Source organism: Ornithodoros turicata, chromosome 2 (genome assembly GCF_037126465.1).
Source record: "Ornithodoros turicata isolate Travis chromosome 2, ASM3712646v1, whole genome shotgun sequence".
NCBI classification, from domain to species: Eukaryota; Metazoa; Arthropoda; class Arachnida; order Ixodida; family Argasidae; genus Ornithodoros; species Ornithodoros turicata.
Window position 1 is genome coordinate 81,229,265 of NC_088202.1, and position 1,091,105 is coordinate 82,320,369.

The 1,091,105-nt window shown below is 46.1% G+C and overlaps 6 protein-coding genes and 4 long non-coding RNA genes across 23 annotated transcripts; 4 read left to right on the forward strand and 6 right to left on the reverse strand.

The window, feature by feature from the left end:
* The first annotated feature begins 64,708 nt into the window (after positions 1–64,708).
* LOC135383766 (uncharacterized) lies at positions 64,709–65,876 on the forward strand. Its single transcript, XR_010420052.1, has 3 exons — positions 64,709–64,848; positions 65,213–65,384; positions 65,598–65,876. It is a non-coding gene; the product is annotated as an uncharacterized LOC135383766 (long non-coding RNA).
* A 981-nt stretch (positions 65,877–66,857) lies between these two features.
* Positions 66,858–636,654, reverse strand: LOC135385619 (kin of IRRE-like protein 1). Of its 6 annotated transcripts, XM_064615057.1 has the most exons (14): positions 636,312–636,654; positions 557,147–557,330; positions 168,914–169,225; positions 166,667–167,023; positions 161,029–161,286; positions 158,650–158,752; positions 156,290–156,474; positions 132,583–132,773; positions 129,877–130,012; positions 128,064–128,177; positions 85,983–86,013; positions 80,054–80,080; positions 77,754–77,928; positions 66,858–69,135 (listed from the first exon to the last, which is right to left on the reverse strand). In XM_064615057.1, the coding sequence occupies exons 3-14, from the start codon at positions 169,209–169,211 to the stop codon at positions 68,968–68,970; spliced, it is 2,043 nt and encodes a 680-aa protein (XP_064471127.1). In that variant the 5' UTR covers positions 169,212–169,225; positions 557,147–557,330; positions 636,312–636,654; the 3' UTR covers positions 66,858–68,967. The 6 variants fall into 6 exon arrangements, with proteins under 6 accessions (XP_064471127.1, XP_064471128.1, XP_064471124.1 ...); XM_064615058.1 differs by lacking the exons at positions 557,147–557,330; positions 636,312–636,654 and adding an exon at positions 479,459–479,528; XM_064615054.1 differs by lacking the exons at positions 557,147–557,330; positions 636,312–636,654 and adding an exon at positions 466,633–466,982.
* LOC135383767 (uncharacterized) lies at positions 271,828–273,357 on the forward strand. 2 transcript variants are annotated; one of them, XR_010420054.1, is made up of 4 exons: positions 271,828–271,911; positions 272,278–272,358; positions 272,435–272,577; positions 273,275–273,357. It is a non-coding gene; the product is annotated as an uncharacterized LOC135383767 (long non-coding RNA). The 2 variants fall into 2 exon arrangements; XR_010420053.1 differs by having other exon boundaries at positions 272,278–272,577.
* LOC135383768 (uncharacterized) lies at positions 282,580–284,742 on the reverse strand. Of its 2 annotated transcripts, none has more exons than XR_010420056.1 (2): positions 284,416–284,742; positions 282,580–282,899 (listed from the first exon to the last, which is right to left on the reverse strand). It is a non-coding gene; the product is annotated as an uncharacterized LOC135383768 (long non-coding RNA). The 2 variants fall into 2 exon arrangements; XR_010420055.1 differs by having other exon boundaries at positions 282,580–283,795.
* Positions 636,655–694,684: 58,030 nt separating the features above from the next.
* On the reverse strand, positions 694,685–697,981 carry LOC135384828 (uncharacterized). Its single transcript, XM_064614012.1, has one exon. It carries the CDS (start codon positions 697,979–697,981, stop codon positions 694,685–694,687), a length of 3,297 nt encoding a protein of 1,098 aa, XP_064470082.1.
* A 154,104-nt stretch (positions 697,982–852,085) lies between these two features.
* LOC135385620 (disintegrin and metalloproteinase domain-containing protein 10-like) lies at positions 852,086–882,240 on the forward strand. 2 transcript variants are annotated; one of them, XM_064615060.1, is made up of 13 exons: positions 852,086–852,267; positions 852,323–852,464; positions 852,551–852,672; positions 852,749–853,014; positions 856,860–857,234; positions 857,287–857,479; positions 867,140–867,333; positions 867,393–867,576; positions 867,642–867,798; positions 879,976–880,074; positions 880,153–880,343; positions 880,404–880,621; positions 882,016–882,240. In XM_064615060.1, the coding sequence occupies exons 1-13, from the start codon at positions 852,207–852,209 to the stop codon at positions 882,178–882,180; spliced, it is 2,367 nt and encodes a 788-aa protein (XP_064471130.1). In that variant the 5' UTR covers positions 852,086–852,206; the 3' UTR covers positions 882,181–882,240. The 2 variants fall into 2 exon arrangements, with proteins under 2 accessions (XP_064471130.1, XP_064471131.1); XM_064615061.1 differs by having other exon boundaries at positions 852,329–852,464.
* A 7,713-nt stretch (positions 882,241–889,953) lies between these two features.
* Positions 889,954–927,021, forward strand: LOC135385621 (disintegrin and metalloproteinase domain-containing protein 10-like). Of its 4 annotated transcripts, XM_064615064.1 has the most exons (16): positions 889,954–890,243; positions 890,339–890,477; positions 890,655–890,776; positions 893,219–893,478; positions 901,888–902,004; positions 908,129–908,380; positions 920,516–920,708; positions 921,755–921,945; positions 922,028–922,080; positions 922,138–922,208; positions 922,697–922,853; positions 923,535–923,632; positions 925,533–925,724; positions 926,147–926,367; positions 926,433–926,588; positions 926,644–927,021. In XM_064615064.1, the coding sequence occupies exons 1-16, from the start codon at positions 890,165–890,167 to the stop codon at positions 926,647–926,649; spliced, it is 2,307 nt and encodes a 768-aa protein (XP_064471134.1). In that variant the 5' UTR covers positions 889,954–890,164; the 3' UTR covers positions 926,650–927,021. The 4 variants fall into 4 exon arrangements, with proteins under 4 accessions (XP_064471134.1, XP_064471132.1, XP_064471133.1 ...); XM_064615062.1 differs by having other exon boundaries at positions 922,028–922,208; XM_064615063.1 differs by having other exon boundaries at positions 922,028–922,208; positions 926,150–926,367.
* A 45,527-nt stretch (positions 927,022–972,548) lies between these two features.
* Positions 972,549–973,679, reverse strand: LOC135383769 (uncharacterized). Of its 2 annotated transcripts, none has more exons than XR_010420058.1 (3): positions 973,606–973,679; positions 973,165–973,316; positions 972,549–973,027 (listed from the first exon to the last, which is right to left on the reverse strand). It is a non-coding gene; the product is annotated as an uncharacterized LOC135383769 (long non-coding RNA). The 2 variants fall into 2 exon arrangements; XR_010420057.1 differs by having other exon boundaries at positions 973,573–973,668.
* A 3,682-nt stretch (positions 973,680–977,361) lies between these two features.
* Positions 977,362–994,292, reverse strand: LOC135385622 (signal peptide peptidase-like 2C). 2 transcript variants are annotated; one of them, XM_064615067.1, is made up of 14 exons: positions 994,178–994,292; positions 991,273–991,410; positions 989,997–990,179; positions 989,585–989,671; positions 989,285–989,424; positions 989,050–989,200; positions 984,906–985,110; positions 984,356–984,452; positions 981,980–982,175; positions 981,557–981,628; positions 981,322–981,472; positions 979,180–979,257; positions 978,958–979,112; positions 977,362–977,591 (listed from the first exon to the last, which is right to left on the reverse strand). In XM_064615067.1, exons 1-14 carry the CDS (start codon positions 994,232–994,234, stop codon positions 977,421–977,423), a joined length of 1,881 nt encoding a protein of 626 aa, XP_064471137.1. In that variant the 5' UTR covers positions 994,235–994,292; the 3' UTR covers positions 977,362–977,420. The 2 variants fall into 2 exon arrangements, with proteins under 2 accessions (XP_064471137.1, XP_064471136.1); XM_064615066.1 differs by having other exon boundaries at positions 991,273–991,413.
* Positions 994,293–1,033,783: 39,491 nt separating this feature from the next.
* Positions 1,033,784–1,058,946, reverse strand: LOC135385623 (cytoplasmic tRNA 2-thiolation protein 1-like). Its single transcript, XM_064615068.1, has 15 exons — positions 1,058,840–1,058,946; positions 1,058,504–1,058,627; positions 1,055,663–1,055,781; positions 1,055,349–1,055,405; positions 1,055,136–1,055,193; positions 1,053,842–1,053,919; positions 1,053,739–1,053,780; positions 1,051,319–1,051,368; positions 1,049,610–1,049,674; positions 1,049,147–1,049,212; positions 1,047,870–1,047,928; positions 1,047,341–1,047,400; positions 1,039,334–1,039,421; positions 1,037,810–1,037,846; positions 1,033,784–1,033,869 (listed from the first exon to the last, which is right to left on the reverse strand). Exons 1-15 carry the CDS (start codon positions 1,058,894–1,058,896, stop codon positions 1,033,798–1,033,800), a joined length of 1,032 nt encoding a protein of 343 aa, XP_064471138.1. The 5' UTR covers positions 1,058,897–1,058,946; the 3' UTR covers positions 1,033,784–1,033,797.
* Positions 1,058,947–1,091,105: the final 32,159 nt, after the last annotated feature.

The following is a 1,091,105-nucleotide window of genomic DNA, read 5'->3' on the forward strand; positions in this document are numbered from 1 at the left end:
GCCCAGTCGTCTCTATGACGCACCACGACATTTGATGCTGACTGATGTAGTTTAAGTATGTCAAGAAAGGAAGTATTATTTGTTCGTAATGCATACCTGTATGCAATCAGGAAGCGATATCGATAAACCATCTGGACAGGAACGATATCATATTTAACAAAAAGTGGTTGCACCGACTCCAAAGGTAACGATCTGTGTATAGCTCTTATGGCTTTCTTTTGCAATAAGTATAAAGAGTTCAAATGTGTGTGTGCTGCCGTGCCCCAGACTAGGCAACAGTAGTTTAGATATGTGTGAAATAAGGCATTGTAGATGGTTAGTTTAATTTTGGCAGGTAAGATGTATCGGTTTCGATTCAAGATGCCTGCAACTTTGGACACTTTACTAACTATATATTCTATATGTCCATCCCATAGCAAATTATTTTGTAGATGAATACCAAGTATCTTCTGGCTTTTAACCAGCTCAATCGTATCAGTTCCTATTTCCAAATCTGAGTTAACAGTAATACGCTTATTTTTAGATATGAAGATCATTGCTTTAGTTTTCTGTGTATTAATTTTCAGACAATTGTTCCTGGTCCATGCATGAATACCATCTAAATCATCTTTTGCAGGATCTTCATGTTCACTCGCATGAAACACGCGATTCTTGGGGTGGACCTATTTATTTTGACAGGAAATGTCAGCCAGAAAGGACGGCTTGCTATTCCATGCTAAATAATTCCTTAGTGGGTAGTCGTGCTCCTGGGGTAGTTAGAGTAAGGCGATGTGGGGTCAGAGGTCAGAGGTCTTCCGCCGCCCCACCCACGATGTCACAGCCAGCTGAGGAGACCAGTATCACGCATGTAGTGGGGAAGCGCCACGGTTACACCACCGGCTGCGTATGCCAAGTAGTGTTGCGAGATAGATGGAGTATCTTATTGCAGTGGCGATTCTTAGGATATCCCTCGAGTCTTTCGTGTTGAGTGTTAGCTGGGCAGACTTCCTGGAGGGGGCCTGTCCCTCTGGGAAAATGGAAAAGTTCCCGGTGGCTCAGCCCCCCCCCCCCCTACACACACACAGTCGGCGAATATGGTTACATCACGCTCGGCTCAAGGTTCAGCGCCGAGCGGAGCGGTACGCAGAAAACAGCTCTCAGCGGAGTGTCTCCCCTGTCCGCTCGAGTAGAGACGAGTGCGGGTATGAAGATTCGTGCCCGCAACCGCACCGCACCCGCGGGACCACGACCCGCATCCGCACCCGTATTCGCAGCAAAGTCATTGGTGCAACCTGCATCCGCACCCGCACATCACGACGTTTACCCGCATACCCGCCGGCGCACCCGCAGCCCAATGCGCATGCATGTTTCAGTTATGCCACATGATCGTCACAGCACGAACTGATTTATTGATGCTGTGTACAGTGTACATGGTTTCCAGCTTGCTAACGTGAGGCGAACCAGTCGTCGTGTCGAAAGCCCTATGTGTCAAAAAAAAAAAAAAGCCCTATGTCGCAAACAATAGCCAGAATAACAATAACAACAACTTTGTTTTCAGGTGATGAATGGGGAGTTTCAGCGCCAGGGGCGATACCCTACCCTACTTTTTATTGTACACACTACCAACCTTCCCGGTTTCATAATCAGCTGGACTCTCGCCCTCCCTCTCTCTCTGAAAGAGTAAGCATAGAACGTGGTGCCAGTAAATGACAAAGCTGTCATCATCTCGCACACCACGGAAGGACTCGATATGGAACGTCTTGGGAAATATTTTTGGGCACAATCTGGTAAATCGAGTCGTGCACCAAAGCCGACAGGCTGGTTTTGTGCCTGCGGGTACTGCGGGTATATCCGCGTGATCCGTGGAGGCAGTGCGGGTCTACCAGAGTCTTACCCGCAACCCGCGATGACACGTAAATGTGTACCCGCGAAGAGCAAACTTGCGCGGATACCCCCGGGCATCCGCGGGTATGCCCGCACCGCACCCACCCTTACGCTCGAGCCATGGGGGAAGCGTCCTACGGGTATTCCAGACAAGAGAAAACCGTGGGGCGAGTGACGTAGGGGGTGACTTTTGCATTGTTGAAGGCACGTCTGCGCCACCGGTAATTTTCGGTACGCCGACGACGTCGCCGTTTGCAAACTGGCGTGCCTATAGGGCCTCTTCGCACCCGTTTTCGGACGTGAAACCGCACATTGCAGCCCTCTCGAGAAGTCGAATGTGTTTTTGCTCATGCCGATGACAGTAGGTTGCGATTTTATGCTGTTTTCGACTTGTGTTTGTTCGCGCCGCTGACGCCGCCGCTGCTAGTGGTAAAATGGTCATGACGCCGCCGCCGGGCAAAGTTTCACCGGCGCACATGTTTATGAAGCTCTGTAGCTGGGATGTTAGCTGGGAAAGCAAATGTGGAGGCTCTGCATACGCCACTTAGGGGATCACGTTGACACGTTGCGATAAGATCACACCTATCCCGGGATTCCGAAACTATATGCTATGCAGACAACTGTACAGCTGAACCTGGATATCTAGCGGTGATGTTAGCTTCGCACGGAGACAGTATGGCAGATATTTGTCGTTTTGGGATTACTACTTTCAAGTACAGAAAGGAACATCGAACACAGACACACAAGGCTGTTCTGTCCCACCCTCTTCTATCCTCCAGCGCTGTTAGGAGCTATTGCGCCTTCGCAGAACCGGTTTGTTTCCTTTAGGTCCAGTTACAGTGACGTCACACGACTGGCCCACAATTACAGCTTCAATGACATGCGAACAGCAAGAATGCTTACGGTTCTCATATGCCGCTGCCAAAAACGTTTCATGTAGCAACGAACTGTTTGATTGCCCTCACTTTGGTTGCGTGACAGCGGTTGATTGTCGTCCTGTTATATAACGACTTGGAGCAAACAGCCGGGTTATGTTTCTTCATGAGAGAACTGATGTTCTGAGGCTGGAACAACATAGAAGGGACAATCACATACAAGACATGTTCAACAATTGCCGCTTGCATCGACCCCTGTCGTATGAATATGTGTATGAGTGCGCAAAAATGTAAGAGTGAAAGGAGGATGAGTGAGAGTGAATGTCTGGTTTGTCCCCTTAGATGGCGCACCCTAAAAGTCGCTGAGAAGGCGTGTTAGCTTAGCTCAATTGGTAGAGCCCTGGACCGGTAATCCAGACGATGTGGGTTCGAGTTCTACAGCTGGCTAACCTTTTCAGTGACTTTCATCTTTTATGTTTCTTCGTCACACAACCCAGTAATGCAGACAAGCACAGTGCAGTACGTGTTTGGTATTTCTGTACGACGTTCGACTGAAATCTGGATATGGTCGCCACAGAGTCGAGTGCCTGTTTGTGTGGCAGGCAACTGAAGTGCATCACAGCCTTCAGGGCTTATGAGGAAAATTTTGGCTACTCTTCATAATATGCTTGCACAAGAGGTCGTGCTAGGCGGGTACACATTTGGGTGCCCCAACACTAGTTCCCTCTGTGTACAGTGGGTAGTTCCCAAACAGTGCTTGTACTGTGTGAAAGCTAATTATTGCGCACATAACTGCCTTTGGAAAGCCCTATGTTGTATTCGCGACTCCAACAATGGGGGGTGCTACTACCTTTGCAAAATGGCGTCTGAAAACGGGTCCGATTCGGTGCTTACCCTGTCTACGATATTGAAATTTCTTAACTGCACCTACGAATCGCGCTGTTTCGTAGAGGGTGAACGTGTCCTCGCAGCGAAACATCTTATACTTGCTGGTATCACTCAAAGAGAAGAGATGCCAATGTACTTAAAGTTATTGGACTTTGCCCGCGTACCTCTGGTATATATGAACAGCCGCACGCCACAGAAGGTGTTTCCTCTAGTAAAAGCACCAGCGGGCTGCGTTAGATAGTGAAATCCTTCTTCTCGTGTACTGCGGGACAATCGGAAAAAGGTAAGCACGTCACCGCACTTCTGCTTCACTCTTACCGGTAAGTATCGCAGTTATTTGTAACCGGAACTTACGTGAGCAACGTAACGTATAGCCATAGTATAGCTAACCTGGCAGCCGCACGGTGCTATCATGTCAGACACTCAATGAAAGCCACTGTGTGAAGTGCAGTGTTCTTGCTATGATCAGTTAATTGCAGCAGGTAGGAGTTAATGATACTATGGCTGTACCGTCCCTCCAATGACTGCGTGCGTGACATTTCTTTGCAGTGTGTCAAATATTTTTTAATCACCGTGTACGATGTTTATGTGCGGTAAACCCATTTTTGTGTTGACAGTGTTGGGACATCATCGATGGATGACCTCAGCTGCACCGATGTGGAGTGTGCGTGGTAAAAGGGGAAGAAGGAGATTCACCAAGTGTACCAGGCTGTTCTCCTCCAGGAGTTCTGTCATGCTACAGTGACATGCATCATCCTTCTATATACCATATCTGCTAGTTCCATAGCAGCTTTCTCGCGTTCCATTTTATATTGCACTCGTGTGAACTCCACAAGGGTGATTATGAGAGTGATATTTTATGACGTTGATGGTGTCCATTGATCACCTTCCACCTAAAACTACAAACACGGGAGCATATTACAGCGAAGGACTGCGCCAGACCACTAAAGAAAAGCGCCGGGGCAAATGGAGCCGCAAAAGTTCGCTGATCCGTGACATCGCCCCAGCACACATTACATCTTCCGCAAACGACTGTACGGGAATGGGGCCTTTGACGATTCCAATCGCTCTTCCTATTATCTGGGCCCTGTCCCCAATGACTTTTTCCTGTCATTTAAGGAAGCACCTACGGAGACACCGACTTCACGAGGAGAATGAGCTGAAGGAAGCTGTTAAATATTGTTTTCAGGGGCGTGGCAAACCTTTCTTCCCTTCAGGAATAAGATCACTTCTTAAGAGATGCGTTGAGTGCAGTGATGTTCATGGGAATTGGGTTAAAAAAGCAATGGTACATGCATGCTATCCCATCTGTGTTTGATTAGAAATTATTCAAGAACTTTTACGCGTTGCAACTGCAGTACAATCAGAGACCAGAAAAAGAAGGAGGGAGAGAAGATGTGCGTTTCTCACGCACGGCGTATTTTTTGGGGTTACATGAATGAATTATATAGTCGGCGTCGTGTTTGACGACAAGGTCTCATTTAAGTATTAAAAGTAGGCTGCGCGACATAAAGGTGCTACTCCTCTTCTCTGGCACACACAAATGTTGAAAGACTCATGTTTTTGTCACACTGAATGGTAGTTTGCATTCGTGTCATGAATAAATTAAGCAAATTTTTGATTGAACTCGAACATTAGCCAAGCAAAGGTAGCATGTTTCGATTCAATATATCATGATTCGACAGCATACAGCAACAACACACTATTCCAATCAAAATTAGACAATTTCTGATAATATTTCTACAAAAACTTGACACCCGAAAATCTTTCGCCCGGGAGAGCGCGCTAGCTCAAACTTCGGCTTGCGGAAAGGAATATACGTACACACCCTTAATTTACTGCAAGCTCAGTGTTTTTTTATATATATATAATTTTAGGGGTAAAACAGCGATACACATCGAGCCGATGTCTCGGCTGGAGCTGCGCCTTCCTAATGACTGAACGGGTTAGTGTTGAGGTGAATATGCCCTGGACAAAGCGACTGGTGGTGCTAACGGGTAGTCTCCTGCTGGTCATGAAGGTAAGAGGTGTGAAATGAACCAAGAAATCCTCCCCTATGGTGACGAGTCGCACTCTTGCAATGACGAAAATCCATCGAAAAACCTTGCGAGGTCCATGGTTTAGTGTGTCAAATTTTGTCGCCGAACGTCGGAAAGAGTGTCGCATTGCCTGTTCCAAGGTGTGTAGGCGGGATAGTCGTGTCCCTTCTCCCGCCCAGTCTCGTTGGCATTTTTCTCGTTGGTTTTTAGCATGCAACGCGTCCTGGGGGAGCAGGGATAACACAAACCTTAGCGCCAGAGAACCACCGACGAACGAACGGCGGAGAATCGGTCGACGGGGCGAAGAGCGAAGGTGAGGACGACTGGACACTTCGTCAATAAGACTGGACGGTATCAATTGTTGACATTCGCGTTTCCTCGACGGGCGCATAAGGGCTGGTAATTTTCAGAGCGGTCACCGAAGGTCTGATGGCACCAGCAGTCATTGGGGTTAGCGGGCTGGTGCCAAAACGGATGGACCGCGCCGATGAATAATATAGAGCGACGAGGGCTCCGGAGGGATGGAACGATATCGATATTCATATCGATATTTTATCCCTGCGATGTTATTGATACCTTTAAAATAGCGATATTTATCGATAAAAATATTGATATAGATATCGATATGTATCCTGATAGAAATATCAGTAATTCGGCGGCTTCTGCGCGCGGACAGGATATGAAAAAAGGAGAGGGTAAACGAGCTTATTAACCAAACTTCATGGCTCTTTTTCCCTCTTGATTTGGTTTTGCAACACGATGCCGATATTTCCTGTAAAGATGTGATGCACGGTAGGAGGAAACTTTGTTAGTTTCTAAAAGTTAGTGGATCGTACGGGGCTGCATTTCTTGCCGAACGACGCATTGGAATGTGCAGAACGAATTCACCGAGCGCGCAACGTACACCAAACAGACGATTTCCTGTTGTTGACGTGGCTCCATCTTCGCAAACATCCACTCCTCGAAGAACAAAGATGAAGGAGGCATGCAAGCTGGTGCGGATCCGAAGAGGGCGATATCCTCTGCCACTCACCTACATTCTTGCACTAATTATTCTCCAATCTTTCTGACACGGTAACTAAAGACGTATCCTCACTGGTCCTCGTAATACACGTTGTTCGTAGCCGCCTTCATCACATGCCTCAGCGGTAGATACGCATGGAAGATAATAAAACAAGGGTAACTTTTTCAGTTGTTGAAGTAATGGCGTGACGCCTTTTCAAACATCGATGTATCTTTTTTTTTAAATACCGATATATCGATAAAATATCGATATATATATATTTATCGCTGGACGATTTACCGATTTACCGATATATCGATAATATATATATATGTATATATAAAAGTCAAATAATAAAACTTGGACTACAGATTACAGGAATGTTAACAAAGACTAATTTATTTAATGGGCAATTTAACACATAGAATAAAAAAAAAGAAAAAGAATGGTCGACGTTTCGACAGTGGCACTGTCTTCGTTAGGACAAAAAAAAAAAAGTCCTGCCCTGCATGAATGCTCTGGATTTTCTGGAGTCGCGAAATAACAACAACAAGAATTTTATTTTATGATGATGCAGGGGGATGAATGGGGCGTTATGACTACTGATGTCTAAGACATACACATGAATATCTGTAATATTTAGGGATCAACGACCGTTTTGCGTAGCCCCATCCCCATCTCATCATCGTCTCGTTGTGTGTGTGTGTGTAGCGTTCAGGAGATGATATATATTATAATGATTTTTGAGCAGATATTAAACGATATCGATATGAATATCGATATCGTTCCATCCCTCAGAAGCCCTCGTCGCTCTATATTATTCATCGGCGCGGTCCATCCCTTTTGGCACCAGCCCGCTAACCCCAATGACTGCTGGTGCCATCAGACCTTCGGTGACCGCTCTCGAAATTACCAGCCCCTATGCGCCCGTCGGGGAAACGCGAATGTCAACAATTGATACCGTCCAGTCTTATTGACGAAGTGTCCAGTCGTCCTCGTCTTCGCTCTTCGCCCCGTCGACCGCTTCTCCGCCGTTCGTTCGTCGGTGGTTCTCTGGCGCTAAGGTTTGTGTTATCCCTGCTCCCCCATGACGCGTTGCATGCTAAAAAGCGTTGCAACCTAAGCAGAATATTCCAAGCAAAAGCTGGCGGGAGAAGGGACACGACTATCCCGCCTACACACCTTGGTCCAGGCAATGCGACACTCATTCCGACGTCCGGCGAAAAACTCGTGACACTAAACCACGGACCTCGCAAGCTTTTTCGATGGATTTTAGTCATAGCAAGAGTGCCACTCGTCACCATAGGGGAGGATTTCTTGGCTCATTATAATCATTCATACTGATCACCCTGAGGTATACAGGGTGTCCACCCTAACAGCAGAAATGATCGCTGAAACATAGCGCTGTCCAAGAAAAACTGATTGCTCTCCTATGACGTTTGTGTTAGAAACAGGTGCTGCATTGTAAGATCAGCCCGTTTGTAACACAAACGTCATCGGAGAGCTGTCAGTTTTTCTTTGACATCGCTATGTGTTAGAGATCATTTCTAAGGTTATCGTGGACATCCTGTATAATCAGGGACGGTCATAAATGCATTTTTGAGATATACATACAAAACACTTTGTTGAAAGAGGTATTTAAATAATCTGCATAAATATTTTTCTATATGAGTATCTAGATGCAAAATATAAACACAGTACTTAAATATCACAACTACCACCATAAATACTGTGAGAAAGTCATCTGGAGTTACAATCATAACATCAAATTAACCAGGAACAATATCAGTTAGTTGTTATTTATCATGGCTGTTTTAATATTATCAATTTCTCGAAGACTGCATCTTATAGTGTCTTCTGTTCGGCGGTAGGATCAGTTCGCAAAGGAGAACACCTCTCCACAGGTGCCGATGAAGAAAGGCTCGTATTAAATTTGACGATGATGCTTTGTACAACAAGGTAGTCGGGTAGTCCCGAACGTTGTCCGCAACAACAGTGAAAAACTGGTCATCTAAAACAGTTTTTCGCATGTGCGTGCTTGCGAAAATAGGGTATGACTGCGCGTCTCTCCAAACACTGCTTTGCACTTCTTACCGAAAGGTCAAATACAGGATAACTTTAAGATATGAGTCAGTATCTTTCGCATCTAGGAGTAAGTATAACGTATTTGCGAAAACAAATACCGAAAAAATTGTATTTAAACAGAATTAAAATACATTTTTAAAGTATGTATTTAAATACAGAATATAAATACATGTATTTGTATTTACAATACTATTTTAATTACAATGTATTTAAATACTGCCCATCCCTCCGAGTAGGCGCGATAAACAGGCGAAATAAATACGACTAGACGGACCAACCGATGGAATACGTCGTCGGCTGCATGGTCGGCTGTGCGACCTTCGGTCTTTCAAATTTTCTTTTCTTCGCTTGTTTTTGTCGTTTCTCCTTCTGTTCTTTTTTGTGCAATGCATTGCGAAAGCAAACTATCTGAGCTCAAATACAGCATACGTCCGTGCGTACGACGCTGCAGGATAAACGGCCAACATATGCGTGTATGAACTTACAAAAGAACATACGAACCTGATTTTCCTTGTGCATTTGAAATAAAAAAGATAAAAGCAATCATAGTGACCGTATTTAAAAATCGTGAGTTGGTCGACAATGAGTCGAACTCTCTGTTTGCACTCGCTCTTTCCCGTGCTCTGTGTTGTTTCACAGACACTTCCCTCTAACGGCGACGTGGTAGCACGGTGGCGGTCAGTGATGAACGGTAAAGGGGCCTTTTACATAAAGACCGCGGGCTCAGAATCGCACCATTCCAATCCAACTACCGTGAAGCGTCGTTTGCTGATTAACGTGTATTCCCGTCTTCTGACTGGTAATCAATGTATCAAAATCAATATCAATGTCTTAAATGACTTAGGCCAAGGCAGCAGGCTTGGTTGACTGCTATATTCCTGCCGAGGTTCTGCGAACAACCCAGTGGGTTAGTTAAACATCGCGACATGAGCTACGTACTGGGGCAGTCAACCAAAACCGGTAATTCATGGTTATGCTTCTGTCGTAACCGCCCCTAATCTTGTCTTCCCCCCCCCCCCAATATCGCGCAAAATCTTTCAAAATCTTGAACGACCGTTGACATTTTCCTGTCCGCTGTACCACTGCACTGCACCAGCACTGTACCACACAAGAGGGCCAAAGCGGGGTAGTTGGTACAAGTTCATATCGGCTTATTGCAGCAATAGACGCGGACAAGGAGTTATAACATAAAACAGACAAACCACCTGCAGACTCTCAACTAACTGAATTTTATTGAAAGGGCAAGTATTTATAGAACAAACATTGTACGTCATCAAGGGCATATCAGACCCAGTACACGTCATAAAGATCGCAGGTTCCTTCAATAATCGGACAGAGAAACTTGTGTAGTCGCCTTTGATTTTCCTTAGCCTGTCCCATATAAGTTTTGAAGGGGTGTTACAATTTAAAGAAGATACAAAATGTTTCCAAGACTCTTTTTTCGCCTGTCTTCGTGTGCAGCGTGCTTTTGCACGCGCTTTCCTGAATGCAACTAAGTTTGGAGTAGTGGGGTGCCTCCGAAAGACACCCCACGCCCGATTTTGTTCTTTGCGTGTAGTTTCACAGTCGCTCGTCCACCAAGGCTTGGAGCGCTTAGGGACGCGACCGGATGTTTGTGGGATTGACTGTTCAGCAGCATTTATAATGGTGTCAGTAATAAGATTATTTGTATCTTCTATACTTAAACCGTGGAAAGTTGGTGTTAGGAGATTGGCTTCTTCTTTCAAGAGATTTCAATCAGCTTGTGACAGTTTCCACCGAGGTGGACGAGTACCTAGGGTGGATGGGGCATTATGCAGTTTCAGAACTACGGGAAAGTGGTCGCTACCCCGAGTTTTCTGATCTACTGCCCAGTCAATGCTTTGAAACATTGATGGGCTGCACAAGGAGATGTTGATAGCAGAGAAAGACTGATTTCAGAAGAATGGTCACTGTGAAGTTTGTTTTCGGAAACATTAAGAGGGCTAAAACCAAACACTTTTCTTTCAGAGCGTCCCTTATGCATCTGAATTTCAATTAAGATCTGTGTTACAAGAATGACAGACCACTCAACAGCGATGAACATTTGAAGGTGGAAGTGCTGGAATGGAGATGCGTTAATCTGTGTGAAAAGTGCTTTGTATGTGTCTGTGTCGAGGGTATAGGTCACAAGCTAATTTATGTCTTCAGAAGAGGTGTCAACTATGCTCCTTCTATCTATTAACCAGCTCCACGTTTTAGGGTTCCCTGTAAAGTATTGGAGCACATCTTTTACCAGCACGTTGTTAACCATTTTGAGTCTATCAATTTCTTTTTTTTAAATTCCAGCATGGCTTTAGAAAAGGGTATTTAGGCAAAACTAACATAATTCGGTCACAGCATTTTAAACTGTCTTGATTTCTGGGTCCACGTAAATGCAGTATTTTCTTATTTTGTCGGGGCTTTTGACACTGTGCTTAATGCTCGCTTGTTGGCCAAACTAGCCTCATTAAAATTTGATCCTGCTACCATTAACTGGATATGCAGTTTCTTGACTAACCGCAACCGTGCCAACAATTCGTGAGGAGAACTTATCATATCGCCACCATGCAGCGTTTGTCACGTTACATTTGCATCACATTTTAATCTAGTGTGAAGCAAGGCCTTTAGGTGATCGGTCGTATAATTACACGCTCCTCCGTTATGTAACACCACACGGTTCTTCAACCTATGACAGATAAATAAATATATTGCCAAGTAAATTGTTTACGAGGCTCATTACCCCATTTCACCACATTACCGCAAGCAATTGTTAGAGTAGTGGCCCAGGGTATGAAGCTCGCCACTAATCATCATTCAAACAAAGTTCATAACTGACCGACTTAACACAATGATTGAGAACAAAGAGAGTGAACGTTTCGCCGCCTATCCGGGTGGCATCATGGCTACAACAGAGAACAGTCAAAAACAACATCGAAGGAGTCAAATCAGTGGTGTGCATTCCTTTCATCCAAGGTGTTTCATACGCCATTTGAAGGGCATCCTGCCCATCAGGCATTAAGACTGTGCATATAAAGTTAGGTGCATAGACTGTGATACCACCTACATTGGCGAGACAGACAAAAAACGCACACAAGAGCACACAAGGGATGTTGCCAAGGCTTCTAATGCTACTCAAACCAGGACCGAATTAGTCTACCATTGTTGACCTAAGGGACATGTATTTAATTTTGATGGTGCGGTAACCTCTGCACATGACTAGCGACGTGGCCGTAGAAAGTTCTTAGAGTCCTGGTTTATCAGACATGATGCATCAGCCTGTAATACAAACCGTGGCCCCCTATCGGATGTGTATGATGCCCTCTTAGATAAGTAGGCTGATGTGCTCGTCTTAGGCCTCTGTTGTGCTGATGATGCCACCCGGATAGGCGGCAAAACGTTTACGCTCTGTTTTTAATCGTTGTGTTGAGCGGTGTTTGCAGTAAAGGATGTTACATTATGAGGTCATTACCTGGCATTTAGAATATATTTTTAAATAAAGTTGTTGTTTTACAAAGTTCATTACATTGTAGAAATCATTCTTATTGCCTATTGTTTAGGGGATACCATTCTTGCAGTCACATGAAGCACTGAAGGGCCAATTTCGAAATTAAAGGCACTCTGATTTATGTACTTGCCGATATGGCGCAGCGTATGCATGAGGTAGCCCCATTCGAGAAGGCTGAGAACACTCAGAGCAATTAGTGTGCTAGCATTAGATATTGTGTGCAGCATTACATATTTGCTTTTGCTAGGGCAACTAAAGACATTTACAACCTGTTTCGACAAAAGACACTCAGGTTCATTAGCAACTTCGTGCAACAGAGCTAAGGCTTTTCCAGATTACTAGAACATGGGTACCTGATTGTAGATAACAATAACTTATACACCAGAGGTCAGTGTTACACACAACCTGCTTTCCATCAAACTGTTAAAACTGTTCCTCTCATAAGGTGCTCTCTATGAACCTGACTGCCAGTCCTGGATGCACTGCCTCAGGTAACTTCAGCATCATGCTTTCCCAACATGAATGGTCGCAGCTTCTATGAGCAGTGTACTTACTGAAAGCAATATGAAATGCTATGCCTTAACAGGTTATGTTGATATCCTTCTTAAGACCGTAGAGAGATGTTCCTTGCTCCCTTATTCCAAACCGTACTATCAGACGCAAGTCCACTTGCCACCAAGCCGATGAGTATTGCCAATCAAGGGAATCAATCACTTAGGCTCAGAAAAGCTGTTTTCTATGGGGACCTGCTCCAGGACTGAGACATGAGTAGCCCCGAGAAAGCACTATTGTTTCTTTGAATTTTAGATGTGTCAGCTTTTAATTTCCTCTTTCCCCCTTTTTTTTATGTAGTACCTGATTACTTTAGCCTTGCACAGCTTTGGAGATTGAGGATGTGGAGATGATGTAAGAGGTAGAATTAGCCTTTAGGCACAATGAGGCGAAGTGTTACAACATATATACCTTCTGAGAATGTTTATGTATAATTCACACAGAGAGAGGATAGGTATTACAATAGATGTTACATCTTTTTATGGTATTTATTCATGAATGGCCCTTGCGGGCATTACATGAGGGGGGACACCAACATGGGTCACTTAACAAATACAGAAGTTACAAGGAACATGCATATGAGCTTTCAGTTCAAAATATGTCTGACAAGTACGATGAATTGTTGGCACGTTTAGCAACACAAGATTCCGATATTAAGGAATTAAAGAAGAGAATGCGAAACGTAGAAGAAATAAGCCCGACTGAGCTATATCAAGTTCAAAAACAGCTCAACGATCTTGATCAGTATGGCATGCGCGATACCATAGAAATCCATGGTCTGGTCAAAGAAGACAAGGAGAATCTGGAATCCAAGGCTGGAGGAACTTGGGCATGCACTTGAGTTGCCCAAACCAATGACAGAAACGATAGAGGCTGTGCACGGACAGATTTTGAAATGCTGTTCCATGACATGAACTACTGTTGTGACATAGTTATGCTAAGGGAAACCTGGTGTCAAAATGATGACTGTTTTCGGTTGTCTGTCTATCAAACATATTTTCTAAATCGGACGAGGAAAGGAGGAGGTGGCGTAGGTATACTTGTCAAAAACCTAAACTGTGACATGTTGGCAGCGTTATCGGTGATTACGAAAGGCTGTGAGGTGCTCACTCTGTCATGTGACCGTTTTCTATTTTCTGTTATGTATAGACTTCCGGGCACGGATGTCACAAGCTTTTTTGAATTTTTAGAAGGCTACTTACGTTTTTCCTGTGCAGAGAAACGCACCACTTTTAGACCTCGGTATTTTAACATAGACATGTTGTCGGACTCACAGGCATCTAACCAATTCAGGGTCCTTTTGTCAGATTATGATTTTCGGAAGATCATAAGTGTGCCTACACGAATTACGTTATCATCGTCCACGCTGTGAGATCTCATAATTACAAATTACTGGTCTGAGGTTAAAATATCAGGCGCCCTGAAAACAGGTATCAGCGATCATCTACCTGTTTTTATGGTAATCCCAATACAAAAATCGAAACAAAAGCTACATATTTTATGCCAGTGTGTAACTGAAAAAGCGTTGGTTGCATTTGAAAAGGGAATTTCGCAGACAAGCTGGGGTTTCGTACATCATTATGATGATGCTGAAACGGCTTATAACCATTTTTTCGAAACGTTTCTCAACATATATCAAGCCCACTTTCCCATGAAAAAATACGTGCCTCCCAATGGTAATCACAGGCCTTGGATAACAAAGGATATGATAAAGCTTGTGCGTAAGAGAAACAAACTGTACAAAAAATTTTTGATGCAAAGAAGTACCGACAACTTATTAATTTATAAAGTTTTCGGAATTACGTTACAAATGTACTGAGGCGTGCGAAGGCAAGGTATTATACAGATTTATTTAATACTAACATAAAGCAAAATTTTAGGTTGTTTTGGAATAATTTAAATACTGTTCTAGGCAGGAAATCAAAGGCCCTTGCACCTGAGCAAATTAATGTCGACAACAAAGTACTTAAAAACGGAGACTTAGTAGAGCACTTCAATACGTACTTTATAAATGCATGTGGTACCGATCATGAGGAAATACCTGTGGGCTTTGATGTCACGTCACGAGTAAATGTAAGAAGCACGACGTTCTTAAACCCTGTCGATGAAAATCAAATTCGTTCTGTATTCCTAACATTAAATAATACAAGGAGCTTAGATATATGTAACATGCAGATAATCCCCGTCAAGAGAGTTCTCGGCTACATGCTTGGTACTCTTGCATATATAATTAATCAATGCTTCTTAACTGGACATTTTCCAAAAAAGCTTCAAGTAGCCAAAGTGTCTGTTATCTTTCAAGGTGGAGATAGAGGCGAGGTTTCAAATTATAGACGAGTATCGGGACTACCGGTATTCTCAAAATGCTTCGAGGAGGTTATGCATAATCGGTTACAATCGTTTTTAAATTCTCACTCTATTCTCACGGACGCTCCGTTTCAGAAAACAACGTTCTACGGAATTAGCCTTGTTGCAGCAAAAACAAATTATATTAGATAATTTTGAACTCAAACGCCTTATACTTGGCATTTTCTTGGACCTTCTCAAGGCCTTTGATATCCTGAATCATAAAATATTGGAGATCAAGTTAAGCTGCTAAGGTGTTAGGTAGGTGGTGGTGTATGGGTAGAGGGGTTCCACTTGAAGAAGTAAGAGCGCAGTGCGGCAGTACGAAACAACAGGTTTAATGTGGGAGCGAACAGTAAAGGTAGAATCAGTGCGCGAGAAATAGTGCTCATGCGCCACAAGGCTGTTGTCGCCCTCTTCTAACACCCCCGTCGACAACTAATGCTCAAAGAGACCCATGTGCTCCCTCAGAAGCAGTAGTCGCGGTCGCGGGATGGGTTTGGTTGATGCGTCGGCGACCATCCTGGCTGTTTCGCAGTATTGCAGGTCAATGACTCCGCGTTGGACCAGACCTCTGAAATGATGATGTCGCACGTGTTTTGTTCGCGCGCTGTGTCCCTCGCCAAGTGCAAGCTTGATGCAGCCTTGGTTGTCCTCGTAAAGGCAGGTCGGCTGATGTTGGTCATAACCAAAAACTTGTAAGAGCTGTCGCAGCCACAAAACTTCTTGTGACGCGTGCGGCATATTCGGCCTCTGTAGATGACAATGCTACAGACATCTGTTTCCTCGTGGACCAGGAGACGGGACTGCCTCCCAGCTGGACGAAGTACCCGCTAGTCGATTTGCGGTCCTACACATCTCCTGCCCAATCCGCATCCACGTAGCACTCCAGCTTCATACCTGGCTGCCCGGAGAGTTTCAGCTTTAAGCTTCTGGTGTGCTTCAAGTAACGTAATAGCTTTTTCACGGCATTCCAGTCTTGCCGGCGTGGCTTACTCACGCGACGACAAAGAATTCGGATGGCACAAGCAATGTCCGGTCGCGTAGTTGTGCTCAAGTGCAGCAGCTCCCCGACAGCTTGACGATACTGATCGGTGGGCGGCAGTAAGCCGTGATCCCCGCTAAACTTCAGGTAGTCGGGGTCCATAGGTGTGTGACTAGGCTTGACGTCCATGAGCTGGTATTTTTTAAGAAGGGTGTCGATCTTTTTAGCTTGATAGATGTAGAAGCAACCATCTTGTGATCTCTCTATTTCGATTCCTAGTACCGGCTGACATGCCCAAGGTCCTTGAGCTCGAAATGCTTGTTTAAACTTTTCCAGACTCCAATAATGACTGAATCATCCTTGTGGCAAATCAGCATATCGTCAACATAGAGAAGGATATATATGCGACTGCCTTTTTCTGTCTTGAAGTAGAGGCAGCACTGTAAATTTCAGAACACCTTTTTTGGTGTGTTTGAGGTGTAATTAGGGTGTAACATTGCATATACTCCCCTATTACACCTTCTATGGAAAAAACAGTCACCAGAAGTGGTGTTAATGGGGTGTTAGCGTTTCGAAACACCCTCTTTCCAACGTGTTATCACATTTTGGTGTAAATATGGTTTAAATGAACAACATATATACTAATGAGACTTTTATTTGGGGGACATCCACAGTGGGTGAAACATGTGTTCCAGTTTGACATTTTCTTAAGAAAAGGCAATGAATGGATATGTGGCGAATAACGAATTACCTTCTTTTGCTGTCAGTACCTAATATTTACGACATGACTTCATCATTAACTAATACCATAAAGTAAAAAATACTTGTCCTGCCCAATGTCTTTGTGGACATTATGTCAGATGTCAGCCCAATACAGTGTGGTAAGCGAGTGCAGTGCAAATTCAGCAAAAAAGAATTATGATAAAGGATTGGCAGAGCAAGAAGTTGTGTATTCACAGAACAGAGGAAGAGAGCATTTGCATAACGAATACAAGGGTACATACTGCACTAACAAACAGGAAACCATGAAGAACTGTATGTTCAAGTGAACAAAATTTGTACTAATATCTGTATTTATTTTATTTTTATTATATTTTATGACATTTTATTTTATTTGTTTATATGTATTCATCTGTATCATCCGTATCATTTATGTATCTGTATCAGTTTGGCTTACAGTGGTTGCTGGAATTAGATTGCTGGGATTCCAAAGCCCAGCCATGGCATCTTCAGACATTCCTCAGACGCGTTCGCGGACTTCATTTCGCCGTGTCTCATATACGACACATGGTGCACTCAATTTACACCCTTTCCAGAAGGGTGTACAGATTCCACTGAGTGTAGGATTACACCAAGAAGGGAGTCAGTTATGATACCGCCGAATTACACCAAAAAGGGTGTTTTGAAATTTAGTGTGAGGGGTCTGCCTCGCTACGGCTGAAGCCCTCTTCAAGAAAGACTTCGTTTGCCTTAATGTTCCATGCCTTCGTGACCTGCTTGAGCCCATAGAGGGATCTCTGCAGCTTGTAGACTAGATGTTCTTTACCTACCGCAACGAAACCTTCGGGCTGTCTCATGCATATGTCTTCTTCAATCACTGCATTGAGGAAAGCAGTCTTCACATCGTAGTGACGAACCTGCAACTTTCGTGACGCTGATACCGTGAGAAGAACCCGCAAGGTCGTAAGCTTTACAACGGGGGCGAAAGTAGCGTCGTAGTACTCTCCGTATTTTTGAGAGTACCCCTGGGCAACGAGCCTTCCCTTGTATCTCTCAACATTGCCGTCTTTGTCTCTCTTTGTTTTGAAAACCCATTTGCAACCGAATCGTCGTTTTCCAGGGGGAAGCTCCACACGAGCCCACGTATTAAGTTGGTGAAGTGAAGCAATCTCTTCGTTTGCAGCCTCAATCCACTTCACTCTCTCGCAAGCTGGCAATGCTTGAACTTCTTTCCAGCTCCCAGGATCAGCAGTTGGCGCGGCCTGAGCGATGTAGGAAAATCGGTCTGGCGGGACGCACTTATTGCTCCTAGCCGAACGCCGAAGCTCAGTTACGGCTGTCCCTCGATCCTCTCCCGATGTACCACTGACCTCTTCTTCCTGGGGTGAAGATATACTTTCACTATTTTGTTCATATTTAAACAACCGGTATCAGCATGTGGTTATCAACGACATAACGTCTGGACCAAAGAAAATTAAGTATGGGGTGCCGCAGGGGGAGTATGCTGGGGCCACTTCTTTTTAATATTTACATAAATGATATCATTAATATAGATTCGAATGTGGATTTTATTATGTACGCGGATGACACCAGTGTACCACTCTTCGGCACTGATTGTGATGATCTTATTAGGACTGCCAATGTACTGTTAGAGAAGATATTGTTCTGGACAAAAGTAAATTGCTTAAAAATTAACTCGCGGAAAACTAAGGCTGTGTTAAAGCCGAAAAACAAAAAGACCATCTTAACAGCTGAGATTAAAATTGGTAATGATACTATTGAATTGTGCAATGTATTTAAAACACTGGGTGTGTATTTTTCAGATACGATGTCATGGTCATATCATGTAGAGCAAGTTAGATTGAAAATATCAAATGTCATTGGTGTTCTACACAGGAGTCGGTATCTACTCACACCAAGTGCCATCAGGATCATATACAAAGACAATACTCTAATACAGTCACGACTTAATTACTGCCATTTGGTGTAGGGAATTTGAAACGACCTCAGTAGCGTTCTGGTTGCACAGAAAAAGTACTTCGTATGTTAGATTCGCTTCCACACTGTGACACTACACAAGGACTCTTTGAGAAATACAAGATCATTAACATTCTGAATTTGTATGATACAGATTAGCTACATCGTACCGAACAGCAGTTAAAAAAATAATGTTTCATTTCTTTCGTTATTTAAACTTGTTCTCTCGGTTTCGTGTTACTCTCTCCGTCCTAAGAATAGATGGGTCCTTCACAAACTCCGCACCAGTTACGGGAGTCACACGATGATGTATACAATGCCAAAGCTTTTAAATGATATGGAAAAGATGAATATCGATGTTGTGTATGACAGTATTCAAAAAACTTTGAGCCACTTTCTTACGGAATTGTAACTTCTGTTACTAGAATGTCGTTGAAAATGTGAATAATGTGCTTCTAGCGCACTTACCTTTCCCCTTAGTATTACTATTATCTTACCCTTTTTTTTAAGAGTTAATGGTACACATGATGTTTAATGACTAATATTGATAATGCATCGCCGCTGCACTGTTGTAGGGGAGGAGCCTCGTTAAGCCACATTTTGTGGCTTTTTGCTCTTCTCCATTTCACATTGTGAATAAAGCATTATTATTATTATATTTGAAAGACAGACTCTGCTTTTCATTTGTTCATCAGTCTTGCTCAAGAAATTGTACACTGTAGCAACGGTACACAATGTCACGAAAGGAGTGCTCATCTGTCGTTATGCAAGACTCATTAAAAAGGACTAGTGTTGTGTTTCAACACAACATATTGAACTGGTGAACCATGCATCACCCTGAGAGCTATAAGTCATCCTAAATACAGATGCTGAATTATTTTAAATGCGATAGACGAGCTGTGCGAAGAGGTACCTTCAGTTAAGATGTTGGGTACTTGAAGCCTGTGTCAGTTTCTGTGTGGAAGGCTCGCCAGATCCTGTTCACTGCACAGGGTGGGATCACCATGCTGTTGTTTCTCCCAAGCTTGTGGTAAAAACACCTTGCAAACTGGCGATACGCAGTATATCCATATCATCTACGCAGACGTACATAAAATATAGTTTAGGCAAATAGGTAACCTGTCACAGTACAGGGTGTGTGTCGTGGCATTTCCCCATGTACTTGACAGCTACTGCAATTTATCTGCACACACCCTGTATATTGCTACACATGCTGCATTCTTTTAGAAACCAACATTTTTTTACTTTTCAGTGAATCGAAAGTAAGAACACTCAATATCGCTTAAAAGCCTACGCTAGAAACCTAAGCACAGAGCAATACATAAAAAGATGACTTAAGACACAGCACACTGACAATTACACAGTTGCCTATATTGCTTTTCTCCAATCCACAGTTCTGTATTGTGTCGTCTTACTGGAGTTTTTAGCGGCGTTAATGCAGGACCAAACCAATTTCGAGCGGCCAAATTTTAACATCGTTCGACAGGGCCACATGTGACTTACTTGTGAATATGGTCGCTCATAGGTTCGCGCTGCCCACGGAATTCAAAATATGTCACCTTCAGGACAGTCGTATTGAGGCATAGAAGTTGGAAATCTTCGTGGGTTGTAATGCACTCATATTGCTGTCATTCGGCAGCGCTTTCGGGCTCCTTGCAGCACAAGCATTCGATCTCCTTCGGCATTATGACACACTAGCCGCATCGGCACCTTAAACAGCAAGTATGTATTAAACATGAGGACACGAAATTTCAGAGAACGTTTACATGTTCGATCACAGTGTGCGTTAAAAAGCTCATCATCATTTCGTGTGTGGCTTGGAGGCGTATTATACCTTCGTAATAGATGCAAACGAAATATTTGTTGAACTTCTGGTCAGAGTCCCTTTAAGGAAAACCCATCGGCCGGGGTTTGACCAAGACCCCGACCGCCACCGTTCAAGGCGTCTACCCTTCGCCTTTCATCCCCTCAGCACGGTACGTATAACTCCATAGGACTGGGGGCTGGGGTCCGTGGTGGCGCCACTCACCAAACACCAGCTGAAGCCGGTGTCCCCTGCGGGGCTCCAGTGAAGGGTCGATGGACTGCTGGAATGCATGGAGGTCGGATAGCGTCTACAAAAAACTGGCGGGTGTCGTCGCCGCAGGGACACCATAATAGCAGGCGACTTCCAGGAGATCTCCGAATCGAACATTTTGAGGCGTTGTTCGGTATTCGCAGTCTTCATCCCGTTCACCTGGCAGCCGCCCATGGAGCTCGAGGAACATCTGACGACACGCGCTCCTCAGTGTCTCCCGCAATGCTTTGCGACAGCGGGCGCGCTCCGTGGGTGATCGTGTCGGACGGGCAGCCCAGCAGGCTCGTAATCGTCAAAAATATGCCCATCCGTACACCGTAGTCACAAAATACTGGTGGCACCATAAGTCTATGTAAAATTTGCACTTTGTTCGTACCTTTTCCTGCAATTGACAAATTATCCTTCCGTCGTCCTTTAACTAGCATTGGAAAGCGTCCGAACTACACTGCACCACGAGCGGGACGTCTGCCCACGCCGCGTTGGCTTCTACCATGCATGCTCGTGACAAGAGTGAGAGAACGCTTCGAGGTGTGTCTTTGTGTTTGAACAATGTTAAATCTTCATTGCTTGTTGCTCATTGCTCCGTTTTTCTTGTGATCCAATGGAAAAGGTTACCCATCAACATTATTTTCCCCTAATACTAATACGGCCCGCGTACGGTTACCTCTGCAACTCCTGGGGGTAAGAAACGAAGAAAAATTTCTGCGATCCATAAGAACAATCGCTCGTGCCCGCGGAAGATGCAGCCTCTTCATTACCATAATGGCTGAGCTCCGTTATTCTTAAACCACGTCATTTATGTTATTCTTGCGGTGACCTTTATTTCTGTCGTGCCATCTGACACCAAGTGGGCTCCGAACAGCCATGCAAGAGCATTGTTGCTCGTTGCTGTGACTGAGATACTTTTTGGTAACTTTTAACTGAACTATATATAGTTACTTATCAGCTCCAAGAACTTCTTGAGGAACTCATTTCCTTTTTTTGGTAACTTTGAGAGAAAGTTCCCAGTTCCTTCCGTTCAATTCTGGTCCACAAAAAACGCGAGCTGCGCCCTCATGCCTCTCTCTCTAATGAGACGACAGCCATGTGCGTCAGGGTTCTACGTGCACGGCACCTCCTCGTGGGACTCCGCTCCTTGTTACTGCGCGGTAAACGAATTCAGTCTAGGCCGCTTATTCGGAGACTTTGATGGTGTTCATCATAGTGGCGAGTAATGTATTTGCTGTGGCGGAGGGCACTCTGCAGCTAGATGAAATGCCATACTTGGTGCGGCTCCACGAAATATGCGCAAAGGATGACAACTTATCGAACTTCAAATTCCGATGCCTGCGACGTGTTCTATTGAGGAAGTTCGTTACAAAACTACCAAACTCCAACCTAAGAAAGCACATGAAGGTACGGCTTCTTCCATAATGTTTTTTTCTTATTCTTTATTATCTGTTTCCCATCTACAAGATGGCGGTGGGCCCAGGAAAAACGCCACATTTCTGTAGCTTGAGAACACCTGGGGTCCGCAATTCAAGGCATATTCATTCCGCATATTCAAGGCAGGTATAACTTTTGTTGTATCCAAGTGTTACAGAACGTCTTGCACCACCCATTGTGACGTCAATGTCGGGGCTAATTACACAAAAGTCAAGACCTTCAGAGTTCACATTATGTGGAAATTGACTTGGAGTGTATCGTTACTTCTCGAAAGGAACTTGATGGCTTTAATTTCATGTTTATAATTTGTAACTTCGTTAGTAAGTTAACTACATCTTTTACAGAGTGGATTGTAACGAGATCCCTTTGTTGAATAACTTCCTCATGTCTAGACGTGAGTGGGCTTCACCACAGGGATGCTGCAGTCATGTATCCGCAGAAGCGCGTTCACAGCTTTGGCGTTGCGAGTCATTTTAAAGTCAATGGACCCTGACTTAACCCCTCTGGCGGCAATGAGAGCAATGAGATGTCATTTAACATATGGCTCGAAACACCTGTCTCATTCGTCAGGCTCTCCATCAGGAGTTACCATGCAAAATAGTTTCGCCGTGCCGTGCCCGATGTACCGTGATCATTCAACTAATTATCCCATTCGCTCTTTCCAAGACTGGAGGAAGAAAGACTGGAGGAGCAACACTAGTAAAAAGTGTGCGGAAATGAGTTCATTATGTAAAAGCCTGAGTCTGGGCAGTGAGTCCTTGCCCTCGCTCTCGCGCCGCACTTCTTTCGCAGGAGCTTATTTTCTTTATTGCACAAAAACAAACAAACAAACAAAATTGGAAGTCACCTCAGTGTTTCTGTAAAGGAACCGCGAAGCAGCAGACAGGCAGCTTATGCTGCGTCGCACGTAGGTTTCCGTTATGCGTTTGCGTATGATTATATTATATATGACGGCGCAGTTTAACAGTTTGCTGCTCGTAACCTCAGCGGAAATAAGTTATACACGTAATAGAGCACTCGCAATATTTTAATTTGCTAGTAAAATTGTGGTAGAGGGTTTCACAAAGTATAGCCGGCACGTAGCCGATTACTTTCTTTTATTTTTTCATTTCAGACCCAGTGTTATGGGTATGCAATGCAGTTGTGCCGCCGTACTTGACGAGAAGTACGGTGGCAAGTTCGACCCAGTGTTGCCAATATTTTCAAATTTTAATTTTCCAAGAAGTATGAGCGCAGTCGGGACGAAAATTGTGACGTAAGAGTATAGCCAGGGCTCAGGTTGTAGAATAGATAACGTTTCTGAGGTTGCACCTTTACTGCTTTACGGTGCCCTGAAATAGTTTTCACGAAAACCTTTGAAAGCAGGAGAAACATAATCACACATCACAATACACATGCACGCTCGCACGCCAAGAGAACACTACAGAATACAACCACTGATAGCACCAAGCAAGTATAATAATGTAAGTGAGGGCAGCTTGGAAGACCATCAATACTAGTAGTCGTTGGTACTAGTGTGTGCGTTTTCTCGCCCTCGCTTTCCGAGAATTGAGGGTTTCATCGCCTTTTCACTGAGCCTTTTTCTTATAATTTTTCGAAGTGACTTAGAATCGTCATTTTGCCGACGTACCGGTTTCAGGGAAATAACTTAACGCGGCACCTGCATCAAATGAGGGCATGTCTTTGACAGTTTACTTAAACATTACGTTAATTATTTAGAGAGTTATACATCTAAATATATTATGTGGGTTGATTGAGCTCTATACGATAATAAATAACCCTTGTCAATTTGCGTGTTGCACGGCTCAAAAAGGACCCTGATCCCTGTTTAAACAGAAGTCTTGTAGAACTGAGGAAGCAGTTAGGCCAGAACTTATTGACACCTGCTATCTCGTGCATCCATCACAAGTCAGGATTTCTCCAATACTGGTAAGAACGTCCAGACGAAAGGCGAAATGAAATTACGGAATCGAGGCAAGCTCGTAACAATCAACAGGGTTAGAACAAAACAAAGCAGATTAACAAGACAGCCAAGATTCTACTGTACCTATACGTTGTATAAATGAAGAATGTCGATGCGTCAAGTTTCTTAGCTTGTAAACGTTTCGATTACGCCCCCCCCCCCTTTCCGCCATCGTACTAAATTCTTCCCTGAAAGCGTCGGCGTTTCTTCCCCAAGGTGCTTCTATGGACTATACGCGTTCAACGAGATTCAGAGTTGTATTCAGTTCCTGTTCAGTTCCTTTGTACAATCCTGGGAGTGTGAAAAGTTACGCAGTGACATTCGCGCCTAGACAAACGCGACCCGAGTCGACAAAGATAAGCTTTGATGCACATTGACGAAAGCTTGCTCTTCACCCTCGCCTGTGTGAGACATGTACGGGAACGGAAATTGGCAAGAAAAAAAAAAGGTCGACTTTTCAATCCCGGAATCCATCGTAAACACCACTTCGATCAGGTTTCATTGTGTAAGCGAAATGCAAGAACGAAATCGATTTCAGTAACCTCTCTTCCGGTCTGTATGCATCCGAGGTGGGGAAAACGAAACCGTTGTCAACAACCATTGTGTTTTCCCTTCTTCTTTTTTTTCTTCTTCTTAAAATGACTTCTTTGTCTAGATTAACGATTGCATGTTTTCTTTGTACTAGGTATCCATGATTGGGGAAGCCTGAGCTTGGGCACATTAAATGACGACACGACACCGTCTCTTCTCCTCTCATTCACTTGCTGTCCAGAACAGTGAAATTTTGTTTGAACATGGAACCCTCCAAATTTGATGTACTTTCGGACATTGACCTGATCACTTCGACAGTGCCCACTGGTTCCTCGAGGCATTTCTTCTCTGAAGATTCCCTGTGTCTAGGGTCTCGCACTTCATAGGCTCCCGTTTTCCTGCTGTTCCACAGGAAGCGTCCGGTGATACTGGTGATGCAAACGGACAAATCCGGGCTTTTTGCAGTGCTTGCTCGTGGCGATTTTCTAAAAAAGCGTGTTGACGCAGTGCAAAGTTTACTTGTACCATTTGCTGGTGATGTCAACTCAAGCCAAAGGTTTTAGACATGTCAAGTGACAATGACATGCGTTCCCTGGCGAATGAAATACAAAAAAAAAACAGCCTCTTTTTTTTTTTTTTTCAATGGGTTTCTTCGTAAAGATCAGAAGAGAGACATGCCCCTTAGGATTGTTCTAAATGAAAACTATACCTGGCAAACAGCGGTATCTGGGTTTACCCAAAGTCCCTTTCGGTTTTAAATCTCGCAAAATTTGTCCCTAAAACATTCTGAAGAGTTCCTTCAGCTTGCCACGTCCTTTCATGGTTCGGAAGTTTTTGCTATGTCACTGGATGTCAAAGATCTACATTATTCGTTAAAGAAGCCTTTGCTTCTGAATAGGGTGCAGGAGTTAACAATTAGGCGCAGCTCCAGACTCATGCATGCCTCGCCGTTGTGGCTTTTATGTGATTGTTGGCTTACTATTTGCAGTCCACAGTAACCTGTGTTGATGACAATTTGGTTACACAAAGAGATGGCATCCTTGTTGTCTCTTCGATAGCTCCAGTGTTATCTGAGATTTACCTAAACGCCCTCTATTATGTGCTTATTCAATGCTTGAAGTCATGCTCAGATAACGTAGCAGCAGTCTCAATGTTTACGGCTAACATTATTATTGTTACCCGGAATCAGTCTACGCTGGAATCCTTAGCATACTTAAGTGTTTCTTCTGCACCAGTGTTTAGTTTTACCAGAGAGTACCCTGCTGATGGAATTATGAAGTTTATAGATTTAACTTTAGTCAATGGAAATTATTATTTTTAAATATAGGAGCGACCCACATCTAAGCCCATTCTTCCGTCTATACGATTTGCCATTCTAAGCTGGTTAAGAAAGGTGTAGTGAGTTCCCCGCTCCACAGGGCGTTTTGCTGTCGTTTCGTGGCTCAGACTTTCCATAAGCAATCTTATGGATTGCTAAGGGACAGGATATTCACATAAATCTTTAGTTACACAGCTCCCTGACCGTACTCGAAGTTCCCCGGAGCAGAAACGTTCGGTGGTAGTCCCCTCCTACCAGAAAATCGATTTCTATGAGACATGATGCTAGATTGATCTTTAGGAAAGGCTTGCGGTTAGATTGGCTGTCACCTTTTCCTAAATTTGTCTTCTTTGTTTACAAGACACCGCTGACTTGTGGTAGAGACTGACTTATGTCGGGAAAACGTCGTGATGCGTTAATATTCGTTAACGTGAACACCGCAATATTGAACAGGTGAACACCGCAAGTACGTGAACACCGCGTTTTCATTCTTTTTCATTTAAACAAATACCAACAGGTCTGCAATTGTGTGAGGTGCATCTTGATCGCCCGCTTTAGCACTACAGTGACAGTCCTCAAGGAGCTGCATATTGTATACATTGAACGCTGCCATCAGTGATCATATGTATTGTTATCTTGTGTGTGCGTAGTTTCGTTCCGGACGCCAGCAGGAACTTGTATGCATTCGTATTTGTTTGTTTTATTAATATTATTGTTGTTATATTGTACCGTGTGATGTCCAAGTCCATGAACTACTCTACATTGGAAACCATACAGCAGTGTAACACCTTTATTCCTACATAACTAGCTGGAGATATGTGACTGATGTGATACCAGTTTTCTTCAGGTGTGAGACCTAATCTGTATCCTGCGACAACGGCAAAGCACTAGGAAGATCGATAGCACAATAAACGAAATCGCCCCAAAACATATCTGACAGTGCAGCGCAATGACGATTTTCTCAGGCCCGCTTTTTGATGGAGGCTTGCGGAGCATTCGTGGGTAGATTTCTTGACGGCACAGTATTTCGTTTCAGAAAACAACGTTTCGGATCTGGACGGGAAACAAAGAGCACCATATTGTTGCAGTTTTCTGTCCACCAAGTAGTACTTTACCCTTTTATTTCATTCCGATGTACGCTTCGGCTAAATGCTCAGAATTTGCCTCATGGTGCACCAATTTTTCTGGCGCTTGCTTTCTGTTTCGCAGCTTGATTATCAAGATTATCATAATATTATAAACTTTTCATGTTTCGGCTAGTTCTGAAACTTCATGCCAAGTGTAGCTGATGACGACTTGCAGTTAAAACAGCGCAATACCGTATAAACACGACCAAACGCGGTCACTACCGCAGACGCGAATCCCACACACACCGGGGTTTCCACACTACCGGCGGATCACGTGACTTTTAGAGCGTCCCCTGTAGGTCGCGCTTGCCGCTGGACTCAAAGTTTGCTTTGCACTCTTGTGTCCATTGGCGCAGCCGTACCCACGTTATGCAAGAACTGAAGTTTGTTACCAATAATAATGGGCCCAGCCGCAAAGTGCTTTGTCTTTGTCATTTTGTGGACAGCGGGAAAAATTAAAGGAAAACTTGATCCAGAAAAAAAGAAAAGAAAAAAAGACAACACACACAAAAAAAAGGAAAAAGAAAGATACAGGTGTTCGGGCATATGAAGCTATCTTTCGTACCCTGAGAGAGTCCATGATCAGACGGTTCCGCCATGTAGAACGTCTGTACACTACAGCGACTTGGCTCTTCGACTACGACCCTGCTGTGATACGAGAAGTGTTTGAAACAGCATAATCAACGTGTTTGAAACAGCAGCCGGCCCACCCAACGTGAGTGTACTAGCCCACGCTAACTGTAGAAATAATCTCTAACACAAAGCGCTGTCAAAGAAAAAAGAAAAAAACACAGCACTCCTATAAACCCTGTGTTAGAAACAGGTTGATCTTACAATGCAACCACCTGTTTTTAACGCAAATGACATAAGCGTACTGTCGGTTTTTCTTTGACTGCGCTGTGTGTTACAATGTAAGTAACTAAGTCAATAAAAATTAGATGTTGATTTGCCACCTGCATTTGTATGCTATTTATACCTCACGTAAAACGAGTCTCTCGTACTTAGATACGAGTAATTTCTGCTTAGCGATGTTAGAGTTAACCACGTAACACAAGGGGGTCAAAAGATCCAAGCCTGGCGAACCCTCAGACGAATCAAGAGATCCAACCGGGTCAAGAGATCCAACGGGTCAAGGGATCCATCTGTGGATCTCTTGATTCGATGGATCACCTGACCCGTTGGATCTCTTGACGTGGAATCTCGGGACGATTTGGACCACCTGGGGTTGTTTTGACGGTCGCCGGAAATATCCGACACACGGTGCTGAAAGCAATGTTTACCTCCCCCCATTGCTAACGTCCTAAGGCCCGTGAGCCGTGCACTTATTAGCGCGTAAAAACTGAACGAGCGCCGATGGCGTTGGAGATGGTGCTGAGGGTTGGTGCTGAGATGGTTGGAGGGCTCCCCCTGAAGGTGGACGCACCAGCAAGGCAGCTGATGAAGTTGTGGATGTGCGGCAACGGATACTGGTGTGGCACCATGCGGGAATTCAGGGCCCTATAGTCGCCGCAAGGCCGCCAATCGCCAGGGCTCTTCTTCGGACCATGTGCAGCGGTGATGACCATTGGTGGGAGGATAGGCGAATGAGTCTGCGATCAGCACGTGATCAAACTCAAACGAGTAATCAAATCAAACGTGATGGAATGAGCACGTGATCAAACTCATGGCGAGTAATCTGGAGCCCGGCGAGTAATCTGGAGTCCGGCGAGTAATCTGGAGTCCGGCGAGTAATCTGGAGTCCGGCGAGTAATCTGGAGTTCGGCGAGTAATCTGGAGTCCGGTGTCTGGATGAGGTGCATTACGGTGTACTTGGGCGTAACCTCAAGGTTGCGCGGCTAGGTGACGGCGGGAAAATCGCCTAGAATAGCGACGTAGCGGGACGCAGGCAGCACAATACGAATTCCGGTAGAGGTCTGCAGCGAGGATGAACCAGACGCCGAAGGGTCGGTCAGGGTGTCAGTATGTCAACTTTTTCCGCGAGTGACTGATGTCGAGTCCGAAATGCTGGAGGAAGTCAGCGCCGAGTATAGGCTGGGACACGTCGGCGATTACGAAGACCTACCGAAAGGGTCTTCGCAGGCCGATGTCTATGGCCAGAGACCGCAAGCCAAAGGTCGAGATGGATGAGGCGTTCACGGCTTGGAGTATGGCGGATGACTTGCCGTGGACGCGGTCGAACCGTGTAGGAGGCGCAAGGCTGACCTCGGCCCCCGTATCGACCCGGCCGGTGACGAAGAATAGACGGCTTGCCGGTGGGCCAGAATCGTAGGCCGCCGTTACCGACTGGCCCCCAAGTTTCCCGTTAAGGAGTAGGGCTGGGTGCACTTGAGGCCGCTGTCACCAAACTTCCTGTGGTAATAACGTGTATATCCCTGGGAGGCCGGACTGCGGGAAGGGGAGCGTCGAGGACAAGAATGAGAGCGTCGCTATACCGCGGACGACCACAAAGGTCAGTGCGCATAGCGGCAACAGCGTCCGTAGACTTCTTGACTTGAGCTTGTAGAGCAAGGAGGGCAGGGTCAGATGGGCAAACAGCAGCGATGGTGTCAGTCCGTGAGAAAGGTACCGCAGAGGGCGCTGAGTCGTCGTCGATGCGACCAGCCAACTGGACAAGTATCGAGGGAGACCTCGTCAGATCCGGCCAATACCAGCATATAATAGAACCTGCTTGCTGTGTGTGTGTGGACAGAACAGACTTGCTGTGGCAGCCACTGGAGGAAGAGCTCTCGCAATATCGAGGGCTGAGTATCAGTCGAGTCTCCAAGGAGCTGCTTCATGCAGTGGAGTTATTGGGACGGCCGCCGATCGCAGAGTTCTTCCTCAGATAGAAGTTGACGGATCCGGGACTGTTCGGCGCATTCGGTGCAGGAAAGAATAGCTTCCTTCAGCCGATCGTACGGGTTGTTAGGCGGTGGTGAAGCCAAGAGGTTATCAACCTGGTCTGCGATTTCCATGGGCAGCGCGGAAACAACGTTGAGGTACCTCGTAAGTTGTGACGAAATACACCGAAGTGCAAATCGTGCCTCAACTTAGGGGAACCAGGCCCTGCGATCCTTGGTCCAGAAGGGAGGGAGCTTGATCTCGCACCCGACGGCACCGATCGACGGATGGTCACCAGCATCCTGGACAGGAGGGGACGCTAGGGCTGGCGACGCAGTCTGTAGAGCGTTCAGTGAAACGTCGGGTCACCAGTTTGTACGAGAGTGTTCCAGGAAAGAGTCTACTCTTAGAATCATCCATGGGAACAACTGGCCGAGCGGCCCGTGCATTTATTAGCGCGTAAAAACTGAACAGCGCTGATGGCATTCGAGATGGTGCCGCTCGATAAACGGTTCTCTTTCTTTACTTTTTTTGAGAGCAGAAGGTCGCATCAGCCAACATTCTCTACTTGAAGATTCGTCTTTCGATTGTGGCAGTGGCTGAAACATGCAAGGCAATTGGAAGGAAAATTCACTGTACTCTTCGGCGCCCTGCCAGACGCGTACGGAATGCAATAGCACTACAGCAGACGAAGTACGGTGGCTGCTCTGCAACTGTACATCATTTGCGCGAATGTGCAAACCCGACCATAGGCTACCATGGGCCTCGTGCAGAAAAACGCGCTGCTTCTTGGCATTATCGGCCGCGTGCTGCTTACATGCCTGATTTTCGGCCATCGCCGTGTGCATTTCCCTCAGCAATGGCGGCACGTCTGCGAACTCTACTTGCGAGAATGCCCTGCAGCACACCGCCTGCTGGATCTAGCTAGCTGAATCTGCTATGAATAAAACTGCGGAACATGAGTATCTGTTTACTCAATTACGCGTGTTTGAAGTGTTTATGATCACCGTGGCACGGTACCGTCATGAATAGGATGTGATTCAGTTTCCCGGTTCTAACACTTATTTTATGAATAGGACTTGAGGCCGCGGTGGCGGTGTGTGTATTTTAGCAAAGATATCAATAGACTGTGAGTTATTGGCAGTATCTTGTTGTTCTAGTGCTGACTACGAAATAATTTGTGTTAGAACTCCCCCCCCCCCCCCGTACAACTCTTCTAGCGGTTTATTACCCACCACCATATAACTGTCTCTCGCAGTTTTCTTTTTTCATCTGTGGATAACCTTTGAAGTTTCATAAATGCGCATAATTATGTCGTCATTTTGAAGTGGAAACTTTAACATAAATTTTCCTGTTGATAGTGTCATGGTTGCAGATTTTCTAGTAATTATCTCCGCCAATAGTTGTCTAACTGTAATCAACACTCCAACTAGACTTACTATGAATACGAAGTATCTTATGAATCTTTTCATCACTAACTTTGACGAGAATCAGGTTGCTACTTTTGTTGTTAGTCATGATCATAGTGATTAGAGCGCGGATTTGCATGCAAACGCATATTTTTTTCTCGATATGGTTTCGCAGCAGGACGGTGAAAAAAACATTTTTGTCTTGGTTTAGGACAGATTAGAAGGGTGCATATAAATGCATGATTTGCGCGTCGTCCGGGCATATTTCGCATGAAAGTGCATGAAAAGTGCATATCTACAATATTCTACCACCACTAATCATAATCATCATCATCATCACCGTCATCCCCCTCCTCTTCATTGGCAACATCATTACAGGAGTTTTCCACCAAAGTAACTGGTGCAAGTGATGTGGAGCTGCGGGCCTCACACTAGTGAAGCTAAAATCTCCATTTGATTTTTTCTTAAAACCAACCAACCAATCAGGTGCGTGAGCTGACGTCTTCTTTTTGTATGGATGTAGTTTCGAGGCGGCGTTGGGCTGTCTTTCGCGAAAATTTTGGTCGAAATCGAATATTTTCCATGTGTCGGTGGTGTGAGGTGCGGTGTTCAGCCCTTACCCTGGCTGCTGCATCCTCCACCGCGTGCATGGCCGATGGGCCGCACTTCACCTTCTTCACATTACCGTTAAGACGACGGGTGGCGTTCGCATTTTACCCGGCATGATGCAGTGCATGGGCAATACGAAAAACACGAACAAACACGCATGTTCGTGTTTTTCGTGATGCCCATGCTCAGGCTTGTTTCGTCATGGGTTTCGTCTACTAGCTAGCCTGCGTTTACGCTATTTCATCACTCACGAACGCAAAGCCTTCAGCTCCAGGATTTATATCTGTAGCGCAAGTATTCTTGTTGTGTGCAGCAGAACGAAGGCGGCTTTATTTTAGCTTCATTTTATCTTATCATTTTAGCGTTATCCCTAACAAATTACTCGATTTCTTTATAAAATGTAGGCATTTGGTGCATTGCTTTCTTACCAAGAATAATGAAAAACATTGCATATAAATTTAGTGCATATTTCGAAGATTTTCGGTGCATAGTTGCATAGATATTTCAGGAGTTTTTTGTGCACATTTATCCGCACTCGAGTGATCATTTAGCAATGGTGTTCGCAGCAAATGCAGAGGTGGAAAGGGCACAACATCGCATTTCTCTTTATCAAAGTGTGATGGATAGAAATCTTGCTTGCTTCAGGCTAGCTATTGCTATATTCACCAGCCATATGACGCAAATGCAGCTTATGACGCTTTCACTGGTCCAAAATACGTATGCCTCACATTTTGTATGCATCGCGTCGAGACTGGGAGTTACCCGGGTTCGAATCCCGCTGCCGGCAATGCTGTCTTGGGTTTTTTCCTGGGTTTTTTTCACAAGCTAAAATATCTATCATAATCCACATTCGACGCATGTGAATCAAACTACATGCTCAGAAGTAGTGAACATTTTTATGAACATGAAAAATAGCAGGTGCTGCGATGCAGACGATTTGCAGATAAGACCGATAAATATGTAACTGATATCTTGGCTCCTGTTCTCTCATATGTGTACAACTTATGCCTCCAGTCAGGTGGGTTTCCTTGTCGTATGCAAATTGCCAAAGCTTCTGCCTTATTCATAAATGTGACATACACTGCTTAGCTTTATAGGTCCGTCCCGCACTGCCAGTATGTCCAAAGGGCTTGAAAAGGTAATTCATAGTCGAATATATTCCCTCTGTGAAACGTACAAAATAAACTCCGTCGCGCAGTTTGATTTCAGGAAACATAAACCAACTGAGCTACCATTACTTGATCAAAAGGAATACATTATGCGATGTTTTGAGGAAAGGAGGGTTGCCTTGGGAATATTTATTGGTTTTACACATGTCCTCGATTATTTTAACCATAATCGTTTGTTAATTAAACTAATCAAGCATGACTTTCGTGGTCCCATACTAAGTCTCCTTACATCGTATTTAGCACATCGTCTCCAGTACGTCAGTGTGAACAACCACAACTCTTCTGTAAGGTAAATAACAGCTGGTGTAAATAGGGTAGTTTTCTTGGGTCTCTACATTTTATTCTGTACGAAGACGATTTAGTAAACACATACGCAAGTGCAGAATATATTATGTATTCGAGATGATGTTACATTGTTATTTTCTGCTCACACAGTTGAGGACACGATTAAAAAAAAAAAAAGAACACGAAAAAATACAAAGGCGGATGGTATTCACTATTGGGAACAGAGTAATCAGTTAAAAATTAATGCGAGCAAGACTAAGGTTAATACGTCCAGACCGAAAAGCAAAATCGTTACGGAACTTTTGCTTAATCGCTTAATCGCTTCGATCGCTCGCGAGCTAACGAGGGGCGGGGCTCTCGTTAACACGAACACGTGACACGTTTCGCGTGACGGGCTTTTTTCGTTAACGGGACAAAGGGTTAATCTCTCGTTCGCGTAACGACCAACGGTGTCGTCTGCCTAACGAATGTGTTCACGTGCTCACAGGCTTCATAGCCTACATGGCCCATAATCTAACGAAGCGCGAGCTACTCGTGAACTCGAGCACATGGTGTATGACGCGCTCTTTTCGTTAACGTGACAGGGGCGTAATCTCTCGGTCCAGTAACGATCGAACGAGATCGTTTGCCTTACGAGTGGGTCTACCCACTCGTTCGAATGTTAAACATCCTCGTTTGGAGGTTTGCAGAAACAGAATTTCTACAGAAACGAACATGTATTGTTCCACGACTGTGTACAGAATGACATCCTTTCCCTTTCATGGTATTCACACCAGTGGTTACATCAGGGCCGTGAGATATTCTCGAAAAGATGCAGATCAAGACGAGAAAGAAGATGAAGAAGTGACAACGGCAAGCCATAGGCAAACCATGCGCGCTATCCAAATAGCGAGCTGGCAATAGCCTGGATGACATTTCCCTTTTTCTTTCTTTCACTCTATTAAACGTATTCCCCCTCCTCCCTATACAAACAAAATTAATCAACCCCATTGGTCGAAAAGATTGCAGCCTCGTTGGCAGCTGTAGTTCGGTCAGGGCGATGACATCACAACACGTAAGGGCTCGTAGCGAGCACGATATCCTCAACGAGGATGCTACACGAAGAGCAGAGATTGTGACCACAACAAAGCATCGATAAAATTGCTGGTTTCGTTAGCCTGAACGACTCGTTCAGCTGTCTCGAGCCGTTAAGTTGAACGTGTGAAGCGATTAAGCCCCCAGATCCGCAGCTTGGTTATGTTAAAATAGAAGGTGTGCAAATATTAAAGCATTAGGAATTGTTTTCAACAGTCAATTGAGCTGGGATCATCACGTAAGAAATCTAATTACTAAAGTTTCCCGAATTACGTGTGTTATTTGTCGACACCGTTACCTACTTCCAATTCAAGTTTCTCTAATGCATGTCATTGTTTTTGTCACACCTGAATTACGGCCACATAGTATGGACGGCAACCACTATTGGAAATAAGAATAAAATTTTATACTCTACAAAAAAATAAAAATAATGAAGAGGGGCTTGACGTAGTATGTGTACTGAGAGTCACACTGTACATTCAGCTGAGTTATTCGAGAAACATAATATTCCGAGTATATTTAATTTCTTGAACGTTATAAACGCGAAACTGCAGCAAATCTTCATACTTTGATCACTTTAGCAGGCCTTCGTCCAAGTCCAGGGGTGTATCCTATGGTAGACATTCTGAATACTGGTAGGCCCTCGCGTTGCGCATTTCTTACAGTACCCACAGCATCGGAAATACTTTAGCGCGCATTTTAAGTCGTCTTATTGTACACAATATCGATCTTTTTCGAACCGTACGAAAACAATTACCAAAGATAATTCCTCAATTATGAAATCGTTACACCGTTCACTTTTCTATTTATCAGGTCGATCAGGTTGTGGTTTTTTTCGTTGTTGTTGTTGGTGTTATGGTTTGTTACAGTGTGTTCAACAGTTGTTTTGTGATGTAGAATTTTGTATGCTATGTTAATGTATGTGGTGTAAGCAAGTACGTTGTGGATGTGTACTCTGGCGTTGTTGCTGCTGTCGCCTTCTTTTTGTAGGGGTCGATTGACTCGTCAAGCAACCGTTTGTCGCTTTTTTCTCCAACCCTATCCATCTGTGAATGGAAAATCGATGTTAAAGTGAAATTAAATTGAATTGTTCTACTTATTTTCAACGAATTAAATTGTCGTTGCTGACAGTATCGTGTTGGTGCTATTGTGAGGCTACGGTCATACTTCTATTCGTATGGACGTCCACTTATTCTCATCGGCCACTATTTCGTCGGTAGGAAAAATGTGAGAAAGTGTGAAAAGTGCACAGATAGAAGAAATACGCATTACATAGCTAATGGTTTTTCTACAGTTTTCTTTTCCATATCACACCAGCATAAAAGTGAACATATCTCTGGGGATGAGATTGTAGAGAGCTTCTCAGTTCAGAACCTATTATATCTTTTTCACAATGAAACATGCTACAATTGGAGTCAACCAAGCAACGTCTACCAAGCTAAACCAAGCGTGTGACGTTAATACCTTATGACATGACAAGCGCGTACAAGTATTGATATTTTTCATCACTATACCATCACCATCATATTGATATAGTTATGATTCCCCCCTTGTTAGACAGGTTTATCGATTTTTTAGTTAGTCGTATTTGATTTATCATTATTTATTTACTTAATTGGAAAAATATCACTTCACCACTTCACATATCACCACTTCTCCATCATTTATTGTTGTTGCTGTTGGAAAAATATTGTAGTTTTCACTTCTTAATTCGTTTGCTTATCAACCCTCCATCGAGGAAGCTCACATGAATACAAACATATGTAACGACGCGGTACAGATCAACGTGAGTGGGACTGGTGTAACTTGAGAACGGGAAGTAGTATTACGCAAAGCGCGTAAATCTCTTCCATATAGCGATCTATGCCGGCGTTGGTTTCTATTCCATACATAGATTGATTTCCTTAATCAGTTTTCAGGGTGATTATCCCACGTTCGAACTTATCCAGGAAGAAACAGTCGGAGGTTCTCAACCATTGAGGAATTTCCCCCTTGCAGGAGCGGATTTGTGGGTGTCGGTGGACGGACGGACACCTTGTGCCATGCGCCTCCTGTTGGACACCTGCGCACAGCCCGCGGTGTAGTATAATATCGATGTCTTGTTGCACGAAGCCTAAAGACATATGTTTTTGCGTTCTCAGGTCCGCGGATAGTGGTAGCCGAAGGCCGTGCAAAACGAAGAGTCAAATAATTCAGCCTCGATTGAGTAACGCCAGCAGGAAGACACAATTTTAAGCCAGTGCCATAATCTCCGGCACAGTCATGGTTACACGATCATTTATGGAGTTGGTGACAACCAACGGTCTCTTCTCGACGCTAAAGTTGCACCGAACGTTTTCTGCTAGTTAGCGTTGATAGACGCACAGATTTGACTGGCGTCACATGAATTGCTGGCGTTGTTGCTTCCACTGGAAGAGTGATGAACAGCATGTCCCAGGTCTGCCGATTTCGAAGCGTCATGAGTAACAACACATGTTACAACGAACGACTGTGCAATCTTTCAAGCTTCCGCCAATATTTTTTCACGTAACGCATACGGTTCCCACGCTTTCGGTAACCAGGCTTCGGCCACAAAGACACTTAAGACTCAGAGTATTCATTTCGTCGAAGTCCAACTGTTTCTCCCTTGAAATTTCTTCCGGCACTCCGAGAGTGCATCACGAGAGCATCCACTAGTCCCCAGTGCGGTAAAACACAGAAGAGTCAATAAACCCAAAGCTGAAGGAGCAATGCCGTCGGCCCCAAGATTGTGTTCTTCAAATAGTGAGCCTACCGAATTCTTTTTTGTATCTGGCATTCATAAACTCCGTAACTAAGACATGATGCTGCTGCTTGCCACTCTCCTTCATCGTGGGTACCATTAATTGCAGCCTTGCGGTACATGTGCTACCTTCTCGCACCAGCATGCATGCTACGGAGTAACCGGCAGCTTTTCTTTTCCCAATTCAATTCAATTCACGCCAAAATGAAGAGGAGCAAAAGTACCTACCTAGACATTATGAGTGCCAAAAGATCGTAATGATCCCCGAATATGTAGTGAATGCAGATGTTGAAGCAGCGACAATAGAGTGCACGTTCGTGTGCAAGCATTTTCACAAGTGTGGTGAAGCACGCCTGACCTATCAGTGATCGCGTGCAATGGTGAACCCTGCGCAGCGACCCTATGCAGAACTGGAAGATTATTGTCATCTGACTTTGGCGAATATTAATGATAGTAACATATAACGGAACCGTCAGCATGGTCATCTCCATATTTTTATATTTCAATCAATCAATCAAACAAGCTTTACCTTCCTTTTCATCGTTATAACAGACTGTTGCAACGGCGCAGAACATCCGCAATACTGTGGTATTTAAGAAAAGACAACCGCTTCGATTTTTATCCGCTTTCGACCGCTTTGATCACTCCGTAAAGTGGATTCTATCGGGCAGACGAACACTCCGGGGCAACCGCGTTGCTGGGTGACGCTGCCTCCTCAGCGAGTGCCAACGTTTGTGCATGTAATTGTTCCAGGCATCGTAGCCGCGCGAGAATGTGGAACTTCCTTCTATTCAACGCCAATAAAACGAAACTGCAGAAATCGGGACGCGGTGAGCAAACTGGCGTGCTTCATGTAAATACCGCCCCTGCCTGCTGCTGCAAAGTAAATTATTCGCACCAATGGCGATAACTCCTACTTGCGTATGCAGGAAATTCCTTCTTCGTGCGCTGACAAACGCCATTCCAGAGCGCCGTTACAGAGGGGAGAAATGGCTAAACGAGAAAGTTATTGTTCATACCGAAACGTTCATGTCACAAACGTTCGGGCAGTCGACTGCGCTACATTACTTGTTCGTGATTGCTCTGCGTCATCTGGTGCTCATTAGTGCAAGCTGATCAATGGTGCTTAGGAAGGCATTTCTTGCCTTCGAATCGTTTCTCCTGAAGTACGTCATACGATGTGCCTCACTTAGCAATTTCCCTTCGAAACGCAGGTTGAATGAGCGATCGAAACTATTGTTGAAAAAGAAGAAGTCGAAAACTCGCGGAGAACATTGAACATTGGAGAAAGGCTTTCCTTGAGTTCTATGACCAGCTTGGTCTCACTGTGAAATCACGACGCGTAGATTGCCTTCTCGGTTGTAGAGTGGTTTGGGTGTTAGAATGTAAATGGTATTGTTGTTGTGTGTAATGACAAACGAGGTCTGATTTGCCTTTAGAACAAAAGTGCAGTTCGATCAGTAGCGTCTCTCGATGAGATGCCGTCAATAGTATTTTGGCATAGTGGCAAAAGTTCCAAATGTTTACGGTTAATATAGAGGAATAGGCTCTACATGGTGGTAGATTATCCCCGTGTTTGCGACACCCGGTACGACAAAGGTTCTTTAGATGTTACATAAGGCGACGTGACCTCTTTCGTTTCCAATCTATTTTCTTCACATTGTGTCCATATTACGTTAGCCAGAAAGCAATTGCCGTGACCCAGACTTGTACACGTTACCGAGAAAAAGGAACTAAATACGTTACCCGTTACCAAAGTGACAAAAGGAACGCGTTCCCGTTACTCGATAGTAACGAGTTACTTTTACGTTACCAAGCTATTACAGAGCCACACCCATATCAAAATTGACACGTGCTTCATTTGGGCCGACAATATCCATGGAATTTGCTTTGATGAATAGTTGGTACTCGAAATGGGCATCGGTTATTTTTGGTGCGTTTGCTCGAGAGAGCCTCTGTGGCAAGACTGAAAAATTGCTGTGGAAAGGCATGGTTGCATCATATAGAACCACCTTTGTTTGATGCATGCGTTGGATGCGCCTGATTAGTAGCAAGGCGGACTTTCCTTCTTTTTTCGTTCTGTGAATTCAAGGCCAACAGCTGCTTTTGTTCCCTTATTTTGGCACCACGGTTAGGAGGCTACACGACGTCAGCGCGATATTGTGCGTTTATGTTCTGATAAATATGTTATATATCTTATATGTTCTGATAAATGCTACACCAACGCCTACAAGCCGGTGTATAAGCTGGCTCTTTGCATGGCTAACCTTTCGTTTTTTTCAGTAAACATACCCCCCGTTGTAAGCCATCAAATCAACAAATGTTCTCGGGCCTCACAACACGGCATCGGCTCCACGAGGTATTCGATGGACTTGTGGAAAGCAGCGCCTTTAACGTGTAAACCTCGGTATGGTAACTGCTACAGCTAACTAAGATATTGAAGACGCTTACCTGAGCACGCTTCCCCAAATTCGAATGCGACGAGTGGGATGCTCTCGGTCATTTTAGTTTGGGAAAGCAAAGAAGACACTAAAATACTACATTCCCGTCACCTTTTGCCGCCTTCACCCTGAACGTCTCGTCCAACCCAGACCACACTCACGTGATTATCATCTGTGCCATCTTATAATCCAACGAGCGATCCTCACTGGAGCTCAGAAGCGTGGAGGTGGGAGCGAAAATACGGGGACTAAGGTTTCTCCCCGGGATACGCTGGTAGGCCAATGACACGCGCGAGCTGCATATAATAAACCCAGGATTTCGTGGTCCACGTCGGGTGGACCCACTTTACAACAACACGGTGAATCAGCAGAGATTGACAGTGTGCCATCTCAGGATCCGAGTTTCGACGAGCTCAGTTACTCTAGTATATCCATTGGCATGCTGGGACCTACACTCACAAATAAATTCAGGTTATTTTTCCAAGAATGCTTTCATGGTCAATGACACGACCGGGAAGTGGTGCGGCATTCGTCATGCCGGTCACCTTCAGACTCAACAAAAGAATGACTGTCAACCAGAGGCTCCCAGGAGCTGAACATCCAGGTCAGGTCACCTCGTGTTAGAAGCGTACGAGATTTCGGGAATTTCGACATACTAACTGGCCATGTCGTCCATGTTGAAGCGTAAACGAAGGAAAGGAACGAGTAACGTGAGTAACGAGTTACCGATTTTTGTAACTGAATACGGTTTTAGTTACAATTTTTAGAAAAGTAACTAGGTCGTTACTTCGTTACCGAAAAAAGTAACTGGTTACTGGGTAACGAGTTACTTGTAACGAGTTACGTACAACTCTGCCGTGACCTCGGTTCACACATATTTGCGTCGGTTATGGGAAAATGTATTCAAGACGCAGGCAACTGATCAAACAACCAAGAAAATCAACAGTTATATACAACACTATATACGAGTGGGAGGTCCCGGGTTTGAATCCCGGTGCCAGCTGTGCTGTCTGGGGTTTTTCCAAGGCTTTCTTCAGACGCTGTCAGACATATGTCGGCACAGTTATCTTAGAACTGTCCAGGACGCACATTTCCCCAGAGCGTTAGTCGTGACGTTGCCCACCTCTGTGAGGCCGACAACAGTGATCTCTTTCACCAGTACCACCACCACCACCACCCTCGTTGCAGATCGGATTAATTGGACGTTAAGTGTCGTGACGGGAAGAGTCATAAATGAATGTATGAGAGCACCAAAGAGAATTAACTGCACGAACCGTCATTAACCATAGGTTACGTTTTTCATCTTTAAGGGACGTGTGGCGGGAACACATTGATGCAATGCCCGCTTTACTCTACATACACAGGGCCATAGTGTTGACAGCACGGCAGTCAGCATGCTTCGGGAAGCCTCTTTAAGAATTTAATAACAAAGCCACCACAACAAATAGAAGGTAAAAGGATAATTATATTAGGCATTACACATTTAAACCATATGGGATACATCAACTGCAATTCCAACTTCTACGTTCACCCATGTTATCGATAGCCTCTTTAACCGCCTCTACCATGCCAATTCTACTCCTCGTCCATGTTCTGTCCCACTGAATGAATTACTCTCTAAAAACTTCTATGAGTATCTTCGTGTACACTCTAATTTTATTAAATACATAAGTTATTGTGTTTATTGATTGATTGATTGGTAAATGAAAAAAATTGAGATGTTAGTCCTAAACTACTCGGGACTGGCTATTGTGATATCAATGGTGTTGCCGCATAGTGCCGTTGCGAGCAGTTTGAAATATTTTTCAAGTGTGTAGCCATCATTGTCAGTTATAAAACCTGCATTCGCTCGTCCTTCATGCATTCATCCTACGATTAAACGTCGCTGAGACAACACGTATCTGGATAGGGTATAAGTTTCTTTATAAGGAATAACACTGTCAGAGCTCACAAGGTGATCGGAACCCGCACAGTCTGTAATATGCAATGAAGTACGATAAGAACCTGCAGAAAAAGCACGACCTCATCACCTCAGTTTTAATTCGTCTTCAATTGGTCTGTGGCGAAAAAAAAAAAAAAAAAGAAGGCCTTGCTTGCGGTGGTGCTATCGGCAACTTTCAAATCCACATCACACGCCTCTCCTTACAAGATGCGCCCCTCCTACCCCCGAAGGCCATGTAGTCTATCCATTAAACCGGTCCCCATTGAATTGATGGTGACGCCCAAAATAATTGTTCAGCAAATCTTCATTTCTATTAACGTGTACGTGAACCTCACATTTCTACTGCACTAGCGTTGCGTGTCTGTGGCGACGGTTACGTTGGGAGCGACGGCCTCTCCTCCCGTCTTTCCGCGAGAGGCACGTCATCGGAGCACCAGCAATAGGAAAACCAGCGCAGAAATACCTGTGCCGTGTGATTTGTTGCACGCACCCCATGTAGAAAAATAGTGGCCCATCTCAAAGACGTGACGTCCTATCATTACCGCCAGACACAACAGGTGCGACCCCTAATACGAAAAAATGAGTTTGAAGCACGCTACTCGCCCCACCATTTGGACACATGAAATCTTACTGCAAGGGACAGTAACGATGTCTTTCCCCTTTTGGGATTCAGTCATTCGCTCTTATTGTTTGCTTCTTGTTATTGCCTTTAATTTTAGAAACGGATACCTCGATGAAAAATACGGAACGCCAAGCACGCAGCAGTACCGATCGTCCAATAATGACAGCGTGGAAGGACGCAGCGCTGCCTGTGCCCTCACGTTGGAGTTTTGTACAGCTGTAGCTGGGTATGCAGGGTGTTTCGCATAACACGGACGCTTGCAGCTGGTCGTTGTTGACCTCACAATTGTGGGCAGCGTCAGTGCCGGATTTAAGGAGGGGGGGGGGGGGGCAAACGAGCCCCGGGGCCCTCACCAAAAGGGGCCCTCACCACTGAAATTGTCACTGCTTCTTCTACAAACGATACGGTTTGGATTCTCGCCAAAACCACATGTAGAGCAAGAACTTTCGTGCACTTGGAGAATACCACCCCAGTTGAAAGATATGCGTATAGTTCACTGCCATAACTCAGTTGTTCATGTTCTTAGGGACCTTAAGGCACACAATCCTCAAGGTGAAGCACACAATGTTGTGTGTTTCAGCCTGAGAGCAGTTGCTTTCCATCGTGTACGGTTCATGCATAACCAGGGGCATAATGCTGAGGACATGTGCGAAGCTGTATTCGACGCACATGGCATAAACAGGCAGGGTAGTCGTACGACAATGCTGCGTCCATGAGTAGAACGTACAATGGTCTTCAAGCACGAGTACAACAGAAAAAGCACCTGGCTACGTGGGTTCCTTGCTCAGGGCGCTGTCTGAATCTGGTGGCAAAGTTAGCTGCCGGGTGCTCCCGTGCGCTGTTGCCTTTTGAGATTTCCTTGAGCAAGTATACGAGTTCTTTACAGCATCCTCGCATAGACACAAAGATAGACACGAAGACACAGATGATGAGCAACCTCACCACAACGGTGTCGTGCGACTGCTCAACAAAGCAGCCCGTTCCAGAACCGAAAACACGGTGGTCCTGTAGAGCGGATGCTGTGTGAGCCGTCAGGGGATACTGTCTTTTCTTTAGAACGTTATTACGTCTTTAAAAGTAGGTAAACGTCGTTACGTCCTTAAAACGTTAAAACGTCTCTACGTTATTACGAACAATCGAGATAAAATCTCCAGTGGGTGTGGGTGGATGTGTCTGGCACTCCTTTCCTTAGGTGATCTGGGGTAGCCGGCACTCGTGATGAGGGCTACAATCCCCATTTTTTTCTTTCAATCATCATCATCATCAACTGAAGTGCGCTTTAAAACCGGCGGTGTCAGTGACTTGGGAATTAATGCGGCGTTTTGGGACAATATTTTAGACAGAGCGGACAAGAATAGCAAAACGTTACCGTTAAGTCTACGAATGTTAAGTCCACAGATAGACGTGAGCAGCGACCTGAACATACTTTGACCTGAAGGCGTGAAGCGTTCGATCACTACCGCATGGTTGGGGAAGATGCAACTGAAACGAGGGAATTTACTGCAGTAAGAAAGCCCAATTGACGATCCAGTGTACGGCTGAAGTCACCAGGCTACTTAACTGCCCCTGAAGCACGGTTTAGTGGCACTTCACAGAAGTTCCCGAGAAAGAACTTTCTCCCGCCCTCGAATCAATTTAGCTTCTTTTGGTCAACGGCTGTCCGTATATGAAGAGCTATCGTCCTGGTTCGGTATCTCTTTGGAGAAATCTGCATCCTGGAGGTATACGCTTCAGCCTCTGTGCTAAGGCATTTTTGCAAGACGAGGTCAGCAGCCGATAATCTATCCTCTACACACTGATCATGGAGAAAGTAGTGAAGGAAGTGTTCTTTTATGTAGAGGTTGCTCTTCATATAGATATGAGTATGATGGGTAGCAGCAGCTCCTGTGAGCTCTCATTTTCGATACTGAAGCTCATAAAGAACAGTCATCGGGCAACCATGACGCAGGGCAGACACCTTGTCACTCTCATGCAAAGGGGCATTTCTTAAACAGCTTGATTTTACAGAGCTCATTACCGAGTTTTGAGTAAGGAAGTCAACGAAGGTTTCAGGTTGCGCTAGCAGCGTAATGTAGTCTTGAATAGGTTGCAAAATGGTAGATACGAGATCTTAAAAAAGATGTTCACTGTAAAAGCTAATGTGAAGTACTCTTTCTGGAAACTGTGTAGTAATAAACGAACCAACTGCTGGACGTTTTAGCAAGACTAAGATAAAAGACGTCCAATAACTTGAGGTAGCGCATCATAGAGGCCTCCAAGGTAGTCCCGCTTTAAGAAGGGAGCGTGCTATTAGTAGGTTCGGAAGGAAGCGTAGGTTCTTTGTGCCCTCATGCGTCCCTCAGAGGATATACTTCTCGGTTGCACAATATCCCACGGAGTACCGTCCTTCTAGTCTGCTAGGTGCTTTTACGCAAAGAAAAGAAAAAAAGTACAGAAAGTGAGTTACAGCAAGGCGAACCTATAGGAATTGGCTGGCAGACGTATTGAGCAACTCACGATATTTGTTACCCCTACCTAATTGAGATTTCTATAAACATCTGCTTTAGAGCTGAGAAAAAAAATTGTCGTAGAGCGCCTTCAGGAACTCCGGATTCAGTTGTTTGCAAGAAGTTACCGCTTACGTGACTCTTTTTGTAAGCTCAATGAGGGGGGGGGGGTTGAACAATACCCCCTAAGAATGCAGATTCAGGACATCAGGACACTCTGGCCCCATCAAACGTGCTGTGAAGGAGGGCTCTTCCCTTATTCCTCTTCCTATCACCCTATCTCATCCTTCCTTCATCTTTTGTTAGGTTACCCTTTAGTTCCTAATTCTTGTCCTTTCTTTTAATTATTATTGTTCTTTTTTTGCGGAATAGCAAGCCGACATCCCTTTTGGCTGACCTTTCCTCCTCTTTCTTCTTTCCTCTGTTGTAATAAATATACCGCTATAATTTAAATATGATATAAATATAGGCCGCTCACGTCCTATTTCTTTATTTCTTTCTTTTTTACCGGTTCGCTCGAGTTTCTACGGGGTAGTTTCATTTTAAATCGAACAACGTGTGAAAGTCGTATTTTTTAATTCGCAGAGAAAAGATATATGTTAGATGACAGCTCAAACGACGCAAATCGCGCCACGTGCGACGCTCGTGCATGGAGTAGTTTCCGCGTGGGAGAGGAGGAAAATTTGAGGCTGCTTGAGCGCGCTTTCTTCTGGACATACTTTGACGGAATCTAGCACCGCTGATTTTATTCCTAGGAACTGGAGGTTTTTTGTCATTATAGGCTGCACCATAGACACTGTCGACAGTCACCCACAGAACTCTGAGGGCCACAGATTTTCTGTTAAAAAATGCCAAACTTGGCGTAAACGTTCAAAAAGGCCAAACTTTGTTACCAATTTGCTTCATGATGGAACGTCTGACGACATCGAGCTTAGCGTCATTCGATAGGACGTTGAAAGAGCTTTCGTGCTGTATAAAGTTCGTTTTTCTCAGTTCAGTGCTTTCCGCGGTATTAGCTTGAGAATCGCACATGATAGGCGAAAATTACCAATGTTGCATCTCAATTTTCTCAAAAATGCCATCTTCGATTTCCATGATTATTTTTGAAAAGGTGGTGTCATGTCTCTACTTTAGACCCCAAGTGAGACAATATTTTATTTTTACTTGAGAGACGCGCAGCGACTTTTTGGTCAGACATGGTCCGCGAGACCGCTGCCTAGCGCGCCCCATCCACGAGGACGCGACCTTCAACCTCTTCTTTGCTACAGGTCCCCCGCTGACGGAGTAATCAATGACCACTCTGCTTGTTCTAGTATCCCCAGAGCATTACTTTACGTTTACCCAATGGTCTCCCAGTTCCGTCAGGCTCATTCAAACCGTGGGAGAGTGCATGAGTTGCCTGTGCGCCCTTGACGAGAAGCTCCAGTCTGCGAACATACCGACAAAGTAGTGAGAAGAAACGAAGCGCTTCGTAAAGATCTTTATCTAGTGGTAACATCGTAGCTTTTGTTTCAGGTTGCCGCCAGTCCCCCAGGCAGTGTGAAATCACATCCTTTTCATTGGTAAAAGAACGTTGTGGAAGTTTCGAAAAACGTAAAATGTGCCAATTGCGAAACCCCTGCAGATCATGGCTGCCACCATTGAATTAGCATGAGCCGAAAGCTTTACAGGATATAAAGTGACTGGGTTCAAGCGCATCTTTCGTCCGCCTAGTATCGCAAAACCACGAGTGGTACGCGAAAATTTTGCATGTTCGATCTTAATTATTTCTAAAACCCCAGAATATTTTCCACGATTTATTCCACAGGGGCAGAATTATGCCTGTACTTTGCCCTGCTGGTAAGGTAGGTACCTTTTCTCTTTTTGATTGAGACTCTGGGCTACCTTTCTGTGGAGCGATTTTTCCACACAAAGGCGCTCCTCGTATGTCTACGAGCGCGCTTTGCTTCTTATCCTTTGCTTTGTAATTTATTGCCCAGATGTTGCATTCTGTACTTATTTTGCACTTATGGTACGTATGTTTATTTTTTCCTTAGGAGACGCAGGGGAATACTTTCGTGGGCTCCTTGAACTTGCTATTATGCACTTTCATGGGAGTCGCACGCACGACGTGTACGTATGCACGTGCGCATATTCACTATTTTCCCGCACATGTGCTTGAGGCAATGCACATACGCACGCTATGAGGCTTTCGTGCGAGTTAATATTAGGAAGGCACATCTACGGCCACAGGGGACAGAAAGTTACAACACGTGAGAATACAAATATGTGGCCGCCTGGTTGCAGCCGTCTCTTAGCTTGGGCGCAATAAGTGATAGTTCCGAAGGTGGCATGCTCTCTTTAATTAGTTTTATGCTCCGTAGCGTTATTTCGGAACTACGACGAGTGGTACAAAACCCGTAAGACCGCTCTGATGACAGTTGCTGCTCTCAAGTATAACACGTTCGCCCTCACCGAGATGTGTCAGTGTCACCGTGGGAATCAAAATTTCCGACAGAACAACGCACAACTAAAATCCCTCGTTTCCGGTAGCCGTAGGTACCTTAAACCCTCGGTGTGGTCTTCAGTAATCCTTTTGGCATCCATGCGCTTGAACCCAGTCACTTTATATCATGTGAAAGGTCATGTCCAAACCTATCGGATGATGCTAATCCAATGGTTGCATCCATCATCTGCAGGGGTCTTGCAATGGGCACATTTTACGTTTTGAGAAACTTCCACAACGTTCTTTTACCAATGAAAACGATGTGACTTTCACACTGCCTGGAGGACTGGTGGCAACCTGAAACAAAAGCTACGACGTTACCACTGGATAAATATCTTTACGAAGCGCTTCGTTTCTTCTCACTACTTTGTCGGTACGTTCGAGGACTGGGGCTTCTCGTCAAGGGCGCACAGGCAACTCATGTACTCTCCCACGGTTTGAATGAGCCTGGCGGAACTGGGAGACCATTGGGTAAACGTAAAGTGATGCTCTGGGGACACTACAACAAGCTCACGCAGTGTGGTAATTCATTTCTCCGTCAGCGGGAGACCTGTAGCAAAGAAGAGGTTGAAGGTCGCGTGCTCGTAGATGGGCCCCGCCTCGTGGACCCTGCCTGACAAAAAAAAATCGCTGCGCGTCTCTCGGGTAAAAATAAAAGATTGTCTCACTTGGCGTCTAAAGTAGAGGCATGACGCCACCTTTTCAAAAATAATCAGGGAAATCGAAGATGGCATTTTTGAGAAAATTGAGATGCAACATTGTCAATTTTCGTCTACCATGTGCGATTCTCAAGCTAATAACACAGAAAGCATTGGACTGACAAAAATGAACTATATACAGCACGAAAGGTCTTTCAACGTCCTATCGAATGACGCTAAGCTCGATGTCGTCAGACGTTCCATCATGAAGCAAATTGGTAACAAAGTTTGGCCTTTTTGAACGTTTACGCCAAGTTTGGCATTTTTTAACAGAAAATCTGTGGCCCTCAGAGTTCTGTGGGTGGCTGTCGACAGTGTCTATGGTGGAGCCTATAAGCACAAAAAACTCCAATTCCTAGGCATAAAATCAGCGGTGCTAGATCCCGTCAAATTCGGTCCAGAAGAAAGCGCGCTCAAGCAGCCTCAGACTTTCCTCCTGTTCCTCGCGGAAACTACCCCACGCACGAGCGTCGCACGTGGTGCGATTTGCTTCGATTGAGCTATCCTCTTACGTATATTTTTTCTGGCCGAATTAAAAAATACGACTTTCATCCGTTGTTTGATTTAAAATGAAACTACCCTACGTTCCTAAACTGTAATTCAGTTACAGTTTCTCATGAAATGTAGGTGGTGGTGACGTGATAAAGAAAAAAAGAAAACAAGGGGGACATGAGTGGGCTACCCCATGAGGCTACCCCAGGACGCCCACCCACGGTGAATAAAACAGATAAACAAAACAAATGTAATAGAATTACTCTTGAGTTACGTTAGGCAGTCTCCGTTCAAAGTGGCCAAACATTGCAGCATCTCCCACAACAAATTAAAAAGTAATGTTGTTTATGCGAGAAGTTCATAATTTACACACTGAACTAGGTGATACAAATATCATCGGAACAACGAAAACAATTGACTGGGTGTGATGGGAGCCCGCACGAAGAGTTAAAACTATGGCTTTTTTGAGTTTGTAACTCAAACGTCGCCATACTAGGACTGGACAGCTGTTTCTAGGGCTACCGTCAACGGTGCGCAGGTAAGCAACGTTTTAGCCGTAGTTAAAGAAGCTCGAGCTCAGGCTTCTTCAACTGTGGAATTTATCCATCAGCTTCCCTGCACTTACGCTGTATTATTAAAGTTTTAGCCTCTTTAAACACAGCAAGTAACTTATTCGAATACAAGTTACAGGCAAGGTGCAATTAAATTACGGTTACAGTTACACATTTTGGAAAGAATTTACTTTCAATAATTAACTGCTCTAAAAGTAATTAATTACAGTAACTCAATCGCTTGTAATTGATTGCTTCACAAATTCGGTGCCGACAAGAGCGGCATTATGTTGTTTTCCTCTGTTGTAGAAAGGCCCTAAATTCCAAATGCATTTCTTTTTCTGTTTCACAGTAGCGATGAACTAGGCCTGAAAATTCCCTATTGCCATAGACCTTCAGGTATTTTTCATTTGTATATGTACAGCTCCCGTCAACCTTAATAATAACACTCGAAAAAATTCAGTATCATTTCTGAGCGCGATAGCAGCCACCCTGGGGGCACTGGGGGAATATTAAGTGAACAAAATCCTTCAGTTAAATTAGCGCAATAATTTTGTTCAATTAAGATTTCCTTATGGCCCCAAGGGTTGCTGTAATCGCGCTCGGAAACGAAACCATATATTTTCCAGTGTTATTATTAAGGTTGACGAGAGCTGTACTTTCTGGCTTGGACTGCTGCCTCCGTATGTGTCGCTGACGCCGTGGCACACTGATGTCTCGCCGGGACACACTGTCTATGCAGACTCAAGGTCGTGTCAATTCCCTGCGCTGCGCCAATGAGTTCCAGCTATAGAACGAAACGGCCGTTCGCAGCTGGGATGGCACGGTCAACTTATAAATATGCCTGAAATGTCCCTTATAAGGCTTTTGAGGCTTAGAGCGAATATAAGCAGATCACAGGCGATCGTGATTGATTGATTGATTATTTAAAAGAAATCGACGGAGAAATCGAACTTGTCTCAAGACTTGTTCTGCTACTCCCAAAACAAAGCAACAAACAAACAAACAACCCAAAACAAACAAAAGTACATTTCCCATCCCCAACAATTAGTGTGTTAGTACACTAGGTGCAAGTGAATAAGCGAACAGACGATCGTATTTTCATTACAGTGGACTGTTTCGTTGTTCATGCGAAACAGGAGGAAGTCTAATATCCGCTGCGACGACCTGGCTCCGCAGCGGCGTTTTCGCTGAAGTTGGCGTCAAGGACCTCAATCATGTGTACTGCGAGAGCTCCTCATTTGAGTTCAGTGCAAATAACGGCAGTCGCACGTGGGTGCGCGCGTTAAGCAAACGCGCTGAAGTCAAACTTAAATTGCGCGTGTACAAAGTGGAATATGCCGTCGCCGAAGAGTGTCTTATAAAGTTGCACTCGAGTACCATGAATGTTTAAAAAAGTCTTCGTGGTCCTGTCAAGCTAATCAAAAGTGAACAGAGCCAAGTCAGGCCTAAGTTATTTCAGGTACTCGGATAAAATGATATTGATACAGTCACCACGAAAATAGAGTAGTCAGATCATCGAACAAAAGAACCTTTGAATTTTGTTGACGTACCGCTTGAAGCTGTCAGTGCTGGGAGATTGTTATAACGCACTGGAGTGGCGTTTTCTTATCCGAATTTATAGTTCTCATCCTGCTTATTCCATGAACTGTGGTGAAAAGCGTCACGTCGTTGTGGACTGAAAAAAGCATACAAAGGGAAAACAAAATTAACAGTGCTACACTGCTCTCCATTTTTTTCCTTTCTTATCAACTCAACTCAACTCAAAATTATCATGTTCCACGTTCAGCAAAAAACAATAACAACGACATATGCGTAACGACGATGACATGGGGGATAATAATAAGAATTGGGAGTAGATTAACACGTAAGGGGGGAAAATCGAGGCAAGCCTTGCGCATGCTGTTCTATGGTGTACGGATATCTGTGGCACGGCAGGATGAGAGGAACTCGTAGGAAGGGGGGACGAAAAACCGAAGCGCGTGTAAGTGGGGGAGACCGGGGAGAGTTGTCACACAGGTCAGTTGTCACACTCGCTACTTAAGGAAAACGAAGCAGAGCAGCTGAGCCATTTTCTCGCTGTTTGTTAGAGGCACGAGCAACCACTAACTGAAGAAACTTTCATTGTCATGGAAAGTATGGCAAGGTGCACACATCACAAGACTTGCTTCTGTCACGAGTATAGGTAAAATTTTCTGTTCTTGCAATTTTCAATTTTTGGACGACACGCTCTAAAAATCTCAAGAATGCACGAGTTCGTAATGTTTACTCAACTTTCGGAAATACTTTCACGAATCTTCAGGGGAATACACTTCACAGTTGAGTCAACTGCTGAGGTAAAGTCATTGCGGGTGTCATATGGGGGTCAGTTGTCCCATACGAGGCGGGTAAGTTGTCACGTGCTTCAACTGGTAGAACCACTGACAGCACAGACTATATCCGCGAGAAAGTGCTTCAGTAGCTTTTTAGTAAATCTTAGAGATAGTGTAATAATTTAGTGCCGCTTTCTACATTTACAATGCAGGTCTACCAGCCAGTGATGGCTGGCTTGCATGAATCCTGTACAGCTAGGACAGATGTGGAAATATTAAATGTAATGCTTAAGATAATAAGTTCTTCTCTGCTCGGTCAGTCCAATGGAATTTCATTCGGTACACATCCACAAGAAAGATTTCGAGAAAATGCAGCTGAGACAACCTGCCCCAGCCCGCGTGACAACCTGCACCGCTACTGGGGTGTATTGTCACATTTGACGACCTCCGCGCAAATCTCTTTTATAAATTATTTTTTAAAGCCAGCTTTAGTTTAATATGTGCACTGTGTAGTCAAAAGATCGCACTAATCTCCAGCGTTGGTTTCATCAGTCTGACGAACGTACTTTCGTCATAGCAAAGTCAGAAGTAAAAACAGTGACAGCTCTCCCCGGTATCCCGTACTGCCGTGGCCACTGTTTACGAATCTCCCATTTCCGTGGCCTCGCTCCGATATTCGCTCGACTATCGGAGAACAGTGGAAATAGCAATGGGCCGTTGGACTATCACTTTGGGGGTGGTCGGTTGCAGGTATGGTATCGTTTATTGACAACATCTGTAACAACAACGGCCCGAGCGCAATGAAAGAAACCTCAGGAAATCATTCACACAAGTCTCAGATAAGCAGTCTTCTTTCATATCGCTTCAGCCGTTCTTTTCGGTTTTTTCCCCACGTGTTCACAACAAGTGATACTAAGCCAGCACCCGGCCACCCCCAAAATAACAATCGACCGGTCAATGCTGTTTTCGCTGTTTCCCGATAGTAGAGCCCTTATCGGAGCGAGGCCACGGAAACGGGAGATTGGCTACGGAGTGGCCACGACAGTACGTGTGTTTCGGAGGTCAAACAAGGCGCAAGAACTTTAATCCCCGACAGATTTACCACTAACCACTGTGTATGTATAGAAAGATCAGGGCAAGGTGCTCCAGTACTGTCACCTCACAAAAGGTCCAACCAAAACAACTTAGCACAGAAACACTGAAAAAGAAAAAGAAAAAAAACTCGACTCGAAAGGAGGACTTAAAAAAAGGCAAAGTGACATTAAGCTGAAATGATTAGTGTCCCGAAGAAGATTCACCAGAGCGCGCAACGCCGGAGCTTCTTGCTAAGCACCTCACAGCAACATGGCTTTTATTTTGCTAAACAGCCAATTGCAAAACATCTCGTTGGCATTTCTGGCTGCGTCCCGTGAGCATAGAAACTTATAGCATAACAAGAGACGAGACAGAGGAGGGAAACGGTGAGCACGGACGCCTTCAAACAACGAGCCTTATTTCCTCCTTCGGGGTCCCTAACTGTGGCTGGAAAGTGACCTTGTCCTGGTTCGCTACGTCGTGAGTTATCATAACTAACAAGCTCGCATCCACGATGTCTCGTTGTTCTCAGATCAAGACTGATTATCCTTTTTCTCAGCGGCGCTCCTGTTTTCAAGATAGGAAATCCATCGTGAACTGCTGTATGCGCGCGCTGTTTTCGGTGCTAAACAAGCGCCTGCCTCATTGTCACCTGTCCTACCTTATTCAGCTGAAGAAGTCTTCGGCCTTCACCAGGGTACAGGAAAAGAGTCGTCAAGATCCTTAGAATTGAATTGAAAAACCACCTCTTGTGTATGGGCGTTTGCCTTTTGGTTGTCCCGGCCTCTCGGTTATAGTTTGTTATTATTTAGGCCTATATAGTTTCACTTCACTTTCATTTCATCTCAAACTCCTCGCCGACCAGACAGTTCCAAGCGTATTTTGGCACCCACTTCAAACGGGCTCGAGAATACAAGTTACTCTGCAACTCTAGCACGCAGCTTCTGAACAGCCGTGAACAGCACCAGAAGACATATCTTACATTCCGAGTCTTTGCGAGGCAACCCAGAGGGGCAGACGCAGTTGAAGAATGCAGCAGGGGCCCAAGTTCCCAACGAAGGGTTTTCCAAACGAAGGGTAGCGGGATATACTTTTATTAAAAGGAAAGGTCCAAACGAACTACGAACTTCTGCTCGCGTCTAACGCCCCAGAACCAAACACCTCTTCGTCGTTTCCCTATGTCCGCATCGCATTTGTAACAAGACTGCGAGCCTTGTTTCATCCACGGCGGTCTGTCGCACATCGTTATAGACTGCCCTGAGCACCAGGCCGCACGAGAAGCAATGATGGCGCAGTTGGAAGCTCTTCCAATCGCCTGTGTCACATTGGAAGACATCCTGTACACGCAAGGTCCTACCCGCATCCGTCAGAGAGCACGGGATGCGTTGTTGGCCTTCGCCTCGTCCGTAGGACTGCCTTAATTTATTTTCCTTTTTTCTTCAGGAGCGAAACTTGACGCCTTGGCTGAGCAGGCAGACCTCACTTCTTTTTATTTATTTATTAATGTACTTATTATTATTATTATTAAACGTCATCCCCCGCATTTGTAACACCATCCCCGGCCGCGGCTGGTGGCACGTCGATTTCAAGAAAAGAAAACGTCTCAAGATAGGGCGGGTGATAAACGATCCATTCGATAAACGTAGCGAGCACTATCATTCGACGCAGTCACTTCCTCGTGTGACTCTGGACACCGCACCAAACTTTCAAAACGAGGGATGGACATTAGTTTCTTGTATTTGGACCACGTTCCCTTCGTGCAGTTCTGTTTCTATGGCAGATGTATTCCTGTGCGGTGATCGTAGCTGAAATAGGTAACTCTCATCTCCAGCGCTTCCAGAATTGCTGTTTCACTTTGCGCATCGCTTGAATGACGAACGACTGTGGTTCCTGACGAGGCATTTCATAGCAGGAAATAAGGAGTACTGCTTGGCTCGAGCTCCTCAGGATCAACGGCGATATGTGTGAGCGGATGGGAGTTGATAAGCGCTTTCACTTTACAGAAAGTTGCGGTTAGTTCTTCCAAATTGAGACAGCTTCTTGTGAGACACAGTCTTAAAACCTCTCTGACGGTTTCACATCAATCGCCCCCACCAACCTCCCCACCAGGGAGCATTCTCGATGATGAATCGCCATTTGATGCAATGTTGAGTGTTGATGTCTTGGATATCGGCTGTGGTGAGTAGGACGAGGACTGCGAAGCAGGTGTGGAAGATTTATGAATTTTCTGAATAAATCAATGGTGCGACTCCGCGTCTTGATGTGTAGCGTCGCAAAGCAAATGAGAAGTCGGAGACGTTCATAGAAGAGACGAGCTTCAAATGGATTGCTCCGGGGCTCTGGTAACGCCGCATGAGAACAGTACAATATAGAGAAGAGATAGAATAGCATAGCTACGCAGGCACGCTGGTGGGCAGATCGGTCGTCTTGATAGATTGATCTCGTGTTGGGCTGTTACGTTACGTCCTTGTTGTTGTTCTGCACAAGATGGGGCTTCGTCTACAGGGACAAGAAACGCTCTCCGTGTACCCGAACATGTTGCGAGCAAAGGTCCAGTAAAGTCTATACCATCTGTGAAGGGGTCCGATCCAATATACATGCAAAGGTGATACGGGCGGTTCAGGGGTGACGTGATCTGCATCCCTATCACAGTGCGTCTTTGTTAGAACAGGATCAACTGGGGCCTTGAAGCTGGCTGAAGAAAGTCAGGCTGGGGGGCCAGATAACCAGAAGCTGCTCTTCTACACAGTGTAACTGCTAAGACGTCTCGCATAAGCAAGCCCGCCATGTTGTCCCGGCCGTTACACTGCTCAGGACGCGATGCCGATGTAATTTCAGTAATCCTAGACCAAACGAACGGTTGCCATTTGTCGCATTTCCGTGGATCCATGCAGCGCGGCTTCCGAGCCCGTCCGAAAGGACGTACGAGAAAGTAAAGTGATGACCTTTAAGGCTGGTTTACAGTCCGACGGAATGGGGCGGAACGACGCGCAGCGGACCGCTGCGCGACGCCAGTGGCTGTCGTTCAGTCTATGGCAGTATGAAGCGAAACGTGGCGGGACGGCGGCGCGCGCCTGCGCCAGCCGTCGTCCAACGAGTAGAGCACGTCTCTACCTCTGGCGTCAGCCCGCAGCAACTTCGACTACATTGCACTGCGCTCGTCGTTCGAAGCCGCAATTGATCATCAGAGTCTGCACAAAACACGTCGAGTGGATGAGAAATATATATATATATATATATATATGTAAAATGGAACACGTGAAAAAAAAAAAAAAAGCGAACATCAGAGCCGTGCTCTCTGTAACCCCGCCTTCCATTGCGTTGTAAATAAGGTAATTGTCCGTATCCTGTTATCAACCAAACGATGCAAGATGTAGTGGAAGCCTGTTCGGTACAGGTTTTTCAAATATTTAAAGGCGTGGGACGCATTGACAAATAAAGTGGTACGGATGCATCAAACGATATCGTGCCGTCGCTTCGGTCCGCTCTAATTCGTCGGACGGCGGCGGCTACTGACGAAACTTTGTGTCAGACTGCGATGTAGGAGGGACTTAATGACGCGCGGTAAAGATGACGGGAAGTGGCACGAGAATGTTGGGTTCACCATTCCCAGATCGTGTTGACAGGGACATCTCGACGCCATTTTTCGACGGGTAAGGAGGCAGCCCAGTCACGAAGAAGGGACCGTCTATCCTCCCTTGCGAGCACAATCGGGACGCACTTGCGCTGGTGGTGAGCGGCCGCTGCCGCAGCGTCGGCAACCTGGTTGCCAGAGATTCCGCAATGACCCGGAATCCATTGAAAAGCGATGGTGTGGTCGTGGGCAGTTATGGACTTCAGTATGCGTAGAATATTTATCACAAGTGTGGCCAGTGAGCCGCGGAGACCTACGGTTTTCAGGCATCTAAGAGCTGACTTGGAGTCCGTACAAACTACCCATCGCCGTGGGTCGCAGTTGGCCGCATATTGTAAAACAGAAGGATTCCGTACAGCTCGGCTGAGGTCGAAGAGGTGCGATGGGACAACCGACAGCCCGGAGTGAGCGGTATCGAGGGTATCACAAAAGATGAGGATGATGAAGTTTTCGTTGAGGAGCCATCCGTGAAGACAGTGCAGAACCCGTCATATGCCGTGCCGATGAAATCCATAGTCGGTTGCTGTAGTAGGAGGTCGGGGTACCTCCTTTTGTTGTCAGCGATCCCTGGGGCAGAGGCGGTGATGCTTGGCGATGGAAGTGTCCACGGGGCCGTGGGGCCTTTGAGCCGCGGGGCTGATCACGAATTTCGGGACACGGGATTTGAATGATATTATACATCCGTGGATCGGCGTGCTACGCCTTACCCGAAGTTTACGGATGAGCGGATGGTGGCGATGGTGTGCAATCAGGCGGAGATACTGGCGTACAGTTTCTGTGTTTCGGAAAACTTCAAAAGGGATGTCACGGGCTTCCGCAACCACTAACCTTGTCTTGGCCCCGCGGGGGACACCGAGGCGCACCCATAGGCTCCGTGCCAGCATAGCGCGGATTCTCTGTGCTAAGGTGCTGGGGAGATCGTGAAGCACAGGCAGACTGTAGGCGACTCTGGTCCGAATCAAGACGTTATGCAGCATCAGGAGGTCCTTCTCATCGCGTCCCCACCTCATTTCAGCGAAGTGACGGATGACAGCTCGGTCCAGCGCTGAACTTTCTCCTCCATGCCATCGATGTGACGTTTCCAAGAAAGGCTAGTGGTTAGAGTCACGCCGAGGAATTTGTGATGCTGGACATTTATAAGTGGCCTGTCCTCAATGTGCAGACGGCATCGCTGCATGAATTTGCGGGGGAAGGCGAGTGCCGCACTTTTCTCCGCGGATATTTCCATCCCTGCTCGGAGCAGGTAAGTGTGAATGTCGTCCAGTGTAGCCTGGAACCGGAGCATTGCATTGCGGACGCCAATTTGCAAACGACATGGCGTTAATGAGGAAGCAGATAGAGCTGCCTTCAGCGCTCATCAGCACGCAGCTCTTTTCCCGATAATCTTATCTTCGGGCAACCGTAGATACCTCCTTTCGACCGTCACCGGCCCCAAGATCCAGGCACAAATGGCAACGCAACGTAGCCCACTCTCTTCTCTCTGTTGTTGACTTCACGCTTTCTACACCCGCGAGTACCACGCCGTTTTACAGCGCTCTTCCTTCATGAGGCTGAACCTTGCCTTTACACCTGCCTTGAAACACCGTCTCGGCTCTACCTCATCTTTCCTCCGCCCCACCTGCGGAGTGCACGGCGACCTCCACCATATCATCCTGGTTGATGGGCAGCATCACCAAGAGCGTACACTCATGGAAATTGGTCTGCAACGAATTGACCAACGTCCGTTCGACCTCGGCAAGATTCTCGGACCGAACGCTACCCACCGGGTGCAGGGCCTTCGTGTTCTTACGCTCCACAGGACTGCCGGCGGATCTTTAAAAGTACTCTTTCCATCATCATTCCCTCATTGGTTCCCAAAAAGCAATGGGGCAGTGTACCGCCCCAACGGCGGTGAATCGCCCGTCCCGTCATCATCTAACGTATATGTGTGTGTGTTCATCCCAGCGGCCGCGTGAAGAGGAGTTTACGAACGTGTTATACGTTCATCAAGCGAGCACTGGGAAAAATGACAGGACAAAGATAGGATAGGATTAGACGAGGTATCAACGATGGCCACAGAAGCTGAGGCGTTAATAAATCCGAGACCGCTATCGTACACGTACAGGGAATTAAACGAACCAACGGCTCTGCCACCTGCTCTGCTTTCAGCAGGCAGGCGACTGACGACATCGCCACATGAAGGAAATGAAGATAGTGTAAAAATCGATGGATTATGGAAAGAAAGACAAAAGCTACTGAAAGAATTATGGATTACTATGAAGAAATTACCTAAGCGAACTCTTGTCAGTATTTCGAAATCCTCTAGAGACAGATAATTTAGCGTTGGAGAACTAGTCTTGGTGCGTAGAAAAAACCAAGACTTCTATGAAAGTTGGCGTGAACTGGTGAACTGGCGGCAAAACAAGGTCCTGCAATGTTCGGACTTCGGACTGCCAAAACAGCAATTCAGGGAATGACAACGAACCTCTACCATCTAAAGACAACACCAAGTTTAAACAAAGAAGAAAAGAAAAGCAAGCTGGTGTACTGAGGTAGCCGACAGCATAGACCTTGAGCTTGAGGTGGAAGAACAGACAGACAGACAGAATTCCACCTGAAGCTCAAGGTTATGCTGCCCACTACAACAGCAAGGATGAAGAAATGAGAGATACATTTTCGGCCGGGGAACTTGTAAAGCACGTACCTTCAAGTGTGTAGCCATCGGAGCCGACATCATAAACGGAAGCTCGTCTGTTTGTTTGCTTGAGTGCAAGGAAAATTAGTTTTTCGTTTTTCTCTATGCTACGACTAAAGTTCGGTCCTTTTACTTTGTCTGGGTGGAACTCTCTATAGAAATATTTAGGAACGAAGAACTGGATAAAGAATAATTAAAGTGACTGTATGTGTCGAAAGACGGATGTGTCATGACGGAGAAAAACGGGTGACTTCGTGCGGGGTGTGGTTGCCGGTGCAAGGAGCTGGTGCCAAGGGATCCTGGGTTGTTCCTGAATTTTGCAGTTGAGTCGGTTGACGATAGTTTGATTCGTGCGCTCATTGAGGCCATTCCACTGGGGGTGACCGGTCGATGTGAATAATTCATGGACGTTCCGATTTTTCAGGAACCGCTTGAAGGTGTTGGCGAGAAACCCGGGGCCTCGGTCGGAGAGAAATCGGCGAGGGGTGGCAGTCGCAAAAACTTCTCGAAGACAAAAGATGTACGCGTCGGCGGTCTCATGCTTCTGAGCAAATGCCCAGGCGTATCGTGTAGCATGGTCAACGACCAAGTGAATAAACCGTTTGGTAGAACCGTATGCAGCGAATCTCCCGATGGTATCCATTGCAATGAGGTCGAAGGGTTCCTCAACTGGTGGCAGAGTTTCCAAGAGTCAAAATTTCTTCAGTTTCGACTTTTTGCATCGCTGACAGATATCACAGTGCCGAAACGCCCTGTCTATCAACCTTTTGAAGTGTGCATTCAATATATTCTGAAGAGTAAAGACTCCTCCCGTTCGACAGCGCTCTTAAATTTGGTTAGAACTATGCGGCTGCCGAGTACACGTAAGGAGAATGAAATAAAAGTGGTACACCTGTCCCCCTTTTATTAAATTTGGTTAAGTCAGGGGTAGCAAACACTGTCATCTGCTCGGCCGTATAAAAGTCCTGCTGCCATGTGTACAGGAAGACCTGCATTCCAGAGGTTCTGCGCTTTATGATATCCCGAAGGCACGCGAAGAGAGCCTAGCAAACCGAATCAACGGCGAGGGTGTTTCCAAAGCCCTCGACAGTAAGACCGTTCTTATCCCGCATGCACATGAGTGTCTCACAGAATAAGGAAGATGGCAGCACAATTCGGTGGCAACGATTTTGTTGTTTGAGCATTGTAGAAATTCTGTTCAGCAGAAATTCTGTTGTAAAATTCTTTATTCACCATTTGTCAATAAGGTAGCGACGAAAGTGCCTACACCACCCCTCAGCAGCTACCGTTGCTAATTCGTGTTAAATCCAAGCCTTAACCGTCCCTCATTTTTTGTCTTCCAACGAGGTAACGACTTCGTTGCAAAAAACGTACCTAGTAATAGTAACGTATTTCGTTAAATTGCTAACTTGTTACCCGCGAGGTTACTGGTTCCTTTTTTCCTACATATCCGTTCCGTTCAATAGAACGACATTGTAAGGTATCTCGACATTCATTGCGCTGGTAACACGTGGTGACCTGACCTGTATGTCGAGTTCGCGTCACTACAGTCTATACTGACGATATAAAGATTTCTTGGAAAAGAATCCTGGTTTTTTCCTGGGCTGATCCTAAGACGATATGTAAAGTGCCGAAATTCCATCAGGCGGCATACATTTTCATGAGAAAACGCGCCATGATAACTGATGCTCATTTGAATACCAGTTATCGCTGGAAATCGAATAATTGGAAAAGCGACTCGGCGAACGCAGAGCGAACAAAATACCTGTGGCCATTCCGTCGGCGTGGGGAAGCGGCAAGGAACTAGTCAAAGCCAGGTCGGAAAGCGATTTCGGAAACCGGAAAGAGAAACCGTTCCGTCTCTATGCATGCAGCGCCATCTCTCGTCAAAAATAAAAAAGAGAAAGCAGTCAGTCATCCGAGACAATGTAAAGATTGTCACTGAATTCTGCCTCTCTCTCGCTCTTCCGTTTTTATTTGTTTCGTTTGTTAGAAATGCATTCAGTTCCTTTTTTCCGAGGTAACGAGTACAACTATTTATTAGGGTTGTTCAAGGTTGACAGAGTCTTCTGCTCAAGAAAAATCAGTGAGTAAATGGAACCTTAAAAGAATGTGACTGTATAAAACTTTCGGAGGACGAAGTGCAATCCTTCTCGGGTCAGCTGCACGTGCAGCAGTGTACGCGCAGCGTGGCAGCTATCATGGCGGCGAAAAGTGTCTGTAGCTGTGGCACAGCGATGCGTAATCAAGTTCCTTCTGAAGCAGAACGTCAAACCAGCAGAGATTTTGCAAAGATTACACGCACAGTAAGAGTGTACGAACGGTGCACACAGTTTTGCGGAGGATGGAATATGGTGCTGAATGAACCACATGGACCCGTTCGTACGGCAGCAGTCACGCCAGTGAACATCGCATGCGTTCAGCATGCCATCCTCGAGAACCGTAGAGCAACAGTTCGTGGCATCGCAGCCAGCGTAATATTAGTGTGAATAACACCACTAATAATAGCAGTGCGTAGACAATCATTCACGAGCACTTACTACTACGCGAAGTCTGTGCAAGGTTGCGGGGGGGGGGGGGGAGGGTGTCCCCGACACCTCGGATGCAACATTTCAGCCCCGAGACGAACAGAAGCGGCATGAAATGGCGGCATAAGCCTTCCTCATCGCCAAAGAAAAGCAAGATGCAGCGGTCTGCTGGAAAGTCCATGGGACCTGCCCTCGGAGACATGCGGGATGTCATCCATGTGGACTTTTGGTTCAAGGGGTCACGATTAATCCAGTACCAATCTGCCTTGATAAAAGGTGCCGTGCGAAACGCAATTCGCAAGAAATGGCCTGTCATGTTGTCCAGAAGGGTCATTCTTCTTCATGACAATGCACAACCCACACGGCGAATTCGAGGGAGGCAACCCTGGCCGAAATGCGCTGGGAGCTTTTTGCACCATGCCCCTTACATCCCAGATGTAACCCCAAGCGATTACCATTCGTTTGAACCCCTTAAAGAGAGACTTGGAGGAAAGACGTTCCACACAGATGAAGCATTCCAGAAAGATGTCCTGCGGTGGCTACAACAGCAGCCCACTTCTTTCTACGCCAAAGACATTAAAGAGTTGGCACAGTGATGGAAGCGGTGTCTAGATGCGCACGGTGAATATATTGAAAAACTGACGTAGTGTGGTGCTTCCCGAACTTTTCATTGTAGTAAAAAAAAAGAGTAAAAGCCTCGGTCAATCTTGAACAGAATGGCGTAAATGCAGGCTAGCTGGTGGATAAATTCCATGATAGGCAAGCCTGAGCGATGAGCAAGACACGTAAACGTTTACGTGTCTTGCCCATCTTCGTGTTTGTGTTTGTTTACGTGTCTTGTCCATCGCTCAGGCTTGCCTATCATGGGTCAATCTTGAACTTCGGTAACTTGACAAGACTGGTTCGGAGTAGCCTGCCGCTTCGGTAATTTAGGCACACATCTCCATAATTTTCTTTCCTACACCTGACCTGACCTCGCCTCGCATGCAAACACGTGCACGTGTCAGACTATACTAAACGAAAGAACGTGCCAGAACTATAATCGTGACAGAATAGGCATATCTAGCCCATCTGTGAAACTGAGAAACAGAAAATTTAGATTTATTACAGCGCGAGCGCTACAGGCCAGAACATGGTCAGTTTCAAGGTGTAAATAGGGACACCAAAGGATTAAATCGAGCTTGTTGTTAAAGGCTGTTCGTGCTTACCGTTTGTCTCGGTGTCTTGTCTTTGTTACGCCATGAGCTGTTATGGTAACAAACGTCAAGCCCGTGTCCACACACTCACGCCCAGTGAGCACTGTAGCCAACCTGCGTCCGAGAACCCGACGTGTTCGTTGGGGTTATTGTCACGAAGGAAATGCGCCGATGTGCATCGTCGCATTGCACGTGTACAGTACATCGTGGACAACTTGGTTCTAAGATCGTTACCGCAGTGCGGAAGTCAGAGCTAACCGTCGAGATTTTGCAACGCCATAGATGTATAATCGGTAACCTAGGGACGCTAAGATCCCAATCAAGCTCCAATATGCAGTGTCTACAGGGCGGCAGCGGTGCACGAAGTGTGGTGTGACGACACCAAACGTACTGCGAGTGCGGTACAACACACTAAACTTAAGGTACGTTCGATTAGGCCTGCACTGTCTGAACCAGTTCCGGTGCTGCTGCACTCGCCCGTCCGTTTCACCAGTGCAGTCGAGCGCCCCCTGCACCGTCTCGTTCGTTTCAAACCAGTGCACCACCAAGTGTAGCCCTATAGTGTAAGGAAACTCTGCACTCCCGCAGGGGTCAGTTCAACGGTAGTGCAGAGTAATGGCGGCAATGGCAGCAGACGCCACAAGGCAAATAATAGTTAATGTAAATGCCGGAAGAGACGTTTGCATTAAAAGTGTTGAAATGTCACACGCGTTCTTACAATCCGTAGCGGTGTTAAGACTCGCGGAGAGCAGAAGGCCTGCACTAGCGTTGCACTTCGATATTCGTTTCACGGTGGCACTAGTGTTGCACCGTTGAACTGGCCTAGTGCTGCGCTAGTTCAGAACTGGGCCTGCACCGCCCGGAACTGGTTCAGGGAGTGCAGGCCTAATCGAACGTACCTTTATCCATACCTCACAGTGCAGGAGACAACGAAGGGACACAAAACAACCACTGGGAAACACTCACTTCGAACAGTTTAATGAACACTACCCACATTTACACACTCTGTGGCGGCACCCCCGCAAATATTCGCATGCCTTCTCAAAGTATGTCAAGGTGATTGCCACGGGCCGCCACACTGCACTTACCAGACTTCCTGATGTAAACCACTTCTACTATCTTTCTTCTCATCCTATCCGAAGAGTTGTGCAAAACGTGGCATTGTTGAAACAAGGGGGTGGAACCGCACTGAGTTATATGCAGTTTGAGTGGTAAAGGAAGATCCCCTTCTAAGCTCCTTTGAGTCGTATATTTACATATCGGCCAGTTTGGGGGATGTACTCTTTTCCACATAACTCAAATTTGTATGCAACCCCCCGGATATGTTCTTTAAACTTTTGTGGTGATGTATGGAGCATTTGAAGCCATATTTTCGGATTGTTGATCTTCCTTCCGAGGAAACCCAATTTCCTCTCTGACTGAAAACTACTTAGACTTGATGTTTTACGCCGATTTTCTTTTGCGTATGGAAAATTCCGTGATGCAGGGAATGACTGGAACCTTCCTTCTACACTTTCTCCTTCTGTGTGTTTCTGATTTCAAAGCTTTTCCTTTAACGACCTTTTCGCCAGGGGCATTATGGTGTCTTGCGCAAAGCCTGCTGACCTAAGCCTCCTCTCTTGCTGCTGTTCTAGCTGCTGTTCATTTTGTGTACACAAGACGTGGCTAATGATGCAACCAAGCATCCTTTCCTTACCGCGTTTTTATGAATTGTTATGGAGTTTGGTTTTTGGAGTTTTTCCTTTTTTTTTTTTAGTTCTCTGAGGTATGAGATCGCAGTTGCTTCGCCGACGTAAAGCCTGGAATTATTATTATCTCAGTGGTATGAATGATCTGCATCAACGCGCCAAATCTGTACCCATACCAAACTTATTTGCAGCCAACTCCACAAGAACGAATGCGGTGTTGGTACACTCTTAGAAATAGGCCTTCTATCGTGCCGTCAAGAGCTGCCGTGTCTTCTAGATTCACGCTCAAGGCCGAAGTTTTAGACGACAGATGCCCACGTGACCCGGAAGAAAAGAAAATACCATAAAAAAATTTCTTGCTTTTTTTGGCGCGTACGCCGTGTAGAAGACACGTTTATCACGTGACCAGGAATCGGAAGTCGTGAAGTCTATTTCGTGTTGTCTAGATTTTTGCCGTGGTTTCTATGCGCTCGGAGTGATCACCTGACCGGCGTCGAGGAGTCACGTGAACTATGCGACGGGGCCAGACATGCTGGTGGCGCGGCACTGCTCACACCTCTTCTTCGATGCCTTGCCGCCAGCGTTTCCTCGCTTTGCTGATTCTGGGATTCTTTTACAGGTAAGACACCTCCGTTTAATGAATTTTATTGCGATAACTATGCTAGCAGCACTACTACCGTAGTGGCTACCTGTTACTTCCCCACACTCCTAACGATCATTTGGAAGGTGCAGGTTTGAATGGAAGTGTCATGGCGGTTGTGACAGGCCGTCAACGAAAATTATGTGGTGATGCTTGAGAAGTTGAGTATAGTGAAGGTATTCGAGAGACGCTAATGTGTTATCAGCTGTATCCGGTTTGTAGCTCTGTTAGAATTGCCTCTAAACGTGGACTTCACGAGCGCTAACGTTTGTGTATGACGCAGGATGTCTGTCTTTCGGGGGCTCGTTTCGACCGTGGTTTGAGTAACCATTCTCTGTCTCAGCTGGCCGCAGTGGGTACGGACGTCACCAACGAAGACTTCACTGGTGTTCAACGTGCCGCCTGGAGGAAATGTGCGTGCGATTCACCGAAGACTGACAGATATTAGCCGGTACACGGCACAAGTGTTACCCGGAACATGCGTCCAATGCACCTGTCGACCATGACCGCATTCAGTAAGATATCTCTTTGATCTCTCCTTCTACATACTTGGTACTGCTGTGGTACCAATGTACCTTTTTTTCTCTCCTCGCTGCCTCACCTATCATCGTTTTAGTATAAGCTATAGTTCGTACCCTTTCACTGTTGTCAATAGTGACTTTTATTACACTTAATGTTGTTCCTATCCAATTTGTAATGCTTCGTTGTCGTCGTTTACTCTGTCACAGTTACGCCTTGAAGCAGAATTCCGATTCGAGGCCAGGATGGGAAGCATGGAGGAAACGCTGCACAACGGGTGACAACTGCCATATCAACAGCCCCCACAAAGAGATGTAGAGCCGCTGAAATATGGTGATCATATGCCCTGAGCAACAAACAGGTCTGCATCCCAGCGAAAATTGTTTTGTAGCGAGTTTCCAGCTTGCAAATAGTTTCGCAGCAGCGGTGTCGAGCCGCGCCGTTTTGTGCAATCTGTGATATTTTGTGTATGTGTGGTTCTTATTCATGTTTATTTTCTCTGAGTCATTTCTCTGTGAACAGGGTATTCTGCATAGTTTGCAAGTCTAGTCAATATTCACCGTATCACTGTCACAATTTCGCAACTTTGCAGAAATAAAGTCTTCAATCCCCTTTGAAACAAATTCTGTTGTCTTCAAGCCTGCGACGGGGGAGAGGGGGAAACGGGGGACAGGCAGTAGGACGCGGGGAGGGGGAAACGACCGGGAAAGGAGGAAACTGTGAAGCATAAAACAGACGCCACTTTTGTGGCTTCTACGAGGGAAACCACGTGATGCGACGTCATTCCCCGCGCTTTCGCGTGGTCTCTACGTAGAAACCCCAAAATTACCGTTTTTCGGGTGTCTGTAGAAGACACGATAGAAGATCCATTTCTAAGAGTGTAGGTGTAGTGTTACAGTCCACGAAGATTTATCGCCGTATTTGATTTTACCAGTAGATGCAGGCTGGACAGGTGGAGGGAAGCTGCTGCTACGAGCACGCTTCGTGGATATTGGTGACTATGCCTGCTCGACACAGAAAAAACTTAGATAGACAATCGTAAGCACTTGATAACAACGTCGTTAAGTGGACTGTGTGTTTTTTTAAACTGTGTTGCTTAGCAATATTATGAACCGGGGATGAAACTGTCCATTCATCATCTCAAAATAAACTTGTTTTTGTTTGATCTGGTTGTTGTGAACAAAAGGAGTGACATCACTTGAAGTCATGCATTGCAATCGTCGTAAGAGGTGGGACAAGACGATGGGGAACGACAAAAGGCATTTCGCTACCCGATTTGGAAAAAAACAGTGGCGCTTGTCACCCCCGTGGACGATGCGTCAGCAAAGGCGTTGGAGTCGTCCTGTCACCATTCAACAGGCTCAAGACGATATCTCGAAGCCCGAATGTTATCTCGCGATGTCGCGCTGCACGCTCTCTCGGTCTGCCGTATAGTTTCCTTCCAGGCACCCATTAAGAAAGAAAGCACATTGAAACATAGTATTTTTAATGCCATGCTGTACATCATCATCACACATGTCGATGCAGACATATTAGTCCTCTTCGAAGGGCCGCTGTTCCAGACGTGACTGCAACATTCACAATGCGGTGCAACGACGCCAGGTCGAATATGCACTATACGTTATGCAAGCCGTCGCGCACATATGATGAGAACTTCCTTGTGCTATTCAAGTTGAAGAGTGCAAGCTAACAACTGTTGTGTTTACTAAACAGAGCTCCAATAATAGGTGCAACACGGTGATGAAATGCTGAGCTAAAGCAGCCTATAAAACATTGGCAGTTAAGCTACACCTCATGTTCATTGTGGATGCCTTCATACTAGAACGTCGCAGTTTAGCTACCAGGCGTCCACCTACCGGTGAAACACGTGAGCGAACATCAGTATAGGCTGCATAAAGCTTCGGTTTACATAACGTATGTTGCCCAAGCGAGTATACGCAACTCTGTTGCAGAAGTGAGTACTGCATCATTTCACAGAGCCATGCTGCATCGCATTCCCACTTCGGAGGTCTCTAGGCAACAGACGCAAAATCGTCATCACAGCAGCGGCAACAGCTCGATGCCCCTTTTGATGACAGGAAATTCATGTTGTTCGAACTTTCAATGGCAGTAAAGTATCTGCAAGGACCTACGTTCATTATTTACCATGAAGTTGAAACGTTGCATGACTGACCAACATGAGTTTTTAAGTACACAAAGAAGTTTCACTTGATACACTTGTGCACTGAGAGCCTGGCTCCCAATGGGAAGGGTAGAACCCATTGGATTATATTCCATTTTGGAGATGTTCTGACACAGGATGGGACTTCCAATACAATCGCTTCATATCAATACATTCACACACTCACTTAAAACATGACTAAAGCTCAGGCCTCTTGGTGCGTACCTAAATCGCTTAAATCCGCCGACGACAAATGTTTTCCAAATATTGACCCAAATACGCTCTGTGAAACATCGTGACACTGACACAGTACGAACACAATATATAATGTACGACGGCTATCTGAATTGGCAGATATTACTCGACTTAAGGTAGACAAAGGAATTGCGTTGCCTGGGCTTCCCTTTAACCCATGCAGGTGCCGGAACGCTTTTCTGCAGTCTGGGTGCTCCTTCGCAAAACCTTTCCAGCAGCGCTTTACCTGGTGGTAGCACCACATTAGGACTTTATGGCGTGGAGTTAGGTGAACGCACTGCGGTTGAGCCACGAAATCTGGAAAGACAGCAGGCGTGTGTTGTGTGTCGTCCCTCTGTGAGCTCAGACTCACGCTTTTACATTATGGAGGCGTTTCGTTTGCTTTCAAGTTCCCGTTTCAGGGCTGTCCGCGTAGTCGTTCGAAGGTCAGTTTCGAGAATAGATGTGCCCGTGCAATGTTCGGATAGCCTCTAAAGTGGTGTATCCAAAGACTTTCCAGGTAAGAGGGCTAATAATTATGGTAAACTGTGCTAAACCCAATCCCCTACTCATACAACGCTTGTGCCATGCTTTTCCAGGTTCTGCCAGGCAAAATGGCGGCGTTGACGGTGTGGTGGCGATGCGCAGGTAGCTGCATACGATGTAAGGACAGCATGCAACCGAATAATAACTTAGCGTGGCTCTAAGCTACAGGAAAAGAGAAAAGTGGTAGGCTTAAGCTGTAAGGCACGATTGGTATAGGAGAGAAGTCAGAGACCGAGAGGCGCGGCACGTCCATTTCCGTCCGTACCTGTCTGTAACAGTAACCATAATAAATATCGTTAACTGCTCACTGTACCCACACGCCCATTATCAAACTGTAGCTGCACCCTAGTGGTCACGACGAACATACCTGTGCCTCCAGGCATACAAGGTGCAGAAAGACAGCAACATATGATACATAAACGCTACTACACATCTTTCATGGCAGCACTCAACCTCCAGACGACTAAGTTCAATGTCGCTGCCGCCGTCCACCATTTGTACGGTATGATGTTTGTGCGGTATGATGCACCAGACAATTGCTACTGCAGAGCAGTTCATTTAGCACATTCAGTTCCTGTGCGCTTGATTCGATGTGCCGTAATATAAACTTCGAAGAAGACTTCGTGAAGAACAGAGTCCTATAACTCCGCATGTTCACCAGATGGTTGGAACTGCAGTTCAGCATACTCTGTTCGCTCCGGCTGCTGGCGAACTCCATTCTTGACACCAGATGGCGGAGCAAGGTCAAGGCTGGCATACACGACACTACCGTCTGCAGTACGAGGGAGAGGCTCTGGGCGCCCGTTCTGAAAGAAGTGAACACTTCATATATAGACGCATTTCCAATTACAGTGGCGCAGGGAAGTTTTTTCCTGCAGAATGCTAGGTACAAAACGAGCACGGGAAAGCGAATAAACACATGTAAGAGAGAATATGGAAATAGTGATTGCGTATGTGCGTCTGCTAAACGTTGGTAAGCGAGCGATGTCAGTATGGTGCAACTGGCAGCATATCTGACCGATAGTCGGAGAGGTGTGAATTCAAGTCCGCCCATTGAACGAAGTCGACTTCTCGACAACTTTCTCCATTGCATCATTCATTCTGAATGTTTACTAGGATACAAATTGAGTCAACATGACACCTTCAAGTTGCACGAAGGATGACAACGCCAACGTTAGTTTTGACCAGTGATTTTCCCAGGATTTTCTTGTGACGGTCTCACATGACGTCACAACCACGTGACCATATCCTGTGACATCACGTATGATGTGACCAAGCGGGTTTTCCTAGGATTTCCGTTTTGGGGGAATCGGGATTTGAAGAAGTAGAATGGGGGGTACAAATACGCTTTAGAAGACTTGCCCATTAACAACTGCGTTTCTGGCTAAATGTAGCGACATTCAATTTTCAAACAGTAACGCTTTATTACGGTGAGCATTGTTTTGCTGCTCTCAAAATACCACCTAGGTAGTTCAGAGTTGCGAGCATCTTCATTTCTGGTAAAAATGTTGCGTGGCATTAAAAACAGAAAACGAGGACAGGTCACGAGAAACGGGGAAAAAAAAAACACGCACACACGACGCAGAGCAGTTCTCTTCATGTGCCCCTATTCTATCGCGCGAACTCTTCATAGTCTAGATCCAAACTGCACGCGAAATCGCGCTTGCCATTTTGATAAGGAGCGTAGTGATTTACTCTTTTACTCTCGTACTGTCTGTAGACCACATGCTGCATGCTTGTGCAAGTCACCTGAGGGGCAGCGCTGAAAGCTTCCTTGTCTTGTACTTTCTTAGTTTTGCGAAGCCAGTTGTCTAGTGACCCTGAGGGTACTGCGCGTGAACGTTCCATAGCAGCAAGCTACACAGACCATGCAACGCAACCGCCTAACTGCAAGGAGCGATCTTCACAGACGCTTCCCCGCTTGGGTGGCGCGTGCGGCGCCCCTTCTCCTGTGAGACGCGCGCATCTCGCGCGAGAGCTGCACAGAGGCGAGCTGGTTCTACTAGCAGCCGAAGCGATGAAACCAATATTTCGACACCAACACTCGGGTCGTTCCTGTATATCTCGTCCACAAGTACAGTTACCACACCAACGTGATCCAGCGAGTGCACCGCGCCCTCGCACGATGATCCGGTGTAAGCACGTTAAACCGCTGTTACTTTTTTTACGCTTTACTCACAGCGTTCAAAAGCAGTAGGCATCGTAAATATTAAGGTATGGTTTGAATACTCGACAGGGCCAGATGACACTCGCCTGGGGGGGGGGGGGGGGTCGTGAGCAATTCCTGGGGGCTGTTCGGCAAATTTTTTTTTTTTGGGGGGGGGGGGTGTTAGGGGTGTGTGGAAGGGTGCTGGGAAAATCAATGGTTTTCACTGCTAGAAAAGTGTGCTCTTATGAATTATTGTTACTGCACTCTGGCGTTCTGGGGCTTGCCGAGATACGTGCTTCCCACACTGCCCTTAGAGTTATCAGGTGGTCCATATTCAAGAGCGCCACTGCGCCATGAGAGTTCAACAGAGATTATGGGTACGCCCTTTTTAGTTTTTTGCAGTTCTCGCTGATAATGTGAAAGAATATACACCCACTGCTGAACGCTCTGCTCAAGAAAGCGCTGGAAACATAGGGAGGCAGAGAAAGATTTATTGTGCTCTTTGGCGCTCTGCCAAGGGCGTACGAAACACGAAAGAATAAAATTCTTTCCCGGAACAGCACCGCAAGCGGTACTGCCCCGTCGACCTTTTCATCGGCCGTACCAGTCAAAGACACGGCCCACCCATGGGCGGACCGCGTTATCAAGGGGCCCTTCTCCGTATATGAAGGACCGGCTCCCTTTCGCCTCCCTCCACCGAGCAAGATCAATACGAAACGCGATAGCATTGCAGCAGACGAAAGGCGGCTGAACGGCAAACCCAACAATAGGTTACCATGGGCATCGTGCAGAAACACCGGTGTCGCCTGCACGAGCGTTGACTTCTTGTTAAAGTCACTGTACTCTTTGATGCCCACTTCTGAACATCTGGCCGAGTGCAATGGCAGCAGGCTTTGTCGCAAGTCGCTTCCTGGCATTATCCGCCGCACGCCGCTTACGTCCCTCATTTTCAACCACCGCGTCCGCATCTCCCGCAGCAATGGCGGCACATCTCCAAACTCTGTACTTGTGCGGATACTCCGCTGCCATGGAGGAAAGAAGAAAAGGAAGCGCCCCAACGGCTCTTCGACAGAAGAAGAAACCGTGGGGCAAGTTACGTGAGGATAGGAGATGAGATATAGCTTCTTTGGAGCCACTTGAGGGTCACGTAACCTGAATAGCAAAATGAGGTCGCTTTGCACACGCCACTTTAGGGGCCACTTCGCCGCGCTAAAACCACACCTCTCCAAGTATTCCGAAACTGTGCGTTGGGGGCCCCAATAGAGATGTATGTAACCGAAACCGAGGAAAGCGAGCGGTGATGTCATTGAAGTGACCCCCAATATCTGCTTCACTTCTCAGAGCAATAGGGCTCCTCCTCTCTTTCCTTCCTCCATGTCCGCTGCACACCGCCTATACGCTGTAGCCCCGCGGCGTCGGTGTTGCCAGACGACGTGGGCGAAATGAAGTGAGACTCGCTGTGGAGACACTGAGCGATTAGCGGCATGGCCGAGTGGCATGGGCGTTCCCAGGATTTTTTCCAAGGGGGGGGGGGTGCAAGCGTGCACCCCCACCTCCTTTTCTGGAGGCGGACGTTGCGGACTGTGCGGGTGTTCAGATGAGGCTCCTATTATGACATCTGAGAATCATAATTACGACCTATAACTAAAGGGCGCACTATTTTCGCATGCGACCTTGGAGCTCCAGGGGGGGGGGGCACGGCCCTCCTTGCCCCCCTCTCGGTAGGCCCGTTCCAAGTGGGTAAAGCGTTGGTGGTAGGGAAGGTCGTGCGGAAGACTAGACGGTGGTGGGTTCGAACCCTAGCACCGGCTGTGCTGTCTATGGTTTTCCCTGGGTTTTAAAACATACTTTCCAGACGAATGTGGGAACAGTTCCCCCTGAAGTCGGCAAATGACGCACACTAACCTCCTGTCCCCCACTCTCTCCTTCTGTCCTCTTTCCATCTGTCCACGCCTGTACGTCGCTCATAGTCAGAGTTGCTTCGTGACGACAACACGTAATCAAAAAGAAGCACATGTTAGGGAATTTTAGCATATCTGAAGCGCTCTAAGAAAACTGTACGATAAAGGAACTTCAAAACAAGGATCAGCAACGTGGTGTCAGCCACTTCAAAGGAATCAGGTGCTTGCCTTCTCTTTTCGGAACCGCTATCGTAAATACCTCTCAATCTGCTGCTGAACTGGAGCCGCGACAAAGAAATTTTGGTGGTTCTGCGCACTGCGAGAAGCTCTCGTTCTCTTATGGGCGCGCGAGAGAACCATCAACGCTAACCGTTAGTGCGCAAAGGCGATAGCGTACGGTGCAATAAAGCTCATTATTAGGGAGTTTTAGTGTATCGAACGCTATCGCCTTTGCGTACGTATTTAATAGCGTAATGATTCTGCGCACTGCGCGAAGCTCCCTTTATGTTTTGCGCGTGCACAGGACCACCAACGCTATCCCTTACGTACGCTATCGCCTTTGGGTACGTAAGGGATACCGTTGGTGGTTCTACGCACGCGCGAGACACAAGCAACGCTTTGCACATTGCGCAGAACCACCACGCTGTCCCTTACGTACGCAAAGGCAACAGCCTACGTTGTACTAAAGCTCACTCAACTCACAAAACTCACTTCGGAGACCGTTTGGTACCAAGGTAAGACTGCGGAAAATGAGAATTTGATTGATTGATTGTGAAAGTGCAGATTCGTCCCTGCTTTAATGGAAAGATCACGCATGAGGGGCGTAAATCTTTAAAGCACAGCACTCGGAGTATTTACTTTACCCTACTGTAGTATACGCTGTTTAGACGGAGTAATTGGACTAGAACACGATATTTTTTGAAGCTTCGTGACATTCGCTATAGCTCTCGTCCTTGTTCTTACACGGCGTCTCAACCAGCGATATATTAAGCATACCCTAGTTTCACTACGAGCAGGGGACGTACGTGTGAAGTGAAAGCTGTGCTGAGTGTAGCCAGATAAAGTAAGTACTCACTGAATGCGATGTTAACAAAAAAAATCTAGAATGCTGTTCACGTAGAATAACTCAAATATGTTATTGCTCGGATCAGGACGAAATACTTGCAGCTCTCCTTATGTTAGTATGGTTACTATTGCCTGCCAAGTACAGCAAGAGTTTATAAGTTGTGATGTTGCGCCAAACCAACAGTGGTTCGGAAGAACTGACACAGCGTGACAGAAAACGGATGTAACTTCTAACTCTGGAATGAAAAGCAAGAGTCATCTTTCTTCGTGTCTCCTTTCACTCACAGCAGAGATGATTAACGGCACGCACGGCACGCGTTGCGTGTAACCTTACGTCTTGTTCGCTGAGCTGTGTGACACGCTACCTTCAATCGCCCCGCTAAACACACATAGACAAAAACAGTTCTCTGACGAAGAAGAAAAGTAAAAAAAAAAAAAATATTAAGAAAATGTAAGCTGCAGCGTTATATGTGGGCTGTTGGTTTTCTCGTAGTCGTTTATAACACTGCTTCTGAAGTAGACTGGTGGACATTGTGATTACTTTCTAATAGGCTGATCTCCAAGACCTAATAATGCGACGTATTATACTTTGCAGGATACTTTTATTATTTTTGTCGGACTCAAATGCTAGCTATTAGGCCAGTAGACTTGCAATGCCGCATTTATCCATTAAAACAAAGACAATCCGCAAAATTAAGGAGAAATCCGTGAAGTGGTACCAGTGGTTCTTGGCGTCTACTAGCGTGCTTGAACTCCCCTGACCTCAGAGCTTTTGCCATGAATGCGGAGATGTGATCTCCACAGCATTACATCTCCGGTGGCCGACCGGATGAACTACTATTCTCATCAGTTACGACGCACCCGCGTGTGTGTGCGAGTGTGTATGCCTCCTCTTTTTCATCGTTATCTCACTCATATGTATATTAACCCACATGCACTGAGGTATGGTACCACAATTGTTGTGGTGAACCACCTGGTCCCATGGTCATTCATGTAGTTGTTGTTGGTACCATGTCCCCTTTTTCCAATGAACCAAGCAGCAGGGGCTCTACTGTCACTTATCTCTTTTAGGGATTTTTTCCTGAGCGAGAGAAAAACAAAGGTCGTAGGAGACAGTAGACTAGACGATGGCTACTTGCCATTGTTGACCACAGTCATGTAAGCGGCATCACGGCTCTAGCCGGGATAAAATGATTGGAGATGAGACGAGAAACAAGGACGAACATATAAAGTTAATCAGTAGATCGGTCACCGTTAGGATTAGTAACAACGCCGGTGAGCAAGAAAACGTTGAGTCAGTCTTTGGGCGAATCCCGTTTCGTTGAGGAAGCAGGCAATGAAGACCAGTTTCGGAAATCTCCTCTGGGTTGAGTGAAAATTTCCTCTGGGGTGTAGAACATCATCCAGCGTACAATTTCTGCTCTGTCCAACGTACTTCTCTCGCACTTCAGCGCACGCATGGACAACAAATCAGGATGTGTTCAATAGTTTCAGTTTGCAATTTGCGTTGTCCAGAGAGCCAATCTTGTATGATTGTATAATTGTAAAACACAAAGGGCATCAAACGAAAATAAATGCTCAGGAAACCAGATGCGTCAAACCGAACATGCTCTGAATTCACATCCGTTACAAAGCCTTCCAACTTTCCATTAGCGGTGAAATGGTCCTTCAAAGGAAACTGTGCGGTCCTTGGCTAATTGGTTAGCGTGAAGAAAATAAAAGAAATAGAGAGAGAGGGGCACGAAGAGAGGGTAAACGTGGAACACGTTTCTGTATTATGCAAAGATTGAAACTACAGACATACAGGAATGGACAAACTGAACAAGGACGAGCGGATCTCAGGCTCATTGCCATTGACATACAGCAATAAAGCATGCAACGATTTCGTTCTTTCGAGAGAGCATACACCGACCACATTTGTCATTTAATTCAAAAGCTGCGAAAAAGAGGAATCATTTAATGTCGCGCTAACAGAAAGTCTGGAATTAGGAATGCGGAATGACAGCGCCGAGTGAATATATATTCTGTATTCGGATGATGAGGTTCATTAATTCAGCCATCCAATTTAACGCAGTTCCATTTAGCGAGGGCTCATTTTCTTTTTGCCGCGGAATGAGGGCTCGGATAGTTAATTTCACTCCAGGGTTTCTAGATGTCTTCGGAAAATTCTAATCAGACAGTGCGGTTTCATGTTTCCAGCGAGCAAACCTATGCATAATGTGCCTTATAGCAAGGCTATCAGTTTCGTTTGATATGTTGAAATTGAACCAGACGTCGTTTTGCGGAAGTTCTCTGGACCTATAGTCACAAATTACGCACAATGGAAGGGAATAGCCTACTGACTTGTAAATTATTGAACCAAACGTCGGGTTTTCCAAGAAGGAATGAGAATTCACTCATGTTCTGCCGTCAGTTAGCACGAGAAAGAAAACTCATAATAATAACTGTTGTGAACGTGTGATTACTTTTCGGAACGGTCATAATTAAAGGGACAATCCCAACAGAAACCGAAGTAAAACAAAAATCACACGCTTTCTTGTGGTCATCAGAATCACCGCGCGAATTATTTAAATTAACTTTGGAGCTAATTATTTATAATTGAATTTTAGATAATTGTATATATTTCGCTGCAGTCACGCCGTTTGTCAGTGACTAGCTTCCAGACTTTCGTATGGCACGCAATCAAGTCACACCCTTTCGACGAAGCTTACTGATTATGGCTTTTCATACCTTAAAGGGGTTGTGAAACCATTTTAAACTTTTGAAGAATTCACGTTATAAATATTCATGTATGTGCATTAAACATCCACATCCGAGCGTTGTCCCTCTGCGATACCAGGTTATGAAGTTACTGCTCTCCGAAAATCGCGGGCTCCTTCGTCGGTCTCAACTCTTCATAGCGGCCTCAGCGGCGAAACATCCCACTACATCATCATCAGTTAGTTGAAGTTATTTGTTGTTGTTGTTCTTGTTGTCCACTATTCACGTCCTCGCCCGTTTCTGTCCTCGTGACGTTGTATCGTGCAGAAAGGAAGTAAGTAGTTTTCCGTTTCTATGATGACGTAGAGGGTTTCGAAAAGGGAGCCGGCCACCGGAGAACAGCTTTCGGGCAACCTTGCACTTCCCGTTTATCAGCCGACGCCTCTGAGCGCTGTTGGCGCCACCACCGACGGGCTTGAAAATATCGCAGTTTTAAAAACCCAACACTACAAAAATGATGAGTGTGGGATTTTGCGTACCGAATGTTCATGGACCACAGCATATGAAAAGGAGCCATACATACGTGTTGCATATGGCTTCACAACCCATTCAAAACATAATCCTGAATCACAATCACACCCTCCTGACGTCCACAAAAGTGCCGAGCTCACGCTTACGTCCCCGAAAAACACAAACCGGATGGAGTATGGTGTTTCTTTTTGTTTGTTGCTGATACATGAAAAAAAAAAGAAAAACACAACACGCTGTTTTCGCGTGTGGTAAATTTCGCGCGTGGTATCTATAAGCAAATAAAAGCGGAATACGACATCAATATCAAAATCAGTCGACGGCTCCAAACTGAAGCAGCATGAACGGCATTTCGAACATCTTTTTTTTCTTTTTTGCCGCGTGATATGATGCTTCAGCAACAGTCATGCACAATACGTTATTTGCAAGCAAGTGCGCATTTCCTGAGAAAATTAGTTTCCAAGAGTACACGCAGCGGCGGCGATCTGTCCCAGCTCCCGCTGGCGCGTTCTGACGTCAGATCATCGAGCGGTTTTATTGGCTGCCGGGAATCGTCTGCTACGGCAAAAGAGCAAGGCGACCGGTGGAGTGCTCTGTGACAGACGGGAGACGCGCGGCGCCAAATACAACCGCAAAAACAAAGGAAGAAAAAACTAGGCCCGCCTATCACTGTGGGTGAGATGGCGTCGCGGATTTTCTGACCCGCGAGATTGAAAGCTCTCTTTGCACCATGATTGTGCACTATACACCTACTTTTTGTGCGCATACGTACCCGAATCCTAAATTCCACCCATCCAAGCATATCCCTTTCCCAACCTCCCCATTCTGCTTCGATGTTTTTCACACTGTATTTTCACCACGCATCCAGAAAAAGAGGCAGCGAATCCAAACATTTTAACACCGCTAATAGAACAGTGAACGAAACTAGCACAAAAACTTTTCAGTTAGGCTAAGTACGATGCAACGGCGGTCTCCAACCACCGATTGCTCGGAGGAGGCTGCCTTCCGGGGCGCGTGTGATTGCCTGTGATGTTCTGCGGTAGGAAAACGTTAGCATATTGCCAGCGTGAAGATTACTCACTTTGACGTTTTCGTACTGAGGTCCGTCTGTGGAAGTGCCTTTCGATGTCCCGTTGGAGGAGCCGTTCGTTTTTGGCGCAGAATAGAGAGCATCGGGTGGAATAGCTCCATTGCCTCCGTCAGCTTTCACCTTCTCTGAAGGAGCTGTGTCATGCGATGTCGCGCTGCCTATATCACTGCAAAAAGAAATTACGCATGAGTTTCCACATATCGCCCATAAAGTAACATAGCGTGCAAGCACCCGAATGCTAGCAACTGCATACAGAGATAGTGGGAAGCGAGAACAGAAGCTTTCATGCAGACGAACTTTTTTTTTTCGTTCAAGACGTCCTCTCACAAGAAAAAAAGTGTAGCTGACTCTCGCAGAGAGAAAAGAACACGCTCGATGAGCATTTTCCTTCCTTCATACAGCTCACGTGATGTGTCATCAGTGCATACGTCACGGCGTGATGAAGGATGTGAGCACAAAAGGAGCGCTCTCGAATATTCTGCGCGATGGATGTGAGAGCCAGGTCACCCACTGCAAAAGGTACACCGTGTCGATGTGGCGCCTTAGCGGCACCGGCCATATGGCTAGATGTCTTGCCCATAATCTGTGTTTGCGCGTGAGCGATGCCCTTCCAATGGTTCTTGTTAATATTGCGGCCTACGAAACACAGGCGTGGTAGAGTAAAGCGAAGGAGATACAGACAGCGTTGCACTAGCAACAAGTATGTTGGACGTAAAATGCGGAACGACTATACTGGCAAGTCTCTTGCAACAAAACCCAATTCGGCAGTGGAAAGGGTGACACGGCTCACGTTATTGTTCGAGACCTCAATAAGCGCTGTTCCAAAAAGTGGCTGAATCTTAATTTATTAATGTCGTCTTTAGATGCTCGTACCAGTTTTAAAAAATGATTCCGGGAGTAAATCACCCACAAAGAGCTCCAAGTTGCAAACAACAGACAACAACAGATAAACTGATGATGATGAATGGGGAAATTCGCCACCTGACGAGAGGCCCACTACCCCAAGGCACAATGGACGGTTGCAAGGCATCGCAATAATTTCGTCTTTTGCATAAACAATGCAGTTTATTCATGGCCCTTAACGTGTGGTAAATAGAATACAGGTCCAACTTCCCAGTGCCTTAATGTTCGTCTTCGCCAGCACAAAAGTATATCGGGGACTCTTTCAGCTGACGCGCCTCTTTCCCTAAAGTCTCCCCGTTTTGGAGGCGTTTGTTGTCTCTTCCATTCGTCCGCGTTCCTGTGGTTCTGAAACTTCATGCAAATGCTTTCCAGTGTAGCCGTTATCGAATAAACATGTTGCTAGTGCAACGCCATCCCTGTTCGACAGTGCCTCCTTCGCGTTGATTTACCATGCTACAAGTAAACCAACACTCTCTACATCATCTTGTACAAGACGCAGCGTCGCGTCCCCAGAAAATGTCAACAAATCGCTGATAGTCGTCTGTGACAAACCAGACGAAGAAAGTAAACGGCTGCGAAAGATCGCATTGGGTTGCAGCAGTTTAGGACGATAATGCGACACCTCAGATCCAACTGCAGGCACTCCCTTTTACACTTCATACTAATATGCGCATATACAGGGGTCCACATCCGATATATGTGTACATCGAATCATTTTCAACGAGCTTGATCGGAAATATTTTTTGTTGTAACAAGGCAACACTTTTCCTGGTCATATATTGTTGATACTTGCGTGAATCATTCAGATTATGCGCTATTTCAGCTCCACTATGTTGTGAGTATCAGGTGTCTTCGACTTTAACTTCCAGCAACGGCTTTTGACTCCAGCTTCTCAACTTTCACGTTCTATCCCATGGTAAGCCGATCGCAGAATTTCTGCTTCTGTACATGTATACAACGTTTTTACACTATATCGATTTTTCATTGTCATTGCTCTCCGTTCACAGTTCAAGAAGCGTTGATGGTTTGAAATTTGGCTGCGGTCCTTCCCACTGTGTTGACATCTCAAGCGCAGCAGAATGTTTCTACCCAAAAAAACTCATTAGAGAACGCATATGAGGACGAAGCAGTTCAGCGGCAAATCACCATGGCCGCGAAAAGAATGGAAACACTTCAAAGGAAATAATGAGAACATTTCCATAGCTGTTTCGTGCAAGACCAACGCGCTTCATGCCAATACAGAATCTAGGAAATGATTACGTCCCATTTCGCCTAATCCAATTTATGCCATTATACAGGTGGGATGGGTGAATGATGTTAGGCGTAATGGGACTGTCGCGCAGTCGAATTAGGCGAAACGTGATCGCCATCAAGTGGGTGTTACTTACCTGTCCAGCATCGTTAGTGATTGAGGTCTGCAAGAAATGAATTCGCTCATGGGTCGACACCTTACACAGTCTTAAAAAAAGATCCTTTAAATTTTCGAGATATGTGTGCAATATCATCTCAAATGAAACGAGTAGAATATTATCGATTGAAACGTTTCCAGTGATTTACAAATGGATGGATGGATGGATAGATGAATGAATGTTTAAGATATAAAAAAAGAGGGATACTTCTACAGACTGGGACCTGTTGCTGCTAGATAAAGTCGCTAGCACATGCACGTTTTTTCGCGCAACGCAGGGAATCACATCAGTTTTGTGCTAATGTAGTGTTTAAAAACATTTATGTGTAGTGCTCGAAGGGCATTGCAAGTTATTTTCAGAATATGAGAGGCGTCTTGCAGCCGTTTTGAAATCATTATACAGAGTTTATAGTTGTCTCCCAGGCTTAGAACCAGGGTGTCGAACCGAACCCGAACCGAAAACCGTACCGGAACCGTTATTTTGGCCGGAACCGAACCCGAACCGCAATTTTCATGACACTGTTGAACCCGAACCGGAGCAGAACCGGAAAAAATAATAGAGGTAACCGGTTCGCAACAAAACGGTTCGGACATAGAAGAAATCAGCATAAGAATTCAAGTGCCTCCCAATCCCCGAACGAGGGCACATTGGTGTCCTCGTTGGACATTGGGACGAATCATGGATTTCGCAAATTTTCACCTAGCAGTCAAACGAGGACGTATAGTAAGTATGCTTTCAGAGTCCTTTTTGACACGTTGAAACGCAATTGTTCTTGTGAGCGCCGCGGGTAGTGCCCCACGCACGCGCTGCAGCGTCTGCTCTTCACAGAGGAGGCGCCACGCGGATGAATGAAGGAGGAATGGAGTAGGCTAGTTGTGTAGCTCTATAGGACGAATATGTGATTAAGCAAGCGCCCAACATTTCCCTTTACACTGGAGCACTAAAAATTAAACAAGTCAGAAACATGAGAAGTGGAGAAGGAGCGTACGCAGAACGGTGCCTGTTTGATTGGTCGTGGTTTGAACAGTAAATGTAGTTCTGCCGACTGGTAGTGCAGTTGTGTCGTGACACATTGCGTTTGCGTTGTGGATAAACTGGTACACTGCTGTGTGCTCGGACAGAGCAAGGCAGGAAGACTTATTTTTGACATGCTTCAGTACGGTTTAGATCGATTCACGCTGCGAATGTAGTGTGCCGGCAGGTACCGTCGTCTATGTAAAATGCTGTCTGGGATGGGCAGTATTTAAATACATTGTAATTAAAATACTATTTAAAATATAAATACATGTATTTAAATACAGACTAGAAAAATATTCTTATATACAGAATGTACTGACTCATTCCCTAAAATTGCCCTGCATTTGACCTTTCGGGAAGACGGGCGAGTTTCGGGCGCAGTTATGCCGTCTTTGCGCCAGCATGCGCACGCGACAACCATTCTAGATGACGAGTTTTTTCACTGCTGTTGGGGATAACGGTCGCGACTACCCAATTACCTTGTTGTACGAAGCATCCTTGTCAAATTTAGTGCAAGCCTTTGTTCATCGGCCCCTGTGGAGATGCTGTTCTCCTTTGCGAATCTGATTGGGCGGCCGAACAGAAGATGCCTAAAAGATGCAGCCTTCGAGAAATTTTTAATATTAAAATCGCCATGATAATCTAACAAATAAATGTTATTGTTACTTGCTGATTTCTTGTTATAATCATCATTATTTATGTAATTCCAGATGCCATCTTCCTATGCCATCCCGATGCCATCTTACAGTATTTATGGTAGTAGTTACGGTACTTAAATACTGTATTTATATTTTGTATTTGAACACTCACATTGAAAAGTATTTAAGTACCCCTTTCAAAAAGTATTTTGTATTTATATTTAAATACTAAAAAAATGTATTTATGCCCATCCGTGAATGCTCTCCATCTTATTAGGCTTCCTTTAAGTGTATCTTGCTGGCACTGTGCGTGTCAAAAAAGAGGTTTTGGGAACAGAAAGTAGCAGTACTTCCTACAGTACTTCATCAGCGTGGACGCTGATGATGATGATGATTGAAAGAAAAAAATGGGGATTGTAGCCCTCATCACGATGGCCGGCTACCCCAGATCACCGCGTGGACGCTATTTGCAAGCGTTCATCCATTTCTCCTTTCTCTTGCTAAAGGGAGTACCTGACCACTAAAAACGTCAATGCAGACAACCAGCAGTAAGCTATTACCCACGCATTTCCTGATAAAAGCAGTTTTATGGGAGATATAAAATGGAAGCGTTGAACCGGTTCGCGAACCGGTTCGGGGCTGCGAACCGGTTTGTGAACCGGTTCGAGTTTTGGCGTGGCCGAACCGGAACTGAACCGGAACGAAACCCAAGTAACGGGAACCCGAACCCGAACTGAACCCGTATTATTGGCGGTTCGACCAACTACAATGACTAATTACCTAAAATGCATTTATTAACTCTTTAATTAGGAAATTTCTGGCAAAAGCGAGATAGCAGAATGGGAGACAATACTCGCTGAAAGCCATTCCACCTTTTAAAAATCCTGAAACGAGCGCGTGCCGTGAAATATACATAGCGGAATTGCGCTATGCAAAGGAGCCGCAACCAAAACAGCGCGCCGCAGACGCGCATCGCCTTCGCCGACGTAGGCTTATCCGGGCCGGAAAGCAGTTGATCTGGCCAGCAGATCAGCACCTACACCAATTATCTTTGGACATAGCTCCAACGCAAGTGACCCTCTGACGTGGAATGAGCGCTGCGCTCCCTGCACTGCCGGTCGCTGCGGTTTCGGCTCGTTTGCATATCAATATTCGGCGACGGATATTTTAAGGCACGTGCGTGTTTCAGGATTTCTCAAAAACGGAGTGGCTTTCAACAAGGATTGTCTCCCATTCTGCTATATCGCTTTTGCACGAAATCGCATAATTAAACAAAAATTAATGAATTTTAGGTAACTAGTCATCGTGTAGTTCCATGATTTATTCGCGAGGATGTTCTCCTGGCCAATGTATGATGTAATTCAACTGCAAAAATGACATCTATGCTGCTCTACTAGCTTTTAAAAAATCCGTAAAGTATAAGAAACGCCCTGTATATGTATAGTAGGGTAAAGTGGGGCAAGATGAGACACGGGGCAAGATGCGACATTTTTTGATCGACGACGCCTGTCTCAGAGACGCGTTGCTCCATGCGCTTGAAACTTTACTCATAGGTAGCTCTGCATGTGCGCTTTATTGCACGTGATAATTGTCCGGATTGGTGTTTGCGCTGAACAGAAAAAAAAAAATCGCTTATTTCTGCCTGGAATGTAAAGACCCGCAAAAAAGGCGCGATTTTCTATAGTCCTTTTTCTTGTCATCTGTGCAGCAGCGTGACACAGGTTTATTCTGTCAATATAAGTCCACATCCTATTTCTTCATTCATTTATGTAGATATATGCAAAATATGGGCACTCTTGGTTATCCGGTGTTTAACAGAAAAATGCATCCGATGATAAGCACGGGGCAAGACGCGACAACTTAATGTAATTTAAATTTAATGCAATTTAAATCAATTTAATATAATTTATAAACTGATAAGTTAACTATTAGATGGCTTTATGCTTGTTCCTCAGAGATTTCTTTTTTGCATATTACCTAGGATTTTCTAGGAAATCTTCCTGTTGCCTAGGATATTTCAACCAAAGCAGAAGCGCACGCAAAAGCCAACGACCAGCGACACATCAAACTAGCGGTGCCTTGTTTGCAAAGGACTGCGAAGCAAACTAGTACCGGGTTCTGTGTGGTTTTATTGCACATCATGTGGGCGGTGGGCTCAAAGGGGTTCTGTAGGGACCCACGGGCTTTACTTTGTCTGCTTGGATTGCAAAGAAGAAATTTGTATAGTTCATTACCACGGCGTGTCTCATCTTGCCCCACGCGATGTCTCGTCTTGCCCCGAGGCACCTCATCCCATCGTCATTCATGTAGTAGTAGTTGTTGCCCCGAGGGTTGGGGCAAGATGAGACAATCTGCATTTTTTAATTTCTTGTTCTGTGCTTATTTTAGACAGGCGAAGTCCGTTCTGCATTTACAGGTCAGAAGCTCTAGACCCCTGAGAATGTGCCTATGGCCAGTTTTTTTTTTTTTTCGAAAAACACGAAAAATAAAAATCTTGCCCCACCTTCTCCTATATACACAGATGATTTTTGCATAGGTATTTTGCTAAAGCAACTATGAAAGCAAATAAAGCAACAAGAACGAGCCTATTTTCTATGACAGGAGTTGTCTGGTACAGTACCTGTTTGCTAAAAGTCGCAGAAACCGGAACCGAGGAATCGGTTGCTCACGGCGTGTAAGGCGTACTGGGGTAGCCAGTCTGACTTTGTCGCTGCTCACATCCGCATTTGTTTTCCGTATATCACATTGCCATCACCATCTCGGCCCAATGACAGCGAGTTTTAGTGCATCGCACGCTATCGCCTTTGCGTACGTAAGGGATAGCGTTGGTGGTTCTGCAAACAATAAAAAGCGCTTCGCGCATTGCGCAGAACCACTACGATATACCTTACGTACGCAAAAGCAATAGCGTACGATGCACTAAGACTCTCAAACGTGTGCGCGATGGCGTGGACGGCGGTTTTCGAGCGATATTGCCCAGAGAAATATATGTGGCACAGAATACAGGCTCGTTCAAGTTGCTTCAGGAAGTTGCCTACGCAAAAATTACCGCGCCCAGTTGAGTGTACTGAAAAGGAACGAATAACGAGAAGGAATCGACACATCTAAGCCTGGAAGAGTACTGTGAGTCCACTGTAAGACTACCGGGAGGCTACTGAGGGAATACCCTGTAAAATGTTTATAGAAGAAAAACAACAACAACGTTATTTGAATGGTGATGATGATGGTTGAAGAGTTTTATCGCGCAGAGCGGTACTCTACCACATTGCTGGCGGTTATGTGATGAAATAGAATGTTGAGTCGCCTCACAGTGACATCTGAAGTCCTACAGTGTCCAAAAACATTAGAACTGATTTTAGGGCAGAGCGTTGGTGGGCTGTATTTGGTCATGGACCAAACTATTTTGACCCAGTGAGAAGGTGAGAGTCCCGCTGATTTAGTGGCACTGAAAGTGTGGATCTCAAAGGTTGGCAGTGCAGACAATGGAGAAAGATGTGCTCTGGATCTTCCAGATCACCGCAGTGATGGCATCTAGGAAAAAAATAATACATATAAAAACGGCTGCAAGACACCTTAAGGGATGCAACCAGGAAGTTGGAACTTGTCTTCTGTTGACGTTCGCATCGACCGACCGAGGCCACAAAAACTAAACTGTAGATTTCGATATTGCGCCATTGTGGGACAGTAAATTTCCATTCAGGAACAAAGAGCTTGAATACGGTCCGATCGCTAGCCTGCTCGGCGGCCCGTGTAAGTGCAACCAAAGATCGGGTTACGTTCGTCCGCATCCTCACTAATTTTATTAAACTTGTAACCCAGATACGCTTCGTTTACTTTCCTGTTTTTTTTGTTTGTTTTTTTACATAAAGCTGCGTGTGTGTGAAATAAAAGCTGTGGTCGGTTGATCATAGAAAGATATTTCAAGTTTATCTGGTATAAGATGTTAGGTACGGCCATACTGATGTGAGGAGGGTAGGTCTTGTAGGTAGTACAAGATGGGACAAGGTTGGTGGGGAGGGGGCACTTCTGTTTCGAAAATGACTCTCTGACGTAAATGCAATTCAGCTCAATGGAAATGAAACGGCAACGCCCGTTTCTGCAATCTGCATCCTGTTGAACTGCAGCAAGACACCCCCAGAGAGTAAAAATGCCTCGTATTTCTCTGCTCATTGTGAGATAAGAGGAAAAGTGCGTTCGTAGTCTCTAATGCACATGCATAGTCTTTCTACAAAAACTAAAAGCCCAATGCTTACCTTTCTCCGTCCGGAGTAAATTCTTGACCACCTGCAAAGATCAAGCCGCACACTTGAAGCTATTTTCAGGCATTCTTCAACATGGTAGTGGCACGCTATCAAAGCCATTAGAGTTTATTTAGTATTACAACAGATAAATCGTGACTATGACATGGGGTGATTCACCGCTGGAGAGCAGTGCCCTTTAGTATTATGAAACGAATGCAGGGTATTACCACGGTCCCTTGACAGCTATCAAGGTAAGCTATCAAGGGACCGTGGTATTACGAAATAAATCCACGCGTTTTGTACTAATGCGATAATGTGAAAGGGACATTTCGATCTTGACGGATCAGATCCCATATTTTTCTTGGAAAGGGTAGTGCATTTCCTACTGTTGTGTGATTGTGAAGTCCATCTCTTGTAATGCACGTTCTTCAACGCTGTTCCTGACAAAAATACGGTTCCGGGTGAAGCAATTCTTGGTACAAACCCATATGTGATCTTTGTTGGCAGGTGGACTATTTCGTCATTCTGACGTATTCATTCGACATTTTGACGTGAAACTCCTCGTTCAACATAGCTCACAGGCGCTGCGCATTGCAGAATAGCGCGCGGTTGTACTTCTTCCTCAGTTGCAGTACGTGTGTAGTCGATGAGCATTGAGTACAGAACATACCTGCTCCCAGTAAGCCGCCTATGAGGGCAACAAACACAAACCCTTCGAGTTCCCTTTAAAAATACTACTTGAGTACTTTGTACTTGAAGTACTCCCCAGCACTGCACCTAGAACATTAACCTAACACGCTGTCTTCGTTTTATATTTTCTTCCATGAAACCAACGTTGTGTCCATATAACACAACTCACTAAGTGCCGATAACACTGCGTTCCTATATACCCTTGGGTTCCCAGACACTAAACACTTTTACAATGCCGATGTTTATATTGTCCAAGAGGTCGAGAGCAGATTTTAATATAGCTCGACGGGATGCGTAGCCTGTGCAGTGCCACGTGGATGTGCTCACCACCGTACCACACACTGAAGGGTTTTCAGAGTCAGCACTGTCAGCTTTATGGAGAACCTTTCGAGTTTCAGAGCTAGCTCATTTTCGAAGCTTTCACGTCACTTGCTGTCAATATTATGCAACACTATCGCTAAGCATGCGCGCGCTTGTTATAGTTATGCAAATACCGGTGTGCGCAACAATGACCTGGCATGTCTTCAGTTCAGTATTTGCCGTGTTCGTAGTGCTCATGGGAAATGAAGTTAATGTTGCGAACGAAAACGAAAAATTTCCTACTTGCGATTTGGGCATTCATCCACAAGGGGAGTTGTGTCTGGAAGAGAGTCAAAGGGAGTTGTATGGGAGTTGTGTCGGTGGAGTCGTGTCTTCTCGTATGCTACGTAAAAGAACGAACTAACAGGAGGCAGACTTCGGCGGACGACATGCGCTGACTTCTTCGACGCCGTCCATTGCAACTGACGCACCAATACTGAACTCCTGCTTTTTTACTTCTTTTCTCTTTTTTTTTTCGCGCCTGCGGAAGACGAACGCAAACAAATCTGGATATGGCTCCAAACTATTCCCTACAGGGACACTTTCCGCACCTGCTGCTTATTTGTGTTCATCACTACCGTGCAAACTGCAAGCTGAAATATATTCAGAATTCGATCTCGTCCCGCCTGCTCTTTCGGGTTATCTGGGGAAGATGCCAAATATTCGCCGCCCGTATTCTGCGGTACTCTGCAGGGCTCACTCGTGGAGCAGTGAAACTTCTCGTTTCCCATATCCTCAACCTAAATTATCGGTGCATTCCCTCGACATCGATGCGTGTTTCAGAGCCCAAGTGAGTCAGCCGCCCTTGAGGATATGCCTTCCATCGCCCTGTGTAGATCCAGCATGATGAAAATTATGATACCGGGTTACCGATGAAGGTGCGTTTCATAAATAAGCTACAAAAGGAGCCGGTTGGCACATAACTTGTTTCTACATAACCCAAGAGGTGACGACGGAGACACAACTAGGACGGACGCGGTGAACGTCATACTTTCAAGCTTTAACGGGAAATGGCAAAGGGAAGGAAAACCGTACAAGATCACAGTGCCCTCCAGCAAACCTGAGATAACAAAACACCTTCTCAGCCATACCGTTCGCCGTTATCGATGAAATTTTTTCGTTCGTGCGAGAGCATCGCGATTGGGTGTGCTAACACACATCTATCCCAACCAGTGTTGTACCCGCTACCAACAAGAAGTAACGGAACACCGCTACCTACTCCACAAAAAAGTAGCGCAATACTGGCGTCGCTACAAATTTGAAAAAGTAACCCGATATCGCTACGGAATAAAAGTAACGCAACTACTAGCCGCTACTCTTCCGCTACTACCTCGCTACCTCTGAACCCTTTCCCCTGGGCTGCACTCTTTCCCTTGTACATAACCCTCTCCCATATATAAAGCTTGCTCTTGTCACCAAACCCCAGTACCGTCGAAGGCAGCGCTGACTGCCGAAACGTCGACCCCCGTCCCTAAGTGTTAATGAACTCCCCTTTGTGTTTTCCTGTAAGCTCTTTGTCGTCTTCTGATTTTTCCTATACATATACCGGGTGTCCCAGCTAAATGCGAACATATTTTTAAATAATATACACATCACTTTTTTCGAGATGAAATCAATTGCAGTATAGCATATGCTGAAGGGCACTCCTTGGGAGGGCATTTGCAAACTCCTAAGGCCATGCCTTAACGAACTTTCAATAATTAACTTTTTCATTATAAAAGCTACGAAGTTGTCCCAATGAGAACATCTGGCCCCTTCGGTCACCTGATACCATGGCTGTTTTCAGAACAAAAATCCGTTCGATAGATCGTCCACAAAAAATTCTTGAAGGAACACCATTTTTTTTCTTTATTTTGTTCATTGCGCATCTTCGGAGACGCGCCTTTCCTTCGCCCACAATGTGAGAGGGTGAAGGAGCACAGTGCCGCCTCATGCGTTGAAGATGGGCTTTAACTTGCGGAAACAAAACAAAAACAAATGTATCGGGTGACTCTATCGGAACTGCCCTGATCTTGGGTTGCATTTTTTGTTTTCTTTTGATCTTTTTCCACGGTGGTTTTTTTCCGAAAACTTAATTATTGAAAGTTACTTAAAGGAACTGTAAAGTGAATTTCAACTCAGGGTGATCTTATGATTTTATGAAAGCCTAGGAAGAGTACATCTCAGTTACGAAATATTTCTTTTTGAATCCCTTTTTTCTTAGAGTAATCGAATTTCAAAGATTGCATTCGAGCGCAAAACTCAGTACTCCCTCAGCAACAACACTAGGTTGGCTCGTGCCGGCTACGGCTAGTCTCGCCTTTCTAATACGCCTCCCGGTCTGTGGCTGTTGTTTTGAGGTCCACGTCATGTGATGTCAATTTTTCCAAACTTGAATGCCCCCGAGCTTGCGATAGTCCAGCAGTCACGCCCGCAAAACTTTTGTTCTTACGAGTGCACGCGGGAGATGCAGCATGACACGATATCATCCGCAGAATCGTCGACGGAGGATCAATGATCGTCATTGTCGTCAACTGCCCGCCTTGGGAAACTCTCTTCATGTGTAATGAAAATGTTGAGAAGCTCGCAGCGGAAATATGGCATTGCTCTTTCGGTTCAGGTGTCCTTGCGGCAAATGCGTGCCGATGCCGACGGCAGAAGAATGCCTTTGCTGCCGCGAAATGAGACGTTAGGGCCAGTTCTCACTTGGCGACGCCCGACGCGGCGTCGTGAGCGGGCGGCGGAAGTAGAGACGTATTTCCGCCGCCCGGTCAGCACACACGATTTTCATGTTCCCACCACAGAGGCATTCCGTCGTCCAAAGGTACGCTTTTATCAGGAACAGCAAAGTGAGCAAGTGAGTTCATTCATGTGTGCCTTCGGTGTGTTATTAGTAAAGTTACATATCATAATTTTACGCTGTCCATGGTACATGCAGGAAGGTTCGGTACGTTGTCTTCAAACAGTTTACCAGGTGGCTCCGGGGACCATTAGGAAAGCGCTGCAAAAAAGTCTTCGAAGCATGTGCAGTACATGTCATAAGGGAAAACTTCCCGTCTGAAGCATACAAAGGTTTTGCCTTTTTGATGTGTGATGCAGTAGGTGCTGTCTGACAATGTGTGTGTTTATTTGTTTTCACTGACATGAAGCACTCGCTTTTCTTTCAGGTGCAGGCAGTATTGAATGCCTCCCATCTTGACAGAGGTACACTGAATGGTTTGGTCGTGAACAATGCTTGATAACAATAGTATGCGTTTTATGCACAATAGAGGTCCGCCATATACCCTTCTGAAATAACCAGACAGTCACTACGCAGTAAAATACATTCTACAGACATCACAGCTTGTAATGTTGCTTTATTGATCACTGTGTTTATGAATGAGCATACAAGTAATAGCAGTAAACAAGCAAGCAATGGAGGAGAACATCTCCATACTGTGTTCATATCAATTTGCAAGTGCCACCTCGCGCCAACCAGTAACGCAATGTATGTATGCTTTTTCTTCTTCTGTTCAGTGTACAGGTGTTTGCCACAAACACGTTCTAGCCCATAATGTCTAAGAGAACATAGGCTATCGCCTTGCTATAAAACATCTCGAGTTCATGACTTGATCAGTATAAGAAGGCCTCAGGTGGGGTCACTCCAATGGCATCAACAGAGGCTTCTCTTCAGAGGCATCCCTATTGCTGACAAAAAATTTTGACCTTTTCTGTGCACATCCATCTTTGCAACCATTTCTCAATGACTTATGATAAACTTCCCATGTGTTCCCTCATACCAGTCCAATTGCAGTCATTGGTACAGGCTCAGGCCTGTTGCAGACCGCTACTATTTCACTGTAGCTCACATCTTTGCAAGTTGTTGGTGTTTCACTCAGGAGGTGATCTACATCCTCTGCGAAGATAAGATATGGTCGTGGCTAAGTATGCTCTTTATATCGAAACATGGTCCCTTATGGCTGTCATGAATGTTGAAAGAGTGCCGGATCAAACCTAGACACATTATTTCGAAGCTTGTATACACTGTTTCCTGATCACAGCTCATTTGTATACGTAAGCTCATACTTCTCCACATGCTAAGCAGAAGCTCTGCATTTCCCTCAGAATTAGAACTACACCTGTAAAGGTGGTTACAAGTATGCTGCATCCACGGGTTTGGCTCATCACATGCACGGGACTTGACCGCAGCTTCAAGCTTTTTCTTAACCCTCTGTTACAAGATCCTCTTGTGGACTACATGGCCACTAAGCATTCCCGAGCATGGTAATTGCATATTGCACAAGCTTGTTCTTTTTACCTTTTACTACGTGTACCTTTTATGTCATTGTTGCAGATAGAATTGTTGTAACAGAAAATTCAACTACGCAAAGCCTGTGTGCCTTGTTTTGTATTATTTTTTCATGCCCTCAATACTTTCTAATAAGATTTTGGATTTCCTCCTCACTACCTTCTTTGTTCCCATTCTCTAATGTACATCAGTATAAATACCTGTACCATGTGTGTCTGTATCATGCCTAATGCAGGACGGACTCTATTCGAAAGCTTGTGTTTCAGTAAGATTATTTGCATGTTTCAGTCTCTTATGGCCGCGAGTTCTGATAACCCTACCTTCTGGTGGGTGTTGTAGGTGAGGTCTGTTGATGTGGCTTTAATATTAATCAGCTCGAGTAACCAAAGAACCTGGTCAACAGCAAATACTACAAGGTGTCATTTCAATCTGTGAACACATAAGGCGCTATGAATTCACACCTTGGCTGCACTCGTCCCATTGAAAAGGATTGCGTCAAACAGCAAGATGTTCCCCACAGCCATCTTGTTCACTTCTGGCTGACGTTTCCAAGAGAAATGGTGTTCACTTGGGCATTCGGCCTTAATGGTGAGAAGCGTGACGTGAACATCTGTGCCCACTTTGTGAGATGCACCGGAAGTTCTGAATTTGATGCACATTTGATGTACTTATTCTGGTCTGGTGAAGCAGAGGGCACAACACTGCAAAGTAGAAGAGCTTTTAGTATCTGCAAACTTGTATCAGCAGGCCATTCAAGACTGTTGTCTTCAGATTTCCAGAATGACTAAACAGCTGGGTCCACCAGGGGTGCAGATATTGTCATATCGTGCACCTGCAAGGAATGCAGAAGTTAAAATGTTAAACAAAACAAGAGCTTGACCCACCTGTGAGCATGAGTGTGTATGAACAATAGGTGTTGAATTCATCACTGGATAAAGGTTGAGAGGCGTTGACGGTAAATCATGCGCTTGCACGCTTTTACTTCCGAGTTTCACATTCTTGTCAGTCACGATGGAAGCCTGTCTCGCTGATATGAATGAAGAATACGGTCAGTATCTATAGCGCACAATTTATTTGACACTTATATTCTCCTGCGAGAGCTCAGGGCTCCCTAGGGGAAGGGGGATATTGCGTTTGGTACATTACACAGCGTATATATGCATCACAAAAATTGATTTTAATTTGAAGTGAACCACATACATGTATTCATCCTGTGAATCGGTAAATACATACCTGTGTGCACTATTGTTCGCATCGTCAGATGTCACAAGGTGAAACACTGGTGTCCGGACTGCGGTCCGTTTGAGAAGTTTTCGACCCTCCGCGGCTACCATTGCGTACGACTCGTCAGAGAAATACGGCATTGCTCACGAATGTCTTGACCAAGCGCTTGCAACAACTTTCGTTTCCGCGCATTTTCCGTTGGAATCTTGTGGTACACAACGTTCCTTGTCGAAAGAGCACACTTGGTGTATCCCCGAACATTACAGTAGATACCTGGCATCGCTGTCAGGTGAAGCTTTGTTCAATTTCGGCAGGAAATGAACCTTTTCGCGTACACAAACAAACCTCGCAAGGCCGTCGCCGTGCGATATGGTTGAGAGGAGAGCAAACACAGGGCGCCGACCGCGCTGACGGTATTTTGGAATACTGTTTCTTCGATATTTTGAAGAATTGTCCCAGTAATTCTTGCGATTCTAAAAGTAGTGTTTATTGGGGATTAGTAGCTGGACATAAGTTCATCGTGTATTACTTAGGTATCACGTGACGGGAGTACTCTCATCATGACTTTTTTAGCTGTTGCGGGTCGCAACCTACCGTCCGATTTATTTTTCTAATTTATGCTGTGTAATAATTAACGCACTTTGAGCGTTTAATCTCTATGTGAGGCATCACACAGGCAAACACTACCAGGTCGCACACAGAAACAGGGGGGTGAAATTTCACTTTACAATTTCTTTAAGACATTGCCTTAGGAGTTTGCTAATGCCGTACTAAGGAGTGCCCGTCAGCCTATGCTATATTGCAATTGATTTCATCTCGGAAAAAGTGATATATATATATATATATTTTAAATGTGTTCCCATTTAGCTGGGACATCCTGTATATGGAGGCCGATGCACTGTGTACGATCTTTCTGATGATATAAACAAGGGGAATTCCTGGAACTCGTCAACAACACCGCAGCCAAAGAGGAGTTCCAGGAATAACAACAGTTCAGCAACTCAAATTGCTGGGTCAAAATGCTTTCCGACTGCCCCAATACCAGCAAATTGGCCCTGAAAATTATCCTTCCTTTCTCATCAACCTACGTCCGTGAAAGTGGTTTCTCGACTCTCCTAGTAATCAAATCAAACTCCAGACACAGGTTGGATGCTGAAGCAGACATGTGATGTGCCTTGAGCCACAGAGACACACGTATTGATTTGCTTGTATCAAGAAAGCAAATACATCCTTCGCATTAAATACATGATTCAATCAAACCTTGTTAAAAACATTAATAAGCATTTTTGGTGGCTCTCTCTGCTGTGGTTAATGTTTTTTAAATAAACTAAAATGTAAATGTGTCTGTATTGAAAAAAGTAAATTTTCAGCAGGATTATTAAGGTGGGGGGTCATGGTAGCGTTGGTACTACTAAAAGCGGTCGCGTACTGCGGTACTGGAAAAGTTTGAAAAACACTGCTCTAGAAAGTGTAGTACTTTTTGAGACGTCGTAGTCCGACGTACAGAGTGTCACCGGAACACTTTATCAGTAATATTCCTGTGTCCCACAGATTTGTGGATACAAACACAACCCACTATTATTCCCTTACCCCCAATTCTCCAAATGAGAGTGACCTCAGGGCCAGATGTTACTGGGTGCTCTCCTGCATTCCTTCTAGTTCATCGTCTATAACGATGAGTAATCACATTTACAAGGCCTTTGTCGTCTGAAACAGAGCGTCCAGTAAAGTCACTCTTGGAGGCAGTTGCACCACAGACGGTCACACCATTTCGAGCGGCCCATTTTTTTATTTTCCTGACTGAGCGACACAGTAAGAGTATAGGGAGCCATTTGTGCTCGATACTGATCAGCACTACCTCATCAGATAGATCAGAAAGGCTACTTTTATTTGCCTGTCTTCTTCCAAGACCAAATGGACGTGCACCACAAGACTTGTCCCTTTTAGAACACGTTAAAATGTAACCGCCTAAAATAAAACGTGATTGGAGAATGACTGTACCAATAAGTACTGCACACATTGTTTATATTTCTGCCTTTTCATTCTTGAGAACCCCCAGTTATGTATCAATGTATTACTAGTATCACTCGTGCAACACACGTAAGTATTAGAACGTATTATGTATTATAGTACCTCAAAATCAAAGTATTATGTATTAGTATCGTAATACTGATTTCTGGCAAGCATTACGTATTTGTATTATAATACAAAATATAAGTATTACTGCCCACCGCTGGGCGATATACTAATAATTCGCTATAGTCGTCGTATACGGAAGGGGGGGGGGGGTTGTTAATTAATAAAGAAAAAGAGAAAAAGAAAAGGTGGGGAGGGGACGTGTCTCATATGAATACGCGAGTAATATTGAAAACAAATGATTGTCTACAAGATAAACTTTTAGCAGCAGTTTACTGGTATTGTCACAGCTCTGACGCGTAACGTCGGGTTGCACTAGGTATTAACCCATTTTCAACAGAAAATTAACGAAAAAAAAACGTTTGATTGAAACGCCACTTCCAGATGCCGTCGATGATTAGATGCGTGACGGACAACAAGGGGAAGATGTTTGCGGGATACGACGTGTATCACCCATGCATACCCGCCTTTTCTCTGTCCCTGATATCCTGCCGAAAGCAGTGTCGGGAAAAAGGAAAAATACACGAGAACAAAAGTCGGCAGATTTCAAGAAGCTACACTCTCGCTCACGTCGTGCCTTGTCGTTGTCTGTTTCAGAGAGGTCGGGTAACGGAGATCAATACTGCCATTTCGAGAGGGGTAATAAGACAGCAATTTACTGCGATAAAAAATATGATGTCATTAGATAGGCGCTGTTCGTTGAACGCGCTAGAAAATGTCTCGTCTCGTGGAGTATGGAAGGTCACGTTCCACAGGATGGTACGAGTAAGGTGGCTGTCATGGAAGATAACGAGCTCGTGCATTGAGATAATTCGGCTCAATTATTATTCGGGTATTACGGACGTTTTAATGACTATATTCGAGGAAACGTTGGATGACATCGTGTTCAATCTCAGAAACGCATTGTTTCAGTTCAGGATTGGTTGTGGTACAAGATTTCCTGCCGTTAGATGCAATCAGGTGATTGAAAGAAAAAGAAACTTCGTAAAAAGATGTCCTGACGCCATGCCCCGAGTAATGGCCTGTTCTCACATACAGCGCTTTACTTCAGAGCGCTTCCTTCATGCTCTCACTTGCAAAGCACAGCGCATGGCAGCTGAAGTCCTGCGAAACCTCGTTGGCAACGTGACGCAGCGCCGTTTCGACTTCTGTGGATTCTAGTTGTGCGGACGCACAAGCTCAATTAGCTGGGCAAACGGGAAATTCAACTCCCATGTTCAGTTCACCACTACACCTACACGACACTGCAAAACAGAAAGCAAAATAATCCCTTCCACGATGTCACGGGTAAGACAGCCTCTTGACTGGCCATCACAAACGAGCGCTACATTCAAACGTATGAACGTTTAAAAAGTTGACAAGAGCTCAACTTTGAAGGCCTGTTCCGACATATAGCGATTTGTTAGATAGCGCTAGAAAATAGCTCATCGCAGTGCGACAAACCGCTAAAAATTAGCGCTTGCCGGAGTTGAGCTCGTGTCAACTTTTTCAGCGCTAATATTAGCACTACATTTGTGTTAGCCAATAAGGAGGCCCTTCAGCGATGACATCGCGGAAGTTGTGGAGTCGTTTTGCTTCCGCATTTCACGGCACGGCGACCGCATTAGAACCGGCGAGTCCGTCATCCAAAATGTCTGGTAATTTTTGGTTTCGTCAGTTAATCGAACTTATTCGTCCGCATGCTGTCGAACTCCGGAGGCGCCATGATGAGAGAGACTGGAAACGACCACCGAACTTCCGCTAAATTATAGCGTTCGCTCCGCTTTGCAAGTGTGAACCGTCCAATGACAGTGAGCGCTGTTTTTGCGCAATGTTTCATAGCGCTATATTGGCGCTGCTACATGTCGGGACATGCCTCGAGCCTTGACAAGCGCTGTTTTCCAGTGGTTCATAGCAGTGCAAGGAGCAAACCAGCGCTGTTTTCCAGCGTTGTACAGCAAAGCTCTGTATGTTAGAACAGGACCTAAGGGTATCGGGCTATAATAGCGAAAAGACACATGGCGGTGATTTCTATAATTTAGATATTAAAAAAAAATATTTAGCGGTCTCCCTGCTGGTGCAACGAGGACCAATGCGATAGCAATTTTGAACTACTAGGAAAATGCGGGGATATGGGTAAAATGTAGGAACACAACTGCAATGAGTTATGATGTAATGCTAGAGAGAATAACGCGCTGTGGGGTTTGTCGTGCTGAAAGTTTTTTTTTGACGGACCTTGAGTATACCTTAAGTAGCACGCATAACCATCTCGCAACGTAGTTGCCCGGGTGAAAGCAAAGGAACCGCGAGCCCGCAGTTGATCCCTCAATGATAGTCCTTCAAAGCACTGAATTGTCCTTCCAAAGTTGGAATATGCAGCCTCTGGGCGGGCTACTGATCACAGCACAACCTCCAACTCAGTAGATACAGTACAAAACAGGGCAGCCAGATTCATATTCAGTAACTACAACCGCACCGTCAGTGTCACTGCTATGAAACATAACTTCAATCTGCCTCTGCTTTCCACTCGCGGAACGATAGCTCCTCTCTGTTTGTTTCGCAAAATTTATTATCATAATAATTACCTTAGAGAATCGTTAGTCCAAGAGCCTATACATGTATCTCAGCTCGTGCCGATCACTCGAAGAAAGTGGGCATTCCCTCATGCTCAACAAGTTCATTTCGCGATTAATTTCTGCCTCGTACATCGCTGGAGCGGAACTGCCTTACTGATGCCATTACCTCCATTACCGACGCCAAGCAGTTTAAGAAATGTTTAGGCGACCACATTTCGCTGAATAGTAATTTTTCCCAATTTCCATTGCTGTACACTTGTGCTGCCATGTTTGCTCTATTCGACCTAAATGTTCCTTTTTCTTTTTTTACCTCGACGTATCCGTGTAATTTGCTCACGTGGACTTTGTAAACCTTCCTTTATGCTGCTCATATCAACATTATCATATTAAATCTTAACCACTCCCCTCCATATTGCCTCACGGCCCTGAGGGGAAATAAATAAATAAATCCCGCCGCTGTCTGACTTTTTCGACGACTACCATATTTCAAATAAATAAATGAGTTTGAAGGTCGCACAACACCGCAACCGTCCACCTTCCGCCTGCAAATCATTTTAGGGCGGCACAAACTTCGTTAGCAGGACCCGTCGATGCCAAGCGATTACTGCAGTTTTTTTTTATTCTTTATTTTTCCTTACAGTGGTTATAAACTTTTACGCATCCGCACGGTTCCCGTGGAGCTATCTATCGTCCGAGCTGAGTTTTCGGTGCAGAGACACAGGAATTTCTGAGTAGTGGGCTGAAGAATGCTATCGCATTAAAGTAACGCAGAAGTCTACTTTCGACATGCTAGAAACTTCGAAAATTCATTCATGTCAGCGTTAACACAAAAGAACAGCGGCTTCTTCGTGTTCAAAGACGTCATCCTCGTGTCACCCATTCACGGACCTTTCAAAGGGGAGGAAAATCTCCAAGTAGTAATGGCAGTTATGACCACCATTATGCTATGCTGAACCAGTGTCACCAGCTGTTGGCAGGTTAGCCAAATCATCCTCTATACGGCTGTGGATCGCATTCAGAGGTGGAGAAGTTACTTTTATTTTGTAATGCATTACCCATTACCTTTTTAGTAGTAATTTGCATTACTAATGCCATTACTTGTCTCTAACACATTGCTATGCGATGTTTGAAGCGCGTTCTGTAAAGAGACGTGATTGGCCTTTTACTTCCTTAGACGTTACGGTTGACAGTACAAGGGCTTCTCCATAATCACCAGCTCGCGTGGCTCAGTCGTTAGCGTGCTGGCCATGTCACGTCGAGAGTGGGAGGCAGCCCGGTTCGAATCCCGGTGCCGGCTGTGCTGTCTGGGATTTTTCCTGGGTTTTCCTCAGACGCTTTCAGACATATGTCGGCACAGTTCTCTTAGAAGTCTGCCCAGGACGCACATACCCCTAGGGCGTCAGTGGTGACGTTGCCCACCTCTGTGAAGTCGACAACTGCGAGCCCTTTCACAACCACCACCACCACCACCTTCTCCATAATCACTACGAACGAATGATTTCGTCGAGAGACGAGAGCAACCACTGTTTAGATTAATTGTAGAGTAGAAGCAGTTGGTATCCCAGGACAACACATGGACTCCGCCTTCTTGGTGATCTGGTCAGTGACAAAACCGACTGGAGAAATCTACAGTTTGGGGATTTTGCTTCCTGTATCACGCACAATTCGTAACAGCTGGCTTTAGACAATGCCTAAAGTTTCTTGATAGACTGATAGAATGTCATATATGCAGGCAAGTCGATGGATAAACTCCATGGTACATAAGCGTGAGCACTGGGCGAATGCTGAAGAAAGCATGACACGACGGCTGAGCTGTCTTATCGTGTTGTCTTCAGCGTTCGCCCAGTGCTCAGGCTTATCTACAATGGTGCCTGATATTCTCCACAAACTGTCCCGCATAAGCATTACTCATTACCGATATGTAATGCATTACCGGCAGTGCACTAATTTGCAATGCATTACTATTAATCTCTGATCGTATTAAAGGGAGAAGATTGCATGGACAGAACACTTGCAACCTCAGCATAGCAGAGCGCAAGACAGGCCGCTGAATGGGCATGGTATCTATTAGTGTCCTTTGAATGGTCACAAAGTGCTGAGCAATGGCTGGAGGGCTTCGGAATTCAACCTCTGCGATCCCAGCGACAACTATGAAGGGTGGAAACCCGAATCGTGATTCCGCCCACAATATATTGCGTTCAGATCACTTCAAATAGCATACAAAATTATGAACAACCTAGTTGCAATAGACTCCATAACACTTACACCTCTGCAATCAATTATACATACGAGGCTCAGTACAAAGTAACCTTAATATTTTTTTATTTGCGGAAAATGTAGCAGAAAGATAAGAAGCTTGTGATCACTTTTCAACATAGTCCCCCCCACGTTCAATGCACGTGCGCCACCGCTTCACCAGCGCTCCAATGCCAGAAGAAAAAAACTTCTTGCGGTTGAGTGTGTAGCCACTCGTGCACCGCCTGCTTTACTTCGCCGTCACTGGCAAACCTTTTTTCACCTAGCGCTCCTTTGAGTGGGCCAGATAGGTGATAATCGCTGGGCGCAAGGTCCGGCGGAGAATAATGGGGATGGGGAGGACACCCCAGACGAAGGTCCTTAATTTTTTCCACGGTCGCACGAGTTGTGTGCGGTCGCGCATTGTCATGTTGTAACAGCACGCCAGAACTGAGCAAGCCATGGCGTTTAGATCTTATCGCGGGCTTCAACTGTTTCTGGAGAAGCTCACTGTATGACTGGCTGTTGACAGTGGCTCCCTTGGGCGTGTAGTGCTCCACGATTGGGCATTTTGCATCCCAGAAAACACACAGCATTATCTTGCCGGCCGACGGAAGTGAACGAAACTTCTTTGGTTTCGGTGAAGTGGAATGCCGCCACGCCTTGCTGGTCCACTTGGTTTCCGGCTGCAACTAGTGCACCCAACATTCGTCGTCAGTGACAATACGTTGCAAGAAGTCGTTGCGCTCAGCTTCATAGCGCTGTAACAGCCTCAGACAGGCGTCCATGCGACGTTCCGTGAGTTCCGGAGTCAAGTGCTTTGGTACCCATCGGGCTGATACCTTGTGGTACTGTAGAACGTCGTGAACAATGTGGTTCGCCGAGCCATGACTGATGTTCAAGTTTCCAGCCACTTTGTAGATTGTTACCCTGCGGTTGTCCCGTATGACAGCTTCCACTGCAACGATAATGTCATGCGTTGTGGCAACGGTCGGCCGCCTGGTGCGGGGTGCATCAGCCACAGATGTCACGCCAGATTTAAACTTCCTGCGCCACTCGTACACTTGCTACAGTGACAAACAAGTATCCCCATACTGGGCAACCACCCTCCAATGAATATTCGTTCAATTTTCACCTTCACTCGTTAAAAAACGAACGACTGAACGCTGCTCGTCGCTGGTGCACACGTGCAAGGGGGCAGCCATCTTTGATATGTCCTGATGACGTCACGTTTCACGTCATGCCAACTTTCCCCCTCTCACTGTTTCGTCTCGCCGTGCGAAAGAGCATGTGTGAAGCAAAGTCGCACACTGCGCAATTTCGATTTTTTATCGTGATTTTAAGGTTACTTTTTGACTGAGCCTCGTACAAGAAGCACGTCAATTCAATCGTTACACGTTCCCCCTATATGTACCAATTATGGATGCTTCTCCTTTGCCTACAACACTTCCCGTCTCTGGAACCCACTACCATCTGATATTCGGTTGGCTAGTACGTTCAAATGTTTCAATAAGAAGTTAAAAGACCACCTCCTAAACAAAGCGCACCAGTAACAGTAACAGTTATTTTCCCTGTACAGTAACATGTTCTATCTCAACACATTTGTTTACCACATATGCTCTTCATGCAACAACACCAATAAACTACTCTGCATCTATGAATATGCCACGTGTCATCTTTGAAGCGACCACAAGGAACAGGGGCAGCGCGCGGGGAGCCGTCGAGCGACGGGCTGAGGTCCACGACACGCCGCGCTGATTAGCGAGCGATGCTTCCAGAAGCATCTGTTCCTTCGTTCGCATCAATATCATGGACGGATCAACGACCTTGGAGAAGCTTCTCTACTTCCTCTTCTTCAACGACGCGCTTTCTACAATATTCGCCGCTCTGTATAAAAGCTTGTGAGCTCCCAGCCAGAGCATTCTTTACCTTAGTTGTGTCTAAGAGCTACCGCTCTTGTGTTAGCCAGCTAAGCAGCTAGAATAAAGCGTTCGCCGATTATTCGCCGTCTCGGTCGTCTATTTTCATCCGTGACATTTCTGGTGGAGGTGCGGGGCAGTCCCTGCTCTACGGCCTGGAAGAACAGCAACGACTGAGTCGAAGACAGCGTGGTCTACCTGCGGAATTCGGCCCATTGGAACCCACAAGAAGATGACTACGGACAGCACCACCCAATCGGCGCAGCCGGTCACCGCGTCTGTCGCCCCTGCACGGTCACCAAAGACATTTACCGGATAACTTTACGACGACGTTGACGACTCGCTCGACCATTTCGAGCGGATCGCTGGATTCAACGGGTGGAACGACGACCAGAAGCTCGTCAACATCTACTTCTTTCTTGACGGGACAGCGCGGACCTGGTTCGAGAACAGGGAGGACACTTTTATGTCCTGGAAGGTATTTAAAGACAAGCTCCGAGAGGCGTTCACTTGTGAGCAACGAACGGAACTCGCCGAACAACTACTCCAGAGTCGGGTACAGTTAACAAACGAAAGCGTCACCGGATTCGTCGAACATGTCCTGCGGCTTTTGAAACGAGCTGACCCGAAAGCCTCTGAAGGAAAGAAGGTTCACCGGCTCATGAGAGGTGTGAAAGAGGAGATTTTTCACGCCCTATCCCGTAACCCGCCCACGACAACAGAAGCTTTCCTGACCGAAGCAGTCAGGATTGAGAGGGCTTTAATCTCTCGGTTCACCGTCGGACAGCGACGTCAGGACTACCAAGCCTTCGCCGCACCTGCAGGCTTCGACGCAGATTCTCTGAGGCAATTGGTCCTAGAGGTGGTCCAGGAAGAAGAACGAGCTCTCCTCCGCCCAGAAGAAACCGGAGCTCCTTTGGCCTCCATCGGGGCGATAATCAAGGAGGAGGTGCAGCAGGCACTCCAAGCGCCGCCACCCGTCGCCGAGGTACCGAAGCCAACCTACGCCGCCGCACTACGACAGCCACCAGCTTCACCGCGGTAAGGCAACAGCTGGGCGCATTCGCGACCTGCCCAACCTGCACCACTCAGCTACCCGCCACGCGCACAAGGAACTCGCTAGACAAACGTATGGCGAACGTCAGACTTGAGGTCGCTTTGCTACCACTGTGGCGAAGCCAATCACGTCTACCGCCGTTGCCCGTACCGACGACTGAGTCTACCCGGATTTTCACCCGACGCCTCCCGCCCTCAGCGCGGTAGTCACCCCGCCGCAATTGGAGACTATCTACGGCAGCAGAATGATTCTGCTGGCTCACGACGCCACCTGTCCCCGAGCGTCCCCCACCGCAGCAGGTCGCCAGGAAAAGCACGTTCACCATCACCGGCAAAGACGACCTGTGTGGCGCAGCCCTAGCCGGGAAAACTGAAGACTGTAGCTCCGGGAGGTGAAGCTGCAGACCGACAAAAAGTTACAATTCCTCCAAGTCGACGAACAACGAACAGCACCGCAGCACCGCGGTGACGCTCGAAAAATTACCAATAATCTGCAAATACTCATCGACGGCCGTGAGACGACTGCGCTAATCGATACCGGCGCCGACGACTCTGTTATAAGTGCTACGTTAGCTAAGAAGCTTCGCAAGGTGCAAACGAAGTGGGATGAGCCTGACATCGGGACTGCTTGTGGACACGCCGTAGCACCGACTGGCCGATGCACGACAGTCATACAAGTGCGTGACATCCAGTACGTCGTCAACTTCGCCGTCTTGCCGAACTGCCCACGTGACGTCATCCTCGGAATGGACTTTCTACGAGAAAGTAAAGTGGTCATCGACTTCACCAACGGAGTAATTCCCTTAGAGACGCCAGAAGGGGAAGACGACGATAATGCGTGGCTGACACGTATAAGCCCGGGGAAGCCCGGAGAAGCGCAAAAATACGCATGTGGCAGCTATAGCAAGTCAGCAGGTCAACCTTCCTCCCTTGTCATCACGTATTATTACTGCTGTGAGTGACACAGCCCCGAATGGCTCTCTGTTGGCCGAAGGAAAAATTCATCTCCTCCTACAACGCGGCATCGGGATAGCAAGAGGAATTGTGCCTGTGAGAAACGGAAAAACGCAGCTACTGATTACGAACTTTAGCCAGGAACCACAGCATCTCACAAGTGGCACAAAAATAGCTGTCCTTGCGGACGATTATATCACCACAAGTATTTGTCCCCTGGACAGTGCACGCACCGACTGCGCCACAGAACACCACGACCGCCCGTTCGACGTAAACCCTCAACTAACTGCGGCGCAGAAGCACACCCTTCTGCAAGTACTACAGGGTTTCAGTGACTGTTTCGCCACTTCGTCCAAAGTGCGACAGACGACGGTAGGAAAGCATCGCATCATAGTCGACGAAGACGTCCGGCCGATTCATCGTATGCCGTATCGGGTGTCACCTAAAGAGCGAGAAGCCATCCGTGCACAAGTAGAAGAAATGCTGGACGACGACATTATCGAGCCGTCAACCAGCCCGTGGGCGTCGCCGGTAGTACTCGTAAAGAAAAAGGATGGAACACCCAGGGATCTGCGTCGACTACCGAAAACTCAACGAGGTCACGAAGAAGGACGTTTACCCGTTACCACGCATCGACGGCACACTCGATCGTCTACAAAATGCGAGGTTCTTCTCCTCCATGGACCTCAAGACGGGGTACTGGCAAGTGGAAGTCGACGAACGCGATCGTGAGAAAACTGCCTTCGTTACTCCGGATGGGCTTTACGAATTCAAGGTTATGCCGTTCGGCCTCTGCGTTTCAGCGAGTCATGGACGCCGTACTGGCTGGGTTAAAATGCCAAACCTGCCTGTGTACCTCGACGACGTCGTCGTCTTCGCAAGAACATTCGGGGAACACGTACAACGGCTGAAACAAGTTCTCGAGGCCATCAGAACTGCGGGACTATCGCTAAAACCTGAAAAATGTCGGTTCGCCTACCAAGAACTCATGTTTCTCGGCCATCTCGTAAGCGGCGACGGCATACGCCCGGATCCTGAAAAGACAGCGGCTATCTGCAATTACCCTGTTCCTTCTAACGTTAAAGAAGTACGAAGCTTCATTGGTCTCTGCGCCTACAAGAACAACTAAATCATGATTATGGCCTGGGGTGATTCACCGCTTGAGAGCAGTACCCTACCCCATTACGCCTACAATCGCCGCATCATCCCAAGTTTCTCGAAAACCGCATCACCGCTCAATGCACTGACGAAGGATGGAGCTTCTTTTGAGTGGCGCGAAGCGCAACAACGGGCTTTCGACGAATTAAAGGCACGCCTCCAGACTGCACCTGTTCTGGCACACTTCGACCCCAACGCCGAAACCGAAATACACACCGACGCAAGCAATGAAGGTCACGGGGCAGTGCTGGTTCAACTACAAGACGGCCTCGAACGTGTCATCGCTTACGCAAGCAGAACGCTATCCAGGGCCGAGAAAAACTACTCGACAACAGAGAAGGAGTGCCTTGCACTTATATGAGCCATCACGAAGCTGCGTTCCTACTTATACGAACTCCCGTTCAAAGTAGTGACAGACCATCATGCTTTATGCTGGCTCGCTGGCCTGAGAGACCCGTCGGGCCGATTAGCACGCTGGAGCCTTCGGCTACAGGAGTACGACGTCACTATCACCTACAAGTCGGGAAGAAAGCACAACGATGCAGACTGCTTGTCGCGGGCACCACTCCAAGGACAGACAGCGGCGACGAGATCGACGACAGTTTTTTCCTGGGCCTCGTCAATACGACCACTATGGCTTCAGAACAGCACAGCGACCCAGAACTGAGGCCTCTCATCGACTACCCGCAAACTCGGGCTGGCAACGTCCCTACCGTCTTCAGACGATCGCTGCCCAGCTTCTCCATACGTAACGGTGTCCTCTACAAGCGGAATCACGACCCACAAGTCATCCGTGACAATATACTCGTCGAAGAAATGTTTTTTTCTTTCCTTTTCTTTCTTTCTTTCTTGTTATCCCACACCACTAAATTATTGATGTATGTTATGTTGACGCAATTCTTGTAACCTCTGAACTGCCACAGTCTACTTTTTCGTATATTATACTTAACTAAGTTTATTGCATTTTCTGTATAACCTTTTATACCAATGTATAGAGCTGTTAATTCACGTTGTAACTAACACGGAGTCCCATACTAGCTTGCTAGGGACCCCCGTCTGTATATTACGATTTATACTACCTGCAAAAAATGAAATAAAAAATAAAATAAAAAGTAAGTCCACATTGCCTGTTGCCATTTAGTGGCTTAGCACGGTGTGACACGCCAATTCACATTAAAGAATACTACAACAACTAAATTACGACAATGACATTGGGTGTTGGATTACAAACTCTAAACGTACGTTGTTACCTAAACTTACGTAAGAGTAAACGAACTTACCTAGGCCTTCTATGCTGTGCAATGTGAATAATACCCCTGACACACGGGCTCGTTTGACCCCCTGCAAGGGACACCTAACGGAAAGGCGTTGTTTGACGTGACACACGGCAAAAGAGAATCTCCTTTTACGAAGCGGCCCTTTTGGGAAGCTGAGATCTGCGACCTCCTTTTGATCCGTAAAGGCGTATGGCGGAGCCTCTAACGAAGCGCGATACGACGACAATACTCTCGAACGAAGGCTAGACCGTGTTTTCATTTTTCAAGTACTCGAAGTCTGCATGCAGATATTGCAGTCGCAGTACGTATTTGGTATATTGTTCAAAACAAAACACCAAAATGAGCTCGCTCTTTCTCGACTATCTCGACTGTCAAAAGTAGGAACTCCTTTCGCGAAAGTGTCCTTTGCAGCTGTAAAGGATCCCTAATGGAAAGGAGTTCAAACGTGGCCGTGCGTCAGAGGTATAAACCACACGCACTCCCGTCCCCACTTTTTTCTTTATCACATCACCATCACCGCACCATCACACGCGCTCCAGTAATGTATGGAGCAAAACGTCGTACAAAAAATTGTCGTGGAACGTAGCCATAAGTCGAGAAACTAGTGCGCGATTTCAAGACAGCCGTCTTCTCGGAATGTGGAAAAGTACGCGCGATACTGGCTAAAGAACTCTTTTCTGCACGGCTTCAAGTACGGTAAATTAGTCGCGATTCGTGCTATACTTCCAAGAGGGTTATGTTGCGCATTTGCGTGCAGTCCAAGACAACAAATATGAGAAACACTGTGGAAAAAAGTGAGACGAGACTTATGCTGTGCACTTCCCTCCGTTGCAAGAACTGCGATAATCATTTATTACAAGACATGATTCGAAATGCGCATAACAAACAGGACGCGATGCCGCATTCAATGTCCTCGTCAAGTTAACTGCGCGGCAGCATTCAGCACAGATAAAAATAAAACACAAGCGTGCTCCGTTATAACAAGCGGTCTAACAGCATATAACGGATCATGAATGCCATATCAACATGTGCCGTTCTGGTAACAGGATAACGACTGGATCAGCAACCAACCTAGTCACGCAGCGTACTACCAGTACGATGCTAATGTACTCTGTCTTGAGAAACCGGGCAAGTCGCATGTGTGATTATGCACGTCCAACTCACATACGGTGCACGTAATCCGGCCCACGCATCTGATTCCGAAACAAGAAGCGTTTGCCACAACCCTGACAGTTTATTGCTCTGTGTTCGGCTCATCTGAGGCGGCCGCTGGTGCATTGTTTCTGTTAATTTCTCAAGCTTCCCTCTTCTGCCAAGTTTGCTTGTACATGCTCTTCTGTTCAACGTCAAGGCTCAAACTACGAAGCAGATAACGCCGCAGTTAGTTAAACCAAGACGAGCGTGCAAAATAAGAGGTGTTGTGAGCACGGATGGGAACAGGAAAAGCACGTTTCGAGCATGACCTTCACAAGGAAGCCCTTTCTTCTTCTTCTTCTCTCGCGAATCCCTATAGATAGAATATTAATGAACAAAGAGGTAGAAGGCAAACGAGCTGGTGGATACGCGAAACTTTTCACGATTTAGAAGATTCATTTGTACGAATCGCACGCACCGCACAAAAGTGCTCATATCGAAACCACTGAAAACCCCAGTGCTGTGGCAAGAGAGAAATGACGTACACGACGATGCACTGCTTTGGCTAGTGTTTTTGTGTTGCCCAAGCACAGTTTCGAGTGGTTTCTATGGATCACCGAACAGCTCGATTTTTCTCTTTGCTCATATAGCTAGCTCGAAAATTGTAACGCGTCTCTTTAGCTGATGCGACGAAGTTGGAAATGTTCGCCGGCGTAGTTCGACGAGTAAAAATAAACCCATGTATCGCTACCTACATCTACGTATATGTAACAAATATACAATACTGTTAGATGGGCACGTGTAGACACGAAAAGCTATAGAAGAGACTCAGACGCCCAAAGGAATTGGTACGAAACCACAATTTATTGCATTAAATCATTAGTATCAAATTAGTAAGAATGGACTACAAGTAATTTATTACTAGAGTTACATGAAGATAGGGGTGTAGCTCGACGACCGTGTAGGCAGTTGACAGTAGGCAGTTGTTTATAAACAGGGGTACGGGAGGGAAGGACTGTGCACGTGGGAGGGCGCCTGTCATAAGCTTTGTACAGGGTGTACAGGCAACACAAAACGGGAATACGATCGGGGGGCTTTTCGACAGCTCTAGAGCAGCGCGCTACATTTCGAAACTCATCGTCGGTAGCTGTTGAAAGAGTTACAATCCGTAACATACTAAATTGGCCATCCCTTACAGTAAGGCCTCACGCTACCGACGAGTCTGCCCCCACGATAACAAACTGGAGGAAAATCTCATGAACCTTGAAGAAAGAAGGTTAGTTAGTCGCCACTTCTCGCCAGATCCACTTAAAGTTGTCACGCCTAACCCCCGAACGTACGAACGATGCAGACCTTCTGCAAAAATTAACACAACCCGAAATCCCGTCAGTGTGTCAGTCTTACCGTAACCTCTAGCAGCGCTATCCCCAAACTTAAAGAGATGCTGCAAAGGCACCACTCAGTTTTAACCCAGTCGAACCGTCTAAAAGAAATATGCGCTTAACCACCTGGCATAGCTTATTATTATATTTCTATAGCCCCATATATTTCTTAGAATGTAATCAATGCATATAAGGTATAATGCACTGGCCGAACTGTCACTACTTTTAGAGTTCAGCTTAGTACCCATAAATCCGACGTAACAAAGGAACCAAATCTCGTAGTTTCCCGACGCTTCGGTGAACCCGACCATTTATTTAAAGACGTCAGCGTATTTAGCGTAGAAAGTTGGACCAGACAATAGCGGGAGGTCAAGAGCAAAACCAGAAAACTCCAGATAAGCACACGCTCGTGTCCCTCTCTGTTTCTTTCATTTTCTTTGTGTATGTGTGTGTGTTTTCGCTCTTAGCCTCCAGCTATGTCAGCGTACGTCAGCGTACGTCAGTTGCCGCTTGCGTCGATCCCGTCGTATGATTGTGTGTATGAGTGAGAAAAATGTAAGAGTGAAAGGGGGATGAGTGAGAGGGTGGTTGGTTTGTCCCTTCAGATGACGCACCCTATGAAGTCGCTGGGGAGGTTTGCTAGCTTAGCTCAATTGGTAGAACCCTGGACCAGCAATCAAGAAGATGTGGGTTCGAGTCCTACAGCTGGCTAACTTTTTCAGTGACTTCCATCTTTCATCGTATTCATCTTATTGCGAATTCACGTGGTCACGTCACAGTTCTCACTGAATATGGGTGCCCAGAAGGTAGCGGTTTAGTCACCTGGATCACGCTAGGCATCGCGGTCGCTCGTGCTCGGTTTCGTCGTCTGCTACCCACGTTAAAGCAGCAATGAAGTGACATTTAAAATGTCTCGAAACCCTGCTTCATTCGTTAAGATGCCCATGAGGAGCCACCACACAAAATATTTACGCTCTGCGTTGTATTATAACTGTGCAATCAAAATACAAAAACAATCGGAGAAAGCAGCTGCGGACGGCCGACACGATCCTCCGTTGACGTGGTATAGGAGGTCTCCGTAAGAAGACTCCATAGATTTTTCCTTTGTTTCTTTCTTCTTGGCTTCCTGCTCGAGCTGTGCCGCTCCACATCACGAATCACGTGCCTGGGGACCACCTTACGTCACGACTGTCCCTCGTTCTCCGATACGCTATTTTCACGAGTGAAGGGTTTTTGAAAGGTGTGCTGAAAGAGGCCTCGAGTGCGCTCTGTAGGACACCTGTACTCGTCGGTCTTTCACAGGAGCTCATTTTATTCGCTGCGGAACACGCCACAGAAGAGAAATTAAAAAAAAAACATAATAAAAAATGGGGGTCACTTCAGTGGTCCTTGAAGTTCTACGTTCGGGCCATTGAGATGCGGATGTGACGACATCGGTTATGGTTGGGCAACCTGTAGCCCGGGTATATCGCGGCCGGGCGAAAAAAAAAGTGCTGGATGGCGAATTCCTCGCGCTAGGAAAGCGCAACGAGAACAGGCGCGACTGCCACGTTTTGATCAACATAATGCAGTTGCTCAGAATCTGAAAGAGAGCTCGTGTGACCTTCTCGACGAAGTATCCGTGTTTCTCGGCTACTGTCTTAAGCACAGAGTACATTGTGGAGTTCGTTGAGGGCCATCGGTATATTTAGTCTACGCTAATTTGAACAATTATCTCATTTACTGTAATCATTCATTAGTTGGACCCTGCTTGTTCTTTTTTTATATCCACGTGTTCTGGAGTAGCTTGACCTGACTTGTTCGGGTCTCCCATCGCCATATTTTTTATTTATTTTCAATCAATAAATAAATCAGAGCTCCCAGGAAATGACCACGCGAATTCGCCATTACAAACAGGTTTTCCTTCCCACCGCAGCAGACAACAGCGTGGATCATACCCATTTCACAAATTTCGGTCCACAGCCAACGAAGACCCAGGCATATTGCCCACAGTGCGGAGCCGTCGTTCGTGACCTACGATAAGCTCGCCGACCCACTTCCGTTCCTTCCTCCCTTTTTTGTTTGATCTTTATAGGTTCTTGCTGATGACAAAGGACGAAGCTCCAGGACAACCTTGCGACCAGTGCATTCCCACGTACACAATCCTTCCTTTCCTAATCCCGCTGTTTATAGACCATTTCCCTACTATTATTTACCTCAGTTGTGTTTTTAAAGAACCCAGGGTAGTCGAAATTATTCACAGTCCTATACCCTGTGGTACGTGTAGCATGTCGCAACACAAACAAGCTGACTATTCTTACGTGTAAATCTACTTCCAATGATTATTATTACTATAGTCCTATTGAAGACGACACCGCCGTCGAAACGTTGACCCATCTATCTTTGAGTAAATATATTAATAATTTCCACGTAGTTCAGCTCTTCATAGTTCTTAGATGTAATAAAGTGTCGTTTCATACCAGTTCAATAAGACTTCTGAGTCCCGTCTTTACCTTTTGCGTACATGTAAAAAAAGACAAAAGAAAAAGTGTAGCGGATGGTCAAAGAGGCAAATGGTTCCACGATCTGCAAAAGAACTAAATAAATAAACTATAAAATTGAATCCAATCGATGACTATCACGTAACTGAAATCATGACTAGACAGAGCCACACAGCTGTCAATCAGTTACAGCGTTATCAGTTTGTCTGAAGTGAAATTTGTAATAGCAGCACAGCAGAGCAATGTTACCATTCGCGAAATTGCACATGGTTCATGGGCATGGTTCATGATTATCGCAGAGGGTGTGGACCATTGCCCTGCTCTCAGGGTAATCCAGATGACATAGCGATGAAATGGCATTATAACAAATTACACGTTTGGCATTGTCCTTGGTTTCATAGACACAACAAGCAGTGGAACGTGCTTGACATGCATATCTGTGTGGGAAGACGACTACAATGCCCGGTTCCTCTTACAGAAATTTCGATTTTCTGGACTTCCTTCTCTCCTCAATAGAGTCCATGTCTACTGCAGCACGTCATGGGATCATGACTGAACGTGAGATTCTTCAGTGTGAATACAATACACAACATGCATGTTAAGCGTACATTTATGCACAAGAACACGCCATCTACATTTTGAGAACTTTGCTGTGACGTGCCTGGAAGTACATTTCCACTAAAACGTTATCTGCTTTGATTCGCATTATCGAGTGAACCGTCATTGATGGCTATGGTACAGCGTTTAATAAAATACCCAACTGCATAACCACAAACGTGCTTTATGTATCGCTTTCATTTTGGCTCCTTGTATGAACTGTTACCATCAGTGTCACATTGAAGCAAATGCGCTTCAAACTCTAAAGCCGATCTTTGGCATCAACGTGACAGGAGCGCAGAGAGACTCACGATTTGTGCTAGATTTAGTAACCCTAGGTGCAGATAACAACCTCCGTGTATTAAGCGTGAACGTCATAAACTACACTTAAACATATTCGCCTACTAACAATATGTCAGGCGCCCGACGTCAACATCGACTTGTGTGAACAAATGCACGGCAACTTCGGCAGTCACCTTCCAATGCAGTGGCAGCTTGTAAGTTCGGTGGCTGTGCATATGAACGCCACCGTGTACTGCGACTCTTTGATCGCCCAGAAAATACGAACGATGTCATATGGTCCGTAACAGAGTTCTCACACATTGGAGCCACTGCAAAACTCTCACATCACTTTTGCAGAGTTGCTGGAAGAATCTGTCGCACCACTTGGTGTGACGTCATAGCACTCGAATTCGTCCACCTAATGTTGCGCAAACGCAATGCATGTATCGTCAGCTGTTTCCGTAGATGCGCCACATCAATATTCACAACGAAGTAAGCTCTGGCAGCCATTATTCCACATCTTACTAGTGACTTGCCGCTAGTTCAGTTGATGCAAGCACGTATCTCATCTATCGTGGTATCCTTGAAGTCGCGAATCGTGCAAGCTGTGCACAGAAGTCCAACTGCGAAATGCTGCAAGCGGCAACGCTTTGGAACTTTGGTTCGCTTGGTCAGGTGAATTTTATAAGTTGTTTCCTATGGGTATCTTACAGTTGTCGAACTGAGGTGCAGACTTGCAGTTCACTGGCTTATTTCCTAAGAAAATAAAATAAAAAAGAAACTGGTGAGTGGCTCCAACACAATACAAACCCCCATAACGATATGAAACATTTGTGACGAAGAAACCGACGGGAAGTCTTTGCTTTGGGATACGGTTACGATGTTACAACAGGCAAGAGAAGTGATCAATACCTTGCGCACACTGCGTTGAATGTCCGCACGGTATCGAAGGTCGCCCTTACCGTCTATTCGCACGAGTGACATCCAACGGAATATTCTATTGGAAGAAAAAGAAGAGAAAAAAACTGCTCACGGAATGGAAGTTTCACCGGGTCACCGGGTTTCAAGTTTCACGTCGTCGGAATATAGGGAGTGTCGTACTGGGCACATTGCAGACGACACCACCGGCGCTGTCGTCTGCTACGGAATATCTTGTGGCGAAACAGCAGGGCGATATTCTCCATGGCTAGCAGAGCACGAAAAGACAAGACATTAAAAGGGACGGTCGCATCCATTCCAGTCGACTTGGAAACTATGGTGTCATTTTATTCCTCGTGGACCACTGACCACGGTATCAAAAATTCAACGCGAAATAGTGGCGTAGTTTGACTGTTATTCAATGGAATACATGACGAGAGGAGACGCCGGATGTTGAGAGAATATGCCGGAATTCCGACTCTGGAAAAACGAGAAAACTTCACTCCCTAAGCACCAATCAGAACACGGCCTTGAGAAAAGGAATGGCGCGGCCGTGCGGGCGTCTCATAGAGTTACCGGGTGTCTGGACGGCGCCTTTCCTCCTCTGAGCGCCGCGCTCTCACTCCTCCGCTTAAGTCGTGACGTCACGACGCGTGAGCCTTTGCAGCCGCAGAAGCAGCGTTTATATTTACAGTTCGTTTATTTAATATCTAGACACTTTTCAGGAGAAAAAAAAATAGACGGATAGATTGTCGGCCGATGCCGAACGTATAGTGGTATCGGTTTCATAGATCGGTTTCCAGATGCGCCTGTCCCTTTAAGCGCTCACGCGACAGCAAAAAGCCATGACGTTCCCCGCGTCTTCTTCTGCAGTATTCCAAGGAATGTGGCTCGTGCGAATACACTGTTTCCTACACTGTTTTTAAATATTATCTGGCACTATACTTTCCGGTCGGTTTTTCTTCGAATTCACTCTGAACAGATATTTTTCTTTAAAAAAAACGATGCAAATGGCTTACCTGAGCTGGATATCCAACATGCGAACTGCATGCATGCGACCTCACGACAAAACGAGTGGGAACAAAACATCTTGTGCTATCTAGGCATGACAAGTGCTTCGTTGGTACACACAGGACATACAGTAAACAAATCATACTGCGAAAGCAAACTGAAATGTGCAGAGCTGCCGTGCGAAACTGTCACGCCCAGCTTCGCTCTTCAACGTGCGTTTAAAGGAGCATGGAAATCATTTGGAACATATATTTTTTCACCGCTTGATATGAACATACTACCTTCATAAACTGTCACGCAAAATATTTCATTCGAAAGGCGCGAATTTCCTGAGGAAATTAGTTTGCAAGAATGCGCTCCGCGCGACAGTCTCCCCCAAACCGTGTCTGGCGTGTGGTGACGTGAGGCGGCCGACCACTTCATTGGCTGCCGGAAGCGTCCGCTCCCCGCCAGAATCGTCTGCTAGCTCCAGAATCGTGGGGACTTACCGACTGAGACGGCTGTTGCTATTTATTTGCGTTTAACATTCACTTGCGTTCTTACATGATTTGTCTCGTACGTTTTGCATAAAACAAGACTGCGGGCAGTGTAAAAGGTGTGACTAGGCCTCTGTGTTGCCGTGACGGCCCGGGTTGAGGTGGATCGTACGCGGTTGCGGTTTCTGTTCCGATTTTGCTGAGATGTCGTTAATTAGTGAACAGTATTGTTCCTGTGTGTGCAGCATATATATGATACGACTAAATATATTCCTGTCAGTTGGAGATTTATTCCATGTGCCATTGTTGTATGCTGCGTATGACCATTCAAAAAAGAAAATGCTTATTTGGCCATGTGTTTTGGGGTTTCCCATAGATCGCTAGCAGATGAACTCTACTGACTTTATTTTGGTATCCATGTTGTTGTGCTTGTGGAGACGTTGCGCTCCTGGTATCAGTAAGATATGGTAAGCGCAATGTTACACAGCTATGCATTCATCGGTCCGCTCTTTCGCCTCAGAGATGCCAGTGTCCATGCGGTTCAGAGCCCATAGTGTTGACCACAAGACGGAGAAGTCATGATGGTCGACGACCTCTTCAAGTGAAAACACTGGTCACTGCGCCGCGTCTTCATGACTATGCATTTGTAACCAAGAAGAAGCACCATATTTCAATCAGAATGTTCGTTCACACTTAGCAGCATCACTTACCAGCCTCCGGTACATTCGTGTGGCGAAATCGAAGCTGGCGGAGCTTAGGCTCCAACTCCATAAAACGTTTCGTCAAGAAGAGCAGACGTGTCGCCTAAAGAGTGTTCAGTGCACCACCTGTCCTTTCCGCGACGTCCGATGAACAACAACGCTTGCTGCTCGGTCGGCTTGCCGGCGCCGCGACGCCGGAGAAACCGCAAAAAAGGAAGAAAAAGACGGGGCGGCCATATGACGTCAGCGGCTGGCAGCCGAGTGAGGCGGCATTTCTGCCGCGAGATTCAACTCCCTCGCGCTCCAGGATTGCGCGCTACGCTCAAACTTTTTGTGCGAATACGTATCACAGGGCTCGATCAGAATCGTAATTTCTACTCCTCCCGTCATATTTTATTCCGATCATTTCCATGCTCCTATAAGATGGAATGCAGCTGTGTGGGCTGCCAGAGAGATACTGAGGATCTCATCGTGAATCGTGATGTTTCTTTGTGTCTGTGTGTGTGTGTCTGTGTGCTTTCAAATTTAGACTTTGCGTATTTGATAAGTTGATGCGCTTATTTTTTTATGAAGACCTATTTTTCGTCTTTGTTCGTTTTCGGCTCTGTACAGGTAGCCGTAGACCTGAAAAAAAAAACAAAAAAAAAACTACTTGTTGTCCATGCTGCTGTTTTGCATGGAATTGTACAGTTTGTGTTGTTGGACATCTGTACCTTTACCCAACAAGAACGCAGTACGGGTGCGTAAAAATTATTAGCAGCGGAACCGTCGTAGAGTAGCAGTCTATGTAAGAGGATGACTTGCGATTCTTTTTTTTTTTCGCTGTACAAATGAGCTGAAACTAGAACTACGCGCTTTTCGAGCGCAGAGACGACGCGACCTTCACCTTATCTGGGTCGGAGAGGGGTCTATCTGGCCAATAGATTAGCGCCTCCTTCTATCAGCTCCAAAGTACGTTGTCCTCTCACGTGGATCACCTGTCGCTCTTTCTGCGCTCGAGTAGTGCGTAGTTCTGGTTTCGGCTCATTTGCATAGCGAAATTTGTCAATTTATATCTTGAAGTACGTTCACTTCTCAGGGTGTTGATAAGGACAACGGATTTAAATAATGACTGGCTCCAATTCTGCTAGCATTTCCCAGAAAACATCTAATTAATGAGTTAGTTAATGAATTTTACGTAACCAGTCTCCCAGTAGTTGCATACGCTGTCCTACAGAATGTCTGCCTGGCCGTATAATCCCCCTGCAAAAACGAAATTCACGTTGCTCTAATAGCATAACACCCTATATGCAACTGGTAGCGATGTCAACGTTAACTAGGCGGAAGCCTTGGATTCTTCTGGACAAAATCGTTCGCTAAAACCGTTAAGATTGAGTTTGAAAGCAGCGAAGCATTTTAGAGCTTTTTAAAGGACCCGTCGAACACAATTGATCGACTACGACGAATGTGTTTCCTTGTACACGTGCGTGGACCTAAACTGCGTTTCAGAAACCGAAGAGTGCTTCCTTGTACGCTTGTCCCGTCAGTGACAGCTCTAATATAGCGCTGAATATTATCGACAGTCGTCTCGTGTGCTTACGAATGTTTAAACACATCAGAAAGCAAAACAAGTGAGGACAAGAAATGTAAAACGCCGCGAGACAGAGCATCAAACTAACGTCTGGGATTTGAGCATTCGACAGGAGCTTGTTCAAATATATGCAGTTCGCATCATTCCTGACATGTATTTCATACACGCTCTATCCCTTGTCTTAAAAAACGCGACAGGTGCCGACAATGACACTTATGTGTTAAAGGGACCGTGAAGAGATCCTCATAACCACTGCAATCATCTTTAATGCATTCCAAGACAGCAATACATTCACCATGCACAGTATGAACCGAGCATTCGTTAGAATAATGGGGACATTAACTAAAAACGGTGGCTCAAACTGACGACTGATGCGACCCAACCGCTGCTGGCGCGACGGTGACACTACAAGTGACGTCAAAAGCAGATGACCACGAGTGAGCAAGTGATACAAGTGACGCACGTCGCCTGTAGACGGGGTGTCGTGCAACCGTTCGCTGCATTTTTTTCCCTTCTTTCTTTGTTTTCGCGTGAACTCCGCCAGGTTGTGGTGGTGATGGCGTGTTATCCCCGAGCGGTCTGCCTGCCGGTGTGGCGGCATGTTGCTCAGGGGGGTGCGTCCTGGGCCGACTTCACAGGGAACTGTGCCGACATTTTTCTTAAAGCGTCTGAAGAAAACCCAGGGAGAACACACAGACAGCACAGCTGGCGCCCGGATTCGAACCCGGGTGACCTCCCAGTCTCGGCGTGGCATACAATACTCCGCCAGCGTGGAATAGAATGTGGGGAAAAGTGGCATATGTTTCAGATAAAAGTCACTGAGAACTAGCGGCGAGCAAGAGCTCAACATTTTCGAGAATCCCTTACATAGGAGGACGTCGTCGGATACAATGATACAACGGATGTTTGAAGGTGTTAAACTTGGAGATGTTTACGGGATTGTGAATGTACTCACACGTAAAACATCTATGCAATCAGGATATAGCATGCTGTGCTGAAGAGCGTGGGTCGAATGACTCTTCGTGTTGAACTACATGGTGATATTCCTAATTACACTTACCCCTACACGTAAAAACACCAACAACAATTTTATTGAAATGATTATGAGTGGGAAGTTTCATCGCCAGGGGGCGATATCCTACGCCATTGGTAGCAGTAATGTGGTGCATGTAATGCAGTGTTAACATGATGCTGGGCGGAGAAATTCCACGGAAATGGGAACCTCGCGGATATCTGAAGGTAAATGTTTTCCCGATTTGTGTTTTGTAGCGTACGCATATAGATATATATGAACACGTGGTCGTCCCCTGTCGGTAATGCCATGTGGCAAACATGCCATGTTTTAGAAACTAATGCTGCGCAATCCACATCAACATCTCCTGGATAGCAGGAGGCGTGCGCCCTACGTCGCGCACGGAGGCCTCTGCAAGCTTTGCCAGCTGCTTCGAGCGTTTCTCGTGTTCGCTCTTTCATTGACGTCATATCAGCATCAACAGTTGTAACAGCAGGCGTCCCTGTGTGACGTAGGAAGCAGGCCTTCTGCTACCTAGGAGGTGTCGTCCGGACTCATCTTTGCAGCGACTGGCCATCGAAGTCGATGGTTATTTCCTTACGGACACAGGACTGGCCTTCTTTACCTGTTCTGCTCATTTTCACCATTACCTAAGAACCCGTGAATGTAGAGTAATTGGTCCAAAATTGTGTAACTAACCAGGGGGCTTAATCGTTTCACACGTTCAACTTAACGGCACGAGACAGCTGAACGAGTCGTTCAGGCTAACGAAACGAGCAACTTTATGGACGCTTTGCGTGGTCGCAATCTGTGCTCCTCGTGAAGCTTCTTCTTTGTGGTTATTTTGCACATTGCGAGCCCTCACGTGTTGTGATGTAACCGCCCTGAGCGAAGAGCAGGCTGGCAGCGAGGCTGCATCATCTCTGACCAATAGGACTGTTTCATTTGTTCCGATAGCTCGCATTCTCGTGCTCTCATACATGCTCGTTGCGTTCCAATGTTCGTTCCCGGGCTCGTTCGTCATCTTCTTTTTATTCCCGTCTCAATATATGGCTCGCTAGTCGTGTGAAAATAATTAACAAACATGTACATCACTGTAAGGATAATCGTCGAGCTCTACGCAAAAAATTGTAAATAATTTTCCTACCCTGACGATGGTGTCGGGTGAGAATGGTCTTAAGAGGGGATACCACCTCCGGCGGCCCCATGTATTTTCTATGGGACAAACTTTGCAGTCTCTTTCGGTAAATAATGAACCTATTTTCACGAGACTGGTCTTGTTGGATAGCATTTGGAAATGCGCTTTGTCGCTCCAGGAAAAAATATTGCTTTTCTCAAGACATTTTTCTAAACACGTTATTGAAGTACAAAAAATTACCAAAATTGGATACTCAAGCTTTGACACGCTCTGATAAAAAAACTAAGAGACCTATGCGGAAATTTTCCTGGAGCGGCAAAGCAAAAATCTTTCTAGAGCATTTTAACACGAGGATCATCCACATCCGATTATCTGTTCTCTCGATATATGATAAAATGTGAAGGTTGGTAACGCGCTGCATTTTACGCCTCCCTGTGGCGCCATATCGCGGGCTAAAGGGGTACAAAGAATCCCTCCGCCACACAGCAGCGTAAATCCAACACCCTATCCTAGATTCCCTTTCCTGAAAGGTTCCATTCCCTCTGATGAAGTCTTTGAAACAGCTCTTTTTGGGAGATCAGGTAAGGGAATGACAAAAGCGTCTGCTGTTTGGGATTGTTGGAGATAGTATGTGTGTCGCAATCTCCCAGTCTGTTCCCTGCCTAGGGTTTTTCCGACCTGATCGGTATGGCAATGCAAGTTTTCCGGCAGGCAAGTCTGCTGCACAGTGGCCGCCAATTTTTCGGTGAAAGGACCATGTATCCTACTTTTATATGGTGCTGTCTTTGAAAGCATACAAGTTTTTAATTGCACTGAGTAGGAAAATCGGCACTGCTTTTGTTATTAGTTGCTCCGGTGCAGGGGTTTAGGAAAAAATGCCCCCACCCCCCAAAAAATCAAAATGCCACCGAAAAAATTATCAGCTGGAAGAAATGTGCACAAACAAATGTCCCCTGAGGGACATCCAATATTGATGCGCGTGGGCTTGTTCACTTTGGACGTCGGCTTTTTGCTACAGTGTGAATAAACACGGGGGGGGGGGGATATGAAGAAGAAAAAGGGAAAAAAGGAAAGGTCAACCGAAGCGAGTAGTCGTATATTCTGTTTGAATTCCGAATCAAACATGCAATTCAACGTTCGAATTCGTAATCGCATCGATGTTTCTTCCAAACCGAACACATTTCAATAATTGATTGATTGATTATTTAAAAGAAAACCAGGGAGAAACATTTCAGTAATGTCGAAGCTGCACACGTTAGACTAGAGGGCATAAAATAATGTGAGCGCTGCTCCAGCATGGAAAGCAACGGAGGCCACGAAACGTCTAGGTAAATTGTAGCAAGATAAGCTAAGTTGATAAGGAAATTTAAAGATTACGTCCGTTTCATGCTGAATAATGATTTCGCATGTGGTGGATACCATGCGTACGGGTGTAGGAAAAAATGGGTCGACAAAAAATGGCCCCTCAAGCAGTCTTGTGCCAGTTACTCGACAAAAGTAATTGATTACCGTTACCGTTACTTCTACGCAAAAGCTAATTGATTACCGTTACCAATTACTCGATTCCAAATGTGATTGAGTAACGAGTAGAAAAGTAACGCGTTACTCCGGTCGTTACTCTACATTCACGCAAATTATACCCATCCTTGTATGCCTCAAGAAAAAAAAGAAGAAAAGAAAGAAAGAAAAGGAAAAGAAAAAGCTGTTCAACAGCGGAACAGCTGAAGAACAGCAAAAAACACAAACGCGTAGAAGAGGTAGATCTGTACGGCTACTGTATTTATGGCTCCGGAAGCCATTGACCCGATTGTGGGAGAACATTGCGTGGAACTTCCCCATGACTCACTAAACCCCAAAAGCTTCATGTACCACACCTATGGTGTAGGAAGGGATTAGGGAGAGAGACCCTGAGATTCCAGAACGTTATTACAATGACCTCCGCTTGCTATAGTAGAACTAGAGTCACTAAAAAAGAAGAACGGCCCAACTAAGGCTGACGGGCTTGACTTGGTGCAGAACATCAGAAAGACAAGTTAATCTCTGCCAGAAAAGTAACCAATTAGTACTGGGTAATCGATTACTCGGAAAAGTCATTGATTACTGGAAAAATTACTTTCACAGTAAACTAACTGATTACTCGAAAACTTAATTTCACAGTAAAGTAACTGATTGCTCTAAAAATACCTCAGAAAAGTAATTGATTACAACTAACGCAATTACTAGTAACGAGTTACGCATAAGTCTGCCCGAGAGTACTGCGCGGACAAAAATGCAGGGGCGTAGTTGCAGATCGCCGATGAAGCACATCAAAGCCGACCGAGTGGTACCATTCGATCTTCCGATTTGTTGAAATTGGGAGACGTAGGTTCTTGTTTCTTTTCTTCTTCTTCTTCTTCTTCTTTCATGTGTTAATGGATTAATGAAATCTACATTTGATTCAGCGTTCAACATAAAATCGATATGACTCGCTGCACTAGTTCGCTAGCGATCGTTCGCTGGAAGCTAGTATTTTTCATCTGTTGGTCAGACTTTTCTGTGTCGATGTTTTATGGATAATAAAAGCTGTACACACACTTATTCAATTGTTTCATTGCCCTTACAACTCCGCTTCTGCTGATGATACGGTTTTCTACGTTGTAGCGTTAGAAACAGTGTAGCAATTCTTTTGACCTCAGACCACCGTCAAATTGCTAATTTTCGTAGGCCAGAAGTAGTTGAGTGCGCAAGTTACAGCAAACGCACACACACAAAATATAGAAATGTATTCTATAAGAATGGAGATATGAACTCGTTCCTGGACATTTCATAGAGCACCGTTTCATCAAACGCAGATTCACCGAAACCGAAAATCGAAAAAGACTGCAGATGCATACTATAAACAACGTTGAACTAAGGTTTTATATGGCTGTTAATTCACTATTTTTCGTTGTACCATGTACCTTCGTAGCACCCGCAGATTTCGGGTAGCTTACGCGCACATATCGGTGTCCCATTTCAGATCTTTCCCTACCAATGAAAAAGGTGCCCAGAAAATGTAGAGGTTGCTCCCAGCTTGGGGTAATATTTTTTTTTCAATATGTGTCCTACTGGTATGCGTGATTGTTCCGCACTGTTCTATTCCGCTGTGCTGTTCGTGAATGACAAAGATATGAAAATAACCAGTGGTCTCCCCTCTTCAGCTGAAAAACCAAACAAACAAGAAAAATTTCGCATATTCGTTTCGAATACAGCTATTTACAATTCGTTTCGCATGTAGTGCCCCTGCGAATTAATTTCTATCGGAATGAAGTTCACCAGGGCGCCGACAATCGCTCATCGGTCAAGAGCTCATCCAACGATATCGCTCACATTTTTACCGACTGCGACTCTTTTACTGCCATGGCCTTTTCTATTTCTTCTGTGGGTTCATATTCTAGGACCATTTATTCCGTCACCCATAAGCCAGACATCGAATAGGACGAAGGTATGACATTGTAGTAGAAGTTCTAAACAAAAGTATTTTGTCGCCTATTTGTGTCCCCCTGTCCGATTGTGACCGTTTCCAATAAAGGAGAAATAAAAAAGTGGTATGAGACTCGTAAGCATCAAGCATAGACATGAAAGAACTAAGATGTGGGTTCGAGTCCTACAGCTGGCTAACCTTTTCAGTGACTTTCTTCTTTCATCGTTAATCAAGCATAGGTTGCGTGTGTGTTTTGCAGATTGGAGAAATTCTATATGGTAATGTAATCAATCAATCAATCAATGCACCACACTTTTCATGTGAATACACAACACTTGGCTTTACGAAAGCCTAGCTTCTATCTGCGAAATGTTTTGCAACTCCCAGCCAAAGAAACATCAGCAGGTCAATATAATTTTAAAGAAATAAGCGCGGCGAACGAAACGTAACACTTCGACATTGCGTGCTGGTGTCGAAGAACTCAGACATGGAAAGCTTAGGAAAGCTAAGCTAACATCAACCCCAGAAGTCAGGAGATGCAGTCCACAAAGAGACAATGAAGAAGAATTCGCCTTGGTCGGACCTGTCTTTTTTTCCTTTAGCTCAGTTGACCTTGGCAACCCACACATGACGGGAGCGGGAGATCCCTGCACGTCAATAGTCAAGGAGGTCACACGTGTTTATGGAACTACACAATCCCGCGAAGGAGAAACTCGTAACAGGGGTATAGTTTAGAGCTTTCACCTTGATGAGACCCGGATGTTTGTGTGGCGCCATCTACATGCGACAAAGTCGTGAATCGGAGATGGCTCCTCGGTGATATCCCCTCTTAAGTATGATAAGAGAACTAGTGTATGCTGAGTTCTAGTTCACGTGGGAGTCCGAGACCAGAAAGGAAAGACGTAGTGGTATCAGAAGTATCGAAAGAAGAAAGGGGAGGAGGCTGCCCATTCTCCTCAACGTGTACACTTATTTCATTAACTTTATGTAACTTTTTCTTCAAGCATGGAAGTACAACGCGCAGCCTTACAGTCAGGCTTCATAAACAGTGCGAACAGTATTTCTTCCCGGACGGAACAACTTTACAAAATCTATCTGGTCCAGTTGAAAGGCATCCTGACGCCTAAAATAAAATAAATTCGCAGTGCAACAGTTTTCTAGTGAGCTTGAACAGAACGTCAGTGAACTGTTTTAATTCCATGTTAGCAGCGCGAAGCAAGAGAATGTTATGAAACTATTCAAGACAATCGACCTCAGAAAATCCACAGAATCCTTTGCTCTTCCTTTCATTGCTACATCAACACTATGTCCGCAATGTACTATTAAAGAGAACAATTCAAACACTACTATATGCATCCATTTCACCTTTGTTGTTCATCACAACACCCGTAGCTATCAAGACGGAGTGAAGTACACGGTCACAAGTCCTCACAAACGGTGCGGAGAGCGTTTCTTGGCGGACGGAAGAACTTTACAGAATCTGTCTCGTCCAGTTGAAAGGCATCCCGACGCCATCACGTCCATGGGGCACTGTTAGCTGCTTGTGTGATCGCCCAAGCGAAGAATCACTCCGCCATTTTTCTTGGGCAGCTTCAACGTCAGCGTGTCGTTACGAATAACGAAACGAAGAAACTTATCGACGCCTTGCTGTGACAAAATCCCTGCTCCTCGTTTAGCTTCTTCGTTGAGGCTATCGAGCTCGTAACGAGCCGTTACGTGTTGTGATGTCACCGCCCTGAACAAACTACAGCTGCCAACGAGGCTGTAATCTTTTCGACCAATGAGGTTGTTTGGATAGCTCGCATGGTTTCTCTATAGTTTCTCTATGGTTTGTCTATGGCTTGTCTATGGCTTGTCGTTGTCACTTCTTCGTCTTCTTTCTCGTCTTCATCTGCATCTTCTCGAGAATATCTCACAGCCCTCATGTAACCACTCGTGTAAATACGATGAAAGGGGGAGCATGTCATTTTGTACACAGTCGTTGAGCAATACATAGTCGTTTCTGCAGAAATTCTGTTTCTGCAAAACTCCAAATGAAGATGTTTCACATTCTAACGAGTGGGTAGACCCACTCGTTAGGCAAACGTTCTAATTTGATCGTAACTGGACCGAGAGATTACGCCCCTGTTACTTTAACGAAAAGAGCGCGTCATACACCACGTGCTCGAGCTCCCAAGTGTCTCGCGCCTCGTTAGATCATGAGCCATGTAGGCGATGAAGCCTGTGAACACGTGAACACATTTGTAGAGGAGGTGGTGTTCCCCTACACGAGTCCTGACCGGCGATGATGGAATGTCCCAGCGGGCAGATGGACGTGGCCTCACGCTAGGACGGTGCCGGTAGAACTGCCGTGCCAGCACCGTAGCGCGTGGCAACAGAGGCACGTCGTCATCGTCGTCCACGGGCCGCCAAATCACTCCCCCCCTCAGACGCCGAGCGGTGCATGCGGTTGAGGTTCGCGTCGATACCACGAAGAGGAGAATGATGACGGCTCGTAGATGGTGGACGAATGGGCGTGCGGCTTGTGCTTGTGGCTGTTGATGCAGCAGCAGCGGGATGGCGGGAACAAGAGTGCTGAGATCCGGGCGGGTTCCAGTGATGAGATGTGAATGTTGATTGGTTGAGTAGTTGTTGAGAGCTGTTTGTTGCTGATTGTGTTGAGTCCCTGTTGAGTGCGTTGAGCCCTTGTTGAGTGCGTTGAGTGCTTGCTGAGTGATTGAGTTGCTGAGTGGGCGACAGTACCGCGACCGGTACGACAGCGTGAATGTCGGTTGCCGCCAAAGAAGTGCCGGGGAGGTCCATCGTGAAGCAGGTGGAGGCCGGAAAGTCAGCGTACTGTGGTCTCCCTGCGGGTCCCCGGTAGAACAGTGGTCCCGGTGCGCCTTGCCTGCTAGAGGGTGGTCCGCTGCTGGTTTGCCGAAAAATTTAGGATGTTGCATGGCCGAATTACGCCGAACATGGTGTTCGTTGTTCGGGTCACCAAATGTAGAGGAGGTGGTATTCCCCTACATGAGTCCTGACCGGCGATGATGGAATGTCCCAGCGGGCAGATGGACGTGGCCTCACGCTAGGACGGTGCCGGTAGAACTGGCTGCCGGGCGCAGTGGAACGCAGCAACAGAGGCACGTCTGCGAACTGCCGTGCCAGCGCCGTAGCGCGTGGCAACAGAGGCACATCGTCATCGTCTTCCACGGGCCGCCACACATTCGTTAGGCAGACGACACCGTCGGTCGTTACGCGAGCAAGAGATTACGTCTTCGTCCCGTTAACGAAAAAAGCGCGTCGCGTGTTCGTGTTAACGAGAGCTCCGCCTCGCGAACGATGGAAGTGATTAAGCCCCCAGAGTGGTTGGTTGCACAATCCGTTTTATATTCATACTCCCCAAGGACGGCAACTTCGCATCATAAAGAAGGTAATTGTGTTGCACTGTACTACCTGACAACCGTACCATGGTAAAATATGCATGCAGTAGTTATTGTGGAAGCGTGGAATGCTGCACCAAACTTCATTGTTTAGTGTACGTTAAGTGTCATGAAAAAGGGAGGACAAATCACACTTCTTAGAACAAAGCAGAAAAGTTGTTTCAGAAACTGCAAAAGCACGAAATAAAGTTACGCGAAAAAAAAAAACCTAACATCTCAGCGGAAAAGTAATTTCGCTTCCAAATTTGAATACTGCCGCATCGGCGTCTGGCGTTCTACTGAATTAGAAAAAAGACAGTATAGCAATAACGGTCGGAGATATGCCCCAGGTGTGAGTTCTGACATTTTCGGGTTGAGTGCTTTTCTCAGATTGTACAGAAAAGACCCAGCGTGCAATTTTTTATCTGCAATTCAAGATGTGGTCATGCTTTATTCGTTCATGTGTTATGGGCGTAAATGTAGAAGTTCGTGGCAATGGGGAAAAGAAGCAGAGTGCCTGATCATATTGCCATTATAAACTTATGGAAAAATGTGCGTCACTTTTGCGCAATTATTCAATTCGTAAACTGTATACGCTGTAAGCCTATACACTCCCTTGGCAAACGTGATCTAACGTAAACCAACTACACTTCATTAGCTCTGTACTTTTTGTTGACTAAGCGCGTCACAACGCAGATGGCGAAACTTATTCAAGGCTCACTGCATTCCGACGGTTAACGCTCGAAAACTGTTCGGAAACAGATAGTAATGCGATCACGAGCAGAACATCTGCTGATCCCACGAGACAAGTAAGGAATATCGTGGGCCCCAGACGTGCGCCGACTCTCTCAAACAGGGCTCAGATGCCACAACGGCAAATTGTGCAATCAACGGTATGGTGCTCTTCCAGCGGTATTTGCTCATGGGGACGTCTGCGGTATCACGCATCGTTAGCCCAGCTGCGATGAACCCAATATAATGTGCGACGGGACATCGCAAACCGCGGAGAATCTCACCGCGCAGCGAACTGGCCACGAACCACATGTGACGCTTAACTGAATCGACTACAATGCGTGCGTCCATGCTGCGCTTTCCTACCGACGATAAGGGAGCTTAAATCTTTCTCAGACATTGATTGCGGGAGCTATGATTGTGAGGCTACTCGTAAGTTCGCAAGCAGCCAATGGCATCGTCAAGTTGAAGGCCGGAACGCAAGTTCGAAGTCAGACCAATGTAAAGGCCTGTTCCGACATATAGCTGCGCGCTAATATAGCGCTACAAAACAGCACGCAAAAACAGCGCTCACTGTTATCGGACGGTTCACACTTGTGCAAAGTGGCGCAAGCTCTATAATTTAGTGGAAGTTATCGTTCCCGGTCTCTCCCAGCATGACGCCTCCAGAGTTCGACAGCGACGGAAAGATCAACTGACTGAACACCTTATCAAGAAGGACAATCAGAAAAATTATCAGACATTTGGGATGACACACTCGCCGGTTCCAATGCGGTCGCCATGCCGTGAACTGCGGAAGCAAAACAGCTCCACGACTTTCGCGACGTCACCACTGAAGGGCCTCCTCATTGGCCAACACGAATGTAGTGCTAATATTAGCGCTGAAAAAGTTGACTGAAGCTCAACTCCGGCAAGCACTAATTTTTAGCGTTATCAAGCACTACGAGGAGGAAAATATCGCCCTATTTTGTAGCGCAATATATCAAATCGCTATATGTCGGAACAGGCCTTAATTCTCTCTCTCTTTTCCCCTACTACAGTTCCTTTCTATCGCTGTTGTTTCGGCAATCATATTTGCCAAATGCCTGTTGAGTACATGTTCAACGTCGAGAAAGAGCTTTTCGAGTGTGGTCGTTGTTACGAGATACAGTTACGAAAGCAATGTTGCAGCTCCGGGAGCTGCGATTGGACGGAATACCCGATATTAGAACTGCATTGACATTGTTTTCTTCTGTCACTTCCGAACTTTCTTATTGTCTCGGATCGTACATGTATACGTATTCGGATAGCCGTATTCATATCGTGCTTATTGGAGCGGGAAATGGAGGTGGAGTGAGATGGCATGAAGATGTTCCTATAGGTTATTACCGCCTAATGAGCTTAATGCGACACGCGGATGCACACATAAAAAAAATAATCGATAGTGATCTGTTTCATTCTATAATCATTCGCTCCCATGTAGAAATGAAGAGAAGTACTCTTCACGTCCTTATAACAAACTCATATCATCACAGAAAAGCAGAGAGAGGGTGGGATAAATAGACACGTAAGACGCACGTGTTTCAGTCATCCTGGCAATGTGATTGTAAATGACCTACATGTTTCTCTTTCCAATAAGCGTAGTCCCGCTAATACTGCTACCAAGAACAGCAACGTCTCCAACGTGCGCGCTTGAATAATACGCCAAGAAACATTAGAAGTTTGTGTCGGTATCATAGAGAGAGACAAAGTTAAGTATAGCGGAAATGCCACAGGTCGCTCGACATATTGCATGATGCATCATAAGTTCCACACCGCAACAAAATGTCAACAGCCGCTTGGGTCAGGCACATGCATTATAAAACATATCAACGAGGTGTGTCACGTAAAAGGTGCAAGCATTCGCAAAACGACACCACACTACATATAAATATATGAGCAGCCATAAATCTGGGAGCGTGTCCAGCGACATCAACCATATTGCAGGCAGTCAGTTGTGTTACTTACGTTTGAAGCACATCTTCTGCGACCTCAGCAGGTACACGAACAAGGTGAGGAAGACAACAAGAAAGAGGACCCCTCCGACGACAATGCCAACCACTAACGACATTGCTATAGGTTCTGCAACAAACAGAGGGAAACTTTTAAAAGAAACAAAGCGAAATCTTCACTATATCGTACATGTTCTCAATGGTTCATCCACAGTGATTCAAAGAAGCGACACAGGCAATGTTTAAGATATGAAAGGGTTGGTAATGCGCTGTTAAAAGCTATAAAAAACAGTGCAGGACACACGAAAGACGAACACAACCAACACTCATCCTTCCCTCTTATCGAGTCGGAAGCTGTATTCTACTCAGGATGAATTGTATTCCACTTAAGATATGTGTAGACGTCACTTGCAAAATTTCATCCAGAACAGCGTAGCATTTTTTTAGCTCAACAGGAAGAACCGCCCGAGCAACCTGAAACTAGCCTAGGCAGGCAGATCGCTCGTCTACCTAACGTTACCCCCTGGAAGAACGAACGGCATGCTCACATCCGGTTTCGTACTGACCGTGACGTAAGCAGAAATCTGCGGGAGTCACAAGGGTATATTCAGCTGAGATAGAGGAAATTGAGGACTGTTTCGACATACAATAAACCGTAGTGAACAAGTTCTGTCACGCATCGCGCTTGTCTGCACGGCAGACGAAACACCGGAAGCTACTGACAGTGATGTGACGGGGTCACTTACACCTCCAAAGCAACTTCCGGTGTGCGTTCTAGGGTGCACCCTGCACGGCCCTTGTCTCGTGCTGGGGAAAAGCGGTGCCACTTCCGGCCCATGACGCACGTTCCGGTGTACGCGCCGTTTCATGGACTTGATTGGCGGCGTGGGCTGTTTCAATTATCCCGCCTTTGGCAATGTTTCCAGAAAGCAGATGACAGAACAAAGCTCAACATATGGCGCGCGTGTGGAGCGCCCAGCTTCCGGATGGCCTCACAAACGCTATTGAGATACCAAGGGTACCGTTCCCCTGAGAACCCGGGAAAGGGCGGGAGTCTGCATAGCGCACCCCCTGATTTATAAAATTAGTGGCTCCGGATTTAATTGAAACATTTCGCAGGACGACTCCGAGCATAATAAACAAATGCATGTGACAGCGTTTCTCTCTCTCTCTCTCTCTCTTAACTTTGGTTTTGGGCAAGACTGTTTACTTCGTCGTCGCTGTTGCCCACCGATAGAGGAATGGAAGGACCTGGCGTCTTCGAGTTTCCGTCGACACGATGGGGCGTTCACACTGTACACGCGTCTGACACGGTTTTCGTCCAAAATACTGTTTCTCCATGGGAAGGGGAAGTTTCATAAAATGAATTTCTAGTTTTGAGAAGTATGACGTCATAAGGCGCGCAATCCGCATTGCGTCTGGGAACTTTGCTCCCCGAAAGTCGATTTCCGCCTCCTCACCAGAGCCGTTGGGAGACTTCCAGCGTTGGGTGAAGAGCGGAAACGCTCTCGCTGCTGCTAGGAGGGAAACGTGAGCTCTCGATGACGACACCTGCTAAGTGCGTAATGTTCACTGACGGCATTTATAGTTTGCCGACTGAGGCTTTGAGCGAGGTGGATTTATCAAAGGAAGTAAAATAAATGTCATTTTACACCCGTTGTGGTACGTTAAAGTCATATTTTCCGTGTCATTAGCAGGGTATACGCATTACGCGCAGCGAAGACTCTGCACACGAGCAATGTCTGTTCTCAAGAGCGAAGACGTAGCATTGCCACACACCTCTTGCAGCAGTCACCAAGACAGAGCAGAACATGTGAAAGAAGGCGTACCTCGAACTTCTAAGGCCACAGAGTAGAACGCTTTCCCTTTGTCGTTCTCCACATGCAGTGTGAACTTCCTCGAATCGTCACCTTCCGCCCGCTGAACGATCAGGCGAGATTCGTAACAGTTATCCAAGTCCTCTTCCTGAAAGTCAAGAGCAGGATAAGCTTCCATAACGTGGCCGTGCACTGCAGAGGCTACGCCAAAAGAAAGACGAAAAAGATCGTTGTTTCGAGACAAGCAACTTGTGCAGTTACTTCTAAATGCCGTCGAAGACATCCTTTGATTTATTATGTTCGGTCGGCAGATCGCGCTACGCACTTTCACGTACGACGCATGTGACAATAATTACTCAAACAAGGCATGTCACAACCTGTCAACGGTAAATGCGCACGCGGGTTGATAAAACGGAAGAACCTTGCTTTTCCGTCGTGCGAGCGGCAAGAATAAGACTCCAGGTATTCAATCCATCCTAATGGTACCTTCAATTAGCTTGGTCGATGAATACGGGCTACCGCTTAAAAATCATGTCTTCGGTACGCGAACTGTATAATAATTCGCCTGAAAACAAGCGAGAAAAACACGGACGAAACTCTGTAATTTCTTTTTAGTTTCGATTAGGTATGTCGGCACTTTGTTCGTTCTTTGCAAGATGAGAATATATCGATGTGTACTTACGCGCAAGTTATATGTATACGAATCTCCAACAAAAAATAGAAGCGCGTCTCGTTTTTTTTTGTTTTTTTTTTCATTCCCATATTGCGATAGGCTCAGTATACAAGTACCATACCTGTTATTCGTTGAGCGCAGATAAAACGCCTCGTTTTCATGAAGGAGCCAGCACTGTTTAAAACGTCGACCGAAATACAGTTTGGATACGTTAGTTTAGCGCAGCGGATAAATGACGACGTATACTCCAGTGTACAATTTTTGCTTTCTTAACGGATATTTCGAAAATAGGAGGGGGGCTTAAATATCGCTCGGGTTATTTTCTTTATTTCGTATAGATCCGTTTGCTGCACCGTTTCATCGATGTAAAGCACGTTTGGATTCACGCAATCGCTGGGCAAACAACGAATAATGATGAGCAAGCTGAGGACGTATAGGGTAAGCGATCAGTTTGAATTCCGGCAGTATGTACTGCGCATCGGATCGTGCTGTTACTGAAGATGGTGGTGCTGATAGTGTGAACAGTACTAGGTTGCCGTCGTTCGGCCCATAATTGTTTCTGAATATCTTCAGAAACGTTTGTGAGGCAACGACGCAGCCCGTTGCCACCACCATTACCCCACCTTATTCTGCAGGTATTTCACAGATATACAGGGTGTCCTAGAAAACGTGTCACTGAATTATAATAAAAAACTACGCCACCTGGAATCATGCGGTCAACGGCATTTGTTCTTACTAGTTCTTGCCCCCTCCTGATGTGAATGTCATCTAACTTAAGTTTTATTACGTCGTTTTTTATGAACTGAACTGTATAACGAAACACTGCGCTACACGGCAGTATCGATTGTCATGATACAGCGGAGACACCATGTCGTGGTTCTTCACGTGGCGGCTGTGTCTAAACCCATCGTGCAGTAGAAGCGCAATAAGCAGCACGAAAGATTGTGATAAGCACCAGACGACAATGTCAAACGTTTGAAGGCACTTCAGGAGCATGTCTCGCCTTGTATATAGCATGTGTAGTCACATTCGTTTCTTTCCATCACACATTTACCATGCCCATAGTGGCCGCAACGCTGAATGTCACAAAATTAGAAGGGCGGTACTTTGTAAAGATGATAACCACACAGAGAAAAGCATTTTCTACGTCGAAAAGTGTCGGTTGTACCTAGAAAAATGAGGTATTTGTATAGGGGATTGTGTGCTAATGCTAAGTAGACGATTCACCGAATCGTCATACCTTCTTCGAGACGTTCACGTCGCTGCCTTCCCCGTTTACACGTAATAATAATGCCATGCGTATTTACACAACTATAGTTATAAGTGCGACAAGACAGGGACAGAAAGAACTAGACCCGGGCAGGCACCGCGTAGTTCTTTCTGTCCCTGTCTTGTCGCGATTATAACTATGGTTGATCCTTACCAACCGCCGAAACCATTTCGTTACTTGTATTTACACAACGCTATAGACCTGTTTCTGCGTGCCAGGTGGCGCCAGCGAGCAGCAACATCAGCGCAAAAAATATGCAATACGCGGGAGTTTAGCAGGCGACGCGGCACTTTGGAAGACATGGTCTCGAGTTTTTCGCACTTGGCAAGATGCACCGCATTTTCTGTGGGGTTCCTACAGGTTTTGTAGTTTTCTTTGGCGCCATACCGCTTCAAACACCACGCAGTACACGCTGATGAAAGTCCCTACTGTTTGGATCCGTGGCCGCATGGGCCTGAAATGGCGCGGTGCAAACTTCGCTGCAACAGCTCTATTGCTGACTTTCCAAACCTTCTGTCCACCTAGGTCTCATTGTCTACTTTTATAAAATACCGCTACCCTGACTTTTCTCCCAATTACGTATTGGCATGTACGTATTTCGCCCGAACCGACTCATTATATCTATTCAATCCACAGAAATATGAGTAAAAGCTTGTTTCCCCCGAGACATGAAAAGCAAGGAAAACGACCGCCAAATGACATAACATATACAGGCACGCACAAAGCACCCGGACTTATCGATTATTGAAAGGTTAGGAAAATCGACCATGCTCACAGAAAGAAGCGGCTCGGCGATGAAACGATTGAGAGCGTTGCCAGTCTTCAATTTGTAGGCTCCCCACTCCCAGAAGGAATCCCGTGGTCTTGGGTCCGAGCAGAACACAACTCGAATGGAGGCGTCTTCGTCCTTGTTCACTATCACCATTTCTCGGGTCTTGCCACTTTCCGTGAGCACTTGTGGAGGTCCTGCGTAAGTTCCGCAAGATAATCATTATCGCTGCGGAATTCTTTGTGTGTCCATGATATATGGTTGTTGCTCCTGTTTCTGTACAAGTATCCTAGAATGAACGGTGACTTTTTTTGTTCCATGTTGCATGCGTGTGAGTGTGCCTCCCATGCTTGGAAAATAAGCAACATGTGTCATAAAAGACCGCACTACATATAGGTGACTCAATAGGTTTTGTGCTGCAACGTTTCTGTCCTGTTCCCACAGTATCATCAAATAACCATTCGGTACAGCTTTTGCGAATGTATTTTTCCACAGTCTCGGTATTCTCAACAACGTATTTTGCATACGCAACTTAGCACAGCCTATCTGCAATTGTAATATGGGCGCATGTGCACGTATCAGAGGCGCAGCGAAACAGACAACGACGCTTGTAACACCACGATAACAAGATAAAGCGCAACAAGACAACGTAGCTATGGTAGCTCCAAAATTATCCAGTGCATGTGTTGGTAACCGGGGCTTCGCATCCCCGCTTTCTGAGAGAGGGAGAGAGAAAAAAAAACCTCAATAATCAGAAACGCGGAATAAAACTAATAATTTAAGCTGCGCGCCATGACGTGCAACATTAGGAGCTATCGTGCGGTCTCACGGATATGCTTTTAGGTTACTGACCAATTCATTTACATTATGAACAAAAGCACAAAAATGCAATTCCGCCAAATTGGATCCAGCAAGGATGAACTGCTGTAATGTCCGCCCTTATAGCGAGACGGTGTTGTGAAGATGAATACAAAGCTGATGAAGAGAAGAAGAAAAGAAAATACTGATGTATCTCGTACATACAAAGACCTACTGTCTTTTTTTTATCTTCCCCTCCCCCTACTGTCCATAAAAGTATGATATTTCGCTTTGCACGTCCCGAAACTAGAAACCTAAAACCGTAGTATATTATACCAAGACATCTATACGCCGCCTGCTTGGGACTGTTCTGTAGAGCGCTGCATACAGCATTGCATTATTAATATCTTAATGTTTGAATAAGATCACAATCTACAGGGTTAGTCTAACAATCGTTACACATTTGGATCGCATCGTAAAAATAGAAGACGGGGTCTATCCTGCTCCAAGCTTCGCAGATTGGAATTTTCTGTGTGTTATGATCCTTTAGAAAATCAACAATCCAGCAAAATTCCACCCCATGCACTCTCAGTATAGCCTATCTCACTCAAAAGCCGCCATTTTGTGTGTGTGTGTTTCAGTTTCATATCGCCACATACAGGTGGCATAACATACAGAAGAACAGGATTAAAGTATGTCGCATTGTTGTAGGCAGCGCGACCTGGGTGCGGTGATGTGAACGTGAAACAGAGACAAAAAAAAAATACCGGTGTTTGAGTGAAACATGCAATCGAAAACGCATGGGGCGAGATTATGCTTAATTTTTAAGTTTATTTCTACAGAACCACAACGCTTGCAAAATATTCCAATAAAACGTCAGCCAAATGCCTATCAGTCTGCAAAGTTTGGGGCGGGGTACTCGCCGTCTTCTATTTTTACGATGACATTGAAATTTGTAATGATTCCTAGACTAACTCTGTAGTAACGATGCTGTTCCAGGTAACAGTTCCAGGCACGTGGGTCAAAGAATAGCAGTTGACGAAAATCCCACACACCCCAAGCAGCACAATGTACTGAAAGTCGAGTGCAATATGGGTGGACGGTACGTGTCTTATCAATGTTCCTTAGGTTCAAGAGTCTGTTCAAGGTCTTCCACCTACCCGTCCACCCCTATTGCACTCGACTTTCAGTACATTGTGTTGCTTGGGACTGATCCCGCTGCTGGTGGGTTGGCACGTGGGTTTAAGGAAATGGCAAGCCATTCTTTAATTGAAGCGCGCAAATGGACGTTGTGCGGCTTAAGTGTTGAGTTATAGTCCTTGTATATTCCCAAGCAGCACAATGTACTAAAAGTCGAGTGCAATAGGGGTGGACGGGTAGGTGGACGGCCTTGAACAGACTTGTTAACCTAGAGAAAATTGATAAGACACATACCGGCCACCCCTATTGCACTCGACTTTCAGTACATTGTGCTGCTTGGGTTTCATTGCCTCAGCTCCTCCTGCATTACACAATGACCTTCTTCCTCGCGTGTCCTTTACCGAACTGCACGTCAGAGAACACCTTTATCTCCCTCTCTTACTCGGTATTACTGACTTTAACGCTGAGCACCCTCACACGCCGAAGACGCGCTCCTCTGATCCCTTCTCGTGCAACGCAGCGTGAGGAACCTCTCACTCGAGCACGTACTCCGGGGCGAGCGTGCGGAAAGGACATCGCTAGAATGAATTCCGGGTTCACCTTCGCGTATGCTGCTCTAGATGCGAAAACAGGCTCATCAAGGCTAGCCGTGATCAAGGGCTTGGAGGCGTCGCAGAAAGTATGCGTCATTGGAACAGCCGCTTGCCCCGAAGGCAAATAGATGCCTTGCAAAACTTGTAGCGCCACCTGTTGTGCGTAGTACGAGAGCCTCCGGGAATCATGGGAATACCGTTCTTTCGCAAGTACTGCTCTGGGCAATGCCGCATCATCTGAGGATAGCTCGTTCGTGTAATTTTATTTCTGTCTGTCACATGCGAATTGATATTTGGCCGGTGTTGTACATAACGGCGCTACTATAGCGCCGCTACCGTATTGGCTACTTTTTCGGTAGCGGAGTAGCGATCGCGCTACATTTTAAGTTGGTAACGGAAAAAGTATTTCCGACACAAATACGGGTAGCGGCGGACTCTTTCTCCACTACCGCTGCCGCTACTTTTCATAATATGGAAGACGTAGAACACCGAGAGAAAAAGTGAGATAACGATGAAGCAGAATTTCTTCTTGTTATTCCTTTTAGTTACTTGTTAATCAGGCAGACTGATGTGTCGATCTTCCTCAATTTCACTAACTTTTATAAGCTAAGCGCAACAGAATAGTTAGGAATATAATTTGCGTTATTATGTGGTTTCTATAACTTTTTAGCTCATATTTGCGAAACACACAGAGGTATGTATAACATACTGCGTAATATTGGCCACGAAGCTAGTTTCCGTCATACAATCAGTTGCAAAACTAACGTGAGCCTGTTGATGACATATTTAAAACTGTGGCGCGGCGCTGTGCTCCTTCACCCTCTCACATTGGGAGTGAAGGGAAGACGCGTCTCTGGAGATGCGCAATGAACAAAATGACGAAAAATGGTGTTCCTTCACAATTTTTTTGCGGACGACCTATCGAACGGATTTTTGTTCTGAAAACAGCTACGGTATCAGGTGACCGAAGGGACCACATGTTCTCATTGGGACAACTTCGTAGCTTTTATAATTAAAAAGTCAATTAACGATTTTCAGGTAATTAGTCATTCGACGGTTGAACAACAGATGGCCAAGAACGTCCGCCGACCCAGAGATGATAGAAGTGAAAACATGATGTATATAGCCCTTATCGTTTTCTTTTATGAAAAATCTGTATGAAAAAAGACACCCTGTATATTGGCTGTAGGTAATGGTATACGTTATACTGCATGCTAGCTATGTGAGGGAACTTAAATATTCCACCGTCTTTAGACACATTCGACAAGACAACGAGATGCCTGCGGTGAGGTGTTGCATTGAGAAGGGTACGGTAGCGGATAAGTAGTGGCATAGTGTTTATGTTACTTTTATTTGGTAGCGGTAGCGGTATCTCGTTGCTTTTTGAAATTTGTAGCGACGCTAGCATTCCGTTACTTTTCTGTGTAGTAGCGGGTAGCGGTATTTCGTTACTTAGTTCTGGTAGCGGCTACAACACTGTATTTGGCACGACACTGTAACAAATATTTAATTATTTGGCACGTTATTTCTTCTCTCTAAAAGTTGCTTTTTTTAGCTCGCACAGCATGATTGTCGGCGGCCGTCACCGTCACACAGCGTCATTACCCTGTCCTTTACCTTGTTAGCGTCCATTACCATCCCCATTAGCGTCCTCTACACTGTTAGGTACGCTGATCTGGGCATACCGTAACAATCCGTTAAAAGGAGGTCGCATCCGGAAACCCATCTATGAAACCGATACCACTATGTTCGGTATCTGCCGACAATCTACCTGGCTAATTGTTTGGTCCGAAAAGTGCTTAGATATTATATAAACCAACTGTGAAGATCAGCGCGGCTTCCGCGGCCGCAGACGCTCTGGCGGTGTGACGTCACGACGTCACTCCCTAAGCGGAGTGTGAGAACGCGGCGCTCCGAGGAGGAAAGGCACCGTCCAGCCACACGCCCAGTAACTGGATGAGACGCCCGCACGGCAGGGGCGTGCCTTTTCTCATGGTCACGCCCTTATTGGTTCCTAGAGAGTGACGTCTTCTCATTTTTCCAGAGGGGAAATTACCGGAATACTCTCAACATCCGACGTCTGGCCTTGTCTTGTATTCCGTCGAATACTTACAGTAAAACTACACTACTGTTTCGCGTAGGATTTTCGAAACGCGGTAAGTGGTCCAGGAGGAATAAAATGGATGCGAGCGTCCCTTTAAGGTAAAGTTGACACGTTATTCGCCGGGGACGATCTTGTTGACGACGTACAGGGAAACGTGAAACCGAATCATCGCAGTTTAACGAGCTTATACATTGTTCGGTTATCTTATTTTCTACTTTGTCGACGTTTCAGTGTCGAACTCGAATGCACTTGCGTAAGCTTCAGCAGAACTGAGAATAGCATGCAGAGCTTGGCGAAGATACGCGCGGGCAGCATAGCTCTGGAAAACGCAACCCGTCCTCCATGGGGGGGGGGGGGGGGGTATAAACAGATATTAAGCAGAGCTAAAGTAACATGGCTATGCCTTATCCACGCCATCTATTCATCGTGTAAACCACAAGTTAGGTATAGAACCATGAGGACATCTTGCGGTTGCAATGGGAATGAATGGGACATCTGTAAGTTCATACCTTCGGAATCGTTTATGTACCTTTACCTGTGCAAACTATAATCTATAACATACTTGTGGTAGAGACAGTAACGCCTCAGCTTAACAGTAGTCTCAGTGAAAAGCACAGTCGCTAATACAAAGTCGTTCTGATCGCGAGTAGTAGTTTATGGTAGTGTATTTTCTCAAATAACCAACTCTGCCTGTCCTTGCTTGTAAACTCGGTTGTCGCGCGAAGGCGGATCAAGAACTTGGGAAAGCTAGATGTGTACGCGACTATGTGCACTACAGTGAATGACAAGCTCTTTGGTTGGCCCTCCACTTTGGTGCCAATGCGAAATTTTGTGGCGATTAATGTGCACGAAGTTTCGCCTCCGCCTCACACCCATGCGCTATGATGAGCATGAGTTTGTGCGCCACTTTGTCTATGTTTGCGTTTGTCGCATTATCTTCTTTCCTCTCGTTCGTCTCCGCCGCGGCGATTATTGTTATTATTATTATTATTTTGTTCTAGTCTCTTTTTCGCCGAATTTCTAGCAAGTTTCGCTGAGAAAGTAGCGTTCTCAAACTAAATCGAATTTTTTTCACTAAATCGCACTAAATCGAATTTTCCGCGTATTCCAAAATTCCCACAACTTTATGAATATCTACACTATATGGTGTATACGTTGACACCTGTAGAGTTCAAGTAATATTCCTCGAGGAAGGAATAAGACTTCTGGACCTTGAAGGAGGTACAGCACTTATTCCCATAAAGGGATCAAGACGGTTTTCCATTCTTGTCGTTTCCTGAGGCAGTATCAAAACAAAGCCGACAGGAGTGCGCATTTATGTGGACAACTCGATAGTTTGCAAATGAAAGTAGATCCATCACCATTCAACAAAATGTTTATTGCCGTTTTCTTACCCAACGAACATCACTCTCACTTTCTTCAGCAAAAATATCCAGCCCTAAAACCTTTCACCAGTACTCTTCACGTTTCAAATCGCGTATTTGTAGCGTACATCAGGCCTGTACAGCCTTGCTTGAGGTCCCACTGCTGGCCTTACCTAGATTCGGCAAAATATGCCACACGATGTTATATTCGTATCGTGAAGTAGTGACAAAGAAGTTTGTGCATTAGAAACATCAATTCACGCAACTTTCTTCCGTAATTCCGCAAGAACGTGCAAGAGAGTTTTATTTAAAGAAACAAAAAACTTGTGAACAGGCGCCAAAAAATATTCTAGAGAGGCCTTAATATTTTTAAATACTTCCGCAACTGCATGGCAGAGTCTCGAGTCCTGCGGAGCCCTACGCCTATGTCTCCGGTTGCAGAAAAAGAAAAAAAGAGAAAGAAAACAGACTTCCATTAGGCTTGTGGGTGGAGGCCGTTGCCTAACGACGTTTTAACGATAGCACCAGCCAATCTGAAAAGGAAAAACACTCTCGATCTTCAACCTCGACGCATATCCTATCCTTTCAGTATAACCTCATGTACAGCAAATTCGATCCGAGGAGTGCTACGCGTGGGCGTAACTTGTCAAAAGAGCCAGCTGATTATCCGCCAGTGGCACACCTTCGGTACATATTGCAATTGATGGGGCAGCCTCAGCACGCAACATTTATTAGCTGGAACATCTAAAAAGCGTTGTTCAGCTAAAAAGAAAGAAAGAAAGAAAACAGTTCAGCGACGAAAGCTGCAGGAAAACACTGACAACCTCGTACGCGTTTCCGCCGCAAGCGGTAAAAAGTTGTGTCAAATGTTTCATGATATTGATATTTTCAAAGCCTATCTCGTAGAAAAATAAAATAATTAGCGGCCTACAAGACAGAGATACAGGGTGCCTTAACTGTTTAATTATAAAAGCTACGAAGTTGTTCCACTAAGAATGTCTGTTCCTTTCGGTCACCTGATATCGTAGCCGTTTTCAGAACAAAAATCCGTTCGGTAGATCGTCCGCAAAAAATTCGTGAAGGAACACATTTTTTTTCTTTATTTTGTTCATTCCGCAGCTTCGGAGACGCGTCTTTCCTTCACCCCCAATGTGGGAGGGTGAAGGAGCACAGTGCCGCCTCATGCGTCGAAGCTGAGCTTTAACTTGCGGAAACAAAACAAAAACACATGTATCGGATGACGCTCTCGGAACTACCCTTATCTTGGGTTGCATTTCTGTTTTCTTTCAATCTTTTTCCAGGACGCAAGAGGCGACAGTGTGCTCTATCATCCTCTCCCATTGGCGGTGAAGGAAAGACGGACCCAGGCAGCACAATGTACTGAAAGTCGAGTGCAATAGGGGTGGACGGGTAGGTGGAATGCCTTGAACATACTCGTGAAACTAAAGCACATTGATAAGACACATGCCGTCCACCCCTATTGCACTCGACTTTCAGTACATTGTGCTGCCTGGGGAGAGACACACACACACATACATATATATAAATGTGATGATGATGTGGTGGGTCATTCACCGCCGTTATGGCGGTACACTGCACCATTGCGCTCGTGGAAGGGATGAGAAAGTGATGATGCAAACAGCTTTGCACATCACCACTACATATCTGCGCTTATCGTACCGAGGAAGGGCAAGAGCTGTGCGGCAGGATGAAATGACTGATACGGCAAGCGACTGCGAACACATGAAGGAACGAAAGGAAGAAAAAAAACAAAACAAATATACTGAAACATACCGCGATAAGGATTTTCCAACATTGCATGACTTTTTTTCTGTTACGCTAACTGAGGGCGGAGATATCGGCGTCACAGTCGCTACCCAAGCAGCAAAATGTACTGTGAAAGTCGAGTGCAATAGGGGTGGACGGGTAGGTGGAAGGCCTTGAACAGACTGATGAAACTAAAGAACATTGGTAAGACACATACCGTCCACCCCTATTGCACTCGACTTTCAGTACATTGTGCTGCTTGGGTACTTCGGCGATCACTTTCTGTTTCCAGCGGACGGCTGAGATAGTACGCGCTGAGATTACCTTAGGGAATCATCAGAGGTTCGAGCGGATCATGTCGTGATCAGGCTATAATATTGCAATTGCAATGTGCTCAATAAAGTCAGTAAATAAAAAGTTCATAAAAATATCTCTATTAATTAGTCCCATAACTGAGCAAAAAATTGGTCTCCTAGTAGGAGCCCCGTCGAGTACACCAATGACAAAAGTAAAACCGCCTTAAGGAAACTCCCCTTTTTATGAAAATTTGTTGCAGATAAAAGGAAACACCCTGTATATCATCACACCTGTTAAAATATTGTGAAATGACAGGAAGACTGGATGCGCCGTTGCCTTTGGGAATGAGCCAGTTTGTTTTGTAGCGGATAGGGCGCTTCGTTTAAGGTTATGATCCTTCCTTACCTTTTTATCTGTTTCCTTAAATCTCAAAAGGATGTGAATAGCCATAGACCCGAAGTCTTTTGCAAACCTTCTAGTTTCGCTTACATCATATTTTCGCTACGTATACTCACTACCCGACAATAGGCAGGAACACCTGGACATACACCAAGCGCGTACGAAAGTGCCGACAGTGCAGAGTTGCGCCTAACTCGTTACAAGTAGCTCGTTACTTGCTAACGGTTACTTTTTTGGCAACGAAGTAACGATTCATTTACTTTTTAAGAAATGGTAATAGTAACGGAAGTTATTATTAACGGCGAGTTTTCGGTTACTAGGTTTTGCACGGCTGAGTTCGAAACAGTGGTCGGTGCTCTCTGCTGCCACTCTCAACCTGTTCACGCTATCCCTATCAACTGCTAATGCAGAGAGAGCATTTTCGAAGGAACGCTGCAAGTTCAGGCTTTATAGCAGCTGGTACTGCAATGAAAAAAAGAAAAAAAAAACAAGCGTTGTGTGTGTGTGTATGTATACGAAATGATACTTTCGTTTCTCGACGATTTTCATCAAACGACTTCACATTTTAAATTGTACCACTGAAGACCACCGATTCCGTGTTAACGCCGCGAAACAACTTTGCCGCTGTGAGGGGAGTACAGATGTGGACAGATGAAGAGAGGGCAGCAGGAAGGAGTGGGGGGTTAGCATACAGCCTGGGCCGACTTCAGAGGGAACTGTGCCGACATTCGTCCGGAAAGTCTGCCAGAAAACCTCAGACAGCACACCAGGTGATTCGAAACCGCCACCTCCCAGTCTTCAGCACGGCCTTAATTGGATCCCACCAACGAGAGGATGTTCTTACCCACTCGGCCATGTCGCTTTTGCCGCGATCTTTCACAACAAATTGCTGTATAATTAAACACCGTACACTGGAATCCCTGTTTAAAACCCATCAACTGAAAACATGGCTGTGACGAAGATAAGTCGTGTTCCTGCGACCCGCGCGAAAGTCCTCCACATCGACGTCCTCTCGCCGTTGTTTTGTCATCGAGCTCGCTCTGCTCGATATGTTCCTGACACGAAACTTTCAGGAAATTTTCACTCTGCAACGAAACCCTGGTACGTCACCGCGTAAACAGATCAGTTTTAAGTGTACAGGGTGCACATCCAGCGACGTGTTAAACTCTTTAATTAACATTTTGTGGAGCGCGGAACGCTTAGCTGAATGCTTCGTACATCCATCCATTTAATTAAGGACATCATGGACATGAAGCGTATTTCCAACGTCGCCGGCACTTTACCAGTACGAAAGTTCGAGCGGAAACCCCGAAATCAAGGTATGCGGTCGAGCCATGCGTGCATCAACCTTGTCAAGAAAACGCGCGGGGATTATTGCGCGGGAACCCGGTGATGTTGGAATATTTCGAGGCGCAAGTAAAGTTCTTAAGGTTAAAGGGTAACGGCCACTAACTTAGTTTGCAAATCCGTGAAAATTCTACAACAACCCGAATTTGTATTATTATGTGATAGCTTAGCTTGTACGTCCTATCCAAGTTAGGTCAAAATACGAAACAAAAAATATGCATGTTCATACGTAACAAATTAGCAGGCGTGGACGGAGCAGAGAACACGTAAAGGAGGCCACAGACCATGTCATGTTGCCAGCAGAAATTACTGAACATACCTGCAATGTCACGTGAAATCAGACGTCTGGTAGGATGCGAAACCTCAGTTTCTAGTGTCGTGTCAAAACTTTCTTACACCCCTGTTAATTGGGCAGCCTTCGACGACCGCAGAAACCAACTGCATTGAAAAACGCGCGTAGCGCCAGCAAGCGTGTAATGTGTCAACTTCTAAAAGCGCATTGAATGCAATGCTACTTTACGGGTTGACACATTACACGCTTGCTGGCGCTACGCGCGTTTTTCAATGCAGTTGGTTTCAACGGTCGCCGACGGCCGCCCGTGTAACAGGGGCTTCAGCTTCGATTTGATGTAACTTCCTTTATCGTATCGTTTCCGTAGAGTTGCTTCCGATGTACTAAAACTCTCTATTGCCACAATTCGACCAAAACAAATTGAAACAAACAATTGAAAAGAAACAAGCTATTGATGCCAGTAGTATATATAGGTTGCGAGGGAAACTGGATGTCAGTTAGCTATATGGGTGTCTGGTTCGAACCCCACAGCGTCTGGCGTATTTTCCCTGCGCGGCGCCTGTGCGGAGGGTTGTCCGCGCGCTTATCGGCGTGGGGAGGGCTGCGTGCGCATTTGCCCTCTCACATTTTTCAGCCTGGGCCAACTTCTTTCGACATTTTTCAATCTGCAACGACTTTTTTCGCGACTTTTTCCCGTGCGCAACAGGCGGCGCTCGGGTGGAGGCTCTTACCGGTGGGCGGAGCGTGGCCGGAGGGTTGCGTGCGCGCTTACCCGCTCACATTTTTCAGCCTGGGCCGACTTCTTTCATCATTTCTCAATCTGTGTCGAATTCAATCGCAATTTTTCCCCCGCTACAACAGGTGTGCAGTAGGCAGTTTACATGCAAAGGATAGCCATACACAAAAGTACAAGTGAAAATATATTTATTAAAGTCAATAGTGTCAGGAATTATGATATGACTCTGTGTGAAGGAGAAAAACCCAGCCGAAAAACCTGAAGCAGAAGAAACACAATAGATGTAACAAAGATTATACTTATTACAGGTATGATGCAATAGCATTGAAGGGGTATCACACATCATACACAATATTTTTTATTAGTGGTAATCACGCGTTTTCAATTAAGCAGAAGGGATAGCACATTTAATCAAAGAAGATATTTTTAATCCATATGATTACAATCAAAATTACAAGTTTTATTATAAAAAGTCTCACATTTTGTCAGCCTGGGCAGACTTCTTTTGTCATTTTTCCGCCTGGGGCGACTTCATTCATATTTTTACCCGATACAATAGGTGTGCAGTAGGCGGTTTACATGTATGTATAGACATGCAAAGGGGAGTCATACACAAAAAGTACAAGTTAAAATATATTTATTAAAGCCATTAGTGCTGGAAATTGTAATGCCAATTGTGATGCCAATCAGGTGAAAGAGAAAAACGAAGCCGAAAACCTTCACGACCTGAGACAGAAGAAACAATATACATATTTTATTCACTATACCTAGCCATCTGATTCTGAAAGAAAACATAAAATCAACATTCATCACGTTGCTTACCAGTTTAATATTCCAACATGACACCAATAACCAGTTTCTTATGAAGTGAATAGCGCAGACATAAGCAAATAATTAGAATCAACACGATCAACACATAGCATTAATACAGAACCAATCCTCCAACATGTAGGGAAATAATAGCTACACAATACAATATCAAAACGAGAAACAGTCACCACATTTAATCAAACAAGATATTCTTAATCAATACGATTACAATCAAAATTACAAGTTTTATTATAAAAATTCTGAGACACGAGAACCTGATAGATGTAAGTAATTTCGAGCGCAATAGGGAAGATTATTCCAACATTACACAATCAATCAGTTTCTTATGAAGTGAATAGCGCAGACATAAGCAAATAATTAGAATCAACACGATCAACACATAGCATTAATACAGAACCAATCCTCCAACATGTAGGGAAATAATAGCTACACAATGCCATATCAAAACGAGAAACGGTCACCACATTTAATCAAAGAATATATTTTTAATCAATATGATTACAATCAAAACTAAAAGTTTTATTATAAAAAGTCTAACATTATTATACGTGACCACCATACTGGAGCTTTAATTACAAGTGCCGATATATGTATGTGAACAGCAGAGAACCTGGAAGACCATGAGACACGAACACGAGAGGAAATAAAATCTATAACAGTACATTGGTTAATGAAAACAACAAAGGAGGAGAATAATCTATCATTTTAACTATCATAAAATCATCCTCGTGACTTCCCCATACAATTTTCATTCTAAGAGACACTACAAGCTTTACTTTGTTTTATGAATCCGACACAGAAAATATGTTAAAAAATTAACTTCATCACATAGCACGCTCCTAGCCAACAATCAGCTCTAATAATATCTGCCCTGATTTGTTGAAGACGGGAGGCGTACACCTGACAGTCATGAACATTTTCGAGCGCAATAGGGAAGATTATTCCAACATTACACAATTAATCATTTTCTTATTAAGTAAACAGCATAGACATACGGAAATAATGAGAAACACGATCAACAGCTAATAGAGAACCAAAACCTATCACATAAACAACAGACAGATGCAGGCAAATAAATGAAAAAGAATCTATCAAAACGATAAACATGCACGGACGAATAGCAGAGAAACACTTTGAACAGTACATGATGAATAATTTAATACAGCACAGAGCTAACGCTGAATAGCAGAGAAACAATCTAAACGGCGCATCTGCCAACGTGTAAACAACAGACAGGAAAATATTACTGAAACAAGATCAACAACTAAAGAGAGCCAAAAGGATAAACAGTTGAAGAACAATCTAACAAAACAAGAAACATGCACGGATGAATAGCAGAGAAACACTCTAAACGGTGCATCTACCAACGGTAAACAACAGACACATGCAGGAAAATAATTGAAAAAGAATCAATCAAAACGATAAACATGCACGGATGAATAGCAGAGAAACGATTTGAACGATGCATCTGCCAACATGTAAACAACACACCGGAAAATAATAGCGAAACAAACTATCAAACATTACAATTTGAAATAATATATCTTTTGAACTATCATAAAATCAACCTTGCGAGCTAACAATATAGAATTTTCACACTACTCAGGCACTATAAACATTACTTTGGCAGAGGTATCCAAACACGCACCACAGCTAAGCTTTCCATAGTACAACCACACTGGAGCCAAGAGGGGTCACTCTCTCCCTCTATGCAGCCCGGTGGGGTCACTCTCTCCATCTATACAGCCCAAAGCAAAGAATCTGTTGTCAATCTATGAAGTGGGGAAACCCTCTCTCTTTTTCACATTCTTTCCTCCGAAAGGAAATATTCTTAGGACCAGTGTACAGAGGCGAAATTTTTTTATTGATTGCAAATAGACATTGGAATTATTCGACTCTCAAGAATACAATAAGAATTCTATCAAAAAACAATAGCACGCAAAAAATCTAAGAATAGACATTTATGTCAGTGCAAACTGATTTTAGAGAAACTTTATCTAAGCAAACGAGAAAATATTATCGGTGCAAACAATACCAAACGAGAAACGATGCATTTTAATGTATTTCATATCTGACACAACTATTATGCATACACTATTCTCAACTCACAAAATATCACTCGAGTCATCATCTGAAGCAAAAAGAGAAAGTCAAATTTATTCAATGATAGAAAGAATACTCATTCGAAAACGAGAAACAAATTTAATTACATATTTTTTATGATAACTTTGCAACAGTAATTTCTACACGCAGAAGCCACAATCAACTCATGTGAAATGTAAATTATTGTGTTCGCTACAACGAAAATCAACGCGCACAACATTCCCAACTAGTAGAATATTTTTATTAATATCAATCGCGTGATCATCTGAAACAAAGTCGAAAGCAGTAATTAATTTAGGCAAACATTTTTTGTAACCATGCAGCGCAAATCTACATCACGGAAACATGTCTTTTTCATTCACACCCCCAACTAGTGGAAACGAAGTGAGAGAGGGAAGCTGAGTTCCCGCACACTTTCGTTAAGGTTACGCCCGCAGGGAGTAGGGGAATCCAAACAATGGTCCTGGTACCATAAACCGACTCCCGCAAGTCAAGTTAGGGAAGGAGGGACTCTAGCGCTGTATTGTACGTAGAATCATTGAAAGCACACATTTTTTCATTACACATCACATCTTTTTTTGTAAACTGACTTTCATAATTCTTTCGTCAGGTGGAACATTCTAAACCTGATAACATAATAAATAAAATTAGCATCGATTAAATGTCGAGGCACACTACAAAACAGAACAGACAATTGCTATACATTGAAGAGATGGGCGGATTTTGTACTGGTTACCATACGTCATGGGAGGACCTGATAAAAAGTTGCTTCGAAAAGGAGGAGACGCGAAACGATTCATTTATCGCTGCATTTCAATACGTCCTAGACATGGTCGTATTCGGAGATATGGTGCAAATTATGGAATTCAAGATGCGAGAACTTGTATGCCGAATCTACAATAGTTATAAAAATATTTGCACGTCATCGTCGGAAGGACCACTTGGGCTGATGGTGGAGTTTTTGAGGTTCGCTAACGAAGAATTGAAATACACTAGACCAAACGTAATTGTAATCATTGCAATGGGCATTGCATTAATCAAGAAAGCAATCAGATCAAATTATCATATACAAGCAGTCTATATCGCACGATTCATTACGGATTTGTTGAAATTACACCTAACGGTTGAAATGGAAAGTACATAAAAAATCTTATCACGTGGTATATTCCACCCTAGAACCTCTACACATTTATTTTATTCTACCAGTCAAGGATGTCGAATGAACAGAAGTTCAATATTGTCGTGCAAGGTCTGATGTATCATCACTTATTGAAACTCAACAAACATATGAATTGCGGTGGGCCACCGGACGATTTTCATCTAATACTCTCTTGTACGCCATTCAAGAATCTTCATACAAAGAAAGGAAGCATCAATAAGAGACTGTGCAAGTTCGTCGCAACAAAGTGCAAGTTGTTGAAGCAATACAAACACGGAGACAACATATCACCTGCGTTAATCAACGCTGGATTCAAGCGCCCAATAATCAGAATAAATTACTTGATGTCTTCGGAATTCATCAATCAAGACAACAAACGAAAACTTCGGAGTTTGGAATAGAATTGTAATTTATCGAAATAAACAAGTGTATAATTGAAATAATAATTGTATTCTTTGTCAGCATTGTAATGTATTCTACACAGCGCAACGAAAACAGCTTTTGATTAGATTGCTAAGGAGACACTACGTACAAGGATCTTCGCATAGAATCAGCGCTGGCAATCAAAGAGATTTTTACACGACCACACTCTATACAACACCGACACCCGAAGGAAAGAATTGTAGAAGAATCGATAATAGAAATTTAGAGGCATGTTACATCAATCTTTGTTTACAAAGAGGATCACTAATATTTCGCGAAAGCTTATTTTATGAATTAAATTGCATAGTGTATATATTTTCTCAAACGATTGGACAGTTGACAACACTCTATTGAAAGGAATCTATTATCAAATGACGCGATGCAAGTGATGGACATGCATGACGCGCTAGCGGAGTCTACAATTCTAATCATCATAACATGCGGCACACAATTCCAATAAGATTTGGGGAGAATCGAATCACGTCACTGTCATCAGAAATATTTAACCACTATACAATGATGATGAGCACTATCCATAAGATATGTAATTATAATAAGTAAATATTCCTTTTGCAAACTTAACCATAGCAGCACCCATAAACAGAGCTCCAATTCGCAGAATGTACCCAAGGTTTTTAATTAGCCATACTGGAAAACTATGAGTCTGTTCATTATGTCACGGCATATGAGGCACTACAAATGGAAGGACATACATTAATTTTAGGAGATTTTAGCTCATAATGAAACAAAACGCAAACACCAAAGGTTCGTGTTTAAATTTTCAAAGTCAAAACTGTATACTCTTTCTTAAAATTTTTTAATATATAGATTAAAAAGCTGTCTATATAGTCACACATTGTATACAATATATTTGTTTGTACATTAATGGATAAAACCTATCAAATCACATTCCGGAGCAGTGGTGACTATCGGTAAGTGTTTAATTAAAACTTGAACTGGTGCCGCAATTTACGAACTGAGTTGTAGAAAGTGTAATTTCACGGCTTTAGCTGGCTCACTTTGATACGCGAAGGTTTTAAGAACTCTTTCACGACGACAAAGAATTTAATCGAGTGTATTGATATTTTCTATACACTCTATAACGTAATGTGAATTCTCCATGATGAGGATAGTAAAAGTTACGAATATTTTCCGAACAAAATTTACTTAAAACTCGGAGAAAGGGTCATCCGCGTCGTCGAACCCGTTTCCGGAAGAAAGCAACACGCTAGCGTGCGGTACCGCGTTAACGCGTCGGGCGCAGAATCGCGTTCGGTTTCGGGTACGGCATTCGGGAAAGGCGGCCTTGGGTACATTCTGCGAATTGGAGCTCTGTTTATGGGTGCTGCTATGGTTAAGTTTGCAAAAGGAATATTTACTTATTATAATTACATATCTTATGGATAGTGCTCATCTTCATTGTATAGTGGTTAAATATTTCTGATGACAGTGACGTGATTCGATTCTCCCCAAATCTTATTGGAATTGTGTGCCGCATGTTATGATGATTAGAATTGTAGACTCCGCTAGCGCGTCATGCATGTCCATCACTTGCATCGCGTCATTTGATAATAGATTTGTAGAGCGAGAAATGAGGCGACCAGGCTCTACTGAGGTTGATGGGTTTAATGACGGTTAATGGCGATGAACCGAAAACGAAAGCTCGGGTCACGCGCAGTGCTGCGCGTAACCGATGGCGGTGCTGGTGATGATTATGACGCTGCTGCTACAGGGCTCCCCCCCGTGGCGGATGACAAGGCTGGCGAGGAGGGCCGAGGTTGGCGGAAAGGTCGGGCGCCGAGGCCAAGGAGTGCAGGAGGCGGACCCGAGGCGGCGGGCGGCTCGTAGACAGCCGTATGGTGGGACTAATGGCGGCTATATGCGCTGGGGCTCCATAAACGTGCAAAGAAGTAGTGTTGTCGACGAGGCGCTGGCGTCTAATATCCACAAGAAGGTCGAAATGGTGGAGGAAGTCGGCGCCAAGGATTGCGAAGGGGAGGTCGGCGATGGTAAAAACCCAACGAAATACTCGGCGCAGGCCGAGGTCAAGGGTGACGGAGCGTTGACCGTAAGTTGAGATGGTGGACTTGTTGACGGCCTGCAAAGCCAAGTCTGGTTGTCGGTGTCGTTTTTCTGCGGGGGTTGGTGGAACGACGCTCACGTCAGCCCCGGTATCCACCAGGAAGCGACAGCCGGACACGCGGTCCGTGATCCGGAAGAGCCGGCTGTTGTCGCCCCCAGCCATGCCAGCCGTTAATGGTTGGGGGGAGCGTTTCCCGGCCACGAGCAAGGGGCCTGGCAGTTCCTTGCGGCATCGCCGAATTTTCGATGATACCAGCAGAAGTGGTGCTGAGAGGGCGAAGGAGACCGTTGACGGGATGGCGAGCAGCGACGGCAAAACGGGCGCCGAGGGGAACGTGGTCGCTGCGGGGGAATGGCGTCCACCCGGTTCACAAGGGCCGCCACCGTAGTCTGGAGTTGCTGGAGCGACGTGCTGATGGCATTGATTGCAACGTCCACCGGTGGAGGGGAGGTGCGGGGGGCCAGGGCGGCAACTGCTCCTGGAGATGGAAGGCCAGCCATGGAAGGCTGGAGATGGAAGGCAGCCTGGAGATGGAAGGCCAGCGGTGGCCGGCTGGGAGGCGAAGAGCTGGTGGAGTGCTGGTCGCCGTTCATGATGGTGGAACGCTAAGACATCACGTTCGGGTCACCAGTTGTAGAGCGAGAAATGAGGCGACCAGGCTCTACTGAGGTTGATGGGTTTAATGACGGTTAATGGCGATGAACCGAAAACGAAAGCTCGGGTCACGCGCAGTGCTGCGCGTAACCGATGGCGGTGCTGGTGATGATTATGACGCTGCTGCTACAGATTCCTTTCAATAGAGTGTTGTCAACTGTCCAATCGTTTGAGAAAATATATACACTATGCAATTTAATTCATAAAATAAGCTTTCGCGAAATATTAGTGATCCTCTTTGTAAACAAAGATTGATGTAACATGCCTCTAAATTTCTATTATCGATTCTTCTACAATTCTTTCCTTCGGGTGTCGGTGTTGTATAGAGTGTGGTCGTGTAAAAATCTCTTTGATTGCCAGCGCTGATTCTATGCGAAGATCCTTGTACGTAGTGTCTCCTTAGCAATCTAATCAAAAGCTGTTTTCGTTGCGCTGTGTAGAATACATTACAATGCTGACAAAGAATACAATTATTATTTCAATTATACACTTGTTTATTTCGATAAATTACAATTCTATTCCAAACTCCGAAGTTTTCGTTTGTTGTCTTGATTGATGAATTCCGAAGACATCAAATAATTTATTCTGATTATTGGGCGCTTGAATCCAGCGTTGATTAACGCAGGTGATATGTTGTCTCCGTGTTTGTATTGCTTCAACAACTTGCACTTTGTTGCGACAAACTTGCACAGTCTCTTATTGATGCTTCCTTTCTTTGTATGAAGATTCTTGAATGGCGTACAAGAGAGTATTAGATGAAAATCGTCCGGTGGCCCACCGCAATTCATATGTTTGTTGAGTTTCAATAAGTGATGATACATCAGACCTGGCACGACAATATTGAACTTCTGTTCATTCGACATCCTTGACTGGTAGAATAAAATAAATGTGTAGAGGTTCTAGGGTGGAATATACCACGTGATAAGATTTTTTATGTACTTTCCATTTCAACCGTTAGGTGTAATTTCAACAAATCCGTAATGAATCGTGCGATATAGACTGCTTGTATATGATAATTTGATCTGATTGCTTTCTTGATTAATGCAATGCCCATTGCAATGATTACAATTACGTTTGGTCTAGTGTATTTCAATTCTTCGTTAGCGAACCTCAAAAACTCCACCATCAGCCCAAGTGGTCCTTCCGACGATGACGTGCAAATATTTTTATAACTATTGTAGATTCGGCATACAAGTTCTCGCATCTTGAATTCCATAATTTGCACCATATCTCCGAATACGACCATGTCTAGGACGTATTGAAATGCAGCGATAAATGAATCGTTTCACGTCTCCTCCTTTTCGAAGCAACTTTTTATCAGGTCCTCCCATGACGTATGGTAACGAGTACAAAATCCGCCCAAATCTTCAATGTATAGCAATTGTCTGTTCTGTTTTGTAGTGTGCCTCGACATTTAATCGATGCTAATTTTATTTATTATGTTATCAGGTTTAGAATGTTCCACCTGACGAAAGAATTATGAAAGTCAGTTTACAAAAAAAGATGTGATGTGTACTGAAAAAATGTGTGCTTTCAATGATTCTACGTACAATACAGCGCTAGAGTCCCTCCTTCCCTAACTTGACTTGCGGGAGTCGGTTTATGGTACCAGGACCATTGTTTGGATTCCCCTACTCCCTGCGGGCGTAACCTTAACGAAAGTGTGCGGGAACTCAGCTTCCCTCTCTCACTTCGTTTCCACTAGTTGGGGGTGTGAATGAAAAAGACATGTTTCCGTGATGTAGATTTGCGCTGCATGGTTACAAAAAATGTTTGCCTAAATTAATTACTGCTTTCGACTTTGTTTCAGATGATCACTCGATTGATATTAATAAAAATATTCTACTAGTTGGGAATGTTGTGCGCGTTGATTTTCGTTGTAGCAAACACAATAATTTACATTTCACATGAGTTGATTGTGGCTTCTGCGTATAGAAATTACTGTTGCAAAGTTATCATAAAAAATATGTAATTAAATTTGTTTCTCGTTTTCGAATGAGTATTCTTTCTATCATTGAATAAATTTGACTTTCTCTTTTTGCTTCAGATGATCACTCGATTGATATTTTGTGAGTTGAGAATAGTGTATGCATAATAGTTGTGTCAGATATGAAATACATTAAAATGCATCGTTTCTCGTTTGGTATTGTTTGCACCGATAATATTTTCTCGTTTGCTTAGATAAAGTTTCTCTAAAATCAGTTTGCACTGACATAAATGTCTATTCTTAGATTTTTTGCGTGCTATTGTTTTTTGATAGAATTCTTATTGTATTCTTGAGAGTCGAATAATTCCAATGTCTATTTGCAATCAATAAAAAAATTTCGCCTCTGTACACTGGTCCTAAGAATATTTCCTTTCGGAGGAAAGAATGTGAAAAAGAGAGAGGGTTTCCCCAGTTCATAGATTGACAACAGATTCTTTGCTTTGGGCTGTATAGATGGAGAGAGTGACCCCACCGGGCTGCATAGAGGGAGAGAGTGACCCCTCTTGGCTCCAGTGTGGTTGTACTATGGAAAGCTTAGCTGTGGTGCGTGTTTGGATACCTCTGCCAAAGTAATGTTTATAGTGCCTGAGTAGTGTGAAAATTCTATATTGTTAGCTCGCAAGGTTGATTTTATGATAGTTCAAAAGATATATTATTTCAAATTGTAATGTCTGATAGTTTGTTTCGCTATTATTTTCCGGTGTGTTGTTTACATGTTGGCAGATGCATCGTTCAAAGCGTTTCTCTGCTATTCATCCGTGCATGTTTATCGTTTTGATTGATTCTTTTTCAATTATTTTCCTGCATGTGTCTGTTGTTTACCGTTGGTAGATGCACCGTTTAGAGTGTTTCTCTGCTATTCATCCGTGCATGTTTCTTGTTTTGTTAGATTGTTCTTCAACTGTTTATCCTTTTGGCTCTCTTTAGTTGTTGATCTTGTTTCAGTAATATTTTCCTGTCTGTTGTTTACACGTTGGCAGATGCGCCGTTTAGATTGTTTCTCTGCTATTCAGCGTTAGCTCTGTGCTGTATTAAATTATTCATCATGTACTGTTCAAAGTGTTTCTCTGCTATTCGTCCGTGCATGTTTATCGTTTTGATAGATTCTTTTTCATTTATTTGCCTGCATCTGTCTGTTGTTTATGTGATAGGTTTTGGTTCTCTATTAGCTGTTGATCGTGTTTCTCATTATTTCCGTATGTCTATGCTGTTTACTTAATAAGAAAATGATTAATTGTGTAATGTTGGAATAATCTTCCCTATTGCGCTCGAAAATGTTCATGACTGTCAGGTGTACGCCTCCCGTCTTCAACAAATCAGGGCAGATATTATTAGAGCTGATTGTTGGCTAGGAGCGTGCTATGTGATGAAGTTAATTTTTTAACATATTTTCTGTGTCGGATTCATAAAACAAAGTAAAGCTTGTAGTGTCTCTTAGAATGAAAATTGTATGGGGAAGTCACGAGGATGATTTTATGATAGTTAAAATGATAGATTATTCTCCTCCTTTGTTGTTTTCATTAACCAATGTACTGTTATAGATTTTATTTCCTCTCGTGTTCGTGTCTCATGGTCTTCCAGGTTCTCTGCTGTTCACATACATATATCGGCACTTGTAATTAAAGCTCCAGTATGGTGGTCACGTATAATAATGTTAGACTTTTTATAATAAAACTTTTAGTTTTGATTGTAATCATATTGATTAAAAATATATTCTTTGATTAAATGTGGTGACCGTTTCTCGTTTTGATATGGCATTGTGTAGCTATTATTTCCCTACATGTTGGAGGATTGGTTCTGTATTAATGCTATGTGTTGATCGTGTTGATTCTAATTATTTGCTTATGTCTGCGCTATTCACTTCATAAGAAACTGATTGATTGTGTAATGTTGGAATAATCTTCCCTATTGCGCTCGAAATTACTTACATCTATCAGGTTCTCGTGTCTCAGAATTTTTATAATAAAACTTCTAATTTTGATTGTAATCGTATTGATTAAGAATATCTTGTTTGATTAAATGTGGTGACTGTTTCTCGTTTTGATATTGTATTGTGTAGCTATTATTTCCCTACATGTTGGAGGATTGGTTCTGAATTAATGCTATGTGTTGATCGTGTTGATTCTAATTATTTGCTTATGTCTGCGCTATTCACTTCATAAGAAACTGGTTATTGGTGTCATGTTGGAATATTAAACTGGTAAGCAACGTGATGAATGTTGATTTTATGTTTTCTTTCAGAATCAGATGGCTAGGTATAGTGAATAAAATATGTATATTGTTTCTTCTGTCTCAGGTCGTGAAGGTTTTCGGCTCGGTTTTTCTCTTTCACCTGATTGGCATCACAATTGGCATTACAATTCCCAGCACTAATGGCTTTAATAAATATATTTTAACTTGTACTTTTTGTGTATGACTCCCCTTTGCATGTCTATACATACATGTAAACCGCCTACTGCACACCTATTGTATCGGGTAAAAATATGAATGAAGTCGCCCCAGGCGGAAAAATGACAAAAGAAGTCTGCCCAGGCTGACAAAATGTGAGACTTTTTATAATAAAACTTGTAATTTTGATTGTAATCATATGGATTAAAAATATCTTCTTTGATTAAATGTGCTATCCCTTCTGCTTAATTGAAAACGCGTGATTACCACTAATAAAAAATATTGTGTATGATGTGTGATACCCCTTCAATGCTATTGCATCATACCTGTAATAAGTATAATCTTTGTTACATCTATTGTGTTTCTTCTGCTTCAGGTTTTTCGGCTGGGTTTTTCTCCTTCACATAGAGTCATATCATAATTCCTGACACTATTGACTTTAATAAATATATTTTCACTTGTACTTTTGTGTATGGCTATCCTTTGCATGTAAACTGCCTACTGCACACCTGTTGTAGCGGGGGAAAAATTGCGATTGAATTCGACACAGATTGAGAAATGATGAAAGAAGTCGGCCCAGGCTGAAAAATGTGAGCGGGTAAGCGCGCACGCAACCCTCCGGCCACGCTCCGCCCACCGGTAAGAGCCTCCACCCGAGCGCCGCCTGTTGCGCACGGGAAAAAGTCGCGAAAAAAGTCGTTGCAGATTGAAAAATGTCGAAAGAAGTTGGCCCAGGCTGAAAAATGTGAGAGGGCAAATGCGCACGCAGCCCTCCCCACGCCGATAAGCGCGCGGACAACCCTCCGCACAGGCGCCGCGCAGGGAAAATACGCCAGACGCTGTGGGGTTCGAACCAGACACCCATATAGCTAACTGACATCCAGTTTCCCTCGCAACCTATATATACTACTGATGCCTCTGTTTTGGAGTCATCAGGCTTCAGTCGCAGGTCTTAGTAATCAGATAAAAGAACTGATACTTCGGTTGCAACATATGTTGTCTGGCACGCGCGACCTTCCAGTGTCAACAAGTAGTGTGCAACAGGTGGATGACAATTATTTCACGCTTCTTTCGTTGAGAGCAGCCGATGTGCTTTTTTAGCCTTCAAACCCACGATCTAAAAATACAACAGGACTATATACAGTTGCTGGACTACGTCAGTCGTTAAGACTTGAATGGAACAGACTCATTTTGCGTTTAACAGACTCATACTTTCGGAATACGTTGAGGATGATTGACATTACTCACCGCGAACGTCGATGCGTATCTCCGGAGACACCACCCTGTAAGGCTTGTCTTTAACGGTGTTTGTCGCTTCACACATGTAGGTTCCTTGTTGACTATATGTCGTATTCTGCACCACAAGTGAGGCGCTGCGGCTTCGAACCGTCCACGTCTTCGGATCTCTTCCCGTCTGTTGCAACCAGCTGACACTGTGGAGAGATATTCCGTCATTGAGTTGGATCAGTGTAATATCGCATAAAACAACACAAAGGCTTCGACGTTCAGTCTGCATTTGTCACCGTCACGTCAACGAGAAGCTGAATTATTGTTTCTACAAGAAAAGTCCTGAGAACTTCCCGATTGTTCGCTTGAGACTAGATTGTGGACCCATGCTGTATGGATGAGCCAGATAAGGTGTTCTTAACCGGTGGGGGATTTGGTAACGTCATGAGGGGAATGACACCATGTAACGGTCGCATCCAATCGGCCCTTGCGCTCTGGGTATAGTATACATCTCTCTCGCCAGGAACGCCTCGACGGTGTGTCACGATGGTTCCTGGGTGTGCATGGTACTCGAATAGCGATCTAGCGGTAAGGGCACTCGCCACAAACAACACTTTCTAGAAACTCGGAAGAAGTAATAAAATACCTAGAATTTGGTTGCGTGTATCGCTTTAGAATTAATATTGAGGGGCGGGGGGGGTAACGCTTTGACGAACGACAGAAGGTGTGCATGCAGCACAAACGTTTGAGAACCACGGAGCAAGATTATCCCCAAGGACTACTGCGGGCATTCTGTATCTTGTCGGTTCAAAGCTTGTTTGTTTTATGATGTGAGTGGTCACTACAGAAACGACTATTTGTTTCGTTGATACATTAAGGCTAAAGGTACTCTCCACGGCATTCGGCTCTTCCGTGTTCGGTGCACACGGTGGCATCGTTATGCAATTCACACACACACACACACATAGATTGGATGGTGATTGGGTGGGCGATTCACCGCCGCTGAGGCGGTACACTGCCCTATTTCGCGTTGGGAGAGGATGAAGGGATGATGACGGGGCTTTCAAAGAGCCGTCGCCAGACCGGTGGAGCACAAGTACTCCGCCAGAAGACGAAGGCCCTGCGTCTGGTGGGCAGCGTTCGACCACGGACCGAGGATCTTCGCTAGGTTGAACGGCCGCTTGTCAATGCGTTGCATAGAGACTTCCATTAGTGCACGCTCGGGGTGGTATTGCCCACAAGCCAGGATGACGCAATTCACAATTATAGCTCTGTCATTAGAAACTCCATGATCAGTGTTTAGTGACAGTCTCGTATTAGGAAAGACGAAGTGCAATTCCAACTATTGTTTTCATCAATCGCTTTCAATAGATACTTATATGTAGGTACCTGTAGGTAGACTCATTCATGTAATGTCCCGGATGCAAATGGGTAGGGCACCCTAGCGGCGAAACACTGAATGTCATCGTTATTCTTTATTTCTTGTTGTGGTACTGTCAATTGGTAGAGAAACATATGGCGACTATTGACAGCGAAATGAGTTGAATTGCCATTATATTAGAGGTGGAAGAAAACAGATTATTTCAACTTGTATTCGCCGTGTTGTACCACCAAACGTCAGCATTATAGCGCTAATTACGATTGAGGCAGTCGCATTAAAAGTCTGCAACGCCTAGACAAGGTAATAGGCCTGTAATGGCTGCGTCTACAAGATCTTCAAATATTACGTTTTCGCAAAATTAGCTTCACCGTGAATAAGTACCTAGCGTAACTTTCAACGTGACTATCTAAAGGGATCGAGGGATTGACGAATGGTGCTTGAACTTTACATTCGTCAATACCCTTTGGACTGTCGCTTGAATAAGTTACACTGTAGTTTTAATTTCTTCATGCACTCAACCAACCAATGTGTCCAGCGTGGTTTAAACGTGTAGCCCGTTAATTGGAAGATTATTATCCTCGCTCATTCAACCGCGAAAGGAAGGCGAAAAGTCAAACATCGTGGTGCCCCGAGGTGGAACCGGCAATCCTCAAAAGGAATATGAGAATAAACCCTCGGGATTACGAACTTCGCCAAGGATTCCCTTTCGCCCACTGCCGTTGCAAGCCTGGCAAGAAAAAAACTAATGAAGTGCTCCAATCCCTAGTGCATTCATAAGTAATCAGTTGCGTCATCGCTGCATCTACGAAACAAAGTTACGCAAGTAAAAGACGTTTTCGGTCGATGAATTCAGCTGAATTGGTCACTTTCGCGTTCTCTCCAAGTAGAATATTTTATGTGGTCAAAGTAGAAAGTAACTAAAGAAGGAGGCTGTTAGTCGAATGTAGCGGCATGTAATTATTTAGCGCGCGTGCATACTGCGCGTATAAGTTAGACGTACCTTGGGGGTGGGTTCCCTTCCGCGACACAGTACAGCTTCATTTCTTCGTCGACGTTCACAGTTGTCGACGTGGCTGGTTCAACGCGAAGTATCCTTGGGCGAACTGCAGAGAAGACAAAATACCGATGTTTTCTGAGTTCCCTTACTTCGACGAGACACCAAAGACGGGATTTACTTCACGCACTTCGATTTCCGTAGTAATGAACGATTGTATTACCGTTCACCGCGACACTAGAGCACTTGACGCACATTTATGACACATAAGACACAATTTGGATACAATACCCTGCTTCGTACAACCTGGAAGCTCCGGGAATTATTGGTAAATGTAATAGAGTGAAGCTCAAGCAACGGACTCTTCACTTCAACAATGCACCCTTCCGTAAGAGAGAGAGAGAGAAAATAAAGGCGTTGAACTCTCCAGGTGATATAAAATCCTGGTCGCAAGCATCTGTGCTTTACACTCAGCCCGACTGGACATATCGATGTTCCACGAGAGGCAATTGAGCGAAAGTAAAGGAATGTGGCGGAAAAGAAAACTGAAGTGCCACTGCTAGGACGCCTTTAATCCGCAGAAACGTGAGCCAGGTGGGCAAAGTGAAGGGAATGGGCAGAGATCTTTTATTTCTCCCAGTATTGCGGGGCTGTCTATCTGAAAGATGGGATGCCCGCACGCAAACTGAGCAAATCGCATTCCCTTCGTCGGCTATTATGCAAATATGATTCGTTACTTGCAGGGGGAAAGATCTTCTCGGTACTCAACCATTTCTGAGAACCCTCCGGCATCCGGATAACAAAATAATGCGTTTTCGTTTCCCGATGTCGTTAAAGCGCTGACCCCTGTCTGTTAAGGGGAAATCTGGAGGAGGTGCTCCTAAGAAATGGCCGATATGATTCCGGCGCTACAGAAGAAATGGGGCCATCTGACTGGCAAAAGCAAGGCTGTAACGTGAAATGGAGGGCAGTTCAAGAGAGGTGGCGTTATCAGGGCCCCGTTTCTGACTGCGTGCCAACATTCGATCTTTCTTTTGGGCATTTTTTTGCACACCGAAATACTACATAGCCCGTGATAACTCAACCTTTAAAAGGGTAGTAATTTTGTAGAGCTTCTATCCTCGCTCCAACGTTCGTAATGCTAGATCTGAGCCCACCACAATTTTCTTGTAACGTTGAGTTGAGTTGAGTTGATAAGAAAAGAAAAAGAAAAAAAATTGAGAAATAGGCACTCACTACGAGAGCCGGCTACTCCAGATCACTTAGGAAAACACAAATGGCTATCTACAATCTTGTAATGTTTATAAGGAATATATAGGCTGCTTCTCGAGAAACAGGCCAAATTTTTCTTCAATCCAAGGTTCATTACACTAAACCCCGGAGACTGCAGACGACGGGAACAGCAACAGACACACACACAAATAAAGTCTCAGACTTATTTTTTCCTTCGAAAACTGCGCTGCATGTTGCTATTTGCGAAATGGCCCAACGCTAATATTATTTCAACAGCCCGCACCATGCAGTATTAGTCACTATGGGTATTAGTGAGTCTGTATGAATAAATATAATCAATTAATAGAAAATGGTCGGGGGTTTAAATAAGAAAGTTGTTGAGCAAAGCCTTCAGGCCACAAATCCGCAAAAAATGGAAACCGGAGTGAGCTCGTGCGGAGCAGTATTGGGAAAAGGCAAAATCTCCGTGCGTCCTGCAGAGTTTCGTTTGAGGCGCTGCCGCTTTACGTCCTCCTCTCCGCTGTGTTTAATCCTGCCAAGTGCATTGGCTAGTTTTTCTAGAATACATGGTACAGGCTGTACATTTTTGCATCGTCGCATCACAGAGCTGCTCTTTTGTCGTATCGGGATAGTGACCCACTAAAAGACTCTAAGCCATGGTGGGACGAGACAAAATGAAGTTACTACGAAATATTTAACAGCGGTAATCTTCATTGTATCGCTACTATGTGCAAGAGCGATGTTCAACGATAAAGTAAACTTTTTGCACTTAAAGCATTTGTTCCTATCTGTTAAACGGTATTTTTAGAGAAAAATATCTCCGGCTAGTATCTGATCGGCTAGTATCTGACGTCGTGCAACGAAGTGCTAGCTCTTCAAGGTTCAGTACTATGCGTTTACTATTAGATTGTCCACCTGTGGTTCCATAATCACATATTTGCCGCTGTTGCTTCACCTGCATACGACATCATATCATTGCTTTCAGGAAGAACTCGTTGCAGGAGACTAAATAAAGTAAAATCAGGTCAACGAAAGTATTTTTACCGACACGCGAGACTTAAATTTCCTCGCATTGAAATTTCGTCTCCAGCAATCTCGAGGGTCATTTCTTCCTCAGCTTTTTTTTAAATATGCTTCTCAGGTTGAACTCACATTTGACATTGACGTTGACCTGCACTTCAGGGCTGTCTCCAAAGTCATTCTTGGCAGAGCAGCTGTACACGCCCGAGTCCGTCCGCGAGATGCTGGGGAAACTAATGCTCTCGTCGATGTCGTAAATGCTATTCTGACCCGACTTTCGCCAGACAATGTTCGCTGGTGGGTTCGCATCAGCCGAACACCGCAAGGTGAGTTGGGCGCCTTCTTCCACTTCTTCCCGTGGGTTACCCTCGTACTTGATTTCAGGCGGATCTGAGGAAGTAGGAGAAAATTATGCATTAGACACATATCGTCGCAGGCAGGATTCGTCGACAGGACCCACATGGAACGAGACCAGCTTGGTTTTACTTGGTCCGATCCAGACCAAACAGTCAAAGGAAACACATAAAATCCGTTTTTTTTTTAATTCGGCTGCCAGCGATAGCCCTGCCTCCCTCTGAGAAAAACATACTTGTAAAAACACGAAGGTCACGTTCAGCTACAGACTGTTTCATCAGAGGAAGCAATAGTGGATGCCGACAGTTTCGCCTGACTTCTCGACAAAGCGTTCAGAAAAGGTGCAGCGAACGGCAAACGTACCGATGATGATGATGATGATGATGATGGTGATGATGACGATGGTACTTCGTGGCCTTACATCACGACACAACTATGATCATGAGCGACGCCACAGTGGTCGGTCTTTGGGTTAATTTTGCCCACCTGAGGATTCTTTAGCGTGTGCCGAAAGCAAACGTACCGCGGAGCACGCGAAAAGGCTGCCAGTAGCTGGCGGAACTTAAAATGTCGATACGCGGAAGAAAAAAAAAAAAAGAAAGAGAAACAGCAGCTCAACGCAAAACGTATGCCAACGGCGTTTTCTTTTTTTCTTTTTTTTCAGCGCTGCTGCACTTGCTTAAGCGCTGCGCAGTTCCTCCAAAAACCGACGCAAACATTTGGTAACATTTTCCTGCGTCTTGAGGGGGATTTATGAACAAAGGACGGTGGGGTAATTTCGCCAATGATCTTGGCGGTTACCGTGGTACAGGGAGCATCCCAATGAAGGCTACTGAGGGATACCCGCATGTTTTCTGTGGTGGGTAGTTCTATGAGACTACCCGGATCCCAGAGCAAGAGGGACTGCACTCCCTTTCCTGCATCAGCATCGTATTTTCCCCTTCTCACTTTCATCCCTCCCCTTTTCCTCTCCCTTGGTGCATCAAGCCGCCAACCCAAAGGAGGCTTACCGCAACTTTTTCCCAATCCCCCCTCCCCCCATGAACGAAGGATACACAGACACAAGCGAGAAGGACAGCTAGCCTACACCAGCTTTCCTGCATTATGTTTCGTTGTTCTGTCAGAATGTTTCCAGTCCTTTTTCCCTGTTACCTACAGCCACTCAGGTGTCCTATAGGGCGACTGTGAATCGAGCACTCTGAATCACATTTAAAGTTGAGTATACTCTTGGGCCCGCCTCGCTGGGTTTAAGCTTGGGTTAAGGACGTTCGAGTAAACACAACGGAAAATTCCACATGAGATAAAGTGGCATGCCATATCTGGCCCACTCTTGTTGCAGGCCCGCTGAACTTGTCCCCGCCTGTCCCCGCCTACAGCATATTTGGCCGCCGTTTGATAACCGTCTTTTATTGTGAACGCCATGCCGCCGTACGTAATAGCCTCGGAAACTTGAATATCCGAATTCTCGTTATTTATCACGCACCTAAGGTCAGCTAAGCCTTTATTGTGACACGCCCCGCGCAACGAGAGACGAAGCAGGGTTGCACCCCTCTCCCGCAGCGTCTTTTTTCTCCTGGTCTACCGTGATTGGTGGATTACACACTTCTATAGCGCAGATTACTGCAAAACACCAGTCACGAAACTTTAGTAAGGCAAAGTCTCTTCAAGCGGGAAATGACTTTGTCTTTCTACGTGTTTCCAGTGACTCCAGAGCTTTCAATGCAAAGCCCCAGTAAACGTACGCGTGCCCCGTTCCTTCCCATATGTGCGCGCTGGGACGGCGCGCTGTTCAGAAATAATGAGCGCCCGTTTCCTCGGAAGCCCTCTGCAAAGTCTCGTTCACGACATAAATTTTGCATCGTTAAAGTTTGCGGTGAAAATACACCGTCTTTAGACTCGTGATCGGTTGTCTTTTGTGGGGACGGATGAAGGAATGAAGGCGTTGTCTTTATGCGATGCCACACATCACGGGCTTATGGTGCTTTTGGGGAACGTCAGAAGCAGAGATCAAAATAAACGACGCAGCTACGGAGCCTATATATTTCGCCTTGTGCACCGTACGCTACGGCACGGCCAGCTTTCGCGTATTTGGACCTTTAAACATAACGTGTATATGCGCCGGTTTAAATATTGAAGTGTATTATTACGAATGAACAGGACTTCTGGCGAAACGACTGAGCGTTTGCTTAGAATGAACATTCGTGAAACATTCAAAGTATGACCAGTATGAAGCGCCGTCTATGCTTGTAGAAAAATAGCGTTTAAATGTATCATCAAGCAGAAAGCAAGCGGCCTACATGTTTGATGTCATTTAAAGGGAGACTTCCGCAAGGATTCGAAAAAAATTAGGTGAGCATCATAGCGAACACGAACCGCCCCGTCAATACCGAATACAACATTCGCATTCATTTTGTGCGAGTAATTAATTCGTAAATGATGGCAAAAAAAACCGAAACCGAAATGCGAAGAGCAGAAAACAGAGCTCCAAGCTACCTCCTTTCCTTCACACTCCTTTCCCTTTCCTTTCTTTTTGTTAATAAACATATCCCCCCCCCCCCCTCCAAGCTATGGCGGTTCGTCCGGGGGAGGATTCCGTGACGTGACCTAGAATTGTCGTCTGCTTCCAAGCCTCTGTTCCTTCTGCTTTGCGTGATGCCGGATGATGTCAGCAGTGTGTTGCTTTCGGTGCCCTCTCGCGTCACAGAGGCGAAGCGCTCGCATCGTAATCAATTGATTTTGTAGAAAAGTGATTTTGTGTTGATTTCGCAAAATGATTTTGTTGCGGAGTCCCACTTTAAGAGCTTCTTGCTCATAAATACATGCATTTCAACATAGCACACATGTGATATGTGGCTCTGAACCGAATCACGACAAAACCGATCTAGACGAAACGTGGTGCGAGGCGACTCTCATTTCAGCTGGTAACACTGGCGTTCACGTATCCACATGGAGGAAGGAATAAGAGGAGGAGTCCTGGGTGGCACGTCTTGGTACGCTAGAATGACACCTATCCAAGCATTCCGAAACTATGTTATACGGGCAAGTCCACACAAACACGCAACTGCAAAACAGAAATCGAAAGACTGGCGATGACGTCACGCGGTTGGTCTCCCAATTCCAGCTCCACATCTCGCTTCTCATTCCATCCTTCATGTGTGTCCACCATGTTCTTCGGCGTGATTTTGGTTTCCGCGCGACGCGTCGAACAGGTCGCTGCGCGAGAGCCAGTGTTATGCGCATGCAATGTATAGTTTTGTCGGAATACTTGGCGTGCAATGCTCCTTCCCCCTCTCACGTTGGGGATGAAGGAAATACGCGTCTGCGAAGATGCGCAATGAACAAAGTAAAGAAAAAATGGCGTTCCTTCACTAATTTTTTGCGGGCGATCTATGGAACGGATTTTTGTTCTGAAAACGGCTACGATATCAGGTGACCGAAAGGAACAGATGTTCTCATTGGGACAACTTTGTAGCTTTTATAATTAACAAGTTAATTAATGAAAGTTAATTTAGACATTGCCTTTGCACTTTGCTAATCACCTCCTAGGGAGTGCCCTTCAGCATATGCTATATTGCAATTGATTTCATCTTGGAAAAAGTGTTATGTATATTTTTCAAAAATCTGTATACACTTAGCTGGGACACCCTGTATATATATATATATATATATATATATATATATATATATATATGTATGTATTAAAGCGATCAAGACCTTTGGCAAGCCTGGCGTCAGGAGGAAATCACGAGACAACTTTCACAACTTCGGATGATTAAATGTTGCAGCTACGACGATTAGTTCAAGTTTATTACCGCAAATAATTTTACAACTATCATTATCATCATCGTCATCATCATCATCATCATTGTGCTTACAAGTCTGCTGGTAAAGGCGATTGGATGTAATCTCTAAAGACATGCGAAACGCATGTCTTACTTTATTTTTAGTTATCTAAATCTAAACCCGAAGACATACGTTACGCAATGCCTCCCGCGGTCTGCGCAAGAACGTTCATGAACGTTGGCCATGCGAAAAGTACGAAATACATGACTGGCTAGTAGTGATAGCGCGTCCTTGTATGCGCGCGACTTCGGAGCGGAATACTCAAAGGCCCTAACGTAATTTGCATGCTCGAAAGCGACGACGAACTGCTCGGGAAACGGCTACGAGGCGTACCGGTAATCAAATCGCTCGACAATAATATCCCACAACCTTCTGCCCATCCAACCCAACCAGCCGACCTCTTATGCAGACAGAGGACAAAGTTCATCAACACACACCACTCATTAAAATAATTCCGAGAATCATTCTGAACGCAAAGATGCGTCTTCAAAAGTTGCAAAGGTACTGTAAAGCAGCAGAGGTGCAACCTCAGAAGATTTATATATTTGATAGCCTGAGCCCTGAGTGCTCTCGCGTCACAATTTTTGTCCCAAATGTACTCATGGTTTTTTTAGAAAATTAAAATTGAAAATTACGAGCAACACTTGTGTATAAGTGGTCACCAACTGCGCATGGCTCGTCAAGTATACGGCGGAAAACTATGCGTACAACTATGCGTTCCATGCGTACAACACCGGGTCTAAAACGAAGGTAGTTCGCTACGTGTCGGCTACGTAGCCATCAGGGCCAGCAAATCAGTCGGGGACATCGATCACTGTTGCTTGAAGGATTGAGGATCATTTGCAACCAGGCGTCACCCCGAGACATTTTACCTATGGGTGCCTCAATACTAGCTCCCTCTGCATAGGGTGAAGACAACTGCGTTATGGTGAACTGCGTCGTCTGCTACGAATTTCCGGCATCTTTACGCCCACGCACAGCTCGCGATGCGCTCACAAAAGTCTAGCTATACGCTTAGATGCACACTACATTTTGGAGTTGAGTAGTTTTGAAAAAGTGAGTGAAATCGGTACACAGCATTCATGCATGGTAAGCGTGAAGATGGGGGCGTAGCGGAATTCGCTTCTACAAAGGGTTATTCCTCCCTACACAGAGGGAGCTAGTATGCAGGCCCTCTTTTTTTCCTCAATTTCACAAGCAAATTAAAAGTATTAAGCGTTCTCTGTCACATTTGTTAAGTGTTGCGCTGGCTTAACAAGCAACAAGCTGCTACGCCGCTAAACTACGCCGTTAACATAAACTGCCTGTCTGCTGCTTTACGGAATACCTTTAACCAACTGCAGTGGCTTCGCGTTTTTGACGCAGCATTTGCTGTCGCTTGGCTTACACTGTGCCCAGTGGGCGAAGGCCAAGCTGGTATCGCGTAGTTCTTTGATATGCACCTTAGATAGCGCAGTATAACTGCATTACGGAAGTCTGACTCCCAACGAAAATGTTACGTACGGCATTGAAAACGTTGCACTGAGCATACACAGACATGTACAGTGATGTTGATGAGCAACCGTTCACTTACACATTACGTCCAGTGTGACGCTGACATCCTTGTGGCCATAACCCTCGCCGGTGGGACTCTCGTACGTCCCATGATAGGAGACACATTTGAGCTGACGTCGGTTATCCTTCTTGCCAAAGGCGTAGTGGAGAACGGAAATCGCCTGCCACGTACGTGCTTTCTCGACATCTGTTTGGTTCGTCTGGTTGGCCAGAAGCGTCAACTCCTGATCGTCCAGGAACCAGCGTAATGCGGCAGGGGGGTTCCCTTTGCGAGACACACACTGGAACCTCTTCTTGTCGTCAGCTTTTGTTTTGAAAAGCTCTCCTGGTGAAATGGGATTCGTGCTCTCTTCTAACCTAGGTGGATGGGGTTCCTCTGAAAAGTTAATAAAGTTAATGTGGTTCATGCATCGTTTGCTGGGGAGATGTCAACTAGAGTCATGTCTCGCTCATCCGGAGTTCAGATATCCGGAAAGGTCCTTATCCGGACTACATTACCGGGAACGAACCTGCTACCATTGAATTTTGTCTCAGTTATCCGGAACTAGTTATCCGTATCCGGACAGCAAGTACGGGGACCAGTCTTCCAAGACCTAGATCATTCTGATCCGTTTATCCGGGAAAGCGTCAACGTCCTCTGTTCCTGGCATGTGCTGTGTTCGCATTGTTCCGGAAAAGGGTCACATGTCAACGTTGCATTCTGTACTGTTGGACTCCCCTTTTGCGTGTGCGGGGCTGCGGGCACACCATAGATGTGGTAGACGATAAGCGGAAGAGGTGCCATGTATCCAGTGGGCCCATGAAATCCACATATGAACATCAGTGTCCAGGCTGTCCGAAAGCATTACCTGTCTTTTGGCCTATGCCACAGAGACTTGCAAGAAGACATCATGTGCGCGGGACCAACTTTCTGAGACATTACCCTTATTTAAACAGAAGGGTGACGGAACTGGTGCCGTGGCTGTGACCGAAATTCTGTCACACCCGTGCCTACTAATTTCATGCAGCTCACTTCGCATGAGTTTTTTAAGTAACGATCTTTTCCTTGTTTCCTTTTCTGGATCTATAAAGAGGTCTCCCAAATTTTTCGGGTTGCCCTGGAAGTTTGATCGGTTCGGTTATCCGGAAATTCGCTATCCGGACGGAAAGGGACGACTCCCGAAGTGTCCGGATAATCGAGACATGACTGTAACTGCTTTTCGTGACATCATTGCTAAACCATGTTTACTGGTGAGAACGAGAGTAACAGGAAGTAAGGTAAAAATGTGTCCTACTCTCCGATTCCTGCCGGAGATATCGTACAGCATATGACATTTGCTAGAGATCTCGGCAAGGGTGAAAGCAGCACCCCCCCCCCCCCCCATAACAGAAAAGCCATAACATTTCGCCAGCGATCGGCGACGTGGGACGTGACTGCCTCTGTGGGTTGTCCCGACATTTTAGAACCATGCACACTCGCAGGGTAGCAGACAGCATGGATCCTTGGACCCACCTTATCGGTCAATAATGCCATGCGATTATGCTACCGCAGGAGTCACAAATGAGGCGGATCTCTAGAAAACTATTATACAGCGGCGGACAGCATAGCTGCTCAAGAATGAGAATCTGCCTTTTGTTGCACTCTATACGTTCTTATTGCACAATTTTTCTGTTTTTAAATTCCCCGTTCTTGTTATGGCCTCATTGTTGCGCGCATGCCATGCCTTAAGTAACATTTAATTTTGATATGTCAGTTTACTTTCTATATGTATAAAAAGTGTGCTTATACGCTATGAGTAGGTCAGCCTTTCGCGCAGTCCCTCAGCTTTTCCCTTTCCCCTCGTGCACGTAGAACGGTCTCATTGGAACGCTCTCAAATAAGGTACACAACAAGTGCACGTGAGGTCCACGTTGTGGCCCATCTGCGAATACCCCCTTATTGCTGCTTTCTGAGTGGACAGACCGCTTTGTCACGTGCTTTCTCTAACATTTTCTTTCTCTCACGCGCAGAGACGTACTGTCGTAGCGTAGAGCCCGGACGTTCCGCAGATTTGGGACTACGGCTCGTAGTTATCTGCGTGTTTGTGTTGAACGTATTTCAGATATAGAAATCTCCTCACCAGTACAGTATTACTTCACTCACAGTGCACAGTGCACTCCTGTGTTCAGTTCCACCAATGGCTAATGGCATGACACTTTAGCTGCTTCTCCGCTGGACATTTCGCGCACACGTCTTAACCTCGGGAGGACAGCCACGTAAATAGATTTTTCATCAACATAATTTTACCTCTAACAACAAGCTTGACGACCTTGGAACTAAGCAGTGCATCCTGAACAGACACCTGCGTCACCTGGCATTGCCAATCGCCGTCGTCCTCTTCGATGGTAGCCTTGTAGATGTGCACTGAGCAATCTCCATCCGCTGGTTCACGCTCCAGTTCGTACTTCCCAGGTATTTTACCCAGAGCAAAACCATTTTTTAACCACACACATTCACCACGACGGTTCCTCACTTTGCACCGCAGACTCACTGTGCTACCAGGGTTCACCTCCGTGTCCGATGGCATCGCTTCGAACTCTTGCATACCCCATGAGATTTCTGAAAAGAAACAAAGGAAAAGTTTAATGCAGTGTTGCCATGAAAAAAAAGAAAAAAATGAGAGGAAGAAAGCTGCCACTACAGCATAGTTTTGTGTGAACGGGTACCAGGCATTAACTGAGTCGGTGCGAGTCGGTTCATTTTGTAATCATTGGGAGTAGTACACGTAAGACTTATTAATAATGTCCCTTCGTAGCATTGCATTGTTTCATCATGCACCTGTCGTGCCGGGTGAAATAATACCGGGTAACGGGCTCCAAGGATGCTTCCAAAGCGCAGGGACACATTGCGTGTACATTTACAGATTATAGTCACTGTGCACAGTGCACTTGTTCGACACTTGAACACGCTCACACACGAACACACTCGACAAGATCTACACAGTTTTTTTTTTTTTCATTAAGTACATAAACTACTGGTTAAAGTAATTCTCCCAAGCCCGAACACCAACTGTGAGGCGGCAACTCCAGAATCGTGGCAATCTTAATCTGATATGGTTAACGCAAGTTGCCTACACTGCTATGCGCTGCGGTTGTTGAATGCAGGTGCTAGCCGTTAAACGCAGGCGTCCTGTTTCCTTGTTGCCCTTCCTGACAGGCCATTTTGGGATATACCCCCCCCCCCCCGTTTTTCAGTATCCTTTCTTATGGGGCATCAAAGAGAAGCGTCAGGGTTGTTATCGGCGCTCGCGTCGGCTTCGGCAGGTTAAAAATCCCAGCAAGAATGGAACAACCTAAATATATAGACACGCAGTTTTCTCATAATATATTCGAAATAAATTACACCTTCTGAGCAACAAGTGGGCAATATCCTCGACTACTAAAAAAGATCAATAAAAGAAAGAGAAAAGTAACTGCCTTCACTTCCGCAATATTATTCTTCTAAGAAAGCCATTACATTGAAATGCAGGCAAGCTGGAACGATAAACCGGCCATTGGTCCGTTCGCCCTGCTTTTACGGTATAGCTGGATCTCTTCGCAAAATTTATATACTACCCATCCCGCCGTCAAGTGTTCCTTCAATTTCACGCAATGAACTGTATTCGAGCTGCCTCTTGATGACCATCACTTATGCCTGTTTGAAAAATTGCCACTGAGGGAACCGATCGAGACGCGCAAAACGGACCCTATATCCCTGCCCGCTCCCGCAAGATGAATGCCTCGGTAAAAAAAGTTGTAAAACACCAGAACTTCATCACCGGCGTGCCCGTAAAAGAATAACATGCGCCGTTGTTTTTCCTTCGGTCGAAGGCGTTACAACTGAACCAGAAAATGCGAAGTACGGAGGTCCCCAAGGTGTGCCAGTGCTCAGGAGCATTGTTATTGTTTTTGATGAACGAGTACAGTGTAAGAAGCGAACGAATAGAGGAAAATCGCGGGGAGGTACGGGAACGAAACAGTGAATAAACATCAGCTGTCTAAAATGCGAACCGACAGGACGCTGCGTATTATATTTGCAATGGATGTTTTATACCCTGCATAAAAAACACATATATATCGCATGTACCTATGATGACAATACGATGCTAACATGCCCACACAAGTGATATTTTTCGGATGTTATACAACTGCCCCAACAGCCGCCATCCGTTAACGTGTGCCCTCAGGTATGTATCCGCTCAGACGACAGTGTAGGCCGACAGTCGGCCTACCCTCTGAAGAGAAAACTTGGTCACATAGCACGCTGATGTCCAAACCATCGCACAGAATGATACTGTTATCACTTATGATTGGTGGAAGGTGCGGGGCGTATGGCTTTTTGTGGCAAGTAGCATATCTGCATAAGCGCAAAAAAAAAAGAAAAAAAAGAAAGACGTACGCTCTCCCACTTTCAACAAATCATGGGAAAGAACAACGGCATACGGGATGATGGTCGGCTGGAAGCGTGTTATGCAAAGAAGTTCTATTTTAAGCGTGCGTGTGTTTTCATTGGATAAATGGCGATGGTAGCGACGACGACGTCGATGAGGATGAGGATGATATAAAGGGAAAATTGGGAAGTCTTCATTGAATTGTATTCGTGAAGCGTTCGTCCGAAGACAACACTGCCTGTCAGTATTTTTTGATCTTGAAAGGGCATATGACACCACTTGGCGGTATGGCATTCTACAAGATCTATACTCTTTCGGAATCAGGGGGCGCCTTCTTAGGTGTATAACAAACTTCCTTCAAAGCAGGACATTCCGAGTACGGCTTGGAATGATACTGTCCCGTCCTTTCATCCAAGAAAACGGGGTGCCGCAGGGATCTGTCCTTAGCGTCACTCTGTTTCTCGTGAAAATCAACTCAGTAGCTAGCATAATTCCACCTCCCATGTCTTATTCATTGTACGTGGATGACATTCAGATTTCCTTCTCTTCCACGAATCTAGCAACATGTGAGCGACAGGTGCAGCTAGCTTTAAATAAACTTACCAAATGGTCTCTCGAGAATGGGTTCAAGTTCTCACATGACAAAACCGTATGTGTTCACTTCTCGAGGGTCAGAGGGCTGTTTCCTTCACCTACTCTTAAGCTGAACGGACAGGACCTTGCTGTTAGGGGTGAACACAAATTTCTTGGGGTCATCTTTGATAGCAAGCTCACTTTCTTACCTCACATCAAGAGCCTTAAAACAAAATGCATGAAGTCACTTAACCTGTTGAAGGTGCTGTCCCACAAATCTTGGGGAGCAGATCGTGACACCCTGCACAGGGTTTATGTGTCCACAGTGCTGTCTAGAATGGACTATGGATGTGTTGTTTTTGGGTCTGCGCGGAAATCTGTCCTGAAGATTTTAGACCCAGTACATCATCAGGGACTGCGTTTGATAACTGGTGCTTTCCGCACGTCGCCAGTGGAAAGCCTCTATGTCGAGAGCAACGAATGGTCACTCGAAAGAAGGAGGTTTTACTGTTTCGTACTCCTTGAGGGTAAGAGGTTATCCCAATAACCCAGTTATTACCTGCATTGGAGGCACGCGCTTCAAACAGCTGTTTCTTAATAAGCCCAGCGTTGTTCCCCCATTTAGCATGCGTGTTCTTCAGGGATGTGAGGATTACAGTTTCCCATATAATGATTTCACCATAGTAGAGGCTAGTCCTCGGGTCCCGCCGTGGCAATCACCTCCATGTTTCAATAACTCCCTGACTATGTTTAAGAAACAGAACACACCACCTGTTGTGCTCCAGCAGGAGTTCGAGTCCCTTAAAGAAAGTCTTGGGCAACACAGAGCTTTTTACACTGACGGTTCCAAAACACGCACCTCAGTCTCATGCGCAATGGTAACCAATGGACTCACACAGTCATATCGTCTACCTCACATGCTCTCAGTTTTTAATGCCGAAATATACGGAATAATCCTCGCACTGAAATACATCTTAGAAAGTCACACCAAGTCGTCAGTCATTTACACAGATTCTCTGAGCTCTTTTCAAGCAATAGGCAACATAGTGATGTCCAAAAACCTCCTTGTGCAGAAGGCACAGTGCCTTGCTGGTAAAGTAATTAAAAAGGGTCTCTCTTTAACATTCTGCTGGGTACCCAGTCATGTGGGTATACCCGGGAATGAACTTGCTGATGCGGCTGCTACAGGTGCTCTTTCATCTGAGGTGAATCTATTTGCTGTACCGTCCCAAGACCTCCAACCTACACTTATGAGGGCCATAAATAGCAGATGGCAGCAGCACTGGGATACACTACACACCAACAAACTTCACCTGGTTAAGCCCACCATTGTTAAATCGACACAGATTTTTAACAGTCGTCTTCATGAAGTTGTTTCTGCCAGGTTGAGAATTGGACACACTCATTTGACCCACAGTCACCTCCTCTGCAATGAAGAGGCTCCACATTGCACTCGATGCGACGAGATAAAGTCTGTTCTCCACATGCTTATTACATGTCCATCACATGAAACATACAGACTTCACCATTTCCATGAGCTCTACACATACCACACACCTCTACATCCATCCCTTTTGCTGGGGGATGAGGCTCTTCTGCCATTTGAACGGGTGTTTAGTTTCTTTGAAGACGTTGGTGTTTTAAACGCATTGTAGTTTTAGCTTCATGTCCTTTTATTCTCTAACTGTACAGTTTTATCTTAGCTGAATCGCTATACTTTTAACAGTACTTTCCTTATCATTGTCTTGGCGCATTATGGCCTTCGTTGCTTATGCGCCAAGAACACCTGAATCATCATCATCATCATTGAATTGTCACAATACCCACGTACAGGGACGCAGAAATCACGAATAGCACGGGTTTCGTTCGGCGTTTTGTTCAATGCCTTCCTGCTTGTCGCAGCACAGCACTTCGTCCTCGAACCGCCAGTACAACAACCAGGCATCGAACGCCTGAGTAACTCATGGAACACGCTGATGACCTCATTGTCAGACCCACAAGCTGGCAGCCTCAAAATTTATTCAGATGCGGTCTCCATTCCAGAAACAGGCATGCACCATCGCAGATGCAAAAATACTGCAAAAGCTGAGAAGCATAATGTACAAAACAAAATAATAATACGGGAGACATCATCACTGCAAGGCAGAATGGAGAGGACCACAAACTAGCTCGGCTATCTGAGGAGGACATCCTCAGATAGCCGAGCTGGCTCGTGACTCTCCTCATTTTTCCTTGCACTCATAGATATCATCAGGAGAGAGGTTAGAAGAAAAGCTGGGAGAGAAAGCAATGGGTTAGAGCAAAGGAGTTATATGCAGGTGAGACCACCTCCCACCGTCCAAATCTGGGAGGCGCCATGATCGATATTGTGGATTGGGCCACAGCCTTTCCACACGTGAAGACCAGGCGCTCTCGGCGCCATGGTATCCAATCCAATCCAGGTGATGCTGGCTTCTGCTGGGCTCCGTGTGCCATACTGCGTGCGAAGTGTGTTTGTTTTGTCCGCTCTCACGTGTGCGAAATCCAATCTCAGTTTCATTGTGTACATTCTGTAGAGTATTGAAAAAAAGGTCCTACATAGTTCATCCCTTACAGTAACATCTCGATGATGATGATTCGGGTTTTTTATGGCGCATGAACTCAGGCTATAAAGTAACATCTCGAATGAAGGCGTAACAAAGTAAAGGCTTAATGCACGACCGAGGTTTCACGCCGGGTTACCTATATTGGAGACTCTTTAATACCTTACGCCTTTCGTGATATGTGTCAGATTGCTAGTCCAAACCTTGTGGACTCGCGAACGGGAACTGGATGACATCATACAAGCAAAGGCGAAAGAAGTCTGGTAAAGCACAGTGCAAAGTGCCATGTACTTTACTATCCACCTGATAACCCCGCGAGACACAACTAACCGACCAATGACTTGCATGTTTCAATAGATACCAGCGTTCGCACATATAAAGTCTCGAGCAGTGAACCGCGGACAGTGACCGCACGCATAGAAGTGCATCCTTTCATAATTTACACAGTATGTGCGACTTCCTGAATGCCAAGCGCTGCAGGGATGCAGCACGCCGTCCAGTACGTTATATCGAACCGTTTGCCTCATCGGCATAGCCATAGTCCCACTGAAATGGTCGTCTGAGGGATCCCCCATTATTGGAGATGAGATAACTCTGTATGGATTATATCATCAAAGCGGCATTGAGCATCAAGAGAAAGGTCTCGCTGTCCGTACTTCAAATAACAGTTGGGTCATGATTTGTTACGGAACGATTAATCCCGCCGCGGACGATAAGTTAAAATACATTTTTAATCAAGCACGCGTCATGTCATCATCCCGTAATAAAATTGTTGTTTTTGTTAGCTTACCATTGTTTTCGTTTGCTTTTACTATTGCTGTTTTATGAACTAAAAGAAGTTACGCACCCGATATGGATGCAATTCATTTAGCAACGTCGGACTGAAAATTGTCAGACCCCAGTTTGGCAAATTACAACCTCGTGATTGGAAAAGAGAGTATGCACACTTTTAATCGGAGTTTACTATGACACTCTACCCACTGTCTGCTTACTCTAACTCTCCCGAGTTTACTCTGCTCATCAGCTTCAAGCTACCCGATTTCAACCAATTCACGGTTGCTGATTCGAAATATTTTGGGGGTAACTTGATGACTTACGAATACATTTAAGAGTCAGTATTTAGTGTACTAACAGCTCAATACTTTCGGGTAATAACTTGTACTCATTTCCTAAATTACCCCTAAGACAATCCTGTCTTTGCTTTTTTCCGGAGAGAGGAAAGTCACGAAAAAGAGTATCTTCGCTGTTTTGGTTGGGCACTATGCCGCCTACATATGCATACATTTCGTCTCAGGTATTCCAGGATACCGTCGTCGTTCTGCCGCGTAGCCTGCGGGAGCGGGTGACGTCTCTGGTTTACTATAGACGCGGGATAATTTGTGTTCGCCAGAAAGGCATGTTGATGAATGCTAGGGTTCTGTCGGGCGAGTCATAGAAGGGAAGGACGGCTAGAAATGTTAATACTTCGAATGGGAACAGTTATGATGTCCGTTTGGATCTTCGCTTTGTTCGTATTTGTTTGACAGTAAACTTCACAAATTGTAACTTGGTGGTTGGACCTTGAACGCAACGAGTTACTCGCATGAGTATTTAGTACTCTACTCAGTTACTTTTTGCGTGGTACTCAGTAGCCTCAATACTTTTTCAGTATCTTGTACAAGCGTGCTTGTAACTACACGAACTGATCAAGCTTATAGCACTCGCAGCCTATACATATTTAATGTATTCTTTGCATTGTGGAGTACGGAAACAGGCAACAACGTCCACGTCCGGTAGGAGTATGTTGTCACCCTTTTTACGGAACGCTCGACTTAGTAATATTCTACAGAAAAGTACAAAAGTACTTGCCACCTGGAATACCCAGTTGTTCTTATTTTTTTCCGGACTACATGCCATTGACCATGTCTCAACCACCGCACGCAAGACAGTTTAATCCGCACTATTTTATCCTGCTGAACGGTGACCCAATAGAGTTTCCCCAATTCACTCATGAATGATAATCCCAATGATAAAGGATTCAGCCGCGAACAGATTGGTTTCACTGCTCAGGTACATGGACAAGTGGTCTGTGCCTTTGGTGTACTTCAAGATCAACGCTGAATTCGCCCTGCATTGTGTTACCGATCAAGAGACAAATCCTACCGTGCAATCAAAACGGCTGACAGCACCACATTTCTCTCATGCTTCCTCAGCAAAGATCACGATTTTCTGTTTCATATTATTAGTTCTTTTTCTTTTTTTTTCTTTTTTCTTTTTGTAAGATGAACTTCAAGCCGCTTGTAAAACCAGAACATTGTAGATGTGTATCTATCTGATGCGTACCAATTACGCCTTTTCCACCAACCCAAATTTTAGCACTGTGTGGCGCAACGGACTGTATTCTGGGAATTCATGCGCCCTAATGCACTTTCTGTGTAGGTTCGATTAGTAACTGCTGCGCTTAGACGGAATGGCATTTCCCCCTGAAAGTTGATACTATGTCCAAGGCACACTTGGAAAGTAGAAAAAAACGCACGCGAGAGATAAGAGCGAGCTGAAGGAGTGGGGGCCGACGTTGATGGCATTGAGTATAAGTTGATGTTACGTTGGATGGGCGGCACCTGAAACTCACCCACGTGCTCCAGAGAAAAGTAGACGCAGGAGTTCCACGCTTGCCGAGAGTGACATCGTCACATATACATACAGGGTGTTTCACCTAACGTGTTATAAATACCTATAAAACATCTACTTGTACGAAAAACATGGAGTCAACGGTCTTCGTCTTCGGTGGATGTATGCCGCGACTTAGGGATAATTTAATAGGGGATATGCAAAATGTCGGGGCCAATCCTCACTTGGCGACCCCTGAAGCGACATGGCGAGCGGGCCACGGAAATAGACGTGCATTAAAAAAAATACGCCATATAAAAAAATGCCATACGCCGAACGTCTTTCAAGACGTCGGCGAGAGCTGCCGAGAACGATACACTGGCGACCAATAAGATGACACAGAAAGGCCACGCCTCCTGATTTTTCGCCTGCTTTAGACGACGGAATGCCACTACACTCTTAACTCCGTACCCTTTAGTAAAGGGTAAAAAATCGCAATATTTTACCCTCTATTTCAGAAGCTACCAGGTACCCTCTGAGCGACCCCTTTTATAAAAGTTACAAGGAAACCCACTAATTAGAGGTTACGGCCTTCAATCCAGCACCTGCCCGTAAAGGGTACGCCAACGCGCGGCTTTTTATACAGGATGTTCATTTTTATTCGCAACAGAGTAGCGCTCATTTGGCAGGTGGGTTATGTGAATTTTTGCTAATTAATCGGTCCGTAGTTACAGACACATGCGTCAGGAAATGTCGGAGATGTTTGTAACTACGGATGGGTTAATTTGCGAAAATTAACGTAACCCACCTGTCAAATGAGCGCTGGTGTGATGCGAATAAAAACAAACACCCCGTGCGTGGGATATGGACAGACATTTACAGAACACACCAAGGTACCAAAATGAACCCGCAGAAAAGGAGATCTTGAACATATGTATATTACAAAAACAGAAGTATAGCTAGAGGTGACACATTGTGCACAAGTGCGATTCTGATGTGAGGACGAACCATGATCGCTTTACCATAGGTATGTGGAAAAAAGAACTATCTTCTAAGTGAGAAGCAATGCATAAAAGTGCGAGGAAGCCAGCGAGTCAAAACAACTGACCTATGTTTGCTAAGCTGAACAGACCCAACGAAATGGAGAATTGCAGCAGAAAAAAATTTATTCCACATTCGTGTTGCAGAGGCGAGCGCAAATGGCAATACAGTATTACATAAAACGCACACAACCTGGAGGAATATGAGTGTACAGTAACGCAGGAGACACTACATTACTGCGTTATCAGCGTTGGAGGCGCTCTGGGACGAGTTTGTGAGGTACTGCATTGCGCTGGTGACGGTATATGTGAACCTGCATGTGGGATCCTGGGAACAAAAGTTTGGGCAATGAGAGTAACAATTACGGAACCATTCAAATCGGTACAAAGCACAAGGTACAAAGCAGCATAAATGCAGGAAGGCGTTCACTCCGCGATTGAGTCTTAGAATATCGTAAGAATACAACGAGTAGGAAGCTGCGAATTATATATCTTGATGCATATATCCGCAGCTCGCAAAATGCACGCCGGTGTATTGACTTGGCGACCAAGTAAGGGCAGAAAAGTAGCAAGCGTAAGTGGCGTTCATATGCAGGACCGCAAAACGCTTGCCATAATCACAACAAACATGCGCTAAGAGCTCTTGCTATCAAAATAACGCACGTACCTAGCACAAAACGTACACTTACCCAGTGTATGAAGTGTGTGAATTAGGGCTGCGGTGGCGGTGGTGACGTTCGTTTTCGGTTATATATTCTTTGCAATCTTCGCACTCACTACACTTTCCCCTGAGAACACCGAAAATATCCTTGTTTGCTAGAGACATCTAGCTTTTCCGTTGTTCCTGACGATACTATGATAAACGCGAGGAAAACCACTGATTAAAACAGATTACACTTGTTAACGGAGGGACGACGAGCGTTAAGCGTTTCAAGGCAACCGCTCTCAGTGTGGATAGACATAGACCAGGCTCGGCTACGCAGCGAAATCGGAAATCTTGGTGGTTGCGGCATTGACAATGGTTTTCCACCCTTTAGAAAGAAACATACTATCAGTATTCCAGACTGCGAGCTTATAATCTGTGTTCATACAGCATTGATAACATGTAGTCGACGTATAGATGACGCTGAAACAGATAAAAAATAACAGCGTAGATTCTCAACTGTCGTCTCGAATGGGAGGCTGAAACGCGGCATTATGCTGAAAAATAGAAGGAAAACAAACGATAAGAACATGAACGATAAGAAACTAACAAAGAAATTATCGTTGGAGATTTCGCTTAGAAGTTACAGTGCCGGAGTAGAGGGTACATTTATAAGTTACAACAAGCTGTTTTTGTTTTTTCCGAGATGTAACTTCTATTCGTGTTGTAAAGACATGACCTTGGTCGCTTTTAACCTCTAAATATACGTTACAGTGGTGTAACCTATAAGAAATCTCGAAATCTACGTCTATATAGAAGTTACATGTTTCTAAAAGTTACAATAAAAGGTACGGGTTTAAGAGTGTATGGTGGGAATACGAAAATCACGCGCTCTCACGGGGCGACGTAAGTCCGCCTCTACTTCCACCGCCCGCCGCTCACGACGTCGCGTCGGGCGTCGGCAAATTGAAAATTGGCCCTAAGGCACCATCCCCCGCACGCACCTGGGACTACGCCGGCCATCTTGAATATGTCGAGAACCGTGAAAAAGAGAACCGTGAGTGGGTGAAGCACTCAAGACACATACACACTGCGGTACTAATTTTTTTTTTACACAATACACATGCTTAGAAACAACGTGACAGTCAAATATCCAGCAACAACTATCATTCCGCAGCCACACGCGCGAAGGACATGCACCGTGCCAGAGCCACTCTTCATCTCAGTTGTCAAACACTGTTTTCTCGTGGAGGCCGCCATATTGAAAGCGCAGCGCCGTCTAGACGGGTGCGCACGTTGAAAATTGCTTACCGCCCAAGCCAGAGAGAAGGAAAGCACACGTGCCGTGTGCTTCGTCCCTGGTGTACCGGTATCGCTTTCTAACTCTCTGGCTTGTGCTGGTTACAAAAGCGTTTAGTGTGATGCTGGCTGGAAAACGGTGTATATGATTCACTAAGTGCCACTACGGACTAAATCTGGTGTCTTCAGAATGCTACGAAAGTTACGTTACTGAAATCTCCTTGTCTCTCTGTAACGGCTCTGGCGTTACAGTGTAAGAACGGTGCCTCAGACAACCACACCCAGTTGCGGTCAAGTACGAACAACCTTTTTTCCCTTCTTCCTCGTCCTCACACTTCCTACATTACATGCTCTTCGTCGTCTTCCCACATCCTACATCACATGCCCTGTTTTAAAAGGTGCAAACCCGGCATCGTATATACAATAATTACAGTGGTTACATTACACGATATACATATTTACATCATAGGAGGCAAGAGGCCTCAGGTAGGGCTTTAGTCTTTCAACATGAACGATGTCGCTCCAGGCACAATCCTCGGGCTCGATTTCATAATTGACCGGAGACAGACGGGACACTATGCGAAACGGTCCGCGGAAGCGGTTGGAGCCCTTGACACCGGTTGGTGGCGACATGAGGAGCACCAACTGTCCCTTCTCGAAAGTGATGTCCTGACGTCGCCTGTCAAAGTAGGATTTGTTTTCTTGAGCCAGTTTGATGTTCTCGGCAGCCAGCCTCCTTGCACAGTTCAGCCTCTCATGAACCACAGTGGTGCATGTCGCGGAGTCTTTCGATGGAAGCTCCGATACTAAGAGCGGAATCGCGACAACGGGATGGACGTTGTAGGACCGGAGCAAGAAGACTGTCTGGTGGCTCCGACCTTGGAGAAAACACAAAGGAGGGGGAAGACATCTCTCCCATTTTCCCCTCTTTCGATCAGCCTCGCATGACTTCTCCAGGACGTCACTCTCCCCCGCTGCCGGCGTCGTTGCTAGGAGACGAGAGCCCCCTCCAGAACGTGACATCATTGCAATTTGTGGCCTTATGATTACGTCACTCGCTCGTTGCGTCATCGAAACTTGTGGAGGCTCAGCAGATCTTCAAAAATTGACAGAAATGCACAGCGTTCGTAAACAGGATTGAAATTTCGCATATATTCCTCGAGGCGCTTTCTTTCATGAACTAAATAAAATAAACGCTGTTTTTTTAGTCTGGAGTGGCACTTGAAGGCACTGCAACACGGGCGAAGTGTACACTGATGAGAAGGCAGAGTGTACCGGTAGTGTACATCTCGAAAGGAAGGCGCCGTCAACGGAGCTTCCAAACGTGTTATCCGACAGCAGTGGGGTAACACGCTCAAATCATTTCTCCACATGTCATGGTCTAAAACTGGAGAAGGTCCGCCTTCCATGTGGTTCCGATTTCACATGCGTGTTGGCTCGCCCACTTGACATAACCCACACGACCGAGAAAATCCATTGTTGCCAGATATCTGGGCAATTTTGCGTATCCCCTATTTGCTTTCTTTTCCGGCAAGTTGAATTTTCTGAAAACAACACGAAATTTTTGCCGAGTCAAGTTAAAGCTTTTGGGCCAGAAATACACAGCTAATGTAGGAAATACTCCACTCATTAAAAAACACATACCTGATTGCATTGGCAACAGCCAAACAAAAAGTGCGAAAATCCACATTTTAAGGTGCGCAAATTGCCCCTCGTCCTCGTTTTGCACTCATCTGTGATAGGAGGCGACAAATAGTATTTCGTTTCTTTGCATATTTATTTTATTTTATTGTTTTTTTTTTCTTTTCTTCCAGTGTGCGCCGTTTTGATGTGCTGATGTGTCTGCTGTGGCAGCTGTGATGTTTTAGAACTTTGTGGATGAACTGTTTCCCTGCTATAATGTCCGCGTCGGTCATGCTGTCCACCAGAAGTCACTAGGGAAAATATTTTCGCTCTGTGGTGTGTTATAGCGGAGCAATCGAATTTATGAAAAGAAAAACATTATATGAATAATAATTGGGCCTTTATGTCGCGAGACAACTGAGATCATGAGCGACGTTTATGAAAACAGTCGGAGAAAGCAGCCGCGGAGGGCCCGACACGATCTTCGCGTGACGTACAGAAGTTTCCATGCTTTTTTCTGTTTTTTTTTTCTTCACAGCTCGTCACGTGCAGGGGAGTACAATACGTCACGACGTCCTCCCGTTCTGCGATGTCCTCTTTTCACGAGAGAATTTTTGAAAAGTGTGCAAAACAGAGGCATCGCATGCGCTCTGTAGGTCGCATGCGCTCATCGTTCTTTCGCAGGCGCTCATTTTATTCGTTGTAACACGCCGCAGCGAGAAAAAAAAATTCGGGGGTAACCTCTATGCTCCTTTAAAGGCGTTGCGATACGTCGTCCCAGGTATCCCAGATATATGTAAAAGACGGTATACTTGAGCCGACGTGAAGCTCCTTTCCACGTTTTACAGCGAAGAGGATATTAGACGACCTGAGCCCCTACGTCATAGATTACGTTTCGCCACCGCGCAAAGCATGCTGGTAGGCACCCGACACTGACATCACAGACGCGTCACCACCAGTGAGGCAGCGCGAGAGAGGTCACGTGCTTACGGCTACCAATGTCCTACTGTGCCTAAACCTTGTGGCCTCATGAAAGGAGACGGGACGACATGCTACAAGCAAAGGCCCAAGCACACTGGTACGGCGTAGTGCTCAATACCATGCACTTTACTATCTATCTAATACTTTCGCGAGACACAACACATCCTACCAATGGCTTGCATATTTCAATAGATGCCAGCCCAGATCGCATATAAATTTTTCATTTACTTCCGTACCCTAGGCCTCATGAGCAGTGAACCACGAACAGTGACCACACGCATAGAAGTGCAGTCTTTCATAATTTACACCATAGGATGTGAACCTTCCTAAGTGCCAAGCGCTGCAGAGATGCAGCCGTCCGGTGCGTTACGTCCAATCGCTTGCCTCATCGACATAGCCATAGTCCCACTAAAACGGTCATCTGAGGGATCTCCCATTATTGGAGGTGAGATAACTCAGTATGGATTATATCATCAAAGGGACAAGAAGCATCAAGAGAAAAATATCGCTGTCCGTTCCTAAATAAGAGTTGGGTCATGATTTGTTACGAAACGAATAATCTCACTGCGGAGGAGAAGTTGAAATACATTTTTAATGAAGCCCCTCTGGTTTTGTTAGTTTACCATGGTTTTCGTTTGCTTTTACTCTTGCTGTTTTATGAACTCAAAGGAGTTAGGCACCCGATATCAATGCAATTCATTTAGGCAGATCTTGGCCCTCTGCGACGTTTGCGTCTCTTACAATTAATTACTGTAATTAATTACTTTCTGAGTAAGTCATTACTTCCAGGATTACGTTAGGTTTTATGTAATTGTAACTGTAATTGAATTACTTTTACAAGTAATGCGTAACGCATTTTGAATTACTTTCGGAATTACTTAGAATGCTAACTGGGACGGTTCAATGTTTAAAGTTAGGGTCAGTACCACACCGTTTTTTTTTTCGTTTTTTTTTCACAGTGATAACCCAAAGACGCGATTCAGATCGGTACATTTTTCGGTGCAGATTTTTTACGTTCGAATGCGGAAGGAGCAAAACTCTTGCACCACGGGAAAGGAGTACGAATTGTGGGTATTGACCCGCACTTTAGGGTCGTTAGAGTGCTTGAAAGATCTTCCTTGTGTGCTCTCTCCAAAATATTTCTTAAAACACGACCATAGGTACGCCAGGACCTTACACGCGCAGACGGCGTGCCTTACGTTTCTATCTGACCGCAAAGCTCGCAGTCCCTTCTGCGGCTTTTCCCCCGCAAATAAAACTTGTCTCTAACTGGTATCTATGACCTCATCCGCCACTTTCCATAAGAATGATTTTCTTTGCCTTCTAACCAGAAACTATGTATTCTTTTTCAACCTTCCGCTGCGGTCGTAGATGGATATTTTTTTTTCCTATTTCTCTCTTATACTTCTCCTCCTCAGATCTCGTATAATTATGCGACTGAGCTTCCGCTATAGTCTTTGCTCTTTGGTCTATAACCTTTTTAATGCCTTGCTGCCATTCCGACATTGGACTCCTGTGATCTATCCCCAGTTAGCTAAAATCTATTATGTTTATTCCCAGCCAAAATCTTGCTACCTGCTGCCCGATGTCCTTCCTATCCAACATCATATATATTCCACGTAAAATATATGCTTGTGATAACTGTTTCAGATCAGATATCTGTAAGCCCCTCATTTCAATAGGCAGCTTCATTTTCTCTTGCGCCTCAGCGGCGGTGAATCGCCCGCCCCATCACCATCCAATGTATGTGTGTGTGTGTCTTGCGCTACCTATTGCGTTTTCCCATCTATGTAGATTAACTTAAAGCAGAGTTTCTATATTCTACGGCATATTTCAGCAGAAAGTAAGAACAGAAAAAAGGTACGCGCATCTCGGTATCATCATTCTTTCGACAATGTACACTCCAGCTGTAAGTGGCATTCCTGGTTCAACGTACTCTTCCTTTAATTTTTCCAAGTATTTTTCTAACTGCGTCCAACATTTGTCTGAAACCCCGTCCTTGTTAAACCGGACTCTGAATTTTGGTCTCTTCCACAATGCTCAGACCCAGATTATCCCTCGGTTCCTCAACACCTAAATATAACAATTTTGATTTGTCTCTATTTATTTTCGCCCCACTCATTGTCCCATACACTTCCATCACTTCCAGAGCTTTCTCAACTTCCTTTTCGCCTTGAACTCCCATAGCGAGATCACCTGCGAAAGCACTATGGTTTTGCACTGTACTGCCCCAGGTAATCCAACCCCTTCCATTGCCTCACACCGGTTCAGCTCCCGAATAACCAATCAAAGGCTAACAATGACAACAGGGAAGAAAGGCGGCAACCTTGCCTTACCCCCTTTTTGACCTGAAAGCGCTTGCCTAATTGCCCATTGATGAGTAGCATACCCCTGGCGTTTTCATACACGGCTCCTATTGTGTTTATTATTGGATTTTCCGCACCAATTCTTTCTAATGTTTCTCTTAAATATGCGCGTTTAAAGGGAGACTCCGCGCCAAAAACGTATTGAGGTAACAGTGCGACATCAATCCGTACCGTATGATATTTCAGTGAATACAATTTCTCATCCCCAAGTGGCACAGATAATGAGAAAAACAATATTTTCCTTTCAGTGAGTAGGCGCTTCTCCACGGAAAAACAATCCAGCAACACTGGGCTTCACCTCACCGGTATTCTTCGTGTACGGCTTTCTGCAGGTTTTGTTTTTACCGCTGGCGAATATTTTAGAACGAAATCGAGGAAGCAGATGACTGGTCATCCATGTGATGGAAGAAGTTACAAAGCGCGTGCCCGAAAGACAGCCGGTGGCCCGCACGGGACTACCAGTGACGTCACGCATAGTACAGGAGGTAGGAGTGGGAACTTTCGTAAGTTTCGGTTTCGTTTTGAGCTTCCCAGCTCTTTTGGCAACTGAAGGGTCCCCGACTGCCAATCCAACTTTATTTCTCATTTCGAAAGAATGTATCGAACTTATTTAGACGGCCATTATAATAGTTTCGGACTGTCCCGGAGTCTCCTTTTAAGCCGGTCAAATGCCTTTTCTTCGTCTAAGGTCATGCGAATACTTCTTATTCTCCTTCTGCTTGTTCATTCTATAGCATCCCTTAGCTCCCATATTTTGCTTTGGATTATTCTACCTTTAACTGCAGCACCCTGTGATGGTGACACACACTCTTCCATATTTCCTTGGATTCGGCCCACGGCTGCCCTGGTTAATATTTTATAATCTAAATTTAACAACGTTATAGGTCTCCGGGAGCGCAACTCCTAATTACGCTGCTGGGGCCGGATTCATAAACAGTTCGCACGACAAAAATTGTCGCAAGTCCGTCGTAAGACAACGTTGCGATAAAGTGCGGATTCACGAAGCGCGGGCGTCGTAAGATCGTCATAAGTTACGGCGAAATCCTAAGAGAGCCCCCGAGCTGTCGTAAGTCAATCAACAGCAAACATGGCTGCCTACTTTGGCCGGTGTGGATTTCGAACAGTTGGAACCGCGACGAGGTTTGCGACGTGAGAGGGCTTGTTGGAAATGTGTGACCTTGTTTGACGTCTCCGAGAGCCACTTGCTACGCTATCATAGGATGTCAAGTGCTGGGATTCGTATAGCCTGTGCGACGTACGTGTTGGCTCCCTCCTTGAGGTGACCAACTGATCGGTGCCACGCTATTCGCGGGGACGTGCAGGTGATGGTTGCGTTTCGTTTTTATTCAAGTGGAAGCTTCCAGTTGGTGATTGGAGATTTGGCGGCCGTGAAACAAAGCAGTTGTTCCCGCATCGTCGTTGGTGTAACAAGTGCAGTGTGGACGCTCAAATGAAGTTCATTCGCACACCGAGTGAACTTCTAAAAAACACCCTGGGTAAATTATGTTTGGTCATGTCCAGGCAGTTGTCATGCAATGTAGCGTAAGCAAGGTCCTTCTCTATGAACATTCCGTATACGTGTGCATATTCTGAAATTGTGCAGGAGGAGTGCCCGGGGGATGGAAAGTGTGGTTGTTTTAGAAAACACGTTTATGTCTGAATACGCTCCTAAATAATTTTGTAACTGAAGTCAACTAAATAAATGAAGATTCCACATTCTTATGTACGCAGTCTATTCACTGTTGCCATGGTTTAAGCTGCCACCTGGCAATGTGTTCACCCCATACTTATGCTGCTCTATATGGCAAGCATTCGCATTGCAGGACAAGCAGGCCTGCCAAATGTTTCTCAGTTTTCTTGTGAGTCTCCAAAACTTCCTCTGCCCCAGTGCGGCTGTCATCTTGACGCCTTCATGAAATGCCATGCACACACTAATCTGAGAAGACAGGCATATAATTATTGACTCAACTGACTGTACACTGTGAATGCACGTGACGAAGCATGAGGAGGTACAGTATGCTTGTGGTTCTGTGCGTGGTTCTACTCTGAATGCCCCGGCTCAAACATGAGTCCTTGCTTGACCATGAGGCGGATGCCTGAGGCTGCTGAGCAGGCTCTACATAGATATCATTCGCAGTCGCTTTTTCTGAAGGTAAGTACACATGGGAGAAAACGTAGCCCCTGAAAGAGGCGTCGTTGGACATGGTCGATGGGATGTGCCTGGATTGGTGAGTTCTTGTGCTGAGTCAGAGCTGAGCACAGCATTCTCAGCGAATTAATTAACACAAGTTTGTGGTGAGGGTGTTTGGTGCACTCATCCCCCCTCACACACATACCAATATCGAAACTGCCAGGAATATCATGGACAGCAGTTCGGCCAATGGCCCCAACCACTCTTTCCTCCAGTATCGTCACCGGTACTAGCCGCGCTGCGGTCTACACTTGCTCCTGACGTTTGAAATTAATATAGTTGTGTTCCTTTGCTCTCTGTAATATTCACCCTAACAACTATTGTAATTCCCAATGAACCCTCCCATTGTGCTATTCCTGCGAACGTCCACATCGTATACCTCTCTTTTGCTCGAACTTTTAAAGTCTGTCCACTTCTACTTCTGCGAAGTTACGTGTAATTCCCGAAACCGCGAAGAGGGCTGCAGTGATGTGCTTAGGGACCTTTTGCTTGTCTTTAGCTCCTGCTGCTCCATCTCCACTGGCGTCGATAGCGTTTTTGTTTGTTTTGTACCCTTACACGAGGGTCTCTATCTCGCTCTCCGTAAAATTCGGCCGGTGGACACGCTTTGAGGCCCGATGCGTGCCTTCTATATCAACTTCAGAATACACTTCTGAAAATACCGAGCGATTTTGTTGACAAACACCGTGGCATGTGGCATAGGATACAACGGGCCCCATTGGTTGAGCTGACGTCGTTGCTATAACAATAACATAACCTCGGGCCCCATCGCTCATTAATCCCACGGTCACATTTCAGGAAGCACGTCAGCTGCTCTTTCTTGCTCGTTCTGTCCATCGTGAAACTCCCTCTCCTTTACGATCCTTTCGTGAATACTGAACCCCGCGATTTGCGATGATGTCTTACGACGGTTGTAGACTACGACATCGTAGCGAATCTTACGAACTTGTTTGTGAATCCGACCCCAGATCCTTGCACAGCAGAGTGACCGTTACTTCTAGAAAGGTTCTGGAAATGAACCTTTCTGAAGTGCTCCATTAAGCACCTTCACCAAAGAGGGGCCTAGGATGTTCCAATACAGTTGCGATGGTTATTTAGTTTTTATGTCTTTTGTGAATGGCGCCCACGACAGGCGGCTGTCGATCAGAAGGCCAAGGTGCCCTCTTGTCTGTAGTCTTTGAGCCCCAGAGAGGATGGTGTGCATTGAGGTCGCATCATATTATCAGAGGCCCAGAAAAAAGCTTTTCGTATCCTCCTTGTGGGTGAGAGGGCGACGTTCCGTTCCGACGCGTGTGGCCTAATGTAGACAGAAGCTATATGGTGATCTTGTACTGATCAAGCGGAGCCTGCACTGCTACACATTCCGTGATTCATCACAGAGGTGCTGGGACGGTAGTTGTTGGTGCGGGAGACTTTGGAGAACGGATATGGCGGCACCGCCGCCTTGAAGGTGGGAATGGTGTGGTGTACTTGGCGGCCAATGGTGCACGTGCTTGGAATGTTGGCTTCTTGAAGCGCGGGGATACTGTAACGGGATTTTTGTAGCCGAAGTTAAGTCCTAACAGCCTTGGACGCAGCCCAGCGCAGTTCCATTGTAATATTTTGTTATGTCCTTCCATGCTGCGTTAAAGTGACACTGAGCGTTGCTGGCCCAAGAACTCCAAGGAAGGACTGTAGTGACGGTTGATGCAGTTACAGATGCACATGCCGCTACATCGTGAAGAGAGAGGCCATGAAGCCAGAGATGAACATAACAGTGACAACTGGAAAATACAGAATAGATGCCGCAGAGGAATCGGACACACCTGAATTTAGAACGTGCCGCATGCAGGGGCGAATGAAAATGTAGTGATCTAGCCTCGTAAGAGAATGGAATGCTGCTGATCCTGTCGACTTTGCCGTGTCACGCATAAAATGGGAAGACGGCATGGCCCGACTGGTCGCTGACGGCCGGTGATGACAAAGTGGCGGTCCAGTTGACGTCCCCATTTGGCCATGACAGATCTTGATGAATAAAGGTACGGAACAGCAGGTGTGTTACCAAAGGCAAGACAGACGCTTAAGTCTTTAGGTTGGTAAAGGGCCGAATTAAAGAGTTCATCGATGTTGATGCGTATACGCTGGCCGATGAACTCCCGTGACCTCTCTCGCGTCCATCGCTTTTGTGGATGGACGATGTCACGATGAAGAAGATGATTGGTCAGTGGCTGTGATGCTGCTGCTGCTCACATGTGTTCCAGCCTCAGAACCAGGGTGTCGAACCGAACCCGAACCCGAACCGAAAACCGTACCCGAACCGTTATTCTTGCCGGAACCGAACCCAAACCCGAACCGAAGTTTTCATGACACTGTTGAACCCGAACCGGAGCAGAACCGTAAAAAATTTTTAGCGGTAACCGGTTCGCAACAAAACGGTTCGGACATAAAAGAAGTCAGCATAAGAGTTCCTCTCTACCCCCAACGAAGACGCGTTGGTATCATCATCACGCGCCTATATCATGGATTTCCGAAATTTTCACCTAGCAGTCAGACGACGACGAATAGTAAGTATACTTCCAGCGTCTTTTTAACATGTTGAAGCACAGTTGTCCTTGAGAGCGCCGCGGCTAGCGCCCCGCACGCGTTGCGGCGTCTACTCTTCAGAGACGAGGTGCCACGCCTAAGAATGAAACAGGAATGGAGTAGGCCAGTTATATAGCTCTACAGGACGAATATGTGATCAAATAAGCGCCCAAGATTTCCCTTTACATGTGAGCAATACAAATTAAACAAGTCAGAAACATAAGAAGTAGAGAAGGAGCGTACGCAGAACGGTGCCTGTTTGATTGGTCGTAGTTTGAAAAGTAAATGTGATTCTGCTTATTGGTAGCGCAGTTATGTCGTGACACATTGCCTTTGTGTTGTGGATTAACTAGTACACTGCTGTGAGCTCGGACAGAGTAATACCTAAGACACACGGCACGCTCTAAGGGCCTTTCTGCAAAAGGGGTGCTGAAAATCGCACGTGGCTCCAGTTATCGTTTGATAAGCGAACCATGAAAACACCATTCCATTTTGCCGTTATCAGAAGGTTCGCTTGCTACACGATAACGGGCGCAACGAGCGTTTTCCTTTGGAGCGGCCGTGTGTCTTAGGTATAAGGCTGGCAGGCTTATTTTCGGCATGCTTCAGTACGGTTTCAGGTCGATTCACGCTGCGAAGGCAGTGTGCCGGCAAGTACTGTCGTCTATGTTACGCTGTCCATCTTATTAGGCTTCCTTCAAGTGTATCTTGCTGGCACTGTGCGTGTGAAAAAAGCGATTTTGGAAACAGAAAGTAGCAGGACTACATCGCTTCAACAGCGTGGACTCTATTTGCAATAAGTGTTCATCCATTTCTCATTTCTCTCGCTAAAGGGCTACATCACCGCTAGAGACGTCAATGCAGACAACAGCACTAAGCTATTAGCCACGCATTTCCTGATAAAATCAGTTTTATGTAACATATAAAACGGAAGCTTTGAACCGGTTCGCGAACCGGTTCGAGTTTTGGCGTGGCCGAACCGGAACTGAACCGGAACGAAATCAAAACAACGCGAACCCGAACCCGAACCGAACCCGTATTTTTTGCGGTTCGACACCCTGCTCAGAACATCAATCTCCATCGTGTTCATATTTTGCCCTGTCTTGGATTGGATGAAGTGGATTGTAAGCGGCCGTATCAAATTCTTGCGGCTTGAAAGCTGAGCTCTGGATACAGAGGGTTCGAATAAGAGATGACAGGTTGTCTACAGTATCTTCATGTGGCTCAACGTAGCTTTGACAGCCCATTTAAGCTATCACCCAACCTTTGGCGACGATGACGCAATCGAAAAGATCAAGTCGTAAGGTTTTTACTCCGACTTCGCAAATTTCCGAACATTTTATGTTTGGATTGCACCTTCACCTGGACACCGAACTCAAGCCGTGAATTTCCTAACTGTTCGGAAGAAACCCGGACAGATGGCAACCCTACGCGGAGTCAGCAAAGCGGACGGTCCTGTCGACGACGTGGCGATAGCGCGAACTTCCACTCGACCAGCTCCCGTGGCGTAATGGTTAAGATGATCGCTTTCCGCGCCGCGACTGGAAGGTGACACGGGTTCGAATCCTGTCGCCGGCTGTGCTGTCTACCCAAGCAGCAAAATGTACGGAAAGTTGGATGCAATAGGGGTGGACGGGTAGGTGGAAGGCCTTGAACACACTCGTGGAACTAAGGAACATCGATAAGACACATACCGTCCACCCCTATTGCACTCGACTTTCAGTACATTGTGCTGCTTGGGTAAGAGTTTCCCTCGGTTTTCCGAATACTTTCCAGACGAATGTCTTCACAGTTCTCCCTGAAGTCGGCCCAGGACGCATACTAACCCCTTTCCCCACTCCTTCCTTTTGTCCTATCTCTATCTGTCCAGAAATAGAAATAGAAAGGAAAAAATGGAAACGTAGGTCGCACTGGTGCTATCAGCTGTTCCAGGACGCTTGACGTGTGAAAGCACTGAATTATTTAAAAGATTATATCCATGTCTGTACGCCGCTCATAGCTACTGTTGCATCGCGGCGCTAACACGGAATTATAAAAAAAAAAACTTCCGTTGGAATTCTGCTTCCTTGGTGCGAGGCATGGGTACAAAAACTGTAACGGAGACACGACACAACAACGCGAGAGAATCGGAGAAAACAGATACGGACGCTGTTTGCAGGGATGGGCATCAAATTGAGAAATGCAATCCCATTTATCATCGTAAACTACTGTCGCTGATAAGTGCAATGACAAGGACCCGTACTAGTTAGGCTCAGCCATAGCGAAAGCAGGGCAGACGACGTGTACACGAGGATGCGACGTCACGTTGTTGCGAACTAATTGGAAGAAATTTCCGAAACTAGAAAGTGGCTTCACACCTCTCTTATGATGAAAGCACTGCTTACGCAGACAACGTAATGTAGATGTCAGTAGTTCATGGAGTCATGCGTATCCCTTTTACAGCGACATCTGCATATGCGGAATTAAGCAGCGCAAGAGCACTGCGATGGTGACGTAATATACGACGTAGGGTATCACGTTACGTGTGGTGATGCGGATGGCGGGAGTGGAAAGCAAAAGACGCCAGGTCTTTGAGCGCCGCTCAGGAAGGTTCTTAATGAATGTTCTTGCCCTGTGAACTTGAATACTAGCTCGTTCAGAAAAGAATGTAAATATTCCTAAATACCTGAACAGGATTCTAGTTGCGATGCATTTAATTTGTAAGAGATAATTTCGAAATATTAACATATTATATGTGAAACACACTCAAACACAGAGAAACAATCGTGTTCATGTCTGCCCACAATGCGTAGCGACACAGCTGTGGCTCTATTGAGCCTGCGAGCACTGAAGGCTGCACAGCTACTCGGCTTTCTTCTTCTTCTTTTTTATCGGAGGCAGGGGGGGGATATGTTTTAATAATTGATAATAATTGGGGGTTTACGTCGACAGACAACTGAGAATGAGCGACTCCACAGCAGTCGGTTTTTTGGATTGCTTTTGCTCACCTGAGGGTTCCCTAACGTGCGATGAAAGCCCACCACACAACACCACGTATATAACGTCCCTCGCGGAAGACGGCGTGTCTAAGCAACTTGTATCCCGCCACCAAGTTGCTGGCGTCCTCGGCCGTATTCGAACCCGCGATCTCGGGATCAGAAGGCGAACACGCTACCGACTGAGCCACCGAGGCCGGTGCGAATATGTTTATTAAGAAAAGAAGAAAGGAAAGGTCTTGTCTCGGGCATTACCTAGGTTCCTGTGTCTCCGTACTCCAGTATCCACGAAATTGTCCACGCGTTTGTCATTCTGTCAATCTACGCATATCTGTGTTTTTCGTGTTACTTACCGTGACTCCGCATGAAAAAAACCATGTGCCCACATACGCTTTCATATTACAGACACCTATGCGGCGTCCCAAAAGGATTGATTTGTAGCATGTACCCTCCAGTTTGTTTCATGTACCAGTAGCCATAAGCAGAGAGGGCATCATTAATCACTTTTCGTCGCCGTCATCGCCTGAAACGAGGGGCTGATGCGGCTGTCTCCTTTGCAACGGCGTATGAACCTGCACACCCAAGCCGTCGCTCTCATCAATCTTACACGGCCTGCTGCACGTCGCTTCGGGCAAATTGACTTACTCTACCGCAATGCCTGAATAGCGCAAGGAAAGCATTTCTTGTTCTTCTTCTTCTCCTTCTTGCGCTCTCCTCCTGAGCTTGTTAAGGTTTGGCAAGCAGAACACAACTATCTATTTACAGATTAATAATAATCGAAGGATGCCTCCTTCGAGGAGTCACTGGAAATGCGCCTCCAATACTTTAACGCTATTACTCATTCTGTGTTATTCCTTGTAGAACAGCATTTCTCAGCAAAGCTGGAAGAAGAGAACGAGTAAACTCACCTAGGTTTCCTCTAATGCAGGACTAGTTTATTGGTGGTGTGTTATTACCGAGCCCTCTGTCTCAGGGCGTGGCAGCATGTTGCTCGGGGAGGGGGGATCGTGCTTCAGAGGGCCAACTTCCCAAGGAGGAAATGTGCCTACATTTGCCTCACAGCGTCCGAGGAGAACCAAGAGAGAACACCCGGACAGCATAGCCGGGCCCTGGATTCGAGCCCCCGTCACTTCCAAGTCTCGGCGTGGAACGCGAGAATTCTTAGAAAGCCACGAGGACTGGAGCAGGACTATTACACGGCTGTATTTAAAGAGCCCATCTTACAAGTAGAGGCACCTCCCTGCAAAAGTAGTCACAGGGCTGGGTGACACTATTTCGGTGTGTGTTGTCTAACGATTGTTGTGCAATGCGCTTCTCTTCGCAACCATATTAGTCAAATTACGCAATTCAAGTAAACAGATAATAGTCGTAAGCATATTTCCGTTTTTATGTGTGGATGTTTAGAAGTATTGAATTTGTTTCATAGACGTGAGAGATGAAACTCTGGATGACATAAAGTGCAATGCGCAGCTAACAGAACACAATCTGTGTAACTCTGTACCAACTCGATATCTCGCACGATTAACACTACTTACTAAACGCATCAATAGATAGTGAGCATAGACGTTCCATGTGGAAAGTTCAACAGACGGAAGCTTCGCACGCAAGAGGCAGCAGCTGACAGCCATTGTCAACAGTTTTAAAAACGGACGTTATACTATGGGCAACGGGTTTCGCTATTCCAACTCGTCCTCATCTTTACCGACGACTTCGCCTGAATGTTCCATTCGTGTTCATACCAGCCGACTAATGAAGAGGCCCTACGACACTACATAACTCAGCATGCAAGGGCCACGGGAAATCTAGCGTCCATTGGTATTGCAAACAGAAGACAGTTATGCTGCGCTACATCCAGTAACTACAGAGTTTATTTCTTCGAAATATGAGCGGCTCCCGACCCGTTTTCCTCTCTAAGGTGCAGTTGATGATGCATCTCTGACCGACTTCGGAGTGTGTTCCCGAGATAAGAGAGACAATTCGCCACGACCTTCAGACAAATGTTGCTCGAACCGGCGAAAAGTCGTTTGTATTCCGCGTCCAGGAGGTAGCTTACGTCTATATGACGTGCAAAGTTTCCCTCCTTTGCCAGGCTGGTGCACCTTCAGGTCCAATACGTTGGAAGATCTACACATCTGTGAGCTAACTACTCCACAGCTTCTTTCGATCAATCGATCAATCAATCAATCAAGCTTCTTTCTTTGAAGTCAGCTGTGCCAGGAGTCTATCATTCCCGACAAACATTTGCCAAACCTATTGATACATAAGGAGTTTCATGACGTCACTAGATGTTATTTGCATCTCCCACCCATAAAAAAAAATACTCGTATGGATGCGAACATTTCCCGCATGAACCCCAGAGCTGCAAAAACTCTCATCTCACTTCGAACAACGAACTTCCTTTCCAGCCTCCCTCCAGCATAGCACTCTGCGCATCTTGCAGCGCATCCAAATCATCCATGCATCCTGAAGCACTTCAGGCAAGCGAGAGCTTCCCGGTTCGGCTTTAATTAAACAAAGCCGTCGCCCCCTCGAAAACACGCTCTTCAACGACACCACACAATATTTCCTTTCTGAGGAACCGGAAAATGTTGGTATTGCCCCTTCAACATTCTACTCCACGCGAAGTCGCATTTCTACGAGTGAGGTCACCCTCACTTCTCTGTTTCATTCGAAATGCCCACAGAGGAACTCCAGCAGTTCGGGTTATTGAATTCCCCCACTTCCCACAATGAGGGAAACAGTCCCGATTCCGTTCCGACTGAAGTGAGGCGAGCGAGGGCTTCTTCTAGTGTATCCCCCCCCCCCCCGAAAAACGCATGACAAAGGGAGGGAGTACATAAACAAAGAAGAGTAACCCAGACTGTTTTCATTTCCTTCCGCTTGAAGCAGTGCAGCCGGAGAAATCTTTGTTTTCACTTCCGCTTGGAACAATTCGGCTTCAGCTGACTGTCTATGGTGGACGGACGTGGAGAAAGAAAAACAAATACGCACGGAAAAATAAAAAAGAACGCTGCCGCCAGAGCCACAGAAGACTTTTGACGCAAAGCACCGAACGACTTCAAAGCAATCGAGGCTATACTGTCGCCGCTCATGTGTGTGCATTGCGAGCGCTATATGTGGCCAATTTGCGCGGTTGGATGAAGATGCGAAATACCAACAAATATGGAAGGCGTTCCGTTATTGAGTTACTATAGTGCGACACAATTTGCCAGTTGCCGTTTATACGTGTGCTGTGTGGCTGAAATCGTGTGAGCAAAATGGAATTCTGGAAGGTAGGAATGAAAGAACAAAGTGATTCCCCAATTGTACACAGCGAGACAGAGGAAGTTAAGGGCGCAAATTAAGTCACGGATGTAGGGAGTGAATTCATCTCCACCCTTAACTTTCCCCGAAGGGCAGGCTCTGCCCGAAAGCTTACGTATTAAATAGTTACTCTGTCTTCGTGCTTCATTCTTCCGTTATTATTTTTCTCGACGACGGTTCAGTAAAGAAATAAAAAATACAAATGTACGCATCGAAATCAAGACTGCGCGATGTAACCGTTATTCGAATGCCTGATTGCGATCATTACTGCCAGCGAATTTGCTGTGTGCACGGATTCCGCAACGAAGCAGGTCGCCACGGTAGTAGACATACCGTTATACAATTGGTTAAAGTTCCTCAACCACCGGTTGCGTGAGGGAGTCGAAGTGTGCGTGATTGTCGCATAAAGTGTCGTATCTTACGTTCGCGATATCCGCGGTTTTCAGACCAAAAATCATTACGGATTATATTACACAACCAAGCATCAGCCACGTCAGCTTTGTGGATCACCGCGGCGCCGATTTATCATAAATGTTGCGTTGATAAATGTGCGCTTTTACTGCTTTAACAGCCACGAACAGAAGAAAACTCGTTGGTTTTAGTAACACTACGAAGGAGTACTTTGCAAAAAGCAATTTCTGCGAAACTGACCTTTTTTTTCCTTAAAATTCTGTCTTGAGTGATCCAGTTTATGGGAAACACAGCATGGAATTTCATCCACATAAAAGCAAAGACGTAGTGGCATTATGCGGATCCACGCACTTCGGTGTGCGTGGAAAATACCGAGATTCACACACGGTTCAAAGGAGACCGATGCAGACCTACATACAGTGTTGAAATAAGGGTGAGCAGGCAAGCGAGCTGGTGAAGGTTCGACGATGGTGGCATACCTTGAGCTTGAGGGAACGAGAGGACACACGAAGAAGTAGACAGGACGAGGCTCAAAACCACAGTGTTTCTTTAGGTGACTCCCAGCTCGTTTTGCAAAATTCGAGCACAAAAGTGTTTGCGACTGTTCCGAATAATGTATCCACAAATGTCTACAGGCGCAAGAAAAGATGCACATTGAAGCTCGGTTGTCAGCGACAAACGAACTTCGCATGTAGGCTACCAGGGTTCGGAATCCCGAGCCGTTTTTACAATCCGAGAATTTCGGGATTTCTAGATACGGATCCCGGGATCCCGAGACGGGATCGGAATTATTTACACTATCCCCTGGATGCCGTTTAGGACTCTATCCACCTGCACATCCACCCTATCATGAACTGTGATACCGAGCGTCAACCTCACGATACATTCTAGTGGAAGAAAAGAAAAGAAAAAAAATAGAGAGAGAAAAACGGTTGTCACCGGGCAAACGTTTCGCCGCGGTTATATTAGCACTCGCGCCGTGCCGGAATATCGACTTTGCGGTTGCAATGCGTCTCTCCTTGTCGTCGGCTACGGAATATCTTGCAGCTGCGCCCCGCAGACTACTTCTCGCCGTTAGCAGTGCACGAGAAGACATGACGTTCAGCGCTTGTACTTTCGCTGCAGCTAAAATCAAGTATGTTTTTCGCGTATTCCACTGTACTATTCTGAGGAATGTCACGTGTAAGAATACATGGAATGGTGCGTTTTGCACTTCTCCCCTTTTCTTCGTCCACAGTATCGGTCGTGTTCTCGTCTGGAGCATCCGAGTGTAGTTTTCTCAAAAGATTGTCTCCATTGTCTCTTTTCACTTTAAAACGTATTCCTGAGGATAAACAGAAAAGAGAGAGGAGAGATTCCGCAATATTTCGTGTAGCATTATGAACCGGAAGATGCCTTCTGATTTCGTAGGAGCTTTAATGCTACTTGGGTGCTGTTCCCGGCCACGGCCAGCGCGTTTTACATGAGTTGGCAGCTAAAATCTTTGTCATGTTGTCCGGCTTCGGGTTGCAAATGATATTTTTCGGTGAAGGGCTACTTGAAACCTAAAGTCACTACACACCGCCTAGTATTCATTGCCAAGAAAGCCGAAATTTATTATCCCGAAATTCAGAAATTAGCCGTCGCGAAATCCCGGGGCTTCGGAATCCCCGGAACCCGGGGTCCGAACCATATAGGCTACTGCGCATGTGGAATTCCAAATAGAAGTATTTCAACGTAATGTTTTCAGTGTTGTTTTCTTTTTAATACTTCATTTTCCACTGTGCTCTCGTACATCTAATGTAATCTTGTTTTGCTCCTTTATATCTGGGATGGCAGCTACAGCGTGCGCTTGAGACAACCCTGCCTTATTGCATATCAGTGTGTCGAACCGAACCCGAACCCGAACCGAAAACCGTACCCGAACCGTTATTTTTGCCGGAACCGAACCCGAACCCGAACCGAAATTTTCAGAACACTGCTGAACCCGAACCGGAGCAGAACCATAAAAAATAATAGCGGTAACCGGTTCGCAACAAAACGGTTCGGACATAGAAGTCAGCACAAGAGTTCCTCTCTATCCCCGAACGAAGACACATCGGTATCATCACGGGCCTATATAATTGATTTCAGAAATTTTCACCTAGCAGTCAGACGACGACGTATAGTAAGTATACTTTCAGCATCTTTTTAACATGTTGAAGCGCAGTTGTCCTTGTGAGCGCCGCGGCTGGCGCCCCACGCACGCGATGATGCGGCGTCTACTCTTCAGAGACGAGGTGCCACGCGGATGAATGCAACAGGAATGGAGTAGGCCAGTTATGTAGCTCTACACGACGAATATGTGATCAAATAAGCGCCCGAGATTTCTTTTTACACGTGAGCAGTAAAAATTAAACAAGTCAGAAACATGAGAAATGGAGAAGGAGCGTACGAAGAACGGTGCCTGTTTGATTGGTCGTGGTCTGAAAAGTAAATGTGGTTCTGCTTATTGGTAGTGCAGTTGTGTCGTGATACATTGCCTTTGTGAGGTGGATTAACTAGTACACTGCTGCGAGCTCGGACAGAGTAAGGCTGGCAGGCTTATTTTCGACATGCTTCAGTACGGTTTCAGATCGATTCACGCTGCGAAGGCAGTGTGCAGGCAAGTACTGTTGTCTATCTTACGCTGTCCATCTTATTAGGCTTCCTTTAAGTTTATCTTGCTGGCACTGTGCGTGTGAAAAAGAGATTTTGGGAACAGAATGTAGCGGGACAACACCGCTTCATCAGCGTGGACTCTATTTGCAATAAGTGTTCATCCATTTCTTATTTCTCTCGCTAAAGAGCTACCTCACCGCTAAAGACGTCAATGCAGACAACAGCAGTAAGCTATTAGCCACGCATTTCCTGATAAAAGCAGTTTTATGGAACATATAAAACGGAAGCGTTGAACCGGTTCGCGAACCGGTTCGGGGCTGCGAACCGGTTTGCGAACCGGTTCGGTTTTTGGCGTGGCCGAACCGGAACGGAACCGGAACGAAATCAAAACAACGCGAACCCGAACCCGAACCGAACCCGTATTTTTTGCGGTTCGACACCCTGTTGCATATGCTTCCTTCTTCGTGAATTTGTACAAAAGGGTAACTTCTAGAGCATTGGAACCTCAGCGACGAACCCTGGAAGTCATCACGTCACTTACTACTTACTCATTATTCTATTTACTCACACTCGTGCGACAGCAACTTTGGTCTTTGGTTACCTTTTCCTTTGCCTTACTCGTTCACAATCCCCTACAATCCCAAGTGGTCGCTCAGCACTCGGCTTTAGCTGTCGTGGAGTAGACGGGTCCTCATTTGTGAGTGAGTGAGTGAGTGAGTGAGTGAAAAAGAAAAAAATTGAACTACCATACCCATATATTTTTCTTCATGTGTCCAATCTGATCCTAAAGGGTAAGTATTTGCACGTGTGTCCTGTTTAACCTTTCTGATATTATGTATGCTAACTATAATGTTTTCCAGGAGGGTAATCTGGAAATTTTAAAGGAACAACGCATCCCGCGAAATGGATTGCTCGAAAGTTGAGGCGAACACACCATGTGCCCGAAAGTCCAATCAGAAAGCACGCGCCTGCCGTCACATTGATTGAGGTCGTTCACGAACATCAAAACGCATGAGGGGAGAGAGATCGTGCCCAAATCGTGACAGATTTGTGCTTGATCATTCGCTAAACTGAGTAGAATGTCAACAGCACAGGTGATCCATCAAGTCGTCACCAGCGCAGCTTGCACGCCGTATTGCTGACACATGCACTGGCGCGGGAACTCACATTTCAGCCTTGCCCCCGCAGACCCGGAGTGTGAGGATACCTCGCTTGACATATCGTAGTTGTAAAGTACAGCTCTTGTATTCGTCAAGCGTGCCACTATCCCAGCTGTGGACAGCAGTTCGGCCCTTCTTGGGGCTCATCGGCACAGAGTAAAGGCGCGTCACATCCTGATATGCTGTGCCGACGAGACCCAAGGGGGGGCGAAACGGCTGTCCACAACAGCGGGGATTGTGGAACGCTTGATGAATAAACATGTACTTCACATGCAGCGATAGACCTTCGGCCTATTTTTTTCTGTATCAGCTCTTGTACTTATCATTCCTTATATCCCTGGTAGTAGGTTTCAGTAACCTCCGGACAACGTCAATATCAACAAAAGAATGGATATGTGCCAACATGAAAGACCCGGGTTGTGCATATCTAAGTACTGATTACATCCATTACATTGTCCGCTGGCAGGACAGATGTGCACTGAAAAGCACGACTTTAGGGAAAAAGAAGCACTTGACAACGATGGCGTACAATGCTTCTTTTCGTATTTTATTTAGTTATTCTTAAATCGGATATGATATTTTAACCATTGTGATAATGGATAGCTATGTAACATTGTTACATGCACCGGTATGGACGTGTAACCGGAGTGTTGCAGCGACGGCCAGCAACAACTGGGCAGAAAATAGGCAAGCAATTAGGCAAGCAACTGTCGTGAAAGGAGGAATGTAATGGTGGTGGGTACTGGGTAGTTCTCTTGGACTACCCAAATTCCAAAGCCAGAGCAAGACGGTTAGCACACCCTCCCTTCTCTGTGCCACGATCATCTCTCACCCCACCCACCCACCCCCATGATGCCATTGTGACATCACTGCAGCGCGCTTCGTAACAGATGCTCCCGGCTTAAGCGGTCGCTTGCCAGTGGTAGAGGTCACTAGCGTCTGCGAGCGAACAGGAAATATGTGGAGGGATAATTCTATTTCACTTATTACTGTGCCGTGCCTTACAACGCTGACACAGGCCAATGTTCTAGAGCCGGATATGCGACATACATTAGTCCTGTTCTTATGTATGTTGTACCACCCGTGAGTGGCGATATGATATGGCAGCTTTTGAGAGCAAGGCCGTAACGCTTGCAAAAATGAATAAATAAATAAATAGTAATAAAACCACAGATAAATGGCTATTTGTCTTCGTACTTTGGCGGCGGGATAAATCCAGTCTTCTATTTCCACGATGCGATCCAAATGTGTAATGGTTGCTACATTGCTACAGATGCACTGCTGATATTCAATAGCATCAGCGAACGTCTTCGTGAACTATTTCAGTCTTTGGATTTGCGCGGCCTCGAAATAGAAGACGCATTCTCTGTGTAAATCGGCAGGTCTGCGTGGATGGGTTTGTTAGCTGTAAGCCGCTCGACTGGCTGTGCAGCCTGGTACTTTCTGCGGTCGGAAAACTCATAACAACGCGGCACGTCTCGACACCTGTGGGTGGAAAACATAGCACTTAAAGACACGGAAGGCTTGTATTCCTTTGACCGCTCAAGTTAACCAGCTTCTTTTCGTCAAGTTCTCTCGCCTCTCCGTCCTCCTGTACTAAAGCGCATCCACAGCCGCTGGTTCTGTACAGGTTCTTTGGCGCGTAGACACCCGGTATACTTCTCCATGTACACCTGCTCCAGGTAATGCAGTGACACTTTACGACGTTGACGTCCCAAAGCTCAAAACGATATAGGGGTACGAAAACGAAAGTTGCTATACCATTTTTGGAGACTTTGGGAACACAGTCTACACAGACACACACATAAATGGGACGATGATGTGGTGGGCCATTCTCCGCCGTTATGGCGGTACACTGCCCCATTGCGCTTGTAGAAGGTATGATAAAGTGATGATGATGGAAAGGTGTCCGGTTAGAGTTCGTCCATTAGTCCTGTGCTGGAGAGGAACTCAGCAACAGCTCGTAGGCCTTGCATCAGACGTGAGGGCTCCGACCATGGCCCGAGAATTCCGGCTAAGTCGAACTGGCGTTGATCAACGCTTTGGAGAGCACTTTCCATGAGGGCGCGCTCGCGATCGTACTCTCCGCAGACCAGGAGGACGTGATGGAGGTCACCACGCACAGCACACGTGGAACAGAGGCTGGACGCGCCGACACCGAGGAGGTGTTTGAAGGCCGGCGTAAACGCCACATTAAGTCTCATGCGGTGGAAGAGTGTGGCAAAGGAACGCGGCATTCGGCGGGGGAGAGTAAGGGACAAGCTGGGGTCAACGGAGTAAAGCAGAGAGTGGGTGGTGATGTCACGTTTCCATTGAAACTGCATCATGGGGCCAGTGAGGCTTGAGACGAGGTAACGGCTATCCCCCCGAGACAAGATGATGGGGACACGCCGGGTGTACTGGTGCGCGCCTGCGGCTGTTCGATCTGCGTCCTCGTTTCCGCTGATGCCCACATGACCCGGGATCCACTGGAAGACGATAGAGTGGCCCTGTGCGCTTGCTTTCTTGTATACTTGTAGAATCCCAATGACCACAGAACTTAAGAAGCCACGAAGTCCCATAGTTGCCACACATTGCAGTGCAGATCTGGAATCTGTAAAAATGACACAGGAGCGAACGGGGCTGTCAGTAATGGAACCTCTGTATGCAAAAAGGGGGTAAGTCAATTTATCCCCTTTTTGCTATTTTTGCTGCAATGACATCTACGTACCACTAAGTACCTGCTAAAGAAAATTTAGGAGCCTATTTCAATTTATTGGCGCGCTACAGGAGGGTAAGAAATGGGAAATGCATGTATGTCAATAGGACGCACAATGAGATCGGGCCCCTTTTCTCATTTTGGGATTTTTCGACTTATCCCCTTATTGCATACAGAGGTTCAATTTTCCGCAAGGCGAAAAGAATAGAATAAAGCTCAGCTCATGTTGACGATGTCTTATGTGAGAGATGATGGCCATCTGAAATTGACTCGGAGGGAATGACAAAAGCAGACGACGAACTTCCCCTCGTGGTTGAGCCGTCCGTGAAGCCTGCGGTGGAAGTATCATAACACGAGCTCATCATATCGGGAGTGAGCTGCTTCGTCACGCATGCAACGACGTTGCCTTTCTTCCCTGTTATCCCAGGCACCGACAGAGAAATGCAGGGCATCGGAAAAGTCCAAGGAGGAGTGCTGGCAGCTGTGGGTGCGACCACAAAGTCAGGTATGCTAGCCTTCAGTTGAGAGACACATGGGTGTACACTGCCGTGCTTGCGTCTCCGAAGCTTCCTTACTAGCGGATGCCGCCGATGGTGAGCTAGAAGGCGGAGGTACTGCCGACACGTCTCCCCGTAGCGATGCACTTCAAGCGGGGCTTCCTTAGCCTCAGCAATGACCATATGGGTCTCTGCCGCCCGAGGGACTCCCAAGCACACTCGGAGACTGCGCGCCAGGAGGCACTGAAGCTTATGAACTGAGGGAGGTGGAAGACCATTCAACACAGGCAAGCTGTATGCAAGTGACCCGCGAACCAAAGCTCGGTGGACGGCCAAAAGCGATGCCATGGCACTGCCCCACTTCATGCCTGCCAGAAGCCTGATCACCGCAATCCACCGGTGGACCTTGGCTTGCAAGCTCGCTATGTGCTTCACCCAAGACAGCCTGGCGTCTACCGTAACACCTAGGAAGCGATGAAAATATGCACTCCTCAGCTGTACACCAGCAACTGAAAGAGGGAAGGAATGCATGTTCCTTCTCGTAAACGGGAGTACCACGAACTTTAACACGAACGGGAGTAACACGAACTTGGTCAGCGATACATGCTCTGTATCCCCTTGACGGGTGCGAACAAATAGTTGCGTGTCATGGTGGAAGGCCTTAATCCATGAGAGAGCTCTGGAGGGTAGGCCAGCTTGGGTGAGGGGATGGAGAACGGAGGCGTGACTCACGGTGTGGTAAGCGCGTTTAACATCAAGAAACGCAGCCACCACTGTCTTCTTACGGGCCCTTTCTTTTTCCACCGACGTAATGATGTCAAGAACCGAGTCCATGGAAAACCTGTGAGAAACCTGTGCGAAAGGTCACTATCCATGTCCGGATCAGTTATGACTGGACTAGCTTCAATCTGTTCTGTTAAATAGGTCATGTGGCTCATGAAAGCCGGTGAACACGCTGCCACGGAATGAGTGCCAATGGTCTGGCAGAAAACCAGAGCCACTTCACCTTCTGGCTTAGAAGAGAACAAAGCTAGAGCACCTAGCGGGTTGCGGTCAGGTGTCGGCTCTTCTAGCTTCTAGCGATCCGCCATACTTTCCCAGGACTATGAAAAGGCGACAGCGTTTCGCAGAACCGCCTCCAACGATTTCGGTCAACAGACGCCAGTTCCTTACTCACCAACTTGTTCATACGGCGAGGCTCCACTACATCCCCCAACTGTCCAGCCCGACGCGCTTTGCGCTCAGCTCGCCGACGGCATGCTCGCAGCTGCTCTACCCGTGGGCTTGAGCCAAGATGACCAGGGACCACCTTCACAAGCTTGCTAAAGGAACAAGGCGCTTTCTCAATGCCTTCAGTCATCTGATTTGCAGACATGTCTCCGCGGGTGCTTTCCGCGCATAGCGCGCGAAAGGCCCACCAATTCGTAAGGGTCACAACTTTATGTCGAAGTGTACGTGAAAACTTGTTATACGTGATGAAGATCGGAAGATGGTCGCTCCCCGTACCGTCCAAACCCACCGCCCATGTGATGTGTCTGGAAAGGTCGCTTGGGCACAACGACACGTCCAAGCAGTCTGTCTGAAAGCACCGACCCATGAAGGTGGGAGAACCATCATTCAGAAGGTGGGAGAACCATCATCCAGAAGGTGGAGCCCCATGTCTTCTATGACGTTCGCCCAAATTTTCCTGCGACTGTCCAGCTTTCTGCTTCCCCACGGTGAATGGTCTAGTTGTCACTCCAAGCTTCAGAAAGAGCCCTCCGTCAGTCCACTGACGTGCAGTAAGCCTGTGAATAGCAGGCTGTTCCTACTGTCACGAAAATAAGTGCTAGGTTCTCCAACTCTTTATCCGTAGCCAGGATACGCCGCAAATTTTAAGAATGCAAACGCTTCCCACGACGTTTTCCAAGCTTCTGTACCAACGAAAGATCCAACGGCGCAACGACGGGAAAGGAATGCCGTAATCGGATTACAGTGTGAAGAAGCAGCTGCACAAAACACGAGGGGCGTCTCTACTATGTACGATGCAGTATATAGGAGAAATTTTTAATATAACCCGGTCCGATGTTTCCTGTGTGTTCACCGCTGAAGTGGCAGCACGTGTACCACTGTGGCTTACGTAAAGAAGCAGGAGCTTCCTCATAAATTATGTTCATTGAGCGGGCCAAAAAAATACGATACAGCACCTATACTTGATCCCACCTAAACCAAACTGGTCCAATAGCGTCCGAAACCTTGCGTACGCAACATAATTGTCTTTTACATGCTTAGCTAAATGGTTCTTTTCGGGGAGAACCGTCGAGACCTTCGAAGGTGTCAAAATATTTTTTTTTTTTTGTTTTCTAACGAAGGAAATGACTGCTTTTACGTAACTGATACCTCACCTGTGTGACACTCTGCACCGAGCGTCCAATATGATATTTAGGAAAACCTCGCATTTTTAATGTGATAGCATTACTGGGCTACCCCCCGGAAATTCGAGTGTTTTGCGCCGAAAACTCAGCTCAGACGACAGATGGCGCCACAGGAACCGTGGGCGCAAAAAGGTTTATGGCAGGGTATTCAGCTGCGTCCTCCCCTTTTCCCGCATGCAGCTCGCGCGCGGAGGGTCGTTTGAGATCCCGCACGCGGCTAGAAGTGCCTAGTAAACCATAGAACCGGCCGTGTTCGCTAGTGGAGGTTATCGCGAGACTGTCGGCATCTGTGGGCATGAAATGCTACGTGATATTCCATCTTGCAAGCGAGACTGCCAAGGCGGGGGAGTGACGTCTTGCTTCCTCGTGGCGTGGGCGTGCCGACATGAATAAACAGTCGTTCTCGAAGTTCTCGTGTTGGTTGCTGTTGTCTACGCGTTGCAGTTGTGGCGGCCCGTGGATGACGATGAAGACGTGCCTCTGCTGCCGCGTTCCACTGCGCCTGGCAGCCAGTTCTACAGGCACCGTCCTAGCGTGAGGCCACGCACATCTGCCCGCTGGGACATTCCATCATCGCCGGTCAGGACTCATGTAGAGGAACAGCACCACCTCTACATTTGGTGACTTGAACAACGAACACCGTGTTCGGCGTAATTCGGCCATTCACCATCCTAAATTTTTCGGCAAACTAGCAGCCAACCACCCTCTAGCAGGCAAGTCGCACTGGGACCACTATTCCACCGGGGATCCGCAGGGAGACCACGGTAAGCAGAGTTCCCGGTCTCCACCTGCTTCACGATGATCCTCCCCGGCAATTCTGTGGCGACAAACAGCACCCACGCTTACGTACCGGTCGCGGTACTGTCATCCACTTACGCATCCCAGCAGTCAAGCACTAAGCATTCACATCTCATCACTGGAACCCGCTCGGATCGCAGCGCTCTTGTTCCCACCATCCCGCTGCTGCTGCATCACCATCCACGATCACAAGCCGTCAGTCCAGTCGTCCACCATCCACGAGTCGTCCTCATTTTCCTCTTCATGGTATCGACGCGGACCTCAACCGCATGCACTGCTCCGCGTCTGAAGGGGGGGGGGTGATGTGGCGGCCCGTGGATGACGATGAAGACGTGTCCCTGCTGCCGCGTTCCACTGCCCCTGGCAGCTAGTTCTACCGGCACCGTCCTAGCGTGAGGCCACGCACATCTGCCGGCTGGGACGTTCCATCATCGCCGGTCAGGACTCATGTAAAGGAACATCACCTCCTCTACACAGTAAATCCATTTAGGCCTGTAATCATCCCCACAGGTTTCATAGGAGTGTTCAGATCATTAAAATCGATGGCTCTCGAAATACGTAATAATCCGTTAGCATCCCAGTAAACCATCTGCATCTCAGCGACATCCATGTAACATTCTGAGCGTGACATTTGGAAATCCTAGGAGGTTCGCACAGTGCCATTAGACGTCTTTTGTACGACCACTGGATGGCCATTTGTCCCATTTTTTCCACATCCACGGGACGTCCCACTACCTCAACTAATGGACATTCAGGCATTCAGAGGATATTGGCGCCACCTTCAGATCCGTGCGCACGAACACATATTTTGAAACATTTTGCGAGAGTTGTGTGTGTGTGTGTGTGTGTGTGTACGTGGGGGGAGGGGCTGGTGTCGGCACCATTAACGGACCCGTAACTATAGAGAGTGGCCGCCATATAACTATTTCGTTCCCTGATTCTCCTCTGTGCCCGTTTCTGGTATTTCCCATAACGGACACAGAGCGCGGCGGTTTAAATAAAGCAAACAGCAAAATTGAAAGCTCACAGTCCAAAAAGCTTCGAAAGCTACTAGCATTCCCTTTCCAAGAGAAAACAAATACTATATATTGCTTGTCGCGCGAACTTCCGCGAATTCGAGGGTACTGCTCGCCTCCGAAACAAAACGGAGGGTGAGCTGTCGAAGTATAATTCGGTTATGCACAAAAACAACGGTCATGTGAGGAGTTGTATTGCCAACTGTGTTTCTTACTGCTCTTGGTCTGAGACACTCAGTAGGTTCATCGGAAGTCAAATTTGAGAGTGCCACAGAATTCCGCATCTCTGCCTCTTTCGCAATAAGTGCTCAATGTAACATAGACGGACAGTTCTGGAAGGAGCAAAATCTTGCAGTCTTGCACAGGACCGCCCTTTGTTTCTGAGAAACGTCATTCAGCCCCTGTTTGTACGTACTTTTTGGTTCGTGATGCGATCACCTCAGAATATCCAAATCTCGATGTACCCAAGATATTCGCCTTGGGGCGTACAGGGGATGTACAGAATTGGATATCTCCAAGAACTAACCCAGACAGAACACTGTGTCCCATAATATTCCCAAATCGATCATTCATGTCCGCATCCTGGGCAGATGTCCCAGGGAAGTCCCACGAGGATGTGAATATTTCCCCTTCAAAGGCCGTGTTCAAGCTGTCCGGCGATGATCCGTCCAGGACTGGAAACGGACGCACCTGCGCCGCGTCGCCCGGTCGCAACGGTCGTTGCACGTTGCACTGTGAAGTGCAATCATTGTGCAATCGCAACAATGCCGCAGGGCTTAATCTGCGTGTAGTTTCGGAATTGAAATTGTAGTGGTAGAGGGCTGGATTCAGTTTTTTGGCGTTTTTTAGCTTATTTTGCAATACGCCATGCTGGAATACGAATAGATATTATTACTATGTGTCTGCGCACACGTTTCGCATTTGCAAATATCGTGAGTACGAAACTTGTGCTTGCTATGTTCCGCTAAACGCAGACTAACCGCCCGTGCGGTTTGAATGGGTTTGAGGTGCGATGATGAAGCGGTCTCTGCGTCTGCCGTGGAAATGAGGATTGGACGACCTGATTTTGAATGTAATTGAACCGATGTATTCCGGAATCCGCTTTTCAGTCTTGTAATTCAGGTGAGTTCTTTTCCGCTAGCATCCATGTGCCGTTTGACTGATTTCATGCCACACGAGCGACTCTCGATTCCTTGTCAGGTCATCTGTCTGTGTTGCGAAGCTTACACCACAAAGAAAAGAACCTACTTCAAAACTGCTAAGGTAGATCAGTTTGGTGTATTGTTTTTTGGTGGTCAAGTTTATTCTGAACGCCTGCCTTAGTGGCCTGCCTTACACCATCAGTTGCTGTTTTTAATGTCAGTTATGCCGAACTTCATGGTGGTGCCATCTTTTATTTGCTTTGATTTTTGATTTGCTTTGATTTTCCTTGTATTTCTTCTATAGGAAGATCATACTCCACGGCTCATCTGGCGCATGGTTCAAGGGTACTGCAGTATGAGTTTAGTGCTCATGGCAAACAGCGTCTCCTCACTCTTCCGATCTGAAGCAACGTAAGAAAAAGTGAGATTTTGGCACACTGATTAAGTTAATTATGTCCCAATCTGCAACTTTGGAGGAATATAAGTGCATGTGCTTCAGATTTGACAATGTGTATGGCATTCATGTTCTTTGAAGCTCAATGTGCCAACAATAAATGTACAATCTCAAGCGCGGTCTACTTTCCTTTGATGTTTAGGTTGCTTCACCTGGCATGACGACAAGATTTCTGCACAAAGTACAACGCAACGAAGAAGCAATCAAGTCGTGGTTTACAGGATGCATCAGAACACTTGTCGCGAAAGATTTGATGAGTTGCCTGTAAGGAAGCACCAAGCTGCGCAAATTGAAAAGACTGTTGCAAAACTTATTCATGTGTCTGTGAGTGTGTGTGTGTGTACAGAGGAGCATTTGCGTTGCATGTTGATTACTCCAATCGTTTTGCCCCATCCACACATCCTTCGAATCGCGCGTAAATTATTTACTTCTGGCGAATTTAGAACACACTTTCGCTCTGATAATTTGGGTGTATTTTGGGAATTGATGCTTAGGGTTTAGTATACATTAAGCATTTCATTTTCCACAAACTGTTTTTGCTTCATTCCAAAAGATCCAAGAGCTTGTTCATGATCTAGCATAATATCAAGATATCATTTGGAAGTGCTACAATTTTTTCATTCGTTCTGAGTCAGCTCACATTATACTTTGCACAGATTCAATTTGGGATACGTTGAGGTAGTATTTGCAGTTGATTATGATTTTCTTCTTTACTGAACATTCTACGCATATGTCTGTGTGTGGGACAGCAAAAATATGTGACATATGTGCTCTGGGAATATAGTTCTGCCGCTGTATGTTGTTCCGTTACCTGTCTGAGAGTTCCCACGCTCTGAGAAAAGGCCCATTCAAACATGGTCTTTTTATGATTAATTGTTCGATATTCTGTGGAATTTGTCCAAATTTGGCGTTTATACGGGGCTGTAAAATATTCGTGTACCTATACCTTATGCCCTATAACAGTGTAGCTTTGTGAGTAACTGTCCTCATGAGTTTTGTAAAATGGAAATTTTTTAGTCAAATTTAGAACTCGTGCACAAATGGAGCGTATGGGTGCCTTCATGAGTATTTGCATGCTTTTATATCATGGTTGCACAAGTGCTCGAGGAAAAATATATTAATTACTTGTAAAAACTGCCCAGGAACATCCCACGACACTCAAAGGCAGACCTCTCGACTTACGCCACCGACCACTCTGTCGTGTTGTCATTGCACGACACATTTCCCTGAAACGTTTCAGGCTTAGTTTCGGCTATATTCATAACATTACTTCTCTGTGCTGTACAGACATTGGACAAATTCATTTTGTGTGCCGCATGAGACTGGACATAACTTTTCAACAATTTTTCGCGTGTATATTGCAGCACATGTTCTGATGGACGTTACTGCTGTGGGGTGTAAGCGTCATTGCAACACAAATGCCTTACTGTACGTGTATCATGCGTAAAAATAAATCACTTCTGTCCTTTATAGTGATTTCTATATTTTAATTAATATAATGGTTAAAAATCAACAAAACATTTAAATTTCAACATGAGAGTACTTCCATCCGTCGTCCGTCACGCATCCCGCATTTTCAAATGGGACCGCCGGGGGAAGTAACTGGGATGTTCGAGGAGCTGACAAGACGGTGTCCGTGGGACGTCTTTTGTCCCGCTAGACCCGTTCCGCAGGATGTCGTGAGATCCCGTTTAAGACATCCGTGGGACCTCCGTGGGATCAATTTGTTCTGTCTGGGAACATACTTTGAGGAGACAGCCTGGACGTCCATGTGACGTCCATGGAACGTAGCTACAGTTGTGACATCTGCGACATAGTTTGGATCGAATCACCAATATCCATGTTACGTACATAGGATGTCTCGACGTCTTGGACGTCTGCGACACATTTTGGACGTCTCCAGGATATTCGTGGTTTACTGGGATTAGGAGTGTCAAGTGGAAAAAGCTGTATGTATGTGTGTGTGTATGAGACGGTGAAGCCTCACCGAGGCAGCGGAATAAGTGGAGATGTAAAGGGGAGGTAACGGGGTAAATGTAAATGAAGGTGAATGATATGAATTGAAGTAGTTGGAGCTAATTAGATGTAATTAAACGCAATTAAAGCAAGAAAGGTGACTTTAAAGGCAATGAATGTAAGATATACGCAATTAAGAGAAAGATTATATAAAATTAAAGATTAATTAAAGGTAATTAACGTCAGTTAGAGGGAAATTGAGAGCAATGAAAGCAAGTAAACGTAAGGAAGGGGAATTCAATGAAACCTAAGGCAACCTTTGCTGATTAAAGGGTTAGTGAAAGTAACTGAGGCTAACTAAAGGTTAATTAAATGGGCTTACATAAAGTAATTGAAAACGTCGAATCGGGAAGTATATTGACGCTTTCATTGTTTGAAAACAAACAGCGCAAACCGGATGACCGACGGGGCACGAAACCGGTTAACGCGCGCTTCACACCCTGGTGGCGCGGAACCGGCGAAAGGATATTTGCAAACAACACGTGTAACCGGAAGACCAACGGGGCAGACATCCAGGTGACGCGGGTCTACAGACCACTGGACAACCGGAAGTCAGGTTAGACCTGAAGTGGGCAACCCGAAATCTAGCTGGATTGGAAGTGGATACCGGAAGTCAGCTTTAGACCGGAAGTGGGCAAACGAAAGTTGGGTTTAGACCGAAGTGAATGCACGGAAGTCAAGTATAGACCGGAAAAGGCGCTTAATGCTAACACCTTTCTCTCGCATTTACCCCTAAATCGCCACTGACTTTTTTTCAGCACTCATAAGCCATTGTTATGCATATCCTAAAGACGTGCACACAACGAAGAAGAAACAAGCAAACAAACAACTTATCCTCTAATTGGTGTCAGAGGATCTTATTTCCTCACACGAAACTCCACAGCACGTTATTATCTCCAGCATTCCATCATAACTCATTGCAGTTCTGCTCCTACATTTGACCCATATCTGTGAACCCATATCAGTGAAAGGTACTGTAAAGCAGCACCGATCAAATGTCATTTAGTGTGGCTATTCGATAGTCCAAGCCACCAGGACAAAAACTGTGCAAGTTTCATTCCAATCGACGATGCAGTTAATTAGAAAATTACAATTAAAGATTACGGGCAACACTGTACTAGGTATTCGAAATGAACCCGTACTTCTGACACATACGGCGGCAACCACATTGCATGCGTATAACACTGGGCCCGACATAACAATCCACCACAATCCACTATAAAATCCGCCCCTGCAATCCACACAACGATCCACATCTGAGGATAAACGGATAAGCGAACTGAAATGAAATGCTGAGCCGTTAAAAAAAAATGTGTCAGACGTTCAAGAAGCCAGACAGCGTCGGGACTTCTTTGTTCACAGAGGTTCACATAGAGAGATTGTTCGTTCGAAAGAGGCCGCGAACAAAAGGAGCGCGCAGGCGCAGCAGAGAAGTAGGGAGAGCCCCCATCGAACAGCGGCCAGCACTGGGTTACTTCGCAAAAACAGGGGTTAACAGGTTAAACTGTTAACAGGGGTTTCAGAATGCATAGATAAACAGGAAAACTAATAATATGGTTGCTAAAATAACGAAGTTCCGATGTCATGGTGTGTAATACCAATTTTCAGTGTTGCCCGCTGTACAGGGGGTTGTTTGACACCAGGCGTCGCACCGCTCCACTACGCGGCATCTTTCATGGCAAATTAAAAATATTTATAGCGCGTTGTAGGTCGTATGGTTCCGCATATGGTATTTAGAAGCAATAAAGTCTCTAGTCACATCACCAGCATATCATGCTTGTCTACTGCTTTACAGTACCTTTAAAATTGTCTCTGCATATTTTGAGCAGTCCAACGATTGCTACCGCTTTACTCCTCGTTGCATGAGCATTGAAACAGCTAGTTGTTTTTCTCTCTTTTTCCTTTTTTATCGGAGCACATCTCTATCTTACAGAAAGTTTACCGTTCGCAATCCTTGTAAATTCTTGGTCTGGATAGAATTGCATCTGAAATAAAGGAAGAAAGTGGAGTCCACACGTACACAAGAGCGAATAATGTATCCTATAGGCGGTCAAGGTCCTCACCACAAACATGCATTCACCCGAGCCCTTATGCAAATTACGGAGGGAAGCTTCAAGCGCGTGAGGCGCGCGTTCCGCGTTGCTATCATTTCGTAGCACTCGAAAAGAGCCCACGCTTCGACGCCTCTGAAAAATAGACGCTGAAATTCGAAAGGCAGTGCTCGAAATGAACCAAAGCATTCATGGAGCGGAAGAAAACTTGGTCTGGGGTAAGGGGGATTGGAAAATGAACTCTATGATGCACTAGCATTCGAATTACTCGGCAACACATACTTCAGTTTCGGTACCAACGCGAGATCAGACCAGTGAATGTTGCAAAACAATGGAGCGGTTCGACTGTTCGAATGTGGTGTGTTATTAAAGCTGGTCATGAAGGAACTTTGTTTTCTCATCACAATATAGCAAGCGTTCGAATACACTACAGTACATCGTTCACGTACACCATTCTCTCAGATTAGCAGACGTTTTAAAAAGGTTACGGTGTTGATGTGTTGTCGCAGAGAGCAGTATGTAGTTTTTTTCTTTTTTGTTAGTGTGTATACCTTGACGTGCGTGAGTTACGGTCGCGTGTATCACACTATATGTTGGGGAGAGAAGCATGCGGCGTGAGAGCGTAACATGCATGCGATGCTTCGCATTAGCGCGTTCCACTGCGTCAATAGGACCATTTCATCTATAACAATGCTTCGCAGGTCTTTTTCTCACAGATTACACACAAAACCAAAGTTCCTCATAAGCCTGTTCCTAGGCGTAAGAGCCTATACTTTGTGAATTTTCTCATTGTTATTGTTGTTCCCGTCGTAGATAATAGTGACATGAAAAATGTACTCAGATTGTAGTCCAACAACAGCGCTGTTGCCTCAGGGCAGGCGGCTTACCTGAAAGGGGGATAGAAATACAGAATATCAGTTTAGACGGCAAATAGGATAGATGACGTCCACAAAAACACACTTCCTCGCAACAGACACTAGATGAAGAGTCACATTGCACTCCATTCAATAGACACATTACACCACATGTATTCTAATGCTTTGCCTCCCATGCAATGGTTGCCCACCTTCCTCACTTTAAGGGACGATCGCATCCACAAACCAATCTATGAAACTGCAGAGCGCGCTCCGTCCACTCTGTCCCTCTCGCTCCGGAGCCTCTGCTCATCGGGTTTTTAAGCGGAAAGAGCGTTGCGTGTGCACGTGATGCTCCTCTTGGTGCACCTCTAGGCCTCTGGTTAAAAATATTAATTAAGGTGCAGGTGGGTCCAACGGGAGAGGACGGTGGAGACCGCGAGAGACACTCCGATTTGTGGGTAGGAGTGCGAGAGAGCCACACTTCGCTAAAAGGAGATGTCCCGTTTAGTAAAAAGGAGTGCACTCCATGCGCTCCGGAGCCGCTATTTCACGCGCCCTGTCTCTCGCCAATTTTATGTCCCCAAAGTGCACAGATATTAAATAACGATTTTTATAAGTTAGCATTGCCTCTGGAGCAGGGCGTCATGGTGGCGTACTTTTGTACAATCAGAGGGTAGCGCGGTCATCTCGCTTCGCAGATGATTGTTTTCCGAGTTTCGTCTGTTCCACGCGTTCCAGACGATCGCTGCTGAGGCGGCTAAGCCTTTGACAAAGACGTGCCATCATTGGTCGGTTACACTTACAATATGACGCTTTCTAGTTTCTTCAGAGAGGGACATCCGCTATACCCTGAACATTGTTCTTACGATGTATTGCGTGAAATTGTACAAAAGCTATTCCAGTAATCCGCATGGCATATTTTCGGCCCCATGGTCAATGATCAACATGGAATGATATGCCAGCATAGTTTCGGAATCGATGGGGACGAAGGCGATCGTCCTTTGCATGCACTTGCACTGGTCAACATGCGGTTGATTGGCGTGCCGCGGGTGCAATGTACACCCTTCATTTGTGAGAATTTTCTGAATAAATCTAGTGGCAGATTTGAAGACCTGTGGGCGGCTGACCGGTGGACCCTAGGCACAGCGTTGCAGCGTTAACTGCACCGTGAAATCCATGCGGTTTCGTTCTGCCACATGTACTGCCCAGTTTGTCCTCACAGGAAACAGAGCGCTTGATAGTTTATCGACCGTGTATTGATTTTGTATTCTGAAGAGAGCGGTTCCCACCTAAATGGCGTGTGTTGCTTCTCTTCAGCTTCACGGAGATTTCATTTTAATTTCGGTTGTGCTGCGAAACTCGTACCCTTACGTTAACACCCACCTGTTACAGGACACTTTCCACTCTTGAAGACTTTTCAGATGAGCGACGGTATGAGTGAGTCACAATCATGTAAGCAAATGTCTAAGTACAGGAAAGACCCTCAGTTAGGCTGCAGAGACTCACAAGCTGGACCTCCGCATTACTGAATAGTAAGCCATCAGCACCCTACACTCGCATTTCTCATGATAACATGATATCCGCTCCAACTCCTGCGGAACAACTTTGAATACATTGCAAGCTATAAGGGGACATATTTTTATTATAGTGACATCGACGACGTGACATGCAGGAGTCGAAGTTTCTACCGTTAGATGAAACGCACGATAAAGAGAATAAAATAATCGAGCTAAGCGAAAATACCATTAATTAGGAAATAAGACGTCTTCACAAGTTTCTGCGGAGCAACAGGAAACTAGTGACCGGAAAGCTAGCGGAAATGCCGCTGCTGTCTAGTTATTGTTCTTGTCAATAAACTATGCGAAAATCGTTAGCTGGTGAAAGGTCTCCGCTTGGAGCATCCACCGAGAAAAGCTCCTATCCGCTCTATCAGTACTGCACGGCGGGATAAGAATAGATTCAGCGTAATTGAAGAGCGCGGTATGCACCATATAGACACAATGAATGATTCGATTCGGGTAATACATAGAGATCCGGAAGATTGTGCTTCATTAATAAAGGGAAAAGAGCAGCATATTAAATATAAAAGAAACCTAGACGCCATTAGTTATTTCAGTTGTAAAATACAGACCACAAACTGTTCTCGACAGAAATGTCTTCCCACTCGATAGAAATACGTCACGTATACTAGCGAAAGGTATCCGTGTCTGGATCCGTGGATGTTTGTCGCATTCGTCAAGTATGACATTCCCTTTGCTGATACCGACACAAAAATCAAAATTTCCCCTGTGTTCTCTTGCAGAAAAGTTATACTTTCCTGATTATAAGGAGCCTCCAATAGGTACCAGTAGCCTGATCGCGACAAGCACGCGCAAATGAACGTAGAAGACTCGCGCAACATATTTTTCTTCCATGTATTTTCATAATGGCGCGTCAGACAAAAAAGCAAATCATTTAATTGCGAAGAAGACAGAAGACTCGAATAGGCCAATGCAGTCGCGATAAAAATAAACGCCGATAAGAGTTAGCCAATTTTTACCAAATTTGAGGATCAGTATTTGGAATTGCAAACTCTTTGTACGATCGCATCATAATGTTGACGTTGACGAAAAAAAAATAATAATCAAATAATAATAGGAATTGATGCAATAAAATCATTGCGTTTTTCGTTTGTAATTATGTATTTCGCTTAACATTAATATATTATATTATACGGATTCCTGTGTAGTAAGGCCGTCAATGTCGTCAGAGACAACGCGCCTAGTAATCGTGTTGATGTCCATCCAATAAGCTTCACACATCGAGTGAATGCCTCGACCAACGAGGTGGCACTGGCAGCACGAGCAAGCCAGTGAGTGTCCGTCTAGTCATATGAGATGGATTCGCCAGAATATGTGCAATACGGGTGAGCTACTCTGGCAGTTGCATTTATTTTGTTGTTTTAAACCTCTAGTCGTAAGAGACCATTTCTTATTATGGGCGGCAGCTGGGGTCAAGAATGAATGGAAAACCTCTCACGAAAGCGAAATAGGCAGACCCTCACTTGACCATGCCGTTAAGAAGGCCCGGAGTTGTGGCGGTTCTCGACAGGAGCTATTCTACAGAGCGTCACCGTCATCATTTTTTTTTCCTTTTCCTTCGGAGATGTTGCTTGATTGCCTCACAAGGTTTCGCTACCCGAATTTAGTGCGTCGACCTAGGGCAACAGCTGCTTCCCCAAAGTGGAGGAATGACAAAGGAGATGTAAGAACTTTATTGACTGTCTTGATCAACGACATCCGCGACATAGCCCAGGTTTCTGCAAGGAAATTTGCGAGCATCAATTTGTACGGAACGCGGAATCAGATCCATCATTCTTTCACATACACGCACAAAGAAGACGTTACACGCGCTTGGATGGTTCTAAACCGTGGCAGTGATGTATCGCAAATGGTGATACTATGCTATGCATAAAGTGTGAATGTATGACGATAAAGGTACTGCGAAGTAGCAGGCTTACAATTTTATACTGATGACTCATGTGACAGCCTGGGTGCTCAGTATACAAACGCAAGAAATTTCGTTGAAATCCACCTCGTAGTTTTTTTAGAAAATTAAGATTCAGTGTTACGGGCAACTCTGTGTCTAAGACCCGACACGAACTCCGCAGTTCCCGCCACGTAGGGCGGTGGACATAAACATGCCAATAACAATGGAGCGTACAGCGACATCTGTGGACCGCTACCATCATCACACCGGCTTGCCGAACGTGGTAAATTTTTGCGTAGGTGACTTTCATGGTGATTCTGCTGGCAGTTGGTTACTCATTTCCACGATGTACCAATGTTCTTGCATCTTGAGAGAATATATGTCAGGAACTATCTCTTTTGAACATACTTACAACTTTCAAAGAAAGTTCATGAAGCCGGTACTTAGCTCATGACTTAGCCGATAGAGGGTTGCGGACATGTAACACTGTTGCTCGACAAATAGGCGATTGTTTGCCTCCAGACGTCGCCCCGCGTCTTTTCACCGCAGTTAAAGTCGTGATTATAACATATTTAGAATTTTATGTCGCACATAAAATTTGCAGTGTGGGTTTCTTTCGGAACAAGCTTTCATATGCCGCTGCCAATATTAACAGCTTGCCTGCTGCTTCCTTTGACACGAAGACAGGCGCAAAAATGTCGCCCCGCCATGGGAGACATCGTTCTCCTGGATTGGCATCCTCCTATAGACGACTTTCAAAACTGGTTTCAGCGGTTTCCGTTGAGGTAAAGTTGATAGGTTATTTATCGAGAACGAAGTTGTTTCGTACAGGTCAACGTGAAACTGAATCATCGCAGAGCACGCGAGCTTTCCTTTTGAGGGGGTCTATTTCTCACATCGACGTTTTTGGTTCGAACTCAAATGCAGTTGCGGTACATGTGACCATAACTTGAAAAGATATCACACTACTGCACGTCCGGACAGAGAATAACATGGAGGGTTTCCCGAAGATACAGGAGAACAGCAAAGCTGAGTGCACGGCGTGGTCACACACTACCTTCCTGGGTTTATGCAAGTCGTCTAGATGCATGTACAGCGGTTTGGTAATGTGGTAAACAGCGCAACAGAAGGACACTGCGGATAGCCTCGCTCTGCACCGCTAACTAAATATTTTTAGTTAAAAAGGGTTAAAAATTGGGCTGTTTGGTTCTTCATAACTAAAACCGACAAAACCCCGTGCTCTGGGGAGGGAAACAAAAAGGACTGGACGAGAAAAAGCACTGGCTGAAACAAATTTTGTTCCATAATAAATTGCCTTTTTGTAAAGAACGCCCTCTACATTGGTTCCTATCAAACATGTCCACCCGAAACGCGCACTATCTTTCCAAAATGGCAGCGACTGTAGATAAGATGCCATGTTACCTTTCTACTCCCCGGTTCTTTTTTCTTTTCTTTCCCAGGGACACCTTTATTTTTTCCGACATCACAACCCACGGTGCACTAATACAACGATCTCATGATTTTTTTTTTTTTTACTGTGTAGTGCCTCTTATTCTGGAATAAAACTTATTTGTCAGTCAGTGCTTTGTCTCGTGCAGTCCCTTTTTTTTTTTCGCCAGGGTTTTTTATCGCTTTTAGTTATAAATATTTTCGCTTTGTGGTAGTAAACCGTAAACTGGTTGCTGTCTGTGTGATACCCTGTAGCCCTTGTGCGTCATGGAGCCACAGCCTAGACAAAGGGCCTTAAACACAAATCGAGCTGCGGGCCACATTAACCTTAGAGTACATGTTCGACGGACACGCAGAAAAGAAATAACCACATAAAATACGTGTGTTAGGAACAGCCTGTTGGTGTGTATGCAACTCACCACTGAAATACTTCACATGACACACCAAGAGAAACAAGTAACTGCCCGGCCTTTAAAAATAGGGTATTGGAAGAATGAAAAAGGAGCTCAAGAAAAACAGGTATAGTCCTTCACAAACAATTATTCAACAGTTATCGCCATATGGCCTTGAATAGTGGGGATGTCGGTGGATGGCGCAAAGTAGGTAGCTTAACAGCGTAGTTTATGAAATTCAAGCAATTGACCCAGAATATATGGGGCCGGTTCCACTGCGGTGCTGTTGAAGATGTAGAGCACATTCTTCTCCATTGCCCACGCTACCAACCTTCCCGAGCCGTACTCTCCGCATCCCTCAACGAGCTAGACTCCCGAACCCTCTCTCTCTCGTAAAATTGCTCCGTCCCTGGCCATATCCAGCACACCAACGCTCTGCCCTCAAGGCTCTCTTCACCTTTCTGGACACCACAGGAATTGAATCCTTATTGTGAAGGGGCTCATTATTTCATTCCCTGCATCACCACCAGCAATGGGGTAGAGTATCGCCCCCGGCGATGAAACTCCCCATCCATCATCCCGTAATAAAGTTGTTTACGGGGCCGGTGGGTGCATGACTTGGAGCGAGGCGACACACCGATGATGATGTGTGATGTGTTGCATGTGTGTGTTGTCTCGTCCCGTGTGTCGTCCCGCTCCAATTCAAGCAATTTTCACGTCTCAAAACGTATCTAAATAGTTCATGCTGGCGGTGCGGGGCGTACCAGCCGATGGTGAGTACTTGAAATGGGTGCTCTCCGTCGAAGCCCTATTGACACAGCGTCTTATAAGAGTAACATATTTTCAGTAATTTTCGCGAGCACCAGAATTTTCGAGAATTTCGAGATTCTCAATTTTTTGTCGGCAAAATAAAAGCTCCGCCAAATATCGGCAATGGTGACAGAAAAGTACAAGCAGTACAAATTCCGACGAAACAAGATAGCCACCAAGTCGGAGAACACTGAGTGCAGCTCACTGACAATTGAACAAGCTATTTTCTGTGCCGAGATGCAATACTTTTTCTTGGATTCGTCCAACCTGCTTTTAAAAAGAACGTTTACTTCAATCCCCGCGTAATATCTGCCGTTGAGACCAGGAAGTGAGTTGTCGTGGGATACCCTAGTTTAATTGGGCCTACAGCCGTTGTGAGCTGCCCGCCGTATTCGGGACCGAGATGGTGGTGGTGCTGGTGAAAGCGCTCGCTGTTGTCGCCCTCACAGAGGCGGGCAACGTCACGACTCATGCCCTGTGGGTTGTGTCTTGAACCGACTTCTAAGGCAACTGTGCGTATATATATGTGAAAGCCCGTCTGAGGAAAAACCAGGAAAAACCCCAGACAGCACAGTCGGCACCCGGTTTCGAACCCGGGTACCTCCCAGTCTCGACGTGACATGGCCACACGCTGACCGTAACAGATCATTCTGCTTGATCATGACGATTCTTTAGGCATGAACCATTCAGTTCCTTAACCTCTTAATCATGTTTTTGAATTTTTTGCTTTAGTCGTGACGATACCCACTCGCGTGTGGCCAACAACGGATTGCCTAGTTTAACATCCACCCCATTCAATTCCTCCCATCGCTGATTGTAGCCGCAACGCCGGCGTCGTCGGTATTGTACCATGGGGGGCGCACATTTCGCTAAAGCACTCGGAGGGCACTCCGTATCCCATTCGCAGGTCCTATACGGAGTGGAGTCAGGGTGTGCTTACGATCCCCTAAAGCTCCCTATTATTTCGCGGAAACCGGCTTCCTTCGCGGTCCCGACGACTTCAGAGACACACAGCACCCCATTGGTGCGCTAGTAAATGGTAGTAGTAGAGAACATTATTATCACCCGCTAGACGGTTACTGCCTACCATTTCTTGCGAGGCATTTCCCTGTGGAAAAACTTGGAAGCCCCCTTACACATATCTTGCAGTTGGAATTTAAGGCGGACTCACGCGATCTAGTTTACGTTCGCTTCCGGCGCGGGATGGAGGCACCGTCGGAAAATTGTTTTCTTTGTTTTGCTTTCCTACCGCGCTCTAAGGAAGTGATGTAATCGGCGCCACTGTACAGAACATGCTAGCAAACGACAAAACCATTATTTTCATACGCAGAGGCCTGGAAAACTGAGTAAGTTTGTCGAATTTGTTGATTGCAGTCAACTCCTAGGCTGTTGCTATAGGGAATGACATCACTTTGGCCCAGATATCGCGGCCGTGAGAGAAGTCATTTTGTTGCATCTCTCATAGACTCCCATGTATTGAAAATCTGACAATCTTTAATTCGCCAAAAATCAGTGGATTGAATCAGGCCTTCAAAAATGTGTCATTCTCTACATAAGCTGGAGAGGAACACGCCCGTACCTGCTTCGGACAGAAATTTTAGCGAGGTTTACGAGAACCCTGTGAACGAAATTCCCCATAGACTTTCTTAAAGGGGAACTAAAATGCAAAAAACAAGTTCACTTCAAATGGCGTTACACGCTATGTTAATTTGTTACTTGCTATCATAATTCAAAACTTTGATTCCGTTACGAAGCTACAATCAAAATAATACCGGACTCTTTTGTGCTTCGGCGCTAAACAGTGAACCACGCTTTAGCTCGTGCATCGGTGTTTTTAGTCCAAGAGGCACGCGCCACGTCATGGAGCAGTCCCGGTGAAAAACATAGTGCGCGTTGCGAAGCGGACTGGCGTCGCTCTCTGAAGGACGTGAAGATAAATCTTGTCAGTGGAACATTCGCGAAAACCGTTGTGGGTGTTCACATTCAGTGGATAGCGATTGAAAAATACAGCAGTGCTCATCATGCCGCGTATATACGAAACACTACAATGGGACCTGCTCCAATCCACACACGCATGATAGGTATGCGCTTTCTTCTCCTGCTGTCTTATGGATGCCGCCAACCTTTGCCTCTTGGGGATCCCATTCGTTGCCGCCAAAAACGGCTCTGTTTTCACTGCGTTTTTCTTCTAAACGGTAGCGTTGTGTGGACTAATTTAGTTTGAACTGTACTAATTGAAACACGGACTTTCATTTGAGAGCAAGTTCTTTTTTTTTTTCATTTTAGAACTGAGCCCTTTAAGAAGTGAGTGCGTCTTAACAGGTACGCCTTGCTGCCGGGCTCATCGTACGGGCTGACGTCCCCGTGGGTCAGGGACAGGCTGCTGTTTGAAGCTCATAGTCGTGTACTGTTTAGACGTAATGCAGCTCCCATTACATTCTGTACTAATCTGTTACAAGATTTAGAGTGTTTCACTGGAACCACTTCACAGCGGTTAATTCGTTTTGGACGTAAGGCTACGTGCAACATACGAAACAAACAGTATACCCGAACAATGTAAGCGCTTGTGCCGTGCAAACCCATAATCCGTAATGGGCTCAACTAGGCACAGATCCAGATGCAGATGGATTTACTGTGCACTATGCGCACCTGCACTGAATGTGAAATACCTGCACTTTGTTCCTTTTATCTCGCCACCTTCGTTGTACCTGTACATCGTTGCACAGTGAAGGAAGCTGCCGGCAAATTTTATTTGGTGACAACAACGGTTCAGCGGAGCTCGAAACCACGTTTGTTATTTTCGTGCACTTGAGCCACTTTGCTCCAAGATATATGTGTTCCATGATGCTTGGCAGAGCTCCAAGAATGCCAAAATATTGCTACTGTTTGCGACGTCGATCTGTTTCTGCATTAAGCATGAGCCACTTTACTATTGTCTATATTTTCCAGCGCTGTAATGGAGAGTACTGACTCTGATATTACATTTTCGAAAACGACAGGCAATCATACTTGGTGAATAAATGTCGTTCGTCACCTTAATCGTATAGGCCCGTTATGAACATGACAGGACGTCCGAAAGTCACATATGAACAGCTGAAAATTAATATTCGCCGCCATTTGGTGCGAACAGTTCTCAGACAGTACATACTTTCTTGTTTAATATGGCGCTTTTTTCAGATGGGGGTTGATGGTTGATTTGTCCTTGACCTCACAACCGTGTGATGAGTACACGGGTATGTGGCTGCACTTTAAATTGGTAGTATGCTCAACTGGGGTTTGAAGCGTTACAGCTATTCGAACGGCCCCGATGTGCACCATACGGTTGACCCTGACTCAGTCGAATGCAACAATGAGGATCGATCAGCCAGTGAAACGGCTCATGTAGCGGAAGGACAGCAACACTGTAGCCTTCGGTATGCCAATATACAGGGTGTCCAAGCTATGGTGCACCGGGGTCTAAAAAAAAACATGGTGCGTCATAAGCGAGTGAAAACTACAGAATATTGTGAGGTATCGCGTGTTCTAATCGCCTGTATTTTTTCATGGTGGTTTGCATGGCTTAATTAATTAGGCGCAATTAATTACATACCTTTTTAACTATCCGTCTTTTGGCCGAGATGTGAACTGCAAAGTTGTAGAGCGTGTCGAGAAACACCCATCGCAATTGTTTCCTACAGCGTATGCCTCGCGTGGAGTCCTTTTCCAAGTAAGAAAAAACGTGCGCGAAATCCGAACGTGCACCACGTGACACGATGCGAGTGCACCTACGCGGGCGCTTCGATTTCGTTATCTACCGTTTTCTGCCGAGAATCGACCTTCAGTCGTGAGATCTTCAGTCAGAGGTGATCTCTGACAAGAACGTCGTTTCTCGGCAGATAACGGATGTAGTACTTCTGTACGCTTGAGAGCTCTAAAATCGAGGCGCCCGCGTAGGTGCGCTCGCATCGTGTCACGTGGCACACGTTCGGATTTCGCGTGCGTTCTTTCTGATCAGGAAAAAAAATTCCACGCGAGGCGTACGCTGTACGAAACTACTGCGATGGATGTTGCTCGATATGCGCCAAGTCGACTACAAATTTATTGCGCCTAATTAATTAGTCAGACAAAATGAAAAAATACAGGCCATTAGAACGCGCGGCTCCTCACAATACTCTGCAGTTTTGAATTCGTGATTTTTTTAGACCCCGGTGTACGTTACCTTAGGCACCCTGTAAAAGCACAAGCTATGTGCTGTTGAGATATGCTACTTCATTTTGTAATTTTTGAACTCGTTACCGCAGGTAGGAAAGTATCCAACCTCCGAGTAGCGTAAAATATTCTCAGTTTATCCCATTTCCCAAGAACTTTGAAATAAATTTACGTAATATTTGCTCGATATTGTGTCCTCTACTGTACTCTCTTCGTTACCAAAGTCACCGCGGATACTTTTTTCTGCTTCTGCAGTAAGAAAGAGCGGGGACAAAGCTGCAGGGTTTTCCATTCTTTCGATACAATGAAAGAAAGATGTGTTGCAGCGACGTTAATTTCACTGCCCTTTGTTTGAACTCTCAACGAACTTATAGTTGCGTGTACATATGTCTCTGTGCTTTCTCTGGAGCGTTTTGGGTCAGAACAGTGAGAATGCAACCATATTTAACGTGTGGAAAGAAAGTCTGCGATGTTCAGAGTTTGGTCACTTAAAAGAGAAGAAATAACAAATAAAAAGAGGACGCCTTTACACCACCAATGTGCGGAGAGGTGATAGCATAGCTGTATTATCTTCGCAACGTTAGGTTGTTTGTTGTGTTCACCACACACATACACAGCGCACGTGATTGATGTACTTTGGTGTATCCAGATGTCTATTAAATATAATCTGATCAGACACCTGTTGTCACAGTTGCTTCAAAGAGCCACAACGGATATTTATGGTCAGTAAAGTATGTCGGGAAGGCGAGGCACTGCAACTCCATGGGAATATTTTTGCCGAGGACTAGGGCAACGCACGCACCGATGCGGGTGCGTTCACGTCCGACAAGACAAACAGGAGATTGGAGATGAGTTGATCGCTCGAATTGGCAAAACACATTTCCTCCTGCCCAGATTGCTCTCCCTCTTTTGTAAACACCACCTCTTCAGTCCATTGCAGGCAAGATTTCCCCCGCATCATTCTAGAATCTTCCGCCATGGTTGCAACCCCTCAGCGATAAGTCAGCCCTCCATTGCTCTAACGGCGGGCCTTGTTGATCTCCTTAACCCGACTTAGTCTCTGTCACTCCCCCTGTCCTCCTGGAGGACCTACTTCTTAGTTTTCATTTTTGAATCTTCATAATAAATCTCTCATCGCTGGTTTGAGTTCCGTGTCGTCCACTTCGTTCAGTATTCCATCTGTGTTTTGTCCTTCCTCAGCCTCAAGTAAATGTTGCCGCTCTCACCGTTCCACCAGCTCACTTGCACCCTCCTGAGTTGTTCATCACTTTAAAGGTACTGTAAAGCGACAGGCACACAATTTTATGCTGCTGGCTCATCTGATAGCCTGGGTGCTCAGTATGCAGACGCCACACGTTTCATTCAAATCTACCTCGTAGTTTTTTTTATAGAAAATTCAGATTTAATATTACGGGCAATACTGTGTCTAAGACCCCACACAAACTCAGCAGTTCCCGCCATGTAGGGCGGCGAACAGAAACATGCCAATAACAATGGGAGCGTACAGCGACATCTGTGGACTGCTACCACCACCACGTCGGCTTGGCGGACATGAAATGCACACGTCGGCTTGCCGGACGTGGTGCATTTTTGCGTAGGTGACTCTCATGGTGATTCTGCTAACAGTTAGTTACTCATTGCCACGATGTACCAATGTGATTGCATTTTGAGAGAATATCTGTCAGGACCTATCTCGTTCGAACAAACTTTTCAAAGAAGGTTCATGAAGCCGGTTACTTAGGCCATGACTTAGCCGACAGAGGGTTGGGGACATGTAACACTGTAGCTCGACGAATAGGCGATTGTTTCCCACCAGGCGTCGCCCCGCGTCTTTTCACCGCAATTTCAGTCCTGATTAAAAAATATTTAGTTATCTGTCGCACATAAAATTTGCAGCGCGGGTTTCTTTCGGAATAAGCTTTCATATGCCGCTGCCAATATTGACAGCTTGCCTACTGCTTTACAGTACTTTTAAAGTATTTTCCCCAGTAGTTTGTACTTTAAGTGCATTTGAAATACCGTACTTTGTACTGTACTTCCAGCACCATTGACGCCAAGTACTTTACTCTAAGAAGAATTTTTGGGTACTTTGCCCATCTCTGGTTCCGAGGCAGCCCTGTTTCGCCGTCTCCATCTCCCGGTCTTCTTGCCTTCCTCTATTCGCGGTACGTGCGCGGTTCTTGGTGTGCTTGAACTTGTGTACGACGCCGCTCACGGGCAGCAGTGGCGCGGCACGCTTACTGCACTCACTCTTCAGGTGGCGCGTGCGCTTTGCGTGGCGGCCCGTCCAGAGCAGTGTGCTACAATGGCGACAAGAGCACAGTTACTGCTTTATTTCCCTCTCCTGGTGCTGCGATTGACTACCGCGACGGCAAATAGCGGTGCTGCAGGTGGTGTGATGTCATATGTGTGTGTGTGTGTGATTTGTGGAATCCGCTGTACCACGTGATCTTGACGCCACTCGTTTCTGCTTCGCATAATCACCGTTAACGCCGCAAAATCTCCCTGAAGGCCCAACCGCATGAGGTGTTTTCTCAGCGGCGGGCCGCCGCATTTCTCGAGCGGCAAGCCACTGCGGCCGAGAACAATAGAGACGCGACGCCGCCCTTGAAGCCCGAGACGAGCAGATCTCGACGGCAACCGACGGAAGTACGCGCACAAGTGGCCAATCAGAGATCAGCCTCAGGTTAGGTCTATCCGATCACGCGAGTTCCCGGGAGGCCCCATGGATGACGACACGAGGTATTGGTCAGATTGCTCGGGTAGGTCGCGTTCGGCAGAAGATCAGAAGATTGTTGGGGACGTTGAAAGCAGGGTGTCGAACCGAAACGTTTTTCGTTCCGGTTACATCACATACGATCCGGTACCGGTTCTGCTCCGGAGCAAAAAAATAACGGTTCATACCGGTTTTTAACCGGTTCCGCTTCTGCTGCTAATATTCATCTCCACAAAAAAAAAATCAATGTTACAAAATGTAAACCCGTTTATTCCGCATACATGGTATTTAATATTAATAAACAGCTGTGGTTCCTGCAGGTTCAGGAGCTCCTTGTTCCTGTAGGTTACTGTCTGTTCAAATGGGCTTTCTCCTTTCTTGAAGCACATGCTACAAACGGACTTGTTTGTCGTGATGTCATACGTAAAGTACTTTCTTGCTGGATTGGAGCGATCGCGTCCCATCCAAATGTCTGTTGCTACTGTCTAGCCAGCAAGCACCACAGCACGAGTACGACGCAAATCGAGGAACACCTTCACTCACAAACGCGCTCGACAGCTCCGTTTTATTTTCTTCGTGTCCTGTCCACAAAAGAGTTGCCACTTCGCACGGGCTTGCCCTCGCGTATACGTAAATGTATTCAACTTACCTGCTCTCAAACAAGGGACGCGTTGCGCGACATTACCAATAAAGAAGCCGTTATGCAGCCCCATTGGGTCGCTGTTTAGTTGAGGAGAGTTTGCGGGGATCAAATTAAAACGAACACTACGGCACATTGCTAGAGAGTCACATGTACTTCTAAGTCTGTGTGCGTGCGCGAACGATAAACCATTACAAAGGGAGCCTAAAGGTTGGTCCTCACTGGTGCGTTTTGACGCACAAGCATCCGTTCCGTTGGCACGCATCCTCAGCGCTCAATGCAGCGCAATACATTGACATGTTCTCACTGCCACGGAACTACGTCCGTCCGTTGACACATGTGGTCGACGAAGCGCACCAACGTGGGTTCAGTGCATGCCCATACTGCACAGACGAAGGCACAGCGAAGGTACTACGATTGAACATCGTGTTTTAAAAGCGTTTTGTTTGCGTGCTCTGGTGCCTCGATATACAAGGTCCAGAAACGGTGACGCTCGGCGACGCTTTTGCTGGATTTCTTGCGGCCAAGTATTCCTCGGCGGCGCTACTCTTGCAGCAGAAACTGAAGGAGACAAGAACACAAGTTTTCACGCTGCACTGCCTTTTTATAATCCAGCCTCGTCTTGTCACCTCTATTTCGCTGCAAAGCATTTATTGCACTGCAACGCCCATGGCCCCCCCAGCACCAGATACACAAAACCACACAATGCTGCTCCTTTTGCCGCCATTGCTGTTTACCTACAAAGTACAAACTGCGCATGCGTCAGGTTCGCCGTTCTGATTGGTCTCCCTGCTGCGTCGAACGCGCTGCTGTGCGGAAAAGTTGAGCCGTTGCGAACTCTTGTATGTCCGTGCGTGGGAGCTCTCCGTTAGCTCGTCGTCATGGCAACTGACGGATACAGGCCAACGGAACGGATGCCTGTGCGTCGAAACGCATCAGTGAGGACCAACCTTAAGGGTCATAATATACCGACATACATTCCACCGTAGCCGTAACCCTCGTATAGTATCCATGACATGACTTCAGAGCACACGACGCCTTTTTCATTCGCCTATCCGTAGTCCAAACCGGCGAAGTTTTTCCTTGGACCGAAAACCGTTAAATATATTTTTCGGTTTCCCTCCTGAGCGAAAAAAACGTATACGGTTTCGGTTCCGTTCCGGTTCGCACCAAAATAGCTGTTTTTTTTTCGGTTTTCGGTTCCGGTTTTCGGTTCGCGCCGACACCCTGGTTGAAAGCGTAATTCTTGTGTGAATGTCTACAATTTAACATGCAATACACAAACAGAAGTGTGCAACCGATTCATGAAGATGTCAACTGGAATGCTGCACTCGCATCGTGTAGCAATTTGAGTGCCTTGTGAATAGCGGAACCGGCATTCACACACACACAGAAAAAAAGGGCTCCGTGCGTACGCATTACTGCATTATATCTTAGGAAGGGAGTTGCCTCAGGACAGAAGCCGCCGATATTTCGAACAGAGACTGTTCTTCTTCTGGGCACCGTCCTTATCATTGGCATGGTATTTAAAGGGTTAGGTGTGACGTGTTTAAAGGTTCATGCGAATTGTGGGTCAACAGCCCGGAGGGAAGAAAGGTTCCGTACGGGCTCCTACGGCCGGAGTGAATGGCTGCTTTGTTAGAGTGTGGAGGGGATTATGTGATAACAATATATCACACAATCACATAATCACTAATCACTAATCATAATCACATAATCAATAATCACATAATCCCCTCCACACTCTAACGAAGCAGCCATTCACTCCGGCTGTAGGAGCCCGTACGGAACCTTTCTTCCCTCCGGGCTGTTGACCCACAATTCGAATGAACCTTTAAACACGTCCCACCTAACCCTTTAAATACCATGCCAATGATGAGGACGGTGCCCAGAAGAAGAACAGTCTCTCTTCGAAATATCGGCGGCTTCTGTCCTGAGGCAACTCCCTTCCTACATTCTACCGGTTCGCTGGATTTCTACCCATCTGCATTATATCTTGTTCGATATAATTTGTGACCGCTCAAAAGCACCTGTGTTCGAGACTTTTTCGCTTGGAGTAAAAGTGTTTGTCAAGTCATGTGGAGGTTATTTCCTTTAGAGAGTACAGAAACGCTTGCTCAATACCCGCGCCGTTTTCGAAACGCTGCATGCGGTTACCTATGGGCGTCTCTCGACAGCGTCGCTCGCGCTGAGAGTAGCTCGCTGTTCTGCCACTCGGAAAACGCCACATTCGGTTCGGCCTTGATACAGCTGTCGCTGTAAATGGCCCTGGACGACATTAAACAAGACCCGTATCACGTTGCCCATGATTATGTTTGTTTATTATATTTAACCAGTGGATAATCTTGACCCCTCGCCATTGTATCTGATCACTTGCCTCTCAGTCTTCTTGCTATGTGGACTGAGTCACTTTAGCTCGCATGAGTATGTAGTAGTAGTAGTATGAGTGTACTCGTAGCTAGTATGTTCTGAATTCCGCGGAGTGTCAAGTTTCCAGTATATCATTTACGATGTTCAATGGTAGGAAAAGTAGTTCGACACTATTTCTTATTTAAGACTATGCTACCCCGAAAAGCATAGCGACAATCAAAATGAGACTTCAAAGAAAGCAAAATGAGCTATGAACGATGGTCCCAAACGTGACCAGCCTTCATCTAACGTTGGTCCCCCCCCCCCCTATTTGGACGCGCTAGGCATATGAGCACAAACCACAGCCCGCAATAAATCGAATAAAGCCCCCTTTATCCCGTGTGCAATCAGTCGGCAATAGGAATTCGGTATCCGTCCGCAAGCAAAAGTTAAAACACATTTATTTATTCGGGCGCTGGCATTTACTTACGTGTTTTCCGCCCCAATGCCTCGTCCACACAGATGCCTTCATGCCGTGTTGCCCTTCCACTTTCTCTTGGGTGAGTTTTCTTTGAGGGAATCTTTCGTTGTAGGCTTCGCAACGGGGGTTGTCAGATAGCCTCCCGAACAAGTTTGTGCATGTTAAGGACAGCGTGATGTAAACTGAATGATATGATAAACGATGCGCAAGTTGAAAAGGGATAGTTCGCTGGCCAAGCACAAATTCGTATAGATACTTTTTTTTCACATGGAGTTCGCATCCCTTGGTTAACCGAGTTCCTGCTTCAGTTTCTGCCGACTTCAGTTTGATAATTTATTATCGTCATCATAGGTCAGTGGAATGCACACGGTTTCAAGTTCGCGCGCAGAAAGACATATGTATGACGTCGTGGGAAGGAAATGTGGACGTCCCCTTGCAGCCTGACATCGTTCTCTCCTCCTGCAAAATTACTTGCGTCCTCCCAGAGCCGTCCAGAATTTATTTGATTCAACGTGGCTTTTTCTCATCTAGTGTAAAAGTGACATTTAAAAATAAAAGGACGCCTCTCCGTCCATGTGCAAAGAAGCGACAGCGGTAGCTGTACCATCTTCGCGCAATGGGGCGCAATGTTTACACGGTTGTGTTCACCTCGTCATTTCGTTCATCGTTAATGATGGTGGTGGCAATCGTGAAAATTGCTCGCCGAGGTCGGCCACGCTTTAAAGTAGCACAGAAGTCATTTTTAACACCCTGTTTTCTTCCTTTAAAACTGTTGAGTAGGCCAGTAAAATGAACCATGCGAAGTAATTCACACCACAGAGTCATAATTGTCGTAGAAATTGAATTTAAAGTACGCCGCAAAAAGCGACCGTGCGCAACGGCGGTGGAGAGCAGTACCAGCCCGTGATCTGCCTGGGACCTCGCGCTGACCCTACAAGGAACACGCTCGCTGATTGGTCCAGAGAAATGTTGTCTGCTATTCCGGTGTCGTCTGCTACTCGGCTATTCGGGGTTCTGAAAAAGCATTGCTCCTGGCTCGGTCATGATTCGGCAGCTCCTTCTATCCCCAATTCTCCGGGAGAACTGGCAAAACTGGTTTACGGCGGCAAAGGGACAAGGCGCTGACCCCCACTGACCGGGGAACCAGAACGAGTTCTCCCTGTAACGTCATCGGTGACGTGACATCATACCTTATCCTCCTCGTTATACCCGAAGTGGCGAGTTAAGGGTGAACGCGCGGAGCCATATTTATGTGAGTTCTTTTCTGGGAAACAAATTGCACACATCAAAACTCTTCGCGCTATTCGGTAAAATGGCGCACACACTTTCATCACAGGTCTGAACCTGAATTTTCTTTTTTTTTTTTTTTGGTGGCCCTCTGTACGTCACGACTAAGCGCAGAAAAAGAATAACGATGTGATCGTGTTCCAGGTATACATCATGTGCCGGCAACGACCTCACGGTGATTGCGCACACGGCTAGCGAATGGGGCTTGCCGAGTAAGGCGAGACACTGTGAAGTGACGGTGTCGAGGCGCTGGTTCTGTTCCGAGGCGATTCTGTTTCGCCCTTCTCGCCTCCAGGCCTCTTCTCCTATCCGCGGTACGTGCGACGTCTCGTTGCGCTTGACTTGTGAGACACTGCGCTTTCCACTCTCGTTCTTCAGATGGTGTGCGCACTCGGAGTGGCCTGCGTGGCCGCCCAATTGTGAGGAGTCTCGTACAATGGTGACAAGCACACCTCACCGATTTATTTCCCTCTCGCTGAACTGCAATTAACTAGCGCGCCACCAACGGCGGTGCTACAGGTGGTGTGATGTGAAATGTGTGTCTGATGTGATGGGTAGCATCCACTGTACCACGTGATGTTGTGACTCTCAAAAATTCGCGGCCTCGTCTGCTTTCTCCAGGAATCTGGCCCCGCTCAAAGACTGAGTACTGCTCGGACTTCTCACCAATTCTGACAGTGACTGCGCTAGATGTTAACTTTCGGCCGTCATCATTGCTTCATTTGTCATCACACCATCTCATCTCATCCTGGCTACAGTCGTGACGCTGCCCACATAAATGAGTCCAACAACGGCAAGCCGGTTTTCGTCACCACCACCACCTGTGACGTCATTTCGTCAATGTCGCCAAACCTCCGTGATACAGCTATCACTGTAAAAGTACAGTCGACCCCCGTTTATCCGGACTTTGCCGTTCCCGGCGAAATCGTCCGGATACCGGGGCATCCGGATAAATGAAACGACCGAATAGAAACGTCCTACAGAGCAAGGTTTAATTAAAACACAGAAATCTCGTCAATGACAGCTGTTACATAGTAGTGTAGGCACTCGATTCCTGCAAACTTTTGCTAATTGCATAGAGTTGAGCCACGCTGTTGCGCTGCTCAAAGAATGTCAGTGCGGAGGCAAAGTGTCAATGTCGGAGCCTTGTTTCTCACTGGCGTCATCGGCACCGTCTTGCTGCACATCATCGGAGGCAACAGATGCAATCACACTGTCATCAGTCATAGCTGCGCACGCGTCATCATCCTTATCAACGTCAACGTAGTCAGAAACCGCAGCATCGTCTACGGCAGTCACAGTGAGCCTCTGCATCAGGGGTCGCAGCTCACCTAGGGGAATGTCTTCATCGGCCAACGGGCCGTAAGCAGCAGGCCCTCGGGTTGGAGTTTTCCCCCCTAGAACCGGACAGTTACCCAAGATATCTCCAAATGACTCGACTGGTCAACGTGACCCAACGCACACAAATAGAAAAGGGGGTCATCGTGCACGGTTGTCTCCCCTACGGAGGAATGTAGGTCCCTAACGTGTGACGGGAATAACCCCAACACAGCGAAAAGGGTGACGAAGCGGGGTCAGTGTCTCCTCTTACTCACGGTAGTCCGGATAACTGAAGCTGGATTACAAGAATTTTCGACTTTCGTTCCCTGGAATTCTTGTCCGAGTCCGGAAGCTGAAGTCCGGATAAACGAGAACAAAATACATGGAGGAAAATCCGTTCCCGTGCCTTTTGTCCGGATACCGCGGGATCCGGATAAATGAAGTCCGGATAAACGGGGGTCGACTGTACAAAGGAATGGCAACTGATGAATCATTTAACATGAGGAGAACACCAAGGGAGAGAGACAAGACACGGACGGCGTTTCACCTTCTCGCGTTGATGAATCAGTTAGGGGGCAATAGAAAAATATATTGACTTGGGCAAGACGACTCCTAACAGAATCCCATTGGTAGCGCCCTCGTAAACTGCACCTTTCGCTTTAAGGCTTGCTGTGAGACCAACAACGGCAGGCTGTTATCATCATCACCACTGTATTAAAGCTTGTTTCAAGTTGCGTGAAAAACCCTGTATAGAAAAGTGCTCATGCTGCTATTAGGCAAGCTATATGGGTATGCACTCAGCTATGCAAAAGTTCCTCAAATTGAACCGTATAATGCTAGCTTTTTCACTTTCTCGGCTCCGTACTTCCCATAGCTTGAGTGCACCTGCACGAGATCTATTTCTGTTTTGCACTGAAGCCCATCTATTACCTGCGTCACGCCAACCAAAGTCAATCACAGCATTTTCCCCTTTGTCAGTGTACTACGGTGTTCCTTTTTCTCTGCGTCTCCAGCCGTCGTTGGTTGTCAGGGCTGGGCGAACAACAAAATTAACTCTGTTTTTCCCAAGTTACGCTCTGGTTGAACGTTATACGAGATAGAGCCCAAGATAGAAATTTATTTTTTTCACGAAAAGTAAAAAGCCTGTTTGAAAAATTACGAGAGCGAATTCGCTTGGCACATGCGAAATATTTCAAGCGAACTACCTCACCAGAGGTTACAGGATGCAACGATTATAACAGATTCAGATGATTCATGAGACGGTCTCTGGCATAGCGCTGACATTGGCTGAGCAAACGCAAACTTGCGAAGCTAACCGGTGGCGCGGAACGTGCCCTGGGGCGATCAGTTCTTGAGTGATGGGCAGCCGGCGAGGCCACGTGCTTACGAGAACAAACAGGTACGGGAGAGTCTCTCGCTCCTCTGATGTCAGGGCTGGACGCGGAAGTGTGTTCAAGGCAGTGACGTCACAATAGGGTACGCGTCACCCGGTGCGGGAGCTCTTTGAGTCACCCCAACTCCCACTCTATAGTGGATCCCTACGTTATACGTAACAATATCATACCACAGGGAGAAAAAGAAATCACGTGCTTGCAGAGGGCTCCTCATGTCGCGGCAGTGAAAGAGAGCTACTGGTGCGGCGTGTCACCCCCTTCCGTCGCGTCACCCGGTCCGGACCGCACCCCACTAGTGACGCCCCCCCCCGTTACCGCCACCCCCTAAAGGTTTTGTGTCTCGCCAACAACGACACGTAAAAAATGTCCGAGTATATACCGTAGAAAAATAATCATTCTACCTCAATATTCTGACATGTAGTACTATGCGTACATGATGCAATCAGCCACATGTGTCACACCTCCTTTTGAGAAATGTTCAGCAAGACAGGAAGGGCGGGGGAGGGTATCTAAAAAAAAACTGTGCAGAGAGGCTGGTCACACAAAATTCGGACCCAGAGCAAAAGGTTGGGGAAGACTTTCGCACGTCTATAAGTTTAGCGATCACAAATACGACTTCAGCAAATAATTTTCACATCGGTATTAGTTAATAATGGTGAAATACGATATTGTTTTTCATGAAGGAAAGTAACCGTTCTGAGGCTGGAACACACAAACAGACAAACACAACACAAAGTTCAAGGCGCCTAGTCCTTGTGATGTAAGCATCCGCGTGTGCACGTGAAAAAAAAAAAAAATGTCGGAGAGAATGCGAAGAAAATTAGTGCCTGTCCCGCTAGCCAGCTGAGGCCCCCTTGGTAAGTCGTCGTCATGCTGATGCCGGCGTAGCGTAGTGGGTAGCGAACTCGACCAGTAACCGAGAGGTACGTGGTTCGATTCTCGCCGCTTTGTGACTTTTTCGACGACTGCCATAGTTCCATTGTTCATGATATCTTCTTTGAGGAGTCCCCTCCTTAATAGTTAAAGAGCTCGGAGGCACAAGCCTCCTGGCGACCGTAGATAAATACATGTACCGTCTTACCCCGCCAAAAATCCATATTAGCGCGACTGAGAGATTCTACTTTTGTGACTAATTTTCTATCCCACACGGTGGCTTGAATATCACGACGGTGCAGATGCCGCAGACGCGGGTTGTTGTGTAATGACGTCTTTAAACATTGCGCAAATTGTTACTGCGTTGCCTCGAGCTATCCAGTTGCAATATAATTTCTACAACGGTACACCAATGTATGCGCTTGTAATAGCGTCTTCTTTGTCGAGCACGATTTATTTTTTGTTGTTGTTGTTTGTCGAGGAGCGCGAGGGGCGCCAATGAGGAGGCCCCCGCTGTCGCAGAAAACGCCCAACAACTGTCGTTATGTATAACGGACTTTTTGCATAATTCGTGCTAGCAGATGCCTGTCTAATTAAGAGAACTAAACATAACAACCGGCGGCATCAGCGAGAAACAGATGCACGCGTCTCTTGCATTCTTGATGTCTTCCAGGCAGCTACGTTAATTACATCGAGACGGCGCATACATGCATAAGCGCTGGACAAAAAAGGCAAGTTTCGGTTCCCAGACGCCGATTATGCGCAATTAAGCCACCATCTGCCAACGATGCATATTCAGTGCACAGTGAAACATATACCTCCGTAATGGCATTCGTCATGATTTATCATAGCTATGTCAACGGTGTTCTTTTATTCCGACCAGAGTTCGAATATCGTTAGCTTCGAGTAGAATTTGATCAGCTTTTCGTACAACAAAGGATATCTCTTGTGCGGAAGACAGGGAGAGTGTGTGTTGTGTTCGATTTCAGGGCCATGTAAGATGTGCTCTCATCTTATCTCTAGTTTGGTACGCTAATGATGCAGTACGTAAAATGTTTTAAGCGTACAAACACGGACCCAATACCAAACGCGGATCGTACGAGGATAACACTAAACACCAAAATACATAGGACCAGAACATTTATTTGAGAAGGCGTTCTTGGCTAACAACATTTTTCTGTCGGTGCTGGAAGCCGAGCAGTTATTGCGCTCTGTCCACCTCCGCGTATGCGTACCACATGCATTGCATTGCACGTTGATAGCCGCGCAGTATTTCCGAAAAAGGAGATTCCTCTATGATATCCCGCGTTGTTCATGTGTTACTTTTTCACTTTTCACTTTTACTGTTTCATGTGGCGTACAGTCGTGGACAGATGGAGAGAGGACAGGAGGAAGGAGTGGGAGACAAGGGGGTAAGTGTGCGCCCTGAGCCGACTTCAAGGGTAACTGTGCCGACATTCATCTGGAACGTCTGCCGGAAAACCCAGGTAAAAACCTCAGACAGCACAGCCGGTGGTAGGATTCGAACCCACCGCCTCCCAGTCTTCAACACGACCTCGGCTACCACCAACGAGCAGTCGTTTTTCGTGTGTACTGCCAGAGAAATCACATCTGAATCCTCGACAATTGAGTATTAATGCCCCCGTCACATGGGCAGTCTTCAATGAAAATTGAAACCAAGGGCAGCTAAACATGCGCGTAGCGCCATCAAGCGTCTAACGCATTGATTCCAATGCTCCCTGCCAGATCGCCACGTTGCACGCTTGGTGGCGCAACCCTCGTGTTCAATGGTCATTGATTGCAATTATCATTGAAGACTGCCCGTGTGACAGGGGTGTTACACACATAAAGGCGAGCGACAACTAGACGCACCCGCACTAAAGGTTCGACATCACCAACTAACCGTACGATGTTCTCTTCTTAATCGTATCTCGACGCACGGGAAGCTAATAGGATAAACAAAACCGGCGACTTGTAACACATGCTATCACTTTGTCCCAACATGACAAACATTGCTGCTACATTGAAGTCATTAATTCTGGCGCGCATAAGCGTTGCTGCCAAGGCACGTTTCACAAAAACAAGATGCACGAACAAGAACAACTTGGGTCGATGCTAATGGAGCTGCACCTCGCTGGATGGGCAGGTGCGTGATAGATGGTACGGGTATTTTTGACGCACCTACGGAACTTGAGAGTATCTATAAATAAGAACACGAACTAAAAGTATACATCCCAAAACGGATAATGGATGTTGATGTACGTGGTTGAGTATGTTGCCTTTTGCGTGCGACTGTGCGCTTCTATGCAGACGACAAGAAATACGGGGAAGCGAAAAGGGAAATAAGTAAATAAATAAAAACCAACAGTAGATGAGAAGTAGACTTCTCGATCCTGTTATTCACGTAACATGGGCACGTAACATACAGCAGACTTGTATGTAACGCGTTACTAGTAATCAATTACTTTCTCGAGTAATTTTGCGAGTAATCGATTAGTCTTCCGAGCAAATAATTTTTTTCGAGTAATCTCATTACAATTTTGAGTAACCGGTTACAAGTAATCGATTACTTTTCGAGTAAACTTTATTCATATACGAAACCAACTGAGAGGCTCCATCAAAGCCTTTCCTATCTGGTTTGCTTTCCACTACCATGAGTGGAGGCCATTGTAATAAGATGCCGCACATGCATTTTGAGTGCCTGGGGACGCCTTAATCCCTTCTGACCGCAAGTGCTGTATGTACAGTAGGTCAAGCTCCGGACATAGTTAGTCACCTGGAATTTCCAAGTAAGAATGTAGCGCGGATTAAAGACTCTAGTGCGGCTGAGCGCTTCTATTGTGAAGACCTCAAAGGTCAGCGCCTTGGTAGGAGATCCACAGAGAGGTCGCCCAAAACACTGAGTTCCTAGTTGCGATTGTCCTTCCCCCTCGATGCATGTCGACTTGCTCTATTGATTTATCACCATGGCTTCAGTTTCTTGGAAATGTTCATTGTGGTGGAGAGAAGACAAAAGCAGTGTGTTGTTTAAACGAATAATGTGGTTACATAAAGAAAAGCTCCTAAGAAAGTGTTGTTGCTCCTATCCTGTTCAAAGGCGCGAACTCCAATCTCAGAAAGCGGTTCAAGGTATGTGTAATTTCACAAACTCTTATTACCATATGACTCATTATTATCGAAAGTGACGGTCAAAGAAACGAGTTACGTTTTCAGCCGTTACCTTATTACAATTTTTCCGTAGTAATTTATAACGGTAAAAAATTCCTTGTGCCATCAGAGTAATAGTAATGGTAATCAATTACCTTTTTCAAGGTGTACAAGTCTGCATACACTGCGCGCATCGGAAGAGGTCAACTGAAGACGTGGCTCGGCAACTCACTGGGAGTAGATTTCCACGCATGATGAGTCGATCCGCCCGTACTTCTGTGGCTACGTGCTGGACGTGCCGCAGGGTAGGACTGGAGATAACTTTGACCATCTGGAGTCATCTAACGTGCGCCGAAAATCTCCGACACACAGTGATGGAAGCAATGTTTATCAATGCCTGGGTAAATTGCCACACATATTTTGCTCTGGAACTTCATCTTTTTAATATTCACTTCTCACAGATGTTCAGAGCGCGTTCAGTAAACGATAAACTTCAGACCAGGGAACGGTAATACTAACAGAAGCGGAGAAACGGCATGTTGCCAAAAGTAGAGCGCGTAACTGCAATGAGAACGGAAACGTATACTACGTTTCTCCGTTCACGGAAACACGCATCCTGTTACAGAAATCTGGTGTGCGATATTTCGCTACCCTAATTGCTAGAGTAGAAGGGCCAATTTAGAGTGAGCCCAACCTCTCCATATTCCTCGTTGTTTCGGCCAACGAACTGGAAACATAAACGAAAGAGAAAATTATCGCCTAGTATTGAATCTAAGCAATGGTGAGACGACATGAGTGATGCAAAACGCAACGTGGTATTTTCAGGATGCGTATGTCGTACGCTGGTACCAGTCAACGCGGCTGCTACTCCTGCCACTGCACGTCCACCACTTACACTTTCGGCTTGCCATTTAGCTATTCGCCGCCGGTGTGCAGCCCGTGCCCAAGCATTTAGATCTCAGGCCGTCACCTACAACAATCACGTGCAGTCCATCGACCCCTCGGTTACCTTTTTCATTGCGTGTCGCTGCAGTCGTCAGGAGGAATCATTGCTGCACCGCCTCCGTCTCAACGTTGCCCGCACCCCATTGCTTCTTTACAAAATGGGCCCATCCAGCTCCCCCTTGTGTTCTAGCTGTGGCGAGGTGGGCGACATTTCTCATTGTCTTCTGCACTGCCAGCAGCACATTCCCCAACGGCAAGCCCTCCATCGCCGTCTAATACAGCTGGGCTGCAACACATTGTCCATGGCCACCCTCCTCGGTCCCGTCCCTCGGCCTACTCAGTGGGCCATCACCACAGCCCTGCTCCGCTTCTTAAAAGACTCGGGCCTTGCGTCTGCCCTCTGACTAGACATTCTTGGAACTTTCTTTCGTGCCTGTACTGCACTGCACTACGTGCCTGTTTTTCTTTCATTTTTTCCTTTCCTTTATTTCTTTTGTTTATTCTCAGTTCCTTTCTTTTTCTTTCTGTTTGTTTATTTTTCAGTTTCTCTTTCGGAATAGCAAGCTGGCAATAGCCTGGCTGACATTTCCGTTTTTTTCTTTCACTCTATTAAACATATCCCCCCACCCCACTTCTTGCTACAAACACGTGCAAAGGGAAATCTACACAACAGTCTCCCGAGCACAGCACTATGACGCGCGCTCATACGATTTTTGTCATTTCAGCGTGGCGGTACTGCGATCGTCTGTCGGCGCGACCTTGGAAGAAGGTCAGGTTGCGACCACGCGGAGTAGAATTTCAGCTGGACATTATAGTGGACGAAGTTTATGCAGGTTAACTTTCAAATCCTGGAAGATGCACGATTTCACCGAAGCGAAATGGCTTGAACGTTTCGTTTTGTCTGCGAAAAAAAAAAAAAAAAAAGACGAACTGTGTCCCTGACCTGGAACTCCGCACATTTCTATTTGTGTTTATGAACTCGCGCACAGAAAGCAATTTCGTTATGTTTGAACTCGTTTTGCTCCAGACATCATGCGAAAAACGTTCTGGTAGGCCAGGATTTCAAACAGACTTTGCAGCTGGCCTTCACGATTGCAGCATCGTGTGTCGGAGATTTCCGGCACACGTCAAGAGAACCCCGGGTGGTCGAAATTATCCTCAGTCCTGCCCCGCGGCACGTGCAACATGTCGCAGGGCTGACGCACCTTACATGTAAATGTAAGGTGTGACCTTACATGTAAATCTAATCCAATTTCCTGTATTTACCTTCACGCGGGAGCTAGCTCGAGGCGAATCACGAGCGAAGTGATGCATTTAAAGGTACCCAGACCAGCAGTTCATGTTGGCGGCGTAGTTCCACATCTTGCTGCTTGTAAACCCAACGCAACAAGTCATATGTGTGAGAGCGAACACTTAGTATTTTTAATTTGCAAGCAAAATAGCGGTTAAATGGCTCGGAGCGACGAGTGCTGCGAAATTATCTCAAATTCGTCAAGCAACAGTGATGTACGTTCACAACTGATTTGCTGTTCCTGAGGGCAACGTTGCCGATATGTAGCCAACTTACTAAAAAGGTGTGGGGGGGGGGGGAGTACAAATATTTCTCTGCGTGCAGCCATATAAGCCATCTTAATCTGTAATTTTGAATTTCAAACACGTCTAGTGTCATTTACTTGTTTCTTTAATGGATTTTTTCCCATCATTACATATATATCACTGCTCCTTTTTTGCATACGGACCCATACCAACACTCGCGTCTTTCAACTCTCAGCACGCAGACAAGTTGTTTTGAAAAAATACCCAGTGTTGTTCGCATGCGATGTAGTTTTGTCGCCGTACATGACCAGCAATACGCAGTTGGTGACCACTTCGACACAGTGTTGCCCGTACCTTACAGTTTTATTGATATTTTTATGTCTGTTAGTGCAGCTGGGACGAGAATTGTGACGTAATGATATACTGAGAGCTCAAACTATCGGATAGATACATTTGACTGAGGTTGCGCCTCTATTACGTTTTGGCTACTTTTAACGCTTGCTGCGGAAGATCGACAAGTTGAAGACCTGGGCCCTGGACACAGAGGTTCACAATTTCTTTCGTCCGTGTCCTTCGTTGGCCATCATACTCAAGGAAATGTCTGCTGTTTCATCTGCACACTTGCATGGTGTTAAGCACTCTGCTGGGCACCACTTATGTCAAACGGGATGTTAACCGGACTGAAAGAGTTCTCCACTCCAAGCTCTGCAAGCGCAGTTCCATGAAACAGCAACAGAGCCGTAACGGAAACACAATTCAACGTCTGGTATAAGAAACGGAAAACGGAAACAGACATGGAACGAAAATACGCCCGTTAACCTTCCCTCATTCAGACCCGTTTGCCCTCTTGTTCGAGAGATTGCACAAAGCGGTGGAGGTTTTCACAAAGTGGAAAGACGGCAGCTGGAGCGATATACATTCTATTGGCCTACCTGCGTCTTCCATGCACTCTCTATACTATATTTCGCTACTGAATGTGTTTCGAATCCAGGAATGTTCCATGCAGACGGGCTCTGCATGCGGGGCGACCTTGATATTGCGACGAAAATAATGAGCATTTGCGCAGCAGCGACTGGACTTTGTTTGACCAGCTACGGCTGATCGACTGCTGCATGCGGGATGGCAAGCGCGTAGGTTGAGTCTAATTTTGAGACCCATGCTTGATCGCAGCAACAAAATTACACATACCTGTGTATTAAGCTTTGCTTTGGTCTTGGACATGAAACTGCCTCGTAGATGATCGGCACTATCTTGCAGCTACAAACATTCGTGTGAAAAAAAAAGTAAAACAATTTGTCTTCGAAAATTCCCCACGCATCTCCTACAAGCAAATCTCTACGCGCTTATCTGCCGGTGCAGTGCCCCTCGTAAACAGATAGCGCGACACGGGTAAGGCATGTCTTTAAAGGGATAGTTCGCCGCATAGCGAAACTGGGAAAAACTGCTGGGGGAGCGGGCCGTCGATATGAAGGTTTATTGAAATAACTAGGAAAGGTAAGCCAGAAAGAGGCAGGTTTCCTATTTAAAAAAAATAAACACAGATAAGCCACAGTCCAAGCTTCGCTCCAAGCTCGAAGGGGACATGTCGGACGTGTTCGCACAGCCGGCAACATATCACCGTGTTCCACGCGACACGGTCGCGTCAGAGCTCACACTGATAAGCGAAAGTAGACGTGTGTATCCGAGGATTTTTCACAGAGTATATTGCGGTGCCAACGCGAAGCAGACGAGCTTGGAGACAATCGCCTGCACTGCGCTTCATTTGGTGCGCCTGGCCTGCCTGATCATGATGTTATCATCGCTGCGGCATGCTTAGCTGCAGAGGCAGTGCGAATCTTTGGAACTCGTTTATTGAATACGAAAGCTGTTTTCGGAAGAGAAACACGGCCAACAACAACGACACCAGTAAATGATGACGATGAGATGGAGGGTTTCAACGCGGTGGTGCGGTACCCTACCTCATTGCACGCGGAACATTATGTGAAGATGATGAAGGAAGGGTGAAAATACTAGAAAGAACTACAGGCGTCTGGAGCAATCCGGTGGACGACAGAAAGTTCACGACAGGTAGAGCGCGAAGCAGTGCAAAACGTTTTTGCTTCCCCCACGTGTGCGACAACTCATCATCCGAGTGCAATGAGTAGTAAAGGTCTCACGTTGAAACACATAGGGAATTACGTATGTACCGCATAGCCAGAACAAACATGTCAGTCTGTCAACAACTTCGATAATTAGTAATACGCGTAGCGCAGTAACCTATCCTCTTTAATAGAAAAGTTCCTGCGCGTATGTCTGTGATGAGCACGCTGAGCAAGTACGATCATTACCTGAGGCTATGTTGTAAAATGCAGGGACCCAGACGAAGGAGGAGGCTTCATTGTAAATTAACGAGACGAATCCGCAGCTGCCGTCGTATATACGATATGCAAGCGGCCTCCTTCATGACGATATAATACGGAGACAAAGGTGCTCAACGAGAATCACGACGCTCATATTACTGCCATTTGTTAGACAGCAGATGTGTGTGATGCCGGCATGTTTAATTAGTTCACGAGGCACCTTAAGAATACCGGATAAAATTTTACAAAAAGCTATCTTAAAGTGCATCAGCGGTAATATTGACTGTTCCAGCTAGAATTGTTCTTTCCCTGTACGTTTCCCAGCATTTTGATGCCGGAACCTGGGAACGAACCAGGGACTCTTCACCAGGGTGCTCGTTGTGCAATAAATGTCCATTGAATATGGTGGGTTACACAATAGTGTTGGATGGCGGGGGAGCTGACGAGTCGAGCGAGATGTCGCGAGGCAAATTTATCTGAGTAAACATTGGAGCGTATGGACCATCGTGCGGCGAATTGCTTGAATGCTTGAAGAAAGGCGTCAGTGTTAATGGAGGACGTAAGCTTAAGAAGTTTGTTTCGAGAGTATGACAGACTACACCGGTCACACGCTGGGAAGAAGAACATCCACAGAATACGCCGCCATCGCGGATCTGGCTTCTGGAAACTGGGGAGGTACACCTACAAGATGCTTGTTGGCCCTATAGGCCGAACTCCAGAGGGGAAGAGCCACTGTTTCTTCAACAGGGACCGCAGTGCTCTTGCTGTATTCGGGGTCTCAGAAAGAAGTCACATGTCCCAAGCACTGTGGCCGGCCAAGGCGCTTGTACATGAAGGCATCCTGGAAAGGAACGAGGGTGCACTGGGAATCTACACCGACGGGTCCACCAATCCCGTTACCGGAAGTAGTACGGGGGGGGGGGGGGTATGTTTAATGCAAAGAAAAAAAAAGATAAGGGAAAGGTTAGCCATGATGTAGGTCTGCTATTCCCAAAAGCTAACAAACAAACAAAAAACGATAAAAGCAGCAGAGACACAAAAGATTATAGAAAAATACAGAAGAAACAGCTCCTTCACTAATCGTTGTGCACACAGTCATATAGGACGTATCAGAGAGTGCCCAGGAGTAGTACGGCAGCGTTCTAGTGACCTGCACTTGAGCACTCGTGGGGCGGTCATATCGACACTCAAGTGTCTTCTACCTTAGCCGAGCTCGTAGCCATCAAGCCTCGAGCTTGACCTCGAGTTTCAGAGACTTATCACTTCCGTGTGGCTCTCTAGACGAGATTTTGTAGCCGCAGGGCCCCACCCACATCCGTAGAAAAGCGCGAGATGCGCTCCTATATATTTCGTTTCCTCTGTGGGAATGTCGTGAACGCTTTCCTTCTCTCTCCCTCCCTTCTTACTAATTTCTTTGTCTCTACGGTTCTAATTTCTCATTTCTTTTAATTTCTGACCCTCTGCCCTTTCTCTTTTACTCCCCCCTCTCCCATTCCCCTTTCACAAAGGAGTGAAATTTGCCGCCTTGTCTGAACAGACAGTACGCAGACAGACCTCACTTCCTCTTCCTTAGAACATCACACCACCACCACCTTAAGATGGAGTGCTCGAGTTACGACGCAGGTAAAGGGAGCGATGTACGATTTTAAAGCCGCGTACTGTGGGAGTCCGTTTGATAGTAAATAATAAGGCCGGCGAAGTTGATTTTAGTCTTGCGGAAAGGTTCGCCTTGAGATAAATAGTCCTTGGGTCGGGTACCAAAATATGTTGGGAAACGTACGGGGAAACAGCGACTCCAGTAGGACAACACCCACGAAGGTTTACTGCCGTCTCTGCCACAGGAGCGATTAAACCGGGAACTAAAAGGAGAACACCAGGCGCGCAGATGCCGGCGGCAGAGCCTATAGAATTGTCTTCCTCAATTCTTACATTGGCGAGTTTCCGCGAAGACTTGGAAGAATAAATGCGTTCTCGTGTATTTTGCCTCTGTTTTTTCCCCTTGGCATTTTACTTGCGATAAATACGCAGAGGCTGCGCTGGGAGCTGCCCTGAATCCCACTCTCAGTTTCTGCAGTTAGAAAATATTATCTGGTAGGACGCATTGCGATAGGCGGAGCCAAGGATTAGTGCTGGAGCTTCACATAATGGGGGGTGTTGTCACCTCCCGTAAGAGGTGCAATCACGCTCCTCTCAACTGGCTACTGCCGTGAATATTTCCATAAAATATATCCCATCAGAAAACTGGGAGGAGGAGGATTGTATGTTCCTTTTGGAGAGGGAGAGCATTAGGTGTGTGGTGCTGAGCACATCCCGAGTCAAATGTGCATCATAATGTAAGGCTGCCGAGAAGCCGTGTCCTGGAAACTAAGCCATAAAAAGGCGACCACTCCTGTAGTCATGGGCATAACAAACCGTACTATATCTCTCGTGTAAAAAAGAAATATTCGTAATGTTGCGGGAAACTGTCCTTCAGAGTCAAAATTCGAGAACTGCTACAATTGTCTCAGTGTTCGTCGTTTAAAGAGACATGTGCAGTTACCGATGTTACCCTGAAGTTACTGATGGCGATGTCACGTGGAGATCGTCCACTGATACAAAGAAAATGTATTTATTAATTACTTATCAATATGAAAATCTATCAGAATAGCTTGCATGGTGATTTCGAACGCCGAAGAGTTTCTTTTGTTTATTTTCGCTTTCCGTCTGGGCTGTCGCTATGACTATTTTATTTCAGGAACCAATAAACTCTTCTGTGAGCCTACACCATAATTTCGAATTTTTGATTACATGGCACAGTTCTCTGTGTCATCTTCTGTATTAGATACCTCTGCGTAAGCAAGAAAACAGCGGGTGTACATTTCGCATGTGCAAACCTGACTTTGCGTACACATCGTGCGCTGGGTGAACACGAAACTTCTCTGCTTACGCAGGGCGACTGCCGTATGCTACAATTAAAACTGTCAATTAATTAGAGACTAACAGCCAAAAAAGGCGACTGCTGCGACTCAACCGCTGCCGGCGCGGCGTAGAAACTAGATATGACGTCACAAGCAGGTGCTTTTCCATACTCTTGTACTGGGTTGGAGTGAGTAACTGATGCAAATGACGTCGGGCCGCCTGTGGGACGCATGTCTTGCGGGCAGGCGTACGCCATCTAATTTAGCGCGTGAATTGAGCACGTGTGGAATGGAATCCTACCACCGGCTTTCCTGTCTGAGGTTTTCCATGGGTTTTCCGAAGACTTTCCAGGCGAATGACGGCACAGTTTCCCCTGAAGTCGGCCCAGGACGCATACTAAACCCCTGTCGCCCACTGCTTCCTGCTGCCCTCTCTACATCCGTCCACATCTGTACACTGCTCACAGCCACAGTTGCTTCGCGGTGCTAACACGGAATAAAAAAAACTTGTGGAATGCAATATGGCAAGGATCGCGTGTTTCAGATAAAAGTAATCCGTGAGAACCATTCCCCACCGAGAATTCAAAATTTTCGGGAGTTTCTGTACGGTCCCGTTAGTGTGACGAAAGCCTACACCTGTATTACATTTGCTATACCTATCGGCTCAGATTAGAACTTCTCGCAACTTGTCGAAAAGCTACCTTCACAATAATACCATTAAAAAAGTCGAGTATGGACATTTCTTTCCAATATGGTGCCGTATTATTGCGAAGCTTCCAATGTTAAGGGACTAATGTCACCAGGTGGCACCAGGCTCATGAAAACGCCGAAGGTTACGTAAGCCTTTCATTTCCAACGGGAGTCTCAAACTGCCGCCAAAGATCCCACACCCAATTGGAATGCCAACAACCAATATATGTTTCAGAGAAGCAATAATATGCAAATGTGCCAATAAGGAGAACTTCGCATATATTAGTCAGTGGGAGACGAGTTCGGTCGCCCGAATATGTTTCTTGTACCCCCATGAAGGGACTTCTTTCTTCCTGTTCAACCGACGCTGGCACCGGGCAAACATGCACGGAGTCATTACTGGCCGGCGTCATTTGCGTGGCTTGTTTTACTTCCAAGAGGGCCGCGAGGGCTTTCTTAACTGTATCTAAAGCGCGAGATTATGCGCGACGTTAGCTACCGATAATATGGTGCTGCATCACACTTCTCCGTCACGAAAAAAAGAAAAAAAAACAAAAAGAAGAAAGCTACTACGCTCACTTAAAGGAGCAATGAGGTGACATTTAACGTGGATCGATACTCTGTTTCACTAGTCAAGCTCTCCATTAGTACCTAGCATGCAAACTATTTTCGCTCTGCGGTGTATTATAACTGCGCAATCAAATTTACAAAAACAGTCGGAGAAGGCAGCCGCGAACGGCAGACACGATCCTCGCGTGACGCAGGGAAGTCCCCGTAACTTTTTTTTTCTTTCTTCTCAGCTCTCACGTCGCTTATACCTCCTTGGGCTCAGGTCACGAGTCACGTGCACGGGGTCCACGTTACGTCACGACGTACCCTCATTCTCTGGTACGTTCTTTTTACGAGTGGATGATTTTTGTCGTGTCTTCCCACTTCGCCTATTCCCATTTCGCCTAATGCTTCTTATCAGATTGCCTCCCAATCTAAACTCTCCCATGTTCCCTCCCCTGTGATCGCACAGGGTCCCAGTTCGCCTAATGTACGTGCCAAGCAGTCCCATTACGCCTACTGAGGCGTATATACGTGTCACGTGAAGAAAGAAGACGGTTCGCATTTTTCGTTGCACCTTGTGCTTGGCCATCACTGAAAATCAAAATCGCATTTTAAGCAAAATGCCGTTTTTTTTTCTGCACTCCTAAAGTGCCTACCTCACCTACAAACACGAAAACACATTCGCTGTGTTGAACAAGGAGGTTGTATTTTTTCACATTCGAAGTTTTCACTCGTGAAGCACGAATCCAGAAGAGGCAGAACACATTTTTAAAGAGTAACGAGCATAGTTCAACGACGATGTTCTGTTAAAGAGTTGTCGGAACAGTTCCCTCTGAAGTCGGCCCAGGACACATACAGCTGTCCCCAGTTCCTGTCACCAGTTTCTTCGTGTCGCTAACAGGGAATTAAAAATAAGTTCAGGTGCATCAGTTGTCGGACAGCATACGTAAGCGATCAGCCTTCGTTCGCTGACTTGAAGTTGATTACCTCCTCGTCGCGTTGTTCAAAACGACACTTGTTGCTCACTCGTTGGTGGCTATGCGAGCAAATGCAACTGAAGATGAACAGCTTGGTACCATCGATGGTCACTCAGCTTGCCTGTCGAAACGAAGAGTCCAAGTTGTGAGTCGAGAAGGGGCAGCCACGTCTTGTAGACTAATGCAGCGTTATTCTCCCGCGGGTCTCAGAAAAGCCTTCGCCGAAAAGTCACCCAGAGGTTGACACCACTGGGACGACATGATATTTTAACATTTTGATTTGAAGTGCCGAGTGGCAAAATACTGAAAAGTATCGGGCATATTGTTTGCAATGTCATTCACAAAGCTTGCTGAAAAGGACAATAAGACCTGATGTGTCTTTCGAAGAAGCGTTCGAGGCCTAGCTACCGAGCCACAACCGCCGGCGGCCAGGATCTCATGCAGAACCGCGTCACTCTGTCCTTCTGGACACCCTGCTTTTTTCGCGACGCTTGATTAGAACTTTGTAAGGTGTATACAGACTGCACACAGGGGCGGAGCCATTCCCTGCTCACATCAGTCAGTGATAGCACCGCACACTTGTTGGCTGTCCCATTTCGCCTAATGGCAGGCCCCCTCGCACTCTTAATCCTGAAAATGGCATTAGGCGATATGAGAATAGACGAAATAAATAAAAACAAATTGAGGGGGTCACCATAGTGGGTGAAGTCCTCCGCAGTCACGACGAGAACCCCACAGAGTAGAGTTGGGGAAATTACATTTACTTGTAATGCATTACCATTACTCATTACAGTTTTACAAAGTAATGCATTGCATTGCTTTATTTGTTCATGCTTAGTAATGCGTTACTACTGTGATTATTTTCATCAAGTAATCACATTATTTTGACATTGCATTTCCCCAGAAGATCCTAGCACAGTCCTATGTGGTGTTTCAACCGCGTACTGAGAAGAGACGTGAATAGCGTTTTATTTCGTCACACGTTTCCCGTATTAGTACGTAATTACAGCTTCTGCAAATTCCCTGCATATGAATGATTCATAGTCACGATTTATTTGTTGTTGTTGTTGTTGTTCCTGAAGTGAGAGCAGTATCAATAATCTTATGGCGAATTCCAGAGTTCATTTCGTGGCACCTTTTTCTAATTTTTTTTTTCTTTTTTTGCCAGGTCCCGAGCAGTCATGTTCGCTAGGTGAAGGCGCAGCAATCTCGCATGCATGCGTGGCGCTTTCCGAGCTCCAGGAATTTTCCAGCTACCACTTTTTTCGCCCGGTCTCGAAACAACCGTGCTACCCGGGCAGTGGGTTGCCCAACTATATCCGGTGTCGTCACATCCGCACTGCCAGGGTGACGAGGGCCCGCATTGTACCGCACATCGAAGTTCATGAGGGAGCAGACGACGAAACCCGAAGACGGGCGACCGCGATGCCCATAGCGTGACCCAAACGACGAAAACCGCTAGATTCACGGCACTCATGTTCGTTTGACAACGGTCACGTGATCCAGCGCGGGCGCCAGGCTAACAATTTCCGAGCGCTAGGCCGCGTTGCCACGAAATAACCACAAGAATTCGCCATAAATGAATAGCGATGGTTTAGATTAATTGCAGCGTAGAAAGACCTAGTGCACAAAGACTCCGCTTGGACTCTGTCCTCCTTCTTGGGCAATTGATATAGGTGACAAAGGTGCATGGCTGAAAAAAAACATGAAAAAAACACCTCGGGAATTTTCCTTATCTGTACCAGACACGTGCAGTTCGTAGCTGCAAGCTGTAGACAATGTCTGTGTTTTCAACCCGTAATGACGCGGATATAATGACGAAAGACGCACGAAGGTGAAAATGACGAAATTTAACGTCTTTTAACAAGGTATGTATTCAAGGATGGCGGAAAAGAAGCGAACAGAAAGAACGAGACAAGAAGGAATTCCGTTTCAACCTTCTGTGACACGGCAACGAATCAATGAAAATGCATATTTTCGTATCCGTGTATGAAATGTGGGCAAATGCAAAGTTACAGAAGATAATTTGCAACATACTAGTGGATGAGGCAAGTAAACATAAAAGGACAAACACAACACAAGCCTCACAACACCCAGTTGCATACTTCAATTCAATGATGGCAATTGCAGAAAACGCACCAGCAGTGGGATTCGAACACACGCCCTCTGATTGTAGGTCAGAGATATGCTACTGCTTTGCGACGGTCGTATCGACTGTAGTCATGTATTTGGTCGATAGCATAAAATACACGAAATCCTATAAGGAGAACACCGAAACTCAGAAACAATGTTACTATATTACATATATTACACATGACAGGCTATATCAGTGTCTTCAGAAAGTGTTACGTTACAGAACTACGCATCGGATGGTCCGGTACTTGAAAACTGTTTGCGAATAACTCTACCCCAGGCGAACTAAGTGGGCGCAGTTCCCTCTGAAGCGACAGTTTGATATCATTATTTGTCGGCGTAGCAGGGAAGCTTAAAAATTTCCGACCACATTAATTTTTGCACAGACATGCAGAGCAGCTCACGCTGACACAGTCCTTTTCGGTGGCTTCTGCATGTGAAAAAAAAGTGAACATAAATTAGGGGAAAATATTAAAAATCAATACAACATAAAATGAGAGAAGGGCTCTGAATGCGTGTCGAGTAAGCCGCAGAAATCTCATGCATAAAAGATAAGTGCGCTCGTCGAGTGGGCAAGTTTGTGAAGCATGTGCAAACCGTCGGGGGATGGCGCCGAGACGCCGATTTCTCGGACAGACCTTTCCTATTGGTGAATACATCCTAACCGTCGGTTTCAGGAGTCCTATCTGGCACACAGTTTGTGTGACCGCTTTCGATCTTGGTGACATCGAACCACCTCCACCAAATGTAATTTTTACAGTAGTGGTTCGGGTAGAGCCGGACACAAAACAGAGATCAGGTCCGAGATGAGGCTTCTTCCGAACACGAGTCTCGTCGTCGATTTCTTCCTCATAATTGACTTTTTGGGGGTGGAGGAGGGGAGGGGGCGTGACTGCGTCAGTCCCTGTTTTTTGCACACTGTGCAAACTTAAGATTTTGGTGAGTTTGTGCGCCACACGTACAGTATATATATTTGACGAAGGAGACAACACACGAGAGAGTCACTAGGAGACTACGTGTTTATTCTCTCGCACTCAAGAAGCAACTGCTCTTCCCATCCGTTCTTGGGATCCCCGAGCTTCAGTTTATGACCCTGTCCCCCTTCGGGGTTAGACGGGGTGCAGGAGGGGCCACCCAGTCGACCAGCACATCTGGACGCGAGCCTCAGGCGTTACATATATCATTTTATTATATATATATATATATAATAAAATAATGAATAAGTCAGCCTGAAGAAGGAGGAGCTTCCTCCGAAACGTCGACCATCTGTATTTTTGTAACTTTTTAATTCGAATAGTTAATTATTTCTGTTAACTAATGCATTAAACTACTAACTGTTTTACTTCCTTTCGTGTAACTTCCGTCTCCGGCTGACTTGTTCATTATTTTATATTAACTCGCGGCCTTCAGACACTTTCTCTTTGCATTATATATATATCATGTATATAATGCAGGAAAAAAAGCCGTTAAAGAAACCATTAAATGATACTAGACGTGTTTGAAATTCAAAATTACAGATTAAAATGGCTTCTATGGCTGCACGCAGAGAAACAGATACTCAAGGAACAATGCGGCGACACCACACTGGTGTTGCCGCATCGTTCCATGAGTATCTATAATGTATATATACAGGGTGTCCCAGAAAACGTGTCATTGAATTATAATAAAAAAACTACACCACCTAGAGTCATGTGGTCAATGGCATTTGTTCTTACTGGGTTTTTGCCACCTCCTCATGTGAATGTCATGTAACGTAAGTTTAATTATGTAAATTTTTGTCGAAAAAGTCGAAAATTTGCCCAGTAAAGGTCACTTTTTTACCCCACCAATGTGAAGAGCATGGTCAAATTAATGATAATTGACAGGCATATTCAGGAGCTATCCCATCGGAAAAAGTAGCCGAACATCATGGTCTACGGAGGTCGCACAGAATAGCGCACGATGGATTCAGCGCAATTTTTGTCGGTCCGACGAAAGGAGGTTGGAAACCCAGCTCTCCACGACATCGCAGAAAGAGATAAAACAGGCACGGCTTATCGCGTTCGACTTTCGCTGGGATAATGCCTTCCCTCTCGCAATTTTAGGAACAGTTACTTTTTCTACTATCACTCTGTGGGCTGGCTTCGGAACCTCCTTTCGTCGCACTGAGAGCGATTGCGCTCAAAAAGTCATCGCGCGCTATGGTCCGGTGCTCCGAAAAGCATGATATTCGGCTATTTTTTCCGATGGGATAGCTCGTGAATATCAGTGTGAATTATCATGAATTTGAGTGAACTCGGCACGCTCTTCATATTGGTGGGGTAAAAAAGTGACCTTTACTTGGCAAATTTCCGAGTTCAGTTCGCAAATATTTACCTAATTAAACATGGAGTACATGACATTCACATTAGGAGGTGGCAAAAACCTAATAAGAACAAATGCCGTTGACCGCATGATTCTAGGTGGCGTAGTTTTTTTTATTATAATTCAATGACACGTTTTCTGGGACACCCTGTATATACAGGCTGGTCCACCAACCATGATAGAAATTCATAGTAAAAAACGTACACTCTTAGAAAAAAGGTTGTAGAAATTACAACCTCTAAGGTAGGAATGGCTTGTCGCAGTTTTTACTAACTTGCTAGTAACCGCAGGTAGTAACAGCGAGGGAAGTAACTGTTAGTACTTGTGCTGTTACTACACCTTCGGTGGACACGGTAGTAACTGTTACGACTTTTGGTATCACCTCTCCTGAGTTTATAGAATCGAAAAAAAAAAACTGCAGTGTATTCAGTGCGTCAGATGAGTACATGAGAGAGACACACCTTGTACAAACTTTTATTGGGATTCAAAGTATGTTCTTGATTATGCTACAGTCTTAGAGACCACAAAGTCGAAACTCGTACACGACAGACATCTGCCCGAGTGCGCCAGAGACAGACTTGCAGGTGGGATGACAATTTTGGAAATTGAATCAGCAAAGATAGACCATTGCAAATACAGGACAAAGGATATTATTGTGTTGGCAAAAGGTGATCCGCCACGTTTTGGTCAAATTTCAATGCTGTTAGTGTGCAGTGGTTCACTGTTCATAGTGGTAAGGGAGTTTGAGACAGTTGCTTTTAACCGACACCTCTGGGCCTACACAGTAAGTGGAACAGTCAGGGAAAGCCTTGTTGTTCCCACATCTTTACCTTCGAAAGATTCGCTTGACTTGTACTTTGACTCTCTTTTAGTGCCAAAACCAGGCATAATGATAATAAAAGATTAATTGCTATAGTGAAACTCATCTTCTATTGCAACACTTGTATCAATTACACCTGCTTTGGCCACCAAGAGGTGGCTGGCAGTATTTCAAAAATAAAAAATAAAATAAAATTAGCCCTTCCTATGCAGTTACTACCTGTGGGGTTGTAAAGAAATCCGTCTGTAGTAACTGTGCCTGTTACAACCAGTGAGCAGTTACTAGTATGGAAACTGGTAGTAATAGCAAGCAGGAGGAAGTAACTACAATAGAGGTGTAGTAACGGTAACTGTTACTACCTGGTTTCCAACATTTTTTCTAAGAGTGTAGGCCCCGGAGAGACATGCGGTCAATGGATTTTTTTTCTGCCAATATCTTTTGCCACATATTGGTAACATTTTTGTTTCATTTCAATTGACGGAAAGATAAGTTCTTGAATTGAACTCCGAAATTTCCCAAGGCAAGCTAACGTTTTCTTTGCGGAAATGGGTTCCCCGTGGTCATTTTACTTAGTATAGCCATAATCCCACTCGTAATGCAATGGCAATTGCCGAAATAAATTCGCCAAAAATCCGTGGAAATGAGCCCTTGGCTCCGCCTCTTTTATGACGGTTCGTGGTTTGAGCGCAAAGCTGCGAAGAAAGGAGGTTACATTGACACGCCACACGAGAGAGGAAAGGGTTACAAGCCGTCGGGTGACTCATTTTTGATAAAATAGCTCTGATTCGCGCACTCACCGCGCGTGTTCGTTCCGTGGGTAAGGCTTGTAAGTCTCAGTACTCAGACGGCGCCATGCCAGTACTGGACAGCTGTTTCGGCATTAGTGGGCCATCGTCAGCAGTACGCAGGCAGGCAACGTTTGAGCGGATGGCGTCAGATGGTCAGGTAGCACGTGACCCCTCCCCCTTTTTTCTACTTTCTATATCTTCGTTGTGTGCCTCTTCTTTTGTTAGTACCTATACAGGGTGTCCCACCGAAAAAGGGCCACGGGCTAAAGAAAAACGGAGTGATCTACACAAATGGAACCAACTGTACGTGCTTGGCAGTTGTGTGGTCTGTCTAAAAATATTTTTTCATCGCCCCTTGTCAATTATTTAGCGGTAATTAATTGTTTAACTTATTAATTATCGGTTTTAGCTCTCAGATGTCAATGAGGAAGTTGTACTATATGTCGAAAAAGACACAACTGAAGTGGTTCGAGGTCACTATGGCTTGTGGTTTCGTTTTTTTTTTTTTTTCGGTTTTAAAAGTCCGGCAATCCGGTACCCGTGCGCGACGATTCCAGCGCCCTTCGGCGTACATTGACGTTGAGATTAGTGCTTGGAGGCCATCCTTGGGCCATGTCACACAAGATAAAGATATTTCACCTGCTTCACGGCACACCTGTCAGAATGCACTGCGAACGTCGCGCGCGGGCGCCGAATTATGGGGAGCGCTCTGTGGTGCGCGCGGCTTCTGAAACCAATTTTTAAACCCGGGAAAAAACGAAACCACAAGCCATAGCAACCTCGAACCACTTCAGTTGTGTCTTTTTCGACATGTACTACAACTTCCTCATTGACATCTGAGCTAGAACCGATAATTAAACAGTTAGAAAATTAATTACCGCGAACTAATTGACAAGGGGCGATGAAAAGAAAATTTTTTGGATAGACCACACAACTGCCAAGCACGTATAGTTCGTTCCATTTGTGTAGATGACTTCGTTTTCTCTTTAGCCCCTGGCCCTTTTTCGGTGGGACACCCTGTATAATTCCGCGGTCGTCCGAACCCCGTTCGTTCAGCATATATATATATATATATATATATATATCTTGAAAAGTTGAAGTTGGGGTCGGACGGCTACGTAAGTATAGTGAACGTTGACGTAAATGGGAGACAGAAGACTTTTATTCAACTTCGCAGCCGTCTGATATATCAACCTCTTTAATACACACATATATAAGAATGACTCCTTGGGAAGTACAGTCCGCACTGTTGCGTTGCCAACAGTGGAGAATAGAATATGGCACTCTGGGTAAGTCCCATGCTCTAAGAGAGCTTGTTTTCAAAATACAATAACGAAACACAGCAAGCATTCTCCGACAGCCCCGTGCATATTCGTGATGGACCACATGCACATATTATTACCAAGAACTGTTATGAGATACCAGTGCATAAAGGCTTGAAACCAGGGTTGCGGAATCGGGCCACCAATTCCATTCCAATTCCATTCCAAGGAATGGAGATTTGTGGTAATTTCATTCCTTACAATTCCTCGGTGTGAAACGTGTGGTCAATTCCCACTCCTGGAATGGCTCAGCAACCCCATCAATTCTATCAATAAAATTCCATCAATAATTCCATCAATAAAAAAGAAAGAAAGAAAAAGGTAACTGTACTGGTTAGCCCAGCAGTGTTAGAAGAGTTTGGCATTATCCAGCACGGAAAAGACAAGGTGCGGAAAGGATCCTAACATCACAACAATATCGGTACACTACTAACTGTGATGATAACCTTTTTTATTTTATTTTAATTCGGACACGTGAGCAATCTTGCTGATCAGGGATATCGTGCGTTCAGGTTCACACGCATGGGGTGCTGAAAAGAGGTGCCTGATAAGACAACCAATTTCGCTGTACTGTCATAATATGCGAAGCTTTGGAAAATACTCGTTGTACTTCTGCTGAAGCTGCGTGGGGTTCTGGGTGACCGCGGAGAGCTTCCATGTATTATTATTTTCGAAATGAAGGAGAAAGGGAGCCCCGTTTATACATGCCGAATATTGAACAATATTATTTCGCTCTTGACCATGTGCAAGTGCGGCGCGTGTGTGCAAGGGGCGCGTGGGACCATTCCATTCCAATTCCATCCCCATTCCATTCCCAGGACAGTTACTGCCATTCCATTCCAATTCCATTCCCGGCTCTGATAAATCTGGAATGATTCCGGAATCACTCCAACTCTGGAGTGGCGACTCCGCAACCCTGCTTCAAACAGTGGGTATTTAGGTTCGGGTGTAGGAATTGTGACGCATGGTGCAACAAACAGTGCTCTTCGTCGTTTCATAGCTGTAGTTTAAAACACAGCAAGGTAGCATCAAATAGCTGAACACATAACCACATGCTGGTGGAGGTTGGTCTGCATGCGCGAGGTACGTACAAGATGGAAGAAATATGCCTTCATGCACAATGTTTTTGTATCCACAATCTAAGCGATAGCAACGACTGATTGGTGGTTGATGTTTATCCGATCAAGGGCTACCCCAAATCATAGGAACACGTGCGCAGGTGGAATTTTTGGGGTCCAAACATACAGCAGGAAGTGTTATTAGATATCACCAATTCCGTATTTTGTGAAGTAAATTGCAGAGGATGAACGAACAATTAAGACAAACACTACATTTCAAGTTTCACCAACGTCCAAGCAATCATCTGTTTCAGGTCCGCATTTAGTTGCCAGTGCAATCGGCGTCAGGAGGCTGGGACAACATTCAAAACGCCTTTCTTACGTCAAATGGAATCAGGAGCTTACAGAGTGAGACAGCATGGGAAGTAACGACACCAGTATGGAAACACACGCATACCTTCCTCATATGATGATCCTGACACCGCGAAAGTGACGATTTATAGAGCATAGAGTACGTATGCATAATACACGACGTAGATCTCCACATACGCTGTAGAACAAACACACAAAAAACCGTTCCCAGCTCTCAAGTGAGCCTGGTAGTATACTTTATCACGCAACTTTCCATTCCCTCACGTACAGGAATGTTGTGCCCGAGTGGATATTTTCCAGCGAACGCGAAGAGCCAGACAGAGCCTCTGAAGCCCTGTATATATATATATATATATATATATATATATATGCGCTTCACTTTTGGTACTCTTTGTGATGGTATCAAACATTCCGACAATATCCCACGTTTAGACATTTGTGAACCCTTGTGTTGCGGCTTACTAGAGAAGCTGAACTACTGTCACGGTGTCGTTGTGTTCATGAGAAGCAGTGCGCGGATAAGCATGCCGTACATGGTTCAAAAAACAGGGGAGCAGTGTCGAAGAGAGTCCAGAGTTCGATATGCCGGGGACAGGCTTTCTTTTCTTGCCGCCATTCTGAAGTGTACAGACTGGAGATATTCCTGAACATGGCCCTAGTGTTACGAACAGCTGTGCACTATCTCCTAGAAGCTCTGTACGTCGCCCTCGCATGTCACAGTAGAAGGTTTCTACGATAGGGTTTCCCTTTCTTTCTGATGGTGACACCCGATCCTGCTCCGTCTGCAGCGGGGTCCCACAATGTATAGTGTGCTTAGCCCTCTTCTTTTCAACATCATTATGGCTTCCCTACCGGGCCTCCTACGCGACCACACCAATATCACAGTCTACGCGGACTGACATCTGCCTCTGGACGTCCAGCCTGAGCCGCGATGTGATCCAACGCCGTCTCCAAGGAGCCCTCGACACGGTCATAGCATACCTTTCTGATCGTGGGTTGTCTGTCTCGCCAACCACAACTCTCGCCATGGCATTTACCCGCCGCTCATTCCGTAGCTTTCCACTCCACGTCGCAGGGTCTCCAGTGGATTTTGCACCGAGCTACAGGTATACCTGGGCATCATTATCGACAGGGGCCTGACCTGGTCGAAGCAGCTCAAATATCTCTCTTCTAAGGTAAACAACATCGTCAGCGTCCTTCGTCGCGTCTCTGGAATGTCGTGGGGCCCTACGTGTGCTGACCTCAGGTTTGTCCACTGCTCCCTTGTACTTGGAACGCTGCACTACAGCCTCCCCATCTTACATGGACTAAGCAGAGCTAGCGAACGGGAGCTCCTCAACCTCCAGGCCCGCAGCCTTCGCGTCTTCCTGGGCGTCCCTAAGACGACAGAGACCATCTCCGTTCTCGCAGAGGCGAGGGAGTCACCAATGCCAACCTTGCGTGACAAGGAGACCCTCCGCATCTGCACAAGGTACCTGACACGTCACCCGCACCACTACTTGGCAGATATCGCCATGGAGCGCCCATCGTCCACTTTCGGGTCCTGCGTTCTGAGGCTGAGGACGTCTATTCCCTCGCACTCCAACATGCCATCTCACACCCCTCCCATGTGGACCCTCGCTACTCCTCCAATGCCGGTCGCCTTCAAAAAAGGCGACCACCCTCCAGTCGCTTTGCTTCAACCCGTGCTGGAACACCTTAGTAATGTGCACTCCCGAAGAGTAGCGGTCTACACGGACGCGTCGGTCTCCGCGGGCGCCTAAACTTTAGCCGTTGTTGTGCCTTCTGAAAATTACGAACTAGCGCTCAAGCTTCCTCATGAGACATCCTCCACCGAAGCAGAGGTCGCCGCCATCAATAAAGCCCTGAAACTTATATCAACGAGGACCCCAAACAACTGGACTGCGCTTACGGACAGCAAGGCGGCGCAGCAAATATTATCTTCTCCTTACTCCAAGATCGTCACAGACATCTGCTCCCTAGCCCTCACTACACACAGCAGTCTCACCGCCTCCGCCTACAGTGCGTGGCTTCAATGGGTCCCCAGCCACATCGGCTTGCCGGGAAATACCCGCTCTGACGCTGCGGCGAGAGGCGCGCACGGGGCAGCTGCCACCAATATGACCACCACCATTCCTGTCACTCCATCGGCCTGCCTGATACAGATCCGCCGCCAGACGTCTCGCAGCACCCTCGCGTTTAGCTCAAATGCTGTACGGGCAAACACGTTCCTCCACTCCATCGACCCGAGGATGGAACTCACCTTCTCCCAGCGGCTGTCGCGACAGGAGGAGTCGATCCTCCATCACATACACCTCGATGTTGCCCTGACCTCGCTGCTGCTCTCTAAGATGGATAGACGGATGTCCGCGATGTGTCCCTGCGGTGCTGCAGTCGCCGACATATTCCATCTTTTGTTGCACTGCAAGCGGTATGCCGGCCTCCGAGCCGTTCTCGCCTCAAGTCTCACTTCCCTAGGCCACAGGGAACTTTCCCTGGCGACGCTGCTGGGACCTGTCCAGCACTCCAGACAATGGGCAGTCACCTGAGCCCTCATGCGCTACCTGAAGGATACTGGGCTGCTCAGCAGCCTTTCAGCCACCCCATCGTCCTCCACCACTTTTTCTTTTCCTTTTTTGCTTCTTTTTTCTCCTTTGGGAATAGCAAGTCGGCCTTGGCCTGTCTGACCTTTCCTCCTTTCCTTTTTCTTCTTCTATAATAAACATATCCCCCCTTTCTTACGGAACAGGAAGCAGCACGAAACAAATAAAAATAAAATAAAAGACGCGGAGGTTCATTGTGCAAAATCACCAAGTTCCCCGACTTTCTTTGCTAGCAGCAGACTTGTACGCAACGCGTTACAGGTAATTCTGTTACTAGTAATCAATTACTTTTCGATAAATTTTGCGAGTAATCGATTACTTTTCCGAGCAACTAATTTTTCAAGTAATCTGATTACAATTTTGAGTAACTGGTTACAAGTAATCGATTACTTATCGACTACGCTTTAGTCATACACGAAAACTACCCACAGGCTCCATCACAGCCTTTCCTATCTGCTTTGCTTTGCACTACCACAAGTGGAGGTGTATGGATTGGGTATGGATTATAATAGCATTCCGCACATGCATCTTGAGTACCTGGAGACACCTTAATCTCTTCCTACCGCAACCTGCTGCACGTGCAGTAGGTCAAGCTTCAGACAGAGTGAGTCACCTGGAATTTCCAAGTTAAAATGTAGCACTGCTGAGCGCTTCTATTGTGAAGAGCTCAAGGGTCAACGCATGGGAACTTTGGAAAGACATCCACAGAGAGGTAGTCCAGAACACTGAGTTCGTAGCTGCGATTGTCTGTCTTCTTCGACACTGCCATGTCGACTAGTTCTCCTGTTTTATCGCCGTGGCTTCAGCTTTTCCAAAATGCTCATAGCGATGGAGGTGATGATGATGATAAGGATTTTACTGGCGCAAAGACAACTTAGGCCATAGAGCGCCAAGTGATGGAGAGAAAAGACGAAAACAATGTGTTCTTTAAATGCGTAATGTGTTCACATAAAAAAGGCGACGAACTCCTATCTCATTAAGCGGATCAAGGTATGTGTAATTTCACGAACTTTAATTAATCATGACTTATTATTGTTATCGAAAGTAATGGTCAAAGTAACGTTACTTTTTCAGCCGTTATTTTATTACAGTTTTAGTCGAGTAATTTGTAACGGCAAAAATTACTTTTGCCACCAGGGTAATAGTAACGGTAATCAATGACCTTTTTTGAGTAACGTGTACAAGTCTGGCAAGTAGACATGACACTTCGCACATGAAACCCGGAGGAAAAACACGACATGGATTGGATTGAATTGGATTGGATATCAGCGCCTTCGTCGTAGGTGTGATGGAACTTCCTTTACCCTCCCAGCTTCTTCTTTTTTTTTTTTTTCTAGCCTCTTCCAAATTGGAGTAGATTTACATGGGGGGGGGGGGGACTGTTTATTGAAAAAAAAACGAGGAAAGGTTAGTCATGCATAGACCGATTTACATGGCATGTGTGTCAGCCTCTCCTTTTATGATTTGCATGCTAAAACCGAAGGAGCGGAGAAAGGGGCCGACGTACGGTACTAGTTTCTGGCTACGTATTTTGTTTCAGGCCTGCGACGAGCATCTAATGGTTAGAGAATGGACCTCACAAGCAGCACAATGCACAGTGACAGGAAGCCCCCAGCGAGAGGGAGAGAGAGGATCTAAAAGGAAGCAAGGGCCGTTTCCGCCAAATGGGTATTACGCTTCCATTTTGTGGACACCGAGGCGTTAGAATAAACACGCATTCTCGGCTTGGATAAGTTACTTCATGAATAAACAAAAACAACACAAAAACACCCTAGATAGGTATCAAAGTATCACCGTTAAATACGAAAAGTTAGCTTGCAGACAACTCTATTTTCTACACGTACGCCACTCCAAAAATCGAGTGTCTTTTAATACATCACGCCAAAGAAATAGGGGACGGAATAGCGCAAATTAACTCGTTTTTTGCCAGCCGGCAGAGAGGAAGGTAACAGAGGTACAGCGTAACGTACCGCGGCTAAGGTTTTCTGGCAAATAATAAAATTGAGTGGCATCTTCTTTCGATTAACGTATCTGAATTTTCCTTTTGAACGCCTAATATAATTACCTTGTAGTTTTGCACTTTGAATTGAACAAGGACGACTTAGCATAGAAATGGGAAAGCGCGGCCGCTTCTACCCGTACCGCTCAGCCTTAAGTCGCTGATGAGAGAACCGTGTTTAAGTTTGTTTCCCCGTTCCTGCGTGGCTGCTCTTCTCGGTTGTGGTGGCGGGGACAACAACCATCAGCGGCGCTGCATAATTATGGGTCATGGTGGGTGGGAACACAGTGATGTTCCATGGCAGGTTTCGGCACGTGTATCGCATCTCGGCCGTATTTAAGACGCTTGAATTATCGCAAAATGAAAAAAAAAAAAAAAGAATACAGAACGGTCGTCTGATAAGCTTACCAAGTACACAAAACTCTCGTTATAACGAAACCACATATTTCCAAATATCGCTTTATCCGAAGTCTCACGCAGAGTTCGAGGTAACTCGTTACTATAACTAAGTTCCTTTTTTTAGTAACTTGTAACTTAACTCGGTACTTTTGCGCCGTGGTAACTTTCAGAGGAACTCGTTCCTTTTTCAGGTAACTTTGCCAAAGTAACTTAAGTTAAGTTCCAAGTTACTTTTAACTCGCTTTTCACTCACGTCCACATATTTTCTTGCTTTCACTCCGGTTCCTTCATGGCATTTTTTGCCATAAAACGTGATATTCAATCAATGACAGTATTTTATTGAGGAAGTAAGAAACGCTGCCGTTGAAATAAAGCTGAACCATTGTACGCCCACGGGGAGTAAGATGCAAAGCGTTCGAATAGACCTCTACCAGAGAAACGTCATCATGACATTGGTAGACAGACTGAAACCGAAACAAATCGGAAGGAGAGGGCTGGGTTCTACGAACGGGCACTTGTTCGCTGCCTCCCACTGAAAGAAAAGCAGGACCGAGGGTCGCGTCCCTTTCAGGGACCATATCGTAATCTCCTCAAGACCGTGACTTTCGGGCGCGACCTTGTTCACCTCTAGCTTCGAGCGTAGTTCAATTCTACCAAATTTGTGGCGCTGTCGAACACTATGACGTCATTTGTTTACAAACAGGGAGAGGTCTATTGTTGGACATAAACGAAAACGTGTCTAAGCGCGTTACACTCCTCCGCAGGCAACTCAAGGTCTAACTCAACTGCTGACGCGCGCTGCACCTGCGTAATGCTATTTTGTGTCCGAAGTAACTTGGAAGTAACTCGTTCTTTTTTTTAAGTAACTCAGTAACTGCGAGTTACATTTCAGGCTGAAGAACTTCGTTATTAGCTTAGTTAAATTTTTCACACGGTAACTTAACTTGTAACGAGTTCTTTTTGACCAGTAACTTCTCAATCTATGGTCTCACGGTGTCCAAACCGCAATGCGTTTCGAACGCGATTATGGAAAGTGTCCTGTCAGCCGACTCCGCTAAGTACGAAGGCTGAGCCGGCGAAAACCCCTTACTGCAAATCCACATTGTTTCTGTCTCTCCCTCTCTCATTCTGTCTTTGTCCACATAAATTAAAATGCTGTGAAGATGCACAGCCCCTATACCAAGGGTTCTTTGCTTGTTTGAACACTTTAAATTTTAAAACTCCCCGGTGTTTCCGAGAATACTCTCACTGCTTGTGTGGCACTTTATCGAATTGACACTTATATCGAACTTTTGCTGGTTCAGTTGACTTCGCTAAAACCACGATTTTTCTACCTTTGTCAGTGAAAGTCCTGTAGGCTCAGGACATTGTGCTGGAGAGATGGAAAGTCAACCACAGAGGGGCGCATATATGCATGGGAGAGAGTGGTTTCTTGCGAGTCATTGCAGTCATGTGATAAGTTGGCAGTGACAGTGCCGCAGAATAGGGTGCCTGGATGCTAGTGTCCAATGAGCCTACAGTCTAGACTATAACTATATTCCGTGGCTGAGGGTATTGCAATGGAACTTCCAAGAACGCACATTGTCGTGCTTACGGCAAGATGTTCTTAACTGCTTTTGAGTAAGACAACCTCGTGAGCAACTAACCTGACACTGATTCCAGTGTTATTCGTTTTACAATATGTGAGCTAAGTAACTGTGTAATCGGTGTCCATGTGCACATAACGAGAGAATTATGAAAACTTTCGCGGCGTTCCTGGAACCCTCCAGGCACCCTCCAGCACGCCGTTGATCAAACAAATATCGCGTCACCATGCACATGTGTGAATTTGTGGCTTAGTTTGAGGGCTAAGACTTGGCTCGTGACATATAAAGTTTCGCACTGTCACTTACTTCAAGAGTAGTTCGGCGTGACGTAACCCTGCTCTCTCACCAGCCTACGCAGCAACATCCCACAAGGCAGGTGTTCCGCTCTGACCTTCCTTTCCACGCTGTTAGCCGAAAACGTGTTTTAAAAGAGCGAAAAAGGCACACATGTTCACTTGTGCTCATTGGGCATTCGATTTATGCCTCAGAAAAAGTGAAAAACTGTTCCTTGTGCTCTCACTGGCTGTTCTTCCGCCTTGTACGTAGTTTTCATCCGTACATAAGGAGAAGACGTCCCCAATATTTCTAAACAGGATTTTACACCTGGCGGAATGCTGTCTGCAGAGCGCTCCCTTGACATGCGCTTTCGCTCAGCCAGGGACCAGACCTCGTAGCGACATACATGCTCATTGGTTTCCGAAAATGAAATCCAGCCAAAGCGAATCGAACAGGAAAGCGTTCGTCGAACGCGTCAATCAAACAGGAACCGCGTGGTTGCGGTTGACATATTTTTGTAGCGGCTGGTCGCGGCAAAAGGACGTAATTCATTTGTGTAATTCATTCGTGTAATGACATATTTCATTGGCGGATAAGGCAGTGGAAGAGCGCCCTTTTGGGGCTCTACCGCGACCAGCCGGGAAAAAAAAATATGTAAACCGAAACAAATTAATTACTTCAATAAATGACCTGCTTCACTGACAGATTTTTCTCGTTTGATTGATTAGAGCAATCAATCTTTTCTCGAAAAGGTATTCTGTGGAGACCCCAATAGGGGTAGTACCCATTTTAATGCGGACGGCGCCCTGCTTTAGAAGTTATGTTTTCACGAAACTCATTTAAATTTTTATTTAAATAATGAGCTCCTCCCACTCACCTCGGCGCGCAGCTTGTAGGTGATATCGGACAAATACTTTTAAACAAAAAAGTTCTTCGATTGGTGCAGCCGTTCGCGAATTGTTTAGCCCGGGGATTTAACTGAAACACCCTGTATTGCTGACACTCAGGAAATTTCATGTAACGTTTCGCGTTACAGTTTGGGCTAGGGTTAAATTGAATATTTTTTCAATAAGTTCAGTGTTTTTATTGATTGTTAAACTAAGTTAAAATAAAATCCACCAAAGTAAACTCTATGCCCAATACCACGCCGACCTCTTAAATGGAGAAAGTCCTGTACTTTCCTCTATATAAAGTCATCTATTTCTTCACTGGCAGTAACCCTGTCGCCGTACGTTTTTGAGCGATTAGCAATTACGCGCCATAATCTAATTTAGGTACTGCGGTACTGGTTACCGAAAGTGGACAACAGATGGGATAGCATTTTAATGGCGTTGAATCGCTGATTGAAGCACGACGTGAAGGTGCTGTTTCATGCTGCTATGGCTGGTGCATACACCTGCAAGGTGCTAAAACTGCATCAAAATAGCCATTGCAGTTTATCCACATGAAATATCCATTAAAAATTAAAATGCCATTGACTAAGCTCGCTTGCTTCTCGCAAAAAACACGGAGAGCGACACCCAGGTTCCCCTGGAAGTTCATTCGAATAACAAAGTTAAGAATGTGATGGGTCACCTTACTCATGAAACTCTCACAATCCTTTCGACGTGACAGCCTGCAGGACAATATCCTTCCCAATAACATTGATTATCACAGCGATGACGTTGTTGCGCAAGCGACCATGGACATCGAGCGGGGAAGATTCATGCAATGGTCGGGGTCGTCGCTCACCGGAAGTGGCACGGGCTGCACTCACTGTTCTACTTCCGGTCGGTGATTGTGGCTATTCATCGACGCTGCAAGCGGCGGAGAGACAGCGGAAGCCCGTCGAAAGATCGAAACGAGAACATCATTATCTATCGACGAAGGAGTACGCTATCACAATGGTGAAGATCACGAAGGTAATTACAGAAGTTGAAAGTCGAGGTCTACTACGTACGTTTGAGTTCTATCACACTTTATCCTGTCGTCCGATCATGGCTTACTTATGATGGCGTGACCATGTGTGATTGGCGATGAAACTTCCCACTCATCATCAGTTAACTAAAGTTATTGTTGCTGTGACAGATCCAGTGCTTCGAGGGAATACGCTTTGGCAGTTGGCAAATGAAAGCTGGTGACACCCGACAGAGTACACTCTTAAAAATGAACTTCACCACATAGCACGCTCCTAGCCAACCATCATCCCGAATGACAACGTTCTCGCCCCTGATTTGTTGAAAACGGGAGGAGGAGCCTATTTTGTGCCCATTATGCACGGCACAAAATAGGCTCCTCCTCCCGTTTTCAACAAATCAGGGGCGAGAACGTTGTCATTCGGGATGATGGTTGGCTAGGAGCGTGCTATGTGGTGAAGTTCATTTTTAAGAGTGTAGATGTAAAAAATCAATAATTGTACCGTGATGTTAAACGCAAGGTTTGTCTGCGTAAAATGACATAAATTATCGAGAAGGTGGGTGTCCACAAAACGCAGACGCATGCACGCAGACGGTGATGATACGCAAACATAAAATGAGTTGCGTGCAAAAACGTTCATAATTGGAATGGAATCCAGTATTCGCCCAACCCTTTCACGGAAGTGGAGCGGCCACCTTCACACTTGTGAAGCCACAATGTCCGTATTGTTTTAATTCAAATCCAATCCAGTCCGATATTCATTAAAGCTTTATTTCTTGTCATGAGCGCGATTGTCAAAAAGGACTGCAACACTGTTTATGCTTCGCAGTCACTTTTAGTTAACTGCGGTATTGAGCCACTCATCAAAATAGCAACTGCAATAGAAAGCAATCTTTAATAAACATACCCCCCCCCCCCAACTGGGTTCATGTAAAACGCGTCGTCTGCCCTCGAAATATTCATTCTCTTTCTCTGTCAATATTTCCTTCTGCTTATGCTCCTAGCATCCCGTCTTCTCCGCTTATCGTGTGCTGTATTGCAGCATGCTTTCCGTTTTTGTGATCATCTTTTAGTGGCATTATTAAAACATGCATATTCTTTCATAGTCACCCCGGTGGACGCATTATTGGGCGCTCTGCTTCCTGTCTTCCGTTGTCAAGCCCTTCAATCGACATCGAGGAGCTAATTTATAACGTGGACATTAAAAGCGAGAGCGTAACTCACGAAGAAGGTTATGCGCCGTCCTGAGTGACATTTTTATAATGCATCATTATGCATAAATGAAGGACCGAAAGAAGGGAACCGTTTGCCCTTGTCGGCGGGTAGTTAATGGTCATGGCAGCGGGGGAATTATTATATTAACAGCGAAGCACTGTACGACGGTAAAGGGCGAGGTTTCACGGTACATGACGTGCTCGCGTAATTGTCATGTTAAAGGTTGCTGCAACTTCAGGAACGCACCTAGCAAGTTGGTGTTTACGTTAGGAACAAATAGGGCAGGAAAATGCGAGTCAAATGATACCGGTATGGAGGTAAGAACTACTGTTTGTTATGAACTGGTTAAAATTGGTTTCCCAGTCGCTTCTGAAGCAGGAAGGGTGGCTGCTGCTCTGTTGTGAAGGGCTGGCTATTCCTTTCGGGACTACAACGCCAGGTATTGGCACAGCGATGGTAATGCTGCGTACTTTTCGTGTATGCATGTAATGAAGAATATGAAACCCACAACATCAAAAACGAATCTTTGACGTTTTGATTTTGACACATTTTTTATTTTGAGCGGCAGTAGAAAATCGCACGACTTGCTTGTTTCTGTGGTTGAGCGTGTGTTTATATATGTATATGTGTGCGTGCGTGTAAGCCTGCGCGCTTGTGTGTGTGAACGCATGTGAGAGTGACCGTGTGGGTGTGCGCGCGTTTGTGTGCGTCTCTGCGTGAAGATGTGTGCGCGCGTGAGTGTCTGTGTGTGCGAGTGTGTGAGAGAGAGTACATGCCCACGTGTGTGCGTGAGCGAGCCTGTGTGTCGGTGTCTAAACTTGCGTGTGTGTGTGTCTCTTTTTTATTCCGTGTTAGCGCCGCGAAGCAACTGTGGCCATGAGCGGCGTATAGATGGGACAGATGGAAAGAGGACAGCAGGAAGGAGAGGGAAACAGGGGGCTTAGTATGCGCCCTGGGCCGACTGCAGGGGGAACTGTGCTGACATTCGTCTGGAAAGTCTACGGAAAACCCAGGGAAAACCTCAGACAGCACAGCCGGCGGTAGGATTCGAACCCGCCACCTCCCAGTCTTCAGCACGACCATGGCTACCACCAACGAGCAGGACGCCTTAACCCGCTCGGCCATGCCGCTGGATTTGTGTGTGTGCGCGCCCGTATGCGGGTTCGTGTGTGTGTCACAGTTGGTTTTGTGCCACCGACACGGCGATCTGCTAACATCATCCCCTAAACAGCAGCCACTGTAAAAAATCGGAAAGCTCAACCAAACAGCGTGTCGACTCGGTGTGTGGTGTTTCGAGAGCTTCGGTGTGGACCTTGTTTACATAGCTTCTATGATGTCTCTATTCAAAAGGAAACAGCATAGAACTAGGAGGTCACATCTCTGCATACACACGTAACGCATGCTTGACGTTTGCTCGTTACAGCCGTTATACTCAATCTCACATTATGTGCGTGCTTACTGTTGGTAAGTTAGCTTGTGTACACGCAGGGAAAACACAGTCTATTAGTCAGGTTTTGACAGTCGCCCTTCACCGCTTTCGAAAGATGTTTCTAGAGCCATGGACGACCATTTCCAGCACCCATAGCATGCGTTTCTTCTTCCCACGATTCTTATAAAGTACCGGTCACCTATGGAAACTTGATGGAGAACTGAAGGCGGACAATTTGCGCGTCTGCAAACGACGTTTTCTCATCTGCTTTATCAGCTATTAGCATTAGAGTAGGGAATGGATGCTGCAATGAAAGTCATGTTGCACGTTGTCTTAAATTCCCATTTTGTTCTTCCTATATCACATCACATCACATGGAAGTGGTGAATCTGAGTTGCGCTTTCTGCTTTTGAGAAGAAAAAAAGAAAAAGAAAGAAAAGCAGACGAAACGCTACATTGACTAGCCAATTCTTGTTGTTCAATCCAGAAATTTCTATTGGTCGCGGTTGAAAATTGATCAAAGTCAACGTAAATCATGGCAAAAGTTCGGGTAAGGTAAATACGCACCCCTGATCTCATAATATTCAGCCAGGTAGATTTTTTCATGAAGTGAGTCTTAGGCCCCAACCATAGGCGCCGAGTGCGGGGGCAGGGGGGCTTGGCCGCTCGACCTCCGTGCATGAAGGGGGGCAAAGTACTGTACCCCGTAGCCTGAAGCATTTGCGCCGGGAAGGGGGTGGCATTGTGCCCCAGCCCCCTCCGGCGGATTGAAAACTCTCCGCGTATGGCCCCAACCGAATGGCAGCGGAGCGTGGGCAGAGCGCCAGCGTTTCCATAACCGAACGGCCTCACACCCGTAACGCTCATATGTGTCGGGACAGAAAGTTTGATTCCGACAGGGAGTGACGTAGCCCAACGGAATCGGGCCGGCCTTACAGTAGTGACAGGAAATTGTACATAACTGCATTTTCGCCGCGCTTCCCTAACTTCCCCCGGCACGGAACACAAGCAAAAAACATGGTTGCTCGGTACGAAGTGGAATAGACTTCGCGGGCGTTCTAGGAGCTAGTAAGTGCACACTGTTAAAATAGAACTTCACCACATAGCACGCTCCCAGCCAACCACCATTCCGAATTCTGCGTCATGATTTGTTCAAAACAGGGGGAGGAGCCTATCTGGGACATCCGTAATGTGTCCCAGATAGGCGCCTCCTCCCACACTCCCAAAACGGTGACACTTTACTGACACATGAAATTGGTGTGACACATTTGGGCGAGCCAAAACTTGGATTTGAGAAGTGTCAGAGAGCGAACTTAATCCCTATACTGCTACGGGAAAAGTGTTACGGTTGTCAGCGAGGTGGTTGAGGTGTTGGTAGCTCATTACGCAAGCCATTATTTTCTTATTCAGCTACCAACAATTGGCAAGTCTTGGCCAGTTCAAGCGAGGAACGCGCACGAGGTTTCTGGCGTCCTGTTCCGTCTGCTAAAAATGGCATATTTAGCTCGCTTTCGAGAATACTCTGACGACTCAGGCGTTGATGTTACTGGAACACTTCGTGGAATCTGTGTGTATGATCCATGCGAGTGCCTACGGGTTCATCCACCAGGAGGTTCTTGAACTCTGTGCTCGCAGATTACCTCGCAGTGTGTCTATCATGAAATAAAATGTTTTTCTTTTCATGTGACCCCTAGCATCTGAGCGTGCCTTCCAGAAACATGAGGTGTCACTGTCAGCTGCATGTTTCACCCATCTCTGAAGTTATACAACCACATTCTGAGGGGCCTTTTGCATGAAAGTTAATTAGCTGTCTCACGCTCAGTCGGACGCCTTGGCTCGTTCCCCTGTGTGCTCGTGAGCGCACTCAATGCACTACCAAGATTGTTGAGATTGGGATTGAGACAACACACTCAACTGTGAAGCAAATGTCGTGACCACGAGGGCAACGTCACGACTGACGCCCTGGGGGAATGTGCGTCCTGAGCAGACTCCTGAGGGAACTCTGCAGACTGTCTGAACGCGTCTGAGGAAAACCCGGGAAAAACCCCAGACAGCACAGCGGGCACCTCTGTGAGGCCAACAACGGCGAGCCCTTTCACCAGCACCACTAGCACCATCGTGACCACGAGACCACCTGCACTCTAAACACAGAACTTCATCGCATAGCACGCCGACGGCCAACCATTGTACAGATCGATGACTTTATCACTGTTCATTTGTTGAAAACTGGAGGATAAGCCTTTTCGGGACACTTAACACAACTACATAAATGTCCCAAAAAGGCGCGCACCACCCGTTTTTAGGTAATCAACAGTCTTAAATGCATCATTCTGTACTATGGTTGGCCTTCGGCGTGCTATGCGGTGAAACTCTGTTTTTAGAGTGTGTGACCTTGCTGGTGACACTTACTGTGAGAGCTGTCGTGACACATGCTTCAAAGAGCAACAAAAGCGCCTGAAAGTGACACTTGAGCAAAGCGTCACTTGTTTTGAAAAAAGTGACGCTTGCAACGCGTCACAAATGTGTCACAATTTTTAGAGTGCATTTTCGGCAAATCATGACACAGAATGATATCATTCGTAATGGTGGTTGGCTAGGAGCGCGCTATGTGGTGAAATTCTATTTTAACAGTGTACTTACGTGTTTAAAGCAAACGTACTTATGTCGGAGGGCGGGGAGGTCTGTGTTAGGCAATCCGTCGATTGGCCTTGTCGACAACGAAAGGGAATTCTTGCGGGTTTTTAAACCTTGTGTGAGTAAATAAACTTTTGTTGATGATCGTATACGCTTCGTGTGTGTGTCATCTTTCTTCGTTGCCACAGTAACTGTTGCCACAGACCCAGTTGGATGTCTTATGTATTTATATTTATGTGAGACTTCAACTGGTAACCCACAAGTAAAAACAGATATATTGTTGTCATATTTTCTATATCTGTCTGAGTGCTTAGAACCGTTTATTACAAGTAGTCAACACTCGAAGAAAGTTCGTTGAAAAACAGACATATTTACATGAACCGTTGATGTAAAATTTTACAGAACCATTTGTAGACCTGCTTTAACAGGGCTGCTCGGTCAAACGAAACAAAAATGGTCGCTGAGGCGGTCTCCGCTGCGAAGAGTCGGAGTATGTTTTGAAGCAGTCAGGTAGCCCCGCAGGAGAACCTAGATACAGAAGTTGGAAGCAGGACTCGCCCAACTCGACAGTTCGCCCACACTGTTATTGCTTTGAAGCAGGAACAGCGCAAGAACGTTTCAGTGTCGACGGACGCCATGGCAACCGTCATTCGCCTTTCTCTTCGCCTGCCTTACGGTCGTGTTGAAGCGTTGGTATGTACACTCTGTTCTTGTAGTGCTGGAAGCCTGTTGCAGCTGATACTCTGGTAATGGAGTGATAGTTTGGGCTTCTTCGCATACATTGCTTAGTATAGGGAAATCCTGGTTCTACTTGTCACCCCGCAGGAGAAAAGCAGACGCTGTCGTGTTCGTAATGTCGGTTACTACAACCATTCAGTTGGTACGTCAGGCATGGCAGCAAAAGCAATGTTGCGTTCATGCAGTTGGTATTGTGTTCGTGATTCTTGTTATTTTTGTTGTGTGCGTAATATGATATTCACGCCTTTTATTGAGGGTACCATAATTCTTCATGTCGGTAGGTGTAAGTTACACGTTCTTGTTTTGTTCCTTTTTTCACAGATGACGAATGTAAGCTGCAACATCGATGTCTTCACGCACGAGTTACTTTAGACATCAAAGGAAACACCTTAATGTCAGCAAGTATAATTAAGTTTCCATGTTTTGCGTCTGAATGCAATGCGAAGCGTTTTCTTCACATTCCGTTTTCTCTTCTCAGTGCCTAAGAAATCCTGCTCGTAAAAAGCAACAACTGCCGGCTCCAACGATTTCTAGCATGGAGGGGACTGAATCATTCCTTCTTGAAGAACTGCAGGTACCGACAGAATAAAGGAGCATACAAGACCTGATTTTCTCCTGTAGGTAAGCTTTGTGCTGAGATTGCATGAATGTGTGCTTGCAGCATTATGGAGCACATTGTAGTAGTGCACTTTGAGTTTCAGACAGGAGAACCACTGCAGATGTCACTCTTCCACCCACGCCAGTCATATTATCAATTGCAAACTCATGCAAAAACTTCTGGGAAAAGCATAGGCGAGATCACGAACGTGCTGAGGAACATTCATACCAATAATTTCCTCCAATGTGTAACTTGCGCAGACATTTTCTTTTTCGTGCTAACTATAACGGACAGAATACAAAACTGTCCCAAATGACCAATTGCACGTATGGTTTGAGTACCCTGGACTATACAGCCCTCAAACATATGCTGAAAGAACAATGTCCATCTTATGTACCTAGTCCCAAAATTACAGTTGTACTGCTTGCGACACCGTTGTATGAAATCAGCACCCCGCGGTTTATCCCATCTCAAATCCCGAGGTGTTGCAAGATCATTTATTTCGAATAAGGAACACGTGCAGCATATGGTCCACCTTCAAATTCAATATTGTAACAACATTTTCGACGAAAATCAAGGAAATATTGGCTGCAGAACTGCTGACAGGAGATTTCAGACAACCGTGTCGTGAGCAGTACAGTTGCGCTGTCATTTGTGCCACTTCCTCTTGCTAATACTGTACTTTGGATGAGGTATACATGTATGGGGTATACATTTCAGATGCTTCCTTGAGATCTATCAACCGGCGGAAGCTACATGAAGGCACAAGAAGCATTGTTCGAGCACAGAGAAGGTTCACTTGTTGGGGGTGTCAAGCAGCATCAAACAAATGCTTGGATACTTGAATAGACCTTCAGAGAAGCCCCTCTGCACATGAGAAGAGTTAATGTATGATTGCAAGTGTATGAAACTACAGGAAGATCCTCAATAAAGACGAGCAGTTCTAGGACTGACGGTTTTGTCATGAACTTCACCACGTTTCATGCAGAGTTTCTTACCTGTAGAAAGAAATCCTTCCAAGGCAGTGGACAGAGTGCTGAAATTTTGATATAGCTACAGAACTAGCATGTAATGTGTAACTGGGGCCTTGTAAAATTTACATCACCCTGTTCTAATGCAACAACAGGAAAGCCTGTTGCTACAACAGACAATACCGGTTACATCAACAGTCCCTGTAAATTTATTGAAACAGGCCTATGTAAATATTAACAGGACTTCTGGACTATTTCATCTGATGCAAGGCCTACGAGTTGTTGCTGAGTTCCTCTCCAGCACTGGACTAATGAACGAACTCTAATAGGACACCTTTCCATCGTCATTACTTTCTCATCCCTTCCACAAGCGTAACGGGGCAGTGTACCGCCATAACGGCGGGGACTGACCCACGACATCATCGTCCCAGTTATGTGTGTGTGTGTCCCTCAACAGATGTCATCTGGTACTCTCGTCACCATGCCAGCGTCGAGAATCCATCGCATGCGGTCGGAAGAGCTTCAGTTTCGCCCTGCTCACATTTCGCACGGTTCGGTTGAGGCGACTATATACATTACGGTAGTGAAATACGTTGATACGGTTGTGGCGGCCCGGTGACGACGATGACGACGTGCCTCTGCTGCCACGCGCTACGACGCTGGCACAGCAGTTCTGCCGGCACCGTCCTAGTGCGAGGCCACGTCCATCTGCCCGCTGGGACATTCCATCATCGCCGGTCAGGACTCATGTAGAGGAACACCACCTCCTCTACACGGTTACCACCTTATGCACCACAAAACGACGCCATCAAAAATTCTGCGCACAAGTAAAAGCTACACGATGTAGGAAGAGACAAAACAAGAATTAGCCTCACAAACAAAAAATGACATTGTGGTGGCAAGGGGAAGGGGGGGGGGGCACCCCTGAGCTCAGGCTTATGGGGCTTCGTTTGTTCACCCTTTTGTGCATTGAGATGCCTTGTATTCCGTCATATCAGACACACTTTTAGGGAATGTCCATGTTTACCTGCGTGATAAGTAAGTTACTGCAGGCAGCATTTTTTCCGGTGGCAGCGGGGTCCTGTTCGTTCGTATTCACATATTCAGTATTACGGGAACCTCCCCTTTGACACAAAGCACATTCGTGAACATAAAGATGCGCATATCTGTTATTCCCAGAAGTGACCCGGGTAAGCATATACGTGCGTATGTGTACGGTGGAGCTGGGTGCTGCTGTCGCCTCCTCTTTGTAAGTGTCAGTGGACTTGCCACGCGGCTCTGTGCAGCTTCTTTATAGAGCCCCACCCATCAGTGAATGAAAAATAAAAGGTAATTCGAATTGAACTGAAACATATCGCCATGGCTTAACGAGCAGAGTAGGGACTGGTCACGTATTTAGAGTATTTCTATATTCCGTGTAGCGTGTGAACAAAACAAGTTTATCATCATGATGATTTGGGAGTTTCATGGCCAGCGGCGATACTACCCGTAGCATGTGTCGTTCTTGTTCCCTCTAAGTAGTACATTAACGCGTACATTGACTCCCATCATATTCACAAACCTTAGGATAAATCATAGCACGCACATGCTCTCACCAAGTATCTCGTCTGTGCCGTCGACTGGGGCTGCAAGGACACGGGCCGTGGCGACGTGATCAAAAGTCAGCAGTGGATTGCGTGCCTCCACCACCCTAGGGCGTGTTCCTTCAGATGAGCGAGCGTTCATGACTGCCACCGAGCCTTTCGTTTTGCGATTGTAATTCCAGTCGCCCTTTCCGAGATTATAGGTGGTGCCATCTGCGCCATTGCACGGTCAGAGTCTCTGTCCAGAATGGGAAATGGCCGTTCCTCTCGCAATTGTGCAGGACGAATGTGCGTAGAATGGAGCACGCCCACACCAAACGCGGCAGTCGTCAACAGTGAGCAGGTTACGAATGGCATAATGAACGTTATGGTGTAGCTGGGAACACTGTTCTGTCTGCAATGTGCTTCACATGGAATTATCCTTCCGGCTTTTCTTCGGACAATGTACCTCACAAGAGGATAGGAAGAAACAATGTCTGGCAACGGTTATTCGCTGGCCACAAGGCCCACGAATTGTACAAAGGAGCCTCCGCCACAGGGCGCTTGCGTGTAACGTATAAATCAAATCATATTACTGCGCATGCACTGGGGTGATTCCGAAGCTTAAGCGGGGAAGCACTCCATGACATCATCATTCATAATTTATTTGCTGCTCTCGTCATGTAATACGCCCAACAGGGATACCCATGCATATTTACAGCTGGGACGACATGTAATGTGTAAGGGGGACATCTTAAACGGCAAATTGTACACGCGTTCTCATTTTATATCCGGTACCCTATTCGATCTCGTTGTATAATGGCGCTGTCTATATTTTCGCGCAACCAGTGATTGCGAACAGTCCGTTGCTGTTTTTTTTTTCTTTACTTAGAGCATTTTCTTATTTTCAGTTTAGCAATAAAGGATACGTTAACATGAATATGCTTCCTCCCCTTTAAGTGAAACAGGGAACAGGTCTAGAGCATGTGATTGCTGTGTGTCAAGTGTCATTCGCAGTGGTAGAGGGAAAGATCCGTAACTAACAGTCCTTTTTTTTTTCTGAATAAACATACCCCCCCCCCCGTAGCTAACAGAATTAACCTGAAACTCTGCCAAGTAGACTATCACACACAGGTCCCCTCTATGCACTCGCCTAAAATAACTGTTAGTAATTAATATTTCACTACATAATAATAATAATAACATTAATTAAATATTAATTATGAAATAATTATAGCTGGATCTATGTGTTGTATCGAAGGCATCGGTCCGTGTGTACTGAGTGAATTCAAACAGCTCCATGCATGTAAGGCACCATGCTACCGCTCATTGGTGCCTGTGAAGGTGCAGCGCCCCCTTGTACACATGTACCAAGGAGGAAAGAAAATAAGGAGTGGGTGTGACGTCATTCCCGGCGATTCCGGAAGTTTGGGTGAGGAGAAACAACTGGGACAAGCAATTCTCCTCTCCCAGCTCGGCGCAGCTCGGTTGGCTCGATAACACCAACAGCGTGGCTCGGTTTCACCAACGCTGGTTCCTGAATCGAGATCAGGGGCAGCTAAAAGTTGAACTTAACACTCAATTCTTTTTTACAAACGATGGTTGGTGACGTAATGAATGTTTCAGTGGCAATAACTCCCTCTGGTGAAGTAGAGCTAAGCGTTCAATTCAAGTAACAGGACCATTGATCTCGGTTCGGTTCAAATGTTAATCTACATTGGTGAAACCGGGCCGATCGTGTAGCTTAATTGAAGCGTAATTGTTTCTCCTAGAAGTTCACAGCGCGCAGCGACACTGCTACGAAATGTATCGCCTCACTTGTCCGTCGCTAGTATCTCTATCTATGCCGGTCTACGCGCTCTACGCTGGCAGCTGAATTGTTTGTCCCAGTTGTGGCGACGCCTCACCGCAGATTGGTCAGCTCCGGTCACCTGATCTACATGACGTGCATTATACGTCGTCACTTCCACTACACTTTCGTGATTCGGAAGTAAACGGCGGTGCTTCCTCCTTAGTTTTCCTTCCTCTTTGATATGTACAGATTCTACCAAAAGTTTAGGGAACACCAGAGCCACGTATTTGTTGATCGGAGCGACACCTCAGCAGCGAACGGGAGTGGACACACTGACTCAGAAGTGCATGTAATACCCACTCACCTGTCTGTAAGTGTGTCTGCTCCCGTTTGCTGCAGGGGTGTCGCTCCGATGAAGATATACGCCACTCCGGTGTTTGGTAAACTTTTGTCGGGACCCGTACGAAATGTTTCGCGTACCGCTCGGCCTTGCCGAATGCTGAAGGCTCCCGTCTGAAGACCAACACTCCGTCCACACGGCAGTGCGTAACAACTTCAAAATAACACTTTGTACGGGTCGCACATTAAACTCCCGAAGCGGCCGCTTTCCAACCAAACAACAGCTGTTCTTACTCTCGCCAACCCCCCAATCGAACCATCAATCTCTACAGTCCTTCATCCCGTGTCAGTTACGTTGCGCCACCGTTGTATCGGAACGGGGGAAACTTGCCCCGGCTCAGCCAAAAGAGCGATGGTATAACGCCTAAATATCGCGTGCAAAGTGCGCAATATTTCAGCGCTTATCACCCCAACCGCACTTCGCGGGCAGTTAGACTGTTTACTTTCGCCCCAGGTGAACGCTATACTTTGGTGGGTGTACAAACAAGATTAGCAACCCGTGCATGGAGGAAAAAAACGGACGACAAGCCATCATCGTTGCTTCGCGTCGTAATATTATAGGCGCCATCGAAGGGTGTTGCCCCAGGAAGGTTCTCTGTTTACCCGGTCAGCAAATCCCCAATTGATCCTACCATATCTCTTAACCCCGAGCGAGTGAGATGGTGTCCTCGGCCAACAGTCCGGCCCCTCCCGTGCCTTGGGGCTTTGACGAGAAAGCGGATACTATAGAGCCGTATGAAAACGGGCAACTGCCAGGCGTTACGAGTTTTCTTGGAAGGTAATGATATTTTAGTGAGGCGACTGCAGGCCATATGAGAAGTATCAATTGATCTTAATGGTAGGTTGTGTCCATTTATGACCATGGGAAGCACGGATTTTGCCACCCCCGTCATTGTGATGTCGAAGGACGTAACTTTTCGAGGTGAACGAAGGGCAAGTCTTTCACGCTAGTCGTAAGTGAAACATTGCGTGCCCTTTCGGATAAATAATAGGTACGTGCGAATAGTAGTTTGAAAACCGAAGCGAATACGAAGAGAATAGTTATATGCCCGAAGCGAATAGCGAATAGCTGATTTGGATATTCGAATACGAAGCGAATAACTGTAGAACTGAAGCGAATACGAAGCGAATGGTTGCAACATCCATCGGTTTGCACGCATAGCCGGAGTGGAAATAGAGTGTAAACGTACACGAAACGTTATCAGACAAGAGATATATTTTAATTTGCAACGGTATGCAAGCGCCAAATCTCTGTCAGTACGCATTCCGAAGGTGGTGCATTCGAAGACGAAACAGAGTGCTGCGCCACCTAGTCTTCGCTTAAGGAAAGGGATAGGACGAGTACACCAGTGGCACTTAAACTACTTAAACAGTGTCTCTGGCGCTTTCACTCTAGATTAATTGTTTGTTCTTGCGTCGCTTTTTTCCTGGCAACTATTCGAATATATTCGGTATGGGAGAGGCATTCGATTCGATTCGCAATTCGAATACCGAAATTCGTATTCGGTTCGGAATTCGAATCGCACATATAGATATTCGCTTCGTTATTCGAAAAATTCAAATATTCGCACGGCACAAATAAATAATGACTTGAAGGAATATAGCTGGAAAAGTACCGTCAGGTCGCCGAGGCCACCTGCTGATCTGCAACCTCTCGCTTATTTGTCTGCTTTAACACACGTGGTATATATTATCAAATGGCCACAAGAACAGTCGCATCTTGTGAAAAAAGGGGGACATTGTTTGTAGCAAGGACAACAGAAACCAATTTACGGAACATGTGTGAAATAGCCAGTCCGTACAATTTCCTACAGCTCTGCGATATTCCTTTCTCTCCCTTCATGCCGCGAATGTTTTCATGTCCCAACAATAACAGCTACGTGCATGACGATGGGATGAGGTATTTCACAGCAGGGATTGCGATACCCCACATCAGTGCATGTGGGTTAAATTAGCAATGGAGGAGATGAGACACGCACACATGAAAGAACACGTAGCAAGTGAGATACTTCTCGTGTAGAGACGCCGTAACTATTCGGATAAGCATGTCATTCAGCCCGTCTTACGTGATATAGTACGATGAAGTCCCATAGATCACATTTCCGCACTCATGCAAACGTCACTGAGGGTAGAGGAGCTGAAGCAGACCAGCGGACGTCAAGAACTGGTGAAATGAGTGCAGACATTGACGGTGCTGCACCGCCTGCAAATCTCTTTCATCATCAGTCCCCCGGTAACTCAGGTCCGCATTTCTGTCCATCAAACAAAGCACGAATTCGCCTGTAGTAATCCTACTGAGTAAGCTGCCTAATAGAGACAGGACAAGAGAACAATCAAGGACGTATCATGCACCAACTACCCCGATTTATCCTTTCACGCAGGAATTACTAATTTGATTTTTTAATTTTCATGGTAAGATATATCATCCGTAATCCTCCAGCGCTGCGTGCATTTCCTCTTTTCAAAAAGTTTTGTTCCAGAAAGTATTCTAGGTAGATAAATAGACGTTGAAAAAAAAAATGACGCATGGTCACTGGGCGTCTCCAAAACACTTCAGAACATATGCCCTCGAGACAGCCTGCCAGCGCACACAAAGTCTTCTTCGCACATATGTATGCCCTATGTACGCGCATGACAAGTTGCTGCAGGTTCCCTGCTGGTTCCGAGAGAAAACGGTTAAAACTTGCCGCCACCACCTCATTTCCTTCACTGATATCACCCGGGAGTGAGCAGTGTGCTGGTGGTGCCTATATATACGTAGACGCATAAGTCCGTATCCAGCCGAATATGTTTCTCGTTGCTCCCTGGAGGCCACAATCTCACCGGCAATACCGGTACCCCAACGATGACGCTTTCATATACAGGGTTGCCAAAGATAAATTTCTAGGTTTGTAATGACGATAAAACAAATAATTCAGGTTTATCGAGAGCTTAAGGCGGACTCACTCTTAAGAAGTCTATGAGGAATTTTTGCTCGCAGGGTTCTCGTAAACCTCGCTAAATTTCTACACGAAACAGATACAGTCGTGTTCCCCTCGGGTTCCCCTCGGGTTTACCTAGGGAATGATATATTTTTGAAGGCCTGATGCGATCCACTGATTTTTGGCGAATTACATTTTGTTAAATTTTCAATACATGGGAGTCTATGGGAGATGCAACAAAAGCGCTTCTCTCGCCTGCCAGCCGGCGATATTTGGGTCAAAATGATGTTATTCCCTCCAGTAACTGTTGTGGAATCGATTGAAATCAGCAAATTGGACAAGCTTACTACAGTTTTCCTGATTCCTGCGAATGAAAATAATGGCTCTCGCATGCCATCATCAATGGAGCGAAACCTTACTCAATCCTGTGCTTGAGATCTCCGGCCGTATTGACGGTGCTGCAATACACCTGATCTTTGACGTAACCCCAAAGGAAGTATTCACATGGGGTAAGATGTAGAGATCGGGGAGGCCACTCCATGTTAGTGGAGCCCCTGCCCTGGGGAGCAACTGCACCCCAATCTGCTGACCGCGGTTCGTGAAGCATTTGGTGACTATACGGAAAGAAAGAACGATATTTGGGAATCTATTGCACAGTAGTTTCTCCTACGCCGAACAGTCACACGGCCCTTGTTGTGGACAAGCAAGGATGGTCTTCAAACGTGTCCAATGCGGCGTTGGCGAGTTCGTCTGCCCGTTTTGTGTTCGGGTAATCGTGCTTCTTGTTCTTCATCGAACCTTCCTGAGTGAAGCGCTTTGTCCATTTGTTGCGATGGCGCAGGGTCGTTGTGAGACGCTCTGAATTTTCTTTGCACACGTGCAAGACTTCTTAGCTCCGTATACCAGAGAACTACGTTTGTGCGTTCGTGTACAGTTGGTTCGCGCATTGTACGTAATGAATAAATTGGAGACGTGGTGCGCACAGTTTAGACGACACACAGTAAACAAGGAGAAAACAGTGAACGATAAGATGAAAACAAGTGCACGCACGTCGAATAACTAGAAGAGATTTGCAGAACGTCGCTATGAAGACAGAATCGTCTGCTTGAGTGTTTGCTGGTTGCCTTCATTCCCATATTTCGCCTTCGTGGTTTTACACTACGTATTGCAATCGTATTTTTTTCTACGTACAAAATCGCTTTATACAGCAGTTTTGTTTATCAAGCTCCACACATTCCGGTGCATTTTATGCCATCCACAACGCCGCTTCCGACTGTGGCGGCATCTACTGGAAGGAGCAGAAACAGGTATGGGCCATAGAAAATGTTAAGGAGCCGGAGGTTTTTTTTTCTTTTTTTTTTCCGAATTATTAGCTGTAATTTGATTGGAGAGTCTGTACTGACATAAAATTTTAGTGCATGATACGCCGTCCCGTGAGTCAAGCTACCGAAACTCTGTATTCTGTGTTTTTATCGTCATTACAAATCCTGTACAGATCAAACCGTACCTTTCTGTTATACCTTTTGCGATGCATGGGCGAAACAGATTCTGCCAATGCGGTCGTCAGTGGGGTAGCAAGGTAACCTTCTCAAAGCAGCGAGAGTATTGGGATTGATATTTCTTTTCTCCTGTTCTACGAGTATTAAATAAACAATAATCTTTCGTTACGTCATTCTGGTAGCACCGTATACAAACCGGCCGTTTTATGATTGCACGGTCACTGAGGAAGCACGGGGGATGTCCGTTTGTGGATCATGACAATGCACGCTCGCGATGGACAAGCATCACCCCTGAAATGGATGCAATTTTCGAATAAAGGTACCTCTTAAATGTAAGAGGTACATTTTTTAAGGAATGTACCTCTTGGCCAAGCGGTACTTAACCGTTACATATGCGTTACTTGGTTTAGAGTGTACGGAGCTTTCCAGTGTTCACAACAAATCAAAGTTTCTATAACGAGTGGATCAAACGATTTGAGATGACGTCGAGCTGTGTGGCATTCTTTTTATTCTCCGGCTAACGACCGTTCTCGCTATAGCAGCTGATTAGACGTAGATTGGATTCGTGGCAAACTACGAGCCAGCTATTCGCAGCACAATGTAACCAGGATGTACTTCGATGCAGTTTTGGGTGCGTTATTTTTTCCACTGATAACAATGGATTAGCATATAGCTGACGATGTGGCTGAAGTGGTTCAGGAGACGTATACTTCCTAACATAACCTCACCTTTTCAGTGACTGCTGGCTGTCCTTTCATATCAATTTCCATCGTATACAAGGCATGGCCCCTCGACGACGCAGTCATTGGGCTTCGCTTGTTCGCTTGTTCGGCCTGCCGCCGGTTTTTGACGCGCCGAATAGGAAGAAATACATGGGAAAATGGCGACTTATGCACAGCTGTAATGCATTTTCGAGGAAGTGCACATACATAAAACTTCTTGATGTCATAAAATAAATAATGGCAAACGCTTCTCGTGCAAATCCCACCCGGAAGCAATTCTAACCATCTTTTCCGTCAGTCCCAAGAAAAACGACTGCTTCTTGATGAAAGGTGGATTTGTCCTTCTGTGTGTTCCAGGCTCAGAACATCAATTTCTCATGTTCGACTGCTTCTTGTCTCACCGCCATATTCTGGCCACGGTTGCCATGGTGTACCCTTTCGAAGTAGCTCGATAAAAGAGTACACACCTATCTGCAACCCTGGGAAGATGCCGATAATACTGAATCAGACTCATATCAGTGCTCGCAATTCCTACTCGTTATTTTATTCGGATATATTCAGCATAGCATGCATACACGTGCTCTTCTTCGAGACACATTATCCCGGCAATGTTTGTGCTAAATATACTGCATTTCCAGTTTCAAAACGTACACTTCTTTCATCCTTCAATATGAATCCATTAAGGCGTTGCAAAAGGTTCTCATAGTTCGAATAATGCTCCCCAAACGCAGTATCGCTGACAACATTATTCAAGTGGCAGGTTACATAACGCGACCCAACGATATTGTTCCATCACTCTTTGGAAAATTACAGGCACCGGAGCAATTGCGAAAGACATTCGACGGAGGAGTGCTTTGTGAGTATTGATGAGGATTCTACGTTCTTCAAATCGTCGTCGAGCTCCATAAGAGGGTCCTACGTTTAACGTGGCGAATAGCTCTTCCGGAAAGGGAAAAAGGAACTGCGTCACGTGTACCAATCGACTGTTGAGTGGTCTGGAACATAAAGATGAGTGTACGCATGACCGCTGGGTTCACGAACAACGACATTCGGTGCCGCCCACGATGAAGCTCCTATGGGCATTCGCGACCTGTTGCTGCCGATCTTGTTCCATTTGAGTGCAAAATGCAAAAATAATGGGACGCGCTTTATAAAACTTCGGGTGGCAGTCCGGCTTGAATTGAGAATGAGCCACGGTCTGTGTGCACTTCCCTGATCTTCTCCAAATACCGCAGCATCAGCAGCGTAGCCAGAAAAGTATTTCGGTAGGGGTTTTATGCAATCAGTACATGGGGGAGAGGAGTTCACCCTCGTTTTCCCTCTCCCAAACGCACTCCCAAAGGTACGATTTCGGAGGGCGTTTGAATCGGAGGCCCTGGTTTGAACAGAAAAAGGAAAATCAGCAATTTTGCACAAAGGTGACTACTAACTGTGTTATGTGCTGTAAAGTAGTTATTTCAAAAAATTCTTTTGGAGTGCACACTGCACAGCTCCCGCAAGCCTAAAGTGAGCCCCTTAGATTAAAGGGATATTAATCTGCGAAAGCCCAGTCCGTAACTGTGCAACGTGCACACCAAACGGATTTTGTGCAGCATATAGGTTACGGCAACAGAGATAGCAGTCACTTGTACAGTAAAATTACAGAAATTTTTCTAACAGTAAATCACCGAAGCCCCCCTCTGGCTACGCCACTGCGCAGCATACTTCTTCAGCGGCGTTTCAATGTGATACACTAAGGTCATGCAAACCCATGGTGCCACAGTGTAGCATATTGTTAAAATGAACGCCAATAGAAGTTGTGAAGATTCTCTGCACGCGTCGAGACAAATGCTGTGCGTAAAACTAGCTTTCAACAAAACGCCACTGCCCTATTTACATTTCCGTTCGTTCAAGCAAGAACGCCGATGGTACCTCGTCAAAAGAGTGCACACGATAGCGTGCTCGAAGTGCACCGGCATTCCGTAGCGTACTGACCTGGTAGAGTATGCTACTTACGATCCGATCAAAATGGGACGCGGGTCTCCTCCGGCACAACTATACGGCGTAGAATTCAAGAAAGGAGAGCAGAACTTCGTAGCTGACGTCCTATCCCGCCTTGACGTACCTTACAGTGCGGAAGATACAACAGAGGACAATGATGAGGACGAGTTAGTATACATACGTCATGTTCAGTAGGGGCTGTCCCGCGTCACTATGCCAGAACTGCAGCGAGCTCTACACGATGATGCTACACTTCACCGCGTCTAGTACGACTTCCTTTCTCAGGTCTCTCGTGGAACACACATGCTTCCAGCAATCTGAGAGCAAATTCGACCACCCCAAACGTGCTTGAGTAGTCGGCCTAATGTCGGCCTCGCGTTGGCGAACCTCTCCATATATTGCATCTCGCCAGGTATTATGTTACCTGAAACGTGACCCGCATCTTGACAAGCGGCAACATCAGAAGCTCTCGCTACGCCTCAAGCTACATGACAAGCTCCCTTCGGTAAAAGGTATACATCAAAATCAAGAGATCCAGGACGCCCCCCCTCACTCTGGAGGTGAATTGTTGACATCACTCGTCACCACATGTGTCGACGGCCACGACAGGTGTTACACCACAAAGCACCTCTACAAGCTGCAACTGCATGGAGTTGAGATTAGACACTATCGGTCCAGTCGACAACCTTCCGTCCCGCTCCCGTTTTGTAATCTCAGATGTAGATTATTTTAGTAGCTTTCCGCAAGTAGCTTTTTTCTCGCATGTCACAACAGATGTTACTCTTCAGAGGTTGATACCTTGAAATTTTGACCCACTGACCTCAGATTGATACCCCACACTTAAAATTTTCTCACCGGAGCAAATGAACAGGTAAGACGGTTGAACGGGTTCTTGTAATGCTTCCTTCAGACAACTTTAGTCACTGACATCAATGTTCCTCAACATGTAAAGACATTCGTTGGCATCTACGTGGCAAAATCTCACTTAGCAACAGGGTTCTCACGTTCAGAGAGCTTCTTATCCAGAAGCGCATCCAATCTAAACTCGATGTAGCAGTATTCTCGAACTTGGACAAGCAAACTAGAAAAGTCAGACTCACAGTCTCTACGTTACAGCAACAACCGCCTCCCGTCGCAGAGGAACATGGGAACACAGCGTCGTCCTCAGGCGTTCCAACCATAGTGTTGTTTTGAGAGGTACAGTGTAACTTCGATGGAACGAAAGTGAAAGAAGTGTGATGCGAAGTTTACACTACGACATCGAAAGCCGCGAGCGGCGTGGATTCGTTCACGGCTGGAGCTGCTTTCGTGGCCCTTTCGTTCGCACCGTGGATCGAACACCGAGACATTCGCCACCACGTTCCGCTGAATAAAACCATCTATGCTCAAGGTGGGTGCGTATAACACGCAGTCGTCGTGATAAGTCACAAAGAAGTCACGAGAATAGTTGCGAAATACGTATCATTGTCATTCCGCGAAATTGAAACACTGCCGCTGGTAACTGCACACGACGGTTGCTGAGTGAACATGGAAAGTTACCCACCATTACCGTTTCATACCACTTTTGCGCGTTCACTCCTGTAGTGTGAACGTAGCATAACTCCGAAGAAAGGAGTGGCTCTCTGGGACAATCGGTCTCGTTATTGGAGAAATATGATTGGAGAAAGACATAACAGGGTGTGTCTGTTATGTCTTTATTTGGAATTGACACAACCTTGTGTCGCGAGAATGTCACTCTCTTCCCAATCGCCTCCTTTCTTTCCGCCCACGACTTGTGTCTTCGGAAGTTGTTTTTGCTGTCGTCGCTGATCATCCGTCACTGCAAGCACAAGATAAATCTCGCTCCAGTGACAACGGTCGGCTTTCGTCTGCAACTGATATCTACCTGTTACTAGGCACTAGACGTGACGTTGCGTGCTTGCAGTGCGGCCGACCTCAGCAAACAGTTAACCCTTTCGGCCGACAAGATATGGCGTAAACGCAGGCAAGCTGGCGGAAGAACTCCATTATGTAAAAGCCTGAGTCTGGGCACACAGAGGGAGCCACGAACACACGACGTCGTGTGTCGTCCCTCTGTGTGCCCAGACTCAGGCTTTTGGAGTTAACCCTTTCACTGTTTTACAGAACACCCTTTCACTATTTACAAACAGAAGGCACAACCGGAAATTGTCTAGAGTTCCCAGAGTCAGCGGCTACATGTGGCGCTACGCCGTGCCACTCATTCCAGTTAAACACTTTCACTGTTTACAAATAGTGAAATGGTTTAACTCAAATGAGTGACAGGGCGTGGCGCCACATGCGGCCGCTGATGCTGGGAACCCTAGACAACTTCCGGTTGACCTTTCTGTGTGTAAACAGTGAAAAGGTGAATACACTACAACCAACAGGTCACTCTCGTAAGCCTCCTCGGCTCTTTGGCGCTTGGTGTGTTGCAAATGATGTGAAATTCGAGATTTAATGTCGTTTGCCCCTTTTTCATGAACACCGCCGCATTTTCACGTCCGAGGAAGTGGCGCTTTATTGTTTCTTTTCCTTTTCCTTCCCGCGGTTTACAAACCCCGCACACAAAACTACTTGTCCTGGAGCCTCTAGCAGAGGGGCCTCAAAATCAAATCGACCCGCGGGTCGCGTCGACGTTAGGAAACATCACGGAGAGCCGCGCAGAAAACAAATAGCCATAAAATACCCACAAAACTAAGAACAGGAGCGGGGTTCTTATTGTGGAGCCGGACCGTGCGTACACAATTCATAACCGAAGAGCTTCACTTGACGTACCAAGACAAATAAGGAAGCAGCTTTCCCAAATGAGGCATCATAGAAAAGAAAGAAAGACAAAAAAAAAAAAAAGACAGAGGGAAGAAGTAGAACGAGTTAAAGCGAAATACGTAGCTCTTCAGACGCGACTCTCTCTGCATTCAGGAGGAGTGAAATCGTCCCCTTTTTACGCATTGTATTGTCTTCATGGTTGCGGCTCTAACTTGACAAAAATGCAAAGAGATAAATGAAGCACAGAGAAAGTGAGAATGCGAGACGGATTTTCTTGACACCGGGTGGTCTCAGGCTTCAAAAAAAAGAAAACGTCATGTGTTCCTTTCTAATTTCGTGCTGATAACACCTGCAGGGCCTGGTTCAAGCTTGCGTGGCCCAGTTTTAGTCGACTGACGTGGTCATCCGTAGTTGCGCTCGAAGGCACACCATCGCTGTGGCCGCAACATAAACTCGTTGAGGTTCGCGAGCGAAAAAAAAAAGTGATCACGTACGCAGGCGCCGCCAAACATGCACGTGGTAAAAAAAAAGGGCAGAAAAAGTCTGGTCATTGTCTGGTTTCATTTCAAACTGAAACCGGGTGAATAAGGAACGCAGGCAGGACGTCAGATGGCGACATGCTCTGGAGCGATGGAGATGATTGGAGTAGGTGCTGATATGCTGGACAGATCAATCGCTTTCAGTCTCAGATAAGCCTCCGGCGGCGAAGGTGATGCGCTCCTGATGCGCGCCGTTTCGGTCTCGGCTCAGTTCGCATAGCAAAGTCGACGATGGAATATATATGTCAACGTACGCGCTCGTTTCAGGATAACAAGAAATAAAATGGCTTTCAAGGAGGCTTGTTTCCCATTCTGCAATCTCACCTTTGCACGAAAGCCCTGCTTAAAGTCAGTCAGTTTTAGGTAATCGGTCACGTGGTAGTTATATGATCTCTTGCAGATGTATATATAGGGAAATGAGCCGAGGCGAGCTCCATCTAGGGACAAACACAACAGAGAGAGCCTCGAAGAGACTAAGGGAGAACGTCAACAAGTTAACCCTATTCAGCAAGTAATTCACGGAGAAGCCAATGAGTGCCCCTGCCGCTTGGCTTTTTCGTGAATCACTTCTTGACTGTTGAAGAGCATGTCCGCCTATAGGCGTATACCTCAACTGCAAAAATTGCACCGATGATCATCTCACAGCTTTTTTATTTCAATGTTGAGAATAAAAACGCACCCTGTATATTGGTTACACTGAGGATTCTCTCTTGGCAGAGGGACTATATCTAAAGTTCGAGGTGCGTGAACAGTTTGGTACACGTTTCGTCGACGGCAGAATGAACTTCGCGCTTATCGTGACAAAATGTCGCTTGCATACTTTTTGTTTGATGCACGTTGAAACTCTCTCTAAAAAAAAAAGACACGCGCAAATCCACTTCAGAATATAGGAAACCTGTGTTAAGATTAAAAGTAAAAAGATTACACTGACCTCACCTGTTTCAGCTATTCCCTATCACTGGCAATCGGGGCATCGTGGCAGGCAATGCATGATAAATACGTCGCCCATACATCATCTTTTGATTGCATCGCTTTGCGCATATTGCAGGCCGGAGAGACCGGCATATTTCATGTCCGCCCTGCTCTTGTATTAAATCTGAGCTGTCTAACACTCCACGTACCATACATTGCACGTACGGTACATCCACCACTCCCAGGTCGCTGAAAGTTGATCGATGACGCCGCTTAAAGACAATCTTCGGCCGACGGTGTGCATCAATCCGTTGCTTTCTTTAATAAAGGACAGACCTGCCAATAAGACGAAGAGAAACACAAGAAGCCTTTGAATAGGACTTCGAGAGCGGATGGTCCAGCAGTATAGTTAGATAGCATTCCCTGCGGCCCGTAAAGGCAGCACGATAGGTCGCGCAATGCGTTGTAGCTATGTAGACAATTTTCCTGCCAGACACCATGCGAGATCTGATATGGCATGACTAGACAATTAGTTAGACAATTAGTTAACCGTGAACATGGCTACGTCCCCTTTTCCATTTGCGATTGAGATTTCCGTAACGTGAAAGAAAAATAAATGATGGCAGTGATTTTGCTCGGGGCCATAGCCGTTGGGGTTTGATGTAGAAATACGGACATGATATCGGTGATCATTGAATGTGACTGACTCGTTCTAGAACGTTCTGCAGCACTGGAAAGATCATTCTTACGTTCCTTATACAGTCTGCTCTTTCTTGAAGGGCATGTTGTCTTTGATTTTACTTGTATATTTTCGTCTAGTGTTACCGGCATTGTCAGAAAATGCGGCGCGACTTTTCAAAAAGTTGTACACACGACGACTATAACTCGTCAAGATAAAACGATTCACACCTCGATTGTCTTGCTCCGACACACGGTACGTGTGTAACGCGCAGTGATTGCGAGGCCTTGAATTGTGCAACATACAAACTCCCCTTCTCCCGGTGAGGTGTACATTACTACGTGAAACATTTCTCTGTCATTTATACGGCACTACATCACTCACTGCAGTATGCTGATTAGTTTTGTAATTTAAATTACTTCCACAGGCGTGACGCCGCCTCGGCGGTCATGGCAGCCGATACAGTTGAAATGTGGCAGTCATCGAAAACGCCAGAACAGCGGCGCGATTTGAACCACACATCTCTCGATTAACGGTGCGTTGTGTTTGTACATTTTTATGTTCCAGCCTCAGAACAATTACTTTCCATCATGCAGACCCGATACATACAGCAAAAGAAGACGTTGTCCTACGTCAGGAGTTTTAGGAGAGCCAGGTCAGCTAAGACCCGGTATCCTCAACGGCTTCGCCTTCTGACAGTGCGGAGAAACTACTATTTGGGGTTTGCAGATTTCATAATCGACGAACATTTGTCAAGGATTTCAAAACGGTTTCAACGTTCTCACAAAGTACTTGACGTGTAAAGGCATAAGCATCTGTGGATCCTTAAAAAATCCTATCATCAGTGCCTGACAATACTTATCGGGAATCCTGTTGCACTGGACTTTCTATCGTATATTAGCTTTTTTCTTTTTTTGTTTTACTTGTTGTACAAGTAGCTTTCAAACAGCCCAACAAGCTCAACCATAAAAATAAAGTTGTTAATGAAAAAAAAATGGCTAAGAAGCAAGCGAGCCGGTGAAGATGATGCATGATGTAAAACCCCGAGACTAGGGAACACGAAGGGACAGACACAGCACGAAGTCGTCCTTCTTCGTGTTGTCGTCTACTTCGACTTGTGTGTTGTCGTCTACTTCGTGTTGAGTCTGTACCTTCGTGTTCCCTAGTCCCGGGGTTTTACATTATGCACAAAGTTGTTGTTTCGGCATAGAACAAAGCCTAGTCATCGAGAAATCAAGCTCCTCTGGGGACTCCGTAGGACTTCGATCGTTATTGCGAAGGGGCTCATTATTTCATTCCCCACATCACCACAAGCAATGGGGTAGAGTATCGCCTCTTACGATGAAACTCCTCATTCATCATCTCACAATAGAGTTGTTGTTGTTAAGCTCCTCTGTTAGCTTACGGAGAAACGTTTGACAGTGTGACATTGTAAATTTCTTAAGCGTTATCCGGAGTTCATAAATGCGAAATATTCGTTATATTCCCGTCTGGTGTGCACATATAATACGCGTTCCGTAATACGTTTCTATTTCTGTCAACATCGAACCAGAAAAAGAAAAAGGATGCGTTCATCTTTCTGCATGATACATTCTGCAGAAACATTTCGGGGAATTTTAAACAGGAAATGCCTGCGTATGCCAAAGAAGTATTTCGACGAGAGCGATAATCACGTCAACAGATAAGGATGTATATAGACTGCTCTACTGCCGAACCGCCGCAAAAAAGCTCTCGCTTTTGAACGGGCACGAGGCAAATAAATGTCGACAACACGGACTAGACCCGTGTGGATCCATTTACATTGCCACATTACTCGAGCTTATATTGCGACTCAGCATGGATGTCGCGAATACAATCCTATTTGTTCGGATGAAAACTCTGTGCTGGTCAACAGCGTAATTTAGGACGAACTGCTTCATTACTTGTTCATTGAAGATGCGTGTGAAGTGTAGGTTAGTGTAGGTAGTTAATTCGGGATATGATTTTGGTTTAGTTCAAATACCCTCCAGCATATATGCATCATTGTAACGTTGGATCTGCCTGTCTCTGAAGAAATATCAAAACAGCGCTCCGCGCGTTGCGAACCGGGTCAGCGTCACCAACTCGTTGGTACACAAACAACAACATATATATTGTGATGATGAAGTGGAGAGGTTTTCCACTCTAGGAGTGGAACGCTACCCCATAGCTAGGGGTGTAATATGAGTGGTGGTGGTACACAAAGTCGGTTCTGTGAGTGGCGTAAACTGCAAGCACTGTTGTCAGTTCCAGGCCATGCGAGTGTACAGTGGCGCGCGCCGAAAACACCTAGCAGGCTGCGAGGACGGTACCCTGAGGGGGATATTGTGCACCTCAGAGGTATAGGTTCTGCAGGAGACGCATGACAACTCCCGTGACAATTCCCGAGGGCAGATCCTGAACATTTTAACATGCCATGCCTATGTGAGTTTGATCACATTCATTATGCATGCTAGAAACTGGACTGAGGTTCACACGAGATGGACGCAAGAGCGAATCACTTCCGATACCTGTAAGTTCAATATCATCTGTCCGTTTGCCATGAATCGATCACAAGTAGAAATCCCTCGAATTGTTTCGAACTTCCTCCCTCGTCTCGCACACTGCTATCTATTACACTCGAGTTCTCCACTAATCAGACGAGAACGAAAATATATGTATACATATGCATATAGAGAGCGAACGAGAATCTACGAGAGAGGTATACCTTTAAATTCCACGTCCCTCAACTTTAAATTCTTTCTAATCCTCTTTGATACAAACCGGCAATCCGAAATTAAAGACTACTACGTCAGAACAAGAATCTCCAAGGGCTAAGGTTGTTCACCCCTTGTGGGAGTCAGTGGTTGGATATTTGCGCCCAGGCAACAGTTGGCTCACAATGGATGACATTTCTTTAACAAGTAATCCCCCGACCCTTTAAACGCAATGCCAATGATGAGACCGCTGCTGAGCAGAAAAACACTCTCTATTGGAAATGTTGAGGGTTCCAGCATTGGGCTTTTGCTTCGATGTACTTTCACCGGAACATAGGACCTTCAACTTTTCGACTTTTACCAGTAATCTTTGCACTTTACTTTTTGTGCGTCATATGTAAGGCAGTACTTTGTGCTTCTCTTTATGTAGAACTTGACCGTTAGTGCTCTCGTCATACTGCGCGCAACGCACCAAAATCTCATTGTCCATTTGTTTAAAGTGGAAACTCCGCTTAAGTAAACCCTGTGTGTCACCTACGTTGGGTGGCGCTATACCGTCACCCGGACGTGACTCAATCTTGGGTTTCCTTCAACCGGACTTTAAATAAGTTTGTGCTCGACCTCCACAATAAAGAAGACGATAGGAACTAGAGTCACTCTAATAGGACTCTAATAGGAACTTGGCAAACGTTCTTAATGCTCTTGAATTGCCGATTTGCGCACGCGTTTGCGGCGCAGTCTAGAATAAAGGACAGAGGTTGACCTGGACTCGTACCTGGCAGGCTACGCGCGAAGGACGTGGGAATACAGAGGACCAATGGGCTAAGACGGGCGAGCAATTGATTGGCGGGGCGGAAGAATCGGAATGCTGCTCGTTAAATAACACCCCGAAGCGGTGAAGCATTGTTTCTCGCTTGTGTCGCGTTCCATAGTCATTTAGTGTACGCGAGCTGCAATCGATGTCGGCCCCGTTTAAGTGATAGGCCGGCCTGTTGTGTGTACTGTAGGGGAATTGACACGGAAGTCGGACCTCCACTGTTGCGAAAGCAACTTGTTGTTATTCAATTAGGAATTTTCGTTTACGTAGAAAAACACGGTTGACGGGTGGCGACGAAACCCCACATCTCTGAGGATAAAAGAGATTCAACATACTGAAAATGACACAAGTAATAGTCTCCGCAAATATCGACAAGTTTACCCACTCTGTTAAACTTGCTTAACGAAACGCTGGAAACGCTCAGGACGAGGAACCTTCCTTTGGGTCGTTTATCCGTGCTTTCTTCATTCTCCCACTGTCTTTGTTCACGATATGCCACCAACTCTGGTGCATTCTGTTGCTCTCCGTGGTGCTGTGAGAGTTTCCAGCATACCACGGCGCAGTTCATGACACCTCTATTATCCTTCTAAGTATTCTTTCGGAGGAACTGTTTTGTCTTATCGAAATATAAAATAGTGAAATACAAGCGAGAACCTGCACCTGAATCATAGAACTACATTTTATAACATAATTGACATTACGCAGGTTCGATTCCTGGCACAGGCACCCATCGAGCTCTTAGTTGGATTAACAATTGCATGTCACGCGTCATGTTTAAAAGTTCGATATCTGTCCTGTTGCCTATGCTTTTTACAATGTAGTACAAGCATGTGTCCTGTCGTACGCACACACTGCATTCTATACAGAGAGCTATTTACAAATGTAGAATTCTGAAAATTGTAGAATCATGATGTGATGTGATGTGATAAAGACAAAAATGGGGATGTGAAATATAATCATGAGAACGTTTTCTTTTACGTAGAAGTTACGTCCTTCCGATCACTCGATGTGGCTGAGACTTGAGGTGCCACCACGAACTAAATCCTTTGTCTTCAGATTGCTACCGAATTTCTGTCATTGCAATCCATGTGTCTCACATACACTACCGAAGTACTGTTTCCCTATGTGAAGCGGAAGTACCAAAACATTAATTTCTAGTTTTCAGGTGTATATGACGTCATGTGGTGCCCAATCTACCAACGCGTCTGGCAACATTGCTCCCGGAAGATTGATTTCCGTCTCCTCACCATCAGCTCCTGGCGGACTTACAACACGTACTTGGTGAAGTGCGGACGCTCTCGCGCTGTTGCCAGCTGAGAGAGACGCCAACTCTCGATGACGTCACCTACTCTTGGAGAATCCGAAACAATGAAGTTGTGCAGCACATTTCGAAAATTTGTGGAGGCGCGTAATGTCCACTGCAGGAATTCAGGTTTTGCAAAGTGAGTCTTTGAGCGAGCTTGACTTATCTAAATAAACATATAAATAAACAAGCTAAAATAAATATCTTTTTTGGCCCGTGGCACTTAAGAAATTTCATGTAACGTTTTGGCGTTACGGATTGGTGCCGGGTTGAATTAATTAAACGTAATTAATTTAATATTTAATTACGAAACTTTAATGAATCACTTCACTAATAAAATTACAACAGTTTATTTAGTTTGCATAAGGGTCACCAAAGGAAATTGTACACTCAAAGCCTTGAAGACCTCTCCAACGGCATTCTTATATTTTTAAATAATCATTAAAAAAAAAATTTGTCTTGTGTTACCATTCTTCGTAGGACACTGCAGTTCGACGCTGCCGCACGAAGCAGCCGCACGAAGCAGCCGCACGAAGCAGCCTCGACAAAAAAGTTTTCGCGCTGTCTATATATTACGTACTGAGTACGCTCGAACAGACTGTATAGATCTCTGAAAAAATACATGCTTGGCGATGCCAACAATAAAGGCCAAAGCCACTGTTTATATTATTCACTCGAATTAATTCTTCTCTCGATGAACCTACCCATCAGGAAATACAGGAAAAGCAGCCGGAAGCAAATGAGAAATAGAGACAAAAAAGCGTCGCCTTGTAACGTAACCGAACAGCATAACCGGTTTGAGTCTGTACTGCCCGGATGATCTAGTTTAGGAATATATATCCAGCAGCCGTTGGATATACGCCAGTCTGGGTCGCGCCTATGGTATTTATGTTTAAATCACAACATCGCGTGTCACCTTCAACGTCTCATCGGTATAGTACTTCAGAAAGACAGTATGAAGAATACGTAATACGAAGCGGTGTCCCATGTGCGCTTGTTCGTTGAACTTCTCACCCCTAATAGGTGGTCGTCATGATTCCACATCATGAGGTCAGGAGGGAATGCCAAAGGACTGTCAGGAAACGTTGCTTGGAATACACGTGCATTTTCCTTCGTGCATTTCAACTGCATTGCAATAAGTTAGGTAATTGCAGTTAATAAGCTATGTAATTGCAGCTGTCTGTTACACATTGCCGAACACTAGTTATGGCAGCTAATTAGTCGTTAAAGGTAACACGGCTGTCTAAGTAGCAAGGATGTATGTACATGAAATTTTGTGACAATATCATTTGTTACTAGTTGTAATGAAAGTCGGAACTGATATTTCACCGCGTGCAGGTGTTTCACCACAATAAAATAGCAACTGTGGAGTTATAAACCGTAACTTTAAATGCTGTTCAGCAGCAGCTGTTGAGGCCAATGCTGTCCGTAACGGCGCTACCATAGTAGCTCCGCTATCGTATTCGCTACACTGTAGCTACTATTCTCCAGTAGCGGACTAGTGATCGCGTCACATTTTAAATGTATTGTAAAGCAGCAGGCATACAATGTTATACTGCTGGCTCATTCGACAGCCAGGGTGCTCGCATACAAACGCCACAAATTTCGTTCAAATCCACCTCGTAGTATTTTAGAAAATTAAGATTTAATATTACGTGCAACCCTGTGTCTAAGACCCGACACGAACTCCGCAGTCCCCCCCCCCCCCCCAAATGTAGGGCGGCGAACATAAACATGCCAATAACGCTGGGAGCGTGCAGCGACATCTGTGAACCGCTACTATCACCACGTCGGCTTGCCGGACGTGGTGCATTTTTGCGTGGGTGACTCTGATGATGATTCTGCTGGCCGGTTGTCACTCATTTCCACGATGTACCAGTGTTCTTGCATTCTGAGAGAATATATGTCAGGAATAATGCCGTTTGACAAACTTTTTAGAGAAAGTTCATGAAGTCGGCTATTTAGTCCATGACATAGCCGATTGACGGATGGGGACATGTAACACTGTTGCTCGACGAATAGGCGATTGTTTCCCACCAGACCTCGCCCGCGTCTTTTCACCGCAGTTTCAGTCGTGGTTAAAAAATATTTAGAATTTTCCGTCGTACATAAAATTTGCAGTGTGGATTTCTTTCGGAATAAACTTTCAAATGCCTCTGCCAATATTAACAGCTGGCCTGCTGCTTTACAGTACCATCAAACTGGCAGCGGAAAATGCATTTCCGCTACAAATGCAGGTGGAGGCAGACTCTCTCCGCTATCCATAAAATGGAAAACGTGAAACACACACCCGACACACACACACACACACATAAAGAAATGAAGATTTACGAGACACGCGAAAATGTTTTTTTTTTATTTCCTATTTTTTCTATTTGTTTGCTATTGAAGTACACGATTCCTGCGATCCTTTAATGCCCAACTACTGTTAAGTCAAGCCCCACTGAATATAATGAAAGATCATAATTCGGGGCTTTACGTCACGAGACAACTGCGATCTAATGAGAAATAATGCAATTCTCTTCTAGTATCTCGAAAATAAGAACAATGGGACCAGTTTGTAGTTGTTCGAGGAATTGCAACCATACTGTATGCGCATTGGTGATATCTTTGAGATTATTTATTTCATTGTTCGCAGCAAGGAAACTGTACCTGATGTGATTTGTGTGATGTGTGATGTGATTTGTGTGAGTTTCGTGATTTCCGTGATTTTTTTCGGTGTGATGTCCAACAGACATTGGTGAAGCATTTCTACCGAGACCAAAATAATTTTGGCTGATACATGTCGTCGAAAGTGATTCCTTTACTCTTTCACATAAAATATATAAGACTTTCGGTTATGTGCTGTGCCTTCTTTGACGACTTGCCTTATAGACTTTGTTCTGTGGCATGGGGGCTCTAGGTGTCGTGTTTGTTCGCCTGTGTGCGCTAGCCTCAGCGTTTGTTACATCCCGCCTAGCAGATGTGGTATTGTCTTACGGACACACAGTTGGTAAGCCGTCGTAATAAAAAGACAAAAAATGCGAACATGCTGTAGAACGTTAATAGGCGAACATGTTAATTAATTAAATAATTAATAGGCGAACATGTTGTAGAACATGCGTCATGTGTAATGCAGACTGGGGCAAGGAAAGTCCAGCAGTCCAGTGACAGCACGTCTCTCATAACAGTCTCGAAAAATGATTGCGTTGCAAAAGGTGATGTAAGTGCACACAATGCGAAGGTCGGAAACGACATTAATATCTTGACTGCGAGTTGTGGTGTATTTTATGCTACATGTTGAAGTAATTGAAGGATCGTTAGGCACACTGGCAAACCAGGCGCATGAACGGGGAGGGTACAGTAGCGTAAAAGTATCTGCATTAATTTTAGTTGGTAGCGTCAGCGTTGTCGCGTTACATTTTTGAAATTGTCGCAACGCTAGTATTGCGATATTTTTGAAGGGAACAGCGGGTACCATTATTCCATTACTTAGTTTCGGAAGAAAATACAACAGTGGTCGAGGCACAATGTTTAAACCAGAGCCACACCGAAATGAAGATTTTTTTTTCGACGTCTAGGTGTATAGCCCAAAGACGCAAGGTTTTCTTACGTGATTTGTACTTCACACGTCGACGCCTCGACGTGGTCAATTAAGAAAGAATGGAAGGAAATTCATCACCACTCGCAAAATATTAGAAATAAACCACTGGAACCCTTTCTTCAAACACCGCTTGAACGACTGAAATTCGAAATGAATTAGCGGAGATCAATAACTTGCTTTCACACAAAAGGTCCCTTAGGACAAAATCAGTCGAAGTGCAACGAAAGAACAAGGCCGCAGACAGCTTGCCGTGACTGTACAATAAGAACGAAAATAGATTTTCGTTAATATATTTGAAAACTTGTTAGCACGGAAAATAATGACCGCAGTCGCTGTGCTCCCTCATTTGACAAAGGACTTAATAATTAGCGAGTCTTACGAAAACGTAGAAGTTCCACGATAACGTTTCCGAAAACCAGATAAGCCAATCTCCTGATTTCCTTTGGAGGGACTGATGTCACGATGATGATATCTCATTGACAGAGAGCGATACGGAGTCGGAGTCGGAATCATGGGGCGCTTACGATTATCTGAAACTCCCTAATATGTGTAGCACCACGTTTACTTCGTTCCTTTCCTCTGTCTTGTTTTCCTTTTTCTTTCGTTTCTCTTCTTTTTTTACTGACTCCGAACTGTTTCGAGTGCACAGAAGACAACCAACATGCCCTGCGCTAGTGCGCTGTATGTTTGTGGTTTATGGTCAGAATATCCGGTTAAACGAAGAAAATTACTTGTGGTTGTAGTGTTATTTCCTACATCTTATTTGTAGTGTCAATACAATCTAGGCTACAGATTGCTGCGCCTCGTTCTAAGTTTTAGGCTACAGGCAAGCACGACGTACCAATTTCTTGTTGACCCAGAGCTTCGCTTCCGTGATCGCATAGAAGTTCGCTGATAACGTGGCGTCGATGCGTCCAGCACTTGATGACATATGGTGACGTGAACTTCTTTCACTTGCAGGGTAACGTTTCGAATTCAGTCGAAGGGCACTCGCTTATTCCCATATCGCATTCACACGCAATTCCTGTTTCCCTCAGGCAAACTAGAACCATTTGTATTGAGGACGATCGATATTAGTACGGCAGTGTCGCCGACACAGAAATGTGATGCTCCGTGCAATGGACGAGTTTTTCATTCGTTCTCTCCCTACGCCGAGTGATGTGAATTTCTGTTGCACTACAGAATTTCAACGCTGAGGACCTGCTGTCATTCAGAATGGAATCGTTCTCGTTCGTGATTTGTTGAAGATGGGAAGTATATACGCCGTCTTGTACCGACAACAACAACGACGACTTTGTTTGATGATGATAATTGGGGAGTTTCAGCGCCAGGGGCGATACCCTACTCCCCATTGCTTGTGGTGATGTGGGAAATGGAATAATGAGTCCCCTCACAATGACGACTGAAGTCCTACAGTGCCCAAAAAGGTCAAAAGAGCTTAGAAGGCAGAGCGTTGGTGGGCTGGACCCGGCCAATGACCAAGCGATTTTAAACAAAGACAGAGGGCGAGAGTCCAACTGATTGAGAGGCCCAGAAAGTGCGGTTCGGGAAGGTTAGTAGTGCGGACAATGAAGAAGAATGTGCTCTAGATCTTGCAGGTCACCGCAGTGACGGCATCTGGGAGAGTCAACTTGTCTCACAAGCGGTAACGCCACTGAGCTGTAAAAGCCACATTGAGTCGCATCCGATGAATCAATGCAGCGTCTTGACGAGAGGTATTTCGTGACATTCGGAAAGCGAACGCAATCTCTACGCGTTAACGGGTGCAAAAAGACACAACCTTCCGACAAATCAGGAACGGTATCGATATTCCCGATTACGGTTCGTTCTGAGCGGGTTATGTGGCGAAGTTATGTCTTTAGAATGTAGAGCTCCTTGTCAGCTTGAAAACCTGAACAAAAATGAGTTCCATATACTGTCTCATTTGCTTCGCCGCAACTCGTACAGTGAGTACAGTACCCTGCGGTCTAAGATTACAACCATAGATGATCCTCATCGCATTTGCAGCAGCATATCAAACATTCCCCAACTAATACGCCTGTTATGTGATGCGTTGATTTTTATCATCATCTTCTTTCTGCTTGCATTATTTATTTTCTCGGATGTGCCCTCAGGTATTCGTATACTGCCACGTCGTCTATTTTTATACGTAATTCTATATTGTCGCTTTTCTTTCTCTTTCTGAGTGTAACACCCTCCCGTGTTGTTGTTTTTAATAAAGATATTGATTGCCTTATTGTATGTGCCTCGTGGGAAGCTGCAATGCGTTGAAGTCAATGTGACTTTACAATGCGTAGCTTACCAGTGACATATGGAAGATGACGAAGGACAGAAACTGAGGTGGCTTACCTGTAAAGAAAGAAGGAACATGTTAGTATAGGGGGGGGGGGCAATAGAAACGCACGCTGATGTACCCTCTGAATGTATGTGTTTAAACACCGGTATTTCATGTGTTTCAACTCTTTGCACATTGCAAACGTATAGCAGCTAGAAAGCCCTTAATCAAATGGGTCTAGCTGTCCCTCTTCCATGCAGTCACGGGTGATTACGTTGCTTTCCAATGCCTTAATGCATAGCGGCAACACGTAAAAATAAAATGAAGAGGCACGATAGGACGAATACTAACGCGGTAAACATCCATAAATCTTCTTTAATGATACCTGTGACATAACAGTGATAGTGTCATCGATGCAGGCTTCCTGCATTTTACTTTGTTATTAGTTAACAAATAGAATATGGAAGGGGAAGCATTTAAATGAGGCGTCTCTTTTTCGCATCTGGGCCCCGACACACGCTGAAGCCGTTTCGTTCATGCAGTCAGAGCAACGACACACCGGGTAAGCGTAAGCCAGTCCCCATACAATCATGAGACAAGAAACACGATACGAAGTATTACCATTCCCTGACAGTATTCATTGTCGCTCATTCATTGTTCCGCACTGCCATTGGTGCATAAACCTATCTGGCTGATGCTACATCATGCGCAGCCGCTAATACAGAATAATGTGGCGACGAGGAGATTGCTCCTGTCATCGATTAGCGCCGAATTTTCGACGCTCTGCGGAGGAAAAATAAAAAGAAGGGCAAGAATGAAAATAAAATAAAACTTATCTTCTGGTGCAGCAAGCTTTTCAAAAAAATGAAAGATCGGGAACTTCTAGGAGCTGCTGGTTCTTGCTGAGACAAAGTAGGTGCATAATTCAGGCTGTTGATAATCTGGTGGTACGGCCAAATTGAAGAAGGTGCAAGCTTCTGCCAGCACGTGTAGCTGGCTTCTGTTCGCCCTCATGGGGTTATAGGGTTGCGTGCTCCCTAGCAGAGACTGGATCCTGATGATGTTCATCGCGGAATGACCATGAAAACGAGGATCGTAGCACAGACTATTGTATGACGTGAGTTTTTGTATGGAGTTCAAGAGTGTATTGCGTTCATTTAATAGCTATGCCAAGAGTTATCCTTATTACAAAAAAAAAAAAAAAGGAAGAAGATTCTTGCACGGCTTCTCTTTCGAAATTTTCTCCGCAAGCTAGTGCTGTAAGAGCTCTGTTTTCTTGAGCATCTAAAGACGGCGTTCTGCACGTGGCTACCAGAGATGTTTAGGGGTGGGTTTGGCCATTCTTTGTTGTCTTGCCGCCTCATGGATGGAGCCTGTTTTGACGTCAGAACCACTGCTGCGCCGCACAAAAGCCCTGAATCCGAGCGGAATCGGTCTGGAAACTGCTTCTTGGCGAGGTAGTGGGCGCCATTTTGACGTAGACCATCAGCTGATCAACACGTGCTTTGGCGCGCTTAATGTAATGCACGGGAATCACCATTGTGCGGGTTACAGCCGACTGTGATACCGGGGGCTGTGCCGCCAATAACTGCAAGAATTCAAGGATGAAGGGCCCTCGGTGGACGAAGTGCGCACGTGTCTTCCCTCCTTGCACCGCAAACAATGCACTGCATCAATATGGTGTCGGCGACCCGCATGAGACCGGACAACAATAGAGCACAGCGGAAAAGGTCATTAAGGCGTGACGTCATAGGACGCACTTCTAGTAATGCTCCTCCTGATGTCCAAATTCTCTCTATAAACGGCTCTGCGCGGGTACTGCGCAGCTGGGCCACCCTTTGACGACATGGAATAGTAAGACTTTGGCGGTAGTACAGATATAGGTTACCGAGAATCGTTTTCGCCAAAGGATAGAGTTCGTGGATAGAGTTCAATATAGAGCGGGTAGAAGCGACTGGGCGTCACCGTTGCTGAATGAACTTCGGGAGCACGCTTCGAACGGAAGAGTTCAGAGATCGAAACAAGAAGCGATTCTCTCACGAATTTCTTGGTCCATACTGTTATCACTTTTAATTCGTGAAAAGCACGACACGTACACCTTTTTGTGACGATTCACCTAGCTGCATAAATGTTACAAAACGGCGTATGCCTCCCGTTATCAATAAATCAGGAGAAAGAACGATGCCATTCGGGATAATGGTAGGCGATGGGCTAGGACGATAACGGTAGGCTTAGCTACATCTGAATTTTTTTTCATTTGATTATAGAATCCATTATTCAAACACCCGAATATCTTTGCTTACAGTTCAACGGTTTACTCGTTATTACCCGGTCCGCAAACATCAAGAGTGAGCGATCTCCAAAGTAATGAGTGGAGACAGGGAGTTGCAGCGATGAGCGTCGCTTATCTTCATCAGCTTCATCTTATGCCAATGATGGGTCGATGTTGCGTTTAATTCAGAAGGAAGTGGCGGTCGTTAACGATGGCTGGCCCATTCACGATGGGGATTATCAATTTTGCGGCACTGTCTAACGATGCAATTTTGAGTGGGGTCATCTATAATGGCCCTCGACATCTGTTCGGTGGAGGGTTTTACGAGCTTCATACCGGGATGAATCACGAAAAGATGTTGTTCTCAATACGAAATTAGTATGTAGCGTGAACATCAACGATAAGCATTCCTACTACCAGGCGGGCTTCCGGAACGGGGCCCATAATGGCAGAAAGGTCGGCGAGTGGTCACCGGAGGCCCGCTTTCCATCGCCGTCGAAGCAGTCGCTCCTTGTGCGACTGACGACGACGGACGGCAGCGACCACCCAATGAAAGCGAATAAGAAGACGAAGGTCCGTAACGGAAGAAAACAAACGATTGCCTTGTAGCACGCGCCGAAGTCTAGTTTGTGTCGGCCTCGTAGGTATATCTCGAGAGTACTGCGACCGTCGGTGTGGACACTTTCACCGTTCTCAATTCGCCGTTCCCCGCTCCGAGAGCACCCGCCCGGTAGTGGGAACATAGCTTTACTCAGTACGTCTTGCTATGTTCTCAACATTGCCCTGTATGTCCTTGTCGGCAGCGTGAGCAATTTGGTCGCATGGCGATAGTTGCCCAAGTCCCTGTCAGAGACGTAACGATGTGCTGATAATGGTGACGGCAAGGAAATACTTCGTACCGTCCAAGAACCATGAGAATGAACCAAAAACTAAGAAGATGAAAGTTCGGCTGATGGTATAGTTAGCGGTGGCGAAGACTTGCCTGGATGTCGACCATGAACTTATGGAAGGGAAGGGAAAGAGTAAAGAGTCTGTAAGTCGTGGTTCGTCGAGAAACTGGTTGGATGACACCCGGGATTTTCAAGGGAAAGTTTGTTCCGTGACATCGTTGCGATAAATATGTCTAGCGGGAACATAGGACTCCAAACAGAACTCCAGCGATCCCTTTCGCTCGAAATCGCCGTGAAGCAAAATGTTTCTGAGAGCAACACAGGGCACACGTCACCGGGCGCTTTTTCCTGGCACTGCTTATTTTGTCCTGCTCCCGTTTTGGAAGAAAACAACCTTGAAACTGACACCATAATGGTCGGGCCAATATGTTGCGTGAGTGTATGCGGCAACAGATCCCGCTACGTGACGGAAATGGAGACTACACGGAGCGTCCTTCCGTTCAGTTCAAAACACAAGGGAGAATGCAGTACTCGAAGCAGATGACACCGCGGTAACGTGACGACGCGGGTGACGTCACGGTATCCTCTTCCGGGCGAATTGCCGCAGTAAGGAGCTCCGATTTCTCATCTTAGCATTTTCGTTTCGGTTTGCTTTCATCGTCAAAGACAAATTAATTACTCGCGCAAAATGAACACGAGGCTGTATTCCGTATCGACGGGGTGGTTTGTGTTCGTGTTCTGCAGAAGGTTCACTTAATTTTTGGGAATTCTAGCGAAGTATCACTTTAAAACAGACCGTCACCGCATAACATGCTCCTAGTTGAACATAATACCGAAGCACATAATTACCTCGCCTGATTTCTGGAAAACGGGAGGCGTACCACTGTTTGTAATACTCACGCCCTTATGTCAACTGACACAAAAAATCACATGGTCCGCGCTTTCCGTAAATACGGAGGGATAGCGGCATCATTTCGTCCAATGCATGGCCTTTCAGCGTGTTACGGTCCCACACCCTGACGTCGCGCGTAATACCGATAATAAATTATAGAGCTCGTGTCCGTGAAAAGTGCAAGCAGGGAATACATTAGCCGTGGAAACAGATATCTACGAATTGACACTTTGAGAGCGAGCAATCCCTTTAACGATATCGAAATGTAGAGCGTCGAGACGAGCCAAAGCCGCTTCCATGACACGACGAGGATAACATGAGAAAAGGGTGCGAAGAAGGAGCCCTTCGGAGGACGAAATGGAATCCACAACTGCTGAAGCGTGAATTTTGCATGGTACCACCGTTGCATTTCGAGGAAACTGAATTCGAGTTTCGAAAGAAGGGCTTACCTGGACAAGGAGATAAACGGCTGGGCCAAGCCTTCGTCGCAGCAAAAAAAAAAAAAAAAAAAAAAAAAAACGAATTCCAGAAGCACGGCATCACTGCTATCGAGACAACAAAATGGCAGCAATGACTGACACGAAGCTCCCATTTTCTCGTATGCATAAAACGGTATTGAAAGACATTTTGCTCTCTTTGCATCCTCACGCTTGACAGCTAACGTTATTCAGTTCTGTGATACATATCACCTTTGACTTCTTTTCTCAGTGCAATCTTTCATTATGAAGTGGACAGTTCTATGCACGCGACTGTGTTTTCTGGTGTCTGATGCATAGATCAAGGAATCTCAGGTGTGAGGAATTCTCTTTATGCTTCACCTAGAGTGTTGTTCGACTTCAAATCAAAGGGAACAAGGCTTCGGGTGTACGTCTTGTACAATGACCCCGTGCGACGAACGGAGCATCGACGTAGTAGACCTCTATCCGAGGAACGTCATCCTGACGTTGGTATAGACAGACAGAAACCGAAACAAATCGGAAGAGGAGGCCTGGGTTCCACGAATGGACACTTGTTCGTTGCCTCCTATTGAAAGAAAAGTAGGACCGAAGGTCGCGTCCCTTTCAGGGACCATCGTAATCCCATCAAGACCGTGGCTTTCGGGCGCGACCTTGTTCGCCTCTATACCTTCGATGGCAGTTCAACTCTACCAAATTGGTGGCGCTGTCGAACACTATGACGTCATGTGTTTACAAACAGGGAGAGGTCTATTGGTGAAAGCGTTGAACGGCAACAAACCGTCGATGGAGGCCGCCTTCATGATAATGACATCACACGGTGAAGACTTTACATTTGTCGCCTTGCTGCGTCCGGGAGCCATTGACGTCATATGGCATAAATTGCCCGGAAATGGGAATGGGAAACTAATTCTAAAACTTGAGCTTCAATCGAAACTTTAGCTGCTGTTCTGAACGCGTACTGAACATAAATGTTCCACAGAGGTGACTGTCTAATTCACCAGTCCAGGCGTGGCGAACATCACGTGTATAGACGACCGATTCCTGTGAGAAACAATAGGATATTGTTGCCCCAATAAAGCGAGCGGCTCACACACCCTAAGGCGATCGGTGAGATCGAAGTGGCTACGAAATGCAATAAGGAGTGGCGGTATGAAATGTTGGATCGAAGATGCAGCTCACCATAACCGTGTTTTGTGGGTTGCATTGAGCAATTGGAGAATTCTGTAGCCCTTCAGGATTGTGCGGCAAAGCAGGACTAGAGAACGGATGAAACTCATATCGCTTTAAACTGACGTCCAAGAACTCATGTTCTGTTTTTCTTTCTTTTTTTTAGACACACGCTATGTTTTATTTGTTATTCGGTGAATTATTTCAGGAACCCCTATGGAATCCTCACTGATAGAGGCATGGTTCGTTTTTCCCCGACCAAAAATATTTAAGGAGGCAGCTTAAACATGCAATATAGGCTTTTGGTTTGGTCTTCGGGTGAAAATTCTACTTTAAGTTGTGCAGACGTACGCTGCTCTGTGACTGAGCAATCCGTGGAGATACGTCCCCAAGTGGAATTTGCCTAATAAGACTAACATAAGATAAGGCTAACTCTATATAGGAAGTTCTTAAAATATTGTTTTGAGGGCCAAGTGTTGTGGCGATAAGAGAGCGCCACGGGTTACGGCGATAGGGGGCAGCCGTGCTCCAGGGGGGCGTACCCCACGCAGAGGGATAAAAGCGGTGATCCGCTGGATAAGCTCCCTTTTCGTTGTGCGGTTTTGCTGGGTGCAAGCTGTCTGAACGTGAAATAAACCTGGTATGTTGGTTTGAATCTCTGTTGTGCTGCTTGTTCCTTCGCGCACGGAACGGACGGGCTGACGCCCCGAGGTTGTGGGAACATAGGTTTCCACAACTGGCGCCCAACGTGGGGCCCGAACCCACGACCCCGAGATTAAGAGTCTCGTGCTCTACCGACTGAGCTAGCAGCAGAGCTGACCCGGATCCCGTTCCCGGACCTGCGTCCAGCCGCTACAACTTGCGTCCCCGCAGGCGGCGCACGTAGCTGCCACTATCTCCATCGCTAAGCATAGTGCTTGTGATTTAGTGCTTTAGTAGTGTGATTTCTGTTCCACAGTTTTCCGCTATCTGTTTTGGGGGGACGCCTTCTCAGGCGCCCACGGTTTGAGGCCGCCTTCTCACCGCTTCCCTTTACCTCTCCTCTCAGATCTCAGCATCCCGCCCGCCGTGCACCTGCCCGCTCCCGTTCCCGCGGAAGCCGCCCGGATCCGGATCCACCCCAGCACCACTCCGTGGCCACTTGGACAGTTGTGTCCCACGGACAGCCGGTTTCCTGGGCATCCCGCACACGGTGGGCTCACCAGCCAAGGCCCCTCCGGGGGGACGACCCCACACAGACTCTGGCTCCGTTTCGCGGTCTGACGCTCACCGACCGCCACCCGGCCGATCCCCTACAGCCCCTCACTGCGGAGGAGAAGCGGATCCTATGCCCGCTCTGCTTGGTCCCCGAACTGCACCGTCCGACACACCGCCGGGGCCCACTTCACCAGGCCCGAACGGAGGCCGCCCGGACAGCCAACGACGTGACAACAGCCCTCTCCACCCTCAGGCGGCTCAGACCCGAACTTCTGGTGGAGACCAGGCCTCCCCCTCCTCCGCCGCCTGCCCCCTCTTCAGCCATGGACGACGCCGTACTAGACCTGTCGGACGACCTCATGACCCTGTAAGGGAGGGGGGGTGTGGCGATAAGAGAGCGCCACGGGTTACGGCGATAGGGGGCAGCCGTGCTCCAGGGGGGCGTACCCCACGCAGAGGGATAAAAGCGGTGATCCGCTGGATAAGCTCCCTTTTCGTTGTGCGGTTTTGCTGGGTGCAAGCTGTCTGAACGTGAAATAAACCTGGTATGTTGGTTTGAATCTCTGTTGTGCTGCTTGTTCCTTCGCGCACGGAACGGACGGGCTGACGCCCCGAGGTTGTGGGAACATAGGTTTCCACAGTGTCAAAGAACAAGAAAACACGGAACAAGGAGCCCACGCGTCGTGAGCGTGACCGCAGCGTGCTTGCCACGAGATTATTATTGTTACTTCCGGTGTCTCCTTTTTAGTCCGAAATCGAGCCATACAAGGCATATCTTGTTGGAAACACATTGGTTGGCTGTTTTTCAATGCATCATACGACTTTACAATAGATACCCCTGAACATCAGTGACAAGCCAATATCTTAGTTTAGTTGCCTAATTTAGCAAAATGAGAAGAATTGGTTCGCCGTAGGTACGACTGCTAACAACATTCATTGGCTCCCTTCGCACAGGGAGCGTTAAAACTTTAAATATACCTTTGTGCATATTAGTTGGGTCGCCCCTGCATATTTGTCTTGCGAACTCCAAACTGGCTCTAACGCAGTCACTGTAGCATAGGATGTGCAATGTTCGGAGCAGTATAGGGGAAGGTGGGACAAGATGAGACAGAAATTTGCAATTGAATATGGAATTTTTATTTTTCGTGCTTTTCAAGAAAACTAGCCATAGACACATTCTCATAGGTCTAGAGCTTCTGATCTGTAAACCAGAACGGACGTAGCCGGTTCTAAAATAAACAAAACAAGAAATTCAAAAATGCACAATGTCTCATCTTGCCCCAACCCTCGGGGCAAGACGAGACATCGCGTGGGGCAAGATGAGACACGCCGTGGTAATGAACTATACAAATTAGTTTTTGCAATCCAAGCACCTACACAACCTCCTCGAGCACACCGCCCACATGATGTGCCAGAAACCCACACAGAACCCGGTGCTATTTCACTCCCCCGTCCTTTGCAAACAAGGCACCACAGGTCTGATGTGTCGCTAGTCACTCGCTTTTGAGTGCGCTTCTGCTTTGCTGGAAATATCCTAGGGAAAAGAAAAATTTGCTGGAAAATCTTACGCAATATGCGAAAAAAAGAATCTCTGAGGAAGAAGAATAAAGCCACCTCACATTTGACTTATGAGCTTCTAAATTACATTAAATTTAAATTGCATAAAATTTAAATTACATTAAGTTGTCGCGTCTTCCCTCGTGCATATTAACGGATGCATTATTTTTTTAGTTGAACACAGTTATAACCAAGCGTGCCCATATTTTGCATATATCTAGATGAATGAATAAAGAAATAGGATGTGTACTTACATTGACAAAATAAGCCTGCGAAACGCTGCTACACAGCTGACAAAAAAATTCCGGCCAATTCCCACATGCCACAAAGCGGACATGCAGAGCCACCTATGAGTAAACTTTCAAGCGCATGGAGCAACGCGTCTCTGAGACAGGCGGCGTCGAGCAAGAAATGTCGCATATTGCCCCGTGTCTCATCTTGCCCTACCTTACCCTAGATGGATAGACATCAGAAAGAAAGAAAAATAGAGACGTATGTTACAGGACGTTCGAAGCAGGAAGCACCGGTCGCGTGCCTTTCCTCGCTCCACCGAACGGTGGCAATATTCAGGTACCTTGAGCAAGACCATGGAGCATGCTTGCCGGACACTTCGAAACAACGCTCTTAGCAAACGGTTACCACGGCTTGAATTCGATCATGCCGTTAACCGTGTAGTCACAGGAACAACATTCCCACGGAATATTCTAGTGCAAGAGAAGGAAAAAAAAGAGAGAAAAGCTCACGGGCAGTACTGCCGCGCTTATGTTGAGCATAAGGAGCCGTTCCGTGCTCTGGCGGGAATGTCGGGAGTGGCGCAAAGCGCACATAGTAGACAACACCATATATGCTGTCGTCTGCTACGAAATATTTTGCGGCTGAGATACAGTAAAATATATAGAAGAGGGCAGTGCAGCGAACGGAGGGGACTGCGCCTTGGGACGGCTGTCAGAGCAAGTGGCGAAAGTAGCGGTGGCGCTGCTATCGCCAACTACAGTGCGCGGCCTCTCGCGGGCATGCTGTGCAAAGCGTGTCATCTGCCGCAGATGACACGCTGAAATCTTAATTCGTAAAATTATTGAGACGCAGATGATCTGCCTTTCAACAATTTTACGAATTAAGATTTTTATTCCCTTCTATTCTGTTCAGAACAATTAATTGCAATTGTAATTAATTGTAATTGCAATTATAATTGTAATTAATTGTACGCTTATTCTGCGTCTCCTCCTTACTAACTCTATGGACTCTCCATAGCAATCGATTGCATGGCCGCTGCACCTGTCGACGCCGCGATAGTTACGTGGAGAGCGCGGTCGTTCCACTATCCTCTTCTAGTCCACAGTAGCTGAGTCGCTGGATATTCCCCGTGGTTAGAAGAACACGACAGCGCTCGCGCTCACGTGGCAGCAGAAAACCATGACATCTTCCTCTGGAGTATCCTAGAAAATGTCGCTTGTGTGAACGCGCGGTAAAACCTCCGCCACTAGAGTCACACCCGCAGGTCAGTAGTCGCTATATTGATATGCGTGATCATTCCATGAAGTAATATACTTACTATTGGGGTGTCATCCGCTCACATAGCTCCTTCACTGTGTTTCCGTCACCGCATTACCGAATTCGTCGTGTGATGGATTCAATCTCCCCCTTTTATCCCCCCCCCCCCACATCAGCATCATCAACCACATTACTTGCATGCTGTTCCGAAGTAATAGGTGCAACTGTGAAGTTCGAAATAAATATGATGAATAGAATCAATTCGCTCAAGAAAGATCCGCTCGATGCGACAAAATGAATGCGCAATGTTTGACAGCTCATTTTTCTCAGCGGGAGTCGATACCGAGAAATACCATTTCCACCTCTGGTTTTGCACTCGGAGTGCGACGAAATTACGCGAAGAAAATGCATCAGCAAAATGCGTGTTTCCTACTTTTTATTTTTATTTTTTATTTTTGGTTGGCTCTAAATATATCGGCAAATAAAGTAAGCGCTCCAAATCTGGCTTCATTGGATGTGCCGTTTCCCCCATTTTTTACTCTCTTTCGAAGGGATCTCAAAGGAGATACGGGAAATTAAATGGCATAGCGTCCTCCTTCTTTCCAACGCCTCATCGACATCAGCCGGGTTTTCTTAACGCCTTGATGTCTCCTACGTGCCGTTCCATGCTTCCCTTTAAGACGATGAACGGATCAGTAGCTCTAGCCATAGGGTTCAGATAAAGAACTCCGCGTCACGCAGTCCCCTCCCACTCTCCCCACCTTTTTCTTTTTATTTTTTTTGTCGTAAAAAAAGGAGAGACAGGGAAACGACTGAGCGTGTTTTGATGTAGTCGGTGTCGAGCTCAACAGGCTCTAGCACACCTACGCTTTACGCCACCTTCCCATCCCGCGGACATAACTCAAGGACTCGCAGGTCAGCCTTACATGCTTTAGTTGGCTGAAACTTCGGTAACAAAGCGGAACACACTTAATCAAGAAAGCCACCATACACAAGCTTGGTTAAGAATTATGACAAAAGTCAATTTTCTTTTCATAAAGAGCGTCTAAAAAGCGGGCGAGCTGGTGATAACTATCTCAATAACGAACCCTGAGACTCGCGCAAATCGTACAAACACAAGCATACATTGTGTTTGTATGCTTTGCCCCAGTCTCAGGGTTCGTTATGGAGATTTCTTTTCATGTTTTGATGGACTTTTTTTTAAAAATATGTTTTAACTTGTAAGGGAACATCTCGAAATAGCATATAGCGTGCTGAGGTATTCGGATCACCAAGCTGTAGGTTGCAACAAAGACTCCCGAGATGGATCCAGAAAACATTTTCATCCGCATTACAGTCCGCGCACAGTATAGTCAAATTTGGCACTACACGGTTTTGTGCGTAAATTAACATCAGGTTCTTCAAAATACGTTTTTGATCAGATTTATGAATTAGGTTCACCAGGAAGTTTGTGGATGGAATCGTCTTAATGTGAGCACTAATTTGATTTGATCCGAATCATCGCAGGGCACGAGCGTCAGAGCGAGTGAAGTCGATGATGGATTGATGGTTCACCCCAACAACTGTCATCTTGTGAGACAGACACAATTACTGGTCTCTGATGTCGATGTCAATGATAACGGTGCATGCAGGTCCGAGTGTAGAAGAAAGTGGCGGGGGAGATTGCGTTAAGGTGATGAGTGAGGTCAGCTTGCATGACTGCGGCTCTTGTTTAACGCTAACGCAGTTGTTGGGCCACCTTGAACTATTTCGCCCATTCGTGTGTCCTTTCACGTGCGCAGGCTTGCAGGAGGGAACGGTTTCAGCACTTCAACTGCGCCGGTCAAAATGCCGTCGTCTTTTCGCCGTTCACGCAAAAGATACGAAACAGAAGATGCGAGGTGATTGTGAGAAGGCACAGCCTTGATCAAAAGTAACGGCGGCGGACTATGTCAAACGTGTTATTGTAAGCGAGGTGTCCAGCAGTCATGTCGTCACGCGCACATTGCCAAGGAACGCCGATTGCCAGTGTGTACACTCGAAAAGCAGAACTTTACCACATAAACGTCCTCTGTGCCAACCATAGGCCAAATGATGCAGTTATCATTCCTCATTTGAGGGCACAGAAGGGCGTGCGGCTTTTTGTGGCAATGAAGATTGTCCAAATTGGCACAAAAGGGCCTACGTATCCCATTTCGAACAAATCAGTAAAGAGAACGATGTCATGGCACTAGCACCGTGTGTCGGAGGTTTCTGCCGCACGTTAAAAGAGCTCCACGTGGTCGAAATTATCGGCAGTCCTACCCTACGGCACGTGCAGCATGTAGCCAGACAAGTGTGGGCGGACTCACGTTACGTGTATGTCTACTGCCAATTATTATTATTGTTCGTAGTTCGTCGTAGTTCGTTTCAGGAAGGTTTTTCGTTGGATTCAGTCACAGAGTATGTACCAGCTGGAAGATGTACGTGGTCGCGGAGATCACCTATATAGAAGAACTGTGCGATAAAAGGGCGTCGCTACGAGAGGCAGTCTCCTCGGGAGTGGACATAGGGATAGCGCCATTGATAACGTATTATCCCAAAGAGTATTTTCACAGCATGCGATCTGCGAACGCAAATCAGGCCGAAACAGAGAGGACCGATGCCAAATGCAAGCGCAAAAAGAGAGAAAGAAAAAGAAGCCGTTTGCCTTACTATTGGGCGGAAGACGCGACGTCACAGATTTGCAGCCGAGGGAATGAGCTTTTCTGACCCGCGAGATTGAAAGCTATCTTGCGCACCTGCGTTACGCGCTGCAATCACACCTTTTGCCAGAACGTGTGCACCCCCCCCCCACCCACACACACACAACAACCCCATTTCCATCCCATCCTGTCGCTGATCTGCGACACCTGCCGTTCAGTCCTTCATCAGGGTTTCTTGCGATACAATCTTAGCCCAGACTCCAAGTCTGGTCTGATTACATAATGTTTTTTTTTAATTCCGTGTTAGCGCCGCGACGCAACTGTGGCTATGAGCGGTGTACAGGTGTGGACAGGTGGACAAAGGACAGCAGAAAGGAGTGGGGGACATGGGTGTTAGTATGCGACCTGGGCCAACTTCGTGGGCACTGTGCCGACATTCATCTGGAAAGACGTCGGCAACAGAGGGAATCCCTCAGGCGGCACAGCCACAGGTAGGAATCGAACGGCCTTGGCACGATCTTCAGCACGACCTTGGCTACCACCAAGGAGCGGGATGCCTTAACCCGCTCGGCCATGCCGCTGGTGATTACATATTGTCATGGCTTCATATATGCCGTTACTTGCTCCCCAAAATTCCTCCGAGGTAGAAATATGTTGCGCTCTCGTGTCCTCGCAATGTGTCTCTGGAAACGTAACTTGGAGCTCTAGCAACCAGGCTATGCATTTGCCTCCTGGAGACACTAGCGTTGAGAGCGGAACAAAATTCCTTATTTATCGAGTCTCCGCTGTATGGCGGCCGTCTCGAAAGCTACGCCTCGAAGCATGGGTATCGCAATGTCATAGACTACTTGAATTTCCTGGACACGGAGCTCCCGAAAAAGTACGGGTTGTTTCGCTTTTGTAGATAGGTCTTACCAGCCTCTACCATTTTTTCTTTTATAATAAGAATATAAAGTCGGACTGTGCCTGACTAACTTTTCCTTTCCTTTTTTTCTTGCTCAACAAACATACCCTCCCCACTTATGTCCCGAGAATGTGCTATTGTTGTGCTGTTATGAGTACGACTGGCTGCTACGATCCGCACTGCAGCGAAGGAACGGTAAGATTCATGGCGAAGCGGGTACTATTTTCATCCTCAAGGGGAAAAAAGTTAACGTCTTTCAGCACCCAAAAAATAATGTTTGTGAATTTTCGTTTCAAAATACCAAGCCCGTGTTTTGCCGTGAGCAAACTCAAAGTCCGCTTTTCCGCGTGATTCCGCGACAAGCAGAATCCTATGATTCCTGGTATCAAGTATCGCATGACGTGAATATAGACTATAATACACCCTCAAATATACTGATACCCTATTTCACTCTGTATGCTATCGCTGCACATTAGACGTGCGGTATTAAGGGCCGTACGAGATTCACATCTCCTCGGGCAATGCTCAGCGTTCACCGATCTCTTATAAGTCAGATGGTTGCGCATCACATCCCCTTGCTACACAACCTCCCTGTTACCACAGAGAAGGTGTTAGAGTCTATCCTAGCAAAGGGCGTCAAGCTCTGTCTTGGCCTTCCTCGAGCAACGTCAAACGCTTTAGCCATGGCAGAAGCACGGGAACCACCTGTATCAGCTCTCAGGATGCAAGAAACGTTCCGCCACTACGTGCGGTTGGCAACGCGTCACCATCGCCATCCTCAGCTTCGAGCCATTATGAGTCGTCACCACTCTTCTTTTACCCAAGCTATCCAGACACAGCGTGGTCTGATTCCGAAGCACAAGCCACATGCATTACCAGATATCCCAACATGGGTCCTGCAGCCTCCTGACGTAAGAACTAGTGTGCCTGGACTCCCGGGAAAGAAGGATATACCAACGCATGTTCTTCGTCAGTTCAGTCTTGAGCTACTAAACAGCTCCGCAGGCAGGATGCAGATTTTCACGGATGCCTCTACGACATCATCCGGCTCCTCGTGTGCATTTGTTATCCCGGAGGCGAATATTGAGAGAGCGGTGCGGCTGTCTCACGTCACCTCTGCAACGGCCGCTGAACTTTATGGAGTCCTCTTGGCAATAAGTTTCATCAACTCACAATCTTCAGCTGCTCGCTGGACCATCTATAGCGACTCAAAATGTGCGTTACAGACCCTAGCTACCATGTTTACTACGGGATCTCTGGCGACACCAGCACAAGATGTCTTACACGCACACCATGCAGCAGTTTTAAAAGGTCATGACATCCAAATGCAGTGGATCCCTAGCCACTGTGGCATTGCAGGTAACGAGGCTGTGGACGCTGCTGCACGCCGGGCTCTTCAACTAAGGCGCGCCCAGGTGTTGCCCATTTATTTCACCAAGGGTGACGCGGGGCGAATGCTGAACGAGTTAAAACAAAGAATGTGCAATACCTCCTGGTTAACAGGATCGGCTCGGGATTCGCTTCTGTATAAGGTCGACCCAGGGTTACGCTTTCGAGTACCACCTTCCTTTACGCGACAAACGACAACTGTCCAACATAGGCTACGGCTCAATGTACCGTACAGCGCACGTCTCCTCTTCAAAATCGGAAAGCGAGACTCTCCGAACTGTAGTGAGTGTGGCGTTGTAGAGGATGTAGAACACATCCTTCTCAGGTGTCAGAAGTACGTCGCTGCTCGAAGGGCATTAGAGACAAGCCTCTCTCGTTTGGACTCCCGAGCCTTCGACATCACGAAACTATTAGGTCCTCCTTCGTCCGACAAGGCGCTAAGGGCACTTGAAGACTTTTTGCATGCAACCGGGCTTATGGACATCCTATGACACGGTGAATGTGTGATGTGTCCTGTGTGTGCCCCCGGTGATTCCGCCACTTTACTCTAACTTGGGCGCAGCTCTTGAACTTTTGACCTACATGTTGAACTCAATTATCATCTCTGTTTGTCTCTGGACACCATCCTTTTGCGTTTTCATCATCTCATCATCAGATTGAACTTTCTGTATTAAGTGTACTGGGGTAGCCAGTTTGACTTCGTCGAAACTTACATCCCCATTTTTTTCTTTACTCACATCACATCACATCACATCACGAGATTCACAAGCGCGCACGCGGGTCGATTGTTGTATAGGCACTTCGAACTTACAGCTGCGTTGATTCAGCTTGATCTCGCGCAAAGGCTTCCGCAATAAAGTGAATCATGCTTTCCTCTTCTGACGTTCCTCTTATGTGAGCGTAGGATGTGTCCGGTTGAGTCCGGTTAACATGTGTACCAAGGCGTTACCACACAGTCCCAAATCAGTAGTTCCAAATCAAGTCTCACGGTTCCAAATCAAAATCGGCGAAATGTTTTTTGGCTGTCTAGAATATACTCGTATTAGGAATAATCTTCTTGAACACCGCTTGTTGTTACTTTGTTGTTATCCCTTCCTATCCAAAATAGCACTAAATATGCTTTGTTGCACCATGTTTCAGATATATTGTCCACTTAATGTACTAAGACGTGTCTGTGTCTTATTTTATTCTCATGTATATTTTGTTTTCTCTGGCGCTTTACCTTTGTACGACATACGGAAGGCCCTTTGACCGGGAAATCTTCTCTGGGTCCTCCATTTTGTATGGTTTGAGTCATGTACTTATCAGAGTTCGAGGTAACTCGTTACAAGTAACTCGTTACTGTAACTAAGTTCCCTTTTTTGGTAACTTGTAACTTAACTCGGTACTTTTGCGCCGTGGTAACTTTCAGAGGAATTCGTTCCTTTTTCAGGTAACTTTGCCAAAGTAACTTAAGTTAATTTCGAAGTTACTTTTAACTCGCTTTTCACTCACGTCCACATATTTCCTTGCTTTCTCTCCGGTTCCTTTATGGCATTTTTTGCCATAAAACGTGATATTCAATCAATTACAGTATTTTATTCGGGAAATAAGAAGCGCTGCCATTGAAATGAAGCTGAACCATTGTGCGCCGCACAGGGAGTAAGGTGCAAAGCGTTCGAATAGACCTCTACCAGAGAAACGTCATCATGACATTGGTAGACAGACTGACACCCATCAACAAATCGGAAGGAGAGGGCTGGGTTCCATGAACGGGCACTTGTTCGCCGCCGTCTCCCATTGAAAGAAAAGTAGGACCGAGGGTCGCGTCCCTTTAAGGGACCATATCGTAATCCCCTCCAGACCGTGGCTTTCGGGCGTGACCTTGTTCACCTCTAGCTTCGAGCGTAGTTCAATTCTACCAAATTTTGGCGCTGTCGAACACTATGACGTCATTTGTTTACAAACAGAAGAGGTCTATTGTTGGACATAAACGAAAACGATCTAATCGTGTTGCACTCCTCCGCAGGCAACTCAAGGTCTAACTCAACTGCTGCACCTGCGTAATGCTATTTTGTGTCCGAAGTAACTTGGAAGTAACTCGTTCTTTTTTTTTAAGTAACTCAATAACTGCAAGTTACATTTCAGGCTGAAGAACTTCGTTATTAACTTAGTTACATTTTGCACACGGTAACCTAACTTGTAACGAGTTATCTTTGACGGGTAACTTCTCACTTATCTTGTATGTTTCCAATAAAAATTTGTTTCAATTCAATTCAATTCAATGGCAGTGCAATGGCAATCGGAGGACAGTGCGATAAGGGTGTTCACTTTCACAAGTCTGATTTTTGCCGCTTTTTCAGACGCTGTGTCGGTCAGTTCTATGTGATCCGTATTAGAGCACTGCACGGGCCTAATTTTTAGGCCCGTGCCCGGCCCGGGCCCGACGTCTTGTACAGATTTCCAGCCCGGGCCCAGTCCGTACCCGACTGTTTTCATGCTCAGGCCCGGTCCCAGCCCGCCTCTGCTCTATGTGTTGTCGAAGCTCGGAGGCGTATTTAGATTTACTAAAGAGCACAAATGGTGCTGTGGTACTTTGATGCTACACGCAAGGTTTGTCTGCGGAGTGTGGTGACATGTTGCACATGCCGCAGGGTAGGAATGCGGATAATTTGGACGACCTGGGGTTCTTTTGACGTGCGCTATGCTCTTGTCTCTGCTCTGGTCTTCCTCCAAATCCGCGTATTGAAAGAGAACAGCGCAGCGGGGAAAAGGACGCAGCTAATTGGTGGAGAGTGAGGAGGTACGCTCTGTGTTTTACAGGCTGTGTTTCTCTGCCGGCTAGCCGCTGTGTGCTTGGTGCTTGGGAAGGCAGCGCGCAGTGGCGCGTGGGCGATATGTATGCGGATCAAGAGAGACTCATTTCCGCTCTAGTGCGCATGCACCGGTGTTATTCCCACTTCTCGAACTCTTACGCGAACGAAATATGTCAGAACACCTAACCTAACTGACCCTCGCGCCGGACTCTCACGCGAACGAAATATATTGGAACACCAAACCTAACTGACCCTCGTACAGAACTCTCACGGGAACGAAATATGTCACCTAACCTAACTGACCCTCGTGCCGGACTTGCTCAGCGCGCCCGGCACACCCAACGTCACCATATATGTGTGAGTGCACGTGTGAAATCCAGACCCATTACACGAAATAAGCCTGGTCACATATAAAAAAGTGATAGTTCTCAGATGAGAATACCATGACGCTACATACCCAATGAAAAAAAAAGTGACATTAAAATATCAGCTGTCCAGTCTCGCCAAATATGTCCCGTACATGCCCGACCATGGTCGGCGTTGTCAAGCCCGTATCCGGCCCGGGCCCGGTGCCTGAAACCCGAGCACGGCCCAGGCCCGCATAAAAATCGCAAAGCCCGGGCCCGTGCAGTGCTCTAATCCGTATACGTCCATGTTGTCCTAAGGCACGCATTCTTCTTTCATCGTTTGTTAGTGTATCCTTTAGTTCCTAATTCTTTTCTTTTCTTTTTTATCTATTTTATTCTTCTTTCATTTATTTTCTTTCTTTGCGGAATAGCAAGCCGACGTCCCGTTTGGCTGACCTTTCCCCCGTTTTTTTTTCCTTTCGTCTAATAAATATATCCGCCCCCCCCCTTACGTATGCAGATGATGTAAGTTTGCTCTGCGGAACAGTTAGTTGATGCATCGCACATTATGACACGTGCGAAGGTTCTTTATGTTAGCGGCAAACCGCATTCGCAGGCCTAAATGCAGCGGAGCGGAGCTATAGGTATACGCCCAGCTTCCTGACAAACCTGTCGTGGTCTACGCAAGCTCCCAAATATTTTGGTATTGAGCGCAACCCTACACGAATCTTACGGCCTTTTTGGACTTCTTTCCTGAGTAACCCTGCTGCACCTGGTCTCATACCTTGAAGCCCTGGGTCATTTCCATTTTCGACCGTGCACGTATGGCAAATGCCTTCTTTATTTCTCGCGTTCACTATACTTGCAAGTTGTTTGCGTTACTTGCAGTGTTGCGCGTTTGCAAGAATACATATTAATCAAGTGCAAAGATGTATATGCACCTTTATGTGTAATTGGTGGTGCGAAAAGCTCAGCCGTCGGGGCATCCTCTTCGAAATAAGGTATACATTATGTATTGTCGACTGTTTACGACACGCCGCTCGTATCTGCAGGTTGTACAAAGAAGTCGCAATTTCATCCGGAATTCTTCTCGATAGACTTTCTGGACAATTCATATTTTAAATAGCTCCGAAACGACGCTCATACGAAAAACTGAAATATGACAGTCGTCGAAAAACTCAGACGGCTATGTTCGTCTGTGTGTTTCAGCCACAGAACAGTTTCTGACGCTCTTATGTACATTCGCTATTCCCGATTTCCCTAACGCACTTTCTAGTTTTTGCGTCACCTGAAGAAGCAGAGCACAGCAAGCTAAGCATCATAGATCTCTTACGCGCACATCCCATGGACTAATAATTCTACTCTAATAACAATAATATTCTAATAATGTTCTTGTTGTTCTTCTTTTGCTTATCTTACTCTCCTGGTGGGCCTCTGCGCATGTGTGCATCCTCAGAACGTACATATGTCATGTCATGTGTGCGCCATTGTTTATCCTCCCTCCTTAGTCTCTTTTTTTTTTTCGTTCGTTTTGGTCCACGAGGAATTTCTTGCAATCTTCGCCACACCGCGAACGCAGAAGCCAGTACCGCCTATCCTGAGCAGGAAATGGTTTCTTTCTCCAGAGGTTCCATTCTGTTTCCGTAAAAGTATTAGCGAAAGGGCGGAACAATTTCCTTGTGCCTGATCCGTACAAGGGCGTGAAAAACATTTTACCGAATATCGCTTTCAAATCCGCGGACTTCTCTCCCACAACAGAGGAGAGGTTCTATTTAGATTCGCAAACGCTGTATGTGCGCTGTCAGATAAGCCGTAAGGCAGTAAATAATTCGTATTGAAGGTGAGCGCCGCGGTATTATTAATGATTATGAGCACAGAACAAAGAAGTCTCGCCCGTCACACCGGAACAACCGCGCGTGGTAGGATGCAAAATAAATGGCAGCCGTTTATCTTCGGTGAGCTCTAAACATTTCCATAAGCGCTCGGCTGTACCTGCTACAATAGACGGGTTCACCGTATAGGGTAGGCGACGGGAGCTGTATTTCATGCGAGGTTGGAATAAGTTCCTATAAAGTACGGAGCGAGAGCGTTCGCAGCGTCACGATTCTTGCCTTTTTATTGATGGCGCATGCGTTGCTATAATTTATGAATATGGATATAGGAGGACCATTAGTGCAGAGTTATGTCAACAACCCCATATTTGTCCCTTCTAACCAAACCATACCAAGGACGATTAAGGCCAACGAGAATGTTAAAGCCAAACAATCTATTGCACTGTACGTTTCCTGACGTGAGTACGCACCATAATGTAGTGTAATAACGTAGCATGACAGATTGCTCATGCTAACACTTGATAATAGTTGCTCTCCCAGTGCACAGCGTTAATTGCAAGCGTTGAGTGTTGACTATACTACCTGTGTACCATGTACACGCACGGAAAATTGCAAATGCGCTATTAACATTTCAATGCAACTTTTACTCCTGATGTCCCTTTGGCGTACTTTGCTAAGCCGTCCCAATACCAGCTAGCTACTTCTGCGCTAACCAGTGCTGTACAACCGCTGTGGCTGTAAGGAAATATGACATGGTTTCCGTCAAACGTCGGCGCTCATGTCACCTAGCTTCCCCTAACTCTATTGAAATTTGTCGTCACTGGCTGTACCTTAAAACCGATATAACTTAAGCTTCCAGGTTCCTTGACAAAGTGCGAAAGCGACGGAATGCTCTATTGTGTTAGGCAATCGATAGAACTATCATCCAGGAAGGAAGATAAATGTCATGATGACGGACGATCACTGTTAAGAAGTCTGAATGCGATTGCAAGAAAACATGTCATAGCGCTAGCAAACAACGTTTTACCCGTCCATTCTTGCTTCCACCGTCAACAATGAAGTATCTTCCTTGAGAGTAAAGACGAGTGTCTCTGGAAGGATCACATAGAAGAAACGGAAAAGAGTTGCGGCTGTTGTCCTTTGCCTGCAGTTGTAGGTTCTACGTTGGTGCACAGCGTCACGAGCTGAACAACAGCAACAATGGCAAACAACGACGCATCGTGTAGTGCCATCCCGTGATGTGACTAGTGGGCATGATGGCATGATGATGATGATCGCATGATAATGGCATGCTGATGGCATCAACGCAAACATTATGGCAAACACAGGGGTGGCACAAACCCGCCATCGTTGTAACTAGAGTCATGCTTTTCCCAATATCTGCCATCTTGTCCTGGTCACACGTCATACGAAACGTCACTTTGATGTCACTTTGTGACTTTGTTAAGTATCGTTTTAGCGCTTGCCGACATATTCCGATCGGCAGAAAGTCAAGAGATGAACGTATTTTTTCTAGTGTAAACTATACGGTGCTTCTTCCGCGACATGGTAGCCCATTTGTCCTCAGTTTAAGTAAATCGTATCGGCTCAGTGTGTCATAATGCTTTGTCGTCATCGCACCTTTGGAAGTGGTGAACAGTACGAGGCCTCACGCATAAAACTACGCGTTTAATGCGAGATTATCGGATGAAAATAATTACCGAGGTCGAAAGACGCGCGAAACGGTGCACAGAAACAGTAAACGCTTTGGTTACAAACAATTTTGCAGCCGATCACAGGAGCGGCCATCTTTAAGGTCACGTGTGCGATGACGTTTGCTTTGACGTGCTACCAGGACTTGTCCAGAATGCACTGCGTCCGCCCAGCACGCTTTCGTCTATGGAGCAATACATTGGATGCACCCCTGTGATGGCAAACATGATGGCAAGCATGATGGCGAACAACGACGCATCGAGTAGCGCCATCCCGTGATGGAACTAGCGGGCATTGAATCGCAAACGCTATACGTTCGGGGCTGAAGACGTACAGACTCTCTTAAGCGATCACTTCTAATCGTGACTATTCCCCCGTACACATATGCACTGCTTGACATTCACATGCAACGTAAGAGGAATTGCAAAACGACTCCCTCCGTGTTGGGGGAATCGCTTTAGAAAATGTGGAGATTCCTCTCCTGAATGTGCCAATGAAAGTCCGGTGCGATTGTTCAAAACCAGTGCGTTCTTGCACACGAAAACTCCAACACTGTGAGGGGGCTACTGTCGTCCTCTCCTTTACTCCCCATAAATATAACCCGCATCATCGTAGAAAACGAGGCACACGCCTCTTTGGGTAAAGGCTCGAAGCGTGTTTGTTACCGTAGTAACTAGAAATCCTCGGTTGACGTCACGCTCTCTGTATCGAGCTCCATTTTACAATATTAAAAATATATTTATTTAAAATATTAGAGCTGAACATTTTCTAATCACCAGCTCCCGTGGCATAGTGGTTAAGGTGATTGCTTTCCAAGCCGACACTGGGAGGTGACACGGGTTCGAATCTTGTCACCGGCTGTGCTGTCTGAGGTTTTCACTCGGTGTTCCGAAGACTTTCCAGACGAATGTCGGCACAGTTTCCCCTGAAGTCGGCCCAGGACGCATACTAACCCCCCTATCCCGCACTCCTTGCTGCTGTTCTCTCTCCATCTGCCCACGTCTGTACGCCGCTCATAGCCACAATTGCTTTGCAGCGCTAACATGGAACTTAAAAAGAAATTATTATGAGTGCGTAATTCGTAGGAAATTCTTATTAGGGAGGTCTACGGCGGGAAAGAAAAAAAAAGGTAGAAAAGAAGGCGATGTACCGTGGGAGTGCTACCGGAGACAAAAACCGTTGAGAGATGGTGAACGAACACGATAACGAAGACCGCTGGAAGAAATATTACACTCCTGAGGTTTGAGAAAAGATAAACAATGGCAGCATGCATCCTAACCCAATGAAGCTGAGAAAAAAAAGACTGTCGGTTATTAGGAGTTTTGCAAAGGTGGTACATTCTTAAATTGGGTTTAAAAAATGGGTAAAGAATAAGTGAACAGTAATAAGCAAAGAAAATTAAAACTGGAGGAATTGTAGCATGTCTGTTGAAACACAAGGTATATGTACCATACTTTAAAGAGAGGGGGCCCAGGAGTTGGACGAAAAAAGGGGGATACATTATACAATACTGAAGGGGGATTGCTTCAGGTGGTCAAGTGACCGTCCGTCCGAAAGCTTGTTCTTTAGTAAAATAAATTATTTCAATGTTTCAATCTCTTTAAATACTTCGCTTATTCACTTGAGAGTGCTAGACATTTCCCATTTTTGCCTGTTAGCGTGTCCGTAGTAATGATCTCTTTCGCTAGGCGATACAAGTCAGCGACTATCCTGTTTTTCTACAGGGAACGCCGATTGTCTATTGTCTAACCCGATCGCATAAAAAGAACACGCAAAAAACATACATTAACATATACATGGTGGGGCTTCACTTATCCTTCAATGTTTTCAAGCACGTAGAATCAGATTTGGAGATCGCAAAAACGAGTTTTAGTACATCGAACACTATCGCCTTTGCGTACGTAAGGAATAGCGTTGATGGTTCTGCGCTCGCCCCTAAAACAAAGAGGGCTTCGTGCAGTGCGCAGAACCAACGCCGCTATCGGTTACGTACGCTATCGCTTTTGCGTACGATGTAATAAAGCTCTCTATTGATATTTAGGTAACCCTCGTCTCAATCGTTTCTCCCTATTATTTTTTCGCCAACATCATCATCAACACCTCAATCGGTTTAGTGCGTCGATTTTAGATGTATTGAATTAACAAAATAATATGGAGATTGTGGCTCCACAAGCGTGGAAGCGGCTACTCCTCCAGCTCACTTTTACAGTGCTGGGCAAAAGCTCCGACGCATTCCTTCCTCAGAGCGACACGCTAGTGGCGAATGGGACCGTACGGACTTACAGACATGCGCCTAGGTAACCGAGTCACCTGTTTGCAAGTCCAATGCGGTACCATTCGCTGTTAGCGTGTCACTCTGACAAGGGGATACGCCGGAGCGTGTTCCGTAAATTTTGTCCAGCACTGTACCACTAAAGCGCGGTTAATAGTCCAAGACCACCAGCGGCTGTGACGGCAGCATAAAGAACTGGCAAGTAAAAAATGATTACGAGATGAGCACAGTAGCTCATACCGGGATATATTTATTAGACGAAAGGGAAAAAAATGGGGGAAAGGTCAGCCAAACGGGACGTCGGCTTGCTATGCCGCAAAGAAAGAAAACAAATGAAAGAAGAATAAAACAACTAGAAAAGAAAAGAATCAGGCCCCAATAAAGGATAAACTAACAAACGGTGAAAGAAGGATGAGATAGATTAAAGACAAATATGAAAAAAAAAGATGACTAACAAATGGTGAAAGAATTATGAGATGGATTTCAGAAGATGATTTTAAAAGGAAAGCATGAGGTTAATGCGTTGAGGGTGAGAGTGGGGCACTGAAGATTAAGATTTCACGTCTGGAGTTCACAGGCTGTTCATAAGACCTGAATCGCTCAAGAAAGTCAAAACTGCTTTGGTCACAGACCGCTGTGTGTGATGTAGTACTGGGCCGAGCAGAATGGCCAGGGAAAAGTCTGTGCACCGCAGGTCGAGTAGGCGTCGTCCGAGCGTGGCTCGAGGGGTGTCGAATCTGTGACAGATGTTGAATATCAGCTTCAACAGCGCAAGTGGGGCATTTGGGCGACTGGAGAAGACCCATTCGGGTGCAAGATGGGACACCCACTATCCGGTGCTCCGATTTATTTTAGAAATAAGACAAACCTTCCCGTCAATCAAGGAAGCCCCCGTTTATGTATATGTTCGATAGTTTATCGGGACCATCATCCACAGTGGCGGCAGTTTCAGAAAACCGACTCCTCTCCGTCAGGTGCCATCTATAGGATCAGGTCGATATGAGCGGCCTTTATTTCGTGCGACGGCATCGCAGCGTGACTGAAACGCACTCATTCCGTCTGCTGCATTGTGAAGGGGATGGCTCCGCCCTGCTGTTATGGAGAGAAACCGGTTCCACAGCGCACCAGTTTCATTGTTCAAGTGTAGACATACTGGGCCAGGTATCTTCCATTTGCCCATCTCCATGGTAAAAATAGTTTGTATTTCTTCTCAAATTCACGACCCGACTTTCCAGAGTAGGTCGACGTGGCACAAACCGGGTTTTGGGGTTTAAAAATTCATAGAGGTTAATGATCACAAGCTGAGGTCTCGTAATGTTTTTGATTCCGTGTTAGCGTTCGAAGCAACTGTGGTTATGAGCGGCGTATACAGATGTGGACAGATGAAGCAGGACAGCAGGAAGGAGTGGGGGTGGGGGGCTAGTACGTGTCCTGGGCCGACTTCAGGGAGAACTGTGCCGACATTCGTCTGCGGCGGAAGACGCAGGGATCAGACAGCACAACCGTTCGTGGGATTCGAACACACCGCCTCCCAGTCTTCAGCACGATGGTGCACTCTAAACATTTTCACACCTTTAAAGGTGTAAAATTGGTGTATTCTCATGTATTACACCTATTTTACACCCTAGAAGCTTGGCTTGAAAATTTTCGAGGGTGTAGCTATGGTGGATTACACCCTTTTATGAGACACTGTCAGGAGGGTGTGATCAGGGTGTACCAAAGGGTTATTTGGAGGTGGGACAGGCTCCATTACACAGGCTAAATGTATTTATGTCCCTGTGCAGTGTTGGAGTGCTTGTGGTACTCAAAACTTTCGCTTGTGATACAAGTTGTGATATAAAGACCGAATGCCCAGTTACTCAACATTTGGTACAGTGTCATATAACCCCTCAAGGTTAGAGGACTATGTGATAAAGCTGTATTAAGTGATACGTTTGAATACCTTCATGCATACGTAATGTAGGATATGTATGCTACATGGCCTAATGTCAACCCAATAAAAGCATAACTATTCAGTTCCCGTGATTGTGCCTTATATGTATGATGCCCGCATATACCCCCATCAATCACCTATAACATGTGTGTGCTGTGCAACATGTGTCTGCAATGTCGTATTTTTGCTTCACAGGGGGTACAGCTGAGTAGTATACCTGGAAAGTATTACAAGTTCAGTGTGAGAAAAGTATATTCTTGGCCTTTTAAAGAACATTTTGCATGGCTGTAATCGAAGAGTGATGCCAAGATAGCCACAATGACACTCCAAAGTACCAAGCATGTGGCTTCTGTAAAAACTAGAAACACTATACTTTCGCAGTGAAGCTGTAATAATTTCCAGCTACCTCTTCTATGGTTTGCAGGTTACATTACACCCTTCCACACAATTACACCCTTGATTTCTTGAGGGTGTTCCGTTACACCTTAAAAGGTGTGCGCCATGCACATGTTCTTTTACACTCTTTAAGGTGTAAAATTATTTAGAGTGTGGCTGCCACGAACGAGCGGACGGTTTTATACACTCGGTCACACCGCTGCATGGTCACGTAATTTTGAAAACCGCTTTTATTCATTTATAAGATGTATACTGAATCAGTAGTTCCCAACATACACTGTGAATTTCAGAACACCTTTTTTGGTGTGTTTGAGGTGTAATTAGGGTGTAACATTGGATATACTCCCCTATTACACCTTATATGGAAAAAACAGCCACCAGAAGTGGTGTTAATGGGGAGTTAGTGTTTCGAAACACCCTCTTTCCAACGTGTTATCACATTTTGGTGTAAATATGGTGTAAATGAACAACATATATACTAATGAGACTTTTATTTGGGGGACATCCACAGTGGGTGAAACATGTGTTCCAGTTTGACATTTTCTTAAGGAAAGGCAATTAATGGATATGTGCCGAATAACGAATTACCTTCTTGTGCTGTCAGTACCTAATATTTACGACATGACTTCATCATTAACTAATACCATAAAGTAAAAAATACTTGTCCTGCCCAATGTTTTTGTGGACATTATGTCAGATGTCAGCCCAATACAGTGTGGTAAGCAAGTGCAGTGCAAATTCAGCAAAAAAGAATTACGATAAAGGATTGGCAGAGCAAAAAGTTGTGTATTCACAGAACAGAGGAAGAGAGCATTTGCATAACGAATACAAGGGTACATACTGCACTAACAAACAGGAAACCATGAAGAACTGTATGTTCAAGTGAACAAAATTTGTACTAATATCTGTATTTATTTATTTTATTTTTATTTTATTTTATGATATGTTATTTTATTTTATTTATTTATATGTATTCGTCTGTATCATCCGTATCGTTTATGTATCTGTATCAGTTTGGCTTACAGTGGTTGCTGGAATTAGATTGCTGGGATTCCAAAGCCCAGCCATGGCATCTTCAGACATTCCTCGGACGCGTTCGCGGACTTCATTTCGCTGTGTCTCATATACGACACATGGTGCACTCCATTTACACCCTTTCCAGAAGGGTGTACAGATTCCACTGGGTGTAGGATTACTCCAAAAAGGGAGTCAGTTATGATACCGTTGAAATACACCAATTCACCAATTCAAATACACCAACTTTTCTGAGGGGTGTAACTTTTCCAAAGGGTATTGATATACACCAAAAAGGGAGTCAGTTATGATACCGCCGAATTACACTAAAAAGGGTGTTTTGAAATTTAGTGTGTATAGCTATATAATCTCACATCCACACTAGGGAAATTTTCTCACGTAGTTCTGCGTAGTTACGTAGTTTCGAAAGCGGCATATGTTTATTTATGAAAAGGATGACGTTAATAAACCTATCCCCATGGGTCCGTCGTGCTCCGATGATCCCGGCTACTGGAAACGAGAACTTTACGGCAGTGTGAATAATTATAGCAGGGGCAGGTCGCACTTCAGGTACAGGCTCCTAGACCAAAAAGGAAACAAAGCTCGCGCCCCGCAATAGTGCGTGTCCTAGAGAGATGCATATTAAAATACTCACACAAAAGTCACCACATAGCCAATAATTACCTTGTGAGTTCAAGTAACGTGCGCAATGTATTTTAAGTTTACGGTATAATTGCGCACCTCATGGCGTCGCTGTTTATTCGCATGCCACTCTTCTTTTTTTCTTTTTTTTTCTTTTTAAGGTTGGCTAAGACAATCACACATATAAGTTCTTGGGATCTTTCTTGGCGCCCACAGGGCTAACCACAGTGTAGTTGTCCGTGGCTTAACCCCAAAGACAAACTCACAAAATTCAAAGTCACCATCATGTTGCAGTTGCCTCTCAAACGCGCCGTTTCCTCGACGGTGTGTAACATATTGAGACATATAATATTGAGAAAAAGGAAGACGTGCTCATGCACGCGCATTCGAGGTGGTGCTCAGAAGTGTGCAGAGAAAATTGATCTCTCCATATTCCTGAGGGCCCTCTTCAGGCACCCTATACATCCATGTCCAAGCACGTATGTCCATCCAAGCACGTATTGTCCCTGCTCAGCAACGGCGCGCATCCCGGTGGATTCAGCATTTTGAGACCTACTGCAAACATTGCCACGAGTTGTGTGAGCTTCCAATACCATGGAACTGATGGCGTGCCATGCGGTTTCAGCTGAGAAGTTTCTACATGTTTTAGTCCATACTTCACAGCTAAAAAAATAAAAATAAAAAACGAAGAGTACCGAACATTTTGGTTACAGTACCTTGTAATGCTAACGGAAACCACTGTTTACAAATTATGATCAGTGACTCATGTAGCACGACCCATCCGAGTACACTCTGCTGGAAATGAAACATTCGTTGAATGATAAGAGAACTGCGAGAATGTGCATACGATGTTAAGGTGCAGGGACTTACTCGGTGAGTCACCGTTCAGACGAATAAATAATTAGCAAACAGCTCTCAAACCTCTTCTACCCATTAAATTATTATCGGTAAATGACAAGTACCCACACGCAGAGCTTTACAGTCATAACTACAGCTCAGTGAACTCTAACACTTAAACATTCGATACAGTGCAAAAAAAAAAAAAAAGAGGATTAACTCAGCCCGGAACAAAAGTGATGCAGAGCCGCTCAAACAAGAGCACAGCGCAAGAGCATGACGGAAGACAGTGGCAAGCCTTTTCAACTTCCCCTTTTTGTTTTTCCTCTACAGCCGTGGAAATTAGACTCATTCTTGAAGCTGGAAACAAAGGCGGTAATAGCCAATTGTTAGGAAGCAATGAATTACAATTCTACGTATGCCGGAAGTGTAATTTTATGCTGTCTCCAGATTGTCGAACGGGAAGACGTGTAAATATACTGCAGGTAGGAGGTGGCATTTACGCACTTCGTATTAGCGGAGAACACGCTTGTCAAGAAATTGGCAAGGCTGAACTGCAACGTACATGCCAGGGGTAAAAACTCTACACTGTAAGAAATATTTCTGTAATTTACTGCACAAGTGACCGCTAACTCTGTTGCCGGCACATGTGCCGTAACCTATATGTTGCACAAAATCAGTTTTATTGTTTGTTATTGAACAATACTGTTGGTCCCTATAGTGGGACCGTAACAGGGAACTGTCCACACTGCACAGTTTCGGACTGGAGGGGGGGGATATGTTTATTATATAAAAAAAACAGGAGGGAAAGGTTAGCCTGCGCTGCGGCAGCTTGCTATTCCCAGGAAAGAAAAAAATAAAAAGACAAACAAAAGGAAAAACAAGCAAACAGAAAGGAAACCAAATACAAAATTAATCACAGTTCACCCAGAAGGCCACAGATCCGCAGGAACTGAACGAGTGCCTTTGCCACCTGACAATGTTGTGTGGGGCCTATAGCAGCGTAGCTATAGGGAGAAGTCCGAAATCCTGAGGCGAGCGGTGCGCGACCATAGGAGAAGACGATGTTGGCGTAACGGGTGCAGTGGAGCAGCAAGTGCGGCAATGTCTCCTTCAACATGACAGGCGGGACAGTTGGGTGACGAAAGGTGGCCCATCTTAAAGAGCAGCAGTGGAGTCCGCGTCTCATTCAGTCGAAGCCTCTGGAGCAAAGACTCTTCCTCCCTGGGTTAGCGGCCTACCAGTGGGCCGGACTAGGCTTTCACAGTTTAATAACCCTTTAATGCAAGTGCCATTCTTTTCGCTTATGGGAGCTGTGCAGTGCGCACTCCAAAGGAATTTTTTGCAATAACTATACGGCACGTATGCCGGCAACGGAGTTAGCAGTCACTTGTGAGTGAAATTACGGTTTTTTATTTACAGTGCAATAACAACTTCACGTTTTCTTTCTGCAGCAATATTACAGGGTCATAACGTGCTCTCGTCCGCATAGACGCTGCGAGGCGACTTTAAAACGAGTCTTAATCTAATAACCACTCTTCAACACGATTCCTTCAATTTCTCGAAGTGTGATGTTTATCCTACACCGTTCGCTTCCTGATTTGCACACTGGACTCACATTATGCGGTAACAATGCGATACCGAAATAAAGCCAGAATACTTGCACAGCCGCATATCCTGGCATTTATTGCGTTCCCTCTTTCACGTTCGACGACTGTGACGGATAGGGTGGTCAGGGTGCGCCTATGACCCAGTTCATATCGCTCTGAGGGCAGCGTTTCCGTGCAAGCTTTGTTTTGAAACGGTCAACAGTCGTGACGTGGCCATTGGGGGACGCTTCTCACCAACCGCTGGGTCACACACGTACAAATAATAGTATGCGCTGAGCTTCCCGCCCTCTAGGCAAAAAAAATAAAAAAATAAAATTGCTTTCAGAAAATATTCATGGACGATACAACTGGTGTACCTGGTTTGGTACACGACACGTTTTACATGAGTTGAGCATGATCTGAGTATTCTGAAAGCAGAATCTCAGTGCGAATATTTTTCACGTCTTTACGGTCGTCGTACACCCCTTGCATGTCTCACGATGTGCTTGTGACGTCATTTTACGTGACGTTTCGATAGTTATTAAATTGTGCGTGTCTGATTGCTGTGGTGTACGCGCATACCAATTGACAACACTACATGTAGTGTACATTCGCAACCTCTCTAACTTTTCTATTCGGGAAACCCAGTCAACCTTGAGCAGAAGTAAGAAGAGTCTGGGCAGACGTCAAGAGAAAATATAGTCGGCTGTTACTCATTGTACATTAATCGTACAATACTCGTTAGTTTATACGTGCTTCGTGCTCTCGAAGTTGAGACGATGGGAAGAACCACACGATGCCACTCCTGGCTTCTTCAATGGTCGCCTCCGAGAGCACTAGAGCGCTCTGGCGATCGGTTAGACTCTGCTTATTCTTCTTTGTTCTTCTCTATTATATTCTTCTTATTCTTATATATTGATGTTCTTCGCTGAGGAATGCAATACAAATATGGAAGTATTTATTCAAAGGACAAGTGAAATGATTAGCGGAGCACGACGAATAAAAATCCGTGCTTAGCAAAAACAGAAGACCATGCTTGAACTGAGGCTGCAAAAGCATCACAGAAATGGCGAATGCCACAATAGAACGGTGAAATACATGTCGAACACGAAGGGAATACTGTTCATGACCACAGCTTAGAATGCCCATTGACCCTCAGAAGCAGACCATTCTTCAAGTTCTTGTCTGTCTCAATGGTCACGAAAAGCTTGTCTTCCGTGAATTAAACAAAGACGCGGACGTCGTGAAAATGATTGAAGATTTAAAATAAACTGAAATCCCAAATGCTATGTAATTGCAAAAGTAACTCCAAGGGCACCCCAAATTTGCTTGCAAAAGTAATTAAGACAGCGTTAAATACATATTAGCGAAAGCAATGCTGGAAGTAATGAATCCCAGGAATTACGCTACTTGTACTTAGCTGCTTATCCGTCTGCTGGTGACGTTAACTATATAAACGTGTGATACCTTTTCATGTGTTGCCTGGGTTCCAATAAAACCACGATGCCGTCCAACGACCAACCCTGATGCGTCCGGATACTTCACAACAACACAGAAGGTCCATCAGTATCTGTCTAGAAGAACAAGACAAGGTACCCGCCGCTAATATCCAGCCCGAATGCAGCAGCACCACGCTCAGGAATGTCCCAGCAATGTTGGTGTTCATATTTTCACGCAGTGGTTGCCCCCCCCCATACAAGAGCGATCTATATAAGAGTTTCTACGTGCTAGACACAAGAAATAAGAATGCCTAGCACATACGCTTGGAATGCATTAGTTGCGAAGAAAGAATGCGGAACGTTCCACCTACTTCCCGTATACTTATAAGGCGAAATTCGCTTTGAGAACGCGCACTCATGAAGTGTCTCTTCTTTTCCCATCCTTGCCTAATGAAGAGAGCTTTCGGAATGCGCCATCCATCTCAAACCTTCAAGATGCTCTTGCATGCTTTTATTCTAAATGCTGTGCCACGCACGTTGATGAAATTGAGAGCGATTGTTCGTTTGTTTACATTCGAAGCGCTTATAGCACAGAAAGTGAGAGAATCGCATGTAACCTACGCTGAACTTGACACACGTCGCGAAACGCCTTAAAAAAGAAAAGAGAGAGAGAGAAAACTATTTTGAAACGCCCAATTTAGAAAACAAAGAAAACAGAGTGCGGATGCACTCTGTCAGATCCGGTACGATATATTCTGTCGCCGTAAAATTCTCCCACAACCTGGCTGTTGTTGCATCTTTCCCATTATATGTTCATATGTAAATTGTGTCAGTTAGATGAAAAATTTAACAAGGGAGTTGTATTGTTGACCAGACCACAACTCTACACCAAGTGGTGCGAAACATTTGTCATGCGGATTCCTCTCTCAACCCTCTCAGAGAATTCTGGAACAGACTGCTGCTATAATATGTTCAACTAGCTCTCATTTAGTTTTCGCTCATTCGTAAGAATTGGGTAACAGATAAGCGAACGCAGAAAGTAGTAAAGTGCTTGCTCCTTCATGTAACCAAAATGGGATCCTTAACGAAGTTTCGATTCCCTTATTGTTCAGTGTAGTCACTGTCGTCCTGCATCAGTCTATGCGTGGATGATATGCCCGTCTTGTCATCTAGGAGCAGTGGATGAACTACAGCGAAAGCTGCAAAGTGCCCTGAATATTAACAATTTTGAATAGATTTACATGTGAGGTGAGTCAGCCTGTCTCTGTATGACGACTACACTCTTAGAAATGAACTTCACCGTATAGCACGCTCCTGGCCAACCATAATCTCGAGTGGTATCGTTACCTGCCCTGATTTGTTGAAAACGGGAGGCGTACGCCTTTTTTGTGACAATTATGAACAGCATAAGTGTCACAAAAAAGGCGTACGCTTCCGGAGGAGGAGGAGGAGTGTCGTTGGGAGGAACCCGAGAGGTCTGCCTGCCTGATTAGGCGGCATGTTTCTCGGGAAGGGAAAGGTGGTGGAGAGGGAGAGAGGAAAGGGTGAAGTGGAAGAGCGAGCGGAATCCGCTCGGGGGGAGGATAGCTGCGTCCATGGGCCGACTTCAGGGGAACTGTGCCAGCATACGCCTATTACACATCTGAGGGAAACCCAGGAAAAACCCCAGACGGCACTGCCGGCCCGCGAATTCGAACCGCGGACCTCCCAGTCTCCAAGCGCACGCGTTACCGCTGCGCCACCGGAGCTGGTCGTACGCTTCCCGTTCTGAACAAATCAGGGCAGATAACGATATCACTCGAGATTATGGTTGGCAAAGAGCGTGCTATGGGGTGAAGTTCATTTTTAAGAGTGTAGAGCACTGCACGGGCCCGGGCTTACCCGAAAGGCGAGCCCGGCCCGGTCCGGCAGGGTCGGGCTTGGCGTTTTTTTAGGCGGGCCTGGGCCGGGCTCGGGTTTCAGCCACCGGGCTCGCAGCGGGTACGGGCTTGACAACGCCAGCCAAGGTCGGGCATGTACGCGAACATATTTCACGAGACTGGACAGCTGAATTTTCACGTTACTTTTTTTCCCCATTGGGTACACTCTAAAAACTGAACTTCACCGCATAGCACGCTCTGCGCCAATCATTGCCACGAATGATTGGGTTATCGCTTCTGATTCCAGGAGAGAGAGAGGCGTACGCCTTTTTGTGTCAATTATAATATATCCAAATTGACACAAAAAGGCGTACGCCTCCCTCTCTCCTCGAATCAGAAGCGATAACCCTATCATTCGTGGCAATGGTTGGCGCAGAGCGTGCTATGCGGTGAAGTTCAGTGTTTAGAGTGTATGGGATTATCAGGTATTCTCATCTGACAACTATCGCTTTTTTACATGTCATCATGCTTATTTCGTGAATGGGTCTGGATTTCACGCATGCACCCAGACACATTTGGGGACGATTGGTGTGGCGGGCGCGCTGAGGGTCCCGCACGAGCATCAGTTAGGTTAGGTGTTGGGACATATTTCGTTCTCGTGAGGGTCCGGCACGAGGGTCAGTGAAGTTAAGTGTTCTGACATATTTCGTTTTTATGAGAGTCCGGCAAGAGGGTCGGTTAGGTTAGGTGTTCTGACATACAGGGTGTCCCAGAAAACGTGTCATTGAATTATAATAAAAAAACTACACCTAGAGTCATGCGGTCAACGGCATTTGTTCTCAGTGGGGTTTTGCCACCTCCTGATGTGAATGTCGTGTAACGAAGGTTTAATTACGTCAATTTTTGCGAGATTAAGTTGCAAATTTGCCAAGTAAAGGTCACTTTTTTACCCCACCAATGTGAAGAGCGTGTCTAATTTACCCAAATTAATGATAATTGAGAGGGATATTCAGGCGCTATCCCATCGGCAAAAATAGCCGAACATCATACTCCACTGAGCTAGCGCGGGACACATTTTTCAGCGCAATCCTTGTCAGTCCGACGAAAGGAGGTTGGAAACCCAGCCCACACCTGCAACGCAGAAAGAGGCACAGGTATGGCTTATGGCGTCCGACTTTCGCTGGGATCGCACTTTCCCTCCTCCCAATTTCAGGAACTGTCACTTTTTCTACTATCACTCTGTGGGCTGGCTTTGGAACCTCCTTTCGTCGGACTGAGAGCGATTGCGCTCAAAAAGTCGTCGCGCGTTATGGTTCGGTGCTACGAAAAGCATGATGTTCGGCTATTTTTTCCGATGGAATAGCTCGTGAATATCACTGTCAATTGCCATGAACTTGAGTGAATTCGGCACGCTCGTCATATTGGTGGGGTAAAAAAGTGACATTTACTTGGCAAATTTCCGAGTTCAGTTCGCAAATATTTACATAATTAAACTTACGATACATGATATTCACACCAGGAGTTGGCAAAAACCTAGTGAGAACAAATGCCGTTGACCGCATGATTCTAGGTGGCGTAGTTTTTTTATTATAATTCAATGACACGTTTTCTGGGACACCCTATATGTCGTTCGCGTGAGAGTTCGAGAAAGGAGAAGTAACACCGGATCATGTGCAATAGAGCGGCGATGAGTGTCTCTTGAACCGCGATGTACATACACTTTAAAAACAGAACTTCACCGCATAGCACACTGTGCGCCAACCATTGCCACAAATGATAGGGTTATCGTTTGTGATTGGAAGACAGAGGGAGGCGTACGCCTTTTCGTGGCAATTTTCATATATCCAAACTGCCACAAAAGGCGTACACCCCCCCCCTCTCTTCAAATCGCAAGCGATAACCCTATCATTCGTGGCAACGGTTGATGTACAGTGTGCTATGCGGTGAAGTTATGTTTTTAGAGTGCACGCCCACGCGACGCTGCGCGCTGCGTTCCCAAGCAAGCAAGCACCAAGCACAGAGCGGCTTGCCGGCATGCAGAGAATCACAGCTGCTGCTGGGTTCGAGTGTACCTCCTGACTCTCCATCAACTAGCTGCATCCTTTTCCTTGCTGCGCTGTGCTCTTTAGTAAATCTAAATACGCCTCCGAACCTCGAGAACAGATAGAGCAGAGGCGGGCTGGGACAGGGCCTGGGCATGGAAACTGTCGGGTACGGGCCGGGCCCGGGCCGGCGGAGTCGGGCTGGAAATATATAGAAGACGTCGGGCCCGGGCCGGGTGCGGGCCTGAAAATTAGGCCCGTGCAGCGACATGTTGCACGTGCCGCAGGGTGGGACTGCGGACTATTTGGACCACCTGGGGTTCTTTTGATGTGCGCCTGAACTGTTCGACACACGGTGCCGAAAACAATGTTTACCTCTCCCACATTGCTACTGTCCTGGGCCGGGGTCGAACCCGCGATCTCGAGCTCTGCAACCCAACACGTTACCGACTCAGCTACCGAGGCCGGCAGCCGCGAATATTAAAGTACTTCTTAGTCCACAAAAAGTGGATGCTACGCCTTGTAAAACTACATGTGTACCTTTTACGTGCAACCGTTTCCTCTACACCGTTTCTTCTTCCAGCTAGTTGCGTGTCTCGGTTCGGCGTGTACCGGTGTCTCGGTTTCGGCGGGTTTACCATGGAACGAAGCAACTGACAAGAAACCGCATCATGGTCACCGATTACTTCCCATGCAACTCTGTCCCATCTGTCTTAACGGAGAGTTATGGTTTATTCCTTTAGATATGATGTCAGCCGGGTTCCGTAGTGTACGGGAGTGTACAGAAAACAACTTTACGCATGCATATACCCAAGCACAACGACATACAAGAGAAAGCACGGAACGGAACTGTTTTTATCTACCGCTTTTTCACTTTTTGCTTTCCTCGTGAAGGGACTATCGTCGCTGTTCCGTATCGTTTAGTTATCTGTCAGATTTACTCAAACTTAAGTTTCAGAGAGGCTTTCCCTCAGCCACGATCAATGGGCTCTAAAATACATACTGAGCCACATACTGCGCATGCCTACTGCACAAGCTGAACAAGGTGCCATCTCCAGATTGTACAGTGCGCACTGTCGTGAAACATGTAGGGCACATACTGCATAGTTCACTGCAGTCAACGCATTCTGCATTTGACTTTGCTCTTCTGGGTGACCTACTGGTGTCAGCCTTGGCTTGGCTTTGACACCTTGGCCCACTGAGAACTGTGTACAAGTGCTACCTGGCAGAGTTTTAGGTAACGGCGAGCATACAACGTTTCCTTTCCTTTTACGATTCCGGTTTTCGTAACGTGGCGACAGAGACTAGAAGTGTCGCATTGCTTCGCGCTAAGACTCCGTAACAGCAACGCCACCTAATAGTACAAAACGCTACTGTCAGGATTTCATTATTTTTAATTTTTATTATTCCTAGAGGCCACGGCAGGCTTCCTACCGAGAGGCATGCGTGGCCGACCCTGACGCAAAAGGGATATTTATTCCTTAAAAGTACACTCCGGCACTTAAACATGGTTTACACACGGTTAAGTTAAATACATGGTTACCATGGTTAAATTCAGGGATGGGCAGTATTTAAATACATTGTAATTAAAATACTATTTAAAATATAAATACATGTATTTATATTTTGTAGTTAAATACAGACTCGAAAAATGTATTTATAATTATATTTAAATAACACTTTTCGGGTATTTATTCTTGTAAATACTTTATAAATACTCCTAAATACAGTATATACTGCTTCATATCTTAAAGTCGCCTTGCATTTGACCTTTCGGGAAGAAGGGCGAGTTTGGGGCGCAGTTATGCCGTGTTTGCGTCAGCATGCGCAGGCGACAAACCATTTTAGATGGCAAGTTCTTCACTGTTGTTGCGGACAACGGTCGCGACTACCCGACTACCTTGTTGTACGAATCATCTTTGTCAAACTTAATTCAAGCATTTGTTCATCGGCACCTGTGGAGATGCTGTTCGCCTTTACGAATCTGATTGTACGGCCGAACAGAAGATGCCTAAGAGATGCAGTCTTGGAGAAACTTCTAATATTAAAATCGCCATGATAATCTAACAAATAAATGTTATTGTTCGTTGCTGATTTGTTGTTATGACCATCGTTATTTCTGTAATTCCAGAGGACATTTTCCTCACAGTATTTATGGTGGTAGTTACGGTATTTAAATACTGTATTTATATTTTGTATTTAAATACTCATGTTCAAAAGTATTTATGAAGAGTATTTAAATACCCCTTTCAACAAAGTATTTTGTATTTATATTTAAATACTCAAAAAATGTATTTATGCCCATCCCTGGTTAAATTAAATACATAAGTTACACATGGTTAACTTAAACATGGTTAAACAGCAGACTGGTTCCATCATCAGGGTGAAATGATTCGAACCTATATATCTTTTAAAGGTAAATAACGTTCCGGCAGGGACGTTACAAAAAGGCATGCAAAACGGATGGGACAAGTATCTTGTGAACCTTTTGCGAGATATACCGCTCGTGCCCGGAACCGGTGGTCCCTCTGTTGGCAGCTGCCATTACATTCGCTGAAGGAGTCGTGAAAAGGATCCCGTTTCAGCTACCGTGAGTCGTGTTTCCGAAACGTACCCCTCCGCGACTCATCTGGCTTCGCTGCGACTTTCTGCTGGTGATAGGGAGTCGGAGGCGGTTAGCGTCTGGGGTTATTTAAAAATATGTATTAATGCATTTTGTAGAGGAGGTGGTATCCGTCCACATGAGTCCTGGTCGACGGTGCTGGAATGTCCCGTAGGGCCGGATGTGCTGGGGAAGCTTCTCAACCAGTGGCTTAACTCCAGGACGTTGCCGATAGAACTGACGAGCCAGTGCGGTAGCACGTGGCAGGAAAGGCACGTCATCGTCGTCCACGGGACGCCATACATTAATACAGCTTGCAGATGGTACTTGTATGCGACGCCGCTAACCTGGAACTGTCATGCTGCCATTTAGTTAAAGACCAACTGGTTTATTATCTTGTACGTGACCGTGAGTGATTTCATGTGGATGTTGCGAGCCTTAGTTACGTATTCGCTATCCGTGGAAATTATTGGTACATGAATTGTGATTCTTCGTATTGCGACAATATTTCCTGCGTCAGCTGCGTAGTTTCATCTAACGCTATTACGTGGATGCATGAGCTATAAAGTATTGACACCTAATGACTGTAAAATTTCAGCGTGAAGAGAACATCATATGGGGAACGCCTCTGAGTGATGGTTACAATTACGATGATCAATCCACCATGCTTTAGTGAAACGATAAGAACTAAAACCGTAAAGGAGCACCGAAAATATGTATAAAAGCTCGAAAGCATTTTAACGGGAGATTCCCTTGCAACAGCGAGCTGCGCTGCATCAATGTCACTTCGATAACGGTCCTCTCGACATGCACTTGACGCTCATCCGTGTCACAAGCCGGAGGACGGAGAAAATGCAGCACAGCAGTCATCTACGAAGAAATAGCCTCCCTCGACGCAGAAGAAAGAAAAACAAAGTCACGATAGGCAAGGAGGGATATATTCCTTAGACAGACTAAGATGAACTCAAAGTGGTTTCGGTTCTACGTTGATCTTAAACAGGTTGCGACAGTGAACTTGGAGCGTAAGAACAGGCCTGACCTCCAATCGTAAAAAAGAGCGTGTGGCGGGCGTCCCACTCAGACTGCATCAGCAGCGAAGCTAAGCGGGGGCCGGCCAGCTGTCACAGAGTGAAGAGAAGGTAGGGGTCAGCGCGGTCGAGAAGGAATTTCCCTGTGACACGCTGCAGCTTCGTCGAGCAGACAGTGACGGGAGGAAACCGGACGGTGTTTTCTTGCTATTGCTATTTCTACGCATGAGTGCTGTCAATATTGCATCTTATACAGATGCAGGACGCGGAAGAGGATTTTTTTTGTCCAATACTTGTTATGTTCTGGGGATGGGAAGGTATACAAGTGAATGATAGTGAGGTATCTTCATCTGATGTGAGAATAAACGTTAACATTTATGCGTGACACGGATTAGAAATTGTTGTTCGTCGTGTCCAGTATTCGGATAAGCCACAGAAGGATAAATAGAGACAGAGCACACATTTCATATTTTATAAAGTTATACTTGACGAAAGGAGCTGATGATTAAAATGACTAAAACCCCAGTGCCGGGGAGACGAAAAATTACAGGACGGTTAGGACTCGTGTAGCGCGAAATTCAGTGTCAGCTATGCGTGTGGTGAAATAAGGCCGGATGAAAGTGTGTAGACAAATTTATTTAAGCGTGATGAGTATTGATTTGTGCTCACTGAAATAGTTTGGCGAGGTGAGTGGTGTACTGAACGAGGGGGCTGTTCTGGAACACCAAGTCTATGCATGAGCCAATGTCTGGTTGTAGGTTGGCGGATGTCGGTGCACAGCGTAAGGTCCATCAGCCTTTCTTTCGCTATAGTCGTGACGACGCACACTTCTGTGTGGCCAACAACGGCGAGCCGATACTGCCATTACCCCCCCCCCCCCCAAGTTGGTCGGACATATCACTTAGGAAAGTGGTGCTCTTGGCCAGAGAAACGTCCACGTTGAAGTCTCTGACGACGAGCAGCTTGTGCGTGCGGTAAGGCGCGAGTACATACACGATAAAGTCGCGGAAGCTGACGCTGTAAAACTAACGTACTTTGTTTTTCTTCTTTTTTTTTAAATTTCACTTGCCAGGCTTTATCTCGCTTTCCGTCGTACAAAGTACTCTTAGGAAAAAGTAACTAGTAAGATACTAAATACAAGAAAAAGTATTTAAAATACAGTGTTTTAAATACAATGGTTAAAATATACGTACAAGTCTGGACTTGGCGCGACATGAATAAAAACTATACATACGAATTTTTCCAATGTATTGTTATAGCGTATATCTACGTGGCTCTCTGGAAGCCCCCATCACCATCCCCTCATCCGTTCCCAATGCGCAATAGGGCAGTGTACCGCCACAGCGGTGGTGAATCGCCCACCTCATCATAATCCAATGTATGTCTATGTGTGCGTGTGTGTGTGTGTGTGCGCGCGCGCGCGCGTGTGTGTGTGTGTGTGTGTGTGTGTGTGTGTGTGTGTGTGTGTGTGTGTGTGTGCGTGCGTGTGTGTGTTCGAACCTGTCACAAAAACAGTATCGCCGGAACGGCGTCACACCTTGTCAACAAAGGCAAATTCAAAGGAATTAAGATGGAGTCGGACAGACGTGTAGACAGACAGAGACAGAAGAAATGTGCGAATGTGGTAGATTCGTGAGACAACATTCGCACATTGGCACATCGATCAGGCTTCCAAGTGGAGTGATTAAAGTTATTGCAGCAATTGCAGCTGTCTGTTCTTACAAAACCACGGCTGAACTTTAGGTGTATAGCTCAAGAACAGACAAATACAAAAATTTGAAAAGCTTCAACTTCTTGAAAATGAATGTTATCGAATCCATTGGTATTTGGAGCACTACAAGTTCCTTCAACATTCACCAGTGGTCCTATATGACTGTAGAATCACAAGGCAAAAATTGGTACTTTAGAATCATAAGATGCAAACAATAGCGAACCGATTTTCTTCAACGTAACGCTTATGACAACGGAAGCACTTGTGAGTAAATCCGTTAAAGATGGTCGGCACACAAAAACACACGCAATGAATACACGAAATACGTTCAGTGTTGTGTCATAAAGTATACTGGTCCGGCGAGAACAAGCACCTATTGAAATTGCAGAAGCACGCGGTAGGCTTAACATGGCAGGTGTGGTCTGCTTCGACATGGAGCTTTTGTTTGTGTGTTTCTGCATGTACAAGAGGACACCTTTTACGAGTTGAATGAGTGTAAGCTATACATACACAAGCTTAATATGATAATGTATTCAGCGTCAATAACTAAGCGGAATATCAATTTTCGCGGCAATCCCATTAGACGTACCTATCGTGAGTGACTATTCTACTGATCCCTTCATGCACACAAAATGCACTCAGCACACTCGATACGTGGCTTGCTTTCAGATCCACTTACTGTAATGCACCGGAGTAAGGCCTTCCATAACACACCATAAATATTCTATACTCATCTGCCCGACGCACTGTGTACAGACGCATTGCAGTGGCACCTCTGAATGTTTTTCCAACATCCGAATCGCAAGGAGAGATGTTGTACCCTTTCTCTCATGAGACTTAATGGCCATAAAGCCTTACCCACTACGGGGCAGCTGAATCATTCAGAAGCGTGAAAGATAAATGAAGATTTTTATCACTTCAGAAGCTCCGTGTGGTTAAGCACAAAGTGTACAGAAATGACAAGATGTACAACTTGTGTACTTCTTCCTTCAACGCAGACCCCTTCGCAATCACTACAAGTGTGTATGCAACGTAAGGTATGTAGCGTGTATAGCCAGCGATCCACTTCGTCCACAGAATACGGAAAGTTAATTTCGTTGAAACGCTTATACGGTTTTCGGGCAGTTTCTCAAGAGCGAATTCTTACACACAACTGAGTGAACTTTCTAGGATATGCGCATGCTGACTCGGGTGCGTTTTCTGGTGCTCTCAAATTGATCGTAAGCTTTCAGCTCACGTCCCGAGACTAACCAAATCCAGCACGGCACTTAAGGTTGTAGAGCTACACAGAAGGGTGGGTGCTTGCTTTCACAATGAAATTATGAAAGCCTGTAGATATGGAGTTCACGTACACGCGTCTGTATGGTTTCTTTCCTGTCTTTCATAGATGTTCTCTTCATATGTCGCATGGGGATACCTGTACAGAAGAATGCGTACAAAATTCTCAGCGCTATCGTACGTTCTTCCTTATTCTTGCTTAAAGAAAGAGAGCGCCGTTTGATTCACTATAACTCTTAATTTGTGACTGTTGCTGATTTATGTCTGACGACAACGCAGGTGCTCGCAAACCTCAAGTTGTGGAGCCAATGTAAACTGTGAAGCTACAGCAGTGCCCGCTTTTTATTATTTTTTGCTCTGAGAGGGCAGTGCTACCCTTCAGTGGCAGGATACTTTAGTGTATTTAATAGGTGTGGTTGTTTAAGTTAATTGATTGAACGGACCGTGGACGACGACGGCCGCGCGTCATACCATCACGCGCGCCAGCGCATCATCATTTCCATCGATGCCCGCGTGGACAGCGGCCACACCATGACGTCCTCTAGAGGATTCCATCATCATCGATCTGGACTCGTGCAGAGGAAGACCATCGTCCTCTACATTTGGTGACCCGAACGCAGGACACCATATACGGCAATTCGACCCTTTTACCATCCGAAATTTCAAGAGCGTCTGCGGACTGCCGGAATCGCTAGGCACCGACGCTTCCACACTTCCTAAGACCACGTATTTCACGGCGCCTCACGTCTCACACCTGCCAACACCGCACCAACACCACCTCCAAGCGTCAGCACCGCCTCATGCCGGCGACCTTTCATCCAAGGGCAACATGCACCGGGAACCGTTCTACCGGGGATATGGTGTTTTGGCACGGAACGCGACTTGGTCGCATGAGGGCGAAAGCTTCCCAATCACTATTTACACAAAATACGTAGCTATGTACATGATGATGAAATTGAATGCCTGCATAACCTATGTATATTGCCGGATGAATAACGCAGTCATGGGGGCACACCGGCATTGGTGACTGATGCACCCTGCACGTGTATCGAAGGTTGATCTCACCACCGACGCTGGGCGCCATCTTCCCACAGCGCGAACAAGGGCTCGATGCTCAACTTTTCGTTGTTCCGTACCGCGCGATAAGTGCATGTATGTGATTCGTTGTGATTCGTCTCGAGCTCGGTGGTGGTGGCGGCGGCGGCGCTGAAAGGGCTCGCCATTGTCGGCCTCACACAGCTGGGCACGACACGACTAACCCCATGGGAATGTGCGTGCTGGGCAGATTTCTAAGGGAACTGTGCCGACATATGTCTGAAAGCGTCTGAGGAAAACCCAGGAAAAACCCTAAACAGCACTGCCGGTACCTTCCAGTCTCGACGTGACAGCGCAGCACGCTAACCACTGAGCTACGGGAGCTAGTACCCGTCACGAGCTCTCACGTGATGGCCCGTCGTGGAGTTTCTTTGAAATCCCAGCGTACCGAAACAGTTTTATCGTGCCGCCAGGTGGCGTTTGAGCGCGCCAACTTCAAATAATAACGACAACGAACGGTACCTTCAATTCGCCATCGGGCCAATTCACATTAAGTCCCGTTGCAGCACGCTCGTGAGGTGCACCCGCAGATCTCGCAACCACAGAAATTGTGGAAAGTTCCATCTACGCTGTGCCACAGCCTTGCAACCTCTTTTCCACAAAATCTGTACGCCGCACGCCGTGGTGAGGACACTAATTCGATGACTCGATTGCTGGCGCTGGAAAGATACTGGGCATATAATTCTGGTATACCGCCGAACAAGTTGCCGAAACATGCGTGCTATGCGACGTTCAAGAAGCACGTGACAGTTGGTCTCCACACAGTCCCAATACGGACAACAAGTCATGGTCCTAATGTTCCACGTCTGGAGGTGGTCACATGTGGGTTGGATACCCTAATCGAAGCGCCACAAGGTTTCATGCAAAGAAGGCGAGAGCCACGGGCACACCGCTGTTTTCCACTAAGTGCTCCTTGCCTGTTGTAGGCGACCACTTGAGCTTGCGTTTGCCTGGGCCTCGTTTCGTAAAATAGCTTGCGACATTTGAGTAGGGGAATCCGAGCCAGGAGGAATAGTGGGGAGAACGGTCACTACCTTGCGGTGGTATGCGTACCTGGCATGTGTGGTGTGTGATATGTGTGCGGTGCTATGTGGTGGTATACCTTGCGGTGGTAGGTGTCGTTGGCTTGCAATCATAAGCACTCGCGTACATGTAGACGAAAGACTATGAGCCTGCGCTCTTCACCGTCTCCTGTCGTTGAATGGGGTGTTATCATGAGCAAAGCCTATATGTTGTTGCGCCTTGACCAGCCCGTACTGGGCAAGCCAAGAGAGCAGCTTTCTGTCGGACTCGACGGAGGGTCGAGGAGGCTGTATACGCTGTGTTCTCATTACTTACGACTGTTAAAGGAGCATGGAAATCATTTGGAACGTATATTTTTCACCGCTTGATATGAACATACTACCTTCATAAACTGTCACACAAAATATTTCATTTGAAAAGCGCGAATTTCGTGAGGAAATTAATTTCCAAGAATGCGCTCCGCGCGACAGTCTCCCCAAACCGAGTCTGGCGTGTGGTGACGTCAGGCGGCCGAGCACTTCATTGGCTGCCCGAAGCGTCCGCTCCCCGCCAGACTCGACTGCTAGCTCCGGAATCGTGGCGACTTACCGACTGAGACGGGGGGGGGGGGGGGCGTTGCTATTTCTTTGCGTTTGACATGCACTTGCCTTCTTGTATGATTTGTCTTGTACGTTTCGCATAAACCAAGACTTCAGGCAGTGTAAAAGGTGTGGCTAGGCCTCTGTGTTGCCGAGACGGCACGGGTGGGTCGTACGCAGTTGTGGTTTCTGTTCGATTGTGCTGAGGTGTCGTTACTTAGTGAACAGCATTGTGCCTGTGTGTGCAGCATATATATGATACGACTAGATACATTCCTGTCAGTTAGAGATTTATTCCATGTGCCACTGTTGTACGCTGCATATGACCATTAAAAAAACGTTTATTTAGCCATGTGTTTTGGGGTTTCCCACAGATCGCGAGCAGATGAACTCTATTGACTTTACTTTGGTATCCATGTTGTTGTGCTTGTGGAGGTGTCGCGCTCCTGGTATCAGTAAGATATGGTAAGTGCAATGTTACACAGCTGTGCATTCATCGGTCCGCTATTTCGCCTCGGAGATGCCAGTGTTCATGCGGTTCGTTGCCCATAGTGTTGACCACAACACGGAGAAGTCAGGATGGTCGACGACCTCTTCAAATGAAAACAGTGGTCAATGCGCAGCATCTTCATGACTATGCATTTGTAACCAAGCAGAAGAACTATATTTCAATCCGAATGTTTGTTCACACTTAGCAGCATCCCTTACCAGTCTCGTGTGGTGAAATTGAAGCTGGCGGAGCTTAGGCTCCAACTCCATAAAAAGTTTTGTCAAGAACAGCAGACGTGTCGCCTGTAGAGTGTTCAGTTCATCACCTGTCCTTTCCACGACGTCCGATGAAGAACAACGCTTCCGGCTCGGTCGGCTTGCCGGCGCCGCGACGCCGTACAAATCGCAAAAAAGAAAAGAAAAGACGGCGCGGCCACATGACGTCAGCAGCTGGCAGCCGAGAGGGGGCATTTCAGCCGCGAGATTCAAAGCTCCCTCGCGCGCCAGGATTGCGCGCTACGCTGAAACTTTTTGTTCGAATATGTATCACAGGGGTCGGAATTTTAATTTCTTCTTCTCCCGTCATATTTTATTCCGATCATTTCCATGCTCCTTTAAGTGAAAATTATTGTGGAGCATCCTCTGCCAGAGGCTTCTGACGCACGTTGAAAACTTCAGGTGGTCCAAATTATCCATAGCCTTACACGGCTGCATGCGTAGCATGGCGACACGCATGCAAGGCTTACTCACATTAGGAGCAAATTTAATTTAGTCCAAATTATTATTACCGTGAGAAAGACAAAGCACATGACTCGGTATCCACGGAGGCTGCGCTGGATGCCAAGATTTCCTCCACATGGAGGTCAAGATAACGTTCGTGTAAACGTAATACACTAAGGCTATACCGAAGGCTAAGGTCTCGTAGGCATCGTGCGTTCCCGAGCGGGAAGCGCATGCGCGATAGGGGACCCCAAACCTTCCGGTAGAGACCGTGACAAGTTGCGCCTCCTTGTCATTTGTTGTGCTTGTGCCATCGGTGCTCACTGTTACAGCCTCGCTGTTGTCATGCCGGGACCATGGATCGCGTCAAACTGGAGCAAAGAATCAATCTAAAATTCCTCATGAAATTGAAAAGAAAAAGCACCGAGCGAGAGCCTGAAACTGTTGCAGGAGGTGTACGGTGCTAATGACATGTCACGTGCGCGGTGTAACAAAAATTAATGGAGACTCCAGGACTATCCGAAACTATTATAATAACTGTGTAAAGAAGTTCGGTACATTCACCTGAAAGGAGAAATAAAGTTGGCTTGGCTATCGGGGACACGTTAGTTGCCAAAAGAGCTGGGAAGCTCAAAATGAAACCGAAACTTCTGAAGGTTCACTCTACTACCTCCCGTACCATGCGTGACGTCACCGGTACTCTTGTTCGGGCACGCGCTTTGTGGTGGTGGTGGTGATGGCGAGAGGGCTTGCCGCTGTCGGTCTCACAGAGGTGGGCAGGAATGTGCGTCCTGGGCCGACTTCTAAGGGAACTGTGACGACATAAGTCTGAAAGCGCCTGAGGAAAACCCAGGGAGAACCCCAGACAGCACAGCCGGCACCGGGATTCGAACCCGGGTACCTCCCGGCGCGCAAGGATGATATGCACGCGCTTTGTAACTTTTGTAGCTTTCTAGTTATCTGTGCCACTTCGGGATGAGAAATTGTATTCACTGAAATATCATACGCTAGGATTGATGTCGCACTGTTACCTCAACACGTTTTCGGTGCAGAGCCTCTGTTCAAGCATTCGGATGACAGCAGAGATGGTGGACATCTCATGAAAAGAGTAAGGAAGAAGAGGACGAGTTGTTTTTCCACAACTTGTGGATTCTCCACCAGGACCATGCACCAGCTCACAATGCACTGTCGGTAAAGCAGTTTCTTGCCGACAAGAAGGTTACAGTGCTGCTCTTTGCGACTTTTACCTGTTTCCAAAGGTGAAGTCCGCATTGAAGGAGACTCATTTCCAAACTGTCCCCGAACTCAAGGCCAGGATGGCAACACTTCTGAAGCGGTTGACACATGATGATCGGAGAACTGCTTCCAATAGTGGAAAATTCGTGTCTTGCATTGCATAGACAGCGGACGGGAGTATGTTGAAGGGATCTGTTAATTTGAAATGATGTAATAATAAACACAATTTTCCCGGCCCGTCTCGTTATTTAATAGCCACGCCTCGTACTTCGAAACTTCCTCAGTCACCTTTGTACGACAAGGTTTCCTCATCATAAACTCACGGTAACGAAACATCAAGAATAATGGGCGCAGAGAGCGGACAACTGCGCTGGTATCAAAATCCGAAATCTGAAACGTTTCACAGCTGCAGAACGAATGGACAATACGAAACGGCTCTCCGTGTAAATCGCGCTTCTTGCAGATGTAACTAATGATGCAGATGAAAGTCTGCATAAGAACATTGTTAGGCAGAGACTAGAAAACAGGCGGAACTAGTGATTTATTCTAAGACTGCGCTCGGAATATGCTACCCAAACGATGCATCTTATGGAGCTCGGAATAATTATGATCATGGCAGTGATGCTGGTTATGCCTTACAACACGCGTGGTATGTTCTCGGATTCACATAAACGGAGTGCAAGAAGTGCCTTGACGACGCAAAAGTTTGGCGCTCTGCATTGATCATCGTAACGCAGGGAGAACGTACGAGAATGGTGCATCTCCTGATGATAGATATCTAATCTGCGAAAACAAGTGTTGAAAGACAAACATTAAAGTAGATCTATGGATGGCGTTTGTAGCTAATTGATTGTAGCATGGAGAAGAACTTCAGTAATGTGGCGTTCTTGGGCTTGTAGACTAAATCACTGAGACGGCTAATACGGGTTAGAGACAAACACACGCGCACTCTCTCTCTCTATGTGCGTCGCGCGCACGCGCGTGTGTACCCTTGTCTGCTTCAGCGTTCTTATCCACATGAACACTAACAAACAAGCCCACTCAAGTGTTTTGAAGTCATGTAGTGTCACGAAGAATTGCGACGTTTTAGTCACATCTGATTAGAGCACTGCACGGGTTCGGGAACCCTGGAAGCCCGAGCCCGGCATGCCCCACGGCCCGTGCCGCGCCGGGTAAGGCCTTCTTTTTGCTGCCTGGGCCGGGCCCGGGCAAGTACGTTGGCAGTCCCAGATCGGGCTCAACCTTGTGTTAGACTTAGACAACCGTTACCCCACTGGGCTCGAGCCGCGTCCTGGCCTCAGAACGAGGAGCGTGCAGTCCTCTACATCTGATCCATGCAATGTTGATATGCCACTGTTCTCGCAGCGACACAGTTCTCGAGAAGTTTCTTACGGTGAATTCCGTTGAGACACCAAGCTTCTCTCCACGATGTCCATGGGTCAAGTGCCTAAACTTCTGGCCACTCCATTATGCTTCGGATTCACGACTTCCTATACATTGTCGTAGTGGTTCGTTAGTGCAACAAAAAAATTCGATGCACCAGGAAGAACTCTCGGACCCTACCGCCCCCATTTGTCACGCGTGTACTTGTCCGCTCCCGTACCACAGGAGAGAAAGGACGCGGGCAAGCTGGTCCTGAACTCCCGTCGGCTCGTTTTGCCCTGTGCGCATTGCCCCTTGGAGCAAACCTCTCCTCCTCCGATGGAACACTCCCCCCCCCCCCTGACCAGGGTCCGCCAATGGGATCCGCCATTCCTAAAACTTGAAGCAAGTCTAAAATAGTCGTATCACCGTGGCAAGCCTAACAATCGCTTGGCACGATTCGTACGCGAGTGTGCCGAATGCATGGAGGAAGGAAACACAAGGAGCGGCTCTTCGCGCCAGACTAGCGTAGCCACCCTCTAGCGGTCGCTCGAGTCAAAATCGCCATTACGTCCAGTCCACCACGTGATCTCCTCTAAAGTTTCGGTTTTGCAAGTCTATTTTTCTCGCGCAGCTGTCCGTGTGATTTTGCGTTTCGAAAATAATTTATTGTGAAAATGTGAGCACCATCATAGAAAGGACGTATGGTAATGTGTTCCTGACCCGGCTGCGGCTCTCGTTGAACTGAAAGTAGCTCTGTCACGGGAACACGTCTTGTTCGTAAGTACACGGTCGGTTGTTTTGGTCGCCTGTGTGTGTTCGAGTCATCTTGAATTGTTCGTTTGGAACCTGACACTGTGCCGCAGATTCATTTCATGTACTCTGTTGTTGTACAAATCTGATTAATAGTGTTCTGAGTACGGCATTCTTTACCACTTACTCAAGAAACGTCCATACGTTGGAAGTCACCGTTGCCACACGTAATGTTTCCGGTCCCGCGTACTCTTTTTTGCGTTCCGCACACTGTGACTTGTCTTCTAATAGAAGAGTAAACATTCGAACATACAGAAAGAAAGTGCAAGCACGCGCTCAACGTAATAGTGCTATCTGAACTGAGACACAACTACAGCTAGCGTCGTCTGCTCTCGTGGCGCCGTGCTGTCTGGAGGGTCACGTGAGCGGTCACGTGGTAGACAGGAGCATCCCGGAATGCAATGCGAAGCCGGCTACGCTCGCCTCGATAGAAAACTGTAGGAGGGGCCGCTCCTTGTGTTTCCTTCCTCCATGATCGAATGCGTAGAACGGTATGCCGCTCGGTGACTGCGAGAGTGCTTGCTCCTCTAATGACTGTTCCCCCGTTTATTGAGGGTCGTTGTTTGCCTCCATCACCACCATTCTTTAGCAATATAGAAATGTCTACGATGTCAATACCCATAAATGGCATAATCAAGATAATAGACGGCATGAAACTATCCTCATCTGCTGGTGTAGGCGATATTGACTTAAAGGTACTAAAAATTAACAAGGGAATCTGTTGTAGTCATGCTATAGTAAATTTTCACCCGGTCCTTAAGTGTTGCGTACGTACCAGCTAATTGGAAAGCAGGTAATATCACTCCCATTTTCGAGTGAAGACCTCGTATATAATGAAGTAGAGAACTACCGCAAGATATCACTGCCATCAGTGCCATCTCAGATATTAAGCATGTAATCTTCTGTAAAATCATGTCCTTTCCTGAATCTAAAGATGTGATATCCACTCCACAGCACGGGTTTGGAAAGGGATCTCCTTGCGAAACCCAACATCCCAAGTTCACTAATGACCTTCACAACATCATGGATTCTTGCTTGCAAACTGAGGCGATTTTTTTTTTCTGCGGCCTTTAACCGTGTGCCGTATTCTCGGCTACTATATTAACCAACTTTTTGTTGAATCTATTTAGTAATCAATTGGATCCGGTGCTTCCTCACTTCACCCTTTTAAAATTGCCTCGTTAACTTTTCGCTGATGATTGTGTTCTTTCCCGACCTATCTCAGATGTACAGGACCATTCTGCACTGCAGCAGGATCTTTCTAATATCTCGCAGTGGTGCTCCAAATGTCAAATGTAACTCAATAGCTCGAAGTGTAACGTTGTTCCTTTTTTGAAGAAGCACAAGTACACAATTGATCGTGTAGCAGTTCCTTGCAGTGAAACGTATAAATACCTTGGCGTCACACTTGCAAATTATTTGAATTTGGCTCATGTAAACCATATCCCCGCAGAATCAAACCGTACAATAGGCTACCTAAAACGCAGTCTCGGTTTGTCTCCTCCGAATGCTCGTTAGCAGGCATATGAAACCCGTGTCAGACCAAAACTAGAGTATGCATCTGCCATTTGGAGCAGGCACTAGCAGTACTTAATCGCTTTCGTCGAGACCATTCGGAACAGAGCAGCACGGTTCATCTCTTCATCGTACTCTCGAGACGTCACTGTCACTGAGTTGAAAAGTAACCTCGATATCTCTCTCATCTGCAACAGACGACGAATCTCCAGTATGTGAGTGCTGCATAAAGTCTACATCAGTGTTGCGGATTGGGATCACCCATTCCATTCCAATTCCATTTCGAGGAACGAAAACGTATGGTCAATTCCCACTCCTGGAATGGCTTGGCAACCCCATCCTTAGATGTGTTGTTCTTGGATTTTTGCAAGGCATTCGACAAAGTCCCACATGGAAAGTTGTTATATCGTTTGGAAAGCTTAGGGCTCCCTGCATTTGTTGTGAGATGGATCCAAACATACCTCAATGACAGGCAACAGTTTGTAGAAATTAGTACTCGTCCTTCAGGCATGTGTGCTGTTAGTTCCGTTGTCCCTCAGGGAAGCGTATTGGGACCGTTGTTGTTCTTAATTTATATCAATGATATTGTTACTGTGATTCCAGAAGGTGTTTCAATAAGGCTATTTGCAGATGATTGTGTGATTTTTAAGGAGGTCACGAGCCATGCTGATCATTTATTATTACAGAATTCTATGGTAGCAGTTTTAGAATGGTGTAGCCAATGGGGAATGAAGATTAATTTGGATAAGACAGTACTGATGCGACTTACAAGAAAAAAGTTACCGAGTGTGTTCCCATATTTGCTTGGGAGTGAAGAAATATCCCAAGTACAGAAGTATAAATACTTGGGGGTGACGATCAATAGTAGACTAACGTGGTCTGATCACATTTCTGACATCTGTGCATCAGCCCTGAAGAAATTAGGATTTATACAAAGGAAACTTAAATATGCACCGGCACAAACAAAGCTACTCGCATATAACACATTTGTTAGATCAAAACTTGAATATGCAGCAGTAGTTTGGGACCCGTATCAGAAAAGGGACATTACACTACTGGAGAGGGTACAGAAAAGAGCCATAAGATTCATTTTTGGGAAATACAGAAGAACTGACTCACCTAGTAAGCTGATGCAGGTAAACAACATTCAGACACTTGAACTGCGCCGAAAAATTAGTCGGATATTATTTCTTCGTAAGGGCCTGATGGGAAATGTCGCATTAAATTTACCAAATTCTCTGAAACCGTCCTTGTTGAGAAGAACACGACACAGTCAGCGGGAAGAAATGCTAGCACCAATTTTTGCAAGAACTAATGCATTTAAATATAGTTTCTTTCCTCGAACGATAGAAGATTGGAATTCATTGCCCGGAAGTGTTTTCGAGTCGGGCAATTTCATAAGTAACGTGGAGCAATTTTATTTTTGTTCTCTATAGAATCCCTTGTGGTGTTGATTTAATAGATATAGTGTATGATCGTGTTTTGATGGGTCAATTTACTGAGCTCTGATTTGTTGTCCATTGTTGAGTATGTGTCAAACATGTATGCCACTCCTGTTTGGGCCACATATTGGCTTACAGTATTAATAAATAATAAATAAAAATTCCTTTAAGTCCACCAGTAAAAGAATTAGCCGGTAACCGTACCAGCTAGCCCAGCAGTGCTATAGAGGAGATTGACATTACCCAGCACGGAAAAAGCACAAAGACAAGGTTATTTCGCCCTCCTCCTCTCCTCCTCCTTTTCATTGGCGTCATCATTCCAGGAGTTTTCCACTAAAGTAACTGGTGCAAGTGATGTGGGGTTGCGTGCCTCACACCAGTGAAGCCAAAATCTCCGTTTTATTTTTTCTTAAAACCAAACCAAACCATCGCGCTTGACCGTGTGGCACCCAGACCACTACATTCCAATTCCATTACGCCTGCAAAAAAATGCCTAATTCCATTCCCAATTCCATTCCCAGGACAGTTTTCGCCATTCCATTCCAATTCCATTCCGGGCTCTGATAAATCTGGAATGATTCCGGAATCATTCCAACCCCGGAGTGGCAACACCGCAACCCTTTGCTACATCATCCCATCCTTCGTGGAAACCAGCCTCATATCGACTACTCTGATCGGATCCACTAGGAGAAAGATTAAACAGGTCATATACCGCACCAATCATCATCAACATCCATGCATTCCATCAGCGATCCTATAGAGGGGAGCACATTACCGGAGCATATTGTAAACATTATTAATCCTGAGGCACTTCGTAAGCAGCTGTTACTGTACTTTTCGTATGTTGTGTAATCTGGTTGATTCGATTCGCCGTGTGATTTCTGTGCAATATGTTTTTCTTCGACTGGATTTGAGGAAAGAGTAATATGGAGATTGTGGCTCCGCACTAGTGGAACCGCTTACTCCAGTGCACTTGTACCGCTAGAGTACTGTTTTCTGATTGTCTGTATGTTAGTAGATCGCTTGACAGAACGTTTTCTGCTTGTCTTTTTGGTTAGTAAGTTGGTTATCCAGTTTGCTGATTTGTATAATCGCCCACCCTTGACGATCTCCTAAACAAATAGCACTGTACGTGCGATATAGTCAGAAATGTCCTGTGTCAACTGCGCTTTCCGCAATCGATCGTCATTCCATCATCGCTCAGCAAATACCGGGAGTTCTTTCGCACATTATCGTGTAACTTTATCGATGCTCCCTAAACTTACTTCTGTAGGGAGGCAGAATCAAACAAAAAGTCACCGCCCGTTGCCCGTCAGTGCCGGCTTGCATGTAAGATTGATTGATCTGTGAGCTTCTGTTGGCTGCCCCTGCTGACATACATTTTCTTTGTTTAGGTCATTTTCGCCAATAATTTATCGTATTTCTAGATTGTTTCTTTATCTGCTTTTAATTCTATTCATTTGATCTTGCAACACTGTGGGCATAGCGCGGCGACTTCGCTCTTATCAAAGAAAAGGTGTGGAGAATTACCCTGGCGGTCGGCTATTGCCTTGCCCAGTACCTTCGTTTGGTGGTCATCATGACTTACCTGTAAAACAAAAACAATGAGGTAAATGATAGACGCTCATGGTGCAACTGTCATCGAAAGGTGAAACACGTATCGGTCACCCTAAAAAATTGTGTTTCTTTAATTCTTTTTTTCAATGTCGTTAACATACGTCTTTAATTTTATATTCAAATAAGTTTAGTCATCAATTATACTGTGTAAGAGAGGAATTTGAAAATGTATACGGTTCCTCTATAGGCCTACCTGTCCTTGTGGATTTAGTCTGTGGCTAATAACACTGGGCTTTGAAGGAAAAAAATACACAGTCCAGTCTGGTAGTAGTAGGAACACAATAAGTCCAGGGAATGAAGCACTCTTTGGAATAAAACTTTAATATTCACAAGCTTTCGTGTAGAACCTGCACTTCATCAGGTGAAGACACAAATGTCTGTCTTCTCTTCACATTTCAGTGTGTGTACTTGCTTTCTGTCGGAATCACCACCACCACCACCACCATCAATCATCATCATCATCATCATCATCATCATCGCCATCATCCTGCTCACCTTCATTGGCATCATCATTCCAGGAGTTTTCCACCAATGTAACTGGTGCAAGTGAGGTGGAGTGTCGGGCCTCACATTAGTGAAGCCAAAATCTCCTTTTTGTTTTTTCCTTGAAACCAAACCAAACCAAACCATCTGTCACAAGTGTCGTCACATGATGAAGTGCAGGTTCCGCACGAAACCTTGCGAATATTAAAGTTTTATTCCAAAGAGTGCTTCATTCCCTGGACTTATTGTGTTCTTTACTGTGGCTAATAACAGCAACCTCAGACGGATCAAATGAGCACGTTTCGTTTATAAAGCAACCCCTTATGTGTCAGTTCCACCCAGCACGCACTTGCCTTCAAGCAAACCAAGCTGGCTTCGCCTAAGTGTGCCCTACAGCAGTATGCTACTGTATGTACTTAGGCGAGCGTACTCCCCCAATTGTTGAGGACACACAGCATACCTCGATGCCTTGCTGATAATACCATCAGCATCTCCAGGCAGTAGTATTTTTTTTATTCTGTGTTAGCGCCGCGAGGCAACTGTGGCTGCGAGCGACGTACAGATGTGGATAGATGGAGAGAGGAAAGCATGAAGACGTGGGGGACAGGGGTGTTATAGTATGCGTGCTGGGCCGACTTCAGGGGAAACCCTGCCGACATTCATCTGGAAAATCTTCGGAAAACTCGGGGAAAACCTCAGACAGCACAGCCGGTGGTAGGATTCGAACCCACCATCTCCCAGTCTTCAGCACGACCTTGGCTACCACCAACCAGCGGGACGCCTTAACCCGCTCAACCCTGCCGCTGGTCCCAGGCATTAGTGTACCCAGAAAATACAATATTTTGGTAGGGGTTCTATGGAAACTCTACATGTATAGGAAGGTTTCACCTTCGTTCTCCCTTTCCCTAGCGCAATACCGAATGTACGATTTAGGGGGTTGGAGCACTCGAACCTTCCGTTGGTTACACCGCTGTTGGTGGTTTTACAAACAGCGGTTTTGGTGTTGATGGATTTACTGTACCATTATTGCGATTTTTGGGATTCTTTCCCCTCTTCGAGTTACAGTGGCCGACCCTCTTCAAGAGCGCAGTACTCCCCATTTTAGTTTTCTTCCACCACACGAAACCAACTCCCTCACTGTGAAGAGAACTTCGTCAATTTCGTTTGCTTTACTTCGTCTCGCTGAGTTTCTTTCTTTTGGAAGAGAAGGGCTGTAAAGGGCTTATAGCACACAGCACGAAAATGAACAAATGGCAAAGCAATGACTTTCAAGAAAAAGAGAATCGCTCAACAAAGCAGGCACCTGCAAGGCGACAACACCACACCGAAATGAAACCCGAGGTGAGGATTAAGGGATCTTCCACCCTGAGTCCACGCTATACTAGAAGGAGGATGGTCGAACAAGCTCTCTTCCTAAGCAAAAAGAGAGATCCCGATAGCCGAGTAGGTATAGTATAGTTGACAAGGCATGTCTTGGGAAAGGAAGGTAGAATCTTTTCCTGACTCATCTAGTCAATCAAGTATACAGAACCAATACCTATGTAATGCACGAAGCGATTGGAAAACATGGCTTTATTTCTTAGCCAGGTAAAAGTAAGTTCGGCGGCTGACATGCTCGAGAAGAATGCGGCTATATTTGCTGGGGTGCTGTGGACTTCGTTTTGGTACATTTTCTCCTGCTCTTGATATACTGTTGAGACTGATTTACTCTTAACTTTCAGACTTATGTGTAGCCTAATGTTCAAATTAACGTGGTTCCTTTCACGATACAGGTATTCTGTTGAGCAGCCTACACATATTCACGGTTCTCAATGCCTAAATAGGGCTGCATTCAATTTCAACAGCAGGCATAGTGAAAAAGTGGTTACACACAGACTATGCGGAGTCTGGTTGTTTTAATTTTGACACAAATGAAATGCATAGTAGTGACACATCAACGACAAATATTCGCACCTGATCGCGTGCAGCAACGCGAGTGTTAACAAGTAGAAGGCCGTATAGATTCCTCTTTTTTTTCTTACAAATAAACAAACAAACCGTATAGACGTTCTCGGCCCACTGGGCGATTTCCATGAAAGGGAACTGCGTCTCTGGTCCTTAAAGGAGCGTGGAAAGGGTACTTTAGCTGGATGAAAACCGCTCTTACTCTGCCAAGCGGTGTACAAAACGCATCCACGTGAAGTATTTCGGCTCAACAAGGTTTTATTGCAACGCAAGCGCAATTTAATAATAACAATAATAGTAAAAAGTGCTCCAGCGGCGAGAGGTTCGCGACTTCAAGCCTCCAGGATGAAGGCCTCCTTGGATGCAGGTGCCTCGTTACATCGTGACGCTCGTTCTCGTGGCTTGTCACGTGATCTCTACAGATGGAAGGGGGAGACCCTTCACGACCGTCGAAATCAAATCAAATCTGTGGGAGCTACATATGGGCTTCGACCGCATTTCTTGTGTGAAAACACGATGCGGAGGTCGGAAATTCTAACAATGTGGCAAAGAGATTTTTTTTATAACTTTCGCCGTGCGAATTTTAAGCAGTGCGGATACCAATTATTTATAATGTCGATAATAAATTCAGCGAAAAGTACATTATCAGCCATACGGGATCTTTTATATTGTGTCAATCTGCATAAAGTACGGAAATGCCGCGCACGTTTGTGATGTTAGAAGGTAAAGTTAGTCCTTTGGTGTATCTCCGATTATGAGCAGAGTATTGTGAGACCACTGTGCGGCGCATTTGCATCACTTTGCATTTGCGCACTTGCGTCAACGAAATGTACCAACAAGCCCAAATGGATGTTTTAGTGCATTTGCATAATTTTGGATTTTGCAGATGGCTTTGGAATCGAAGCACAGTAATGTAATGGCAGTCAGTTGAGAGGAAGGGCGCGATGTTTTATCGTTTTTTCGGACCCGATATCATGAACATCTTCCCATATATACGGTATACGTACTAAATGTCGCTATTTCAATACAATTCCCATTTCAAAAACACATCAAAATATCGATCATTAACTTTTAAATGCCGTCCGATAGTAGTCGCGTGTTGAACTGGGACCGCGAAAAGAGTGTTCGAGTTCGTCGGGAATTAAGGTGGGGAAAATCACTTCAACTGATTTCATTTGAGCTTTCCATGTAATACTGAGAGTTGCACAGTGAGTTACGCACAGACTCTGCGTTCACCGACTCACAACTATGCAATATTGTTATCAGGGATGATGCCAGTTGCGAACACTCATCACTGGGGTAGCCAGTTCGACTTCGTCGCTACTCACACACACATTTTTTTTCATCACATCACCATCATCACTGTCATCAACTTGAAACCATCGAACATATCCTGAAAAGATGTCGCGCATAAAACACTATACCAGAGATCTGCCTAGCACGCTCAAGGACTGGCACGTTGGCGAATATCCTACACTCCGGAGGTTCTTATGCTGCACGATATACAAAATCTCGCAACCACGTGTGTGTTTTATCCAGGAAACAAGCCTTGCGCAAAGACCCCTCGAATGTACCCCCTCTCCCTTCCATAGTGCTCATCGTACCATTCATCCTGTCCATTCCTCACCTCTAACACTTCACCCCTTTCTGGCTATAGTCGTGACAATGCCTACTCGCGTGGGGCGGCAGCAATATTTCGACATCCACGCCCCCCTCGTACATTACACTATACGCAAACAGGAAACATGCTCAAAGAGTTGTTCATTCTTGAAGCTGCACTCCATAGCACTCCGAATCACGCGTGAAACGCGTTCCCGCGGCGAGAAAAGTCATGTGGAAGCAGTCAGTCGTGGGAAGACACGGCAGGGGGTAAAACAGTATTACGGGCTACAGCGAGAGCGTTGCCGTCTTCCACTTACTTAAATAATCAAAATACGCGCCTCATACAAAAAACAGACGTTCGAAAGAGACGGAAAGAGGGGTTCAAGAGACGGCATGGCTCGGTGCGCCCCACTGTTGGACCATAATTAAATTGACTGCATCAACGCCGTCGAAAGTGTTACAGTCAAAGGGTTTCGTAACGCTGTCTTCCATTATGCAGCGCTGATGTACAGTGCACGAATCGACGAACTATCCGGGGGTGTCGACAGCATGTGTAAAGAAAGATGACATCATATCGCGTAAAATCATGGCACGGATCTCGTGACTTGAGACTCTTCCGCCATCTTCATATTCATTAAACGTTTTGCAGTACCCTTGAACAGACATCCTCTCTTCTTGTTACAGCATGTTTTCAGCTATTAGTAAACATTTGGAGCATGAACGCTCGATTGTGAAACACTCTAAGGCCGTCCCGTGAAAGAAGAAGAAGGAAAAAAAAATCTAACGATAAGAACAACAACGAAGAAGCGTAATATAAGTAGTAGACGTTATATGAATTGTTGTAAGCCTCGGTGGTAATAGTTACGACGTAAGGAAGTTTTGTGAACTCCTCCAGGAAAATCTAAATTGTACAGTTTCATCGAAGAGACACTAATGTAGAGACCTTGAAACCTTTGTCATTACTTTGCAGTGTGTGCGTAAAGGTGCCGTGTAACATTACGTAACGTACACGGAACACGTAACCTAACGTGCAAATCGATGTCTGTGCAATGCTGAATAGCTGTCGCGTAAGGTCGTGGGCATCAATATAGCGATTAACAGAGGAATTCCAGAAGTTCACAACATGCTGTCATGTGGGTGATTCCTCTCTAAATAAGCTTCAGAATATAGGTACACGTATCGCATTTTCCTTGATAGCCCTGCACTGGTCAGTCAACCCTTCACTTCTTCAATGGCAATCGCAACAACATCCGCAGTTCGCTTCACAAAACAGACACACCCACCCTGATTACCCCCTCCGTCCGCCGTTGTTATTCTGCTGCGGTGAAGCAAAAGGTCTCGCCTGTTTTCCGCAACCAGATCCTGGAACACGGCCAATTTTCCCTACCGGCATAATGAAGGGTATACCCTTGAATATCATTAATGAACTCGCGATTCCCGCCCGTTCCATATACGGACAACTGGCCGACGTTTTTTTTTTTTTTTTCTCTTCTTTTCAGATTCAGGGGAACTTTGTACGGTCAGGACAGAGAGCATGTCTTAATCACTGGCATGAATGACGGGGCATACCAAGTACAAGAGGGGTCTGCAGAAGTGCCTCATTTGTACCTAACGACCGACGTGGTCCCGTCCGATTTAGATGCTAGTTAGAGAAGAAGCAGTTGTTCGAAAGGCTGCTGCCTGATACTTTAACGGCACCGTCAATTCACCAATCGTTCACCAAAGTTTTAGTTTAGTGTTCCCAACCTGCCACCCATTGGAGGTGCCCCTCACACGTGACTATAGCAGCGAATAATTTGTAAAAATTTCATCTGGTTCAAAATTATCTACTAACGTGTGAAACTTGCTAATTATGTGCTTGTTGCAACCGAAGATTATAGAGTGGTGTGTTTCATGTACTGCATCAGCTCCTTCGCGCGGTCAATTTGTTCTCTGTGTCAAGAACACTGCTACGCCCTTCCAACGAGCTGAGTAATACGATGAACGCTTCTGTAACGTGCAAGCAGTATCAGCTCCAGCAAGCACAGAGCGTGTTTGACGTTTTTGTACCGTGCCATAACAAATTTACACATATTTTGGCCCTTCGCCGTTTCGGTAAGTGTCAGATATATAAGTCAACAAAAGCGGCATAAGTCCCAGGCCTTGTTTACATCCAAAACCTTATAACCAAAACACAATCATTCTATATAAGCAAAAGACAACAATGAATACTGTTTTTGTGAACAAGATGGGCCGACTCCCCTGCAGAGGAGTCCTACTGGGCTGACTTGGAAGACAAGCAACCAGGGCATGTCGCGATCAAGCAGTTTGGGATGCAACGATCATGCGGCATGCGACGCCTTCCAATCACAACCAATTCCTTGGAACGGCCGTCGACGACTTGAGAAGTGCAAATGAATACGTTGCCTCAACTAGACTGTGACCAAAGAACAATAGCGCAAAAGGCCTTGCGACGTATCACTAACTTTGCGGCGCAAGGAAGACACGCTTGTCCATTACAGCAGCCAGTGACCCTGTTTGTTCCAACACAGTTCAGATGGAACTAATAATTCAAAAAGAAATGTCTTGAGACGCAACATTAAGTCCATATGTACCTGAAGTGTTGCATGTTGAATGTTCCAAGCTTTATGTATTTTTTTTTTCCTTTTCTGATTTGTCTACCTACCTACCTAAATAGTAGTGCACTCTCAATTCCTCGGCAAAAAAAGTTTCGGGTAAAGCTTCAATACAAAGATACCTACTACTATGCATGTAATTGCGAAGTAACCATAGCCAAGGTCTATCTTGTGCGGGTTCATCCACTGATAGTTACATACTGCTATCACGATGTTGTTCAGAATATTTTGTTGACATAATTACCTGATTGCCTAGATAAGTAATTTACCTAATTGTCACATTGTTAACGACGAGCTGCACGCTACCAGTGTTTAATAACAATGTTTCGTGGAACCGCGTTTCGTGTTCTCCGTTCCCTATATTCCGTGTAATCTGTCAACAAATTATCTTAATAAATTCTGTTAATAATAATAATAATAATAAAACTTCGTTGCACGGCAAGGTCGTCTTAAGGGCGACGTGGACGATGCGGAGGCGTATCGGTAAGACCGTAGGATAAGGTTATCAAAAGCAAACACGTCGTGTACATTAGTTAATAGAAAGTCAACATTGTGCAAATCGCGAGAGCTCGTCGGAGGCAAGAACAGTACGCCGCAAGATCACTGCACAATAAACAACGATGATGCGTTGGTGCGCAAAATTAAAGCAGGAGTCGGCGCCAAAACCACCTTAGGAAATTATGTTCGTGAACTCAGCACCGTTTGCCCATGCATGGGTGCCTGGAAAGTCTCGCGAGACATTCGCAGTCCCCCCGGGCTCTTCGCATGGCAACGCGCACGGAAATATTCACAATACAGCAGAAAGTGCGTCACAAGAATGCACGATGCGTCACTTTTTCAGGGAGGGCTAAACAAAGTTGGATCGATACTATAGTGATCAAGATATGCGACAAGAGAAATATGTAAATTTTTACGGCTAAAAATGTATCATCCTATGCAGGAAGACATTGCCAGCTTCGCAACGACGATATCGTCTTTGCTCTTGCAGACGTTGGCTCGAAAAATGTTTCTGAAAGTTATACCCAATAGGCATTGCCGTATGGGCACATTGGCACCAAGAAAAGGCTAATGTGTTTCTACAGAATCATTTTTCAATATTGACTAACCGCCATTAAGAATCCATTATGGGATTCTTCAACAACCCATCCAATGCAGTGCGCATTAAATGAAACCGAGGGTTTGTCGTACCCGACTTTCGAAGCATTTCGTTGGTTCCCGCTAGTTGCATGCGTGAGTACTTTCTCCTCAGTTCCACACGCACGAGCAGTCCAATGATACAATGTGTGAACATGTATATCACAGCCTTGAAAAAGAGCGGTTCCAAAGGTCCATAGTTGTTTCCTGGAAAATGGGAGTACGGAGTAATTTGAATTCTAAATTTCTGTTATTTTATTAGATTTAGTGCACGCGCTACGTTAGCTAGGAGGTCCTGTATAAGAAACCAGAGTCTGGCCTACCTACTACAGAAAAGTGCGTATATTGAGATATCACCGGCTATATGAAATGCGATGCTGGATTCAGACACAGGCATGTACGAAGTCTGCCAGTCAAATTTAGACTCTTTGTGATTCGGGAGGAAGGAGCGGCACAAGAAAAATAAAATAGTCACGCAATAAAAGGACACAACTAGAGTCACTAAATAAGCTTACTTATGGCGAATTCCGGTGGTCATTTCGTGGCAACTTTTTTGCCAGATCCCGACTGTTCTCCCCAGTTTTGCAAGATCTCTCATGTTTGCTTGGCGCCTTCCGAGCACCGGGAATTTTCCAGCTAGCACTTTTTTCGCCCGGCCTCGGAGCGACCGGGCAGCGGATTGACCAAATATATCCGGTGTCGTCACATCCGCATCGCGAAGGTGGCGAGGGCCCTCATTGGCCCGCACGTCGAAGTTCACGTGGGTTAGCAGACGACGGAAACCGAAGACGAGCGACCGCGGTGCCCCTATACCGTGATCCTAGCGACTAACTGCTAGATTCCTGGTACTCATGTTCGGGTGGCAACGGTCACGTGATCCAGCGCGGGCGTCGACCTAGCAATTTCCGAGCGCTACGCCGTGTTGCCATGAAATAACCACCCGAATTCGCCATTAATGAGTAGAGACACAACAGAACCATGCGATTAAACGCCTGTGTCCAAATTTTTTCATGTCAGTTACTTCACGGTACGTTTTGATAAATTTTGGAAATGCCCCAGAAATAAGGAAACGTGTGTCGCAGAGGCTATTCCATCTTCAGCGCATGACACAGCATGCATTCCTCTTTAATTGGTTTCACTTGACAGGTATCGGTGGAAGAATAAGCACATTCCGGAAAATAAGTGTGTGCGACGGCCAGCTGTTTTCCGGCACCTCTAAATAATCGATGTGCATTGCACACAGTGAAGTGGCTCACAGCGAAGTGGCAGTGAAGACAATGAAGTGGCTCATGCGGGTATTTGTTCTTCTTCCGTGTTAGCGCCGCGAAGCAACTATGGCTATGAGCGGTGTACAGATGTGGACAGCTGAAGAGAGGTCAGCAGGGAGGAGTGGGTGACAGGGAGGTTAGTATGCGTTCTGGGCCGACTTCGGGGGAAATGTGCCGACATTCGTCTGGAAAGTCCGCCTGAAAACCTAGGAAAAACCCCAGACAGCACAGCCGTTGCGGGGATTCGAACCCACGTCACCTCTCGGTCTCGGCGTGGAAAGCGGTCAGCCTAACCACAATGCCACAGGAGCTGGTCGTGCGGGTAATAGGGTAAGCACATTCGTACTTCAACTGCCCAACTATAAGGTGTCATGCTTACTTTCGGGTCTGCGTAACCTATACTAAGTGGATTTACTTCATATAAGGTAACAAGAGCCGTTGCAAGCAAGAGCAATAAGCGCAGTAGCGGTATGTGGAATTTCAAACTGGCAGAGCTGCAACATAAATTAGAAATTAGAATGACAGCAACGCTGAAGAACCCAAAATTAAATATTGTATTTTGGATCAGATATGTTCATCGCCCAGGGGGGGGTGGGGGTGGCGATATATTTATTATAACAAAGAAAAAAAGGGACAGGAAAGGTCAGCCAAACGGCATACCGGCTTGCTATTCCTAAAAGAAGAAACAAACAAAAGAAAAATACATAAAAGTCAAATAACAAGAAAAGAATTGGTAAATAAAGAATAAACTAACAAAAGGTGAAAGATGAGGTAGATTAAAGACAAAGATGAGTTTACAAAGAAGAAGAGTGTAATGCGTATGAGGGTGAGAGGCGAGGGTGGGACACTAAAGAATGAGCACTTGATGATCATACAGATGTTGTATTCTCCCACGCAAGAGCTTCTGTCGCGTGTCATTTGTCCATCCGGTATAAAGAACCCCTCTGCCTATTTGGAGCACTATTTTCGAACGATAACCCAAGAGACGCAAAATGTTTTTCCCCCCATTTCCCGTCGCGTGGATGGACGGGCTTTGACGTCCGCTGGCAATATTTTTTACGAGCTGTTCCCTGCTTTATGTGAAATGTGTCGTTGTCATCCATCAGTGCCTTGCCCATTGAACAGCATGATGTCCGGTTCCGGTGCTTGCTTCGGCGTACGGTTTATCCGCGTCCTTTTAGGAGTCGCGCTTGTGCTCACCAATGCGCCTGCGGCTTGATAGATGTAGCCATGGGGATATTTCAAAGGTGAGGGCTTTGAACGTACATGACACGCGTGTGCAGCATTTTAAAAGATGGCACAGGTTTGTTGTCTGCAAAGAAGCGAGGGCGCCGTTTCGTTTCGACTGTGTCTCAGCACAAAAGATGTGTCCACCAAGAAGATTTGCTTCTACGTTGGCGTTAATAAAAACAAAAAAGTCACGTCGACACACACACGCGCGCGTGTTGTATATATATATGGCCATTCCTGTGGCCATTCCCAAGGACGATGACCTAACCCCGGACGTGACCAAGAACATTCCAGAACCTGACCTCGTGACAACCGCCACGTGAGGTGACCTCCTCGATTGTGACGTCAGTTGTAACTTTTCGAAGCCCGATTACTTTTGTCCTGACGAAGGCGGAGCCTCCGCCGTAACGTAGACTGAATGTAAATTTCCCCTAGCGCTTTTTAATTAACTAGTTTAATTAATAATAAATCCCTTATTTTTCACTTAATACTTATACTTCTGTTGTCCACGTCTCGTTTATTTTGTATTTATATCATTTCGTGCCCATCCGACTTTTCATCTCCTACCATATACAGGGTGTTTGCTCTAACGTGTTCAGAAATTATATTTAAAGCGAGCGATAAAAGAAAAGCAAGTGGTACGTTTCTGCTACTTCAGTAAGAAACGGGTACTGCTTCACTAGTAGCACCTGTTTCTTAGTCAAGTAGCTGAAAAGTAGCGCTCGTTTCTCTTTTATCGCTCGCTTTAAATAAAATTTCTGAACACGTTAGAGCAAACACCCTGTATATACAGGGTGTTTCACCTAAGGTGATAAAAAATTCTAACTGGCGACGTATTCGCCTTGCGTATTCGACGTATTCGACGTATGGGACTTGCGGCAATTACCTTCTAGAAACTTTTGTGACCATTTAGGAAGACTTTGGACAATTTTTAATTGAGGGAAATTTATTTTGTTCAATTGAACTTTGAAAATTACCAGGCGAACCTCACTTTTTTTACAGAAATATGAAGTCCTCCACGGATAACCACAGACCCAACAAAAAATATGCACAGTATCGCAACAGAAATAGTCGAAAAAAATTAGTGAAAATTACGCTTTATCCAACTGAAAAAATAAATTTCCCACAATTGAAAATTGTCCAAAGCCTTCCTCAATGGTGGCAAAAGTTTTCAGAAGGTAAATGCCGAAATCACCACAATCCCCCGGCGAGTACATCGCCAGTTAGAATTTTTTATCACCCTAGGTGGAACACCCTGCTTATATCAAAGTATTTTTTCCTCTTCTTCCCTCTCGTGGTGAATGTTATTAAAAGGTAAAAAGTAAGGTACCTCAAGTACAGCGTGCCGGATAAGAAGTGTCACTGAGATACGCTGTACCGTAGTATCTGAGTGCCTTAATACAGGCGTACCATATAAGAGCTGCACGTTTGGAGCGGCGTACCTTATAAGCACTGAACTTATTGCGGCTGTACTTTATTGCGGCGTACCTTGTATGGACTGTACCTTATAATATTTCCTGTCCCGTATAAAATAAAAGGTACATTTCTTGCAAAATTGTACGTCTCAAAAAGTTTTTCTAAGAGGTACAGCGCTTACAGGTCACCTATTTATCATCCATGGATGATAAATAGGTGACCGACGCCATGTTTGTCTCAGGGGGTTAGCGTCGATAGTGGCCAAGACTGCAAAAGCAATAAAACAACACAGAACTGGGAAGCGACACGGCACGCAAAAATGAGTAAAGTCTTTGGGTGACATCGAGATTGTGTGTTGTCGGGTTGGGTTTGTGTGACATCTCGTAGTTGTGGTTCAACGAGTCATGCGTATTTTTACACAAGAACATAAGGAACTTGCAGAAAAAGACGAAACTCCCCACTCATCATCATTAAATAAAGTTGTTGTTTTCTTGTTGCCGAAAAAGCAAGATAGCCGCGGGACCCGTCTCGGTTTTTCGACGACTGACCTCTTTCCGTGTTCTTAGACCTTGGAAGCTTCGAGTTGTTTTGTCTACCTGTGTCCTATAGCCTCAGCTCGGTGACTTTCCATTATTTTCATACATTCTAGTAATAGTAGAATCCGTGGTGAATTTGTATTGCAACTTCAAACTACATTCGCGCTGCCCTCTACTCCACAGCGACATCCTTGTGAAAAATGTCTGAGTGTCCCGTCGACGTCACGTTAATGTACATCCAGCTGTTTCTGTCCAAGTACCACAACCCATTCCCAAGACAAAGCCAAGACAAAGTTTGCGAGAGTCTACATTAGAGCACGGTTCTTAACAACAACGAACAAAGCGGAAGAGCGAAAAGCACTTCTTGCTGGCGGCATCTCTTTGTATTTCCGAAGATGCTTCAGAGAGCAGAAAGAGCTTTATACTTTACTTAGAAGTACCTTATTGGCCTTCTGCCCTTGCGTTCCTTGCAGGCAAATGCTTTTATGTTCCATCTGTAAGTGGCTAAGCCGTCACCGAACGTACCTCGGGCTCCATAAAGGAGCGGCAAGACTTGTCTCGCTTTTCATGTTAAATCAGTTTGTAACGCAGAAACGCCCTTTGTTGCGCCCGAAACTTGCATGTGCTGAAATATGAAAAATGGCGTATTCAGCATGGCATGACCGATGCCAGAAAAGCAATGAAAAGATACACAAAGTGCACATCGTACATCATTGCATGCGTTGTTGAAGCACATAGTCACCGGAACGGGGAAAGTACCGCAATCGTCTTCTCTCTCCCGCCGCTCCTGTTGACCAAATATGGTGTGGTGTGGCCAAGGGACCAACACCTTGTGTGGTGTATGCCCTTTATGTACCGTACAGCGGCACTTTGCCAAAACGTGTGGCAATAGGCACTTGGCGTGTGTTTATGTCTCATCTCCTTCATCGCCATCCCACTGATATACCCACACGCACTGAGGTAGGGTATCGCAATTTCTGCGGTGAAACACCTCATCACATCGACATACATGAAGTTGTTGTTAGTGTTGTTTGGCGAGAAGGGGCGCTGACAGAGCCGAAAGGGCTACATGAGCCGTTCTATTGAGGGTAAGCGGCAACAAAACTAAACCGGTTGCACTTGTGGGGTATTATAATGCATCAGATTCAAAGTATTACTGATCAGCATTATAATCGACAGAAGGGAGAGGGCGCAGGCTAGGTGGTACATCGTAGGCGTAAGGAACAAACCGAGAGACACGGAACAAAAAGAGAACGACACAAAATCTCAATGAATTTGTTTGTGTTGTTCCCTTTTTTGTTCCCTGTCTCTTGGGGGGGGGGGGGGGTATGTTTATTAGAAGACAAACACGTCTACTGTCATACTGATGATTTTTTTTTACTGCACAGAATGTCAATATTACTTCCACTAGTGACAGACATGTGTCCTCCATTAAATGGATTATAAGAAACAGCGACAAAGTGGGAGAGGAGTCCCTACCGGACGTTCTGTAATCCTGCGGAATATGGTAACTGCTGCAGAATATTTAATATCATCCACCCCATATCTGTGCCTTGCTTTTGTTCGCCGTCGTGCTGACAGTGTGAACAGCTAGCTGTTGTTGTCCTCACTACTGCGGGCAACGTCACCACTAAAGCTGGAAGATGCGATGCAATTACTATATTACGACATCAGGGTAAAGGGGCGACTGGGATCGATGATGGCTATGCGATGATGGATGGACGACCAGCTATGATGATGATGAATGGCAGAAGCAAGATAGTACTCCAAGCAAGGAAGAAGTCCAAAAACTTGACATAGCACATAATAGTAGTCTCCAAGTAGGCTCCGGTTTGCGAATGAGCATGCTGAATTCTGTGCACCCATGAATCTCTGGTAGTGTATTGTGCAACCTCTGGGGTGCACAATATCCTTCAGTGTAGCGTTCATGCAGTCTGCCATGATACACGCGGCAATCAATTTGAATGTGTTCAGTGGCCCAGGCTGACGGAGCAGGAGCAGTCTTCCTTTATTTAGGGAACAGCTAGCCTCTCGTATGGCTAACTTGTTTGTATTTTTTACCATTAAACATATCCCCCCCCCACACACACACAGAGGCTGACGACAATGCTTGCAGTTTGCGTCATCCACGGAGTGTAACAGTGAGTTGGTGGGTGCAAGCTCGGTTCGCAACTTTGTGGAGCGCTGTTTGGATTTGGATATTTCTCTGGAGACGTGTCATAGGTAGATTCAACCGACGGTTTCACATGATATCCTGGATTCCGGGGTTTTCTCTTTGAAGTAATTATTTAAGGACCATCTATCACTGGATTCATGTGTTGGGAACGAAGGGCAGCAGCTGGCACAAGCTGCAGTCGCTAGCTAGACAGTCAGCCCTGCTTGTCTTGCATATGCTCTGTACACATGCGAGAAACATTTAGCAAATGACAGGACTTCAAGGAGCCCTGAGGTGATCCCAATATTCGTTCTCTTTTTTTTTCGTTTTTGCAGTGGCATGTTCTGCAACGAATAAAAATAAATAAAACGAATAAAGAAAATGAGCTCCTATAAAGGAACAACGAGCGCGGGTGCCCTGACTACCTACACCGGTGCAGCTGAGCTGACAAGAGAGAAACAAGGAATAAAAGCATTGGGGACTTGTCGACGGCACGCAAGCATTGTGCTGGACGTCCGCGGCTGCTTTCTCGAGCTGTCTTTGGCACAGTGACAACACACCGCGGAAATATTCACATACACCGCGGAAATATTTTGCATGGTGGTTCCTGATGGATGGCTTGACGAATGAAAGTATTTCTAGCCATGTTAAATGTCACATAATTGCTCCTTTAAGTCACTTGGCATTGGGTTATTGAAGCGCGCATGGCAATAATGCAAAGAAAGAGTGACAAAAACACATTAAAACACCTTCTCCGAAAGTTAACAGGTGAAGCGGAATCTCACAGGTTACGTAGAGGAACACTGAGCGAAGAGATACGAAACCGCCTCCCTCATACAGTTTCGAATGAGTCACGTCGGCCATTAAAACACACTTCTACAGCAATAGAAATGTTCCCGTACCATTTCAAGCTAGTTCTAATTTCACACCTGTCCTTTTCCGACACATTGCAAACGATTGGACCTGAGCACTGTTTCATTATTTTGAAACCCGACTGTGTTTCCTCTCAGTCCGTCTTAAGTGTCCATCATTCTGATACCCGTACTTTCTGCCAGCTTAATCATAGATGGCGGCACTCGTGGAGACGCCCACTTGCAATCTATGCGCCAAATGACACCATTACTTATTTTGGAGCACTCTGAAAGAATGAGAGAGGCGTGTATGAAACTTTAAACGACATCATGACAGAACACAGCAGGTGATCGACTGGGGGGAGACGCGCAACGCCGTTACTCTCTGCAGACTATCATCCTAATGCGACAGCGCTACGAGTCCATCAATAACCCAGACCTTATGAAGGATGCATCTGAAGCATATGTCGAACCAGCCCTTTGGAATCGCTGGTGCTTCTGCTTAACCGGGCCTTCGATAAACTCCTGTTGTGCTGAGGGCACACACCGTCGAAAAGAGCGGGGACGGGAAGGAGTGAGCTCTTACAGGGCTCTTACAGCTCTTACAGTTCTTACAGAGGGGGGGGGGGGGGGGGGGGGTAGCTCTGTACTGTGCGGCTCGGAGTAATATCCTACCCGAACGAAGACTCTATCCGCAATGAACTGTGACGAGGGAGAACGAACGTAAATGTTTCGTCGAGCCGGAAAGTACTTTTGTTTACCAGTAAGCGAAGTGCAGCAATTGAGAATCACAACAAACCTAAAGCGTGCCTGCCTACTGATCCCAACGTTGCAGGTTCGAACGCGGCCGAAGACGCTAGCAACTTGGTGGCAGGGTGCATTGCAAGTTGCTTTGACACGCCGTCTTCCGCGAGGGACGTTAAAAACGGTGTGCAGTGCGTTGAGATTTCAGCGCACGTTAAAGAACCCTCAGGTGGCCAGAATTAATCCACAGACCGACCACTGTGGCGTCGCTCATGATCATAGTTGTCTAGCGACGTAAATAACAACAACAACAACAGATAACAACAACAATAAATGAAGAAGTGATGATGACATGAGATAACAGATAAATTAATGATGATGAATGGGAAAATTCGCCACATGAGATGCGGCTCACTACCCCAAGTAAGCCACGACGTAAAGCCATGAATACATATATATATAAACCACGAATTGTAATGAGCTTCCGATCTCCCGTTGAGTTGAGTTGAGTTGAGTTGGGTTGATAAGAAAAGAAAAAAAAATCTCCCGTATTTGAGCTTTGGGAGACGGTTGCTATAATGACATAACAAATCTACGAGGTAGGCAGTGAAAACTGGCCAACACCAAAGGCCCATGAATACTGCCTGTGAAAGAAGGCTGCTCTTTTCTCCTAATTGAATACTTCCCCACGTTAGAAGAGCTGAGCTACTACAGCTTGGGACAAAAGTTTACGGACCACCGGGGTGTCGCATTTCTTGATTGGAGCGACACCCTAGAAGCAAACAAGAAAGGACACACATACTGAAAGATGGATAGAATTGCCGGTCACCCGTTTCTTATTCGACCTGTTCCTCACAGGTAGCAGGAGGCCGATCCGATGAAGAAATACGCCAATGCCGTGTTCCATAAACTTTTGTCCCAAGCTATACCAATCCAACAGTAAAGAACAGAACGCTATTACCGCAGTGACATATGCCGACTGGAATCGGCACTTGTTCGAAGTAGTGGACCGTGCTGATGTACCACTAATTGGCCCGACATTTTACCAGCAGCGATCAACCGCACGGTGCATGCTTGTGCATTAATTGGGCGTCAATGCAAATGCACGTCAGCATGCTTGTCAGTATAAGTTAAGCTCTTACACGCGTTTCCCTCCGACCATTATGTGATTGAGTTTAGTGCCAAAAATAGATCCTAGTTATGGCTGTCTATTAATGATTATCCAGGTTGTAGCGTGCCAAAAAAAAAAAAAAAAACGTTGACTGAATAAATGGATATTTCACTGTTGCACATGTTGATCCTTACTAAGATAATCGATCCCTTGAACACAACGAACAATCATACTGTCTGGCAAGTGGTGACGTGCATGTCACAGCACTTGTTAAGGCCATGCTGAAAATATCAAATTGTGCAGACAACGCGGTCGTAGAAGATTGAAGAAGACAATATGAAATCTCTCTGGCCGGTTCCCATGCTCATGTGGTCTCATTTTTCTTCTTCTATGCTGCCTATTCAATGTCATACCAGCTTCGAATCCACTAATGATAGTTGTGTAAGTTTACTTGCCTCTATGAACAACCGAAGACGATACAGGAGATGTCTTTCAACAATTTTGGACAGCATGTTAGGCTGGTTGGACGAAAGACCCCAATGTACCTTGGTAGTTTCCCAACGGTAAGCTTTCGACAACATCACCGCTACCACCACTTTCCCAGGTCTCAGCCCTGGCACGACTACGATGGTTCTCCAAGATTGCGGTACAGAGGCGAGACGTATTAATCATCTTCAGAAGGGCTGCTGTAGCCTTTGGGCCCAAAGTCAGCTAACGACCAGTAAGAAATGTCGTCAGCTGCATGCGAAAACTTGGCTCAATGGCCGTGACGAAATGATCGTGCGTAGTTCTCCGATCGTGAAGTCGCTGTTGAGCGATCCGTTGTAAGGCAGTACCTCGGTCCCACAAAGAGCTCTCCGGTACCTCGTATAGTTTGGTCTAAGCTGCTAGAAGTGGCTTCGAGAGAACATTACAAACATCATATCCTATGGCGCCTTCTTGAGCTCCATCGTGCGCCACCATCGCGGAAGGGATTTCGCTGAACGACAGGAGAACTGAGGTAGCAGACGCTTTGACGTCGTGAAAGTGCTGGGCTAATTGCATGTGATCCATCGTCAGGGTGCACAGCGCTCACTCATCACCTTTGTTTAGAGCAAAGCACAGCTCTCGTCTTTTTAAACGGTTCTTCTTTTTTCTTTACTAGACCTGGAGTAGCTTGTCCCGCAGTGAGGGGGCTCACATCTCAATTTTTCTCTCCTATCATCATCATCATCATCCGTCTAGCAAGACGCTGTTCGTGCCAGCGTGGGATACCTCGAATCTTCCGGTTCCTATCTGTCCATACAGTCGTCTAATACAGAAGTCAGTTACTGATGAAGAGCGTTCGCTCGAAACGTCAATTCTCGTCTTCCCACTCACTTCCCCCTAAGGCACACCAGTCCCGGTTTTTTACTCTTGTGTTTTGTGTACCTGGTAGTCCATCTTATCTATCATACAGTCGTCACACTAGCCTGACCTTCGGAATCGACGTTCAACACGTCGTGAAACGGTTCGCTGCTTTTCACGCTCGATATGCACTGCGCTGGAACCTGCTTGCGATTGAACGATCTTAGTTGCTGACGTGAAGTGTTCAGCGGTCACCATGTTCAGCGTATGATGTACCGGGTAGCCAGACACAGCAAAGTGAAGAGTTGCCAGTCTGTTAAACGAGACTTGCGTGTGATATAATTGATAAAATCGCAAGAAACTAATAAAGGAGGATGATCGCTTCTCATAGCTGGACATCTGCCTTCCATTGTTGACTTGGCAACAACTGTCAATCACAATGCAATATACAGGGTGCGTTACATAAGACTGATCATAATTTTTATTGAAAAGCTATGAGACCAGTATAGATGTTTTTGCAGTTGAGTTCTGCGGCGAGGCGGACATCCTTTGGAAGAGAGTACGTAACTATCAGATGAGTAATTACCTGAAAATCGTTAATTACATTTTAAATTAGGGAATTTCGGGCAAAAGCGAGATAGCAGATTGAGAGACTATCTTCGTAGAACACCATTCGACGTTTAAAAAATCGTGGAACACGCACGTGCGCTAAAATATCCATCCCCGAATTTTGGTATGCAAAAGAGCCTAAGGGTACATTTATGCTGCAGCATCGCTGCTGGCACATGGCACATCGCTGTTTGGCGATGACGAAACAAACACATGTATCTCTGTGGGCGCGTTCATGCTGCAGCATCGCTGCTTGCCAAAGATGCACGCCATGATCATCGCCACAACAATGCTGCCAAACATGTTTGAACATGCCCGGGGACTACCTGACTTCTGGCGATGACAGGTCAAACACAGAGCTTTCTGTTGGTGCATTTACCCTGCAGCCTGGCTGCTCGCTTATCCTCGCCGCTGCTTGCCGCTCTGCTCGCTGCACCTAGGAATGTAAACATGTTTGTCTTCCTGGTATCATTGATGACTGGCGTCTTGAAATCCGACCTGCGATTGGTTGTGATGAAGTCGGTTTCCTCCTTCCCACTTTTCCTCGTTTCCATCCTTCCACAGTGAACGCTGCTAGGCGACTGATATAGCGAAAGCGAGCAGCATCTTGAGCAATCTGCAGGGTAAACGCACCCTAGCGGTTATGCGAGCAGCGATGTGCTTGAAGCTGCAGCGAGCAGCGAGCAGCGATGCTGCAGCATAAATGTACCCTAAATCGAAAAAGTGCGCTTGAGGAGCATATCACCCACGCCAACGGAGGCTAATCTGGACCGGAAAGTGGTTTATCTGGCCAGCTCAGCGGCACCTACTCCAATTATCTCCACCTCCCCAAATCACGTGGCCTTCTGACGTGAAATAAGCGCTGTACTCCCCGCGTTCCCGGTCGCCGCGGTTTCTGCTCATTTACATATCAAAATTCGGGGATGGATATTTTAACGCGCGTGTGGGTTTCAGGATTTGTTACGTGGAATGGCTTGCAACTAGGATAGCCTCTCAATCTGCCATCTCGCTTTTGCACGAAATCGCACAATTCAAAAGTTAATTAATGAATTTTAGGTAATTAGTTACCTTGTAGCTGCACACTTTCTTCGAGACGATGTCCGCATGTCCGTAGAACTCAGCTGCAAAAGCAACATCCATGCTGCTCTTATGGGCTTAGTTTCATAAAAGTTCTGGTCAGTCTTACGTTACACACCCTGTATAAGCTGCTGGTGTACCTATTACTCTCATAATACGTGGGAAGGGGCATCCGTCGTTTTGTGTTCCAGCTTAAAATTGTTGCGCTAGACCGCTCAAGAGCGGGCCCCTAGACTCTGCATGCGGTAGCTGACGCAAATGCACTGATATCCTCGCAAATAATACTTTTGTACTTCGTCGAATAACTGTCTCACAAAGGTCATCAAAGCAGTTAAGTGTGTGTCGTCCCAGGAGAAAACATCGATAATGAGCAAGTATATTTGAATCTGCTCAATCACGCTTAGTTAATCAGACCTGTTCACCAGCATGGTCGTTATGAATAAAGAGCAACGTCCTTGATGTACCCGACGGTGGGTAAAACAGTAGTGTGTGTATGTGGTTTCATAAATTTTCCCGTAACTTACTTTAATGTATCAGATCTGCACAATAGATAGTGCAACTGTAATTCGTTGGGACGCCACATCGAATTGTTTGGGTCCCGGGACAGCAGGACGCAGGCATCATTTATCAAGTATGACGGCGTATCATCAATAACACATGCTGTTTCCTTTTACTGAAACGTAGAAAGCGGCTGGGTGACGCGACTGTAGGTTACACGTGTTGGGGCAGTAGGCACCACTGGTGAAGGAAGTGAATAAGATGTCAGGGTAAGAAAGATAAATTAAAGATTATCCATGCGCTTCGCTCAAACAAGACAGAGTTGGAGAACGCTTTCGACGAGCCTCATACTTGCTTCGTATCTGCGTAAGAACAACAGTCCGACATGTGTATCTTTCTTCGTACAGTTAAAGGAAAAGTGATTCACACTGCTGGTCATAATTACCAGCAGTGTGAATCACCGAACTCATCAATTACTGATGATTTCAGTGCTGAAACATTAAAATGTGATTGCTGATGTTGTCATCCTCAGGACGCAAAAAGATGAAAAATGATACTGAGCTGAATGATTCACTGATTGATTGAATAATTGTGAGAAATGAGCAACGTTAATTACCGTTCACGTTGATGTCCCCTTCCCACCTTACAGTGATTTTTAGTACTACTGATGCCTTTTCTCCATCCCCCAGCTTCAATTGTCTGTGACTACACAAGCATGGATGGTGTCGAGCTGAGTCTGAATTGCAGAGAACAGATGTGTACCGATTAAGCCGCACTCCGGCGAGCGGTTCATATCACCCCACTATTGTCCACTGGATTGCTCCAGACGCTTTAGTTCTTTCTTGTGTTTACATCCTTCCTTCATGATCTTCGCATAATGTTCCACGTGCAATAGGGTAGGGTACCGCACCACCGCTGTGAAACACCCCATCTCATCGTCATCATTTATTGTTGCTGTTATTCATATGACCCCAATTTTGCTCCAGCATCAGTGGTTTCAAAGAAGCCACACATTCTATACCTCTGTTTGTTTCTACGAAACGTAGACGAAATGTTGTACGAAATGAACTCTCTGTTGTTTCTACGGGAGTTTCTATGCCCCTGGCGATTAAACTCCCCATTTACCGTCTCAAAATAAAGTTATTGTTGCTTTACGAAGTTTGAGTCACAACAAAAGTCTGTCTACTACTTGTTGTCGCAGTCCGTCGTGTCGCTCCATCTTATGTTGGTTACTTCGCACATAAGCGCGGCGGGATAATCCCTGTGTTTGAAACGTTAACGCATTTTTCGAGCCCGTCTATTTTGAATTAACCGGTTAACACGAAGCGCATAACAAGACCAGAAGCAAGTCGGAGAAGCGTGGTTGATGTTGAGAGGAAGACAGCTACTAGGCTACATTTCAGCCGTGAAAGCGAAGTCCAAAAGCCACAACTGGTTCGGGACTTAAGGTCACATCAAAGGTTAAGCGATTCCATCATTGCAGCGTAAAGGCCCCTTCCGACATACAGCGCTTTGCTCCAGAGCACTGGAAAACAGCGCTGTTTTTCCCTCCTCTCCCGGCTGCGACTCGATGGAAAACAGCTCTTGGCGAAGTTGAGCTTCGGTGAACTTTCCCATCGCTGTCTCCCAGCGATAGGCTCCTTAAACCTATGAGAACGCGGCGCCGCGTTTACGTGACGGTACGATCACGTACGATAACGCGAGATCACCAAGTACAGCGCTGGGACAAGCGCTGCAAGTGCGAACCCCACAGTGGAAATACAGCACTGTTTTGCAGTGCTGTGGTGCAGCGCTGTGGAGCAAAGCGCTGTATGTCGGAACGGGCCTTAAGGACGCTGATTCTCTTCCTTACCCAGACTTGCACAAAGATGCCTTTAAGCGCATCATTCTGATGCCCTTCAACTACATGAATATATCTAGAACTGAGTTGTGTCGTTAATTTCTGGGCGTTTGAGGCTTACGTGTCTGTGTGGCCCTCATTGTGGTCTGCCTCGGCCATATTTTCGTTGTTTATATCTAGCCATGGCTTCGGACAGACACCCCTCCAAACAACAGTGCGACACTATTATTGCTGTTTTGCAAACTTACAGACGCACAGTGCGTGCACTTGATGGTCAAAGGCACAACTACCCTCGCCCAACCCGAGATCCTTGCAAGAGATAGCGAATTCAACTCATGAATCATTACCGCACCAAGCAGCCTTTGTTTACTTCTTCCCATGGCGGCTTTTTCTTTTTTCATTTTCCTCCACTGTTGTTCGACGCGGGAACAGCCCCTAACTGCAGTTTCATCAGCAGTCACCCGGAAAAAGGTGAAAGTACTTCTTGTTGGGTTTTCAGATGGTGTTTTGTTGTTGTTCGACAGCGAGACTAAAGATCACAATATCTGTGCGTGTGGCGCGCAGAAAGGCGTTACTGTGGAGTCACGTGCCCTTATTTAGTACACAGATAGCTCCTGAGAAATTTTGCACATGACAGACATGTCGAGCATGGTCATGCTTTTGCAACGACGACAGAGGGATGATGATGCTCACATGAAGTGTTTCAACGCATGGGTTGTGGCGCCCTAACTCGTCACATGGTTTTGCAGAGGCTGCTACTGGCCAAGCAGAGTTGTTAAACGCCTGTCGTGTTCTTACCTGCCGTGTTTTCATCAGCTACCGCGGACGCTGATGTTTATTTGTACCTACTGTGTGAAATGCTTCAGCACATCGTCCAGTATGGACCTGGAACATGTCTGCGCCGTTCTAGAGAACTAAAGATCCCTCCACGATATTTCTGGCCGACAGCGATAACGTCACCTACATTTTTTTACGATCTCGAGACGTGAGAAGGCTAGCAGGCTCCTTTGAAACTTGGAAAAATTTCGCAACATTCACCGGTACCATTTATATTTCGGGTATTGAGACTTCGGTTGGCGCTGTTCTGTGACACTGATCAGCGGTCACAGTATTTTTTTTAAAGGAGAGAGTGGCCCCTTAGTGGTGTACTGGCTCAATACCTGCAGGCGTTGTACTGCTGTCGTGGAATGATTGCGACTCGTCTATAAATTAGAAAGTGGAGCCACAAAGGAGTCTTAGTCCTTACAATGTATTCCAAAGGCAATCGTTGTGCGCGAATACAAGTGTGTCCCCATATTTTACCTTACAATGAGTCACAAGATAACTTCGCTGGAATACAAGCTTTATTGTGCATTTTATTCCCTGAAACATTAAATGATGAAACATGTAAAAGGAAATTATTACGACACCTGTCCGAGATTGATTTAACGACATTGTCTTTTTTTTTCTTGACCAGCTTGAATGAAAATGATTTCACGCCTTTATACTCTACCGGAGATATGCATGCTATAGTAATCATAACATCAGATGGATTAAATTTAATCAAACTACTACATCAATATGCACCGATAAAAACTCCATGGGACTATCCTTGCTAATTGCGGCGAGGCTGTGGGAAGTATTCCGCTAGAAAACAGACCACACGATCAAAAGCCCAACTATAGTCATACGTACTCTCATTGTATCTGAGCTTCCGCACTGTTGCACCAGGACAGGATAACTCTAAGCCATTCCCCTTAATGCTTAGCATTGTCCTGAATTCAAAATTAGCTGCAGAGACGATCGTGACCCAGGAGTATCACGTCTCATGTTCGGGATTTCCTCAAGCAAGGACTTCCCATGCGGCGACGTTAAAAAAATGCATGCTTATGCAGAGTCACGTCCGCGATACATAAAGCTCTGTGCGTGTCACTATCAGCAGTGCCTTGTTTCCACAGTCACAGGGAACTCCCATCGTCACGCGTGTTTTGCATGTTGATTTGGTGTTTCAGACCCGTCTTGTTTCTCCGACAGTGTCATTAGTTTGAAGGCACAAATGTGGAACTCCCTTCTGAGTGAAATTTATTAAGAACGCCATCGCCAAGATAAAAGTAACGTTGTCATTATATAACCATACCCAACGTTTTTGCAATTGTTTTTGCGCACAGAAGAACGTGCTCGTTTATGAAAGGTGCATAGAAAACAACAGTGGAAAACACTGAACATATCATCATGCGTTGTCCAAAACATACTGCACAAAGAGGCATCTTGAGGCAGAACCTTGGCCATCTCGACAACAGGGACTTCAGCATAGAGAAAGTCTTAGGAGTATGGGACGCTAAGCACAGGGACGCGGCCTTCAATGCTCTTGTCAATTTCATTGCGAAATCTGGACTAGAAACCCTATACTAGACGGTGCGTGGACATTACTATGATCGCTCGGTCCTGCGTGGTCGCGGTCGAGACGCTCGCCCCGGTGAACTTTTGCGGTGCGCTCGCACCTTCTGTGGTGCGATGGTATCGCTTCCTTTTTGGGGGGTAGCAGATTTCGCTTGCGCGAATTCAACCCCCCCCCCCGCTTGTTATTTTACCAACCACCAACCAACCAACCAACCAACTTTGTTCCTATTCGTGCGCCCTCAAGAACAACATTTCTGAAAACATTCCACGAACTTTACCGCCCCATGGTTGGCAGTCGGCCTGTTTTTTTTTTTCCGTTTTTTTTCCAGCCAAAGGTCACGTCACGTCACATTACCGGGTTTTTATAACTTTAATAATTTTTAAGCTTTTAAATTTTAAGCGGAACAAAGTTCTGTTTTCTTTTTTTTTTTTTTTTTTCTATAAAGGAACCTTGAGAGCAGCATATTGTAATTTACGTTTTCGAAACGGCACGTTACCGCTCTAGTTTCCGTCATAACCTCACCACCTCTTGACGTTACATTGACTCCATTTAACATTACATGCGGATACTATGGATAATCTGTATCGGAAGTGAAGTACACAGCGTGGGACACAAGTTTACGGGACACAGCACACAGTTTACTCGTCATTGGACCTGCCCCCTGCTAGCTATCAGGAAGAGATCGGATAAGGAACGGTTGATCAGCTATTCTATCCATCTCTCAATATGTCTTTCCGCTCCTGTTTGATGATAGGGTGTCGCTCCAATGGAGAAATAGACACCCCGGCCGGTGCTCTACAAGCTATTGTCACTAGCTCTACTTTTGCTGATACATGATAAGAACATAGGGCGAACCTAATCTGTTTGACATACATGCCAGCCAGATTTCTTTTTCGCTCAGACAAAATGTATTTGTATACAGGGTGTTGCACGAGAGAGTGACCCCTATTTCTTTCTTTTTTTTTTTTTATCTACGTGAGATAAAAATTGGAAACCTTCTGCACGACACATGTGAAGGTTTTTGCTACCCAAACAGGTGTTTTCTATGGGTGTACCTATTTAATTAGTCTAATTAGCTGAATTGAACACAAAAATTTGCAAAGGAAATGTAACGTTGGTTGGTTGCTTAATAACAAGGGGAGGTTGAATTCGCGGAAGCGAATTCAGCCTCCCAGAATTCGCCTAGCCGAACCTAACCTAGAACCAGAACCTAGCAGAATTCGCGCAAGCAAATTCTGCTACCCCCCCCCCTAAAAAAAAAAGAAGAAAGAAACGGTACCCGAGCGCACCACACACTCTAAATTTTTTCACGCCCCTAAAGGTGTAAAATGAGTGTAAAATCGCTGTACACAGGAGTAATACACCCTTTGTGCACCCTAAAAATCTGTTTGAGAGCTCTTGAGGGTGTAAGGATGGTGTATTAGACCCTTTTCCGGAAAATCTTGGTGAGGGTGTGATACAGGGTGTATTCTAGGGTGTGTTTGAATCTTGAACATACATTTACTTTGTTCACTGAAAGGAGATCGAATACTGCAGACATGGCAGGGGAACACTATAAAGGAGCGCATTACATAACAACAACCATTACATTTTCAAGATGAAGTGGATTAATTCAGGCACACTAAGGAGAGCTCGACATCAGTTAAGAAATAACATAGGCAATTAGAGAGGGCGTCACATGAATTGACATAAGTAAGGCACACTACAGAAGCGCATGACCTGGATTGATAACGCGCCTGCCATCCGTGAGTTTGTGCAGGTTCAGCACATCAGGTGAAACGCTCTTCAAATTTTCCCAAACAGTGGATTCCTGAGTGGTGGATACCACATGGACATGCGCGTGGCAATCGTATTCAACTGTGGTTAAACACAGGGCAATGAAAAGAATCTAAGAATTTGCAACATATATTCCTAAGATCTCTGAAAATACCGGCAAGTCATTTTCAGGAATTCCTTTTACAATTACACAACTTGCTGAGACGGCAAAGCTATCAGTCGTGACACTTCTGACAGAAGCTTTGTTATGTGATATTCTGGTACCTGTTCAAGTGACACGTCTGTTGTTCCATCAGTGTTCAGTAGAAGAAACATAAAAAAAAAAACAATTCAGAGCATATAACAAGCCATGCATATCATTTTTGATATAGCTCATTGACGTGGTTCTGGTGAATTGGACTATCCTTGAGTTGCCTATGTATAGCCGTATATATTTCCTTAACATAACATTCTTATACACATAGTTGATCGCATTCGAGTTCACCAGTTACTTATAGACATGCTGCATGAGAAGAGCAACTTTTACTGAATACTTTAGACGCAGTGAAACTTTTTATAGATATGTTCATTTGGTGATTATCAAAATGACATACAAATACACTTCATCCCTAGATGATGCTGGGCATGTACCCAGAAAGCGTTGTCAGCTCGATGCGAAAAAAGTAGTTTTTTCGCATCAAGCTGACAGTATTTTCTGCGTATTTTCTTATTCGGCGTTGGGAATTACACCCTTCCAGATGATTACACCCTAACAATGTTGACGGTGTTAAACTACACCTTAAAAGGTGGGTGCCTTGCACATTTGGGTTTACACCCTTTAAGGTGTAAAAAGATTTAGAGTGCAGAAAGTGCGAGCGCACCGCAAAAGTTCACCGGGGCGAGTGTTAAGACCGCGACCGCGACCACACAGGACCGAGCGCGCCGTTCACATCAAAGGATCATAGTAACGTCCATGCACCGTCTATAGTATAGGGTTTCTAGTTCAGATTTCACAATGAAATTGACAAGAGCATTGAAGGCCACGTCCCTGTGCTTAGCGTCCCATACGCCTAGGACTTTCTCTATGCTGAAGTCCCTGCTGTGGAGATGGCCAAGGGTGTGCTTCAAGATGCCTCTTTGTGCAGCATGTTTTGGACAATACACGATGAGATGTTCAGTGTTTTCCACTGCCCCGCACAGTAAACAGTCGGGCGAGTCCACCTTGCCCACTTTATGAAGAAACTTGCGACCATAGGGCACATTCTGGCGTAGACGATGCAGGAGAGTTTCTATGTGTCTGGGCGTTCTTGAAGGCATGGTGAAATTCAGCTCCGGGTCTAGCGTGCGCAGCAGTGACGGACCACTGTCGGCTTGGTGCCATTTCATCAGTCATAGATTTTAGGAGAGATTTGATGTCCTACTTAGAAAACGTGACTAAATGTTCTGTCGATGACAGGTGTGCAATGTTCGCCATTTCGTCCGCCTTCTCGTTGCCACTTATGCCAATATGGCCAGGTATCCACTGAAGAATTACGTCGTGACCGATGTCTGTGCACTTGCGATACGCTAACAGGAGGTCTCGTACTGTTGACGCCGTACGGCCTTTTTCCAAGAACGATGGGATAGCTTCAAGGCCGGCTTTGGAGTCGCAGTACACTATCCATTGCGCAGGCAGCTCAAGCGTGGCAAGGTAAGTCATGGCTAGCTGTACGGCTACCAGTTCCGGTGTCGTCGATGATGTCCTGTGGGACAATCGGGCTATACCTTCCCTCTTGTGCTCTGGTATTACAAATGCGGAGGCAGACCCGGATAGAGTCGTGGACCCGTCGGTGAAGAGGGCTACACGATCGTTGTGCCTTTCCGTCATTTCGAGGCAGTAAATGTATCGTCTTTTTTTTTTTTGCGTTAATTAGAAAGCCCACGGCCACAGCACACCATTTCAGTCACAACTACAAGATATTGCAGAATGTTTGCACAAAAATTTTACTCCCGAAGGCACGTAAGAACGGGCCAGAAAAGCCGTCGCTCGTCAACGCGCTCGCTCGGCCAAGTTGCGCCGCCTAAAATATGGGGAGGAGGAAAGGACAACACAGAAAACAGCTAGAAGTCAGGTCTATCCTCTTTTTGCTGCCTCCTTCTCTGTTTGCTTCCTTTTATCTGTTGAGATGAACTGGGTTTATCAGAAAAGAAAAGAAAAGAAAAGCGATAAAAGTTTTCCTCATGCTGTGTCCATGCGCAGTGGGAGTGTCTTCGGGCCGTGCCGATAGCCGAAATCCGAAAGCACGCTTGCAGACATGGCAAGTCTCATGCTGTCAAATAATTGGGGAATAGCTGAAGAAACTTTAAATAAATATATATTACGCTTTACCCCTCCCCCCCCCTTTAAATTACGATTGGAATAGCATGTGGTGGCCACGGACTTTCTACTTATCGAAAAAAATGTACCTTTCCTTTGCAAAATTTTGAGTTCAATAAAGATGATGAGCGTAATTATTGAGGTACATTCATGCAAACCACCTGTTTGGGTGGCAAAAACCTTGACAAGTGTCATGCAGGAGGTTTCCCATTTTTATCTCACGTAGATTTTTTTAAAAATAATTAGGGGTCACTCTCTCGTGCAACACCCTGTATAATTACGAACTAAAAGAAATAAAGCGAAATTAGAAAACTAAGAATAGCGTGCGCACGTTCTCAATTGACCAAACAGATGTGAAGGTTTGTAGCATGCGAGGCCAATCTGAAGGATTATGCTGAATGCATACCCTTCGCTTAAGATTAACATAGATAAGAAACGACAGCTGCAGTGCCGCTTTGAAGTTATATTTCAGGAAGCTATGGATGGCACTTTTCAAGCGCTATCACCCATAGAGGGTCGTGTTGCTCAGATGTTAAATTGAGAACGCCCTCCTTACAGTAGTATGAATCGAGTTTGTGGTTCGTCTTTCCTCTTTTAGCGCTTTTACCCACACCAATTAAAGTAATGCCTACGGTTACCTGTGTGACGATGACTAATTCGGCCATTTGGGACGTTATCCCGTAACAGGATTTCGACGAACTTATTGGTACTAATAATGCTCACTCGTAATACAAATCAATCTGAGATTTGTACCTGCCTCTTTACGCATAACCTGTTCAGTTTCCACCACAATGAATGTTCCATCTTCTTTCTTTGTACCTGCCGCTCTCTATCGAAAGCTGAAGGCATAGGAATGCATCATCTGGGAAACAAAAGCCAGTCCGAGAAAGGGAGACAAAGATCGCCGAGGAAATAAGCATGATACGGTCGACGAGGTTATCGAAACAGGTTACTTTTCCTCGTATTTTACGTCCTCGTATGTGTGTGTGTATATATATATATATATATATATATATATATATTCCCCTCCTTACCAATCATCTTCCTTTCTCAAGTAATAATGCGCAATGATACCGCCGTTTATTTGTACTGCCCTAGACATTCTGTGTGTGCCAACACTACCAAAAACTAGTGAATCATCTTCTCCTGGTCAGTAGCAGAGAGCCCCCCACAACTTTCATTTAGCGCAGTGAGAAGTCCCCACTCCATATCGTATCGATAGCTTCTTCCAGAACCTTATGGAAGACGGAGATTGGTTCCTTTGTATCGAACGTAGCAATTTCGCTCGTGCTTCCGTGTTCGGGTGATAAAGGCCGTATGCTTAAACAATCCTCGACTCGACTCCTGTGAGTGGAGGAAAGAAGCGCTCCTCCACTTCAGGAGCCATTGGTCTTCAATGACGCTCCCGGGCGATTCTTCCAGTGAGAGGTTGTAGCAATCGTCCTTCACTCATTCCCTAGGGCCGTATTCTTAAACACATTCTCGACTCAACCCTCCACTGCAGACTACGGTTTTACGATTCAAAAGTCGACCTTGAGTCTAAATGCCGCCCGAGTGGAGCAAATCCTTTGCGCTCTCCTCGAATATCAGAGCCGTTTATAGAGAGGGTTTGGCCATTCTCTGATCTTTTGCCGCCTAGCGGGTGGAACCTATTTTGACGTCAGAATCGTCGTTGCGCCTCCCAAAAAGCCTTTATCCAAGCGTAAACCGTCCAGGGGGACGGATCCCCCGATCCCCTTATCAGCCATCTGGGGGGCGCCATTTTGATGCCCGCCGCCACCTGGTCGAACTGTGCTTTGTCGCGCTCAATGTAATCTACAGAGATCGCCGGCTTATGACCCACATCCTCTTGTGATATGGGGGGCTTTGTTGCCAAACTGAAAGAGTTCAAGGACGAAGGGCTTTCGAAGGGCGAAGTACACACGTGTTTTCCCTTTTTGCATCGTAAACAAAGCTCAGCATCAAAATGGCGTCGGCGCCCCACTGACGACGGGACAACAATAGAACCCGGCGAGGGAGGTCATTCAGATGTGACGTCGCATGACGCGCTTCAAGTTGGGCTCCTCCCAATGATCAAGCTCTCTCTATAAACGGCTCTGTCGAATATCACACGGTAGCGCGGGTGTTACCTTGAAGCCCGAGGGCTCCTCAAGTAGAGGAGCGCTTCTTTCCCCCTCTCACTGGAGTCGAGGTGGGGTCAGAGGCGGGGTCAGAGGCGGGGGCGCAGGCCACTCCGGGAAGCTTCGCGGCCGCGACAAGTGCGTCACCACAGTAGTGTCGATTGGGGCGCCATCACACCGCAAGTCTGCTTCGTCGGGGGAACGAAAACTGAACTTGAAATATTTGTTTATTGTAGAAAACCTAAATAAAGTGTGAGGCTGTGTTTCTGGTTAAGTAAACTGGTAAAGAAACAACAACGGTAGGTACGACTAATTTCGGTTCCACCGAGGTGCAGCACACCAGAACTGCTTTCCCGGAAGCGTGTGTTCCGCCCACGCACAGACTCACATTACAAAGCTAAAGAACCAAGTCCACGAAAACAGAAAGGCACTCCACCGTCTCAAAGCCAGGCTTCATGACACTGGAAAGCAAATCACAAAGCATGCCCTGCTTCCTGTGAAGAGGTTCGTCCAGAAGGAAGCGCACGGCGTGATGATTAGCTCTGTAATTACTTTTTGCCATCCTGGGTTTGCTGTTGCATGATATGTTGCATATGTAGGATATCAAGCTTAGTCAATATGGTGTCCCACTATAGTGTGTCATTTCATGACATCTTGTACCTCGCAAGCCGAGCAACGACACGCACGGGACCACGAACACGCCGCCATTTTGGATAAGCGTGAGAAGGAGTGCTCTTGAACCCACAGCCCTATCCAAAAGCGAATGCGCATGCGTAGAGTTGGTCGTGTAACCAATAGTAAATATAACCACATCGCCACATAGTTTTCCTGAACTATACTGCCTCAAAATACGGTATGAACAGCTTCCGGCACCTCTTAATCCATTCCCTCTCACTTGTTCTACGCGCTCTCTCACGCGAGGACAACATCTAATGGAACCATAGGAAGGCGATAATGGTTGCTTACCAACGCAAGTGTGGGCTAACCAAGTCCTTTCAGTGGCCGGGAGGCAATCGTAATTACGGTGGTTCATGGAAACGGGTAGAGGGCAGACTATCTTAAATACGTTTGGGAGTAACTTGGTATCTTACAAATATTAACTTAACTCCATAATGTAAAAGCCTGAGTCTGGGCACACAGAGCGACGTCACGAACACACGACTCAAATGGGTCGTCGACTTGAGTCGTGTGTTCGTGTCGTCCGTCGTGTTCGTGCCGCCCAGACTCAGGCTTTTACATTATGGAGTTCATCCACCAGCTGGCCTGCATATACGCCATCTTGCCAGTGTTTAAAGGGGCAATAAACAGGTATACGAGGCGCACTTTTTTAAATACATTGTGATACGTTGCCTACGGTGAACGTTGTCAAAAAATGTTGTCGCAAAACAGTAAATAATGGCTCCAAACCGACTGAATATTCACTGCACTCTTTCGCCCTCATGCCCCGCCCTGCGATGCCCTGGCGACAATAGCGACACGTCATTTTGACATCGCGCATCATCAGTATCAGTAATATCTAGAAGTGAGGTCAACTCTAAGCATATTCCCCCTTGTCCAACCCAATGTAGCCAGTTCAAACTGTACCAAAAACCCTCAATATTCTATTTCACATGCACACCATGTTTTCTGTGCTGTATTGCTCCGCGAGGTCACCGCGATGTTCCCCCAACCGGTGTCCTCGCGAGCTGCAGCTTGCCTCAATGGGGTCCGTCATTGGCTAGGAGAGCCAAATGTCCCCCACCTCCAGCGCCTAGAATTCGGTGTTGCAATACGCTGGAATATAGTGACGTGACCCTGTCCCAAGGATAAGGAGAGGCTCGCGCGGATATGCTCTTTGAATGGCATTGTTTCGTGTTAAAGACGCTCGCTAGAAGCAAAAGAATTTCATATTTGGATATCGTGAGCTACGTTCTTTCATTGGGCATAATAATTGGAGAATGTTCGTTGACCTGTTTTGTGCCCCTTTAATATCTCAAATTCAACGTTTTTTTGCAGTGACCCGTACTCATCTCTTAAGTTACTCCTAAGATACTCCCATTTACTTTTTCGGGGACAAGAAGGTCGAGAAAAGTATTAACGTCGTCCGTTTCGCTTGGCCGCTGTCCCACTTTCCTGTGCACGCATTTCATCTAAGATATTCCGTGCACCCCTGTCCCTCTGCGGCGTAGCCTACAGAAGCGGGCGGCGCCTTAGGTTGAGTGGAACGGGGGACAATATGTTGGCCTCAAGAACAATGCTCGGGGCAGAAGCCAGTGGGGAGCAGCGATGTCTCAGAGTCATAGCGAGCGAGGGTGGCTATACATGTTAATAATTAGAATGAAGAATTGATTAAAACGGTCTTTGTACGCTTACGTTGGTTTGGGGGTGGGGGGGATATACGTTTATTTCGGAAAGGTCAGCCTGACCGAAGGTCGGCTTGCTATTCCTAACACAAAAATACGATGAAGCAAAACCAAATATAAGATGACGAGGGTGGGGTGAAGTGTAGATGACATGAGAGGTCAACTCATAATTTGTTCATGAGGTCTGTCGTCTGGAGGAAGTCGAGCAAAGCTGGAGTGACGCACCACTGACGGGAGTGTCGCACAGGGCCAAGTAGTACAGAAAGGTCTATGTGTGTGTGTCCCAGAGCAGTCAGGCGTCCTTTGAGGGTGTCGCGGGCAGTGTCGTAACGTCTGCAGTGCAGTAGTAGATGCGCTGTGTCTGCTTCCACCCTGCAGGTTGTGCATGCTGAGGAGTTCAGTTGGCCCATCTTCAATAGCAGTGACGATGTTCGGGCTACGTTTAACCGTAAACGGTGTACGACAGTTTCTTCCCTTCGGGTGAGCCGCAGAGTGGTCGTGTATTCCATCTTCGGGTCTATGGAGTGCAGGAATGTGTTTTTAGGCACAGCATTCTCTATGAAGTCTAGTGTGTTGCGGGCGCAGAGACGCCGCACCTGAATTCTGCTGGCGGACGACGACATCGGTACTGAGGCAATTACCTCACCTTCCTCATGAGCGCGGCGCGCAGCGTCGTCAGCATATGTGTTCCCGTGCAGGCCAATATGGCCTGGCACCCACTGGAACCAGACACTGTGGACTGAGGCGAATAATTCATTGTAGCGCTTTGTGATCCTTTTGCAGATGTCGTTAATCGTATTAGCACAGTATGAGGCTATCTTCTGTAATGCTGACTTGATGTCAGTCAGGATCGTCCAATTGTCCGCTAATGAACGCGATATGTATGGCAATGCTGCGTAGATGGCGTAGAGCTCTGCCTCTGTGGATGATGTTTCATGAGGAAGCTTAAATCCTTGCTGGATGTTATAACTCGGCAAGTAGAGTGCGGCCGTTGAACTGCCTGGTACCACACATCCGTCAATGTACCCTTCCCTTCGTTGGTGGTGTGCAGTGTCTAAATGTTCCAGAACAAGTTGGTGCGCGATGATAGGGGGCACGTTACGCTTCTTTGCTAGGCCAGGGATGTCCGTATGTACTGTAGGGGTACAAAGGGTCCACATAAGTGGTGCATATGAGAAGTGCGCAGTGGACGATGGTATGCAGCTTTTTAGACGGGAGATTGCAGCTCCGAACGTAGACGATGGGCAGTTCGACTCGATAGGCTGGAGGTAATGTGATAGGTGCCGGGTGAGAAATCGCGTGCAGGTAACGAGTGTCTCTCTGTTTCGCAGGATATGCGGCGGTGGTTCCTTCGCTTCAGCTAAGACGGAGTATGTCTCAGTGGTCCTAGGAACTCCTAGGCATACTCGGAGACTGCGTGCTTGGATCCGTAGGAGTTCCATCTCTCCGTTTCTACTGAGGCCGTGTAGGGCCGGCAAGCTGCACCTTAAGATTCCTATTATGAAGGAGCAGTGTAGTTCGTTTGGAGTGGCTCTTCTTCCTCCTGTGAGCACACACAGCATCGGGTTCCCGCGCGAGCGACATTATCGAGCGGAGGAGAGCATGCGCCAAGAAGATATCGCAAGAAAACAAGAGCATCAGAACGAGTATTCGTTTTTTGTGATCTTTTTGTCTGTATTCTTTCACAGTAAATTTCACAAATTGTACTTTGACAGCATGGTGAGCTACTTTCTGTTTAGTATTCTACACGCACATCTTTTAAGGTTGAGCATTTACAACTCTACTCAGTTACTTTTTGCAGGGTACTCACTCACATAATATAAATATCTTCTTTGGGGTAACTTGTACAAGTCTGGTAGAGGTCGCCTCAGGAGATTTCCTTGGGGTGCTAGACCAGTAAAAAAATATTGCGAGTTTTTCACCCAGACCGAGATACTGTCATGCGGTCTGCAGGCTATGGCTATAGGTAACTTTCAAGGAGTCCTGAGGTGAGCCCCTATCTTTCTTTTTGGCCTGCTGTGGGTTCTGCAACGAATAAATTGAGCTCCTACGAAAGAACGACGGGCGGAGGTGGTCTGAGGCGTGCTTGGGAGGCTTCTGTTTCGCACAGTCCTGAATGAGGCAACGTCGTGACGTAGCCCATTCCCCTGACATGTGGCCCATGACATAGGCCATAGCGTGAGCTGAGAAGAAAGGCACGGGGACTTTTCGACGTCACGTGAGGATCACGTCCGCTGCTGCTTTCTGGGAAATATTTTGCACGGTAACTCCTGATAGAAAGATGGACAAATGAGACAGCCATGTTAAATGTCACCCCGTTGCTGCTTCAAAGGTACAAGTTTGATTCGGAGACCTGCATATCTTTGGTGATGCACATATATTTGTGCCATGTTGCTCGCTTTACGATCTCCTCGTTTGCCCACAACAAATATCCGCGCTCAGCGTCTGTGTGTTTCTACTGGTTACCTCTGGTTACCGCTCAGAGTGACCTGTAACGTCTCACGTCATTTCTCCCGCATTTCTCTGCGGGGTGGTTTGGGGGGATTCAGTGCGCGGTCTCCTTAGAAGAACTCTTTCCTCCATGGTCACAAGGGTGGCGGGTCTGATACATGAAAAAAAAAAGGACAACAAAAAACGAAGATTGACTAGCGAGTCCACATGCGGGGTTTCCTAAGAACAATAGACCTATCCCTGTTTAAAAACAAATGACGTCAGATAGTACAACAACGCCGCCAACTTGGTAGAGTGGAACTACTGTAGCAAAAAATCAATAAGTCACAAGAAAGCTACGTTTAAATGTGGCTTGTCATATTGAAAGATTCTCTCTCTCTCTCTTTTTTTTGCAATTCTTTATATATTGTTAGTTGTATGGCCTTGTTCTGCTCCATTGAGTATCGCCTCTTGCGATGAACCTCCCCACTCTCCATCTTAAAATAAAGTTGTTTTTGTTCTGCTCCATTCCGGTAGCCCTATCTTTTCGGTAGCCCTTTCTCAAGATGGCTACCGGACTCTTCCATCTTCTGGAGCCTGAAGGGCACGAGTTTCTCTCGGAGTACACGTGATGTCAGAGCAAGCGTGAACTAAGTCGTAATGACAAAACTCCATTCCGCACAGGATTACGACATTGACTTTCAGACGATGCAACTCTTGGGATGAAGCCTTCCTTACTTTCCAACGTGGACTGGGAACGCGAATGGAGACATGAAAACGACTAAAAAAAGTGACCTCATTTGTGTGTTCTACTGATATAAAAAGGCTACCCGTGACCTTCCTGAAAGAATATGGCTTTGTGAAACGGCGGTGTTCTCCGGACACGCTGTTTCGGTTTCACTATGTCTACCAACGTCTTGATTACGTCACGGTGACGTTTCTTCGGTAGAGGTCTATTCCCCGGTAAGCGGGGTTTGAGCTTTCATCCCCCCTGTCATTAAATGCAATTACACCGAACTCCGTCATGGTATAGAGGATGCAAGCATGCGGATCCTGAATCCGCAACGAAGAGGGTTTCCTTTTAAACCCTCTCTACGTCGTTGTGTACCTCACGGGAAAGATGAACTTAATCTTTCGTACTTAAGCTCGTCGGCAAAAGTCTGAAGACCCGTAAACCAGATACTTGTTGTTTTCAAACAACCGCTCTTGGAACAATAATAATAATGTTTTATTGGTGCCCAAGAATGGTCGTGACGACCGTAATGTTGGCGCACACAAATACAATACAATGCACTACAAATAGACACAATATACATACAAATACAGTAATAGAATATGCACTAACAACAAGACACGATCTACGCGGTCACACACACAAAAACAAAAGTGACTGTACATGAAGAAAATAAAAAAAAATACATGACTTGAATTGAAAACGAGATAGAGCACACGCACATTGTAATGTGAGAAACACATGCAATCGCACTGCAACAAAAGGAAAATTATCTGAAAAAGTCAAAGAAAAGAAATCTCCGAAAAATGAGAAGAGATATGAGACCTAAATGATGTATATGATGCTGAAAAAATACCAAGAGATGAAGGGAGCGAGTTAAACAAGATTTGGCATCGTGTAAGGTGGTCATTAAGACAGCAGTGGTTGACATAGAACGCTGGGGGGTTCCGCAGAGTAGGACGCGGGAGACAAAAATTTAGGCGGCCTAACAGAAAAGGGGAATCAAATATTGAGTGCACACATTTATAAAGAAACATCATGTCATAAATGTGGCGGCGGTTAACAAGAGGAAGCAAGTGCAGGTAGTTTGAAAGCTTGTCATAGTCATACGATAAAAATGCGGGGACATTCCGCAAGAAACGCGAATGAAGAATATGAAGTGCCCTCTTTTGCACAGCTTCAAGGCGTTTGATATCGGTGGCACATAAAGCATTCCATACTACTGTCACATATTCAAGTCGGGGAAGAACGCAAGCTTTGTAGAGAGTAAGAAATATCGTGTGAGAAGAAAACATTTTACAGCTGTAGGTGAGCAAACCAAGCATACGCAGAGCAGCAGAACGAATTGCTCTCACATGCTCATGAAATTGAAGCTTCGCATCAAAGACAACACCGAGATCACGAATGCCGTCGACTCGGGCTATTTCGCCATCAGAAAAGTACTGAAATCGGCTTACTTCAGACTTGCGCGTGGATGAGATAACTTTAGTTCTTGACGAGTTGATTTTGAGGAAATTAGAAGTACACCGAGAAATAACACTGTAAACATCCTCCTGAAGCAGTAACCAATCAGAACGCGAGTTTATGCTTTTCATTATTTTGAAGTCATCAGCATACTGCAGCATGGTGGAATGTTTAACACAAGATACAGGATCATTAATAATAATATTAAACAGTAGAGGTCCGAGATTTGACCCTTAAGGTACACCAGACGTAGAAACATAGGTACCAGAGTAGGATCCGGACACACACACAGAGTATAAGCGATGCCATAAGTACGAGGCAAAGAAACACACAAGAGAGTCAGAAACACCATATAAACCAAGCTTACGAAGGAGCAGATCATGTAAGTCATACGTGCAGGGTGTTTTCACATGACGTCAAACGAACGCGTTTGGCCACCATGGTGGTGGTCACTTTTTCGACGCAGCTGCCGAGATAATCTAGCATTTGCTCGAAAAGGAAGCCTTGAATTGTGTTTTGAAATCGGGTCGCGTAGGTACACTTCTTTTATCCTGAACACACTTTGTCATTGTGAAGCTATGGTTGTCGCATTGAAAAATAGCGCAGTTTGTCACCTTTCAACGCCGCTAGCACGAAAAGTGACCACCAGTGGGAGGAGCGTACGAGCATGCCACGTCACAATGTGACGTAGGTGAAGACTCGCTATACCAACTGGAATATTCCACCCACTGGAACTTCCATTAGAGCGCATGTGCTAGGCGAAATAAGGCACGCGTGCTTCACGTAATATACACGTCATACCCACACAACGAAGAAAAGGAAAATGCGCAAGACGAAACAAGGGTATGGCGTTCTAGCCCGTTCATTCTAGCCCGCCATAACAAGGGGGATATTAAAATTGAGAAGCCAAATAGGTCGGAGCGCGAGAGCGCGCCCTTAAATTTCTAGGAGCCAGATTAAGACTGATTCGAAGTCACTAGAAAGATATCCCACAACGCACATATTTACAAGGAAGACTTGAGAAGAAGTCATGAAACTCGAGATTACGCTAGATTAAGGGCCCCCTAGCGTCCCATTTTGCAAAGTGACGGGGCTCATATACTTTCTCGTAGATCCTAAACGAGGAAGCGAAAGTCATTTGGAAGATCCTCAGACAGGTAAAGCCCCCACCAAATCCGGCATCATGGTCCACGCGCATCCGCTTTAAACCGCCGTAATGCGAGCGTGCATTCATATCATACGAATATTTATTCCGAAAAAACCAACGGCGTCACGAAACCTGTGCAACCAGTGTGGCAAACGTGACTGGTGAATTCTAGATGGCGTTTTTATCTTTGTCATCTCCTGGAATACGGAGAATTTCGGAGACTGCCTCCTAATTGCCAGGCACAGAAAGAAACACCCTGGTGCAAACTCGGCGGTCGGAGACAAAGGAAGAGGTTTGCGTGGCGGCTAATGAATACAGTGAGGGAAGGATTAGGGGAGCTTCACAAGGGAAGCTCAGCTGGGATTGAAGAGGCTGTGAATTGTGTGATGGGAAGTTTCGTTGAGCAACTGGGGGGGGGGGGGTAAAATTTTGAAAGTATATACAGCAAGCTCCAGTAGACAAGGGAAGATGAGGAGATAGTTATGACTTGGCTAAGGCTTTAAACTTCCGCTGGAATTTGAGAGCTCCAGATGCGAAGATTGCAAATTAAAACTCTCGCGAATCCACTCACTGACTCCTGATGGAGTAACGTGGACGAATCGCAGACGTCGCTGCATTACAACGCTTCTTGAAACACGGGAAAGCAGCGGAATATAGGAATGTTTGAGTTCTGCCACCTTCATGATATAATTTGAGTCTGGTGGCATTTGCATAAATCGTGTAGTAGATGCCTCTCGCCGCATTTCAAAATCAAAAGGCTCCTGTTTGTTCGTTTTCAAGGTGCACCAGAACCGCATTTCGAAAACTCCGTTGAGCCTGATTGCTGTGCTCTGCGAGGTAACCCATGCCGTAAACAAGATCATACTTTTTATGTTGTCTTTACGTAGCCTGCGGGTGAAAACACAGGCTATACGCGCTCTTGTTTTCTTAAAGGGCCCATAAGAGCTACCGTATAACACATATTTTTCGTGCATAAAATTCTAGTCTAGCATAGTTCATACCGAAAACGAACAAATAGCTGCGATCATGTGGCAAACCAGAAACACAAACGACTGGTCATGATATTTAACGCAGTTTCATAACTATAAGTGAAGTATGCCATTCACAAAATCCTCTGGATACCACTCCTTATTAATTCAAAACTAAACAAGTAATATTAATTAAGTTATTTTTGCCTCGCCTACCGAGATTCAATAACGAAGACTCGCTAAGTGATACCTTCCCATTGAAATATTTCTCCCGAACTCCTAAATGGATAGGGAGGTAAGGAGTGGTTCTGGCCTTATTAGCCGAGCCCTATCAAGTTTAATTAGACCCCGCAGCGGCATCACACTCGAGCACTGGCCCATCGATATTTGCCTCCCATTCGCGTGTGAGGCAAACCAGTTGGGCGCTTACGGAAGCAGTCCGGGCGAGATTTATGGCGTATTTATTTGCCCACGATGCGATTTCTGTTAGAAGTTGAAGTATTGCAGGGTTTGGGTAACCCTAATCGAAATGAGTCGCTTTAGCTGAAACCAGGTATATGAGCTTCCATGGCAGTGCAGCGGCGTGGAAATATTGGATTTGAAATAAGATGGAACCACTGTGCTCGACGTGGATTTCCGCCTGGCTGCTGGAGTCATCAGAGTGTACGAGAAACCTCGAGGATGAGTAAACAACAACAACAACAACAACAGATACGTGATGATGACCGGAGCTGTGAATTAATCAAAGTAACTAAGTTACTGTAATTAATTACTCTTAGAGTAACTAATTTGAGAATAATTGCACTAATTAACTTTTAGAGTATAGTTAATTATCATATCTAAGTACTTTCTCAAATTAGTAACTTTCACTTAACTACATTTTGCCTGTTACTTGTACTCAAGAGACAGTCATATTTCGAGTTACTTTTGGCTTTCACTTTTGTCACATCGGGGAGTCATTTCTTTTATGTTTTGAGTTCCCACATCAGCGCATCAATCATGTCAACGACCTTCATGAATCGGATATGAATGGCCAAAGAGGTTGTTGAAAAATGGGTATGGAGTCCTGCACGGATAGGACATTTTTTACCCGCACACGACCCGTACACGCAGGTTCAAGTTCCGCACCCAGTCCGCGACCCGCGTTTCATTGAAAGCGGAACCTCCATCCTCCCGCTACACGCACATTTTTTTTTTCCTTTTCCAATCCCATGACCCGCCATTTTGGTAGAAATAGGACAGTGAGCGCCAAGTAACTCCCGTGTGGCCGTGATAGGTATTGACCTATGAGTGACGAAGGACTGCCTGGGCCCATAAGCTGGCGCACGAGTGCTGCTCTTCATTTGGGAATTGGAGATTCTTCGGACAGGGGGGTATATGTTTATTAAGGAAAAAAGAAAGGAAGGAAAGGTTAGCCAGTCAAAGAGCCGGCTTGCTATTCTTCGGGCAGGAAGCATAACGGGGAGACCCACATTCTCATTTCGAAAAACATCCTACCGGCACCTGGCGTTTACGCGTCCTTTTAACAACTTCATCCAACGCCCTGTGTTCTGAGAGATCGACAACCACCGATGCTCCACCAAGTGGAAATCGACAGACATTGCATGTGAGTACACGCCGTTCAACTCAAAGGCCGTCGAGGCTGGTCGAAGTACAACACAACGTACATGCATAACATGCCTTGTACAACTTTTATTATTGCGTTCAACGTTGTTCATTAGTTTCACGCTTCGTTTTGTGTGTGCATTATAGAGCAGAGAACAGAAAGCCTCACGGACGACACTTTAAAAATGTGCTGTTGTTGGGGGGGGGGGGGGCGAATTGTGCAGTGGTTTAAACGAGACCGACGGAAATATGTATGCAAGATTGTGTATTTGAAAAACATGGGCATTTTCTACAACGTTCAAAATTTCCGCTTTCCTTACTGACACTACACTTAGTGACTTCCGCACTTACTGACATTGCAAATACTGTAACAAAACAAGGTTTTGAACAGAAGAGCAGTTTTTAGAGGTCAGCAATTAGGATCTTCAACTTTAATGTTGAGCGCTCTGCATGCACCATGTTGATGTTCAACCCCGTGAGCAGTCCTATAGGCCTATTTAGTTATCACCAGTGTTAGATGTGCTATCTAATTTCTCTTGGTGTATTTTGTTACTACAGAGGTGTTTTATTTTACATACGAGGGGTGTTCAAGTCAAACCGGGACCCTTCATTTTTCACAAAAGTAAAATGAACTTACAGGCGAAAAATTAGTTTTATTTTTCAACGTAATCTCCAGCTGCAATAATGCACTTGTCCCAGCGTTTCACGAGGGCTTGTATGCCAGCAGCATAGAAATCCTTACCGGCGCGTAGCAGCCATGATCGGACCGCATTCTTGACTTCGTCGTCGCAGCTGAAGTGGCGGCGCAAATCGCTGAGGGCGAGGTCTGGACTGTAAGGGGGATGTAGCAGCAACTCCCAGCCAAGTTCCTGTAAGGTGCGTGTCGTGAGATGCGCGGTATGCGGGCGTGCATTGTCCTGTAGGAGGAGGACTCCGTGATGAGGCCCGGCCACTTTTGCTTCAGCGCCTTATGCACATTCCTGAGAATGCAGTAATATGCGCTATTGATGGTGGTACCACTCGGCAGAAAATCAACATGAACAACGCAGCCTTGTCCCAGGAATCGTGGCCATGACCTTACCCGCAGACGGGGTGCTTCGGAACTTATTGGGAGCTGGCGAGCCCGGATGCTTGCACTGTCTTGATGCGCATTTAGACTCGAGAGTGAAATGGTACACCCACGTTTCATCGCACGTGATGATCCGATCAAGGAACGGCTGTCCTTCAGTGTTGAAACGGTACCTTAGCTCTTGGGAGATTTCCAGTCTTCTCTGCCGGTCAAACACAGAGAGCTGCCTCAGGACCCCACGGGCACTATCTTTCCGAAACTGGAGGTGTTCACGAATGATAGTGTTCAACGTTCCCACAGAAAGGTCCGTCTTTCGAGCCGGTTCGAGACATGTTATCTGTCGGTCCTTGAGGATCAGGCGCTCCACAAGTTGAATGTTCTCAGGAACTCTGACACTGGGCTCTGAGCCGGCCCGGCCGTGATCGTCTCATGGACTCACTTATCTCACTTCTTAAGAAGTCTATGAGGAATTTTTGTTCGCAGGGTTCTCGTAAACGTCGTCAAATTTCTACACGAAACAGGTACAGCTTGTTCCCCTCAAGCTTATCTGGGGAATGACATATTTGTTATTTTTGACGCGATCCACTGATTGTTAGCGAAAGTTTTCATACATGGGACTCTATGGCAGATGCAACAAAATCGCTTCTTTTTAACGCCGGCACTCGATATTTGGGCCAAAATGACGTCATTCCCCCAGTAATAGTCGGGGAATTGATTGCAATCAACAAATTCGACAATCTTACTGCGTTTATCCAGGTCCCTGCGAATGAAAATAATGGCTTTCTCGTTTGCTACAATGTCCTGCATGCTTTCAGAGTCTTGTAATTATAACTGTAGCTTAATTAGATTCTTTGAGTAACTTACAGAGCTCTGATGATGACATAGGCGATTCAGAGAAGCAATCCACGCAAGAAACACGTTAAAGTAATCCTGGGAACAGAACGTGGTTAACTTCAATGTTCACACTATTTTAGCATTGCCTTAGAACCATAGAAATACCAAGAGAGAAATCTTGGTGTTAGAGAGCACATTGCTGAAAGAGTATACGATGTGGCTGCCATCCCCAGGGTGCTAGGAACAGAACCCATGCACGCTATGGCGTCGTTAATAGGGAGTTTTAAAATAGCATACTCAAAGTGCTTTGAGGTCCCCGAAGGCGCGTGCCGAGATCCTTATCTCTTTGGGGCACCAAAGCTCTTGCGTACCTTGTTCTATAACTCTCTGATGAGATTTTGACGCGGCGCTTCGAGGACACTGATCTGTTCAAGGGGAATATCTATGGAAGGTACACCGTTTAAAAGCGGTCAAGTCGCCAAGGAAAGTGCCGGGTCATCTCCCACGCAAATAAAATCTAACAGAAATAGACGCAAACCTATAACATAAAGCATGTAGCAGACAAACTAGCTGGCAATCGACACAACCAGCCGTACGTTCCCACGAAAGAAAGACGTCCCCACAGTCGTGCCCCACTAGCTCACACTGGAGCATCTCGCCTCAACACACCGACTTAGCCACCATATATACACTGATGGCTCAGTGACACATAATAGTTCGAGCGCGGCTTTCTACATCCCGGGTGAAGACCTGGAGCATTCTTTCAAACTTTCCTCGACAGAAGCCGAACTGTTCGGTATCCCTGCAGCACTGGAGCATATTGTCCGATCAGGGCGCGAAACGTGGGTCATTCTTACCGACAGCAAGGCACCATTAGATATATTGTCGTCATCTCGCGCCAACATAATAAGTGATTTGCACACTTGACACTTCAGAAATTCAATCCACTCTTAGCCACTGGTCACAACGTCACGTTTGAATGGGTCCCTGGCCACGTAGGCCTGTATGGAAACACCCGAGCGGACGCAGTAGCGATACGCGCTGGGTCTGATAACACTTCGGCCCTGGCGCGTCTGCCGCTTGCAGCCTCCACTTGCCGTCTACATATTCGCCGTCGGTGTGCCACATGTGCCCGGCAGTTCCGGGCCGAAAAAACGGCTTATAACCCATTCCTCCACTCTGTCCGACCCATTGATGGAGTTTGTTGGCGCTTGCCACCACAGTTGTAAAGAGGAATCCCTTCGTCACCGCTTACGACTCAATGTTGCTCGCACACCCTTCGCTTCTCTTCAAAATGGGTCGGTTAAATTCCCCAAACTGCACTGTCTGCGGCGTGGAAGCTGACATCCCACGTCAACTCCTGTACTGTCAGCAGCACTTCCACCGTAAGAACACCCTCCGTTGTAGCCTGCTCCAGATTGGCTGTAACGACTTTTCTTTAGCCGCTCTCCTTGGCCCCGTCCTGCTCCACAACTAGTGGGACGTCACCGCCGCTCTCCTCAAGTTTCTCAGAGCCTCAGGACTCATGAACTGCATGCGACGTTGTTTGTTACAGCGTCTCTTTTCCTCTTTCTTTCTTTTCCTTCTTTCCCGTTTTCTTTCTTTTTCATTTTTTCCTTTTTTTGGAATAGCAAGCCGGCTCTTTGCCTGGCTAACATTTCCTTTCTTTGTTCTTCATAAACATATATCCCCCCGTACGTTCCACCAAGTTACGACGGATAGGCACAGTCGATCCGCAGCACTTTTGGCCTTCACGATACTGCTACGAAATTGCGGTTCAAGATAATAATAGACAACAGCAAACTACAGTTCAACGCCTTTGCCAGCACCGCAAACACTGTACCAAGATTCATCAATGGGAAGTTTTTGAACCTGCGCACGGTCATGTGGCGTTCGATGAACTTTGTATACAGTTAAAGCCAGAATAGCCAGCTCTTAATCGCGAACTAATTGTCATTTGTCTGTCAACCCCTGCCAACGCTGCCTCCCTACCGACTTATCTCCCTTCTTCTTCACGCTATTGGTCACTGCTGTGAACTGTGCTGTGTGTGTTCACCGGTGAACTGTGACAAATTCAGTCTTCCTTTCTTACTTCTTTTCTTTCTATTTCTGTCTTTCTTTTTCTTTGTTTAGCTGAGGATAGAATGTCGCCGCAGCGCAGGCTAACCTTTCCCTCCTTTCTTCCCTTTGTTTTCATAATAAGCATATATCCCCCCCCCCCCCAAACAATTTACTTCATCTGCAAGGACCTTACAGGGATTCGAGACAATCACATGTTTGTTGAATCCTTATTCTGACAAGAGGAACTAGGCGAGCTGGCAACTGGTTTTTGTAGACACGTGTCACTGAGATGACGCGCAACAACCGGACGGGGACATGAAGAGCACTGTGTGTAACGTAAATTGCAGAGGGTGAACGAACGATTAAGACAATACAAACCATTTAAGCCTCACCAACGCCTAAGGAATGTTGACGAGAGCACGGTGTCAGCGCAGTGTAATTGGTAACATCTGACCGGCAATCAGACAGGTGTGGGTTCGGTTCACTGCCGAAAAGTCTGTAGCGCGATGAATCTCTTCAGAATGTTCGTCAAGAATCGACAATATGGCGTTGTGCCTGTTCTGCCTCTTAGTTGCAAGATTTACCACACCCCAAATCTTCTTGCCATGACCAAAGGCCTCAATAGTACGTTTCTCACAATATGCCTCTAGGATTTCTGAGCATGACCTTGAGTACACTAGCATAGAACGTTCTTTTAGTTCAGGGGTGGAAGGAGTTAAACGACACTTGCGATATATATTATTTTTGTGTTTAATACATTTTAAGAGAGCCTTAGATATCCATTGGTGATTAATTGGACACGAACCACGAGCTAGATTGGATTGGATTGGATTTGGATTTGACTTAAAAGTATTAATGGAGATGGTGGCTTCATAAGCGCGGAGTAGGATATTCCAGGTCGCTTGTACCGCGAGTTAGAGCGAAACCAGACTTCGACTAGCTACCGAATGCGAAACGACGTGCCTTGTTGGAGCACGGGTATAGCTCAGCAAGTATACAATTGAACAACCGTGAATTTCGCCTTACCGCCATGATCCAAGTATGCCAAAAAAGCTGACTGCCTGCCTGAGAAGAGACTGAGGACGCTGATAATGATACATGTGCAGCAAGAACTGCTTTAGTCTAATCTTCCGTCAGCTGTGCCAGCCACTGAACGCATCTTCGCATCATCTGAACGCATCTTCTTCGTGATGAGAAGGCATCCCTTATTTGGAGGCCCGTTCCCTTTCTCTTTGTGTATTTCCTTTCTGTATTCTACTCGTATTTGTTAAGACCTCCCCGAATATCCTGCAGCGGAAGTCACGCCGTCTACAGCTGCTGCAACCAACGAAGACTGCCAACACTTAATCGAAAACTGCTTGAGAACTACTCTCGTTTATGCTTTGTTTCAATGGAGAAACCGTCTAGCGTTCAAAATATCGATAGCTCCCAACTTATGGCAAGTCTGTCTACGTGCACATAATAAGACATCGAGCTGGGCCTGTTGGACATCACGTATGCACTGTGTAATCAAAATGTGTTGTTAGTGCGCTACCTGTGTGTGTTGTTCGTCTTCTAGTCTTTGGTGTTAGCGCTTTTAATTCGTGATCACATCACACACGATACGTTGTATCGGACGTGTTCGATATACATGTAATATCCTTTGGCACACACTTGACCCCCATGTGACCACCTTGACATGAATGATTTGTAGAAACACCTGCTCCACAAATAACCTGTTCGTCGCGCCGAGCGCAGAGCTCGTCGCACCCAACTTCCAGCTCACCAAGCTGAAGCTCGAGCATTAACCTCATGCTTTCCTTTTAAAGTCATCTTCTGTGATTCATCTCATCATTCTTTCACCATTTGTTAGTCAACTTTTTTTTTGTCATATTTGTCTTTAATCTACCTCATCCTTCTATCATCATTTGTTAGTTTTTCGTTATTTCCTAATTCTTTTCTTTTTCTTTATTTCTTATTCCTTCCTATTTCTTTCTTTCTTTAATTCTTATCTTTTCTTTTTATTTATTTATTATTATTTCTTATTTCTGGAATAGCAAGCCGACGTCCCGTTTGACTGACCTTTCCCCGTTTTTTTCCCCCCCTTTTCGTCTAATAAATATATCCCCCCCCCTCGATGGATCCAGAAGGCAATTCAAAGGCGTCTACGTAAGTTAGCGCGCGACCGCTGGCGGAACTTCGCTGCATCTTTGTCACCCCGTACACCGATGTCTCGTATATGGACCGTGCTCAGGGGGCTTTCTGCCCCAGTTGCTCAGCGGAACCCATTCCTATCCTTATCACTAGCTTCCGGGCGCTCAGTTCTGCAAATCGCTGAAGAGTACTGCGCACGTCTCACCACGCTCTCAGCCTCTGCGCTGTCTTCTGCACGTGATATCCCTATCGTGCTGGATTCCTCTTCAGACCCTGCCTTTCACGCTTGTTGAGCTTGAATCTGCTCTGAAGAATTCCCCCCAACACTCCTCGCCTGGAGCTGACCAGGTGACGTACAAAGCCCCCGGAATCTCCCGTTATGTGGGCGTCGGCTCCTCTTGAGGCTCTTTAACAGAACCTGGCGGACAGGTGAAGTTCCACGCGGATGAAAAACTGCAATGGTTGTTCCTCTTCTGAAACCGGGCAGGTCGCCGCATAATATTGATTCCTTTCCCCCGATTGCCCTCACAAGCTGCGTTGCGAAGACAATGGAGCGCATGGTTTTCCGCCGCTTGGACTGGTACCTGGAAAGCACACGCTTTTTTCCTGAGGTGATGGCAGGCTTTCGTCAGGGACGTTCAGCACCAATTGACAGCAGCAATTGACAACGTACTCGATCTCGTCGCTGAAGTCCAACAAGCAAAGGCTGAAGGCAACCTCACCGGTGCAGTTTTTCTCGACGTAGAGAAAGCTTATGACAACGTGTTGCACAGCACCATCGTCGCGACGCTACAAGAGGCGGAAATAGGAGGTTGCGCCGCCTCATGGATCCAGGACTTTCTAGCTGACCGACGCATCTTCGTGCGCACAATGGAAGGTGACACCGCTTTCCATCCAGTCCGTCGTGGTGTCCCACAGGGAAGTGTATTGAGCCCTCTCCTCTTTAATGTTATAATGGCTTCGCTTCCCGCCCAGCTTCGTGATCATACCCGCATCACTTTGTACGCAGACGACATCTGCATATGGACCTCTGCCACCCGTCGAGACACCGTCCAACGCCGGTTACAATGCTATTGTAGAATAACTTGCCGACCAAGGCTTATCGGTCTCTCCTGCTAAGACAGTTGCCATGGTTTTCACCCGACGCTCCTTCCAAAGGTATCCATTGTTCGTCAGTGGGACACCGCTGGACTTTGTGCCTCATTGCAAGTACCTTGGTGTGACATTAGACAGAGGCATGACGTGGTCCCGGCACGTGAAAACAACAGCCACCAAGACCAGCGGTTTTGTAAATGCTCTACGTTGCATTGCTGAACCGTCGTGGGGCCCTTCATGCGCTGACTTCCGTCACGTGCACACAGCGTTGATTCTGGGCACATTGCGGTACAGCCTGCCTATTCTACACGGCCTCAGCATATCCGGAGAGCATGAGCTTCTCAATATTCAGTCCCGAAGCCTCCGCGTCTGTTTGGGAGTTCCTAGAACGAGAGAGACCTATTCTGTCCTGGCAGAGGCACGCGAAACACCAGCAGGCGTCCTACGAGACGTGGAAACACTCCACATATATGCGCGGTACCTCACACAGCATCCTTACCATCATCTTCGGCTCATTGATATTGACTGTCCGGACTCCAGCATTGGTATTGCTGTTGACCGCCTGAAAGTGCATCTCCCCACCACACCATCACTGCTTTCCTACGCCCCGCCGATGTGGACTCTTCGCAGGCCTCCTGTATGTGATCACATTCCTGGTCTTCTGAAGAAAAACTCTGTACCTCCCGTTGTTGCTCACCAACTTACACTGGAGCACCTTAACTCAGCGTACTCTCAACGACTCCCTGTGTACACTGACGGATCAGTGTCTCAAGGCGGATCTATACTGCAGCCTTTTATATGCCAAATGAAAACCTTGAAGTGGCGCACAAGCTCCGCTACGAGACGTCATCTACCGAGTCCGAGCTCTTCGCCATACCGACCGCGTTGAACCACATAGCGGCATCACCGCCTGGCGCTTGGGTTGTGTTCACGGACAGTAAGGTGGCGCTAGAAGTTCTAGCAAATTATTGTTCCAGAACAATCGGCGGCCTAGACACCACGATAGTCGCAATATACAACCGACTTCTATCCTTTGGTCATAGCCTGTGTTTCCAATGGGTACCCAGTCACACCGGCCTGCACGGAAACACCCGCGCAGACGCCTTAGCACGTCGGGCACATGGGGACGGCACCTCCAATAACTGTCTCCTACCACTTTCAGCCTCATCGTGTCGGTTACAGACACAGCGACTCCGTCATAACGGCACTCGGCAGTTTCAAGAGCACGCTGTCCGACTGAACGACCATCTCCGGTCTATCGACCCGTCGATGGATTTCGTTGCCACACACCACTGCTCGCGTCAAGAAACGTCCATTCTACACCGACTACGCCTTAATGCCGCCAGGACACCTCTACTTCTCTGTAAAATGGGTCTTCTCCAGTCGCCCAAATGCCCCACTTGCGCTGTTGAAGCTGATGTGTCACACCTTCTCCTCGACTGTCACAGATTCGACACCCCTCGAGCCACGCTGAGACGACGCCTACTCGAGCTACGGTGCACGGACTTCTCTCTGGCCACCCTGCTCGGCCCAGTACGAGATCACACACAGCGGTCTGTGACCAAAGCAGTTCTGACTTTCTTGAGAGATTCAGGTCTGATGAACAGCCTGTGAACTCAGTCGTGCAATCTCATTCTTCTGTGCCCCACTCTCACCCTCAACGCATTAACCTCATGCTTTCCTTTTAAAGTCATCTTCTGTGATCCATCTCATCATTCTTTCACCGTTTGTTAGTCATCTTTTTTTTGTCATCTTTGTCTTTAATCTCCCTCATCCTTCTTTCATCATTTGTTAGTTTTTCGTTATTTCCTAATTCTTTTTCTTTTTCTTTATTTCTTATTTGTTAATTTTATTTATTTATTATTCCTTCCTATTTCTTTCTTTCTTTAATTCTTATATTTTCTTTTTATTTATTTATTATTATTCCTTATTTCTGGAATAGCAAGCCGACGTCCCGTTTGGCTGACCTTTCCCCGTTTTTTTTTCCCTTTCGTCTAATAAATATATCCCCCCCCCCCTGTTCAAGAAAAAAGGCGCGCCTGTGTCAATTATAATCTTTGTCACCTACTGTGATGGTGATGGATAGAAGGAAAAAAATGTTCCGTTCTCTCGCAGCTTTGAAATATTTGTTCGGTTAACAGCAACAGCAGTACAGAGAAACACACGAAACGGTGAAAGGGACCCATTTGAAAGTACTATATGTTGCATTATGTGTTGTCGTACAAAATACGCGGAATTCGAAAAGTGGAAAATGTATCTCTAACCTGTGAAGGTGGATTGAAATAAAAGCGTAAGGTAAGGAGCAACCCGTATGTTGAACAGAGACTATCCTTCTACTGGGCCCAGTAGAAGAACAGTCTCTGTTCGAAATATCGGCGACCTGAGGCTTTTGCTCTAGAACACACGCTCTGTTTCTTCTGTCACCTTCAAAGAAACAGGCCGTGTATTATGTACGCATCATACCTTCAACAACACAGGAGCAAAGGAGCAATATAAAGAATAGGGCATCGTAGTGAGATTGTTATTGGTGATGGTTTACATTTGGTCACATTTTTACATTTATCTCCTGAGAGTCATGGGCTTTCATGTCTACATGTACGATCCTAGCAGGCTCCATCAACTTACGTTGGAGTGTCTATAGATTCATTAGCAGTACGTATCAGACCGTACCACCACCTCCATTGCGTGTCTGCATCAAAAACGTTGCATAAAGTACCGTAAAGTATTGATCACTATCATTTCCATCTTGAGGTTGGCTCCATAGCGACATGGGCTTCTTCACTACGCTCTTAACCTAAGTCATTCATGGAAGGGCCGTATAGCCTTTCTACTTCCGTCAGTCTTGCAGCATGATTGCGTTTCCAGAGTGAATAGTTCGACCAGTCCCGTCGACAACTTTAACAAAAAGAGATAAAAGCTATTGTTTGTAGGGTACGATAAATTCGTCAGCCTCTTGCATTATTCATGATGCAGTCGGGCTTTATATGCTGCGATAGCTGCTGAAACCTCAGCTATCGATCAAACTGGAACCCAGACGCTGCTTATAAACGATATTGTTGGCTTCAGACGATGTCGACTTCTGAGTACATTCATTTCTTTGACGACCTCACCAATACAGATAACAAATCTCATTAGATGAAGGGCGGTATGCGTGGTGGTGCTTGTGTTCAGTGATAGCGGCAATTCACGAATGATATAGCAGATATACTCGTACAATTCCTTTCTCTTGGTATCGTCACCACAACCCACGACCACCACGACATCTCTTTCGCATCAGTTCGGTAACGCATAGCGTCGGCCCCAGCCATTTGAGTCCACAAATGTTTACGATGGTTACACGAGAACCACGGAGAAGTGCGGCTGGCATTACAGAGAGAGCCTTTCTTGGTGTCCTCGCGTGGTACACACACACACACACACACACATAAAGAGACCATAATGAGATGGGGCTGATGCCGGCCAGCAGATTGGGCGCAGCCGCAGTGCCATTTGTAGGTAGTGAGAGATGATGATGGAGATGGCTGGGTACACAGATGGCTGCAGAGTAGGAAACAAGCCTTTCTTATACAGTTCAGGAACCACTGAGAAAGTGAGAGGAACTTATACTCGTATGTGAAGTGTCTTCGCACAATCTACGAAACCGTCGCATGAGGTAAAGCCCTTGGCACTTCCGAAGCACGCTTTGCAGTTCTTCGGGGCCAGTCGTCTTGCAAGCAATGTTATCACTTCTGCTTGGATCTAATAAGGCAGGTCCGCCAAATTTAGTGGCTCAATTGAGACTGCTACAATGTGACGTCTACTCCAAACTCTAGATCAGGGGTCTCAAACTCAAACTGAGTCGCGGGCCGCATTCGCCTGGCCTACACCGCGGCGGGCCGCAGATAGTGAACGTACACAAAAACTGCCTCTGATTTGGGGAACCGCGTGGCCGAGGCCGAGTGGCGTTGCGGCAACTTTCTCAACTGTCTTTAATATGACATTGTGAACTCGTTCTCCAGGCGATACATGGATGCAATTAGCTACGACCCTATCGTCTAGAAGAGCAGCCCGAAGGAAATACGCAGTAGAACAGACAATATCGGCTTTATTACAGCCAACGCCAGGAGGCTATGCACCTCGGAATAAACTATAAACGCGAACAAGATTACAGGAGGACGCGCTCCTAATGATGCGCTGACGACACTTGAGGCCTCTTCTTCCTCACCAGATTCCCGAGGTCGACCTGTGGCAATTCTCAACTGGGCTCGAAGATGGTCGTCAGTCAGCTGGGACCTCAGCTTAGTCTTGTTGATATTTATCATTGAAAAGAACTGTTCGTATACGTGCTTGCAAACATCTACAGAACACGGCTGACGTCAGACATCAGGCGGAGAAACGATTTCCTGTCTACATATTTGTAGAACACGGGAGCGCCGATTTCGTCAAACCTTTGTCGCAATGTGGGATTGCACTGTAGATCTATTAGTTCCATTTGGAGCTCGGGCTTAACGTCTTCTGGAAGAACTGAAAAGGGGTCGGTGGACAGTTTAAACATCGCCTAGAGGATCTCAAAGTCATGAAACCTTGACATGAACTCACGCCGCAGCACCGACACTGCCGACGAGTATGTGCGAAGCGTTTCCTCGTTCTTGCAGTCAATTGCTTTTAGACAAAAATGTGGAAGAGATCCTTCGACGTTAGCTGTTTCTCCCAAACTTCCACAGAACCTTTAACGCCGTCGTACATCTCTGTTATCAAGAGAGCTTGCCCTCGCAGGCCCACATTCAGAATGTTCAGGTGGTTAGTTATGGCGACGAGAAAAGCCAGGTCACGCAAGCATACGGGGTCGGGCATTTCAGGGCATTCTTTGCCCTTGATATGAAATTCTTTGATTCCTTCTCGAAAATCGAAGAAGCGTTGAATTCCCCCTGCTGAGCCATCTGACCTCTGCATGATAAGGCAGGTCTTTGTATGTGACATCCCAGTTTTTAAGGAAATCGGCAAACAGGCGACGATTCAAGCCTTTCGACAGAATGAAGTTAACGGTCTCGACGACAACGTCCATGACGTGCTTAAACTTAACTACGCGGCAGCACAATGCCTCTTGATGTAGGATACAGTGAATTGCTGGAAGGTTCGTGGGCACGCCATCCTCTGCAAACGTTTCTTTAGGGCGGGCTACCAGACCTAGATTGCGACCAACCTTTGAAGGAGCTCCATCAGTCGCTACTGACGCGGGATTCTCCCCCTTAAGACCTGCTGCTTCGATGTTACCTTTTACCGCGCTCCACAAGTCACTCCCCGTCGTTGTCCATTTCAGAGGAAGCAGATCAAACAGTTCCTCGTACATGTCCAAGTCGTGGGTGACACCGCGGATGAACACCACGCACTGAGCAATATCATTTATGTCCGTGGATTCGTCAAGTGCTAAGGAACATGCACAGGGCGAAGCTTGCTTCAACGGCGACCTCACTTTCTCTGTTAACCTTACGAAAATGTTATTCTGCCTTGTGGCTGGCAATTTTTAGCCGCATCACCTTTTCTTCACGGATCTTTCCAGTAAATTCCGCGTACTGTCCCTTGTGAAGCGTTTCGTAATGACGTCAGAGATTGTACTCTTTCGGAACAGCAACAGTTTTCTGGCACACTAGGGATTTCGGGACGTTGTCTATCTCTGTGAACAGATAAATTGCCTCCAAATGCTCTTGGAAGGTACGCTTCTCCTCCTCTACGGTCCGCTTCAGGTGTGGCTCCGAGCAGGCCATACTCCCTGTGCTTTTTGTAGTCGGTCGCAAAGACGTCCGACATCTGACGCTAACCGACGTCCACCGGAGGCTTGATAGTTCAATACGTGATTATAGTAGAGACGCTTTGACGTCTGGGAACTCCGAAACTATAGGACGACCTTCGATCGCTCGGCCCTTCTGAGGAAGCGTTGGGTGGCCGCGGCAGAGCTCTAGTGTATTGTAGTGAAGCGAGCTCCCGTGAATGCTGTGATTCGACGTTATCCAAGAACTAAAGGGCTTTAAACAGGCTCACGATTGCCGATAGCATCTACTAGCTTCTTTATCTCTCTCTCTCTCTTTCGTTGGAGGAGACCCGGGGGCCACACAACGGAGGCTCGCGGGCCGCGTGTTGCAGACCTCTGCTCTAAATGATGCCAGACTCTAGACTGCTGGCGCGTAACCCCGATGAACTCAGGAAAAGAAAGTGCATGTAATCGATACGTGCGCGCACTGTCCAAGTCCCAATGGCAATAGGAAGTTCCGTTCGTACCACCAGCCACGCTACGAACTTCGACCGCTCTTCGACAATGGAGATATGAGGCTTCATGTCAACAGCTTCCACACAACCCCCTCATGCTGTAGTCATACGCAGTGCACGATTCAAGTAAGAGATACGAAAGAAAGTTGGGACGGAGCACCTTGAGCACTGAAAGTCTTCGCAGGTAGTCTGCAAACAAAATAATTCACCAAAATATTTGCCCTGGATTTTCGTCGTAGGGAGGGGGGTGGCATTCAATAGGGTTATGTGACACCAGTATCAGCTATAGCTTGTGCTGTCTGAGGTTTTGCCTGGGTTTTCCGAAGACTTTCCAGACGAATGTCAGCACAGTTTCCCCTGAAGTCGGCCCACGACGCACACTAACATCCCTGTCCCCCACTCCCTCCTGCTGTCCTCTCATCATCTGTCCTCATCTGTACGCCGCTCATAGCCACAGTTGCTTCGCGGCGCTAACACGAAAGTAAAAAAAAAAAGCTATAGCTACTGCCGTGTATGTCCACATACAATTTATTGTCAGGATGAAACTGGTGTCGGGTCTTGTGCCTCCGCCTGGCATGCACTCACCTTAGAGTGCACCGTGGTTTAGAGCGGTGTTTCCCAAAGTGTGGTTCGCGGACCCCTGGGGGTCCGCGAGAGTGTCCGTGGGGGTCCGCGACCATCCCTCACATTTGAGTGAGGATTTTCGTCCCCACAAACACGCGCTCGTACATGCTGCCCGATTTCCAAACACCCAGAGCTTCCAAAGTTGCTACAAGCACGCTTCAACGGCTAGCTTCTAATTTCTGATACAACAGTCCTGCAGTGCACGTTTGTCCGAGTCATACACATACAAAAACAACAACAACTTTATTTTCGACCTTGGAGAATGGGGAGTTTCATCGCCACAGGCGATACTCTACCCCATTGCTGGATGGAATGGGGGGAATAAAATAACGAGCCCTTTCACAATAACGATCGAAGTCCGATGGTGTCCAGAAATGTCAGAAGAGCTTTGAGCGCAGAGCGTTCTGGGCTGGATTGGGCCAGGGACCAAGCAATTTCGATAGGGAGAAAGGGCGAGAGTCCAGCTGACGAAGAGACTCGGAGAGTGTGGTTCGGGAAGGTTCGTAGTGAGGGCAATGAAGAAGAATATGTACAGACAAGAAGAGAATGTACAAACAAGAAGAAACCAGTCCAGAATCGTTTCTGAAGCTGTATCGAAAGCACGCAGCAGGTGACGAGGTTGCTGGTTATGCACTCGCTGTGACGGTGTGTGTGTGGGGGGGGGGGGGGGGGTTCTCATCGCTTCCGGGGGTCCGTCACCGCCAAAAGTTTGGGAAACACTGGTTTAGAGTGCACAGACGAGCTTTACTAAACCATGCCGCGCGCAACAACCTTTACGGCATTCATATCACAAGCTATCGAGGATTTTGTAAGATTTTTCGGGGGATGTTATAGGGGAGTGTGCGAGGAGAAGAGTTACTGCAGTTGCTGCAGCAAAATTGCGCTTACAGAGCAGGGCAAATTACTTTTATTTAATAAAGCATTACCATCACTCACTGCAGTTTTATAAAGTAATGCACTATATTGCACATTACTTTTCGTGCTTAGTTGTGCATTACTAATACCATTACCCTTGCATCGCATTTTCTCAGAAGTCTCAAACAGTCCTGTGTGGTGCTTGGAGCGCGTACTGTACCTTAAGACGTGACTATTCTTCTACTGCTTTACCCATTACAGGTGGTCGTAATTAGAGTTTTTGCAAATCGCTAGGTATGAATGATTTCGTTGGGAGTTGAGAGCAAATCAGCAACGATATAGATAAGATTAGGTATTGGTGGTGGAGGTGAAACTGCTTGCCGCAGTTGGCCACGCTGTGGCGGGTAACGTCACGACTATCGCAAGGGAGATCGTGCGTCCTGGGCCGACTTCACAGGTAACTGTGTCGACATTTGTCTTAAAGCGTCTGAGGAAACCCACGAAAAACACCCAGACAGCACAGTCGACACTCGTATTCGAACGCGGGTAACCTCCCGTTGAAGGAGTTGGCGTCCAACGCCTTCGCTTGGGCTCTGTCCTCCTACTTGGTGACCTGGCCGGTGACAAACGCTTGGAGATTTATTTTCCTTGCCTCTACCAGGAGTAATTCTACACCCGGCTACAGACAGTGTCTGAATTTTAAACCCAAGTAATGAGTAACGCCATTACGCATTATCCGGTCACTATGTAATGGCATTACATTACTCACACATGGCATAAAATGGAGCGAAAACAACGCACGACCACACAGGGCAGGACGTCTCCACAAAACGTAATGCATTAGCTCATTCATTAATTACTCTCATTACAGTGCTCATTACTCATTCATTACCGAGATGTGACGCATTACCGGTCGCGCATTACTTTGTAATGCATAGGCACTCATCTGCTGCGAAAATCCCTGATTGACACCCAAGTCCACCAGCTCCTTTTCTTACAACTTTTACGAACACGGCTGGAGCACTATCTCTCGAGATGTTCCCCCAAGTGCTTACCATCAACGCCAACGTAGGTCAAGAGAACACCTACATTACCGACCTAGAAACCGTCCACCTCAACACTGAAGCTACACCTTACAACGTCCGGTCTCATTCTCCATCTTCAGCTACACAAGCCACCCATCGTGTCCCCCGGTCTACATGTCAGGTCAGATGGGCACATCGACTCGTTCCCGCGTCGTACCATTCGTGAGTCGCGCCTTGACAACAGAAGGCTCACATGCGAGCGCAATTCAACTTTCTCTGGAGTGGTCTGGAAATCAGTGGATCTGCCCATCATATTTTCACCGAGGTGCATTCACCCAACATCGTCATCGACGCGGGGTACGAGGACTTGCTTTGTATCTGCCCGATTAATTTCGCCGCACTTCGGAGCACACGTCAAGTCGGAATTCTTGTAGTCGAAACTGGACGCCCTAGAAGGCGAAAGTGGACAAGCCGCAGAACGTTTTGGGGAGGGGGCCCAACCATGGACAGTATGCTACATGAAGGTCACTTGAAGCTCGATATGACGAATTGAGCGAGGTCAGGATGTCCAGACCGCCCCCCATTGATCGACACCTGACAAGAGGTATCATATGAAAACAGGTCACATCCGTTCCGTAAGTCGGCACGTTACACTCTTTCAAAACCGAGCAATGCTATAACCTCGGTTGCCGTACAGCCATGAATCTTTTCGATCGTGAATGGTTAGCTGCTCACTGAAGCAATAACGCTTTGCTTTTAGGGTGATTTGCTTAGCACCTTGTTCTCTACTTAAAGTACGTTTGCGGCATATGGTGACACATGCGTAATTTACTTAAAGTACAATCAGGGATTTGCGCAGGACTTCACTTGAAGGGATGTGACACATCTCACCAGATATGGCCGTGAAAGCACTACGGTGGATGCGGAGGGTGTCTGGTGGGTATATACCTCAGCACAATATTGAGGTACATACTTTACCCATCACTGCACGTCAAAAAGCAATAACAACGGCAGCAGAGTCCCTTGCTTTAGAAAGTTCTATGTGGTTTCAGAAAAAAAAGAAAAGCGAACGTGGTCCGTGAAAGTCTAGCAAGGACTTCATGTTCGGTGCTGTCAAGGTAGTTCTGCGTAAGCTTCATTGTCATAGGTTAACTTTTCTTTCACGTGAACGTAGCAAGGGGTATAGTTTTCATTGCTGCAAAAACCCGCCCTGGTGAGATCCCCAGGAACGACACATAAGAGGGAACTACCGGTAAAGAGTGGTTATGTTGTGAGCTGCTCAACTCAGACTTGCAACAGCTGTCTGTGGCTGCTTTGTGCACAACCATGCGCTTTCGACCATTGGTGTGATTATATGGAGGAGCACAGCTTCGGCTCGTCCCTGTTGGCAAGTTATTCCTGATCAATTAGGCTTCAAATGTAAACCTCTGGTTCTAAGTGGCGTTTAATTAGAACTGATGTGTAACCGTAGCTGACAGTAACTATGACGTTCACAGAACATTTAAAGCCACTTATTTTGTAACTGCTATGATGTGTTTCTTGCCTGACAAAAATGCAGAGCAGCAATGACAACTCTCATGCGTCTCTTTTTTTTTTCTTTCTTTCAAATGCTTTTTTTATGACTTTCATCGGCTGCGATGCTGTCAGTGGCCTGATCGTGGCTGCGTCAAACACACGAGGCTGGTGCAAAGTATCTGGGGTGAAGAAGATAGGTGGAAGTTCCAGGAGGCGGGACAAGCTTGAGGTCTGCAAAGCAGTGTCCGAGTATCCACACGCAGTAGTCCTGTATGTGCTATAACATGGTCCGTGGAGGATGTACGAGCAGAAAGTTGTCCCCAGTGTGACCTTCGGAGCTACAACGATGACAATCAGACATATGGCCGAATGGTCGGTCGAAGACCCTCGGCTATCTGCGCTTGTTTTCCCGAGGGTGCTCAAGTTCACCGGCTACAGTGCAAGAACGAGTTATGTCGGTAGTTTATCCAAGATCACTTCTAGTTCCTCTGTGTCAGCCTTGCATTTACCAGCAGCTGCTGGAGTCGCTTAGCCGGTAGTTGTCTAGGCCTCCCGACTTTAGATATTGGTATGGCGGTGCTTCGAAACAGCCTGTCCTTTTCGGAGGATATTCAGGATAAAGTCACGAACCCCAACTACCGTTCCATGATGTGCGGATTCCACAGTGATGTGGCGGAAGCAAAAGAGACCTCTACCCGACAGAACTACCTTCCGAGGCCAGTGGGCCAGAATGCTTGAAGCCGTCAAGAGGCAGTGAGGGAAACGATGATCCACGGGTTCGGACACCGAGTGGAGTACGACAGGCGGAAACAGGCTCCCGTCCGGATCAATGTGACCAGCTGTGACGCCTTCTGTTTCTGTAAGGTGGTCTTCGTCGAGATGTGGAATAATGTAAGCAGCAGAGTAGTGACGATGGCTCAGGCAAGTCAACTCAGCCATATTATGTTCGTTCCGACAAAGTCTAGTACAAACGCGTCTGCCCATGCGCGTATGCGCACTTCGAACCCGCGTGTCGCCGAATATATATAACAAACGTTTTCTTCTTCTATAGCTGTGATGGCTGGAGCTAGTCGCCACTAGCAACTCGGACCATCAACCAGACCAGAATAACTCGACTCAGCAACCGGGAAGTCGTTCACAGAAGCACCAAAGGAATAGGCGAATGATCAAACAGGGCTGTCATGACAAACTGACAGACGGCAACTTAATCAGACGCCACACCGGCGTGAGTGAACGGAGACAAGACCGACTGCTTATGATGATGCTTAGCGATGAACTAGAGTTTTCTATTGACATTGTGTGATTCCTTAAATCTCTCGACGATATGGAAGCAATGGCAAAGGCGACGTATAAGCTGACAGATTCCATACACTGTGTCTTGTTATTAGACTTCAGCACGAGACCCCGTCTATGGAAGCAGTGCTGTTGGGCTTGGAGGCGCTCGCGGTGCTCGGTATGTGATATACAGGGGGGGGGGGGGGGGGGTCGAGGTAGCTTGCCGTTGTTGGCCGCACTCAAGTGGGCATCATCACGACTATAGCAAAAAAAAAGGGGGGGGGAGAGGGGAGTTGACGCTTTCAAAGTGAGGCATAGGCAGGATGACCGACATTGATGGGACGGAGTCACACTGTAGATAAGAGGTGCGCTAGAATGATCTTTCCGCGAGGCCCGTTTCTTGAAGAAAGCCCACGAGGCCGCGAGTTTAGTCGGTCTGCATAAGAACCTTCGGGGAAGAGGACGTCCGTCAGTATGCCACGCAGTAGGCCCTGCGTGGGGAAGGTGAGTTTCCCGCATAGTATGGTATGCACGGCATTCTGTCAGGATAACAAGGCCAGCAGTTCGGCCGTCGTAGATGAAATAGGGTAACAAATTGATTTCCCTTGCCAGGCCATGTTCATTGACGGGATATAGTATGCACTGGTAGCGCTCTCGGAACGGTGGTCAGTAGAGCCATCCGTGAACACCAGAGTATGCGTGTGATAGACATCGCTTATCAGGTTGTCAGCCGCCATCCTGGCCACCAGGGGGCTGGACTCGCTTTTCTTCCGTAAACCCGGGATGTGAAGCGTTGTTGCGGGCACGAACTCACGCCGTGGCGGCGTAGGTGGACTAGCTGGGAGCCGAGGAAGAGTCCCCCTGTTGGCTGGAGAGTTGGTGGCACTAGCCAGGCGCCAGGCATATGTGATATACAACTTCACCTTCTCACTCGAACTTCATCCATTTCCAAAACTGTTCCGCCTCACATTCCCACGTAGATATAAGTGAATTTCGGTTTTCTTACATGCAATGCTGCCATCAGGCGAAGCCAACTTTTTCACGATCTGTTCCTGAATTCTGGCAATGTCAATGCCGAAGGAATATGCCGTAAGTTGAAACAGAGAAGGAAAAGGGTGCCTGATGCTGATGATGATGAGGATTCGAGCTTTTTCTTGGCACATCGACAACAAAGGTCATAATGCGCCAAAACATTGATGGTGAAATGAGACAATGATGAAACAGTGGTGTGACTAACTAAAATTGAATATTACTAGTGAGATAACATATGGAGGTGTCTGAAACTGTCAATATAAAGCTACAGAACGTTTAAAATTCGATTATCTGTCAAAAAGTTAATGAACTCTGTTAAAAGGGATGATCGTCTCATCATCATGCAATAGGGGAGCATGAAGAGTTAATGATGTGCATAAAACCCTCTGAAGTGATGTTGACGGTGTGTCTCATAATGAGGACATGAAATCAGTATGCGTATGACAGAGAGAAGCTCATCACAGTGCTCGCACACATGTGGCTCCTCTGCTCGAAGTAAAAATCCATGAGTGATTAATTTATGTCCTACACTTTAAATCGTTTCACACCTTTAAAGGTGTAAAATAGGTGTATGAACAAAGATCACACCCCTTTCACGCCCTACAACTTTGTTTTGGAAGCTCCTGAAGGTGTAACAATGGTGTACTACACCCTCAGGTGAAATATATGGTGATAGTGTGTCGCCTGGGTGTAGAAAGGGAGTACGTTTGTTTTCGTTCACATGAACAAAAGTAAATACATACAACAACAGGGAGCAGGAAGTTACATTACAAAAGTGCATGCCCTGGATTTACAACACGTCTACCATCTGGTAATGCATGCAGATTTAGAAGATCTGTTCAGATAGTGCTTAAATTTCTTAAAACACGTTGCTCCTCATTGCAAGACAGAACAAATACATGATAGTGCTCACCATACTCAACTGTAGTTAATGTTTGTATGAGAAAAATGGTATCAGAGTTAATAACATGTATGCCTGCAATCTCAATGAACACGGGTAAGTCCTCCTCGGAAGATTCTTTAGCAAGCCAATAGCAAATGTGTTATCATTATCAACTGCACTTTTCACATAGACTATTGATTCTGCGTGAATATTACGGTCATGAATGTAACCCTGAATTGCTTCTGGGGCATGTTGAAGTAGTATATCCTTGGAACCATCAGTAGATGTGGCATTTCTCATGAAGGGCTGCGACCACACATACATCTGATAAAATTGATGTCTTCTTGCTAATGAAAGGGTTATGTTCTTAAAATGTCGATTTTTTCTAGCAACATATTTAAAATGCTGGTGTTTTCCTTCGAAACGCGTACAACCATACAGATAGGAAAGGACCAAACGTCCTGATGAGTCGCGGATAATGAACGACGTAATGCATTTTACAGGGGTTAGATATCTGTGGGTACAACACTGCAAAGCCTTAAAGAAATATGCAGCGTTCTAAGTAATGAACATGCATATGGAGGAGGTGCCTGCTCATGAGAAGGTCTACAGTTTCACGAAAAGCTATATACAGCTGCTATGTTTCGTTGCCATGCACAGCTGCAACGCCAAACATGATTGTCTGTATGTCGGCTGTGCATGTTTACACACGTATTTAGTCACCTTGATGTGCATACATATATGGACCTCAATGTGATTATACGCAATATGCTGGTAATTGTGAAAACACAGTTACCAGCATATTGCCACAAACCCAACAGTTTTATTTGGCGTTACACCCTGTACACCCCAATTGCCATGAGGGTGTTAAAATACACCTTAAAAGGCGTGCGCTATGAACATTTTATTTTGATTTACACCCTTTAAGGTGTAAAACGATTTAGAGTGTATACGTAGCCTTGATAGTACGACACCCAGCAGACGAATTTCTGAGCCCCCTTCATGACTTTGGATGTTCGGTTAAATCAGATGCAGCTTGTTATGTGTTTGGGTGTCCTAGAAGACTGGGGCGAGCGCATTATTCCTTTCTTTTTGCAACGCCGCCCGTCCCGCGTCTCGACTGGTCTCTCTCGCTAGCAGATAATTCTCGGTGGCCAATGCAAAACGCTCTACCACCTGACGTCAGGAGACGCAAGGAGACGCTAGGAGAGGTCGTCGCCGCTGCGTGCTCTCTTCCAAAGCAATTTGCTCAGTAAATTCGCACTTCCCAAATTAAATATTTTGCGTGACGGTTGAGTAAGAAGACATATGTTCCAAGTCCCTTCCATGCACCTTTAATAAAAAATAACGTGTGGTGCCAGTTGTATCACAGATATAGCGAAACCCGATCGAGTTTCAAACGGCTCGCAGGGCACTGAGTTTTGTATATCCTTCTAGAAAAGAAGCGAAGTTCAGGCTGTTTCGTTGACGACAAGATAAGAGTTTCGTACCGGGTCCCAAAACACCAAATATTCTGTTTCATGTCCCGGCCAAGAACACATCGGGGGACACATCATTGAACTACTTCAAACAACACAACAACGGAAAATACCCCCACACACACACCAATATCAGTTAACGAAATATTTTGTACTGCTGTAAACTACTTATTATGTGTCCGATACGGAATACGCGAAATGCTGTGAGTGGTATAACAGTTATGGCGGGGTAATACGGAACTTTTTTTTCTTGTTTCCATCATCATTATCAGCACGAGCAACTCTTTCTCTGAGCAGTTAGATAAAAAAAAAGAGAACAAGGAACATCTGCGTGGTTTCCCGGTAGAAGATTGCTTGTGGGTTTTACGTCACGGGGTCACTGCGGTAATTAGCAGCGTAGTCGATTGGTTTGCCTCATTGCGAATTTACCATGCTGGAGCACTCCAACTTGCAAGTAAACCGCAAACCCACGCTATGCCACCGGTGACCTTTTCCGGTGGTTACGCGGAGGATTCAGATCTTGGCACATGGCAGACGTTGAATTGCTTTCTTTGTGGAAGCCGTCGTTGTCGAAGAAGCCTTTAGCATGCCACCTCCCTCAACTTTGCGATCACTACTAGCCCAGCCCTCTCTCTCTCTTTCTCTCTCTCTCTCTCTAGCTCTCATTAGCGCTCACTGCTCTCACCTATCATGATGGGAACAAGAAAAACATGGGGACGAGACAGAATTTTAAATGATCCTATAGAAAAGAAATGTTCGTGGTTCCATGAACACGTTTTCAGCCTATGATAGCCTTTTGTGAATGACGTCACACTCTAATCAGATATATAGACGAATTAGACATGAGAGACATTGAGACATGCCACGATCCCGTTCACTGCGTCACGCCATCTCACGCTCCGCGACTGTCCTCCTCAGGCATCCACCAGCGGCAATCTGCCCCGGAGCCATACGCTCTACTACCGGTCGCGGTACACCGCTGTCGAACGCACGGCACCACGCGCATCTCCTACGCAAGCGGTCAAGGAACCCAGGAAGCCCAAACTTCCCAACTCGCCTCCCCCATTGGCCCACATCTTTCGCAACCCAGCAGCCAACCAACCACTGGGCAAACAAGGGGCACCGGGACCACTGTTACATCGGGGACTCGCAGAGAGACCACAGTGGGCTCCGTTCCCGACCTCCACCTGCTTCGCTATCTTCCTTCCCGACAAATAACGGGCACAACCCTTAGAGCTCATTGCTCACGTATCGGTTGCGGTACAGTCGCCTTCTTTCTCTGGATCTCACGCCGCTCCAGCTGCTCACTTGAACCCGCTCTATTCGCAATTCACTTGTCCACCCATCATGCTGCTGCATCCACTACGATAACAAACCTTGTGCCAAGCTACACCTCATTCACGTGTCATCATCCTTTTCATGGTACCGACGCGAACTGCAACCGCAAATACTGCTCCGCGTCTGAGTGGGGGAGTTATGTGAAAGCGCGGGACGACGACGACGACGCGCCATGGCACAAGCCAGTCAGTTCTATCGGCAACGTCCTGGAGGGAAGCCACGGGTTGATAAGCTTCCCAGCACATCCGGCCATCCGGGACGTTCTGTCATCGCCGAACAGGACTTGTGTAAAGGGATACTACCCCCTCTGCAAGTTACTACAGCAGTATTCCAACAGCAAACGTTCAACTGCATTTCTAGACAATCGTCTAAGGCGGCCTGGCGTCGGGATGGCTGGATGCTCACCAGGCCAGTCTGCAGTGTAAACTCGCCCACGATGTCCTCCCACTTCGCGCATGTTTACAGCGATTTGACATATGTTGAATGGACAATTTTCCATCCTGTGGCACGTCTGAGTCGCCCGAACACTGCTTCCTGCGTTGGCATGTGCCATTGTCACTGTGCTCTCCGTAGCGACTCTTCTGGAGTTTCAGGATTGCTGGCATGGTATAGCACGTACAGAAAGGAATCTCCTTTGGGAGCGTTGTCATACCGTATGTAAGATAGAGTTTCCGTTGGCGTAAAGGGGACTACCTCTATAGGCACTTCTACTTGATGACAATACATTATAATGCGACGTGAAACAAAACTAATGACCATATCACGTCTTATTGTCCCATCATCCGGTCCTCACTAGTAAACAACATCGCTGTAATCTAATTCAGTCTTAGAATGGGGCTCTCCCCTCTCAGGTTTCCCTTTAATTGTGAGTTCCAATGTCCGCTGGGGATGGGGACAACGCCCTGAGCCTGTTATCCGTTATAGGACCAGAGCAGTAATATTTATGAAATGCAATGTTATCAAGCTTCGTCCCGTCCCTCAGTCTTCAATAGAAGAATGAGGCTAGAATGAGAAACTTTCTACCGAGCACGAAAATGTCAGCTTGGAGACCGAATTACATGCAGTCTGGTGAATATGCCCTTTTGTGGGATAATTGCACGGGTGTGTTAAACCGTCCGCGAAGTCAAGTTAATGAACTCTGAAAATGCTGCCCAGTCACATAACGCCGAGATTTCAGAGATGGCCTTACAGTTGCGTGACATGGGAGCGGAAAGTTATGCGAGTATCTATTTCGCAGAGTTAGTTTCGAAGGGGGAGTTCCTCTTTCGAATTTAATTTCGCTATTATCGCTCGTTCATATGTGAATCAAGAATTCCAATTAGATTACGGTTTGGCCGCCATGATGCAAGTCGAAACATCTCACTACGCTACGTTAAATCAGCTTCACAAAGAGTAGAAAGCAGATAGCGTAAACTGCAGAGGTTAGCCCGTGTCAGGAATTAATGATTACCTGTACGATCTAATGAAGGACGAAACTAAAACAGTCATTGTACACTGAAAACCAGGTATATTGTGTTGCCTTTCAGACACTCGTATCCTAAGCGGTGCTATTCGCATATGTCAATGTGCACGATCATCATAAACTCTTCATCAGGGTCAGCCATAGGTCATGTACTTAAGACTTACTCGTTCATTTTATGAAAGGGGAACTACGGTGCAAAAATTGACCCGCGCGGAATGAAAGCAGTTACCTCGACACCAACATCAAAGGAGCGATATTCATTGGTTGCGTCGCCCATGATCTATCAGCGAATGAAACCGCAATTTACGCTTTCACTCTTCATCTGCTTCTCAAGAAATGCGACAATGCCGAGAGGCCTCCGATTGGTCTCTCTAAACGATCTCCTGCGATGATTGGACAAATCGTTTGAGGGGACCAATGAGAGCCCGCTCCGCAATGTGTCGGCCTTCTTGAGAAAAGGGGGGGGAGAGGGGTTCCTTTCGCTCAGAAATCACGAACGACCTAATAGATGAATCCCGTCCCTTTGATGCTGGCGTCGAGGTAACGGCTTACGTTCCGCGGGGAGAAATTTTTGCGCCTTAAAGGCCTGTTCCGACATATCGCGATTTCCTGTATAGCGCTAGAAAACAGCGCGATATTTTCCTCCTCGCAGTGCTCCTCGCGCTTGCCGGAATTCAGCTACGAGATGAACTCGGTTTTGTAGCAAGCAAGCCCTGTTTTGTAGCGCTATATTAGCGCGCTGCTATATGTCGCAACACGCCTTTAGTGCCCCAAAACGGTACTTCCATCGACTCACGTGTCTGCGGAGATAGAAACTGACTTGCAGTGATGACGTTTCATCCGAGTAAGGTTCCTTTTGTGTGCTTTGGATTCGTCATCTATCACTGTAAGCTCCGATTTTCCTCTGTTCCAACATACAGTCGGACCTCGTTTTATGAACCCTCGATATACGAATTCCCTCGACTTACGAACGGCTCCACAGGGAACCAAACTTTTTCCGTGTATTTTGACCTCGTTTTACGAACCCTCGATATCCGAACTATGAACAGATATTTAGGGAACGGACCCATAGTAGCCAAGCCATTCTGACCTCGATATACGAACGGGCGTTATGAACGTACAGAGGGCAGGCCAATGGACCGGAGGATAATGAAAGTTCCTCAGTACATGCTGCCAAGGTCAAACATACAATGTCCCAACGTCGCTACGTTCCACAAACATGATTCACCAGTTCCTGAAAGAAAAATTCGGGCGTTTACAGCCGAACGGTTGTGAGTTTGGACCAGGTCTCCGAGATGGAAACATCTTGCCGTTCCAAGAGAAGGCGTTCAGTCCTGACAGCCGGTGACAAGCGTAATATTTTGCCGTTGGAAACAGTCTCATCCGCGCGCGATACGGTACTTTGAGGACCGGGTGGATGAGTCAAGTGTCAGACTTCTGTCATCTCTTCTAAACAGGATAGACCCTGCAGAAAGTATGGTGCAAAGCACAATTACGCAGTATTTTCAAAAATAAAACTTATTCAAATCAATTTCCCGTGTTTTTTGTGAAGTATTTGTGCACTGCACTCCTCGGACCTCGATTTACGAATACCTCGATTTACGAACGATTTTCTGAGAAACGAAGGGTGTTCGTAAAGCGAGGTTTGACTGTATGTCATATTTCACGTCTCATATACACGAGCCCTTCCCCGATTTTCTCGCACTTTTACGCTCCCCTGTAGCCGGGACATGTAGGAGCTCTGGAAGTGGTTTTTCTGGGGCCGATCGGATCAGCTCCTCTTCGGAGCAACTGCCGTCCCCAGTATTATTTTACTTTACTTTGCCATACCTTGAACACGAGATACCTTTACTGAAGCGCAAGCTGAGACGTCTGTTATCGTGACCTGTTTGGTATCACCGAAGCATCCATTTGTTTCTGTTCAAAAAGAAACGTATGTTTTACGGTACTTCCTAGGGCCTCGTAAGAAACGAACCGATCTCTCGGTCATCCGGAAATAATGGTCCACGAGTACATTCACGCTCGAAGACCGGCTTGAACAGCCTCGTGCGAAACGTCTCGAGCAGGCGGATACGTCACGGTTGCACGGAAGCACGCATTTGTAAACACAAGGTTCACTAAGCAACGTCTGCAGAATGTTGCTGTTTGCAGCAAACAGCATACAAAAATTGAAATGAACAGGTGAGCTGTAGAATGCATTTGAAGATGCAGCTGCTACGCTTCCTTCCACACGGATGCTCCGCACAAACTGTTTTAAGGCACGTACGTGTGTGCAGCTGGGCAGAGTTGTTTCGTTGTATCAGCGGCGAAGGGTTCTCTAAGAATGGAAAACGAGTACCAGCTGGTATAAAGAAGCAGCCGCCGCGAACACGAGCAGGCTGCCTTAAGTAATTAAGTAAAGAAGAACTATATATAGCCAAAACGGCTTTTCCAGGTTTTCGTTGTGGAGCGAACGTGGTTTCCCAAGTGAGTTAACCCTTTCTCACGCAGTTATCGTTACATACTGTGTCCTGTTACCTGGTTCCACGCTCAAGAACTACAAAAAGAAAGAAAAGAGGAAAAGACGACAGTACCCAAATCCGCCTCATATATCCTAAAAGACTGATGCAGAGCGAACACACCGTCCCCTTAGAGATCAGATGTGCCAGGATTCCTGATCGACAGGGACTACGGAGAACTCACCCTTGTTCAAGATTGATTCCAACTTGAGCTTCAGAGGTTTTGAGCTTCACTCTATCTCGATTGACTGAGTGGCTTCGTCGTCGACTCCGGCTTAACGTAAAATACGGTGCACGGCGACTAAGCAAATTGGGCAAGTTCCCGATAGCACATCCTACATTGCGCATGCTGAGACAGACACGGCATTGTCTAGTCTAAATTTGCTCCGAATACATTATCGATTATTCGGCGATCGAAAAAATGGGGTTGTTGGTCAGCCACATGCAACATGTACAAGTAGGGCAAGCTCCTGTGTGTACTACCTGCGCAGAGTTCAAAATTTACGCCCATTCGTCCACTCCAGTCCACTTCGTTCGTCCACCCGTCCATCGTCTGTCTCTGTTATCCAGGGCCCCTAACCTCAAGACACAAAGAAATGTTGCCCGCTACAAAATTTAGACAGCCAACCAATATAATTTGGTGCTGTGCTTTCAACTATAAGTCAGTTTTGGTTTTGCTACAATATAAAACGTTACCATTACTCTGATGACGAGAAAACAGTTCTGTGTTAAGCGTTCACAAGTGCAATATGGAAGAAACTGGAACATTAGACGGGATCAACCCTTCTTCCATATTGCACTTAGGAACGCTGAACACAGAACTGTTTTCTTGTCAATAAACAGTCTTGTCAGAAACAATCTTGTCTTGTCAACAAAACAGTTCTGTGTTAAGCGTTCCTAAGTGCAATATCGAAGAAGCGGTGGTCCCGTCTGATGTCTCAGTTGACCGGATGATCAACATTGGTAGGGGGTGATTTCGAATAAAGCGGGGCAGATATACAGAGACAAACCTCGAACAGCAGCTGTTCCTCCAGTACAACAAGCAAAAGTAGTCCACATTGCACTAGTAAAGAATTTAGAATAAACAGTTTTGAACTCGATTGAGTCCTTGTTGTTGCCATTTGGAAAGTAACTGTAGAGTAACTAAGGTCAAGTAAGCAACTACTAAGTAATAACTAAGCTCTGAGTTTCGAGCATTTGTTGCTGTTGACTGGGTGTTTCCTCTGTCTCGGGGTCACTTTCCGTCATAACTAAGTTACTCGTAGCTGTAACTTAACTACTTACTATATTTAAACCCAGTACCTGCAACTTAGTTACTCTGTTCATGGAGTAACTGTAATTTGGTTACTTTTAGTAACTTTTCCCAAGACTGGGTTGAACTGCACCATATTGAACGAACGTGCGGAGGAGACAAGGACGGACAGGGACAGGGCATGGGACTTGATGACTTTGCGGGACGATGATTCAATGTCCTTGGGTGCGTATTCCCCTTTAGTAGTTCAATAAATGTGTGAACTGCTTGAGTGGGTGATTTTACGTAGGTCTAGCAGATCCCACTCTAGACGTAGTGGCTTCTGTTCTTTTTCTTTTTTTAACTTTAATATTAATTCAACTCTCACTGGACACGACCTATTGCATACGTTAATGACCGCTGGTCGCTTTGCACACGTACGACTTATGATACTCCAATATAAACACCTGACACCGTTGAGTTCCTGCAAGCGTATACAAGACGAAGAAATGTTTCTTGAGGTCCACTTATCTTCACACACGCCTACGGGAAATAGTATATATACTAGTCCGCGCACCGTAGTCAAGTATTACTAATGTTGCTACCCCGAGTCAGTTTTAGGAAATTTGTTGTAAGAGCAGGAAAATACCGTTACACGGAAAACACACATAACGAGACATTTACAAAAAGGAAAGAAAACAGGCATACGAAGTCGTCCATCCAGGTGTCGCACACATAAATCACCTGCATGAGTGGTCCTCTTTCTCCAAGTGTAAAGTTTGTGCTAAAGTCGAATTACTGAATCAATACTTGAACGTAGACATCGCAAGAATAGTTTAGCGTCTCGCGTCACAGCCAATAGAAAATTTGCGCACCTATATAAAACAAATAACAAAAAGAATTTGCTGAACATAACTGGCTAACATACACACTTATCCGGATTAAACGCACCCACGAAGCCGTTTAACCTTCCTATAAATTAACTATGAGATTTAGCTGACGCAGTCCAAGTGGCAAAAGAAGCGCAATCCAAATGGGATAGCAAAGCTGCCAGAGAGAGGACGAGAAAAAGATAGCGGGGCGCTTCCAACGGAAATCTGGCGGAAATAGCGAAGCAGAAGCGAATCTAGGGATTAAGCCGAAATGAAAGATTCGTCCTGTCAGGAACTGCAGCGAGAACTGCCTGCACAAAAGCGGCTCCTCTACAGTCTGTTAATGCGCCAGGCTTGCCCACTTCCCCTGCTTTGTTCGAATTGCAGTTCACGATCTTTATACGGAGTCAATTTCGGCAGAAAAGGCACTTCTGCGTCATAGCGAAGTCGTCAAGTACGCGTACCATGAAGACAGCTGCGGTTGTAACAAGGAAAACTCAGCGCGGTTGCAGATGGAATAGCTGAATGCATCTAGCGTTACCACGACTTGGAGAGATGAAGATGTGAATACAACGTTCAGCGCATGTGGAAGCCATCTCAGGGTCTACCGTCCCCAAATTCAAACCCGAGTTGATGTGCCTTTTCGCTTATGTTCATTACTCATCACCTACATGTGTGGCAATCAAACCAATTATATCTATCAGACATGCTCGAATTACAACTATCTACAAACGCAAATGTCATGTATGACAATCGCAGCAGGGGAATTTCTACTGCTTCTAAATTCTATTTCATGCGTGTACTGCACAGTGCGTACGTATACACGCTGCTCATTTTCGTAATTGTGTTCCACTTTATTGCTGGCACACAGTGGCCCGTCGTTATCTTCTCTATTCAGTCTCCGGAAATTCTTTTCTCGCAAAGGGAATTGATTAAGCGAGACAAAGAACGTTTCTTCTTTTAAGAGGGGATACGGGTGAGGCGGCATCTCCGATTCACGATTTTTTCGCTCATAGATGGCGCCACACGAACATACGGGTCTCAGCCTGGAGGAAGCTGTAACCATTACCCTTAGTACAAATAACTCACTCCTCCGCAGGATTGTGTAGCCCCAAAAACACGTGTGACCTCCTTGACTATTGAGATGCAGGGGTCTCACGTCATGTTTGGGTTGCCAAGGTCAACTCAGCTACAAAGAAAGAAGGAGGTCCCGACGAAAGCCAATTCTTCCCTTTTGTCCCTTTGTGGACTGCATCTGGTGACTTCTTGATGTTTTGCTATCTTAGCTTGTCTGACTTTCTGGACGCAGCGCGGAGTCCAAATGTTATATTTCGTTGACCCTCGCTTATTTATATTCACCTGCTGATTTCTCTTTGGCGCCGAGATCTCACACTAGAACATTTTGCGGACGCATTTTGTATTTAACTGACTATTCTGATTTAGTGTATTTACCTTGCGTCTGTGTGCAAGTGAATCTAAATTTATTTGTCGCTACAAACATTAACCGAATAAGTCCTCCGAAACCTGGACAAGATAAGCCGTGCAGCAGACCTTTGCATTTTGTCTTCTTTATTTGTTTTTTTTTTTCTTTTTTTCTCGGACAGCGTGGATGTGCAGAGATCCAAGACTGCAGATGCATACTCTAAATGAGGGGAACTAATGTTTTGATTGTAGATGGGTAGAAATCCAGCGAACCGGTAGAGATGTAGGAAGGGGGTTTCCTCAGGACAGAAGCCGCCGATATTTCGAACACAGACTGTTGAAGAAGAACAGTCTCAGAAGAACAGAAGAAGAACAGTCTCTGTTCGAAATATCGGCGGCTTCTGTCCTGAGGCAACTCCCTTCCTAATGTTTTGATTGATTGATTTGTAAAAGAAAAAAATGGAGATGTTAGTCCCGAGCCACTCGGAACTAATGTTTCATATGCTGTTAATTTAATATGTTTTGTTGTACCATGGCGAAATTTCCTTCTTATAGTTTCCACAGACGAGCGGCTTTCGCACACATATGGATATCCTATTTCAGAACTTTTGCCTTCCCTTTAAATTTGCCGCAAGCAATGAGAAGGGTGCCCAGAAGAAGCACAGACTGTCGGCTGCTCCCAACGTCAGGCCATATTCTTTAATATGTGTAATTCGTCGGATTGTACCCACTTTTCTGTTCAGCTGTGTTGTTCGTAAATGACAAAGGTCTTAAAATAACCAGTGGCCTCCCCTCTTCGGCTGAACAAAGCAAACAAATAAATAAAAAAGCAGAGGACACTGATTGCCTGCACCGTATGCTCAAATCAAAACTTACGGAAAAACAGGTGCGTACGACCCACTCCACGGAACTTTGAACTCCTTTCAAAACAAACGCCTTTCCAACAAACGGCGTCCATCAAACGGCATTCGACCAAACGATTTTCGATGAAATGGGCGGACACCCAGTTTTAGTTTATTTACTTTGCGCCTATGTGCAGGTGAACCTAAATTTGGTCCTTACAACATACATGTAACCTTAGAAACCTAGACAACATATCAGAAGGTCGAAACCTAGAAGGCCTAAAAATTAAAACATCGAACGATCAGAAGGCTGAAAATTCAGAAAACCGAACTATCAGCAGGCCGGAAAGCCAGAAAACCGAATTACCGTAAGGTCGAAAAGTAAGGAAGCCAAGATACGGAAATTGTTATTCCAACTGCGATAAAAAATGAGCTCTACAAAGTAAGTAGGATAGAATTGTTGAGAACTAATCCAGGGAATAAATCGTTTCACCAAACTTCCCTTTAGATAACGTACTTTCGATCACTTAGGCAGACAACAAAAAGTAAAAGTAGAGATGACTGTGTTATTGCAAGTGTTTATTGTACACGACGAACAACAACAACAACAATTAAATCATGACTATGGCCTGGGGTGATTCACCGCTTGAGAGCAGTACCCTACCCCATTACACGAGAAGCATGAGATGTGAAATATGAAAATGAAGTGACGACAATCACGTTCGGGTTGCCAAATATATAGAGCGACACCATCTCCTCTAAAATTCATTGAGTGGGTAGTACAAGTCATTCACTGGCAATCACCCACCAGGCACTTTCTTTTTGTAAACATGTCCCCAAGAGTCTGGGCAGCTAAGACGCTCAGACTTGCAAATGCAGGTTGCAGTACATCAGTACAAATAGTGTTCCTTGAATTTTGGGAGCAAGCCTTTTTTTTTTTTTTTCAGAACTTGCCATTTTTTGAGTCAATATACCCAATAAGCACCCTTCTTTTGGGTGTAATATGTGACACCCCTGTTACACCCATCATTGGACCCCGAGCCCGAGAACTCGGAAGACTGAACTATCGAAAGCCAGAGGCCACCAAGAAAGGAAAAATATATATTCGAAAAGTTACATCTGCTACATCAGGTAGATCCACAACGCTGTGCTCAGGACAGGTATTGGGAATTAATGTGCTAAATGCTTTTTATGCATTTAAAATAACTTTGTATGACCTTGTCCAGCGCATGCCACTTTTTGGCAGCATCCCTCGTGTACTGGGGTTGATCTTACAGCTGTGAATAGAGAAAGAGCTTCTTTTGAAAAAGTTCTGTTAAAAAGTGAATTTCTACGTGGAGTCTTTTTCAACGTTTTACTCATAAATTATTTATTTCGCAGACATCCTCTTGGGATTCCTTATTTTTCGGCCTTTCCATAATCCAGTCTTTGACTGTTTGATATTACCTCATTAAAAAAAGAAAGAAAACTGTCTTCCAATTTAAACACATCGGGAGAGCGAATGATAACACCACTCGGTCTCACTGTGCCTCACCTCCCCTAACCCTACCGTTCTTTTTACGTGCATGCGATGCGAGACGAATATTGTGTGGCTGTGTAGCAAAGCTTTCCTGGTCTATGCCGCCTATTCTCCCTATTCTCACTCAAGGCCTTCCCATTATTTTGCGACGACCTACTCAACGTGGATCTCTTCAGACAGGTTTCACGACCTCAATTTCGCGCTTCCGCTGCCGGGGAAACCCCTTCTGGGATAGGGTGCCAGAACAGTGACTGCATTCCGCGGAACGATATGAAGTTCTCTTCTGACCAGCAATGTGGCGCTACTGTACGATGGCAAGACGGGGCAGTTCACGGAGCCGTACATACCTTAAGTTTTTTCAATATTGTGAACAACTGGAGGCATGGACAGATATGACATGGACACGTAAATATTCAAGAAAGAATTCCGCGTAAATGCTACTGATTACATTTCACATATGTGCTACAGTAAACGAGCTACGAAATTCCAAAAGCGAGAGACCGAACTTATAAATTTTTTGCAGCTTTCGTAAGGTTTTTAAAAACTTCTGCAAAAAAAATTGCAAATGTCTCCAATGCGAATTTTTTGAAATTCTAAAATCTATCGAACAAGGCCATTTTGGTCCAAATCGGTTCAGTATTAGCTGCAAAAGATCGCATTGTTTCGCCCATAGAGAATACATGGGGCCGCCGGAGGTCGTATCCCCTCTTAACACACATGAGAGGAGGGACGACGTTACTGATTTTCGTCATCCCGAAGAAACTTTTCTTCGCCTTTTGGGCGAGAGAGTTGAGCAAATGAGCGAGTGCGCACGCTTCGCGCACGTTTAGCGAAAACAACAAGCCAGAAGAAGCTTACTCGGGCAACGCTGAGACTCTTTGCCGAGTTGGTGCATGCAGGTACTCAAAAAGTGTGCTCTCAGGCTGTTTCAGGCGTCACTTTTGTGCACATCTGCACGGTTTTCGTAATTACTCTTCTTGTCATTTCCATTCATCTCCGCAAGGGGAGCGTTCTTGCGCGGAAGAATACCTGATGTCGAGGTGCCCCTTGAGGAAGATGCTGTTTACCCGCTATGCACGTCTGGAGGCGTTATTTTATGCCTGCATTTTAAGTACCACTTACGTTATACGGCCGTGCAGACAATTTTCGACAGCTTCTTTTTCGTTCGAGTACTCGCAACCCGATGAGATGCATGCGTTTACCTTCTTTGTGACGACTTGATGGAGGATGTGTGGATATTGGAAGAGGAACGAAGAAGAAAGAAAAGGAAAGGTTTCAGTCAAACGCAAGGTCGACATGCTGTTTCGTTGGAAAAGGAAAAGGGGAGAAGGAAAAGAAGGAAAGAGAAAGAAGAGTGAACAAGAAAAATGAGAACAAAGAACTCACTGGTGTTCACTTAAGTTCTGTGTCTATCAGAGAGTGAAGTACCGCTTTTGCCACAGTCCCTTGTGAGGGGTGCTCTACACGGCCAAGCAATGTCACAGATGAGAGGGAGAGAGAGGGAGATGTGGCGTACCTGCTTCTGCATGGCAAATGAGGCGGTTCTGGGAGTTTCGCCGATGCAGCTTGAAGAAAAGTGATGTGGTGCGTGCGGGCCGAGAACGTTGTTCGTATGGGTAAACTCAAAAACCGAATGTGAGCACGCTATCGGCGTACACCCACACGCATTGAGAAGGGGAACAATTATCGCAAGAACGTGACCAAAGCTACTAGAATACCAAGTTTTATGCGCAGTCTATAGTCCATCAAGACTCTAAAGCTGATTATACACAGCAGAGTGCGGGATATCTGGAACGCCTCGCGCAGTAAATCATTTTATACCTTCTTTATGCACATGCTTTTTCCCTTGGCGCACTCCTTTTTTACACCATGAAATGTGGGTGTTTTCTGAAACTCCCTTTAATTAGGTGTATTCCTCATAAAACACTCTCATAATTGAGTGGCACCGTGAAACCAGTATAACTTTTCTGTCACGAATGAAAACACCATATTCCCAGATGAAATTGGGTGTAAAAAAGGTGTGTAGGATGTAAACACCTTTCTCAACACCTCACTTTACACCCTTAATTATCAACATGGGATAAAAGGCGGTGCATGTCGATATTCTACCCTTAGTAATGCTCTTTGTACACCCTTTGCTTCAGTGTGCGGGATAGAAAAGGGTGTTTTTATAAGAATGCACGTGTTTTGAACCAGTAAATGTGTACAATATGTACAACTGTGCGGAGAGGACGCAGCTTACGAACTATAGCGTTTTTCTTCCCTCCAGGTTCACATGTGTGCTCCGGTATGCCTGAATGACTTGGTCTCCTGTTTCATCTGTTTCTGTGTACTTGCACTACACCAACAGCGAGGATTTTATGTCGTTATGCATGCTGCACATTAATGGGGTTGTGACATATACATACGTGTGGTTCATTACATCGTGCACACATTGTACTACACAGCAGAGTAATAAGGAAATATCATTATTTTCATTATTTTTCGTATTGCCGATATATTTTTGCCATTAGCGAAATACAGACCCCTAAGCAAATTTTACGTCACTGCGCGCTGACGACAGAAAAGCGCGAGCCCCGGCTGTTTCCATTGGTTCTCCAGAGCACGTGACCCTTCTCGCGGCCTCACTGGCGAAGGCGCTTCCCGTGACGTTACAGCCAGACAAGTCTCGGTATTGGCCGTGCCAATTTTCGCACGTCCATCACCACGTTTCCTTAGAATGATGGTTCACACCAACGAATTTTTTGTTTAAATATCTATCAGGGAAAACCTGGGACGAAGCGTCACAGCCAAATTAGTCGTCGAATATGACAGGCAAAAAGTATTCGTACTTTTTATTGGCTAAATGAAGCTCACTATATTGCACCAATATTGACAATTTCACTGCTTCGATATCGCACCGAATTGCAAATATTGGACAAACACAGCTTCCGTTGGCAGCGAATGTTGAACCGATTTTGGGTGTGGGCAGCCAAGGCCCCATCATGCGACGGAGCACAGTCCACGACAAAGTGGGACGAGAGCAAAAATCGAAAAAACAAAAACAAAATAGAAATTGTACCCCTACCCAGCAGCTGTGCTTGTAAGTGGCGTAAACTTGCATCTCCGTCATATAATGTACACACATTCTCCGGTCGGACTTTGCAACTTGACCGTTACACAGAATTCTCCTCAGGCGCAACTCTGGGAGGTTACGTCCGGCAGAAGCAGCCAGCGTCGCTTGCCTATTCACTTTCTTTCCGTGTTTGTAACACCCTAAAAAAACCGCATATTTTTGTTCTCCTAATATTTTGCGTACCTGAGTTGAGACGCTGACTGCAGTATAAGCATCTTTTTCGCCAATAAAGGTCACAACAGCTTTTTCTCCTCGTCTTAGGCCCACAGTTTCCGCGAGAGATGTATTACAACGTTATTTCGGACAAGATTTATTATTTAGAGGTCCGAGTTTTCTCCCAGAGGAGGTGCTGTTGGCACCAGCAACACTCCACATATTTACGGCCCCGGGAACCGGGATGACACTCTCAGGCGATTCTGCACCATACATCCCGCTTATCAAAGGAGACAACTACAGAATAAAACATAAGCGGTTATGCTAGGGTTCCCCTTTACCCAGAGTCGTGTCATTGCACGTGAATGTTGTATTCGAGTACGGTTCGTTATCCTTTCTACAAAGATGTTACGATACATGAACGATTAGACATGGTTTATACTTGCAGGATAGTCTCATATCACAAACGGTAATATACACCAACACAGTAATTTTCCCACCATTCTTAGTGCTCTAAAACGTAGCATGAGTTTGTTTGTGCTCTTGTCTGATACAGTAACGTCTTGCACGGATATTCGCAAGCCGCTGTTGTGTTCATTAATGCGATAGCATTAGTGCGGCCACTCCCATTATGATTTTCTGTTCGATGCGAGCGAAAACTTACTAGTAGCGCTAGGCGGCGGTAGAGGGCGAACCGCGGGCCCAGCAATCTCTGACCGCAATGGAGCAGCAGGCCGCGGAGTGAAGGCTTGTACAAGACACTCACAAAAAGTATTGAAGTTAAGATACTGAGTACCGTGAAAAAAAGTAACTGAGTAAAGTACTACCCAATCTTGAAAAGTATTTAAGATAGAGTATTAAATACTTTCAAAAGTAACTCGCTACATTCAAGATACTTTGACGTCACAGATGGAATTCACTATCAAAGAAATACGAAAATCGTGAAGTTGCATTGCCAAAAAGCTTTATTAGCTCGCAGGAAGAACTGCTTTCAACATTACTATCCGATATTACTATCGTTACTATATCCGTTTATCGTTACTATCCGTTTTTGAAACACATTATCCCCCCCCCCCCCTTATGAAAATTGATTTTTCCTTTCTGCAGACTTCATGTTTCCTGTCTTGGCAGTGTGTTGACTTTGACTTCTTGTTGATCAAGTCAACAGGAATTGCTATTGACATCATTTTGACAATCTCTTGAACTACCTTATGTGTACCTTCTGTGAACAAGGTATATAGATGCCGTTGTTGACAGTCTGTTTACTTTCTATGCGCTTATGTAGCAAGTAATTATTTCAACCGTTTTTTTTTCTACATAGATGAATTCCGTATTATTAATTACTACATTATCGGACAGTAATGTCCACAAAGGTGACTTCAAGGGGGTACCGAGCATAGGGAGGGGGGGGTATATAGAGGCATGCTTGTGGCTCTATTGATTGGGAGACAAGCTGTATGGGTAATATCAGCAATTTCTCGGTGTGTCGCAAAAAAACACATGGGGTGTACACCACTCCTGGGAGGTGGAGAGGTCCGTGCTATCGGCTCTCTAAAGAAAGCGGTATAATTAAATGTAATAGCTTGAACGCCATTTTGCCACCTTTTAGCTACATATTAAAACACTAAATACATTTTCGATGGCTTGAGAAGACGGTTCCTCGTATTATTTATACTTCAGTTCAGTACACAATATATTTGCAACTTATACGACCACATGAGGATCACGCGCATGCGACAGGTTTGCTGCATATTTTGACTTAGCGCCTCCGTGCCTCGCCCTCGCCTGCGCACGGAGCAATCCGTGCCTCTCTATTGGTCGGACGCCACAGGCGTGCCCGGATTGGTTGCCCGAATTTGAAAACGGCACTTCGCGCTTCCTCGCCTGCGTGCTGCGTACTCCCTCGGCGGTTTCATTTGAAATTTGAAGGGCGGACGCTGGGTCAGCGGTGTCTTTCGTTGGGAGGCAAGTGCGTTCGCCGTCTTATCCATGTATTATGGTGTCTTCGATCGTGTTGTACAGTTCCTCGATACAAGCATCGGTCTACGAACAGCCAATCGGATTTCAAAGTGAAGTGTTGTCGTGAATTCTGGCTCGATGAACATGTTCGAGCGCCGTCAGATCTGCATAGCGTTGACAAGAAAATAGGATTCATGAATCAGCAGCATTTTATGTTTGACGTGTAGCAGGCAAGGACATGGTGATCAAGAGATTGTGCGCAAGTATGTGACAGTTGTTCGTTGCTGGGAATAAGTTGTGTCGATATGCGTGTTTTGCAAGTTTGAACTTTGTCGCAGTGTTCTAGGAAGCGCTACGCAATGGACTCTACGCTCAGTGCATGTAAATGCGTCAACCTGCCGACTGTGTCAGTATAATGACTCAAATAAATTTCTGTTCATTACGACACTTTTCACAGTTGTTTGGGGATCACGGAATAACTTTACGGCGTGCATGAAAGCTAGTAGACTTAGATGTCAGGGGGAGCCGGTACAGGCCAGTATGGAAAGCAGAAGTCAGCAACAGCCAGAACCGGTCGGTCTGCGAGCCGGACAGAAAGACTTCTGATTGGAGGATTGAGGAAGCAATCGCTGCATTGTCATTGGTCATGTGTCCAGTGTTGTGTGAATTTACCTATACTATGGGCTCTATGGGGAGTTGGTGAGAGCTGGCCTCATCACGAAGGAGCCATCGCCATTAGCATCATCGGAATGCTGTTGGAGCGGTTGCAACATGTTTCAACCGTCTCAGGCTCTCAGTGTTTGCTCGTCAATTACAGAACAAAGGAGGACATGATTTTGCGTCGTAAGAGGTAAGCGGTGTGATAGAAGTGTGTCATCAAGCTTCACTTATATCCATATACGATGACTGTTGTGCTGTAGGTTTTTGTTGTTGATTTCGAGCAGTGGCTGCAGTCTTGTGTCCCGTCAGGTAAGTGTACAAGTATCAGTTCGTGGCAGGTGTTGGTTCTGCTAATTTCATTCTCGTTTTTGCAGGTCATGAAAGAACAAAGGAGGATATTTTGCGTCGTAAGGGGTAAGCTGTGTGATAGAAATGTGTGATCAAGTTTCACTTGTATTCATACCATGACTGTTGTACTGTAGGTTTTTGTATGTTTCGAGCGGTGGCCGCTGCAGTTCTGCGTCCCGTCAGGTAAATGTATAAGTATCAGTTTGTGGCCAGTGTTGATTGTGCTAATTTTATTCCCGCTTTTGCAGGCTTTTGCGGGTAAGCTGGGTGAACCAAATTTGTTGTTTCTATGACCATTTTACTCGGTTTTACTCGCTTGCGTTTGAACATTACTAATTTGCGATTGCCAAACGCCACAGTTGCTTCGCGGCTCTAACAAAGAATTAAAAAAATTCGCGCAAACGCGAGGTGCTGCACGCTACCTCTTCCCAAAAGGGACCGTGGATGTCCCAAATATCTCAGACGCTAAAGCAGAAAGCGCATGTCCGAAACAAAAGAGCATCTTTCGCTCGACCTCCGTATGATGTACACAAAAGTATCTTCAAAGTAATTTGGAAAATAAGAGCAAATTATTGAAAAAAAAGTGGACTAATAAATACTGACCTTTGAAAGTATTTGCAAGGTACCAAGTTACTCGCAAAAGTATATAAGATACGTAACTTAAATACTCTACTCAAGTTACTGTACAAGTCTGGTGCGTGGCACAGCCTGCGAACCCACTGATGGGCTCACTGGGGGCGGCTCGCGGCACAGTATTAGACGACGTGGCTGGAAGTTCAGGAGTGGCTGGTGGAGTAGAGCTACGGTTATGTGTGCTGGCGTTTAACTGTACAAGAGGTGGTCATGGGACGACCAAGCACAGAGCAGGGACACGAAACGGACTCTCACTGAAGAACAGAAGATCGAGTAGAAGAGAAAAGATACCAAGGCGCAGCGAGAGCGACGTCTTGCTTCATTGCGGACTTATCGAGAAAGACAAGAGGATGAAGGACGCGCCAAGCATGTTGATGCACAACGAAAGCGGAGAGCAACAAAAGAATTCCGTCCCGTATGTAGGAGCGGATCATCGGTTTCAACGGCAATTAGCGAGCGATGCATTTGGAACACAGTGTTCACACGCGATCGTTTGCGGTTCGTTTAATGATCTCAAGAATGTCCGAGTGAAGTGGGCATCTGTGCTCAGTGAAGTGTTTCCAGAATTTTAAATTATCCACGTAATTTCCTAGCAGTCCAGCGAATTAGCTGCAATGCTATCGCATTGCGCCTCGTTCCATCAGCCGAGCGACCCGCAGTTTTCAACGACTCATTTTAACGGTGACCATGAGCAGCTAAAAGGCCTCACTGTATGGATCTGCTCGTACAGTGTCGCGCAAAAGGTTACGAAACACGCTCCGGTGCATTCCTGTCTCAGGGTAACATGCTAGCGGCGAATGGTACCGTACGAACTTGCAAACCGGTGACTGGGTTACCTAGGCCCATATCTGTAAGTCCCCACGGTCCGATTCGCTGCTAGCGTGTTACTCTGAGGAAAGAATGCGTCGGGGGGTGTTCCGTAAACTTTTGTCCAGCACTGTACGAAGACAGCAGTGTTCCACATGTCACCCGTGCTCGCTTTCCCTCTCGCAGGGACGTCCCGAATCATTGTGTTGCAATGGCGAAAAACCTGATTTCATGATTCGCATTTCCATCCGCAAAGGATTTCTAATGCATGTTATGTTAAACATACCCACTGCGGATATTAAGTTTACGGCATGTTTGTGCAACACTGAACATCCAGAGACGATGGAAGTGATCGCCCCCCGATGATATTCCATCGTTCTTCTTCGCTTCAGGTCTTTCTGATTGTTTTCTTACCTTCCCCGCTGTGCTGCCGTTAGTGGTGGCCACCGCCGTCACGGTAAGAGATCACAAAAAGCCCCTGACGTAGATTATTTCGCTGTGTGAGTGAGAGCATATTGTCTGGGCCTGAAAGCTTTCAGATAACTCGGCGGTGAAGCAATTTGAGAAATCTGGAACCTTTGTGACTGCCAGGCCCGTGAAACCTTCCTTCTTTCTACCTTACTTGTTCCCTTCTGAACGCAGCGTCCCAAGGGATACTGCGTTGTCAGCCGTGTGCTATGACTCAGTGCTCTATGTTGACGAGTCTTTTTGTAGGAAGAGCTCACAGACACACGCGGAACACTCCTAAAGGAGCAGCGGACAAACAACAGAACAGTATGATGCTTCAAGGCCACATCAAGGGATTACATATGAGCGTGGACAAGGCTAAGACTTCCTGGCGACGTACAGCACCTTAAACTAAATCCGTGCTAAAAATACAACTCTCTTCATTATGCGTCGGAGAATGCTAAAGCGGCTTCCTTCGGCGGCATTCCACGAAGACGCTGTCAGCGGTAATTTTATGCGCACGTACCCCATAAACTTCCTCGCTGTTCTTGGGGCAATATAGTACAGGCCAATAGGAAGTGTTCAAGGCATGTTAGATGGAGACACAGCTCGACACAACGCACTGAAATTATATTGCGGTACCGACATTCGACACACATATTGCGACTTTACTGAAAAGTGAGGACACCAATAATAGGCTACCCTGCCGAGGGCATATATGGCAATAATGCACCACTGTGCGTGAAAAATGCGTGAGACGATATCCGCTCACTGAAGCGATGAAAACGTTATGAGAGGACCTGTCTCTACACTTCCATTATGACACATAAAAGTAAAACATGACACCGCACAAAACTCATATGTCTCAACACGTTTTGTCCTCATATAAACACAGGGTGGACTCCACATCCACCTCTGTAACCACCCCAAGCGGTCACTTGTGACAAAATCAACATCTCCTCCTGATCACACATCATGTGCATCTGATGATGTCGGGAACCATGCAGCTGCGGATCGAGTTCGCAGGAATTGGAAGAAAATCGTCCTTTTTCAAAAAGTTCATCCAAAAATTCGAAGGAGGTTCGACAGGTTTGCGCATATGCTACGTCCACATGTAGGTACGCTTAGGAAAGTTTGTCGAATTCCGGCTGACGGCATACTTAAATGCAGAGTTCGAGGAAACTCGTTACTGTAACTAAGTTCATTTTTTGGTAACTTGTAACTGAACTCGGTACTTTTGCGCCGTGGTAACTTTCAGAGGAACTCGTTTCTTTTTCAGGTAACTGCCAAAGTAAGTTAAGTTCCAAGTTACTTTTAATTCGCTTTTCACTCACGTCCACATATTTTCTTGCTTTCTCTCCGGTTCCTTCATGGCATTTTTTGCCATAAAATGTGATATTCAATCAATGACAGTATTTTATTCAGGAGGCAAGAACCGCTGTCATTGAAATGAAGCTGAACCACTGTGCGCCCACACGGAGTAAGATGTAAAGCGTTCGAATAGACCTCTACCAGAGAAACGTCATCATGACGTTGGTAGACAGACTGAAACCGAAACCAATCGGAAGGAGAGGGCTTGGTTCCACGAACGGGCACTTGTTCGCTGCCTCCCACTGAAAGAAAAGTAGGACCGAAGGTCGCGACCCCTTCAGGGACCGTCGTGATCCCCTCAAGACGGTGGCTTTCGTGCGCGACCTTGTTGACCTCTAGCTTCGAGCGTAGTTCTACCTACTCTACGAAACTCGTGGCACTGTCGAACACTATGACGTCATTTGTTTACAAACAGGGAGAGGCATATTGTTGGACATTAACGAAACCGATCTAAGCCTGTTGCACTCCTCCACAGGCCACTCAATTTCTAACTCAACTGCTCATGCGTGCTGCACCTGCGTAATGCTATTTTGTGTCCGAAGTAACTTGGAAGTGACTCGTTCTTTTTTTTTAAGTAACCCAGTAACTGCGAGTTACATGTCAGGCTGAAGACCTTCGTTATTAACTTAGTTACATTTTTCACACTGTAACTTAACTCGTAACGAGTTCTTTTTGACGGGTAACTTCTCAATCTATGCTTAAATGTACCAACACCTGTTTCCAAACTCAAGATCTCGCATCTTTGCAATATGCGTACAACAACCACTACAGCTATCAAGACATGCTCGCCAACAGTAAAGCTAACAGTACTAGCGACCACTAGCTGAGAGTACCCTCAGAAATCTTAAGAACCGAGCCCAATGGACCAGCTGCTCACAATGGCACGATCCACGTCTCCATCGTTGTTTCTTTTCTATAGCTATCCATCTATCTACAGCTAATGTCACATAATCCAAACACTATTCGTATCCATTGAAGCACACCCTCGTTGCACTCGCCGAGACCCGTGGTAGGGCTAATCCGGCGTAAAAGATCAATTATCCATTCTTCGCTATATCTTCACTGCATTCGCTCCATGTGCATCATTTCGAACTAATTGGACACAAGCTTACTTTCTCAAAATGTTGCCCAATCCCAATATGTCACACGTGATTCCAGCGAGTGGTGAGCGGCGGCACAGTACGATCCGATATGCAACTCGATCATCCACGGAACTCGATCATCCAAGGAAGACGTACCAACTGTCTGGGTATCCCACGAAAAACGATTACATTCGCCTGACCAGTGATCTGTCCCTAATCTACCTCCTTCCGTGATAGCTCGAATAGCTGCCACGTAGATGCCAAGTTCATCAACGGCGTACCAGGTTTACCTGCAGCAACTGGCTGACGTATCTCCCGAATATCAGTTCTCGACTACTATCACCGGCCCTTTTACTAAAACCAACCGTAATAGAAAATACGTCGAATGCGCTAGGACCATTCTTATACCTTCCCGTGTTTTGAGGAGTCTCAATGACACTCGCACAGCCGCGCATATCCACTCTGCTCTCGCGTGCTTCATCAGTTGAACACTCTTCCTGTTGAATGTCCCATCCTGATGATGTTGCATGAGGTATGAGGTATAGTTTCACGTGGGTGCACCAGTCATGTTTGATACAAGACGTGCAATGGACGAGGAGCCGCCCAGAGGTCGACCGCGACCCGCCCGGGAATGAACGGGAGCGAAACGTGGGATCAATGGATCGGAAACAAAAGAGAAAAGCCTTTCACGCTTCTCTGACTCAATGTTCCGGTGTCCGGAAACGACAAGACAAGATTCTTTGCCATTCAACCAGTAAAGAACGACGCTTGTGCTCTGGACTTGCTTTCCAAACTACAAGTGGGTCTGGCCCTGTGTTGATTCAAGCAGTCATGTGTGAGGGTGGGTGTCCAGTCCTTCGCAGAACACTGCCCTTCCCTGGCTCAACCGTTAGCCGCTCCGCAGCTATTCCGGGGAGAAGCAGACAATAGCAGCAACGCAGCTGAAAGAGTTGACATATATAGATGTTTTGGTGGGGAATGTCCTTCAAGCATCAGGCGAATACAGGCTTTCAACGTACTCGTAGTTCGGTTCTGGGGTGGTACGTGACACGAAAATGTCGCGATTAAATGTCAGAATCCATACGGCTCCAGACAATATAATTGAACCTCTGTATGCCACAAGGGGATAAGTCCAAAAAATCACAAACCGAGAAAAGGGGCCTGATCTGATTGTCCGTCCCATTGACACACATGCATTTCCCGTTTTTCACCATGCTGTAGCAGGCCAGCAAATCACAATAAGCGCCTAAATTTTCATTCACAGGTGCATACTGGTATGTAGATGTCATCGCAGCAAAAATAGTAAAAAGGAGATAAGTCAACTTCTCCCCTTATTGCATGCAGAGGTTCAATTATTTTATAACTAACTGAAATGACAGAGGTCAAAGGGAGGAATTGCATGCATGCGCGGCAAACATAGTGCTGCCATGACTACATGTTCACGAATTCTACTGAAATAGAACAGCGTTTACTAAAAGGGATGTCTCTGTTATATGTGCAAACGCTTCCTCGCCATCAACGTAAATACGTACTACTTCCGTCCAGCACTTCATCAACGAGTTTTACTAGATCGGAAGGTGTTCATGATAGCGGTTCCGAAAACATGGCAAGCCAACCGCCCTGTTTTTGGAGCGAGTGACGTCACATTGCTAGCCTTGGATTTGACAAAGTTATTCCTTTATCGTGTCGTTTTCGTTGAGTTCTTCCAATGTTCTAAAACTCGCTCATAGCGACTTTTACTGCATCATGCGCTATCCCTTTTTGCCTATGTAAGGGATAGCGTGGTGGTTCTGCGCACTGCGCGAAGCTCCCTTTATTTTAGCGCGTGCGCAGATACACCAACGCTATCCCTTGCGTACGCAAAGGAGATAGCGTATGATGCACTAAAACTCACTATTAGTCGCGTATCATTGCCTGCTACGTGACAGGATTGCTGAGCGGGTCGAATCTTTCTTAGGGACATCTGCCGCCGCTTCCAGCTTTAGAAGACACAGACGCTCATCGGAGAGGCGCACGTCGAGAATGATCTTACCCCTACAAAGAAGAAGAAGAAGAACGATGCTCTGATATAGAACCAGGTGGCGCTTTTACTCCAAACACATTCAACAATGTTGCAATATTATAGACAATGAACGCTGCACTAAAACTGGCATGCAGAAAACACGAACGGGTCTGAAAGGCACCAGGTTCGTGAAAAATGACTGCTGAATACTGTGTTGCTGTCCAGTAAATAAGGAGGCCTTGCTTTCTACAGACCTGAAAGTTAATCATACAGAAAATTAAATATACATATACTCATAGCCGTTCGATTGTTAACTACATGTACGGCCCACCTGTCCGTACCTGTACCTGTCCGCAGCTGTGCACAAACCACCTGCTACCAATGAGCCGTAATACCTGTAGACCGGACACCAGTGGCATGAACAAACTCCGGCTTGTTAGCAACCCAAACCATACTCGATCCAGAATAGTCGATCGTACGGACAAGCGACGTCGTCTTTAAAGTGCCACTACGAGCTAAGTACTGCGCCTTCAGAAGCCTATGTAATTTATGTCATTGCAATCTACACTATATTCTCCCAAAATATTTTTTCTCCGTGTGTCGTGGAACTATCATAAAATATGTGACGTGGAAGTATCACAAAATTCATTTCTAATTTCGAGAAGTATAACATCCTCGAGGTGCCCCAATCAACTCAGGCATCTGGCAGGATTGCTCCTAGAAGGTCCATTTCCGTCTCCTCACCACAGCTGCTGGAGTATTGCAACGTGCGGAGGAGAACGGAGACGCGTCAACTGAACAGTTGACGTATCCGACCGAACACTGACCTGCAGGGTGACTTTATCGCGCTCGGAAACGAGACCGAATTTTTTTCCCAGTGTTATTATTAAGGTTGACGGGAGATGTACAACCAAGAGTCGAAAAGAGGCATCAAGCACAACGTCATCTGTAGCATTCCTGTATCATTTTATGGACTCCTGACTGATAACCATGCCGGAGATGCCACGCCCGCGATCGACATCCATTCCCGCCGCCTGTGGCGTCCTGGACCATTATGCTCCCCAATCGACAACGTTTTGGACGACAAATCATAACGTCTCGTTCCTCAATATTGACTGTGTCATTGCGCTACCCAACATGACGTGCCAGCTCCCAACCTGTTTATGTTCAGTATTATTCTGTAGGAAGTATATAGGAGACGAACTGACCGGCAGCATTCTTTTTTCTATCTTCTCCACGGTTCCGTCACAAGTTCTAAAATCCAGTTAACCCTTTAACCAGCTCCTACGCTACGTTGTACGTTCGTTTCTGTATCTTTAAAATATAATCCCAAAAGTCTGAAATGTGGTTCGCAGTACAGCAAAATGCAATGAGCGTTGCACCAAAACCGAAATAGCAATGTCAAAATAGCGGTGTCATAGCTGCAAATCCCCGCCCCGTTGTCGCTTGTCGCCAGGTCTGCATACGGCCAGGCCAGGACTGGTACGTCTGCTCAAGTGAATTATATGTCCCAGTATTAATTAGTGTGTGTCGGGGAGGGAGGCTAATATGGAAAACGTAAAGGCGTGACATCACGACACCGATAGTTTACCTCTTCGTCTTCTTTTTTTTTTGGGGGGGGGGTTAATTTTGGAGACTATTGCAGCTCTTGCTGCAGTTTGGACTGGCGTTGTTTTCATGTGTGAGCATACCGACAGATGTTCTGTTCCTATGATAGGTATTAAATATAGAAATACACGTAGTTCTGTGCGTTTTCGACGAAGACAACAGCGCGTCAAATTGTGCTATTCTATTCCGAGACTACTGTTTATTCCAGCAGGGACGGAAAATTCGCTTCCAGATTTTCCAGGTTCAAGCGGCGGCCGGTAGTCGAAAAAAAAAAAAGAAATTCTCAAAATAAGAAACCACCCTCAACAATCTTGGGACTCTTGTCGCTATTCACGTGGTCCTTCATTTGCATGTAAATAGGAAGCATGCATAATGCGAAATTTAGTTTAGTGTAACAAGCAGCGCAGCGCCCTTGCAGATGCGTAATCAACTTTACCTCGGCCACTTTGCCGTTTATTTCCGATCCCAATCTGGTACCCATCTTTTACAGCCGTGCATAACTCTAGACATCGCCCCCCCCCCCCCCCCCCCCCCCAGCCTGTGAACTCAAGTCGTGCCATCTCATTCTTCATTGGCCCACTCTCATCCTCAAGTCGCTTGCGCCTGAACAGATTAGCCTCATCCTTTTTTAAAGTCATCTTTGTGTTTAATCTATCTCATCCTTCTGTCACCGCTTGTTAGTTTATCATTCATTTCCTAATTATTTTCTTTTCCTTTGATTTATTTTATTATTATTCCATTTCTTTTTCTTTTTTCCTTGCGGAATAGCAAGAAGACGTCCCGTTTGGCTGACCTTTCCTCCCCTTTTTTTATTTGTTCTAATAAATATATCCCCCCACCCCACCCCACAATGCTACACGGAATTTCGCAAGACCGGACCAGACTTTATTGCTAAACTTTGTGCGTTACAGTCAGAGTGTGTGAGAGGAACTACTTCATATGGGAGTCTTACTACGGACCTAATCCGTAAAAGTCACCTTCCATTACACATTCCTTCATCCATCACAAGCAAGTTAAAGCGCACACAAACCTAGGTGAGCTGATAAACGTCCCTGCAGATTGGGTTCAACGAATGTAACAATACTGAGTTTTAGTATAACGTACGCAGTGGCCTTTGCGTACGTTACACTAAAACTCACCAATATGTATGCACGTGCGCGCGCACGGAAACGCGTACCATTTAAACATGTATGGCGAATCGTAATAGGTGCGCTTACAAGTAGAACATCTCCGGTCGCCATCAGCCCCGCAGCAAATAATTATTAATCGCATTATTAACCATTGCGCAACAGCGCTTTTGAGACCATCTTTTCAACACGTCATAAACACCTTTTTCTTGAGGACGAATTTCTTCTTGAGGACAGGTTATCCAAGGTTAGCTGGCTTGACTCTGCTTCAGTGTAGGTAAGAAGGTAGAAGTATAGAAGGCCGTGAATCACTTCATGAAGACGTTTGCTGAACAATGGAGCGGAACAAGGACACATCGCAGCCCAACGTGTTTCGCCTGAAGGACTTCACTCCAATGTATGTGCGTTTCATATAGGCCTCCATGTATTACACCAGGCCTGAGAGCTCCCAAGAAAAAGCTGTGCAGCACTTAGTTCACTTACCAGCCACATTGGCGCTGCCTACATAACCCCAAAAAGCTGTGGAAGCATACCGCGATCCGCTTCCTGAAACAGTTAAGGGTACCTCCGTCCGTCCTGGCAATTGCGTGCTGCAGCTTCCTCTTTATGTGGTTTCAAATTGTTTTCTACACTACGCCCATGTGTAATTCGTTACCGCTCTGTTTTCAAGTAAACGTTATGTATCTCGAAATTTGAGGTAGACCACTAATTTAAGGTAATTTAAATGCTATCCGTCGGTCGGCACGTTCTGCGCCTGTATGATCATAGCAGACGACGCTAATCGTCATCACACTTTTTTCCTTTTAAGCCTATAGGTTTTATAACACCGTTTATTGTGCAAGTTTTGCGAAGTCAAAATATCCTATATGTCTCTGCGTATAAGGTTTAAAAGAAGCATCTTTGTTCGTGAAAAGAATTTATCCCGAGAAAGCCGAACCTTAGCTGTAATCCTGCGTTTTGCATCCACTCCCTTCCGAAGGCCATCAGGTTGACTGCTGGCTTCGCAGGCGTCAGAGCTTCGGAATAAACAAGCCAGTCTAAGGAGCAAGACATAAATGGGAAAGAAATCAGGGATACGCCTTCATTTAGACAAGCAGCGGCTTCCTTTACACGAAAATTTGCACGCCTCAAATCGGTTGGAACTTTTAGTCAGTCACCGCCAGCTGTAACTCGCATTTCGTTTCCTGGCCATGGCCTCTCCAGGGCGGACGTGACTAGAAATGGCACGTGCTGGAAACAGTAAATTAAGTGCGACGGGCAACTGAACACGACGGAGAGATAATAATGCACATATAGTAGCAGACGACGTGAAGGTATACGTACGAATGGAACGTTCTAAAACAATTGCGGAAAGACCCCATGGACCCAATGAAAAACCAGCTGCCTACCACCTGTCATATCTGGTCGATGCCGTAGAACATCCCGCAGGTCATATTAATTCCATTACCCCGCAGTGACGAGCGACAGAATTTCCATTCTGTTTGGATCAATTATTCTATGCAAAGCTATTTTGGTGTAGCGAATACTTTGTTCCAGACCGCGTTTCATGCGTCGAATCTATTCGCAAACGATCGCATAGAGTACGGATAAATTGGACCGATAAAAAATGGCCAGCGTTGGATGGCGGCTAATATTACCAATGGCAACGTTGGAAATCACAGATCTCCGTGAAATGTTTCAAAAAAGAAAAGCAGAAAAATCTGAAATATTGTGAGACGCTGTGTTCCTGAAGATGCATTAAATATGAACTGTCGTGTGTGCGGGGAGGGATCTAGAGACCAACCGCGCAACGCCGTGGTTTTGTTTTTCTGTCTCCTTTTCGCCTTTCTTTAGCGCGCATATTTTTGAATAGAGATCAACATAAGGGCGCATCTTCCTCCGTTTACCTTGTTTTACAAGAAGAAGACAACAAATAAACATGCAAGCAAAGAGCAGAGAAACAGGTTTCGATTTAACATGCGTCAACTTCACCAGCTCGCTTGCTTCTTAGCCATCTTTTCACTATCGATTTAACAGTTTGTGTTTGACGGCACCGTATCGATCAGCAATGCCTAACTGCGCACATTATCGTGAATTCAGGTGGTCTTTTTCGTTCAGTGCAGTGTGGTGTAGTGTGCCGGTGTGGGTTGAGTGTAGAAAGAACGAAGAGCGAACGTAACGACGAATGAAACGCGACGCAAGTTCCACTGAAGCGACCAATGTAACATGCACACGCGACGGCCTAAAAGCTTTTCTGCCCCACAGCTGCCACTGGAATTCGCATTAGGCTTTCCTCATAAAAACTGACTGTTGTGAGGCTGGAACGCATAAGCAGCCGAACGCAGCGCGAGCCTCAAGGTCAGTGGCGTCACCAGGGGGGTGCCGTCCGCACCGGGTGAAGCGACGGAAGGGGTGACGATCCGCACCAATACTGCCGCTTCCTCCCGTTCTCTGCGGCACGATGACGCCAAACGCAACATGTGGAACTTTTTGCGATGGCACATTATTTTTCTTTCCGAGTGTGGTGTAATGTGTTTATTTATCGTGAATCGCCTGGCACGGAAAGGTATTCGTTAACACGGGCATGGGGTGGGTGACGCAAGGAGCTCCCGTACCGAGTGACGCGTACCCTAGCGACGCCACTGCTCACGGGTCCTAAGGACATGTAACAATGAAATATCGCAAAAGTCAGACAGCAGCGGGAATCAAACCATGTACCTCCTACTGCAGGATTACATTCCATCATGTTCACGAGACGCCGCAGCCTCGTCCCGTGTTGCAGAGCCGTTTATGGGGAGAGTTTGGCCATTCTTTGATCTTTTGCCGCCCAGAGATGGGGGCTCGCCGTGACGTCAGACACGCCATCGCTCCGCCCACTTGGCAGGAATGAAAGGCGAGCCGCGGCGCCACGGGGAGCTCAAGGCTGTAGCTCCGCTCCAAAATGGCGGAATGAAAAAGGCACAGGGTGGTCTTAAGGCGGAAATCACACATATTTAACACTGGACACGCTCATGTCTTATACTGGGAACGAGGCCATTCGAGAAACCGCGAACCTAGCATAAGGCAGTAGGACATCACTCGTTAGTGACGTTAGGTCAGGCAAGGTCCGCGCAGCCTGCCTCGCGGTAAAAAGCACAATCGTACAATGATGCACTACTGCCGTATGCGCCACTTTTCACGAACAGCCTCGTTCCCAGTGTTGGGTTTGACCGTGTCCAATGTTGACTATGTCGTTCACCCTGTCAAGGCGGTAGCTCCGCTCCAAAATGGCGGCACTGGCCTTGACGCCGCCCTTCGTGTGTCGTCAAATGACGCGCATTGAAACAGGTTCATCCCAATGGCCAAACTCTCCCAATAAACGGCTCTGCCGTGTTGTATGTACGTCTGTGCGTGAAACAAAATACCGTGGAAAACGTGAGGAAAGTGAACGCGTGTTCTGTTCATTGACTGAGGCACATCGGCCACTACAGGTTTTCCCGTCCATTTTAGTCCAAGTGCCATGAGAATTAGTCCAGGTGCTACCTGAAATAATCCGAGCGCCATTCAATTTAATCCGGCCGCCATCTGAAAAAATTCCAGATGCCATTTAATTTAATCCGGGTGCCATCTGAATTAATCCATTGTGTTTTTAAGCACTATAACCGCGTACTCACACGAGGGACATCCGCGCAGAATATTCTACAGATATGTTGTGGAAGGAAAAGTAAAAAGCTGCTGACAGGACTTAAATTATGCTGCGTCTTATGTTGAGCCAACGCCTCCTATATTTAAAGATGCCTGTCACGTCGCACGCTTCACAATGGGACTGTGGAGGACGCTTTGTTTCTCCTTTCTTACGCGGCGTGGCGCCACGTTCTGACACTACTTCGAGACAGCCATATCTCCTTTCGCGTGTATTCCTTGTGCTTTCTTGGAAGGGAAAACGCGAAAACAACACTTTTACAGTGTTCTAGAACACACTGGGTTCCGAAATTTATTTGTTACAAAATTCAAAACAAGAAAAACATAAATTAGCTATGAGTGCATATATGTATGAAAGGAAACGTTTACCATGGCCAACACGCAGTACCAACATAAAAACTCAATGTTCTACAACTTTAACACTTTCCGCGATAGGGGTTTCCTTCCGAACATCTTTACAACAGAGTTCTTATCAGTTATGTCCATCGCATGGTTGTTGAGTAGTGGCTTGATAAACTTTTTGCACAGAAGTTCCAGGAATGTTTTTCTATGGTCTCGTCCTTCGTTTTCACAAACTAGGATTGGGATATCCATTAGTGTACGAACAGCATGTTCTACACTCGTTCTGAGTGGATTGGCAATGTTCTTTCTGTGGCATAGCACAATATCAAGAAACCTTTTCAGGCCGATCAGCACCGAAACCAGTTCTTTGGTTGGATACATGAGGCCCCCCCGATCTTGATGAGCAATGAGCCCGTCTACAGGTGCATAACCCTTCGGTTTTTGGACAAGTGCAATGCAGTTCTGGCAGCTTAGTTTTTCTGTTACCACTCGAGCCAAGTATCCTCCAACCAAAGCTATGCTTGCGACTTCAGGGTTGGGCAACCACTGCTTTCGCGCTGTGCAGAATTGTTGAAGTTCTTGTTGCGCTTCCGGCGGGAAAAAATCCTCATTGGGGCGGCTGTCCTTATTGAAGTTCTTATTCGATATTGCTGCGGCACTGCAGAATGACGACGACGAGTTTACATTGCTTTGCATTGACGAAGACACAACACCTGTTTTTAACATTTTTTCGAGTCCACAAAGCACGCTTTTTACGTCCAGTGCATCATTACAGCCTGCCGCTCTTCTGAGAAGCCCAAACAACGCCTCGATCGGGTCGCTGGAAAACTTTCGTGTTAACACGAAGATGAACTTCTTTTCGTTTAGCAGGAAACGGATGCACTGGACATTCGAGATTGTTGTCATTACCAGGGCGTGGTACGTCTCTTTGCTGATGAAGTTCTCGGGGCGACTTTCATTTTTGATTCTTGCGACATAGTCGAGAAACGTGGTTTCCAGCCACTCCAGTCGCGGATCCTCAACGTCACTGAAGTGGCGGCTATCAGGGTCGTTTTTGTGGATGTGTTGCTGCGTGTTGCTAACATCCATAGCTGAAAACCACTTGTACATCATGGTCATAAACTCCACAGTTGGGCCAACCAACGCAAATCGCGTGTCGCATGTGTGGCCAGCTTGGTCTTGCATGTACTGCAAGGCGGCAGTGACAGGTGGAGAAAAAAGTTGCACAGCATGTCTGACACTCATTTTCTCAATGTTTGATGGATATAGGTGTTTTCGTGTGAGAAATCTTATGGGCTTTACAGTAGAACCTTGTTGCATTTTGTAGAGCTCCTTCAAAGAAGTCGATGAGATTTCTCTGTCGCCACCCATGTCCTTTGCGAGAAACTGTGACCGTATGTTCTTGATCACATGACATTGGTCAAAAGAAAGAAAAAGACGCCGGCAAGGGTCCACTGGATGAGGGGCTGACGTTGCTACTTTTCCTTTGCAAAGTGCTTCCATAGCAGCAACATTTGTTTTGTGGTTATCTGTCACCAGCCTGATGACCTCAAACCCCAGCTCTTCCGTCTTTTTTATTACGTGTATTATTGTCTCAGCAAGCTGTACTCCTGTGCAGCCCTTTGTAAAAAAATATCCCACAGGAATTTTGAAGCGATTAGCCAAGCCACAGAGGAGGAAGCAAAGCAACGAATTTGCCAAGTTGTCGTTGTTGCCAGTTGACACCAGGTGCTTTAAATCGGTGCTCATGTCGACGTCGCCAATGAAAGCATCACGCTGTTTTTGATATTGCAACTTTTGTTTTATCCGCATTTCATCGATGACCATACTGCAAGCCCTTGATTGAGGCGCAGTTAGACCTTGAAGCTCAGTTTCTAGCCTACAGCGCACGAGAGACGTGAAACCGACTTCACCAGTGGACGTCCCTATATACTTTTGCAAGGTGTTCCTGCAAGGGAGGCGCAGAAGGCATTCAGCGCGAATATACTCATACGCCTTAGTTGACAGATTCCTGAGGATAACGCAATGCCTCAGCGTGATTTCCGACCACGCTGGTTTTTTTCTCTTGTAGTTAGTCACCTGATCGTGTATAAATGCAGCTTTTGCGTTGTTCTGCTCAGCATCGGCGACAACATGCAGGAAACTACTACAGTCATCTTTGAGCTGGCGAAACTCCTTGTCTTGTTGGTCAATTGTTTCTTTCATTCTTTTGACCTGCAACCGCAGAGCCTTCTCTTTTGCTCTCCACTTCCTGCGGTTCACAAATTCAGTAGCAGACGACCTGGCGCCACCCGTCTGCGTAGCATATGCTCGCTTCGCTAATGCTGGCACTCTGGCTGGCGCTTCATCGAAGATAGCGTTGTTGTCGTCACCCGCTACAGTATCTAGCGTGATTGGTTCTTTGTCTGCAGTTTGACCCATGAGTAGACCGACACAAGTGGCTGCGGCGCTTAGTTGTGAATGCGCCTCGGCAGCTGAAGGGTCAGTACACTCCATAGTGCCACGGACGGATTGCGTGGCGCCTGTGTCTGAAATTTTCTTTCGCCTTTTGTTTGGAGCATCGTCTTTTTCGCAACGCAGCTGCGGACGCTTGCGACTGCTTGGATCCCGACGTACATTAGTAGGCGTGGGCTTCATGTATGAGGGGTATCCCTCGAACACGCTGGGAACTGCTCCCTTTTTGAGTTGTCGTGTTTTGGTGTTGTCCTTGAAGTCTGAAGTGGCAAAGTGCTTGCTGCAGACAACGGAATAGTTTGATGTAGCATTAGGCTCCCAGTCTCTGCGTGAGATCGCCTTTATCCACTGCTGGCGCAACTCTAGGTCGGCAGGAATTTCGTGAAACGAAACACCAGGCTCTTTCTTTCTAGCACTTGACGTGCATATCGGCACGCAGCAGTAACGCATGTTGACCACTGTCTATCGAACCAGGCATATACGAAGGATTCTTCGTGAACAAAACACATTGCGTTGGGCTAGCATCAGAGTTTCGCTTTTCGCGCCACTGCCGTGTGCTCCGTAACAAACAGGATATCTCCAAATTAATGGAAGAATATTGAAGACGACAAAAGAGCAGAAATTCCACCACGTCTTATCTTTCACACGACGCTAAAAGAGACGATAAGCCACAAATGAAAGTAGCGTCGAACAACACCGTTACGGGTTTCTTTTCTGTCGTCTGCTATTGAGTTTCCTACGACAGTACCGCAGAACATTGCCCAAGTAAGGTAAAACACAAGGAAATGCAATGTTGAAGGTCAAATATTGTTTACTTCTTTGTATAGCAACTTATTTTCACTTCTACCAGTGGAAAACTGTGGAAAATGTAGCGAGTACGGCCGCTGCGACGACGCGCTGTCATGTGTCGGAAAGCAGCGCCACGAGCGGAGAACTCTGTCAAATGGAGGAGAGCAACAGGAAAGGGCTGGGCATGGCAAAGAGCAGCCGACGTGACAGGCATCTTTAAATATAGGAGGCATTGGTTGAGCATTCGCGAGGCGCCGAGATATCGAGTGTTAAAGCAGAAGCGTAGCAGACGACACCATTGGTCATGTCGCCTGCTACAGAATATCTTCTGAGTGAGCTGCAGGATATTCCGCACGGTTAGAAGAGCACGAAAAGACATGACTCCCATGGCAGACGACACCACTGGTACTGTCGTCTGCTACAGAATATCTTCTACCCAGAACTGCTGGATATTTCGCGCAGTTAGAATGGCGCGAAAAGGCATGGCTCACATAGCAGACGACACCGCTGGTGCTGTCGTCTGCTACAGAACATCTTCTCACTGAGCTGCAAGACATTCCACGCGGTTAGAAGAGCACAAAATGCATGACTCGTATAGCAGACGACACCATTGGTCCTGTCGTCTGCTACGGAGTATCTTGTAACTAAGCTGCGGAATGTGCGGGATGTCTTTCCGTGTTCTTCAAACCGCAGAGAATATCCTACGGTAGACTCACAAGATATTCATTCGCAGACGACAGGAACACTGGTGTCGTCTGCTATGAGCATCATGCCTTTTCGCGTTCTGCTAACCGCACGGAATATCCTGCAGTTCAGCCAGAAGATATTCTGTAGCAGACGACAGCACCAGTGGTGTCGTCTGCTATGTGTGTGCTGGCTTTTCGTGTTCTTCTAACCGTGTGGAATACCCTACAGTTCAGTCAGAAGATATCCTGTAGCAGACGAACTCTACTAGACGAACTTTACTAGACGAATACTCCACTAAAATAGATGTCCACAAAGATGTCCCCGTGTGAACACACGATTATAGTGCTTAAGAACACCATGGATTAATTTAGATGGCACCCAGATTAAATTGAATAGTATCTGGATTTTTTCAGATGGCGCACGGATTAAATTGAATGGCGCCTGGATTATTGCAGATGGCACCTGGACTAATTAAGATGGCGCTTGGACTAAAATGGACGGGAAAACCTGTAGTTGGTAAGCCATGGTTGATTGTAGCATAACGGTCAGCGCGCTTCACCGGCAATCAGGAAGAGTGCACGGTTAGATTCCTGCCGCTCTCTGGCTTTTTTGACGACTGACACATTTCATTGTTCCATATTTCCTAACCTTTCCTCCTACGCACCACGGCATTTATCTAATGGTAAATTGCCCTTCTGTTGGGCGCTGGTCCGCGCGGAAGAGTAAAGCGGGAGTTACACCATGAAAAACACGGACACGGAAATAATATGCCGTATATCTCGTTTTTGTTCGCACACTCTAAGAGCTCTTCCTTTTCCCAATTCATAATCACCCAAACAAGTTGTTTGTTGTTCCTTTCTCCACTCGTTCTAATGAGGCCCTACCGCCGTGGCGGAAAACAAAAACGTGAGGCATGATGGTATGCGCCACTTTCGGTGAACGCCGACGCCGAAACAGAGAGGGAGATATTCGGTGGCATTTCGCCGAGTCGACAAAAACACTACTTTCTATTTTGGCTATTTTTCATTTTTTGAAGGATGTTCAGGAAATTGCCTTCGGGCTACGGAAGGAAGCTGGACGAAAAGCGGGACTTTTTCAGGAAACAAGGCGTATGCCGTCCCTTGGCACTTCCTACAGCTTTAACGAGAGACTGTCATTCTCCCTACATTCCTTTTTATGCGAGGATGAAATATCAGCTGTCTGTGCACACTTCTGCGCGTGGTCGAGGCGGCGGACATGCCGGACAAAAGTGAGAAGTAACGCATCACGTGGAAACATCGTGCTCGTTTCCGGTAGCAATAAAGGCACTAGCCGTTATAGACAATACGGACAAACGACGGTGCACTATATTTTTTAAGAAAAAAAGAAGAAGAAACGACGCGGCGGTGGCATGGTGTCACTCGCGCAAAAAGAAAAGCGATGTCTTTGCTAGTGGCGACTGCTAGCGTCAGATTTCTCTGCGTGCTCAAAGGAGGTGGAACCCTTTGTCTGGCGACGACGAAATGGATAGGCTTAGATAGTCCGCTTAATTGATTAAGATAACCAAACCGGCTGTGCACGTAAAAAAACAACAATAGCAAGCCTTATAATTGATTGAGCTATAAAGGCTTTGTGTTCATAAACAAATGATCCGTTTGTTATTGTAAGCACCCGGAAAAGTGCCAATATTTATGGTACGGGTTTGCCACCACGTCTTTGCTTTTTCTGAGCGTTGTTGGACACTAGAACCATATTTTATAACATAGGGTGCACTGCAAATGCCAATTTGATGACGCAGGACGTGAAGTCGCTTGCTTGCGCGGGAAGTAGACGCATGTCCGCCATTCTGAGGGTGGATTCACACGGCGGATGGATCCCCGGGAATCGGTCCGCGGACCGCGTAGACGTCACAGGTGACGTGGACAAAATGTGCGTTGTACCCGGTCCGCGAGAAAGCGGAACCGGTCCGTGGACCTTTCGCCGCCGAGCTACAAACGGTCCCCCGGATTCGCGGGAGATCTGAAGAAGAAGCTACAGATTTGACTCGTCCCGTCTCGTTACGACTGGCAACCCACACATCCACCCATTTTAAGTGGAAGAAGAAGAACCCTGCTCCTTCTCCAATCGCAATGGCGGCGAAGTCTGCTGTACTACTATGAGAGTATTTTCCCTTTTTTCCATTAGGAACAGTTTTTTTTTTACATTAGGAACTGTGGAATGTGGGGGACGAGATGTATCACAACGTATATTTCAAGAAAAAGTTGTGGGAACGAATCGTCGAAGAAATGAAAACGAAGTACCCCACGCTTGGAGCTTTCTGTGCCGGTGAGTGAATTATTCGACAGAAATAATAAAGATACATGCCACTACTTGAACGTGCGTTTCCTCTTCTCAAAAATCTCATCATCATCTGATGCAGGCAAAGCGGCTGCGATAGCGCAAAGGTGCCTTTTGCGTTGAGTCTCCATCTTAAAAAAAAAGTACAGCTCAAGAGAGCAAGAAGCCGCGAGCGTGTGCGCTCCAGGTGGACTTGTCCCCTCTCGCCGGACGTGCCGTGAGAATGCACAGCGGGGACCGCAGATCGTTGATCCGCATGACGTCACTTGTGTTGAGCTCGCGTCACGAGGATTTATCCCAATTGCGGTCCCTCGTGTGAACCCGCCCTGCGGCTGCGCATCGCGGCTTCTCCCGCACAGTTTTTTTTTAGGGAGTCGCAAGCCGGCACTTGCCTGGCTGACATCTCCTTTTGTGTGAATAAACATATACCCCCCCCCCCCCCCAACGCCCTGAGAGGGGAGGCACAGAGCCAAAACTCGACATGCCGAACTCTCTCCACGGCATCTTGTTTGTTGGCTAGGGGCCGCAATACCGATGTTCTCTTGGCCAGTGAGGTGTCCAGACCACACCTTCTCGTTTTTCGTCCTGCTGGTTTTCGGCAGTTGTTTTCGCATTACATCGATTTCCTGACGCGTACGCCATTAATATAATTAAAAGTTAAACGTGATGAGCTGCCGAAGCATCAAAATGGGGGGAAATGCGCGCTTACTACATGAAGGATCTACAGGACAGACCAAAAGAACAGCGGACCGAGGAAATATCGCGAAGAATAGCGGCAAGCTCTCCACAGTGAGGAGAGTAGGAAAAATCTCCCCCGACGTCCCTTGACGTCACCATTCGCGCCGTGACGTCGCGTCGGGCGTCACCAAGGAAGCTAGGCATTAGAGTGCTGCGGTGGTAGTGGTGCTCATGGAAAACACCCAGACAGCACACCTAGCGCCCGGATTCGAACTTCCGTATACCGACAGGAGTTGTGGACAACTATCAGTGGACTATCAGTGATCAGTACACGTAATGTTTGCAATACACGGAAGCACGAGATGGTGATGACTTGATGCAACGCAACAAGACCAAATGTTCCCAAAGCGAACAGTAACACGACCACACGGTTATCAAAACTGTCCTCCTTCCCACGTGTATATGGTTTTCAAGCACATCCAGCTATCATAGCTACAGCCTTACGTCCTCTGACTCCATCAGTAGGTCGGCCAACTTTCACGTGACTTCCGTCTTTCGTTCGCCGCGTTCCAACCAGGCACCAGAAAAGCATTGAAGATACAACACAGAGCGTCGCGGATTCCCGCTGGGAATGCGAAGTATGCCTCATTTCGCGGGTAATCGAAAGTGGCCAGACACGAAACAGCACGCACTCGAGGCCTCGACATTATTAGCCTCACGTCGACCTCACTTTCGCAAGCCAGCAAGAGCAGTCCGGTAAGCGAAATTAACGGCGTCAAGGTCTCGTCAGCCTCGGAGGAAAGTCCGTTCCAACTTCGTGCCCTTTCCTTCGCGGATAATTTCCGGAGCAGTCCCAGGGCTCGTTCGCCTGCTTCCGTCTTCACTTCTTCCACGACCTAACAAGTTTCACTACATACTGTGCAGATAGCTATAGGGATAGATCAACAAGTAACTTTTCCCCCCGGTGCAGGAAAGCTGTTCCGCGAAGTGGCAGCGGAACTGTGTGTAAACACATGCCGGGATTTGAGCGCGGTTACAGACAGCTTGAGTCATTGTTTTGAACGGCTCGTTGTATGGGCTAAGTTGGTCATCTGGCAGGGATTCGAAAGAGCAGGCCTCTTACTTCACTGACGACACACAAACACACACACATAAGTGGGATGATGATGTGGTATGTCATTCCCCTTCACTGATGACAACAATAACAACAACATAGATGAATGGATGATGATGATGATGATGTGGGATGTTTCGCTGCATTGAGTGCAGGACCCTACCCCATACTGACGACACATACACACACATAAAGATACCTTACTGACGAATTTTTATCTAAGGTGTGGAAAGTTAGGAGGAGATGGGTGGTAAAAGTTCATAGGTTGCTTGTCAAATAAGATGTGCGTGTTGCGCTGCTGCAAATGAAGATCGAGGTACCCGCAATTTGATAATGAAGTACAGGCTTGGACACACCTGTCAAGAGATGTGTTGTTGATCGTTGACGCATGTAACGATCGAAAACTATTTCAACTCTTAGAAGACGTTAAATGCCTATCATTAGAAAGAAAAAAAAAAATGAGAACCGCGGATACCCCTATATTGTCAATAGCTCAAACTGTCACTTTGTTGAGCGGACGGTAATGCGCCTTTTAAACAGCGTGTTGAGAAAACGTTAAAGCGCCAAAGAGCGTGTGATGCTAAATGACGCTGCAAAAGGTATATCATAAACGAGAAAGCGGTTTGAGTCACCTGGTTCATGTGAAATAAGTAAGCCAGATGTCGCGCCGGTTCTCTCCATGTGCATTCGCTGCTTCATTCTCGCCCTTCATTGTTTTAGTAGTTGACTAGCACTCGCAAAGTTTAGGTAACGTTCTTCAAGGCTCCGTAAGTGCAGTCGAGGATCAATATCATAAAATGTAGAGATGAGACGAATCCAGAATTTTCCGAATCTGAATCGGAATCCAAGGAAGGTGCTGCGAATCCACAAATCTTACGAATTTCGAAACTTTCGAATCCTTTCCTTAAAAAAAAGAAAAAGAGACAAGAGTCTAAGAGGTAAGGAGAAAAAAAAAACTTTTATTGTAAAGTGTTTTGAAGCAGAATTTGATATATTTGTTTAATGAGAAACAAATTAGATAATAGTTCACTTTCAGGAGCAAACATACCCGTATACTTTTTCCTAAATGTAATTTATTTAACATGTTGTTCATCGACTACCGGAAATACATAAACTCTCGAGTCTGAATTCTTTCCGTGAAACTAACAATGAATCAAAAGCAAAACCATGCTACTTTAGACTTGTAATGAAAGTTCCAGCTTGAACCCTTTCAGTCTAGAGCAATGTAAAGAAACAAACAAGAAAACACCCAGCGACCAATCGGGCTTTCGGTGGACTCCGGAGGCGCCAATTTTAAAAAAGACGTGTTTGGTGGATACGAAAGATTCGATTCGTCGTTTTGGGCACTGGGATTCGGATTGCCGAATCTCGAACCCCTGCCTAGGATTCGAGGATTCGGCTGGAGCGTCCCTAATAAAATGCGTTATCTCAAAGCACAAGTCCCCCAGGACTTAGAGGTGAGCGCGGATAAGATTGACAGTATGCGTATCCGCATTGTACCGGCGCATGCGAGATCCGCGACCGCACCCTCAACCGCGCCAGTTGAAATAGGTGTATCCTTATCTGCAGTCAGTGTGTTTTTAGGAGAAAAATCCGCACGACGAAAATGTTATCTTGGAAACATTTTCATTGTTAAGCATGCAGACCACTCAAGAACATTATGTCATCCAGAATTGTGCAATAAAATGCTGTTTAAGGCGCAACAATGCAAAGGATGGCACACTGCGACACCGTTTTTGATTCTTTGAATTCGAATGATTTGAATATTGATGATTATTGATGAATATTGATGATTGATATGATTGAATATTGGATTCTTTGGATTTTCGAAAGACACCCTAATGCTCATCTGCGGATAAAATGGTGATAACCGCGGTAACCACGCGTGTGCGCGGTTTTATCTATTCACACACACTCAAACTACTACTAATAATAAATGCTGGATGCATGAGAGCCAGTGTTGCCCACGGAAATTGGGGTCGCTTCACACCAGACGTCGCCCCGACAGATTTTATCGCACTTGTGACAGCCAATTAGAATGTTCTAGAGCGACATATATATCTCGTGTGCGCTATATTGAGACATATATGAGCAACACGCTCTTAACGGGAGATTTCGCAAGAATCCGAAATAAATTAGCTGAACCCCATACCGAACACAGCCTTCGTACTCAATTTGCGTGAGTAATTAGTTCCTAACTGATGACGATCAGAAACCAAACTGCGGAGAGGAGGAAACAGAGCCCCTTCAGCGTTTCCTTGGTGCGAAGATACCGTGACGTCAAACGCGTCATGACCGCGTCATCGTCTGTCCATTGTCCTGCATTCCCCCTTTCGTTTTCAACAAAACAAGAGCAGGATAGAAGTGCATTAGTTTTAGGAAAATGTTGCTTTCTTCCAAAGCAGGACAAAATAGGCAGTGCAAGAAAAAGGGGCCCGGTGACGTCAGCCCAGTGTTGTTTTCAGAAGCCCATTTCTTCACAATAATTCCTGAATAAATCCTGACAGCCGAAATGTTACAGATATACACAACCTCCGTGTGATTTTGGCGCGGTCCCCTACTTTAAATGTCATCAAATATGTAAGCTGCTTGCTTGTTGTTTTACGATACCTTTGAGTGCATACCACAGCGACTGGCGACACTACATAGACATATTACTACCCGCATAACCGCCCTGGGGCAACGAACTGCTTCTTTAGAACCGAGGGCCACGAAGCGCATCAAATGAGCACCAAAAATCCCATCGTCGTTGACAAATATGCTGCCGTACATTGGATTGGACAGCGGATATCGATAAAAGGCACCCGCAGAAAAAGGTGAAAAATGAGTGTGACGATTCGTATGACAAAATACATATGCAAAACAGACGGAAGAACATTTTCAGCGTGCCTAATAAAATAACCAACGCAGGAACGAACGAAGGAAGGCAAGCGACAGAAAGATGAGTGCTTGAGGTCAACGCTTGTGCACCGACGGTAGCCTCGTCTCACTGGGGGCGTTGCGTAAAAGTGATCGGTCCCCGCAGTCGGCTCCGTGCCCTCTACTGCTACCTCGTCGCGAGAACACAAACAGCGACTGGACAGAGGCAAAATTTATGAAGTGCCCTGGACCACATAGGAGAGAGTCCTCCTGAAGGCACCCAAGGGAGCTGTTCCATAATTGCTTGGGAGAAGTGGGCCGTCCGGGAATGCGCTCGGAGGAAGCCGAAAAGGAGTCTGTAATTGACGGATCTTTCTGGTACGGCCATTCTTAGAATTCGTGCGGTATCTTTTGTGGGCGTGCGCACAATACTTCTCGAGTCATCAGTGGCAGTCGATACTCCGTTTACCACCCTTACACGGGAGAAGCAATAATCGATTATGGAACACGGAAGATTGCCAGATGCGAAGAATAGCGATGTCCTTTTGGAGACGTCATATGATGCACGACGGCATTGTGTCCGAATCTCATACTTGTGAAAGAAAAGCACACACACGATTTCGTCATGGTATAAAGAACGTTATGCCACCGGATGCGTTTCAAGTATACAAGGAACAAAGTATGGTGTCAGCTTTAATTTGTAAGCAGCTAATCGGAAACGAAACGACGAAACAACGTCCAACTTCAACTCCGCACTTGCGCTCGTGGCAGAATTCTTTCTTCGACTTTGCCCACGTTTCACAGCAATGTATTCCAAATCTCCAAGAAGTTTCGCTTCTTAATTGTTGCTCACAAGACAGAGAGAGAGAGAGAGAGAAATCTAAGTCGTGTTCTCCGCGAGAGGACCCCTTCCGTTACCCTGTATAACCTGGAGCCACACTCACCCACCTGTGTTCTTCGGGTCTCTCAGTGTGAGCTGGTTTTCATCCGAAAAATTATGCCAGTAAGAATGACAAATTCCTACGTTGTTTGCACGTAAAATGCAGCCGCACATGTGTATGCAAAACTGTGCCCTGTCCGCTTTTGTTAACGTACCGCTTCTCGACATCGATGAAACGCTGCTGCCAAATTGTTCCTGAAGAACACAAAGCTTCCTGTGCTAAAACATAACATTACCCAAACATAAACTCGCTCATCTCCCTTTGCTTGTTACAATATACCAATTGATGTTTGTTGAGAGGTCTTAGTCTTAGACGCGGAGCCCTGCCGAATTAACAAATGAAGAAAAGTCGACGAGTACAAAGTTTACAGTACTTTAGGCTATAATAGACGATTTCAGGAAATCCCAGTGTTCCTTACGCACGCGTTGCATCCTGGGAGATTACGGTCACGAGGAAGGGAACAGCACTTCACGTTTCGTTTTCGCTGACCTTGACACCTCGTTGACAAGGGGCTGAGAGAGGAGGACTCGAAACAGTTCGGAGGCCTACTCCTCTTTTCTGATAGGCAAATTCCCATAGTGCAAAGTCGCGCTAAGCTTTTTGGGGTTTTCTGAAGTCGTCTATTCGACGACTTCAGAAAACCCCAAAAAGCTTAGCGTCTCGTCTATTCGACGAGAGGAAAATGCGGACGTTGGGTTCTAGGGGGAATACCTGTACACACGTTAATGCACTTCTCCTAACATCGTTATTGAAGGCTCACCGGTGTTTTGAAATGCGTAACGGCATTTAATGAATAAAAATTCACTGCACTCTTTGGCGCACCGCCAAACGCGTATGAAATACGATAGCATTGAAACAGACGAAGGGCGGTTCCTCCGCTTTACGTGCGGCCGAACGAACCCGACCATAGGTTGCCATTGGCCTCGTGCTGAAAGATGGGTTGCGCCTGCAAATACGTTCACTTCTTGTTCAAGTCACCGTATTCTTTGGTGCGCATTTCTGATGTTGATATCGATGAAGAAAAATTAATAGGGGGAAATTGAATTCGTCACACAACAAATTCTGAATTCGCGCATTTCTGAACATCTGGCGGAGTGTAATGGCGGCACGCTTTGTCCCACGCCGCTTACGTTCCTCATCCTCGGCCACCGCGTCTGCATCTCCCGCAGCAATGGCGGTACATCTGCGAACTTTATACTTGCACGAATGCTCCGCAGCACACCGCCTACGCTGTAACTCCGTGACGTCCGTGTTGGCAGACGACGTGCACGACATCACGTGACATGCGCTGTGCAGACACTGAGCGACTAGCGGCATGGCTGAGCGGGTGAAAACGTCCGCACGTTTCTGGTAGTCAAGGTCGTGCGGAAGATTAGGAGGTCGTAGGTTCGAAGCATACCAACGGCCGTGCTGTCTAAGGGTATTTCCTGGGTTTTCCGGCATACTTTTGAGATGCATGTCAGCACAGCCGCCCACACCAACTTCCATGTCCCCCGCTCCTTCCTGCTGTCCTCTCTCTCTCTGTCCACATCTGTACGCCGCTCATAGCCGCAGTTGCTTCGTGGCGCCAACACGGATTCAAAAAGAAGCACACATTAGGGAGTCTTAGCACATCGGAGGCACTCTACGAAAACGATACGATAAAGGAAGCTGTCAAATCCAAAATCAGCATCGTGATGTCAGCCACTTCAAAGGATGTATATCATGTCTTCGGAATCGTTACGGTAAAAACCTTCCAATCTGCTAAATCTCTTCTAATCTCTTTTAAGGAGTAGCAAGCCGGCACTTGCATGGCTGACATCTCCTTTTTGTGTGAATAAACATATACCCCCACCACCACCACCACCACCACCACCAACAACAACAACAACAACAACAACCCTAAATTTCCCTACTTAACCGGCGCTGCGATAAAGAAACCCCTCCAAGCAGCGTGACGCGACGCGAACACTTAAAAAAAGAGCTCCCCTGGTAGCACACGATCCACAACCACACGTGGCTCGAAGTGAGTCAACCTACAAAATGTTTTCGATCCACCAAATGCGACTGACAATACCACATCCTTGCATCTGCCTTCATATGCTCTTCATAGATTTCTCTCCAGTAGTCCAATTTTTGTCTTCAGCGGCACAATAGATTTGGTCCGCACAAAAGCTAAGCAGCTTGGTTCGTGCAACAATTCATTTTTACTCAGTGTTTAGTGTGTCGGCATACCACAGACTGCATGTGCAACGAGATCTCTTCAGAACAAAACCAACAAGCAGTCATACATATTTTTTCACTTGATACAAGAGACTTTTCACTCGATCGTTTATAAATGTACGGAAATTAATCGAGTGCTGTGTGAAGTGACGATAAACATATTTGAAATATAGTTGAAGCATTCAGATATTGCTTTTCGAGCTCACATGTCGCATAAAACCAATCGTTCTGCATCACCACGATATTTCGGCGGCCATAAGAAGAGCAAGAACATGAGGCTTAGGAACACTGACATTTCTGCTGTGTGTTAGCAATGGAAAGGATAAAGGGACAGTAGAAAAACTTTCGCTAGTGCTTGCAGTTCGCTGTCATAGATTGGATCTCTCCAACAATGGGTACTCTCGCGTTTTTAGGGACAGCAACGATGTCGAAACGCGTTGTAGAATGTGGAGTGCCTCCTTCGAACCGCCGTTGCGACAGCAATACAACTTGAAAGAAACCCTTAAAGAATCCGAAAAGCTCCATAGGCTTCAACTATTTCACCGCATCAGACTCGTGTGTCCAGTTATTTGCGTTGTCGTTGATCTAACGGCGCACACTGCACGGCCTACAACAACAACAACAAATATATCATGACTATGGCCTGGGGTGCTTCACCGCTGGAGAGCAGCACACTACCCCATTACACGCGATTCGCGTGTAATGGGGTAGTGTACTGTTCTTCTAGTGTACTGTTCATTTTCATATCTCAATCTCATGTATCGCGTGACGCGAAACATGAGATGTGAGATATGAAAATGGCCTACAGAAAAGTATTTAGGAGTGATCTGCTGGTCTAGAGTGAGGTTTGCGATTCTAGCCCTCTCCCATTCGTATGGCGTGTCAATTTAACCTCATTTTGCCGCACTTTGGCGCTCAAACGAAAAGACAACAAAAAATATAGGCGGAGCCAAGGACTCAATTCCACGGATTTTCAGCAATTTATTTCAATTAAATTTCAGTAATTGTCGTTGCGTTACAGGTGCTAGAGTTAAATGACCACGAGGAACCCATTTCCTCAAAGAAAACGTTTTGCTGACTTGAATTTCGGAGGTAAATTCAAGAAATTAAATTTCCGTCAATTGAAATGAAATAAAAATAGTACCACTATGTGGCAAATGCTCCTGGTCGAAAAAAAAGCCATTGACCGCATGTCTCTCTGTTGCCTACGTTATTTTCTATGGGTTGGTTGGTGGACCACCCTGTATAAATAATAATGTGGAGTAGGTTTACACTCAAGATTGTCTGTCTACACGTGTGTGGCTATAAAAAAGGCTACAGAACTCATGCAGCACAATCATGCTTTGCTTTCTTGAGACGGAGTCCTCAACAGGTATGTTACAACGAACCATCTTCGAGGAAGTTACGTAACAAAATTGAATAAGTTTCCCGTTCACAAGATCACGAGATTGGAACAGATTGGAATCACCTGGCGGAATACAAAAAAAGTGTGTCTCAAATGTGATCGCTTAAGGGAGACAAAGCGTCAGGCAGCACTTCAAGAAACCTCGATGCATATCGCACCAGCAACCTCATTTCGGAGAATCGGCTTCGCAAGAGCACCTTGAGCAGCGATCGAGCTCTCTCAGGTGGGTTGGCGAACACCTCCGAACGCAATTGCGAGCCCAAAGAACTGGTATCGGAGGCCTCCTTCGAGAAATTTACAATGAGAAAAATAAGAACGCTACAGGTTCTTCCGCCGTCGTTGCTCAAACCGGCGGCTCCCTCTCACACAGAGGAAGGAAGGCCAAACAGCTTGCCTTTCTAGTTCTCTCGCACCCAGCGCCCACTGTATTAGACTGTCTCTGAGAAAATGCGTCTCTTGGGGGGGCCATGGAACTCTGAAGCGCTGCCCGAGGCAGTCGGCGAGGACCTGGTGCACTGGAAGAAGCGCAAGATAGGAGACATTAAAGAGAGTGAGCTTCACGCAAGATTAAGCCGACTGCTGCTTTTCCAACGAACATCTGTGGGCCATAAAAGCTTCCGCGGGTATTACCTTCGAGGAAGTAAAGGAATTAGATTGAAAGTATGCACAAAGAAAGTGCTGCGAAGCGTTGATGAGCGTTTCAGCGGCAATTTGCGGTTTCGAGTTAGCTGTCATATTGTTGCATGGGTGGAAAATGCACACAAAAGACGTCACAATTTATACTACACAACTGAATAAGCTGTTTTGCTGTGTTTAGCGAGAAAGGAAGAAACAAGTTCTGTGGAAGGTAAGAGCGAAGGAAATACGTGTAGAGTTATGCGCGCATAACTCTTTGCCCCTGTACGCTTGACTCAGATAGCAAGTACGTTCGTTTACGTCGTGAATGTTAAAATATATTCGTAAAAATATATATCGTATGATCACCGTCTGTCTTCCTACCCGCATATGTCTACCAACGCATGCAGTACCTGAACGTGCTGTACTCGCTTTACTCAGAGATCCCTCTCTCGTATAAGGTTGTACCAGTGCGACCTACGTTTCCATTTTTTCCCTTCTACATCTATTCTACTATATCCCTCTCTTGTTAACCAGCATTCGCGTTACGAAGCACAATGTCATGCAAGATAACAAATAGTAAGATACCGGGCAAAGGTAAAATGTACTGTCATGAACCGTTCATTGTTAAACCCGGTCAGATGGTCATTAAATGAAACTCCATACACCTAGGTCTCTTCTGGAGGTCACAGTTCATTGTGGAAGAACCTTAACGCAGCCTATGGGAAGGACTTTCTGTTGCTGTTGCGAGCTCATCGGCGACAGTTCTCCACCTGTTCCATGCCATGTTGATAATTCACTGTAAAATCATATTAGTTAGTTGTTATGGAATAATTGCGTTCTCATGCGACCCCACCACGCAACTCTGGTCGAGAGGTGCCTAGGGACCGGCGATCGGGTAGTTCTGCCGCGGGATCTAGTTTGCGCACGACACCTCGATCATGCTGTCTATGGTGGTTGTGGTAGGCGCTTGTAGTACGTTCCAGTTTTTGTATGGCCTGGAACACGTTATTGAATGAAGTTATTCTCGTTTAGAATGTATTCGCATAATAAGCTCATGCTATATAACTGACCGAAACGCCGCACCCGAAGCGACAGCACCGTGCTGCTCGTTTATGTGCGTCACTATAAACGGCAGAACTATATAACGACAGTGACTGCCTTCGTATTTTTTGAAGAAAATATAAATATTTGCACACTGTGTTCGATATCGCGTGAACTAAAATAAATGCAACCGTTGCTGCCCGAGGGCATGCTCAGGGGGCGTGGTCGTCGACGACATAAAGCTGCTGACAGTTTAGCCATAGTTCAGCTCGATCGACTTCCTCTAATAGCGGTTTGCAGTAACTGTGTGCATGGTTGAACAAGCGGCAGTGAACATGAAATTGATGCCTCTAATACGAATAATGACTTTAGCAGTTCCCCTTAGTCGAGGTTTAGAGAGAAAATGAGTCAAAATAGCCCTGTATCCCCAAGATATTACCACGGGCGTGGTCGGTTCGGTGCAACATTCTCTCATTAGTGATTTCTTCACGGTCATGCTAAAGTTGGGAGTTGCCAGGATGTAATCCGGCCGTCTTAAGTTTGTTCCTGTCTTTTCCGGAAGACTTTCCGGACAGATTTATGCGCAGGATACACACCAACCCTCACCTGCCGCTCTTTCTGGTTGTTAGTTATCCGTCCACGTCTCCAGGCCTCGCATAGCATCAGTTCATTCGCAGTGCTAGCGGGGCATGAAAAGGACAGTCTGCTATTTCCTTACGACCCGAAACAGTGGGACAATGCGCTGGTATGACCGGGAAATTCTCGCACATCATAAAGGCAGGTGGTGCATCATACCTTACAATACTCGTCGTGCAGCCGAGTTTCGTGAGGACACATGCAACGCAACATCAGCACCGCTATCCAGCGCCTCCCACGGTCTACTGCACACTTCCCCCTTTGTAGTGTTTCCATCGACCCCCTGCTTTGACATTCCCGCCAACCTCTTTACAGTGAAGAACGTAGAAAATAATTAAACCACAGACTCGCCTCCAACGCTTGAGTCGGAAAGTCGGAAGAAAAAAACGAGAAACACGTTTTCAGCATAAGGTACGCTTCTTCGCAGGCCCTGCTACGCACTTCATAGGGCGTAAATATGCACTCACCTATGACACAGCAGAGAGTAAATATTATCCAGAGTCTGGCACGCGGTTGACACCCGAATCTCATGGCTGAGCCGTTGCACACAAACACTCACACTTATACGACACACTGAATACCGTGGTCGACACAACACCTAAGTAGCACACACCGGAAGCTTGAAAGCAAACATGTATGAAACGCAGGTATTGACTGAGAACGATGTGAACTGGAGGCCGGAAACAGTGATATTAAACTGCGGTGCACGAGCATCCACGACGGGCTGTCAACGACACCAGAGCGGCTACGGAGCGTGACGACCGGGCAAAATGCGCGACGGCGAGTGTTTGCCCGCTCACACACGACGTTCGTTCACTCCGAGGGACGACTCCGTCGGAAAAAGCGCGCCAGTTGGGCGTTGGGGCGACCGCAGCGCCGGTCCATGAGCAGCGGCTCTCGTCGGAAGCGGGAGAGGTTGAATAGGTTTCGCGCGCAATTATTTTGATGACATTTTTCCCGGAATGCATTTGACCCTAATGTTGCTGTGAAATGTCGTTGTGTGACATTAAGCCCTCCGATAAAAACAGCTTACCTGGAGCATTGCTTAGAAATGGGGATATGTCAAGGTATACTGGAGGATGGGGGAACGCGAGTTTTTTTTAATGGGACGGTGTTGAACCATCGCCTGGCATTGAAATTAAAGATTCACTGCACTGTGAGTTGGCCGTACGCAAAATTTCGTTCAACATAAGCTTTATTTTTTGGGAGACAAACAACAAAAACAACGGGCAACACATTTACTTCTGGTTTCGGTTTCGTGGTTGTGTAATCGTGACGTGCTGCGCTTTTGCGCTATGCCACTGGAGTGCGCAACCCCGAGACACGGCCAGATGTAATCAGCGAGTTCAAGTTCAGAATTCGTGGCTTCGATGTTCGGTAAAACAGAAACCGGAAGTTACTGATTGTGAAGTCACGGCAGCTAAAGCGCCCACTATAAAATTCGATTACAAACGGTTGACAGCAAATTTCATTGAAATATTTTACACGGTGACTGTGATCACACCACAGAAACTTTGCGATGACGTCATCTTTTTTTTTTTTTTTCTATGGTTAGAGTCAGGGCTGTCGATTTAACTGACATTATGCCAACAGACAATTGCGAGACTGGTCGGCTACAGTGATATTTCCCTGTTTCCAATGAACAAGATGAATGTAGTGCGCATAGCCCCTCGTCAGGTTCGATGCTTGATATCACGGTTTCGCGTAGGAAGAATGCGCACAAAGTGAACGAAGAAAGGAAGACGAAGTGTAGGTACCGCGAGTGTTCGTGACCAGAGCCGTATATTAAAAGGGAGTCTGGCCATTAATGGGTCATGCCTATACCTGAAGCACCACCTACTTTTTCAGCTTTCCGACCAATGAAGTCTTGAAATATGGGGCGCTATCAATCAACCTATCCTCACTATTTGTCCCCATATCCAACATGGGCAGCGCCATTTTGGGTGGCAAGTGGATTGGATGGGATTGAAATGGATACCTCTCGCAATCTGCAAAAGTAGTGGAATGTTGGTGCAAATTTGATGAGCGCCACCTAGGGAGCGTAAGGCACGTTGGGAATTGTCGTCCGCTTCCGTCGTTGTACCGCTGCCGGCAGAACCACCTGCTGGGACACATTCTGCTGTCGGTATGATTTTTAAACAAATCTACATGAATAGTTGGAATATAAGAGGCAAGAATGTTTATATCCATGAAATCCAGCTATTAAATATAAGATTGTACAGCACACTGCCGTTTTTGTTATGATTTCATTATGATCGCCGTGTTCACTAGGCCTAACACCGGCGACAAAACGTATTATTTTCAGTTAGATATCGGCGGATGAGCGTAAGTTGAAACTGATTTCCAAGAAACGTATATGAGGATGTACATTTGCGGCGTGAAATCAGAGTAGTCCGTGAAAATTTTTTGTCACGAAATCCCCGCTTCACTGCGTTTGTTTTCGTCGCCATTTTGGGTGGCAGTAAGGTGTCATGGCGACCCCCTTGATAAAAAGGAAACCAATCAGAGGACCGAAACTGTGATTGACAGGTCGAGCCTCTTTTTGTGACTCCTCCCAATGGCCAGACTCCCTTTTAATATACGGCTCTGTTCGTGACGAAGCATCGGCGCCGACTGCGGGGGGGGGGGGGGGGGGCAGGCCCCCTGCGGGAAGTCTACTCAGCTGGCACTCAAGATGAAATTTTCGATGGATATTCTAAGAATCGTGTGTGTCATGCGAGTGATAATGAAAATCCGGTAAAAATTTGCCTCACAACGTCGCAACACGAAATTCTCGACACCCTCTCCGACCTCTGCACATGAAGTGCGGGGGGGGGGGGGGGGGACGTCGTGCCCGGCCCCCTCCGGCAGATTTAAAACTCTCCGCCTATGTGATGAAGTATGCTTAGTAACCAACTGCTGGATCAATCCTGGAGGGCATCGTTTTCCGTGCTAGCACCGCGAAGCAACTGTGGCTATGAGCGGCGTACAGACGTGGACAGATGCAGAGAGGACAGCAGGAAGGAGTGGGCGAGGGGGGTTTAGTATGCGTCCTGGGCCCACTTCGTGGGGAACAGTGCCGACATTCGTCTGGACGGTCCCGGGATTCAAACCCGCGTCACCTCCCAGTCTCGGCGTGAAAGGCGATCACCAGCATAACCAGTACGCCACGTGGCCGGTCTTGAGTGCATCGTAAGATAATAATTCCTTCCTTCTTTGCAGTGCACGTTTGGCACTGCGCGTTTCACTGTCTATGAGAAACCGGGCTATCGAATTAGCTTTCGGAGTTGCTCCACCCGTTAGCTCACGACGTAAGGCCGCAAACTGTCGGTTATCAAACATGCCATGGGCGATTATGCCTTCCATAATCGCCCTCCAAGTGGCCGAGCCACTGAGTGTACACTCCGCAATGTAAAATGATGTTTCCGCAAACACGTCTTGGTTACTCTTTCACTTTAGCGCAGCCTGCCAAAATCGTGCAGTTTCCATAGAGTCCTATAGCAGTGCACTGAACTCTGTCACGCGTCACACTGGCGAGGTAACGGTAAAATGTGTGATACGCGAGAAGCACGAACTCCACTAACGGAGCACAAAATAAAATATAACACACGTATATGCTCTGAAGGTGATTGTACACGTCCGCGATACTTTGGGGGACTTTCTGTATGCGTCATATTGCGTCCAGATGGTGAAAACGTGCGCTTCGAGCTATTTGGCACGACTAAGAATAGTGAACGACATCGCCACAAGTACATCTTAAATCGGTATCTGGCCGGGTATATGTGCTTCATTGTTCTTCCTGATGCTACTTATCGTGGTTGCTGGATCTTTATAAAGAAAATCAGTATCATGCCACGCGCAAGCAAGAATGTTCAAGCGGTACACGAGGGGTGACCAGAAAGTAAAGCATGTTCCACACGCCTTAAATTACTTTTCTACGTAGCTTTCCCGGATCATTGACGCACTTCTCAGGGCGGCACATCAGGCTTTTCATGCCCCCGTCGTAGAATGATGTCACATGTGATGAAGCACATGTGCCTACAGGTTCCTTCTAAAACCACGTACGGATAACATAGCTCACATGTTCATGGACATGTGCACGGCTATGTTCTCCGTACGCGGCGTGGTCTCTTGCTTGGTGGAGGCAATCTCTCCGTTTGTTTGTTTTTGTTTTCTTTCTTCAGTCAATCCACATGATTTTCGTTGTTTTCATCTGTTTCTCCTTCGAGCAATCGGCAACCCTGCCCGCGGACGGCGCGGGACGGCGGAAGACCGCTTACCCCACATCGCCTGACCCTGACTATACCCCAGGAACTTGTCTACCCAGTAAAGAATTATGTACCTGGGAATAGCAAGCAGTCCTTTCTGGCTGACTTTTCCTGCCAAAATAAATAGACCCCCCCTCCCACCAAAGACAATGATTATGGCTTAGCACGTTTTCGGAACTGTAAACACCTTCCGATGTATTAAACTCCCAATATCGATGGTTTTACGATAGTGGGCTATCGATGGTACAGTCAATCGTTTTTCTTTTTTACTTTTCTTGTCTAGATTTGGTTCTCACTATCGATTATTTTGCCAGTGCATTTTTAGTGCAGCCTTTCAAGATGTGGTCTGAGGTCTGACCCGTGGCGTTTTCACGTCTCCTGGGGATGCGGGCAACACCCGAAACTATGGAGAACCAGGAGAAGAAGTGTCGGAGATTTCCGGCGAAGTCGAAAGAAACCCCAGGTGGCCGAAATTATCCGCAGTCCTACCCTGCGGCACGTAGAGCATGTCGCAACGCTAGGCTGACTCACCTTAAATGTAAATCTACTGCAATTACATAACTGCATCGGCGATCACGGGACGCGTACAAGATAGGGACAAAGATGGGGAACAGCACAAGAGAGAACTCCAACAAAGTGTAAGGCGGAAATCTAATGAGCAGTGCGCCAGAGTACATAAGAAATGAGCGCTACGACAATGTTTCGTCAACATACAAGCGTACTATAACAAAATGCTCGTGAAATGCTCGTGCACAACTTGAGTAAACGATCACGCGTTTACGCGGTATAGCTCAGTGCGTATGTGCTTCAGTGCCGCGCACTGAGGGAAAATAAGTTCTAGAATGCGAAAAACAACCGACCTCGAAAGATGGGGCTCTCGCGAAGGAAGTTTCCTAGAAAAATAGAAGCAGGTTCCCAAGACGACCCTTGGAAAACCCATCTGATGATTTAAAGCGCTTCTTTCACCTCTCTTTTATCCTGCTGCACGAGCGTTCTCGTTTTCTTTTCATTTCGCTACTTTTCGCTTTTCTCCTCGCTGGAAGATTTGTACCCTTTCGCCATGTACTCGGAAAAAGTGTTCAATGCAATTCCGTTGTTGATGATCCCACACTATGTGCGAGTGGGTTCACACGTGTGGTGTGGGATGACAATGCTGTCGCAAGCAATGAAAGAGCGCGGAAATGAACGCTGACCGACAAAGGAAAGTGTTTTATTTTTTTTTTTTTTTACTGTTTGCATGAGAGAAGCTGCACCGCCCAACAATTCCACTGAACGCTGATCCCAACAAACTGTGACCAAATCGCGAACCTTATGTTGTTGTCAAAAAGGAAATTCATTCACCTCAAGTGCTCGAGAAATAAGAACCAGATGGAATGACCGAAGGTTCCGGTGACCTAGTCCACAGTCATCATTCTTTACAGCAGCGTAACCAGCGGCAAGGTAAGTTTTTCGTAACGTGAAGAAAGCACGTGACAAAGCGTCTGTCCAAAGTCGCCGAAAGCGGCGTCTGTCGAAAGCAGCAATAAGGAGGCTATCGCCGTTGGGCCACAACACTATGATGAAAAAGATGATTCCACGTGGTGGTGGTGGTGGTGATGCTGAAAGAGCTCACCGTTGTCGGCGTGGGCAACGTCACGACTAACGCTCTGACGGGAATGTGCGTCGTGGGCCGACTTCTAAAGGAACAGTGCCGACATATGTCGAACAGCGTCTGAGAAAAACCCAGGAAACACCCCAGACAGCGCAGCCTGCACCGGGATTCGAACCCGGGTACCTCCGAGTCTCGACGTGACATGGCCAGCACGCAAACCAGTCAGCCACGCGAGCTGGTGTAGAAGCCACGTGGACCTGACGTGTAGTTGTTTTGGTACCTTATTTGAGAGCGATCCCATGAGACCGTTCCAACCTGCACAAGGAGAAAGGGAAAAGCTTACGGTCTGCGCAAAAAGCTGACCTACTCGCATAGACGACCCTCTGTTTACAAACATGTGACGTCTCGAGAAGACCGGTTCCAGGTTATATTTTACTGTGGTGAGCAAGAAGCGGGAAAAACCAACACCTCCTAGATAGAAGAAGGCCTGCGCACTGCCCAACCCAGGGAGGCCTGCGTGAGCTTTGCGAGTGGCTTCGAGCTTTTCTCTTATTCGCTCTTTCATTGACGTCATAGCAGCATTCATAGCAGCCCTTCGTGTGTGACGCTGTGTCACGTGGGGCGCAGGCCTGATGCTCTCCAGGAGGTGTTGGAAAAACGCGTCGGCTGATAGGCTGATAAAGCTGCTAGTGCCCACCAACATGCTTTGCGGCGTTACGTAATCAATGAGGTATGGGCTCAGGTCGTCTATAGCGTAAAGCCCTACGAATGAAAGGTGCCGCAAGAAGGTGCTTCTAGGAAAGTGAGAATATTTCCATGCGCTGAATTGATGCTGATGATGACGATGTCTGAGATTGTTACTACAACAACTCGTAATAATTACTATTATGATTAATACTGGTAAGAGTAATATTTATTATTAATATAGACAGAGTCATCATCAGCATTCTCATTCTCAGTCAACCAACCAACTATCTTTTATATCCACGCAGTCTCCACCCCTGAGCAAACGAAGATTATGCGTTTGTCGGATACAAAAGAAAAAAGGAAAGGAAATAAAGGAAAGGTTTGTTGGATACATTTCCTTCCTGCTATAGCGGTGTCTCCATTGATAAAACTTATCACTCGGAAATGTGCTTCTTTTATGGGCTGGTATAAAAACTTCATTTCAAGCGTTTTAGCACTCATTACGCCAAATCACCGCGGAGAACAGTTTATTGCTAGCGTGTCTCGGAAAGGGACCAAAATAGAGCCTTTTTTGGTGAGCACTGAGATAGAAAGCGCGAGCGACGACTCAACATCCGCGATAATGCGACGATCCGTCACGCCCTAACCAAGTTTGACTCTGTAATGCTTCAGTGCGACGTCGCTGAGTATTATGTCGCGTAATGACAATTTCATACACTGGCATGAACCACATTTGTTAATGCTACCGCTTTTAATTGCTAGTCCTACGCCAGACCCTTGGTGCCCTTGCGGAAGTTCCTCTTTTCTGCAATGTTATCTTTGTTGAGCAAGTGCTTTATTTTATCCAAGTTTGAAAAAGGGGTATGTTTGAGGTCGTGTGCACGGTGCACGAGAGCGCCTCTCGCGGGAACACTCGTGCGATACCGAAACTACCGCGGTGAGTCGCTACCAGCGCACTCGTTCATCCTTCTGAACGAGTACACGCAACCGTCATTTCCATGCTCTGTAGACTTTTGCACATGACTGTGCATCTGATTTCGCAATAATCACTTCGTGCCCGAGCAAGGGACAACTGTTGCTCAAAAAGTCGATACGTCATGAAACAATGGAAAATCCCGTAACAAAAAGCGAAAACAGGTTCGCTCGGTCGATACGAACTCGAGAAGAAGGAATGTGAAACAAGAACACCATGTCCAACAAATAAGGATGCGTCCGCATTTTGAGGGAATTCGGTGGCACAACAGGAAATCAGTGGTAGCGGAGGTCCTCTATAATTATATATTCCTGCTACCGTGCAGAAAGCTAACATCGGCAGCGTGACATTGGGCGACATCTGCAGTTATTAGGAATACATAGGCATGCAGGTACATTAATAATAATAATTGGGAATAGCTTTACAATGCCAGTGTGTTTGCTCATACTATTTAATAAATTTCCCACTAGCAAGGAACATAAATGCTTTCATAAAGACATTCACAGGGGCCCGAAATACGCCTGATTTATCAATTGGTTGGGAATACAGATTCACACATTTGTACCCATCATCAGAATTGCATTGAACTGACAGTCTATAATAAACGTACATGTTGAGTAGTCACTGATAATTGCCTATAGTTGAAGGCGCCGAATGTGCCAAGCTCACGAGGCGTGCTAATTTAATTTAGAAACGCATTTATTCTTTTTGTAACGCGTGAATTAATAGACTTAGACCCTACTTAGTCGTGTCCTTTTCGATGCATTGTCCTTGTGATTGCGAGCACGTATTCCAGCGTTCCAGCCATTTACAGTTGAATCTCTGGAACTGGTACTGTCGTTAATTACCGATCAGGATGCTTGCTCGGTCTGACGACATGGTGCCCGGGAGATCATTCGTCGTGGGCCAACTTCACAGACAACGAAATTTAGCGCCGTAATACTACCTGTGGAAGGTTCACTACCGCGTCTGGGGTACTTACGGGTTGCGTCTGACAGCAGCCGCGACCCTTTTCTTTTGCTTTTAGAACAACAAGAAATCTGTGATGACGATGCCATGAGGCGTTGAATTCACTGGAATGATGGACGCGCGCGCGCGAAGAACTTCGCAGCACGATACACCTCGGCGAGACTGGCGTAGGAAATGATATCGCCCTTTGCCGGAAAATGATGAGTTATGATTCCAAATATCTCTGTGTTATATCAACTCTCTGCCTGCATTGCGGATAATGCAGGCGTGCCGTTCCACGGTACGTCTATGCGCATGTCACAGGATGCTGGCACACCGTCCTCTCGGCTGATAATGAGCAATATCTTCTACTCAGCAGGGAGGGCGTGCGCCCGCCTGTATATGACACAGCGCCTCGTAGAAAAGCGTCCCTGCAACGCAAATGAGAGTTCAGTATCGCCTGCTTTATGGATGATGATTGATTTATATCACGATGTGCATCACAACGCTCAAACCCGAGTCTCGAGACGTGTCGATACTGCATGGGTATATGTGTAGTGGTGTGATCACTATAAAGACCGAATTTTAAGGCACTAAAAAACGCCTCTTTGGGCGCCCAAAAAGGCGTAAAAAGGGCCCACAAAGGGACGATTTTTCTCGGAATAGGCACGAAGCATGATCATTATTGCACTACAGGCACTACGAGAGGCGCCGTCAGCATTGGTGGCTTTACGGTAACATACCGCTCCATTAAGTGCACATGTGTGAAAATTGCTGCTCAGAAATAATGGGCTTGTAGTCAGTCAGTGAGTGAGTGGGAGAGTGAGAGTGTGGAAGAGTGGGTGAGTGAGTGAGCGAAAAGAAGAAAAACACGGAGAGAAAGATCCCACATAGCCAGCGAGAGAGAGAAATAGGAAGAAAAATAGTATGGAGATTTTCGCGTCCACATAATCGCTGTGATCGCACGGCAATCTTTATTTTGGAAGTGAACTGTAAACACCGTGCACACGTCTTTTTATTGAAAGCATGGAGGCAGTAGAAGAAAAGCATAATTTCAATGTGTCCCGGCGTGACATTCTATCCCCTGTTACAACGACCTGTCCTACATGCAAAGAACGACAACACGATGTCGAGCGGTTTGATGAGGTGTGCCTGTACGAACACGGGTACTCGCGAGGGATATGGTCGGGAACAGAAAGAGCGTCACCACGAGAGCTGTAAAGTGCCTAACTACAATTAATTGAGTTACTGTAAGTAATTACTTTTTGTGTGACTAATTACTGTAACTAACTACTTTCTTAAATCTGCGTCTGTAACTGTAATTTAATTGCGAATTTCCCCATTCATTATCATTAATTTATTTGTTGTTGTTGTAATTTAATTACTGTTTCGAGTAACTTATACCCTGAGGAAAGTTACTTCTTCAGTCGAATTTCATTGTCAGTGTTAGGTCCTGGGTGTGGAACGTTACAGAGTCATTCTATTGAGAACTTAAAACATGTCCCGCTGTTAAGAACAAATTTATCAGCATTATCGGCTTGACTGCAAAAAAAAAAAAAGAAAGAAAAAGAAACGGTTTCAGAAGTTTGTTTTCAACAAGTACAACGTTTGATAAACTGTGTTCCAAAGTTTTATATGCGGTCACCTTGAGTATAAGTAGCCGGAAGTAATTGAGACACATGGACATTTTCACGGGTAACTGTCACTGAGGTACGTTGCAGTCTAAGTAATTTTTCCTGGAAGTAACTTAGCTACTTTTAAAGTCATAACTGTAACTTAGTTGCACCCTGTGACTAACCTATACAGCTCTGGTCCTCGCTAAGCACAGTTGCAAGGGCAGACGCGGTCTTGCACCGGGTGCAAGGAATGCAGCTGGAAAAGAATTCACTTTCTGTCAGAGGAAGAGACACTTGCATTCTGTTATGTAACGCGACGAACTGTGTTCTCGGCTGTTACGAACTTTTTTCTTTTTTTTTTCATTTGCAAAAACTATGAAATAAACACCAAGCAGCAAGTAAAGTACCTGGTCAGGCACTTATCGTCGCCTATTTGAAGAAAAAAAAAGCACTAACAATAGGGTACTATGCATCAGCCTTCAACCTAATTCCCGCTTAGAACATTGAAAGGCAGCATCACTGTTAGAAAAATTTAATTTACACCTTTTAGAGTATCAATCGCCCGTGCAACTCGTACCCTTTAGGGTAGAAATTTAGGTACAGAAAGGGTATAAATAGTTTATACTCTAGTTGATGTCTAGAATTTATACCCCTTGGGTACACACCGCTGCAACCTATACCGCTCTAGAGGTATATTTTAATCCAGTTTGCAGCAAATTTATACGGAAGCAAACGAGAAAAAAAATCACATTTGGAGGGAAGAAAAGCAACAAAAAATACCCTACTACAAACACGTGCAAACGCACATGGGTGTGAAGTAGAAAGCAAGGTTCGTGCACATTACTCCCAATGTCAAAAAAAGAAAAAAATATACATGGAATTAAAAACAAAAGAAAAGTTTCAAGGAGCAAGACCGCTCAGCGAGTTTGGCAGTGTGTAGTCATCAAGTGTGTATTACGACATAGACATTTAGAGGGCAACAACTATTGATATACCGCTGGACACTTGACAAATTCTCTAGCAGCCTTCGCCTGGTAAGGGACTCTGAAGGTAAGGGTAAGAACATCTAGGTTTAATAATTGCAGGTATACAGATAGTATGCAGCCATAAAATCACCATGCGGAATCAGGTGCTACTGTACTGATGTCTGCGTTTCTTAATGAAATATCCGTTTAACTTAACTGATACGGTCTCAATAAAAAAATAATACTAATGATGTGATACAGCAAGTTGTGGAAGTAAAGGTGTAAGCAGCCTCATCTATACCGTGAGAGGTAAAGCCTCGGTGATTTATACCTGGTACCGGGCATAAGCGCGTGGTGATGTATAAATATGTTACGTTAGACCTCCTTTATACCTCTTTTATACCCCTGAGAATGGTTGAAGGTATAAATCGGAAATTTGTACCTCTTCTCCACCCTAAGGTATACATCTGAAACAGAAGGTATAAAAGAGGTATAACAGCTCATTACTTCAGCTTATTTCTACCTTTTTTTTCTAGCCGTGTGTACGCCTCCCAACGAAAAGGCATGTGCCTGAAAATCCGCTCTCTAGTGATGACACTGCTCCATAATTAGCGCGACCAACTCTCAAAACATCACCAATGACCTTTCAGGAACATTAAGAACAACAACTTTCGCAGCATTCAGAGATTGCTCAGCTTACAATACAAGTATACGTTTATATATAATAATAAGTAAAAGATAAATGGTAATATATAATATAAGTTTCACTTGAAGTGATAAAAAATTCTAACTGGCGACGCACTCGCCGGAGGATTGTGGGACTTTCGGCAATTACCTTCTGGAAACTTTTGCCACGGTTGAGGAAGACTTTGGACAATTTCTAACTGCGAGAAATTTATTTTTTAATTGAACTTTGAAAATTGCCACGCGAACCTCACTTTTTTCTTACAGAAATATGAACTCATCCGCGAATAACCGCAGATCCAACAAAAACTACGCATAGTATCGCAACTGAAATAGTTGAAAAAAATTTGTAAAGATGAAGCTTTAGCCCCGCCTGCTTGCTTTCCCAAAGAAGCGCGCGCGAAATGTGCGTCTAGAGGGGATTGTTCCCATCTCTTGTTTTCCCTTTCCTTCCCCCGCTTTGACCTTGATGCTACTGCCAGCCATCTTATCACAAAAAAGGCAAAACAAATGAAGGCGGGGACACTTCCTCCTCTAGACGCACATTTGTTGCGTGCTTCTTTGCGACAATCAAGCAGGCGGGGCTAAAACGGAATTTTCACTATTTTTTCTTTCCGCCTATTTCTGGTGCCATAGTGTGCATAGTTCTTGTTGGGTCTGCGGTTATCTATGCAGCACTTCATATTTCTGTAAAAGGTGAGGTTTGCTTGGCAATTTTCAAAGTTCAATTAAAACAAATTTAATTTCCCGCAATTAAAAATTGTCCAAAGCCTTCCTAAATGGCGGCGAAAGTTTCCAGAAGGTAATTGCCGAGAGCCCCGCAATCCTCCGATGAGTACGTCGCCACTTATAATTTTTTCTCACGTTATATGAAACACCCTGTACAAACATTACGAATAAATTATATGCACATCTGTAACCTTGTCTCTTTTGACAACAGGTGTGTCCTCATGGGGTCCTGGACGTCATTGTCAGCTTCATGAAACGCGTGAAGGAGGAACAACGCTTCGTTGTGGAGACCTCGGACATAAATAGTTTCCGAACTCAGATGAACATGAACTCCGACGTAAGAAGTTTCGACGTCTGTCGGTGCTGCATCATTGATTCCATTACGAAATACGACCTACTTTATTTGCATAGCTACAGCGGTACATGCTTAATTTGGACTGCAACGCATGTTGCTGATCAGATGCCCGCTGTCTTATGGAAGGTGGACGCTCGAAGTGCACTCCACCTGGCCGACTGTCCTCGATGGATCGAAGTGGTTCAAAAACAGCATTGCACTCTTTTGATACGCGCAAAAGCTTGAAGAATCATTTAAAAACTCCCGAAGAGCGCGAGACACTGACGGGAACAAACGCACATTCCCGTCAAACACATATCACGTTTTCTGAGAATTTCAAACAGCGATAAGTTTTTCACATAGTATTTCCTTCGCTCCGTAATAGTCTCGTGGCTTGTGACTGCATTATAAACTGACGTGAACTTGCATGACACGTGTAAATATAGTTACAGACACTTCCCTTCTAGGGCACAACCGCGGTGCTGACAAATTGAGGAAGAACTGTACGCTGGAGCTTACCTAGTTAGGAGTACGAGTCATGTGGGATAATTCGTACAAGAGACGGAGGACACATACATCATCGAGACCGCCTGTGTCAGGAATATTGCAACCTGCGTCAACAGTTCGTTAGTTCAACTGACTCAGTATGAACTAAAGTTGCATTGATAACCGGGAAGGTGATTAGGGCGAAAATGTTGTTTCGAGTTTGACCGATGCGGTGATAAGTGCGCATCGCACCTATTGATACGTGTTGCGTTACTGAAAACGTGTAGTTGGTAGAAGGTTTGAAGGTGCCCTTCTTGGCCTTGTGCGCCATGCCGCACCTGACTGACAAGTCGGTTCGCATGCACGTGCGCTGAGATATCTCATGTGCCGTGATTGAAGCCTTAAACCCCATGCAGTTTATGGCGAGTGGATCAAAGTATTAACATTTTGGTACTGTAAGACACAACGTTATACAAACTGTGCACTAGGCGAGGGCTTTTGTTTGTCGTAACTCAGCCTATCTTCACATAGAGCTGGCCCACACGTGATAACCACCCTCCGTTGATACAATTTTGATTACTGAAATATATTTGTAGAAAATTATTTTTCTCACTCGGATACCAGCATCTTGGAAATCGTGATGGATGCATTTCTTTCTCAAGCTATGACTCTCATCGTTCTAGCTATTTCTCTTGCTCATGCTGCAGACAAGTGTCAAAGACACAAATACTTTGTGTTTTAGTGTATGCCTGTAGATGCGATGTACTACTCTGAAGTACCTTGCAGGTATGATGTCCTCCCCGTTCGTCCGGTGTTCCTACAACACTAAAAATACTTTCTTTTTATCTAATCCAACTTACATTATGCGGACGCAGCTGCTGTCCTCAACGTTGTCTCTTACACGTCCTATACAAGGAAATCATAGGTGACCCTGAAGTAGCTACCAGGAGCAAAATCTTCGTTGGAGCATGCATTAGAGGCTCATCAATCGCAGTCTAGTAGCTAGAAAATGGAGCCTACAATAGTGAAGATAAATGGTAAATTATGTTCCGTCTCGGCAGTTCACGTCACACTTTCCCTGGACTTATTGTATTTGGATTCTTGGAACTGTCACTCGTTGTATAGTCCATAAATTTTGCCTGACGTCTAACCGAATGCAGACTGAGGAAGAAACCTGACTATATCAATAGAACTTCGAACGGTGTAAAAAAACAGGAAGAAAGGTTCTTTCCTGGTGCCTTATGATAAGCGAATTCATACAGTGAACAACGTAAACTTTTGTGGCAGTCTTCATTAATTGCGAAATACACATAAAAATTATTTATTTTATTGTTGTCTCAGATATGCCACACGCTTTCTTCAGCGTCAATGAAGGGATCCATTGTTGAGACACGGTACTTAATGCATTTTACGCTAAACGACTATGTGATGATGATCGCAAACGGTCAAGGACACTGAATAACATTGCGCTATAGGATGGTCGCTGTCCTGACACCGTTTTGTTCTCAAGCGCATTTCCACAGGCGACGTTTTTTGAATCTATTCGTTTTTACTTTATTGTATACAATACAATATGTACAATATGTACTTTATATTGTTTCCCGAACGGTGGGCCGTGACCCCCAGGAGGGTCGTAACAGAAGAAGCGGGGGGTCGCAGAACAACTTTGCAACTGAAAAAATAAAAAAACGAAGGGAAACACGATGTCCTTAGACCAGTGTTTCTCAACAGGGGTTCTGCGAGCCTTTTCCTGAGGCTCCGCGAACGGGGTAGTGTTCAGTACCCGGGAGTGCGACTTCACCGCCTACCAAGTATCGCTCTCGTACAGCCTTGTTACCGGAGAGTGCTGGACATTTGATCATTGACATTGGGATTGACATCGAAATCACAAGTGGTGGTGGTGGTGGTGAAGGAGCTCGCCGTTGTCGGCCTCACACAGGTGGGCAACGTCACGACTAATGCCCTTGGGGAATGTGCGTCCTAGGCCGACTTCTAAGGGAACTGTGCCGACATATGTCTGACAGCGTTTGAGGAAAACCCAAGAACAGCCGGCACCGGGATTCGAATCCGGGCACGTCCCAGTCTTGACGTGACATGGCCAGCACGCTAACCATCGAGATCATAGGACCAAGTTACAGCGACTCACGGTTACTGCGCAGTGTATACAGGTAGCGGCTGTCGTCTTCATCGGTTGGCACCACCTGCAACTCCACCCGAGAATCTCTCCGCATCACGCTTTTGCTTTTTTCTTGCGTTTCGAAAGCATTACAGGCACTTGGAAAGTCGGAGTGGAATGTTGTTTGTAGAGTATCGCCCCCGGCGACGAAACTCCCCACCCATTATCCTGAAATAAAGTTGTTGTTGTTGTTGTTGGAAAGTCGGAGCTACTTGGGAGAAACTTCGGAGCTAATCAGCTCCTACATGGACTTGGGATTTACAAGCATCAGTGGCAACCCACAATGCGTTATCTGCGGGGAAGTATTGTGAAACAGCTGAATGAACCCAGAAGCCCTTGACGGAAGCGACGGAACATCCGGAATCCGGAAACGACGACTTGCGACGGAACAATAAAACATTCGATTAATTTATAATTAAACAATTAAAGGAACTGTAAAGTGAAATATGCCCAACAATGTTTCAAAGTACCACCATGAAGAACTTGGCTGTGTGATCACACACAAAAGTAATCACCTGTGAGTTCTGCATACACTTCGCAGTGATGAATTTTGAACTCGTTTAGAAACTGAAAGAAACTGAATGTTTGAACATCGGAGTGCTTCTCAACCGGGGTTCTGTGAATGCTATCCAGGCATCCTTCCAGTACCCGACGTTCGGCTGCCCCTATCGCCTCCCCCACCCCCACCCCCACCACACACACACACGGTTGGAACTGCGCTGATCACGTGTTCCCGCGAATATTAAAACATGATAATCACTCGACAACAATATTCCTTGGACGATAATTACTCAACCACGACCTTTCAATTGACAGAACTTCAAAGGAAGTTTCGGATTCAATAGGAACGTGTTTGCCGAGCGAAGGCACAAGGTATACATCCATACAGAAGACACGGCGGGGCTCGTCGTGGACGAAATGAGACTATCTTTGCAGCTATCATCTACATCGTCTGCCGTAGTTCAGGGCTTTGTTGACCTCGGACAGTTCACCCAGGATGACTCAAAGCACACACCTGCAGACCACGGCATGGTTTTCACGTTCCAGCCGTTTGTAGGTAAATGAACACAAATAGTAGGTAAGTGCAGCTGTGCATGGGTCTGTACAGTGACAATAGCCACTATTGGAGCTCAGGATGCTAGGTTGTGCGATTGTGCTGAGATTTCCGTGAGCAAGTTGCTGATAACATCCGGTACTTCGTCGTCTTCAATCGAGGGATGGCGCAGCGAGCGAAATGGTTCGCGCAGACACCGCTTCACAACATTCACCGAGGCCGTGTTGCTGTGCGAGCAAGCCGGTCTTTTTGTGGACTACGTGTGCTGCGATGGGGCTTCGTGGAACCGCTCAATGTGGCACATGCTGCACGTAAAGGCCAAGAGCAGCACAGACGTGAAATGTAAGATTGTACATCCTGTAGATCCTGGCCGGTTCCTGTATTTCTTGTCAGATTTTCCACACCTCATCAAGTGCGTTCGCAATGGTATGCACAAAGCCGGCCTCGACACCCATCATAGAAAGGTAAGACGAAGTTGAGGTCGCAACCTTCAGAAATCATGCGCGCAATGTACCAGCGTGTGAGATGCAAACTTGATGCCCGCTGACCTGTGTTTATTTGTTCTCGCATGGCTACGAAGGTCCTGTGGGAGCACATAAAGGGAGGTGTGTCTTCCACACTCAAAGCCGTGCCGAGGATCACGCATGGCCATATACATCGAGAGCCCGTTCGATAAAATGCGGGTGAACCTTGCATTTCAAATCTTCAGCGAAGTCGTGCTCAAGGGTCAAACGCTGTACAGGCCTCGTATCGAGCTGCAGTACGGTACTGTGGCTCCAACGCTAGAGTTCGTCCAGCTCATGCTTCAGGTTATTACCGCTATGACGTCTCGATATCTTCTCAAGGCGCTCAGGTAACACATGCTCCACATAAAGCACCTTTTATGACATTTCGTTACCCTGCAGGCCAAACTAGCGACAGACACAAACGCTGGACGACGTCCTTCAGTACCTCGGCAAGTGGGAAGCACATGCCGGGCAGCGCGGCTTTTTGAGCCGTAGTACTGCTGAGGGGCTGCGGGTTTCCTTGACGAGCACTAAGGAGCTCCTTGCGTACCCGACTCGTGACGTAGGCTACGCTTACCTAATGACGTCACGGCTCAGCCAAGACAATATAGAGCGTCTTTTTGGCATCATACACTCTCAGAAAATAAGGAGTATGCTGGACTCCTTTGGGGGTGTTCACGCTCGTCACACGTATGACTCCCTTTCGGGTGGTTAAGCTAAACCCTTCCTCAGGGTGTTCCTTCGACTCCCCCACCTGTGAGTGTTTTTCTTGATTCCCTCTTTAAGGTTGTTCTCTTGACTCCCCTTTTTGAGAGTGTTCCCTTAACCTCCTTTATGGGGGCATTCTCTGTACTCCCCTTTGTAAGGGTGTTCTCTTTATTCCCGTTTTTAAGGGTGTTCTCTTGGCTCCCATTTTTGGGGGTGTTGTCTTGACTCTGCAGTTTGGTGTTCCCTTGATCCCCCTTTTTGGGAGTTTTCCCTTGACTCCCCTTTGTGGGGGCATTCTCTTTACTCCCTTTTGTAAGGGTGTTTTCTTGACTCCCCCTTCCAAGGGTATTCCTTTGATTCCCTTTTTGGGAATGTTCCCTCGACTCCTTATGGGGTATTCTCTTTACTCCCCTTTGTAAGGTGTAGTGTGCCTGATTAGAATAGGGACCCAGACAACCGTTTGCGTGGAGGATTAGACCTCGAATGAACGTTTATGTTGCTCGCGCGTCCCGCCTCCTCTTTGTCGCTCACATAAGGGTGTTCTCTTCACTCCCCCTCCTGAGGGTGTCCCCTCGATTCCTCTTTGTAATGGTGTTGTCTTGATTCCCATTCTTGGGGTGCTCCCTTGATTCCCCTTTTTGAGTGTGTTCCGTTCCTCTCTTTTTGGGAAGTGTTCCCCCGACTCTTTTTACTGAGAGGGTATACTCCTAACACATTTTACTGAAACAGTTGCACTGTTTGATGAGTTCAGTGATGGAAGAGTTCTTCAATGCAATACGTGGGACGATTGGCGAAGACGTTCTAGCTACCAAAGAGAGCTTGCAAGACTTACTCAAGTGTGATTTTGTGAAAACCATGTTTTCCTCAGTTCAAACGGCACACCAGCGCAAGTAGTTTGCAAAGCAGCACCTTCGTTATGTAAAGCCAGAGCAATACCAGTATGCAGATGGCAAACATCAGTCCTTCCAGCATGTGCCAATCGGGAAAGTAATGAAAAACATTCTCGAATCCTCAACGATTGGTGAATCATTGCTAACGCCCCGTCCCCCCACTGACCCAGGGATGATCTGCTGTTTCCACGATGGCACGCTACGCGAGGAACGTGGAAAAGTCTTGCAGGATGATCTACTTTCAAGCACCGTGTACATCATTCTGTACTTAGATGAATTGGAGGTTGTCAATCCCATTGGGCCCAAGCGTGGCGCCCATAAATTTCTTGTGATATATTTTTTTTTCTTTTTTAGATCTTCATCCACGGTATGGATCATAAATCAAACGTATTCACTTGTCTGTGATAGCCAAGTACCCGGGCGCGGAAGGTCAGCTTGACGTAGTCCTCGCACCGCTTGTTCGTGATTTGAACAGCAATGGACCATGTGTCTTACGTTGCGGAACAAAGCGACGCACGCTTGGTTTTTTACATAGCAGGCTATGCTGCACGGAAGTGTCTATTTAGGAACCGATGTGCAGACTGCAGAGCACTTTGTATCACCAACGGAGAAGACGTAGCATGCAACATGCCTGATGATGTCACGAGGCAATTCGACAGGGGAGGTTTGTTGTACCCTACGTCAGCTCTCTACAACCTTGTGGTGGCGGTTGAAAACACCGTCTCGCGGTGCTTCAGCACGATTGAGTTACACTGAGAAGCTATATTAGATGTGGTAGCGTCTGTCAACGGTGCAAACATACCGTCTGTTGGTTGTGCCGAACATTGTATCACGATCACAAGGAATGTGGTCAAAGTTTATTGCCTAACGCGGGTCCATTTTCTCATAAAGGGCATCAACCGCGAGAAAGAAGAACAAGAAAAAGGGCGGCGACTGAAGAAGCTTGCAAAGTCTTAATCGCAGTGGCTCTTGGAGGCTATCGAAGTGTTGGTTGTGGGGGTGTGGATTCATTGCACTCTAGCTTCAACAGACAAATAACAGTGCAACCGTAGCGAACTTCAACCCCACCACCTGCCAATTTCCCTTCTATGTCACTTGATTACATTCTATCTGTATATGCTTGCTCGTTTTATTTCGGTGTGTTCTCATAGATCTATCTGCCATCACTGCGAACTATCTGTTCTTGCGTGTGACTTAAGTTTGAGAGCGCGTACATAATGATGTGTTCGTACGAGAGAGCGCATGTATGTGTGTCTACTGTCATGCCGCCGCAACAAGGGTGCGCCGTGTGTGTAACCAGTTTGAACGAGTTGTAGTTCAAGTAATATTTAAGTTATTCACCATGTAGGCGCGATGTGAGATCATTTTTCTGCCTTCATAAGCCTTGTTTCAGAAGCGTCGTTTAATACTTCAACGGTTCCGCAACTTTCAATTGTCACTCAACCATTCATGATTCTCATACACTGGCTAACGTTGAGGAGTTCATGTTAGGTCAACAACTAACTCCAACTAACTGTTGAAGCTTAACCACGAAACACTGGAGGCAGCTTATTTCATTGCACTGTGATTAAAGGCAGTTCGTTTAGCTGTTCGCAGTCAATAGCTGTTAAAAATAGACGCCGCCAAGAAAGCGTTAAAGAAGCTCTCTACCAAGTAGTTTCTAGCACCTTTCCTGAAATACTAAAACAATATGTGAAACAGTGCAGTAACCTATCTGTGTAACACAGACCTGTATCTGTACTGTCATGCACACCTGTATCTGTACTTGGAGATGTGGTATTGCATGGGACACATTCCATTGACATGTCTTGTTGGTTTCGTCGCCCACGAAGGGGCTCTACCGAGGTTGTTTGAAAGAGGCAATATGCCTCATGATGACTTTTTATTTGGGATACGCACCTTTGCCTCAGTTTGCAAGTGCAAGACCGCCCATGACAGTATACGTCGATACTAACTCACTTAATTGATACGCAGCATATTTGTTTTATGTGTAAAAAGCGAGCGACAGTCTAAAGTTTCTATTTGTGTGCCTCACCAGTCGTGCAAATGATGTTCGCACGTTACCGTGTTTACTTATGTTTACCGTAAACATTTTGATGGAAACACGATTTGGCTTTTGCGAGTGCATTTGTTCCAGTTTGTCTTGACCCACAGCACGAGCGTATAAGACAGTTCAGAGCACGCGCACGGTTTGCTTTTATTTATTTTCTATTTTCGGCAGATTCCATCTGTTTTTCTCATGTGCTGTATTCCGGAGCGCGCTCAGATGCTGTTCACATACCGTATCACGTGATGGCATAGAAATCATAAGGAGGGGCTAGAAGCAAAGGCCTGAGGAGGAAAATGGGAGAGAGCAAAGGAGTTGAACGGAGGGAGTTTCCTCCTCGACGGCAAAGCGCGGGCTTCGCCATATTGTAGTAGCCGAAGCCAAACGGAAGTGCATGAGCGCCAGATAACCAAGCCAATCCACAAAAAACAAAAACAAAAATGGCAGTTGGTGCAAGTACGTATTCGTTTTTCCGCATCCCGATGGTGCCTGTTCAAATATTGTACGCTGCAACGTCATGCTAGCCTTTTATGTCAGGTCTCGTATACCTGTTTCAACCGCAGGTTGTGCTAGTATGACAAATAATGTCTGTAAACACGTACGCTGCGTAATTTCTACGGGGATGGAACGTCAATACTCAGTGTATACAATTTTCAGTGTGTGTTACCGATATAACTTGGTCTGTGCAAGAAGTTTAGATATTGTAAGCTACTCTGTCATATTGAAAAAATGCATGAACGGTGATCTGGGTTCATATGTGACCTTCATTGAGCTCTGCATTCTTCACTAAGCAGACACACAGACACAGGAAAATGGGTGGCCTTAAAAGTGGTAGGTGCTGTCATAGTTGTAGCCTGAATTTTGAGTAAACGTAGGACGCTTGGCGCCTAAATGTTAAAGGAGAATTTGTACATGTAACGAACATGACTGGCTGGACTCGTTTATTGGTCTTGTCGTGACCTCCGCCTCACTGGTTCATGAAGAGCACTTGTTTTGCCAGCTTGCTCATGGTGTAGGCCTTCTGGGGATTTTTCTGTTACCTTGCGGGACAGTTCGTGCAGCCTCAACAGCAGGAACCGCTTCATGACCACTTTCACCAGTGTAGTGATATGTTCGGGCTCAGAGCTGTAGTGGTCAAATAGATGTTCTTGATCTATGTAGTGGACTTTATGGTAGAGTTATGCTACATTGTTCATGACAATGTGATAAACCATAACAGATTTCTGCTCAATTCATTTTGACTTGAAGGAATTTCACCGCGCGTATATGCATGTAGAGAGTTTTCAAATCTGTTGCTTACGCGCTCTCATTTTCACAATTTTTTAAATCCTAATTTCATAGGTTGTGGACACTGCGGTCATATGCTCTGGAATTACATGAATGTGGAACCGTGCCTCCCAAACAGGTGAAAGCGCTTCATCAACTTCAGAAGAAGGTATCGCCAGGGTGTGGAGCCAAGCATTAAAGTAGCACAGAAGTCATTTTTAACACCCAGTTTTCTTCCTATAAGACTGTTAAGTTTGCCAGTAAGATGCACCATGCGAAGTAATTTACACCACAGAGTCATAATTATCGCAGAAATTGAATTTAAAATACGCCGCAAAAAGCGACCGTGCGCAACGGTGGTGAAGAGCAGTACCAGCCTGTGATCTGCCATGAACCTCGCGCTGACGCTATAAGGAGAACGCTCGCTGATTGGCCTAGAGAAATGTTGTCTGCTACTCCGCTGTCGTCTGCTACTCGGCTGTTTGGGGTTCTGATAAAGCCTTTCTCCTTGCTCGGTAATGCTTCGGCCGCTCCATCTATCATTCTCCGGGAAAACTGGCAAAACAGGTTTACGGCGGCAAACAGACAATGCGCTGACCCCCACTGACCGGCAAACCAGAACGAGTCTCCTTATGCCGTCATCGGTGACGTGCCATCATACCTCCTCATCCTCGTTATAGCTCGAGTGGCGAGTTAAGGGTGAAGGCGTGAAGCTATGTTTATGTGAGTTTTTTTCTGGGAAACAAATTGCACGCATTAAAACCTTTCGTGCTATTCGGTATAATGACACACACACTTTCATCAGATGTCTTAATCTGAAATTTTTTTGGATGGCCCTCTGTACTCCTTTAAAGTAAATCTTTGTACCACAGTACAACTAAACAGTTTTCAGTATCTGCTTATTCATTGTAGTACTTATTTCTTAGGTGCACTTTACTGTGTGCTACAGTAAACACTTAGTAACTGGAACAGCCAGTATCCAGCACTTCTTGTTTGAGCAAAGCAGTAATTCGACTAGTGGACTGCACTCTACAACAGCGTGAATATCCCTGTGCACAATGTTCTGTTTGAGTTGATCATAAGTTTCAGCTAATGTGACCTTTGACTGAAAGAGCATTCACTGTATAATGCTCGAAATTGAAGTATTGATTTTGAACTTGCACGTCAGTTACACCTCAGTCATAGCTATTGCATATCTCTGACATTAGTACTTTTCTGGAACTGTTACTTACTTGTACTATAATAAAAATCTTGATTTGCCTACTCCTGTCAGAGATGACAAGATGTAATTATGTAAGTAAGTAAGAAATCAAATGTAAGTAATTATGTTCTTGACAGGCATCGTGTGTGTACACGCCCTCATTCTTGCTCCAATATTGCTGTCATCTGTCCTGTTATTCAAACTGTCAACTTTTTGCATATGAAATAAATTGTAATGTACCACATCTTGTTCGAGTGTCATTCCTGCATATTTCATGGACAAGTGTAGAATGAACATCATGGACCCCCGACCAGTTGCAAACGCTCCCAATACCCCGAAAGTGTGTATTGAACTCTTTGCATCACAAAATAAAATTAATATACTACCGTGCTGCTGTCCTGTTTCCAGGAGAAAATAGTGGGGATAGCACGTGGCTTCAGGCATTTCTTGTTGTGGCTAAAGTAAAAGCATGAGGGCTCGGAAGTGTTTCGAACACACCCTTTGAGTCTGAGAAGGGTGAAAAGACTGCTCAGATACGCTTTGAAGCCACTCTCTCAAAAGTATGGGGTCATGGTGGGGAAACCTGCAATATTGACAGAAGTAAGACCTATGGCACCTCAACAATTCCCATCGCCTATGAATAGAAATAATGATTTGATTATTTCTATGTCTCCAATGACGGTATTAGGGAATGTTAGTGAATAATGACACTCACTTATGGAAAGATACTCCAGATATGGCAGAATGTCTTGTGTGACACCTTGGAAGCTCGCACGGGCATGACTTATGCAGAAAGCACAAACACAATTCGGGAAGTAAAACTCCAGATACAGTGCAGCAAGATTCGCAAGTCCACCAGCCAACACCAAACACCTTATTACAAATGAAGAAATGCTGACATGACAACAGTGGGAATAGTGGGTATTGCCGGTGTATACATTGAAGAACAATATTCACCACGATCCTGCGGCCTGGGAAGCTTCCTTGCACTGGCTTCAAAACTGTAATCCACATCTGCACGAAGCAGGCCATTACATTAAAACGAAAGACAGTCAGAGCCCCAAAGAATTCTCGGCGAGCTTCTGCTGTGAGGTACCACCTCTTCCCCAGGGGCGGAGAGCCCGTAAATCATTCCAGTTCACATTATGTAATCTTTCTGCTGTCTTCGCTATTCCAGTGACACTCCTCTTTTCACATGTTGTCTTTTCAATGTGTATTAATTGTGTAAAAAGGAAAGAAAACAAGTCGTCGCACCCAAAAGTTGAACGTAAGAGTGTCGGGCATAGAAATCATAAAGAGAAATCATCCTTATGATTTCTACGGTGTCAGGGCACCATGTCTTTAGCGACGACAGAATGCACCTGAGGCGGTATGTTTGTTTGTGCGCCTACGAGGCTCTTTCGGGAGAGACGAATATTTTTCGGCTGTGGCGGCAGTCGCACAAAGGAGGGGCCGCCAAAATTGCCATCCCTAGGGTCAAACCAGTCTTTCAATCGTTTCATTACTCCGTCGGAGTTTCCCCTAATTCCACATGCTCTAACGTTCTAGTCAAGCATGTCTGGTCAGTTGTTTCAGCCTCATTGTTTCTTGTGATGCAGCGAGCGTCAAAGTCGCACTCCGCGCAATTAGCTTTAGCCGATATACCGCGGCCGGCTGTCGGCAACTCCGGAACCGAAACTCTGCTACCTTCCCCTTGCACTCAAGGCCGTATTTTCTTTCTAGAACAGGTGATTACAGCACGGGAAGGGCGCAGTATTGCTTACTGCACATTTGTTTCCTCGTAAATTGATTACAAAAACAATATTCACCATTGAAACCGAGCCGCCAAGGACAGCGCGCAGACAGCACTGGCACATGGCAACACCGGCCGCCACAATATGGCGCATGCCTCCTTTTGACGCAGAGCCAGCACCACCTTTGGTTCTAGCCTCTCCTTATGATTTCTATGAGTGATGGAGAGGGCCCCGGAAACGACCGCGCAAGCAGCCTGTGGTAGCCACCTGTCGGCGGGCCCGTCGTCCCGACCCAACTTCATCCTTCGCTCAGCATCACATCCCATTCTAGGTTACCATAGTTCGCATAGAACAAAGTTTGGGTCAGCCCCGGATAGGCGGACAGACATCACGTGATACTGAAGTGCAACGTAACACATTTTAGACAGGTTACTAAATACTATTATACTTTTTTTGAACAACAACAGCAACTCTTGGGAGATTCAGTTTAAACTGTTAACAGTTGTAACGTGCGAATTCGGTGCCGTGAGGCGATCTGCCCCATCTGTTGGCCTTTCTCTCTCTCCGCGTCTCTGTGCCGTCTGCTCGCTGTATCGACGCTGTTTGTAAGACCTCGCACCCAAGTGATTTAAACGAATGTCTGGCTTATGTTCTTTTGTCCCAGAACACACAAACCGTACACCTTCGCAATGAAATGCGTATTGCACTCGCGAGAAACGCAAGATCTCGCCTGATGTAACGTCTAGTTGTATGCGTTCTCAATAGATGGCGCGCGAGTCGCCTCATGGTTGGGGCGCTTCTGGAGTCCGCTAGATTGCTTCGCGCAGCGTAGGTGAAACCGACACTAACTACTGTTGTTCGACTAAATACTTTTACCATCTAGTTCACTGTGTAAATTATGAGCTTCTGGCATGAACAACGTTATATTTTTAATATATTATGGAAGGCATTGTAAAACTCAAGAGAAAGTCAGTTACATTTGGTGAGTAACTGTAAACGTAACTGAATTACGTTCTGGTTTCGGTAACTGTTCATTTTCACTAAATTACTTTCTGAGTCATGCAACTGCAACTTGATTACTACTTCTGAGTAAGTTAGACTGCTCTACCTTTATCCCTCTCTAGGTTTCAATAAATAACATGCCCAAAGTCTGTACATTAAACTGCATGATAAGTATAAAAAAAATAAGTATAAAAGAGATGTTGGCCAAACTCTACTGATTGAGCCATCTACTCCACCACGCTTACCTGCATGAATTCATCGCAGTGCAGCTTCCGCAGTAAACAAAATTATACCCTTGTCACACTTGCAACGGTAACCGTTACCCGTAACCGCGGTTCGCCGCAGTCACACGGCCGACCGAACAGAGGTTACGGCGCAAACCGCGCTTATGGGTAACCGAGCTCGGCAACCTCAGTTTCGCTAAATAACCGAGGAAATGGACGGTTGCCTTAACCGCAGTTAGCGCTGCCCGTGTGACATTTCCTGCAAACAATAATGTGCGTACCGTGTATTTAATGGTTGAGCTTTTTAATTACCATTATGCCCTTTTCTTTTCATGATATACAATGTAATCAAAATATAACTGGCGCTTCTGTTACAATCACGTTGTCACTGCTAGCATGTCACAAACTGCCGTGTGACAACAACAAACTGTGGTTCACGATAACCGCGGTTTGGTCGGGTAACGGCGGTTAAGCGTAATCGCGATTTGGACCAACTGCCCGTCTGACAAGGGTATCAGTCCGTACACACAGTTGGTTCTACTATCAGCAGCACATATTCACAGTCGAGCAGGGCCTTGTTTTAGCTCTTGTATATAGTACTAATGTAATGTTGCTGACTCATTGTAGGCACGTCGGAGGGGCAGAAGTCACGTCCTGGCGAATGGGACCTGAAGAAAGCGATGAGCACCATGCACATGTGTCACTTTCTTTGTCGACTGAAATGATGAACTACGTGTACGAATTGATAAAGAAATAGCTTGCAACAAACTGGACTGAGTTTTTCTAATGGGCAGGTGACCAGTATTTTCTGAGAATCATGCGTAAAGGGTCGACTTCCGTGTCTACGCTAGCAGGCAACACACACTATGGGTTCTGGAGGTGGATGTGCCTGGCTCTAGAAACATCTTTAGACAGCGCTAAAGCGCGACTGTCAGAACCTGGCTAATAGACTGTTTCTTTTTTTCTTTTTCTGTGTGCGTACATAAACTAATTTACCGACGGTAAGCACGCGCGTAATGTAACATTCAGTATAACGGCCGCAACAAGCAAACACCAGGCGTGCGTCACGTGTCACGTGTGTCAGCAGCGATTTTCAGCTGCGGCTGAAAATAAAAAATGTGTTAAAATCAAAATGTCCAAAAGTTAGGTTTTGATGTTGTGGGTTTCATGTCCTTCCATACATTCATATGTGGGAAAAGTATGCAGCATTACCGTCGCTGTGACAATACATGGCATTGTAGTCCTGAAGGGAATAGTCAGCGCTTCACAACAGCGCAACAGCCACCCATACTGCTTCAGAAGCGACTGGGCAACCAACTTGAAATGGACCATGAAAGGATATTTGACAAGCCTACGATAATTTTGAATTTGTTCCTCTGTACTAAAGCATACACCCTGTGAAATATGAAGTTGAAAATCGTCCAAATAGCATAAATATTCTATATTAACCACGGCCGTAAACGGCGGCTGCTACGGCCCGCCTGCGAGGCGAACTGGCCGTGACATCATACACAGAGGATGTTGCCGATTCGCCGATTTTTAACATCCTGTTTTCTTCCTTTAAGACTGTTAGGTAGGCTAGTAAGATGCACCATGCGAAGTAATTCACACCACAGAGTGGTAATTATCGCAGAAATTGAATTTAAAGTACGCCGCAAAAAGCGACCGTGCGCAACGGCGGTGGAGAGCAGTACCAGCCTGTGATCTGCCTGGAACCTCGCACTGACGTTACAAGGATCACGCTCGCTGATTGGTCCAGAGAAATGTTGTCTGCTACTCTGCTGTCGTCTGCTACTCGGCTGTTCGGGGTTCTGAAAAAGCGTTGCTATTGGCTCGGTCATGATTCGGCCGCTCCTTCTATTGTCATTCAGGTCAATTCTCCAGGTGAACTGCAAAACTGGTTTACGGCGGCAAAGGGACAAGCCGCTGAACCCCGCTGACCGGCGAACCAGAGCGAGTTCTCCCTATAACGTCATCGGTGACCTGGCATCATACCTCCTCCTCCTCGTTATACCCGGAGTGGCGAGTTAAGGGTGAACGCGAGGAGCCTTGTTTATGTCAGTTTTTTTTTTTTTTTTCTGGGAAAACAAACTGCACACATCAAAACCTTCCGCGCTATTCGGTAAAATAACACACGCACTTTCATCAGACGTCAAAACCTGAATTTTTTTTTTGGATGGCCCTCTGTACTCCGTTAAAATTCGATGTGTGTATGATTGTGAGGGATCATGAGAACCGGTTCGGGCAGAGTACTCAGAATTTGCGAATATCATTTCATGGCCCTTTACCCAAGCAGCACAATGTACTGAAATTCGAGCGCAATACCGCCTTGGTAGGGGGTAGAAGGCCTTGAACAGACTCTTGGAACTAACGAACATTGATAAGGCACATACCGTCCACCCCTATTGCACTCGGCTTTCAGTACATTGTGCTGCTCGGGTAAACACGCAGCGATCACAAAGCAGCTTGCCTATCGGAAGCTGTGAGGCGTTCGACACGCGGACACTGAATTACTGGCGGCCACGCGCACGAAATTACTGGCGGCCTATTGCAGATGCCATCAGAGGCGCCGAACAAAACGTCCACGCTTTGCTATAACATTGTTCACTTTCCTACCTAAAAGAATTATTCGGGTCGCCTGTTCACGTTCTGCGTGGTGAAATCGGATTAATGTCTCCTTTACTTCGGCTCTTTTGTTTTGGAGAAGTGTGCGCACATTTGTCTATGTTACGCATATGAATACGTACACAAAAGAAAAGAACGGAAGAAAGCATGGTCAAATTTACACATGAACACCACACAGTGGCACTGTCTTCGTCAGGACAAAACCTTTTTTTGTCCTGACGAAGACAGTGCCACTGTCGAAACGTCGACCATTCTTTTTTTAATCTATGTGTTAAATTGCCCATTAAATAAATTAGTTTTTGTTAACGTTCCTGTAATCTGTAGTCCAAGTCTTATTATTTCACTTTTATTCAACTTCGTAGCCGTCTGATATATTAACCTATTTGTTCTATATATATATATATATATATATATATATATATATAAAAACAGGAGCGAGGAACATAGCACCGCCCTCCTATTTGATGGTGTCGTCGTGCCACACTACGCCACTATCTGTCACGAATGCCTTACTTATCCCATATCTACTGGGACACGTTTCCTGTCCCTCCCATCGTCCCATTCGACTTCCCGCGATATCCCTCCTACTGTGGTCGGGTAACGATTTCCTCCCCTCTGCGATTCCGCCGTGGCGCACACAGGCAGCGCGAGGAGCATACTTCCGTCTATACTCCCAAAAGAACATCCAATACGTGCAAGCAGTTTCCGCACTCGCGGTCAGGTAGGCGACGTATCAAGTTTGCATGTGTCTTCCTTTCTGCTAAAAGCAGCCCCACATAAGCGCACGCATTTGATGCGAGAATTAGTGCTGGCACGTATAGAAGTGCCTCTCCGGCCGTATGGACGCATCTTCCCCAACTTTCGGGAAGTCTAGACCCGGTTACACGGCAACGATGTTAGATGATACTCCCCGAAACAGTATACGGCAAGGAAAGCAGACATCTTCACATTGCCTTCCCCAGAAACATGCGCGTATTTTCTCCCAAGTGTCTTTTATTTATCTAGGAATGATGGGTGCCATTAAGCAAAGGAGCGAGGACAGACAAAGTCGTGATGGAAGCAGGCCGAGCTAATGGGCCGCCAGGCTGTATACTTGGGAGTCGTGATAGGGCGCCTTCGAAGAGATAATGGGTCAGTGCACCAAACGAGAAGTATCACGCAGACGGACGCTAGCAAATACGACGGAAAGAATACACCCAATGCGTTCTGTGGGAAACGTGAAGATTTTCGTCGTGACCGGCGGTCACGAATCAGTACCGTTATGGGCCGTTACCATCCGTTACGCATACGATAGGTGTCTCTTATAGGAGGCGCTTTTTTGCCGCTCTCGAAGTTATTTTGTGAATTCTGTTACGAGAGCTGGTATTAGTGATTTTTAGTATATCGTACGCTGTCGCCTTTGCGAACGTAAGGGATAGCGTAGCGGTTCCGCGCAATGCGCAAAGCCCTGTTTATGTATTGCGAATGCGCAGAACCACCAACGCTATCCGTTACGTACGCAAAGGCGTAGCGTACGATATACTAAAACTCACTATTCTTCGTCTCGTTGATTAGATATTAGTGAGCTTTAGTGCACCGTACGCCATCGCCTTTTCGTACGTAAGAGAACAGCGGCGGTGGCTCTACGCACCCGCAAGACATAAGAGAGCTTCGCGCGTTGAGCAGAACCATCACTGTCCACTCTCCGTTACCTACGCAAAGCCGATAGCGTACTATGCACTAAAACTCTCTATTAGCGGGTTTTAGTACATCGGAAGAATTCTACGAAAACGATACGATAAAAGAAGTTATCAAATCCAAGCTTAGCAATGTGATGTCACTTGCTCCAAAAAAGAAGAAAAAAAAAAAAAAAAAGAGGGTGAGCGGCTTATCATGTTTTCGGAACTGTTATCGTGAACACCTTCCGATGTACTGAAACTCCCCATTAGCGGGTTTTAGTACATCGGAAGAATTCTACGAAAACGATACGATAAAAGAAGTTATCAAATCCAAGCTTTGCAATGTGATGTCACTTGCTCCAAAAAAGAAGAAAAAAAAAGAGTGTGAGCGGCTTATCATGTTTTCGGAAATGTTATCTCAACACCTTCCGATGTACTGAAACTCCCCATTAGTAGGTTTGAGCACGTCGGAACAACTCTACGAAAACGATACGACAAAAGAAGTTATAAATTCCAAGCTTTGCACTGTGATCTCAAAGAAACAAGGCGATTGGCTTATCATGTTTTCGGAACCGTTATCGTGAACACTTCCTGATTTAAGGGTGTTTCACCTAAAGTGATAAAAAATTCCAACTGGAGACGTACTCGCAGGAGGATTGTGGGACTTTAGGCAATTGCCTTCTGGAAACTTTTGCCACCATTTAGGAAGGCTTTGGACAATTTTTAATTGAGGGAAATTGATTTTTTCAATTGAACTTTGAAAGTTGCCAAGCGAACCATCACTTTTTTTACAGAAATATGAAGTCCTCCACGGATAACCACAGACCCAACAAAAAACTATGCACAGTATCGCAACAGAAATAGTCGAAAAAAATTAGCGAAAGTTCTGCTTTAGCCCCGCCCGCTTGATTGTCGCAAGGAAGAGCGCACGGAAGGTGCAAGGAGAGGAGAAAGTGTTCCCGCCTCTTCTTTTAACTTTGGTTCCCCAGCTTTGACCTTGATGCTGGTGACAACCATCTTATCACAAAGAAGGCAAAGCAAATGAAGGCGAGGACAGTTCCCACTCTAGACGCACATTTCGCGCGCGCTTCTTTGGGGTTGTAAGATATGTAGGGGCTACGACTTTCTTGCAAAAATGCACTCATTCGCCCAACCCACTTCCGCATCTCAACAAAGCCCCTGAAGGACGCTGGTTGTTCACCCCAGTTGTAAAAGACTATTGTCGTGTTCAACCTAAGAACGGCATATCCGGCGCTGAAGTAGAACTTTATAATATGCCCTTCTTACGTTTAATATGAAAATAACCTTTGTCCAAAGTAAATATGACCTGCAGAAATTCCACATACAACGTTTGAAACAGTATGTTGGCTTCTGGGGGTTATATACAGGGGGGAAAGAGGAACCGGCATGGCGCTTTTTGCTTGAACACGACTATACTTTCTAAGAAAAAAGGAGTAATTGCAGGTTCACTCCTTTAGATTGCAATTACCCCCTAATTCAGTCGCACTTACTCCCCAGGATTGCAAACAGTCACTAAACCACGCAAACGGTTCCCTGAGTGCCACAGTACGCGTAAATTCTCTTCGTCAATTTCAATGCATAAGGCTACATAACTTAGAATTTTATATCCACAGAGTAAGAAATAGTTCGTGCTTCTTTCTTGGCAAATTGTGTCCTATGCATGTCGCAATACTTTATACCACTCGACTTATCACTGTAGCCTGTTTAATTCAAAGTGTTTTCACTTATGCACTTGGATTATGTACATGGAGACAGAAGACAGAAGGTGAAAGGCAGTCTCCGCACTGTGACATTAATTTACTCCCCAAAGGGACTAATTGTTGTGGCAGTGCACTTAGTCCCCTAAAGGAGTAGAATTACTCCCTTTTTCTTAGAGTGTAGTTGGATTTTCTCCATCCAGACATGCTGTTAGCCCCATAATAACCATTAGATAGCTTTAAATACCATGTCAATGACGAGGACGGTGCCCAGAAGAAGAACAGTGTCTGTTGGTCAGCGGATCTCGTCTTGACGCTGTTTCGTTAAAATATATCGTTAGTACTACGAATGTTAACATACAGGACAAGGTACCGCATAAGTTGCAGGGGTAGTTGGAAGACAGCCAGAAGCTGTGGTGAGGAGATGGAAACCGAACTTCGAGAAGCAAATGTTGCCAGACGCCTCGGCAGATTGTGCTCTCCACGCCGCCGTACTTCTCGAATATCTAGTCATAGTCTAGAATCTAGTCTAGTGATATAGTGCCGTGTCATACAGAGAAACAATATTTTGGGAGAACACAACGTGAGACACGTGGATACAATAACGTGAATCTCCTCTTGTTGTTCTTCTTCCAAACGAACAAACGACGACGTATCTGAAGGCACTACATTCAGTCCCAAGGGGCACTTTTAAACGCGTCACCTGCATGACGCGACGAGAAGCATTTTGTTTTACACGTTAACTAGTGTGGTTTGGTGATCTGTAGTTGCTTGTGATGAGTGCCGAATGGGAATTACGTGAGTGTCTTTTAGGGTAATGTATAATTAGGGCGGGAAGTTTTCGAGTGTTACTCTTTTCCAAATTCGGGGGTAAAAATCGGGGAAATAAAGTTGACCTCTGAATTCACGCAAATATCGGGTGTAATTCTTTGCACCATAATTAAGTAGTGGAGAAATCGGGCCTTATATTAGGGGAGAAGTTTTTGGGAAGTACCTATTCTAAATTCGAGGGGGGGGATCGGGAGTTATATTTAGATGCCCATATTCATGCGAATTCGAATCAGTTCGCTAACAAGAAGGGGTTTATTCAATAGGTAAGACAAGTATACAGCACTGGGACTTCTTATATTCATGTTACACAAACAGAAAATATTTCTAATTTCAGTATTGTAGTACCAGCTAAGTCTTTAGTATGACTTGAACACTTGTAGCACATTTTCTCTCTGAAAATGTTTTAAAATGTCAGCTCAAGAAAGATACAACCATGGTTATTACCATTTGCTAACATACAACGTCACTGGCGCAACCTCGTGGATCAGGTGCGGCAAGTCCTTCACGTGAATAGTGCTTACTGCCTCCGCTTCACGAATTTCGTGCACCATCTTGCGCATAAGATCCGCGGAGTCGCTCGACACTGCAACTACATCGTTCCACTTTTTTCCATATTCGTTCAGTATGCTAGTGAGATCAGCACCGATCACTGATCTCGATTGTAAAAGGCTGGATCACGGATAGGGAGCGCGAGCGTGCGACAACCGGCCGCCATCTTACTGTACCCAAAACAGTCGCCGCAGCGATCATGGCAACTTCTTGCAATTACGGTCGTACCAACCGTACCGGCAAGGATACAGGGCCGAAATTTCTACAGGTGAGTCATTCTTTATCAAGGAATAAATAGGCGTCCATTCTGTACATTTATTTGACAATTATGAAGTGTTTTTTTTGCCCAAAACCAGCACTGGGTGCAAGTTGTTTGATCGCTCTTCCGAGGTTCAATCGAACACACTTGCATTTTACCCGCCGGCAAATACAGTTTGAGTGCATAATATGCTGGAGAGAACATGTTACGCTACACTGATAGTGGTGCCATCAATATGTGCGAGCACCCGAGCGCTTTTCTGCATGCAATTGCTAGCACGGTACCAAGTGCACAGTCATTTCTTTGAACCACCTTCGCGTATAGGTTCAGTATTAGGTCGTAATAAGACCAAGAGGGTCACCTATTTCATGTATTGGTATTGTTTTGTGCCTTGGTTTGATTTGTGACAAAATCCTACGTAACGGTGGTGTGGTGTGACTTGGATACCGCCTTTGTGTCTGAGCTATATTGTCAGCTTGTTGCGATAATAATAATTTGTAGCTTGTCGTGTTATTTGTAGCAGTGTGGTCTCTCAATACAGGTTTCCTCACGGGGGCTTCCCAGAGGATCGTCTGTGTCATCGAGCATCATCTGTGTCATCGTCTGATGCGATCGAGCTTCCAGATAAGTATCATGTTCCTCATTCACGGGTTCCAACTTTACGGGAAGGAACCACCCCAGTGCACGCACTGTGGTGAGCCTCTCTCAATTTTGCACACTCTCTTTACATGTTCACATCATGGAACACGTCACTTCAGAGAGTTTTATATACACCTTAGGCCCCTTCACCCAGCATTGTGTCTTAGTGATGAAGCTGTAATTCTTTTTAGAACAGCGGTTAAACGTTGAAATTTTTAAAAGATATTGGAATTGTAAACGCTGTTTTAAACTGATGTTTTAAACATTTATGCAATGCTTTGCTTTCTGTCCTTCACAGCTGCCTCGACATACGCAAGAAATGGGTGCAAAACCTGAGCAGTGCCCAAACTTCGATCACCGCAGCACCTCCAAAAAGTAAAAGCTTATGTGTCACATGAGATTTTTAAAGGTATTCATAGTATATAATACCTTGTATTAACTGTTGTAGATCTAACCCATCTCTACAGTATACACCCTCAGGAATTAAAACTAATTGTGGATCATTGTTTCAGTTACTAGGCATGCACATATATGCTATAAGAAGAAAATTATTTCTTGAGAATGTACTACTGTTGATCACACTCATGCAGCTGTAGGTTTACCTTCGGCCTCTTGGAACTCTCTGTAGTTGCCTTAGCTGCAGGAGGAGTGTCCTCCAGCATGTCAACTACTTGCAGAAATATTGACGTATTTAAGATTATGACACAGTTTGAAGGATTTCAATTCAGGAAATTTGCAGTGGCAGGGCCTGCCAGAGTGAAACCTACTGAATATTTTATGGTGTCGAAGTGGCAGTTCCTTCAGGACAGGACTATCTTAGATGGGAGCAAAAAGCTTGAAATTAACAAAGTGTTGTTTGCATTAAGCAATTTGTAATATACTGAACACATAGGCAGCAAAAAAATTTAAAATTCAGCATGTATGAAAATTGGGTGCAACAAATTTGCATAGTGTACCTGTACATTGTCATTCCTGAGATATATATTGTCATTGCAGGGAAGTCACAAAACAATAAATGTATTGTTTTGTCACTTCCCTGCACATTCATTGTATCTTGAAATGCGTATATGCCAGAATAAATGTTGAACTTGAAAAATGTATATTATCTTTATTCATAGAGCATAACATCACTTATTTTCATTACAAAACCATATCGTGTTACATCTTTGTCACGCAGAATGCACAACCAAGAAAGCCATCTTCCATTAAACATCACGTTTGACATGATTCAGTTGGTATCATTTCATAGACAGGGTACACCAGGGCTCCAGTTTCAAGCTCCCAATCGTCATGTTGCAGTTTGGAAATCGTACATGTGTAGTGCAAGAGAGCCCTCACACATTAAAATGTAAGATGGGAGTCACTGTTAATGCAAAGTAACTCCTATGAGATAGACTGACGCTGCAGAAAAGTGTGCAAACTGCGGAAAGTGTCATAGAAGATCTTCAGAAATCGTGCCTGGTTTCACGGCAGTGCTACCACACTCCCTTTTAGATGACGATGATAATGATTGGAGTTTCAGATGAGCAGCTGCATTTTTTGCAACGTGCTACACATAACAAGCATGACAAAGTCAGCAGTGGATGGCAGGCCCCCGTCCCTATGCAGGTTTGTTCACGCTGCAGTTCTATTCAGTAAAAGCATGTGAGTACGCGTGAAGGACATTCAATTTCACCTGCAAATAATCAGAGCAAGTGAAGGAAAAAAGTGCGGTACTTCAAAAGGAGATAAGTCTTGTGTCTCAAGGAGGTGTTACCACTTACTAGGTAACTTGATTAAGTTTACATCAATACCTAGATTAACTGGCCTAAACGTGATCTAATTGCGTGAAGTAATTGTTTGGGATGCTTCGGTGTGTTCATATTTGCGAGGCATTACGTCGAAGACACCACTGTCGTTCACTAAAAGACTCTTTCTTGCTTGATATAAATCACACTAAACGCATACGCCTGTCTGAAACAACGGCTGTGATTCTACGGGGCGATTTCTTTCTACCATGCGGGTATATCCTTTCTGGGACCGTTCTTTGTGGAACAATTTTTGTCCAGAAGGCAGCACGGGAGATTATATACATGGCTGTTGTTAATCTCACATCGTTTCTTATTGAAATATTGGCTGGGAAACGTGCTGTAGTACAATCCCCAGCGCTGCATTGCAGTGACGGTCTAGTTTCGGAATGCAAGACATAACGTAATTAAGAATCGAACGGCAGGACACCTGTGAAACACTGTTAGGATACATCAGTATACTGGTACCTTAGAAAATTGTGTGACGACAAACAACGATCAACGCCTGCAGCGCAATAAATACTCACAATCTCTGTTGCCTCCCATTGTTTTCTATTGGCGCACACAGCGCTTTAGGGCCTCCCAACATGGCGGCCCGAATGCGTGCCTCTCCCCCACGAGCCCCTCTCCCATGCGCGATCCAGCTTTTATACATAGAGATCAGTGGCACCGATGCTGTAGCTGTTGCACGCTTTAACGTGCGACGTCAGCGAGACGAACAGCTCTGACTTCTTTTTCTTCTTCCTAGTAGCAAAAGAGCGTGTTGACGTTAGGAGTGCTTCTTTTCTGGGTGTGGCGCAATTTCGAAGCAGCAGTATTTGCAAACCAAGCTGAACTATATTGCTGATATTTCGTTGCTGTCATGCGGAGCGTCCAAGCGCGCCTTCTTCTTTACTTCAAGATCGGATTATTCCCTCGCCCAGTCGTGGGCCGGCTGCTTTGGTCTGCCCATGGCACGAGAACGCACGAAACGAAACACTTTTCGCGATCGGAAGCGTCCGGCGTTGAAGCAGGCGGGAGACAGAAAACGCACCGCCCGGGGCGCATGCGCAAATCATATGTTGGATTGGATTGACCTCGTCGCTCAAGGCTTGACTTGAGTAGTAGTAGTAATTAAATGATAAAACTTGATTGAGAATGGCGGCATCTTCTTTACGAGGATCATCGGAGTGCAAATATCGGGTTAACCCGAAACCTGGTAGTTACATTTGGGGTGTAGAAACGGCGAAAAATAGGGTTAAACCCGAAAGCTTCTGGTCCTAGGTATAATCGGCCACGTTTGAAAGACAAGAAGAATGAGCTTGATGCGAAATGTCAATGAATGAGAGGTACCTGTTGCCTTTCAGAGCATTCTAAAAATGCATAAGAAGGTTCAACTGAGAGTTCATATTCCCCGGAGGTGAAAGAGCTCTCGTATAGCTGACCAAACTTCTTCGAAGGGCACCGCGGCTTACATAAATCGTTAGTCATCTCTAGATGTACTTGAAGCGGCACAATGACACAGCAGACGCATAATCGTCCGATTTCCCTGGCCATTTGGAATGTAAATTACCCTTCTTTGAAAGAGCCAAATGTCGCCCTTATGTCTTCTATGGAAATGTCCTCCATTCGAAAACCGTACCCTTTGTAATGCTTTGAGCCGGCCCACTTGGTGATTTTGTCTGCATCGGAGGAAGTTCACGGTTCTACGGAGGTACTCCTTTTTATCATCGCTGCAGCTGCACATGACGCCGTCCTCGGGGTCGGCAGTGCCGGTCCTTGAGCTCTTTCTAGTACACCTGCGGAGCAAAGCGACTCCTCCTCTTTGCACTCTTCGCGCTTTTGCGCAAGAGAGCGCCCGTAAAGGATTCCTTTCTCGTTTTTCTTTGACGGAAGAGATGTTTTACGTGCGGCAAGCGAACGGATATCTCACGAGAGATGTACCAAAGATGTACGAAGCTGATACACCAGGCGATGCGTCACAGCGAGCAGCGGCAGGAGTGTCGTGCGGACAAACTTCGCTCTGTCGTACTTCGGCAAAACTCTCTCGTGAGCACACTCACTCTTGCCCAGTGTGGCAAATTGAGGCTGCATGATTGCGAAAAAACGGGGAGATCAGCGGGAGGTGAATGAGCTTGAATGAGGAAACGGTGAGCCCAGTAGGAAGTGAGTGAACGTGAGCGAGCAAAGTTAGTGCTGCGCAGAGAGTGAGTGAGCATGAGTGAGGAAACAATAAGCTGAGCGGAATATGAGTGCGCATGAGTGAACAGGAGTCAAGTGCCGACCTCTGGACCCTGCTACGGCTGTGCCCGATTACGTCACCGATGTCATCCCCGCGCCCCGAATGCCAGATTCCATGATTCCCAGTCGCTCATTTGTGCGAGTAGTGTGGAAACTCAACGTAGGGGCACCAGGAACATGAATGTTTTACTGAGCACGCGAGAGCAGGAACACCAGAGGAAGGGGGAACACGGAGGAGAGGTCCGGAGGCGATTTGCACCGCGGGCGGTTAAAATTTTTTAAATGCCGTGTTAGCGCCGCGAAGCAACTGTGGCGGTAAGTGCCATACAGACGCGGACAGGAGTGGGGGAGATGGGTGTTAGTGTGCGTCCTGGGCCGACTTCAAGGGGAACTGTGCCGACGTTCGTCTGGAAACTCCGCAAGAAAACTCAGGGAAAACCTCAGACAACACAGCCGGTGGTAGGATTCGAACCCACCACCTGCTAGACTTCAGCACGACCATGGCTACCACCAATGAGTGGATGGTTTTACCCATTCGGCCATGCTGCTCGTGCGCGTTTAAAAAACGGCGCACTTCCATCGGAAAAGATTCCTGGTGCACGAGTTTCTCGACAGGAATAACCGTTTTAAGCGAAACGATTTTGGGGTGTTCAGGAAATTTCATAGTCCCTTTAAACTGGCATTAAATAATTCGTCGAACATTGTTCATTTATCATACTCGATGAAAGAACGCAGCTCACAATTAGCATATCTGCAATTCCTTTAGCTCCAGCGAGCGTATTTACCGAGAGATTCGAAACGCCTAATCCGCGTGACACTCTCCTGCTTTCCCTGTGTCACTCGGCTACGTCATGAGTCCCACGTATCGCAACGCTGCATTCCAGGCATTGGAAATCAGTGATGATGTTTCGCGGGCGCCCGCGTGAAATGACACGTTGCGCCTTTTGGTATATACAGTTTGAACTTGGAAAGGCTGATTTGGAGGTTCTATGTGAAAGGATGTTCCGAATTTACCTCACCCTTATGGAAATAATTTCCTAGTTTGTATACAGGCCTTAACCAGGACCTATCCAGCCTATTCACTCCCAATCTAGCAGATAGAAACTTGATTAAAGCTAGATACAGGATTTATTGAGCGCACTGTATACATTTTCTAAGCAGGAATTCCGAACCACTTTGTAACCAGCCCTTATCAATTTCTGTATCAAGCACACTGTGTTTTTATACGGAAATTTCTGTCCGTTTTCTAACTAGTCTGTATTCAGCAGCAGTATTTTAATGACGTTCTGAACCCGATCATAATGTACGCATGCAAAACAGAAAACAGGAAATTTGGACAAGGAATTTTATTTCATGTTTTTAAATGTGCCATGTCATTGACCATTCTTTCACGCGCCGTACGTTGGCAGAGATTTCAAAATCGTTTCCATCACTGCTGATGCACCACGGGTTGAGGTTGTGCACCTGCGCACCAGAATCCCGTGTGTTGTTGGTCGTAATCCCAGAACAGTTTGTTGTGTTTCAGTAGTGCTGGGCTCAACATTTGGTGAATACCGTACCCAAGGACACAGAATTTGGACAATTTCGCGGCTATCAGTTCACCACAACCCTATTGAAACTGAACATCAGAGAATTCTGATGTTTCTTCATGAATCTTGATGTCGCGTCAACATTTCTTGATCTGACATCAAGAAACATCAGAACTTTCTCGTGTCACATCAAGATATATTCATGCTCTTAGTGCTGTCTCATGCTCATCAGGTGTCTCAGATATGCTCTGATGCACGAGGCGAACACCATGTCGCTTGATGGCACATCATAAAGATGTGATGCCCCTGACAACCTCAGCAAGTTTTAAGTAGTTTCATGGCACATTAATCTGCCATGTACACGATCGCACACAGTAAAAAAAAATGTTACAGTTAACCTAACTTTCTTTGATCATAAAAAACAAAAGAAAAAAAACGACAAAGAAAGGGTCTGCAACACAGTGAGCGCACTTTTTTTTATTCCATCGATCGCTCACTCAATCATAGCCAACTAATAGCTTAGCCTTGGCCAATCACCATTGATGGGTAACGGCTACGTTCGTGGTGCCAATTTTCTCCGTTTTTTTTTTCTTTTTTACTCACTCATTCACGACCATCGTCTGAGGTGGAAGAAGAAGTGAATGCTGCTTACATGTCCGTCCGTCCGGGCCCCTCTGTATATGTCATGCATTTACGTGATGTTATGGTCTATATTCATATGCTGATGTGCTATACTACTCTAAATCGTGTAGCGGTTTAGTAGCCTAAAGGGGACCAAACTGCGCAAGCGAACAGACGAGTTGCAATTTTGCTTCAAACACAACATTCAGTGGTTCTTATGAAAACAGTAGCATTTCCCGAAACATCCTGGAACCGCCACAAGCTCAAGAGATAGTACGATTCCACCGTTGTCATATTCCGTCCGTCGAGCCATTGTGCGGAGACGTTGGCTCCATGCCCATTTCAACACGGGCTCGCCCGCGCGTCGTTGCTTCTTCATCATGCCACCAGCGAGCGCTGTCTGTCGTGCATGCGCGGTTTTGTTGGGTTCGCTTTGGCTGCTGTAACCCATGGAGGTAAGAAACTAAGGAGATGCCCTAAGCGCCTCTCCCAATGCAAGCGAGCGTGCTGTGATCCGCGCATGGCATTGTGGTTAGTTGCCCACACACGTGACCCATAAACGTCACGGCAAGACGTCATAAAACATGGCGTCCTCCATGTCCGCGGCCACGCGGCGTATCTTACCTGAATACAGAGACGAGCTGCGGCCGAATAACTTGTTTCCGCTTTCATAACATCTTAGAAGTTATCACACCCGTTGAAACACAAGATAGATCATCTCAGTGTGGAAGCAATGGATCACAAATCGCTAGAAGACGTACGTACGTCATCGTGACATTGCCTGGCTTCTCTTCTGTTTTGCTCAACTTTTGTTGTGATTTATCACGCGGCAAATGTTGAAACAACCCATAACCTTCAAAGTATTGTGCGAATGGACTCCTTGAAGGTAAGACGTTTGCTGAAGATGAGGTTTGCTAAACTTCCAATCCTCCGAGCAGACCGCCATAACGCCGAAACATGTGGGGATCACGTGATCGGGCAACTAGATGGGCGTGGTATTGCCAGGAGCGACCGCTAGAGGGGTCCCACGGCCCTCCGATCTTATAGCCCTCTCCTTAGTTTCTTACCTCCATGCTGTAACCGCAGGGGTGACACAAACCCGCCATTGTTGTAGCTACCCTCAAGCGGGTGCTTTTGGCAAAACTGCCATCTTGTGCTGGTCGCACGTCATACAAAACGTCATTTTGAGGTCATGTGATTTTGTTTACCTGTCGTTTTGCCACTTGACGACATATTTTCGCCGTCATAACACCAAGAGATGACCGTATTTTGCCAGCGTAAACTATGCGGTGCTTCTTCCGCAACATGGTAGCCCATTTCACCTTAGTTAAGTACATCGCATCGGCTCGGTAAGTCTTAACGCGCGGTCGTCATCACATCTTTGGAAGTTGGCAACGATATGAGGCTTTATGTGTAAAACTGCGCGTTTTATTGCGAGATTATCGGATGAAAATAATTCCCGTGATCGAAAAACATCCAAAACGTCGTCCAGAAACAACAACTGCATTCTTTACAAACGGTTTGGCCGCCGATCACGGGCGCCGCCATCTTTAGAATGTGTGCCTTAGAATCCTTACCTTAGAATAGAATAGAATAGAATCCTTGCCTTAGAATCACGTGTGCCTTGACGTTTGCTGTGACGTGCGACCAGGACCTGTCCAGGATGCATTGCGTTCGCCCAGCACGCTTTTGTCTACGGAGCAATACATTGGATGCCACCCCTGTGGCTGTAACGGACGTTTCTCGTCGCCGCATCTAGTTCGCATAATTTCGAGCGTTCCACTAAGTCTGCAGCGTATTAGAGGCTTTTTATTGTTGTTCTCACTTGATGTTGTCGTTCTAGCGACCCGCCTGACATGGCAACCGTCCGTAAGTGGAAGCGTTTCTTATGGGCTAGGGTTCCGCGTTTTCGATGTTTATTGATTTTCGCGAAGTCGGAGTTTTTCGATGTTTGTCCTTGCGTGTACTTGGTTTACCCGACAGTTATCGGCGAATAGCAATTACAATGTACTTTCAGTGCTGTGCGCGTCTAACGCAGTGTTAACAACAACTAATTCAAATAGTCAGTTTCTTAAGTACCAGTTCCATAAGAGCTGCAAGAAATGACCGGAAGTCGTTTCCTCACCTTGTTCGATCGTTACGAGGATTCTTCAGATTCACGTAGCACCATGCTTGCATGTGCTCCGATATGCGTGCCGCACCTCTTCCACAGCCCACATTAGCTGTCACGCGACAATACCTGCATACGACATCTTCCTTGCCTGAGAGTTCAAAATCTTGATTTTCGCAAACGTAGTTCGAGGCCCTCTTCCTTTTTCTTCCCATCTCGGGCGCCGCGGAAAGACCGGACCGCCGTACGTGGAAAGTGGAGGTGTATGTACTGTCGTAACCTCTCCACTAACCAGCTAAGGCCGGTGACCGAGATTCCACTTGACGTCACGTCCCTAAACGGTTCATAAGCGCGGTGGGGCACCTACAATGGCAGAAGAATGAGATTCCGACCAGCGCACCCGGTCCGGGACAAAAGGATTCACCCTGGAACACTCAATGTAGTCGCAGGTCATCCAACCATAGCAAATCCCAAGAAAAGAATAGTAATAAAGGAAAGTCTGCTTGGCATGTTGTAATCTTAAGCTGCATGTGCAGCAATTTATTTGTCATGGTTCCTGGAATGTCCCTCTGTATTCGGTGTTTTTCGATTAAAACTGAATGAGGGAACATTTACCCGGCGTATGTTTTTCGATGTTTTTCGAGTAAAACCGAAAACGCTGAACCCATAGCCGCCAGCAGACCAGTCAGTCTTGTTTGAAATGTCAGAGTGAAGACGCAGATCTGAAGTCAAATCGCTTTTCACCTTCAGGATTTTTGTCGTTCCAGGTGTGCAATTAATATAACTGTGAAGTAATAAGTTCGACTGCGCCAGGCATTCTCATTGTCCGTTTTAGTCTGTTTGCAAGCGATCTGGACAACGACAGGGGGATAGAACGCCAGATGAAACCGTTAGCGACTGTAGGCTTTGAGCAGACGGTATGTCATATGTCTCTACACTACTCTACATGGGTGTCCTGCCATCGTGTTTTCCGGAACGATATTTCTTGCAGGTTGAGCGTGTATGACGCAGCGGCCTCCAGCAAGAGATACGCAAGCCTCGTGTACAATGTGGTGGAGACTCTTGCTGGTCATGATAAGGTTTACAAGTGCTTTTGCGGAAGAAAGACAAGTTGGACCGGATGAGGACCTAGGTGTGTTCTTTTTCGTTGTTCTTCACCGTTCGAATATTACTAATTTTGTGTCCCCATGAACTCAACGCTCAGTTGTGTTGATGATAAATGGATATGCTTTGAAAGGTACGTACTCGTGAGGGGTAAATAAAGGGATTTATTGCTACTATCTACTGTTGCTGCTATCTACTGAAATCACCATGGTCATTTCAAGCTGTCCGCTAACTGTCCGATTTCACTAACTGTACTTCACTTAAACTGTACGATTCAGCACAGGAGAAAGACTGCCGTGCACGGCAGTTTTCCTCCTGTATATAATTTATATTGAATTTATGCATACAATATGTATACATTTTACATCATACAGCCAGTTTAGAAGTTGGGGCTAACGTGTATATAGTTTCTAAACAATATGATTTTGAGTTCGTATACATTTTGGTTACCTAATTTGTAACCACTCCCGCGCTCATTTCTTGGAAGAACCCATATAAAAACTAGATAGGAGCTGTCTACATGGTTTATCTACCTTTAACCTCCCCAACCCAGGATTTTGTATAGTGTTCGTATACAATCTGGAAAACTTTTTTCATAAGGGCAGTTCCCATACTGTAATATATTATTGTGTAAGGGATCCTGTATCGTGACTGGTTGATGGAACACAACGCAAAAATGGCGTGCGGCTATTGTAAGCAGGACATCGCCTGAGATGAGTACGAAAACATGCTTTTAGATCGCTGTTTAGCGCTGTTTTAGTACCTACATTTTCTGGAAAACTTTCACCTGTGGCAACGTAGCTTAACTTAGCACAACTTAGGCAACTTAGCACAAGAAAAAGTGCCTCCCGTATAACTCTATAGCGCTTCTTTAAAAACTGAGCGTTGTTTCTCTTTTTGTGCTTTTCTGTTAATGTCGTAAAGTTTTCCGCTTTCCTTTCCCACTCCTTCAACATTCGTGACAACCCTCTTCCGGCTTGTGGGTTTTTAACAGTACCTAATGGTCAGTTATAAACATGCAGAAACTGTAAGGTATGTCCTTCCGGAAGAACATACTTACAGAGGAAGAGGGAGCGCAACCTAGGACAAATACGAAGTGGACGAGACTAGCGCAAGTCCTATACAGACTCATCTTCCCCTGGAAAACAATGAATCAACTAGCCCAACAAAGTGTGATATAGCTCAAAACACACACACACATAAATGGGATGATAATGTGGTGGATCATTCACCGCTTAGCTTGCAGCTTATCACATGGTGGCCTGAGACACATAATATCTGTGTAATGCATTGAGTAGTGTTTTTAGCAATCAAATATTGTCTGCGGATTGCAACACTGGCGCAACTCAATGCACTATATTTTGAGAAGTTTTGAGGGCTTTCATTCTTTGAGATTTTGGGAGAGTTTTGCGACACAAAATGCGAATCGTCGAACAAGCACGGTTGGGTGCATCCAGCAAAAGAACCTAGTCAGGCATCCGTGCAAATGAGCTGGCATTGATGCTTTGCTGACAGCAGTAACAGAAAAGCGGCTTTCACTTTCTGATCACGCCAACCATGCCGGATACAAAAACGGAAGTCGAAAGCACACAGCGCGAATAGAGAGACTAGATACTGGAATAGAGGGCGAAGATTTCCCAGCAAGTCACAACAATTTCAAGTAAACCGCTCAAGGACTGTCATCATTATTAAAAGAAAGTGCAACAGTAATCAATGGCTTCCTTCAAATGCATCAGGTAACAAATGCGGCCTATCTGCTCCTGCAACATACGACGACGATGACGTGCCTTGGCTGCTGCGCGCCATTGCGCCAGCCAGCCAGTTCTATACCGGCACCGTCCCAGCGTGAGGCCAGGAACACCTGCCCGCTGGGATATTCCATTATCACCGGTCAGGACTCATGTAGGAGAACACCATCTCCTCTACGTTTGGTGACCCGAACGAGCAACAACGCAACCTGATGTCGTCGAGACCATTTCGCCGCCCTCGCATTCTCTTTCCGTTCCATCGTCTGCGAAGATCACCTCGTCAGCCATCACCACCGGTACACAGAGCCCTGGCAGCATCCCTCCAACTGCTGAACCAAGTGAGTCACCCCGCCACTTCTCTCCACTGAGGCTTCACACCGCGACGTCCACCGTTCTCTGGCGTTCTTCTCCTGCCGGTCGTGATATTAGAGCCTCGAGCTCGACTACCGGTCCCGGTAGTCTCAGCAGCCGACGCCACGACGTCATGAGCCAGCGTCTCGGCAGTTGGGCCTGGCGAACACCGCCACCACACAGCCCCAGCGAACACCGCAACACATCAACAAACATTGTGCACATCGCCACCTGCACCCCTCCCTTGAGCTGGCGAACACCGCCACTCTCCTCACAACTCCTCACTGCACCCTTGCGCACCGTCCAACCTCATTCTTCCTCCCTCATCCCCGTGAAGACCGTCAGCGGCAACCGCAACGGACATCGTACGCCCAGCGTCCCTCGATCTGCACAGACATCAACACCCACGCTCTTGCACAGCTCCGACCCTCTTGCACAGATGCCTCTGTGTCCAGGCAGGGGAGTACCTGTGGTGGCCTATATGTTCCTGCCACAAACGACAACGATGATGTCCCTCGGCTGCCGCGCGCCACTGCGGCAGCCGGTCAGTTCTACCGGCACCGTCCTAGCGTGAGGCCACGAACATCTGCCCGCTGGGATATCATCGCCGGTCAGGACTCATGTAGGGGAATACCATCACCTCTACACTATTAACAGTATTACGCCCAGCCTCTCAATCAAAATCATGGTGACACGGCCCAGCGTCCAGTACAGTAAGCGTCCAGTCCAGTACAAGCAGTACAGCGTCCAGTCCAGCGTACAGTAAGGGAATTAGTGTTTTCATCTACCCCTTCTGAAGTACCTAAAGAGTTGAAAATAGACGGAAATACTTACTTAGGACAGGCGCTTGGCGGAAAGGGTAAACAATCATTTGGTAAATATCGATGCATCTGACAACCCTCTTCAGTCCTGCTTAGGCAAGACGTTCGATGACTACTTCAATATTCCGCAAAGCAACTCATTCTTTTTATGCCTAGCATCGCCGCTCGAGGTCGGAAAGGTATACTGTTGTCGTTAAATAATACAACTTCTGTTGGGGTGGATGCGGCTTGAGTGTTTTCCCAATTAAACATGCCTCTGCTGTATTATCCTACCCTCTCTGTCACTTAGCAATTTTATATTCACCACTGCGGTTTTCTCTGATGAACTTAAAACGTCTAAAGTCATCATATTAAGCAAAGGTGGAAACAAAAATGATACAAGTAACTACAGACCAATATCTGTTTTACCTGTGTTCTCTAAAGGAACTTTTAAATAACAGGTTATCTTGCTTTCTACACGAAAATAAATTAATAACTGATCCCCAATTTGGCTTTCAGGAAGGAAAATCTATAGAAATCGCATTGCTGGTAATAAAAGGTAAAAATCGAGAATATTGAGAACTGTCTTTATACAACTGGATTATTTCTAGATCTCACAAAAGCTTTTGACATTAGCCATGATATCCTGTTGGGCATGTTTGACCTTTACGAAATTCGCAGAATAGCCTATAACCTATTTTTCAGTTTCCTTGTATCTAGATATCAGTACGTTTCAAACCACGGTCACGATTCCTCAAAGCAGTTGATAAAATATGGTGTTCCTCAAGGTTCGATCCTCGGTCATACCCTGTTCCTTATCTACATCAATGACATCATTGCAGTTCCTGGTGCAAACGATACCCTGCTCTATGCAGGTGACACCAGCGTGATTTCCGTCAATTCTTTGTGACACTTAAATATCGTAGTAAATAAATATCTGCATGGCTAGATAAAAATAGACTGAAGTTGAACGTGAAGAAAACAAAATATATAGTGTTCGCAGCAAAAATAAGCCGATTACTGACGACACTCTGAATTTATGCATTGGCCAGAATGAAATTACACCCATTAGTAGCACACATTAAGTTTCTAGGTATTTGGTTCCAAGAGAATCTATTGTGGAATATGTATATTAACCATGCCACATCAGAAATCGCCAGGAAAATAGGAGTATTGTACAGTATCAGGGATATTGTACCGGCCACTAAGTTGCCCCACCATGTATTATTGCGTGTTAGTGTGGTGCCTGACCAGTTCCGCTAATTACAACATAATTTATGGTATACAAAAACGAGTACTGAGCTTCATCGCGAACACTTCAGACGTTACACCGGCCACTTTCCAGCAATTAGCTATCTTGCCAATACAACAGTTATTCACATAAGCTCGACGTACATACATACAGGGTGTCCCAGAAACGTGTCATTGAATTATAATTAAAAAATACTACGCCACCTAGAATCATTCGGTCAAAGACATTTGTTCTTACTTGGTTTCTGCCACCTCATGATGTGAATGTCAAGTTACGTAAGTTTTGGTATGGAAATACTCGTATTTGCGAACTGAACTCGGGAATTTACCAAGTAAAGGTCACGTTTTTACTCCACCAATATGAAGAGCGTGCCGAATTTACTCAAATTCCTGATAGTTGACAGGGATATTGAGGAGCTATCCCATCGGAAAAAATAGCCGAACATCATGCTTTCCGGAGTACACCGAGCATAGCGCGTGACGATTTTTTGAGCGCAATCCGTTGTCAGTCCGACGAAAGGAGGTTGCAAACCCAGCCCACAGGGTGATAGTAGAAAAAAGTTAGTTCCTGAAATTGGGAGAGGGAAAGGCATAATCTCAGCGAAGCCGGATGCGATGAGCCATGTCTGTGCTATCTGTTTGTTATCTCATGTGTGGGCTGTGTTTGCCCGTCGATCCACAAAGAAAGACGATTTTTTTCTTGGTGGATCGGTATCCAAAGGCTTGAGCCTGAACGTTCCCATCGATTTGGGGACGTGGTCATCGAGTCGGATCTCTGATGGACTCGCAACATTAGGCATCTTAAAGGACAAGACGCTGCGATGGATTTCTGCTATTCAACATCTTTTTGAACCCGGATGGGCTGTGATTACCGCTCCCTTCCTGCAGTTCAGAAAGCCTCAGAGCGGGAGACTGTGCTCTACGGTCCTTCCATTCTCCCACGGAACTGCCACCTGTATTGAATACCCTTCGGAGCCCTTATACTCTAACCTTCCCTGTTAAAGTTCTAAATATGGTGGAGCACGACAGGCTCTTGCGGAAGCAATACTTCCAGTTGATGTGTTACGCGAAAGAGGGTCAGCTCGGTACTACTTCCGCCTGCGTGCACACGGGAAAATTCGATGCCGCCCGAAAATGACCATTACCGAGTGGAGTAGGCGACATGCCCTTTACTGTAACTGTCTGTTAGGGAGTTTTAGTGAATCGTTTTCAGTGAAACGGTTCGCGAACAGTTCTGTCGCTGTCCAACCAGAGGATTACATCCCCAATCACTCCCTCTTCTCATGGACCCCCCGCGATACCGTTTAAGTGAAAACGGTCCATCACTAGAACTACCTAATGGTTTTGTAACGAAGGACAGAACACCGCTGGAGGCACCGTGGTCTCCGCCCATTTTGATCAGTCCTCCGATTCTTCTGGAACTAAATGACCCTTTTATGCTCTGCTAAAAGAGAAATTCCCTACATCTGAAGCGCAGATATACACATATATACGTCAGATGATGATGAGGCTCTTCAGCAAACGGCACGACTGCATCGGAATTTGTAATATCATTCGAATCTGTAGGGCAAGCACGACGCCTTTCGCACGAAACGTCATCCACAGTGCACAGATTGTGCAGATTTCTTGCGATGTCGGTGTAACACGCAAATAAGAAACCATGCATGTTGAATGCGTGTGACCCAAGATGTCATACGGAAGGACAACGGTCGCAGAATTCGTATAGCAACATCTAGGTTAACGTATGACGTTAAGCTGCAGTGACGTTAAGTTGCGTTAAGGTGCAGTGCAGTGCGGGAACGCTTTCCGAAACACCATATGCTGGGGATACCCTACTCGTGCTGTTCCGATAACAAAAGAAGAAAAAAGAAAGAAGAAGAATAAGAACAGTGGTAAGGGGGGGAGGGGGGGGTGCTACAGCTTAGGAATTACCGCACCCTTAAAAACAAAGTTTGGAAAGGAATTTGGCAGGACGCACGGCGCATGGAGAAATGGCGTCATTCGTTCATAATAGCATGACTGTATATGCTATTCTCCTCTTTCTCTCGTGCATAGTTGTTCTCAGCTCACGTGTCTGGATACCGTTAAACGACTCGACGTCTGCGCTGCTAGCTATTGAGAACCATGGACATATGTGTATCGTCCGCTCCCGTGGTGATGGATGCGCAGCAGCTCTCTTCTCGCAGACGGACGACAATGACATCACTGTGAGGTGACCGTTGTCCCACTTTTAATCGCTTAAAGGAGTTCAGAAAGCCATTCAAAGATTTTCTGTTCTGAACGCGTTGTGAAAGTAGGTAACTTAACTCGATGATTAACGCACAAATTTTCTTTGTACGCGATATTTTTCATAGAAAAAATGACACTCGAACATCGCTGCGCGCGATCCCGCTCGACTCGCTCCGCAGGGCTATACGAGGAGGAGGAGGAAAAAACGTCATCAGTGATGTCATTAGAGTTCAAAGCGGCTACCGCGCTTCTATCGGGGTCAGCGCTTCCTCCCCTTTTTTTTATTATTTTTCATTGCTTTTTCCCTTCACAGTGGTGAATAATGGAGTACTTGAAAGTGCCCGTGAAATATCAGCACTTGTCCCCACTTTAGGAGTGGGAATTTCGGACTCTGCAAAGATGCAGAATGACGAACTGTACGCACATAGTCCTACCTGTATTTAAAGAAACTGACTGAAATGTATAAAAGTTTTCTAGTATGTATCCTTGCAGGCACGTCGCAGGCGACATAGGTACCACGTTTTGTCGCGTGGCGCGCTGACCAGCAGTGCGCAGGATCAGCACGGCATCGCTCCAGCTCTCAGTCTCGGTTTGAATTTTCCAACTCCGGAGGCTTCAGCAAGTGACAGGTTGGGTTCGTAGTCGTCCAATCGAAAGCGTAGAAGAGTAGACGAAAGTGATGACGTTTATTGTCATCTGACCGTGTATATATCTGAGCGTGTCAGCGGGGGCGCTACATACACGACGTGAAGCAGCACTGGGAACCGCACGTGCCGTGAACAGAAGAAGGCGAGAAATCCCGGTGGTGAGACAATGCGAAGCGGAGGCTATGGAGCGAAGGTGAGAAGACCCCGCAGCGAGAGAACGCGGTATCGAGGATAACGGGTCTTGGAGCGTGTACGTGAAGTTTGTACGCAACGAGTGGACAACTCGTTGCAACTCGTTCACTCCCTGGTGAATGAGTGGGAAACTGGTGACAATTGTGAAAACTGTTGTCCATGTGATTTTGTGAATACCGCTGCCAAAATATCAAAACATTGTGCTCCACTGCGCAACGTGGAAACAGCTATCGCTGTCACTTCTTCCTACATTGTGGGCGAGAAGGCGTGTTCTTTTTCTTTTTTACTGAGCAGAATCTATGCATTTTTGTTACACGTGTTGCCATAACTACGCTCAAAGTTCTGTCCGCTAACATCCTTCCCCGCAATATCATTTTAAAAATCGCGAGCATGGAACAAATAGCTTCGCAATTTGAGCACCTTTGACGGATGAAAACTAGACACTGGACAAATGCACATTGTTCGGACCACATCGCCTCGCCCTGTGCCATGGACCTCTCCCCAGTTGTAGCAGTCCGCCCTTTCAACCCTATCCTTCGTATAGTAAGGTTCACTTGCTCCTCGTGAACTTGGACACCGCATAAATCGGGAACTGTTCAGTACTTTTTAGTAGGACTTTGGGAAATGCCTTCCGATAGCGCAGGGTATCCATGATAACTTTTGGGAACCGAACTGCCGAGGACCATTTTATCATTTCGCGTGGAATGACCCAATTATGTTTTCACCAAATTACCGTTAGCATTGGGGCAAGGTACCACCTGTCGCGTTGAAACACCCCACTCATCACCATAAAAATAAAGTGTGGGTGTTGTAACGCCGGAAAATGCACCGCTGCCGCCAGGGGCGGATCCAGACCCTTGGCTTGGGGGAGGGGGGGTTCTTTGTTGAAGCGCGTAGTGGGAGAGGGGAGTGGTGGGATCCCATGTATAAACTATAACGTTCTGGTGACGAATGCCCCAGATCGCTTTTAGTATAGATCACCAACCCGCCCGGATTTTCAACATTATTCCCCACCCCCCGTGGATCCGCCACTGGCTGCCGCTTCCGCTTTCGCTGGTCGCATTCTCGCGGTGTAACGCAATGTAGAACCGCGTGGCGGAAACTGCTCCGAACATGTGGTTTTGTTCTATTTTGGTTGGTGCAGTTCGGTCCCTGTGCTATACCGTTCGTTTTAATTTCAGCCCAATTGACAATTTCACGTGCCCTGTATTTAACAACGGCACAACGGACGAATCACGTTTCTATTGCATCATCACCAAGGTAACGGAATATTTCATTCCGCGAGAAGACATTTTTACTCATTAGTGCACCTTTAACAATTATGTTTTGAACTTTTACCTTTCGGCATAGTTCCCTGTGTCATTTTTGACTCTGGAGTACTTATCGAGTACTTATTATTACTAGACGAGGTCAAGGTGTATGTCGCCTTCTGTGGTATATAATACACGGATGTCCCTGAACTTCCTAATACATGTATTAATAGAACACTATTTATGAATAGTTAATACAAACGTATTACATAGCATTCCACATCACTGCCAATTACTTACGACGTGACTTCATGAGGTGTGCCTCGTTGCAAGGCAATATTAATGCAGACGCAATTCACATTCCACAAAGAAGTATCAGTTCCTAAGATAGATTACTTTTTCATTTTTATCGGCACAAAGTAACCAACAAATCAAGACCGCGGCGAATAACTTTTTTTCCTCTTGTCTGATGCAATGAAATATTCATCTTCTTTCTCCGAATTCTCAAATTCTTTGTTCTTCTGGAAACAAGAGAAGGGGTAAAAATACAAGAAGGAACGATCACAAAAAGCAACATTTAAAAACGCAACGCTAAAGCGACTTTCAACGAGCAAACGACGTGTCTGCCGTTATCTCTAAGGCAGCCATTTTTGTACTTTTGCTTCAAATGTGACAGGAGCAAATTCGATTCTGTGCCCTTAGTCGCCCTTGTTGAGGCTTCTGTTCCGCTTGTTCTTTGGCGGATGCCTTTTATCATGTTCGTGCGCTTTATCAATTCTTTCTTTCTGCCCGGTCTTATCTGGCTAGTTTTTTTATAAAAGGAAAAGTAGCCAAAATAAATGTGTTTATAGTACAGAAAGTATAATGTGGATGGTCATTCGAACGAATGAGTTTACTATTTTAGCACTGTGTGTTCGGCTGACGAAGTGCAGGTGACAGCAACATTAATGCCAAGAACATTTTGAGAGCGAATAGACGGCTGGCATAGCGTGTCGCGCCATGAGATGGGCACATAAGACGGCCTCCGAGAATCATGGGAAATATGTCCCTCTTGCACGTGGCGTTCTGACATTATGAGGCCTTTCGCCTGAATTTGTAGAGTAGTATTTAATAAAATTTCGCTTTCAAACATCTGCTTCACTGTGGTACTGGTGGTGGCGCTGTGATTAGTACCAAGGTGCTTCTCGATCTGATGTGATAGCATGATCTTAATTGGTATATCATAAGGGGGATGAAGGGCGGTTTAATACAAAGGGACTGTCACTCGTACTGCACTCGCTTTATGACATGAATTGGTCAGCCAATCAGACGCCAGATTTGCCAACGTTACTCAAGATCGCGGGATGCATGAGAACGTAACTGCTATATTTAGCGACTTCACGTGGTCTCTTAGGGTTTTCGGAACTCATCTATTGGAGAACAGGGCGCTGCTGGCTAACCAGTTTTGGTGCGCTCATTGTGAGTGAAGGATCGTCGAACATGTTACGGCAACTAGCCCATCGTTCAATTGTCTTGGAGTGAAGGATGCTGCGTGTTCACTGTATTGACTGAATGGCTACCGTTTGGAAAACACCACGAACTTCCCTTGTCCTTGAATCCTGTCGCACTATCCCATGTGAGACCGTGCAAGATTTCTAGTTGTGATTCACCATCAGGTCAAAATGTCGACTGTTCTAGAATTGAATTTGTGAATGTGACCAACGTGAAAGACTGGGTAGCCGCACTCCATAGCCGAAGGGTAACGACACAAAACGAAACTGAAATGCACCGATGCTGCTCACGTGGGGACAATCCACCTTCAAATCGGTCTTGGGGGCGTCGTCCAAATAAAGGACCGAAGGTGTGCACTGTGCACCAATATTTTGCAAGCAAAGCGAACAACACAAGGAACCACCACAACTGGCAACCCTTATAACCTATGAGCGTACATTGCACATTAGGAGAACATGACCAAGAAACTCTACTAGCCAACATAGCATCACGTGCCAATCTTCCATCCCCACTCACTTAATGGGAGCATAAACCAACTGCAAGTGTGGTGCTGCCGTCAGTATCACTTGGTAGGGTATTGGTGGCTTTGATGATGTCGTTAGGATCATACCCATTTGCCTGTCGATATGTCGGCATGCTGGGACCGTGCGTAAGGTGCGGGACGAATCGAAAGGAATCGCTTTCTCTTTCGGAATCTGATGTCTTCGCGGATCTGTGAGCCCTTCAGGCGCGAATATCTATGCAACTCTACCAGGGTGCGTTCTCATTGGCCTGTATGGCTACTACGCTTTCGTAGAATTTCAGAGGGGCACACTGATTAGCCTTCACGTACAGCTGTCTTCAAAGCTTCAGACTTCCACCATCACCCCTATGCCGCCAATGCTGTACTAATATACAAACAATAAACCACATCCTGCTTGAATCTATACCACTTATAATGAAGCACGCAGACATCTGCTCAGCCCTGACCACAGCATCTCCAGCTCTACCTCTGAAATCGACTTCGGTGGCGATTTGCCTGCAAAGCGACGACGCCGGACTGCTGCTTTAGTCGCCTTCCTGAAGGAAAGCAGGCTCATATCACGTCTGTACTGTAGTGTAGTGCAGTTTATAGCTCTTTTTCTCTCTTTTTTTTAGCATTTTAGTCGTGACGCTGCCCGCTTTCAGCGTAGCCAACCACGGCGAGCAGTTCATCATCGTCACCACCACCACCACAGACCAAATCCGACCTCCACTTTTACGATGTATTTGAGTTAACCAGAAACTATCCAAACATATTCTTCGCACGAGGGTGATCAAGAAGGAATATAAACAGCGTTCCGTTTTGCCTTCCTGTGTCATTCAGGCTCTTAATGTCAAAAACAAAAGAAAGGTGTTATCCAATAATATTGTTGCTGTAAGATAGATATTGGGACGGTTGAAACGATCCAGAAACGACTCCGAGGCGATTGAGATGATACAACGCGTTCATTTTATAGTCAACTGAACACTTCAAATAAGACGTCGTGATGGCTTGCATGATGTAGCATTATGTAGTCGTTTTGCTGCATGCCACTCGCAAGGGGCTTGGCATATTGCCATGACTTACTCAACCGCCGAGCTCCCGCGCTTCCGTCTACCCTTGTTTGAGCAGTTCCACCCTGTCTCTGCACGGTAATTCGTACCCAATAGGTTTGTTACGTACGCTACCATTTCACTTACTTGAAAGAGAACTGCTCTTGAGCCTTTCTCTGGGAGATCCCACGCTAAAAATTATATTTATTTCGTATCGTAAGGAAGCCTCGTTCAATGTTCAGTGCACAAAATATAACTACCACAAAAAACATAACTCGTTTCCACGAATTTTGTGAAGAAATCACAAAACCTTCATAGTTTCGGACTCCCATAACGTCACCGTGAACTCGGCTGTCCCTCTCCTAGCAACAGCATACCTCTCCAGTCCACGTTGGCAGACTGCCGTCGGCGGTGTTGAGGAGACGGAAATAGGTTTTCGAGAAGCAATGTTGCCAGGCGGGTGGTAGATTGGGCACCCCATGACGTCATGTTTAATAAGCATAGAAATAAATTTTATGATGGTTCTGCGTCACATTGAGAAAGAATATTTTAGGGGAATACAGCGTGATACAAGACTGCAATGAATTGCATTCCGTAGAACTCTGAAGACAAGAGATTTAGTCGGTAGTGGACTTTAATGGGACTATCGCATTCGAAATCTTGTGTATGAGACCGATACAGTAATGTTTGGCACCGCTTCACTGCACCGTTACTGGTTGTTGTGTCTTGTTTTTATCTATCCTTTTCCATACGGTGATGTCTTTGTTGCTTTTCTTTGTATTATTCTCCCCTGCTTTTTTAAGAACTTGCTCCAGGCATTGCAAGCGCGCTCTGTACTGTCATCTGAGTAGGAGGTGGCGTGTTGCTTCAATTATCCTCAATCGATTCAATGCGCCTTTTGGAAACCAGACTACTGCTTTCACTACAATAGAAAAGAAGTAGGGCAGAATATGAATCATTCTCCGCATGGCAATATCGCATTATCTATCTACGGTACCCTCTGGCGTGGCTGGTCTCCAGCGATGGTGAATATTTGAGGTTAATGCGCTGTAAAGGAGCGGTTGTGGTGGGGATAAAAAAAAGTTATCTCTTTGACCGCGTTGAGATGTGTCACCACTGTATTATGTTTTTACGCAATAAATACTGGCGTAGCAATTATATTGCGCACACGGCAGAAGTCTGATTCCCCCGCTTGCGCGAAGCTCTGCGCTTTTCTGAGGAGGCCACGTTACAAGCCAAGGTAACACGTGTCACGATGTGACGAAGGACCTGCGTCCACTGAGACCAGGGATCGCGGAGTGACGTCATCCTGAATGGGTCATCGACACGGCGGAGGGCGGCGCGTCGTCTGCTGCATACGTTTCTCCCAGTTTCACAGACGCTTCTCCCGATGACGTCACATGCAGTCCGCTACGGTCGATCTGTCTGGTGCTATCCACGAAATTTTTCTCATATCTGACAACGTGGGAAAAGTTCTTGAGCGTATCCGTCGAACGAGCTCCACGTTGTTTTGCGGCACTCTCGGATTCAGAAGTCGGCGCCAACGGATTTGATGACGCTCGGTTGTGATTCATAATCTGTCTCATTGAAATGTAGACTGCATATTCGGAGTTCAGTACCAGGTTGAACATCCTCACGTTGAATCATGGCAAGCCACATACTTCTTCCTGGCTCATTTGCCGGAACCTGATACATGTGAAAGCCGCGCGTCTTTTTGGTTTTGTCATTTGCGCAGCCTCGAACTACACACGGCATCACTGCAAGCCTCCTCAATGAAACAAACACTAGTGCAACACACGTGCACGGGCAATTAGACAGACTGTATCTCGTGGAACGACGACAAGGAGAGACGCATCAAACCGCAAAGAGTCACGTTGAACAGCGCCACGTGTGATACACTGATGACGACGAGCGTACTCTCTACTCGTAGACACAAGCAAAGATGATAAAAAAACGAGAAAAAAAAAACGTAACGTGTCGTCGGTGAACAGATACCGTTTTCAAGACGTTTATTTTCCTATTTGATATCCTAGAATGAATATCAGTGAAGAAGTAACACTCCACTCTGTCGAGAGCAGACAAATTTTCCCCAGCGAATGAGTCGCATTGCCGGTGTTACGTCACAGGACCGAAGGAGTGGCCTGGACATGGAATCCGGAAACCTCTACCGCGGCAGCGTTTTCTACACTTAGAGGGACGCTCGCATCCGAAAACTCATCTATGAAACCGATACCAGTGTGTGATCGGCATCGGCCAACAGTCTATCTAGCTAATTTTTCGTTCCAAAAGTGCTTAGATATTTACTAAACGAATTTTAAAGATCAGCGGTGCCTCCGCGGCTGCAGAAGCTCCAGCGGCGTGACGTCACTCTGTAAGCGAATGAGTGAGAGGGCGGCGCGCAGAGGTGGAAGGGCGCCGTCCAGACGCCCCGTAACTCGATGAGAGGCCGCACGGCCGCGGCATTCCCTTTCTCAAAGGCGTGTCATCATTGGCCGGTTACAGGATGACGTTCTCGTGTTTTTCCAGAAAGGGAACTCCGGCATACCCTCGATATCCGTCGTCTGCTCTTGTAATGTATTCCGTCGAATAACAGTGAAACTACGCCAGTATTTCGTGTGGCGTTTTCGAGACCGTGGTGAGTGGTCCGCGAGAAATTAAGTGACACTATAGTTTCGAAATTGAGTGGAACGGATGCGACCGTCCCTTTAAATTGCGTTGTAGTGGGACCTTGTTGTAGTTGACCTTGTTTCGTGTATGCGTTAAGTGGGCCATTTCACGAAATACGAGCAGTTTTTAGAGCGCTATAGAATACCCCCTCCACGCTCCTTTAAGAACAATCTACGGGTACATTTCCTAGCCATTTCACTACCAAGTAACTGAGTGCAAAGGTACAATTTCACACTTTGATTATTTTTATTAATTTATTGCTTTACTGTATTATTCTCTACAATAAAGTATTTATAGCTATTATTCTATGCCAACGTATTTCAACCATAATAATTGTGTTGGACGAATGCCATTCACGCTCAACATCGTTCGTTCATGCTGCGTCGAGCTACACAAAGAAAGAGAGATGTCACTCGCAGCTTATGGCAATGACGACCCGAAAGTATTATGAGCACATTACACAAGAGTCAAATTCTTAATAATTTTTGTCTCTTTCAAAAAGCTGTTTGAAAACACTGTTCAAGCGAAATTTTCAGCCATACTTATTCGTGATGCACGCTCAACAAATAAATATGGAGGATATGAAACTCGGGAGCTGAAATTGACTGAGAACAAGGGTAGTTGTTTGCAAACGGTGCTTGTTGCGTATTTTTCCTCTTCATCTTCCTTTCGAGGGGAGTAGCGCAGCCAGTGGACGACAGCTCAATTGTTGTGCTTGTACATAACTTCACAGTTCCCCTAGAAGTCGGCCCAGGACGCACATTTTCCCCAGGGCGTCAGTCGTGACGTTGCCCACATACGTGAGGCCGACAACGGCAAGCCCTTTCACCACCACCACATAACTTCATTCTCATACCTCATATCTAGTGTTTCGCGTGTAATGGGGTAGTGTACTGCTCTCCAGCGGTGAATCACCCCATGTCATAGTCACGATTTATTTGTTGTTGTTGTTGTTTGCAAGAGGTGTGAAGTTGTCCTGGTTAATGTAATCAATAAATAAACTCGTAAAACATGTACCGGCCGATAATTTTTAATTTGCGTTCTTTTTCTTATTATTATTACTGCATCGCGTTGCTGTGTTTTACTGGGCCTCTGTCATCGGAGTACGTTTTCTGTGTTAGAGCGAACGCAAATGAGTTCCCTAAACCAATTCGGTAAGCAAGTGTCATTTTCGCGTAATGTCATTATACGATGTTCCCGTGTGGCGAACGTGTGAACGAATGATATCCAGTGTAAATGTCATTCGCTAGGAATGAAGTCAATTTCCCGTGCGACAGGGGTGTTGTAGAGCAGGCTAGAGATGCAAAATTTCCGGAAATTTTGAATCGATCGAGAAAAAAAAAAGCGTTTTTTTCTCTGAAAAATTGGGAAGAATGGAAACAAACGTTGTTACAGCGTCTCTTTTCGATTTAAAATTGAGTCGTACCACTGCCGCCCACACCACAGCATACAATGAGCTAGAAGCTTTTGTAGTGTTCATCCTCTAGGCATAAATGCAGAGCAGAGCATCCCATGAGACTGCTGTCTACTCAGCGATAGGTTATTAGAACAACCCGTCCACTCCAACCAGAACTCCGACATTATGTGAACGCGATGGCGATCGCTTGGAGCGGCCAGACGGAGCTCTAAGTTGGTGGTTATTGGCGGATTAGAGGCATCTGAGGCACTGTTAGCCATAGATTGAGAAGGTACCCGTCGAAAAGAACTCGTTACAAGTTAAGTTATCGTGTGCAAAATGTAACTAAGTTAATAACGAAGTTCTTCAGCGTGAAATGTAACTCGCAGTCTGAGTTACTTAAAAAAAAGAACGAGTTACTTCCAAGTTACTCCGGACACAAAATAGCATTACGCAGGTGCAGCCCGCTTGAGCAGTTGAGTTAGACCTTGAGTTGCCTGCGGAGGAGTGCTACACGCTTAGATCGTTTTCATTTATGCCCAACAATAGACCTCTCCCTGTTTGAAAAAAAATGACGTCATAGTGTTCGACAGCGCCAAAATTTGGTAGAATGCAAGAAGGTAGAGGTGAACAAGGTCGCGCCCGAAAGCCACGGTCATGAGGGGAGTACGACATCGTCCCTTAAACGGACGCGACCCTCGGTTCTACTTTTCTTTCAATGGGAGACAGCGAGCAAGTGCCCGTTCGTGGAACCCAGCCCTCCTTCCGATTTGTTTCGGTTTCAGTCTGTCAACCAATGTCATGACGATGTTTCTCTGGCAGAGGTCTATTCGAACGCTTTGCATCTTACCCCCTGTGGGCGCACAATGGTTCAGCTTCATTTCAATGGCAGCGGTTCTTACTTCCTGAATAAAATACTGTCATTGATTGAATATCACGTTTTATGGCAAAAAATGCCATGAAGGAACCGGAGAGAAAGCAAGAAAATATGTGGACGTGAGTGAAAATCGAGTTAAAAGTAACTTGGAACTTAACTTAAGTTACTTTGGCAAAGTTACCTGAAAAAGGAACGAGTTCCTCTGAAAGTTACCACGGCGCAAAAGTACCGAGTTAAGTTACAAGTTACCAAAAAAAGTAACTTAGTTACAGTAACGAGTTACTTGTAACGAGTTACCTCGAACTCTGCTGTTGGCGAGTTGGAACGCATCAAAGGCACGAAACTTTATATTTTTGAATTTTGTCGCCTGGAAATGTTGGGCAATTTTTCCGGAGACGAGGAAAAAAACAGAAAAAAAGTTATTTTTTTCTCCAAAATTTCAGGGTTTTTTCCGGGGCATCGCATCTCTAGCAGGTACCATGACAGTTTCTGCACTGACTTTGATCTTCAACAGTCGGTTCCACCAAACCATAGTGGCCACGCTACGAAATGCTGTTGAGAATTCCACGACTGCTCGAGACTCGAGATTGCGAGGAGAATTCCGGCAACTGCTCCTTCATTAGCTGTATGCATGTTCTCTGAGACACTCTCCGACTGATCGAGCCACATCCTTGGCCAGATTCAAAACTGTGGGTGACGTGATTGCTACAATCGGCGCCTGGCAGTCGGGGAAGAGAAATCAGTTACCGCGCCTGGGTCATGTGACAGATTAGAAATGTAAACACCACCGTGTTTACATCGGTATAGCGCATAAGAAATGCATGAAGACGAAAGTTTGCGTATAGCGCATAAGAAATGCATGAAGACGAAAGTTTGCGTGGTCGTATTTACTTTGTTATGCAGTGCCTAGTAACCACGATTTTTTCGGAGGCTTTTCTGGCACAAATTATGCGCTCTGTGGTAGCGGAAGTCTGTCCGCCAAGTAGGTATCGCGCCACGCGCGAAAATGTGACTGACCTTTTGTAGCACCACCCTGTATATTAACAATTTGAACAGGCGCTAGGCACGTTAGTTATACAGGGTTCGCAAAGATAAACTTTGGGGTTTGTAATGGAGATAAAACAAATAAAAACAGTGTTGGGAAGCTAAAGTAAATGTTAGAGGACGTATTCTGCCCCAAAATTTTGTTATCGATACTGCCACTTAACCAGTTTATCTGCGATAGATCGTGGAACTTAAAAAACCGGCTATACCTGGTCGTTTCCAATCGGCTATACCTGTGCTCTTCCCATCAGATGGCGACATGGTCGAACGCGGTGTTGTAGACGAGTTCACGCAGTAGTCCTCTGTATTCAGTTCCACTTGTTTACTTGGTTTCGATGTCGTCTGGAACGTCGTGTTCGACCGTGTCGCCATCTGACGTAAGGAGCTGAAACACAGGTATAGCCGATTGGAAACGCAGGTATAGACGTTTTTTTTTTTTTTTTAGTTTCCACGATTTATCCGCAGAGAAACTGGCCAACACTTTCTTCTGTCCAGAGCACGGATAATGGTGGTCCCTGCACTTTGCCCTTAAGGGCTAATGCGAGTGTCACGGTCAGGCGGATGCCGCTTACTCAACAGCTTCCAGCGACATATCCTTTTTTTAGCTTTCTTTTTACGCAGGTTCTATACGTTCCACGTCATGGGAATTGCGTTCCTTGCACCCAACCCCTACTCCGGAATGAAGTTCCGGACACGAAGCCCACGAAGAGATGGAGGGAAGAACCAAACGAATACTTTCCCCACAATACTAGCTATTTAGGAAAGAGTTTATGCTGCTATTTGCGTTCCTTCGCACACATGCCGCACAGTTTTTATGCCTCCCACAGCATCAGAGAGAGTCATTTACGGGAACTCGTTTTCAGAACTCGGATTATCGCTGCTATTCCCTAAGCGTAACGTAATGGATAAGAGCAGCCCAAGTAAATTTTTCATGTCACCAAAGAGCTCCCACTTGGACGATGCTTAATCGTCCTCTATCGGATCCACACCTTTTCTCTGTCCGTGGCGCCATTAGCATCGCTTTCTCGTGAATCGGTGCAGATGAGATCTCGCAATTATCATTGAGGAGGTTAATCATTGGTCATAATGAAAAACCCTGGTAGCGCGTAGAAGCTGTGGTCAATCAAGTTATCAGTCAACGATCAATACCAATCTGCTCATTTTCTGTTTCCTTTTTGTGACTCGCCGTTCAGTTGCGAAATGGAAAGTATACGGAAAGTACAACATGACAGTACATTCAGTGCTACACTATTCGGTTGAAAGCAACACTGTGGCGAGGGCTATCGTTGCTATCGGTTAGACGTGTGAAAAAAAGAAAAGAAAAAAGGAAAAAGAAACATGAATGAAGAACAGAAAAGGCCAGGCGATCTTGCCTTCGAGTCACATTTTCTCTTCTTCTTCGCCTTATTTTTTTTTCGACTTCCTATTCCATTCGAAAACCAAAAGGAAGAAAGAAAAAGAGAGAGAGGACGAAGAGAAAAGACGAGTGAACAAGGAAATAATAGGAAAAAAGTCACTGCACTGTGGGCAACAATATCCGTCGAAATGTCGGTAACAAGTCCATTAGCGGCATGCGCGTTTTTTGAGGTTGCGGAGACACTACGCGACAAAACAACATTTGTTAAGTCACCGCAGAGTCAAGAAAAGTCAGGAAGGCGAAAAAGAGAAACAAGAACCACGTTGTGGCAAAAACAGCCGGTCATTTTCGTGCAACGCCGTGTAGCGTACTGGCGTGCGGATCCAGGACTTTGGTGAGCGGGAGGTCCACCCTTGAACAGCATGCTATGAAGTAAACTAGGATGAATTTGACCAGTATGTGAAGATGTAAATTGAAAGGGGTTCAGGACAGCCGGACCCCCCCCCCCCCCCCTCTCTCTCTCTCTCTCTCTAGATCCGCGCGAGTGTGTGTTCGATCGCGGGTTCGATTCCGGCCGACGGTAGCAATGTGTCGGAGATTTCCGGCGCACGTCAAAAGAACCCCTGGTGGTCGAGATTATCCGCAGTCCTAGCCTGCCACACGTACAGCATTTCGCCATACAAATGGGCTGACATATCTTACGTGTGTGTGGTATAAGATTTTCTGCACCACAGCGACCAGTGGGATTCGCCATAAGATGACGATCACTAGCAGAGAGTCGAACCGAAAATGTTATGGTGAATGAATATGTTAGGTTGGGCTTCGGGTTCGGCCGTAAGGGTTCAGTTCCGGTTCAGCTCCGGAAGACAACTAGAGCGGACAACAACCGTTTAGTTCGAGACTAGTTTATTATAAACGGTTGAATAATACGAACTTTGCCTCCATCGAAATGTCGCTGTAAGCGAATTTAGCCGCATTGCGTGTACTGCTGTGGCAACATTCTAATTATATTTAATTTTGTATGGCAGACTAGGACAGGAGGTTGCAATGCTCATAGCGGATTTTGGTGATGGTATAACGCGGAGGTCGAGGAACGTGCACTCTTAAATCAGATGTTCTCCTCCTACCACGATCAGAACTAACTGCCAATTACAAATTTATCTGTGCAGTTGAGAACAGGGGCCGTACCATTATTTGACGCTTTGCATATATTTTAATTACAGATGGGACGTATCCAGAATTTTCCGAATCCGAATCCGAATCCAAGGAAGGCTCTGCAAATCGACAAATCTTACGAATCTCGAATCTTTGGAACCTTTTCTTAAAAAAGAGCTTTAAAAGCCAAGGGGAAAAAGACTTCTACTGAAATGTGTTTTAAAGTAGAATTTGATATCATTGTTTAATGACTTCATCGACTTCATCGACTACAGAAAATACATAAACTCTCGAGTCTGAATTCTTTCCATAAAACTAAGAAACAATCAAAAGCAACACCATGCTACTTTTAAAGTTGCAATGTAAGAGTTCCTGCCTGAATTGTTTCAGTCCAGAACGATGTAAACAAACAAGAAAACACCCGCCGCCCAATCAGGCTTTCGGCGGACTCCGGAGGTGCCAGTTTTCAAAAGGAACAAACAAACGTGGTTGGTGGATTCGAAAGATTCGAATTGCCGTTTTAGGCACTAAGATTCGGATTTCCGAATCTCGAAACTTTGCCTAGGATTCGCGGATTCGCAGATCCCTTATTTCCCCTTCTTTACTTTTAATTGGAAGTGAAAAGCATACGCCCTGTTCTCATAGCAAATCGCAAGCATAACTTTCATCCTTTCAATTTGCGCTAACGCCCCTATAACATGCAACTTTCACCTACGTAGTGTTTGAGTGAGTGTACCAAACGGCGACGCTCTGCTTATTTTATTTTAATTTATTCATACTGCAGACCCAGTTGTGGGTCCTAGCAGGTGTGGACATTCTTAGTAATCCATGAAAAAAAAGCATTATGATCACGAATGAGGACAGCTTCCTCAGGCAACCTGTTCCAATCCTCCGCTGTGCGTTGCAAAAATGAAAACTTGTGAGCGTCAATTTTTGACAACTGTACTTCTAGATACATCGCATGATTCAGTCTCCTGGATCCTGTAACTCGTCGAGTTAAAAAATGCACAATGTCACATTCAAGTTTGTGATGAAGAAGCAAATGCAAAAATTTTAGCCTTGCCCTTCCACGACGCACAGCGAGGGTCTCAAGCTCACACTTACACAACAAATCATTAGCAGAAACAGTCCTTCCGTAATCAGAAGAGATAAAGCGAACATTTATGAACCAACCAACGGCGAAGACCACCACCATCTGCTCAAAATCAGCATCACCATCACCTGTGAATGAAGCGAGTCAGAAAGAGAGAACTAAGAAAGAAAAAAAGGGGGACAAAGGGGAGCAAACTGGCGAATAATTGCAGGTTCTAGGTCCCTAGAGTGCAATTACTCTCTGTTTGAGTCCCCTGGCACTGAAATATACTCCCGAGGACAACAAATAGTACCCTGAATGCAACAATCTACGTAAATATGTGCTCTTCGTGAATTTGATGGAACAAGCTAGTCTATATATTATAATTACGTCTTTTTGTTGTTGTTTTCACGAAGTGTAAAATTTTAGCGGGTCTCCCTTGGCAAATTGTGTCTTATACGTGTCACAAGATTTTATACGTCACGGTTTACGGATTAATTAAAAGCAAGAACAACAATTTAACTTTATTTTAATGGCCATGATTGAGGGGTTTCACCGCCAGGGGCGATTCTGTATCCCGAATCGCTGGCGTAATATGGTGAAATGGAATAATGAGTCTCCTCACAGTGAGGACCGAAGTGAGGGCAGAGCTGGGCTGGATGTGGCCACGGACCAAGCAATTATGACGTAGTGAGAGGGCGAGAGTACAGCTGATTTAGAGACACCGAAAGTGTGGTTCTGAGCGGTTGGTATAGTGCGGGCAATGGAGAAGGATGTGCTCTAGATGCGCGCATGGATTACGTGCATAAGGATTCTGAGGACTAAGCGTGAAATGCAGTACCCACTCGGAAACGTCAATTGGTTTTGTTTTGTCTGTCCTTCCGTTTCATCTGGTATACATTCATTAAACGTCTTGCATTTAGTCCAGAAGGGGACTAATTGTTGTTGCAATTCATTTAGTCCCCAAAAGAGCTAAATTATCTGCTCACATTGAGTAAGTGGAAAGTCGTTGGCATACAAAAGTCACACTCTACGTCTGAGCATAATTTAAAGTTGTCCAACAGTCAGTAATTTGGGTAGGTGCGAACCGTTATCTGAATCGGTTACCGCACTTTTTTAATGGTTCAGTTCTGGTTCAGCTCCAAGGGTACGCCAATATATAGTTTCAGTTCGGTTCAGTTCCGGTGGTTAATAACGGTCACCAGCGGCATGGCCGAGTGGGCTAAGGCATCCGCTCGTTGGTGGCAGCCAAGGTCGTGCTGAAGACTGGGAGGTGGTGGGTTCCAATCCTATCGCCGGCTGTGCTGTCTGACGTTTTCCCTGGGTCTTCCGAAGACTTTCCAGACGAATGCCGGCACAGTTCCCCCTGAAGTCGGCACAAAACGCATACTAACCCCCCTGTTCCCCACTCCTTCCTGCTGTCCTCTGTCCATTTGTCCACGTCTGTATGCCGCTCACAGCCACGGTTGCTTCGCGGCGCTAACAGGCAATCAAAAAATAGATAACGGTTTTCTCGTTCAGGTCAGTTTTGGGTTCGGTTCGACTCTCTTATCACTAGTGTCGGTTTATCAACATGCACACTGCTGAGTTGTTCAGCGTGGATCGACCCCCTATTACTCATTCGTACCCCAGAAATGAAATTCATTAAATCTATTGAATAGCCAGGAAACCCCCCAGGCTCCTAAGCATGGAGTATCTGCTGCAGTGTGCTCTCAGAAAAGTTTAGTGTGTCAGCGTTGGTAGCGTTGACACATGTCAGCGTATTGGTATCACAGTTACGCCAAGATAGGGACACGCAAGGCTTCTACTGAAACACTTGACGAGATAGGTGGCCGAATGGATACAGGATCCGCCCGTTCGTGTTGACTGGTCGAAGGTCATGTCGAAGCTTCCCGGAGAGATGTCAGCAGAGTTCTCCATGAAGTCGATCCGGGACACATACTGGCGGCTTCTCTTCCCTGCTGTCCTCTCTCCACTTGTCTACGCGTGTACATCACTCAAGCCGCGTTTGCTTCGCGGTGCTAACACGGAATTAAATAAGAAACAACTGAAACTGATGTTACTGAAGAAAACGGATTTGTCTGGCGACATTGGCGCAGTTTCTGAGACGAGGAAGACAAGCAGTTCTTGAAAACAAAAGAAATGCTGATGGGCCAACGAAATACAGGCAAGGTGTCCTGAACTGTTATGCAAACTGAGTCCTTTGTCATTCTACCGTGACCTCATACCTATAGAGACGTGCAATACAATATCCCGCACACATTTTATGTCGCGTATTCCTTCATCGATCAATGTCAAGAAAGCTAAAACCACGGTAGTGGTATCGAACGGGATTCGATGGGCAATAACCCCTTTCTCTACAACACGATACATGGAGAGAGAGAAAGCGCTGCTGCTGTTCTTAATGCACAGATTCGTACGGGTCGCGCTTTTACCGGCGTCTATTCGCTGTGTTTCTCTCATTATTCTCGTATTACGCGATCCAATCGGAAAACACATTTTCAAACACAGCGTTCAGACGAGAAACAAGACTCGCGTGGTACTTCCTTCGGAATCCGCGAAGAAATTGTTTGGCGACGAGAACCGAGAGGGGAATTTCGCGTGCCCGTCTGACCGCTAAATAAGAGCTCTGCACGCCACTTTAGTGGGAAGCGACGCATATTGATCGCCATGCTTTTAAGAAGATGGCGCTCTGGGGGGCAAAGCAGTGTCAGTGTTGTTGACGCCCCATCTGAAATGCGTAGGGGGGTTGCGGACTCTAAGATGGGCAATCAGGGCGAAAGCGTTCCCAACGAGCGAACCGGGCGTCACATGGAAAGTGCGCTATGTGACTGATGGCATCGAGAGAAATTGCTGAACTGTCCAGCTATTTGCATATGCACGACAACTTATGCGTAGCGGTTTCATTCAATGGGAAGACTTTTCTGCTTTGTGCGCGATGTGGTTTAGAAATGACGGCGCCTCGTTTGCTAATGGGCAGCGTGTTTGCCTCGTGATTACATCCAGTGCTGCAGTGAACAATCGTATTCATCTGGACGTTGTAAACAGCGAACGAGCAGATTTTTCAATAACACGGCAATGTAGAAACGATGTGATTCAGAAAAGTGACTCAGCACAGGTAGAAGACTACAGCTTGTTTAACGTCAAGCTCACAGATACAAACATTGTGGCCTTAACGAGATGTAAGTGTTCAGGGGAGGTGATATTCCTTTACGTGAGTCCTAACTGAGGAGGACAGAACGCCCCAGAGACTCGGATGTGCTTGGGGCTTCTTAATCCGTGGCTTCAGTAGAACTGAAGTGCGCGTTGACTGTGACTCAACTTGGTCGTCGTCCACGAGTCACCACGACACTGCCTCCTCACCAAGTGTATAGCGGTATAATATAGAAGACAATCATATTCTTTTTCTATCAATTTTTTCTCACTCACTCACTCACTCATTCACTCACAACCATATTCTGACGGCAAAAATATGCGACAACGATCGAGGGCGATATTTGGTACCAATGACATGCATGATCGACGCAGCACGCGTTGGCAACATATCTCAACGTAGGGGCGCTGGGAACCGTAGTTGGGCAGTAGTGCTGCAGGATGTTCCGGCACGTTGAGAGGTGTGAGGGCCGTATGCCCAAGGATCGAGGCGAAGTTATCAGACTGTAGAAAAAAAGGCGCTAGCAGTGCAAGTTGATGCCTGGCGGTGCCTCGCGACTGGCACGGGGGCGAGAGCTCGTCGGTTTTCAGGCAAGGTGAAGTTGTTATAGAAATGGCTAGTTTTGAGAGGTCGGCTGCCCCGATGTACGGTGCCGAGCACTCTAGAACGGGACTCTGCAACAACAGTTCGGGGTGTTTGGGGACTCTTACATGGGACATACGGGACTCTTGCACACCCTCAATTTACAGTGTGTCTTACCTTTTATCACCGCTACAATATGTCGGGCATGTATAACAGCTTCTTAGAAATGAACAGTAAGAGAACACTTGCACCAGTTCTAAAAAATACGGCATAAGCACACGTTCGAGGTTATTATTGAGCGAGATAACTGGCAAACAACATGAGACGAAGGAAAATATATATGAGAGAGAGAGAGATAGCATTGCAGCTCGAAACAGAGCACATACGCTGCTCATGGAAGACACAAGAGAGTTTTAGCAGACCGTAGATAACGTGGCTAGCGTCTCACCGTATCAACCGGAACCAATCAGTGGATAAGATTCTGAGTCACGCACCACTGCGATTGGTTCCGATAGAGACGATAACTTTATCAACGGTATACTAAAACTCACTACAAATAAGTTATACGCTACAATGTGTTTTTAATCGCGAAATCATTTATTTACGCACTTTGGGGGCCTCAATGTTCGCGTCGCGTCATGCTGCTCCCCTTCGTTTGTTTCTTTATCACGGCGCCGGTTCAGTTGGGAGATTTAGGACGATTCGAAGAATTAGAAGAGATTTAGAAGATCGGAAGGTCTTTTTACGATCACGGTTCGGAAAGTATCCATGATAGCGAAACCCCCGAGACGATGGACAAGGAGGGTCGTACACACATAACGTCTCCGTGTCCCTCGTCTCGGGGTTTCCCCATCATATGGGTACTTATCACCAGCTTCCTTGCGACTTAAGCATCCTTTCACCGAAAATAGGACACGCCAAGCACCTGATTCCTTTGAAGTGGCTGATATCACGTTGCTGATCTTGGATATGACAGCTTCCGCTATCGTAGAGTTTTCATAGAGTGCTTCCGATGTGCCCCTAATGTGTGCTTCTTTGTGATCCCGTGTTAGCGCCACGAAGGAATTGTGGCTACGATCGGCGTACAGACGTGGACAGATGCAGACAGGACAGCAGGAAGGTGTGGGGGACAGGGGGTTGGTGGTCGTCCGACTTCAGGGGAAACTGTGCCGACATTCGTCTGGAAAATCTGCCGGAAAACCCAGGGATAACCTTAGACAGCACAGCCGGTGGTAGGATTCCAACCCACCACCTCCTAATCTTCCGCACGACCTTGGGTACCACCAACGAGCGAACGCTTTTACTCACTCGGCCATGCCTCTAGTCGCTCAGTGTCTGCACAGCCAACACCACCTAGATAGAGAAATCCTACTTACTCGTCGACGTGACGTAACAACTATGCGTCAGTCAATCAGGATCGTGTTTTTAACGGCGGTAGCCAATTAGCGGTCGTAGCCATGGAGACAAACTACCGCCCTCTGCGAGTAGTGATTCTACGTCCCCGTGTACAAAATGGAAAATCTTTAAAATAAAGCTCAAAACGGTCCCATATCTTTCTCATGACGTGTTGCACTTTTTGTCTACTGATTCAGGTCTACAGGTTCCAAGTTAGCCGCAATCATTTGCGAGTTCCTGAATTCGCAGAACGGCGAATCGCTGTAGCCAACGAATTTTCACTTTACATGTCCACGTAGCGAAGGAGGGAGAGGAGGCAATAAGCAGGCCTTCTGTATCTAGATGGCGTTAGCAGAGCGCGTCTCACGTGATGTCTTCAACGACGTCTGGCAACATGATATATGTTGCGGACAAACGGTGGGTTGCGGAGCATTCTCGCAAGTGTAGAGTTCGCGGATGTGCCGCCATTGCTGCGGGAGATGCGGACGCGGTGGCCAAAAATGAAGAACGTAAGCGGCGTGCGAGATAACGTGCCGCCATTACACTCGTCCAGATGTTCAGAAATGCGCACCAAGGTGTACAGTGACTTTTTAAGAAGAAGTGAACGCGTTCGCAGGCGAAACGCGTGTTTCAGCACGAGGCCCATGGCAACCTCTGATTGGGTTTGCCGTTGCGCCGCATGCAAATCATGTATGGCGTCTGCAGCAATGCTATCGCATTTGGTAAGCGTTTGGCAGTGCGCCAAAGGGTACAGTGCGTTTTTTTTTTTTTGCTACAAAATTATTCTTAAGAAATCATGGACAATGACTTCGCACTAGTAAGTTTATTGCAGTAGAAGTTTCATTTAAATTTTTGGGCGCTACATTGATAGGAGAGAGCGTGCACAAAAAGTATCGAGCACAAATAAGGTAAAATTATTTAAATCCCATGACCACCAAGTATACACGCCTGTAACGTGTAAAGTATACAACGCCTGTGCTATACCTCTAGCGACAGTACGGGCTACCACAACCACGCGTCTTTATGAAAGTATCCCCTCTCACAAAACATGTGGGATCCACTTGGAACCTTTACCACCTTTCTGGGCAGCTGTCTTTGCTGCTTATGTGTGTCTACTCAACATCTTTGAAATCAGCTCAACCTCACAGTATCTATTGCTGCATGCTCGTTTCAAACAACAACAAACGAGCCCAAAACTCAATATAGCCCATATAATTCTTGATTCCCCCTCTCCCCCCCCCCCTTTTTTTAAATCACATCCCCATCACTATCATATAATTCTCGTACCAAAAACTCGCAACTAAATCGCTATGCCAGAGTCCTTTGACGGCACTTATGTGTGAAACGATAAGACCATTAGTCGTTGCTCGAAGTACGCGGGACTTCAAGGGTTGCGCAGCGCGTTATGGCAGAGAGAAAAATGAACTATCGTTTTCGAAAACCACGTCTGTTCGTTTCGGTATCATTGTTCCAGGGCAGAGTCAAGTCGTTCTTTGCAGATATGTAGAGGCTGTTATAAATGACACACTTTTTCTTTCCCCTTGAGTAAGTATGCATAGCAGGAGGGCATTAATCATAATCCATTTTACTCGGTAGCACCTCATTTTGATGTTCCCGTTTCGGGGTGAACTTTAGTCAGCAGTGAGCTCAGTCGGGATCGCAACTTCGCAGTTCACTCGAGCATGCGTGGAGCTGTTGGCTCTGAAACTCATTACTCCAGGGGTCACTTGAAGAGAACTAGGGCAGAACATGAAAAGAAGGGTTTAACTTTTGCAGATAAGTTTCTCACCGGCTGAAACTGTTATTCGTCAACAAATTTGCGGAAGGAAGCGACTCCAGATGGAAAACAATGGAAGCGCACTTTCCACAAAGCGACACGCAACGTCTCCTCAATGCGAGCGAAGCGTATGCGACATTGATCCGACGGTCCTAGAAGATAATTTCGTTTTAGGCTCGTGAGGGCGCCGAAGTGCTGTCCTCCAAAATGTCGATTTTTTAAAGGAGTATATACAGGAAATAAGATATAGCGCAGAGACGCCGTGGAGTCTTCTACAGTGCATAAGACAGATAGACTTCAGGTAGTGAACAGCCGCTTCTCTTTAAAATAAAATAAATTTTCTCGACAGGCAAGACAGCGGAAGGCATCAGTGCCATTCTCAATTACATGATCGCTAAGTTGCAATGGGATTCATGTCTTGTCTTTGCGACCAGATGGCAGCCCTGTTAAATCGAGTTACTAAAGACTCCCGACAAATCATTGAAGCACGAAATCAGCTTTAGCTGTAATGGATAAACACGGTTACTACCGGGAAAGCTTTCCGGAGAAAATTTTGTGTTGCACGTTGCGGAGAACGGTAATGGTAACGGAAGTGGGCATATCATGCTCCTTGATTACAGGAAAGAGAAAATAGAACGAAAATGATGAGCTGGCATTGAATTCGGTTAGTGGTTATCACTGTTATGCAATGACACCAGTGATGCTTTTTGTTTTTTTGTTTTTCTTGATTTGTGAGGACCTTTATTCTCTGTAATACAAGGCCACCATAATGTCACTCGAGTCCGCATAATTCATGACGCAAACACAGCGAGCCTAAAAACTGTTTTTAAAATCCCGGGATCCTGGGATTTCTAAATGTGCATTCTAGGATTCCGGAACGCGATCGGGATTTTTGTGCAACTGTACCCACAACGTCTTATCTAGCCGAAGGATGTATTCTCTTGCGCATCAACTGTACTGCAAATAGCAATATGGCGCGCGGTTCATGACTATTGATGCATTTTATTATTCTCTCTTTTGATTCCTCTACACTAACTATCGCGTTCCAGCATCGGGTAGTCGAGACTAGTGTTCTGGAAAGGCTGTCTTTATTTTTGGCTTTTCACTTCAAGTCGACGTGTCGATGAATTTCAAAAGAACAAATAAAAAGGGGGAGAGAAAAACGTGCAATATTTTGCAGAATTCTTGTGGTTCTGTACGAGTTTTAATGCTACTTGATGGTGTTCTCGACTATGGGCTGTGCGGTGATTTGGGTCAGCAGCTATATGATGTGTAGTGGACGATGCAGTGGGTTCACTTTCGGATTGTAATGAATATTGTGGCGGAGGAAACGCCTGAAAAAAAAATAAATAAATAAAGCTCCGTAGAATAACATTTTTTCCTTTTCACTCCCACCAATCGTTCGTTGTCAAGAATGCCGAGATTAATTATGCCGAAATCCCGCGATTTGGCCACGCGAAATCCAGCGATTTTTGGATATGAAAATATGTTGGGATCCCGAGAACCGAGCCCTGCCTATAACCTCTTTATTTCACCGTAGGATAGCAGCGTTTTTACTAACTGATAGCGTCTGAAAGTGGATGCGACACTAGAGGATGACCCGGGCATGCCCATAAAGGGTTGCTGAACTCCGAATTTCAGGTGGATACTCTGCACGATGAAGATATGGTTCCACGTTATTTTTTCTTTCTTTGGACACACTTCTTCTTCTTTAGTACACTTTGTGCAACCGTGGAGGACACTGCGCATATTCTCTGTGCACTGTTCTAGATACACATCTCAAAGGGCTACCATGAAATCTGCTCTTGACCGACTGGACAACCGCAACTTTGACCACGTAAAAGCGCTGGGCCCTAGGCCACCTGACAAGAGGGACGCTAACTTGTCAGCGCTTGTGACATTTATTCAGAGCAGTGCGTTGGAGTCAGTCTCTTAGGATTGTGTGATTCATTGTGCGCTACTTTAACCGACGATTTGGTCTTTGGCCGATATTTATCGCGAAAGGGGCGAGTTTTTCTTATTTTCTTGTGTGTGTGTGTAGAGGGGGGGTCTGTTTATGGGAGTAGCCGAATTTGTCGTGTGACGAATTCAATCTCTCCCTATTATTTTTTCACCAACATCAACACCATCCCTTCATTGGACATGTACGGATCTTATTGAAGCGATATTAGTTGTGTGGTGTGTGCGCGTGACTCCAAAACGCCACTTAGGCAAAGGGAAGTGCTGACAAACCTGAAAAGGCTGATCTCTTGCAGCTTCATAGCCGCCGTTCCATTACAGGAAACAGTAATGGAAACGACACACACGTATCATACAGGGTGCGTCACGTAAGACTGACCACAATTTCATTAAATTCGCGATTTTTCTTTCGCAAAAGTCGTTGAATATATCCATTCCCCATGGGGCCTACTCAAAGGTGGTGGTATATCTGTAATTAGCCTAGCCGTTGATTAACTTTCATAATTAATCTTCATAATTAGTGAAAATAGGTTGACTGTGTAATTGCAAAGTTGTACAGCACATCCCTGAGGAGTCTACCCCGCAAGAATCGAAACAGCAGCGCTTTTCTGTACTGTAGCTAAACATTGGCTGTACCCTTTGGCGCACTGAGACGAGTCCATTTTGGATGCGAAAGAAGCATACTTTCGGGCGTTTTAGCAGATCGGCAACACTCTATATGGAAACGAAACGACAAAGGAAGCTGTCAAATCAAAGATCAGCAACGTGATGGAAGCCGATTGAGTTATCATATTTTCCCAAGCGTTGTCGTTGAGAACTTCCGATCTGCTAAAACTCGGTATTCATTCCTAAGGCCATGAACCTGAACGTGCCATTGTACACGGTCACTCGGACGATTCCTCTTCGTCTGGGTGATCTTCAATCCTAGCGACGCAGATAATGGGTTTGTGGGTATTGTAGCAGGATATGTAGTCTATGTAGCTCACACTAACATGCACTTCTCGCGAACACAGTCTGTGGTTGTGCCGTTGTGTGTGGTCGATACATTCACATCACCCACGATGTCCAAATTGAACGTCTCCTTGATATAGTCGATAGCCAACTCATTGTTGCCGTCCCTGACGTTAATGTTATAGTCTCCACACACAAAGAGCGGCACGTCGGTACAGTGCGCCGTGTTTACCTGGGGAAACTAGAGTTGGATTTTAGGAGTTCACGGCAGGAGATTCCAAGCGAGGAAGAGTTTGATGTCGTCTCGTGAAACGTTTGGCGAGAGGTAGAATAATGGTTCTGCGACCATTGATTGTGCTCTCGATTGAGCACATGTCTCCCGCTTCTCGCTTCGTTTGATGGGCAGATGCCACGGAGTGACCGCACTTTTTTCTTGCTTGGTTAAAGTGCGACACCAGCCCCTCTGCTCTCTTGGCGCATGCTGAACGACATGCACCCGCATCCGCCTACCTTACACGGATCATCAGTCGAGGTTTCCATCAACCCGAGCACGTGCGCGTTCGTAAGAATTGCATCACCCTGAGCGTCCATTCCGCGCCCGCAAAATGTGAACGTTCGCTACGACCATCCTCAGAGTGACGATCATGTCAGGAGCGCTTGTTTTCGCCATCTTCGAAAGACGAGGAAACTTCTCTGCGCCTCAGGTAACGGTATTGAGCCTCTGGCGCTCGAGTCTTCGAAACTCGTCGTGTAGATGGTTGTCTGCGTTGCGCTTGGTGTGGTAGAACATCAGGTCTCCGCCGACATTAGTGATGTACAGGCCCTCGAGGCTAGTCACTCGCGACATGACAACGTAGACGAGGTGTTGCAATTATGACTTGCTATAGGAGTGCACTACGTTGTTGTTGGCCGTACCTTGCAATTTATGAATGGTCATGTCGTCATGTCGTTGTGCAAGCCGAGAGGGAGGTGAACGCGTGTACAGGCGACACCCGTTTTCTGTTTTTATTTTATTTATTTATGTATTTTTTTGACATCATGGTGGTGACTGCTCTCAGGTTGATGGGCACCCTGTCCGGACTGAAACAAGGATTGCTGCTAAACTCCGTGGTGTCGGACAATATTGACGACATAACGAAACGCACTGTGCAGCCACTAGGGAGTTCCAGCAGGTCGCAAGCGCTCTCAAACGATACAATAAAGGAAGCTGTCAAAACAAAGATCCATAACATAATGCCAGCGACTTTAAATAAATTAGGGCTTATCGTGTTTTAAGAACCGCTATCAGGAAGACCTTCCAATCTGCTAAATATCTGTCCACCGAAGCGTTTCTTATCAGCCGGGGCGCGCAATAAAGAAACAAACGAGGGGGAGATAACGCATTGCGAGAGTGAAGTGCCCCTCTCCACTGACGCTACACTTCCGAGGCCAAAAAGTGCGTTGAAGAAATGCTACTGAATTAATTAAATGCTATTATGCTAAATGTTATTATGCTATTATGCTAAATTATGAAATGCTGTCGCATTTAAGATACTATGCGAAAATGCAAAATATTCGAGCGCTGCGCGGGTTTTGCGGACACTTCCTCTCCCCATCTCAGTGTCACCCTCTCTAAACTGACATAGGGCTGTTCTTCAAAGCATGGAGCACCCCGATTTGTCCCCAGTAGTGAGTGTGAGGGGAAATAGTGATGCCGTTTCTCAGCCTTACGTATACGTTACTGCCAAAATGCCGCCTTTCATGTTGTTCCCTCACACTATCCGGTTAGACCTGCTCAACACCCACCTGCACAACACAGCTCGCGATTTCATCTGATAAATGTCACGCAATAAAACTGCCAATCCATAACTTCCCAAAAACACGCAGATAACAAAAATAAAATCACTGATTCCGCTTTTCGTTAAATGCATATTTTTTACTAGGGCACAGAAGAGCGCTGCGGTTTCGATTCCAGCGGACTAGACTCATCAGGGTTGTGTGGGCTATCGCCGACACATAGGAGCTTCAACTACGCAAGTCGTACTGGATAATGCTGAGCTGATCTGCTTCTACAGGAACTGGCGTAGACCAATCCACACTTCCAGGTGTGGACACTGTAGTGCAACCCTCAGTATTCTGTGACATCTTAACGAAGCTATAAAATGTGCAGGCAGGTAAAGCCAATTTTATGAGCAAGTGTCCTAACTAACCTTTCCTCCTTTTCTTTTTCAATAAACATATTGCCACCCCTTTCCCCTCGTGCACGTAGAACTGTCTCATTGGATCGCTCTCAAATAAGGTACCACAACAACAGTACGTGAGGTCCACGTGAGACATATGTCAGCACAGTTCCCTTAGAAGTCAGCCCAGGACGCACATTCCCCCAGAGCGTTAGTCGTGACGTTGCCCACCTCTGTGAGGCCGACAACGGCGACAACTTTTTCACCATAGTGTTGTGGCCCGTCTGCGAATACCCCCTTATTGCTGCTTTCTGAGTGGACAGACGATTTGCCACGTGTTTTCTCCAAGCAAGCTCATTCGTCACCACCACCACCAACAACAACAACCTTTTCTTTCTCTCATGGGCAGAGACGTACTGTCGTAGCGTATTCCAAGAAGGTATGTATTTTTTAAACGAAGGTACGTCCTTTCCGCCCAGAAGAAAACGTGCATTGTTGTTGCGTTCGGGTTCTCCATGTTTAATGCTTTCATACTTTATTTCTAGCCGTGTTGACAAGTAATTTAAGTTGCAAGCAGCGTTCGGCTCAACAGAATATTTCTCCTATTCACCTCTACAGTGCCCCATTCGATAATGGAATGCTTTACCATCAAATGTTGCAAACATGCTCTTTCTTAATCCCAAAATTCGCGGTCACCCTCCCGCCGGCGCACTCCGTCACTATACTCAGCCGTTATGCGGGAAGCGGCCTTACAGGATGTGAATTCAAAGGGAGACAGCGTTTATGCGAATTAACAGCAGAACAGAATAAAAATTTTAAGATGATTTAATAGAGAAGAACACCATGTAAAGAACCCCTGGAGACAGGAAAGGCGCAAGCAGAATATAAACCTAGTGCACCCTGGCCAAACGAATTTTAATGCATTGCGCCTATGGGGATTCCGTCGATTTTTGCACATCGCCCATGTTTAGACTACGATTTTTCGACAAAGGCAGTCAAATTCTGGAAATGTCATCGCCTATTTTCGTTCAATACTGTGCAGTGGTTGGTATGTGGCCTCCAGGCCACATACCAACCACGGCACGATGTCTCAGTTTTAATCCTGATGCACCCAGGGCCTTCAAAGTTGCGACTCAGACAGGGTTCCCCTCCTAGGCGCTCGACGGACTAAGTCCCAGTATTATCGTAATACACACGCGCTGAGACTGTACGGCCGTTCTGAAGGAGTTCGAAACGAGTATGGTCATTTTTCCAGAACTCGAAGTGGCTGACAGAACAGACAACCTTATTTTGAGTGAGTAATATACAAATGATACCGTTTTGTATTTTCTATCGCTTTTATATTAAACTATACAAATTGATAAAACTGTCCATTTCGAGTGCCGTTTTGCAAGTGATTTTGTCAAACGCGACCTTTCAGGGTGCAACAGGAGAACAAGGTACGGGGTTCAAACCCCGTGATCTTACTTTCACATATACATATTACATAATCAGCTTAGGATATCTTTATTATCATCGTTATATCAAATGATATAATGATATGATATATGATATATAATGATATATATATGATAATGATATATAATATGATATATAATGATATGACTACTCTGGCAGTGGCAGTTGAGAAGGAAGCACTTTGCCTTCATTCCATGTAATCGACGATTTTCTATCGTTACAGCTTCCGGTCCCGTCCTGCCTTATCAACTACTGTTAGTGTACCAAGACACGTTTCCCTATACAAACATGCCCCAACATTGGATCGTCGTATAAGCACATGACTGCCCAAGCAGCACAATGTACTGAAAGTCGAGTGCATTAGGGGTGGACGGGTAGGTGGAAGACCTTGAACGAACTGGTGAAACTAAAGAACATTGATAAGACACATACCGTCCACCCCTATTGCACTCGACTTTCGGTACATCGTGCTGCTTGGGTGTCTTCGTCACTCGACCTTTCTACTAAAGCCTGGATCATCATCGCCCTGGACTACTCTGGCAGTGGCAGTTGACAAGGAAGCACTTTGCCTTCATTTCATGTAATCGACGATTTTCTATCGTTACAGGTGTGTCCCAAGCAGCACAGTGTACTGAAAGTCGAGTGCAATAGGGGTGGACGGTATGTGTCTTATCAATGTTCTTTAGTTGCACGAGCCTGTTCAAGGCCTTCCACCTACCCGTCCACCCCTATTGCACTCGACTTTCAGTACATTGTGCTGCTTGGGGTATTATGTTCTGATATTAGTACAAACTACTTACATTGTCACTGCCACTGCCTCTTGCTTAAAACGTGTACTTCTGTTCAATGTCTTCCCCAGTGGAAAAGTCAGGGTCACACGTATCTTTGTCCACCAAAGATATCAATAAGATATGTGAAGAATTACGAAAGGAAGTTAAGAAAGAATGTAAGGAAATCAAGGACACAATTGAGCGTGAGGTGCGAAAAGAATTACGAGAATTAAAATCCAGCATTGAGTTTATGCATCAGACAGTTGAAGAAATGAAGGTACAGTCGAGTGCAATGGCTGAAAACTTCAAGGAAATAAGTATTGAAAACAAAGAGTTGCGTTGGGAAGTGGACACACTTTGCAAGCGGTTAAGAGAGCAGGATCGCCAGATCGTACAGCTTCAGCAGTACTCACGTAATGCAAATATTGAAATAAAGGGCCCTGCGTTTACATCAGATGAAAACATCCCAAATATAATTAGACGTATTGGTGAACTGATTGGTGAACAGATAGAGGTTGATGATATTGCTGCTTGCCACAGACTTGGACAAAAATATTCAGACGCTCAGCCTGCGAACATTGTTGTACAGTTTCAGCGAAGGGCAAAGCGTGACGCAGTATTAGCCAAAGCAAAAAGGCAACGCATTACTTGCACGGATTTAAACATGCCGGTTAATAGTCCTGTTTATATAAACGAGCACCTTTGCCCTGCGTTGAGGCTACTCATGGGTAAGGCGGTATCTAGACGGAAACAACAAGGATGGAGGTACAGTTGGATAAGTCGAGGGAGAGTGTTTGTGCGGAAAGACGAGTCCAGTCCTGCTATAGAAATTGCGTGTGATGATGATTTGTTGCGAATTGCATGAGTGACAAGACGTCACCCTTCTTTTTCATTGTCTGTTCTTAAATGCATTCTGAATCGATTGTACCCATTGATAATCTTCGGGAACGGTTGCCTGCTGGGAATAGTGTAAAATTTTTTCATGTGAATACACAGTCCTTAAGAAACAAGCATGAGAGACTCAATATTTTGTTCAACGATGTTGGTTTCTCATTTGACTGCATTATGTTATCTGAAACATGGTGTGAACAAGAAGATGAATTTCGCCTAGATACTTTTGATGCATTTTATTTGAATCGGAAGTGTAGACGTGGAGGTGGAGTAGCAATTTTGACGCAGAAAAACCTAAACTGTCTATATATTAGCGAGTTTACTATGTCTACCGATGACACAGAACTTATCACAGTTCATTCCGGAAAACATTTCTTTTCGACATTATATCGACCACCGCATGGAAATATTCCGAAATTTTTGGACTATTTGGAGAAATACTTATCGTTTATCTATGAAAATGGTTATCACCTATATCTCGGGGGAGATTTTAACGTACATTTAATGAGCAGTAATACTCCACAACAAAACCTTAGTAGATTGTTGGAATCTAATTTGTGCGTTAACGTTATATCCCATCCAACTCGCATTAACGTTTCGTCGTCAACGCTTATTGATCTATTTGTCACGAATAACGATCAAATGAACATCTCAGCTGGTGTTATGGCCTGTGACATAGCAGATCACCTACCGATATTTATGTTTGTGGATCTTTGTGTACCTGTTAGTAGAAATGCAAATCAAAATGTATATTCTTCACAACCAATTACTCAAGATGGTCTAAGCAACTTCAGGAGATCCATCGAAGAAATCAACTGGGATTTCTTATATTCTTCTCTTGATGTAAATGTAGTTTATGATAGCTTTCTCAGCCTTGTAAAGGAAGCATATGAAATGAGTTTTCCAGTAATAACAAAAAAACGCTGCCGAAGAGCTCGTAAATCATGGATGACAACTGAAATAATCAGTATGATCTCTAAACGTAACAAATTATTTCACACGTTCCTTAAATCTCGAAGGCAGCAGGATTATGATCAGTTTAAAGCATGTAGGAATTTTACGAACAAGCTGATACGCCAAACTAAAGAACGATATTATAATTCGCTGTTCGACTCTACATGTGATATCCGAACGGTATGGCGTAATCTTAATCGTCTTATGAATCGCTCTGTGGGAGATCACTCAACTGATGAGCTTACAATTAATGGTGAAACACTCACTGGTAAAACATCGGCAGACGTCTTTAATCAACATTTCAGTAATATAGGGCCTAGTGCTGTGCACTCACAGCCCCCTGAATCGTGTCAATTCATAACATCAAATTCAGTCTATTTTTTTTCCAACATCTGAACCTGAAGTGATGTCCGTATTTGCCAATATGAAAAATTCTAAAAGCTCTGATATTGATGGGCTTCAAATCCTACCTATAAAGTATGTGCTAGACTTAATCACCCCCACTTGGTTTATATATACAACTTAGCCTTGTCGTGGGGCACGTTTCCTACACGGCTGAAGAATGCGAAGGTGGTCGCAGTTTTTAAAGGAGGTGACAGAAATATCTTATCTAATTATCGGCCGATATCAGTGCTTCCCGTATTATCAAAAGGTCTGGAAAGCATCGTATTAAGTAGGCTAATATCGTTTTTTGATAAACACAACATAATATCTAATTCCCAACACGGTTTTCGTAAAATGCGATCTACAGAAACTGCGCTATCAACTATTAAGGAGCAAATCCTGTTGGATTTTGAGTGTAAGAATATAACATTAGGTATCTTTCTTGATCTAAGTAAGGCTTTTGACATGCTGAACCATGACACACTTTCTTGTAAACTTCAGAATTATGGTATACGTGGAACTCCATTGCAGCTCATTATATCATATCTCCAATGCAGGAAACAAAATGTAGCTATAGGGCAATTTATTTCCGACCCTACGGATATCAAAACTGGCGTCCCCCAGGGTAGTATCCTTGGGCCACTGTTATTTAACATGTATTTAAATGACATAGTTCATACTTGTAAATATGCTAAACTGGTTATTTATGCAGATGACACCACTCTGTTGTTCTCTGGCCAAAATGCTAACTCCCTTATAACTATGGCAAACGAGGATCTGCATAATCTTTACCAGTGGACGACAAACAATTCACTTAAGATTAACGCAGGTAAAACCAAGGCAATTCTATTTAGGCCAAAAAATAAGCAGGTCTCCTTAACTATGTCGCTAAAAATTGGTGGTGATAAAATTGAATTTGTTAATAGTCAAAAGTTACTCGGTGTTTATTTTCAGAGCAACATCACCTGGGACGATCACGTTGAGCACATAAAACGTAAAATATCTAAATCTGTAGGAGTCCTCTGCCGAATTCGCTACATATTACCTACTAGAATAAAGTTAATGGTCTATAATGCTTTAATTCATTCGTACTTAAATTACTGCACTCTAATTTGGGGGACAACGACACATGGTAATTTACACTCTATATTAAGGTTACAGAAAAAGAGCCTGAGGAGTATAGCTCAATTATCGTCTCTAGACCCTGAAGACTGTCTCTTCACCAAGTTTGATATCATACCTGCTCCGAAGTTATACCATTATCGACTACTTACAATATATAAAAATGCTGTGAAACTCATAATAACACTTTTCTTAACTTATTAAAGCTCACAGCCCCCTCCTCCAGTGCTAACACATGTCACAAAGACACCTGGAAAATTCCGTTCTCAAGAACGAACTATGGTAATCGAAAACTATCTTTTCAAGCGCCTGTAATTTTAAATAAATTCCAAATCTATGCAAAAACTTCCAACAAACAGATTCGTCAAATGTTACTTGTCTAAGTGTGTCTGATTATGTTCCACTTGCGTTGGTCATTAATATTGATAGAATGATTTGATATGTGACACAGTGAACATTGCCTTGTGTGTGTTTATCGTTGACAGCTGTCACGGTCAGAGTGGGAACCCAGAGCCTTGTCAAGCTGCTTCTTGCAGCTTTTTGCACTGGGCCTCCCACATTGTATTTGCTACAATGTAAAATAAAGTTTCAATTCAATTCAATATTAAGCCCCGAACTTGATGAAATTCGCCATTTGGCCGTTTTGGAAGCGATTTTGTCAAACGCGACCTCTCAGGGAGCAACAGGGGAAGATACGGGGTGCTAACCCCGTGATCTTACTTTCACATATACATATTACAAAATCAGCTTAGGGCATCTTTAATACTATTTTTATATCAAATGATATTAAGCCTCGAAGTTGACGAAATTGGCCACTTGGCCATTTCGAGTGCCGCTTTGGAAACGATTTTGTCAAACGCGACCTCTCAGGGTGCAACATGGGAACAACGTACGGGGTTTAAGCACCGTGATCTTACTTTCACATATACATATTACAAAACTAGCTTAGGACATCTTTAATATTATTTTGATATCAAATGATATTAAGCCCCGAAGTTCACGAAATTGGCCGTTTGGCCATTTCGAGTGCCGGTTTGGAAGCCATTTTGTCAAACCCGACCTCTCAGGGTGCAACAGGGGAACAAGATACGGGGTTCAAACCCCGTGATCTTACTTTGACATATACATACTACAAAATCAGCTTAGGACATCTTTATTGTTATACCCAATGATATTAAACCCCGAAGGTGATGAAATTGGCCACTTGCCCATTTCGATGCCGTTTTGGAAGCGATTTTGTCAAACGCGACCTCTCAGGGTGCAACAGGGGAACAAGGTAAGGGGTTCAAACCCCGTGATCTTACTTTCAGATATGCACATTAGAAAATCAGCTTTGGACATCTTTAATATTATTGTTATATCAAAATATATTAAGCCCCGAAGTTGATGAAATAGGCCATTTGGCCATTTCGAGTGCCATTTTGGAAGCGATTTTGTGAAACGCGCCCTCTCAGCGTGCAACAGGGGAACAAGATACGGGGTTCAAACCCCGTGACCTTACTTTCACATATACATACTACAAAATCAGCTTAGGACGCTTTTTCCTTAGCGAGTGTCGTTTTGGAAGCAGTTTCTTCAAACGCGACCTCTCCATGTATGCCCTGGCACCAGGATTAAAGGGGCTTCGCACGTTTTAAAGGGCTCGATCTGCTGCCGAACGTTCCGGTAGCCTCTATTACAATCCCAGTACAAGCCGTTCATAGTATGTTTTTGGCACCATGATACATATCATGTGAGTCATTGTAAAGGGCCCTGCTGCCGCCTTTTCCAAATTTTGCGGTGGTTTCCGATGCAATCACAGGAGAGGGGCATAACATATGCCGTCGCGTCTTTATATGTGTGTAAAATGTCTGCCACGATGATACAAGGGGTTTTTGTCTGTTTTAAAGGGCTATGCTGTAGCCTTTTATGGAGTTTGCGGCCACATTCGTTATAATTGCAGTGACTTTGGAACTATGATACATGGGGTATCGACCGTTTTAAAGGGCTCTGCTGCCGCATTTTTCGTATTTTGCGGTAGTCTGTGTTACAATCCCAGTAGAAGGGCATAGCACAAACCATTGATGACATGTCATCGGCAGCTTGATCCATGGGGTCTCGCCAGTTCTGAAGGGCTATGCTGCATCCTTTTCCGACATTTGCGGTCGCCTGTGTTATGACCTCGGTAGAATGACATTGTATAAGTTGTTGATAATATGTCTTTGGCAGCACGACACAAGGGGTTTTGCTCGTTTAAGAGGGCTCTGCTGCCACGTTTTCCGAATTTGGCGATCGCCTGTGCCAGCAGAATAGCATTGCACAAGCCATTGGTAACTTTCTTTCTTTCGCTCCATGATACAGGCAGTATCGCCCGTTTTAAAAGGCCTTGCTGCCACCGTATCCAAATTTTGCGGTCCCCTCTTGCGCAATTCAGGTAGAAAGGCATAGCATAAGCCGTCATGAATATGATGCGTTTGGTACCATGATACAAGGGGTTTCATACGTTTTAAAAGACTCTGCTGCTGCCTTTTCCGAATTTTATGATCGCTTCTGTTGCGATTCCTGTAGAAGAGCATCATAAGCCGTTGATAATATCTGTTTGGAACCATGATTAAAGAGGTTTCGCCCGTTCTAAAGGGCTCTGCTGCGATCTTTTCCGAATTTGGCGATCGCCTGCGTTATAACTCCAGCAGAATAGCATTGCACAGGCCACTGATAACTTTCTCTCTTTCGCTCCATGATACAGGGTGTGACGCCCGTTTTAAAAGCTTTAGGCTTTTAAAGGCAGCTTTATTCTATTGAGTGGTCAAGAGCCCTCGGAGCACAGAATAGCTGACTGCAAGCCGTGCACATGCGGCCCGCGTGTGTGAGAACCCTGATTGCCCTGATCTAAGCATTGCTTCATCTTAAGCGAGAAATAAATAATGTACTCGAGGGCGCGTAGCACTTGTTAAACATTATTTCCAAATCTGGTATTTAGTTCTGCTCCAAAATCTCTGGTCCAAAGAAGCCGCGTTTGATCAAATCATTGCCACTCGCATCGCCACAGCACTCGCTGGCGCCAAATTGTCCATATCTTCCATTTCTTTTAGTAATAACTCTGGATATAAACGTGATGTCGAAGATGTCATCACTTAATTACGTAGTCTGTATATTCATGCTTAATAGCTATGAGTCCGCGGCCCATACCTGGTTCCCTTGTTAGAGCTTGCGAAGTGGCGTTTGGTCAAATCATTCATTTTCAAGCGACCAAAGAACAAACTGGAGACAAGATCACACACAAGTCGCTCTGTTGTTGTTTCGTGTTTGTTCTTTGGTCGGTTGTGGATTTACACCAACCAGCCCAATCTATATACTTCAGACATTTTGCCAAATCGTCACCCAAGTGGCACTCACTGGCGCCAATTTGTCAGTTTCCTCTATTTTAGCTCGTAACCCTTGATACCAATTTCATACTGACGGTATCATCATAAAATTACGTAGTCTGTGTATCGTCTGCGGACCGTAGCTGCTGTCCTTGCTGCACTCTTAGAACTCGCATTTAGTCAATTTGTCGTCCAGAAGGCTATCAAAGGCGCCAACCTGCCAATTTCATCCGGCAATCTCCCGATATCTGGAAAGTCTCGTGCACGTTCCCACAGTTATACATCACGTCTTTTTCTTTATCTTACGTGAATGCTCCCGTGAATTGACAGTTGACAGTATTGATTGCGGATTTAAATCCGCAATCAATGCTGTAGGTGTACTGTCAACAGTGAGAAACTTAAACAATTAGCTATCCTCCGTCTCGTCCTGTTCTTCTTGTCTTTCAGATATGGCTGGAGGACATCCCCGCACTACGGACAATGCTACGGAAAAACCCGATAGATGACTTCGCTTTACATGGACTATTGACGAAGCAACAGGGCCACGAGAACAACAACGCCCAAACGACGACTTCCGGAAGAGGCCACGTAAGGCTTTCGGACACGATGACCTAAACCCCGGACTCCCAGATAATGATTTCACCACGGACGACGCCTTTGGAAGAAAGACGATGACCCCCAGCTCTGACTTCAGAAGATCCCGGACGATCCGTGGCCAATTGCCCCGTGCTATGCGCCACTGCGAGAAAGACAAAGAAGAAGAAGAAGATCCCGGAACGTCAGAGCAGTGACATCACACCGGACAGCGACAAACGAACTTTCCAGAACGTGACTCATCGACGAACGCCAGGTGGCGCGAATACACAAGATTACGTCAGTAACAAGCTGAATCCATAAAGGCCTTGGACAGTCTTGTTGCCTCTTCTGTCCCGAAGAACGAGGAGCTTCCCTCCGAAACGTCGACACTTCACCGTTTCCTAAATAATGTTTTAGTTATGTAAAATAAACCTTTGTTTGTATTCTATTAACACCTCAAATCCGCCGCTGTGTCCCCTTTCCTTTCGCTCATATATATATATATATATGCTGAAAGGAATGGGTTCGGGCGGCCGCGTAATGAAATAGGTAATAGAAAAAACGAGAGGCAGACAACGAAGGTACAGGAAGTAAGAAAAAGGGGGAAGTTATTTATCTACATGTGAGAAGTTAAGGGACAATATACTATGAAACTTTGAAAACAACGGTCGTTGACCGTTCTTTTCAAAGTTTCATATTATATTTTTTTATAGTTCATAGTATAGTTTCATAGTTCTCTCGTTTTTTCTAATAAGGAAAAAAATTAGCAGGAGCTCTTTGGCTGCACGTATAGCATATGTTCAGTGGCGTATCTAGAGCTACCTGCGCCCATGGCAACGTGGTTCACATGATGTCCTTGGGGATGCGTTTTCGTGTGGCCCGCACTAGGTTTCACACTACAACCTCCGTAATGGCGGTTGCTTTAGATAATTTATGAATGTGCCAGGTTGAGTGCCCGACCTGGCACATTCACACCCGACAACATAATGGCGCCCCTGTTCACCTGGCGCCCATGGCACCTGTCCACACCTGCCACACCCTAGATACGCCACTGCATATGTTTGTAAGTCAAACGTTACCATGCCAGTACTGGACAGCTGTTTCGGCCTTCTTGGGCCTCATCAGCAGTACGCAGGCAGGCAGCGTTTGAGCGGATGGCGTCAGAAGGTCACGTGGCACGTGATGCCTCCCGTCAGGGTGTCCTAAGACACCTCTGAAAGCCCAGTGCAAAGCCAGTCAAGTGTATAAGGGGGGAAAAAATAGCAGGAGCTCTTTGGCTGCACGTATAGCATATGTTTGTAAGTCAAACGTCGCCATGCCAGTACTGGACAGCTGTTTCGGCATATTTGGGCCTCATCAGCAGTACGCAGGCAGGCAACGTTTGAGCTCATGGCGTCAGAAGGTCACGTGGCACGTGATGCCTCCCGTCAGGGTGTCCTAAGACACCTCTGAAAGCCCAGTGCAAAGCCAGTCAAGTGTCGCAAGTGCAAGACGACGCCGTCTGAATTTTCAAGACCTTCAAGAATGTATATATATATATATATATATATATATATATGTGTTTATAAGTCCCAAACGTCGCCACACCAGCATTGGACAGCTGTTTCGGCCTTATTGGGCCTTCATCAGCAATGCGTAGGTGGGCGACGTTTGAGCGAGTGGCGTCGGAAGGTCACGTGGAACGTGATGTCCTCCCGTCAGGGTGAGTGACTCACCTCTGAAAGCCCAGTGCGAAGCCAGTAAAGTATTAAGTGAAGAAAAATAGCAAGGCTCTTTGGCTGCACGTTGAACATATGTTTATAAGTCCCAAACGTCGCCACACCAGCATTGGACAGCTGTTTCGGCCTTATTGGGCCTTCATCAGCAATGCGTAGGTGGGCGACGTTTGAGCGAGTGGCGTCGGTAGGTCACGTGGAACGTGATGTCCTCCCGTCAGGGTGAGTGACTCACCTCTGAAAGCCCAGTGCGAAGCCAGTAAAGTATTAAGTGAAGAAAAATAGCAAGGCTCTTTGGCTGCACGTTGAACATATGTTTATAAGTCCCAAACGTCGCCACACCAGCATTGGACAGCTGTTTCAGCTGAGTCACTCACCCTGCCGGGAGGACATCACGTTCCACGTGACCTTCCGACGCCACTCGCTCAAACGTCGCCCACCTACGCATTGCTGATGAAGGCCCAATAAGGCCGAAACAGCTGTCCAATGCTGGTGTGGCGACGTTTGGGACTTATAAACATATGTTCAACGTGCAGCCAAAGAGCCTTGCTATTTTTCTTCACTTAATACTTTACTGGCATCGCACTGGGCTTTCAGAGGTGAGTCACTCACCCTGACGGGAGGACATCACGTTCCACGTGACCTTCCGACGCCACTCGCTCAAACGTCGCCCACCTACGCATTGCTGATGAAGGCCCAATAAGGCCGAAACAGCTGTCCAATGCTGGTGTGGCGACGTTTGGGACTTATAAACATATGTTCAACGTGCAGCCAAAGAGCCTTGCTATTTTTCTTCACTATATATATATATATATATATATATACACTACAAAATGGAGGTTCGAACGACCAGGGTGTTGTATATAGATAGGGGAGAAAAGACACCAGAGACTGAAGTAGGGAGTGGGGGAAAGTTATTTATTAAACTGGCATTTAAACTAAGGGTCTGGCGAAGTCTACGTTTCGGCGGAAGCTCCGCCGAAAGAAGGCCCGAAGAAGGCGGAGCTTCCGCCGAAACGTAGACTTCCCCAGACCCTTAGTTTAAATGCCAGTTTAATAAATAACTTTCCCCCACTCCCTACTTCAGTCTCTGGTGTCTTTTCTCTCCTATCTATATATATATATACACATATATATACAGGGTGTCCACGCTAAGTGTGAACAGATTTTTTTAAAAATATATATAACACTTTTTCCAAGATGAAATCAATTGCAATATAGCATATGCTGAAGGGCACTCCCTAGCTGGGCATTAGCAAAGTCCAAAGGCAATGTCTTAATTAACTTTCATTAATTAACTTTTTAATTATAATAGCTACAGAGTTGTCCCAATGAGAACATCTGTTCCTTTCGGTCACCTGATATCGTAGCCGTTTTCAGAACAAAAATCCGTTCGATAGATCGGCCGCAAAAAAATCGTGAAGGAACGCCATTTTTTTCTTTATTTTGTTCATTGTGCTTCCTAGAAGACGCGTATTTCCTTCATCCCCAACGGGAGAGGGGGAAGGAGCACAGTGCCGCCTCATGCGTCGAAGATGAGCTTTAACTTGCGGAAACAAAACAAAAAACAAATGTTTTGGTTGACTCTATCGGAACAGGCCTTATCTTGAGTTGCATTTTCTGTTTCCTTTTAATCTTTTTTCAGGACGCGAGAGGCGATAGTGTGCTCTTTCCCCCTCTCACATTGGGGGTGAAAGAAAGACGCGTCTTCTAAGAAGCGCAATGAACAAAATAAAGAAAAAAATGGCGTTCCTTCACGAATTTTTTGCGGGCGATCTATCGAACGGATTTTTGTTCTGAAAACGGCTACGATATCAGGTGACCGAGAGGAACAGATGTTCTCATTGGAACAACTTTGTAGCTTTTATAATTAAAAAGTTAATTAATGAAAGTTAATTAAGACATTGCCTTTGGACTTTGCTAATGCCCTGCTTGAGAGTGCCCTTTAGCATATGCTATATTGCAATTGATTTCTTCTTGGAAAAAGTGTTATATATATTTTTTAAAAATCTGCTCACACTTAGCGTGGACACCCTGTATGTGTATATAAGTGTATATATATATATAAACCAAAGTACCACACCACCGATCGAACCCGATTCCTGAACTTGTCAACTGTACCACAAGCACTCAACGTAGCAACGTAACATGATATGATTTGATTTGATTTGATTTGATATATGATTTTGGTTAGAAATACTCCGGAAGTCATCGCAGGTATATCGTGTACTTTTTTTGTCGCAGGAATAAAATTAGGGCCTCCTGCAACTGAGCACAAAGTTGCAGAGTGCAGAAGACAGGTCCATCCGACATGTCCGATGTGAACACGTTTTGTGGAAGCGCTGGTCTTGACGTAATTAGAGGACAAAGACATGCCAATGTATTCTGCCATGAAGCCAACACGGCGAAAATAAATCTCGCAGGAAAAAAAAAAAAAATCCGTGACGGTATTGACCTACCATTCCGCTCGTGGACAATCGAGGAACCTTCCGTCGTCACGTGGACACTTGTTTCTAACCCTGAGTGCGAATGGATATTCTAGGGAAAGCAGACGGAATGCATAGCTTCAATGGAGGGCGGTGAGTACGCAGGTTAAGCCAACTCTAAAAGTAGGTGTCCCGTAAATCTGCGACGTGCCGGCCGGCAGGCTGTGCGCTGCCCCAGGGCCAAGTAGGGTGCCTCAATACTACCTGCCTCTGCGCAGAGGGAGCTACTATTCAAGCACGCTAGTGCAAAGTATAGGGAACGAAAGATGATGATGATGACGTTGTGCCTTGCGATTGGGACTGACAAGCGTGACACTATGTTTATGGCCCGCCATACTATGTTGTGACTGACACAGTGTTTGACTCTCTGCTCTGACTGGGGCTTTTTCGTTTTCTTTCACCGTCGGAGCTCTTCCTCTTACCGCCGTTCGCCTTTTCCTTTTTTTTTTCTTTTTTGCTCTACGTAGGTGTACTGGGGTATCCAGTCCGCCTTAGTTGTGACTCACCTCCCCATTTTTTCTTCTATCCAGAAGTTGCAGTTCAGGTGATCAAAGCACGATGGAGAAGCCGCTCGATGACGGAAACTTCCAAAAGTGACGATGACCTCGATGCATATCAGCGGGACTGGGCCAGGGGCCCAGTACCTTGCCAACTAGTAAAAGGACGACGATCGACTGCATGTATACCGTGCTGCAAGATCACGTGAAACGGAATTGGAATGCTAGTATCGAAACGGTAAACAGAAACAGAAATATTGAAGTAACTAAAATGGTAAACCGGTATCACAATTCAGCCTGCTATGGCACATTGTATCTCTTGCTGTTCGATATCGCTTTGCCTTCTACAAAGATCAGAAGTGCTCCCTTTAAAGTAATATTTGTGACTCCCTTTTCACACCTCATCCTTAGTAGTGAGGACAAGGCACTGGGCCAGAGGCATGCAGATCTAGAGCAACAGTCCAGACATTACGGTGGTCACTCACTAATACTCTCTGATAGCTCATGCATATCCGCTCTTGCACGACACAACCGTGCATTCGGCACTGGCTATCGCATGTATAGACAGAAAGGTACAGTAGTTTGCGAGCGCATTTCTTATTTGCATCAACTGAACCACTGAGTACACAAACGTTTTATCCGTTTAAAGCGCCAAAAGGCACATATAATCTGAACTGCAAAGAACTGATAAACAACACCATCTTGTGGAATTGTGTCCAACCTGGCGTTTGACACAACGCCATGTCGTTTTCCCCTCAAACAGTATGTTCGCAAACCTCACCTTCTCCACATCAAGACTTTCAGCCTACATATGCACAAGATTTGTGCATACATACGTACATACATGATGGCTACTTTGTAGTTAGTTTCTGTACTGCTTCGTTCAGATTGTGAGGAACCACAACATGTGAATATCAACCTAAGTATCCTGTAATGCGTTCTGGTATTGGCTTTTGCCCATTTAATTCCACCCAGGTCCCCCAAACTCACCTCGGAAAAGCGTGCAACGAAGAAGGCCGCCACTAGATACCCCACTGTTGCCGTTCCGGATCACTTCAGCACGCTAAGTTTAGCGGCAAAATGTTTTTGTTGTTTCTGCGAATGAATCTAGTCTTTATATGTCCAAATAAAACGCGTATAACAACTTTCTGTGTCGTGTTTCACTTTTTGGTCCCGTTTTTAAACGTGTTGAGCAATCAGAAGGATCTAGTGCACGGCTGCGTGCATCACATAGCGTACCTGTCGTACCAGGCGGCGCAGGCGCAGTCGTCCCGTTCTCCTTCGGTGACTTGGCCTGGCTTGGATTGTGCTTCAACTGGATCTTTAGCGCGCTACAATCAAACGCAAGCCAACGTCTGGTAACAATGGGGTATCTAAGGGCGGCCTCCGGCATTGCACGCATCGGGATAGGAACAAATACATGGGAAAATGGCGACCTTGGGGGACCTGATTCCACCCAAACAAAAATCACAAGCAGTCTCAATTGCCTCTGGTGCCTGTATCGAATAATAACAGTTATGTAAAAGAATGTCAATGGCAGTTAGTACACTTCTTCCGCTATTAAACTATGCTCTCAAATGGGATTCACTGATTCTCCATGTAATCTAAAACATCGGTGGTAATACTGGTCTAACAACAATAACAATTTTCCCACCTCTTGACTGTTTATATTCAGTCCGCACACTTTATACGAGGAATAAAACATATCAGCCAATATTTCTGAGCTTAACATCGCCTCTGTAACTACAACCACGGCAGTGTCATGACACAACTTCACGTATTCGCACCAGTTTTCCTTGCCGCATTTTATGTTCCGTTAGCAGCACTGCGTGAATTTAGGGACACAATTGATTGTCTGATGAACTGAAAAATAAGAAATAAACATAGAGGGTCACGTTACTCCAGAAGACGTGAATAGAAAAGGAAGACAATTATTGGCATGCACTTTCCTGGGTTCTTCATGGATCGACGCCGTGGACCCATCCGACAGATTGGCACGGAACCTTTCGCCGATCTTCAAAGATACAGGTTTCATTTCGTCGCATTTAGTGGGGCGCTAAACTGATGGTCGTTCTTTGTCAAAAAAGAAAAAAAAAAAAAAACTACAGAGCGAAAACAGGGGTTTCACTCTGCTCAAATATGTTGAAGACTGTGTGTAACGTAAGCGCTTTCACTATTTAAAAAGCACATCAAAGAGCGAAGTCAGTGCAACTCTCCCCTTCGTCTAATGAGTCAGCAAATGTCACAAAGCTACAGCGAACGGGGTAGACTCATCCCCGAATGACGTATTGCGTCGTCAACCAATCCGTAACTTCCACGAGGTCTGCCGCATCAGCCAAGGTCAGCCGCGGGGCAGAACTCCGAAATGTAGTGCTAATGCCGCAACCTGCCGAACCTGTTTGCTGTCGCGTTGGTGCAGCTCCGCAGTTGCGGAGGAGCTTCACTTAAAGGAATAAGTGGCGCGGCTTACCAAGTAATCTTATTTCTGTTAGTGAACAGCAGTGGAGATGATGTACAAATAATATGTTGTGGAAGGACGTTCCTGGTGAATGTCGTCTAGTGGCCCTCTAACAAAAGAAAAAAGAGAAAAATCGCCTATTGAAAAATGCAGCAACATAAGTGGCGGCTGCACGAAACGTCAAAATGACATCGACCCTATTGTTTTGAGAACTTGGATGGCGTAGCAAGTTAAAAAAATAGTGCGCAACGTAGTGTAATTAACACAATAGTGTAATTACTGCGCTACCATGTCGTTGTTATAATTTAAGAAAATGTGTTTCAGAGTATGAACGTGTTCCAACTGATACGTCACTGCTCTCATATACATTTATTACCTTTAAGATCAACCTGTAGTAACGTCAATAGATCCTGCGTGTTACGAACTATACAGATGGCAACGCGTGCTACCTACCATCATCTATGTATATATCTATGCGTATCATGTTTTGCTTCTTTAAACAATTACTTCCTGGCAGTCCCGCACACTTATAGGTCGTTATCATTAATTGAGCTTACGTTCATTTCAGTAGTTTCTTGTTAACCCCTTATTTGATTGGCTAATTTCACTTTGGCCTTGTTATTACCGTTATAGAATTCCTTACACAGTACATTTGCAGACGTCATCAGTATACATAACAGAACAACAGTCCTAACCAATAGTGCGACACTTGCAACGAAGGATAATCGATTACTGCGAGTAGAAACAAGCAACTGCAACGTGATTCAGAAGGGTGCGTTGACACGTTGGGTAGCATTATGTTCGCATGCTCACGTAACTTCAACGTTCGAAGAAACAACGCCGAGCTTGACTGTTTCCGCACACAATGTTACGTAAGCATGATAACCTACGTACAAAGGGTTTCTTCGCAGTACAAGGTTGCTTTGTCGTGCGCACGTCCTGGAAATAAAGTACCGCACTGATAAGACTCGTGGTAGCCATCCACCACCCCTCCCAAACACCTCAACTTTCTCTACTGTGCTGCCTCGGTTCCCTCACACGAGATAACACCCGAGGTGGTGGTGGTGGTGATGGTGATGGTGGTGAAAGGGCTCGCGCTTGTCGGCCTCACAGAGGTGGGCAACACGACTGACGTCCTGGGAGAATGTGCGTCCTGGGCCGACTTCTAAGGGACTGTGCCGACATATGTCTGAAAGCGTCTGAGGAAAACCCAGGAAAAACCCCAGACATCGGAGCTCGCACCGGGATTTGAACCCGGGTACCTCCCAGTCTCGGTAACACTCGAGAAATGCTCGAAGTTACTGGAACACGTACGTTCGTGCTCTGTCCTACGTAGAAACGTGAGAATCTGAGCCTCGCGCTAATACCATGTGCTGTGCTACGAAGAAGGTTACACCTGAACCACGATGCACAATGGTTCTAATGGCTCGTTGCTTTATGATGTTCACAGCAGCAACGCACACGCAGACATTCCGTGGTTTTCCCAAGGTGCTTCTGCGGACTAAATTTCATGTCTTTAGGGTGTTACCGAGTATGCCATTGCAATTCACGTGTGCCACATTTTACTCCCCGTAAATATTCTGCTCTAGTATCATAAATTAATTTCTACTTTTGAGAAGTATGTCATAGTATGCGAAACCTGCCATTCTTTGTCAGGCATAAACGGGATGACGACGTGGTTCTGCTGGTCGTCGGTTATGGACATACCCGTTCAGCCAGACGAGATGTTGAAATAAAGGATCGAATGAGAACGCGAGTTTAAGAAAGGCAAGACAGAGGTTTATTAGGGTTTAAAGGAGCAGTCTAGAGGCACACAACTTCGTTTCTGTTTTTGATCGGTATGGAATGTTAGGCGGCCGAAAACAGTTTTCCCACAGTTTGTCCAACCGTAGCGAAATTGGGACGCCTGCAATAGCCCCCCCCCGAATCTCCCGTGCGCGAAACACCCTCCTTCGCCTTCAGGATAGCCACGCGATGAGCGCCGCCACGCGCGTTTGGATCTAGGATCACATGATCGAGGTGAGCAACACCGCGCAGGCCGAAGCGTCTGCTACCGCTTCGGAGACGCCAGGCTGGCCAGGCGTTCTTCGGCTGCGTGATGTCCGAAACGGAGGATCTGAAGGCTGTCAGCGACACGACCTCGATTTTTTTGACCGCTGACACCACGGGAAGAACGAATGGTGCAGCAAGAAATTAACTGTGTGTTCTACAGCGATACCCCAGTGCTCCCCGACAGTGTACAGCCTCTCTGACAGTTTTCACCGCACAGTTGGTTCAGTGGCTAACAGGTGGCGCCACAATACCGACGTCATCGCTTGCTTTCCGCTACTGTGAGTTCTGAGATTGCACAGAAGCCACGGATATATTACTCTTATGATTGCAACCTTATTTTGTCAGGGTGTATATATGCTTTGTTTTTTTAGAAAACGTGATATAAACCATATGGAGAATAGAGGTCAACAAGAAACAGCTCGCAATGTTCGTAGCAGACGGTTTTTCCTACCAACGAATGAGGGGGCTCTCTACCACAAACGTCACACTAGAGTGGGTGATTTGAGAGAGTGGGTATGTGATTTTGCAAATTAATTGCGCCGCGGTGAAACAACTTTGGACAAAAATATTTTGTGGGAATGCTTTTCACATAGTGCCTCACAAGATGACAGCAGTTTTTGGCCATGTTAGATTTTTCACATTTTTCATTTTAACAGTCAGTCATTTTTAACACCCAGTTTTCTTTCTATAAAACTGTTAAGTAGGCCAGTAAGATGCACCATGCGAAGTAATTTACACCACAGAGCCATAATTATCGCAGAAATTGAATTTAAAATACGCCGCAAAAAGCGACCGTGCGCAACGGTGGTGAAGAGTAGTGCCAGCCTGTGATCTGCCTGGAACCTCGCGCTGACGCTATAAGGAGAACGCTCGCTGACTGGCCTAGAGAAATGTTGTCTGCTACTCCGGTGTCGTCTGCTCTTCGGCTGTTCGGAGTTCTGATAAAGCCTCTCTCCGAGCTCGGTAATGCTTCAGCCACTCCTTCCATCCCCAATTCTCCGGGAGAACTGCCAAAACAGGTTTACGGCGGCAAGGGGACAAGGCGCTGACCACCACTGACCGGCGAACCAGAACGAGTTTTCCTTATACCGTCATCGGTGACGTGGCATCATACGTCCTCATCCTCGTTATAGCTGGAGTGGCGAGTTAAAGGTGAACGCACGGAGCTATGTTTATGTGAGCTTTTTTCTGGGAAACAAATTGCACACATGAAAACCTTTCACGCTATTCGGTATAATGACACACACACTTTCATCAGATGTCTTAATCTGAAATTTTTTTGGATGGCCCTCTGTACTCCTTTAAGGGTGCTAAAGGGACGAATTAAGAGCTCATGAAAGGTGTTTAGTCGTCTACGATGGCCAGAAAACTCCATGGCTCGCGTGGCGCTCGTTGCTTTCTGCCAGTTGCTGCCGCGATGTTGATGATGATGGGTCTGCGGAGATGATGGTGATGACGCTGTCGCTCACACCGTCTGCGAACACTGCTGGTCCAAAGACGTTTTCCGTCTCAAGGAGCATTTCAATTAAGACTATTGACGGATGCCCGCATGTTTTCTGTGGTGGGTAGTGCTCTTGGACTACCCATATCCCTGAGCAAGAGCACGCCCCTCCCTCTCTTGTGCCTCCATCATCTCTTGGAGCCTTCCTCTTTCACCTTCCCCTCTTCTCCCTCCCCTGGGTGTACCGAGCCGCCACTTCAGAGCAGACTGACCGCACCTTCCCCCTACATCACCCCCCACCCCCCAGATTGTATGCTACAATCTTCCAATGTGGAGCGGAGAGTGGAGACCGGAAAAGTAAGCACCTTGTTGCTAGAGAGGAAGGCGTGAGGGCTCTCCATGACGTCAACTACTCTTCGAGAATCCGAAACGATGAAGCTTTGCGGGTCCTTTGGAAAAACCGTGCAAGCGCCCAACGTTCACATACAGCATTTATATTTTGCGTACTGAGCCTTTGAGCGAAGTGGATTTACAATGCAAAATTAAATAATTAAAACTTTAAACTTCAAAAATATTTTTGTAGTCAGTAGTGGCACTAAGTGCACGCCGTGACTCGGCAAGCGTTTGCCGCCGTGGTTTATTGGTTAAATTTCCACCATCCCCTACTACTACGACTTTGCTACTCCATTTCTTATTTGTTTAATTCCTTACCCCAGAAGCTACGGAACCTAGACATGTCCAGGGACAGCAGTAAATTTTAGGTATACACGAACGTCTCGAGCGGAAAACCGTTGTTCTTCTATACGAAACAGAGCAAGTGAAATGTTGATGACGTTGATGTTGTCGAAAAAATAATAGGAAAATGTGTTGATGGTCAATACAGTCATTCGGAATATTGAACCTAGCATGTTCGAAGTGTGTAGGGGAGTATGCATGGTGAATGAATGAGCGGAAGAAAAGGGGACTGGAGGAGTACTTCGTACCAATATAGGGTAAGGTGGAGCAAGATGAGACACGGGGCAAGATGCGACATTTTTTGCTAGAAGCCGTCTGTCTCAGAGATGCGTTGCTCTATGCGGTTGGAACATTACTCATAGGTGCGCACAGGTGGCTCTGCATATGCGCTTTATTGCATGTGAGAATTGTTCGGATTGGTGTTTGCGTTGAAGAGAGAGATAAAGAAAAAAACGGTTACTTCTGCCTGGAATGTAAAGAGCCACAAAAAAGGCGCGATTTTCTGTAGTCCTCTTTCTTGTCATCTTCGCAGCAGCGTGTCGAAGCTTTCTGTCGATGTAAGTCCACATCCCATTTCTTTATTCATTCATCTAGATATTTGCAAAATATGGGCACTCTTGGTTATCCGGTGTTTAACAGCAAAATTAATGCATCCGATGATATGCACGGGGTAAAACGCGTCAACTTAATGTCTGCCTTACTTTGTCTGCTTGGATTGCAAAAACGGATTTGTATAGCTCATTACCACAGCGTGTCTCGTCTTGCCCCACGCAATGTCTTGTCTTGCCCGAGGGTTGGGGCAAGATGAGACAATCTGCATTTTTGAATTTCTTGTTCTGTGCTTATTTTAGACCGGCGGCGTCCGTTCTGCATTTACAGGTCAGAAGCTCTAGACCCCTGGGAATGTATCCACACTGTTATCCAAAAAGGTACACATTAACTCCTGAAGAGGAGTAAACGGCTTGTCCCATATAGCGAACCCCTCCAGAGGAGTTTTTTTTACCACTTCTAGAAGGAGAAAATATGTACTCCTTCGGAGCGGTAGTAGATATACTCCTTGGATGGATTTCTGTAGCCCATATGATATACCAAATGAGGAGTGAAATACGCAATACCGAACGAGAGAAGTGCAACACGTATGTTTAGCACCACAAGAATGATTGTGAACTGTTGCACAGATTTATTAGCCATAGAGGCACGAAACAGGTACCAAGAGTGAAATAGTACGTACGTCCAAATTCGAATCCAAATCGGCTTGGCCATTAGTATTGAAGTGTCCAGTATCGACCACCACACACAGCAAAAACAAATGCAAATCGGAAAAGTCACAGATCCTACAGAAACACTGCAGGTTCTGACACATCAATACCATGACGCCTCTGTGCACAATTTTGTTGAAAGCATGTCTTTTCCAGCGTTCGAACGTCCAGCGGCCAATTTGCACGATAAAACTGCAAAACAAATAGACGTACGTCGTAAGCGACTCACCACAAACACAATGTAAGGACCTGTAAAGCAATATGACCTCACCTGTGTTTCAAACACAGTGACACGCGTGATTACCAGTCAAGCAGGTATGTAACCTGAAAATGATAAAGAATTCGCTGAATTTACTCCATCGAACAAAGGTTATGAGTATGAAACGGTTTTTTAAGCCTTACCGTGTTCAAAAACATCCCTCACGGCCGTGGGTGGACCTACTACCGAATGCATTCAGTCCGAAGAACCCTTCCGAAAAGTATCAATTCCTTGATAACTCTGAGCTTCACACATACGATCTTCAACGTCTCAGCCACAGTGAAAACTTTTCGAAAGACCGAACACTAAACTGCGTTCGCCACACCCAGACCATGCTCCAGACCGACGTGAAAGGTCGCGTAAGGGTACAAGAGTGTGGCAGAATCAAACATGTTCACAAATAAATTGCTTGCGTTCGTGACGACTGACGGCTAACGAGAGACAGAGTTCACCTATTTTATATAATCATGGAAATGTATATTTGAGATTTAATGTGTTTAAACGTTTAGAAATATTGAGAACTATGTGTCCTACATGCGCGGATGAAAGTGCACGGCGGCGGAGCGATCGAGGAGAGAATGTGTAAGAAGGAGTAAAATGCACGCGTTACCGTTTCTCTGCGAGGTTCGTACACCTCTCATACGCCTTCCTCTCAAACGAACAGGTAGATGACCACCTTTTCTCCTTTTGTGAGGTGAGAAATGGGAAATCTACCTTTTTCACTCCATTAGGACACCTTTTCGAATAACAGTGTATGGCTAGTTTTTTTTTTTTTTTTTTGAAAAACACAAAAAATAAAAAATTCATATTTAATTGCAAATTTCTGTCACATCTTGCCCAGCCTTCCTTACTTATAGAAGTTGTAGGTTAAGTAATAGAGCATTTCGCGCCCTTGGTCATTTTTGAGAAACGGACAACTCTCACACTTTTCTCGACTATGCGGCTCAGAGGTATCGCGTCGTGCGTCACCATGCTTGTGGACTTACAGCACTTTGTGGAAGAAATAGTATACTAAACAGCGGTCCATTAATACAGCAAGTTTAGACGCCTGATGTCGAAGTCGGAAGCCCTAAAAAACATTTACGCAACTACCTGTAAAAAGCAATAACGGCAGCACATAAAAAGTAGCTGATGGGAACGTAGTCCTTGTTTTCGATTTGTCGTACCGCCTTAACGACGCGTTAGTGTGCCACAGAGGATGAGAGATGAGGCAGCACACTCTCAGTAATCGATCAACATCCCTTTATCGTACCCGCATGAGGTACATGTAATATGTAGAGGGGTAGTGGAGTGTGAATTCCGTTATTAAATTTTGTGTCTGCCTCCTGACAGGCAGTTTTAATTTTCTCGCCGTACACGTCTTTCCTCCTTAATTCATGGTGAATGCTTGTCAGTTCGTAAAATTTAAGAAAAGCGCGCCAGAGCACTACTTTGTCTTGCCTCATGCACCCTGAAATAATAGCGTGGAGTAGATTTATGATGAGGAGGTTTCTGTCTTCACGAGTTGTGGTATCCCTCAGTGCACGAGGCCTTTGGCGCTATTGTGCGCCGCCTGCAGTTCTTGCTAAATTTGCGGACACGTCAAGCATTTGACGTCATGAATGATCAAGTGAGCAAGAACAGCATATCTGGCAGAGGAGTATCTAATTTCTCGTGCACCTATGGACACTACAACGCTCACGTCTTCAGGCGGTGTGTCGTATATTTTAAAGTACATTTAAGCTTGAAGGGTTTCTCCATCAGCACCAGAGATTGTATCCAGTACTGGACACCTAACCAGTTATGAATTATATGTGTGCAAGTCATTTCCCTTCTAAAACACTGGTCCTCTTTGTGCGACCTCTAGCGGAACGTGTAACACGACAAAGCTGCGCCCCTACTCGCGCATGGCATGCACTCCTGTTCAGTTCTCTCGGCCCTTCCTGAACTGATGACAGGGTACGAGAAGCAACCATCTGATCTGGCCCTACATGGCATTTAACCATTCCCGACGAGGATCCATGTAGACCAACACCAGTTCCTTTAAAGTTGGATACCTGGTTTACGATTCCTCATTGAGGCAGACAATTCAGCCCCATGCCCCATCGCTGTTTCAAATTCCATCACGAGATTTCAAGACGACCAGCTGACCATTCCGGAAAACGATCACAAAAGTCAAGGTGCTTTGTTCTACCGTGGAATACACGACGACAGTACGTCTCGACCTCGGTAGCTCAGTAGGGAACGTGTCGGCATGCTGAGCTCAAGATCGTGGGTTCGATCCCGGCCGATGACGGTAGCAATGTGGGGGAGGTATACATTACTTCCAGCACCGTGTGTCGGAGATTTCCGGCACACGTCAAAAGAACCCCAGGTGGTCGAAATTATCCGCAGTTCTACCTTGCGGCACGTGCAACATGTCGTCATACAATAGGCAGAAAAACAAATTACGTGTAACATCACGGCGACATTATTATTATTGTTATTATTACTACGTCTCTGCCCATGACAAAAAAAAAAGGGTTGAAGAAAGCACGTGATAAAGCGTCTGTCCACACAGAAAGCAGCAATGAGGCTCGTGCACATGAGGTCACGCAGAGGCGGAGAGTTTTCATTTTCCCAGGGGGGCCAAGGGCGCACCGCGAAATAAGTACTCTGGCAGGGGTGGGGGATATGTTTATTAAAGGGGCCGTAAACAGGTACAAAAGGTGCACATTTCTTTGTGTTATATTATTGGAACTTAGGCCGTGAAAACTCCTTGCAATTACTAACGCTCAAAAACAAAAGGCGCTTGCATACGGATGAAATATTCACTGCACTCTTTCGCATTTTAGCTCCGCCCCACGCTCTAACTTTACGTCATTTTGACGTAGCGCTTTCCCCACCAATTACGACTGAGTGTTCCACGTACGATTCTATTTCAAATGCGGAATTGGACTAGATGAACGTGAATCCTCTTCTATTTAAAGTCTAAACAGTTAGAGTCTCAAACTGAGAAAGAAATGCGTTTAATTTAGGTATCATACGCGCACTACGTTTTCTGGGCAGTAGCACGCAGCACACCACTAGCGCGAATGAATATCCGGGACTACAGTTCCGGAATCTTAGGTAGGTGCGCTATGGAACATCTTCGTCATCTTCGAATGGTTCCGACAACTGGGCTGCAGTGCTTTGGTTTGAGCCACGCGGCATCGCGTCACCAGCTCGCGTGGTACAGTGGATAGCGTGCTGGCCATGTCACGTCGTGACTGGGAGGAACCCGGGTTCGAATCGCGTCATGTGATAGCAGCCCAGCTGTTGACGTTTGCGCCAGCCTGAGATGTTGAAGATGTCATGACGTTGAATTTCGGAACCACGGAACGCAAAACGTCGTTTCACACAAACAAACTGAGCGCTTCGACTCACAGCTGATAACGAAGTATGTTTATTGGCTGGTAATTTGAAACGTCATGTGCGCAGCTCGGCCCCCCGATTGGACGGCAAAACGCTACGTAGCCATGTGACGTATGCGTTGTGGAGAGAGGCTCGCTGGTTACTCATCTTTGAAAGCAGTTATACGGGTCAATGAGCTGGCACGAGCCGAACGAAATGTATATTTGGGTATTATGAGCTGTGTTCTTTCATGGGGTGTCATTATTTCAGAAATGTTTGGTGGCCTGTTTACGGCCCCTTTAAGAAAAAAAAAGAAAGGTAAGCCAGATGGATGTCGGCGTGTTAGTAAAAAGAAAGTGAAAGGGGGAAGACAAAAAAGGAAAAGAAAAAAGAAAACAAAAAAGAAGGAAAGAAAAGAAAAATGAAGAACACAAAACTAATCACACACTCTGGCGAGATCTTATGATGTATGCAGAACTGGTATAGAAATAAGATGAAGGAAGAACAGAAAACAAGAAAAACAGAGAGAACGTAAACAGTGAACATGTGCACAACTGAAGGCATTACGCCTTTGAAAACTGAGTGCAAAAGGAACAAAATGCATTGAATCCTCGGTGTTTGACCCGAAATGCGCGCAATATTTTGAATATGGTCAATGAAATGGACCAGCGGGAGTTGAACCAACTCCCAACGGATATGCGTTTCGAAGATTCTACCGTTGCACCTCACTGGCAGCTGCAGGTACCTTTTCGACTGCTTTCGTTTCATTGATCTGATTGCTTTGGCCGAAATTCAGGCAATGTGTTGTGTCATCCTCTCTGTTCTTCGCCTCACCTTCTACTGTGATAATGAGTATGGTGGGCGGATACATATTTTACAAATTGCAAGATGCATTTTTGGGGTTGGTGCCTCTTCGCTGTTTTGACCCGGGCGCTCCGAGCCCCAAAGGTTGGTGTCAGTCTCTGACTTCCCGGGGGAGGCGGCGCCCCCCCTAGTTCTTGTTCCGGGGGGGCAAGGGCCCCCGCGCCCCCCCGCAGTCGGCGCCTATGAGGTCACGCGCAGCCTTTGAGCACCTTGGAGTCACGTAACATAGGAAGACATGGAGATGCGTCAAAGGCGTCTTACTGCCGTGCGAATGAGGCCGCGGGGTGTGTTTTTACAATGTACTCTCCTAATTGTACGCGTACTGCAACAACTCGCGGCATTCCCACCTACTATAACTCCGGTGCGGCACTATATTTTCCAATGTCACGCGACCAAAAGTGACGTCACTGCACATGCCACAATACTATGCTGAAAAAGAAGCGACGTGGTCCTTAGGTGTAGTTGTTGCGGTACCTTTTCTGAGACCGATCCAATGAGACCGTTCTTTCGTGCACGAGGGGAAAGCGAAAAGCTGAGTGGCTGCGCGAAAGGCTAGCGTATACTGTCATAGCGTATAGGGGAGCGGTAGGGACATCCTCCCAGACGGCCCTCTACGACGACTCTTCCTTCTCGTACCGGCCGTGATATGCCACGGTCACTATAACGCGCGTCATCGTTGCCACGTGATTTGCTATGGTCTTCTTAAGGCTCCCACAAGCGCCACATTTACAGGCTAAGGGTTCAAATAAAGGCGCAGAAGGCTGTGGCCGACCCCTCAGTGTCTTCAGCATCTCCTACCTCAGGTGTCCTGGAACCGAGCTCGCTCAGTCCTTCCACCTGACCCTCCGCATCAGTCCTTGCCATTCCCTTTATGCTGGCCATTATCCAGCCCACGTTCGATGCAGAGAAAGAGGCAGCGGGACCGCGACAAGCCCTCCTCCAGGTCTTACTATGGTGTATACTTGGTCTACACCTGCTCTATCCTTTCCGTTTGTCCTCGCCGGTACATTGCTGCCATCGCTGCTTGGCTGTCATGTACCGGTAGCGACACTATGGCCTTCCGCCATATACCGCTTGTGACCGTCTCTGAAGTCTTCTTGGCACACGTTGCACATGTCCACGGTGTTTCCGTATGCTCAACTGCTATCGCAAAAAGCCGTGGTCGGAACTCCACCTCCTCTACAGAAAAAGCTCTTCTGACCTTTTTGGACGCCGTAGGACTTCGGTCCTCACTGTGAAGCGACTCATATTTCATTTCCCACATTACCACCAGCAGTAGTGTAGAGTATCGTCCCTGGCGATGAAACTCTCCAATCGTCGTCATAAAACAAAGTTATTGTTGCCGCTCCCCTACAGACAGAAGAAAACATGAAAGGGGGGGGGGGAAGAGCAGAATTAGCTCGGGACTCTCTAGCTGATCAGCGAGAAGACTTATGCGTAACTCGTTACTGGGTAACACAGTTATTTCCAAAATTTGTTGTTTTTGTTCCCTTTCCACTTCAGTGTGGACCACCTTCTGAAATGAGTCAATCCCCCCTGTGCTTCGCACGTGGTGTCCTGAGCTGAATGTTGAGTCGGCGGGTTCCAGATATTCATGTCAATGACCTCATCAACTTTTCTGGAAAAACCACCTCATGGTCTTCCTGACTTTACTAAATCGGCATTATGAGGTTATGTGGAGATTTTGTGCAGTTGTGAAAGCCATGAACCTGACTTAGACGATGCGCAGCTTTACGCCTTAAGTCGAGCCACAACTCCGGAATGCATAGAGGTGGTAGTGGTGGTGGTTATGGAACTCCTTGCCGTAGTCGGCCACGCTCAGTCACTACTATCGCAGGGGGGAATCTTGCGTCCTGGGTCGACTTTACGGGAAACTGGGCCGACATTTGTCTCGAAGCGTCTGAGGAAAACCCAGGGAAAACGCACAGACAGTACAGCCGCTGCCCGGATTGGAACCCTGGTCGCCTCCCAGTCCAGAATGCTTGGAAAATGACCAATGGGCATTTCGAGCACCAACCGCTACTCAAAGTAAATTTAATGGGAAACATAACAAAAAGTTGTCAATTTGCGTGAAACATCCAGAGCCGTCCGGAGGCGAGTTCCCACCTGGGGAAGGATAAAGGTGAGGCTCCCCCCCCCCCCCCCGACACACACGCACCTTTCCCCCGACAGCAAGAGCTCGATAAACAAAAATAAACAAAAATGAAGAAATATTTTATGTTAACTTTCAAGCTCACAAATCTCTTGACTCTCGCTTCGTTGTCCAACCTAGCTCCCGCCCGGGACCTGCCGTTCTGTGACCCCTCTGGCGAAGGCGCGCGAGGCGGCTGCCCCTCTCGTCCCCTCTCATTGAAACGGCTGTGGAAACATCTTCCGTAACGGAAAGGTAACTTAGGGAGTTTTAAGAAATCGTAACCGGCCTCCGATTCCGACTCCGTGTCGCTGTCAGTAATCAGATATCAGCAACGTGGTGTCAGGCACCCTAAAGGAATCAGGCAATTGGTTTATCGTGTTTCCGGAAACGTTATCGTGAAACTTCTACGCTTTCCTAAAACTCCCTACTGATGAGTAACGAGAACGCGTTCCCTTTCGTTTTTTTAGTAACGAGTAACGTATTTAGTTCCTGTTTTCCGAGGGAACGAGCAAGGGTATTTAGTTGCTTTTTTTTTTTTCGATAACGTGTACAAGTCTGTCAGCGAGTGACCTTCTCCTCGAAATGCTTCACAGCTACGCGAAAGGCCAAGCTCTGTAGTGCTAGTGAGGTGTGAAGCAGGCTCTGGTTTACCCGTTATGTAGCTTCAACGCCCTCCAAAATTGCTCCTACTTAGAGTACCCTCCTTAGATATCCGGTATGCGTAATCGCTGTTGACTCCACTCTCAAGGGAAAAAAGTAGAATGTCGTACTTTTCAGGGTAGAACTACGTTGCAAGCAAAATTATAGCTTTTCGGGAGAACTGTAGAAATGGAGACTTTTCTACGCGCCCAGGTACGACAGCGGGTGGTACAATTTTACTGAGTTTAGTATTTATACTGTGTGGGTATAAATGACCTACTGTAAAGGTTGGACACTCGTAGCATTTGCGGCTTGAATGTTATGTTCTTGTTGTGCAACAGTTGTGATACAAAGATATACCTGCTCTACTTCACAGAGACGTAAATAAAAAATTACCATATACCCCGTACATCAGGTGCGATAATGGGGGTGTTCAGTGTGGTACCTCGTTGTGTTTAAGCTGAAGAAAATCGTAAGGCATATTGAAACGTTATCACAGTTTATCATCACACCGTCATTAACACCTTCATTATCACTTCAAGCTTAATATGGCTACATTCACATGGGTATACGCTGAACGAACATTAACAAAATAAGAGAACCTGTGGAAAATCGTCGCACAAAAAGTTGCATGTTCAGCCTTCAGTCGGATCACCAGTTTTGGGTAACCCGCTAGAAAGAATAGCGCGACCGTACGCAGCGGATGTCTGAAAGTCGAGTCTCAAAGTGATTTTCTTCGAGCATGAGGAATGGTTGCGATGTCAGCTGGCTCGTTGACAGGCCGTAACTCGTCGTCGTCGCTACAAACCTAACTGCTGAAAATAATCACGTTGCCCACCTGTGTGAGGCGGACAACGGCGTGTTCTTGCACTGGCACCACCACCACCACGGCTGAAAAGTGACTATGACCTCTCGTGGAAGTACCATATTCACTGCCCAGGATAGTGCCAGGGACAGGGATGTGCTGTTGCTAGAGCATCGTCTGTAGAAACAGTATGAGAACGGTCGGACGAACGAGCAGGGAGGAGGCTAGCGCCAGGCAGGCGTGGTGCAGTGTGTCAGCCCAGACCAGTGTGACGTCAGCTCCTGGACCCAGTCAGAAGGAAACTATTCGACACACTTCCGTCACTGTTTGGATTTTAGTGGCCGCACACGAAACCGTTGCACCCATACCCGCCAACTGTGACCTCTTCTAAAGGAGGAGACAGACGAAAGAGACAGGAACGCGGCCACATAGAGGCGGAGAAAAAAAATGGGCGAGAGTCGTACAAAAGACTGCCGTTCGACTCGCACGAGTACTGAATTACACCTTCTTTTCCAGAGTGTAGCGTATAACACGCGCGCTATCAGCCTAATGCGTGGTTCACACTACAACTTCTCTCCGTTGCGGTTACGGTGCGGATCCAGTGCGGAGGCGGCTGTCGTACGACACGCTGTTCAGACATATGCGTTCTTGATACGTCAAACGCTTGTGGTTGACCAATCACGTCTCCACTTCACCACGTCTCCATTCCACAGGCAGCCATGAACGGGCAACGTGATGTGGTCGACGAAACTTTGAATCTCTGAATGAATCTCTGTACTCGGCTCGGCGTGGGTCGTAGAGCCACGGGTATTTCTCGACCTCTGAAATTAGAGCTTCTTGTTTTGCCAACGTGCTTTCACCGGAGGCAGCCATGTTGGAAAAGCACGCGACAGCACAGCAGTGATGCGCGGAGCGCGTTCGCTCATTGGTCAGCTGCATCTCCGCAGGTAGCCCGTACCGCATGGACTTCGGTCGAGCTCAACTCTTGCGGTGCGTGTGCTTTTCGGAGTGTCGTGCTTCGTTGTCATGACAACCGTGTCGCGCCGCATCCGTAACGCATGAAAATGCAACAGTGTGAACCAGGCATAAGCCGTGCGGTCCAGGCGCAGGTGACGAGGGAGTTGAGGAAGAAGAAAAAGGGACAACGATTGTTGGGTAATTGGTGTCGTGTTATTACCAAGCGGTAAGCCTACCGCTGTGGGGCATATTGCCGTGGATTATGCGTTCTGCGCCGACTTCACGGGGAAATGTACAGACATTTTCTTTAGAGCGTCTGAGGAACCCAGGGAAAACACCCAGACAGCAAAGCCGCGGTGCCGCGATTCGGACCCGGGCCTCCTCACAGTCTCGGCAGTCGTGGAACGTGACCATAGGAGAAGGATGAGTCTTGATGTTCGAGATTGGTCAGCTCAAGCAGTTGTGAGTTATAGATATCGTGGAGGTCAGCGCTCACTAAACATATAAAACGTACCAGAGGCTATGCCTGCGGAGTTAAGTCTCCTTGGTATGAGAGCACCTGGGTTCGTGTTGATTTTCTCTCTTTTTTTTAATACAGCGTCTGTGAACAAGAGCCGCCACTAGGCACGGTGTTGAAACTCGTTGCTATTCTGACGCAAATGATAGAGTCGTGTACAATATCGCCAGGTTGAGCATCAGGGCCTGGTCCATTGCTTATTGCTGTTAGCTTTGTAGCAGACGATGATGAAGTGGTCTCCGACTACCTGTTGGATTCTCGCGCCAAAACCTTCGGCCTGCGAGCCACAGTTCCTTTCTTGTTAGTTTGGGGCCAGACAGGCCGGAGTAAACTACTACTGTTGATCCTTTCGGCTGCCTCTGCCTCACCCCCAACCGCTTCACAAGGTGTGATTCCCTCAAGATGCGTTTGTCGGCTGGTAAAGGTACCCTCCTGTACTGTAAAAGCAGACTGTTTTTGCGGTGCATCGTTACGTGATTAGTGCGTGGCACTTGATACTGTCCATATCAGCACATGCTGCATTCGCGGTTAACATTCCAAGAGAAGTCGAAGAGATGCGCAGTTCTGTCAATCCTTCCTATCATTCCACACAACCAGTAACCACCCGTGGACAGCCGACAAGGGTCCGAGCATCCGCAGCTTAGTGTGAACATCCATCGAACGTCTCCGGGACGCGTTAGTTGGGATGCTCCAATGGGTATACAGCAGCAGACGTCCCACATACGTCACCCTTTTGGACACTGTGCGCACCCCATCCGCACTGCGTGCGCAGGTGGGCACTTGAGGCTCCCTTCTCGCCGTCGACCCTCCGCCTTCCTCTTCTCTCCCCCATATCGCCTGACTTCGTCGTAGCCACAAGAGAAATCTGCGCAGAAGGCGTATTGTTTCGCGAGGCGCAGAACAGAGAGTAACGTGATGCCATAGCCGTTGCAGAGGATAATTTCAAATGTCGCTGGATCTGGAGAGGCTAGAGTTGACAAACATGACGGCGACTCCGGTGTCTTGGAGTACAGCGCGAAGAGAATGAGCACACCTTGAAGTTTGTGAAGCTTTAAGTGATTATGCCTCGTACGTAGGTAACGGATACACCACAGGCGGCCATACTGAAATACAGGTAAGCGGCCGTGGTGCCTTTGTTTATTAGCGTTTCTTATAGCTCATATTGTTCTTCAAATCGCTTCAGTCCACTGAGTTAATGAAAATGAAAACGATCTTGCCTATGCTTGTAATATAGGCGTATGTGCTACTTTTAATTTCTGGTCGACTCACTGTGGTTTTCATCTTTCTTCAGGCCTAAACGGCTATCCCTCACAGCGTCCCTCGGAAAGTTTCCGATGTTTACTCTTTGAGCAAGGTTAGAAGTATTTACCGTCTAATGCGTTACAGGTAAAAATGCTAGATAAATGGGAAGTATTGTCAAACGTTGATATGCGTATTTGCGATATATAGTCTTGTGATATTTTACATATTGGTAGCATAGCTCTTTCGTCACATGTTCTTTTAAAATATATACTGTCATGTAGTATAGCTGTAAAACAGAGTGAGGAGCTTTGAAAATTAAAATAAAGGATGTTGAGACGTGTAGATACTGACTTTTGTTTGGAAACTTCATTATGAGAGATCATTATTATATTGGAAGCAACGAGTGTCATTATCATTATCTCAGTCATTATCTCTGATCTATTGCTAAAGCTTAGAAGAAAATGCACTGCTCTAACTCAAGGACAAGGACGCTGGTTGTGCAACTCCTTGCTTCCATTGAATATGCATGATGGATATGAATTCGAAACCAGGCCCACAAGGATCGAAAGCGGCCGTCGTGGGACGTCCAATTCGCATATATTTGGCTTGATTAACACGGTTGTTCGGACGTACAACAAACGTCACTTGAGCATAATGCGTATGTCCCGCGGACGTACGCAACATCCGCACCGGTGCGTCCACGGGATGTTGACGGGCGGTTACTGGTTGTGTGCGGCATTTTTTTTTTGTAATTGTACTAGAATTTTTAACTTCATTGTATGTACGTTGATTAGTGTGATTGCCACAACAGGAAAACGAAGCCTAATTAATGTTATGGCCTATACCACTGGTCTTATGCGCAGAGAATTCCTGCGCTTGAATTTACGCGCAAGAATACACTGCTGCAGGACACGGGGAATGATGAGATCCCGAGAATCCTTGTACGTGAAGGCACGCTTTTTTTCCTGCAGTCAAATCGGGATATCTCAGACTTCCGAAAATTCAGAGGTTCCAGCGTGTCGAAACCATCTCCGATGGCTGAAGGGACCCTGCCGATCCAGAAGACATGTCCTCGAAGCGTCGTCTTCAATACTGAGAACCTTGCGTGTGTTTTACCAAACACGCGGTTATGCCGACTGTGGTGAATCAGCCCGTTCACCTCGCGGTGAGTTGGCCTACACCGGGTGTGGGGAGCATAGTGGGAAACATCGAGACACAGGCACAACAGAGGGTTTCAAGCGTGATTTTACTCCCTTGGAGGTATTGGCTGCCAGGGATGTCGCCGGACCTGCCCGGGATGATGGAGAACCCTCGTACGACGTGACAGTGATGCGGCAGCTGGGATAGAGCGGGAAGTGCAGTGGAGGTTGTAGTCCACCAAGGGCCGGTGTCTGCAAGGTCTGCGGTTCGAGCCAGAAGTTCGGTCCAGTTCTTTTCCAGCGAAGCCAGTTTGCACCCTCTCTCGAGCTGCACCTGCAAGGAACTGCCGCCGCCGCTTCTCTTCGTCCTTCTTCCGCGCTCCCATGCACCAGCGCCACCACACCGACAGCTGCAGAGGATAAGAGATAGAGACATAACTCAAAACTAGAGACCTTGGTCCAATTCAGACATATCGGTCTCTTAGCTGTGATACGGCTTTCACGTTGTGGGAGCCTATGCCAACTCTCGGGGGCAAAGCCCGTCCATTCGACTCCCGTGCAAAGCGAGGCACAGAGACAAAGTCAAAATACGGAAAGAAACGTGATATTTAATAACTCACATAATGGAATCTTTACACCAAGAATGTTCTCCAAGCCAGTCGTTAAACGCACCGTCCCCGAGGCCAGCCGCTCCAGGCTCTCCATCTCGGTCACACGCGCTCACGGTTTTGATCTGTCCAAGCCAAGGCCCCTCCCACAGCGCGTGAGGCTAACATCTGACCTAGACACAGGTTTTGCTTGGTGCCATCTATGTGTGGTGGCCGGATTCACCACAACCTTTAGCGGGCTTGCCGAGCCGAGCAGTTTGCACTCGCATAAGAATAGCTGCGGGAGTTTCAGGTGACGCATGAGCAGGCTCCTATTGTTTTTACGAGGAGAAGCAAACAAACCACGTGTTGCGAGAAAATAATGTCTGTTTGGCCAACGATCGGTATTGATGTAAAATAGCAATAGAGGCTACTCGACCTGTAATAGGCATGTAGATAACTGGAGGATACGCCACAGAGAGTTAGAATGCGGTAATAGATGCGATGCATCCTGGGAAAATAGCCCATTACTCTCGCAAATTACATTACCATGTTGTCTTGCTTTTGTCTTTTTTAATGTCCTGCACCCAAAATGACACCTACGTTTTCGGGTTAAAAAGCAATTTAGGAAATCTGGAAGCGATACAGATTCACAAAACGTGTCTTTATTTCTATGACTCTGTAGGGTCCGTTCATCTATGACCCCGTAGGAATGGGGGGTCGAAAACACAGTGCCCTAGAGCAACGCGCGTCATGTACGTATATTTTCGTTGTCCGCGAGTTACGCATTGCGACGTCTATCAAAGCCGTGCAGTCATTCGCGGTGCAGTCATTTGTATAGCACGTCTGATAAACTGCATTTGACATAGAACCGAATGTACGACATCCACGTTCGTGCTAATGCTGCACCACAGTAGTTCGCAGCATACTCTACACACAGTCTCTCGTGCAAGCTAAATATATCGTATTATGCAGCATATAGTCGATCGCGCGAGGTCGATCGTGTGAAGTCGATCCTGCGAAGTAAACCATCTGACTCGCACAGCAGACTGCTTTGTGCCGTTTTCGTCCCGCTATAACTGGACGAACTTTAGTGCATGCATCGCGTGTATGCAGTCGTAGTCACCCTATCTGGACGCTGCTCCTGTCAAACTCATTGTACGGAAGCAAACTACGTAATAAAATCGGTGAAATATTCAAAAGCGCAAATTTAAAAATCAGATTAATGCATTCAGCGTAGCTCATACATGTGTAAATGTAAGATATCGAAGCAAATGGTGCTAGAGTTAGATATTGTGTCTAATAATCGGCAATTTTCCTTCAGTATCGGATCAGAACCAGTGTAAGGTGTGTGGTCTTTAGTGGTCTTCGATCTTCAGGACAGTATCTCCACGAAGTAATGGTTACAGTTGTTGGGGGTCGTATGTTGCTCTTTTAACATGTTCCACATTAAAGTACACACCACAAAGTACAGTAAGCAGGAGCATATTACAGTCATCCTATTAAGTAAAAGTGCTGTGGTAAACGGAGCTGGAAAATGCTGCTGCTCCATTACATACGCTCCAGCACACGTATATAATCTTGCACGAGTGACTCCGTCTTGAATTGGGAACATGGCTTTGCCTGTTATGTCTTGCCCCATTGACCTTTTCCCGTCTCGCCAATTATAAAGACATCTACGAGGACTACGCTTTCACGATGAGGTTTTCAGCGGTGTGGCTGAGGCATCCCAAGCTCAAATAACCAGAGAACTTGCTGAGAGATGTGTCTAATGCAGTGGTCTCCACAAGTACCGACTTGAAACAGAAAAAGTATTTTATTTTCCCTGTAATATTTGATATTTTAGTGATTTGCTTAGAATTTATTAAACGCCTTTCCTGGCTATATATTTAACAAGCGACCCATTTAAAATAATCGATTGCATAATCTGTTCACTCATTGTGAACAGACTTGAATATTGCAATTCCTTTTCAACACGAATTCCCTGAGAACGTCTCATTCTCAATTCACTTGCCGTGATCTGCACACGATGTTACACATAATTAAGATAGTAATGCCTTTCTCTTCTTCATTTCTCTCTTTCTCTCTGTTCTCGTTTCCAGTGAAAACCATTTCCTTTAAAGGGGGACTTCGGAACGGTCTTTGAAAGAAAAAAAAAAAAATATTGCACGAAGCTTTTGGTACATATTGGTCCCCAAATACCAGTATGGGCATGGTTTCCCTCTTACGCGATGTATTATGCGGAAGCATCAGTTCATCTAAACCGCAACCACAGTCGGGGGAGGAGGCGGTCAAAATTTCCCTTTCCAAGAGCGCCGCACGAAGCCGGCGCATGACGTCACCGCGTATGCAGAAGCAGCAGAAGTACGCGTGTGTCGCGGCTGGTCAATGCGGTTTAGGATCAGTGTTCCGTCATGGGTTCAGGCCATTACGACACTGTGTGCTTTTGATCTGACTCGGACGAGTGCAACGAAGTTTCTTCGGTGCCACAGGTGGACGCGGACAGCAACGTCCGTGTTGCACGGGTGTTCGCCGCGTATATGACGAGTATTCCTTCAGAGCCTCATCTACAATCTATATATTTTTAGTTCTATCAGACTTGTGTCGATTATCAAAGGAGGCGATATCAACACCACCTCCTATATTGCATGCCTCTTTGAGTCTTCTTTTTGCGTACCTACCATGTTGGGTTGGCATAGGAGCACTCTGGAAGAGCGTAGGAACAGAATGGCTTGCCAACACTTTTCGTTCTCTGGAGACTCCTAGCCCGTACATCAGACGTGCTCTGATGTCGAACATCTCAGATTCGAAATGGCCGGAACATATTCTGCTCTGTGTCAAATCGTTTCACTCGATTCCAGTCTTTCGGAGCGCTGCATTCCACTCATGGCGACGCTTTTCACCTTTCAGGAAGCGCAAATAAGCAACACCCGACGTAGAAATCGACTTGTTGCCAAAAGTTTTGATGCACCACCTCGCACCACCTCCCTTTTTACTCATTGTTGCAAAAAAAAAAAACAGACAAAACTAGAAGGCGTTGAATGTACACAATCACAGATCAAGCGGACGCATACCCAGTGACGCAGGACGGCCGCTCAGTGTTGCTTGCAACACGTCCTTCCAGCGACGGCTCAGAGCCACCGCTCTTCACATTTCAAAAATTAATTTTGTGACGTCTGCGCCATTTTCAGCAGAGATATTCCGTAACTACGTTTGAAACATGTCAGTAATCCTAAAATTGACAGAAGCTTGTAACCGATTTTGTTCCCAAGTCTCCAATTAAGCCCTCCCCTTTCAAACTTGACAACCTCCTGCCTCATTAATTATGTACTTTTTCTGCTTTCGAATCGTTCATTATGCGTGTCATCATAAATTTTATCTGTATCTTATATTTGTATTTCATCATATCATATCATATGTGTATCATCTGTATTTTATACCCCACATCCCCCCCAGCAATGGGGTAGAGTATCGCCTCTGGCGATGAACCTCCCCACTCTCCTTCTGAAAATAAAGTTGTTGTTCATCATAAATTTATCTGTTGTTGTTATGCGTTTCTTGTAGCTGGACATGTGCGAATAATTATTTTAATACTGAATCGAATACGAAGCGTATATATCGTTGTACGAGGGGTGTTCAAGTCAAACCGGGACTTTTCATTTTTCGCAAAAGTAAAATGAACTTACAGGAGAGAAATTAGTTTTAGTTTTCAACGTAATCTCCAGCTGCACTAATGCACTTGTCCCAGCGTTTCACGAGGGCTTGGATGCCAGCAGCGTAGAAAACCTTACCGGCGCGTAGCAGCCATGATCGGACCGCATTCTTGACCTCGTCGTCGCAGCTGAAGTGGCGGCCCCCAAGGGACGCCTTCAGTGGCACGAAGAGATGGAAATCGCTGGGGGCGAGGTCTGGGCTAAGGGGGATGTGGCAGCAACTCCCAGCCAAGTTCCTGTAAGGTGCGTTTCGTGAGATGCGCGGTATGCGGGCGTGCATTGTCCTGTAGGAGGAGTACTCCTTTGGTGATGAGGCCCGGACGCTTTTGCTTCAGCGCCTTATGCACATCCCTGAGATCCTGGCAGTAATATGCACTATTGATCGCACTATATGCACTATTGATATTGAGACATGTTATCCGTCGGTCTTTGAGGATCAGGCGCTCCACAAGTTGGATGTTCTCAGGAACGCTGACACTGGGCTCTGAGCCGCCCTGGTCGGGATCGTCCTACACTGATGTACGGCCGTCACGGAACTGTTTGCACAACTCAACCGCTTTGCTGCGGCTAAGTGTATCGTGGCCATACTGAGCCTGAAGTCTTCTGTGAATTTCAGATGACTTTACGCCTTCTTTCACGAGAAACTTCATGACAATTCGCTGTTCGATTTGCGCGCTCACCTCATTGTCGGCCATCTTGTCCAGCACGCGTATAAAATCCGAGTGATTTTTTTAAAGTAATTGAGTTTGAGTTTGAATATACAAAAAAAAAGGAAGAAAACGAATTCGTCACCTGACGAATTCTGCTACTCCCACAAAGAACCCCTGAATGGATGAACCCCACAGAAAGGAAAAAGAAAAGTGCAAAGATTAAAAGATAAAAAGAGAAAAACATCACCCCTCCTAATTAATTGTCTGCGGTCTACATGTTTCTTGCGCGGAGCAGCGTACCAATGCGCTCTTTCGCTCAGCAATCCAACTGCCAATTACGTGTTCATCCACCTGGTTCACACGCCTGGTCCAATTGTCGTTGTTGTTGCCTTTCGCTGGTAATGTTTTTTTTTTTTTCTTCGTCATGTATTGTTTTTGTAGATTCACGCTAAGGCCGTAATCCCTCCCTCAACCCTTGACGCACAGAAACCAGTACCTGCATTCACTGCGGAAGATGATTATTCTTCCGTGCCTGGGTTTTTCGTGCATACTGCAGGGTTATGCAGACCAAAATTAAAGCCCAGTACGAAATGCGTGGTGCAGTATGTGCCATAATGTGGGGATCGTGATATTTCAATTTAACTGCAAACATGGATCGTGAGATAAATCCCATGTTTGTACCAGAAACGAAACTGGGGCTCCTCGAAAACGACCACATCGAGGCATGAAGGGTTAACAGTAATGCAGATAGATAAACAACGTAAAAAAAAAGCATCAAAATGCTCTCCACTACGTCTCCCTCTTTTAACCACCTCGCAATGAACAGAGCCATTCTGGAAGGAACATAATTCCTGAGTACCTAACGTTCGCGTGGCAGCAATCACCAAAAGACTTTGAAGAAACTACAGGTGTTTTCTTATTAAAATTATTTTTCCGCGCGCGAGAAGCAGCAGAAAAAGTGTAGTAAGTGTGATGATCGCGTATCTGGAAAATAAAGAAAGAGTGTCTAATGGACGGCGAAATGAGATGGCCGATGCAACGACCGTGCCTAATTAAAGACTGCAATTAGCGAATGCCTCACCGCGGGTGATGTGCAGGCGGTTGAACTGGTTTGCCCTTTATGGAGCTTTTATTCCGTATAATTCTCTGCAAGTACTATTGTTCTTCCTAGTCATTCATTATGTCAGTCACACTGCGCATAATGTTCTCTGCCAGGTTTCTCCAAAAATTGGACAACTTCGGAAATAGAGATCATGAACCTTTCTGCAAGCACTCACTAAGGAGCCGTCACCAAACTGCTCGGTTTCCAGGAACCGTGCGCTGAGGTGTTGTGCAGCGTCTCGTAAAAAGAGGAACGTTGGTATTGTGTCCTGAAAAGCTAAACGAAATAGACGACTGCGTTCACGACAGAATGTGCGTGACAGACTTGGTCAAACCGTAATCCGCCCTTTGGCAGGACAGACGTCTCCAAACACTCATTGAACAACAAAGCAGGGTGTCGAAACGAACCCGAACCGAAAACCGTACCCGAACTGTTATTTTTGCCGGAACCGAACCCGAAACCGAACCGAAATTTTCATGACACTGTTGAACCCGAACCGGAGCAGAACCGTAAAAAATAATAGCGGTAACCGGTTCGCAACAAAACGTTTCGGACATAAAGGAAGTCATTATAAGAGTTCCTCTCAATCCCCGAACGAAGACACATTGGTATCATTATCACGCGTCCATATCATGGATTTCGGAAATTCTCACTTAGCAGTCAAACGAGGACGTATAGTAAGTATACATTCAGCGTCGTTTTCACACGTTGAAGTGCAGTTGTCCTTGTGAGCGCCGCTGCTAGCGCCCCACGCACGAGCTGCGCGTCTACTCTTCAGAAACGAGGCGCCACGCGGACGAATGCAACAGGGATGGAGTAGGGTAGTTCTATAGGACGTATATGTGATTAGGTAAGCGCACAACATTTCCCTTTACACGTGAACAGATTAAACAAGTCACAAACATGAGAAGTGGAGAAGTAGCGTACGCAGAACAGTGCCTGTTTGATTGGTCGTGGTTTGAAAAGTAAAGCTGGATTCACACATACGTTACTTGAGGCGTTGCCACGCGCTCTGAGAACGCCAGGCAGTGTCGCGCGTTGTTTCCAGACGGTTTTCGAGAACCGCTCCGTGCTGCATCTCCGCAGCGCTGCGCCACAAACGCTTTTTCATCCAGCCAATCGGAATGCTCGGAGGTGTGGAAGTGGCTTCCTCTTGGCAACGGCGGGCCTCCCGATACCGCGCTGGTATGTTTTGTCATTTGTGCGTGTGTGTGTCCTTGGTACTACCGTGTGAGCAAATTCTTTGTCACGAATAGTTGTTAGTGATCTGAGCTGTCAAAGATGAGCTGGGAATTTGCGCAAACCACGGAATCGACGAAAATAAATACGACTTGTGTGTGACCCTGTGTTGGTCGTCGGTAGGTAAACATGTGTCTCGCTTCTGCTACCGGTCTTTCTCTGCGTCTGTGCTATATTGTGTCACGTCTGTCGTTTCAGCGATTGATGATTCCAGCAGAAATACTTCACAATAATGATAAAATAGACAACATGCTTCACGATGTCAATTTGGAGGAAGAAAGCTGGAAGTGTCCAAGAGCAGCATGCCGGGACCCCCCCCCCCCCCCTCTGAAACCCGGCTTGACCTGATAGCAGAGGACTACACAAGGAAGCTAAGTTTACAGGGTGGTGCGTGAGTACGTGAGGAGGAACAGATTTGGGCAGGAAGAGGAGGACACATCTGAGGCGAACAATTCCCTTTTCGCGCTCTGCCCTGATAGCAACACCGACAACACGCCCGGGAGCTTTCGCGTAAGATAAAGAATAAGACGTGATGTATAACTGTGGGAACGAGCATGAGACTTTCCAGATATCGGGAGATTTGCGTATGAAATTGGCAGGTTGGCGCCTGTGATAGCCTTCCGGACGACAAATTGACTAAATGCGAGTTCTAAGGGTGCAGCAAGGACAACAGCTACGGTCCGCAGACGGATACACAGACTACGTAATTTTATGATGATACCGTCAGTATAAAGTTGGTATCAAGAGTTATTACGAGCTAAAATACAGAAAACTGACAATTTGGCACCAGTGCTTGGACGACGATTTGGCGAAATGTCTGAAGTATATACAGGGTGGTCCACCAGCCATGATAGAAACTCATAGTAACAAACGTAAGCCCCGGGGAGGCATGAGGCCAAGGGATTTTTTTCTGTCAATAACTTTTGCCACATATTGGTAACATTTTTATTTCATTTCAATTGACGGGAAGCTAATTTCTTGAATTGAACTCTGAAATATCCCAAGGCAACCGTTTTCTTTGCGGAAATGGGTTCCCCGTGCTCATTTTATTCAGTATAGGACATAATCCCACTCGTAATGCAATGGCAATTGCCGAAATAAATTCGCCGAAAATCCGTGGAAATGAGGCCTTGGCCCCGCCTCTTTTTTGACGGCTCGTAGTTTGAGCGCAAAGCTGCGAAGAAAGGAGGTTACATTGACAGGCCACACGAGGGGGGAAAGGGTTACAAGCCGTCGGGTGACCTCATTTTTGATAAGATAGCTCTGATTCCCGCACTCAGAGAAAAGGACACAGGCAGAGAGGGGGGGAGGAGGAGGAGGAGTGTCGTTGGGAGGAACCCGGGAGGTCTGCCTGCCTGATTAGGCGGCATGTTTCTCGGGAAGGGAAAGGTGGTGGAGAGGAAAGGGTGAAGTGGAAGACCGAGCGGAATCCGTTCGGGGGGAGGATAGCTGCGTCCATGGGCCGACTTCAGGGGAACTGTGCCGGCATACGCCTATTACACATCTGAGGGAAACCCAGGAAAAACCCCAGACGGCACAGCCGGCCCGCGGATTCGAACCGCGGACCTCCCAGTCTCCAAGCGCACGCGTTACCGCTGCGCCACCGGAGCTGGTGGGTGTCACTGTAACCGCCTTTCTTCGCAGCTTTGCGCTCAAACTACGAGCCGTCAAAAAAGAGGCGGAGCCAAGGGCTCATTTCCACGGATTTTCGGCGAAGTTATTTCGGCAATTGCCATTGCATTACGAGTGGAATTATGTGCTATACTGAGTAAAATGACCGCGGGGAACCCATTTCCGCAAAGAAAACGTTAGGTTGCCTTGAAAATTTCGGAGTTCAATTCAAGAAATTAACTTTCCGTCTATTGAAATGAAATAAAAATGTTAACAATATGTGTCAAAAGTTATTGGCAGAAAAAATCCCTTGACCGCATGTCTCTCCGGGGCCTACGTTTTTTACTATGAATTTCTATCATGGTTGGTGGACCACCCTGTAGATTGGGCTGGTTGGTGTAAATCCACAAGCGACCAAAGAACAAACACGAAACAACAACAGAGCGACTTGTGTGTGATATTGTCTCCTGTTTGTTCTTTGGTCGCTTGAAAATTAACGATTTGATCAAACGCTACTTTGCTGGCTGTAGCAAAGGAAACAGGTATGGGCCGCGGACTCATAGCTATTAAGCATGGATATACAGACTACGTACTTAAATGATGACATCTTCGATATCACGTTTATATCCAGAGTTATTACTAAATGAAATGGTAGATATGGACAATTTGGCGTCTGCGAGTTCTGTGGCGATGCGAGTGATGGCGTCTGCAAGTGGCAATTATTTGATCAAACACGACTTCCTTGAACCAGAGATTTTGGTGCAGAACTAAATACATGCAGAACCGAAGGCGTGTATATTCCCAAATCCCAGCGGGTAGGAATACAGAAGGTCACCGACACACGAGGCGGTGAAGAAGTAGAAAAACACTTAGTGAATTTTATTTTAGTGTACTTACAATACTGTTTGCCCATACTTGTAGGTATAGTCGCAGGTGGATAGGTCACACGGCAATTTACAACAACACAAGAACAGACAATTACAAGAGATGTTGCAGTTTCTAACTGAAAGTCCCATGTCAGATTTTGCCTTCCGCAGGTAGGAAAATTTGATTGGCTGAAGTGTGGGAAAGGAAAATCAGTGACGGAACCGAAATAACATGAAAATGAGCTTTTTTCTGGGGGGTTCATTTTGAAACGCGTTCGGTGGTGTGTTCTCGCATCTCTGAATGACAATGCCCGTCTGCCGCCCCCCGCCTGGAAAGGAAACATTTCCGTGACGTGATCCAGCGGGTGAAAGTATTTCGACCGAGGCGACATTCGTCCCTTACAACTACAAATGTAGGATGCATCAGATGCACCGTACGGATCTTGTTGTATAGTTTTTTTTTTATTGCGTCTTAGCGCCGCGAAGTAACTGCAGCTATGAGCGGCGTACAAACTTTGACGTTGACGTTATGCGTGGAAAATGTAAGGTGTTCCAAAAATTATTTGCATAGCAATCAGCGAGTTTAGATCAGCTTGAAACGAAACAACAAGAACGCGGTTTGATGGTGCGACCCGTTCCTTCAATCCCAGCCTATACCTTACAACTTGATCTCCAATGTTTAGTGTAGATTTCCGATAACCAGTATGAAGATTGGCATGGGATTGAGTATAGCCTGTATAGGGGAGTAGAAACTGGAACAGAACAGGGGGTAGAATATCGCCGGCGGCGATTATAGACACCCCAACTTCAAAAATAAAGTTGTTCATTAGCAGATTTGGAGATAACGCTAAACAAGTGCTACGCGCCCTCGAGTACATTATTTATTTCTCGCTTAAGATGAAGCAATGCTTAGATCAGGGTAATCAGGACTCTCACACGCTCGGGCTGCATGTGCATGGGTTGCAGTCAGCTATTCTGTGCTCCGAGGGCTCTTGACCACTAAATAGAATAAAGCTGCCTTTAAAAGCCTAAAGCTTTTAAAACGGGCGTCACACCCTGTATCATGGAGCGAAAGAGAGAAAGTTATCAGTGGCTTGTGCAATGCTATTCTGCTGGAGTTATAACGCAGGCGATCGCCAAATTCGGAAAACGTGGCAGCTGAGCCCTCTTAAACCAGCAAAACCCGGCAACGTTCGGCAGCAGATCGAGGCCATTAAACGTTCGAAGCCCCTTTAATCGTGCACCACCCTGCACCCTTAGAGGTCGCATTTGACAAAATCGCTCCCAAAACGGCACTCGAAATGGCCAAGTGGCCAATTTCGTCAACATCGAGGCTTAATATCACTTGATATAAAAGTAATATTAAAGATGTCCTAAGCTGATTTTGTGTTATGTATATGTGAAAGTAAGATCACGGGGCGTCAACCCCATACCTTGTTTCCCTGTGGCACCCTGAGAGGTCGCGTTTCACAAAATCGCTTCCAAAACGGCACTCAAAAGTGCCAAGCGGCCAATTTCGTCAACTTCAGGGCTTAATATCATTCGATATAAAAATAGTATTAAAGACGTCTTAAGCTGATTTTGTTATATGTATATGAGAAAGTAAGATCACGGGGTTTCAACCCCGTACCTTGTTCCCCTGTTGCACCCTGAGAGGTCGCGTTTGACAAAATCGCTTCCAAAACTGCCCTGGAAATAGCCAAATGGCGAATTTCATCAAGTTCGGGGCTTAATATTATTTGATATAACGATGATAATAAAGATATCCGAAGCTGATTATGTAATATGTATATGTGAAAGTAAGATCACGGGGTTCGAACCCCGTATATTGTTCTCCTGTTGCACCATGAAAGGTCGCGTTTGACAAAATCACTTCCAAAACGGCACACGAGAGGGACAGTTTTATCAAGTTGTATAGTTTAATATAAAAGCGATATAAAATGCAAAACGGTATAATTTGTATATTACTCACTCAACATAAAGTTGTCTATTCTGTCAGCCCTTTCGAGTTCTGGAAAAAATGACCGTTCGCCTTTCGAACTCCTTCAGACCGGCCATATAGTCTCAGCGCATGCGTATCACGATAATACTGGGACTTTGTCCGTCGAGTGCCTAGGAGGGAAACCCTGTTTGAGTCGCAACTTTGAAGGCCCTGGGTGCATCAGAATTAACACTCACACATCGTGCCGTGGTTGGCATGTGGCTTGGAGGACGTACTGAACAAAAATAGGCGATGACATTTCCATAATTGACTGTCTTTGTCGAAAAATCGTAGTCTAAACATGGGCGCTGTGCAAAAATCGACGGAATCCCCATAGCCGCCATGCATTACAGTTCATTTGGCCAGGGTGCACTAACAACAACAACAACTTTATTTTCGGCCTTGGAGAGTGGGGCAGGGTGCACTAGGTTTATATTCTGCTACCGCCTGTCGTGTCTCCAGGTGTTCTTTACATGGTGTTCTTCTCTATAAGACGATGACATCTTAAAAATGTTATTCTGTTTTGCTGTTAATTAGCATAAACGTTGTCTCCCATTGAATTCACATCCTGTAAGGCCGCTTCCCACGTAGCTGCTGAGCATAGTGGCGGAGTGCGCCGGCGGGGGGGGGGGGGGGGGATGACCGCGAATTTTGGGATTGCGGTACGATCTTGACGCATAGCAACAACAACAACCAAGCGAGTTTGCAGGATGGCGGCTCGGCTGTGTGACAGGCTCCTCTTGACGGCGCCGCTTTTTGAAACGCATGTGTGAATGAGCCTTCAATGCGGTTCTGCTTATTAGTAGTGCAATTGTGTCGTGACACATTGCCTTTGTATTGTGGATTAACTAGGACACTTCTGTGAGCTCGGACAGAGTAAGGCTGGCAGGATTATTTTCTACATGCTTCAGTACGGTTTCAGACCTATTCACGCTGCGAATGCAAGTACTGCCGCCAAGTACTGTCGTCTATGTAATGCTGTTCATCTTACTAGGCTTCCTTTAAGTGTATCTTGCTGGCTATGAGCGTGAGAAAAAAGAGATTTTGGGAACAGAAAGTAGCAGGCTGCTTCATCAGCATGGACTTGCAATAAGTGTTCATCCATTTCTCCTTTCTCTCACTAAAGGAAGTACCTGACAGCTAAAAACGTCAATGCAGACAACAGCAGTAAGATATTAGCCACGCATTTCCTGATAAAAGCAGTTTCATGGAACATATAAAATGGAAGCGATGAACCGCTTCGCGAATCGCTTCGAGGCTGCGAATCGGTTCGATTTTTGGTGTGGCCGAACCGGAACTGAAAAGGAACGAAATCAAAGCAACGCGAACCCGAACCCGAACCGAACCCGTATTTTTTGCGGTTCGACACCCTGCAACAAAGTCGTAGTGGTGAAAGAAACGTGCATGACCAAAGTATAGCACGTCGACCACAAACCGTTGTCATCTGTGAAGCATATCGCTTCATTGAAACAATGATACAGCTCTGCTGGACAATTTAACGAACGCTTTCATTCGAGCAGTAGTAATACTTAACGGAGGTAAAGAAAAACTCCTCGTAACGTTCTCAGGCACATCAGTCCGACTTCGGGAGTATGTCAACGTAAGAAGTGAGGTTAATTGAAGCAGCAACTCTGAAACGCAGCTGACATGCCACGTTTCAATGAAGTGCTACGCTTCGCGGAATATCTTCCTGTTCGTATTGAACCATCTTTCTGCCACAGCGAAACAGGCATTGGAGAATGCAGTCACTCAGCATATGCGTATTTTTCAAGCATGCATGTATGCATACGTGTATGTGGATAGAAATGGGATACATACAGGCTATTGTTTTCTTTTTTTATAGATTTTTGTTTTTATAAAAAAACTATGAGATCGGCATAGATGTCGTTTTTGCAGTTGAGTTCTACGGCCGGGCGTACATCCTCTCGAAGAACGTATGCAACTACAAGATGACTAATTATCTAAAATTCATTAATGAACTCTTTAATTAGGAAATTTCGAGCAAAAGCGAGATATCAGATTGAGAGACTATCCTAGTTGCAAGCCATTGCACTTTTAACAAATCCTGAAACACGCACGTCGTTAAAATATCCACCCCGAATTTGGAAACGGAAATGAGCCGAAACCGAAACCGCGGCGACCGGGAATGCGGGGAGTACGGCGCCCATTTCACGTCAGAAGGCCACCTGATCTGGAGCGATGGAGATGATCGGAGCAGGTGCCGCTCAGCTGGCCAGATAAAGCGCTTTCCAGCCCAGATAAGCCTCCGTCGGCGAAGGTGATGCGCTCCTCAGGCGCGCTTTTTCGGTTGCGGCCATGCGGCTCATTTGCATATCAAAATTCGGGTACGGATATATTAAAGTACGTGCGTGTTTTAAGTTTCTTTTTAGCGTGGAATGGTGTTCAACGAGGATAGTCTCTCAATCTGCTATCTCGAAATTCCCTTATTCGAGAGTTAATTAATGGATTTCAGGTAGTTAGTCATCTTGTAGTTACATACTGTCTTCCAGATGATGTCCGCCTGGTCGTAGAGCTCAACTCTAAGAACGATCTATGCTGCTCTCCTAGCTTCTTCATAAAAATTCTGTAAAGGAAAAAAAAAAAAAAAAAAACACCCTGCATAAAAAGTGCAGCGCGCTCTCCAGAGAGCATTCGATACCGCGGGTCAGAAAAAATGCTTCCCTCGGCTGTCAATCTGCAACGTTATATCTGTTGTCCAACAGTGAGGTGAGCGCGTTGTTTGTCCTTTCTTTTTTGCAGTTGTACGGGGTTCCCAAGATAAAGCACCATATTTCGTCCGCTTCGTAAGGAATAACAGCTGGCACTGCAGACGCCGGAACTTCCGTCAGTGATAAATGGAGTGCTAGAAAACCGTGTCAAAAATTTTCAGTTTCCAGATTTGTTCCGGTAAATTTCGAAACAAAAAAATCCGCTGCCCTCTTACCATTTCCAATATTCTATACCGCCTGCCAAGGCCCGTAGCGCAGCCTAACCTTTCCATCCTTTGTTGTTGTTATTTTCTGTTTTTATTTTCGTAATAAACATATATTCCCCCCTGCGTGTATGCACACTTGCGTAGTTTCGTGGCAGCCTGAACTTTCTCAGGTAATTTAATTTGCAGTTTTCTAGCAACATTCAAGCACAATGTGCAGTTTTTGTTTTTCTTTTTTGTATCGCTATTAGTGCCATTTTGTCTGTCAGTGTTTTTTTTGTATCGCTATTAGTGTCATATCTCGCCATGTCAATGACGAAAGCTCCGGCATGTGTCGTGCCCGCGGCATTCTTTATAGCTGACCAAATACGATACCTTATCTTGGCACACCCTGCATTTTACGCCACCCGTTCCGCGTCTGGACCAGTGGTGGTGGTGAAAGACCTCGCCGTTGTCGGCCTCACAGAGGTGTGCAACGTCACGACTAACGCTCTGGGGCAATGTGCGTCCTGGGCCGGATTCTAAGGGAACTGTGCCGACATATGTCTGTCAAAGACATATGTCTGTCGGACACATGTGTCTGAGGAAAACCCAGCAAAAACCCCCAGGCAGCACAGCCGGCACCGGTATCCGAACCCGGATACCTCCCAGTCTCGATGTGACATGGCCAGCAAGCTAACCACTCCGTCACGCAAGCTGGTTCTCGGCCGGTCGTTCTCGGTAGCACGCAACTCACAACATGCAATAAAAAGTGGTCGGCTGGCCTAACGTTACCTCAGGCGAGAAGTAGCTGGGAGAGATCACCACCACCGCCGCGCGCGCTCTTGTAAGCTGATTTTTGCGGCAAATTCGGAATTCCCAAAGGAACTCAATAACTGCAACCATGAGCAGGGTAAAAACACGTAGACAACACAATACAGCAGCTCAATTGTACAAGGTTGCAGGGTTGCCGTTATGGAGTTCATCCACCAGGTTTGCCTGTGTCTGCACCAGGGGTTCCGAACTCATTCGTGTCCGCGGGCCGCATTGAGCCATGCAGGAACTACGCTGGCCACATACCACGGCTTTGGGGTAGCCTGTTTCTGATACAGATGACACAACACAGAACTTAAAACGACATTAAACATTTTATATATCGTTGCTCAGTGACAAGGTCAGCAATCCTCTTTGTTAGCTGTATCACGAGGAAACTTGGCACCTATTTTTTTAAACTATTGCGTCAACATCGTGTGAAAGTGATTGCACATTAGCAATCTTAGGGACTGCGTTCGAGTGTTCGTTTGCTAGGTGTGAGCGTAACTTTGTAAAAACCATACGCAGCGGCAGGTTCAGACAGTCACCAGCGAAGACGACGAAAGCAACACAGAGACAGACAGGGAACGCTGAACATTCAACTTTTTATTATATGATTACAGGTTGAAAGTTCGCCGTTACCTGGCTGTCCTTGTGTTACTTTTGTCGTCTTCAGTGTTGTAAATGGTTAAAAATTGGGCTGTTCGGTGTAGCATACTTTAAAAGCGATAAAACCCCAGTGCCGGGGAACAAGTCAAAAGACGACACAACACACAGGCATAGAAACTGTTGTTCACTGTTGTCCTGTGCCAACCGGCCCCGCTCGTCTACTAGTTCGAAAATCATCGGCTGTTACAGTTCAGTGGCAACAGTTTTCTATCACTAATTAACGTAAGATAAACTGCACGGGTACAGAGTTCAATAATAACGCCACGGCCGTTCATGAAGCTTTTTTTAGGGGCCACGCGGGCAGCCCCTTCGGCAACCCTGGTCTACGCAATTTTATCTTCCCAAAGCAAATAGTTTTCGTGACAGTTGCTGACGGTAGCATGATCATATCACGCCTTAAAAAATACAGATAAAATAATATACATGTTCGAAGTACCTTCCATGCTTCTTTAACGCAGTCCATGGATATAGAAATAAAAGCCCGGCTACTATGACGCCAAAGGAAACGCAACCTTTTACGCGACGTGAACGAATCAAGGTTTTCATGTGTTTCCCGAAGCCTTAGCCAGTCATAGTCATCACAGCTGTATCTTGCAATAATCGTACATAAATCATTTTGGTGATGCTCCGAAGCCATACCATGAAACGCGTTCGTCTTCTTTCGAAGGATATTTCGTGCCTCGCATTCCTCGCGAACCACTTTGCATTTTCTGCACGCCATTCTGCCTCACTGAAATATGTGAGACATTTGTTGACGACTTTTCAAGCGTACAGCAACACACAAATGGGCAGGCTAAAGTCACAGCATATAAATGTGGGTACCCAGCGCCGAACGGACTAGGCTTGCGATATGGGGAACAGTCATGCAAGCGTGCTTCCGACTTCCTATTGCGGGGACGCACGCAACACCCAGAAACGTCTTGGAGAACGGTCTTGGTTCTTGGAGAAAATGCGGAGGTCTTGCGGCGCGACGAATGCCGCATTCTGACGGGGGGACCACTGCAAACATTTCATGTGAACCAGCACGGCACCGATTGAAAGCCGTGGCTACGCTGCAGCATTCCCCAAACGATAGGCGCAGCCGCTCAAGAATTCGATAATCGCAAATATCGAACTGCGTTCTTTCGTTCTCTCTTCCAGGCTCTGTGCTTTGAAAAGCACACTAGAGCTGAGAGCAATTCGCTCGAAATGTCAAAACAAAATATCAGGTTCGTTTCGATCGGGCTCCCGCGTTTTCATTTTCTGCAAGAGATGACAACCAATGGTTGCGATTGCACGCCAGGAGGAACCTCTGTTGGTCCCGATTTTGCTACACGTTTTTAATTCCCCGCTACGAATAAAATGCCTAGAACCATCTTCGCAAGTTACGGAAAGCGGATTATGCGAAGTTAGTGGTTCCTTCTCCTAATAGTGCTTGGTGCCGGTACGTGCACGATGTCTTGTCAGAGAAAGAGGTAGACTAGACACAGGTTGCCGTGAGAGCCAGGCCAGTCGAACTAGAGGCAAATGTTTTTATTACCCGCGCGCCTAGGTTATTGGTGCGCGGGAATGGTAATGGCGATGCCGCTACAGGGCTCACCCCTTAGTGAGGCGTCGGAAGATGTCGAGCGATACATAGCTGTGGGGCCCAGGTGACGTGTCGGCGGCCTCGGCGGCCGCGGGAGACAGGGCGGAGATGACATGATAGAAACGAGTGGTCTGAGCAGTCACACCGGCCAGATGGAACTGGGCGTCCGCCTGGGCGAACCAGATAGCTGGATTGCGATCCCAGTAGGCTGGAAGTTTAACGGCGATGGCTCCTACATGGTGCTGTTGTCCGTCAGAGTTGGGCTGTAGGGAACCTGTGCTAGACGACGACGGAGGTGGGTCGCCTTGATGCATCGCCGACGGAAAAGGGAAAGTAGCGTCGTTCCAGAAAGGAACGTCCGGGTCACCAATGTCAGAGAAAGAGGTAGACTAGACACAGGTTGCCGTGAGAGCCAGGCCAGTCGAACTAGAGCCCGAGCTGGCCGAGGCAAAGGTTTTTATTACCCGCGCGCCTAGGTTATTGGTGCGCGGGAATGGTAATGGCGATGCCGCTACAGCCTTACTGTTAGTATGTGCTTCCGAGACGCTGTTACCCTGCGACGCACCAGCTTTTCGATTTCAGTGCACAAACAGTAATACACAAAATTGGCTCTGAAATATGATTTGATATTTAATATAGTCAGTGCGAATCAGCTGGGCGGCTAGAAACCATAGCAAAAAAAAAAGAAGAAAAAAAAAAACGCATGCCAGCTGGAATGGTTGTTCCAATTCACTAGAGCTTGTTTGTTAGACCTCGGAGTCTACTACCACGATTTTTTTCGTGACACAGAATAGTGGGCAGACGCCCGAGCTGTTTCGCGACTCCCCGCTGTAACGACACCCCTGGGGGTCACAACCCACAGTTTGCGAAATGCCGGTTAACGAATGCACAATGCGCGTAACAGATGTGGGCAGTGTGTCATGCACCAGCTAAGATACCTCGTTTTGTGCACTCTCCTCAACGAAAACTGCACAGTCTCACACATGCCAAGAGTAACCGTAAAGAGTAAATTTAACTTGAAATAATGGCACCAGCAGCATGTCAGGCTTTCACGCTTGAATATACACACAGTATCTCTGATGCACGCTGCAAGATCTCACGCACTCTAAAATACAGCTCCGTTTCTACAAGTTTCTTCGACTTTAAGACGGAGAAGTCAAATGAAGACCTATCGAACTCCATTTATTTTACACCTTCGCAGAAATGCATCAGATTCGGATATCCCCCCCCCCTCCCTTACTGAGCTTCCTTCACTCAGCTCCAGCCTATAACAAAAATGCAAGGTTCCGCCCTCGGTTGCTCGCACAGCTGATGATGCGGAATCTGAAACGGGGAGTTGGTGATCAACTTTCTCGGCACGTTTTCAGCGACTGCTATCGCCATTCGGAATTCAGTACAGATGGTATACGTAAAAGCGAATGGTTTCAGTTGGGCAATGTTCGAGTCCCCTCGCGCTTGGAGACAAGGTTGCTTTGTTGGCTTTTCGCACTAGCAGTGCCTTTGGTGTACTTCACTGTAGCTGCTTTTGCGCAGCGGAAGCAGGCGAACATAACGCTGAAGAGGACGTCGTAGGCCACTTCTCTTAGCTCTTCACTGCGAGCATAGCGGGGCGGCCCATCACCGTCAAGGAGTTTGATCGGCTGCGCTTGACAGCATTTATAGAGAAGTAAATGCAAATATGTCATTTAGATGCAATTAAAAACGTACAGACAGCTAGTACATCGCTGACTCAGACGGTAACGGGAGTGCTACATACAGCTTCTGGTCGGGGAGACGGGTAGCGCGTTACTACAGTATCTCAGCGCAACCGCGTGGCGGAGCTTGTGAACTATCTGCGGCTACAAGCATAAAACGATCATCCATACAATGTTGAATGTTGTCAAAAAATGTATAAGTACCAAACTGTGACTTGTACGCGTTCCGACATGGCCTACACGCACACATGGACTCGTTCGGCTGAATTTCAGCGAGCTCAATACATACAGTACAGTGAACTGCTTGCATTTCCACCTGTAGTGACCAGCAACACGGACATTTTCAACAAGTGCGTTGCTATAAAATGAATCTTATAAAACGCCGCTGCACGTTTGATAACCAAATGTCTGGTATCCAGAATGTGTTCTATGAGCACGCATGTCCCTCGACTTTTGGGGCCTTTCCAGGAAATGTCGCCTCGTTGTTATACGTAGAGGTAGTAGAGGTCCACGCCTTTTTGCGTTGCCGACGAAGGCGCTCCCTCTCGGCTCTATAAGCTGTAATCGATATGGCGCGTCCAAACGACACGAAGTCTAGCTCCAGGCTCAAAGAAACCGCGCACCAAGTGAGCTCCCCGAGGACGTGCATGCCGAGAGGCGTGACGTCACCGAATACTTGATCAACGAGATTATCATATGTAGAGGCGCAAGCGCAAGGGATAGTGGGAATATGGGAAAAACTCAAGGCAAGACGGGGAGACATAGACTTTTCCAGAAATTCATTCAATATCACATCACGGTCGGCCTTACAACGCATCACACCACATCAACATCACGACCCATCAACGTCATGACACTTCAACTTTAACTCCCAGCCCGTCACCATCGCAACCCATCATAGAGACTTCAACTTCAAAGACCATCATAAAGATTTTAAGTTCAATCGGCATGTCGGCACAGTTCCCCTTCAAGTCAGCCCGGGACGCATGCTAGCCCCCCCCCCCCTCCTGTCCCGCACTCCTTCCTGCTGTGCCCTCTCCATTTGTCCACGTCTGTACGCCACGGTTGCACAGGCATGGCGCTAACACGGGAATAAAAAAAAACAGCTTCAAATCCCTTCAAAGGCCTTCAACTTCAGAGCCTATCGTTCGACTTCAACTACAAAGTGCCCATCATTTAACTTCAACATCACTTCACATCACATCCTAGGCCATCACTCAACATCACATTATCCGTGTTGTGATCATGGTGATCATATAGTGAATCATGACCATAAAAGCCATCATCAATAAATTTGCCGACCAATATATGCTACGACAATACGTCTCTGCGGGTGGTGGTGGTGGTGAAAGAGCTCGCCGTTGTCGGCCTCAGAGGTGGGCAACGTCACGACTTACGCCTGGGGGAATGTGCGTCCCGGGCAGACTTCTAAGGGAACTGTGCCGACATATGTCTGAAAGCGTCTGAGGAGAACCTAGGAAAAGCCCAGGAAAAGTGCAAGCCAAGTGTACTAGCCAAGAAAAGGTTGGACAAGGCACGTGACAAGGCGTCTGTCCACTGAGATAGCAGCAATAACGGCCATTCGCCGACGTGAAAAAGGTGAAGCAAAGTGGTGGTAGTGCTTTCGAAAGAGCTCGCCGTTGTCGCCCTCACGGAGGTGGGCAATGTCACGACTAACGCTCTGGGGGAATGTAGATGGGTAGAAATCCAGCGAACCGGTAGAATGTAGGAAGGGAGTTGCCTCAGGACAGAAGCCGCCGATATTTCGAACAGAGACTGTTCTGGGCACCGTCCTCATCATTAGCATGGTATTTAAAGCGTTAGGTGTGACGTGTTTAAAGGTTCATGCGAATTGTGGGTCAACAGCCCGGAGGGAAGAAAGGTTCCGTACGGGCTTCTACGGCCGGAGTGAATGGCTGCTTTGTTAGAGTGTGGAGGGGATTATGTGAACGTTGTGATCTAGGCTACAGACCGGTTACAGAAAAATGGAAGGTTCTGGGGGAATGTGCGTGCACGGCCAACTTCTGAGGGAACTGTGCTGATGTATGTCTGACAGCGTCTGAGGAAAACCCAGGAAAAACCCCAGGCAGTACAGCCGGCACCGGATTTCGAACCCGGGTACCTCCAAGTCTCGACGTGACATGACCAGCACGCAAACCACTGAGCCGCGCGAGCAGTTTTTTTTTTTCTTCAAAGAACATTTTATTTCACACAGTTAGAGTCAGGACGTAGATGTCATTTGCAATGGAAGAAGTGGTATGTAATGAGGACAAGGTTTCACCAAAGCTGGTTAACTTTGAACCGAGATCAAGGGTTGCTGAGGGTTAACACTTAATTCTTTTTATAAATGTTAGTTGGTGATGTGATGAATGTTTTAGTGACAATAACTCCCTTTAATGAAGCACAGTTAAGCGTTAAGTTAAGCGGTCGCTGATCTCGGCTCAGATGTTAATCGATGTTGGTGAAACTGGTTGCACTATATACACAAGATGATACATGCTTTTGATGAAATATGTACAAAAGTGTGGATGTTCTGCTTGCGACGTGGACCTCACGTGTAGTTGTTCTGGTAGTAACAGGGATCTAATGAGACCGTTCTACGCGCACGAGGGGAAAGGGAAAATAAGTGGGGCAGCGCGAAGGGTTGACCAATTTGTAGCGTATAATATGGGAGGGAAGCGACAGCAGGAACATCTGTCCAGTGGGAGAGGGCACCGCTCTGTGAGAATACAGTGTGAGAGAGGGAAGTCACGACAGGCCACGTGGCATCCGCAAGGTTGCCATATTTGGCTACTTTGCGCCAAACTGGTGGGCGACGGCGACGTGGCTATTTTCTCGCTACTTTGTCGATACTTCTTGAGGCTCTCGTGGCTATATGTGAGACTTCTTTGTACCTAGAACGGGATAGTTTTCATCGTGACGACACATCTAATTCGGAAGCACATACCTTGCATTCATTCCTCAGTCATTTGATCGTCAGCCTTCTCTGAGCCGGTAGGGTGTCCTCGGAAGTCTTCCTTGTGTGCTGGGGTTTTAGCACTCGGTAGAGTTCCCTTGGTTGGGTGAAAGTGATCAACCGACCCTGCGCTGTGTCGCTTATGATCACAGTTCTCTCGCTACGTAAAGACCCGTCTTGTCATTATATGAATTATCAAAACGCTTCTCTTTGGTTAGGCTGTGTCCACTAGGCTGGTTATGTTTCGCTGTCCGGTCATGTTTCGCGTGGAACTTAAATAATGTCGACACGACCGTGGTCTCTCTCTCTCTCTCTTTTTTCTTTTCTGAAAATATCGTGTGCCTCAAGAACTAGATCCGAATATTTTACTAGCTGGTCATTGTGTATCACATGTGTTCTAGTACGAGTCACAGTTCCGCATTCGTGGTACGATTAGCCTAGAAGAGCGCGGTGCATTCCGTGTGATACGATGCGTACACACCACTGGCTACACGATGGACCATTTCCATGTACGCTTCTCTCCTGGCGGCGAAATGACAAAGTAACATCACGTGAACGTAGGCGGCATTTTTTGAGGCTATAGCAGGATAGCATTTGTTTGTAATGGCATGTGGAAGCACACAACACGTGGTACACCCCAAAAAAACACACGAAGACTTGTTAAGACATATTCACGCATATTCATAATACGCGATGTTTTCCTGACAACGATCATGGCGACGCTCGTACAGTTTGGCGTGCCGTGCGGAGAACCAGAACGAGCCCCCCCCCCCCCCCCACACACACACACACAGCACTCGCAAAATCTGTATCAAAATGCGTGTTACTGCGCAGGGAGCAATCCGTGCTTCTCTATTGGCCGGACGCCACAGGCGTGTCCGGATTGGTTGCGGGAATTTGAAAACGGCACTTCGCGCTTCCGCGCCTGCGCGCTGCGTAGTCTCTCGGCGGTTTCATTTGAAATTGGAACGGTGGACGCCGGGTCGGTGGTGTCTTTCGTTGGGAGGCAAGTGCGTTCGCCGTCTTGTCCGTGTATTATGTTGTCTTTGATCGTGTTGTACTGTTTCTCGACGTTCTCGACACAAGCATCGGTCTACGAACAGCCAATCGGATTTCAAGTGTTGTCGTGAATCCTGGCTCGATGAACACGTTCGAGCGCTGTCAGATTTGCATAGCGGTGACAAGAAAATAGGATTCATGAAGCAGCATAATTTTATGTTTGGCGTGTAGCAGGCAAGGACATTATGATCAAGAGATTGTGCTCAAGTATGTGAGAGTTGTTCGTTGCTGGGAATAAGCTGTGTCGATATGCGTGTTTTGCAAGTTTGTACTTTGTTCCAATGTGCCAGGAAGCGCTACGCAATGGACTCAGTACACTCCGTGTATGTACATGCGTCAACCCGCCGATTGTGTCAGTATAGTGACTCAAATAAATTTCTGTTCATTACGACACTTTTCACAGTTGTTTGGAGATCACGGAATAACTTTACGGCGTGCATGAAAGCTAGTGTCAGGTCCCCCAAACTCACCTCGGAAAAGCGTGCAACGAAGAAGCCCGCCACTAGATACCCCACTGTTGCCGTTCCGGATCACTTCAGCGCGCTAAGTTTAGCGGCAAAATGTTTTTGTTGTTTCTGTGAATGAATCTAGTCTTTATATGTCCAAATAAAACCCGTATAACAACTTTCTCTGTCGTGTTTCACTTTTTGGTCCCGTTTGTAAACGTGTTGAGCGATCGGAAGGATCTAGTGCACGGCTGCGTGCATCACATAGCTTACCTGTCGTACCAGGCGCTGCAGTCGTCCATTTCTCCTTCGGTGACTTGGCCTGGCTTGGATTGTGCTTCAACTGGATCTTTAGCGCGCTACAATCCACGCAAGCCACCGTCTGGTAACAATGGGGTATCTAAGGGCGGCCTCCGGCATTGCACGCATCGGGATAGGAACAAATACATGGGAAAATGGCGACCTTGGGGGACCTGGCTAGTGTAGACCTAGAGGTCAGGGGTAGCCGGTACAGGCCAGTATGGAAAGCAGAAGTCAGCAACAGCCAGAACCGGTCGGGCTGCGAGCCGTACGGAAAGACTTCTGATTGGAGGATTGAGGGAGCAATCGCTGCATTCTCATTGGTCGTGTGCCCAGTGTTGTGTGAATTTATCTATACTATGGGCTCTATGGGGAGTTGCGGAGAGCAGCCAGAACAACGAGGCACGCAGACAGCTTCAAAGAGCATGCGCTAACACCGGCAGAGAGAAAGAGGCTCTTCAGGTGAGGGGTTCACGTGAGTTCTTCGTCGGCATAGTCGGCATCCACGCGGAACCATCTTTCTTCATGCGCCCAACGGCGCGAATCCAAAGCTCCCGCTTTTTTCGGTGATGCTTTCGGGTGGGAAGCGGAAGAGTCGTACACCGACATTTATGCCTTGAATGTTTCGGCAGTCGACAACGCAACACATTACACGCAGTGGTTCCCAAGCTGTGGGTCGCGACACATTCCGAGGGGTGTTGCGAAGTGGCCCACAAAAAATGAATAAAAAGAAAAAAAACACGCCTTGCCCGCTATCCTGCGTTCCCAAGAGGCCCGTGGCAGCAGACCTGGAGGTTTGGCATAAATGCGGACGCGGCGCTATCGACGCATCACACAACCTCGCTTTCACACCTGCTTCCACTTGTGCACGAGGGCCAAAATCTATGTCGTGAGGTCCACTCACTCCCACTAAAAGTCACATCGTCTGCGTCTATCGCGGCTTACACGGACGCCCCGCCTTCACGGCGCACCGCGCAGTTGTGGCGCATAGCGCAGTGTCGTGTTACACAGCTGAAGTCCTCGATTATATAGGGCACATCTCGGCTCTGAAGCCGCCGTTTGATAAGTACTTCCCGCAGAGCTAGGACAACAGAGGTGACTGGATCAGGGATCCATTTGACACCATTTCGCTTCACCGATAGCTTTAATACAGCAGATGAAGAGCAGTACATGGACCTGAGTTCAGATTCAAGTTTGAGGTTGCAGTTTTCGCTACAATCACTTCCGGAATTTTGGGCAGGTTTGAAAAAGAGTACCCGCTATTGGCGAGAAAAACATTTAAAATATTGCTTTCGTTTCCGACAACCTATATAGTTATGCGAGCTTAGATGGGTAGAAATCCAGCGAACCGGTAAGGAAGTATGAAGGGAATTGCCTCAGGACGAGAGCCTCCGATATTTCGAACCGAGACTGTTCTTCTTCTGGGCACCGTCCTCATCATTGTCATGGTATTTAAAGGGTTAGGTATGACGTGTTAGGGGTTCATGCGAATTGTGGGTCAACAGCCCGGGGGGTAGAAAGGGTCCGTTCAGGCTTTTACGGTCGAAGTGAATGGCCGCTTTGTTGGAGTGTGGAGGGGATTATGTGAATGAAGTGCGAGCTTGGACTTCCTCATTTCGAGAAACTATGCTCCAAAAAAACAAGCTCACTCCAGTCACCACGGAGAGGTAGTATGCTTTCATGGCCGTGCACTCCTGTCGTTGTGCTAGGCCTTTTGACCCAGATAACTCGCTCAGAATGTAGCTCCAATAAAATGTCAGTGTATCGTTTTGGCTAACGTTCATCCGCTGAGATGGGCATGTGTTCGGCATGGCGACTAGGGAAACAGGGGGGGGGGGGGGTCTATATTTTTTATGGGCCGCGGGGCGGCGAAGTTTGGGAACCACTGCTACAAGCATTGCGAGAAAAAGCTTCGCCAATGCGCATCACAGCCTCCGCGTACACAAGCACAAGCAACCATGACGTTTTCATGTCAACAAACATGGCGGTCGCCGCCAGAAGTGGCTGGGCATGCGCATTACGCGTACCCAGAAATGGTCCATTGGCTAGATACACGGAAAACTGGCTACTTTTAGCTGATTTCTCAGTGCGCGCTGGAGACTTTTCAGGATTGTGACCTGGCAACTCTGGCCCGAAGTAACCGCATTCGTTCGAACACATGCTGTATATAAAAGACGTCAGTGGAGCATGTGCAGGTGACCTTATCTTGCTTCAGCTACATGACCTGTTAATCGAGTTATTACTGGGATCAAAGTGTTACCGTTTTTGAAAAATATAATTATAATTCGCGGCTCTACGCCGCGAGAAAACTATGATTATGGTGACGCTACAGTGGCCAGCGAAATTACGACGCCACATTGGTCCGTGAAATCACAACACACGCCACACCGTATTTAACGTCCCTCGCCGAAACGGGGTGTAAAATCAACTTGTACCTGGCACCAAGTTACCGGCGTCCTCGGCTGGGTTCGAATCCCGTGTTTGAAAACTCGACATAGTTCAATTTATTGGCTTGAGAGGAACGTCCTGTGCTCCTGTCCTGTGCGTCCTGTAACACACCAACGGGCAGGTTCCATTCGCGGGCAGCTATTCCGGCAAGTTGTGTACTTGGTTTGCAGGATTTCGCAAGAAGGAATCCGGACATTCGGTGAAAACTGTGAAAGACGAGAAGCATTAGTAGAGGCGGTCCAGGAAAGTATGTGGAAACACTGTTTATGGTGAGGACTGACACGGTTTAGCTAGCTGACGAGAAAAGGTCTGGAATCGAAAAGGGTTAAAAACTGGGCGGTTCGGTAGAGCATACTTCAAAATCGCTATTAAAAAAAACAGGTCGTGGGTCCTAGGCCCAGTGCAACGGTTCAGTGTTGTGTGTTGTTTCGTCTTTTTAGCTCCCTGCACTGAGGCTTTTAAAGATTTTGAAGTACAAACATGCAGTAAACCAAAGTAGACGTTTGAAGTCTGCTGAACCTCTAACGGATATTGACCGACGAAGAACTTCAGCTGAGTTGTTTAAATCGCTGTAGCTGTACAATTTGATTTTTTTTTTCGTTTAGTGTATGATATGGAACGTGCATACATTACAATTACGATGTATGCTCTAGACGATAAGAAGACAAACCAGACTACGAAGCACTCGCTTCCAAGCTCTATATTCTATTTGTGGCTATTGTACCAAAGCGGCGTCGCTGTCTCTCGAAGGCCCATTCTTCATTTTCATGACGTCTATGGCCTGCTGAAAAATGTCCATCTTTCAAAAACATTTCAAAGGCCATCAATGAACCCAAACGCGGCCGACAGCATACAGTAAAAAATGACACGGGAGAAAAATCTGACACGCTGTACTGGAATTGCGCTAGTAATTCGCATTCGGAGCATAATTCAAGCATCGTATCAAAATAAATAAAAAACGGCGGCGGCAGAGCAGAGGTTGTTTTCATGAGCGTCAGGCCTTATCATGATGCATCGAGGGTCGCGCTCCAGTAAGTCGTAGCCGGGTCGAAGGTTTCAGTGCTTTGTTGAGCCTACAGGACTTCGAGGATTTGAAAGAGCTCGGTTCTGATGTGTTCGAAATGCGGTTATCTTCCGCATATAAACAGCGTGAATGTGGGATGGACTGCATAGATGTCAGTCCGTCAGCTATCACCGCCTCCTTCAGTTGTGATAGCCCACTTTTCACATCCGCTTTTCAGGCCGACGTCGAAGAAAGACGCAAAAGTATATCTGGTGATACTTATTTCCCTCGAGCAATCGATTGGTGCATGATTTGACTGAGGACATCATGTGACTCTTCGTTGAGGACATTCTTTCTTCCTTCTTTTTTTTTCTTTCTTTTTTTACTGCGTCACTGTAGGACTTCGGTCCTCACTGTGAGGCGACTAATTATTCCATTTCCCACATCACCACCAACAATGGTGTAGAGTATCGCACCCTGGCGATGGTACTCCCCAATCATCATCATCAAATAAAGTATTTTTTTTACGTTACCATTGCGGTTCAGCCTTATCGATACACGCACTTTTCTCCCTCTAGTGGTATTAATCATTTCAGTACCATGTAGTAGTACATTAGCTGGATGGGGTATACCTGTAAAATACCCATGGACGGTAAGGGTAGCGCACCCGAGACCGGCCTCTTCGGCATTACGCCAGGGACTGCAAGTGCAGTGCTGCGGAGGCTAGGCTGCCCTGTAGACTGAAGTTGGGTTTACGTACGTGGGTTTACGATGAAACGTCGTGGAACAGAAAGTAGGCGCTGCAGAGCTGCGATTTTTTCTTTTTTTACTCGTTTTGCCGTACATGTTCGTTTTTGCGTCTTCAAGAGATGAGCTGCAGCAGGACTGACGAAACCAGGCGACGATGTGATTGATAACACTGCCACGAACTATACGTGGCAGCCTTTGTCACCCTTCACGCAGTACGGATGTAATCACTTATTGTAACTTAGCAGGAACAGAAAATTTAGAGCTCTTCACGTCGGCGGAATATCGTGTACGAAAAACGCCCCGATTTAGCCATGCTCACCACTGCTGTGTGGAAAGAAGCTCACATGCTAACCGGTAGCACGCGCATATAACTCTCGGTTATCCGGGCTCTAACGATAGAGCTATCTGCATGCACAGTAACAACTGAAAAAATACTAATGCTTTGGTACATGCACATAGTTGTTTTAGGAGAGGTGTTAAACCATCACACATCACAACTGCACAGATATCCATTACTTTTCACGCAATTTCGCAAAAACGTTCACAACATCTCTACACAATAAAAGACACACTACAAAAAAGGTTCCCATAAATCCAAGTCAACAGTTGCCAGGCACTGCATTAGGAAAACCACCATAGCAATCGAGGCGCCCTCAGACCACGCCGAAGGATGTGTTATGCATATTTCAGTCACAGTAATACGTTGATTGCACTTCCCGATATTACAGACTGTCTGGGGAACAAACTTGGAATCTACAAACACCAGGTTAACTTCACTTAAGAATAATGATTCCGGCGAGCAAGTCTGCATCTGAAACTTTACACCAGACCCATCGTGAAAGAGCGCAGACACATTTATGCAAGGGCCCCAGAGAACTCGTTGCAAATGCATTATCAAGAGAATTCCGTACATCATGTCTGGTATGGATATCGCATCGAGGCACGCATAAATGAACAGGTGTATATCGTTGTGGCAGCACAGGCCAGCAGCAAGGAGTTATCGAGAGACACTCGCGTTGGAGGAGAAATAGTGCGATCTGAAACCTCACTTCCTGTACGAACGAATGGAATACAAGACAAACGTTATACTGGAAACATACATCAAAGCGAAACTCATTGGTTGCTAAGTAGCTGGCATTGGCACATAAGCGAAAGAAAAATTCTTTCCCGGAAACAGTACCGCAAGCGATACCGCCCCGACGACCTTGTTATCGGACGCGCCATTCGAAGACGCGGCCCACCTGGAGGCGGACCGCGTTATCAAAGGGCCCCTCTCCGGTATATGAGGGACCGGGTCCCATTTGCCCTCCTCCACCGCTTACGCGGATTTTTTGTATTGTTGACCCTATGAGATGAGCCACAGAAGATTGTGTACTCATCTTCCTAAGCTTTCCCTAACCATTTATCCCGCTTGTTACCCCACTTGTTATTCGTATCTCGCCTATTTCTATCCTTGAGTCAACAACTGAGACAAGTTCCAAAACATTGCCACATTGCTATCGCACTGAAGTGCAGCATCCCATCGTATACTCTCGAGGAGTGCCAACACCACTGTGCTTCACATTTAAACCGCCCCGCATATCTTACCAATTCCCTCCCCTGGAAAGCTTTCAAATGCTCGGGAAACATAATTTCATTCATACTTACTCGCTCAAGTGGAACTTGATGCTCCCGTCCACCACTCTGAAGCCTTTGCACTGCCACTGTCTGAAGAAATTTCGCTGCCCCAAACGTAACCTTTCCCTCCCAAGCCACATGCGGACATAATAGCTCACAATATTTCTAAATTTCGCCTTGCTCCAACAATCACCTCCATGAACAACCCTACACCTATTAAGCCACACTTGCTAGACAATTTCTGCGGCGACCAATAGATAGAAGCTCTGCTGCTTCTTAACTACTTGCCCGATATGGATCCCCACTTGTTCTAACTTGTTAACGTTCAAACTTGTTCAAACAGCTTGTTCAAACGTAAGACTACTTAATCCAAAATATTTTTTGAAGCATAACCACAGGTATGCAGGCACTTTACACTCAAAAATTGCATGTTTTACTGTTTCTGTGCGACTACAAAGCGCGCAGTTCCGTCTACTGGTCTTACCCCATAAATAGAATCGGTCTTTCACGGGTAGTACTCCATGCCCTATTCTCCACAACAGCGTTTTCCTTTTACTATCCAACCAGAAGCTATTAAGTCTTCTCCATCCCTCTCGTGTTATCTGGGAAGAGGAGTTCTCAACAAATTCTTTCCTCAAGTCTTTGTAGATTTCCACGACCTTGCAATCGCCATAGTCCTTATTATTGTTCAACTTTTTAAGCTGTACTAGAGCCTGTTTCGCTACTTTGTATAGTCTTGGCTGGTTTTCAGACATTGGGACTCTAGGATCAATGCTTTCTTGCCTAAAAAGTTTTATGTTAGTGCCCAGCCAAAATCTCGATAAAAGTTTCCCGGAACCTTCCTGAGTTAGCATCCTGTAAGCTCCATGCACCGCGTATGCCTGTGCCAAATGTCGAAAGTCCGGAATTTGCAGGCCACCATCCTCTATTGGAAGCTTTAATCTTTCTTGCGCCACCCACTGAGTCTTTCCACTCCAAATGAAGCTAAAACAACATTTCTCTATTCCTCGGCATACATCCCGAGATGGGTGAATGACCGAGAACAAATATGTGTACTTTGGCACCACGATCGCTTTAATGACTTGTGCTCTAGCCATCAGTGACATTGCAGGCTCGTCGTGATCGTTCATAATCTGTTCGACTGCTGCCTTCAAGTAGGACCAATTCTTGCAAGACGCTCCATGCTTATCAAATAGGATACCTAAAATTTTTACTTCATCAACAACTCTGAGCCCTAGATCTCTCCTTGGGTACTCGCCCCCCATGTACAGCATTTTCGATTTCTCTTTGTTAATTTTCGCTCCACTTCTTGTCCCATATTCTTCTAAAACCTGCAATGTGTTCTCCACGTCCTTTTCACTCTGAACAATCATTGACAAGTCGTCTGCATAGGCGACTATTGTCTTTGTCTGTGCTGAGCCAGGTATTCCCACTCCCTTGATTGATGAACACTGATAGAGCTCTCGCAAGAGGTGATCAAATTCCAGGACGTACAAAAGAGGAGAAAGAGGGCAACCGTGCCTTACACCTCTTCGAATAGTAAATTCCTTCCCTAGACAACCGTTGATGAGCAACCTGCTCTTGCATCCTCTATACATCGCTCCTATAGTGCTTACTATTTCATTTTCTGCTTCGACTTGTTCTAGCCTTTCCCTCAAAAACGCATGTTTCAACCTATCAAAGGCCTTTTCTTGATCAGAGGCCATTAAAATACTTCGTACGTCCCTCTCCGCTAACCACTGTATTACATCCCTGATTTCCCAAAGTTTGTCCTGTATTTTTCGACCGCCGACTGCTGCCCCCTGAAATGGCGATATCCAGTTTTTCATGTTTTTTTGTAGCCTCTTTACTAGAACCTTTGCTAGAATTTTGTAGTCTACGTTTAAAAGTGTTATCGGCCTCCAGGCTCCCAACTGCTCCTTTCGCTGGGGGTCCTTGCATAACAAAGTAACGGTTCCCTCCATAAACTCGTTTGGTAGTGATCCCTGTTTTAGAGAGTTATTAAGCACCTTAATCAGAGAGGGACCCAGGAGGTTCCAATACTGCTTGTAGAACTCAGCAGGCAACCCATCGGGTCCAGGTGCTTTTCTGTTTTCCAGGCTACGGACAACCTGAACAACCTCCTCGCAGTTCAGTTCAACACCCCTGCGGGTGTAATCGGAACTGAAACGGTCCGGCTCTGTGAGGTCTCCCCCGTACAAATCTGAGAAGAACTCTCTGGCCATTTCAGCTATTTGTCTCTGACCAGTGATTCTGCTGCCGTTTTTCATTAGAGCCTCCATTGGTGGCTGAGCTGAAGAAAGATGTTTGGAGAGGAGGCTTCGGGAGCACCAGGCTTCCTTCTCAATTTTATTTTGTAGAGGACGATGGTCTTCCTCTACATGAGCCCCGACCGGCGATGATGGTATGCCACGGAGAGGCGATGACTGTGGCCTATCTCCATGGCCGCGCCGGTGGAACTCAGGCAGGTGCTCCAGGCGCGTGGCCATCTTCGTCTTTGTCCACCGGCCGCTACATCACTCCCCCCCTCAGACGCGGAGCGGTGATAAAGCAGATTATGTCCGCGACTTCACTGGAGGAGGGCAGCGAGGGCGACTGTGGTTAGCATGCACGGTTGAACATGATGACGGCACTGCAGACGATGGCGAAGCATCACAGCTGATGAGTAATCAGATCCGGTAGCCCGAGAAGAGCGAGGAAAAGAGTGAGGCGCTGGGGAAGTGGAGGTCCTGGGGTGCCGCTACCGGCACGGGAGCCGAAGCTCTGAGAGTCCCAGAGGAGGAGAGGGTGAGGCTGTGGGAGCCGTTGAGAGACGCCGAGACGCCGGCTGAAGTGTGCCGTGGCGTCGGCTGCCGCGACTGCCGCGACCGGCAGGTGAGCGCGAAGCTCGGGTGTCGCGGCCGGCAGTGAAGGAGCGCCGGGGTGCGGTGAGCATCGGGCTGAAGTGATGGTTGATGAAGCTGTGAGGCGCCTGTGTGTGCCGGAGGGATGTGCTTCGCAATACGGCGTCTGCAGTACAGCTGTGGTCTTGCCGAGCAGAAGGAGTCTTTGGAAATGTGACCAGTTCGTGGCGTGTGGATGAGACGGTTCGAAGGAGTCGAGTCGCAGTTGAATGGTCCGGTCGTTGCGTGAACGCAGGGCGTCGTTGGGTTGAGAGGCATCCAGGATGGGGTGCTCAGCACCATGCCGGTGAAACTGTTGCAAAATTTGGGATGGTTGAAGAGGCCGAATTGTTTACCGAACTCAGATGTTCGTAGTTCGGGTCACCAAATGTAGAGGACGATGGTCTTCCTCTACATGAGCCCCGACCGGCGATGATGGTATGCCACGGAGAGGCGATGACTGTGGCCTATCTCCATGGCCGCGCCGGTGGAACTCAGGCAGGTGCTCCAGGCGCGTGGCCATCTTCGTCTTTGTCCACCGGCCGCTACAATTTTTCGCTGCCAAATACCTTACTGCCTCCCACCGCTCCTCCCTCAGGAGTGCCAGGTGATCGTTGGCAGAAGAAAATGTCACACCGGAAAGAAACCCAGTGCCAATTTGTTGAAGTTCGCGCAGATGTGCCTGAAGTCTGCATGTCAAAGCACGCTTCTCATGGGCCTTTTTCCGGCCCCAGGCTCTCAGACAGTTCCTGATGTCATCTTTGAGTTTTACCCACCAAGCAAATGTACTGTCACTCTCCCGGACCGCTCTCTCAATTAAGGTCCGTATGTCCTCATGAATTTCTGGACACTGCAGTAATTTGGTGTTCATGCGCCAGGGGTGTCGGGAGCCTGGAAAACCCACTTTTGTCAATTCAACTAAAACTCCCTTATGATCAGAGATGTCAATGGTCTCAATCGTCTGAATATTTTCTACATTACACAACAAGTGACTTGACACATAAATTCTGTCTAGTCTACTTCCCCCCAATTTATTTAGTCGTGTGAACCCATTTCCTCCTCCTCTAGCAAGTGTCCAAGCGTCTGCCAACTTAGAAGCATCTATAGCCTGCCGCAACTCTGCAGCTCCAGAAACGTTTTTATGTACACCCGATGATGTATCTTTTGCATCAATTACACAGTTGAAATCACCTCCCACAATGAAACTGTAAGCTCCAATGAAATAGTAAGGAAGCTCATCTCTATAAAACTCCCTCGACTCATTTGCTTTATTTGGCCCATATATATTGATCAGTCTAAGCAACGTGCCATCATTATCTATGTCTACGGTTACTATTCTCCCGTGCAGGTCTTTCTCAAACTTGATAACTTTGACCTCTCTTGGTTTTAAGAAAATAATGCCGACCCCTCGTCAGTTATGAGTTCCGTAGCTCCAATAAGACAATGTGTTGAAACATCTGTCAAATTCTTTTGCCTCCAGCTGTTTGTGCCAATGCGATTCTTGAATGAATATACAATTCACGCCTAAAAACCTTGCTAGGTCTATGACCTCGTTTTGTTTCACTCTACTTCTAAATCCCCTTACATTAAACGTTAATAATTTGAAAGTCATTGACGAAGTCGGGGAGGGGTTCAAGAAAAACACGCCGGAGAACAGCAATCTCATCTAGACACGCACCTTAGACGCATTTACCCGCCCTCTTCCTTCTCTTCGATATCCTCCTCCTTTTCAGAGTCATACCCCTATCATTCCTTTCACTACTGTCACTCACACGCCCTTCACTTTCAGATACCAGAGTAGCTACGCTCTCTCCACTATCCGACGCCTCGTTATTTGACCCAGGAGACGCACAAAGCGTTGGGGTGGTTGATGCGTCCGACACATTCCCTGGGTCACCACTAGAGCGATTTTCGAGCACCTCAACTTCCTTTATGTCCACCCTACTACACCCTTCTACATCCTCCGGCTCCTCCGTACCCTGGCTTCCGTCATCCTCAGCATCTTGCTTGTTCTGATGCCGAAGCTGATGAACCACTGCACTTTCCTCCTGAAGTGCGTGCTGATTTCCTTTATCTTCTTTTCCCGCGATATTTTCCTGCATTTCTACCGAATTTTCACCGCCATCATCCACATCTACCGAATTTTCCACATCCTGAGCGACACCATTGTTCCCCTCCTTGTCATTGTCCGTGTTTCCCAAACAAGGAAAATTCTCGTCGGAAATCCACGGAGTGTGAACAGGATCAGGAACTCCTCCCCACACCGAATCTCTAACGTCTGCTGGGACGTTCCGTTTCCTCTCCTTTGCTGCCTTACACTTCCCACATTCTCCTTCATAGAAGGAGCTACACCACCGGCATCTAAGGGCCTTACAGTCACGAGCTAAATGGTCTGTCGCGTCACACTTAGCACACCTTCGAGTAACCCCGTGGTACAGACATTCAACACGGGTCCCTCTCACCGTCAAAAAGTTGGGAAGTTCCCCTCTAAGCTCCATGAGAACGAAACGCGTACCCGTCTCGCAGTCGTCGTGGTCACCACCGTACTTCTCCCTCTGTGTCTTAATTACAACACCGTAGTTCCCAAGTTCCTTCTCTAAGTCTGTGTCAGGATAATCAATCGGGTACCTGAACACCGTGACCCTCCTCATCTTTGCTCCCAAATAAAACGCATCAACTTTTTTCCCCCCAATCACAACCGATCCCTCCTCCTTAAGCAACCTCACTCCTTCCAAATCATTCATTACCACCTCATAATAACCATACCCTTGATTCTGCGCACCACGAACTTTACCAGGCGCGACACGTTTACAAGCATCCAACACATCTTTTCCGAAATAACCCTGCGGGGCTCGCACTTTGAGCACCAAGATGCGGTCATCTTGGTTGTCGTACATTTTAGCTTAGCCGGTGTCTCAACCGGGAGACACAGCTTCGCAACAACAACCACAAAGTGCCAGTTACAAGCAACGAAAAGTGAAAAAATTATAAAGGAAAGAATTCGGTTAGGCCTAACAACAACAGAGCAGCAACAGTGCCACCTCGTCGTCTTACGCGGATTTGAAGGGACACACATAGGAATGAGTCTCACAACGCCTGGTTGGCCTATACAGGGTGCTTCACGTAAGACTGACCAGAACTTTTATAAAAAACCTAGGAGCGCAGCATAGATGGTGTTTTTGCAGTTAGTTCTACGGTCGGGCGGACATCCTCTGGAATAAGGTGTGCAACTACGAGATGACTAATTAACTAAGATTCATTAATTAACTTTTTAATTAGGGGATTTCGGGCAAAAGCGAGATGGCAGATTGAGGGACTATCCTGGTTGCAAGCCATTTCACGTTTAACAAATCGTGAAACCCGCACGTGCGTTAAAATATCCATCCCCGAATTTTGAGACGCAAATGAGCAGAAACCGAAACCGCGGCGACCGGAAACGCGGGGAGTACAGGGCTTATTTCACGTCAGAGGGCCACGTGATTGGAGCGGTGAAGATAATTGGAGTAGGTGCCACTCAGCTGGCCGGGATAAACCGTTTTCCGGTCCAGATAAACCTCCGTCGGCGTGGGTGATGCGCTTCTCAGACGCGCTTTTTCGGTTTTGGCTCATTTGCATGCAAGAACTCGGGGATGGATATTTTAGCGCACGTGCGTGTTTCAGGATTTTTTAAACGTGGAATTGTGTTCAACGAGGATAGTCTCTCAATCTGCTATCTAGCTTTTGCCCGAAATCTCTTAATTAAAATTTTAATTAATGGATTTCAGGTAATTAGTCGTCTGGTAGTTACATACTCTCTTCCAGAGGATGTCGGCCTGGCCGTAGAACTCAACTGCAAAAACGCTGACGATTATGATGACGGTGGTACTAACAACATATGGAAATGTAGGCCCTGCTTAACGCGGGACAGGCTACCCTGAGGGATGGGCAAAAAACACAAACACGACCGCCTACTCCAGTGCAATTAAGGAAATAAGGCTGTCGTGCAGCCTTCGTCCTTGTTTCTTCCATCGCGCTCTGTTGCGACCCTGTTCACTGTTACGTGGCTACGTTACATCATTCAACCTGAAATATTAGCGAAACTTCTCGGCTAACCGTAGCTAGCAAAAAAAAAATTTAAAAGATGGATGGCTCAAGGACGACGAAATATTATTGCATGTATTGATTTTGAGGTATAGTTCCTTGCGCTTACTGATATTAGAATTCCCGTTCGAGGGATCTTTAGGCCGTGCGTTATCGCAAAAGAGAACGAAGCACGAAATGAGATCTTTTGTCAAAGGGCGTCATCACAAGGAAGTTGCCAACGAGCAAAAAGATGCAGTGTTGAGGAGGGTAACTCGGTACAAGTAGCCCATTACTGAAAGTTAGTTTCTAAAGGGCGACATCTTGGTCCAGTACTGACTAGACACTGGCAATATAGGCCCAACCATTGGTCCTATACATTAGGCCAGTATTGCCAATGTCCAGCCAACATTGGACCAGGATGTTGTGCTGCTTGGGTTTTTGATGTTGTGCTACTTGTTTTTGGTGACTTTTTGACTCGTTGCTTTTGAGCTCCATTGACTTTGGCTTTGGAGCGCCATTGGCTACCTGAGGAACTCGTCCTTCTTTATGTCACTTTATAACTTGGGGTAAGTTCCAAGTTCCTACCGTCCTCGGTAGCTCAGTCGGTAACGTGCTGGCTTCCTGAGCTCAAGATCGTGGGTTCGATACCGCCCGAGGGCGGTAGCGATGTGGTGGAGGTAGACATTGCTTCCAGCACCGTGTGTCAGAGATTTCCGGCGCACGTCAAAAGAACTCCAGGTGGTCATAATTATCCGCAGTCCTACCCTGCGGCACGTGCAACATGTCGTGTAACATCACAGTACCATTCCAAGTTCCTTTTGTTGAATGCTTGTGAACAAATAACGTGTGTAGCGTCCTTGCTTTCTGTTGGTAAGACAGCAACGTGCAAACCAATTGCACGGCACCTCCTCGCGGGATTCCGCTCCCTTGTTATTACGCGGTGAAGGCTACGAAACGAATTCAGTTTTGGGCGTTTGACTCAAATAGGCCTTTTTATTGTCAGCTGCAGGATGGGACAAGCGTGAACTTGCTCACATAAAGCGCCTCCTTTTCAGAAAAGCAAGCCACCTGTGGCGCGCAAGGACTTCTGGGAACTTCCTGCGCCGTAAAGACTTACGAGACGGCCAGAGGCGGAGGGAGAAGAAGAACAACATTCCCGGTGTGCGCAGCAGCTGCGTCAGCCGGGATAAACCATAACCGAAGCAGACGACAGAGCAGTGTCCCACAAATTTCCCGTGCTGCTTGGTGGCGCGCGCATCTTTGTAAAATCGTCTATTACTAGATTAGCTGCAAATGCCTTTCGGACTTTATCCGTTTGTGAGCGCCAAACTGTTCAATCAGCCTCATCGCCATAATCATAAGCAAGCAGTGGCGCCGCTATGCATATAAGCGCGCGCCACGCGCTGGTGTACGTTCTTCATCTACTTTAACGTCGTCGCTCACGGATGTTGTATTCTTGAATCTCTTGAGTCAAGCAGATAGCCAGGGGCATCGGGTCCCTTTTCCCTCGGTCTATCTTACCGCATATCGCGCAACCGACAGGATTTTACAGTGTTCGAATGTTAGCCAATTCACAATGTGTTTAGAATCAGGAGATTACCTTTCTTCTTTTGAGGGTGGATTAATACCGCCCTTACATCTAGGTTGTTCTGATCTTCAGGACAAAATATACTGCATGGTTCTGCCAACGACACTGGCATGGACCATGTTCTGTTCTGTTCTTTTTATCCTGCCTCAGAACAGCTTCGATTTTGAACCGTTAAATTTGTGTTTTACTGTTCATGTAACGTTTCAATTTTTCCTCACTGTAATAACGAAATGAGGTCATTTCGTTTTGGTTAGAGGTGGGCGTGTGAGCACCAGGGGGGTCGGACTCGCTCAAAACAGCGTGACCACAAGGGAGCTGCCATCCGTTGGTCATTCTGCTAAACTTGACGCGCTCGCGTTTTCCTAAATTCACCACTTGCTATCTAAGTTCGGCGTACTATGTGGGTATCTCATATGTATTTGTCAAACAAATAAGCAGTGAACATTTTCCCACTACATCACTTGCTTGTGTGCTGTCGTTCGTTCGTCACTTTATTATCACGAAACTCGACAGACCAGAGCATGGAATGGCGGGTGGTTTCGTTTTTGCCATTTCCGGTTCCAGTTGGTTGGCAGAGCAGCATGAAGATGACGGTTTACTGATACTGTTTGTATTCATCTTTGGATTATTGTTGTCTTCGGAAATGATGGGTAACGATTTATTGATTTCGCTCGCAAACCATACAAACGCCACTTCATCTCGTCATAGGCGGTAAACATCTTCATCTGTGCTGGTGGAAAGCAAAGGGTTGGGGGTGTCGCAGGTAATCTCATAGATAAAATATGATTCACGTTTGATATGACAACGTTTACCTTGTGATTCCGATAGCACTACTCAATTCTGCACGTATCCCGAAGGTTCGTACGTGCTCAACGCAATTACACGGGGGGGGGGGGGATATATATTTATTGAATGGAAATTACACGGCTTGCCTCGCTTCCTACGCTGGACGTCGTTTTCTCCATCGGCTCGTTTCCCCAGTTTGTTATCCCACGTGACTGCACAGGGTTGGCAACAAACGGAGCAGCTCCGCTGTAGTTAGGGGGCAGAAATTCGTCCACTAACACTGTCCATGACCAACAGGTGGCTGCGCCCGGGCGGTCACGCTCGGGGATAGGAGAATCCCGTTGACGGCGCGCCAAGTACGTTCTCTAGAGTCTTCCTATATTAACTCTATGGTGAGCGCCAAACTGTTCAATCAGCCTCATCGTCATCGCCATAAGCAAGCAGTGGCGCCGCTATGGCATATAAGCGCGAGCCACGCTCTGGGCCCGTTTGCATATGAGTTGAGTATGGGTATGGTAACCCTTCTGCCCCTTCTAGCCTGCCATAGTATGAGTCTCATACTCAATCTTAACAGCCTTGGCAGTGCATTGAACGCGCGCTCGGCGCTCGCGCAGGAAGCACAGCCAAGACTATTGAGAATGAGTGTGATGGCGATTTCGGGTGATGCACCTGGTAATCCGAGCGAGAGCGCCCAGGTCCAGTGCATGCTCTACACGGGAGTCGCTCTGGGGCAGTCAACACCCGAATTTGTCGAACGCTCTACCGCTCTTCTGCGAGGGTCGCTGCGCTCGCAACGCATTGTGCGTTAGTTGTGTTCGTGAACTTAAGGCATGTCGTTGGCATCGTCGAGCACTTTCACCTAATCACAAGCATAGCTTGCGGGAAGCAGGTCATATAATCTTTGTCATTCGCATTATCGGTGTCAATTGAACTTTCATCGCTACTACTTTCGTAAAGATCCATGCCGTCAATGGTGAACGCAACAAAGAAACAGATGACTGGCCATATGACAGGAAGACAGCCGCAAGAGTAATACGAGGCAGACGACACTCGCCAGGCACATATATGCGCATGCTCGCCGTCGAGAGCGGAAGAAGAGAGTTGAGAGCGGTTTTGGCTCGGCCTCTCGCAGCAAGAGCCAAAAAAGTGCTCTTGGGGCGAGCGAACTGCTCCGTAGTGCATCATCCGAACACGCGGCTCTTGCTCTGGCCGCACCACCCGAATTTACCGCTCGGGTTCGGGGCAGAAAAAAGTGCCCCAAATGCATCACCCGAAATCGTCATGAGACTCATACTCAACTTTTATGGAAATGGGCCCTACTTTAACGTCGTCGCTCATGGATGTTGGATCCCGGTATTAGCTCATTCGGCCCTTCAACACCCAAATTGTTAGGTAATCGTTGCTTTATCATTTCGTTCATTGTATGTATCATCCCAGAGTGTTGAGTAAATCTGTCTGTGTGTTTTCCAAATGCCGTATTCTTGAATCTCTTGAGTTAGACAAATAGTCAGGGGCATCGGGTCCGTCACCGACGCTTAACTCCATCTTCACACCTTTTCCCTCTGTCTATCTTGCCTCACGCGTTAAATAATTAAAACCTACAAGTCAAACATTCTTATTTTCAATCGCCCTGGTCTAATAATGGATGGTTCTGCGTAACGCTCTTTCGCTGTTTAATGTTTTCAATTGTTCTTATTTATTTCTGTGCCGATGTGCCTCTTGTTTTCGTAATAAGGAATGTCTGCCCCCAGTGTTTCGACCATTTTTTCGGCACGGTGAATATTGAAAAGCGTGGACACATCCTTTTCTTGCGCAATAATCTTTAAGCAGTCAATAAAGGTCGTTGTGTGTGCTTGGACAGTGTCCCTGGATACTCCGGAGTGATTTTTTCGACAGCTCCTAGCGGGCGGGAGTCATCCTCTGACGGACTCGGCGTCACCTCAGAATGTCCGGGCCGGGCTGGACCGAAAAATAGCCGCTGTGTCAATCTCTATACGAGTTTGCCTTACGCTTGCTTCAGCCGACGTAATTATTCCGCCTGAATGCCAATATGATCGATTTAATCCTCTGTTCAGGAGCCTGAAAATTACACCTAGAGGCACCGCAGGCGGCCAGCGACACCATCTACCGCTCGTAATGATACATGGATGTAAGTGGCAGGAGCAGCAGTCCGCCTCCTGACTCAGGATAAGGATACCCAATCCGACATTACAGGGCGGTTTATTTCGAGCGACGTCTCAGTACTTGTAGAAGAGGAGCGTATACACCCCGATCCGTCATATTCGTACGCCGTACCCTATCATTTGAGGAGCGAAAGTCGACGGAGGCCCGTACTCCTTCCGACGTTCTCTGTCATCGCGGGCAAAAGTTTGACAGCTACGCGCTTCGTAACTCAGAACGTGACTGAAACGCTTTTTCCAACGTCGTTCCATTCAGAGTTGCTCGCTTGTCGTTTCGAGGTTCCATACCTCGCTCGCGATATTTTTGCCCATGGGCGTTTTGGTTCGGTGTTGCTGTTATGTTGTTCCATATGTACAAAGATTCGAGCAAGTCTCCACCGAAGAGGTTGCTTTACTCTGATGTGACACCCTCCCTCAGGATGTTGTTCCTTGAGTGATAATATCATTCACAGCTGGAGAGACAGGACTGTCGCGCAACATCGGAGAGCGTGTCAGAACACCGGGAATCTCAATATATAGCTTGAGACGATAGTATTTTCATTTTTTCACATGAATGGATTGGTTGGATGAACTGAAAGTCAGCAATCGTGAGAAGGTTACAATTTTACCTCTCTATCTTTCCGCGCTCATCTTCCTTGTACAATCTTGTCACTTTTGTTGACAACCATGACTGCGTTGACTTTGATAACCAAATATTCATGATATCCATCCGACGCAGCAGGAAATGTACGTGTTAAAATTGCAAAACAAAATAAACGGCAACACATATATGCAGTGTGCAGGAAAGGGACTGCTGTCCTAATACAGAGTGTGGTTAATGAAATGGCCATTGGAATGAATACCTCGTTAACCAGAAGAATGTCTTCCCATAGCGGCTCTAGTTCTGTTTGTCTAAGGCTCTGCTGTATCCGATAAATCAGTAGATATGGCGTGCAATTCCCTGTCCATCACTGTGCATCACTAGAAACACATCCTCGGAGGTACGCAAAAGCAGTACAGTCGCACAGAGCCTGTGCTCACGAAACACATGAACGCTTCCAGCTTCAATTCTGGAACGATCTGTGCTGGAAAGGTCATTTTATTTCCCACAACGCGCACCATTTTAGGGACAAGAGCTATACAGCCATGGCCCAAAGCTGAGTTAACGAATCTGCAGTTGCCTTACTTCATCCTTCATCTGTTCTCCTTGCCTGTATTTCGAGTAAACTTGCCATGACTGCCTCTCTTGCCTCTCCGTATCCGAGTCGTCATTTCGTTGCTCAAACTCAGGGACTCCATCATGTCGTTTTGCATTTCTGAGGCGGCTGACGGTTACAGCTTTCTTTACTGTTGTATATAAATAGTCGATACACGTGAAGTATGCTAAGCTCTTGCCAATTGCCTCTTGTCCGCAATACGCTCAGCAGCAACGTCCTCCTTTATTACGAATAACTTCTAAGTTTGCGCATATTTCATCTTCGTTTCTATGCATTACGCCTGTCCTCCCGCGATGCTACTTTTAGGAAATTCTCATATTTCCGATTACTCAGCCTTTGGTTGTGTCCGGCGACGTTACGGCGTATCTTCCCGTTCATCGTAAAAAATAAAACTGAGTACATGCGAATTGATTAAAAGGATCGTGAAACGACAATCCTGCTTTTGGGGGAATCACGTTGGAAGATGAGGGGATCTGTCTCCTGAATATGCCAATCAATGTCCGACGCCCATCCGACGTTTCGTTCGGAGATCATTGTACGCACGGAAACTGTGGCACCGCGATCGAGGCGCCGTCGCTCTCTCTCAGTCCCCATAACTGTCATACGTATACGCTACGACGGTCCAATCACATGGCAGCGATACGGGGGATATTCCTAGACGGGCATGGTCGTCCGCATGAGCCCACAGAAGAAACCACGTGCGCCTCACCTTGAGATGGTACCCCTTTATTGGGAGAGGGACCAATCTGGTCGCTCCAGGAGCAATAGGACAGAGAGGGAAATAGGGGAGCTGCGCGGACAGCTGGTCAATTTGCATAGCGTATTATCGGAGAAAACGACGCGCGCTCCATTTCATTGAAAGGCGCGAGGCGTGCATGTACCCATAGTAACTATATGCTCATCTCACGCAAATTCCCCGCTTGGCGTCGTGCTCTGTCTTCCAGCGTCGGAAAACGCTATTTTTTCTTTATTATTTTCCTTTGTTGTAGATGTTATTTTCCAGAAACAGCAAGGACAACACGGGAGATAAGTAAAGTCTTGCGTTGTTGAGTATCTGAACAAGAATACTACAAACAGTTCATTAAACGCATGTTGTTTAATCCCGTGAAGCACCTGCAGCCAATTTCTTAAAGGGACTATGAAATTTCCCGAACCCCCATACTTTTTTTTCGATGGAAACTGTTCTTCCCGCAGAGAAACTAATATGCCACAAATTTTTCCGGACGAAATCGCTCCACCCTGCGAGGAGCGCGCGCTGGAAATGTCTCTTTCGCGTTCCTCCTCTCCCGCGCATATTTCCCTGCCGATGGTGTAACTGTACGGACCGCTCTTCGGTTCCCCGTTACGTCACCGGTGTTGCACAATGGCAAGTAATGCCGCGAGCTCGCGCTGTGGCTGCCGCCATTGCCGAAATCTGCCGATCGCGCGAAAGCTGCTGTCATGGAGATTTCCACTCCCGATGAACGCATACGCGGGACCCTACGGCGCATGCTCCTGGCGGGATTCCTCGGCTCGGCAACACGTCACGATGACGTGTTGCTGAGCCGGCCGTGGTCGCGTCAAGTTACCCGTTGTGTCTCCGCTCGGCAGCTCGTCACGGCGCGGCGCCAGCTGTCCTCCCTTCGCCGCTCCGTTTAAATTCGCTCCCGAGAAATCCGCTCGCGCGACGAAAGTAAAATTTCGGTTCTAGACTCAGAAAAATGTCTTCTTTCGAACGAAACGAAGAAAAAAATCGTTTCATAGTCCCTTTAACTTTCCCTCCCTCTCATATTGAGCGCTGGCCATAGAATAGGTCTTCGGTACACAACTTTTGTAACATGTCATATCAAAACCGGCCGAGCGCGCTTAACATGTGGAAACGTTAAACTACTGCTACAGCGAGTGTGTATCAAACGTGACATGCAAAAATGGCTGTGTACGGCAAACTAAGAATGTTCATACTGTGATTAGAGAAGGGCAAAGCACACACACACACACACACACACACAGGTTTTATTTAAATGACTTGTCTCTGTTCGGTTTTTATACGAGTCAATGTTATTGAATGAGAAGTTCCTGTTGCATTCACACCGATGTCAGTACCATATCACGCACATAATGATACATCTAATGGAATAGAATGCGGAAACAAAATATCAACGAGGAGAGTTGGGCCTGTTGGTAAGGGGACCATAACTTAAAAGCGCAACAAGGACTGAGCGCCTATGTGTTGTGTATCTCTCTCCGTCCTTGTCCCTGTAGCGTTTTAAAGTCAAAATATCAACCCGCGTATCTAGTCGTCCAGGATAACCTCAATCGCGTTATACCTCGCCTATATATATATATGAGACTACGGTTGCATATATCTTGTTATCCAGGGTGTTTCAGTTAAATCCCCGGGCTAAATAATTCGCGAACGTGTGCAGCAATCGAAGAACTTTCTTTTTTACAAGTATCTGTCCGATACCACCTACAAGCTGTGCACCGTGTGAATGAGTGGGAGGCGCTCATTATTTAAATACAAATTCAAATGAGTTTCGTGAAAAAACATAACTTCTAAAGCAGGGCGCCGTCGGCATTGAAATGGGTACTACACCCTTTGGGACCTTCAGTGGACACCTTTTATAGAAAAATCTGCCACCGAAGCGGGTCATTTGTTGCAGTAATTAATTGGTTTCCGTTAACATACTTTTGTCGCCGCTGGTCGCGGCGAAGCGCAAAACGACGAACTCATCGGTAGATAAGGGAGTGGAAGAGCGTCCTGTTGCGCTTCACCCCGACCAGCCGCGACAAAAATATGCAAAACGGAATGCAATCAATGCATTTCTGCAACACATGGCCCGCTTTGGTGGCAGATTTTTCTCTAAAAGGTGTCCACTGGAGGTCCTAAAAAGGGTAGTACTCATTTTAATGCCGACGGCGCTTGCTTTAGAAGTTATGTTTTTTCACGAAACTCATTTCAATTTTTATTTAAATAATGAGCGCCTTCCACTCATTCACACGGTGCGCAGCTTGTAGGTGGTATCGGTTTGTAAAACAGAAAGTTCTTCGATTGGAGCACCCGTTCGCGAATTATTTAGCCTGGGGATTTAACTGAAACACCTGGTATAGTCCTGCACTTCGAGAACAGTTTATTTTGCCTTGCGAATCATTTTTCAGCATAGTCTACCATTCGTGCCACTCACAAAAGCAACGTAAAGCAAAAGGCTTAGTGCGACCGATACAGCCTTCGCCGCTACTTTCTCAAGCAGTGAACACGAATGGCGGCGACGGAGACCTGGAATGGATGTCAGCTCCCAGTGAAAGGTACAAAAGAACACTGGAACAAAGAAACCAGTGTTGTAAGACCAAAAAGGAAAACGCGAGCGAAGATCCATCGACGCAAAAAAAAAAAAGCGACGAAAATATTTGCCCTTCGTGCCGAGCGAATAATACGGTCCGCGGTAAGAAGATCACGAAACAGAAAGCAGCGATGCTGATTTAACAAATGATGTCTGACTAAATGACTCGGACTGTAATTAGTGCTTTACACCTAGGGACCCGCTAGCAAAAAAACTGGCGCTGCTGTAGTAGGAATTCCATTACGCCTTCTTTTCTTCCTTTGCTTCCTCATTTACTGCTTCTTTTTATTCTTGCTTTTTACGCCCACTTTTTAGTCGCTTTCACAAATATCGTTTCCTTTTCTCTTTTCTCCGTTCAAAGTAGTACAGTGTTAAGTAAAGTGCATGGAATGGAAAATTGAAGATGGCCCCCGGCGAATTCAGACATTTCGGGGCGTTGGGCCCGAGGGATGAAAATATTCTGGCAAATTTACTCTAGTGGTGGTAGTGATATAGTGTGTGCATACTTGCTATAGATGGAGCACTCACTAGTAGTGAGTATAGGCTGACACTACTGTGTTAACGGGGCAAGAGAAAAAAAGAAAAAGAAGGGGGAGAGCAAATTAGGAGGATTGTCAAGTGAAACGAATGATGGTCAGAATGATTGGATTCGGCAACGCAAATCGACTTGAGGGAATTTTTATCGACGAGCTTCTTTTCGTCACTGTATTAATCATTGGAGTCTTCTACTCTTAGTCGAATTTTGCGGGATTGCAGCATATCAAAGGTACAAAAATGGAACAATAGGCGATGTCTTTCAGCTTAAAGGAATACAGAGGGACATAAAAAAAATCAGGTTAAGACGTCTGATGAAAGTGTGTGCGTCATTTTACCGAGTAGCGCGAAAGGCTTTGATGTGTACAATTTGTTTCCCAGAAAAAAAAAAAAAAAGCTCACATAAACATGGCTCCACGCGTTCACCCTTAACTCGCCACTCCAGGTATAACCAAGAGGAGAAGGTATGATGCCATGTCACCGATGACGGTACAAGGGGAACACTTTCTGGTTCGCCGGTCAGTGGGGGATCAGCGCCTTGTCCCTTTGCCGCCGTAAACCAGTTTTGCCAGTTCTCCCAGAGAATTGGGGATACAAGGAGCGGCCGAATCATGACCGAGCCAATAGCAATGCTTTTTCAGAACCCCTAACAGCCGAGTAAGGCCGCGTAGCCACATGCGGAGAATTTACGCGGAAACGCGAACGCCACGCGGTAAACTCTTGCCGCTGGGCGGGAAAAGCCACCTCCGCTTTCCACCTTTTGGCGATCGCGCAGTGCACGATTTTTAACGGCATCCGGACATGCTCGGCCAATCAGGAAGTAAACGGAAGTTGCGTGACGTTCTTGTTTTTTTCCGGCCTCCCGCACGGAGAGCATTGACGGCGTCGTTGACTGGAAGGTATGTCGCAATGATGCTCACGTTTTTCAACCGGCGAATTTATGACGGAAATAAAACGTCATTGCGGCCTACATTATAGAGGGTTTTATTCAAATTACTTTTTGGGTCGACACTGGAATAAAATTTGCGAGTGCAGGTAAGTAAAGTGTAAGATATTGACTTTCATAGTGTCAGGAAGTTGAAAGCTAAACATTGTTCACAAGAAAAGAATGGGCTATCGCCACAGTGAGTGAACCTAAAGCCTGCGTTTCTTGCGTCTGCGATGTTGATTTCGCAAAAGCTTAGATGTAAGAACGGACACTTTCACTAGTCAATAACGCGACTTTGCTGTCGTTCGCCATCTTGTCAAACACGGTCTCAGAAGCTCTCGCTGTGGAGAGCCGTGGGCGGAGGCAGAATAGCTGGGGCGGCATGCATACGCGCGGCAAGTGGCAGGCGGTTGCGCACATCTCTACCGCATGTGGGTACGCGGCCTAACAGACGACAGCGGAGTAGCAGAGAACATTTCTCTGGACAAATCAGCGAGCGTGATCCTTGTAGCGTCAGCCATTGAACATGAGCTTCGCGCCACCAAGTGTGTAACGTATGAACCTGTCGGGAAATGTCAGATTCAATGGTCTTTGAGAAGTTGACACGTTAGACGCTTGGTGGCACTATGCGCATCTTCGGTGCAGAGCCATTTATAGGGAGAGTTTGGCCATTCTTTGATCTTTTGCCGCCTCATGGGAGGAGCTTACTTTCGACGTCAGAGTCGTCGTTGCGCCGCCCAAAAAGCCTGAATCCGAGCGGAATCCGCTTATCAGCCATCTAGTCCGCGCCATATTGATGCTGTCCGCCAGCTGGTCGACACCTTCGTGGCCGTGTTCAATGCAATCGACAGGAATAATCGGCTTATGACCCACTGGCGCCAGTGATAAGTGGGGCTTTGTTGCCAAACAAAGAGTTCAAGGACGAAAGGCTTTCGAAGCAAGAAGTACGCACGTGTCGTCTGTCCTTGGATTGTAAACAAAGATCAGCATCAATATGGCGTCTGCGACCTGTTGACGGCTGGATAACAATACAGCACGACAAGGGAGGTCGTTCAGCCGTGACGTCGCATGACGCGCTTTAAGTTAGGCTCCTCCCGATGGCCAAACTCTCTCTATAAACGGCTCTGCTTCGGTGTTGAGACGTATATATTAAAAGGGAGTCTGGTCATTGATGGTCATGCTCGTACCTGAAGCTCCACCGATTTTTCAGCTTTCTGACCAATGACGTCTTGAAGTATGGGGCACTATCAATCAACCTATCTTCACTATTTGTACCCCTAAACAACATGGGTAGCATCATTTTGGGTAGCAAGTTGATTGTATGGGATTGAAATGGATAGCTCTCGTGATCTGCAAAACTAGGGTTTTTTTTGTGCAAATTTGATGAACACCACCTAGGCTGCGCAAGCCACGTCGGGAATTGTCGTCTGCTTCCGTCGTTGTACCGCTGCCGGCAGAACCATACACATCCGGTCATCGGTACAATTTTTGGACTTATCTACATGAATAGTTGGAATAAAAAAGGCAAGGATGTTTATATCTATAAGATTCGGTAATTAAAATCACAATTGTACAGCACAGTGAAGTTTTTGTTATGATTTCGTTGAGATCGCCGTGTTCACTGGGCCTAACACCGACCACAAAGCGTATTATTTTCGGTTAGATATCGGACCGTCAGTTGAAACTGATGTTCGAGAAACTTATATGAGGATGTACATCTGCAGCGTAAAATCAGAGTTGTCTGTGAAAAAAATTTTGTCACGAAATTCCCGCTTCTCCGTGTTTGTTTTCGTCGCCATTTTGGGTGGCGGTATGGTGTTATGGCGACCCCCGTGATGAAAAGCAAACCAGTCAGAGGTGCTGTGGAACGCAGAGGAGCTGTGATTGACAGGTCCAGCCTCTTTTTAGGACTCCTTCGAATGGCCAGACGTGTAAAAAAGGGAGTCTGGCCATTAGGGGGAGCCAAGAAAGAGGCTCGACCTATCAATCAAACTTGAGCGCATTTCATTGGTTGCCGTCTTCTATGGGGGCCGCCATGACACAAAAATTTCACCATCATGGAGGTGTTGCTTGGAACGGCGAAGAGGGTATTTCGTGACACAAAATTTTCACAAACTACTTTCATAGGAGTTATCCAAAATGTTGGGAGAAATCTCGTGGGCATGATACTAACTATACGTTTACCTCTTGGTTATGCCAAGACAAACAGCGTACACCGTGTCAACAAGCTTTCTGCACGCACGATCTCACTGCTTCTGATGGAAAATGCACTCGCATTACTGCGTCCAGTTGTGCAAAACAGCATGGAGTGATAGACAGCGCCGGGAACACGGTACGCACCGTAATGTTTTTGGCTATAAATAGTGTTCGAATAATTGTGGCCCCGTGAACAGTCCTGCTTAGTGTCTTCACGAAAAACGGTTAGGAACTTCTCTACAACGAAGCGCATATTCTGCTAGCAGCTTCACGAGAAAGTTACGAGATATTTCGCAAATAAGTGCGGGTACTTTCAATGTACTAGCTCGGCTGCGAGACGTGTGACTCAAAACGATGCTGTTACCTCATACCTCACCGTACCTGCTGTTACCTCAGTGTTACGTCATATTCTAAGCCGAGTAGCGAAATGTTACAGAAATGATGAACAAAACATTAAAACACAAGCAAGCTGGTGTAACGATGTTGAGGGCATCTTTTCTTGAGCTTGAGGTGGTGGTAGGGACAGGAACACAAAACCCAAGTAGACAGCGCTAGACTCAAGACCCTAGAGTCAACTCTAGAGCCTGGCCCTGTCTACTTGTGTTTTGTGCCCTGTCCCTACCACCACCTCAAGCTGAAAGAAATGACACTATCAGCATCGTTACAGAAATATTGTGGATACCATGAATACTCTCTGTTTCCTCGATGATCAGCGTCGTATTCTCATTACCTGTGCTTTGCCTTTCCCAGGGTAGACATAGTGAGATTTTCATGGTGGGATGGCAAAGTATACGCTTCGCCAGTGGAGGTGTATGACGCTCTGCTGCGAGACGACGGCGCCGCCGACGCACACAAGCTTTCAAACGTGTCATACGACAACTTCGGCAACACACTCAAAAAATCACTCTTCAAAATATCGTGGTCATTTGATGGAAAACGCTGCCCTTCCGTCATCTTTGTCGCCGGCTCAATACATAGACCCACGCAAAGTTTGACATAACCAAGATGGCTGTCGTTTTGCAATGTGTGGCCTGACGTCGTAGCAATTTTGCATCTCCTGCATATGTGAGCATATATCTTCATGTACGTATCTGCAAATTCAGCTTCAACTTTCGCTCTGCCGTCATTATTTACGCGTAAATGATACGTATCTTCACTGACGCGCGGCCTAGTGAGAACTGCGATCCGAAGAAAATAGCAGGAAAAACACCACTGATGTAGAAAATTTCACGTATTTTTGTAGAATTTCATTTATACATACATCTTTGCGAATTTCTGATTCCATCCGCTTATGTTACATGATTCAAAGTTCATACGGGCACCCGTCGGCGTACGAAGAAGCGGTCTCTGAAGTTCTGCGTCTTCCCGACATGTCTCTCTCCATGCAGTGGCGTTGATAAAAATGGCAGAAAATCCATAGCTTTGGTATGTCGCGATGGTTACCCGTTTCAATCCAAACCAATCGAGTTTCCCCAACTTGGTGACACCCAGTAAATAAGGGCGAAGTGTAACTTTGGATATCCCGTAATAATACCAAACTGCATTTCGGCAACATCCCTCGAAAAGTAGGTGGAGCTCCAGGTATGGACAGGTCCCAATAAAGGAGCATGGAAATCATTTGGAACGTATATGTTTCACCGCTTGATATGGACATACTACCTTCATAAACTGTCACACAATATATTTCCTTTGGAAAGCGCGAATTTCCTGTGAAAATTAGTTTGCAAGAATGCGCTCCGCCGCCGCAGTCTCCTCCAAGCCGAGTCTGGTGACGTCAGGTGGCCGAGCACTTCATTGGCTGCCAGAAGCGTCCCCTCCCCGCCAGAATAGTCTGCTACCTCCAGAATCGTGGCGACTTACCCACTGAGACGCTGTTGCTATTTATTTGCGTTCGACATTCACTTGCGTTCTTACATGATTTGTCTCGTACATTCTGCATAAAACAAGACTGCGAGCAGTGTAAAAGGTGTGGCTAGGCCTCTGTGTTGCCGAGACGGCAAGGGTTGAGGTGGATCGTACGCGGTTGTGGTTTCTGTTCCGATTGTGCTGAGGTGTCGTTACTTAGTGAACAGCATTGTGCCTGTGTGTGCAGCATATATATGATACGACTAAATACATTCCTGTCAGTTGGAGATTTATTCCATGTGCCATTGTTGTATGCTGCGTATGACCATTAAACAAAAAAGAAGAAGAACGCTTATTTGGCCATGTGTTTTGGGGTTTCCCACAGCTCGCGAGCAGATGAACTCGGCTGACTTTACTTTGGTATTCATGTTGTTGTGCTTGTCGAGATGTTACGCTCCTGGTACCAGTAATATATGGTATGTGCAATGTTACACAGCTATGTATTCATCGATCCGCTCTTTCGCCTCGGAGATGCCAGTGTCCATGCGGTTCAGAGCCCATAGTGTTGACCACAACACGGAGAAGTCATGATGGTCGACTACCTCTTCAAATGAAAACACTGGTCACTGCGCCGCGTCTTCATGACTATGCATTTGCAAACAAGAAGAATCACTATATTCCAATCCGAATGTTTGTTCACACTTAGCAGCATCACTTACCAGCCTTCAGGTCAAATCGAAGCTGGCGGAGCTTAGGCTCCATCCTCATAAAAAAATTTGTCAAGAAGAGCAGACGTGTCGCGTGTAGAGTGTTCAGTTCATCACCTGTCGTTCCCACTGCGTCCGATGAACAACAACGCTTCCTGCTCGGTCGGCTTGCCGGCGCCGCGACGCCTAACAAATCGCAAAAAAGAAAGAAAAAGACGGCGCGGCCACATGACGTCAGCGGCTGGCAGCCGAGAGAGGGGGCATTTCTGCCGAGAGATTCAAATCTCCATCGCGCGCCAGGACTGCGCGCTGCGCTCAAACGTTTTGTGCGAATATGTATCACAGGGCTCGGAATTGTAATTTCTACTTCTCCCGTCATATTTTATTCCGATCATTTCCATGCTCCTTTAATGGCTAGACTCCCTTTTTTATACACGTCTCTGGTTCAGTGACCATTGGTTTAAAAACTTATTGAAGTCTGCACGTGTGACAGGGCTACAGTGAACTAGAAGAGGGCCGTGCAGTGAACGGGGGGACTGCGCCTTGGGACGGCTGTCAGAGCAAGTGGCGAAAGTAGTGGCGGTGCTGCTATCGCCAACTACAGTGCGCGGGCTAGTCGCGGGCATGTTCTGAAAAGCCTGTCCTCTGCGTCTCAACAATTTTACGAATTGACATTTTTGTTCTCTTCTTTTATGTTGAGAACAAATATTCGTACTTGTAATTAATTGTAATTGCAACAATGATTGTAATTAATTGTATTCTTATTCTGCGTCTCCTCCTTACTAACCCCATGGTGTCTCCACAGTCGTCGATTGCAGCGCCGCCGCTGGCTGTCGACGCCGCGATAATCACGCGGAGAGCGCAGTCGTTCCACTGGCCTCTTCTAGTTCACTGTAACAGGGGTATTACATTCGGCTTTCTACCTCTACACGTACTATGGGAACAGCTTTATGACACACACATCCCGATCAAACGCCCGTTGCACGTTTTTCTTAACGGTTTACCCCGCCCATTTGCTGGATGCTAATCCCTTTGTTCCGTTCGCTGACGAGCAGAACTTTATAGGCGATACGATTATGTGGAGGATTTGTTGTTTTAAAACGACCATCATAACATTTGAGCTTGTTATGGATTTGTGATAACTGAAGTACGTCACGTCAAATCGCTCAGGTGCGTTCGACCGCCGGCATTCGTCTAGCAGAATATGTAAAAGTTTCTATCGCTTGCGTTCCTTCATACTACTGTAGAACCTTTTAGTTTCGCTTGTCACTGGTGGCTCGTCATTGGTTCAGGCAACTTCGAAACTGCGGCCAGCCTAGCCGTGGCCGACTGCGGCAAACAGTTCAATCACCACCAGTGTAGGTGAGCGCGCGTGCTGATTTGCCCCCGGTCCCAGTATGTACCCGCGCAGGTTTACAAATTTGGTACCGTACAAATACGCACCCGCACTGCATTTGCGGGTGTGCTGGTACACAGGTGCGGTACAGGTGCAGGTACGAATTTACTTTCCTGCAGTTACCTCTAGGTATGAGACAGCATGCCGTTGGCGCACTGGCCTGCCGCCCATTGACGAACCGCACAACGTTAGCTTATCTCGTTGTTTTAAATCAAAATAAGGAGGCCTTCATTTTAATATTCTAGCCAAGGGTTTAATTGCTCTGCAGTGGCTGCGCGCACGTAAAGTGGGGCTACCTCCTTCATATTTTTCTACTACCATCATAATCACCTCATGTCGTATGCATAATCACCCATATAGGGTATAGCACCGCAATTGCGGCGTTGAAACACCTCATATAATCGTCGTCACGTACTGTTGTTGTCATATCGTCCAGAAATTGCTTTCGTGGCTAACACCGATATATCACAACTAGGCTGATAAGTCTCAATTAGTCTCTCTTACAAAGCTCTTGACCATACAAAAAACTACGAATACACTTTTTCCGGGAGTATGAGTTCCTCAGGAAGAGTCTACCCGTGTGAGATTACTTCCGTAATGAAGCCTTTGCAGAAGAAAAAAATCATGTAACTTTTCCCTAAACATGTCAAAAGCTGCAAATAATCAATTGCTTTAAAGTTAATCGCCCGTGTACAGCCGCCAAGCAAGTGTGAAAAGAACATTAATAAGCATGTTGGCATACACTGAACCCGGAATAATATTATTGTCCTCATTTTATATGGTTCACATACTCACCGTGTAACGTATTTAATGTTAGAAAATAACTAGATCGCGTTCGGCAACCTGTGCAGGCTAAGGTAATTCTACCTTGCCAAAAATGAGCAACGAGCTTCACCTGCAGCACAAACGCCTTAAACCAAAGTCGGCGGTACGTTTGGAATGATTATAGCGATATCTCGTTGCGTTTCCGATATATATTTTCGTATTCCTGTTCCAAAAGGTACCACGCTTTGTTCTGCTCCGTACCATTAAGTTGCAAAACACAGTTTGAAATGTGCTATCAACGCGCTCACATTTTTAGGTTTGCAACTGATTGCGTGACAGAAACTAGCTTCGTAGCCAATGTAATGCGGTATGTCATGCATACCTGTCTGTGTTTCGCAAATGTGAGCTAAAAATGTTTACAAATGCACCGAATAGCACAAATTATATTCCTAAATATTCGATTGCGGTTTTTGGCAGTGCGCCATCGGACCTTTGTGCATCCTGTAATGTGCGCGCTGACCTGCACCACCTACTTATGGAGTGTCAGCGGGAGCGCGAGATCTTGCAGCACGGAATGCATGGCATGCAATCAACCACCGCCCCTTTACCATAGGCAAGGTGCTGGGCCCCTGGTCCAGCAGCATTCGTATACACAAAGGTCTCCGTCAACTTTGGGATTTCCCGTGACATCAACAGGCCTCTCCACCCTGCTCTGATCACCTGAATCCTCATCTCCATGATCACCTCTCACTATCTACAAATGGCACTGGGGCAGCGCCCAGCGTGCTGGCCGGCATCAGCCCATTCTCGTCATCGTCTCTTTATGTGTGTGTGTGAGTGTACGTATGAGAGTTAGTGAAATTGAGAAATATCGCCACATCAGTCTGCCTGATTAAGAGTAACTAAAAGGAATAACAAGGAAAATTCCGCTTCGCCGTTATCTCGCTTTTCATCTGTGTTTCACGTCTTCCGTGCTATGAAAAGTAGGGGTAGCGGTGGCGGAGAAAGAGTTCGCCGCTAGCGGAAATACTTTTTCCGTTACCGATTTAAAATGTAGCGGGATCGCAACTCCGCTAGTGAAAAAAGTATGGAATACGGTAGCGGCGCTACTAGTAGCGCTGCTATGTACAACACTGATCCTTTCACATGTGCGTCATAGCTGCATAGAGGACTAGTGCGTGGCCAGTATCGGCTATTGCGTCTCGCTTATACTAGTTTTCGTGCATTCGTACGTACTATTCCGTTCACGCGCATATTACAGCAACCTCATGTGGGCAAAACGAATCCATCTACCGACTCCCAAAATGGACCTTTTTGACACTCGCTTTGTATCCTAGCGGCTGTCCAGCGAAACGCGATCGACGCGCGCCAAAGCACAGCCGACGCCATATTGGCGCCATCTATTGAATACATAGGGAACGTTATTCGGCGCCGTCAGGGTCACAGGGCATGCGCAGAAGCGTTGTGAAAAAGGTCCACTGCACTTCTGGCAGTGCACTTGGAAGAGGGAAGTGAGGGTGATATCCTCCCTTTTCCATGTAAAGTCCCTATAGAACCCCTCCTGAAATATTTTTCTGGCTACGCTACCGACTTGTGGCGTACCTCGGAATGACAGTTTTTCTCGCTAAGCAATACTCCTAGTTGTTGTTGATATTCATTATGCTCGGTTCCCGCTAGGCGCATGATCTAACAACTCAAAATTCCGTCGGAACCGTACCTAACACCATGAAACTAGGCGTATTTTGCTTTCCACGAATCTGCCACAATCGAAATCAGCAGCTTGGTCGAATGGCATTTATTTTGTGCCAGCGACTACAGCAGAGGAATGCTGCAGAAAGGATAGCGAGAAAAAAAGAGGAAATGGAAACAGCGAAAAATGGTCCCGTTTCTTAGTTTGTTCTTGGCGATCGTCTTGAGGGGCTCCGACCCCGGATCCCAGATGCAATTTTGACGCTCGTCTTTATCTGCTCAGGCAGAAGAAAAAAGAAGGGCAAACCAGAACCATAGAAAAGAGGAGGAATGTGTCCGAGTATGTGTGCGGAGGTGTCCCCAGAAAGATCGAAGCGTACGGGGAACGTCTTACGAACAAAGAAAAAAAAAAGTTTGAATCGACCTTTTTCGCTCGTCATATTTTCTTTTCCTTCAATCTCTGTGTCTTCTTGCCTTCATCTGGCTCGGTCATCTCTGTAACATTTCCTGACCTCTTCTGCTATCTGCTTTCAGCGTGTGAGACATCCCCTTCTGCAACGACGGCGGGTGGTGAGCAGTACTTGTACATTCTGAGAAGAATTTGCGCGTCAGAAAACGCGAGAATTCGGTGAAATCAATCCTTGCCAAAGCATAGTAAGAGTATGGGAGGAGGGAGTAATAGGACTAGTAGTAGGACTGAGCGAGCGAGTAGTGTGTATTACGTGGGCACGGAGACTTAGTGATTAGAGGAAGGGAAGGTTCTGTGAGACACGCGGAAGCATATTTTGTATTCGGCGGCGAGACGATCCAAATGGTAAATGACACGAAGATCGACCGCCAATACGCGAAGCCTATGTATAATGCGCAGTCTCGTACTTCCGAGAGAGCAATAGCCGTGGTACTACTGTGCTTCGTTAAGAAATAACGAATAAATCTGCTTTCCGTATATCCGCATGGCTCTTGCAACGAGGAAACGCACGACTGTGGGATATGTTTTTTTAGTTTGAATCTTACAAAAAAGAAAAAAAAGGACAAATTGAATTCGTCACTGTCCGCATTCGCGCGATCTCTCATATCCTGATAAGGAGCGTGAAACAATTTTATTGTGAACCCGACAAAGGTGGGAAGACGGATCAGTGTTGAATTATCGTAGCAATTTCTTAGTCGCAGGAAGACGCTCAGCAGGCGGCTAATAAAACATCGAAACATCATTGGAGTTTTTTTGTCGTTGTTGTTTTTATAAGGTTTGTCAATCTCAATACGTATCATTTTCGTGTTTTCTATCAACAAGAACAACGGATACGTGAGTACGCTGTTGCACGTGATGGTAATCGCATGCGGAGTTTCATGAGGTGCGACTTTCTGAAGGAGACTCAGGGCGTCTCGTGGTAATACGTAGGACAACTTAGCCCATCCAGTGGAGAACAGCTAAATTGTTGTGCTTGCACATAACTTTAACTTCATTCTCATATCTCACACCTAACGTTTCGCGTGTAATGGGGGGGGGGGGATATATTTATTAGACGAAAAGGAAAGTGGGGTATAGTGTACTGCTCTCCACTGAGTCTCCAGTGGTGAATCACCCCATGTCATAGTCACGATTTATTTGTTGTTGTTGTTCGTAGTATTGCATGAACAACTTCACTGAAGGTTGCCCAGAAGTCTAACAGAGCAGGGCTACTGTCACGGAGGTTTATATGGATGGATTTAGAAAGAGACGAAAGCAAAAACAATAAAACGGAAGACAGAAAGTGTTCAAGCACAACGGCGATCACACGATACGATTTGGAACCGTGGACTATTGGAAATTGTTAAGCACTCGCGGGGAAAACAGTGCAATCATGAAGAAGTGAGGCGTCCTGGGAACGACGCTAGCCAGTTCAAAATACGACATCCACGACCCGAAACTTGAGACCCTTTTTGTTTATGTGTGTTTTGTTTGTTCTTGTTTCTCGGTTCTATGCCTTTCTACATTCGTCGAAGGCACTTCAAGAATCAGGTACAGAATAGCTGCAGTACGGTTATTCTGGATGTAATTAAATAAAGATTCCCTTTTGTGTGATGTGATGTGATATGATGAGGATGTGATGTACTGAACCGCTCCACGACTGTCTCTTTGATTGCAAACATGACTGGCATCTGTCCAGTCACCGTGATATGGCAACACAAAACAACCTACCGTTTGTCCGTGCTATGCTTTTCAGAGGACCACTGGGGTTTCTCTTTCGTGATCTTAATTCTTAAATGAAGTTGAGTGTGTTTGATATTATGATATATTAATGAAACGGTAGCAAAACAGACAAAACGTGCAGTTTATGTATGTGCAGTATGTTTTCTATGTGCAGTTAATGTAACGCAAGATTTGGACGGCAGATAATTACATAACACACGAGTATCAATATGAACTCGAGAGTAACAAAAATGTGCTTCCCTGACGTAGAATAACTCTAAAATTAATCATCTATCATTCCTACGCGGTGGATATGTTAGTGTGGAAGGAGAGAAGAACAATGCCACACAAGGCAAGTATAGACATGGACACACTAGCTGCTTCTCAGCATTGCACGCGTACTATGTGTTGAGTATTCGTCAGTCAGGATGCTAGAAAGCTATTTGCTCTTTATGGTGATGCTCGGGAGCTCGAAAATTGACTTGTCCCATTTGAACGTTTGATGTAGCAACATTTGGCGTCTTATAAATGTCATCGTCATTGAGCGTTACATGGCAGCAAAAATGTTTTCCGTACGTTGGTCTGACTTAGCCCCTACCGTAGATCGCAACATGGTAAGTCTAACACGATAATCGCCATGTATTATAGCAGAATGACGAAATACTGACACATCGAGCGGTTTCGCAAAGAGGTCTCAACGCTAAGATCGCGCAAGCATTCGTACCCAAACATCCTCGGCTGCGCGCGACGCACAAAATCACTTGCAGTGAATAGGATATCCCGTCGCGTTGTAACACGAACATGGATACAAACGATGTACGTTGCCAAGAAATCTCAGTCTATAACCCTCCAGCAGCCAAGTCCTCTGAGTGCGCAGGAGTGTCCCCGTCGCCAACGACTTTGGCCCTTTTGATTACTGTCTCCATTGCCTACAACCTCGGCGCAAAGCAGTTTTCCCCAGCCATTTCCGTAATAACGGTCGTTTCTCGAGTAAGAGGAGGCACAGATGCATCAAAGTGATTGCCACTCAATAAGGTGCCATCTCGCCTACCACAACATGGCCACACGCCCCGATTCCTCTTCTCTTTGCACTCACCTTGCGATTGATGACCTCCCAGCTCTCTCTTCTTTTCCGCTCTGCCATTGCAAGGTATAACAGTTTGGAAAGATGTGGTACCGTTCGATGTAATGAATCTTCTTAACAGTAACAAACACGAAAGTAGTTCGATCCTTAAGTTCGTAAACATCGCGGAAAGAAAAGAAAAGTTAATTTTGAAATTTTGAAGTTATAAAGTCGAAAATTCTATCGTAGTTTTAGAGCGCTACTGGGACAGGGCGCAGAGAGGTACACAACACATAGGCGCTACTTCCAACATTGTATACTGAAAACCGCACAAGCTGTTTAAATGCTAGCTCGAGTCACCTTCCGTGTGTCATGGCCTGCCAACTCCCGTCACTCTTGCACACACGTGTTTAGATGTGCTAGTTCTTTATCAGACAACAGGATGGAGGGGTTACTGATACACGTCTGCCCCAGTTGTGAAATCTTAGCGGCTTCGATTATTTCACGCGTGGTTCTTCAGCGCTGCCTGTGAAGCAGATATATTATTTCAAGAGCGGTTCGCAGCCACACTGATTGCAATGTAAAGACATCCATCCATCCTGTTTGTTATCGACGTTTAGCCGGCGTTCTCGTACCAACAGGCCCAGTTGTCCGCGTAGCTCGAAAATCCTAAGATGCCCTCTATCAGTGGCGTCGCTAGGGGGTTGCTGGGGATGCGGTCCGCACCGGGTGAAGCGACGGAAGGGGTGACGCGCCGCACAATAATGCCGCTTCCTCCCGTTCTCTGCGGCACGATGACGCCAAAAACAACATGAGGAGCCTTTTGCGAGGGCACATTATTTTTCTTTCTGAGTGTGGTGTAATACGTTTATTTATCGTGAATCGCATGGTACGGAAAGGTATCCGTTAAGGGGGCCTGGGGGGGGGGGTGACGCAAACAGCTCCCGCACCGAGTGACGCGCACCCTAGCGACGCCACTGCCCTGTACTCAAGTGTGCCGCAAAAGGCCGCATTCGTAGCGCGACTGAACTCTGGAACAGAACAATATTGCAGCTGTTGTTATGCTGGTCTATGTGTAGGCATACTGGAGTCGCCCACCCGGCTTTTACGCGACTTATATACATCCCCTTCTTTTTCTGTCATCATCACCATCACCCTGACCACCACCACAGCTATCGCTGTTTTCCAGTACTTTTTACAGTGTACGATTCTTGTATTTTCAGATGGTAAACCTGCTCCATGCCTTTACAGTGTAATAAATACATTCGGATCTATATCTAGAAAGAACAACAGAACTTGGTGTTGACTTCGAATTGGCTCTGACCTTGCTATAAATTTTGATTCATGGCTACTCGCGCGCGTCACACCTGATGGCAGCAAGTAACAAAGCGTTTTTGCGTATTGTTTCTGAGTCTTGTAGCGTATCCCTATAGTTGTAACAAACCGCGTGAAATGGCAGGTTAATTTTAGCGTTTGTCATCAGCAGTTCAAGGCGCAGTTTCTCATAACGAAGCGATTAATGGTGAACTTTTCATGTCATCTCAGAGGTTGTTGTCGCGCTCTAAAAGCAATACTGGTCTTTATAACTGACTTAGGGATGATCAAGAAAAGACTACGACGGCTTTTTTCTGAACTGGCCCCCATTTTTGCTGGTTACACTTAGTTAGACAGGTTGCAGTTGCAGTTCTAGACTTAGTTAGGAGTTAGACAGTTTGCTTTACTGATGAGCAGAAGGACTGAGACCCTGTTCGGATACCACGAATACCAGCCAGTAAGTAAAATATAAAAAATAAAAAGAAGAAATTGGGTCAACTTAACTTTGAGCTCAGTGGAGACAGTATTTCCTTTTAAAGAGTAGCTCTACTTCCGTTTTCAAAGAGCAGACTAACCTGGAATAAATTGCGCAAGAGTATTAGGACAGATGTGCCGTGTACGGACGTAGCGCACAATAAAGGCCTCCCTTGTGGGCAAAGATAATGTATAGTCTAGGTAGCGTGGCAACGTGGAACAATAGAGGGCAGTGGCAGGTTAATCTCGTAGTTCTTCCATAGAAGAAAAACATACGTGAAGTACGTGTGAAAACAAATAGGAAAGACGGCAGTTCGATCGGTCCCAAAGCTCCAGCGCGACTGTTATCGCGTCAAGAATGGCAGTAGAAGCGGCGCCCTCTAGCGGTACACTGATGGGAGCTGCAACGAAAATGTATCGGTATGTTAATTAAATTTATCGGGCAAGCTGTCGCCGTTCAGTGGATTCATCAGAACTCGATATCAATGGCAGGTAGCGGGCTCGAATCCTTCCACTGGCTGCGCTGTCTGAGGTTTTCCCTAGGTTTTCCGAAGACTTTCCAGACGAATGACGGCACAGTTCCCCCTGAAGTCAGACCAGAACGCATACTAATCCCCCTGTCCCCCACTCCTTCCTGCTCTCCTATCTCAATCTGTCCACATCTGTACTCCGCTCATAGCCACAGTTGCTTCGCGGCGCTAACACGGAAGCAAAAAAAAAAATTCATGGCGTTCAACAAGCAGCTTTCGAACTCTGTGACACCGTTTACCTGCACGGGCAACTGAGGGTGCTGGCGAATAACATTGGCGAGTTCTATAGTTTATATTATTTTATTATATTTATTCCCCAACCTGTTCTTTACTGTTACATCAGCTTCACAATGTTCTGTGCGTAGCAAGCGTACTAGACGTTCAGTAATGTCTTCCAAATACGATGCAAAACATTTAGTCATAATTAGTATAACAGAAAAGGCTCCTTTGGTGCTGTGCATCCGTGATTGGAACTTGCTGCCCTCACATTTCGTTCCGGCTGATAGCCTAGGTATATTTGAAAACACGTGCATATTATTGTACTTATACTTAGCGTATTCCTCTTTTCAGTATACTGTTCATGGTATTGTTTGTATCTTTGTATCTTGCCTCCACCCTTATCTAAGGAGCATTGAGGTAACATTTAAAGCCCCAGGTCAGATTTTGTCTTCAGGAAGTATGGCAGACTTGATTGGCTACGAAATGGGAGAGGATGATCACTGACAAAACCAAAATAACAAGAAAATGAGCGCCCTGTCTCGGCTCACCTTTGGTCGCGCGTCCGCGCTTATCATAGTCTGCTCATCTATCGCGGAATGATAGTGCAGAATCTTCTCCCCGTCTGGAAAGATAAAAATGTTCCAGCGACATGCTTGAACGATTGAAAGCATTCCAATTCAGGAAGGATCCTTTTCCAGCATGTGTCCACCGCGAGGTTACCCCGATCATTATTTCGGATGGGGCTTGTTCTATTGGTAGTACCGGTACCGGCGGGGAGTGGAACATGCTTGAAAAATAAAATGTATGAGAAAGAGCGACACTGGATGAGACACTTTGGCAAGAAAATCAATGTTTTAATAAGGGGACCTCGGGGTTCATTCAGTGTGCCCTTCACCATTCCCTATGATGGCTATAATGATGCCCCTGATGTCACGAATCCCAACACGTATGCTATTTCCCATGAATTTCTGTTACCTGAGAATGACTGCTTCGGACCATAAAGTATGAGAAGTCTAGGACCCCCTATCTATCTATCCAGAACCCCCTGCACCCCCAACACCCCCAAATGTTTTGCGACACACCCCTAACTTTGTATCTGTGCACTCCTTACAATGTCGGGACCTTGCAATCCCCCCCTCACCAATTTTTTAGAACGCCCCCACACGCTTGGGATTCTGGGTCGGGGACGCTAAGCACGCGACACAAGCAGCACGAGTAAAATATGTGCTACGCAGAGACGACGGCTTAGCTGCTCAACTTCCTTGTTGCCATGTGCAGTTGGTGTCCCGTGTTGGAAAGTAGACACATTACTTATTTCTACACTCCTGCTCAGCTTCAACCTTCATCAAGAACAACAAAAGCGTATTAAGTTCACATGTGCTTGCTTCGAATTATAGTAGACAATGATATACGGCCCACGTGTGCTTTAGGTACCAAATGAGGTTCCGACACAGGTTATACATGTGGGTTGTAGAAAACAACTTTATTTTATGACGATGATGGGGGAGCTTCTTCGCCGTGGGTGATACTCTACTCCACGCATGTAGAAAGTCCGTTCTGCATCCACGGAAGCATAGATCAGTTTCGAACAGAGTAATGGTCCTGAATGAGCAGTGACACAGACGTAACCTAGGCACTCAGCCAACAGTATGTATCCAATATCCCCCAGACAGATAATGATAACGATGCGGGGTTTACGTACGTCGCTACTCGCTAGACACACAAGAGGTGACTTTGCGACGGCATTCGAAAGTGTGGCCAAATCATGTGTCGTGAAGCGACCGGCCGCAGCAGTGCAGCCTACGTCTCCTTTTCTTTCCTTTTTTTTTCGTCTTCGGTATCCTCTAAGGCAAACCGAGACCGCATTCTCACCTACGTTCGACACTGAAGTGAAAGAGGCGCAGAAATGGCTAATTCCTGAAAGAAATGCCTCAGTGTCTTCGTCGGTTATTACTGTCCACAGATGAACATTCTATGTTCTCACATTGCCATCGTGTCCATTGTTCGAAGTAAGCACGCGTGAAATGAATACGTTTTTGTTGTTCCTGACGACGTTGAAGCTGAGCTGGAATGTGGAAATACCTAGAGGCGTCTATTTTCCAACACGGAATACCAACCGCACTGGCGTCAAGGAAGTTGAGGAACTCAGGAAGGGAAGTGGCCGGGACTAAGACAAGGGGACGCATCCCCTCCTAAGACTTCACCTCTGCGTTGCACGTATTTTACTTGTGCTGCTTGTGCCGCGTGCTTACCGTCCCCGACATCTCGTACTTTATGGTCTGAAACAGTCATTCTGAGGTAACAGAAATTCATTAGAAATAGCATATCTATTGAGATTAGCCAGGAGCCTCATTATACCCACCAGAGGGAATGCTGAAAATGAGCTGAGGGAATGACATCAGAGGGAATGCACTGTAAATGAACCTATTGGTCACCTTATGAAAATATTTATTTTCTTGCTCAAGTGTCTCATCCAAGTGTAGCTCTTTCTCGTTCATTTTAGTTTTCAAGCATGTTCCACTCTCCTCCTGTACCGGTGCGACCAATACAACAAGACCCATCCGAAATAATGATAAGAAGCACCTCGCAGTTGGCACATGCTGGGGTAGGACGCGTCCTGAATCGAAATACTTCCAGTCGTTCGAGCACGTCGTTTACACATTTTTATCTTTCCAGACAGGCAGAAGACTCTGCTCTATCATTCCGCCATAGATGAGCAGAATGTGATAAGCGCAGACGCGCGACCGAAGCAGGACTGGAGCAACGCGCGTGTTTATTTTGATTTCGTCACTGACCACTCTCTCCCATTTCAGAGCCAATCAAATGTTCCTTACCTTCTGAAGAGAAAATCTGTCCTGGGGCTTTAACATGACTCGAAACGCTGTCTCGTCTGTCGAGCTGTCCACAAGGAGTCAACATTAAAATATTTTCGCTGCGCGGTGTACTGCCAGTGCGCAATCAAACTCACAAAAACAGTCGGAGAAAGCAGTCTCGGACGGTCGGCACGATCCTCGCGTGACGTAGGGAAGTCCCCGTTGCCTTCCTTCCTGCTTTGTTTCTTTCTTCTAATCTCATGCGCTGTTTATACCCGCCTGAGACGCGCCGGTGTACGTCACGAGTCACATGCCAGGGGAACACGCTACGTCACGCCGTTCCCTTATCCTCCGATACGCTCTTTTCACGAGTGGAGGAGTTTTGAAAGGTGTGCGAAACAGATGCCTCACGCGCGCTGCAGGTCACCTACGCACGTCTTTTCTTTTCTCTTTTTTCTTTCGCAAGAGCTCAATTTATTCGTTGCAGAACACACCACAGTCAAAAACAAAAATACTTTTGTGGGATCACCTCAGTGCTCCTTTAATAGGTCCTTAGAGAAATAAAAATGACATGAAATGAAAACATACCGAGCTCACATACAGCATAAGGTTGCGATTGGCCAGAAACGATACGACTGCTCAGGTAAAATGATATTACTACGTAGTATCAAAGCTAACATCTTCATCTGTGACCGCATACAGCGTTTGAAACATCCAGTGACTATGTAAAGACTGGGGATGGCCGCTGGAGCTTTCTGAAGATGCGCTGCTGGAGGCTACCGTTCTAGAAGCATAGTCGGTGCCGGGGGCGACGAGAGTCTCTCGTCACACGGGAGGAGAGTTGAATTTTGAAGGATCGGTGGAGGAACTTTTTTTTTTTTGCGTGGAAAAACCGGCATGATATAGGATCGAATATATGAACCGCAACGCGGAATTACACCTAACGGTTTAAAAAAAAAAGTATTCATTAACGGCATTCTGTAGTTAGGTAATGCCTACCCTTTCCCTATGTGTATAACAGAAGACACATGTTTATGCTTCGAATATACGGGATCGTCGAAGATAAAGTATTTCGTTTAAAAATTGTCACTGAGCCAGTTATTTAGGATAAATCGTGAAAATTAAAAAGCCGTCACCCTTTTGATATTCAAAATCAAACCCTGTTTTCTTTTGTGTTCTCATGCGAGTTAATGGTTTTGATATCGTCTGCAGAGCCGCATGCGGCCGTGTCGCGATCTGACGGACACAGCTGAAACACAGGCATAGGCCATAGACAATGTTAAAAGGGCGACGGTTTTTCTAATGTTCACGATTTATCCACAAAGGACTAGACCAAGTGACAATTTTTATACGAAATTTTAGCGCATATTACCGTCCTCCAACGCATAATTTACCTCCCAAACGCTCTTTTTGTTTGTTTTATCTTCACTGCAAACTCTGTACTTTATCTTAGACGACCCTGTGTCAGAGTGGGCAACCCTGTGGACGATTTGTGTCAAAGGGTACTGATAGTACCAGTGAATATGTTGACGCGAAGTAGGTCACAGATTTTCCCTGCTACTTCAAAAAAGTTTAACTGTAGTAAACAAAAGGGACATAAGTGAACATGCAAACCCTGTAAAAAACACATGATGCATAAAAAATTAATGAAAATGGGGTGGGCAAGGCCATCGCACCACAAACTCGGGCAGCGGCCGCTCCCCCCCCCCCCCACCCCACCCCACCCCGTCACGAGTCGACGTCGCTTGTCGTGGCATATGACAGCACACAGGTCATACTGCCTGGAGAATATCGTGTAGATTTCGTGAGGCAACCAATATGGCAACGCATAAACAACATCGAACTATTCGTAGACAAGGGGTTTATCGTACCCCGCGACTGCCATCGCAAAGGCGAGCGGTCCCGTTTCTCTTTTTTGCTTCGATCACTCAATCAATCCCGCTAATGATTTCAACGGTACGTGCGTCCGGCCTTTGGGACCAAGTCGGAACAGGGAAGGAGCCTTGAACAAACGGCCACTTCTCGTGGGCGCCTGCTTACCACCATGCCCCAAATCCTCATTTCCTGAGCCTTCTTCCGATACAGGATGAGAGGATTAGGTTGTGACTCTGCATAATGAATGCCTCGCAAGATCGCGACCAAGGATTTGCACCGGAGTCTACATCTGAGCTGCTGTTTCTCCCCTTTGCCTCGAAGTCGGCATTTCGCGACTCCGCGTCTTACAACGAGGGATCAAGGGGGTATGTCCTAGTGAGTCTTCTCGGACATTCCAGCAGACAATTTAATGAAATTCTTGATTGCTTCTGCATTGTGTTTACTACATGGTTTCCTATTCATTTGTTTCTTCTTGTTTTACTGCTACTAACATGGTCACTTTCGCGCCAAAAAACGAACAAACGAATAACCTTCCACTGGTTGGTTTCTATTGCTGCACAGACTAGAAGCAACCGTCAACGTAACGACGCTAAATATGGACTCTACTCTATATGTACACTATTCATACCCGCTATGAGCCGTTTTATACGACAGGGGGTAATGAGAAAGTTAAATTACACGGCTTAGAGGTTAGGATTTTACACGGATTTCTTGCAGACCTAGGACAGATTTCGTCTTCCAGAGGTAACGAAGATTTGATTGGCTGAAATGTAGGAAAGAATAATCAGTGACGAATCTAAATAACAAGAGCAAGAGCTTTCTGAAAGAAAACATTCCCGTGACGTGATTGAGCGATCAAAGCTATTTCTACAGAGGTGCCATTCGTCCCCTACAACGACCATCGGTTGAATCGTGCGGGTCTTATGTCTAGTCGAATGGCTATGCGTGGAAAATGTAAGGTGCTTCAAAAATAAATCGCGTAGAAATTGCACAGGAACACACCAAGTCACTTATCTCCTGTCGTCGTTGGAACAAAATGGACGATGAAGTAATAAACAGCGACCCAGTGACCTGATGACGGATAATGCTGATTGTGCTGTGTGTTTTAACTGTGTCGGGCCCTTACGTAGCCGGCGCTCTTACTGAGCGGCCATCTCTCCATTTTTATTTCCTTTTATATCTCATCTCATTCTCATCTCTTAGAGATCCAGTGACAACAGAAAAATTCCTTGCACAGACACCTCCGCTGTTATGGAGTTATTCGGGAAACACCACTACAAAACACTGCTGAGATGGACTTGTAGCGTCTCCCGTAACAACCACATACATTCATGTCTAAACGCTAGTAAATGCAATATATTTTCATTAACGAACGGCGGTAACACTGGCAACACCCCTCACTTTCATTAGTTTGAATTCCGTTCCTGTAGCGTATGGTATTGTCAACTTCCTGCTCTTTAAAGGGGCAACAAATCGTCTTTTAAAAGTTTCGAAAAGCCTAACTCAATTCAGCAAGCGATCTATGTAGCAGTAACCGTGGTAACCATGACTTCTTCGTGAACTGTTAGTTGATTACTGAGCAATTGGTATTTTGGAATAGTGCTGAACCGTGCGATGCGAGAGAGAAACTGTTGAGAGCGCAAGCCCGAGAACCGAAGATTTGCATATGCTGTGTCTGCACACCGTTTTCTATATGTAACGTTACACTTTGCTCTCTCCGACGAACTCATGCACCCTCCACCCTCATCCTCTATCAGTTTTTCTTTTTTTGGCTGTAGTCGTGACGACGCCCACTTCTGTGTGGCCAACAACGGCGAGCAGATCCTGCCATAACCCCCCCCCCCCCTCCTTCTATATGTAACGTGATTTCAATTTGTATCTTCTTGTTGTGTTGTCTTGTCCTATTTCTCATTTTTATGTTAAACCTGCACAAGCATACGTTTATATAGTGGCTTTTGACACGTCAGCCACTAGCGATCACAGTGACGGTTTCATCCACGAGGATTTTGCATCCTTATTAAATGAATGAATCAACAACATGGAAACTGCTTATCTCCAGAACAGTGAGAATATTATGCGGTAGCTCAATTCATCACGTACGTCACACGCACGGCAAGCTGCTTGCCGCTTGTAGCACGATGAGTATATAAAACGTTCTTCATGCATAACTAAAGCATTTAGGGATAACATATGGTGGCTGTCAGTGGCGTGTCCAGACCTCTAAAAGTAGGTGGGCCGGCTCGATACGAAAACCCGCCCCGCTCCTCTCTCCCACCGCTATCCTGTGTGCCCCAACACACAGATACCTGTGCATCAGCGAGATGGGAGATACAATATTTGAACTTTAAAAATGCAATTCCATATGGGCTATCATGACCGGTGAGTCCGCGTCGAGATTGGAAGTAACTTGAAAAGCTCATAATTTCAAAACTATTCAGGAACGCTGCTTAGATAGACGCCAGGAACTGCAAGAACTTTCGCGATTGCCACACCGGCCCTCCCCCTTCCCCATACATCTATTCTTTTCTTCTCGGATCTGCACGATTCGCGTGGGTCGACACGGTAGGAGGGCATGGACCCCCACCCCCCACCCCAAGTCCCCCCGTGGCTACGTCACTGTGTGCTGTTGACGTACTATATATGGGTCACTATAAGGTAAGGTCATCTTCCTAAAGGTTTTCGCTTACTCATTAGTCCGAACAACTGTCCCCCCCCCCCCCATCTCCTATTTCCACCGTCACAGTGAGTCGAAAACCAAGTGCAGTTCTAAAGCTGAACTTGGTTATGGCACCGTATCACGTGGCACCGCATCATGTCACACCGTATCAGCCTTAGTAAACAGATATGTGTCAGTCGACTTACAACTGTTGATCTCGAACAGCAGGTGGATGCCCTAAGGAACACACGCAACAATACGCACCTTCCTAAAGAATGGTCTTGAGTTTGTATCGGATTATGTGGGCTGCGACGAAGACCTCCGCCGCATGTAGATTCGAATATTGAAAAGGCTGTTTCCAAGACCCATGTTCTTCAATAAGTGGTACCAGCGATGAGAAACAAATTCTGCAGTAAGTACAGCTTGAGCGTGTAATTTTTTTCCTCATATTCATGCGGGCATTCGTCCTTCAGTGATGAGTATCGAGCGACTGACCCCGTATCTTTCTTATGACAGTCACTGCAGTTATGGAGACACAGGGAACTAAAGGCACAGCGGTTCGTGGGGCTTTGAAGTAGGAAAGTAATTGTTAGGGTAATCACAGTTGCAGCGCTAGTTGGGTGGTGTCGTTCCTTACCACAGCGATACGGGGAACGGCTAGCTAAAAACCCTGTAAATCATACTTCTCTGCGATTACGTTGAATGCAAGGTGAAGCGCGCTTTACGGGAGTTTCTTTTTTCTTTTTCTCTGGCGATGCTGGGAGGATGCCGTTCTGCCGAAGCTGAATTCTGTTCGTGCTAGGCCTGCAGGCAACTCTAGTCTAGGCTTCAGAAACGAAGCTCAGACTCGAAATGATGGCACAAAAACAATACTATGTATCCAATCTTTCTTTTTCCTTTGAAACGCAACAGTAAGAGGCAAGTTTTATCGCGAACTATTGCACCTGCTGCTCCTGCGCAGCTGTGTTCCACGTCAAAGTATTCATTTGTGCTTTCTATGGGAGAGCCACATCTTTTGACGGTTGCGTCGCCCTCTTTCAGAAAAAAAAAAAGAAGCAAAAGAAAAAGCAATTTAACCCGACGCACGCATAAGGCGTTTTCATGATCGAAGTTTGGGGCCATGTCTATCGTCTTACCTTGAGATTCCGAGGGCTTCGGGGAGCTTAGCGAGAGAAATGGGCTCCGTTCTTCTCCTCTATTCTTTATACTGCCTTCAAATGCTCGTATGCTTTTCCTATGCTGCTCGCTGCTTTCCCATAGTTTGCGCTCGGCACAATTACATGGAAGAAGACTTATTTTTTCGGAAATTGGCTGCTACGCGATGTGTTGTGTTACGTCAAACGGGCTGCCAATTCGCTTTCAGGCAGTATACGTGAGAGACTTGTTGTTTTTTTAGGGTGTACGGGGTGCACGAGACGTTGTTATATTTATGTTTGATCGACATGATTTTATTACGTGCGCTGACATTACCGCTCCAAAACAGGTGCGAGGAAAACATTGACGGAGAATCCGTACAATATGTATAACATGTTGTAGTTGGGTACTCGGAGAAAATGTGCCTCAGCTATACAACCCGCAGGAGAGTAAAACTAATCTTCTGGCCGATTACAGTGGGCTCATGAGCACAGTTGCATTGCGGGTTAAAAAAAAGAAAGAAAAACAGAGTCACGGTATATTCGAAGGCAGGCCATCTGATCATGACATCTATTGACCACAAGCGTCCTCCAATATCAAACAGAAAATAATTCCACGATTGTCTCCCGGGGCTTACGCTTACGGGAACAGCTATTTATTTTCTCTATGCATTCCTTCCCTCATTGTTTGCTGATTCTTACACCCGAAACAACATAATCTCGAACAGCTTCATTCGTTTACTTTCTCTTACAAATCACGAAAATTAATTTATTTTTCCTTCGGCATTTCACTCGCTTCTTTCACGCATTTTCCCTTCAATTCTGGTGCAGGAAGCAGCGGCTGGAACATTGTTTTTTGCTTCCCTTCGCTGTGCTTTATAAGACGCCGAACCAAACAATGGCTGGGCGGCATACGCAAACAAGGCACTTGCTTTTCGTGCTTTTCGCTGTTCCTGTTCCTCGGTGTTCTTCAGAGGCAGGCTGAAAGCATGCATCCCCCCTGCATGCTCCCTTTGGTCGTTTATATGGTAGAATTTTTCTTTTTTTCCCTTCTCACGGCTTAGTCGCGGTCTGTTTGCTCCCGCTGCTTCCGGATCCTTGCCACTGTAGTCGTGGTTTTCCTATTTTTCTTCTTCATTGCGGCAAACATCGATGTTCGACCGCCGCAGCACAGCTTTGAACAATGGGTTGCACACACCGCTCCATACGTGCGTCTCTGCGGCGATCATCAGCGGATCAGTAATGATCGGTAGCGACACAGGGAACCCTAGTGGTGAAAGGAGGTTTCATTGATGATGACCGAAGGGTCGTGACGGAGGAGACGTGTTATCATCGAGCAGACGTAACTTTAGTGACATCCAAATGAAGTCCCTCGTCGAAAGAGTACTGCAAGAAAATTTTCTCGCGTATCCTACAAACATTCGTGGGCGTTCAACGCCCTCTCAAGATGACTGTCGTCGACAATAATATCTACTTACCCACTGATTCTTGATGGCTGAGTTTCTGACCTTGGTGATCTCTTTCTCGGTCTCGAGAAGGACGCGTATTGGATGCTTTACGCGATAGCTGGCTATTCGGCAAAATATGTTGATTGTATTCCTTATAGCAGTGTTGCTTCACCAGGCGGGTGATGATGTCTGTTGAGGCTAACTACATCAAGCGATAACTCCACCACCGTGAACGTTTACCCTGGGTTAACAACCGACGACACGGTGCAATTTCGGTCTGAACAATTAAACATATAAAATTTCATACATTCTAGCGACGTTCCCGACTTAAAGGGATCGAAAAAAAAAGTGAGGAGGCGTAGAAATTAGGATTATAACACCGGGGTTCACGTGCTCGTACAAAGTGGAGGGCGCAGTCCTAGTGCACAAGAGAGCATTCAATATCGCGGGTCAGAAAAACTCGTTCCCTCGTCTGCCAGTCTGACGTCACGTAACCCGCCCAATAGTGAGGCGCGCGCCTTCTTTTCCCTTTCTTTCTCTTTGCGTGTTGTATTTGGCGCCGATCGTTGGGAGGCTGAAGCAGAGCAGTCGACCGTAGGACACGATTCGATCTCGGCAGAAAATAAACATGCTCGGCTGATCTGACGTCAGAGCACGCCAAAAGGAGCTGGGAAAGATGGCCGCCGCTACGCGCACTCTTGTAAACCAATTTACTCAGTAAATGCGCGCTTCCCAAACGAAATATTTTGCTGAGTGTTCTTAAAGGTAGTATGGTTATATCTCGCACTAAACATATACAGGGTGCGTCACGTAACGTGTCATTTGACCTTTGTAAAAAAAATATGGGGTAAGCGGCTACCTTCCGGCCATTCAATTTGCCACCTACTAAAATTACTTTTGACCGACTCTTAATTGAAACTTTTTTTGAATTGAACTCGGAAATTTGCCTAGTCAATGTAACGTTTTTCTTGCTAAGTCAGATAGACCGTGGTTGAATTAGCCAAACCCACTGCAAAATACGTTATGTGGTACGGCGGTTATGTCCAGAAAATTCGCCGGAAAATTGAGATTTAATTGCGCATTTGTCAGCGACCCACTAGGTCAGCCGCAAAACAGCGGCGTGAGGAGGACATATCACTCTCCACCTGACAGACCGATAACGAGGGCGGTGACCTTCATGTGTGATATCCGTTGACAGCAGCAAACTACATTGTCACCACTCTTCCCTTATTTTTCAGCTGCTCTGTCTATCAGGTGGAGAGTGGTATACCCCTCACTGCGCTGTTTTGCGGCCGGCTTAGTGCGCCGCTGAAATATGCGCAACTAAACCTCAATTTTCGGACGACTTTTCTGGACATAAGCGCTGTACTACGTAACGTATTTTGCGGTGGGTTTGGCTAATGCGACCACGGTCTATCCGATTTAGAAAGAAAAACGTTACATTGAGTAGGCAAATTTCAAAGTTCAATTCAAGAAAATTTAATTTATTTCAGTTAAAACTTGACAGATTTATTTTTTATATGTGGCAAATTGAAATACCGGAAGGCAGCCGCTTACCCCATATTTTTCTGTTGAGCCGTTTCTTTACAAAGGTCAAATAACACGGTACGTGACGCACGGGTGCGTCAAGTAACGTGTCATTTGACCCGTGTAAAAAAACGGCTCAACAGAAAAACATGGAATAAGCGGCTACCTTCCAGTCATTCAATTTGCCACCTACTAAAATTACTTTTAACGACATTTAATTTAATTTAATTGAAATAAATTGATTGAAATAGAAAAAATTACCTAGTCAAAGTAACGTTTTTCTTGTTAAATCAGATAGACCGTGGTTGAATTAGGCAAACCCACCGCAAAATACGTTACGTAGTGCGGCGGTTATGTCCAGAAAAGTCGTCCGAAAATTGAGGTTTTTATTTGGCGACAAACTGGCGAAGTCTGCTAGTTTGGGCGGAGGAAATCTGAACAATGGTTTTGGTTCATGTTCGTCGTTTTTTCAGTGTGTGTACCAAACAAAGACGTGGAAAACGTGATAAAAAGCGGTTAAATCAAGAGTGGGGTCATATTTTTGTGTTTTATTGTTCCGATGTATTCTTTTAAACCGGCCTCCAGCATAGCTTTCTAACTCGAGCCTACTTAGATTTCGGTTTCTATTCCGTGGCCGTCAAACCTGTCAAGCCATAAAACGCCTGAACGTATAATTAATTAGTGAGTTTATCGGCGATTTCAAAGATATATTGCTTACCGATGCCTTTAAATGGAGCCGAAATCCGAAAGCTTCCACGTTCAGTTTCGGAAGTCAGCAACATAAACATGAAACTCCATTGGCCTCTGGCGATGGTACTCCCTATTTATCATCTTAATATAAAGTTGTTACTGTTGTTGACCAATAAATGCATCAAAGAGAACTGCAAGCAGTGCAGAGAGGTGGGATCAGGAGTATATATTTCCTAAAGTAAGTAGCCTACTTTTCCTACTTTCATCCGTGTGAAATTCTTCCAATATGTTTTTGAGTGAATTAAGTTTGTCTTTCCCTGGTCCTGCAGCTTTGTACATCAGAGTGCCAATGTATACGAATACTCCTTTATTTTTGTAATATTGACCCAAACTTATAAATTTCAACATCAGAAATATTTTACTAACACAGAGGGCACATGCCGCTCAGCATCCACCTTATCCCAGTTACTTATAGCTGTTTGATCCCATCTGTCATGTTTTTGTTCAACCATCCGAGAAAAGGTACTGAAAGAAGCAGTACAAGTTACTAAGAAAATAACTGCATTTCAGATACAAGTACACACACATATTGGAGCACTTTGTATTTTCCTCAAGATACACATAATACAAGCACACAGATATTTTCACTCTATGAATATGCCAAGCAAATGCTGCACCACCCCATGAACAGCTCCACATGGGAAGGCTCTGTTGCGATGGGGATGCATGCACCTGTAGCTGGAGATCCTATAGCTTTTTCCGACACATTTGAAGGTGTATTATGCATGTGCTATATAAAGAAAAGGCGGGCACTACTTCTGTTGTTTCTGTAGTATTGTTAACGAAATTTGTCGCCCTCACAGGCTCCCCAACAACATACGGAACGATATTCGAAATGGGTCCAGTGACTTGAGGAAGTGAATGCGAAATCGTACACGGACTGCAAACACGACCTCATGTGCTCCACTCATTTTCAGCAATGCTCCTTTTACGGTGGACACATACTGAAGCCTGGTGCATGCCCTAGCGTTCCGGCACCAGGTCAACAAAGTATACATGTTCAGGTGATGGAGCTTACACTGTTTCATTCCTTCTAGTGTCAACGTGCCTCTGTACTTCTCTGTGAATTTTCTCAGTTTTATCCTGCTTGTGCCTGTGTGCAGGTCATGTAAGAGTATACCCACAGCAAAGTGTGTCTCAAATGCAAACCCCTTCAAGCATTTGCCATGAAGCCATGACAGAAGAAGGGCTTCACTTGGGCCATTCAGTTGAAAGTCTACTTGCAGCGTACTTTTTGTTTGAGCAGGGGTTTTTCAAATCCTTTAGAAAGTAAAGTACTAATTAAAAGTACATGATCGCCGCATAAATGTAATTTTTAAAAGTGTTTTATATGGGTGGCCAGATAGTTTGTGTGAGGCATATTCATCTAGCACATGTTAAATGACTAAAATTCCTTTACTCACCACGAAACTATGGCTTAGATTTTTGTGCAATCATACCACAACCACGGAAGATTCTCTAGCAAAGTGCGCTGGCACTACAACTGTCTACATCAAACAGCTATGTGCTACATGTTCTATATCGTGGCTGCTCAGTCGGTCATCTCCTTTATATGGGGCGTACTGACACTGACAGTGCAGCGTGGCGTGGCGAAGGTGCCTTTGTAATACAGTCACAGCTTGTTACAGAGAAAGTCAATGCAATGGTATTTTCACTGAAAAAGAAATCATCTCTTGATTGAGGAAATTGGAATTTACAAATTCCTTTATTTTATTAACAGTGCCCTCTCAAACAAAAACCCATTTCCTTAGTTACTGCAAAATTACAAGCCTCACTTTATGAATCTCAATTAATGGTAATATTTTGCAGGAATATTGACCATTCATAAATTGTGTGTTAATTGTTATTCGATACAATAAAGAAGACCAGTCATGATCACCATCCATTCCTTCAATATAGAGGTGCACCTGTGTCGAACAGCCTGGGCACCTACAACATTATATTTACGGTCTGACTTTTTCAAGTTAAACTCATCTCCTACTGATTATTACCCCGAATCAGTTGAGTCCCAGTTTTGGTTGAACATGATCTCTGTCTGAACTCCAATCCTGTATCACATGTACTGATTAGCGGCGATGTGAATGCGTATGTATGATGTAAAATTATTTAAGTGCAAACATAAACTATGCAAGGCACATTTGATATCACGACATTCGGTCTTTGTGACCATTAATTGTGACAACTGTATATTTGACCTCCTTTACCTGAGGTCCAGTTGCACAGACAGAAGAGAAAAAATGACGAAGCTTATAACACCCAAATGCATCAACAGCACCTGATGTCATCCTGATTTACAGATGGGAAACTGAAAGACTGTGCCTCCACATTTTTCTTCCCTTTTCTAGGGCACATACTTAAAAAACAAAAAGACAGACGCAAGTATAGTTTGTTCAGACGTAGCGCTGTAGAACAGCACCCCATCCACAACTACATTTTGACATGCTCCTTGGCAGCAGCAGCTACATGCCTGTCGACTACCCCGTGAAACAGCTTAATTTTACTGTACTGTGCTCTAATGAAATTGTGACTTGCATTAATAAACAAATTTTCTTTGTTGCAACAAAGTTGTGGGTTGTAAAGACCACAGCACCGATAACACTACTCCAACAAGCGCGACGACGTAAACAAGGCTTGAAGCCCGGAAGCCACAAATCACCAATTTCACAAAACTGTGCACCATATTGCAGATCAAGAACTTCAAAATACGTTTCTCCAATTCAGAAACCGACGATTTCGCATTATCTTCGCCTTCGCACTGCTTATTGTTGACATTAGAAGCATTTAGGCTTGGCTTGGACAAGTTGCCAGTTGGATGGCTTGGACTGAATCTGTAATCCACTTGGATCCAAACAATTATCCAACTTTAGGCACAGTGTGTCCAGACACTTTATACTTTGCGCTAAGTATGGGGAGAGAACTTTCTGTGCTAATAACTGTGTGGCGTCTGATGGCTGCCGCCAAGGCCGTTTGACGCGCTGAATAGGGAGAAATGCATGGCGACTTACGCCCATGTAGATTGCTAGATGCGAAATCTACCCTTGCCTTATTTTTCAACTGCTCTGCCTATTAGGTGGAGCGTGGTACACCCTCTCACGGCGCTGTTTTGCGGCCGACTTAGTGCGCCGCTGAAATATGCGCAACAAAACCTCAATTTTCGGGCAACTTTTCTGGACATAACCACCGCACTACGAATCGTATTTTGCGGTGGGTTTGGCTAATTCAACCACGGTATACCTGATTTAGCAAGAATTAGGCAAATTTCAGAGTTCAGTTAAAAATAATAATTTATTTCAATTACAAGTCGTCGAAATTACTTTTAGTAGGTGGCAAATTTAATGGCCGGAAGGCAGCCGCTTACCCCATATTTTTCTGTTGAGCCTTTTTTTTACAAAGGTCAAATGACACGTTACGTGACGCACCCTGTACAGGGTGCCTCACCGAAAAAGGACCAGGGGCTGAAGAAAAACTCAGTGCTGGACACAAATGGAACCAACTGTACGTGTTTGGCAGTTGTGTGGTCTATCCAAAAATATTTTTTTCATCGCCCCTTCTTAATTAATTAGCGGTAATTAATTTTCTAAGTTTTTAATTATAAAAGCTACGAAGTTGTTCCAATGAGACCATCTGATCCCTTCGGTCGCCTCATACCAAAGCCGTTTTCAGAACAAAAATCCGTTCAATAGACCGTCCACAAAAAAATCGTGAAGGAACACAATTTTTTTCTTTATTTTGTTCATTGCGCATCTTCGAAGACGCATCTTTCCTTCACCCCCAGTGTGAGAGAGTGAAAGAGCACAGTGCCGCCTCATGCGTCGTATATGAGTTTTATTTTGCGCAAACAAAACAAAAACAAATGTATCGGGTGACTCTATCGCAACTGCTCTTATCTTGGGTTGCATTATCTGTTTTCTTTTAATCTTTTTCCAGGACACAGAAGGCGACTGTGTGCTCTTTCATCGTCTCGTTTTGGGGGTGAAGGAAAGACGCGTCTCTAGAGATGCGCAATGAACAAAATAAAGAAAAATGGTATTCCTTAACGAATTTTTTGCGAGCGATCTATCGAACGGATTTTTGTTCTGAAAATGGCTTTGGTATCAGGCGACCGAAGGGATCAGATGTTCTCATTGGAACAACTTCGTAGCTTTTATAATAAAAAGTTAGACAATTAATTACCGCTAATTAATTAACAAGGGGCGATGAAAAAGATATGTTTAGATAGACCACACAACTGCCAAACACGTACAGTTGGTTCCATTTGTGTCCAGCACTCCGTTTTTTCTTTAGCCCCTGGTTCTTTTTCGGTGGGACACCCTGTATATGCGAGGTGCCTTTCACGCTCCTTTAAAGTATGACAACCTAAGGGGTATCCGCCTTTTCAAAAAGAGCTGGCGCCACCGCGCGGCTAACCCGCAAAATAAAGTGGCAAGAGTGTAGCGCGTGAGCATGCTCTCTTGGTATCCACGATGGACATGGAAGGCTATTTTCGTTCTGATATCAAGACTGCTGAGCCCCAGGAAGCAACATAGACTACTTAGGACACTCACTGTTTCAATACAAGCTGGAGGAAGATCGTAAGCAGTTTGCTGTGGCGCAGCAGCGAACAAATACAGGACTTCTTGAGTGCACCGGATCTGCTACGCGCACGTCAAGCGAAACAGCGCTTTCCACTTACGAAGGGAGGAACACAGTTGCAACATTCATGTCAGTAAACTGCGAAATAAGTTTTGTGCAACTTTTTAAAGCGCGTCACTTTTTATGTCTGTCACTGCTGAGGAAATGCAGAAGCCGTAGGTTGCCATTAAGAATGAAGAAATGACGTTGACCGTGCACGGCGATTTTTATGGTGCTGCGCTGCTAGGATATAGAATTATCTATAAAGTTTATTAGCGTTGGGGGAGAAGAAACGTTGTTTGACCTGCTGCGGTTTTGCATGATTAGTGAGCTTTAGTGTATCGTACGCTGTCGCCTTTGCGTACGTAAGAGATAGCGTTGGTGGTTCTGAGCACACGCAAAATATAACGAAAGCTTCCCGCATTGCACATAGCCATAACGCTATCACCTGCGTACGTAAAGGCGATAGCGTACGATGCACTAAAACTCTCTATTGTTGTTGTGTGCCGGGCGGTTTTCAATCCCCCCAAAAAAAGGGGGGGGACAGAGCACAAGGTAATCAAAGGTGCGTATGTTAATGTCAGTAGGCGAGAAAATGTTGTCTATTTTCACGTGTTGTCGTCTGATATATCATAATATGTATATGTATCACCACAAAATAAAAGTTAAAGTCCGTACTGCCTTTGTGCTGCTGAATTAGTGTTGCTGAGTAAGATACCGCTGCAGTTGAAAAAGCTGCTTCACGCGTAAAGTTTGTGTACCAAACCGCGAAACAAAAATGTGCAACAAAGAGTTGCGGCGAAAGTTGAGAATAAGTGTTGTGGGTCTAGAACGCACAGTCCGCGCCCAAAGGCAAAATAACTAGGATCATGCATAATCCAGTCTGCAGGCTCCGGGTTTTCTGGTGTGAGGCACGTTCCCAGACTTTAAAAAATATTTAAAAAATCAGCGCGTGACCCTGATCTTCGCATCAGTGCTGTCCGTTGCGGCGCCCTATTGGCACTACATCGAATGCTGCTTCACTTGCCTTCGTGCTTCGCTACACCGGCAAAACAGAGCCGCGAGCTGTCCCGTGCACCAGATCGTTTCGGCATTCTGCCGCGCGGTGCGCAGCGGTCCTGTGCATGCGCTCTACACATTTTTTGAAAAGGCGGATTCGAAATCATCTTGCAATATCTCTGGAGTTACACGTTGAGTGCCGAAGTTTCATCGTGTGTTGCTATTGTTGTTCATGTACGAGGGGCGTTCGAGTCAAACCGGGACTTTCTGTCTCCTGAGTGTACAAATGGCCTGCGCTACTTCTTTTTCGTCATTTTCACACACGACAGGCCTCCGCATTCACCACGTGGTGGTTCAAAGTTTCTGCAAAACAGAAGGCACGTGCTGGACAAGATGGCCGACAACGAGGTGAGCGCGCACATCGAACAGCGAAGTTTCTCGTGAATCAAGGCGTAGAATAATCTGAAATTCACAGAAGACTTCAGGCTCAGTATGGCCACGATACACTTAGCCGCAGCAACGCGTTTGAGTGGTGCAAACGGTTCCGAGACGGCCGTATATCAGCGCAGGACGATCCCGCCCGGGGCGGCTCAGAACCCAGTGTCAGAGTTCCTGAGAACATCCAACTCGTGGAGCGGCTGATTCTCAAGGACCGACGGATAACATGTCTCGGCATCAATAGTGCACATAGTGCGATCAATAGTGCATATTACTGCCAGGTTCTCAGGGATGTGCATAAGGCGCCGAAGCAAAAGCGGCCGGGCCTCATCACCACAGGAGTCCTCCTACAGGACAATGCACGCCCGCATACAGCGCATATCGCGACACGCACCTTACAGGAACTTGGCTGGGACTTGCTGCCACATCCCCCATACAGTCCAGACCTCACCCCCAGTGATTTCCATCTCTTCGGGCCACTGAAGGCGTTCCTTGGGGGCCACCACTTCAGCTGCGACGATGAGGTCAAGAACGCAGTCCGATCATGGCTGCTACGCGCCGGTAAGGATTTCTACGCTGCTGGCATCCAAGCCCTCGTGAAACGCTGGGACAAGGGGATTAGTGCAGCTGGAGATTACGTTAAAAAAATAAAACTAATTTCTCGCCTGTAAGTTCATTTAATTTTGCGAAAAATGAAAAGTCCCGGTTTGACTTGAACGCCCCTCGTATTTCGCTGACTGCACTTTCACCAACAAATTCACAATGCACAAAAGCGCACAGTATGATATTCTTGCAGTCTGACAGGGAAATTTCATGTCCTTGCAGGTGTGCCAATATTTTTTGACGTAAGAAATTGCTCAATGTAAGTTACCAAGTCTATGCTTGCTATTGGCATCCTGCAAACCATCGGTGGGCAAGAATTTACTTTATGCACGCTCAGTTGCACATGCACCGCTGCGGTAAGTTTTCATGAGCCAACTTGCATCCCAGTCGGTCAATGTTTACATCAGTGCAAGCAACGACACATAGAATCACTTTAGCTGCGAACATGTACTATATCGGTGTATATCGGTGTTTCACGGGTGATACATGGGCACCCCAGAACACGAATTTGGAATACCAGAATACTCGTCAACTTATGCTGTTGTTCCAACTCATACTGCGCTCACAGTGTTGTCCTCTGTCGCTTTCGCCACAGCCAGAAAAACGAATATGAATAGGGTACGAAAACACGTGCATCGGCTCTTTACTGGCCGTCGTAAATCCTAACACAAGGAACCAGAGTGCCTTCATCTCTACCAACAGGAACCTCCATATAAAGGATCTTAAACGACCGAGTTTGATTCCTTCTACCCACACATAAACCGAGCTCTAGTAGCTTAATATCTGAGCGATAAATCGACACAGGCCGGTTTACACCGCCGTAAAGCTGCCATAACAAAGACGTCACCACCGAGCGATTCAAAAAAGGCTTTGAGTACCGATGCGATTTTCCGGAGGGCAATTTTTCCTGGCGACCGAAATTCGCGACAAAAAACTGTTCTCCCGTTTTCCTTCGAGGCCATTTTCTTCCTTGACCGCCACGTGGATACAAAAACACATCCAACCTCGCACGCGCCCATTGTTTGAGAAACGAATAAAACTGTCGTAAAGTACATGTTTTAGCACAAAGAGATTTTCCACCTTCCAGGGCGGGGAATGAGCGGATACTATAGCTTCTTTTATGCGTCTTTTCCCGTTCGGTAGCTGTATTCATTCGTAAATGAGAATGGGCACGACGTGAAATGCGTCGAGGAATGACCGTGTCTGGTGCCAAACGTGATCGCAGTTTTTGCTGTTATTACTCGTAGGTGGCGCGTCACGTGTGTTCGGCGGACACACGAACGAATCGAGTTCATCATCAATCAAAGGCCATACTGATTTTTCTTTCTCCGTTAGTCTAGTCAGCGTGATAGCCCGTAAAAAATGAATACCACGGTACAGGACGTGTGAGGTGCGGGAGTTGATATATGATGGCTCTTGATTTCGTCCATTGTGGTAACCGCGACATTATGAAACGGAATTACAGACCGCGCGTTTCTTCTTCTTGCTTTCTCTCCGCTCGTATTTACACTTGCCCGCTTTACTTTACTGGGTGCTGGTGCGTATCTACAATACTAAAGGTTCCCTTGCGACGAATCGCGGTGCAGGCACATTTCGAAGACGACGAAAATGAGAGCCCTCGCTCAAAGCTCGCTTATGGCCTATCATGTCACTTATGTCATATATCATAGACTCATGGCTCGCTTGTCTTTCGTTGTCGCTTTCTTTCGTTCTAACATTTCCTTTTTTTTATTTTTTAAAATGAGAATGTAATCCAATGGGCATAATCCATAATCCATTCGCATATTGACGAGAAGATAACTTCCATCGGTAGTACATAGCAATCCTAGAAGCAAAAAAAAAAAAAACAGCTTGGTGCTCACAGTGACGCACTGCGTTCAATATTAACAAACGTTCCTTTTACGCGTAATGACAATGACGTTTCGATCCCCCAACTTCATTTCTTGAGGCACCATATGCTAATGCTGCTTCACACAGCTTTCGTCGTTTCCACCAGAGAACGGTAATTGATACTCGGATTATGGGATACCGTAACGGAAACAGAAACGGTGTACTGCCGAAATTGGAGCTGGTAACGGCCATCAAAGCGGAAATGGAAACCATCGTTGCTACGTTAGCAGTAAAGGAACTGGAACAGAAAATGATCGGCTGGTGTGAAATTCGGGTAACGGCCGTACCCGGTATGTGGGCACATGACAGGTTACCTCCTTCTTCCTTTCTGTTCCTCTCTTTTTCTCTTTTTCCGCCCTGGGGGCTCTATTGCGGGAAAAACATGCCCTGAATAGCACGTGACTAGCATGGGATGCGCAGCATGGCATCTTCAAGACACGCACGTCTTTCGTCTTTCTCAGTCTGCAGAAGACTTGAAGCAAAGACATGCAACTTGCGCAATAGACTTCTCGTTATAGCACAAGACGCGCTCCCACGACATTTTCATTTCCCGTTAGCATGCGGAGTACTCTGTACTAGTGATAGCGTCCGACTGTGGCTGCGACCCTGGAACAACAACAACAACAATAAATGAAGAAATGATGATGACATGGGATGTTTCCAGTGATGGGCAAAGTACCTCAAAATTATACTTCAAGTAAAGTACCAAGTACCTGGCATCATTAGTACTTCAAGTACAGTACAAAGTACCCAATTCCAAATACACTTCAAGTAAAGTACAAAGTACTAGGCAAAGTACTTCAAGTATTCATCAAGTACATTGCAAATTTAATTTGTATCACTTTGCATTTCACTGTTTAGTATCTGTGTATTGCTTTTTTGGCAAAACTTTAGCGAGCATTCTTGACAAATGCTCTAAAGCCATAAAGTCCAATGTTAAGTGCTAACCCGTGAATATGAACTTAATCAGATGACATAATTTGCAGTTATACGTAGAAAGGTAATCAGTCATCTGGGCTGTGATTATGTATTATACCCTGACTGATCGAAGATCACCCGCCTAGTGTAGTGTTCCGGTACTAATCTTCTGCTATAACAGGCTAGGAAATTTCAAGGGGGAAAAAGTACAGGACAATGGAGATTATATATTTCTGGGCATTCCATGCTGCTTTTTGAAATACAACATGTTTAAAAAAAGAATATGAAGAAAGTAAAAAAGGATGAAGCACAATGTAAGCCATCATTTTTATACGACTGTGATCTGCAGCAATCTATTCCGTGTGACCAATTAAAGAAGCGTAAATTGTAAAAATGAAAGCATGTGTGTCTTTCAGAGTGTTCATCATGTAATGCAATCACACATTGTGATATAAAATGATTATTAATTGCCAATGAAGGAAACAATACAAAAAAAGCATAGAACCCTGCATTGGAAGAACTGAAATGACAATTGACCAAGTCATTGTGCTGCCGGTTGCAGTCTCATAATGTGTGGATGTCTGTGCATTCCATTAGATTTACATAATCTTAGAAGAGAAGAGAGAAGAAGACTTGATGGGAAAGTACTCAGAAAAAAAGTACTTTAAGTACGGTACAAAGTGCACGGTTTAAAATGTACTTAAAGTAAAGTACAAGTACACAGAAATGTACTTAAAGTACTACTTGAGTACTTGTTACTTCAAGTACTGCCCATCACTGGATGTTTCCCCGTGGTAGCCACAGGACCCTACCCCACTTCACAGTGGTTAATATGAGAGGATGAATTATGATGAAAGTGAAGCGACGACAGACTGTCGGAGTTCTGTTTAGAGCTCTTCGAGGAGTCCAGTGTCTTGCATGAAAGCAAAATGGGAGCGAAGAGCCCGGCACTGATGCGCAGGGGAGCTCCATGGATCAAGTACTTTGGACAAGCTGAATGGTCTATGGTCAAGGAGTCCAAGTTGGCATCGAAGCACCAGGCGGTTCACACGCGTACCGGTCACAGTCCTCGATGATACGGAGGATCGTAGCTGGGGTGTGGCAAGCTAGGCACAGCGCCGTGTTACTGTAACCCAGCTTAACCCGGAACACAGGGGAGAAGGCGACGTTGAGTCGTAGACGCTGCAGGAGTGTCGTAAAGCTGCGAGGGAAGCCACCTAGCTGGCATCCTAGATGATAATGACGGGTCCACTGCATGGAGGAACGACCATTGAGTAATGCCATGGAGCCATTGCTGGCGGGGCAAGGGTGACACCAACGCAGACAAGTAGAAGCGCCTATCTCCGTTGGAGAGGATAATGGGCACGGCACTGGAGATACGGTGGGCCGCAGCAGCCGCCAAATCTGCCTCTTCGTTTCCCTGAATGCCAATGTGGCCGGGGACCCACTGTAGGGTCACCCGGTTTTCCGTGTTCGCCGAGAACCTTGAGCGCCGTCAGGATACCAACTACCACCGGGGCCAACGAGCCGCGGATGCCCATGCTTCCTACACATTGCAGGGCTGATTTTGAGTCAGTGTATACCACCCATGAGCGAGGGGGGTAGTTGGAGACAGACTTTACAGATAGCAAGATGGCATACAGTTCCGCAGAGGTCGACGAAGTGCGATGTGACAGGCGAAACCCACATGATACCCACCCTGGAAGAAACTATGGCAAAGTATAGGAAAGTATGGTTGTCAGTAGAGTTGCTAAACTCAGAATTTCAGACAGCATAGTACAGGACGATGCCAGATCTCTGTAGATCTTCTTCAGGTTCCGAAATACGTACAAGTAGTAGTAGTAACTGCGAAAAAAGAAAAAGAAAAAGGACTTGGAGCAGGATGGCTGCACTACTGCAGCTCCATTTCATTTGGGTGGTTTCGAGGTTTATGGGATGTAGTTGCTAGTAGCGGCTGTATATGTCGCTTTCTTTTAGGTAGACACGCAGTGCCTTGAGTGCCTTCATGTCTTGTTCCTTTGTGGGCCGTTTTCACAGTACTTTGCAGTAAGAGAGTGGTCTTTTCCAGTGGTCCAGTGTTTGAAGTGCCTGGGACAGTCTTTCCCTTGCGGCTTCTTGTTCTGGGCACAGTATAAGTACGTGTAACGTGTCCTGGGGCAATTTGCAGTTGTCGCACGGTCTTGAGGCCACGTTGCCGAGTTGGAATTGTGTGGTGGCAGTATACAGCGCACTGAGATGGATATATTGTGAATACGTAGCAGTGTGGAGGCTTCGGCCGATCTCATGTGGAACGACTGCCGTGAGATCGGGTCTATCTGGGACAGGAAATCGCTATGCCGGAGGGCTTGCTTCCAGCTTTTCTTGAACCGTCTCGTGGTCGAGTTATGGAGGTATGTTGTGGCGTCCAATCTTGTGAAAGGTATTGCTGGAAGGTATATGTTGAAGGTATATGTTGAAAGGTATATGTTCAAACCGATCTAAATAGAAAACGGCCAAGTTACATTGTCAACGGTGCCCTCCAAGACGATGTAGAGCGTGTTGCTTGAGCGGCAGCAATAAAGGAACGCACGGGGACGACACAGGCGGACACGGACAATGTTCTGGCGGAAAAAAACGCTGTCCGTGCGTTCCCCGTGCGCCCCTTTATTATGCTACCAATGCACGGCCCCATGCGACTTTCAGTATACCATCCGAATGTTCCAACCACCTGGATTAGCGATATTTCTTCAAACCCCTCCTGTCCCCCCCTACCATGTTCTGGGTGATTTCCATTAGTTCGGATCCTAAAAGAACCTTCTGGGAGGCTTGCAGCAGAGTAATCGCAGACTGATGGCATAGCGAAACCAGAAAACGCGTTCTGCGCGCGAGTAGCTTGATTCCTGAGACCAAAGGATATCCCATTTTTGTATAGCCACACATTACTCATTACGGGATATACCGATTGAGGCGCTGACATCAAGAAACCCTTCGACACAACGCACCGGCCTCCATATTTCTCCTTCCTTATCGCCCAACTCTCAAACAATCGACCCCCGTAAGCACTTCCCTGAGAACATTTCCACATCGATTCTCTCCCTCCTCCTCCTCCAGTTCATTTACCATGTTCATGAAGCACATACCACAAATACATGCGCGCACTGACACGAGGAAAATATAAAAATAGTCCGCGCAAGGAGAAACCGACGTTACACTGTGACAGCTCCATTCTTATCGCGACACGATACTCGCATTACGCGCGCGCGCTATCTTTCAGCAGTGCGCCCAACTCAAGATCGATATGTGTCGCACGACGCTACGCAGAGACTTATAAAACCAGCATTTCGGCTCTTTGAGCGTAGAGCCGTATCTCCGTGCATTCTTCCGGCAAACTCATTTGTTCAGAAATATAACCACAAACACGGAAGCAAGTTTCTTTCACAGCATCTTCGTCTGATGACTTCGTGGTGTTACGTGGGCTTTGCTCAGGTTTGATATTCCGGCTTATGAGAGCAGAATAGCAAGGATGGATCATAGGAATTCCCGTGACGCTTAAAGCCTATTACTTTACGTGATAAAATGATTCTAGCAATCGATACAATTTGCCCTGCAACAGGCGTATAGTCACATGTGCCTAGACATATGCTCAAGAAGGATATAGTGTCCAATATGGCGCTGTTTCAAACGTTTTCGCTGCGTATCTAGCTCCTCATATTTACTAACAGACGTTCTCAACTCCATTACCATATCTTTATCAACCCTTCTCGAATTTGCGCAAGATTACCACCGGCCCATTAGATCTGAAAGTTCTTCTATAGGGCCCTCGAACAATCCAGCATCCCAACGCTTTGCGATAGACGCCCTGATACGATCCCTATAAATCATGTGATGTGATGTTATATATATATATATATATATATATATATATGTAGTTGAAATAAATGGGAGACAGAAGACAAAAGTAGGGGAAGTAACAAAAAAAGGGTTTATTAAAACTTAAAAATCATGAAAGTTAGGGAGAATGTCTACGTTACGGCGGAAGCTTCGCCTTCTTCGGGACAAAAGAGCTAAAATTTTTTTAGCTCTTTTGTCCCGAAGAAGGCGAAGCTTCCGCCGTAACGTAGACATTCTCCCTAACTTTCATGATTTTTAAGTTTTAATAAACCCTTTTTTTGTTACTTCCCCTACTTTTGTCTTCTGTCTCCCATTTATTTCAACTATAATTACGTAGCCGTCCGATCCAACTCCAACTTTTCAAGATATATATATATATATATATATATATAGGTTCTTAGGCACTCTAACTGTATTCTCTATGCTGATGACACCACGATTTTCTTATCAGATCAAAGCATCCAATCCTTGATTGAATCCAGCTGACCTGGCAAGTCTTATCCAATGGTGTAAAACCAATAAGCTGATTATCACCAGCAAAAAAAACAAAAAAAACAGAGTACATCATTTTTCACAGCCCTCAAAAGAGTATACCTTCAGTTCCGCCATTAATATTAGATGGTGACGCTCTTCCGCCTGTCCCAAGCATTACGTTTCTTGGTGTAACACTTGACTGCCACCTTAATTTCTCTGCTTATATTACCAATATTTGTCGTCGCGCGGCCTTTGGCTTACATGTACTTACAAAGGTTAGAGATTTTCTTCCTCGTCGCATCTTGATTTCTCTTTACCATGCGTTCATTCATTCTCACTTGTTGTACTGTCTTACTTCAATGGGGTCATCCTATACTTCACACCTCACTCCGTTGTACCGTATCCAAAAAAGAGCCATCCGCATCATTACTTTCACTCGTCCCTCTGGTAGTTGTCGTCAGCTGTTTAATACCCTTCAAATACTACCACTTCAAGCACTGTTTCAGTCTAGTTCTCTCTTGCTTTTCTTTAGGTATTTAAAACTGGACATCCATCTACGTCACGTAAGACTAATGCCATCATTTACTAGTTCCACTCGGTTTTCTGATTCTCGTAATTACCTCTTGTGCCGAGTTAAAACTAACTATGGTAAACAAATGTTCAGTTATACGTCAGTCAGTCTGTGGAATTCATTACCTATCCATTTGAAAGACGTTCCTTCATTTCATCGTTTCCGTCATGCCCTGAAGCATCATCTCTTGATGACGGTGGCTTAGTCACTGAGCGCTAGTTCACACCTACATCTACCTCTTTAATCCCTCATTCTCATTCATTCTTCTTTTTGTTCTTGTTTTCCGTTCCTTATCTCCTGTGTTTGTTAATTGCTGCATATATCACTTCAGTTGCCTGTACTTGTTGTTTTCCTATTTGTTTCATGTGTACTTTTCCTAGCAGTTCTACACATTTTATTTAACCCTGGGTGGCCCCTCCTCTAGCTCTGCTACGGGGCCCCCGTTGCTGTCATTGTACCTTGTATCTGCAATAAAGGATTTGATTTGATTTCTTATATATATATATATATATATTTACAATTTGATCGTGCCATCCCAGCCAAGGACAGCTGTTTCGGTCTACTTGTACCACGTCAGCCTGGCGCAGGGAAGTGACACGATCTTGGATCGGCGCAACAGTGCGTCTCGGCGAGACGTCAATGTTCCACGGTGACGGCGTCACCTGAGAGGCCGCAGTGCAAGCCAGCAAGTACATATATAAAGGAAAAATAGCCGAAGCTCTGTAGCTGCACGTTGAGCACATGTTTACAATTTGATCGTGCCCTCCCAGCCAAGGACAGCTGTTTCGGTCTACTTGTACCTCGTTAGCCTGGCGCAGGGAAGTGACACGTTTATATATATATATATATATATTTATATATATATATATATATACTCATGGAACGATGCGACAGCACGAGAGGACACGTGTTTCGCCGTGTTTCCGGCTCGTCAGCCCTGGGTAGCTGCGCATCGTTCGGGATTGGCAAAGCAGGGGTCACTCAGCGAGCGATATTCACCTGGGAGGGTGACTGAGCACTCCTCAATGCCACAGTGCAAGCCAGTGAATTATAAAGAGGGGGAAAATTCATTAAAGAAATAAGTAAATGACGCTAGACGTGTTTGAAATTCAAACTTACAGTTTAAGATGGCTTCTATGGCTGCACGTAGAGAAACAGATACTCATGGAACGATGCGACAGCACCAGAGGACACGTGTTTCGCCGTGTTTGCGGCTCGTCAGCCCTGGGTAGCTGCGCATCGTTCGGGATTGGCAAACCACGGGTCACTCAGCGAGCGATATACACCTGGGAGGGTGACTGAGCACTCCTCAATGCCACAGTGCAAGCCAGTGAATTATAAAGAGGGGAAAAAGCCATTAAAAAAATAAGTAAATGACGCTAGACGTGTTTGAAATTCAAACTTCAACGATGCGCAGCTACCCAGGGCTGTCGAGCCGCAAACACGGCGAAACACCTGTCCTCTGGTGCTGTCGTATCGTTCCATGAGTATCTATATATATAGGACTCTTCGCTGATGTGCTTCTGTATAGGAGTATATATATATATATATATTTCGAGGAGGCTCTAGACATCCCTCCTCCTGGTTGACAAGGCATTTGGTCTCTTTACGAACCGCGGGGGGTTACTTTTATTAAAAAAGAAAAAAGGAAAAGGAAAGGTTAGCCAAGCACAGAGCCTGCTTGTTATCAAAAATGTGAACACGACAATGTAACAATGTCACAGGCTGTTGATGAGTCCTTGGGCTTTTACGAACAGTTCTCCTAGCGACCCTTCTCAGCGACGGTTCTCCTGCAATCTCTAGCTTATGTGAACTACATCATGCACTCTGGCGTACTTCGGAGCTTTCGGCCGCCGTGTGCTCTCAAGGGTGAATTTCAGAGGCAAAGAGTAAGCCATGCAGTATTGACTACGGTGACGCTTAGCACAGAGAGACAGTAATGTAGTGCAGGACGTTAATAGTGGTCCCTGTGTTCGGTGTGGTATACTTCCGCAGGCAAGACGGAATGGGGGTTATGTTTAATGCTGAAAGGGGAAAAAAGGAAGGGAAAGGTTAGCCATGATGTAGGCTTGCTATTCCCAAAAACAAACACACACAAACAAAAGGAAGATGAAGCAGCAGAGACACAAAAATTATGAAGAAATACATGAAAAGACAGCTCATTCATTAATCGTTGTGCAGACAGCCATTCATCATCATGTAATAAAGTTGTTGTTGTTGTTGTGCAGACAGTCATATAGGAGGTATCAGAGTGCTCAACAGTTTAGATTTCCGAAGGAATCGTGTCAGCGCAGACGTGACTTCAGCGTGCTGAGTAGCAAAGTAGCACCGCGAGGGAAAGCTCTCGGTAGCCTAGATGAGTGAGACGGCGCCGGCCCCGCCCGTTCAGATAGCACAGCATAATCAGACAGTACAGCCGGTGGTAGGATTCGAACACACACCACCTCCAACCAGTCTTCAGCACGGACTTGGCTACCATCAAAGAGCGGACGCTTTATCCCGCTCCTCCGGAGACTGGACCGATGACCTTCGTACGGCTGGCATGCAAGGGGTATGTGTTGCACGTCAGCTTCCACATGACACGTGGGACAAAGATGTGATGGAAGTTGGCATCTTAAACAGGAGGAGTGGAGTTCGTGCCATATCCAGCCGCAGCCGATGAAGCAACGACTCCTCGATGCGCGGGATGCGGCCAGGCACAGCATGTGTCATTAGCGGGTCAGTGGATTTAAGGAAGACATTGCTGTGTATAGCTTCTTGCTGAAAGATCTGCGTGCAGTTGGCAATAAAGCGGCGGATTTTCAGCTGGCACATAGAGAGCGTAAGGGCAAGGACAGTTGGCTGCTCAGTATCGTAGGTATGCCGAGCGAGAGCGTCAGCACGATCATTGCCAGAAAGTCCGACATGGCTCGGAATCCGTTGGAATACCACGCCGTGTCCCACGGATACAAGTTCGTAGTGCACGGCGATGATCATGATGTTGGTGTCACTGATGACTGCAGCAGAGTAAGAGGCCAGCACCTCCAGAGCCACTTTACTGCCGGTCAGGATCGTCCAGGCCCTGGGCGCCAACGAGGAGACGTGTCTCAAAGCGGCCAGTACTGCGAATGCCCCAACCTCTGCAGATGACATCAGAGGGAGTTTGAATCCGTGTTCAGTTCCATCCTCTGGAATGCAAAAGGCAGCAGACGACCCAACTAGAGAGGCTGAAGGATCAGTGTATACTTGGTTTCGGTGTCGGTTGTGGCTGTGGATATGGTGCAAGGTCAGTTGGCAGGCCACAACTGTTGGCACATTATTCTTTTTCCTAGGACCCGGAATGGACGTTTGTACAGTAGGGTAGTGAAGTGTCCACATGGGTGGTGCATAGGAGTTCCGGGTCGAAGCTGAAGGGATTTTACTCAACAAACGAAGAATAGCTTGACCGAATGCAGATGCGGGAGAACGTTGAGCAATGTCACAGAGATCACGGAAGGGGGGATATATTTATTAGAACACAGAAAAAAAAGAGAGGAAAGGTCAGCCAAACGGGACGTCGGCTTGCTAATCCGCAAAGAAAAAAAGGGAAAGAAAGAAAAGAAGAAGAAAATAAATAAAAAGAAAAGAATTAGGAAATAAAGGATAAACTCAAACGGTGAAAGAAGGATGAGATAGATTAAAGAAAAACATGAATTTACAAAAAGATGAGGTTAATGCGTTGAGGGTGAGAGTGGGGCACTAAAGAATGAGATGGCACGACTTGAGTTCACAGGCTGTTCAGGAGACCTGTGTCGCTCAGGAATGTCAAAACTGTTTTGATCACAGACCGCTGTGTGGGATGTCGTACTGGGACGAACAGAGTGGCCAGAGAAAAGTCTGTCTACCGCAGCTCGAGTAGGCGTCGTCTTAGCGTGGCTCGGGGTGTGTCGAATCTGTGACAGTCGAGGAGAAGATGTGGAATATCTGCTTCAACAGCGCAAGTGGGGCACTTGGGCGAGTGGAGAAGACCCATTTTACAGAGAAGCAGAGGTGTCCCCCCAGCGATTCCGACATTTTACTCTCACGTGGTCGAAATTATTGAACTACATGTTGAACTCCATTATCATCTCTGTTCTTCTCGGGACATCATCTCTGTTTTTTCACCATCTCATCATATGTTTGAACTTTCTGTGTGTAAGTGCACTGGGGTAGCCAGTTCGACTTCGTCGAACTCACATCCCCATTTTTTTCTTTATCACATCACATCACAGAGGTGTCCTGGCGACATTAAGTCGTAGTCGGTGTAGAACGAACGCTTCTCGACGCCTGCAGTGGTGTGTTGCAACGGAGATGATCGTTCAATCGGACAGCGTCCTCTTGGAACTGCCGAGGGCCGCTGTGGCGAATTCGGCATATCTGTAGTCGACATGCTGAGGCTGAAAGTGGTAGTGAACAGTTATTGAAGGTGACGTCCCAATGTGTCCGACGTGCTAAGGCGTCTGCGCGGGTGTTTCTGTGCACGACATGTGTGACTGGGTACCCATTGGATCACAGGCTATGACCAAAGGATAGAAGTCGGTTGTATGTTGCGACTACCATGGTGTCTAGGCCGCCGATTGTTCTGGTACAATATTTTGCCAGAACTTCTATCGTCGCCTTACTGTCCGTGAACACACTCCACAGTCACGGAAGGGTTCTTATTCTTTTTTCGCAATACGTAGCAACCTCCAAGAAAAACATGGGCGTCGGAAGGCGGGGGCAGAAGGGGCGTTCGCAGCCTCGCCTGAGTTTTTGCTCCGGGGCCTTGCCCACCCAAAACTTTCGCGCTGAGGGTCCATCTGCACGTGTCGTCTGAGACAGACTCGCTTTCACCTCTGTTACCGCGCACAGTGAAAACGAACGACCGTTTAAAAAGTAAACGACGCAATTCACCCGATTACGCTATGTGATACTTTATGCGCGGACCTGCTGCGCAAAGAGTAGCGACACGCCATTCCGTAGCCTTGCTTAGACGATACAAGAAAACGCAGATTTCGCTCCCGCAAAGGATGTTGACTTGTTTTTCATCAACACAGGGAAATATTCAATGCTAGAAAGGGAAACTCTTATCATGCGGCGAGGAGCATTTAAGCAGTTCACTAGTGTGCCTGATGACACGTGTAGCATATCTGATGTCTTTGTCTGAGTCATGGCCAGAACACTCACCAGAGCCTTTTTAGTGCAACAATAATGGCACCGACTGATGGCAGTGGTGATAATTCAAGGTTTAATGGCGCAACGGTACCTGCGACCAGGCACCGATTGACATCATTGCGCTTTTGACGGAAACAAAAATAAAAATAAAAGAACACGCCACCGCTCGGTTACTTCTATTTGTCTTATCGCACGTAATGAAACAATAAACTAATATTTCAGTTTGTGTTACTCAAACGCCAATTTCCTTTTCGTCTCAAGGTGATCATGAACGTGGGATGGCCTTCCTATATGCGTTACGCCCTCCGCAGTCATCGGATTGCACCATCGGGCCAGACGTTTCTAATAAGAACATCGATGGGTCCTCTAGGTTGGGTTGGGTTGGGTTGGGTTAGAGCACCCCCCCCCCCCCCTTCCCGCCGTGAGGAACTTCCGACGCCCCGGAGGAAAACATAGGCGTTGTAGGTGACACAAGTGACAAGCGAGGGAGAGGGAGACAGAAGGCAGAAGACTTCAACTGAGCTACAGCTACGCTACTACGTTCAATTACTGCTACGTAAACGTGAGAAAAAAGAAATGGTCGAGCTGTCGGCCGAATTTTGAAGCTATCTACAAAATCGTTCGCATAGTACCGCCCGACTTTCCCAGTTTCTGCTAAAGGGAATAAACTTGGTTGACTTCTAGTCCCAAATATGAGAAAACTCATAACTCTGAACGAATACACCAGGACCGAAATACTTTGAGAGAATTCCGTCCAATAGGAGAGAGCAAAGGAGAAAAACGAATAGTCTCACTCCCTTTGCCATTACCACCTCAGCCGTCTAAATTGAGAAGAAAATTGCCCACAGCGGAATTCATCGGACATGTAACGGCTCAACGACACCGCCAATCGAAGACGGTCGATTTGGAGCACTGAAGATCGAGCTAAAAGGGTGAGCAAAAACGAAAGAAAGAGGAAAAAGAAGGAGAGGTCTTCTGTGTTGCGCTGAATCGACCTCGACATTAGGGAGATGTTCCCGGATCACATGCACAGATGTGGCAGACGGTTCTTTGCCCTACAAGACCAGCGAATAAATGATTCAAACAGACACTTTCCCTCACTTTGGCTCCTCGTCGGCCGAGAGGGTGGCTGCAGTGATGTCGACTTCGGTGCTCTGATCACGCACCTGTTCACGCTCTATGTAGAAGAATACATTTATTTAGCTTTGATTTTAAAATTGACCAACCTCTGCGGATTTCCGTGAATAAATAAAAAAAAAAACATCTCAGGTGGGCAGAATTAATCCGCGGATTCACACATTCATGATGATAGTTGCATTGAGACGTACACTCTCAGGAAAAAAAAGGTGTAAAAACGTGGTAACTCCACGAGTTACCACCTTACGCGTACGCTACCTCCTTGCTCAAGACCACAAGGGGTGTAACTGCCCTCGTTACCAACTTCAAGGTAGGGTGATAAAATCTTGCAAATCTTGTGACTGTGCGCATTTAACACAAACGTTGCGTCTCTTCAGCCGCCCTCGCTGACTCTGTCGGTAGCGTATCCGCCTGCTGATCCAAACATCGCGGGTTGAAATCCGGCCGGGGACAGTGGCAACTTGGTGGAAGGGTACTAGTTGCTCAGACACGCCGTCTTCCGCGAGGGAGGTTAAATGTGGTGTACCGTGTGCCGAGATTTCGGCGCACGTTAAAAGAACCCTCAGGTGGGCAAAATTAATCCACATACCCGACCACTGTGGCGTCGCTCATGATTACAGTTGTCTCGCGACGTAGAGCCCCGAATTATTACTATTATTATTACACCCTTCTATAGGTGGCATAGATACCTGCTGCATGTGGTAATGTTACATCCCTTGCATGGGGTATAACTTTGTACCCATAACCGGGGGTGTAACCTTACAAACTTTTGGGGGGGCGATATATTTATTAGACGAAAAGGAAAAAAAAACGGGGAAAGGTCAGCCAAACGGGACGTCGGCTTGCTATTCCAGAAATAATAAATAATAATAATAAATAAATAAAAGAAAAGATAAGAATTAAAGAAAGAAAGAAATAATAATAAATAAATAAAAAGAAAATGTAAGAATTAAAGAAAGAAATAATAATTAATAAATAAAAAGAAATAAGAAAAATTAAGAAATAAAGAAAAGAAAAAGAATTAGGAAATACCGAAAAACTAACAAATGATGAAAGAAGGATGAGATAGATTAAAGACAAAGATGACAAAAAAGATGACCAACAAACGGTGAAAGAATGATGAGATGAATCACAGAAGATGACTTTAAAATGAAAGCATGAGGTTAATGCGTTGAGGGTGAGAGTGGGGCACAGAAGAATGGGATTGCACGTCTGAGTTCACAGGCTGTTCATCAGACCTGAATCTCTCAAGAAAGTCAGAACTTTGGGCACAACATATGTAGCAAGCCAGTTACCCCCCCCCCCCCCCCAAACGGTGTAACGACTCTACCCTTTTGTCTGAGACAGTATTGCCACGAATTAACATAACTATTACAATATTTAATTTAAAACGATTGATAAAGTTGTGCACAATGCTAAGTCTAGTTTTTTTAGTGTACATGTTCCGATAGCAGTATACAGGGTGTTTCAGTGAAATCCCCGGGCTAAATAATCCGCGAACGGTTGCACCAATCGAAAAACTTTCTTTTTTACAAGTATCTGTCCGATACCAGTTACAAGCTGCGCACCGTGTGAATGAGTGGGAGGCGCTCGTTATGTAAATAAAGATTGAAATGAGTTTCATGAAAAACATAACTTCTAAAGGAGGGCGCCGTCGGCATTGAAATGGGTACTACCCCTTTTAGGGCCTTCAGTGGACATCTTTTCGAGAAAAATCTGCCACCGAAGCGGGTCATTTGTTGCAGTAATTAATAGGTTTAAAGGAAGCGCAGAAGGACGTAATTCATTGGTGGATAAGGGAGTGGAAGAGCGTCCTTTTGCGCTTCACCGCGACCAGCCGCGACAAAAATATGTAAACCGAAACCAATTAATTACTGCAACAAATGACCCGCTTCGGTGGCACATTTTTCCCTAAACGTTGTCCACTGAAGGTCCCAAAAGGGGTAGTACCCATTTTAAGGCCGACGGGGCCCTGCTCTAGAAATGATGTTTTCTCACGAAGCTCATTTGAATTCTTATTTAAATAATGAGCGCCTCCCACTCATTCACACGCTGCGCAGCTCGTAGGCGGTATCTGACAGATACTTGTAAAAAACAAAAGTTCTCCGATTGGTGCATTCGTTCGCGAATTATTTAGCCCAGAGATTTAACTGCAACACCCTGTCTATATGATTGCTATCTGATTATTCTCTTATTCTTTGTAGTTTTCACTTTTTTTTTAAAGTTTTTGTCTTTGAAGTGACGGGGCCCTGAAAGCTCGTCGAACATTGTCCAATTATCATGCTCCACAAGAGAACAAAGCTCACAATATTCATATATGGATTTGCTTTAGCTCTACCCAGGGGCGTGGCCAAAATTTTTTTTGTGGGGTCTGGGACCTCTACGGGGAATGGGGGAGGGGCGCGGAGGTTGGAGAAAAGATCTCGCTGACCAGTGTCAAAGTGCATGACGCTTTCTGTCACTGCGAATTAACCACATTTTTCTTTCTAATAAATAATCTCTTCTTTTCTAAATAACAGAAAAAAAAAGGTATATGTTACAACATGGGACAACAGGCTCCTGTGCAAATTATCTAGGTGATAGCAAGCAGAGCAGTTATGGTCATAAGTTTTCACAAGTAGTACAGTGAACCTTCGACTTATGAACGGCTGACGTTCCTGAAAAAAAAAATCGTTCATAAACCAAGGGATTCATAAATCATGTTTTTTTCCTGTTCCAGAGGGTACCGTTCATAAAGCAAAGTACACGGGAGAAAGTCAAGAAAGTGTGAGAACCCGTGCAGATGTGACCGTTCTGTGAATAGTCGTGCCAAAATATATCAATAAAACACGCACGTTACATGTTCTACGTTCGAAATTTTGCGTAGATATTGTGGAAGAGGACAAGGTGACAATCACATAGAAGCGAAAAATTAATTGAGCAATATTGTCTTCAAAGAGGCGAAAATAGAATTGGCGAGCTCTATTTGAAGTTGACAAAACGAATAGTGCGCGCTGTGACTGAAGACAGTGACTGAAACACATGTAGAATACAAAAAAAAGAAAAAAATAGGCCTGAAAAGGTGGTAACCGGCTATCTCACCACCTAAAGCCCCTCTATCTTGGCAAAAGGAGTGACGTTCTTCGCTCCTTCCGACGCGCTCACCGATACGCCGACCTTGAACACGTGACATGCTCCCTTTCCCAACACTCCTGCGCGCCTGCTGTATCACGCTGTGTCAAGGGCATGCTACTCTGATTTTGATACTAATTTACGCCTTCCATCGACTTATTGCTAATTTTTGCGACATTCAGTGAAGTTCAGCGTGTTACTAGATGTCTTGCCTGCAGTGCAGTGGGCTGCAACAACCGAAGCGAAAATGGCAAGAAGCTATTTTGCATTTCCTTGCGGCAAAGGAAACGAGACAAGATTTCCGATACTGGTGTCGAAAAGGAATTTTGTTCTGACACAGTGTTAAGAGCAATCAGAAGTGTGGCAGTCGTAGCATTGGGATGCTCGCAGTCAGTACTAAGATTAGATAAGTGAGTCAAGTACTATATGTCTATTTATATGTCATTTATATATCCTAATAAATGAATGTAGGGCTTTCCCTCAATTTTTGTATTTTTCTTCATGACACTTTTGCATTGCAACAGACCATTATTCGGGGGACAAATATTCCTTTAAGACTTTAAGACAGACAGTAGTGGTAAAAAAGTTCAGGACACATTTTACACAGGACAGGACATTTTAGTAGTCTTTTCATAGTTTGCTGCCAGATATTTTCGCGAAATATGTATCCGTGGTGTGATCACCTGGTCACACTTCATGACATGCAAACTGCCACTACAAAAATATAAAGCGCTGACTTGTTAAAACGAAATTGTCGGTCTCAAAGCCAATAAACTTATAAACACGCACAAATCGCCGCTAGAGGTGGTTTATTACTAGCTGATCTTCCTCGACGCGATACATTCACTTCACGTTGCGTCGAAAATAATGCCGCCGTTCTGTTTTTCGAGAAAGCAGGACACCAACAGGACTCGTGAAATTCACGTAAAAGTCCCCATGTAAGTTTCAGGCTCATTTCTTGTTTTTAAAACAAAAACCGAGTAATTGAGCGTTTAATTTTCGCTTGATGCATTTTGGTGGAGAGCAGGGGAAGCTCTCCTCGTACAGAAACACGCGGGTTTGATGCGGCTGTCGTCCGCTACTTTTGCGCCGTGGAACATTATTGGGGGGGGGGGGGGGGGGGTCGTCGACAGAGGGAGGTTGTCGCTACCTTTCTTCATACAGGAGCCTTATCACCACCTCAGCAGCAGCGCCCCCTTTCAGAAAGGTATAACGGAACTGTTTATCACGATTGTGGCGCCATCTTTCGGTCGACAAAATCGCAGGGTGGTAACTGAGCCCATTTACCACCCAGAGTACACAAATTTATTATACGACAACAACGATAATTTCTCGAAGAAACGGTATAATCGTACTTGAGGACTAATTTAGGTATAACACACAGTCAGCAACATGGTTGTATTTTAATCCGAAATTCTGTCACTTGTGGCGGCAGATTTCCCGTTAGCACAACGAGGAAATTTCGAAATCCTCACTTGCAAAATCGTTTGTCGGACGAAGAGGACCTCAGAATTTGCGAAGTCGTATCTGTTCTCCGGCAAATTGCTCCAACATTTGTGATTATATGGCGGTAATCTGCACGACCTATCAGCCTAACACCTGTGCTTTGCGCGTGCGTCCTGCCGCGCGAAGTTTCCATGTTTGTAAGCGCGGTTAATTTGTGTTTGCGTCTTTGCCTTGGTGATCGATCGATCAGCTTCTTGATTTTTATGATCCGTATAAACCTCTGCATGTTGTGACGTCACATCCCTCCTGCGGAGTCTGATACGCCCCCATGGACGAAATTCTGGGTAAACCACTGGCTGTATCTGATGCACACGCGCAATAAGGGCTAGATGTAGCTCCCGGTTCTCTTCGGCACCCACACGTAGACAACTTTCGGCTTTTCTCGGCTTCGTCTCATCGCAGCCGCTTTGCGTTTCCTCACTGCTGGGTCATGTGCGCGTCTGGTTGCTTGTCCGCTCTATGTATATCGACCGTGCGCGTTCTGCAGCGGCACTCCGAGTCCTGGACTCCCTACCTGCAGACGCCGTACACACCTTTCGTGGTCGCCCCACAGCGTGTGATACACTCTCTGACAACGGTTGCATCCTGCACGGCTGTCTTTTTTTTTTTTTTTCTTGTACTCTGATTTGCTGTTGTCGCGCCGAATAAGACGTCAGGAACCACGCCGACCTTGACAAAAAAGTTCCCTCCCAGGCAGCACAGGCCGACGGCCCAACGTCGGTGCAACGGCGGCGACCGACCCGACCTAGTCGGCCACACACGATGGACCGGCATGCGGTTTGCAACACGGGGATGTGAATGGTCCGTTGTCGGCAGCCAGTATCGTATCCCAACGCTTTCCAGACACGCCGCCAATGCACCCTTACGGGTGCCTCCTTTCCCCACACATGTGCCCATTCGCGCGATTTTTAACAATGAAAACCATATGTCATTGTAGAAAACACGTTACAAACACGTGCAAAACACGAACATGAGAATAGTGAATAGCGAACTTAAACGAGTAGAGCACCTGAGAACTAGTTTTTGGGGGTGGGGGTGAGGTGGAGTGAGAATTTATGTTAGGAGTAGCAGAACAAGCCGAAAGACGAGTTCAATTTCTCCTCGCTTTTTTTCCTTACAAACAAACAAACGAACAAACAAACGTTATTGCATTATATAGTCATCAGCTGCATGAGTTCCTTATGGCATCACTTTACCAGCAATGAAAAAAAGTGTTTTAGGTACTGTAAAGCAGCACCGATCAAATGTCATTTAGTGTGGCTATTCGATAGTCCAAGCCACCAGGACAAAAACTGCGCAAGTTTCATTCCAATCGACGGTGCAATTAATTAGAAAATTACAATTAAAGATGACGGGCAACACTGTACTAGGTATTCGAAATGAATCCGTACTCCTGACACATACGGCGGCAACCACATTGCATGCGTATAACACTGGGCCCGATATAGCAATCCACCACAATCCACCATAAAATCCGCCCCTGCAATCCACACAACGATCCACATCTGAGGATAAACGAATGAGCGAACTGAAATGAAATGCTGAGCCGTTGAAAAAAATGTGTCAGACGTTCAAGGAGCCAGACAGCGTCGGCACGTATTTGTTCACAGAGGTTCACAGAGGGAGTTTGTTCGTTCGAAAGAGGTCGCGAACAGAAGGAGCGTGCAGGCGCAGCAGAGAAGTAGGGAGAGCCTCTATCGAAAAGCGGCCAGCGCTGGGTTACTTCGCAAAAAACACTTAACAGAGGTTTCAGAATGCATAGGTAAACAGGAAAACTAATAATATGGTTACTAAAATAACGAAGTTCCGATGTAATAGTGTGTAATACCAATTTTCAGTGTTGCCCGCTGTACAGGGGGTTGTTTGACACCAAGCGTCGCACCGCTCCACTACACCACATCTTTCATAGCAAATTAAAAATATTTATAGCGCGTTGTCGGTCGTATGGTTCCGCATATGATATTTAGAAGCAACAAAGTCTCTAGTCACATCACCGGCATATCTGGCTTGTCTACTGCTTTACAGTACCTTTAAATAGAAAGTGTACTGTCATCTGTCCCGCATATGTACCGCATATTTACTTCACAAATATTCACTTAACAGATGTTACATGGATTACGTATAACAACTTGAGAACCCGTTTGGCACATGTCATATACTCGTACTGCTATCTTTAAGAGAACAAATAAAATATTTGTGCACCTTTACCAACAGAAGGGTAGTATACGAGTTCGTATAATTCCAAAACCAGTATGGTACATGTAGTACGACTCTTACTTCTGTCCTTAAGAAGACTGTGAAAAAATATTTATAGCGCGTTGTCGGTCGTATGGTTCCGCATATGATATTTAGAAGCAACAAAGTCTCTAGTCACATCACCGGCATATCTGGCTTGTCTACTGCTTTACAGTACCTTTAAATAGAAAGTGTACTGTCATCTGTCCCGCATATGTACCGCATATTTACTTCACAAATATTCACTTAACAGATGTTACATGGATTACGTATAACAACTTGAGAACCCGTTTGGCACATGTCATATACTCGTACTGCTATCTTTAAGAGAACAAATAAAATATTTGTGCACCTTTACCAACAGAAGGGTAGTATACGAGTTCGTATAATTCCAAAACCAGTATGGTACATGTAGTACGACTCTTACTTCTGTCCTTAAGAAGACTGTGAAAAAATATTAATGTATCAACAAGACGCCTTTTCTTATACATTGTCTTTCTTACTATCAAAGCTTGTTATTATGGATACCGGAAGTCTGTTTAAAACACACACACACACATACATTAGATGGTGATGGGGTGGGCGATTCACCGCCGCTGAGGCGGTACACTGCCCTATTTCGCGTTGGGAGAGGATGAAGGGATGATGATGGGGGTTTCAAAGAGCCGTCCCCAGACCGGTGGAGCACAAGTACTCCGCCAGAAGACGAAGGCCCTGCGTCTGGTGGGCAGCGTTCGACCACGGACCGAGGATATTCGCTAGGTTGAACGGCCGCTTGTCAATGCGTTGCATAGAGACCTCCATTACTGCACGCTCGTGGTGGTATTGCCCACAAGCCAGGATGACGTGGCTGAGGTCGCCGTGTACTCCACAAGTGGGGCAGAAGGAAGACGAGGTGGAGCCGAGACGGTGTTGAAAGGCAGGTGTAAAGGCAACGTTGAGCCTCATGCGGTGGAAGAGAGCAGTTAAGGGGCGCGGTAGTCGCGGAGGAAGGACGAGAGAAAGTGTGGGGTCTACATCAGAGAGAAGGGAGTGAGCTATGTCGTGTTCCCACTGAGCCTGCATCTTGGGACCGGTGAGTGTCGAGAGGAGGTGTCTTCGGTCGCCCGACGACATCATTATCGGGGGAAAAGCTGCGTGCTGATGGGCGCTCAATGCGGCTCTGTCTGCTTCTTCGTTGCCGCTGATACCGACATGTCCGGGGATCCACTGCAATACTACAGTGTGCCCTGCAATGGTCGCCTTCTTATAAGCTTGCAGAACCGAGGAATCCATGTATCCCCAAGTTGGCCACACACTGGAGCGCGGGTCTTGAGTCTGTAAAGACGATCCAGGACTGAGCTGGACTGTCTGATATTTTTTGCATAGCAAATAGAATGGCGTAAAGCTCGGCACACGTAGACGATGTTCTGTGAGAAAGACGGTGACCGCAGGAGACTGACTGAGATGGAATGACAAATGCCGAGGACGATCCACTCCGAGTAGATGACCCGTCAGTGACAACTGACGTTGACGCGTGTAGTTGTCGTTCATCATGCCCAGGGTAAGCTGCTTGGATGACACACGGAGCTGTATCCCTTTTCCTTCCATGCAGGCCAGGAACAGTTAGGCGGGTGACTGGACTTCACAGAGACCATGAAGGGGCACTGGGAGCCACTGTCTTCACTACGAAACGCGGGACGCAAGGCTTTAGCTGAGTCATCACCGAGCGGACCTTGCAGTGCTTGCGCCTCAAGATCTTCGATACGAGCGGGTGCCGCCGATGATGAGATAAAAGGCGGAGGAAAAGTCGGCAGGTCTCACCGTAGCGAAGAATATCCAGCGGGGTGTCCCTCGCTTCAGCAATAACTGCTCGGGTCTCTGCTGCTCGGGGGACGCCGAGGCACACACGAAGGCTTCGCGCCAGGAGGCACTGCAGCTTATGATCTGAAGATGTCGGCAGGCCATTAAGCACCGGCAAACTATACGCGAGGGACCCTCGAGCCAAAGCCCTGTGGACGGCCAACAGAGAGCTCGTGTCACTGCCCCATCTCATGCCTGTCAAGCGACGGATCACTGCAATCCAACGGTGGATCTTGATCTCAAGCTTGCAATATGCTTCCGCCAAAAGAGCCTAGCATCAACAGTGAGACTCAGGAACCTATGGTGAGACACGTGCTTCAACGGTATGCCAGCAACGGAAAGCTGGAAGGGCTTTTTAAAACAAAAACAACACAGCATACCAGATTGTACTTCTTGCAAGCAAACACCATAGCGAGATAGGTTCATAGTGTTGTAACTGAAGTGCGGGGTGTATTCTGAAAGAAGAAGATTCGAAGTCAGGATTACACTGTTTGACACACCTGTTGAGATCCGTCATACGAACAATCCTCCGGCAACTGTGGCTAGATGGTCAAGCTCAACCTGTTTCCTCCTCGTCTAGTCGTCTTCTTCACCGAATAGATCCGGAGTTGAAGTTACACTCGCCCGGTGCAGTCAGTCGTTCACCCATTTCGATGTACGGGCGTCAGTTTCTTCGCAAAATTGGGAGGGCCAACTCTGTTAACTGCTTAACGTGCGCCGTTGCGGAGGACACAGAGCACATCCTTATCCATTGTAACAGATATACCACTCAACGTTCATCATTGAAGGCCGCTCTCGACCGACTGGACGGTACACCTTTTGACATTGCAAAGGTGTTAGGTGTTTGGCCCTCCAGCAAGAGGGATGCAGCTCTGACTGCGCTTGTGAATTTTATTGCACAGTGTTCTTTGGAATCCGTTTATTAGGTTATGTGCACTGTCGGTGTGTGACGTTGTGATTGTTGCCGCTGTACCGTATCTTTGTTGTTGCTATTGCGCTGTCGTTGATGTTGCGCACGTGTTATCGCTTTGTATATAATTGTGGCCCCGAGACTACGTTTTGGTGGGTGCGTGTGCTACGACGCATTTCTGTTCTTTCTATTTTTTTAATATTGTATTTGTATCTAATTCTTTTTTTTTTTCAGTTGCAGAATTGGACGGGTGCCGAATTCAATTTCTCCATATTTTTAAATATTTACTTATCAACTTATCTTACACTGTTGTGCACCACAGAAAAGTGCACCACTATTGAATACAGAGGAATTAGCTAGACTGACCGTTGCCAGCATGGCATCACAAGATCTGCTAGAAAAATGTTGACCTTCATCACTGGAAGAAGGGCTCTGAGGCAGAAATCTTGTGGTGGACTCCTCATCGATACCCTCAATTAGGGCATTGATTTCTTTTAGCACGCCCGTAATGGTCCGTGTGACATTCTGAATAACGATAGCTTATGAACACCGTTAGAAATAAATTGGCATTATGCGTCATACAGCGTGGACGGATTAATGCAGAATAATTTATTCACTACCGAATTTGTTTTTCTTTGTAACTTTAATATTTCGCATAACCACAAAAACTTACCTTGAGCTGAAGATGTCCAGGCTTCCAGTTTTGTAGGCACGCCGGGGTTGGAAGCACAGCTGCAGCACACAGTCAACCTGAAAAAATTGTTACATTTCGTTTGATGTCAAATACACTATACATGCGCTTCCACACTTTACGAAACCAAATTCTCCTCGATACGTAACCCGTTATTCGAAAACAAACGCAAACAAAAGCATAATGGTGCACTAAAACGGAAACCATGTGATGTTGCACTGCGAAGCTTTGAGAGAAGCCTTCTAGAGCGGTGTCATTCATGATGAAAATCATCTACGAGTAACGTTTATCAATGTGAGGAGTACCATAGAAAGAAATAGCACTTATACCTACGATGAATCGCTTCAAAAATGTCGAATTCCTCGAAAGTTTCGGTGGCACGGGACGGGAGGCACGCATTTGTTGCTCACAACGAGGACGACGGAGTTTCGGACCCTGATAGATGGAGATATCACAACCCCTACCTTTTGTACACTGTCATAACACTTCCCTTCCTCTTTTACGCAGAACTTTTCCCATCCCCATCTAGTATGTGCTATGGCGAGTGGCTTATAAGCAGATGCACAGATATTCCGAAATCAGAAATTTCACAGATGATTCCAAAGCAGCTGCAGAGGCACTGGCATAAACCTATTTCATGGTGTCAGCGTGATGCCTGTAACTGGTGTCATGGTTACTCCTGGGAAATGGAATAAAGTGGAACCCCTTCTGGAGTGTGTAAGTTTTACTCCAAAAGGGAGTGTTCTACGGGACAAGGCATTTGCTCCCCTAAAGGGGTTGTGACGACACCATTTTTTCTCAGAGTGCATGGCAGGTTTGTGGTAGCCAAGGTCGTCCTGAAGACTGGGAGGTGGTGGGTTCGAATCCTACCACCGGCTGTGCTGTCGGAGGTTTTCCATGGGTTTTCCGAAGACTTTCCAGACGAATGTCGGCACAGTTCCCCCTGAAGTCGGCCCAGGACGCATACTAATCCACTTCTCCCCCACTCTGTGCTCTCTCCATCTGTCCACATCTGTACGCCGCTCATAGCCACAGTTGCTTCGCGGCGCTAACACGGATTAAAATTTAAAAATGTATGGTGTGGTCGTGATATTTTAGTCGCTTTCATACACTGCTCCTGGAAAAAATATAAAGAAGGAAAGATATGATATATAAATATAAAAAAAATAAAAAATATATGAAAGAAGGAAAGATATAAACGACGTTTTCGTTTATTTTGCACATCGTAACTGAAAGCTCACCTTTTTGCACGTAATACCGTGTACCGTTAACCATAGTTAAGCATTGTATAGTGATGCCGACGGAGAGGAAAGGGCGCAGGAATGATAAGTTATGGTCAACTCAATTATGATCGACGTAATTATGTACCAACCACTTTGAACGTGGTGCTGTTAATCGCACGGTATTAGCAATATTGTTAGTTGTATATCGACTAGTTAGTTAATGAGTGGCATTTGCTTGGTTCCGAGAGTCTACGAGGGAAGACACTCTCGGTGTTTTTCTGACTGACTTAGGAATGCGGTGAACCGAAAAACCTTTATTGTGTTGCCGATATAGGATACCATACACACATGTCGTTCATAAGGCCGTAAATTGGTACATTGTACCGCATGTGCTCGACCTGAGGCATTCGGCGTTCAATACCAGAAATGCATGCCATTGTACGAGTTATATGCGTAGCATTATCAGCCGACCTTCAACGAATGGGTAGTCCGAGCTGCAGCACACAATGGAGTGAGAAATGTCGCTGGTCCACTACAATGCTTAAAGTGCACGTGCTTCAGTATTACGAATTTTCGGACATATTCCTCAAAAGAGCTACTTTCTTAAGCCCGAATCCCATAACAAGCGACACGCGGCAGATACACGCGAGAAGCGACAAAATCGACGTCACCGCCGCCACGCGAGCGTCAAAAAAGCTTTGTCGCGGCTCAATATTTCTGCATCTACTCCCAGTAGATATTTGTAGCATGTCGCCGAGTTCGTTGCCTGTTGTTTGACAAAACCAGCTAGATTTGGCGGCGTGAAACAAGAACTGAACACGTGGACAAGGGAAAGGGTGGAGAGGGCAACCAACAAAAGTAGCAGACGAAGAAGTGGGCGGGGCGTTGGGAACTTCAACCGCAGCGCCACTGCGTTACGGCGAATATTACATAGCACCTTCATTACAAGTTCTCCTCGTTTTGACGAATGAAATACTACTATTCGTATATTTATGGCAATTTACAACTTAGCCTGCATAAAATAAGCATTGCTTCTCCAAAAACATAATTTTTCGGCGACGAAATGTCGCTGCTCAAATGGAACGGGAAGTCACGCCATGGCCAGACGCGACAGCGACAAATTCTGCAGCGCGTCGCTTGTCGCTTGTTATGGGGTACGAGCAGCAGCGCAGCCGCATACGCCCGCATAGCCAAGCGCTGTGCTGCAGAAGAGATCACCATAATAGCATCGAAATGACGATGAATAATATGTTCCACAAAAACATAGCCACAATTTAAAATTACCTTTCTATCGTTTATTTACTTTTGTGTAACGTAGTATGTTCGTAATTTTGGCCGTGCACCTTCGAAAGAAAATCCACTGTCTATTTTACGTACATATACAACGAGCGAAATAATATCATTGTACGACTGGCAAAAGAAGCGGCCGTTCAGGCGACTCAACCAATCTGCGTAACCTGATACCATTACGAAATCGTTTCGTCCTCCTACTCTTATTGCGGAATGTCTATGACGCGTTCAAAACGCGAAAATCGAGAAAGAAAAATATGCGGGAGCACTTCTCCTTTGCGCTGCTTCAGCTGCGCGTTGCTGCTCGAGCTCATGCTATATAGGACACCACTCTCAGTCCTAGACATCCCTGGGGACGGCCAATGTGTCAATTTATGCGCTCAAGTGTCACAAACCCATGAAGTGTAAAACAAAAAACGCATAAGCGCCAAAATTGCTCTAAATCCGTACGCCAGAGTGCGCGCCGGAGTCGCCTTTCAAATTTGCCGTCTCCAAGTTTTCCTCTCAAGCAGTCTCCGCTGCTTACACTCCGTTATTCTGCGATTGACAGATTGGTGCTTTGAAAGTACGCTTCCCTAATGCACCCCAGAAGCTTATAATACAGTCACCGTCGCTGACTTGCTGCTTTCATTTTAAACGCAGTTTGTATACTGGTGTCAAATGTAGCACTTCGTGATTTAGGGTTTCCTTGCCAACGACACACAAAGCAGCAGGGCAATGGAGAGACACGTTTCCGGTGGTAGGTGAAGATGCATTCATTATCGACCCATAAGGTGCTTAAAATGAATCGTATTGTATTTATCTGTAGTATGTATCAACAATATTATAATAATGATGCTCTTGAACGTGTCATGACCGCTGAGGGTGTGTTGGTGGTATCCGTTGATCATAATGGGGAGCAAAAATAGGAAGATATGCACGGACTAAAAACGAATGCAAAACTGTTACGCGTCATCAGTCCAGAAAGGGAGCCAACTATAGTCACAGAATCTGCACGAGTCCAAAATGACGAATCGTATAGTCATTATATTTTTTAGCGTACCCGTAAAAATGCCCCCCTTAGACCGCCTTTCCTCACTTAAAAATGCTACTTAGAAATGATGGAATGACCCAAAATAGAAATGGACTTCTTCCGGTCGGTGTCTGCTCTCCTGTATACATATCGGTGTCATGTCTCTGCCATAGTTAGTATCAATGTAGAAACCTTGTCTTCTCTTCAGATATTCAGATGTTCTCAGACACATCGCCATCTTCAACATTACACTCGCGTAAGCGGAGCTGACCTCTCGATTTGCAGGGTGACGTAGCACAGCAAAAGAAGGCGGAATACAGAGAGAACGCATGAGCTGCGTTTGCATGAATGCGACAAAAGCGTATCGTATCGACTTATCGCAACAAATCCTGTCCCACGTCAACCAATCCACCAGTCGGGATAAATGCGAGGAGGTGCCAAGGTATATCTAAACTGGTAGCGAAAACAAGCGAAAATACCAAATCAGACCCATCGGCAAAGCTACAAGCAAGAAGCGCGAGCGATCCTGGGTGTTGGTAGTAGAGGTACGATCGTAAACAGAAAAACTTTACAACATGGGCATGGCTTGTGTGTGTACTAATAGGTTATTCATAATTCCAATGTAGAAACAACTTTCTGTTGCCCCACTCGTGCACATACACGAATTCATCTACCACCCGAGTAAATTTCCGTATCCTGCTCTTTTGCGCATGTGTCACAGTGGGCGTGTTTATCCGTGCATCTCTGTATCCGTGCCGTGTGTCCGTGCATTGTAATACGGAGTTCGTACACTTTTGGGGTTAAACAGGAAGCGACGTTCACATCTCGGAGCTGTAGACCAAGAATTACACGTGTGAACATATAAATACAATGCATCGCCTGTTGCTGGCACCGTGAAAAAAAAATTTCGTCATGGGACAAGCGGCCATGACTAGCGTGAGTGTTAGCAGGAATCAGCTGTGCACCAACGATGCCATTTTTTTGTTGCAATGTACCCATAATGGCCACCCATTGAATAAATGCAAACGTCTAATCACTACGTGTGCGTGTAGCTCTGAGTGAGAAATGGACCTTAAGTGAACCTTCCTAATTTCTGTGTGGTCATCACGATGCCCTTCAGTTTGGAGTTGTCTAAATTTGTGATAACTGTATGTATTTCGAACTGATATGTTCAATTAAACCTGATATGATTTATTTTTCTGTATTATCGTCTGGTGTTGTTGCCAGGGTGAGGAAAAGGGAGTACAACGCAAACAAAGTGCGCGAATGTAAACGTGCCATGGCTAATTATGCACTACTTATTATTCATAGTGCTGGCATAATCACTGACGTCATTTATTTACAATCGTAGTAGTCCGCGCAACGGATGGATGGCGCTGACCGTCTCTATCATGGCGTCATTCTGAAGACACAGGGGCCTATGGGAGTTGTGCTATAGCACAACTCCCATAGGCCCCTGTGTAAGCTAGTATACCTATTTAGATATACCTTGGAGGTGCGATAACTTGATACGATGCGCGTCTGTCGCGTTCATGTAACCGCGGCTACATACGCGACTACGAATTATACCCCGCATCCAAACTTTGGTTCTGACTAGAGATGTACCTTTAGATGTACTAGAGAACCTTTCGAGGTTCGAATTCGCAAAAGTTCGCAAAATCTGAAAAAATCCGAACTTTTCTTCGGAAAATTCTTACTTTACCGAACCAAATTCTCTTCAAAGCGGAGCCCGTTACCCGAAACGAAACGCAAAAAGCATAATGGTGCACTGAAACCGAAACCATGCGATGCTGCACTGCGAAGTTTTGAGAGAAGCCTTCGAGAGCGGTGCCATTAATGTTGAAAAGCATCTACAAGTAACGTTTATGAATCCGAGGAGTGCCATAGAAAGAAATAGCGCTTGCCTGCGTTGAAAAAATGTCGAATTCCTTGAAAGTATCGATGGCACGGAAGGGTACACCTTTGTGACTCACAACGAGGACGACGGGGTTTCCCACCCTTCAAACACGACGGGTTGAACGGGTAGGGCTGTGTACTGCCTCAGCGGTGGTGAATCGCCCACCTCATCATCATCCAATGAATGTGCGTGTGTGTGGGGGGGGGGGCGGGGTTGATCGAGACACACCATTGGCCAGATTCGAAACAGTGGGTCACATGTAGTGATGTAGCGTACCTTTCGTGGTTTGAGTTCGCAAGAGATACTTTTCTTCAGAAAATTCGAAAAAAAAATTGCAGAAGTCCAACTTCGACTGCGCATGCGCGCTGATCTCCTTACCGGACGCGGAAGCATATGTTTTACGACTCGAAAAGCCGTCAAGTACTTGTGGCATGTTTAGATTATGACTTTCTATATTTATCTGTGGCTATATGTTTATTACACTAGCAAGGTGGACTGGAAACCTGAAAAGGAAAAATATAATGCGAGCCACGTGCTGACGCGACTGAGACGCCGCCGCAAAACAACCGTATTTTGCTGTGCGTCGCTTGGCTTCGTAACATGCGATTTCAAACTATTCCGAAGCAGACGCAGACGACGACATAAGGGGTAGATTTGACAGAGCGGGAGCATTATTACAATCTCGATTACACTTCCTGTGGTAGTGGCCATAAGAGCTGTTGTTTTCAATAAACTTCCCGTAATGAGCGCCTGCGTGGCGTCGTTCTTTCTCGGTCCCTCTCCGTGCTGCGCTCATTTCTTCGTGAACTTCTACTGAGTAGTCAAAGCAATGTTTTGTCATGTTTGATAAACAGACATTTCAATTTTAAGTGCTGTATCAGTCACAACATTTTCAACTCTTCACGAAAAAGGCCAAGTCTGCAAACCTTTGCGAACCTCGGCGAATCTGGCTTGAAATTCGAAAGTTCGTCGAACCTCGCGAACCAGAGGGGTTCCACTGCGAACCTAAAGATCGCGAAAAGTTCGCGACATCACTAGTTCTGACCTCGCAAGGCAGCTGCGTACTAACAGTTTTCTATTTCCTCTATAGTGATCAGCCATCACGAACTGAAGATCTCCTTTCAAACTCGGAGTGAATGGAATTCGAGACATATGTTATGCAACCAATGACAAAGCAATTTTTATGGAATCAAAGAAAGCCATGATACAAAATGGCAACAGACGCGGCTTGTTTGTATAGTTACTATGCATGAGTGCAACAAAAGACAGGACAAGGACGACAGTGCGTGTGCGGTGCGTGTTCGAGTTCGGTTCGTGTTTGAGTGCGTGTTCGGCGTCGTCCTTGTCCTGTGTTTCGTCGCACTCGTTTATCAGCCATGGTACACTATCGCGTCTAGTAGGACGTTATTGATCGGTGACGCAAAAATAAAACAAATAAAACTATTGTTAAAACGATCCTCGAAAGTTGTCAAATCGAGTTACGCTTAAGTTGGCTTAATGTTACGCCACTTAAAGTCGTCATATAACCCATATAGTATACCCCACCACCGTTCCAACATTTCGGGATACGTATCTCAATTTCTACGTACGCAATTTCTTTCACATGCTTTCAACAGCAACCAATGTCTCTTTTTGGGTTAAAGGCGAAAGCTGTAACGCTCCGATGGATCGACGTTTCTGCGCCTTTGTTGTCAAGACCTGAAAATCGGTTTTCGGTGTCAGACGGATATGTCACGATCGTTCTAATAAGAAAGAGCTTATAGTGGGCTTTCACTTGAGGTTATAACGGAAGATAGCAGCTCGGTCTTTCCATGTTTGTAATAGAGTACAATGGTCAAACGAAATGTTAACAGGAAGCCAAATAACGCTTGCACTGTATACATTAAGTGACATGAATGAAAGCAGGTGTGACGGTACGTCACATTGTAGTAGTATATATGAATTTAATTTGTTGCGCTTTATTAGCACGCCGCGAAACGTCTCCTCTCTAGGATCGCTCACTCACTTCCAGCTCAACTCTGTGACATCGTTTGTGCTGTTTTGAGTTATTTGCTCACTCACGCTCACGCTATTGCTTTCTACGAAGAATCAGTCGTTGCGTCGCCAACGGACGAGCCCTGAGAACGCAATGAGTTTGCATAGAGTGTATGTGCCGTGGGCCATTCATTGAGCGCGGCATGCTACGCTCCTTCTTCGCCGGTGAAGGCGCGGGAAGGCAGCGCCATTCAGAGACAATGGGCGCATTGAGACGGCTTCTGGAACAGGAGTTAACAACCGCGTCGCCCGCCCGTACGACATACATACGATCGGCAGTTTTGTCTCTCGCTCACTCAAGTTCACTCGATGCCCGCCCAGTTCTCGGCTCGCTCACTCACGCTCAGTTCATTCGCCAAATTGAGCGTGAGTGAGCATCTCACGAGCGAGTTTTGCCGAGGTCATCCCCCCACTCCCACCCCTTCTCCTTGTCGCGGCGGCTCGCAACCCACGATGTCAAAAGGAAACGAACCCCGTGCACCAGTCATCATGGAATGGCTTTCTCCCTAAGCTATCGGTTACGAACCCCCCAAAAGTGAAGTTTTTCGGATAAACCCGAGTTAATTTAAGTATTGCCCACATATGTTTTCGGTGGGTTGGGGGGTCGAAATAATTCGAAATATTCGGAACCGTTGCTATAGCTCGGCTAGGCTCGTTATTATTGTGAAAGAACGCGTGTTGTTTCTCGTGCACCCTCATCGTGGTCCCTCAGCTACCCTCAGCCGAAGCAGGGGCAACTCATGACATTATCATTCGTAATTTAATTGTTTTTATTCTCATGCAGGTCACTGCTGCCAAAAACGAAAACTTTGTGGAAGGGTCTCTCATTCCTCCTTTAAGATGCGCAGCATTTATTTTGCAGTATATTTTTATACTAAGTCATCCAGTGTGCCAGACCGTTCAACTTCATCCAACTTGTTTTTTTTTAAATTCCATGTTAGCGCCGCCAAGCAACTGTGGCTATGAGCGGCGTACAGACGTCGACAGATGGAGAGAGGACAGCAGGAAGGAGTGGGGGACAGGGGGGTTAGTATGCGTCCTGGGCCGACTTCCGGGGGAATGTGTCGACATTCGTCTGGAAAGTCTTCGGAAAGCCCCGGGGAAAACCTCAGACAGCACCGCCGGTGACAGGATTCGAACCCGTGTCACCTCCCAGTCTCTACGTGGAAAGCGATCATGTTAACCACTATGCCACGGGAGCTGGTCAACTTTAGTTACACACGACGCTGTAACTTTGTCATCCGGTGTCATCCGGTGTCAGGTACTCGCCCGACAGCCCTCCTAAGGAACTGTGCAGTATCCTCTCGTCATGTCAGTTACAAACAAGTCTTTATTTTCAGGTTGCCTATTGGAGGCTTTTGCTTTAAGTGAGGGTGCATGCTACCGAATATTCCATTTCCAATGCATAATAAAGAGACGATGGACCACATCAAAATCGAGCCGGATCTTACGGGCTGCACCAACCATAATACATATCAACGCATTCGTAACATGCCCCTATACACACTAGTAATTATGATGGCAGACGAAGAAAAGGTTCCAGCAGTGGGATACCAAATGACACCAAATATGATACCAAATTTTATCAAAGCGTCAAGTAAATAATTTGCGTGTACCTGTTGCAGTAACCTGTAATTCTATCGTCGACACATGGGGAAGTCCTCAAGATGCAAGTATATGTATTGCCGACAAAGAAACATGATTTTCTATGTCTCTCTCTCATTCTCTTTCCCATCAAAGTTTTCTTTTTTCTTTTTTGCAAAGGCTTTCATCCTATCGTATCGCCGTGGCCATTTGAACAAAAATCCTCCTACACAAGATACATATCCGGAATACGGGAAGCATCATATGCATCGCAATATGCCCTGCCAACTGTGCGCACGCATTGCGCCTTGAATTTCCCAAACTCAGTATGACAGCGAAACGGACATACGCCAACGTCGAACAACAGAGCTTTGTACTCGGAACACGTTCTTCTGAAGACGATTTCTCCCGCACCTTTCTAGCGAAAGATACGTCACAGAGTGAAATACGAAATGCTTGGCCGGTACTGCTGCTGCAGATGTACGTGCACGAATTGCAACCGGTCCAACTTCCGGGCGAAGGTTCCGCGAAATACATTCATTCGACACCGAAAACAAAGGAAACGTCACTGCAAACATCAGCAGATTCATGTGTGCAACAAAAAGAGCCGCATTGTTTTTCAGATACCCTATAGCTTGTTCCTGGGTTGCATACAAGGTCCACGTTCTCTTTCCGCCGACACAAAATGAGCGTTTGAAGAGGAACACACAGCTGGTGAGCTCTTGCGCTTTCATGAGAGAACCACAAGCAAAAACGATATTTCGACTCGCAACAAATCTTTTCTATCCACACAGGACGATAGAATAGATCAAGAAAGCTTATCAAACATCCGTAGCATATGGGTCGCTCCATTGCGGCCTTGTTCCCTTCACATATGCCGCCACAGGTGCACTCTTAAAAAAAGGGGTGTACTTTAACTCCTTTCCTTGCCACATGAAATGCATGCCAGGGAGTAATATTACTCTCCAGTAGGGAGAAAGGTGTTATGCTACGCCCTTGAGGGAGTGAGGAGACACCCTTTTGAGTGTAATTGTACTCTCCAAAAGGGTGTTATATATGTGGCAAAAAAAAAAAGGGGGGGGGGTTAAAGTGCACCCTTTTTTTAAGAGTGTGGGTAGCGGAATAGTGGACCAAAGCACTGGTCCAAAATAATACCCGATACGCCGTCATCATTTTCAACTTGCAGGAACGATACACTATTAGAAGCAACCAGGATATCATGCCAACAATGAACAAGGGACATATTTTATGTAAGCAATGCGTAAAACAGCGTAATTGCCATCGTGTGCGCAATTTTCCCCCCTGATACCTTTGTGCTAACAACATTAGCAAAAGCGTTGTTCAATAATGTTACTGGTGTACTGTATTGTCTCAAAATCGTTCATGGCTTTATGGGTAGCACTTTGTGCCCCTCACGGCAAATATAAACCTAAAACAAATTATATGAAGTACATGGCCTCAGGAGAAGGCGTTTCTCATACGCCCTATGACGGTCTCCGCAGGTACACGATACAAAGAGAGAGAGAGAGAGAAAGGGCATGCAAAAAAAAGAACAGTGGTATGGCAATGAGATACAAGAAGAACACCATATTATTGCGCATGTCTGCTGCGCGTTAAGGTTCGCCGTCTATGAACTTCCGACCATGCACTGTGCTGTATGGCTATTATGACGCACCCGAAAAATAAAATGGAAGCATATTTAATCATACTTACACGAGCGCGCGCTACATTAGATGTTGATGTTGACGAAAAAAAAAAAAATATGGACAGATTGAATTCGTCACATTACAAATCAACGTAATAGCAATGAGTGGGGTATTCCGTCCGCACCGTGGTTTCAGGGCGAGAGGAGGGATAATTGGGTGAAAAGGCAATAAGGAACAGCTCACAGAGAGGACCGAGGGCAGACTAACCAAAAAGGTAAGCTGTCGTTTACGACGGTGCATTGGTGAGCTGAGCATACGAATCAAGCAATTTTGTCACACTTTGCTTGGGTGATTTAGAGAGGTGTAAGTAATCTCGAATAATACAAACAACGAATCAATAAATCAATCAACGTGCCCCACTTACGCTCGTTTAGGCGTACGCACGCGTTTACGCATGTTTGCCACGTGCAACCTCAGTGACGATAGCTTGGTGAGTCCACCTGTCGCAATCGCTGGTGACCAACAAAAGCAACACTAAGAGAAAGCAACTGATCTGACTTTCAGCATATCACATGAAAGCTAAGAGCAAATAGCTCACTTTTTATCACAAGGTTTATTCGAAATTCAAAAAAGAATAACGATAATACGTTTAGCACGGACACGCGCTGCTAAGGCTCGTCCACATTCAAAGGAACACCAGAAAGATAACTACGCGCCTTCAAACTCTTCCGTTGTTTTTCTTTTCACCTCAAAATGTGTTACCGCAGAGGAGGCGCAAAATAAAAAAAAAAATGAGAAGAGGAGGAACAGTAATGGCGACGTAACAGCCCCAGCCTGGAACGAAACGAGCGCCGCGGTGACCCCGCTCCATAAATATTATTTCGTGCGTATAGCGTTCATGCAAAGCCGTAATCTGCAAAATATATCCAGAAAGATTTCATTAAAACTAATCAAATTACGCGAAGCAAGAAATGTGTTTTAACTTGTGCCGAAAAAGATTCGAAACATGTTTCTCAGATTCATATTTGACAGCCTTGTTAGAAAATTATTTGCGTTCCATAGGAGCTCCAAAATTAACGAACTTGCTACCCGCAGGAAACGGCTAGAGTGACCGCACAGCCGTTGCGCATAGGGGTTTGCTTGCTTTGGTTGAAGAAGGAATAAAATGAAGACTGTTGAGCTCATGAAGAGAGACGGCTACTCTAGTTTTCGTAACTGCAAGAGGAAGGGACGAAAAAAGCTCAACACGGGGCACTCAGGAGGTTCACACAAGTTACGGTAGAGGTCGCACAGTTATGCCTTCAATGTGGTGCAGCTAATGGTATAGGTGAATTATCATCAGAATAAAATTGAAACGGTTAGGAGCATCTAGTTTTAATGACAGGCTTTCATGCAGAATCCGCTCTGATGAAGTGCAGACGTCGTGCAGACATCTACGTCCTTCGTGGATTTGACGGCGATCTTGTATTTTGTCTTTTGGCATTATCATCATTTGGTGCGTCTGGCGCACGTTATCTTTCGCTGTTTTGTATATAGCGTGGCTTTTACTGTTACCCCTAATACTCAAAGTATTTCCACTCCCTATAGTGTTTCAGCTGTGGTTCTGTAGCCCCCATATGCTGACCTCATCACGATACTCCGTAGGTAGCGAATAAAGAGACTTGTCAGCCAGTTAAACCTCCTCCAATGGTTAAAAAGAGAGAGGTAAAAAGCGATGCTTTATTACACGGACTGGGATTACATGAGATGTGTACAGGTTGAAAACCGAAAGCAAAGTGAGAGCGGAAGGCGAGAATAGTGAGAGCTCAGAGACCGAGAGCAAGACTCCCCCGCAGGTTTCGTCTTTCAGGTCCCGTGTTTATAGGCAAAAGGTCACTCGCGCGTTGCACCCGAAGAGGCCCCGAGGAATCCAGACATCGGGCTATTGCGATGTCTCGTCTACGAGAATAAAATGGAAGTCGGAGAAAAACACAGTCCAGAATGGGCAGAACACTCCCCGCCTGGTATCCAAAGGGATACCACATCTACTGCTTATCTTCGTTCGGCACGAGGAGAATTATTTCCGAAATTGGCCGAAGAGCCGTTTTGGTGGTTCCTCCACTGGCGATCTTCACTTCTACCCTGCGGACATTCCCGTCCTTGCTGGGAATCGTCCCGCACACCAGACCTGTCGGCCAGATGTTCCGTCTTGCTCCCTTTTCCTTGAGGAGCACAAGGTCGCCGGCACTAATGTTGCGACGTTGCGTTTGCCACTTGCGCCGACTCTGCAGCGTGGAGAGGTAGTCGCGCCTCCAGCGGTCCCAAAATGTATTGGCTAGCGCCTGGACCCTCCTCCACTGTCGAACATACATGTTCGAGAAGTCGCCCGGCGGCTCAGTCATGACGCAGTTCTTCTGCGTGAGTAGCATAGATGGCGTAAGCATGTAACATTGCGGGTCGTCCGAGATTGGAACCAAGGGTCGTGCGCTAATAATTGCCGTCACCTCTGCAAGAAATGTGGTGAGCACTTCATGTGTTCTCTTGGTAGATCCATGGTCCAGGAGCATGGAGTCCAGTATGCGGCGAGCCGACCCGATCATACGTTCCCATGCTCCACCCATATGTGATGCGTGGGGAGGGTTGAACACCCAAGAGCAGCCTTGTTCGCTCAGGTAGTTCCGGATGGTACTTGGGTCGGTGTCTGGTGTAGGGACACGAAGCTCATGACATGCCCCAATAAAGTTCGTCCCCCTATCTGAGCGCAGCTGCTTGGCCGGTCCTCTTACAGCGAAGAATCTTCGAAGCGCGTTGATGAAGCTTGAGGTGTCCATAGCTTCGATCACCTCGATGTGCACCGCGCGGATGCTCATGCACGTGAACAAGACGGCCCACCGCTTGCTCTGTGCAAGGCCGCCCCTGGTGCGACGGGACGCCACTGTCCATGGTCCAAACACGTCAAGTCCAACATAGGTGAAAGGTGGTTCAGTGCTCACCCGTTCTTTTGGTAGATCAGCCATCTTCTGCTCTTCCAGTCTTCCGCGTAGTTTTCGACACTGGACGCATTTGTGGATGACTGCTCCTATCGATCCTTTTGCACCTACGATCCAGAGACCGGCTGTTCGGATGGCGCCTTCAGTGAAGTGTCTTCCCTGGTGCCGCACCTTTTCATGGTGATGACGAATGAGCAGAGCAGTGACGTGATGACGACCGGGCAGGACGATAGGGTGCACCTCATTTCTGTCTAAGTAGGCGTTTCTCAGGCGACCTCCAACTCTGACGAGTCCGTACTCGTCGAGAAACGGGTCCAGCTTGTAAAGAGGGCTACCCTTGCGGACGTTTTGCTTCTTCTGGAGGCACTTTATCTCCTCGGTGTAGGCTTCGCGTTGGACACTCAATAGAATGACATTTCTGGCATCGTTCACGCTCGCTACTGTTCGTGGCTCGGAACAAATATGCCAATGACGACACGTTTCCGGTTGGAGATCGTGCTGGGTGCGGAAGGAGCGTGCGATATGTTTCAAGTTGGCGATAGCCCGTACAAGCGCAGTCCACCTAGAAAAGCGCTGAAAACGTTGGGTTCCGATGTCAAGCTCTGACTCCAGGCACGTCGTGTAGGTAGCTACTTCGACACGTATCTCGGGATCGACGTCTGGCTCCACGAGCTTGTACTCTGGTGTATTTGCGGCAGTTGTGTCGTCAGACTGGTTTTTAAGAAACTGTGGCCCCGTTAGCCACATAGTTTGACTAAGTTTATGGGCAGCGACGGGCCGTGTCGCGTGGTCGGCTGGATTCTGTTCCGTCGGTACGAAGCACCACTGGTCCGGCCGTGAAGACCTGCGAATCCTTTCCACCCTGTTCGTAACGTACACGTAGAACCTTCGAGCCTGATTGTGTATGTACCCAAGGACGATTTTGCTGTCCGTGAAGAACGTTGTTGCATGAACACTGATGTCTATCTCGTTGAGTATGAGGTCAGCAATCTCGACTGCCAGAACAGCTGCACACAGTTCAAGCCGTGGGATAGTGATTTCAGGTCGAGGTGCGAGTTTCGCTTTGGCCAGGGCGAATCCGACGTGGCACATACCCCGCGCGTCCACAACCTTCAGATAAGCTACGGCGGCAATTGCTTGCTGTGATGCGTCAGAGAACACACACAGTTCTCTGTATCTTGAACTGATGAGTGATGCCCCAACGAATGGTCGAGTCAGCTCTAGTCCTTCGCGTTCTCGTAGAGAACCCTTCCAGGCGTCCCATTCATTGCAAACGGGAAGAGGAGCGTCCCATTCTTGTGTGTGAGACGAGAGTTCTCTCAACAGAAGCCTTCCCTGCACTGTAACTGGAACAGCAAACCCCAATGGGTCGTAAATACTGTTCACCGTAGAGAGTATGCCACGTTTGGTATGTGGTGCCTGACAATGTGGCGCTCGAAAGGTGAACGTGTCTTGTTCGAGGTTCCAGGTTACCCCAAGGCTCCGTTGAGGCGGAAGGCCCTCATTACCAAGATCTAGGTCTCTCAGGTCTTTCGCATGGTCCTCCGCCGGAAACGCCTGCATTACCGCCACGCTGTTAGAAGTTATCTTGTGAAGCTTCAGGTTGGCTGTTGCAAGCATAGCCTGTGTTCGTTTGAGGAGGTCGATCGCCTGTTCCTCTGTGGTTAGAGACTTGAGTCCGTCATCTACGTAGAAGTCGCGTTCCACAAATCCTCTGGCGTCCGTCCCGTACACCAGTTCACCCTCGTGTGCCGTTCGTCGCAGGCCGTACGTTGCGACGGCAGGGGAAGGACTGTTGCCAAAGACGTGTACCCGCATTCGATACTCCATGACGTCCTTGTTGGGGTCGTTGTCGCGGTACCAGAGAAAACGTAGATAGTCCCTATCTTCCTCCTTGACCAAGAAGCTGTAAAACATCTGTCGTATATCTGCCATGATGGCAATACGTTCCTTCCTGAATCGGAGCAGGACTCCCACAAGGCTATTGGTTAAGTCCGGGCCGGTCAGTAGAACGTCGTTCAGGGAAACGCCCTTGTACTTCGCGCTGGAGTCAAACACGACTCGTATTTCTCCCGGTTTGCGTGGGTGGTACACTCCGAACGATGGGAGATACCAACACTCTTCATCTTCCTTCATCTCTGGAGCCATTTCTGCATGGCCGTCTTCCAGCATTCCTTGCATGAAGCTGAAGAAATGCTCTTTCGTTTCAGGGTTCTTGTTCAGAGTTCGTCTGAGTGTAGCGAATCTCGAGGCAGCTTGCTCCTTGTTGTTGGGCAGCCGACGTCTGGGTGACCGAAAGGGTAGGGGTGCTATCCAGCTGTTGGTACCGTCCCTGGTGAACTCTTTGTCCATCAGCTGTACGAACTCGATGTCCTCCTGTGACGGAGCGAGTTGTTAGTCATCTCTTGTTGTCTGAAACACCTGGTCTGTAGGTACCACGGAATCCGTGACGCCGCGGCAGGGACCGTCGTTAAGGATAGGCTTCTCTTTCACGAGTAAGTGATTGTAGCACGGTCTGAAGATTGTCGGGCGTCCGTTGTCGAAGACGTTTGTGAGATACGTGTGGACGCTCTCTGGTCGGCGTACCCGATTGATGCAGACGTCGCCTACAACGACCCAACCGAGGTCCAACTTCTGGGCATAGGGGGCGTCGAGGGGGCCATTGCGTTGCTGGCGAACTTTATGCACCCGGAGGACGTCCCTCCCCAACAGAAGCAGAATCTGGGCGTTTGGCACCAAAGGCGGTAAGAAGCGTGCTATATCCCTGAGATGAGGATGTCGTAGTGCGACTTCTGGCGTCGGAATTTCGTCCCTGTTGTTGGGAATCTGACCACATTCGATAAGTGTAGGCAGATGTACTTGTGTGCTGCCGTCGGATGATTCAACCACGTAGCCACTTGCTCGGCGACCTGCAGTCGTGACCATTCCGGAGCAAGTCCGCAACGTATAAGGGAGCTCGGAGCCACGAATGCCGAACAACTCAAAGAACTCAGGTCTCGCGAGCGATTTGTTGCTTTGGTCGTCTAGAATTGTATACGCGGCAATTGACCTTTCAGGCTGTCCGTACGGGTAAACATTCACGAGGCATATTTTGGAGCAAGACCTCGGTGATGGCCCGTCGCCGCATACATCTGTGCAGCTTGACGTCACTTGAGGCGGCGGATCGTCCTTGTCCGTGTTGCCCTCCCCGCCATGGGTTGCTCGTGCTGGTGGTTGGCTCCTATCGGATGCAACGAGATCGGGATGCATGGCCGTCACATGATTCTCGCCACCGCATTCCGCGCACTTCACCACGGCGGTGCACGTCTTAAAGACGTGCTGAGAATTGGAGCAGCATTTGAAGCAAGCACCGTATTCCCTGAGTAGTCTCCTACGTTCGTCAATGGGCTTCTGTCGGAAGGTACGACACTTCCCTAAGGGATGGGACCTCTTGTGCAAAGGACACTCTTCTGCGGTATCCTTAATTTTCTTGCGAGGCGTACTTGATTCGGAAGCGTTAGGAAGAACCTCAGTTTTGCTCACAAAAACCGATGTCTTCTTCCTATCAGGTGCGGAGGGCGCGGCATGTGTCCTCGAGCCGTCGTGTGTCTGTTGGCCGGATGACGCAATTGCAAAGCTGGGATCATTCTTCATTTTAGCGACATTGCGAATGAACCTTGAGAAGCAGGAAAATGGTGGGAACGACACCATGTGCTCGTCCTTGTACTTGGATCCGTGCGAAATCCATTTTTCTTGGATGTTCGCTGGCAACTTCGCAACGATGGGATTTACGCCGCGTGCTGTGTCAAGGTAGCTGAGCCCTGGCAGATGTGGGTCTGACTTCGCGGACTCAAGCTCGAGAAGCAGGTCTCCAAGTTCTCTGAGCTTCTGGTTGTCGGTTCTTGAGATCCTCGGAAAGTTCTCGATCCTTTTGAGAAGTGCGTTCTCTATTACTTCTGGACTGCCGTAACATTCTTCCAGCCTCTCCCATACTAAGCGAAGACCAGTAGCAGGATCGTTTACATGCACGGACCTCAACCTCTTCACCTGTTCCATTGACTGAACACCGAGCCATTTTGACAGTAAATCAAGCTCTTCGGTAGCCGATATGTCCAGATTCGCGATGGCGTTGAGAAAAGTTGCCCTCCAAGCACGGTAGTTCTCAGGGCGATCGTCGAACCTCGTGAGCCCAGAATGTACGAGTTCTCTTCGAACGAGGTACTTGGCGAGGTCGGTCATCGCAAATGAACCGTCGTGGGTCTGTCGGCGAGCATGTGCAACGTCATCCACGGTAACGGCGTTATCGTTGTCTCGTTTAATTCTTCTTGGCAGTGCGGCCGGGGTGGCATTCTCGACGGCTGTCGGCAAGTGTTGCTGTGCAGAATGATAGAAACAAGGAGCACTGACGTTGTAATGGGGCGAAGCGGACGGCTGTTGAAGGACGTACTCCTTCGTTCGCTGTGCGTTGTCTTCAACCAGTGAACGTAGGTCTTCGCATTTATCGTCCTGCTCTGATATTGCTGCTTCCAGAATCCTTGCCTGAGCCTCTGCTGCAGCAGCCTCCTTTTCTTGTTGCAAGATCTTCAGGTCGGCTTCGATTCTTGCCCTTTCAACCTCCATAGCGGCCTCCCTGACAGCGTACGCTGTGCGAGCGTGTGCAGCTTCAGCGTCGGCGCGGGCCTTGGCGGCGATGACGCTAACAGATGATTCTCCCGAAAGAACTGTCCTGTGCGAGCGGGAAGAATGTCGCGAGGACGTAGTTCGTTTCGAGGAAACCGAGTGTTGAGATGCGGTCTCGAGCAGGTCGAGCCGACGCACTTCTTCGGCAATTGCCGCGACAGCAACCGTGTCGCGTTGTTCGTCAATCCTTTTCTGGATGTCACGTTCCTGTAGGCTCTCCGCTGTGTTAATCCTAGTCATGAATGCAAAGAACCTTTCGGAGAGAAGCTTGTATCGACCATATGCGATGCTCACGTTGTTGGTGATTGCGATGCGTGAAGTCGACAGTTTCGCCATCTCTACCTCGGTTGCTTCCCACGCCTTCTCCAACTTCATTCGAAACTCGTCCCTATCCATTTCGTAGTTCTGCTGTGCTTTCAATGAAAGCGCTGTTCTTCGTTTAGGATTAACATCAAACTCACTCCCTGTTCCCGGTTGAGTGACAAGCCCCGGATGATCATCATCATTAGTGGGCAAATCAGTCCTCACGTTAGCGTCGGAGTCCATCATGTGATGCAGTGAAGGAACGGATAAGGATTGGTGACTTGCCTTCTGTGGTACTTGATGACGCGTCCCAGAGGGTATCCAAACGCAGTCACAACAGACGTACGTGCAGATGTCGTGTGGAACCGTCGATAAATCCGAAGTCCGTAAGCGGAGCAGAAGATCGGTGGCTGTCTATCGAAGCGGAGCGTGCGCACTTGGGCGGTGGCCTCCTCGACGTAGCCGAAACATCTTCGCAGTTGCCGTAGAATATCGCTTTTTACTATGCTGACCTCATCACGATACTCCGTAGGTAGCGAATAAAGAGACTTGTCAGCCAGTTAAACCTCCTCCAATGGTTAAAAAGAGAGAGGTAAAAAGCGCTGCTTTATTACACGGACTGGGATTACATAAGATGTGTACAGGTTGAAAACCGAAAGCAAAGTGAGAGCGGAAGGCGAGAATAGTGAGAGCTCAGAGACCGAGAGCAAGACTCCCCCGCAGGTTTCGTCTTTCAGGTCCCGTGTTTATAGGCAAAAGGTCACTCGCGCGTTGCACCCGAAGAGGCCCCGAGGAATCCAGACATCGGGCTATTGCGATGTCTCGTCTACGAGAATAAAATGGAAGTCGGAGAAAAACACAGTCCAGAATGGGCAGAACACCCCACATTTGCGTTTCTATAGAAAGCTGGGATCCCTGGTGATGAGTATCGAAGGTTGAATTTTCACCTTTAATCCTCTGCCTACCGGCTCCCTATTCTCGCGTATTATAGAGATACAGCGCACTAAAAGCATAACCGTGGGGTTTACAAGTATAGGATAAATATCCGAATTCTGTACGGAATTACTGGAAATTCGTAGCGTCAAAAATTACGCATAATACTGTGCCTACGCCGGCGTAATAACCCCTTATCGCAAACCTCCATACGCGAACGGTAACATTGAAAGTGTTTCGCGCATGACAGACCGCCCTGGTTCTCTCGCTCAGCTTTTGGGTCCCTGGGATAATCCCTGAATATCAAAGACAAGCAAGCCGTAGCTCTTGTGTAGTTTCCTCCTGAACCAGACCGGACTAATTAGTGAATTATAAACAATGAAAGTTATCTGCCTTTTGCGCCGATCCTGTACGATATCTGACAATGTCTTTTTTTTTAATTACTTTCCAGTCCTGGTGAGTTTGTGCTTAGTCCCTCGCAATGGAGCGGATAGCCCCTTTAACAGGTAGTGATCGTTCCAAGCTCTACTTTTTTTTTTCTAATCTTTATATCTAACTATCAATCCACCTAAACGTTACACTGACGTTTCTCGCAACAAATCTGACTCCAATCTGATCAGACTATGTATTTTCCGGCATTACACATATCTCCCCTCATCACTCCGAAGTAACACATATTAGAGCCCTGCACGGGCAAGGGCCCCCCGACCCGACCCGGCCCGCGGGCCCTGCAGGGCTTGTTATTGTTATTGGCTGTGTGCTCCGTGCCGGGCCGAGCCCGGGCCGACAAAATACGCCGGCACCGCGGGCCCGGCCGGACCCGGCCGTCAAGATACGCCACCAGCGCGGGCCGGGCGCGGCCGGGCCCGGGCCGACAAACATGTTTCCGAGAGTCAGGCTCGGCCGGGCCACGCAGCTAATTCCACACAATGGAGGTCTATCAGTTCATATCATCATACGCTTGCGTCATTCCTGTGCATATTTTGGAAAGACAAGCAAAGGACACTGCATTATGCGTATGATTCGACCCTCTAGAACATTCTCAAAGTCACTTGACATTATTCCTTACTCCTCACGTATTTCACAATCACGTTAGCAAAGCTTGGTGAGAGGGGTAGGGACTGGGAGAAGGAGTTTGTCGATGGCATCCTCTACCTCCGCAAAAACTTGACAGTGTAACGATAACGCCCATGCCCGCGTGCGTTCTGGATTTAACTTGTTGTCGTGCTGTTATGGTGTTAGACCGCCATCACTTGTATGTTTGTGGCCTTGTCTTCTCTTCTGATAAATTTACTTATAAATTTGTTTGATAAGCGCCAGAAACGCATACGTCACGGCTGGAAACACTAGGCCGGGATCCCCTCGCCGAGTCCCCGGGCCGGGCCGGGCCGGACCCTACTCACTGGGTCATCGGGCCGGGCAGGGCTGGGCCGCATAAAAATATCAAGGTCCGGGTCGGGCCGGGCATTTTTCAATGTGCCCGGGACGGGTCAGGCCCGGAAAAGTCGGCCCGTGCCGGGCTCTAACACATACCTCCACGAGCCACAAAAACGTTCCGCTGTCGTGTTCTCATAATCAAGTATCGAAACGTAGCTTCTCTACAAGATAACACTGTTAAAGTACAGTAGCATGTTGGCGATATTTTCCTGCTTCAGGCTCTGTGGTTCGGCGCGGTGCAAAATTCCGAATTTGCTGACTCTCGCCTTCTGTCAGCCGACTCGCAAACTGGAACACGAAGCATGTGTGTCGCGATTTGGGAAAATCACGCGAGTTTCTTAAGGTAGGATATCGGATTTTCCTGCAGTGAAACACCTTATCCCATCGTCACACATTTACCTGTTGTTGTTGAACCGACACCTACCGAAACTGTACGGGTTGTTCCGCTTCTGTAGAAGGGTCTTGCGCATATTCGTGGAAGTTCCTGTTGTTCTCTGGTGACATTACGATTAACTGCTATAATCCACCTGAAACTGTAGCGAAGTGGGTGCGCTTTTTCCGTCCACGGGAAGACACACAATCCACGTCATCCAGGACACAAAGTATAAAGCTTTGCGAAGTTCCGTTTCGAAATGCCAGATCCGTGTTTATCCGTGAACAAACTCAAAATCCGCGTTTTCCGCATTTTTCCACGACGAGCGATATCCTAGGGTCTTTATCACTGCATGACGAACGCCCAATGCAAGCATAAACACGAAGAAAGGAATTTTCGCGCTCTGGCTGTTCGTCGCGAGATCGCACTGTAGGTGGCTCCGCTGGAGCCATAGTGTGCATTCGGCATAGTCCTGTGCAGCAGCCGCGCGCTCTTCTACACTCTTAAAAAAAGGGTGTACTTTAACTCCTTTTCCTTGCCACATATGTCACTGCCTTTTGAAGATTACAATTACTGTCAAAAAGGAGTCTTCGCACTCCCTTCAGACCCTTTAACTCCCTACTGGAAAGTAACTGTACACTCCAAAAGTGGCAAGGGTGCACTCCTCAAAAAGGCGTTACTGTACACCCTTTTTTAAAGACTGTACGCTGTTTAAGTTTCGAATTACCGATGCCAGTGCTTCAAATGTTGCGGGTAAGTTCTCTTGCGTGTTCACAAGCGTTCCTTAGAACAGTGAAACAAGTGTGCAAGTTTACACGCTCACGAAAAGTGGTTTACTGCGAATTGCTGTGAACAGAACTGTGCCATACTGTAAACAGAACATCTCCGATGTACGCTAGACGTCCAGCAAGCGCATCACGAATAACAATTTCCGACTAACGGGAAAGAATAAAAAAAAGCGAGCGTTTGAAGAGTTTTTTGGTAGGAAAATACTGCATGTCATTTGTTTGTTGCAAGCGAGCTCTCTTTCTTCCCCCTCTCTCTTTTTTTCTTTGTTCGCCGTTGGATGTTTTATTTGTTGTCCGTATAGTCTTCCCTTCCAGCTTCAAAACCTTCAGGGAATGCAACCAGCACAGGGCGTGGTGGTCGGTAACGATGGTAAAAAGGCCGACCGTAAATGTATGGCCTAAAGTGGACGACGGCCTGCGCAATCGCAAGGCACTCAATTTTGGTTGTCGTGCAATTCTGCTCGGCTTTCGTGGCGCGTCTGGGAGCCCTTGCGCCGGAACCGCGCCAAGGCCATAACCACTAGCGTCTGTATGCGAATGGTGCTCAGTGGTCGAAGTGCCGTAAGATGGCTGCAGAGGTGAGGACGACCTTCAACCGACGGAAGGCCGAGATGTGGACGGCAGACGTGAGCAACGGGCTATCTTTGCCGAACATATCTGAAACGGGGCAGCAAAACCGCGTATGAAGCGGCAAAAATAAGAGCACAAACCGAGGAAGCTCCGAAAATCTTTTACTTTTTTCAGTCAAGGGAAACCCGAAACCGCGTTCAGTTTGTCAGGGTCCGGGGATATGCCTTCCTGTGAGATGTGGCAAAGAACCTTGACGTGGCGACAACCGAAATTACACTTTTTATGGTTGAGCTGTAAGCCAGCGCGGTTAAACAGTCAAAAGCAGCCTTCACTCGTTCAACGCGGGCAGGAAATGTCGAGGAGGAGACGGCGACGTCGTCAAGATGGCAAAGGCATATGTTCCAGCGTAATCCCCGGAGCACTTATCCCATCATCCGTTCAAATGTCTTTGGGCCATTTGTGAGTCCAAAGGCCATGACTGTAAACTCGTACAAACCATCGGCAGTGGTGAATGCGGTTTTTTCGATGTCGGAGGCAGCCATGGGAATTCGCCAACAGAGGGAGCGAAGATCCACACAGGAGAAGTACGTGCTTACCTGAAAAGTGTCCAAGGCGTTGTCTACCCGAGGCATGGGGTAGATGCGATGTGTGACTTTGTTAAAACGGCGGTAGTCTACGCAGAAGCGAATAGAGCCATATGCTTCTTAGTAACCAGAATGACATATGGGATACCGATGAACTGGAGAAGGGGCGCACGATGCCTCTGGACAATATATCGCCGACTTCTTTTGCAATTATACTTTCAGAGGCCGACACACGATAGAGTTTCTGTCTGAGACGTCGGGAGTCACCAGTATCGATAGGGCGAGAAGCGTCTTTGGCGGCGCCCAGCGTGGGACGACTGAAATAAAATAGACAGACGTATTATAGCAGGAAGGCCAGCAAAGGAGATCGGTTTGATGGCTCAAGGTCTTCGAAAGCATGTGGTTCAGAAGGGTGGGGTCGACAGTCGATGTGAGCGAGGGTGATATGTTTATTATGAAAAAGAAAGAAAGGAAAGGTCAGCCAGACGGAGGTCGGCTTGCTATCCGCCCCCCCCCCTAAAAAAAAAAAGAAAAGAAACGGAAGAAGAAGAAGAAAAGGAAGTGACAAGAAAAGGAAAAAGACAAAACTAAAACTGAAAAATCTCACGCACGGTCATACAATCACAAGGCGTTGACAAGGTTCGATCGAGGGTAAGCGAGTGTGCGGCAAGTTCAGATGGGAGAGGAAAAGGATTGGAGACAGAAGCAGTTGTGTCGAGGAGCGCAGCAACGAGGGCAGAGGGCAGATATACAGGCTCGTCCAACGTGTTCGTGATGGGAATGAAGGTTTGGCTATCTTCGAGACGAGTATGTACGTAGGGAGCCATTTAGCCTTTGCGGGCTAGACCTCCAACACGGGGAGTGACTAGTACCACCCTTGGTGTTTGCGCAGCGGTAGAACGCGTTACCACCGCAACGTCGGTGGAACGTGGAGTGAGGAACACGTCGTTAGCAACATGACGTTTGGGGTGTGTTCCAGGAGTATCATCGAAGCATGGCACGAGAGCGAGGGTGAGCTAGACGACAGAGAAATAAGAGCGAAGAACAGTGCAAGAGGATCACGGAAACCATTTGCGTAGTCACGACGTCGACGACGGCAATAGCGTGCGATGTGGCCTCGTATACCACAGTAAAAGGATGCGTGAGTTTCCGCTTGACACTGGACGGCTGGGTGGAACGGAGGAGAGCCGGACAAAGGGGAATGGTGTCGTGGCCGGACCGGAGCCATCGCCGTGGCGGAATCTGGGACGTAGGAAGGCGCGGACGTGTATATACAATGTCAGCGTACAGTGACGTAGTGTAAGCAGGCGTTGCAGGGAGTGACGTTGTCGGCGAACTGCCAAGGGCCGTCGAAATCGCCGTGCTGAGCAGGTCCCGCAGCGCGGACGTGGTGGTGGTGATGGTGAAAGGGCTCGCCGTTGTCGGCCTCACACATGTGGGCAACGTCGTATCGACTGACGCCCTGAGGAATATGCGACCTGGGCCGACTTCTAAGTGAACTGTACGACATACAGAGACGTATCGACGGGGGGGGGGGGGAGGGGCAGCCGGGTGCAGTACTGCAGGCCTTGGCAGGTTGGTTGGACAGCATAAAGCGGGAAAGAAGAAAACTTGAATTTACGATATCGGCAGTGCAAATAAGGTGCAAATAAACGTTTTCATTCCATTCTTTACAGGGCCCATGACGGCGGTAGGACACGGGAGGGGACTTCAGATGTACCCTGCCCTGGGTGCAAACTTGCCTTGCTACGGCATATGTCTGAAAGCGTCTAAGGAAAGCCCAGGAATGGTGTCAGGACAGCACAAGCGGCACCAAGATTCGAACCCGGGTACCTCCCAGTCTCGACGTGACATAACCAGCACGCTAACCACTGGGCCACGCGAGCTGGTCGCTGCTGAAAGACGCTGCTGAGCGTCGGCTTCCTTGTACGCTGGTCTCCTGAACAGATCCTGGGCGCGCTGACAGAAAAGAGACCAGGTGGTAAGGCCAGTCTCGGTGGTTCAGGTGCCAGGTTTTAGCAAGATCGGCGGCATAAAAAGCGACTAACTTCATTCAGTCGTCCTACGTATTGCGCTTGCTGACGCGCTCGAATGAAGCGAGCCAATCATCAATCTCATGGGGGTCGCAGCCAGAGAAGAGTGGTGGATCGCGCTGTCGGAGAGCGGGGGCTGGCGTGACGGTAGGCGCAGGGTGGTCACCTGACATCGGTAGCGGCGGCGGCGGGTCTTGCTGCTGCGGCATTAACGGTGGGCGAAATAAGCGACCGGAGCGCAGTTCCAGGACCGACGAGATGCAAAGAAAGTCTTGGGAAGTCAGAGGAAGGGGGTTAACAGGTGATCTGGGGAAAGGTCGCACCTCCACTAAATGTAATGTCGAGTGCGATCTTGGGCCGGTACAAAGGAGGTACGCTCAGCGTAGGAAGTTTGAAATAAAGCGGGCGCTAAGATGCCCCTGACGATGAGGATGGAGACACATCTTTTTCACAATATGCTTAAAGAAGGGTCCGTTCAACGTCAACAACTATGACCGTACACACAAGTCGTTGCAGTCACGAAGTATTTAACACAAACCGCGTGGACAGAAGCGCTGCTTTTTGCATTTGTGCACTCGATACCTCAATGATCATGTTCCTCCTTTTTTTGAACTTTTTTTGAACGTTTAAAGTGTACGTCTTTCGCATCGTTTACGTGGCTCACATTTCATGCGAGGTTCTCGAGCATAGAGCCAGAAAATCTGCAGAGCTACCTTCGACAACTACCTCTCCCCCACCAATTTCGTCCCGACGCTCTAACACACGCTCGATCACAAAGCAACGACCTTCAACATTGTCTGCGAGAGGTTCTGCGGCTGTTTCAGAACTATAGTGCCTGCAAACTACCAGCCAAAGCCACGAACTCAATTAACATCACGAAAGCCACCAAAATAAATTTTGCGCCCAATACCTGGCGTCCCTCTTCGATGGGAAAAGCCTTTACAATTTTTATACACTTGACATTGACACCAATCACATTTCCCACCCAATCTAACCTTTCTTCCGAAAATACTTCATCAAACTCTTGGCTATGCGTGATTGTGTATCACCACAACGAATGGGCAACTTGGGATGTTCCGTATCTAATATGCCACTGTCACACGGGCAATATTCAATGACAGTTGAAACCAACGGCCATTGAACTTGTGCACAGTGCCACCAATCGTTTAAAGAGTCAACTTCTCAAAGAACATTAGATCCAATACTCTGAGATGTTGACACGTCACACGCTGGGTGCGCTACGCGCATGTTCAATGGCCATTGGCTCAATGATCATTGAAGACTGTCCGTGTGTAATCATACGTGTAGTTCCAGAATTGCGAAAGCTATAGAAGACAAAAATTTAACATCAGCTGACTTTCAGGGTGCGCCAGCTGTCATCCCACACATGACAGTACACAATCGCTTCGTTGTCTTGGGGTTGTTTGAGGTGCTTGTAGTTCTCTCTTCAAGAGGCAGAATGTCGTCGCCGTCCCCATCATTGAATGTAACAAGAGATCAGTGGTGATGGTGATGTGATAAAAAAAGAATGTGGATGTGAGTCACGACGGTGAGTCACGATGTGAGTCAGTCGAACTGGCTGCCCCAGGATGATTACACACAGAAAATACAAACAGATGCACGAGTTAAAGTGATGGAGTTCTACATGTTGTTCAAAAGTTTCAACCAAGTGAGTGTAAAATGTCGAAATCGCTGGGGGCACATACAGCACACCCTGAGCAAGTCATAGAATGTGTGGTTATACGTACAAAATCTTCAAGTGCCCTCAGCGCCTTGTCGGACGATTGAGGACCGACGGAGTTTCGCAATGTCGAAGACTTGGGAGTTCACACGAGACAGATTTGCCTCTAAAACCCTTCGAGTGTCAACGTATTTCCGACACCTGAGAAGGATGTGTTCTATGTCATCTACTTACAACGCCACACTCACTGCAGTTCGGAAGGTCACGCTTGCCCAGTTTGAAGAGAAGACGTGCGCTGTACGGTACATTGAACCGTAGCCTATGTAGGAGAGTCGTTGTTTGTCGCGTGAAGGAAGGTGGTACTCGAAAGCGTAACCCTGGATCGACCTTGTACAGAAGCGAATCCCGAGCAGATCCTGTTACCCAGGAGGTGCACTGCACACTTGTTGCATGAGCTCGTTCAGCATTCTCCCCACCTCTACCTTGGTGAAATAATTAAGCACCAGTTAGACGCGCCTGAGTTGAAGAGCCTGGATCAGGAAGAGAAAGAAATCAGTCCTGTAAGCTCGCTCATATGGTTTCCTTTGTGCTGTAACAAGGGGATGTTGCACGTCGAATCGATCTCGTTATGCGGCTCTGTCGAGACAGGACGATATAACGAAACCTTACAGAGCAGGCCAAGGCCATCTAATGGAATACAAGTAGTACAAATTCGGTAGTATGGCTTCCGCCGAACAAATAAAGATTTTAGATTGCCATAATCAAAGACAGAAAGTGTACGGAAGAGTGCTCGATCTTGGAAGATCACCCGGCGTAAAAAAGTTTGCCTGGTTTACTATGAGAGGGACAGCACCCTGTAATGACTACTTCGATGCCTGTTAACTCCCGTATTCGGTGTTCTTGTCTGTCACTTTTTAGAGCTTAATACACCCAAACTGAATTGGCAACTAAATCTAGTTTTGGTTTTTGACGGTGTGTTCAAAAAATGTGGGCTGCTCTTATCTACGGCGTCAACTATGTACTACTGCCGAATGAGTAATGCCATTATACCAAGACGGAACTACACCTTCACCTAGACCTACACCTTCGTCTGCTTGGAAAAGCATCTCGCTACCTGCTACCAAGTTACAGTAGCGTGAGTCCGGAATCCTTTATGACCGCTCCAGATGGAGCAGCTCTATAAAAGCTCGCAGTGGCAGATTGGACCCCGGCGTGGGAAACCGTCACTTCGTCATACGCCGAGTGCCTCCAAACAAAGGCAATTCACCGCACGCACCAATTGGTGCCAACTCTGCAAATGTCTCCCTCGAGAAGGGCCGTTATATTTTTACGTACCGCGGGCACAGAAAGCTAAAGACGCAGTAGGCACGGAAGAAAGAACCGTGTGTGTGGAGATTCGGGAGAGCGCTCATGTGAGATGAAGGGTAATCTCTTTCCTTTTCTTTCTTTCCTCCTCGTGTGAGAGCGTGCTCAATGTACTTTCTCCCCTGCGATTCTGTTAATTCTTGTACTGTTTTCGGGATTTTTGAACGGACGACATTGTTCCCCTCTCGTAACATCAACATCAACATCAAGATAAACATGTTTGTATTTGCATGCTGCGTGTACGTGCGTGTATGTGTGTGTACGTCATGGTATCACTTAAAGGCAAAAATCTGAGTACCCAGTCATGACTCGTACATGAGACGTTGAGAAATGTGAGAAAATGAAACAAAATGCGGCATATTCTCACGCAAAATCATTTAAGGAAGGAAAAAAAAAAAACTTCCTACAAGGTACATACATCTGTGCATATTCCCAAATCTCACCTGTACGCTAGCAGGTCGCACAGAAATCGTGTGTAATCCACGAAAAACACTGTCAGTTCTATTCCGAATGTCATTATTTACGAAGGACGTTCCACAGGTCATTTTTCATAATATTAAACATACTGGTGATCCGGCTCTCTCACTAGAAAGTAAAATACACGTGACACTACTTTCCCAAGATGAAATGTAGCTTACGGGTTAAAATGCATTCAATACTTTGCCACGCAATAATATGAAGTTGATTTTACGTTGACCACATTTACCATGTTTTAATAATGTGGTTAGCGAACGCTGTCCGAAATTCCTGACAACTTTCCTGCGTAATTTAAAACCAAAGAGACCATCGTGCGGCGTGCAGCTAACAGTAGTCTTACGCGAACTAAACCTCTACGTACACAATGACGGTCAGTAGGATATTCATGGGCGAATGATTTGCGACGAACCCATTAAGCAGGAAACGGCATCAAGGCAAATGCCACTAAAACTGTGCTGTGTCTAGTAAGGGAGAGTCTCGACCACACGACGTAGATCATAACTTTATTCTCCCCAGAATTATAGAACACTCCGTTTCTTCCGCCTACTCTTCTTTCCCCCCGTCTCGGTCTCTTCCTTCCTCTTTTCACAACGTAACAAACTGTCCTTGTGGCACCGGTCGAATGACATTAAAATTTAAGGCATTAAGCACTCCATGTCATTTCAACTCCTCGTACAGCACGGGTATAGAAGGTCTGCTTACATAGAAGCTAGGTTCAGAGAATCCAGGGCAGCATTTCCTTCAGAAGAAAAATAGAAACTTTACATGTGCGCTCACGTATTTAAAATGCTTTCTGCTGAAAACCTGTGTCGGTTCTATTATGTGCATTTTTTTTTCCCGGGCGCACATAGCCGGCACAGAGCTTTTGAAATTTTAAATGTTATAAGTACATATGAAATATTCTGAAGCTCAGCTTTCCTTTTTCCTCATTTGTTTTTCTTCTGAACTACTACCGAAGTGCAGCGGTAACTCATTGTATAGGTATTCAAGGATTGAACAGCTGAAGAACTTCTGGCGACCCATATGGGGGCTTCATCGCACGCAGCATAATAACATCTTTAATGCCTTGTATTTGGCTTCCTTCGCACCTATGTGGTTTCTCAGCGCTCTCAGAAAAGAAAATCGAACATCAGTTCTATGAACTGGAGACAGATTTCGTTTTCCTTTTTGTGTCCCACTTGTTTATACACTGTCCACGCACACGATCGGTGTATAGCAGAGTGTGAACAGACTTGGCTGTTGTAGCTGTTTATTGGTGAAGGAGATTGTGGTATCGGGTCTATCGTATGCGGATTACAGACGTGAAAAGAGAATAAAGTTTGGGAATGGAATGTGGCTTGGTGGTTCCTCAGCGCTGTACAATATGGTGCAAGACAATGCAAACATATGATTGGATTACCTCTCGGTCATTATTTCCTGTTGTGCACGAGGCGCACTGTACTTACTGCACTTCACGAATTGCCCTTTAAAGGAACTCAGAAAGCACTTCAACCACTGTCTCTTTTTTTTTTTCAAGGCACTCCGTTAACCTGCCTATTAAAATGTACTGTGCGAAATTCAGCAGATGTATAAATATCGCAGAATTTGGTTTTAAAAATCGCGACCATGCGCAACAATGCAGGGAACGAGCCGACCATGCGCTCGCGTCATTTTGACCTCACTACTGTACAGCCTAATGGTTGGTTTGGAGAAACGTCGTCCGCTATTTTTCATACACGGAACGACGCCGTAAGCCGCAGCGCTGGAAGAAGTGTTCCTTTCCGCATTTTTTATTATTTATTCGATACAGTAAACGAACATTGGTCCACAGACACCGTTCAAGGTTAGGACGTGAGATTGTGCAGGCCGCCCTCATTGAGAAGTCCCCGAACGACGTTAGCCAAAAATCGTTCAACCTGTACCCGCTCGGGCTCGCTTTTGTCTCGGGCGACCTTCCGGAATACGTGGATTGTGTAAATAAACTTCCTGTTGCTAGTTGAACAATGTTCTGTCCGTGTCTGTGTTTTCAGTCGCATTCCTTATCGTGATGATTGTTACCGTTGTTCTGTTCTGTGGCAGCAATGAGTGTAAACACAGCTCGACACTAAGCGTTGCTTTAGTTCACGCTTCACAATGATCGCCGCATCGCTCTGATCACCAACTCGCCCATCGCTTCGATTGGCAACTTTGTTGGCCATTCAGTTAATGTTTCATTCAGCTGGAGGTGTGTTCTCGCCGATACGTTGTAAGACACAATCCAGTGTAACCTATAGCAATGCCGTCGTCGCGGCAGAAGACGTTCTCGCCCCGTGTACCCATTGGCCGCTGCAAAGACCAACAGAGCCAAACAATGTCATACACCACCGCAACTTATCGTCAACTTACCAATCATCGAGCTAAACAACGAGAATTAGCCGAGGCAGCCTACAAACATGGACGACACAAACACGCCAGTTGTTTGATTTCGTCCGAGCTGTCCCGTCGGCCTCACAGAGGTGGGCAACGTCACGACTAAGGCTGCGGGGGAATGTGCGTCCTGGGCAGACTTCTAAGGGAACTGTGCCGACATATGTCTGACAACGCCTAAGGAAAACCCAGGAAAAACACCAGACAGCACTACCGACACCAGGATTCGAACCTGGGTTCCTCCCAGTCGCGACGTGACTTGGCCAAGACGCTGACCACTCAGCCACACAAGCTGGTCCTCCAACAAGTAACGCGTATCACCGGCGTATCCGTATCACCGTACGGCGTAGAGCTCACCATTCTGGATCCGACCCCCTACACCCCGCCAACTCCCATTATTCAGACCCCCTACAAGCATAACATCCCCCGTCAAAAGATAATCTGGGGGACACCTCCTAAAATGTTGGGAGATTGCGCAATATTCTGTCTAAAGGATAAATACATACCCTATGCAGAGCCCCCCCCCCCCCCCCCCCCCCCCCCCCCCCCAAGCACGATACCTCTGGGTAAACCACAGTTCTGCATATCAGCAGAGTCCCAATTTCCCACTCTGAAAGTGGCGACACGTGTCGATATTCGAATATACAGGGTGTATGCTATAAAAGGTCAGTGACATTTTCGCGCGTGACACTATATCTATTTGAGAGACGGACTTGTGCTGCCATACAGTGAATCACTTATGCCAGAGAAACCTACGAAAAAATTGTGGTTACCATTCACTGCGTAATAAAATAAACACGGCCACGGAAACTTTCGTTTTCATGTGTTCCCTTTGCGCAATACCGATGGATGGAGGTGAAAGTTTCCAAGGTCATATTTATTTTGTTACACAGTGCTAGGTAACCACAATCGTTTCGTAGGTTCCTCTAGCATAAATTATTCACTTTGAGGCAGAAGAAGTCTTTTCGTGATAGAGGTATAGCATCAAGGAGGTATCACTTCTTGCACGAAAATGTGACTGACCTTTTATGGCATACACCCTGTATATCGATGTATATTGTCGTGGCACTTCGAAGTCCTCTATATTTTCTACTTGACAGGCAGAGAGCAAAGAACAAGAAAAAAGAAAACCGGACAGCGCTGACCTCGATAGACGCGCGGTAGCCCCTTTGAACCCTAATGACATCATCGATTACGTTTTCTCCTCCTCATTCTCTAATTTGGTCTCTTCAGTCTTGTTACTAGGCCACGCAAGGCTGTTTACAGGAGAGAACACTTCTCCGATTATCGCCGGTTTCTGGGACATATTAAAAAAAAATATTGAAAGTGTTATAGGAATACTGGCGCAGACGTAGATTGCATGCCGTGGGATGATTATTAGCATACTGATATTGCAGCAATGAAAGTTTCCGTTACCACCTTCTCCACATTATTGCAAAACTGCCTTTCATTTCACGCCTTTGGTTAAACACTTATGCTATGCGCTGACCCTGGCAATTTGACCGCTCCAGAGTTTCTTTTGTTTGCTAGTTCAAACGTTTATTTGTACAACGCCTGACCAGCGTTGCTATACATGCGGCGTACACAATGCATAATGTCTGTTGTCGGGGTCCCGGCCCTGTATGCAATGCCTACAAGGTTACCTCACAGTGGCTCAGTGGGTCACATGAGGTTACGTAGGTCGCTCACCGTAGTCACGACATCCTTCGCCGAGCTCAGCGTGTCAGCGATAATGGTCAACGTATGTCGCTGCAGTGGGCCCAGAGTCAAGGCCTGATCCGACATATAGCAGCGCGCTAATATAGCGCTACGAAACCAAAAACCAGCGCTCACTGCTGTGGGAGCTAAGGCAGGAGCGACCACAAGAGACTAGGATCAGGCGAGAAGTGAAGATGGTTTTTAATGGTAAAGCCAGCGGCCGGGTGCGCGAGATGCTGTCTTCTTCCTTGATCCAGGCACCGATGGCGCTACCAGCCGCCACAGACACTCCCACGGCCAGTCACGGAGTGGTTCGGACCAAGTGGGGAGACCAGTGGACGTGGCATGGGACAGGGGCGTCAGATTTTGTACTCGGCTGGTCGGGGAAGCTGACACTGTGGAGGTGGGGGTCATGTGCGTCGAGATACGCAGGTTTGAGGCGGTCCAAAGAGACGGTGTCTCCGCGGCCGGCGATGTCGAGCGTGAAGAATTTTGAGGCGCGTCTGAGGACTTTGTAAGGGCCAAGGTACGGAGGCTGGAGGGAGGAACGCATGCCGTCGTGGCGGATGAAGACATGAGACGCGTGGTCGATGTCCTTGTGGATGAAAGGGGAGGGGGCCGAAGAAAGACGCGGGGGGTCGGGTGGATGTCACGGAAAGTGTCACGCAGCTGCTGCAGAAAGGCGTCGGTACTGACGGGAGCGGCTTGATGAGTAGCGAAGGGCCGGGGAGATGGAGGGTGCTACCATAGACGAGTTCAGCTGAGGGGCAGTCTAAGTCAGCCTTGAGAGTGGCGCGAAGGCTGAGGACGACCAGTGGAATGTTGTCCACCCAAAGAGTTGGATCGGCTTGCGCGCGTAGCGAAGTCTTAATTTGCCGATGGAGGCGCTCAACGATGCCGTTACTGGAAGGGTGGTACGCGGTGGTCCTGTGCCTCGTCGTGCCAAGCAATCTGAGGACGTCGTTGAACAGCTTTGACTCGAATTGGCGGCCTCGGTCCGACGTGACGGTTTCGGGAACTCCAAATCTGGAGACCCATACTGACAGGAAGGTTCGGGTAACGGTGTCAGCGGTAACGTCCTGGATGGGTTGTGCTTCCGGCCAGCGCGTGTAGCGATCGATGAAGGCCGAAAATAAAGTTGTTGTTAGATACCGGAAGCCACGAGAAGGGGGCAGTGGCCCGACAATGTCCACATGGACATATTGGAAGCGATGAGAGGGAGGCAGAAAGGCTTGCACAGGGGTGACTGTGTGTCTGCCGATTTTCGCTCGCTGGCAAGCCAGTCAAGAGCAAGTCCAGCGCCGGATGTCAGAGTTGATGCGAGGCCAAATGAAGCGTTGGCAAGCAAGACGCTGAGTGGCACGAATTCCTGGGTGAGAAGGTGCATGAAGCATTTTGAAGATGGAAAAACGAAATTGCGCGGGCACGTAGGGACGTGGGGAGCCAGTAGACGTGTCACAAGCAAGGGTTGTGTCCACATATGGGATGTGGACATTTTGAATGTCCAAGGATGAGCCAGAGCGGAGTTGTTGCAGCATTGGGTCCTCGGTTTGGGCCGCTGCCAGCGCGGAAAAATCGACGGTAGGTGGTAACTGCGAGACAGACGCAATTGAGCGCGGGAGAGGGCGTCAGCTGCGGCGTTTTGGGCTCCCGTAATGTGGCGGATGTCAGTCGTAAATTCAGCTATGTATGCGAGCTGTCGAACCTCACGGGGTGTGGCCGTAGGGCGGTTGGCGTGTATGGCGTAGGTGAGTGACTTGTGGTCGGTCACCACGTGGAATTTGCGGCCTTCCAAGAAGAAGGAGAAGTGCCGTATTGCCAGATAGATCGCGAGAAGCTCCCGGCCGAAGGTGCTATATTTCTGCTCGGCACATCGAAGGGGCTTCGAGAAAAAGGCGAGAGGCGTCCAGGCGCCCCCCCCCCCCCCCTCTAATCTCTTGCTGTAGGACAGCTCCCACGGTGGTGTTGGAGGCGTCGACAACGAGATTGGTGGGAGCATCAGGAAGTGGGTGGGTGAGGAGGGTGGCGCCCGCCAGAGAGGTCTTGAAGGTATTGAGGGCCGCCAGCGTATGGTCTGTCCAGTCAATTTTGGCTGACGGGTTGGCTTTTGCGGAGAGGAGGTCGTTCAGAGGTTGCATGGTGGTAGCACAGTTCGGAATGAAACGCCGGTAAAAATTGATCATACAGAGATATTCCCGCAGCTACTTCTGTGTTGAGGGCAGCGGAAACCTCGCGGACAGCCTGAACTTTGGTTGGAAGAGCACGGTTCACACTTGCAAAGCGGCGCTAGCGCTATAATTTAGTAGAAATTCGGTGGTCGTTCCCGGTCTCTCCCATCATGACGCCGTCGGAGTTCGACAGCATGAGGACGAACAAGTTCGATCAACTGACTAAACGAAAAATTACCAGACATTTTGGATGACAGACTCGTCGGTTCCAATGCGGTCGCTGTGCCGTGAAATGCGGAAGCAAAACAACTCCACGACGTCCGGGACGTCATCGCTGAAGGGCCTCCTCATTGGCCGACAGGAATGTAGTGCTAATATTAGCGCTGCAAAAGGGAGCCCTATCACTATCACCACCACCACCAGTAGCGCTCCAAAAGTGGGCACATGCTCAACTCTGGCGAGTGCTAATTTTTAGCGGTTTAGAGCAGTGCGAGGAGGAAAATATCGTGCTATTTTCTACGGCTATATAGGAAATCGTTATATGTCGGAACAGGCCTTCACTGTGGTTTGAGGGGGGTTACTCAACGCCTACCCATCAGTCTCGGACGGTCGTACTAACTGTGCTGTCGAGAGGAGACAGAAGGTCACTTTTGTCTCAGATAACCCAGACACTGGCTCAGCAGCAATAGGGTCCAGACATCACTCTCTCACGCGTTCCGTGGATCCAAATTTGTCTTTTTTCAGTTCCATACCGTTTACCACGCTATTTTACGTCCCTCCTGTTCAACTTCGTCCCAATGTAGCCTTCACTCCGAAATTCAAGTATACCTGATCGGATACTGTCACAGCGGGCTATGCTCCAAATGTAGCATCGTGGTGAGCATTCAGCATAGAGTGTGAGTTCTACGAAACCGAGAGGCGGCTTCTCTGTGCTCAGTTGAACACTTCTAGCAGGCAGACATTCAACCCGGCTGCAATTATAGGCCCATGTTAGAACCTTGTGCAACACAGTCGAGGTCTTCTAATGTTCATGGATATTCCAGTGTCTACCGTTCCAGACGCTTTACTGTTATACGTACTCTCTATCCCAATGACCATTGGTGCTAATTTAGCTTTCTTTTTTCCTTCAGCTTTCCTTTGGTCGGCGTGGCACAGCCAACAAAGGACAACTCAATGGTTTCGTACGCATGTAATGGGGTGGGGTACTGCTCTTTAAAGGGAGACTTCGGAACAAAAGGGATTTCGAGCTTGCTTTATTCTACAATCATTTACACGAACTGAACACAGTTGTGAAACATCTCACTTGAAAACGAAGGTGGAATCATAAAAACGACTTTCGAAATTTGAAAAAGCCTGGCTCCTACCGAACGTCGATGGAAGTGCTTCTTCTTCCTTTCTCTGCTCGGCCAACGTCACCGTGCATTAGTCATACCATCCCTGCGCTGTTTTCTGACTCTCAGGAAAGCAGATGACCGTTGCTGCTTTCCATCTGTGTCTGAGTGATCTGATCCCCAATCTTCTTCCATTGTTTTGTTCCAGGAATGTAACGCAGCGGCTACGACAGGCGTAGTATACTACCTGTCCGTTCCATGCAGGGTGACGTAACGCGTTGGCCTTCGGAAGAGAAAGTTTTTCGGACTCCTCTCCACATTCCCGTTGGATTGCTCGCTTATTTGAGGCATAATTCGTCACACGAGAAAGAAACAAAGTGATGGCAGGTACACTGTGGATGTTATGCACCAACTATGGTGTGCAGCAATTTTTTCACCGATCGTTCCGAATTATCCCTTTAAATCACCCCATGTCATAGTCACCATCTACTTGTTTTGTTGTTGGACAGTGCGCGCCCCTTCTCTCTCTTTCTCGCTGTCTCTCTCAATCCAAATCCAACCAAAAAGGCTGCTGTTGCCCTCACCACCAAGGTTTGTTTGCTCACTCGAATACTTGTTTTAAGGCGCTTCCGATGTACTCACTGTGCGCGTGGCACTTCCGATGTTATGTAACTTTTTCGTTCGTCCTGTTGACCACTTTACAACGAGGGTTTGCTGAAAATAAGAACTAGGTGTCACTGGTAAGCTTCTGTTGTAAGGTGAGAACACTCGATCAACCTGTCTTACAGTCTGGATCCCGTCTTCTTTCCATTCCCACTCCATTATCCTTCCAGTTGACGGCTCATCTATTGTTTTAGTATATTATATAAATTTTAGTATATTTAGTATATTATTCTCCTCCTTATGCTTAACTATGTCACGCAAACTTTCCGCCGTTCGAGAAGTCTCGGGCCTGAAAATGACAGTGCGGCTATGGCCTCCCGTACCCGGACAAATGGCGCCTATAAATTTATGCGCTTTCAAATTTATTCCGCGAATGCGTGCATCTTGCTTCTTGCGTCTTGCTTTCTCTACTCCTCGATACTGCTGCCCCCTAGCCATATATCTCACCGTGTGGATCATGTGTTTAAGGTCAGAGAATACCGATGTAATACTCAGCGTTTTTCCGAGTCTTGTGTTCCACGAACTTCACGTTGGTGGAACGATCTTCCTCGTGACATTGCTACAATTAGTGATCATTTGACTTTTAAGCAGGCAATCCACGATTTATTCTGCTCGCCCTAGTTAATCCTCTTCTTACTCATAACTTTTTGCGCTTTGCTGTTCGTGCCTTGTGACCTGTACAGATATTTTTGTCCATTGTATTTTTTTTTTGTATTTTATGGGATGTATCGCGTGCCTGACTTTTTCTTATGTTCATTTGCCTCCTTTGTTCTGTTATGTTCCACTTCGTCATGTTGTACCCGCTCTGCGGGCCTTTGACGTACATACAATAAATAAATAAATCTTCTACAGTGGTTTCTGCCTGCGGTTCTTGGGCTTGCGTAAGGAACCCCAGAGTATACCGGCATTTCGTGTTTTTAGTTCATTGTCCATTTGTGCTTTTTTACATTTTTTTGTTATTTATTTCGCTTGTAGTGCTTGGAGGCTGTGGTGATAGCGGTTCGTTGATAGCACGGCGCTATCAACATGTGCGGGTTTCCCTCTCCACCGAAAAGCGAGAGGAGGCAGCCAGGCTGCGATTCAGTCTGGCAGTCAGTGAAGTCACTGGATTGGGATTCGGGAAAGTAGCGCCACGTTTTCCCATTCTCGCCTCGACCTTGGAGCAACAATGGCAGCCGCTGCATGTGTTAGTAGCGGCGGTGATTGTTGCTCCAAGCATTATCTTTACCTCAGCATGATAGAATTGTATAGAAAGGCCATGTGGATGTAGTGGAATCCTCGCAGCCTACGTAACAAGCTCCCTGATTTTACATCTAATCTCCACCAGTACAAGTTCCCTTTCGTAGCTGTATGCGAACATGGCATGGATGCTGCACACCGCGTTAATGGTTATACAATCTATCGGTCTCATCAATCCTCTGAGAGCAGAACAGCGTTATACATTCGTAATGATCTAGCTGCTGCACCCATAGGGTCAGTTTGTCATCGCTCTTATGATTATGTCACCTGCAAGATCTGCCTTGGGCACATGCTGTTAACAGTCGTCAGTATCTATCTACGCCCCGCGGTACAGGTTCCGTGGACTGACCTCGAACGCTTATTCAATTCACTGGAATCCCCAGCTGTCGTAGTTTGTCATCGCTCTTATGATTATGTCACCTGCAAGATCTGCCTTGGGCACATGCTGTTAACAGTCGTCAGTATCTATCTACGCCCCGCGGTACAGGTTCCGTGGACTGACCTCGAACGCTTATTCAATTCACTGGAATCCCCAGCTGTCGTACTGGGTGACTTGAATGCTCCTCATACGGCATGGGGAAGCCGTAGAACGGACGGACGGGGAAGGAGGTTGTTGGAAGCAATGGAGACTGCTTACATGTGCCTACTTAACAACCGACAGCAAACATCCCTCGGTGCGGTCACCAACATCCCTCGATGTCCTGGATCTTTCGTGGTGCTCAGCAGACATAATTCGCCACTTGTCGTGCTCTACCGATGTCGACTCCCGAGGGAGTGACCACTTTCCCCTATATATTTCGCAGGATAGACTGCCTCTGTAACCCACTACTGGACTGATCAATTTTACGAACTGGAGACTGTTTCGTGCCGGTCCCCGAACATCTGTGCACACCGGTATGTCCCCAGAGGCCCTCTCGCAAGACATTCGTTGCGCCATTCAGGACGCGGTGGTCCTGTCTAAAAGGATAACAGGTCACGTCTGTCATTCTCCACAAAGTAACTACCTGAGAGCATTACATCGCCGAGCAGAAAGAACGGCTCGCCGAACTGGGCAACTTCCTGACATTGTAGCATACCGCCGGATGAAAGCTAAAGCAACACGATAACTTAAGAAAGAAGACCGGAGGCTGAAAGTGATTTCCATCGCGTACACTCTAAACCAGGTAACGCATATGTAACGGTTAAGTACCGCTTGGCCAAGAGGTAAATTTTTTTTAAAAATGTACCTCTTAACTAAAAGAGGTACACACGCCCTCACATGCGGTACATGCAACGTATAGCGCGCAGCGATTTAGGCCTATCCCGTCGGGGTGGTTCCCCTCCTCTACGATATATTAATAGCCCCAGGAAGAAACGCTGCACGATAAATATCACAAACAAATACCTTTATTGGAAAATTACATTCTTTTCAGGGGTGCTTGTCCATCGCGAGCGTGCATTGTCATGATGCACAAACGCATAGATTAAGAAGTTACCCGTTAAAAAGAACTCGTTACAAGTTAAGTTACCGTGCGCAAAATGTAACTAAGTTAATAACGAAGTTCTTCAGCATAAAATGTAACTTGCAGTTACTGAGTTACTTAAAAAAAAGAACATGTTACTTCCAAGTTACTCCGGAAACAAAATAGCATTACACAGGTGCAGCGCGCGTGAGCAGTTGAGTTAGACCGTGAGTTGCCCGCGGAGGAGTGCAACACGCTTAGGTCGTTTTCGTTTATGTCCAGCAATAGACCTCTCCCTGTTTGTAAACAAATGACGTCATAGTGTTCGACAGCGCCGAAATTTGGTAGAATTGAACTACGCTCGAAGCTAGAGGTGAACAAGGTCGCGCCCGAAAGCCACGGTCTTGAGCGGGTTACGACATGGTCCCTTAAAGGGACGCGACCCTCGGTCCTACGTTTCGTTTAATGGGAGGCAGCGAACAAGTGCCCGTTCGTCGAACCAAGCCTTCTCCTTCCGATATGTTTCGGTTTCAGTCTGTCTACCAATGTCATAATGACGTTTCTCTGGTAGAGGTCTATTCGAACGCTTTGCACCTTACCCCCTGTGGGGGCACAATGGTTCAGCTTCATTTCAATGGCAGCGGCTCTTACTTCCTGAATAAAATACTGTCATTCATTGAATATCACGTTTTATGGGAAAAATGCCATGAAGGAATCAGAGAGAAAGCAAGAAAATATGTGGTCGTGAGTGAAAAGCGAGTTAAAAGTAACTTGGAACTTAACTTAAGTTACTTTGGCAAAGTTACCTGAAAAAGGAACGAGTTCCTCTGAAAGTTACCACGGCGCAAAAGTACCGAGTTAAGTTACAAGTTACCAAAAAAAGGAACTTAGTTACGGTAACGAGTTACCTCGAACTCTGCACAAACGTCGAACACACGGGGCACAACGTATATAGATCAACGTTGACCACTGCATCTCTCCTTCACCATTGCGGCTTCTCTGTGGTCACGCTTCTTTATCTTTTCCACACCTTTAGATTCCTGTCCTTCCCCAACTTCCGTTTCTTCCACAGAACGTAAGACCAACCACAGAAGATGATTGACTCACCCATTTACGACATCGCCTGGACATAACCTAGGAGAAAATGCAATGTAAAAAGTCCAACAACCGAAATAGCTTGCCTGAGAAACATGCCTACTTGCTTCAGTATAGTTCAGGTATAAAGTGCAATATAGGCTTTTGTAATTCACGCATCAACGTTCGTGCATGAAGCGCAGAGTTCGTTTTCTCCATCCCTCAGTCGCTGTGTCGAGCCTGCCGGTGGTGAGGACCACTGGAAATCAGAGCGAAGATGAACGAAAATGCGTCATGCGGACGAATAATTACTTCATAGATATAATACGCACCTTAAATGACTCCAATCTTGATGGCGACGAGCGAGTCTCTTCGAAGACCGAGCAGACTCGTCCTCGCTCCCCGGCGTTTCAAAACAAACTGATTTGCCAGCGGTTGGAAGAAACGCATTCTTCCCAAACGTACGATCCCCCGGTCACGGGTTCTAGTTATTGCACTTCTTTGATAGAATGATAGTGCAGACCCATTACGGCACTGCTGCATAAGGGAATTTATTGACTCGTATTCGGAATCACGCGAAATATTTTTGCAGCGGATGGAGATCGTCAGAAGCCGTTCGTACTCATGCGCTGCATGGAAACACGCAGTACACATGAGGTACAGCTGCTAGACTGCGCTTAAACGGTACCTAGCCGGTACGGATGGGTGTCGGAGCTCTTGTGCCGCTTGAATTTCGCAGTGGTCGAGAACTGCACCTGCTAGTTGAGAACCGTACCTCATGTGTACCGCTTGGCCCAGGTGCGGGTCCTCTTTCATGCGGTACATATCGGGTGCCGGATTTAGTGTGTAGCGCAGAGGACACGCCAGGCTCTCACTGGGTTCATAGCTAAGGACGTCACACCGCCCCCTGGTCTCTGCCTGTGCAACCCACCTTCGCACGTCTTCCGGGCCTCCAGGACCGCAGAGATCAGGTTCCCCCTCAAGTCCTTCGAGCCCATTTTTATGCTCTGGTAGACGCGAAGTTTTCTACCTCTGCCGCACCATACACCGATGGCGCATCTTTAAATGGCAAGTCCGCGTCGGCATTCGTCATCCCATCCGAAGGCGTAGTGGAAGGACGTCGCCTTTCGCATCAAACCTCATCCACAGCTGCGGAACTCTATGACATACTTTTCTTTCTGCAGCACATCGTTCACTTTACCCCACGGGATTGTGTCGTATTCACTGACTCAACATCTGCCCTGCAAGTAACTGAAAATTCTGGCATCTGAGGCTCATCCGCACCGTTGGTTACGGATGTATTAATGGCTTACAAACTTGTCTACGAAGCAGGGCACAGGCTGGTTCTCCAATGGGTCCCAGCTCATTGGAGTCCCAGCCCAACTTAGTAACTTGTTACCTTATGAACTTGTGCGTTGCTTGTGTTTGCTGGGGCTGCGGCTGTGGTAGACAAGTTGGACAGGGGACCACGTGGGATTTAGGTTAGCAATTCTCGGCTCGCAACGTGGAGCTTCTACCTGTCATGCTGCTCGCCGCAGGGAATCGGAGCATCTCGTTTCGCATCTCCAACCGTCCGCTTGTTGTGTGTCATTCTTCCGTTTTAGGATGGCTCCACCTTCTTGCAGGTCATGCGGCCGCAGAGGAAGTGGTGCTTGCATGCTGGTAGCCCCTACCGGCATGCAAGCAGTAGCCCCTTCTACCCATTCATGAGTGGATAACCTCTGACAAGGAGCAAAGCCGGACTGGTGAGGGATTCCAAGACATCTGCCCAAGGCGAGACCGGGAACCGGCTAGCTGGTGACAGCGATGACCCGATGCAGCAAACCGTTGGAGTATCTCACAGCGCTGGACAATCACTGCCCGTCGGAGAGCATCGCGGAGCAGAATAGGAAACACATGTAGTTGCAGCTGCTTCCTTGGATGAGGTCCTGCCGGCATTTCGAAGGCAGAGAGAAATGTTGCTATAAGCATTGCTGCCATCCTTACGGTTGTTCACGGAGATGTCGGGTCTGACAACACCAGCTAGAAACCGGAGACGCAAGGTCTTGGAGATGTAATCCTCCGCTGCTTAGCGTCCAGAAGCGCAAGTTACTCGACGCTGTGCTGAACAAAATGATCGAGACGGGCGCTGAGAGCCTCTCGCAGCCCGTGGGTGGTGCTCGCCCTGAAGAAAGACTGAATTGTAAGCTACGTGCTTGGACTACCGCCGGCTGAACGAGGTGACGGTGAGAGATTCCGACCCATTCGCCTCGATAGGCTCAGTCATGTACGTCAGGAATATTTCTGGGATTTTTATCTCGGGGCGGGTAGGGGCGGCTTGGTGTCCCATAGGGGCGGGTGTGCCGCCCATATATTGCGCTTTTGTGACGTTCTTTGCTTCTCTGATTGGTATTTTCAGGGGTGTTGCAAGATTTTTGTGGGGCATTAGGTGGTGCAGGGGGTGCTGGGAAAATCCCTGACGTACGCGATTTTGTTCATCCCGCGCATTTACAATTCTAGACTGCAGTAGAGGATTCCGATAACACTTGATTATGTCGAAAAGACAGGGACTGTTTGAGTTCGTCCAGCTTCCATTCGAACTGTCTCATCCTCTGGCTAGTTTTCAGCTAGCGATGGACGTGGTGCTGGGCGATGCAAAATACAACTTCGGATGTATGACGTAGTACTTTTTTCACGTTCATTCCAGGAAATGCATTTACATCTGAAAGAGGTGTTGGGAAAGGTGCAAGCTACAGGGCTGACGGTCAATCCCCGTAAGATGCAGTTGACTACCAGCCGCACCAACCTGCTCGAGTTCACGGTGGAGTCTGGCACGGTCAAGCAGAACGCGGACAAGCCCAAAGCAATACTAGACTACCCCCGCGCGCAGGATGTAAAAATCTTGCAGCGTGCGCTCCCTCGTCATTATTGAATTCTATAGACAATCCACACGGCGTTGCTCACACCTGACACAGCCATTAACTAAAGCCATTAAGGAAAGGTGCACGTTGGACTTGGGGCGAAGCACAGGAGAAGATATTTGCCTCCATACAGTGCCACTTTGTCTTTGGAGTATTTAAATAAATAAATAAATAGATTGATACGTTCTAGTACCATCAACGTGAATACAGTGTGGCGGCAGTGAAAGACGACGAAGACGTGCCTCTGGTGGCGCGCGCCACTGCGCTTGCCAGCCAGTTCTACCGGCACCGTCCTAGCGTGAGGCCACGACCATCTGCCCGCTGTGACATTCCATCATCGCCGGTCAGAGCAGCGTTTCCCAAACTTTTGGCGGTGACGGACCCCCGGAAGCGATGAGAACCAATTCGCGAACCCCCCCCCCCCCCACACACACACACAAATATACCAAGATACGCGCTGTGCACGCTGCATTGCAGACCGCGTTTAATATGCGCGACAGGGTATATTGCAGGGTGTACAGGGTACGCAATTGCATGTTTGTCCGCTCCGTTTCGAGCCAAGATAACACACTGCTACGCCATTCCGTACTTTTTCTTCGATGGTGCACTGCTTGTCAGCTCTCAAGATTGATAATACCAAACAGAGGTATCACTGTAGTGCCACCATCGCTGCAAGAGGTCCGCAGGCTGCCAAATATAAAATGCGCTAAACACAGGAACTCGGTCAGTTCGAACTCGAAGTAAAACGATATGACGCACTGTATTTCCCATGCTAGCCAGTGCATAACCAGCAACAGGGGCGCCGGAACAGGGGGAGCGACGGCTCTCCCACATTTACGATTGGGGGAGGACGGCTCCCCCAGCGTCAGCCCAGCGTCGTATTCTTCTACGGTCTAACGGAAAGGCCCGTGCATGTGTTCTTTCGGCGGCCATAAATTTAGAGAGCAATAAACAGATAGCCTACCACTGTCACTGTGCGGAGACCGTTTGAGAAGAGCTACGAGGGGCGTTCAAGTCAAACCGGGACTTTCTGTCGCCTGAGTGTGCAAATGACTCCCGCTACTTCTTTTTCATCATTTTCACACGCGACAGGCCTCCGCGTTCACCACGTAGTGGTCCAAAGTTTGTGCGAAACAGAAGACAAGTGCTAGACAAGATGGCCGACAACGAGGTGAGCGCGCACATCGAACAGCGAATTGTCATGAAGTTTCTCGTGAATGAAGGCGTAAAGTCATCTGAAATTCACAGAAGACTTCAGGCTCAGTATGGCCACGATACACTTAGCCGCAGCAAAGCGTTTGAGTGGTGCAAACGGTTCCGAGACGGCCGTACATCAGTGCAGGACGATCCCGGCCGTGGCGGCTCAGAGCCCAGTGTCAGAGTTCCTGAGAACATCCAACTTGTGGAGCGCCTGATCCTCAAGGACCGACGGATAACATGTCTCGAACTGGCTCGAAAGACGGACCTTTCTGCGGGAACCTTGAACAGTATCATTCATGAACACCCCCAGTTTCGTAAAGCCGGGCCTCATCACCAAAGGAGTCCTCCTCCTACAGGACAATGCACGCCCGCGTACCGCGCATCTCACGACACGCACCTTACAGGAACTTGGCTGGGAGTTGTTGCCACATCCCCCTTACAGTCCAGACCTCACCCCCAGCGATTTCCATCTCTTCGTGCCACTGAAGGCGTTCCTTGGGGGCCGCCACTTCAGCTGCGACGACGAGGTCAAGAATGCGGTCCGGTCATGGCTGCTACGCGTCGGTAAGGATTTCTACGCTGCTGGCATCCAAACCCTCATGAAACGCTGGGACAAGTGCATTAGTGCAGCTGGAGATTACGTTGAAAAATAAAACTAATTTCGCGCCTGTAAGTTCATTTTACTTTTGCGAAAAATGAAAAGTCCCGGTTTGACTTGAACGCTCCTCGTACATACCAAAGGTGTCAGGTTCACAGGGTTCTGGAGTTGACCATGGCAATGTTTGTGGTACGAAGTGCACTGTAGAGGTTTCGAAGTGCAATAAATCAGTCCGAAAGTGTGTACCGGGAGGCGCGAGCATTACCAGACTCAATCCACGGGGTGGGGTGGGGGGACAGAGGCGCAAACGGGAATCGCGAAAGGCACGCAAGACACAAGACATCTTGGGGAAATAAGGATACAAAGATACCGCCCGGTTGAAGGTTGTTATAGGGCGGTTTGCGAGGCGCAGCCACAGATTTCAGTTGGTGGTGGGCAGGGTGCCCACTTCGAGCTGGCGTGTGACGAAACGTCGCACCGGTGTTGTGTTCACGTGCCGGATTGCAACGGCAACGTCGAGGGAGCGCCATCAAGTTGTTGCCTGCAGCAGCGTTACATGATTATCAAACGCCATAGACCACTGATCTCGATTGTAAAAGGCTGGATCGCGGATAGGGAGCGCGAGCGTGAAGAAACCGGCCGCCATCTTACGGTGCCCACAACAATCGCCGCAGCGATCATGGCAACTTCTTGCAATTACGGTCGTACCAACCGTACTGGCAAGGTTACAGGGCCTAAATTTATACAGGTGAGTCACTCTTTATCGAGGAATAAATAGGCGTTCATTCTGTATATTTAGTTGACCATTATGAAGTGTTTTTTTGCCCAAAACGAGCACTGGATGCAGGTTGCTTGATCGCTCTTCCGACGTTCAATCGAGCACACTTGCATTTTACCCGGCGGCAAATACAGTTTGAGTGCATAATATGCTTGAAAGAACACGTTACACCACACAGGTAGTGTTGTCATCAATATATGTGCAAGCACTCGAGTGCTTTTTTGCATGCATTGCTAGCATGGTGTACGGTGTTCTCTGCGGAAGCAAGTGCCACATTTATTTCTTTGAATTACCTTCGCGCACAAGTTCGGTATTACGTCATAATGAGACCACGATTGTCACCTTTTTCATGTATTGGTATTGTTTTGTGCCTTGGTTTGATTTGTGACAAAGAAACCAACGTAACGGTGGTGTGGCGCGACTTGAATAACGCCTTTGTCTGAGCTGTATCGTCAGCTTGTTACGATAGTAATAATTTGTAGCGTGTCGTGCTATTTGAAGCAGTTTTTAAGGCAAAAATGGTCTCTCAATACAGGTTTCGTCATGAGGGCTACCCAGTGAATAATCTGTGTAGTGTGATACGGCTGGGTGTACAGGTAAGTATCACGTTCCTCATCCACTGGTTTCTACTTTACAGGAAGGAACAACCTCAGTGCACGCACTGTGGTTAGCCTCTCTCAGTTTTGCATATTTTCTTACATGTTCACATCAGAAACACACCTTACACTTTAGGCTCCTTCACCCAGCAATATAATAATTAGAGATTATAATTCTTTTTAGAAGAGTTCCCCATATTCTTTTTAGAATAGTTTTTCATCTTTTTAATTTTTAGAAGATACAGGGATTGTAAACCATGTTTTAAACTGATGTTTTAACATTTGTCCAATGCATTTATTAAACAACATATTCATTTTTAACTGGTTGCACCCAAACCAATGTTCTGATGTATTATTTCCTTTGTTGTCGATGCACCATAAAAATTGGAATAATCATCATCAATGCAGGTTACTTCACAGCTGCCTCGACATACTCAAGAAATGGGTGCAGTACCTGCGTAATGCCCACAAACTTTGATTACCACAGCACCTCCAGAAAGTATGTGTCACATGGGATTTTTAAATGTATTCAGAGTATATAATACCTTGTATTAACTGTTGTAGATCTAAGCCGTCTCTACAGTACACTCTCAGAAATTAAAACCGTGAGAACCGTGATAATTGTTTCAGTTAATAGGCATGCACATATATGCTATAAGAAGAAAATTATTTCTTGAGAACGCACTTCTCTGGCTACTGCTGTTGTTTACATCTACTGTTGATCACATTCATTTATCACATATTATATTCTTATATATATTATTATATTAACACATATTTGATCACATTAAATTCAAAATTCATCATATATAAGAAAATACCAGGAGGGAAGTTGCTATTCATTGCTCATTCTAACCTAAAATTGAGTGCTACAAATTTAGAGAGAGTACCTGTCCATTGTCATTCCTAAAATATATATTGTCATTGTAGCAAGGTCATCAAACAATAAATGTAGTCTTTTGTGACCTCCCTGCACGTTCATTGTATCCTGAAACGCATAAGTGCAAGAAATAAATGTTGAACTTGAATAAACTTGATGTTGTATAAACTTGATATAAAATTTGAATAATATAATGTATGATATAAAATGTTGAACAAACTTGAACTTGTATATTCTCTTTACTCACCATCAGTGACCTTCTTCACAAAAGCATATCGTGTTAGTTTTTTTTTTGTTTACGTTTCACAGACGGGGTACACGAGGGCCAAAATCACAACTGTTTCAAGCTCCAAATCGTCCTGCTGCAATTATCCTGTTGCAGACCATACGTGTGTAGTGCAAGAAGGCCCTTGCACATCAAAGTGTAAGATGGGAGTCACAGTTAATGCAAAGTGGTTCCTATGAGAGACTTCGATGCTGAACAAAATTGTGCAAACTGCGGAAGGTGCCATAGAAGATATTCAGAAAGCATGTCTGGTCTCACAACGGTGCTACGACGCTCTCTTTTAGATGACGATGATACTCATTGGAGTTTCAGATGTGCAGCTGCATTTTTTCGAACGTGCTCCACATAACAAGCATGACAAAGTCAGCACTGGATAGCAGGCCCCCGTTCCTAAGCAGCTTTGCTCACGCTGCAGTTGTATTCAGCAAAAGCATGTGAGTACTCAAGAAGGACATTCAGTTTGGCACAACCGTGCCTGCAAATAATCAGAACAAATGAATGAAGAAACAAACAAACATAGAAGGGCTGTACTTCAAAAAGAGGTAAATCTTGTGTCTCAAGGAGGTGTTACCACTCTTAAGTAACTTAATTGATTAAGCATACATCACTACCTGATTAACTGTCCTAACGAGCGTGTTCTAATTGCGTGAAGCAATTAGATCACGCTCACAACGTATTTGGGCTGCTTCGGTGTGTCCATATTTGCGAGGCAAAGCACCGCAGTCGTTCACTAAAAGACACTTTCTGCGGCGGTGCTTGATATAAATCATACTAAACGCATACACGGCTAAAACAACGGCTGTGATTCTACAGAACGATCTCTTTCTGCCATGCGAGTATATCCTTTCCCGGACCGTTCTTTATGGAACAATTTTTGTCCAGAACGCAGCACGGGATATTACATACATGGTGGTTGTTAACCTCACATCGTTTCTTGTTGAAATATTGGCTGGGAAACGTACTGTAGTACAATCCCCAGCGCTGCACTGCTGTGACGGTCTAGTTTCGGAATGCAAAACATAACGTAATTAAGAATCGAACGGCAGGACACCTGTGAAACACTGTTAGGATAGATCAGTATACTGGCACCTTACAAAATTGTGTGATGACAAGCAACGATCAACGCCTGCAGCGCTATAAATACTCACAATCTCCGTTGCCTCCCATTGTTTTCTATGGGCGCACACTGCGCTTTAGGGCCTCCCAACATGGCGGCCCGAATGCACGCCTCTCCCCCGCGAGCCCCTCTCCCATGCGCCATCCAGCCTTTATAGATAGAGATCAGTGCCATAGACATAGGAGAAGCCCACACCTCTGGTAAGAAATATGTATCGCAGATTGTTTGTTGTCTTCATATTATGTATATGTTCACTTGTCATAGTAAAATATTCTAGCTGTTAACCGGATTGCTGGCTCCTCACTTTCCACCGTACTGATGTCCAAAACTACCCGCTGTTGTCATTTACCCGGCTTTTCTTATTGAGTCGCCCTGGACTGATAACGACAGCGTGACACCCAGTCAAAGAGCTGGGTGTCAAAGGGACACATTCTTGCTGAGCTCCAGACCGCCCCAGGAAAGTGTGGTTTCTTCGCAGAAGGCTTGCGGATCAGACGATATTCGCTTCCAGTCGCGGCACGCGTTCATGCCGCGAGGACGATTCCCGGGGACAAGTCCTCGAAGTTCCTTACACATTACTTGTCATAGAGGTCTAGGCACTGCGCAGAAGTAAAAAAAAGCCGGACGCACTGAACTCATACCAACTAGCTCACCACCAAGCGCTATTTAATTACAATACTTCTGCATTGCTATTTTAGATCTATTGTACAAATATGCAGATGTCGTTTGCCTGGAGCACGTTTACAGTTTGTGTAGCAACCCTGTATAACGCCAGCATGAGCCCTCAAGGAAAATAAGTGATGATGATGATGATGATGATGATGTTTATGGTAGCACTTTTTTTCGCTCCCCCACTGGAAAAATAGTTCCGACGCCACTGACCAGCAACCTCGTCAGCTGCTGCGTGCTTTCGATACAGCTTCAGAAACGATTCCGGACTGGTTTCTTCTTCTTGTTTGTATGTGTATGACGCGGACAAACGTGCATTGCAGGACTTTTCTATCAGAAATTAGAAGCTAGCCATTGAAGCATGCTTGTAGCAATTTTGGAAGTTCTGGGTGTTTGGAAATCAAGCAGCATGTACGAGCGCGTGTTTGTGGGGACGAAATTCCTCACTGAAATGTGAGAGACGGTCGCCGACCCCCACGGACACTCTCGCGGACCCCCAGGGGTCCGAGGACCACACTTTGGGAAACACTGATGTAGAGGAACACCAGCTCCTCTACAACAGTATGTCAATGTTTTCGAAATAATAATGAACCCAAAAGCAGAGAGTCGAACCGAACCCGAACCGAAAACCGTTATTAACCGTTATTTTTGGCGGAACCGGAACTGAACTAAACCGAAACAGTCGACGCCATCTTGGGGCTGAACCGGAACTGAACCGTTAAAAAAATACCGGTAACCGGTTCAAATAACGGTTCATACGGTACGCAAAACTTGCATGTTCTGCATGAACATAAAAACTACTTTTCTTCGTCTCTCTCTCTCTTTTTTTTTTTTGCTTCATTTATTAGCATTGTAGCCTTCCTGTTGATTTCCGAAAAAGTCGTGCCCAGCAGGAATGCTCTGGATTTCCTGGAGCCGCGAAATACCAACAACATGTCTATGACATACACATGAATATACAGGGTGTCTTTTTGTTATGCCATACATATTTTTCATCAAGAAACTATAAGGGCTATAGACATGCTGTTTTCACTTGTATCATCTCTGGGCCGGCGGAAGTTCTTGGCCATATGTTGCTCATCCGTCAAATCACTAATTACCTAAAAATCGTTAATTAACTTTTTAATTATAAAAGCTACGAAGTTGTCCCAATGAGAACATCTGTTCCTTTTGGTGACCTGATATCGTAGCCGTTTTCAGAATAAAAATCCGTTCGGTAGATCGTCCGCAAAAAAATCGTGAAGGAACACAATTTCTTTATTTATTTTCTGCATTGCGCATCTTCGGAGACGAGTCTTTCCTTCACCACCAATGTGAGATGGTGAAGGAGCCTCATGCGTCGAAGATGCCGCCACAGTGCCGCCTCATGCGTCGAAGATGAGCCTTAACTTGCGGAAACAAAACAAAAACACGTGTATCGGTCGACGCTATCTGAACTGCCCTTATCTTGGGTTGCATTTTCTGTTAATAGAGAGTTTTAGTACATCGTACGCAAAGGCGATAGCGTACGGAACAGATAGCGTTGGTGGTTCTGCGCACTGCGCGAAGCTCTCTTTCTCTTGTGGGCATGCGCAGAACCATCAACGCTATCCATTACGTACGCAAAGGTGATAGCGTACGATGTACTAAAACTCACTAATCTCTTTCCAGGACGCAAGAGGCGACAGTGTGCTCTTTCCCCCTCTCACATTGGGGATGAAGGAAAGACGGGTCTCCGAAGATGCGCAATTAAGAAAATGAAGAAAAAAATTGTGTTCCTTCACGAATTTTTTACGGACGATCTACCGAACGGATTTTTGTTCTGAAAACGGCTACGATATCAGGTCACCGAAAGGAACCGATGTTCTCATTGGGACAACTTCGTAGCTTTTATAATTAAAAAGCTAATTAACGATTTTTAGGTAATTAGTCATTTGACGGTTGAGCAACATATGGCAAAGAACGTCCGCCGGCCCAGAGATGATAGAAGTGAAAACAGCATGTCTATAGCCCTTATAGTTTTTTTTATGAAAAATCTGTATCGCCTAAAAAACAGACACGCTGAATACAGGGTGTTCCAGTTGAATCCCCGGGCTAAATAATTCGCGAACGGGTGCACCAATTGAAAAACTTTCTTTTCTACAAGTATCTGTCACATACCGCCTACAAGCTGCGCACCGTGTGAATGAATGGGAGGCGCTCATTATTTAAATAAAAATTCACATCAGTTTCGTGAAAAAACGACTTCTAAAGCAGGGTGCCGTCGGCATTAAAATAGATACTACCCCTATTGGGACCTTCAGTGGACACCTTTTAGAGAAAAATCTGCCACCGAAGCAGGTCATTTGTTGCAGTAATTAATTGGTTTCGGTTTATATATTTTGTCGCGCCTGGTCGCGGTGAAGCGCAAAAGGACGCTCTTCTACTCTCTTAAATCCACCAATGAGTTACATCCTTTTGCGCATCGCCACGACCAGCCGAGACAAAAATATGTAAACCGAAACCAATTAATTACTGCAACAAATGACCCGCTTCTGCGACAGATTTTTCTCCAAAAGGTGTCCACTGAAGGTCACCAAATGGGTAATACACATTTTAATGCCGACGGCACCCTGCTTTACCGCTTTAGAAGTTATGTTCTTTCACGAAACTGATTTGAATTCTTATTTAAGTAATGAACGCCTCCTACTCATTCACAAGGTGCGCAGCTTGTAGATCGGACAGATACTGCATTATGCAGATATGCGTTTGCTCTGGCCCGTGCTCTGTCTTTGTTCCACGGACACTTCGCTCTAGGGTGACATGGTACCACTGCGGCGGTCAGTGATAACACGATAACGCACCTTTTACATAAAGACCCCGGACTCAGAGTCGCACCGTTCCAATCCAACGTAATTAAAAACGCTAAAACCCCAGTGCCTAGGAGCTAACATGAGCCTTTCAAACTAGCATGAAGCGTCGTTCGCTGCTTAACGTGTATTCGCGTCTACTGACTGGCAATCAATAATTCCAATTACTTGAATGACTTAGGCTAAGGTGGCAGGCCTGGTTGGCTGTTAGATTCCTGCCGAGATTCTGCGAACAGCCGAGTGGGCTACAAGAAACGCGTTTCGACTTCTAGCCTTTTCTTGTCTTTGCTAGGCTTCTGAGCGCCCTAAATTATGACGCAGCCCCTCGTCTGTTTTTGGGAACCGTTGGTGATCGGTGGCATGAAAACCGGTGTCTTTTCTTGTGTTTTCATAATCTCCGATCACCCCCACTTAGGAAATAAGGGAGAAGGTCCAGGCAAGCTGATATAGAATTATGCTAAGTGGCCGAGAGACACGGAACACGAAGGACGGACGACAAATTCTCAGACTCAGCAAAAGGTTTATTACAATAACCCAGACTATATACCCAAGACGCGACACAGAGGGGAAACAAGAGAAAACGAAGGGTCACTAATCACGTTGCCACGTGTGGCGATCAGCTTCTTTTGAAGTCCGATTCCTCATTAATAAAGAGTTGAAGACAAGTGACGGCATGTTTGTTGGCTCATTTAACTATGCGGCGGTAACGTAAAAGTAGCTCGTTACCTGTGAGTAACAAGAACTCGTTACTTTTCTATGTTGGTAACGAGTAACGTATTTAGTTACTTTTTTTTTGGTAACGGGCACAAGTCTGGAAGATATATACATGCTCCAAGTATTCGAGCAAAGGAAGGAAAGGTTGTACTGTTGGAGGAGGCGGCCTCCAACAGTGAAGCGGCTGCGGAAGACGTCATGTGCTTAACAGAAGCAATGGAAGAGACGGGGCCCTCCCCCCCGATGCCAGAGTTAAACGCAAAAGTTTGTTCAAGGGTTTCCTTTTCGCCAACTATACTACGTGGACAAATACTTCTTTTCCCTTAGCACCCTTGCGTGTACTACAAAGCGTCCAATGCGTCCAATGATGTCATGTATATCAAAGAATCACAACCTCTTTACGCTGCCACTACGGATTGAAATAATACGATCTGTTTTATTTCTTATTATAAATATACCTCATACAAAGACTGAGTAAGCAAAATATACTTGCCGTGAGCGGGTATTACGCGCTCCCACGCGCTTTCGAAAGAATCCTTTTCGAAGGAAGCCTCGGTGCTCCTGGCACTGTTTCGTGTTAATACTCGGTGTTATTAATGGGATAGCATTATTGGGCTGCCTCCTTGAAAATTGCGCCGAAAACCAAATACATAAGGTTAATTTTCCATCAACAGTAAACAATAAAAATAATTTATTTAATTTTTATAATAATTTTCAATAAAACATAATTTTCCATCTGCATGTGGAAGAATACGCAAGCGCCGCAAAGCTACATCTTCCTTTGCTGCTAACTTGAGGACACGTTAGAACCTTACGCGATGCACATAGTCACTGGTTCTTTCTTCTTGCTCGTTCGATGAATCTTGCATCGACAGAGTGCGGCGGTGGGTTATTAATTAGATGTTCGGATCAGAGTCGGGCAAGCTTCGATAGCTCCATACGGTGCCTTCTCGGAGATTCACCTAATTACGGGCGGAGGGTTTATCTCCTAGGAACATCCTCCATACCCGCATCAATTGAAGACAGAGGACATTCCTTTCCTGCTGCCTCCTTTATACCCGCCTTCTCACTTACTTTCTCCCATCTTCTATAGAGAAGAAAGCGAATGTTAGAGCAGTGCTGAAAGATTGCCTTTTAAGGGTGTCATCGATCACGAACTCTTTTCACCATTTTTCGAGGGCGGCCGCTTTTCGGCACTAAAGAATACAACAGCACATGGCGCAGAAGCAAAATGCGATTGCGCTCAGAGATTTAATACAGCTCTTGGTGACATGAAATATATGCTGCGCTCGCTAATAGAATACGCTTAAAGTGGTGCAATAAGCGTGTGATCTACGGCGCGTCAATTTATCACATATAGTGCGATGTAAGGGGTCACACCAAATAGCCCAACCGCGAATGGCCTGAAATGATCGCGGGGTGAAGTGCTTTGTGTGTTGTAAATCGATCCGGGGCACAGACGCGACGCTTCTTGAGTGTGAGGACGCGTAGACGTAGAAGCGAAACCAAGTACGAAGGAACGATAAAGCGCGATAAATTGTGTTTTCAGGTACCGGTGTTGCGCATAAGCTCTGATTTTTCAGATAGCATGATGTGTTACTCGCATGCTGTCGTGGCCGGAGATGTATGAAAGATAAGTGACATACAATACGACACGAAGATATATGCATAGGTACATGCAAATAACTTGACAAGTATGTCACTCTGCAACACGTCCTTTCAGATCTACTTCATTTGTTGTTCACCACGGTCCAGCTAAAGGGACATTGTTGGTAGGCACATTAAGGACAGTTGACAACACTGTACAGCACCCGAGCGGAAACGACCCGAGGTCTGGATATAGTGGCTCAATGGGAAAAACAACAATAACTTTATTTCGAGATGATGAATGGGGAGGTTCATCGCTAGGGCGCGATACTCTATCCCATTGGCCTGTGCCGCTATATTCGTACATCGCCTTCATTCCTTCACCGAAGCGGTAACAAGTGGAAGATATGGTCTACGTTGCACGTCCATTTCCCCAGAGTTGACGACCCTCGCACTCAAAGGGCATAAAAATTAGTGGTACCAATACCTTCATTCTCTGCAAGACACTCCGGTAGTAGCCGCTTTAGCGTCCGTAGCCCGTACATGCTACGTTGCTACATGCACAAGCAGTTTATGCGCTTCACTGCATGCACCGTAGCTTTCTTTTGCTCTGCTCTCGCTGTGCTGTTTTGGCGGATACCAAGCTTGTGCTTCTCGACTGCCATCTTTACACCTCCCAAAGAGCAGCCTTGCAGTGCCGCCTGGAATCGATCGCGGCCGCACCATTCACATTGGCAACCATCCTCGGCCCTTGGTCTAACCATATCGACCATCGCCAAGCTCTTGGGTACTTTCAGATTTTTCTTCGGGATACCGGTCTCCTCTCTACCCTATGATGTGCCTGCGTACCTGTGTGCTGTGTGCGTGTTTTTGTGTGTGTTTGTCTAGCGTTCTGTTGATGTCTCACTGACTCCACTGACTATCGGCCCCTACTTAGCGTCGTTCATCACCTCATCATCAGGACACATCTTATCCTGCCCATTGTGCCTTGGGGTAGTGGGCCGCACCTCATGTGGCGAATTTCCTCATTCATCACCATTAATTTATCTCTTGTTGTTGTTGTTGTAGCTTTTCTGTAACATAGTCGACTGATGATTTATTTGTCGAAAACGTGCCCTCACCCTTACTGGCGGTTATTTCGCGACGTAGAACCCCACTTGTCACTGACACTATATTGCATGCGATGTAAACATATTCAAGACAAAATATAGCACTGAAATCGTGTGTCAGCGCTGTGCTGACGCTCGCTACCAGAGTAAACTCTGACACACACACACACACAAAAATGCTATTTTCCAGCACAATTTTCGTCCCCGAGTTCACTGAATGCTCTCGCATCAATCAATTCCCAAGAGGATCAATGAGTAACAGGTACTAAAGGGCATAGTTTCTGCGTATTTATCACACATGAACGAGATGGGGCTCATGCATATTCATGTGACGCGGAAGGGTTTGTCCTTCAATGGCAGACGCGCAGCGGAATTAATTTCTTTTACGAACACAAGGGAGATATTGAAAGTGACAGAAATAGAACCTTATTGGATTCAGGAAGCAGGCAGCAGGAAAATGCATCTCATTATGTTCCACCATATTTGACGATGAGTGCTTTCTCACCGTTGGGCGATCGATCCACGCAGCTGGTGTGGTCTTATAAAACACTATAATGTAGGTGTTGTTGCTACTTTTTCTAACTCGGCCAAAGTCTCTAGAACGCAGAACAAGCAAAGCGAAAATGAACAACTTTCTGTGGAAACACACACACACACGCCGGCATCACGTGACCTTATAGCCTCATTATTAAAGTGCCCACTACGGACCTATGTCTCCTCTCTTCACAATTCTACCGAATTAATGTCATTGCAATCTCCGTGTCTCAGAGGTTATTGTCCGACAATTTTTTTTTTTTCCTTTATAGGACGCCAAAGTGTCACAAATTTAATTCCTAGTTTTGAGAGGTATAACGTCATTGGGTGCGGAATGTATCAACGCGCCCAGCAACATTGCTTGTCGAAGGTCGATTTTCGTCTCCTCACCGCAGCAGTCGGCAAAGTGGAGGGGACAGCGGAGACGAGCGCTGTTGATAGGAGACATACGCAAGAGCTCTCGGTGATATCACCTCGGGAATCCGAGACTACGAAAAAGAGCAACATATATAACGATGATGAATGGGGAAATTCGCGAAATGGGTAGTGGCTCACTATCCCAATACCGGCGCTACTGTACGAGATATAACATGGCAATGAGGTGACGATGGATGAGAGGTGGTAGTAAACCAACATCAGCATCTTCGGTGGTACGTAAACGCCCCCGCACATGAAGGAAGACACAACCGAAAGACCCGTGTCTTGCAGGATGTCCAGGAAACCCTGAGAGACGCGACGATGTTGCAGGGTCCAGGGTCTGAGGACTGTTGCCAATGTGAACGGAGCGGTGGTGATGTGCTCCATGCGGTTATGTAGCGCTTGTCGTTGGTCCCTGAACAGGACACAGCCCAAGATCACGTGCTTAGTGTCTGCGAGCACGGCACACCCGGAGCATATCATGGTGCCAGAGCGACCAAGCCTTTGGTTAAAAAACGGGGCGAAGGCCACACCGAAACTAGGCTTGGTGCATATAACGGACACAAAGTTGCGAGGCAACCGATTGGGCAGGGTGAAGAATAAATCGGGATTCACATATCTAATGTGGGTTCTTTATGTGACATCTTGCCAACGTTGTAGGTGGGAGAGGGGCTTCACCATATCGGCAAGGTACCCTCTTCTGTCCCCTTTCCGAGACGATAGAGGTTTGCGGTATCTTTCGGAAACCCGTGGAAGCGCGTAATTTTCCCTGACGGCAGTTATATTTCTAGAACCGAACCTCTGAGCGACGTTGATTTATAATGCGAAATAAAATAAATATCGTTCTTTAATTATATTTTTAAATATTTAGTATCTAATAAATATCATATTAGTTCGTAGTTTCACTTTAAACTGCAGCAATATTTTACTATGCATATACAGTCTACACTCGTTAATATGACCCTCACTTTGTGACCGTTTTTCTAGAAAGCCGTTTCTTCCTCATAGAAGCACCATGTATTTCTCCCTCGTTATTATGACAACTCGTTAATCCGATTATGACCGAACTTCTGAGGAGAGATCGGATATAAGACGTGTATTCTGACCCCGTTATTATGACCACCGACTGTTTGCCTCCCCGACTATGAACAGAAGTTTGAGGACAAACGAGGGAGAACATGGCGTTCTGCCATTTATGACCACCGACCTTGCAACCCTTCTGTTCCACAAGGTACACTGGCCCCGGGTGACTCATGTGTGGACGATGTCATCCAAAGCACAACCCTATGGCGGCAGGTGGCACGACAGACTCTGTTCAAATGTAAGAATACGTGTGTGGTGACAAAGTCCGCGGCATCTATAGATAACGTTACATGATCGCAGTACCATACATTTGTAACAGAAATACTCTTCCCCATCGTGCCTCCATTTGCAACTTGTCGATATTCGGTGCCCGGCGTCATGTATATCACTTCCCCTCTGTCTTGCCAGGAGCTGTAACAGGAAAGCCAATCCCAATGTCCATTTCAAACATCAGTCAACCAAAACGTTCTTCACGTGCTGCGGTGTGACGCGTACAAACTTAAAAGGCAGCGATAACGCAGGTAATGAAAATTAGAAAGGTAACAGCTTAGTGCCTGTGCGAGTTGTCTTCTTTCCGTCTTTGTCTGTTTACACTAACTCGTTTATGAAGATAACGTTAATTAGCCGGGGCGAGTTCCATCTAGGCACGACACAGACACATAAGCTTTCAACGCCCAAGAAAAAATGAAATCCAAATAGACCAAGAAACAAACAACGTATACAGGGTGTCCCAGAAAACGTGGCATTGAATTACAATAAAAAAACTAAACCACCTACAGTCATGCAGTCAACGGCATTTGTTCTTACTGGGTTTTTGTCACCTCCTGATGTGAATGTCGTGTATTGTAAGTTTTTTATCGATTTTTTTTATTATACTTCAATGAAACGTTTTCTGGGACACCCTGTATATGTAGCTGGCACCAGTGCTCGAACCTACGCCCTCCTTTTTCGGCGTCGACTACTTTTTGGTACTCGCATTCGGTTATGTCGGTCTGCCTCGTGTTTAAATGTGAGAGCGACTGAACGAAAACAGCATGTTCGTCTGCCCGTTCCCCGTGTCCACGGAGCACTGCTTATCATGGAGCATGGCTCAGGCGAAAGCTAATGTCGTGTAGTTCACGTGTAATCTGTAGCGTCCTGAACGAAAGTTAAGAGGGTCTACGCTTGAGCCCTGGCGTCTGCATCCTTTGGCTTTCACCTGCAGGTAAAAGCCAATGGATGCAGACGCCAGGACACAATGGATGCAGATAATGAGCTCTTCGAATTTTATTTGAATAGTGATAACGCTCCTTATGTGCGAGTTGAAGATCTGGCCCTACTCTTAAGGGAAGGAAAGTACCCGAAGCTCTTTGGCTGCAGCCTGCACGTCGAACATGTGTTTATAAGCCCCAAACGTCGTTAAGCCTTATTGGACCATCGTCAGCAGTGCGCAGGTGGGCGACGTTTGAACGAGTGGCGTCGGAAGATAATGTGGAATGTGATGTTCTCCCGTCAGAGTAGGAGACTCACCTCTGAAAACCAAGTGCAAAGCCAGGCCCTACCCCAGGCGATGTCCGAATAATCTGCCTGCCGGCGACGTGGCATGTTGCTCGGGGGGGGGGGGGGATTGTGCGTCCTGGGCCGGCTTCACGGGGAACTGTGCCGTCATTTGTCTTAAAGCGTTTCAGAAAAATCCAGAGAAAACACCCAGAAACAACAGCCGGTGCCCGGATTCGAACCCGGGTCACCTTCTAGTTTCGGCGTGGAATGCCATCATTGGTTCTACTCGACGTACAATTTCGGAATAGCTCGGAAATCCGGAATTATGGAATAGTGTTGGAAAAGTGATAATACGATAAGTGGAAAAGTGGAAATAAGTGGAAAAGTGATAATACGATAATTCTTGCCGCATGACGAGAAACAGCTTTGATATCCGAGAAGTATTTGACATTTCCCAATGAATCTGTGCCGTACGGTCATTTACGAGATAACAGCACTTTCGCTAAAACTCCGAAATACATGCATAAAACATCCCTGATCGAAAGGACTGTTGTTAAGGGGCAACATCGCTTCGTTTTTCCTTCCCTTCTGACGCGGATGGTGTTGTCTTACGTTCTTAACACATGCAACGTCGTTAAGAGAGGCGGCCTCGTAAAGCAGGAACTCATTCTCAAGTTTATGGTGACAATGAGGCGAGCCAAGCGACGCGCCGTGAGGCTCAGCTAACGGTCCAAATATCACCGCTTCATAACCAGGGCCTCCGGCGCCTTCTCAAAGTTTTACGAGTGCGATCAACTACTTCGAACATGTCGTAACTCTCATAAGCCAAAGAGCAAACAATGTCGTGCACTGTCTTCGTTTAAGCACCCACAAGGAATGTGACGCGCATCCGCGCCTCAAAGGAAAGGATGACAACGAAGCTTTCAAGACCAACTTTTAAACGAGTTAGCAGGGAAGTAGAGGAAAAAAGCTCTGCAAGAAACTACAAAGCAAAGAGTGGGTAGCTTTGTAGGCACTTCTACTGCACGGTGTGCCGACTCGTTTACGAACATGTGACAAAATAATGTGCAAAAGTGTGCAATGGAAAATAAGGGACCTTACCTAATATATTCTAATAAGTTTGGCTCAATAACGCATGAACTAATCAAACCACAATCGAAGGGCCTAGGAGGTGGCTTCCTACCACTGGCTGTTACCCATGGTCTTACCCATAGATTGAGAAGTTACCCGTGAAAAAGAACTCGTTACAAGTTAAGTTACCGTGTGCAAGATGTAACTAAGTTAATAACGAAGTTCCTCATCCTGAAATGTAACTCACAGTTACTGAGTTACTTAACAAAAAGAATAAGTTACTTCCAAGTTACTTCGGACTAGGATTGTCAATCCCGAGCCATTTTTGCAGTCCCGGGATTTCTGGATTTGTTGCTGTCAATCCCGGGATCCCAGGACGGGATTTCGGGATTATGACGAGTTCAGATGGTGCTTCCAAGTATAGTCCTGCACGGGTCAGAATTATCTAACCCGGCATTATCTAACCAAGTCCATTTATCTCAAGTGACTATATCGGCGTGTTGTGCGCAGTTCATGTGCGCTCTGTCAGTTCTACCTTTTCCTGAAGGAAGGTACTCGAAAATTCGCAGTACAACCCCATTGGTAAAATGGTGCCGACGAAATTCTTACATTTGATTTATTTATTTATTTTTCTGCTATGACAATGCGACTCCTTTTCTATTCATGTGCATTTCACTGTTGCGCATGAAAAGAAGGCGAGTTCCGCAACACTTGAAGTCACAAGAAATATTACTTAATAATTTCTTCAAACTGTGTAACATTCCACTGTGTAACAGCAACAAAAAAGACTAATGGAAAGAAATGAAAAAGCCAACAGTTTACAACACAGTTGCTGCGTGCTTATCACATTGTACAATTACTGACACACGACCTGAGAAAGCACAGAGCGTCGAGGGTGGTGTCTCCCAGTTCGGAGCGAAATTTTGTCAAAAATACTGGCTGCCAAACTGAAGGTCCGTTCAGCTTCTGCGCTAGAAGAAACGACAGTCAGCAAATATCTATACCCACGCGTAGGCAGCAGTCCTCTGCCTCTCCAGTCATAAAAAGTGCTATTTCCTTACTAAGGGGTGAGTCTGTGCCTGATGGCCTGCAGGTGTTTGATTTTTCATTCATATTTGCTTTCACGAAAGTCACAGGGATATTCCGGAAGAAATCCCGGGATTTCGGGACGTCAAAAATTTGCCGGGACACAAAATAGCATTACGAAGGTGCAGCGCGCGTGAGCAGTAGAGTTACACCTTGAGTTGCCTGCGGAGGAGTGCAACACGCTTACATCATTTTTGTTTATGTTCAACAATAGACATCTCCCAGTTTGTAAACAAATGACGTCATAATGTTCGACAGCGCCACAAATTTGGTAGAATTGAACTACGCTCTAAGCTAGAGGTGAGCAAGGTCGCGCCCGAAAGCCACGGCCTTGAGGAGATTACGATATGGTCCCTTAAAGGGACGCGACCCTCGGTCCTGCTTTTCTTTCAATGGGAGGCAGCGAACAAGTGCCCGTTCGTGGAACTGAGCCCTCTCCTTCCGATTTGTTTCGGTTTCAGTCTGCCTATCAATGTCATGATGACGTTTCTCTGGTAGAGGTCTATTCGCACGCTTTGCATCTTGCTCCCTGTGGGCGCACAATGGTTCAGCTTCATTTCAATGGCAGCGGCTCTTACTTCCTGAATAAAATACTGCCATTGATAGAACATCAGGTTTTATGGCAAAAAATGCCACGAAGGAACGGGAGAGAAAGCAAGAAAATATGTGGACGTGAAAAGCGAGTTAAAAGTAACTTGGAACTTAACATAAGTTACTCTAGCAAAGTTACCTGAAAAAGGAACGAGTTCCTCTGAAAGTTACCGCGGCCCAAAAGTACCGAGTTAAATTACCAAAAAAAGGAGCTTATGGTTACAGTAACGAGTTACCTCGAAGTCACGTCTTACCCAAGGATGTCTCGAATGCCCCTTAGACAAGACTTTACACTCTAAGGGGAAAAAAATTGGTAAAATGGGGAGTGATTGCAGCTTCTGGTCCCCTAGACTGCAATTAATCCCAATTTTAGTCCCCTTACCCCGAAATTTACTCCTCATTCTTATCCATGCGCATGCATTATGTACCTGCAATTCTTAGATCAGAGCCTGAAATGCATGCACTCCGCTCTGTGACATTCATTTACTCCAGTGCATTTATTTCCTAAAGGGACTCACTTTTGTGGCTATGCATTTAGTTCCCAAAAGGACTAATTTTACTCCCTTTTTTTATTAGAATGAATAATTAGGTAGGGTATTGCTGTTGTCGTGTTCGTACCAGGAACTTTAGCAATTCGATATTTTTATACTCGTGCAATACAAATAGAAATCTTTTCAAAAAAAGAAGGGTGTTTTTGGAGATCAAGGAAGCAGACTGGCACTACCTAAAAAAGTGAAGCTGATATCGGATGCTAGCCGTTTGAAGTCTGCCTCATATCCTGTCTGAGTCCTGGCTATCTACATAATATAGTTTGAACGTTAGTTCGAGGAATTAGAAGATCCATGTCTGGTATATCACAAAACGGTACCGGAAGAGACGAATGCATAGTACGTAATGGATTCTCAGTGATGCCTTAACATGATACCACGTGGAGATGCGTACAAGGCTAAAACGCCTCTTTATTCATGCACCACATACTAGACATCTTGCTCCCCTCTAAGTGCCCGATAAGGCACTGAAATTACTTGTCTCTTTCACGATGTCTTCAATTTGCATTAGACGTGACTTATTTTATGCTAGAGTATCAGAATCACATTGGGGCATATATTTAGCATTTCACAGACAATATTGCACGCTTAAAAGCATGTGATAGTTCTGCGTTTCGCTGCTGGTTGTTTCAGCTAACCAGTGTTGTTACACCTTGAAACGTGTTGTTACACGTTACGAAAGCGAAGTAAACGGTGAGCCGCACTGCTGTCTTTACGGTTCCGCTTGCGTGTTACGTCCGCTGACAGCGAATCATTGGAACGGAACATCCTTCCGGATGGAACGAAGGTACACGTAAACACTGTTCGCAGCTGTAAACGCACTAATGTGAATCAGCCTTAACGGAATACCGCTACCCGCTAGTCCACAAAAAAAGTAGCGCAATACTAGCGTCGCTAAAACTAACGCGATACCGCTACCGCTACCACATAAAAGTAACGTAACTACTATATCGCTACTTTTCCTCTACCGTACCCTTCTCTATACAGGCAATACCTTCCCGTACACTGTTAGAAAAAGTTATACCTTCCTCAAGGTATAGTAACTTTATACCTCTCTGAAAGTATATTATTTGCACGGCAGAGTTTAGGCTTATATCTTCTAGATGGTATATCTTGAAAAACATTGCAGTGTAACCTCGATAAATGGGAATATTCGGTTTATATGAGATCTATATCAGAATGGTGCCTTTTCCCAGTGCAATTTGAAACAAAATTGAAGGAAAATAACGAGAACAAGATGTGCTTTAAAGGAGCAGTCTAAGACCGAGAAAAAAAAATTAAGTTTTTGATCGTGATGGAATGTCCGATCACTAAATAACGTTTTCACGCAAGAAATATGGGCGTAGCAGAAAAATATCGCGCGCAGCAGTCGATTGATTCTCACGAGTGCGGAGAGCTCTCTCCTACTCACGTGGAAGACACGTGAGAAATGACGGGCACCTCCGTCACGATGTGACGTTGTACATTGCGTCCACTCCTAGGGCTCGCAAGTGACCTCGACTGCGATCTGACACCGACAATTGTCAAGGTGACTGCGGGCTCCTTTCGCGCGCGTTGTTCTGCCGAGAGACGCATGCGCATCAGAAACGGCTATCTTTCTTTTTCTTTTCTTTTTTTTTACAGAAAATGGCGTCGGAAACATTGGTCGTCTGAGCAGTCTGCCGCCAGTCGATTCTGTTCGGTTGCACGGTGAAGACACGCAGTGTAACGAAATCGGGAACTCGCGTGTGGTGAGGTCGGCACTCCTCCAAAAGGGAATGGGGACGTGCAGGTGCAGTGCGAGTGGAAGTTGCGATCGTTGAACTAGTTCAATGACTTGCAAACAGAAAGAACGCAGTTTGTTTTCCAGGAACGAATACGAGGTGAGTCGCGTCATGTTGCATCGCTTCGCGAACAGCACGAACCGCCACCCTGCGTATCGCCTCATGTGAGACGCTGGCAGTTTTCATCGCGTTACCATTATGAGCGTAATGTTTTATTGCTCGTTTGCGCTTCTGTTTTATGCCTCAAACCAACAGAGCATAATGAACCGCTCTCAACAAGGAGCATGCCGTGTCCGAAGCAGACGAATTTTCCGTAGCGAATGAGAGCACGTATAACGTTTGACATCACAGTCAATGGGGAGTGGCTTGTGGCTGGAGCGCGCGAGCCTCCCGCCACGGAAGCGATTTTATAAATCTAATTGCGCTGTAACAAAACATTGTTGAGCCGAAATATTTTACGAGAATGATTTTTACACACTGCTTGACAAATTAAAAACGGTTTTCAGCCATTCAAATTTCCTTTCATGCTCCTTTAACAACAACAATCACCACGAGAACGAAAAAGAGGAAAGATATACTTAGACAAGCGCGCACACAGACTCACGCACACACTCATATTCACATAGCCTTGATGTGACCCGGAGCGTAAGCTGCAGAGCCACTTATTCGGAGACTTTGGCCATTCCCTGATCTTTTGCCGCGTCATGGGTGGAGCCTATTTTGACGTCAGCGTCGTCATTGCTCCACCCAAAAATCCTGAATCCAAGCTGAATCCGCTTATCAGCCATCTAGTCCGGGCCATATTGATGCTGTCCGCCAGCTGGTCGACAGCTTCGTGGTCGCGCTGAGTGTAATCTACAGGAATAACCGGCTTATGACCCACATGCGCCAGTGATAAGGGGGTTTGTTGCCAAATAGAAAGAGTTCAAGGACGAAAGGCTTTCGAACCAAGAAGTACGCACATATCTTCTCTCCTTGGATTGTAAACAGCGATCAGCATCAATATGGCGTCGGCGACCGGTTGACGACTGGATAACTATAGAGCACGACGAGGGAGGTCGTTTAGCCGTGACGTCGCATGACGCGCTTTAGGTTAGACTCCTCCTAATGGCCAAACTCTCTCTATAAACGGCTCTGGGAAGCTGGTGCAGACTACTCCCCACGTGGGAAGATTTTGCATTTGCTGGAGAGCAGATACCGATACAATACACCGCGGCTTCCCTAGCCTAGCTGTAGAGCCGCCTTCATACGTGAAGCGACTCAAAAACTGAGAACACATTTATTTATTGATTTATTTGTACCCTCAATGCTGGGCACTCCAGAGGGGCGTGGTTATTTACAATGGCAGAAGGAAAATTGACAGGATTGATGCAAAACAAAGAGAACGGCAGGAAGTTCCAGTCCACACTTGTTTTTGGGCAGGAAAGAATTTAATAATGCATTTGACCGACAGTGTAGGATGGCGACTTTGAATTCATGGTCAACACGGGATGATATGTATGATGGTGCTGCTAGCAGATGTTCCTTTAAAGTTGGATTAAGAAAGTAAACAGAATGGAAAAGTCAAAGCCTGCTAGTCAACTTCTTCCTCGGGTCCCGGGGAAGAGAGTTGTCGTGAAGGGTGGTGGTGGGACGACGCGAGTCCGGTCCGCGGAGAGAGCCAGGCCAGTCCAGGTCGCAGCGGAAGAAGTTTATTTACATCTATATACATCAACACGACTTCCGACAAGAAAGTCCGAAAAAGATCAGACCAAAGACTCCTACACATGGGCGACGGGCCTTTTTGTTCAAAATCAGGGTGCCGCCCACAAATTGCACAAACAAAATCAAAGACGCAAATTTCACATTTCTCAGCCACAGGATTGGTCCGTTACCGAAGGTCTCAAAAATGCTCCAATCCTGAAGCGAGCAAATTACAAGGATAGTTCCCAGAATTTGATAATTGTCACAAATAAACAATGTTACAAATCCAAAACCCATTTGTGGCTCAAAGCGAAATGTATACAAAAACATAAAAGGGATCGCAGGAAACGAGTTCCCAACTACATATGGCAAGTTTGGCCTCAATTCATGTTTCTCGAGTCCCCGAGGGAAGACAGACGCCAGTGTTCTGCATGTCACAATGCCCATTCATACACGGACGTCTGGAGATAATCCGCATCTATTCACGGAACAGTGTATCAATGAAAGTAACTTTAAACAAAACCCTCTGGAAAGAAATAGGCGACCGAGTAAACCGGATTCTGGCAAACAAAATAAAAAATACAAAGAGCAGCGGGGTGTTCTCGATGATCATAGAAACTTAACACTGCTGATTTTACGACGTAATGATAATGGTTCTAAGGACAAGGTGGCCTTCATGGATGACACACTTGATGTCCGACTGTAGTTAGATAGAATAAAACGGGCTGCAAGATTTTCAATGCTTTCTAGCTTATTAATTAATGTAGAGCGATGAGGGTCCCAGACGGATAGTGCATATTCTGACTTTGGTCGTACTAATGATTTGAACAGTGTCAGTTTTAGTTTCATAGGTGCCATGCGAAAGTTTATTCTGATGCAATCAAGAGAGTGATTAGCGTTATTATTAGTGACATATTCAACGTGAGTTTTCCAAGAAAGGTCAGAGGTTAGTAGCACACCGAGATACTTCTATGTGGTTACAGTTTCGAGTTGGGCGTCATCCACAGAATAGAGAGAGTCAGTGCAATGTTGTCGTGGGATGATGATGATGGTGATACGAGAAAAAAATCGAGAGGAGAGACCGCTCACCGCGGGACAGGCGATCCAGATCTAGTAGAGAAAAAGGAAAAGGGGGAAAAAAAGAACGTCTAAAAAGACGAGAGCTCTGCTATGCTCTTACCGGAGGTGATGAGTGAGCACTGTGCATCCTGACCATGAATCGCAGGCCATTCCCCAGCACTTTCTCGACGTCAAAGGGACGACAGAGGCCCACAACTTTTTTTCTGTTTTTGGTCAGTATGGAATGTTAGGCGGCCGAAAACAGTTTTCCCACAATTAGTGCAGCCGTAGCTAAATTGGGACGCCTGCAATAGCTCCCCGAACCTCCCGCGCGCGAAACACCCTCCTTCGCCTTCACGATAGGCACGTGATGAGCGCCACCACACACGTCACTATGTGACGCAAGTGGTGAGGACGCTCCTCATTGGACTTGGGATCACATGATCGAGGTGGGCAACATCGCCCAGGCCGGAGCGTCTGCTACCGCTTGGGAGACGCCATGCGTTCTCCGGCTTCGTGATGTCCGAAACGGAGGGTTTGAAGGCTGTCAACGACACAACCACGATTTTTTGGGACCGCAGGCACCACGGGAAGAACGAGTGGTGCAGCCCGAAATTAACTGCGTTTGTACAGCAAAGACCCCGTGCTTCTCGACAGTGTGCAGCCTGTCCGACAGTTTTCACCGCGCAGTTGGTTCAGTGGCTTACAGGTGGCGCCACAATACCGCTTCCACAATACCGCTTCGCAATAGCTTTCTGCTGCTGTGAATTCTGAGATTGCACAGAAGCCACGGATATATTACTCCTGTGATCGTAATCTTATTTTCTCAGGCTGCGTATATGCTTCTTCTTTTAAAGAAAACGTGATATAAATCATATAAATAATAGAAGTCAACAAGAAGCAGCTAGCAATGTTCGTAGCAGACGGTTTTTCCTACGAACGAATGAGGGGCTCTATACCACGAACGTCACACTAGAGTGGGTGTGGTCTACAGTTGGAGCGCTCCGGCCTGTCACCGCGGCAGCAATTTTCCAAATTAATTGCACCGTGGTGATACAACTTTGGACAGAAATATTTTGTGGGAATGCTTTTCACATACTGCTTTACAAGATGACAGCAGTTTTGGGCCATGTTAGATACCACTTTAATGCTCCTTTAAGGTTAAGTTCCATGCCCCATCGCTTACACAAGGAAAGTATAAACAAAATACAGAAACCGACACTGAAGATTTTTGTTTAAGTTTAATTTGTACAAGCTTTCGCGTGGAGGTCCACGCTTCCTCAGGTACAAAGTGAAGTGGTGACACACATAAGTATATATAGTATAGCCATATACACGACTAAACATACTGCTGTACAAAGAAAGGGAAGGGGAAGGAGATATGGTGCCACATGTCTGTGTACAATGAATAGCTGGGCAGACGGATACAACAACAACAACTTTATTTTCGGCCTTGGAGAGTGGGGAGTTTCATCGCAACAGGCGATACTCTACCCCAGTGCTTGGTGGAATGGGGGGAATAAAATAACGAGCCCCTTTACAATAACGATCGAAGTCCGATGGTGTCCAGAAATGTCAGAAGAGCTTTGAGCGCAGAGCGTTGCTGGGCTGGATTGGGCCAGGGACCAAGCAATTTCGGTAGGGAGAAAGGGCGAGAGTCCAGCTGACGAAGAGACTCGGAGAGTGTCATTCGGGAAGGTTCGTAGTGAGGGCAATGAAGAAGAATGTGCTCCAGATCCTCAAGAGCACCACAGTGGCAACAGGTGGGAGAATCAATTTGTCTCAAGCGGTAACGCCACTGAGCTGTAAAGGCCACATCGAGGCGCATGCGGTGGATTAATGCAGCATCCTGACGAGATGTGTTTCGTGGCATGCGGAAAGCGAGCATGGGATCAACTCTGTTCAACATAGAGGGGGGAAGAATGTCGGTTGTCCGTTGGCGGGAAGCCAGGGGTGTCACTAGACGTCGCAGAATTGAACGGCGGTCTCCTCTGAGCAGAACAATACGGGTCCGGTTCCGAGACGAGAGTGCTGCTTCTGCGGCGCTGTCGGCCTGCTCGTTCCCCACGACACCACAATGGGCTGGAACCCACTGGAGAACTAGCCTGTGGCCTGCGGCGTAGATAGTGTGGTAAGCCATTAACACGTCGGTGACTAGGGGTGCGGATGGGCCTCGTATGCCGGAAGTTTCAATTGCTTGAAGTGCAGATTTGGAGTCTGTAAAGACTGCCCATTCCCGGGGTGGAAAATCAGCGATGTGTTGTAGAAAGAAAAGGATGGCATAGAGTTCCGCAGCTGTGGAGGAGGTTGGATGTGAAAGGCGTCTTCCGTGCACGACGCCTTCGGATGGAATGACGAAGGCTGAGGCGGACTTGTTGTTTCGGGATGCGCCATCAGTATATGCTGCTGTAAACGTAGAAAACTTCTCGTCTACCAGAGCATGAAAATGGGCTCGGAGGACTTGAGGGGGGACCTGATCTCTTCTTTGCAGAAGGTTTGGGAGGCGTACAAACGTGGGCGGTACCGGGAGAGACCAGGGGGCTTCCGGCGGTATAGTGTCCTTAGTTATGAAGCCAGTGAGAGTCTGGCGTGTCCTCTGCGCTACTCGATAGAAGTCGCTTCCAGGGCGGTATCGAATTTTCCTGAGTAGCGGGTGGCGGGGAATGTGAGCACGCAAACGGAGGTAGTGCCGAGCCGTTTCCCGTTCACGGAGAACTTCAAGCGGGAGCTCACCAGCTTCAGCCATTGCTTGTCGTGTTTCAGCCATTCTGGGAACTCCGAGGCATCGACGAAGGCTTCGAGCAAACAGGGACCGAAGCGTATTTAATGAAGTTGTCGATATCCTGTGCAGAATAGGAAGGCTGTAAAGCACAGTTGCCCTCACCAATGCCGCGTGAACCGCGAGCAGGGAACGCTGATCACAGCCCCATCCTGGGCCAGAAAGATGTTGGATTGCGGGGAGCCATCGCTGCACTTTAGTTTCAAGGTGTTTAATGTGCCGAGCCCAGCGCAAGTCCGAGTCGATTACCACGCCAAGGAAGCGGTGAAAGCGTACTGGTTCTAGCTTCTTTGAGCCAAGCCAAAGTGGGAAATTGGCCATAGCTTTACGCGTGAAAGGGAGCTCGACACACTTTTCGGGTGAAAGGTCCATCCCGAGGTGCGTCAGGTACGTATGGATATTGTTTAAAGCGAGCTGCAGGCGGCGCTGGAGAGCCGGGCGTGATTTTCCTACTGTCCAAAGGGCGACGTCATCTGCATACACGGAGAACGACACTTGGCGAGGAATTACTGATTGTAGGCCGGCCATCACCACGTTAAACAGTGTCGGGCTGAGAATGCTTCCTTGGGGGACTCCTTGGGGAACAGGATGCTGAGGGCTTTGGCCTTGGGACGTACGGACAGCGACAGTTCGGTCCGTAAGGAAGTCTTGGAGCCAGATGAAGAGCCGACCGGATACTCCAAACGAGCGCAAGGCATGTAGCACACAAATGTGCGAGACGGTATCATAGGCGCGCTTGATGTCGAGGAAGACCGATCGGACGATCCGTCGATGGGCTCGAGCATGTTGAACTGTAGAGACTAGGTCGAGAACTGGATCCATGGAGCTTCGGTGGCGACGAAATCCAGCCATTTCGTGAGGGAACGCACGTCGTTTTTCGAGCCACCAGTCGAGGCGATGCAGAACCATTCTCTCCATCAGTTTCCCCATACAGCTTGTCAGGCTCACCGGACGAAAGGACGATAGGGCATTTGGGGGCTTGCCTGGTTTCAGGATGGGAACAACCAAGGCCTGCTTCCATGTATGTGGTAAAGATCCTTGTTGCCAAGACGTGTTATAGACATGAAGGAGAGCTTGGAGTGACCGCCCGTCAAGGTTTCGTAGGGCGGCATAGGTGATTTTATCGGGCCCAGGGGACGAGCTGGCGTTCACAAGCTTCAACGCTGCCTTTAGCTCGATTAGTGTGAAGTCGCGGTCCATAACTTCCGGGGGACGGGGCCAGTCGTGGTGAAGTTCAGCCGTCAAACTGTGGACAAAACTGCGGTGTAGGGGCGTGGTCGAGGCAGCCGCCGGAGTCGTTAGTACCACAGAGAAGTCCGTCGCAAGCGTGTTCTCGTCTACACGCTGAACGAGAGCCAAGGCCGCGAGAGGATTCTTTTGAGGGGGCGCCTCCTTCAGAGAACGGATTGTCCGCCAGATCTTCGTGGCCGGATCGAACGGGGAAAGGTGGTGGCAAAAGTTACGCCAACGCTTCCTATCCTCGTTTTTAAGTTCTCGTGTTACTTTAGCTTTCATCCGGCGGTATTCCACAATGTCCGTAAGTTGCCCTGTCCGACGAGCCGTTCTTTCTGCTCGGCGACGTAATGCTCTAAGGTGATTAATAGCGGGGGAATGGCCGATATGGCCTGTTACCCTTTTAGACATGACCACCGCGTCCTGAATACCGCGGGTAATTGCTTGAGAGAGAGCCTCTGGGGACATACCGGTGTGCACAGATGTTCTGAGGCCCTCACGAAAACGTCTCCAGTTTGTGAAAGAAATCAGTCCAGCAGTGGCTGAGAGGGGCAGTCTGTCGTGCGAAATATATAGAGGAAAATGATCGCTACCTCTAGTGTCGACGTCCGTAGCGCACGACAAGTGGCGAATCATGTCGGTTGAGGACCACGAGAGGTCCAATACATCAAGTGACCGTGGGGATCGCATGTAAGTGGGCTCGCGGTTGTTCAGCAGGCACATGTTATTATTCTCCATTGCCTCTAACAACCTCCTTCCCCTACTGTCCGTCCTTCGGCTTCCCCAGGCCGAGTGATGTGCATTGAAGTCCCCTAGCACAAGCGCCGGGGCTTCCAGAGAACCAAGTAAGCGGTCAAGGTCACTCCACGGGACCTGTACCGCGGGACGGATATAGATACTGACGACCGTTAACAGCATGGGGCCGAGGCGGATCCTGCATGTGACGTAATCATAAGAGCGATGACAAACTGAGCCGATGGGTGCAGCAACGAGGTCATTGCGAACGTATAGCGCTGCTCTACTCTCAGGTGAATGATGAGAGCGATAGATTGTGTATCCACTAACACGATGTGTACAATCCATGCCGTGTTCGCATATAGCTATGAAAGGGAACTTGTACTGTTGGAGATGTGATTTAAAATCTGGGAGCTTGTTACGCAGGCTTCGAGGATTCCACTGCATGGCCAGGGCTTTTTTATACAATTCCGTCATGCTGATGCGAAGATAATGCTTCCAGTGCCAGAAGCGCTTGAACCTCGGGCAGTTGCGACGCACCAGGAAAAGCAGAGACAATGGCCTTAAGGGCAGCGAGTACCGCTGAGAAGAGTCCCAGAGGAGGCATATATTGGGGGGCTGATGAGGGTGCTGGTTCCGTCACACTGGCGTAAGTGTTTGTAATCTGTCTTGATGGACGAGGAGGCGGTGCGCTTGTGAGAGGCGTAGCCGCGACTGTGTTCAGCGACCCTCGTTTACCTGGTGCAGATCGAGGAGGTAGTGCAGGAAATTCTTGTGCATTTGTACGAGACGGGAGTGTGGCACTAGCATCCCTAGGAGCATCAGACGGAAGTCGTAGGGTTCGGTCTTGGTGCCTCTTGGTGGCGGCGGTCTTGACAGGACATAAAGAAAATGATGCGGGATGGCTGGATTTGCAGTTAGCACACTTTGGCTCTCTTTTATTGTTGCAGTCTGATCTCCGGTGAGGTCCGGCGCAGATGCCACACCGTGTAGAACCTCGGCAATTTCGTGCAATATGGCCAAATCGTTGGCAGTTATAACACTGTATGGGGCCTTCTATATACTCTTGGACTGTGAAGGTCTGAAACCCAAGGGCAATTCGGGGAGGAAGACGGATTGTAGGTTCAAAGGTCAGGATAACGCTCCGTAACGGGGTGAACACATCACTGCCATCTTCTGCTAGGGAATGCCGAACCTGTCGCCGTGCTGATAAAACCCCTGCGTCTTTAAGATAGAGCACGAGGTCGTCGTTCGAATACTCTCTTGGAACATCATATATCTTGCCCATATTTCTGGCGTACGATTGGGGTATGGATGGTATCACCGGAATGCCAGCTAAGCACTTAGCAGACAAAAGGTTGCGGGCGGCTGCTTCGGACCGTACGGAGACGAAGAGAGAACCATCTCGGTGGAAACGGTGGTGCATAACCTGTTGTTGGGTTAGCAGGCGTATCTCACTAGCGACCGCATTAGGATTCACCTTCCAGAAGGAGTAGTCAGTAGTTGCTGGTCGAAACAGTATGGGAATACCGCCGGCTCGGTTCTTCTTGTAGGTGACAGTGGTGAACGGGTCATGAAGTGAAGTGGCAAGGTTGCTATCGTTCATCGCATCTGTCTGCTGAGGAGCTGGCGGTGCCGAAGTGTCCATGGTGTTATCGGGAACATTCACGATCTGTGGAATGTTGGGATCACCAGAAGAAGGGCTCCCTACCCGTTGGCGTTTGGCAGGGCTGACGGGGACCTGTTGACCTGTGGTAAGTGTCATAGAGACGTTGGACCTCCCGTCCAGATTTCGGCGGGAGGTCCGTGATGGTTCGATTTCTTTTTCAACGGCTCTGAAAAAGCCTAAGGGCGAAAGGCTGTTCCACTTCACAACGCAGACGGATAAGTGACCTCTAACCGTTTAAGAACAGTAAAAGGTGCTATTGTGAACAAAAAGGCTCGCCAACCCAGTTTCGCGGAAGGGGGGGTCAGGAGTATGGGAAACGAGTGGCCCAGAATGGACAAAGGGGAAGGTTACGGATTATCTAACGGAGTGCCAGACGATGACTGAAGCGAAGATTCAGGAATTGTGCACAAATAAATATAGGTATATAACTATTAAATTTACATAAGCGGATATAACGAGCCAGGACTAAGATTCAGACCATTTGGTGTGAGACACTTGAATTGCGAAATTAAGTAGGACTCCCTATTCTTACGTTTAAAGGAGCTAGGAAAGCACTTTAATCACTAGCATTTTTTTAAACCAAGTGGTTAATAATAATATTAAAATGCACCATGCGAAGTAATACTATCAACAGGTGCATAAACATCGCAGAATTCGATTTTGAAAATCGCGACCGTGCGCAACGGTGGCAATACCCGGAACGAGCCGTCGAGCCGCTTGCGTCATTTTGACGTCAGAAAGGTGGAGCCCCTGATTGGTTTCGAAGAACGTCGTCTGCTATTTTTCACTCTGAACCCCGCTGCAACGGTGGGAGAAGTTTCTTTTGCTTTTTCTTTGGTTTATCAGATACAGTAAACGAAGACTGGTCTACAGACACTGTTCAAGGTTAGACCGTGAGATTGTAGAGGCCTCCTCATTGAACTCCCCGAGCGAAGTCAACCAATAATCGGTCAACCTCTCCCCGCTTGACCTTGCTTTCTCTAAAGCGACCTTCCGGAGTAGGTGGATTATGAAAATAAACTTCAGGTGCCAGTTGAACGCTGTTCTGTCCGTGTCTGTGTTTTGTGTGCTGCTCGTTATCGTGGTGACTGTTTCTTGTTGTGTTGTTGGTGGCAATACGTATAAACACAGTGCGGCACTAAGCGCTGCTTCACTTCACGCCTCGAAATGATCGCTGCATGGCTATGACCACTAATTCCGTCCGCTATGTCATTATATCAATATACGTTATATCACTAATTCGCTAGATCACTAGTGCCTGTCACTTTGACTAGCAACTTTGTTAGCCATTCAGTTAATTCCTTATTCAGCTGGTGGAGGTGTTTTCTTGCCCATACGTTGTCAGATACAATCCAGTGAAATCTATCGCAATATGCCGTCGCCGGCACATCGTGGCATCAGGAGTTGAACATTCATTGCATGAGTTATACGCCAACATAGCCAAGCAGTGTCATAAGACCACCACAATTTATGGCAACCATCGAGCTAAACGAGAACTGGCCGATGCAGACTACAAATGTGGACGACGCAGACACGCAAGTTTGAGTTCATCCGTGCTCGGCGCCATTTGTTTTGTCACCATATAGTGCATCAGTTTTATCCACCATATAGTGACCGACAACGCCGGTTAAGTTTGCGTCCGACGACATATCAGCGTGCACTAAAACAACACGTGACTAGCGTAAATTTTAGCTGACTATAAAATGCACATGTTGCGCGCGGAAAACTGCCAACGGCAAACTGTGACTAACCCACCCATAATATTGCAAGCACACAACTAACCAACCAACATGCCGCCCTGCTAAGCCAAATGGCTTCTAAATGTGTCTTTCGTTCGCTAAGGCGACTTGAATACAAATAGAAAATTCCTGAATTTGAGTGGTTAAATAGTGATGTTATGTTCTTAATCGTGGCATAACATCTTACGAAGCAGCATTTCCCCTTTTCCTTGTTTCCAGAACATGAATTTCGAGAACGGGGTTTCACGACCATGAATATCGAGGTCCTCCCTTATTCATCCCTTGACAGAGAGAAAGCAGGGTGAAAGAAAACGGAAAGAAAGAAAAGAAAACCAGTCAGCACTGACCCGGATAGAAGCTAGCGCGGTCGCCGCTTTCAACTTTTATTACGTCACCAATGACGTTTTTTTCTTTCTCCTCCTCGTTTGACCCGGAGGAGCGAGTCGAGTGGGAACACGCGCGGCGATGTTCAAATGTCTTTTTTTTCCACGAAAAACATCGCGCACAGAGAAAATTTTCGTGTTAATCATCAAGTTAAGTTACCTGCATCCACAACGCGTTCGGAACGGAAAATTTTTGAGATGGCTTTCAGAGCTCCTTTAATGTCTGTGCGGAACCTAGATTCTAACAATATAATTTTCAAATCAGTTTCAAAATCGTGATTAGGTTGATTGAAATGAATGGTGACAGGAGTTTGGCGGGCATTTAGGATATCAAATTTGTGGCCGTAAAATCTTTTTCTCATTGTGTTGGAGGTTTCACCGATGTATTGTGAATTGCACTTGCAGCAGAATATCAAGTAACAGATATTGGGTGAATTACAGTGGAGTGAATGACGAATTTTCAAACAGAAGTCACCCAAAGTGCTACGGGCAATGGTGGACGGCGCGATAAATTTACAGGTCTGGCACCGTGCGCTACCACAGGGATAACAACCCGGCGAGCGCTTCATGATGCATGATGACGTGAGGATGTCGCGTAAATTTTTGGATCTACGGAATGCTACTAATGGGGGAGTCGGAAAAACTTCCTTTAATTGTTCGTCAGCATGTAATATATTGAGGTGGCGCCTAAGAATGGAATTGGTATTGACAAGTGATTTATGATATGTAGTGGATAAAACTACATTACTTAAGTCTTCTTTGCGTTTCGGGGTGAATAAGGACTCCCTGGATAGGCTAGATGATTTGGCAACAGAGTCATGGATGAGTTCAAATGGGTAATTTCTTTGTTGGAAATCAGATACCATTTGCTGAGCATGTTTTACAAAATCAGTCTGATCTGAGCAGGTTCGTTTCAGGCGTTCAAGTGTTTCTCTGCGCTTTCCCCCCTTGTTGTCTGAGAAACGTGCGATTCTTCCTGGCGTGACAGTGCTTGTTGAGCAATGCCCGGACATGCCCAGACCTGTTCTGTCATGCTTTCCTTCTACATGTAGCTTTTTTTTTCTTTTTGAAAACAAACATTCTTGTCTTGACGGTAGTGCTGCCCTGAGCGGGAGCAGTGCTAGAATGATTCTTAAGATTTTTGCGATTCAATTACTTCAGAGAGTAACCGCAAGGGGGACAGATGCATGGCCTTACTCAGGAGGAACAAACCGTCATTATTCAGTTATCTCCCTGGCTCTCGGATGGGGCGGTCATGTCTCAATTAGCTCGTTGTATGTAGCCATTGATGGTGTTCGGATATTTTGTTCTTTTGCGAGTCTCATTTAGTAAGACTTTGGGTATGAAATGCTTAATTCCTACAATCACCTCTCATGTGTTGTGTTTTTTGCAATACTTTTTCTGTTTCCTATGCAATCATGATAGTAGAATAAAGGAAATAATTGTCGGATAGTGATAAAAAATAATAGGTCCCATGTCTACAGCGTACACGCCCTTGAACCGTGCCGGTGCGTACCTGGGTGATGACGTCATACCGCGGCTCTATTGTTTCAGGTGGACCTTGTCGAGTTGAACATTAGTGGAAAAACAGTGTAGCTCTGAGACAATAGGCTGACGTCACGACCAATGAGCACGGCCTGCAGAGGACGCAAGGATTCACTTCTCTCTTGGACACTGATGGTTGTGGACGCGTTAATTCTGTTCCTAGCAATTGTGTTGGCCGTTAGTGGAAAAGTGTACCCTCGGGTGGGATACAGTTTGCCTCTGATGGGGTACGGTTGTGTGGTTCGTCACTGGTGTATGGTGTGCGACGGCTCTGGTGGATTTTGTGTCGAGGGGATTTACAATGAGGGAATGTGGTGTACATGTCTGATGATGATGAGTGTCTTTTTCACTCTGTTCAAATGTTTTTCTGTGTTTGCTTTCCTCTGTTGCCCAGCAGTCGTGTGAATTTTCTTCGTTTAACAGCGCTCCTGACATGTCCTGACCTGCATACTTTCCTTTGTTGACGCTCTATTTTTTCTTTTGGACACGAAAGGTTCAAGTTGATCGTTCTTGTCTTGATGATGTCGCTAGTGCTGCTGCACCCTTGATTTAAATGGGAATAATGCTAGAACGATTCGTAATAATTTTGCGATTAAATTAGTTCAGAAAGTAACTGCAACAGTGACAGATGCATGACTTTATAGAGGAGAAAAAAGCATTACGATTCAGTTCCGTACCTGGCTGTCGGATGGAGTAGACGCATCGTTCTGCGCTCCTTGTTACCCATACTCTGTGTTGATTTGTTGAGTACCTAGTCCTCTTATTAGCCATTGATGGAGTTACGTGTTAGGATATTTTGTTCTCTTGCAAATCTCATTTAGTAAGACTTTGGAATTCCTACGATCAGCTTTCATGCATGGTGCTTTTCTGCAATAGTTTTTCTGCTTCCTATGCAATCCTTATAGGAGAGTAAAGGAATAAATAATAGGTCTGCTGTCTACAGCGTACGTGCCCTTGAATCATGCAGCTGCATGCTTAGGTGATGACGTCATGCAATGGCTTCACTGCAGATTGACCTTGTCCACTTGTGTCGACCGTGTGAAAAAACGCTGTAGCCTTGGGACAATGGGATGACGCCACGACCAATGAGCAAGGCAAGAAGAGGGTGCACGAATACAGTTCTCTCTTCGCCTCTCGCAGGTACACCAGCTCCGGTGGCGCAGCGGTAACGCGTGCGCTTGGAGACTGGGAGGTCCGCGGTTCGAATCCGCGGGCCGGCTGTGCCGTCTGGGTTTTTTTCCTGGGTTTCCCTCAGATGTGTAATAGGCGTATGCCGGCACAGTTCCCCTGAAGTCGGCCCATGGGCGCAGCTATCCTCCCCCCGAGCGGATTCCGCTCGGTCTTCCACTTCACCCTTTCCTCTCCTCCTCTCCACCACCTTTCCCTTCCCGAGAAACATGCCTGCCTAATCAGGCAGGCAGACCTCTCGGGTTCCTCCCAACGACACTCCTCCTCCTCGCAGGTACGGTCGTGTTACTTCTCACTGGTGGTCGCCGCAGGTGGCGCTAGGAGCGCGCCGAGGGTGCTAGGAGCGCGCATGCCTATATATACCTGCATATATATATGCCTATATACCTGCACAGTGCTGTTCTATGTACTGTGACTTTGCAGTAAGATTATGGATTTTGGATAAAAATACTACACACCACTACTCAGGTGTTTTTGCCTAGTGAGCAGCATGTATGCGTATGCACACAATATTTGTGCAGTGGACCCACTAAAAATGTAATGAATGTGGCATTGCCCACAGTAATGCACCAAGTCCAACACAAGTATTGTAGAATCCAGGTCTTTTAGCTTACATGCCGATCCAGTAACACTATTCAGTGTGAAGTTGTGACAAATAAACAGTTCCCGTTATTCTTAGCTCTCGGAACACAGACAATGAATTAATAAGAGTAGACAATGTTTACATGATTTCAGGGCGATTCTTCAATCACACATTCACAGATAGTAAAGGCACCTTCCGCAATGGACGTTGACAGTGAAAATTCTAAAACGTTATCAGAGACGACATCAGCTTCTGCGTGTCAGAAAGGATTGTATGTCCAACAGTAATCCAGCTAACAGTAACAAAAATGAACAAAACACAAATTAACTGAACTAATGTAACATACCTTCTATATCAGACAGTGAAGCTTGTACCACCCCATCCACAGGAACCAGTGTCCAGACAGCAAAAGTGCTTGACCTGGGAGACAGGAGCTAATCGGAATGGCGACCTTTGTTTTCCACCCTGAAAGCACAGGTTGTAACGTTGAGGGCAGATTTAAGAGTGGTGTCAAGACGTCTGCATGAGAGCGCCCATGAAAAGCAGAACAGAGGTGAATACTCAAATTATAACATCACATTGTCGTACCTGTTGGTGACAGCTAGACTGCAACTAACGTGTCAGCAATTTCTTCATGCACCAGATGCAAGCCAAATCCTGCTTCATTTCCACCTTCAGCGTGCACCTGTGGTAATTCACAAGTTAGATTATGAATACTGTTGTGTTGTTAATCGTGACTATATCAGAGTAAGTGCAGTAGGACAGCTGCACAATCGATTCATGAAGCTTGCTATTTTTATATCTGAACCTCGACTTACCGATCCTCCGTGGCACGTTCAAAATTTGTGTGTTGTGCATCTCAGATTTTCATCAGACGATTTCGTGCCGAGATTCCAAATTGCCTCTGGAGTCGCGCGTAACCTATGATAACATTCGTGGACGAAATCCTTGGAGTGGAAGTTAGCAGGCACCGCTGTCAGCCAAGAGGTTCGCACTGCTTGGTTTTTTGGCAGCTTATAATAGGTAACACTTGAATGCTCCGATGAATTGTTCTAACAGCGTAGCACCGTCGCATTCTCGACAACTTCGCCGTGGCATATCACGTATCATACCGCTCCAGCCCATGAAAGGCAAGGTCGGAACAAGGAAGTGCACTTTCCAAACGACGCTGTGCCAACAAAATATTTACATGCTTTGTTTCCGGCTTAGCAATAACATAACAGCTGTTCGCTTATGTACGACGCACAGAGGACGAAACGAAAGAAGCCAAGCGGCCAAGCCAAGAGTCCATGCCAAGCCAAAGACAGATAAACCGAGAGCAGTGACGTCGGTGCGCCCGTGCGCAGGGTTTGCCGACGGTCTGACGGGCGGGCGAACTAAAAAGAATGTTTTCTAAAAAACTACGAACAGTTGGACCAAGATATTTCGCACACATATTCAGTGTTCGCTAATGAACACACAACGCGAGTATCGCTCAGTTCTGCGGCACTTCAAAATCGGCATATCTGACCTTTAAAGTACCGCCACCAAGCAAGTGTCAAAAAAGCATTAATAACCATGTTGGCATATACACTGGCTTCCGAATAATATTATTATTTCTTCATTTTGTGTGGCTCATACGTCTACAGTGTAACATACTTAATGTGAGAAAAGAACGCGTTCGGCAACCTGTGTAAGCTAAGGTAATTCTATCTTGCCAGAAATGCCTCACCTGCGGCACAAACACCTTAAAACGAAGTCGGCAGTGCGCTTGGAATGCAACATGGAGTGTTTTAGTACATCGGAAGAACTCTATTCGCTCCTCCAGAGTACGCGCGTCCCCCTTGCGTCAACGGGTGGATTAGCGAAAAGCGTACAGCCGGTGCAGCGGCACGGCGAAACGCACTTGGCAACGTTGGCGTCGACGCGCTGTTTTTCGTTTGCTCTGGAGTTTACTCCGAAGAATCCCACGACTGCTAGCAACAGATACTGTTCTGTGCCGCAATGTAACAGCAAAGCATCGAAGGATAGAGCCGTGGCACTTCATAGCTTTCCAGGCCCTGCAGAAACTTGCGTTCGGGACGGGACGACGATCAATCGTCGGAACGAATGGGTTCGCGTTTTGCGGATCGGGAAAAAGGTCATCAAAGAAATGCTGGTTTGCTCCAGACATTTCAAGAAGGGTGATTACTTCCTCCCAGGTAGGCACTTATTCCCGATTTGAATTAGTTTGTGACTATCTGTCGTGTTGTCGCAGTATGTGTCCAACTGCCCTTAGCGCTAAGCAATCGTCAGTTTGGATGAGTGTTCGTCTGACTGTGCCTCTGCAATATTTAGATCTTCAAAGCCAGAAACGGCGACTGAAAAAGACGCCAGTGCCTTCGGAGAACCTGCCACTGTTGTCCACCCACGATGCCACAAAAGAGAAGTTGAAATGGGACCTTCAGCAACAGCGTGCACAGGTGAATGGTTTATGGTAGGTTTGATTTTGCCTTTGTTTCCACAGCATGATGCTACTTCCATTCATGTCAGCAAACCTGCTCACGGTGCTACCCTCTTTTCACATCATTCTTTAGATGGTTGGATTGCTTATTTCTGTCTCTCTTCGGCTGCTCGATTTCATTGAATCTCACATACTATAATTCTTTTATCTGTTCATATTTCATCTCTCACTTCTGATACTGATTCTTACAACACAGTGCCAGTCAAAATTCATTGGATGGTTAGCATATGCTGTAAGTGCACAAAAAGGCAATACACCTTGGCTTATTCTGTGCAGGAATGCACCTTGTGTGAAAGAGAGGAGAGACAGGAAGAGGAAAGGTCTGTCCACGAGGCTGATGATACAGACATCAGAGCAGAGGAAGAGCAGGATGCAACAGAATTGTTGTCTTCTGGCAGCATGGCGAAACCTTCAGTGACCAGTGATGTGGCCATACAAGTTACATCTGGGGACTTAGACAGCTTTAAATTCACATCCCTCCTAACAGCCAGGAATGTGAGGTCCGTTATAGGTATCAGTAGCCTCCAGCTACTCGACTTCCTCTGCAATGAAATTGAGAGACACATGCCAGTTTCATCAAAGAGTGTTCTCAGTACAAAAGAGAAGGTGGTGCTCACAATGCTTGTCATGAAGCATACACTAACATTCGACTTCTTGTCACACCTCTTTGGCTGCTCACGTACAACATGCAGCTCAGTGATTAAGACCACACTGAAAGCCCTGAGCACTGTCCTGAGGTGCACTACTTTTTGTGCTTTCAGCATTTCTCGCAGGTGCGAGTTATACTGGATTGTACAGAGGTTTCTGTTGCTGTTCCTAAGTCTCTCAAATGTGCTGTAAGGACATATTCTCACTATAAGCATGGACACACATTAAAATACATGGTGGGCATCTCCCCAGGTGGGATGATCACATTCGTCAACAAAGGGTATGGAGGACGAGCATCCGACAAAGCGATTTTTGATCAGAGCGGGATAGTAGACCTACTCACCCCAGGACGTGATCAGGTGATGGTCGACAAGGTCTTCCTAATCGATTCTACATGTGCCAACAACTTCATAACTCTGGTACGGCCTCCATTCCTTCGGCAGAAGGAACAGTTCACAAAGCAGGAGGCATTGCTGACGAAGAACATAGCAGCCGCTAGGGTTAATGTAGAAAGGGCCATACAAAGAATGAAAATCTTCCAAGGTCTTAAGCCACAGGCTTGCGTGACACATGGTACCACTGGCTGATGATATAGTTGTAATTGCAGCAGCACTGACAAACTTGTCAGAATCTATCCTGGCTGATGAACGTTTCCTCTAGGGGGAGCTGTGTTGTACTTGTTAACTATCGCTTCTCAACCACTCTGATCCTGTGCGAAACTGTATGTCCCACATCGTAGAACAGCATAAAACTCTACATGCGATCTTCATTGCTAGCTGAGCTAGTGCTGCGTGGTCCTCAACATGAACCTAGTAAACGATACTGTAACATATGCACATGTTGCATGAGAATATATATATATTTTATTTACATTCATTCACATAAAGCAATATGTATGTTGACTCTGTACAAGGCTTCCCAAATAACGTGTACCAAGACTTAGAAAAAAGAAAGTGCCATGTATGCTACCAAATCCAATTGGATCTTGTTAGAAGTTGGGTACTTCATTACTAGTATTTTTCATTGCGCCTCACTAATGTATTAGTTATTTTGGTACAATGATAAACACTGGTAACTGGTAACTAGGATACATGGCTGCTCACAACATTTAGTTGGAGTCACTAACATACAGTGGTCTGTCTTCTTTCAAATCTTCTACAATTGGCATTATGCCTCTTCTTCAGGATAACAAAGAATGGGAAGAATGTGGTTAAAATAAATGTACTTTAAGCGAAGAATCATCCTTATACAGAAGTCTCTGTTCAGAAAAACAGGCATCACACAAATGGAGTCGTCATAGCTCGAATATATAACAAAGTCACAAACTTCAACATTTAGGAGAGCTATGCCAAGTTGCACTTGACCATAGTATGTGTGCTTCCCTTTTAACTTGTACGAGCCATCAATGCACACAATGTAACTGCACCCTGCAGCAACAACGTTGGCGGTGTCACCCTTTCCTTTCACAGGGCACTTAATTTCCAGCAACCTTTCAGGTGTGCCATTGTTCACAACAATGCCGTCGGGTGTGAAGCCCAGCCACGGGTTGCTTGAAGAAACCAGAAACCCACATAGCACTGTCTCTTTGTTCGTTTGCCTCTTGTACAGTTCATGTGCCTTGCGCTCCATGGTGATGCCGTATTGTGTATTTAGATTACCACTGAATGTGGCATGTAGTGTTGACTGAACTTTTTTTCCTCCAGTCGCCTTTCTTGTATGTGAATAAAGGGTAGCAAGTCGTACCTGCAAAAACAGCATTGTATTGCAGTCAAGAAACAAATGACCTGGTACACAGTTCATGACACATCATTATGAGCCATAAGCAGCCAATCGTTCATGTAATCCAATGGTCTGCAAACATAGAACTAATACCTAAATGTAACACTTCCATACCAGTTATTCTTAGCTTCCAATGTTCCAACCAGAGTGCCTTGTTATACAGAGTTTCAGTCATCAGAGATGCTGCTGTCGATTCGCTCACGAAAATCTGCCGCTCATAGAAATCAAGTCATGCTCGAATCTGGGGGATATTCACTGCTCGCAGCTAACTCCTGGAGAACAGAGCTCTTCTTGGAGTGTGCCAGTACTCCAGCAATGCAGTCATCTGATCTCATGTTGTCCTGCTGTGAGCTAAGATTACAAAGAGCGGTGTCAGTAAGAAGTTACTGCCAACAGTGTGGAGAAGCATTTTGTGTAGGTGAATTTTTTTCTTTTACATTGTTAGAATTCTAGAACGTTTCCTCTTCCTGAAACAAAACAAATGGTGACAATGTAGTCTGGGTATTCAGGTGCAACCAATAAACATGTAATGTAGTAAATAATGTAGGGCTGACATGAATCAGTGCAGATCACCGCAAACCTTCATATTTTATTGTTCTTCAATTAATATGAAACCTCAACATCTAGTTGAAAGAAACATAGAGGCAAAAATGCTCCAGAAACCGGGACTCATTGTTAGAAAATAAAGCTCAACACTGGCTTGACACGACAGAAAACAAACACAGTTGCTTCACAGACAAACAGATGTGTTTCTCCTCTGTCGTGTAAAGCCAGTGGACTGTCTTTACTCAAATGCAACGATTAAGTACCTGTGCTTTGAAAGAACACTGTATGAGCACAACCGTTTTATGGACACAGGGCAATACGGTCTTCCCTGATGTGTTCGGGCGTCTCAGCAGGCAGCGTAAAAGGTGCTGAAACTTCCTTGACGTGGCAGTAGCTCTGCACCACAACGACATCATCGTACGGTCGCTTCCCTCCCTTCACATTCCACCAACATTCTATGTCAGTGCAGCTTACTGACTCTATATTCGCCACATCCTTCCTGAAAAACATTCGTAAACCGTCGTGGTGTAGCCGTAAAAACAAACGAACATGACATCGGTACCTTCCTAAAAAAGAAAACTAGTGTTACTACATGAGCGTGCGTAAATATGCATATGTGCCTACCTGTTGCATATTAAAAGCACACCAACTTCGTGTTTGCAGTATTCCGATTGACCTGCCTTGCAAGTACAGCTAGTCGAGGACACTTCAAATGACAGTTCGCTTGCTGCCAGGTACGCTGTCACTTTGTGTGGCGGTCCCTTAAGTGCACTTGTGGAGAAGCACAGTGCTAATACATTATCGCCCGACGTTTCTTCTTGTACTTTTCCACATAATATGATATGTCCCGGATCAAGCAACCTCTCTCCTTCGATAAAACTCCTAGAGTTCATCTATATGCCTCTAAAACCAAGTATATTCGACAGAGACAGCCTCAAACCGCGTATACTCGTCTCAGCCGCCATATTGAGTGAGAAGTATGCGCCCCCTGTAGTTCGTTGGAGAAGCGAATACGAGAACGATACGATAAAAGAAGTCATCAAATACAAGCTTAGCAATGTTATGTCACCAGTTGCGAAGAAACGGGTTAGAAAATAAATAAAATAAAGTGATTGGCTTATCCTGTTTTCGGAACCGTTTCGGAATCGTGAACACTTTGCGATCCACTAAAACTCCCTATTTACTATGGCAATATCTCGTTGCGTTTCCAATACATTTTCACATTCCTGTTCCAAAAGACACGACGCTTTGGTTATCTTCTCCGAACAATAAAATTGCAAAGCGCAGTTTGAAATGTGTTACAGAGACGCTGACACTAGTTTTGCAACTGATTGTATGACGGAAACTAGATTCGCAGCCCAAACAACAAACTTCTTTATTTGATGATGATCATTGGGAAGTTCACTATGAGTTACGGAGAGCGAAAACCACACAAAGAAAAGCATATAATAGGAAGGCAAGACCTCGACAGCTGAAGGTAGGACAACTGGTTCTCGTATTTTTTTTTTTTTTTTACCACTGATTATAACAAACTGGTGATACAGTGGAAAGGTCCATTTGCGGTTGTCAAATGTCAAAAGGAGTGGGATTATGAGGTTCGGGCAGATGAGCACAACCGTGCACGAGCACAACCACATAAATATGCTGAAGGGTTACGTGCAAAGGGATGGCAACACACCGTACGGGTTTTCTGCTGTCAGCGGAACAGGAGTTAGAGTGTCTTGATATGCCGGCAATTGGTGTGACACCACAACAGACGCACAGAGATGCGGTACTTGCTGAGTCACTTGATGAAACACCTCATCCCTTCGTCATCCATGTAGTTGTTGTTGATGATGATAGCAAGCAAAGAGAGTTGAAATCATTAGTAGAAGAGTTTGGTGACATACCTGATCTACCAGGACAAACTAATCCCTTATAATGTCATCTAATAGTGTCTTCTGACACGCCAGTACATGTTAAGCAGTACCCAATAGCGTACACTTTACTACAGACAATTGAAAGCCAGGTGCAGGAAATGTTGAAAATAGCAGTATTAGAAAGGTTACCTCCTGCATATAAAGTTCCGTTCGTGGTCGTAAATAAACCCGATAGCTCGAATCCACCTTGCGAGGATTTTCGTGCCTTGAATAAACATTTAGTGCTTGATTTAGATCCACTGGCAAGTGCTGATGCCATGATGGGAAACGTAGGTACAAAACCGTTTTTCTCGACTTCTCCAGGGGGTATTGGCAGATTCCGCTGTCGGAGTCCTCCAAAGAGAAAACCGCTTTCGGTTCGCTAAGTAGTCTTTATCACTTTCGATATCCGCGATTTGGGCGGATAAACTTTTACGACGCATAGAGAACGTTGAGCATTGCAGGTGTGTTGGTGGCCGCAGATACATGAACAGAACACGGGAGTACGAAGCGCTAATCTTATGTTGAAACTGAAGGAGTGTGAGCAGGGTATGAGTTCAGTTCTCTACCTATAGGTCATACAGGGTAGAAGCACATTGCCCCTAATCCAGTTACGCTAGATAAGATTTTACACTCGCATAGACCGCAAAATAAGAAAGAAGTAAGGTTATTCCAGCCGCAGCCCATATTAGGCAGTATGTTATACAAACCTGTTTCCGTTCCGCAAATGTGAGCTAAAAAGTTAATAACACAAGCTATATTTCTAAATATCCGAATGCGCTTAGCTTATGAGAGCTAGTGAAATTGAGGAAGATCGTCACATCAGTCTGCCTGATTAACAAGTAGCTAAAAGAAGGGGAAAAAAGTCTGTTTCGCCGTTATCTCACTTATGTGTGTGTGTGTGTGTGTCTATGTGTTCCACGTCTTCCATATTATGAAAAATAGCGGTATAGCGAAGAAAGAATCCGCAGCTCCCCATATTTCTAGCGGAAATACTTTTCCCGTTACCAATTTAAGATGTTGTGGGATCGCTACTCCGCTACTCAAGAAAGAAAGTAGCGAATACGGTAGTAGCGCCCTATGTACAGCTTGCGACATACCTGTCTGGAATCGACAGCTTACGGTTTATCCCGCCTGGAATATCCAGACGTTACAAGATTGGTTGTCTCGACTAATAAACGCGTACTGGGTAGCATGCCGTACGTGCCTATTAGACGGAAGAAACATTCTCGCAACACCTGTAAGTTTCAGACAGGATAAACCACAAGCTGTCGATTCCAGACAAGTAAGTTGGAAGCTGTACAACACTGGGCTAGCCTACCTTGCACTACCTTTCCTTCATATCCCCCCCCCCCCCAATCCAACGCATTTTAGCTGGGAACTCCAAGCTAACTTGCTCCTGGCAAAAAAGAAACAAAAGTCAGAGATGTTAGCCCTATGTTCCCCCTTCTTTAAATTAACATTACGTGCCACATTTGTATTCGAGTTTGCCAGCATTCTGCTTCATATTGATGCAATGCTGGTATCAATGCATTAAAGGCGCTCCTCGTTATCAGATGGACCGCACCATGTCACACTGTACAGTCGATATATCGATATTGACCCCATGTTGCTGTTGATCGAGAGCGGTAGCATGTCTTGGCTCCCTATATGCACGCCAAATGGACGTGCATCACTCGAGAGACGAAAATCGGCTTCTATGAACCGAAGGGGCGAAACAAGCGCCATCTAGTATCACGTTATCGACATAGTACGACCGCCAAGTTTGAGAACTGCAACATCCTCACCAGTTCTCCGCACTCTGGATGGACTCCACCAGCTGTTGTACACCACTGTTCAATGATACAGGGTACACAATTTACCTGATTCTTATTGACTAGTAATTCCTATTGACATTTTTGTGTTGACCTGAGCCTGCTGTCGCTATTTCAGATAGCTTGCAGGGAAAGAACGGGTAAACATACACTTACAGCACATGAGGCATACACAGGGAGCGTCACGTAAGGCTGACCAGAATTTTATTAAATTCGCGATTTATTTTTTCTTTCGCAAAAGTCGTTCAGTATATGAATTCACGATGGGGCCTACTCAAAGATGGTGGCGTATCAGTAATTAGCGCAACCGTTAATTCACTTTCATAGTTAGTGAAAATAAATTGAATGCGTAATTGCAAAGGTGGTAGAGACCAACCCTGATATGTCTACTACGCAAGAATCCAAACCATAGTGCTTTTCTGTGCTGTCTCATCATATATATATATATATATATATATATATATATATATGTGTGTGTGTGTGTGTGTTTATAAGTCCCAAACGTCGCCACACCAGCATTGGACAGCTGTTTCGGCCTTATTGGGCCTTCATCAGCAATGCGTAGGTGGGCGACGTTTGAGCGAGTGGCGTCGGAAGGTCACGTGGAACGTGATGTCCTCCCGCCAGGGTGCGAAACTCACCTCTGAAAGCCCAGTGCGAAGCCAGTAAAGTATTAAGTGACAAAAAAAAATAGCATAGGCTCTTTGGCTGCACGTTGAACATATGTTTATAAGTCCCAAACGTCGCCACACCAGCATTGAACAGCTGTTTCGGCCTTATTGGGCCTTCATCAGCAATGCGTAGGTGGGCGACGTTTCAGCGAGTGGCGTCGGAAGGTCACGTGGAACGTGAAGTCCTCCCGCCAGGGTGCGAAACTCACCTCTGAAAGCCGAGTGCGAGGCCAGTAAAGTATTAAGTGAAAAAAAAAATAGCATAGGCTCTTTGGCTGCACGTTGAACATATGTTTATAAGTCCCAAACGTCGCCACACCAGCATTGGACAGCTGTTTCGGCCTTATTGGGCCTTCATCAGCAATGCGTAGGTGGGCGACGTTTGAGCGAGTGGCGTCGGAAGGTCACGTGGAACGTGATGTCCTCCCGCCAGGGTGCGAAACTCACCTCTGAAAGCCCAGTTCGAAGCCAGTAAAGTATAAAGTGACAAAAAAAAAATAGCATAGGCTCTTTGGCTGCACGTTGAACATATGTTTATAAGTCCCAAACGTCGCCACACCAGCATTGAACAGCTGTTTCGGCCTTATTGGGCCTTCATCAGCAATGCGTAGGTGGGCGACGTTTGAGCGAGTGGCGTCGGAAGGTCACGTGGAACGTGAAGTCCTCCCGCCAGGGTGCGAAACTCACCTCTGAAAGCCCAGTGCGAAGCCAGTAAAGTATTAAGTGAAAAAAAAAATAGCATAGGCTCTTTGGCTGCACGTTGAACATATGTTTATAAGTCCCAAACGTCGCCACACCAGCATTGGACAGCTGTTTCGGCCTTATTGGGCCTTCATCAGCAATGCGTAGGTGGGCGACGTTTGAGCGAGTGGCGTCGGAAGGTCACGTGGAACGTGACGTCCTCCCGCCAGGGTGCGAAACTCTGATGCTTGCTGATGAAGGCCCAATAAGGCCGAAACAGCTGTCCAATGCTGGTGTGGCGACGTTTGGGACTTATAAACATATGTTCAACGTGCAGCCAAAGAGCCTATGCTATTTTTTTTTTCACTTAATACTTTACTGGCTTCGCACTGGGCTTTCAGAGGTGAGTTTCGCACCCTGGCGGGAGGACATCACGTTCCACGTGACCTTCCGACGGCACTCGCTCAAACGTCGCCCACCTACGCATTGCTGATGAAGGCCCAATAAGGCCGAAACAGCTGTCCAATGCTGGTGTGGCGACGTTTGGGACTTATAAACATATGTTCAACGTGCAGCCAAAGAGCCTATGCTTTTTTTTTTTCACTTTATATATATATATATATATATATAATGTGTGCGTGTGTGCGTGAGCTGTAGTAAAGAAATATGTGGAAATACAAAATATTAGAGCGCTGCGCGGGTTTTGCGGCCCCCATCAGGTTGTCACGCTTTCTCAACTGACATCAGGCTGTTCCTTACGGCTTCGGTTCCACTCTTCCCTTTCTTGTCGTAGTTCTATATTTCGTTTGCAGGGGCGCCACCGCCTCGTGACTCGACCACCAAGTCCCTCACGCCGGTTCTCCTAGCTAAATTTCTTATCTCTTTTGTACTCGTATAATGCATGCCAGCACATATCTCTCGTCAAGATGCCGCATTAGTTCATCGAATGCGCCTCGACGTGGCCATCACAGCACAGTGGCGCTACCGCTTGAGGCAAGTTAACTCTCCACACTGCAGTCACTGTGGTGCTGTTGAAGATCTCGAGCACATTCTTCTCCATTGCCCACACTACCAACCTTCCCGCTCCGTACTCGCCGCCTCCCTCAACGAGCTAGACTCCCGTCCCCTCTCCCTCACCAAACTGCTTGGCCCCTGGCCGCATCCAGCTCACCAACGCTCTGTCCTCAAGGCTCTCTTCGCCTTTTTGGACGCCACAGGACTTCGATCCTCATTGTAACGGGACCCATTCCTTCATTCCCCGCTTTACCTCCAGCAATGGGGTAGAGTATCGCCCCCGGCGATGAAATTCCCCACCCATCATCCTGAAATAAAGTTGTTGTTGGTTTACGTGACACTCACGGTTCCTGAAGAGAATGTTTAGATAGCAGGACACTGAGGCGTTGCGAACTGAAATTGATTCGTTTGCACTGTCCCTGTTCACATGTCACATGATCTAGATAAGCGAAATCCGCAACGGTGTCGACTGTTATTTGTGAAGGGAAGAGCTTGCATAGTGCATTACACGGGGTCGAAATCAAGGGGGGGGGGGGGGGAGGCATACTTGGTGGTGATGATGATGAGTTAGGTTTTATCGGCGCATAAGCGAGGCGATACCTGGTGACCTATGTGAAAAATGTTTGCAATTACAGGTGGTTTATGAAACAGTTCGTACTTGAAACCATTTTGAACCCCTTTGTACGTAGATGGTTTGCAAGTGGGATTTGTTTCATAAACTATTTGGAATAGCATTTCACCTGGGGTCTCAGTATGACAACAGTTTTCGCACAGATTTGAGCTGCAAGAAAGTTGGCATATTGGCCTGAAGACGAAACCCTCCACTCCAAGAAACAACGACGACAAAAAGGAAACATAAATAGGGAGGAATAAGTCCCCGCCCCGGCGACATGGTCTGCGCCACCTGCACCTACGTGTAAAAGAGACGATATAGCTATGTAATAGAGCGACGAACGGTAGGAATACCGAAAGAAAACGAAAAACAAAGAAACGCCGGATAAGTGAAGATACACTCATAGACGCGCTTACACTTCACCCAGTTTACTTGACTTGCAATCACACTTAATGAATTCTTCCGTCCTTGTTGTTCCTCGGTAGCCGAGCAAGCCAAAAATAATGACAAATTTGGGTAAATCGTTACTAGCAGAATAAAAATTCATATTGCTGAAACCCATGGAATACGCATGTAAACATGCAGCAAAACACGTAGACTCATGCAGTGAAATTTGTAGCATCAGGTTTGAAACAGATTAGTTTTGTGCGACTGCGACATCTTCTCAAGATACTTTACCCTCAATGCGAATAATGAATTGTCAAACAGAACACTGTGGTCTCCTGGAGTCATGAACTTCAAAATGGCCTTTATCAGAATCAACCGCCCAGGAATTTACACTTATGAGTAACCGTAAAATCAAATGAATGCAATACAATAATCGTATGAATAAGCGATGAAATCATCTCGTTTATGTTGATGTTAGAAAAATAAAAATAAAATGAAAGGGCTACGCAAATAAGCTTCTCACGCTACACCCGTGCTGTGAAAAACATGACACAGCTGAAACAAACAATAAATATTCGGTATGCATATGCGCAAATAGGTAAAAGATGACAATCATCGTTCGTACTAAGCGCGCACAACTGTACTTGCACTTGTGTACAGACCCGAATATGAAACGTGCGTCAAGAAGCAAGTTTCGCATCAGATACACTTAGATTTTGCAAGTAGAGCCATTCATTTATTTCGAACAACGGAGCTTTTTTTTTGGGGGGGGGAACAAATGTCTGGGATCCGCTCTGAAAAGTAAAAATCTCTCCTGGGATCAGGACGAAACTGTAGTCAGCCCATTTTGTGCCCCTCATGCTACATGCCACAATGTGCTACTCGCGCTCTCAATGCATACTTCACCATTCTGTTCGCTGTGACGTTCATTGACGATACCAGCTGGAACATCGGCATGAGGTACGTGACCGTCTTGCCGCTCATCATCGCATCCCTGTGCGGCTGTATATGCATCGATGCCCAGAACACCTTTACTTACAGAGTTACGTCTTACGGTCGAAAGTGGTGGACAAATAATGGAAAAGAGAGTCCTTTTTTTTTCAGAAATATTGCGGAAGATAACACTGAATCAAGACGAAATAAAATTACATTTCATTTTCTAAACATTAAAGAACGAACAGAGGAAATAGAGTTAGCACTCAGTAATTACTTACAAAATACGAAGTTACATCGGGCCTCACTCGCTAAGTGTAGCAATGTTTTGGCAAACAAATAAAACTCAAACTTCTACATCTTTGTATTAGCGTGATTAGACACTGCTTTGCAGTCGTATGTATAGTCCATCCAAGCTTCGAACCATCTCTACATCTCGGACCTGACATGTAAGGTAAACGATAGGATAGCAAACCTTCAAGTATACTAAAGAGAAATGATGCTGTGTACTGCCGTGATGTTTGCACCTCGGGTCGCGCACCCAGTCAAATGACACTGCTTCACCTGTCATCTGCGCAAAACAACCTCCAAATATATCCGAGAAAAAGGAACGTATTTTGGTGCTCAAGATAAAAGGCGCACATTGAGATGACTCCCTTCCAAGCTCACGTGGCCTCTCATTGGCTCTATAACTTTCTCCTTTAATCAACCGAACGATTAATTAATGAAAATAATTTCGTAAACGCCATCTAACGTTGACCGGCTGAATAATGTTACGTCTCAATAGGCCACATCACAAATACGTACGCGTAAACGTAAAGATGAAAATATTCCCGAACATTTACTGGAAAAGCGCCTTTTCAGGGCATCTTAGAAATCAAATGAGGCTTGTGCACGTGACGTCACGCGCAGCCTCTGCACGCCTTGGAGCCACGTGACATGGGAAAACATGGGGATGCGTCACAGGCGTCTTTCTGTGGGCCGAATGAGGCAGCAGCGTGTGTTTTTGCAGTTTTCTCTCGTAATTGCATTCATATCGCAACAACTCACGGCATGCCCTCCTATTGTAACTCCGGTATGGCAATATGTTTTCCAATGTCACGGGACCAAACATGACGTCAGTGCACAAGCCTCAAGAGAAGAGAACCGAAGTGCCACATTAGTACGACTTGCCGTTTTCGGTTTCCCGAGTGAGCTACAAATACACTCAACGGATGTAATAGCCCAGGGACTTGGGCCTCATTGTGCCTTGGATGGAGGTAAAGCACGGCTAAATGCAAGGTCCCTGCACTGAGTCAGTGTCACGAATAACATATGACATCTGAGCAGACTTGATTGCGGCAAATAATTGTCGACATATTTATTTGGCTGCCCCACCGCATCATCTTTATTGCTTGCTTTGACGTGCGACACGTCAGGATACTTTGTAAGCGCCCCTGACCCACATTTTACACCCAGTGTCTGTCTTTATATCTCTTTTTCATTTTCCCAAACATAACAAAGGTTTGGAAATCCATTGAACTCAGTGGACAATGTGCGCGGAACTACCTTCCAGAGAGCTCGACCTCTAACAAGGTTACCAGGAGTTGAGCCAACAAGATGAACCGTTGTACGGGAAAGTCCAAAAGTCCGTGTGGTTAGAAACGTATAAGACATATTCACGTGAAAAAACTGACATGGTTACTGGAACACTGCGTTTATGTGGTGCACACTTGTTTCATAAAAAAATATCCGGCAAAACAGTTGGCCGGCCCCATGCGCGTACATGCTCGACAGTTGCTCATCCTCATGTGTCGGCAAGCTATTGGAACGGATAGTTCACAAGAGGCTGTGTTGGGTCCTGGAGCGCGGCAATCACTTCGCCATTGCAGAAGCGACTACATCGCTCAAGGAGGCGAGGAAGTCAAATGCATTTGCCCTCGCATTGTTCCTTGATGTGAAGCAGGCCTATGACTCTAACTCACGCGGCATGTGTGGCTGCGATACAAGGTGCTTGTATCGAGGGCTGCCTGCTGAGATACCTCTGGGACTTTCTCTCTGCCCGTACGTTTGAGCACCAAGAAAAAGTTTGGACGTGGGGTACCACAGGGCAGTGTTCTTTCGCCCACTCTACTCAACCTGATCATGGCAGGAGTCCACCTCAGGATTCGCCCATGTCCGTATACCCTTCAGCTTACCATCTACGCGGACGACATCCGCCTCCGCGTTGTGGGGGACAACAAGGAGAAGCTTCGTGACACCGCCGAAAGTGCACTGAACGGCCTCAGTGCGGCACTTCTTGAAAGGGGGCTAGTTGTGTCTCCTGAAAAGTCTCAATGCTTGGTTTGCATTCCCCGCCGAAAGTATGTGGGCAAGGGTTTCCCTAATCTTTCCATCAACAGCACTCCCATCCCAAGATGTGAGGTTTGCCGTTATCTGGGCGTCACCATTGACAGCGCTTTACGCTGGTCTAGGCTAGTGAACCAAACGGTGTGTAAACGCAAAAAGACTCTTATACCCACTGTCGCACACAATCTGGATCGGTCCGCAATCCTGGTCGGCGTAATCCCGCTGGGCATGTCGTACAGTCCGCACTTCACGTTCGTGATCTTGGTTTTCATTTGCAGCCGTCTGGTGGAAGCTTTGCACAATACCCCCAGAAGTTAAATATTAAAAGAAAACAATGGTCCGGGATGTCTACTTTAGATATATTCACATTAATACAAATGCGATCTCATCTGTTTCGGCGTTTGTCGATGTTGTTTTCTTCGTGCGGGCCGCTGTCATCGCCGCCATCTTGCCAACACGGAACCGGCGGTGCGAGTAGCGAGAAGGCGACGGCGAAAGGAAGCCACTGCGCCTGCGCCAACCCTCCTTGAAGTGTGTAATCATGTTCGCGAACTGGGGACAAGTGTCTGCGTTGTTGATCTCTGTCGCCGAGACTCGCTTTGTCCGCACCTGAGGGCGACCACAACCGCTGCCTAATCACAATTGCGCGCGATGTGGATCCTGCATCGGTGCGTTTTGGGTATTAATTTACTCCGAAGGACCAGTGGCAAGTCATGGGGCTGCAGTTCAAGTTCGCTGCGCACGCTACACAAAGCCCTCATTCTCTCGCATATCTTCTACGTGTCACCGTACGTAGATCTGGGACCTTCACAATGGCAGGCTCTTGAGCGGCTCTATCGGGCAGGAATAAGAGCGGAGCTTGGAATACTCAGCTTCTCTGGAATTACCCAGACTTACCTGGAAGCCAAGGAAAAGCCCGTTAGTATTCATTCCGAACTTCGGGGGCTCCGCTACTGAGACAACTTGGCCACATCCGGAAGCAAGCACTCTCTCTTTTCTGCCGTCGTAAAAAGGTCACACGTCCCTCGGCCGCTTGGCCAGCGAATACGCTACTAGTGCCCTGGCACACAGTGAGCGATCGCCTCAACATCCTGCTGCGTTACCTTCGGTGACATGGCGGGAGTTTGTACCGGATGTAACGCTCTACATTCCGGGGATTCATAAAAAGAGGGAATGTAGCCCCCTGGTCGCTAGAACGGCGACTGAGAACCTTATAACTGACGTCTACCACTCACATACTGTAGTATTCACTGATGGCTCTATTGACGACCGTACCAAAAGTGCTACTTGTGCCTTCCACATCCCATCAGCGAGCGTGGCTTGGCAAGGGAGATCGTCGCGATCGTCCGATATCCTCCACGACTGCTGAACTCCTGCCTTTCCTGCATGCAACTGCTGCGGTCCAGGTGCGAGGGTTCGCCAGGGCAGTCCTACTCACAGACTCGAGAAGCGCTCTATGGGACATGATGAACCCCATGTGTGACAACATCTTAGCGCGAAGCATCAGAAGATCGTGCGCTCAGCATAAACAAACCGGAGGCGATATCGTCTTCCAATGGATCCCGTCCCACGTCGGTGTCGGCGGCAACGAAAAGACGGACCAGCTGGCGTCCTCGGCACACCTGGGCTGCAGCAATATTTTGCCAACCCCGGACGAAACCGAAAGGCAAATGGCCGTTCAGCAGCTTGTTGAACTGCGCCACCCTAGGATCCGGGACATCACGCACCATCATCGCCCCCTTCTTCCCATGAAAAACCTTCCTCGAAGCATACAGACCATGCTCCATAGGCTCCGCACTGGGCGTGCGTTCATCAACTCTCAGCTATTCAAGATCGGCTCTAGGGGTGACGCCTGCTGTAGACACTGTCAACAACCTGAAACAATCGAACACATCCTGCGAGACTACCGAGCATGCCATTCAGCGCGCGAAGCCTATCTCCCTCGCTCCACCTCAGGCACGCTAGCACACATCCTCTACCCCGCTGGTTCTTCTGCCGAACGTTCCGCCAAAGCAAGAAACATCATTCTCTTTCTGCCTCAAACGGCAGGCCTTGCTAAACGACCCATCTAATACTTTGCTCTCCCCTGACGAACTCATGCACCCTCACCGCATCCCGATCCTCCATCGTCCTCTATCCTCCATCCGTCCGTCCTTTCTTTGCGTTTTGTTTGTGTTTTGTGTTCTTTCTTTTTTTTTCTATAGTCGTGACGACGCCCACTTCTGTGTGGCCAACAACGGCGAGCCTATCCTGCCATTACCCCCCCCCCACACACACACACACACAATTGCTCATCATTGAAGCGCTGAGTCATGTCCATTGCTCGCTCCATTAGCACACACACACACACATTTTCTGTCACTGCTGAAGAAAGGGGGATAGGCTTATTACGAAAAGGAAAGGTTCTGCCGAAAAGGGCTAATCTGCTGATGTGTTACTTTACTGCAATAACCTATGTTATTGTAATAAGATGTGTTGAGGGTACAACAGCATGCGCAAGGTGTGCTGCTATCTGCGTACGAATTGATATACCGGCAATAACCGTAGTGTAATATAACGATTTATAATAGAATAAGGGAATTATCTCATGAATACTAATTGAAGTTATGAAATATAATACATTCTTGGCCAGGCGTTGGCTGTGGAGTTCCAACCAAGGAGGGAATTTGTAATCTCTGAATGAATACGGTATATAATCATGCCGTATGGGTCCGCGAACGAATACAGAGAAATCCAGAAGAAAAGAATCAGTGTTGCGGGTGCGGCTGAGAGAGAGTGCCAATCACAAACGAAAGAGTAAACTTCTCGCAGTAGAAGCAGTTCTCCGAAAAATCTCCGACTGCACACCGCATGCTTACTGAAACCACCTCGGAAAATGAATAGGAAAAAATATTGCAGTATCTGCGAGGAAGAACGAATGCCGGGAAAGCGCTTCCCCTCAACTCGCGTACACGAAACTTCGATAGATGAAAATGAAGAAGAAAATATGGAGTATCAGTGTTTCGTTTCTTTAGGTGTATCAACCACCAATAAGTACACGAGTACTAAAACTCATCAATGAATATAATAATGGGCAAAGCCGTTCACGACGCAAAAAAAAAAAAAAAGAAATATGTACAACTATAATTTACAAGCAGCACTAGTCGACAAGAAAATTGCCGACAACAAGCCCACAACGTGAACGTGCACGAACAAAACGAACACGCTGCGACAGCCATTACAGAATGACCTACACGCCAGCTTCCGCTGACACACACTTTGCTGTATGATGCGGTTTGACATAGCGCCCCCCTGGGGCACTTTTGCAGTTGCCACCATGAACGCTTCCCAACCGGTTCGGTAGATGACGCTGAACTCAGGCTGCGGTCCAATACCTCGCGCCCGCGAAGCCGCCTGACTAGGCAGCTGAGTAGACCCCCTTGCTTGTCACTATTGGAACAGGCTTGCCTATGGCGCCATCTCGTTGCTCACGCAAGAAATGCGTACGGCGCAAGCGCAGCAGGATTCTAGTGCGCTAAGTTTGTAGGACATCGTGCCTAAACTGTCACCTTCACAACGAAACATGTGCAACTTTATGCAACTATGTGCAACTTTACATTTAAAGTCAGCAGAAACAGCGGGCACGCTGGTACCGTCAACGCGCGTCTCCATCCCGGCTGTCAGATGGTCAGGCGTATAACTAGACTGCATCGATGCGCACTAGGCGGTAACCGACTGAATAGCGGACTTGGCGAGATTTGGAACGAGACTTAACATGGCGGCACTTCCGGTTAGACCGCTAGGCAGTCGACTAACCGGGGTATTGGAACGCAGCCTCAGTTTTTTCATGGGTGATTTGAAAGCTTCGTAACTTGCTTATTAATATTCTTATCGCGCTACAATTTTCAGGATCCGCTAAACACATAATTGTGCGTATCCACGAGGCAGCTTGACCTTCGCCGGACGTTAGAAGAGTCTGAAATGACGAGCGCTAGAAGTGAGTTTTTTCATCGTCAAAAACAAGCACGTGTAAATTATAAATATCGTATACCAAAAATATCACAACGTACGTGCCTTCCGATATGATGAAGCTACACGAAGCAAAAAAGCGACCATGATATCTTGATTTGCTTCCGCCAAATCTTGCTGCGGACAACAGCAATTATCGACGATTTCGTCATGTTCCCGTCTTTATAAAACCGCTATCATAGGCTCTACCAGAAAGTGGAAAACGTACACGCCTAGCCAAGGAAAGCAGCTTTCTAATCATACCGTTTCTTTAAGAACGGGCAAACACAAGGGGTGGAATCTTGCTACGGAAACGCCCATTTTCGGGGACGGAGTGGGACCACAGCCTTAAAGTACGGAACACCCTGTTTTGTCGCCAGGAGTGAGTGTGAGGGAGAATAGTGATGCCATTTTTCAGCCCACGTTGTCACCAAAATGCCGCCTTTGGTTTTGTTCCCACCCCAAAAACACAGTTCGCGATTCCAGCTGATAAATGCCACGCAATAAAACTGCCATCCAACGTTGCCAAAAATCCATAACTTCCAAAACCCACGCAGATAACAAAAATAAAATCCGATTCCGATGCTCGATCAGTGTGTACGGTCTACCAGGTTTTAACAGAACAAAAATAACGGTACTGACCAGGACGCTAGGAAGCGGGAGTGCCCCATACTTTGTGCAACAGCCTGATCTCAGTTGAGAAGGGGTGACAGCGAGAAAGCGATAGGAAAAAGCGGCCACAGCAATCGAGCAACGCTCGAAAATAGTGCATTTTCAGATATTTTGTACTAGGGCACACAAAAGCGCTGCGGTTTCGATTCTGGCGGACCAGAGTCCTCAGGGTTGTGCTCTACAGCTCTGCAATTGCGTGGTCAACCTATGATAACTAAATATAAAGATTAATCATGCTAATTAATTAGAGGCTGCACTAATTACTGATACATCACCTTTGAGTCGACCCCATCGGGAGCAGATATATTCAACCACTTTTCCGAAAGAAAAACAAATCGTGAATTTAATAAAATTCTGGTCAGTCTCACATGACACATCCTGCATACGTACACTAATTCATCAAAATTCATAGTGTTCACTAATGTTTGCATAATACACAGTCTAAGCGCTACATTTTTTTCGGGAAAAATACTTTAAGGGACGCGCCCTCATTATATAGTTCACACTATCTAAAGGTGACAACTTTTACATAAAAATGGGATAACCTGACCATTTCAAGCATTCTTTCTACTTGACCGAATTTAGGAGGTGGTTGCGCTAACAGACACCGATGACCGGTATTGATGCAAAACCGTTCGATTTACGATCTTGCTACAGCATTTGGGAATTGCTACTTAAATCTCACGTGGTTCCCGATATGACCCGATCCGTCCATCACCGCCGCAGCCCCAAACAGCACAAGCAAAGCCTACGTTAGCTAACAACGAACATCCGCGTATTATCTTACATGAATGCAGGCGAACCAAGTATCCGTTCCAACCAGATCAAGTGCAACCAAGCAAAACGCCTCCTATGCGCACCTTGCGCAACACTTTAAGCTTCCCACTCCGCTTTACCAGGGAAGGGAAAAATTACACGTGTCGTTTTCGACGATTTGGGGGCGCAGGATGTATGTTATTATAGGGCCCTAGGGTTCATGCAAAATGCATATTTTTAGGATGTATCGTTACGGACTCCCAACGCTTCACCACAAATTAACAGGCACAACGACACAAATTAAACAATGTTTCGTGTGCCATATAATCCCATGTGTCGGCATATTGCCTCCTCATTGTCATATAATATGACGGTTGCATATGTCATATTTCAGCGCTATTTGAATCGTACTTTTATGTTCTCAATCATATTTTTACGTTTGTCGTGGACCAAGTCTCGTGTTTTCTGCTGCACGTGTAAGCTAGTGCGTTGCTTCTAGTCTGGTTCTTTCTATGCAGTTAGGGGTTTCTGCTAGTATGCGGAGTTCTCAGATAGTGCAAGGAGTAGTCAGCCAGTTGAAGAAACAAGACGCTGCAAGAATCCGTATATCCCGACTCTTTTACAGACATGTCACTGACGTGAAAAATGCGGCAGTAGCGGCCATTCATGTTAATTTCACATTTCTTTCTGCTTGCATAAAAGAGCTGCAGTCTGGAAACTTTTCTCTCGAAGATGCTGCGAACGTCGTACATAGCGACACAATGACACAACGTGTACCTGCGTTTGTCATGCAGGCGAAACTTGAAGTGGTGCTTAATAAAAATGAGAGACTCAAAGTATTGCAGTTTGGTGAGCGCCGTTCTCGAAAGCCATGAACAACGCAATGAAGCGCTATCTGCATTAGAGCACTGCAGGGCCCTGAATTGACCGGGCCGACCTGGCCCGTACCCGAAGCCATGAAGTCTTACCCGACCCTACCCCGACGCTCAGTCGGTGTTGGCTTGCCGAGCTCAAGATGGCGGGTCCGAGGACGGTAGCAATGTGGGGGAGGTAACTGCTTTCAGCACCGTGTCTCGGAGATTTCCGGCGCACGTCAAAGGAACCCCAGGTGGTCGAAATTATCCGCAGCCCTGCGGCACGTGCAGCATGTCGCCACACAAATAGGCTAAGGCTCACCTTACGTGTAAATGTACTCCTAATTTGATTTTGAAACTGGGCTCCGCCCTAGCCCAACCCGGCTGCCGAAAACTCAGCCCAGCCCGCAGCGATCCGTCCAACAGGCTCAATCCATACGGTAGGGACTCATCAAAATTACAGGACGGTTACGACTCGTGTAACGCGAAATTCAGCGTCAGCACGTATGCACGTTTAGGGCATGGTCATCTTCTATGTTTCGCGGTAATGCAGCCACCATCTTGTCCACATGAACAGCCATGTTTACAACCGCGCCTTTGATACCATGCTGGCGACCCCAATGCATCATGGGGCGTCGAGTTTGCATGAAGGGTATATATATATATCAGTGGTACAACCAGTCTCGCTTACCAAGTTTAGGGGCGCCAAGCCAGCGGGTTTCGGTGGGCGGCGATATCCATTCGAAGTTGAAAGGTTGGGCACCTTGTTGTTCCTGAGGAATTGGAGACACGTGCGCACACACGGAACGTAGAACGGTCTTCACCGGGGAATGCCTCTTGGGACACAAAGTGACAGGCGGCAGGAATTTGGGAAAAGTAATTTCTACACCACAATCTGTCACACACAGAACATCCGAAGGAAAAGGGGTTGTCGTCAACTTGTCGAGGAACATCCGCTTGAAGGCTTTCGTTGCTCCCTCTGCCTTGAGTAGCCGTTCGCGCCGCTTCGCTTCGGCTTCAGCGGCACGTACTGCGGGATCTTGCCACTGACGACAGATCGCTGCTGCCTCGGCAGCTCGTACTGCAGAATCTTGCCGCTGACGACGCTTCGCTTCAGCCTCGTCAGCTGGCACAGCCCTCAGCCCGTACTGGATCTTGACGCCGTTCACGCTTCACTGCTGCCTCGGCGGCACGAACCGTTTCATTGTCACTCCGACGCTTATTCCTGACTTGCACGGCAGGATCTTGTCGATGGGCATGGCTAGCACCAGCCTAGTGTGCACGAACCTCCTACTTGTGCCGTGCGAGGCGTTTGCACTTCCTATCTCTCTCTCGTCGTTCGGCCTGCGCGGCGGCCACTTGTTCCCATGTTTTCAGAGTCTTGGGGCGACCCATCCTACGGCTGGCAGGAGCCCCGCAGACAGGGATTCAAGAGCGTGAATGGGTTCTCACGTTTTCGGGCTCTTATCGTGTACGCTTTCGGCTATATGTTAAAAATCCGGTGATACCACCGATAGCGGTTGTAAACCGGTGCGGGTTTCCTCCTTACCCCCCACGTGTCGCCACCGACGACGACGCGATCTCGGGGAATTCCGCACTATACAGCTGCCGCTGTAACACTGACGTACTTTGGTTTTTATCTCACTTTATCACACTTTACATCGATAGCGGTTGTAAACTGGCGGGATTCTCATCCTTACTCCCAGCGCTGAGCGCACATGCGATGAGAGTTTTGTGCGGACATGCGGATGCTTACGACGACGACGTGATCTCAGGAAGGTCTGCACTATAGACGACCTGCACCCCTACGTCATCGATCACGTAACGCCACCGCACAAAGCATGCTGGTGGGCATCATCAGCTTTTTTTTCGCGTTTTTCCCCCTTCTTGCCCACCACAGCAAAATATAACCTCGAACCGGTCTTCTCGTTACGTCACATGTTCGTAAACAGAGGGTCGTCTATACAGCTGACGCGGTATACATACCTGGAACACGCAAGCGCAACCTTTGATACGGTTTGTACTTGTAACAGCACGTTGGCGTCGAGTCTGGTGCGTGTGCACGCCGCAAGCAAAGGCGTAAATAACGCGACGCGTACGTTCTAGTGTTTCACCAGAAAGACGGAGGTAGGGCCCAGGGACTTAGTTGCATTGCTTTCAAAAGGAATGTTGAGGATTAAATACTGTGAAAAAATGGCTCCCGAAAACTCGCCGCGACTCAAGTCCGAGAACTCTCCGACTGGACCTCAGCCTGGCCCAAGCCCGCAATCTTTGAGGCCCGATCTCGGCCCGCGGGCCAGGCCGGGCTTAGGTTTTCGGGCTAGCCGGCCCTTTGCAGTGCTCTGTAGAGCTGTAGACGAGCTAGGCTAGCTAATTCGCCGGAATAACACACTGTAAACTGAAAAACACCCTTATGGGTGTAAATGGCTTGTCATAACTCACACCACTTTTTACTCCGTATGGTCTGGAACACCCTTTTTAGAGGGTGTATTCTGTGTAAAACACCCTTTGAAAGGGTGCTTTCCCTTGAAAATGCCTTTTTTGCACCCTTTAAACACCCTTTTAGGAGGATGTTTAACAATCTTACACCGTTTCCAAAGGGTGTAATATGCCAGGAAGCATTCCCGCACCCAGCAGTCCCTGAGTTGTATGCCAGCTGCCAGAGTTGTAGATGGGAAATGGGCCTCGCTACTGTTCTGACAGCTCCTTCACCAGCTAGCTAGCTAGCTTAGAACTAGATTTGTCGGCTTGGTTCAAGGCAAACCACATTGTTGTCAGCTTGTTGCTACAGGGTCGTGTTTCAAAAGTGTAAAATAAACTTGTTGAACACCAAGTGATCAATTTCACAGTCAGCGTCCTTTGCTTTTCCCTGTGCATGACCACCTGCACACACCGTGTTAGGCCAGAAAGCGGTTAGCCTTATTGCTACGTAAAAACACCATTTTCTACACCAGTGTTACTTGAAGGGTGTAAAGAGGGAAGAGACGGGTGTAAACGCCTAAAAACACATTTTTTGATACAACACTTGGTATGATAAATAGTCTATTTTCTCATACACCTTTTTGGCACCCTTTTTGCACCCTTTGGTTAACTTTGTAGAATTAAAAAAAAGCTGTATTTGCTGGAAAACGCATCTTCTTTTACCCAGAAAGGGTGCTTTTGAATTTACTGCGTGCAACCTTGAGCGAACGTTTTCGCGGTATAACGTTTCTCAACTGAAAGTTAATCACCGTCCGATGTTTAAAACTGATTGGTCGATCGATCGATCGTTCGGTCGGTCGGTCCTTATAGCTAGATCAGAGAGGGATGCGAAGCATCGCCCTGGTAGGTATAACTTGAAACGCGGGTGCTACTGGCGGACAACGCGTGTCACCTTCTCTGGCTCACCCGCGGTTCAGCCCTGCGGTTCTTGGATTGCACGGACGTACTCCAGAATGCTCTCCTCACTATGCTTGATGCGGGCTGCGAGCTCTTCGCTCATACGCATGGCATAGTCCGAGACTAAAAATTATTCCTGGAGCTGCTGCTTAAAATCTGCAGTTGACAGAAATGGAGGCTGTGCCCTCAGCCATAAAACAGCGGAGCATACCAGGGCTGCGGGGAGTATCCTCCGCAGGATGACCACGTCGGTGGCACGTCGGACAGCCGTCTTCCGCTGACTCGGAGTCCCTGTAGCCCGAAAATATCGGTACCGGCAAGTACAGGCGCAGCGGGATGTCCGGGGACGGCTGGGCGGCGGGCGTGCTGCTATCGAGCTGCTGCGACAATTGCATAGAGGGGGACCCCATCTGCTGAAGCTGGTCCTGTGCCGGTGGCACAGGTTCGTGTGCGTCACGGTCACTGTCAAGGGGGTGGGTTCTTCTTGGGCGGCCAGAGCCGGGGGAAAAGAAAAAAGAAACGACATGAGCAAGTAGCAAATAGCAGTAGCAGGAGTAATAGTAAGCAAAAGTATCAAGCACAAGCAAACATTGCAAGTAAAAAAAGCGGGAAGAAACACGCTGGAAAAACACATTTGTCCGTAGGACTGTCTTTATTTATTTATTTATTGCAGGAGTCAAACTTGCTGCCTTAGCTGGGCAGGCGGACCTCCCTTTGTTTTCCTTTTTTCTTTATTTAATTGCATTTTATTTCATATAAAATATAGGTGGAAACAACAGACTACAGAATGCTGGAAAAAGGTACGTTATGTGCCTTGACGTGTACCAGTCCTGCTCTTCAGATAGCATGACAGTGCAAAAACAAAAATAACGGTCTCCCTGCTGATGCAACGATGAGTAATGCGATACCAATCGTTGAACTTCTAAGAAAATTAGGAAATAATTTTAAATTGGGCGTAATGGTGCGCAGATATGGGCCAAAAACTTGGATCAAACAGTTCCTATCCTGCCGTAAACAAGCCACGATAGTTAACGGTACCTTATCATCCTTCTGTTCTGTCACGTCGGGCGTCCCTCAGGGCACCGTTCTCCGCCCTTATTATCTCTCATATACATTAACGACCTCCCCACCAGCATCACTCGAGTATATCAGACCAGATCATATTACAACGCGATCTTAACTTAATTGGTGAATGGTGCAAAGTCCTGCAAATGGAACTCAGCTTGCCGAAGTTCGTATTTGTTCGTTTCACCCGTTCATCACAACCTGTAACTGTTACCTACTCTATTTCCAATCATTTTCTTTTCCCTTCCGCATCATGCAAGTACCTGGGCCTTACCTTTTCATCTAACCTTTCATGGAAGGACCATATCTTAGCCATCTGTAAGAGGGCCAATTGCTCGCTTGCTTTCCTTCGACGCAACATAAGACAAGCGCCCTCAAATGTTAAAATAATTGCATATAATACTCTGGTTCGACCTCAGTTGGAGTATGCAGCCTCGATATGGGATCCCCATCAGTCATATTTGGAAACACTTGAAAGATGAAAGTCACTGAAAAGGTTAGCCAGCTGTAGGACTCCATAAATTCTTCTACACTACATCCCTGAGTCAGCTATACATCATTCGTGCCCGGTATCTTTCTCATCGCACCGATCACATTCAGAAAGTATCACGTACTATCTCTCGCGCCGAGTCCTTCAGACACTCTTTCCTACCGCTCGCCGAAACCGAGTGGAACTGACTCCCACAGAACATTGTTGACATCGCAGATCCCCTAACCTTCCGCAGGCATTTACTTTCCCATTTGTTTCATTAATAACTTTGTTGTCACATAGATTCCCTTGCCAGTCTACTGTGGCCCAGTGTATCATCGTTATTGCTTTTAATTACTATTGTTATTATTGTTATAATTCTTGTTTGTTCTCGTTCTAAACTAATAGTGTGCAAAGGCTGTTGTTAGGTTTTCTTTATCGTTTACCCATGTAATGACCCTTAGTGGTCCCTTGTGTTTTGGAATAATAAATAAATAAATGCAGGAGCAGAACACTTATGATGTATTGCTAGAGAGGATAACGCGCTGTGGAGTTTGGCCTAAAGAAAAAAATTGACAAGGAGTTCCTTAAGTAGCACACATAACCATCTCACAACGAAGTAGCCCGACGTCAAAGTAAAGGAAGCGCGAGAGATACTGATCACAGCATAATCTGAAACCCTATAGAAACAGTACAAAACAGGGCAGCCCGATTCATATTGTCGCTATCGCTGCTAAGTGCATGTAGTACTGTGCTTGAACACTTCATTTTTAAACACATTGCAACTTACTTGGAAAACGTCTCTTTTTTTAGCAAATGTACAACATGGTTTTCGGCGGGGCTACTCAACTGTCACACAATTGCTTCACGCGTTCCATGACTTTGCCCTTGCAGTAGATAATGACGGCCAAGTGGATGTTGTGCTCTTAGACTTTGCAAATGCTTTCGACAGGGTACCGCATTGCAAACTGCTGTTGAAGCTGACACATGTGTTGGAAAACGATCATCATCTTCTTTTTCTTTATTCACATCACATCACATCACGATCATCTTATTAGATGGCTTGATTCATACCTTACTAATCCTAAACAGTTTGTAAGTGTTCGGCGCGCCCATTCCTTGCAATTGCCTGTTCGTTCCGAAGTACCTCAGGGTTGGGTACTCGAACCGTTGCTTTTTCTTATTTTCATAAATGACTTGTCTGTAGATCATCCGGGAATACAGTGTCGGTTTCTTGCTGATGATTGTGTTTGGTTCACAAAGGTGACTGGTGCTAACGGCCAAAAATGTATGGAACCTTCTCTTAATTCTGTTTTCGAGTTGTGCGGGATATGGCAAATGAGCACAAATGTGAAGAAATGTGTTCAAATGACTGCGACCACGAGATTATCCCCGATTCTGCTTTCTTACAATATCGACAACGTTCTAATTGCAAGAGCTTTCGAGCATAAATATCCTGGAGTTATTACGTCTAACCTAAATTGGTCTGCTCACATTGGTCACATTGTCGCGAAAGCGTCCCGCAAACTTTGGTTTCCGCGGAGAAAAATGGGTCATTGTACCTCTGTAACTAAAGTGACATCCTATACATCACTAATACGTCCATTATTGGAATATGCTCGCATTCTGTGGGGCCCTCATGCTCAGGTGCAAATTCATGTACTGGAAAGCGTTCAAAAGAAGTTTACAATGCTTATGGGAGGGATACATCGATTTCATCGTTGTACAATGTGTCCGGGCTGGCACCACTAACTTGTCGTAGAAAGGCCAGGCGTCTGAACTTCCTGCATAGTATCGTATATTGGAAAACGGGACTTAAACTCTCTATCTAAAGTACAATAAGAGCCGTAACACAAGGCAGAAACACGATAGGTTGATTTGCGAGTTTTGCTGCGGAAAAGACGCATTTAATTTTTCTTTTTTTCCTTCTACTGTGCGAGAGTGGAACAAGTTGCCTCAAAGCTTGACAGGTATTCCAAGTTCGGCGACCTTGCTTTTCTGGATGCTCCTTCAGTGCTCTTCTGGATGTGATGTGATGTGATAGAAAAAGAAAAAAAAGTGGGGCACTTCTGGATCTTTTGAGTTCAGTCGACTAGTTGTTGTCAGACCATGTTCCTTTTTGTAGGAAGGATCGCAAAGACGAGGCAATGCCAGCGAACAAGACAGGTTTACTGTGCTGGTGGGCAGCGCAAACTCAGCCAAGAACTGAGGTACGCGACAAAGTGCACGCACGCCCACAGTAGTTGTCGCTCTCTTCTAACAGACATAACGCCCTCTGCTAACACCCTCCCCCCCTCGACAACTAGGGCTTAATAAGGCCCATGCGCTCTCTGATGGTCTCGAAGTGCTGTCGTGGAAGACGCTTCGTCAACGCTTCGGCAACCATCTCGCCCGTTTGACAATATTCGAACTCGACGTGTCCGCGTTGCACCAAGTCTCTGAGGTGGTGGTGGCGAACGTCGATGTGTTTCGTTCTCGTGCTCAGACCTTCTCGAAGCGCAAGCTTGATGCGGCCTTGATTGTCTTCAAGCATGCGAGTGGGCTCAGCCAGACGGTGACCAAAACTTGGCAAAAGGTGTTGTAGCCAAAGGACTTCTTGTGAAGCGTACGCTGCCGCGACGTACTCTGCTTCAGTAGAAGACAGAGCAACGGAAAGCTGCTTCCTCGTTGACCAGGAGATGGGGCTGCCTCCGAATTGTATCAGGTATCCACTGGTCGATTTACGATCCGACAAGATTCCAACCCAATCCGCGTCTACGTAGCACACTAGCTGCATGCCTGGGTCTGCTGTAAGCTTCAGCTTGAGGTCTCGAGTGTGATTGAGGTACCGCAACAACTTCTTGACCAGTCTCGCTGCCGCGGTTTACTGACGCGGCGGCACAGGACCCCAATTGCGCATGCAATATCCGGACGGGTGGTCGTACTAAGGTACAGAAGCTCTCCTACAGCCTGCCGATATTGTTCATTGCTGGAGAGAAAGTCCTCATCTCCAGTTAGCTTGAGATACTCCACGTCCATTGGAGTGCGCCTTGTCTTAGCGTCGACCAGACTGTACTTTTCCACCAAAGCATTGACCTTGCTTCTCTGGTGAATAAAGAAACAATTATCTCGCGGTCTTTCGACCTCAATGCCAAGATAACGGCTGACGTAACCGAGGTCCTTCAGCTCGAAATGCCGATTCAAGCTTCTCTAAACGTTGGTAATGACTAGGTCGTCTTCTGGGCGCGCATCAAGGGCTGTGACGAGCGCCTCATAGGTCTCTGGAAGGCCGCTTAGAAGGAGGGCAGCCACTTCAAAATCTGTCGTTTCCTGCCCGATGCCCCTTAATCGCTCCACCAATTCCAATGTGCGCCTGACGTACCCTTGCATATCTTCGTCCTTGTTCAGTTTGGATTCGTACAGTTTCCTTAGCAGGTATAGCTTGTTGCTGAGATTCGCCCTCTCGTGTACCTTCCGGAGCTCATCCCACATCTGCTTTGCCGTCGAACAGATGCAAACATGCACTATTTAGCTATCGTCGATGCTAAGACAGATGGTACTTCGGGCTTTACGATCTCCAGCAATCCACGAACTGGGAGGATTTTCGGGCGCAGCATCTGAAATGTATGTCCAGGTGTCTTCTCTGATCAGCAGCATTTTCATTTTAAACTTCCACGCCTGGTAGTTGCCATCCGCCAGCTTCGCCACTGTGAACTTACTGGAGTCTCCCATGGCTTGAACCACCAAACGAGACGGAGGCAACTAGTGGTGAAGAGCGCAGCCTGGGCCTAAAACCTGTAGGAAGGAACGCAAAGACCTGGCAATGCCAGCGAACAAGACAGGTTTACTGTGCGGGTGGGCAGCGCAAAGTCAGCTAAGAACTGAGGCACGCGACAAAGTGCACGCACGCCCACAGTACTTGTCGCTCTCTTCTAACAGACATAACGCCCTCTGCTAACACTTTTGAATAGTCTTGAATTCTAAAATTTGTCTTGTGCGAGTTTGATGATGTTTTCACCTGCCGTGGCCCTCGACTGCTGGCCGGCAGTATCTTTCAAATAAAAAATAATAAATATTCGGTAAGTACAACCGCACCGCCAGTGTCACTGCTATGAAATGTAATCTCAATCTGCCTCCACTTTCCACTCGACGAACGATAACTCTTATCTGTTCCACAAAATTTATTATCACAATAATTACCTTTGAGAATCATTAGTCCAACAGCCTACATATATCTCAGCTCGTACGGATAACCCGCAGAAAATGGACAGTCCCCCATGCTGAACAAGGTCATTTCAATATTCATTTCTGGCTGGAGTGAAGCAACCTTCAGGTGCCATTACCTCCATCACTAAACGCCAAGCAATTTAAGAAATGTTTATGCGACCATTTCGCTGCATAGACATTTTTTTTCAATCTCCTTCTTGTACACTTGTGCGATCACGGTTTGCTCTAATCGACCAAAATGTTTTCTTTATTTTACTTACCTCTACGTATCTGTGCGATTTGTTCATGTCGACTTTGTAAATATTTCTGTATGCTGCTCATATTAACATTATATTATTAAACGATAACCACTCCCCTCTGTATATTGCCTCACGACCCTGAGTGTAAATAAATAAATGAGAATGAAGGTCGCACAACACGGCAACCGTCCACCTTCTGCCAGCATATCCTCTTAGGGTGCCCTAAGCGAGCTTCCTGTGTGGGACCAATGGATAACCCTGTATTCACACGAGTCAGTTTTCTGCCGGCTGACGCTCAGGCGGAAGCGAGCGTCACCGCTCATTGGTGGCACGTGACCGGCGCTCTTCGCCACGTCACCACTTTCTGATCTCCGGAGCGGCAGTCGGAGGCAGCCGGATATCTTGTCCACCCGGCACAGATTCTGGCAACCGACGGCGTCTGCTGCCGGCAGAAGGAGAAGGTGACGCAACGGATACTTATCGCGCTTGCTTTTTATTTCATCAGGATTGCTCTGCATGTGTCCCATACAACGGCATTCACTGTACTATGGACAATTCTGAATTGGAACGCCAACCATGCTTGGCTTTACCGCGAAAGTGGTGCAACGACACACCGGCGCAGGAGCTTCGGAACAATTATGCAATGCATAGATAGACGCCTACAATGTAGTGTTGCATCTAGGAAGATTTTTCTCTGCGTGAGGTGAAACAGACACGGAATACAAAGCATGCATTTTATAAACACGGATATTTCTTTCGTTGGAGAAACGTTGACTACACACAATCGATCGCTTGCACCTTTCCAATACATGTATAAAAACATAATAATTAGAAGCTACTCTTCCTACGGAAAGGAAAATAAAAATTGATTTGATTTAATTTAATTTAATTAATTATTGACTACCTGTAGCTCGACATCACAGCGTCATCGCCAATCGATCACTTGTCGGCACGCTATCGGGTCTATATTGGTGCTCAGCATTGAGATACGCTTCATTTGTGGAAAATAAAATCGAATGTGACAACGTTTATCCTCAAAATACTCCGACAGGCGTTTGGGTCGTCCGCACGGAGATTTGGGTTAATGCTGTTTTACATTCCATAGCGCTTCGGAATCTATTCTTTGGCCCATATCTTGTCCCGTTTCTCACGTGAATGCACTCTGCGTCATCCACAGGGAGCGCTAAGTTGTATATTGCTAAGTGCACAAGGAGCGCTAAGTTGTTGTTGCTAGCTAAGTGCTATAAGTTTTTCTTTCATTGGTCCATCCTACGCTAGACACAGACGAAATGCACAAGCGCGAACACAGAAGGGATCGGAAAACCGACAGCCGCCGGGAAACTGACTCGTGTGAATGCTAGAGAACGAGCGGGCGTCTTCAGACGCGTAGTGACCTTGTTTATCTCTTATCTCCTCTCACTCCTTCCCGACTTGCTGCCGGCAGAAAACTGCCGGGTGAACAGAGGGTAACGACCGAATAGTAAAGGTTTATTTCTTTTATATTTTTTTACAGCGATTATAAACGTTTCCGTACACACGGTTCTCGTAGCGTCATCTACCGTCCAAGCTGAGCTTGCGGCCCAGAGCAGAAGGGGGGGGATGGTATGTTTATTTAAAAAAAGAAAAGGACAGAGCACAGGGATTTCTGATGAGCTAGGACAATAATAGTCTCGCATTAAAAAAGACGTACATACATGATATCACAAAAAGTACACATATACAGGGTGTTTGCTCTAACGTGTGCAGAAATTATATTTAAAGCGATACCAGAGGGGTTATATCTATATATATATATATATATATATATAGCCGCGAAGCTCTGTAGCTGTTGGAGCTCTTCAGCCCGGCTCAGGGAACTGACACGATCTTGGGTCGGCGCTAACAGTGTGTCTCAGCGAGACATCAGAGTTCCACGTTGATGGCGCCACCTGTGGAGGCCGCAGTGCAAGCCAGCAAGTACATATACAAACGGAAAATAACGGAAGCTTGAATTAAGATCGATCATCACCCTCTGGAAACTTTGTTTTGAGACTTATAGAAACGCAAAATTCCCAGAGGGCTGATGATCGCTCTTAAGTCAACTTTCCCTCTTAATGACCAACGTCAACAGAAGTGGAATAGCATTCTACACACTACTTCCACAACGTTAGTCGATGTCTTGATATCGCATTGTGAAGAAGCAAATGAGGAGCTCGCACGCGAAGCGCAGATCATTAACGAAACGGCCACCTTAACTGATAATCATCGGTCTGAATTGGCACAATTCACCACAGAAAACGAAAACAGCATCCTCACAACCAAACGTTAAAAAAACTAGCCACAGACAACATTGATCCTACTCTCTTAACGGAACTTCATACAGAATCTCGGTTCCCCAGCGTGATCGCCTCGTCCCCAAGGTCCATCGCACTCCTACAGACTCCCCAGTTAGTGCAACCTCAGCCTCCCCATCTCGCAATGTAGCTAACCTATCGTCCCACTTACTTACTGATTCGGAGCTCTTCCTCCTTAACCGTGGTCTCTCGTTCTGTCCCAACACTGGCAAGGTAAATGAATATCAGCTTCAGAGCGAGAGAGAGAGTAGCGCAGAGGACACGCCAGACTCTCACTGGCTTCATAACTACGGACACTATACCGCGGGAAGCCCCCTGGTCTCTACCGGTACCGCCCACTTTTGTACGCCTTCCAAACCTTCTGGAAAGAAGAGATCAGGTCCCCCCTCAAGTCCTCCGAGCCCATTTTCATGCTCTGGTAGACGAGAAGTTTTCTACGTTTACGGCAGCATATACCGATGGCGCATCCCGAAACAACAAGTCCGCCTCAGCATCCGTCATACCATCCGAAGGCGTAGTGCACGGAAGACGCCTTTCACATCCACGCTCCTCCACAGCTGCGGAACTCTATGCCATTCTTTTCTTTCTACAACACATCGCTGATTTTACACCGCGGGAATGGGCAGTCTTCACAGACTCCAAATCTGCACTTTAAGCAATTGAAAATTCCGGCATACGAAGCCCATCCGCACCCCTAGTCCCAGATGTGTTAATGGCTTACCACACTATCTACGCAGCAGGACACAGGCTAGTTCTCCAGTGGGTTCCAGCCCATTGTAGTGTCGTGGGGAACGAGCAGGCCGACAGCGCCGCAGAAGCAGCACTCTCGTATCGGAAACGGACCAGCATTGTTCTGCTGAGAGGAGACCGCCGTTCAATTCTCCGACGCCTATTGACACCTCTGGCTTCCCGCCAATGGACAACCGACATTCTTCCCCCTTCTATGTTGAGCAGAGTTGATCCAACGCTCGCTTTCCGCATGCCACGAAACACCTCTCGTCAAGATGCTGAATTAATCCACCGAATGCGCCTTGATGTGGCCTTTACAGCTCAGTGGCGTTACCGCTTGAGACAACTTGACTCTCCCATCTGCTGCCACTGTGGTGTTCTTGAGGATCTGGAGCATATTCTTCTTCATTGCTCCCACTACCAACCTTTCCGAACCACACTCTCCGAGTCTCTTCCTCAGCTGGACTCTCGCCCCTTCTCCCTATCGAAATTGCTCGGTCCCTGGCCTAATCCAGTCCAGCAACGCTCTGCGCTCAAAGCTCTTCTGACATTTCTGGACACCATCGGACTTCGATCTTTATTGTGAAGGGGCTCGTTATTTTATTCCCCACTTTCCCGCCAGCAATGGGTTAGAGTATCGCTTGTGGCGATGGAGCTCTCCACTCTCCAAAGTCAAAATAAAGTTGTTGTTGTTGAGCTTCATTTGGACTTGGAAAACTTCGCCCGCCGTATGCGTTTCAAAGAATATTTTCATGATAAGCCGGGTCACAACGCCGACCCCTTTAAGTGACCCTCGCCGCCTTCACCCCATAACTGAATCGCGAGAGAGCCTTAGACATGTACATAAAGGCTGTTCAAAAAGACACCGCTACCGCATACAAAGCGCCTTCTAACCGCAGGCTCAAGTCAAATTTGACGCTCTGATGTTCTGACAGCGTCAAATTTGACTTGGGCCTGCGGTTAGAAGGCGCTTTGTATGCGGTAACGATGTCTTTTCGAACGCTGGCTGAACAACAGAGTTTCACCAGCTCGCGTGGCTCAGTGGTTAGCGTGCTGGTAATGTCACGTCGAGACTGGGAAGTACCCGGGATCAAATCCCGGTGCCGGCTGTGCTGTCTGGGGTTTTTCCTGGGTTTTCCTCAGACGCTATCAGACATATGTCGGCACAGTTCCCTTAGAAGTCGGCCCAGGACGCACACTCCCCCAGGGCGTAAGTCGTGACATTGCCCACCTCTGTGAGGCCGACAACGGCGAGCCCTTTCACTGCCCTTACAACAAAGTTTCTCTGAGCTAAAGCACTGTAAAGATTTAGTCATAAAAAGAGCAGCCCATTTCCAGTCCTACCCATTTACAGCCCCGTCCTACCCATTTCCTCTGGCTTTCGCCTCATCTGTACGACTGTTGCATTTTTATTTATTTATTTCCACAGTGAAACTAGCCGCCTAGGCTGAGCAGACAGACTTCACTGTTTTCATCATTCATTGAAAGTCCTCAATTATTTCCCGCGTGCGTGTATCTCCATGTCTCCCTATACTGCTACTACATATACAAGGTGTTTGCTCTAACGTGTCCAGAAATTATATATAAAGAGAGACTTCGCAAGGATTCGAAAAAAAAAAAAAAATACGTGAGCGTCATACCGAACACGGACCGCCTCCTTTTTCGGGTTAAATGCCTTTCTCAGATTCGGGGGGTAAATATCGGGCGCTATTTTTAAATCTGTAATTCGGGGAGAAATCGGGCGATAATTGTGCCTTCTGGTGTTATCGGGTGTTTTTGTTTCTCCTCTTGTATATTAAGCCCTTCCTAATCTCTCTTTTTTTTTTTTTTTTTGCGGGATCGTGACCTTCCAGCGGTAATCTCCGAAGGCATAGACAGTGTTGACACATATGGGTGTATTGCTTGGAAAGTAAGTGACCCATTCTTACATGTGTTACACGTGGCAACCTTTGTTCATCTTCAGTGGAAACGTCACTTGAAGATTTCATAGTGACTGGAATTCGGGGAGAAATCGGGTTTAACCCGAATTGGTCGGAGGTCAGTTCGGGGGGGGGGGGAATAACCGGGCGGAATCGGGTTTAACCTGAAAAAGTCACACCCTACGAATACAGCATTGGCATTCACTTTGCGCGAGTAATTAATCCGTAAATGATGACAATACCAAACCGAAACCGATATTTGAAGTGCACAGCGCTTCGCCCGGAGGAACATACTGTGACGTCACCTAGCATTGTCGTCTGCTACGAAGCTTGCATTCTTCTATGCCGGATGACGTCAGCAGTGTTACTTTCAGCGGCCTCTTGCTTCACAGAGGCGAAGCGCTCACTTCGTAATAATTCGTTTGAATAAAATCTGCGTACTTTTAGAACGCGATATTTCGTATGTATGTTCCTGACATCACAAGGGTTACTGCCAGTGTTGGGCAAAGTACCTCAAAATTGTACTTAAAGCAAAGTACAAAGTACCTGGCATCATTACTACTTCAAGTAGAGGACAAAGTACCCAATTCCAAATGTACTTCAAGTAAAGTGCAAAGTACTAGTCAAAGTACTTCAAGTACTCATCAAGTACACTGCTAATTTAATCACTTATCACTGTATCATCACTGTAATTTATCACTGTATCACTTTGCATTTCACTGTTTAGTAGATGTGTCTTGCTTTTTTAGCAAAAGCTTTAGCCAGCATTCTTGACAAATGCTATGAAGCCATAAAGTCCTAGGTTAAGTTCTAAGCCGTTAATATGAACTTAATCAGGCGACATAATTTGCAGCTACATGTAGAGAGGCAATCAATCAGCTGGGCTGTGATTATGCAAAATACTATTCTACCCAGGCGTCGAAACCGGAACCGAAAACCGCGAAAAACCGTAATTTTTTGCCGAACCGAACCGTAAACATTTTTACTCTCCCCTTGAGCGAACCGGAACTGAACCGAAAAAATATGATGCGGTAAGCGGTTCGCCAGACGGTAAAAACGCCTGTACCCTCCCACTCGACTGCCACGCACCAGCTCCCAGCATCGCTCGGAATCTTGCCGAATTCATAGAGCTGACAGATTGATAAACCAAGAAGTGGTGAGTCCATGCACCTCCTACAGCCTCACTTCCAGAAAGTTCACGACATCCCTGTACATTTTTGTGACTCCAGGTGTAAAAAAAAGATGTGCTACACGACAGCTACACTTTGCATTGTTGCCTCGGCTGTTTCCTTTCACTCAGCATCGCAGTGTGAAGGCGACGTAAATTTTAATAGTTCACAGTGACATCCACAAGCAACGCAGACCTCTAGCGACCACGGGAAAGAGGTTGGCGTGTGGTCCAGAGCATGGAGGACCAGAGTTCGGGGTAACTCGTTACAAGTAACTCGTTACTGTAACTAAGTTCCTTTTTTTGGTAACTTGCAACTTAACTCGGTACTTTTGCGCCGTGGTAACTTTCAGAGGAACTCGTTCCTTTTTCAGGTAATTTTGCCAAAGTAACTTAAGTTAAGTTCCAAGTTACTTTTAACTCGCTTTTCATTCACGTCCACATATTTTCTTGCTTTCTCTCCGGTTCCTTCATGGCATTTTTTGCCATAAAACGTGATATTCAATCAATGACAGTATTTTATTGAGGAAGTAAGAACCGCTTTCCAACCTGGCATGCTTTCAACAGCCATGAGAGACCATGTTTCGATAGAAAGAGCATAGGGAAGAAATTTAGCCATGACCATACCTTATCTTCGCAGAGGATGTAGATCACCTCCTGAGTGAAACACCAACAACTTGCAAAGATGTGAGCTACAGTGAAATAGTAGCGGTCTGCAAAAGCCTGAGCCCACACCAATGGCTGCAATTGGACTGGTATGAGGGAAAACATGGGAAATTTATAATAAGAATTTTGCCATTAAATAAGAAATGCCATTGAATAAAGCTGAACCATTGTGCGCCCTCGGGGAGTAAGATGCAAAGCGTTCGAATAGACCTCTACCAGAGAAACGTCATCATGACATTGGTAGACAGACTGAAACCGAAACAAATCGGAAGGAGAGGGCTGGGTTCCTTGTTCGCTGCCTCCAATAGACCTCTACCTGTTTGTAAACAAATGACGTCATAATGTTTGACAGCTCCACGAGTTTGGTAGAGTTGAACTACGTTCAATGCTAGTGGCGAACAAGGTCGCGCCCGAAATCCACGGTGTTGAGGCGATTACGATGGTCTCTGAAAAGGACGCGACCTTCGGTCCTACTTTTCTTTCAATAGGAGGCAGCGAACAATTGCCCATTCGTGGAACCCAGCTCTCCCCTTCCGATCTGTTTTGGTTTTGGTGTGTCTACCAACGTCATGATGACGTTTCTCGGGTAGAGGTTTATTGAAAGAAAAGCAGGACCGAGGGTCGCGTCCCTTTCAGCGATCATATCGTAATAACCTCAAGACCGTGACTTTCGGGCGCGACCTTGTTCACCTCTAGCTTCGAGCGTAGTTCAATTCTACCAAATTTGTGGCGCTGTCGAACACTATGATGTCATTTGTTTACAAACAGGGAGAGATCTATTGTTGGACATAAACGAAAACGTGTCTAAGCGCGTTGCACTTCTCCGCAGGCAACTCAAGGTCTAACTCAACTGCTCACGCGCCATGCACCTGCGTAATGCTATTTTGTGTTCGAAGTAACTTGGAAGTAACTCGTTCTTTTTTTAAATAACTCAGTAACTGCGAGTTGCATTTCAGGCTGAAGAACTTCGTTATTAACTTAGTTACATTTTGCACACGGTAACTTAACTTGTAACGAGTTCTTTTTGACGAGTAACTTCTCAATCTATGGGAAACACAGGAGCGGCCTCTCGCCCATTTTTCAACGGGGAGCAGCGTGCCGGCCTGCGCATGCGACTCTGGGATACTCGATAGATACTCTGGGATAGATAGCATCTTATCTACCACGTGACCACTTTCTTCTCTTTTTTTCTTTAGAAATTGGCGATAGCCTTTTGCAATGAAGTTCAATGGTATGCTGTACGCCATTTCCCAGCACTTTTCGGTACAGTAAAGGATGATATGCTGTGAACTGCATGGTTCTTTGTACCTATGAAGTGTAGAGGCGAGGGAGTAATAGGAAGGAGGGAGGAGCAAGCCATCGTCCGAACCTGATATTACCTCTCACATGTGGTACACTGATTAGCAGAGCACACGTAAACCGGTTCGAACCGATTAATATCGGTTCAAATCGTTATTTTGGTTGCGCTGAACCCGAACTGAACCGATAATCTTGAACTGGAACTTGAACCGAACCCCCCAAAATAACGGTTCCGAGCCCTGATTCTACCTCCCTGACTGATCCAAGATCACCCGCCCTTGTGTGATGTTCCGGTACTAATATTCTATAGCAGGCTAGGAAATTTCAGGGGAAAAAGAGCACAAGCCAACAGAAATTACACATTTCTGGGCATTCCTTGCTACTTTCTGAAATACAACATATTTAAAAAAAAGAACATCAAGAGAATAAAAAAGGATGAAGCACAATGTAAGCCTTCATTTTTATATGTCTGTGATCTGCAGCAATGTAACCCATCTGACGAATTAAAGCAACGTAAAATGTTAAACTGAAAGCACGTGTGTCTTGCAGGCTGTTACTCTACTTCATCATGTAATTAAATCACACACTGTGATATAAACTGATTATTATAATTGCCAATAAAGGAAGCAATATAAAAAACACTAGAACCATGCATTGGGAGAACTGAAATGACAACGTACCAAGTCATCGTGCTGCCGGTTGCAGTGTCATAATGTGTGTGTGTGTATTTGCGTTCTATTAATTTTACATAAACATAGAAGTGCTGGTAGTTTTTCAACATTTCAAGCCTCTCAAGCCTCAACAAATATGCTCTTTAAAAGCACAAAAATCGTTTTTGGTAAAATGTTAGAATGGAGCTGTTGGTATTGCGCCCCACTAAAAGCGCTAAAATGATGACAGGAGGACGACAACACACATATCTGTGTGTTTTCGTTTTCTTGTTATTATTTTAGCGCTTTTAGTAGGGTGCATCTTTTATACTGTTTTGTGATTTTTTGTCTGGAGTCCAAGTTTGGGTACTTGAGTACTCGATGGGGAAGTACTAGGAAGAAGTATTTAAATACAGAACAAAGTACACGATGTGAAATGTACTTAAAGTAAAGTACAAGTACTCAGAAATGTACTAAAAGTATACTACTTGAGTACTTGGTACTTGAAGTACTGCCCATCACTGGTTACTTCTATGCCACAATCTTTCCGGTGATTTTGTTTTCCGGTGGTTTTCCGGTGGTTTTGCGGAGTCCCACTTTAAAGCGAGCGATAAAAGGAAAGTAAGTGGTACTTTTCTGCTACTTGAGTAAGAAACAGGTACTGCTTCACTATAGTAGCACCTGTTTCTTAGACAAGTAGCTGAAAGGTAGCGCTCGTTTCTCTTTTATCACTCGCTTTAAATAAAATTTCTGGACACGTTAGAGTAAACACCCTGTATAAGTAAAATTTGGTTCGCACCGGCAGGTCCTACAGTGCTGGGCCAACCATGCTCATCCTGATTCTTTGCGTTATTGTGATACTCCCGTAGTCCGCCTCATTCTAAACCGTATCACTGAGTTTTCTTTCAACGTTGCATGCGTTCCTTGGTTTGTTCAAAAGTATGTGACTTTTTTTTTTAGCTTTTCTTTTTGTGATCACTGTCAGGCCACTGTGACAGTGTGAGATTCCCAAAGGACGCACTTGACAATAAAAATATTGCCATAAAGGGGATGTCCTCATGGCTGGAGTTGTCTCTACTCATGGCGATGTAGAATAGCATGGTCACAGATGATGGCAGCAAGTAGCACGGCATAAGTGGGATAATGGGCTTGCATGACATAACAGCACAATTTGATCGTTATTAATTTGCCTCAACATGATAGTTCCCACACAGCCCTTAAAAAAGTTGACATGAATCAGTTCAGATTTATATACGCGCAAATACGAAGAAAATTTGTAAAGAAAGCTGTTGGTAACATTTCCCCGAGTTTGGGGAGTTATGAATGAACAAAGGATGAACGCGCGGAGGAGACGGGACGTTTTGAGTCTCGTCTCTCCGCTTATGAGGAGCAAGTAGAGGAAGTTCAATGTTCTGTTTGCAGCACTTTATGAACACGTTCGTTAACCACACATGGATATGGAAGTCAAATAAAATGTAATGGGCAGTAGAAGTTCCTCTGAAGTATACTGGTTTTTGCGCTAAGTTTATGTTTAGGCTAGGAGAGCTGGTCACTTCGTTTCCTATAATCTATAGTTTCCTATAATATTCAGCACCTCGACATAGCGTTGTGGCAGCAGAAAACTTGCCATAAGGCATTCCGTCCAGATATTGTACGTTTTGAGAACTGGAGAAGTGTGCGTCCTGGGCCGACTTCTAGGGGAACTGTGCCGACATATGTCTGAAAGGGTCTGAGGAAAACCCACGAAAAACCCCAGACAGCACAGCCGGCACCGGGATTCGAACCCGGGTACCTACCAGTCTCGACGTGACATGGCTAGCACGCTAACCACTGAGCCACGGGAGCTGGTGAGAACAGCCAACTAGCTTCCTTACGAGTTCACCGTCGCAGCAAACGCAGGGAACTTCTCCTATACCCGCTGAGCCTTGCGAGCGCTTCTTTCTTTTTACTTCTAAAGTCGCGTTCTAATTTCAAGCGAAACGTTACAACATCTTCTCAGAAACACGATCAGAATAATACGGGTTTTATTTATTGTCTGGGTCGTAATAAAAGCCCTCTATGTTCTGAGTGCGGATAGAGTCTCGATAGAAAGCGATAAAACCTCGTGGCGAATTCCTTGTGAGAGAACTTTAGGGGACGCAGAGCCCGAATATAGGTAAACGTGGGCTCCTGAATAAATGAAAGTGCTTTAAGCTCCCTCTGCACTCGGCGAGAGCGCAAGACGACTCGATTTCTTCTCTTGTGTGATTGCAACAGAAAAAGGGGTTTATTCGATTTTGAGTGCCCGGGTTGTATGCGCATATAGAATGCTTTCACGCGAAGAAGAGAAGGGTTTACAGCGAGGCAGATCACGTTGCAGTGTTTTCTTTACGGCTTTTCAGGGTGCCCGAAGTAGTCTGAGACAAATCTGAATTGCATCTGGGACGCGCAAATTCGACCGCGTTATCGAAGCAAGACTGATGAGAAAGCAGAGTTTCCTCCACGGCACTTTTGTGACGTACATATAATGGAGGGTGCAGTGGAAGTCGTGTAATCGTTTAGTACAGTATCACCGTTGCCCTGCATCTACGGTCTGGCTTTCCAGCCGAACCTTGGTTTATAGGACCATAAACCGGTTACAACAAAACGCGTCTAGACCACGCTTGCTTTTCGCTAGAGCCTTCGGAGATATTTTATGTCCAACTTAAGTGCATATGCATCCTCTCTAAGAGTCACGTCATACATTTGGTGAACATAATCGAGCGAGTAGCGCATGCTGCACCCGGATACACCGTAGCAGCTTCGGCTCAAAGCCTCATATGAGGTGCAGTTTCTGTTCGGCGCAACCGGAGCATGCACAGTCACTGTAACAGCTCCATTTCAAAGTCTAATGTAAGGTGCTGTCTCCATCGGGTGCAACGGAAGCATGCGGTAGCGTTTGGTCTCTAATCGTATAGTTCTTGTGGCGCCCCGATAGACCCACCTGTTCACATAAAAGGCCAAACGGTGTCAGTGAGTGTACTACATGGCTTTGAGATGTACGCTGACGGTTATATTTGTTTTTCTGTGAAAGTTTCTTTTTTGTACCAGATTTGTCGCAGTGATAGGACAGCGAATCCTCCCATTTGTGACACTGACCAACTATCTGGATACTATTGAAAGTACAAACATCCAGCTAGAAGTAAATGCAAGGCATCAGAACACCCGCATTACTTCCTAATATATTTATTAATCCGGTAGTAAAGCATAGCACCAACCACAGTGCCAACGAACAACAACAACAACATGCAGTGATGATGACTGAAGAAGTCTGCCACGTAGTTTGTGGCTCGCTACTCTATAGGGTACACCGCTCAGCATGAAGTGATGGCGAGAGTATGTAGAAGGATAACAAAGTTTAGGGTTTCTTGATACTGATTATACTGATATCATCAAGTGTGCGATTTGAATAGAAACTCCAACACTGCACTAATCTGCACTGCAGATATCTTAAGCAGCTTTTGGAGCATGTTTCGCTGTCTTACGATTCAATGGTGCATCTTAATTCCGTGGGTAACAGGCAGCAAGGTGTGCAAATGGGGCTATGCAAATGCCGCATGCGCTCACAGTTGCCCACTCACAGCAGCGGCAGCAGACTATCCCACCTTCCTGACATGCCAACGTAACTCTAATGTTTTCATAGCGATTTATAGTTGCACGTGAGAATTCCAGTTTAGATCAAGAAACACAAAACTCAGGTGTTATTTCACTTAGTTGTATCGTTATGAAACACTCTTAGAAAAAAGGGAGTCAAAAGGAAGTCAAACGATGCTCGGACACCCTCACGAACAGAGAAGGCGTTGCAGCGACACCCTTTCTCGGTCGTATATAATGCGGGGTGTCGCGTGCACTCCTTTCTTGGAGAGGTGTTAAACTTAATCCCCAATGTTTATGACGATGTTCTTCCAGACTATGCAACAGTGCAGTCTCGTACGTTTATTCATTTGTTAAGTTTACCGATACACATCTGTAAACAATAAAAGATGAACAAGCCTGTGTCTGGCATGGCCAAAGTAGTTGTGTCCCTGCAGAGGATATTTACATTTCGCAAGTCCAGGCTGTACCAAGAAAAGCCGTTGGTAGCAGATATCCTTGGAAAGTACCCAACACTACGTACTGAGGAACAGGTTCTGTAATTTCACAAGCAAGCTGCTGCCTATATCTTGTTTTCTTGTGCTCATAAAGATGCTTGCTTCTAGAATGCTGTCTTCCATTCTTTTTTTTTATGTAATTGTAATTGACACTCGAATCGGTCGTTTCATTCGAGGGAAAATGCCCGTGGAAATACTCTCTAATGACAAGGGAAGAGGCAGGTCAAGTACGAAACGCAATGTCCGATAGAAAGGGATGTATGTTCTGTAACGCTTGTGGGGGCGCTAGTGGTTACCCGACATTGTAGCCCCAGTAGGGGCGCTGGCTGTACTGGTACACCGGTATTTAAGGGGGTGGGCTTGATGCTGGAGAGGTGTGTGTTCTTTGGGAGCGTGGCCTGCAACATGGCAGGGAATAAATCAGGTCTGTTGTGAGTAAACCTCCTTTTTGTGGTTCTTCCCATGCGCGGTTGATGCGAGCGAGTCTGGGGTTCCGGTCGTGGTGAACGAAGGTTCCCACAATTTGGCGCCCAACGTAGGGGCCTTCCCCGTTTTCTGCTAATACGAGTATGAGTGCCTGTTTGTAATTTTGTGATTTAGCTCTTTTTTTGGAAGCGGGAAGGAGCTTCGCGCTCTTGCTTCCGTAGCGGTGTGCTAATTTTGCACGGTGCACTAGAGTCACCGCTGGTCGTATTTTCCGTTGCTTTTTTGTATTTTCAGTCTTTTCGAGACGGAAGCAGCCTTGTGCTGTTGTCTCGGGGGGGGGGGGGGGGGGGGCAGTTGGCTCATCCTGCTTGGTGCAGCGGAGTCGCCCCGTTATCTTATCCAAATTCTAGTGTTTTCACTAGCCTCGTTGCTCGTGTTGGCAGAATGTACGGGTTACGCCCAGTATTCCGGAGCCCTCTCGTTCGGTCACCAGCATGGGAGCCACGGTACGTTGGGTTTCTTCCGGCTTTTTACCTAATTAGGATTTGGCTTGTTTTTTGAAATTGTTAGGTTTGAATTGTTTGTAGACCTACTGTTGCAATCCTTGATGTGTTCGGTACCCGACGCACTCTGCTCGCTCCCCGTCCGCGGACACCAGCGGACAGCCATCCGGACCTTGCAGGGCCGTTGACGAGGTTTGAGGTACTTTGGCAGTGCCCTCATCCGCATAATTGTCACACTCTGGAACCTGCAGGCCGTAGCCTGACAATTCTAACCCGATAGCGATGTAACCATGCATGGCACGCTAGGGACAGCGCGTCTTGATGTTAGGCGGTTCGCCGCTCTAGACATGATCTTGCACGCTGTTGTTTCCTGATATACCGCATTCTTGGATTACGCGGATATCAGGCTGATAAGGTGACGTTGCGCTCTACCCGGCGCAACGGTATCTCGGACGAATTTGACACCGCCCGCAACCTGGAGTACGCTTATCTCTTAGGATTTACAAGAGATAGCCCAGACGTGTTACGGTTTCATGTGACGCCCTGGTACGCTTGGGAAGAAGCCGGCTTTCAACTGGTTTAACGCAATGTCTCGGTTCCTGGATGTCGCCGTTTCCCCGAGTATCCGACACCATTGTTTTGCGCAAAGGTTAGTCATTGTAGGGAGGGTACTGCAGGCCCCAACCTGCTGATGTGGACCATCCGGGTTTCAACCGGTATGTATCTGTCAGTACTGGGTTTCGGTCACCACATCCAGGTGCTCACGGTCCAGTGCGATTTTTTCCGAACTTCCGTTACGCGGTCCTTCGCTCGTACGTAGGAGAGAGTGCTGACCCAGCGCTCGTGGTGGGGGGCTTCCCTTTCACTACTGCCTATTTTCGTTTCTTCCAGTCTCTAGTCGACGAGGACCAGGGAGGACGGTTCGTCCACCAAGGCCGCCTGGATATTCCCGCTCCCGGTCCCCGGTTCCTCCCGCTGCGGTTCCTCGACCCCGGATGAGATCGGCTTCGACATGGACTGTCGTCCACAATGGTTATCCCGTCTCTTGGGCTAGCCACTCCAGGTGGTCTTCTCAGCATCGCCCCCTTCGGACATCAGACCCGGCCACTGCTCTGCCGCCGTTCCGTGGACTGACCATGGCTGAGAGGCATCCCTCGGACCCACTTCTGCCCCTCTCGGCCGAAGAACAACGAGTGCTGTGCCCGCTTTGCCGTGTTCCTGAAATTCACCGGGCCACTCACCAGCGGGGACATCTGCATCGAACACGGGCGGCGGAGTCCTCCTCTAGCGCTATCAACCCAGAGGCTGCTATAAGCGTTCTTCGTCGCATGCGGCCCGAGGCGCTCCGCGAGCTCCTGCGTGAGACGCTTCGCCAGCCACCTGAACCACCCGGTGCCCCGCCTCCGATTTTCGAGGAAGAATTGCTCATGGAATTTCCCTCCGACGAGGACCTCTGAACTTTTGTGTAACGAACTTGAGGAGGGGGAGATGTGGGGGCGCTAGTGGTTACCCGACATTGTAGCCCCAGTAGGGGCGCTGGCTGTACTGGTACGCCGGTATTTAAGGGGGTGGGCTTGATGCTGGAGAGGTGTGTGTTCTTTGGGAGCGTGGCCTGCAACATGGCAGGGAATAAATCAGGTCTGTTGTGAGTAAACCTCCTTTTTGTGGTTCTTCCCATGCGCGGTTGATGCGAGCGAGTCTGGGGTTCCGGTCGTGGTGAACGAAGGTTCCCACACGCTAAGTGCTTTCAAGTTACTGCAGATGCAGTGCGAGTTGATGCGGCGTATGTCCGTCACCGTTACGAAAGTGTTTCGCTGCTTTGTATTCTAGCAGTGAGTTTGGGCCGCATGTACTGCAATACCAATTAATGCTTCTGAGGAGTGTTCTGCATGGGTAGTTCTATGGGACTATACCTGGATTCTTGTGCAAGACTAAGAGGCACTGCACCTGTTCGTGTTTTGGGACGAGGGCAGTATTGTTTTTGTAAGACGGTGCAGCGCAGATCAGTATCTGCACAAGAAATAAAAAATAGAAACAAAGTAAAGAAGTCCAATGAAGTATCATCACTTACGAGTGCTTAGTGTTCTCTGCAATGTGCTTGGTAGGGCAGTCAAGGGAACACCTGCAGGAAAGGTGTCAGTGCAACACCCTCAGGGAGGGGACACCCCTAGCAAGGGTGTCAGGACAACACCCTTACTAGGGGAGTAGCTCAAACACCGCAAAGGGAGTCATATGTGTGACGAGCGTGAACACCCCTAAGGAAGTTTCCCATACTCCCATTTTTTCTGAGAGTGAAAGCTGCGAACACATTTTGAGTTTTGAGGCACACTTACGAAGGTGACTGAATTGCAACTTATATTATTGCTTTGTGATGTAATAGCACTACGTCGTTTTCAAAGAAAAATAATTTGTTATCTTCTCATTGCAAAGTACTGACCCAGCAAATATACTATAAGTTTTCATGCTAGGTGCCACAAAATAAATTACTACCCCTATATCGATACCTAAAACAAACTCTCTAACAAGACTGAAGATTTACAAAGACGTTTTATTCGAAGTATAACCGTCTTTGTTATTTGTTATTTTTGATATGTACGACAAGTTCTATGACAGAAGTTTTTATGATTATAACTGGATGCTGCAAGAGCTTGGACTTAACACACTACGTAGAGGTAGCATCTAGCACCTCTTCTCTCTTTCTGTTTAAGATTCTGAATGGGCAGTTACACTGTCCTCAACTACTTTCTTCTGTATGTCTTCATGCACGACTTAGAAGTTGTAGGACAACAAGATTGTTCTACGTGAACCAAATCTGTTTGCTTTCACCTATTATCAGATCGCAGGTAATTTTTAACAAATTGGCGGTATCGGTTATCGATATTGATGTTTTTGTTGCACGGCGAGAATAGGCGTACTGTGCAAGGTCCATTGTTAGATGCTATGATAACATGACTTCGCCTTGCAATCTGCGTCCGTATTTCCGTTTCTTTATATGTTGTAGAGTGCACTGCACACTTTAGGCATTGAACTGTTAGCGGGCATTCCTTCATAAAGAAAGAAAGGAACCACGTACGCAAAGACACCCACATGCGCCTCACACATTACACGAACTGAGTCATGCCCCAGTACCTGTTTCGTTCGCTGGTCAAGTATCCTCTTTCGGCTATCATAACATTGATACGTTGCATCTCCAGATTACTACACTTTCTGTGACGGAATCCCACGACGGAACCCCGAACAGCCTGACAAAACAACAATAAAAAACTACCAAATATGCCCTATGCCCGTTGTCTTTGCTGAAATACACGTGCACGAAACATTACAAAATCTTTGAAAGCGAAAACACTAAATGCTACCCGCTTTGTCATCAAGACGCAGCCACAAAACCACTTGACAGGCTCAACATCCTCGGTCATTCTAATGAGGGATAAGCTCAGGGCATTCTTATCTTACAATGGAATACCAGGGGCTGCGTCATCACCATCACCCCCACAGACCAAGGGGCCGTGCAAAGACCGATCATCACTACCATTGTGGTAGTAACTCCAGTTCCCCACAGCTCCCCACAGTCATGTTCGAAAAAAATGTATCATCGCGCAAGGAACCAACAAGACATTCCCATTAACCACGAGTCATCGTCGATTTTTCTTTTCGTCCCTTCCCCTTCCCTTGCCTTTTTTGTTTGGAATAGCAAGCCGACCTTCGTCTGGCTGACCTTTCCTTTCTTTTTCTTAATAAACATATCCCCCCCCCCCCCTCATCGTCGACAAGTCGTCACCATCTATGAATTCTTAATTCGGCCCATTACCGCCCCAGAGCCCTAATAAATCTCTGCCTTGCAATTCTTAAACTCGCCTGAAGTTGCGATCCTTCATCATAACGTCTCCTGTGGCTAAACGGGGAAGCCAGCATGGCCACCGCAGTTACCACCATGAGGCATCGGCGACCATACAGTGCCATGCCATCTTCCCGTTCGTGTTCGAGCATGATGTTATGGATTACACACAGTTCGTCGCTGAGCGTTTCGCGTTTAAAGAAATAGCGGCGATAACAATCAGAAAAACTATAAGAAATGAAAACGGCAGTAAACGAACGTCGAAGGTATAGGTCACTCGGCAAGTCCAAGCCAGCAAGCAGACATAGCTGGAGTTGCTGCTGCTCCTGCTATTCAACATATAGACACACGTGAACAATATGAGCTCTCTAGGTTTAAGAACACTGAGGAAACTCACGTCTTGGAGAAGCCATTGTATGTTTTCCTATGAATTTCAAGAAGTGAGCGTGAAACCTCTGTGAGATCTAAATATAAGCTATGAGACATCGAGGACACGCACGGCAAGCAACGGACCATTATATTTCCAGTGAACTGTCAAATGTTGTCAGTCCAGGTTATCTTCGAAACCGGACGACTGCCTGCCCCGCGTCACATCCTTGGTTCACAAAATTTTCATCCTTTGTCATGTGTGTGTCTTCTACGTGAAAGCGATGAATTTTATGTGTCGCCATCACGCTTTCATTGACACCATTTAACTCATTCATATAAGTGTTAGATTATTGTGGCTTAGATCTGAATTAATACCGCGATTTACGTCACCGTGATTTTTTCCTTCTTCCTGTTCGGATCCTCCACGCGGCATCTGCAGGAGAAGACCTATAGGGCAGCTTGCAGACCGTAAATCTTTGAACCCGTTTCACGCACCATCCGCTCACTCCTCCAAAGAATGAAGTTAGTTGAACTGGCAGGAGAAACCTGAATACCTTCAATCCCCTTCAAGCGGATTCAAAGGTTCCTTCTGACAGAACCCGGTCCTTTTTGTGAAGCCATTTCAGAGCGTAGTAAAAAACGCATCGCCACGAGAAAATCCTTCTTGCTCTGACATGTGTCGGGTGGAGAGGAGCAATTTCGACAAGCCAGGCGAAAACTGAGGATTTCTAAAGGTAAACGAGGCGAAAGACGACATCGGAGTGGATATTCCAGGGGAGGTTACGCGAAGAAGAAAATGGTTGCATTGCAGTTCGCTTTCATTTCCAGATTCTTCTATATTCGTCGCCTGAGGGTTTCGCCGGAAGAAATACGATATTGGATCGCGTCTGTCCTACAGCATCGCATAACATCTGAACCGTAAAGTGAGCCCGATGGAAATGCGGCAAAAAAGCGAGAAATCTAATAACCTGATCTTCGTAGCACCAATTTCATTACGTCTATTTTGGTGAGTCGTATAGTATTGAGGGCTGCCCCTGGCACTCGTGGGACGAACGGAACTGATCGTCAGATGCATGCTAAATCTCTATAATTTCGCGGGAGCTCCTCTTGCTGCGGAGGAACTGAGACAGACAATGAGGAAGCAAAACTAAGGAGGAAGCATCGCCGTTTGCTCCCCAGTCTCGAAAATATAGTGCAATGACGTCATACAGTGCACGTCCTGAGCGCGTTATATAGACCGGAGCCGACCAATCTGCGGTGAAACATCTCAGCGACTGGGACGAACAATTCAGCTGACAGCGTATAGATAACGCAGACCGGCATAGATACGGGATATGGCGACGTACAAGTGACGCGATAAATTTCGTAGCAGTGTCGCTGCACGCTGTGAACGTTTAGGAGAAACGATTTCGTTTCAATTAAGCTACGATTAAGCTAAACGATTAAGGTCCTCTGCGAGCTGCGCCGAGCTGGGACAGGAGAGATGTTTGTCGCAGTTGTTTTCCCTCACCCAAACTTTCAGAATCACGCAGAATGACGTCACACTCACTCCTTTTTTTTTTCTTTCCACCTTGGAGACAGACAAAGAACTAGTTAGTGCAGTTCCTTGTTGACTCGGAACAGTATCACAATTCTGCCCACTAATTGGCCACAAAAGGTATTTCTAACGTTGAACGGCGCTTGATGCTACTAATTCTCTAGTGGATAGCATAACTAATATGAATAAAGAAGCTCAAGAAAGATGCAGCTTCAGTTGTGCTGCGCTCGCAAGACTACGACTTGATATATAATTGACTCGATGTGGCCACACCATACGTCAACTGCTACATATTATTTACAGTTCGTCATCACAGCATGGCGCATTAACATGCATGCCAAACTTAAGACTGCCTCCAAAGGAAGCATGCATCAGTCACCAAAGGTCGCCATACCGGCAATGGACAGTTGTTTCGGCCTCATTCGGCATTATTGGGCCTTATCGGCCTCATCGTCAGCAGTGCGCACGTGGGCAACGTTAGAATGGCTTGCGTCAGAAGGTCACGTAGAATGTGATGTCCTCCCGTCAGGACAGCCTGAACGCTGAAAGCCCTGCAAAGCCAGCGAAGTATTTTGAAAAAAAAAAAACGGAGCAAGAAGGAGGACGACGAAGAAAGAAGTGAATTTTTTGTAGTTCTAGTATAGTAAGTGACAATATGAACACTTGAGCATCGGTGACTCGAACCTTTCGTTTTTATGCTAGAAAGACACATTTGTACAATTTTTGTACAAATGAGTCAAACAATTTGAACGCAGGACTGAGCAACATTTCGATCGCGTCAAAAAATACACGTAGAAGATGACGTTTCTTGGGGGAGGGGGATATATTTATTAGACGAAAGGAAAAAAAAAACGGGGGACAGGTCAGCCAAACGGGACGTCGGCTTGCTATTCCGCAAAGAAAGAAAAATAAATGAAAGAAGAATAAAATAAATAAAAAAAGAAAAGAAAAGAATCAGGAAATAAAGGATAAACTAACAAAACAATGAAAGAAGGATGAGATAGATTAAAGACAAATATGACAAAAAACTTGGCATGCTGATAGTCATTCGCCTGAAATTTTATCGATATATTTTTCATACGGTATCATTTTGTCGAAAAAACGGCAGAGGCTAAGCAGATTCTCACCTCATCCATTTCCTATAGCAAACATCCCACCAAAACCGCCATATTTTCTCTGTCTGGTTCACGTTCGCACTTCCATGGTTCACATGAATGGTAAGGCATGGTTACCACAATTTCTACTTGCTGAGGGCGAGGCTACCAATTTTGATACTTCTTAACTGGTTGAGACTTCCGCTTATCAAAATGCTCTCCAGGTGTTAAATACTAGAGGCATAGTTGCATCATTCTACCAAAGTATTGGTTTCTAGGTGGAAAACTGTCGGTTCCTTGTGCTGGCGCGGTTGCCCAAATTTTTACTCGCCGTGGGCAACTCCAGCAACTTTCATGCCTCCTAACTCGTAATCGCTTATGTTTATCAAAATGCTCTCCAGGATATAAATACTAGAGGAATAGTTGCATCCAGGGTGTCGAATCGAAACGTTTTCCGTTCCGGTTTTCGTTTCGGTTCTATCATAAACGGTCCGGTACCGGTTCTGCTCCGGAGCAAAAAAATAACTGTTCATACCGGTTTTAACCGGTTCCGCTTCTGGCGGGCATATTCATTCCCAGAACAAAAATCAATGTTGCTAAATGTAAACACGTCTATTCCGCATACATGGAATTTAATATTAATAGGCAGCTGTGAAATTGGTAGCTCCTGGTTCCTGTAGCCATAGAGTTAATATAGGAAGACTCTAGAGAACGTACTTGGCGCGCCGTCAATGGGATTCTCCTATCCCCGAGCGTGACCGCCCTGCGCAGCCATCCGTTGGTCATGGACAGTGTTAGTGGACGAATTTCAGCCCCCTAACTACAGCGGAGCTGCTCCGTTTGTTGCCAACCCTATGCAGTCACGTGCGATGACAAAAGGGGGAACGAGCGATGGAGGTAACAGCGTCCACCCAAGGAAGCGAGGCCAGCCGTGTCATTGCGTTGAGTACGCACGATTCTTCGGGACGCGTGCAGAATTGAGTAGTGCTATCGGAATCACAAGGTAAACGTTGATATATCAAACGTGAATCATATCTTATCTCTGAGATTACCTGCAAATCCTTTGCTTTCCACCGACACGGATGAAGATGTTTACCGCGCCACCTGACGTGTTGAAGTGGCGTTTGTATGCTTTGCTAGCGAAATCAATAAATTGTTACCCATCGTAACAAATACAGGAATGTATTTCCGACGGCAACGGAATTCCAATGATGAATACACACAGTAAACCGCCATTTTCATGCTGCTCTGCGAACCAACGGGAAGCGGAAAATGGCAAAAACGAAACCACCCGCCATTCCATGCTCTGGTCTGTCGAGTTTCGTGATAATAAAGTGACCAACGAACGGCAGCACACAAGCGAGTGATGTAGTAGGAAAATATTCACTGCTTATTTGCTTAACGAATATATATGACCTACGCACGTAGCACGCCGAATTTAGATAGCAAGTGATGAATTTCGGAAAACGAGCACGTCAAGTTTAGCGGAATGAAGCAACCAACTGAAGGCAACACCTTCCATGACCAACGGATGGCAGCTCCCGCGTGGTCGCGCTCTTTTGAGCAAGTCCGACCCCCCTGCCTGTAGTTGACTGTCTGTTCAAATAGGCTTTCTCCTTTCTTCAATCGCATGATACAGACGGACTTGTTTGTCACAGTGTCAGACGTAAAGTGCTTTCTTTGCGTCCCATCCGAGTGTCTGTTGCTGCTGCCTAGCCAGCAAGCACCACCGCACGAGTATGACGCAAATCGAGGAACGCCTTCACTCACAAACGTGCTCGACGGCTTCGTCTTCTTTTCTTCGTGTCCTGTCCACAAAAGAGGCGCCACTTCGCACGCGCTTGCCCTCGCGGATACCTAAATGTATTCAACTTGGCTGCTCTCTGACAAGGGACGCGTTGCGCGACATTACCGATAGAGAAGCCGTTACGCAGCCCCCTTGGGTCGTTGCTTAGTTGAGGAGACTTTGGGCGGATAAAATTAAAACAAACACTGCTGCACATTGGTAGAGAGTCATAACCGGTCACATACACCTCTAAGTCTATATGCGCGAACGATAAAACGTTACAAAGGGAGCCTACTGGTCATAGTATACCGATATACATTCCACCGTAACCGTAACCCTCGTAAAGTATCCATGACATGACTTCAGAGCACATGACGTCAGTTTCATTCGCCTATTCGTAGTCGAAACCGACGAAGTTTTTTCTTGGACCGAAAACCGTTAAATAAATTTTTCGGTTTCCCTCCTGAGCGAAAAAAACGTATACGGTTTCGACTCCGTTCCGGTTCGCACCAAAATAGCGTCTTTTTTCGGTTTTCGGTTCGCTCCGACACCCTGGTTGCATCATTCTACCAAAGTATTCGTTTCTAGATAGAAAATTGTCGGTTCCCTGCGCTCGCGCGTTTCCACCCATTTTCCCATTGACCCCGTGCATTTCACTTATACGTCCGTGGAACCAAGGAAATTATTCGTAAACTGTGCAAACGTGGTCAATATATTCGTTTTATAACATATTCCAGACACCCCAGAGAGCATTGCAATTTATGTAAGTAAAATTAAGTTATTCAAGAAAAAGCGTTCAAAATGTATGGCGCCTGGGGCGTGTTGGAGTTGGTTTCATCCATCACACGGGCGTATTAGGTGAAGCACGCTTTACGTTTTGTCCCTAATTCTTGGGAATGGTTATACTGAGCACTCACGCTCGCTATTTCGTAACAGCTTCGTCGTCATTTACGAGTGTTTTCGCATACCGGAAGTCGTCCGGGAAGTGAAAAGAACACACCATTTCGAGGACATCACGTGTGACGTATTACTTGTTAGACAGGAAAAAACTTCGTCAGCGCATTTGCATCCCACTCTGTGGGGTACTGTTATCATCATTTTTCTGTAACTGTTTGCTGCGGATATTACTGCGCCAACTGGCCGTAGCTACTGACTCAGAGCACATCAAAAAACGTGTATTAACAGCCTTTGACACGGCAAGCTCTTTCATTGGCACCACCATCACCAACAGTCTTTGGCGAGCTCTTTCAGCACTACCACCACCAGCGAACCAAATCATTGTTGGTCTCGTGCGCCCTTTTCCCACAACAGAAAGTTAAAAAAAGAAAAAAAAACATAGTCCATCCATTTGTGTCCGACGGAAATGCATTATCATTAAAACTTGAAAACACTTTGGGAACTCCCCTTCACAATGCTATGCCACCCTTCAACGACCCTCCACAAATGCTGCACAACCCTTCACAGTACCCTGTACAACGTTAACGCAAGACAGCCTTCACAGCCAAACGAGCCTTTTGGGCTTACTCCGATTTATCTTGGCGGCGCCGCCTCGAAGCGTGAGGCTTCTTTCACCGCCGCTCCTTCGCACAGCTTTCATAAGTGAAAGGTGGGAGCAGTGGAAGCGTGTACGTCTGTGTGCCCCTTGTATCAAGCTGCATTTTTAAAACTAAGCAATTGTAGAAATATTCTGATCGGTGAGACGAATTATGATGAACGGGCTTGGGAGGGTATGTAAATTGTTGTGCCACTTTGTAGTGTACAGATGTGACAGAGACCAGCTCCGGATACGCCAAGCCAGAAACCGCTGGTAGGAATACACGTATTTTTGTGAAGTGATTATACACGTACAGAAACTGGAATTACACGATTCACATGGGACAGGACCCATGCAAAGTCTCATCCATAACAAAAGTAAACAGCGAACAAAAATTGGCTTCAGAGCGCATGTCAATTGTTTGGTCCACTGCAGGACTGAGTAGCGTGTCTTCCCGTTTCGCCTATTCCCATTTTGCATAATCATTTCTAGCTATTATCTCCCTATCCCATCCGTTGGGGCATCGTCCGTCGACGACGCCCCTCGAAAAACCAAAGTTATGCATGGAGCTCTTGCTCTGGTAGCGGAAGACATCTCCATATCATCGTCGTCATGTCTCTCTCTCTCTCTCTCTGGCGCGCGTGTTACAGGCGTCAGCAATCGGGGCCTCTCACCGCACCGCGCAAGGAAGGAATTACGTGTATGCTATTGAGGCCTTTCGTATGCAGCTAAGGGCAAAGAACACTATAGATCATTCAAACATGTCCCAGAAAGTAAACCAACGTCGCTATTGTGCAAACTTTGTGTAACTCTGCAATTTTCCACACGAGTACTGAAATCACTCTTAAATAGACCTTCTTGGGTGTAATTGGATGATACCCTGATTCTTCTTTTTTTAGTGTAAATGAACACCCTAAGATAGAAGTACACCCTCCACGAGAGGTGCCAATTCAAAACCACATGGGGTGTAAGTGAATGATACGCTCATTCCATTTCCGGTATAAATCAACACACTCAAATAATGACGTAACGTGTGTATCTCTGTTTCCATGGTGAGTGTATTATGCATATCAGCCAAAGTAATGCATAACGTGAAAATGTAACGCTTTGTGAACCAATAAAATCCCAATATGACAATTCCAAACTAGAGCCATATTGGACCAATACAACGTCTGATAGGTAAAGTGGGGCTACTTGAAGACGGGGGCAAGTTGAGGACAGTTTGGGTTTTTCGCGTGGTGTTTTCTTAGCAATAATTTTTTCTCGTCTGTGACATCAGGATGAACACAGTCGTTATCTGGTCTTTGAAGTAACGTGTTGACGTTCTGCACGTGGCTTTTTAGAAAGACGTCAGACGCTGTTTTGCAGATGTGGTCGAGGTAAGAGGTGCCTTTTTTTGTCCCATCTGTAACTTTCGCGAGCATTGACTTCCAATTTACTCACTTCTGCTCCTCGGCTAGTAAAATATGACCTCGCGGTTATGATGCTGTGACACTGCACTGTGTTTTCGTGTGCATTACACATGGCTGACCTTTCGGCTGGCCCAAACAAAAGACAAAATTTAAACTGGGCATTAATTTATTGATGTCCTCAACTTATCCATAGGGTGGGGTAAGTTGATGAAAATATGTAGCCTGTCATTTTGGCTCGTACGAAATAAATATCTGGTTTAGCACCACAGTTATTTGTGGATCATTTCTCAAAGGTTTGGAGATTCCGTTATCAAATTATAGTACAATGTAGGGGATTACTCTGACTGCTATTAACAAAATAGTTCAACTGTTTTCAACATAGATCACCTTACCCTATACGGATATAAGTATGAATAAGGATATACGCGCTTAAATTTTGTGATAGGTTTGAAACATCGCATAAAGGGGATAATGGACCAAAATCTTACTTAGAAAGGCTGCGGCATTTCTTTTCTAAGACAAAACAGATATACTGTATACGTTTGCGAGCGTCTGCAAATTCGAGAGCCCTGCTCGCCTTCGAGTCAAAACGAGTGTCAAAGAGGGTGTCTATTTTAATGTGATTACATATACAAAAAGCACTCAAGTGAGGAATTGCTTGGAGTATCAACTCACCATCAAGATAACGACTGGGTTTCTTACTGTTTTTGGTATGAGAGAAATTAAGAATCAGCGTAAACGGCATATTGTTTACGCGACCATGCGAAACATTTTGCTCAGTTACACCCTTTTCACACCAATAGCCACAGACACATCCTCAAATCGGTGCCAGCAACTATCACACCCATGTAACACTCTCCACACGAACTTTTTCCCCAGAAGGGTGTAACAGGGGTGTGCAAAACGATTTACATCCAAATTACACCTCATTGATGCCGAAAAGGGTGTTCACGATTTAAGAGTGCAGAATTAAACCGAATTCGATTATTCGAATACTGCAACTGCCGAGTGCGGAAAAAAATCCCGAAATATCGGGATATCCTGAATCCCAACACTAGTCTCACTCCATGAGCGTATTTTTACAAAATTCCTTGCCAGAGCATCATGATAGCGTGTCACAGTAACAGTAACATTTATAATTTGCAAATACAACTTTATAATTCATTAAAACTAAAATCGGTTTTTACGACACCAGACAACGACGGTCGCGAGCGCCAACATTCGGCGTTGTCACATGGAACATTCCGTGAACCTCCATTCGTGTATCACGACCACTGAATTCAAAGATGAAGGAGAGGTTGTTTGACCACCGTTTGAACATACAATCTTCAGGTGCTACACATTTTAGCAATCCAGTGGATAGATCTCTATACAAGCCATATGTTTCATGATTGGTCTACGTACGTGTACTCTAGAGAGACGAGGCAGTTCAGAAAACTGTTTGACGACCTACTTGACGCCTTTCACAGGCACTTCGCAAAGTCTAAAGAGTTTGACGTATAGTGAAGCGTTTGCCAGATTTCGTAACCAAGCAGGAAAAAGAACTTGAAACTTTCGCCTCCAGCCCTACTTTGAGAGCCACTATATTCGCTCGACACCTGAATATCGTGTCGTACCCTATACTGGTTTGTCGCTTCAAGTGAGTTGCAGCACGTAAAATGGGTTGGCTGCTCTGGAAAGCTGGCTCTGCACCGTTATCCTGGCGAATTGTTACAATGATCGTCCAGCAATGCCAAAGTTTTTTCAACATTACCGGTTGCTCTGTGTGCACACTGCACAGAATGCATCGAGATCTGAATGCTGGCGAATAGTCTTGAAGTCTGGTACAACGTGTACCCATTCCTATACTGGTCTTTCTCACCAAGAACTTATATTGCGCGATTTCTTTTATCCCGCCGCATCGCTCTCCATGCTACAACTGGTGAGGCGCAGCTGCCGTTGGATATTTTTATTCTTTCTGCAGAAGCCAGAGCTTTTCACAAGCATACAATTCGGATATCGTGTTTATCGCGAAGCTCACGATCGAATTGTGGCCTAGGCACCTATGGTAGCGCCGCAGCACATTTACTGCGGTGCGGTAACTCTGTTATGATTTGCGGACAACATTTGGTACCTTTCCTATAGGTTGAACCACTACCGACTAGATTATAGCGACCATGTCATAGGCACCCCTTCCCAGCACCGCATTTGAAGGCTAGCGGTGGCGCTACACATCGGCCCGGTTATTGCTTTCTCAATTTCTACAATACTTTGTACTTCAGCTTACCTTAGCTTTTTGCAGAAGCGGTAGATGTCCCACGAGACATGCTTCTTTCTAAAGTTGATTATCATCATCATTCTAGGCGTTGTCAGAGAAGCTGTTGCTGTTGTCTGCAATACGGTGGTCGTACGTCCGCTTCTGCCCGTTCAAAGTTCAAATTTCCATTGTCCAATCATGATGCAGGTCTCGTGGACCGACGAGCAGCGCCCCCAGCGGATCGTGCGGACGGGGTCCTTATAAGTGTTGCCGATTATGACATGGTCGGTATAATCTAGTAGGTCGTGGGTTGAACACAGGATTGGCAACTGTCAAGTGCAGCATTCCGGGACACCCCCTCTGAAACCCGGCTTGACCTGATAGCAGACGATTACGCAAGGAAGCTAAGTTTACAGGGTGGTGCGTGATTACGTCAGGAGGAACAGATTTGGGCAGGGAGAGGAGGACATATCTGAGGTGAACAATTCCCTTCTCGCGCCCCGACCTGATAACAAAACCGATAGCACGCCCGGAAACTTTCGCGTAAGATAAAGAATAACACGTGATGTATTACTGTGAGACCGAGCATGAGACTTTCCAGATATCGGGACACTCCCGAGAAATTGGCAGATTGGCGCCTGTAATAGCCTTCTGGACGACAAATTGACCAAATGCGAGTTCTTAGGGTGCAGCTAGGGCAACAGCTACGGTCCGCAGACGATATACAGACTACATAATTACTTGATGATAGTAGTATATGATCAGCTCAAGAAGCCGGCAACTCACACAGTGATCTGGACGCCATTAATAAGCAATTAGAGCAATTTGGGACCCCCCACAGTAATTAGGATCATTCAGGGAGTCATTACACCAATTGGGGAGCATCTAAGACGTGTTCAGACCAATGTGTAAGTTGCCGACTACTTGAGCTAATACAAAATAAAAAATAGGTAGAAAAAAATACATAGAGATAGAGTGGACAGAAGGAGTTTAGTTGAAGGTCAACGACGTCATCTTGAAGAAAGCGGTCCGGAACGGCCGGAGCACAGAGGCAGGTTGCAAAGCGTCTTCAGCTGTGACCACAAGTTCTGGACATCCTGTGACGTCAGCTGTGTCGTCATCATGGCATCTCTGGGCAAGTTAAGACAGCTCTGAACATGCAAGGAGAAAAACACTCATAATACAGAGGCTAGGAAAGCAAGAGTAAATATGCTAACCATCAATAACTAACAACAAAAAGAATCAGGCACAGAAGGAAAGCAGCCCACCACAACAGCAGTCACGGGGAGCGCAGAACGATGCGACTGCTCCATCTGACAGCCATGCAGAGAAGTGACTTGTAATGGTTTTTTCTCCTCTATATAGTCACGCATCTGCAACCCCCTAGCGGTTACTTTCTCAACTAATTTCATGACAAAATTATTAAGAATCACGCCAGCGCTACTCTCGTTTCCAAGGCAGAAGAAGATAGAAAATGACGGGGATACCTGGACAACAGCAACCAGCACCCGACATGCACGGGCATGAAAATCATAAAACAGGGTGAAAAAAGTTATCACGTGCGAAAGAACAAATCAGCCCACCATAATGGCAGTCACAGGAGTGCAGAACGATACGTCCTTTCCATCCGAGAGCCAGGCACAGAACTGAATTGTAATGCTTTTTTCTCCTCTATAAAGTCATGCATCTGTCCCTGTTGCGGTTACTTTCTGAACTAATTTAATGGCAAAAATTATTAAGAATCGTCCTAGCACTATTTCCATTCAGATCAAGGGTGCAGCAGCACTAGCGTCATCGTCAAGACAAGAACAACCAACATGAAGCTTTCGTGTAAAAAAAAAATACACAGCGTCAACAAAGGAAAGCATGCAGGTCGGGGCATTTCAGGAGCCCTGCCACACAAGGAAAAATCGCACGAACGCTGGGCAACAGAGGAAAGCAAACACAGAAAAACACTTGAAGAGAGTGAAAAAGACACTCACCATCATCGGACACGTACGCTGGATTCCTTCATTGTAAACCCGTTCGTCACAAAATCTACCATGGTCGTAACACACAATTCACCAGTGATGAACCACACATCCGCACCCCATCAGAGGCAAATGGAACCCCACCGAAGCTACGCTCTTCCACTAGCGGCCAACGCAATTGCTAGGAACAGAATTAACGCATCCACACCCGCCAGTGTCCAAAGGAGAAGTGAATCCTTGCGCGCTCTGCAGGCTTTGCTCATTGGTCGTGACGTCATCCTATTGTCTCAGGGCTACACTGTTTTTTTCCACTTATGTCCAACTGGACAAGGTCCACCTGAAACAATAGAGTCGCGGTATGACGTCATCACCCAAGCATGCAGCTGCGTGGCTCAAGGACGTGTACGCTCTAGACAGGGGACCTGTCATTTATTGAATCACTATCCCACAATTATATCCTTTATTCTACTGTAGCGATTGCGTAGGAAACAGAAATGTATTGCAGAAAAACACCACACATGAGAGGTGATCGTAGGAATTATGCATTTCATTCCCAAAGTCTTACTAAATGAGACTTACGAATACAGGAAAGAACACAATATATTCTAACAAGTAACACCATCAATGGCTACATACAACGAGCTAATCGAGACATGTCCGTCCCATGCCAGAGCCAGGCAGCTAACTGAATAATGACCGTTTGTTCCTCCTGAATAAAACCACACAACTGTCCCCCTTGCGGCTACTCTCTGAACTAAACGAATAGCAAAATTATTAAGAATCGTTCTAGCTCTACTCCCATTAAAGGCAGCACTCTCGTCAAGACAAGAATGTTCCTTGTCAAAAAGAAAAACTACATGTAGAAGGAAAGCATGACAGAACAGGTCTGGGCATGTCAGCGCATGTTTGTCAGACAACAAGGGGGAAAAAACGAAGAGAAACACTTGAACAAAGCAGAAAACCAACATCAAACTATTTCTAAGCACACACACTCCTCTTATTCGAAGAACAGTGCTCATCGTAAATCCCTCCAGGACAATGCACACCATCAACCAACCTCCCATTTTCTGCCGCTGAACTTTTTGACAGTAACGGTCAATGCATTGATACAAACACCTGAAACACTGCGTGATGTCATCACATCCTGTCTGAAGAAGGCAGCGGCAAAGACAAACATGCCTATTATTTATTGAATCGCAAGATTATTCCCTTTGTCCGACTCTTAATGAGGTTCACTCTTGCATTAAAATTTTAAAAAAGTATCGTGCATGAACGCCGATATTGGTGATTTTCACTATAAAGGCTTATCCACTGCTCTTTGAAATAACAATTGTGACCCTGGAACACTCAACATCATCACCAGGCTTATGTAATACATGGCGCTCAATCTTCTCTATGCTCATACATTCGTTGTCTGAGGCTACACGTGCGAGGAAAAAGGCGCGAAAGCCTGGGGGCAAAGTTCCATTCGCGCTCGACGGAGGACTAGACACAACCCCATTACGGGAACATGATTGCACTCCTACTATATTAATGATTATTGCATCGCAGTTTAGAAAGACTATCACAAAAATCCGTACTACGCTCAACTATAATTTAGGAGCCTTAAAATTTTACTTTCTACGGAAACTATAATTGCCCTGTTACTTGGATCGCTATTAATCAAGAACTCCAATTTTTTCTCTCATCCCATTTCAGCCTTGTCATGCAGTGAAGCAGTCTCACAACCAAATAATTTACACTGAGGGCGGCGTGCTCGGAATTTGTGTCCTGCGCTCAGATGCAAGCATTTCTGCACAAATACTGATAACAGCTGACTTCCTCAACACACCGTGCTCCTAATTACATCTAACAAACAAAAACATACAAACCCTCTTCGCACGAATTCAGCTGTACCATGCGACTTTCTTCTGTGTAAAATCGGTGAAAAAGGGAAAGTAACAAAAAATTGTGCGCACATGTGCTTGAATTACAATGAGTTCAAAAACCAAAGCATACACTAATAAACAAAGGAAAAGACACCCATTTCTGCTATCAGATAAGTCTTGCATAATGCTACATACACAGCTGCATTGCCCTTGCCTAAAGAAAGCACAGGACAAAGGCACACAAATTCCTTTCAGCGAGCAGGGAAAAGGCTTAAGACGGAGCACTCAGGAATAATAGCAGTCACCACACATCGCTACGAAACTCAGCGGCTAACACAAGACGACAACAAGATACTAGCGGCGAGTAAAATTGCAACACTGCCAAACAAGTTCAGACATGCCATGATGACGTCACAAATGAAGAAAAAAAGCACACACCCACACACAGAAGCTCAGGGATGCACAAGGAGACATGCTCTATAGGAATTTCTACTCCACACTCAGATACCAGCATTTCGGCACGAATACCTATAAATGCAAACAGCTTACTCCACCAACATATCGAGCAAACTGAATACTGACGCTCAACAACATATAACAAACACAAACAAATTCAATTCTCATGAACTCTCGACCCTTTGCCAAGCGGCTTTCTTCTGCTCTACCTGGATGCTGATTGTTTCCCCTCATCTATATTCTGAGTAAAAGCAGTGAAAGAAGAAAAGAACCGCGAAAACGCATTTGTGCTCCAATAGCTGTAACTGCAAGAAACCGTAGCGCACGCTGACAAACTGAGATAAAGCCACTCACTTCTGTTATCAGAAAATTATTGCCTAATGCGATACGCGCAGTTGCGTTGTCCCTACGTAAAGAAAGCACAGGACAAAAGTATACACAAAACGAACAGCTAAAATCGCTTCCTCTGGGGCAGCATAATGCGATATACGCTGAATTTGTATGGGTGAAAATTGCAAGGCACTGCTAAGCAATCACACACACACACACACATAGGGCAGTGCATACAACACACGCCGGGGGAAAGGCTTAACATGGAGCGTTCAGGAATAATCGCAGCGTTACCGCACATCCCTACGAAGCTCAGCGGCTAACACAAGACGACAACAACAAGATATTAGCGAAGGGTAAAAACTGCAGCAAGAAAGACACTACTGAACAAGTCTAGACGTGCAACATCACATACAAAATACTGCTCATCGGGGAAAGGGCCTAAGCCTATCACAGAACATCATAGAGCATACACAACTTCATTTTTCTATTTCGTGTAAACTAAACGCGGTTTGTTTGGAAAACGACGCACAAATGTTCTTAAGGAGCAGAGATATATAGGAATTTCTACTCCGTGCTCAGATACCGGCATTTCTGCTCAAAAACCCATAACAGCAACATTAAGCACTGCTTACTTCGTCAACATATCGAGCACCCTACAAAATCAAACAAACAACCCCACTTCCACTTATAGAACACCATCCAGCTTTTGCCAGGAGGCTTTCTTCTGTATAAAGGTGGAGAAAATTAGAAAAGGGCAGTGTAAAATTACACACACTTTTGCTCGCATAGCTATAAGAAAAAAAATAATATAATGTGGCACACGCTAATAAACTGCGACAAAGACGCCCATTTCTGCTATAATATCGTTATTGCATAATGCTAAATGCACAATTCCATTGTTGCTGCGTGAAGAAAGCACAGAACCTGGGTACACATCCCGTAAGCGAGAAGGGAAAGTCACTTCTTGTCGGACAGCTTAATACCATAAAGTGTGAATTTTTGCAAAGAAAACAAAGCTTCAACAGCGCTACGAACGTGAGACACATAGTAACAAACAAACAAAACACTCCTATTCACTTCTACTGATAGAATTGGAGCTAAAGGCTTGAACCACACGATAAGAACAAAGCACAGCACTTCAGGAAAGCATATCAAATTCAGCGCAACAGGACCGTCGTCTAGAAGTCATAAAATATCCTGCCCAAAACAAGGACTTCACCAGGCTCGCGTGGCCTTTCCATTAAAAACGCTCGTTCAATCCAACACATTACAATGCAAACGCAATAACAATTATTTTTTAAACCACTATTTCACGCAATAGTACATAAATGTATCACTCGTGTCACACGAAAAGGCAAACACATAGCACTTACTTGTCAAGTGGGGTCCCTGGTTCAGAAAAGCGCGCGCACACAGACACACACTCACATTTTCACACTCACAAACACAAAGCCTATTTTCACAACCACATAAGTCCATATTATTCCTCGGGTCAATAATTATCCTACCATCGTCACAAGACGGCACACACATGTATGCGAACGCAAAACAATAGGTCTTCATTCCGGATGTAATAGGATATCGCCACACGGCCGGCGCGAACCAAAAAAAGAAAGGAATGCATGTTCCCTATACATCCAAGAAGAAAACGGTGCCATGCTTCTCCACAGCAATCATTACACAGGAGTGAATTCACTTCGTTTTCCTTTTATTTCCTTGCAGCCACATATTTTGCAAGGATACTATAGAGTGGAACGTGTAAATGTGAACATCATCCACTACAAGATGTAGCTCTCATCATTTTTAAACCAAAGCAGTCGACATGTGTTCATTAGCATGCGACCCTTCACTAGATAGGTAAGTCGCTAATGACTCACATAAATAAAATAAAATTTTCATTCCATCAGCATTGACTGCAGGCTTCAGTGCACAACAGAGCAATACGCGCCCATCACCACGCCTTGGGCTCGCTTCCCACAAACACGATCACTTTCTGGATATACCCTACTGCCACCGGAATCAAAGATTTAGCGCAAGGATAATCATCCGCTGTAGAAACGCCAAAAAGCCTGACTCTGGCCGTGTCAAAGAGTACGTAGGAACCGATACCAACGAGGTAATCTTCATTTATTTATTTAATTTTTTTTTCAGAGTTTAGTACTTTGTAGGAGTCATCTAAACTGACCACGTCTGCTTTGCCGCTGTTAAAGTGATAAAATAGTGTGCCTGAATCGCGTCCCCACGCGAGCCGCACGCGGGCCCGTTCTCCCAGTTTAGACACGCGGCCGCAATAATGCGCGCGATCCTACCGAATCCCCGTGCAAGCGCACTGCTTTATCACTTTAACAGCGGCAAAGCAGACGTGGTAAGTTAAAGATGACTCGTACAAAGTACTAAACTCTGAAGAAAAAATAAAATCAATGAATAAAAATTACCTCATTGGTATCAGTTCCTACGTACTGTTTGACACGATCAGAGTCAGGCTTTTTGGCGTTTCTTAAAAAAATAAGGCACGAAGCGGATGATTATCCATGCGCTAAATCTTTGATTCCGGTGGCAGTAGGGTATATTCAGAAACTGATCGTGCGTGTGCGAAGTGAGCCCAAGTCGTGCTGATGGGCGCGCATTGCTCTGTTGTGCACTGAAGCTTGCAGTCAATGCTGATGGAATGAAAATTTTATTTCATTTATGTGAGTCATTAGCGACTTGCCTATCTAGTGAAGGGTCGCATGCTTAGGAACACATGTCGACTGGTTTGGTTTAAAAATGATGAGAGCTACATCTTGTAGCGAATGATGTTCACATTTACGCGTCCCACTCTATAGTATTCTTGCAAAATATGTGGCTGCAAGGAAATAAAAGGAAAACGAAGTGAATTCACTGCTGTATAATGATTGCTGTGCAGAAGCACGGCACCGTTTCTTCTTGGATGTATAGGGAACATGCATTCCTGTCTTTTTTTGGTTCGCGCCGGCCGAGTGGCGATATCCTATTACATCTGGAACGAAGACCTATTGTTTTGCGTTCGCATACATGTGTGTGCCGTCTTGTGACGATGGTAGGATAATTATTGACCCGAGGAATAATATGGACTTATGTGGTTGTGAAAATAGGCTTTGTGTTTGTGAGTGTGAAAATGTGTCTGTGTGTGTGTGTGCGCGCGCGCGCTTTTCTGAACCAGGGACCCTACTTGACAAGTCAGTGCTATGTGTTTGCCTTTTCATGTGACACGAGTGATACATTTATGTACTATTGCGTGAAATAGTAGTTTAAAAAATTATTGTTATTGCGTTTGCATTGTAATCTGATGGATTGAACGAGCGTTTTTAATGGAAAGGCCACGCGACCCTGGTGAGGTCCTTGTTTTGGGCAGGCTATTTTATGACTTCTCGACGACGGTCCTGTTGCACTGAATTTGATATGCTTTCCTGAAGCGGTGTGCTTTGTTCTTATCGTGTGGTTCAAGCCTTTAGCTCCAATTCTATCAGTAGAAGTGAATAGGAGTGTTTTGTTTTTTTGTTAGTATGTGTCTGTCACGTTTCGTAGCGCTGTTCAAGCTTTGTTTTCTTTGCAAAAATTCACACTTTATGGTATTAAGCTGTCCGACAAGAAGTGACTTTCCCTTCTCGCTTACGGGATGTGTACCCAGGTTCTGTGCTTTCTTCACGCAGGGACAATGCAATTGTGCACTTAGCATTATGCAATAATTATATGATAGCAGAAATGGGCATCTTTGTCGCAGTTTATTAGCGTGTGCCTCGTTATTTTATTTTTTTCTCTTATAGCTATGCGAGCAAAAGTGTGTGTAATTTTTCACTGCCCTTTTCTTATTTTCTCTACCTTTACGCAGAAGAAAGCCTCCAGATAAACGTTGAATAGTGTTCTATCAGTGTAAGAGGGGCTGTTTGTTTGATTTTGTAGGGTACTCGATGTGTTGATGAAGTAAGCAGAGCTTAATGTTGCAGTTATGAGTTTTTGAGCAGAAATGCTGGTATCTGAGCACAGAGTAGAAATTACTATATTTCTCTGCTCCCTAACAAAATTTTGCTTCGTTTCCAAGCAAACCGCGTTTAGTTTACGCGAAATAGAGAAATGAAGTTGTGTATGCTCTATGATGTTCTATCGCAGGCTTAGGTCTTTTCCCCGATGAGCAGTATTTTGTATGCAATGTTGCATGTCTAGACTTGTTCAGTAGTGTTTTTACCCTTCGCTAATATCTTCTTGTTGTCGTCTTGTGTTAGCCGTGCAATAATCATTAATATAGTAGGAGTGCAATCATGTTCCCGTAATCGCGTTGTGTCTAATCCTCCGTCGAGCGCGAATGGAACTTTACCCCCAGGCTTCCGCGCCTTTTTGCTCACACGTGTAGCCTCAGACAACGAATGTATGAGCATAGAAAAGGTTGAGCGCCATGTATTACATAAGCCTGGTGATGATGTTGAGTGTTCCAGGGTCACAATTGTTATTTCAAAGAGCAGTGGTACTTTACTAATGTTGTGATTCTAATGACCATGATAAGCCTTTATAGTGAAAATCACCAATATCGGCGTTCATGCACGATACTTTTTTAAAATTTTAATGCAAGAGTGAACCTCATTAAGAGTCGGACAAAGGGAATAATCTTGCGATTCAATAAATAATAGGCATGTTTGTCTTTGCCGCTGCCTTCTTCAGACAGGATGTGATGACGTCACGCAGTGTTTCAGGTGTTTGTAGCAATGCATTGACCGTTACTGTCGAAAAGTTCAGCGGCAGAAAATGGGAGGTTGGTTGATGGTGTGCATCGTCCTGGAGAGATTTACGATGAGCACAGTTCTTCGAATAAGAGGACTGTATGTGTGCTTAGAAATAGTTTGATGTTGGTTTTCTGCTTTGTTCAAGTGTTTCTCTTCGCTTTTTTCTGCCTTGTTGTCTGACAAACATGCGCTGACATGCTTTCCTTCTACATGTAGTTTTTTTCTTTTTGATAAGGGACATTCTTGTCTTGACGACAGTGCTGCCTTGAATGGGAGTAGAGCTAGAACGATTCTTAATAATTTTGCTATTCGTTTAGTTCAGAGAGTAGCCACAAGGGGGACAGGTGTGTGGCTTTACTCAGGAGGAACAAACCGTCATTATTCAGTTATCTCCCTGGCTCTCGGATGGGACGGACATGTCTCGATTAGCCTGTTGTATGTAGCCATTGATGGTGTTACTTGTTAGAATATATTGTGTTTTTCCCTGTATTCGTAAGTCTCATTTAGTAAGACTTTGGGAATGAAATGCTGAATTCTTACAATCACCTCTCATGTGTTTTGTTTTTGTGCAATACTTTTTCTGTTTCCTATTCAATCATTATAGTAGAATAAAGGAAATAATTGTGGGATAGTGATTCAATAAATGACAGGTCCCCTGTCTAGAGCGTACACGTCCTTGAGCCACGTAGCTGCATGCTTGGGTGATAACGTCATACTGCGACTCTATTGTTACAGGTGAACCTTGTCCAGTTGGACATAAGTGGAAAAAAACAGTGTAGCCCTGAGACAATAGGATGACGTCACGACCAATGAGCAAAGCCTGCAGAGGGCGCAAGAATTCACTTCTCTGTTGAACACTGGCGGGCGTGGATGCGTTAATTCTGTTCCTAGCAATTCAGTTGGCCGTTAGTGGAAGAGCGTAGCTTTGGTGGGGTTCCGTTTGGCTCTGATGGGGTGCGGATGTGTGGTTCATCACTGGTGAATGCTGTGTGACGATTGTGGTAAATTTTGTGACAAACGGATTTACAATGAAAGAATGCAGTGTACGTGTCCGATGATGGTGAGTGTCTTTTTCACTGTCTTCAAGTGTTTTTCTGTGTCTGCTTTCCTCTGTTGTACAGCGCTCGCGCGATTTTTCCTCGTGTGGCAGGGCTCCTGACATGTTCCGACCTACATGCTTTTCTTTGTTGAAGCTTTGTATCTTTTTTTTTAACACGAAAGGTTCATGTTGATCGTTCTTGTCTTGATGATGACGCTAGTGCTGCTGCACCCTTGATCTGAATGGGAATAGTGCTAGGACAATTCTTAATAATTTTCGCGATTAAATTAGTTCAGAAAGTAACAGCAAGAGGGACAGATGCATGACTTTATAGAGGAGAAAAAAGCATTACAATTCAGTTCTGTGCCTGGCTCACGGATGGAAAGGACGTATCGTTCTGCGGTCCTGTGACTGCCGTTGTGGTGGGCTGATTTGTTGTGCAACTAATTCTTTCGCACGTGATAACTTTGTCCCCCCTTTTTTATGATTTTCATGCCCGTGCATGTCGGGTGCTGGTTGCTGTTGTCCAGGCATCCCCGTCATTTTCGATCTTCTTCTGCCTTGGAAACGAGAGTAGCGCTGGCGTGATTCTTAATAATTTTGTCATGAAATTAGCTGAGAAAGTAACCGCTAGGGGGTTGCAGATGCTTGACTATATAGAGGAGAAAAAACCATTACAAGTCACTTCTCTGCATGGCTGTTGGATGGAGCAGTCGCATCGTTCTGCGCTCCCCGTGACTGCTGTTGTGGGGGGCTGCTTTCCTTCTGTGCCTGATTCTTTTTGTTGTTAGTTATTGATGGTTAGCACATTTACTCTTGCTTTCCCAGCCTCTGTATTATGAGTGTTTTTCTCCTTGCATGTTCAGAGCTGTCCTAACTTGCCCAGACATGTCATGATGACGTCACAACTGACGTCACAGGATGTCCAGAACTTTTGGTCACAGCTGAAGCTGCTTTGCAACCTGCCTCTGTACTCCGTCGCCCAGCGATGGTCAGCGGTCGTTCTGGACCGCTTTCTTCAAGATGGCGTCGTCGATCTTCAACTAAACTCCTTCTCTCCACTCTATCTCTATCTATTTTTTTTTTTTCGACCTATTTTTTTATTTTTTATCAGCTCAAGTAGTCGGCAACTCACACAATGGTCTGGACACGTCTTAGATGCTCCCCAATTAGTGTAATGACTCCCTGAATGATCCTAATTACTGTGGGGGTCCCAAATTGCTCTAATTGCTAATTAATGGCGTCCAGATCACTGTGTGCGTTGCAGGCTTCTTGAGCTGATCATATACTACTGATGATACCATCAATATCAAGTTGGTATCAAGAGTTATTACAAGCTGAAATAGAGGAAATTGACAGTTTTGCGCTAGTGAGTGCCACTTGGGCGATGATTTGACAAAATGTCTGAAATATATTGGGCTGGTTGGTGTAAATGCACAACCGAACAAAGAACAAACACGAAACAACAACCGAGCGACTTCTGTGTGATCTTGCCTCCTGTTTGTTCTTTGGTCGGTTGAAAATGGACGATTTGACCAAACGCTACTTCGCAGGCTGTAATAAGGGAAACAGGTACGGGCCGCGGACTTACAGCTATTAAGCATGAGTATACAGACAACGGAATTAAATGATGACATCTTCGATATCACGTTTATATCAAGAGTTATTATGAAATGAAATGGAAGATATGGACAATTTGGCGTCTGCAAGTGCTATCTTGGCAATGATTTGATCAAACGCGACTTCGTTGGACTAGAAATTTTGGTGCAGATCTAACTACATTCAGAATCGAAGGCGTGTATATTCCCAAATCCCTGCAGTGGCTAGGAATACAGAAGGTCGCCGACACACGAGGCGGTGAAGAAGTAGAGAACACTGAGTGAATTTTATTTTACTGTATTTACAGTACTGTTTACCCATACTTGTCGGTATAGCCGCCGGTGGATAGGTCACAGGGCAATTTAGAACAACAGAACAGACAATTACAACAGATGTGTCAGTTTCTAACTTAAAGCCCCATGTCAGATTTTGCCTTCCGGGAGGTACGAAAATTTGATTGGCTGAAGTGTGGGACAGGAAAATCAGTGACAAAATCAAAAGAACGTGAAAATGAGCTTTTTTGTGGGAGTCCATTTTGAAACGCGTTCGGTACTGTGTTATCGCATCTCTGAATGACAATGCACGTCTGCCGCCCCCCGCCTGGAAAGGAAACATTTCCGTGACGTGATCCAGCGGGTGAAAGTATTTCTACCCAGGCGACATTCGTCCCTTACAGCTACAAATGTAGAGTGCATCGAATGCATCCTACGAAGCCTGTTGTCTTCATTTTTTTAATTGCGTGTTTGCACCGCGAAGTAACTGTGGCTATGAGCGGCGTACAGACGTAGACAGATGTCTGTTGTATTTAGTAGTATAGTTATGCGTGGAAAATATAAGGTGCTCCAAAACTAAATTGCACAGCAATCAGCGAGTTTATATAAGCTTTAAACGAAACAAGAATAACGCGTTTTGATTGTGCGACCCCTTCCTTTAATTCCAGCCTATATCTCCAATGTTTATTGTAGATTTCCAATAACCATTTGTATGGATCCATGGTATGAAGACTGGCATCGGTTTAAGTATAGGGTAGTAGAGACTGGAACGGGGCAGAATACCGCCGGTGGCGATTAGACACCCAACGTCAAAAATAAAGTTCTTCTTGAGTAGATGTGGAGATAACAATAAACAAGTGCCACGCGCCCTCGAGTACATTATTTATTTCTCGATGAAGATGAAGTATTGCATAGATCAGGGTAACCAGGGACCTCACACACGCGGGCCGCATGTGCATTTCTTGCAGTCAGCTATTCTGTGCCCCGAGGGCTCCTGACCACTAAATAGAATAAAGCTAACACCCAATAATGAAGAATTCGGAAATAAACCAGGTTTTAAGGCCTTGTTTTTACTCTTGCTCGACGCAGTGCTGCTCCTGACGATGTTAGGAAGTACATACACATTCGAGCAGTTCTTGCAACTCATTAACCTCAACAAGTACTTACAGCGACCTGGTCTGAACATGAATTTTTATAAACTACAGTGTAAATAATATGATAATTAAGAAGTAATAGTGAAGACAAGTCCAGAGAATGGCACCATCTTAATTATTGATTAAGATGGTGTTCAAAACGGGCGAGACCCCTTGTATCATGCTGCCAAAGACATGTCATCAATGGCCTGTGCTATGCCCTTCTACTGGGATTGTAACAGAGAGTACTGCAAAATACGGAAAATGCAGCAGCAGAGTCCTTTCAAACGGTCGATCCCCCTTGTATCATAGTTCCAAAGTCATTACGCATTTGCAACGGCTTATGACATTGCCCTTCTACTGGAATTATAACGGACGCGACCGCAAACTCCATAAAAGGCTGCAGCAGAGCCCATTAATTACAGTCGACCCCCGTTTATCCGGACTTCATTTATCCGGATCCCGCGGTATCCGCACAAGAGGCACGGGAACGGATTTTCCTCCATGTATTTTGTTCTCGTTTATCCGGACTTCAGCTTCCGCACTCGGACAAGAATTCCAGGGAACGAAAGTCGAAAATTCTTGTAATCCAGCTTCAGTTATCCGGACTACCGTGAGTAAGAGGAGACGCTGACCCCGCTTCGTCACCCTTTTCGCTGTGTTGGGGTTATTCCCGTCACACGTCAGAGACCTACATTCCTCCGTAGGGGAGACAACCGTGCACAATGACCCCCTTTTCTATTTGTGTGCGTTGGGTCACGTTGACCAGTCGAGTCATTTGAAAATATCTCGAGCAACTGTCCGGTTCTAGAGGGGAAAACTCCAACCCGAGGGCCTGCTGCTTACGGCCCATTGGTCGATGAAGACATCCCCCTAGCTGAGCTATGTAACATAGCTCTTCATTGCCCTTCACAACATTAACATTGTAACACCTTCGCAACATTGCCCTTCTCTGATCCACAAAAGAATTTGATGCTTTTTTTTCGGGACACGTGGAACAATGTCTGTAAGCAGTATGAATAACGTACTGAATGGGCGGATACCTGAAACGGACGTCCAAAGTTTTGCTGAACCATGGTTAAGCAATCGGCCCCTGAGAGCTTTGTCGTCGAACAACCTGTTATATTCTTGATACGAGTAGAAAGAGGTTGTAATGACGAACATTATGATACCACATTCACTATGTATCGGTAACATAGGGACGAGCACTGAGGACCCTAAAAAGCAGGAAAATCTGCAGATGGAGTGACTTTGAGAATTTTTAGGAAATTATCTGTCACAGCTGCGACCGTAGAAAGTACGCGGCCAACTAATGACAACCTATTTATTCTGTGACACAAATATTTTCCACCTGCGCCTCATGGCCCCAGAGATACAACGTCCAAAAGTTGATGAAAATATCACTGCGCAAAATTGCCGTTTCACGTAATTATTTTTTACGCAAACTCCCCAAATAATTTTCGACTTCTTTTTGTCCTGAAATGCTTTCCATAAGCTAGGCTTCAACATATATTGCGTATAACAAAATTCGGGAGGCCGTCGGGACCAACATGCCTGATCTCACGTGGAATCACCCTGCTTCCAAAACGACACTCGCGAAGGCAAAAAAAAATAAAATAAATAAAATTTGGGGCTTAATATGATCTGATATAAAAATAATATCAAAAATGTCTTGAGCTGCTTTTACAGAATGCATACGTAAAAATTCCAGATGTCGGAGTTTGAGCCCCGTACCATTTTCCTCTTTTGCACCCTGAGGGGTCGCGTTTGACAAAACCGCTTCCACAATTGCACTCGAAATGGCCAAATGGCCGGTTTCATCAACTTCGGGGCTTAATATCATTTGATATAAGAATAATATTAAAGATGTCCAAAGTAATATGTATATGTGAAAGCAAGCTCACGTGGTTTGAACCCCGTACCTTGTTCCCCTGTTGCATCCTGAGAGGCCGCGTTTGACAAAATCGCCTCCAAAACGGCACTCGAAATGGTCAAATGGCCAATGTAATCAACTTTCGGGCTTAATAACAAAAAAAAAAACTTTACTTTGGAATGGAAAGTGGGAAGGAAAATCGCCAGAGGCGATACTCTACCCCATTGCTGGTGGGGAGGTGGGGAATAAAATAATGAGCCCCTTCACAATAACGATCGAAGTCCGATGGTGTCCAGAAATGCCAAAAGAGCTTTGAGCGCAGATCGTTGCTGGGCTGGATTGGGCCAGGGACCAAGCAATTTCGATAGGGAGAAGGGGCGAGAGTTCAGCTGACTAAGAGACTCGGAGAGTGCGGTTCGGGAAGGTTGGTAGTGGGGGCAATGAAGAAGAATGTGTTCCAGATCCTCAAGAGCACCACAGTGGCAGCAGGTGGGAGAGTCAACTTGTCTCAAGCGGTAACGCCACTGAGCTGTAAAGGCCACATCGAGTCGTATTCGGTGGATTAATGCAGCATCGTTCGTGGCATGCGGAAAGCGAGCGTTGGATCAAGTCTGCTCAACATAGATGGGGGGAGAATGTCGGTTGTCCATTGGCGGGAAGCCAGGGGTGTCACGAGGAGTCGCAGAATGGAACGGCGGTCTCCTCTCAGCAGAACAATACTGGTCCATTTCCGATACGAGAGTGCTGCTTCTGCGGCGCTGTCGGCCTACGCGTTCCCCACGACAGCACAATGGGCTGGAACCCACTGGAAAACTAGCCTGTGGCCTGCGGCGTAACACATGTGTGACTAGGGGTGCGGATGGGCCTCGTATGCCGGAATTTTCAATCGATTGAAGTGCAGATTTTGGAGTCTGTAAAGACTGCCCATTCTCGGGGTGTAAAATCAGCGATGTGTTGTAGAAAGAAAAGGATGGCATAGAGTTCCGCAGCTGTGGAGGAGGTTGAATGTGAAAGGCGTCTTCCGTGCACGACGCCTTCGGATGGAATGACGAATGCTGAGGCGGACTTGTTGTGTCGGGATGCGCCATCGGTATATGCTGCCGTAAACGTAGAAAACTTCTCGACTACCAGAGCATGGAAATGGGACTGGAGAACTTGAGGGGGGACCTGATCTCTGCGTTTCAGAAGGTTCAGAAGGCTTACGAAAGTCGGCGGTACCGGCAGAGACCAGGGGGCTTCCGGCGGTATAATGTCCTTAGCTATGAAGCAGGTGAGAGTCTGGCGTGTCCTCTGCGCTACTCGATAGAAGTCGCTTTCAGGGCGGTACCGAATTTTCCTGAGGAGCGGGTGACGGGTAATGTGAGTACGTAAACGTAGGAAGTGCCGAGCCGTTTCACGTTCACGTAGAACCTCAACCGGGAGTTCACCAGCTTCAGCCAGTACTTGGCGTGTTTCAGCCATTCTTGGAACTCCGAGGCAGCGACGAAGGCTTCGAGCAAACAGAAACAGGGACCGAAGGGTGCTTAATGATGTTGTTGATATCCTGTGCAGAATTGGAAGGCTGTAAAGCACAGTCGCCCTCACCAACACCGCGTGAACTGCGAGCAGGGAACGCTGATTACAGCCCCATCCTGTGCCAGAAAGATGTTGAATTGCGGGGAGCCATCGCTGCACTTTAGTTTCAAGGTGTTTAATATGGCGAGCCCAGCGTAAGTCCGAGTCGACTACCACGCCAAAAAAGTGGTGGAAGCGTACCGGCTCAAGCTTCTTGGCACTAACCCAAAGAGGGAAATTGGTCATAGCTTTGCGCGTGAAAAGGAGCTCGACGCATTTTTCGGGTGAAAGGTCCATCCCAAGGTGCGTGATGTACGTATGTACATTATTTGAAGCGAGCTGCAGGCGGCGCTGTAAGGCTGGGCGTGATTTTCCTACTGTCCAAAGGGCGACGTCATCTGCATACACGGAAAACGACACTTTGCGAAGAATTACGGATTGGAGGCCGGCCATCATCACATTAAAGAGTGTCGGACTGAGAATACTTCCTTGGGGGACTCCTTGATGAACAGTATGCTGAGGGCTTTGGCCTTGGGACGTACGGACAGCGACAGTTCGGTCCGTAAGGAAGTCTTGGAGCCAGATGAAGAGCCGACTGGATACCCCAAACGAGCGCAAGGCGTGCAGCACACAAATGTGCGAGACGGTATCATATGCGCTGTTGAGGAAAACCTATAGACGATCCGCCGATGGGCACGAGCATGTTGGACTGTAGAGACTAGGTCGAGAACTGGATCCATGGAGCTTCGGTGTCGACGAAATCCAGCCATTTCTTGAGGGAACGCATGTTGTTTTTCGAGCCACCAGTCGAGGCGATGCAAAACCGTTCTCTCCATCAGTTTTCCCATACAGCTTGTCAGGTTCACAGGGCGAAAGGAGGATAGGGCATTTGGGGGCTTGTCTGGTTTCAAGATGGGAACAACCAATGACTCCTTCCAGGTAGGCGGTAAAGATCCTTGTTGCCAAGACGTATTATACACATGAAGGAGAGCTTGGAGTGACCGCCCGTCAAGGTTTCGCAGTGCGGCATAGGTGATTTTATCGGGTCCCGGGGACGAGCATCCTGGGGCTTAATATAATTTGATATAACAATAATATTAAAGATGTCCTAAGCTGATTTTGTAATATGTATATCTGAAAGTAAGATCACGGGGCTTAAACCCCGTACATTGTTCCCCTGTTGCACCCTGAGAGGTCGCGTTTGGAAAAATCGCCTCCAAAACGGCACTCGAAATGGTTAAACGGCCAATTTCATCAACTTTGGGGCTTAATATAATATGATATAAGAATACTATTAAAGATGTCCTAAGCTGATTTTGTAATATCTATATAAGTAAGATCGCGGGGCTTGAACTCTATACCTTGTTCCCCTGTTGCACCCTGAGAGGTCGCGTTTGGAAAAATCGCCTCCAAAACGGCACTCGAAATGGTTAAACGGCCAATTTCATCAACTTTGGGGCTTAATATAATATGATATAAGAATAATATTAAAGATGTCCTAAGCTGATTTTGTAATATCTATATAAGTAAGATCGCGGGGCTTGAACTCTATACCTTGTTCCCCTGTTGCACCCTGAGAGGTCGCGTTTGACAAAATCGCCTCCAAAACGGCACTCGAAATGGTCAAATGGCCAATTTCATCAAATTTGGGGCTTAATATATTTTGATATAACAATAATATTAAAGATGTCCTAAGCTGATTTTGTAATATGTATATGTAAAAGTAACATCACGGAGTTTGAACCAGGGAAGGGTAACGGTAGTGGTAACGGAAACAGAAACGGTATATTACCGAAATTGGAGGTGGTAACGATAACACAAACGGAAATGTGCACCACCGTCCTCCACTACCGAAAACGGAAAAGAAAAAGAAAGTTATCATCCGGTATTAATTCGAGTAATGGCTGTTCCTGTTGTGCGATGACATTTGAATGACTTTTCATTTTATTTTTATATTTTGGTGACTCCACTCCCTGTAATGCTCTAAATACTCTACAAGAGCATGGAAACAAGGCGCAATATTGGACCTCGATAGTGCGTCCCTCGCTTACACCGTCCCGCTCCTCATAGTTTATGACATCGACACAGCACTGTACTCCACAATAGCGTGAGGATGACAGCCTAGAATTGTTAATTATTCATTTCTTACTTTTTTTTCATCTCACCGTGGCTATGTCATTATTATTTATTACTTAGAGCGTCCGCTTATGAATGCGACAGTTGATGAAGGTCACGCCCATCTCGAGTTGCTGGGCCCTGACTGACTGGAGACTGAAGACATGTTTGTACATTTTTTTAAAGTCCTGCAAGATGTGCGCATCGAAGCAGCACTTGGGCAAAACAGGGTGTTGACAGAGCCGGACGGGCTGTCCTCCGGCAGATCTGTAACAGCAGTTCCATTACCGGAAACAGTAACGGAAACGAAATTGAAAGGCTGGTATCAGAAACGGATAACGGAAACGAAAACATAGCAGTAACGAAAATGGAAACGGTAACGAAAATACGACCGGTATCCTTCCCTGATTTATGCACTCATCCACGGCAACCGCATCTCTTACGAAGACTTCCGTTCGCTGTGCACTTGTGAACGTAGTCTGTCAAGTAAGAAGAATAGTGAATTCACGATTTTAATTTTAAAATCTTTAACGAAATATTCTATTTTGACGTCCACGATTTATTGAATGTAAATGCCTTACTAACGCCGTTGATGTTGTGGCTGTATTGTTGAAATGCGAGCGGGCTCGTAGGCTCGTCACACTGTCGTCGTCGTTTATGCACTCATCAACGTCGTCCGCGTCTCTTGTGAAGATTTCCGTTCGATGTGCACCTCCGAACGTACTCCGGAGACGGACTGGCTGTCCTCCGGCAGATCTGTAACAGCCGTTCCATTACCTGAAACAGTAACGGAAACGTAACGGAAACGAAATTGAAAGGCTGGTCTCAGAAACGGATAAAGGAAACGGAAACATAGCATTAACGAAAATGGAAACGGTAACGAAAATATGACCGTTATCCTTCCCTGGTTTGAACCCCGTACCTTGTTCCCCTGTTGCACCCTGAGAGATCGCGGTTGACAAAATCGCTTCGAAAACGGCACTCGAAATGGACAATTTTATCAAGCTGTATAGTTTAATATAATAGCGATATAAAATACAAGACCGCATCATTTGTATATTACTCAATCAACGCAAAGTTGTCAATTCTGTCAGCCCTCTGGGTCGGAAAAAATGATCGTCCGCCTTTCGAACTCCTTCAGACCGGCTGTACAGTCTCAGCGCATGCGTATTACGATAATACTGGGACTTAGTCCGTCGAGCGCTTAGGAGGGGAACCCTGTCTGAGTCACAACTTTGAAGGCCCTGTGTGCATCAGGATTAACACTCACACATCGTGCCGTGGTTGGTATGTGGCCTGGAGCACGTACTGACTAAAAACAGGCGATGACATTTCCAGAATTTGACTGTCTTTGTCGAAAAATCGTAGTCTAAACATGGGCCCTGCGCAAAAATCGACGGAATCCCCATAGGCGCAATGCATTAAAATTCATTTGGCCAGGGTGCACTAGGTTTATATTCTGCTAGTGCGTTTCATGTCTTCTGGGGTTCTTTGCATGGTGTTCTTGTGTATTACACGCTGACATCTTACATTTTTTATTCTGTTTTGCTGTTAGTTGGCATAAACGCTGTCTCTCATTGAATTCACATCCTGTAAGGCCGCTTCCCGTATAGCGGCTGACCATAGTGCCGGAGCGTGCTGGCGGGGAGGTGACCGCGAATTTTGGGTTTGATCTAAATAAAGCGAGCCATCAAGTCGTGGTCGAGGTCGTGCCGGCAGTCAGCACGAGAACACCATCCGGACTAAGTCAGCCACGTTCAGAAGTAACTCCGAGTCAGGAAGCAGTAGATGCGCAGCGTCGTTATGTCCCTACCCTCAAAGATTGCGTAGCTTCAGCGATTTTCGTCTCTTTTCGTCCATTTTCTCTCTTTCTTTTTCTTTTCTTTTTTTTTTTGTGTGTGTAAGTTAGGAAGGAAGAGACGTTGGACACAGGTGCTAGTAACTAGAGTCACTGAAAAGGGTACAGAGTATCGCATTCATTCTCCAAGTCGGCGACGCCGTTCTGTAACCGCGACTGGATCGGACGTGTCACATGGTTCTTACCGCCAACAACTTCCGGAGGGCGCCGTCCACGTTCAGTTCCCTCCATCCAGCCCGATTTCTTTCTGACTTTCTGATTTCTTTTCTGGACAGTTCTGAGTGTGACACGTGTGGTACAGCGCGTTTGAACTCATTTTTGCCAACGGAGGTGTATAGTTGAGGGCAGGGCTTATGTTTCGCGATGCCCGTGTGTTCTGTGTATCGCTGCACACAAAAACCGTTCAGAGAAGGAAATTCGACTTTTCGGTTCCCGTTGAGACTAATCGCGAGCCACCGACTACGTCAGCAACTGCATTTGCACTAACTACAATTCGTAATTTGTCTAATGTGGCGTCCTTTTCTTATTTCGCGCATTTAGGGCGAGCGTGCTCAATAACGCTCTCGCATTTAAAAAAAAAAGAACTAGTTACCCGCAAGCTTTGCGTAAAAATTGTTCCGTTCACTGTATTAATTCCGAAACTCCAGTTGGCAAAAAGAAAATAATTTCACGAAGTATGTTTCAAGGAACTCATAAGCAACGGGATGTCGTGTCTAGATCAGGCTGACATGCAATGACCCGAGAACAGTCATTCTGTCTGAAAACAGCACCATTCGTTTGATTTTCTTTATTTCTTAAGAATGTGTAGAAGCACCTCGAATTATAAAAGAGAATACAGAGATTTTTCTCCACAGACACTGAAACAATGTAGTATTCATTGTTACGGATACCGGGCACTCTAGACCTGACACTTCGTTGTGTTAACCGATTTCACACGTTTATTTTCGATAATCAATTTGGATAATTTAATCAATTAGGGGGTGGGGGCAAAAACAGCTGTTAAGGCATTTGGGCACCAAGAAAAGTGTGCATAGATTCTACACATGGTACCGCGGGTGGGTCATTATAGTTGTGTACTGCCACTAAGTACATTCTGGTAAAAAGTATCTGTTGCAGCTTAAGAAAGCAATACCATCAGTCAGGGGCGCAGTCACGCGGACAGTTGTCTCGTTATAGTGCATGAGAGTACTCGGTACTGGAGAGAAATAAGCACACAGGTAACTGAGTAGAATGGCTGAATGGGCCTGTTGGTACATAGCTATACAAAGAAATTGGAGCTGTATGGACAAGGAACAAGTCCTTTGTACGTGTGTTCTTTATGTCCCTTGTCCTTACGGCTCCAATTTCTTCGTATAGCTATGTATTGACTGACTGATGGTATTGTTTTCTTAAGCTGCAACAGATGCTGTCTACCATGAAAGTAGTAACATCAGTTGGCATTACACGCATAAGGCCCTGGTGAGCTCACAGCCCTTGTGTGTATTCTTGTGAATGATTTATCTTAGGAAATGTACACCCTTCCAACAAGCATTAGCAAACTCTTTATACCTATACATAATGCATAATTATTTCATTGGATTAAAGGAAAAATATATTGCATCACACCAGCTCAATTGTCCTATTTTGTTATTTTTAAATTTTTCATGCACATCAGTACACCTTGCATATTCAATTTGGCTTCTATCTTGTCTCATTCTAGTGTTGGCTATCAGTGTGGGGTGGTTCTAAGGGGACTTACATGCGGAAGGAGGATTCTGCCCTCGTTTCCCTTTCCCAAATGCACTACCAAATGTACGATTTTGGGGAGGAGAGGTTCAACCCCTTAACCCCTCCGTGGCTACACTTCGTTGGCTATGCTAAGCTCAACCTGCTGTGACACCACTGAACAAAAATGTCAAACAACTCTGCTTTGTCTCAACAAAGATGCAGAGAGTTAAGACGGGTGCAGCCATGTCAAAGCCAAACACTGCAGAAATGCAAATAAGGGCAACATTTGTGGGACCTGATGTTTGAACAGCTACTGGGAACTGAGAAGATCATACTGTGCGTGAAAATAACTATCACAATCACAAATGTTTGGACGTTCATGTGCCTTGCCTCAGCAACTGAGTCCCAATGCTTGATTGCATTTATTTAGCATTTGTGACATGAGGCAAAAGTCCTGAAGATACTGCAAATCTATATTGTAAATCTAATCATATCACACAACTTGGTTGATTTATGATGAAGGAAGTCACTGAAAAGGTAAGCCAGCTGTAGGACTCGAACCCACATCTTCTGGACTGCACAGGGCTCTACCAATTGAGCTAAGCTAACACACCTCCTCAGCGACTTCCAAGGGTGCGTCATCTGAAGGGACAAACCAGCCACTCTCTCACTCATCGCTATTTGTCCCTTCTATGTGTTCCAGCCTCAGAACATCAATTGCCATCATGTTGGTTGATCTATGTTATAAAGCTTTGTTTCACACCTCAAGGAAACGTAGCTCTTCAGTAGCCTCAGTGAGCCAAAAACGCTGTTCAGGTTCAGTTTTGGATATTTTTACTGGTCTCGTTAACAATACATCGTTCCAAAATACAACATAAATTCCAGCTGGACACCATATCAATGAGCCTGTTTGCTTGCACTTCATCGGAGCAGCCCTCTGTTGGCTAGCAGGAGGATATTGAACAAGAAACGGGTGGCTGGCTGTTCTATGCACCTCTCAGTGGGTGTGCCTGTTTCTGTTCGCTGCTAGGGTGTCGCTCCAATGAAGAAATGCAACACCCTGGTGTTCCGTAAACTTTTGTCCCAAGCTCTACGAATATTGACACAGACACAGACAATGCACAGACGGTGTGAAGAAAGCAATAGCAGCAGGGCAGTTTTCAGAAGCAGCTTTGCAACCATATTCCAAGGCTGCGCCAAGCAGCAGGAAATACACCCAGCCAGAGTATTTCTGTTGAATTTATGCTTAAGGACCTTCACACCTAAGTCATTTACTCATGAATGCAGCATTGTCATGTGACAACACGACAGTCTATTAACGCTTTGAACATGCATTGGGCTTTACGTCTCTGGTTGGCCGTGAAACAATGAATCTTTCAGCCAGGAGCCAGCATACCATTTTGCAATGTGCAAAACATTAGAAACAGTATCAACATAGCTCATGTGTTGTGCCATCTCCAACTGGTCGAAGAGCATTACCAGGCTTGTATCTATGAATCGGTCTTAACAATAACCCCTTTTTCACCATACCCCAAAAAACCCTTAACCTCGTTAACAATGTTCTTAGGTTGGGGCCACATGAACCCACTCGGGCATCATCTGTATGGTTTCTGGGTATTGTGCTCCATGAAAATGTCAGGTGACAATATCATATTCACTGCGTTAAAAGGAGAACTACATCTGGTGCCCAGACAACCATATACGTCTTTAGGACATCCTCTGGACATCCATCTCTGGACATATGGATGTCCTAAGGACATCCACAAAACTCCTCAGGACGTCCTGTAGACGTCTGCTGGACGGTCAAAGGTGCATCCATGGACGTCCCCTGTTTGTCCACAAGACGTCATATATGACATTTGTAGGACTGAACCAGGATGTTGCCACCTACGCTATATGGGACCTATATTTCGTGTATTTCATTAATGCTCCTGCACCTATGCGTGCAGAGGCAGCATCCCAAACTACTGTAATCTACTGCAACAAGGAAATAGTGGCACGTGTTAATCTGTTCCCTGACAGTTTCTGGTGCTTGCATGTGTAACAATACAAATGGAAAGAGAGTTTAAATATATATTGAAAAGAAATTTATTGAGGAGTTTCCAAGGTACGCAGCAAATCACAGTGGAGTAACATTTATGAAACGCTTGTCGTCATATATATAGGGTGTTGCACGAGAGAGTCACCCTTAATTATTCTTAAAAAATTTACGTGAGATAAAAATTGGAAACCTATTGCACGACACTTATGAACCTTTTTGCCACCAAAACAGGAGGTTTGCATGAGTGTACCTCAATAATTAGGGTAATTATCTTGAACTCAATATTTTGTCACGGAAAGGTTTCTCAGGCGGTTGTTGGGTGTTTTTGGGTGCCAAATTTTTGTAGAAACGTTTGCGAAACATCCTGCATTTGTGACTGAAATGGTGTGTTTTGGCTATGGGCCTTCTAATTAATGCAAAAAGGTTACCTTTTCTTGGCAAATTTTTTAGTTCAATTGCGCTAATCAGATTAATTAACGAGGGACACTCATAGAAAACCACTGTTTGGGAGCAAAAACCTTCACAAGTGTCATGCAGCATGTTTTCAATTTTTATCTCACGTAGTTTTTTTGCAATAATTGATGGTCACTCTCTCGTGCAACATCCTCTGTACACATACCGTACATGAACTATTCATATCGACACAATTTATCACAGCCACTCTTGGTGCTTTTAGCAAAACAATAATTGCAGCTACTTTCTTATAACTGAGGAGGGAGTTGTATGCCCAGACTCAAAGAAATAGGGTGCAGGTATATCACAGTTAGACACTGCCGACACTTCATGTGAAAGAATATCCCCGGCACACCTTGCATAGCTGTCTTGGCCGTTGCATATCGAATGCTAGAAACAAAGTATGTACGTGCTAACCAACAGCATTAATTTTTTCTGAAAACGGTACAGGTACTGACAGAAGTGTAGGGAATAAGCGAGCTGCGCATTTTTTTCTCCGCCAAGACACCCGAGAGGCAGACGGAAGCAGGTGAGTTTGAGCGCGGTCATTGTTTGAGAGGCGTAGATGAGCGGGCTGCAAGCTACATACTGCGCTAGTTTCGGTATTGCTTCTCACTATAGTGCCTGCGAAGTGAGTTCGAAACCACTGCAGTGTTCTGCAGCACCACGTCACTGAAAGTTTGTGAAGACTGGGAGCTCCCAGGTATTATTCGGGACATAAAAATAAGTCATTGCGAAAACACGATAGTGTGTTTCCCAAATTAAAAAGCGAAGAAGCATTACATATGTTCTAAACACATTAATCGTTAGGGAACATAGCTGTGATTATATTAAATATCTGACGTGACCAGATGACAGCTTACACAGTATTTCAGTCACGTGTTGATGGAGGACACGGCAGTGAAACCCAACGGGCGTCGTGGGCACGTTCAAGAGAAGCAATACCGAAATTACTGCAGCGAGTTCCTCGCAGCACACTCATCCACGCCTCTCTCAGCAAAGAACTCTACCGCTCCCGAAGACCGCCTGGGTGCCACACGAGAGAAAAAGTATGCAGCTCACGTGTTCCGTTAACTTTTGTCTGGAACTGTAGAACACAGCAAACAGTAGGCATAAGTTAAGCTAAAAGAGCTACACCCTGTAAATGTGACAGAAGTTCACAAGTTCAGAAGATGTCCTATACGTAACAATACACCAAATCAAAAATTTCACAAAAAACACAGTAGAAAGGAGCACAGGGTTGACACTCTTATTCATTTTGTGTTTGGTACTTCTTGGTAGTCTTATTTCCTCCTAGGCACACTTGTGCAGCTTTTGACGAAGTTTTTTTTCTTCTTAAAAACGATCTTTACCTGATAGCCCGCTCCTAGCCAACCACAATCCCGAATGACAAAGTTCTCGCCCCTGATTTGTTGAAAACCGGAGGCACAGCCTTTTTTGTACTATCATGAAATTCATAAGTGGTACAAAAAAGGCGTACGCCTCCCTTGTTCAACAACGGGCGTGAACGATGTCATTCGAGATGACGGCATTGGTAGCAGTATGCTTTACATCACTTACATCATTACTTACTTCATTACATCGCTCGTGAACGAACCATGTACAATCGTGCTCGGTTCTCTTCTGTCTTGGAAATCACGTTGAGTACTTTTTGTTTCAAACAGTTCAGCACTCTCTGACGTTGAACAATAAGTTTCCACAACCTCCCCTGTGACGGATGATTGGAGAACTACTGAAGACTAACAATTATCATCACTTCCACTCAGCATGTTTACTATAAAGACCCCATCTTAATTCCGGGATCAAGACGCACGGCACTCGTGTTGATCGCGTTGCGTACTCAGAGCGTTAGCCGAAATCGTAAAGAGTTTTTTCTGCAGCCCGACGATCCTTCATGCACACATATTTTTACCCTTAACTTTCGGCGTCATTGCACATTTCACAGGCTCACCTTGAAACTTAAAACTGCACAACGGAATGTGAACGTTCACAGTGGCGAGCGGATGATGATGATGACGTGCGTTATTGTCGATGCTCATGGCGCTTTCTGCTTTTGCGCGGCGGTGCAAGTTAATGCAGCAGACGACGCTTAGCAGTGAACGGCGGGGAACGTTTCTTTGTTTTTGTTCACAGGGAAGCTCGCATACGGTTGGTACTGTCGTAGTTCTATGCACCTTATTTTATGGAGCTATTGAGTAAATGAAACTGGTGTAATATTACTCGCAGGATGTCAATCGAAATATAGCTGCTAAGATCCCGCATCAAAATCTTGCGCTATGTAATTTTACGCATGTAGTTATTAGTTGCGACCAGACTGCACCACACCTTCGTTGTTATGAAAGCTGTTAGCCTAATTGGCTGTATCACAACACGTCCGATATTATACATCCACAGGACGTCCAAGGGACGTCCAGCTCGCAACGTCAGCACTGGATAAATCCAGGATATTTATGGATATTTTGGGACATCCAGGGGATATCCAGTGGACATCCATCATGGACCTGGACGTTATGACCAAACTGGGATGTCCTGGGGACGTTGATGGTTGTCTGGGTGTCTTCACACTTGCTAAGCTCAGATGCTGTTAACGTTCTGTGTGCTACGCCCTTATCCACTCATGTATCGCATATGCCCTCGAGCTTTATGGCCTCACATATACCTTTAACCCCTTCTCCTGACGCAGAAGCGGGCATTGCAGATTATTCTCTTTTTAGATCCTGGTTGGTTGGTTGTTTGGTGGTTGGAAAAATAACAAGCATCTCTGATGAGTTGCTTTGCCCCTTTTCCACAGCCTCAATGTACCACAGATTGTGAAGTATAAAGTAGCTCAGCTTCTGTACCAGCTATTTTACACACCTTCTAGCCATTACACACTTCAGTTAGCCATGCACAATTATGCCACACCCTTCTCTCAGGCATGAGCACAATTAATTCTGGTTTCCTACTTGCCACACTAATTTCGGCCCATTCTCCCTTTCGTCCACAAAATTTACTTTTTCTTTTCAATGTTTTTTTTTTCAATTTGTAGAGATGGGACGAATCCAAATTTTTTCGAATCCGAATCCGAACCCAAGGAAGGTTCTACGAATCTTACGACTCTCAAATCTTTCGCATCCTTTCTTTAAAAAGAGTTTAAAAAGCCAGGACTTTAAAACTACTGAAAAATGTTTTGAAGCAGAATATGATACATTTGTTTAATGAAAAAAAAAATTAAATAATGCTTCAGTTTCAGGAGAAAATATAGCCTACCCATATAGTTCTTCTTAAACGTAATTGATTTAACATGTTGTTCGCCGACTACAAGAAATGCATAAATTCTCGACTCCGAATTCTTCCATAAAACTAATACACTATCAAAAGCAAAAAACGTGTTCGTTTTTAACTTGTAATGTAACGGTTCCTGCCTGAACTCTTTCAGTTCATAGTAATGTAAACAACCAAACAAGAAAACACCTGTCGGCCAATGAGGCTTTCGGCGGACTCCGAAGGCGCCAATTTGAGAAAGAAACAAATAAACGTGGTTGGTGGATTCGAAAGATTCGATTTGCGGTTTTGGGCACTGGGAGTCGGATTCGCGAATCTCGAATCCTCCCTGCCTAGGATTCGAGGATTTGTGGATTCGGTTGGCACATCCCTAATTATTTGCATTCTCTGCTGTGCAGTATCTTTGCTATTTGTTTCTTATACTTGACCTGTGTTCTTGGTATTTCTGTTCCCCTCAAACTGTGTAGACATTTGCATTGACTGTGTCTTGGGCAGTTCAACAGGGCTTGCCCTCTGTCCTCTTATCAGTAATCAGTGTAAACCGTCATGGAATAACAATAAAAATCTGAAAACTAAAAAAAGAAAAAGAAATCATCTGAAACACATCTGTCTGACTGATTCTTTTAACAATCTCCTTACAAATGCTCGATGAATGAATTCATGTACCACTCCTCTGTTTGCATGGCACAGGATATGCTCCTTGAAGATGATGATGTGCACAGAAACGAGCTGTATCAGGCCGAGGAAGGTTAGGTTGTGCGGTGAATCTATGAGTTTGTTATTGCCTTGAATGGGCAATCATCGCTCAGAGGTAAAACTTATTTATGTTGACTACTGTCTTCAAAGTTGAACTATACATTTTTTCGTGCCTTGCACTTGTCTTTGTATCCCGGAGGTCACCCAAATGACTTTCTTAGGCCGTTTTGAAGAAGCAGCCTTTTGGGAAGAAATAGGCCACAAAACCTCAAATTGGAATTCTGACCTTACAGAGCAGTGTTTGTTAGCTTTGGGGTTGTACATTGTACAGCTTTGGACAAAAGTTTACGGACGCCACCATGACGGAACACCATGGTGTCACATTTTTCCGTTGGCGTGACACCCCAGCATCAAACAAGAGCGGACACACATACTGAGAGATAGATAGTCACTCGTTTCTTATTCGATCTCTTGCTGGTAGTTGGCAGGGGACTGCTCTGATGAAGAAAAGCGCCAATGCCGTGAACTTTTGTCTCAGGCTGTATACGCTGTTGAGTTGTAGTCGTACAAATTCTGAACTGGATGCCACTTCTTAGAGAATCTTTGGAAATTTGAAAACGCTATGCCTTAATTGTCGGCTCTTATCGTGAGCGAGATGGTGGGGGGCCCCGTAGCATATGTCCCGTTATGTCCTACAACCTTGCCACTCTGGAACGTTGCAGACGAATCATCAATGCAGGTTGCCCCACGCGGGATGGAACCTTATGATTTTATGGACCTTTCTCCTTTGATATTCTTCTCTGTAAGAGCATTCGATCAGTTACAAATATAATAACGCTTTAAACATCCACCTTTCAATATTTTTGCTTCTGTGCCATTTGTAATATGGCTCTTGGCTGCCTTCTACATTTCTTCTCTCCATACATGAAGATCTGAAATCAGCAATAATAAGCAATGTCCTCAGTTTTAACACAATTCTCATGTGTTTTATTTTGTTGTCCCCCATACAGCATGGGAATTCTGAGTAAAAACACAAGTACAAAATAATAGGAATAATTAAACACAACTAAAGATTACTGATAATTGTCGGAACTACATATTTGTTACATATTTACCGACTTCTGTCTTGAGATAGAACAGGTGATACAATTAGATAGTCCGAACACGCCGCCCGAATTAGTCGAAGATGATGGGAACTGATGATCTGAGGCTGGAACATTGTGACTTCCTTCTTCCAGAATTATAGTCGAACTCGACAGTATGGGTGTACATTACGCACCAGACTGCCGTTTTGTGCAAGAACATCATTTGCTGCAACACCTGCAAAATAAGTGCATTGAGCGCGAATGACATGTGTGCATTAGTGTAACAGCTAGAGCATGAGACGTACTTACCAGCTTCAGAACTGCTCTCGTGCGTCTTAATTCACTCCAAAGTTGTGTACACTCATCTGGTGCTGCTGTTGCCTGGGCTGAGAGAGTGCAGCTTAGAAAAAGTGGACTTGCACTTGTTGCATCTGTAGTAACAGAGCGGCCCATGGAACAATTTTGTATAGACGCCCTCATCTATTCAACCGAGCACGCGACTCGCAGGCGTTACTGAAATGTTCCCCCACCTGGTGAACATCGACGAGCGTCTAGTGAAGAACTTGAACGGAATATTCAGCAAATTTGCTTCACCACTACCACAAACCGCATCCTCGAGCAAACCGCCATCTGCTAGCGCATGCGCACGCGAAGCGAGCAGACGGCAAGGCGGCGGCAGCGGCTGCAAAGAACGACACGTGACGTCACTGCTGGCGCATGCGCAGCGCAAATCATTTTCCTCTCCCGAAGGCCAAGTGACAACGGCGAGCCCTTTCATCAGCACTACCACCACCACCAGGGCTGATAAGTTTTTGTATTCCCGATGCTAATTTTCTGCCCGTCTATATTACCAACCCTGGTGCGCACCAGCTCCCGTGGCATAGTGGTTAGGGTGGCCGCTTTCCACGCCGAGACTGGGAGGTGGCACGGTTTCGAGTCCTGTCACCGGCTGTGCTGTCTGAGGTTTTCCCTGGGTTTTCCGAGGACTTTCCAGACGAATGTTGGCACAGTTCCCCTTGAAGTAGTCCCAGGACGCATACTAACCCCTCTGTTCCCCACTCCTTCCTGCTGTCCCCTCTCCATCTGTCCACGTCTGTACGCCGCTCATAGCCACCGTTGCTTCGCGGCGCTAACACGAAAAAAAAAACCTTGCTGTAAAACTTCACAGCACTCCACGACCAGGTTCACACATCAAGGCCAATGACACTCTCATACTTGTCAGGGATAACTTGGGGCGTAGTGTCTCAACCCTTTTAGCGCACTGAACGTGTATTATGTGCCCTATATATTTTTCAATGTTGTATTTTGAAATCTACGATCTTGGCCGGTTTCCATAAAAGGGGAGTTCGAGTTTCAGACTCAATCTCAACGGCTTCGGTAGTGCTTCCTGTACGAGCAGCGAGGGCGTGCTTAATGCACTGCGAATGCTATTGAGCTTGAGTCAGACTCGTACTCAGCTTTTACGTAAACGGGCCCCTATCTATGAAGCGCGCCCCTGTGCAAGGTGGTGGCGATGAAAGGGCTCGCCGTTGTTGGCGTCATAGAAGTGAGCAACGTTACGACTGACTCCGTGTGGGAATGTGCGTCCTGGGCCGACTTCTGAGGGAACTGTGTCGACATATGTCTGAAAGCGTCTGAAGAAAACATAGGAAAAACCCACAGAGAGCACAGCGGACACCGAGGTTACGACATCGTGTAAGGTTGTGACAGTCGTCAAAAAGTAGAAGAAGAAACATCTTCCAATCGCTTGTGCTTCTGTGACCTCGTGCTCTTTAGCTCGTGCCTTCTTTCATCCGGCTTTGTCCACAGGTGATCACAAAACGTTTGACAGCTCCTTCGAGAATCTGTGGCTCTTTCCTTGCCCTCAATGATGTCTGGAACACAATTTCTATTTCTTGCCATTCTCTCTGTTCTCCCTCCACACCAAGGTACGTTAGTTTGAAATGTGAACAACAACGGACAGAACGAACTTGAATTCATCAGTTTCAGGCGGAAGGTTAAACATATTTGTACGTCATTTTGAGCCGGTGTCCTACGACACAGCCGACGTGCACATGAGCCACTTACGCAGGAAGCGTTCCATATCAGATGACACTGTTGCTGTTCAGCTCCGTAGCCATAACAGGTAAGCCTGTCTTCGCTAGTTGTCCAGTAAAATAGTGTGAGGACGTTGAAATGCACGAAACCCCCGGGAAACTTTGGAACGTGCAGAGATTTTCACCTTCGCCTGAAGCCGGACACGTCAATGTTCCACAAAGACATCGTCGTTGAGACGACCCAGCACGGTGTCATTGAGCCTGAGCTGGACCACATATACACGGGCCACGTCGTCGGTGAGTCTTCGATGCAAGCGATGCCATCTTACTGATCGATACACGACATTTGTTTTTGTTGCCTAATTGTGTGCAGGGGACGACAATAGTCACGTCTACGGCGCTCTCCATGACGGCGAATTCGAAGGTGGGATTGAAACCACCAATGGCACATATTACCTGGAATCCGCCAGAAAGTATTTCCAACATCCGACACCATTCCACTCCATCATGTACGACACGAGGGACGTCGAGCTTCCTCATGCTACCAGAACAAGAACTGGAAGCTGGTGTGGGTTGAACTCCAAAACTAAAAAGTGGATGGAGGACGTATACAGGAGCATGGAACCAAGTCCTCGTGTAGTAAGTTTGCACTGGCTGACATACGCTCTAGTGAGACACACGCGACGAGAAACGAAACCACCGTTTCACTGAATTTTTTTCTCTTGTCCATGCCCAGTCCGCTCTAACGAGCCAGTTTGAATTTCGCACAGACTGGAATCACTACTTTCGAAGGAGACATGTCCGAGGTACCACGAAAACGTGTTTAAAGCAACACTAAATATATACAAATACTTGGAAACAAAAGCGATTAGAAAGAGTAGTAAATATATATATGCATTAAAATACGGGTATCTGGCAGTCTTCGAAGTTATTACCGGTTTTCTTTAGCGAATTTATGTGTAGGCTTTATTGGCTCGTAGCAGGAGTTGCATTGCAAATGGGCCTCGAAAAGCATTGCCGACGACGCAAAATGGGCTTCCACGTGTGCACTTGATCGTACAGCGACCTGCTATCCCATGAAGGGACAATGTGCATATAAAACTAACTGAGCAGCACTTTGCGGGTCCCACATAGCGAATGCGCGTCCTGATCCCACAAGCTCGTGGAGGAACCTGCAGTCCACATAGTCTACATGGTATGGTGCTCCTTTTGTTCCATCGTATGTGGTTTTGCCTAATCCTATTATCGTATTTAATGCCTAATGTTTGTTTGTTCTCCTCTCTTTCTTTTGTTTTTGCACAGGCATCCAACTTACTAATTATTGGAATGAGTTGCCGAAGGAACCATAGGACCAGGCCCAACCACATACAGTAGGGTGATCTCAAGCAGTCAGGTGGGGTGGTCCGGTAGACCTCTCAGATTTTTTTCATTCCAATATATTTAGTGCTCATGAAGTACATTGACGGAGGAAACAGTTGAAAATTTCTTAAATAGTTGTTTTTCAAGAAATAATCTTCAAGACTGACCATTCCAAGCATTGCGCTTCCTCGCAATTTTCAGGCCTTGTATCTTCGTAACTATCAAGGTTTTTCACACTTGTTGCCGGGCTGCAGTATTGTTTGCTCTATCTTTCACCTAGGTTCTGCACGCGTCCAGATAAAAAGTCGCAAAGTCGCCTCATTTGCAGAAACTTTTCGCCGCGTAACTGCTTCTCTGCATTTCTTTAAACACTCTTTCCATTCCTATAAAAGAGATTGTTGGAAAATCTCGGACATACTTCCTAACGCCGTTTAGCGTGGGGTGGTAAGACAAAAATGCGCAACGTTGGTTGCGTATTTTCCATATTCGCCCGCTCGCGACGTGGTTCATATTCCTCACACGTGTTGTTCATGACAAGCTCGCATAGCGCAGTGAAAAAAAAAATCACTTCAGCAATGTCTGAAGTTCATTTTCGGGCTTTCTTACGCATATCTGCCGTGGCTGCTTCTCGACGGGCGCAGCGGAGTTTCGTCCCTTCGTGGCTTGATAATACATTTGAAATACTCAAGTTCTGGTTTATAACGTTTATTACGAAAAAGAGTTCAAATATCAATCTGCAAAGACAGGGGTTACGTTCTGTAGGTCGGCATGAATGTTGGGCATACGCGCAAAACACAAACACGTACGATCCTTAATTGATGAGAAACAGAAAAGAAAGTCTAACATTGGAAGGTTATACTTTACTCCATCCAGTCGTCGGAGCTTTTGCCGTGTATACTTCACGAACGCAATTACCTGTTCATCTTGCTTTTCCCACACATGTGAGGACTGTATTCCAGGAACGCGCAGGATGTATTCCCATTCCCGTTTTTTAATTGTACGATAGTTTGCGATGCCTGACAGACGAAGCATTTGAATATTGGACAGCTTCGCATTTTTAATTATATTTTCCTATATTACAGTGTGGCATTGCGCTTAACTACGCCACCGACATCATCGCGTCCGCTCTTCCAGTTTCCCGTTGCAGTAACACCCACTTCACTAGCTTTTGCTTCGTAGTTCTTACCACTGCAGTGCTTACCACGTTAGTCCGCACAGAACACACGGTCTGCGCTATAAGCTCTGTTCATTGTACGCCCTTACAAAGGGGCACCGAGGTTTTTGTGTTCTCACGCACAGCAAGAATGGAATGTGTATTACCTAGACGAAGGTGGCATGAAGACAATAAGAGCGACGGAAAGAGTCGCTTTCCCCACTTCTGTCAATCCTTCTCCAATAAGAAAGAAAAGAAAGGAAAGGTAAGCCAGATGGATGTCGGCTTGTTATTCCCAAAGAAAAGTGAAAGGGGGAAGACAAAAAAGGCAAAGATGTTGCCTTTTGCATATATATGCAGAACTGGTATAGAAATAAGAGGAAGCAAGAACAGGAAAAACAAAACGAAAAAAGAGAGAAAAAACAGAACGTAAACAGTGAACATGTGCACAACTGAGAGCATTACGCTTTTGAAAACTAGTGCAAAAGGAACAAAATGCATTGAATCCTCGGTGTTTCACCCGAAATGCGCGCAATATAATGAATATGGTCAATGAATATGGTCAATGAAATGGAGCAGCGGGAGTTGAACCCGCTCCCAACGGATATGCGTTCCGAAGATCCTACCGTTACACTTCACTGGTAGCTGCTGGTACCTTTTCGACTGCTTCGTTTCATTGATCTGATTGCCTTGGGCGAAATTCAGGCTGCGTTGTGTCATCCTCTGTGTTTCTTCGCCTCACCTACTGTGATAATGAGTATGGTGGGCGGATACATATTTTACAAATTGCAAGATGCATTTTTGGGGTTGGTGCCTCTTCGCTATTTTGACCCGGGCGCGCCGAGCCCGAAAGGTTGGTGTCAGTCTCTTAGCGGGACTTCCCGGGGGAGGCGGCGCACCCCCCCACCCTAGTTCATGTTCCGGGGGGCAAGCCCCCCCCCCCCCTCCCGCACTCGGTGCCTATGTTTACGACACATGGTCTCAGCCGCTCTGCAGGAAATGCGCAGCTTCTTAGTTCGCGCCATGTGTGCCTTCGCGCCTTCGTAAAATAACTGCGCCATAAAACTGGCTGGCTTCGACCGCGCCATACATGTTGCTGTGATGGGGCTACTGATGGGGCGCGTATGCAAAATGCGCTACAGAAGTTGCGCGTTTTTGCCTAGCCACCCCTCGCTAAACACGTGTCAGGAAGCAGGTCCGCAATTTTTCAACAATCTATATAAATGGAAAGAGCGTTTCAAGACCAATAGAACGATGTTATCCTTCTAGTATTTGCAGAAAAGCAGATATGCGCCTGAAAAGCGCGATTTCTCTTTGTATCTGGACACCTGCAAATTCTGGAACCTCAAAGATAGAGCGAAAAGTACAGCAGCACATAGACAATATGCGTGGAAAAAGTAACTGCATGGCCATAATGGTTACGAGTATACGAAGCCTGAAAATTGCGAGGAAGCGTAGTGCCCGAAATATGTACTAGATAAAACAAATGAGGTCGACCGAACCACCCCGCCTGACTCTGCTTGAAATCACACAGTAGCAGTCTCCCGCAGGTGACCTACAGAGACCTGTATATCTGGTATGTCCATATAGAGCGTCGTGTTGAAGTAATGTACACGAATTTTCATAAACAGCGTAAGCAGTTTACTGGCTCGATCCGCTGTCATCTGCTCTCACATCTGCTCTTACTAGCCTTGTGCTGTATAAGTTTGTTAGTTCGTTCCCTTGTCTCAACCCCAATATTTAGAGATATTTAGAGATAATTTCTGAAGCATTCGCATTCTTTGTTTCGCTAGAAGTTTTGGGCACTGCGGACCTTACCAGTACCTTTCTTACCAAGAAAATACCAATGAGACAACTATATGCCTAAAGGATCAAGAGAGCGCAACTGACGACTAACATCTGGATGCAATAAGCTTCCATTTCCATAAGATTCCATTTCAGTTACCAAGTTTTTCCTCACTAATTTCTGCAGTCCACAAAGGGTCATCACAAGGCCAAACATTCGCACACATGGATCGGTCGCAGGCTTCATGCTAGTGATCTTGCCTCCTCTGAGGAAGAAAAACGGAACGACAAGACTCCGAGGAATAACGACGAATACAGCGATCAAGAACGCGGCAACGTTACTGGGAGAGGATCCTCGGCTTCTAGGCGAGTGTGCACTCTCGAGGTTAACGTCGACCACTTACTTTTTCAAAAGTACTCGGAGGCTGGCGGTGACAAGAAGCAGATCAGAGCCAGGCTATCAGCTGCGATTGCCTCTCACATCGTGCGAGTAAATAAAATTTATAGGGCCACAGACTTCAACGGTATCGAGGATGTCAACTTCGCCGTGCTAAAAATTTATGTAAGCCGATACGTAATATTGGTGAATACTCTCTCAACCTTCTTAATTGCAGATAAACGACAGCTCAAACTGTATAGGACCAAACGCAGCGACCAACCCATTTTGCGCCGGTCCCATGGAAGTCACAGATTTTTTGAACATTCAGTCATCGAAGAACCATGACGAATTCTGCTTGTCTTATGCGTGGACATACCGAGACTTCGCAGACGGAGTTCTTGGCTTGGCTTGGATATCACAAAGCCCTAGTAAGTTGCTCCCTATCTGGCATGCATCACTCCAAGTCCGAGCAGTGGCGGCAGCACCCATACACTGGATCCGGGTGTCTTACATTTTGACAGCCTTCGAAGAGGGTCCGGCGGCGGCAGGAGTGGGTTGTCCCATCGAGTACGAGTCATGTTACCTGTTGCTGTAATAATGCCTGCGGCAAGTCCGCTATAGCGCGTCGAAAGTATGTATCCGCTGTGGGTAGCGTGCGTTCACTACCGCGATCCTTTTGTTCCTGGTGCGTTTCCGCAGGTCCGTTGAATGCTAGTTCTCGCGCTTGCGAAGAGCACAAATGCATTACACGTTTCGGTTAGGTTGAAGACATAGATTTCTGCCTGCAATTATGTCCGGCTATGCGAAAACATCTGCCCAGCCATCTTGTCCTTCGTCCACTCGTCCGCCTGCCTTCTGTCGGCCATTTTTTACCGACCAAGCAGCAGCCCATTTTGTGAGGGACCACGACGGGAAGATTCCGGGAACCGCGTCCGGCGGTGTCCTCTTTCCCACGGAGCATCGGCTAATTAAGCGGAGACACTGACCCGCTAAAACAGATTCCCTTTTGTACTTTCCCGAGAACACACTTTGTTTCATTGTGCTCCTCGTGTCTGCCTACGTTCCTGCCCAGGGTGTTGGGGATCGGCCTCGCTACCAATCCGGCGGTTCGCAACAACTGGTGACCAGCGGCGGAATGGGATCCACGACTTAGGGATGCAGCTGGTAAGCGGTTTCGCTTTATTGTCATTTGGCCAGGAGTAGATTTATGGGATATCAATTCTATCCAGGGGTCCCTCTGATAGTACTAATTGGGTATTTACGTTGTATATCAGAAGTGTGTGAGAACAGTAACGACACGCGAGGGAACTGCATCATGGATTTGTCACGCGTCCTTAGAGCAGATTTGCTGCATGTGCGCAAGGAGTTTGGGATACCGGTAGGCAGCACGGCAAAGAAGGCGCAAGTTATTGAGGCAATTCTTGATGCTCAGCTTTAGGAGGGTGAGATTAATGAAACCCTCACAGCCCTAGAAAAGACAAAGCAGGAACAAGTGCAAAAACAAAAGCACGAATCTCAGTCTCTCGAATTAGAGAAGGTAAAGTTAGAACAGATGAGAGTCTCTAGCGTTCGAGCTAGAGAAAATGAAGCTGGAACTCGAGCTCCGTAAGCAGGTGCCGAATCTCAGAAAACCGTCAACCGGTTTCCAGAGCAGAGAACTTAGATATGTCGAGGCTGCTGCAGCCCTTTAAGACTGGCCAGGATATTGGGCTCTTTTTGGTCAATTTCGAGCGTGCGTGCGAAAGGGAAGGGTACGCTAAAGAAAGTTGGCCGGCTAGGCTAATGACGGTGACCCCGTGCGAAGCCGCGGACAGTGTGGCCCGTCTTTCGGCAGACGATTCAAAAGACTATGACAAAGTAAAGCAGAGCTTGCCCTGAAACGTTTTCGTCTCTGCCGAAGCGTTTAGGCTAAGGTTCCGTGACGGGACAGGCAGAAGCGTTAGCGGCTTTGCGGAACGTGCGTTCGATATCAAGGCAAACCTGCGTGAATGGTTAAAAAGTGCGGAAGCTTTCGGAGATGCAGATAAAATAGTGGGAAGTAATTGCATTAGAGCGATTCTTTCAAGAGATACCTGAAACCATCCGAAACTGGGTCAGAGATAAATCCGGAGTAGTCAACAGTCAGCCGCGGATTTTGCAGATGAATATATCTCGTTAAGAGGGATAGACCTAAAGGAGGTAACGGCGCCCACGAGACCAAGTAAGCTATTTCCCCTAAACGGGAGAAAACGGGAACACAAAGGTAGCCCCAACAACGAGACCCCGAAGAATAACCAGGCGAAAGGGGAACAGAAAAGAAAAGGTCGCGATGACAGACAAAAAGTGAAAGCTTTTGAAAAAAAAAAAAAAGCAGCCGGTCGTATGTCACAGGTGCAACGAAGGGCATATTGCCGTAGGGTGTAGGAACCCTCGCGTCGCGATGGCCTTCGAAAGCGACACCGAAAACGAAGAGGACCTGATGGGGTATTACTTGCATCAGCTGGAAGTAAACGGCCACCCGTGTACCGTACTCAGGGATTGTGGGGCTAGCGTAGACATAATTCATCCATGCTTCGTCTCACCGAAGAACTACCTCAGTAAGTGTGTGTGGATCCGTCAAGTTATGGAAGAGCAAACCGTGTGCCTATCAGTTGCTGAGGTGAAACTAAAGGGTCCTTTTTGGAGAGTTAATCACCGAAGCCGCTGTTAGTGATAGGCTACCTAGGAAATACCTGTACATCCTCTCTAACCGAACGGGTCGCGCAATGGAGCAGGCTGGCATGAAACTGGAGCCAGAAACTATTTGCGCGTTGACAAGAGCAAAAGCGCGTGAGCTAAGGGCCTTGAAAGCCGCCGAAGAAACTGAAGAACAGGGAGCAATGAGTGATGCGAGCGTAAAGGGGCACACAGAAAATTCACCACAGTTGGAAAATGGCTCAAACGCAGATGAACAGGAAAAGGTAGACGCGAGTGTGAGCGAATTCCTAACGCCGACGAGTGGAGCTCTCACTGACCTGATCAGGGTAAATAGGGACACCCTTATAAAACTTACGCGATAGGGACAGAGAAGGGATCGCGAACAAGAACGTGACGATATGCAAGAAGAGTAGAGTACTATATCGCCATTACGCAGATCGAAATGGAAGAGTAGATGACCAATTGGTTGTACCGAAGAGCTTGCGTAACGATGTTCTTCATCTCTGCCATGATAACTGTTGGGCGGGGCATCTGGGCATCCGCAAAACCAACAACGGTTATTGCAGGAATAGTATTGGCAAGCTGTTTCAAGGATGTTGATAACTACGTTTGGGCATGCGATACCTGTCAGAGGGTCGGCAAACCCAACGAGCGTTGTAAAGCGCCTCTGACCCTCGTTCCGATCAACGCAGAGTTGTTTCAACGGTTGATCATTGACGTCGTTAGTCCACTCCCAGTGTCCAACTCTGGCAGCAAGTACGTGTTGACTGTGATCTGTCCAGCGACCAAATTTCCGGAGGCGATTCCGCTGAAGGAAGTCATCACCTGAAATCGTGGACGGACTCTTATCGGTATTCGCAAGGATTGGGTTCCCCAAGGAAATTCAATGCGACAACGGCTCTGTTTTTACCAGTGCCCTCACTACAATGTTTCTCGAGAAGTGCTGGATCCGCCTGATCCACAGCTCCCTATACCATCCTGAGAGCAACAGTGTAGAGAAATGGCATTCCGTACTCAATCGTGTACTCAGGGCCTTGACCTATGAACATAACACTGACTGGGAGATCGGGCTCCCAGGTGCGTTGTTCGCGTTGCGTTCCGTACCCCACGAAGCAACTGGGTTCAGCCCAGCCGGGTTAGTGTATGGCCGGGCGTTGCGTTCCCCAATGCGCTTGTTGAGGGAAAGGGTGGGAAGACCAACGGAGTGACCCAACGGTACTGGTACGTTTTAAACTTGCTTGAACGACTCCAGAACTCGCGGGATCTCGCAGAGAACAACATGCGGGAAGCACAACAGCGCGCGAAGTCCTATTACGACCGCAACACGCGGGCCTCTGACATACCTGAGTGGGGAGACATTGGCGAGATGAATACCACCCTTGACGAAACCATCGATACGGTAGTGGGAAATGCAGTACTGTCTGCACAAGAGAGGGACGATATCAGGCAGCTGATAGGTGAGTTTGGGGGATTGTTCTCGGACAACCCCGGCAAAACGGAGCTCATAACTCACGACATCGAGCTGGTTTCTGAAATTCCTGTTCGGTCGCGGCCCTACCGCATTTCTCCACGTCAGGAGCAAATCACGAGAAAGGAAGTTGAGAGAATGCTTCAATTACGGGTAATTGAAGAGGGAGAAAGCGGCTTCACCGATGATCATTGTGGAGGGAAAGGACCCGTGACCAAAAACCACGTATACCCGATACAAAATATGGAAGAGGGGGTAGAGCAGGTCAGTCGTGCAAGGTACATCTCAACGCTCGGCCTCGTCAGAGGTTACTGGCAGGTTCCAATGACCGACAGAGCTAAGCGATACGCCGCGTTTACGACGCCGTTCGGTACTTTCCGGCCTCTAATGCTAAGCTTCGGCCTCAAAAATGCGCCGTTCTGTTTTTCGAAGCTGATTAACCAAGTACTGCGTGGGGCGAAGAAATATGCCGTTCCTTATTTGGACGACATAGCAATTCTTCTCAGACTCGCGGCAAGAGCACTTAGATCACTTAAGAGACATTTTCTTCCGCCTCAAGGGAACCGGTTTGACACTGAAAGCCACCAAGTGCCACCTGGCTCAAGCCGAGGTGTTGTATCTAGGGCACCGTGTGGGGCAAGGGAAGCGTACGCTTGCTGAGATGAAAGTCGCGGGGATAGCAGATTTTCCCTGGCCTCAGAACAAAGCACAAGTTCGGGCGTTTCTTGGATGACATTGTACAATAGGAGTTACATTCGTCAGTATTCCGAAATTGCAAGCCCGCTGACTGACGCCAGTGTTGTGCGTAGCGGCGCTACTTTAACCACTACTTTTTTTCAGTAGCGGATGTGTAATTCCGCTACATCTGTTATTTGTAGCGGGAAAGAAATTTCCGCTACAATTTTGAGTAGCGGAAAGGGAGTAGCGGAGAGGGAGAAAATAAAATAAATTAGACGCTAGACTCGTATGCGAAACAGGAAACGATACATGGTATTCACTTTAGGTTCGACCGATTCATGTCAGACCAGAGCCTTCAAATCGCTGCTGTCTTAATTCCGAGGTTCAAGCTCTCGTAGCTCACGGATGAAAACCAACGAAACGAAGTAACCAGCTTGACCGTAAGCGAAATGTTAAGGTGTTCGGTCGCCTCAAGTGAGCGCGCCGTGGAATCCACGAGCGAGCTCCATGCAGATGATTTCTTTTCTTTTGGGGAGTCAACTTCTACGGCAGATCCAGCAGAATGTGAGCTTACTCAGTACCTCTTTGTGCCAGATAACTTTAATTTGACATCGCTAAAGCAGAGTTATCCAAGGGTGCACGGTTGCACGGTGCACGGTTCCTCAAGCTCAATACCGCCGTTCGGTCAAGTGCGCCTGCCGAACGACTGTTTTGCGCCAAGAAACGTCTTAGCCTCAGTGACAGGAACTTTGACCGGCAACTGCTCTTGAAGGTGAATGCAAGTGTGTTATGACTTTTTCAGAAAGTATTGATCGCAAGAAATAAAGTATCAGCAAGAGCACATATCTTTGAATGTATCGAATCACATATTCATAGGCCTTTGGCGAGAAAGTAGCGGAAGGGTAATTGGGCTACAATTTTTTGGTAGCGGTAGCGGTATCGCGCTACATTCGTAAATTTGTAGCGCCGCTAGTATCGCACTAATTTTAAATAGGGTATCGGTATTTCGCTACCGGGCACAACACTGACTTACGCTCTACGTAAACTGGCACCCAACAGAGTGAATTGGGACGAGGGTAAGGAGAAGGCGTTTCAGAGATTGAAATCTGCTCGGACTAAACCACCGGTCCTGAAGTCTCCGGACTATTCCAAACCCTTTATCGTGCAATGCAATGCTAGTAATCGGGGGATGGGCGTTATCTTGTGCCAAGAGGACAACGATAAGCAAGAGCACCCGATCTTCTACGCCAGCCGGAAACTGTCAGTTACCGTGTGCTCACACGAGCGCCTTTTCTGACTGCGCAGCGACTGAAGGAGGAGAAGGAGGTATCAGCATTATCACGCAATCATCCAACCATTCGGTCGCGGGCGGAGCTTATCGCACAGCAGAATCTATGAAGCGCGCACGTTTTCATTGTATTTTTGGCGAGATATCAAAGAGCCTTGTGCAACATAACTGCACTCAGCAGCTCCGTCCGTCAGAAAGAAGCACACGGATAGTTTGTTCGCGGGGCACAGAATGTGACGACTGACGCGCAGAAGGAGGACGAAGCGAAAAAGAAAGCCACCCTCTGTTGTCAATGTTACAAGCTCTATTATTTTTTATCCATTACACCAGGTAGAGCAACATCCGATCTTGTGGAAGCTTGCCGATGAGCAAAACCGAAATGTACCGAGGAAACATGCCACGTGGGAAAAGATCGCTCTTGAAATGGAAAAGAGACACCCGGATGTCGAAGCAACGGTGTACATCAAAACACTTTTTGGGTCCCCATATTCACGGCGCAGTCGTTGTATCAGTTGCTGTTAATTAATAATAACGAGTTGGCAGCATTCGCGTTCCAAACCAAAAGGTATCGGCTCAGGACGCTAGCGGTTTGGTTTAAAAACGAGAAATGTGTGAGCAGTATCGCACGCCGGGTAAGACAAAAGAGTGCAAAATTTTATCCCCAAGACGGCCACTGTGGGGTCACGCATATTCATAGTTGTCTGGCATCATAAATTAACCATGTAATGGTATAATATTTTAGGGCTGTCATTACACAAGTCTACATGGCAGCACCCCGGGGTCATCATCACGTCATGCATCGCATTCACGGGAGGCCACTGTGTGCATACATCGTGTTCTGACAAGCACCAGCGATCAGTTGTAATAAAGGGAGTCAGTTTTCCGCGGTTTCACTATTCTTACGTGTTTCCCATTCATCGCGGCCACACAGTTTGAGAACTGCCACAGCGCTTTAGAGTAACGTGCTTTACCCCTGGACAAAGCTATAGTGCTGAAGATGCAACACTTACGTGATGACGTCTCGCTTTGTCATGACATTATTTCATAATTAGTCACTAGGGGAGCTTCCTATATAACGCGATATGCAAAAAGTGCCAATTCGTGAATTTCGTTTTGTTCCATAATTTTATATGTATGTATGGGACGGTAACGTACCCCCACCAAAAAAAGAGAAAAAGAAAAGAAACAGATCATAAGGGTTGTTTGAGTGGGTGTGAACTCTGCCTCGCTATGCCACCGGTATACGCGATGAACGTTTCACAGGGAATGAGTAGTAGACACAAAAACATGGCCTGTCCATCGTCTAACGCAATGGGGCCAATGAAACGCAGGAATTGGAAGCTACCAAAGCTAGCCGAAAAAAAAAAAGCAAGACAGATGGAGGATAGAGGATGAAGGGTGGAGATGCGTTGAGGGTGCATGAGTTCGTCGGGGAGAGCAAAGTATTAGATGGGCCGTTGAGCAAGACCTCCCTTCTGCAGGAGGAGGACAAGGTTTCTTGCTTTTGCGGAACGTACAGCAGAGGGACCACCAGAGACACACACACAATTGACACAAAAAGGTGTACGCTCCACTCTGTCCTCCAATCAGAAGTGAGGCCCTATCATTCACGGCAATGATTGGCGCAGAACCTGCTATGCGGTGAAGCTGTTTTTACTGTGTTCGAAAGGTGCGACCTTTACGCCACAGCCGTCTTTGCTTTACACCACACTCAACACCGTCAGACTGCTACGGAGTCACGGTAAAAAACGACGACGCACAGCTTTCACAGTACTCTCTCCTACACTCTTTCCCGCTCACTCTTATTTACGAACGTTTTATGCATTTAAAGGCATGTTTAAGCGCACATAATTCGAACGAACCTGTTGCAGACGGGTTACGGAAAGACGATCACTGGCTAGTATACTGTCCCGCATATTAGCCTCTATACTCTGCTTTTGCGCTTTGCTATGTGGAGCAGAATGTATTTAAAAGTGGCCGCATCGATGCTCAAAACCTTGCGGTAGACAAATGGGTCCTCGTGTCGTAGCTCCCGTAGAAGGCTATTTTGCAGACCGTACTCTTTCCTCAGCAAGCCGTGCACATAAAATTAATGCTGCAACGTTAAACCGCAGCCCGAACGTAATCCCCGGCTTCCCCAGCATCTGAGCCGACAGCACATTGGAACACTATCTGTGTAGGCGTTCCAAAAGGGAGTAGCCTCAGCGCCTTATCATTTATCCCTCTCGCTCCTTCAGTCGCTGCGCCGTCAGAAAACACGCTCGTGTGAATACACGGTTAGAGGATGCATACAGCGCGTCAGAAAAGGAGTGCGCGTGCCTAGTTTGGGCATCTCAGAAGCTCTCATGTTACCTGTACGGGGCCAGTTTCATCTTCGTCACAGATCATTGTCCATTGACGTGGCTTTGCCAAATGTCGGGCAAAAGCTCTCGACTGCTTCGGTGGAGTCTTGCATTACAGCAATATGACGTTGAAGTTAGGTATAAGAGGGGCAAGTCTCACACCAATGCTGATTGTTTAAGCCGAATCTGACTTGCGCTTTCATGTTATGTTTTTTTTTTTTTTTTTGTAAATAGAGACAGAGGCAAATGAAGCCTATCGAAGGCGAAGGCGACGTGTCAAAGAAGTGATGCATCACGTGTTTTAGTGCTGTCCTATGTGACGAAATTTCTGGAACCTTGCTTAGTTTTGTGAATTGATGCAATATTCTGTGGTCCTGGCTAGGTGACAGTGGGAGGAGACGCTACGATGTTGTAGACTGCGGTTGTGGTTTTTGTTCCGTTTGTTGTGTTGTCATGTTGAAGTGGTTCGTCGGTTCTATCAGTTGGCCTAACTCTGAAGTTGCCAAGGCACACCCCTCTCAAGCCAACGATCTGGAGCCACGACAGGTGGGCCTAGTCATGAGCTATTCAGGCTACCTGGGACCAGCCGAGGTGAAGCCACTCGTCACAACGTTGGGACGTGCCGGACATGGGGAAGCTATATTCTTCAACGAGGTTGTCAAACACCTACCACCGGCATCGACCCCATCCTGAACCAGATGAACGGCAAAGCTTGGGCATCATGCATCTCTTCTGGCCTCCAAGATTGCAATGCAGACCATCCGAGAATCAACCCGGGGCGGCGACGAGCTGTTATGTCCGACTGTGCGAAAACATCTGCCCAGCCATCTTGTCCTTCGTCCACCTGCCTTCCATCGTCCATTTTTTACCGACCATTTTGTGAGGGACCACGACGGGAAGATTCCGGGAACCGCGTCCGGCGGTGTCCTCTTTCCCGGCCGAACAGATGGTGTCTGCCTACGTTTCTGCCCAGGGTGTTGGGGATCGGCCTCGATCCGGCGGTTCGCAACACTGCTTCGCAGCAGCTGCGTTACGCGAGTTGTTCTGCAACGTGCAAGTGTCATAGGAGGGTGACGCACACGCCGTCTTCTCGTCCGAGGGCACGAGATATTACCCTCCTAATCAGCAGAAAGGGCCATGCCTTCCACGATTCTGCGTCCCGTAGACAACAATTCATCGCAGGGTAGATGCAAAGGATGCAGAAGCCGGTACCATTTAACATGCCAGAAAACCGGAAAGTGTCGTGCCCTTCGGCCTTCACAGTTACAGATGAAAAACAATGCGTATTGGAAATGAGAACGTTACACGTACATTACATTGGTACTAAAATGTCTGGCTAACTGACTAAAGTTGCGATTTAAATAGAACGAGTAAAGTGTCATAACGGTTTTGCAATTGACCGGGGAGGCCTTGCTAAAGCGAGGAAGTTCGGCCCCGCAAGTTAGTACATTCGTAGCCTTTCGTAGTTGTGGGTGCCGTGTTTTAGTATATCGTACGCAACAGCGATAGCGTACGTATTGGATGGCGTTGGTGATTCTGCGCACTGAGCGAAACTCTTTCTGTTCTGGGCGTGCGCAGAACCATCAGCGTACGATGTACTAAAATTCTCTATTGTTGTGACTCTCTCGTTTCGCAGGCGTTGATGTCTTGGGACAGACTGGCGGCGTCTGCCAGAAATATAAGTCTTCCCTCGACCCCAAAACAAAGGAGTTCGTGAGCCTTGGTCTCAACACAGGAATTATCACTTTCATTAATTTCAACACGTTCGTGCCATCATACGTTTCAGAAATAACCCAATCACATGAAATCGGTCACAACTTTGGATCTCCTGTGAGTATAGCACTGACTCGGTATGGGAGGCTTGCGAAGTAACAGCGTTCATTTTGCAGCACGACACAGGTGACAAGTGCGCACCTGGTGTAGATAAGGGAGGAAACTACATCATGTATCCGTACGCCACAAAAGGAAATTTGGAGCACAATGACAAATTCTCACCCTGCAGCATCGGAAATATGTCGGGCGTGCTCATTCCTATGCTGAAGGGAGACAGTAATCGTGAGAACTGCTTCCAAGGTACGGCCCATATTTTTGAGTCTGCGAAACTGTGTATTTACAGCTCTGTGGTTCTATATTCGTAGATTACAGCGGTGAAATTTGCGGAAATGACATCACCGAAGGTAAAGAGGAATGCGACTGCGGGCTGGACGCTAGCGAGTGCACAGACCAATGTTGCTATCCACGACATAATGACGCACACAAGAAAGGCTGCACGCTTCGGCCAAACAAGGAATGCAGGTATTCCGACAAATTTTCCTCGATGTGAACAATGTTCTAACATATTATAGGGCATTGTTTTCTTATGGTGTCGATAGTTGTCATTCCGACATATAAGCACGTGTCTTCAGATCTGATTACAATATATGTATGTAGATGAATACAAAATGCGTTTGCTTTTTCTATTCTTGTGGTTTGGAGAACTGACACTGAACGAACGTGATCTTCAAATTTCGAGATACCAGATCACGTTTGAAGTTGCTATACCCTGTGTAGACACTTTCGCGACGCCAGGATGCGCCAGCGCTCGTCAGCTGAATGTGCTCCTGGTTAGTCTTTCGGTTTGTGCCTGTTTGCAGAGACCAGGGGGTCGGGCTTGCGTGAGGGTGCGTTACCGCAACAGATTCGCCATCCTTTGGCATGGAAGGCGTTGCCTTCCGTTGATTATTTCGTTCCGCTAAATTTGACTTCTTCATCTTTATTCATCAAATTATTCAATTTGCTTTCTTAATTTCGCATACTATACATCTCATGTGTATATGTCAGACAAATACCTAATATGTATTTTACACTACGTCACTTGGAGCAAATAATGGCGGGTAGTTTCGGTTTGCGTCAGCGTGGCTTCCGTTGATTCGCAGAGCAGCTTGAAGATGACAGCTAACTGTTTGTAGCCTTCTACGAATTGCTTTCGTTTTCGTAAGGACCTCTTCATATCACTGCTTCAACACGTAATGCGGTAACGTCTTCATCTGTGGCGCGGAGAAGCAAAGGACTGTTAGTGTCGTAGACGATCTCACAGATGGGATATGATACACAACATTTACGGTGTGACACCGACAGCACTGCTCAATCCTACACGCATCCAGAAGGCTGCACGTACGTAACACAATGCGCAGAGCTTGTCTCGCTTCGTCCACTAGCCATCGTCCTTCCTCCTTTTACTGCCCTCCTTCCTTCCTTCCTTCCTTCGCTCCATCTCCACCCGCCCGTTTCACCGTTCTGTTATTACACGTGATAACGTGCACGTGACCTCACCCTCGCAGGGTTGCTCGCAACGGAATAGCTCCGCAGTCATCTAACACTGTCCATGCCAGAGGATCTCCATGTCACAGGCTGGCATAGGAGCCGATTGGGAGCGCGCCAAGTCCGTTCTCTCGTTTCCCAAACCTCTCGTTGTGTGGGACCCCCAAAACCGCTGAATTCATTCAAGGGCCCCCGTTAAGTACGCTTCTTGTTGACATAAATAAAGACCTTAGAAAGACAAAGAAAAACAAACAAGGCACTGCCATGCAGGAAACGAGAAGGCAGTATATTTTTGTCTTTAGGATCATATATCGTCATATAACGTGACCAGCGAGAACGCTTTTTCGCGAGAACGGTTTTCAGGCTGTATTCTATCGTCGCGGACCCCACGAACACTCCCGGGGACCCCTGGGTGTCCTATAATGTCTCTAATGCTGGGACCGTTTCGCGGGCTTCGTGCCGCAGGGGTGCCCCAGCGTGCAACAACTGGATTTGTACATGATAAAGTTAAAAGCGCTAACGGGCACAAGAACAACGAGTGAGACGAACAAGGGGCTACTTCCAACATGCTTAATTAAGGCACCGTCGTACATTTAGGGGGAAGGGGCGGGGGATCTGAGAAAGTACCGCCGCTCTTCTGGATATCTACCCCGTAAGAATTCCGTATTCTGTTTGTTTGCAAACAGTGAAGGGGTCTATACCGCAGGATTTGTCTCGCTGTGTTGTGTGTCGATGACCACCTCCCCTCAATTTATGTCGTCAGAGTGCTTCAAGTGGCTTTAGCATGGTTCCCACCGGTCCTTGAAACCCTTGAAAACACTGGAATTCGAAAATGCCATTTTCAAGGTCGGGAAAACCCTGGAAATTCACCATGGTCCTTGCAAGCCCTTGAATTTATGCTGTTGTTGAGCTCTTAAATTATATGAAACTCAGTAAACGCGTTTCCTTTCTTTTCTTCTTCATTTTGTTCCAATGGCAGCATCCTTTGCGAACTGCCCGCAGCAACAGTTTCGGAACGACGGCAGCTCGACCCATCGAAACGGACATCAGTAGCTGGAACCGAAATTGACTTGCTCCACGTGCGTTTCTTCGTGACGCTCTATCGTCGTTCGGATGTGTGGTGGGTTTGTTCACGAACGCTGGCATTTATTGCCGTAATGTGATGTGCAAATGATGCTCCCTTGTTGACGGTTGTTGCTGGCCGCATTGCTGCTGACGTGCTTATAGTTTGGCAACCGAGCATGCCTGGCAGGTGCACTTTTCAGCAGCGTTGCCTACGGTGCAGTGAGTACAACTGGGTTGCTCCTGACACAGCAAACGAGAATGGAGCAAAGTGCAAAGTTTGCGCTAAAGATATCGATTTAACGTCATTGGATGAATCCGCCCTAAAGTCGCACATGAAGAGCACCAAGCATGTTCGGAACGTGGAATCAAACAGTGGGTATGCCGTGCTTGAGGAGTTCAGTAGCGCTTCACCACGCGTAAGCTCCTCGGGGAATGGCAAACAGTCCAGTAGCATCGACGGTTCTTGCAAGATGCACGAACTCTTAATGAACGCGCAAATCCTGTGGACACAAAGTCATAACGTGTCACTACTCGTGCTCTTCAACTGCCGACGCATCGGACTTGTTCAGAAAGATGTTTCCCGATAGCGAGATTGCAAAGAAATTCTCCGTTGGTGAAACGAAGAGCGCTTACATCCTAAAAGCGATAAAACCGTGGCGCTTACATAGCGTGCCATGGCCTCCGCCCTTATCTGCTTTCGTGCCTTCAGAAGGAAGTAAGGTCATCGGAGAAATACGTTGTGATGTTCGACGAGTCGCTCAACGCAAGTGCGCAACAGAAGCAGATGGACATACATATCAGATGCTGGAATGATTCGCATCAAGTCTGCACTGGGTACTTCACGTCTGTTTTCATGGGACACTCCACTGCCGACAATATGGAGGAAAAAATAGTAGACTCGTTGTCCTCGTGCCTTTCACTGAGTAACGTGATCCACGTTTCGACGGACGGGCCCAGTGTGAACTGGAGTTTTTTCAGGAAATTTCAAAACCACCTAGGGTCCCGTTTCCAGGTCAAATTTCTGGACATTGGCAGCTGCGGGTTGCACACCGTACACAACACTTTAAAAGCTGGCATAAAGACGTCTAACTGGGGTATAGACTCATTCCTCTCCAGCTTGAGTTATCTAACTCACCAGCACGACGAGAAGACTACACGGAAGTTACTGGCAAGGACATTTTCCCACTAAATTTCGTGCCATGCCGGTGGGTAGAAAACGTGTTCTTGAAAGGGCTGTCCAAATTGGGAATGCTGTAGGGAGGTACATTGAAGCTGCTGAGAGCAAAGCCGTCACACTTCCAAAGTGCACCTAGTTCTAAAATCTGCAACACTTCAGGCAAGATCCGTCGCTCCTTGCCAAGCTGCACTTCACGTTAAATATAGCACTTGTTTTTCAGCCATTTCTTGTTGAGTACCAGTCGGATAAGCCAATGGTATTCTTTCTTGCAAAAGACCTGGAAGCGTTGTTGAGACCTCTTCTGTCGAAATTCACAAAGAGTGCAGTTGTAGCAGAGGCAGCAGCAAGCCCTACAAGCCTCCTGAATATTGACTTCCGGGATGTGAAAAACCATCTGCCCGTTGAAAGAGTAGATGTCGGCCATGCTGTTGTCCAGTTCCTTAGACACTGCAAATGCAGTCCCAAAGACATTTTTTGTTTTCAGAATGGAGTGCAAAAACTTCCTCATAAGTGTTACTGCAAAGGTAATCGAGAAGAGCCCTATAAAATATGCACTTGTCAGGGGGCTTTCTGCACTGGATCCCCGTGTTATGTTGCTAAGGCCAGATAAGTGCGAAAATCGTCTGAAGATTGTTCTTGGTACATTGATTGATTCAGATCTGCTGGCCGAAAGCAAGCGAGACATCGTCCTGACCCAGTATCAAGAGTTCTTGCTGGAGAAAAAAGGACTTGCTGCTAAGTTTTGAAAAGCCTAAACACCGTCTCTATAATTTCTTCAGTAGTAGTCTTAACACCACCTGCTTTACAGCTCTCTGGGACGTTGTCCAAAAGCTTCTGCTACTCAGTCACTGACAAGCGGCTGTGGAACGAGGCTTCAGTGTGAATCGACAGGTAGCAGTAGAGAACCTGAAGGACGTGTCGTACATATATAAGCGTATGATATGTGATGCAATGGTGAAATACGGCGGCATATTGAAGGTCCCCATAAACAGGGAGATGCGGGTGGCTGACCGTAGCTATGTAGAGTACCTTGAAAAACAGATGAAGGATGCCGAAACATCCGCTACACTGTCGAAACACAAGCTGGTAGTGGAAGAACTGCTCTCAGGGGGGAAGAAAGCGAAGTTGGGGAAAGGTAATCGACTCCCTCAACGAGTGTGCTAACAGTTACGCGAAAAAAGCTGACGTATCGCAGGACTTCTCGCTTATTGTAAAGTCGAACAGCCTTCGCAAGACTGCTAAAGCAAAGGCGAACGAAATTTTCCAGCTGGAAAAGGAAATCAAAAGTAGACTTGATTATCTGGCTTTGAGTGGTGAAAACTTCGCACAGCCCGCCTTCCAATGATTGCATTTACGATCACTGGTAGTATGACATTTTCTGGGTTTTGTAGCTGATGTTGGTGTCTGTGATAGTCATTCCTCTATCTGTTTGTTTTATCTAGTCATTTTTACCATACTGTACTTTTTTTGCATTGAGACTTCCTCAGGTAGAGTCGAGTTATGAACGACTATCAATCGCTGTTATGCCCCTATTAACATCTCGCTGTAATACATACACCTAATATTTTTGTGAAATACAAGCTTACAAAGCTTCAGTCCATGTCTGATGTTTAAGGCAGAATGTCGACCCGTCCTGTAACAGTCCTTGAAAGGTCCTTGAATTTTGGCTTCAGACTTGAGTGGGAACCATGCTTTAGGTAGTGTATGTACCTTCTATCGGTATGTATCTATCGTACCCTTCCCCCTCGGAAAAAATTCTGGATCCGCACCGTAATGCAACTCTTCGCCGCACCACTCTGCAAGGGTACACCCCCGTACCCCGCTCTTCCTACATCTCTCAGATGAATAGTAGATGTTGTAAACCGAAACCGATGTTCTTGTGCCAACTTCCAACTGAACCAGAACCGGAATTATAGTTCGCTTTTTGGTGCTGGGAGGTCTATAGAAGAGGCGTGACTCGGAACGGAACAGTCTGGATGGACATAGCAAAACCGTTCGCGGACCGTTTTAGCGAAAACCATTTGCTTTGAAGGTTCCCGAATGGTATCGCGCAGAACACAGGGAGTGACTCAAAATGGAATCCTCTGATTGGGCAGCGACAAAACCGTTCGCGAACTGTCACAAGGTGGCGTGAAGGGACTATCGCATCCGGAAACGCGTGTATGCCAATGGTCGGAACCGGTTCACAGCCCACGTTGCCGAGTTTCTCTTCCGAAAACAGCTTACATGTTAAAGATTCGCACTCCCTCTGCAAATAAGGAAGCCCCAGCGATAGTAGCATCATGGTGACGTAACCCAGACACCTGAATGAGTGTAGCGCAGGCGATTGTCTCCAAGCTCCTCTGCGTCGTGTTCGCACCGCAATATACTAAGTGAAAAGTGCTTGGTAAATACCCAGTCTTCGCTTACCAATGTAAGTTTTGATGCAACCATGTCACGTGGAACGTACATTCCTGACTCCGACGCTAACCCAGAAGTGACATTTCACAAGACGATAAGACTCTCCGCGACGCTTTTGCAGACATCCTCCCGCCCGCAGGCAGCCAAAGACCCTCCGGCCGCTCCCTTATTGCACTTGTCCGCGTGACGTTTTCTCCGATTTCCAAAAGGGAATCCCGGCATACTCTCAGCATCCGGTGTCTGCTCTTGCCGTGCATTACATCAAATTGCACGAAAACTGCGACAGTCACATTAAGAGATGTGACTGTCGCACGAAACTACCCCACGAAAACTACCGGCGTTATTGTCGGCGATGAAGGAGGAGTGGTTCGGTACAGATGCGACAGTCACATTAAGAGAAGGCGTAGGCAAGAGTACGAATTGTTGAAATGGATTGAGGGAAGGAAAACAAGACCATTTGTAAATGATATTGAAAACGACGTGTTGATACTCACTCAAGGAATTCACTTCAGTCACTGCTCTTTACAGGACCCACCGACATCCTTTCGTTTGCCTTGTTTGTTTGTTTCTGAGTTGGGCAAGCACTTTGTTCAGTGAGGCCAAAATTTCCGGCGTTTATACCTATTGCCTCGCCCTACATTCCATGAACGTCAGCGTCATTTGTTGTTCGTTAACGCAGTTTATTCTACACACGTTCTCGCCGCAGTGGAGTGTTACTCGCCTCACTATGGCTCCCAATCAACACACTTGTCTGAGAACGCAGCGCGATGCTTGTTCAACGCCACGCATTCTAAGAAGCGTACCTCGCGTGGGGTGCCCTCGATCTGTCCTCTCTCACGGCGGACGTGTTCCCTCTCTCAAGGCTGACTTGGCTTAGGGGTCACATACGGTATCGCTGAGCCCCGGGGCCAGTCATTTCAACGTGCTGCAGTGCACTTGCACTTTCTTGAATAATCAGCCACGTCACTTGCAGATGCCCTGGTTTTCAGCACACTGCAGACGTATTCAGTGACCAGCTTAACTATCGAGACAAAATGCGAACCAGTTCTCATTTGCAGTGTTGTGTGCTGCAAGTATCATGCTGTAAAAGTCAGTTACACGTGAATTGAAGCAACAGCTCTAGATCGGGTACCATGGACGGAATGGTAGTGGACCATACCCCGGATGTTGCATGGAGACCAGTGTAGACCCTAGAAGTACCAAGTGTCCAAGTACTGCTTGAAGTACATTTCCAATTGTGCACTTTGTACTGTGCTTTAAAGGGACTATCGCATCCGGAAACGCGTGGCTGAGATCGATGCGGCAACGTTCGGCACCGCTTCTCAGTCGAAGTTTATCTTCCGAAAACAGCTGGCACATGCGTACTCTCTCTGCAGCTAAGATTGCTCCAGCGACAGTAACATGACCGATGACGTAAGCAAGGCACGCGATGTGAAGCACAGGGCAGACCGTTGTCATTCAGACTTTATAAAAGAACGGGGCGACGGAAAAATACGGAGTAAACGGCATTTGTGTGGCAACTGAATTTGCCACCTTGCAAAAATATTTTCATTTCCTTTTAGTTTAAGAAGTTGAATTTCTTTAATTGAACTCCAAAATTTCCCAAGTCAACCTATCAGAATTACAGAACTAGAGAGCCCGTAGGGAACTTAGTCAGATCCACCTAGAAATCCGCTCGGTATTGCAAATGGAACTGCCCAAAAAAGTCCCGAAATTGAGGAGGAGGAGGAGGAGGAGTGTGTCGTTGGGAGGAACCCGAGAGGTCTGCCTGCCTGATTAGGCGGCAGGCTTCAAAGTTTCGGGTATTCAACGGCGCACCAAATCAGTCGCAAAGATGCGCGGAGAGGAGGATATGCTCCTCTCCCATGAAAGATCGAAAGGTCGAAAAAGAGGGCGGGAGAAAAGGCTGAATCATTATTTTGACGCTTATCAACGTATGGTGGAATGTCACCCGCCTTGTTATCGGCGCGTCTTCTGCTGCACGCCGGTCCCGCGATAAATTGTTCTAGCTCAATGGGGGCAGGAGCATGTCCTCTCCTCATTGCGACTGATTTGGTGCGCCATCGAATACCCGAAATTTTGTAGCCTCAGTTTCGGGACTTTTTTTTTGGCAGTTCCATTTGCAATATCGAGCGGATTTCTTTGTGGATCTGACTAAGTTTGCTACGGGCTCTATAATTCTGTAAAAAAACCTTAGGTTGACGTGGGAGAGTTCAATTAAAGAAATCTAATTTCTTGTAATTAAAATCAAATGAAAATATTTTTGCATTGTGGCAAATTTATCTGCCACACAAACGTCGTTTATTCCGTATTTTTCCGTCACCCGTTTTTTTTTATTAAGTCCGAATGACACGTTTTGTGAAACACCCTGTATGTACTAAGTGAAAAATAATACTCGGTAAATACGCAGACTTTCGCTTATCAGCGAGTGTTATGACGCGACCGTCCGACGCTAATCAGCAACATGTCACACGCCCATCACACTCTCTACGACCGTGCAGACACCATCCATCCCGCCTGCCTGTCGATCGACAAATGTTCTCCAGCCACACACTGCCAAAGGGCGCGCACTGATTTGCCTTGTTCCAGTGATGTTTTTTTTTTTTTTCGATTTCCAGAGAGGGACTTCCGCTAGGCTCTCATCATCCGCCGTCTGCTCTTGTCACGCAATTCATCAAATTGCACAGAAACTACCTCACTAATTCGCGTCGGGTTTCCGGCGTTATTGTCGTGAGGAGTAAAAGGGCACTGGTAGTCCCTTTAAGTACCTTGTCTAGTACTTCCCATCAAGTACTTCAGTACCCAAAGAAACACAAAGACAAAAGATCGAAAATATCAAGCAAGTTCCTCTGGTATATCCTCTTCCACCGAGTAAAGTTCCCGCTAAACGCCAACCGAAATATGTTTCTGGCTACGTTACTGCACGACTACGTTACCTTATCAGAAATATAAGGTGGTCCAGAATGTGTTGGCTTTTTCAAGGACAATTATTTTGTAGTTATAGATTTGTCACTGTTTATTACGTGAAACGCTATAAATGGAAGGCCTAAACTTCTAACTGGCGAGGAGCAGAAGTTAGTATGTCGGTAGTGAGCCGCCGAAAATACGCGAGTAACGGGTACCGCAATCGCAAGTTTTTGCGCGACTACAAATCTCGGACTGGGACGTACTTATTCAGTACACGTCGTACAATTGCAGCACGTTGCAGCGCTTCCTCAATAAGTGGTAACGTGGGTTTGTAAAGTCATACATGTACGGATTTTATTACCGTAATTTCGGGCCGGTAAAGCGCTACCTGGCAAGATTTTCATGTTCCAGCGATAGCTCTATAAAGGAATATTTTGCAGCGTTGGCACGGTGATTATGGCAAGCGTAAATGATGAGAAAAACAAAATGTCATGATGACACCGCGCCATGATGTCACATCACGTGGTACAATCACATTATACACCATCTGTAGTACCTCCATTGGCTGGCGTGCCGGCAAACCACAGCGAAGGCAGAAGGAAATAACCCGGAACCGTGCGCCTGTCACAATAGTGCGGTAACGTAAAGCGCTCACACTATCAGCGAGAGTGGAAAGCCCAGCGCACCGCTGCAGCGTCGTTGTACACGAAGTGCATGGTTTCACAGCTTCTCGCTTCCCAATAGACCTCTACCTGTTTGTAAACAAATGATGTCATAGCGTTCGACAGTGCCACGAATTTGGTAGAGTTGAACTACGTTCAAAGCTAGTGGCGAACAAGGTCGCGCCCTCAATCCACGGTCTTGAGGGGATTACGATGGTTTCTGAATGGGACGCGACCTTCGGTCATACTTTTCATTCAGTAGACCTCTACCTGTTTGTAAACAAATGACGTCATAGTGTTCGACAGCGCCGCGAGTTTGGTAGAGTTGAACTACGTTCAAATCTAGTGGCGAACAAGGTCGCGCCCGGAAGCCACGGTCTTGAGGGGATTGAGATGGTCTCTGAAAGGGACGCGACCTTCGGTCCTACTTTTCTTTCAATAGAAGGCAGCAAACAATTGCCAATTCGTGGAACCCAGCTCTCCCCTTTCGAGCTGTTTCGGTTTCGGTCTGTCTACCAACGTCATGATGACGTTTCTCGGGTAGAGGTTTATAGGAGGCAGCGAACAAGTGCTCATTCGTGGAACCCAGCTCTCCCCTTCCGATCTGTTTCGGTTTCGGTCTGTCTCCCAACGTCATGATGACGTTTGTCGGGTAGAGGTTTATTGGACCTGTGCGTCTTGTCGGACGTGAACGCACTCACCACTCGCAATGGTACGTGTATTAACCTGGTCCCCGTCATGAACATTCCTATACGGAGTCGCAGTGCATCGGCTTCCCGACATAATTTATTGATCATAAAGCTCTGCTGTCGATCTTGCAATAAAGCAAGTGTGAAAAAAGTTGTGCGTGGTGAAAACATTGCGCTCCATGTGTATATATATATATATATATATATATATATATATATATACAAGGTGTCCACGCTAAGTGTGAACAGATTTTTTAAAAATATATCAATCACTTTTTCCGATATGAAATCAATTGCAATATAGCATATGCTGAAGGGCACTCCCTAGGGGTCATTAACAGACTCCTAAGGCAATGTCTTAATTAACTTTCAATAATTAACTTTTTATTTATAAAAGCTACGAAGTTGCTCCAATGAGAACATCTGGTCTCTTCGGTCACCAGATACCAAAACCGTTTTCAGAACAAAAATCCGTTCGGTAGATCGTCCGCAAAAAATTCGTGAAGGAACGCCATTTTTTCTTTATTTGGGTTATTGCGCATCTTCAAAGAAGCGGCTTTCCTTTACCCCCAGTGTGAGAGACTGAAAGTGCTGACAGTGCCGCCTCATGCGTCAAAGATTAGCTTTAACTTGCGGAAACAAAACAAAAACACAAATCCATCGGGTGACTCTATGCGACTACCCTTATCTTGGGCTGCATTTTCTGTTTTCTTTTAATCTTTTTCCAGGACGCAAGAGCCGATAGTGTCCTCTTTCATCCTCTCGTATTGGGGGCGAAGGAAAGACGCGTCTCTAGAGATGCGCAATGAATAAAATAAAGAAAAAAAATGGCGTTCCTTCACGAATTTTTCGCGGAAGATCTATCGAACGGATTTTTGTTCTGAAAACGGCTTTGGTATCTGGTGACCGAAGAGATCAGATGTTCTCATTGGAGCAACTTCGTAGCTTTTATAATTAAAAAGTTAATCATTGAAAGTTAATTAAGACATTGCCTTAGGAGTCTGTTAATGCCCCCATAGGGAGTGCCCTTCAGCATATGCTATATTGCAATTGATTTCATCTCGGAAAAAGTGATATATTTTTTAAAAAATCGTGGACACCCTGTATATATACAGGGTGTTTCAAAAAACGTGTCATTCGGACTTTATAAAAAAACGGGCCGACGGAAAAATACGGGGTAAACGGCACTTGTGTGGCAACTCAATTTGCCATCTTGCAAAAGTATTTTCATTTGATTTTAATTAAAAGAAATTGAATTTCTTTAATTGAACTTCAAAATTTCCCAAGTAAACCTCACGTTTTTTTTACAGAATTAGAGAGCCCGTAGCGAACTTAGTCAGAACCACCAAGAAATCCGCTCGATATTTCAAAGGGAACTGCCCAAAAAAAGTCCCGAAGTCGAGGCTTCAGAGTTTCGGGTATTCAACAGCGCAACAAATCAGTCGCAAAGATGCGCGAAGGGCAGGACATGTTCCTGCCCCCATGAAGCTGGAACAGTTTATCGCCGGACCGGCGTGCAGCACAAGACGCGCCGATAACAAGGCGGGTGACATTCCACCATACGTTGATAAGCGGCAAACGAAAATGATTCCGCCTCTTTTTTCCCGCCCTGTTTTTTTTTTTTCGGCCTTCTATCTTTCATGGGGGCAGGAGAAAGTCCTCCTCTTTACGAATCTTTGCGTCTGATTTCGCGCGCCGTTGAATACCCGAAACTTTGAAGCCTCAACTTCGGGACTTTTTTAGGGCAGTTCCCTTTGAAATATCGAGCGGTTTTCTTGGTGGATCTGACTAAGTTCGCTACGGGCTCTCTAATTCTGTAAAAAAACGTGAGGTTGACTTGGGAAATTTTGAAGTTCAATTACAGAAATTCAATTTATTTTATTTAAAATCAAATGACAATATTTTTGCAAGATGGCAAATTGAGTTGCCACACAAGTGCCGTTTACCCCGTATTTTTCCGTCGCCCCGTTTTTTTATAAAGTCCGAATGACACGTTTTTTGAAACACCCTGTATATATATACATGTTTGTAAGTCAAACGTCGCCATCCTAGTACTGGCAACTGTGGCTATTTTTTCCCTAATATAACATATATATATATATATGTATATATATATAACCCTACTTACAAAAGCTATTCTGTGCGTAAATTGCCGTTCGCATGGTGCTCGTACCATTCTTATTCAACTGTTCAAGAAGTTCGCTAATCTGCCTTCAGTTGTTATCAATTATTTCAGTGCTATTTCAGAGGTGGCCACTTGTTATACTTTCAGCCCGACAGCCGGACCATGTTGCGCTGCTGACTGCAAGCTCCAACCACATACATTGGCGTGTGAGATAGAGAGAGACTGCACTCAACAGGCTTTCTGTGAATATCCTTTCCGCATATTTGTGGATATATTTGGTATATAAATTCACTTTGTTATCACTTCCTTAATCACTGAATGCACTGGAAAAGCCGCAAAGTGTCCTGAACCAGTTAAGAAGCCAGATAACTCGGCTTGCAATAACAAGACTCAAGTATGCAAGGCCGGGGAATGCTCAGGGTCCATCTGCGAGAAGTATGGTCTAAACGGGTGCTATCTGCCAAAAGCTGGCTACACCATAGACGAGCAATGTCTCGTCGCCTGCATAGATCCTAGTGAGTTCATGCTGAATTGGTGCTGCCGGACGTGTGGCCGATTAAACTATTTTATTTCAGATGATCCAAAAGCCAAGTGCAAGATGGCCTGCGACTTTCCGAAAGCGAAGGATCTCTGCGGCTTGAAGATGATGCCGGGGTCTCCATGCCTGGATTTAGCTGGCTACTGCGATGTGTTTCAGAAGTGTCGGGGGATAGATGCTGAAGGACCGCTGTTGAAACTTCATAGAATGATCTTTGGTGGGGAATCCGTTGGAAAAGTGAAGAACTTCATACAGGTACATCCCCGGGGGTGTAGCACGATTCTCCCGCTCTCATGTTAACCGTTTCATTCCCCCCGGGCCGTATCTTCCGTGCCGATTTCCCCACGATACGCAACCCAAAGCCATCATGTGGTTCTTTCCTGAAAGGAGCGGAGGGGTGTAAGAAAAGGAAGAAATGGACACGATGTTTAAAAAGGGAAAAGCTGAAGGCGGTAAGCAACAGCGAGTACTGTCAGATGCATGCAGTACTAATGTAACCGGCCCTGACCAAGCCTTCCGCAGACTACATTCCGCAGACGCCTGTTCTGCTGCACTAATCTAATCCTAACATATCCCTACCGCAAGCTACTTACTCGAGTCTGCATCAATCTGCTCATGCTGGACCAAACACAATATTCTCGAAAGAAGGTTCGCCTTCCAAAACCGTTCTTCTGTTGTACCAGGCAGGAAATACGAGCCGCCTGTTTGGTGCCGGGGTCGAGACGAGAGAGTTGAAATCGGGGGAATCGTGCACCATCCTCTCCGCTCTATACAATATCCCCCGAGTATTGCATTCATGAAGCCACAATCACGGGCCAGACACGTACGTCGGCTTGTCCCAGGGCGCATACCTTTTGAGGTATAAACGCTATACATTCTTCAAGGTATACTATCTTTATACCACCCTGAAGGCATATTATTTGCACGTCAGGGTATATTCTCAAGACCTTGAGGTATAATTCCTGAAAACGGTAATATTCGATTTATTTCAGCGTCATATCCGAGTGTTGGCTTCCGGCCCCGCTTGCCACAAATAAAAAAAAAGACAAAAGGAACGATAGCGAAACATGAAAATACCTGAACACGCTCATACACAAGACTCACAAAGCTTGGACGTGAAACGGAGAGAAAAGAAATGAAGTAACAATTAGCATCAAATTGGAAACTAAGAAGTAACACCAACAAATATTACGAAAAATATTTCCAAGAGCGGTTGGCATTTGCTGGAGAACAGATACATAGATCCTTTGCCCGGGAAGCAACTGAAGACGTGAGGACGTGTAGACTTGCTTATTTTGGGAACAGACAATATGCTTCCAGATGTCACTATCCAACCTAATTAGAATTGCTGACTATGTTTCTTCTTTGCTGTTATGATATCGTCCCCGCCACAAATTAATGTGATCCCACACGTTGCGGAAGAGAAGGTATACAAAACGCTGAAGGTATAAACGCAATAGCGAAGTACCATAATATACCCCCACCTGCCGTGGAAGGTATAGCCTAAGTTATCTATACCTTACACATGGTTTAAACAGGGTATAGACAGTGGCAATGAGGTATAAATGGGGTACTTTAGACTTCATTTATACCTTTTACATACCTTTTCTTCTAACAGTGTGTATGACAACCTTCAATTTGTCTTCCAGAACAACGTGGCTCTTTCCATCATCATCCTATTGGCCGTCGTTGTGTTTCTCATCTTAATGATCCGCTTTTGTACCCTGCACACACCAAGCAGTCACCCACAGATGGAACACGAAATCAAGATGGAAAAAATGCGAAGCAAATATGGGCTTACTACTGTACACTAATTGAACTGTCACATCTGTCGGTCCAGCTCAGGGTAATAAAACCTATCATTGCTTGTTTTTCGTTATGTTGCCTATATGGATGAGTGGTTGAGAACTCATGGTTTGACGTACAATAACACTCATATATGCAGGAACTTCACATGCGTGATGCGTCCCATGCGGGCGACACGAGAATTTCACCGGATTACAGATGAGCTCACGATGGCTCTGTGCGTTCATGCGAACGATAAACGTCCTAGCAACATAAGATACCTAAACACCAGGCTGCAATGTGTCGTGCAGGATACGGCTCTTCTGGAATGTTAGTCAACTTTACTCAACAGAAACCTAATGTGCTTGCCTCCTAACACATCAATGACAGTTGAAAAGGCATCCGCAGTGGGACTCGAACCCTCCGATTGCCGGTAAACTATTCTTCTTGAAGACTGCAACTTGGCGTTGATGCTGGGCGCTGTGTTTGTCCCATTCACTACAACATCCTCAAACTTCCCTAGTATAACCTGTGTAGCAAGGAGATAAGTCTACATAACTGGCGGTGGTATGTAAACTCAGTAAAGGTTTCTACGTAAATAGAACGGTAAGTAATGGTAGTAATTGTATTGTGCAAGGAAGTTACGGAAGGAAACCCCTTGCTGACGAGAGGAGTGGGCACTACTGGTTGTGCGGCCAATGATGGAGCAGGAATCTAGAGCAACAATATTGACCTAGCAATAAAAATCGGGAACACAGTTCCACAGCCCTTAAGCTTGATGGTTAGACGCCAGGCGGCACAGGTCGACGAAGGAGCGTGACATGACGCGGGAGCAGTGTAGGTCGGTGTGTGTGATTGATCCTGTGAGCTTACGTCGTCACCTGAACACTCCAGTTTGCTGAGAAATCATATCAGCACGTGCTGACGCTGGGACGAAAAACGACTACAGCGACAGCTGATTCGTACAAAGAAGAGGAGGAACACAGACTACCTAGTCTCTCTTTCTCTTTTCTTTTTTTTTTTTTTTTTTTTGCATGCTCAGCTGGCGAACGGAACAATGGGTTCGTGGACGAACCGTCTGGGCGTGCATGTTCCTCGCGGAACTTGCTGTCGACTGATCCAGCAATCATCATCGCCTTGTCATCAGTATAACTCGACCCGCCCAGACGTTACTGTGACAACTGGGTAGTTTCATTTATAATTGAATGATGCGCGCCTGTCACATTTTTTATTTCTCTCGAAAAAAAAATATGTTATCCCACCCACAAAGAGATGCAAAAGGTGCTTGACCGCAGGGCTCTGCGATATTTTGTTCTCCGTCCACGGCGCTTCGAAGCAACCGGCGGGATTTCGCGGCTTAAATTTTTTCCAACTTTGTGACCTTGTATATCTCGAACGAGATGTCCCATTTGAACGATTTCTTTTTTCTTTTTTTTTGCTGACAGAATGGATGGTGCACGTTCCACCGTGCGCTAATAAATTTATATGGTCAAGAGAAAAGTATACGAAAAAAAAAATCCCGAAAACGCAACAAAGAGCCTTTTTACCGCACGTTTGGAAGGTCATAACCGAGGCCCTGGATCTCCGACTGTGATGTTCTTCGCATGAGCAGAAAGATAATTCTTTGCTCTTTCGTTTGACGTTAAATACATTGCTTTATCTTCAGCCATTATCCCGTAACCATGCCATGAACACGGAAGGGTAGGGGAAAATTCTCATTTTTGCGGCAGTTTTTACCCAAAAAGGACATCTTCAAATTTTCCGATATTTTGTACTAACATAGCTGACACAAAGCTCTTTCAGGATATGCAATAAAATTTTTGCTTATTTTGGTCCCACAGGGCGCGCAATTTTTTTTTTTTTTTTTTCGCACCCCTATTGGGCAGCGCTCGCAGGGGTCAAACATACGTACAAAGAGTGGACTTCTACCCCACCCCTTGTCTCTCTCTCTCTTTTTTTTTTTTTTTGCTTTCGGTGAGGGTGCCGTCATGCCGAAGGCCGACTATACGCCTCGTGCACAAACTAAAGCTGGCGCTTTGCGCGGCCACGTAGTGGTGGGAAAGCGAACTTTTTTATGTGAGCCGTCCGATATCGAAACCAGTCAAGAGTGTATGTGGCAGACTTCATCAAAATCGAAAATGTGGGAATAAGCTGTGTAGCTTGGCGGATTTCAATAGCTTTAAACTCCGAACGACTACTTTCGGGGTCATTAAGACTCTATGCAGAAGCAGGCATGTCAGCGTTATTACATTTCTTTTAGCTTTTCTTCGTGCGACCCGCACTGCGTGTGTTTTCTTTTACCCTTTTTACAGCATCGTTGCAAAGGTTGCACCTACAGCAAAGGGATGCAGAAGTCTCATTAGCTGAGTCGGACAAAGCGACAAGGTCCAAGCTAGTTGGAAGTTCGTGTCTGAATTGAGAGCACACATCACAACATCGCTCACCACAACACGAATGATATACGGTCTTAATACGGCAACCAATTAGGATCATTGGAATAAAAGAAGACGGATAGAATCGACGGAGAAGCTTATTTTGTTACACGTACGTTTGACGGCCGACACCCATCTTCTTCTCCTGTCCGCTTCGTGTGGATTTGGAGGGAAACTGTGGAACCTTGTACCCGGTGGAGGCATTCTCGGGTCCCGACCCAAAAATAGAGCAGTCGTTGTGGAGAGCCGATGAAAGGGATCCTAGTGGACCAAGTGCTATCATTCGCCCTCCTGATTTGTTAAAATTGGGAGACCTAGGCTTTTTAAATTAACATTGTTGTTAATGAACTATAAAAGCTGCACGCAATCCAATGAGGAACGTACAGCGATTACATTCGCTGCACCGGTTGTATTGAGCGCATTCCGTCAGTTCCTTCTGTTACTCTCTCTCTCTCTCTTTTATTCAGTGGAGTACAGACAACCCGATTTTTTGCAGATATGTCGGAAAAATGGTACCCGCGTTCTTTTATAACAGGACAGATTACAGAGGAGTAAGCAAAAAGGCACGTTACCTTCTCCTTATGCCTAGAGGGCGAGAGCTTTTATTATCCATAAACATCGACACGGAAATGATGTAGAGGACAACTGTATATAACAACTGTAAAATTGGTGCCTCCTGTTTTTACATTCAAGCTCAAACTTAAACCCAAAACACGTGTCTAACCAACAGTAGAAAAATACTAGCATCTAGTGAACGATATCGCTAGTGAAATAGTGCATCGAATGATGTCGCTTTTACGTTACTTATTGAATGTCGTGCAGATATTATTATCTATTAACGCATGGAAAAGAAAGACCTATGTCTCCTTTTGCAACAAATGGGGAGAGCAAATCGTAACACTCGGTCGACTGTGATGTGTTTTATCAGTTACCCGTAACCACGCCCCTGTATTTTTGGGAACGCAGGAGCCTGCGGGACCATTTTTCTGTCCACACAACCAAGGACAATTTTTTTCTACACGTACTTGTGCACCCAACGACGCAACAGTTTGTGCGGTACGGCATTACTTTTAGCAGCTATCAATTCAGGCGCGGCGTGACCGAAGCAAGGTGACGATTGCAAGCATACGAAGAGCCCTAGAAAAACGAACGGACCCACACAACCAGTTCCTATGGCTGCCGCCAGGATTTCCCGTGGCGCGGCGGACGCTTTGCACGAAGCGTACAGTAATATGCACAGATCACTGTGATGTCCGCAGACAAGCAAAAGCTCGTTGCTTAGGCTTTCCCACCCGGTTAATCCCTTCAAGGTTACGTGCTTGAAGGAAATCGGACGTGGGAACATGGCATTTGTAAATACTCTGGCTTTGCCGTACCGAAGCGCGAGACGACTATTCTCTTGTAATTTTGTTTTGTTATTTGCTGGTTTCTTCTACTTCTGTTTCTTCTACTTCGTCTACTACAGGTGCCTCAGTGGGCTCACACCAATACCTTGTTCTGATATGCTCCTGTTCACAGTCTGCACAATTTCGATGGGGTCACTGAAGCCAGCGTCGTCAGGGCTTGAAGCCGGAGGATCTTGTTCACCTGAAGGCCCTGCCTCAGCAACCTGCAGTCGAAACGTGTTGTAGTACACTCTAAATCGTTTTACACCTTAAAGGGTGTAAATCAAAATGTTCATGGCGCACACCTTTTAAGGTGTATTTTAACACCCTCATGGCAATTGGGGTGTAAAGGGTGTAATGCCGAATAAAACTGCTGGGTTCGTGACAATATGCTGGTAACTGTGTATTCACAATTACCAGCATATTGCATATTGAGGTCCATATATGTATGCACATCAGGGTGATTAAATATATGTGTAAACATGCACAGCCGACAAACAGACAACCATGTATGACATGGCAGCTGTGCATAGCAATGAAGCATGGCAGCTGTATATAGCTTTTCGTGAAATTGTAGACCTTCTCATGAGCAGGTACCTCCCCCATATGCATGTTCATTACTTAGAACGTTGCATTTATTCGTTTCTTCAAGGCCTTGCAGTGTTGTACCCACAAATACCTAACCCCTGTAAAATGCATTACATTGTTCATTATCCGCGACTCATCAGGGTGTTTGGTCCTCTCCTCGCTGTATGGTGTATGCGTTTCCAAGGGAAACACTAGTATTTTAAAGATATTACTAGAAAAACTCGAAATGTTAAGAACATAACCCTTTCATTAGCAAGAAGACATGCATTTTATCAAATGTATGTGTGGTCGCAGCCCTTCATCAGAAATGCCACATCTACAGATGGTTCCGAGGAGATACTACTTCAACATCCCAGAAGCAATTCAGAGTTACATTCATAACCGTGACATTCACGCAGAATCTATAGTCTATGTGAAAAGTGCAGTTGATAATGATCACATATTTGCTGTTGGCTGTGTTGTTGCCAAAGAATCATCCTAGGAGGACTTAGCCGTGTTCGTTGAGATTGCAGGCATATATGTTATTAACTCTGATACCATTTTTCTCATACAAACATTAACTGCAGTTGAGTATGATGAGCACTGTCATGTATTTGTTCTGTCTTGCAATGAGGAGCAACGTGTTTTAAGAAATTTAAGCACTATCTCAACAGATCTTCTAAATCTGCATACATTATCAGATGGTAGACGTGTTGTAAATCCACGCCATGCACTTTTGTAATGTAACTTCCCGTTCCCTGTTGTTGTATATATTTACTTTTGTTCATGTGAGCGAAAATAAACATACTCCCTTTATGCACCCAGGCGACACACGTATCACCATAGTTCACCTGAGGGTGTAGTACACCATTGTTACACCCTCAGGAACTTCCAAAACAAAGTTGTACGGTGTGAAAGGGGTGTGATCTTTGTTAATACAGCTATTTTACACCTTTAAAGGTGTGAAACGATTTAGAGTGTAGTTCACACATATTTCGTCGGTGTCGTGGACATGGACTGTCTCCGAGGTGCTCAAGATGGTCTTCAAAAGCCCTGATCCTATCAACGATACCGGCCTGAAGTTCTTGTTCCAGGGTATTTTTTTTTCTTGTGTCGTTGAGTGTAGTCCGAGCAGTATAGTCGGCTTCTGATGTGGCTATGGCTGGCCATGGGGAGCGCAGAAGTACACGCTACGCCGACGACAAAACGAAATCCATACGTATAACATCGAGGAAAGCAAGGCCCTTGTCTTAAAATGTGGACAGCGGCGTGAACCCCGTTGACGCAAAAAGACCGTCTTTTCCCACGCAGCGCCCCGACTTTCTCACCCATTGGAAGGCTAACTCCTTCAAATAATATTTCTAAAGGGAGTTCACCTTGAAGAAATAAGGGACCTGACATGTCCTATCATTCCCAGGAAGACCAGGCGACCAGTCCATGGGCGATCTGTCGGCATCGTGGCACATCACCTGAGTGTTTCAAATTCCGTCTTTGTTCATAAGTACAAGAAACCAGCAAATAACAAAACAAAATTACGAGAGAATAGACGTCTCGCGCTTCGGTTCGGCAAAGCCGGAATATTTACAAATGCCATGTTCCCACGTCCGATTTCCTTCAAGCTCGTAATCTTGAAGGGATCAACCGGGTGGGAAAGCCTAAGTAACGAACTTTTGCTTGTCTGTGGACATCACAGTGATCTGTGCATATTACTATAGTCGGCCTTCGGCATAACGGCACCCTCATCGAAAGCAAAAAAAAAAAAAAAAAAAGAGAGAGAGAACGAGAGAGCGGGTGGGGTAGAAGTCCACTCTTTGTACGTGTGTTTGACCTCTGCGAGCGCTGCCCAATAGGGGTGCGGAAAAAAAAATTCCGCGCCCTGTGGGACCAAAATAAGCAAACATTTTATTGCATATCCCGCAAGAGCTATGTCTCAGCTATGTTAGTACAAAATATCGGAAAATTTGAAGATGTCCTTTTTGGGTAAAAACTGCCGCGAAAAGGAGAATTTTCCCCTACCCTTCCGTGTTCATGGCATTGTTGCGGGATAATGGCTGAAGATAAAGCAATGTATTTAACGTCAAACGAAAGAGCAAAGAACGATCTTTCTGCTCATGCGAAGAACATCACAGTCGGAGATCCAGGGTCTCGACCATGACCTTCCAAACGTGCGGTAAAAAGGCTCTTCGTTGCGTTTTCGGGATTTTTTTTCGTATACTTTTCTCTTGACCATATAAATTTAATAGCGCACGGTGGAACGTGCACCATCCACTCTGTTTGCAAAAAAAAAATCGTTCAAATGGGGCATTTCGTTCAAGAGATACAAGGTCACAAAGTTGGAAAAAATTTAAGCCGCGAAATCGTGCCGGTTGCTTCGAACCGCCGTGGACGGAGAACAAATATATCGCTGAGACCTGCGGTCAGGCACCTTTTGCGTCTCTTTGTGGGTGGGATAACATTTATTTTTTTCGGAGAAATAAAAAATGTGACCGGCGGGCATCATTCGATTATAAATGAAACTGCACAACTGTGATTAGGCACTGCCACCCCACACCGGACAAGTCACCGTGCGTCGAGTATTAACGGCGCATTCCAAACCCTTACTCGTGATCGTGGTTACACCTCCTGGTTTCCTACTGCGTCCGCCATATACGAGCATACAGGTACCACAGGACCATCCAACCTCACAGCGTGCGGGCTCCTACAGCACTACACCACAACGTTCATAGGTTGGAAACCGTCGAAGCGTTTTCACACATGAATCTGCTAGGCAGTATCGAAACGATGTTATTTGTGGAACAGAATATCCTCCACGATGTCAGGCACTGAGTAATGACGTCAGAGACACCTGCTGAAGTGCGTTGAAGAAATCGTGAATGAATATCGTCGCTCAACAGTTATAGGGAATGGCAAAGGACCTTGCAATTCGAAAGGTATCCACGAGCAGACGTCCAGGGGGTCCTCCGAAAGTCGTCAAGCGATCTACACGAGCGGTTCGCGCAAGCACGAGGGGTTTATCTATGTTCTATATTAGCATGTGTTCGCAGCAGAGGATATAATCAGGATTCACATGCATTAAATAACTAACAGGATAAAGATCAATAGCATCAGATGCATTTGAACAGCAGATGCAGTAACTACATCAGGAATGCCGAGGAATTCTGCGCGTTGGAGCAGGATTTCGGGATTGGTTCCACGATTCAAGAAATTTATTCAGTTTTTTTTTTTTTTTTTTTTTTACAGTTATATGCCATGCACGATGCGATGCGACGATGCACCAACCGTGCATGGCAGCTGGCCACCACCTTCCAGATGACCAGTCTAGATGCTTGCTTTCTCAATAGGTGGTTTTCTTTTCCAACTCTAACCTAATCTACTCAATAGATAGCGCGCCAGTCGCCTCATGGATGTGGCGTCCTGGAGTCCGCTAATTTTACTTTGCACATAATTTTTTTACAAATTAGATTGCTAACATACGCATAATGCACAGCAGAGCTACCTGAAGCGTCCCAATTGCAAGCTTTAAGAAAAACACACAGTTTTATGCTATGTTTACCAGCCCCTTTCAGCGCGCGTAAGCGAAGCCGAAGTGCGCGTGAGTTTTCGGCGTTCTTTGCAAGCAGAGTATTCGGATGAGTGTCCTGATCATGAAGCCCACTAGTTCAACGATTACAGCTTTGCTAGTGTTTGTGTGCTTCTCTGCCGTCAGAGGTACGTACCGTTCATTCTGCTGTGTTTTTGCACACAACAGTTGCAGGCAAAAGCGTTCACTATACAATAAGCGCACAACTGTTTCCGACTTGCAGCGAGGAGGCTCAACAGATTTATTAGACACTTCGAGCCACTTTTATACGACCATGAAGAAGTCCACGCGAGCCATATTCGAGCAAAGCGTTCAACAGCGGCCAAGAATAACGTACACATCGCTTTTCGTGCTCACAATAGGTAAGCTTATCAGATTGCAATTGTCTGCAACATTCGTTGCACCGGAAGGTCGTTTGCCTTTACTAGGGGTCAAGAGTCGGAGATTGATTAAGAGGGCGTGCAAGCCAATCTCATACAGTGAAGTGAAAGGGGTCTGGAACGAGGCAAGTCACAATCAATTTGTTTTCATTGTTTCAGAGACTTCCACCTTCGCTTGACAGCCGACTCGTCTATTTTTCATGAGGACCTCGTTGTTGAGACTGCTACGAGGCGTGTCTTTGAAGCTGATACCAGCCACATATACACGGGCCGAGTCGTCGGTGAGACTGTTCGTTGACCTGTGATCTCCATTCTCGCAAATGTCATTATTCCACTCGATCGAATGAGGAAAATAATTATATTTACAACGTGATCAATACGTACAACTTGAATTTACGCAGGACGTTCACGTTTCAGTGTACAGTGTCTCTGTAATGCCCATGAGGCATGCAGCACAGTATTAGCGATTTGCAAGGTGGCACTGACGTTCCCTGTCGAAAATATTTATACCGTGCAGTACCTGCTATGTTTGGTCAGAAGTGAAGGGGTATTTCTACTCTGTTGGATTTAAATATTCTGCAGTTTCCTACGAGCACTGCGTGCATATCCGAAGACGTTGTTTTCCAAAAAGGTTGGGCCCCAGAGGTCTCCTCCCTTGAGTAGAAGTCTAGAATAGTGTCAGTACTGTACAGTACAAGTGATGCAAAAATATCGAAATTTTCGATTTACGATAAATATCAACATCGCAAAAAATAATCTATAGAATCTTATATCGATATTGATATCGATATTTTGTCAATATATCGATACTCTTAAGATATATCGATGTTTGAAAAGCTGTCACGCCGTTACTTGAACAATTGAAAAAGTTGCCACTGTTTTATTATCGTTCATGCGTATTACCGCTGATTCACGTGATGAAGACGGCGACAAACAACATGCATTACGAGGACCAATGAGGATACGTCCTCAGTTATCGTGACAGAAAAATTGGGAAATAATTGGTGCAAGTATTTAGGTGAGTGCATAGGATGTCGCCATCTTCGGATCCGCACCAACTTGCAGGCCTCCTCCTCCTCCTTTGTTCTTCGAGGGGTGGATGTTTGCCGAGACGGAGCCACGCCAGCAGCAAAAAATCCTCAGTTTCGACTGCCGTTGACGTTGCGCGCTCGGTTAACTCGTTCTGCACATTTCAGTGCGTCGTTCGGCATGAAATGCAGCCCCGGGCGATCCACGAGCTTTTAGAAACAAAGTTTTCCTCGAACCGTCATCCCATCACAGGAAATATCGGCATAGTTTTGCAAAACCAAATCAAGTGTGTGTGTGAGAGAGAGAAAAAAAGCCTTCAAGTTTGGTTAGTAAACTCGTTGACCCTCTCCATTTTTCATATCCTGTCCCCGCGGAGAAGCCGGCGAATTACTGGCATTTCCATCAGCATGCATATCGATATCTACATCGACGTGAATATGATATTTTTATCGATAAATATCGATATTTTAAAATTATCGATAATATTGCAGGAATAAAATATTGATAACATCGATAAGAATTTCGATATCCGTCCCTAGTCTGGTGACGTTCGTGAATGACGGAAAATAAAAGGGAGGCAAGAGCTGCAATGTTGCAGGCTAACGCGCAACCAATGCGTTCTTACACGCTTACCAGATCAACACACAACATTAACACATTGTGCAGATAATTATGCAGATAAGTGTGTGAGTAGTATGCACGCTAGAAGACATATACATCCTTTAGCGCTTGCGACATGGACATACAACAGGAACACCCCATGGAGATTCCGCAAAGTAGAATTAGTGAGTCGTATACGCGCTAATAATCTCACGATCAAGTAACATAAGTTGATAGCGTTGTAACGCATTTTGCGGCTAGTCACAGAACAGGGAGGCAAATAACAACGTAACTTTTTACTTCAATGACATGTACAGTTATGGTTAGGTGACTGCCTCGACACCAAAAGACATAAGCATGCCAATTTCGCACTCGCAGCGCCTCCTCATGTCGATGTCCTGAATTCTGCAAAAATTTTCCAGGCGTTTCAATTTTGGTCTTGGCAGGTGGCGGCAGCGGCGGCGCTTAAAAGCGCTCGCCGTTGTCGGCCCACAGCGGTGGGCAACATCACGGCTAACGCTCTGGGGGGGAGTGTGGGTCCTGGGCCGACTTCTAAGGGAACTGATATGTGTCTGACGGCGTCTGAGGAAAACCCAGAAAAAACGCGAGAGAGAACAGTCGGCACCGGATTCGAACCCGTGCGCCTCCCAATCTCGCCGTGACGTGGCCAGCGCGCCAACCACTGAGCCACGCAAGCTGGCAATATTAGCAGCACCTCTTACAGATGTTCGTTGCACTTCTTCCCCCTTATAACCAGTAAGCATGTTTCGGCGGACAGCTTATCCCTGAAGCGTAGTTCTAGCTCTAATTCTAGCTCTAGCATAATTCAAAACCCTCTTCACACGCCTTTCTTGGATGTGTGAGCTTCCATGCCCGTGTTTGGTATAAGTGCAAGCATATGTGTTCGCCTAGTACAAATGTTCCTAGTATAGCTAGTACCACGTATACGTAGAAAGGTTACAGGAGGCCACACGATGGGAGAGGAGTGTGTCACTGCGACAACTCATGTACGACTTGAAATGTAAAGCTGTGTCCCCCGAGATGCACTGACACCGTCTCGTAGTTTTTTCTCTCTCGCTGTCTTTTGCAAACAGGTGATTCCGGGAGCCATGTGTACGGTTCTTTACATGATGGCGTTTTCGAGGGCGGTATTCATACCAGAAACGGATCGTACTACGCTGAGTCAGCTCGAAAGTACTTCGAAAAACAGATGCCCTTTAAGTCTGTCATCTACTCTGCAACAGACGCTGAGTTCCCCAGAAACAACAAAACTGGCTCTGCGCGGCTATGTGGCCTTTATGGAAGGACTGAAGCATGGATGGACAATGTCTTGCGGTCACAAAGTTTCCACAAGGTAATCCTACATGTTCACACAGGGACAAAAGGAGGCACACAGACACTAGCAGTGTGTGTCCCTTTTTCTCCGTCGTCTCGGAATCTTGCTCTCTTATCACTAGGGTTCCGCATTTTCGGTTTTTATTTTTGGGCGGATTCGGCGTATGTTTTTCGGTGTTTATCGATTTTCACGAAATCGGCGTTTTTCGGTGTTTTTCCTGGCGAGTACACTGTTTAAACGACAGTTATCGGCGAATAGAAATCACAATGTAATCTCCACACGACGCTCATTCAACCTGGCGTTGTTCGCTGCTGAGGCGTTTTACGGCTAACGAAAAAGTAAACGGACATTTTTCACAATCATCGTATGTATTTCTGTATGGTTTTATGATCTGCATCAACAACTTGCTGGACATGTGCAGCACTTTATCTGTCATGTCCTGGAATGCCTCTCTGTATTCGGTGTTTTTCGTTTAACACCGAATGAGGGAAAATTTACGCATCTTATGTTTTTCGCTGTTTTTCGATTAAAACCGAAAACTCGGAACCCTACTTATCAGCTTATTCGCTACTTAACAATGCTTCCATGTCACATTCTCGTTTGTTTGTCCGTCCCTCCAACCGCTGCTCGTTTGTTCGCACCAGATAGCAGTGTACTACACGCGTGCCAAACGTGTACTGCATTATTTTAATGTGTTGGCATTAGAAGCAGCGTTTCAAAGAAAAATGTCTGTGTCGATCCGTGGTCAAAACATGGAGAGGGAAGTACGCCGCGTGAGAGAGGAGGAAGGTAAGTGGAGAGTTCAGAGCAAGGGAAGTAAGGCACGGAGCGGAAGACAATGTACGCGCGCCGCAGCGGGAGACGTCACGGAGAGGAGCACGCCTACAGAAACGGTCTTAGTCCTGTCGACTATTCTCTAGAGAGCTGGCCTGAGATTTTCCCTCTCCCTCGCGCGCCCCGCCCACCCGGAGCGCGCCAATGGGACGACGCGTGGGCGGGGCGTCGTCGGCTGAGTGCCATCTGGGGGCAGAGGTTCGAACGTAGACGGGGACGTGCTTTTGGCGAAGCTACATCCACTGGGTCGTTTCATCCACCACCAGGTGAGTTGGCCCGTGAGATGGCGCTGCTCGATCTGTAAATCCAGAGCCGTATATTAAAAGGGAGTCTGGCCATTGGGAGGAGTCACAAAAAGAGGCTCGACCTGTCAATCACAGTTTCGCTCCTCTGATTGGTTTGCTTTTTACCAAGGGGGTCGCCATGACACCATACTGCCACCCAAAATGGCGACGAAAACAAACACAATGAAGCGGGGATTTCGTGACAAAAAATTTTCACAGACTAACCTGATTTTACGCTTCAAATGTACATCCTAATATAAATTTCTCGGAAATCAGTTTCCACTTATGCTCATCCATCGATATCTAACTGAAAATAATACGTTTTGTCGCCGGTGTTAGGCCTAGTGAACACGGCGATCACAACGAAATCATAACAAAAACGGCGCTGTGCTGTACAATCTTATATTTAACAGCTGGATTTCATGAATATAAACATTCTTGCCTCTTATATTCCAACTATTCATGTAGATTTGTTTAAAAATCATACCGACAACAGAATGTGTCCCAGCGGGTGGTTCTGCCGGCAGCGGTACAACGACGGAAGCCGACGACAATTCCCGACGTGCCTTACGCTCCCTAGGTGGCGCTTATCAAATCTGCACCAACAATCCACTACTTTTGCAGATTGCGAGAGGTATCCATTTCAATCCCATCCAATCCACTTGCCACCCAAAATGGCGCTGCCCATGTTGGATAGGGGGGCAAATAGTGAGGATAGGCTGATTGATAGCGCCCCATATTTCAAGACTTCATTGGTCGGAAAGCTGAAAAAGTGGGTGGAGCTTCAGGTATAGGCATGACCCATTAATGGCCAGACTCCCTTTTAATATACGGCTCTGTGTAAATCTAGGGACGCGCGTTCCTTGGGACCGCGAAAATGGTCGGCGATAAGTACTGAGTCATTTCTGTCTCTCACTTTTTTTCTTTTTTTTTCTGTTTTCGTGGAATGAATTGACGGATTTTGACGGCTCCTGTGTTCGCTTGTTTTTGCTTTTAATAAACGTTTCATGATCGGCGTCCTTGAGCGATGCCCGCGTTTGTTTGTTTTATTAAATATATGGAACACGCGTTGTTAGAGTGATCTTGGTAAGACGTCCGCGGAATCGTTGCGCCCGTGTTTGGGTGATAGTAGGGCGTTTTTTGGCGCGTGTGTGTGTGCCTTCCCTTTTATTGAGCATGTCATCCGATTCGTGTGCGATGCGCTGTGGACCGGGACACGGGCTGTGAGAGGTATACCCCGTTTTTGTTTCTTTGTCGTTTCGCGGGACAATGCGTCATTATGGACTGTTTCTCTCTTCGTTTTTTTTTTTCTTGGTTTCATACCCCCTTTTTGTCTTCACTGCGCCATGCGACACGTGTTGTTACGAAAGGAATTTGATGAGATGCCATGTCCGTGCCGTTTTTGTGCGTATGTTTAGATAATGCCGACAGAAGACTCTGGTTCTTTTCCCCCTTTTACTGAACATGATGCCACACATGTTGTTACAGAAGGACTTTGACGAGACGCCCAGGCCGTTTTTGTGCGTATGTTTGGTAATGCTGGCTAATGACGAAAAAACTACATTTATGGTGGTTCGCATGCCGATATCCCGTAAGACGATCCCCCCAACCGTTTTATAACCACTGGCTTAGCGCCGATATCACGATGCTGGAAGTGGAAGTATCAGTGCTTTGTCGGCGGAGAAGTGAGTGACAGAGGACGAAGCATCAGAGATAAAACGTGAAATTTAATTCAGTTAACTTCCCGGGTGTAGGACAAAATGTCTCCGAACGAAACGTCCCCGGACAAAATGTCCCCCGAAAAGGCCCCGGACAAAATGTCCCCAGCTGCCGTCACTCAGCCGTCTGCCAGTCCTCAACTGCGTTCTTGTTCGGCGGATTAAAAAATCAAATTATTCAGATTTAAATATGATGAATATTGATTAAATCTCTGAGTTGATTTTTGTCTTCTAAGACAGATCTTCACCTCATGGCTTCCGTGTGCCACCTCATAGTAGCGAAATCACTTTTTGAGCACATACAAAGAAGGGCGTCTAGACTTCTAGCAGTGCGGCTAACAGTTACTAGCAAATGCAAATGGAGATCTATTTGAAAACTATATATTATGAATTACACCGAATAGTAATAGGAAAAAGAAATATCTGGAAATGTTCTACGCTCGTGGAATGACCACCCGCCATGTCTAACCAAATTGTTTGCCAGTGTGCCGGAGAGCCACTGAAGGGGTCACGTGACGCTGTTTGCGCTAAAAGTCACTGAAGTATAATATATTTCAGGCTGTGGTTCATTTCCAGGCTCAGTCTCATCTTCCCCAGCGCCTCCAATTTTAATTTACCGTATTTTCACGCGTATTAGCCGCACCGCAGATTAGCCGCAGGACTCGTTTTTAGATACATCTTGAAAATGTTTTTGCAGATAAGCCGCACTCGCAGATAAGCCGCGGGTAATACGACGCGACTGCTTTGTGCGCTAAACCAGTGATGCACATACAAAATCAACAGGGACGCTCAACGCTCGTCAGCGCCGTACTCCCTGCCAGCTGCCCTGTTCCCGTACTTGTCCGCGAAGTCGACGACTTTTAGTTTGAAGCCGCTGTCGTGGCTGTGCCTCAGCGTTGGAGCCATGCCTCACATCTAACTGCCGTGCCGGTGTCCACGAATGCTGCTGCTCTCGTCAAATGCTTAGCTGACCACGTTTTATCCCGATGACAGGTGTATTGAACCCTTCCTGTGGGTCTGCCGACAAAGGAGACCGTGGGGAAGGCCATAAACCCTGTCCACATTCCGGTGTCGGCATGATGTATAACAAATGAGGTCAGTTCTAGTGTTCTACTAAGATCGGATTGTGCCCTTGTTGCGTGTTTTTCGTGGATTGACGGGTTAGTCCACTCGAATGTGGAGCGGACCCGCCCTTGTTCGGTATTGTTCGTGCACTGGCAGGGCGGTCCTGTTCCGAAAAACATGAGGCACTGTCGGCCCTTTCGTTTAACCCGGGGTATGGGGAAAGTACAAGGGAAAAATAGTCACCAGATAAGCCGCACCCACGGATAAGCCGCAGAGCGTCCGCGAAAAAAATAAATCGCGCATAAGCCGCGGCTAATACGCGTGAAAATACGTACTATTCGAATTCAAACATAACATAAGGGAGGTGATTTAAATCTTGATTAATATTCATGACTTAAATCGCGATTAAAATCGGTGATTTAAATCTGGCTGATTTAAATCAATCAACCCTGCACATGATAGCATGAAACACATTTGTCACATTTGAGGTACCAACGGCTGTGCAACCGGACGGCATCTGGGGACATTTTGTCCGGGGACATTTTCGGGGACGTTTTGTCCGGGGATCATTTTTCCGGGGACCATTTGTCCGGGGACATTTCGTCCGGGGACGCTTTGTCCGGGGACATTTTGTCCGGATCCCAACTTCCCCGCGCGCAAACAGCTTTGGGATCATGTATCAGCTTCAGCCACAGCTATATATAGGTTGGTATAGGTGGTATAGCAAAGCACACTGCTAACGCATGTGCTTTGCTACATTCAGGATATGATTGCTCGATATCATAACGCCGAACTATCATAAGGCCGAAAGTCAAAAGGCCGAAAAATCAGAACGCCGAACTATCATAAGGCCGAAAGTCAAAAGGCCGAAAATCAGAACACTGAACCTAACACCGAAATAAAACGGCCAAAGAAACAGAAGACCTAGTGTAAGTATCCCTGTGAATGACGACTGAAAGGGAACTGCTCTTTTCATTAAAAAAAAAGCAATAAACTATAACCTCGTATTGCCAACCTAATCTTGCAATAATCTAAAACATGTTTACTACAAAAAGAAAGTGTGTGGTAGGTGAATGCCAGTGAATGACTTGTATCACCCACTGAATGAATTGTAGAGGAGATGGTGTTTCTCTACATTTGGTAATCCGAACCTGATTGCCACCGTGTACAAACACACAATGACACAGTGGTTCATATATCTACTTTTCCTTTTTGTTTTCCCCTAAGTTATCGAAAGTACTTTATTAATGCGATGTTCGGTGAAACGATTTATTTGCTGTATTAATTCCCAACAAGTTTATTCTATTTAATCTGTAGAGCTAATTTTTTAAATCGCAGTTGGAATACCAGTTCTCGTATCCTGGGTTCCTCATTTGTCGGCGTTTCGATAATTCGGTTTTGGGACTTTTCGGCCTTGTGATTTTTCGGTGTTTTGATTTTTCGGCCTTCTGGTTTTCGGCCTTATGATTGTTCGATGTTTTGATTTTTCGGCCTTTTGAGTTTCGGTCTTTTGATAATTCGGCCTTGTGAGTTCCGGCCTTATGATTGCCTGATTCAAACATAACAACAACAATAATAACGTCTAAAATGCTAATACGCCAATTCTAACGTCTATAATACCCACACTATAATTCTAACATGACCTAACGTTTAAAATGCCTGCAGACTAATTCTAATCTGACCTAACATCTAAAATGGTGGCAAATTAATTCTAACGGTGAGCAGTTGTCCGACGGGCAATTGTCTGGTGATCAACTGTCCAGTGGCGTTCCATGAAACGGCATTCGATAAAATGGCGCCGATGAAACGTCGTTCGACGAACCGGCGTTCGATGAAATGGGTGGACACCCGATGTGCTTGGGTTGCTTTTCTCAGTGCGCCGTGACTCCTTAGGCAAATAGGCGCATCCCAAACTAACGAAATCATAACAGACATCAGTCCAGCGTCCTTACGGTCAAGCACGTACATCAAGTGTACTACAGGAACTCACGGCAACAGATATAAAGACAAACATTTATACCTTATAACTTCGATTTTTTGGAGAAAACATCGGAGGGAGTTATAAAGTTTGAGATAGGACGAGTTCAGAAAGAACACAACTAGGAGGAGGAGGAGTGTCGTTTTGGGAGGAACCCGAGAGGTCTGCCTGCCTGATTAGGCGGCATGTTTCTCGGGAAGGGAAAGGTGGTGGAGAGGAGGAGAGGAAAGGGTGAAGTGGAAGACCGAGCGGAATCCGCTCGGGGGGAGGATAGCTGCGTCCATGGGAGGTCCAGGGGAACTGTGCCGGCATACGCCTATTACACATCTGAGGGAAACCCAGGAAAAACCCCAGACGGCACAGCCGGCCCGCGGACCTCCCAGTCTCCAAGCGCACGCGTTACCGCTGCGCCACCAGAGCTGGTAACACAACTAGGGACGTGCTATACTTGAGCATACAATGGAACCAAGAATTCGTTCTCCTCTTTCCTCTTAAGCCATTCTGGCCTTTTTTGTCACTGTCAACTTTTTGTCACTGAACTTTGTGTTGTGAAGTCCGTCTTTGGGTCGCTCAGTGAATGCGGATTATTCTCCCACAAGGAGAAAAGTGGGGTCAAAACGCCGAAAATGGTGGGTGGTTTACGCGGAACCGACGCTTTCTTTGTTTCAGTATCTCTTCAGCTTCTAGACCTTGGCAGCGTAGCACTTCCACCATGGTGATATCGGCGCTAAGCCAGTGGTTATAAAACGGTTGGGGGGCTCGTCTTACGGGATGTCGACATGCGAACCACCATAAATGTAGTTTTTTCGTCATTAGCCAGCATTACCAAACATACGCACAAAAACGGCCTGGGCGTCTCGTCAAAGTCCTTCTGTAACAACATGCGTGGCATCATGTTCAGTAAAAGGGGGAAAAGAACCAGAGTCTTCTGTCGGCATTATCTAAACACACGCACAAAAACGGCACGGACATGGCATCTCATCAAATTCCTTTCGTAACAACACGTGTCGCATGGCGCAGTGAAGACAAAAAGGGGGTATGAAACCAAGAAAAAAAAACGAAGAGAGAAACAGTCCATAATGACGCATTGTCCCGCGAAACGACAAAGAAACAAAAACGGGGTATACCTCTCACCGCCCGTGTCCCGGTCCACAGCGCATCGCACACGAATCGGATGACATGCTCAATGAAAGGGAAGGTACACACACACGCGCCAAAAAACGCCCTACTATCACCCAATCACGGGCGCAACGATTCCACGGACGTCTTATCAAGATCACTCTAACAACGCGTGTTCCATATATTTAATAAAACAAACAAACGAGGGCATCGCCCAAGGACGCCGCAAACGCGCCATTCGAAGTCCGTGCCTAACAGGCAATAAATCATGCCCTCATAACACGTTCATTAAAAGCAAAAACAAGCCATCATAAAACGTTCATTAAAAGCAAAAACAAACAAACAAACGCGGGCATCGCACAAGGACGCCGATCATGAAACGTTTATTAAAAGCAAAAACAAGCGAACACAGGAGCCGTCAAAATCCGTCAATTCATTCCACGAAAACAGAAAAAAAAAAGAAAAAAGAGAGACAGAAATGACTCAGTACTTATCGCTGACCATTTTCGCGGTTTCTAGATTCACATAGGGAGCCCCCATGTGCGTCCGCAGCAACCCATGGAGGCTCCCGCATCGAGCAGCGCCATCTCACGGGCCAACTCAGCTCGTGGTGGATGGAACGACCCAGTGGATGTAGCGTCGCCAAAAGCACGTCCCCGTCTACGTTCGAACCTCTGCCCCCAGATGGCACTCAGCCGACTCCGCCCCTCCCACGCGTCGTCCCATTGGCGCGCTCCGGGTGGGCGGGGCGCGCGAGGGAGAGGGAAAATCTCAGGCCAGTTCTCTAGAGAATAGTCGCGTAATGACGCAACAAGCTACTTATTTTACGCTCCTTGCCTTTGCAGAAGTAATTGCAAAATAGAATACACAGCATGTTAAATGAAACAAATCAGGAAAAGGTGCTGACGCCAGAATTCGAACCTGGGCCTTCTGATTTCCGGTCAGATATCCAGCCCAGGCTCGGATCCTGGCATCGGCACCTTTTTCCAGAGTTGTTCGGTTTAATTGATTCTAGGCGTTGGAGGCCTACGTGTTTGTGCCGTCCATGTTTGTAGCCTGCCTCGGCTAATTTCTCGTTTACACAGAATGTGTATTTCAGCACTGAAATCAGTCCCACCACTATGATTACAACCATATAGCTATAAGTGTCTCGAGACGTAGAAAGCTAATTTGTGGTAATTGATTGGATGCGTTGGGTGCATGTTTTAGCAAACACCACACAGAGCTCTAGAAGGCGCCTGTAGCACGGTGGCATAACCACTGCTAGAGATATTAGGCCCGTGTTAGGGCGTGGGGAGAACTAGCGTGCCTTTTTTTCCACCAATGTTTGGGGTGATTATTTATCCTTAGACACACACACTTCTGATTTGCTTGTAATGCATACAACTAGCTTTCATTGATTTACAGCTTTTACGATATACACTTTCAGAAGCATGGACCGCATAACGGGGAACGACGAAGACTCAAACGTGACACACAGGACCCTGATATACGAAGCGAGCGTATTGGAAGTGTAGTTGGCGATCGACGTGACAATGCCAGAACGGTAAGGCACCGGCAGCTACGGTACCTTCTACCGTAAGAGTGGCTGCAGGTAATCTAAAGGGTTTTGAGACTTTGCTGTTAGTGCCTCGTGTTTCCTGTGCGGGCACAGAAGTATTGAGCGTGAAAAAGAATTTCGCGATATGGCGTCCCTAGCGAGGCATCCTCTAGAAGAGGTGGCATCAGAGAAACGGGAGCACCAGTCATACCTCCCATTTTGATCTCAGGAGCACTCCAGGCGAACACACATCAGTCACATACTGCATGGCCGATATCCGCTGAACACTACAGTGATGTGGCTGCATCAATGTGGCTGTATCGCATTCCTGAGCGCGCTCAGGAATGCGATAGCCCCATTGCAGCAACCTTCCGTTTGCACGTTGGCATCGACAAAAAGAAAGGTTTCCTCAATACAATTGTGGGAACTGTCAAGCGTCCTTTGATAAGTGTTGTAGTAGTTTGGCATAGATTAAGCGTAAAGGTCCAAGTGAGGGATATACGAGGGGTGTTCAAGTCAAACGGGGACTTTCTGTCTCCTGTATGTACAAATGGCTCGGGCTACTTCTTTTTCGTCATTTTCACACGCGACAGGCCTCCGCGTTCACCAGGTGGTCGTCCAAAGTTTGTACAATACAGAAGACACATGCTGGACAAGATGGCCGACAACGAGGTGAGCGCGCACATCGAAGAACGAATTGTCATGAAGTTTCTCGTGAATGAAGGCGTAAAGTCATCTGAAATTTACAGAAGACTTAAGGCTCAGTAAGGCCACGATACACTTAGCCGCAGCAAAGCGTTTGAGTGGTGAAAACGGTTCCGAGACGGCCGTACATCAGTGCGGGACGATCCCGGGCGGGGCGGCTTGGAGCTCGGTGTCTGAGTTCCTGAGAACATCCAACTTGTGGAGTGCCTGATCCTCAAGGAGCGACGGATAACATGTCTCGAACTGGCTCGAAAGACGGACCTTTCTGTGGGAACGCTGAACACTATCACTCGTGAACACCTCCAGGTCCGGAAAGTCAGTGCCCTTTGGGTTCCGAGGCAGCTCTCCGTGTTTGACCAGCAGAGAAGACTGGAAATCTCCCAAGAGCTAAGGTACCGTTCCGACACTGAAGGACAGTCGTTCCTTGATCGGATCCTCAGGTGCGATGAAACGTGGGTGCACCATTTCATTCCTGAGTCTAAACGCGCGTCAAAACAGTGGAAGCATCCGCGGGGTCGCCAGCTCCCAAGAAGTTCCGAAGCACCCCGTCTGCGGGTAAGGTCATGGCCACGGTTTTCTGGGACAAGGCTGGCGTTGCTCATGTCGATTGTCTGCCCAGTGGTACCACCATCAATAGTGCATATTACTGCCAGGTTGTCAAGGATGTGCATAAGGCGGTGAAGCAAAAGCGGCCGGGCCTCATCACCAAGGGAGTCCTCCTCCTACAGGACAATGCACGTCCGCATACAGCGCATCTCACGACACGCACCTTACAGGAACTTGGCTGGGAGATGCTGCCACATCCCCCTTACAGTCCAGACATCTCCCCCAGCGATTTCCATCTCTTCGGGCCACTGAAGGCGTTCCTTGGGGACCACCAGTTCAGCTGCGACGACGACGTCAAGAATGCGGTCCGATCATCGCTGCTACGCGCCGGTAAGGATTTCTACGCTGCTGGCATCCAAGCCCTCGTGAAATGCTGAGACAAGTGCATTAGTGCAGCTGGAGATTACGTTGAAAAATAAAAATAATTTCTCGCCTGTAAGTTCATTTTGGTTTTGCGAAAAATGAAAAGTCCCGGTTTGACTTGAACACCCCTCGTATGTGTAGGACGTCGTCTGATAGCAATAAAAGGCATTAGGAGTGACGTGCCTGAGCAGCGATACCTTCCGGACGCAGGCGCGGATCTAGGGGGGTCAGGGATCCGGATCCCCCTCAATTCCAGACTTCAACATGCGGTTGCTGCAAACAGGAGCAGATAGGCTTACAAACAGGTGACCGGGTACGCGACGAACATCTCAGTAAGTCTGTCCACTCCCGTTCGCCGCTAGGGTGTCACTGAGATCAAGAAATACGTCGCTCTGGTGTTCCGTAAACTTTTGTCGGGATCTGTACGTAGCACTTGTCCACAGCGGACCCCCCCCCCCTCCCCTCGGGAAAATCCTAGATCCGCCCCTGTTCGGACGCTGTTTGACAGTTTTTCCGTCGCCTGCGAAAGCCTACCGAAGGAATCGTGTAATTTTACAGTAAGTTCACAAACTAGCTTTTTAACTCCATTAGCGACAACAACTCTATTGGGATGATGGTAATTTGGTTGTTTCATCACCACACGGGGCAGTCGTGGTAATTCGGTGAGAATATAATAATGGGCCTCAGAGTGAGGGCCGACCCAGAGAGGTTAGTAGTAGAGAGTAGTAGAGAGTAGTCCAGAGATTAGTAGCGCTTTCAGGGAACAGCGTAAGTGATGGGCAGTTTGAGGGAAGAGCTACATTAATGCATCATTAATTGTTCGGTGAAATACAGCATCTCGTAGCTGTTTTTCTTGAGAGCTGTCCTTACGACCTAGCAGCTTCTCGTACCTGGTTACCCAAACATGAAGACTTTTCGTTAAATATCTTATACAAGTGTTTAAATATGGGCCATATTTTGATATCTGTAAATATTCCATGCACACAGGCTTGCTCTCATCGTTACATAGTTACTCATTTATCAAGCCTGGATATCTTTGTACAAGCGCGAGAGTTAAACGTCAAAACACCAGAAGGATTATGTAATCTGCAGATTCATGGATGGAGTCTCGGCAACTTCGTGAGTGCGTCGATGATGTCATCACAAAGTTTTTGGGAACCGGTTGAGCCAATACATAGAGACAAAGCCAGATTGCTCGAACGACGTGACGTAACAATTTGGAGTCCGCCAATGACGACCGTGTTTTGAGCGGCCGTAGCTAAGAAAAAACAGCCGCATGGGCAGCAACTGGTAGCCAAAGAAAGGCTGTTCTTCGAAATCGTCCTCCGCGATTGACTGACATCTTGGCTGGTTGCGGCGATTGGCTGACTTTATACGTCTGCGTGCGAATGTGAGGCATTGAAGGGACGGTATAGTGCAGCCGGGGTGATTACGAAACTTATAACTAGCCAAATCTATATTCACGAGTGCTATAGACATACAACAGTCAAAGTTTCATTCTGAGTAGCGAAGTCGTTTTCGAGGAATTTGTCAAAACCTGCCGTAATAGCAGACCACGAAACCTGCACTTCACTCATGCAACATCACACATGACATCGGCCTGCGGATAGGTCGCCCATTGGCTGAGCGAAGGACAAAGCAGATGTCGTCAGTTGTTGCCGTTGCAATGGCAGTTGTAACTTGTAGAAGGATCGTGGGTTGAGTCATCTCTCTAAGCTCCCTTTTGCTCTCGAAATCGGTACGCTCAGACAAAACATAAGAACTGCAACCACAGACGTATATCTCCGCGAGCTCAGGATGTAGCCAGTGCATTGACTGTCGGGCTTCCGAGAATGTGGGGCATACACGGACACGTGAACGTTAGGTTACGTGTTTTCTTTTCGCGAGTATTTCGCGTTTTTTCATAAACAAGCACCCCTTCTCCATGTACGTCGCCAGCGACACTTGATTTCTAAATATAATCTAATATATAATTCTTAATATGATCTAAATACGACACGCGCGTAATATATTTTTTGGCCGGAGCTGTAATGCGACTGTGCGCGCGAACGACGAATGACTTCAGATTTGTGGGTGGAGTGATTGACACAGTTCTAAACTAGTAAGTAGGCGACTTCTTAGAATATGTGTCCCGCTTGAGAACTGAAACAAAACGTACCAGAGTTCCCACGGTCCCCAGTCACATCTGAAAGTTGTTTGCTCACGCCAGTGCACTTGCGCGTGCAAAAGCAGACGATTTCTTCATCCAATCACGAACTTTCCCGCGGGGCGACGTATCCGTTCTTACTGTTGCCAACACAGATCGCGATATGCTGTGCAATCTTTATCAATTTTTGTCATTTATCTAGTAACAGTGACGTGTTTTGTCGGGTAAATTCACAATATTCCATTTTCAACGAAAGGGCAATCGAATGGTACACTTTGTGAGAACGGCAGGGGGTACGAGACCGTCCCTTGAAGCAGGCTTTCTTTATCTAGATGGTAGTATGGAGTTTGCAGGAACCGGAGCGGTGCATACGGTCGATCGGTCGGTCGGTGCGGAGTCCAGAGGCAAGGAACCGACCGGAGACTCTACAAAAAGAGTTTTCGGGAACCGAAGGGGAACAACCGCAGCCATTCGTGTCGTGCCATCTCTCGTTACGAATAAAAGGAAGGCGAACCTTCTACTAGAAGTCGAGCATAGCCCACCCTAACTCAAAAGGGATAGGACATGGCTACTACTATTACCACTGCTACTACTAGGAAAACATTTTTCCGATGACCTTTCACAGAACAATAATAACCGTATTCCCACACGTACATTCGACTGATAAGATATTGTACAATCTAAGAAATGCAACATTTGAACCGTTTCAGGTGTCACCACAGCATCCCCACATAGATTGGCATTCAAAATGGCAGCTGTTGTTTTTCTGCTATTTTCTACGGCGAGTTTCTTACCTTTACAGGGTATCCGCACGAGCGACTTTATCTGGCGAGATGTCGTCAAAGGAGAGCGAGAAGGAAAGCACGCGCCAACGAGATATCGCGGAAGAAATGCCGAGCGCATCCGAACGACGTCTGAAGTGACGGTGGAGTTACTCAAAAGCGCGACGGAGGACGGCGCTGAAGACAGCGCAGCTAGCCGACGCAGTTTCTCATGGTAGAAATTCCGTGGAGCGCGTACAGAAGCACCCAATAAACTATGACGACGACGCTCCTGTCGCCCTCGCGCCTCCGCCGATATCTCGCCCGAAAAAGTCGCTCGTACGGATACCTGGTCAATCTGACTAACGATGAACCAGAAACATCAACACACCGCGAGCTTTCCGTTTGTGAGGAACATTATGCCATCCACTTGGCTGGTGCCAAGTAAATGAAATCCATCAAGGTGGCGGCGGCGGCCATGTTTCAGCATCGTTGAGGAGTCCCCGAAAGAGAACGATCGGAAGCGAACCTATCGTGACCTCGAAGGGGCCAGGACTTTCGCCGCGCGGGAAGGATAATCCCCACGTGGTAAAGCGCATGCGAGTCGCTCCCGTCTCTCCCAACTGATCATACCGGGTGGGCTCAACCGGTTCCCAAAAACTCCCTATTGGTTGAGAGAGAAATGAGCGACGGGCATGCACTTTACCTCGTCAGATGCCGCACTTTACCTCCCCGCGCGGCGATACTCCTGACAGCCTCCCGGTGGCGATCAGTTCGCTTCCGGTCGTTCTCTTTTGAAGACTCTTCCGAACAAAGCTGAAGTATGGCCGACGCCAGTGCGATGGATTCCATCTACTCTGCAGTCGTCAAGTATTCGGCGAATGGCGTAATACTTCCTCACAATGTTCCGATCCTCAAAAACCTCGTGATAATATTTCTGGTTCAGCGTGAGACTGCAGGTCAGAAGGTGGACATAGAAAAGACTGCGCTTTCCATCTTGAATGCCGTTCCATCGGGGATGCTGTGAAGATTTACAGACCGGTTCAAACGTTCGAATACATAAATTGTACAATGCATTTTCGGGAGATTTTTCGTGTGGGAGATTTCGCCACATGTATCGTAGCGGTTCTGCTACTCCGGTTCCCGAAAACACTGTCTGGCGAGATCCGATCAATTCCTTGTCGCTGGTCCATGCACCGACCGACCGACCGACCGACCGATCGACCGCACGCACCACTATACGGTTCCTGAAAACCCCTCTCGACCACATTACGAGTTCTAGCATGTCTAATACGTCACCCGACCACTGTGGCGTCACCCATCGTGAAAGCAGTCTCGCGACGTAAAGCCACTAAAAGGCACATCACCTTCGTAAAAAATTTGTGGTTTCACATGTAACTGAGAGCTCGAAAGGTCCAATGTCGGCATGTCTAAGAAGCCTAACTATTTTTGTAATTTGTACTCAGCAAATAACTTTTGAGCATTGGTCTGGTAATGTCTGATCCCAGTTCAGTGTTCCACATGGTTTGAGAATGTTGCCTTTGTGCAGCTGCCCTTGAAGCAATGGAATGGGAACGCAACAGCCCGTCGGGCACTGGTCTCACGGCGTGTTTGCAATATGAGGCTGAGCATAGACCACCATCTTTATGGGTACTTTGCCTTCCTACAGCCCGATGAACAACATATAATAAAGCAAATAACAGCTCTCATCGCTTCACACGTCGCTCGAGCGAACGAGATTTATGGTGGAACCAACTTCGGCGGCGTGCAGAACATCAGCTTCGTCGTTCAACGAATCGTGGTGAGGGTCCGCATTGATACACTGGGAGGTAATGTGCTGTTTCTGTGTCATGACTGATGTCACCAAATTCGACACGTCCACTGTGTCAGAGAGCACGCTAAATGAAATCACTAGAGCCCGGATTTTTAGGCACAAAAAAACCTTGTTTTAGGTGCCTATGAAAGGGGCTAAAATCCAGATTTAGGCACTAAAAATGGCAATATAGGCACAATAAATTGCTGATTATTGCCAATCTGTAGCTCAGAAATCTGTAGCTTTTTAATCTGTAGCTCTGAAAGTGCAAAAACTAAGTGAATAAATCAGTTCCATCCGGAAGAACAATACCTATAAATGAGAGTTTTGCCAATGTATTTGCTGCACGAACTGCAAAACTTGCAGCCTACTATGGGCACAGGGCTTCTAGACATTGCCACTGGTTCCACGGCACTTCTCAGACGGACTCGCGGGCAGCATACTGACGATAGCGGAGTGGGTTTCGAGCATCTGAGGCTTTAGTCTAACGCGCAAATTTCTTAGTCCTCGAACGTTCTTCAACTTCGCTTTCTGGATGCCGTTTTCGGCATTACCACAAGGCTCCCAATGGCAGGCATATATGCAGGATCAAGTCTGCTCACACTGGGTGCGGCGTCACTTTCCCTCTTGTACGAATACCTATGGCCCTGACTGCCTGCGCGGAGGGCAGCTTCCTCAGGCTGCCAAACTGTAGGGATTATACCGGACCTGTAACTACACTCGTACGTCACGTCCCCTCATCCGCACTTTACCGTGTGTCCAATTCGTTGTAAAAAAAGGAGAGAGAAGGGATTAAATAGTTCTAGATTGCGACAAAACCGTTACGAAACGACCCAGCAACCCAATGCTGGAAGCGAGAGAAAGAACGAGCAAGCAACCCGAGTAACTAATTTTCAATTATCAGCAACAAGTCCAGAAGCGAAGCTGGAAATATACATCGGTAGCCATCCAGTACCCACCAACGCCCGTGGCATAGTGGTTAGGATGGCCGCTTTCCACGCCTAGACTGGGAGGTGACGCGGGTTCGAATCCCTGCACTGGCTGTGCTGTCTGGGGTTTTATGGCAGACTTTCCAGACGAATGTCTGCACAGTTCCTTGAAGTCGGCCCAGGATGCATACTAACCCCACTCCTTCCTGCTGTCCTCCCTCCATCTGTCGGCATGTGTACGCCTCTCATAGCCACAGTTGGTTCGCGGCGCTAGCACAAAAGCAGAAGTTCAGCACCATTAAGATACTCGCTTTTTTTCAAGCGATCCATGGTTTCAAAAGTACGTATGACGTGACCGATGTCCGTTTCGCCACGCTATAGGGCTATTATAGGCATTTTTTTATGTTTAACCGAGTTTTAGGCATCTACGCTAAAATAGGCACTAACGCCATTATAGGCATTTATAGGCACTATCAAATCGATACAGGATGAGGTTCCCAGCACCCAGTTCGTGCTCCTGTATTGAAAAGGCACTATTTGAACCACACGAAAAAAATGGGCATTTGCCTGGGATTCCGGGGTCTACTAATCACTGATGGGAATACGTAGAAGGTACCTGCCTCGTCACCAGCTTCCCAATGTTATCAACGTGACAGCAGAAAACTATTTGCTCATGCCTCACATATATCCCACATTGCCCATTGTTCTACTCCGCTACTGTACACACAATACCGCATATATAATTGCCTCAAAGTGTTTCTATCTCTCCTCATGGCTACTACAGAGTAGGCTGAACTCTTACTGGGAAACACACTACAAACTTTGTCGAGGTTGCAATTGAGTGTCACAATTTAAAGAGTTCAGGTAAGAAGGTAATCGAATAACTGAGGTGTTAATAAGTAGCATATGACATCTCGGACCTCTATAGGATGCGCCCACAGTTTGATATTCTCTGAGGTTTCGATATCTTGGAAGTGTCAGCGACGTAGCCGATTCCATAGACGCTCAGGTTGGACCCCGACACTGACGGTCGCGGCTATTCTGTTACCGTTCTGTTATCTCCACAAGAATGTCTGTACAGGTTTCTCCGGGATCGGATGACGAGGCACAATAATTCTCTTCTCCTAGACTTCTCTGTTGTTCCCCTTCCCCATTTGTTCACGTTTGTGTTGCGTTGTACGGTCAAACACACATTCTCTCGAAGACAGTGTGTAACCACTGTGTGACTAACTACCTAAAATGTATTAATTAGCTCTTTAATGAGGGGCTCTCAGGCAACAGTTGAGTAGCAGAATGGGAAGCAATCCTTGTTTAAAGCACACAGACACACACACACATATATATATATATATATATATATATATATATATATATATATATATATATATATATATATACACAGGGTGTCCCACCTAAGTGTATAGATTTTTTAAAAATATATATAACACTTTTTCCAAGATGAAAGCTATTGCAATATAGCATATGCTGAAGGGCACTCCCTAGGAGGGCATTAGCAAAGTCCAAAGGCAATGTCTTAATTAACTTGTTAATTATAAAAGCTACAAAGTTGTCCCAATGAGAACATCTGTTCCTTTCGGTCACCTGATATCGTAGCCGTTTCCAGAACAAAAATCCGTTCGATAGATCGCCCGCAAAAAATTCGTGAAGGAACGCCATTTTTTCCTTTATTTTGTTCATTGCGCTTCTTAGAAGACGCGACTTTCCTTCATCCCCAATGTGAGAGGGAGAGAGAGCGCACTATCGCCTCTGGCGTCCTGGAAAAAGATTAAAAGGAAACAGAATGTGCAACCCAAGATAAGGCCAGTTCCGATAGAGTCACCCGATACGTTTGTTTTTTTGTTTCCGCAAGTTAAAGCTCATCTTCGACGCATGAGGCGGCACTGTGCTCCTTACCCCTCTCAAGTTGGGAGGAAATACGCGTCTGCGAAGATGCGCAATGAGCAAAATAAAGAAAAAATCCATGGAAAAAGATGGAACGGATTTTTGTTCTGAAAACGGCTACGATATCAGGTGACCGAAAGGAACAGATGTTCTCATTGGGACAACTTTGTAGCTTTTATAATTAATAAGTTAATTAATGAAAGTTAATTAAGAGATTGCCTTTGGACTTTGCTAATGCCCTCCTAGGGAGTGCCCTTCAGCATATGCTATATTGCAATTAAATTCATCTTGGAAAAAGTATTATATATATTTTTAAAAAATCTGTATACACTTAGCTGGGACACCCTGTATATACTAGGTGAAAGGGGTTCGGACGATCGCGAATGTATGTCGCTGAAATGAAAAATGAAACACAGACTAAGAAGGTACGGGAAGTAAGAAAAAGGGGGGATAATTTATTTACAGCTAGCACAAGGGCTAAAATGGTTGTCTACGTTACGGCGGAAGCTCCGCCTTCGTCAGGACCAAAATGTCAGTGATTCACAGAGCTTATAAAGGCTTGCATAGTGACGTCATCGGGAAAGGGAAAAAACCCGCCACCTGGCGGTTGTCAATGGGTCACGTTCGAGACTGTTGTCTTGTCAGGTTCAAGTGCGAGGTCATCGTCCTTGGGGGAGTGACTTTGTCCAGGTTGTGTCACCGGTCCAGCTGAAAAGGTATTGGAAAAAGTGTCTTATCTACGAGGTTAGACTTCTTATTGTTGATAGCATGCCGGGGTCTTCGTTAATGGTCGATTGGAATTAGTAGATTTGGTAGGATTCGCGTTGCTCTCGGGAGTGCTTCGAGTTGAAGTTTGACTGGAGAATAAAGATTGATTCATCCTAATAGAATGACCCGGCGGCTTGAAATGGCGGGAAACTGGAAGATAAGGTTTTTGGTGTCATCCGATCGGTGGTTGTTGAATCTGACTCTGAAAAGTTTTTTTCTGGCCCACATATTGTGCTTGGCATGCGTTACATTGGATTGCATAGATGACGTTTGAGGAATTGCAGTCTAGGTCTGCAAGGATCTTGGCCGTAAAATTAGAGTTTGTACTTTTAACTTCCTGCGTTGTCTGCATTTGTTTGCAAATCTGACAACGCCTGCCATTACATGGGCGACAACCAGTCGAAGGACTTATCGTACTGTTTTCTTTGGAGCGGACTAAGTTATCCTGCAGATTACGTGTACGTCTGTAGGCGACACGTGGTGATTCGTGAACAATTTCCTTAGTGCGTTCGGACTGGAGGAGGATACCGTGGTGACGATAACGATTCTACGACGATTACGACGATTCTACATGCTCCCGAAAATTCACAAACCGGGAAATGCCGGATGCCCAGTCGTTTCTTGTAATGGAACAGCCACAGAAAATCTCTCTAGCTTTGTAGACTGTCTCCTTAAAGACGAACCCCCACAACTGCCGTCGTATATTAAGGACGCTAATCACTTCAAGTACTAAACCAATGTCAGTCACCTGCTTCTAGTCTCCTAGTTACGGTAGACGTGTCATCCTTATACACCAATATCCCACACGAAGACTGCATCACCGCAGCAGAAACTGCTTTCTCAAGGTACTCAGATTCCCCTTGTGATGCGACTGTGCTATCTACTCTACTGAAACTGATCCTGAGGAACAACAACTTCGAATTTAATGGCAGACAATATATACAAATCAACGGCACAGCTATGGGCACAAAGATGGCACCCAGTTATGCAAATATATTCATGGGCGCTTTGGATGAAAATTTCTTAAGCCAGTGCAAGCTAAAACCAACTCACTGCAAACGTTACCTGGGCGACATATTGATAATCTGACCACACTCGGAAGACAGCCTTGTAGATTTTATACGCAACTTCAACTTCCACCCATCCATTAACTTCACTCATTCTTATTCAGCCACTACTGTTAACGTCCTAGATGTTCAAGCTAAATTCACTGTTATGATTGCGCATTTTCCATGATACTCCGCTATCAGATGTTCTCTCGAGTCTTATCTTGTTGACATGTTTTATCTGCCTGTTTCCTGTACCCGCAAGGCGGTTTCCGTCGACGGAAGTGTTGTTGGTTTGGAACGAGGTAGGATGGTCCCTCATTTTGATCGGCGGCTCGCGACATAACATGTTGGCGACGAGCGTGAACTGCGCATTGCGGGCAGGATGAGCGTCTTCAGTCTCAAACCGCCGGCCCCGTTCCTTCCATTGCCGGGCGAGCCAGAGACTCCCTGGGAGCTGTGGCGCAGTGTCTTTTTGAATTACCTGACAGCCGTTGAGGATGGGACGTTTACACCGACACGGAAGAGGGCACTTCTTATACATTGCTTGGGCCCGGAGGAATAACGCATATTCCAAGCGTTGGATACGACGTCCGTTCCAGAACCAGAAGTTAAAAGTGACAGCGAGGCGCCAGACTTGCTGGCGCAGACCTTGAGCATCCTCGACAAGAGATTCAAGAGTGCGTCTAACGTTGCGGTACTTAGGCACCAGTTCCGTGCGAGACGGCAGCAACTTGATGAATCCACACAAGCCTTCGTGGGAGAATTGAAGTGTCTCGACGCGAAGTGCAACTACGGAACTTTTGAAAATGAGGCCATAAAGGATCAGCTACTAGAAGGCACGGCGGTCCCTGGATTGCGTGAACGACTTCTACTGGACGGTGGACGTCTTTCACTGGAAGGCGCAGTTGCGATGGTTACCTCATACGAAGATGGCACAAAAGCGGCAAAAGAATTCCAGCGACCGACAGAAGTTCAGAACATCGACGGGAGACCTCCGTACAGGAGGGGCAACTCGCAAAGGAAAATTGCACACAAGAACTACTCAGCGTCCAGACCAACGTATCGGCGAACGGGTAAGCGGTTGACATGTTTTCGCTGTGGACAAGTGGGACATTTTGCCAACGATAGCAAGTGCAAAGCAATCGGGAAGAAGTCCAGAAAACGCGGCAAAGTTGGTCATTTTAGGAAGATGTGCGGAAGAATGCATGTGGACACTGTTGAGTCCGAAGAGGATAAATTTATGGTCCTAAAAATCGGCGATGGACATGAAGAGAAGATATGTGTTGAAGTTGCCGTAGAAGGTGTTCCCGTGAACATCACAGTTGATACTGGTTCAGCCAGCGGCTTCATTGATTAGCCAGAGCATTTATAATAAGCTACACCGGAAGCAACCGTTGTCGAAGCCTCCACGTCGGCTTGTGAATTACAGTGAAGAGCAAATACCGGTACAGGGCTGCTTCCAAGCCAAGGTCGATTTTAACGGCAAGTCAGTTACTTAACATCTGCATCCACGGAGAGTCTCTTCAGTGTCTCCATGTCAGCAGTTGTGACGTCTTGCCACCGGACCTGAGAAAGCAATTTGGACACCTGTTCGACAGTCGAATCGGGTTAGCCAGAGGGTTCACGCACAAGGTGCAACAAAAGGAGGGTGCGAACCCAGTAGCATCGAAGTTGCGTCGCCTACCCCTGAAACTTAGAGAACAAGTATCTTAAGAGTTAAAGAGACTAGAGCACAAGGGCATTATAGAACCGGTAGATGCACCACAGTGGGTGACGCTAATCGTGGTGCTCCAGAAGGACGGCAGCATCCGGTTGTGTGTTGACCTGCGGGAAGTCAACAAAGCAGTTGTGGCCGACTCCTATCCACTACCCAACGTCGAAGAACTTCTCAATTCCTTGTCCGGAGCAAAGCATTTTGCCAAGAAAGATCTGGCGTCTGCGTGCTACCAGGTCGAACTGCACAAAGATAGCAGACATTTGACTACTTTTATTACATACGAAGAACTCTACAGGTTCCGTCGAGTATGCTTCGGACTTGCGTCAGCACCATCTGTGTTCCAGAAGCTTATGGCTCATCTTCTGCGAGAGTGTCCGGGAGTCGTCGTCTAGCTTGATGATATTGTAGTTTTTGGCAGCACCAGGAAGGAGTACCGGCAAACCCTGCGAACTGTACTCGAAAGAATAGCATCAGTGGGGTTGACCCTGAACAAGAAATGCGTATTTGATACGGAAGAAATTCAGTTTCTTGGACATCGACTGTGCTCCGGAGGAATTTTGCCTCTTCAATCGAAGATTGATGCCATTACTGAGGCCCCGGTGCCCCAGAATGTGGACGCGCTCCGCTCATTTCTTGGCCTCATTGGTTATTATGCGCGCTTTATACCGCGCTATGCCCACGTTGTGGAACCCCTACGTATGCTCTTGAGGAAGGGGACGGCCTACGAGTGGAGCAAGGAAGCCGGAGATGCCTTCAGTAACGTCAAGCGATTGCTCGCAGCAGCTGGCCTGTTGTCCCCATTCGACACACGGTTACCCGTCATTGTGACCACAGATGCTTCGAGCTATGGTATTGGAGCAGTACCACAGCAGAAAGCCAAGAATGAGCTGCGCACTATCGCCTTTGCGTCACGGACTCTGTCTGACGCAGAACGCGCCTATTGAACAGGGGAACGTGAAGCACTCGCATGCGTCTGGGCATGTGAAAAGTGGCATGTGTATCTGGTTGGGGCAGACACTTCTCATAGCGGACGGTCCATCGAGCGTTCGTCACTCTTCTCGCAACTCTGGGGCAGGGTCGGCGACCACTGCGCATTGTGCGGTGGATTCGCACGGCTTCTCAATTACCAGTTCACTGTGGGACACGAAAAGGGTTTGGAGAACATCATTGCAGATGCCCTATCAAGATTGCCACAGCCAGGCAACGAAGAAACAAAATTTGAAGAAATCGTCTATCGTGGAATTCGACTTGCTTAACCAATGCTGAAGTTCAGCGTGCTACGGAGTAAGATCGTACATACTACAAGCTAGATACTACAAGCGGTCATGGTCTACGCGAAAACGTCATGGCCTTTCAAACGGGATCTGCATGAAGATGAAGCTTCGATTTACAAGTTGCGGGATGAACTCTCTTTATTCGACGGACTGCTCTTTAGTGGGGAGAGACTGGTCATCCCTAAGTCGTTGACGTCAAGAGTGATCGTACGAGCGCACGAGTCTCACCAAAGCGTCGTCAGGAATAAACATAGGATACGTGAGGCTTACTGGTGGAAGGGCCTGGATCGCGAATTCGAGGAGTACGTCAAAGACTGTGGGGTTTGCCAGGCAGCAGACAAGTCCGTCAAGACCGCTCCTGCGCCGTTGCAGCCCGTTCTTCTACCCCGAGGACCCTGGTAGAAGTTGGCTATCGACATCATCGGCCAATTTGAAAACGCACCACACGGATGCAGGTTTGCAATTTCACTCACGGACTATTATAGCCGCCGGTGGCCGGAGGTCGCTCTTTCAGAATGTGTGACGTCAAAGGAGGTCATCAGATTCCTTCTACGGGTGTTCAGTCGTGAGGGGTTGCCTGAGGAACTTGTTTCGGACCAGGGCCCACAATTCATTTCTTCGATGTTCAAGCAGTTTTTGGACGAACGAAGCATCAAGCACGCATTTTCTTCGGTTTATTATCCCCAGGCCAATGGCTTAATTGAAAGGTTCAACAGCGTCATCAAAGATCAAGTCCACCTAGCAGTCTTGCAGAGGAAACCGGTGGCCGAAGTAGTTGAACAAGCACTTCTAGTGTTTCGGTGCACTCCACATGCAACGACGGGCTGCGCTCCAGCCGTACTGCTCCACGGTCGACTGCCACGAACCCCGTTGAACGTTATCGGACTACCAGTACCTTCGCCAGAGGTGAGGGATGTTCGCGCTCATGGATGTTCGTCAAGAGAAGATGAAGCGAAAACAATGTGGAAGTGGGTCTTTTTTGCTTCAAGGTCGACGCGTGTGGAACGCTTCAAAATTAGTGCGGTACCCCTGTTCTCTTTCTGATGGTTCCCTGAGCTGTCCATTGTGGCGGCCATCGACAGGTGATGCGGGAAGTGGTTCCCTGGATGCCAGTACGGAGCACTGTGCTGAAGTGCCTGCAGCACAGCTGGACCTAGCAGAAGAATCATCCGCCGAGACCAACATGGAGCTCGCAACCGATGCATCGTCATCCCAGCCAGAACAACCGGAAGAGCTGGCCGGTGATCATCAGGCAGCGGAGGACATATTGAGTAATGTGGGTACAGCACCGTCCCAGACTGAAGCACAACCCACTGAGGAGCAACGTCCAGAGAACGCAGAGTCTGAACCAGTGCAGCTAAGACCTCAACGAACACGTCGTAAGCCGGCATATCTCCAGGACTATATTTTACAGTAGTTTTTTTTTCCCTCTTTTTAGATATGTTGGGTTTAAATTTGAATGTTTCTGTTGGCGACTAACTGTACTAACCTCTAACAAACAAACTAATTAAGGGGGGAAGAGATGTTATGATTGCGCATTTTCCATGGTACTCCGCTGTCAGATGTTCTTTCGAGTCTTATCTTGTTGACATGTCTTTATCTACCTGTTTCCTGTAGCGGATTCATTAGCGGTTTCCTGTAGCGGATTTCCGTCGACGGATTCATTAAAAGGAAGTTTTCAGTAATAAGGGGTTGTTGGTTTCGAACGAGGTAGGATGGTCCCTCATTTTGATCGGCGGCTCGCGACATAACATTCGCTAATGGCGGTTTAACAACTGATCTGCTCCGTAAGCCGACCGATTCGCAACAAAGCTATCCAAAGCTATCATCCGCGGCACACAAAACTGGCCATCTCTTATAGTCAAGCCCTTCGATACAGGAGAATCTGCTCAAATGATGACGATCTGGAAAAAGTCTAGAACAGCTGCAACAAAGTTTCGTTGATCGTCAATATCCACTGAACCTAGTGCAAGATGCTCTCAACAGGGATCGCATTAGCTTGTTTGAAAACGGGAAAAATTAACTCTAAAACCAATTCGGTAAACTTAACTCTAACATTCACCGGAAATATCCCAAACATTGACAGCACACTTAATCGTCCCATAGTATCCTCCTTCAGTCCGAACGCACTAATGAAATTTTTCCCGAACCACCACATGTCACTTACAGACGTACACGTAATTTGCATGATAACTTAGTCCGCTCCAAAGTAAACAGTGCGATAAATCCATCGACTGGTTGTCACCGATGTAATGGCCGACGTTGGCAGATTTGCAGACTAATGCAAACCACGCAGGAAGTCAAAAGTACAAACTCTAACCGCCAAGATCATTGCAGACCTAGACTGCAATTCCGCAAACGTCATCTATGCAATCCAATGTAACGCATGTCAAGCACAATATGTCGGCCAGACAAAAACTTATTTTAGAGTCGGATTCAACAACCACCGATCGGACGTCACCAAAACATCTTCCAGGTTCCCGCCATTTCAAGCAGCCGGGTCATTCTATTAACGATGTATCAATCTTTATTCTCCAGTCTAACTTGTTGCGCCAGAAAACTCCAAACTCCACTCAAACTTCTACTCTGACCACTCCCGAGAGCAACGCAAATCCTACCTGATCTACAAATTCCAATCGACCATTAACCAAGACCCCGGCATGCTATAAACAATAAGAAGTCTAACCTCGTAGATAAGACACTTTCTCCAATTCCTTTTCAGCTGGACCGGTGACACAACCTGGACAAAGCCACTCCCCCAAGGACGATGACCTAACACTTGAACCTGACAAGACAGCATTCTCAAACGTGACCCATTGACAACCGCCAGGTGCCCGGAATTTTCCCTTTCCCAATAACATCACTATGCAAGCCTTTATAAGCTATGTGTATCACTGACATATTTTTGTCCTGACGAAGGCGGAGCTTCCGCATCGTGCATCGTCACAGATGCTTGCCTGCGCCATCTTAAGGTGGGCCTTTAGGCGTAGAGTACATTGCCATTGGTTAAAACTGGGAAAAGGGTCATTTTTCTATTTTTAAAAATTACTTCTCTAGTTCGGTGAACACCCTGTATATATATTAAATCTTGAAACGACCACGTGTGTTGGAATACCGAACGCCGTATCTTGCTATGCAAATAAGACAATACGATCTGCGTGCATCAGAGCTCCATGCTCTGGAGCAAGAGAGATTCTGCCGAAAGCCCCTAATTCAAGAGTAAATTCACGAGGTTTAGGTAAACTTCCAGAGAATGTTCCTGAAATATTCGTGGCGTCCATGTTCCTCTTGTACTCTAAGAACCGAAGTCTCATGCAGTGTAAATCTTTGTCACTGACATCACTCTTTTTTTAGCGCGATGTTCGCTCCTGTTTTCCAAAGCGTGTTACACTGTCGCCCAGGTGTGTAATCCAACACTGCAAGGGAATAAAAATTAGTCCGCGCGGATGTGGGATAAAATTGTTGGGATTATGTTACCGTCCTTCATTTACTTTGCTTTGTCACTGCTTTTTCTTTATTGATGAAGTGTGCTGCCTTAACGTTCAGGCCCTGTGCCTAAAGTAGACCTGGGTGTATACACACACACACGGATTATATGGAAGGGGCGTACAGACGCTCAAACTTGGATTCACAAAGGATGACTCACTAACACGCATATACTTTGGCGATCACTCACAAACCGTGATTTTAGACTAGAGGTAGTCAACGGACGAGAACCTGCGTATTCAGCGTGGTATGGTAACGTCATAGTAGCCATAGCAGAGTAAAGAGAGCATCGGAAGAGTACTGTGGGGTGATCAGAGTTAAGGTGGGCGGGAAAAAAGGATAGAAAGAGTGCAAAAGTTATATAGTTACATTCCATATACTCTTTTTTTCTTAGTGTGGGATGGTGTAGCGTGCAGCGCTTGGGGTTTGGCCGGAGCACGCATGAGGTGATGTTGTGCTGAAGGGTATGCGGTTATACAATTGAGATTCCTATCAGGCAGGATGAGGACCCGTGCCGAAAGTCGTAGCGAGAGAAGGCGTGTCAAATATCTCTTTATGAGGTTAAAGCAACGATAAGGAGAAAAACGACAGTGACTTCTCTCGTTTCTCTAGAGCATTTGTTCGCATGTGTAGATCGCCTGTTCAGTGTTGGGGGTAATGTGTGTGTGTTTTTGTTTTGTTTTTTTACGGGGAAGATTATGGGATAGCAATTCTCAAAAACACTTTTAAAGCTTCATAAAGCTTTTGTAGAGTCTTTGGTAGCGACCTCCAACTGTGACGTCACAGTGTCTTGAAAGTAACGAGTTACTTTTAAGAGTGCTTAATACTCAGTTTTTGCCCGGTACTCAGTAACTTTAAAATACCTTTTGTGAGTATCATCTACAAGCCCGCGTGCATGCTGCGCGGTGCGTCGCTGTGATGGAGCAATGATGGACAATGAGTGTATAGCGCAGTGCATGTTCTATGAATTGATGTTCATTTGATTTGAATTTCTCCAGATAAACAACACGAGATCCTGCGTGGGAGGGAAACTGAACTTGAATCCATTTTGCTCCGCGGCTGTGGACTCCACCCATATGCTACACTTTTCTTCGCTAGAAAATTACGACGACTTCTGTCTGGCCTTCACCTGGACGTTCAGAGACTTTACCGACGGCATACTGGGACTTGCATGGATAGCCAAACCAGAATGTAAGGAATTCTTTCGATTCTCCTTGTTGCTGCCTTCCTAGAATTTTAGTATGATAATTTTATTTTTCCATTTATTTTCAATACTGCTTGTCCACGCTGTCGATCGTTACCTTTCGGCTGGGGTACAGTGCTGGACAAAAGTTTAAGGAACACGCTCCGGCGCATTCCTTCCACAGTCTGACAGGCTAACAGCGAATGGGACTGTACGGACATGTGCATAGGTAACCCGGTCACCTGTTTGCAAGTCCGTACGGTTCCATTCGATGATAGCGTGCCACACTGAGGAAGGAATGCGCCGGAACGTGGTCCGTAAACTTTTGTCCAGCACTGTATAATACGGTTTCCAAACTGCGTACAAGGCGAGCCATGTTTCGTTCATTTACAGCGGTCGCTGGTGGAGTGTTCCAATCGTGTCCTGTTCTCGGAACAAATACTATTTGAAGACATCTGTGCAAATTGAGAATTCTTGCAACGAATAAATGTGCTTATACACAAAAACGCGAGAGTCTTCCATTTAATGTGGAGTACAAAAATTTAATATGATAAATTGTTTAATGATGCTTAAGACGCGGTGCCCTGAAGTATAGTTCACTAGAGTGGTTTATCTCTGCGACACAATGCCAGTGAAAGTGTAGTAGTAGCACGAATGTCATTATAAATTAAACGAGCAACTTCCTTCTGTACACGTTCTAACACGACATCATATTAATACAACAACTACAAAATAAAACGTTATGAAACTGCGCCTTGATCATCAACACAGGAAACACGCTTGTGCAGTACAATGTTTTCGGCAGAGAGACGAAAAAAAAAAACAAAAAATTGTAGGTCTCGGGCACCTAACATCGATCCCTGGGAAACTCCTGGCGTTACGTCCAACAAACCACTGGTACAGACAAGCCAATTGATTCATTCTGAGCCGCGTTGTAAAATCCACCGTTGCATGCGCGCTTACAAAACCACTAGTCCTGCAATGTTTAGAATATTGCGAACTAACGAGACCGAGGCGGCTTATGTATGTATTCAATGCACTTCTCTCCTACTAGATGGAAGTGGTGGCATCTGTGAGAAGAATCGAATGACAGTGGACCGTGACCCTGGTGGTGACGCCTACCGAGAGTACCGCATGAGCCTGAATGCCGGCATTCTTACATTCCTCAACTACAATAGCTTTGTACCTTCAATAATCTCCGAAGTATCCTTTGCCCACGAAATTGGCCACACTTTTGGATCCCCCGTGAGCGGTTTTTGCCTGGTCATTGGATGTGGGAGTGTCAACTCTGAGAAATATAGTTTCAAGGCTTTCCGTCCCTTTGCAGCACGACGAGGGACGCGAGTGCGTGCCTAACGGCTGGGATGGTAATTACATAATGTACGCGTCTGCAACTACTGGAACACAGAAGAACAATGATCAGTTTTCCCCGTGCAGCAACCGTAATATCTCTGCTATACTTCTGCCGTTATTCAGCGGAGAAAGCGAACGAGAAAACTGCTTCTTAAGTAAGACATTTGCACCTAATATATAGGCTTGTAAATCATACGTATCCTCAGAACCCCTTGCCTGCTTGCACGAATGTTGAGGATATACCTGAGCGGCGCCCTCAGTGTAGCCCCCTGTAACGTCTCGGGCACGCGCTACAGTCCTCAACGCTGCTCGTGTGTAAAGCACTGCCAAACGTACTGAAGACGCCACTGAGGAGTCTTCTCAATGTTCGTGCAAGCAGGGCTGGATCCCATTGCAGGGTACGCTAGGAACGTGAATCCCTATGCTTGTAATAATCAGGCAGTGGTGATGGGTTCGAAAACACATTCAACACAATTCAAAATTTCGGTTCTATTTCAGTTCGCCGCATCGGTGATATTTGGGTTGTCGGTCATTATAGAGAGTTGAGAAAACTTGATATTTCATACTGGGAGGAGGAGGGGGGGGGGCAGCGGCAGGCTCAAAAATGGAGGTCGTTCTAATTTTATATTAATCTAATTCACAGAGAGCACTGGCCCGATTTGTGGCAACTCAATTCAAGAAGGAGACGAGGATTGTGACTGCGGGATAGACGATGTCGACTGCACCGACATGTGCTGCTACTCGAGACACAACGCAGAAAGAGTTCGGGGGTGCAGGCTCAGGCAAGGAGCAACGTGCAGGTATAGCCGGCGATACTGCGGGGTTCACAGAATACAGTAGCGTGTGTACAGGACGTGCGCAATGTGGTTAGATATTCTCCTTTATACAAGCTCTGGATATGGCATTCACGCAGTTAACTATCTAACAAAATTCACATGTGGACTGCTGGACACTGTCGTTATAACTGTTGTCGTAAAGTCCGTGGCAATTATATGAGAAGAAAAAAAAACGAAAAAGACAAACCTGTCAGTTCCGACGTGAACTATGGGGCCTGTCGGTTACCGTAACACCCCCACGCTTTGCATACCTTCGATCGGTCCGTTGCTGCTTGGTGGAGCAGCAAGGAACCGGCCGGAGCCAGGCCAGAAAGCACTTTCGAGAACCGGAGAAAGAAACCGCTACGATACATCTGGCGCCACCTTTTGTCAAAATAGACGTGAGAAAACAGTCACCCTTCCGAGAGAATGAAAATTCTGCCTCTCCTATTTTTGACGAAAGATGGCGTGATATGTATTGCAGCGTTTTCTTTTCTTTTTTTTTTTTTTGTTGTTTTTTCTGCCCCGTTCCTGATTTGCACTTTTCCCCCTCCGGTTCCTTGCTGCTCCACCAAGCCGCAACCAAGCCGCATCGTTTACTGGTGTGACGAGGTTTATGCTGGCGGAGGCGCATGATAAAGAGCATGTCCAACGATTTGTTTACAGTCCCACAGCGGGCTCTTGCTGCAGCAAGCAGTGCGAGGTGCTGCCGGAACTCACTCCCTGCAAAGAAGAAGACAGATGTTCAGGAAAGGCCTTCTGCGAATATCCTTTGCGTTCGTGTCACATCATCAGTGCATCTGTTAAACCGACAGTCTCGTTGCACATATTCCTTGGACCAAGGAATGCTAACGGGCGCTTTGTTTTCGTTAGGGCTTGTTCTCACATACAGCTCTTTGCTTCAGAGCGCTGGAAAAATCGTTTTCTGCCTCCGTGTTCTCGCTTTCAAATCTAAAGTCTCGCGGAACCTCATTGGCGACGTGACGTACCGCCGTACCGCCGGTGTTGATTCTTGATTCTAGCAAGCTATGAGGACCTACAAGCACTGTTAGCTGAGAAACGGAAAATTCGATGCCATGTTCAGTTCACCAACACAACACTCCAAGAACCAGGAAGCAAAACAACCCGAGAGCTTCCATGACGTCATCACTAAAACAGCCTCTTCATAGGCCGTCACAAACCAGAGCTAGAAATGAGCACTGAAAGTTCGCGGGAGCTTCGACAAGCGCCGTTTTCCAGCGTTTCATAGCAGTGCAAGGAGGGAAAACAGCGCTATGGAGCAAAGCGCTGTATGGGAGAACAGGCCCTCAGAACTCGCATAGACCCTTCCTGTTTTTCGTTCTTATCAAATTTTACCATTCTTGTCTGATTTGTTTGCTGCTCTTACGCATCAGCGAGTGGGTACGGAGACAGCTTCTACCTGTATGGTTTGTTCCTAAGTACTGTCTTAGTGTACACAATGCGTACACACAACAAAGTAATTCTGCTACGTGAAAGCGTCCATCATCTGTTTTATACTACATGCATATCACTCATGTCGATATCCAAATTACCCGAATTCGGTACGGCTATAGGATTTATTCATATTACATCACTCGCAAGTGGGCATCGCAGCCTCTATAGCGGAGTTGCCGCCATGTTAGGTCATGGCTGTCCCTACCGTCAAGACTATCATCTTCATTGTGTTCAACAGTTTACCTGTAGTTTCCATATATTCAACGTTCATAGTCTTCTAATTAGCGCATAGCGAAGCCAAATTTCGACGGACAAGTCGTTTTCCCTATAGCTACATCTTTATGGGTATACGCATTCATAGCGGAGCTGTATTGAGCAATCTCAGAAATTTCAGGGGGCATTTGCAAAAACCAGGGAGGATGTGCCATACCCCTGGGGGTGTAGGGAAATCCCTGCGCCGGGCCTAGATCACAGCGGCGGTCTGTCTATCCTTTTCGATTCTAGTGCCCTCTAGAAGCTCTAGAGCTCACTCTAGAGGGATGACGTCAATGAATGCTCTTTCTAATTACGGTTTCTGTTTTCCGTAATGGATGAGAGTCGTACACGTTTCCGCTTTCGTGGAAGCACCGATTTCGTTTCCAACTTCGATCTGGTCATTGAATAACGTTCATAACATAGATGGATGACAAACAGGAACACCATTAGCTAAAATACGCTAAAAATATTAAACTTCAAGGTAAAACGCGCGTGTTATGCACCGCATTTGACATACATATTAACTGATTGTGATTTGAAGTAATGCAGAAACTAAGCCGCCTGAAATGTTGTCAGTGATAAAATGTATGTTTCAGCTGCTGTATTTACAACTGCGTGGCATGTGTCTTCGCATGCCATGCCCTGCGTTAGGTTCTGTTTGTCATGGGAAACGGGTGCTCTTTCGATGTTTAACCACTAGCAGAACCTATAGCGTGGCGGTTCCACTTTCTTTTTCACTTACACTAGTAATTAGGTTTATATTAGTGCAACAGTCATTGACTTGAACTCATGCACACTGGACAGTGAAGCGCAAGAGGCAGCGCACGCAAGTTCTTCACTTCATCCGAACTCTAGAATTCTAGGGTGATCGCAATTGCTGTAGTCTGTCAATCCATGTTGGCAGTCGCTTCTCAGTATTCGCATTCGCACTAATGCTTCTTAATTCACCTTGCAATGGTCTCAACGTAAAGTGCCCAGAAGCCCCTTTGAAGTCTGACATGACTGAATGCAACAATGGAACTCAGGTTTGCAAGCAGGGAAGATGCACAGGATCGGTATGTGAGAAGTATGGGCTGACAGAGTGCACCCTTACAGGGAGCGGATTGGATGCCCTCCACAAGTGCCAGTTGGCCTGTCGCGACCACGGTGAGTGTGGCCCGGATTATTTTATTCAGGTTTCTACCCTGTGCAGCCGAAAATTAGCTATAATTTGGCGTTGAAACTGAGTACACAGTTCGTGTATCGCCTTCACAATCCCTTGAATGCGTACGTGATACGCGAAAAGCCATCGAAATTCATCGATCGTTGGTGTGGGGAAAAGAGTGAAGTCTCACGTCTCACATGGTTTTATTAACACTAGCGTAATCTAACGGATCGTAACGGATGTGGCACAGAAACTCTTCTAAATGATCTGAATGATCCTCGACAACCGATTATATTCACGAAATATTGAGCGTTCAAGATCGTTGGATATTTCCCCCCAAGCGCTCGTTAACTATACCTTTCTGTTCAGCACTAACGACATATTTAGTAGTTAGAATTGACATTGAAGATCCGTCTCAACGTAGAAGGCAGCGGAGATGAGCACTGCTACGAAGCATGCCACTACCCGGACATGAAACATCTGTGTGGAAAAATGCTCCAGCCAGGGTCTCCTTGTGACGACATGAAAGGATACTGCGATGTGTTCCAGAGGTGTCGTCCCATAGACTCGGAGGGACCGCTCTCTCGGATGCATCAGTTCCTGTTCGGTCAGAGCCCGATACTCTCCGTGAGGCAATTCGTGGCGGTAAGCGGATGCAAGGCACATACCGACAGCTCCTTTTGTGATTAGCAGAATAAATGATCATACAGGATCACATCTTCCTGTCGGGCATCACGCTGATTGGCTCCGTGTGGACTCTTGTGCTCGTGTTCCGCTGCTTCGCACTGCATACCCCGAGCAACAACCCGAGGAAAAAACCCGCCTACAAACTCAAGGAAACTATCAAGCATGTCGTCGATACTTTTGTAAGATGCATGTGTTAGAGTTGAAACGAATACACTCTCAATAGTAACTTTTCAGATATGAAGCCACCCACCGTGCCTGTCCACGCTTCGTCTGCCTACTAATTACGGTTACAAGCAAGTCTGCTTGAATGATATGTGATCGCATGAAGCTATTATGATTATCCTATTAAGTGTGCGTACAAATGAATGAAAATGACACGCAATGGTTTTCACTTGCACCTACACGATATCCATGCCACTCGTCAAGTACCTCTGGGGGCGCATCTGCTCACGTACTGTACAGGAGAGTACAGAATTGCTGAGATTGCGGATTTTTGACAGCCTTTCCTGTCACAGAGCAATCTCGGTAACTGAACTCTTTTTTAACAGCCCTGCGTTCTCGCCTGAACGTAGTTCACTCTCTTCAAGCACTGTATGTTAATAAAAATTTTGTAGCAACGCACCTCGTGTATAATAGGAAACCGCATCGTGGTTAAGTGTGCTTGTTAACACAGTCCACAGATGCCAGCGGCATGCCTTGGTGGACTAGTCGGATAGTGTAGTACCGCGTAGGCCTGACAAACGTAGGGTCCAGGGCGAACATGAAGTGCTGAGAGGTGTGCTCGGACAACGTTACCGCAGGCGACATGACTTGGAATGGTGCTCACCTGAGGAAGTATCAGCAGGCAACACGTAGGAAGCTAATGGAGAGGTTACCGATGCACCACGTCGCACTTTCTGTACAATTATTTCAGCTCAGTTATCACGAACCAAACACTTCCAGGGAAGAAGAGGACAAGCACGAAATGTCCCGCCATATGCTATTCCAACTGCAAGGCGGGAAGGGGCAGAATTTGTTGCCGGAACGTTGTGGTAATGTTTTACTCAAACGTTTCAGAAACGTGGCTAATGTCCTTTTGAAAATCAGTTGCAGCAACGTTGCTGGAAAACATTTCTGCAGCATTCTGACAGGACTAGAACCATGTTTTCCTAACTCAAATAGAATATTTAGACAACGTTTCCGGCATGTTTCCACAATATTGTGACACTGTTACAGCAATGTTCTTCAACGCACACACAATGTGGCCACATTTGAGTAAAGTTTTCGCTACATTATGACAGTGTTAGTCATATTTCTTTAACACAGCACAACATTTACGCAACAGTTATGCAACGTTCGTGCAGCATTGTAAAGCGTTGCATCTATATTTGTTGAACACAGAACAATGGTATGGCAACATTTCATCAATGTCATACTGCAACGCTGCCCAAACGTCAGTGTCCACGACTTTAACTTCATCTGCAGTAACATCCAAGCAACGTGTACACAACAGCGCAACAACATTGCTGCACCGCATGTACACATTTTTCAATGCGTGACTACATAGGTGCCGTGCCCCTCCCTCCGTTCTGGGGTTGGGGGAAACCTGTATTGCCATCAAGCAGGAGAGATACCTATGGAGGTAGACTCTGCTGGGGAAACCTCTTGGGCGTCCCACTGGATGGAGCATATACTGAAACACAATGTTGGGGTACTTTCATTAGGTGTAGTGGGACGTAAAGCATTTGTAACGGTGACGATGCATACTTGCAATTAACCCATGTATCTATAACGAGTCAAGTATATCCAACAACATTCCTGACATCCCTTCCTGTCGAGTGCCATGTCAGACTTGTACTACATGGGATATTAACCGAGAGGAATGGACGAGGCCCCCTCACACTGGACTCCTTACGAATATGCTGCCTGAAACGTCGTATTTCTTTGCCAAGAACCATCGCTGTATTGCTGCCTAAATGTAGCACAAATACGATGCAAATGTTGCTTCCGCATTGTATTTGTGTTGGAGAAATATGGGTGTAACGCTGTTTCTACATTGCAGAAACAAAGACAAATGAAGACAAATGTTGCCTTCATATTGCATTTGCACTGAACAAATGTGGCTGTAATGCCGTCTCAGTGTTGCAAAATAGAACGCAAATATTGCCTCCACATTGTATTTGTGTTGGAGAAATATGGCTGTAACGCTGTCTCTGCGTTGCAGGAACATTACACAAATGTTTCCTCAATTGTATTTGTGTGGGAGAAATATGGCTGTAATCCTGTCTCAATGTTGCAGCAGCATAACACAAATGTTGCCTCAATAGTGCATTTGTGTTGGGAAAATATCGCTGTAATCCTTTCTCAATGTTGCAGCAACGTAACACACATGTTGCCTTAATATTGCATTTTTGGTTGTAAAAATATAGCTGTAACGCTGTCTCAACGTTGCAGCAACATAACACAAATATTGTCTCAATGTTGTATTTGTGTTGGAAAAATATGGCTATAACGCTTCCTCAATGTTGCAGCAGAATAACAAAAATGCTGCCTTAATATTGTAATCTTGTTGGAAAACTATGGCTGTAAGGCTGTCTCAATGTTACAGCAACATAACTGTTGCCTCAATATTGTATTTGTGTTGGAAAAATATTACTGTTACGCTGTCTCAATGTTGCAGCAGCATAACACAAATGTTCCTCCACATTTTATTTGCGTTGACGGAATATGATTGTGACGCTGTCTCAATGTTGCAGCAACATAACACAAACGTTCCCTCCATGTTTTATTTGTGTTGGAGGAATGTGTCTGGGACGCTGTCTCAATGTTGCGGAAATGTTCTCCAGCATCGTTGCTGGCAACAAACTATGAAGGGGACATTAACCACGTTCGCGCAATGTTTGAGGTAACATGTTCACTACTGTCTTGCAAAATATTGCGGAACAGGTGCTTGGATGAGTAATGTTGCTCGAAGGTTACTGAAGGTTACACTGTTCCATAGCAACATTGGAGGAACCTCGTAAAATGGGTAGTAACGTTGGCACAGTTTTGGTAATATTATTAACGAAAGTTGAACAACATTTGCAATGTGGCTCCAACGTTACGGCAACAATGTGTACTACTAGGGGATAAACTTCGTTCGGCATGCGGGTGTCGCAACCGTGCTTTCGCTGGGAGCTCAAAATTCCATGTCCACCGCTAGCGAGAAAGAACCCAGTCAGCACAAATTGGCGTAGTGATATTGCAGCAATATTGCCATGCAATATTGACATATTGCTAATGACCGCCTTCCTTATGCTGCAACAATGTTATGCAAACAGCAGTCAAATATTTGCTGACCTCTCTTACACTGCAAAAATAGATATTGCAATGCTGATATGACATTGCTAAGGACTGCTTTATTTTACAACAATGTTACATAAACAACATTGCAATCTTGATGCAATATTGCCAATGACCAGTTATTTTACAGTGTAGCAACGGTACAAAAGCAACACTGGAGGAGCACTGGAGTGTTGTCTTGGTGATATATGTGCTATGTAGCGCAGTGTGCTTACATACTCAGTAATCGTCCTGGGGAGACTTCAGGGGAACGGTGCCGATATTCGTCTAGAATGCCTACCCGGAAACGCTGGGAAAACCGCGGACAGCACAGCCAGGATTCGAACCCGTGTTACCTCCCAGTCTTGGCGCGGAAGGCGATCATTCTAGCCACTATGTCACGCGACGGCTCAATGGCTCTGGTCGCGCTGACGTTGTCTAAGAACGCCATATCGACGGTACGCACGCATTCGCATATATGTGTATATACAGGGTGTCCCAGAAAACGTGTCATTGAATTATAATAAAAAAACTACAGCACCTAGAGTCATGCGGTCAATGGCATTTGTTCTTACTGGGTTTTTGACACCTGCTCATGTGAATGTCGTGTGACGTAAGTTTAATTATGTAAATTTTTGCGAGCATAAGTCGGAAATTTGACAAGTAAAGGTCACTTTTTTACCCCACCAATGTGAAGAGCGTGTCTAATTTACTCAAATTAATGATAATTGACAGGGATATTCAGGAGCTATCCCATCGGAAAAAATAGCCGAACATCATGCTCTACGGAGTTCGCACAGAATAGCGCACGATGAATTTTTCAGCGCAATCTGTGTCAGTCCGACGAAAGGAGGTTGGAAACCCAGCCCACCCCGGCATCGCAGAAAGAGATAACGCAGGCATGGCTTATCACGTCCGACTTTCGCTGGGATAATGCTTTCCCTCTCCCAATTTTAGGAACTGTTACTTTTTCTACTATCACTCTGTGGGCTGGCTTCGGAACCTCCTTTCGTCGGACTGCGAGCGATTGCGCTCAGAAAGACATCGCGCGTTATGGTCCCGTGTTCCGAAAAGCATGATATTCGGCTATTTTTTCCGATGGGATAGCTCGTGAATATCACTGCCAATTATCATGAATTTGAGTGAATTCGGCACGCTCTTCATATTGGTGGACTAAAAGAGTGACCTTCCCTTGGCAAATTTCTGAGTTCAGTTCGCAAATATTTGCATAATTAAACTTGGGGTACATGACATTAACTTTACAAGGTGGCAAAAACCTAATAAGAACAAATGCCGTTGACCGCATGATTCTAGGTGGCGTAGTTTTTTTATTATAATTCAATGACACGTTTTCTGGGACACCCTGTATATGGCTTGTAATGCAATTCAAGTTATCGGTTAAATTAATCTTCTTCATGTTGTCCTCTTCACGATCCTTTCGTCCATAGTCGTCTCCTATAGTGCGTCCGTAGCGTTGTCCCAGAATGTAATGACTCTCACAGTCTGCATTAATTCTGCCCATAATAGTCACACTAAACATTCTCAGACATCATATAGTTTCTGTTTTCGTCGATATATTGCCTGCATTTACTTTTCAGTTCCCACTGAAGGTCTGTTGTTGCCCTAGCTTTGCTATGATATTGCTGTAATACCATGCATCAACAATCTAGCTGTATGTTCCCTCACTGCAGCACGTGAAACACTGCCTGAGCAACATAATCGCAATGTTCGTAAAATGCATAATCTGAAATGCTGCACCAACATTGAACTAGAAGCATTATGGTAAGTTTTGCCTCCGGAACGTCCCTGCCTTCGAGACGTTCGACTACTGTAGCCTCTTAAAACACCTTAAAGGGGCCGTAAACAGGCCACCAAACATTTCTGAAATAATGATACCCCATGAAAGAACGCAGATCATAATACCTAAATATACATTTCGTTCGGCTCGTGCCAGCTCATTGACCCATATAACTGCTTTCAAAGATGAGTAACCAGCGAGCCTCTCTCCACCACGCATACGTCACATGGCTACGTAGCGTTTCGCCGTCCAATCGGGGGGGCCGAGCTGCGCACATGACGTTTCAAATTACCAGCCAATAAACATACTTCGTTATCAGCTGTGAGTCGGAGCGCTCAGTTTGTTTGTGTGAAACGACGTTTTGCGCTCGGTGGTTCCGAAATTCAACGTCATGACGTCTTCAACATCTCCGGCTGGCGCAAACGTCAACAGCTGGGCTGCTATCACATGACGCGATTCGAACCCGGGTTCCTTCCAGTCACGACGTGACATGGCCAGCACGCTATCCACTGTACCACGCGACCTGGTGACGCGATGCCGCGTGGCTCAAACCAAAGCACTGCAGCCCAGTTGTCGGAACCATTCGAAGATGACGAAGATGTTCCATAGCGCACCTACTATGCCCGCCATACACCTACCTAAGATTCCGGAACTGTAGTCCCGGATATTCATTCGCGCTCGTTGTGTGCTGCGTGCTACTGCCCAGAAAACGTAGTGCGCGTATGATACCTAAATTAAACGCATTTCTTTCTCAGTTTGAGGCTCTAACTGTTTAGACTTTTAATAGAAGAGGATTCACGTTCATCTAGTCCAATTCCGCATTTGAAATAAAATCATACGTGGAACACTCGATCGTAATTGGTGAGGAAAGTGCTACGTCAAAATGACGTAAAGTTAAAGCGCGGGGCGGAGCTTAAATGCGAAAGAGTGCAGTGAATATTTCATCCATATGCAAGCGCCTTTTGTTTTTGAGCGTTAGTAATTGCAAGGAGGTTTCACTGCATAAGTTTCAATAATATAACACAAAGAAATGTGCACCTTTTGTACCTGTTTACGGCCCCTTTAAACTCCTCCCCCTGACATCGCGGAGTCAAATTGCTGGTGCCACATTCCTCTCGAAATGAGTACGTTCTATTATCGATTCCTCACTCTTGCTAACCTGTATACATTTTCGGTATTCTTGTTGTACCCTTCGTAATCCACCGTCCTTCTGTGTACGTAAAACCTGCCCTTATGACCCACTCGCACGTTGTCAAATCTTGGTGAACTCTTTTTCGTTCTCGTGTGTTATCTTTTCCTCATTTACTGCTTTTAAAAGCAGCGTTACATATTGCTTGTCTTAAATTCAGTCATCCTCACCCGACGTATTTTATTTTTTTTTTATTTAGAAATACTGCCAGCCACCTCTTGGTGGCCAAAGCAGGTGTGGGCAATCAAGTACACAAGAAGTCCATATACAAAGTATTCAAAGAATGCTGTAGCGCACAATATACACAAAGTAATCAAGTGCGGAAAACAAGAGACACAAGCAAGTCAATTAAGAACATTTCAATAAATTGACGAATGCCGTTGAGGAAGCCGCATTGACAGCTCCTGCCGGAAGTGCATTCCATTCTTCAGAGGTATGTGGGAAGACACTATATAACAGTCGCAACGAGCATCGGGAACCCTGATTTGGACTGCATGAGGCTTCCGTGTGCGAGAATCAGATATAGGTTGAATATAGTCTTTAATTTTAACCTATAATTTCCCTTGATGAGGTCGAAAAATAATTTTTTCAGACAATGTTACTAACGCTGCTCGCTCATATAGAGGGCTTATAAAACTATCTGCCGTAGCAACTAAAAATAAAACGAAGGGCGGCCCTTTTCTGTACACTTTCAAGTCTGTTAACGTGTGTTGACCTGAAAGGGTCCCACACGGCACATGCATAATCCAAAAGCGGGCGAACGCAAGTTTTATAAGCTGCAAGTTTCGTTTCTGCTGTAGCGTGCTTTAAATTCCTTTTTAAAGCCCATAACTTTGTGGAAGCCTTCCAGGTGACCCTGACATTTGGAAATATTAAGACACATTTGCCACGCCTTGCACCAATCGTGTATTGCGCGCAGAGCAATATTCGGGTTCTCCTGGTCTTTTGTACGTGTTATTTCACTGAAACATAAACTGTCTTCATTTATTGCCTGAAATGTTGCGCTTTTCGAGGCTCTTCCCTATAGTTTTGTTATGTCCCCCATGTGTTTTTCATCTGTATGTATACATGTTCTTTTAACCTCATAGCGCCTTGGATTATTGCCTTCCTGCCATTTCCTCTATATAACGTGTGTTGCTGTATATATGTACATTACTCTAATTTGATAGTGCGCCAACACCAAGGCTCTTGCGGCCGCTCAATAAACTCATAAAACATTTGAGCACATCTTCAAAAACAAACTAGTAAATGACGGGTGAACAGCACGGGAAGTTCCGAGGGTTTTATTTCATCGTTTATTAGGGGAATCACAGAAAGAACAACATGATGCATATCGGTAGAAGCATTGCGGTAACATTATTTTTACATGAAACGTTGCAGCAGCATTTGAGCACATCGTTAAGAAGGGTGATAAATGACGGGTGAACCTCACGGGAAATTCCGAAGATTTCATTTTATTTTTAATGGTGGGAATCACAGATAGAACAAGAAGTTGCAAACATTGTGCTACTGAGGCATGAAGTGCCTCGGCATGTGGCATGCAAAAAGTGCAACATTGCAGCGATATGTTTGTTTCAATGTTTGTTGCTGAAATGGTTCAGACGTAGCCTGGTAACACTCTACTAGAGATTGTAACTGCGACGTTTCCTCAATGTATCATGTGCACCAATGTTGTCTCAGGTCCGCGTCGATACGTGAAGAGGAGAAAGAGGGGGACACGTGGAACAGGGACGGCTGGGCTTGGCGTCTTTGGCGTGTGGTGCTGACGATGGTGCGGACGAAGGCTGGCCGGGCGGGTTCCAGGGGCAGGTCGAAGCAGAGTGCAGGCAGGTAGGCCGAAGTAATCAAAAGAGTGGAGCGACAGAACCGCGACCGGTTCCTGAGCACTGAGCTCGTAGTGTTGTCGCCAAGGAGAGTGCCGGGGAGGACCATCGTGAAGCACGGTAGAAGACCGGGAGTGGAACTCAGTGGCCTCCGTGCGGGCCCCCGGCGGAACGTAGGTCCCGGTGCGACTCGCTTGCCAGAAGGTGGTTCGCTGCTGAATTGCCGAAAAATTTAGGATGATGAATGAAATTAGGATGATATTGCGCCGAACATGGTGTTCGTTGAAAGATGAAAGTCACTGAAAAGGTTAGCCAGCTGTAGGACTCGAAACCACGTCTTCATGTGATTGTCCCATTGTTGTTCCAGCCTCAGAACATCAGTTCTCTCATGGTGTTCGTTGTTCGGGTCACCAAGTGTAGTGGACAATGGTCTTCCTCTACACGAGTCCTGACCAGCGATGATGGAATGTCCCAGCGGGCAGATCTGCGTGGCCTCACACCAGGACGGTGCCGGTAGAACCAGCCCCCACAGCTCTTGCAAAATCTCTATCAAAATGCGTGTTACTGCGCAAGGAGCAATCCGCGCCTCTCCATTGGTAGGACGCCGCAGGCGTGTTCGGATTGGTTGCCGGAATTTGAAAACGGCACTTCGCGCTTCCTCGCCTGCGTGATGCGTACTCTCGGCGGTTTCATTTGAAATTGGAACGGTGGACGCCAGGTCGGCGGTGTCTTTCGTTGAGAGGCAAGTGCTTTCGCCGTCTTATCCGTGTAATATGGTGTCTTTGATCGTGTTGTACTGTTTCTCGACACAAGCATCGGTCTACGAACAGCCAATCGGATTTCAAACTGAAGTGTTGTCGTGAATTCTGGCTCGATGAACACGTTCGAGCGCTGTTGGATTTGCATAGCGGTGACAAGAAAATAGGAAATTTATTTTTCCTGCCACAAATAGAAAATTTTACTGCACTAACAAGCACCAGTAGGGCATGCAGCTCGCGCGGCAGTGCTCGAGGTAACCTAACATCATACGTTGACCAAAATAAGTATTATGAATTGAGCGACTCTTTTTCTTTTGTATGACACGGTCACCTGTGCATTACTATGTTTACGCTTTTTTTTTCTTCTTCTTTTTCTAGTGTTTCACTGTTATCCCCAGAGTTCTGTGGAAGCGCTGTCGGTGTGAAAATTCGTCCATCCAATAGTTTTCGGTTCATGGGACAGGATTCTATCGTATTACAAAACTTTTTTTTTTCCTTACGTAACAGAATATTATCTACTGCAACTTTTCCACTTTTCGGCACTTATTGCCATAGGCAACCGCAGTATTTTCCCAGTTTTTCCCGATTGTTCCTCCTGCTTTCTCGATTTTTACAGGAGCGTTATTTAGTGGGGATATGCTAAATCATGCGAGTATTTTCTGTGGGTATTTCGGAAGGTAAGAGAGTCGGAACAGCGGAACCTAAACTCTCCGCGTCCCAGTCAGACATACGCTATTTTTTTAATCATTTCGGAGGTATTTAATGACACTTATCCCAGCGTACAGAGTGATCATTTAGATATTAAAGGTTACCGAGCTGCAAGGTTATTACGTTTCACACCATAAGTGTATTTTATGGTTCAGAACACTTCATTTTTCGAAGGCGCCGCCTCTGTGTTCGTGATACTCATCAAAATGTTGCCAAGCTGCCTTATTTTCTGAATATAATTCTTCGAAAGCACCGCTACTTTCTTCATTTCTGAAACCTTCCAGAAAGTGTGTCCTGGCAAGATAGGACTATGCACAGGAGATGTCATGTTAAAAATCTTTTGCCTTCGCCCATTTTTCTCCATGTTTGCGAAAGCACTTCATGGTAGCTGATCTTCTATTTTTGTGCGCAATATTTGCCACTTGTGACCGATCATACAGTTGCCGCAGACTATACGATGAGAGTCGATCGAAGATCTTGTCATGGTCATCACGGTCATGTTTGGTACACGCAATGAATAGCCGGATTACTATTGCCACAGAAATAAGAATCACATGATGATGGCTGATTTATGCCTGTTCCAGTTGTTTTCTCAAATGCAAACGGAAAAGTTCCCGGAAAACTTTGTTCCCAGACAGAGGCGCATCGATCGGCAGAACCGGCGGCGGCGGCGCGCCGTTTCGAGTTACTCCGCGGCGGCGGCGAGCACGAATTGACCGGTGGCGGCTGAGTGGCGCCGCCGGTTCTGGCGATCGCCGCGCCTCTATATAAGACCTACGTCACAGGAGTGACATCCAACGTATTGCTCCGTAGACGAAAGCGTGCTGGGCGAACGCAATGCATCCTCGATAGGTACTGGTCGCACGTCACAGCAAACGTCAAGGCACACGTGACCTTAAAGATGGCCGCGGCCGTGATCGGCGGCCAAACCGGTTGTAAACAATGCGGTTGTTGTTTCTGCGCGACGTTTTGGATGTCTTTCGACCACGGTAATGATTTTTATCCGATAATCTCGCAGTAAAACGCGCAGTTTTGCTCATAAGGCCTCGTACTGTTGAAGACTTCCAAAGATGTGATGACGACCGCGCGTTAAGAACCACTGATGAGCCTGCAATGTACTTAAACTAAGGGAAAATGGGCTATCATGTTGGCGGAAGAAGCACCGTATAGTTCACGCTGGCAAAATACGTTCATCTCTTGGCTATATGACGATGGAAATATGTCGGTAAGCGGCAAAAAGACATGTAAACAAAGTCACATGGCCTCAAAATGACGTTTTCTATGACGTGCGACCAGGACAAGATTGCAGTTTTGCCAAACGCACCCGCTTGAGGGTAGTTACAACAATGGCGGGTTTGTGTCACCCCTGTGACATACATGCGACCGCCATCTTGCATCAGTCGGGCGCTCCCTGTCGGTCACTGGAATTGTGAATACCCGCGCAGCGAGTCCAAGGACGTCCTTCAAGCCGTCGGGAGGGTCGTGAGGCACCGCGCGTCAGCTCTCCCGCAAGTGGGGACCTGCCTTCAGTGCAGTCACTAGTGAATGATATCAAACACTTTTACTGGCTGCCAAGCAAGATAGACTGCTGTCTATCGGACGCGGGACGGCTGGCGCGAAAAGCAAACGCGACCAGCTGCGGGAAGCAGCTTTTGTGACCCGCGAGACGGCAAACTCATGTACAGCTTGGGCACATGAACACGGCACTGGCGTATTTCTTCATCGGAGCGGCCACCTACTATATATCAGGAAGAGATCGAATAAGAAACGGGTGACCGCCCATTGCATCCATCGCTCAGTGTGTGTGTCTGCTCCCGTTCGCTGTTAGGATACCGCTCCAAAGAAGAAATGCAACATCCCAGTGTTCCGTAAACTTTTGTCCCAAGCTGTATACCAGGGGTCGAAACCGGAACTGAACCGGAACCGAAAACCGCAAAAAAAACGTTATTTTCTACCGAACCGTAAACATTTTTTCTCTCCCCTTGAACGAACCGGAACTGAACTGAAAAAATATGATGCGGTAACCGGTTCGCCAGACGGTAAAAACGCCTGTACCTTCACACTCGACTGCTGTGCACCAGCTCCCTGCATCGGTCGGAATCTTCCCGAATTCATAGAGCGGACAAATTGATAAACCAAGAAGTGGGGAGTCCATGCACCTCCTACAGCCTCACGTCCAATAGGTTCACGACATCCCTGTACATTTTTGTGACTCTGAAAAAAGAAAAAGATGTGCTACACGACAGCTACACTTTGCCTTGTTGCCTCGGCTGTTTGCATTCATTCAGCGTCGCAGTGTGAAGGCGACGTAAATTTTAATAGTTCACAGTGTGACATTCACAAGCAACGCAGACCTCTGGCGACTACGGGAAAGCTGTTGGCATGTGGTCCGGACCCAGACCATGGAGGAAGGAAACACAGGAGCGGCGCCCTCTTTTCAACGGGGAGCAACGTGTCGGCCTCCGCATGGGACTCTGGGACGCGCCTATCTACCACGTGGCTGCTTTCTTCTCTTTTCTTTTATTTTCTTTAGAAATTGGCGATAGCGTTTTGTAACGGAGTTCAATGGTATGCTAGCTGTACGCTATTTCCCAGCACTTTTCGGTACAGTAAGAGATTATCTGCTGTGAACTGCATAGTTCTTTGTAACTATGACGTGAAGAGACGAGGGAGTAAGAGGAAGCCATCGCCGGAACCTGATATTAATTCTCACATGTGGTACACTGATGAGCACAGCACACGTAAACCGGTTCGAACCGATTAATATCGGTTCAAACCGTTATTTTGATTGCGCTGAACCCGAACCCGAACCGATAACCAAGAACCGGAACTTGAAGCAAACCCCAAAAAACAACAGTTTCGAGGCCTGCTGTATACCATGATTGCGCGCTCCACTCGTACTTTTCGACTTTTTCTTTTTGAGCAGGTGGGTTAAGACCGTGCAGGAGGGGGGGTTTCGGGGTGTGCAACCTCCTCCGCGAAACCTTTGGCAGTGTATTTGGGTGAGCAAAAAGAGGTGACACCCTCTTCCGTATGTAAAGTCCCCGTACAACCCCTCCCGAAATATCATCCTGGCTGGTATACTGTTTCGAGCCCTTCCACGCTCCTTCAAGCTACCACGCAAGCTCGGACAGTGACAATCAGCTTGAATCATCCCAATTGGTTCTCGGTTCAGGTGTCATTTGGATGGATCGCCGCCTGCGACTATCCCCTTTCCATAGAATGAAATCGCATTTGTATTTAACAGCTGAAGATGTTTTCATAATAAGCAACATGTTTTCATAATAACTTGCAAGTTCAAAAGTGCAATAATGATGAAAGTTATCATAATTTTTCATAATTTGTTTTTAAAATGCTCCTTCGGGCGTTGCTGCAGCACTTGAAAAGCTTTTGCTAACCTACGTCAATGTTTTTCCTATACAGTGATTGCTGTGCAGTTAATGTCGCAGCGACGCTATAGATTTGCAGAGAGCAGGAACACGACGGAAGCAAATACGAATGTCTATTGGCATTCTAGATAGAATTATTCAATGATCATATTCGATTCATTTGGCATCGTAGGTCTCCTGCGTAACTGGAACTGGTATAGCGAGCCATGGAATAACCTAGTTCGTCACTTGGAGAAGCCCTTTGGAAATATGCACCTCAAACGCCTCGCTGGGCATCGAGACGTGCAGAATGTTTTCTATGGACGCTAGAAGACCACTTCTTGGAGTCTGAAATTAAATAGCAATTGCATAGCATTAGCTAGCGATTTGGCTTTTGCGCCGGGGTCAAATAGAAAAAGTGGTCAAGGAAATCGGCATATATCAGCATGAAAGACGTATAGGCCACGTCAAGTTTCGAGGGTCATGCACCCAATAAAGCAGCGACCTACGTGAATATTTCCCGCTTGCCATATCATGTACAGTTTTCGCTTCCGACTTACTCCGTCAACTAGTGGCCAGACCCTTAATCATACTAAAAACCTTCACTAAGCATACAAGACAAAGGGCATTTCTACAGTGCTAACTTGCATCTACGCACTTACTCGTACAAGGCATACAGCTGTTATGATATTGCTCATGTGAGATGTGCTTGCCTGTAGTGATCTCCTCAAGTGTAGCGAGTGCCTTCCTTTCAAAACTATTCCAGTATATTCACCCTTGTGGACGAAGGACTATAGTACAAAGACAACTTTCTCACCAGTTTCTCGGGAGCTTCAAACCAATACCCACAGATAATACTTAGCTTTCACACCGAAATTTTCTCTACTTCTTGTTCTCAGACGCGCAGGATAATTGACTACTCTCCCGGGAACGGCATTGGTGGATGGGACTCCAAGGTCGCGGGTTCAAATCCTGCAAGTTACGGCAGCAACAAGGTGCCGTGGTAGAAGCTGGGGGACGTGTGAACCACACCAAGTATGTCGTGCAGCGTGTATTGCGGTGTGTGCAGTCTTACGCACGTTATACCCTTGTCAGACGGGTCCTCTTCGATGATCGTTGAATCCAATGACCATTGAACTTAAACGCGTAGCGCCAGCAAGCGTGTTACGTGTAAACTTCTCAGGAGCACGGCGTGTCAAGAGCAATGATCCCAATGTTCCCTGACAGGTTGACACACACTTGGTAGCGGTACAAGCACATTCAATGGCCATTGGTTTCAACGGCCATCGACAACTGGCCGTTTGTCAGGGGTATTAAAAAATTCTGACCAGAAACCGGCCACGGTTGCGTTCTAAACCATTATAGTTGCATCGCGATGCAAAGCCATTACGTTTCCTTTTTCTTGGTATAAAGAAGAAATATTACTACGCAGATGCTCGTGTTGGAAACGCGGCAACAGTAAAGACATCACTCACAATATCTCCCACCCAGAAGGCCTTGAGATCGCCTCTACACCAGGATAGCAGCAAGAGGGGAATATGAGTCGAAGGAACCAGGTACAAAAGTGCAGGCTGTCCGACATCGATGAGCTCTGCGATGACCAATGTCATCACCAGACCTATGCTGTATCCTTGAAGCGATGCACCATAATGGAAATATTAAAAGAGAACGCAGAGGAGGAACAAGAACTCTTACCGAGCATAGACACTACAAAATATGTGGATCTTCTCTTGGACAGTACGTCGTACCCACGGCAGTAGGACACAGCAAGACCTATCATTGCGTCAGACGAATTAAAACACGCTCAGCAATCCACTGACCTTACTGAAGAAACTGAACAGAAGCGACGTGCGTTACTTTGGAGCGCGATGCATAGGAAAACTCCAGAGGCGTATGTGTGTGTGTGTGTGTTGTCCATAATCCTGTACAACTCGGCTCGTGCTCTAGCGTCGCCAGGCAGCTCTGCCGATCAAGATAAGGGGTGCCATCACGACGCCACCTCAGTTTCTAATTGTGACAGCATTTCTTATCACATTTTTGATGCCTCGGTGTAGTCGCGTCGCGTCACGCTGGTTGGAGACGTAAAACGGGCCCCTCAGGGTCAGTTCTCACTTAGCGACGCCCGACGCAGCGTTGTGAGCGGGCGGCAGAAGTAGAGGCGCATTTCCGCCGCCCCGTCAGCGAGCACGATTTTCATGTTCCCACCACAGTGGCATTCCGTCGGCCAAGGCAGACGAAAAATCAGGAGGCGTGGCCTTTCTGTGTCACCTAATTGGTCGCCAGCTGTCGTTCTCGGCAGCTCCCGGCGACGTCGTGAAAGAAGGTCGGCATGGCAGTTTTTTTGGCTCGACGTCTCTCCTCTCCCGACTGCGGAAATGAGCGTCTATTTCCGCCGCTCGCGCACGACGCCGCGTCGGGCGTCGCAAAGTGAGAACTGGCCTTCACTCTCGTTTGTTCCTTTATCGCGCCGGCTCGACTGGGAAGAAACGTTACGATGGACGCCTCGACTCAGTAAGGTTATGTAGTAGATTGGAAGATGCCGACAAGTCTCCTCAAACGATATCCCGCGATGATTGGACATATCGTTTGAGGAAACCAATGGGGGACCGTTCCGCACTCTCAGCCTTCTTAAGAAGAGGGAAAACGCACATTGCGGTTTCTTTCGCACCAGCATAGCTCGTTGCACGCGTAACGTTTTGTATACGGATGTCTGTCCCCAGGGCTGTAATCCTAACGTCTACTCCTCCTCGTATAATTTTTTCGAACCCCTCCACGCTCCTCTAAGTGCATTGCATGGGCACAAAACATCTCATCTTATATTCCACAATGTATAAAGAATGGGAACAGGTGCGGATATAGAGGGGATGGGGGTCAGGATGTCCTAATTACCGCATCAATTTCTGTCCTCACACAGTGTTTAACTGATCTCGATTGCGTATCTAGCGTGCTCGGCAAGGCTAACCCCCCCCCCCCCTCTCAGGAAAATCCTGGATCAGCCCCTGACTGGGAAGTCCCAGTTGGCACACGTCGTATATCTGTCACTTTGTTTCTATGACACCTACCTGGGATGACAATATCTCCATAGCCCAAAAATCAGACCGAACGCTTCAGAAGTCTTGAATATCCCCCAAATAAAAAAATGGCACACGCATCAGGACAGGAAGGTTGTATACCCCCACAGCAACCTCTTCCATGACGCTCGGTCCCTTCTGCACGATTACATTGGGTAGGATGTCAGAAAAAACATAGACACTACAGTGGCGGGTACACTGGAACCTACCTGAAGGAACGATGTCACAAATACCATAAATATGTCGTAACAAATAAGAAGGAAAGTATCAGGGAGATGAACTGCAAGTGATAAGAAAGACAAATGATCAACATGAACTGACAGCTCGACAAACCACGGTAATAATCACTCTATTCAACCTCAACATTGCCGAAGGACCCTGCCAATGCCCACATGAGTTCTACTATCCCTCAAACAATAGAGCTATAACTGAACCCAATTCAATCGCCAACTACTGCACCTTGAAGTTGGGTAACTGAAAACACCTGGTGACGTTGAGAGCAATGCTCACGCCTAGTGTGTTCTGGAGGATCCACCCATGGGGATCGTCTCGGAATGTGAACCACAGCACAGGGAGACCGATGGCAGCTACGAACACTAAGTGATGGCGGAACTCCATGCTCTGGACGAAGCAAGGGAACAGCAAGTTCGGAAGCCTGCAGAGAAGGAGAACCTTACGAAGTGAACGTGCCCAGTCACTCAGCTATGCAGCCAGGTAAACGCTTCCTGTGGGACCCTCGCAAGATTAATCTGCACTTGGGCACATGCATAGCGTATCTGACATGCCCTTGGGGTACTTAACTTCGGTAACTACAGTATAGTGTTTCATGGTAGCGTCGAGACCAACAAGAACTAGTAAACATTTCATCACATGTTTTCCTGCATGAGGATGGACAGGGTTTTTCAAGACAAACTTTGGGGTTTGTAATGGAGATACAAATAAAAACAGTGTCGGGAAGCTAAAGTAGTTGTTAGAGTGCGTATTATGCACCAAAATTTTATATCCATACTGCCACTTGGCCCATTTCTCTGCGGATAAATCGTGGAAATTAAAAAACCGCCTCTGCCTTCATATTTCATATCGGCTATACCTGTGTTTCAGCTCCTTCCGTCAAATAGCGACACGGTCGAACGGGGCGTTGCAGACGAAATTGAAACCATATTATAGTGATAAGAGAAGTTCAGTTCCACTTGTTCTCTTGGTTTCAATATCGTCTGCAACGCCGCGTTCGACCGTGTCGCCATATGACGAAAGGAGCTGAAATACAGGTATAGCCGACTGGAAATGTTAAGGCAGCGGCGTCTTTTTTTTTCACGATTTATTCGCAGAGAAACGGCTCAAGTGGCAGTATCGATATAAAATTTTGGTGTCCAATACGTCCTCTAACATCTACTTTAGCTTCCCGACACTGTTTTTATTTGTGTTATCTCCATTACAAACCCCAACGTTTATCTTTGCGAACCCTGTGCTTCTTCCGGTGAAAAATCACCGTTACTGGATCTGGTACATTTACGAGTGGTTAAACTGATTCAGATTATTTATCAAAGAGTGGATTATATGGATGGTATTGGTATTAGTGGATGGTATTTATCAAAGGAGAGCAGCACAGATCAAATTTTTCCTGGTGGTTGTAAGGACAGGCGGACATTCTGTTACCAGAAGACGAATTAATTAATAAATCTTGAACATAATCGCTGCCATCGTGCGCAGCCTCCAGAAAAACCACCGGGCCGAATGTAAACCAGTGACCACGAATCGACTACTAAATAGTATAGACGTCAGTGATGGTGGCCATTGCTAGAGAGGAGACAGATGAGAGACCAGACTAGTTAAATTTGTGGACATGACCAACGTTCCCTGCTGTGCTTCAGTTGCACGTAGACGCAGCTCACCTGAAACTTGCGCAGGGGATTATGACCGCCACGGCGTCCAGGAGGACAATTAGGCTCATCATGGAACCCAACATAACGCAGGCTATCATCACGTACACTGCGCAGGAACATGCTCAAATAAGCAATCTTGCTAGATCATTCTCCACAGAAAAGTCCTGCTACCATTTGCTTTCGGAAGGGTTATGCAGATCATATGACATGCGCATGCATGTACTGAAATGATGGGCTGTCAAGTTTGAATTCGCTGTGTTTTCAATACCGATGTATCTGTATGCTATCGTTCTTGTAACACATACGTCAAGCTGTACGTATGTTATGCCGACAGATCACTATGCAACCTATCGAAATGTACGATTTTTATTTTTTTCAACCAATGCACAAAAAATCCACCTGCTTCGCTATGAACAAGCACGCCATCCTCCGATTAGGGTTGAGCGTAGAGCATTCTCATGAATCGTTACAAATGGTAGCAGCACATTCGAGACATACACACCTGTATACCTGCACCAACATACGCATTGACACACTCACCGATCCTTTTGAAGAAGTAATACATAAAAAGCAAGCTTGTGCCCATGAACATGACAAGAATTAGGACGACTTCGAAGTCAAGAGGGCACTCGTCAAAGACGTTCTGATCAAACTCATCGAGATGGGTAACCTTTCGGTGTCGTTTAGACGAGGGCTGCTTAGCAATGGGAAGTGCTTCCTCCGAAGGTTTCGCTTGACGATCTTCCTGTGAGAGTGTGTTGTGTACACTAAGATAATGTGCACTAAGCGTTGCACGATATGCGAAACAAAAATTTCGAAGTGATTCAGGTGAAGCTTCATTCAGGCACTGGGTCACAAGCAACAGAAACATGTGCAACAGCAACAGAAAACAACAAAAGCAACGGAAAGAAACGTGATGTAGCGGTACGCCGTCACGGCATCACAGGTAGGAAAACGTCGACACGTATCTTTCTAACGAACTAACCGTCCTTGATTCTATGTCTACGGCTCTTTATAATTTCCTCATTGTTGTCGTTGGTGGCATGTAACTGGCGTTACCGCGTAAAGGTATCGAACCAGGGTTCTCAAAAAAACATAGGCCCTTGCTTCCTTCACAGGTCGACTGAGCAGTCCTTCGCTACGCCAGGGTAACAGTATATAAGGCGATTCGTTTGCGTATTAATACTTACAATACTTACGCATTAATACAAGGTGTGTGCAGATAAAGCGGCATTGGCACATGTAACTCGTTGTCTACTTCTGAACTTCCAGTGGCGCAACATGGCGCATTTATGTGTGCCAAAGCTACAGAAAAATCGTGAAAGCCACACCCAGCGTAAAAATAATAATACTAATAAATAAACAGAGCAACAAATGCACAGGCTTCCGCACATTAGAATAGGGCAACATGGCAGTCTCAGTTTTGAGCAGCTACCGTTAGGGGAACTACCGATGCAGAAACGAGAACGATGTCGCATGTGAATGCTCACCGGTATGCTCCTGGCGCTAGGCTCCACACAACTCTCCTGAGGCCCCCATGTTGCTCTATACTAATGCACGGAAGCCGATCTGTTTGCCGCTATTTTTATTTTTATTTGATTTTATTTTTTACGCTGAGTGCGGCTTCCACGATTTTTCGGTAGGTTTCGCATGCATCGTGCGCCAAATAAAGTTCGTAAGTTAAGTAGACAGCGAGTTACGTATCCGAATGCAATTTAGGTTTATTTGCCCACACCCTGTTCCACGGCGTTGCACACTGTAACAAAAATTTCAGTAGTTTTACTGTACAAGTGACTGCTAACAGCGTTGCAGGCCTAGGTGCCGTAACCTATACACGCTGAACAAAATCCGTTTGGTGTTCACGTTGCACAGTTACGGACTGGGCTTTCACAATGTAAGGGGCCTCTTTTCGTTTATGGGAGCGGTGCAGTGTGCACTCAAAACGATTTTTTGTTTTGCGATAACTACTTTGTGGAAACCTATGTTCCTACAACCTCGGGGCGTCAGCCCGTCCGTTCCGTGCGCGAAGGAATAAGCAGCACAACAGAGATTTAAGCCAACATACCAAGTTTATTTCACGTTCAGACAGAGCAACGAACACGTCTTGTCGCAGTTTTACCCTGGCCAAGAGTGGGGCACAAGGTCAGGCTACCTGCCTTAAATAAGAAAAGGCCACGCCCCCCCACCAAGTTCGCAGCACGGGATGCTGGCATATCTGGCTGATAGGGAATCTGCCACATTCTCCCCCCCTACAAGTCCATGAGGTCATCAAGGAGATCCTCTTCTGGGGCCGGCGGAGGAGGTGGTCCCGGAGGTGGAGCAGGACCGTGAGGCAGCCCAGGATCGGCTAGCAACTCTGGCCTAAGCCGTCTGATAGTGGCGAGAGCGGCGTTGACATCATTCGTGGCGCGGGCGGCCTCGGTCCGGGCTTGGTGGAGGGAGCCCCGTCTATGTGTAGTTCGGTGCACCTCGGGGACCAGGCAGACTGGGCACAAAAGCCTTCTTTCTTCTGCCGTCAGTGGCTGGAGCGGGTCGCTAGGGTGTCGTTCGGCAAGAGTGTGGCCCAGAAATGGAGCTGGTGTCAGTGCCAAGTCGTCACCCCTTAGTGGTCGGGGCTGGTTGTTCCATCGCGAGCGCGACGCCCAGGCAACGGGCTGTCCGTTGTGAATTATAGTCCAAGTGGCCACAGAGTGACCCTGCGGGGCAGAACTGAGACGAGGGTTCCTACGAGAGCCGGAGCGGGAGGCGGAACGACCAGGTGAGGCACGCGACTCCATTGTCCTCCACTGTCGACGATGTTGCTGCATCTGCGAGAGAAGAAAAAGGGAAACGGTAAGAAGGCGGCCTCAAACCGTGGGCGCCTGAGAAGGCGTCCCCCCAAAACAGATAGCGGAAAACTGTGGAACAGAGATCACACTCATAAAGCACTAAATCACAAGCACTATGCTTAGTGATGGAGATAGTGGCAGCTACATGCGCCGCCTGCGGGGACGCAAGTTGTAGCGGCTGGACGCAGGTCCGGGAACGGGATCCGGGTCCAGGTCCTGGAGGGAGGCAGGTTGCAAATCGGGCTGCTCTCCGTCCGGGTCTCGGAGATAGTAAGACTTCAAGTCCGAGATGTGAACTGGCCCAGTCTCTTCGCCGGTGTCGCAGCGACGAAGCCTGTAAGTGAGGCCGGAGGAGCACGCACTTACCTCGAAGGGGCCATCCCACTTATCTGCGAGTGAAGCTGCAAAGCCTCGTGACGCATCACTTAGCGGGTGAGTCCGTCGAAGGACGAGGTCACCGACTCTGTAGGTGAGGTTCCGACGTCCGCGGTTGTACTGGCGAGCCTGGTCCAACCTTGCGACGTCCAGATTCTCCCGAGCCGTCCGGGCTGCATCGTCCAGTCGACTCCGGAGGTCCTCAGCAAACCTTGAATAAGGAGGCCGGGTAGCACCATCCCGGAGGCCCAGAGCATTCTCCACAGGAAAAGGGGCCTCTCGTCCCAAGTTCAGGAACGCCGGGGTGAATCCTGTAGACCTATTGACCGTCGTCCGCGTAGCGAACGCCAGTTCAGCCAGGCGAAGATCCCAATCACGGTGGTGCTGGCTAGTAAAAGCAACCAACATCATTTTCAGGTTCCGATTAACACGTTCGGTAATGTTAGCCTGAGGGTGATACGGGGAAGTCTTCTTATGCTGAATGCCTAAGACAGCGCAAGAAGACCACGCGCAGCGCGGTTCCAACGCTAGCTCCGGGGGCGGAGGGAGCCGGTATTGAAGCTCTGCCAGGAGGTCGCCTTGTATTGAACGAGCCTCCTGGGCCAACGCCTCAAGGGTTTTAAAGCGATGGGCTCTTAAGTAGGGCCGGAAGCGCGGGTGGCACTGACGGATCGCCCGTGCGACGCGCTGCTCTTCCGTAGCAGTGGGATCCGCTCTGCTGTACAGATCCTGCAATGCCCGAACGAATTCAGATAAGCTTTCCTCAGGATGTTGAGTACGCTTGTGCAATTCCTCTAGGACACGGTATTCGTAATCCGGGGGAAGAAATTCGTTTTTGAACCGCTCCTGGAAGTCCTGCAAGGACGTAAACTCCGATTGCAACCGAAGCCAGCGGGCGGCGTCTCCGACCAAAGCAACCTGCAGGATGCGTTGGATTAGATCGTCGTCCGAAATTCCCATACCCGTCTGATAGGCGGTGAGGTCATCCAGGAAATCGGCAACAGACTTCTTATCGGTGTAACCTGAGAAGGTAGGCACCGGTAAGTTGAGTCGTAGAGGCGCTTCTGCCTGCGGCGGCGAAACCGACCCGGCATCCATGCGTCGAACCACCAGCGAGCACAACTCCGTCATGCGTGACAGGAGTTCTGCCGTTGCAATGGCGTCAGACTGCGGCGCGGGCACCTTCGCCTTGTCAGCCATCAGCTCTAAGGGCTCGTCCACCGGGGTGGGAGCTGAAAAACTCGAAGAAAACACAAACACACGCAAGAACACACAGCAAATAAAACTACAAACTAAAACAACTACTATGTACTACTAACCGTGCCGCGTGTTCCCCGGCACGGAACAGACGAGCTCGGACCCCAAACGTTGGGCGCCAGTTGTGGAAACCTAAGTTCCCACAACCTCGGGGCGTCAGCCCGTCCGTTCCGTGCGCGAGGAAGCAAGCAGCACAACCAGAAATTTAAGCCAACATACCAAGTTTATTTCACGTTCAGACAGAGCAACGAACACGTCTTGTCGCAGTTTTACCCTGGCCAAGAGTGGGGCACAAGGTCAGGCTACCTGCCTTAAATAAGAAAAGGCCACGCCCTCCCACCAAGTTCGCAGCACGGGATGCTGGCATATCTGGCTGATAGGGAATCTGCCACAACTTTACGGCACATATGCCGGAAACACAGCACTTACTTTTACGGATTTACGAATCACTTTTTTTCTTTCTTCAGTGCAGAAGCTTCGAACCAGCTGAGGCGCAAGCAGCTTTTCTTTGTATCATGAACCCGTCGATATTTACACTACTTCACTCGCTATCTAGGCGTCCTTCAGTGAATTTCGTCATGCAGTAGATTTCAACCGCGCTTGCATGGCAGGAGCAGACTTGTACGTATCTTGAGTACGTACTCAAAATACAGTATTTCCGGTATTTAGACTTTTTCCGGTATTTTGGTACTCTACTCAATACTTTTTGCGACAAGTATATTTCAAATACTATAAATACTTTTTTCTTTATTTCCTTTGCAGTACTTAAAATACTTTCCTTCCTCGTGAAGCACACTTGTCGCTGTGTCCAGATTTTCAGCTCACTGGAACTTAACACTCTTATTTGCTCTCTCTCTTTTTGGGGAATTCGGGAATCTATCATTTATCCTCCTGTACAATAGGCTAGTCCCACGCTTGGCCTTGTTGTCAAAAGCCAACTTCGTCAGAAAACAGTTCCTATTCATATTGCCAGATGAATCTCCATGGGATTAGAAACAAGAGAATCCCGGCATTTATTTCCTTAGTCACCAAAGCAATAAACACGCGCCAGAGGTTGAAAGACCCGTGCTGACATACTCCAGGGATTACGAAGTTCTGGGTCAGAAGATATCAACAGAGTTTACTTAGGTGCACCAAAGTTCACCAAGCGTTACTTGACACCAAGATCTTGAAAATGAAAAATATGCTTAAGCACGGCAGATGAAGTTTACCCCTTTCGTTTTTTATTTATTTATTTATTTTTTTTGTTTAGGGAATAGCAAGCCGGCGAGCTGCATGGCTGACCTTTCCATTTTATCTTTCCTTTTTTTCTGTCAGTAAATCCCCCATTTCATTTATACGGCCACGTCCAGAATACGCGTTTCACTTACTGCTAATACTAAAGTACTTTAAAGAGTATCTTAAATACTTCTTAAGAGTATTTAGTACTCTACTCAAATTACTTTCAGTTTTGAGTATTTTGTAGTCTATTTTAAATACTTTTAACGTGGAGTATTAGTATCTTATTTTAATTACTTTTGCGCAGGATTTTGTACAAGTCTGGGCAGGAGTAAGCACCCTACAACTAATCATAACTCGGTGTCGCGTGCTACTCATTTGAATACGGTAGATTCGCAGTCATGCACTTTAGGAAGAAACTGCGTATATTTTTGCGTTATTGGTGCAAACGCACCGTCCCATGCTTACACTTCCTGCCTCCTTTACCTCTTCCCCAGGTGGTTCCCGTGCTACCTTGTCTTCCTCTTTTGCGACGCTCACATTTTCAGGCTTCTAATCTTCGTCCTTGTTATTTTCATTGTCTTCCTTCAGTATAGTTTTCCAATTGCGCAATAAGAACCTCGGGAGACATTGATGAACACGCTGAGCATCAGCACTATAGACCATAACGACAAAACTGACACGCATACCGGAAACTCACAAGGTTTTACGGGTGCTTCCAGACCACACTGAGCCTACTGCAACGGTGAGGCATGCAATGACCCAGAGTACAGTAGTTTCCCTCTTTGTGTTGACTTCGACGGCGTACAAGGCCAGCTGGGCATCGTAATCACCTCTAGCCTGTAAGCAAGATGTGAAGAAATCAATATGTGCCATTCGAAGTGTTGACGACCTAACACATTTTTGTTTTACACACGTTTTTGCCTTTGTTTTAGACACGCTTTTCACAAGTAGTTGTGACAGAAAAAAGTAGTCACAACTGAAAACGGGTTGTGCGTATAGTGTTCCCACTTACTTTCTCCGAAGTACTTACTCTGATGTCGAAAAAAATATCGTTCTTGATCGCGCCAACGAAAATGTCATGGCTTGGAACGTTCTTCGCCGCAAAGTACTTTGTGTCCTGAAACATGCGCGTCTTAGAAATGCTTGTGACGTTTTTCTCAAAAAAATCTGCTTAGAAAGACGAAGGCTCTAACAGTGAAGTATTATCCATCTACTATTACGTTATCTTGCGTAATCGACATACGCGATTCGCCTACCTCTACGCACAGAAAAGGCTCACAGAACGTGTTTAAGGGACCTATGTAGATGTGGAAGGGGAGATTTGTTCGGCAAACAAACTTGCCTGGTTTCTTCCGTCCCCCGCACTTAATTTTTCTAGTAGCGACAACTGGAGTAGACCTCACCTTTTGCAGTCCCCTTCTCACGAAGAGAAGGCCACGAACCCTGTCTCCTGCTGCAATAGTGACCACAACGTCGAAAGCGCAGGCGTCTTCGGCCAGTTCGACAAGACCACACTTCCCACGCAGCTGCCCCATCTCTATATCACAGCTTGCGTTGATGAAGGCAGCGCCGTAGCTGCAGTATTGCTGCACGAGTGGACAGCTCCTGTATCACTGGGACATTTGCTCTTCCTCGCCCATTTATTAATAACCCGTCAATAATAGGAGTGAGAGATTGCGCGGGGCTGCAACACGCTTTAATCCAACGCACCCCATTAGGGCATCTTCCCCTGCATGCCAATGATTGTTCCTGCGTGCCCTTATTTAACCAAACCAATAGAAATCGTCAAAATGCTGATCAAACTGTGCGTGGAATTATTGAAACTTTTCGCATTGTGACTCAAGGGAACCAGTGTATAAGCGCTACCTGCCTATCTTTGACCCAGCTTGAGTATGAGTTCCTTGGCTCTGATGTGCACAACTAATACATCTCCTGCTTGTCTAGTGCGGGTCACGCCTCATGTTGTCAACTGCTTAGCTATTGTCTGATGATATACTCCCGAGCGGCATTTGTCCTTTGTACTTTTGAACACTAGCCCAGTCAACCACGAAATGTAGAATCAACGTTGAAATAACATTGCCAATCTACAACGCCATCGCAGAATCTGCGATAGCGTTCAATGTAGTTTCTACGTAGAAAATGTCCGGTCAAAAACACGTAGAATTAACAATTTTATAACGCTATTTCTACGTTGACTGTTGTTTTTTCTATGTTGATAGAAAGTTCATCAAATGTTGTGAATTACTGTTTATTCTACGTTGTCTACTGCTACCTCTTCCTACTATGCTACTTTAAAGCTGCAATTCTGCTGGCAAAAAGCGCAAGTATCCCCAAACCTAATTTTGTCAAATGTGTAATAGCGAACATTCAATAAGATAATGAGGGGCATGACCGTTTATGTGCTCGTTTATTAAAAACTTAGATCAATTAGTGAAACATGTACAAAAAGATAATAACGGATAATGGTCATAGTAATAATAATCACATGGATGGTCGCTATGCCTCTTCGGAGCGGTCATCCCTGAAAGATAACCAATAACATAGGTCATTCCATCTAGTGGGCTCAAGCACTGCCCTAAATAGACGTCAAAAACAGACACTCTGCAACCAGTAGGAACACATGCATGACAACCGCAACTTCCTTCGGAGTATAGATGGTGTGATGCGGAAGCAGCTTAATCACTGGCAGGTGCAAGGGATGTCTTCGTCTTCTGGTTTATGCCCTGCTCTTCATTGTTGTATGACACCAGGTCCTTTACACATGCGTGAGGCTGTCAATGGACGAAATCAGACGCAGTTCAAGCCTTGTGACAACTGTAACTGAAGCTATTAGTTAATAAAAAACTACAAAATCGACACTAGCTCACTCAACAACCAGATTAACGGTTATACAAAAAACAAGGAACCTCGGAGAACAGCGCAGTCAGATTGAAAAATGTAACTGATTTCCTTTGCAGCCAAGTTTATCTATACTTATAAGACTGTTCACACATTAGGCAACCGCTGCTTTCATCACTCCCAGTTCAAGATATATCACAAGTTCCTATAAAATAGTACATGAATCAAAGAGACCTGAACAAATATATCTGCATTTTGCAACTTGTAACATCTGAAATACCTGCGCTACGTGCTGTTTCAACGTGCGACTTCAACAATGGAGTAAAACTCCGTTGCAAACTGATGTCGACACTGGGAGGGCATTTCTGTAGCCATATCGTACTAAACACAGACAGCATTAAACGTTACCCCAGTAGGATCTCATCAGAATATATTTAATAACCATTCGGATACACCAAACTACATATCACACACGCACGTCACACACAGTCACACAGTTCGCATAAATTCGTCAGTGATATGCAACCAGATTCTGCAGGCAAAGAAAACGCAAACAAATAAAGCTGTTTACTTCGGACACTAAGTTGTGTGCTCCACACCTCTACCACATGTGATCGTTGAGAAAACAAGAATGCACAAATCTTAAGTGAGGCAAAAGGAAGAAAGGAAACTCACCTGTGAAACTTGCAAGCCGGAGAACAAAGGAACGCTGGCTCTCGCACACTACGGCGTTCGCTGTTACGCTCAACATAGTTGTTCACCGAATAGGCCAGTACTGCCTCGATGCTCCAGAGATTGCAGTACAAAATACGCATGATGCTGAAGTTCCAAAGACCTTTCCGTGTGACAAAATGCAATGCCCATCTTACCGAACTGCACTGCGACGCGCTCCGATGCGCCTCACCACTCGCCAGCCTCGACTGTTTGAAACGGGGGAATTGTATCTGCGCCATGGCAGTCTGCATGAGCACGCGCTCGGATCACGCATCTGCGTAAAATACCACCATGGATCTGCGTAAAAAGGAAGGGGCTTTATTTGGACGAGAGTTCTCAAATTAGGAATGAGCTATGCGATTCAACCTAATAACACGATACAGCGGGCGTAATGCGTTTGCGCAAAATGCGCGTGCCCAGTTGCTCGTGCACTTGGACGCATTCGCACCGGCTTCACTTATTATCACCATAGATTTGGTTGAGTGCGGTAGCGACAAATTGAAGGATATAACTGTTCTAGGTAGTGGATTTAAAGCAGCAGTCTAGAGGCACACAACTTTGTTTCTGTTTTTGGTCAGTATGGATGTTAGGCGGCCGAAAACAGTTTTCCCACAATTGGTGCAACCGTAGCGAAATTGGGAGGCCTGCAATAGCTCCCCGAACATCCCGTTCGCGAAACACCCTCCTTCGCCTTCACGATAGGCACGTGATGAGCGCCACCACGCGCGTCACTATGTGACGCAAGTGGTGAGGACGCTCCTCATTGGACCTGGGATCACATGATCGAGGTGAGCAACATCGCGCAGGCCGGAGCGTCTACTACCGCTTCGGAGACGCCATGCGTTCTCCGGCTATGTGATGTCCGAAACGGAGGGTTTGAAGGCTGTCCAAAACACAACCACGATTTTTTGAGACCGCAGACACCACGGGAAGAACGAGTGGTGCAGCCCGAAATTAACTGGGCTTGTACAGCGAAAACCCATTGCTTCTCGACAGTGTACAGTCTGTCCGACCGTTTTCACCGCGCAGTTCGTTCAGTGGCTAACAGGTGGCGCCACAATACCGCCGCCATCGCTTGCTCTCTGCTACTGTGAATTCTGAGATTGCACAGAAGCCACGGATATATTACTCTTGCGATCGTAATCTTATTTTCTCAGGCTGCGTATATGCTTTGTTTTTTTTTTTTTTAGAAAATGTGATATAAATCATATAAAGAATAGAAGTCAACAAGAAACAGCTCGCAATGTTCGTAGCAGACGGTTTTTCCTACGAACGAATGAGGCCACCAACGTCACAGCAGAGTGAGTGTAGTCTGCAGTTGGAGCGCTCCGGCCTGTCCGGTGGCAGCGATTTTCCAAATTAATTGCACTGTGGTGAAACAACTTTCGACAGAAATATTTTGTGGGAATGCTTTTCACATACTGCTTTACAAGATGACAGCAGTTTTTGGCCATGTTAGACACCACTTTAATGCTCCTTTAAATTTCATCGTGGCTACACAAGGAACGATAAATCTAAGATAGCGATGCACTGTGAAAACTTGTAACGCTGGCTTTTCCACTACCGGTCAAGAAACCATGTTGCAAGATGACCTACAGCGTCTCTCCCACAACCACGAGGCACTGCGCCACAAGTTAGACAGGCAAGTGGTACGAGCTGGCGTGAAACAAAAAGCTGCGGCTAACTGCACAGAAAAACCGCCGCGACTAATCTGAGAGGAGATACGAGGCAGAAACACAACTCTCGATCACATTGACATGAAAGCAGAAGCGGCATACCGTGCGCGGCGACGTATTCTCCCTCGTCTGTCAATGTCCAGAGAAGACGTACACAAAATTTTGGCATCGCCTGCATCTTTAACAACAACAAACAGGGGAGAAAGCTTCGTACAGGCGAACGACAGCAGCATGGGAACGGTTGTCCTTTCGTGCGCATCAAATGTTTCGTTTCTTTGCACCCTGGATAAGATTTTCATGGACGGAACATTCAGATCGTGCACGAAGTACTTCAAGCAACTCTTCACAATCCATGGCCTCCAGAATGGTATTTACGTCCCGCGTGTTCAGCTTGCTGCCATCGAAAGAAGAAACATGTTATTTGAACGTGATGCAGTTGGTCAAGCAGGCGGCAGCGGAGGCGGGCAAAGCTTTTGAACCAACAGCAGTTGTTGTCGACTTTGAGACAGCCATTCACAATGCTGTAAGACTCTCGTGGCCAAATGCTAACATTTGCTAACAAATGCTAACATGCTAGGATGCCGATTTCACCTAGGCCAGGTATGATGGCGCAAAATTCCGAAACTGGGTGTGTCACCATCTTTCAAGCGTGAGAATTCCGAAGTGGGTTTATGGCTTAAACAGGTGTATGGCTTGCCATATCTTCCACCATCAAAAGTTGCAGACTAGCTGTTTTGTGTTTGATATGTGCTCGGAAGCTCCGCGGGAAGAAAAGCTCCGGCTATTTATGGACTATCTTGTCGATGAGTACATCAAAGACGGCTCTCGCTTTCCTCCGGAAATGTGGGCTGAGATGACTGACAACATGCGGAATACCACCAACGCCAGTGAGTCGTTTCACAGTCGCTTCAATGGGTGCTTCTACAGTCCACATCCAGATGTCTTTCGATTCTTGAGCGTCCTGTTGTACTTTCATATGGAGACATATCTGAAGATACGTAGTTCGGAAAGTGGCACCTGTATCCGAGACGCTGACACAGCGAACAGACAAAAAATTTTGAGCTCAAAGATAAAAGACTATCGTCAGTGATCCATCAGTCGAATCGAGTTCTTCCGCAGCGTAGCAAGCTACGCTCTACCAAGACACATACAGGGTGATTCACGAACCATGTCGTTTGGGGTTTATAAGAAAACAGTGGAAGGGAAAAATTTATGCGGTCAACGACTCCCGTGCGGCAATTAAGTTTGCCATCTTCAAAAAAATAGTTTTGTCGAATTTCAATTGCAATAAATTGAAATTTCTGAATTGAACTCTGAATTTGCCTACTCAACATAGCGTTTTTTGTTCGTTTTTTGTTTTTTTACAGAATCAGGAAGCCCGTGGCGAACTTAGTCGAATACACCGGAAGCCAAAATCTCTAATGCTACAGCGAGTGCAAAAAAAAGGTAAAACAGCTTTTTCTGACGCGCGTATTTCAACGGCTCACAAAATCGGCCGCAAAGATGCGATGAGTGGAGGACTTGCCCCTGCCCTGTACCAATGGGAATCCCAGATTATAATCGCGATGTCAATTCCTTTCCCTTTCCTGTTGTTTTTTGCAGTTGTCTGTCTATCATCTGGGCAGGGGCATGTCCTCCTCTCATGGCATCTTTCCGGCCGATTTCGTGCGCCGTTGAAATACGCGCGTAGTACAAGCGGTACAGGCGGTAGTACAAGCCAGGCCGCAGCGGCGTAGACATGTCGACAATAAATTCGCTCGAAGCTTACGTCCGCGCGCGCGCTCCATCGTCAAGGTCGCCCGGTGAGGAGGCCCTGGGCCGTGCCCTGGGACGCGCTCGTGGGCGCGTGGCAGCTTCTAGTTGGTTCCAGAAAAATCTCTTTCTACGGCGGGCGCGCCGAAAACGCCTTACAGAGGACCAACCTCACGGCTTCTGGAACTGCGCTGCCCGATGTCCCCCTGCTCAGTGCGCAACAGCACGTCCACTTGACCTGAAGTGTGGATTCCGCGTCTGCCATGCCGAAAGAATAACCGCCGGCTTAGCTTGAGCACTGTAACCCGTTCTACAGCTCACAATTCACAACGGCCAACTAAGAAAATCAAGTCAGAGGCAAAGTCAGAGGCTACCGGGTAAGTACTGCAGTATCAAACGATAAAAGCAGAAACAGGTTTCTTCGTATGTATAGTGCTCACAGACCGGTATGCATGAAGAACATTACCTTAAAGAATTGTTTTTTGCTAAGCTGCTTATTGAAGCGATGGTTTCAACGTACCCATGGCTTCAGTCCAATCTAAAGTTCTAACAAGACTAGCTGCTCAGACAGTGCAGCTTCATTAAATTCGTGCGGTCGGATACGTTCAAGCCCTGTCAGAAAGAGTGCGCTATAAAAATATACTAAAGGTTCCAGAAATAACAGATCAGTGTTTTTACTTTCCTAATCATATTACCAGCTTTATTATATTATGATTTCAGTGATGTAAACTTCGCTAATCATAACACCAGCTTTATTATATTGTGATTTCAGTGATGTAAATTTCGCTAATCATAACACCAGCTTTATTATACTCGGGATTTCAGTGATGTGTCGAAGTATCGACGATAGAGTACCGAGTATCTGTATCGAAAATCAATTTCGGTTCTGTATCTTGTATCAGTATCGGAAATATAATTTTTGAGGGTATCGAATACCGGCATCGAATATACTTTTTTGAAGTATCGTGCCCAGCCCTGGACACAGAAAGGTGAACCGACACATACTTTGTATTCACTCACTCTCCGGGGGAATGCAATGTGCCTCAAAAAGAAACAATGGTGGTGATAAAAGAGCTGCCTCGTTGCATCTGCTCACGCACACGGGCTGCGCATGTAGAGACGATCGACAGACCAGGAGGGGTACTGCCACTGAACTAACACCTGCCAGAAGGCTCGGTGGCACCCACAGACATCGGTACTGCTCATGCAGCATTCTCCCCAGAGCAGAGGACCATCTAATTACGCAACTACGTCAGCAGAGCGACGTCACATACTAGTGTTTACAGGGTGTTCAAAATTAAGCTTTCACGCAAGCTACGCAAACACAGCGATGACAGGAAACCGGATGATAACTTCACGCTACTTGTGTAAGAAACAGGTGCTGCTAATTGTGTAGCACCTGCTTCTTACTCAAGGAACAGAAAAATAGCACCAGTTTTCTTTTGTTCGCCTATTTATAAAGTGCTAGTGAAAGCTTAATTTTGAACACCCTGTATATTGTTGACACAACCACGATCACAGGACACATGTCACACGTATTCTCATTCTGTTGGTAAGCCATTCCCATCATGATGCTGAGCTGCCTTGCTGAATACCGTCTGCTCTGCCTTCGTGGAGGATATAGGCCTAGCAAGGACGGAACCTCGTAATTGCAATTTTCATGAATGATGAACAGGATTGCACTTCTCAAATTGGTGTTTCATTCTAGTAATCTGCTGGAAAATGCATCTGCTTTCGTTCTCCGATTCTCCGCCGCTCTTTCCGCACGCGCGCTTAGTGCGGAGGGAGCAGAGGATAATTACTCCGCCGGAAGCCCGCGCCCCCGTACTTCCGTCGAACGGTTTGGTTTTGCGCAGACAGAGCAATGCGCCGTCCACGCAATATGCAGGTCTGTGATTGAGTACCTGGTAGCTCCAGGACCCTCTCCGTCTGCGTTTAAGCTCCGATACGATTGCAATGCGATTCGATTATGGAGGGCGGCTGCCGCCTGGAGCGCCTAGAGGATGCAGTGGCCTAGAGGGGAAGCCTTCGGAACAGAAAAGCTCCCCGCTAGGAAACTGGTGGAAACCTATGCTTAGATGGCACGGAAAATGTTTCGGCTTGGTGCATGTTAAAACCTTTACAGACGACGACAGTCTGCCCCCAGAACGTGGCTCGTGCCACATGCACTTACTCATTCCTTGTATCACCTGCGCACCAGTAAACATCTTCACCCCGTCTTTCTGTCCTGTCTTCTACATGGTGCCGTGACCAGGATCGCTTGACAGAACGTGAGGACGACAGAGGGATGCGGCCGACAGACCTGACCACAGCCATGGAACGACCACATCTGAACGCAAACAGGAACTTGCTACGTGCGCAGGTGATGGCCATCATGAACGAAATGGAACGACAAATGGCGTCTCATCGACAGCATAGAGGCAACCGACATCATGGCACCACACAGGGGGCATAAAGAAGGAGGATTGGTCAGCATGGGCGACTGCGTTTCGGGAGGAATTGACCGACAGCCACTTTTCTGTGAGTGGGTTGCGAACGTCAACACAAGACACCAGAAGGACAATGAAACAGTGACTGACTACATGTATGCACGTCTGCAACGGATCAAAAATGGAAAGTACGATCTCAGTGACGATGACATCGTTGACTGGCTGGCAGGTGTGAGGCATGAACATATGAAGCCAATGCTGTTGCCTTCCATGACCTGAGAATGGGGAGCGTATCGGAATTCCTTAACTATGCTCGACAATTCGACAGACGTAACACACCGCTGCAGAAGAGTGCAGACAAGAAACAAGCCACGGAAGGTGAACTAGAAAGGGATGAAAAGAACAACACACCAAGAAACAGACGACTACCAGCAGACACGTGTGCACGTTGCCTAACGTCAGGACACCGTGCAAAGGAATGTACAAAACAAGACCCACGAAGCGAAGAAGAAAAGGCAGCAGCCTTAAAACGAAGGTATTCGAAAGGGCCCAGAGAAGAACAAACGAACTGCATTGTGGCAGCACAGTCGCAAAGAAACGTAACACTGCTACCAGTAAAGATCAATGGAATTGCGACAGTTGGACTGTGGGATACCGGTTCAACAACATCTGTAGTATTTGTGTCATCCGCAAACTACCACAACCTAGAGATAAGAAGAGACGCACTGTTTACTAAAGGGACCGTTCGGTGAGTGCACAACACCCATAGGCATGACACATGCACATATCGCCATTGTGATTGCTTCGGCAATGATAGAGGTCAAACGGGTCGAGACTTTGCCGAACCCATAACCATAATCGGGACAGACTGGCGTGAACCTATTCCATACGTCTACAACGAACGATGTGAGAGTGGACAGCACACGCTGGAGTGGATTCCAAAGAAAGACAACTGCCTAACGCTTGAACATCCTCAAGACACGACACACCCAGAGGATACAATAAGAGAGAAGCGTGTATGAAAGACGCAGATACAGAAGCCCTAGACGAAGGAAGATGCTGGGACCTGAAGTCCAGTGAAGAATCATTCTCATCTTTGTGCGGAGTTGTCAGTACGGAAAACGAGACTACAAGAAGTGCACACCTACCATCAGAGACAGAAGTATTGCAAATGATCTCCGAGACAAAGTCAGAAAAGTTCAGCGACTCCGAAACGCATCAACTAAGATCAGCACTTCAAGACAACATGGAGGTGTTTACAAATCCTGAAAACGAACTTGGGTTGTGCAAACACGTAGAACACGCGATTGAACTCATCGACGAATAGCCCATACGTGTACAACCTTATAGCACAAGTGATGCAAACAGGAACTTCATACGCCAAGAAATAGAAGCTTGGTTGGAAACTGGGATTATACGGCCATCAACATCATCGTATGCCTCCCCTGTGATTGTTGTCGAGCAGCCGAATCACGTGTCGACACCAAAGAGACTATGCGTCGATTACCGTTTTTTGAATGCAAAGACGGCCAAGCACACATTCCCCATGCCGAGAGTGGACACAACGATCCGCAAGATTCCTGGATCGCGGTATACCTCACGAAAATCGATGTGAAGGAGACCTTTTTAAATGTGCCACTCCACCAGCTCCCGTGGCATATAGTGGTTAGGATGATCGCTTTCCACGCCGAGACTGGGAGGTGACACGGGTTCGAATCCTGTAGCCGGCTGTGCTGTCTGAGGTTTTCCCTGGGTTTTCCGAAGACTTTCCAGACGAATGTCGGCACAGTTCTTCCTGAAGTCGGCCCAGGACGCATATTAACACCCCTGTCCCCCACTCTTTCCTGCTGTCGTCTCTCTCCATCTGTCCACGTCTGTACGCTTCTCATAGCCACAGTTGCTTCGCGGCGTTAACACGGAATTTAAAAAAATGTGCCACTCCGGGAGAAAGATATCCACAAGGCAGCATTTGTAACAGAGGATGGCCATTATGAACTAACACGCACGTTATTTGGACTTTGCAATGGATCTACAACGATGCAGGACATCATGAACAAAAACCTGCAGTTATTAATTCACGAGGGCAATGTAACAGTGTACATGGACGACATCTGTGTGTTCACAAATGATGCCGCGGCATATATCGCCATCATAGACAGAGTACTGAAGGCTCTTCGTGAATCGGGATTGCGTGTGGACTACGGGAAGTACATCTTTCGAGCATCATCCATTCCATTTCTGGGCATGATCATATCTCAAGCGTGAGTGCCACGGTCAAAAACGGAAGTCGTATCCTTCCTTGATGAACTTCTCATCTGGGAATCTCAGTCTGGGAAAATACCCAGTTGCAGTACCTGACTTCGCACTACCGGAAATACATAAAAAATTATGCCGAGATCGCACGACCGCTGATTGAATTAACAAAAAGGAATACGCTGCTTACATGGACGAGCGAATGCCAAAGGGCAATGGACACGTTAAAGGTAAGCTTGGCAGAGGCCCCCGTACTCTCTAACTTCGACCCATTACTGCCAACACAAGTCCACGTTGATGCCTCCCATCACTGTAAACTGAAAACCTCCCTTTTGGGTGTATTTGGGTGTAAATAGGGTGTAAGCTTGTACGACGGGCGTTCAAGTCAAACAGGGACTTTTCATTTTTCGCGAAAGTAAAATGAACTGACAGGCGAGAAATTAGTTTTATTTTTCAACGCAATCTCCAGCTGCACTAATGCACGTGTCCCAGCGTTTCAGGAGGGCTTGGATGCCAGCAGCGTGGAAATCCTTACCGTCGCGTAGCAGCCATGATAGGACCGCATTCTTGATTTCGTCGTCGCAGCTGAAGACGCGGCCCCTAAGGAACGCCTTTAGTGGCCCGAAGAGATGGAAATCGCTGGGGGCGAGGTCTGGACTGTAAGGGGGATGTGGCAGCAACTCCCAGCCAAGTTCCTGTAAGGTGCGTGTCGTGAGATGCGCGGTATGCGGGCGTGCATTGTCCTGTAGGAGGAGGACTCCTTTGGTGAGGAGGCCCGGCTTTCCGAAACTGGAGGTGTTTATGAATGATAGTGTTCAACGTTCCCACAGAAAAGTCCGTCTTTCGAGCCAGTTCGAGACATGTTATCCGTCAGTCCTTGAGGATAAGGCGCTCCACAAGTTGGATGTTCTCAGGAACTCTGACACTGGGCTCTGAGCCGCCTCGACCGGGATCGTCCTGCACTGATGTACGGCCGTCTCGGAACCGTTTGTACCACTCAAACGCTTTGCTGTGGCTAAGGGTATCGTGGCCATACTGAGCCTGAAGTCTTCTGTGAATTGCAGATGACTTTACGCCTTAATTCACAAGAAACTTCATGACAATTCGCTGTTCGATGTGCGCGTTTACCTCGTTGTCGGCCATCTTGTCCAGCACGTGTCTCCTGTTTTGCACAAAGTTTGGACCACCACGTAGTGAACGCGGAGGCCTGTCGCGTGTGAAAATGACGAAAAAGAAGTAGCGCGAGTCATTTGTACACTCAGGAGACAGAAAGTCCCGGTTTGACTTGAACACCCCTTGTATATCCTCTTTTTTTACTCCCTTATTACACCTTCTAAAAAAGGAACACCTTTTGAAGGGTGTTAAATGGATGTTAGAGCTTTCGAACACCTTCTGCACAGCCCGTTTACACCTTTTTGGTGAGAAAAAGGTATACGAGGTATCAATGATACACATATGATCAATGATACATATATATCAGTACCGTAATATGAATAAATGAATAACAAACAGCCAGTAACAATCACACAATTGTCTACACTGCTGTAAATCAGTGACCTAACACTCAAACATCCACTACCTTTCTTTTCTCTTCGACCAACAAGCCCCTTCTGTTATCCTAAGGGATGGGATTATTAATTTGTCGAGTATGTGGTGCATGCCATATTGAGTCCAGCATCAATGTTGGGTTGCGTGCAGATCACAGGTAATATGCTTAAGGCCCGTGCCTGTCAGCAAATCTGCGAAAATTCGCGAAATTCAAAGCTTGGCGCGGAATTTAGCAGAATCGCTCAATTTTCGGAAATTTCCGCAAGAAAGGGACCAATTTTCGTCGGCTTTGCGTCATTTCCAGTCATGCACAAGCATAAAAACTTTCTATCGTTCATTCAGCTTGAGTACTGGGCGCGGTCTTTCTGAACTTCCAAGATTTTTCAAACATTCTTCGAATACACTGGCGATTTTTGTTCCTAAAGCGAGCTTCACCCCCACGCAAGCAAATACTGCGGGAAGCCCACCTTGCAGTGCCGCTTGCAGCTGGCCAAGTCATATTTTGTGTGCAATGGCCCAGGGGTTACTGGAGTTGAAATGGCAAATGTTTATATTTTGTCGTGAATATTCTACTCACTGCAGTTTTATCGACATTAACAGCAGCATCTGCCCAGTATGGCGTAGTTCCTGCGCTGAGGTCCCTCAGTTGTTTTGCTTTTACACTCGTCATTTCAGGGGCTGAACTATTTTATTAAAATGTATGTATTAGCAACGCAACAAAAGGAGATTCTGTCCAATAACGTAGCGTAGTCTACCACGTGTAGTGTTCCCATTAAGTAATGGCTGTTTCATGACGATGCGTGAAGTTTTTGCCTATGCCTCTGTTGCCACGTCTGGTGTATACTTACATGTCGGAAATTGTTTACGGAGCTGATGCATACAGAATCGTATAGTGCTGATGCATATACGTGCACTTGCATTGTTATTCGCTTTCTTTTCTTTTACTAGTAACTGTTTGTTCTTCGTCGGGCTGTGAATAAAGTATGCACTCTCATTCTTGTTGCAGGTGCACTTTTCCAAAGCTGTGGCCAGGGCCGGCATCCACTCTTGGCGCATGCACAAACAAGCAGAGGAATTAGCGCACCTCACGCAGTGTCCAAGCAAATGGCAATTTTGTGCCCCCCTTCAGGCCAGCTACCCCTGTGGAGGGCGGCTCTGGCTGTGGCTGAATTATTGCATCCGTTGCATCTGAGAGATCTCGGAAGTTTGTAAGCATGCATTCGTGCTTGTCATTCAGCTGTGGTCACATATTTTCACATATGGACACTGCAAACACCGTTTCTGAAAGGGTGTAGAGCAAGCTGAAGGTGTAGCATCACCTAAAAGGGAGTCAGTTAGGGTACCATCCTATTACACCAATATTGGTGTAGAAATACCTGAGTTTTGGTGCACCGTACTCTATCGCACTTGCGTACGTAAGGGATAGGGTGGTGGTTCTGCGCACTGCGCGAAGCTCTATGTTTTGCGTGTGTTATGGGACTGAGAGGGCCTCTCAGGCTGGTGGACCTCTCAGGCTGAGAGGACCTCTCAATGCCCAGATCTGACACCGAAACATCAACGTTCAATTTCGCCGTCTACGCTGCACCTGTCGTCGGAGCGGTACAATCATACAGTGCTATGATACACCAGAGATAGATACAGACAAGTACATGTCACAAAACTCCACATATATTGAGTTCCTTCGATTGTACAGATACACTCAAGGCATGCACACTGCTATCAGATTATCTAACACTTATTTCAAATGTCTTGCAGAATTGTGAATATCTAATATTTGTTGAAGGATCGCTCGCAAGAAACGGTAAATAGCAGCAACAGAAACTAGATTTAGCACTTACATGTCTACGAAAGCATACAAGTCATCATCAACACATACTGTCGTATTCCACAAAGCGTGAACTCATGGGACACATATTCGCAATGTCCGTACAGCGGCGATGAAAAATATTCTTGACAAACTCTGCTTCTCGGTGATCAAGTTCGTCTGTTTTACGTATACCTAGGGACTCGCGATGCACCGTCTAGTTTCCCTTGCTTGCGTAAGACGCCAACTAACTGGCGAGATTTTCACATATGGACACTGCAAACACCGTTTCTGAAAGGGTGTAGAGCAAGCTGAAGGTGTAGCATCACCTAAAAGGGAGTCAGTTAGGGTACCATCCTATTACACCAATACTGGTGTAGAAATACACCAATACACAACGGGTGTATTTTCTTCAGAGGGTGTTGCTATACACCTTAAAGGGAGTCAGTTAGGGTACCATGGAATTACACCCAAAAGGGAGTTTTTCAGTTTACAGTGTACAGCGTTTGGTGCCGTTCTGTCACAGAAGCACAGGAATGACGTTCGTGTTGTGGTGTACGCAAGCAGGAAGGTGCCCGATTCCAATAGACATGAGCACCGCACAGACCTGGAGGCCATCACCGACAGATTTCACGCGTACTTACAAGGACTTCAGCACTTTTACATCTATACAGATAATTGTGCTGTATCTCATCTAATGTCAAAGGAAAACCCCAATCGGCGCTTTGCCCGTATCGTTCTGGACTTGATGTGCTATAATTTCACGATTCGAGACACGGCAGGCAGTACAAACAGTGTCGCGGATGCTTTGTCTCGAATGCCAGAGACCACTCACAGGCTTTACGTTCTCGTAGCTGGGGACTCCAGACTGAGCTCCACACAAAGAAACGACCCACAAAATGCACCCCGGGGATGCAAGTTCACACTATCTTATTGTGAATAATTGCCTAATGCACGCCACCCAGGAACGGCAATGGGAGAGAGTGCGAATCGTCGTACCCGACAGCCTCAAAGCAAGCGTCCTTCAAGAATACCACGACAATGACGGCCATGACGACACCACTCGGACGTTGTCAAAAATCCAACGGCGCTACTTCTGGGAACACATGCATCGTGATGTCGAGAACCACGTTAAGCAATGTGAAATGTGCCGACGGTACAATCCCAGTACAGGTGTACAAGCAGGCTTTATGAACCCTCGTGTGCCATCTGACTCACCATTCGAAACTGTTGCAATGGACCATGTGGGACCAATTAACTCACAGGATTGCAATAAGTCATTCATAACAGCATTCGATGTGACAACGCGTTTGATCGTCACGCGAGCTGTCCCGGATAAGTCTACAGAACATGTTCTGAAGTTCCTCGATGAAGACATCATCTTTACTTTTGGAACTCCAAGATTCGTCATTACAGACAACGACCCGGTGTTCACATCGCGGGAAGCCACACATTATTTCAGTGAGAAAGGCATTACTCACAAACTAACTGTGCCCTACATACCGCAAACCAACGGATTGGAACGTGCAAACGGTAAAGTTTTGTCCACGTTGAGAAAAAACATTATAGTGGCGACGTAGACCACTGGAGTGAGTACATCGCCGAAACAACCTTCCAAGTAAACAACATGCCACATCAGAGGCGGAGAGTTTTCATTTTCCCGGGGGGGGGGGGGGGGGGGCGCACCGCAAAATAAGTACTCTGGCGGAGGGGGGGGGGGGGTTGTTGATGAAGAAAAACAAAAGAAAGGAAAGGTAAGCCAGATGGATGTCGTCGGCTTATTATTAAGAAAAAGTGAAAGGGGGAAGACAAAAGAGGCAAAGAAAAATGAAAGCAAAATAAAACAAAAAGAAGGGAAGAAAAGGAAAAGAAAAATGAAGAACACAAAACTAAAGCTGAAGAATCACACACTCCGGCGGGATCCTATGATGTATGCAGAACTGGCACAGAAATAAGAGGAAGGAAGAAGAGGAAAAAAAACGAGAGAACGTAAACAGTGAACATGTGCACAACTGAAGGCATTAACCTTTGAAAACAGAGTGCAAAAGGAACAAAATGTATTGAATCATCGGTGTTTGACCCGAAATGCGCGCAATATTATGAATATGGTCAATGAAATGGAGCAGCGGGAGTTGGACCCGCGCCCAACGGATATGCGTTCCGGAGATCCTACCGTTACACCTCACTGGCAGCTGCTGGTACCTTTTCGAGTGCTTCGTTCCATTGATCTGATTGCTTTGGGCGAAATTCAGGCTATGTGTTGTGTCATCCTCTGTGTTTCTTCGCCTGCCTTCTACTGTGATACCTGTGACACTGTGACACCTTATACTGTGATAATGAGTATGGTGGGCGGATACATATTTTACAAACTGCAAGATGCATTTTTGGGGTTGGTGCCTCTTCGCTCTTTTGACCCGGGCGCGCCGAGTCCCAAAGGTTGGTGTCAGTCTCTTAGCGGGACTTCCCCCCCCCCCCCCCCCCCGCAGTCGGCGCCTATATGCCACATATTGGACTGCGGACGTCGCCCTTTGAATTGTTATTCAACTATGTACGTGCCACGAAGAACTTTGGACAATAAGCTATCAGTGCCATCAGACGCCGAAGACGACATCGAAGCTAAACATGCACAGGCGCAAGCAACACTGACAAGTTATGTTCAGAGCATGAAGCGAAGGCATGACTTGAGACATCGTCCGTCACCTTTCAATATTGGGGATAAAGTTTGCCACAGCAAGGGATTTAGAGACACCAACCCCGGACCACTGTACGAATGACCGTACACCATTGTGGACTCTGAAAAAAAAAAAAAAACACATATACTATAGAGAGGAGTGACAATACTGTAGAGGACATAGACTTGCCACTGCGCGGCAACTTAAGCACGCCTACGCTCAGCCAACCGACAGCAACACCACACCGCAGTCGGAAGAATCTTTATTGATAGAAGAAAGCGCAGAACAAGCAATTGCTTCCGAGGTCGTCCAGCAACAGGAAACTCCGGCGCCAACGGTGCAAGAATCCGTCAGAGAAGGGCCCCAAGATGGATGCAAGACTACATTATGCTGTGACATTGCGAGGGCGCAATGATTTGGAGGCAAGCCGTGTTGATAGACGAGGGACTAGGGCCACCTTGGAGAGAGGAGACGAGAGAGGAGGAGAGAGAGGAGTCTTTTCCTGTTCCGGTTCACTTTTGTTATGTTTCGTTGGAAAATGAATGTAACGTTGTGCAATCGTTCATCATCCGGATAACAAATCCGTTTCAGGTTTATCCTTTGTGTGGCATCAGACAGAAGGACAGCTAACAAAGCACAAAATGAAACTCAACAGTGTCAACCCTGTGATCCTTTCTACTGTGCATCATTGTGCAATTTTTGATTTGGTGTATTGTTACGTATGCGACATTTAGAGAGTGTTGGTCTTTTAGCTTAACTCATGCATACTGTTGGCAGTGTTCTACAGTTTCCGACAAGCGCTAACGGAATACGTGAGCTGCATACTTTTTCTCTGGTGTGGCACCCAAGCGGTCTTCGGAAGCTGTAGAATTCGTTGCTGTGAGAGGCGTGGATGAATTTGCTGCTCGGAACTCGCAACGGTAGTTCCAGTATTGCTTCTCTTGAACGTGTCCACGAAGTGCCTTGGATTTCACTGCAGTGCTCTCCAACACCACGTGACTGAAATATTTTGTATGTAAGCTGGCATCTGTTCACATCTGGTATTTAATATAATCAAAGCGAAGTCCCGTAACGATTAATTTGTTTAGAAGATATCTAATGCTTCTTCGCTTTTTAATGCGGACAACACAGTATCGTGTTTCAACCATGACTTATTATTGTGACCCCAATGATAGAGGAGAGCAACCAATCCTCACAACCTTTCAGTGACGTGGTGTTGCAGAACACTGCAGCGGTTTCGAACTCAATTCGCCGGCACTATCAAGGGAAGCAATACCTAAACTACCGCAGTATGTAGCTTGCAGCACACTCATCTACCCTTCTGAAACCATGACCTCACCCAAACTTACCCGCTTCCGCTTGGGTGCCTTAGCGGGGCTTAGGAATCGTGGCTGCGTATGAAATGACAGAATTCGTGGAATTCCTGGTTGGGAAATACAGCGGGGCATTTGAAGTATTTACAGAATGACGCTAGAGAACTGACGCATGGAAAATATTGCAATACAGGTACATTTTACATTTACTTTAACCAAAAGCGGTAAATAGTTACAGTTACAAGTTACCTGTAACTGAGTTACTACAAAATACTGAAAGAAAAAAATAAAAGAAGAAGTGTCGGTAGAACGTAGCACGTGTCGAAACGAATGGTTCGGCGACTGGGGAACAGATGTGCTCCACATTATGCGCATAATCCCCTCCTGTAACACAAATCCAAATCCTCTATGTACGTACGCAATCCTGTACACAGGGTTGCCCGCAAACTGAGCAGCTCCGCTGTAGTTAGGCGGAAGAAATTCGTTCACTAACACTGTCCATGGCTAATGGATGGCTGCGCCTTGATGGTCACAGGCGGGGATAGAACGACCCCATTGCTGACGTGCCCAAGCCCGCTCTCCAGAGTAATCCAATAATACTGAGTTTTGGTGCACCGTACGCTATCGCACTTGCGTACGTAAGGGATAGGGTGGTGGTTGTGCGCACTGCGCGAAGCTCTATGTTTTGCGTGTGTTATGGGACTGAGAGGGCCTCTCAGGCTGGTGGACCTCTCAGGCTGACAGGACCTCTCAGATTGACAGGACCTCTCAGAAGCTAATGCCCAGATCTGACACCGGAACATCAATGTTCAATTTCGCCGTCTACGCTACACCTGTCGTCGGAGCGGTACAATCATACAGTGCTATGATACACCAGAGATAGATACAGACAAGTACATGTCACAAAACTCCACATATATTGAGTTTCTTCGATTGTACAGATACACTCAACGCATGCACACTGCTATCAGATTATCTAACACTTATTTCAAATGTCTTGCAGAATTGTGAATATCTAATATTTGTTGAAGGATCGCTCGTAAGAAACTACACGAGACGGTAAATAGCAGCAACAGAAACTAGATTTAGCACTTACATGTCTACGAAAGCATACAAGTCATCATCAACACATACTGTCGTATTCCACAAAGCGTGAACTCATTGGACACATATTCGCAATGTCCGTACAGCGGCGATGAAAAATATTCTTGACAGACTCTGCTTCTCGGTGATCAAGTTCGTCTGTTTTACGTATACTTAGGGACTCGCGAAGCACCGTCTAGTTTCCCTTGCTTGCGTAAGACGCCGACTAACTGGCGAGATTGGGTTCTCACCACCTTGGGTTCTCACCATCTTGGGTTCTCGCCACCTGTCACTTCGTACGAGATTCATCTGTAAGAAATACAATTTCAAAATGCCAGTGTAAGTCAGTGTGTAGGCATCGAAATATACAACATACCGTTTGGCACAAAGCGCCGTTGGTAACGTAACGTGGTTGGTAATCTTCCTATCGGCGCTCATAATGGGTGTCCGTGAACAGTGGTAAAAGCGTAAAGTGAACAGGAATGCCTGTCACTCACAAAAGCATATTTGAGTGATCGTCTACATACCTCAAAAACAGTTAGAATCCCGAAGACACAACGCAAACTACTTGACTACTTGCCTCACACTTCAACGTTTCAGAACAGACTGATTGAACCGCTGGCGACTGGCCGAAACGCTTCCACTTACGTGCAGTGCAATAATGCACGGATTGCAAGAACAATATCTTTAAGGGGGAACGGCAATACAAGAATATCACGGCACGTGGAATAATGCACAAACATGTGAAATTTTGCGAACTATTTTCCAAAGCACGCGAGGTATAGTATGTCCCGCGGCGCGGAAAACATGTAGCAACTTGCTCTGGGAGGTGTTGCGCGACGCACTGTCGCAAAGCTGTCTGAGCGGTCCCCCCAAACTCCTCAGGGCTACATGAATGATTCTATAACATCTTCCTGATATTCTCTAAGAGGTCCTCTCAGACCTCTCTGTGCTGCCTGAAAGGTCCTACGAGACCTTTCAAGATTTCTTCAAGGACCTCTCAGGAAATTTTGAGAGGTCTCTTAGACACATTTTCGATAGGGTACCGTCATTCCACGCGTATTAGCCGCGGCTTATGCACGATTTTTTTCTCACAGGCGCTCTACAGCTTATCCACCGGTGCGGCATATCTCATGACTATTTTTCCCTGTTATTTTCCCCATACACCGGTTCTAACGAAATGGCCGACAGTATCTCTGGAACAGCACCGCCCTGCCAATGCACGAACAATGTGTAACAGGGGCCCAGAGCCGTCGCGGAGCGAGTTTGTGCCCGGGGCAGGGTAAACGTGAAGCCCCCCCCCCCCCCTCTCCCTCCCTTTCCCTCTCTCACTGCCGTCACAAACTGTGTAAGCAAAGAAAAGAAAACGCCCATTCGCACTGCAGAGATCGTACATTCAAATTTTCTTCATTGCCGCTTTACACTGTACAAACAACCTGCCAGGGCCTGCCGCGCCAGGGGCAGGCTGGCCTTCACCCCCCCCCCCACACACACACACACACACAATCGCTACGGCTCAGCAGGGGCCCGTCCACATTCGAGTAAACTGACCTTCCTGGTGCCTTCCCCACGTGGTCACAGTAACGCATGCCTTCTGGAAGGCCACTGACCCGTCGATCCATGAAAAATACACGAGGGCACAATCCGATCTTGGTAGAACACTATAACTAACCTCCTTTGTTGCACACCACGCCGACGCTGGAGTATGGATCACAGGGTTTACGGCCTTGTCCATGGTCTCCTTTGTGGCACAAAGCAGTTGCGTCGTTTGCCCCCGGCTTATCTGCGAGTGCGGCTTATCTCGCCGAAAATTTTCAAAACGTTCCTAAAAGCCGGTCCTGCGGCTTATCTGCGATGCGGCTTATACGCCTGAAATTACGGTACGCTAAGGAGATAGCGTACGATGTACTACAACCAACTATTATCTCTGCGTTTTACAGCGTACTGTCGCACTGCACATCCCACTGTGCTGTACACGCGCACTGTACAGTGAGTCCGACAAACTTCGGCTTAAATATTTCCCAATACATTTTGCTGCGGCTGCACCGAGGTCTCTTGAGGGTACGTCGACAAAAATACCATATCGAGTGTGTAGTGTGCCGTGCGCATCGCCACCATAGGTATCCACGTTCACTATAGTTGATAGCGTCATGTAATGGGAGTACTGTCGCATACAATAAGGAACGTTCGAAGTCTGGGGCCTTTCCCTATCGAAGGAAACATTACTTTGTAACCAACGTAATCAACGTTGTCGTCCTTGTACATTCATGGAAGTCCGCCCGCTGGTATGTGCTGCAAATTTTCCTCGAGACGCGAAAGTGCTAGTAACATAGGGAGAAAAAATATTCGCCATCGAACACCGCAGCCCTGAGCTCCTCAAGATTTCGTCAAAAATCGTGTTCACCAGTTTGCGAATCCCCTCTTTCCTCTTGCTCATTAACTCTCCGTCACCTCACAAGAAAAGTACATACTCTGAGCCATGTTACAATGACTCATTTTATTATTGTTGGTTCTGGATTCACCTCCGTGAACTAGAAGCTGTCACAGTTCGACCGCGTTCGATCGTCGATTTAAAACGAGCACATGTCTTCTTCAACTGGAGGTTCGTAAGCTATGACAGTGTCCGCAAAGAAACAAAGACTGTTGATAATGCAAAGCCCCGCGGCAACCGTTCCCCCAGTCTTCCTTGGCAAGAACCTGCTTTCTTTGCTTAGGTACGTTATACCCACCCCTATGAAGGCAACCGAGGCAACAGCACTATACAAGCGATAGAAAATGGAATAAGGGATGTCGGTGCTTCCCATGACTACGGCTGCGAGAATGATGAAGCTGGTGAGGCAAAAACAAAAACAAACGAAGGTCATGAGCAGGGCCGGAGTACGCATGGACAAGTAGTGAGATGGGAGGTCGTAATGGGATCCGGTCACGCTGCATAGAGCCATCAGTGCTGAGATCCCCTGCAAAGCAACAGTTGCGTGTTGTACTTGTGGTAAATTCTGCGTCGAGATTCTTCGATACTGGGTTCTCACAATGGGGGAAATATTCAAGGGCAGTCTATATCATACAAATGCTCGTTAGCAAAATCTTCACCTACCTGAACTATTTTGAGAGCGCCAGTGAGCGTCCATGCATAATGACAGTGCCAAGTCATGGTTCCCGTGGTCAGTCACAGGAGAATGCAGCCCACAGGTTTTCTTCTTCCTCGAATTATCCTTTGTCACGGGCCTCAGTGGGCTTGTATGTTGTCTGTAAGAAAGGTAGATGCAAGCAATGCGCTGCTATGTGCTCCCAGGGTGTAGAGGCATTTTCATGTGTATCGCTAACGTTCTTCACCCGGATTTGCTTGTTGGCCTTCCTGTCCTTTCTAACAAGCACGCATCATTCTCAGCACTCAAGTTACACAGTTATTAAAGCCAGTAGCTGGTTAGCACACTTTTACGTATTTCAAGTAATCTATTTAAAACACTGTATTTGCAATACTTTTAGGTATTTAGTACTTTACGTGGAATTCCTATGGAACAAATGAAGATCTGACCGTTTGCTCTCAGCACGAAACCGAGAGAGAATGACTCATTGTCTTCATCTGCTTCCTCTACTACACTCCCTCTTCCTCTCTTGGAACTTTCATTTTCCGAAAAGTAAGCCGTATCCGCTGTTGCCATCCGTTGTTGTTCCACTGCCTGCGAAACCCCCTGCTGGTACACATCCAGTCGTCGGTATGAGGTTTTAGGTTAACAAGATGACTAGTTGGAATAAAAAAGGCGAGAACGTTTATATTTATAAGATTCTGTGAATAAATTCAAAATTGTACAGCACAGTGACGTTTTTCTTATTATTTCGCTATGAGGGCTGTGTTCACTAGGCCTAACGACGACAAGACGTATTATTTTCGGTTAGATATCGAACTGATTGAACTGAACTGATTTGCGAACTGCTTTGATAAACTTATAAGATGATGTACGTCTCAGTGTTATAGTGTGCGCAAAAATTTTGTCACAAAATTCCCGCTTCACCGTGTTTGTTTTCGTGGCCACTTTGGTGGCAGCCAGTTGTCATGGCGGCCTCCGTGGTAAAAAGCAAACCAATGAGGGCGCACAACTGTGATTGACAGATCGAGCCTCTTTTGGGGGCTCCTCCCAATGGCCAGACTTTAAATATACGGCTCGCATGTAAGCTAGATGGGAAGCCCCTGTGGCTATTACAGGCGTTATCTTCACATGAATGTGCATGACACAAGGAACTGCCTCACCCCCATTTATGCTCGCGTACCAAGGTTGCCGAGTTCTGGAAGATGAAGGCATGCCCTCTTTTTAGTACATGTTGTACTAGCTCTGTGGGACGTTTATGGGCCAGTGGCTTCGCTATTTGCTGTTGGTGTTCTTTGAGTCGGGTCATCTTCTTTCTTCCGATTTCTCCTACGTAGCACGCGTTACGTTCTTCACATTGCAGTGTGTATACAACGCCTGACTGGCGTGGGGTGTCTCTTCCCATTCACTGTGTAGAATATAGTAGCAGAGCAGGAGGTTGAAGAGGTATCACGAACTCCGGATATCTGTATTTTAGCAACTGCTCTAACCCTCCTGTCCTGGTTTCGTCAGAGCAGCGAGGTCCAAGGCTGTATGGGAACTATACTACTATACTGACTGATTCATGTGGGAAACAGTCCTTGGGACGCATAGTATATGATATAACGTTCGGCTGGGTTTAGATACTGTGTGCAAATGCAAAGTGGTCTTAGAAACCTTGTATAGCTTCTGACAGGCCGCGAACATACGAGATGCGTAAAATATTGTGGGGATGGGGTTCTTTTCTAGAAACTGTGTCCTCAACAAAGTACTATAGGGGTAATGATTATTAGCAAGGACTTGTCAGTCTATGTTCTGTTTCCTTGGCTCCGTATGCATTTGATTTGGCATGTGCACGGTTGTAAAGGGGAAACTGTTCTCATCTTATGTTACGCCAGTGCACGTCTCATTTCAAACTTAATGAAGTGAAGGTACGTTAAAGTTAACGAACTACAACTTTATTGTGAGATGCTGAATACGTTGAAGTTGATTTTGTCACAAAATGTCATTTTCTAAGCCTTTTGTTTGCTATAAATGCTTCATGTCCTGCTAACTGTTGTGGGAACTGATAAGATACCAGTTCGTGCCCTCGAAAAGTAGCAGCGTCGGTGGATCACATGATAGTAAAGGGGGTGTTTTTGGGACATTTAAAAGCGCGAGCGGGGTTTGAGTGAGTTGTTTCTTGGCCGGGAGTGTCGTGCAAGACGGAGCAGCCGCAGATGTGAGTAAAATAAATCCTTGTTGTTGCTGATTGCATTTTGTCGTTGCTGTGTTTCCCTGGCCGGTGCAGCGGACGGGCTGACGCCCTGAGGTTGTGGAAACACGGGTTTCCACACTGTCTTGCTATTGTTGTTCTGTGCGAAACGTCAAATGTATCGAAGCGTAATTTGACGTGAATAGTGCGTTTCGTCTGAGTGTAGGGACCCATAAGATTTCTTTCCTTTAAACCCAGGCAGTTCATCCTAGCAAAGCTCAAAAGATAGACCCTGGCACTGGTGTAGCCGAGCCTTCCAAACCACGACCTACTCTATACTAGAGACCTGGACGACTGGCAATCGCCTATGGGAGAGCCGGGTTATGGAATAGTTACGTTAGTGGCCACTGCAAGCGCCACATAGCATTATTGGGGAGAGGGAATGACACTGTCACCCTTGCCACAGTCTTTCCTGCTACACAGGCTGTCGCTAAACACGCGTTATTCTCTTACTGCTTCGTCGTTGTCAACACACCCACCATGCATTGCCGCGGTTTCGTCAAGTCACGTGGTAACGAATAGTGCGAGCTAGCGCCAAATCCCATAGCCAAGCGGCTATCGCCAAAACTACAACCTGGTGTTGGGAGCTTTGCGGATGTCCAGGTCTCTAGTATAGTAGTAGGTCGTGCTGCAAACGATATTGCAGCCAAGTATGACATCTGCCGGTTCCAAGTCTGATGCCAGGGTGTCGCTTCCCATTCACTGTGTAGAATATAGTAGCAGAGCAGGAGGTTGAAGAGGTATCACGAACTCCGGATATCCGTATTTTAGCAACTGCTCTAACCCTCCTGTCCTGGTTTCGTCAGAGCAGCGAGGTCCAAGGCTGTATGAGAACTATACCGCGAGTGGCACATTTCGGTTCTCTGCAAGATCTGCAAACGAAATCGCGCGCAGTGGAAGTCACCATGACTGTCACGATAGGGTCTATACCACAACGACACTGGAGTTTGCAGTTGGTGCGCAGTGTATTCAGTCACTACAAGAACAGACGCAAGGGTACTTGTGGTGGCAGTGTCGTGACACTACAGTTAGAGGGTTTGCGAAGTTATCTCTCCCGGTTATGTCTCACTTTGATTCACTGCCGGTAATAGTATGCTACGACGAGGGAGCAAGGCAACTGTTGTCAGACGCGCAAAATGGCTCGACGTTTCATCGCAGACAGCCGAGGGAAGCAGCTTTTCTGACGCTCGAGATTGCGAACTGTACTGCACACTAAGATTGCGCGCTGCACTCTTTGTGCGAATATCCGGGCGTGTCCGGGCTTCGCATCCATATCTCAACTACTTCTTCGATTCTGTCGAGGATTTCCATGCTCTTTTAAGCTACCCGGCACACTCGAACGATGACGATCAGCTTGCATAATTCTTATTGGCGAGGTGTAGAGCATGTTGGTTGGTACACAGCATCGTAGAATACATCACAGAGAATACACGATGGGGGGATACGGACAGCGTTCAACTATCAACTGCAATTTATTCAGGCAATCACACTAGACAGGAAAGTCCAGAGAAACAAAGACGACCTCTAGCGGGGAAACGTTACTGACCGCAGACTCTCAGCATTGGGCGACCAGTCTATATAGGTGGCTTCCACGATTTCGCGACACAGCGTAGAAGCATGCTTGTGTAGAACAGTGGCGTGCTTGTGTGTTCTCTTCAACGATTATCCCTACTGGTTTTAGATGTAGGTGTAGTTTGCAGAGACCTCTGTCCGCGAGTATTCCCTGTCTTTGGAATGAAAGCGCATTTGTGTTCAGCGTAACTGAGAGCAACAAAGCTAGCTAAGCTAACCTGAAAATGCTTTAAAAATGGTTCTTCATGGCGTTGTTGCGACATGTGAACAGCACAAACAACCTTCGTGTATGTTTTCGTAAATGTCAGTTAAATACCGATATAATCGTTTTTCCTATACGGTGTTGTGTGCAGTTAATGTCGCACCGACAGCAGGTTTACAGAAAGCAGGAACACGAGGGAAGAAAATACGGATGTCTATTGGTATCCTAGATAGTATTATTCAATGACCATATTCGATTCATTTGGCATCGTAGGTTTCCTGCGTAACTGGAACTGGTATAGCGATCCACGGAATAACCGAGTTCGTCACTTGGAGAAGCCCTTTGGACATGTGCACCTCAAATGCCTCGCTGGACATCGAGACGTGCAGAATGTTTTCTATGGACGCTAGAAGACCACTTCTTGGAGTCTGAAAACAAATAGAAATTGCATAGCGTGAGGCAGCGGTTTCGCTTTTGTGCCAGGGTTAAATAGAAAGGAGAATGTGGTGAAGGGAATTGGGATATATCAGCATGAAAGCAGTGGGCCAGCACCAACAACAACTTTATTGAAATGATCGAAGTTTCAACGAGAGCCTCGTTCAACCACATGGTATACAAGTTTTACGAGTCTATCAAGGTTCACCTGCCCAATGCAGCAGCAATCAACGCGAATATTTCCCGCTAGCCATGTCACATTCAGTTCCGCTTCCGGTCTACTGCATCAACCAGCGGCCAGGGTACTTTTCTAGTGCTAGGTTTCATCTACGGATTCACAATGCGTTGCAATGCAAGTGCAGTTGAGCTCGGGACCACCATTGAGACGACCATCACCAAGCTGGGGGTGGTGTTCTCGAAGCGCGTACGGGGGAGGGGAGAGGGGGAACCAAATACTTAAACATGGGTATTGGGGGCGACCACCCAACTGCCCTCCCCCCTTGGATCCGCCAGAGGACGTCCCAATCTCCCAATCACTACCCTAAAATTGTCCTCAATTCGATACAAGGAAAACGTGTAGGTGATCTCTGCAACGTGTGAAATTGCACTGCAGTATAGCGAAGTGATTTTACATGTGCCTACATATCACGCAATAAAGCCTTGCACATTGTCATCTGGTGCTTCAGAGAGAGCTTGCTTGCCAGCAGTATGTCCTCACCAAATGGCTTAGTTTCAAAACTATTGCTGTATATTCACCCTCGCGGTTGAATGACCAGTACAAAAGACTCTCTCACCAGTTTCTCGAGAGGTTCAAACGAACACCTATAGATCTACAGCTCCCGTCAACCTTAATAACACTGGAAAACATATGGTATCATGTCCGAGCACGATTACAGCAACACTTTGAGCCATGAGGAAATTTTAATTGAACAAAATTATTCTCTTAGTTTAACGCAAGGATTTTGGGTGACTAGGGTGACTTATCGCGCTCGGACTTGATTTGAATATTTTTTCAGTGTTATTGTTAAGGTTGACTGAAATAATATTGACTGAAAATTGACTGAAAATAAGGTTGACAATAATTCTACGAAACAGCTTTCTTGCCACAAGACCACAAGGTTGCGCTTTCAAATCCGGCTGATGGCGCCAGCGCCGTGGTAACGTGGTAAAAGCTGTCCAGATACGTGAAACGCCGCGAAGGCGCTAATTATGCGGTGCAGTTTGTGTGTGTGTGTTTGTACCAACCACGGTGGTAAGGCCATTACGTTCACCTTTCATAGTATAAACGAGAAATATTACTACACATATGCTCGTGTTTGAAACGCGGCAGCAGTAAGTACCACATAAAAGACCACTCACAATATTTCCCAACCAGAAGGCCTTGAGATCGCCTCTGCACCAGGATAGCAGCAAGGGGGGAATAAGGGTCGAAGGAACCAGGTACAAAAGTGCAGGCTGTCCGGAATCCATGAGCTGTGCGCTAACAAATGTCAGCACGAGACCTATGCTGTACCCTTGAAGTGATGTACCACAATAGAAATGTAAAAAGAGTGAACACAGAGAAGGAACAAAAACACTTACCGAGCATAGATACTATAAAATATATGGATCTTCTCTTGGAGAGTACGTCGTACCCACGGCAGTAAGACACAGCAAGACCTATCAGTATATGTCAGGCGGATTAGAACATGCTCAAAAACTGCTCAAACCGAAGTGAAGTGAGGTTGTGTTCCAACTTTGGAGCGCGACGCATCGTAACACTGCCAGAGGCGTGTGTGTGTATTTCCTCTGTGCTTGTACGACATTGAACTCAGGCTGTAGCGTCGCCAGACTGCCAGCTAGGGAAGCGGCGCCGGCGCGACGCCGCATGAGTTTTTAAATGAGATAGCATTTCGTTAATGGATTTTTGAGGCCTCGGTGAAGCCGCGTTTCTCCAAGATATCGTCACTATAGGGACGTCAACTCAGCTGCACTCTCGCCCTCATACCATGTCATACTTCGGCCATGGTCAAATCCGGCCCACCAACGGCTCTGCCCGAAAAGCACTACCAACCCTTCCGGACAATGTGGGGAATCGGTTCTCGCTGAGACTCAATATAAAAAATATGTTGGTCTCTCTCCGACAGAGAGACTTTATCTTAGGTGGTCGATGTTTGTTCGTGACCTGAGCTTTTTGGGGGACTGTGGGCTCAGTTTTCAATAATTTCCATTTGTAAGTCGGCGCTCGCTCTGTGTTCACCATTCTCTGTCACCAAATTCTGACATGCAATGGACTATAGCATGCTGCGATAAAGCATCCTACTAACTTGTGCAGGCTTTGCTGAGCAGCTACCGTTACCAAAGTGCTAACAGTGTCTGTAGCTCGTTACGCTTAATCGCCAGTCGTGACATACGCCAGCATGTTTAACATCTGCGCCTCCTGCGCCTACTGGATCGGTACGGTGCGGTCATCCAAAAGTTAATTCCACGTCTCTATACCATTAGTGTATTCGGCTCAGCGACGCGCACAGAAAGCAGCCTCAGACAAAGCAGAGGCTACCCGCACCTTTCCTCAACCAGCACCCAAGATCCGTGAGTCTATTTCGGCTTTTAGAGCCACAAAAATGCAGTGGACGCGTCCTCTGCTCTTGAGAGCCTGAGACACCCTTGAGAACCCGAATTGTGCACGCGCTCCCAATAACGACGCGTAGGTAACATGTTACTGGCTAGCAGAAGCGTAGCAGCGGCAGGTGCAAACCCAAAGTTTGTACGAGCACACACTGAGCAGATACTGAGAGGAAACCCTCGTTATACCGAAACCGCTTTATTTAAAGTTGAATACACGCTCCCGCGCTTCAAAAAGGATGATCTTTTACCTAAATTAAAGGGCTGCCCAGGTGGTCACCACAAAGATTTGTTTGCCTGCTTTTATGTTTGCGCACCTCCGGTGCCACTATAATGTGGGAGTTCCGGCTGCCGCTTATATCGAATTTTTCCCTGTCAAACCCACTTCGTTGTAATGAAGGTCTGTTGTGTTTGTCCTGCGAGGGTTCCTGCTGAAGGTTGGTTTGATAATTCGCCGTGGTGTACGACAATTATCAATTAAAGGCAAGAGGCACTAAAAGGGAACTTCTCATGGCGGAGTGAAACATGCAGTGACTTTGACACCAACATAAACGGAGAAGGATTCATCCATTAAGTCACTCATGAACGGAAGAAACCGCAATGCACGCTTCCAAATGCGAGAACAGTTTTCTAATACTGTGTCAGCACCCTTCTAACCTTAAAGGAGCATGGACTCGTTCAGGATCTGTCACGCAAAACTATTTCCTTTGGGAAGTGTCCTTTGAGAAATTTGTTACAAGAATGCGAACAGCGGTGCCGATTTGTCTTAGCTACTCCTTGTGTGTTTTGACGTCAGATCAACCAATCACTTTTTATTGGCTCCCGGGAATCGCCACTCGACCAGTCGACTGCTGGGGACAGGTGACTGCAGATACAACTGCAGAGGGACGGGAAGAAAAAGGAGTCCCTCACAATTGTGCCGAGGACATATATCGTCGCGGACTGACAGCTGAGGGAAGCAGCTTTTCTGACCGAGGCTGAAAGCTGCACTATGCTCAACTAAGTGCACAGCGTGAGCACAAAACGTCTCATCTTATATTCCGCAATAAATAAGCTGGGACACAAGTACCAAGAAGCACACGTCGTATGTCTGTAGCTTTACCTTTGCACGACACCTACCTGGGACGACAATATCTCCGTAGCCCAAAATCACACCGAAAGCTGCGGAAAGACAGTCTTCTATATCCCCTAAATCGAAAAATGGCACACGCACGAGGACAGGAAGGTTGTATACCCCCGTAGCAACCTCTTCCATGACGCTCTGTCCCTTCTGCACAATTACGTTTGTAATTACCTTACGTAAGTCTGTCAGAAAAAAACTACAGACTAACGTGGCAGGTAAAATGAAACTTACCTGGAGAAACGCTGTCACAAATACCATAAATATGTCGTAACAAAATAAGAAGGCAAGTATCAGGGAGATGAACTGCAAGTGATAAGAGGAGACACTTGTGAACTGGTGCTTCTGAGCAATACGAATGACGGTGCTAATGCAAGCCCGGTAGACCAATGACATTTTTATGGCAGCCCCAAGCCTGGTAATAACCACTACATCCAAACTCAACATCGTCAAAGGACCATGAATAAAGCTAGTTCCTACAAACCCATGGTCTATGTGTCGTTATTTCATCCTACAAGCGCTACGTTATCAAATCTATCGCCGTGAGCTGGTACAAGGTTTCGCAGTACCGAGCATCCTGCCCACACGACCTCTATACTACCCCTCCAAAAAATAAACATACAACGATAGAGATATCAATGAACACCAACACTGCACCTTGAAGTTGGGCAACTGAAAACACCTGGTGATGTTGAGTGCAAGGCTCACGCCTAATGTGTTCTGGAGGATCCACCCGTGGGGATCGTCTCTGAATGTGAACCATAGCACAGGGAGACCGATGGCAGCTACAAACACCAAGTGATGGCGGAACTCCATGTTCTGGACGAAGCAAGGGAACAGCAAGTTCGGAAGCCTGCAGGGAAGGGAAAACCTCACGAAGTGAGCTTAGAACCTTGCCAGTCAGTCACCTTGTAGTCAGCTATGAACCAGGTAAACGCTTCCTGTCTGACCCGTGCAAGATTAACCTGCACGCAGGCGTAGGCATAGCGTACCTGACGTTCTCTTGGTGTACTTAACTTAGGTGATTGAGTCACAAGTAACGTCGAGACCAACAAGCACGAATAAAACATTTTATCGCACTTTTGCTCGCAGACTTTTGTTCGAGAAAAAGCAGTGAGTATATGTAATCAAGTAAAACTCCTGTAGGGGCGAACTGCAATTCCCATATCAACGACACGTGCAGCAGCTCCAGCAATCATGGCGTCGAGCAGTATCTCTGTAGCTGTGGAACAGCGATGCATAACCAAGTTTCTCGTGAAGGAGAACGACAAGTGAGATTGTTACAGGCACAGTATGGGGAACGAAACAACGTCAAGGGCAAGAGGGTACGAGTGGTGGCGAAAGTTCGGCGAACAACGGGATATGGAGGCGAATGAACAGACACGTTCGTCCGACTGCTGTCACGCCAAGTGGGACATTGCAGGCGTTGATCAAGCCATCCTCGAGAAACGGAGTAACAGTTCAGGACATTGCATTGTCGGCAGTGTGAAGCCAATCATTCACCCGCACATACTGTTCCGTAAAATCTGTGCAAGATGGGTATCCCGGCACCTGACTTGTGACTAGAAGGGTATGGTATAGCTGCTGAAACTGTTTCAATCCGAGGGGGACCAATTTTTGCAATTCAATCCGAGGGGGACCAATTTTTGCAATCAATCATCCCATGTCATGAAACCTGGATAGATCATTTCACCCCAGAGACAAAAAGCAGCAGCATAGAATGGCGACATACGGCTTCCCCGCCGCAACAGAAAAGCAAGATGCAGCAGTCTGTTGGGAAGTCCATGGAAACTTTTTTGGGACATGCGGGGAGTCATCCATGTGCCGTGTGGGATGTTGTCTGGAAGGGTCACCCTTCGTGACAATGCCCAGGCTCACGCGACGAATTTCACGGTAGCAGCCTTGGCCGAAATGAGTCTAGAGGTTTTGCCCCATGTCCCTTACAGCACAGATTTAGCCCCACTGTTACTATTTGCGAAAAGGACGAAACCCGACACTGGGAATCTGTGTACATCTGCAGGGTGTAATTCGATCAGGGATTTCCCTACACCCCTCTGCATTTTTGCAACACCCCCCCCCCCCCCCTTGAAATTTCTCAGGTGACACCACCCAGCTCGGCCACAAACATGTTCTGGTAGTGAGTCCGGCGCAGCGAATTACATCCTGTACAGTCGAACTTATGCTGTAGGACCACAATCATGCAGGTGATCGTACCATGCATTTGTCCAAAATCATTTGAAAGTGACTGTTCAATGCATATATTGCGCGCATATACCAGCAAAAATGAGTGCGGGCACGCAAACGCAATGTGGCTCATCAAGAACCATTTGCGCCCAACTCAAGCAAGGTATTCCGCTTTTTTCGTCTAGGGTTTTCACCTTTGGTTGCTAGGTATTCATTGAGCTTCGTGAAACAAGTTGCTAGTCTTTTCTTTGTCGGTCGTGCAATTATGCATCTTATTGTTGAAATGCCGTTCATAATGAATCTATATTCAATTGTACTGTGTTCGAACGTAATAACATGTACAAATAAAACGGGAAAGCTGTGCAGATATGCCACCATTGTGGCACGATTCTTTCACTACCCCCCTGAAAGCTCGGCACCCCCCAGCAGTGAGTTTCTGGGGAAATCACTGAATTCGATACAGACTATTTATCAAAAAGGTAGCAGAGCAGCACAGATGCCATTTTTCCGGGTGGGTAGTAAGGGCATGCTGCATTCGGTAGAAGAGCATGTGGCTACCGGAAGAAGACTACAGAAGAAGAATTCATAATCTTGAAAATAATCGCTGCGATGGTGCGCAGCCTCTACGAAAGCCACTATGCTCTGATGGCGCGTGCATCATGGCAGAGTGTAAACCACAGGCCACTAAAAGGCTACTAAGTTGTACAGAAGTCAGTGGTGTAACACTACTCGGCGATGAAATCCTCCTGAGGAGATGTAGCGACTGAGGGGATGTAGGACGTGACCAACGTTCCCTGCTGCCGCGCTCTATCATTGACGCGCAGAAAGTACTCACATGAAAGTACTCACCTGAAACTTGCGCAGGGGATTAAGACCGCCACGGCGTCCAGAAGAACAATTAGGCTCATCATGGAACCCAACATGACGCAGACTATCATCACGTACACTGCGAAGGAACATGCTCAGATAAGCAATGTTGCACTCACGTGCTGGATCAGTCGTGCTACCATTTGTTTCCAGTAGGGTTGTGCAATAAAATGACATTGGTTCTTGCGCAGGCGTGTACAAGTCTGAATTTGTTGTATTCAATTCGATGTCTCCTTATATGTCATTGTTTTGAGAAACTACGAGAAATCGTACAATCTGCGTCGTCAGGCACAAGCACGCCACCCACCGCATTTCTGCAGCCTGTTTGCATTGTAATGAATGGTTAAAGCATCCCAGAGGTTGTTGCTGAATATGTCGCCATGAGGGTTAGGTTTGTGTAGAGCATTCGCATGAATCTTTGCAGTTTGCATCTGTATCTCGTAAAACATGCGAACCACAAATGGTAGTACTTTTGCGGAAGTACACTCCTGTACGTGCGTCAAATTCGCATTGAATGTACACCCTCACTTACCGACCTTTTTGGAGAAGTAATACATAAAAAGCAAGCTTGTGCCCATGAACATGACAAGTATTACGACGATTTGGAAGTCAAGAGGGCACTCGTCAAAGATGTCCTGGTCAAACTCATCGAGATGGACAACCTTTCGGTGGTGTCCAGACGACGACTGCTTAGGAACGGGAAGCGCTTCTGTCGAAGGCTTCACTTGAGGTTCTTCCTGTGAAAGCGTATTGCCTACATTACGCGAATGCACGATATACGAAATAAAATTGGATTGATTGATTGTGAAAGTGATTGAGGTGAAGCTTGATTCAGGCACTGGGTCACTAGATATCTTTCCAGATATGATTAGTGGTACTTCGTCACTTCTAAGGTACACTCTAAAAAAGGGAGTATAGTATTAAGCAATTTTACGCCCCCTGCTGCGGGTGAACTCTCACCAAACACCCTTGAAACTCCGTTTGTGCGTTTGTATGTTTTGATGTTTCAATAACTCCCTTCAACCTGCGCTTGACTCCGTTAAGCGCGAAGAGTTAAGCGCGAGGCATCTGCATATTCTTGGACAGTTTTCGTCCTTGTCATTGCGAAGTCTAGCAACACTGATGTCGAGGCCGTTGAGTTTAGCGTTTGAGCTCCGCGTGCGTTTCTGCTTGTCGTGCGGATACTTGTTAACGGTCTTTTGGAGATCTCAAACCGCCGAATAATATTTGCTTCGAACAACAACGTTTTCGGCGTGCTGAGGTGTAACGAACGCAACGACTGCAAATCATAGCTGCGTGGCTCCGTGTCGCCCACTGTGTACTCAAGGTAAGTTTCCGTCCCGGGCGTTACGTACACGTATGCATTGCTTTGAAAGGAAGATCCGTTAATTTGGGGACACTGGTAACGAAACACGGTAGCCGTTGGCCTGTACTTTATTCACAAATATGTGGTTGAGACTTTTCATAAGTTTGGAAGTATACCTCTGTGTTCTAAGGTCGAGTTCCGTAAACTTTTGCCTAGCACTAGCATCAATCAATTTTTCCACAGATATGATTCAAACCATTCATTTACCTAGCATTATTTGTTTGGCATAAGAAATGGTTTACTAGCGAAAATATCTGACATATGATAACGTCACATATCGCCGAAGCCAGTGTAACAAAACGATAAAGATCATGACTCCTGGCTTTTGGTCTATTTTCAAAAATTCAAAGCACATGCACCTTATGCCTGAGCCAGATGCGTATGAAAACGCACTTCTCTCCCTGCTTTGCCACGAATGATCTGAGGAGTGGGTGCGAATGTGCCAAATTGCCTACACAGTAATATGTTAATGTAGTGACAGACAGTGGCGTATCGAGCTACCTGCGCCCATGGCAACATGGTGTCCTTGGGGATGCGTTTTCGTGTGGTCCGCACTAGGTTTCACACTACAACCTCTAATGGCGGTTGCTTTAGATCATTTATGAATGTGCCAGGTTGAGTGCCCGACCTGGCACATTCACTCCCGACCACATAATGGCGCCCCTGTTCACCTGGCGCCCATGGCACCTGTCCACACCTGCCACACCCTAGATACGCCACTGGTGACAGATGAACAAGCCGGAGATTCACCCGCACAGCGATATGTACATTCCAAGCACTGTTCTCTACCAATCTTGGACAGCACACACATCCTTACAGCATATAGTTTTTACGGTGCATCCTATACTATGTCTCATCCTTATACATGAGGAAGTAAAATGTTGGCAAATAAGAAAGTTTTGGATTTTGTTGTGAGTGTGCTCTGTTTGAGTTGGTTCTTCTCTGTAACCTTTCAGTAACGAAAAAAATTATATTGCTCCTTAGATTAATAGATCTACATCGCGTACTTGACTGACACTACTTGAGAAGGCCATATAGAAAGGAATGTAACATAACATCGTAATAATGCTCACAGAAGACCATTTAAAGTTCTAGTCCTGCTGTATCACGGTGGAGGGACGCACCTGTCTACTAAATGACAGAACAGCTGCACCATATCCACCGCGTTCGAACATTACGAAGTGTTCGAAGTATGCTACATTGGTTAGGAGACGCTTAAGGTGCCGTTAAAAACTTAAAAACGGATCCTAACGACAGCTGTTTCTAGCCATGCAATTATGTTTCGTGTACGTAGCGTGTAATGTACACTGTAATGTTCAACTTCTGTTCTGTATCAGAGGCACAATAAATGTATGTATGTATGTAAGATTCTGTTTTACAACACTTCCTTGCATGTTCTTCAAGGTGAAGAGATGACTGGAGTAATGCACGTCCCAGGATCTGAGCATAATTTTTACGCCTTATGTAGTGTAACAATAACTCTCCAATGGAGTTATGTTAAGCTCATGAGTGGAGTGGACTTTTACGTCCGACGTGCTGGAGTAAATAGGGAGCTGTACGGGTGCAACATTTACTCCGTACTACAGGGGTAAATTTTACTCCATAGTTCTCGGAGCTGCAGATACTCTTCAAAAAGCCTGAAATTTTGCACACTGGAGTTAGGGCGTTTTACCCCCGCAATGGAGTTGGTATGGCTCTTTTTTCTTTTTTTTTTTTCAGAGTGTAGTATTGAAGGAGCCAGGAAAGCTATCTAAAATATTTTCGGTTTCTGATGCATTATGGAAGGATGTGACTTACTTGACAACTATCAAAGCAATTCTCTCTATACAATATTTTTCTTACGGCGAATTCCGCTGGCCCTGTAGCACAGTGTAGTGCGCCGCGGTGTGGGCCCAGCCTAGGAACAAACGAAGAGCGAATGGAAAGGCCAATGAAACATGCCATCCGTTGAAGCGGCCCTGTTACACACGCGCTTGAGCCAGAATAACTTTCTGCAGTACAACGACCAGCAGAATTCGACATTAGAAGAAAAAAAAATAATAAACGCACGAACATCGACGCGCGCGTTCACGCTCAAATTCCTCTGCACGGCGAAAGAAGGAGGAGAAAAAACGTCACCACTGATGTCGTTACTCTTACAAGGGATCGCACAAATCGGGGCCGGCGTTTTTTTTTTTCGTTTCTTTCCCCCTTTTCTCCCTGTATAGCAAAATACGTTTCCCTGCACCAATTAGCGGGCTATGCCGTTATGACCTCATACCAACTTGGGCGGTTAGATGCGGGCATTGCCACCGTTGCACACGATTGCGATTTTTAAAATCGAATACTGCTATATTTGTGCGTCCGTCGAATGGATCACTTCGCATAGTGCATGTTAGTAGTCGAGTTAACGGCTTGGTTTAAAAAGAAGGTAGTGACTGAAGCGCTTTCGTGCCTTTCGTGCCGCATCGCAAGTAGGCCACGTTGGCCTACTGGCCGTTCTATGATTACCGCCCTCTACAATATCCTCACTCTTTTCGTCACTGCCATCACGTAATTTGGCGTTGATACTTCGAAGACCGGTTACCAGGAGTCTTTACAAAGTCAGTACGAAATGTCGACGAGTAGGCAGCTTTTAGCTATATCCCTTCACGAACCAGTTGATGTTTACACTATGCCCTCGCTACCTAGGCGTAATTTAATCATGCATTGGATTGTGGTGGAGCTGGTGAAAGGGCTCGCCGTTAGCCTCAAAGGAGGGCAACGTCAGCACAAGCGCACTGGGGGAATGTGTGACCTGGGCAGACTTCTAAAGGAACTATGCCGGCATATGCGTCTGAGGAAAATCCAGGAAAAACCCCAGACAGCACAGCCGGCACCGGGATTCGAATCCGAGTACCATCCCAGTCTAGACGTGACATGTAGGTGTAAAGGGCTGTTTATACTCCAACGGCAGGCAGCGTAGCTCGTGCAGCGTGCCCTCGTACGACACGCCGCGCTGGCTTTCATGTGTTGTTTATACTTCGTCGTCAACCAGCGTTAAGTTTGCTTCCTCGAGCACATGCATGGCCATAGCGACGTCCGTGCCACCGTGCACGTAGTAGGCCGTAGTAACTTACGCATATGCCGTCGAATACTGTCGCGAAACACCAGTGTGATATGCGCCCACCGCTGTCAGAGCACGCTGATCGATGCTGCGAGTATAAATACTCCGACAGCCGACGCCTGTCAACCTCGTTGCACTCGCTCGTTCGTCTACGTTACGGCAGGGTATAAACAGCCTCATAATCCGTGCGTGCTGCTTACTGGAATGGGGTATAGGTTCGCTTACATTGCCTGCTTTGTGCCTATTGTGTTCCTCGGGCGGTTCCCGTGCTACATTGTCTTCCTCCTTTGCAACGCTCACGTTTTCAGGCTTCTCATCTTGATCTTTATTTTCATTCTCGTTCCTCAGTATAGTTCTCCAGTTACGCAATAAGAACCTCGAAGCAAATTGAGGGAGATGTTACACACTGAGGATCAGCGGTAAACCATAACAAAACTGACACGCTTTACCGGGAACTCACAAGGTCTTGCGCGTGCTTCCCGACCACACTGACCCTACTGCAACAGTGAGGCATGCGATGACCCAGACGACTGCAGCTTCCCTGTTGGTGTTGACTTCGACGGCGTACAAGGCTAGCTGGGAATCGTGATCACCTCTTGCCTGAAAGCAAGGCATGATGAAATCCCTATGTCACAATGTGCAATTCGAGGCGTTGAACTTGAGGACCTAAAGCATTTTCCTGTTTTACTGGCACACGTACTGCAACTGAAAACTAGATGTGCCTTTAGTGTTCCCACGTAACTTTCTCGAATGTACTTACTGTGATGTCGAAAAAAGTATCGTTCTTGATCGTGCCAACGAAAATATCTTGACTTGGAACGTTCTTCGCCGTAAAGTACTTTATGTCCTGAAACATGCCAAACGCGTCGTTGAAATCTTTCTGGAGTTTCTCACCAAAACTCGGCTTAGCCAGACGAAGGTTCTGTCGGTAAAGGCTTATCCGTTTATTGTCAAGTGATTTTCCTTGTTCCCTCCTAATCTTCCGAACTCTACCGACGCGATTCGCCTTACTCTACGCACCGAAAACGCTCACTGATTATCTTTAAGCGAACTATCTTCTAGTTGTGGAAGGGGAGATTTGTCCGGCAAACCAAACTTGCTTGGTTTCATCCACCCCTCACTTCATTTTTATAGTAGCGTCACCTAGAGTAGGTGCCGCGACATCCGCTCACCTTTCTCGGTTCCCTTCTCACGAAAAGAAGGCCACGAACCCCGCTTCCAGCAGCAATAGTGACCACAACGTCGAAAGCGCAGGCGTCTTCGGCCCGCTCGACAAGACCACACTTGCCACGCAGTTTCCCCATCTCTATATCACAGCTTGCGTTGATGGAGGCAGCGTCGTAGCTGCAGTATTGCTGCACGAGTAGACAGCTCCTGTGTATCACTAGGATAATGGCTCTTTTATTGATAACCCGTCAGTGCTAGCACTAGTAGATCGTAAGAAACCCTTGCATTGGTGCCTTCAATATCCCGATTATGTCTGCGTATGCAAAATGCGTAAGGCGTTTTTGAGTACACGCGTCATTCGCGAAAGACAATGTGCATGTGAATAAATCGTTATGCCAGTGCATCGACAGCACCCTTCACGGGAAGCCGTCACAGACGGGCTGACGGACATACTTTCTTTCAAGGGATCAATCACACGGACTGCGCATCTAGAGGCCATCGACAGAGCAGGAAGAGTGCAACTGGCGCCTGCTAGAAGGCGTGGTGACTCCCACTGACCTCGGGACCCCCCCCCCCCTCCTCCGATCAAAGGAGCATCTAGATAATTGCGCAGTTACTAATTGCGTCAGCAGAGCGGCGTGACATAATGGTGTACATACTGTACTGGCTACGGTTACCACAGGGTCATGTCGCGTGAGTTCATTCTGTCATTAAAACATTTTCATCATGACGCCATGCTGCCTCGACTTATATCGTCTGCTGTTTTCGTGGAATATACCTCCTAGCTATAGGACGGGACCTCGTAATTTCAATTTTCACGGGTGATGAATGGGGTTGTACCTCTCAATTTGGTGTTACATTCTAGTCATCTGCTGGGAAACGCATCTATTTCCGTTTCTCTGGTTCTCCGCCACTGTTTACTCACGCACGCTTCATCATACCGATGGAGCAGACGATAACTTCTCCTGGAAGGTCACGCTCCCGTAACTCTACTAGGAAACTGATCGGCACTCCTACACTTCCCGGGAACATTATCTCGGGCGGTTAGAGTGAACAGGACCTAAGGACCTGGAATACGTGTGTACTGCTGCTCGCAGCACCCCAAGTAACTGTCGTGTGCGCAGTATTGAACGCCAGGTCTTGATTGCATCATGATAACAAGGGTTACACCACACAACCTGTTTTGCGCATGTAGCGGCGCAGAAAAGCTTCATGAATCAACTTACAGGCATTTTTATTCTTAGAGTACTAATACAGGTTTCGTGGTTTCCACATACTTACTGCGTTCTTTAAGCCCAATGGGATTTCCTTGATACTGGTGAAAGCCCTAGCGCAGTACTTCTTAATCGTGTGCGAGGAATTTCCAAGACGCAAAGCTGCCGGTATCACTTTTATACCTGAAGCCTCTATAGCTGAAACCTGCTACAACATCAGAGAAAGGTACTCGGTAAATTACAGGGTGCTTTTTTTTTCTTTTTAGCCCATACAGAACTTTTATAAAAAAAAACTACCAGGCAGCATAGATGCCGTTGTCGTTAGGATTTAGGGGATTTCGTGCAAAAGCGAGATAGCAGATTGAGAGACTATCCTAGTATCAAGCCATTTCACGTTTACAAATCCTAAAACACGCACGTGCGTTAAAATATCCATCCACGAACTTTGATATGCAAATGAGCGAAAACCGAAACGCGGCGACCGGGAACGCGGGGAGTACAGCGCTCATTTCACGTTAGGGGGCCACGTGATTTGGAGCCATGGAGATAATTTGAGTACGTGCCGCTCTGCCGGCCAGATACATCGCATTCCGGTCCAGATTAGAGTCACTAAATAAGCTACGCTTCAGAGTAGCGACACTGAGCCGCCATGTTGTTTCGGATGACCTCCAGCCCCACCTCTATTTTGGCAGTAGAAATAGATGAATGTGAAGTTCAGCAGTGGAAGAAGACGACACTTCGAAGAGCGCTAAATGGATGGCGCTGGAGGTCATCCGAAACAACATGACGGCTCAGTGTCGCTACTCTGAAGCGTAGCTTATTTAGTGACTCTAGTCCAGATAAGCCTCCGTCGGCGAGGGCGATGTGCTCCTCAAGCGCGCTTTTGCGGTTTCGGCTCATTTGCACACTAAAATTCAGAGATCCATATTTCATGGCACGCGCTATTTTCTCGATTTTTAAAATATGAAATGGATTTCAACGAGATATTAGTAGTCTAACAGTTTTAAGTTGCCTTCTTCGTTGTGCTTACGTCCCGACTCTAGAAAATCCAGAGCATTCCTGTTGGGCACAACTTTTTCGGAGAGCAACAGGAAGGCTACGAACTTAATAAAAGAACATGCAAAGTTCCGCCCTTGGTACCGTATGAACCGTTATTTGAACTGGTTACCGGTATTTTTTTTATAACAGTTTAGTTCCGATTCAGCTCAGAGATGGCGTCGACTGTTTCGGTTCGGTTTAGTTCCGGTTCGGCCAAAAGTAACGGTTAATAACGGTTTCCGGTTCGGGTTCAGGTTTGGTTCGACTCTCGGCGACAAACTATTCCATGCACCCCGCTGATTCTGTTTATTACTGAGTCTGCCGATTATTTACTGGAAATGGAAAAATTTACTGGAAAATCAACAGAAGTTTACATGACCCGCGTGATGGCACGGTTTACGCTTGTGGCTTGCATAAGTGTCCTCCAGAAATGTTAAACGCGATAGCATTTCGTTACCGCACTTTTGAAGCCACGGTAAAGCCGCGTCGCGTCAGCTTGAGAGAGGCATCGGAGAGGTGCCCTCATTCTGCCAACCTCACACCCCTCGTACATCGCGCCACCTCGGCAGGCGCACTCGCTCAGTGTCTGTGTGCATAACGCGTCTCGCATTGCGGCAACAGTCAGGGCGGCAACAGTCAGGAGCGAACAGGTAACCTGAACTGAAAAAAAAAAAGAAAAAGAGAAGCGTTATTTTTGGGCCAACCGGAACGGAAACCGAAACAATTTTATGCTCCGGAGGGAAACCGAGGGAATATGTTTTTGGGTTTCGGTTGAAATAGAAAATTGAACTATTTGGCCCTCAAGGGCAAGACCTCAAGTGCGCAATACATCCATCGGTCTTTAGGTAGGAAACTCCAGGAACCTCACATTTCTCTGTTAGAAAGAATAAAGGGGTTTATTTTCGTTGCAGTCAATTCTCCTTATATCATGTGAAACTGAACCGGAACTGAACAGTTTTCTTTGAACCGAAACGAAAAACCTCGGTTCGACACCCTGACACGGACGCCGCGGAGCGACAGCATAGGGGGTGTGCTACAGAGCGTTCACGCGACGGAAGCGTGCAGTTCGCATGTGTGCCACCATTGCTGCGGGAGATTCAGACGCGATGACCGAAAACGAGGAACGTAAGCTGCGTGCCGCCATTACACCGGGCTAGATGTTCAGAAATGCGCACCAAAGAATAAGTGATTTAACAGAAATAAGCGAACGCGTTTGCAGGCGCCACCTGTGTTTTTGCATAAGGCTGAGGGTGTCCAGCCTATGGTTGGGTCTGCCGTTCAGCCGCACGCAAATATACCGTTCAGCCGTACGCATATGGTCATAGCGCAGGCACGTCCTTCGTCTGCTGCAATGCGATCTCATTGCGTACGCGACCGACCAGATTTTTTTTTCTTCGAAACACATCCCCCCCCCCCCTCCTCCCGCGGATCCAAGCACTGCACCGAGCACGCTTTCTGCAGATGTTCTCGTAGCGAACACGCCGTGTCTAACGATTGGCTGTACTCAACAAAGCAAAACAAACAGTAATGTGAACCCCTGAGAGCTGTGGGACGGATAGACATTTCCTCGGCGATACCGAAGACTGAATAAGCACAAGAAAAATTTCTCATTGCCCAGAGGAGACATTCTAGTGAGCTGGTTGAAGCAACCCAAAACTCAGCTAAGAGGAGAAATTTGCATTTGACATCAAATGCTGCATGAGCCCTGAGGACAAGGCGACGCACGACGTTGTTGTGCTGTCATGGTCGATGTATCTAGTAACGCGCTCCGCCTGTGCATGCTTGCAGTCTACTGTTCTCAATTTCGAGCGTTACTTGATTGGTGCGGATGCACCTGCCGTACATGCACACGAGTCAGCGAACACCCCCCGAGCTTTATAAAATCCATTACAGTAACAACGATAGGAACAGCGATGGATTGTATCCGAACTCACCGTAGTAGGAAGCAATAAGGGAAGGATCGCTGCCACTACCGCCATGTAGTAATTCATTGCCGTAGAAAGCACCGTGAGTCCGTCTGTCTCGCAGTGGTCCAGAACAGTGGCAGCCAACTCCTACGTGTGTTCCATGCACGCGCAAAAGCACACCATGCGCACGAGCGGCTACGTCGTGACAATAACTATTGCACCGCTATTATTATAAATATATATAAATGCATAGGTATGTAGTGCATTTACGTAACATTTGAAAACCTGCCTGAATGATATACAAAAAATATGGAGATGTGAGACCCGACAAACCTTTTCAACATGTGTAGCAGACAACAGCACGACATAGCAGCCTTGCCTTATTATGCGCTAGATGAACAGGAAAAAAATGTCAGCGGAAAGATAAAATAAAACAAAACAAATAAAAATAAAACACAAAAGAAAATAAAAACATGCTTCGAACAGGGTATAGGTGAAGGGCGTTGCTTTTGCGAACAGCATCCGGATAATCCGGAAAAGAACTTTTTGCACTTTTTTCGGAAGCGAACTTTCTTCTTGTTTTTTTTTTTTTTGTTTTGTTTTTTTTTTGTTTTGCGGAACCGTGTGCTCCTTACCTCACCTTTGACTTCGGCTGAGCTGTGAGGTAAGGGAGGTTGGCCAGGGTACCACCCCGGCTAGGAGATGTCGCTCCGTAGGCCCAGCCACTACTGGGCGACGTCCACTGACGTCCCCGTGGACCACGTCCTGGAAAATGGGATTTCCTCCGTTCGAGTTGTCCTTACACCCACGATATATAGGTCTTGCAGCTATCCCTTCTTATCACTAAAAGGATGGCTTCAAGAGAGGAGGCAGAGATCTCGTGAACAAGAAACAAACGACCAATCAAAAATGCGGCAAGAAGAAGGTGAGGAGAGGGAAAGAGGAATACAGGCAGCTGTTGTTGCGATGAAGAAACTCTTGGTCTGTCAATCAGTGATGTGTGTGCGTGTCGTCCTTCATAAAGTTACTGCACTACAGTTTTCAGTCATTTTAAAGTGAGGCATCAAACAGCCCAGTTTCTAACCCTTTTCAACTTAGGTCTTCCCTAAGCTCTTATTCCTCAACCTAAACCTAAGCATAAACCTAAGCCGTAGCTTTAAGAACCCTAAGCTCATTATTCGATGCATTTGGAGAGTATCATTCCTGATTTTAGAGACATTTCGGAGGTGAGTCAATAAGGCAAGGATGGAATGATGATTGTGAAGGGGCTCATAATTTCATTCCACACATCACCACCGGCGATGAAATCACTCATCTCACATCTCACAATAAAGTTGTTGTTGTAGTTGTGGAGAAGGCCCGTAGTTAAGACTAGTGCAGGGATCTGAAGTTATTGACCAGAGAGAAAATACTGCAAGGGAACTTGTAGAGCAACTGATCAGCAGAAGAACGATCCGTGACCTGTGGCAGTCAGAGCAGAGCCGGCTCCCATTCACCCAGCACCTGAGCATGCCACCTCGGGCGCTACAGGGCTCCCCCATATATCAGGGTTTGCGACGGTCGATCTGCAGGATGACCAGGTGACGCGCTTGCGAAGGTGCCGTGGGAGCCTCAAGTAGCGTGAAAAGTCAGATGTGAGAGGTGACGTAGGCTGGCTTAGTACGATCAAGGGACACCGTATCCTGCCTGCCGTTCATGCTCACACGAACAGAACTTTCTTCAGATTAGGCGAGAGATGTTCGTTCACAAAAATTGGCGTGTTGGATGAAAAGCCCAGGTCAGAAGCAGTCAGCCTGCGCTTTTTTGCTTTTTCAAGCACTAAGTCACGTTTCCGCCGAGAGTTGAACTGAATGATAAGATTCTTATCCGCTTTGTTTGGTATCGGAACTGGGTGACATTTGTCAATATCGGAGTCAACAATCGGCTCATCTATGGCGTCTCCGATTCGCAATAAGACGTTCGCAATATTAGTTTGTGCATCCAGCGGTATGCCTTTTATCTCGATATTTCTGTTCCGCATGTATTGCTCACATTCAAGTACTCTGATCTCAGTAGCTTTGATCCTTCAGACGACTGTTTTCTTTGTGCAGCTCTTCATTTTCTGACCTGAGCCTTTTCTGTTCGTCCAGCACCATTCGAAATTTAGTGGTCATGTCATCGAAGCACTCGCTCATGTGGTCCATCGATGCTCTCATTTCTCTCATCTCTTTGCGATAATCGCGCTCTAGCGTGTCTTGCATCTCTTTAAGGCAAGTTTTCATTTCACGTTTTATGTCGTCTGCAAACTTTGCAAACTCTTTAGAAGCCATTTTGGCCAAGGTGGAAACAAGTGCAAAAAGTCAATAACTGCGTTGTGGACAGCAGCAGCAGCAACAGTCAAATTACTGAGGATACTCGAAAATTCTCACCTGAAACGAAAATACAGCTGAGATTACACAGCTCATGGAACGTAGTGACTGTCGCCGTGCTGCCGTCAACAACGAGTGATGTTCCGCCGAGTATGCCGTTGCCTTTTATCCCTTGAAGATGACGTAGGTGAACGATTGGAGCCGCTGTTTTCTGTGATTCCTCCGGTCCTATCTGGAAGTCTCAAGGTCGATCACTTTACGGTGCACGAGCCACTTAGGAGACGATGATCCACAATGCAGCAGTGCGTTCGATCATCCGATACTGAAACGAAAATACAGCTGAGATTACACAGCTCATGCAGCGTAGTGACTGTCGCCGTGCTGCCGTCAACAACGAGTGATGCAAATCACATTGCATAAACAGTAGTGTCCCCACCCTGAAAACGAAGAGCAAGCGCTCACTGCTTTGTCTCTCTCCCCGGCTAACATAAAGAACGCGGATTTGAATGGAGACAGCAACAGCTGTTTCGGTCCTGGTTGTAATGCCATCTGTAGGATAGACCAAGTACAGGCTTGCCCACATCACATTGCAAAAATAGTAGTGTCCTCACCATAAAAACGAAGAGCAACCACTTACTGCGCTTTATGTCCCTCCCCGGCTAACATAAAGAACGCGGATTTGAATGGAGACAGCAACAGCTGTTTCGGTCCTGGTTGTAATGCCATCTGTAGGATAGACCAAGTACAGGCTTGCCCACATCACATTGCAAAAATAGTACTGCCCTCACCATAAAAACGAAGAGCAACCACTCACTGCGCTTTGTCTCCCTCCCCGGCTAACATAAAGAACGCGGATTTGAATGGAGACAGCAACAGCTGTTTCGGCCCTCGTTGTATTGCCATCTGTAGGACGGAACAAGTGCAATGCTTGCCCACATCACATTGCAAAAACAGTAGTGTCCCCACCCTGAAAACGAAGAGCAAGCGCTCACTGCTTTGTCTCCCTCCCCGGCTAACATAAAGAACGCGGATTTGAATGGAGACAGCAACAGCTGTTTCGGTCCTGGTTGTAATGCCATCTGTAGGATAGACCAAGTACAGGCTTGCCCACATCACATTGCAAAAATAGTAGTGTCCTCACCATAAAAACGAAGAGCAACCACTTACTGCGCTTTATGTCCCTCCCCGGCTAACATAAAGAACGCGGATTTGAATGGAGACAGCAACAGCTGTTTCGGTCCTGGTTGTAATGCCATCTGTAGGATAGACCAAGTACAGGCTTGCCCACATCACATTGCAAAAATAGTACTGCCCTCACCATAAAAACGAAGAGCAACCACTCACTGCGCTTTGTCTCCCTCCCCGGCTAACATAAAGAACGCGGATTTGAATGGAGACAGCAACAGCTGTTTCGGCCCTCGTTGTATTGCCATCTGTAGGACGGAACAAGTGCAATGCTTGCCCACATCACATTGCAAAAACAGTAGTGTCCCCACCCTGAAAACGAAGAGCAAGCGCTCACTGCTTTGTCTCCCTCCCCGGCTAACATAAAGAACGCGGATTTGAATGGAGACAGCAACAGCTGTTTCGGTCCTGGTTGTAATGCCATCTGTAGGATAGACCAAGTACAGGCTTGCCCACATCACATTGCAAAAATAGTACTGCCCTCACCATAAAAACGAAGAGCAACCACTCACTGCGCTTTGTCTCCCTCCCCGGCTAACATAAAGAACGCGGATTTGAATGGAAACAGCAACAGCTGTTTCGGTCCTGGTTGTAATGCCCTCTGTAGGATAGACCAACTACAGGCTTGCCCACATCACATTGCAAAAATAGTACTGCCCTCACCATAAAAACGAAGAGCAACCACTCACTGCGCTTTGTCTCCCTACCCGGCTAACATAAAGAACGCGGATTTGAATGGAGACAGCAACAGCTGTTTCGGTCCTGGTTGTAATGCCATTTCTAGGATCGACCAAGTACAGGCTTGCCCACATCACATTGCAAAAATAGTACTGCCCTCACCATAAAAACGAAGAGCAACCACTCACTGCGCTTTGTCTCCCCCCCCCCCCGCCCCCCGCCTACAATAAAGAACGCGGATTTGAATGGAGACAGCAACAGCTGTTTCGGTCCTGGTTGTAATGCCATCTGTAGGATCGACCAAGTACAGGCTTGCCCACATCACATTGCAAAAATAGTACTGCCCTCACCATAAAAACGAAGAGCAACCACTCACTGCGCTTTGTCTCCCTCCCCGGCTAACATAAAGAAGGCGGTTTTGAATGGAGACAGCAACAGCTGTTTCGGCCCTGGTTGTGTTCCCATCTGTAGGATGACCAAGTGCAATGCTTGCCCATATCACATTGCAAAAATAGTAGTGTCCTCACCCTAAAAACGAAGAGCAACCACTTACTGCGCTTTGTGTCCCTCCCCGGCTAACATAAAGAACGCGGATTTGAATGGAGACAGCAACAGCTGTTTCGGTCCTGGTTGTAATGCCATCTGTAGGATAGACCAAGTACAGGCTTGCCCACATCACATTTCAAACATAGTACTGCCCTCACCATAAAAACGAAGAGCAACCACTCACTGCGCTTTGTCTCCCTCCCCGGCTCACATAAAGAACGCGGATTTGAATGGAGACAGCAACAGCTGTTTCGGTCCTGGTTGTAATGCCATCTGTAGGATAGACCAAGTACAGGCTTGCCCACATCACATTGCAAAAATAGTACTGCCCTCACCATAAAAACGAAGAGCAACCACTCACTGCGCTTTGTCTCCCTCCCCGGCTAACATAAAGAACGCGGATTTGAATGGAAACAGCAACAGCTGTTTCGGTCCTTGTTGTAATGCCCTCTCTAGGATAGACCAAGTACAGGCTTGCCCACATCACATTGCAAAAATAGTACTGCCCTCACCATAAAAACGAAGAGCAACCACTCACTGCGCTTTGTCTCCCTCCCCGGCTAACATAAAGAACGCGCATTTGAATGGAGACAGCAACAGCTGTTTCGGTCCTGGTTGTAATGCCATCTCTAGGATAGACCAAGTACAGGCTTGCCCACATCACATTGCAAAAATAGTACTGCCCTCACCATAAAAACGAAGAGCAACCACTTACTGCGCTTTGTGTCCCTCCCCGGCAAACATAAAGAACGCGGATTTGAATGGAGACAGCAACAGCTGTTTCGGTCCTGGTTACAATGCCATCTGTAGGATAGACCAAGTACAGGCTTGCCCACATCACATTGCAAAAATAGTACTGTCCTCACCATAAAAACGAAGAGCAACCCCTCACTGCGCTTTGTCTCCCTCCCCGGCTAACATAAAGAACGCGGATTTCAATGTTTCGGCCCTCGTTGTATTGCCATTTGTAGGATGGAACATGTGTAATGCTTGCCCAAATCACATTGCAAAAATAGTGCTGTCTTCGCCCTGAAAACCAAAAGCAAGCGCTCACTGCATTGTCTCCCTCCCCGGCGAACACAAAGAACGCGGATTTGAATAGAGACAGCAACAGCCGTTTCGGCCCTGGTTGTGTTCCCATCTGTAGGATGGACCAAGTGCAATGCTTGCCCACATCACATTGCACAAATAGTAGTGTCCTCACCCTAAAAACGAAGAGCAAGCACCCACGGCTTTGTGTCCCTCCCCGCCTAACCTAAACAACGCGGATTTGAATGGAGACAGCAACAGCTGTTTCGGCCCTGGTTGTACTGCCATCTGCAGGACGGAACAAATGCAATGCTTGCCCACATCACATTGCAAAAATAGTATTGTCCCCACCCTAACAACGAACAGCAACCACTGACTGCTTTGTCTTCCTCTCCGGCGACCATAAAGAACGCGTATATCAAAGAAAACAGAAACAGCTGTTTCGGCCCTCGTTGTATTGCCATCTGTAGGACGGAACAAGTGCAATGCTTGCCCACATCACATTGCAAAAACAGTAGTGTCCCCACCCTGAGAACGAAGAGCAAGCGCTCACTGCTTTGTCTCTCTCCCCGGCTAACATAAAGAACGCGGATTTGAATGGAGACAGCAACTGCTGTTTAGGCCCTGGTTGTATTGCCATCTGTAGGATGCAACAAGTGCAATGCTTGCCCACATCACATTGCAAAAATAGTACTGTCCGCGCCCTAAAAACGAAGAGCAAGCACTCACTCCTTTGTCTCCTTACCCGGCGAACATAAAGAACGCGGATTTGAATGGAGACAGCAACTGCTGTTTCGGCCCTGGTTGTATTGCCATCTGTAGGATGCAACAAGTGCAATGCTTGCCCACATCACATTGCAAAAATAGTACTGTCCGCGCCCTAAAAACGAAGAGCAAGCACTCACTCCTTTGTCTCCTTCCCCGGCGAACATAAAGAACGCGGATTTGAATGGAGACAGCAACAGCTGTTTCGGCCCTGGTTGTATTCCCATCTGTAGGATGGAACAAGTGTAATGCTTGCCCAAATCACATTGCAAAAATAGTGCTGTCCTCGCCCTGAAAACGAAGAGCAAGCGCTCACTGCATTGTCTCCCTCCCCGGCGAACACAAAGAACGCGGATTTGAATGGAGACAGCAACAGCTGTTTCGGCCTTGGTTGTGTTCCCATCTGTAGGATGGACCAAGTGCAATGCTTGCCCATATCACATTGCAAAAATAGTAGTGTCCTCATCCTAAAAACGAAGAACAAGCACTCACGGCTTTGTCTCACTCCCTGGCTAACCTAAAGAACGCGGATTTGAAGGGAGACAGCAACACCTGTTTCGGTCCTAGTTGTGTTCACATCTGTAGGATGGAACAAGTGTAATACTTGCCCACATCACATTGCAAAAATAGTGCTGCCCTCGCCCTGAAAACGAAGAGCAAGCGCTCACTGCTTTGTCTCCCTCCCCGGCGGGTACATATGAACGCGGGTTTGAAGGGAGCCAACAACAGCTCTTTCGGCCATCGTGGTATTGCCATTTGTAGGACGGAACAAGTGCAATGCTTGCCCACATCACATTGCAAAAATCGGCCCTGGTTGTATTGCTATCTGGAGGATGGACCAAGTGCAATGCTTGCCCACATCACATTGCAAAAATAGTAGTGTCCTCACCATAAAAACGAAGAGCAACCACTGACTGCTTTGTCTTCTTCTCCGGCGACCATAAAGAACGCGTATATCAAAGAAAACAGAAACTGCTGTTTCGGCCCTCGTTGTATTGCCATCTGTAGGACGAAACAAGTGCAATGCTTGCCCACATCACATTGCAAAAATAGTACTGTCCCCACCCTAAGCGGGCGTTCACACGGGCCAACTTTCTGCACCAACTCGGACCAACTTTGGAGTTGGTGGCAGTCGGCCGACATCACCAACCATGACCAACTCGAGTTGGCGGGAATCGGTCGCAGAGCGATAACTTCGGAGAGTTGGTGGTGGTCTAACCAATCAACGCGAGCAGCATTGCCACGTGACCCTCGAGGGCATCAAGCGATTTCGTTCCTGTCGTACTGCGTGGCATGGGTTCAAATCCTACAGGGGTACATTATATTTTTTTAATTTTTGTTTGTTGCTAGCGCCATATAAACATATCAATAGGCATTTTTTTTTGAGATACCGGTGACCTTCTGGCGAAATAAAATGACGTCGTTTTGATTAATGGCAGTTAAAAAAAAGTCACCAGCGGTTGGACTTGAACCCATGCACCACGATTGCCGTAAGGTTGGTTGTGGGCGGAGCTAACGAGTTGGTACGTGTGAACGTGGAGACGGCACCGTCTCAAAATTGGTCCAAAGACGGTGCTTCGAGTTGGTCCGAGTTGGTGCTGAAAATCGGCCCGTGTGAACGCCCCCTAACAACGAACAGCAACCACTGACTGCTTTGTCTTCTTCTCCGGCGACCATAAAGAACGCGTATATCAAAGAAAACAGAAACTGCTGTTTCGGCCCTCGTTGTATTGCCATCTGTAGGACGAAACAAGTGCAATGCTTGCCCACATCACATTGCAAAAATAGTACTGTCCGCGCCCTAAAAACGAAGAGCAAGCACTCACTCCTTTGTCTCCTTCCCCGGCGAACATAAAGAACGCGGATTTGAATGGAGACAGCAACTACTGTTTCGGCCCTGGTTGTATTGCCATCTGTAGGATGCAACAAGTGCAATGCTTGCCCACATCACATTGCAAAAATAGTACTGTCCGCGCCCTAAAAACGAAGAGCAAGCACTCACTCCTTTGTCTCCTTCCCCGGCGAACATAAACAACGCGGATTTTAATGAATAGAGCAACTGCTGTTTCGGCCCTGGTTGTATTGCCCTCTGTAGGAATCAACAAGTGCAATGCTTGCCCACATCACATTGCAAAAATAGTACTGTCCGCGCCCTAAAAACGAAGAGCAAGCACTCACTCCTTTGTCTCCTTCCCCGGCGAACATAAACAACGCGGATTTTAATGAAGAGAGCAACTGCTGTTTCGGCCCTGGTTGTATTGCCATCTGTAGGATGCAACAAGTGCAATGCTTGCCCACATCACATTGCAAAAATATTACTGTTCTCGCCCTAATACACAAGAGCAACTCAGTCTTTTGTCTCCTTCACGGGCGTACATCAGAACGTGGATTTGAATGGAGACAGCAACTGCTGTTTCGGCCCTGGTTGTATTGCAATCTGTAGGATGCAGCAGGAGCAATGCTTGCCCACATCACATTGCAAAAATAGTACTGTCCGCGCCCTAAAAACGAAGAGCAAGCACTCACTCCTTTGTCTCCTTCCCCGGTGAACATAAAGAACGCCCCCCGCCCCCACCCCCCCGGGGGTGGGCCGTGTCTTTGATTGCGCGGCCTATAAAACGGTCGTCGGAGCAGTATCATTTGCGGTGTTGTTCCCGGCGAACATTAGTACGCCTTGTTTTGGTCTCATTTTTGTATTGCAAACTGTAGGATGGGACAAGCGAAAGCTTGCCCACATCACAATTAAAAAATAGCACTGCTCTCGCCTTAAAAACGAAGAGGAGGATCAACTACTGCTAGGCAAGCAGTTCCACAGAACTGCCAAATGCTTATTTTTAGGAAAAAAATTTCCAGGGGCAGTACTGGAACAAATACTGAGCCGGCTGAGCTGATACTGTTCAGCCGTTACTGTTCGCGAAGTTGTATAGATAATTCTTCAAAGATGTGGGTGCAATCCCACTGCTTTGCCGATATGGTAAATAGAAGCATAGTTCTTATGGTGGCTTACAAGTTGCAAGCGTGAGTGGCATTCGTGAAAGCCGTGTTCATATTAGGTATTCAAAGAAACCGCGCGTATGCATATTTAAAAACCAAACGTTTTCTCTTGTGTACACGTGTTCCTGAAGTCATCACAATAAGTTTCAGAATACATACGTGGTATTAAGTTTCGTCGTGGTCAACAAAGCTGATCAAAAATACTGAAACGACAACTGGGTGGGGCGGTGCTGAAAACCGAACCGGAAACGAAAACAACAATGGCGGTAACGAAAACTGAAAGGGAAACAAATAGGGGCCCGGGTAACAGAGGCGGAAACGGTAAAGATCCCGTAACCTGTCCCTGACTGCAGTGATCCTCAAGATATTGCATCCAGAGAGTCGAACCGAACCCGAACCTGAACCGAAAACCGTTATTAACCGTAATTTTTGGCCGAACCGGAACTGAACCGAACCGAAAGAGTCGACGCCATCTTGGAGCTGAACCGGAACTAAACCGGTAAAAAAATACCGGTTACCGGTTCAAATAACGGTTCACACGGAATTAAGTGCGGAACTTTGCATGTTGTGCATGAACGTAAAAACTATTTTTCCTCTTTTTTCTTCATTGATTAGCTTCGTAGACTTCCTTTTGCTTGCCGAAAAAGTCGTGCCCTGCAACAATGATCTGGATTTTCTCGAGTCACGAAGTAACAACAACAAAGATAGTAACTGAAAACTGTTAGGACTACTAATGTCTAAGACATACACAAGAATCTATATATCTTTTTTGTCACAGGTTTTTGTCACAACCTTTTCTGTCACAAAAATGCCGAACATAATTGTAACAGAAAAGGCGTACGCCTACTGTTTTCAACAAATCAGGGGAGAGAACGGTGTCATTCGAGATGATGGTTGGTTAAGAGGTGAAGTTACTGTCATTCCGTTTAATGCATTAAGTTTGCCGCGTGACTAGGGTATTTAGAAAGTAAAGCGCTAGCCACCCTCATGCTGGTCAGGATGAAAAGAACATGCCAAACTGGGTTTCTTTGTGGATTTGAAATAAAAGAAGCAAAAACAACCATATTGACGTCGTATTTAAAAATCGGCAATGGGTCGAAAATTAGTCGAACCCTCTGTTTGTACTTGCTTTGTCTTTGTTCCGCAGATACTTCACTCTAACGACGTGGTAGCACGGCGGCGGTCAGTGCTGACACAATAACGCGCCTTTTACATAAAGACGCCGAGCTCAGGATCGCACCATTGCAATCCAACTACCATGAAGCGTCGTTTGCTGATTAACGTGCATTCGCGACTCCGACTGGTGATGAATTATTTCTATCACTTAAATGACTTAGGCCAAGGTAGCAGGCTTGGTTGACTGGCGAGATGTTCCTGGCGCCTGTTCCTGGCGAGATTCTGCGAACAACCCGGTGGGTGAGTTAACCCCCGCGACATGAGCCACGTGCGGGGACAGTCAACCCAAGGCGGTAATTCATGGCTATGCTCCTGTTGTAACCACTATTAATCTTGTCTTTGATATCGCACAAAGTCTTTCAAAATCCTGAACGACCATTGACGCCTTCCTGTCCACTTCAAGCACTGTACCACACAAACGGAAGTTTGCTTTAACCTGCCTGTTGTGCTTCATTCGCACCCGTGGCCCCTGAACCGGTTCGTGAACTGAACCGTTTGAAAAGAACCGGTTTGAACCATTATAGTTGCCTTCTGGAGCTGAACCGGAACCGAACCCTTATTGTCGAACCTAAACCCGAACCGAACCGATAAACGTTTCGGTTCGACTCTCTGATTGCATCTACAGCTGCGGCGCAGATCCCGCCTCCTTGCTTGCTTCAGCCTAGCAAATGTAGTACAGCTTGGGACAAAAGTTTACGGGACATCGGGTTGTCGCATTTTCCATTGGAGCGACACCCTAGCAGGAAGGAGGAGTGGACATACATACTGAGAGATGGATATAATAGCCGGTCACCCGTTTCTTATTATCTCTTATCTTATCTCTTCCTGATAGCTAGCAGGGGGCCGTTCCGATAATGAAATACGCAAGTGCCGTGTTCCGTAAACTTTTGTCCCAAGCTGTACCTCTGATGCCACCAGCTGCAGGAGATAATTTTATCTCCTTTAACCCCAACGCGGCGCATCGCCCACTACCTCTGGATGCGGTAGTCCTGAAGACAAGCGAAATGAGAACGGTAAGAAGACGAAGGTGAACCACGATGCTGTGGCAGGCGCAATTGCGGAATCCATATTAACCAATAAATAATCTGCACGTTCTACAGTGGAATTCGTCTTCTGTGCTTGCTGGATCCACGGATTTACATACGCTCATCTCTTCTTACTCGCCCGACATCATACTGCTACAAGAAAAACTGTAGTTAACTCCACGATGAAGCTTTTCCCGTCCTGGGTTTCTTTTATATGCGTTGGGCAGAGCTGCTGGTAAAGGCGGCGCCTGCTACGCTTGTCTCTACATCATTCGTTCAGACACCCTGCGTTATCAACGAAGACATATGTGTTAGGGTTCCGAAATTCTTGGAGTGCAATTTAATGTACGTAACACTGATTTCTGCACCATTAACGGATACTACCCTCCTGGTTTCCATAAAATAAAAAATTACGGCAGAATTCGCTGTGCAGATTGTCTTTCAAATGCGATACCATTTATGAGCTCACCGCAGGCATTCTCCTTGGCAACCACAAGGTTTTCTACGCCACTGACGAAGAAACAATCTATTACACCTCCAGTGCGGTCTAGGGTCGCTACGTCCAACGAGACGTTACATCGAACGCGCCGTTACATCCATCGGTGGACGTAACGGCGCATTGGATGCAACAGCTCGTTGTATGTACTCACTTATGGATGTATCGGCCAGAAATGGACGTAAAGTGTCGTTGGATGTAACGGCCGTTTGTATGTAACAGCGGGGTGGATGTAACGACTCGTTTTTGGATGTAAGAGCACGATGGACGTAACGGCGCGTTGGATGTAGTGGCACGGAATCCTCCATTACGGGTTATGGGAATTTTACCGTCGCTGGCCAGATGCAAATGGAGGACTTCATTCATAATGCCCGCGAACCAGTTGTTCTGCGGCTTCTTAATGTCCGTACTGAAGTCGTCCATCATGGGCATGCTATGTTCCTTCAATTTTCTACGAAGGTGTTGCTGGCAGACTAACTGAAGAGATTGGCTGAAAGGAATCCCTTGATCTTGCCTATAGAGGGTCCTGGTGGAATGTATAAGGCGTGTTCAAAAAAGACATAATTTCTCAAACGGTTCGTCCTCCTGCTGTTCATTTGAATTGCCTGTGACCGTTTGTTGTCGAGTTACAGTCAGCGGACTGGCACCCCGAAGTCCTTCGTCACGTTTTTGACTGTGTGTGTGTGTGTGTGTGTGTGTGTGCGTGCGTGCGTGCGTGCGTGCGTGCGCGGAAAACTTGGCAAGAACTTCACGGAGAGGTTTCAGTTGATTCGCGAGCGTACGGAGAACACAGCATGAGCAGAACGCAGTACCACAATTGGTTTAAACGCTTCCAGGAAGGCAGGACGTCAGACACTGAAGATCCGAGGCGTGGACGACCATCCAATGCCAAAATTAATGCCGTGATCTGTGGAAATTGCCGGTTAACGGCGCGAGAGGTTGCTGATGAAGTGGGCGTCACTGGCGGGTCGTGTCATCAAGTTTTGTCAGAAGGACTTCAAATGCGGCGGGTCAGTGCTAAATTCGTCCCACGCTTGTTAACCGATGACCAAAAGGAGACTCGTGTTGAAATCAGCCAGGAGCTGCTTGCCAATGCGGACGAAAGCTTTCTGAAATCGATCATAACGGGAGACGAGACGTGGGTCTATGGCTACGATGCCGAAACTAAGGTGCAGTGATCGCAGTGGGCGGGGAAAGGGTCTCATCGGCTGAAGAAAGCGCGGATGAGTCGGACGAAGATCAAGGTGATGCTGATTGCTTTATTTGACTGCAACGGCATTGTTCGTCGCGAATATGAGTTCGTACAACATGATCAAATGGTTACCAAGGAGTTTACAAAGAAGTTTTAGCATGTCTGGGAGATGCTGTGCACAGGAAGAGGACAATATTGTGGAACAAACATGGCTCTTGCACCACGTAAACGCTCCGCCACATTCAACACTCTTGGTCCGTAATTATATGGCCAAACACAACGTGTCAGTCGTACCCCACCCTCCTTATTCGCATGACTTGGCTCCAGCAGACTTTTTCCTCTTCCCCAACCTGAAGACAACACTGAAAGGACGTCACTTTCAGACGATACAGGAAAATCGAGAGAATGCGACGGGGGATCTACGCTCTATAGCAGAAAGTGCGTTCCATGGAGCAGCAGCACAGGGGAGCACTTTGCGTGCGACAGTGTTTACGCTTACGCAGGACAGAGAATAAAAGCTTCAGAGCAAAAGCTGAGTCTTTTTTCGAACACCCCTCGTACCAGCACACTGAGTGTGGGGGGCATCCTTGTAGTCCACTTCTAATACACATAGGTGGGACAACTTCGCCCATCATTCTGGCGGTTACCGTGGTACAAAATGAAGGCTACTCAGGGATGCTCGTGTGTTTTCTGTGGAGGGTGGGCTCCACGACTACCAGATTCCCAGAGCAAAACGGGCTGCAGATGGGCTGCGCACCGTTCCCTCTCTTGAACAACCATCACCTTTCCCCTCTCCCTTTAACAGATCTCCCCCCCCCCCTGGGTGCACCGAGCTACCACCCCCAGCAGGCTGACCGCACCTTCTCCAGACATCATCCCCCCTCTCCTTGTCTACGATGCGTACGTCATACACTTCGTCTGTAGAGGCCAGTGCGTGTTCTACCTTGTCTACTTTGAGAATGAGCAGCTTGATCTTGTATATAGATATGTAACTCCCGCGTCGCGGTGGCTTGGCGTGGAAGGGGTGAGATGATGAGTGATTCGATGATGAGGGCACTACAGGTGTATTTACATTACTATTTACAATGTATACAAGCTATAACGGAAATGAACTGGCTGAGACGACGGCTGAGTCCGGATTACTTGGGACAGTCGAAGCGTCGCTCCCAAATTGCTCTTGGAAGGATTCCCCTCCTCCATTTCTTGGATCTGTCACATACCCTTTGTTTGACACAGCTGTGGGGCGGAGATGATGAGGTTTTGAGGATGGCTATGTTACATATATATATATATATATATATATATATAGGGTGAGGTAAAAGGATTATCAAACGGCCACGAAGTTTTACAGAAGTTCAAAAAAAGACGCGGAAACAGATTTTAGGAAAGTTACAAACACTAGTTTATTACATAGGGAGACGTTAAAAAGTAAAGTGGGCAAGGGGTCGACGTCTCGACAGTGGCACTGTCGAAATGTCGACCCCTTGCCCATTTGAACTTCTATATATATATATATATATATATATATATATATAGAAGTTCAAAAAAAGACGCGGAAACAGATTTTAGGGAAGTTAAAAACACTAGTTTATTACATGGGGAGACGTTAAAAAGTAAAATGGGCAAGGGGTCGACGTTTCGACAGTGGCACTGTCTTCGTCAGGACAAAAGATGCGTAGCTGATTACACATTTCTTAAATAGGTTTGCTACATGACGTCATAATCGGTACGGGCACGCCACAGGCGTTTGTCAGTGAGTCAGATTCGGGAATATTCCAGAAGGTCAAGTCCGGGTGGTGATGTCATTCGCCGTAGGTCACTGTCCGCTTTGGGGAAAATTCCGGGCAGGGTGAGCGCTGCTTCAAGCTTTGCTGAAAAAGAAAAAAAAAAGGAAAGAAAAACAGAAGGGAAACGAAAAGGAGGAAAGTGTAGCTCATCTAGGCGGCCAAATTTCTTACCGTTGAAAGTGCTCCCAGATCTTCGTTAATGGTTGATTGGAATTTGTAAATGAGATAAGATTCGCGTTGTTCCCTGCACCGATCTGAGCTAAAATTTGACTGGAGAATAAAAAGTGACACGTTATTTAGTGAATGACCTGGTTGTTTGAAATGGCGAGAGACCGGGAGGTTTGGCTTTTTGGTAACGTCAGATCGGTGGTTGTTGAACCTGATCCGAAATGATGTTTTAGTCTGACCTACGTATTGTGCTTGACACATGCCGCACTGAATGACATAAATGACGTTAGATGAATTACAGTCGAAGTCACCATTAATTTTGACGGAAAAATTGGAATTAGTACTTTTAAGTACTTGGGTGCTTTGCATTAATTTGCATATTTGACACCTTCGACCATCGCACGGGTGACAGCCGTTTCCTGGATGCGCTGCTTTGCTAACTTTAGAGCTAACTAGATTATCGTGCAGGTTGCGTCCGCGCCTGTAGGTTACCCGCGGTGGCTGAGGGAAAATTTGTCCCATGCGCTCTGATTGGAGAAGGATACTATGATGACGGTTTAGTATATTGTTAACGCTTGGAATATTGCTGCTAAATGTTAAGATGAGGTTTACGGAACCATTATCTAACACGCGTTTGTGGTTTTCGAACAGGGATTTGCGATCTGCTTTGCGGGCTTTGTTTAGAGCGTCGTCAACTAAGCTAGGTGGAAATTGACGACCGATGAATGTATCCCTAAGTTGAGCTAGATTTCTGTCCAAGTCATCGTCACTGGAACAGATTCGCCTGTATCGAAGTGCTTGGCTGTAAGGGATGGCAAGTTTAGTATGACGCGGGTGACAACTGTTAAATGCTAGATACTGTTGAGAGTCCGTAGGTTTACGGAACAGGTTTGTGGACAAGGCCCCGTTGGTTAACTTTACTTGGACATCGAGAAAGTTAACAGTTAAAGGGGAATAAGAATGGGTGAACTTGATGGCCGGATGTGCTTTGTTAAAGTCGCTGATAAATGTGATTAGGTCATCTTCTGAGTGTGGCCACACCATGAAGATGTCGTCGAGGAACCGCTTGTAAAGCGTGGGCTTCTTCAGGCGCTTAGACAGAAATTCTTCCTCTAGAGCTCCCATAAATATATTTGCATAGTTAGGTGCCATTTTTGTACCCATAGCCGTGCCATGAACTTGCAAGTAGTGCTTACCGTCAAATTCGAAGTTGTTATTTTTCAGAATAAGATTGAGAAATGTGCATAGGACACAAGGATCGTATGAGGTATCAGAATATTTTGAAAATGCCCTTTCAGCTGCAGCAATGCCATCCTCGTGGGGGATGTTAGTATATAGAGAGGAAACGTCTAGCGTGACTAGCAAACTGGAAGAAGGAGGCTGACATTCACTTAGAACTTGAAGAAAGTGATTGGTGTCCTTAATGTAGGATGGTAGTTTAGGAGGTATATCTTTAAGAAGGTGGTCAACAAAGCTTGAAATGTTCTCGGTAGCTGTACCGTTGCATGAAACTATTGGGCGCCCTGGATTTCCAGGTTTATGGATTTTAGGGAGCATATAAAACCTGCCCGCTGCGGGGTCTTTGGGGAGTAGATAATCGTATAGGGTGGAATCTATCTTTTTACTTGCTTTTAGATCTTTTAGACTGCGGATAATACAAGCCGTAATTTCCTCTGTAGGGTCAGCCTCGAGGAGTTTGTAGAACGATGCGCACGATAATTGCCGGATACCTTCGTTAATGTAGTTTTCTTTGTCCATTACTACGATTGCACCACCTTTATCAGCTTTTTTAATGACTATGTCACTGCGGTCCCGAAGTTCAGAAAGGCTGCGCTGCTCAGCCGGCGTTAGATTTGGCTTCGATTTGCTGTTGTATGATTTATTGTAAGCGTTAATGATATCTTTTTGAACTGCACGGATGTACATGTCCAGAGCCTTTTCACGGTTAGCCTCTGGCGTAAAGTTGGATAGCGGTTTAAATGGGTTGGAATCTGACTTAGGTTTGTCATGAAAGTATTCCTTCAGGCGTAGACGGCGGGCGAAATTATCTAAGTCCAGATAAAGTTGGTATTCATCTAGCTTGTTGTTACTGGGGCAGAATGAGAGGCCACGGCTGAGTAGTGATATTTCCGAATCCGTAAGTTCGTGGGACGATAAATTAACGACGTTATGGGACTTCTGAGGTAGCATCTCTGCAGATGAGGCTGCTGGGGTGGGACCTGTTTTTCTAGCAAGCGGTTGACGATTTTGCGACGGCGTATTGGTTGTACCTGCATTACTTATATGATCACAGTCCTGAGCTGACACACTGGGTTGAAGCGTAGCTGGAGTATTAACGTTGTCCCTGACTAGCTTCCTCCGCTTAGCATTGCGAATTGCCTCTTCCCTTTCTTTTGCGTATTGTGCTAATTCTAACTGGTGATTGTCTGTTAAAACCGATTTACAGTCGATAGTTTTCGCCTGCTGGGATGATTGGGCTATGGCGTCCTCACAATGGGATATAAGCACTTCGATTAACGCGGCCGAAGCATTGTTGAGGATCTCATTCCACTTATTCTGATGTGCAGATTTTAGGGGAAAGGTGGGTTTAAGGTTAATGGCGAGACCCTTGGGAATTTTGTCCTGATCTTTGTAGAGTTGTAAAGTGGTGCGATGGGAATTATAGCGTGCTGATTTATCGGCTAGCTTACGAAGTTTAAAGAAAGCTTGCGTACTTGGGGGAGGTTCACTTTCAGAAGGAGAAGAGGCACGCTTACCGGCGGTTAGTCAGTCCAGCGTCGATGGTCTTGTATTCTGCCGTCGTCGTTCCAGGGCGGCTGCCTCCTGAGGGGTAGGCCACACTGGATCTGGAACAGCAGTCACGTTGGGTCGGCGTGATGGTAGGACCCGTCGAAGTCGTGGAAGCAGGTCCAGCAGGTGTCGGCTGATCATCCGAACTCCCTCGAAGTTTGGATGGAGGCCGTCAGCTGCAAGGACCTGGGTTGGTCGTCGTCGGTGGAATCCGTGGTCCAGGTAGCAGAGGTCGGTTGAGTTCCGGCAAAGCTGGACCAGTCGGCGGTTGAAGTCGAAGGCCCGCGGGTTGCACTGGAACTCCCTACGCCTGTCAATGAAATGGCGGCGCCTGTTATGGGAGCGAGGGAGCACTAACGTACAAACCGTCATTTCAATTCCACCACGGGCCCGGATCTTGTTGAGGAGTCGCTGGTAGTGGGAGACTGCCTGCTGGGGGTCCAAAAGTGGCATATCGTTGGTTCCACAGTGTAGAACCACGACACGCACACTTGGTGGCAGCAAGTCTACTTCCTCCAGGAAATCCATGATCTTTCCTCCGCTGCGGGATACAAACATCGTTGGCATCAGTCGAGACCTGGGATTGGGACCGTTTGATAATCCTCACCCTACGTTTCCACAATGGCCGCCGCAAGACAAGGACGGATTGTCAGGAAGTACCCTTCTTTTGCCCCCCTTATTGCTGTTCTTGGAGACTCTCAGACTAAGTACTTACATCATCATTTTAATCCCAGGTCTCGACTGATGCCAACGATGTTTGTATCCCGCAGCGGAGGAAAGATCATGGATTTCCTGGAGGAAGTAGACTTGCTGCCACCAAGTGTGCGTGTCGTGGTTCTACACTGTGGAACCAACGATATGCCACTTTTGGACCCCCAGCAGGCAGTCTCCCACTACCAGCGACTCCTCAACAAGATCCGGGCCCGTGGTGGAATTGAAATGACGGTTTGTACGTTAGTGCTCCCTCGCTCCCATAACAGGCGCCGCCATTTCATTGACAGGCGTAGGGAGTTCCAGTGCAACCCGCGGGCCTTCGACTTCAACCGCCGACTGGTCCAGCTTTGCCGGAACTCAACCGACCTCTGCTACCTGGACCACGGATTCCACCGACGACGACCAACCCAGGTCCTTGCAGCTGACGGCCTCCATCCAAACTTCGAGGGAGTTCGGATGATCAGCCGACACCTGCTGGACCTGCTTCCACGACTTCGACGGGTCCTACCATCACGCCGACCCAACGTGACTGCTGTTCCAGATCCAGTGTGGCCTACCCCTCAGGAGGCAGCCGCCCTGGAACGACGACGGCAGAATACAAGACCATCGACGCTGGACTGACTAACCGCCGGTAAGCGTGCCTCTTCTCCTTCTGAAAGTGAACCTCCCCCAAGTACGCAAGCTTTCTTTAAACTTCGTAAGCTAGCCGATAAATCAGCACGCTATAATTCCCATCGCACCACTTTACAACTCTACAAAGATCAGGACAAAATTCCCAAGGGTCTCGCCATTAACCTTAAACCCACCTTTCCCCTAAAATCTGCACATCAGAATAAGTGGAATGAGATCCTCAACAATGCTTCGGCCGCGTTAATCGAAGTGCTTATATCCCATTGTGAGGACGCCATAGCCCAATCATCCCAGCAGGCGAAAACTATCGACTGTAAATCGGTTTTAACAGACAATCACCAGTTAGAATTAGCACAATACGCAAAAGAAAGGGAAGAGGCAATTCGCAATGCTAAGCGGAGGAAGCTAGTCAGGGACAACGTTAATACTCCAGCTACGCTTCAACCCAGTGTGTCAGCTCAGGACTGTGATCATATAAGTAATGCAGGTACAACCAATACGCCGTCGCAAAATCGTCAACCGCTTGCTAGAAAAACAGGTCCCACCCCAGCAGCCTCATCTGCAGAGATGCTACCTCAGAAGTCCCATAACGTCGTTAATTTATCGTCCCACGAACTTACGGATTCGGAAATATCACTACTCAGCCGTGGCCTCTCATTCTGCCCCAGTAACAACAAGCTAGATGAATACCAACTTTATCTGGACTTAGATAATTTCGCCCGCCGTCTACGCCTGAAGGAATACTTTCATGACAAACCTAAGTCAGATTCCAACCCATTTAAACCGCTATCCAACTTTACGCCAGAGGCTAACCGTGAAAAGGCTCTGGACATGTACATCCGTGCAGTTCAAAAAGATATCATTAACGCTTACAATAAATCATACAACAGCAAATCGAAGCCAAATCTAACGCCGGCTGAGCAGCGCAGCCTTTCTGAACTTCGGGACCGCAGTGACATAGTCATTAAAAAAGCTGATAAAGGTGGTGCAATCGTAGTAATGGACAAAGAAAACTACATTAACGAAGGTATCCGGCAATTATCGTGCGCATCGTTCTACAAACTCCTCGAGGCTGACCCTACAGAGGAAATTACGGCTTGTATTATCCGCAGTCTAAAAGATCTAAAAGCAAGTAAAAAGATAGATTCCACCCTATACGATTATCTACTCCCCAAAGACCCCGCAGCGGGCAGGTTTTATATGCTCCCTAAAATCCATAAACCTGGAAATCCAGGGCGCCCAATAGTTTCATGCAACGGTACAGCTACCGAGAACATTTCAAGCTTTGTTGACCACCTTCTTAAAGATATACCTCCTAAACTACCATCCTACATTAAGGACACCAATCACTTTCTTCAAGTTCTAAGTGAATGTCAGCCTCCTTCTTCCAGTTTGCTAGTCACGCTAGACGTTTCCTCTCTATATACTAACATCCCCCACGAGGATGGCATTGCTGCAGCTGAAAGGGCATTTTCAAAATATTCTGATACCTCATACGATCCTTGTGTCCTATGCACATTTCTCAATCTTATTCTGAAAAATAACAACTTCGAATTTGACGGTAAGCACTACTTGCAAGTTCATGGCACGGCTATGGGTACAAAAATGGCACCTAACTATGCAAATATATTTATGGGAGCTCTAGAGGAAGAATTTCTGTCTAAGCGCCTGAAGAAGCCCACGCTTTACAAGCGGTTCCTCGACGACATCTTCATGGTGTGGCCACACTCAGAAGATGACCTAATCACATTTATCAGCGACTTTAACAAAGCACATCCGGCCATCAAGTTCACCCATTCTTATTCCCCTTTAACTGTTAACTTTCTCGATGTCCAAGTAAAGTTAACCAACGGGGCCTTGTCCACAAACCTGTTCCGTAAACCTACGGACTCTCAACAGTATCTAGCATTTAACAGTTGTCACCCGCGTCATACTAAACTTGCCATCCCTTACAGCCAAGCACTTCGATACAGGCGAATCTGTTCCAGTGACGATGACTTGGACAGAAATCTAGCTCAACTTAGGGATACATTCATCGGTCGTCAATTTCCACCTAGCTTAGTTGACGACGCTCTAAACAAAGCCCGCAAAGCAGATCGCAAATCCCTGTTCGAAAACCACAAACGCGTGTTAGATAATGGTTCCGTAAACCTCATCTTAACATTTAGCAGCAATATTCCAAGCGTTAACAATATACTAAACCGTCATCATAGTATCCTTCTCCAATCAGAGCGCATGGGACAAATTTTCCCTCAGCCACCGCGGGTAACCTACAGGCGCGGACGCAACCTGCACGATAATCTAGTTAGCTCTAAAGTTAGCAAAGCAGCGCATCCAGGAAACGGCTGTCACCCGTGCGATGGTCGAAGGTGTCAAATATGCAAATTAATGCAAAGCACCCAAGTACTTAAAAGTACTAATTCCAATTTTTCCGTCAAAATTAATGGTGACTTCGACTGTAATTCATCTAACGTCATTTATGTCATTCAGTGCGGCATGTGTCAAGCACAATACGTAGGTCAGACTAAAACATCATTTCGGATCAGGTTCAACAACCACCGATCTGACGTTACCAAAAAGCCAAACCTCCCGGTCTCTCGCCATTTCAAACAACCAGGTCATTCACTAAATAACGTGTCACTTTTTATTCTCCAGTCAAATTTTAGCTCAGATCGGTGCAGGGAACAACGCGAATCTTATCTCATTTACAAATTCCAATCAACCATTAACGAAGATCTGGGAGCACTTTCAACGGTAAGAAATTTGGCCGCCTAGATGAGCTACACTTTCCTCCTTTTCGTTTCCCTTCTGTTTTTCTTTCCTTTTTTTTCTTTTTCAGCAAAGCTTGAAGCAGCGCTCACCCTGCCCGGAATTTTCCCCAAAGCGGACAGTGACCTACGGCGAATGACATCACCACCCGGACTTGACCTTCTGGAATATTCCCGAATCTGACTCACTGACAAACGCCTGTGGCGTGCCCGTACCGATTATGACGTCATGTAGCAAACCTATTTAAGAAATGTGTAATCAGCTACGCATCTTTTGTCCTGACGAAGACAGTGCCACTGTCGAAACGTCGACCCCTTGCCCATTTTACTTTTTAACGTCTCCCCATGTAATAAACTAGTGTTTTTAACTTCCCTAAAATCTGTTTCCGCGTCTTTTTTTGAACTTCTGTAAAACTTCGTGGCCGTTTGATAATCCTCACCCTATATATATATATATATATATATATATTGTTACAAGGTTCCGATCCCTTAGTCTAGAACCGAAGAAGTCGAAATGTCCGTGCCCTTCTCCTCGGAACTTTTCCTGATTCTCGTAACACTGCGCCCCCCCTCCTTCCTCTTGAGATTGAACAGGGTATTCCGACGAGAGTTGATGTGGGCGTGGAGAATCCAAGTGGCCACGATACGGGTCTAGGCGGTCAACGTGGACGACAATAGGCCGGGAACGTCCAGAAAGCATGACGCGGTACGCAACGTCGTTCAGACGCTTCGTTATGACGTAGGGTCCATGCCAGAGCCGCTGAAGCTTTGGAGAAAGTCCGCGGTTTCGGACTGTGTTGTACAACCACATCGACTGGCCTTCCGAGAAACCTGCATCTGACGCTCGCAGGTCGTAAGGAGTTTTTATGCGTGTGAATGCCTGATATAGGTGAGCTCTCGCGAAGTTATGCACCGTTTCCAAGCGGGAGCGCAGGCTCGGAAGGTAGGCGGGAACGTCAATTTCAGCACGCGGCGTTGCACCAAGTGCTAGCTAGGTCATTGGGGAGGCACAAGTTCCGCCCGGTGAGCATCATGGCTGGAGTTTCCCGTGTGGCTTCATGCGGCGGTGTTCGGTAGGATAAAATGAAAAGAGGTGCGTCCGTCCCAGTTTCGTTGATTATAGGAAACGAAAAGGCTCATATGTTGCAGGATGGAGCGGTTGAACCTTTCGACCATTCTGTCCGGCTGAGGATGTAGCGGTGTCGTGCGTGTCTTGGCTATTCCGAGATATTTGCACATTTCCTGGAACACCTGAGAGTCGGAGTTCCGGCCTTGATCCGAGTGCAGTTGGATTGGTGCGCAGAAGCGTGAAACCCATTCATTTACCAACGCCTCGGCCACTGTCACCGCCTCTTGATTTGGTAGTGGGTAAGCCACAGGCCATTTAGTAAAGTAGTCCATGACAACCAAAATATATTTGTTCCCACGCTCTGTAGTCGGTAAGGGACCGAGAATGTCTAAGGCAACTCTTTCGAACGGTATGCCCGAGGCACACTCCTGAAGTTTAGCTCGTGTTCGAGTGTGCGGCCCTTTTCTCGAAGCACAAAGGTCACAAGCTCGGCACCATTCTTCAACACCTCGTTTGTATTCGACCCAGTAGTATCTTTCCCGAACTTTCGAGAGTGTCTTATTCACTCCATAGTGGCCACCCGCGAGATTACTGTGAAGCATGTGGAGGACCTCCTTTCTAAACACCTCTGGAAGTATGTTTCGAAGTCTTTCCATCTGCTGACTCCCACACACGGTATAGAAGACCATCATTCAATTGAAGCGGTCCCCAAATCGCCCAGTAGCTTTTCAGCTGTTCTGATTGTCGTGATACTTCGGGCCATAGGGGCCGGGTGCCCTGTCGCATCCAGGTCATAACGGGGCCTATATTGGGGTCTCCATCCTGTGCCACTCGTATTCCCTGTTGCCGGAGATATCTGCGCCGATCGCGCAGGTCCGATGCTGAGAATAACCAGTTTGTGCCGAGTGTGTCAACGGCTTGTCCTCCAGAGCGAGGTGCTGGGTACAGCGACCGCAGTCCGTGGAGGAGCAGGGTATTCTGGACAGACCATCGGCGTTTGCGTGGTTGACGCCGCGATTGTGTTTTGAAAGTAAAGTCATACTCCTGCAGGGTTTGAAGCCAACGGGCAGCCTGTCCCTCTGGGTTGCGAAAGGTAAGAAGCCACTGCAAGCCTGCGTGGTCTGTCCTGAGAGTAAAGTGCCGACGTAGAGGTAGCGGTGGAAATGTTGAACAGATTTGACAACGGCTAGTAGTTCCTTCCGTGTGACACAATAATCTATTTCGGGCTTTCGAAGAGCTCTGCTGAAGCATACAATAATTGTCTCAAGCCCATCCTGAACCTGTGAGAGGACAGCACCAATGCCAGTTTGGCAGGCGTCTGTGTCCAGGATAAATAAGGCGTCTGGCATAGGGAAGGCAAGCACCGGAGGAGTCATCAAAGAGGACTTCAATGCGAGGAATGCGTCGTTGCATGAAGGAGACCAGTGGAAAGGCTGTCCTTTGTTCAGCAGCTGGTAGAGAGGGTCGGCCAATTCAGCAAAATGTGGGACAGATGACCTGTAGTAGGAGCAGAATCCCGGGAATGTGCGAAGGCTGGGGTGGCTGCGGGCCATGCCTGAATGGACTCCACTTTCCATTCCACTGACACCAAATGTTACAAGTCTAGAACCGAAGTAGTCGAAGTGCCCGTGCCCTTCTCCTCGGACCTCTTCCTCATTCTCGTAACAACATATATATACGTATATAGTTAGTTGTGAAACGAAAAAGACACGGACAACAGATTTCAGGGAAGGAGGAGTAGGAAGGGAGTTGCCTCAGGACAGAAGCCGCCACTCCCTTCCTACATCTCTACCGGTTCGCTGGATTTCTACCCAGATTTCAGGGAAGTTAGATATAATAGTTTATTTAATAAAGAGAAATTAAAAGTTAAATGAAAAAGGAGCCGACGTTTCAACAGTGGCACTGCCTTCGTCAGGACAAAAAGGGATATATATATATATATATATATATATATATATATGTTTGTAACTCAAACGTCGCCATGCCAGTACTGGACAGCTGTTTCGGCCTTGTTGGGCCTCATCAACAGTACGCAGGCAGGCAACGTTTGAGTGGATGGCGTCAGAAGGTCACGTAACACGTGATTCCTCCCGTCAGGGTGAGATAACTCACTCACTGAAAGCCCAGTGCAAAGCCAGTGAAGTATAAAATGCTCCGGCTATTTTTTTTCATTATATATATATATATATATATATATAGATAGATAGGGGAGAAAATATATATAGATAGATATAGATAGATAGATAGATAGGTAGGTATAGATAGATAGGGGAGCTCCGGCTATTTTTTTTCATTATATATATATATATATATATATATAGATAGATAGGGGAGAAAAGACACCAGAGACTGAAGTAGGGAGTAGGGGAAAGTTATTTATTAAGCTGGCATTTAAACTAAGGGTCTGGGGAAGTCTACGTTTCGGCGGAAGCTCCGCCTTCTTCGGGACTGAGAGGAAAATCTATGTACAAGGTCTTTTAAAAGGTTACAAAAGTGTCGTCACAGTTGGTACAATTCCACTGCGAGGCTATCGTCAGTGAGTCATGTTCTGGAAGATTCCGGAAGGTTCCTGGGTGTTTGGTCGGGCAGATTACGTGTCAGAGCCTTGGGTCGCGCTCGTTGAAAACCTGTTGTCCGGGGTGTTCTTAGAGTCATTGTGTCCAGCTGTAAAGAAAAGAAGAAAAGAGGCAGCGGGCACTCCGAGGACATACAGAAAAAAAGTTATCCGGATATGCTTCTTACAGTTGATAGCACTCCTTTATCCTCATTTAGTGCTCAAAGGAGTGCTATCAACTGTAAGAAGCATATCCGGATAACTTTTTTTCTGTATGTCCTCGGAGTGCCCGCTGCCTCTTTTCTTCTTTTCTTTACAGCTGGACACAATGACTCTAAGAACACCCCGGACAACAGGTTTTCAACGAGCGCGACCCAAGGCTCTGACACGTAATCTCCCCGGCCAATGACCCAGGAACCTACCGGAATCTTCCAGAACATGACTCACTGACGATAGCCTCGCAGTGGAATTGTACCAACTGTGACGACACTTTTGTAACCTTTTAAAAGACCTTGTACATAGATTTTCCTCTCAGTCCCGAAGAAGGCGGAGCTTCCGCCGAAACGTAGACTTCCCCAGACCCTTAGTTTAAATGCCAGCTTAATAAATAACTTTCCCCTACTCCCTACTTCAGTCTCTGGTGTCTTTTCTCCCCTATCTATATTCAACATCCTGGTCGTTCGAACCTAAATTTTGTAGCGTATATATATATATATATATATAATTTCGTAAGTTCTCGAATAGACAACGGCATCCTCATTTCGGCTGTTTTCGCTCTTGGCATGAGAAACGCATCACAAGCCTTCCATATGTCGAGGAAGGTTGGTCCAGGTCTCTGGATGGGCGAGCACGTTGCACTTGGCCAGTACCGGGTCGCTATGTCGGTAACATGTTCATTACGGGTCTGCACGTTAAGGGTCCTACGGTCATGTTGTCGTTCTTCCTGGCCCGCTTTACAATATTTTCGGAAATCCGGTAGCTAGCTTTTCGGTTGTCTAGCGTGCATCGCGCTTGCATTGTAGATCGAGCTGCTCTACGCGTCCTCCTTTCGCGAGACGTTCTCGCCCGCATAGCATGCCGAATCTTACACAGATGCGCTTCGCGTTGCCCTGAGTCTCCCTCGCACAGAGTTTTCGGTGCGCCCCGACACCGCCCGCACTTCAGCTGGAGAAGTTCATCCGCCGTCAACCGCTTGCGCCGGTGTGGCGCAGTTGCTTCCAGGCTGTGACATCTGAAGCCCACCCTCTCTCACTGCGGTGGTGGGGGCGATGGAACTGCTTGCCATAGTCGGCCACGCTCAAGCGAGCAAAGTAACTACTATCGCAGGGGGGGGGGGGGGGGAGAGTTATGCGTCCTATGCCGACATTTGCCTTAAAGCGTACGAGGAAAACCCAGGGAAAGCACCCCCGCAGCACAACCGGCGCCCGGATTCCATCCCGGGTTGCCTCTCAGTTTGGCGTGGAGTGCCATCATCTCGACTAGAGTCACTAGATAAGCTACCACCATCGTGACCACTAGGCCACGTGAGCTAGTATTTCGCGACAGTTTTGGAGCTGCGCTTGAACACGTGATCTCCAAGCAGCAGCCAATGAATCCACGAATTACGCTGTCGTCATACCCAGTCTCAAGAAAGCTCAAAGGGTTCGCTCATAAATTCTGTCAATTTGTTTGTTTGTTTGGATATATTCAATAACGTGCCTGCCAACAGTTGAATAATACTGGGTATTTAATAATCCGTCTCAAAGATGCCTGGAGAATTTATCGTTGCTCGTGATTTGAATTCGCATCACGTTATGTGGGGAACTGATTCGGCTGTCAACGTGGAAGACTGTCGACTGCAGTGCGAATAGTGCTCACCTTCCGTGTATTTTGAAGTTGTCACTGCTACCAAGATTAAGGTGTCCATACCGACACATTGTAATCCAATTCTTCAAGAGCAGCAATTAGCATCCCTCTTGCGAGAAAGCAGTGTTGTACGTATCGCCGTTACAAGTAACGCCGTTACAGTAATCGATACTTTTTCGGTATCGGAGTGCGTATCGCGATACTTTCTTAAGTCGGTATCGGAAAAGTATTTCCGTTACAAATTTATGGTAACGCGATCTCTGTATCGTTACCGATACCGATACTTCTTAATGCCCCACCCTTTCTTCTCCGACCATATTTCTCACTCTTATTCATTGCCAATGGTCCGCCTAGCCCTCGTCAAGAAGCTTGTGGACACGCCTACGTGCTCGGTAACGGAAATTATGGAATTATACCAAACACGTGTTCACCGTTTTTCTTTGAAACTGAAGAAAATAACCACGCTGTGTTCAACAAAAGAGTTGAGGTCAACGAACAGAGGTCAAGACTTTGACAGTGCGCTCTGGATTCCACTGCTAAGATGCGGTGTCGCACTGAGTCACGCTCACATATACTGTGGCATTGTTAACTTCGGATAGGATTCCTTGGTCATTGGACTCCATGGTATGTGTGGGCCTGACACTAACGTAATTGTCACACTGGCCTCTGTCAGCTGCCGGAGAGACCACGGCTTGCAAGGATGGCAGAAGAAGATTTCAAGAACCAGCTATTGATAAAACTCAAGCATAACGTTTCCGAGCTCCATATGAAATATGCTGTTTTTTCACTGCAAAACTGTTCACGTAAGCGATATTTCTATGTTGCGTCATCTCCGTATTTCAAACAAAAGTATCGCCCCAAGTATCGCGTTACTTTTTTTTAGTAACGGTAGCGGTACTCCGTTACTTTAAAAAAGAAGTATCGATATCGGTATTTCGATACTTTTTACTCAAGTAACGAGTATCGGTATCGCGATACCATATTTCGGTAACGGGTACAAGACTGCGAGAAAGTAATGGCCTTTCTGCTGAAAACCGGGAGGAACATGCCCTTTCTGTTGTCTCTGATCCATCGAGCAAGACTCCTTTTGTCTAGTGCAGCTCTCTTCGTCAGCGTGTGCACCCTGGTGGACTGACGACTGCACAAAAGCCTACAGACAGCGGAAGGCAGCCTGGAAACAAATGCTCTCCAACATGCCTTGTGGAAAGTTGCAAGTGTCGCAGAACTTTTTCGGGGTCACGACGGCAACGTACGTTCGCGGGAGGTGACGTTACGCGATGATAATATTAACTCGGCGCACTGTACAGTTACCATAGAGGCGACTGAACAATGCTTTTGTAACTGTGTGCTACTTTTGGAAGGACGTTGCACTTTTAATATTCTAGGCACCGAAAAGCAACGAAGGAAAAAGAGGACAAGGCAGTTCGAGGCAAGTTAATTTTTGCATGTGCTTCTTTCCTTTTTTTTTTTTTTCGACCGACTTTTGTTGGATTAAGTTCCACGCACAGAACTCTTATGTTGCTGTAATCTAGAGACAACCGCACGCGAATGAGTGACATTGTCATAATTTGCCATGGCAAAGACTCCGATGGCAAGAAAGTCCGCCCAGAGGATGGGCGTGTCAACGGCGGCTACCAGAAGACCCATGGAAACGAACGTCGGAGTCCAATGCCCACTTGCAGGAACCATACCCGTGGGTTTGCTGACCGAAACGAGTAAGTCTAACGGTATAATGAGATTTCTGTGCTGGCTGAGCAATATCAGTGACGTTGAGGGATGCATCGCTGGATGATGCAAGGGCTTTCATCTGCATTTTGTAGGAGACTGATGCTCAAGACAGTTTACCAAGCATTCGCAGAATTCGCCGTCACCCTCCCGTCGGCACGCTCCACCGCTATACAGACCTGTTTGGGGGAAGCGACCTTACAGGACAGGAATACAATGAGAAATTGCGTTTATGCCAATTAACACCAAAACTGAATAAAAATTGTAAGATGTCATCGTCTAAGAAGTAAGAACAACATGTAAAGAACTCCTGGAAACAAGAATGGCAGTAGCAGAATGTATATGCATTGCGCCTATGGGGATTTCGTCGATTTTTGCACAGGGCCCATTTTTGGACTATGATTTCTCGACAAGGAAAGTAAAATTTTTCAAATGTCACCACCTATTTTGAATCAGTACATCCTCCAGGCCACATATCAACCACCGCACGGTGTGTGAGTGTTAACCCTGATGCACCCTGGGCCTTTAAAGATGCGTCCCAGACAAGAATCCGTTCTTAGGCGTCCCGCGCACTAAGTTCTAGTATTATCGTAATACGCATGCGTCTAAACTCAGAGAGTTCGAAAGGCGAAGGGCTATTCCTTCCGGATATCCAAAGGGCACACCCGGGGTGCAACAGGGGAACGAGACCCGGGTCCGATACTACTGGGATATTAATTAATATACAAACTAAATAATTAGATTATGACATCTCTGATATCAATTTTATATGAAGTGTTATTATCAATCAAAGTTGATCAAAATGTCAGTTCGGCGTCTGGGACGGCCGTCTGGACGAGGATTTCAGCAAACGCGCCCACCGTGGGTGCAACAGGGGAACGAGACCCGTGTCCGATACTCTGGGATATTAATTAATAATATACAGACTAAATAATTAGATTATGACATCTGGGATATTAATTAATAATATACAGACTAAATAATTAGATTATGACATCTCTGATATCAATTTTATATGAAGTGTTATTATCAATCAAAGTTGATCAAAATGTCAGTTTGGCGTCTGGGACGGCCGTCTGGACGAGGATTTCAGCAAACGCGCCGACCGTGGGTGCAACAGGGGAACGAGACCCGTGTCCGATACTCTGGGATATTAATTAATAATATACAGACTAAATAATTAGATTATGACATCTGGGATATTAATTAATAATATACAGACTAAATAATTAGATTATGACATCTCTGATATCAATTTTATATGAAGTGTTATTATCAATCAAAGTTGATCAAAATGTCAGTTTGGCGTCTGGGACGGCCGTCTGGACGAGGATTTCAGCAAACGCGCCGACCGTGGGTGCAACAGGGGAACGAGACCCGTGTCCGATACTCTGGGATATTAATTAATAATATACAGACTAAATAATTAGATTATGACATCTCTGATATCAATTTTATATGAAGTGTTATTATCAATCAAAGTTGATCAAAATGTCAGTTTGGCGTCTGGGACGGCCGTCTGGACGAGGATTTCAGCAAACGCGCCGACCGTGGGTGCAACAGGGGAACGAGACCCGTGTCCGATACTCTGGGATATTAATTAATAATATACAGACTAAATAATTAGATTATGACATCTCTGATATCAATTTTATATGAAGTGTTATTATCAATCAAAGTTGATCAAAATGTCAGTTTGGCGTCTGGGACGGCCGTCTGGACGAGGATTTCAGCAAACGCGCCCACCGTGGGTGCAACAGGGGAACGAGACCCGTGTCCGATACTCTGGGATATTAATTAATAATATACAGACTAAATAATTAGATTATGACATCTGGGATATTAATTAATAATATACAGACTAAATAATTAGATTATGACATCTCAGATATCAATTTTATATGAAGTGTTATTATCAATCAAAGTTGATCAAAATGTCAGTTTGGCGTCTGGGACGGCCGTCTGGACGAGGATTTCACCAAACGCGCCGACCGTGGGTGCAACAGGGGAACGAGACCCGTGTCCGATACTCTGGGATATTAATTAATAATATACAGACTAAATAATTAGATTATGACATCTGGGATATTAATTAATAATACACAGACTAAATAATTAGATTATGACATCTCTTATATCAATTTTATATGAAGTGTTATTACCAATCAAAGTTGATCAAAATGTCAGTTTGACGATGAAAGTCACTGAAAAGGTTAGCCAGCTGTAGGGATCGAACCCACATCTTCTGGATTGCCGGTCCAGGGCTCTACCAATTGAGCTAAGCTAACACGCCTCTCCAGCCACTTTCGGGGTGCGTCATCTGAAGGGACGACAAACCAGCCACTCACTCTCGCTCACCCTCCTTTCACTCTTACATTTTTGCTCACATTGCTACATTTTTGTAAGAGTGAAAGGAGGGTGAGCGAGAGTGAGTGGCTGGTTTGTCGTCCCTTCAGATGACGCACCCCGAAAGTCGCTGGAGAGGCGTGTTAGCTTAGCTCAATTTGTAGAGCCCTGGACCGGCAATCCAGAAGATGTGGGTTTGATCCCTACAGCTGGCTAACCTTTTCAGTGACTTTCATCTTTCATCGTTGATTTCTTAGGCAATTTGAGGCTTTGTTTGTATCTGTCCCTTCTATGTCGTTCCAGCCTCAGAACATCAGTTTATCTCTTGTCAGTTTGACGTCTGGGACGGTCGTCTGGACGAGGATTTGAGCAAACGCGCCGACCGTTTGACCCACTTTTGAGAAGTTCTCAAAAGTGGGCGTGACCCGTGAAACGTGGCAGGTCTCCATCGCTGCCGTTAACGCTACACAAGAGTCACTAAATGAGCTTCGCTTCAAAGTATCGACACTGAGGTCCAAAGGAGAGCAGGAGCGCCATCCTGTTTCCGCACCGCACCGGTACCATGCCCAGTTGAGGATCAAAGATAGCTAACATAATGCTCGTTGTGCGATCGAGAAGCGTGTATGACTGTTGTGCGATAATCCATGTATTGTCCTCCAGAGAGTCCCGAGGATGTCAAGGTTAGCTCAAGGCCGTCAGCCTTGATAGGCTGCTTGCAAGAGAAAGGAACATTTCACGCGCGCACGATAGATGGCATCGTCCGCGAAAGTGCGCGTGGCTACCGTAGCACGGAAATAAGATGGCGCATGCTCGCGCTTGGAACTCAGTGTCGATACTCTGAAGCGAAGCTTATTTAGTGACTCTACGCTACACATGCATTCGAGAAACTATATTGAAGGAAAGGGCTTCTCCAAGAACTTTCGGGTATTGGGCATCACTGCAGAGCTTCGACAACATTTCTTTTGTTTTTAATTCCGTGTTAGCGCCGCGAAGCAATTGTGGCTTTGAGCTCACAGCTCACACTCAAGTACACTATGAGGCGGGCGGGTTCCAGTGAGGAGCTGAAGCAGTGTGGGCGCCAGGAGAGGGGGCGACAGTACCGCAACCGCACTGAATTTGTACATCACTTGCTGCACGCTTTTCTCCCCTCTCCGAAGTTCCGAAAGCACCCTGCTTAGCTTCTTTCTTCGATGCGTGCAACGCCCTTGGTCTTGCTTTCGTGTTACAACTTCTTGTTGGCATCTCACGAAATCGAATTGGCGTTCGGAACCTTCCCGTGAAGTAATGCCACAGTCAAACGATTAGTAGCAGTGTGCGAAGACCCTCGATGTCTTCGTCTGAAACTGCGCCATCCTGCTGACACTGGAACCATTGCCACAACTATAAGCCCTGTGTCCAGCAGCTGTGCCTTATACTCGTGTCGCCCTCATTCTCCTGTGGGGACCATTCCTACTCTCGGGGTCGTGCTCGCCCGTCCGGCCCGTGAAAGCAACTCGAAACCAAGTCAATGCATCCAAGTTTTATTTACCTCCGTGCCTCAGCAGTTTACACGAGTCCATCCACCAAGGAGAGCCTTCCCGTACCTTCTTCCTTCTGCTCCTTAAATCCGTTTCCCTTAAAGCACCACCACGCCCCCCTTCCCGAAGAGCGGACCGATGAGGACTGCGCCCTCTATCGACATGTTGCCAATATACATGGAAGAGTGCCCACATTTCCCCCATCCCAAAAGTATGTACACAGTGGAAGACAATCACGATTATGCGTCCAGGTCCAGGTCGATGAGGTCATCGTCGCCGGCGGGGGGAGGAGAGGGTTGTCTGGGTTGCCCCTCGGTCTCGCGTAGCAGCTCCGGACGGAGCCGACGGAGGGTCGAGAGGGCGGTGGCCACGTCGATCGTCTCAGGGCGGTGGGCCTGCTCAACACGAGACCGGTGCAGGATGCCGCGCCGGTGAGTTGCTCGGTGCAGCTCAGGTACCTGACAGACGGGGCATAACTTGCTCTCCTCTTCGGGTGACCAAGGCTGAAGAGGATCAGCTGGGTTCCGCTCTGACATGGTGAGTCCCCTGAACGGTGGTGGGGCAGAGGCCAGATCAGCAGTCCTAAGGAGGCGTGGCTGCGCCGACCACCGGCTATGTGACGCCCAAGAAACTGGGTACCCTTGATGAACTACGGTCCACGTCGACGCCGACCTGTGGGTGGGTCCGGGTGACCGGGAACGGGCGTACTGCGTCGACCGAGGGAAGCGAGATGCCCATCGAGATGTCCTGGGTACGTTTTCGTATTGAGGTTGACGGTGCATAGTAAACCTGGAATAAAAAGGAAAAAGGAACGGCAGTAAGAGGGTAACTCCGTACCGCGAGCGCCTGGAAAAGCCCTCCCCAAATGTAAACGTGGAAGTCCGCGTAACGGAAATCACAGTAACAGATACTACATCGCGAGGACCAGGTTTTGGTGACCGAAAATAGTAACAGCTACGTGCGCACAGTGTCGTAGCTGAAAGCAGGTCCGGGATGAACGAAGCGTAGTTGGTGCAATGCGGGCCTCTCTAGGTCCCTAATTGCGGTGATCAACCTTTGCACAAATGCGAAGGGATCGAATGCTTGGGGGAACAACACATTAGAAGCATGGTTTGCTCATCCCATCAGCTAAAAGCCTATACTCGGTTGAGTAGGCGCCAAATTCACCAGGAAGATATCGTGTAAGTACGATCTTCCCACGCTATCGCTTCAGAGCTATCAAAGTGATACGCTCGGAGATACATGCGAAAGGGGGGTGGCAGTGGCGGGAATAGCTTGTGCCAGACGTCTGATATCAGTGCAGCCTACAGGATGCACGTGATTGTTACTCCGTTGACGGTTCTCATGACAGTCTGATAGGCAGTCATGCTAGCTACGAAGTCTGGTTCAGACCTCTAGTCTGTGTACCGGTACTAAGTGAGCACCAAATAGATTTTGGGGAAGGCACTGCAGATACCATAACCCCAAGAACGTGACTGCCCGGCAAATCGGGTCACCGTCAACAGGCCTACGTCCGACCGATGTGACTGGTCGGTGAGGAGTCTCCCCTTGGGGGCGGGTTTCGTATCCATGGTCGGGACGCGCCGGGAGCCAGTCCGCGCCTGGACCTCCAGTGAAGCGACTGCAAGACTCGAAAACATGGGAATGCACAATAAAAAAAGGAAACATCCGAGGCTTCGAGATACCGTATTCCCTACCAATTTCAAATAGTGGCAAAAAAAGAAACGTAATTAGCTAGAAAAAGAGAGGAAACTTGAGTAACTGACGACGTCCCTCACGTGGCCGGGCACACGAGCAGGTTCTGCAACAAGGGGCGTTAACCACCCACTTCGGCAGCGCAGGTATCGTGAGGCCAGAGTAATAATAAATTTAAAAACAACGCGGTTTTCCGGCTAAACTGTCCCCGAGACAGGAAAGCCAACCGGCACCGGGACAACAGCGCGAGGCTGTACAAACAGTCCCGAAAAACAAAACACATTCAAAAACAAGGAAAAACCTACCCTGGCCGCATCCTCCTGCCACCGAACGCACGTGTACATCCCTAAACCAATTGGGCGCCAAAATGTGGGGACCATTCCCACTCTCGGGGTCGTGCTCGCCCGTCCGGCCCGTGAAAGCAACTCAGAAACCAAGTCAATGCATCCAAGTTTTATTTACCTCCGTGCCACAGCAGTTTACACGAGTCCATCCACCAAGGAGAGCCTTCCCGTACCTTCTTCCTTCTGCTCCTTAAATCCGTTTCCCTTAAAGCACCACCACGCCCCCGTTCCCGAAGAGCGGACCGATGAGGACTGCGCCCTCTATCGACATGTTGCCAATATACATGGAAGAGTGCCCACACTCCTCTTGATGGTATCAACGGTGACCTCAACAACAAGTACCACTCCGCATCTGAGGGGAGGCGGGGAGCGATGTGGCGGCCCGTGGACAACGGTGACGTGCCACGACTACTGCGTGCCATTCCACAAAGCTTTAGTTCTATCATCACTTTCCCAGAAAGATGCCACGAGTTGAGAGGAACCACGGGCTACCCAAGAGAAGCCACAAGCTCCTCAGCTCCGGAACATTTCATCATCGCCGATCAGGACTCATGTGGGGAAACTCCACCTCCTCTACAGTTGCATAAACCGGGGATGAGTTTCAGCACGAGTTTAGTTGGCACGATGATAGTGCCAGTACGAGAGCATGCGCAAGCGGTGTCCAGGGCCATTCGACGGGTTACACAGACATGTTTCCAATGATTTATAAATTTATAGAAAGTTGTTGGAAGAAGCTCCTCTCCATGCACCCTGTCTATGGTCAGGTGTGCGTGCGTATCTGCGCGCACCTGTTCTCAGTTTTCCATTAAACCTTTGCCTAGGTACCACAGACTTTGTTGCTGCTGACGCTCGACTCCAACTGGTTATGGGCCCAAGCACCTACTGAGACCGCTGAGACGGAAGCTGAGTGACTAGTGATGGGAGATGCTGGCAAGTTTGCGGTGGCCTCATCCACGACCTGGCACATCGATTCAGGTGTAACTCGTTACCAATTACCGAAGTTTCTTCACGAAGAACTACCGGACTAGGACTGAGATCGTTATAATCGCCAATGAACAGCAGGCCTCCTCGGAAGGTATCGGAGATGGGGTTCTTTATTGCAAGATTTCCGACACAACGCTTCAAAAGGTACAAGTTACCAACGTCATACATGTCCTGTATGTTCCTGCATTGAAGAGTAACCTCCTTTCAGTCACAAGGCGGACGCAACAAGGCCACGTTGTAACTTTCGCAGATGACCGCTGCGTCATTTCTCGAGGAACGAATGTTGTGGCTACCGCAGCAAGTCCGCGCATAGTGCGCTGCCAAAGCTATTGAGAATGCGTACGAGTACGTAACACGTTAGGTGTTAGGTCTTGTTGGTAGCATGAAGCACAGTGCGGGCACAGAATGTCCGCTCACGACGGCCGTCGTTGCACGAGGCCATCCTGTAAGGCTTGTTAAACAAGACCGGCAAAACTATCTTTGAGGTTATTAACGACAGCAATTATCACGGAACACACCCAAAACATTCACCTTCGCCCATAGATCTCCGCCATCGCATCGACGATTTGGCGTTAGCCAAGCCACGAGCGCGGCTAAGCCAGGACGAAGCCGGGATTGGTCAGGGTTCGCCGACCACAGGACCGCCGTGCCAGGGAATTTAAAAAATTGTTTTCTTAAAAACTACAAACAAATGGGTGAAAATTTTTCACATGTATGCTCCCTGTGCGGAAACGAACGCACAGCCCAAGCATGGCTCCATTCTGTCGCAGTCGAAAATCGGCGGAGCTGAGCTTTAAGGAACTTTATCCGTTGCGCCTCACGGAACCTGGCGCTGCAGAGGTGGACACCACTAGACTTTCGTCACGTCACCAGAATTGTATTCATGTTTGGCATCATCGTTTGCGGCACCGGGACCCAGGCGCTGTCAAACGGCTCCAGGACCAGGCTTTGGCTGAAGGTATGCACATTGGGAAGTGCGATTATCTGCAGCATTCTGTATTCGCATAGCTGTATTCGAGGAAAGAAGGCGGCATCATTCGCTAGAGGCGGCGGCACGCGAGCTGGGAATATTCTTGACATAGTACACTCGTGGCGAATTCCATTGGGAGAGCAATTTTTGCCCCGCGCTGGCTTGGGTTTCGTGCATGCTCCCGGCGGGGTCGCACGGGTTTGCTTTGCCAATGGAACGCTAGTATACCGGGCTACAGCACGCGGGTCACGCGCTCTGTGCATAGCGCGTGACCCGCGTGCTTTCTCGTGTTTGCTTTGGCCACGTGGGATTCAGCAAACTGCTTCGAAACCGCACAATAGCAGGCAGCGGAATGCGCAGCGTTTACAGTGTTCAAGAGACGCACGACTACCTTCGCGACACACCAGTAAAAGAAAGAACAAAGTTCGAACATCATAGTCTCACTTACTGCGCGCATGCCTCCTCCCCTCGGTCGTGTTCGGCTGGCGTAATTGCTGGGTCAAAAACTATTGCGCCTTAGATCAACTTTTTTGCCCCTATGTCGTCAACTGAACATTGAACGCATGCCCCGATTCTGCCAATGGAACAGTAATTGCTGGGTCAAAAACTATTGCGCCTTAGATCAACTTTTTTGCCCCTGCTTCGTCAACAGAACATTGAACGCATGCCCCGATTCTGCCAATGGAACAGTTTTTGCCCCTTTCCGCTGCAGAACCTTGACCCAGCTCTGCCAATGGAATGCGCCATCGGATGACTGTGGACCAATGAAGACTCTGACACCCAACAAGAACCGGTATTTTCTTAGGTTTATTTTTCCAGGTGTACAGTAGTGTACTTGCCCAAATCAAAGGACGAAGTCTGCTCCAAACTTCACGAATATTTGACGGCTGTACGGACCCCCGGCGGATGTCCCGGCGGTCCTCCGTGCAGATGACGGGACAGAGTACACTGATGCGAAGACGCTCGAAGTTCTCCGGAGGTATGGCATCGAACTTCAGACGTCTGTCCCATATAGCCCTGAACAAAATGGTGCGGCAGAGAGAAGGAACCGCACGCTCTGTGAGAGTGCACGAAGTATGCTGTTTAGTGCAAAGTTATCCAAGACGTACTGGGAAGAAGCTGCGGTAACTGCTTGTTGCCTTCAGAACTGGAGCAGCAGCGCAGAGCAGCGATAGGACACTTTACGACTTATGGTACAAGAAGAAGAACGCCCTGCAGCATCTGCGGATGTTTGGCAGCAGAGCTTTCACGCAACGTACCGAAGGCAAACCGCAGTAAATGAGACGTTCGGGCTGTGGAAGGTATTTTAGTGGACTTCAGTGACACCCAAAAAGGCTACAGGGAGCTCCTGAAGGATAGTCACAAGGTCAAGGTCACTCTGAGTGTAGTTTTCAACGAGGCTCCAATCATGGCAAAGTTTTGCGGCGGAAGCGAAGCCGGTAGTGCGTCCCTGGAACTCAGGGGGCAGAAGAACCCAAGGAACCTACTCCCCATAAACAGGATTTGGGTTTCTCTGGTGATTTCATTGTTGACTTACCGCCAACAGCGACCACACCCAAACATAGCCAAGAACCTACCCGCGGAGACAGCAAGTGGCGCCAGACCGTCTGATTTATGCAGCACAGGCTCGAGACGCTCAGTGTTCACATGAATTTCGTGGACGGTTAGTTGTCAACGGGCAGTTGTCAAGTTGTCATGGGGGGAAGGGGGGGGGGGGGGGTTGGAAGAGGCCAACAACACTGGCATCCTCGGGTGTGCTTGCGTATCTGCGCGCACCTGTTCGTTCTCAGTTGTCCATTACACCTTTACTTCGGTGCCTCAGGACTCTGCTGTTGCTGACGCTCGACTCCAACAAAAGTATGCAAAGGAACACGACAAATGACTTTGTGATATCCGGTTCACCTTTTGCCCATGCTCAGGGTTTTCAGGAAAAGTCACATTGATCCCTTCCTTTCGCAATATAGTGTGTGTGCGACTTGGGAGGTCCCAGTGCCTCTGTTATGTGAGGAGTTATGTGATCCCATCTGCATCGCAAAATAGTGTGTGCGCGGTTTGGGGGGTCCCAGTGCCTCTGTTATGTGAGAAGTTATGTGATCCCATCTGCATCCGTACAGATGGATAAAGCAAACCATGATATACGAAAATGACAAATCGTATTCCAAGTGAAAAGACCCCAGCCACAGCATTGCGTATCCCACACTTCAAAGCGACTGTACAAAAAACTGCCGAGATAAGAAAACAAAGCTAAGAGAACACAAGAAACAACACATAAAGAAGATAAGAGAACACAATGCCCAGTTCTGACTATCACCAGTCTAAAGACATATTTAATGGCTTCTTCACTGTAGAATGAGGAGATCCATTCTGAAGCTCTTCATACTGAAAAGAAATTGATAATACAGCACAATCAGAAGCTGAGCCTGTTGGCAGTGGTTCTTTCTCGATAGTGAAGTGCAAACAAAACTAAGGAACAGGACTGTGCGCTTCATCCTATCTGTTCCTCTGTCTCAGTCCTTGTTTTGTTCATGCTTCACCGTAAGAAATTAGCCAGTTAAAAACACAGTTCAGGTTACCGCTGGCTTCAAAGTTTGGGGAGCCTATGTATGCTGTATTAAATAATTATCAGAAAGAGAGGGAGGAAGGGGAAAGTGCCCTGTTGTCCGCTCCTATTTCTCCATTTGTTCATCACAACTCTATCAGCGATGGAAGCACCAGGTAGGGAACACCGCTACAACAGGGCTAACACCACTGAGACCTGTATTCCACCGTTCCAGAATGCCATATCAGAAAGCAAGCCCAACAAGACTACAACATCACAGCCTTGGAGTACTTTAAGATTTGCGATATTGTAAAATGTTTACGATTATAACGGATCTGCTGCATTTCACCTAAAATGACATCAACAATGTGTTTACTGTTTAGGTCTGCTTCTGGAAAAGGAGCGATGACAGGAGCTGACAGGAGCGATGTACTCGATTTTAGCACTTTTGTTTAATTTTATTTAACTTCTGCAAGAAGGGCAGTAGAGCAATGCAAGTTGAATTACTATTTACCACTTTTGTGCCAGTGGTACAACCACTAGCAGATTGCTGTTTAAAGTAGCAGTGCACACGTTTTGAGGAGTTTTATTCAACCTGTGCCAGCAGCACACCAGAGCAAAGTAATTTTAATAACTGTTTACCAGTTCAGTACCACTGGCATATTGTGGTTTAAAGGGGGCAGTGCACACTTTTTAGGACTTTTATTTAACTCCTGGCAGAAGCACAGCAGAGCAATATAATTTGAATTACTATTTACCACTTTGGTGCCAGTGGTACAACCACCAGCATATTGCAGTTTAAATGGGCATTGGCCACTTTTTGGACATTTATTTAACTTCCGCCAGCAGCACACTAGAGCAACATAGATTGGCAATTTACTTGTAATGTGGTGCAAACATTTACCTCTTGCCAGATTACAAATAGTTTGGAAATTGTCATCTGCCAGTCGTCTGTTGATTGTTGTTAAACATTAATTTATCTTGAGCTTTGTTGTATTTCCCTGTAAACTGCCACGTGGTGAGTGAAGCTCATTCACATTTTTAGTCAAAACTTCATCAAATGCCCACACGTTTTTTTTTTTATTCAGTGTTAGCGCTGCAACGCAACTGTGGCTATGAGCAGCGTACAGACGTCGACAGACGGAGAGACGACAGCATGAAGCAGTGGGGGATAGCAGGGTTAGTATGTGTCCTTTCCAGACTTCAGGAGGAACTGTGCCGACATTTGTCTGGAAAAGTCATGTTGAAAACCCAGGGAAAAACCTCAGACAGCACAGCTGGTGTTGGAATTCGAATCCACGACACCTCCTAGTCTCGGCGTGGAAGGTGACCATCCTGACCGCTATGCCACGCGAGCCGTTAAATGCCCACAAGTGTTCAGAGATTATTACTTTCCAACAACCTTCTGCAGCAGTGTATACTGTTAATTGTAATGTCTTTATACTTAGTCATCCACTTGGTTCAGAAAATTTAATTCAGTTTGCAATTTAAGTTCTGTTCAGCAACACAAAATTTAATTTTCCGCTACGCTCTTACATTCTCTTTGTAATGACTCTAATATGTACTGTTTTTGTGAGTGCCTTGCATGCCTTTCATTACCACTTGAGTGCATTCACATAAAAACATTCTGCGCAAAAATGTCATGTAGACCTGCGTGTTGCCACTTGGTCATGCTGAGCACCTACGACAGCTCTTTTTCTATCTGTCCATTTCAGGTGAATTTGCCCACAAGAAGCACTTACACCTCAGAAGTAAACAAAGATGCCATCGAAGGAACAGCGCTTGTTGAGGTATTCGAGGGAGCTGCTGCTATAGATGAGGAGCCTTAGACGAGCATGATAGTAGTTTGCGGGACAACTTGACTAGGTGGCAGATAGGTTCTCAGTTATCGGTAACGCCCTTCGTTTTCCGCAATTCCTTGATTCTGCGAAATTTCGCGGAATTCGGAATTAATCGTGGAATCCTTCGTTTGGCACAGAGTTTCACGGAATCCTTTATTTTTAAGGGTGTGTGGATATTAGAGTTCTCAAATTCGAATCGAATACCAATCACTCGAAGAATCCGATTCGCGAATTGAAATACCCAATATTCAGGCTTCTGGATAATTTGACTATTCGCTGAATACGAACCACACCTCCCGAAAGTGGGCTTCACCTGACTCTTCCCTGCATGAGGTGAAGCCGCCCCTACAAAATTGAAGCCTGCTTTACAAAATTGCTTATGCTGCAGGACAAAACAGACAGATCGTAGTTTAGCTTAGGATAACATTGTTAGCCCAAGTTTATTGTGTATACTTCACCTGAGGAAGGGGCAGCGTCCCTCCCGTATGCAGTTTAGCGGTAGCAGTGGGGGATTTTGATTTGATATCTGGGAGGTTGCCTTCAAGAAGTTAAGTCTTTTAAATAATGGCTACAGCCCAAGAACAAAAAGGGGTGTACTAAAAATGTAACTTCCCCAGGGCATGTATTGTAAACTCATTCCTATGAAGTTCCTATGAACTCTGTAGATGCTCAAAGATCTTTCAGCAGGTATAAAATGATTTCAGGCGACAGACAGCATCAGATGAGTACACAAGATATCATGTATGTAATGCTGAGCCAGAACAGTGCTTTGAATCTGTAATTTTTTAACAGATTTTTTGGTTCCCACATTATCCAAGAAAATAAAGTGTCTTCCATTTCATGCAACTGTTGACTGCTCGCCGCGAAAAATCACGGAATTTACAAGTCAGTGCCGCGAAATTTTGAATTTGCCGCAGCAGAAAACAGAGGAGTCAAATACAAGCTTAGGAAGGTGATGTCAGCAAGCACAAACAAAGCAAAAAGCAATGCCTGCAATTGGCTTGTCACACTTTCAGGAGCACTATCATGAACACATTCTGTTCCACTAAAACCTGGTGCCATTGCATGCATTAGGGACAGAGGCTACAAGAGGGCACCTTTGTTCACAACATCAATATTTTCCCATACTGTTGCAATCTACCTCTTTGTGCACTTATCCTGCACCTCATTGATGCTAAAATGTCGGAGTATGTGGGATGTCATTATGTGGGCAGACGTTATTTCATGTTTGCTATCGTCAACTCAAAAAAGAGAAAAATGCAGAATGTGACAGTTCATGACTTTGTGCCCACGTTTGCAAAAAGAACTGCTGACTGCTAACTGTTTGTGATTACAAAGTACTGTTCTGTCTAGTCACAGACTGCAGTGAGCACAGTGAGCACCTGAAACCACACTTTGGGCAATACATGTGTGAGGATCGAAGTGTTGACTTTGTAGTGCTTAACAACTGCAAGTCTGCATCAGTCAGGTACCCACTGCTTGCTTCTGCAGCCCTTACGCCGCCTCCCAAGCTCAAGCTGTGATGCAGTCCAAAGCTTCCGCAAATTGTGTTTCATGCACAGTCCACAAAGAACATACCTAAATGGATAACAAACGTCTAAGGGCAAACTATCTATCAGGTCAACAACTGATAGATAGTTTATCATTTGTAGTCACACGACACCTTTCTTTCCCACTGTTTTAACCCATTCTGTGGAGAATGGATTATTTTTCTGAACCAAAAAAAATCACAAAGATATTTCCCCCGAAATCCACCATGTTTTCTTGTTCACAAGATAACAACCCAAATTTTGACAAAACTAAAACCTAAAAACATCGTATACACCAAAACAAAGGCCGCGCACCAAATACTGAACTGTTCAACAACCAAAAAATTTATATCATTGGTGCACCCATTGTGGCTCATGCTATGTGCATCGATGATGAGTGAAAAGATTACCTTTGCTTTGTCTTTGCTGCTCTTTCCAATTCCCAGCCTGGAATTGTAAAAGGAAGCACTAATGAGGGAGAGACATGCATGGTTGCTGGTATATGTCACTCAACAGTATTAGTGAACATTATAAGTTGCACATGTGACAAATGGCAATGACAAGATGCTGACTGCTAGTGGTTGTTTCCTGTACCTTGATTTATGAATTCCCTCATTTTCTGAAAAATGTTTCTAGAAACATTTGCTGTTCACAAATCGAGATTTGACAGTATACCCACTGCATATCCTTCGGTGTCATCACACCTCTCTACCATGAGGAGTAGAAGAGGCTATGAATGCTTATCATTCGTTGCAGAAAAATCTGCATTTGACTTTACCTTGCACATCTAGGTTGCAAATAAATAGAAACCAAAATTGCACTGAAGCAGCTCGACTCTTGTCATTGCCATGCATACTACGAGCTACAGGAACTATGTAACAAAGAAAGTTTCAACGAGAAAACCATGCTACAGAAATATATGCGATCAATTACATTTATCTCTAGGAAACTTCATGTACCAGAGGTGATTTTAATTGCAAGAAATTGCCAACCACTATGTGCTGTGTGTGGTCCAATACAAAAAATAGAACCTTCAATAATTGATTAATGATTCTCTTTCTTCACTTCTCCCAGTTTCCTCTGGTGTCCCCCAAGGCTCTGTTCTGGGACCTCTCCTCTTTCTTATCTTTATTAATGACCTTCCAAATAACATCTCATCTACAGTAAATATCTACGTCTTTGTCTTTTCTTAGAGTTTTTTCATTTAGAACAGATACGACCCCATTTCTTATGCCCAGCCACATACATCTCCCCAAGACATGACCATGCTTTGAAAGTTAATCGTCTCCCATGTTCATCACAGCTACTTACAATCGTTCTTTCCATGCACTATTGTCGAATGGAATTCACTTCGGCATGCGATCGTCACTATTACTAACTATGAACAGTTCAAGAACGCACTTGCCAATTACTTGTGTTTGTAACATTGTTCTTTTTTACCTTACCTTTTCCTTTGTTGATGTTGTTAAGTATTATTAAGTATTCTTAAGTGTTATTAAGTATGTTATTATTATCGCGCATGTGTTGCTGTGTTACCGTTACTTCACTCTGTTTCAATTTGCCGACATTTATCTTTCACTTGTATGTAGATAGTGTTCCCTCCCTCATGTAACGCCCTTTGGGCCCTTGAGGTATCATCATAAATAAATAAATAAATAAGTAACAGTGCCTACCATGCACAGTCATAACAAATTGATTCCCAACTCTCTTAATGGTTGTGGATAGTGTCACATTTACCAGACAACTAACTTGCGACTAACAAGGCATAAGTTCACTATGTGTACATGATTATTAAGATTACTAGCCTCGAATATAAACCCATACAACACCAATGAACGAAGTGCTGCATTACTGATCGTGGGAGCATGTTGCTGGATAGTCTACTGTTCGGCTACTACTATAAGTGAACAAGAAAGGATTATTGTCTACATTACCTTGGAACACCCTTGTTTAGGCCTTCAAGCATAACGCATGCTTTGCATGTCTTCTGACTAGAGATATAGCCACACTTCTCACATGTTCCTATGACAAAGAGGACAAAGGTAAAGAAAAGATCCCCTTCATTTGTGCTAATGCTCAGTCACAAGTACATCCTAAATAACGTGCTACACACAAGCCCTTTTATAATGATATCGACAACATGAAATTGGATTGTTGTATCACAGCATCATTTTGCATGAACTTTAGCAAAATCACTGACAGGGATCACATAAACGAAGTACAGTCGACCCCCGTTTATCCGGACTTCATTTATCCGGATCCCGCGGTATCCGGACAAAAGGCACGGGAACGGATTTTCCTCCATGTATTTTGTTCTCGTTTATCCGGACTTCAGCTTCCGCACTCGGACAAGAATTCCAGGGAACGAAAGTCGAAAATTCTTGTAATCCAGCTTCAATTATCCGGACTACCGTGAGTAAGAGGAGACACTGACCCCGCTTCGTCACCCTTTTCGCTGTGTCGGGGTTATACCCGTCACACGTTAGGGACCTACATTCCTCCGTAGGGGAGACAACCGTGCACAATGACCCCCTTTTCTATTTGTATGCGTTGGGTCACGTTGACCAGTCGAGTCATTTGGAAATATCTCGAGCAACTGTCCGGTTGTAGAGGGGAAAACTCCAACCCGAGGGCCTGCTGCTTACGGCCCGTTGGCCGATGAAGATGTTCCCCTAGCTGAGCTGCGATCCCTGATGCAGAGGCTCACTGTGACTGCCGTAGGTGATGCTGCGGTTTCTGACTACGTTGACGTTGATAAGGATGATGACGCGTGCGCAGCTATGACTGATGACGGTGTGATTGCGTGTGCCAGTGAGAAACAAGGCTCCGACATTGACACTTTGCGTCCTCACTGACATTCTTCGAGCAGTGCAACGGCTTGGCTCAACTCTATGCAATTAGCAAAAGTTTGCAGGAATTGAGTGCCTACACTACTATGTAAGAGCAGTCATTGACAAGATTTCTGTTTTAATTAAACCTTGCTCTGTAGGACGTTTCTATTCGGTCGTTTCATTTATCCGGATGCCCCGGTATCCGGATGATTTTGCCGGGAACGGCACCGTCCGGATAAACGGGGGGTCGACTGTAGAATGGCACACGTAGAAGGCCACTGATGCTTGCTTTTTGAAAGCACGACAACATCTGATCTCACTCTAGATTCAAAACAGCTTTGTGGCATATTCCATGAAAGTCTTTCACATCGCAGCATAATCGCCTACGCCATGCGAAGCTCATCACATCTTGATATTGATGACCACTTCTATTGCTCACCACCACGGTGTCGTAGTCACATAAGTCACCACCGTTCTCACTATCGGAACTGCGTTGTCCATAACAATGCACCACGTTCGTTGATAATTCAGCGACATGTTTCTGTGGTGACGTGTAACTGTCTGCCAACTCATGTTCTGGAGATCACTGTACTTCGCAACAAGGTTTTGCGGCGGTAAAGCTCCTTCAAGCATGCATGTGCTTTTCCTCATCGAAACACTTCCCAGAGCCACAGATGCCATCATCGCAAACAACTGCCGTTGAGGGTAAGAGAACGATGTAGAGAGGGAGCAAACCTTGTTGCTTCTCTCATGTCCACAGTTGAGCATGCATGCATCTAACCTGATTGCTAGCATACCTGAACTCGAGCCAATTGCATCTAAGTTTGGTTCACATGTCTTTCAATGGGCGAGTTTTTGTGAACCAGCAATTTGATGGTATGACAGGAATATGAAGTCACAAGGACTTACGGGAGCGATAAGTTATGTGCAATACAGTTGGACTTCCCAATAACAAACGTCAATTTAATGAAATCCTCTGTTTAACGAAGAATTTCCGTCGCTCGTATGGGTCCCCCATCGACGCCAAGGTATTTTTGGGCTGAATTTAACTAAATACATTCTTTTGGTCACTCCTACTTAACGAAGTTTCTGGCCAACAAAAGCCTTCTGCACGTCTTTCCCCTTCACCACAAAGAAGAGGAGGAGGAACCTCTTCGTTGTCCTCAGGTGAGTTTTTTCGTTGGTTACTGCGGTTGTCATGTGCTGTAGGTACGCCATAAAAGGGTAAAAGGAGAGTGTATACATGCGTGGCCACTGCTACAAGTAATTTTCAGTACGCTGACGCAGTTTCGAAACCGGTGCAAGGGCCTCTTCGCACCTGTTTTCAGACACGAAAATGCGCATTGTTGGCCTCTTGCGAAGTCTAATTTGCTTTTGTTGACGCCGATGACAGCAGGTTGCGGCATGTGCTGTTTTTTACTTGTTTTTGTTAGCGCCCCCGATGCCGAGGGAGACGGTAATAAAATTTATTTATTTATTTATTTATTTCCAGTAATTGGCACGATGAAGTGAAGCAACCAAGGAACGTCGATGGGCCTGTTGCACTAACGTTTCGTCCGGTGACCGTGGCGCCAACTGTCATCCTCTAGTGTAGAGCGCCCTTACTTGACGGTCGTGTCCGGCGTGTTGCCTGCATTACCGCCATACCGGAAACATCATCTCTTCTGTGACGATCTTTCAGAGCTGCAGTGTATGTGATACATGCCTGTGTACAAAAAAAAAACCTCCAGCTATGCGACCACAAATGGCGCTGCAGAATACGGTTCGGAGTGCCCCAGGAGACAGCGGTAGAGGCCATCCGGAGTTACGAAAGTTACGAATGCTCCAGCGATATTGCACATAAATCACGTATTACCTAGCGTTAAGATTAATAAAGCTCAATATTTCGTGCTGTTCACAGCTGTTTATGACAAATGGCGTTTTGCGGTACATGCGGCCATCTTTGTTTCACTTTGCGTGTTCCATTCAACGAATTTTTCTATTTAACGAAACAAAGAGTCAGCATTTACAAATTCGTTATATATAGAGGTTCAACTGTATGTACGTAGGGATCCAAGAGGAAACGACAAACATGGAACAGAATTAACTACACATCCTCCACCACAAAGGTACCACATGTCATAACAGTTGGCCTGAGAATACTCGGCATGAGGTGTACAGTAAAACCCGCGGATAGCGATATCGTGTATAACGATATCCCTCGTAAAACGATGGTTCATGATTTTACCGTCAAAATATACATTGTTTCTATGGGGAAACGACCCGCGTACAGCGATGGAAACCGCGGTTCCAAGTACTCGTATAATGATGTTGGACGCTGTCCCGTGCGCATAACCTCGCCGCAATTTTCACAGCGATAAGATACAGTAGAATCTCGGTGATACAAATCTCACGGGGTAGCGGAAAAAATTCGTATCGTCCGAAATTCGCATCAAAAGAAACCAAAGTAAAAATTGAGGCAAGAAAATAGACAGCGACTGTTCATTTACTGTCAGTGAAAGAGGTAGGTGGTAGCGCTTTTGTGTCTCCGTATTTGGCCAATGCTGCTCAAATTCGCGAGATGATTCAAAAGGCCTAGCACTTTCTTTCCACCCGCGAGTTGCGCGACAGGGTTCTAAAGCGAGCTTCTCCTAAAGCACGCAGGCGTTAGGTGAAGCCGACTTGCAGAATGGTGACGTGTAGTGTTGCCAGAAGTTGTCCTGATATGTTCCCTGGTTCCCTCCACGAGTTCTGGTCGCTGTTTTTCCAAGCCAGTGCAATGTCACACAGCTACGAGTTTTTTTTTAGCATCTGTTTCCTTTTCTTTTGCTACACGCGGGGTGGCGCGCGACTTTTCGGGGACGGGCTATTTAGGTCAGCCCTCGTTTAACGATGTACCCCGTATAACGATGGAATTCGCGATTACCGTCAATATCGTTATACGCGGGTTTCACTGTACTTTAGATTTATTTACGATGACGATGAGTTCACAAACTGAAAAAAGAAAAAATGGAGTACATGCTACTATAGTGTTACACTACAGTGACTCATCGTCTATTTGTGTATCTGTGTTATCAAAACCTTGTGCAGCCAAACAGTAATCTAAAAATTGAATTGTGTGAGACAGGTGTTGATTCTATTCATTATTCATGCATGCATTTCCCCTCTGTATTTCTTCTTTTCTGCTTCAAGGAACAGAGTCATCTGACTCTGCAGTAGAACTCCTTTTTTTTAGACTGGTCAGGACCAAGACATAGATTTACTAAACCAGGAGTTTTATCATTTCAGGCACATCTTAGAAATCCTTTAAAATCCCCATAAAGAGCACAAATAGGCAGTGAAAATGAATGAAAATTTTACTGTGCTCAGAACAAGAACTGCAATGCTGGCAAAATCACTTGTACGGGGTTAAAAGCTGGTTGCAGAACTTTACTTCCTCGCGCAACTGTGTTTTGAGAAGAAGTCCTACAGGCTGGTCACAATGCCGTGACAGAAGAGACACTGTTGCTGGTGAGACACCAAACTCATCTGCAATCTGCTTTCGCATTCGTTTGTTTCCATCCACAATTTTGAGCAAACTTGCCTTCTGTACGAGCACTAAAGCAGTTTGATTTCGATGAGGATCAGCCATGCGATCATGCACACACAACTCCTACGTCCTCGACACAACAAACACATGCACACACACAGTGCAAATGATACGAACGTGTGAAGCGATACTGAAGGGATTAAAGGTGGCGGTGGCAATGGCGGCACACACAGCGCCGCCACTAATCTGAGTTTTCCCCACACCTGTTTTCGGTCTGTTTCTCCTATTCCCATGCTCCCTACAGCAGCGACCACGCCAAAAAAGTTTACTATTCGCTTAGAGATCGAACAGGGTCGCCACCATGCGGCTGCTCCGTGAACTGCCCTCAGCGGGGATGCGCGGCTAGAGTCGGTGCTTTCGCTGCGGTCATCGTGCTCGAAAACGTATTTGGAAGGCTCAGTTTCCAGGCATTTGTGTTTTTCAGATCGCTTCAAAATAAGTGAAAATGACTTCGTTGAGAACTTTCTTGAATCTAGTTCGCTGTATCAGCATGCTTTAAGGGAAGAACACTACAGAACATGTGCATGTGCTAGTATGCGGATTCTACTCTGCCTTTGTTATAGTTGTCAATGCGGTTCTCTGTGTCAAACAAATTGTACTGAGAGCTAAGGTCAATGTTGTAATAGGTTTTTTACCATAAGTATAACGATGTCACAGTTATTTATAGAATGGTTTCTATACTAGCAGTTTGAAGTTACTTCTCAGTTATGATATTCTACGCATGCTAAACACAAGTCGTATCGAATGTAGGAATATACATATATGGAACGCGTGGAATATATGAATGCAGGAATATATATAAGACATGGGTGTTTTTAAATGTGTCAATTTCAAGCTTTCACCACTTTTCATCTGGCCGTATGACAGCCATGACTTTTGTCTTTCGCATACGCGATCATTGGAGCACACTCATTCAAGGTAAAATGTTATCACCCCCCCCCCCCCCCCGAACGTTCTTTGTAAAACACGTGTGTTTCTTGGGGTATGAAGCACATATTCAACAGCGTGTTTCACAATATACCCGCCTCTAGAACCAAACACCTTCTATGTTCATATGTAGTTTATATGCAGCATAAAAAGCTTATACGTAGTTATTACCTAACCAGTAGCACCCCACACAAAGTGATGTCCACCACACAGGTGTGGTCATCTCGTAACATATTTTAGCACCGTTTAATGAATGCCTGCGCAGGAGACGAATCAAACCTCAAACCTCTCCCAAGCTCGCACAACCTGAATAACCACCGCTGTTATATGACGCAAAACTTGTAACGAAAGGCTTTTATATTTATTTTCAGCCCTTATGTTGTATTCTTGCACACTTGTACATTTAGACTGCCAAGACCAGTGGAGACAGGAATTTTGAAGACTTTTTTTTTTATCCTTGTTGTCTCGATGTAAAATAAAAAGGTAGAGGGAAAGACAACTATAGAATATAGAGAATAACAGAAAACTATAGAATATACAGAAAAAATATTCCAGTGAGCGCAGCAATATAGAAAAACAAAATCTCGCTTGGAACAAAGGAATGGCATGGCAGTGGTTTTCTTTCGAACGTACTCAGGAGATTTTCTTTTCACAACTTTGTGACTTCAGCGTTTCGCAGCGCAGCCCTTTTCGTCAAGTTTCACACCTTATCAGTGTTCTACGTAGTCCATTTCAACATATCCGCAGTATGTGAAGCACTGACAGCGGCATTTCATCCTGAAACACTGCAATACCCACGTAGAAAAGCCTGCGCCTGTTGCACCGGATGATGCTGTATCCCCACTAGAGCTCAACCACAGCGCCACCTACAGTTTGACCTCGAGGCGAATAACCGGTATCCTGAGTTGTAGTGGTATACTTTTTCAGTACGTTAAACCACAGAAGGTGTAATAATTCAGTCGGGACTGGCGCCTGCACTTACAATAACCGGTCCTTTTTACTAAAGTTAAAAGTTTTTACTAAAGCGGAGTTACAATAACGGGGCTCTACCGTATTATTCTAACGATGACGAAGGACAAAATGAACGCATTCCTCGTCTCATCATGCACCTGTGTACCTCGCTACTCTACTGGTTAACATTTAGTGGAGGTGCCCTTACTGACCCACTATTTCCTTGCAACAATGGTGATGCTTTGGGCATCAATGCCCGAGCCATAACGAATCAATGATATCAACAGAGAAGACACTGGACAATGAAACAAGATGAGACGATGAGAGATGACAATGACATCACAGACGCCTCCGGCAATGCAGCAATCTCCCCAGCCCTGCCGTGTAGTGACACGACACCCTCAGCTTCACCATCAACTTAGAGTGCCGGGTTGGGATGGTGTCTGCACAAGGGATAAGGCCCAGGTACCCACACCAGTGCGGCAGAGCAGTGATCATCAGCTTCATCCTACATATGCATCTTCAACCCCATTGTTGCCTTCAAATAAACATAAGCATCTTTCATCTATAAGTAATCCTGACCAGGAGCTGAGGCCTTTGAGAGGGAGAGTAACTGTAACGACTACAAAGGCACACGTGCTTCGTCTAATTGCCTTGCTGCTCTGCTGCTTAACGGTGTGAATTCTTCAGAAAACGAAAATCAGAGTTCGAGGTAACTCGTTACAAGTAACTCGTCACTGTAACTAAGTTCCTTTTATTGGTAACTTGTAACTTAACTCGGTACTTTTGCGTCGTGGTAACTTTCAGATGATCTCGTTCCTTATTCAGGTAACTTTGCCAAAGTAACTTAAGTTCCAAGTTACTTTTAACTCGCTTTTTACTCACACCCACATATTTTCTTGCTTTCTCTCCGGTTCCTTCCTGGCATTTTTTGCCATAAAACGTGATATTCCATCAATTAGAGTATTTTATTCAGGAAGTAAGAACCGCTGCCATTGACATGAAGCTGAACCATTGTGCGCCCACAGGGAGTAAGATGCAAAGCGTTCGAAGAGACCTCTATCAGAGGAACGTCATCATGACTTTGGTAGACAGACTGAAACCGAAACAAATCGGAAGGAGAGGGCTGGGTTCCACGAACGGGCACTTGTTTGCTCCCTCCCATTGAAAGAAAAGCAGAACCGAGGGTCGTGCCCCTTTAAGGAGAAAGAAAAAAAATTTGCACTATCGTAATCCCCTCAAGACCGTGGCTTTCGGGCGCGACCTTGTTCACCTCTAGCTTCGAGCGTAGTTCAATTCTACCAAATTTGTGGCGCTGTCAAACACTATGATGTCATTTGTTTACAAACAGGAAGAGGTCTATTGTTGGACATAGATAAAAACGATCTAAGCGTGTTACACTCCTCCGCAGCCAAATCAAGGTCTAACTCAACTGCTCACGTGCATTGCACCTGCGTAATGCTATTTTGTGTCCGAAGTAACTTGGAAGTAACTCGTTCTTTTTTTTAAGTAACTCAGTAACTGCGAGTTACATTTTAGGCTGAAGAACTTCGTTATTAACTTAGTTACATTTTGCACACGGTAACTTAACTTGTAACGAGTTCTTTTTCACGGGTAACTTCTCAATCTATGACGAAAATAGCAAGAAACATGCACACATCTACCTTGCACAGGCAACTTGACTCCTTCCTTTACAGCCATGCATTCACCTGAATGTATAATGTCTGCAAAATCGTCAGGAATATCATTTCAGTGCAGCACATTTAGTAATGCGCTAGTACTACAAGAAACAACATAGTGTCAACCCAATTTAAGTTCCATGATCTATCTCGAAAATGTCCTCTACAATGGTTCCAGCCAATTTAATACTATCAAGTCAGTCCAAACCTGTACATTAAAAATGATGATGCAGTTGCAAGCTTTATTTTCACAGCTGGTTGTACAGGTTAAATGCGGTACAGGTAGTATGCGTTAAAACTACTTTGAAGCACAAGCATGTGAAGTGCAGCTTTTATAGATGCAGTACGAGCAGCCTTGGGCTCATGATGAAGCAGTTAAGTTATGAATTTTAGAGTGCAGAATTTGCTAAATTCAGCAGATACGAGTAGTGCCCTGAGCCCGATTCCCAAAAAATCGCAGCCGTAATACTAAACTTTTTACAGAATATGTGAGGGATCCTGCAAAAAACCTCACCTAGTATAACAGTGGGTCTAATGGATTCCAAGTCCTTGAGGTAGGTCCTCGCATGACCCCTACAAGCAGTTTGTGAAGATAAAACAGCATTAGACGTATAATTCGGTAGCAATACGGCAGTTGTCGAAAAAGCAAGACAGTGGAGGAATTCATATATTTGATATTCAAAGTATAATTCCTATTATGTTATTTGCATAATTAAAGAGCAGAGTAACTGAGCCGATATCAAACTGATACGTAACAAGGGCAGGTCCTACAGTGACACTAGTCCATTCCCTGCTTTGATCGGAATGTTATGTGGAATCTGGCTAAGTGATAAGTGGCTTGCTCATGCAATGTCTTTTCTCACTTCCCTGTTCTTAAGCGCTTCAATACCAGACATTAAACTATTACATAGAGGAGGGAGAGAAAGCACGCAGGCAAGTACGGTAGTACACACATAAACCTTTGGGAGCTTAAGTGGACTTCCTTCCGTATTCACGTGTGCACAATGCTATGTGCATAGGGCCGTTTTTGGGTTGAAACCCAGTAAAACCAGTTTTTACCCGCCGAATTGTATTGCAAAAATTAAAAAAACGAAAAACGAAAACCAACTTGGCAAAGTGCCAATTCAGTCACCGATACAGGCACTTGAAGATGCTAGCTACTACGCATGCAGCACGGCTGTTCCGCATCTTGTTTTTATCTCATGGTGGGTTGGGGTGATGCAAGGGGAATGTGCGGGCAGCCTGCTTTGGATTGGTGCTCGCTGCACTGAGGAAAGAGAAAAGAGTGGAGGGTGAAAGAGGGGGAGAAGAGATTACGGTGGCGCAGAAGAGGGAGGGATGTGCTAACAGTCTTGCTCTGGGATTTGGGTAGTCCTAGAGAACTACCCCCCCCACAGAAAACATGCGAGTATCCCTCAGTAGGCTTCATTGGGATGCTCCCTGTACCACGGTAACCACCACAATTATAGGTGAAATTACCCCATCTTGTTTTTATCCAAAATGTGAGAAGCACTTTTTTTTTACTTTCCACCCGAAAACCTGCATTTCCACCCAATGTCGCCTGATTTTGCCCGGTTTAACGGCTCTCGAAATAAAAATAACGAGACCCCCACCCAGATTTTCAAAAAACATAAAACCTGTGAACACAAGGCCCTATACACAGGACCAACTTGCCAGATGTGTCCATCAATGGGACATACAATTTCGACCGCCATAACCTCTACAAACGTTACCATTCGAACTGCCTCTCATTAGATGACATCTACAATTAGATTTCTCACCAATACGTACCTGTATGCATTTGGAGAGTAGATACATTCTGTAGAAAAATAGTCCAATCTCTTGAAATGAGCATACCTTGAAAGTAGGGCACAGTGGTATAAATTGTTATTTCATACTACTACAGCAGTAGCAGTGATCTGTCCCTAACATGGCAGTGTGGAGGATCAGTAGCTACCAGGAGAAAAGTCCCTGGTCAATATTTTGCAACTTGTTTCAGTTTGGAAAGCAAACATAATGGGCTCATTCCATGAGGTCAGGATCTTAACGCACATGTTTCAATTACTTGCAACACAGCTCAAAACAAAAATATTGATCTAAAGCATCCCTGCACAAAGTTTTTGTTGTACACTAAATGTTTCTGCATTATTTCTAGGTTAGCACCAGTGGACCAACAAACAAGGGACCAACAAGATTGTGTGCTGATGGTCAAATCAAAGTAACAGGTTCTTCTTTTGAAGAAATGTGGACTCACATAACGATTTCCTTCTCGTAGGTATATTTGAATGGCTTGGAGCGAGGGATGGCACCTTCAGACCCCTAAGGACACAGGACAGCATCAATAAATTTTACAGCGAGATGGTTCCTCTGCTGTCACTAATAGATAGCAGGTTTGTATGAAAAATTTTATCAAGATTAGGAACATGATAAGAATCTTACAGACCCTTAGGTCACCCAGTTTAGATCATCCACGAATACAGTCAAACCTCGTTACAACGAAACGTGATATAACGAAATTTGTGATAGAGCGAAACAATTTTAATTCCGCAGCAGTGTGCCATAGAGATTAATGTATTTTAACCCCCGCAACAACAAAATGCTTTTGAGCCGCCACCTCAATAGAGCGAAAGAATGAGATAAGGTTTATGACCGCAAAGCTAACTTCAGGGTCACAAAGACAAAGGGAGCAAGCAGAGTCTTGTTCCCACGGCGAAGGATGGCACATGCGATTAGGGCCAAGAGGAATCTTGTGCCTATAAAAGCAAGTCCGCGTCATTGGAAGGTTCAGGATTTTCCTACTCAGGATTCTCCTTTTCGCGCTGGTTTTGAGCTGTCCGGTTACAGCCAAGTACAGGACGAATGTAACAACAAGGAGTACGAGACACAAGGAGCCATCGCGTGCACGCGTTGCAAACACTTCGTTCCCGTGGCGGCATCTGTAACAAAATTTTCTTGATGGGGAGAAACACGTCGCGGTGACGGAAGATGCACACATATTGAGATACACATCATAACACCATATGGAGAAAGCTGCGGAGGTTTCGGCGGCGTACAAACAACGTGTGACACCGCATCTTCAGCACGATGCAGATGCGAATAACCGGCTATTTCACGCGATCATAAAATGCTGTAGGTGCCCTTTGGTGCTGTATTTGTAGTAGTTGTCATTTTTCGCAAAAACCTTCTCCACATCGTAGCGGGAGCTGTCGGTGCTTAAGTACAGTGCCCGTTCTCGTGAAGGTCACGGTTCGTGACCTTGAATTGAATACAATGAAATGTTTAATACAACGAAAGAAACTGCGGTCGCCGTGAGTTTCGTTATATCGAGGTTCTGCTGCACATGGATACTCAGCACACTGCCCATTGCCATACACAATAATGCATAATCTGTGGTTGACTCTTCTTTATTTGTTTTCTTTCTCTAGGCAGGTGTAAGACCCAAGAGCCCCGAGGGAAGCTTTTCTCAACATAGAGAAGGCAACCCAAAAGTGTCACTGAACATGCGTCTCAGAAAAGGTTTAGAGAAGGCGGTACACATACTGAAAACATTGATCAACTGGTTAGCAGACAGTATAATAGTGATCTAATACATAGAGGACTCACAACAGACCGCGGACACTTGCACTCAAAGACCAAATTTCAAGATAGAATCGAGAGACAATACTGAAGGATGATAGTGACACAGAAAGCAGTGAAAGTTATAGCAATTGGTATTGTTTTGAGTAATATACATCAACAACTTTAATACACAACAACTCCAGATGATGAGTGGGGGTTCCATCTTGAGTAATATAGTGAATAATAGGGGATCCACAAATCTGTTGTATATTTACTGCTGTTATGGCTGCTATTCTGTGCCCTGTAAAGCTGTCTTTGGAAAGTTCAGTCACAATGCTCGAAGAATTGGCTTCTACGAGATTTCACCTCAGCCTACTGCAAATAAACAATGAAGCTCATACTTACAGTGCTGATTGCCGTGCACCTTTGTAACCTTGCAATATCACCCCTCAGAACTGTAATGAAGCAGAAAGCTTGTACAAAGAGGAAGCACAGATCTTCAGGATCCATAGCAGTAGTGTGTAAAGCAAATGGAAACCAAGCAGCACAGAAATTCAGATAATTAACACAGTCTGTAGTTACCTACAAATCCAACTTTCCTTTTTATATTATAAAACACTGACTTCCTTGACTAAGTACTATTAAAAACTAACAATTCCCTTTGCAAATCTTTGGTGCAGAAAGTTTATTTGCACCGAGTTACCACTACATTTCTAGTTCCAGAACACTGATGATTCTCGGCTGAGATGTGCTGGACTCAAACAGAACCAAAAGAGCTATCAGTTTTTTAAATAAATGGCCTCATCAAAGCACACAGTACATGAAGTGTACGCAGTACTACAAGGTAAAACAACCTTCATAAATTGGGAGAGCGAGTAGAGATAAATGTTGGTCAAATTGAAAAAGTGCCATTTCTTTTGTACTCCAAAGAAAATATATGTTACATTTTTGTGTTTGGTAACAGCTGTTATAATGAACTGATCAATTAAGGTTGAAAAATTAAAAAGAAACAAAAAGAATCCCCAAGTGATCTCTTTCCACTCACCAGCATCAAATGTATTATGTCCAGCACGGCAGAACTTGCACTCTCCCATCAAATAGTCAATATTTACAGCTGTAAACCTTTATGCAAAACAGCTTTATTGAAAAGGCCTAAAAAAATCACTTTGTGGTAGAAATGCAAGATAATGCTCATTGCAAATATCTGTGAGACAAGTGTTATGGCTGCAAACAGTGACGAGCGTGCTCATCACAGCAAAGTTCCCTGCGGTGGATGAAGCAGCTATGTTACCACATACATTCCCTTTCTACTCTATGAACTTTCCTTCCTGCCATACAGCCACGGTTCAGATACATTGCTGTGCCATTGACGCACCTAAAGACTATGTTGCTAACACAGCAGAAATTATGAATGTCATCATAACAATAGTAGTATGTATTAGCAATAAATTATAATTTCTATACCATGTTTACTTACATAACTGAATTGCAAATAGAAGCAGAAAGTGCCAACCAATTGGACAGAAAATATGAAATACATTAACACAGAATGTAGACGGGTAGGAATCCACCGAACCGGTAAGGAAGTATCAAGGGAATTGCTTCAGGATGAGAGGTGTCGATATTTCAAACAGAGACTGTTTTTCTTCTGGGCAAAGTGGCCATTCACTTCAGCCGTAAAAGTCTGAACGGACCCTTTCTTCCCCACGGGCTGTTGACCCACAATTCGCATGAACCTTTAACACGTCCTACCTAACCCTTTAAATACCATGCCAATGATGACCATGGTGCCCAGAATAAGAGCGGTCTCTCTTCGAAATATCGGTGGCTCTCGTCCTGAGGCAATTCCCTTCATATTACGTACGTTTTTCATATTTTTCGTCCAATTAGTTGGCGCTTTCGAGTGTTATTTGCACCTTCCTCCCAATGACATAACCAACTCCAGTTGGCCAAGGCAGGCCACAAACATGACTAACACAAACACGTATGCCCCGAATGCGAAAAGATTAACAAATTCAAGTAACCCTAGCAAAAGGTGCTGACGCCAGGAATCGAACCTGGGTCTTCTGATTTCGGGTCAGATATGCTGCTACTACCGCTGTAGTGAGCACATCTGACCGGAAATCAGAAGACCCAGGTTCAATTCCTGGCATCAGCACCTTTTTCCCTGAGTTACTCGAATTCATTTCCTTCCAACCAGACACACTTGCATCAAAATATTCACATCCAATGCAACTAAATTGCTCGTGTAGTCTGCACCTCCTCCATGGCACAACATTTTACGGATAAAGAAGACAGCAATGTGGGGTAGGTAAGCGTTGCCTCCAGCATAGTGTTTCGGAGATTTCAGGCGGATGATCAAAAGGACCCCAGGCGGTTGAAATCATCCTCAGTCCGGAACCTCTGTTTTCCCCAACCGGAACATTCAGCGAAACAAACCCAGAAACCAGAAAAAAAAATCTGCATCGACACTTAGTGATTTTTTTTTTTTTTTCAGTAATGAATTGGATTCGGTTTTGATATTTCTTGCAGTGTACCAATGCGCTCTTTCTCTCAGCTATCCAGCTACCAATTACGTGTGCAAACCTGAAGGCCCGTGCTTCCGTGGCCTGGGTGTGACAGGTCGGTTGGGGATAGAACCCAATGGGACATGGATGGATTCCTACACACTACATGATTTTCTCACTTATATATTCTGTGCCACACAGGAATGTACTTCTCCCCACAAATATATTTTAGCATGTAGATGCAGTGACGGTTGTCCACATAAACACACACACACCACTCGGAAGCCTCCAGAAACCCATTGGAGCTACCTCACTTACCATTCATAATCACAGTCTCAGCAATATCATCAGCATTGTGGCCTGCAAAGGAAGTGTTTTACTGCTGGCATCGACATTCAATTTTAATGAGTCTCCTTCTTACCCGTAACCATCTTATTCACCCCAAGTTTAAGAGCACCACGATCGAGGGCTTGCCGACGAAAGACTCCGCAAAAGGTACCTGCACATCCAAATGCAATTTAATTTGAATTCAATTACAGAACATGAACAGAATAACACAACACACATTCAATTTCCCAGTATAATACCAAAAACCATGAAAAAGGGACTACTTCCTTCATGTTTCATGGATGAAAATGATATTCCACTACTACCAGTGTAAAGGTGCAAAAAATTAGTCAGGCAAGCACTTCTCTTCCATTATCAGCAATGGAAGCAAAAAACGTGGAGGTAAGGCACATGCTTGTAAGCTGACCGAAAGTGCAAATTTTTGCACATCCTCCGGCACTTTGTCCATACAAGAGTGTGCCTTTCTTGTTTTTTTACAAACATTTAATAGTACAAGAAACAGTTGGACAATTCAAGGAAATAAGACAAAATTAATGTTGTGAAAAAATTCGAACACAACAATCAGGATGGGAGGCCAAAGCAAAATATTTTTTTTAGCTTTATTCTGTGCTAGCACCATAAAACAACTGTATCCTGGGCTGACATTTGTCTGGAAACTCTTTGGAAAAGCCAGGGAAAACCTCAGACAGCACAGCCGGGATTCAAACCCGTGGCACCTCCCAGTCTCGGCATGGAAAGCGATCATCCTAGCCACTATGCCTCAGGAGCTGGTCATAACAATATTCGTGATACATAAACTGCCAAAAAAAAATAGACAAAAGATGGTAAAAGAAACATATCGTGAACTAAGCAAGATAGAAATTAAACACAGATAATGAGTAAATATACTGGATCAATGTTAGTCTTATGACACTGAGTTCTTGTGATATTAAGTACCCTGGATACTAAGATAAACACAGAGCTATGTACAAATTGATTTCACTGCACGTAGACCTGGAGAGTCCTTTAAAGAGCTCAAGCAGGAAGCCGAAGAAGATATCAGAAAGCTGGAGTAAAATATATCCGAAACAAAGAAAGGAGAACAACTGGACTGCATCCATGCCACACGACACAATAAAGGAAGACCACAATATAGTAAGATCTGAAGAGGTGCCTTTGTCGTGACATAACTAGGAGAGGGGACAGAGAAATATGAAACAAAATAATATCTTTGATAACAAACCTCTCACAGAAACTGCTGCATATGAAAACATAGTCAGAAATTTGATATTTGGAGGAAAAAATAACATCAATGTGGGCAATACAATCACTATAGATTTAAAAACCTTTAATAACAAAAATAAATAACATAGAATAAACTGGCTTACAGTTATTCTTCCTTCCAATCTCTTTCACAATAGCATCCATTGTCCACCCATAGAGTTCCTGTCCACAAATAGATAACAACGAAGCATGTTAAACTTGAACTGTCTCCGCATTTATTGCAATATCTCCGCTAGTCAGGTACACTATGCAGGTTTCTGGCTATTGAGAAAGTTTAAAGTGAAACAAAGCTGTCAACTAGCAATAGTGTATCATACCTTGTAGGAAAGGATGCTGAGAGGAATCCCATACTGTTCTTCATTCCGCTTGACAGTCTAGCAGGAAACGGGTTCAACATAATTATAAATGCAACAAAAGTTTCTTCCTAGATTAAGAAAGTACCCAACTTAGTGGCCTACCCAAGAGATGCAGGCTATACCGACCAAGAGCACAGAAACAAGAACAGCATTTTGATTTCCCTGCCTTCATCCTCCAAAAATAAGATCAACAGTGCACAGCCTTACATCTCGAGACAGTAAAACCGCAAGAATCTTAACCAACATGATGTCAACAGGTGAGCAATAATACTTACCTCAAGAGAATCATCTCTATAACCTGTTATGCCTTCGTCAATAGACAGGAGGACCAGTTTAAGACCATAATTGTGCCTGTCATTCAGAAGCTTCATTATGTATGCCAGAACTGTTGAATCTGAGAGTCAAGAGATATATATAGAGAGATACACATACAAGTTATACAGGGGTTAAAGAGGTTGAGATATCAGACTGCCGAGAAGTTGAATAAAGCTAAAATAATAAGACGTGGACAACTGATTACAGAGAAGTTAACAAAAACTAGTTTATTTAGTGGAGATTTTAATACGAAAACTACAACATGGTATTTTAACAAAACGGTCGACATTTCGACAGTGGCTCTGTCTTCGTCAGGACTTAAGTGCTAGGAATGTACCTACTTAAGCCATGTGCTACATTCGTAACACTGTAGTCATGGCAAAGACAGTGCAACTGTCGAAACATCGACCGTTATTGTTAAAATACCATGTTGTAGTTTTCGTATTAAATTCTCCACTAAATAAACTAGTTTTTGTTAACTTCTCTGTAATCAGTTGTCCACGTCTTATTGTTTTATTTTTTTATATACAAGTTATACAGGATATATTAACGAGAATTGACAGAAGGGGCTATTAGTAATAAGTCAGCTCAACTTCTCCTCAAGGAGGAGGACTACAATATTCCACAATGATACTTATAGGCTATGGGTATATCACACAGCAGAATACAAGGGGACAGTGCAATAGTGATCCACTCACAAGTATGGTTGAGGACTCCTGAGTTCTGATTGTAATATTGAAAGAAAAGCTAAAGCCCCTGTCACAATGCCACAACACAGAGGACACAGTCAACAAAAACAAGTGTTTTTGTCATTGCCGTTGCTACGGGTATGTCACACTGCTCACATAAGAAACACGAGGAAATCACCATGTCAGCCCACAGTGTCTTCCGAGTATGTCATGTCGCAAGTCCTTGTTTTCGTTTCTAGTCACACTGAAAACGCTTGAAGCGGTCGACACAGTCATCGCGCCTCCTCCCCACAGCAAGATGTTGGGGGAAATGCACGTACGCTGGAGGCCCTCGTTGTATCTCGATATGGGTTCAGATGACGAGTAACCACCGCATAAAGCATATTACCCAATATACATTTTTCGCTTTCTACTTTTGGTAAACAGAAAACAGGCACCATCTTTTACAAAGGATGATGAAGGCGCCATTGTCTCTTTGAGCAATTCGGACCTCTCCCATTGTGTGCCCGTGACTGGCCCCGACTGCGACATTGGACTCTTGTGCGACTGGTGCAGCGGATGATGAAGTTATCAATTGAGGAGAGTGACAATGAATAAGAAAGGTCAAGAGCCTGAGGTCAGAAGTACAGACGCAGCCCCCACCGAAAGCCGAGGGCCGGAACGTAGGTTGCCGCCGACCATCATACATCGCAAATCTTTCGCGGTACCAAGAGCCAACACCTGGATAGCATTGGAATCTTGGACACCCTGTCTATCGGCTGTCATCTGACATCAACACTGCCAATGCCTGTCGCCAAAAGTCTATTCATTGCCACCTACGAATTGAAGATTGACTAGGAATTGAAGGTCGCCAGTGCATCATCCGCGGTGTTTCTCTCGTTTTTTCGCTGAGCTCGGTAACCCCGACGTGGGACGTCACAGCTGCAAAAAACGTACACCGATGCTGATGTCAGTGAGCGCGCACCTCTGGATTGCCAGAAACGCGCAAGATTATGTGATGTCTGCCATCTGAAAATTCGACTGCCACCAAAGCAGTGAAAAAATGTCTTACGACATGTTTTGGTCGCTGAAGTATTTCACAACGCAACAACATGTGTTTCGCTGAAATGTAGGTGGTGCCATCACGCCAGTGTGACATTGCCATCGACAATGCACGGAACGACAACAGTGTTCTGTGTTTTGTTTTGCTGTATGAAATGCCCGAGGCACAACCGAGGGCACCGTTCATCTCTCACACTTCTGGTATCCGGTACTGCTTTCTACTGCAACGAGTGCTAACTTTTGTGGTTTAGAAACTATACTTCTGTCTCTGGGTAAGCAGAATTTGCACTGAAGCTCCATGTGAATAAGAAAAGGACATAAAAGCAAGTGCTTTCAATGACCGTGGGAAATGAACAGGGTTTTCCCCCTCTTAAAAAATATGAATTTTCGAATTCCAGGGCATTCAAGGGTTGCAAGGACCAGTGGAAACCGTGTAAGTGCGGGAGCAGCGCAACGTTTTGGACAAGTGCACGACAACCATTGTACCCATCGCAATATCGCTGTTGAAGCTGCGTGCATCCCCAAGACACTAGAACAAACACTCTGAAGCAAAGAGTCCAGAAAATCCGTTGAAAGTAGATTACAGCAAGAGCCTCAGGTGCAGCTGATATTTTGAATAGGGACTGCTCAAAGAACTATTCAAACACTACTGACTGTTCTTCTACTGGGCACCAGCATCATGATTGGCAGTATTTGTTTGGTATTCATCATGGTATTTATGCGTAGGGCGTTGTGATGAGGACGGTGCCCAGTAGAAGAACAGTCAGTAGTCATTGAATAGTCCTTTGAGCAGTCCTCCGTGCCCAGTAGATATCGACAGTTGTTAGTGCGAGGCTTTTACTCCAATCCAGGTGAAACGCTGGTTAACTTGTGTTTGTGATTCTAGTGTTTGTGTTTGCTCTATTTTCCTGTACTTTTTTGTGGTGAGCTACATTGAGTTTTTCCTAGCGACACCAGATGAAAGGCATACAAGATAGCAGGTGTCTTACTTTTGTGGGGCGTATGTGTGTTTACTTTTCATAATCACGCACATATGATGATATTTGCACCGGAAATAATAAAATGGCCCACCTTTACCACCGGACGCTGCAATTGCGACAAAATCTCCAGGCTGGAATAAATTGGCCTGCACGATAGTATCATGTATCTCCGCCTCAAAAGCGTTGAAGAAGCACTCCTTGCACAGTGCATCGCCCTGTATAACATTATGAACAATAGTTTTAGTATATAAAGGCTTCAGTACAATATTAACTGCAAATGAAGAATCGTAGCTTGTCGACGCCAAGCTGACCGAAAATAGTATGAACCACACACAGTTCTGCTGTTTAGTCACTGTAAAAGTGTGAACACTGCACAACGTGCAACCTAACGTGCACACTAGGGGATTGTACTGAATGTCAAACATACCGTTTTCGGCCGTTTTAACGCAGCACGAGAAGCACAACATTTCGAGCAAGTTTTCATGTTTGCACAGTGTTGCCGTCTCGCATCAGGGTTGCCAGATGCCAAACTCGTCTCCCGCCAAAACTGATTCATAAAACAGCCCAACCACTGATATCTATCTATAATCTATAAAGGCTGGATGGCGCATGGGAGAGGGGCTCGCGGGGAAGAGGCGTGCATTCGGGCCGCCATGTTGGGAGGCCCTAAAGCGCAGTGTGCGCCCATCATGGCGCCCATAGAAAACAATGGGAGGCAACGGAGATTGTGAGTATTTATAGCGCTGCAGGCGTTGATCGTTGCTTCTCATCACACAATTTTGTAAGGTGCCAGTATACTGATGTATCCTAACAGTGTTTCACAGGTGTCCTGCCGTTCGATTCTTAATTACGTTATGTTTTGCATTCCGAAACTAGACCGTCACAGCAGTGCAACGCTGAGGATTGTACTACAGTACGTTTCCCAGCCAATATTTCAACAAGAAACGATGTGAGGTTAACAACCACCATGTATGTAATATCCCGTACTGCGTTCTGGACAAAAATTGTTCCATAAAGAACGGTCCGGGAAAGGATATACTCGCATGGCAGAAAGAGATCGTTCTGTAGAATCACAGCCGTTGTTTTAGCCGTGTATCGGTTTCGTATGATTTATATCAAGCACCGCCGCAGAAAGTGTCTTTTAGTGAACGACTGCGGTGCTTTGCCTCGCAAATATGGACACACCGAAGCAGCCCAAATACGTTGTGAGCGTGATCTAATTGCTTCACGCAATTAGAACACGCTCGTTAGGACAGTTAATCAGGTAGTGATGTAAGCTTAATCAATTAAGTTACTTAAAAGTGGTAACACCTCCTTGAGACACAAGATTTACCTCTTTGAAGTACAGCCCTTCTATGTTTGTTTGTTTCTTCCTTCATTTGTTCTGATTATTTGCAGGCGCGGTTGTGCCAAACTGAATGTCCTTCTCGAGTACTCACATGCTTTTGCTGAATACAACTGCAGCGTGAGCAAAGCTGCTTAGGAACGGGGGCCTGCTATCCAGTGCTGACTTTGTCATGCTTGTTATGTGGAGCACGTTCGAAAAAATGCGGCTGCACATCTGAAACTCCAATGAGTATCTTCGTCATCTAAAAGAGAGCGTCGTAGCACCGTTGTGAGACCAGACACGCTTTCTGAATATCTTCTATGGCACCTTGTGCAGTTTGCACAATTTTGTTCAGCATCGAAGTCTCTCATAGGAACCACTTTGCATTAACTGTGACTCCCATCTTACATTTTGATGTGCAAGGGCCTTCTTGCACTACACACGCATGGTCTGCAACAGGATAATTGCAGCAGGACGATTTGGAGCTTGAAACAGTTGCGATTTTGTCATTTTGGCCCTCGTGTACCCCGTCTGTGAAACGTAAACAAAAAAGTCTAACACGATATGCTTTTGTAAAGAAGGTCACTGATGGTGAGTAAAGAGAATATACAAGTTCAAGTTTATTCAACATTTTATATCATACATTATATTATTCAACATTTTATATCAAGTTTATACAACATCAAGTTATGCACTTATGCGTTTCAGGATACAATGAACGTGCAGGGAGGCCACAAAAGACTACATTTATTGTTTTATGACCTTGCTACAATGACAATATATATTTTAGGAATGACAATGGACAGGTACTCTCTCTAAATTTGTAGCACTCAATTTTAGGTTAGAATGAGCAATGAATAGCAACTTCCCTCCTGGTATTTTCTTATATATGATGAATTTTGAATTTAATGTGATCAAATATGTGTTAATATAATAATATATATAAGAATATAATATGTGATAAGTGAATGTGATCAACAGTAGATGTAAACAACACCAGTAGCCAGAGAAGTGCATTCTCAAGAAATAATTTTCTTCTTATAGCATATATGTGCATGCCCTATTAACTGAAACAATTATCACGGTTCTCACGGTTTTAATTTCTGAGAGTGTACTGTAGAGACGGCTTAGATCTACAACAGTTAATACAAGGTATTATATACTGTGAATACATTTAAAAATCCCATGTGACACATACTTTCTGGAGGTGCTGTGGTAATCAAAGTTTGTGGGCATTACGCAGGTTCTGCACCCATTTCTTGAGTATGTCGAGGCAGCTGTGAAGTAACCTGCATTGATGATGATTATTCCAATTTTTATGGTGCATCGACAACAAAGGAAATAATACATCAGAACATTGGTTTGGGCGCAACCAGTTAAAAATGAATATGTTGTTTAATAAATGCATTGGACAAATGTTAAAACATCAGTTTAAAACATGGTTTACAATCCCTGTATCTTCTAAAAATTAAAGAGATTAAAAACTATTCTAAAAAGAATATGGGGGAACTCTTCTAAAAAGAATTATAATCTCTAATTATTATATTGCTGGGTGAAGGAGCCTAAAGTGTAAGCTGTGTTTCTGATGTGGACATGTAAGAAAATATGCAAAACTGAGAGAGGCTAACCACAGTGCGTGCACTGAGGTTGTTCCTTCCTGTAAAGTAGAAACCAGTGGATGAGGAACGTGATACTCAGCTGTACACCCAGCCGTATCACACTGCACAGATTATTCACTGGGTAGCCCTCATGACGAAACCTGTATTGAGAGACCACTTTTGCCTTAAAAACTGCTTCAAATAGCACGACACGCTACAAATTATTACTATCGTAGCAAGCTGACGATACAGCTCACAAAGGCGTTATTCAAGTCGCGCCACACCACCGTTACGTAGGATTCTTTGTCACAAATCAAACCAAGGCACAAAACAATACCAATACATGAAAAAAGGTGACAATCGTGGTCTCATTATGACGTAATACCGAACTTGTGCGTGAAGGTAATTCAAAGAAATGAATGTGGCACTTGCTTCCGCAGAGAACACCGTGTGCCATGCTAGCAATGCATGCAAAAAAGCGCTCGAGTGCTCGCACATATATTGATGACAACACTACCTGTGTAGTGTAACGTGTTCTTTCAAGCATATTATGCACTCAAACTGTATTTGCCGCCGGGTAAAATGCAAGTGTGCTCGATTGAACGTCGGAAGAGCGATCAAGCAACCTGCATCCAGTGCTCGTTTTGGGCAAAAAACACTTCATAATGGTCAACTAAATATACAGAATGAACGCCTATTTATTCCTCGAGAGTAACTCACCTGTATAAATTTAGGCCCTGTAACCTTGCCAGTACGGTTGGTACGACCGTAATTGCAAGAAGTTGCCATGATCGCTGCGGCGACTGTTGTGGGTACCGTAAGATGGCGGCCGGTTTCTTCACGCTCGCGCTCCCTATAAGCGCATATGCATATAAACTCATATTATGGGCACATTAGTTCGCTTTGAACAGAGAACTGATGTTCTGAGGCTGGAACAACATAGAAAGGGACAATCACATACAAGCCTCAGAACATCAGTTCTCTCATGTTCAACAATTGCCGCTTGCGTCGATTTCCGTCGTATGAATGTTGTGTAGTGTGCAAAAATGTAAGAGTGAAAGGAGGATGAGTGAGAGAGAGTGGCTGGTTTGTCCCTTCAGTTGACGCACACTGGAAGTCGGCGAGAAGGCGTGTTAGCTTAGCTCAATTGGTAGAGCCCTGGGCCGGTAATCCAGAAGATATGTGTTCGAATCATACAGCTGGCTAACCTTTTCAGTGACTTTCATCTTTCATAGTTCGCTTGTAAACGTGTTCAGGAAGACGTCGGATGGCAAGAAGTCTTTACAGTCCATTTGTCCACTGGGCGTATTTCACGTGAAGAATGTTCATTGAATGATCACGTGAAGAATGTATGTTATTGTAGGAGGGCTGTATTTTGCATATAGACACCCAGATCACTCTCATATTACACCCCTTCGAGGCTGATCCTCTCATAGATGGGTGTGAATTGGGTGCACATCTACAATGGTGTGTTGAGGGTGTTTAAGGGTGTTTTGGCCTTATTGTAAAATGTTTAACATTGTTGTGGAATATTAATGCGTGTACACTGAGTCTTAATTTTCCTTCATACCAAAACCAGTAAGAAGCACAAACGTTTTCTTGATGTTGAATTTATACTCCAAGCAATTCCTCACTTCTGTGTTTTTTGTGTATACAATCAAATTAAACTTAGACACCTCACCCTTCGTTTTGACTGGAATGCGAGCAGGGCTACCGAATTTGCAGACGACATGCAATGTATATGCCATTGCTTAGGGGTGTTGATTTACACAAAAAATTGAATCAGATAGCGTATCGTCCAATTACCAGTGTAGACCAACAAGCCGCACACCCGCTAAGTTGACGTTACACCCTTTGGGTGTAGTAAAAACTCGAACTCGATGTTGTTGTTGTCCGTTCTTCTCGTCCCGAGTGGCGGGGGACGGATGGGCGATGATGATGTGCACGAAGTGTCCAAATCCTTCTCCGCCGCTCCGAGTTCGATGAAGGGATGATTCGGAATCTGCTCGATAGGCACTGATTGAAGCCTGACTCAGATGACGGTGATACGGGCTTTATTCACTGGAGACTATGGTACATAGGGATATTTACAAGATTTACACACTGTACTCGATGTTACATGTTCCGAAGTCCGGCTCCCAGTGCTCTCTCCGTCGCTGCGGCCGCTTAAAAGGGTGACAGATAGGGCCACCACCCCCGCTGAAGGCTTCCAATCGGGCGGCCTGGGTTCAAAGGGTTACAACTCGTGGTTGGCCCAGTTTAAATACTTGTCCAGACCTGAACCGCCCGATTGCACACTCTCTCCACGCGATTTACGACCAACGTTTCGAGGTGTCAACCCGTGCACGACCTAACTTCGGTCAGTGCATGCCTCCGGCGCCAGAACCCAGATTTATGGCCGTCGCGACGGATCGAGTTGCCTGGAGGACCCCAGCTCCCCTGCACCTGCAACGATGCCATTCCCTTTCCCTTTCCCCACTGACATTACCAGTCGGGTCAACCTTCGTCGCAGGCTCGTTAGGAAAATGGGCAAACATCCCCCAACAACACCAGACGTGGGCGGGTGATGCCAGATGTTACAATTTGGGCAAATATAACATACTTCTCTCATACAAATTCTCATAATGGTCATGCAAACACAACTCAATCCTTTACAGGTGTACCATAACTCACACCCCTTTAGGTGTAAAAGTTTGAATGCGTTGTGAAACACACCATGCGAGGTAGGTGTATTTCATTACACCTACACACTTCAGGGGTGTGAGTTATGGTACACACACCTTACACTCAAAAGGGTGTAAAAAAAGTTTAGTGTGACGAGGGGTGACAATCATAGTGTGGTCATGTACTGTCGTCCGAGCGCATGTGGCGTGAAACGCTGAAATAGCCCAAAAATAGCCAAGATTAAAAACACCCCACCAACTGTCACAAAAATTTGCCCAATTTGGCGGTTTATAGGCCCAATCTGGCAACCCTGTTTCGCAGTGGAACACTGAGAAGTAGCCGAAGAAATAACAATACCTGAAAAGGTTGATTGTGTGCATGAGCTCATTTCGGCCGATCGGCCCGTTAGAACATTGCAGAGACCAAAAAGGCATATCCACAATGAAAGATGAAAGTTTTTTCTTATTTTTATTTCTTAAGCAATTTGAGGCTTTGTTTGTATCTGTCCCTTCCATGTCTGTTCCAGCCTCAGAACATCAGTTTCTCTCTTGCATATCCACAGTTGGGACGGAAGCTGTCAGCCAAGTGGGTGCTGAAAGCTGAAATGCATGAATGCCGACGAGAGACAACGCCGAATGGACGCGTCCAAGATGATTTTGCAGCATTTTGAGCATTCTGGTGACACTTTTCTTGATTGACTAATTGCGTGACTGACTCAATGCGTCACTATGATCCAAAGACCATATATGGCACTTATCCATGGAGGCACTTTGGTTGAGAAAATCTGAACAAATTCTAGATGTTTTGCTGAAATTCCAGACGGGGGCTGACTTGGGGACTCACACTATAAAGGGTGTTTTACCTAAAGTGGTAAAAAAATTCCAACTCGAGAGGATTGTGGGACTTTCGGCAGTTACCTTCTGGAAAGTTTTACCGCGCTATTTAAAAAGGCTTTGGACAATTCTTGAGGGAAATTAATTTTTGCAGTCGAACTCTGAAAATTGTCAAGCGAAACTCACTTTTTTTCCTTTTTTTTTTTACAGAAATATGAAGTCCTCTACGTATAATTGTAGACCCAGCAAAAACTATGCACAGTATAGCAACAAAAATAACCGAAAAAAAATAGCAATACTGCTGCATTACCCTCGCCTGCTTGATTGTCGCAACAAAGCGCACGCGGATGGTGCCTCGAGGAGAGGAAGTGTTCCCGCCTCTTGTTTCACCTTTCTTTCCCTCGCTTTGAACTTGATGCTGGTGACGACTGTCTTATCACAAACAAAACAAATGAAGGCGGGGTCCTCAGTTCCTCCCGTAGCCGCGCATTTCACGCGCGCTTTTTTGAGACAATATTTGCAGGCGGGGCTAAAGCTTCACATTTACTTTTTTGATTCAAGTATTTCTGTTGCTTTACTATGCATAGTTCTTGTTGGGTCTGCGGTCATCCGTGGAGGTCTTTATATCTCTGTTTTTTTAAAAACAGTGAGGTTGGCTTAACGGAGGATGACAGTGACCGCAGCTGGAATCCTCCCTGGAGCCGATCTTGAACACTGTGAGTTCGTGAACGCAGATCCCGTGCGTAGCCGATGGAGCATTGTTTGTATGATTCCGGGGAAGGTCATTCATGGGAAGAGGTCTACGTATCTGTCAATCTGGTCTACATAACGTCTTCTATCGCGGGGTAAGCTGACGCTTTCCCGAGTCTCGAAGACGTGTTTTTATGTCGTCTTGAAGATGTCTGAAACACATACCTCAATGTCAGAAAATTCAGCCTTGTGGATATCCATCGGGTACAGCTTTGTGGAGATCTGCCTGTTTCTTTTTCTATATTTTTTCAACCTTGTCCACCGTCACTACATGTTTCATTTTCTGTTTCTCCAAGCGGTACTGCAACCAACTCACCTTCAGCCCAACGTCTGTGTTTCTTACTGCTTTTGGTTTGAGACAGTCAGCAGGTCCATCGAAAGTAAGCTTACTCAGTGCACATAAATCGTCCTCTTTTGAGATACGTCTTGAGCAGAGATGGCGAAGACGTATTATAAACGATAAATCTGTACGCCTTGCAAACGTGGACGGAAGACGTTTATGCAAGAGGTATTCCTTTAGGATAAGTCTTCAACAGAGATGGCGAAGGCGTATTATAAACGGAAAATCGGTACGTCTTATGAACGTATTATCAATTACGGCTTCAAGACGTCGCGTTGACGTCCTGATCGTCTCTATCCTAATTTGACCAAATAAACACGACTCTAAGACGTTTTGTGTTACTAGGGAAGCCAATAGCACATTCGTCACTAGGGGTACCGATGAGCCTAGTATGCCAGAATTTTCAATAGCTTGCAGTGCAGATTTTGAGTCAGTGAAGACTGCCCATTCCTATTGTGCTACAACTGCTATTGTGCAACAAAAAGGAGAGGGTGGCATAGAGTTCCGCAGCTGTTGATGAGGTTGGATGCCAAAGGCGTCGTCCTTGCACTACCCCTTCGGATGGTATGACGAATGCCGAGGCGGACTTGCGATTTCTGGATGAGCCATCTGTATATGCTGCTGCAGACGTAGAAGCCGGGCTGAACAATATAATTGTAAGTGATCACTGGTTCCGAACATAGGAAGCTAGGACCCTTAGAAAAGACACCAGAGACTGAAGTAGGGAGTAGGGGAAAGTTATTTATTAAGCTGGCATTTAAACTAAGGGTCTGGGGAAGTCTACGTTTCGGCGGAAGCTCCGCCTTCTTCGGGACTGAGACGAAAATCTATGTACAAGGTCTTTTAAAAGGTTACAAAAGTGTCGTCACAGCTGGTACAATTCCACTGCGAGGCAGTCATCAGTGAGTCATGTTCTGGAGGATTCCGGAAAGTTCCTGGGTCATCGGCCGGGGAGATTACGTGTCAGAGCCTTGGAGTTCCAGAAAGGTCTGGGGTCGCGCTCGTTGAAAACCTGTTGTCCGGGGTGTTCTTAGCGTCATTGTGTCCAGCTGTAAAGAAAAGAAGAAAAGAGGCAGCGGGCACTCCGAGGACACACAGAAAAAAAGTTATCCGGATATGCTTCTTACAGTTGATAGCACTCCTTTATCCTCATTTATTAGAGATTGGAGTTTGTAGATCAAGTACGATTCGCGTTGCTCTCTGCAGCGATCGGATGTGAAATTTGACTCTACAATAAAAAGTGCGACGTTATTAATGGAATGACCGGGTCGACTAAAATGGCGGGAAACCGGGAGGCTACCTTTTTTCGAAACATCTGATCGGTGGTTATTGAATCGAATCCTAAATGAATTTTTACTTTGACCTACATATTGCGCGGAGCATGTTGTACATTGAATGATATAAATAATGTTACTGGAGTTACAGTCAAAGTCGCCATCTTGTCCCGAAATCTCGGGATTTCGAGACAACAAATTATATGCTAAAATCCAGGGATCCGAACCATAGATGTCTGCGATACAGAATGAACAACTTCCTATCGCTTCTTTTCTTTCGGAATTGATGTATTTTCTGGGGTTTCGGGATTTTCCCGCGGCCACAGGAAGCGCGGGCGGGGGCGGGGGAGGAGCATATTACGGGAGGCTGCGATCGGCTCGCATGACGTTTCGAGCCGTTGCTTCATGCTGGCGATAGGAAGCCGCATCTCGATTCCAGGGAATCGGGAACGCCCTCTTGTCGTCAGCACTGTACATTGTCCTCTGACTGACGTCGCACGCACGTCCCTCTCCGTGGTAGAGGCTACTTGCGACGATCTCGTTGCTTTCAGATGCCTACAATAAATCATACCGCTCGAGCTTCGGGAAGAAACTAATGCACGAATCTGATAAAGTTCGAAATACACTATCGCCTGCAACAGCAATCGACGAGTCTCTGCTCTAAGAGCGAACTATCCATTTAAGTGCGGCCTCTCGCAGCCTCACGGGTATCTATCAGTGACAACAACGGATAAGTGATGATGATGTTAGTGGGATCAGCGACACGAATGCTGATACAGTCGATTTTTGTTAAAGCCGCATTGTGTTAAAGCCGCACCACTCATTTACTGTGTCACCGGTTGTCCGTGCCACAATGGTGGTTGTAGAACCACTTCACTAGTTGTTGTCATCCAGGTGTCATGGTTGCGAATGAAGCTGCAGCACAAAGTTGGCCCAAAAAATGAAATAAAGAGTTCCATTCGTAGACCGCCTCGGACCGAGCTAACCCCAGGAGGGTGAGAGCCCATCCTCAACCGTGCAATGTGTACCTTGACCCAGTGCCACGGGCGCTCTTCTCGGCGCTCCTCGGGAATGCGTCAGGCACGAATGTTTAGAGAGTCGGTATTTTTAAGTCACACGTGTGGCGCATGCAAAAATATTGCGTCCTATCGAGTTTACCCGATAAGGCACTCACCGGGATGAGAAAAGGAAACACTTGGGCCAGCCATCGTGGCCTGTCGGAGTGCGAACAGGTCTTAGGTGGGACACGAGCATTTCCGGTTGGCAGAAGAAAATACCAAAACAGCTGCTACGTGCTTGGTGGATGCTGACCTTATTTGGCCAGACGCTTGTCCACCTTGTGTTCTAGCTACTTCTCCCATGCGCAGGGACGCTCTTGTACCATGTTTTGCGGACATTCTAAATGTGCATTACGAATTACGCATTAATGTGCACATAACTTTAACTTCATTCTCATATCTCACATCTAATGTTTCAGGTCTAATGTCGTAGTGTACTGCTCTCCAGTGGTGAATCACCCCAGGTCATAGTCATGATTTATTTGTTGCTGTTGTTGTCCTGTCTGCTGCGTGTTTTTGGTGATCCCTCGTCGAACTTGTGTTGATATCCTGAAAGTTTTGTGAAGCGGGATGAAATGGAACGTCCTGGGTTGCAAAGCGCGGAAGGTAGGGGCGGGTCGTGATTCATTCCAAGACATCTTCCGCCAAACTATTGACATAATGATGACAGATATAAGCAGTGCCGGATTTAGGGGAGGGCAGACGGGGCACTTGCCCCGGGGCCCCCACCAGTAAAGGCCTTGCCCAAGGGAAATCTGTTTTGCATTCCTGAAAACGCATCCCTGAAACGGAAACTTGGTAAAAATCTGTGCTCCGTCCACGCATATCGACCCCGAATGACACATTGGATAGACATAGAATACACGAGGGAGCCCCCACAGCATAGTGCCCCGGGGCCCCCACAACTGTAAATCCGGCACTGGATATACGGCCTCACCCTACCCGCACCGGTATGCCGTGCTCGCCAAGTACTCAATGCACGTGGCACATTGTGTTGCCTACGTATAAAACGTATGAGGACATTCAATCATGGTAAATATCGAAGTGATTGAGCACCGCAACGCAAAGTTACAGCGCAAAATGTGCGATTCCCATAGGCAAAACAGCCAAAATTGCGGTGTTGCGAAGCGCAATTGTGACGCAGCTCCCCAGACGGCGACGTGTCGCTTTGGTAGGCATGCAGAGACGTCTCCGCGTAATGTTATTTCACTGCCTTTCAGTATAAGCAGACCATGTCCCCTTTGGCTGCCGTCTGTTCAATACGTCGGCAATTTTGTTCCTCACATTGCTCACTTCGGGAGCAAAATACGATAGTTACATGAAAGCGAAATGGAAACCGCAGTTCTATCCGGCTGGCAGGATGTGCGACACGTCGCTGTCTGGGGAGCAGCATGTAAAATGCTCTTCGCAATACCGCCATCTCGATTGTTTTGACAACGGGATTTGCACGTTTTGCGTTACAACATCGTCAACATTTATCGTAGTTGTTGTTGTCGTGCTGCGGTGTTCAATCACTTCGAAAATTACCATCATTGAATGTCCTTATGAGCTTTATATGTAGACCACACAATGTTCCCCCGCACTGAGTAATTGCTGAGCACGGTAAGCCGAAGCGGGTAAACTTTTATAGGGCAAGACCCTGCATGTGGCCGGTTGATACATTGCTGACATATAGCGACAAGAAACAAAGGACAGAGACAGGACGAGTCGCACTTCCAACCTTTACTGTGCATTTGCAGAGACGCACATACACAAATAGAATAGATAAGCAACTTATGGTGGGCCCTACCACGAAAACCTTTCCGTGATAACGCGATCCACTATCACCCAAACCAAATACTTCTCCCGATAAGACCTTCCTGTTTTTTCGATAATACAGCAGTTGGAGAGCTGATACATTGGTCCCTTTGCTTGGTTATGTGACAGGTCTCAACCACGTACCTGACGTGGACGTCCTTGGTATTAAAGATTAGCTTAGCAGAAGTGAAGTCTGCGTGCACCCACACGACATCAGTAAACCAAATATGTCCCAAGGCAGGGATGGGCAGTAATACTCATATTTTGTTTGTTTGTTTATTTGTTTGTTTGTTTGTAAGAAAAAAAACAAGGAGAAATTGTTGTCATATTTTGTATTATAATACTAATACATAATACTTCCTAGAAATCGGTATTATAATACAGATACAAATTCATTTCAAAAATGAGTATTATAATACATAATACTAATAATTCTGTGTATTACACGAGTAATACTTGTAATACGCTTGTAATATACTTAACTTGGGAAGAAAAAAAGGAAAAGAACAGAAGAATTACTTAGATATATGCCCATTACTTATCGAGACAATCATTCTCCAATGACGTTTTATTTACGCTTACATTTTTGCACATGGCCTGATCTTTCCGAATAAGATCAGATAGCGCTGATCAATTCGATCGCAGTGAACAACTTGCTCTCACTGTGGCAGAGCCCTGATTTCATTCACTCTGGACGATAAAATGTGGGCCGTTCAAAAACCTGTGACTGCCCATAGTGCAACCACGTACAGGGGTGACTGGCTGCACTGGACGCACTCTTTCATAAGACAAATGGCTTGTACTGGATGACTCATCCTTACGGATTCTGAAGTAGAAGGAATGCGAGGAAACCTCCAGTAACCTCTGGCCCCAAAGTCACTTGCTTTGGGATAATTTGGGGCAGGGGAACACTGTAATAGGAGCCTTGTTCCTGTTCAAATGTTTGTGGGACCCAAAAAATTACTGATAAAGTGCACGGGTGACACTTTGCAGGTCGAACTTACGACCTCTGGGAAAGTATTACACCTTCAAAAGTATTATAATACATGTAATACCTCGTTTTGTGTATTATAATACAGATACAAATACATTTCAAAAATGAGTATTATAATACATAATACAAATACTCAAAAGTATTACAGTAATAGTATTATAATACAAAGTATTACTATTACTGCCCATCCCTGTCCCAAGGATATCCTGGGGAAGAACTGAATTTGACATGAGACAATTGATGTTCTGAGGCTGGAATACATAGAAAGGACAAATACAAACAAAGACAAATGATGAAAGGCGGAAGTCATTGAAAAGGTTAGCCAGCTGTAGGACACGAACCCACATCTTCTGGGTTACCGGTCCAGGGCTCTGGACCGGTAATCCAGACCACCGAGCCCACCTGGACGAGCCGAGCCTGGACCACCGGGCCCTGGACCGGTAATCCAGAAGATGTGGGTTCGAGTCCTACAGCTGGCTAACCTTTTCAGTGACTTCCATCTTTCATCATTAATTTCTTAGGCACTTGAGGCTTTGTATCTATTTGTCCTTTCTATGTATTCCAGCCTCAGAACATCAATTGTCTCATGTTCAACAGATGCTGCTTGCGTCGATCCGGTCGTATGAATGTGTGTATGAGTGAGAAAATGTAAGAGTGAAAGGGGGATGAGAGAGAGTGGTGGGTTTGTCCCTTCAGATGACGCGTCCTTCGAAGTCCCTGGGGAAGTGTGTTAGCTTAGCTCAATTGGTAGAGCCCTGGACCGGTAATCCAGAATATGTGGGCTCGAGTTCTACAGCCGGCTAACCTTTTCAGGGACTTCCATCTTTCATCATGAATTTGACATTTAGATATCCCAGGGATGTCCGTAAACGTCCCGTTTACGTCCATGCGACGTCCCCAGTAACAGACTCTCTTTCTTATTTTGCAGTCCGGGGACGTCCCATGAATGTCTGTGCTGGATATTTGGACGTAACTGGGACGTTTACCGTTTCATATCAAATTAGCTTGTATACTAAGCCATTAGCATTATTATTCAGTTGTTGTTATCTGTCCACGCTTTAGAAACAGTTTTGGATAAACAGTCTACATCTTTTATTTCGAGAACGGTATGCGACAGCTGTATACAACATCACGTTGTATGTAATCTACAACACCACGTGACCTGCGTATCCCATTGAGAGTGAGGGAGACAGCTTGCACTCGCACACACATACATATGTGATCATCGAGTCAGAGCACTACCTACGGAGGCATATAGCAGCCTCTTTTGGCCTACTAGATGGAGCATATACTGAAATGACAGTAGTTGGATTACGTTCATTAACTGTACAGTGGTGTGAACTATTCTTGTAACGGAGAAGACGTCTTTGGAATTAATTCGTCCGTCTGCCAACAACGCCGGAGTATAACCGCTGATACTCCTGGCGTCCCTTCCTCAGAAATATTGTGTTTTTAATTCAAACTATCTTCCATGATGTGATTACTCTGCAAATAAGGGTGTAAAATCAAAATGTTTTCGCTTTGCTTACGTCATTCCAGTAAGCATCACGTGTCCCAGATATGTGCGCAAAATACCACGCGCTGGGGCAATTCTTTTTACACCCTGCATATGTCCCTGAGAGATACAATGTCCGACGATTTTCCACGTCACATTGTGGACGTCCAGATAACGTCTAGTGGAGCTCTTGGACACATGTGACGTACATTTCTAGGACGTCCCTGGGATATTTCTGGTTTACTGTGATGAGCCGTCATTTGTGATGTGGTGGTGTCCCCGCAGCGCGTTGTTGCCTTGGTCCCTTAGCCACTCGTTGAGACAGCTGCCTGTCTCGCCTATGTACACTTTGCCCATGAAAGTGGCACCGAGTACACCACCCCGACAACACATCGGCATCGACCTATTCCTATGTCGCACCTCGCTGCCCTTATCCTGGGAATTCCTTGTGACAAACGCCGGGAGCGTTCCCCAGTTTTTTCTTTACGGACATAACCACCTTTACTCCGTGTTTTTCTGTCACTCTCTTTAGTCTGTGCGTGGCCGCATAAACGGATGGAATACTGCCAACTGGTGGTCTTGCGCTTGGATACCGGTCACTTACTTGTCCGCGTTTTCCCCTCATGAGTCTTCTAAGGACTCACCTCACGAAGTCGGACGGGTATCCGGCCCTCTGCAATCTACCTAATTGGGCAAGAAAGCTGACTTCCACTTGATGCGGGCAAGACTTCCTGATCGCGTCTCCTAGAGGTGACGCCACCAGCCCCGACTTAACTGTCTTTGAATGGTACGATGCAGACGGCAGCACTGACTCTTTTGGGCATAAAGCCAATATACATACATGATCAATGCCCTGTTCCGTGTCAATGGTAATTATAACATTCAAAAATTGTACTAAGCCGTTTTTAGGCGACGCACTCGTAAAGGACAGCTTGAAAGGGTTCCTCAGGAAAACAACAACTTTCTTGTCATACTGTCTTCTGTTGGTCTAGCAGTAAAAAGTCATCCACATATACCTATACGCGTGTATTACACACGACCCCGCCCTGCTCAGTTGGCCCTGGAGTCACCTATCAAAGAACGCCATGTAAATGTCACTTAATGCGAGGGCAGTCGCCGACACTATGCAGACGCCTCTTCTTTGCCTAAATGTTCCACCGTGAAACTCCACCGAGGTTGACAGCACGTACGTCATTAACAGCTGTACAAATTGTGTCGAGCCGGCCTCGGTGGATGAGTCGGTAGCGTGTCCGCCTACTGATCCCAAGATCGCGGGTTCAAACCCGGTCGAGGACGGTAGCAACTTGGTGGAAGGTACAAAGTGCTCAGATACGCCGTCTTCCGCGAGGGACGTTAAATGCAGTATGTCGAGATTTCGGCGCACGTTAAAGAACCCTCAGGTGGGCAAAATTAGTCCACGGACAAATTCCATGATAGGCAAGCCTGAGCGTCCACGGGCCAGACCACTGCGGCGTCGCTCATGATCGCAGTTGTCTCGCGATCAAAAGCCCCGAATTATTGTTATTATTATTATTAAATTGTGTCTGTGAGCACCCCGTAGTAGACGTAAACATCCTAAGATCCATGTTGCCTATACACCCTTCCACCATGTCAATTAGCAAGTCGATGTCCAGGTTGAAGAACGAATCTGCCTCATTCATGGAGATCATTCCTTAGCCTTTCTCCTCTAATGCTTCTAGGCGTAGTATGACCTCATCAGACCTCGAGATCATGTACGGGTCGTGTCCTCTATGGTCAAGATGTCCAGACCCTTCCGTAGGAACGACGAAACCACCGCCTGCCAGGATCCTCTCTCTGAGACTACTGGGCGTAGAGGAAGACCGGGCTTATGAGTTTGTTCTACAAAAAAACAAAAAAAAGCAAGCAAAAATACAGTTCCAGGTGCCTTTTACTGGCTTTCTGGCTGGATACCAGATTCGTTGCCCCTACGCTTTCCAACAGACGAGCTGTTTCTCTCTTAACGTCATGATATCGGCGAGAAGGACCTCTATGAATTTCTTGTTGTGCGCCTGTAACGCCCTTTGGTGAAAGTTTTCCTGTGGGAGCACTACAAACCGACACTCCTTATCTGCCCGCGAAAGCGAGCAGTGACCCTTCACGGGTTCATCCTTAACTGGCTTAAGGTTCACTGGGTTCATAACTTCATATACGCACTGGCGGTGTATGGGCGTGCCCTACCGCTTCCACACGCTGATCCGCCACTGCTGCCTTTTGTTCCATGGGGCACCTAAGTGCTATATTTTTAAAAAGCGATAAAAACCACAGTGCAGGGGGCATGAATGGACGAGACGGATACGAAGACAAACAAATATTTAATCCACCAGGCACACGCTTATGTACAGCACTGCTCGTCCTACCCCTAGTGGGAGCCAAAGAGTGATATAATCACAAACAACTTCCGTATCACACAGAGAATTGCTTGATTTTATCTATCTTCCTGGTATACGCTACCACTTCCTCCAGTGGAACCGTTATATGTGGGCTAAACTTGGGTCCAAGGGATAAAGTTTTCATAGTGTCCCCACTGAGATGAACATCTCCCACTAACTTGGGGGGGGGGGGGGTCCTGCTGTAACTCGTCCTGTCTCTGTCCTTTGTTCCCTGTCGCTATTTGCCAGCATCTTGAAAGAATGATGCGGCAGCCCGAATAATAACAAGTAGTATCGTTTAAAGAAACGGTCTCGTACCCCTGCCCCTCTCATAAAGCGTACCATTCGATTGCCCTATGTTGAAAATTGAATACTGCAAATATACCCGAAAAAGCACGTCACAGTTATTAAATAACGCAATTGAATTGGTAAAGATTGCAGAGCATGCCGCGTTCTATATTGGCAACAATAAGAACGGCTACGTCGCCCTGCGGGAAAGTCCGTGATATAGGATGTACAAATCGCCTGTTTTTGCGCGCGCTAGTGCACCGGCGTGAGCAGACGACTTTCCGAAGTGACTTGGGACCGCGGAAACTCTCGTACATTTGCTTTCGGTTCTCATGCGAAAAAGGCACATTGTAAGAAGTGGCCCACATGGGGGTTTAGAACAACTATGTTTCACCTCAAAGTCAAGTTACAAGTCGCAGGACAACCCCACCCACAATCACAAATCTGAAGTTGACGGCCATCGGCGCGCGCGGTCGCATTACAGTTCCGACCAAAAATATATTACGTGTGCTTCCATTACACTTCCCGTTGATGAAACTGATCATGTTTCGAAATGAAGTGTTGCTGACGACGTACGTGGAGGAGTGCGTGTTTATATATACAGTGTGGTCCACCAACCACGATAGAAATTCATGGTAAAAAACGTAGGCCCCGGAGAAACATGCGGTCAAGGGATTTTTTTCTGCCAATAACTTTTGCCACATATTGGTAACATTTTTATGTCATTTCAATTGACGGAAAGTTAATTTCTTGAATTGAATTCGGAAATTTCCCAAGGCAACCTAACGTTTTCTTTGCCGAAATGGGTTCCCCGTGGTCATTTTATTTTACCGTATAGCACATAATCCCACTCGTAATGCAATGGCAATTGCCGAAATAAATTCGCCGAAAATCCGTGGAAACGAGCCCTTGGCTCCGCCTCTTTCTTGACGGCTCGTAGTTTGAGCGCAAAGCTGCGAAGAAAGGAGGTTACACTGACACGCCACACGAGGGGGGAAAGGGTTACAAGCCGGGGCTGTACGAGACCGTCCCTTCAAAGGTACTGTAAAGCAGCAGGCAAGCTGTTAATATTGACGGCGGCATTTGAAAGCTTATTCTGAAATAAACCCACATTGCAAATCTTATGTGCGACAGAAAACTGAGCATTTTTTTATAATCACGACTGAAATTGCAGTGAAAAGACTCGGGACAACGCCTGGTGGGAAACAATCGCCTATTCGTCGAGTAACGGTGCTACATGAGCCCAACCCTCTGCCATCTCTCTACCCTTTCACCATCACCAACACCACCCTCTATCGGCTAAGTCATGGGCTAAGTAACCGTTTTCATGAACTTTGAAAAGTTTGTTCAAACGAGATAGTTCTCTCAAAATGCAAGAACATTGGTACACCGTGGAAATGAGTAATAAACTGTCAGCAGAAATACCATGAGAGTCACCTACGCAAAAATGCACCACGACCGGCAGCGGTAGCGGTCTACAGATGTCGCTGTACGCTCCCATTGTCCCATTGTTATTGGTATGTTTATGTTCGCCGCCCTACATGGCGGGAACTGCGGAGTTCGTGTCGGATCTTAGACACAGGGTTGCCTGTAATATCAAATCTTAATTTTCTAAAAAAACTACGAGATGGATTTGAACGAAATTTGTGGCGTTTGTATACTGAACACCCAGGCTATCAAGTGAGCCAGCAGTATAAAATTGTGTGCCTGTGAGAGGTAATTTAGGATGGTAAGAGGCCGAATAGGTCGTCGCACAACGTTCTGCAGCAACATACGAATAACGACAGACAGTTACAACGTGGCGTTGGTGGCGTGGCCACTTAAACACATTGACGATGGGCATGTCAGATGACGATGACAATGACGCTGACAGTTTGCAAGAAGTTGTATAACAAGGACCGTCCTTCGGCTTCCTGAGAAGGAGAGGGAGAGAGAAAGCTTAACTTGCTAATCAATCACGAATGACGCAATGCCGTGAATCCCGTACCTTTTGTGTTGATGTCAAGTCAACCACACCTTTCACTCTGCGAGAAATGCTGTCACTGCAGTGTCCCTTTAAAGCTCTGCTCTTCTAAAGGTCTTCTGCTTGTTTTTGTGGAAGGATATAGTTAGTCCCTTTCGCCATGCTTCAGTGGAACACATTCAAGGGACTCCTAACATGCGCACGACAAACACGATAGCACATCATAGCAGGACACGGAAAGCACATCGTTCACCAAAAGCGAAATCGTTTAGGAACCGGGCAGATACAGGATCATGCATGTTCATACAAGCTTGCATGATTTCAGTGTCGTGCACTTGGCGCTTTTCTTTCCTTCCTGAGGGCCACCGGCCTCCTTCACGAACTGTAGAGATTTCCTTCCCTCGTCATCCTTTCATGCGAACCTTTTTGGAATGGGGTAGGGTCATGCAATCAACGCAGGTAAACATCCCACTTCACCATCATCATCCATTCATCTATGTTGTTGTTGTTGTTGCATGATTTCATGCTCAGCGAATGCGCTCTTTTTCACAATGGGGCGTTTTTACCACATACAACATGTATTTTTCTGGCCCATGTTACGCAACGGCATCTACATTGTGTCGAGCACGCAACACCGAGTTGTGAGATAATCTTAGCGATATCAGAGCGTTTTCGCGCGTGGTTTGTTTGGGACAAGAGTGCTACAAAGAACCTTCAAGAAGAACATACCTCCGAAGCGTGAAGCGTCTAATATTTACTTTGCCAATGGCTCTCGATGCTTCGAGTCTCCACAGACAAGGAGCTTGGCAGAAAGCTAAAGCGTCGAATTAAATTATGGTTTTCTGTGTTACTGCACACAATGTACACGAAACTACGAAGACGCATAGCTTGTTACACACTGTACGACCAGCGCTGAATTTCTTGTCCTTTTCTTTTTTTCGTACGTGAAGGTTACGTCTTTCCGGCCGTTTTTGTGGCTCACGTTTAAGAACTTTCATGAAAAGGTATGATATCATTTCGATATCGATTTAAATCTAGCACAGCTTGTAAAGCAATCCACTAGTGTAACGAGGATTCTGCTTCATTTTTAGACTTAGTTCTTGCGACTACGCCTGCCCTCGTGTCATCCTTAACCTGTTTGCAGGCACTTCGTGATCGCAAAGTAATTCATTTTACGCTTAATATTTGTAATCATCGACCAAGAAGGCAATGCAAGTACTGCTCACGACACGGTTGTCTGAAATAGCCTGTCAGTAGTTCTGCAGCCTATATTTCCTTGATTGCCATCGAAAATGTTGTTCCAATATTGTATTGAAAGGTGGATCATATGTGTGCACATGTTTCTTACTCCAAATAACTGATCTTGCAACACCTCGAGACTTGAGATGGGATAAACCAGGGGATGCTGATTTCAGACACAAGCAGTGCATTCGGGATTACAGAAACGCCGATTTCGAAACTGTGAACCACCTACTTGAATCCTGCTTGTCGGATTTCGTACAACCTATTTCTCCCGCTGTTTACAAGATAACTGGAATTCATTTAAAAGTTTCATCGAGTACTTAATGAAGAAGTTCATACATCGACGTAAAATTACCCACAAGAGCGACTCTCCATGGTTTAATAGGTAACTGAAATGGCTACGGAATGCAAAAAAGCGGTTCTACCGCGCAGCTGTCAGGTAACCCTTTGCATTGAGCAGCATAACGCTCAAAAGCAATACAAAGACCAAATTCGCAGTGCAAAAGCCTACTTTTTCAATAATGTTCTGCCAAATATGTTAAAGGAAAGCCCTAAAAAATTCTGGAGTATGTTTAGAGACAATAGCGAACGCATTATTGTGTACAAAAACACACAGATGGTGACACCGTTCCTCTTAATCATTGTGCAAATGTTTTGAACCATGAATTCAAGCTAAATTCATTTCTGACTCTGTGCAAACTATCTCGCCATATCACACTGGGATTAATTTTTTTCCAAAGGACCCCATCGTTTTTGACATCGCCGGTATCATGAAAGCAACCGATTCTTTAAAAATTCCGTCTTGTGTTGGCATTGATGGTATCAATAGCAAGCTTATTAAGGTCACCTCGTTCGCTTCTGCTGTTGTACTTTGCAAACCTTTTGAACAATTTGTTGATGATGGATGTTCGCCACTAGACTAGAAGGTAGAGAAAGTTATTCCATTGTACAATTCCGGAGACCGTAGCTCATCACTTAACTATTTTTAAACCACTTAACTATGTGCCTCTACCACTAACTAGTGTGCCACGCAAAATACGGGAGCACATGGATTTTTTTTTTGCATTTGATGAATTACCTTGAATCACATTCATTTCTATCTCCACACCAACGTGGATTTCGTAAATAGTTTTCCTACGTAACACAGTTAATTTCATTCACACATGACCTCGCCCATATTCTTTATCGCGGTTCTCAAGCAGACTGTAACTTCCTAGTTTTTGGTAGAACCTTTGACAAGGTCCCCCATTCTCTGCTTTTATTTAAATTAAGCAAACTAAACATAGACAGTAAGATATTGACGTGGATCAGTGCCTTTCAAACTTCTCGTTACCATTTTGTCCCATTTAATAATCATGACTTGTCCCATGTACCCGTTACATCTGGCGTGCCGCAAGGTTCTGTACTCGGTCCTTTACTCTTCCTAATTTACATTAATGACCAGCCGAATTGCATCTCATCGTCTGTCATTTGTGTCATTTACCGCGAAATTAAATCTGATGGTGACGTAGAGTTACTGCAAAGTGATCTAGCCGCTGTTGCTAGTGTTGCCTCATGGTGTCAAAAATGGTAAATGGAGCTAAATATTAACAAATGTAAGCATATGACAATTACTCGTAAACAGTTTCCGCTAAAACCATATTATATTAACAACATATTTCTCGATCAGGTCACGTCGTACAAATACATTGGAGCAATCTTATCCTGTGTAACCTGTCCTGGAAAATGCATGTAACTTCGTTATTCACAAAGGTAATCGCTCTCTTGGCTACTTAGAACGTAGCTTCTATCGCACCCGACCAGCAACCTAAAATTATTCACCTATAAATCCCTAGTTAGGTCTCACATTGAGTATGCGTCTGTCGTGTCACTCAACACTTATTAACGGTCTTGAATAGCTACAGTGCTGGAGAAAAGTTTACGGAACACGCTCCGGCGCATTCCTTCGTCATAGTAACCCGCTAGCAATGAATGGTACCGTGCAGACTTGCAAACAGGTGACTGGGTTGCCTAGACACATGTCTGTAAGTTCGTACAGTCCTATTGGCTGTTAGAGTATCACTCTGAAAAGAGAATGCGCCGGAGCGTGTTCCGTAAACTTTTGTCCAGCACTATACAAAGCCGTGCGGGGCGTTTCATTCCCAATAACTACCATCGGACAGCCGTGACGATAATGAGGCAGCAACTTTCCATTCAAACCTACCCGGCGTAAGATGCAAGTATTTCCCTTTTAAACAAGATATATTTTGCATAACCATGTACTAAACCATGAATTAATATCCCCTCCGCAGTATATCTCAGTAAGAATGGATCACACTCATAAAGTTTTTGTGCCCTCAACCTTGACGAACATTTTCGCCAATTCCTTTATTCCTCGCACATCATTAGGTTGGAATCCCCTTCCCTCTTCTTTGTAGTATTGTTTGTACTAAGCATTTTAAACATGTATTACTTCACCATTTTTCATTTGCGCATTTCGCATTTTTCAGTTCGCATTTTTCGTGTATTGCATAACCATTTGCTTGCACAGGAAACATGTCACATCATCATCATTATTTAGTTGATGCTGTCCTTTCATAGATCAGTTACCAAGGTATTTCTGTCTTTAATTTTCCCCTTCCTTTCTATATTATTGATGTGCTTAATTATCTTTAACTCACTCTCCTCTCTAGAGTTACTACCTTGAGGGTATTAAAAATAAATAAATAAAACGTTTGAGCGTTAACGGTTTGGTGTACGGTTAAATAAATGAATGAAATTAACGTGAATTATTGGCATTGTTATTTTTTGATAAATTAAATTGAATTAAAGGTCACGAAACTAAATCCTACGGCCAATACCTCGTGGACAATGCAGTGAAGAGAGCCCCGCATTTCTTTTTATTTCTTTTGTGGGTTACTTACCTGGCTGCCTCGCCGAAATCGTACGTCGGGCAATATCGGTTGGACTTCAAAGCAGTTTGTGTTTGGATGCTATATTGCACACAGTATTGGGGGGATCTGGTGGGTACTTTATTGGTTCACCCATTTTTCATTGGATCCAACACCCCCCAGTAGAGTTAGTCTTTCTTTCTTTGTCTTTTTTTAAGGGAAGTTGTTGCGACATGTGCCATGTAAATTGTTTCTAGAATCTGCCAGGGAATAATACCAAGCAAATTAGCACAAGAGAGAAATCGTAGATGTTCAGGAAAAAAAGAAAGAAAAAAAAAAGCAATGACGATGGGTTTTATTATTGTTTTCCCGGCAACTGGGGTCTTAGTCGCAACACAAATAGTAGAATCTTTATTTTTGAAGAACATGACCACAATCGCTTTTTTTTCTTTTTTTTTTTTTTCCTCTTGCATTTTGCTTTGAGGAGGTCGGAAGAGGACATACGTCAGATCGAATTTCGTTTCTTTTGTCTTTCATGTTTGTCTTTGTTTTTGGGCGTAGAGAAACAATTTTCTTTTTCTTTTTTTCCTAAAGAAAAGTATAACCATGTGTATCCGCCAACCAGAAGTATTGTGCCATTTGCTTCATTCAGTGTAACGTCCCTCCTATGGAGAAGGGAAAGTTGCAGCTATGTTACTGCACTGGGCGAGGTCCAGATGGCAGGTTTCAGTTCCGCTCTCAAGCCGTGCGCGACGCGCGTGCGCTAGTCGCACGCCGGCGATCGAACGCTGCGTTCCCTTCTCCACATCCTCCTCTTTCGACCTCCTGCTCGCGATAAGCTCCAAGCTGCCGTCTCCGGCAAGGTTGCGGCGGCACCTCCCCAGGCTTGTCTTTCACTGTGTCTTCCTCTGTGCTTCTGTCAATAGACCTTGCGTTTCCAATGGATACCTGATACTTGGCAGAAGAACAACGCTTTCCCGTGGACTGCCGAGGTACCGTAAAAATTTATTTTTACGCTTAGACGTGAATCACCAGCCGCATGGCACTCATCGATCGGGAGGGGAGAAAATATACACACTCACGCGAGTAGGGCTGGAGCCACAATGTGTTCACGCACCACGTATTGTTGATGTCGAGCATTGTCGTTAGTAGTTCGTGTGATGCTGCTACCGCTGTGATGAACGGGATCGTTGGAACCTTCGAAGTTGCTGAATATGAGCTCGAGGTTTCTCTTGGGGTACAGTGATGCACCAGTATTAACTAGCCGAATTATTAACATTCGTACACCTAGATGTCCATACGTCCTTGTAAGACAGTTCGCATGTACAACACGAAAAATATCCTGCCGACATGTCATTTGCGTTTGTACCTTGTTCCCCTTGCGTTGTCAAATAAAACATTCGGATGATCGAGTTCGAATATAGTGCGTTTGCTTTGTGTCTACCAAGCATATTATACGACCGTTCCAGCCTCAAGCATTCACTGTTTAGCTTCACTGTTAGGACCGTGATTTAAACGTGAGCGCAATAGTCTTTCAGAGTCAACATACCAATTTATGTGAGCGCAGCACTAAAATTCCGTTTAGTTGTGGCATAGCCTTGCCTCGTGGAGAATGCAGCATTGTCCACTACGAGGGGATTCCGATAAGTTAAGGTTCACCGTTGATTCATTTGCCGTTCGTAACCAACAGCTGCACACTTGTCATTCAAAATTTCCTACACGGCTTCAGAATATAGAAAGGACGCGATTTGCAAGAGGTGCGTTTGTTTCGAAAAAGAAATGTTATTTGCACACGTACGGTAAACTAGCCGACGTTAGAACAGGTAGCGATGAACATGGATATAAAGACGACTGAACCGCATAATACGAACATGACCTGTATTATGCGACGGATGCAGGGTGTTTTCTGGACACAACCCAAACAACACCACAAGCTGTTGTACTCGTTTTGTAGAAGTGTGCGCGAGTATCAGTATCAGTAAGTATCCGCAAGTACAAGCATTACTGTCTCTGCTGACATGCCCAAAGTAGAACCACATTTCGGAGTACTCGGTGTATTCAAATTAGCGTGTCCATTGGCATGAGTGGTTGCATTGCTGTGCGTCTAACTGCTGCTAATAAAATATCATGGATGACATGATCATTGACACAGTGTGCATCCCCAGAAAGCAAAAACGCTTGTCACGTGACATTTTCGTCATGTAAAGTTTATCCCTACGAATGCAATGATCGCGGATGTGCAGATATACCTATTTGAAGTACGCTTGCGGATGCCGACCGTCCAGCGCAGGTACCGTGCGGATGCGTACACTGTTAATATCATCTGCGGTCACCTCTTATATACGTATGAATTCGTGCAGGACCCTATGATAAGTTCTAAGGAATGTTCGTGAAACGATTACAAATACACAACCTACATGTATAGAGGAAGAGCTCATGCTCTGAAACTACAGGCGCATGCTTATCCGCCGATCACCAACCTGGTACAACGTACAGTTATACAACGAAACAGAGTATTTCCAAAACATTTCTCCGGTAATGCGCCTGTGAAGTTTAGCGCCCGTGTGCGTCTTATGTTCCTCCCGTGGTTGTTTGTTTTCGCGCTGTGTTTTTTTTTTCCTGGTCTAGCAATGAATTACCAACTAGCCCAACAAAGCATTTTGTTGAAGTTTGTAGTGTGATCAAAATGAAAAAGAAACACTGCCGGCAGCGTGTAAGTTCGCGAACAGACGTACGTTTAATGGTATGCAGCGAGCAGGTTTGTGAGAGAACATATGGCCGCAGCCGCAGAGCAAACTCAGACTGCAGGAGTGCGAACAATGGTTGCCATTTTGACAAGGTCAAGTCCGACATTTGTTTTTTTTCGCTTACGTGCAAACAGCTGTGCGCGTAATGTTGTCTGCGGAAAGATACGCGCACAGTAGACACACATCGTCTGTGCGATGACCACATCGTACTGCGGCATCGTCGTCTGCGTCAAAGAACAAAACGTTTGAATGGCGATCAATGTTTCCTATTCAGGATTGGTATTGTTGACACCGGTTATCCAGACCTGAATACTTGAGAGATGAAAGGAGAGTCGTCGGATAATGTACAGTGCGGTAGAGAGGTAGTCGGTTCCTACACTGGAGAGCATGGTAACAGCGCTCATATAGGACACGGAAAGAAGTAAGGACAGCACAGTTCGCCGCACTCACAACTAGTGCAATGATTTATTGAAAAACATTGATGTCCTCTGAACACATTTTCGCCAAAGGAACACCTACATACCAGTTACCGTTCCTATCGCCTGTTCTTTCAGATATGTCTGCGGGAAGTATACACTGATCGACGGGCTGCTGATGCATACACCTGTCCCCATCACATGTATATGGAAGGCCTCGATAATCTCCCTGGCCGTGGTACTCCTGAGCCTTACTTCGTACGTGTCCTATATGTGCGCTGTTATCATGTGTCCTCTGTCGGATAATGTGGCTATTAGATAAAAAAAGGGAGAAGAGAACAGTAGACGATTTTCTATCTCTAGGACATTCAGACACTTTGTAGGGGCTCTAAATGCCAGTAGAGGCAACGAAGGAAGGCATGCGACAAACAAGGCAGGCGACAGCCAATAATCCACAAGTATACTGTTCTCGGTAGAGCAACCCTCTTGCTTTACGCAACGCGCAGCTAAACTGTATCAGCCCTGTGTGTGTTCCACTGAAAAACGATGACAAGCCAGTGGGGAATATTATAGGCTATGCACGTAGATCAGTGTCTACGATCAGTGTCGCCAAGTCATCCCCGGCCGTCCCTCCAGATGACGCAAAAAAAAAAAAAAAAACTCCAAAATTTGGGCAAAAACCTCACTTCATTGATTGTTCTGCAGAAGTCGCTTTATAAACATGAACTTAATTCAACGCTGATGTATACACTTGCATAGGACATATAGTTGCGTCATAGGAACTGCTGCACGCGGCTGGAGAGGCGCTCACAACGTAACGGAAACAAGGTAATGCAAAACTATACAATGGCAAGACATGTGGCATGGTCTAGTGCATCGTCAAGATATATCGTCCTGCTATATATAGTCGGGATATCGATCGTCCTGGATATGTGCAGCTTGCGAAGTAATCGCTGAAGTACCGGGATCCGCCCACGAGTTTGCGGTGGAACTGTACGCTACCATAGTTCCAATGAAGCGCAGGACTTTTCCTGGAAGTTCACAGTCCAGGCAGCCCTTATTGCTTCTTCTAAGTCCAGCACGAACATCCAGAATGCCATTGAATACGTCCAGCCCAATTCGGTTTCGCATTTATGTATACAGGGTGTTTCAAAAAACGTGTCATTCGGACTTTATAAAAAAACGGGGCGACGAAAAAATACGGGGTAAACGGCATTTGTGTGGGAACTGAATTTGTCACCTTGTAAAAATATTTTCATTTGATTTTAATTAAAAGAAATTGAATTTCTTTAATTGAACTCCAAAATTTCCCAAGTCAACCTAGCGTTTTTTTTTTTGTTTTTTTTTACAGAGTTAGAGAGCCCGTAGCAAACTTAGTCAGATCCACCAAGAAATTCGCTCGATATTGCAAATGGAACTGCCCCAAAGAAGTCCCGAAATTGAGGCTTCAGAGTTTCGGGTATTCAACCAGAGTTTCGGGTATTCAAATCAGACGCAAAGATTCGTGGAGAGCTGGACATGCTCGTGCCCCCATGAAAGATAGAAGGTCGAAAAAAAAAAAAAAACAGGGCAGGAAAAAAGAGGCGGAATCATTTTTGTTTGCCGCTTATCATCGTATGGTGAAATCTCACCCGTCTTGTTATCGGCGCGGCTTGTGCTGCACGCCGGTACTGTTCTATCTTCATGGGGGCAGGAGCATGTCCTGGCCTCCGCGCATCTTTGCGACTTATTTGGTGCGCTGTTGAACACCCGAAACTCTGAAGCCTCAACTTCGGGACTTTTTTTGGGCAGTTCCCTTTGCAATATCGAGCGGATTTCTTGGTGGATCTGACTAAGTTCGCTACAGGCTCACTAATTCTGTAAAGAAAACCTGAGGTTGACTTGGAAAATTTTGAAGTTCCATTAAAGAAATTCAATTTCTTTTAATTAAAATCAAATGAAAATATTTTCGCAAGATGGCAAATTCAGTTGCCACACAAGTGCCGTTTACCCCGTATTTTTCTGTCTCCCCGTTTTTTATAACGTCCGAATGACACGTTTTTTTAAACACCCTGTATATACATAAATCGAAACCGAATTGCGCTGGACGTATTCAATGCCATTCTGGATGTTCGTGCTGGACTTAGAAGAAGCAATAAGTGCTGCCTGGACTGTGAACGTCCAGTGGCATGGCGACGTTTGACTTACAAACATATGCTATACGTGCAGCCAAAGAGGTCCGGCTATTTTTCTATCCTATAACATACTTCACTGGCTTTGCACTGGGCTTTCAGTCGTGACTTACCCTGACGGGAAGAATCACATGTTTCGTGACCTTCTGACGCCATCCGCTCAAATGTTGCCTGCCTGCGTACTGCTGATGAGGCCCAAGAAGGCCAAAACCGCTGTCCAATACTGGCATGTCGACGTTTAACTTACAAACATATATATCTATATATATATCTTCATTGCGCTAAACAGCCTCTCTACTTCGACGGTGGACCATGGTAGGACCAGAAGAGAAAGAGCAAAGTCAACACAACTAGGACCGTTCCTGAGGCGTACGCTTTTGGGCGCTGGTTCATACATTTTGTAAACGAAAACGAGACCTTCAGATTTCCCTCCAGTCTCCAAATCTCTTCCCCCCAGACGGCGCCACTAGCCCTCTAGATCTGGGGGAACTCCTCCAACTTGGCAACACTGGTCCACGTATCTCCACAGTTTTCCTCTCTCCCCTATCGCCCGTAGAGCGGCTTCATTGGTCCCTCTCCCAAATAAGGATGTACCATTTCAACGTTGAGGCACACATTGCTGCTTTGTGACTGGAGAGACGTAATTTCTCCAAACTTTACTCTCTCCCCTGCGCAGAGAGACGCAAACTCTCGTAGCGTATTACATGGATGACGTTTTGTAATAAATCATCAACATGCTGAAACCACAAATATCGTCCTGTCGTACGTGAAATGAGTATTTTTTTACCGATTCTTGCACATCACTAAGAGCTCAGAAACTTGAGGACATGATACAAGCATTCGTTATTCTCGTTACCACGAATTGAGCCGGTTCAGCCATTGATGTACTGACACAGGTATCGGTGTCACTATAATCGACTCTCTTGTTATTGGGCAAGCATTCAGGCAAGCATTCAGGCAAGCTCCAATCGTTGAAGATTATTCAACATTGCGACAGTTTTTATGCCAATAAATGTATTGAAGTACGCCATGCAAATTTGGTACGATTTTCTTCATTTTTGCACAATGGACACACATTGCGAGAGCCCCCAGTTTTAGCTGCAACCTACACGACCATGTTCAGGACGAATTTGCGAAATATCAGCACAAACTGTGAGCATGTACCTTTTATTCGTGAGGAGCGGTAATTTCGCGATTTCTTTTTCCGCCATGAGTTTCGCTCACTTACGGAAGGCAAGCTGGTGTACTTTCGAGGTCATGTTTACACTCAACATACCTCCGCCCCCAACCCTTCTCTACTTTTTTTTTTCCTCCTCCGGTGCTGGTGTTCCTGAGGGCGACCTGAACCTTGCTTCGACCTGCTAAAACTGTAAACGCTTTGACTCACAGTTGTTCGCCACGCGGCTCGGGCCCAAAAATAACTCCCTCAAAAATTTCCAAGTGGTTTTTATTTTGGGAGCTCAGTTGCTCTCGCGTGCCACGCACTCGCCTCACACTGTATGTCTTCCACCTGATCGGTAAGCTGACATTTTCTTTTTGTACGCCTTTGTTGCTGCGCTAGAATTCCTGCAGTACGATAGAATTCTGTGAGAGAGAGAGAGAGAAATACATGATGACGATGATATGAGAGATTTTCACGCCGGTAGCATATTTTGGGCCCAATGTATGGCATGGACTCTGCGTTCTTGAACTTTTAAGGGCGGCGGACGTGACAAGGAACACGTACGTTCCCCAGTGGGGCTGGAGCCTCGCCTCATTCACGCAATCGATGACGTCACTAACAGAACGAGTAACAACGCAGTTAGCGGGAAGGCGGTTCCTTGTCGTTGAAAACTCGTAAAATTGGGCTAGCTTCAATGGGTGAACGGAGAATGGCAAGGACGGTTATGGGGTGGAGCTATGTGAGTCAATTAATAGCTCAGTGTTTGGAGCTCTGACTCTGTAGATTTTCGGCTCACGCGATGCCAGGAAGTCCTGCGACCCATTCTAACAAAGATTTCACGAAATCCACGTTAATGTTTCCCTTTGGAGCCCCACCTGCCTGAAAAATCACCAGAGACGTAATGTTTTTTTTTTTTTTTTTTGACTACAGGCATAGCGTTCTTGAGTGCGTCATGCTTATTTCAGCACCAATCCGTCGTGTTTTTTAGAAGTGAACAAACGATGGAAGGTATCAGAAAGCTCGAAATATATACCTCAGCAGTTTTGATTGTGCTTCGTTCTGGAAGAAGCAGATGACGTCCGGTTTCGAAGCGTTGGTCGTCGGTCAAAGCTCATACGCACGCGGTTGCCCAGTGAGAAATCACGCTGAACAGCGATTGGATTGTTTAGTTGCAAGCGAAACATTACTTCCTAGCTTGTGTAATACGGCTTCTAAAAATTTTTTTATAAACAATTTTTGCACGTAATAAGTGTGAATATTGAACATTATCGCTGCTGTGTTAAGCGCCAACGGATGGTCAATGATTTTCCGAAGGTGGGCGGTTTGAGATCATCCGAGTGCTGTACGGATACACTCAGCAGAAGGGGGCAGGCCCACTTCGAGAAGACCCAGCTGATACCCAAGCTGAACATTTCGAGGGATATCATAAAAATCGTGTGTTTCATGCGAGTGACCATGAAAGTCCTGCAAAAATTTGCCTTACAACGCCAAACACGGAATTCCCGACACCCTTCCTGACATTACTGTATGAAAGGGGGGGGGGGGGGGAGAGCACGCACCTAGCCAACCACCATTCCTAATGATATCGCTCTGTGGGTTGATTTGAACAAATCAGGGCACAGAGCGCTGATATCATTCGGAATGGTGGTTTGCGGGGAGCGTGCTATGTGGTGACGTACTGGAGAAAACAGGGGTAGTTGGTGCTAGATCATATCGAATCGCAGCAAGAAAACACGGACAGGAGGTTAAGAAAACACAAGAACAGGACGTCTGCAAACTCTCAACTGTTTTTTTTTGTTTTTTTTTTACAAAAAAGGAGTACTTAAAGGAAGCGAGCAGACATGCTCCATCCGAAACACGGAAAGACAACACAAGCAAAATACAAGGAGCACGGATACAAAGGCCATCATACATGGGCAACATATGAGTCATCGTTGGGGGTGAAGGCCTCAAGTACAGACCCCAGTCATCTAGAAGTCATTAAATTATACGTCAGTGAGGCCGACGATGGGGGAGCTAATGCATGACCTTCACGGCTTTGATAAAAAAAGCCTCCACAAACTCTCTAACAGTTTGCTTTCCGTGTTTTGATAATACACGTGTCTGATTGAACATGGGGGTGCAGGAACAGTCGCGAACATGTCCAGAAGGAGTGCGAGAGATAGAAGCGACATAGGGATCTTCCATATAACTGGGGATCTGCACGCGAGGCCCTCACTCCATCGATGACTCAGATGTTGCCGATCTATGACAGCCTTCGTATACCCGTGCTCCTTTTGTATTGCTTGTATTATCTTTCCATGTTTAGGATGCAGCATGTTTCCTCTATCCCTTTAAGCACCCTGTTTTTCGGGGAAAAAAAAACTGACTTGAGAGTTTGCAGACGTCCTGTTCATGTGTCTTCTTAACCTCCTGTCGGTGTTTCCTTGCTGCAACTTATTCGATATGATATGTGACGAAGTTCTGTTTTAACAGTGTATAAGCTATGGCTTATCTCGCATGACTGCTCGAGAGGCCCCCTCGATTTTCATGTTAGACCATTTCGCTGTCTTTTTCCTCTGGTTGTTCTAATTGTGACCTGTAGGCAGGGCTGGCGAGAGAAATTACGAACCCCAGGGATGGGTCATGCCAGGGCCCTCTACTCACGTCTCAATGACAGCCTCAAGTAGACAGCCTCTCAAGTATTTCTTCTTTATATGATTACGGCAGGCCTTGGGTCCCGCACTCTAAAAACTGAACTTCACCGCATAGCACGCTCTGCGCCAACCATTGCCACGAATAATAGGTTTATCGCCTCTGATTCGAGAACAGATGGAGGCATAGTTCTTTTTGTGTAAATTATCTATATCCAAATTGACACAAACAACAACAACTTTATTTTCGACCTTGGAGAGTGGGGAGTTTCATCGCCGCAGGCAATACTCTACCCCATTGCTGGTTGGGATGGGGTAGAGTTTGACACAAAAAGGCGTACGCCTCCCTCTCTCTTCGAATCATAAGCGATAACCTTATCGTTCGTGGCAATGGTTGGCACAGAGCGTGCTATGCACTCTAAAAACTGAACCTCACCACATACACTCTTAAAAATGAACTTCATCGCACAGCACGCTCCTAGCCAAGCATGTCGTTTGATATCGTTGTCTCCATTATTTGTTGAAAACGGGAGGCGTACGCCCTTTTTTTGTGACAGTTATAAACAGCATAAGTGTCACAAGAGAGGCGTACGCCTCCCGTTTTCAACAAATCAGTGCAGATAACGATATCATTCGTGATGATGGCTGGCTAGGAGCGTGCTGTGCGGTGAAGTTCATTTT

Excerpts from the sequence above, each read along its gene's own strand:
- LOC135385622 (XM_064615066.1), bottom strand. The coding sequence starts at position 994,234 with ATGAATTACTACATGGCGGTAGTGGCAGCGATCCTTCCCTTATTGCTT. Across the intron at positions 991,414-994,177 it reads CCTTATTGCTTCCTACTACG|CAGGTTTCAGCTATAGAGGC; the intron begins GTGAGTTCGGAT and ends CTGATGTTGTAG. Across the intron at positions 981,473-981,556 it reads TTGTGACAGCGTTTCTCCAG|AAGGGACAGAGCGTCATGGA; the intron begins GTAAGTTTCATT and ends GTAATTGTGCAG.
- LOC135384828 (XM_064614012.1), bottom strand. The coding sequence starts at position 697,981 with ATGGACAAAGAGTTCACCAGGGACGGTACCAACAGCTGGATAGCACCC.
- LOC135385620 (XM_064615060.1), top strand. The coding sequence starts at position 852,207 with ATGATGTCTGGAACACAATTTCTATTTCTTGCCATTCTCTCTGTTCTC. Across the intron at positions 852,268-852,322 it reads TGTTCTCCCTCCACACCAAG|TTTCAGGCGGAAGGTTAAAC; the intron begins GTACGTTAGTTT and ends TGAATTCATCAG. Across the intron at positions 852,465-852,550 it reads CAGCTCCGTAGCCATAACAG|AGATTTTCACCTTCGCCTGA; the intron begins GTAAGCCTGTCT and ends TGGAACGTGCAG.
- LOC135385623 (XM_064615068.1), bottom strand. The coding sequence starts at position 1,058,896 with ATGAAAACTTGCTCGAAATGTTGTGCTTCTCGTGCTGCGTTAAAACGG. Across the intron at positions 1,049,213-1,049,609 it reads TACGAGAAGGAAATCGTTAT|GTATGCTCATTTCAAGAGAT; the intron begins GTGAGTCCACAT and ends CCTACTTTCAAG. Across the intron at positions 1,039,422-1,047,340 it reads AGTCAAGTTGCCTGTGCAAG|GAACATGTGAGAAGTGTGGC; the intron begins GTAGATGTGTGC and ends TCTTTGTCATAG.
- LOC135385619 (XM_064615054.1), bottom strand. The coding sequence starts at position 466,696 with ATGAGATTCGGGTGTCAACCGCGTGCCAGACTCTGGATAATATTTACT. Across the intron at positions 128,178-129,876 it reads TGTGGCCTTAGAAGTTCGAG|AACCTATAGCAATGTCGTTA; the intron begins GTACGCCTTCTT and ends TGTTTGTTGCAG. Across the intron at positions 77,929-80,053 it reads TCACTAACGATGCTGGACAG|TGATATAGGCAGCGCGACAT; the intron begins GTAAGTAACACC and ends TTCTTTTTGCAG.
- LOC135385621 (XM_064615062.1), top strand. The coding sequence starts at position 890,165 with ATGAGTGTCCTGATCATGAAGCCCACTAGTTCAACGATTACAGCTTTG. Across the intron at positions 890,777-893,218 it reads ATACACGGGCCGAGTCGTCG|GTGATTCCGGGAGCCATGTG; the intron begins GTGAGACTGTTC and ends TTTTGCAAACAG. Across the intron at positions 922,854-923,534 it reads AGGCAAGGAGCAACGTGCAG|TCCCACAGCGGGCTCTTGCT; the intron begins GTATAGCCGGCG and ends ATTTGTTTACAG.